The 1153433-nt window shown below is 41.2% G+C and overlaps 5 protein-coding genes, 2 long non-coding RNA genes, 2 other non-coding genes and 3 pseudogenes across 33 annotated transcripts; 6 read left to right on the top strand and 6 right to left on the bottom strand.

The window, feature by feature from the left end:
* The first annotated feature begins 283293 nt into the window (after nucleotides 1-283293).
* SPIDR (scaffold protein involved in DNA repair) lies at nucleotides 283294-806131 on the top strand. 16 transcript variants are annotated; one of them, XM_055286480.2, is made up of 20 exons: nucleotides 283294-283409; nucleotides 312387-312542; nucleotides 316710-316776; nucleotides 326572-326751; nucleotides 329406-329569; nucleotides 425387-425637; nucleotides 436802-436902; nucleotides 470667-470886; nucleotides 662081-662276; nucleotides 665205-665455; nucleotides 745434-745574; nucleotides 770286-770373; nucleotides 771599-771742; nucleotides 771834-771893; nucleotides 782554-782764; nucleotides 783382-783534; nucleotides 797348-797441; nucleotides 799070-799184; nucleotides 799547-799600; nucleotides 805443-806131. In XM_055286480.2, the coding sequence occupies exons 1-20, from the start codon at nucleotides 283377-283379 to the stop codon at nucleotides 805584-805586; spliced, it is 2823 nt and encodes a 940-aa protein (XP_055142455.1). In that variant the 5' UTR covers nucleotides 283294-283376; the 3' UTR covers nucleotides 805587-806131. The 16 variants fall into 16 exon arrangements, 13 of the variants coding, with proteins under 13 accessions (XP_055142455.1, XP_063499397.1, XP_063499396.1 ...); XM_063643323.1 differs by lacking the exon at nucleotides 283294-283409 and adding an exon at nucleotides 308773-309027 and having other exon boundaries at nucleotides 799070-799239; nucleotides 805443-805578; XM_063643322.1 differs by lacking the exon at nucleotides 283294-283409 and adding an exon at nucleotides 308778-309027.
* LOC129486986 (NSFL1 cofactor p47-like) lies at nucleotides 549525-562250 on the bottom strand (annotated as a pseudogene).
* Nucleotides 595349-596779, bottom strand: LOC129486494 (small ribosomal subunit protein eS4, X isoform-like; annotated as a pseudogene).
* LOC129486495 (ubiquitin-conjugating enzyme E2 N-like) lies at nucleotides 657247-659510 on the bottom strand (annotated as a pseudogene).
* Nucleotides 737513-737619, top strand: LOC129487153 (U6 spliceosomal RNA). The gene has a single exon (XR_008659254.1). It is a non-coding gene; the product is annotated as a U6 spliceosomal RNA (small nuclear RNA).
* Nucleotides 806132-807313: 1182 nt separating the features above from the next.
* On the bottom strand, nucleotides 807314-808576 carry CEBPD (CCAAT enhancer binding protein delta). The gene has a single exon (XM_055286479.2). It carries the CDS (start codon nucleotides 808517-808519, stop codon nucleotides 807710-807712), a length of 810 nt encoding a protein of 269 aa, XP_055142454.1. The 5' UTR covers nucleotides 808520-808576; the 3' UTR covers nucleotides 807314-807709.
* A 43102-nt stretch (nucleotides 808577-851678) lies between these two features.
* Nucleotides 851679-1038591, bottom strand: PRKDC (protein kinase, DNA-activated, catalytic subunit). Of its 4 annotated transcripts, none has more exons than XM_055286467.2 (86): nucleotides 1038358-1038591; nucleotides 1035771-1035847; nucleotides 1035587-1035679; nucleotides 1034331-1034405; nucleotides 1033102-1033210; nucleotides 1032578-1032690; nucleotides 1032391-1032490; nucleotides 1022788-1022843; nucleotides 1022666-1022696; nucleotides 1022027-1022184; nucleotides 1018456-1018602; nucleotides 1015242-1015406; nucleotides 1014612-1014780; nucleotides 1013906-1013955; nucleotides 1012866-1012991; nucleotides 1011908-1012060; nucleotides 1009565-1009680; nucleotides 1008748-1008907; nucleotides 1007984-1008070; nucleotides 1006687-1006806; nucleotides 1006110-1006269; nucleotides 996566-996672; nucleotides 993607-993697; nucleotides 992185-992348; nucleotides 990687-990839; nucleotides 983183-983290; nucleotides 980876-981102; nucleotides 978702-978796; nucleotides 976796-976895; nucleotides 975490-975623; nucleotides 971440-971688; nucleotides 968557-968780; nucleotides 967326-967534; nucleotides 966828-966960; nucleotides 965876-966034; nucleotides 964288-964491; nucleotides 960263-960448; nucleotides 959767-959871; nucleotides 957908-958075; nucleotides 956154-956281; nucleotides 942692-942899; nucleotides 941519-941697; nucleotides 940500-940668; nucleotides 940189-940254; nucleotides 939002-939074; nucleotides 937722-937870; nucleotides 936956-937093; nucleotides 936320-936439; nucleotides 934939-935082; nucleotides 932990-933141; nucleotides 931848-931979; nucleotides 930437-930548; nucleotides 927184-927308; nucleotides 926959-927108; nucleotides 917869-918042; nucleotides 917004-917105; nucleotides 915055-915262; nucleotides 914174-914363; nucleotides 912336-912536; nucleotides 909650-909762; nucleotides 908468-908599; nucleotides 906046-906225; nucleotides 904576-904781; nucleotides 901700-901838; nucleotides 899430-899618; nucleotides 898544-898768; nucleotides 897258-897366; nucleotides 895343-895454; nucleotides 885031-885220; nucleotides 881181-881355; nucleotides 878651-878844; nucleotides 877649-877829; nucleotides 876679-876839; nucleotides 872690-872901; nucleotides 867617-867704; nucleotides 867372-867515; nucleotides 863628-863832; nucleotides 862244-862311; nucleotides 860865-861085; nucleotides 860649-860741; nucleotides 857572-857661; nucleotides 857298-857369; nucleotides 857029-857230; nucleotides 856255-856443; nucleotides 855414-855553; nucleotides 851679-852949 (listed from the first exon to the last, which is right to left on the bottom strand). In XM_055286467.2, exons 1-86 carry the CDS (start codon nucleotides 1038509-1038511, stop codon nucleotides 852745-852747), a joined length of 12390 nt encoding a protein of 4129 aa, XP_055142442.1. In that variant the 5' UTR covers nucleotides 1038512-1038591; the 3' UTR covers nucleotides 851679-852744. The 4 variants fall into 4 exon arrangements, with proteins under 4 accessions (XP_055142442.1, XP_055142443.1, XP_055142444.1 ...); XM_055286468.2 differs by having other exon boundaries at nucleotides 917004-917102; XM_055286469.2 differs by lacking the exon at nucleotides 860649-860741.
* LOC129486489 (uncharacterized) lies at nucleotides 1020235-1023761 on the top strand. The gene is made up of 3 exons (XR_008659004.2): nucleotides 1020235-1020428; nucleotides 1021046-1021201; nucleotides 1023559-1023761. It is a non-coding gene; the product is annotated as an uncharacterized lncRNA (long non-coding RNA).
* A 669-nt stretch (nucleotides 1038592-1039260) lies between the features above and the next one.
* Nucleotides 1039261-1056821, top strand: MCM4 (minichromosome maintenance complex component 4). Of its 3 annotated transcripts, none has more exons than XM_063643329.1 (17): nucleotides 1039261-1039376; nucleotides 1039514-1039597; nucleotides 1039899-1040063; nucleotides 1040435-1040598; nucleotides 1040687-1040788; nucleotides 1041145-1041240; nucleotides 1041327-1041422; nucleotides 1043270-1043408; nucleotides 1044878-1045098; nucleotides 1046056-1046176; nucleotides 1048454-1048713; nucleotides 1049168-1049533; nucleotides 1049999-1050126; nucleotides 1051767-1051974; nucleotides 1053750-1053858; nucleotides 1054591-1054724; nucleotides 1055566-1056821. In XM_063643329.1, the coding sequence occupies exons 2-17, from the start codon at nucleotides 1039528-1039530 to the stop codon at nucleotides 1055656-1055658; spliced, it is 2472 nt and encodes an 823-aa protein (XP_063499399.1). In that variant the 5' UTR covers nucleotides 1039261-1039376; nucleotides 1039514-1039527; the 3' UTR covers nucleotides 1055659-1056821. The 3 variants fall into 3 exon arrangements, with proteins under 3 accessions (XP_063499399.1, XP_055142447.1, XP_055142448.1); XM_055286472.2 differs by having other exon boundaries at nucleotides 1053630-1053858; XM_055286473.2 differs by having other exon boundaries at nucleotides 1039311-1039397; nucleotides 1053630-1053858.
* A 1484-nt stretch (nucleotides 1056822-1058305) lies between these two features.
* LOC129487028 (U6 spliceosomal RNA) lies at nucleotides 1058306-1058410 on the top strand. The gene has a single exon (XR_008659166.1). It is a non-coding gene; the product is annotated as a U6 spliceosomal RNA (small nuclear RNA).
* A 12535-nt stretch (nucleotides 1058411-1070945) lies between these two features.
* Nucleotides 1070946-1081693, bottom strand: LOC129486490 (uncharacterized). The gene is made up of 3 exons (XR_008659005.2): nucleotides 1081372-1081693; nucleotides 1079437-1079532; nucleotides 1070946-1071568 (listed from the first exon to the last, which is right to left on the bottom strand). It is a non-coding gene; the product is annotated as an uncharacterized lncRNA (long non-coding RNA).
* On the top strand, nucleotides 1080241-1152506 carry UBE2V2 (ubiquitin conjugating enzyme E2 V2). 5 transcript variants are annotated; one of them, XM_055286475.2, is made up of 4 exons: nucleotides 1080241-1080368; nucleotides 1128728-1128876; nucleotides 1135518-1135643; nucleotides 1151613-1152506. In XM_055286475.2, the coding sequence occupies exons 1-4, from the start codon at nucleotides 1080275-1080277 to the stop codon at nucleotides 1151757-1151759; spliced, it is 516 nt and encodes a 171-aa protein (XP_055142450.2). In that variant the 5' UTR covers nucleotides 1080241-1080274; the 3' UTR covers nucleotides 1151760-1152506. The 5 variants fall into 5 exon arrangements, with proteins under 5 accessions (XP_055142450.2, XP_063499390.1, XP_055142452.1 ...); XM_055286477.2 differs by lacking the exon at nucleotides 1080241-1080368 and adding an exon at nucleotides 1091772-1091911; XM_055286478.2 differs by lacking the exon at nucleotides 1080241-1080368 and adding an exon at nucleotides 1120669-1120795.
* The last annotated feature ends 927 nt before the right edge of the window (nucleotides 1152507-1153433 follow it).

Genomic DNA, 1153433 nt, shown 5'->3' with positions numbered 1-1153433 from the left:
AAGAAGGCCAGTGTGGCTGCAGAACCACAGATAGTGGTAGGGGTGCAGTTGGAGATTGCCAGAAGCCAGATCAGATAGGGAGCCATTGGCATTTATCAATTATCAATCAATAAGCATCTCTGCATCAAGGTTTTAATTCTCAACTTCCTCCTTTATTTAATATATTAGAAGCACACTAAAAACCATAGAATAGAAAAAGAAGGAAAAAATCCCACAAAATTTGAAAATGTCTACAAACACTATGTTAATACACAACATACTGCAAGGACACGAGTTTCCTGCTAAGTAAGCAAATAATTATATTGAAGATAAATGTATCTCAGCATGAGAACATTTTACTTTGTAGTTGAATATTTAAGTACTGAGTTAAATGTTTCATATTACTAGTTTCTGGATCATGGATTGCTTTGCATTGGTTCTTACTAGAAGGGTTTCCAGACGTTAAAAAACTTTGATCATATGCATGGCCTTCTAGAGAAAAATGAAGGTAAATACTATGGTTTTATATATTTCTGAAATATTTAGAGATAGGGAGGAACTTGTGAGGAATATTTAAGCTTGTTGTTTCCCAAAATGCATCTCCATGAAGCCTGAGTATCTGTCAGTCTTATTACTGTTAGGAAAATCTAAATCACTTTAAGGATTTAAACTAGAAGAAATATAATATAGTGAATGATTTATAAAGTGATTAGGAAGGCTGAAGAACAAAAAGGAGAAGTAGGGGATGCTAGAGGGATTTTTTTAAAAAAGGGAGAGAAATGAGAGTAAAAGGTCAGAAAGCAGCTAATACCCCTAACTAGAACCTATGTGTTGCACTTGATTTTTGTGCTTTGGGTAGCTCCGCAGCTGCCAGCACTGGAAGTGCTGAGAGGCTATTCTTTCTGACAACGTTGGAATCAAAGAGTGGTCACCAAGGTAGCAGAGTCACCAGAGAGGTGGTGCACTTCCTGGGCTACTGGACTCACAGCAGCCTACTCCTTCTTGCACTGCCTTCATTGCCAGCAACTGTCACTGCTGTGAGAGCAAGGACCGTGCAGGTTTTATTTTCTGGTCTCCTCCAACGCCTCCCATTGGCAGAACAAATAGGAAGCCAGCTGGCAAAGGCATCTGGGAAATGTAGTTTTCAATTCCCAAGCCCAGCAGCATTGATCAAAGAATAGAAATGTGTGGGAGCTAAGACCAAACAGAAAAATTACCAGCCCAGCCCAACCATTTGGCTAGTCAATATTCACACACTGCCTTTACCCACATTTAAGCTTCCAGGCAGCAATAACACCCCCCTTTATGCTTCCACCTAGTATGATGCAATTAAGCCTTGTACAAGTGAAGATGGTCTTATCCTCTCTTAAAAACAAGCTGAGATACAAAGATCCAGCAATCACGTTATTCATCTCTTGCTCAGGCACAATCTCATCTGATTATTCTGTACCCAAGAGTCCAAATTATTAAGTAAACCACCACAGGACTCATAATATAAAATTATAATGAAAAGAAAGGAGATTAGCTAATATTTATATATGTGAATGTAACAAGTGCATTATTTACCTACCCCTGTATAAAAAAAATTACCCCAAGATGTAGGAGCTGAAAATGAAAAAAACAGTGTCTTTCACCAGTTTCTGAGAATCAAGAATCAAGAAGTGGCTTAATGATAGTTCTGGCTCAGGGCTTCTCATAAAATTGGAGTCAAGATGTTGGCCAAGGCTGCAGTCATCTTGACACGGTTTGGCTCTGTGTCCCCACCCAAATTTCATGTTGAATTGTAATTCCCAGTGTTGGATGATGCAACTGGTGGCAAGTGCTTGGATCATGGGGGCAGAATTCCCCCTTGCTGTTCTCATGATAGTGAATGAGTTCTCACAAGATCTGATTGTTTAAAAGGTTGTAGCACTTCCCTCTTCCCTCTCTGTCTCCTGCTCCGCCATGGTAAAATGTGCTTCCTTCCCCTTCCCCTTCCACAATGATTGCAAATGTCCTGAAGGCTCCAGGCATGCCCGAGGATGCATGGAATGTACAGCCTGCAGAATTGTGAGTCAACTCGAGCTCTTTTCATCATAAATTACGCAGTCTCAGGTAATTCTTTATAGCAGTGCGAGGATGGACTAATCCACATCTGAAGGCTGGACTGGAGCTGAAGGATTCATTTCTAAGCTCATGCACATGGCTGTTGTCTGGAGTGTTTAGTTCCTTGCCATGTAGGCTCTTCCTTGGGATTGTTCATGACCTGGTAGCTGGCTTCTGCCACAGCAAGAGGTGAGAGAGAGAGAGAGACAGAATGAGAAAGGAGAAGGGGAGAGAGAGAGAGACAGACAGACAGACAGAATGGAAATGCCAAGAGGCAGGAATCACTGGGACTATCTTGGAAGCTGGCTACCAAGACAAACAAGAAATAAAATATACATGGCTGCTATAATTGTTTCTGTAGCATGTCATAAGGCTGAAGTTGATATCTATAACTTCCTGTCCCACTACCCTTTCTGTGTTCTCTTTTCACTTAGTCAGGACTTTAGCTAGCTAGGACATTTTACCACAATACTCCAAACTTTTATTCTTGGAGGATCAAAGTCCCCAGTCAGTTGGCCTCAATTAAATTGTTATTGTTTTCTATTAATTTTACTAATTGACATAGAAATATCAGGAGGCGTCTCACAAAATCCTCTGGGCTCCAGACATAGTCCTCCCTTTCCACCTCTGTGTGTTGCAGCAACCAAATTTCCTCTTGCTAATCAGAACCAATAATAATAGCCTGCACTGTAACCTCCTTCTTTGTCTATTTGCTCTATAGCATGATAAGACCAAAATGACCAAATGGCAGTCCCAGTTTCCAACTGGAAACAATTGTTGTGTTATCTGAGAACATACAAGAGTCCAAAGACATGAAGATGAGAAATGAAAATTTTGTGAATGATTTTTAGGTAAAATAGTTAGACAAGCCCTTTTAATTATGCTTTGATTCCTGGACTCATATATTCTGGCTATAGGAGAAAGATAATCAAATAGTGGCAGTGATTTTTTGCATACAGCATGTCCTTTTGGATGGCACATACACTTTGCAGAGAATTAGCTTCATAACTGGGTTTTCACTAAGCCAATTCTATCAAGTACATTGAAAGACCAATGAATTCTTTGACCATAGTATTATTGTCACTCTTATCTTTTTGTAAAATGAGCTTCTTTGTTAGAAGCAATGCTATAATGGAAACAGGATGCTAAATATGGCACTACATATAATGAATCTAGGGAAATGTAGTGGGAAGAAAGACAAACCCATAGCCAGTAAAGGTATCTATTTCAGTAAGGCCATGTCATTGTTCCTTGTAGGGCAGAAGGGTCTATTGCAACCAGTGTGCCTCCAGGTGGCAGGTGTCATATCAGAGGTTCAGCATTAGTTCTTTCTACTGGTCAGTTGGGCAGTCAACAATGGTGGTGTTCAGGTTCCAGAGCTACAGCAAGGTAGGTATAAGATGGGATTTCTTATTATACCTGAAATTAACGAAGTTCTTGAAGAATAATGGGGGAACGTCAGAAGGATGTAGGAGCCAAGTTGAAGGGGCTCTCACTGGCCAAATCTGGGGAAAAGTGAGTTTCAAAATGAATAATGATAGTAAAGAGTAATAATCCATTTATAGATAAGCTCTAAGATGGCCCACAATGATCCTCACCTCCTAAGGCTCACGCCCTTGTGCGGTTCCCTCCCACATTGAATGGGGGCTGTGTTAGCAATGGAATGCAGTGGAGGCAGCAGAGCATGACTTCCAGGGCTAGCTCATAAGGCAATGCAGTTCCCACCTTAGTTTATTGGATGGCTCACTCGGGGAACACAGAGTCCATGCTGTAGGACACTCAGACAGCCCTGGGAAGAGGTCTCCCACCAGCAGCAAACACCAAATTGCCCACTTTGTGAGTTGCCACCCTGGAGCAGACCCTTTCCTCCCAGTCAGACTTTCAGAAGACAAGCTAGCTCTGGACTGCAACCTCTTCGGAGCCCTGCACCAAGTCCAGCCAGACAAATCACGAATTTGTGGCCCACAGAATGGGTGCAAGACAATAAATGATTACTGTTGTTTTAAATCACTAAGTTTTAGAATGATTGGCTATGCAGTATCGGACAACAAATCTATCCTAGAATAAAATAAGACTCCACGAGTTTCCCCCACATGATGTAAATAAATAAATGGGAGGAGCAGGGAAGAAAAGGGCTTACAATAGATTGCCAAGTAATGCATGTAAAAGGATAATGGAGTTAGAAAAATCACCATTTTTCAACCATCAGAGTGATAATTGGATTGGTAAAATAGTTGTCAGCAGCTGCTAAAATTAGAGGGTGGGAATCTGATGAGGAGCAGGATATTACATAGTCTCAAAGTATCTCCCACAAGAGGTTTATTAATGATGAAGGGGAAAATAGTGACTTCACATAGGAACAACAGGGCAGACACCATCTTAACTGAATAAAGTTAACCTCCTCTGTAATGGGACTGTCACAGTTCATAATACTCCTTTCAAAAATGCATAACTTAATTGAATGAGGAGGAAACTCCAGACTAAGCCTAAACTGAGAGGCATTCTATAAAATTATGAAGTCATAAGATTGGAACTCTTTCAGATTAAACTAGCCTAAAGAAACGTGGTGACTGTATGCAGCACATGAGTTTCTGTGCTTATGTGCAGCTTTGTTTGTGGGTATAACAGCTTCGAAGAATTAACCAAACTGTCTTGTTTGCAAATGAGCAGAAAATATGACATGGGGTTGGTAACTCTGGGAACTCTCTGGGTGAAGAATTTGTTAACACTCTAACTTGTTTGTATTATATATATTGTATTATATATATTCCTTATGGGCAATATTTATGTAAACCAGATTATATTTAATGTAAGCAGATTAATCTCCAGGCTATTTGTTTATCTTATCCCTTTTATTCGTCCTGATACATGAAAGGATATAGCTTTGGTTTAGTTTTATCCCACCTTCCTCTACCTTGTAACTTTCCTACCATAATGTGTAAACAGGTGTTAGTTTTTGAAGATTTTGTCATTGGATGTACATATGTGAAATCTTTAGCTTCTGCCCAGGAGGATTAAAAACATGAACTGGCCTTTTCTGAAACAGATTTTTATCAATATGGCTAAGTTTCTTGCTGAACATTATGAAGGAATTCATTGCATATGTGAGTATATTTAGGTGAAGCATTAAAAAAACCTTATAATTCATGAATCTTTCTAAAAGGCATGAGTGTCCTAACTAGAATGCTAAATGCGTTGGTGGGTGACATAGCTAGCTTTGAGGTAACATGGGACAGATGAATTGCTTTGCAATACAACTGGCTAAGAATTGTGAGGAGGGAAAACAAAGCAGGTAAGTTAGGTTGGGCAAATGGGGGTGGGCTAAGATGTAGAATATGTGCATAGGAAGTGAAGACTTGGGGAAGGAACAAGTCTAAAAGCCATTTTAAGGGAGCATGGTCTGCAGCATAACCTTATGAATCTCATTAAATGGTGTGCTTGGAGTTATGATGTAAACTGACAGAAAGGCAAGTTCTGTGTGTCTGTTGACATGGCTGATTTTCTCAGCTCTGACGGAGGAGGACACTGCAGAAGACTGAGATACATGAGCAAATAAACAGCTGTTAACTTAGGAAATGAGTCCCTTGGAAATGTCTTCTTTCCTGGGCCTTAGTTTGGTGGATGTTTAAAGATGATCAATAGTGATTTCCTGCCTCTTTTGGTACTAAGCCATTTTTTCAATGAGACAATTAATAAATTTGGTGGATTTCTTAAGTCAGTTCACAGGCAAACAAACTCCTAAGAGGATGGGTAACAGTCTGTTCACTGGCTTCTTCTAAATAGATATGGTGAGTCATCTCTTCCCCTTGGGTTACCATCTGCTATGGTTTAGAAATCAGTCCCAATTTAAATAATCTACTTTCCACTTCTTTTTCTTCCTTCCTTTGATACTCTCGCACATGAGAAGTATTGACCTAGGACTCTTACATTCATTTCTTTTTCTGCATAATGAACCATATTTTCTGAAAGTCTCATTCTTTTATAAACTAGTTAATCTAGTAAGATGTATTACCATTTTGAGATTTGAAAGGATAAACAATAAAAATGCTAAATGTTCTGCAAGACAAGATTTTGAGTTAAAGAAAATGCATCATAGAGTGTCAGATAATGAATAGCTATGTTGTAGCATGCAGAGGTTGTCATACAAAATCAGCAGCAATATAAACAACTTCAGCAAAGTCTCAGGATACAAAATCAATGTGCAAAAATCACAAGCATTCCTATACACCAACAATAGACAGAGAGCCAAATCATGAATGAACTACCATTCACAATTGCTAAAAAGAGAATAAAATACCTAAAAATACAGCTAACAAGAGATGTGAAGGACTTCTTCAAGGAAAACTACAAACCACTTCTCAAGGAAATAAAAGAGGACACAAACAAATGCAAAAACATTCCATGCTTGTGGATAGGAAGAATCAATATTGTGAAAATGGCCATACTGCCCAAAGTAATTTATAAATTCAATGCTATTCCCATTAAACTACCATTGACATTCTTCACAGAATTAGGAAAAGCTACTTTAAAATTCATATGGAACCAAAAAAGAGCCTGAATAGTTAAGACAATCCTAAGCAAAAGAACAAAGCTAGAAGGATCAAGCTGCCTGACTTCAAACTATACTACAAGGCCACAGTAACCAAAACAGCATGGTACTGGTACCAAAACAGACACATAGACCAGTGGAACAGAATAGAGATATCAGAAATAAGACCACACATTTACAACTGTCTGATCTTTGACAAACCTGACAAAAACAAGCAATGGGGAAATGATTCCATATTTAATCAACAGTGCTGGGATAACTGGCTAGTCATATGCAGAAAATTAAAACCAGATGCCTTCCTTACACCTTATACAAAAATTAACTCAAGATGGATTAAAGACTTAAGTGTAAAACCCAAAACTATAAAAACCCTAGAAGAAAATCTAGACAATACCATTCAGGAGATAGACACAAGCGAAGATTGCAACAACAGCAAAAATTAACAAATGGGAACTAATTAAACTAAAATGGATCTACACTGCAAAAGAAATTATCATCAGAGTGAACAGACAACCTACAGAGTGGGAGAAAATTTTTGTAATCTATCTGACAAAGGTCTAATATCCAGAATTTACAAGGAGCTTAAACAAATTTACAATTAAAAAAACATCAAAAAGTGGGCAAAGGACATGAACAGACACTTCTCAAAAGAAGACATTCATGCAGCCAACAAACATGAAAAAAAGCTCAACATCACTGATCAGTAGAGAAATGCAAATCAAAACCACAATGGGATACCATCTTATGCCAGTCAGAATGGCAATTATTAAAAAGTCAAGAAACAACAGATGCTGATGAAGCTATGGAGAAATAGGAACATTTTTACACTGTTTGTGGAAATGCAAATTAGTTCAACAATTGTGGAAGACAGTGTGGCTATTCCTCAAGAGTCTAGAACTAGAAATACCATTTGACCCAGCAATTCCATTACTGGGTATATACTCAGAGGAATATAAATCATTCTATTATAAAGATACATGCACACATATTTTCATTGTAGCACTATTTAAAATAGCAAAGATGTGGAATCAACCCAGATGTCCATCAATGGTAGGCTGGGTAAAGAAAATGTGGCACATACACATCATGGAATACTATGCAGCCATAAAAAGGAATGAGAACACATCTTTGCAGGGACATAGATGGACCTGGAAGCAATTATCCTCAGCAAACTAACAAAGGAAAAGAAAAGCAAACTGCCTGTTCTCACTTATAAGTGGGAGCTGAACAATGAAAACACATGGACACAGGAAGGAGAACAACACACACTGGGGCCTGTCAGGGGAATGGGGGTGGGGGAGCATCAGGATAAATAGAAAATTCATGTGGGGCTTCATACTTAGGTGATGGGCTGATAGGTGCAGGAATCCACCATGGCACATGTTTACCTTTGTAACAAACCTGCACATCCTGCACACGTATCCTGGAACTTAATATAAAATTAAATTAAATTAAATTAAGAATAAACAACAAAAACAAAATCAACAGTAATCTATATCAGGCCTAGAAATGACAGATGTCTCCCTCACAGAGACCCATCAGGTTCATAGCTAAAGTTATAGGCAATGCTAAGTATCAAAATCATTTTTATAGCATTCTGTTTATTTATGTAGCAGATAATTGAATATTTTTACCATAAATAAATATGGTCATTCTGAGGAGAAACTTGTTGACAACTAATATACAGAGAGTCCAATGATGGCAACACACTTATGGAGAATTCCTCAATGGTTTAAAGAGTTTCTACTGATCCTATTGGAAGTTAATGGTTTGCCATATTGTCATCTTGGAGAAGATCTTTAGAGACAAAAAAGATAATTCATGTATTTAGCAAAGCAACTGCTTGGGATCAAAGAGAGACACAGAGAGGTACAAATCCTGTTTTTTATGCTGGTTAGATGGATCCAGTTCTATCTGACAGCACCTTTGTCTGCTGGCCTCTGGTGGGGCCCCAATCTGGCTGCACATGCTTGCAGCACAGTCTTGGATGCTCAATCAAGGTGCTTCCTGGAGGCTCACATCATAGCTCCCTCACCAGCAGACTACACCTGAGCATCAGAGAGCTCTATCAGTGCAGCCTCCACTGACACACCACAGCCCACCCACACCCTCTCTCACTGCAGCCTCCTCCATGCCTGCATTGCCAGGATGCACTAACCCATGGCCACACCCCCACTGCTTTGCCAGCATGGACACAGGCAGAGCTCACTTTTTCTCCCCCATTGGGTGTGTGCGTGCATCTGTACTGTGCCTTCCAACTGCCGCCTGTATGAGCACATCCTGCTTCTCCTGCTTCCCTGAGGAGCAGGCACCTGGCTGCACTGCCACTGCTGACATCAACACTCACACAGATGCAAGCAACTCCACCCTGCTCCCCACACCCCCACTGCTGATGCTGTGAATGTATGAATGGACACAGGTGGCTGTTGGCCCCATCCCCATCCCCATCTTATGCTGCCACTGCCACCCAGCACTGTGAACATGCACATGGAGACCACTAGCCTCATGTCCGCCGAAGCCAAGCCCCCACAGCCACTTCTGCCAGCAGAAGTACAAATACGGAAAATGGCAACTCTGCCCCAGCTGTTTCTCCCTAACCCTAGCCACTGACAAAGGTGTGCACAGTAATGATACAGCCCCCATTCCGGTGGTCCCTGTCTCAGTCAACACCCGTGTATCCTGCTGTGCTTCCATGGCAGCAAGCATGTGGGCAAATGAGCATGAGTCCTGCTGCCACTGCCCACATGAAGCACTTTAGCTGGCACCACCCATCAGTGTGTTCTGGCCAGCAGACCAGGAACACCTTCACACCTCAGCTCAGCAGGTTCCTAATCTCAAGGAGCCAGAGAACAAAGCCAGGGCCTGCTACCAGCTCCCTACGATTAGAGTATACAGCCAAGGAGTGCTGAGCTGAGCTGTGGCCCCCCTAAATTCTTCCAGAAATGAGGCCAGTTGACTGAATCCACCTTATACCACAATCGAACTCCCAAGGGCATCAAAGAAGATACAAGCAAAGAAAACCATCCAAAGGACAGTAACTTCAAAGATTAAAGGAACATCAGCTGACACAGATTAGAAAGAACCAGCACAAAAACTCAGACAACTCAAAAAGCCAGAGTGCCTTATTTCCCTCAATGACCACACCAGTGTCCTTCCTAGCAGTGATTCTTAACCAGGCTCAAATGGATGAAATGGCAGAAACAGAATTCAGACTATGGGTAGGAATGAAGACTATTGACATTCGGGGAAAGTTGAAACCCAATGCAAGGAATCTAAAGAATACAATAAAATGATACAGGAAATGAAAGAAGAAATGGCCATTCTTAAAGAAAGAATGAAACTGATTTGAAAGAGCTGAAAACCTCACTTTAAGAATTTCATAACACAATCACAAGTATTAGCAGCAGAATTAACCAGCTGAGGAAGCAATCTCAGAGCTCGAAGACTGGTTCTCCAAAATAATTCAGGCAGACAAAAATAAGGAAAAGAGAATAAAGAAGAATGAACAAAGTCTCTGAGACATATGGGATTATGTAAAGAGACCAAATCTATGACACAGGCATCCGTGAAGGAGAGGAAAAGAAACCAAGCAACTTGGAAAACATATTTGAGGATATCATCCATGAAAATTTCACTATTTCAAATTCAGGAAATACAGAGAACCCTGCAAGATACTATACAAGACAATCATCCCCTAATTATCCCCTTGTATATGTCTATACAAGACACATAGTAATCAAAGACCTCCAAGGTCAAACAGGAAGAAAAATGTCAAAGGCAACTAGAGAGAAAGGTCAGGTCACTTACAAAGCGAACCCAGTCAGGCTAACAGTGGACTTTTAGCAGAAATTATACAAGACGGAAGAGATTGGGATCATATATTCAGCATTTATAAAGAGAACAAATTCCAAACAAGAATTTCATTTCCAGCCAAATTTAAGCTTCAAAAATGAAGAAATAGATCCTTTTCAGACAAGTAAATGCAAAGAGAAATCATTACCACTAGATCTGCCTTATAAGAAATCCTTAAGGGAGTGCTAAATACGGAAAAGATCATTACAATCCTCCACAAAATCACAGTGAAGTACATAGACTATTGACACTATAAAGCAACCACAAATCAAATCTGCACAAAAGCCAGTTAACAACATGATGACAGGATCAAATCTGCACATATCAAGAGACCCATCTCACATGCAATGGCACCCACCCAGCTCAGAGTAAAGGCAAGGATAAAGATCTACCAAGAAAATAGAAAACAGAAAAAAGCAAGAGTTGCTCTTCTAATTTCAGACAAAACAGACTTTAAACCAACAATAATAAAAAAAGAAAAAGAAGAGCATTACATAATGGTAAAGTGTTCAATTCAACAAGAAGACCTAACTATGCTAAATATATATGGACCCAGCAGGAAGACTCAGATTCCTAAAACAAGCTTTTACAGATCTATAAAGAGACATAGATAACCACACAATAATAGTGGAATACTTTAACACTTCACTGACAGTGTTTATTTGACAGATCTCTGAGGCAAAACACTAACAAGATATTTGGGCCCTTGACTCGACACTTGACCAAATAGAACTAACAGACATTTACAGAACTTTCCACCCAATAACAAGAGAATATGTATTCATTTCATCTTCACATTAGACATACTCTAAAATCAACAACACAATCAGCCATAAAACAATCCCCAGCAAATTAAACATATACACACACACAACCAACCACACTCTCAGACTACAGCAAAATAAAAACAAAAATCAATACTAAGAAAATCACTCAAAATCAATCAATTGCATGGAAATTAAACAACCTTCTCCTGACTGACTTTGGGTAAACAATAAAATTAAGGCAAAAACCAATAAATTTTTGAAACTAATGAAAAAATACTAGAATCTCTGGGACACAGCTAAAGCAGTATTAAGAGGGAAGTGTATTTGCTAAAAACCCACATCAAAAAGTTAAAACAATCATCTCAAATTAACGACATAATATCATACCTAGAGAAATTAGAGAAAGAAGAGTAAACAAATTCTAAAGCTAGCAGAAGAAGAGAAATAAAAAAATCAGAGCTGAACGAATGGAAATTGAGATGGAGAAAACCATACAAAAAAATCAATGGATCCAGTAGTTTGTTTTCTGAAAGAATACATACGATTGATAGATTGTTAGTTAAACTAATGAAGAAGAAAAGAGAGAAGCTCCAAATAAACACAATAAGTAATTACAAGGAGGACATTACCAACCACCCCACAAAAATACAAAAATCTCTCAGAGACTACTATGAACACTTCTACAGTCACAAACTGGAAAACCTAGAAGAAATGGATAAATTTCTAGAAACAAATAACCTCCCAAGATTGAACAAGGAAGAAATTGAATCCCTGAACAGACCAAAAATGAGTTCTGAAATTGGATCAGCAATGAGAAGCCTACCAATCAGAATAAGCCCAGGACAGATGGATTCACAGCTGAATTCTGCCAGATGTATAAAAAGCTGGTATCATTCCTACTAAAACTAATTTAAGAAATTGAGGAGATGGGACTCTTCCCTAACTCGTTGTACGTGGCTAGAATTATCTGGATACCAAAACATGGCAGAGACACACAAAAGAAAACTTCAGGCCAATATTCTCAATGAACATAGATGCAAAAATCTTCAACAAAATACTAGCAAACCAAATCCAGCAGCACATCAAAAAGCTAATTCACCATGATCGACTAGGCTTTATCTCTGGTATGTAAGGTTGGTTCAACATACATCAGTCAATAAATATTATTCACTACATAAACACAACTGAAAATAAAACCCACATCATCATCTCCATAGACACAGAAAAGAATTTCAATAAAATTCAACATTGTTTCATCTTTAAAACCCTCAACAAACTAGGCATTAAAGAGTATACCTCAAAATAATAAGAGCCATCTATGACAAACCCACAGTTACCATCATCTTGAATGGGCAAAAGCTGGAAGCATTTCCTTTGAGAACATCAACAAGAAAAGGAGGCCCACTCTCACCACTCTTATTCGCCATAGTATTGGAAGTCCTAGCTAGAATGATCAGGCAAGAAATAGAAATAAAAGTAATTCAAGCAGGAAGAGAGAAAGTCAAACTATTTCTCTTCACAGATGGTATGTTTCTCTACCTAGAAAATCCTATAGATTCTGCCCAAAAGCTGCTATATGTGATAAACAACTTTAGCCAAGTTTCAGGGCACAAAACCAATGTACAAAAACCAGTAGCATTTCTATAAACCAACAACATCCAAACCAAGAATGCATCTTATTCACAATAGCCACAAAAAAAGTAAGATACCTAGGAAAAGAGCTAACCAGGGAGGTGAAAGATCTCTACAACTAGAATTAGAAAACACTGCTCAAAGAAGTCAGAGGTGACACAAACAAATGAGAAAAACAGTCCATGCTCATGGATAGGAAGAATCAATATTTTGAAAATGGCCATGCTGCCCAAAGAGATTTATAAACTCATGCTATTTCTATCAAGTTACCAATGACATTCTTCATAGAATTAGAACAAACTGTTCTATCATTCACATGAAAGCAAAAGAAAAAAAAAGAGAGGGAGAGAGCGAGGAGAGAGAGCCTGAATAGCCAGGTCTATCCTAAGCAATAGAACAGACTGAAGGCATCACATTATGTGACTTCAAACTATACTACAAGCTCCAGTAACCAAAACAATGGTACTGGTACAAAAGCAGGCACATAGACGAATGGAACAGAATAGAGAGCCCATAAATAAGGCCACATCTACAACCATCTGATCTTCAACAAGGTCTACAAAAAAGAGTAATGGGGAACTGACTCCCTATTCAATAAGTGGTGTTGGGGTAACTGGCTAGCCATATGCAGAAGATTTAAACTCTTTTTACATCGTATACAAAAATCAGCTCAAGATGGATTTAAAACTTAAATGTCAAATCTAAAACTATAAAATCATTGGAAGATAACCTAGCAAATACCATCTTGATATAGACCCTGTCAAAGATTTCATGAGGAAGACACCAAAATCAGTTGCCACAAAAACAAAAACAGATGAATGGGAACTAATTAAATTAAAGAGCTCTTATGAAGCAAAATAAACTATCAATAGCATAAGCAAACACCCTACAGAGTGGGAGAAAATATATGCAAGCTGTGCATCTGACAAAGGTCTAATATCCAAAATCTATAAGGAAATTAAATTCACAAGCAAAAAACACAAACAACCCCATTGAACAGTGGGCAAAGAACCTGAACAGACACTTTTCAAAAGAAAACATATATATGGCAACTGCATATGAAAAAATGCTCAACATCACCAATAAGTAGAGAAATGCAAATCAAAACCACAATGAGATACCATCTCACACAAGTCAGAATGGCTATGATTAAAAAGTCAAAAAGTAATAGATGCTGGTGAGGCTGCAGACAAAAGGGAACATTAAAGCACTGCTGATGGGAATGTAAATCAGTTCAGCCATTGTGGGAAGGAGTTTGACAGTTTTTCAAAGAACTTAAAGCAGAATTATGGTTAGACCCAGCAATCTCATTACTGGGTATATACCCAAAGGAATATAAATTGTTCTACCACAAACACACCTGAATATGCATATGAATATGTTCACTGCAGCATTATTCACAAAAGCAAAGATACGGAATCAACCTAAATGCCCATCAAAACTAGACTGGATAAAGAAAATTGATACATATAGCCATGGAATGCTACACAGTCCTATAAAAGACTGAGATTGTGTCCTTTGCAGGAACATGGATGTAGCTGGAGGCCATTATCTTAAGTGCATTAAGGCAGGAACAGGAAACCAAATACTGCATGTTCTCAATGATCAGTGGGAGCTAAACATTAAGTACTGTACTAGTCCATTCTTGTACTGCTATAAAAAACTACCTGAGACTGGGTAATTTGTGAATAAAACAGGTTTAATTGGCTCACAGTTCTGCAGGCTGTACAGGCTTCTGCTTCTGGGGAGGCCTCAGGAAACTTACAATCATGGTGAAGGGCAAAGGGGAAGCAAGCACATCTTTATATGGCCGGCAGGAGGGTGGGGAGAGGTTCTGCACATTTTCAAACAACCAGATCTCATGAGAACTCTATCATGAAACAGCACTAGGGGGATGGTGCCAAACCATTAGAAACCACCTGTATGAACCAATCACCTCCCTCCAAGCCCTTCCTCCAACATTAGGGACTACAATTTTACACGAGATTTGAGTGGGGACACAGAGCTAAACCATATCGAGTACACATGGACACAAACAAGGCAACAACAGACACCAGGGCCTACTGGAAGGTGGAGGGTGGGAAGAGGGCAAGGATCCAAAAACTACCCATTGGGTACTACGCTGATTACCTGGGTGACAAAATTATCTGTACACCAAACCCCTGTGACATGCCATGTGCCTGTATAACAAACCTCCACATGTACCCCTGAACCTAAAATAAGTTATAGAAAAGTGGTGAGTGAGCAAATGTGAACAAAAATATATTCTCACCTGGGGCAACATGTAAGATGCCAACCATCTGTTCATTTCATTTTCCAGGAAATGGAAAGAATGGGAATAAACTTCTTATTTTAATTGAAGAAAAAAGAAATGGTGAGGTCATTTAGTGGGTCCAGAAACTGTCATTTATTATGTTTTCGGATTTTCAATGGGCTTATCATACTATTGCTTAGCCCTAATAAACCCACTGCCTGGAAAATATTTTTCCTTTCAAACCCAGATTTATTTCTGCTGAAAATCACCCCTGCCAGGCACTTAAACTGAAGCTGCTGTTAATGCTTCTGTTGCCTGCACACCCAGGGCCATGGTTCTCAAAGTGTGGTCCCTGGACAAGAACTATCAGCTTCATTGAGGACTTTAAGGAATGCTGATTCTCAGACCCCACCCAGCCCTACAGAATTGGAAACTTTGGAGCTGAGGCTCAGCAACCTGTTTTTTTGTTTTTTTTTTTTTTAATGTTTTTGAGACAGAGTCTCGCTCTGTCGCCTAGGCTTGAGTGCTGTGGTGCCATCTTGGCTCACTGCAAGCTCCGCCTCCCAGGTTCACACTGTTCTCCTGCCTCAGCCTCCCACCTAGCTGGGCCTACAGGCGCCCGCCACCACACGCGGCTAATTTTTTGTATTTTTGTGGAGACGGGGTTTCACCGTGTTAGGCAACCTGGGTTTTAACAAACTCTCTAGGCGATTTAAATGCACCCTAAATGTTTGAGAAACACTGCCTAAGGGAATGAGAGAGGAAAATAATATCTCAAACATGAGGATCTCAATATTGTTTTTTCTCTCAAATTCTATATATTTATCACATGCTCTCCCTCCAGGCATACCTACAGACAACTGTAGTAGCTGTGTTCCCACCTAGAAATGATTTGGCATTTTGAAACTGGATTCTATGAACACACCAAGTTAATTCTAAAATAATCTCTCCAATTTCCTCCTTGGTCCTGTTTGCAAATGAAATTTTGGGCAGCAAATCTATTCTTTCCTGTCTAGCAGTTAATCACTTAAAGGAAGCATTATGTAGCACGTGTAGAATTGAACTGCCTAACCACCGCTAGCTAATAAGACAGTAAAACCAATAAAAATTGTTCTCTCTCCAACATGCTATGTCCTAAGTGAAGAAGGCCTGTTTTTTCTCTATGGTTGCGTCTTCCCCACCACAATGACTGAATGGTGAACTGAGGACTGAGTCTGTATCTGGTTCTCCCTGTGCCTGCTGGAGGATTGTGCTCAAGCTAGGACCCTTGCAGTTGGGGCCATTGGAGAACCAAGTTCTTTTTCAGTCCTTGCTGAGTCCAAGCTTCTCTAGGTTCAGTGAGTTCTGAGCATCATTTTCTTGAGTCCTCAAAGTACACTCCTCTGTCTACACAAACAGCCATGGCTTGCACATAAAGTTGTCATAAGTTGAGGTTACCCAGTATGATAAAAACTTTTACCATAGCTTCTGGCTCCATCCAAGTCCCTGTAAAGGACTCAATTTCATTCCTTTTTATGGCTATATAGTATTCCATGCTCCATATGTATCACATTTTCTTTATCCAGTCTATCATTGATAGGCATTTGTGTTGATTCCATGTATTTGCTATTGTGAATTATCCTCAGCAAATTAATGCTGAGGAACAGAGAACCAAACACTGCATGTTCTCACATGTAAGTGAGAGCTGAACAATGAGAACACATGGACATAGGGAGGGGAACAACACACTGGGATCTGTCAGGGGTAGGGACAGGGGGAGGCAGAACATCAGGATAAATAGCTAATGCACATGGGGCTTAATGCCTAGGCAATGGGTTGATAGGTACAGCAAACCACCATGGCACATGTTTATCTAGGTAACAAACCTGCACATCCTGCACATGTATCCCAGAACTTTAAATTAAATTAAATTTTAAAAAATCACCATAGGCGACCACACAATTTTAAAAGCTCATCTAACCTCTTATGATCCTGTAGAAAGTGTGAAGGTCAGTTACTGTTTATACAGTGAAGTCCAATGTCTAAAGCCAGAAAACCTTGCTCCCACTAACAGCCTATCTTCCACAAATTCCCCTCTTCTGTTTATATTTGCCAGTGTTCCTTGTTCATGCACAAGTATTGAGGTATGTGACAGGTCCTAAAACAAAAACACACACTTTTATCTCAGCTGGATAACTGAATAGGCTGAGAAATGAAACATGGAGTAAGACATAAAATGTATTATGACAAAGGCTTAGTTGGAGACTAAAGCTTAGTTCAGAGGGCAAATGCACAGCTTGTGAAAGCCAGGCTCACAGGCAGGGGCTGAGCTTGGGGGTGCAGAGGGAAATGGGAGCTTGCTACGCACCCCTACTCCAAGAGGAAGAAGGCAGAGCTGAGCAAAGCAAGCTCCATTCATCCTTCCTGAAATGTATCTTCCTCAAAGTCGACACTTAGTAGTCAGAGGAGTCTTCTACCTCCTGGGGACAAACTGAGCAAAGGAGCAGAGTGAGGCTCAGTCTTGGAATTACATCAACGGAGCTCCTTCACGTGGAAGGGAACAGCAGCATTGGTTTTTCCTTTGCAAAGAAGAACAAAATATTTTAAATAGTCTCTGTCCATGACGTATTTGAGCTATTTGTCTAAGATGTGGAGGGCCTGTGCATTCATGCTATCTAAGATCTATTTAAATATGCTTTGTAAAGTTGTGTCCAGCATTTAAAAGCAAAGCCTTTTAAGAAACATGAGCTGGCTGGGTGCGGTGGCTCATGCCTGTAATCCCAGCAATTTGGGAGGCCTAGCCAGGCGGATCACAAGGTCAGGAGATTGAGACCATCCTGGCTAACGTGGTGAAACCTTGTCTCTACTAAAAATACCAAAAAAAAAAACAAAACAAACAAACAAAAAAAATTAGCCAGGGGCCATAGCAGGCGCCTGTAGTCCCAGCTACTTGGGAGGCTGAGGCAGGAGAATGGCGTGAACCCAGGAGGCGGAGCTTGCAGTGAGCAGAGATCGCGCCATTGCACTCCAGCCTGGGTGACAGAGTGAGACTCCATCTCAAAAAAAAAAAAAGAGAAACATGAGCTTTTTGGCCATGCACAATGGCTCCCCCCTGTAATTCCAGTGCTTTGGAAAGCTAAGGCAATAGGACTGCTTGAGGCCTGGAGTTTGAGGCCAGCCTAGGCAACATAGTGAGACTATTTCTCTACAAAAAAAAAAATTAAAAAAAAAATAATTAGCCAGGTGTGGTGGCACATATCTGTAGTCCCAGCTACTTGGGAGGCTAAAGCAGGAGGATCACTTGAAGCCAGAAATTTGTGGCTGCATTTAGCTATGATTGTGCCACCTCACTGCAGCCTGGGTGACAGAGTAAGATCTTGTATCTTAAAAAAAATTTAAAAAAGAAAGAAATATGAGCTTCTTGAGTCAAAATTTTTATCACAGGTTGGTTTAGAAAACTGCACAGAATACTGAAGATTAAAAAAATACATTTTACAAAGGGTGCAATTTCAATGATTGGGTCAAGCAGGTCAAGTGGAAAGAATTTCTAGTTTCCTGCAAGGAACAATAATTGATTCTGCTTCGTGCCTTTCTCCCTTTTACAACTATAGATGAGTGGAGCAGAAAGCTACATGATGTCAAAGCTAGTTTTTCTCTCTCAAAAGAGTGCAACTTCACTGAATATTTCTGCTAAATAACTTGTTCTTCTCAGTTACTGAGTTGTTAAATGAGAGATTAGTGTTCCACATTCATCATCGGTAATCAATCTGCCTTTAAATATATATTACACGGGAAAGAAATGACTTCATGAGAGTTCTGCTTCCTGGCATTCCAATTTTGTAGAACTCTGATAAAAGTTTCTTAATGTGAGTATTAAGGAACCAAACAGATTTTTAAGTAGTCTACCTTAAAAAAAAAAAATAAAGACAATTGCTATGGTTTAAATGTTTGTGCCCCATTCAAAATTCATATTGAAACTTGATTCCCAAGGCAACAGAATAAAGAGGTGGAGACTTCAGGAGGGGGTTATACCATGTGGGCTAATGGATTAGTGCCTTATAAAAGGGTTTTTGCCACGTGAAGTTATAGTATTCATCCCTTCTGAAGGATGCAGCAAGAAAGTTGAATCTTGGAAGCAGAGAGGGCAACCCTTACCAACCATCAACCTGTCAGTGCCTTGATCTTGGATTTCCCAGCCCCCAGAACTGTGAGAAATAAATTTCTGTTGTTTATAAGTTACTCAGTGTTAGGTATTTTGTTATAGCCCCACTACTGGACTCACACAAGAATACTATAAAAATTGGTCAGATTATAAAAATGTTTGACAAATTATTTACTGATGCAAAATAATTTATAACTATTTCTTGTATGTATGTGTATGTCAATTTTGGGGTGATTTTCTAAAATATCAGTGATTTTTACTCAAGATTCCTTAATAGTGATGGTATAATGCTAGTCATATAGTGACATCATTCAATAGAGTACTAGCTCACAGTTGTAGTGTGACTCTAAAATCTGAAAGGTCTAAGAGTTTGTAAATTTGAAAGCACCACACCTGAGGGAAAATTCAATGAAATTAATAGAAAATCACATTTGCTTTTTTTTTTTTTTTTTTTGAGATGGAGTCTTGCTCTGTCGCCCAGACTGGAGTGCAGTGCTGCGATCTCGGCTCACTGCAAGCTCTGCCTTCCGGGTTCATGCCATTCTCCTGCCTCAGCCTCCCCAGTAGCTGGGACTGTAGGTACCCGCCACGTCACCTGGCTAATTTTTTGTATTTTTAGTAGAGACGGGGTTTCACTGTGTTAGCCAAGATGGTCTCGATTTCCTGACCTCGTGATCCGTCCACCTCGGCCTCCCAAAGTGCTGAGATTACAGGTGTGAGCCACTGCACCCAGCCCACATTTCCATGCTTCTAACTGGAGGAGGAGATCATCCAAATGTAATGCCTGAGGGTGAGCAAAATTTTAACTGTTTTGACTTTTAATCTAGAAGAGAAATTGGCTCTTCCATATATCGCTAACCAGATCAACTCATTCTTATAAGCAATTGATTTTTGCGTAGCGAAAGTGGTCCAGAGAGATGGAGATCTATGTGTGGAGTGTGGATTTCAGGCTTGGATGGGATGTTTAGCACCCAGGGCACAGTGTAAGGAGTGCAGGCAGGCCAAGAGGCTGTAGACACTGAGGTAGCTCAATGATCCATGAGCCGGGTTTATTCCTGATCACAAGGATCTATCTACTAAAGAACTGACAAGCCCAACAAAGCACAGGGGAGGCCAACATTAAGTCCTGAAAATCAGGCTTTGAACAACATTGATAAAAGGAAACTGAAAATTCATCTTTTTTAGTGTTTTTGACGCTTTCTCATTGGCATTATTTGGTAGCATTGACTTTGAATGTTCATTTTCTTTTCTTTTTTTTTAAATTATACTTTAAGTTCCAGGGTACATGTGCACAATGAGCAGGTTTGTTACATATGTATACATGCGCCATGTTGGTGTGCTGCACCCATTAACTCGTCATTTACATTAGGTATATCTCCTAATGCTATACCTCCCCCCTCCCCCCTCCCCCCTACCCCGTGACAGGCCCTGGTGTGTGATGTTCCCTTTCCTGTGTCCAAGTGTACTCATTGTTCAATTCCCACATCTGAGTGAGAACATGCAGTATTTGGTTTTTAGTCCTTGCGATAGTTTGCTGAGAATGATGGTTTCCAGCTTCATCCATGTCCCTACAAAGGACATGAACTCATCCATTTTATGGCTGCATAGTATTCCATGGTGTATATGTGCCACATTTTCTTAATCCAGTCTATCACTGATGGACATTTAGGTTGGTTCCAAGTCTTTGCTATTGTAAATAGTGCCACAATAAACATAAATGTGCATGTGTCTTTATAGCAGCATGATTTATAATCCTTTGGGTATATACCCAGTAATGAGATGGCTGAGTCAAATGATATTTCTAGTTCTAGATCCTTGAGGAATCGCCACACTGTCTTCCACAAGGGTTGAACTAGTTTACAGTCCCACCAACAGTGTAAAAGTGTTCCTATTTCTCCACATCCTCTCCAGCACCTGTTGTTTCCTGACTTTTTAATGATCGCCATTCTAACTGGTGTGAGATGGTATCTCATTGTGGTTTCGGTTTGCATTTCTCTGATGGCCAGTGATGATGAGCATTTATTCATGTGTCTGTTGGCTGCATAAATGTCTTCATTTGAGAAGTGTTTGTTCATATCCTTCGCCCACTTTTTGATGGGTTGTTTGTTTTTTTCTTGTAAATTTGTTTGAGTTCTTTATAGATTTTGGATATTAGCCCTTTGTCAGATGAGTAGATTGCAAAAATTTCTCCCATTCTGTAGGTTGCCTGTTCATTCTGATGGTAGTTTCTTTTGCTGTGCAGAAGCTCTTTAGTTTAATTAGATCCCATTTGTCAATTTTGGCTTTCGTTGCCATTGCTTTTGGTGTTTTAGACATGAAGTTCTTGCCCATGCCTATGTCTTGAATGGTATTGTCTAGGTTTTCTTCTAGGGTTTTTATGGCTTTATGTCTAACACTTGAGTCTTTAATCCATCTTGAATTAATTTTTGTATAAGGTGTAAGGAAGGGATCCAGTTTCAGCTTTCTACATATGGCTAGCCAGTTTTCCCAGCACCATTTATTAAATAGGGAATCCTTTCCTTATGTCTTGTTTTTGTCAGGTTTGTCAAAGATCAGATGGTTGTAGATGTGTAGTATTATCTCTGAGGGCTCTGTTCTGTTCCATTGGTCTATATCTCTGTTTTGGTACCAGTACCATGCTGTTTTGGTTACTATAGCCTTGTAGTATAGTGTGAAATCAGGTAGCATGATTTCTCCAGCTTTGTTCTTTTGGCTTAGGATTGTCTTGGCGATGCAGGCCCTTTTTTGGTTCCATATGAACTTTAAAGTAGTTTTTTCCAATTCTGTGAAGAAAGTCATTGATAGCTTGATGGGGATGGCACTGAATCTATAAATTACCTTGGGCAGTATGGCCATTTTCCCGATATTGATTCTTCCTACCCATGAGCATGGAATGTTCTTCCATTTGTTTGTATCTTCTTTTATTTCATTGAGCAGTGATTTGTAGTTCTCCTTGAAGAGGTCCTTCACATCCCTTGTAAGTTGGATTCCTAGGTATTTTATTCTCTTTGAAGCAATTGTGAATGGGAGTTCACTCATGATTTGGCTCTCTTTTTGTCTGTTATTGGTGTATAAGACTGCTTGTGATTTTTGCACATTGATTTTGTATCCTGAGACTTTGCTGAAGTTGCTTATCTGCTTGAGGAGATTTTGTGCTGAGATGATGGGGTTTTCTAGATATACAATCATGTCATCTGCAAACAGGGACAATTTGACTTCCTCTTTTCCTAATTGAATACTTTTTATTTCTTTCTCCTGCCTCATTGCCGTGGCCAGAACTTCCAACACTATGTTGAATAGGAGTGATGAGAGAGGTCATCCCTGTCTTGTGCCAGTTTTCAAAGGGAATGCTTCCAGTTATTGCCCATTCAGTATGATATTGGCTGTGGGTTTGTCATAAATAGCTCTTATTACTATGAGATACATCCCATCAATACCTAATTTATTGAGAGTTTTTAGCATGAAGGGCTGTTGAATTTTGTCAAAGGCCTTTTCTGCATCTATTGAGATATTCATGTGGTTTTTGTCTTTGGTTCTGTATATATGCTGGATTACGTTTATTGATTTGCATATGTTAAACCTGCCTTGCATCCCAGGGATGAAGCCCACTTGATCATGGTGGATAAGGTTTTGGATGTGCTGCTGGATTCGGTATGCCAATATTTTACTGAGGATTTTTGCATCAATGTTCATCAAGGATATTGGTCTAAAATTCTTTTTTTTGTTGTGTCTCTATCAGGCTTTGGTATCAGGATGATGCTGGCCTCATAAAATGAGTTAGGGAGGATTCCCTCTTTTTCCATTGATTGGAATAGTTTCAGAAGGAATGGTACTAGCTCCTCCTTGTACCTCTGGTAGAATTCGGCTGTGAATCCAGCTGGTCCTGGACCCTTTTTGGTTGGTAGGCTATTAATTACTGCCTCCATTTCAGAGCCTGTTATTGATGTATTCAGGGTTTCAGCTTCTTCCTGGTTCAGTCTTGGGAGGGTGTATGTGTCCACGAATTTATCCATTTCTTCTAGATTTTCTAGTTTATTTGCATAGAGGTGTTTATAGTATTTTCTGATGGTCGTTTGTATTTCTGTGGCATTGGTGGTGATATCCCCTTTATCATTTTTTATTGCATTGTTTTTGTTCTTCTCTCTTTTCTTCTTTACTAGTCTTGCTAGCGGTCTATCAATTTTGTTGATCTTTTCAAAAAACCAGCTCCTGGATTCATTGATTTTTTGAAAGGTTTTTTTCTGTCTCTGTCTCCTTCAGTTCTGCTCTGATCTTAGTTATTTCTTGCCTTCTGCTAGCTTTTGAATGTGTTTGCTCTTGTGTCTCTAGTTCTTTTAATTGTGATGTTAGGGTGTCAATTTTCGATCTTTCCTGCTTTCTCTTGTGGGCATTTAGTGCTACAAATTTCCCTCTACACACTGCTTTAAATATGTCCCAGAGATTCTGGTATGTTTTGTCTTTGTTCTCACTGGTTTCAAAGAACATCTTTATTTCTGCCTTCATTTCGTTACGTACCCAGTAGTCACTCAGGAGCAGGTTGTTCAGTTTCCATGTAGTTGAGTGGTTTTGAGTGAGTTTCTTAATCCTGAGTACTAGTTTGATTGCACTATGGTCTGAGAGACAGTTTGTTATAATTTCCGTTCTTCTACATTTGCTGAGGAGTGCTTTACTTCCAAATATGTGGTCAATTTTGGAATAAGTGTGATGTGCTGAGAAGAATGCATATTCTGTTGATTTGGGGTGGAGAGTTCTGTAGATGTCTATTAGGTCCACTTGGTGCAGAGCTCAGTTCAATTCCTGGATATCCTTGTTAACTTTCTGTCTCGTTGATCTGTCTAATATTGACAGTGAGATGTTAAAGTCTCCCATTGTTATTGTGTGGGAGTCTAAGTCTCTTTGTAGGTCTCTGAGAACTTGCTTTATGAATCTGGGTGCTCCTGTATTGGGTGCATATACATTTAGGATAGTTAGCTCTTCTTGTTGAATTGTTCCCTTTACCATTATGTAATGGCCTTTGTCTCTTTTGATCTTTGTTGGTTTAACGTCTGTTTTATCAGAGACTAGGATTGCAACCCCTGCCTTTTTTTGTTTTCCATTTGCTTGGTAGATCTTCCTCCATCCCTTTATTTTGAGCCTATTTGTGTCTCTGCATGTGAGATGGGTTTCCTGAATATAGCACACTGATGGGTCTTGACCCTTTATCCAATTTGCCAATCTGTGTCTTTTAATTGGAGCATTTAGCCTATTTACATTTAAGGTTAATATAGTTATGTGTGAATTTGATCCTGCCATTATGATTTTAGCTGGTTATTTTGCTCGTTAGTTGATGCAGTTTCTTCCTAACCTCAATGGTCTTTACAATTTGGCATGTTTTTGCTGTGGCTGATACCAGTTATTCCTTTCCATGCTTAGTACTTCCTTCAGGAGCTCTTGTAGGGCAGGCCTGGTGGTGAGAAAATCTCTCAACGTTTGCTTGTCTGTAAAGGATTTTATTTCTCCTTCACTTACGAAGCTTAATTTGGCTGGATATGAAATTCTGGTTTGAAAATTCTTTTCTTTAAGAATGTTGAATATTGGCCCCCTCTCTCTTCTGGCTTGTAGAGTTTCTGCGGAGAGATCTGCTGCTAGTCTGATGGGCTTCCCTTTGTGGCTAACCCGACCTTTCTCTCTGGCTACCCTTAACATTTTTTCCTTCATTTCAACTTTGATGAATCTGACAATTATGTGTCTTGGAGTTGCTCTTCTCGAGGAGTACCTTTGTGGCGTTCTGTGTATTTCTGGAATTTGAATGTTGGCCTACCTTGCTGGTTGGGGAAGTTCTCCTGGATAATATCCTGCAGAGTGTTTTTCAACTTGGTTCCATTCTCCCCGTCACTTTCAGGTACACCAATCCGACATAGATTTGGTCTTTTCACATGGCCCCATATTTCTTGGAGGCTTTGTTTCTTTTTACCCTTTTTTCTCTAAAATACTCTTCTCGCTTCATTTCATTCACTTGATCTTCCATCACTGATACTTTTTCTTCCAGTTGATTGAATCGGCTACTTGTGCATTCATCACATAGTTCTCATGCCATGTTTTTCAGCTCCATCAGGTCATTTAAGGACTTCTCTACATTCGTTATTCTAGTCAGCCATTTGTCTAATCTTTTTTCAAGGTTTTTAGCTTCTTTGCAATGGCTTCAAACTTCCTTCTTTAGCTCGGAGAAGTTTGATCTTCCAAAGCCTTCTTCTCTCAACTTGTCAAAGTCATTCTCCACCCAGCTTTGTTCTGTTGCTGGTGAGGAGCTGCATTCCTTTGGAGGGGGAGAGGAGCTCTGATTTTTAGAATTTTCAGCTTTTCTGCTCTGTTTTTTCCCCATCTTTGTGGTTTTATCTACCTTTGGTCTTTGATGATGGTGACGTACCGATGGGGTTTTGGTGTGGATGTCCTTTCTGTTTGTTAATTTTCCTTCTACCAGTCAGGACTCTCAGCTGCAGGTCTGTTGGAGTTTGCTGGAGGTCCTCTCCAGACCCTGTTTGGCTGGGTATCAGCAGAAGAGGCTGCAGAACAGTGAATATTGCTGAACAGCAAATGTTGCTGCCTGATCGTTCCTCTGGAAGCTCCATCTCAGAGGGTTACTTGGTCGTGTGAGGTTTCAGTCTGCCCCTACTGGAGGGTGCCTCCCAGTTAGGCTACTCGGGGGTGAGGGACCCACTTGAAAAGGCAGTCTGTCTGTTCTCAGATCTCAAACTCCGTGTTGGGAGAGCCACTACTCACTTCAAAGCTGTCAGACTGGGACATTTAAGTCTACAGAGGTTTCTGCTGCCTTTTGTTTGGCTATGTCCTGCCCCCAAAGGTGGAGTCTACAGAGGCAGGCAGGCCTTCTTGAACTGTGGTGGCCTCCACCCAGATCGAGCTTCCTGGCCACTTTGTTTACCTACTCAAGCCTCAGTATTGGTAGGCTCCCCTCCCCCAGCCTTACTGCCGCCTTGCAGATTGATCTCAGACTGCTGAGAGTATTATATCTTCAAATAAAAACTACACAGAAGTAATCTGTGAATCTTCTTTGTGAACTCTGCATTCATCTCAGAGAGTGGAAGCTTTCTTTTGATTGTGCAGCTTTGAAAAAGGCTTTTCATAGAAACTGCAATTGGACATTTTTAGAGCACTGAGGCCAAGGGTGAAAAAGGAAATATCTTCCCATATAAACTACACGGAAGCATTCTGTGAAACTTCTTTCTGATCTGTGCATTCATCTAACGGAGTTGAACATTCCTTTTGAGCAGTTTTGAAACACTCTTTTTGTAGAATCTGCATGTGGACATTTGGGGAATATTGAGGCCTACAGTGAAAAACGAAACATCTTCCCCTAAGAACTACCCAGAAGCATGCTGTGAAACTTCTTTCTGATCTGTGAATTCATCTCACAGAGTAGAACCTTTCTTTTGATTGAGCAGTTTTGAAATTCCATTTTAGTAGAATCTGCAAGTGGACATTTGGAGCGCTTTGAGGCCTATCATGGAAAAAGGAATATCTTCAAATTAAAACTACACAAAGCATTCTGTGAAACTTCTTTCTGATCTGTGCATTCATCTCACTGAGTTGAACCTTTCTTTTGATTGAGCTGTTTTGAAACACTCTTTTTGTAGAATCTGCGAGTGGATATTTGGAGAACATTGAGGCCTACGTTGGAAAATGAAATATTTCCCATTAAAACTATGCAGAAGCATTCTGTGAAACTTCTTTCTGATCTGTGCATACATCTAACAGAGGAGAACCTTTCTTTTGATTAATCAGTTTTGAAACACTCTTTTTGTAGAATCTGCAAGTGGACATTTGGAGATCTTTGAGGCCTATGGTGAAAAACGAAATATCTTCCGGTAAAACTACACAGAATAGTTCTCTGAAATTTCTTTCTATTCTCTGCATTCATCTCACAGAGTTGAACATTTCTTTTGATTGAGCAGTTTTGAAACACTCTTTCTGTATAAAATGCAAGTGGATATTTGGAGCACTTTGAGGCCTATCTTGGAAAAAGGAATCTCTTCAAATAAAAGCTACACAGAAGTAATCTGTGAATCTTCTTTATGAACTGTGCATTCATCTTAGTGGAAATTTTCTTTTGATTGTGCCGCTTTGTAAAAGTCTTTTCGTAGAAATTGCAATTGGACATTTCTAGAGCACTGAAGCCTAGGGTGAAAAAAAAACTATCTTCCCATAAAAACTACATGGAAGCATTCTGTGAAACTTCTTTCTGATCTGTGCATTCATCTAACAGAGAAGAACCTTTGTTTTGATTGAGCAGTTTTGAAACACCCTTTTTGTAGTATCTGCAAGTGGACATGTGGAGAACATTGAGGCCTACGGTGAAAAACGGATCATCTTCCCCTAAAAACTACACAGAAGTATTCTGTGAAACTCCTTTCTATTCTCTTCATTCATCTCACAGAGTAGAACCTTTCTTTTGATTGAGCAGTTTTGAAACTCTCTTTTAGTAGAATCTGCAAGTGGACATTTGGAGCGCTTTGAGGCCTATAGGGGAAAAAGCAATATCGTCAAATAAAAACTACACAGAAGCATTCTGTGAAACTTCTTTCTGATCTGTGCATTCATCTCACTGAGTTTAACTCATGTTTTGATTGAGTTGTTTTGAGACCCTCTTTTTGTAGAATCTGCAAGTGGATATTTGGAGAAGGTTGAGGCGTATGGTGAAAAATGAAATATCTTCCCATTAAAACTAGACAGAAGCTTTCTGTGAAACTTCTTTCTATTCTGTTCATTCAACTCACAGAGTAGAACCTTTCTTTTCATTGAGCAGTTTTGAAACTCTCTATTAGAATCTGCAAGTGGACATTTGGAGCGCTTTGAGGCCTAACGTGGAAAAAGGAATATCTTCAAATAAAAACTACACAGAAGCATTCTGTGCAACTTCTTTCTGATGTGTGCATTCATCTCACTGATTTGAACCTTTCTTTTGATTGAGCTGTTTTGAAACGCTCTTTTTGTAGAATCTGCATGTGGATAGTTGGAGAACATTGAGGCATATGGTGAAAAACAAGATATCTTCCCATTAAAACTACAAGGAAGCATTCTGTGAAACTTCTTTCTGATCTGTGCATTCATCTAACAGAGTAGAACCTTTCTTTTGATTGAGCAGTTTTGATACAGTTTTTGTAGGATCTGCAAGTGGACATTTCGAGATCTTTGAAACCTATGTTTAAAAACGAAATATCTCCCAGTAAATACTACACAGAATACTTCTGCGTAATTTCTTTCTATTTTCTGCATTCATCTCACAGATTTGAACCTTTCTTTTGACTGAGCAGTTTTGAAACTCTCTTTTTATAGAATCTGGAAGTGGACATTTGGAGCGCATTGAGGCCTATTGTGGAAAAAGGAACATCTTCAAATGAAACTTACACAGAAGCACTCTATGAAACTTCTTTCTGATCTCTGCATTCATCTTACTGAGTTGAACGCATCTTTTGTTGAGCTGCTTTAAACACTCTTTTTGTGGAATCTGCAAGTGGATATTTGGAGAATATTGAGGCTTATTGAGAAAAACGAAATATCTTCCCATTAAAACTAAACAGAAACATTCTGTGCAACTTCTTTCTGATCTGTGCATTCATCTCACTGAGTTGAACCACTCTTTTGATTGAGCAGTTTTGAAACACTCTTATTGTAGAATCTGCAAGTGGACATTTGGAGAACACTGAGGCCTATGGTGAAAAATGAAACATCTTCCCCTAAAAACTACACTAAAGCATTCTGTGAAACTTCTTTCTATTCTGTTCATTCATCTCACAGAGTAGGACCTTCTTTTTGATTGAGCACTTTTGAAACTCACTTTCAGTATAATCTGCAAGTGGACATTTGGAGCGCTTTGAGGCCTATCATGGAAAAAGAAATATCTTCAAATAAAAACTACACAGAAGCATTCTGTGCAACTTCTTTCTGATCTGTGCTTTCATCTCACTGTGCTGAACCTTTCTTTTGATGGAGCTGTTTTGAAACACTCTTTTTGTAGAATCTGCAAGTGGATATTTGAAGAACATTGATGCCTATAGTGGAAAACAAAATACCTTCCCATTAAAACTATGCAGAAGCATTCTGTGAAACTTCTTTCTGATATGTGCATATATCTAACAGAGTAGAATATTTCTTTTGATTGAGCAGTTTTGAAACACTCTTTTTGTAGAATCTGCAAGTGGAGATTTGGAGATCTTTGAGGCCTATGGTGAAAAACGAAATATCTTCAAATAAAAACTGCACAGAATACTTCTGTGAAATTTCTTTCTATTCTCTGCATTCATCTAACAGAGTTGAACCTTTCTTTTGATTGAGCAGTTTTGAAACACTCTTTCTGAAAACTGAAAGTGGACAGTTGGAGCACTTTGAGGCCTATCGTGGATAAAAGAATATCTTCAAATAAAAACTACACAGAAGTAATCTGTGAAAATTCTTTATGAAGTGTGCATTCATCTCAGAGAGTGGAATCTTTCTTTTGACTGTACAGTTTTGAAAAAGGATTTTCGTAGAAACTGCAGTTGGACATTTCTAGAGCACGGAGGCCTAGGGTGAAAAAAGAACTATCTTCCCATGAAAACTACACGGAAGCATTCTGTGAAACTTCTTTCTGATCTGTGCATTCATTTAACAGAGTTGAACATTACTTTTCATTGAGCAGTTTTGAAACACTCTTTTTGTAGAATCTGCAAGTGGACATTTGGGGAACACTGAGGCCTTCGGTGAAAAACAAATATCTTCCCTGAGAAACTGCACAGAAGCATTCTGTGAAACTTCTTTCTATTCTGTTCATTCATCTCACAAAGTAGCAACTTTGTTTTGATTGAGCAGTTTTGAAACTCTCTTTTAGTAGAATCTGCAAGTGGACATTTGGAGGGCTTTGAGGCCTGTCTTGGAAAAAGGAATATCTTGAAATAAAAGCTACACAGAAGTATTCTGTGAAACTTCTTTCTGATCTGTGCATTCATCTCACTGAGATGAAACTTTCTTTTGATTGAGCTTTTTTGAAACACTCATTTTGTAGAATCTGCAAGTGGATTTTGTAGAATATTGTGGCCTACGGTGTAAAACGAAATATCTTCAAATTAAAACTATGCAGAAGAATTCTGTGAAATTTCTTTCTGATCTGTGCATACATCTAACAGAGTAGAACATTTCTTTTGATTGAGCAGTTTTGAAACGCTCTTTTTGTTGATTCTGCAAGTGGACATTTGGAGATCTTTGAGGCCTATGGTGAAAACGAAATATCTTCCAGTAAAAACTAAACAGAATAATTCTGTGGAATTTCTTTGTATTCTCTGCATTCACCTCACAGAGTTGAAGTTTTCTTTTGATTCAGCAGCTTTGAAACACTGTCTGTGTATAAACTGCAAGTGGACATTTGGAGTGCTTTGAGGCCTATCGTGGAAAAAGGGATATCTTCAAAGAAAAACTACACAGAAGTAATCTGTGAATCTTCTTTATGAACTGTGCATTCATCTCAGAGAGTGGAACCTTTCTTTTGATTGTGCAGCTTTGAAAAAGGCTTTTCATAGAAACTGCAATTGGACATTTCTAGAGTTCTGAGGACCAAGGTGAAAAAATAAATACCCATAAAAACTACACGGAAGCCTCTGTGAAACTTCTTTCTGATCTGTGAATTCATCTAACAGAGTTGAATCTTACTTTAGATTGAGCAGTTATGAAACACTCTTTTTGTAGAATCTGCAAGTGGACATTTGGGGAACATTGAGGCCTATGGTGAAAAATGAAACATCTTCCCCTAAAAACTACACAGAAGGATTCTGTGAAACTTCGTTCTGATCTGTGCGTTCATCTCAGTGAGTTGAACATTCTTTTAATTGAGTTGTTTTGAAACACCCTCTTTGTAGAATCTGCAAGTGGATACTTGGTGAACATTGAGGCCTATGGTGGAAAATGAAATATCTTCCCATTAAAACTACGCAGAAGCATTCTGTGAAATTTCTTTCTGATCTGGGCATTCATCTAACGGGTTTGAACCTTACTTTTGATTGAGAAGTTTTGAAAAACATTTTTTTGTAGAATCTGCATGTGCACATTTGGAGAACTTTGAGGCCTATGGTGAAAAACGAAATATCTTCCTATAAAACCTGCACAGAAGCATTCTGTGAAACTTCTTACAGATCTGTGCATTCACCTAAGAGAGTAGAACATTTCTTTTGATTGAGCAGTTTTGAAACACTCTTTTTGTAGAATCTGCAAGTGGACATTTGGAGCACTTTGTGGCCTATGGTGAGAAAGGAAATATATTCAAATAAAAACTACACTGAAGCATTCTGTGAAACTTCTTTCTGATCTGTGCATTGATCTAACAGAGTTGAAGCTTTCCATTGACCGAGCAGTTTTACAGCAATCTTTTATAGAATCTGCAATTGGACGTTTAAAGAGCATTGAGGCTTACGATGAAAAAAGAAATATCTTCCCATGAAAACTACACAGATGGATTCTGTGAAACTTCTTTCTGCTCTGTGCATTCATTTTCCAGAGATGAAACTATCTTTTGATTGAGCAGTTTGGAAACACTCTTTTTGAGAATCTGCAAGTGGACATTTGGAGATCACTGTGACCTATGGTGAGAAACGAAATATCTTCCAACAAAAACTACACAGAAGCATTCAATGAAACATCTTTGGATCTGTGCATTCATCTAACAGATTTGAACATTTCTTTTGACTGAGCAGTGATGAAACACTCTTTTTGTAGAATCTGCAAGTGGGCATTTGAGAGCTTTGAGGCCTATAGTGAAAAACGAAATATCTTCCAATAAGAACTACCCAGTAGGATTCTGTTAAACTTCTTTCTCTTCTGTGCTTTCATCTCACAGAGAAGAAACTTTCTTTTGATTGAGCAATTTTGAAACACAATTTTTGTAAAATCTGCAAGTGGACATTTGGAGCGTTTTGAGCCCTATGGTGAAAAGGAAAATATCTTGAAAAACTACACAGAAGCATTCTGTGAAACTTCTTTCTGATCTGTGCATTCATCTAACAGAGTTGAACCTTTCTTTTGACAGAGCAGTGTTGAAACACTCTTTTTGTAGAATCTGCAAGTGGACGTCTTAAGAGCATTGAGGCCTAGGGTGAAAAATGAAATATCTTCCCAGAAAAGCTACACAGAAGCTTTCTGATAAACTACTTTGTGTTCTGTGCATTTATCTCAAAGTGAAGAATGTTCCTTTTGATTGAGCATTTTTGAAACACTCTTTTTGTAGAATCTGCAAGTGGACATTTGGAGCTCTTTGAGGCCTATTGTGAAAAAGAAAATATCTTCAAATAAAAACTACGCGGAAGCATTCTGTGAAACTACTTTCTGATCTGTTCATTCATCTAACAGAGAAGAACCTTTCTTTTGATTGAGCAGCTTTGAAAAACTTTTTTTGTAGAATCTGGAATTAGATATTTGGAGTGCTATGAGTCCTCTAGTGAAAAAGGAATTATCTTCGTATAAAAACAACACAGAAGCATTCTGCGAAACTTCTTTCTGATCTGTGCCTTCACATAACATTGTTGAACCTTTCTATTGACTGAGCAGTTTTCAAACACATGTTTTTTATAACCTTCAAGTAGACGTTTGAAGAGTGTTGAGGCCTATGGTGAAAAACGAAATATCTTCCCATGAAATCTACACAGAAGGATTCTGTGAAACTTCTTTCTATTCTGTGCATTCATCTTACAGAGGTGAAACTTTTTTTGATTGAGCAGTTTGGACACAGTATTTTTGTCGAATCTGCAAGTGGACATTTGGAGAGCTTGAGGCGTATGGTGAGAAAAGACATATCTTCCACCAAAAACTACACAGAATCATTCAATGAAACATCTTTCTGATCTTGCATTCATCGAACAGAGTTGAAGCTTTATTTTGACTGAGCAGTGTTGAAACACTCTTTTTGTAGAATCTGCAAGTGGATATTTGTAGCGCTTTGAGGCCTATCGTCGAAATAGTTATATCTTCAAATAAAAACTACACAGAAGCATTCTGTTAAACTTCTTTCTGTTTCGTGCGTTCATCTTACAGAGAACAACCTTTCTTTTGATTGAGCAGTTTTGAAAAACTCCTCTTGTAGAGACTCCAATTGGCATTTGGAGCCCTTAGAGGCCTGTTGTTAAAAAGGAAATATCATCAAACAAACACTACACAGAAGCATTCTGTGAAACTTCTTTCTGATCTGTGCATTTATCATACAGAGTTGAGCCTTTCTTCTGACTGCAAAGTTTTGATGCACTCTTTTTGTAGAAGCTGCAAGTGGACATTTGGAGCGCTTTGAGACTTATGGTGAGAAATGAAATATCTTCCAATAAAAACTACACAGAAGCATTCAATGAAACATCTTTCTGATCTGTGCATTCATCTAACAGAGTTGAACATGTATTTTGACAGTGCAGTGTTGAAACACTCTTGTTGTAGCATCTGCAATGAACATTTGGAGAGCATTGAGGCCTAGGGTGAAAAACGAAATGTCTTCCAATAAAAACTACACAGAAGCATTCTGTTAAACTTCTTTATGTTCTGCGAATTTATTTCACAGAGAAGAATTTTTCTTTTGATTGAGCAGTTTTGCAACACTGTTTTGTAGAATCTGCAAGTGTACATTTTGAGCTCTTTGAGGCCTATGCTGAAAAAGGAAATACCTTCAAATAAAAACTACACAGAAGCATTCTGTGAAACTACTTTCTGATCTGTGCATTCATCGAGCAGAGTTGAAACTTTCTTTTAACTGAGCAGTTTTGTAGCACTCTTTTTGTAGAATCTGTAATTGGACATTTGGAGAGCATTGAGGCCCATGGTGAAAAACGAAATCTCTTCCCATAAAAATTACCCAGAAGCATACTGTTAAAATTCTTTCTGTTCTGTGAGTTCATCTCACAAAAGAGAACATTTCTTTTGACTGAGCAGCTTTGAAATACTCTTTTTGTAGAATCTGCAACTGAAAATTTCATGCCCTTTGAGGCACACGGTGAAAAAGGAAATATCTTCAATAAAAACTACATAGAAGCATTCTGTGAAACTCCTTTCTGATTTATGCATTCATCTAACAGAGCTGAACCGTTCTTTTCACTGAGGAGTTTTGAAACACACTTGTTCTAGAATCTGCAAGTAGACATTTTGAGAGCATTGTGTCCTGTGGTGAGAAAGGAAATATCTTACTATGAAAACTATACAGAAGCATTCAGTGAAACTTCTTTCTGTTCTGTGTGTTCATCTCATAGAGAAGAAATTTTCTTTTGATTGAGCAGTTTGGAAACACTCATTTTGTTGAATCTGCAAGTGGACATTTGGACCGGATTGCGGCCTAAGGTGAAAAATTAAATATCTTCAAATAAAAACTACACAGAAGCATTCTGTGAAACTTCTTTATGATCTGTGCATTTATCTAACAGAGTTGAACCCTTCTTTTGAATGCACAGTTTTGAAACACTCTTTTGGTAGAATCTGCAATTGGACATTTGGAGCGATTTGTGGCCGGTGGTGAGAAACAAAATATCTTCCAACAAAAACTACACAGAAGCCTTCAACGAAACATCTTTCTGATCTATGCATTCATCTAACAGATTTGAAGTTTTCTTTTGCCTGAGCAGTGTTGGAACACCCTTTTTTAGAATCTGCAAGTGGACATTTGGAGAGCATTGAGGCCTGGGGTGAAAAATGAAATATCTTCCCATAAAAACTACACAGAAGCATTCTGTGAAACTTCTTTCTGATCTGTGCATTCATCTAACAGAGTTGAACCCTTCTTTTGAATGTGCAGATTTGAAGCACTCTTTTTATAATCTGCAAGTGGACATTTGGAAGTCTTTGAGGCCTATGGTGAAAAAGGAAATATCTTCAAATAAAAACTTCATAGAAGCATTCTGTGAAATTTCTTTCTGATCTGTGCATTCGTCTAGCAGAGGTGAACCTTCCTTCTGACTGAGCAGTTTTGAAACACTCTTTGTAGAATCTGTAAGTGGACATTGGGAGAGCATTGAGGCCTAGGGTGAAAAATGAAATATCTTCCCATAAAAACGACCCAGAAACTTTCTGTTAAGCCTCTTTCTGTTTTGTGCGTCCATCTGACAGAGAAGAACCTTTCTTTTGATTGAGCAGTTTTGAAACACTCTTTTTGTGAAATCTGCAAGTGGACATATGGACTGCTTTGAGGGCTATGGTGAAAAAGGGAATATCTTCAAATACAAACTACACAGAAGCATTCTGTGAAACTTCTTTCTGATCTGTGCATTTATCTTACAGAGTTGAAGCTTTCTTTTGACTGCGAGGTTTGGATACACTCTTTCTGTAGAATGTGCAAGTGGACATTTGGAGCGCTTTGCTGCTTATTGTGAGAAATGAAATATCTTCCAAAAAAACTAGACAGAAGCATTCAATGAAACATATTTCTGATCTGTGCATTCATCTAACAGAGTTGAGCATGTCTTTTGACTGTGTAGGAATTTTTTGGGGAATCTGTAATTGGACTTTTGAAAAGCATGGAGGCCTATGGTGAAAAACGAAATATCTTTCCATAAAAACTACCCAGAAGTATTTCTTTAAACTTCTTTCTGTGCTGTGAGTTCATCTCACAAAGGAACAATTTTCTTTTGATTGAGCAGTTTTGAAACACTCTTTTTGTAGAATTTGGAAATGGACATTTTGAGTGCTTTGAACCCTATGGTGAAAAAGGAAATATCTTCAAATACAAACTACACAGAACCATTCTGCGAAACTTCTTTATGATCTGTGCCTTCATCTAACAGAGTTGAACCTGTCTTTTGACTGAGCAGTTTTGAAACACTCTTTTCATAGCTTCTGCAAGTATACATTTGGAGCGCTTTGATGTAAATGGTGAAAAAGGCAGTATCTACAAATAAAAACTACACAGAAGCATTCTGTGAAAATTCTGTCTGATTAGTGCCTTCATCTAACTTAGTGCATATTTCTTTGGACTGAGCAGCTTTTAAAAACTCTTTTCTAGAATCTGCAAATAGACATTTGTAGAGCACTGAGGCCTATGATGAGAAACGAAATATCTCCCCATAAAAACTACACAGAAGCATTCTGTTAAACTTATTTCTCTTCTGTGCATTAGTGTCACAGAGTAGGACCTTTCTTTTGATTCAGTAGCTTTGAATCACTCTTTTTGTAGAATCTGCAAGTGGACATTTGGAGCTCTTTGAGGCCTACGGTGAAAAAGGAAATATCTTCAAATAAAAACTACACAGAAGCATTCTGTGAAACTTCTTTCAGATGTGTGCATTCATCTAACAGAGTTGAACCTTACTTTTGACTGAGTAGTTTTGAAACACTCTTTTTGTAGAATCTGGAAGTGGACGTTTGGAGCACTTTGATGCCTAAGGTGAAAAAGGAAATATCTTCAAATAAAAACAACCCAGAAGAGTTCTGTGAAACTTCTTTCTGATTGGTGCCTTCATCTAACAATGGTGAACCTTTCTTTTGACTGAGCAGTTTTCAAACACTCTTTTTGTAGAATCTGCAAGTGGACATTTGGTGCGCTTTGAGGCCTATGGTGAAAAAGGAAATATCTTCCCATAAAAACTACACAGAGGGATTCTGTGAAACTTCTTTCTGTTCTTTGAATTCATCTTACAGAGGTCAACCTATCTTTTGATTGAGCAGTTTGGAAACCATCTTTTTGTGGATTCTGCAAGTGGACATTTTGTACGCTGTGAGGCCTATGGTGAAAAAGGAAATATCTTCAAATAAAAACTACCTAGAAGCATTCTGTGAAACTTCTTTCAATCGGGGCCTTCATCTAACAGAGTTGAACCTTTCTTTTGACTGAGCAGTTTTCAAACACTCTTTTTGTAGAATCTAGAAGTGGACATTTGGAGCGCTGTGAATCCTAAGGTGAAAAAGGAAATATCTTCAAATAAAAACTACACAGAAGCATTCTGTGAAACTACTTTCTGATCTGTGTATTCATGTAACAGAGTTGGACCTTTCTTTTGACTGAGAAGTTTTCAAACACTCTTTTTGTAGAATCTAGAAGTGGACATTTGGAGCGCTTTGAAACCTAAGGTGAAAAAGGAAATATCTTCAAATAAAAACTACACAGAAGCTTTCTGTGAAACTACTTTCTGATCTGTGCATTCATCTAACAGAGTTGGACCTTTCTTTTGACTGAGCAGTTTTCAAACACTCTTTGTAGAATCTGCAAGTGAACACTGGGAGCGCTTGAGGCCTATGGTGAGTAATGAAATATCTTCCAACAAAAACTACTCAGAAGCATTCAGTGAAACACGTTTCTGATCAGTGCATTCATCTAACAGGGTTGAACATTTCTTTTGACTGAGCAGTGTTGAAACAGTCTTTTTGTAGACTCTAGAAGTGCACATTTTGAGGGTATTGATTCCTAGGGTGAAAAACGAAATATGTTCCCATAAAAACTACACAGAAGCATTCTGTTAAACATCTTTCTATTCTGTTCATTCATCTTTCAAAGTAGAACCTTTCTTTTGACTTAGTTTTGAAACACTCTTTTTGTAGAATCTGTAAGTGCACATTTGGAGACAATCGAGGTCTATTGTGAAAAAGAGATATCTTCCCATAAAAACTACCCACAACCATTCTGTTAAACTACTTTCTGTTCTGTGCTTTCATCTCACAGAGAAGAAAGTTTCGTTTGATTGAGTAGTTTTGAAACCCTCTTTTTGTAGAATTTGTAAGTGGACATTTGGAGTGCTTTGAGGCCTATGGTGAAAAAGTAATTATCTTCAAATAAAAACTACACAGAACCATTCTGTGAAACTTCTTTCTGATCTGTGCCCTTATCAGAGTTGAACCTTTCTTTTGACTGAGCAGTGTTGAAAAACTCTGTAAAATCTCCAAGTGGATATTTGGAGAACATTGAGGCGTAGGGTGATAAACGAAATATCTTCCCATAAAAACTACACAGAAGCTTTCTGTTAAACTTCTTTCTGTTCTGTGCGTTTATCTAACAGAGGAGAAGTTTTCTATTGATTGAGCAGTTTTGAAACACACTTTTTCTAGAATCTGCAAGTGGATATTTGCAGCACTCTGAGGCCTATGGTGAGAAACCAAACATCTTCCAACAAAAACTACACAGAATCATTAAATGAAACAGCTTTCTGATCTGTGCATTCATCTAACAGAGTTGAACCTTTGTTTTGACTGAACAGTGTTGAAACACGCTTTTTGTAGAATCTGTAAGTGGACATTTGGAGAGCATTGAGACCTATGGAGAAAAAAGAAATATCTTCCGCTAAAAACTACACAGAAGCATTCTGTTAAACTTCTTTCTGTTCTGTGCATTCATCTCACAGAGAAGAACATTTGTTTTGATTGAGCAGTTTTGAAACCCTCTTTTTGTAGAATCTGGAAGTGGATATTTGGAGCGCTTTGAGGCCTAGGGTGAAAAAGCAATTATCATCAAATAAAAACTACACAGAAGCATTCTGTGAAACTTCTTTCTGATCTGTGCCTTCATCTAACAGAGTTGAAACTTTCTTTTCACTGGGCAGTTTTGAAACACTCTTTTTGTAGAATCTGCAAGTGGACATTTGGAGCGCTTTGATGCCTATGGTAAAAAAGGAATTATTTTCAAATAAAAATTACACAGAAATGTACTGTGTAACTTCTTTCTGATCTGTGCATTTATCTAACAAAGTTGAACCATTCTTTTGACTGAGCAGTTTTGAAACACTCTTTTTCAAGTGTCTGCAATTAGACATTTGGAGAGATTTGAGGCCTATGGTGAGAAACGAAGTATCTTCCCATAAAAACTATCCAGAAGCATACTGTTAAAGTTCTTTCTGTTCTGTGCATTCATCTCACAGAGAAGAACCTTTCTTTGATTGAACAGTTTTGAGAACTCTTTTTGTAGAATCTGCAAGTGGATATTTGCAGCGCATTGAGGCCTATGGTGAAAAAGAAAATACCTTCAAATAAAAACTACATAGAAGCATTCTGTAAAACTTTTTGATCTGTGCATTCACCTAACTGATTTAAACCTCTCTTTTGACTGAGCAGTTTTGAAACACTCTTTGTTGTATCTGCATGTGGACGTTTGAAGAGCATTGAGGCCTACTGTGAAAAACAAAATATCTTCCCTAGAAAAATACACAGAAGGATTCTGTGAAACTTCTTTCTATTCTATGCATTAATTTTTCAGAGACGAACCTATCTTTTGATTGTGCAGTTTGGAAACATTCTTTTCGTGGACTCGGCAAGTGGACATTTGGAGCACTTTGAGGCCTATGGTGAAAAAGGAAATATCATCAAATGAAACCCATATAGAACCATTCTGTGTAACTTCTTTCTGATCTGTGCATTCATCTAACAGAGTTGAACCTTTCTTTTGACTGAGCAGTTTTGAAACACTCTTTTTGTAGAATCTGCCAGTGGACATTTGGAGCGCTTTGAGGCCTATGGTGAGAAATGAATTATCTTCCCATAAAAACTACCCAGAAGCATTCTGTTAAACTTCTTTCCATTCTGTGCATTTATCTCACAGAGAAGAACCTTTCTTTTTATTGGGTAATTTTGAAAACTATTTTTGTATAATCTGCAAGTGGACATTTGGAGCGCTTTGAGGCCTATGGTGAAAAAGGAAATATCTTCCAATAAAAAATACATAGAGGCATCCTGTGAAACTTCTTTCTGATCTGTACATTCATGTAAAAGAGTTGAAACTTTCTTTTGACTGAGCAGTTTTGAAATGCTCTTTTTGTAGAATCTGCAGTGGGCGTTTTAAGAGCATTGAGATCTATGGGGAAAAACGGTGTATCTTCCCATGAAAACTACACAGAAGGATTCTGTGAAAATTCTTTCTGTTTTGTGCATCATTTTACAGAGATGAACCTGTCTTTTGATTGAGCAGTTTTGAAACACTCTTTTTGTAGAATATGCAAGTGTACATTTGGAGAGCTCTGAGGCCTATGGTGAGAAACCCAACATCTTCCAACGAAAACTACACAGAAGCATTCTGTGAAACTTCTTTGTGATCTGTGCATTCATCCAATAGAGTTGAACCTACCCTTTAATAGAGCAGTTTGAAAACACTCTTTTTGTGTTATCTCCTTGTAGACATTTTGAGCACTTGAAGCCTATGGTGAGAAACGAAATATCTTCCAACAAAAACTACACAGAAGCATTCAATTAAACATCTTTCTGATGTGTGCATTCATCTAACAGAGTTGAACCTTTCTTTTGACTGAGCAGTGTTGAAACATTCTTTTTGTAAAATCTGCAAGTTGACATTTGGAGAGCAATGAGGCCTACGGTGAAAAACGAAGTATCTTCCCATAAAAACTACATAGAAGCATTCCGTTAAACTTCTTTCTGTTCTGTGCGTTTATCTCACAGAGAAGAACTTTCCTTTTTATTCATCAGTTTTGAAACACTGATTTTGTATAATCTGCAAGTGGACATTTGGAGCTAAGGCCTATGGTGAAAAAGGAAACATCTTCAAAGAAAAACTACACAGAAGCATTCTGTGAAACTTCTTTCTGATTGGTGCCTTCATCTAACAGAGTTGAAATTTTCTTTTGACTGAGCAGTTTTGAAACACACTTTTTCTAGAAACTGAAAGTGGACATTTGGAGAGCTTTGAGGCCTATGGTGAGAAATGAAATATCTTCCCATTAAAAACTACCCAGAATCATTCTGTTAAACTACTTTCTGTTCAGTGCGTTCATCTTACAGAGTATAACCTTCATTTGATTGAGCAGCTTTCAAACCCTCTTTTTGTAGAGTCTGGAAGTGGACAATTTGAGTGCTTTGAGGCCCATGGTGAAAAAAGAAATATCTTCAAGTAAAATCTACAGAGAAGCATTCTGCGAACCTTCTTTCGGATCTGTGAATTCATCTAAGAGAGTTGAATTTTCTTTTGACGTAGCAGTTTTGAAACACGATTTTTGTAGAATCTGCAAGTAGACATTTTGAGAGCATTGGGGCCTGCGGTGAGAAACGAAATATCTTCCCATAAAAACTACCCAGAAGCATTCTGTTAAACTTCTTTCTCTTCTGTGCATTCTCCTCACAGAGAAGAAAGGTTTTTTTGACTGAGCAGTTTTGAAACATGCTTTTTGTAGAATCTGCAGGTGGACATTTGAAGAGCATAAAGGTCTATGGTGAAACAGAAAATATCTTACCATGAAAGCTATACAGAAGTATTCTGTGAATCTTCTTCCTGTTCTGTGAATTCATCTTACAGAGATGAACCTCTCTTTTGAATGAGCAGTTTGGAAACATTCTTTTTGTGGTATCTGCAAGTGGACATTTGGAGGGCTTTGAGGCCTATGGTGGGAAATGATATATCTTCCAAAAAAACTAAACAGAAACATTCAATGAAATATGTTTATGATCTGTGCATTCATCTAACAGAGTAGAAACTTTTGACTAAGCAGTTTTGAAACACTCTTTTTGTAGAATCTGCAAGGGGAAATTTGGAGCGCTATGAGGCCTGCGGTGAAAATGAAATATCTTCAAATAAAAACTACACAGAAGCATTCTGTGAAACTCCTTTCCGATCTGTGCATTCTTCTAACAGAGCTGAACATTTCTTTGGATGGAGCAGTGTTGAAACACTCTTTTTGTAGAATGTGCTACAGGACATTTGGAGATCATTGAGGGCAAGGGTGAAAAATGAAATATATTCCAAAGAAAATTACACAGAAGCATTCTGTTAAACTTCTTTCTGTTCTGTGCATTTATCACACAGAGAAGAACCTTTCTTTTGATTGAGCAGTTTTGAGACACCTTTATTTAAAATCTGCATGTGGACATATGGATAGCATTGAGAACCATGGTGAAAAAGGAAATATCTTCAAATAAAAACTACACAGAAGCATTCTGTGAAACTTCTTTCTGATCTGTGCATTCATCTTACAGAGTAGAACATTTCTTTTGATTGAGCAGTTTTGAAACTCTCTTTTAGTAGAATCTGCAAATAGATATTGTGAGAGCATTGAGGCTTATGGTGAAAAACGAAATATCTTCCGATAAAAACTACACAGAAGGATTCTGTGCAACTTCTTTCTTATCTGTGCATTCATCTCACTGAGTTGAACCTTTCTTTTGATTGAGATGTTTTGAAACACTCTTTTCATAGAATCAGCATGTGGATATATGGAGAACATTGAGGCCTACAGTGAAAAACAAAATATCTTCCCATTAAAACTATGCAGTGGCATTCTGTGAAACTTCTTTCTGATCTGTTCATACATCTAACAGAGTAGAACATTTCTTTAGATTGAGCAGTTTTGAAACACTCTTTTTGTAGAATCTGCAAGTGGATACTTGGAGATCTTTGAGGCCTATTGTGAAAAAGAAATATCCTGCAGTAAAAACTACACAGAATACTTCTGTGAAATTTCTTTCTTTTCCCTGCATTCATCTCACAGAGTTGATCCTTTCTTTTCATTGAGCAGTTTTGAAATACTCTTTCTGTATAAACTGCAAGTGCACGTTTGGAGCGCTTTGAGGCCTATTGTGGAAAAATAAATATCTTCAAATAAAAAAAACACCGAAGTAATCTGTGAATTTTCTTTATGAACTGGGCATTCATCTCAGAGAGTGGAATATTTCTTTTGATTATGCCACTTTGAAAAATGCTTTTCATAGAAACTGCAATTGGACAATTCTAGAGCCCTGACGCCTAGCGTGAAAAAAGAAATATCTTCCCGCAAACACCACACGGAAGCATTCTGAGAAATTTCTTTCTGATCTCTGCATTCATCTAACAGAGTTAAACTTTATTTTAATTGAGCAGTTTTGAAAAACCCTTTTTGTAGAATCTGCAAGTAGACATTTCGAGAACATTGAGGACCAAGGTGAAAAATGAAACATCTTCCCCTAAAAACTAGACAGAAGCATTCTGTGAAACTTCTTTCTATTCTGTTCATCTCACAGATTAGAACCTTTCTTTTGATTGAGCAGTTTTGAAACTCTCTTTTTGTAGAATCTGCAATTGGACATTTGGAGCGCTTTGAGGCCTATCGTGGAAAAAGTATTATCTTCAAATAAAAACTACACAAAAGCATTCTGTGCAACTTTTTTCTGATCTGTGCATTCATCTCACTGAGTTGAACCTTTCTTTTGATTGAGATGTTTTGAAACATTCTTTTTGTAGAATCTGCAATTGGATATTTGGAGAACATTGAGGCCTATGGTGATAAACGAAATATCTTCCCATTAAAACTACGAAGAAGCATTTTATAGAACTTCTTTCTGATCTGTGCATACATCTAACAGAGCAGAACATTTCTTTTGATTGAGCAGTTTTGAAGCACTCTTTTTGTAGAATCTGCAAGTGGACATTTGGAGATCTTTGAGGCCTATGGTGAAAAAGGAAATATCATCCAGTAAAAACTACACAGAACATTTCTGTGAAATTTCTTTCCATTCTCTGCATTCATCTCACAGAGTTGAACCTTTCTTTTGATTCAGCAGTGCTGAAACATTCTTTCTGTGTAAACTGCAAGTGGACATTTGGATCGCTTTGAGACCTATCATGGAAAAAGGAATATCTTCAAATTAAAACTACACAGAAGAAATCCATGAATCTTCTTTATGAACTTTGCATTCTTCTCAGAGAGTGGAACATTTCTTTTGATTGTGCAGCTTTGAAAAAGTGTTTTCCTAGGAACTGCAATTGAACATTTCTAGAGCACTGAGGCCCAGGGCGAAAAAAGAAATATTTTCCCATAAAAACTACACGGAAGCATTCTGTGAAACTTCTTTCTGATGTGTGCATTCATCTAACAGAGTTCAACATTACTTTTGATTGAGCAGTTTTGAAACAATCCTTTTGTAGAATCTGCAGGTGGATATTTGAAGAATATTGAGGCCTTTGGTGAAAAACGAAATATCTTCCCATAAAAAATACACAAAAGCATTCTGTGAAACTTCTTTCTGTTCTGTTCATTCATCTCACAGAGTAGAACCTTTCTTTTGACTGAGCAGTTTTGAAAAACTCTTTTTGTAGAATCTGCAAGTGGACATTTGGAGCCATTTGAGGCCTATCGTGGAAAAAGATATATTTCCAAATTAAAACTGCACAGAAGCATTCTGTGGAACTTCTATCTGATCTGTGCATTCATCTGTCTGACTTGAACCTTTCTTTTGATTCAGCTGTTCTGAAACACCCTTTTTGTAAAATCTGCATGTGGTCATTTGGAGATCTTTGGAGCCTATGGTGAAAAATGAAATATATTCAAGTAAAAAGTACACCGAACACTTCTGTGTAATTTCCTTCTATTCTCTGCATTCATCTCACAGAGTTGAAACTTTCTTTTGATTGAGCAGGTTTGAAGCACTCTTTCTGTAAAAACTTCAACTGGACATTTGGAGTGCTTGGAGGCCTATCGTGGAAAAAGGAATATCTTCAAATAAAAACTACACAGAAGCATTCTGTGAAACTTTTTTCTGATCTGTGCATTCATATAACAGAGTTGAAAATTACTTTTGATTGAGTAGTTTTGATACACTCTTTTTGTAGTATCTGCAAATGGACATTTGGAGAACATTGAGGCCTATGGTAAAAACGAAATATCTTCCCCAAAAAACTACACAGAAACATTTTTTGAAACTTCTTTCTATTCTGTTCATTCATCTCACAGAGTAGAACTTTTCTTTTGATTCAACAGTTTTGAAACTCTCTTTTTGTAGAATCTGCAAGTGGACATTTGGAGCGCTTTGAGGCCGATCGTCGAAAAATTTATATCTTAAATTAAAAACTACACAGAAGCATTCTGTGAAACATCTTTCTGATCTGTGCTCATTTCTTTAGATTGTGCTGTTTTGAAACACTCCTTTTGTAAATTCTGCTAGTGGATATTTGGAGAATATTGAGGCCTACGGTGAAAAACGAAATATCTTCCCATGAAAACTACGCAGAAGCATTCTTTGTAACTTCTTTCTGATCTGTACATTCATCTAACAGAGTAGAACATTTCATTCAGCAGTTTTGAAACTCTTTTTGTAGAATCTGCAAGTGGACGTCTGTAGATCTTTGAGGCCTGTGGTGAAAAACGAAATATCTTCAAGTAAAAACTACACAGAATAGTTCTGTGAAATTTTTCTCTCTTCTCTGCATTCATCTCACAGAGTTGAACGTTTCTTTGATTATTCTTCAAGCACTGTTTCTGTTTCAACTGCAAGTGGATATTTGGAGCACTTTGAGGCCTATCGTGGAAAAAAGAATATCTTCATATAAGTACTACAGAGACGCATTCTGTGAAACTTTTTTCTGATCTGTGCATTCAACTAACAGAGTTGAACCTTACTTTGAGCAGTTTTGACTCTTTTTTTAGAATCTGCAAGTGGATATTTGGAGAACATTGAGGCCTATGGTGAAAAAAGAAATATCTTCCCATAAAAACTACACGGAAGCATTCTGTGAAACTTCTTTCTCATCTGTGCATTCAACTAACAGAGGTGAAACTTACTTTTGATTGAGCAGTTCTGAAACATACTATTTGTAGAAGCTGCTGGTGGATATTTTGAGAACATTGAGGCCTAAGTTGAAAAATGAAATATCTTCCCCTAAAAACTACACTGTAGCACTCTGTGATACTTCTTTCTATTCTGTTCATTAATCTCACAAAGTAGAAAATTTCTTTTGACTCAGCAATGTTGAAACACTCCTTTTGTAGAATCTTCAAGTGGACATTAGTAGCGCTTTGAGGAGAATCGTGGAAAAAGATATATCTTCAAATAAAAACTACACAGAAGCATTCTGTGAAACTACTTTCTGATCTGTGCATTCGTCTCACTGAGTTGAAGATTTCTTTTGATTGAGGTGTTTTGAAAAACTCTTTTTGTGCAATCTGCAAGTGGACGCTTGGAGATATTTGAGGCCTATGGTGAAAACGAATTATCTTCCAGTAACAACTACACAGAATACTTCTGTGAAATTACTTTCTATTCTCTGCATTCATCAGAGTTGAACCTTTCTTTTGATTGGGTAGTTTTGAAACAGTCTTTCTGTATAAACTGCAAGTGGACATTTGGAGCACTTTGAGGCCCATTGTGGATAAAGTTATCTCTTCAATTAAAAACTACGCAGAAGCATTCTGTGAAACTACTTTCTTCTCTGTGCATTCAACTAATAGTGTTGAACATTATTTTTGATTGAGCAGTTTTGAAACGCTCTTTTTGTAGAATCTGCCAGTGGACATTTGGACAACATTGAGGCCTATGGTGAAAAAAGAAATATCTTCCCCTAAAAACTACGTGGGAGCATTCTGTGAAACTTCCCTAAAAGTACACGGAAGCATTCTGTGAAACTTGTTTCTGATCTGTGCATTCAACTAACACAGTTGTACCTTACTTTGATTGACCAGTTTTGAAACACTCTTTTTGTAGAATCTGCAAGTGGACATTTGGAGAACATTGAGGCCTACTGTGTAAAACGAAATATCTTCCCATAAAAACTACACAGAAGCATTCTCTGAAACTTCTTTCTATTCTGTTCATTCATCTCACAAAGTAGAACCTTTCTTTTGACTGAGAAGTTTTGAGACACTCTTTTTGTAGAATCTGAAAGTGGACATTTGGAGAGCTTAGAGGCCTATTGTGGAAAAAGGTACATCATCACATAAAAACTACACAGAAGCATTCTGTGAAACTACATTCGGATCTGTGCATTCATCTCACTGAGTTGAAACTTTCTTTTGTTAGGGCTGTTTTGAAAATCTCTTTTTCCATAGAATCTGCAAGAGGACATTTGGAGAGCTTTGAGGCCCATTGTGGAAAAAGGTATATCTTCAAATAAAAACTGCACAGAAGCATTCTGTGAAACTACTTTCCAATCTGTGTGTGCATCTCACTGAGTTGAACGTTTCTTTTCATTGAGCTGTTTTGAAACACACTTTTTGTAGAATCTGCAAGGGGATGTTTGGAGATTATTGAGGCCTACGGTGTAAAACGAAATATCTTCCCATTAAAAGTACACACAAGCATTCTGTGAAACTACTTTCTGTTCTGTGCATTCATCTAACAGAGTAGAAACTTTCTTTTGATTGAGCAGTTTTGAAACACTCTATTTGTAGAATCTGGAAGTGGAGATTTGAGATCTTTGAGGCCTATGGTGAAAAACGAAATACCTTGAAGTAAAAACTACACAGAATAGTTCTGTGAAATTTCTTTCTATTCTCTGCATTCGTCTCACAGTGTTGAAAATTTCTTTTGATTGGGTAGTTTTGAAAGACTCGTTCTGTATAAACTGCAAGTGGACATTTGGAGCTCTTTGTGGCCTATCGTGGAAAAAGGAATATCTTCAAATAAAAACTACACAGAAGCATACTGCGAAACTTCTTTCTGATCTAAGGATTCAACTATCAGAGTTGAACCTTACTTTTGATTGAGGAGTTTTGAAACACTCTTTCTGTATAAACTGGAAGTGGAAATTTGGAGCGCTATGAGGCCTATCGTGGAAAAAGGAATATCTTCAAATAAAAACTACAGGGAAGCATTCTGTGAAACTTCTTTCTGATCTGTGCATTCAATGAACAGAGTTGAACCTTTCTTTTGATTGAACAGTTTTCAAACACTCTATTTGTAGAATCTGCAAGTCGACATTTGGAGAATATTGAGGCCTATGGTGAAAAACAAAATATCTTCCCCTAAAACTACCCGGAAGCATTCTGTGAAACTTCTTTCTGACCTGTGCATTCAACTAACAGGGTTGAACCTTGGTTTCGATTGAGCAGTTTTGAAACACTCTATTTGTAGTATCTGCAAGTGGACATTTGGAGAACATTGAGGCCTATGGTGAAAAAAAAATATTTTCCCATAGAAACTACACGGAAGAATTCTGTGAAACTTCTTTCTGATCTGTGCATTCAACTAACAGAGTTTAAAATGAATTTTGAGTGAGCAGTTTTGAAATACTCTATTTGTAGAATCTGCAAGTGGACATTTGGGGAACATTGAGGCCTACAGTGAAAGACGAATTATCTTCCCCTAAAAACTACACGGAAGCATTCTGTGAAACTTCTTTCTGATCTGTGCATTCAACTAAATGAGTTGAACTTTACTTTTGATTGAGCAGTTTTGAAACACTCTGGGTAATCTGAAAGTGGACATTTGGAGAACATTGAGGCCTACAGTGAAAAACGAAATATCTTCCCATAAAAACTACACAGAGGCATTCTGTAAAACTTCTTTCTATTCCGTTCATTCATCTCCTGAAGTAGAACATTTCTTTTGACTGGGCACTTTAGAAATACTCTTTTTGTAGAATCTGCAAGTGGATATTTGGAGCACATTTAGGCCTATCATGGAAAAAGGGGTATCTTCAAATAAAGACTACACAGGACCATTTTGTGAAACTACTTTCTGATCTGTGCATCCATCTCCCTGAGTTGAACCTTTCCTTTGATTGAGCTGTATTGAAACACACTTTTTGTAGAATCTGCAATGGGATATTTGGAGAATTTTGAGGCATTCGGTGTAAAACGAAATATCTTCCCTTTAAAACTACACAGCAGCATTATGTGAAACTTCTTTCTAATCTGTGCATTCATCTAACAGAGTAGAACCTTTCTTTTGTTAGAGTAGTTTTGAAACATTCTTTTTGTAGAATCTGCAAGTGGACATTTGGAGATCTTTGAGGCCTACGGTGAAAAATGAAGTATCTTCAAGTAAAAACTACACAGAATACTTATATGAAATTTCTTTCTATTCTCTGCATTCATCTCACAGTGTTGAACCTTGGTTATGATTGGGTATTTTGAAACACTCTTTCTGTGTAAACTGCAAGTGGACATTTGGAGCGCTTTGAGGCCTACCGTGACAAAAGGAATATATTCAAATAAAAACTACACAGAAGCATTCTGTGAAACTTCTTCCAGATCTAATCATTCAAATAACAGAGTTAAACCTTACTTTTGATTGAGCAGTTTTGAAACACTCTTTTTGTAGAATCTGCAAGTGGACATTTGGAGAACTTTGAGGCCTATGGTGATAAAAGATTTATCTTCCAATAAAAACTACAAGGAAACATTCTGTGAAACTTCTTTCTGATCTGTGCATTCAACTAACAGAGTTGAACCTTAGTTTAGATTGACGAGTTTTGAAACACTCTATTTGTAGAATCTGCAAGTGGACATTTGGAGAACATTGAGGCGTACGGTGAAAAAGGAAATATCTTCCCCTAAGAATTACACAGAAGCATTCTATGAAAATTCTTTTATCTGTTCATTCATTTCACAAAGTAGAACGTTTGTTTTCCTGAGCACTGTTGATACACTCATTTTGTACATTCTGCAAGGGGACATTTGGAGCGATTTGAGGCCTATTGTGGAAAAAGATATATCTTCAAATAAAAACTACCCAGAAGCATTCTGTGAAACTGCATTCTGATCTGTGCATTCATCTCACTGAGTTGAACCTTTCTTTTGATTGAGCTGTTTTGAAACACTTTTTTGTAGAATCTGCAACGGGATATTTGGAGAAAATTGAGGCATACGGTGTGGAACGAAATATATTCCTCTTAAAACTACACAGAAGAATTCTGTGAAACTACTTTATTATCTATGCATTCATCTAACAGAGTAGAACCTTTCTTTTGATTGAGCAGTTTTGAAACACTCTTCTTGTAGAATCTGCAAGTGGACGTTTTGAGATCTCTGAGGCCTATGGTGAGAAATGAAATAACTTCAAGTAAAAACTACACAGAATACTTCAGTGAAATTTCTATTCTCTGCATTCATCTCACAGTGTTGAACCTTTCTTTTGATTGGGTACTTTGAAACACTCTTTCTGTATAAACTACTGGTGGACATTTTGGGGGCTTTGAGAACTAACTTGGAAAAAGGAAAATCTTCAAATGAAAACTACACAGAAGCATTCTGTGAAACTCCCTTCTGATCTGTGCATTCAACAAACAGAGTTGAAACTTATTTTTGATGGAGGAGTTTTGAAACACTCTTTCTGTAGAAACTGCAAGTGTACATTTGGAGCGCTTAGAGGCCTATTGTGGAAATAGGAATATCTTCAAACAAAAACTACACAGAAGCATTCTGTGGAACTCCTTTGTGATGTATGCATTCAACTAACAGAGTTGAACCTTACTTTTCATAGAGGACTTTTGAAACTCTCTTTCTGTAGGAAAGGCTAGTCGACATTCGGAGCGCTATGGGGCCTATTGTGGAAAAAGGAATATCTTCAAATAAAAACAACACAGAAGCATTCTGTGAAACTTCTTTCTGATCTGTGCATTCAAATAACAGTGTTGAACCTACTTTTGATTGAGGAGTTTTGAAACACTCTTTCTGTAGAAACTGCAAGTGGACACTTGGAGCGCTAGGAGGCCTATCGTGGAAATAGGAATACCTTCAAATAAAATCTACAGAGAAGCATTCTGTGAAACTTCTTTCTGATCTGTGCATTCAACTAACAGAGTTGAGTCTTACTTTTCATTGAGGAGTTTTGAAACACTCTTTCTATAGGAACGGCTAGTGGACATTTGGAGCGCAATGTGGCCTAATGTGGAAAAATGAACATCTTCAAATCAAAACAACGCAGAAGCATTCTGTGAAACTTCTTTCTGGTCTGTGCATTCAACTAACAGAGTTGAACCTTACTTTTGATTGAGGAGTTTGGAAACACTCTTTCTTTAGAAACTGGAAGTGGATATTTGGAGCGCTAAGAGGCCTATCGTGGATATAGGAATATCTTCAAAAAAAACTACACAGAAACATTCTGTGAAACTTCTTTCTTGTCTGTGCATTCAACTAACAGATTTGAATCATATTTTTGATTGACGAGTTTTGAAACACTCTTTCCGTAGAAATTGCAAGTGGGCACTTGGAGCGCTATGAGGCCTATCGTGGACAAAGGAATATCTTCAAGTAAAAACTACACAGAAGCATTCTGTGAAACTTCTTTCTGATCTGTGCATTCGACTAACAGCGTTGAACCTTAATTTTGATTGCGGAGTTTTGAAACACTGAAGAACCTGCAAGGGGACATTTGCCGCGCTAAGAGGCCTATATTGGAAAAAGGAATATCTTCAAATACAAAGGACACAGAAGCGTTCTGTGAGACTTCCTTCTGATCTATGCATTCAACTAAGAGTGTTAAACCTGACTTTTGATTGAGGAGTTTAAAAAGACTCTTTTTGAAGAAACTGCAAGTGGAAATTTGGAGCGCTAAGAGGCCTACCGTGGAAAAATGAATATCTCCAAATAAAAAGTACACAGAAGCATTCTATGAAACTTCTTTCTGATCCATGCATTCAACTAACAGAGTTGAACCTTACTTTTGATGGAGGACTTTTGAAACACTCTTTCTGTAGAAACTGCAAGTGGACATTTGGAGCGCTATGTGGCCTATTGTGAAAAAATGAGTGTGTTCAAATAACTAGACAGAAGCATTCTGTGAAACTTCTTTCTGTTCTGGGCGTACAACTAACAGAGTTGAACCTTACTTTTCATTGAAGAGTTTTGAACCACTCTGTCTGTAGGAACTGCAAGTGGACATTTGAGCGCAATGTGGCTGATCTTGCAAAAATGACTTTCTTCAAATAAAAACTACACAGAAGCATTCTGTGAAACTTCTTTCTCATCTGTGCATTCAACTTGCAGAGTTGAACCTTAGTTTTCATTGAGAAGTTTTGAAACAGACTTCCTGTAAGAACGGGTAGTGGACATTTGGTGAGCTGTGTAGCTTATTGTGCAAAAATGTATATCGTCAAATAAAAACAACAAGGAAACATTCTGTGAAACTTCTTTCTGATCTGTGCATTCAACTAACAGAGTTGAACCTTACCTTGGTTGAGGAGTTTTGAAACACTCTTTCTGTAGAAAGTGCAAGTGGACATTTTGAGTGCTAGGAGGCCTATCGTGGAAAAAGGAATATCTTCAAATTAAAACTACACAGAAGCATTCTGTGAAACTTCTTTCTCATCTACGCATTCAACTGACAGAGTTGAACCACACTTTTGATTGAGGAGTTTTGAAAAACTCTTTCTGTAGAAACTGCAATTGGATATTTGGAGCGCTTAGAGGCCTATCGTGGAAATAGTAATGTCTTCAAATAAAAACTACACAGAAGCATTCTGTGAAACTTCTTTCTTATCTGTGCATTCAACTAAGAGAGTTGAACCTTAGTTTTCATTGAAGAGTTTTGAAACACTCTGTCTGTAGGAACTTCAAGTGGACATTTGGAGAGCTATGTGGCCTATCGTGCAAAAATGAATATCTTCAATAAAAACTACACAGAAGCATTCTGTGAAACTTCTTTCTGGTCTGTGCATTCAACTAACAGAGTTGAACCTTTCTTTTGATTGAGGAGTTTTGAAACACTCTTTCTGTAGAAACTGCAAGTGGACATGTGGAGCGCTAAGAGGCCCACCGTGGAAATAGGAAGATCGTCAAATAAAAACTACACAGAAGCATTCTGTGAAACTCCTTTCTGATCTGTGCATTCAACTAACAGAGTAGAACATTTCTTTTGATTGAGCAGTTTTGAGACACTCTTCTTGTAGAATCTGCAAGTGGACGTTTTGACACCTCTGAGGCCTATGGTGAGACATGAAATAACTTCAAGTAAAACTACACAGAATACTTCTGTGAAATTACTTTCTATTCTCTGCATTCATCTCACAGTGTTGAACCTTTCCTTGATTCGGTAGTTTTGAAACACTCTTTCTGTATAAACTACAGGTGGACATTTTGGGGGCTTTGAGACATATCTGGGAAAAAGGAAAACCTTCAAATGAAAAATACACAGAAGAATTCTGTGAAACTTCCTTCTGATCTGTGCATTCAACTAACAGAGTTGAACCTTACCTTTGAGCAGTTGTGAAACACTTTATTTGTAGAATGTGCAAGTGGAGATTTGGAGAACATTGAGGCCTACGGTGAAAAACGAAGTATCTTCCCCTGAAAGCTACACGGAAGCATTCTGTGAAACTGCTTTCTGATCTGTGCATTCAACTAACAGAGGTGAATCTTACTTTTGATTGAGCAGTTTTGAAACACACTATTTGTAGAATCTGCAAGTGGACATTTGGAGGGCTTTGAGGCCTACGGTGAAAAACGAAATATCTTCCCAGAAAAACTACACAGAAGCATTCTGTGAAACATCTTTCTATTCTGTTCATTCGTCTCACAAAGTAGAACCTTTCTTTTGACGAAGCAGTTTTAAAACACTCTTTTTGTAGAATCTGGGAGTGGACATTTGGAGCACATTTAGGCCTATCGTCGAAAAAGATATATCTTCAAATAAAAACTACACAGAAGCATTCTGTGAAACTACTTTCTGATCTCTGCATTCATCTCATTGAGTTGAACCTTTCATTTGATTGGGCTGTTTTGAAACACTATTTTGAAGAATCTGCAAGGGAATATTTGAAGAATATTGAGGCCTATGGTGTACAACGAAATACCTTCCCAAACTACACAGAAGCATTCTATGAAGCTACTTTCTGATGTGTGCATTCATCTAACAGAGTAGAACTTTCTTGTGATTGAGCAGTTTTGAAACACTCTTTTTGTAGAATCTGCAAGTGGACATTTGGAGGGCTTTGAGGCCTACGGTGAAAAAAGAAATATATTCCAATAAACACTACACGGAAGAATTCTGTGAAACTCCTTTCTCATCTGTGCATTCAACTAACAGAGTTAACATTACTTTTGATTGAGCAGTTTTGAAATACTCTATGTGTAGAATCTGCAAGTGGACATTTGGAGAGCATTGAGGCCAATGGTGAAAGACGAAATATCTTCCCCTAAAAACTACACGGAAGCATTCTGTGAAACTTCTTTCTGATCTGTACATTCAACTAACAGAATTGAACCTTACTTTTGATTGAGCAGTTTTGAAACACTCTTTTTGTAGAATCTGCAAGTGAACATTTGGAGAACATTGACGCCTACAGTGAAAAACGAAATATCCTCCCATAAAAACGGCACAGAAGCATTCTGTGCAACTGCTTTCTATTCTGTTCAATCACCTCAGAAACTAGAACCTTTCTTTTGATTGAGCAGTTTTGAAACACTCTTTTTGCAGAATCTGCAAGTGGACATTCGGAGATCTTTGAGTCCTACGGTGAAAAAAAAAATATCTTCTAGAAAAAACTACACGGAATAATTCTGTGAAATTTCTTTCTTTTCTTTCATTCATCTCTTAGTGTTGAAAATTTATTTTGATTTGGTGGTTTTGAAACACTTTTTGTCTAAACTGCATGTGGACATTTGGAGGGCTTTGAGGCCTACCGTGGAAAAAGCAATAACTTCAAATCAAATGTATACAGAAGCATTCTGCGAAAATTCTTTCAGAACGATGCATTCAACTAACAGAGTTGAACGTTACTTTTGATTGAGGAGTTTAGAAACACTCCTTCTATAGAATCTGCAAGTGGACAATTGGAGTGCTAAGAAGCCCATTGTGGAAAATGGAATATCTTCAAATAAAAACTACACAGAAGCGTTCTGTGAAACTTCTTTCTGATCAATGCATTCAACTAACAGAGTTGAATGTTACTTTTGATTGAGGAGTCTTGAAACACTCCTTCCATAGAAACTGCAAGTGGACAGTTGGAGTGCTAAGAGGCGCATTGTGGAAAAAGGAATATCTTCAAATAAAAACTACACAGAAGCATTCTGTGAAATTTCCTTCTGATCAATGCATTCAACTAACAGAGCTGAACGTTACTTTTGATTGAGGAGTTTTGAAACACCCTTTCGGTGGAAACTCTAAGTGGACAGTGGGAGTGCTAAGAAGCCTATCGTGGAAAAAGGAATATCTTCAAATAAAAACTATACAGAAGCATTCTGTGGAACTTCTTTCTGATCTATGCATTCAACTACAGAGTTGAACCTTACTTTTCATAGAGGAGTTTGAAACTCTCTTTCTGTAGAAACTGCAAGTGGATATTTGGAGCACTAGGAGGCTTATCGTGTAAATACGAATATCTTCAAATAAAATCTACAGAGTAGCATTCTGTGAAACTTCTCTCTGCTCTGTGCGTTCAACTAACAGAGTTGAGTCTTACTTTTCATTGAGGAGTTTTGAAACACTCTTTCTACAGGAACGGCTAGTGGAGTTTTGGAGCACAATGTGGCCTATTGTGGAAAAATGAACATCTTCAAATCAAAACAACGCAGAAGCATTCTGTGTAATTTCTTTCTGGTCTGTGCATTCAACTAACCTAGTTGAACCTTACTTTTGATGGAGGAGTTTGGAAACACTCTTTCTTTAGAAACCAGTAGTAGATATTTGGAGTGCTAAGAGGCCTATCGTGCAAATAGCAATATCTTCAAATAAAAACTACACAGAAACATTCTGTGAAACTTCTTTCTGATCTGTACATTCAACTAACAGATTTGAACCATATTTTTGATTGACGAGTTTTGAAATACTCTTTCTGTAGAAACTGAGAGTGGACATTTGGAGTGCTATGAGGCCTATTGTGGACAAAGGAATATCTTCAAGTAAAAACTACAAAGAGCATTCTGTGAATCTTCTTTCTGATCTATGCATTCTATTAACCGAGTTGAGCCATACTTTTGATTGAGGAGTTTTGAAACACACCTTCTATAGAAACTGCAAGTGGACATTTGGAGTGCTAAGAAGCCCATTGTGGAAAAAGGAATATCTTCAAATAAAAACTACACAGAAGCATTCTGTGAAACTTCCTTCTGATCAATACATTCAACTAACAGAGTTGAACGTTACTTTTGATTGTGGAGTTTTGAAACACTTTTTCTGTAGAAACTGCAAGTGGACATTTGGAGCGCTTGGAGGCTTATCGTGGAAATAGGAATATCTTTAAATAAAATCTACAGAGAAGCATTCTGTGAAGCTACTTTCTGATCTATGCATTCAACTAACGCAGTTGAACCTTAGTTTTGATTGAGGAGTTTTGAAACCCTCCTTCTGTAGAAACTGCAAGTGGACATTTGGAGTGCTAAGAAGCCCATTGTGGAAAAAGGAATATCTTCAAAAAAAACTACACAGAAGAACTCTGTGAAACTTCTTTCTGATCTGTGCATTCAACAAACAGAGTTGAACCTTACTTTTGATTGAGGAGCTTTGAAGGACTCCTTCTATGGAAACTGCAAGTGGACATTTGGAGTGCTAAGAAGCCCATTGTGGTAAAAGGAATATCTTCAAATAAAAACTACACAGAAGCATTCTGTGAAACTTCTTTCTGATCTAAGCATTCAACTAACAGAGTTCAACCTTACTTTTGATTGAAGAGTTTTGAAACACACTTTCTGTAGAAACTGCAAGAGGATATTTGGAGTGCTTAGGGGCCTATCGTGGAAATAGGAATATCTTCAAATAAAAACAACACAGAAGCATTCTGTGAAACTTCTTTCTGATCCATGCATTCAACTAACAGAGTTGAACGTTATTTTTGATTGAGGAGTTTTGAAACACTCTTTCTGTAGAAACTGCAAGTGGACGTTTGGAGCGCTTAGAGGCCTATCGTGGAAATAGGGATATTTTCAAATAAAAACTACACAGAAGCATTCTGTGGAACTTCTTTGTGATCTATGCATTCAACTAACAAAGTTGAACCTTACTTTTCATAGAGGAGTTTTGAAACTCTCTTTCTGTAGGAAAGGCTAGTCGACATTTGGAGCGCTATAGGGCCTATTGTGGAAAAATGAATATCCTCAAATAAAAACAACACAGAAGCATTCTGTGAAACTTCTTTCTGTTCTGTGCATTCAAGTAACAGAGTTGAACCTACTTTTCATTGAGGAGTTTTGAAACACTCTTTCTGTAGAAACTGCAAGTGGACATTTGGAGAGCTGGGAGGCCTATCGTGGAAATAGGAACACCTGCAAATAAAATCTACAGAGTACCATTCCGTGAAACTTCTTTCTGATCTGTGCATTCAACTAACAGAGCTGAGTCTTACTTTTCATTGAGGAGTTTTGAAACACTCTTTCTACAGGAACGGCCAGTGGACATTTGGAGCGCTAAGAGGCCCATCGTGGAAATAGGAATATCGTCAAATAAAAACTACACAGAAGCATTCTGTGAAACTCCTTTCTGATCTGTGCATTCAACTAACAGATTTGAACCATATTTTTGATTGACGAGTTTTGAAATACTCTTTCTGTAGAAACTGAGAGTGGACAATTGGAGCGCTATGAGGCCTATTGTGGACAAAGGAATGTCTTCAAGTAAAAACTACAAAGAGCATTCTGTGAATCTTCTTTCTGATCTATGCATTCTATTAACCGAGTTGAACCATACTTTTGATTGAGGAGTCTTGAAACACACCTTCTATAGAAACTGCAAGTGGACATTTGGAGTGCTAAGAAGCCCATTGTGGAAAAAGGAATATCTTCAAATAAAAACTACACAGAAGCATTCTGTGAAACTTCCTTCTGATCAATACATTCAACTAACAGAGTTGAACGTTACTTTTGATTGTGGAGTTTTGAAACACTTTTTCTGTAGAAACTGCAAGTGGACATTTGGAGCGCTTGGAGGCTTATCGTGGAAATAGGAATATCTTTAAATAAAATCTACAGAGAAGCATTCTGTGAAGCTACTTTCTGATCTATGCATTCAACTAACGCAGTTGAACCTTAGTTTTGATTGAGGAGTTTTGAAACCCTCCTTCTATAGAAACTGCAAGTGGACATTTGGAGTGCTAAGAAGCCCATTGTGGAAAAAGGAATATCTTCAAAAAAAACTACACAGAAGAACTCTGTGAAACTTCTTTCTGATCTGTGCATTCAACAAACAGAGTTGAACCTTACTTTTGATTGAGGAGTTTTGAAGGACTCCTTCTATGGGAACTGCAAGTGGACATTTGGAGTGCTAAGAAGCCCATTGTGGTAAAAGGAATAGCTTCAAATAAAAACTACACAGAAGCATTCTGTGAAACTTCTTTCTGATCTAAGCATTCAACTAACAGAGTTCAACCTTACTTTTGATTGAAGAGTTTTGAAACACTCTTTCTGTAGAAACTGCAAGAGGATATTTGGAGTGCTTAGGGGCCTATCGTGGAAATAGGAATATCTTCAAATAAAAACAACACAGAAGCATTCTGTGAAACTTCTTTCTGATCCATGCATTCAACTAACAGAGTTGAACGTTATTTTTGATTGAGGAGTTTTGAAACACTCTTTCTGTAGAAACTGCAAGTGGACATTTGGAGCGCTTAGAGGCCTATCGTGGAAATAGGGATATTTTCAAATAAAAACTACACAGAAGCATTCTGTGGAACTTCTTTGTGATCTATGCATTCAACTAACAAAGTTGAACCTTACTTTTCATAGAGGAGTTTTGAAACTCTCTTTCTGTAGGAAAGGCTAGTCGACATTTGGAGCGCTATAGGGCCTATTGTGGAAAAATGAATATCCTCAAATAAAAACAACACAGAAGCATTCTGTGAAACTTCTTTCTGTCCTGTGCATTCAAGTAACAGAGTTGAACCTATTTTTCATTGAGGAGTTTTGAAACACTCTTTCTGTAGAAACTGCAAGTGGACATTTGGAGAGCTGGGAGGCCTATCGTGGAAATAGGAACACCTGCAAATAAAATCTACAGAGTACCATTCCGTGAAACTTCTTTCTGATCTGTGCATTCAACTAACAGAGCTGAGTCTTACTTTTCATTGAGGAGTTTTGAAACACTCTTTCTACAGGAACGGCCAGTGGACATTTGGAGCGCTAAGAGGCCCATCGTGGAAATAGGAATATCGTCAAATAAAAACTACACAGAAGCATTCTGTGAAACTCCTTTCTGATCTGTGAATTCAACTAATAGATTTGAACCATATTTTTGATTGACGAGTTTTGAAATACTCTTTCTGTAGAAACTGAGAGTGGACAATTGGAGCGCTATGAGGCCTATTGTGGACAAAGGAATATCTTCAAGTAAAAACTACAAAGAGCATTCTGTGAATCTTCTTTCTGATCTATGCATTCTATTAACCGAGTTGAACCATACTTTTGATTGAGGAGTTTTGAAACACACCTTCTATAGAAACTGCAAGTGGACATTTGGAGTGCTAAGAAGCCCATTGTGGAAAAAGGAATATCTTCAAATAAAAACTACACAGAAGCATTCTGTGAAACTTCCTTCTGATCAATACATTCAACTAACAGAGTTGAACGTTACTTTTGATTGTGGAGTTTTGAAACACTTTTTCTGTAGAAACTGCAAGTGGACATTTGGAGCGCTTGGAGGCTTATCGTGGAAATAGGAATATCTTTAAATAAAATCTACAGAGAAGCATTCTGTGAAGCTACTTTCTGATCTATGCATTCAACTAACGCAGTTGAACCTTAGTTTTGATTGAGGAGTTTTGAAACCCTCCTTCTATAGAAACTGCAAGTGGACATTTGGAGTGCTAAGAAGCCCATTGTGGAAAAAGGAATATCTTCAAAAAAAACTACACAGAAGAACTCTGTGAAACTTCTTTCTGATCTGTGCATTCAACAAACAGAGTTGAACCTTACTTTTGATTGAGGAGTTTTGAAGGACTCCTTCTATGGGAACTGCAAGTGGACATTTGGAGTGCTAAGAAGCCCATTGTGGTAAAAGGAATAGCTTCAAATAAAAACTACACAGAAGCATTCTGTGAAACTTCTTTCTGATCTAAGCATTCAACTAACAGAGTTCAACCTTACTTTTGATTGAAGAGTTTTGAAACACTCTTTCTGTAGAAACTGCAAGAGGATATTTGGAGTGCTTAGGGGCCTATCGGGGAAATAGGAATATCTTCAAATAAAAACAACACAGAAGCATTCTGTGAAACTTCTTTCTGATCCATGCATTCAACTAACAGAGTTGAACGTTATTTTTGATTGAGGAGTTTTGAAACACTCTTTCTGTAGAAACTGCAAGTGGACATTTGGAGCGCTTAGAGGCCTATCGTGGAAATAGGGATATTTTCAAATAAAAACTACACAGAAGCATTCTGTGGAACTTCTTTGTGATCTATGCATTCAACTAACAAAGTTGAACCTTACTTTTCATAGAGGAGTTTTGAAACTCTCTTTCTGTAGGAAAGGCTAGTCGACATTTGGAGCGCCATAGGTCCTATTGTGGAAAAATGAATATCCTCAAATAAAAACAACACAGAAGCATTCTGTGAAACTTCTTTCTGTTCTGTGCATTCAAGTAACAGAGTTGAACCGACTTTTCATTGAGGAGTTTTGAAACACTCTTTCTGTAGAAACTGCAAGTGGACATTTGGAGAGCTGGGAGGCCTATCGTGGAAATAGGAACACCTGCAAATAAAATCTACAGAGTACCATTCCGTGAAACTTCTTTCTGATCTGTGCATTCAACTAACAGAGCTCTTACTTTTCATTGAGGAGTTTTGAAACTCTCTTTCTACAGGAACGGCCAGTGGACATTTGGAGCGCTAAGAGGCCCATCGTGGAAATAGGAATATCGTCAAATAAAAACTACACAGAAGCATTCTGTGAAACTCCTTTCTGATCTGTGCATTCAACTAACAGATTTGAACCATATTTTTGATTGACGAGTTTTGAAATACTCTTTCTGTAGAAACTGAGAGTGGACATTTGGAGCGCTATGAGGCCTATTGTGGACAAAGGAATATCTTCAAGTAAAATCTACAGAGAAGCATTCTGTGAAGCTACTTTCTGATCTATGCATTCAACTAACGCAGTTGAACCTTAGTTTTGATTGAGGAGTTTTGAAACCCTCCTTCTGTAGAAACTGCAAGTGGACATTTGGAGTGCTAAGAAGCCCATTGTGGAAAAAGGAATATCTTCAAAAAAAACTACACAGAAGAACTCTGTGAAACTTCTTTCTGATCCATGCATTCAACTAACAGAGTTGAACGTTATTTTTGATTGAGGAATTTTGAAACACTCTTTCTGTAGAAACTGCAAGTGGACATTTGGAGCGCTTTGAGGCCTATCGTGGAAATAGGGATATTTTCAAATAAAAACTACACAGAAGCATTCTGTGGAACTTCTTTGTGATCTATGCATTCAACTAACAAAGTTGAACCTTACTTTTCATAGAGGAGTTTTGAAACTCTCTTTCTGTAGGAAAGGCTAGTCGACATTTGGAGCGCCATAGGGCCTATTGTGGAAAAATGAATATCCTCAAATAAAAACAACACTGAAGCATTCTGTGAAACTTCTTTCTGTTCTGTGCATTCAAGTAACAGAGTTGAACCTACTTTTCATTGAGGAGTTTTGAAACACTCTTTCGGTAGAAACTGCTAGTGGACATTTGGAGAGCTGGGAGGCCTATCGTGGAAATAGGAACACCTGCAAATAAAATCTACAGAGTACCATTCCGTGAAACTTCTTTCTGATCTGTGCATTCAACTAACAGAGCTGAGTCTTACTTTTCATTGAGGAGTTTTGAAACACTCTTTCTACAGGAACGGCCAGTGGACATTTGGAGCGCTAAGAGGCCCATCGTGGAAATCGGAATAACCTCAAATAAAAACTACACAGAAGCATTCTGTGAAACTACTTTCTGATCTGTGCATTCAACTAACAGATTTGAACCATATGTTTGATTGACGAGTTTTGAAATACTCTTTCTGTAGAAACTGAGAGTGGACATTTGGAGCGCTATGAGGCCTATTGTGGACAAAGGAATATCTTCAATAAAAACTACAAAGAGCATTCTGTGAATCTTCTTTCTGATCTATGCATTCTATTAACCGAGTTGAACCATACTTTTGTTTGAGGAGTTTTGAAACACACCTTCTATAGAAACTGCAAGTGGACATTTGGAGTGCTAAGAAGCCCATTGTGGAAAAAGGAATATCTTCAAATAAAAACTACACAGAAGCATTCTGTGAACCATCCTTCTGATCAATACGTTCAACTAACAGAGTTGAACGTTACTTTTGATTGTGGAGTTTTGAAACACTTTTTCTGTAGAAACTGCAAGTTGACATTTGGAGCGCTTGGAGGCTTATCGTGGAAATAGGAATATCTTTAAATAAAATCTACAGAGAAGCATTCTGTGAAGCTACTTTCTGATCTATGCATTCAACTAACGCAGTTGAACCTTAGTTTTGATTGAGGAGTTTTGAAACCCTCCTTCTGTAGAAACTGCAAGTGGACATTTGGAGTGCTAAGAAGCCCATTGTGGAAAAAGGAATATCTTCAAAAAAAACTACACAGAACTCTGTGAAACTTCTTTCTGATCTGTGCATTCAACAAACAGAGTTGAACCTTACTTTTGATTGAGGAGTTTTGAAGGACTCCTTCTATGGAAACTGCAAGTGGACATTTGGAGTGCTAAGAAGCCCATTGTGGTAAAAGGAATAGCTTCAAATAAAAACTACACAGAAGCATTCTGTGAAACTTCTTTCGGATCTAAGCATTCAACTAACAGAGTTCAACCTTACTTTTGATTGAAGAGTTTTGAAACACTCTTTCTGTAGAAACTGCAAGAGGATATTTGGAGTGCTTAGGGGCCTATCGTGGAAATAGGAATATCTTCAAATAAAAACAACACAGAAGCATTCTGTGAAACTTCTTTCTGATCCATGCATTCAACTAACAAAGTTGAACCTTACTTTTCATAGAGGAGTTTTGAAACTCTCTTTCTGTAGGAAAGGCTAGTCGACATTTGGAGCGCCATAGGGCCTATTGTGGAAAAATGAATATCCTCAAATAAAAACAACACAGAAGCATTCTGTGAAACTTCTTTCTGTTCTGTGCATTCAAGTAACAGAGTTGAACCTACTTTTCATTGAGGAGTTTTGAAACACTCTTTCTGTAAAAACTGCTAGTGGACATTTGGAGAGCTGGGAGGCCTATCGTGGAAATAGGAACAACTGCAAATAAAATCTACAGAGTACCATTCCGTGAAACATCTTTCTGATCTGTGCATTCAACTAACAGATTTGAACCATATTTTTGTTTGAGCAGTTTTGAAACACTCTTCTTGTAGAATCTGCAATTGGACGTTTTGAGATCTCTGAGGCCTATGCTGAGAAATGAAATAACTTCAAGTAAAAACTACACAGAATACTTCTGTGAAATTTCTTTCTATTCTCTGCATTCATCTCACAGTGTTGAACCTTTCTTTTGATTGGGTAGTTTTGAAACACTCTTTCTGTATAAACTACAGGTGGACATTTTGGGGTCTTTGGGACCTATCGTGGAAAAAGGAACATCTTCAAATAAAAAATACACAGAAGAATTCTGTGAAATTTCATTCTGATCTGTGCATTCAACTGACAGAGTTGAACCTTACCTTTGATTGAGCAGTTGTGAAACCCTTTATTTGTAAAATATGCAAGTGGATATTTCGAGAACTTTGAGGCCTACGGTGAAAAACGAAGTATCTTCCCCTAAAAACTACACGGAAGCATTCTGTGAAACTGCTTTCTGATCTGTGCATTCAACTAACAGAGGTGAATCTTACTTTTGACTGAGCAGTTTTGAAACACACTATTTGTAGAATCTGCAAGTGGACATTTAGAGGGCTTTGAGGCCTACGGTGAAAAACGAAATATCTTCCCAGAAAAACTACACAGAAGCATTCTGTGAAACTACATTCTGATCTCTGCATTCATCTCATTGAGTAGAACCTTTCTTTTGATTGAGCTGTTTTGAAACACTATTTTGAAGAATCTGCAAGGGAATATTTGTAGAATATTGAGGCCTATGGTGTACAATGAAATACCTTCCCCTTTAAAGTACACAGAAGCATTCTATGAAGACACTTTCGGATGTGTGCATTCATCTAACAGAGTAGAACTTTCTTTTGATTGAGCAGTTTTGAAACACTCTTTTTGTAGAATCTGCAAGTGGACATTTGTAGGGCTTTGAGGCCTAAGGTGAAAAAAGAAATATCTTCCCATAAACACTACATGGAAGAATTCTGTGAAACTCCTTTCTGATCTGTGCATTCAACTAACAGAGTTTCACATTACTTTTGATTGAGCAGTTTTGAAATACTCTATGTGTAGAATATGCAAGTGGACCTTTGGAGAGCATTGAGGCCAATGGTGAAAGACGAAATATCTTCCCCTAAAAACTACACGGAAGAATTCTGTGAAATTCCTTTCTGATCTGTACATTCAACTAACAGAATTGAACCTTACTTTTGATTGAGCAGTTTTGAAACACTCTTTTTGTAGAATCTGCAAGTGAACATTTGGAGAACATTGACGCCTACAGTGAAAAACGAAATATCCTCCCATAAAAACTGCACAGAAGCATTCTGTGCAACTGCTTTCTATTCTGTTCAATCACCTCAGAAAGTAGAACTTTTCTTTTGATTGAGCAGTTTTGAAACACTCCTTTTGTAGAATCAGCAAGTGGACATTTGGAGAGCTTTGAGGCCTATAGTGAAAAATATACATCTTCAAATAAAAACTACACAGAAGCATTCGGAGAAACTATTTTCTGATCTGTGCATTCTTTTAAAAGAGTAGAACCTTTCTTTTGATTGAGCAGTTTTGAAACACTCTTTTTGCAGAATCTGTAAGTGGACATTCGGAGATCTTTGAGTCCTACGGTGAAAAACGAAATATCTTCAAGTAAAAACTACACGGAATAATTCTGTGAAATTTCCTTCTTTTCTTTCATTCATCTCATAGTGTTGAAAATTTATTTTGATTTTGTGGTTTTGAAACACTCTTTTTGTATAAACTGCACGTGGACATTTGGAGGGCTTTGAGGCCTACCGTGGAAAAAGCAATAACTTCAAATGAAAAGTATACAGAAGCATTCTGTGAAAATTCTTTCTGAACGATGCATTCAACTAACAGAGTTGAAACTTACTTGTGATTGAGGAGTTTAGAAACACTCTCTGTAGAAACACCAAGTGGACAATTGGAGAGCTATGCGGCCTATCGTGGAAAAGGGAATATCTTCAAAGAAAAACTACACAGAAGCATTCTGTGAAACTAATTTCTGATCTATGCATTCAACTAACAGAGTTGAACCTTACTTTTGATTGTGGAGTTTTGAAACACTCCTTCTATAGAAACTGCAAGTGGACATTGGGAGTGCTAAGAAGCCCATTGTGGAAAAAGGAATATCTTCAAGGAAAAGCTACACAGAAGCATTCTGTGAATCTTCTTTCTGATCTATGCATTCAACTAACAGAGTTGAACCATACTTTTGATAGAGGAGTTTTAAAACACTGCTTCTATAGAAACTGCAAGTGGACATTTGGAGTGCTAACAAGCCCACTGTGGAAAAAGGAATATCTTCAAATAAAAACTACACATAAGCATTCTGTGAAACTACTTTCTGATCTGTGCATTCAACAGACAGAGTTGAACCTTACTTTTGATTGAGGAGATTTGAAACACCCTTTCGGTAGAAACTCTAAGTGCACAGTTGGAGTGCTAAGAAGCCTATCGTGGAAAAAGGAATATCTGAAAATAAAAACCACACAGAAGCATTCTGTGAAACTTCTTTCTGATCTGTGCATGCAACAAGCAGTGTTGAACCTTACTTTTGATTGAGGAGTTTTGAAACCCTCTTTCTGTAGAAACTGCAAGTGGACATTTGGAGCGCTTAGGGGCCTATCGTGGAAAGAGGAATATCTTCAAATAAAAACTACACAGAAGCATTCTGTGAAACTTCTTTCTCATCTATGCCTTCAACTAACAGAGTTGAACTTTACTTTTGATTGAGGAGTTTTGAAACACTCTTTCTGTAGAAACTGCAAGTGGACATTTGGAGCGCTAGGAGGCCTATCGTGGAAACAGGAATATTTTCAAATAAAATCTACAGGGAAGCATTCTGTGAAACTTCTTTCTGATCTGTGCGTTCAACTAACAGAGTTGAGTCTTTCTTTTCATTGAGGATTTTTGAAACACTCTTTCTACAGGAACGGCTAGTGGACACTTGGAGTGCAATGTGGCCTATTGTGGAAAAATGAACATCTTCAAATCAAAACAACGCAGAAGCATTCTGTGAAATTTCTTTCTGGTCTGTGCATTCAACTAACAAAGTTGAACCTTACTTTTGATTGAGAAGTTTGGAAACACTCTTTCTTTAGAAACTGGAAGTAGATATTTGGAGCGCTAAGAGGCCTATCGTGGAAATAGGGATATCTTCAAATAAAAACTACACAGAAACATTCTGTGAAACTTCTTTCTGATCTGTGCATTCAACTAATGCATTTGAACCATATTTTTGACTTACGAGTTTTGAAACACTCTTTCTGTAGTAACTGCAAGTGGACACTTGGAGCACTATGAGGCCTATCGTGGACAAAGGAATATCTTCAAGTAAAAACTACACAGAAGCATTCTGTGAATCTTCTTTCTGATCTATGCATTCAACTAACAGAGTTGAAACTTACTTTTGCTGGAGGAGGTTTGAAAGACTCTTTCTGTAGAAACTGCCAGGGGACACTTTGAGCGCTAAGAGGCGTCTTGCGGAAATAGGATTATCTTCAAATAAAACTACACAGAAGCATTCTGTGAAACTTCTTTCTGATCTGTGCATTCAACTAACAGAGTTGAACCTTACTTTTGATTGCGGAGTTTTGAAACACTGAAGAAACTGCAAGGGGACATTTGCGGCGCTAAGAGGCCTATCGTGGAAAAAGGAATATCTTCAAATACAAAGTACACAGAAGCATTCTGTGAGACTTCCTTCTGATCTGTGCATTCAACTAAGAGTGTTAAACCTTACTTTTGATTGAGGAGTTTAAAAAGACTCTTTTTGAAGAAACTGCATGTGGACATTTGGAGCGCTAAGAGGCCTATCGTGGAAAAATGAATATCTCCAAATAAAAAGTACACAGAAGCATTCTGTGAAACTTCTTTCTGATCTATGCATTCAACTAACAGAGTTGAACCTTACTTTTGCTGGAGGAGTTTTGAAACACTCTTTCTGTAGAAACTGCAAGTGGACATTTGGAGCGCAATGTGGCCTATCGTGAAAAAATGAGTATCTTCAAATAAAAACTACACAGAAGCATTCTGTGAAACCTCTTTCTAATCTGGGCATTCAACTAACAGAGTTGAACCTTACTTTCCATTGAAGAGTTTTGAACCACTCTGTCTGTAGGAACTGAAAGTGGATATTTGAGCGCTATGTGGCCTATCGTGCAAAAATGAGTCTCTTCAAATAAAAACTACATAGAATCATTCTGTGAAACTTCTTTCTGTTCTTGGCATTCAACTAACAGAGTTGAACCTTACTTTCCATTGAAGAGTTTTGAACCACTCTGTCTGTAGGAACTGCAAGTGGACATTTGAGCGCTATGTGGCCTATCGTGCAAAAATGAGCCTCTTCAAATAAAAACTACAGAGAAGCATTCTGTGAAACTTCTTTCTGTTCTGTGCATTCAAGTAACAGAGTTGGACCTTACTTTGGTTGAGGAGTTTTGAAACACTCTTTCTGTAGAAAGTGCAGGTGGACATTTGGAGCACTGAGAGGCCTCTCGTGGAAAAAGGAATATCTTCAAATAAAAACTACACAGAAGCATTCTGTGAAACTTCTTTCTGTTCTGGGCATTCAACTAAGAGAGTTGAACCTTACTTTCCATTGAAGAGTTTTGAACCACTCTGTCTGTAGGAACTGAAAGTGGATATTTGAGCGCTATGTGGCCTATCGTGCAAAAATGAGTCTCTTCAAATAAAAACTACATAGAATCATTCTGTGAAACTTCTTTCTGTTCTTGGCATTCAACTAACAGAGTTGAACATTACTTTCCATTGAAGAGTTTTGAACCACTCTGTCTGTAGGAACTGCAAGTGGACATTTGAGCGCTATGTGGCCTATCATGCAAAAATGAGCCTCTTCAAATAAAAACTACACAGAAGCATTCTGTGAAACTTCTTTCTGTTCTGTGCATTCAACTTGCAGAGTTGAACCTTACTTTTCATTTAGGAGTTTTGAAACAGTCTTTCTATAAGAACGGGTGGTGGATATTTGGAGCGCTGTGTGGCTTATTGTAGAAAAATGTATATCGTCAAATCAACAAAACAAAGAAGCATTCCGTGAAACTTCTTTCTGATCTGTGCATTCAACTAACAGAGTTGGACCTTACTTTGGTTGAGGAGTTTTGAAACACTCTTTCTGTAGAAAGTGCAGGTGGACATTTGGAGCACTGAGAGGCCTCTCGTGGAAAAATGAATATCTCCAAATAAAAAGTACACAGAAGCATTCTATGAAACTTCTTTCTCATCTATGCATACAACTGACAGAGTTGAACCTTACTTTTGAAAGAGTAGTTTTGAAAGACTCTTTCTGTAGAAATTGCAAGTGGATATTTGGAGCGCTAAGAGGCCTATCGTGGAAATAGGAATAACCTCAAATAAAAACTACATAGAAGCATTCTGTGAAACTTCTTTCTCTTCTGGGCATTCAACTAACGGAATTGAACCTTACTTTTCATTGAAGAGTTTTGAACCACTCTCTCTGTAGGAACTGCAAGTGGACATTTTGAGGGCTATGAGGCCTGTCGGGCAAAAGTGAGTCTCTTCAAATAAAAACTACACAGAAGCATTCTGTGAAACGCCTTTCTGATCTGTGCATTCAACTTCACAGTTGAACCTTACTTTTCATTGAGGAGTTTTGAAACACTCTTTCTGTAGAAACTGCAAGTGGACATTTGGAGCGCTAAGAGGCCCATCGTGGAAATAGGAATATCATCAATAAAAACTACACAGAATCATTCTGTGAAACTCCTTTCTGATCTGTGCATTCAACTCACAGAGTAGAAGCTTTCTTTTGATTGAGCAGTTTTGAAACACTCTTCTTGTAGAATCTGCAAGTGGACGTTTTGAGATCTCTGAGGCCTATGCTGAGAAATGAAATAACTTCAAGTAAAAACTACACAGAATATTTCTGTGAAATTTCTTTCTATTCTCTGCATTCATCTCACAGTGTTGAATCTTTCTTTTGATTCGGTAGTTTTGAAACACTCTTTCTGTATAAACTACAGGTGGACATTTTGTTGGCTTTGAGACCTATTGTGGAAAAAGGAACATCTTCAAATAAAAAATACACAGAAGAATTCTGTGAAACTTCCTTCTGATCTGTGCATTCAACTGACAGAGTTGAACCTTACCTTTGATTGAGCAGTTGTGAAACCCTTTATTTGTAGAATGTGCAAGTGGACATTTGGAGAACATTGAGGCCTACGGTGAAAAACGAAGTATCTTCCCATAAAAACTACACAGAAGCATTCTGTGAAACTTCTTTCTATTCTGTTCATTCGTCTCACAAAGTAGAACCTTTCTTTTGATGGAGCAGTTTTAAAACACTCTTTTGGTTAAATCTGGGAGTGGACAGTTGGAGCACCTTTAGGCCTATCGTCGAAAAATATATATCTTCAAATAAAAACTACACAGAAGCATTCTGTGAAACTTCTTTCCATTCTGTTCATTCGTCTCACAAAGTAGAACCTTTCTTTTGACGAAGCAGTTTTAAAACACTCTTTTTGTAGAATCTGGGAGTGGACATTTGGAGCACATTTAGGCCTATCGTCGAAAAAGATATATCTTCAAATAAAAACTACACAGAAGCATTCTGTGAAACTACATTCTGATCTCTCCATTCATCTCATTGAGTTGAACCTTTCATTTGATTGGGCTGTTTTGAAACACTATTTTGAAGAATCTGCAAGGGAATATTTGAAGAATATTGAGGCCTATGGTGTACAACGAAATACCTTCCCAAACTACACAGAAGCATTCTATGAAGCTACTTTCTGATGTGTGCCTTCATCTAACAGAGTAGAACTTTCTTGTGATTGAGCAGTTTTGAAACACTCTTTTTGTAGAATCTGCAAGTGGACATTTGGAGGGCTTTGAGGCCTAAGTTGAAAAAAGAAATATATTCCAATAAACACTACACGGAAGAATTCTGTGAAACTCCTTTCTCATCTGTGCATTCAACTAACAGAGTTAACATTACTTTTGATTGAGCAGTTTTGAAATACTCTATGTGTAGAATCTGCAAGTGGACATTTGGAGAGCATTGAGGCCAATGGTGAAAGACGAAATATCTTCCCCTAAAAACTACACGGAAGCATTCTGTGAAACTTCTTTCTGATCTGTACATTCAACTAACAGAATTGAACCTTACTTTTGATTGAGCAGTTTTGAAACACTCTTTTTGTAGAATCTGCAAGTGAACATTTGGAGAACATTGACGCCTACAGTGAAAAACGAAATATCCTCCCATAAAAACTGCACAGAAGCATTCTGTGCAACTGCTTTCTATTCTGTTCAATCACCTCAGAAAGTAGAACCTTTCTTTTGATTGAGCAGTTTTGAAACACTCCTTTTGTAGAATCAGCAAGTGGACATTTGGAGAGCTTTGAGGCCTACAGTGGAAAAATATATATCTTCAAATAAAAACTACACAGAAGCATTCGGGGAAACTATTTTCTGATCTGTGCATTCTTTTAAAAGAGTAGAACCTTTCTTTTGATTGAGCAGTTTTGAAACACTCTTTTTGCAGAATCTGCAAGTGGACATTCGGAGATCTTTGAGTCCTACGGTGAAAAAAAAATATCTTCTAGAAAAAACTACACGGAATAATTCCGTGAAATTTCTTTCTTTTCTTTCATTCATCTCTTAGTGTTGAAAATTTATTTTGATTTGGTGGTTTTGAAACACTCCTTTTGTCTAAACTGCATGTGGACATTTGGAGGGCTTTGAGGCCTACCGTGGAAAAAGCAATAACTTCAAATCAAATGTATACAGAAGCATTCTGCGAAAATTCTTTCTGAACGATGCATTCCCAACTAACAGAGTTGAAACTTACTTTTGATTGAGGAGTTTAGAAACACTCTTTCTGTAGAAACACCAAGTGGACAATTGGAGAGCTATGCGGCTTATCGTGGAAAAGGGAATATCTTCAAAGAAAAAGTACAGAGAATCATTCTGTGAAACTACTTTCTGATCTATGCATTCAACTAACAGAGTTGAACGTTACTTTTGATTGAGGAGTTTTGAAACACTCCTTCTATAGAAACTGCAAGTGGACACTTGGAGTGCTAAGAAGCCCATTGTGGAAAATGGAATATCTTCAAATAAAAACTACACAGAAGCATTCTGTGAAACTTCTTTCTGATCAATGCATTCAACTAACAGAGTTGAACGTTACTTTTGATTGAGGAGTTTTGAAACACTCCTTCTATAGAAACTGCAAGTGGACAGTTGGAGTGCTAAGAAGCGCATTGTGGAAAAAGGAATATCTTCAAATAAAAACTACACAGAAGCATTCTGTGAAATTTCCTTCTGATCAATGCATTCAACGAACAGAGCTGAACGTTACTTTTGATTGAGGAGTTTTGAAACACCCTTTCGGTGGAAACTCTAAGTGGACAGTTGGAGTGCTAAGAAGCCTATCGTGGAAAAAGGACTATCTTCAAATAAAAACTACACAGAAGCATTCTGTGGAACTTCTTTGTGATCTATGCATTCAACTACAGAGTTGAACCTTACTTTTCATAGAGGAGTTTGAAACTCTCTTTCTGTAGGAAAGGCTAGTCGACATTTCGAGCGCTGTGGGGCCTATTGTGGAAAAATGAATATCTTCAAATAAAAACAACAAAGAAGCATTCTGCGAAACTTCTTTCTGATCTGTGCATGCAAATAACAGAGTTGAACCTACTTTTGTTTGAGGAGTTTTGAAACATTCTTTCTGTAGAAACTGCAAGTGGATATTTGGAGCGCTAGGAGGCTTATCGTGGAAATAGGGATATCTTCAAATAAAATCTACAGAGTAGCATTCTGTGAAACTTCTCTCTGCTCTGTGCGTTCAACTAACAGAGTTGAGTCTTACTTTTCATTGAGGAGTTTTGAAACACTCTTTCTACAGGAACGGCTAGTGGAGTTTTGGAGCGCAATGTGGCCTATTGTGGAAAAATGAACATCTTCAAATCAAAACAACGCAGAAGCATTCTGTGTAATTTCTTTCTGGTCTGTGCATTCAACTAACGTAGTTGAACCTTACTTTTGATTGAGGAGTTTGGAAACACTCTTTCTTTAGAAACCGGTAGTAGATATTTGGAGTGCTAAGAGGCCTATCGTGCAAATACTAATATCTTCAAATAAAAACTACACAGAAACATTCTGTGAAACTTCTTTCTGATCTGTACATTCAACTAACAGATTTGAACCATATTTTTGATTGACGAGTTTTGAAATACTCTTTCTGTAGAAACTGAGAGTGGACATTTGGAGCGCTATGAGGCCTATTGTGGACAAAGGAATATCTTCAAGTAAAAAGTACAAAGAGCATTCTGTGAATCTTCTTTCTGATCTATGCATTCTACTAACCGAGTTGAACCATACTTTTGATTGAGGAGTTTTGAAACACACCTTCTATAGAAAGTGCAAGTGGACATTTGGAGTGCTAAGAAGCCCATTGTGGAAAAAGGAATATCTACAAATAAAAACTACACAGAAGCATTCTGTGAAACTTCCTTCTGATCAATGCATTCAACTAACAGAGTTGAACGTTACTTTTGATTGTGGAGTTTTGAAACACTTTTTCTGTAGAAACTGCAAGTGGACATTTGGAGCGCTTGGAGGCTTATTGTGGAAATAGGAATATCTTTAAATAAAATCTACAGAGAAGCATTCTGTGAAGCTACTTTCTGATCTATGCATTCAACTAACGCAGTTGAACCTTAGTTTTGATAGAGGAGTTTTGAAACCCTCCTTCTATAGAAACTGCAAGTGGACATTTGGAGTGCTAAGAAGCCCATTGTGGAAAAAGGAATATCTTCAAAAAAAACTACACAGAAGAACTCTGTGAATCTTCTTTCTGATCTGTGCATTCAACAAACAGAGTTGAACCTTACTTTTGATTGAGGAGTTTTGAAGGACTCCTTCTATGGAAACTGCAAGTGGACATTTGGAGTGCTAAGAAGCCCATTGTGGTAAAAGGAATATCTTCAAATAAAAACTACACAGAAGCATTCTGTGAAACTTCTTTCTGTTCTTGGCATTCAAATAACAGAGTTCAACCTTACTTTCCATTGAAGAGTTTTGAAACACTCTGTCTGTAGGAACTTCAAGTGGACATTTGGAGAGCTATGTGGCCTATCGTGCAAAAATGAATATCTTCAATAAAAACTACACAGAAGCATTCTGTGAAACTTCTTTCTGGTCTGTGCATTCAACTAACAGAGTTGAACCTTTCTTTTGATTGAGGAGTTTTGAAACACTCTTTCTGTAGAAACTGCAAGTGGACATATGGAGCGCTAAGAGGCCCATCGTGGAAATAGGAATATCGTCAAATAAAAACTACACAGAAGCATTCTGTGAAACTCCTTTCTGATCTGTACATTCAACAAACAGATTTGAACCATATTTTTGATTGACGAGTTTTGAAATAGTCTTTCTGTAGAAACTGAGAGTGGACATTTGGAGCGCTATGAGGCCTATTGTGGACAAAGGAATATCTTCAAGTAAAAAGTACAAAGAGCATTCTGTGAATCTTCTTTCTGATCTATGCATTCTACTAACCGAGTTGAACCATACTTTTGTTTGAGGAGTTTTGAAACACACCTTCTATAGAAAGTGCAAGTGGACATTTGGAGTGCTAAGAAGCCCATTGTGGAAAAAGGAATATCTACAAATAAAAACTACACAGAAGCATTCTGTGAAACTTCCTTCTGATCAATGCATTCAACTAACAGAGTTGAACGTTACTTTTGATTGTGGAGTTTTGAAACACTTTTTCTGTAGAAACTGCAAGTGGACATTTGGAGCGCTTGGAGGCTTATCGTGGAAATAGGAATATCTTTAAATAAAATCTACAGAGAAGCATTCTGTGAAGCTACTTTCTGATCTATGCATTCAACTAACGCAGTTGAACCTTAGTTTTGATAGAGGAGTTTTGAAACCCTCCTTCTATAGAAACTGCAAGTGGACATTTGGAGTGCTAAGAAGCCCTTTGTGGAAAAAGGAATATCTTCAAAAAAAACTACACAGAAGAACTCTGTGAAACTTCTTTCTGATCTGTGCATTCAACAAACAGAGTTGAACCTTACTTTTGATTGAGGAGTTTTGAAGGACTCCTTCTATGGAAACTACAAGTGGACATTTGGAGTGTTAAGAAGCCCCTTGTGGTAAAAGGAATATCTTCAAATAAAAACTACACAGAAGCATTCTTTGAAACTTCTTTCTGTTCTTGGCATTCAACTAACAGAGTTGAACCTTACTTTCCATTGAAGAGTTTTGAAACACTCTGTCTGTAGGAACTTCAAGTGGACATTTGGAGAGCTATGTGGCCTATCGTGCAAAAATGAATATCTTCAATAAAAACTACACAGAAGCATTCTGTGAAACTTCTTTCTTTTGATTGAGGAGTTTTGAAACACTCTTTCTGTAGAAACTGCAAGTGGACATGTGGAGCGCTAAGAGGCCCACCGTGGAAATAGGAAGATCGTCAAAAAAAACTACACAGAAGCATTCTGTGAAACTCCTTTCTGATCTGTGCATTCAACTAACAGAGTAGAACATTTCTTTTGATTGAGCAGTTTTGAAACACTCTTCTTGTAGAATCTGCAAGTGGACGTTTTGACACCTCTGAGGCCTATGGTGAGACATGAAATAACTTCAAGTAAAACTACACAGAATAATTCTGTGAAATTACTTTCTATTCTCTGCATTCATCTCACAGTGTTGAACCTTTCTTTTGATTCGGTAGTTTTGAAACACTCTTTCTGTATAAACTACAGGTGGACATTTTGGGGGCTTTGAGACCTATCTGGGAAAAAGGAAAACCTTCAAATGAAAAATACACAGAAGAATTCTGTGAAACTTCCTTCTGATCTGTGCATTCAACTAACAGAGTTGAACCTTACCTTTGAGCAGTTGTGAAACACTTTATTTGTAGAATGTGCAAGTGGAGATTTGGAGAACATTGAGGCCTACGGTGAAAAACGAAGTATCTTCCCCTGAAAGCTACACGGAAGCATTCTGTGAAACTGCTTTCTGATCTGTGCATTCAACTAACAGAGGTGAATCTTACTTTTGATTGAGCAGTTTTGAAACACACTATTTGTAGAATCTGCAAGTGGACATTTGGAGGGCTTTGAGGCCTACGGTGAAAAACGAAATATCTTCCCAGAAAAACTACACAGAAGCATTCTGTGAAACTACATTCTGATCTCTGCATTCATCTCATTGAGTAGAACCTTTCTTTTGATTGAGCTGTTTTGAAACACTATTTTGAAGAATCTGCAAGGGAATATTTGAAGAATATTGAGGCCTATGGTGTACAATGAAATACCTTCCCCTTTAAAGTACACAGAAGCATTCTATGAAGACACTTTCGGATGTGTGCATTCATCTAACAGAGTAGAACTTTCTTTTGATTGAGCAGTTTTGAAACTCTCTTTTTGTAGAATCTGCAAGTGGACATTTGTAGGGCTTTGAGGCCTAAGGTGAAAAAAGAAATATCTTCCCATAAACACTACATGGAAGAATTCTGTGAAACTCCTTTCTGATCTGTGCATTCAACTAACAGAGTTTCACATTACTTTTGATTGAGCAGTTTTGAAATACTCTATGTGTAGAATATGCAAGTGGACCTTTGGAGAGCATTGAGGCCAATGGTGAAAGACGAAATATCTTCCCCTAAAAACTACACGGAAGAATTCTGTGAAATTCCTTTCTGATCTGTACATTCAACTAACAGAATTGAACCTTACTTTTGATTGAGCAGTTTTGAAACACTCTTTTGTAGAATCTGCAAGTGAACATTTGGAGAACATTGACGCCTACAGTGAAAAACGAAATATCCTCCCATAAAAACTGCACAGAAGCATTCTGTGCAACTGCTTTCTATTCTGTTCAATCACCTCAGAAAGTAGAACTTTTCTTTTGATTGAGCAGTTTTGAAACACTCCTTTTGTAGAATCAGCAAGTGGACATTTGGAGAGCTTTGAGGCCTATAGTGAAAAATATATATCTTCAAATAAAAACTACACAGAAGCATTCGGAGAAACTATTTTCTGATCTGTGCATTCTTTTAAAAGAGTAGAACCTTTCTTTTGATTGAGCAGTTTTGAAACACTCTTTTTGCAGAATCTGTAAGTGGACATTCGGAGATCTTTGAGTCCTACGGTGAAAAACGAAATATCTTCAAGTAAAAACTACACGGAATAATTCTGTGAAATTTCCTTCTTTTCTTTCATTCATCTCATAGTGTTGAAAATTTATTTTGATTTTGTGGTTTTGAAACACTCTTTTTGTATAAACTGCACGTGGACATTTGGAGGGCTTTGAGGCCTACCGTGGAAAAAGCAATAACTTCAAATGAAAAGTATACAGAAGCATTCTGTGAAAATTCTTTCTGAACGATGCATTCAACTAACAGAGTTGAAACTTACTTGTGATTGAGGAGTTTAGAAACACTCTCTGTAGAAACACCAAGTGGACAATTGGAGAGCTATGCGGCCTATCGTGGAAAAGGGAATATCTTCAAAGAAAAACTACACAGAAGCATTCTGTGAAACTAATTTCTGATCTATGCATTCAACTAACAGAGTTGAACCTTACTTTTGATTGTGGAGTTTTGAAACACTCCTTCTATAGAAACTGCAAGTGGACATTGGGAGTGCTAAGAAGCCCATTGTGGAAAAAGGAATATCTTCAAGGAAAAGCTACACAGAAGCATTCTGTGAATCTTCTTTCTGATCTATGCATTCAACTAACAGAGTTGAACCATACTTTTGATAGAGTTTTAAAACACTGCTTCTATAGAAACTGCAAGTGGACATTTGGAGTGCTAACAAGCCCACTGTGGAAAAAGGAATATCTTCAAATAAAAACTACACAGAAGCATTCTGTGAAACTACTTTCTGATCTGTGCATTCAACAAACAGAGTTGAACCTTACTTTTGATTGAGGAGATTTGAAACACCCTTTCGGTAGAAACTCTAAGTGGACAGTTGGAGTGCTAAGAAGCCTATCGTGGAAAAAGGAATATCTGAAAATAAAAACCACACAGAAGCATTCTGTGAAACTTCTTTCTGATCTGTGCATGCAACAAACAGTGTTGAACCTTACTTTTGATTGAGGAGTTTTGAAACCCTCTTTCTGTAGAAACTGCAAGTGGACATTTGGAGCGCTTAGAGGCCTATCGTGGAAAGAGGAATATCTTCAAATAAAAACTACACAGAAGCATTCTGTGAAACTTCTTTCTCATCTATGCCTTCAACTAACAGAGTTGAACTTTACTTTTGATTGAGGAGTTTTGAAACACTCTTTCTGTAGAAACTGCAAGTGGACATTTGGAGCGCTAGGAGGCCTATCGTGGAAACAGGAATATTTTCAAATAAAATCTACAGGGAAGCATTCTGTGAAACTTCTTTCTGATCTGTGCGTTCAACTAACAGAGTTGAGTCTTTCTTTTCATTGAGGATTTTTGAAACACTCTTTCTACAGGAACGGCTAGTGGACACTTGGAGTGCAATGTGGCCTATTGTGGAAAAATGAACATCTTCAAATCAAAACAACGCAGAAGCATTCTGTGAAATTTCTTTCTGGTCTGTGCATTCAACTAACAAAGTTGAACCTTACTTTTGATTGAGAAGTTTGGAAACACTCTTTCTTTAGAAACTGGAAGTAGATATTTGGAGCGCTAAGAGGCCTATCGTGGAAATAGGGATATCTTCAAATAAAAACTACACAGAAACATTCTGTGAAACTTCTTTCTGATCTGTGCATTCAACTAATGCATTTGAACCATATTTTTGACTTAGGAGTTTTGAAACACTCTTTCTGTAGTAACTGCAAGTGGACACTTGGAGCACTATGAGGCCTATCGTGGACAAAGGAATATCTTCAAGTAAAAACTACACAGAAGCATTCTGTGAATCTTCTTTCTGATCTATGCATTCAACTAACAGAGTTGAAACTTACTTTTGCTGGAGGAGGTTTGAAAGACTCTTTCTGTAGAAACTGCCAGGGGACACTTTGAGCGCTAAGAGGCGTCTTGCGGAAATAGGATTATCTTCAAATAAAACTACACAGAAGCATTCTGTGAAACTTCTTTCTGATCTGTGCATTCAACTAACAGAGTTGAACCTTACTTTTGATTGCGGAGTTTTGAAACACTCTGAAGAAACTGCAAGGGGACATTTGCGGCGCTAAGAGGCCTATCGTGGAAAAAGGAATATCTTCAAATACAAAGTACACAGAAGCATTCTGTGAGACTTCCTTCTGATCTGTGCATTCAACTAAGAGTGTTAAACCTTACTTTTGATTGAGGAGTTTAAAAAGACTCTTTTTGAAGAAACTGCATGTGGACATTTGGAGCGCTAAGAGGCCTATCGTGGAAAAATGAATATCTCCAAATAAAAAGTACACAGAAGCATTCTGTGAAACTTCTTTCTGATCTATGCATTCAACTAACAGAGTTGAACCTTACTTTTGCTGGAGGAGTTTTGAAACACTCTTTCTGTAGAAACTGCAAGTGGACATTTGGAGCGCAATGTGGCCTATCGTGAAAAAATGAGTATCTTCAAATAAAAACTACACAGAAGCATTCTGTGAAACCTCTTTCTAATCTGGGCATTCAACTAACAGAGTTGAACCTTACTTTCCATTGAAGAGTTTTATTTGAGCGCTATGTGGCCTATCGTGCAAAAATGAGTCTCTTCAAATAAAAACTACATAGAATCATTCTGTGAAACTTCTTTCTGTTCTTGGCATTCAACTAACAGAGTTGAACCTTACTTTCCATTGAAGAGTTTTGAACCACTCTGTCTGTAGGAACTGCAAGTGGACATTTGAGCGCTATGTGGCCTATCGTGCAAAAATGAGCCTCTTCAAATAAAAACTACAGAGAAGCATTCTGTGAAACTTCTTTCTGTTCTGTGCATTCAAGTAACAGAGTTGGACCTTACTTTGGTTGAGGAGTTTTGAAACACTCTTTCTGTAGAAAGTGCAGGTGGACATTTGGAGCACTGAGAGGCCTCTCGTGGAAAAAGGAATATCTTCAAATAAAAACTACACAGAAGCATTCTGTGAAACTTCTTTCTGTTCTGGGCATTCAACTAAGAGAGTTGAACCTTACTTTCCATTGAAGAGTTTTGAACCACTCTGTCTGTAGGAACTGAAAGTGGATATTTGAGCGCTATGTGGCCTATCGTGCAAAAATGAGTCTCTTCAAATAAAAACTACATAGAATCATTCTGTGAAACTTCTTTCTGTTCTTGGCATTCAACTAACAGAGTTGAACATTACTTTCCATTGAAGAGTTTTGAACCACTCTGTCTGTAGGAACTGCAAGTGGACATTTGAGCGCTATGTGGCCTATCATGCAAAAATGAGCCTCTTCAAATAAAAACTACACAGAAGCATTCTGTGAAACTTCTTTCTGTTCTGTGCATTCAACTTGCAGAGTTGAACCTTACTTTTCATTTAAGAGTTTTGAAACAGTCTTTCTATAAGAACGGGTAGTGGATATTTGGAGCGCTGTGTGGCTTATTGTAGAAAAATGTATATCGTCAAATCAACAAAACAAAGAAGCATTCCGTGAAACTTCTTTCTGATCTGTGCATTCAACTAACAGAGTTGGACCTTACTTTGGTTGAGGAGTTTTGAAACACTCTTTCTGTAGAAAGTGCAGGTGGACATTTGGAGCACTGAGAGGCCTCTCGTGGAAAAAGGAATATCTCCAAATAAAAAGTACACAGAAGCATTCTATGAAACTTCTTTCTCATCTATGCATTCAACTGACAGAGTTGAACCTTACTTTTGAAAGAGTAGTTTTGAAAGACTCTTTCTGTAGAAATTGCAAGTGGATATTTGGAGCGCTAAGAGGCCTATCGTGGAAACAGGAATAACCTCAAATAAAAACTACATAGAAGCATTCTGTGAAACTTCTTTCTCTTCTGGGCATTCAACTAACGGAATTGAACCTTACTTTTCATTGAAGAGTTTTGAACCACTCTCTCTGTAGGAACTGCAAGTGGACATTTTGAGGGCTATGAGGCCTGTCGGGCAAAAGTGAGTCTCTTCAAATAAAAACTACACAGAAGCATTCTGTGAAACGCCTTTCTGATCTGTGCATTCAACTTCACAGTTGAACCTTACTTTTCATTGAGGAGTTTTGAAACACTCTTTCTGTAGAAACTGCAAGTGGACATTTGGAGCGCTAAGAGGCCCATCGTGGAAATAGGAATATCATCAATAAAAACTACACAGAATCATTCTGTGAAACTCCTTTCTGATCTGTGCATTCAACTAACAGAGTAGAAGCTTTCTTTTGATTGAGCAGTTTTGAAACACTCTTCTTGTAGAATCTGCAAGTGGACGTTTTGAGATCTCTGAGGCCTGTGCTGAGAAATGAAATAACTTCAAGTAAAAACTACACAGAATACTTCTGTGAAATTTCTTTCTATTCTCTGCATTCATCTCACAGTGTTGAACCTTTCTTTTGATTGGGTAGTTTTGAAACACTCTTTCTGTATAAACTACAGGTGGACATTTTGTTGGCTTTGAGACCTATTGTGGAAAAAGGAACATCTTCAAATAAAAAAATAGAAGAATTCTGTGAAACTTCCTTCTGATCTGTGCATTCAACTGACAGAGTTGAACCTTACTTTTGATTGAGCAGTTGTGAAACCCTTTATTTGTAGAATGTGCAAGTGGACATTTGGAGAACATTGAGGCCTACGGTGAAAAACGAAGTATCTTCCCATAAAAACTACACAGAAGCATTCTGTGAAACTTCTTTCTATTCTGTTCATTCGTCTCACAAAGTAGAACCTTTCTTTTGATGGAGCAGTTTTAAAACACTCTTTTGGTTAAATCTGGGATTGGACAGTTGGAGCACCTTTAGGCCTATCGTCGAAAAATATATATCTTCAAATAAAAACTACACAGAAGCATTCTGTGAAACTTCTTTCTGTTCTGGGCATTCAACTAAGAGAGTTGAACCTTACTTTCCATTGAAGAGTTTTGAACCACTCTGTCTGTAGGAACTGAAAGTGGATATTTGAGCGCTATGTGGCCTATCGTGCAAAAATGAGTCTCTTCAAATAAAAACTACATAGAATCATTCTGTGAAACTTCTTTCTGTTCTTGGCATTCAACTAACAGAGTTGAACATTACTTTCCATTGAAGAGTTTTGAACCACTCTGTCTGTAGGAACTGCAAGTGGACATTTGAGCGCTATGTGGCCTATCATGCAAAAATGAGCCTCTTCAAATAAAAACTACACAGAAGCATTCTGTGAAACTTCTTTCTGTTCTGTGCATTCAACTTGCAGAGTTGAACCTTACTTTTCATTTAGGAGTTTTGAAACAGTCTTTCTATAAGAACGGGTAGTGGATATTTGGAGCGCTGTGTGGCTTATTGTAGAAAAATGTATATCGTCAAATCAACAAAACAAAGAAGCATTCCGTGAAACTTCTTTCTGATCTGTGCATTCAACTAACAGAGTTGGACCTTACTTTGGTTGAGGAGTTTTGAAACACTCTTTCTGTAGAAAGTGCAGGTGGACATTTGGAGCACTGAGAGGCCTCTCGTGGAAAAAGGAATATCTCCAAATAAAAAGTACACAGAAGCATTCTATGAAACTTCTTTCTCATCTATGCATTCAACTGACAGAGTTGAACCTTACTTTTGAAAGAGTAGTTTTGAAAGACTCTTTCTGTAGAAATTGCAAGTGGATATTTGGAGCGCTAAGAGGCCTATCGTGGAAACAGGAATAACCTCAAATAAAAACTACATAGAAGCATTCTGTGAAACTTCTTTCTCTTCTGGGCATTCAACTAACGGAATTGAACCTTACTTTTCATTGAAGAGTTTTGAACCACTCTCTCTGTAGGAACTGCAAGTGGACATTTTGAGGGCTATGAGGCCTGTCGGGCAAAAGTGAGTCTCTTCAAATAAAAACTACACAGAAGCATTCTGTGAAACGCCTTTCTGATCTGTGCATTCAACTTCACAGTTGAACCTTACTTTTCATTGAGGAGTTTTGAAACACTCTTTCTGTAGAAACTGCAAGTGGACATTTGGAGCGCTAAGAGGCCCATCGTGGAAATAGGAATATCATCAATAAAAACTACACAGAATCATTCTGTGAAACTCCTTTCTGATCTGTGCATTCAACTAACAGAGTAGAAGCTTTCTTTTGATTGAGCAGTTTTGAAACACTCTTCTTGTAGAATCTGCAAGTGGACGTTTTGAGATCTCTGAGGCCTGTGCTGAGAAATGAAATAACTTCAAGTAAAAACTACACAGAATACTTCTGTGAAATTTCTTTCTATTCTCTGCATTCATCTCACAGTGTTGAACCTTTCTTTTGATTGGGTAGTTTTGAAACACTCTTTCTGTATAAACTACAGGTGGACATTTTGTTGGCTTTGAGACCTATTGTGGAAAAAGGAACATCTTCAAATAAAAAAATAGAAGAATTCTGTGAAACTTCCTTCTGATCTGTGCATTCAACTGACAGAGTTGAACCTTACTTTTGATTGAGCAGTTGTGAAACCCTTTATTTGTAGAATGTGCAAGTGGACATTTGGAGAACATTGAGGCCTACGGTGAAAAACGAAGTATCTTCCCATAAAAACTACACAGAAGCATTCTGTGAAACTTCTTTCTATTCTGTTCATTCGTCTCACAAAGTAGAACCTTTCTTTTGATGGAGCAGTTTTAAAACACTCTTTTGGTTAAATCTGGGAGTGGACAGTTGGAGCACCTTTAGGCCTATCGTCGAAAAATATATATCTTCAAATAAAAACTACACAGAAGCATTCTGTGAAACTTCTTTCCATTCTGTTCATTCGTCTCACAAAGTAGAACCTTTCTTTTGACGAAGCAGTTTTAAAACACTCTTTTTGTAGAATCTGGGAGTGGACATTTGGAGCACATTTAGGCCTATCGTCGAAAAAGATATATCTTCAAATAAAAACTACACAGAAGCATTCTGTGAAACTACATTCTGATCTCTCCATTCATCTCATTGAGTTGAAACTTTCATTTGATTGGGCTGTTTTGAAACACTATTTTGAAGAATCTGCAAGGGAATATTTGAAGAATATTGAGGCCTATGGTGTACAACGAAATACCTTCCCAAACTACACAGAAGCATTCTATGAAGCTACTTTCTGATGTGTGCCTTCATCTAACAGAGTAGAACTTTCTTGTGATTGAGCAGTTTTGAAACACTCTTTTTGTAGAATCTGCAAGTGGACATTTGGAGGGCTTTGAGGCCTAAGTTGAAAAAAGAAATATATTCCAATAAACACTACACGGAAGAATTCTGTGAAACTCCTTTCTCATCTGTGCATTCAACTAACAGAGTTAACATTACTTTTGATTGAGCAGTTTTGAAATACTCTATGTGTAGAATCTGCAAGTGGACATTTGGAGAGCATTGAGGCCAATGGTGAAAGACGAAATATCTTCCCCTAAAATCTACACGGAAGCATTCTGTGAAACTTCTTTCTGATCTGTACATTCAACTAACAGAATTGAACCTTACTTTTGATTGAGCAGTTTTGAAACACTCTTTTTGTAGAATCTGCAAGTGAACATTTGGAGAACATTGACGCCTACAGTGAAAAACGAAATATCCTCCCATAAAAACTGCACAGAAGCATTCTGTGCAACTGCTTTCTATTCTGTTCAATCACCTCAGAAAGTAGAACCTTTCTTTTGATTGAGCAGTTTTGAAACACTCCTTTTGTAGAATCAGCAAGTGGACATTTGGAGAGCTTTGAGGCCTACAGTGGAAAAATATATATCTTCAAATAAAAACTACACAGAAGCATTCGGGGAAACTATTTTCTGATCTGTGCATTCTTTTAAAAGAGTAGAACCTTTCTTTTGATTGAGCAGTTTTGAAACACTCTTTTTGCAGAATCTGCAAGTGGACATTCGGAGATCTTTGAGTCCTACGGTGAAAAAAAAATATCTTCTAGAAAAAACTACACGGAATAATTCTGTGAAATTTCTTTCTTTTCTTTCATTCATCTCTTAGTGTTGAAAATTTATTTTGATTTGGTGGTTTTGAAACACTCCTTTTGTCTAAACTGCATGTGGACATTTGGAGGGCTTTGAGGCCTACCGTGGAAAAAAGCAATAACTTCAAATCAAATGTATACAGAAGCATTCTGCGAAAATTCTTTCTGAACGATGCATTCAACTAACAGAGTTGAAACTTACTTTTGATTGAGGAGTTTAGAAACACTCTTTCTGTAGAAACACCAAGTGGACAATTGGAGAGCTATGCGGCTTATCGTGGAAAAGGGAATATCTTCAAAGAAAAAGTACAGAGAATCATTCTGTGAAACTACTTTCTGATCTATGCATTCAACTAACAGAGTTGAACGTTACTTTTGATTGTGGAGTTTTGAAACACTCCTTCTATAGAAACTGCAAGTGGACATTGGGAGTGCTAAGAAGCCCATTGTGGAAAAAGGAATATCTTCAAGGAAAAGCTACACAGAAGCATTCTGTGAATCTTCTTTCTGATCTATGCATTCAACTAACAGAGTTGAACCATACTTTTGATAGAGTTTTAAAACACTGCTTCTATAGAAACTGCAAGTGGACATTTGGAGTGCTAACAAGCCCACTGTGGAAAAAGGAATATCTTCAAATAAAAACTACACAGAAGCATTCTGTGAAACTACTTTCTGATCTGTGCATTCAACAAACAGAGTTGAACCTTACTTTTGATTGAGGAGATTTGAAACACCCTTTCGGTAGAAACTCTAAGTGGACAGTTGGAGTGCTAAGAAGCCTATCGTGGAAAAAGGAATATCTGAAAATAAAAACCACACAGAAGCATTCTGTGAAACTTCTTTCTGATCTGTGCATGCAACAAACAGTGTTGAACCTTACTTTTGATTGAGGAGTTTTGAAACCCTCTTTCTGTAGAAACTGCAAGTGGACATTTGGAGCGCTTAGAGGCCTATCGTGGAAAGAGGAATATCTTCAAATAAAAACTACACAGAAGCATTCTGTGAAACTTCTTTCTCATCTATGCCTTCAACTAACAGAGTTGAACTTTACTTTTGATTGAGGAGTTTTGAAACACTCTTTCTGTAGAAACTGCAAGTGGACATTTGGAGCGCTAGGAGGCCTATCGTGGAAACAGGAATATTTTCAAATAAAATCTACAGGGAAGCATTCTGTGAAACTTCTTTCTGATCTGTGCGTTCAACTAACAGAGTTGAGTCTTTCTTTTCATTGAGGATTTTTGAAACACTCTTTCTACAGGAACGGCTAGTGGACACTTGGAGTGCAATGTGGCCTATTGTGGAAAAATGAACATCTTCAAATCAAAACAACGCAGAAGCATTCTGTGAAATTTCTTTCTGGTCTGTGCATTCAACTAACAAAGTTGAACCTTACTTTTGATTGAGAAGTTTGGAAACTTTCTTTAGAAACTGGAAGTAGATATTTGGAGCGCTAAGAGGCCTATCGTGGAAATAGGGATATCTTCAAATAAAAACTACACAGAAACATTCTGTGAAACTTCTTTCTGATCTGTGCATTCAACTAATGCATTTGAACCATATTTTTGACTTAGGAGTTTTGAAACACTCTTTCTGTAGTAACTGCAAGTGGACACTTGGAGCACTATGAGGCCTATCGTGGACAAAGGAATATCTTCAAGTAAAAACTACACAGAAGCATTCTGTGAATCTTCTTTCTGATCTATGCATTCAACTAACAGAGTTGAAACTTACTTTTGCTGGAGGAGGTTTGAAAGACTCTTTCTGTAGAAACTGCCAGGGGACACTTTGAGCGCTAAGAGGCGTCTTGCGGAAATAGGATTATCTTCAAATAAAACTACACAGAAGCATTCTGTGAAACTTCTTTCTGATCTGTGCATTCAACTAACAGAGTTGAACCTTACTTTTGATTGCGGAGTTTTGAAACACTCTGAAGAAACTGCAAGGGGACATTTGCGGCGCTAAGAGGCCTATCGTGGAAAAAGGAATATCTTCAAATACAAAGTACACAGAAGCATTCTGTGAGACTTCCTTCTGATCTGTGCATTCAACTAAGAGTGTTAAACCTTACTTTTGATTGAGGAGTTTAAAAAGACTCTTTTTGAAGAAACTGCATGTGGACATTTGGAGCGCTAAGAGGCCTATCGTGGAAAAATGAATATCTCCAAATAAAAAGTACACAGAAGCATTCTGTGAAACTTCTTTCTGATCTATGCATTCAACTAACAGAGTTGAACCTTACTTTTGCTGGAGGAGTTTTGAAACACTCTTTCTGTAGAAACTGCAAGTGGACATTTGGAGCGCAATGTGGCCTATCGTGAAAAAATGAGTATCTTCAAATAAAAACTACACAGAAGCATTCTGTGAAACCTCTTTCTAATCTGGGCATTCAACTAACAGAGTTGAACCTTACTTTCCATTGAAGAGTTTTATTTGAGCGCTATGTGGCCTATCGTGCAAAAATGAGTCTCTTCAAATAAAAACTACATAGAATCATTCTGTGAAACTTCTTTCTGTTCTTGGCATTCAACTAACAGAGTTGAACCTTACTTTCCATTGAAGAGTTTTGAACCACTCTGTCTGTAGGAACTGCAAGTGGACATTTGAGCGCTATGTGGCCTATCGTGCAAAAATGAGCCTCTTCAAATAAAAACTACAGAGAAGCATTCTGTGAAACTTCTTTCTGTTCTGTGCATTCAAGTAACAGAGTTGGACCTTACTTTGGTTGAGGAGTTTTGAAACACTCTTTCTGTAGAAAGTGCAGGTGGACATTTGGAGCACTGAGAGGCCTCTCGTGGAAAAAGGAATATCTTCAAATAAAAACTACACAGAAGCATTCTGTGAAACTTCTTTCTGTTCTGGGCATTCAACTAAGAGAGTTGAACCTTACTTTCCATTGAAGAGTTTTGAACCACTCTGTCTGTAGGAACTGAAAGTGGATATTTGAGCGCTATGTGGCCTATCGTGCAAAAATGAGTCTCTTCAAATAAAAACTACATAGAATCATTCTGTGAAACTTCTTTCTGTTCTTGGCATTCAACTAACAGAGTTGAACATTACTTTCCATTGAAGAGTTTTGAACCACTCTGTCTGTAGGAACTGCAAGTGGACATTTGAGCGCTATGTGGCCTATCATGCAAAAATGAGCCTCTTCAAATAAAAACTACACAGAAGCATTCTGTGAAACTTCTTTCTGTTCTGTGCATTCAACTTGCAGAGTTGAACCTTACTTTTCATTTAGGAGTTTTGAAACAGTCTTTCTATAAGAACGGGTCAGTGGATATTTGGAGCGCTGTGTGGCTTATTGTAGAAAAATGTATATCGTCAAATCAACAAAACAAAGAAGCATTCCGTGAAACTTCTTTCTGATCTGTGCATTCAACTAACAGAGTTGGACCTTACTTTGGTTGAGGAGTTTTGAAACACTCTTTCTGTAGAAAGTGCAGGTGGACATTTGGAGCACTGAGAGGCCTCTCGTGGAAAAAGGAATATCTCCAAATAAAAAGTACACAGAAGCATTCTATGAAACTTCTTTCTCATCTATGCATTCAACTGACAGAGTTGAACCTTACTTTTGAAAGAGTAGTTTTGAAAGACTCTTTCTGTAGAAATTGCAAGTGGATATTTGGAGCGCTAAGAGGCCTATCGTGGAAACAGGAATAACCTCAAATAAAAACTACATAGAAGCATTCTGTGAAACTTCTTTCTCTTCTGGGCATTCAACTAACGGAATTGAACCTTACTTTTCATTGAAGAGTTTTGAACCACTCTCTCTGTAGGAACTGCAAGTGGACATTTTGAGGGCTATGAGGCCTGTCGGGCAAAAGTGAGTCTCTTCAAATAAAAACTACACAGAAGCATTCTGTGAAACGCCTTTCTGATCTGTGCATTCAACTTCACAGTTGAACCTTACTTTTCATTGAGGAGTTTTGAAACACTCTTTCTGTAGAAACTGCAAGTGGACATTTGGAGCGCTAAGAGGCCCATCGTGGAAATAGGAATATCATCAATAAAAACTACACAGAATCATTCTGTGAAACTCCTTTCTGATCTGTGCATTCAACTAACAGAGTAGAAGCTTTCTTTTGATTGAGCAGTTTTGAAACACTCTTCTTGTAGAATCTGCAAGTGGACGTTTTGAGATCTCTGAGGCCTGTGCTGAGAAATGAAATAACTTCAAGTAAAAACTACACAGAATACTTCTGTGAAATTTCTTTCTATTCTCTGCATTCATCTCACAGTGTTGAACCTTTCTTTTGATTGGGTAGTTTTGAAACACTCTTTCTGTATAAACTACAGGTGGACATTTTGTTGGCTTTGAGACCTATTGTGGAAAAAGGAACATCTTCAAATAAAAAAATAGAAGAATTCTGTGAAACTTCCTTCTGATCTGTGCATTCAACTGACAGAGTTGAACCTTACTTTTGATTGAGCAGTTGTGAAACCCTTTATTTGTAGAATGTGCAAGTGGACATTTGGAGAACATTGAGGCCTACGGTGAAAAACGAAGTATCTTCCCATAAAAACTACACAGAAGCATTCTGTGAAACTTCTTTCTATTCTGTTCATTCGTCTCACAAAGTAGAACCTTTCTTTTGATGGAGCAGTTTTAAAACACTCTTTTGGTTAAATCTGGGAGTGGACAGTTGGAGCACCTTTAGGCCTATCGTCGAAAAATATATATCTTCAAATAAAAACTACACAGAAGCATTCTGTGAAACTTCTTTCCATTCTGTTCATTCGTCTCACAAAGTAGAACCTTTCTTTTGACGAAGCAGTTTTAAAACACTCTTTTTGTAGAATCTGGGAGTGGACATTTGGAGCACATTTAGGCCTATCGTCGAAAAAGATATATCTTCAAATAAAAACTACACAGAAGCATTCTGTGAAACTACATTCTGATCTCTCCATTCATCTCATTGAGTTGAAACTTTCATTTGATTGGGCTGTTTTGAAACACTATTTTGAAGAATCTGCAAGGGAATATTTGAAGAATATTGAGGCCTATGGTGTACAACGAAATACCTTCCCAAACTACACAGAAGCATTCTATGAAGCTACTTTCTGATGTGTGCCTTCATCTAACAGAGTAGAACTTTCTTGTGATTGAGCAGTTTTGAAACACTCTTTTTGTAGAATCTGCAAGTGGACATTTGGAGGGCTTTGAGGCCTAAGTTGAAAAAAGAAATATATTCCAATAAACACTACACGGAAGAATTCTGTGAAACTCCTTTCTCATCTGTGCATTCAACTAACAGAGTTAACATTACTTTTGATTGAGCAGTTTTGAAATACTCTATGTGTAGAATCTGCAAGTGGACATTTGGAGAGCATTGAGGCCAATGGTGAAAGACGAAATATCTTCCCCTAAAATCTACACGGAAGCATTCTGTGAAACTTCTTTCTGATCTGTACATTCAACTAACAGAATTGAACCTTACTTTTGATTGAGCAGTTTTGAAACACTCTTTTTGTAGAATCTGCAAGTGAACATTTGGAGAACATTGACGCCTACAGTGAAAAACGAAATATCCTCCCATAAAAACTGCACAGAAGCATTCTGTGCAACTGCTTTCTATTCTGTTCAATCACCTCAGAAAGTAGAACCTTTCTTTTGATTGAGCAGTTTTGAAACACTCCTTTTGTAGAATCAGCAAGTGGACATTTGGAGAGCTTTGAGGCCTACAGTGGAAAAATATATATCTTCAAATAAAAACTACACAGAAGCATTCGGGGAAACTATTTTCTGATCTGTGCATTCTTTTAAAAGAGTAGAACCTTTCTTTTGATTGAGCAGTTTTGAAACACTCTTTTTGCAGAATCTGCAAGTGGACATTCGGAGATCTTTGAGTCCTACGGTGAAAAAAAAATATCTTCTAGAAAAAACTACACGGAATAATTCTGTGAAATTTCTTTCTTTTCTTTCATTCATCTCTTAGTGTTGAAAATTTATTTTGATTTGGTGGTTTTGAAACACTCCTTTTGTCTAAACTGCATGTGGACATTTGGAGGGCTTTGAGGCCTACCGTGGAAAAAAGCAATAACTTCAAATCAAATGTATACAGAAGCATTCTGCGAAAATTCTTTCTGAACGATGCATTCAACTAACAGAGTTGAAACTTACTTTTGATTGAGGAGTTTAGAAACACTCTTTCTGTAGAAACACCAAGTGGACAATTGGAGAGCTATGCGGCTTATCGTGGAAAAGGGAATATCTTCAAAGAAAAAGTACAGAGAATCATTCTGTGAAACTACTTTCTGATCTATGCATTCAACTAACAGAGTTGAACGTTACTTTTGATTGTGGAGTTTTGAAACACTCCTTCTATAGAAACTGCAAGTGGACATTGGGAGTGCTAAGAAGCCCATTGTGGAAAAAGGAATATCTTCAAGGAAAAGCTACACAGAAGCATTCTGTGAATCTTCTTTCTGATCTATGCATTCAACTAACAGAGTTGAACCATACTTTTGATAGAGTTTTAAAACACTGCTTCTATAGAAACTGCAAGTGGACATTTGGAGTGCTAACAAGCCCACTGTGGAAAAAGGAATATCTTCAAATAAAAACTACACAGAAGCATTCTGTGAAACTACTTTCTGATCTGTGCATTCAACAAACAGAGTTGAACCTTACTTTTGATTGAGGAGATTTGAAACACCCTTTCGGTAGAAACTCTAAGTGGACAGTTGGAGTGCTAAGAAGCCTATCGTGGAAAAAGGAATATCTGAAAATAAAAACCACACAGAAGCATTCTGTGAAACTTCTTTCTGATCTGTGCATGCAACAAACAGTGTTGAACCTTACTTTTGATTGAGGAGTTTTGAAACCCTCTTTCTGTAGAAACTGCAAGTGGACATTTGGAGCGCTTAGAGGCCTATCGTGGAAAGAGGAATATCTTCAAATAAAAACTACACAGAAGCATTCTGTGAAACTTCTTTCTCATCTATGCCTTCAACTAACAGAGTTGAACTTTACTTTTGATTGAGGAGTTTTGAAACACTCTTTCTGTAGAAACTGCAAGTGGACATTTGGAGCGCTAGGAGGCCTATCGTGGAAACAGGAATATTTTCAAATAAAATCTACAGGGAAGCATTCTGTGAAACTTCTTTCTGATCTGTGCGTTCAACTAACAGAGTTGAGTCTTTCTTTTCATTGAGGATTTTTGAAACACTCTTTCTACAGGAACGGCTAGTGGACACTTGGAGTGCAATGTGGCCTATTGTGGAAAAATGAACATCTTCAAATCAAAACAACGCAGAAGCATTCTGTGAAATTTCTTTCTGGTCTGTGCATTCAACTAACAAAGTTGAACCTTACTTTTGATTGAGAAGTTTGGAAACACTCTTTCTTTAGAAACTGGAAGTAGATATTTGGAGCGCTAAGAGGCCTATCGTGGAAATAGGGATATCTTCAAATAAAAACTACACAGAAACATTCTGTGAAACTTCTTTCTGATCTGTGCATTCAACTAATGCATTTGAACCATATTTTTGACTTACGAGTTTTGAAACACTCTTTCTGTAGTAACTGCAAGTGGACACTTGGAGCACTATGAGGCCTATCGTGGACAAAGGAATATCTTCAAGTAAAAACTACACAGAAGCATTCTGTGAATCTTCTTTCTGATCTATGCATTCAACTAACAGAGTTGAAACTTACTTTTGCTGGAGGAGGTTTGAAAGACTCTTTCTGTAGAAACTGCCAGGGGACACTTTGAGCGCTAAGAGGCGTCTTGCGGAAATAGGATTATCTTCAAATAAAACTACACAGAAGCATTCTGTGAAACTTCTTTCTGATCTGTGCATTCAACTAACAGAGTTGAACCTTACTTTTGATTGCGGAGTTTTGAAACACTGAAGAAACTGCAAGGGGACATTTGCGGCGCTAAGAGGCCTATCGTGGAAAAAGGAATATCTTCAAATACAAAGTACACAGAAGCATTCTGTGAGACTTCCTTCTGATCTGTGCATTCAACTAAGAGTGTTAAACCTTACTTTTGATTGAGGAGTTTAAAAAGACTCTTTTTGAAGAAACTGCATGTGGACATTTGGAGCGCTAAGAGGCCTATCGTGGAAAAATGAATATCTCCAAATAAAAAGTACACAGAAGCATTCTGTGAAACTTCTTTCTGATCTATGCATTCAACTAACAGAGTTGAACCTTACTTTTGCTGGAGGAGTTTTGAAACACTCTTTCTGTAGAAACTGCAAGTGGACATTTGGAGCGCAATGTGGCCTATCGTGAAAAAATGAGTATCTTCAAATAAAAACTACACAGAAGCATTCTGTGAAACCTCTTTCTAATCTGGGCATTCAACTAACAGAGTTGAACCTTACTTTCCATTGAAGAGTTTTGAACCACTCTGTCTGTAGGAACTGAAAGTGGATATTTGAGCGCTATGTGGCCTATCGTGCAAAAATGAGTCTCTTCAAATAAAAACTACATAGAATCATTCTGTGAAACTTCTTTCTGTTCTTGGCATTCAACTAACAGAGTTGAACCTTACTTTCCATTGAAGAGTTTTGAACCACTCTGTCTGTAGGAACTGCAAGTGGACATTTGAGCGCTATGTGGCCTATCGTGCAAAAATGAGCCTCTTCAAATAAAAACTACAGAGAAGCATTCTGTGAAACTTCTTTCTGTTCTGTGCATTCAAGTAACAGAGTTGGACCTTACTTTGGTTGAGGAGTTTTGAAACACTCTTTCTGTAGAAAGTGCAGGTGGACATTTGGAGCACTGAGAGGCCTCTCGTGGAAAAAGGAATATCTTCAAATAAAAACTACACAGAAGCATTCTGTGAAACTTCTTTCTGTTCTGGGCATTCAACTAAGAGAGTTGAACCTTACTTTCCATTGAAGAGTTTTGAACCACTCTGTCTGTAGGAACTGAAAGTGGATATTTGAGCGCTATGTGGCCTATCGTGCAAAAATGAGTCTCTTCAAATAAAAACTACATAGAATCATTCTGTGAAACTTCTTTCTGTTCTTGGCATTCAACTAACAGAGTTGAACATTACTTTCCATTGAAGAGTTTTGAACCACTCTGTCTGTAGGAACTGCAAGTGGACATTTGAGCGCTATGTGGCCTATCATGCAAAAATGAGCCTCTTCAAATAAAAACTACACAGAAGCATTCTGTGAAACTTCTTTCTGTTCTGTGCATTCAACTTGCAGAGTTGAACCTTACTTTTCATTTAGGAGTTTTGAAACAGTCTTTCTATAAGAACGGGTGGTGGATATTTGGAGCGCTGTGTGGCTTATTGTAGAAAAATGTATATCGTCAAATCAACAAAACAAAGAAGCATTCCGTGAAACTTCTTTCTGATCTGTGCATTCAACTAACAGAGTTGGACCTTACTTTGGTTGAGGAGTTTTGAAACACTCTTTCTGTAGAAAGTGCAGGTGGACATTTGGAGCACTGAGAGGCCTCTCGTGGAAAAATGAATATCTCCAAATAAAAAGTACACAGAAGCATTCTATGAAACTTCTTTCTCATCTATGCATACAACTGACAGAGTTGAACCTTACTTTTGAAAGAGTAGTTTTGAAAGACTCTTTCTGTAGAAATTGCAAGTGGATATTTGGAGCGCTAAGAGGCCTATCGTGGAAATAGGAATAACCTCAAATAAAAACTACATAGAAGCATTCTGTGAAACTTCTTTCTCTTCTGGGCATTCAACTAACGGAATTGAACCTTACTTTTCATTGAAGAGTTTTGAACCACTCTCTCTGTAGGAACTGCAAGTGGACATTTTGAGGGCTATGAGGCCTGTCGGGCAAAAGTGAGTCTCTTCAAATAAAAACTACACAGAAGCATTCTGTGAAACGCCTTTCTGATCTGTGCATTCAACTTCACAGTTGAACCTTACTTTTCATTGAGGAGTTTTGAAACACTCTTTCTGTAGAAACTGCAAGTGGACATTTGGAGCGCTAAGAGGCCCATCGTGGAAATAGGAATATCATCAATAAAAACTACACAGAATCATTCTGTGAAACTCCTTTCTGATCTGTGCATTCAACTCACAGAGTAGAAGCTTTCTTTTGATTGAGCAGTTTTGAAACACTCTTCTTGTAGAATCTGCAAGTGGACGTTTTGAGATCTCTGAGGCCTATGCTGAGAAATGAAATAACTTCAAGTAAAAACTACACAGAATACTTCTGTGAAATTTCTTTCTATTCTCTGCATTCATCTCACAGTGTTGAATCTTTCTTTTGATTCGGTAGTTTTGAAACACTCTTTCTGTATAAACTACAGGTGGACATTTTGTTGGCTTTGAGACCTATTGTGGAAAAAGGAACATCTTCAAATAAAAAAATAGAAGAATTCTGTGAAACTTCCTTCTGATCTGTGCATTCAACTGACAGAGTTGAACCTTACCTTTGATTGAGCAGTTGTGAAACCCTTTATTTGTAGAATGTGCAAGTGGACATTTGGAGAACATTGAGGCCTACGGTGAAAAACGAAGTATCTTCCCATAAAAACTACACAGAAGCATTCTGTGAAACTTCTTTCTATTCTGTTCATTCGTCTCACAAAGTAGAACCTTTCTTTTGATGGAGCAGTTTTAAAACACTCTTTTGGTTAAATCTGGGAGTGGACAGTTGGAGCACCTTTAGGCCTATCGTCGAAAAATATATATCTTCAAATAAAAACTACACAGAAGCATTCTGTGAAACTTCTTTCCATTCTGTTCATTCGTCTCACAAAGTAGAACCTTTCTTTTGACGAAGCAGTTTTAAAACACTCTTTTTGTAGAATCTGGGAGTGGACATTTGGAGCACATTTAGGCCTATCGTCGAAAAAGATATATCTTCAAATAAAAACTACACAGAAGCATTCTGTGAAACTACATTCTGATCTCTCCATTCATCTCATTGAGTTGAACCTTTCATTTGATTGGGCTGTTTTGAAACACTATTTTGAAGAATCTGCAAGGGAATATTTGAAGAATATTGAGGCCTATGGTGTACAACGAAATACCTTCCCAAACTACACAGAAGCATTCTATGAAGCTACTTTCTGATGTGTGCCTTCATCTAACAGAGTAGAACTTTCTTGTGATTGAGCAGTTTTGAAACACTCTTTTTGTAGAATCTGCAAGTGGACATTTGGAGGGCTTTGAGGCCTAAGTTGAAAAAAGAAATATATTCCAATAAACACTACACGGAAGAATTCTGTGAAACTCCTTTCTCATCTGTGCATTTAACTAACAGAGTTAACATTACTTTTGATTGAACAGTTTTGAAATACTCTATGTGTAGAATCTGCAAGTGGACATTTGGAGAGCATTGAGGCCAATGGTGAAAGACGAAATATCTTCCCCTAAAAACTACACGGAAGCATTCTGTGAAACTTCTTTCTGATCTGTACATTCAACTAACAGAATTGAACCTTACTTTTGATTGAGCAGTTTTGAAACACTCTTTTTGTAGAATCTGCAAGTGAACATTTGGAGAACATTGACGCCTACAGTGAAAAACGAAATATCCTCCCATAAAAACTGCACAGAAGCATTCTGTGCAACTGCTTTCTATTCTGTTCAATCACCTCAGAAAGTAGAACCTTTCTTTTGATTGAGCAGTTTTGAAACACTCCTTTTGTAGAATCAGCAAGTGGACATTTGGAGAGCTTTGAGGCCTACAGTGGAAAAATATATATCTTCAAATAAAAACTACACAGAAGCATTCGGGGAAACTATTTTCTGATCTGTGCATTCTTTTAAAAGAGTAGAACCTTTCTTTTGATTGAGCAGTTTTGAAACACTCTTTTTGCAGAATCTGCAAGTGGACATTCGGAGATCTTTGAGTCCTACGGTGAAAAAAAAATATCTTCTAGAAAAAACTACACGGAATAATTCCGTGAAATTTCTTTCTTTTCTTTCATTCATCTCTTAGTGTTGAAAATTTATTTTGATTTGGTGGTTTTGAAACACTCCTTTTGTCTAAACTGCATGTGGACATTTGGAGGGCTTTGAGGCCTACCGTGGAAAAAGCAATAACTTCAAATCAAATGTATACAGAAGCATTCTGCGAAAATTCTTTCTGAACGATGCATTCAACTAACAGAGTTGAAACTTACTTTTGATTGAGGAGTTTAGAAACACTCTTTCTGTAGAAACACCAAGTGGACAATTGGAGAGCTATGCGGCTTATCGTGGAAAAGGGAATATCTTCAAAGAAAAAGTACAGAGAATCATTCTGTGAAACTACTTTCTGATCTATGCATTCAACTAACAGAGTTGAACGTTACTTTTGATTGAGGAGTTTTGAAACACTCCTTCTATAGAAACTGCAAGTGGACACTTGGAGTGCTAAGAAGCCCATTGTGGAAAATGGAATATCTTCAAATAAAAACTACACAGAAGCATTCTGTGAAACTTCTTTCTGATCAATGCATTCAACTAACAGAGTTGAACGTTACTTTTGATTGAGGAGTTTTGAAACACTCCTTCTATAGAAACTGCAAGTGGACAGTTGGAGTGCTAAGAAGCGCATTGTGGAAAAAGGAATATCTTCAAATAAAAACTACACAGAAGCATTCTGTGAAATTTCCTTCTGATCAATGCATTCAACGAACAGAGCTGAACGTTACTTTTGATTGAGGAGTTTTGAAACACCCTTTCGGTGGAAACTCTAAGTGGACAGTTGGAGTGCTAAGAAGCCTATCGTGGAAAAAGGACTATCTTCAAATAAAAACTACACAGAAGCATTCTGTGGAACTTCTTTGTGATCTATGCATTCAACTACAGAGTTGAACCTTACTTTTCATAGAGGAGTTTGAAACTCTCTTTCTGTAGGAAAGGCTAGTCGACATTTCGAGCGCTGTGGGGCCTATTGTGGAAAAATGAATATCTTCAAATAAAAACAACAAAGAAGCATTCTGCGAAACTTCTTTCTGATCTGTGCATGCAAATAACAGAGTTGAACCTACTTTTGTTTGAGGAGTTTTGAAACATTCTTTCTGTAGAAACTGCAAGTGGATATTTGGAGCGCTAGGAGGCTTATCGTGGAAATAGGGATATCTTCAAATAAAATCTACAGAGTAGCATTCTGTGAAACTTCTCTCTGCTCTGTGCGTTCAACTAACAGAGTTGAGTCTTACTTTTCATTGAGGAGTTTTGAAACACTCTTTCTACAGGAACGGCTAGTGGAGTTTTGGAGCGCAATGTGGCCTATTGTGGAAAAATGAACATCTTCAAATCAAAACAACGCAGAAGCATTCTGTGTAATTTCTTTCTGGTCTGTGCATTCAACTAACGTAGTTGAACCTTACTTTTGATTGAGGAGTTTGGAAACACTCTTTCTTTAGAAACCGGTAGTAGATATTTGGAGTGCTAAGAGGCCTATCGTGCAAATACTAATATCTTCAAATAAAAACTACACAGAAACATTCTGTGAAACTTCTTTCTGATCTGTACATTCAACTAACAGATTTGAACCATATTTTTGATTGACGAGTTTTGAAATACTCTTTCTGTAGAAACTGAGAGTGGACATTTGGAGCGCTATGAGGCCTATTGTGGACAAAGGAATATCTTCAAGTAAAAAGTACAAAGAGCATTCTGTGAATCTTCTTTCTGATCTATGCATTCTACTAACCGAGTTGAACCATACTTTTGATTGAGGAGTTTTGAAACACACCTTCTATAGAAAGTGCAAGTGGACATTTGGAGTGCTAAGAAGCCCATTGTGGAAAAAGGAATATCTACAAATAAAAACTACACAGAAGCATTCTGTGAAACTTCCTTCTGATCAATGCATTCAACTAACAGAGTTGAACGTTACTTTTGATTGTGGAGTTTTGAAACACTTTTTCTGTAGAAACTGCAAGTGGACATTTGGAGCGCTTGGAGGCTTATTGTGGAAATAGGAATATCTTTAAATAAAATCTACAGAGAAGCATTCTGTGAAGCTACTTTCTGATCTATGCATTCAACTAACGCAGTTGAACCTTAGTTTTGATAGAGGAGTTTTGAAACCCTCCTTCTATAGAAACTGCAAGTGGACATTTGGAGTGCTAAGAAGCCCATTGTGGAAAAAGGAATATCTTCAAAAAAAACTACACAGAAGAACTCTGTGAATCTTCTTTCTGATCTGTGCATTCAACAAACAGAGTTGAACCTTACTTTTGATTGAGGAGTTTTGAAGGACTCCTTCTATGGAAACTGCAAGTGGACATTTGGAGTGCTAAGAAGCCCATTGTGGTAAAAGGAATATCTTCAAATAAAAACTACACAGAAGCATTCTGTGAAACTTCTTTCTGTTCTTGGCATTCAAATAACAGAGTTCAACCTTACTTTCCATTGAAGAGTTTTGAAACACTCTGTCTGTAGGAACTTCAAGTGGACATTTGGAGAGCTATGTGGCCTATCGTGCAAAAATGAATATCTTCAATAAAAACTACACAGAAGCATTCTGTGAAACTTCTTTCTGGTCTGTGCATTCAACTAACAGAGTTGAACCTTTCTTTTGATTGAGGAGTTTTGAAACACTCTTTCTGTAGAAACTGCAAGTGGACATATGGAGCGCTAAGAGGCCCACCGTGGAAATAGGAAGATCGTCAAATAAAAACTACACAGAAGCATTCTGTGAAACTCCTTTCTGATCTGTACATTCAACAAACAGATTTGAACCATATTTTTGATTGACGAGTTTTGAAATAGTCTTTCTGTAGAAACTGAGAGTGGACATTTGGAGCGCTATGAGGCCTATTGTGGACAAAGGAATATCTTCAAGTAAAAAGTACAAAGAGCATTCTGTGAATCTTCTTTCTGATCTATGCATTCTACTAACCGAGTTGAACCATACTTTTGTTTGAGGAGTTTTGAAACACACCTTCTATAGAAAGTGCAAGTGGACATTTGGAGTGCTAAGAAGCCCATTGTGGAAAAAGGAATATCTACAAATAAAAACTACACAGAAGCATTCTGTGAAACTTCCTTCTGATCAATGCATTCAACTAACAGAGTTGAACGTTACTTTTGATTGTGGAGTTTTGAAACACTTTTTCTGTAGAAACTGCAAGTGGACATTTGGAGCGCTTGGAGGCTTATCGTGGAAATAGGAATATCTTTAAATAAAATCTACAGAGAAGCATTCTGTGAAGCTACTTTCTGATCTATGCATTCAACTAACGCAGTTGAACCTTAGTTTTGATAGAGGAGTTTTGAAACCCTCCTTCTATAGAAACTGCAAGTGGACATTTGGAGTGCTAAGAAGCCCTTTGTGGAAAAAGGAATATCTTCAAAAAAAACTACACAGAAGAACTCTGTGAAACTTCTTTCTGATCTGTGCATTCAACAAACAGAGTTGAACCTTACTTTTGATTGAGGAGTTTTGAAGGACTCCTTCTATGGAAACTACAAGTGGACATTTGGAGTGTTAAGAAGCCCCTTGTGGTAAAAGGAATATCTTCAAATAAAAACTACACAGAAGCATTCTTTGAAACTTCTTTCTGTTCTTGGCATTCAACTAACAGAGTTGAACCTTACTTTCCATTGAAGAGTTTTGAAACACTCTGTCTGTAGGAACTTCAAGTGGACATTTGGAGAGCTATGTGGCCTATCGTGCAAAAATGAATATCTTCAATAAAAACTACACAGAAGCATTCTGTGAAACTTCTTTCTTTTGATTGAGGAGTTTTGAAACACTCTTTCTGTAGAAACTGCAAGTGGACATGTGGAGCGCTAAGAGGCCCACCGTGGAAATAGGAAGATCGTCAAAAAAAACTACACAGAAGCATTCTGTGAAACTCCTTTCTGATCTGTGCATTCAACTAACAGAGTAGAACATTTCTTTTGATTGAGCAGTTTTGAAACACTCTTCTTGTAGAATCTGCAAGTGGACGTTTTGACACCTCTGAGGCCTATGGTGAGACATGAAATAACTTCAAGTAAAACTACACAGAATAATTCTGTGAAATTACTTTCTATTCTCTGCATTCATCTCACAGTGTTGAACCTTTCTTTTGATTCGGTAGTTTTGAAACACTCTTTCTGTATAAACTACAGGTGGACATTTTGGGGGCTTTGAGACCTATCTGGGAAAAAGGAAAACCTTCAAATGAAAAATACACAGAAGAATTCTGTGAAACTTCCTTCTGATCTGTGCATTCAACTAACAGAGTTGAACCTTACCTTTGAGCAGTTGTGAAACACTTTATTTGTAGAATGTGCAAGTGGAGATTTGGAGAACATTGAGGCCTACGGTGAAAAACGAAGTATCTTCCCCTGAAAGCTACACGGAAGCATTCTGTGAAACTGCTTTCTGATCTGTGCATTCAACTAACAGAGGTGAATCTTACTTTTGATTGAGCAGTTTTGAAACACACTATTTGTAGAATCTGCAAGTGGACATTTGGAGGGCTTTGAGGCCTACGGTGAAAAACGAAATATCTTCCCAGAAAAACTACACAGAAGCATTCTGTGAAACTACATTCTGATCTCTGCATTCATCTCATTGAGTAGAACCTTTCTTTTGATTGAGCTGTTTTGAAACACTATTTTGAAGAATCTGCAAGGGAATATTTGAAGAATATTGAGGCCTATGGTGTACAATGAAATACCTTCCCCTTTAAAGTACACAGAAGCATTCTATGAAGACACTTTCGGATGTGTGCATTCATCTAACAGAGTAGAACTTTCTTTTGATTGAGCAGTTTTGAAACTCTCTTTTTGTAGAATCTGCAAGTGGACATTTGTAGGGCTTTGAGGCCTAAGGTGAAAAAAGAAATATCTTCCCATAAACACTACATGGAAGAATTCTGTGAAACTCCTTTCTGATCTGTGCATTCAACTAACAGAGTTTCACATTACTTTTGATTGAGCAGTTTTGAAATACTCTATGTGTAGAATATGCAAGTGGACCTTTGGAGAGCATTGAGGCCAATGGTGAAAGACGAAATATCTTCCCCTAAAAACTACACGGAAGAATTCTGTGAAATTCCTTTCTGATCTGTACATTCAACTAACAGAATTGAACCTTACTTTTGATTGAGCAGTTTTGAAACACTCTTTTGTAGAATCTGCAAGTGAACATTTGGAGAACATTGACGCCTACAGTGAAAAACGAAATATCCTCCCATAAAAACTGCACAGAAGCATTCTGTGCAACTGCTTTCTATTCTGTTCAATCACCTCAGAAAGTAGAACTTTTCTTTTGATTGAGCAGTTTTGAAACACTCCTTTTGTAGAATCAGCAAGTGGACATTTGGAGAGCTTTGAGGCCTATAGTGAAAAATATATATCTTCAAATAAAAACTACACAGAAGCATTCGGAGAAACTATTTTCTGATCTGTGCATTCTTTTAAAAGAGTAGAACCTTTCTTTTGATTGAGCAGTTTTGAAACACTCTTTTTGCAGAATCTGTAAGTGGACATTCGGAGATCTTTGAGTCCTACGGTGAAAAACGAAATATCTTCAAGTAAAAACTACACGGAATAATTCTGTGAAATTTCCTTCTTTTCTTTCATTCATCTCATAGTGTTGAAAATTTATTTTGATTTTGTGGTTTTGAAACACTCTTTTTGTATAAACTGCACGTGGACATTTGGAGGGCTTTGAGGCCTACCGTGGAAAAAGCAATAACTTCAAATGAAAAGTATACAGAAGCATTCTGTGAAAATTCTTTCTGAACGATGCATTCAACTAACAGAGTTGAAACTTACTTGTGATTGAGGAGTTTAGAAACACTCTCTGTAGAAACACCAAGTGGACAATTGGAGAGCTATGCGGCCTATCGTGGAAAAGGGAATATCTTCAAAGAAAAACTACACAGAAGCATTCTGTGAAACTAATTTCTGATCTATGCATTCAACTAACAGAGTTGAACGTTACTTTTGATTGTGGAGTTTTGAAACACTCCTTCTATAGAAACTGCAAGTGGACATTGGGAGTGCTAAGAAGCCCATTGTGGAAAAAGGAATATCTTCAAGGAAAAGCTACACAGAAGCATTCTGTGAATCTTCTTTCTGATCTATGCATTCAACTAACAGAGTTGAACCATACTTTTGATAGAGTTTTAAAACACTGCTTCTATAGAAACTGCAAGTGGACATTTGGAGTGCTAACAAGCCCACTGTGGAAAAAGGAATATCTTCAAATAAAAACTACACAGAAGCATTCTGTGAAACTACTTTCTGATCTGTGCATTCAACAAACAGAGTTGAACCTTACTTTTGATTGAGGAGATTTGAAACACCCTTTCGGTAGAAACTCTAAGTGGACAGTTGGAGTGCTAAGAAGCCTATCGTGGAAAAAGGAATATCTGAAAATAAAAACCACACAGAAGCATTCTGTGAAACTTCTTTCTGATCTGTGCATGCAACAAACAGTGTTGAACCTTACTTTTGATTGAGGAGTTTTGAAACCCTCTTTCTGTAGAAACTGCAAGTGGACATTTGGAGCGCTTAGAGGCCTATCGTGGAAAGAGGAATATCTTCAAATAAAAACTACACAGAAGCATTCTGTGAAACTTCTTTCTCATCTATGCCTTCAACTAACAGAGTTGAACTTTACTTTTGATTGAGGAGTTTTGAAACACTCTTTCTGTAGAAACTGCAAGTGGACATTTGGAGCGCTAGGAGGCCTATCGTGGAAACAGGAATATTTTCAAATAAAATCTACAGGGAAGCATTCTGTGAAACTTCTTTCTGATCTGTGCGTTCAACTAACAGAGTTGAGTCTTTCTTTTCATTGAGGATTTTTGAAACACTCTTTCTACAGGAACGGCTAGTGGACACTTGGAGTGCAATGTGGCCTATTGTGGAAAAATGAACATCTTCAAATCAAAACAACGCAGAAGCATTCTGTGAAATTTCTTTCTGGTCTGTGCATTCAACTAACAAAGTTGAACCTTACTTTTGATTGAGAAGTTTGGAAACACTCTTTCTTTAGAAACTGGAAGTAGATATTTGGAGCGCTAAGAGGCCTATCGTGGAAATAGGGATATCTTCAAATAAAAACTACACAGAAACATTCTGTGAAACTTCTTTCTGATCTGTGCATTCAACTAATGCATTTGAACCATATTTTTGACTTAGGAGTTTTGAAACACTCTTTCTGTAGTAACTGCAAGTGGACACTTGGAGCACTATGAGGCCTATCGTGGACAAAGGAATATCTTCAAGTAAAAACTACACAGAAGCATTCTGTGAATCTTCTTTCTGATCTATGCATTCAACTAACAGAGTTGAAACTTACTTTTGCTGGAGGAGGTTTGAAAGACTCTTTCTGTAGAAACTGCCAGGGGACACTTTGAGCGCTAAGAGGCGTCTTGCGGAAATAGGATTATCTTCAAATAAAACTACACAGAAGCATTCTGTGAAACTTCTTTCTGATCTGTGCATTCAACTAACAGAGTTGAACCTTACTTTTGATTGCGGAGTTTTGAAACACTCTGAAGAAACTGCAAGGGGACATTTGCGGCGCTAAGAGGCCTATCGTGGAAAAAGGAATATCTTCAAATACAAAGTACACAGAAGCATTCTGTGAGACTTCCTTCTGATCTGTGCATTCAACTAAGAGTGTTAAACCTTACTTTTGATTGAGGAGTTTAAAAAGACTCTTTTTGAAGAAACTGCATGTGGACATTTGGAGCGCTAAGAGGCCTATCGTGGAAAAATGAATATCTCCAAATAAAAAGTACACAGAAGCATTCTGTGAAACTTCTTTCTGATCTATGCATTCAACTAACAGAGTTGAACCTTACTTTTGCTGGAGGAGTTTTGAAACACTCTTTCTGTAGAAACTGCAAGTGGACATTTGGAGCGCAATGTGGCCTATCGTGAAAAAATGAGTATCTTCAAATAAAAACTACACAGAAGCATTCTGTGAAACCTCTTTCTAATCTGGGCATTCAACTAACAGAGTTGAACCTTACTTTCCATTGAAGAGTTTTATTTGAGCGCTATGTGGCCTATCGTGCAAAAATGAGTCTCTTCAAATAAAAACTACATAGAATCATTCTGTGAAACTTCTTTCTGTTCTTGGCATTCAACTAACAGAGTTGAACCTTACTTTCCATTGAAGAGTTTTGAACCACTCTGTCTGTAGGAACTGCAAGTGGACATTTGAGCGCTATGTGGCCTATCGTGCAAAAATGAGCCTCTTCAAATAAAAACTACAGAGAAGCATTCTGTGAAACTTCTTTCTGTTCTGTGCATTCAAGTAACAGAGTTGGACCTTACTTTGGTTGAGGAGTTTTGAAACACTCTTTCTGTAGAAAGTGCAGGTGGACATTTGGAGCACTGAGAGGCCTCTCGTGGAAAAAGGAATATCTTCAAATAAAAACTACACAGAAGCATTCTGTGAAACTTCTTTCTGTTCTGGGCATTCAACTAAGAGAGTTGAACCTTACTTTCCATTGAAGAGTTTTGAACCACTCTGTCTGTAGGAACTGAAAGTGGATATTTGAGCGCTATGTGGCCTATCGTGCAAAAATGAGTCTCTTCAAATAAAAACTACATAGAATCATTCTGTGAAACTTCTTTCTGTTCTTGGCATTCAACTAACAGAGTTGAACATTACTTTCCATTGAAGAGTTTTGAACCACTCTGTCTGTAGGAACTGCAAGTGGACATTTGAGCGCTATGTGGCCTATCATGCAAAAATGAGCCTCTTCAAATAAAAACTACACAGAAGCATTCTGTGAAACTTCTTTCTGTTCTGTGCATTCAACTTGCAGAGTTGAACCTTACTTTTCATTTAGGAGTTTTGAAACAGTCTTTCTATAAGAACGGGTAGTGGATATTTGGAGCGCTGTGTGGCTTATTGTAGAAAAATGTATATCGTCAAATCAACAAAACAAAGAAGCATTCCGTGAAACTTCTTTCTGATCTGTGCATTCAACTAACAGAGTTGGACCTTACTTTGGTTGAGGAGTTTTGAAACACTCTTTCTGTAGAAAGTGCAGGTGGACATTTGGAGCACTGAGAGGCCTCTCGTGGAAAAAGGAATATCTCCAAATAAAAAGTACACAGAAGCATTCTATGAAACTTCTTTCTCATCTATGCATTCAACTGACAGAGTTGAACCTTACTTTTGAAAGAGTAGTTTTGAAAGACTCTTTCTGTAGAAATTGCAAGTGGATATTTGGAGCGCTAAGAGGCCTATCGTGGAAACAGGAATAACCTCAAATAAAAACTACATAGAAGCATTCTGTGAAACTTCTTTCTCTTCTGGGCATTCAACTAACGGAATTGAACCTTACTTTTCATTGAAGAGTTTTGAACCACTCTCTCTGTAGGAACTGCAAGTGGACATTTTGAGGGCTATGAGGCCTGTCGGGCAAAAGTGAGTCTCTTCAAATAAAAACTACACAGAAGCATTCTGTGAAACGCCTTTCTGATCTGTGCATTCAACTTCACAGTTGAACCTTACTTTTCATTGAGGAGTTTTGAAACACTCTTTCTGTAGAAACTGCAAGTGGACATTTGGAGCGCTAAGAGGCCCATCGTGGAAATAGGAATATCATCAATAAAAACTACACAGAATCATTCTGTGAAACTCCTTTCTGATCTGTGCATTCAACTCACAGAGTAGAAGCTTTCTTTTGATTGAGCAGTTTTGAAACACTCTTCTTGTAGAATCTGCAAGTGGACGTTTTGAGATCTCTGAGGCCTGTGCTGAGAAATGAAATAACTTCAAGTAAAAACTACACAGAATACTTCTGTGAAATTTCTTTCTATTCTCTGCATTCATCTCACAGTGTTGAACCTTTCTTTTGATTGGGTAGTTTTGAAACACTCTTTCTGTATAAACTACAGGTGGACATTTTGTTGGCTTTGAGACCTATTGTGGAAAAAGGAACATCTTCAAATAAAAAAATAGAAGAATTCTGTGAAACTTCCTTCTGATCTGTGCATTCAACTGACAGAGTTGAACCTTACTTTTGATTGAGCAGTTGTGAAACCCTTTATTTGTAGAATGTGCAAGTGGACATTTGGAGAACATTGAGGCCTACGGTGAAAAACGAAGTATCTTCCCATAAAAACTACACAGAAGCATTCTGTGAAACTTCTTTCTATTCTGTTCATTCGTCTCACAAAGTAGAACCTTTCTTTTGATGGAGCAGTTTTAAAACACTCTTTTGGTTAAATCTGGGAGTGGACAGTTGGAGCACCTTTAGGCCTATCGTCGAAAAATATATATCTTCAAATAAAAACTACACAGAAGCATTCTGTGAAACTTCTTTCCATTCTGTTCATTCGTCTCACAAAGTAGAACCTTTCTTTTGACGAAGCAGTTTTAAAACACTCTTTTTGTAGAATCTGGGAGTGGACATTTGGAGCACATTTAGGCCTATCGTCGAAAAAGATATATCTTCAAATAAAAACTACACAGAAGCATTCTGTGAAACTACATTCTGATCTCTCCATTCATCTCATTGAGTTGAACCTTTCATTTGATTGGGCTGTTTTGAAACACTATTTTGAAGAATCTGCAAGGGAATATTTGAAGAATATTGAGGCCTATGGTGTACAACGAAATACCTTCCCAAACTACACAGAAGCATTCTATGAAGCTACTTTCTGATGTGTGCCTTCATCTAACAGAGTAGAACTTTCTTGTGATTGAGCAGTTTTGAAACACTCTTTTTGTAGAATCTGCAAGTGGACATTTGGAGGGCTTTGAGGCCTAAGTTGAAAAAAGAAATATATTCCAATAAACACTACACGGAAGAATTCTGTGAAACTCCTTTCTCATCTGTGCATTCAACTAACAGAGTTAACATTACTTTTGATTGAGCAGTTTTGAAATACTCTATGTGTAGAATCTGCAAGTGGACATTTGGAGAGCATTGAGGCCAATGGTGAAAGACGAAATATCTTCCCCTAAAATCTACACGGAAGCATTCTGTGAAACTTCTTTCTGATCTGTACATTCAACTAACAGAATTGAACCTTACTTTTGATTGAGCAGTTTTGAAACACTCTTTTTGTAGAATCTGCAAGTGAACATTTGGAGAACATTGACGCCTACAGTGAAAAACGAAATATCCTCCCATAAAAACTGCACAGAAGCATTCTGTGCAACTGCTTTCTATTCTGTTCAATCACCTCAGAAAGTAGAACCTTTCTTTTGATTGAGCAGTTTTGAAACACTCCTTTTGTAGAATCAGCAAGTGGACATTTGGAGAGCTTTGAGGCCTACAGTGGAAAAATATATATCTTCAAATAAAAACTACACAGAAGCATTCGGGGAAACTATTTTCTGATCTGTGCATTCTTTTAAAAGAGTAGAACCTTTCTTTTGATTGAGCAGTTTTGAAACACTCTTTTTGCAGAATCTGCAAGTGGACATTCGGAGATCTTTGAGTCCTACGGTGAAAAAAAAATATCTTCTAGAAAAAACTACACGGAATAATTCCGTGAAATTTCTTTCTTTTCTTTCATTCATCTCTTAGTGTTGAAAATTTATTTTGATTTGGTGGTTTTGAAACACTCCTTTTGTCTAAACTGCATGTGGACATTTGGAGGGCTTTGAGGCCTACCGTGGAAAAAAGCAATAACTTCAAATCAAATGTATACAGAAGCATTCTGCGAAAATTCTTTCTGAACGATGCATTCAACTAACAGAGTTGAAACTTACTTTTGATTGAGGAGTTTAGAAACACTCTTTCTGTAGAAACACCAAGTGGACAATTGGAGAGCTATGCGGCTTATCGTGGAAAAGGGAATATCTTCAAAGAAAAAGTACAGAGAATCATTCTGTGAAACTACTTTCTGATCTATGCATTCAACTAACAGAGTTGAACGTTACTTTTGATTGAGGAGTTTTGAAACACTCCTTCTATAGAAACTGCAAGTGGACACTTGGAGTGCTAAGAAGCCCATTGTGGAAAATGGAATATCTTCAAATAAAAACTACACAGAAGCATTCTGTGAAACTTCTTTCTGATCAATGCATTCAACTAACAGAGTTGAACGTTACTTTTGATTGAGGAGTTTTGAAACACTCCTTCTATAGAAACTGCAAGTGGACAGTTGGAGTGCTAAGAAGCGCATTGTGGAAAAAGGAATATCTTCAAATAAAAACTACACAGAAGCATTCTGTGAAATTTCCTTCTGATCAATGCATTCAACGAACAGAGCTGAACGTTACTTTTGATTGAGGAGTTTTGAAACACCCTTTCGGTGGAAACTCTAAGTGGACAGTTGGAGTGCTAAGAAGCCTATCGTGGAAAAAGGACTATCTTCAAATAAAAACTACACAGAAGCATTCTGTGGAACTTCTTTGTGATCTATGCATTCAACTACAGAGTTGAACCTTACTTTTCATAGAGGAGTTTGAAACTCTCTTTCTGTAGGAAAGGCTAGTCGACATTTCGAGCGCTGTGGGGCCTATTGTGGAAAAATGAATATCTTCAAATAAAAACAACAAAGAAGCATTCTGCGAAACTTCTTTCTGATCTGTGCATGCAAATAACAGAGTTGAACCTACTTTTGTTTGAGGAGTTTTGAAACATTCTTTCTGTAGAAACTGCAAGTGGATATTTGGAGCGCTAGGAGGCTTATCGTGGAAATAGGGATATCTTCAAATAAAATCTACAGAGTAGCATTCTGTGAAACTTCTCTCTGCTCTGTGCGTTCAACTAACAGAGTTGAGTCTTACTTTTCATTGAGGAGTTTTGAAACACTCTTTCTACAGGAACGGCTAGTGGAGTTTTGGAGCGCAATGTGGCCTATTGTGGAAAAATGAACATCTTCAAATCAAAACAACGCAGAAGCATTCTGTGTAATTTCTTTCTGGTCTGTGCATTCAACTAACGTAGTTGAACCTTACTTTTGATTGAGGAGTTTGGAAACACTCTTTCTTTAGAAACCGGTAGTAGATATTTGGAGTGCTAAGAGGCCTATCGTGCAAATACTAATATCTTCAAATAAAAACTACACAGAAACATTCTGTGAAACTTCTTTCTGATCTGTACATTCAACTAACAGATTTGAACCATATTTTTGATTGACGAGTTTTGAAATACTCTTTCTGTAGAAACTGAGAGTGGACATTTGGAGCGCTATGAGGCCTATTGTGGACAAAGGAATATCTTCAAGTAAAAAGTACAAAGAGCATTCTGTGAATCTTCTTTCTGATCTATGCATTCTACTAACCGAGTTGAACCATACTTTTGATTGAGGAGTTTTGAAACACACCTTCTATAGAAAGTGCAAGTGGACATTTGGAGTGCTAAGAAGCCCATTGTGGAAAAAGGAATATCTACAAATAAAAACTACACAGAAGCATTCTGTGAAACTTCCTTCTGATCAATGCATTCAACTAACAGAGTTGAACGTTACTTTTGATTGTGGAGTTTTGAAACACTTTTTCTGTAGAAACTGCAAGTGGACATTTGGAGCGCTTGGAGGCTTATTGTGGAAATAGGAATATCTTTAAATAAAATCTACAGAGAAGCATTCTGTGAAGCTACTTTCTGATCTATGCATTCAACTAACGCAGTTGAACCTTAGTTTTGATAGAGGAGTTTTGAAACCCTCCTTCTATAGAAACTGCAAGTGGACATTTGGAGTGCTAAGAAGCCCATTGTGGAAAAAGGAATATCTTCAAAAAAAACTACACAGAAGAACTCTGTGAATCTTCTTTCTGATCTGTGCATTCAACAAACAGAGTTGAACCTTACTTTTGATTGAGGAGTTTTGAAGGACTCCTTCTATGGAAACTGCAAGTGGACATTTGGAGTGCTAAGAAGCCCATTGTGGTAAAAGGAATATCTTCAAATAAAAACTACACAGAAGCATTCTGTGAAACTTCTTTCTGTTCTTGGCATTCAAATAACAGAGTTCAACCTTACTTTCCATTGAAGAGTTTTGAAACACTCTGTCTGTAGGAACTTCAAGTGGACATTTGGAGAGCTATGTGGCCTATCGTGCAAAAATGAATATCTTCAATAAAAACTACACAGAAGCATTCTGTGAAACTTCTTTCTGGTCTGTGCATTCAACTAACAGAGTTGAACCTTTCTTTTGATTGAGGAGTTTTGAAACACTCTTTCTGTAGAAACTGCAAGTGGACATATGGAGCGCTAAGAGGCCCACCGTGGAAATAGGAAGATCGTCAAATAAAAACTACACAGAAGCATTCTGTGAAACTCCTTTCTGATCTGTACATTCAACAAACAGATTTGAACCATATTTTTGATTGACGAGTTTTGAAATAGTCTTTCTGTAGAAACTGAGAGTGGACATTTGGAGCGCTATGAGGCCTATTGTGGACAAAGGAATATCTTCAAGTAAAAAGTACAAAGAGCATTCTGTGAATCTTCTTTCTGATCTATGCATTCTACTAACCGAGTTGAACCATACTTTTGTTTGAGGAGTTTTGAAACACACCTTCTATAGAAAGTGCAAGTGGACATTTGGAGTGCTAAGAAGCCCATTGTGGAAAAAGGAATATCTACAAATAAAAACTACACAGAAGCATTCTGTGAAACTTCCTTCTGATCAATGCATTCAACTAACAGAGTTGAACGTTACTTTTGATTGTGGAGTTTTGAAACACTTTTTCTGTAGAAACTGCAAGTGGACATTTGGAGCGCTTGGAGGCTTATCGTGGAAATAGGAATATCTTTAAATAAAATCTACAGAGAAGCATTCTGTGAAGCTACTTTCTGATCTATGCATTCAACTAACGCAGTTGAACCTTAGTTTTGATAGAGGAGTTTTGAAACCCTCCTTCTATAGAAACTGCAAGTGGACATTTGGAGTGCTAAGAAGCCCTTTGTGGAAAAAGGAATATCTTCAAAAAAAACTACACAGAAGAACTCTGTGAAACTTCTTTCTGATCTGTGCATTCAACAAACAGAGTTGAACCTTACTTTTGATTGAGGAGTTTTGAAGGACTCCTTCTATGGAAACTACAAGTGGACATTTGGAGTGTTAAGAAGCCCCTTGTGGTAAAAGGAATATCTTCAAATAAAAACTACACAGAAGCATTCTTTGAAACTTCTTTCTGTTCTTGGCATTCAACTAACAGAGTTGAACCTTACTTTCCATTGAAGAGTTTTGAAACACTCTGTCTGTAGGAACTTCAAGTGGACATTTGGAGAGCTATGTGGCCTATCGTGCAAAAATGAATATCTTCAATAAAAACTACACAGAAGCATTCTGTGAAACTTCTTTCTTTTGATTGAGGAGTTTTGAAACACTCTTTCTGTAGAAACTGCAAGTGGACATGTGGAGCGCTAAGAGGCCCACCGTGGAAATAGGAAGATCGTCAAAAAAAACTACACAGAAGCATTCTGTGAAACTCCTTTCTGATCTGTGCATTCAACTAACAGAGTAGAACATTTCTTTTGATTGAGCAGTTTTGAAACACTCTTCTTGTAGAATCTGCAAGTGGACGTTTTGACACCTCTGAGGCCTATGGTGAGACATGAAATAACTTCAAGTAAAACTACACAGAATAATTCTGTGAAATTACTTTCTATTCTCTGCATTCATCTCACAGTGTTGAACCTTTCTTTTGATTCGGTAGTTTTGAAACACTCTTTCTGTATAAACTACAGGTGGACATTTTGGGGGCTTTGAGACCTATCTGGGAAAAAGGAAAACCTTCAAATGAAAAATACACAGAAGAATTCTGTGAAACTTCCTTCTGATCTGTGCATTCAACTAACAGAGTTGAACCTTACCTTTGAGCAGTTGTGAAACACTTTATTTGTAGAATGTGCAAGTGGAGATTTGGAGAACATTGAGGCCTACGGTGAAAAACGAAGTATCTTCCCCTGAAAGCTACACGGAAGCATTCTGTGAAACTGCTTTCTGATCTGTGCATTCAACTAACAGAGGTGAATCTTACTTTTGATTGAGCAGTTTTGAAACACACTATTTGTAGAATCTGCAAGTGGACATTTGGAGGGCTTTGAGGCCTACGGTGAAAAACGAAATATCTTCCCAGAAAAACTACACAGAAGCATTCTGTGAAACTACATTCTGATCTCTGCATTCATCTCATTGAGTAGAACCTTTCTTTTGATTGAGCTGTTTTGAAACACTATTTTGAAGAATCTGCAAGGGAATATTTGAAGAATATTGAGGCCTATGGTGTACAATGAAATACCTTCCCCTTTAAAGTACACAGAAGCATTCTATGAAGACACTTTCGGATGTGTGCATTCATCTAACAGAGTAGAACTTTCTTTTGATTGAGCAGTTTTGAAACTCTCTTTTTGTAGAATCTGCAAGTGGACATTTGTAGGGCTTTGAGGCCTAAGGTGAAAAAAGAAATATCTTCCCATAAACACTACATGGAAGAATTCTGTGAAACTCCTTTCTGATCTGTGCATTCAACTAACAGAGTTTCACATTACTTTTGATTGAGCAGTTTTGAAATACTCTATGTGTAGAATATGCAAGTGGACCTTTGGAGAGCATTGAGGCCAATGGTGAAAGACGAAATATCTTCCCCTAAAAACTACACGGAAGAATTCTGTGAAATTCCTTTCTGATCTGTACATTCAACTAACAGAATTGAACCTTACTTTTGATTGAGCAGTTTTGAAACACTCTTTTGTAGAATCTGCAAGTGAACATTTGGAGAACATTGACGCCTACAGTGAAAAACGAAATATCCTCCCATAAAAACTGCACAGAAGCATTCTGTGCAACTGCTTTCTATTCTGTTCAATCACCTCAGAAAGTAGAACTTTTCTTTTGATTGAGCAGTTTTGAAACACTCCTTTTGTAGAATCAGCAAGTGGACATTTGGAGAGCTTTGAGGCCTATAGTGAAAAATATATATCTTCAAATAAAAACTACACAGAAGCATTCGGAGAAACTATTTTCTGATCTGTGCATTCTTTTAAAAGAGTAGAACCTTTCTTTTGATTGAGCAGTTTTGAAACACTCTTTTTGCAGAATCTGTAAGTGGACATTCGGAGATCTTTGAGTCCTACGGTGAAAAACGAAATATCTTCAAGTAAAAACTACACGGAATAATTCTGTGAAATTTCCTTCTTTTCTTTCATTCATCTCATAGTGTTGAAAATTTATTTTGATTTTGTGGTTTTGAAACACTCTTTTTGTATAAACTGCACGTGGACATTTGGAGGGCTTTGAGGCCTACCGTGGAAAAAGCAATAACTTCAAATGAAAAGTATACAGAAGCATTCTGTGAAAATTCTTTCTGAACGATGCATTCAACTAACAGAGTTGAAACTTACTTGTGATTGAGGAGTTTAGAAACACTCTCTGTAGAAACACCAAGTGGACAATTGGAGAGCTATGCGGCCTATCGTGGAAAAGGGAATATCTTCAAAGAAAAACTACACAGAAGCATTCTGTGAAACTAATTTCTGATCTATGCATTCAACTAACAGAGTTGAACGTTACTTTTGATTGTGGAGTTTTGAAACACTCCTTCTATAGAAACTGCAAGTGGACATTGGGAGTGCTAAGAAGCCCATTGTGGAAAAAGGAATATCTTCAAGGAAAAGCTACACAGAAGCATTCTGTGAATCTTCTTTCTGATCTATGCATTCAACTAACAGAGTTGAACCATACTTTTGATAGAGTTTTAAAACACTGCTTCTATAGAAACTGCAAGTGGACATTTGGAGTGCTAACAAGCCCACTGTGGAAAAAGGAATATCTTCAAATAAAAACTACACAGAAGCATTCTGTGAAACTACTTTCTGATCTGTGCATTCAACAAACAGAGTTGAACCTTACTTTTGATTGAGGAGATTTGAAACACCCTTTCGGTAGAAACTCTAAGTGGACAGTTGGAGTGCTAAGAAGCCTATCGTGGAAAAAGGAATATCTGAAAATAAAAACCACACAGAAGCATTCTGTGAAACTTCTTTCTGATCTGTGCATGCAACAAACAGTGTTGAACCTTACTTTTGATTGAGGAGTTTTGAAACCCTCTTTCTGTAGAAACTGCAAGTGGACATTTGGAGCGCTTAGAGGCCTATCGTGGAAAGAGGAATATCTTCAAATAAAAACTACACAGAAGCATTCTGTGAAACTTCTTTCTCATCTATGCCTTCAACTAACAGAGTTGAACTTTACTTTTGATTGAGGAGTTTTGAAACACTCTTTCTGTAGAAACTGCAAGTGGACATTTGGAGCGCTAGGAGGCCTATCGTGGAAACAGGAATATTTTCAAATAAAATCTACAGGGAAGCATTCTGTGAAACTTCTTTCTGATCTGTGCGTTCAACTAACAGAGTTGAGTCTTTCTTTTCATTGAGGATTTTTGAAACACTCTTTCTACAGGAACGGCTAGTGGACACTTGGAGTGCAATGTGGCCTATTGTGGAAAAATGAACATCTTCAAATCAAAACAACGCAGAAGCATTCTGTGAAATTTCTTTCTGGTCTGTGCATTCAACTAACAAAGTTGAACCTTACTTTTGATTGAGAAGTTTGGAAACACTCTTTCTTTAGAAACTGGAAGTAGATATTTGGAGCGCTAAGAGGCCTATCGTGGAAATAGGGATATCTTCAAATAAAAACTACACAGAAACATTCTGTGAAACTTCTTTCTGATCTGTGCATTCAACTAATGCATTTGAACCATATTTTTGACTTAGGAGTTTTGAAACACTCTTTCTGTAGTAACTGCAAGTGGACACTTGGAGCACTATGAGGCCTATCGTGGACAAAGGAATATCTTCAAGTAAAAACTACACAGAAGCATTCTGTGAATCTTCTTTCTGATCTATGCATTCAACTAACAGAGTTGAAACTTACTTTTGCTGGAGGAGGTTTGAAAGACTCTTTCTGTAGAAACTGCCAGGGGACACTTTGAGCGCTAAGAGGCGTCTTGCGGAAATAGGATTATCTTCAAATAAAACTACACAGAAGCATTCTGTGAAACTTCTTTCTGATCTGTGCATTCAACTAACAGAGTTGAACCTTACTTTTGATTGCGGAGTTTTGAAACACTCTGAAGAAACTGCAAGGGGACATTTGCGGCGCTAAGAGGCCTATCGTGGAAAAAGGAATATCTTCAAATACAAAGTACACAGAAGCATTCTGTGAGACTTCCTTCTGATCTGTGCATTCAACTAAGAGTGTTAAACCTTACTTTTGATTGAGGAGTTTAAAAAGACTCTTTTTGAAGAAACTGCATGTGGACATTTGGAGCGCTAAGAGGCCTATCGTGGAAAAATGAATATCTCCAAATAAAAAGTACACAGAAGCATTCTGTGAAACTTCTTTCTGATCTATGCATTCAACTAACAGAGTTGAACCTTACTTTTGCTGGAGGAGTTTTGAAACACTCTTTCTGTAGAAACTGCAAGTGGACATTTGGAGCGCAATGTGGCCTATCGTGAAAAAATGAGTATCTTCAAATAAAAACTACACAGAAGCATTCTGTGAAACCTCTTTCTAATCTGGGCATTCAACTAACAGAGTTGAACCTTACTTTCCATTGAAGAGTTTTATTTGAGCGCTATGTGGCCTATCGTGCAAAAATGAGTCTCTTCAAATAAAAACTACATAGAATCATTCTGTGAAACTTCTTTCTGTTCTTGGCATTCAACTAACAGAGTTGAACCTTACTTTCCATTGAAGAGTTTTGAACCACTCTGTCTGTAGGAACTGCAAGTGGACATTTGAGCGCTATGTGGCCTATCGTGCAAAAATGAGCCTCTTCAAATAAAAACTACAGAGAAGCATTCTGTGAAACTTCTTTCTGTTCTGTGCATTCAAGTAACAGAGTTGGACCTTACTTTGGTTGAGGAGTTTTGAAACACTCTTTCTGTAGAAAGTGCAGGTGGACATTTGGAGCACTGAGAGGCCTCTCGTGGAAAAAGGAATATCTTCAAATAAAAACTACACAGAAGCATTCTGTGAAACTTCTTTCTGTTCTGGGCATTCAACTAAGAGAGTTGAACCTTACTTTCCATTGAAGAGTTTTGAACCACTCTGTCTGTAGGAACTGAAAGTGGATATTTGAGCGCTATGTGGCCTATCGTGCAAAAATGAGTCTCTTCAAATAAAAACTACATAGAATCATTCTGTGAAACTTCTTTCTGTTCTTGGCATTCAACTAACAGAGTTGAACATTACTTTCCATTGAAGAGTTTTGAACCACTCTGTCTGTAGGAACTGCAAGTGGACATTTGAGCGCTATGTGGCCTATCATGCAAAAATGAGCCTCTTCAAATAAAAACTACACAGAAGCATTCTGTGAAACTTCTTTCTGTTCTGTGCATTCAACTTGCAGAGTTGAACCTTACTTTTCATTTAGGAGTTTTGAAACAGTCTTTCTATAAGAACGGGTAGTGGATATTTGGAGCGCTGTGTGGCTTATTGTAGAAAAATGTATATCGTCAAATCAACAAAACAAAGAAGCATTCCGTGAAACTTCTTTCTGATCTGTGCATTCAACTAACAGAGTTGGACCTTACTTTGGTTGAGGAGTTTTGAAACACTCTTTCTGTAGAAAGTGCAGGTGGACATTTGGAGCACTGAGAGGCCTCTCGTGAAAAAAGGAATATCTCCAAATAAAAAGTACACAGAAGCATTCTATGAAACTTCTTTCTCATCTATGCATTCAACTGACAGAGTTGAACCTTACTTTTGAAAGAGTAGTTTTGAAAGACTCTTTCTGTAGAAATTGCAAGTGGATATTTGGAGCGCTAAGAGGCCTATCGTGGAAACAGGAATAACCTCAAATAAAAACTACATAGAAGCATTCTGTGAAACTTCTTTCTCTTCTGGGCATTCAACTAACGGAATTGAACCTTACTTTTCATTGAAGAGTTTTGAACCACTCTCTCTGTAGGAACTGCAAGTGGACATTTTGAGGGCTATGAGGCCTGTCGGGCAAAAGTGAGTCTCTTCAAATAAAAACTACACAGAAGCATTCTGTGAAACGCCTTTCTGATCTGTGCATTCAACTTCACAGTTGAACCTTACTTTTCATTGAGGAGTTTTGAAACACTCTTTCTGTAGAAACTGCAAGTGGACATTTGGAGCGCTAAGAGGCCCATCGTGGAAATAGGAATATCATCAATAAAAACTACACAGAATCATTCTGTGAAACTCCTTTCTGATCTGTGCATTCAACTAACAGAGTAGAAGCTTTCTTTTGATTGAGCAGTTTTGAAACACTCTTCTTGTAGAATCTGCAAGTGGACGTTTTGAGATCTCTGAGGCCTGTGCTGAGAAATGAAATAACTTCAAGTAAAAACTACACAGAATACTTCTGTGAAATTTCTTTCTATTCTCTGCATTCATCTCACAGTGTTGAACCTTTCTTTTGATTGGGTAGTTTTGAAACACTCTTTCTGTATAAACTACAGGTGGACATTTTGTTGGCTTTGAGACCTATTGTGGAAAAAGGAACATCTTCAAATAAAAAAATAGAAGAATTCTGTGAAACTTCCTTCTGATCTGTGCATTCAACTGACAGAGTTGAACCTTACTTTTGATTGAGCAGTTGTGAAACCCTTTATTTGTAGAATGTGCAAGTGGACATTTGGAGAACATTGAGGCCTACGGTGAAAAACGAAGTATCTTCCCATAAAAACTACACAGAAGCATTCTGTGAAACTTCTTTCTATTCTGTTCATTCGTCTCACAAAGTAGAACCTTTCTTTTGATGGAGCAGTTTTAAAACACTCTTTTGGTTAAATCTGGGAGTGGACAGTTGGAGCACCTTTAGGCCTATCGTCGAAAAATATATATCTTCAAATAAAAACTACACAGAAGCATTCTGTGAAACTTCTTTCCATTCTGTTCATTCGTCTCACAAAGTAGAACCTTTCTTTTGACGAAGCAGTTTTAAAACACTCTTTTTGTAGAATCTGGGAGTGGACATTTGGAGCACATTTAGGCCTATCGTCGAAAAAGATATATCTTCAAATAAAAACTACACAGAAGCATTCTGTGAAACTACATTCTGATCTCTCCATTCATCTCATTGAGTTGAAACTTTCATTTGATTGGGCTGTTTTGAAACACTATTTTGAAGAATCTGCAAGGGAATATTTGAAGAATATTGAGGCCTATGGTGTACAACGAAATACCTTCCCAAACTACACAGAAGCATTCTATGAAGCTACTTTCTGATGTGTGCCTTCATCTAACAGAGTAGAACTTTCTTGTGATTGAGCAGTTTTGAAACACTCTTTTTGTAGAATCTGCAAGTGGACATTTGGAGGGCTTTGAGGCCTAAGTTGAAAAAAGAAATATATTCCAATAAACACTACACGGAAGAATTCTGTGAAACTCCTTTCTCATCTGTGCATTCAACTAACAGAGTTAACATTACTTTTGATTGAGCAGTTTTGAAATACTCTATGTGTAGAATCTGCAAGTGGACATTTGGAGAGCATTGAGGCCAATGGTGAAAGACGAAATATCTTCCCCTAAAATCTACACGGAAGCATTCTGTGAAACTTCTTTCTGATCTGTACATTCAACTAACAGAATTGAACCTTACTTTTGATTGAGCAGTTTTGAAACACTCTTTTTGTAGAATCTGCAAGTGAACATTTGGAGAACATTGACGCCTACAGTGAAAAACGAAATATCCTCCCATAAAAACTGCACAGAAGCATTCTGTGCAACTGCTTTCTATTCTGTTCAATCACCTCAGAAAGTAGAACCTTTCTTTTGATTGAGCAGTTTTGAAACACTCCTTTTGTAGAATCAGCAAGTGGACATTTGGAGAGCTTTGAGGCCTACAGTGGAAAAATATATATCTTCAAATAAAAACTACACAGAAGCATTCGGGGAAACTATTTTCTGATCTGTGCATTCTTTTAAAAGAGTAGAACCTTTCTTTTGATTGAGCAGTTTTGAAACACTCTTTTTGCAGAATCTGCAAGTGGACATTCGGAGATCTTTGAGTCCTACGGTGAAAAAAAAATATCTTCTAGAAAAAACTACACGGAATAATTCTGTGAAATTTCTTTCTTTTCTTTCATTCATCTCTTAGTGTTGAAAATTTATTTTGATTTGGTGGTTTTGAAACACTCCTTTTGTCTAAACTGCATGTGGACATTTGGAGGGCTTTGAGGCCTACCGTGGAAAAAAGCAATAACTTCAAATCAAATGTATACAGAAGCATTCTGCGAAAATTCTTTCTGAACGATGCATTCAACTAACAGAGTTGAAACTTACTTTTGATTGAGGAGTTTAGAAACACTCTTTCTGTAGAAACACCAAGTGGACAATTGGAGAGCTATGCGGCTTATCGTGGAAAAGGGAATATCTTCAAAGAAAAAGTACAGAGAATCATTCTGTGAAACTACTTTCTGATCTATGCATTCAACTAACAGAGTTGAACGTTACTTTTGATTGTGGAGTTTTGAAACACTCCTTCTATAGAAACTGCAAGTGGACATTGGGAGTGCTAAGAAGCCCATTGTGGAAAAAGGAATATCTTCAAGGAAAAGCTACACAGAAGCATTCTGTGAATCTTCTTTCTGATCTATGCATTCAACTAACAGAGTTGAACCATACTTTTGATAGAGTTTTAAAACACTGCTTCTATAGAAACTGCAAGTGGACATTTGGAGTGCTAACAAGCCCACTGTGGAAAAAGGAATATCTTCAAATAAAAACTACACAGAAGCATTCTGTGAAACTACTTTCTGATCTGTGCATTCAACAAACAGAGTTGAACCTTACTTTTGATTGAGGAGATTTGAAACACCCTTTCGGTAGAAACTCTAAGTGGACAGTTGGAGTGCTAAGAAGCCTATCGTGGAAAAAGGAATATCTGAAAATAAAAACCACACAGAAGCATTCTGTGAAACTTCTTTCTGATCTGTGCATGCAACAAACAGTGTTGAACCTTACTTTTGATTGAGGAGTTTTGAAACCCTCTTTCTGTAGAAACTGCAAGTGGACATTTGGAGCGCTTAGAGGCCTATCGTGGAAAGAGGAATATCTTCAAATAAAAACTACACAGAAGCATTCTGTGAAACTTCTTTCTCATCTATGCCTTCAACTAACAGAGTTGAACTTTACTTTTGATTGAGGAGTTTTGAAACACTCTTTCTGTAGAAACTGCAAGTGGACATTTGGAGCGCTAGGAGGCCTATCGTGGAAACAGGAATATTTTCAAATAAAATCTACAGGGAAGCATTCTGTGAAACTTCTTTCTGATCTGTGCGTTCAACTAACAGAGTTGAGTCTTTCTTTTCATTGAGGATTTTTGAAACACTCTTTCTACAGGAACGGCTAGTGGACACTTGGAGTGCAATGTGGCCTATTGTGGAAAAATGAACATCTTCAAATCAAAACAACGCAGAAGCATTCTGTGAAATTTCTTTCTGGTCTGTGCATTCAACTAACAAAGTTGAACCTTACTTTTGATTGAGAAGTTTGGAAACACTCTTTCTTTAGAAACTGGAAGTAGATATTTGGAGCGCTAAGAGGCCTATCGTGGAAATAGGGATATCTTCAAATAAAAACTACACAGAAACATTCTGTGAAACTTCTTTCTGATCTGTGCATTCAACTAATGCATTTGAACCATATTTTTGACTTAGGAGTTTTGAAACACTCTTTCTGTAGTAACTGCAAGTGGACACTTGGAGCACTATGAGGCCTATCGTGGACAAAGGAATATCTTCAAGTAAAAACTACACAGAAGCATTCTGTGAATCTTTCTGATCTATGCATTCAACTAACAGAGTTGAAACTTACTTTTGCTGGAGGAGGTTTGAAAGACTCTTTCTGTAGAAACTGCCAGGGGACACTTTGAGCGCTAAGAGGCGTCTTGCGGAAATAGGATTATCTTCAAATAAAACTACACAGAAGCATTCTGTGAAACTTCTTTCTGATCTGTGCATTCAACTAACAGAGTTGAACCTTACTTTTGATTGCGGAGTTTTGAAACACTCTGAAGAAACTGCAAGGGGACATTTGCGGCGCTAAGAGGCCTATCGTGGAAAAAGGAATATCTTCAAATACAAAGTACACAGAAGCATTCTGTGAGACTTCCTTCTGATCTGTGCATTCAACTAAGAGTGTTAAACCTTACTTTTGATTGAGGAGTTTAAAAAGACTCTTTTTGAAGAAACTGCATGTGGACATTTGGAGCGCTAAGAGGCCTATCGTGGAAAAATGAATATCTCCAAATAAAAAGTACACAGAAGCATTCTGTGAAACTTCTTTCTGATCTATGCATTCAACTAACAGAGTTGAACCTTACTTTTGCTGGAGGAGTTTTGAAACACTCTTTCTGTAGAAACTGCAAGTGGACATTTGGAGCGCAATGTGGCCTATCGTGAAAAAATGAGTATCTTCAAATAAAAACTACACAGAAGCATTCTGTGAAACCTCTTTCTAATCTGGGCATTCAACTAACAGAGTTGAACCTTACTTTCCATTGAAGAGTTTTATTTGAGCGCTATGTGGCCTATCGTGCAAAAATGAGTCTCTTCAAATAAAAACTACATAGAATCATTCTGTGAAACTTCTTTCTGTTCTTGGCATTCAACTAACAGAGTTGAACCTTACTTTCCATTGAAGAGTTTTGAACCACTCTGTCTGTAGGAACTGCAAGTGGACATTTGAGCGCTATGTGGCCTATCGTGCAAAAATGAGCCTCTTCAAATAAAAACTACAGAGAAGCATTCTGTGAAACTTCTTTCTGTTCTGTGCATTCAAGTAACAGAGTTGGACCTTACTTTGGTTGAGGAGTTTTGAAACACTCTTTCTGTAGAAAGTGCAGGTGGACATTTGGAGCACTGAGAGGCCTCTCGTGGAAAAAGGAATATCTTCAAATAAAAACTACACAGAAGCATTCTGTGAAACTTCTTTCTGTTCTGGGCATTCAACTAAGAGAGTTGAACCTTACTTTCCATTGAAGAGTTTTGAACCACTCTGTCTGTAGGAACTCAAAGTGGATATTTGAGCGCTATGTGGCCTATCGTGCAAAAATGAGTCTCTTCAAATAAAAACTACATAGAATCATTCTGTGAAACTTCTTTCTGTTCTTGGCATTCAACTAACAGAGTTGAACATTACTTTCCATTGAAGAGTTTTGAACCACTCTGTCTGTAGGAACTGCAAGTGGACATTTGAGCGCTATGTGGCCTATCATGCAAAAATGAGCCTCTTCAAATAAAAACTACACAGAAGCATTCTGTGAAACTTCTTTCTGTTCTGTGCATTCAACTTGCAGAGTTGAACCTTACTTTTCATTTAGGAGTTTTGAAACAGTCTTTCTATAAGAACGGGTCAGTGGATATTTGGAGCGCTGTGTGGCTTATTGTAGAAAAATGTATATCGTCAAATCAACAAAACAAAGAAGCATTCCGTGAAACTTCTTTCTGATCTGTGCATTCAACTAACAGAGTTGGACCTTACTTTGGTTGAGGAGTTTTGAAACACTCTTTCTGTAGAAAGTGCAGGTGGACATTTGGAGCACTGAGAGGCCTCTCGTGGAAAAAGGAATATCTCCAAATAAAAAGTACACAGAAGCATTCTATGAAACTTCTTTCTCATCTATGCATTCAACTGACAGAGTTGAACCTTACTTTTGAAAGAGTAGTTTTGAAAGACTCTTTCTGTAGAAATTGCAAGTGGATATTTGGAGCGCTAAGAGGCCTATCGTGGAAACAGGAATAACCTCAAATAAAAACTACATAGAAGCATTCTGTGAAACTTCTTTCTCTTCTGGGCATTCAACTAACGGAATTGAACCTTACTTTTCATTGAAGAGTTTTGAACCACTCTCTCTGTAGGAACTGCAAGTGGACATTTTGAGGGCTATGAGGCCTGTCGGGCAAAAGTGAGTCTCTTCAAATAAAAACTACACAGAAGCATTCTGTGAAACGCCTTTCTGATCTGTGCATTCAACTTCACAGTTGAACCTTACTTTTCATTGAGGAGTTTTGAAACACTCTTTCTGTAGAAACTGCAAGTGGACATTTGGAGCGCTAAGAGGCCCATCGTGGAAATAGGAATATCATCAATAAAAACTACACAGAATCATTCTGTGAAACTCCTTTCTGATCTGTGCATTCAACTAACAGAGTAGAAGCTTTCTTTTGATTGAGCAGTTTTGAAACACTCTTCTTGTAGAATCTGCAAGTGGACGTTTTGAGATCTCTGAGGCCTGTGCTGAGAAATGAAATAACTTCAAGTAAAAACTACACAGAATACTTCTGTGAAATTTCTTTCTATTCTCTGCATTCATCTCACAGTGTTGAACCTTTCTTTTGATTGGGTAGTTTTGAAACACTCTTTCTGTATAAACTACAGGTGGACATTTTGTTGGCTTTGAGACCTATTGTGGAAAAAGGAACATCTTCAAATAAAAAAATAGAAGAATTCTGTGAAACTTCCTTCTGATCTGTGCATTCAACTGACAGAGTTGAACCTTACTTTTGATTGAGCAGTTGTGAAACCCTTTATTTGTAGAATGTGCAAGTGGACATTTGGAGAACATTGAGGCCTACGGTGAAAAACGAAGTATCTTCCCATAAAAACTACACAGAAGCATTCTGTGAAACTTCTTTCTATTCTGTTCATTCGTCTCACAAAGTAGAACCTTTCTTTTGATGGAGCAGTTTTAAAACACTCTTTTGGTTAAATCTGGGAGTGGACAGTTGGAGCACCTTTAGGCCTATCGTCGAAAAATATATATCTTCAAATAAAAACTACACAGAAGCATTCTGTGAAACTTCTTTCCATTCTGTTCATTCGTCTCACAAAGTAGAACCTTTCTTTTGACGAAGCAGTTTTAAAACACTCTTTTTGTAGAATCTGGGAGTGGACATTTGGAGCACATTTAGGCCTATCGTCGAAAAAGATATATCTTCAAATAAAAACTACACAGAAGCATTCTGTGAAACTACATTCTGATCTCTCCATTCATCTCATTGAGTTGAAACTTTCATTTGATTGGGCTGTTTTGAAACACTATTTTGAAGAATCTGCAAGGGAATATTTGAAGAATATTGAGGCCTATGGTGTACAACGAAATACCTTCCCAAACTACACAGAAGCATTCTATGAAGCTACTTTCTGATGTGTGCCTTCATCTAACAGAGTAGAACTTTCTTGTGATTGAGCAGTTTTGAAACACTCTTTTTGTAGAATCTGCAAGTGGACATTTGGAGGGCTTTGAGGCCTAAGTTGAAAAAAGAAATATATTCCAATAAACACTACACGGAAGAATTCTGTGAAACTCCTTTCTCATCTGTGCATTCAACTAACAGAGTTAACATTACTTTTGATTGAGCAGTTTTGAAATACTCTATGTGTAGAATCTGCAAGTGGACATTTGGAGAGCATTGAGGCCAATGGTGAAAGACGAAATATCTTCCCCTAAAATCTACACGGAAGCATTCTGTGAAACTTCTTTCTGATCTGTACATTCAACTAACAGAATTGAACCTTACTTTTGATTGAGCAGTTTTGAAACACTCTTTTTGTAGAATCTGCAAGTGAACATTTGGAGAACATTGACGCCTACAGTGAAAAACGAAATATCCTCCCATAAAAACTGCACAGAAGCATTCTGTGCAACTGCTTTCTATTCTGTTCAATCACCTCAGAAAGTAGAACCTTTCTTTTGATTGAGCAGTTTTGAAACACTCCTTTTGTAGAATCAGCAAGTGGACATTTGGAGAGCTTTGAGGCCTACAGTGGAAAAATATATATCTTCAAATAAAAACTACACAGAAGCATTCGGGGAAACTATTTTCTGATCTGTGCATTCTTTTAAAAGAGTAGAACCTTTCTTTTGATTGAGCAGTTTTGAAACACTCTTTTTGCAGAATCTGCAAGTGGACATTCGGAGATCTTTGAGTCCTACGGTGAAAAAAAAATATCTTCTAGAAAAAACTACACGGAATAATTCTGTGAAATTTCTTTCTTTTCTTTCATTCATCTCTTAGTGTTGAAAATTTATTTTGATTTGGTGGTTTTGAAACACTCCTTTTGTCTAAACTGCATGTGGACATTTGGAGGGCTTTGAGGCCTACCGTGGAAAAAAGCAATAACTTCAAATCAAATGTATACAGAAGCATTCTGCGAAAATTCTTTCTGAACGATGCATTCAACTAACAGAGTTGAAACTTACTTTTGATTGAGGAGTTTAGAAACACTCTTTCTGTAGAAACACCAAGTGGACAATTGGAGAGCTATGCGGCTTATCGTGGAAAAGGGAATATCTTCAAAGAAAAAGTACAGAGAATCATTCTGTGAAACTACTTTCTGATCTATGCATTCAACTAACAGAGTTGAACGTTACTTTTGATTGTGGAGTTTTGAAACACTCCTTCTATAGAAACTGCAAGTGGACATTGGGAGTGCTAAGAAGCCCATTGTGGAAAAAGGAATATCTTCAAGGAAAAGCTACACAGAAGCATTCTGTGAATCTTCTTTCTGATCTATGCATTCAACTAACAGAGTTGAACCATACTTTTGATAGAGTTTTAAAACACTGCTTCTATAGAAACTGCAAGTGGACATTTGGAGTGCTAACAAGCCCACTGTGGAAAAAGGAATATCTTCAAATAAAAACTACACAGAAGCATTCTGTGAAACTACTTTCTGATCTGTGCATTCAACAAACAGAGTTGAACCTTACTTTTGATTGAGGAGATTTGAAACACCCTTTCGGTAGAAACTCTAAGTGGACAGTTGGAGTGCTAAGAAGCCTATCGTGGAAAAAGGAATATCTGAAAATAAAAACCACACAGAAGCATTCTGTGAAACTTCTTTCTGATCTGTGCATGCAACAAACAGTGTTGAACCTTACTTTTGATTGAGGAGTTTTGAAACCCTCTTTCTGTAGAAACTGCAAGTGGACATTTGGAGCGCTTAGAGGCCTATCGTGGAAAGAGGAATATCTTCAAATAAAAACTACACAGAAGCATTCTGTGAAACTTCTTTCTCATCTATGCCTTCAACTAACAGAGTTGAACTTTACTTTTGATTGAGGAGTTTTGAAACACTCTTTCTGTAGAAACTGCAAGTGGACATTTGGAGCGCTAGGAGGCCTATCGTGGAAACAGGAATATTTTCAAATAAAATCTACAGGGAAGCATTCTGTGAAACTTCTTTCTGATCTGTGCGTTCAACTAACAGAGTTGAGTCTTTCTTTTCATTGAGGATTTTTGAAACACTCTTTCTACAGGAACGGCTAGTGGACACTTGGAGTGCAATGTGGCCTATTGTGGAAAAATGAACATCTTCAAATCAAAACAACGCAGAAGCATTCTGTGAAATTTCTTTCTGGTCTGTGCATTCAACTAACAAAGTTGAACCTTACTTTTGATTGAGAAGTTTGGAAACACTCTTTCTTTAGAAACTGGAAGTAGATATTTGGAGCGCTAAGAGGCCTATCGTGGAAATAGGGATATCTTCAAATAAAAACTACACAGAAACATTCTGTGAAACTTCTTTCTGATCTGTGCATTCAACTAATGCATTTGAACCATATTTTTGACTTAGGAGTTTTGAAACACTCTTTCTGTAGTAACTGCAAGTGGACACTTGGAGCACTATGAGGCCTATCGTGGACAAAGGAATATCTTCAAGTAAAAACTACACAGAAGCATTCTGTGAATCTTCTTTCTGATCTATGCATTCAACTAACAGAGTTGAAACTTACTTTTGCTGGAGGAGGTTTGAAAGACTCTTTCTGTAGAAACTGCCAGGGGACACTTTGAGCGCTAAGAGGCGTCTTGCGGAAATAGGATTATCTTCAAATAAAACTACACAGAAGCATTCTGTGAAACTTCTTTCTGATCTGTGCATTCAACTAACAGAGTTGAACCTTACTTTTGATTGCGGAGTTTTGAAACACTCTGAAGAAACTGCAAGGGGACATTTGCGGCGCTAAGAGGCCTATCGTGGAAAAAGGAATATCTTCAAATACAAAGTACACAGAAGCATTCTGTGAGACTTCCTTCTGATCTGTGCATTCAACTAAGAGTGTTAAACCTTACTTTTGATTGAGGAGTTTAAAAAGACTCTTTTTGAAGAAACTGCATGTGGACATTTGGAGCGCTAAGAGGCCTATCGTGGAAAAATGAATATCTCCAAATAAAAAGTACACAGAAGCATTCTGTGAAACTTCTTTCTGATCTATGCATTCAACTAACAGAGTTGAACCTTACTTTTGCTGGAGGAGTTTTGAAACACTCTTTCTGTAGAAACTGCAAGTGGACATTTGGAGCGCAATGTGGCCTATCGTGAAAAAATGAGTATCTTCAAATAAAAACTACACAGAAGCATTCTGTGAAACCTCTTTCTAATCTGGGCATTCAACTAACAGAGTTGAACCTTACTTTCCATTGAAGAGTTTTATTTGAGCGCTATGTGGCCTATCGTGCAAAAATGAGTCTCTTCAAATAAAAACTACATAGAATCATTCTGTGAAACTTCTTTCTGTTCTTGGCATTCAACTAACAGAGTTGAACCTTACTTTCCATTGAAGAGTTTTGAACCACTCTGTCTGTAGGAACTGCAAGTGGACATTTGAGCGCTATGTGGCCTATCGTGCAAAAATGAGCCTCTTCAAATAAAAACTACAGAGAAGCATTCTGTGAAACTTCTTTCTGTTCTGTGCATTCAAGTAACAGAGTTGGACCTTACTTTGGTTGAGGAGTTTTGAAACACTCTTTCTGTAGAAAGTGCAGGTGGACATTTGGAGCACTGAGAGGCCTCTCGTGGAAAAAGGAATATCTTCAAATAAAAACTACACAGAAGCATTCTGTGAAACTTCTTTCTGTTCTGGGCATTCAACTAAGAGAGTTGAACCTTACTTTCCATTGAAGAGTTTTGAACCACTCTGTCTGTAGGAACTCAAAGTGGATATTTGAGCGCTATGTGGCCTATCGTGCAAAAATGAGTCTCTTCAAATAAAAACTACATAGAATCATTCTGTGAAACTTCTTTCTGTTCTTGGCATTCAACTAACAGAGTTGAACATTACTTTCCATTGAAGAGTTTTGAACCACTCTGTCTGTAGGAACTGCAAGTGGACATTTGAGCGCTATGTGGCCTATCATGCAAAAATGAGCCTCTTCAAATAAAAACTACACAGAAGCATTCTGTGAAACTTCTTTCTGTTCTGTGCATTCAACTTGCAGAGTTGAACCTTACTTTTCATTTAGGAGTTTTGAAACAGTCTTTCTATAAGAACGGGTAGTGGATATTTGGAGCGCTGTGTGGCTTATTGTAGAAAAATGTATATCGTCAAATCAACAAAACAAAGAAGCATTCCGTGAAACTTCTTTCTGATCTGTGCATTCAACTAACAGAGTTGGACCTTACTTTGGTTGAGGAGTTTTGAAACACTCTTTCTGTAGAAAGTGCAGGTGGACATTTGGAGCACTGAGAGGCCTCTCGTGGAAAAAGGAATATCTCCAAATAAAAAGTACACAGAAGCATTCTATGAAACTTCTTTCTCATCTATGCATTCAACTGACAGAGTTGAACCTTACTTTTGAAAGAGTAGTTTTGAAAGACTCTTTCTGTAGAAATTGCAAGTGGATATTTGGAGCGCTAAGAGGCCTATCGTGGAAACAGGAATAACCTCAAATAAAAACTACATAGAAGCATTCTGTGAAACTTCTTTCTCTTCTGGGCATTCAACTAACGGAATTGAACCTTACTTTTCATTGAAGAGTTTTGAACCACTCTCTCTGTAGGAACTGCAAGTGGACATTTTGAGGGCTATGAGGCCTGTCGGGCAAAAGTGAGTCTCTTCAAATAAAAACTACACAGAAGCATTCTGTGAAACGCCTTTCTGATCTGTGCATTCAACTTCACAGTTGAACCTTACTTTTCATTGAGGAGTTTTGAAACACTCTTTCTGTAGAAACTGCAAGTGGACATTTGGAGCGCTAAGAGGCCCATCGTGGAAATAGGAATATCATCAATAAAAACTACACAGAATCATTCTGTGAAACTCCTTTCTGATCTGTGCATTCAACTAACAGAGTAGAAGCTTTCTTTTGATTGAGCAGTTTTGAAACACTCTTCTTGTAGAATCTGCAAGTGGACGTTTTGAGATCTCTGAGGCCTGTGCTGAGAAATGAAATAACTTCAAGTAAAAACTACACAGAATACTTCTGTGAAATTTCTTTCTATTCTCTGCATTCATCTCACAGTGTTGAACCTTTCTTTTGATTGGGTAGTTTTGAAACACTCTTTCTGTATAAACTACAGGTGGACATTTTGTTGGCTTTGAGACCTATTGTGGAAAAAGGAACATCTTCAAATAAAAAAATAGAAGAATTCTGTGAAACTTCCTTCTGATCTGTGCATTCAACTGACAGAGTTGAACCTTACTTTTGATTGAGCAGTTGTGAAACCCTTTATTTGTAGAATGTGCAAGTGGACATTTGGAGAACATTGAGGCCTACGGTGAAAAACGAAGTATCTTCCCATAAAAACTACACAGAAGCATTCTGTGAAACTTCTTTCTATTCTGTTCATTCGTCTCACAAAGTAGAACCTTTCTTTTGATGGAGCAGTTTTAAAACACTCTTTTGGTTAAATCTGGGAGTGGACAGTTGGAGCACCTTTAGGCCTATCGTCGAAAAATATATATCTTCAAATAAAAACTACACAGAAGCATTCTGTGAAACTTCTTTCCATTCTGTTCATTCGTCTCACAAAGTAGAACCTTTCTTTTGACGAAGCAGTTTTAAAACACTCTTTTTGTAGAATCTGGGAGTGGACATTTGGAGCACATTTAGGCCTATCGTCGAAAAAGATATATCTTCAAATAAAAACTACACAGAAGCATTCTGTGAAACTACATTCTGATCTCTCCATTCATCTCATTGAGTTGAAACTTTCATTTGATTGGGCTGTTTTGAAACACTATTTTGAAGAATCTGCAAGGGAATATTTGAAGAATATTGAGGCCTATGGTGTACAACGAAATACCTTCCCAAACTACACAGAAGCATTCTATGAAGCTACTTTCTGATGTGTGCCTTCATCTAACAGAGTAGAACTTTCTTGTGATTGAGCAGTTTTGAAACACTCTTTTTGTAGAATCTGCAAGTGGACATTTGGAGGGCTTTGAGGCCTAAGTTGAAAAAAGAAATATATTCCAATAAACACTACACGGAAGAATTCTGTGAAACTCCTTTCTCATCTGTGCATTCAACTAACAGAGTTAACATTACTTTTGATTGAGCAGTTTTGAAATACTCTATGTGTAGAATCTGCAAGTGGACATTTGGAGAGCATTGAGGCCAATGGTGAAAGACGAAATATCTTCCCCTAAAATCTACACGGAAGCATTCTGTGAAACTTCTTTCTGATCTGTACATTCAACTAACAGAATTGAACCTTACTTTTGATTGAGCAGTTTTGAAACACTCTTTTTGTAGAATCTGCAAGTGAACATTTGGAGAACATTGACGCCTACAGTGAAAAACGAAATATCCTCCCATAAAAACTGCACAGAAGCATTCTGTGCAACTGCTTTCTATTCTGTTCAATCACCTCAGAAAGTAGAACCTTTCTTTTGATTGAGCAGTTTTGAAACACTCCTTTTGTAGAATCAGCAAGTGGACATTTGGAGAGCTTTGAGGCCTACAGTGGAAAAATATATATCTTCAAATAAAAACTACACAGAAGCATTCGGGGAAACTATTTTCTGATCTGTGCATTCTTTTAAAAGAGTAGAACCTTTCTTTTGATTGAGCAGTTTTGAAACACTCTTTTTGCAGAATCTGCAAGTGGACATTCGGAGATCTTTGAGTCCTACGGTGAAAAAAAAATATCTTCTAGAAAAAACTACACGGAATAATTCTGTGAAATTTCTTTCTTTTCTTTCATTCATCTCTTAGTGTTGAAAATTTATTTTGATTTGGTGGTTTTGAAACACTCCTTTTGTCTAAACTGCATGTGGACATTTGGAGGGCTTTGAGGCCTACCGTGGAAAAAAGCAATAACTTCAAATCAAATGTATACAGAAGCATTCTGCGAAAATTCTTTCTGAACGATGCATTCAACTAACAGAGTTGAAACTTACTTTTGATTGAGGAGTTTAGAAACACTCTTTCTGTAGAAACACCAAGTGGACAATTGGAGAGCTATGCGGCTTATCGTGGAAAAGGGAATATCTTCAAAGAAAAAGTACAGAGAATCATTCTGTGAAACTACTTTCTGATCTATGCATTCAACTAACAGAGTTGAACGTTACTTTTGATTGTGGAGTTTTGAAACACTCCTTCTATAGAAACTGCAAGTGGACATTGGGAGTGCTAAGAAGCCCATTGTGGAAAAAGGAATATCTTCAAGGAAAAGCTACACAGAAGCATTCTGTGAATCTTCTTTCTGATCTATGCATTCAACTAACAGAGTTGAACCATACTTTTGATAGAGTTTTAAAACACTGCTTCTATAGAAACTGCAAGTGGACATTTGGAGTGCTAACAAGCCCACTGTGGAAAAAGGAATATCTTCAAATAAAAACTACACAGAAGCATTCTGTGAAACTACTTTCTGATCTGTGCATTCAACAAACAGAGTTGAACCTTACTTTTGATTGAGGAGATTTGAAACACCCTTTCGGTAGAAACTCTAAGTGGACAGTTGGAGTGCTAAGAAGCCTATCGTGGAAAAAGGAATATCTGAAAATAAAAACCACACAGAAGCATTCTGTGAAACTTCTTTCTGATCTGTGCATGCAACAAACAGTGTTGAACCTTACTTTTGATTGAGGAGTTTTGAAACCCTCTTTCTGTAGAAACTGCAAGTGGACATTTGGAGCGCTTAGAGGCCTATCGTGGAAAGAGGAATATCTTCAAATAAAAACTACACAGAAGCATTCTGTGAAACTTCTTTCTCATCTATGCCTTCAACTAACAGAGTTGAACTTTACTTTTGATTGAGGAGTTTTGAAACACTCTTTCTGTAGAAACTGCAAGTGGACATTTGGAGCGCTAGGAGGCCTATCGTGGAAACAGGAATATTTTCAAATAAAATCTACAGGGAAGCATTCTGTGAAACTTCTTTCTGATCTGTGCGTTCAACTAACAGAGTTGAGTCTTTCTTTTCATTGAGGATTTTTGAAACACTCTTTCTACAGGAACGGCTAGTGGACACTTGGAGTGCAATGTGGCCTATTGTGGAAAAATGAACATCTTCAAATCAAAACAACGCAGAAGCATTCTGTGAAATTTCTTTCTGGTCTGTGCATTCAACTAACAAAGTTGAACCTTACTTTTGATTGAGAAGTTTGGAAACACTCTTTCTTTAGAAACTGGAAGTAGATATTTGGAGCGCTAAGAGGCCTATCGTGGAAATAGGGATATCTTCAAATAAAAACTACACAGAAACATTCTGTGAAACTTCTTTCTGATCTGTGCATTCAACTAATGCATTTGAACCATATTTTTGACTTAGGAGTTTTGAAACACTCTTTCTGTAGTAACTGCAAGTGGACACTTGGAGCACTATGAGGCCTATCGTGGACAAAGGAATATCTTCAAGTAAAAACTACACAGAAGCATTCTGTGAATCTTCTTTCTGATCTATGCATTCAACTAACAGAGTTGAAACTTACTTTTGCTGGAGGAGGTTTGAAAGACTCTTTCTGTAGAAACTGCCAGGGGACACTTTGAGCGCTAAGAGGCGTCTTGCGGAAATAGGATTATCTTCAAATAAAACTACACAGAAGCATTCTGTGAAACTTCTTTCTGATCTGTGCATTCAACTAACAGAGTTGAACCTTACTTTTGATTGCGGAGTTTTGAAACACTCTGAAGAAACTGCAAGGGGACATTTGCGGCGCTAAGAGGCCTATCGTGGAAAAAGGAATATCTTCAAATACAAAGTACACAGAAGCATTCTGTGAGACTTCCTTCTGATCTGTGCATTCAACTAAGAGTGTTAAACCTTACTTTTGATTGAGGAGTTTAAAAAGACTCTTTTTGAAGAAACTGCATGTGGACATTTGGAGCGCTAAGAGGCCTATCGTGGAAAAATGAATATCTCCAAATAAAAAGTACACAGAAGCATTCTGTGAAACTTCTTTCTGATCTATGCATTCAACTAACAGAGTTGAACCTTACTTTTGCTGGAGGAGTTTTGAAACACTCTTTCTGTAGAAACTGCAAGTGGACATTTGGAGCGCAATGTGGCCTATCGTGAAAAAATGAGTATCTTCAAATAAAAACTACACAGAAGCATTCTGTGAAACCTCTTTCTAATCTGGGCATTCAACTAACAGAGTTGAACCTTACTTTCCATTGAAGAGTTTTATTTGAGCGCTATGTGGCCTATCGTGCAAAAATGAGTCTCTTCAAATAAAAACTACATAGAATCATTCTGTGAAACTTCTTTCTGTTCTTGGCATTCAACTAACAGAGTTGAACCTTACTTTCCATTGAAGAGTTTTGAACCACTCTGTCTGTAGGAACTGCAAGTGGACATTTGAGCGCTATGTGGCCTATCGTGCAAAAATGAGCCTCTTCAAATAAAAACTACAGAGAAGCATTCTGTGAAACTTCTTTCTGTTCTGTGCATTCAAGTAACAGAGTTGGACCTTACTTTGGTTGAGGAGTTTTGAAACACTCTTTCTGTAGAAAGTGCAGGTGGACATTTGGAGCACTGAGAGGCCTCTCGTGGAAAAAGGAATATCTTCAAATAAAAACTACACAGAAGCATTCTGTGAAACTTCTTTCTGTTCTGGGCATTCAACTAAGAGAGTTGAACCTTACTTTCCATTGAAGAGTTTTGAACCACTCTGTCTGTAGGAACTGAAAGTGGATATTTGAGCGCTATGTGGCCTATCGTGCAAAAATGAGTCTCTTCAAATAAAAACTACATAGAATCATTCTGTGAAACTTCTTTCTGTTCTTGGCATTCAACTAACAGAGTTGAACATTACTTTCCATTGAAGAGTTTTGAACCACTCTGTCTGTAGGAACTGCAAGTGGACATTTGAGCGCTATGTGGCCTATCATGCAAAAATGAGCCTCTTCAAATAAAAACTACACAGAAGCATTCTGTGAAACTTCTTTCTGTTCTGTGCATTCAACTTGCAGAGTTGAACCTTACTTTTCATTTAGGAGTTTTGAAACAGTCTTTCTATAAGAACGGGTAGTGGATATTTGGAGCGCTGTGTGGCTTATTGTAGAAAAATGTATATCGTCAAATCAACAAAACAAAGAAGCATTCCGTGAAACTTCTTTCTGATCTGTGCATTCAACTAACAGAGTTGGACCTTACTTTGGTTGAGGAGTTTTGAAACACTCTTTCTGTAGAAAGTGCAGGTGGACATTTGGAGCACTGAGAGGCCTCTCGTGGAAAAAGGAATATCTCCAAATAAAAAGTACACAGAAGCATTCTATGAAACTTCTTTCTCATCTATGCATTCAACTGACAGAGTTGAACCTTACTTTTGAAAGAGTAGTTTTGAAAGACTCTTTCTGTAGAAATTGCAAGTGGATATTTGGAGCGCTAAGAGGCCTATCGTGGAAACAGGAATAACCTCAAATAAAAACTACATAGAAGCATTCTGTGAAACTTCTTTCTCTTCTGGGCATTCAACTAACGGAATTGAACCTTACTTTTCATTGAAGAGTTTTGAACCACTCTCTCTGTAGGAACTGCAAGTGGACATTTTGAGGGCTATGAGGCCTGTCGGGCAAAAGTGAGTCTCTTCAAATAAAAACTACACAGAAGCATTCTGTGAAACGCCTTTCTGATCTGTGCATTCAACTTCACAGTTGAACCTTACTTTTCATTGAGGAGTTTTGAAACACTCTTTCTGTAGAAACTGCAAGTGGACATTTGGAGCGCTAAGAGGCCCATCGTGGAAATAGGAATATCATCAATAAAAACTACACAGAATCATTCTGTGAAACTCCTTTCTGATCTGTGCATTCAACTCACAGAGTAGAAGCTTTCTTTTGATTGAGCAGTTTTGAAACACTCTTCTTGTAGAATCTGCAAGTGGACGTTTTGAGATCTCTGAGGCCTGTGCTGAGAAATGAAATAACTTCAAGTAAAAACTACACAGAATACTTCTGTGAAATTTCTTTCTATTCTCTGCATTCATCTCACAGTGTTGAACCTTTCTTTTGATTGGGTAGTTTTGAAACACTCTTTCTGTATAAACTACAGGTGGACATTTTGTTGGCTTTGAGACCTATTGTGGAAAAAGGAACATCTTCAAATAAAAAAATAGAAGAATTCTGTGAAACTTCCTTCTGATCTGTGCATTCAACTGACAGAGTTGAACCTTACTTTTGATTGAGCAGTTGTGAAACCCTTTATTTGTAGAATGTGCAAGTGGACATTTGGAGAACATTGAGGCCTACGGTGAAAAACGAAGTATCTTCCCATAAAAACTACACAGAAGCATTCTGTGAAACTTCTTTCTATTCTGTTCATTCGTCTCACAAAGTAGAACCTTTCTTTTGATGGAGCAGTTTTAAAACACTCTTTTGGTTAAATCTGGGAGTGGACAGTTGGAGCACCTTTAGGCCTATCGTCGAAAAATATATATCTTCAAATAAAAACTACACAGAAGCATTCTGTGAAACTTCTTTCCATTCTGTTCATTCGTCTCACAAAGTAGAACCTTTCTTTTGACGAAGCAGTTTTAAAACACTCTTTTTGTAGAATCTGGGAGTGGACATTTGGAGCACATTTAGGCCTATCGTCGAAAAAGATATATCTTCAAATAAAAACTACACAGAAGCATTCTGTGAAACTACATTCTGATCTCTCCATTCATCTCATTGAGTTGAACCTTTCATTTGATTGGGCTGTTTTGAAACACTATTTTGAAGAATCTGCAAGGGAATATTTGAAGAATATTGAGGCCTATGGTGTACAACGAAATACCTTCCCAAACTACACAGAAGCATTCTATGAAGCTACTTTCTGATGTGTGCCTTCATCTAACAGAGTAGAACTTTCTTGTGATTGAGCAGTTTTGAAACACTCTTTTTGTAGAATCTGCAAGTGGACATTTGGAGGGCTTTGAGGCCTAAGTTGAAAAAAGAAATATATTCCAATAAACACTACACGGAAGAATTCTGTGAAACTCCTTTCTCATCTGTGCATTCAACTAACAGAGTTAACATTACTTTTGATTGAGCAGTTTTGAAATACTCTATGTGTAGAATCTGCAAGTGGACATTTGGAGAGCATTGAGGCCAATGGTGAAAGACGAAATATCTTCCCCTAAAATCTACACGGAAGCATTCTGTGAAACTTCTTTCTGATCTGTACATTCAACTAACAGAATTGAACCTTACTTTTGATTGAGCAGTTTTGAAACACTCTTTTTGTAGAATCTGCAAGTGAACATTTGGAGAACATTGACGCCTACAGTGAAAAACGAAATATCCTCCCATAAAAACTGCACAGAAGCATTCTGTGCAACTGCTTTCTATTCTGTTCAATCACCTCAGAAAGTAGAACCTTTCTTTTGATTGAGCAGTTTTGAAACACTCCTTTTGTAGAATCAGCAAGTGGACATTTGGAGAGCTTTGAGGCCTACAGTGGAAAAATATATATCTTCAAATAAAAACTACACAGAAGCATTCGGGGAAACTATTTTCTGATCTGTGCATTCTTTTAAAAGAGTAGAACCTTTCTTTTGATTGAGCAGTTTTGAAACACTCTTTTTGCAGAATCTGCAAGTGGACATTCGGAGATCTTTGAGTCCTACGGTGAAAAAAAAATATCTTCTAGAAAAAACTACACGGAATAATTCCGTGAAATTTCTTTCTTTTCTTTCATTCATCTCTTAGTGTTGAAAATTTATTTTGATTTGGTGGTTTTGAAACACTCCTTTTGTCTAAACTGCATGTGGACATTTGGAGGGCTTTGAGGCCTACCGTGGAAAAAAGCAATAACTTCAAATCAAATGTATACAGAAGCATTCTGCGAAAATTCTTTCTGAACGATGCATTCAACTAACAGAGTTGAAACTTACTTTTGATTGAGGAGTTTAGAAACACTCTTTCTGTAGAAACACCAAGTGGACAATTGGAGAGCTATGCGGCTTATCGTGGAAAAGGGAATATCTTCAAAGAAAAAGTACAGAGAATCATTCTGTGAAACTACTTTCTGATCTATGCATTCAACTAACAGAGTTGAACGTTACTTTTGATTGAGGAGTTTTGAAACACTCCTTCTATAGAAACTGCAAGTGGACACTTGGAGTGCTAAGAAGCCCATTGTGGAAAATGGAATATCTTCAAATAAAAACTACACAGAAGCATTCTGTGAAACTTCTTTCTGATCAATGCATTCAACTAACAGAGTTGAACGTTACTTTTGATTGAGGAGTTTTGAAACACTCCTTCTATAGAAACTGCAAGTGGACAGTTGGAGTGCTAAGAAGCGCATTGTGGAAAAAGGAATATCTTCAAATAAAAACTACACAGAAGCATTCTGTGAAATTTCCTTCTGATCAATGCATTCAACGAACAGAGCTGAACGTTACTTTTGATTGAGGAGTTTTGAAACACCCTTTCGGTGGAAACTCTAAGTGGACAGTTGGAGTGCTAAGAAGCCTATCGTGGAAAAAGGACTATCTTCAAATAAAAACTACACAGAAGCATTCTGTGGAACTTCTTTGTGATCTATGCATTCAACTACAGAGTTGAACCTTACTTTTCATAGAGGAGTTTGAAACTCTCTTTCTGTAGGAAAGGCTAGTCGACATTTCGAGCGCTGTGGGGCCTATTGTGGAAAAATGAATATCTTCAAATAAAAACAACAAGCATTCTGCGAAACTTCTTTCTGATCTGTGCATGCAAATAACAGAGTTGAACCTACTTTTGTTTGAGGAGTTTTGAAACATTCTTTCTGTAGAAACTGCAAGTGGATATTTGGAGCGCTAGGAGGCTTATCGTGGAAATAGGGATATCTTCAAATAAAATCTACAGAGTAGCATTCTGTGAAACTTCTCTCTGCTCTGTGCGTTCAACTAACAGAGTTGAGTCTTACTTTTCATTGAGGAGTTTTGAAACACTCTTTCTACAGGAACGGCTAGTGGAGTTTTGGAGCGCAATGTGGCCTATTGTGGAAAAATGAACATCTTCAAATCAAAACAACGCAGAAGCATTCTGTGTAATTTCTTTCTGGTCTGTGCATTCAACTAACCTAGTTGAACCTTACTTTTGATTGAGGAGTTTGGAAACACTCTTTCTTTAGAAACCGGTAGTAGATATTTGGAGTGCTAAGAGGCCTATCGTGCAAATAGCAATATCATCAAATAAAAACTACACAGAAACATTCTGTGAAACTTCTTTCTGATCTGTACATTCAACTAACAGATTTGAACCATATTTTTGATTGACGAGTTTTGAAATACTCTTTCTGTAGAAACTGAGAGTGGACATTTGGAGCGCTATGAGGCCTATTGTGGACAAAGGAATATCTTCAAGTAAAAAGTACAAAGAGCATTCTGTGAATCTTCTTTCTGATCTATGCATTCTACTAACCGAGTTGAACCATACTTTTGATTGAGGAGTTTTGAAACACACCTTCTATAGAAAGTGCAAGTGGACATTTGGAGTGCTAAGAAGCCCATTGTGGAAAAAGGAATATCTACAAATAAAAACTACACAGAAGCATTCTGTGAAACTTCCTTCTGATCAATGCATTCAACTAACAGTTGAACGTTACTTTTGATTGTGGAGTTTTGAAACACTTTTTCTGTAGAAACTGCAAGTGGACATTTGGAGCGCTTGGAGGCTTATTGTGGAAATAGGAATATCTTTAAATAAAATCTATAGAGAAGCATTCTGTGAAGCTACTTTCTGATCTATGCATTCAACTAACGCAGTTGAACCTTAGTTTTGATAGAGGAGTTTTGAAACCCTCCTTCTATAGAAACTGCAAGTGGACATTTGGAGTGCTAAGAAGCCCATTGTGGAAAAAGGAATATCTTCAAAAAAAACTACACAGAAGAACTCTGTGAATCTTCTTTCTGATCTGTGCATTCAACAAACAGAGTTGAACCTTACTTTTGATTGAGGAGTTTTGAAGGACTCCTTCTATGGAAACTGCAAGTGGACATTTGGAGTGCTAAGAAGCCCATTGTGGTAAAAGGAATATCTTCAAATAAAAACTACACAGAAGCATTCTGTGAAACTTCTTTCTGTTCTTGGCATTCAAATAACAGAGTTCAACCTTACTTTCCATTGAAGAGTTTTGAAACACTCTGTCTGTAGGAACTTCAAGTGGACATTTGGAGAGCTATGTGGCCTATCGTGCAAAAATGAATATCTTCAATAAAAACTACACAGAAGCATTCTGTGAAACTTCTTTCTGGTCTGTGCATTCAACTAACAGAGTTGAACCTTTCTTTTGATTGAGGAGTTTTGAAACACTCTTTCTGTAGAAACTGCAAGTGGACATATGGAGCGCTAAGAGGCCCACCGTGGAAATAGGAAGATCGTCAAATAAAAACTACACAGAAGCATTCTGTGAAACTCCTTTCTGATCTGTACATTCAACAAACAGATTTGAACCATATTTTTGATTGACGAGTTTTGAAATAGTCTTTCTGTAGAAACTGAGAGTGGACATTTGGAGCGCTATGAGGCCTATTGTGGACAAAGGAATATCTTCAAGTAAAAAGTACAAAGAGCATTCTGTGAATCTTCTTTCTGATCTATGCATTCTACTAACCGAGTTGAACCATACTTTTGTTTGAGGAGTTTTGAAACACACCTTCTATAGAAAGTGCAAGTGGACATTTGGAGTGCTAAGAAGCCCATTGTGGAAAAAGGAATATCTTCAAATAAAAACTACACAGAAGCATTCTGTGAAACTTCCTTCTGATCAATGCATTCAACTAACGGAGTTGAACGTTACTTTTGATTGTGGAGTTTTGAAACACTTTTTCTGTAGAAACTGCAAGTGGACATTTGGAGCGCTTGGAGGCTTATCGTGGAAATAGGAATATCTTTAAATAAAATCTACAGAGAAGCATTCTGTGAAGCTACTTTCTGATCTATGCATTCAACTAACGCAGTTGAACCTTAGTTTTGATAGAGGAGTTTTGAAACCCTCCTTCTATAGAAACTGCAAGTGGACATTTGGAGTGCTAAGAAGCCCTTTGTGGAAAAAGGAATATCTTCAAAAAAAACTACACAGAAGAACTCTGTGAAACTTCTTTCTGATCTGTGCATTCAACAAACAGAGTTGAACCTTACTTTTGATTGAGGAGTTTTGAAGGACTCCTTCTATGGAAACTACAAGTGGACATTTGGAGTGTTAAGAAGCCCCTTGTGGTAAAAGGAATATCTTCAAATAAAAACTACACAGAAGCATTCTTTGAAACTTCTTTCTGTTCTTGGCATTCAACTAACAGAGTTGAACCTTACTTTCCATTGAAGAGTTTTGAAACACTCTGTCTGTAGGAACTTCAAGTGGACATTTGGAGAGCTATGTGGCCTATCGTGCAAAAATGAATATCTTCAATAAAAACTACACAGAAGCATTCTGTGAAACTTCTTTCTTTTGATTGAGGAGTTTTGAAACACTCTTTCTGTAGAAACTGCAAGTGGACATGTGGAGCGCTAAGAGGCCCACCGTGGAAATAGGAAGATCGTCAAAAAAAACTACACAGAAGCATTCTGTGAAACTCCTTTCTGATCTGTGCATTCAACTAACAGAGTAGAACATTTCTTTTGATTGAGCAGTTTTGAAACACTCTTCTTGTAGAATCTGCAAGTGGACGTTTTGACACCTCTGAGGCCTATGGTGAGACATGAAATAACTTCAAGTAAAACTACACAGAATAATTCTGTGAAATTACTTTCTATTCTCTGCATTCATCTCACAGTGTTGAACCTTTCTTTTGATTCGGTAGTTTTGAAACACTCTTTCTGTATAAACTACAGGTGGACATTTTGGGGGCTTTGAGACCTATCTGGGAAAAAGGAAAACCTTCAAATGAAAAATACACAGAAGAATTCTGTGAAACTTCCTTCTGATCTGTGCATTCAACTAACAGAGTTGAACCTTACCTTTGAGCAGTTGTGAAACACTTTATTTGTAGAATGTGCAAGTGGAGATTTGGAGAACATTGAGGCCTACGGTGAAAAACGAAGTATCTTCCCCTGAAAGCTACACGGAAGCATTCTGTGAAACTGCTTTCTGATCTGTGCATTCAACTAACAGAGGTGAATCTTACTTTTGATTGAGCAGTTTTGAAACACACTATTTGTAGAATCTGCAAGTGGACATTTGGAGGGCTTTGAGGCCTACGGTGAAAAACGAAATATCTTCCCAGAAAAACTACACAGAAGCATTCTGTGAAACTACATTCTGATCTCTGCATTCATCTCATTGAGTAGAACCTTTCTTTTGATTGAGCTGTTTTGAAACACTATTTTGAAGAATCTGCAAGGGAATATTTGAAGAATATTGAGGCCTATGGTGTACAATGAAATACCTTCCCCTTTAAAGTACACAGAAGCATTCTATGAAGACACTTTCGGATGTGTGCATTCATCTAACAGAGTAGAACTTTCTTTTGATTGAGCAGTTTTGAAACTCTCTTTTTGTAGAATCTGCAAGTGGACATTTGTAGGGCTTTGAGGCCTAAGGTGAAAAAAGAAATATCTTCCCATAAACACTACATGGAAGAATTCTGTGAAACTCCTTTCTGATCTGTGCATTCAACTAACAGAGTTTCACATTACTTTTGATTGAGCAGTTTTGAAATACTCTATGTGTAGAATATGCAAGTGGACCTTTGGAGAGCATTGAGGCCAATGGTGAAAGACGAAATATCTTCCCCTAAAAACTACACGGAAGAATTCTGTGAAATTCCTTTCTGATCTGTACATTCAACTAACAGAATTGAACCTTACTTTTGATTGAGCAGTTTTGAAACACTCTTTTGTAGAATCTGCAAGTGAACATTTGGAGAACATTGACGCCTACAGTGAAAAACGAAATATCCTCCCATAAAAACTGCACAGAAGCATTCTGTGCAACTGCTTTCTATTCTGTTCAATCACCTCAGAAAGTAGAACTTTTCTTTTGATTGAGCAGTTTTGAAACACTCCTTTTGTAGAATCAGCAAGTGGACATTTGGAGAGCTTTGAGGCCTATAGTGAAAAATATATATCTTCAAATAAAAACTACACAGAAGCATTCGGAGAAACTATTTTCTGATCTGTGCATTCTTTTAAAAGAGTAGAACCTTTCTTTTGATTGAGCAGTTTTGAAACACTCTTTTTGCAGAATCTGTAAGTGGACATTCGGAGATCTTTGAGTCCTACGGTGAAAAACGAAATATCTTCAAGTAAAAACTACACGGAATAATTCTGTGAAATTTCCTTCTTTTCTTTCATTCATCTCATAGTGTTGAAAATTTATTTTGATTTTGTGGTTTTGAAACACTCTTTTTGTATAAACTGCACGTGGACATTTGGAGGGCTTTGAGGCCTACCGTGGAAAAAGCAATAACTTCAAATGAAAAGTATACAGAAGCATTCTGTGAAAATTCTTTCTGAACGATGCATTCAACTAACAGAGTTGAAACTTACTTGTGATTGAGGAGTTTAGAAACACTCTCTGTAGAAACACCAAGTGGACAATTGGAGAGCTATGCGGCCTATCGTGGAAAAGGGAATATCTTCAAAGAAAAACTACACAGAAGCATTCTGTGAAACTAATTTCTGATCTATGCATTCAACTAACAGAGTTGAACCTTACTTTTGATTGTGGAGTTTTGAAACACTCCTTCTATAGAAACTGCAAGTGGACATTGGGAGTGCTAAGAAGCCCATTGTGGAAAAAGGAATATCTTCAAGGAAAAGCTACACAGAAGCATTCTGTGAATCTTCTTTCTGATCTATGCATTCAACTAACAGAGTTGAACCATACTTTTGATAGAGTTTTAAAACACTGCTTCTATAGAAACTGCAAGTGGACATTTGGAGTGCTAACAAGCCCACTGTGGAAAAAGGAATATCTTCAAATAAAAACTACACAGAAGCATTCTGTGAAACTACTTTCTGATCTGTGCATTCAACAAACAGAGTTGAACCTTACTTTTGATTGAGGAGATTTGAAACACCCTTTCGGTAGAAACTCTAAGTGGACAGTTGGAGTGCTAAGAAGCCTATCGTGGAAAAAGGAATATCTGAAAATAAAAACCACACAGAAGCATTCTGTGAAACTTCTTTCTGATCTGTGCATGCAACAAACAGTGTTGAACCTTACTTTTGATTGAGGAGTTTTGAAACCCTCTTTCTGTAGAAACTGCAAGTGGACATTTGGAGCGCTTAGAGGCCTATCGTGGAAAGAGGAATATCTTCAAATAAAAACTACACAGAAGCATTCTGTGAAACTTCTTTCTCATCTATGCCTTCAACTAACAGAGTTGAACTTTACTTTTGATTGAGGAGTTTTGAAACACTCTTTCTGTAGAAACTGCAAGTGGACATTTGGAGCGCTAGGAGGCCTATCGTGGAAACAGGAATATTTTCAAATAAAATCTACAGGGAAGCATTCTGTGAAACTTCTTTCTGATCTGTGCGTTCAACTAACAGAGTTGAGTCTTTCTTTTCATTGAGGATTTTTGAAACACTCTTTCTACAGGAACGGCTAGTGGACACTTGGAGTGCAATGTGGCCTATTGTGGAAAAATGAACATCTTCAAATCAAAACAACGCAGAAGCATTCTGTGAAATTTCTTTCTGGTCTGTGCATTCAACTAACAAAGTTGAACCTTACTTTTGATTGAGAAGTTTGGAAACACTCTTTCTTTAGAAACTGGAAGTAGATATTTGGAGCGCTAAGAGGCCTATCGTGGAAATAGGGATATCTTCAAATAAAAACTACACAGAAACATTCTGTGAAACTTCTTTCTGATCTGTGCATTCAACTAATGCATTTGAACCATATTTTTGACTTAGGAGTTTTGAAACACTCTTTCTGTAGTAACTGCAAGTGGACACTTGGAGCACTATGAGGCCTATCGTGGACAAAGGAATATCTTCAAGTAAAAACTACACAGAAGCATTCTGTGAATCTTCTTTCTGATCTATGCATTCAACTAACAGAGTTGAAACTTACTTTTGCTGGAGGAGGTTTGAAAGACTCTTTCTGTAGAAACTGCCAGGGGACACTTTGAGCGCTAAGAGGCGTCTTGCGGAAATAGGATTATCTTCAAATAAAACTACACAGAAGCATTCTGTGAAACTTCTTTCTGATCTGTGCATTCAACTAACAGAGTTGAACCTTACTTTTGATTGCGGAGTTTTGAAACACTCTGAAGAAACTGCAAGGGGACATTTGCGGCGCTAAGAGGCCTATCGTGGAAAAAGGAATATCTTCAAATACAAAGTACACAGAAGCATTCTGTGAGACTTCCTTCTGATCTGTGCATTCAACTAAGAGTGTTAAACCTTACTTTTGATTGAGGAGTTTAAAAAGACTCTTTTTGAAGAAACTGCATGTGGACATTTGGAGCGCTAAGAGGCCTATCGTGGAAAAATGAATATCTCCAAATAAAAAGTACACAGAAGCATTCTGTGAAACTTCTTTCTGATCTATGCATTCAACTAACAGAGTTGAACCTTACTTTTGCTGGAGGAGTTTTGAAACACTCTTTCTGTAGAAACTGCAAGTGGACATTTGGAGCGCAATGTGGCCTATCGTGAAAAAATGAGTATCTTCAAATAAAAACTACACAGAAGCATTCTGTGAAACCTCTTTCTAATCTGGGCATTCAACTAACAGAGTTGAACCTTACTTTCCATTGAAGAGTTTTATTTGAGCGCTATGTGGCCTATCGTGCAAAAATGAGTCTCTTCAAATAAAAACTACATAGAATCATTCTGTGAAACTTCTTTCTGTTCTTGGCATTCAACTAACAGAGTTGAACCTTACTTTCCATTGAAGAGTTTTGAACCACTCTGTCTGTAGGAACTGCAAGTGGACATTTGAGCGCTATGTGGCCTATCGTGCAAAAATGAGCCTCTTCAAATAAAAACTACAGAGAAGCATTCTGTGAAACTTCTTTCTGTTCTGTGCATTCAAGTAACAGAGTTGGACCTTACTTTGGTTGAGGAGTTTTGAAACACTCTTTCTGTAGAAAGTGCAGGTGGACATTTGGAGCACTGAGAGGCCTCTCGTGGAAAAAGGAATATCTTCAAATAAAAACTACACGGAAGCATTCTGTGAAACTTCTTTCTGTTCTGGGCATTCAACTAACAGAGTTGAACCTTACTTTCCATTGAAGAGTTTTGAACCACTCTGTCTGTAGGAACTCAAAGTGGATATTTGAGCGCTATGTGGCCTATCGTGCAAAAATGAGTCTCTTCAAATAAAAACTACATAGAATCATTCTGTGAAACTTCTTTCTGTTCTTGGCATTCAACTAACAGAGTTGAACATTACTTTCCATTGAAGAGTTTTGAACCACTCTGTCTGTAGGAACTCAAAGTGGATATTTGAGCGCTATGTGGCCTATCGTGCAAAAATGAGTCTCTTCAAATAAAAACTACATAGAATCATTCTGTGAAACTTCTTTCTGTTCTTGGCATTCAACTAACAGAGTTGAACATTACTTTCCATTGAAGAGTTTTGAACCACTCTATCTGTAGGAACTGCAAGTGGACATTTGAGCGCTATGTGGCCTATCATGCAAAAATGAGCCTCTTCAAATAAAAACTACACAGAAGCATTCTGTGAAACTTCTTTCTGTTCTGTGCATTCAACTTGCAGAGTTGAACCTTACTTTTCATTTAGGAGTTTTGAAACAGTCTTTCTATAAGAACGGGTAGTGGATATTTGGAGCGCTGTGTGGCTTATTGTAGAAAAATGTATATCGTCAAATCAACAAAACAAAGAAGCATTCCGTGAAACTTCTTTCTGATCTGTGCATTCAACTAACAGAGTTGGACCTTACTTTGGTTGAGGAGTTTTGAAACACTCTTTCTGTAGAAAGTGCAGGTGGACATTTGGAGCACTGAGAGGCCTCTCGTGGAAAAAGGAATATCTCCAAATAAAAAGTACACAGAAGCATTCTATGAAACTTCTTTCTCATCTATGCATTCAACTGACAGAGTTGAACCTTACTTTTGAAAGAGTAGTTTTGAAAGACTCTTTCTGTAGAAATTGCAAGTGGATATTTGGAGCGCTAAGAGGCCTATCGTGGAAATAGGAATAACCTCAAATAAAAACTACATAGAAGCATTCTGTGAAACTTCTTTCTCTTCTGGGCATTCAACTAACGGAATTGAACCTTACTTTTCATTGAAGAGTTTTGAACCACTCTCTCTGTAGGAACTGCAAGTGGACATTTTGAGGGCTATGAGGCCTGTCGGGCAAAAGTGAGTCTCTTCAAATAAAAACTACACAGAAGCATTCTGTGAAACGCCTTTCTGATCTGTGCATTCAACTTCACAGTTGAACCTTACTTTTCATTGAGGAGTTTTGAAACACTCTTTCTGTAGAAACTGCAAGTGGACATTTGGAGCGCTAAGAGGCCCATCGTGGAAATAGGAATATCATCAATAAAAACTACACAGAATCATTCTGTGAAACTCCTTTCTGATCTGTGCATTCAACTCACAGAGTAGAAGCTTTCTTTTGATTGAGCAGTTTTGAAACACTCTTCTTGTAGAATCTGCAAGTGGACGTTTTGAGATCTCTGAGGCCTATGCTGAGAAATGAAATAACTTCAAGTAAAAACTACACAGAATACTTCTGTGAAATTTCTTTCTATTCTCTGCATTCATCTCACAGTGTTGAACCTTTCTTTTGATTGGGTAGTTTTGAAACACTCTTTCTGTATAAACTACAGGTGGACATTTTGTTGGCTTTGAGACCTATTGTGGAAAAAGGAACATCTTCAAATAAAAAAATAGAAGAATTCTGTGAAACTTCCTTCTGACCTGTGCATTCAACTGACAGAGTTGAACCTTACCTTTGATTGAGCAGTTGTGAAACCCTTTATTTGTAGAATGTGCAAGTGGACATTTGGAGAACATTGAGGCCTACGGTGAAAAACGAAGTATCTTCCCATAAAAACTACACAGAAGCATTCTGTGAAACTTCTTTCTATTCTGTTCATTCGTCTCACAAAGTAGAACCTTTCTTTTGATGGAGCAGTTTTAAAACACTCTTTTGGTTAAATCTGGGAGTGGACAGTTGGAGCACCTTTAGGCCTATCGTCGAAAAATATATATCTTCAAATAAAAACTACACAGAAGCATTCTGTGAAACTTCTTTCTATTCTGTTCATTCGTCTCACAAAGTAGAACCTTTCTTTTGACGAAGCAGTTTTAAAACACTCTTTTTGTAGAATCTGGGAGTGGACATTTGGAGCACATTTAGGCCTATCGTCGAAAAAGATATATCTTCAAATAAAAACTACACAGAAGCATTCTGTGAAACTACATTCTGATCTCTGCATTCATCTCATTGAGTTGAACCTTTCATTTGATTGGGCTGTTTTGAAACACTATTTTGAAGAATCTGCAAGGGAATATTTGAAGAATATTGAGGCCTATGGTGTACAACGAAATACCTTCCCAAACTACACAGAAGCATTCTATGAAGCTGCTTTCTGATGTGTGCATTCATCTAACAGAGTAGAACTTTCTTGTGATTGAGCAGTTTTGAAACACTCTTTTTGTAGAATCTGCAAGTGGACATTTGGAGGGCTTTGAGGCCTAAGTTGAAAAAAGAAATATATTCCAATAAACACTACACGGAAGAATTCTGTGAAACTCCTTTCTCATCTGTGCATTCAACTAACAGAGTTAACATTACTTTTGATTGAGCAGTTTTGAAATACTCTATGTGTAGAATCTGCAAGTGGACATTTGGAGAGCATTGAGGCCAATGGTGAAAGACGAAATATCTTCCCCTAAAATCTACACGGAAGCATTCTGTGAAACTTCTTTCTGATCTGTACATTCAACTAACAGAATTGAACCTTACTTTTGATTGAGCAGTTTTGAAACACTCTTTTTGTAGAATCTGCAAGTGAACATTTGGAGAACATTGACGCCTACAGTGAAAAACGAAATATCCTCCCATAAAAACTGCACAGAAGCATTCTGTGCAACTGCTTTCTATTCTGTTCAATCACCTCAGAAAGTAGAACCTTTCTTTTGATTGAGCAGTTTTGAAACACTCCTTTTGTAGAATCAGCAAGTGGACATTTGGAGAGCTTTGAGGCCTACAGTGGAAAAATATATATCTTCAAATAAAAACTACACAGAAGCATTCGGGGAAACTATTTTCTGATCTGTGCATTCTTTTAAAAGAGTAGAACCTTTCTTTTGATTGAGCAGTTTTGAAACACTCTTTTTGCAGAATCTGCAAGTGGACATTCGGAGATCTTTGAGTCCTACGGTGAAAAAAAAATATCTTCTAGAAAAAACTACACGGAATAATTCTGTGAAATTTCTTTCTTTTCTTTCATTCATCTCTTAGTGTTGAAAATTTATTTTGATTTGGTGGTTTTGAAACACTCCTTTTGTCTAAACTGCATGTGGACATTTGGAGGGCTTTGAGGCCTACCGTGGAAAAAGCAATAACTTCAAATCAAATGTATACAGAAGCATTCTGCGAAAATTCTTTCTGAACGATGCATTCAACTAACAGAGTTGAAACTTACTTTTGATTGAGGAGTTTAGAAACACTCTTTCTGTAGAAACACCAAGTGGACAATTGGAGAGCTATGCGGCTTATCGTGGAAAAGGGAATATCTTCAAAGAAAAAGTACAGAGAATCATTCTGTGAAACTACTTTCTGATCTATGCATTCAACTAACAGAGTTGAACGTTACTTTTGATTGAGGAGTTTTGAAACACTCCTTCTATAGAAACTGCAAGTGGACACTTGGAGTGCTAAGAAGCCCATTGTGGAAAATGGAATATCTTCAAATAAAAACTACACAGAAGCATTCTGTGAAACTTCTTTCTGATCAATGCATTCAACTAACAGAGTTGAACGTTACTTTTGATTGAGGAGTTTTGAAACACTCCTTCTATAGAAACTGCAAGTGGACAGTTGGAGTGCTAAGAAGCGCATTGTGGAAAAAGGAATATCTTCAAATAAAAACTACACAGAAGCATTCTGTGAAATTTCCTTCTGATCAATGCATTCAACGAACAGAGCTGAACGTTACTTTTGATTGAGGAGTTTTGAAACACCCTTTCGGTGGAAACTCTAAGTGGACAGTTGGAGTGCTAAGAAGCCTATCGTGGAAAAAGGACTATCTTCAAATAAAAACTACACAGAAGCATTCTGTGGAACTTCTTTGTGATCTATGCATTCAACTACAGAGTTGAACCTTACTTTTCATAGAGGAGTTTGAAACTCTCTTTCTGTAGGAAAGGCTAGTCGACATTTCGAGCGCTGTGGGGCCTATTGTGGAAAAATGAATATCTTCAAATCAAAACAACAAAGAAGCATTCTGCGAAACTTCTTTCTGATCTGTGCATGCAAATAACAGAGTTGAACCTACTTTTGTTTGAGGAGTTTTGAAACATTCTTTCTGTAGAAACGGCAAGTGGATATTTGGAGCGCTAGGAGGCTTATCGTGGAAATAGGGATATCTTCAAATAAAATCTACAGAGTAGCATTCTGTGAAACTTCTCTCTGCTCTGTGCGTTCAACTAACAGAGTTGAGTCTTACTTTTCATTGAGGAGTTTTGAAACACTCTTTCTACAGGAACGGCTAGTGGAGTTTTGGAGCGCAATGTGGCCTATTGTGGAAAAATGAACATCTTCAAATCAAAACAACGCAGAAGCATTCTGTGTAATTTCTTTCTGGTCTGTGCATTCAACTAACGTAGTTGAACCTTACTTTTGATTGAGGAGTTTGGAAACACTCTTTCTTTAGAAACCGGTAGTAGATATTTGGAGTGCTAAGAGGCCTATCGTGCAAATAGCAATATCATCAAATAAAAACTACACAGAAACATTCTGTGAAACTTCTTTCTGATCTGTACATTCAACTAACAGATTTGAACCATATTTTTGATTGACGAGTTTTGAAATACTCTTTCTGTAGAAACTGAGAGTGGACATTTGGAGCGCTATGAGGCCTATTGTGGACAAAGGAATATCTTCAAGTAAAAAGTACAAAGAGCATTCTGTGAATCTTCTTTCTGATCTATGCATTCTACTAACCGAGTTGAACCATACTTTTGATTGAGGAGTTTTGAAACACACCTTCTATAGAAAGTGCAAGTGGACATTTGGAGTGCTAAGAAGCCCATTGTGGAAAAAGGAATATCTACAAATAAAAACTACACAGAAGCATTCTGTGAAACTTCCTTCTGATCAATGCATTCAACTAACAGAGTTGAACGTTACTTTTGATTGTGGAGTTTTGAAACACTTTTTCTGTAGAAACTGCAAGTGGACATTTGGAGCGCTTGGAGGCTTATTGTGGAAATAGGAATATCTTTAAATAAAATCTATAGAGAAGCATTCTGTGAAGCTACTTTCTGATCTATGCATTCAACTAACGCAGTTGAACCTTAGTTTTGATAGAGGAGTTTTGAAACCCTCCTTCTATAGAAACTGCAAGTGGACATTTGGAGTGCTAAGAAGCCCATTGTGGAAAAAGGAATATCTTCAAAAAAAACTACACAGAAGAACTCTGTGAATCTTCTTTCTGATCTGTGCATTCAACAAACAGAGTTGAACCTTACTTTTGATTGAGGAGTTTTGAAGGACTCCTTCTATGGAAACTGCAAGTGGACATTTGGAGTGCTAAGAAGCCCATTGTGGTAAAAGGAATATCTTCAAATAAAAACTACACAGAAGCATTCTGTGAAACTTCTTTCTGTTCTTGGCATTCAAATAACAGAGTTCAACCTTACTTTCCATTGAAGAGTTTTGAAACACTCTGTCTGTAGGAACTTCAAGTGGACATTTGGAGAGCTATGTGGCCTATCGTGCAAAAATGAATATCTTCAATAAAAACTACACAGAAGCATTCTGTGAAACTTCTTTCTGGTCTGTGCATTCAACTAACAGAGTTGAACCTTTCTTTTGATTGAGGAGTTTTGAAACACTCTTTCTGTAGAAACTGCAAGTGGACATGTGGAGCGCTAAGAGGCCCACCGTGGAAATAGGAAGATCGTCAAAAAAAACTACACAGAAGCATTCTGTGAAACTCCTTTCTGATCTGTGCATTCAACTAACAGAGTAGAACATTTCTTTTGATTGAGCAGTTTTGAAACACTCTTCTTGTAGAATCTGCAAGTGGACGTTTTGACACCTCTGAGGCCTATGGTGAGACATGAAATAACTTCAAGTAAAACTACACAGAATAATTCTGTGAAATTACTTTCTATTCTCTGCATTCATCTCACAGTGTTGAACCTTTCTTTTGATTCGGTAGTTTTGAAACACTCTTTCTGTATAAACTACAGGTGGACATTTTGGGGGCTTTGAGACCTATCTGGGAAAAAGGAAAACCTTCAAATGAAAAATACACAGAAGAATTCTGTGAAACTTCCTTCTGATCTGTGCATTCAACTAACAGAGTTGAACCTTACCTTTGAGCAGTTGTGAAACACTTTATTTGTAGAATGTGCAAGTGGAGATTTGGAGAACATTGAGGCCTACGGTGAAAAACGAAGTATCTTCCCCTGAAAGCTACACGGAAGCATTCTGTGAAACTGCTTTCTGATCTGTGCATTCAACTAACAGAGGTGAATCTTACTTTTGATTGAGCAGTTTTGAAACACACTATTTGTAGAATCTGCAAGTGGACATTTGGAGGGCTTTGAGGCCTACGGTGAAAAACGAAATATCTTCCCAGAAAAACTACACAGAAGCATTCTGTGAAACTACATTCTGATCTCTGCATTCATCTCATTGAGTAGAACCTTTCTTTTGATTGAGCTGTTTTGAAACACTATTTTGAAGAATCTGCAAGGGAATATTTGAAGAATATTGAGGCCTATGGTGTACAATGAAATACCTTCCCCTTTAAAGTACACAGAAGCATTCTATGAAGACACTTTCGGATGTGTGCATTCATCTAACAGAGTAGAACTTTCTTTTGATTGAGCAGTTTTGAAACTCTCTTTTTGTAGAATCTGCAAGTGGACATTTGTAGGGCTTTGAGGCCTAAGGTGAAAAAAGAAATATCTTCCCATAAACACTACATGGAAGAATTCTGTGAAACTCCTTTCTGATCTGTGCATTCAACTAACAGAGTTTCACATTACTTTTGATTGAGCAGTTTTGAAATACTCTATGTGTAGAATATGCAAGTGGACCTTTGGAGAGCATTGAGGCCAATGGTGAAAGACGAAATATCTTCCCCTAAAAACTACACGGAAGAATTCTGTGAAATTCCTTTCTGATCTGTACATTCAACTAACAGAATTGAACCTTACTTTTGATTGAGCAGTTTTGAAACACTCTTTTGTAGAATCTGCAAGTGAACATTTGGAGAACATTGACGCCTACAGTGAAAAACGAAATATCCTCCCATAAAAACTGCACAGAAGCATTCTGTGCAACTGCTTTCTATTCTGTTCAATCACCTCAGAAAGTAGAACTTTTCTTTTGATTGAGCAGTTTTGAAACACTCCTTTTGTAGAATCAGCAAGTGGACATTTGGAGAGCTTTGAGGCCTATAGTGAAAAATATATATCTTCAAATAAAAACTACACAGAAGCATTCGGAGAAACTATTTTCTGATCTGTGCATTCTTTTAAAAGAGTAGAACCTTTCTTTTGATTGAGCAGTTTTGAAACACTCTTTTTGCAGAATCTGTAAGTGGACATTCGGAGATCTTTGAGTCCTACGGTGAAAAACGAAATATCTTCAAGTAAAAACTACACGGAATAATTCTGTGAAATTTCCTTCTTTTCTTTCATTCATCTCATAGTGTTGAAAATTTATTTTGATTTTGTGGTTTTGAAACACTCTTTTTGTATAAACTGCACGTGGACATTTGGAGGGCTTTGAGGCCTACCGTGGAAAAAGCAATAACTTCAAATGAAAAGTATACAGAAGCATTCTGTGAAAATTCTTTCTGAACGATGCATTCAACTAACAGAGTTGAAACTTACTTGTGATTGAGGAGTTTAGAAACACTCTCTGTAGAAACACCAAGTGGACAATTGGAGAGCTATGCGGCCTATCGTGGAAAAGGGAATATCTTCAAAGAAAAACTACACAGAAGCATTCTGTGAAACTAATTTCTGATCTATGCATTCAACTAACAGAGTTGAACCTTACTTTTGATTGTGGAGTTTTGAAACACTCCTTCTATAGAAACTGCAAGTGGACATTGGGAGTGCTAAGAAGCCCATTGTGGAAAAAGGAATATCTTCAAGGAAAAGCTACACAGAAGCATTCTGTGAATCTTCTTTCTGATCTATGCATTCAACTAACAGAGTTGAACCATACTTTTGATAGAGTTTTAAAACACTGCTTCTATAGAAACTGCAAGTGGACATTTGGAGTGCTAACAAGCCCACTGTGGAAAAAGGAATATCTTCAAATAAAAACTACACAGAAGCATTCTGTGAAACTACTTTCTGATCTGTGCATTCAACAAACAGAGTTGAACCTTACTTTTGATTGAGGAGATTTGAAACACCCTTTCGGTAGAAACTCTAAGTGGACAGTTGGAGTGCTAAGAAGCCTATCGTGGAAAAAGGAATATCTGAAAATAAAAACCACACAGAAGCATTCTGTGAAACTTCTTTCTGATCTGTGCATGCAACAAACAGTGTTGAACCTTACTTTTGATTGAGGAGTTTTGAAACCCTCTTTCTGTAGAAACTGCAAGTGGACATTTGGAGCGCTTAGAGGCCTATCGTGGAAAGAGGAATATCTTCAAATAAAAACTACACAGAAGCATTCTGTGAAACTTCTTTCTCATCTATGCCTTCAACTAACAGAGTTGAACTTTACTTTTGATTGAGGAGTTTTGAAACACTCTTTCTGTAGAAACTGCAAGTGGACATTTGGAGCGCTAGGAGGCCTATCGTGGAAACAGGAATATTTTCAAATAAAATCTACAGGGAAGCATTCTGTGAAACTTCTTTCTGATCTGTGCGTTCAACTAACAGAGTTGAGTCTTTCTTTTCATTGAGGATTTTTGAAACACTCTTTCTACAGGAACGGCTAGTGGACACTTGGAGTGCAATGTGGCCTATTGTGGAAAAATGAACATCTTCAAATCAAAACAACGCAGAAGCATTCTGTGAAATTTCTTTCTGGTCTGTGCATTCAACTAACAAAGTTGAACCTTACTTTTGATTGAGAAGTTTGGAAACACTCTTTCTTTAGAAACTGGAAGTAGATATTTGGAGCGCTAAGAGGCCTATCGTGGAAATAGGGATATCTTCAAATAAAAACTACACAGAAACATTCTGTGAAACTTCTTTCTGATCTGTGCATTCAACTAATGCATTTGAACCATATTTTTGACTTAGGAGTTTTGAAACACTCTTTCTGTAGTAACTGCAAGTGGACACTTGGAGCACTATGAGGCCTATCGTGGACAAAGGAATATCTTCAAGTAAAAACTACACAGAAGCATTCTGTGAATCTTCTTTCTGATCTATGCATTCAACTAACAGAGTTGAAACTTACTTTTGCTGGAGGAGGTTTGAAAGACTCTTTCTGTAGAAACTGCCAGGGGACACTTTGAGCGCTAAGAGGCGTCTTGCGGAAATAGGATTATCTTCAAATAAAACTACACAGAAGCATTCTGTGAAACTTCTTTCTGATCTGTGCATTCAACTAACAGAGTTGAACCTTACTTTTGATTGCGGAGTTTTGAAACACTCTGAAGAAACTGCAAGGGGACATTTGCGGCGCTAAGAGGCCTATCGTGGAAAAAGGAATATCTTCAAATACAAAGTACACAGAAGCATTCTGTGAGACTTCCTTCTGATCTGTGCATTCAACTAAGAGTGTTAAACCTTACTTTTGATTGAGGAGTTTAAAAAGACTCTTTTTGAAGAAACTGCATGTGGACATTTGGAGCGCTAAGAGGCCTATCGTGGAAAAATGAATATCTCCAAATAAAAAGTACACAGAAGCATTCTGTGAAACTTCTTTCTGATCTATGCATTCAACTAACAGAGTTGAACCTTACTTTTGCTGGAGGAGTTTTGAAACACTCTTTCTGTAGAAACTGCAAGTGGACATTTGGAGCGCAATGTGGCCTATCGTGAAAAAATGAGTATCTTCAAATAAAAACTACACAGAAGCATTCTGTGAAACCTCTTTCTAATCTGGGCATTCAACTAACAGAGTTGAACCTTACTTTCCATTGAAGAGTTTTATTTGAGCGCTATGTGGCCTATCGTGCAAAAATGAGTCTCTTCAAATAAAAACTACATAGAATCATTCTGTGAAACTTCTTTCTGTTCTTGGCATTCAACTAACAGAGTTGAACCTTACTTTCCATTGAAGAGTTTTGAACCACTCTGTCTGTAGGAACTGCAAGTGGACATTTGAGCGCTATGTGGCCTATCGTGCAAAAATGAGCCTCTTCAAATAAAAACTACAGAGAAGCATTCTGTGAAACTTCTTTCTGTTCTGTGCATTCAAGTAACAGAGTTGGACCTTACTTTGGTTGAGGAGTTTTGAAACACTCTTTCTGTAGAAAGTGCAGGTGGACATTTGGAGCACTGAGAGGCCTCTCGTGGAAAAAGGAATATCTTCAAATAAAAACTACACGGAAGCATTCTGTGAAACTTCTTTCTGTTCTGGGCATTCAACTAACAGAGTTGAACCTTACTTTCCATTGAAGAGTTTTGAACCACTCTGTCTGTAGGAACTCAAAGTGGATATTTGAGCGCTATGTGGCCTATCGTGCAAAAATGAGTCTCTTCAAATAAAAACTACATAGAATCATTCTGTGAAACTTCTTTCTGTTCTTGGCATTCAACTAACAGAGTTGAACATTACTTTCCATTGAAGAGTTTTGAACCACTCTATCTGTAGGAACTGCAAGTGGACATTTGAGCGCTATGTGGCCTATCATGCAAAAATGAGCCTCTTCAAATAAAAACTACACAGAAGCATTCTGTGAAACTTCTTTCTGTTCTGTGCATTCAACTTGCAGAGTTGAACCTTACTTTTCATTTAGGAGTTTTGAAACAGTCTTTCTATAAGAACGGGTAGTGGATATTTGGAGCGCTGTGTGGCTTATTGTAGAAAAATGTATATCGTCAAATCAACAAAACAAAGAAGCATTCCGTGAAACTTCTTTCTGATCTGTGCATTCAACTAACAGAGTTGGACCTTACTTTGGTTGAGGAGTTTTGAAACACTCTTTCTGTAGAAAGTGCAGGTGGACATTTGGAGCACTGAGAGGCCTCTCGTGGAAAAAGGAATATCTCCAAATAAAAAGTACACAGAAGCATTCTATGAAACTTCTTTCTCATCTATGCATTCAACTGACAGAGTTGAACCTTACTTTTGAAAGAGTAGTTTTGAAAGACTCTTTCTGTAGAAATTGCAAGTGGATATTTGGAGCGCTAAGAGGCCTATCGTGGAAATAGGAATAACCTCAAATAAAAACTACATAGAAGCATTCTGTGAAACTTCTTTCTCTTCTGGGCATTCAACTAACGGAATTGAACCTTACTTTTCATTGAAGAGTTTTGAACCACTCTCTCTGTAGGAACTGCAAGTGGACATTTTGAGGGCTATGAGGCCTGTCGGGCAAAAGTGAGTCTCTTCAAATAAAAACTACACAGAAGCATTCTGTGAAACGCCTTTCTGATCTGTGCATTCAACTTCACAGTTGAACCTTACTTTTCATTGAGGAGTTTTGAAACACTCTTTCTGTAGAAACTGCAAGTGGACATTTGGAGCGCTAAGAGGCCCATCGTGGAAATAGGAATATCATCAATAAAAACTACACAGAATCATTCTGTGAAACTCCTTTCTGATCTGTGCATTCAACTCACAGAGTAGAAGCTTTCTTTTGATTGAGCAGTTTTGAAACACTCTTCTTGTAGAATCTGCAAGTGGACGTTTTGAGATCTCTGAGGCCTATGCTGAGAAATGAAATAACTTCAAGTAAAAACTACACAGAATACTTCTGTGAAATTTCTTTCTATTCTCTGCATTCATCTCACAGTGTTGAACCTTTCTTTTGATTGGGTAGTTTTGAAACACTCTTTCTGTATAAACTACAGGTGGACATTTTGTTGGCTTTGAGACCTATTGTGGAAAAAGGAACATCTTCAAATAAAAAAATAGAAGAATTCTGTGAAACTTCCTTCTGACCTGTGCATTCAACTGACAGAGTTGAACCTTACCTTTGATTGAGCAGTTGTGAAACCCTTTATTTGTAGAATGTGCAAGTGGACATTTGGAGAACATTGAGGCCTACGGTGAAAAACGAAGTATCTTCCCATAAAAACTACACAGAAGCATTCTGTGAAACTTCTTTCTATTCTGTTCATTCGTCTCACAAAGTAGAACCTTTCTTTTGATGGAGCAGTTTTAAAACACTCTTTTGGTTAAATCTGGGAGTGGACAGTTGGAGCACCTTTAGGCCTATCGTCGAAAAATATATATCTTCAAATAAAAACTACACAGAAGCATTCTGTGAAACTTCTTTCTATTCTGTTCATTCGTCTCACAAAGTAGAACCTTTCTTTTGACGAAGCAGTTTTAAAACACTCTTTTTGTAGAATCTGGGAGTGGACATTTGGAGCACATTTAGGCCTATCGTCGAAAAAGATATATCTTCAAATAAAAACTACACAGAAGCATTCTGTGAAACTACATTCTGATCTCTGCATTCATCTCATTGAGTTGAACCTTTCATTTGATTGGGCTGTTTTGAAACACTATTTTGAAGAATCTGCAAGGGAATATTTGAAGAATATTGAGGCCTATGGTGTACAACGAAATACCTTCCCAAACTACACAGAAGCATTCTATGAAGCTGCTTTCTGATGTGTGCATTCATCTAACAGAGTAGAACTTTCTTGTGATTGAGCAGTTTTGAAACACTCTTTTTGTAGAATCTGCAAGTGGACATTTGGAGGGCTTTGAGGCCTAAGTTGAAAAAAGAAATATATTCCAATAAACACTACACGGAAGAATTCTGTGAAACTCCTTTCTCATCTGTGCATTCAACTAACAGAGTTAACATTACTTTTGATTGAGCAGTTTTGAAATACTCTATGTGTAGAATCTGCAAGTGGACATTTGGAGAGCATTGAGGCCAATGGTGAAAGACGAAATATCTTCCCCTAAAAACTACACGGGAGCATTCTGTGAAACTTCTTTCTGATCTGTACATTCAACTAACAGAATTGAACCTTACTTTTGATTGAGCAGTTTTGAAACACTCTTTTTGTAGAATCTGCAAGTGAACATTTGGAGAACATTGACGCCTACAGTGAAAAACGAAATATCCTCCCATAAAAACTGCACAGAAGCATTCTGTGCAACTGCTTTCTATTCTGTTCAATCACCTCAGAAAGTAGAACCTTTCTTTTGATTGAGCAGTTTTGAAACACTCCTTTTGTAGAATCAGCAAGTGGACATTTGGAGAGCTTTGAGGCCTACAGTGGAAAAATATATATCTTCAAATAAAAACTACACAGAAGCATTCGGGGAAACTATTTTCTGATCTGTGCATTCTTTTAAAAGAGTAGAACCTTTCTTTTGATTGAGCAGTTTTGAAACACTCTTTTTGCAGAATCTGCAAGTGGACATTCGGAGATCTTTGAGTCCTACGGCGAAAAAAAAATATCTTCTAGAAAAAACTACACGGAATAATTCTGTGAAATTTCTTTCTTTTCTTTCATTCATCTCTTAGTGTTGAAAATTTATTTTGATTTGGTGGTTTTGAAACACTCTTTTTGTCTAAACTGCATGTGGACATTTGGAGGGCTTTGAGGCCTACCGTGGAAAAAGCAATAACTTCAAATCAAATGTATACAGAAGCATTCTGCGAAAATTCTTTCTGAACGATGCATTCAACAGAGTTGAAACTTACTTTTGATTGAGGAGTTTAGAAACACTCTTTCTGTAGAAACACCAAGTGGACAATTGGAGAGCTATGCGGCTTATCGTGGAAAAGGGAATATCTTCAAAGAAAAAGTACAGAGAATCATTCTGTGAAACTACTTTCTGATCTATGCATTCAACTAACAGAGTTGAACGTTACTTTTGATTGAGGAGTTTTGAAACACTCCTTCTATAGAAACTGCAAGTGGACACTTGGAGTGCTAAGAAGCCCATTGTGGAAAATGGAATATCTTCAAATAAAAACTACACAGAAGCATTCTGTGGAACTTCTTTCTGATCAATGCATTCAACTAACAGAGTTGAACGTTACTTTTGATTGAGGAGTTTTGAAACACTCCTTCTATAGAAACTGCAAGTGGACAGTTGGAGTGCTAAGAAGCGCATTGTGGAAAAAGGAATATCTTCAAATAAAAACTACACAGAAGCATTCTGTGAAATTTCCTTCTGATCAATGCATTCAACGAACAGAGCTGAACGTTACTTTTGATTGAGGAGTTTTGAAACACCCTTTCGGTGGAAACTCTAAGTGGACAGTTGGAGTGCTAAGAAGCCTATCGTGGAAAAAGGAATATCTTCAAATAAAAACTACACAGAAGCATTCTGTGGAACTTCTTTGTGATCTATGCATTCAACTACAGAGTTGAACCTTACTTTTCATAGAGGAGTTTGAAACTCTCTTTCTGTAGGAAAGGCTAGTCGACATTTCGAGCGCTGTGGGGCCTATTGTGGAAAAATGAATATCTTCAAATCAAAACAACAAAGAAGCATTCTGCGAAACTTCTTTCTGATCTGTGCATGCAAATAACAGAGTTGAACCTACTTTTGTTTGAGGAGTTTTGAAACATTCTTTCTGTAGAAACTGCAAGTGGATATTTGGAGCGCTAGGAGGCTTATCGTGGAAATAGGAATATCTTCAAATAAAATCTACAGAGTAGCATTCTGTGAAACTTCTCTCTGCTCTGTGCGTTCAACTAACAGAGTTGAGTCTTACTTTTCATTGAGGAGTTTTGAAACACTCTTTCTACAGGAACGGCTAGTGGAGTTTTGGAGCGCAATGTGGCCTATTGTGGAAAAATGAACATCTTCAAATCAAAACAACGCAGAAGCATTCTGTGTAATTTCTTTCTGGTCTGTGCATTCAACTAACCTAGTTGAACCTTACTTTTGATTGAGGAGTTTGGAAACACTCTTTCTTTAGAAACCGGTAGTAGATATTTGGAGTGCTAAGAGGCCTATCGTGCAAATAGCAATATCTTCAAATAAAAACTACACAGAAACATTCTGTGAAACTTCTTTCTGATCTGTACATTCAACTAACAGATTTGAACCATATTTTTGATTGACGAGTTTTGAAATACTCTTTCTGTAGAAACTGAGAGTGGACATTTGGAGCGCTATGAGGCCTATTGTGGACAAAGGAATATCTTCAAGTAAAAACTACAAAGAGCATTCTGTGAATCTTCTTTCTGATCTATGCATTCTACTAACCGAGTTGAACCATACTTTTGATTGAGGAGTTTTGAAACACACCTTCTATAGAAAGTGCAAGTGGACATTTGGAGTGCTAAGAAGCCCATTGTGGAAAAAGGAATATCTTCAAATAAAAACTACACAGAAGCATTCTGTGAAACTTCCTTCTGATCAATGCATTCAACTAACAGAGTTGAACGTTACTTTTGATTGTGGAGTTTTGAAACACTTTTTCTGTAGAAACTGCAAGTGGACATTTGGAGCGCTTGGAGGCTTATCGTGGAAATAGGAATATCTTTAAATAAAATCTGCAGAGAAGCATTCTGTGAAGCTACTTTCTGATCTATGCATTCAACTAACGCAGTTGAACCTTAGTTTTGATAGAGGAGTTTTGAAACCCTCCTTCTATAGAAACTGCAAGTAGACATTTGGAGTGCTAAGAAGCCCATTGTGGTAAAAGGAATATCTTCACATAAAAACTACACAGAAGCATTCTGTGAAACTTCCTTCTGATCTATGCATTCAACTAACAGAGTTGAACCTTACTTTTGCTGGAGGAGTTTTGAAACACTCTTTCTGTAGAAACTGCAAGTGGACACAAGGAGCGCTATGTGGCCTATCGTGCAAAAATGAGTCTCTTCAAATAAAAACTACATAGAATCATTCTGTGAAACTTCTTTCTGTTCTTGGCATTCAACTAACAGAGTTGAACCTTACTTTCCATTGAAGAGTTTTGAACCACTCTGTCTGTAGGAACTGCAAGTGGACATTTGAGCGCTATGTGGCCTATCGTGCAAAAATGAGCCTCTTCAAATAAAAACTACAGAGAAGCATTCTGTGAAACTTCTTTCTGTTCTGTGCATTCAAGTAACAGAGTTGGACCTTACTTTGGTTGAGGAGTTTTGAAACACTCTTTCTGTAGAAAGTGCAGGTGGACATTTGGAGCACTGAGAGGCCTCTCGTGGAAAAAGGAATATCTTCAAATAAAAACTACACGGAAGCATTCTGTGAAACTTCTTTCTGTTCTGGGCATTCAACTAACAGAGTTGAACCTTACTTTCCATTGAAGAGTTTTGAACCACTCTGTCTGTAGGAACTCAAAGTGGATATTTGAGCGCTATGTGGCCTATCGTGCAAAAATGAGTCTCTTCAAATAAAAACTACATAGAATCATTCTGTGAAACTTCTTTCTGTTCTTGGCATTCAACTAACAGAGTTGAACATTACTTTCCATTGAAGAGTTTTGAACCACTCTATCTGTAGGAACTGCAAGTGGACATTTGAGCGCTATGTGGCCTATCATGCAAAAATGAGCCTCTTCAAATAAAAACTACACAGAAGCATTCTGTGAAACTTCTTTCTGTTCTGTGCATTCAACTTGCAGAGTTGAACCTTACTTTTCATTTAGGAGTTTTGAAACAGTCTTTCTATAAGAACGGGTAGTGGATATTTGGAGCGCTGTGTGGCTTATTGTAGAAAAATGTATATCGTCAAATCAACAAAACAAAGAAGCATTCCGTGAAACTTCTTTCTGATCTGTGCATTCAACTAACAGAGTTGGACCTTACTTTGGTTGAGGAGTTTTGAAACACTCTTTCTGTAGAAAGTGCAGGTGGACATTTGGAGCACTGAGAGGCCTCTCGTGGAAAAAGGAATATCTCCAAATAAAAAGTACACAGAAGCATTCTATGAAACTTCTTTCTCATCTATGCATTCAACTGACAGAGTTGAACCTTACTTTTGAAAGAGTAGTTTTGAAAGACTCTTTCTGTAGAAATTGCAAGTGGATATTTGGAGCGCTAAGAGGCCTATCGTGGAAATAGGAATAACCTCAAATAAAAACTACATAGAAGCATTCTGTGAAACTTCTTTCTCTTCTGGGCATTCAACTAACGGAATTGAACCTTACTTTTCATTGAAGAGTTTTGAACCACTCTCTCTGTAGGAACTGCAAGTGGACATTTTGAGGGCTATGAGGCCTGTCGGGCAAAAGTGAGTCTCTTCAAATAAAAACTACACAGAAGCATTCTGTGAAACGCCTTTCTGATCTGTGCATTCAACTTCACAGTTGAACCTTACTTTTCATTGAGGAGTTTTGAAACACTCTTTCTGTAGAAACTGCAAGTGGACATTTGGAGCGCTAAGAGGCCCATCGTGGAAATAGGAATATCATCAATAAAAACTACACAGAATCATTCTGTGAAACTCCTTTCTGATCTGTGCATTCAACTCACAGAGTAGAAGCTTTCTTTTGATTGAGCAGTTTTGAAACACTCTTCTTGTAGAATCTGCAAGTGGACGTTTTGAGATCTCTGAGGCCTATGCTGAGAAATGAAATAACTTCAAGTAAAAACTACACAGAATACTTCTGTGAAATTTCTTTCTATTCTCTGCATTCATCTCACAGTGTTGAACCTTTCTTTTGATTGGGTAGTTTTGAAACACTCTTTCTGTATAAACTACAGGTGGACATTTTGTTGGCTTTGAGACCTATTGTGGAAAAAGGAACATCTTCAAATAAAAAAATAGAAGAATTCTGTGAAACTTCCTTCTGACCTGTGCATTCAACTGACAGAGTTGAACCTTACCTTTGATTGAGCAGTTGTGAAACCCTTTATTTGTAGAATGTGCAAGTGGACATTTGGAGAACATTGAGGCCTACGGTGAAAAACGAAGTATCTTCCCATAAAAACTACACAGAAGCATTCTGTGAAACTTCTTTCTATTCTGTTCATTCGTCTCACAAAGTAGAACCTTTCTTTTGATGGAGCAGTTTTAAAACACTCTTTTGGTTAAATCTGGGAGTGGACAGTTGGAGCACCTTTAGGCCTATCGTCGAAAAATATATATCTTCAAATAAAAACTACACAGAAGCATTCTGTGAAACTTCTTTCTATTCTGTTCATTCGTCTCACAAAGTAGAACCTTTCTTTTGACGAAGCAGTTTTAAAACACTCTTTTTGTAGAATCTGGGAGTGGACATTTGGAGCACATTTAGGCCTATCGTCGAAAAAGATATATCTTCAAATAAAAACTACACAGAAGCATTCTGTGAAACTACATTCTGATCTCTGCATTCATCTCATTGAGTTGAACCTTTCATTTGATTGGGCTGTTTTGAAACACTATTTTGAAGAATCTGCAAGGGAATATTTGAAGAATATTGAGGCCTATGGTGTACAACGAAATACCTTCCCAAACTACACAGAAGCATTCTATGAAGCTGCTTTCTGATGTGTGCATTCATCTAACAGAGTAGAACTTTCTTGTGATTGAGCAGTTTTGAAACACTCTTTTTGTAGAATCTGCAAGTGGACATTTGGAGGGCTTTGAGGCCTAAGTTGAAAAAAGAAATATATTCCAATAAACACTACACGGAAGAATTCTGTGAAACTCCTTTCTCATCTGTGCATTCAACTAACAGAGTTAACATTACTTTTGATTGAGCAGTTTTGAAATACTCTATGTGTAGAATCTGCAAGTGGACATTTGGAGAGCATTGAGGCCAATGGTGAAAGACGAAATATCTTCCCCTAAAATCTACACGGAAGCATTCTGTGAAACTTCTTTCTGATCTGTACATTCAACTAACAGAATTGAACCTTACTTTTGATTGAGCAGTTTTGAAACACTCTTTTTGTAGAATCTGCAAGTGAACATTTGGAGAACATTGACGCCTACAGTGAAAAACGAAATATCCTCCCATAAAAACTGCACAGAAGCATTCTGTGCAACTGCTTTCTATTCTGTTCAATCACCTCAGAAAGTAGAACCTTTCTTTTGATTGAGCAGTTTTGAAACACTCCTTTTGTAGAATCAGCAAGTGGACATTTGGAGAGCTTTGAGGCCTACAGTGGAAAAATATATATCTTCAAATAAAAACTACACAGAAGCATTCGGGGAAACTATTTTCTGATCTGTGCATTCTTTTAAAAGAGTAGAACCTTTCTTTTGATTGAGCAGTTTTGAAACACTCTTTTTGCAGAATCTGCAAGTGGACATTCGGAGATCTTTGAGTCCTACGGTGAAAAAAAAATATCTTCTAGAAAAAACTACACGGAATAATTCTGTGAAATTTCTTTCTTTTCTTTCATTCATCTCTTAGTGTTGAAAATTTATTTTGATTTGGTGGTTTTGAAACACTCCTTTTGTCTAAACTGCATGTGGACATTTGGAGGGCTTTGAGGCCTACCGTGGAAAAAGCAATAACTTCAAATCAAATGTATACAGAAGCATTCTGCGAAAATTCTTTCTGAACGATGCATTCAACTAACAGAGTTGAAACTTACTTTTGATTGAGGAGTTTAGAAACACTCTTTCTGTAGAAACACCAAGTGGACAATTGGAGAGCTATGCGGCTTATCGTGGAAAAGGGAATATCTTCAAAGAAAAAGTACAGAGAATCATTCTGTGAAACTACTTTCTGATCTATGCATTCAACTAACAGAGTTGAACGTTACTTTTGATTGAGGAGTTTTGAAACACTCCTTCTATAGAAACTGCAAGTGGACACTTGGAGTGCTAAGAAGCCCATTGTGGAAAATGGAATATCTTCAAATAAAAACTACACAGAAGCATTCTGTGGAACTTCTTTCTGATCAATGCATTCAACTAACAGAGTTGAACGTTACTTTTGATTGAGGAGTTTTGAAACACTCCTTCTATAGAAACTGCAAGTGGACAGTTGGAGTGCTAAGAAGCGCATTGTGGAAAAAGGAATATCTTCAAATAAAAACTACACAGAAGCATTCTGTGAAATTTCCTTCTGATCAATGCATTCAACGAACAGAGCTGAACGTTACTTTTGATTGAGGAGTTTTGAAACACCCTTTCGGTGGAAACTCTAAGTGGACAGTTGGAGTGCTAAGAAGCCTATCGTGGAAAAAGGAATATCTTCAAATAAAAACTACACAGAAGCATTCTGTGGAACTTCTTTGTGATCTATGCATTCAACTACAGAGTTGAACCTTACTTTTCATAGAGGAGTTTGAAACTCTCTTTCTGTAGGAAAGGCTAGTCGACATTTCGAGCGCTGTGGGGCCTATTGTGGAAAAATGAATATCTTCAAATCAAAACAACAAAGAAGCATTCTGCGAAACTTCTTTCTGATCTGTGCATGCAAATAACAGAGTTGAACCTACTTTTGTTTGAGGAGTTTTGAAACATTCTTTCTGTAGAAACTGCAAGTGGATATTTGGAGCGCTAGGAGGCTTATCGTGGAAATAGGAATATCTTCAAATAAAATCTACAGAGTAGCATTCTGTGAAACTTCTCTCTGCTCTGTGCGTTCAACTAACAGAGTTGAGTCTTACTTTTCATTGAGGAGTTTTGAAACACTCTTTCTACAGGAACGGCTAGTGGAGTTTTGGAGCGCAATGTGGCCTATTGTGGAAAAATGAACATCTTCAAATCAAAACAACGCAGAAGCATTCTGTGTAATTTCTTTCTGGTCTGTGCATTCAACTAACCTAGTTGAACCTTACTTTTGATTGAGGAGTTTGGAAACACTCTTTCTTTAGAAACCGGTAGTAGATATTTGGAGTGCTAAGAGGCCTATCGTGCAAATAGCAATATCTTCAAATAAAAACTACACAGAAACATTCTGTGAAACTTCTTTCTGATCTGTACATTCAACTAACAGATTTGAACCATATTTTTGATTGACGAGTTTTGAAATACTCTTTCTGTAGAAACTGAGAGTGGACATTTGGAGCGCTATGAGGCCTATTGTGGACAAAGGAATATCTTCAAGTAAAAACTACAAAGAGCATTCTGTGAATCTTCTTTCTGATCTATGCATTCTACTAACCGAGTTGAACCATACTTTTGATTGAGGAGTTTTGAAACACACCTTCTATAGAAAGTGCAAGTGGACATTTGGAGTGCTAAGAAGCCCATTGTGGAAAAAGGAATATCTTCAAATAAAAACTACACAGAAGCATTCTGTGAAACTTCCTTCTGATCAATGCATTCAACTAACAGAGTTGAACGTTACTTTTGATTGTGGAGTTTTGAAACACTTTTTCTGTAGAAACTGCAAGTGGACATTTGGAGCGCTTGGAGGCTTATCGTGGAAATAGGAATATCTTTAAATAAAATCTGCAGAGAAGCATTCTGTGAAGCTACTTTCTGATCTATGCATTCAACTAACGCAGTTGAACCTTAGTTTTGATAGAGGAGTTTTGAAACCCTCCTTCTATAGAAACTGCAAGTAGACATTTGGAGTGCTAAGAAGCCCATTGTGGTAAAAGGAATATCTTCACATAAAAACTACACAGAAGCATTCTGTGAAACTTCCTTCTGATCTATGCATTCAACTAACAGAGTTGAACCTTACTTTTGCTGGAGGAGTTTTGAAACACTCTTTCTGTAGAAACTGCAAGTGGACACAAGGAGCGCTATGTGGCCTATCGTGCAAAAATGAGTCTCTTCAAATAAAAACTACATAGAATCATTCTGTGAAACTTCTTTCTGTTCTTGGCATTCAACTAACAGAGTTGAACCTTACTTTCCATTGAAGAGTTTTGAACCACTCTGTCTGTAGGAACTGCAAGTGGACATTTGAGCGCTATGTGGCCTATCGTGCAAAAATGAGCCTCTTCAAATAAAAACTACAGAGAAGCATTCTGTGAAACTTCTTTCTGTTCTGTGCATTCAAGTAACAGAGTTGGACCTTACTTTGGTTGAGGAGTTTTGAAACACTCTTTCTGTAGAAAGTGCAGGTGGACATTTGGAGCACTGAGAGGCCTCTCGTGGAAAAAGGAATATCTTCAAATAAAAACTACACGGAAGCATTCTGTGAAACTTCTTTCTGTTCTGGGCATTCAACTAACAGAGTTGAACCTTACTTTCCATTGAAGAGTTTTGAACCACTCTGTCTGTAGGAACTCAAAGTGGATATTTGAGCGCTATGTGGCCTATCGTGCAAAAATGAGTCTCTTCAAATAAAAACTACATAGAATCATTCTGTGAAACTTCTTTCTGTTCTTGGCATTCAACTAACAGAGTTGAACATTACTTTCCATTGAAGAGTTTTGAACCACTCTATCTGTAGGAACTGCAAGTGGACATTTGAGCGCTATGTGGCCTATCATGCAAAAATGAGCCTCTTCAAATAAAAACTACACAGAAGCATTCTGTGAAACTTCTTTCTGTTCTGTGCATTCAACTTGCAGAGTTGAACCTTACTTTTCATTTAGGAGTTTTGAAACAGTCTTTCTATAAGAACGGGTAGTGGATATTTGGAGCGCTGTGTGGCTTATTGTAGAAAAATGTATATCGTCAAATCAACAAAACAAAGAAGCATTCCGTGAAACTTCTTTCTGATCTGTGCATTCAACTAACAGAGTTGGACCTTACTTTGGTTGAGGAGTTTTGAAACACTCTTTCTGTAGAAAGTGCAGGTGGACATTTGGAGCACTGAGAGGCCTCTCGTGGAAAAAGGAATATCTCCAAATAAAAAGTACACAGAAGCATTCTATGAAACTTCTTTCTCATCTATGCATTCAACTGACAGAGTTGAACCTTACTTTTGAAAGAGTAGTTTTGAAAGACTCTTTCTGTAGAAATTGCAAGTGGATATTTGGAGCGCTAAGAGGCCTATCGTGGAAATAGGAATAACCTCAAATAAAAACTACATAGAAGCATTCTGTGAAACTTCTTTCTCTTCTGGGCATTCAACTAACGGAATTGAACCTTACTTTTCATTGAAGAGTTTTGAACCACTCTCTCTGTAGGAACTGCAAGTGGACATTTTGAGGGCTATGAGGCCTGTCGGGCAAAAGTGAGTCTCTTCAAATAAAAACTACACAGAAGCATTCTGTGAAACGCCTTTCTGATCTGTGCATTCAACTTCACAGTTGAACCTTACTTTTCATTGAGGAGTTTTGAAACACTCTTTCTGTAGAAACTGCAAGTGGACATTTGGAGCGCTAAGAGGCCCATCGTGGAAATAGGAATATCATCAATAAAAACTACACAGAATCATTCTGTGAAACTCCTTTCTGATCTGTGCATTCAACTCACAGAGTAGAAGCTTTCTTTTGATTGAGCAGTTTTGAAACACTCTTCTTGTAGAATCTGCAAGTGGACGTTTTGAGATCTCTGAGGCCTATGCTGAGAAATGAAATAACTTCAAGTAAAAACTACACAGAATACTTCTGTGAAATTTCTTTCTATTCTCTGCATTCATCTCACAGTGTTGAACCTTTCTTTTGATTGGGTAGTTTTGAAACACTCTTTCTGTATAAACTACAGGTGGACATTTTGTTGGCTTTGAGACCTATTGTGGAAAAAGGAACATCTTCAAATAAAAAAATAGAAGAATTCTGTGAAACTTCCTTCTGACCTGTGCATTCAACTGACAGAGTTGAACCTTACCTTTGATTGAGCAGTTGTGAAACCCTTTATTTGTAGAATGTGCAAGTGGACATTTGGAGAACATTGAGGCCTACGGTGAAAAACGAAGTATCTTCCCATAAAAACTACACAGAAGCATTCTGTGAAACTTCTTTCTATTCTGTTCATTCGTCTCACAAAGTAGAACCTTTCTTTTGATGGAGCAGTTTTAAAACACTCTTTTGGTTAAATCTGGGAGTGGACAGTTGGAGCACCTTTAGGCCTATCGTCGAAAAATATATATCTTCAAATAAAAACTACACAGAAGCATTCTGTGAAACTTCTTTCTATTCTGTTCATTCGTCTCACAAAGTAGAACCTTTCTTTTGACGAAGCAGTTTTAAAACACTCTTTTTGTAGAATCTGGGAGTGGACATTTGGAGCACATTTAGGCCTATCGTCGAAAAAGATATATCTTCAAATAAAAACTACACAGAAGCATTCTGTGAAACTACATTCTGATCTCTGCATTCATCTCATTGAGTTGAACCTTTCATTTGATTGGGCTGTTTTGAAACACTATTTTGAAGAATCTGCAAGGGAATATTTGAAGAATATTGAGGCCTATGGTGTACAACGAAATACCTTCCCAAACTACACAGAAGCATTCTATGAAGCTGCTTTCTGATGTGTGCATTCATCTAACAGAGTAGAACTTTCTTGTGATTGAGCAGTTTTGAAACACTCTTTTTGTAGAATCTGCAAGTGGACATTTGGAGGGCTTTGAGGCCTAAGTTGAAAAAAGAAATATATTCCAATAAACACTACACGGAAGAATTCTGTGAAACTCCTTTCTCATCTGTGCATTCAACTAACAGAGTTAACATTACTTTTGATTGAGCAGTTTTGAAATACTCTATGTGTAGAATCTGCAAGTGGACATTTGGAGAGCATTGAGGCCAATGGTGAAAGACGAAATATCTTCCCCTAAAAACTACACGGGAGCATTCTGTGAAACTTCTTTCTGATCTGTACATTCAACTAACAGAATTGAACCTTACTTTTGATTGAGCAGTTTTGAAACACTCTTTTTGTAGAATCTGCAAGTGAACATTTGGAGAACATTGACGCCTACAGTGAAAAACGAAATATCCTCCCATAAAAACTGCACAGAAGCATTCTGTGCAACTGCTTTCTATTCTGTTCAATCACCTCAGAAAGTAGAACCTTTCTTTTGATTGAGCAGTTTTGAAACACTCCTTTTGTAGAATCAGCAAGTGGACATTTGGAGAGCTTTGAGGCCTACAGTGGAAAAATATATATCTTCAAATAAAAACTACACAGAAGCATTCGGGGAAACTATTTTCTGATCTGTGCATTCTTTTAAAAGAGTAGAACCTTTCTTTTGATTGAGCAGTTTTGAAACACTCTTTTTGCAGAATCTGCAAGTGGACATTCGGAGATCTTTGAGTCCTACGGCGAAAAAAAAATATCTTCTAGAAAAAACTACACGGAATAATTCTGTGAAATTTCTTTCTTTTCTTTCATTCATCTCTTAGTGTTGAAAATTTATTTTGATTTGGTGGTTTTGAAACACTCTTTTTGTCTAAACTGCATGTGGACATTTGGAGGGCTTTGAGGCCTACCGTGGAAAAAGCAATAACTTCAAATCAAATGTATACAGAAGCATTCTGCGAAAATTCTTTCTGAACGATGCATTCAACAGAGTTGAAACTTACTTTTGATTGAGGAGTTTAGAAACACTCTTTCTGTAGAAACACCAAGTGGACAATTGGAGAGCTATGCGGCTTATCGTGGAAAAGGGAATATCTTCAAAGAAAAAGTACAGAGAATCATTCTGTGAAACTACTTTCTGATCTATGCATTCAACTAACAGAGTTGAACGTTACTTTTGATTGAGGAGTTTTGAAACACTCCTTCTATAGAAACTGCAAGTGGACACTTGGAGTGCTAAGAAGCCCATTGTGGAAAATGGAATATCTTCAAATAAAAACTACACAGAAGCATTCTGTGGAACTTCTTTCTGATCAATGCATTCAACTAACAGAGTTGAACGTTACTTTTGATTGAGGAGTTTTGAAACACTCCTTCTATAGAAACTGCAAGTGGACAGTTGGAGTGCTAAGAAGCGCATTGTGGAAAAAGGAATATCTTCAAATAAAAACTACACAGAAGCATTCTGTGAAATTTCCTTCTGATCAATGCATTCAACGAACAGAGCTGAACGTTACTTTTGATTGAGGAGTTTTGAAACACCCTTTCGGTGGAAACTCTAAGTGGACAGTTGGAGTGCTAAGAAGCCTATCGTGGAAAAAGGAATATCTTCAAATAAAAACTACACAGAAGCATTCTGTGGAACTTCTTTGTGATCTATGCATTCAACTACAGAGTTGAACCTTACTTTTCATAGAGGAGTTTGAAACTCTCTTTCTGTAGGAAAGGCTAGTCGACATTTCGAGCGCTGTGGGGCCTATTGTGGAAAAATGAATATCTTCAAATCAAAACAACAAAGAAGCATTCTGCGAAACTTCTTTCTGATCTGTGCATGCAAATAACAGAGTTGAACCTACTTTTGTTTGAGGAGTTTTGAAACATTCTTTCTGTAGAAACTGCAAGTGGATATTTGGAGCGCTAGGAGGCTTATCGTGGAAATAGGAATATCTTCAAATAAAATCTACAGAGTAGCATTCTGTGAAACTTCTCTCTGCTCTGTGCGTTCAACTAACAGAGTTGAGTCTTACTTTTCATTGAGGAGTTTTGAAACACTCTTTCTACAGGAACGGCTAGTGGAGTTTTGGAGCGCAATGTGGCCTATTGTGGAAAAATGAACATCTTCAAATCAAAACAACGCAGAAGCATTCTGTGTAATTTCTTTCTGGTCTGTGCATTCAACTAACCTAGTTGAACCTTACTTTTGATTGAGGAGTTTGGAAACACTCTTTCTTTAGAAACCGGTAGTAGATATTTGGAGTGCTAAGAGGCCTATCGTGCAAATAGCAATATCTTCAAATAAAAACTACACAGAAACATTCTGTGAAACTTCTTTCTGATCTGTACATTCAACTAACAGATTTGAACCATATTTTTGATTGACGAGTTTTGAAATACTCTTTCTGTAGAAACTGAGAGTGGACATTTGGAGCGCTATGAGGCCTATTGTGGACAAAGGAATATCTTCAAGTAAAAACTACAAAGAGCATTCTGTGAATCTTCTTTCTGATCTATGCATTCTACTAACCGAGTTGAACCATACTTTTGATTGAGGAGTTTTGAAACACACCTTCTATAGAAAGTGCAAGTGGACATTTGGAGTGCTAAGAAGCCCATTGTGGAAAAAGGAATATCTTCAAATAAAAACTACACAGAAGCATTCTGTGAAACTTCCTTCTGATCAATGCATTCAACTAACAGAGTTGAACGTTACTTTTGATTGTGGAGTTTTGAAACACTTTTTCTGTAGAAACTGCAAGTGGACATTTGGAGCGCTTGGAGGCTTATCGTGGAAATAGGAATATCTTTAAATAAAATCTGCAGAGAAGCATTCTGTGAAGCTACTTTCTGATCTATGCATTCAACTAACGCAGTTGAACCTTAGTTTTGATAGAGGAGTTTTGAAACCCTCCTTCTATAGAAACTGCAAGTAGACATTTGGAGTGCTAAGAAGCCCATTGTGGTAAAAGGAATATCTTCACATAAAAACTACACAGAAGCATTCTGTGAAACTTCCTTCTGATCTATGCATTCAACTAACAGAGTTGAACCTTACTTTTGCTGGAGGAGTTTTGAAACACTCTTTCTGTAGAAACTGCAAGTGGACACAAGGAGCGCTATGTGGCCTATCGTGCAAAAATGAGTCTCTTCAAATAAAAACTACATAGAATCATTCTGTGAAACTTCTTTCTGTTCTTGGCATTCAACTAACAGAGTTGAACCTTACTTTCCATTGAAGAGTTTTGAACCACTCTGTCTGTAGGAACTGCAAGTGGACATTTGAGCGCTATGTGGCCTATCGTGCAAAAATGAGCCTCTTCAAATAAAAACTACAGAGAAGCATTCTGTGAAACTTCTTTCTGTTCTGTGCATTCAAGTAACAGAGTTGGACCTTACTTTGGTTGAGGAGTTTTGAAACACTCTTTCTGTAGAAAGTGCAGGTGGACATTTGGAGCACTGAGAGGCCTCTCGTGGAAAAAGGAATATCTTCAAATAAAAACTACACGGAAGCATTCTGTGAAACTTCTTTCTGTTCTGGGCATTCAACTAACAGAGTTGAACCTTACTTTCCATTGAAGAGTTTTGAACCACTCTGTCTGTAGGAACTCAAAGTGGATATTTGAGCGCTATGTGGCCTATCGTGCAAAAATGAGTCTCTTCAAATAAAAACTACATAGAATCATTCTGTGAAACTTCTTTCTGTTCTTGGCATTCAACTAACAGAGTTGAACATTACTTTCCATTGAAGAGTTTTGAACCACTCTATCTGTAGGAACTGCAAGTGGACATTTGAGCGCTATGTGGCCTATCATGCAAAAATGAGCCTCTTCAAATAAAAACTACACAGAAGCATTCTGTGAAACTTCTTTCTGTTCTGTGCATTCAACTTGCAGAGTTGAACCTTACTTTTCATTTAGGAGTTTTGAAACAGTCTTTCTATAAGAACGGGTAGTGGATATTTGGAGCGCTGTGTGGCTTATTGTAGAAAAATGTATATCGTCAAATCAACAAAACAAAGAAGCATTCCGTGAAACTTCTTTCTGATCTGTGCATTCAACTAACAGAGTTGGACCTTACTTTGGTTGAGGAGTTTTGAAACACTCTTTCTGTAGAAAGTGCAGGTGGACATTTGGAGCACTGAGAGGCCTCTCGTGGAAAAAGGAATATCTCCAAATAAAAAGTACACAGAAGCATTCTATGAAACTTCTTTCTCATCTATGCATTCAACTGACAGAGTTGAACCTTACTTTTGAAAGAGTAGTTTTGAAAGACTCTTTCTGTAGAAATTGCAAGTGGATATTTGGAGCGCTAAGAGGCCTATCGTGGAAATAGGAATAACCTCAAATAAAAACTACATAGAAGCATTCTGTGAAACTTCTTTCTCTTCTGGGCATTCAACTAACGGAATTGAACCTTACTTTTCATTGAAGAGTTTTGAACCACTCTCTCTGTAGGAACTGCAAGTGGACATTTTGAGGGCTATGAGGCCTGTCGGGCAAAAGTGAGTCTCTTCAAATAAAAACTACACAGAAGCATTCTGTGAAACGCCTTTCTGATCTGTGCATTCAACTTCACAGTTGAACCTTACTTTTCATTGAGGAGTTTTGAAACACTCTTTCTGTAGAAACTGCAAGTGGACATTTGGAGCGCTAAGAGGCCCATCGTGGAAATAGGAATATCATCAATAAAAACTACACAGAATCATTCTGTGAAACTCCTTTCTGATCTGTGCATTCAACTCACAGAGTAGAAGCTTTCTTTTGATTGAGCAGTTTTGAAACACTCTTCTTGTAGAATCTGCAAGTGGACGTTTTGAGATCTCTGAGGCCTATGCTGAGAAATGAAATAACTTCAAGTAAAAACTACACAGAATACTTCTGTGAAATTTCTTTCTATTCTCTGCATTCATCTCACAGTGTTGAACCTTTCTTTTGATTGGGTAGTTTTGAAACACTCTTTCTGTATAAACTACAGGTGGACATTTTGTTGGCTTTGAGACCTATTGTGGAAAAAGGAACATCTTCAAATAAAAAAATAGAAGAATTCTGTGAAACTTCCTTCTGACCTGTGCATTCAACTGACAGAGTTGAACCTTACCTTTGATTGAGCAGTTGTGAAACCCTTTATTTGTAGAATGTGCAAGTGGACATTTGGAGAACATTGAGGCCTACGGTGAAAAACGAAGTATCTTCCCATAAAAACTACACAGAAGCATTCTGTGAAACTTCTTTCTATTCTGTTCATTCGTCTCACAAAGTAGAACCTTTCTTTTGATGGAGCAGTTTTAAAACACTCTTTTGGTTAAATCTGGGAGTGGACAGTTGGAGCACCTTTAGGCCTATCGTCGAAAAATATATATCTTCAAATAAAAACTACACAGAAGCATTCTGTGAAACTTCTTTCTATTCTGTTCATTCGTCTCACAAAGTAGAACCTTTCTTTTGACGAAGCAGTTTTAAAACACTCTTTTTGTAGAATCTGGGAGTGGACATTTGGAGCACATTTAGGCCTATCGTCGAAAAAGATATATCTTCAAATAAAAACTACACAGAAGCATTCTGTGAAACTACATTCTGATCTCTGCATTCATCTCATTGAGTTGAACCTTTCATTTGATTGGGCTGTTTTGAAACACTATTTTGAAGAATCTGCAAGGGAATATTTGAAGAATATTGAGGCCTATGGTGTACAACGAAATACCTTCCCAAACTACACAGAAGCATTCTATGAAGCTGCTTTCTGATGTGTGCATTCATCTAACAGAGTAGAACTTTCTTGTGATTGAGCAGTTTTGAAACACTCTTTTTGTAGAATCTGCAAGTGGACATTTGGAGGGCTTTGAGGCCTAAGTTGAAAAAAGAAATATATTCCAATAAACACTACACGGAAGAATTCTGTGAAACTCCTTTCTCATCTGTGCATTCAACTAACAGAGTTAACATTACTTTTGATTGAGCAGTTTTGAAATACTCTATGTGTAGAATCTGCAAGTGGACATTTGGAGAGCATTGAGGCCAATGGTGAAAGACGAAATATCTTCCCCTAAAATCTACACGGAAGCATTCTGTGAAACTTCTTTCTGATCTGTACATTCAACTAACAGAATTGAACCTTACTTTTGATTGAGCAGTTTTGAAACACTCTTTTTGTAGAATCTGCAAGTGAACATTTGGAGAACATTGACGCCTACAGTGAAAAACGAAATATCCTCCCATAAAAACTGCACAGAAGCATTCTGTGCAACTGCTTTCTATTCTGTTCAATCACCTCAGAAAGTAGAACCTTTCTTTTGATTGAGCAGTTTTGAAACACTCCTTTTGTAGAATCAGCAAGTGGACATTTGGAGAGCTTTGAGGCCTACAGTGGAAAAATATATATCTTCAAATAAAAACTACACAGAAGCATTCGGGGAAACTATTTTCTGATCTGTGCATTCTTTTAAAAGAGTAGAACCTTTCTTTTGATTGAGCAGTTTTGAAACACTCTTTTTGCAGAATCTGCAAGTGGACATTCGGAGATCTTTGAGTCCTACGGTGAAAAAAAAATATCTTCTAGAAAAAACTACACGGAATAATTCTGTGAAATTTCTTTCTTTTCTTTCATTCATCTCTTAGTGTTGAAAATTTATTTTGATTTGGTGGTTTTGAAACACTCCTTTTGTCTAAACTGCATGTGGACATTTGGAGGGCTTTGAGGCCTACCGTGGAAAAAGCAATAACTTCAAATCAAATGTATACAGAAGCATTCTGCGAAAATTCTTTCTGAACGATGCATTCAACTAACAGAGTTGAAACTTACTTTTGATTGAGGAGTTTAGAAACACTCTTTCTGTAGAAACACCAAGTGGACAATTGGAGAGCTATGCGGCTTATCGTGGAAAAGGGAATATCTTCAAAGAAAAAGTACAGAGAATCATTCTGTGAAACTACTTTCTGATCTATGCATTCAACTAACAGAGTTGAACGTTACTTTTGATTGAGGAGTTTTGAAACACTCCTTCTATAGAAACTGCAAGTGGACACTTGGAGTGCTAAGAAGCCCATTGTGGAAAATGGAATATCTTCAAATAAAAACTACACAGAAGCATTCTGTGGAACTTCTTTCTGATCAATGCATTCAACTAACAGAGTTGAACGTTACTTTTGATTGAGGAGTTTTGAAACACTCCTTCTATAGAAACTGCAAGTGGACAGTTGGAGTGCTAAGAAGCGCATTGTGGAAAAAGGAATATCTTCAAATAAAAACTACACAGAAGCATTCTGTGAAATTTCCTTCTGATCAATGCATTCAACGAACAGAGCTGAACGTTACTTTTGATTGAGGAGTTTTGAAACACCCTTTCGGTGGAAACTCTAAGTGGACAGTTGGAGTGCTAAGAAGCCTATCGTGGAAAAAGGAATATCTTCAAATAAAAACTACACAGAAGCATTCTGTGGAACTTCTTTGTGATCTATGCATTCAACTACAGAGTTGAACCTTACTTTTCATAGAGGAGTTTGAAACTCTCTTTCTGTAGGAAAGGCTAGTCGACATTTCGAGCGCTGTGGGGCCTATTGTGGAAAAATGAATATCTTCAAATCAAAACAACAAAGAAGCATTCTGCGAAACTTCTTTCTGATCTGTGCATGCAAATAACAGAGTTGAACCTACTTTTGTTTGAGGAGTTTTGAAACATTCTTTCTGTAGAAACTGCAAGTGGATATTTGGAGCGCTAGGAGGCTTATCGTGGAAATAGGAATATCTTCAAATAAAATCTACAGAGTAGCATTCTGTGAAACTTCTCTCTGCTCTGTGCGTTCAACTAACAGAGTTGAGTCTTACTTTTCATTGAGGAGTTTTGAAACACTCTTTCTACAGGAACGGCTAGTGGAGTTTTGGAGCGCAATGTGGCCTATTGTGGAAAAATGAACATCTTCAAATCAAAACAACGCAGAAGCATTCTGTGTAATTTCTTTCTGGTCTGTGCATTCAACTAACCTAGTTGAACCTTACTTTTGATTGAGGAGTTTGGAAACACTCTTTCTTTAGAAACCGGTAGTAGATATTTGGAGTGCTAAGAGGCCTATCGTGCAAATAGCAATATCTTCAAATAAAAACTACACAGAAACATTCTGTGAAACTTCTTTCTGATCTGTACATTCAACTAACAGATTTGAACCATATTTTTGATTGACGAGTTTTGAAATACTCTTTCTGTAGAAACTGAGAGTGGACATTTGGAGCGCTATGAGGCCTATTGTGGACAAAGGAATATCTTCAAGTAAAAACTACAAAGAGCATTCTGTGAATCTTCTTTCTGATCTATGCATTCTACTAACCGAGTTGAACCATACTTTTGATTGAGGAGTTTTGAAACACACCTTCTATAGAAAGTGCAAGTGGACATTTGGAGTGCTAAGAAGCCCATTGTGGAAAAAGGAATATCTTCAAATAAAAACTACACAGAAGCATTCTGTGAAACTTCCTTCTGATCAATGCATTCAACTAACAGAGTTGAACGTTACTTTTGATTGTGGAGTTTTGAAACACTTTTTCTGTAGAAACTGCAAGTGGACATTTGGAGCGCTTGGAGGCTTATCGTGGAAATAGGAATATCTTTAAATAAAATCTGCAGAGAAGCATTCTGTGAAGCTACTTTCTGATCTATGCATTCAACTAACGCAGTTGAACCTTAGTTTTGATAGAGGAGTTTTGAAACCCTCCTTCTATAGAAACTGCAAGTAGACATTTGGAGTGCTAAGAAGCCCATTGTGGTAAAAGGAATATCTTCACATAAAAACTACACAGAAGCATTCTGTGAAACTTCCTTCTGATCTATGCATTCAACTAACAGAGTTGAACCTTACTTTTGCTGGAGGAGTTTTGAAACACTCTTTCTGTAGAAACTGCAAGTGGACACAAGGAGCGCTATGTGGCCTATCGTGCAAAAATGAGTCTCTTCAAATAAAAACTACATAGAATCATTCTGTGAAACTTCTTTCTGTTCTTGGCATTCAACTAACAGAGTTGAACCTTACTTTCCATTGAAGAGTTTTGAACCACTCTGTCTGTAGGAACTGCAAGTGGACATTTGAGCGCTATGTGGCCTATCGTGCAAAAATGAGCCTCTTCAAATAAAAACTACAGAGAAGCATTCTGTGAAACTTCTTTCTGTTCTGTGCATTCAAGTAACAGAGTTGGACCTTACTTTGGTTGAGGAGTTTTGAAACACTCTTTCTGTAGAAAGTGCAGGTGGACATTTGGAGCACTGAGAGGCCTCTCGTGGAAAAAGGAATATCTTCAAATAAAAACTACACGGAAGCATTCTGTGAAACTTCTTTCTGTTCTGGGCATTCAACTAACAGAGTTGAACCTTACTTTCCATTGAAGAGTTTTGAACCACTCTGTCTGTAGGAACTCAAAGTGGATATTTGAGCGCTATGTGGCCTATCGTGCAAAAATGAGTCTCTTCAAATAAAAACTACATAGAATCATTCTGTGAAACTTCTTTCTGTTCTTGGCATTCAACTAACAGAGTTGAACATTACTTTCCATTGAAGAGTTTTGAACCACTCTATCTGTAGGAACTGCAAGTGGACATTTGAGCGCTATGTGGCCTATCATGCAAAAATGAGCCTCTTCAAATAAAAACTACACAGAAGCATTCTGTGAAACTTCTTTCTGTTCTGTGCATTCAACTTGCAGAGTTGAACCTTACTTTTCATTTAGGAGTTTTGAAACAGTCTTTCTATAAGAACGGGTAGTGGATATTTGGAGCGCTGTGTGGCTTATTGTAGAAAAATGTATATCGTCAAATCAACAAAACAAAGAAGCATTCCGTGAAACTTCTTTCTGATCTGTGCATTCAACTAACAGAGTTGGACCTTACTTTGGTTGAGGAGTTTTGAAACACTCTTTCTGTAGAAAGTGCAGGTGGACATTTGGAGCACTGAGAGGCCTCTCGTGGAAAAAGGAATATCTCCAAATAAAAAGTACACAGAAGCATTCTATGAAACTTCTTTCTCATCTATGCATTCAACTGACAGAGTTGAACCTTACTTTTGAAAGAGTAGTTTTGAAAGACTCTTTCTGTAGAAATTGCAAGTGGATATTTGGAGCGCTAAGAGGCCTATCGTGGAAATAGGAATAACCTCAAATAAAAACTACATAGAAGCATTCTGTGAAACTTCTTTCTCTTCTGGGCATTCAACTAACGGAATTGAACCTTACTTTTCATTGAAGAGTTTTGAACCACTCTCTCTGTAGGAACTGCAAGTGGACATTTTGAGGGCTATGAGGCCTGTCGGGCAAAAGTGAGTCTCTTCAAATAAAAACTACACAGAAGCATTCTGTGAAACGCCTTTCTGATCTGTGCATTCAACTTCACAGTTGAACCTTACTTTTCATTGAGGAGTTTTGAAACACTCTTTCTGTAGAAACTGCAAGTGGACATTTGGAGCGCTAAGAGGCCCATCGTGGAAATAGGAATATCATCAATAAAAACTACACAGAATCATTCTGTGAAACTCCTTTCTGATCTGTGCATTCAACTCACAGAGTAGAAGCTTTCTTTTGATTGAGCAGTTTTGAAACACTCTTCTTGTAGAATCTGCAAGTGGACGTTTTGAGATCTCTGAGGCCTATGCTGAGAAATGAAATAACTTCAAGTAAAAACTACACAGAATACTTCTGTGAAATTTCTTTCTATTCTCTGCATTCATCTCACAGTGTTGAACCTTTCTTTTGATTGGGTAGTTTTGAAACACTCTTTCTGTATAAACTACAGGTGGACATTTTGTTGGCTTTGAGACCTATTGTGGAAAAAGGAACATCTTCAAATAAAAAAATAGAAGAATTCTGTGAAACTTCCTTCTGACCTGTGCATTCAACTGACAGAGTTGAACCTTACCTTTGATTGAGCAGTTGTGAAACCCTTTATTTGTAGAATGTGCAAGTGGACATTTGGAGAACATTGAGGCCTACGGTGAAAAACGAAGTATCTTCCCATAAAAACTACACAGAAGCATTCTGTGAAACTTCTTTCTATTCTGTTCATTCGTCTCACAAAGTAGAACCTTTCTTTTGATGGAGCAGTTTTAAAACACTCTTTTGGTTAAATCTGGGAGTGGACAGTTGGAGCACCTTTAGGCCTATCGTCGAAAAATATATATCTTCAAATAAAAACTACACAGAAGCATTCTGTGAAACTTCTTTCTATTCTGTTCATTCGTCTCACAAAGTAGAACCTTTCTTTTGACGAAGCAGTTTTAAAACACTCTTTTTGTAGAATCTGGGAGTGGACATTTGGAGCACATTTAGGCCTATCGTCGAAAAAGATATATCTTCAAATAAAAACTACACAGAAGCATTCTGTGAAACTACATTCTGATCTCTGCATTCATCTCATTGAGTTGAACCTTTCATTTGATTGGGCTGTTTTGAAACACTATTTTGAAGAATCTGCAAGGGAATATTTGAAGAATATTGAGGCCTATGGTGTACAACGAAATACCTTCCCAAACTACACAGAAGCATTCTATGAAGCTGCTTTCTGATGTGTGCATTCATCTAACAGAGTAGAACTTTCTTGTGATTGAGCAGTTTTGAAACACTCTTTTTGTAGAATCTGCAAGTGGACATTTGGAGGGCTTTGAGGCCTAAGTTGAAAAAAGAAATATATTCCAATAAACACTACACGGAAGAATTCTGTGAAACTCCTTTCTCATCTGTGCATTCAACTAACAGAGTTAACATTACTTTTGATTGAGCAGTTTTGAAATACTCTATGTGTAGAATCTGCAAGTGGACATTTGGAGAGCATTGAGGCCAATGGTGAAAGACGAAATATCTTCCCCTAAAAACTACACGGGAGCATTCTGTGAAACTTCTTTCTGATCTGTACATTCAACTAACAGAATTGAACCTTACTTTTGATTGAGCAGTTTTGAAACACTCTTTTTGTAGAATCTGCAAGTGAACATTTGGAGAACATTGACGCCTACAGTGAAAAACGAAATATCCTCCCATAAAAACTGCACAGAAGCATTCTGTGCAACTGCTTTCTATTCTGTTCAATCACCTCAGAAAGTAGAACCTTTCTTTTGATTGAGCAGTTTTGAAACACTCCTTTTGTAGAATCAGCAAGTGGACATTTGGAGAGCTTTGAGGCCTACAGTGGAAAAATATATATCTTCAAATAAAAACTACACAGAAGCATTCGGGGAAACTATTTTCTGATCTGTGCATTCTTTTAAAAGAGTAGAACCTTTCTTTTGATTGAGCAGTTTTGAAACACTCTTTTTGCAGAATCTGCAAGTGGACATTCGGAGATCTTTGAGTCCTACGGCGAAAAAAAAATATCTTCTAGAAAAAACTACACGGAATAATTCTGTGAAATTTCTTTCTTTTCTTTCATTCATCTCTTAGTGTTGAAAATTTATTTTGATTTGGTGGTTTTGAAACACTCTTTTTGTCTAAACTGCATGTGGACATTTGGAGGGCTTTGAGGCCTACCGTGGAAAAAGCAATAACTTCAAATCAAATGTATACAGAAGCATTCTGCGAAAATTCTTTCTGAACGATGCATTCAACAGAGTTGAAACTTACTTTTGATTGAGGAGTTTAGAAACACTCTTTCTGTAGAAACACCAAGTGGACAATTGGAGAGCTATGCGGCTTATCGTGGAAAAGGGAATATCTTCAAAGAAAAAGTACAGAGAATCATTCTGTGAAACTACTTTCTGATCTATGCATTCAACTAACAGAGTTGAACGTTACTTTTGATTGAGGAGTTTTGAAACACTCCTTCTATAGAAACTGCAAGTGGACACTTGGAGTGCTAAGAAGCCCATTGTGGAAAATGGAATATCTTCAAATAAAAACTACACAGAAGCATTCTGTGGAACTTCTTTCTGATCAATGCATTCAACTAACAGAGTTGAACGTTACTTTTGATTGAGGAGTTTTGAAACACTCCTTCTATAGAAACTGCAAGTGGACAGTTGGAGTGCTAAGAAGCGCATTGTGGAAAAAGGAATATCTTCAAATAAAAACTACACAGAAGCATTCTGTGAAATTTCCTTCTGATCAATGCATTCAACGAACAGAGCTGAACGTTACTTTTGATTGAGGAGTTTTGAAACACCCTTTCGGTGGAAACTCTAAGTGGACAGTTGGAGTGCTAAGAAGCCTATCGTGGAAAAAGGAATATCTTCAAATAAAAACTACACAGAAGCATTCTGTGGAACTTCTTTGTGATCTATGCATTCAACTACAGAGTTGAACCTTACTTTTCATAGAGGAGTTTGAAACTCTCTTTCTGTAGGAAAGGCTAGTCGACATTTCGAGCGCTGTGGGGCCTATTGTGGAAAAATGAATATCTTCAAATCAAAACAACAAAGAAGCATTCTGCGAAACTTCTTTCTGATCTGTGCATGCAAATAACAGAGTTGAACCTACTTTTGTTTGAGGAGTTTTGAAACATTCTTTCTGTAGAAACTGCAAGTGGATATTTGGAGCGCTAGGAGGCTTATCGTGGAAATAGGAATATCTTCAAATAAAATCTACAGAGTAGCATTCTGTGAAACTTCTCTCTGCTCTGTGCGTTCAACTAACAGAGTTGAGTCTTACTTTTCATTGAGGAGTTTTGAAACACTCTTTCTACAGGAACGGCTAGTGGAGTTTTGGAGCGCAATGTGGCCTATTGTGGAAAAATGAACATCTTCAAATCAAAACAACGCAGAAGCATTCTGTGTAATTTCTTTCTGGTCTGTGCATTCAACTAACCTAGTTGAACCTTACTTTTGATTGAGGAGTTTGGAAACACTCTTTCTTTAGAAACCGGTAGTAGATATTTGGAGTGCTAAGAGGCCTATCGTGCAAATAGCAATATCTTCAAATAAAAACTACACAGAAACATTCTGTGAAACTTCTTTCTGATCTGTACATTCAACTAACAGATTTGAACCATATTTTTGATTGACGAGTTTTGAAATACTCTTTCTGTAGAAACTGAGAGTGGACATTTGGAGCGCTATGAGGCCTATTGTGGACAAAGGAATATCTTCAAGTAAAAACTACAAAGAGCATTCTGTGAATCTTCTTTCTGATCTATGCATTCTACTAACCGAGTTGAACCATACTTTTGATTGAGGAGTTTTGAAACACACCTTCTATAGAAAGTGCAAGTGGACATTTGGAGTGCTAAGAAGCCCATTGTGGAAAAAGGAATATCTTCAAATAAAAACTACACAGAAGCATTCTGTGAAACTTCCTTCTGATCAATGCATTCAACTAACAGAGTTGAACGTTACTTTTGATTGTGGAGTTTTGAAACACTTTTTCTGTAGAAACTGCAAGTGGACATTTGGAGCGCTTGGAGGCTTATCGTGGAAATAGGAATATCTTTAAATAAAATCTGCAGAGAAGCATTCTGTGAAGCTACTTTCTGATCTATGCATTCAACTAACGCAGTTGAACCTTAGTTTTGATAGAGGAGTTTTGAAACCCTCCTTCTATAGAAACTGCAAGTAGACATTTGGAGTGCTAAGAAGCCCATTGTGGTAAAAGGAATATCTTCACATAAAAACTACACAGAAGCATTCTGTGAAACTTCCTTCTGATCTATGCATTCAACTAACAGAGTTGAACCTTACTTTTGCTGGAGGAGTTTTGAAACACTCTTTCTGTAGAAACTGCAAGTGGACACAAGGAGCGCTATGTGGCCTATCGTGCAAAAATGAGTCTCTTCAAATAAAAACTACATAGAATCATTCTGTGAAACTTCTTTCTGTTCTTGGCATTCAACTAACAGAGTTGAACCTTACTTTCCATTGAAGAGTTTTGAACCACTCTGTCTGTAGGAACTGCAAGTGGACATTTGAGCGCTATGTGGCCTATCGTGCAAAAATGAGCCTCTTCAAATAAAAACTACAGAGAAGCATTCTGTGAAACTTCTTTCTGTTCTGTGCATTCAAGTAACAGAGTTGGACCTTACTTTGGTTGAGGAGTTTTGAAACACTCTTTCTGTAGAAAGTGCAGGTGGACATTTGGAGCACTGAGAGGCCTCTCGTGGAAAAAGGAATATCTTCAAATAAAAACTACACGGAAGCATTCTGTGAAACTTCTTTCTGTTCTGGGCATTCAACTAACAGAGTTGAACCTTACTTTCCATTGAAGAGTTTTGAACCACTCTGTCTGTAGGAACTCAAAGTGGATATTTGAGCGCTATGTGGCCTATCGTGCAAAAATGAGTCTCTTCAAATAAAAACTACATAGAATCATTCTGTGAAACTTCTTTCTGTTCTTGGCATTCAACTAACAGAGTTGAACATTACTTTCCATTGAAGAGTTTTGAACCACTCTATCTGTAGGAACTGCAAGTGGACATTTGAGCGCTATGTGGCCTATCATGCAAAAATGAGCCTCTTCAAATAAAAACTACACAGAAGCATTCTGTGAAACTTCTTTCTGTTCTGTGCATTCAACTTGCAGAGTTGAACCTTACTTTTCATTTAGGAGTTTTGAAACAGTCTTTCTATAAGAACGGGTAGTGGATATTTGGAGCGCTGTGTGGCTTATTGTAGAAAAATGTATATCGTCAAATCAACAAAACAAAGAAGCATTCCGTGAAACTTCTTTCTGATCTGTGCATTCAACTAACAGAGTTGGACCTTACTTTGGTTGAGGAGTTTTGAAACACTCTTTCTGTAGAAAGTGCAGGTGGACATTTGGAGCACTGAGAGGCCTCTCGTGGAAAAAGGAATATCTCCAAATAAAAAGTACACAGAAGCATTCTATGAAACTTCTTTCTCATCTATGCATTCAACTGACAGAGTTGAACCTTACTTTTGAAAGAGTAGTTTTGAAAGACTCTTTCTGTAGAAATTGCAAGTGGATATTTGGAGCGCTAAGAGGCCTATCGTGGAAATAGGAATAACCTCAAATAAAAACTACATAGAAGCATTCTGTGAAACTTCTTTCTCTTCTGGGCATTCAACTAACGGAATTGAACCTTACTTTTCATTGAAGAGTTTTGAACCACTCTCTCTGTAGGAACTGCAAGTGGACATTTTGAGGGCTATGAGGCCTGTCGGGCAAAAGTGAGTCTCTTCAAATAAAAACTACACAGAAGCATTCTGTGAAACGCCTTTCTGATCTGTGCATTCAACTTCACAGTTGAACCTTACTTTTCATTGAGGAGTTTTGAAACACTCTTTCTGTAGAAACTGCAAGTGGACATTTGGAGCGCTAAGAGGCCCATCGTGGAAATAGGAATATCATCAATAAAAACTACACAGAATCATTCTGTGAAACTCCTTTCTGATCTGTGCATTCAACTCACAGAGTAGAAGCTTTCTTTTGATTGAGCAGTTTTGAAACACTCTTCTTGTAGAATCTGCAAGTGGACGTTTTGAGATCTCTGAGGCCTATGCTGAGAAATGAAATAACTTCAAGTAAAAACTACACAGAATACTTCTGTGAAATTTCTTTCTATTCTCTGCATTCATCTCACAGTGTTGAACCTTTCTTTTGATTGGGTAGTTTTGAAACACTCTTTCTGTATAAACTACAGGTGGACATTTTGTTGGCTTTGAGACCTATTGTGGAAAAAGGAACATCTTCAAATAAAAAAATAGAAGAATTCTGTGAAACTTCCTTCTGACCTGTGCATTCAACTGACAGAGTTGAACCTTACCTTTGATTGAGCAGTTGTGAAACCCTTTATTTGTAGAATGTGCAAGTGGACATTTGGAGAACATTGAGGCCTACGGTGAAAAACGAAGTATCTTCCCATAAAAACTACACAGAAGCATTCTGTGAAACTTCTTTCTATTCTGTTCATTCGTCTCACAAAGTAGAACCTTTCTTTTGATGGAGCAGTTTTAAAACACTCTTTTGGTTAAATCTGGGAGTGGACAGTTGGAGCACCTTTAGGCCTATCGTCGAAAAATATATATCTTCAAATAAAAACTACACAGAAGCATTCTGTGAAACTTCTTTCTATTCTGTTCATTCGTCTCACAAAGTAGAACCTTTCTTTTGACGAAGCAGTTTTAAAACACTCTTTTTGTAGAATCTGGGAGTGGACATTTGGAGCACATTTAGGCCTATCGTCGAAAAAGATATATCTTCAAATAAAAACTACACAGAAGCATTCTGTGAAACTACATTCTGATCTCTGCATTCATCTCATTGAGTTGAACCTTTCATTTGATTGGGCTGTTTTGAAACACTATTTTGAAGAATCTGCAAGGGAATATTTGAAGAATATTGAGGCCTATGGTGTACAACGAAATACCTTCCCAAACTACACAGAAGCATTCTATGAAGCTGCTTTCTGATGTGTGCATTCATCTAACAGAGTAGAACTTTCTTGTGATTGAGCAGTTTTGAAACACTCTTTTTGTAGAATCTGCAAGTGGACATTTGGAGGGCTTTGAGGCCTAAGTTGAAAAAAGAAATATATTCCAATAAACACTACACGGAAGAATTCTGTGAAACTCCTTTCTCATCTGTGCATTCAACTAACAGAGTTAACATTACTTTTGATTGAGCAGTTTTGAAATACTCTATGTGTAGAATCTGCAAGTGGACATTTGGAGAGCATTGAGGCCAATGGTGAAAGACGAAATATCTTCCCCTAAAATCTACACGGAAGCATTCTGTGAAACTTCTTTCTGATCTGTACATTCAACTAACAGAATTGAACCTTACTTTTGATTGAGCAGTTTTGAAACACTCTTTTTGTAGAATCTGCAAGTGAACATTTGGAGAACATTGACGCCTACAGTGAAAAACGAAATATCCTCCCATAAAAACTGCACAGAAGCATTCTGTGCAACTGCTTTCTATTCTGTTCAATCACCTCAGAAAGTAGAACCTTTCTTTTGATTGAGCAGTTTTGAAACACTCCTTTTGTAGAATCAGCAAGTGGACATTTGGAGAGCTTTGAGGCCTACAGTGGAAAAATATATATCTTCAAATAAAAACTACACAGAAGCATTCGGGGAAACTATTTTCTGATCTGTGCATTCTTTTAAAAGAGTAGAACCTTTCTTTTGATTGAGCAGTTTTGAAACACTCTTTTTGCAGAATCTGCAAGTGGACATTCGGAGATCTTTGAGTCCTACGGTGAAAAAAAAATATCTTCTAGAAAAAACTACACGGAATAATTCTGTGAAATTTCTTTCTTTTCTTTCATTCATCTCTTAGTGTTGAAAATTTATTTTGATTTGGTGGTTTTGAAACACTCCTTTTGTCTAAACTGCATGTGGACATTTGGAGGGCTTTGAGGCCTACCGTGGAAAAAGCAATAACTTCAAATCAAATGTATACAGAAGCATTCTGCGAAAATTCTTTCTGAACGATGCATTCAACTAACAGAGTTGAAACTTACTTTTGATTGAGGAGTTTAGAAACACTCTTTCTGTAGAAACACCAAGTGGACAATTGGAGAGCTATGCGGCTTATCGTGGAAAAGGGAATATCTTCAAAGAAAAAGTACAGAGAATCATTCTGTGAAACTACTTTCTGATCTATGCATTCAACTAACAGAGTTGAACGTTACTTTTGATTGAGGAGTTTTGAAACACTCCTTCTATAGAAACTGCAAGTGGACACTTGGAGTGCTAAGAAGCCCATTGTGGAAAATGGAATATCTTCAAATAAAAACTACACAGAAGCATTCTGTGGAACTTCTTTCTGATCAATGCATTCAACTAACAGAGTTGAACGTTACTTTTGATTGAGGAGTTTTGAAACACTCCTTCTATAGAAACTGCAAGTGGACAGTTGGAGTGCTAAGAAGCGCATTGTGGAAAAAGGAATATCTTCAAATAAAAACTACACAGAAGCATTCTGTGAAATTTCCTTCTGATCAATGCATTCAACGAACAGAGCTGAACGTTACTTTTGATTGAGGAGTTTTGAAACACCCTTTCGGTGGAAACTCTAAGTGGACAGTTGGAGTGCTAAGAAGCCTATCGTGGAAAAAGGAATATCTTCAAATAAAAACTACACAGAAGCATTCTGTGGAACTTCTTTGTGATCTATGCATTCAACTACAGAGTTGAACCTTACTTTTCATAGAGGAGTTTGAAACTCTCTTTCTGTAGGAAAGGCTAGTCGACATTTCGAGCGCTGTGGGGCCTATTGTGGAAAAATGAATATCTTCAAATCAAAACAACAAAGAAGCATTCTGCGAAACTTCTTTCTGATCTGTGCATGCAAATAACAGAGTTGAACCTACTTTTGTTTGAGGAGTTTTGAAACATTCTTTCTGTAGAAACGGCAAGTGGATATTTGGAGCGCTAGGAGGCTTATCGTGGAAATAGGGATATCTTCAAATAAAATCTACAGAGTAGCATTCTGTGAAACTTCTCTCTGCTCTGTGCGTTCAACTAACAGAGTTGAGTCTTACTTTTCATTGAGGAGTTTTGAAACACTCTTTCTACAGGAACGGCTAGTGGAGTTTTGGAGCGCAATGTGGCCTATTGTGGAAAAATGAACATCTTCAAATCAAAACAACGCAGAAGCATTCTGTGTAATTTCTTTCTGGTCTGTGCATTCAACTAACGTAGTTGAACCTTACTTTTGATTGAGGAGTTTGGAAACACTCTTTCTTTAGAAACCGGTAGTAGATATTTGGAGTGCTAAGAGGCCTATCGTGCAAATAGCAATATCATCAAATAAAAACTACACAGAAACATTCTGTGAAACTTCTTTCTGATCTGTACATTCAACTAACAGATTTGAACCATATTTTTGATTGACGAGTTTTGAAATACTCTTTCTGTAGAAACTGAGAGTGGACATTTGGAGCGCTATGAGGCCTATTGTGGACAAAGGAATATCTTCAAGTAAAAAGTACAAAGAGCATTCTGTGAATCTTCTTTCTGATCTATGCATTCTACTAACCGAGTTGAACCATACTTTTGATTGAGGAGTTTTGAAACACACCTTCTATAGAAAGTGCAAGTGGACATTTGGAGTGCTAAGAAGCCCATTGTGGAAAAAGGAATATCTACAAATAAAAACTACACAGAAGCATTCTGTGAAACTTCCTTCTGATCAATGCATTCAACTAACAGAGTTGAACGTTACTTTTGATTGTGGAGTTTTGAAACACTTTTTCTGTAGAAACTGCAAGTGGACATTTGGAGCGCTTGGAGGCTTATTGTGGAAATAGGAATATCTTTAAATAAAATCTATAGAGAAGCATTCTGTGAAGCTACTTTCTGATCTATGCATTCAACTAACGCAGTTGAACCTTAGTTTTGATAGAGGAGTTTTGAAACCCTCCTTCTATAGAAACTGCAAGTGGACATTTGGAGTGCTAAGAAGCCCATTGTGGAAAAAGGAATATCTTCAAAAAAAACTACACAGAAGAACTCTGTGAATCTTCTTTCTGATCTGTGCATTCAACAAACAGAGTTGAACCTTACTTTTGATTGAGGAGTTTTGAAGGACTCCTTCTATGGAAACTGCAAGTGGACATTTGGAGTGCTAAGAAGCCCATTGTGGTAAAAGGAATATCTTCAAATAAAAACTACACAGAAGCATTCTGTGAAACTTCTTTCTGTTCTTGGCATTCAAATAACAGAGTTCAACCTTACTTTCCATTGAAGAGTTTTGAAACACTCTGTCTGTAGGAACTTCAAGTGGACATTTGGAGAGCTATGTGGCCTATCGTGCAAAAATGAATATCTTCAATAAAAACTACACAGAAGCATTCTGTGAAACTTCTTTCTGGTCTGTGCATTCAACTAACAGAGTTGAACCTTTCTTTTGATTGAGGAGTTTTGAAACACTCTTTCTGTAGAAACTGCAAGTGGACATGTGGAGCGCTAAGAGGCCCACCGTGGAAATAGGAAGATCGTCAAAAAAAACTACACAGAAGCATTCTGTGAAACTCCTTTCTGATCTGTGCATTCAACTAACAGAGTAGAACATTTCTTTTGATTGAGCAGTTTTGAAACACTCTTCTTGTAGAATCTGCAAGTGGACGTTTTGACACCTCTGAGGCCTATGGTGAGACATGAAATAACTTCAAGTAAAACTACACAGAATAATTCTGTGAAATTACTTTCTATTCTCTGCATTCATCTCACAGTGTTGAACCTTTCTTTTGATTCGGTAGTTTTGAAACACTCTTTCTGTATAAACTACAGGTGGACATTTTGGGGGCTTTGAGACCTATCTGGGAAAAAGGAAAACCTTCAAATGAAAAATACACAGAAGAATTCTGTGAAACTTCCTTCTGATCTGTGCATTCAACTAACAGAGTTGAACCTTACCTTTGAGCAGTTGTGAAACACTTTATTTGTAGAATGTGCAAGTGGAGATTTGGAGAACATTGAGGCCTACGGTGAAAAACGAAGTATCTTCCCCTGAAAGCTACACGGAAGCATTCTGTGAAACTGCTTTCTGATCTGTGCATTCAACTAACAGAGGTGAATCTTACTTTTGATTGAGCAGTTTTGAAACACACTATTTGTAGAATCTGCAAGTGGACATTTGGAGGGCTTTGAGGCCTACGGTGAAAAACGAAATATCTTCCCAGAAAAACTACACAGAAGCATTCTGTGAAACTACATTCTGATCTCTGCATTCATCTCATTGAGTAGAACCTTTCTTTTGATTGAGCTGTTTTGAAACACTATTTTGAAGAATCTGCAAGGGAATATTTGAAGAATATTGAGGCCTATGGTGTACAATGAAATACCTTCCCCTTTAAAGTACACAGAAGCATTCTATGAAGACACTTTCGGATGTGTGCATTCATCTAACAGAGTAGAACTTTCTTTTGATTGAGCAGTTTTGAAACTCTCTTTTTGTAGAATCTGCAAGTGGACATTTGTAGGGCTTTGAGGCCTAAGGTGAAAAAAGAAATATCTTCCCATAAACACTACATGGAAGAATTCTGTGAAACTCCTTTCTGATCTGTGCATTCAACTAACAGAGTTTCACATTACTTTTGATTGAGCAGTTTTGAAATACTCTATGTGTAGAATATGCAAGTGGACCTTTGGAGAGCATTGAGGCCAATGGTGAAAGACGAAATATCTTCCCCTAAAAACTACACGGAAGAATTCTGTGAAATTCCTTTCTGATCTGTACATTCAACTAACAGAATTGAACCTTACTTTTGATTGAGCAGTTTTGAAACACTCTTTTGTAGAATCTGCAAGTGAACATTTGGAGAACATTGACGCCTACAGTGAAAAACGAAATATCCTCCCATAAAAACTGCACAGAAGCATTCTGTGCAACTGCTTTCTATTCTGTTCAATCACCTCAGAAAGTAGAACTTTTCTTTTGATTGAGCAGTTTTGAAACACTCCTTTTGTAGAATCAGCAAGTGGACATTTGGAGAGCTTTGAGGCCTATAGTGAAAAATATATATCTTCAAATAAAAACTACACAGAAGCATTCGGAGAAACTATTTTCTGATCTGTGCATTCTTTTAAAAGAGTAGAACCTTTCTTTTGATTGAGCAGTTTTGAAACACTCTTTTTGCAGAATCTGTAAGTGGACATTCGGAGATCTTTGAGTCCTACGGTGAAAAACGAAATATCTTCAAGTAAAAACTACACGGAATAATTCTGTGAAATTTCCTTCTTTTCTTTCATTCATCTCATAGTGTTGAAAATTTATTTTGATTTTGTGGTTTTGAAACACTCTTTTTGTATAAACTGCACGTGGACATTTGGAGGGCTTTGAGGCCTACCGTGGAAAAAGCAATAACTTCAAATGAAAAGTATACAGAAGCATTCTGTGAAAATTCTTTCTGAACGATGCATTCAACTAACAGAGTTGAAACTTACTTGTGATTGAGGAGTTTAGAAACACTCTCTGTAGAAACACCAAGTGGACAATTGGAGAGCTATGCGGCCTATCGTGGAAAAGGGAATATCTTCAAAGAAAAACTACACAGAAGCATTCTGTGAAACTAATTTCTGATCTATGCATTCAACTAACAGAGTTGAACCTTACTTTTGATTGTGGAGTTTTGAAACACTCCTTCTATAGAAACTGCAAGTGGACATTGGGAGTGCTAAGAAGCCATTGTGGAAAAAGGAATATCTTCAAGGAAAAGCTACACAGAAGCATTCTGTGAATCTTCTTTCTGATCTATGCATTCAACTAACAGAGTTGAACCATACTTTTGATAGAGTTTTAAAACACTGCTTCTATAGAAACTGCAAGTGGACATTTGGAGTGCTAACAAGCCCACTGTGGAAAAAGGAATATCTTCAAATAAAAACTACACAGAAGCATTCTGTGAAACTACTTTCTGATCTGTGCATTCAACAAACAGAGTTGAACCTTACTTTTGATTGAGGAGATTTGAAACACCCTTTCGGTAGAAACTCTAAGTGGACAGTTGGAGTGCTAAGAAGCCTATCGTGGAAAAAGGAATATCTGAAAATAAAAACCACACAGAAGCATTCTGTGAAACTTCTTTCTGATCTGTGCATGCAACAAACAGTGTTGAACCTTACTTTTGATTGAGGAGTTTTGAAACCCTCTTTCTGTAGAAACTGCAAGTGGACATTTGGAGCGCTTAGAGGCCTATCGTGGAAAGAGGAATATCTTCAAATAAAAACTACACAGAAGCATTCTGTGAAACTTCTTTCTCATCTATGCCTTCAACTAACAGAGTTGAACTTTACTTTTGATTGAGGAGTTTTGAAACACTCTTTCTGTAGAAACTGCAAGTGGACATTTGGAGCGCTAGGAGGCCTATCGTGGAAACAGGAATATTTTCAAATAAAATCTACAGGGAAGCATTCTGTGAAACTTCTTTCTGATCTGTGCGTTCAACTAACAGAGTTGAGTCTTTCTTTTCATTGAGGATTTTTGAAACACTCTTTCTACAGGAACGGCTAGTGGACACTTGGAGTGCAATGTGGCCTATTGTGGAAAAATGAACATCTTCAAATCAAAACAACGCAGAAGCATTCTGTGAAATTTCTTTCTGGTCTGTGCATTCAACTAACAAAGTTGAACCTTACTTTTGATTGAGAAGTTTGGAAACACTCTTTCTTTAGAAACTGGAAGTAGATATTTGGAGCGCTAAGAGGCCTATCGTGGAAATAGGGATATCTTCAAATAAAAACTACACAGAAACATTCTGTGAAACTTCTTTCTGATCTGTGCATTCAACTAATGCATTTGAACCATATTTTTGACTTACGAGTTTTGAAACACTCTTTCTGTAGTAACTGCAAGTGGACACTTGGAGCACTATGAGGCCTATCGTGGACAAAGGAATATCTTCAAGTAAAAACTACACAGAAGCATTCTGTGAATCTTCTTTCTGATCTATGCATTCAACTAACAGAGTTGAAACTTACTTTTGCTGGAGGAGGTTTGAAAGACTCTTTCTGTAGAAACTGCCAGGGGACACTTTGAGCGCTAAGAGGCGTCTTGCGGAAATAGGATTATCTTCAAATAAAACTACACAGAAGCATTCTGTGAAACTTCTTTCTGATCTGTGCATTCAACTAACAGAGTTGAACCTTACTTTTGATTGCGGAGTTTTGAAACACTCTGAAGAAACTGCAAGGGGACATTTGCGGCGCTAAGAGGCCTATCGTGGAAAAAGGAATATCTTCAAATACAAAGTACACAGAAGCATTCTGTGAGACTTCCTTCTGATCTGTGCATTCAACTAAGAGTGTTAAACCTTACTTTTGATTGAGGAGTTTAAAAAGACTCTTTTTGAAGAAACTGCATGTGGACATTTGGAGCGCTAAGAGGCCTATCGTGGAAAAATGAATATCTCCAAATAAAAAGTACACAGAAGCATTCTGTGAAACTTCTTTCTGATCTATGCATTCAACTAACAGAGTTGAACCTTACTTTTGCTGGAGGAGTTTTGAAACACTCTTTCTGTAGAAACTGCAAGTGGACATTTGGAGCGCAATGTGGCCTATCGTGAAAAAATGAGTATCTTCAAATAAAAACTACACAGAAGCATTCTGTGAAACCTCTTTCTAATCTGGGCATTCAACTAACAGAGTTGAACCTTACTTTCCATTGAAGAGTTTTATTTGAGCGCTATGTGGCCTATCGTGCAAAAATGAGTCTCTTCAAATAAAAACTACATAGAATCATTCTGTGAAACTTCTTTCTGTTCTTGGCATTCAACTAACAGAGTTGAACCTTACTTTCCATTGAAGAGTTTTGAACCACTCTGTCTGTAGGAACTGCAAGTGGACATTTGAGCGCTATGTGGCCTATCGTGCAAAAATGAGCCTCTTCAAATAAAAACTACAGAGAAGCATTCTGTGAAACTTCTTTCTGTTCTGTGCATTCAAGTAACAGAGTTGGACCTTACTTTGGTTGAGGAGTTTTGAAACACTCTTTCTGTAGAAAGTGCAGGTGGACATTTGGAGCACTGAGAGGCCTCTCGTGGAAAAAGGAATATCTTCAAATAAAAACTACACGGAAGCATTCTGTGAAACTTCTTTCTGTTCTGGGCATTCAACTAACAGAGTTGAACCTTACTTTCCATTGAAGAGTTTTGAACCACTCTGTCTGTAGGAACTCAAAGTGGATATTTGAGCGCTATGTGGCCTATCGTGCAAAAATGAGTCTCTTCAAATAAAAACTACATAGAATCATTCTGTGAAACTTCTTTCTGTTCTGGGCATTCAACTAACAGAGTTGAACCTTACTTTCCATTGAAGAGTTTTGAACCACTCTGTCTGTAGGAACTCAAAGTGGATATTTGAGCGCTATGTGGCCTATCGTGCAAAAATGAGTCTCTTCAAATAAAAACTACATAGAATCATTCTGTGAAACTTCTTTCTGTTCTTGGCATTCAACTAACAGAGTTGAACATTACTTTCCATTGAAGAGTTTTGAACCACTCTATCTGTAGGAACTGCAAGTGGACATTTGAGCGCTATGTGGCCTATCATGCAAAAATGAGCCTCTTCAAATAAAAACTACACAGAAGCATTCTGTGAAACTTCTTTCTGTTCTGTGCATTCAACTTGCAGAGTTGAACCTTACTTTTCATTTAGGAGTTTTGAAACAGTCTTTCTATAAGAACGGGTAGTGGATATTTGGAGCGCTGTGTGGCTTATTGTAGAAAAATGTATATCGTCAAATCAACAAAACAAAGAAGCATTCCGTGAAACTTCTTTCTGATCTGTGCATTCAACTAACAGAGTTGGACCTTACTTTGGTTGAGGAGTTTTGAAACACTCTTTCTGTAGAAAGTGCAGGTGGACATTTGGAGCACTGAGAGGCCTCTCGTGGAAAAAGGAATATCTCCAAATAAAAAGTACACAGAAGCATTCTATGAAACTTCTTTCTCATCTATGCATTCAACTGACAGAGTTGAACCTTACTTTTGAAAGAGTAGTTTTGAAAGACTCTTTCTGTAGAAATTGCAAGTGGATATTTGGAGCGCTAAGAGGCCTATCGTGGAAATAGGAATAACCTCAAATAAAAACTACATAGAAGCATTCTGTGAAACTTCTTTCTCTTCTGGGCATTCAACTAACGGAATTGAACCTTACTTTTCATTGAAGAGTTTTGAACCACTCTCTCTGTAGGAACTGCAAGTGGACATTTTGAGGGCTATGAGGCCTGTCGGGCAAAAGTGAGTCTCTTCAAATAAAAACTACACAGAAGCATTCTGTGAAACGCCTTTCTGATCTGTGCATTCAACTTCACAGTTGAACCTTACTTTTCATTGAGGAGTTTTGAAACACTCTTTCTGTAGAAACTGCAAGTGGACATTTGGAGCGCTAAGAGGCCCATCGTGGAAATAGGAATATCATCAATAAAAACTACACAGAATCATTCTGTGAAACTCCTTTCTGATCTGTGCATTCAACTCACAGAGTAGAAGCTTTCTTTTGATTGAGCAGTTTTGAAACACTCTTCTTGTAGAATCTGCAAGTGGACGTTTTGAGATCTCTGAGGCCTATGCTGAGAAATGAAATAACTTCAAGTAAAAACTACACAGAATACTTCTGTGAAATTTCTTTCTATTCTCTGCATTCATCTCACAGTGTTGAACCTTTCTTTTGATTGGGTAGTTTTGAAACACTCTTTCTGTATAAACTACAGGTGGACATTTTGTTGGCTTTGAGACCTATTGTGGAAAAAGGAACATCTTCAAATAAAAAAATAGAAGAATTCTGTGAAACTTCCTTCTGACCTGTGCATTCAACTGACAGAGTTGAACCTTACCTTTGATTGAGCAGTTGTGAAACCCTTTATTTGTAGAATGTGCAAGTGGACATTTGGAGAACATTGAGGCCTACGGTGAAAAACGAAGTATCTTCCCATAAAAACTACACAGAAGCATTCTGTGAAACTTCTTTCTATTCTGTTCATTCGTCTCACAAAGTAGAACCTTTCTTTTGATGGAGCAGTTTTAAAACACTCTTTTGGTTAAATCTGGGAGTGGACAGTTGGAGCACCTTTAGGCCTATCGTCGAAAAATATATATCTTCAAATAAAAACTACACAGAAGCATTCTGTGAAACTTCTTTCTATTCTGTTCATTCGTCTCACAAAGTAGAACCTTTCTTTTGACGAAGCAGTTTTAAAACACTCTTTTTGTAGAATCTGGGAGTGGACATTTGGAGCACATTTAGGCCTATCGTCGAAAAAGATATATCTTCAAATAAAAACTACACAGAAGCATTCTGTGAAACTACATTCTGATCTCTGCATTCATCTCATTGAGTTGAACCTTTCATTTGATTGGGCTGTTTTGAAACACTATTTTGAAGAATCTGCAAGGGAATATTTGAAGAATATTGAGGCCTATGGTGTACAACGAAATACCTTCCCAAACTACACAGAAGCATTCTATGAAGCTGCTTTCTGATGTGTGCATTCATCTAACAGAGTAGAACTTTCTTGTGATTGAGCAGTTTTGAAACACTCTTTTTGTAGAATCTGCAAGTGGACATTTGGAGGGCTTTGAGGCCTAAGTTGAAAAAAGAAATATATTCCAATAAACACTACACGGAAGAATTCTGTGAAACTCCTTTCTCATCTGTGCATTCAACTAACAGAGTTAACATTACTTTTGATTGAGCAGTTTTGAAATACTCTATGTGTAGAATCTGCAAGTGGACATTTGGAGAGCATTGAGGCCAATGGTGAAAGACGAAATATCTTCCCCTAAAAACTACACGGGAGCATTCTGTGAAACTTCTTTCTGATCTGTACATTCAACTAACAGAATTGAACCTTACTTTTGATTGAGCAGTTTTGAAACACTCTTTTTGTAGAATCTGCAAGTGAACATTTGGAGAACATTGACGCCTACAGTGAAAAACGAAATATCCTCCCATAAAAACTGCACAGAAGCATTCTGTGCAACTGCTTTCTATTCTGTTCAATCACCTCAGAAAGTAGAACTTTTCTTTTGATTGAGCAGTTTTGAAACACTCCTTTTGTAGAATCAGCAAGTGGACATTTGGAGAGCTTTGAGGCCTACAGTGGAAAAATATATATCTTCAAATAAAAACTACACAGAAGCATTCGGGGAAACTATTTTCTGATCTGTGCATTCTTTTAAAAGAGTAGAACCTTTCTTTTGATTGAGCAGTTTTGAAACACTCTTTTTGCAGAATCTGCAAGTGGACATTCGGAGATCTTTGAGTCCTACGGCGAAAAAAAAATATCTTCTAGAAAAAACTACACGGAATAATTCTGTGAAATTTCTTTCTTTTCTTTCATTCATCTCTTAGTGTTGAAAATTTATTTTGATTTGGTGGTTTTGAAACACTCTTTTTGTCTAAACTGCATGTGGACATTTGGAGGGCTTTGAGGCCTACCGTGGAAAAAGCAATAACTTCAAATCAAATGTATACAGAAGCATTCTGCGAAAATTCTTTCTGAACGATGCATTCAACAGAGTTGAAACTTACTTTTGATTGAGGAGTTTAGAAACACTCTTTCTGTAGAAACACCAAGTGGACAATTGGAGAGCTATGCGGCTTATCGTGGAAAAGGGAATATCTTCAAAGAAAAAGTACAGAGAATCATTCTGTGAAACTACTTTCTGATCTATGCATTCAACTAACAGAGTTGAACGTTACTTTTGATTGAGGAGTTTTGAAACACTCCTTCTATAGAAACTGCAAGTGGACACTTGGAGTGCTAAGAAGCCCATTGTGGAAAATGGAATATCTTCAAATAAAAACTACACAGAAGCATTCTGTGGAACTTCTTTCTGATCAATGCATTCAACTAACAGAGTTGAACGTTACTTTTGATTGAGGAGTTTTGAAACACTCCTTCTATAGAAACTGCAAGTGGACAGTTGGAGTGCTAAGAAGCGCATTGTGGAAAAAGGAATATCTTCAAATAAAAACTACACAGAAGCATTCTGTGAAATTTCCTTCTGATCAATGCATTCAACGAACAGAGCTGAACGTTACTTTTGATTGAGGAGTTTTGAAACACCCTTTCGGTGGAAACTCTAAGTGGACAGTTGGAGTGCTAAGAAGCCTATCGTGGAAAAAGGACTATCTTCAAATAAAAACTACACAGAAGCATTCTGTGGAACTTCTTTGTGATCTATGCATTCAACTACAGAGTTGAACCTTACTTTTCATAGAGGAGTTTGAAACTCTCTTTCTGTAGGAAAGGCTAGTCGACATTTCGAGCGCTGTGGGGCCTATTGTGGAAAAATGAATATCTTCAAATCAAAACAACAAAGAAGCATTCTGCGAAACTTCTTTCTGATCTGTGCATGCAAATAACAGAGTTGAACCTACTTTTGTTTGAGGAGTTTTGAAACATTCTTTCTGTAGAAACTGCAAGTGGATATTTGGAGCGCTAGGAGGCTTATCGTGGAAATAGGAATATCTTCAAATAAAATCTACAGAGTAGCATTCTGTGAAACTTCTCTCTGCTCTGTGCGTTCAACTAACAGAGTTGAGTCTTACTTTTCATTGAGGAGTTTTGAAACACTCTTTCTACAGGAACGGCTAGTGGAGTTTTGGAGCGCAATGTGGCCTATTGTGGAAAAATGAACATCTTCAAATCAAAACAACGCAGAAGCATTCTGTGTAATTTCTTTCTGGTCTGTGCATTCAACTAACCTAGTTGAACCTTACTTTTGATTGAGGAGTTTGGAAACACTCTTTCTTTAGAAACCGGTAGTAGATATTTGGAGTGCTAAGAGGCCTATCGTGCAAATAGCAATATCTTCAAATAAAAACTACACAGAAACATTCTGTGAAACTTCTTTCTGATCTGTACATTCAACTAACAGATTTGAACCATATTTTTGATTGACGAGTTTTGAAATACTCTTTCTGTAGAAACTGAGAGTGGACATTTGGAGCGCTATGAGGCCTATTGTGGACAAAGGAATATCTTCAAGTAAAAACTACAAAGAGCATTCTGTGAATCTTCTTTCTGATCTATGCATTCTACTAACCGAGTTGAACCATACTTTTGATTGAGGAGTTTTGAAACACACCTTCTATAGAAAGTGCAAGTGGACATTTGGAGTGCTAAGAAGCCCATTGTGGAAAAAGGAATATCTTCAAATAAAAACTACACAGAAGCATTCTGTGAAACTTCCTTCTGATCAATGCATTCAACTAACAGAGTTGAACGTTACTTTTGATTGTGGAGTTTTGAAACACTTTTTCTGTAGAAACTGCAAGTGGACATTTGGAGCGCTTGGAGGCTTATCGTGGAAATAGGAATATCTTTAAATAAAATCTGCAGAGAAGCATTCTGTGAAGCTACTTTCTGATCTATGCATTCAACTAACGCAGTTGAACCTTAGTTTTGATAGAGGAGTTTTGAAACCCTCCTTCTATAGAAACTGCAAGTAGACATTTGGAGTGCTAAGAAGCCCATTGTGGTAAAAGGAATATCTTCACATAAAAACTACACAGAAGCATTCTGTGAAACTTCCTTCTGATCTATGCATTCAACTAACAGAGTTGAACCTTACTTTTGCTGGAGGAGTTTTGAAACACTCTTTCTGTAGAAACTGCAAGTGGACACAAGGAGCGCTATGTGGCCTATCGTGCAAAAATGAGTCTCTTCAAATAAAAACTACATAGAATCATTCTGTGAAACTTCTTTCTGTTCTTGGCATTCAACTAACAGAGTTGAACCTTACTTTCCATTGAAGAGTTTTGAACCACTCTGTCTGTAGGAACTGCAAGTGGACATTTGAGCGCTATGTGGCCTATCGTGCAAAAATGAGCCTCTTCAAATAAAAACTACAGAGAAGCATTCTGTGAAACTTCTTTCTGTTCTGTGCATTCAAGTAACAGAGTTGGACCTTACTTTGGTTGAGGAGTTTTGAAACACTCTTTCTGTAGAAAGTGCAGGTGGACATTTGGAGCACTGAGAGGCCTCTCGTGGAAAAAGGAATATCTTCAAATAAAAACTACACGGAAGCATTCTGTGAAACTTCTTTCTGTTCTGGGCATTCAACTAACAGAGTTGAACCTTACTTTCCATTGAAGAGTTTTGAACCACTCTGTCTGTAGGAACTCAAAGTGGATATTTGAGCGCTATGTGGCCTATCGTGCAAAAATGAGTCTCTTCAAATAAAAACTACATAGAATCATTCTGTGAAACTTCTTTCTGTTCTTGGCATTCAACTAACAGAGTTGAACATTACTTTCCATTGAAGAGTTTTGAACCACTCTATCTGTAGGAACTGCAAGTGGACATTTGAGCGCTATGTGGCCTATCATGCAAAAATGAGCCTCTTCAAATAAAAACTACACAGAAGCATTCTGTGAAACTTCTTTCTGTTCTGTGCATTCAACTTGCAGAGTTGAACCTTACTTTTCATTTAGGAGTTTTGAAACAGTCTTTCTATAAGAACGGGTAGTGGATATTTGGAGCGCTGTGTGGCTTATTGTAGAAAAATGTATATCGTCAAATCAACAAAACAAAGAAGCATTCCGTGAAACTTCTTTCTGATCTGTGCATTCAACTAACAGAGTTGGACCTTACTTTGGTTGAGGAGTTTTGAAACACTCTTTCTGTAGAAAGTGCAGGTGGACATTTGGAGCACTGAGAGGCCTCTCGTGGAAAAAGGAATATCTCCAAATAAAAAGTACACAGAAGCATTCTATGAAACTTCTTTCTCATCTATGCATTCAACTGACAGAGTTGAACCTTACTTTTGAAAGAGTAGTTTTGAAAGACTCTTTCTGTAGAAATTGCAAGTGGATATTTGGAGCGCTAAGAGGCCTATCGTGGAAATAGGAATAACCTCAAATAAAAACTACATAGAAGCATTCTGTGAAACTTCTTTCTCTTCTGGGCATTCAACTAACGGAATTGAACCTTACTTTTCATTGAAGAGTTTTGAACCACTCTCTCTGTAGGAACTGCAAGTGGACATTTTGAGGGCTATGAGGCCTGTCGGGCAAAAGTGAGTCTCTTCAAATAAAAACTACACAGAAGCATTCTGTGAAACGCCTTTCTGATCTGTGCATTCAACTTCACAGTTGAACCTTACTTTTCATTGAGGAGTTTTGAAACACTCTTTCTGTAGAAACTGCAAGTGGACATTTGGAGCGCTAAGAGGCCCATCGTGGAAATAGGAATATCATCAATAAAAACTACACAGAATCATTCTGTGAAACTCCTTTCTGATCTGTGCATTCAACTCACAGAGTAGAAGCTTTCTTTTGATTGAGCAGTTTTGAAACACTCTTCTTGTAGAATCTGCAAGTGGACGTTTTGAGATCTCTGAGGCCTATGCTGAGAAATGAAATAACTTCAAGTAAAAACTACACAGAATACTTCTGTGAAATTTCTTTCTATTCTCTGCATTCATCTCACAGTGTTGAACCTTTCTTTTGATTGGGTAGTTTTGAAACACTCTTTCTGTATAAACTACAGGTGGACATTTTGTTGGCTTTGAGACCTATTGTGGAAAAAGGAACATCTTCAAATAAAAAAATAGAAGAATTCTGTGAAACTTCCTTCTGACCTGTGCATTCAACTGACAGAGTTGAACCTTACCTTTGATTGAGCAGTTGTGAAACCCTTTATTTGTAGAATGTGCAAGTGGACATTTGGAGAACATTGAGGCCTACGGTGAAAAACGAAGTATCTTCCCATAAAAACTACACAGAAGCATTCTGTGAAACTTCTTTCTATTCTGTTCATTCGTCTCACAAAGTAGAACCTTTCTTTTGATGGAGCAGTTTTAAAACACTCTTTTGGTTAAATCTGGGAGTGGACAGTTGGAGCACCTTTAGGCCTATCGTCGAAAAATATATATCTTCAAATAAAAACTACACAGAAGCATTCTGTGAAACTTCTTTCTATTCTGTTCATTCGTCTCACAAAGTAGAACCTTTCTTTTGACGAAGCAGTTTTAAAACACTCTTTTTGTAGAATCTGGGAGTGGACATTTGGAGCACATTTAGGCCTATCGTCGAAAAAGATATATCTTCAAATAAAAACTACACAGAAGCATTCTGTGAAACTACATTCTGATCTCTGCATTCATCTCATTGAGTTGAACCTTTCATTTGATTGGGCTGTTTTGAAACACTATTTTGAAGAATCTGCAAGGGAATATTTGAAGAATATTGAGGCCTATGGTGTACAACGAAATACCTTCCCAAACTACACAGAAGCATTCTATGAAGCTGCTTTCTGATGTGTGCATTCATCTAACAGAGTAGAACTTTCTTGTGATTGAGCAGTTTTGAAACACTCTTTTTGTAGAATCTGCAAGTGGACATTTGGAGGGCTTTGAGGCCTAAGTTGAAAAAAGAAATATATTCCAATAAACACTACACGGAAGAATTCTGTGAAACTCCTTTCTCATCTGTGCATTCAACTAACAGAGTTAACATTACTTTTGATTGAGCAGTTTTGAAATACTCTATGTGTAGAATCTGCAAGTGGACATTTGGAGAGCATTGAGGCCAATGGTGAAAGACGAAATATCTTCCCCTAAAAACTACACGGGAGCATTCTGTGAAACTTCTTTCTGATCTGTACATTCAACTAACAGAATTGAACCTTACTTTTGATTGAGCAGTTTTGAAACACTCTTTTTGTAGAATCTGCAAGTGAACATTTGGAGAACATTGACGCCTACAGTGAAAAACGAAATATCCTCCCATAAAAACTGCACAGAAGCATTCTGTGCAACTGCTTTCTATTCTGTTCAATCACCTCAGAAAGTAGAACTTTTCTTTTGATTGAGCAGTTTTGAAACACTCCTTTTGTAGAATCAGCAAGTGGACATTTGGAGAGCTTTGAGGCCTACAGTGGAAAAATATATATCTTCAAATAAAAACTACACAGAAGCATTCGGGGAAACTATTTTCTGATCTGTGCATTCTTTTAAAAGAGTAGAACCTTTCTTTTGATTGAGCAGTTTTGAAACACTCTTTTTGCAGAATCTGCAAGTGGACATTCGGAGATCTTTGAGTCCTACGGCGAAAAAAAAATATCTTCTAGAAAAAACTACACGGAATAATTCTGTGAAATTTCTTTCTTTTCTTTCATTCATCTCTTAGTGTTGAAAATTTATTTTGATTTGGTGGTTTTGAAACACTCTTTTTGTCTAAACTGCATGTGGACATTTGGAGGGCTTTGAGGCCTACCGTGGAAAAAGCAATAACTTCAAATCAAATGTATACAGAAGCATTCTGCGAAAATTCTTTCTGAACGATGCATTCAACAGAGTTGAAACTTACTTTTGATTGAGGAGTTTAGAAACACTCTTTCTGTAGAAACACCAAGTGGACAATTGGAGAGCTATGCGGCTTATCGTGGAAAAGGGAATATCTTCAAAGAAAAAGTACAGAGAATCATTCTGTGAAACTACTTTCTGATCTATGCATTCAACTAACAGAGTTGAACGTTACTTTTGATTGAGGAGTTTTGAAACACTCCTTCTATAGAAACTGCAAGTGGACACTTGGAGTGCTAAGAAGCCCATTGTGGAAAATGGAATATCTTCAAATAAAAACTACACAGAAGCATTCTGTGGAACTTCTTTCTGATCAATGCATTCAACTAACAGAGTTGAACGTTACTTTTGATTGAGGAGTTTTGAAACACTCCTTCTATAGAAACTGCAAGTGGACAGTTGGAGTGCTAAGAAGCGCATTGTGGAAAAAGGAATATCTTCAAATAAAAACTACACAGAAGCATTCTGTGAAATTTCCTTCTGATCAATGCATTCAACGAACAGAGCTGAACGTTACTTTTGATTGAGGAGTTTTGAAACACCCTTTCGGTGGAAACTCTAAGTGGACAGTTGGAGTGCTAAGAAGCCTATCGTGGAAAAAGGAATATCTTCAAATAAAAACTACACAGAAGCATTCTGTGGAACTTCTTTGTGATCTATGCATTCAACTACAGAGTTGAACCTTACTTTTCATAGAGGAGTTTGAAACTCTCTTTCTGTAGGAAAGGCTAGTCGACATTTCGAGCGCTGTGGGGCCTATTGTGGAAAAATGAATATCTTCAAATAAAAACAACAAAGAAGCATTCTGCGAAACTTCTTTCTGATCTGTGCATGCAAATAACAGAGTTGAACCTACTTTTGTTTGAGGAGTTTTGAAACATTCTTTCTGTAGAAACTGCAAGTGGATATTTGGAGCGCTAGGAGGCTTATCGTGGAAATAGGAATATCTTCAAATAAAATCTACAGAGTAGCATTCTGTGAAACTTCTCTCTGCTCTGTGCGTTCAACTAACAGAGTTGAGTCTTACTTTTCATTGAGGAGTTTTGAAACACTCTTTCTACAGGAACGGCTAGTGGAGTTTTGGAGCGCAATGTGGCCTATTGTGGAAAAATGAACATCTTCAAATCAAAACAACGCAGAAGCATTCTGTGTAATTTCTTTCTGGTCTGTGCATTCAACTAACCTAGTTGAACCTTACTTTTGATTGAGGAGTTTGGAAACACTCTTTCTTTAGAAACCGGTAGTAGATATTTGGAGTGCTAAGAGGCCTATCGTGCAAATAGCAATATCTTCAAATAAAAACTACACAGAAACATTCTGTGAAACTTCTTTCTGATCTGTACATTCAACTAACAGATTTGAACCATATTTTTGATTGACGAGTTTTGAAATACTCTTTCTGTAGAAACTGAGAGTGGACATTTGGAGCGCTATGAGGCCTATTGTGGACAAAGGAATATCTTCAAGTAAAAACTACAAAGAGCATTCTGTGAATCTTCTTTCTGATCTATGCATTCTACTAACCGAGTTGAACCATACTTTTGATTGAGGAGTTTTGAAACACACCTTCTATAGAAAGTGCAAGTGGACATTTGGAGTGCTAAGAAGCCCATTGTGGAAAAAGGAATATCTTCAAATAAAAACTACACAGAAGCATTCTGTGAAACTTCCTTCTGATCAATGCATTCAACTAACAGAGTTGAACGTTGCTTTTGATTGTGGAGTTTTGAAACACTTTTTCTGTAGAAACTGCAAGTGGACATTTGGAGCGCTTGGAGGCTTATCGTGGAAATAGGAATATCTTTAAATAAAATCTGCAGAGAAGCATTCTGTGAAGCTACTTTCTGATCTATGCATTCAACTAACGCAGTTGAACCTTAGTTTTGATAGAGGAGTTTTGAAACCCTCCTTCTATAGAAACTGCAAGTGGACATTTGGAGTGCTAAGAAGCCCATTGTGGAAAAAGGAATATCTTCAAAAAAAACTACACAGAAGAACTCTGTGAAACTTCTTTCTGATCTGTGCATTCAACAGAGTTGAACCTTACTTTTGATTGAGGAGTTTTGAAGGACTCCTTCTATGGAAACTGCAAGTGGACATTTGGAGTGCTAAGAAGCCCATTGTGGTAAAAGGAATATCTTCAAATAAAAACTACACAGAAGCATTCTGTGAAACTTCCTTCTGATCTATGCATTCAACTAACAGAGTTGAACCTTACTTTTGCTGGAGGAGTTTTGAAACACTCTTTCTGTAGAAACTGCAAGTGGACACATGGAGCGCTATGTGGCCTATCGTGAAAAAATGAGTATCTGCAAATAAAAACTACATAGAATCATTCTGTGAAACTTCTTTCTGTTCTTGGCATTCAACTAACAGAGTTGAACCTTACTTTCCATTGAAGAGTTTTGAACCACTCTGTCTGTAGGAACTGCAAGTGGACATTTGAGCGCTATGTGGCCTATTGTGGAAAAATGAACATCTTCAAATCAAAACAACGCAGAAGCATTCTGTGAAATTTCTTTCTGGTCTGTGCATTCAACTAACAAAGTTGAACCTTACTTTTGATTGAGAAGTTTGGAAACACTCTTTCTTTAGAAACTGGAAGTAGATATTTGGAGCGCTAAGAGGCCTATCGTGGAAATAGGGATATCTTCAAATAAAAACTACACAGAAACATTCTGTGAAACTTCTTTCTGATCTGTGCATTCAACTAATGCATTTGAACCATATTTTTGACTTAGGAGTTTTGAAACACTCTTTCTGTAGTAACTGCAAGTGGACACTTGGAGCACTATGAGGCCTATCGTGGACAAAGGAATATCTTCAAGTAAAAACGACACAGAAGCATTCTGTGAATCTTCTTTCTGATCTATGCATTCAACTAACAGAGTTGAAACTTACTTTTGCTGGAGGAGGTTTGAAAGACTCTTTCTGTAGAAACTGCCAGGGGACACTTTGAGCGCTAAGAGGCGTCTCGCGGAAATAGGATTATCTTCAAATAAAACTACACAGAAGCATTCTGTGAAACTTCTTTCTGATCTGTGCATTCAACTAACAGAGTTGAACCTTACTTTTGATTGCGGAGTTTTGAAACACTCTGAAGAAACTGCAAGGGGACATTTGCGGCGCTAAGAGGCCTATCGTGGAAAAAGGAATATCTTCAAATACAAAGTACACAGAAGCATTCTGTGAGACTTCCTTCTGATCTGTGCATTCAACTAAGAGTGTTAAACCTTACTTTTGATTGAGGAGTTTAAAAAGACTCTTTTTGAAGAAACTGCATGTGGACATTTGGAGCGCTAAGAGGCCTATCGTGGAAAAATGAGTATCTCCAAATAAAAAGTACACAGAAGCATTCTGTGAAACTTCTTTCTGATCTATGCATTCAACTAACAGAGTTGAACCTTACTTTTGCTGGAGGAGTTTTGAAACACTCTTTCTGTAGAAACTGCAAGTGGACATTTGGAGCGCTATGTGGCCTATCGTGAAAAAATGAGTATCTTCAAATAAAAACTACACAGAAGCATTCTGTGAAATCTCTTTCTAATCTGGGCATTCAACTAACAGAGTTGAACCTTACTTTCCATTGAAGAGTTTTGAACCACTCTGTCTGTAGGAACTGAAAGTGGATATTTGAGCGCTATGTGGCCTATCGTGCAAAAATGAGTCTCTTCAAATAAAAACTACATAGAATCATTCTGTGAAACTTCTTTCTGTTCTTGGCATTCAACTAACAGAGTTGAACCTTACTTTCCATTGAAGAGTTTTGAACCACTCTGTCTGTAGGAACTGCAAGTGGACATTTGAGCGCTATGTGGCCGATCGTGCAAAAATGAGCCTCTTCAAATAAAAACTACAGAGAAGCATTCTGTGAAACTTCTTTCTGTTCTGTGCATTCAACTTGCAGAGTTGAACCTTACTTTTCATTTAGGAGTTTTGAAACAATCTTTCTATAAGAACGGGTAGTGGACATTTGGAGCGCTGTGTGGCTTATTGTAGAAAAATGTATATCGTCAAATAAAAACAACAAAGAAGCATTCTGTGAAACTTCTTTCTGATCTGTGCATTCAACTAACAGAGTTGGACCTTACTTTGTTTGAGGAGTTTTGAAACACTCTTTCTGTGGAAAGTGCAGGTGGACTTTTGGAGCACTGAGAGGCCTCTCGTGGAAAAAGGAATATCTTCAAATAAAAACTACACAGAAGCATTCTGTGAAACTTCTTTCTCATCTACGCATTCAACTGACAGAGTTGAACCACACTTTTGATTGCGGACTTTTGAAAGACTCTTTCTGTAGAAACTGCAAGTGGACATTTGGAGCGCTAAGAGGCGCATCGTGGAAATAGGAATATCATCAAATAAAAACTACACAGAAGCATTCTGTGAAACTCCTTTCTGATCTGTGCATTCAACTAACAGAATAGAACTTTTCTTTTGATTGAGCAGTTTTGAAACACTCTTCTTGTAGAATCTGCAAGTGGACGTTTTGAGATCTCTGAGGCTTAAGGTGAGAAATGAAGTAACTTCAAGTAAAAACTACACAGAATACTTCTGTGAAATTACTTTCTATTCTCTGCATTCATCTCACAGTGTTGAACCTTTCTTTTGATTGGGTAGTTTTGAAACACTCTTTCTGTATAAACTACAGGTGGACATTTTGGGGGCTTTGAGACCTATCGTGGAAAAAGGAAAATCTTCAAATAAAAAATACACAGAAGAATTCTGTGAAACTTCCTTCTGATCTGTTCATTCAACTAACAGAGTTGAACCTTACCTTTGATTGAGCAGTTGTGAAATCCTTTATTTGTAGAATGTGCAAGTGGACATTTGGAGAACATTGAGGCCTACGGTGAAAAACGAAGTATCTTCCCCTAAAAACTACACGGAAGCATTCTGTGAAACTGCTTTCTGATCTGTGCATTCAACTAATAGAGGTGAATCTTACTTTTCATTGAGCAGTTTTGAAACACGCTATTTGTAGAATCTGCAAGTGGACATTTGGAGGGCTTTGAGGCCTACGGTGAAAAACGAAATATCTTCCCATAAAAACTACACAGAAGCTTTCTGTGAAACTTCTTTCTATTCTGTTCATCCATCTCACAAAGTAGAAACTTTCTTTTGACAGAGCAGTTTTAAAACACTCTTTTTGTAGAATCTGGGAGTGGACATTTGGAGCACCTTTAGGCCTATCATCGAAAAAGATATATCTTCAAATAAAAACTACACAGAAGCATTCTGTGAAACTACATTCTGATCTCTGCATTCACCTCATTGAGTTGAAACTTTCTTTTGATTGAGCTCTTTTGAAACACTATTTTGAAGAATCTGCAAGGGAATATTTGAAGAATATTGAGGCCTATGGTGTACAACGAAATACCTTCCCCTTTAAACTACACAGAAGCATTCTATGAAGCTACTTTCTGATGTGTGCATTCATCTAACAGAGTAGAACTTTCTTTTGATTGAGCAGTTTTGAAACACTCTTTTTGTAGAATCTGCAAGTGGACATTTGGAGGGCTTTGAGGCCTATGGTGAAAAATGAAATATCTTCCAATAAACACTACACGGAAGAATTCTGTGAAACTCCTTTCTGATGTGTGCATTGAACTGACAGAGTTTAACATTACTTTTGATTGAGCAGTTTTGAAATACTCTATGTGTATAATGTGCAAGTAGATATTTTGAGAGCATTGAGGCCAATGGTGAAAGACGAAATATCTTCCCCTAAAAACTACACGGAAGCATTCTGTGAAACTTCTTTCTGATCTGTACATTCAACTAACAGAATTGAACCTTACTTTTGATTGAGCAGTTTTGAAACACACTTTTTGTACAATCTGCAAGTGAACATTTGGAGAACATTGACGCCTACGGTGAAAAACGAAATATCCTCCCATAAAAACTGCACAGAAGCATTCTGTGCAACTGCTTTCTATTCTGTTCAATCACCTCAGAAAGTAGAACCTTTCTTTTGATTGAGCAGTTTTGAAACACTCCTTTTGTAGAATCAGCAAGTGGACATTTGGAGAGCTTTGAGGCCTCTAGTGGAAAAATATATATCTTCAAATTAAAACTACACAGAAGCATTCGGAGAAACTATTTTCTGATCTGTGCATTCTTTTAAAAGAGTAGAACCTTTCTTTTGATTGAGCAGTTTTGAAACACTCTTTTTGCAGAATCTGCAAGTGGACATTCCGAGATCTTTGAGTCCTATGGTGAAAAACGAAATATCTTCAAGTAAAAACTACACGGAATAATTCTCTGAAATTTCTTTCTTTTCTTTCATTCATCTCATAGTGTTGAAATTTTATTTTGATTTGGTGGTTTTGAAACACTCTTTTTGTATAAACTGCACGTGGATATTTGGAGGGCTTTGAGGCCTACCATGGAAAAAGCAGTAACTTCAAATAAAAAGTGTACAGAAGCATTCTGCGAAAATTCTTTCTGAATGATCAATTCAACTAACAGAGTTGAAACTTACGTTTGATTGAGGAGTTTAGAAACACTCTTTCTGTGGAAACACCAAGTAGACAATTGGAAAGCTATGCGGCCTATCGTGGAAAAGGGAATATCTTCAAATAAATACTACACAGAAGCATTCTGTGAAACTACTTTCTGATCTATGCATTCCACTAACAGAGTTGAACCTTACTTTTGATTGAGGAGTTTTGAAACACTCCTTATATAGAAACTGCAATTGGACATTTGGAGTGCTAAGAAGCCCATTGTGGAAAAAGGAATATCTTCAAATAAAAACTACACAGAAGCATTCTGTGAAAATTCTTTCTGATCAATGCTTTCAACTAGCAGAGTTGAACGTTACTTTTGATTGAGGAGTTTTGAAACACCCTTTCGGTAGAAACTCTAAGCGGACAGTTGGAGTCCTAAGAAGCTTACCGTGGAAAAAGGAATATCTTCAAATAAAAACCACACAGAAGCATTCTGTGAAACTTCTTTCTGATCTGTGCATTCAACAAACAGAGTTGAAACTTACTCTTCATTGAGGAGTTTTGAAACACTCTTTCTGTAGAAACTGCAAGTGGACATTTGGAGGGCCATGCGGCCGATCATGGAAAAAGGAATATCTTAAAATAGAAACTACACAGAAGCATTCTGTGAAACTTTTTCTGATCTATGCATTCAACTAAAAGAGTTGAACCTTACTTTGTATTGAGGAGTTTTGAAATACTCTTTCTGTAGGAACTGCAAGTGGACAATTGGAGCGCAAAGAGTCCTATCGTGGAAAATGGAGTATCTTCAAATAAAAACTATACAGAAGCATTCTGTGAAACTTCTTTCTGATCTATGCATTCAACTAACAGCGTTGAACCATATTTTTGATTGAGGAGATTTGAAACAATCTTTCTGTAGAAACTGCAAGTGGACATTTGCAGCGCTAAGAGGCCTATCATGGAAAAAGGATTATCTTCAAATAAAAACTACACAGAAGCATTCTGTGAAAATTCTTTCTGATCTATGCATTCAACTAACAGAGTTGAAACTTATTTTTGATTGAGGAGTTTTGAGACACTCTTTCTGTAGAAACTGCATGTGGACATTTGGAGCGCTTAGAGGCCTATCGTGGAAATAGGAATATCTTCAAATAAAAACTACACAGAAGCATTCTGTGGAACTTCTTTGTGATCTATGCATTCAACTAACAGAGTTGAACCTTACTTTTCATAGAGGAGTTTTGAAACTCTCTTTCTGTAGGAAAGGCTAGTCGACATTTGGAACACTATGGGGCCTATTGTGGAAAAATGAATATCTTCAAATAAAAACAACACAGAAGCATTCTGTGAAACTTCTTTCTGATCTGTGCATTCAAATAACACAGCTGAACCTACTTTTGATTGAGGAGTTTTGAAACACTCTTTCTGTAGAAACTGCAAGTGGACATTTGGAGCACTAGGAGGCCTAACGTGGAAATAGGAATATCTTCAAATAAAATCTACAGAGAAGCATTCTGTGAAACTTCTTTCTGATCTGTGCATTCAACTAACAGAGTTGAGTCTTACTTTTCATTGAGGAGTTTTGAAACACTCTTTCTATAGGAACGGCTAGTGGACATTTGGCTCGCAATGTGGCCTATTGTGGAAAGATGAACATCTTCAAATCAAAACAATGCAGAAGCATTCTGTGAATCTTCTTTCTGGTCTGTGCATTCAACTAACGGAGTTGAACCTTACTTTTGATTGAGAGTTTGGAAACACTCTTTCTTTAGAAACTGGAAGTGGATATTTGAAGCGCTAAGAGGCCTATCGTGGAAATAGGAATATCTTCAAATAAAAACTACACAGAAACATTCTGTGAAACTTCTTTCTGATCTGTGCATTCAACTAACAGATTCGAACCATATTTTTGATTGACGAGTTTTGAAACACTCTGTAGAAACTGCCGGTGGACAGTTGGAGCGCTATGAGGCCTATCGTGGACAAAGTAATATCTTCAAGTAAAAACTACACAGAAGCATTCTGTGAAACTTCTTTCTGATCTATGCATTCAACTAACAGAGTTGAACCTTACTTTTGGTTGAGGAGGTTTGAAAGACTCTTTCTGTAGAAACTGCAAGTGGACACTTGGAGCGCTAAGAGGCGTATCGTGGAAATAGGAATATCTTCAAATAAAAACTACACAGAAGCATTCTGTGAAACTTCTTTCTGATCTGTGCATTCAACTAACAGATTTGAACCTTACTTTTGATTGCGGAGTTTTGAAACACTCTTTCTGTAGAAAACCCAAGTGGACATTTGGAGCGCTAAGTGGCCTATCGTGAAAAAATGAGTATCTTCAAATAAAAACTACACAGAAGCATTCTGTGAAACTCCTTTCTAATCTGTGCATTCAACTAACAGAGTTGAACTTTACTTTTGATTGAGGAGTTGTGAAACACTCTTTCTGTAGAAACTGAAGAGGACATTCCGAGCGCTAAGGGGCCTATACTGGAAAAAATAATATCTTCAAACAAAAACCACACAGAAGCATTCTGTGAAACTTTCTTCTTCTCTGTGCATTGAACGGAGTTGAAGCTTACTTTTGATTGAGCAGTTCTGAAACACTCTTTCTGTAGAAACTGCAAGTGGACAATCAGAGGGCTAAGGGACCTATAGTGGAAAAAGGAATATCTTCAAATAAAAACTACACAGAATCATTCTGTGAAACTTCTCTCTGATCTCTGCATTCAACTAACAGAGTTCAACTTTAGTTTTGATTGAGGAGTTGTGAAACACTCTTTCTGTAGAAATTGAAGGTGGACATTCGCAGCGCTAAAATGCCTATAGTGGAAAAAGGAATTTCTTCAAATAAACACTACACAGAAGCATTCTGTGAAACTTCTTTCTGTTCTGGGCATTCAACTAACAGAGTTGAACCTTACTTTTGAATGAGGAGTTCTGAAAAAATCTTTCTGTAGAAACTGCAGGTGGACATTCAGAGCGCTATGAGGCCTATAGTGCAAAAACGAATATCTTAAAATAAAGACTACACAGAAGCATTCTGTGAAACTTCTTTCTGTTCTGTGGGTTCAACTTAGAGAGTTGAACCTTCTTTTCAGGGTGCAGTTCTGAAACACTCTGTAGAAACTCCAAGTGGACAGTCGGAGCGCTAAGCGGCCTATGGTGGAAAAAGGAATATCTTCAAATAAAAACTACAAAGAAGCATTCTGTGAATCTTCTTTCTGTTCTGTACATTCAGCTAACACATTGGAACCTTACTTTTGATTGAGCAGTTCTGAAACACTCTTTCTGTAGTAACTGCAAGTGGATATTCGGAGCGCTAAGAGGCCTATAGTGGAAAGAAGAATATCTTCAAATAAAAAGTGCACAGAAGCATTGTGTGAAACTTCTTTCTGTTCTGTGCATTCAACTAACAGAGTTGAAACTTACTTTTGAGGGGGTGGAGACAAGATGGCCGAATAGGAACAGCTCCGGTCTCCAGCTCCCAGCCCCAGCGGCACAGAAGATGGGTGATTTCTGCATTTCTGCTTGAGGTACCGGTTTCATCTTACTAGGGAGTGCCTAAGAGTGGGTTCAGGACAGTCAGTGAAGCGCACTGTGTGCGAGCCGAAGCAGGGCGAGGCATTGCCTCACTCGGGAAGCGCAAGGGGTCAGGGAGTTCCCTTTCCTAGTCAAAGAAAGGGGAAACAGATGGCACCTGGAATATCGGGTCAGTCCCGTCCTAATACTGTGCTTTTCCAATGGGCCTGGAAAACGGCACACTGGGAGATTGTGTCCCGCACCTGGCTCGGAGGGTCATATGCCCACAGAGTCTTGCTGATTGCTAGCACAGCAGTCTGAGATCACGCTGCAAGGCGGCAACGAGGCTGAGGGAGGGGCGCCCGCCATTGCCCAGGCTTGCTTAGGTAAACAAAGCAGCCAGGAAGCTCCAACTGGGTGGAGCCCACCACAGCTCAAGGAGGCCTGCCTGCCTCTGTAGGCTCCACCTCTGGGGGCAGGGCACAGACAACCAAAAACTCAGCGAGAACCTCCACAGCCTTAAATGTCCCTGTCTGACTGACAGCTTTGAAGAGAGTAGTGGTTCTCCCAGCATGCAGCTGGAGATCTGAGAACGGACAGACTGCCTCCTAAAGTGGGTCCCTCACCCCTGAGCAGCCTAACTGGGAGGCACCCCCCCAGTAGGGACAGACTGACACCTCATTCAACTGGGTACTCCTCTGAGACAAAACTTTCAGAGGAACTATCAGACAGCTGAATTTGTGGTCTCATGAAAATCTGCTGTTCTGCAGCCACTGGTGCCGACACCCAGCCAAACAGGGTCTGGAGTGGACCTCTAGTAAACTCCAACAGACCTGCAGCTGAGGGTCTTGTCTGGTAGAAGGAAAATTAACAAACAGAAAGGACATCCACACCAAAAACCCATCTGTACATCATCATCATCGAAGACAATAAGTAGACAAAACCACAAAGATAGGGAAAAAACAGACCAAAAAATCTGGAAACTCTAAAAAACAGAGCACCTCTCCTCCTCCAAAGGAACGCAGTTCCTCACCAGCAACAGAACAAAGCTGGATGGAGGATGACTTTGATGAGTTGAGAGAAGAAGGCTTCAGACGATCAAACTACTCTGAGCTACGAGAGGAAATTCAAAACAATAGCAAAGAAGTTAAAAACTTTGAAAAAAAATTAGAAGAATGGATAACTAGAATAACCAATGGAGAGAAGGGCTTAAAGGAGATGATGGAGCTGAAAGCCAAGTTTCGAGAACTACGCGAAGAATGCAGAAGCCTCAGTAGCAGATGCGATCAACTGGAAGAAAGGGTATCGCTGATAGAAGATGAAATGAATGAAATGAAGAGAGAAGGGAAGTTTAGAGAAAAAAGAATAAAAAGAAATGAATAAAGCCTCCAAGAAATTTGGGACTATGTGAAAAGACCAAACCTACGTCTGATTGGTGTACCTGAAAATGATGGGGAGAATGGAACCAAGTTGGAAAACACTCTGCAAGATATTATCCAGGAGAACTTCCCCAATCTAGCAAGGCAGGCCAGCATTCAGATTCAGGAAATACAGAGAACGCCACAAAGATACTCCTGGAGAAGGGCAACTCCAAGACACATAATTGTCAGATTCACCAAAGTTGAAATGAAGGAAAAAATGTTAAGGGCAACCAGAGAGAAAGGTCGGGTTACCCACAAAGGGAAGCCCATCAGACTAACAGCTGATCTCTCAGCAGAAACTCTACAAGCCAGAAGAGAGTGGGGGCTGATATTCAACATTCTTAAAGAAAAGAATTTTCAACCCAGAATTTCCTATCCCACCAAACTAAGCTTCATAAGTGAAGGAGAAATAAAATACTTTACAGACAAGCAAACGCTGAGTGATTTTGTCACCACCAGGCCTGCCCTAAAAGAGCTCCTGAAGGAAGCACTAAACATGGAAAGGAACAACCGGTACCAGCCCCTGCAAAAACATGCCAAATTGTAAAGACCATCGAGGCTAGGAAGAAACTATAGCAACTAACGAGCAAAATAACCAACTAACATCATAATGACAGGATCAGATTCACACATAACAATATTAACGTTAAATGTAAATGGGCTAAATGCTCCAATCAAAAGACACAGACTGGCAAACTGGATAAGGAGTCAGGACCCATCAGTGTGCTGTATTCAGGAAACCCATCTCACGTGCAGAGACACACATAGACTCAAAATAAAGGGATGGAGGAAGATCTATCAAGCAACTGGAAAACAAAAAAAGGCAGGGGTTGCAATCCTAGTCTCTGATAAAATAGACTTTAAACCAACAAAGATCAAAAGAGACAAAGAAGGCTATTACATAATGGTAAAGGGATCAATTCAACAAGAAGAGCTAACTATCCTAAATATATATGCACCCAACACAGGAGCACCCAGATTCATAAAGCAAGTCCTCAGTGACCTACAAAGGGACTTAAACTCCCACACAATAATAATGGGAGATTTTAACACCCCACTGTCAGCATTAGACAGAACAACGAGACAGAAAGTTAACAAGGATATCCAGGAATTGAACTCAGCTCTACATAAAGTGGACCTAATAGACATCTACAGAACTCTCCACCCCAAATCAACAGAATATACATTTTTTTCAGCACCACACCACACCTATTCCAAAATTGACCACATAGTTGGAAGTAAAGCTCTCCTCAGCAAATGTAAAAGAACAGAGATTATAACAAACTCTCTCTCAGACCACAGTGCAATCAAACTAGAACTCAGGATTAGGAAACTCAGTCAAAACCGCTCAACTACATGGAAACTGAACAACCTGCTCCTGAATGACTATTGGGTACATAATGAAATGAAGGCAGAAATAAAGATGTTCTTTGAAACCAACGAGGACAAAGACACAACATACCAGAATCTCTGGGACACGTTCAAAGCAGTGTGTAGAGGGAAATTTATAGCACTAAATGCCCACAAGAGAAAGCAGGAAAGATCCAAAATTGACACCCTAACATCACAATTAAAAGAACTAGAAAAGCAAGAGCAAACACATTCAAAAGCTAGCAGAAGGCTAGAAATAACTAAAATCAGAGCAGAACTGAAGGAAATAGAGACACAAAAAGCCCTTCAAAAAATTAATGAATCCAGGAGCTGGTTTTTTGAAAAGATCAACAAAATTGATGGACCGCTAGCAAGACTAATAAAGAAGAAAAGAGAGAAGAATCAAATAGATGCAATAAAAAACGAAAAAGGGGATATCACCACCGATCCCACAGAAATACAAACTACCATCAGAGAATACTACAAACACCTCTATGCAAATAAACTAGAAAATCTAGAAGAAATGGATAAATTCCTCGACAAATACACCCTCCCAAGACTAAACCAGGAAGAAGTTGAATCTCTGAATAGACCAATAACAGGTTCTGAAATTGTGGCAATAATCAATAGCTTACCAACCAAAAAGAGTCCAGGACCTGATGGATTCACAGCTGAATTCTACCAGAGGTACAAGGAGGAACTGGTACCATTCCTTCTGAAACTATTCCAATTGATAGAAAAAGAGGGAATCCTCCCTAACACATTTTATGAAGCCAGCACCATTCTGATACCAAAACCTGGCAGAGACATAACCAAAAAAGAGAATTTCAGACCAATATCCTTGATGAACATTGATGCAAAAATCCTCAATAAAATACTGGCAAACCAAATCCAGCAGCACATCAAAATCTTATCCACCATGATTAAGTGGGCTTCATCCCTGGGATGCAAGGCTGGTTCAACATACGCAAATCAATAAATGTAATCCAGCATATAAACAGAACCAAAGACAAAAACCACATGATTATCTCAATAGATGCAGAAAAGGCCTTTGACAAAATTCAACAACCCTTCATGCTAAAAACTCTCAATAAATTAGGTATTGATGGGACGTATCTCAAAATAATAAGAGCTATCTACAACAAACCCACAGCCAATATCATACTGAATGGGCAAAAACTGGAAGCATTCCCTCTGAAAACTGGCACAAGACAGGGATGCCCTCTCTCACCGCTCCTATTCAACATAGTGCTGGAAGTTCTGGCCAGAGCAATCAGGCAGGAGAAGGAAATAAACGGTATTCAATTAGGAAAAGAGGAAGTCAAATTGTCCTTGTTTGCAGATGACATGATTGTATATCTAGAAAACCCCATTGTCTCAGCCCAAAATCTCCTTAAGCTGATTAGCAACTTCAGCAAAGTCTCAGGATACAAAATTAATGTACAAAAATCACAAGCATTCTTGTACACCAATAACAGACAAACAGAGAGCCAAATCATGAGTGAACTCCCATTCACAATTGCTTCAAAGAGAATAAAATACCTAGGAATCCAACTTACAAGGGATATGAAGGACCTCTTCAAGGAGAACTACAAACCACTGCTCAATGAAATAAAAGAGGATACAAACAAATGGAAGAACATTCCATGCTCATGGGTTGGAAGAATCAATATTGTGAAAATGGCCATACTGCCCAAGGTAATTTATAGATTCAATGCCATCCCCATCAAGCTACCAATGACTTTCTTCACAGAATTGGAAAAAACTACTTTAAAGTTCATATGGAACCAAAAAAGAGCCCGCATCACCAAGTCAATCCTAAGCCAAAAGAACAAAGCTGGAGGCATCACGCTACCTGACTTTAAACTATACTACAAGGCTACAGTAACCAAAACAGCATGGTACTGGTACCACAACAGAGACATAGATCGATGGAACAGAACAGAGCCCTCAGAAATGATGCCGCATAGCTACAACTATCTGATCTTTGACAAACCTGACAAAAACAAGAAATGGGGAAAGGATTCCCTATTTAATAAATGGTGCTGGGAAAACTGGCTAGCCATATGTAGAAAGCTGCAACTGGATCCCTTCCTTACACCTTATACAAAAATTAATTCAAGATGGATTAAAGACTTATATGTTAGACCTAAAACCATTAAAATCCTACAAGAAAACCTAGGCAATACCATTCAGGACATAGGCGTGGGCAAGGACTTCATGTCTAAAACACCAAAAGCAATGGCAACAAAAGCCAAAATCGACAAATGGGATCTCATTAAACTAACGAGCTTCTGCACAGCAAAAGAAACTATCATCAGAGTGAACAGGCAACCTACACAATGGGAGAAAAATTTTGCAACCTACTCATCTGACAAAAGGCTAATATCCAGAATCTACAATGAACTCAAATAAATTTACAAGAAAAAAACAAACAACCCCATCAAAAAGTGGGCAGAGGACATGAACAGACACTTCTCAAAAGAAGACATTTATGCAGCCAAAAAACACATGAAGAAATGCTCCTCATCACTGGCCATCAGAGAAATGCAAATCAAAACCACAGTGAGATACCATCTCACACCAGTTAGAATGGCCATCATTAAAAAGTCAGGAAACAACAGGTGCTGGAGAGGATGTGGAGAAATAGGAACACTTTTACACTGTTGGTGGGACTGTAAACTAGTTCAACCATTGTGGAAGTCAGTGTGGCGATTCCTCAGGGATCTCAAACTAGAAATACCATTTGACCCAGCCATCCCATTACTGGGTATATACCCAAAGGACTATAAATCATGCTGCTATAAAGACACATGCACACGTATGTTTATTGCGGCACTATTCACAATAGCAAAGAGTTGGAACCAACCCAAATGTCCAACAACGATAGACTGGATTAAGAAAGTGTGGCACATATACACCATGGAATACTATGCAGCCGTAAAAAATGATGAGTTCGTGTCCTTTGTAGGGACATGGATGAAACTGGAAACCATCATTCTCAGTAAACTATCGCAAGGACAAAACACCAAACACCGCATCTTCTCACTCATAGGTGGGAATTGAACAATGAGAACTGATGGACACAGGAAGGGGAACATCACGCTCCGGGGACTGTTGTGGGGTGGGGGGAGGGGGGAGGGACAGCATTAGGAGATACACTTAATGCTAAATGACGAGTTAATGGGTGCAGGAAATCAACATGGCACATGGATACATATGTAACAAACCTGCACATTGTGCACATATACCCTAAAACTCTAAAGTATAATAAAAAAAAAAAAAAAAGAAACTTACTTTTGATGGAGCAGTTCTGAAACACTCTTTCTGTAGAAACTGCAAGTGGACATTCGGAGCGCTATGAGGCCTATAGTGCAAAAACGAATATCTTAAAAAAAAAACTACACAGAAGCATTCTGTGAAACTTCTTTCTGTTCTGTGCATTCAACTTAGAGAGTTGAACCTTACTTTTCATGCTGCAGTGCTGAAATACTCTTTCTGTAGAAACTGCAAGTGGACATTCGGAGCGCTAAGAGGCCTATAGTGGAAAAACAAATGTCTTCAAATAAAAATTACACAGAAGGATTCTATTAAACTTCTTTCTGTTCTGTGCATTCAGCTAACAGAGCTGAACCTTACTTTTGATTGAGCAGTTCAGAAACACTATTTCTGTAGAAACTGCAAGTGGACATTCGGAGAGCAAAGAGGCCTATAGTGGAAAAAGGAATATCTTCAAATAAACACTACACAGAAGCATTCTGTGAAACTTCTTTCTGATCTATGCATTCAACTAACGGAATTGAACCTTACTTTTGATTGAGGAGTTTTGAAACACTTTCTGTAGAACCTGCACGTGAACATATGGAGCGCTATGAGTCCTATTGTGGAAAAAGGAATATCTTCAAATAAAAACTACACAGAAGCATTCTGTGAAACTTCTTTCTGATCTGTGCATTCAAATAACAGAATTGAACCTTACTTTTCATTGAGGAGTTTTGAAACACTCTTTCTGTAGAAACTGCAAGTGGACATTCTTGGCGCTAAGAGGCCTGTGGTGGAAAAATGAATATCTTCAAAGGAAAACTACAAAGAAGCATTCTGTGAAACTTCTTTCTGTTCTGTACCTTCACCTAACAGAGTTGAGTCTTACTTTTGATTGAGCAGTTCTGAAACACTCTTTCTGTAAAATCTGCAAGTGGACATTCGGAGGGCTAAGAGGCCCATCGTGGAAAAAGGAATATCGTCAAATAAAAACTACACAGAAGCATTCTGTGAAACTTCTTTCTGTTCTGTACATTCAACTAACAGAGTTTAACCTAACTTTGATTGAGCAGTTCTGAAACACTCTTTCTGTAGAAACTGCATGTGGACATTCTGAGCACTAAGAGGCTTATAGTGGAAAAACGAATATCTTCATATAAAAACTACACAGAAGCATTCTGTGAAACTTCCTTCTGTTCTGTGCATTCAACTAACAGAGATGAGCATTACTTTTTATTGAGCAGTTCTGAAACACTTTCTTTGGAAACTGCAAGTGGACATTCGGAGCGCTAAGAGGCCTATAGTGGAAAAAGGAATATCTTCATATAAAAACTACACAGAAGCATTCTGTGAAACTTCTTTCTAATCTGTGCATTCAACTAACAGAGTTGAACTTTACTTTTGATTGAGGAGTTGTGAAACACTCTTTCTGTATAAACTGCAAGAGGACATTCCGAGCGCTAAGGGGCCTCTACTGGAAAAAAGAATATCTTCAAAGAAAAACCACACAGAAGCATTCTGTAAAACTTTCTTCTTTTCTGTGCATTGAACGGAGTTGAACCTTACTTTTGATTGAGCAGTTCTGAAACATTCATTCTGTAGAAACTGCAAGTGGACAATCGGAGGGCTAAGGGACATATAGTGGAAAAAGGAATATCTTCAAATAAAAACTACACAGAAGCATTCTGTGAAACTTCTTTCTAATCTGTGCATTCAACTAACAAAGTTGAACCTTACTTTTGATTGAGGAGTTGTGAAACACTCTTTCTGTAGAAACTGCAAGTGGACATTCGGAGTGCTAAAATGCCTACAGTGGAAAAAGTAATACCTACAAATGAAAACTACTCAGAAGCATTCTGTGAAACTTCTTTCTGTTCTGTGCATTCAACTGACAGAGTTGAAAATTACTTTTGATTGAGCAGTTCTGAAACACACCCTCTGTAGAAACTGCAAGAGGACATTCGGAGCGCTAATGGGCCTATAGTTGAAAAAAGAATATCTTCAAATAAAAACTACACAGAAGCATTCTGTGAAACTTCTTCCTGATCTGTGCATTCAACTAACAGAGTTGAACATTACTTTTGATTGAGCATTTTTGAAACACTCTTTCTGTGGAAACTGCATTTGGACATTCGGAGCGCTAAGAGGCCTATAGTGGAAAAAGTAATGTCTTCAAATAAAAACTACACAGAAGCATTCTGTGAAACTTCCCTCTGTTCTGTGCATTCAACTAACAGTTTAACGTTACTTTTGATTGAGCAGTTGTGAAACACTTTTTCTGTAGAACCTGCAAGTGGACATTTGGAGCTCTAAGTTTCCTATAGTGGAGAAAGGAATATCTTCAAATAAAAACTACACAGAAGCATTCTGTGAAACTTCTTTCTGTTGTATTCATTCAACTGAGTTGAACATTACTTTTGATTGAGCAGTTCTGAAACACTGTTTCTGTAGAAACTGCATTTGGACATTCGGGGCGCTAAGGGGCCTATAGTTGAAAAAGCAATATCTTCAAATAAAAACTACACAGAAGCATTCTGCAAAACTACTTTCTGCTCTGTGCATTCAACTAACAGTGTTGAACCTTACTTTAGATTGAGCAGTTCTGAAACACTGTTTCTGTAGAAACTGCAATGGACATTCGGAGCGCTAAGAGGTCTATAGTGGAAAAAGAAATAGCTTCAAATAAAACTACACAGAATCATTCTGTTGAACTTCTTTCTATTCTGCGCATTCAACTAACAGAGTTGAACCTTACTTGTGATTAAGCAGTTCTGAAACACTCTTTCTGTATAAACTGCAAGTGGACATCAGAGCGCTAAGGGGCCTATAGTGGAAAAAGGAATATCTTCAAATAAAAACTACACAGAAGCATTTTGTGAAACTTCTTTCTGTTCTCTTCATTCAACTAACAGAGTTGAACCTTACTTTTGATTGAGCAGTTCTGAAACACTGTTTCTGTAGAAACTGCAATTGGACATTCGGAGCGCTAAGGGGCCTATAGTTGAAAAAGCAATATCTTCAAATAAAAACTACACAGAAGCATTCTGCGAAACTTCTTTCTGCTCTGTGCATTCAACTAACAGAGTTGAACCTTACTTTTAATTGAGCAGTTCTGAAACATTCTTTCTGTAGAAACTGCAAGTGGACATTCGGAGCGCTAAGAGGCCTATAGTGGAAAAAGAAATAGGTTCAAATAAAAACTACACAGAATCATTCTGTTGAACTTCTTTCTATTCTGCGCATTCAACTAACAGAGTTGAACCTTACTTTTGATTGAGCAGTTCTGAAACACTCTTTCTGTGGAAACTGCAAGTGTACATTACGAGAGCTAAGGGCCCTATAGTGGAAAAAGTAATATCTTCAAATAAAAACTACACAGAAGCATTCTGTGAAACTTCTTTCTGTTCTCTTCATTCAACTAACAGAGTTGAACCTTACTTTTGATTGAGCAGTTCTGAAACACTGTTTCTGTAGAAACTGCAATTGGACATTCAGAGCGCTAAGGGGCCTATAGTTGAAAAAGAAATATCTTCAGATGAAAACTACACAAAAGCATTCTGTGAAACTTCTTTCTGCTCTGTGCATTCAACTAACAGATTTGAACCTTACTTTTAATTGAGCAGTTCTGAAACATTCTTTCTGTAGAAACTGCAAGTGCACATTCGGAGCGCTAAGAGGCCTATAGTGGAAAAAGCAATAGCTTCAAATAAAAACTACACAGAAGCATTCTGTTGAACTTCTTTCTATTCTGTGCATTCAACTAACAGAGTTGAACCTTACTTTAGATAGAGCAAATCTGAAACACTCTTTCTGTAGAAACTGCAAGTCAGCTTTCCAAGCCCTTGGTGACCTCAATCCAACTTTCCTTCTCTGAAAGCTCAAGGGCTGAAGGAGGGAGATGGGTGTTTTCTCCTTCCTGCCACATAATCTTGTTTATGGCAAACCTAACCCCATCCTTGGGAGCATTTTCTTCCCTCCCCAGTGTAATGATTGCTGCTTTGGCAGTGAGTAGCAGGGCCTCCTTCCTCCAGCAGAGGGCACACTGGGAATCCACAGAGCTGTGTCTGGGGTGGGCTCTCTAACCACATCCCAAAGCAGGGTCTGACTCTGTCCTGGGCCTTGTCTTCAGTAACCTCAGTGTGGGGCCCAGGGCTAAGGGGACCTAGGCACGGAGCAGCACTGCCAGGCTGGGGGTGGACTTTCTCACGCACTAAGAAGCCATCAATGGTAAGGAGGACCTCCAGCAGAACTGCAGATTTTGAGGAGAAAGATGATAAATTTACCATTATATTATGGGATTTATCCCAACATCAAAAATAGCAAACTAGGAAAACACGCATCACATAACCGGAAATAGAAATAGCACTGTGTGTGAACAAGTTAGTGTGAGCATCATGGAGCAGCTTAAAACACCTGATGCCGTGAATCCCTCAGCATTTCCTCCATCAACAGAGTTTTCTTTCTTAAAATGAGTGTCAGAGAGAAGGGATAAATTGGTGGCACACAGGATTTTTATGGTAGAACTATTTTGTAGGGCACATAATGGTGGATACGAGACACTATGCGTTTCTCAGAACTCTTAGAGTGCATAACACAAGGCTGAAGCCTAATGTAGGTTATAGATTTTAGTTAATAACTATTATTATTTGTCAATAATAATTGTCAACTATAATAATTATTATTTGTCAATTATAACAAACATACCACACCAATGCAAGATGTTAACAATAAGAGAAACTGGGTGACCACAGTCTGAGAATGCTTAGAAACTCTGTGTGCTCTCTGCTGAATTTCTGTAAGCTTAAAACTTCTCTAAAAATAGTCTGTTAATTAAAAAGATTAAGAGTGTTCACTTTTCCATCAATTATAAAAATTACCATGAAATCAAATGGTTTTTCTTTGACAATATTTGCAGAGTCAAATTCAGTTGAATTTTGCCCTGAAAGAGGGTTTCCTTTTAAAAAAACATATTAAATCCATTAATGTGCACACACACAGACACACACAGTCACACATACACATATATACACACAGAGACGCACATGCACATATACACAGATACGCACACACACACACGCCCAGGCATACAAGCACGTACACACACATAGACAGATATGCACCATCACACATACATATGTGCACACATGTAGTCACACAAGCACACATACACAGATGCACACTCACACACATGTCCTCACATGATTCCAAAACAGAGCAATGTCCTGCATTTGACCAGTCAGGCCTTCCTCCCACAGCACAATAGGGTCAGTGGGGAAGCCCTTTTGCTTCTTCCTCTCAGTCCACCAAAGCACTGTTGGGTGCAGGGGCCATGGCCATGCTTACAAGAACCCCACAGGCCAGCCAGGTGCGGTGGCTCATGCCTGTAATCCCAGCACTTTGGGAGGCTTAGGCAGGCGGATCGTCTGAGGTCAGGAGTTCGAAACCAGCCTGGCCAACATGATGAAACCCCGTCTCTAATTAAAAAAAAAAAAGATACAAAAATTAGCCGGGCATGGTGGTGGGTGCCTGTAATCCCAGCTACTTGGGAGGCTGAGGCAGGAGAATCACTTGAACCCAGGAGGCAGAGGTTGCAGTGAGCCAAGATCGCACCACTGCACTCCAGCCTGGGTGACAGAGCGAGACTCTGTCTCAAAAAAAAAAAAAAAAGGAACCCCACAGGCCAAAGCTGAATGAGCTCAGGAGGTGGTACTATGGAACCATCTGAAAGACACACTGGGTCAGGAATGTTGAGCTGGCCTCTATTTTCACCACGGAAAACAGGAGTCGTGTGTGCACAGCCTCCTAAATGGGCCAACGGTCCTCAACCTTGCATGTCTCAAGATAATCTGTGGAGCTTCATAAATGTATAGCTCCTTGGGTGAAAATTCTGATTCAGAAGGTCAGGTGAGGTATAGATTTCCGTAGTACAGAAAATAAAAGTTCCTCAGATGGTTCTGATGTTGAGCCAAGATGTATAAATCACTAAAATAAGCCATTGGAAAACATGATTGATTGTAAGGATATGGGTATGGATAAGGATTTAGGAGATGCCCTGGGGTCCTCTCTCTTCCAGAACCTTATTCTTTTCTTTGTAAGCATGTGCCATGCTTGGTAATTTCACATTAACTTGTTTTGTGTCTGTCTCCCTCACTAGAATGTCAGCTTCTTAAGGGCAGGCACTGTGGCTGCTGTATTCACACCAATACTCCCAGTACCAGTACCTGGGAAAGCCTAGTGCTCAATAAATATTCACTGAATGAATGACAAGGAGCTGACTTTATGTACTTTTCATTGTCTTATATTTCAGATAATGACTATATTTTTTTTCTGTAAAAAATACAAGCGTCCAAGTATGGTGGGAAAATCTACAAACACTATCACAACACAGAGACAAGAGCACACATACAGCAGTGACTGATGAAAGCTTAGGTGAGCTCTTAGTTCTCAAGGCTTTGACTGAGGGAAGGGAGAGGAAGCAGGTTGGGGGCGTGTGTGCGCAACCCTTTTCCTCACGTTGTAGGTGAGGGCATTGTGAGGCCAGCACCTCCAGCCTGGAACACTGATCCAGGACCCCTCAGTGTCTGGGGCTCCAGGCCCCACCCTGTCTTCTCAGGACTCTATGCACATCTATTTTCAGGTACTTTCAGCCGCCACACCCAGGAGGAACGGAATTGTTCCCCTCCCTTTCTGAGGCTGACTTTTAAAGCATTGGACTTGTGGATTCCAAGGCTCTCCCTGAAATACCAGTTCTGAGTGGATTTGAGAGGGTGGGGAGGGGAAGGGATCCTCCCCCACTAAATTTCACAGCTGCCCTCCTCATGCAATACAGGCCACGACCTGGAGATGGGCAACAGTGATGGAGAGAAGCAGGGGCAGTCCAGAATGAATTTGTGAAGACATGCACACACATGCACACACACACACACACACTTGCACATGCATGTACATGCACACATACCCCACTGCAAGAGAAAAGAACGTGACCTGTGGGCTGGTCTCTGGGCTGGGAGGCCCTGAGGCTGAGCCTATGGGAATCAGTCAGGAGGTGCTGCTGCTGCTCAGGCTTCTGCCTGGAAGCACCTTCTGCAGGATTGATGCTCCCCAGAGACTGGGGATGAATCAGTAACTACCTCCTCCCCTGGCTGCCTAAGAACTGCCTGATGATCCGCCTGAGAATGCCCAGGGCTTGTTATAGAATCTAACTGGGGTCCACTCGCCCAGTGCAGTAAAACCAGATACCTAAACTGAGGGTTTTGCAGTGAGTAGAAGGGAAGGTATTTATTGCAGGGCACCAAGCAAGGAGAATCTAGCAGGCTCCTGCTTAAAACCTGAACTCCCCGGTGGCTTGCAGATAAGGGTTTTTAAAACTAGGAGTACATTTCAGGAAAGCAGAAGCAAAATCACAAATCAATACACGGAAGTTACACGTTGTTTTTGGCCCCAAAGGGTGGGATATCTTGAGGCAGGGGCTTACAGGTCATAGGTGGATTCAAAGATCTTCTGATTTGCAGTTGACTAAAATAGAGAAGCTTTGTTTAAACATTTGGGGTCAGTAGAAGAATGTTAACTGGTTATGAGGAGCGACTTTCCCTAAACCCCTTGGGAAGAAACTTAGAACCAAAAATGGTAGTTAAAGTTTAGTCTTCACTTCCCCTTTATCTGGGGGGAATATGTCAGTGGATCCTTTCTGTGGGGTCCTCAGTGGGGATCCAAGCCTCTGAAAGACAACTCAGGGACATAAGCTAAGAGATTATCATTGGTTTCTGTAGGGAAAGCTAATATCTCTGGGACTCTAACTTCTTTAGCTATTGTTTTAGCCTACTGTTGTCTTCTTAACAAGTCGCTTATTTACTTGTTGGGGATTGCGAAGTGCCTGGAATTGCCCTCAGAGGAACTCAGGATTTTCCTTTATTTCTGTGCTTGGGGTCTGCAGGCCCCTTAAAAAGGGGGTTCTTGCTGTCTCTCACATCGCTTACCCCAGGTTAACATAGTCAAGAATCTGAGAAAAAGGCAATGAAAATAAAACCTCTGTGTGTCTCACTTGGGAAGAATCAACTGTGCAGCTCCAGAAGTCACAGCTGCTCTCAGGTGAGCCTCCTTCCTGAGCTCTCTCCCAGGGCTGCTCCAGGGCAGCTGTCCCCATCCAGAGGACTAGAATCCCACCCCCTGAGACACACCAAGCCGCTTGCTAATTCCTTGGGAGGTCTTGCATTTCCCCTTCAGGCCTCATCTCTGGAAACTCTCCCCTCACCCCACCCTCTCTCAAAGTGCCCTCTGCCCCAACCACGTGGCCAGTTGCTCTTCCTCTATACTGGATCCACTGAAGTCTCAGTGAACTGCTCCTTTGCCCACACACCTCTCACTTCTGCTGTCACACTGAGCCCCCTCTAGGGCCCCCTGTGTGGCTGTGAATATTCCACCAGACTGAGTCTGGTTGAAGTCCACTGTGAGATTCCGCCCCTTCTCCCTGAGCCTAGCTCAGCAATGGCTGCATGGCAGACACCATCTGTCCACCCATCAGAAAGGGGTCCTGATCCAGACACCAAGAGAGGGTTCTTGGATCTTGCACAAGAAAGAATTCAGGGAGAGTCCACAGAGTAATGTGAAAGCAAGTTTATTAAGAAAGCAAAGGAATGAAAGAATGGCTACTCCATAGGCAGAGCAGGGCATTTCCAAAAGCAAGAGGAGGAACATGCCCATCTTAGGTACAATGCCTGTTTATGTACAAGAGAGCAAAGCAAAAAACTCATGGGGGAGATGTGCTCCACTACAAGGGCTCGTGACAAAACAGTGTTCATCTTGTGTAACTACTGTCTTCCACAAGAATCTATATTTTTATCTTTAAAGCAAAATATTCTTAAACTAAGAACTAAGAGGGCTCTTGTTCTTAGGATACTGGGACATCAGGACATTTCCTGAGTCTGTTAAGTCCTGCATCTGTTTAGTAAGTATTATTAATCTGTTCCCTTAACTACAAACATCTTGTGACTAAGAATACCTAACCCCTTGAGAATGCACTCCAGCAGGTCTCAGCCTCCTTTTACCCAGCCCCTATTCAAGATGGAGTCACTTTGGTTCCAACATCTCTGACAAATCAACCCCCAACCCTCAGCTGCTTCTTCCCCAGTTCCCAGAGCTCGAGGAGAAACACAGGGGATTAATCCCCTCACACCATTGGGTCTTCCCTCCACACAACCTTCCTATAGTCTCAGAACAAGTTAATTAAAGGACTCAGAGATCCACATCCTAGGTGGTTCCGTTTACAGCCTGATAACTATAAAGTAAAACTTTAAGCCTTCCAATTGACTGATGGACCCTCCTCTTGGCCAAGGGCATTCCAGAAAAACGAGTTCAGGCCATGATGGGAAGCTGGAGTCGAACATGACTTATTATGCCTTCCTTCCTTTGGAATTCAGGCACAGCTGACCAGCATGAACACTAACACAGAGACCTTAAGACTGATAGAACAGACCCTTTAAGTCTGATGAGAAACATTTATAATCCATTCTCTCTGAAGTCAGTTATCTGCAGGCTTCATCTGCATAAAACCTTGGTCTCCAAAACTCTTATCTTAACCTAGACATTCCTTTATTTTGATTCCAGGTCTTTAATGACTTAACCAATGGCCAGTCAGAAAATCCTCAAATCCACCTATGACCTGGAAGTCACTCCTCACCTTTCCAGTTGTCCCACCTTTCCAGACAGAACCAGTGCACTTCTTACATGTACTGATTGATGTCTCATGTTTCCCTAAAGTGTATAAAACCACACTGCAGGCTGGGCGCAGTGGCTCACACCTGTAATCTCAGCACTTTGGGAGGCCGAGGCAGGTGGATCACCTGAGGTCAGGAGTTTGAGATCAACCTGGCCAACGTGGTGAAACCCTGTCTCTACTAAAAATATAAAACTTAGCTGGGCATGGTGGGCACCTGTAATCCCAGCTACTCGGGAGGCTGAGGTAGGAGAATTGCATGAACCCAGGAGGCGGAGGTTGCAGTGAGCTGAGATGACGCCATTGTACTCCAGCCTGGGCGACAAGAGTGAAACTCCATCTCAAAAAATAATAAAATAAAATAAAATAAAATAAATAAAATAAAAAATAAAATAAAATAAAATAAAATAAAATACCACACTGCATCCCAACTACCTTGGGTGCTTTTTCTCAGGATCTCCTGGGGCTGTGTCATTGGTCCCTCATATTTGGCTCAGAATAAACTCTTTAAATACTTTACAGAGCTTGACTCTTTTCATGGACAGGACTAAATTCTTTTTTTTCTTGCCCAAATTCCTATCTAAGGGACCTACAAACCATAACATCTAGTTAGGCAGATTTGTATTAATCTGGTACAATGTAACTTACTTTCCAACCTGACTCTGGTATAGCATCACATGACAGATAGCAGACCCTGAAAGAAGTAAAAATATATAACCCCAAAATATATTTTTCCTGTATTTTGAAATGGCCCTGCAAACTGTTTTTGTGGGAAATTTGCATCTTTTGAGAATCTCCATTCACGCAGCCAGGCCTTCCCTTTCTAGGCCTTATTCATGGATCTAGGAGAGAGCCCGACATATTTTAAGGTCTGAAAAGAGACATTCACCATTTATCCTCTCTGAGGGATGCCACCTATGAGGCTTCATCTACATAACAAGAACCTTGGCTCCATAACCCACTAATCTTAACCCAGGTGTTCCTTTCTAGTAATTTCAAGTCTTTAGATAATAGCTTAACTCTCTTAACCAACTGTCCACTAAAGAATCCTCAAAACCCACCTATGACTCGAAAGCACTGCCCCTCTCCCCTGGTAGGAGATATTCTGCCTTTTTAAAATGAACCAATGCATACCTTCCATGTATTTATTTATGACTTTACATGCAATTCCTGTCTCCCTGAAATGTATAAAGCAAACTGTAATCTCACCACCTTAGGCATGCTTTCTCAGGACCTCGTGAGATTGTGTAACCCCAGGCTGCAGTCACTCATATTGGCTCAGAATAAACCTCTTTAAATGTATTTTGACATAAATTACTTTTTTCCTTGAGCTCAGCCACACAGAGACATAGATATCTCTTGCTACCTGATCTAGTGATTTTGGCAAATTTTCCTCTTTGTAGCTCCTCTGTGACAGCAGGAAGGCTTGTCCTGAAGAAGCCTCAGATTTATCTGTACTTGCAAGTATCTCTATGAGTTGGGTGAATTCCTCCCCTCTTGAGGTCCCAAGATAACCGGAGGCTCCTGGGCCTGTCAGAAAGTGACATTCTTTATTTACCACAAGTCAGGAACACTGTACAGGTACTGCATAGATAAGGTATGTGGCCAGTTTTTCTAAAGGGCTTTTATTGGCCTTATATGTCAACCTTGATTCCATAAAGCAGTCTGTTTATGCTCAAAAGCATGCCATTCCAGTCAAAGCCTTGGTAAAATAACTACTGTCCTATTACAAAGAAAACAGATTTCTATTGCACTTATGCACTATATTGCTATAAGTTAAGAGTACTCATAAATGGTTTTCAGATTCTAGATAAATCAGGTAGACAGAAAGAAATATGCTCCAAATTTTGCTCACAGGACTATAATTTATTCAATTGCTAAAAGCTGTAAATAGCTCAAAAGAAAAAGAAGTTTTCTTGACTCTAAAAAACAACAGAAGGGATCAGAAACATTCAAAGCACAAAACATCACAAAAGATTACATGTTTTTATTAGTTTAGTCTATGCTATTAACTCTTTATAGCATGGATATTGAGCCAGCAGTCCTTATGAATACATTAGCTTTCTACAACAGTCCTAGAAGTTTTTTCTTCTGTTTCAATGGCACCATTTTTAAATTTAATTTAATTTTTTCTTTATTTTTCTTTTTTGTTGGAGACAGGGTCTCACTCACGTTGCCCAGGCTCAAGTGCAGTGGCGTGATCTCAGCTCACTGCAACTTCTGCATTCCAGGCTCAAACGATCCTCCCACCTCAGCCTCATGAGTAACTGGGACTACAGGCATGTGCCACCACACCTGGCTAATTTTTGTATTTTTTGTAGAGACAGGGTTTTGCCATGTTGCCAAGGCTGATCTGGAACTCCTAAGCTCAAGCTATCTGCCTGCCTTGGCCTCTCAAAGTGCTGAGAATACAGGAATGAGCCACCACGCCTGGCTCAATGGCATAATTTTTAAAGCTATCTTAGATCTGCATTTAACAGTACGCATCAGGGTCCTATAGCTGATTCTAAACCACCTTTTGAAAAGGATTACAACAAGACAACGACTTCCTGTGGATAACAAAAGTCTTAGGACGGCCACAGTTAAAGACTCAATTGATAAGGAAATTTGGTGATTTTTGTGTTACACAACAATTTAACTTAACAATTATTACTGCTAATATACACTAAGACATATCAGGATTATAGAAATTTTACATAATTTTGTAACATACTAAAAATATTTATATGAACATAACTCAAAGAAAGTTAAATACCATTTTATATTTGACAATGCTTCATGCATAATTTTAATGTATCAAATAAGCTGAATATGTCTTTTCTGGAAATTGGAAAACCTAATATCGAAAGGGATTAATCAGGTCAAAAAAACGTAATTTAGAATTTGATTTTGAAAAGTTTGGCAAATATCAATTGTTTAAAACATTTGATATTATAAAATAAAATCCCAGACCACTATAAGTCGTTTATTTAGCCAAAATGATCATGCAAAGATTTCAAAAAGGCAAAAACCTTTACTTACTGATAGAGGGGAGACTCAGCTTTCCAAGCAACAAGATACAATTAAGATAGCACAAGCCTATGTGAATCTGTCCTGTTTCATTCCATTTTTGTTTAGTTCATTTAAAAGGCAAAATAACTTTTATTGTCTCTCAATTTTTTTTTTTTTTTTTTTTTTTTGAGACAGAGTCTCGCTCTGTCACCCAGGCTGGAGTGCAGTGGCGCGATCTCGGCTCAACTGCGAGCTCCGCCTCCCGGGTTCACGCCATTCTCCTGCCTCAGCCTCCCTAGAAGCTGGGACTACAGGCGCCTGCCACCAAGCCCGGCTAATTTTTTTGTATTTTTAGTAGAGATGGGGTTTCACTGTGTTAGCCAGGATGGTCTCAATCTCCTGACCTCGTGATCTGCCCGCCTCGGCCTCCCAAAGTGCTGGGATTACAGGCGTGAGCCACCTCGCCCGGCCTTTTTTTTTTTTTTTGAGATGGAGTCTCACTCTGTTGCCCAGGCTGGAGTACAGTGGCACGATCTTGGCTTACTGCAACTTCCACCACCCAGGTTCAAGCGATTCTCCTGCCTCAGCCTCCTGAGTAGCTGAGATTACAGGTGCCCACCACCATGCCCAGCTAATTCTTTTGTATTTTTACTAGAGACGGAGTCTCACCATGTTGGCCAGGCTGGTCTTGACCTCCTGACCTCAGGTGATCCCCCTGCCTCGGCCTCCCAAAGTGCTGGGATTACAGGCATGAGCCACCACACCCAGCTGTCTCTCAATATTATACAGTAATCTTGTTCAAAAGAGAAAACAAATTCCACATTTGCGTTAGTGCCTCATTAATGCTAAAACTAATTTTAAATAAAATCTTATAAACAAACCTATTTGATTTTAATTGGTTTGATGATATGCTAAGATTTCCATAAACCTTTTATAACCCTTTATAATTTTATGTTAAAAAGCAGATTAATATGCAAAAAAAACACTGTTATTCTGACATATGGGCTCAGATTCTGGCCCTGAATCAGTGTGCTTTTATTTTAATATCCAATTTATGAAAAAACTATATAATACCCTTTTATTTTTAGTCAACTTGCTGACACACAGAATTCTTTACAAGGTTAATTTTTCACAAACCTTCTACAACTTGCTTAAACCTTCAGTTTTTCCTATTTGTTTAACTTAAAACAATTATTAAACCATCTAAATTAAACAAAATTACTTTATTTTATTTTATTTTTTTGAGATGGAGTATCGCTGTGTTACCAGGCTAGAGTGCAGTGGCCGATCTTGGATCACTGCAATCTGCGCCTCCTAGGTTCAAGTGATTCTCCTGCCTCAGCCTCCCAAGTAGCTGGGATTATAGGCTCATGCCACCACACCCAGCTAATTTTTGTATTTTTAATAGAGATGGGGTTTCACCATGTTGGCCAGGATGGTCTCTATCTCCTGACCTCATGATCCACCTGCCTTGGTCTCCCACAGTGCTGGGATTACAGGCATGAGCCACCATGCCAGGCCTACTTTATTTTTTAAAACCACGTTCTCATGCCTTTTTACCAAGAACATATAATTTTTATTTTTTTAGTGTGAGCAATTGTAATTATACACCAAGTGAAAAGCCTAGGATACAGCACAGAACTGCAGATAGCCTGATGCTTTCCAGCATAGCCATGGGGCATGGCTAATTCCACACATCCCTAGGCCTTGTCTAGAATCTAATGGCTCTAAAGCAGGCCAGTGGAACAATTATCAAAGGTCACAGAAGGCTGGGTGTGGTAGCTCACGCCTGTAATCTCAGCGCTTTTGGAGGCCGAAGCAGGCAGACAACCTGAGGTCAGGAGTTCAAGAGCAGCCTGGCCAACATGATGAAACCCTGCCTCTACTAACAATACAAAAATTAGCCGGGCATGGTGGCGGGTACCTGTAGTACCAGCTACTTGGGAGGCTGAGGCAGGAGAATCACTTGAACCCGGCAGGCAGAGGTTGCAGTGAGCAGAGATCATGCCATTGCACTTCAGCCTGAGTGACAAGAGCAAAACTTTGTCTCAAAAAAAAAACAAGTCATAAAAGCAGTTTCTGATCTTAAAGCATTTAGCAAACCTAATACGTGATCTGCCTAATTTTGACCAAATATCTAAATTTTGAAGAATGTTTTACCAGCAATTTTAAAATGTCTTTTCTTAAAAAAAAAAAAAAAAAGCTTATGAGTCATGTGAACTAAAAGGCATTTTTAAAATTTTTCTGGCAAAATATTTAAGTGCTTTTATAAAAGCCAATTAATTATAGCTCTTTTATATATTTTGGTAGTGAAACATTACACACACAACACATATAGACAGACAGATGTAGATCCGGTAGGGTGATAAGGCTATTTGCCCGTTTTTAAGTTTTCCTTTTTAATTTTAAACCAACAGTCTCTTGATTATCTGTTCCCTTGCCCTAAACAACTGTTAGCCAGGCAGTTCCAAATACACATTTTTAAAGGAATAATTTTTGGTGAAAAAATGGTATCAGTGAAAGTTTAGTCAAGGTGGGCAGGAAAAGCAGACATACTGACACGTGGAGATTTTCTTAAAGATGTAAATTTCTTAATTATTGGCTTTAGGGTGAAGCGTTTTCAGGAACAAAGCTAAGAAAACGTGCAGTTTTTAGGGCCTAATAGGTGGGCACAGCTGGAAGTCAAAACAGATCTCCACAGGTAAAAAAAATCTCATTTTTATACCTTATCCTGGGTCGTCCCAAAAAAGGAAACACCATGGATGAGACAGTGCGATGCTTTTACTGTGCATTTTTTTGCAAGGGCTTTTCCCCAAGGCTGGTGGGCAACTCAAAACCAATTAGTCCAGTCAATAATTAGCCCACCTCCCATGGGAGTCTCACCTCTCAGTGGGATTGGGAATGCTTCCATATCTTCCAAGTGGCCAAAAGCATGCTTTTCTTATACAAACATGCAAAGAGCAGAGAATTTCACCCTCATAACTGCTACTAGCCATCCCCAAAGGTATATTTTCTAGCTTTCGATTATATGCTAAGGCTAAAAGTTTTTTCATAAGGCAATTTGTGATGCCCCCAAAAGTCAAAAGGTCACGTAACACAATGCAAAATAGATCAGACTTAGATTTTGAGAAGGATCTACCTGCTTACAATTTCTGGGTTTCCATGAGGAAAACAGAGGTTTTTCTCCAAATAGGGTCTGTGGTGCCTCCTCTGTTTTTCTCAGAGTCCCAGACTCTCAGAAATTTTTTTTTTTTGAGACAGAGTCTCGCTCTGTTGCCCAGGCTGGAGTGCAGTGGTGCCATCTCCATTCACTGCAAGCTCCGCCTCCCAGGTTCAGGCCATTCTCCCTCTTCAGCCTCCCGAGTAGCTGGGACTACAGGCATCTGCCACCACACCCAGATAATTTTTTGTGTTTTCAGTAGAGACAGGGTTTTACCGTGTTAGCCAGGATGGTCTCGATCTCCTGACCTCGTGATCCGCCTGCTTTGGCCTCCCAAAGTGCTAGGATTACAGGCGTGAGCCACCGTGCCCAGCCCAACTCTTAGAAATTACATAAGATCCTTTCATACAGACATTAGGGTGGCAAGAAGACAGACTGGAGAAAAAATATAGTCAACTTAGAAGAAAAACCAAAAGAAACCCACTTGTTTTCCAAAAAACCCAAAATCCAAAAATAGAAAAAGCATATAGCCTCTTAAATAGCTTGGATCTTCATTTTTAATTAAGCTGACTTTTAACCATAGAGCTCTTTTTTAAAAACATTATTTTAAATATCTTAATACCAGACTATCCAGGACATAGAGCTGAAAACTCTGGCTTTTAAACATTTTTCTTCCCTCACAGGTATTTCCCCAGGTGAAACCAATAAGCCTTAGCCAAGGTTACAACTTAACCATGGACACATGAGTTGCCTCCAAAGAGCTGGTGAGTGATTTTTACTGTATCTAGAATCACCCCTAAGGTAGCTCAAAGAAAACTGAAGTCAGGAAATCAGACTTGGTTAATTAGGCTAATTGGCTTTGGGTTGCCCACCATCCTTGGGGGAATGCCCTTGCAGTAAGTTGGCCATGGGAGGAAAAAGAATAAATAAATGGCAAAAGTCCCACAAGTATCAAACCAGAAATAACTCATTCCCTAAGCCAGGAATTGAACCCCAGCCACCACCATGGAAGACCAAAGCCTTAGATACTCAGTTACAGCATGAGGTGAGTGCCATATTTGTTTTCCCAGGAGGAATCTAGAGTAGTCATTTTTGAGCTTGCAAAAGATGTAAACTTTCAAGGGAAAAGGAACAGATATAAATATGAGAAGCCTTAAAAGGAAACAGATTTTATAATTGTCAATATTTCTTGCAATTTTATTAAAAGCAAACCAATACTTACAAGAAACAACTCTTTAAATATAGGGAACCAAAATTTAGATAGACTATTATAAATAAATTTTCTTTCAGTTATGGCTAATTTAATTATAAAATTGTTAATAAATTCCCTTTTATGAAACTTATCACAACTTAGACCATCTATGACAGGTTTGGACTTTCTGATTTGTCCTATATTTCCCTCTTTCCTAAATAATCAATCATTCTACTTTGGGACAAGAACATGCTATGTAAGATTCTTTCTCATATAAAATTTCTTTTCTTTATTACTTTCCTTACCAAAAATACATCTTCATATTCATAACTCTCTTCACATCTCTCTCCCCTACTTACTGTTTTTTTCTTTTTTCTACTTTCTTTCTTTCTTTTTTTTTTTTTTGAGACAGAGTCTGGCTCTGTCCCCCAGGCTGGAGTGCAGTGGCACCATCTCGGCTCACTGCAAGCTCCACCTCCCAGGTTCACACCATTCTCTTGCCTCAGCCTCCCGAGTAGCTGGGACTACATGGCGCCCACCACCATGCCGTGCTAATTTTTTTGTATTTTTAGTAGAGACAGGGTTTCACTATGTTGGCCAGGATGGTCTCGAACTCCTGACCTTGTGATCTGCCCACCTCGGCCTCCCAAAGTGCTGGATTACAGGCTTGAGCCACCGCGCCTGGCCTTCTACTTTCTTTCTATCATCTTCCTAAATCCACATTTAAAACCCCCACTTTAAATAACGTTTGAATTGGTCTAATTTTTTTTCAATAAGAGGATATCTTCTTTGGCACATTTTATATACAGAATTACATATGAATTTTCAGTAACCCTCAATTTTAGTGAACTTAAGTCACATTAACTTGAAAAATTCTTATTTATTGAACTTATGAGTGCTCTTTTATTTATAAGCCAATTTGGTACTCCATACACACAATATATAACATAATAAATGTACATATACATAAACACATCTAGGCATGTATACACACACATAAAGATGTGCCATTGTCTAACAAGGATCTCTACTAAACACAAAAGTTTTTCTCAGTGTAGCAAAAGCCCAGTTATTTTCCCCTGCAAATTCTCATCTCCTGTACCAAAGTGTTAACGTGACATTAAGCAAAGAAAACACTTTACAGAAAATGATAACTTTAGGGTAGAATACAAAAGCAAGACCAAGATTCCCCTAGGAAAGGACTCTAATCCACAATCCTAGAAGGAATGCCAATGCCTAACATCCCAGAGCATCCAGGCGGTGGCCAACAGTACCAAATGCTAAAAAAACCTGGGTACCCAGGTATCAGCCAATAAGAGTCCCCACCCAAAATGTTGACAAACCCCAGAGCATCCAGAGGGTGGTTATCAGTGAACCTCAGCACCTTTGCCTTCTCCTTTTCAGAACCTGAGACAGCCTAAATGACCAGCAGCAAGGCAGTTTAATGATATTTAAGTCCATTTCCAGACAGGCTGCAAAACTTAACACATCTCTAAAAAACTAAGTGGGAAAATAATTGTTTTTATAGTCTCATTAGTTTTCCTCTATCATAAAAAAACTCACTTCACACAGAAGGATTTTTCTTGAATGATGAATAGTTCAAATACATCCCTCTATGGAGAAAACAACTTTAATGGTTACAGTCTATCGAGATCATTAATAATCAGTATTGTTGATTAACGAACCGAGGGTACAGAGGAAAGACAAATGGAATGAGATGTGGTTAGGTTAAGCAGTCAAACTACACAAATGTTTAGGGCCAGAGTCAAAAAAAAAAAAGCAGAGGGGTGCAGAAAGGCTGGGATGTGGGGAGCACAGGAGAACAAACACATTTGGGACCACAGAATAAAGTGACCTTGGCATCCCAGGGTCAGCACAATGGGGGATCTATCAAAATAACAAAAGAAAAAAATTCAAACAATCAAGGAAAGTGCCCTGCCTCACATAGAGTAGAGACAACTGCCCAAACCAGAGACTACAAATGTGACAATGGAATCAACGTACACATGCATTTCAGCACTAAAAGCAGAAAAGTAAAACAACCGATCTTTACAAACTACAGAGGGAGGGTACAAGAGAAGGGGCAACCAGGTGGGTTACAAAAGATGTGGCCAGCCAGGCGGGCTCCTGTCCAGGGCACCAGACAATGGGACACTGCAGTCAGGCTGCCACAGCAGAGGTCTCATGGTTACTTCTCCAACTTTAAATAAACAGCATATGAAAGAACAGAGCAGCCAAAATTGAAGGGGAAAGAAAGGTAGGGAGTTGCATCTGGACAGAAGAGACAGACCCACCTGTCAGGTCCAAATGGTACTGATCAGTCTTAATTTGTGGTCCAGAGAGAGGTCTCCATCATCCCTTAATGATCACCAGAAAAGATATCACAGGGTGAATCCCAAATTTGAGGTGCAGCCTCGGAGGTCACGTGGGTTCCTGGCTTCACACAGGAAGGAATTCAAAAGTGAGCTGACAGAGTAAAATGAAAGCAGGTTTATTAAGAAAGTAAAGGAATAACAGGGTGGCTACTCCATAGGCCGAGTAGCCTCAAGGGCTGATAGTTGGCTATTTTTATGGTTATTTCTTGATCATATGGTAAATAAGGGGTGGATTATTCATGAATTGTCCTGGAATTCCCAGGAAATTCCAAGGGTGGGGAATTCCCAAAACTGAGGGTTCCTCCCACTTCCAGACCATATGGGGTAGCTTCTGGGCATTGCCACGGCATTTGTAAACTGTCACGGTGCTAGTGGGAGTGTCTCTTAGCATGCTAATGTATATAATGAGCAGTGAGGACAGCCAGAGGTCACTTCCATTGCCATCTTGGTTTTGGCGGATTTTGGCCAGCTTCTTTACCTGTTTTATCAGCGAGGTCTTTGTGACCTGTATCTGGTGAAACCAGTCCTGCTGAACTCCTGTTTTACTGTGAGTTCAAGATGTCAGGGTGTCGGCCGGGCGCGGTGGCTCACGCTTGTAATCCCAGCACTTTGGGAGGCCGAGGCGGGCAGATCACGAGGTCAGGAGATCGAGACCACAGTGAAACCCCGTCTCTACTAAAAATACAAAAAGAAATTAGCCGGGCGTGGTGGCGGGCGCCTGTAGTCCCAGCTACTCGGAGAGGCTGAGGCAGGAGAATGGCATGAACCCGGGAGGCGGAGCTTGCAATGAGCCGAGATTGCGCCACTGCACTCCAGCCTGGGTGACAGAGAGACTCCGTCTCAAAAAAAAAAAAAAAAAAAAAAGATGTCAGGGTGTCAGTTCAAAGCCCCAGGCCAGGGTTTTCGTGAGGCTAGGGGTGGATGACCCTAAGTAGGTCTGAGCTGAGACCTGCTCCACCTCCTACCTTTCCAAAATTTGCAAGCCATGCAATAATGCCTAGTATCCTAGTCTATTCGGAAAATAAATAAATAAATGGAAGTAAAAACAAAAAGCAAAAGCTGCAAATGAAAGTCAGAACCCCAAGCTGAGCCATTTCCTGATTCTCCCAATAGAGGGGCTCTCATTATGTCTCTCCCTGCTTTGATTGTTCAAACTGACATATTGACGCCCGCTTGAGAAGATTAAAAGAGGACAGAATTTGGGAGCCCCTGGGGGAGGTATCCAGGCACCTACTTCTGCAGGGGCCTCTGTGGACTCTTTGCACTCGGATGCCTGGAGCTGCGGGGCTTTCTGTCTCCAGGACCTGGATGCAGCAAGAGCTGCCAACACCTTCCAGCTGCCTCAGGACTGGGGCTGACTTTTCTTGCCATGCAACTTTCTGAAGCCCTTTTCTCACCTGTCAGAAGGGACACAGCATCCTCCTTGGCATTGCCTTTGTACCACTCGACCTGTCCAAGACTGTGTGGCCCGGAAAGCCTGGCCCCAGCAGCCTGAGCAGAGGGGTGCTCAGGGTGGGTCAGCAGATGGTGGCCCTGGGTGTTGGTGATTATGATGATGTTGGGATGCTGATGGTGCTGGTGATGGTGCTGCACAGAAACCACTCTCTTGGTTTGCTGGGGACAGGGCAAGTCGGGGAGGAAGATATAGAACAGAGGTCAAGGTCCTTCCTCACTCTCTGAGGCCCTCCTGCACCCCCACATCTTTCATATTTTGCTCTTAGACTTGGAACTCAGCCAACAGATAGACACAGAAGAATGGGGCTTTCATGCCACTCTCATGAGGATCATTTAGCCTGTGGGGGCCCTGAAAGCTTTAATGTGTTTATTTACTTTGCATTGGATTTTCCCCCCAAGCATTTCATTTTGTAGTTACTACAAGAAACATACATCTTCATTTTTTGTTTGTTTGTTTTGTTTTTTTGAGACGGAGTCTGGCTCTGTCGCCAGGCTGGAGTGCAGTGGTGCAATCTCGATTCACTGCAACCTCCACCTCCTGGGTTCATGCCATTCTCCTGCCTCAGCCTCCCAAGTAGCTGGGACTACAGGCACATGCCACCACGCCCAGCTAATTTTTGTATTTTTAGTAGAGACGGGGTTTCACCATGTTGGCCAGGATGGTCTTGATCTCTTGACCTCGTGATCCACCCGCCTCAGCCTCCCAAAGTGCTGATTCACTTTTAAAATATAAGAAAATTTAGATAATCAAATGAAATAACACTTTTCCAATAAGCCCACTTCTCTCACCACTTTTATCATGTTGATATGTAGCTTTATAGAACATTTATTTCATATAAATTACCACCTTTTAAAGTATACACTAAATTACAGATACCGTGATGTAGGATTTTTTCTTTGCTTTTTAGTGGATAGAATAAAGAAAAGAAAGCTTGAAATGATCAGATGGAGATGGGATCTTCATCCCTGTTAATGGAAAAAACAAACTCTGTGACATACTTTGAAGGGGTTTATCTTGAGCCAATGTGAGTGACCATGGCCCAGGGTATAGTCTCAACAGATCCTGAGAAAATGTGCCCAAGGCAGTTGGGTTATAGTTTGGGTTTATACATTTTAGGGTGACAGGAATTGTAGGTAACATCATAAATCAAAATATGGAAAGTGACCATTGGTTCAATCTGAAAAGGTGAGATATCTTGAAGTGGGTGGCTTACAGGGTATAGGTGGATTTAAAGATTTTTCTAATTGGCAGTTGGTTGAAAGGCTTAAGCTTTGTCTAAAGACTTGAAGTCAGTAGGAAGGAATGCTTGAGTTAAAGTGAGGGGGTTGTGGGGCCAAGGTTCTTGTTATATACATGAAGTCTCATAGGTAGCCTACAGCCACCAGAGAGGATAGATGGTGAGTCTCTTCTCAGATCTTAGAGGTGTCAGGCTCTCAGTTAATCTCTCCTAGATTTGGAAAAGGCCTAGAGAGGGAGGCCTGGCTGCATGAATGGAGATTCTCTACAGATGCAAATTTCTCCCACAAAAGACAGCTTTGCTGGGCCATTTCAAAATATATTAAAGTATTTTTTAGGGTAAAATATTTTTATTTCCTTCAGGGTCTGCCATCTGCCATGTGATGCTATACAAGAACCAGGTTGGAGTTTGGTATCTCATTGCCAAAAAACCTCTGTTCTGTCAGTCTCATGATCTTTATTTTAATGTTAATGCTGGCCAGTTGTGCCTAAACTCCAAAAGAGAGGGGGTATAATGAGGTGTGTCCAACCCCTCTTCCCATAATGGCCAGGAATTGAGTTTTTCAAGTTCCCCTTGGCCCAGAGGGAATAAGTTCAGTCAACTGGGGGGCTTAGGATTTTATTTTGGGTTGACACTCTATATAAGGGACTCCCCCAGTTTGCACAATGAGACCAAGGTGGGTTGTACCTTGATGGGGAGGTGTGGTGGGCTTGGGTTACAGGGTGACCACTGACCTCAGCCCCTGTCCATGCAGCCTCAGTGCTGCAGGAAGAAGGTCCTTCAGTGAACAAGGTTGGAAAACATGATCATGGCCCAAGCAGGAATTTTCTAGTAGTTGACCTGGGTTCAAGTCCCAGTTCTGCAATCTGTGACTGTGAGCCCTGGGACAAGTCACAGACATTCTCTTAGTTTCTGCAATTGAGAAACAGAAAATAGAATTATAAAACTCTCAGCATAGTTGTGAAAAATAAATGGAATATTGTTGGAGAAACTTGTTTGTGACCACCAAACCCTTGATGTTCTGTTCATCTTAACAGCAAAGCCATGGTTATAGACATTTCTCATATGATACCCACAAAGAGCATATTCTAGACAAAACTACCTCCCCCTTCCTTTTACAGTAAAACCAGGAGTAAGTGTGGAACTCCTTTTGGGATCAAGACAGCATTACTAGGCCACATCTTTCAGGTTTGGTCACTTAACAAAGCACAAGTGGCAACCCCTGGTGCCTTGCAGGAAGCAGGGCTTCTGGAGCCTGAACATGGCTGACCACCAGACCCTGAGCTACCCACCGAGCCTGCCCTGTAGTCCAGGGCAGCACAGAAGGAGCTGGGATCCAGCCACAGTTTGTGCTTTCCTCTCACAGGAAGAAGCGGAGAGCTGCGGAGAGCAAGGTCTGTGGACCCAAGGACTAAGGGGGCCCCAGCATGTCCATCAGCAGGGTCACAATTGAGAAATTGGACCTTGTTGTCTGATGAGTCAGCCTCCAGGCTATTTATTCACCAAAATAACCTGCCCTGTCTCCCCTGCCGTGTCCAGGCCATTCCTGAGTTCCATCTACAGGCCATAACTAGAACTATCTGAGCAGCCACCAGGCCATTTTGTTTTCTGGCCCCATCCATGTGGCCTCCTGGGGCTGTGGAGTGGAGCCAGGCTGAGGGTGTCACTGCAAGAGCCAGGGGAGGACTGAAGCAGCTATGCAGGGGCTTCACAGACACCACTGCACACAGCACTGGAGCAGATTTGGAAGGGATAGAGGAGAGGCAGTGAGTGAGGGGCTGAAGCAACTGAAAAATTGGACCCCCTGAGTCTCACCCCTTACCCTCCATCAGACCACCTAGCACCCTGTTTCCATGAGGCAAAGGAGGGGATCATGCCCATGTTACCAGTGGAGACACAGAGGAGGCACGAGACTCTGGCACAGCTTCTTGAAGTGTCAAGGGGAAGACCAGCCAGGCAGCTGAATTTCCAGGTAGCACCTTCTCTGGGAGAGTGCAAGGCCTGGGATCCTGTGGCCCCTCTTGCTAGGTGGACAAAGTTCCTCCTGCTTTTCACAGGAGCCTCTTCAAAACCATCATACCCACCACACAAAAAAGGTGAGGGCAGCTAGGCTCCTGTGGGAATACAACTCCACCTCTCTCTTCTGAGTGCTACCCTGAGCCTGCACTGAGCTGCTAGGCACTGAGGGCTCCAACAATAAACAAACCACTGCCAACTTTGCAGAGCTTTCCGTCTGGTGACAGAGACAACACGTTGACCAAGAGCAATAATATTGTGGGGCCAGAACTTATGTGGGGCTCATGAACTCTGCCTGGGCTTCTGCTGGGCTCCACCATACTCTACACTGTCTGCACGGTCAGAAGCCAAGGCATTCAGACCACAAGTGGGAAATCCAGGAGGGAAGCCACAGCTGTCCAGGGCCTGGGATTCTTTCTTTCTGTGCCCAGAAGAATCACTGCTTCTGGAGACATTCAGAGCAGGGTGAGGTCTCAACAGGTGGATCAGCAGGCAGTCAGAGCTTCCTATGTGGTTTCTGTGGCCTACCTGGAGGACAATGTCACATTGGCTAGAACTTTCCCATGTCGATTGCTCTCACACACCTTACTTGCCTTGCACTTGTTGTCATCCCAGCTGCAAGGTGACTCTGGACACACTGCTCAGATCCTCCGGGCCTACTGTCTTCATCTGAAATAGTGAGACATTAATACCTGCTTCTTAGTACTGCTGTGAGGAAGAAATGAGACAATGCCTGACGAGAGCTCACTGCAGGCTCTATCACAGCATATCCACCCCATAAATAGTGTTTTCACTATTGCACTGTTGCTGTGAGTATTATTCTCACCAACATCTTCACTATCAGCAACACCATCACCATCAGCAACACCATCATTATCAACAACATCATAATGATCACCAGCATTATCACCATCACCAACACCATCATCATCACCATCCCCAGCATCAGCACCATCACCATCACCAACATCATCACCATCATGAGCATCATCACCATCGTCATCACCATCACCATCCCCAGCATCATCACAATCCCTGGCATCATCACCATCCCTGGCATCATCACAATCCCTGCCATCATCACAATCCCTGCCATCATCACCATCACTGGCATCATCACCATCCCTGGCATTATCACCATCACCAGCATCCTCACCATCACCGGCATCATCACTATCACCAGCGTCATCACTATTATCATCCACAGCATCATCACCATCCCCAGCATGATCACCATCACCAGCATCATCACCATCCCCAGCATCCTCACCATCCCCAGCATCATCACCATTCCCAGCATCATCACCATCACCAGCATCATCACCATCACCAACACCATCGCCATCCCTAGCATTATCACCACCCTCAGCATCTTCACCATTACCAGCATCATCACCATCACCAACATCATCATCATCACTAGCATCATCATTATTATTATCATAATAATATTACTGAGTCTAACAATTGTCCTATAAGGCAGAGAAGGCATTATCATCCCCATTTTTAAGGTAAAAATTGAACCTCATCAAGTCTATTAGGAAATACTTGATTATTCCAATGTAACTTATTATGCAGAGTTGCCTTTTCTGACAAATGAATGCTGCTTCCATAAGCAGAATTGTTAACAGAAGGGTTTTCAGCAGGCAAACAATCTCAGCTTGGAACCTGCCTATGGCTCTTGTTTCTCAGCATAATATACCATTAGGGACAGACTCCAGAAAAATGCCCAAGAAGAAGTCCAAATCCTGTGTCCTGTGTCCATCAGGCCAGACTGTATAATCCTGAGCATTCAGCCAGCATTGTTTACACTCTATAATCATTTAGATCTACTCTCCTATTGGATCCTCAACATCTCTGTTCAGGACAGCCACCTAGTGTTCAGAGCCCTGTCAGTATAAACAATTTCATTAAATGACACATTGCACAATTTTTGCACTCATGTGATTTAGAGGGAATAATCAAGAAGAATTTAGAATAAGGTAGAGAAAAGATACTTGCATATTTGCTTAATGTCTTATGCACATGAAGATTCTAGTAGAACATGGCACAATCTTTTCCTTTCAGTTATCTTCTTTCTTGTCAGATGCGTCATTCCTGGATAATTTCATATCTCCCAGTGGCAGAAAAGGCAGCAACACAGTTACTACTCACAGTGCCATGGCTCTTCAGAACCTATTTGCATGGAAATGACACCAGTCACCTTGCCTCTGCAGTCTCCTAATGCAATTTATCTGACGCTGGGTCTATCTCACTCATGATGCTGTGTCACCTGCCATGCTGCAGTGAACACTGGCTGCCAGTGACTCTCCCAAAAGTTATTGTTGTGCTTCATTCACAGTGACCATAGATTCAAGTGTATCCAGAGTGTGCAGAATGTGAATGATAATTTAATTTCTGCCCCATTAACTTAACTCTCAGAATTTTACAACACACGTGGAAAACAACACATTTTTCTCTTGACTTCCTCAGGTCATAACCACAGTGCTGCTAGACGTGATCTCTTCCAATGTTGGTTTTGCTCCTGCCTGCCACCCAGTACCAGCAGGAAGGAGAGGCAGGAGCTTGTGGAGGAGTGAGAGCTGTGGACCCACTCACACATGGGATGACTGTTTCTTGCCCAGGCAGGGTTTGGGAGCAACCTGGGAGAGAATAAGTTCACCATAGCAATGAGAAACAAGAGAGAATGTTGATCAGAAGATCGGAAAGACCAATAAGTATTATGTGACCACAACCTGCAAAGTCCTCTGAGGGGGTACCCTAGAGGACTGCCTGGCATTTGAGTTGGGGTCTCTGTGTAGAGGTTGATGTCCCTGGATACTAGAGGCAGAGGCTACATAGGGTAAAGAATGCCTGCCACTGGCCCTGCCACCCTCACAGCTATAGTCCAGAGGTGGTGCTGTAGTCAGAATATGGACAGGCCAGAGCACACTCATGTGCCCCCGCTTGGCTCAAGCCCAAGTACTAGACGTGGGGCCTCCACAGCTGGAGCCCTGAACTAACTCATCCTGTGCCCAATGTGAGAGTCACCCAAAATTAGCATGTTACCATTCTAGTATCCCAGTCTTGTGTGATTCTTTGAGAGAAATTCTAATCCACCCAATGAGAGAAGTCTACCTCCTGGATCTGGGGACCTGGGATGACCCCACTGAACAAGTCCTAGAGTTGCTCCTTGAGGCATCTGATCAACCCCATGTGTGGGCTACAGGGTCGGAGCATGCCCTGACACAGGGGACGTGGGTTCTGGTATGAGTTCAGGGCATCCTGTTCAGATGGCACAGTCAGCCCTGGCTGGGCCTAACTACAGGAAGAAGATTTAGAAAATTTTGCTTAAGGCAGTTCCAGGCCAGGACCCCTGAGGCATGGAGTTCTGGGCCAGGACCCCACTTGCTTAGGTCTAAGGAGGTGCCCTCCCTGTGAAGCTATCAGGGCACACCTGATTCTGTTTGACAAATGAGAACAGGAGGTGCAGAAGGGTTATGATCCTTGCCCAAGTTGCCCAGCAGACCCACCCCATTGTGGAGCTGAAAGTGGAACCTGGGTCTTCAGCCTCCTTCCTGTTCAGCGTCCCCCTCTGCTGTGCTGAAGCTCTGAGCCACTGCCCTTTAACATGCATGGACTCCTGCCCAGTTTCACTGTGTAGCAGTGGGTGTGTGTGCAGGTGGGAGTGATTTCTTTCCAGAAGTAGCTTGCTATATAGTAAATAGACCAGGGCTGATAATCAAAGAAGTGGGTTCTAACCTTATCCCTGATATTCATGTTCACAGCTTTTGAATATCTACCTTGAGTCAGGTGCTATGTTTATATGCTTCCTATTGATTCTTCACAGCAACACAATGAATTAGATACTATTATGACTGCCTTACAGGTGAGGAAAGTTAGCTTCAGAGAGAAGGGATTTGTTCAAAGTCATAGATTGGCAAGTGGTGGAGTTAGGAAAAGTCACTCTGTCTCATGGGCCTCTGCAGCCTCACCTGAGTGGTGAGTGGGGGCCTTGGGTGCCCACTTGGGCACCCAAGCATGCAACTTCCTATATTTCTGGATGCACAGCAGAGTGGGGCACTGTGCAGGAGGCTGAAGACCGCGGCTGCAGTCTCAACTCCTGTTCTGCCTTTCATTCCCTGGAGGAAGTAACAGAAGTGACCATAAAGTCTGGCAAATGTCGGCTGGATGCGATGGATCACGCCTGTAATCCCAGCACTTTGGGAGGTCGAGATGGGCGGATCACGAGGTCAGGAGATCCAGACCATCCTGGCTAACACGGTGAAACCCCGTCTCTACTAAAAATACAAAAAAATTAGCTGGGCGTAGTGGCAGGTACCTGTAGTCCCAGCTACTCGGGAGGCTGAGGCAAGAGAATGGTGTGAACCTGGGAGGCGGAGCTTGCAGTGAGCCGAGATCGCGCCACTGCACTCCAGCCTGGGTGACTACTGAGCAAGACTCTGTCTCAAAAAAAAGGCTGGCAAATGTCTGCTTCAGGTACAGGTACACCAGTGGGGAAAGCAGGAGTGAAGTCTGGGCTGTGGGGGAAACGAGTGATGTCTGGACTTGGGCATGGCTTGTTACATCCTCTGAACTTTTTTCACCCTATGAAACGCAGAAACCAAATAATGATGTTGCAGTTCTTGTTACCCCAACTTTCACTCTCTGAAGCCAAAGCCAAATTGATCCAGATAGTGCGGGATACATCTATAAAAGTGTTCGGAGACTCAAAAAGTACTAAATACTATTATTTAAGCAGTCAATCAAAATATATTTACTGAGCTTCTATTGTTTGCCAAATGCTGCCCTAGGAGCTGGGGATGCAACTGCTTTGAACGACATTTCTCTCTCTCTCTCTCTCTCTCTCTCTCTCTCTCTCTCTGTCTCTCCCCCCTCCCTATCTGTCTCTTGCTTTCACTCTACGGACCTCATGTAAGTGGAATCATACAGTCTTTTTGTATCTTTCTTATTTCACTTAGCATAATGTCCTCAAAATTCATCCATGTAATAGCATATGTCCGAATTTTTTTCCTTTTTAAGGTTGAATAATATTCCTTTGTATGTATATACAACATTTTGATTATCCACTCATCTGTTGATGGACACTTGAGTGGCTTCTATCTTTTGGCTATTGGGAGTAACACTACAATGAACATGGGTGTATTAATATCTCTTCAAGATTCTACTTTTTAGCTGGGCATGGTGGCTCACGCCTGTAATCTCAGCACTTTGGGAGGCTGAGGTGGGAGGATCACTTGAGGTCAAGAGTTCAAGACCAGCCTGGCCAACATGGTGAAACCCCATCTCTACTAAAAATACAAAAAAAAATTAGCTGGGTGTGGTGGCACACGCCTGTAGTCACAGCTACTTGAGAGGCTGAAGCAGGAGAATTGCCTGAACCCAGGAGGCTGAGATTGCACCACTGCACTCTACCCTGGGTAATAGAGTAAGACTCTGTTTCAAAAAAACAGATTCTACTTTGAATTCCTTTGGATATATACCCAGAAGTAGAATTGCTGGCTTATGGCAATTCTATGTTTAATTTTTTGAGGAATGGTCATACTGTTTTTCACAGTGGCTATACCATTTTACATTTTCACTAAGTGTATAAGGGTTTCAAAATCTTCTTATCTTCACCAATACTTATTTTCTGGGTTTGTTTGTTTTTTTCCACAGTAGCCCAGGGGTGTCCAATATTTTGGCTTCCCTGGGCCACATTGGAAGGATTGTCTTGGGCCACATATAAAATAAATTAACACCAACAATAGCTGATGAGCTTTAAAAAAATCACAGGAAAAAAACTCATAATGTTCGGTTTTTTTTTTTTTGAGACAGAGTCTTGCTCTGTCGCCCAGGTTGGAGTGCAGTGGCGCAATCTCGGCTCACTGTAAGCTCCGCCTCCCGGGTTCATGCTATTCTCCTGCCTCAGCCTCTCCCAGTAGCTGGGACTACAGGCGCCCGCCACCACGCCCGGCTAATTTTTTTGTATTTTTAGTAGAGACGGGGTTTCACCGTGGTCTCGATCTCCTGACCTCGTGATCCGCCCGCCTCGGCCTCCCAAAGTGCTGGGATTACAAGCGTGAGCCACTGCGCAAAAACTCATAATGTTTTAAGAAAGTTTATGGGCCGGGCGTGGTGGCTCACGCCTGTAATCCCAGCACTTTCGGACGCCGAAGTGGGCAGATCACGAGGTCAGGAGATCGAGACCATGGTGAAACCCCGTCTCTACTAAAAACACAAAAGATTAGCTGGGCACGGTGGCGGGCACCTGTAGTCCCAGCTACTCGGGAGGCTAAGGCAGGAGAATGGCGTGAACCCAGAAGGCGGAGCTTGCAGTGAGCTGACATCGCGCCACTGCACTCCAGCCCGGGTGACAGAGTGAGACTCCATCTCAAAAAAAAAAAAAGTTTATGGATTTGTGTTGAGCTGCATTCAAAGCCGTCCTGGGCTGCATGTGGCCTATGGACCGCGGGTTGGAGAAACACTTTGGGAAGCTGGGGCAAGAGGATTGTTTGAGCCCAGGAGTTTGAGAACAGCCTGGGCAACATAGGGACCCTCTCTTCATCTCTACAAAACAATTTTAAAATTAGCTGGGTGTGGTGGCTCGTGGCTGTAGTCCCAGCTACCTGGGAGGCTGAGGCAGAAGGATTGTAGTCCCAGCTACCTGGGAGGCTGAGGCAGAAGGATTGCTTGAGTTCAGGTGGTTAAGGCTGCAGTAAGCCATGTTCATGCCACTGTACTCTAGCCTGTGTGACAGAGTGAAATCTTGTCTCAAAAAACAAAAACAAACAAAAAAACAAAACACAAGAGCTGTAGAACAATTGCAAAAGGTGTAACTACATGTAATAAAAATATCAGAAGGAGAAGAGAAAAAGGAACAAAAGAAACATTTGAAGCAATAATGACTGAGAACTTCCCTCAAATTAATCTCAGACAGTAAATCAAAGATCCAAGAAGTTCAAACTGGATAAATGGCCAAAAAACCCTACACCTAGGCATATCATTTTCAAACTACAGAAAATCCAGATAAAGTCCTGAAAGAAGCCAGAGGGAAAAAGCATCTTACCAATGCAAGGGCAAAAATAAGAATTACATCTAACCAACTTCTCAGAAACCATGCAAGCAAGAAGAAAGTAGAGTGAAGTATTTTAAATACTGAGAGAAAAAAAAACCCACACCTAGAATTCTATACTCCATAATAGTATCCTTTGAAAGTGAAGAAGAAATGCTTTCTCAAATTTGAGGAAATTTATTGCCAGTAGATCTGCCTTGTAGGAAATGTTAAAAGAAATTCTTCAGAAAAAAGAAAATGATATAGGTCAGAATTTTAGACTACAAAAAGAAGGGAGGAGCATCAGAGAAGAAATAAATTATGGAAAAATAAAAACTTTTTTTTTTTTGAGACAGAGTCTCACACTGTCGACAGGCTGGAGTACAGTGGCATGATCTCAGCTCACTGCAACCTCCGCCTCCCGGGTTCAAGTGATTCTCCTGCCTCAGCCTCCTGAGTAGCTGGGACTACAGGCACGTGCCACTACGCCCAGCTAATTTTTGTATTTTTAGTAGAGACGAGGTTTCACCATGAGGCCAGGATGGTCTGTATCTCCTGACCTCATGATCTGCCTGCCTCGGCCTCCCAAAGTGCTGGGATTACAGGGGTGAGCCACCGCTCCCGACACTATTTTTCTTATTCTTAATTGATACAGTTTGTTAAAAGTAATAAAAGCAATAATGCTATTCAATTACTTATGCTTATGAATATATACTATATATGTTTAAATGATATGAATGACAGTAATGATATAAGGATTGGGAGGGAGAAATTAGGATTATTTTGTTATTAGAAGGTACATAAACTACCTGTGAAGTAGTATAGTGTTATTTGAAAGTGAGATTTGATTAGTTGTAAATGTATATTGCAAACTCTAGGGCAACCCGTGAAAAAAGAAGTATAATGAATATGCTAAGAAAAGGAAAAAAAGAATCATATACAATGCTCAATTAAAACCAAAGAAGGCAGAAAAACAGTGGAAGACAAAAATAAGAACAAAGACAATAAATACAAAAATAGTAACAAATATGGTAGATACTAGTCTAACTATATCAATAATCATGTTGAATGTCAGTGGTCTTAAATGCACCAATTAAAAGATTCTCAGAGTGATTTTAAAAACCTGTTTTAAATGTAAAGACACATGTAGATTAAAAGTAAATGGATATCGGCCAGGCGCTGTGGCTCACGCCTGTAATCCCAGCACTTTGGGAAGCCAAGGCGGGTGGATCACGAGGTCAGGAGATGGAGACCATCCTGGCTAACATGGTGAAACCCCGTTTCTACTAAAAATACAAAAAAATTAGCCAGTGGTGGTGGGAGGCGCCTGTAGTCCCAGCTACTCACGAGGCTGAGGCAGGAGAATGGCGTAAATCCAGGAGGCGGAGCGTGCAGTGAGCTGACATTGAGCCACTGCACTCCAGCCTGGGAGACTTCGTCTAAAAAAAAAAAAAAAAGTAAATGGCTATCATGCTAACACCAATCAAATGAAAGCAAGAGTAGCTATACTAATTGCAGGCAGAATAGACTTCAGAGCTAGAAGAGTTATAAAGGATAAAGAGGGGTATTACATCCAGCACTTTGGGAGGCTGAGGTGGGAGGATCACCTGAGGTCAGGAGGTCAAGACCAGCCTGGCCAACACGGTGAAACCTCGTCTCTACTAAAAATACAAAAATTAGCCAGGAATGGTGGTGGGCACCTGTAATCCCAGCTACTCAGGAGGCTAAGACAGGAGAGTCACTTGAACCTGGGAGGCAGAGGTTGCAGTGAACCGAGATTGTGCCACTGCACTCCAGCCTGGGCAACAAAGAGTGAAACTCCGTCTCAAAACAAAAAAAAAAAAAAAAAAAAAAAAGAGGGGTATTACATAATGATGAATAGATCAGTTCTCCAAAATGACATAACACTTCTTAACATGTATGTACCTGACAACAAAGTGTGGAAATACCTAAGGCAAAAACTGATAGAACTGCAAGGCTGAGGCAGGCTGATCACCTGAGGTCAGGAGTTCGAGACCAGCCTGGCCAACATGGCAAATCTCCATCTCTAGTAAAAATACAAAAATTAGCCAGGTGTGGTGGTGTGTGCCTGTAATCCCAGCTACTCGAGAGGCTGAGACACAAGAATCGCTTGAACCTGGGAGGCAGAGGTTGCAGTGAGCCGAGATCACGCCACTGCACCCCAGTTTGGGTGGCAGAGCAAGACTCAAAAAAAAAAAAAAAAAGAAAGAGAGAAAGGAAGGAAGGAAGGAAGAAAGAAAGGAAGGAAAGAGGACATTACATAGATCCCATGCACATCAAAAGGATAATAGGCCAGGCATGGTGGCTCATGCCTGTAATCCCAGCACTTTGGGAGGCCGAGGTAAGCAGATCACAAGGTCAAGAGTGCAAGACCAGCCTGACCAATATGGTGAAACCCTGTCTCTACTAAAAATACAAAAATTAGCTGGGTGTGGTGACACACGCCTGTAATCCCAGCTACTTGGGAGGCTGAGGCAGGAGAATTGCTTGAACCCAGGAGGCGGAGGTTGCAGTGAGTTAAGATTGCATCACTGTACTCCAGCCTGGGTGACAGAGCAAGACTGTCTCAAAAAAAAAAAAAAAAAGAAAGGATAATAAAGGAATACTACCTACCAATATCTCTATGCCCACTAATTTGATAACCTAGTGAAAATGGACCAATTCCTTGAAAGACACAATATGCCACAAGTCACCCAAGAAGAAATACACAATTTGAATAGGCCTATATCTATTAAGAAAATCAGATCAATATTTAAACTTTCCAACACAGAAAGAACCAATCCCAGATATGTTCACAGATGATATCTATCAAACATTTAAAGAAGAAATTATAAAAATTCTCTACAACCTCTTTCAGAAGATAGAAGCAGAGGGAATACTTCCTAACTCATTCTATGAGGCTATTATCTTAATGCCAAGACAAGAAAAGGACCTTACAAGGAAAAAGAACTAAAGACTAATATCTGTCATGAACATTGATATAAAACCTCGACAAAACTTAGCAAATCAAATCCAACTGTGTAGAAAAAGAATTATATACCACAACCAAGTGGGATTTATCCCAGATTTGCAAGGCTGGCTCAACATTTGAAAATCAATTAACATAACCTATCACATCAACAAGTTAAAGAAGAAAAATAATATCATATCAATAGATGCAGAAATAGCATTTGACAAAATTCAGTACTCGCTCATGATCAAAACTCCCAGTAAACTAGGAATGGGGAGGAACTTTCTCAACCTGATAAAGAATAACAACCAAAAATATCCCTACAGCTAACATTATACTTAATGATGACTAAGCAGAAACATTCCCACTAAGATCAGGAACATGGCAAGGATGTCCTCTCTCACCATTCCTTTTCAACCACATACTGGCAGTCCTAGCTAATGCAATAAGATAAGAAAAGGAAATAAAAGGTACACTGATTAGGAAGAAAAAAATAACACTGTCTTTGTTCACAGATAACATGGTCATCTAGGTAGAACATCCAAAAAATGACAAAAACACTCCTGGAATAATAAGCACTTATAACATGGCTGCAGGATACGAGGTTAATATACAAAATTCAATTACTTTCATATATGCCAGCAATGAACAAGTCGAATTTGAAATTAAAAACACAATACTGGCCAGGCATGGTGGTTCACACCTGCAATCTCAGCACTTTGGGAAGCTGAGGTGGGGGAATCGCTTGAACCCAGGAGTTCAAGACCAGTAGGAGCAACATGACAAAACCCCATCTCTTCAAAAATATACAAAAATTAAATAGATCTGGTGGCATGCACTTGCAGCCCCAGCTACTCGGAGGCTGAGGTAAGAGGATCACTTGAGCCTGGGAGGGTGAGGCTGCAGAGCCATGATTGCACCACTTAGATTCAATAAAATCCCGATGAAAATCTTAACAAGTTACTTTGTCAATATTGACAAACTGATTCTATAGTTTATACTGAAAGTCAAAAGACCCAGAATAGCCAATACAATTTTGATGAGAAAAATGTTGGGGGACTGACATTACCAGACTCTGAGTCTTACTATAATCCTTCAATAATCAAGACAGTGTGGCAGTGGCAAAACAATAAACAAATAGATTAATGGAACAGAAAGCAAGCTCAGAAATAGATCCACCTATATATAGTCAACTGATCTTTCACAAAGAAGCAAAGGCAATACAGTGTAGCAAAGTTGGTCTTTTCAACAAATGGTGCTGAGACAACTGGACATCCACTGGCAAAAGAAAAATGAATGTAGACACAGACCTTATTCATTTTATAAGAATTAACTCAAAATGGGTGATGGATCTAAATCTAAAACTCAGAAATATAAGACTCCTAGAATATAACATAGGGGAAAACTTAGATGACTTTGGGTTTGGTGATGATCTTTTAGATAGAACACTGAAGCCATGATCCATAAAAGAAAAATTGATAACTGGGTCATATTAAAATTAGGAACATCTGCTTTGTGAAAGACAAGAGAATTAAAAAGGATTAAAAAGAATTTAATTCAAGAGAATTAAAAAGCCACAGACTAGGAGAAAATATTTGCAGAAGACATATCTGTTAAAGAACTGTTATTGAAAATATACAGGCCGGGCGTGGTGGCTCACGCCTGTAATCCCAGCACTTTGGGAGGTCGAGGCGGGCAGATCACGAGGTCAGGAGATAGAGACCATCCTGGCTAACACAGTGAAACCCCATCTCTACTAAAAATACAAAAAATTAGCCAGGTGTGGTGGCGGGCGTCTGTAGTCCCAGCTACTCGGGAGGCTGAGGCAGGAGAATGGCGTGAACCTGGGAGGCGGAGCTTGCAGTGAGCCAAGATTGCGCCACTGCACTCCAGCCTGGGCGACAGAGCAAGACTCCGTCTCAAAAAAAAAAAAAAAAGAAAGAAAATATACAAAGAAGTCTTAAAATTCAACAATAGGAAAATTGGCCCATTTAAAATTAGTCAGAAAACCTTAACAGACACCTCATCAAAGAAGATATGAAGAAGACAGGTATATGAAAGATGCTCCACATCATATGTCATCAAGAAAATGCAAATTTAAACAAAAATAAGATATCACTACATGTGAATTAGAATGACCCAGATCAGAACACTGACAGCACCAAATGCTGGTGAGGATGTGGAGCAACAGGAACTCTCATTCATTGCTGGTGGGGATGCAAAATGTTGCAGCCACTTTGGAAGATAGTTTGGTAGTTTCTTACAAAATTAAATATACTTGTACCATGTGATCCAGCAACTGTGCTCCTTGGCATTTACCTAGAAGAATTGAAAACTACGTTCACACAAAATTTGCATACAGATGTTTATAGCAGCTTTTGCCAAAACCTGAAAGCAACCAACATATCCTTCAGTAGGAGAATGGATAAATAAACTGTGGTTCATCCAGACAATGGAGTATTTTCAGCACTGAAATGAAGTGGGTATCAAGTCATGAAAAAACATGGAGAAAAAAATGCATATTACAAAGTGAAAGAATGCAGTCTGAAAAGGTCTGTATACTGTATGACTCCAACTATATGAAATTCTGGAAAAGGCAAAACCAAAGAAACAGTAAAAAGATCAGTGGTTGCCAGCAGTTAAGGAAGAGGGAGGGATGAGTAGGTACAGCACAGAGGATCTGGGGGCACTGAAACTACTCCGTGATGCTATAATGGTGGATAAATGTCATTATACATTTGTTAAAACCAATAGAATACATAACACTAAGAGCGAACCCTAATGTAAACTATGGACTCTGGGTGATAAGGGTAGGTTAATGTAAGTGCATCAATTGTAACAATCAAAGGTGTTATTCTGGTGGGGATGTTGATAATGGGGAGGCTATGCATGTGTGGGCAGAAGGTACGTGGGAAATCTCTGTACCCTCACTCAACTTTGCTGTGAACCTAAAACTGTTCTAAAAACTGAGGTCTATTAGAAAAGAAAAGAAGCAGAAATGAAATCACTAAACAAAGTAATACATGCACTACACATTGTTAATAGTGTTGACTTGGTAATGCATACACATAGCTGTGTTTTAAAATATTTTCCCAGTCAAAATAGTAAAAGCACATAAACTCACAGGGTGAGCATGCAAACACTGCTAAGCACACTTTTTTTTTGTTGTTTTTGTTTTTTTTTGAGACGGAGTCTTGCTCTGTCGCCCAGGCTGGAGTGCAGTGGCGTGATCTCGGCTCACTGCAACCTCCGCCTCACAGGTTCAAGCAATTCTCCTGTCTCCACCTCCCGAGTAGCCGGAATTACAGGCATGCACCACCATGCCCGGCTAATTTTTGTATTTTTAGTAGAGATAGAGTTTCCTGATGTTGGTCAGGCTGGTCTCGAACTCCTGACCTCAGGTGATCCGCCCACCTCAGCCTCCCAAAGTGCTAGGATTACAGGCATGAGCCACTGCACCCGTCCCACATTTTTTATCCCATAAACACACACATGCACACACACACACAACCTCCCTAGCTTAGCAGTGGTTCGTATATATCACTAAACACAGAAGTTCAGTATATATCACTAAAGTGTGAAGGATGTGCATCCATATGGTTAACATATTCTTTCACAAATATTATTTTCTGTATCACATGAACCACCTGTATTAAACAAGTTCCAACGTATATTATTAAACCAAGTAGAACATGCACCCCACATGTTAAACCCAATGTCCCACTCATATATCACAATGTTGGTTACACACACTAAACTCGTTAACACACATACAGAACTCTGTTAAACAGTTTCAACTTATGTCACTAAACCACATATATATGCATAACACACTTCTACACACATTTCACACATATCACTCTACTCAATTAAACATGCACTTAGCTAAGACAAATACAGTTTTTCAGCATAAATCTCTAAGTAAAGTAGTATATGCACTCCACACTGCTAAACGCAGTGTTTCCTGTGTATATTCCAATCCTCAAGATGGTATGCGCCTAGTCTTGTAAGCACAGTGTTCTAACATATCCCAAAACAAAGCAGTACCTGCACCACACACATCTCTCTTTTAAAAACTAGCACATTTAGTAGGTGCTACTAACTTATCCCATATTTCATATATCCCTTATATCACTATATGCAGGCAACACATGCACCTCTCCTAAATGCAGTTTCAAAATGTCACTAAACAAAATAGTGCATGCACCTCACACTGCTAGTACAATGTTTCACACATATATCACTACATACAGGAACACACAACACTATCTTTGTGGGTTTTTTGTTTGTTTTTTGTTGGTTTTTTGTTTTTGTTTTTGTTTTTTTTTGAGACGGAGTCTCGCTCTGTTGCCAGGCTGGAGTGCAATGGTGTGATCTCGGCTCCCTGCAAACCCCGACTCCCTGGTTCAAGCAATTCTCCTGCCTCAGCCTCCCGAGTAACTGGGATTACAGGTACATGCCACCACATCTGGCTAATTTTTGTATTTTTAGTAGAGACGGGGTTTCACTATGTTGGCCAGACTGGTCTCGAACTCCTGACCTCGTGATCCACCTGCCTCGGCCTCCCAAAGTGCTGGGATTACAGGCGTGAGCCACTGCGCCCAGCCAACACTATCTTTGTTAAACACTAAGTCCTACATGCCTCACACAGTGTAAACTCAACTGTTTTTCATATGTATCATTATACTCAGTAACATGGGCTCTGTAAACAGTGTTTCAATATATGTCACAGATAACAGCACATGTAGTGCACACTGCTAAACAGGATGTTTCAAACATACATAATAATACTCTTACCCACCACTCTTAAATATATTATGGCATATCACTTAGCAAAGTAACATACACACATATTAACCCCATGTTTTTGTTTGTTTGTTTTGTATGTATTCATGGGGTACAAATGCAATTTTGCTACATTGCTACATTGCATTGTGGTGAAGTCGGCCTATCCATCACTGGAGTAATACACATTGCACCCAGCAAGCAACTTCCCATCATCCACCCCTCTCTCACTCCCACTTCAAGTCTCCTGTCCATCATTCCACACTTGGCTTAAATGCAGTGTTTCTAACACATATCTCAATACAGGGTAGCATGCTCACCTAACACTATTAAACACGCTGTTTCACATATATCATTAAAAAGGTAAGGGTCAGACTGAGGCACAAGGTACAGGTCAGGGCCAGGACAGGTTCAGGATCATGGTGAGGTTGGCTCAGGGTAAGGGTCAGGGTTAGGACAATGTTCAGCATGATTCAGGGTCATGGGATCTTCATGATGAAAATAAATGAAAGAATTCATGACAGGGTTCATATCAGGATGAGGGTCAAGGTCAGAGTCAGGGTCAAAGTTATGAAGAAGGTTATATTCAATATTAGGGTGATTACAGGACAGGGGGTGGTCAAGGTCTAGCTCTAAGTGAATGTGAGGGCACAGGGTAGAAGAAGCTCAGGGTGAGGGACATAGAACGTTCAGGATAATGGTGAGAGTCAAACTCAGGGTCATGGTGAGGGCCAGGATAAAGTCTAGCTCTGGGTGAGTGGCCGTGTCAGGGCTGGGGCCAGGAGGAGGGTCAGTGTCAGGCTAAGGCCAAGGGAAATGTCAGACGCCCTGTCATAGTGAAGGTCAGGGTGTCTATTCATTTCCTAGGGTTGAGTAACAAATTGACACAAACAGAATGACTTAAGACAATGGAAATTATTATCTCGTGGTTGTGCCGATCAGTCTAAAATCCAGGTGTGGGCAGGACCACACCCTCTGAAAGCTCCAGGGAAGGATCCTTCCTTACCTCTGAGGCTTCTGCAGGCTCCTAGAGTGCCTTTTCTTGTGAGCATCACTCCAATGTCTGCCTCTGTCTCCACATGGCCATCTTCCTGTGCATCTCCTCGAAGTCAGTCTCCTCCTTCTCTGTGTTTCAACATATGTTCCTAAACAAATGTACACATTCAATCCACTATGAAGCAGTGTTCCACACTCCCATCTCCAGGTTCTTAATTACTTCTGCAAAGACTCAATTACCAAATCACGTTCGTAGACATCAAGAGTTAAGACATGGACGTACCTTTTTGAGGTCACTATTCAACCCAGTGCAGAGTCAAGGTCAGATACAGTCGAGTCAGAGTCAAGTCCAGGTTTCATAGTCAGCTTAAGGGTAGTGTCAAAGTAAAGATGAGGGGTTAGGTCAAGGTCAAGGGCAGGGTGAACTGCAGGTTCAGATTAACAGATGAAGGGGAAAGTGATGGTCATGACCAATGTCATGATGAGGGTCACAGAGAAGTCCAGGTCAGCATACGGGTGGGTGCCAAGTTTAGAGTTAAGGTCTGAGTGAGGGTAGTATTAGAGTCAGGGTCATTATCAGGGTTAGGTGCTAGCTCACAGTGTGGTTAAGGTCAGAGCAATGCCACGGTAAGGGGAAGTGTGAGGTGGGGCATCTGAGGATCTGTGTCATGATCAGACTCAGTGTAGGCATATTCAGGTCACAGCCAGCATCAGGGTGAAAGGGCCTTTCACGGATCAGCATCCAAATCAATGTCAGGTTCAGACTCATGATGAGGGTCAGAGTCAGGGTCATGTGAAAGGCAGATGGAAGGTAAATAAGGTTTATTGCCATGGTCAGCAGTAGAGTGAGGTTCAGGGTTAGGATCTGTGGCGGTCAGGAGTACAATGAGGCTAGGGGTTATGGTCAGGGCCAAGATCATAGTGAAGATCAGGGTCAGAATGAGGATACAGGTCAGGCTTGGGTGAGGGTAAGTTAAGATATTATTATGGGGATATTATCTTGGATTATCCAGGTGGGCCGAGTCCAATCACATGAGTCCTTAAAGGCAGAGGACCTCTCCCGGCTACAGTTATAAAGCGAGATGTGACTAGAAAAGGAAGGCCACAGAAATGCAGCACCACTGGCTTTGATGATGGAGGGAAAGACCATAAGCCAAGGAATGCGGATGCCTCCAGAAAGTTAAAAGGTGAAGAAACAGATTCTCCTTTAGAGCCTCCAGCAAGGAATCAGGCCAGTGAGGTCTGTACCAGACTTACAAAAGCTACAGAACTATAATGTAACATTAAAAATTTGCATCCACTTAAGCCACTAGGTTAAGGTGACTTGTTATGTTCTACATAACAAATTATGTTATGTAGAAAACTAATAGTTAGGATCATGTTGTCTGTTAAGTTTAGGGTCCATGTAAGTGTCGGCAGGGGGTCAGGGTCATACCAAAGGTCAAGGGCAGGTTTGGGATCAGAATGAGGGTCTGGATGAGGGTCAGAGACAATGTGATGGTCCCGGTAAGCGTGAGTTTGATGGTCAAGGTCAGATTCAGTGTCAGGGTTCAAGCAGAAATGAGGTTCAAGGTCAGAGCAAAGGCAAGAATCAGAAATAGTGTTAGGTGAACATCAGAGTCAAAGTGTGAGGGCCAGGGTCATGTCAAGGGTTAGAATCTACTTGAGAGTCACAAACAGTGTCAGGGACAAAGTAAGTGTCAGAGACCAGGTCAGGGGAGAACCAGATATGGGTCAAGGTGATGATGAGGCTAGGAGCCAGTGTCAAGTTCGAGGTGAGTGTCATGGTCAGGGGTAGGGTGAGAGTCACCATCAGGGTGAGATTCAGGTTCAGAATAATGGTTAGAGTTAATGATCAAGGTCAGAGTGAGCAAAATGTTGGGAGTCAGAGTCAGGGTGAGGGTCAGGGTCAGAGTGGGGGTGGTCTGTTATGGGGTCGGGGTCAAAGTCAAGATCAGGATCAGCATTAGGGTCTGGCTGGGTCATGGTGGTCATCACAAGCAGTGTCAGAGTGAATGTCAGTACCAGACTGTGGGTGAGTGTGAGATCCATAGATAGGACCATAGTCAGTGTGATGTCAGGGTCAAAGTGAAGGTCACCTTAAAATAAGGATGTCAAAGTGAAGGTCACCTTAAAATAAGGATATCAGAGGGAAGGTCAGCATCAGAGTCAGTTCCAGGGTCAAAGCTAGTTCAAAGTAAGAAAGAAAAGATAGTCAAGCTCTAGGTTGAGTGTGAGAGTCGAGGTCATGGTCAGGTTTAGGCTCACAGCAGGGGTGAGGTTTAGGATCAGGGACAGAGTCAGGATCAGGCTGAAGGTGAGGGTCAGATAATTTTCAGGATGGGTGTCAGGATCAAAAATAGAGTGAGAGTCAGGTGAGGGCCAGTGGATGGTCAGGGTCAAGATCAGGTTCTCAGTAAGGGTAAATTAAGGACGTGGGTTAAGGCTGGAGCAAAGCCCAGGTCTATGCAGCATAAGGGTTACAGTCTTTCAGTGTCAACTTCATGGTCAGGCTGGGTGTCAGGGTCAGGCGACTGTCAGGGTCTTGGTGGCTCCATATCAGTCATGGTGAAGGGTCAGTTAAGTTCAAGGTCAGGTACAAGCTACTGTGGAAAACTGAGAATGTTCAAAGCTGTGACTTTCACTAACATTTGTTAACTACATTTTTTCCCCTAGAGAGTGCAAATTGACCTATTTATTCCAGGCAGAGAAAAAAAAGGCAGAAAAGCCCAGGTGCTATGAGAAAGCAATTAAGAAGGGCATAGACACCCACTAGGTCAGCGTTAAATCACAGCCCACCTGAGCCTAAGCCCCCCAAAGAGAAAGGTGTCTAAACCACAAATGCAGACAAGTTCCCTGCCTACTGATGATTAATAACTTGAGGACAGCCTCAAGAAACTAAAAAAGCATTGGATGTTGGAGCCAGACTTGGTCAAAGCAGGGGCTGCACCAGAAGCTGTGGAGTCTGCTTGGCTGTGTTTGAACAGGGCTGTGCCACTTACCGGCCCTAGGCCCTCTGCTAACTATACTACTACCGTCCTTGGGCCTCAGTTTCCCCATATGTAAACAGGAACATCCTATCTCCCAGGGAGCTGTTGTGAGAATAAATGAGATGAGGCCAAATAAACAAATAAACTGCAGCTGTTGCTATTCTTATTTCTTACTGTGGTAGATTATTTTAACAGAGGCTCAGGAGTTAGGTACGACAAATGAACACTTCCCCAGGGGACAAGGTAGATGCAGGCCCCTGAGAGCCTGGGTCAGAAGGCCAGAAGGCCAGCCTCCTCTTGGTCCACACTCTGATCGCCAGCCACCGCCCCGCCTCCCACCCACACTGCGGTTCACCAGTGCACTAGGCAGAGGCTGCCATGCAAGTCCCAGCCTTCTCTCAATGCCATGCAGGTGCACTCTCCTTGGTCCATGGTACTTCCAGCCCCTGCCACATGCCAGCCTGCACAAACCAAACTTTCTTTTTTTCTGTTTGTTTTTGAGACAGGGTCTCTTTCTGTCACCCAGGCCGGAGTGCAGTGGCGTGATCTCGGCCTATAGCAAGCTCCACCTCCCAGGTTCAAGCGAGTCTCCCACCTCAGCCTCCTGAGTAGCTGGGACTACAGTCATGCGCAACCACGCCCAGCTAATTTTTGTATTTTTTGGTAGAGACAGGGTTTCACCATGTTGGCCAGGCTGGTCTTGAACTCCTGACCTCAAGTGATCTGCCCACCTGGCCCTCCCAGAGTGCTGGGATTACAGGTGTGCACCCTGTAGCCAGGCCTCAAGTTTCTTTAGAAAGGACAGGTGGTCACCTTACTTCCAGGTCCTTCTCTCCCCTGGGGGAGAAAGGGGATTGTAATATCCCTCAGCCCATCTCTATGTGTAACCAGGCAGCTTAACTTCAAAATGCATTTTAAAACTTCTTTCCCTTTCTCTTGGGTTTCAAGATATAACCTTGAAGAAACTGTAGAAGCCTTTTCCTTAGCCTTAAAATAGCTTCCACATCCCTCCCTTTCTCACCATAAACTCCTTTCACATTTCTCTAACTGTATGCTAATATCTAATTATGTGTCTTTTTAAAAGTTCCAGGGGCTAATCTTGAGACGGACAGACAGACCTAGCCTGGAGACCCAGCTGCAAAATTCCAGAAATTACTTCAAGTCAGCTAGTCAACCACCTGGGCCAGTGTTGAGATGATCCTGGCCCATGCTCCAGGTGGACTGCGACCCAACATAGCCACAGAAACAAGACACACAGACCTTGTACTCAGTACAACTCCTGCATGCCTCCCATATCATGTTCCCCTTTTTTAAACCATTGCCTTCTCCCCAGAAATTCAAACTGGTTGCTTTAGATGGGAATATGGCCACTTCCCCATTATGTTTTGGTTAATAAAATCTCTTTCTACCAGACCTCTTTCTTGTTAATTGGACTCTGCAAGTGGCAAGCAACTGAATCTGTCTCTGGTTACATATATCCTCTCCTTCTCCAGTGAACCAGGTCAGATCACAAGTTTTGACGCTCTCAATTTTTCTTCTTAAATTGAGGTGAAATAAACATACAATAAAATTAAGAGTTTTAGAGTCTGAATGCAGTGGCTAATGCCTATAATCCCAGCACTCTGGGAGGCCAAGGCAGGTGGATCCCTTGAGGTCAGGAGTTTGAGACCAGCCTCACCAATATGGTGAAACCCCATCTCTAATACAAATACAAAAAGAAAAAAAAATTACCTGAGCGTGCTGTAATCCCAGCTACTCGGAAGGCTGAGGCAGGAGAATCTCTTGAACTCAGGAGGCAAAGTTTGCAGTGAGCTGAGAGCGCGCCACGGCACTCCAGCCTGGGTGACAGCGAGACTCCATCTAAAAAAAAAAAAGTTTTAGAGCATACCATTCAATGGTATTTTGGACATTCACTAGGTGGTGCATGCACCACCTACCTCTAGTGTTAAAACATAGTCAGAAAACAATGTACCCATTAGCAATCTCCCCTCCCCACAGCAATGGCAACCACCAACTTGTTTTCTGTTTCTATGGGTTTGTTCTAGATTTTTCATATGAACCTTATGTCTGGCTTCTTTGTTTTGTTTTGTTTTTGGAGACAGAGTCTTGCTTTGTTGCCCAGGCTGGAGTGCAGTGGTGTAATCTCAGCTCACTACAAACTCCACCTCCCAGGTTCAAGCAATTCTCCTGCCTCAGCCTCCCAAGTAGCTGGGATTACAGGTGCGTGCCACCACACCCAGCTAATTTTTGTATTTTTGGTAGAGACGGGGTTTTACCATGTTAGCCAGGCTGGACTCAAACTCCTGACCTCAGGTGATCCGCCCACCTCGGCCTCCCAAAGTGCTGGGATTACAGACGTGAGCCGCTGCACCCAGCCTTGGCTTCTTTGTTTTCAAGGTTCATCCACGTTGTAACGTATGTGAGTACTTAATTTCATTTGGTGGTGAATTCCATCATATGTATAGACCATATTTTGTTCATCCATTCATGCACTGATAGACATTTGCGTTATTTCTGCCTTTTGGCTATTGTCAATATTATGAATATTTGTGTCCAAATATTTGTTTGAGTACCTGTTTTCAATTGTTTTGACTATATACCTGGAAATGAAATTACTGAGTCGTTTTTTTTTTAAATAGACGTTGAGTGGTTGTAAAATGGTATCTCCTTGTGGTTTTGGTTCACATTATCCTCATGATGAATAATATTAAGCATCTTTTCACATGCCTATATCTTGGCTATATCTTCTTCAGAGAAATGTCTATTCATGTCCTTTGTCGTTTAAAAATTAGGTCATTTGGGTTTTAAAAGTTAGGTTGTTATGTGTTCTTTTTATATTCTGGCTATGAGACCTTTATCAGATATATGATTTAAAAACATTTTCTCTCATTCTGTACGTTGTCTTTTCACTTTCTTGATAATGTTCTTGGTTACACAAAAGTGTTTCATTGCCATTAAATCCATTTGACCTATCATTTCTTTTGTTCCTCCTGCTTTGGTGGCATAGCTAAGAATCCATTACCAAATCCAAAGTCAGAAAGACATAACTGTATGTTTTCTTCTAAGGGTTTTATAGTTTTAGATTTTTTATTTAGGTTGTTGATCCATTTTGAGTTTTTTTTTGGTAAATGGTGGGAAGTAGGGATCCAACTCCATTCCTTTTCATGTAGATATCTGGTTGTCCAGTATCATTTGTTGAAGAGACTATGTTTTCTATATTGAACAATCTTGGTTCCCTTGTTGAAAATCAATTACTCATAAATATATGGGTTTATTTCTGGATTCTCAATCCTGTTCTATTGGTCTATATGTCTATCTTCATGTGAGTACCACACTGTTTTGATTAGTATAGCTTTGTAATACATTTTTTCTGTTATTATTTTAATTGACAAAAATTGCAAATAATACATTGCAAGAATAAATATATGCAAATATAATAAATATGTACATGTTGTTTTGAAATATGTATACATTGTAGAATGGCTTAATTAACCTGAAATAAGTTTTAAAATCAGGAAGTTTGAGTCTACCAAGTTTGTGCTTCTTTTTAGATTGTGTAGGCTTTTTGGGATCCCTGCAGCTCCTTCTGAATTGCAGAACTGACTTTTCCACTTCTGGAAAACCGGCCATTGGAATTTTAACAGGGATTACATAGAATATATAGATCATTTCATATATTAATATCCCAACAACATTCAGTTCTCCAAAATATGAACATAAGATGTTTTTCCATTTATTTGGTTGCAGTTTATTTATTTCAGCAATATTTTGGTGTTTTCATTGTGCAAACTTTCCAGTTCCTTTTTTTGTTTTTTATCTTTTTCCTTTCTTGAGAAAGAGTCTCACTCTGTTGCCCAGGCTGGAGTGCAGTGGTGCCATCTTGGCTCACTGCAACCTTGGCCTCCCAGGTTCAAGTGATTCTCCTGCCTCAGTCTCCCGAGTAGCTGGGATTACAGATATGCACCACCATGCCCGGCTAATTTTTTGTATTTTTAGTAGAGATGGGGTTTTATCATGTTGGCCAGACTGGTCTCAAACTCCCAACCACAGGTGATCTGCCCACCTCAGCCTCCCAAAGTGCTGGAATTACACATGTAAGCCACCACACCCAGCCTCCAATTTTATTATTTTAGGTGCTATTACAAATAAATTATTCTCTTAATCTTCTTTCTGGGTTGTATAGAAGTATAAATGACATTTGTATGTTGATCTTATATCTTACAACTTTCTGAATTTGTTTATTAGTGCTAACAGGTTTCTTTGTGGATTTTTAGGATTTTCTATTTATAAAATAATGTCAATGGTGAATGGAGATAGTTTTACTCTATTTATTTGTTATTTATTTCTTTTTCTTCTCTAACTGCCCTGACTAGAACTTCCAGTATTACATCTAATAGAAGTGGAAAAAGCGGCATCCTTGTCTTGTTCCCAGTTTCTGAGGGAAAGCTCTTAGTATTTCAACACTAAGTATGCTATTAGCTTTGGGTTTTTCGTAACTCCTATATCCAGCTGGGGAAGTTTCCTACCAGTTTGTTGCATGTTTTGTTTTGTTTCTCCATAAAAGGGTGCTAGATTTTGTTAAATCCTTTCTCTGCATCAATCGAAATGATCATGTGGTTTTTCTCCTTCATTCCACTAATATGATGTATTACACTGATTGATTTTCATATTTGAACCATCCTTGCATTTCTGTGATAAATCCCATTTGGTCGGGCATGTAGTCCTCTTAATATGCTGCTACACTCAGATTGTTAGGATTTTGTTGAGGACCTTTGCATCTATATTTACAAGGGATATTAATCTGTAGGTTTTCTTTTTTTTGGCAGTTGGGGGAATGGAGTTTTGCTCTTGTTGCCCAGGCTGGAGTGTAATGGCATGATCTCGGCTCACTGCAACCTCCACCTCCTGGGTTTAAGCGATTCTCCTGCTTCAGCCTCCTGAGTAGCTGGGATTACAGGAGCCCACCACCATGCCCGGCTAATTTTTTTGTATTTTTAGTAGAGATGGGGTTTTGTCATGATGGCCAGGCTTGTCCTGAACTCTTGACCTCAGCTGATCCACTCACCTCGACCTCCCAAAGTGTTGGGATTACAGGCGTGAGCCACCACGCATGGCCAATTTTTCTTTTCTAAAGGAATTTTGTTATGTTTATTTAAGGTATACAACATGATGTTATGGGACACATATAGATAATAAAAAGGTTACTGTAATGAAGCAAATTAACACATCCATCATATCACAGCTACCCATTTGTGTGTGTGTTTTTAACAAGAGCAGCTAAAATCTCACTTAGCATGAATACCAAATACAATACAACTTTATTACCTGTAGTCTTCATGTTGTACATTAGATTTTTAGACTTGTTCATCCTACATATCTGCTACTTTGTGTCTTCTCACATCTCCCCATTTCCTCCCTGCCTCCTCCTGGTTTTTGTTTTGTTTTGTTCTCTAGCTCTGTATATTTGTTTTTTTTTTTTTTTTTTTTTAAAAAAGATTTTACATAGCATCATGCAATATTTTTTTTCCTGTGTCTGGCTTATTTCACTTAGCATAATGTCCTCCAGGCTCATGCATGTTGTGGCATATGGCAAGGTCTCATTCTTTTTTAAAGCTGAATAATATTTTAGCTTTAAACATACTGCAGTTTCTTTATCCATTCATCCACTGACAGACACTTAAGTTGTTTCCATATCTTGGCTATTGTGAATAATGGTGCAATGAACATGAGAGTGAAGATGTTTTTACAAGGGTATATTTCCCTTGGGTAGATGTCCAGGAGAGGGATTGCTGAGTCATATTGTAGTTCTATTTTTAATTTACTTAGAAACCTCCATACTGTTTCCATAATGGCAGTATCAATCTACATGCCTACAACAGTGTACAAGAGTTCCCTTTTCTCCACACCCTCACCAACACTTGTTATCTTTTGATTTTCTTATAATAGCCATCCTAATGGGTATGAGGTGGTATCTCACAGTGGTTTTTATTCGCATTTCTCTGACTAGTAATGATGTTGAACACCTGTTTATATACTTGTTGGCCACTTTTATGTCTTCTTCAGAGAAATGTCTATTCAGGTCTTTTGTCCATTTTTAATTGGGTTATTTGCTTTTCTACTATTGAGTTCTATGAGTTGCCTGAATATTAACCCCTCATTAAATGCATGGTTTGCAAATACTTTTTCCCAATCCACTGCCACTTTGTTGATTGTGTTCTTTGCTGTGCAGAAGCTTTTCTTTTTTGTTTGTTTGTTTGTTTTTATTTTTTTTTGTTTTTTTATTAATTTTTTTTGCACACAAAACAATAAACATTTTCTAAAAATACATACAAACAAAAAGATGCGTATCAAACATATTAGGAAGGTTGCACATGGGAAGACAGGGAATAGAAATGGGGAGTGGGAATTAAAGAAAATGAATGAGAGAGGGACTTTGTATGAATCAATGATAATAACTCAATCCTTTATTTGACAAAGAAGAAGGAGAAGGAAGAGGAAGAAAAAGAAAGTGGGATAAAGGATCAGAAAGGGAGGAAAATAGAAAAAATTAGAGTATGACTCCAGGGTAGACCTGTTTTGTTGTCACTGGGTTGGTTGGTTGGTCTGTTGTATTTTTCATATGTTTCGCCATGTTGGCCAGGCTGGTCTCGAACTCCTAGCCTGAAGTGATCAACCCGCCTCGGCCTCCCAGAGCGCCGGGACTACAGGCATGAGCCACCACGTCCAGCCCTCACATTGCTTCTGGCCTCCGTGGTAGACCTCCCAGAGGGGGCGGTTGGGCAGAGGCGCTCCCCACATCCCAGACGGGGCAGCCGAGCAGAGGTGCTCCTCACTTCCCAGACGATGGGTGGCCGGGCAGAGGCACTCCTCAATTCCCAGACAATGGGTGGCCGGGCAGAGGCGCTCCTCACTTCCCAGACGATGGGTGGCCGGGCAGAGGCGCTCCTCACTTCCCAGACGATGGGTGGCTGGGCAGAGGCGCTCCTCACTTCCCAGACGGGGCGGCCGGGCAGAGGGGCTCCTCACTTCCCAGACGATGGGTGGCCGGGCAGAGGCGCTCCTCACTTCCCAGATGGGGCGGCCGGGCAGAGGTGCTCCTCACTTCCCAGACGATGGGTGGCCGGGCAGAGGCGCTCCTCACTTCCCAGATGGGGCGGCCGGGCAGAGGTGCTCCTCACTTCCCAGACGATGGGTGGCCGGGCAGAGGCGCTCCTCACTTCTTCCCAGACGGGGCGGTCAGGCAGAGGCGCTCCTCACTTCTTCTCAGATGGGGCGGCCGGGCAGAGGCGCTCCTCACTTCCCAGACGGGGCGACCAGGCAGAGGCACTCCTCACTTCCCAGACGATGGGTGGCCGGGCAGAGGCTCTCCTCACTTCCCAGACGATGGGTGGCCGGGCAGAGGCGCTCCTCACTTCCCAGACAGGGTGGCCGGGCAGAGGCGCTCCTCACTTCCGACGATGGGTGGCCGGGCAGAGGCGCTCCTCACTTCCCAGACAGGGTGGCCGGGCAGAGGCGCTCCTCACTTCCCAGACAGGGTGGCCGGGCAGAGGCGCTCCTCACTTCCCAGACAGGGCGGCCGGGCAGAGGCGCTCCTCACTTCCCAGATGATGGGTGGTCGGGCAGAGGGGCTACTCACTTCCCAGACGATGGGTGGCCGGGCAGAGGCGCTCCTCACTTCCCAGACGGGGCGGCCGGGCACAGGCGCTCCTCACTTCCCAGATGGGGCGGCCGGGCAGAGGTGCTCCTCACTTCCCAGACGATGGGTGGCCGGGCAGAGGCGCTCCTCACTTCTTCCCAGATGGGGCGGTCGGGCAGAGGCGCTCCTCACTTCTCAGATGGGGCGGCCGGGCAGAGGCGCTCTGTGCAGAAGCTTTTCATTTGATGTAGTCCCATTTATTTATTTTAGCTTTTGTGGGCTGAGCTTTTGTGTGATATCCAAAAAAATCATTGTCAAGGCCAATCTCCAGGAGCTTTCAGCATGTAATCTTTTAGGGGTTTTATAGCTTCTGATCTTACATTTAGGTCTTTATCCATTTGAGTTTAATTTTGTGTATGATGTAAGACATATGTGCAATTTCATTCTTTCAGATGTGGAAATCCATTTTTCCATGAGCCATTTATTGAAGAGACTATCCTTTCTCCATTGTGTCCTCTTGGTGCTCATCAAAAATTAGTTGAACACATAATTGAATTTATTTCTGGGCTCTCAATTCTGTTCCACTGATCTATATGTCTGTTTTAATGCCAGTAACATGCAGTTTTCGTTTTTTTTGTTTGTTTGTTTTGTTTTTGTTTTTGTTTTGGGATGGAGTCTTGCTCTGTCGCCCAGGCTGGAGTGCGGGGGTGCAATCTCGGCTCACCGCAATCTCTGCCTCCCAGGTTCACCCAATTCTCCTGCCTCAGCCTCCTGAGTAGCTGGGACTACAGACGCATGCCACCATGCCAGGCTAATTTTTTGTATTTTAGTAGAGACAGGGTTTCACCCTGTTGCCCAAGCTGGCCTTGAACTCCTGAGCACAGGCAATCTGCCCTCCTTGGCCTTCCAAAGTGCTAGGATTACAGGCATGAGCCGCTGTGCCTGGCCTGCAGTTTTTATTACTATAGCTTTGTAATATAATTCTAAATCAGGAAATATGATGCCTCCAATTTTGTTTTCCTTTCTCAGAATTGTTTTGGCTATTTGAGATCTTTCATGTTTACATATGAATTCAAAGTTCTTTTTCTGTAAAGAATGCCATTGGGATTTTTTTTATTATTATACTTTAAGTTTTATGGTACATGTGCACAACATAAAGGTTAGCTACATATGTATACATGTGCCATGTTGGTGTGCTGCACCCATTAACTCCTCATTTAACATTAGGTATATCTCCTAATGCTATCCCTCCCCCTGGGATTTTGATAGGCATCGCATTGAATGTGTATATTGCTTTTGGTAGAATGGTAGTAATATCGTTAAAATTAACCATATTAATCCTTCTTTGTGTTGTATCTGTGTTGGGGATCCTTTAAGCTTCATGGATGTTGATGCTCCTATCTCTCCCAAGGCTTGAGAAGTTTTCGGGAATTATTTCATTAAATAACCTTTCTGTTCCTTTCTCAGTCTTGTCTCTTTCTTTAAAATCCACAATGCTTTCTTTAAAATCCTAACGGTGTCCCACAAGCCCCATAGGCTGTCTACACTTTTTTTCATTTTTGCCCTTTTTCTGAGTCATTTCAAAAAACCTGTCCTCAAGTTCAGAGATTCCTTCTTCTGCTTGATCTAGTCTGCTACTGAAGTTCTGTAATAAATTTTTTAGCTTCTTCGGCTCTAGGATTTCTGATTCTTTTTAATGCTACCTATCTCTTTGCTGAATTTATCATTTAAATCATAAGTTGTTTTTCTAATTTCATTGACTTATCTATTTGTATTCCCTTGCATCGCTGTTTCTTTTCTTTTCTTTTTTTTTTTAGAGACAGAATCTCACTATGTTGCTCAGGCATGTCTCGAACTCCTGGCCTCAAGTGATCCTCCTACCTCAGCCTTCCAAAGTGCTGGGATTACAGGTCTAAGTCTCCACACCCAGCCTAAAGTTTCCTTAAGATAATTAATTTGAATTCCTTTTCAGGTAATTTGTAAATTTCTATTATTTGGGGTCAGTTACTAAAGAACTATTGTGTTCTTTTAGTGGTGTCCTGTTTATTTGCTTTTTCATGTTCTTGTGTCACTGTGTTAATGTGTGTGCATCTGGTGGTGCAGTTACCTCTTCTAAACCTTTCAGATTGGCTTTTGTAGGGGAAGACTTTCTCCTATATATGGGTCTGAGGGTGTTGGTTAAGCAGGGTGCAGTGGCTCTGTTTCTGTGTCAGTGCATTGGTGTAGTCTGCATGCAGTTTCTTCAGTTGTGACGAATGTCAGCAATGACTGCAGTGCCTGGGTGGTCTAGGTTGCAGAAGTTTGTGGAAGTGACAATGGCTGTGTAGGTTATTAGGGCAAGGGCCTTAGGGATCCATCTATTCCTGTCTTACCCACAGTGGAGAGTCTTCACTAAAGGGATCTCTCTTGGTGTAGAGCCTGACACAACCCACTGGCAGCCACAATGGCACTGGGATTCAGGGCATGGGTACATAGGTGTTCAGAGCAGCTGCGAAGCTGGGTTCCTGGGCTCAGGACTTGAGGTACTGGTTCCATTTCCAAGGCACAAGTAGGTGCAGTGCTCTTGCTAAGATAGGGTCTTTTGCTGAGGCACACTCCAGCAGTTTGGGCCGAGGGGGCTGGGATGTAGCTATAGTTCTGACCCTGAGGGCAGGGTGGAAGCCCTGACACAGCTATGGACTAAAGAGGTGCTCTGGAGGCTCAGGTCCTGGGGAGCAGGACACAGCTGCAATTTGGAACACAGAACCAAGAGGGTACAAAAACAGCTTAGGCTCTGGGAGATGAGGTACCAAAGTGGTCACTCTGGACCCTGGGATGGTGGGACATGGCAGTAGCCAAGTCTCTGCGAGTCTAGGGGCAGCAACAGCAAGGACTTGGACATGGCAAGATGCCCCTGTGCTTGGGACCTGGGGGGAATAGAGCAGCACAGCAATGACTCCACTCTCCACAGAGGTAGAGCATCTCAGCAGCTCAGACTTTGAGGGACTAGTCTAGTGCCAGGTAGGTGGGGCACTATGGATGTTTAGCCTGGAGGTTGACATGACCCAGGTCAGGCAAAACCCTGATTCCCTGGGGTGTAAGGTGCAGCTAAGACCCAGAAAGCATGGCTACATGGCTCAGTGGAGGCTCAGTTCCCTAGGGCATGGTTCTATATCAGCTGTGGCACTGGTGGGTGCAACTGCTCCAATGTACCAGAGGCTCAGAGCCCCAGAGCAAAGTGCTGCCTCACCTGTGGTGGCTCTGGAGTGCCAAAGACATAAGGTCCCTGGGGAGCAGGGCATGCCTCAGCCATGGCACCAGGATTGTGTCTGCTATGGTTTGTAGGATGCTTGAGGTCCCTGGGAGGTGGGGAGTCACTTCAGCTCAACCATAAGGGGAGGGTGCACCAGTGTCTCGCATGGGGGTGATGGAGCTTGGCCCTAGGGGATAGAGCTTGGAACAGCCTGTGTTGGAGATGACGTGCTACTGGGTAAGACGGTTTTAGTGTTGGCAAAGCCACAGGGATGAAGGGGTACATAGCTGCACGCTCCCAGAGCACAAACACTCTAGCAGTGGCTCTGGTTCCAAGATGGTGCAGTGCAGCAGCAGCACAGACCATGGGGGAGGGCACAGTATCAGCTCTTTCTCTTGGATAGCTCAGCATGTGAACTCTGGGGAGCTCCCTCAGTTGGGCTCAGAGCTTGTGAGGACTGTGGGAGCCTCTGGTAATGAAGACTGCATGTGTCCACGGTGGTGATGGGGGTTGCCAGTGTTCTCCTGCTCACCTTTTCCCTGCAGGAAGAAGGCTCTCCTGGTTCCAAGCTGATCCTGAGTGGATAGGGAGGCAGAGATGAGGTGTATCCTTTCCTTCCCTGTGCATCCATCCTGGGTTTCCATACTCTACAGAATTTCTGCTATTTCTTTTATTGTTTTCCAGAGCTCTCCTTTAGTTATTTTGATTGAAATACAGTTGTTTCTTCACTATATTTTGATTTTTTGTTGGAGTTGGGGATGAACCTAGGAGCTTTCAGTCAGTCAGCCATCTTGTGACATCCAAGAATTACTTTCTATTTTTCTTTTCGTATGGTATTTTTGCCTGGCATTGGTATCCGGGTAATACAGGCCTGATAGAATGAATTGGGAAGTGTTCCTTCATATTTTATTTTTTAAAAGAAATTGAGAATAACTGGTGTTAATTCTTCCTTTTTACTTTCTTCCTTTTTTTTTTTCAGACAGGGTCTCACTCTGTCACTCTGTTACCCAGGCTGGAGTGCAGTGCTGCAATCATGGCTCACCGCAACCTCAAACTCCTCACCTCAAGCAATCCTCCCACCTTAGCCCTCCCAAGTAGCTGGGACTACAGGCATGTGCCACTATGTCTGGCTAATTTTTTTTTCAATTTTTTTTGGGCCGGGTGCAGTGGCTCACGCCTGTAATCCCAGCACTTTGGGAGGACAAGGTGGGCAGATAACGAGGTCAAGAGATCGAGACCATCCTGGCCAACATGGTGAAACCCTGTCTCTACTAAAAATACAAAAAAATTAGCTGGGCGTGGTGGCACGTGCCTGTAGTCCCAGCTACTCGGGAGGCTGAGGCAGGAAAACTGCTTGGACCCAGGCGGTGGACGTTGCAGTGAGCCAAGGTCACGCCACTGCACTCCAGACTGGGGACAGAGTGAGACTCCGTCTCAAAAAAAAAAAAAAAAATTGTGGACATAGAGTCTCACTATGTTGCCCAGGCTGGTCTCAAACTCCTGGGCTCAAGCAATCCTCCTGCTGCAGTTTCTCAAAGTCCTGGGATTACAGGGTGTTACTTCTTCTTAAATGTTTGGTAGACTTTACCAGTGAAGCCACCTGGTCCTGAATTTTTCTTTGTTGAGACTTCTTGTTAATAGGGTCTCTTAAGTGCATTTGTAAATTCCCAGTAATTTAAGCCTAATTTTGTGTCACTAAAGCAAATGATAATGTGTTGTAAAGTTGTGGTGAGTGATTTTCATTTAAAAGATCATTTTAGAAATTAAAAAAATGTTTTATTGTACAACTTTGCCTCAATAAAGCAAGTTTGGTACACCCCAGATATGTGTTAGCCAGTAAGAACTCCAGGCAGGCCGGGCGCGGTGGCTCACGCTTGTAATCCCAGCACTTTGGGAGGCTGAGGTGGGCGGATCACGAGGTCAGGAGATTGAGACCACGGTGAAACCACGTCTCTACTAAAAATACAAAAAGATTAGCCGGGCGTGGTGGTGGGCGCCTGTAGTCCTAGCTACTCGGAGAGGCTGAGGCAGGAGAATGGCGTGAACCCAGGAGGTGGAGCTTGCAGTGAGCCGAGATCGCGCCACTGCACTCCAGTCTGGGCGACAGAGCGAGACTCCATCTCAAAAAAAAAAAAAAAAAAAAAAAAGAACTCCAGGCAAAACAATAAATACTCTTAAACTCTCAACCAAAACAAAGGCAACCCATTTTAAAAATAGGCAACTGATTTGAATAGATATTTCTCCAAAGAAGATAGAGAAATGGCCAAAAAGCATGAAAAGATGCTCAATATCATTAATTATTATGGAAATACAAGTCAAAGTCAGTAAGATACCATTCCATAGCCACTAGCATGGTTAAAATATTTTTAAAGGGGAAAATTATAAGTATTGGCAAGGATGCCCTCTAACATGGCTGTAGGGAATATAAAATGGTGCAGCTTCTGCGGAAAAGAGTTTTGTGGTTCTTCAGAAAGTTAAACATAAAATTGTAAATATAATCTAGTCATTCCCCTCCTGCGTGTATACACCCAAGTGAAAACAGGTGTTCAAACAAAACTTGTCCACAAATGTTCAGAGCAGCATTATTCATAATAGGCAAAATGTGGAAACAACACAAAGGTCCATCAACTGATTGATGGATAAACAAAATAGTAATCCACCCAATGGAATATTATGCAGCCATTAAAAAGGAATGTAAATTAATATAGCCATTAAGGAAAAACAGTATGGACATTGCTAAGAAAACTGAAAAATGAAACTACTATGTGATCCTGCAATCTCACTGCTGAGTATATACCCAAAGGAACTGAAATCCGTGTGACAAAGAGATATCTGCACTGCCATGTTCATTGCAGCATTACTCATAATAGCCAAGATATGGAATCACCCTGTGTCCATCAACACGTGAATGGATAAGGAAAATGTGGTATATATACACAATGGAATACTATTCAGTTTAAGAAAAAAAAGAAAATCCTGTCATTTGCCACATGTATGAAGCCGGTGGACATTATGTTAAGTGAAATAAGCCAGACACAGAAACACAGATACTGCTGATTTCATATGTGGAATCTAAAAATGTCAAACTCATAGAAGCAGAGAGTAGAATGATGGTTATCAGGGGCTGGGATGAGCGGTGGGTAGGACAGGCCAAATTTCAGTTAGATGGAGAAATAAGTTCAAGAGATCTATCTATTGTACAAGATGGTGACTATAGTTAATAACAATGTATTGGGTGGGCACACTGACTCATGCCTGTAATTCCAACACTTTAGGAGGCTGAGGCAGCAGGATTGCTTGAAGCCAGGAGTTTGAGACCAGCCTGGGCAACATGGTGAAACCCTGTCTCTACAAAATTAAAAAAAAAAAAAAAATAGTCAAGTGTGTTGGCATGCGCTTGTGGTTCCAGCTACCTGGAAGACTAAGGCAGAGGATCTCTTGAGCCCAGGAGGCTGAGGATGCAGTGAGCCGTGACTGCGTCATTGCACTCCAGCCTGGGCTGGAGACCCTGTCTCAAACAAACAAACAAAATGTATCGTATACTTGGAAATTGCTAAGAGTAGATTTTAAGTGTTTTCAACCACAAAAAAGTTAAGTATGTGAGGTAATGCATGTTTTAATTGGCTTAATTTAGCCATTCCACAATGTATACATATTTCAAAACATGTTGTACACCATAAATATATACAATTTTTGTCAATTAAAAGATAAGTTTAAAAAAAGAAAGTGGGACTTTTCGCAGTGAATAGGTAATGAGGGTAAATCCCTCATGAATAGGGTGAATGCCTTTAAAGAGACCCCAAAGGGATAACTAGCCCCTTCCGCCACGTGAGTGAGAATACACTAGAAGTGCCATGAGGAATGGGCCCTTACCAGACACTGTATCTGCCAGTGCCTTGATCTTGGACTTCTTAGCCCCCAGAACTTTGAGAAATAAATTTCTATTCTTTTTTTTTCTTTTTTTGAGACGGAGTCTCGCACTGTCACCCGGGCTGATGTGCAGTTGTGCAATCTCAGCTCACTGTAACCTCCGCCTCCTGGGTTCAAGTGATTCTCTTGCCTCAGCCTGCCAAGTAACTAGGATTACAGGGGCCCCGCCACCACGCCTGGCTAATTTTTTTGTATTTTTAGTAGAGACAGGGTTTCACTATGTTGGCCAGGCTGGTCTTGAACTCCTGACCTCGTGATCCGCCCACCTTGGCCTCCCAAAGTGCTGGGATTACAGGTGTGAGCCACTGTGCTTGGCCTAAATTTCTATTCTTTTTAAGCTATGCAGTTATGGGTTGTTAGTTGATGGGTTGTTATAGTAACCCAAATGGACTAAGAAAACCAACTAAGGCCTAAGGCCTAACATAGGCCTGGCACATAGTAAACTTCAATATTTGTTTGTTGAATGAATGAATGAATGCACATTCCTTGAATAATCTGCATTTGACTCTATTTTCCACTCCTACTTTTTATATATATAAAAACCATTTGTATACCTTTGAGAGCCTAGATCCATGGTTCTCAAAATGCGATCAGGAAAAAGAGATAAAGTGAGATTCACCAAAGTTGAAAACCTCTGTGCTTTGGGCTTTACCACTTATTGGATTTGTGGCTTTCTGCAAGTTATATAACATGTCTGTGGTGCAATTATCTCATATGTAATCATAATTGCACTTCACACAACTGTCATAGAGATTTTGTGAGATAAATGACAATAATAATTGCTAACACTTCCTGGGCACTTACTATGTATCTGCTGTGTTCTAACCCATCAGGTGAGGCACTATTTTCGTTTCATATAAAGAGATTAACATTGCCTGCACATATAAATGTCATATTATTATTATTAACATTATTGTAGTCAATGATTAAAGAAAAGGCTGATGAGGCCTTTTCTTCCCACCCTGAGTACATGGATCTCCTAGTCGGATGTTTTGTGGGCGACCACTGTGCAACAGCCTGTTACTCCGTGCAATTGCATCCAGTCCAGTGCTTCTCACAGGTGAGCATGCATCAGAGTCAGTTGAAGGGCTTGTCAAAACAGATTGCCAGGTCTTGTCCACCAGGTTTCTGATTCAATTGGTCTAGTATGGAGTCCAAGAATTTGCATTTCTGACAATTTCTCAGATGCTGCTGATGCTGCCAGCCCCTCACCAAACATTTTTAAAATAATTATTTTATTGAAATATAATTCAAATACCATAAAATTACCCTTTAAAGTGCACCATTCAGTGATTTGTTACAATATTCACAGCTGTACAACCATCATCATTCTAGAACAAAGTACACATTTTTCTTAATTTTTCAATCTGTTTTAAAAATAGGTATACAAAACAACATGAAAAAGTAGAGATGGAGAAGTTTTCCTCCCCTCATCCCAATCACTTGGTTCCTCCCCTCCACTAGGTAACCCCTTTTATTTCCTATACATCTATTTCGATGTAGCATTTCTTCATGCAGATATAAGCAATATATGGTCTTTTCCTGTTTTCTTGTACTAGAGAGGCAGCACACTATGAATCATATTCTGTCAATTGTTTTTTTTCATTTAGTAAAGCTGGAGATCATTATGAAGGTATTACCGTGGCAGATTTAACAGTCTCCTTACTCTCCAAGTAAACAAATATTCAATTTTTTCTAGTCTTTTGCTATTGCAAACTATGCCGCAAAAAATACCCTTACATACATATCATTTCACATGTGTTATCATTTCATATGTGTCTCCTCTAAAATTCAGGTGTTGCCAAATAGGCCATGAAGGCTCCTCCATCACTAATGGGATTAAGGCCCTTATAAGAGGCTTCATGCAGTGCAGCATTTGGCTAGCTTGCTTTCTTGCCCTTCTGCCTTCTGCCATGTGCAGATGCAGCAAGAAAGCCCACACCAGACACCAAATGCCAGCTTCTTGATCTCAGATTTCTCAGAGTGAGAAAGTATCTGTTCTTTGTAAACTACCCAGTCTCAGATATTCTGTTATAGCAGCACAAAACAGAATAAGACAATATATGTGCAGGTGTATGTGTAGGATTAATTCCCAGAAGTAGGACTGCTAGCTTAAAGAGTAAATACACTTACAATTTTGAAGCATATTTCCACAGTCCCATTGATAGGAGTTGCATAATTTTGTACTTTTGTTAGCAATACATGAGAGGGTCCTTACCCCAATATGTGTTGTCCAGGACTTGGATTTTAGCCAATATGGTAGGTGTGCAGTTTAAATTTGCATTTCTCATGTCATGAGTGAGACAGTACATTTTTCATATGTATAAAAGCCATTTGTGTTCCTTTCTCAGTGAACTGCCCTTGTCCTTTGCCCATTTTCTACTGGGTTTCCGCCAAGGAATACTCTTGCTTACTCCTCCAAGAGTAATTTATACTTTAGGGTGTTGTTTCTATATAACATCAATATGAACTATTCTTCAATTTTGCCATTTGTCTTTGCTTACTGTGTTTTTTTGCCATGCATAAATAGAGTTTTTATGTAGTTGAATCGATCAATCTTTCCTATTATGACTAGGGCATTTTGAGTCATAGTTGGAAAGACTTTCTCCCCTTTCCCCCACTCTAAGATTATAAAGGAATCTGGTCATGTTTTATTCTAATACCTTGACATTTTTTCACATTTAAATCTTGGATTCTTTTGTAGCCTAGAGCACTGTCATCTACCAGACTAAAAAAGAATATGGATGAGTAGATTCTGAACATTTTCTCCCCATATTAGATCTTTCTTTAAATACAATCTTGCCCCATATATAAGACAGATGGAAGGAGAGCTGCCCTGAAGGTGCAGCAGAGACCCGCTTGTGAGTCGCACCCTCCCCAGACTCCATGGATCTCCATGGAATCCTTAGGATGGCTGTAAGCAGAGTGAAGACCACAGATATCTGCAGAACAGCAACTAGGCCAAATAGTTTGATGAGAAAAAAGTTAAAAGAAGGACTTTCTGGTTTGTCTTGATGTTTGCCATTGAGTGTTTGTTGAGGAGGAAATGAGACAACACTGGAGAGGACTTAAGAGTCCCTTTCTGCAGGGGCTCATCTTTCTTATCAACAGTTCCCTTTTGCTGAGTTCATATGTTCTAGTGAAAAATTCCTCATGATTCTACTATGATCTGATTGGTGTAGTGGAGAATGCATGGTCCTTGGTATCACATATGAGTTCTAATCTTGAACACTTACTAGCTGTGCAGCCTCTGGCAAGTCATTTCTGTTTTACAATTAGTAGTTCATCCATAGTAAATAACTGAGTACTTTGTATATGGAAGACACTGTGCTAACTGATAGAGATACAAAAACGGAGACGATAGAAATGGTATTACCTTACAGCATGGAGGTGGAACCACATGGTAAACAAATAACTATCGTAATTATTTAGATTCTAATTGTCATAACATCTTCAACAGAGCATGGGGTCCTGTGGACATGAAGAGCAGGGAGGTTCAGGCTTACTAGTTAGGGAAGCTGGCCACCAGATTCAGGTTTGACAGGTGCATAGGAAATGACATGGCAGAGGGAGGCCGGAGCCTTTTAGGCAAAAGGAAGAGCAAATGCTTATTAGACCCCAAGGCTGCAGGAGCTAGACACGTTTGACCACCGAAAGGAAGGCCAATGTAGACAGTATCAACCTCACTGTGGTCTGTGTTGAGAATGGATTGTATGTGTGTGCTGTGTGAGGGGCAAGAGTGGATTAGGGGACACGGGTTAAGAGCTATTAGCAGTCTGGGCAAAAGACACTAGTGGCCTGGGAAACAGTGGTGGCAGTGGAGAGTGGAGAGACTGGTAAGACACACAAACGTGTTCACAAAAATTCCTAGGTTTCTGTGTGAGCTCTGGCCAGGTAGATGTCCATGCCACTACTGAGATGGTGAATTCCGAACAAGAGGAAGTTTGGAGAAAAACCCCAACATTTCGGCAGGACAGCACCTCCTGGTGGAGATGACAAGCGGGAGCCTCACCACAGGCCTGGTTGTGGGAGTGAAATGGGGGACTCCCGGCACGGTCGGGTGCACTTACTGTGCTAAGACAGCAAGGCCCCGCGGAGGCGGCAATGGCAGACCTGGTTTCTTGGCGGAGTCCCAGTGGGAGGCCCGGTGTCCAAAATCCTCAACTAGATTGGGCATGCCGTTTATCTTGTTCCAACTGTTGACAGTAATGGCACTAGCAATAATGTCCTTCTCAGGCAAAGATGGTTTTTCTTCCGTGTTTTCAGCCACTGCAGAGTGGACATCTACTATGAACCAAGTATCTGCGGCTTTAGGTACCAGATTCAAACACGGGATGGTGGCAGAACACGGACTAGGACGGAGAGAAAACCTGAAGATGGATCAACCAGAAAGCAATGCATTCTCACAGAGGCACAAAAAAATGCCTCTGAAGCAGAAGATTCACTTCCACTTCTGCGTCCTTTTGAGACAACTTTCTGAGCATCCTTTCCTCCTCCCCAGGCCAACGCTTTACACCTTGTTAAACTACCCGATAGCTTTCTTCATGGGAGGCGCCTTCTTCACAGTCCTCGGACCCAGTCAGACTCGTGGCCTTCCCTGGCTTCTGCTGGGCCGGCTATGGTCGACGCCGCACGGTCTCAGGCCTTCTCCCGCGGGAGCGGCGGCCCCAGCGGAGCCCCTGTGCGCCCCGGCGAACGAGGTAGGAATGCAGTCTCCCGCCTCTTCAGACTGGCACCCCGTAGCCTTTCCTCAGGCTCCACGAGTTCTCCCGGTGATGTGATGACAGACATGCCGTCTGGGCTCTGGACACTTAGACTTTACTCCTTCGCCCCCGGCCCCCAAACATGGGGAAACCACACCCTCTCTGCTCCAGTCACCAGCAGCCACTCCCATTCCTTCAGTATCTATTATTGCATGTGTAGCCTATTGCATGTGTAGTCTACTTCTGGTTTTGATTTTTATTTAAGGTCAGTTGTTGGCTGACAACACAGACGACAGTAACTTAGTTCGAAAGACAACACTTGGAGGCGGCCCCCGCTCCAGGCACCAGCCCAGCAGCTCCCCCGAACTCCCCAGGAGCTCGCGGGCGAGCAACGCCACAGCCCAGAGCGCTCGCCGCAGACCACCCCAGCCCCGGGGGAGGAAGCTCTACCCTCCGCGGCGCACTCCTTCCGGCTTCCGGGCCCAACTAGGCCATCCGGCAGGCCCCGGAGCGCGGGGGCCCGGAGAAGCCCTGCCCCCCGCCGAAGCCCCGCCCTGCGCCCGAGCGCCCGCCAATGGCAGGGCGCGGTGCGGCGCGCCGAGGTGGGACGGCGGCGCGCTGAGGAGGCGGTGCGCTGAGGCGGCGGTGCGCTGAGGCGGTGCGCTCAGGCGGCGCTCCGGAGATGCCTGGAGGCAGCCGCTCTCGAGGCTCCAAGGTAGGCTCTGGGGCGGGAGTGGGCGCTGCGGCGTTTCCCGCGTTGCGGGGAAGCGGCGGGCCGGCGCGGGGCCGGCCCTGGGCTGTGGGGTGAGAGAGGGTGGGCTCTGGGGGTGGAGGGCTAGGTGGGGGCGGGTCCCGTCTGCGCGCGCGGAGCAAGCCCGCGCAGCGGGGTGCCGCCCCCAGGTCCGGCTCCGGTCCAGGCGTGCGGGCCGGGCCCTCAACGGCGGTACGGAAGGCGAGGGGTGGGGCCGCCGAGGGATGCAGCGGGCGGGAGCATATGTCCGCCTCGGGGGTACTTGGCGGTACTTTTGTCTCTTTTTGATTCTGGTGTAATGTACTAAATAGCAGGGACTCCTGGCTTGGCTTTGCCCGTCTCCGCGGATAATTCACTGTCAACTCTGTCTCTCTTCCTGCTGCACTCGGAGGGGACTGTGCGGCTGACTGCCCAGTCCGTGGGCACCGCGCTGCCTCGGGTTCCAGAACGGGAGCGGGTGCCTAGGAATCGTTGCTTGAATGGTGTTTAATTGCACCTGTATCCGCGAGTGCATCCTTTTTTGTTCTGCTAATTGTGCTTGTCCTGGCATGTGTCCTTTATCGTTTTAAAGTTCCTTCTAACTTGCTTTCAAATACGTTTGTCTCATAGTAAAACAGTTTTTAAAAAGCAAACACAGGACCTCCTTTCTTGACTCTTCCCTTTACTTGAAAACTTCCTGGAAAAAGTAGCCCACATATACTGGTTCAACTTCTTTACCACTACCATGCTTTCTCGCTTCTCAAATACCATTGATTATCAGCCCAGACTATCAATTTTGTGACTGGCTTTAGGGAATAAAGAAATTCATTTCAGGCACCTCTGTTGATTATAAGATACAGTCTGATTTCTGAAGTATTAATGTGTGGAAAAAATCAAGGAAATATATAAATTTGCTAAATCCAGTGTAAGTTGTTTACTTGGTCATTGGAGCATTTGACACATTCACCACCTGGTTTTATTTCTTTTGGGACATCCCTGATTGTCTTCCTGTCTTGCAACAGCTCATTTTCTTCTCTTTACTGTGTTCGTGCCATGTTCTAATTTTTGACCTTTTGCTTTTTCTCATTTTCCTCATTTGCTTTGGACAATGTCATACATTGAAGTTAACTGTATAGATGACTTTCAGATCTATATTAGATCTTTCCCTAGAGCTCAAACTTGGTGCATCACATAATCATCATCTCACCCTTAGTCCTCCAGGCCCTAACAGTTTCTCTTGACAGAAATCTTAGTATTTTTGAATTGACGTTCACTTCTGGTCTCTTCATTTTGTCATTTTTCAAGACTTTTTTTTTTATTCAATTTTTTTTAGTAGTCATACAGTTGTCTATTGTGTAATACGTTGCTGAAAACTGAAGTAGTTCATAACAAATGTTTATTATAGAGTTTCTGAGAGTCAGGAATCTGAGAACGGCTCAACTAAGTGGTTGTAGTTCAGGCTCTCCCATAAGGCTGCAGTCAAATAAAGGGTCGTTGGAGCTGAAGAATTCAGTTCCAAGCTCACTCACATGGTTGTTTCTTGACAGCTGCATAGGGCAGCTCACAACAGGGTCCTGGCTTTCCCAAGAGCAAGAGAGAGAGCAACAAGATATCGGTCCCTGTGTCTTTTATAGCCTAAACTCAGAAGTGACATCGCATCTCCTGTGTATTCATTACATGGACCAACCCGGTACAATGTATGAGGAGACTATAGAGGATCCCCAGGAGGTGGGGATCACAGGGCCCACGTTGGAGGCTGGCTTCCACAGTATTTCCCAGGAATTTATTTTTTGTTTCTGTCTCCCTCGGTCAGTCTCAAAGTACTTAATGGTTGGAGTGTTGATGTGTAGTTCCGGCTAGCATGCTCCCATTCCATCTTCAGAGGTGACTTTCCCTTAGGCACTACTTTGATGATATTGTTAGTCCTCTACCTAAATCTCATTTTACTTCTTACTGGCTACATCATAATTTATTTCAGACTTACCCTGTGTTTAGTGCTTTATATGTATTAACTAATTTAATTATTTTAACAGTCCTGTGAGGTAGATACCATTAGTCTCATTTTATGGATGAGGAAACTGAGGCTCAGCAGAGAGGCTAAGTAATTTGCCTAAGGTCACACAGCAGTTAAGGGAAGAAGCTGGGATTTATATCCAGGTAGTCTGCCCCAGACCTTGCTTTTGTTCAGGCTCTCAGCCTGTTATTCACAGCCTTCATAGTATCTGTGTCTTATTCCTTAACTTTACAGCTTTGTTCATTATTTATCTTATAGGTAAACTAGACTACCGCTGTCACTGTACTTTCTTGCCCCTTGGTGGTAATTGCATATGTTCTTGGTTTGGAATAATGCCAGTTCTCCCATTTCTGCTGATTGAAACCTTTTTTTTTTATTTATTTTTTTTTGAGACGCAGTCTCGCTCTGTCGCCCAGGCTGGAGTGCAGTGGTGCGATCTCGGTACAGGCGCCCACCACCACACCCGGCTAATTTTTTTTAATTTTTATTAAAGACAGGGTTTCACCGTGTTAGCCAGTATGGTCTCGATCTCCTGACGTCGTGATCTGCCCGCCTCGGCCTCCCAAAGTGCTGGGATTACAGGCGTGAGCCACCGTGCCCGGCCATGAAATCTTAATCATCCATTGAGGCCTACTCCAAATCCCACCTTCTCCCAAATTATCCCAGCTATAAATGAACTTTATTCTGTATGTTCTTGGTTTGGAATAATGCCAGTTCTCCCATTTCTGCTGATTGGAATCTTAGTCATCCATTGAGGCCCACCCCAAATTTCACCTCCCAAATTATCCCAGCTGTAAATGAACTTTCTTCTGTAGTCTGTGGAATTTTATGTAAATAACTCTTACTATTCCATGTCTTACATTAGATTTATTTGTGTCTATACCTTTATTCCCTTATAGTCTAGACATTTAAGATTAGGGACTATTTCTTCAGCCCATATTCCCCAGAGTACCTGTCATATCCCTTGTATGTACTAGATATCTGATGAATTAATGAAAGGGCAACTAGTTTAGATTTGCAAGTATTCCAGGTGTGAAGAAACAGGAGGAAATACCCTAGTCCAAAGACTTGGATATCAGCCTCAGCAATACAGCTGAATGATTTTGCAATTTTGGACAAGCCACACAGATATATCAGGACTCTTAAGATGAAAGGTGATGTGGTTATGGACTAAAGTAGTGGAATTAGGAATAGAATAGAAAGGACTGAGTTGATAGACTACAAATGGAAGGTGAGATTTAGGCAACTGCATTTGAAAGAGGAAGAGGAGGAAACCCGTGGTGATTCAGAAAGTTGAACCTGTGAGAAGTGGGAAAGTTGTTTGCCTCTTAACTGATGTTAGGATATATAGATATGTATCCTATGTATCACATATATAGATACGTGGTATTTAAGACCCAGGGAGATTAGGGCAGTCAGTTGCTCAAAGGCTGGGGTATCTTAGTTCTTTCCTCACTCCCCTCTCCTCCATGGGTTTCTCCTGCCCTCACTATCCCTTAACATGCTGTGATTCTTCCCTTTATGCCTTGTGTTCTCCCTTTCCTTATGAAGTAGCCAAGGACGACCACATATACTCCTGTTCTTGGGCGGCAGCTTGCCTTTTGAGATTTTCTTTTTTTTTTTTTTTTGAGATGGAGTCTTGCTCAGCCACCCAGGCTGGAGTGCAGTGGCCTGATCTCGGCTCACTGCAACCACTGTCTCCTGGGTTCAAGCTCTCTGAATAGGGCAATATACCTAACATTGAGCTGTTGTTTCTTTATAAAATGGGGTTAATACCTGTATTGCTGGGTTGATGTGAGGATTAAATGATGAGAATGCATGCGATGATATACTGAGCATGTAAGCACTCACTAAATGTTGGTGATAATGAAAGCAATTAATAATGAAACACCATGATAATTAAAGAAATCATATGAGGACAAAGATATTGTACATCCTCTACTGCTTTGTCTCTGGATTTCCCTGAAATTGCTGTCTTTCAGCTTGTTGAACAAGAAATAGGAAAAAGGCTCATTTTCAAGTTTCTCAATGATGGCAGGAAATTCTCATCGTTATCTTGGTAGGAGTACCTCATGGTTCCAGTTTAAGGCCTTGATAGTCTCATTGAATGATTTACTGGTGGCTCTACATCTCAGAATTAGACTACTTGGTATTGACATCTCAGTTGTCTTTTTTTTTTTTTTTTTTTTTGAGACAGTCTTACTCTGTCGCCCAGGCTGGGGTGCAGGGGCGCTATCAAGGCTCACTGCAGTCTTGAGCTCCTGGGCTCAAGCGATCCTCCCATTTCGGCCTCCCAAGTAGCTGGGACCACAGGCCATGCCACTGCGCCTGGCTAATATTTAAATTTGTTTTGTAGAGATAGAGTCTTGCTGTGTCGCCGAGGCTGGTTTTGAATTCCTGGCCTCAAACCATTCTTTCTCCTTGGCCTCCCAAAGTGCTGGGGTTACAGCGTGAACCACTGTGCCTGGCCTAGAGGTTGTCTTATTCCTCAAACCAAAGGGAAAGAGAGGAAAGAGAGCTTTTATTGAAAACTTTCTATACGTCAAGCACTTTGCATAGAGTACCTCACTTAAGGGAAAACGTGTTTTCTTTTTAGTCAAAATAATACATGTTCACAGATAAGGTAAAATAGTACAAAAAAGTTTATTGTAAAACCCAGCAGTCCCTTGCACATCTCGTTCTATTTATTTTTATTGAGATAATTGTAAATTCACAGACACTTGTAATATAGAGAATAATTGTTTTATAAACTAATTCTGGAGGTTGGGCCTTGCTACATCAAAGTGTTGACAGATTTCATGTCTGGTGAGGGCCTGCTTTCTGGTTCATAGACAGCCATATTCTTACCATGTCTTTATATGGTGGAAGAGGTAAAGGAGCTCTCCAAGGTCTCTTATAAGGGCATCAATCCCATAACTTCTAATCATCTGCCAAAGGTCCCACCTCCTAATACCATCAGGTGATCCGCCCGCCTCGGCCTCCCAAAGTGCTGGGATTACAGGTGTGAGCCACCATGCCCAGTCTGAGGTTTTTTTTTTTTTTTAATACAACATAAAACTCTCATGATTTATCCAAGTTGTTGTGCATATCAGTAGTTTCTTTGTCTTTTTTTTTTTTTTTGAGCTGGAGTCTCGCTGTCTTGCCCAGGCTGGAGTGCAATAGCGTGATCTCGGCTCACTGCAACTTCCCGCCTCCCCAGTTCAAACAATTCTGCCCCAGCCTCCCGAGTAGCTGGTACTACAGGCACCTGCTGCCATGCCCGGCTAATCTTTTGTATTTTAGTAGAGATAGGGTTTCACTGTGTTGCCCAGGCTGGTCTTGAACTCCTGAGCTCAGGCAATGCAATCCACCCGCCTCGGCCTCCCAAAGTGCTAGGATTACAGGCATGAGCCACCGTGCCCGGCCAGTAGTTTCTTTGTTTTAATTGCTGAGTAGTGTTCCATATAATGGATATACCAGAGTTTGGATTAACATTTATTATTGAAGGACCTCTAGGCTGTTTTCAGGTTTTGGTTATTACAAATAAAACTGCTATAAACATTTGTGTACAAGTTTTTGTGTGAACATCATTTCTCTGAGATAAATGCCTAAATATGTAATTGCCAGAACCTATGGTAATTTGATGTTTAACTCTATAAGAAACTGACAAACTTTTCCAAAGTGGTTTTATCTGTATAATTTTACAGTCCCATTGGCAATGTTGTTATTCAGTTTTATAGATAACAAAATCTATCCTTTTAAAGTGGAAAATCCAGTGGTTTCTAGTATATTCACAGAGTTGTACAAATGTTCCTAATTGTAGAATATTTTCATGACCCCAAAAAGAAACCAAGAAACCCCATAGCTATTACTAGTCACTCCCCATTCTCTCTTCCCTCATCCATTGGCAACCACTAAGCTACCTTCGGTGTGTATGGATTTGCCTATTCAAGACATTTCATATAAAGTGTGGTCATTTTGTGACTGGCTTCTTTCATTAAACATAATGTTTTCCAGGTTTATACATGTTGTTGCATGTATCAGTACTTCATTCCTATTTATTTTGAATAAATTTTTCATTGCATGGGCATACTGCATTTAAAAAATCCATTTATTAGTTGATAGACATTTGGATTATTTCCACCTTTGGGCTGTTAAGAATAATGTTGCTTTGAACTTTTTTTTTTTAATTGAGATGAGGTCTCATTATATTGCCCAGGCTGGTCTCAAACTCCTGGCTGGGCTCAAGAGATCCTCCCATCTCAGCTTTCCAAGATATTGGGATTACAGCCGTGAGCCACCGCGCCTGGCCTGCATTGAACATTTGTATATGCATTTTTATGTAGACCTAAGTTTTTCTTTCTCTTGCAGTGGAATTTTTGGGTCACCTAATAACTGTATGTTTACATTTTGGATAACTGTTAAAATTTTCCAAAGTGGTTGCACCTTTTGCAGTCTCACCAGCAAGGAATGAACATTCTAATTTTGCCACATTCTTGCTAACACTTGCCATTGCCTGTCTTTTACTTTTAGTCATCCTAATGATTATGAAGTGTTACCTCACTGTGATTTGGTTTGCAGTTCTCTAATGAGATTGAGCATCTTTTCATGTACATATTATTGGGCATTTCGGTATCTTCTTGAAGAAGTGTTTATTCAGCTTATTTGGCTGCGTTTTCATTGGGTTATTTGCTGTTTTATTGTGGAATCATGAGTTCTTTAAAATTCTGTATACTGTTCCCCTATAAGATGTATGATTTGCAGATATTTTCTCCCATTCTTTGGGTTTTCTTTTCATTTTCTTACTGAAGTACAAATGTTTTCAGTAATTTTGATGAGGTCTAATTTGTTTTTTCTTTTGTTGCTTGTGCTTTTTGGTGTCATGTCTAATAAATCATTGCCTAAACCAAGGTCATAAAGATTTATTCCTATGTTTTCTTCCAAGAGTTACAGTTTTAGCTCTTACATTTAGGTCTGTGATTCATTCGGAGTTAATTTTTCTACACACTGTGAGGTAGGGGTACGACTTCATTCTTTTCGATGTGGATACCCAGTTGTCTCAACACTATTTGTTGAAAAAATTGTTCTTTCTCCTTGAATTGTCTTGGCACTTTTTTGTTTTAATTGAAAATCAGTTGACCATAAAAGTAAAGGTTTGTTTCTGGCCTGTGAATTCTATTCCACTGATCTCCATGTCTGCCTTTATTCTAGTACCATACTGTTTTAATTACTGTAACTTGGCAGTGTTGAAATTAGAATTGTGAGTTTCTGACTTGTTTTCTGTTTTGAGATTTTTTTTTTAACTGTTTTGGGTTTGTTGCATTTCCATATGAATGATAGCAGCTTGTCAATTTCTGTAGAAAGCCATCTGGGATTTTGACTGTGTTGAATATATAGACAAATCGGAGAGTATTATCATCGTAACAATATTATTTCCCGTGAGCATGGGTTGTCTTTTCGTTTATTTAGATCTTCTTTAATTTCTATCTGTGTTTTACAGTTTTCAGTGGAAAAAGTCCTGCACTGCTTTGGTTAAATTTATTCGTAAGAGTTTTATTCTTTTTGATACTATTTTGAATGCAGTTCTACTGGCACATGCTACTGCACCTGGCTAATATTTTTTGTTAATTTTTTGGTAGAGATGGAGTCTCACTGTGTTGCCCAGGCTAGTCTCAAATTCCAGGGCTCAAGGGATGCTCCTGTTTTGGTCTCCCAAAGCTCTGGGATTATAGGCATGAGCCAACTGCACCCAGCTCAATTGATTTTTTTAAATATTGAGATTGTATCCTGCAACTTTGCTGAACTCATTTATTGGTTCTAATAATTGTTTGGGTTTTCTCAAGTGTGGATTCCTTAGGATTTCCTATGTACAAGGTCATGCAGCTAGGCATGGTGGCTCACACCAGTAATCCCAGCACTTTGGGAGGCTGAGGCGGGTGGATCACTTGAGCCTAGGAGTTCAAGACCAGCCTGGGCAACATGGTGAAACTGAGTCTCTACAAAAAACACAAAAATTAGCAGGATGTGGTGGCTCATACCTGTGGTCCCAGCTACTTGGGAGGCTGAGGCAAGAGGATTGCTTGAGCCGAGGAGGTAGAAGCTTCAGTGAGCCATGATTGTGCTACTGCACTCCATCCAGCCTGGGCAACAGAGTGAGACCCTCTCTTTTTTTTTTTTTTTTTTAGGAGATAGAAGCTTCAGTGATTGTGCTACTGCATTCCAGCCTGGGCAACAGAGTGAGACCATCTTTTTTTTACCCCCCCAAGACAGAATCTTGCTCTGTCACCCAGGCTGGAGTGCAGTGGCACCATCTCAGCTCACTGCATCCTCCGCCTCAGCCTCCTGAGTAGTTGGGATTAGAGGCGTGTGCCACCATGCCTGGCTAATTTTTGTATTTTTAGTAGGGACAGGCTTTCACCATGTTGGCCGGGCTGGTATCGAACTCCTGACCTCATGATCCACCCACCTTGGCCTCCCAAAGTTCTGGGGTTACAGGCATGAGCCACCGCACCTGGCCAACCATGTCTCTTGAAAAAAAAAAAAAAGAAAGAAAGAAAGAAAACAAAATACCATGCTGTCTGTCAGTAGAAATAATTTTACTACTTCCAATTTAGACATCTTTTATTTCTTCTCCTTGCCATGGCTAGAACCTCCAGTCAAATACTGAATGTAAGTGGGAACAGTTGACATCCTTTCTTGTTCCTTCTTTTAGGGATAAAGCATCCAGTATTTCACTATTCTGTATGATGTTAGCTGTGGGTTCTTTGTATATACATTTTTATCAGGTTGAGGAAATAACCTTCTATTGCTAGTTTGTTGAGTTTTTACTGTGGAATAGTTGTTGGCCTTTGTCCGTTGCTTTTCCTACATCTAATTGAGACAATACTGTGGTTTTTATCCTTTATTTTGTTAATACATGACATTGATTGAATTTTCAATATTACATCAACTTTGTATTCCTGGGAAAAATCTCTATTGGTTATGATGTATAACTCTGTATATGTTGCTGGATTCAGTTTGCTAGTATTTTGTTGAGGATTTTTGTATCTATATTCATAAACAGTTTTATTCTGTGCTTCCTTGTTATGTTTTGGTTTTATCAGGGTAATACTGGTTTCATGGTGTGAATTAGGAAGTATTCCCTCTTCTGTATTTTGGAAGAGTTTGTGAAGGATGGATACTGTTTCTTAAAATGTTTGGTATAAATCACCAATGTACTCTGAGCCTCAGGTTTTCTTTGTAGGAAGTTTTAAAGTTATGACTCAATCTCTATTTGTTATAGCTCTCTGATCAGTTTTTTATTTCTGAGTCGGTTTTGCTAGTTTGTCTTTCTTGGAATTTGTTCATTTTATTTTAGTTATTTAATTTGTTGGTATGTAGTTCACGTTATTTCCTTATAATGTTCTCTGTAATCTTTTGGGTTTCTGCAAAATTGGTAGTGCTTCCTTACTTTCTTCTATTCCAGAGTTTTGTAGTTTAAATCTTCTCTTCCCCACCCCCAAACCTCCTTGGTCAGCCTAGCTTGTCAATTTTGTTGATCTTTTCGAGGAACTAACTTTTTATATTCTTTGTTGTTTTTCTATTCTCTATGTCATTTATTTCTGCCAGATGGAAGTTTTATTGACTAAAGATTTTTCTTCTTTTTAAATGTACTCATTTACAGCTACAGATTTCTCAGTAAGTACTGCTTTAGCTGCATCTATAGGTTTTAGTGTATATTGTTTTCATTCCTTTTAAAATTATCTTCTAATTTTCTCATGATTTCTTTTTTTGATCTATTGGCTGTTTAGGAGTGCGTTTAATTTTTGCATACTTGTGAATTTTCATTTTATTTTTATTGTACGGTTTAAATTTCATTCTATTATTGTCTAAGAACAGTATTACTATGATTTCACTCCTTTTAAATTTATCGAAGCTTGAGTTATGGCCTAACGTGGTCTGCCGGAGAATGTTTCATGTTTACATTAGGATAATGTGTATTCTGCTGATCCTCGGGGTAGAGGGGTGTCTTCATGCAGCTGTTACGCTTATTGAGGATCCTTTGTATATGATGAGTTTTGTATATGATGTATATTTTCTTTTGCTACTTTCATAGTTTTTTCTCTTTTTCACCAGTTGACATGGTATGTTTAGGGTGGATCTCTTTAGATTTTATGCTATTTGGAGTTTTTAAGCTTCTTGGTTGTATAACATTTCATCAAATTGAGGAAGCATTTTGGGCTTTGTTTCTTCAAATATTCTTTCTACCTCTGTCTCTCCTTCCTTCTGTGACTCTTACTATGCATATATTTGTGTGTCTGATGGTGTCCCACAGGTCTATGAGGCTCTGTTCATTTTTCTTTACACTCTTTTTTTCCTGTTTCTCAGCTTGGATAATCTCATTTGTCTGATTTAAAGTTTGTGAATTCCTTCTTTTGCCAGGCCAAATCTGCTGTTGAGCTCCTCTGGTGAATTCTTCATTTCAGTTACTATAGTTTTCAACTCCTGAATTTCTGTTTGGTTCTGTCTTTTTATAATTTCTGTGTCTTTATTGATATTCTCTATTTGGTGAGGCATTTTTATAATTTTCTTCACTTTTTGGATATAGTTTCCTTTATTCCTTTGAATATGTTTATAGTAAGTGATTTAAAGTCATTGTCTAGTGAGTCCAACTTCTGGTTCCTCTCAGGGACATTTTCTCTTGACTACATTTTTTCCTTATCATGCTTTCCTGTTTCTTCATGTGTGTTATAATTATTATTATTATTATTTTTTGAGACAGAGTCTCGCCACGATGCCCAGGCTGGAGTGCAATGACATGATCTCAGCTCACTGCAACCTCCGCCTCCCGGGTTCAAGCGATTCTCTTGCCTCAGCCTCCTGCCTCAGCCTCCTGAGTAGCTGGGATTACAGGCATGTACTACCATGCTGGGCTAATTTTTGTATTTTTTTTTTTTCGAGACAGAGTCTCGCTCTGTTGCTCAGGCTGGAGTGCAATGGCACAATCTCGGTTCACTGCAACTCCTGCCTCCTGGGTTCAAGCGATTCTCAGCCTCTTGAGTAGCTGGGATTACAGGTGCGCACCACCACACCCGGCTAGTTTTTGTATTTTTAGTAGAGATGAGCTTTCACCATGTTGGCCAGGCTGGTCTTGAACTCCTGGCCTCGGGTGATACACCTGCCTTGGCCTCCCAAAGTGCTGGGATTATAGGCATGAGCCACATCGCCTGGCCTGTAATTTTTGCTTGAAAACTGGGCGTTTTAAATAGTATGATTTAAATTAATTCATATTAATTTCTGGATATTAAATTCTCCCATCCCCTCCCCAGGGCTTCTGTTTGTTGTTGGTGCTATAATTTTGTTTAATGATTTTCCTGGATGAATTTTGTAAAGTTTGTATTGCCTGTTGTGTGTAGCTAATGGAGACGTTATGTGGTTAGTTTAGTTGTCGGTGGACTATTGGATAGAGATTACCTTAAATGCTTTGAGACAGTAAGTCTGTCATCTTTTATGGAGGGCCTCTGTTAAGATGTATGCTTTGGCAGTTTGTAATGCCAGTTTAACCTTCATTTCCTCCTTGTGCAGAGCCTCGAGATGATCCAGAGTTCAGAGGTTAGGGCCCTTTCATTTTTTCCTGGGCATGTGCATAGTGATGCAGGGTTTTTTGCTCCTTAGTTCAGCTAAAATCCGGGTTCTTGTCTCATGATCAGGAAAAATTAGGCACACGGACACACTGAAAGGTGAGGAGAGCAGTATTTATGAAAAGAAAGCTGTCAGTGGAAGAAAGGGGGTCCTGCCAACAGGCTCCCACCTCACAGATTGAATACCAGGCCACCCCACGTGAGCTGAAGAGGCCAGCCTCCTCCCTGCCCCCACCCATTGCCCTAAGGCGTGAATTCCTGTTGGCTCCACCCCCATTCTCCCAGTTCACAGGCCGGGCTTTAGTCTGAGCCACTCCACGTTGATTTATTTCCCTTACTGTGCCTGTGTTAAGGGATGGAATTTTTCACCATGGGCATGTTTAGGCAAGCCCCCGTGCACAATGACATGGGTGGCATTTGGCTTACTCCTGTGTCTGTCATAATTAACATTGTTATGTTTTCCTAGCAAATTGATCCTCTTATCATTATGCATTTTCTCTCTTTGTAGTAATTACCTTTGCTCTGAAGTCTCCTTTATTAGATGTTAATACTCTTATTCCTGCTTTTTTGATCAATGTTTGCCTGGTATAATTTTTTCCATTCTTTTACATTCAGCCTCCCTATAATGTTGAATTTAAAGTTAGCTTCTTCCAAACAGCGTATGATTGGTTTATGATCTTGGCTCACTGCAACCTCTGCCTCCCAGGCTCAAACCATCCTCCCACTTCAGCCTCCCAAGTAGCTGGGACCACAGGTGTGCGCCACTATACCCAGATAATGTTTGTGTACTTTTGGTAGAGACGAGGTTTCACCGTGTTGCTGAGGCTGATCTCGAACTTGTGAGCTGAAGTGATTCGCCCACCTCAGCCTCCGAAAGTGCTGGGATTACAGGCATGAGCTACTGCGCCTGGCTTATTTAAGATAATTACTGATATTGTTAGTGCTCAAGTCTGCCATCTTATTTTTACCCCTTCTGAGCTCTTTCCTGTTTCTCTTTTTTTGCCTTCTTGGGGTTACTTAAACAAGTTTAGGGTTCCATCTTTTTTTTTTTTTTTTTTTGGACACAGAGTCTCGCACTGTCGCCCAGGCTGGAGTGCAGTGGCGCGACCTCGTCTCGATGCAAGCTCTGCCTCCTGGGTTCACGCCATTCTCCTGCCTCAGCCTCACAAGTAGCTGAGACTACAGGTGCCCACCACCACACCCGGCTAATTTTTTGTATTTTTAGTAGAGATGGGGTTTCACCGTGTTAGCCAGGATGGTCTCGATATCCTGACCTTGTGATCTGCCCGCCTCGGCCTCCCAAAGTGCTGGGATTACAGGTGTGAGCCACCGTGCCCGGCCCCCCCGTTTTTTTTTTTTTTGAGGTGCAGTCTCTCTCTCCCAGGCCGGAGTACAGTGGCACCATCTTAGCTCACTGCAACCTCTGCCTCCCGGGTTCAAGCAATTCTCCTGTCTCAGCCTCCCAAGTAGCTGGATTACAGGCGCCCGCCACCATGCCTGGCTAATTTTTGTATTTTTAGTAGAGATGGGGTTTCACCATGTGGGTCAGGCTGGTCTAAAACTCCTGAGCTCAAGTGATCCGCCCGCCTTGGCCTCCCAAAGTGCTGAGATTATAGGCGTGAGCCCCCATGCCTGTTTTAGTTTTCTTAATGGCTTCTTTAGGTATTATAATATACATATGTAACTTACCACAGTCTATATATGCAACACTTTACTACTTCAGATGAGTTGCAGAAACTTGACTTTTCACTTAGGTACCCATAAAAAGGAAAAACAAACTGTTTTCCCGTCTTCTCTCATACTTAACACAGTACACTTCTATGCCCAGATGTGTGGGGTGTTTTATCTTGACACCAAGCATCCAGCAGACACCAAGTGGGTATCCTATAATTTAATCCAATTTTGATGCTCTCTACCTGGAGATGGTGTGGGATCACACAGGTTGAGGGCTCAGTCCCACGAGACTGGCCCCACTTCAGAGGCCAATCGCAAGTAGTAGGTTGTCACTCATACTTCTTTTTTTTTTTTTTTTTTTTACTTTTTTTTTTTTTTAATTATACTTTAGGGTTTTAGGGTACATGTGCACAATGTGCAGGTTTGTTACATATGTATCCATGTGCCATGTTGATTTCCTGCACCCATTAACTCGTCATTTAGCATTAAGTGTATCTCCTAATGCTGTCCCTCCCCCCTCCCCCCACCCCACAACAGTCCCCGGAGTGTGATGTTCCCCTTCCTGTGTCCATGAGTTCTCATTGTTCAATTCCCACCTATGAGTGAGAACATGCGGTGTTTGGTTTTTTGTCCTTGCGATAGTTTACTGAGAATGATGGTTTCCAGTTTCATCCATGTCCCTACAAAGGACACGAACTCATCATTTTTTATGGCTGCATAGTATTCCATGGTGTATATGTGCCACATTTTCTTAATCCAGTCTATCGTTGTTGGACATTTGGGTTGGTTCCAACTCTTTGCTATTGTGAATAGTGTCGCAATAAACATACGTGTGCATGTGTCTTTATAGCAGCATAATTTATAGTCCTTTGGGTATATACCCAGTAATGGGATGGCTGGGTCAAATGGTATTTCTAGTTCGAGATCCCTGAGGAATCGCCACACTGACTTCCACAATGGTTGAACTAGTTTACAGTCCCACCAACAGTGTAAAAGTGTTCCTATTTCTCCACATCCTCTCCAGCACCTGTTGTTTCCTGATTTTTTAATGATGGCCATTCTAACGGGTGTGAGATGGTATCTCATTGTGGTTTTGATTTGCATTTCTCTGATGGCCAGTGATGATGAGCATTTCTTCATGTGTTTTTTGGCTGCATAAATGTCTTCTTTGGAGAAGTGTCTGTTCATGTCCTCTGCCCACTTTTTGATGGGGTTGTTTGTTTTTTTCTTGTAAATTTGTTTGAGTTCATTGTAGATTCTGGATATTAGCCCTTTGTCAGATGAGTAGGTTGCAAAAATTTTCTCCCATTGTGTAGGTTGCCTGTTCACTCAGATGATAGTTTCTTTTGCTGTGCAGAAGCTCGTTAGTTTAATGAGATCCCATTTGTCGATTTTGGCTTTTGTTGCCATTGCTCTTGGTGTTTTAGACATGAAGTCCTTGCCCACGCCTATGTCCTGAAGGGTATTGCCTAGGTTTTCTTGTAGGATTTTAATGGCTTTAGGTCTAACATATAAGTCTTTAATCCATCTTGAATTAATTTTTGTATAAGGTGTAAGGAAGGGATCCAGTTGCAGCTTTCTTTTTTTTTTTTTTTTTTGAGACGGAGTCTCGCTCTGTCGCCCAGGCTGGAGTGCAGTGGCGCAATCTCGGCTCACTGCAAGCTCCGCCTCCCGGGTTCACGCCATTCTCCTGCCTCAGGCTCTCCGAGTAGCTGGGACTACAGGCACCCGCCACCTCAGCCGGCTAGTTTTTTTGTATTTTTAGTAGAGACGGCGTTTCACCGTGGTCTCGATCTCCTGACCTTGTGATCCGCCTGCCTCGGCCTCCCAAAGTGCTGGGATTACAAGCGTGAGCCACCGCGCCCGGCCGCCAGTTGCAGCTTTCTACATATGGCTAGCCAGTTTTCCCAGCACCATTTATTAAATAGGGAATCCTTTCCCCATTTCTTGTTTTTGTCAGGTTTGTCAAAGATCAGATAGTTGTAGCTATGCGGCATCATTTCTGAGGGCTCTGTTCTGTTCCATTGATCTATGTCTCTGTTGTGGTACCAGTACCATGCTGTTTTGGTTACTGTAGCCTTGTAGTAGAGTTTAAAGTCAGATAGCGTGATGCCTCCAGCTTTGTTCTTTTGGCTTAGGATTGACTTGGCGATGCGGGCTCTTTTTTGGTTCCATATGAACTTTAAAGTAGTTTTTTCCAATTCTGTGAAGAAAGTCATTGGTAGCTTGATGGGGATGGCATTGAATCTATAAATTACCTTGGGCAGTATGGCCATTTTCACGATATTGATTCTTCCAACCCATGAGCATGGAATGTTCTTCCATTTGTTTGTATCCTCTTTTATTTCATTGAGCAGTGGTTTGTAGTTCTCCTTGAAGAGGTCTTTCACATCCCTTGTAAGTTGGATTCCTAGGTATTTTATTCTCTTTGAAGCAATTGTGAATGGGAGTTCACTCATGATTTGGCTCTCTGTTTGTCTGTTATTGGTGTACAAGAATGCTTGTGATTTTTGTACGTTAATTTTGTATCCTGAGACTTTGCTGAAGTTGCTAATCAGCTTAAGGAGATTTTGGGCTGAGACAATGGGGTTTTCTAGATATACAATCATGTCATCTGCAAACAGGGACAATTTGACTTCCTCTTTTCCTAATTGAATACCCTTTATTTCCTTCTCCTGCCTGATTGCTCTGGCCAGAACTTCCAGCACTATGTTGAATAGGAGCGGTGAGAGAGGGCATCCCTGTCTTGTGCCAGTTTTCAGAGGGAATGCTTCCAGTTTTTGCCCATTCAGTATGATATTGGCTGTGGGTTTGTCATAGATAGCTGTTATTATTTTGAGATATGTCCCATCAATACCTAATTTATTGAGAGTTTTTAGCATGAAGGGTTGTTGAATTTTGTCAAAGGCCTTTTCTGCATCTATTGAGATAATCATGTGGTTTTTGTCTTTGGTTCTGTTTATATGCTGGATTACATTTATTGATTTGCGTATGTTGAACCAGCCTTGCATCCCAGGGATGAAGCCCACTTGATCATGGTGGATAAGCTTTTTGATGTGCTGCTGGATTCGGTTTGCCAGTATTTTATTGAGGATTTTTGCATCAATGTTCATCAAGGATATTGGTCTGAAATTCTCTTTTTTGGTTATGTCTCTGCCAGGTTTTGGTATCAGGACGATGCTGGCTTCATAAAATGTGTTAGGGAGGATTCCCTCTTTTTCTATCGATTGTAATAGTTTCAGAAGGAATGGTACCAGTTCCTCCTTGTACCTCTGGTAGAATTCAGCTGTGAATCCATCAGGTCCTGGACTCTTTTTGGTTCGTAAGCTATTGATTATTGCCACAATTTCAGAACCTGTTATTGGTCTATTCAGAGATTCAACTTCTTCCTGGTTTAGTCTTGGGAGGGTGTATTTGTTGAGGAATTTATCCATTTCTTCTAGATTTTCTAGTTTATTTGCATAGAGGTGTTTGTAGTATTCTCTGATGTTAGATTGTATTTCTGTGGGATCGGTGGTGATATCCCCTTTTTCGTTTTTTATTGCATCTATTTGATTCTTCTCTGTTTTCTTCTTTATTAGTCTTGCTAGCGGTCCATCAATTTTGTTGATCTTTTCAAAAAACCAGCTCCTGGATTCATTAATTTTTTGAAGGGTTTTTTGTGTCTCTATTTCCTTCAGTTCTGCTCTGATTTTAGTTATTTCTAGCCTTCTGCTAGCTTTTGAGTGTGTTTGCTCTTGCTTTTCTAGTTCTTTTAATTGTGATGTTAGGGTGTCAATTTTGGATCTTTCCTGCTTTCTCTTGTGGGCATTTAGTGCTATAAATTTCCCTCTACACACTGCTTTGAACGTGTCCCAGAGATTCTGATATGTTGTGTCTTTGTTCTCGTTGGTTTCAAAGAACATCTTTATTTCTGCCTTCATTTCATTATGTACCCAATAGTCATTCAGGAGCAGGTTGTTCAGTTTCCATGTAGATGAGCGGTTTTGAGTGAGTTTCTTAATCCTGAGTTCTAGTTTGATTGCACTGTGGTCTGAGAGACAGTTTGTTATAATTTCTGTTCTTTTACATTTGCTGAGGAGAGCTTTACTTCCAACTATGTGGTCAATTTTGGAATAGGTGTGGTGTGGTGCTGAAAAAAATGTATATTCTGTTGACTTGGGGTGGAGAGTTCTGTAGATGTCTATTAGGTCCACTTTATGTAGAGCTGAGTTCAATTCCTGGATATCCTTGTTAACTTTCTGTCTCGTTGATCTGTCTAATGCTGACAGTGGGGTGTTAAAATCTCCCATTATTATTGTGTGGGAGCTTAAGTCCCTTTGTAGGTCACTGAGGACTTGCTTTATGAATCTGGGTGCTCCTGTGTTGGGTGCATATATATTTAGGATAGTTAGCTCTTCTTGTTGAATTGATCCCTTTACCATTATGTAATGGCCTTCTTTGTCTCTTTTGATCTTTGTTGGTTTAAAGTCTATTTTATCAGAGACTAGGATTGCAACCGCTGCCTTTTTTTGATTTCCAGTTGCTTGATAGATCTTCCTCCATCCCTTTATTTTGAGTCTATGTGTGTCTCTGCACGTGAGATGGGTTTCCTGAATACAGCACACTGATGGGTCCTGACTCCTTATCCAGTTTGCCAGTCTGTGTCTTTTGATTGGAGCATTTAGCCCATTTACATTTAACGTTAATATTGTTATGTGTGAATCTGATCCTGTCATTATGATGTTAGTTGGTTATTTTGCTCATTAGTTGCTATAGTTTCTTCCTAGCCTCGATGGTCTTTACAATTTGGCATGTTTTTGCAGGGGCTGGTACCGGTTGTTCCTTTCCATGTTTAGTGCTTCCTTCAGGAGCTCTTTTAGGGCAGGCCTGGTGGTGACAAAATCACTCAGCGTTTGCTTGTCTGTAAAGTATTTTATTTCTCCTTCACTTATGAAGCTTAGTTTGGCGGGATAGGAGATTCTGGGTTGAAAATTCTTTTCTTTAAGAATGTTGAATATCGGCCCCCACTCTCTTCTGGCTTGTAGAGTTTCTGCTGAGAGATCAGCTGTTAGTCTAATGGGCTTCCCTTTGTGGGTAACCCGACCTTTCTCTCTGTCTGCCCTTAACATTTTTTCCTTCATTTCAACTTTGGTGAATCTGACAATTATGTGTCTTGGAGTTGCCCTTCTCGAGGAGTATCTTTGTGGCGTTCTCTGTATTTCCTGAATCTGAATGCTGGCCTGCCTTGCTAGATTGGGGAAGTTCTCCTGGATAATATCTTGCAGAGTGTTTTCCAACTTGTTTCCATTCTCCCCATCATTTTCAGGTACACGAATCAGACGTAGGTTTGGTCTTTTCACATAGTCCCAAATTTCTTGGAGGCTTTGTTCATTTCTTTTTATTCTTTTTTCTCTAAACTTCCCTTCTCTCTTCATTTCATTTATTTCATCTTCCATCAGCGATACCCTTTCTTCCAGTTGATCGCATCTGCTACTGAGGCTTCTGCAATCTTCGCGTAGGTCTCGAAACTTGGCTTTCAGCTCCATCAGCTCCTTGAAGCCCTTCTCTCCATTGGTTATTCTAGTTATCCATTCTTCTAATTTTTTTTCAAAGTTTTTAACTTCTTTGCTATTGTTTTGAATTTCCTCTCGTAGCTCAGAGTAGTTTGATTGTCTGAAGCCTTCTTCTCTCAACTCGTCAAAGTCATCCTCCATCCAGCTTTGTTCCGTTGCTGGTGAGGAACTGCGTTCTTTTGGAGGACGAGAGGTGCTCTGTTTTTTAGAGTTTCCAGTTTTTGTGCTGTGTTTTTTCCCCATCTTTGTGGTTTTATCTACTTTTTGTCTTTGATGATGGTGATGTACAGATGGGTTTTTGGTGTGGATGTCCTTTCTGTTTGTTAGTTTTCCTTCTACCAGACAGGACCCTCAGCTGCAGGTCTGTTGGAGTTTACTAGAGGTCCACTCCAGACCCTGTTTGGCTGCGTGTCAGCAGCGGTGGCTGCAGAGCAGCGGATTTTCGTGAGACCACAAATTCAGCTATCTGATAGTTCCTCTGAAAGTTTTGTCTCAGAGGAGTACCTGGTTGAATGAGGTGTCAGTCTGTCCCTACTGGGGGGGTGCGTCCCAGTTAGGCTGCTCAGGGGTGAGGGACCCACTTTAGAAGGCAGTCTGTCCGTTCTCAGATCTCCAGCTGCATGCTGGGGGAACCACTACTCTCTTCAAAGCTGTCAGTCAGACAGGGACATTTAAGTCTGTGGAGGTTCTTGCTGAGTTTTTGTTTGTCTGTGCCCTGCCCCCAGAGGTGGAGCCTACAGAGGCAGGCAGGCCTCCTTGAGCTGTGGTGGGCTCCACCCAGTTGGAGCTTCCTGGCTGCTTTGTTTACCTAAGCAAGCCTGGGCAATGGCGGGCGCCCCTCCCCCAGCCTGGCTGCCGCCTTGCAGCTTGATCTCAGACTGCTGTGCTAGCAATCAGCGAGACTCCGTGGGCATAGGACCCTCCGAGTCAGGTGTGGGACACAATCTCCTAGTGTGCCGTTTTCCAGGCCCGTTGGAAAAGCGCAGTATTAGGATGGGACTGACCCGATATTCCAGGTGCCGTCTGTTTCCCCTTTCTTTGACTAGGAAAGGGAACTCCCTGACCCCTTGCGCTTCCCGAGTGAGGCAATGCCTCGCCCTGCTTCGGCTCGCGCACAGTGCGCTTCACCGACTGTCCTGCACCCACTGTTAGGCACTCCCTAGTGAGATGAAACCGGTGTCTCAAGCAGAATTGCAGAAATCACCCATCTTCTGTGTCGCTGTGGCTGGGAGCTGGAGACGGGAGCTGTTCCTATTCGGCCATCTTGGCTCCACCCCGTTGTCACTCATACTTCTAATCAATTGAATATAAATAGGGATTCCCAAACCTTCCTCCTTAGGTTCAATTAATTTGCTATGTTGGCTCACATAAGGAAGGGAAATACTTGCCTTTACTGATTTATTATAAAGGTATTCAATAGAAGCAGATGAACAACCAGATGAAGAGATGGATAGAGCAAGACATGGACGTTATAAAGGAATTCAATAGAAGCACATGAACAGCCAGATGAAGAGATGGATAGAGTAAGACATGAACAGGTTGAGGGCAGGTGGCGTGCTTGAAGCTTCCATGCCCTTTCTGGGCGAACCACCCTCCCAGTACCTCTGTATGTTTAGCAACTGAGAAGCTCATTGAATCTTGTTAAAGAGTTTGTTTTTTTTTAATTGTTCATTTGTTTTTTTTGAGATACAGTCTTGCTCTGTCACCCAGACTGGAGTGCAGTGGCTTGAACTTGACTTACCGCAGCTTCGACCTCCCAGGCTCAGGTTATCCTCCTACCTCAGCCTCTTGAGCAGCTGGGACCACAGGTTCATGCCACCACATCTGGCTGATTTTTGTATTTTTTTGTAGAAATGAGGTCTTGCTATGTTGCACAGGCTGGTCTCAAATTCAGGCTCAAGAGATCCTCCACCCTCGACCTCCCTAAGTGTTGGGATTAATGGAGTAATCCATGGTTCTGGCTGTTAAAAGTGTTTTTATAAAGCTTGATCTCCAGCTTCCCCCTTTCCCAGAGGTCACTGAGTGGTGCTGATAATACCAACCCACTAATCCTCTAATCACTTGGCCCTCTTGCTAAGTGACCCCATTCTGAAGTTATCTAGGGGCCCCACCCTAAGTAACCTCCGTAGGGTAAACTTAGGAGTTATCAAAGGGATTCTTTATAAAGAACAAAAGATATTCCTATAACTTAGGAAATTCCAAGAGTTGTAGGAGTTCTGTGACAGGAACCTGGGATAATGACCAGATATAGTTCATGTTATAGCACGGTATCTTTACCTTCCCTATTTAAAATACCATATTGAGTGTCAAATGATTTTACAATTTTTTCTTCAATCACTGATTATAATTTATTTATAAAGTTCATGAGGAACATTTTAGTTGCACAAGAGTAAATAATTGCTACATATTTTCCTTTGCATTGTTCTCCATCTCCCTGTACTTAAATTTTTAAATTCTATGCTCATTACTAGTCAGACAAGATGTCTTCTTTCCTTCTCGCTGAGATACATTCTCCAGTATCTTCCTAATAAAGGAATCACGAGAAGTAAAATTGTAAAGTTCTTGCATGTTTTAAAAATATCTTTATTTTTTCCCCTTGATTGATAGTTTGGCCGGGAATAGAAGTCTAGATTGGAATTCAGTTTTCCTCAGAATTTTTTTTTTTTTTTTTAGATGGAGTCTCGCTCTGTCACCCATGCTGGAGTCCAGTTGCGTGATTTTGGCTCACTGCAACCTCTGACTCCCAGGTTCAAGCAATTTTCTGCCTCAGCCTCCTGAGTAGCTGTGATTACAGGCGCCGCGACCACACCCGGCTAATTTTTGTATTTTTAGTAGAGACGGGTTTTCACCATCTTGGCCAGGCTGGCCTTGAACTCCTGACCCTGTGATCCACCCACCTCAGCCTCCCAAAGTGCTGGGATTACAGGCGTGAGCCACCGTGCCCAGCCTAGAACAGTTTTAAACAATTGTTCTCATTACTAATCATAAAAATAATACACAGCTATTGTGGAGCTGCTAGAAAATAAAGACTACAATAGAAAATATCCCCCATAGGCCCGGCGCGGTGGCTCACACCTGTAATCCCAGCACTTTGGGAGGCCGAGGCGGGTGGATCATGAGGTCAGGAGATAGAGACCATCCTGGCTAACATGGTGAAACCCCGTCTCTACTGAAAATACAAAAAATTAGCCGGTCGTGGTGTAGTCCCAGCTACTCGGGAGGCTGAGGCAGGAGAATGGTATCAACTTGGGAGGCAGAGCTTGTAGTGAGCCCAGATTGCACCACTGCACTACAGCCTGGGTGACAGAGTGAGACTCAGTCTCAAAAAAAAAAAAAAGAAGAAAGTAAATATCCCCCATAAACCTATAAAACCTATAATCAGCATAACATAAGCATTTTGATAATGTAAGCATTTGGATCTGTTTCCTGCCCGTTTTTATACAAATGCTTATATATATTTAAAAATTTGTGCATTATTATTTTAAAATTTAATGTCATTAGTTTTACATGGATGTGTTGTTTGAAAAATAGGTAAGAATAATATTTTCCATTCTGATAAAATCAAAAGCAGAGTATGCATTCTTCTGTGTAAATAAGATTTCCATTGGCTTTGCATATATTTTTGTTTTAGTTTCCATTCTTACAATGAGTGGAACCTCTGTATAAAGAAAATATTTTATTATTTTAAATAAACAAAAGGAGCAGAATACAACACTGTCTATTTTACAGTTATAACTGGAAGATAATGTCTAATGAGAAGACTCAAATAGGGTAGGAAAACATTAAAATAGTTATGTCACATTGGTAGCTGGGTGCCCCATACGTAATTTTGTAGTTAGTAAATATTTTTGGAATGTGGACGAATAGACCATGATGATTTTCTATTTATTTATTTTTTTAAATTTTCTGTGTGCGTGTTTTTTGTTTTTGTTGTTGTTTTTTGTTTGTTTGAGACTGGAACTTATTTCTGTTGCCCCGGCTGGAGTGCAGTGGTACGATCACAGCTCACTGCAGCCTGGGTCTCTTGTGCTCAAGCAATCCTCTTGCCTCAGCCCCCTGAGTAGCTGGGACTACAGGAACATGCCACCATGCCTGGCTAATTTTTGTATTTCTTTTTTGAACAGATGGAGTTTTGCCATGTTCCCCAGGCTGGTCTCAAACTCCGGGGCTCAAGTGATCTGCCTGCCTTGGCCTCCCAAAGTGCTGGAGTTACAGGCATGAGCCACCATGCCTTGCCTGTTATAATGTTAAGAGAATAAATAAAGAAGGTGTAATTTCTGGCTGGGCGCGGTGGCTCACGCTTGTAATCCCAGCACTTTGGGAGGCCGAGGCGGGCGGATCACGAGGTCAGGAGATCGAGACCACGGTGAAACCCTGTCTCTACTAAAAATACAAAAAATTAGCCGGGCGTGGTGGTGAGCGCCTGTAGTCCCAGCTACTCGGAGAGGCTGAGGCAGGAGAATGGCGTGAACCCGGGAGGCGGAGCTTGCAGTGAGCCAAGATCGTGCCACTGCCCTCCAGCCCGGGTGACAGAGCGAGACTCCATCTCAAAAAAAAAAAAAAAAAAGAAGGTGTATTTTCTGTTAATATTTATACACACATGAATAATTTATTTGAAAGTTACCTGTCCAGTTTGTATAGCTCTAGATTATATTCTGTACTTGTTAAATGCTCTGACCAAAGAAAAGCAGTATACAATATCGTCTGTCCAAGTGCTAGTTTATTTATAGAAAAAAGCGAAACCTACTTTGTGCCTGAGTTTTTATGTACTTTTACCAAGATCTTGAAAATATTTCTCTTTGTACATTACCCTGTAAGATCTTCCTTATTTCAAACCAGTGTATTGAATTTCATGTTCAGTTCTTTGTCATTTACACATTAATAAAATGTAGGTAACAAATATACTTGTACGTCTATAATGTGGACAAATACAGTAACCAAGGGGAAACAAAATAAAAAACTAAAGAAAAAACCAAAGGGAAAACAATTTTGATGGAAAGGCTAGTAAAGAATTTGCAATGGTTGGAAAAATAAATAAGATATTCAAGTGGATAACTATGTATAAGGCTGCTGGAGAAGGGAGTGAGCAAGCTAGATGGTGTCAAGGTGAGGGAGAGATTTTTATGGTGTTTAGTGTTAGAGACTTGAACATGACTGAATGGCGTACTTAGTGATGGAACTGGTTAAAGTGGAGGGGATTGGAATCCTGATTGCTATGTCTCATGGTCAGCACACTGTTCTTCTGTTCAGAATTTCCTTTTTACAGCTTCAAACCACTGGAATGTAAGGCATTATGAGTTTCTTCCTCAGCCTTTTTTTTTTTTTTTTTTTTTTTTTGAGACAGAGTTTCACTCTTGTTTCCCAGGCTGGAGTGCAATGGCATGATCTTGGCTCACTGCAGCCGCCGCCTCCCAGGTTCAAGCGATTCTCCTGCCTCAGCCTCCCGAGTAACTGGGATTACAGGCATGCGCCACCGTGCCTGGCTAATTTTGTATTTTTAGTAGAGACAGGGTTTCTCCATGTTGGTCAGGCTGGTCTCGAACTCCCGATCTCAGGTGATCTGCCCGACTCGGCCTCCCAGAGTGCTGGGATTACAGGTGTGAGCCATCGTGCCTGGCCAGCCTTTTTTTTTTTTTTTTTAAACTTACCAAAGTTTGTGATATTTTTACTGTTTTACCCAACATTATATACTCCAATAAAAAATTTCAAGCGTGCACAGAGAAGCTTGTGGTTTTGAATTAGATCCTGAGGATCTAAATTTTGTGTTTAATTTACCTGTTACAGATTGAATTCTTTATTTTTATTTTTTTATTTATTTTTTATTTATTTTTTTTTTTTTGAGAGGGAGTCTCGCTCTGTCACTCAGGCTGGAGTGCAGTGGCGTGATCTCCGCTCACTGCATGCTCCGCTTTCTGGGTTCCCGCCATTCTCCTGCTTTGGCCTCCCAGGTAGCTGGAACTACAGGCGCCCGCCACCAAGCCCAGCAAATTTTTTATTTATTTTTATTTTTTTTATTTTTAGTAGAGACGGGGTTTCACCGTGTTAGCCAGGATGGTCTCGATCTCCTGACCTTGTGATCTGCCCGCCTCAGCCTCCCAAAGTGCTGGGATTACAGGTGTGAGCCACTGCGCCCGGCCTACAGATTGAATTCTAATCCAACATGGTTAACAGTGGTCTCAAACATTTGTGGAATAAGAATCAGCAGAGATGGTTGTCAAAATGCAGATTCCTGAGCCTTGCCTCTCTCAAAATTCTAACTTGTGATTTGGGTACCAAGGTATCTGTAATAGCATCCCTGATTCTAATGTGCATGTTCCCTGGATTGCATTTTTTAAAAATTTTGAGATATGTAATATATATGCTGTGAAATTTACTGTTTTAACCATTTTTAGGTGTGTAGTCCTATGGTATTAAATACATTCATATTTGCTGTAGATTGAATGTTTCTCTCTCTCCAGTATTCAGATGTTGAAACCTCCTTCCCTATGTGGTGATATTTAGAGTTGGGGCCTTTGGGAAAAGATTAGGTCATGAGGGTACCCTTGTGAATGAGATTAGTGCCCTTAAAAAAAAAAAAAAAACTACCCAGAGATTCTCTTCTTCCTTCTGTCCCATGGGGATGTAGTGAGAAGATCCAGGAAACCATCAGTGAACCAGGAAGCAGACTCTCACTGGACACTGAATCTGATGCCTTAATCTTGAACTTCACAGCCTCTAGAACTATGAGAAATTTCCTTTGTTTCTGTGCCACTCTGTTTATGGTATTTTGTTACAGCTCCCAAAACAAAGATAGCATCGTTTTTCAACCATCACCACCATTCATCTTCAGAACCTTTTCATCATCAAAATGGAAATTCAGTACTCATTAAACTATGACTCCTCATTCTTCCCTCCCCATCCCCAGCAGCCATTCTACTTTCTGTCTTTGTGAATTTGTTTCATAATATGGGTCAATTCTGATTGACCTCATATAATGTTTGCCCATTTGTATCTGGTTTATTTTACTGAGCATAATGTTTTTGAGATTCAACCATGTTGTAACATGTATCAGAAATTCATTCCTTTTTAAGGCTGAATTAATATTATATGTTCCACATTTTGTTAAGTTATTCATTGATGGACATTTGTGTTCTTTCCACCTTTTGGCTATTGTGAATATTATTGCTATGAACATTGGTATACAAGTATCTGTTTGAGTGTTTTTGTTTTTTTGTTTTTTTGTTTTTTTTTTTTTTTTTTTTTGAGAAGGAGTCTTGCTCTGTCACCCAGGTTGGAGTGCAGTGGCGCGATCTTGGCTCACCGCAAGCTCCGCCTCCTGGGTTCAAGCAGTTCTCCTGCCTCAGCCTCCAGGCGCCCGCCACCATGCCCGGCTAATTTTTTGTATTTTTAGTAGAGACAGGTTTTCACCATGTTAGCCAGGATGGTCTCTATCTCCTGACCTCGTGATCTGCCCGCCTTGGCCTCCCAAAGTGCTGGGATTACAGGTGTGAGCCACCGCGCCTGGCCCTGTTTGAGTTTTGGGTATATACCGAGCAGTGGCATTGCTAGATCATGGTTGTTTTATTTTATTTTATTTTATTTTATTTTAATTTATTTTAATTTGTGTTATGTTACGTTACGTTACGTTATGTTTTATGTTACGTTAGACAGTCTTGCTGTGTTGCTCAGGCTTCAGAGCTGTGGCGTGATTATAGCTTACTGCAGCCTCAAACTCCTGTGCTCAAGCAGTTGTCTCGCTTCAGGCTCCTGAGTAGCTGGGACCACAGATGAAAATTCCCACCCCTGCTAATTTATTTTTTGTAGGGACTTGCTGTGTTTCCCAGGCTGGTCTTGAACTCCTGGGCTCAAGTAGTCCTCCTGCCTTGGTCTCCTAACGTGCTGGGATTACAGGTCTGACCCATTGTGCCCTACCCTGTGTTTAACTTTTTTTTTTTTTTTTTGAGACAGAGTCTTGCCTTGTCACCCAGGCTGGAGTGCAAGTGGCTCAAACTTGGCTCACTGCAACCTCCGCCTCCTGGGTTTAAGCAATTCTCCTGCCTCAGCCTCCCGAGTAGCTGGGACTACAGGCGCACACCACCATTCCCGGCTAATTTTTTGCATTTTTGGTAGAGATGGGTTTTCACCATGTTGGTCAGGCTGGTCTTAACTCCTGACCTCGTGATTTGCCCGCCTTGGCCTCCCAAAGTGCTGGGATTACAGGCATGAGCCACCATGCCCAGCTGTGTTTAACTTTTGAGGCTCTACCAAATAATTTTTAACAACTGCAACATTTTACTTTTCCACCAGCAATGCACAAAAGTTATAATTGCTACACATCCTTGGCAGTGCTTGTCATTTTTTTTTTTTTAATAATAGCCATTCTGATGGGTGTGAAGTGGCATATCATTGTAGTTTTTTGCTTTTTGTTTTTGGAGATAGGATCTCACTCTGCCACCGAGGCTGGAATGCAGTGGCACAATCAGTGATGCAGCCTTGACCTTCCAGGCTCAAGTGATCCTCCCACCCCAGCCTCTTAAGTAGCTGGGACTATAGGCACATGCCACCACACCCAGCTATTTTTTTTTTTTTTTCAAAGACAGGATCTTGCTCTGTCACCCAGGCTGGAATGCAGTGGTGCAATAATGGCTCACTGCAGCCTTGACCTCCTGGGCTCAAGCAATCCTCCTACCACAGCCTCCCAAGTAGCTGGAACTACTGGTGCGTGCCACCATGCCTGGCTAATTCTAAAAAAACAAACAAAAAAAATTTGTAGATATGGGGTCTCACGATGTTGCCTAGGCTGCTGACTAATTTTTCGTAAGGACAGTAATCACATTTGTGGGGGCTCTGGTTTCATGTTCTAGTCACCTCCAAAGGCCTCATCTCTCTCTGTTTTTTTTTTTTTTTTTTTTGAGATAGAGTCTTGCTCTGTCGCCAGGCTGGAGTGCAGTGGCAGGCTCTCGGCTCATTGCGTCCTCTGCCTCCCGGGTTCAGGCGATTGTCCTGCCTCCGCTTCCTGAGTAGCTAGGACTACAGGTGCATGCCACCACGCCCAGCTAATTTTTGTTTTTCCCTAATAATAATTTTACGAGATTTAGCTTTTATACCTTCCTGTTGCTTATTTTTATGTCTCTGTCTTCTGAAATGATGGAAGGTGGCAAGATTCAGGATAGCTTTTCTTTTCTTTTTCTTTTTTTAGGGACGTGGACTCTCACTGTGTTGCCCGGGTTGAAGTGCAGTGGTGCAATCATAGCTCACTGCAACCTCAAACTCCTGGGCTCAAGCGATCCTCCTGGTTCAGCCTCCTGAGTAGCTGGAACTACAGTCGTGTGCCACCATGCCCAGCTCACTAAAAAGTTTTTTTTTTTTTTAGAAATGGGGTCTTGCTGTGTTGCCCAGGCTGGTCTTGAACCCCTGGGCTCATGGAATCCTCCTGCCTTGGCCTCCCAAAGTGTTGGGAGCCATGGCACCCGGCCCAGCATAGCTTTTATACCTCGTGTTGTTTTCATATGGCTTGTAAAAATATGGCCACTTGTGTATTTGTCCTGTAGATTCTCCCTGACTCTGCTCATGTGGACCTTTTCTGTGTGTCTGCCACCCCTGTGCTGCTGAGTGGATTCCACTTCCAGCACTTTCTCAGTGACGGGTCCAGAAGGGAGTCCAGGGTGACCAGTTTCAGGTGGCCCAGGCTGCTGTCATCTCTTCACATCTTCTTATGGTAGAGCCCCTGCCCTCACCTAGTTTCAGGCGCTGTTCTCAGTTCTATCAGATACTGTTCTCAGATCTGTCGCCTGCTCTGCTTCCTAGTGAGCACTGATGTCTAGGTTCTCAGGGCCTCCTTGACTCTCTTACTTTCCTTGGCTTCTTTCCTCTCAGATACTGCTACCATGCTGGACTTCAGAGGGTTGGTGGTTTGTCTTTACCCACTTGTGTTTGGAGTTTGCTGATTAATTGTATTTCTATGTTTTTGGCTTTGCTGTCCAGTTGCTCTTTATGTGAAGATTTAGAGACATTCAAAAACTATGCCTTTACTGATGGCACTTCTATGTTTTCAGATTGTAAATTGTGAACTTAATGTCTATTTAATGAAGTTGATTTTGTTTTTTTGTTTCGTTTTTTCTTTTAATAATCATCTCCACAGAGAAAAAGGAGTTGGAATATAGAATGCCCATCCTTTCCAGGAGAAAGACCACTGCAGGTCAGAAGAGCAGGTCTCAGGACAGCAGGGGCAGCTGCCTCTCTCTCTGAAGCATGGCTCAGGTGTGGAGAAGGGTTTCAGGACACTTCTGGGACTCCGGTAAAGTATCTGTAGAATTGTTTTCCCTGAATGCCAAAGAGGAAATCCTGAGTGTTCAGAACATTGTAATTACATTCATTGTGATTCCCTTTCTTATTCTTTCAGGAGACTGTAACTGGTACACTCCTTTTCTTCCCTTTCATTCCTTGAATTCCTTTAATAATCGTGGCAAGTTATTAAGTAAGTATTCACCCTTTTTTTTGGAGACAGAGTCTCACTTTGTTGCCCAGGCTGGAGTACAGTAGTGCAGTCATAGCTCATGGCATCCTTGAACCCTTGAACTCCTGGCCTCAGGCTATCTTGCCTCAGCGTGTCAAATAGCTGGGACTACAGGTATGTGCCACCATGCCTGGGTAGTTTTGTTTTGTTTTTTTTGTTGGTTTTTTTTTTTGGAGACAGAGTCTCACTTTGTCACCCAGGCTGGAGTGCAGTGGGGCTATGTTGGCTCACCTCCCGGGTTCAAGCAATTCTCCTGCCTCAGCCTCTCGAATAGCTGGGATTACAGGTGCGTGCCACCACACTCGGCTGATTTTTGTATTTTTTGTAGAGACTGGGTGTCACCATGTTGGCCAGGCTGGTTTGGAACTCCTGACCTCAGGTAATCCACCCACCTTGGCCTCCAAAGTGCTGGGATTACATGCGTGAGCCACTGTGCCCAGCTGCCTGGCTAGTTTTTTAAAAACTTTCTGTAGAGACAGGGTCTTGCTATGTTGACTAGGCTGGTCTGTAACCCCTGGCTGCAAGTGATCCTCCCACCTCCGCCTCCCAGAGTGCTGGGATTACAGGTGTGAGCCCCTATGCCCAGCTCACACCTGTACCTCTTTAATCTATGCAGAACCTTTCTACTTTGTTTGTAAATGAAGGATATTTACCAAGAATGTTCTCAGAAGATGAAACCATTGAGCATACCACTCTTCACAAGAAATGTATGTTTACTCTGGAGGCATACTCTGGAGATATTGCAGGTTTGGTTCAGGACCAACACAATAAAGTGAATATTGCAATAAAGTGATCACATGAATTCTTTGATTTCCCAGTGCCTATAAAAGTTATGTTTATATTATAACGTAGTCTGTTAAGTGCAATAGTATTATGTCTAAAAAAGCAATGTATATACCCTAATTTAAAAATATTTTATTGCTTAAAAAAATGCTAACAATCATAGGAGCCTTCACCAAGGTGTAATCATTTCGCTGGGGGAGAGTCTTGCCTTGATGCTGATGGCTGCTGACTGATCAGGTGGTTGGTGGTTGAAGATTGGGGTGGCTGTGGCAGTTTCCTAAAATAAGGCAAAAGCGGAGTTTATCACATCTATTTACTATTCCTTTCATGAAAGATTACTGAGTAGCGTGTGATGCTGATAACATTTGACCTGTAATAGAACTTCTTTCAAAATTGGACTCAATCCTTCCAAAGCCTGACACTGCTTTATCAACTAAGTTTATAGGATATTCTAAATTCCTTGTTATCACTTCAACAATGTTCACAGCATTTTCACCAGCATTTATCTCCAGATACTACTTTATCTCCAGAAACTACTTTATTTGTTCATCCATAAGAAGTAACTCTTCATCCATTCAACTCTTAGGAGATTGCAGCAATTCAGTCTTCAGGTTCTACTTCTAATTCTAGTTCTCTTGCTGTTTCTGTCACATCAGTTTTTCTGCTGAAGTCTTGAACCCCTCAGTCATAAACAAGGGTTGGAATCAACTTCTTCCAAACTCCTGTTAATGCTGTATTTTGACCTTCTGTCATGAATCATGAATGTTCTTAATGGCACATAGAATGGTGAATATTTTTCTGAAAGTTTTCAATTTACTTTGCCCAGATCCATCAGAGGAGTCACTGTCTGTGGCAGCTACAGCCATATGACATGTATTTCTGAAATAATAAGATTTGAAAGTCAGAATCACCCCATGATCCATAGGCTGCAGAATGGAAGTGGTGTTAGCAGGCATGAAAACAACATTAATCTCCTTGTACTTCTCCATCATAGCTCTTGGGTGACCAGGGGCATTGTCAATCAGCAGTAATAGTTTGAAAGAAATCTTTTTCTTCTGAGCAGGTCTCAACAGTGGGCTTAAAGTATTACAGTAAAGAATGCTGTAAAGAGATGTGCTGTCATCCAGGCTTTGTTGTAACATTTATAGAGCACAGGCAGAGTAGATTTATCATAAGGGCGCTAGGATTTTCAGAATGATACATGAGCATTGGCTTCAACTTAATGTTACCAGCTGCATTAGCCCCTAATATGAGTATCAGTCTGTTCTTGGTGAAGCTTTGATGCCAAGCATTGACTTCTCTCTAGCTGCGAAAGTCTTAAATGGCATCATCTTCTAATATAAGGCTCTTTAATCTATATTGAAAATCTGTTGTTTAGCGTAGCTACCTTCATCAATGATCTTAACTAGATCTTCTGGATCACTTGCTGCATTACCTTGTACTTTTATGTTATGGAGATGATTTGTTTCTTCAACTTCATGAACCAACCTCTGCTAGCTTCAGACTTTTCTTCTCCAGCCTCTTCACCTCTCTCAGCCTTCACAGAATTGAAGAGAGTTAGGACCTTGCTCTCGATTCTGCTTTGGCTTAAGGGAATGTTATAGCTGATTCAATTTTCTATCCAGATTGCTAAAACTTTGTATTAGCAATAATGCTGTTTTACTTTCTTATCATTTGTGTATTCACTGGAGTAGCACTTTCAATTTCGTTCAAGAGCTTTCCTTTGTATTCACAACTGGCTTAACGGTTTGGTTCAAGAGGTCTAGCTTTTAGCCTATCTTAGTTTTTTTTTTTTTCTTCTCTCTTTTTTTTTATTATTATTATACTTTAGGTTTTAGGGTACATGTGCACAATGTGCAGGTTTGTTACATATGTATCCATGTGCCATGTTGTTTTGCTGCACCCATTAACTCGTCATTTAGCATTAGTTATCTTAGTTTTTGTCATGCCTTCCCTTCCTACCTAAGCTTAATCATTTCCAGCTTCTTTTTTCTTTTTCCTTTTTTCTTTTTTTTTTTTGAGATGGAGCCTCTCTCTGTCGCTTGGGGTGGAGTGCAATGGTGCGATCTTGGCTCACTGCAACCTTCACCTCCCAGGTTCAGGTGATTCTCCTGCCTCAGCCTCAGCCTCCTGAGTAGCCTGCCACCACGCCCAGCTAATTTTTGTATTTTTAGTAGAGACGGGGTTTCACCATGTTGGTCAGGCTGGTCTCGAACTCCTGACCTCAGGTGATTTACTCGCGTTGGCCTCCCAAAGTGCTGGGATTACAGGTGTGAGCCACTGTGCCCGGCCATTTCCAGCTTTTGATTTAAGGTGTGAGACATTCAGCTCTTCCTTTGCTTGAGCACTTTGAGGCCATTGTAAGGTTATTAAATTGATTTAATTTTAATATTGTTGTGTTGCAGAGAATAGGAGGCCTAAGGAGAAGGCAAGAGATGGAGGAACAGCTGGTTGGTGGAGCAGTCAGAACACACACAGCATTTATTAATTTTGCTCTCTTATATTGGTTTTGACTGCGGCACCCCAAATCAGTTACAGTAGTAATACCAGAGATCACTGATCACAGACCATCATAGCAGATTTAATAATAATGGTAAAGTTTGAAATCTTGGGATAATTACCAAAATATGACACAGAGACACAAGTTTATAGGTGAGCAGATGCTGTTGGAAAAATGGCGCACAGAATTGCTTGACACAGGATTGCCAGAAATTTTCAATTTGTAAAAAAATGCTTTATCTATGAAGCACAGTAAAACAAGGTATGCCTTTATATTCAGAATCTTTTGGCAATGAGATATTCTGGATAATTTTTGTGTTGGTGGTAACTTACAGAGTAATACTATTACAAACTCAAGATAATTTGGGTATGAGTAGTAATGAGTACCTCATAGGCAGTCGGAGTCATATGTATGAGCAGGTATTACATTGAATGTTAACGTGAAACATTTTGGTCAGTCAGATCTTTTTAGATTCTGGAAAAATAGAATGAATTTATAAATATACAAGGAGTACATGCTTTGGGAATACTGAAATTGGTGAATTGGTAAAGGAAATCAGAGAAGAATGTGTTAAGGAGAATGTACTTTAAGATTTTGAATATTTTATAAAAGTTTTTTTTTTAGCATTTGTCACATAAATTCCATGATTATTATTTTGCCTGCAGTCATTAACAGCTGAAGAGAAGACGATTACAGAAAAGCACCTTGAATTATCCCCTAGACCCAAGCAAGGTAACTATTTTGTTGATTTCTTGACAGAGAAGATATAAGACTAATAAATCCTTCTGTGATTATTTTAAAAATTTGCTTTTTTAAAAAAGTTACGTGGTTTGGGTAGACTATATTCATAGTTAAAAAACATCAAGATAAGGTAAAAAGATATTTTTGAGAACTTTGTCTGTCATCGCTGTCACCATCTACCCCGTTTCTCCTGCCTGCCTACAGTTAACTAACATTTTTTGTGCGTCCTTCCTGAGTTCATTTTTATCACAGAGCCCAGTAGGTTAGCTCATGCTCATAGCTCCAGGGTTTTGTTTGTTTGTTTTTAATCTGATTTGGGAAAGAAATGTGACCTATGCCATAAGGACTATACTGCTTCAGGCTCTGAAATTCTTTCTTGATGAATTAGGGAACTTTCAATAAGTAGTAGAAAACTCTGTTCAAACACTAGAGTATTTGGATAAATGAGGTTGAATTTGTCTCCTGCAGCAGGACATCCACAGGGCTAGATTGTTTCTGAATTCTGTAGCCTGAGTGTGGAATTGGTTCTCACGGTCAGGAGGTGTTGACTGAATTCCGCAGGCTGAATTCTTGGAAGAGTGTAGGTGCTGAGGATTTTCGCCAAGTCAGCTTTGCCTTTCCTTTGGGAAGGAATGCCCTTCCCAGTACCTCTACCTTCGACTAGAACCTGTTACAAACGGTCACCTCCGCTAAAGATACTTAAGTGAAATTAAGGATTTTTAGATAGGTATGTTGCTGCTAAAGAAAACTGGGGTTATTAGTAATGAAGAGGGGGTGGATATCAGGTAGGCCGCTGGTTGTGCCGCCGTAGGCAGTCAGCCCCGCTGTGGGTGTGTAGGAAGAGTGAGGGCTTGTAACTTCCGGGATCTTGCTGTGTCCTGGCTCTCTAATCTTTGAAAACTAAGCTAAACATTCGCAGCCTGTTTTGTATCTGGAGAATAGGCATAATCATTGGGTTATCATGAATATTAAGTGAGCTAAAAATAGTAGATTAAATGCCTAATTAAAGGTGCTTTAGTAGGTACTTGATTGATGACAGCAGTTGCTCATATGTCTGATGACAGAAGGAGCTGTGTGAAAGCCTATTCAGAGTTCTACAGAGTGAACTAACTTTCTGTGACATTCTAAACCATGTTACTATTTCAGTGAGACAGAAGAGGTTCTATGCAAATGAAAAATAAAATTTGCCAAAATGTTTCTTTAAAATTTATAAAGTGTTGCTTTATGAAATAAATTAGTATACATCTTTTAAATTCTATAATCTTCTGATAGAATTGCAGAAGCTGTTGGCAGAGACAAGCCTCTGACCTTAGGCACACATTACAAAAGCATGTTCCTCACTCTGTTTCCCAGCTGTCATAAAAATACTACCTCCTCACCCATTGTCTGGGAAGTGAGGAGCGCCTCTGCCCGGCCACCCACCGTCTGGGAAGTGAGGAGCGCCTCTGCCCGGCCACCCCGTCTGGGAAGTGAGGAGCGCCTCTGCCCGGCCACCCACCGTCTGGGAAGTGAGGTGCGCCTCTGCCCGGCCACCCACCGCCTGGGAAGTGAGGAGCGCCTCTGCCCGGCCACCCACCGTCTGGGAAGTGAGGAGCGCCTCTGCCCGGCCACCCACCGTCTGGGAAGTGAGGAGCGCCTCTGCCCGGCCACCCACCGTCTGGGAAGTGAGGAGCGCCTCTGCCCGGCCACCCACCGTCTGGGAAGTGAGGAGCGCCTCTGCCCGGCCACCCACCGTCTGGGAAGTGAGGAGCGCCTCTGCCCGGCCACCCACCGTCTGGGAAGTGAGGAGCGCCTCTGCCCGGCCACCCACCGTCTGGGAAGTGAGGAGCGCCTCTGCCCGGCCGCCCCGTCTGGGAAGTGAGGAGCGCCTCTGCCCGGCCACCCATCGTCTGGGAAGTGAGGAGCGCCTCTGCCCGGCCTCCCATCGTCTGGGAGGTGAGGAGTGCCTCTGCCCGGCCGCCCCGTCCGGGAGGAAGTGAGGAGCGCCTCTGCCCGGCCGCCCCGTCCGGGAAGAAGTGAGGAGCGCCTCTGCCCGGGCGCCCCGTCCGGGAAGAAGTGAGGAGCGCCTCTGCCCGGCCGCCCCGTCTGGGAGGTGAGGAGCGCCTCTGCCCGGCCTCCCATCGTCTGGGAGGTGAGGAGTGCCTCTGTCCGGCCGCCCCGTCCGGGAGGAAGTGAGGAGCGCCTCTGCCCGGCCGCCCCGTCCGGGAAGAAGTGAGGAGTGCCTCTGCCTGGCCGCCCCGTCTGGGAAGTGAGGAGCGCCTCTGCCCGGCCGCCCCGTCCGGGAAGAAATGAGGAGCGCCTCTGCCCGGCCGCCCCGTCTGGGAAGTGAGGAGCGCCTCTGCCCGGCCGCCCCATCCGGGAAGAAGTGAGGAGCGCCTCTGCCCGGCCGCCCCGTCTGGGAAGAAGTGAGGAGCGCCTCTGCCCGGGCGCCCCGTCCGGGAAGAAGTGAGGAGCGCCTCTGCCCGGCCGCCCCGTCCGGGAAGAAGTGAGGAGCGCCTCTGCCCGGCCGCCCCGTCCGGGAAGAAGTGAGCGCCTCTGCCCGGCCGCCCCGTCTGGGAGGTGAGGAGCGCCTCTGCCCGGCCACCCATCGTCTGGGAGGTGAGGAGCGCCTCTGCCCGGCCACCCATCGTCTGGGAGGTGAGGAGCGCCTCTGCCCGGCCACCCATCGTCTGGAAAGTGAGGAGCGCCTCTGCCCGGCTGCCCCATCTGGGAAGTGAGGAGTGCCTCTGCCCGGACACCCATCGTCTGGGAGGTGAGGAGCGCCTCTGCCCGGCCGCCCATCGTCTGGGAAGTGAGGAGCGCCCGTGCCCGGCCACCCATCGTCTGGGAAGTGGGGAGTGCCTCTGCCCGACCACCCATCGTCTGGGAAGTGAGGAGCGCCTCTGCCCGGCCACCTATCGTCTGGGAAGAAGTGAGGAGCGTCTCTGCCTGGCCGCCCCGTCTGGGAAGTGAGGAGCTCCTCTGCCCGGCCGCCCCGTGTCTGGGTAGAAGTGAGGAGCTCCTCTGCCTGGCCGCTCCGTCTGGGAGGTCTACCACGGAGGCCAGAAGCAATGTGGGGGCTGGACGTGGTGGCTCACGCCTGTGGTCCCGGCACTCTGGGGGGCGAGGCGGGTTTATCACTTCGGGCTAGGAGTTCGAGACCAGTCTGGCCAACTTGGCGAAACATGAAGAATACAACAGACAAACCAACCAACCAACTCAATGACAACAAAACAGGTCTACCCTGGAGTCATACTCTAATTTTTTCTATTTTCCTCCCTTTCTGATCCTTTATCCCACTTTCTTTTTCTTCCTCTTCCTTCTCCCTCTTCTTTGTCAAATAGAGGATTGAGTTATTATCACTGATCCATATAAAGTCCCTCTCTCATTTATTTTAACTCCCACCCCCATTTCTATTCCCCGACTTCCCATGTGCAACCTTCCTAATATGTTTGATACGCACCTTTTTGTTTGTATGTATTTTTAGAAAATGTTTATTGTTTTTGTATGCAAAAAAAATTAAAAAAAAAAAAATTAAAAAAAAAAAAAAAATACTACCTCCTCACCCAAAATGTAGTATAGAATTTTTATCTTGGAATTTTTGTTAATAGGATGTCTTAAACTAATACTTCAGTATTAGTTTAAATGAACCAGTTTAAATGAACTTGTTAAAAATGAACCATTTCTACAAAATTCCTCGAGTCTGTTTTTCTATCAATCTCCACTACAAATAGCAAGCCTTTATTAAGTTATTAACAATGGTTTTTTGCCTTAACAAAGCTGCATATGTTATAAATAAAGTAACTATACATTCATACAAGGTCTTTTAACCTTTCAGAATATATTGATCATCCTGTAGAGTAGAAAGTACACCAGAATATGGGTCAAATAAATACTGGCATGGGAAAAATCATCCAAAAATAAATTTTTGTTATGAAATACAAGGTAACAACTTCTTTAATATTTCTTTTTCAAAGTTGAATTTACTTATACATGTTTAAAATCTCCAGAAAAGATTCAAGCCATATGTGTTTAAAGAAAAACACTTTTCTCCCCCACATGTTATAAAGGTTTAGAAACCAAAATTAACTTGAACTTTGAATATTATAGCATTTGGCAGTAATGAGAAAAGGAGAAAACTAAAATTAACCAGCTAATAAAAAATTGCTAACTACTGTTATTATTTCTTGACCTGCCTGTTTCCCCACTGGACCACTGGCTTCTTAAGGGCAGACCCCATCTCATCTTTATATCCCTGCTGAACTAGTACTACAAACTGGGTGGCTTAATCAGCAGAAACCGACCGTCTCACAGTTCTATAGGCCAGAGCTCCAAAATGAAGCTGTTGGCAGGGTTGGTTCCTTCTGAGGGCTGTGGGGGAAGAATCTGTTCTAGACCTCTCTCCTTGGCTTGTAGATGACTGCCTTCTTCCTCTCTCTCTTCCCCAGGTCTCTTCACATTGTCTTCTCTGTGCATGTCTATCTTTGTGGCCCGATTTCCCCTTATAAGGATTTCAGTCATCTTCGATTAAGGCCCACCCTAATGACCTTATTTGAATTCGATTACCTCTTTGAAGACCTTGTCTTCAAATAAAGTCACATTCTGAGGTACAGAAGGTTGGGACTTCAACATATGAATTTTGGTGGGGGGGGCAGTTCAGCTCATAACACCAGGTGCTAGGACAGTGCCTAGCACACAGTGGGCACCCAGAAATGTTCAGTCTGGCTAATATTTATCCTATGGTTCCATTGGAATGAGCCTTAATATCAAGGACACCCTCTTTACAGCAAGTAAAATGAGTTACTAATCAATTCCTGGTAGTGATTTTAACTATCTAGTTGTGCAGTCAGGTGCCTGTAATTCATGGGTTTATAAATCTAGAGTCTTGGTCTGTGAGGTTTTGAATGACGTAACTAATGATTATCCTGTCTTTTAAATTAGATGGTACAGAAGCACAAGACAGTTACATATTTTCTTAGATACTCACACTAAACTAATGGTGAAAGCAACTGCAGATCTCTGACTTGGGAGCTACGCATAATGGTTAAGAACATGGACTCAGAAGCTCAACTGCCTGGGTGTGCCTCAGGCACCACAGCTGCTGGCTGACAAAAGGCATTACACTTGGGAAGTCCTTTCCAATGAATGACTCATAACATAGAAACTGTACGAATAAAGCTGGTAAATTCACCTAAACATAAAGGGAAAAACAGCATGCCCAAAATTACATATGTAAGTCTGGTAGGGTGGCATACGTCTGTAGTCCCAGTTACTTGGGAGGCTGTGGCAGGAAGATCACTTGAGCCCAGGAGTTTGAGGCTGCAGTGTGCTGTGATCATGCCTGCATACAGCTGCTGCAGTCCATCCTGGGAGACATAGCAAGACCACATCTCCTACGAAAAATTATACATACACAAAATTTAAAATTCAGAAAAACCAGGGAAAATATTGTGGCTCATGTCACAGACCAAGGCTGATCTTTCTAATAAAGAACCATCAGAACTAATCTAGGGGGAAAAAGATAATTATTGCAAAAATAATGATTATGGAGGAACTGCTTTCAAAAAAGGAAATATAAATGATTTTCAAATCTATGAAAAGATGCTCAGCCTCAAGGCAGTGAGAGGTCATTTTTTTCTGATCAGATCATCCAAAATCTTACTGTATGTCTTTCTGTTTGTTCTTTTATGTTCTTTTGAAGTCTTTTAAAAACAGGTACTTTGGTTTTACATGTCTCTTAAGTATTGGGGGAACCCGCCCACAATATTTCAACATAGGTTCTATTTTCCCTAAGTGTCGGCCGGCTGAGAAATAAAAAGAGAGTAAAAGAGGAATTTTACAGCTGGGCCTCTAGGGGTGACATCACATATCAGTAGGACTGTGATGCCCACCTGAGCCACAAAACCAGCAGGTTTTTATTAAGGACTTCAAAAGGGGAGGGGGTGTACGAACAGGGAGTAGGTCACAAAGATCACATGCTTCAAAGGGCAAAAAGGAGAACAAAGATCACATGCTTCCGAGGCCAATAAAGATCACAACGCAAAGGGCAAAGCAAAGATCATAAGGCAAAGGGCGAAATCAAAAACTCCTTGATAAGGGTCTGTGTTCAGCTGTGCACGTATTGTCATGATAAACATCTTAAACAACAGAAAACAGGGTTCAAGAGCAGAGAACCGGTCTGACCTCAAATTGACCAGGGTGAATTTTTTTTCCCCACCCTAATAAGCCTGAGGGTACTGCAGGAGACCAGGGTGTATTTCAGTTCTTACCTCAACCGCATAAGACAGACCTCCCAGAGTGGCCGTTTATAGACCTCCCACCAGGAATGCATTCCTTCCACAGGGTATTATTAATATTCCTTGCTGGGAAAAGAATTTAGCAATATCTTCCCTACTTGCACGTCCATTTATAGGCTCTCTGCAAGAAGAAAAATATGGCTGTATTCTGCCGGACCCCGCAGGCCATCAGACCTATGGTTGTCTTCCCTTGTTCCCTGTAAATTGCTGTTATTGTGTTCTTTTTCAAGGTGCACTGATTTCATATTGTTCAAACACACGTTTTACAATCATTTTGTACAGTTTGACACAATAGTGGTCCTGAGGTGATGTACATTCTCAGTTTACGAAGATAACAGGATTAAGAGATTAAAGACAGGCATAAGAAATTATAAAAGTATAAAGTATTATTTGGGGAGTGATAAAGGTCCATATTAAAATGAAATCTTCACAATTTATGTTCAGAGATTGAAGTAAAGAAATTGTAAAAGTATTAATTTTGGGAGCTGATATATGTCCATATTAAAATGAAATCTTCACAATTTATGCTTCTCTGCCATGGCTCCAGCTGGTCCCTCCGTTCAGGGTCTCTGACTTCCCACAACACTTAAGTTTCTTGTAGGTATTTTATTGATTGCTGCTACTGCTTTAAATTTGATTTCTGTATTGTAGTTTGTACCCTTGCCACCTTTATTGGACTTTCTGATTAACGGTAGTAATTTCTCAGTTGGTTTCTTGACTTTTCCATGAATTCATTTTATAATCTGCAAATAGTGATAACTTCCTTCTTTTTTTTTTTTTTTTTCGAGATGATGTCTCACTGTGTCACCTAGGCTAGAGTACAGTGGCCTGATCTCTGCTCACTGCAACTTCCGCCTCCTGGGTTCAAGCAATTCTCTGCCTCAGTCTCCCGAGTAGCTGGGATTACAGGTGCCCACAACCATGCCCGGCTAATTTTTTGTATTTTTAGTAGAGATGGGGTTTCACCATCTTGGCCAGGCTGGTCTTGAACTTCTGACCTTGTGATCACCTGCCTCAGCTTCCTGAAGTCTGGGATTACAGGCGTGAGCCACCGCTCCCTGCTGATAACTTCCTTCTTGACTTATTTTTCAGATGCATAATAATGATAGAGATTGATAATGTCTTTTGCAAGTACTCAGTTTATTTTATTAGCTTTTTAGATAGATATAGAATCTTAGAATATTCTGAATAGTTTATTTTTCCTTTTATGACATGAACAATAGGCCACTTCAGTAATTCTAGATGTTTGTGGCACAAAGTAGTAAGTGTTCAGTAAATGTTGACTATTCCATGTTTTTGTGCCTTTGTAAGTACTGTTTTTTCAGACATCATCTTGTCAGTGAATCCTCTTTTCCTGATCAATGCAAAGTGGAACATACCGTTTTTTTGTGCCACCATTATTCCATGACATACATCTGGTATATTGTTAGTTTTTTTCATGATTAGTGTTTCCTTCCAGACCACACATATTCCTTGTGGGAAGGAGTTTTCTTTTCTTTTTTAGAGATGGGATCTTTGTCACTCGGGGTGGAGTGATGTGGTGCAATCATAGCTCACTGCAGCCTCAAACATTTGCTCTTAAACTCGTCCTCCTGCTTCAGACTCCCAAGTAGCTGGGACTACAGGCATGCACCACTATGCCCAGCTAATTTTTTAACTTTTTGTAGAGATTGGGTCTCATTGTGTTGCCTAGGCTGGAGTTTTTTTTGTTTCTTCATGGTTTACTGTATCAGAGGGGTTCTGTAAATATGTATTTAATGAAGCCTAGGTTTATTTTTTGTAAAACATGAATTTTATAAATATCTAATCTCTTAATTTCATAGTGTATTAAAATGCGCTTTGAAATATATCAAATACCGTACTGCATAGAATAAGATATATGTGTATATATGTACATATATATGTTTTAGCATTATATTTACAATTATGAATATAAACAGAATAATTGATTTTTATTAGGTATATATTCCTTTTCTGACCAATATCAGATAAGTTTGCTGTTGACTTTTGATTCTGCCAAGATGAAATAGCCCCATTCTGCCTAGGTTTTCCACCTATCAGAACGGCTACAATAAAAAATAGTGACAATACAAAATGCTGGTGAGATTGTGGAGAGACTGGATCACCACTACATTGCAGGTGTGTAGTAAAATGGTACAGCCACTCTGGAGAACAGTCTGGCAGTTTCTTAAAGACTAAACATGCAATTACCATATAACCCAGCAACTGCACCATTAGGCATTTGTCCCAGAGAATGAAAATTAAATTCACATAACATCTTGTACACAGATGTTCATAAGCAGCTTTGTTCATAATAGCCCCAAACTAGAAACAAAACAGATGTCCTTCAGTAGGTGAATGATTAAACAAACTATGGTGCATGGTACCATGGTGTACTATTCAGTAATAAAAAGAAAATAAATGTTGATACACACAACTTAGATGAATATCTGGGAAATTATTCTGAGTGAAAAAAGCCAATCCTAAAAGGTTACATAGTGATTTTATTTCTATAACCTTTTTTTGTGTGTGTGTGAGATGGAGTTTCACTCTTGTTGCCCAGGCTGGAGTGCGGTGGCTTGATCTCGGCTCACTGCAACCTCTGCCTCCTGGATTCAAGTGATTCTCCTGCCTCAGCCTCCCTGAGTAGCTGGGATTACAGGCGCCTGCAACCATGCCTGGCTAATTTTTTGTATTTTTAGTAGAGACAGGGTTTCACCATGTTGGCCAGGCTGGTCTCGATTACATAATATTTTTAAAATGACAAAATTACAGAAGTGCAAAACTGAGTAGTGGTTGACGGAGTTCAGGGATTGGTATGGGGCCAGGAGATGGTGTAGCTATAAAAAGGTAATACAAGGCATCCTGTGGTGATAGAATTGATCTGTATCTTGACTGGATCAGTGTCGGTATCCTGGTTGTGTTGTACTACAGTTTTGCAAGATATTACCATTGGAGGGACTGGGTGAAGGATACAAGAGTTTTCTCTTATTTCTTACAACTATATATGAATCTAATATTATCTCAAAATAAAAAGTTTAATTAAATACAAGGTTTGGTCTTAAGTGTTTTTTAAGCACCCTGCTCCCAGAGCTCTTAGCATAGCAAAGGAAGCACACAGGAGCATTCCTGTTACTCGTAAGTTTTGACTTTGTGTTTTGCATTTTAAACAATTTTTTGTTTTCATCAAATACCCCAGGAAGTTATACTTCTATAAATGTTATTTCAAGTTATTTTTCCGGTTTTCTTTTGTGCTGTAGTCACTTTCCTTTTTTTGTATAACTTAACCAGTTCTACTTCTTTTTCTTCTTGGAACTTGGTTTTGAACTCAGAGAATGTTAGTGAGATTGTACATAGAACTTTAGGTAGGAAGATTTGACGTAGACATTGCTTTTCTTATCACAGAGTTTTGTGTATTTGTGACTTTGGCAAAATTACATGCATAAAATTGTATTCTGATAAATGACCATATAAGGAGATCATATTTATGTGCTTTCTTTTTCTTCAACAGAAACCACCACATCTAAAAACACCAGTGGGCTTACAGACATAACATGGAGTTCCAGTGGAAGTGATTTGTCGGATGAAGATAAGACACTTTCTAAATTACAGAGAGATAATGGACATTGCTCTAGAATAGACAGATTTTGTAACAGGAACACTTTGTGTCCAGAAGATTGGACTAGTGAAGGTAAATTGATAATTTTGTTAGAAATCCAGTTTCTGTTAAATATTGGATTTAATATTGGAATAAACTTACATTCTTTTCTAGTATTTATCATTAACATTCCAACTATCAGAATGGCACAATAAAAAATAGTGACAATACAAAATGCTGGTGAGGTTGTGGAGAAACTGGATCACCAGCACATTGCAGGTGTACAGTAAAATGGTACAGCCACTCTGGAAAACAGTCTGGCGGTTTCTTAAAGACTAAACATGCAATTACCATATAGCCCAGCAACTGCACCTTTAGGCATTTGTCCCATAGAATGAAAATTAAATTCCTTTCTAATAGGATTTAATGAGTCCCACCCTCTATGCTAAACACTTCGGAAACATTTTCTTGTTTAATATTTCTCAAAACAACTCTAAGAGATAGGTATTACAGATATTATTTTTACAGTTAACAACTTAAGCTTGGACTGATGAGAATGGATTGGGATTCCATTTTAGATCTCTTTGTTCCATAGCCAGTTCTTTCAACTTCTACACAGTGCCACACCCACACTGCCTTCTTCCCAACCTGTTCAGTAAATACTGTGACAACCAGTGTGTGGTAGAGGTGTAACATACTGACAAATTTCTATTCAGATGGCGTTTTATATTGTGTCATGTTTTAGACAATTGAAAGCAGAGTTTCTCATCCTTGACACTCTTGACATTTTGGGCCAGATGATTCTTTGTCATGGGGAGCAGCACCTTCCTATGCCTGTAGGATATTCTGCTGTGTCCCTTGCCTTTACCTGCTGGGTCACGGTAGAATCCCAGCCACAGTGATGATAACCAAAGATGTCTCCAGATGTTGTCAAGGGTCCCACGAAGGACAAAAATCACCCCTAGTTGATAACCACAGATGTTGAATTATGGAAATCATGTCCTTTTAGAATTTTTAAAATATACAACTCATCTATAGAGTATTTAAATGTCTTAATGTTTTCAAAGTAAGCTTATGAGTTCTAACTCTTGACAGTTCATGTTAGTTACCTAGGGTTCGGTTTGTACAGACAGCTTCTCGGGAGGGTAGTTAAATTCTTTTGACCACTTTGTATGTCATTTTGGTAACTATTAATACCATTGACATTTTAGTAGTTACCAGGTGAAGTGGTATTTTAAGATTATATATAAGCTGATAGCAGTTCTATTATTAATTCAACCATATTAAATGAAATTTATTGTTACTTGGTTTATCTTCATACATTTCAGAATACAAAGTTTATAAAAATGGGTAAATAGTATGGTTTGTGCCTCCCAAAGGGCTGGGATTACACATGTGAGCTGTCGCGCCCAGCCTCCCTTCCATTTGGTTTTTACCAATTGTCTAAAAGATTTTATAACTTTTGGAAAATCTCTTAAATTATTAGAGACCCAATTTCCTCATCTGTAAAATGCAAATTTAAGTGTAATAGTAGCTTCCTGCTTTTTAAATGTTTTGTGACCACCAAAGTTTTGTGACGAAAGCCCCAGTTATTTCATAGCATGCATCACATTGCAATATGTATTAATCTGTGGGCTACTTCAGGTTAGGAATGGTGCTGTTTTCTCTATTGTATTTATTTCGTATTGTGAGTATCTCGAATGGTGTGATGGGCTCTTTTTAGGCACCTGCTTTGTCTAATGAATGAAGGAGTGAATGAATGAAGAAGTGAATGAATGAATGAGTGCTGCACAGATGTGTGATACCAGCAGCAGCTCTGAGGGCACTTGTGTTTTTCCCTTGTCTCTCCCTGGCTTCCTGTTGAGAAGGTTCAGCAACCTGGAAAATCTCTAATGTGTTCCCCTGCCTGGCTTCCGTGGACTAAATTTGATGTTAATGTGGGAAGCAGTTGCCATTATGCGTCTGCTTCTCTCAGTGGTGGTCTGACCTTCAGTCTGTTATGATCATTATAGTGGCTGTTTTTTTTAAGAGATGAGGTCATGCTCTTGTCACCCAGGCTGGAGTGCAGTGGATCATAGCTCACCGCAGTTTCAAACTCCTGGGTTCAAGTGATCCTACTACATCCTCTTAATCATGTTTAGTGAAAAAGTCTAGCTGTGTAAGAAAGGAGGAAAAAAATAACAATACATAGTTTATTTGCTTAAACATGCTGGAGAAACTCTACAAGGATACAGAAACACCTAATAAAAGTAGTTAACTTAAAATTGGGGTTGGGATAAGATTTGGGAGAAACAGTGATTTGAGATAAGAGTAGAAATATACTTTTCACTGTCTTAAATTTTTTTGAGACAGAGTCTCGTTCTGTTGCCCAGGCTGGAGTTCAGTGGAAAGATCTCGGCTCACTGCAACCTCCACCTCTTGGGTTCAAGCGATTCTGGTGCCTCAGCCACCTGAGTAGCTGGGACTATAGGTGTGCGCCACCATGTCCAGCTAATTTTTTGTATTTTTAATAGAGACAGCATTTCATCTTGTTGGCCAGGCTGGTCTTGAACTCGTGAGTTTTGGCATTCCGCCCACTCTGGCCTCCCAAAGCGCTAGGATTACAGGCATGAGCTATTGTGCCTGGCCCTAAATATATTTTTTAACATTATTGAGTGACATGGATATATTAACTACTAAGAATAAAAGAGATTTAAAAGTGAAAGATTAAGGAGATAATTAAGCAAGTTAAAAATTGTATTTTTTAGATGAATTACAGTTTATCGACTGGGAGATTGACAGTGACAGGGCAGAGGCTAGTGACTGTAATGAATTTGAAGATGACAAGGGTGCTGTGGAAATCTCAGACTGTGCTTCTTGTGCAAGTAATCAGTCTTTGACAAGTGATGAGAAGCTATCTGAACTTCCCAAGGTAAGAATGAAGTATTTCAAAACTTTTATTCACTTTATAACATTTGCTAATCACAGTTGTCTTGTTTTTGTTTTTGTTTTCCTGTCCTTCCTCAAGAACAACCACTTTTGACTCTTAGGGGATTCTTTTGTCCTTTACTCACTTATCTCTAAATAACATGCTTGTGCTGTACTTCTCAACATGGATAAATATTGATCTCACTTCTCATTCACTTCCCACCCTCACTGCACACCGAACGTTTTTTATCCTATTATTCTCCTGGTGCAGATATATCAAAGTTTGGTTAGATTATATTCAGCATTTACACAATAGTGAATAAATAATATTGATAGCCAAGGGAAATATTAATTATTATCCTTTGCAACTATTTGCTTTCCCTAGACTTAATAATTATTTTGGTTTTTGTTCTAGTTTTACTTATTGATGAAAAAAATACTTTTTCACCATTGCCTAGCTCTCTTGTTAAGATTTTCAGACAGCAGTCATTCTGTGAGTTTCATTGTTTTGGAGAACTCTCCCACAACCTCCTAGCTGCTCCAGTTTGAACTCAGTGTCCTCTCTCCTTTCGCGTACATTGTCACCCGGACTTTGCTCTCATTCTGGGAATTCGTTAACCTCTCTCCTGTATTGAGCTCCTTTATCCAGGATTTCATGTTTTCCTCTTTCTTGGTTTTCACCCTGTTTTGATTGAACACATCTTACCATAACTTCCTGAGGAATTATTTGGCATGTCAGAAGATGCTTTTGTCCTATTTTGATGTGTGATTGAAAATTTGTATAGAATTTTTAGGTTGGAAATAATTTTCCTTCAAAGTTTTGAAGGCATTGCTTCATTATCATAGCTCAAGTTGCTGTCAATAAGCTTGAAGCTATTCTCATTCTTGACCTTTTAAGATTTTTCTCTTTATTACTGGTTTTATGCAGTTTGATTGTGATATGCCTTGGTATGATTTTTCAGTTGGTGTTTGTCAAGCCTTTTGAATCTATGGTGTTTTGGGGATTCCCCAAGACCACCGCCAGGTTCAGCAGTTGACTAGGAGGATACACAGGACTTAGCATATAGTCATACTCGTGGCCACCGTTTATTTCACTGAAAGGATACAAATCTATTTTTATTTATTTAGAGACGGGGTCTGGCTGTGTCACCCAGGCTAGAGCGCAATGGTGCGATCATAGCTCACTGTAGCCTTGATCTCCTGGGCTCAAGTGATCCTCTCACCTCAGCCTCCAGAGTAGCTGGTCCTACAGGCATGTGCCACCACATCTGGCTAATTGTTGTATTTTTTGTAGAAAGGGGGTTTGCCATCTTTCCCCAGGCTGGTCTCGAACCCTTGTGTTCAAGGGATCCATCCACCTTGGTCTCCCAAAGTGCTGGAATTGCACGTGTCAGCCACCATGGCTGGGCAAAAAGATACAAATTTAAATCAGCAGTCTTCCACGAGTCCTCTCCCAGTGGAGTCACACAGTATATGCCTAATTCTTCCAGCAAAATGTTTAGACGACATGTGTGAAGTGTTATGTACCAGAGAACTCATTAGAGACTCAGTGCCCAGGGTTTGTATTAGGGGCTGGTAACATAGGCACCCTTGCCCTAGAATCTACCCAAATTCCAGACTTCAGAAAGAAAATGGGTGTTCAGCATAAACCATATTGTTTGCACAGTTTAGGCACAGTGACCCACCATTATTTATTATTTATGGAATGATGAAGATTCTCCTGAAATCTGTTTTTAGAAGCTAGGCAACGACCAGCTTTGCAAGCAGGGTTTTCTAAGGATAGCTACTTTAGGCCAACTACGTTAACTCTTTTCTGCATATATGTGAGTTTGTAGTTTTCATCACATTTGGTAAGTTTTTGGCTTTGACTTCTTAATTTTTTTTCTGACTCCCCTTTTCGTTTCCTCCTGTGACTCCAATTACATGTATATTAATTCGGCTGCTTAATGTTGCGTCATGTCTCATTTTTGCTGTCATTGTTTTTTCCCTTTCATTTCATTTTGGGTGGTTTCTGTTGCTACATCTTCTAGTTTAATAACTTTTTAAAAATTCTTCAGTATATTCTGCAGCTAATACTATCCAGTGTATTGGTCATCTCTGACATTGTATTTTTCATTTCTAGAAGTTTGATATGAGTCTTTTTATGTTGTCCATGTCTTTTCTTAACATATTTTCTTCTATATTTTGAACATACAGAGTATATTTATAATAGCTGTTTTTAATGACTGTTTTGGTAAATCAATCTGTGTCATTTCTGTGTCTATTTCTCCTCCTTATGGGTTGTATTTTTCTGCTTTTTTGCGTGCCTATAAATTTTAAAAAATTGTAAAATACAATGCACTATTATTATAGTCATCATTCTGTGTATTAGATTACTAAAGCATATTCCTTTGGTCTAAATGAAATTTTGTATCCTCTAGTCAGCATCTTCCCTTTCTCCATCCACTTTTCTCTCCCAGCCTCTGGTAACCAACATTCTACCCCAATTCTGTGAGTTCTACGTTTTTAGATTCCGCATGTAAGTAAGATCATGCTGTATTTGTCTTTGTGTGCCTGGCTTATCTGAGTTAACGTAATATCCTCCAGGTTCATTCATGTCGCAGATGATAGAATTTCCTTCTTTATTAAGACTGGATAGTATTCCATTGTGTATATATACTACATTTACTTTATGCATTCATCTAGACACCTAGATTGCTTCCAAATCTTAGCTATTGTGAATAGCACTGCAATTAACATGGGAATGGAGATATTTTTTTAGCATACTGATTTCAATCGTTTGGCCCAGAAGCGGGATTACTAGATTATATGGTAGTTCTATTTTTATTTTTTTCAGAGACCTTCATACTATTCTCCATAATAGCTGTGTTAATTTACATTCCCAGCAACAATGTACAAGTTCCCTTTTTGCTACACGCTCACCAACATTTGTTATCTTTCATCTTTTTGATGATAGTCTTTCTAATGGGTGTGAGGTAATACCTCATTGTGGCTTTAATCTGCATTTCCCTGGTGAGTGGTGATGATGAGCATTTTAATATGTATCTGTTGGCCATTTGTACATCTTTTGAGCAATGTCTGGGTCCTCTGCACATTTTTAAATTGGGGTCTTTGTTTTCTTGCTATTGAGTTGTTTGAGTTCTTTATCTATTTTAGATATTAGTCCCTTATCAGATATATAGTTTGTAGATATTTTCTCTCAATCCATGACACATCTTTTGCTCTATTGTTTCCTTTACTGTGTATAATCTTTTTAGTTAGATGCAATCTCATATGTTTTTGCTTTTGTTGTCAGTGCTTTTAGGGTAATATTTAAGAAATCTTTGCCCAGACCAATGTTATGGAGCGTTTTCCCTATGTTTTATTCAGTAGCTTTACAGTTTCAGGTTTTATGTTTAAGTCATTAGTCCATTTTTAGTTGATTTTGGTGTATGGTGTGAGATAAGGGTCTAATTTCATTCTTTTGCATGTGGTTAACCTATTTTCCCAGCACCATTTTTTGAGGATTGTCCTCTTTCCATTGTGTATTCTTGGCACCTTTGTTGTAAATAATTGACCACAAATGTGTGGGTTTACTTCTAGGCTCTCTACCCTGTTTGATTGGTTAGTTGGTTGGTTTTTATGCTGTGCTGTTTTGGTTACAATAGCTTTGTAATAGGTTTTAAAATCAAATAGTGTGATGCCTCTAGGTTTGTTCTTTTTGCTTTGGCTATTTGGGGTTTTTTGTGGTTCCATCTGAGTTTTAGGATTGTTTTATTCTGTGAAGAATGACAAGGGAATTTCGATAGGCATTGCATTGAATCTGAATATCACTTTGGGAGGTATGAATAGTTTAACAATATTCTTGCATTCCGTGAATATGGATAGCTTTCCATGTGCTTGTGTCATCTACTGTATCTTTCATCAGTGTTTTGTATTTTCTAGTATATACATCTATTGCCTCCTTAAATTTACTTCTAAGTAGCTTTTTAACGATGCTACTGTAAATGGGATTGAGTTCTTAATTTCTTTTTCAGGTACTTCATTGCTAGCATAAAGAAACACTGTAGATTTTGTATCCTGCAACCTTACTGAATTTGTTTATCAGACATAACGGTTTTTTGGTGAAGTTTTTAGCATTTTCTATATGTGAGACCATGACATCAGCAAACAGATGATTTCTCTTCTTCCTCTGATATGGATGCCTTTATTTCTTCCTCTTGCCTAATCGCTCTTGCCAGGACTTCTAACTATGTTGAATAGTAGTGGCAAGAGTGGGCATTCTTACCTTGTTTTTGATCATAGAGGAAAAGCTTTTACCTTTTTACCATGGAGCATGGCAGCTGTGGGCTTGTTACATATGGCCTTTATTGTGTTTATGTATATTCCTTCTATACCTAATATGTTCAGTTTTTATCATGAAGTGATTTTGAGTTGTATCACATGCTTTTTCCATATCTATTTTTTATTATTATTATACTTTAAGTTTTAGGGTACATGTGCACAACGTGCAGGTTTGTTACATATGTATACATGTGCCATGTCGGTGTGCTGCACCCATTAACTCGTCATTTAACATTAGGTATATATCCTAATGATATCCCTCCCCGCTCCCCCACCCCACAACAGGCCCTGGTGTGTGATGTTCCCCTTCCTGTGTCCATCTGTTCTCATTGTTCAATTCCCACCTATGAGTGAGAACATGCAGTGTTTGGTTTTTTGTCCTTCCGATAGTTTGCTGAGAATGATGGTTTCCAGCTTCATCCATGTCCCTACAAAGGACATGAACTCATCATTTTTTATGGCTGCATAGTATTCCATGGTGAATATGTGCCACATTTTCTTGATCCAGTCTATCATTGTTGGACATTTGGGTTGGTTCCAAGTCTTTGCTATTGTGAATAGTGCCACAATAAACGTACATGTGCATGTGTCTTTATAGCAGCATGATTTATAGTCCTTTGGGTATATACCCAGTAATGGGATGGCTGGGTCAAATGGTATTTCTAGTTCGAGATCCCTGAGGAATCGCCACACTGACTTCCACAATGATTGAACTAGTTTACAGTCCCACCAACAGTGTAAAGTGTTCCTATTTCTCCACATCCTCTCCAGCACCTTTGTTTCCTGACTTTTTAATGATCGCCATTCTAACTGGTGTGAGATGGTATCTCACCGTGGTTTTGATTTGCATTTCTCTGATGGCCAGTGATGATGAGCATTTTTTCATGTGTATTTTGGCTGCATAAATGTCTTCTTTTGAGAAGTCTCTGTTCATATCCTTCACCCACTTTTTGATGGGGTTGTTGTTATTTTCTTGTAAATTTGTTTGAGTTCATTAAAGATTCTGGATATTAGCCCTTTGTCAAATGAGTAGATTGCAAAAATGTTCTCCCATTCTGTAGGTTGCCTGTTCACTCTGATGTTAGTTTCTTTTGCTGTGCAGAAGCTCTTTAGTTTAATTAGATCCCATTTGTCAATTTTGGCTTTTGTTGCCATTGCTTTTGGTGTTTTAGACATGAAGTCCTTGCCCATGCCTATGTCCTGAATGGTATTGCCTAGGTTTTCTTCTAGGGTTTTTATGGTTTCAGGTCTAACATGTAAGTCTTTAATCCATCTGGAATTAATTTTTGTATGAGGTGTAAGGAAGGGATCCAATTTCAGCTTTCTACATATGGCTAGCCAGTTTTCCCAGCACCGTTTATAAAATAGGGAATCCTTTCCCCATGTCTTGTTTTTGTCAGGTTTGTCAAAGATCAGATGGTTGTAGATATGCGGCATTATTTCTGAAGGCTGTGTTCTGTTCCATTGGTCTATATCTCTGTTTTCGTACCAGTACCATGGTGTTTTGGATACTGTAGCCTTGTAGTATAGTTTGAAGTCAGGTAGCGTGATGCCTCCAGCTTTGTTCTTTTGGCTTAGGATTCACTTGGCAATGCGGGCTCTTTTTTGGTTCCATATGAACTTTAAAGTAGTTTTTTCCAATTCTGTGAAGAAAGTCATTGGTAGCTTGATGGGGATGGCATTGAATCTGTAAATTACCTTGGGCAGTATGCCCGTTTTCACGATACTGATTCTTCCTACCCATGAGCATGGAATGTTCTTCCATTTGTTTGTATCCTCTTTTATTTCATTAAGCAGTGCTTTGAAGTTCTCCTTGAAGAGGTCCTTCACATCCCTTGTAAGTTGGATTCCTAGGTATTTTATTCTCTTTGAAGCAGTTGTGAATGGGAGTTCACTCATGATTTGGCTCTCTGTTTGTCTGTTATTGGTGTATAAGAATGCTTGTGATTTTTTGCACATTGATTTTGTATCCTGAGACTTTGCTGAAGTTGCCTATCAGCTTAAGGAGATTTTGGGCTGAGACGATGGGGTTTTCTGGATATACAATCATGTCATCTGCAAACAGGGACAATTTGACTTCCTCTTTTCCTTATTGAATACCCTTTATTTCCTTATCCTGCCTGATTGCCCTGGCCAGAACTTCCAACACCATGTTGAATAGGAGTGGCGAGAGAGGGCATCCCTGTCTTGTGCCAGTTTTCAAAGGGAATGCTTCCAGTTTTTGCCCATTCAGTATGATATTGGCTGTGGATTTGTCATAGATAGCTCTTATTATTTTGAGATACGTCCCATCAATACCTAATTTGAGTTTTTAGCGTGAATCGTTGTTAAATTTTGTCAAAGGCCTTTTCTGCATCTGTTGAGATAATCTTGTGGTTTTTGTCATTGGTTCTGTTTCTATGCTGGATTACATTTATTGATTTGCGTATGTTGAACCTGCCTTGCATCCCAGGGATGAAACCCACTTGATCATGGTAGATAAGCTTTTCGATGTGATGCCGGATTCGGTTTGCCAGTATTTTATTGAGGATTTTTGCATCGATGTTCATCAGGGATATTGGTCTAAAATTCTCTTTTTTTTTGTTGTGTCTCTGCCGGGCTTTGGTATCAGGATGATGCTGGCCTCATAAAATGAGTTAGGGAGGATTCCCTCTTTTTCTGTTGATTGGAATAGTTTCAGAAGGAGTGGTGCCAGCTCCTCCTTGTACCTCTGGTAGAATTTGGCTGTGAATCCATCTGGTCCTGGACTTTGTTTGGTAAGCTATTAATTATTGCCTCAATTTCAGAACCTGTTATTGGTCTATTCAGAGATTCATCTTCTTCCTGGTTTAGTCTTGGGGAGGGTGTATGTGTCGAGGAATTTATCCATTTCTTCTAGATTTTCCAGTTTATTTGCGTAGAGGTGTTTATAATATTCTCTGATGGTAGACTGTATTTCTGTGGGATCGGTGGTGATACCCCTTTATCATTTTTTATTGCATCTATTTGATTCTTCTCTCTTTTCTTCTTTATTAGCCTTGCTAGCGGTCTATCAATTTTGTTGATCTTTTCAAAAAACCAGCTCCTGGATTCATTGATTTTTTGAAGGGTTTTTTGTGTCTCTCTTTCCTTCAGTTCTGCTCTGATCTTATTTCTTGCCTTCTGCTAGCTTTTGAATGTGTTTGCTCTTGCTTCTCTAGTTCTTTTAATTGTGATGTTAGGGTGTCAATTTTAGATCTTTCCTGCTCTCTCTTGTGGGCATTTAGTGCTACAAATTTCCCTTTACACACTGCTTTGAATGTGTCCCAGAGATTCTGGTATGTTGTGTCTTTGTTCTCATTGGCTTCAAGGAACATCTTTATTTCTGCTTTCATTTTGTTATGTACCCAGTAGTCATTCAGGAGCAGGTTGTTCAGTTTCCATGTAGTTGAGCAGTTTTGAGTGAGTTTCTTAATCCTGCGTTCTAGTTTGATTGCACTGTGGTCTGAGAGACAGTTTGTTATTAATTTCTGTCCTTTTACATTTGCTGAGGACTGCTTTACTTCCAAATATGTGTGGAATTTTGGAATAAGCGCGGTGTGGTGCTGAGAAGAATGTATATTCTGTTGATTTGGGGTAGAGAGTTCTGTAGATGTCTATTAGATCCACTTGGTGCAGAGCTGAGTTCAATTCTTGGATATCCTTGTTAATTTTCTGTCTCGTTGATCTGTCTAATGTTGACAGTGGGGTGTTAAAGTCTCCCATTATTATTGTGTGGGAATCTAAGTCTCTTTGTAGGTCTCTAAGGACTTGCTTTATGAATCTGGGTGCTCCTGTATAGGGTGCATATATATTTAGGATAGTTAGCTCTTCTTGTTGAATTGATCCCTTTACCATTATGTAATGGGCTTCTTTGTCTCTTTTGATCTTTGTTGGTTTAAAGTCTATTTTATGAGAGACTAGGATTGCAACCCCTGCCTTTTTTTGTTTTCCATTTCCTTGGTAGATCTTCCTCCATCCTTTATTTTGAGCCTATGTGTGTCTCTGCACGTGAGATGGGTTTCCTGAATACAACACACTGATGGGTCTTGACTCTATCCAATTTGCCAGTCTGTGTCTTTTAATTGCAGCATTTAGTCCCTTTACATTTAAGGTTAATATTGTTATGTGTGAATTTGATCCTGTCATTATGATGTTAGCTGGTTATTTTGCTTGTTAGTTGATGCCGTTTCTTCCTAGCCTTGATGGTCTTTGCAATTTGGCATGTTTTTGCAGTGGCTGGTACTGGTTGTTCCTTTCCGTATTTAGTGCTTCCTTCAGGAGCTTTTTTAGGGCAGGCTCGGTGGTGACAGAATCTGTCAGCATTTGCTTGTCTGTAAAGGATTTTATTTCTCCTTCACTTATGAAGCTTAGTTTGGCTGGATAGGAAATTCTGGGTTGAAAATTCTTTTCTTTAAGAATGTTGAATATCGGCCCCCACTCTCTTCTGGCTTGTAGAGTTTCTGCTGAGAGATCAGCTGTTAGTCTGATGGGCTTCCCTTTGTGGGTAACCCGACCTTTCTCTCTGGCTGCCCTTAACATTTTTTCCTTCATTTCAACTTTGGTGAATCTGACAATTATGTGTCTTGGAGTTGCTCCTCTCGAGGAGTATCTTCGTGGCATTCTCTGTATTTCCTGAATTTGAATGTTGGCCTGCCTTGCTAGACTGGGGAAGTTCTCCTGGGTAATATCCTGCAGAGTGTTTTCCAACTTGGTTCCATTCTCCGTGTCACTTTCAGGTACACTAATCAGACGTAGATTTGGTCTTTTCACATAGTCCCATATTTCTTGGAGGCTTTGTTTGTTTCTTTTTATTCTTTTTTCTCTAAACTTCTCTTCTCGCTTCATTTCATTCATTTCATCTTCCATCATTGATACCCTTTCTTCCAGTTGATCAAATCGGCTACTGAGGCTTCTGCATTCGTCACGTAGTTCTCGTGCCATGGTTTTCAGCTCCATGAGGTCCTTTAAGGGCTTCTCTGCACTGGTTATTCTAGTTAGCCATTCGCCTAATTTTTTTTTTCAAGGTTTTTAACTTCTTTGCTGTGGGTTCGAACTTCCTCCTTTAGCTTGGAGTAGTTTGATCTTCTGAAGCCTTCTTCTCTCAACTCGTCAAAGTCATTTTCCGTCCAGCTTTGTTCCATTGTTGGTGAGGAGCTGCGTTCCTTTGGAGGAGGAGAGGCACTCTGATTTTTAGAGTTTCCAGTTTTTCTGCTCTGTTTTTTCCCCATCTTTGTGGTCTTATCTACGTTTGGTCTTTGATGATGGTGAGGTACAGATGGGGTTTTGGTGTGCATGTCCTTTGTGTTTGTTAGTTTTCCTTCTAATAGTCAGGACCCTCAGCTGCAGGTCTGTTGGCGTTTGGTGGAGGTCCCCTCCAGATCCTGTTTGCCTGGGTATCAGCAGCGGAGGCTGCAGAACAGCCAATATTGGTGAACAGAAAATGTTGCTGCCTGATTGTTCCTCTGGAAGTTTTGTGTTAGAGGAGTATCTGACCGTGTGAGGTGTCAGTCTGAGGAGGCAGTCTGTCCGTTCTCAGATCTCCAGCTGCGTGCTGGGAGAACCACTACTCTCTTCAAAGCTGTCTGACAGGTACATTTAATTATGCTGAGATTTCTGCTGCCTTTTGTTTGGTTATGCCCTGCCCCCAGCGATGGAGTCTACAGAGGCAGGCAGGCCTCCTTGAGCTGTGGCAGGCCCCACCCAGTTCCAGCTTCCCTGTGTTTACCTACTCAAGCCTCAGCACATCGGGCACCCCTCCCCCACCCTCGCTGCTCCTTTGCAGTTTGATCTCAGACTGCTGTGCTAGCAATGAGCGAGGCTCTGTGGGCGTAGGACCCTCCAAACCAGGCGCGGGATATAATCTCCTGGTGTGCCGTTTACTAAGACCGTTGGAAAAGCACAGTATTAGGGTGGTAGTGACCTGATTTTCCAGGTGCTGTCTGTCACCCCTTTCTTTGACTAGGAAAGGGAATTCCCTGACCCCTTGTGCTTCCCGGGTGAGGTGATGCCTGGCCCTGCTTAGGCTCACGCTCAGTGCACAGCACCCCCTGTCTTGCACCCTCTGTCCAACACTCCCCAGTGAGATGAACCCAGTACCTCAGTTGGAAATGCAGAAATCACCCGTCTTCTGCGTCGCTCATGCTGGGAGCTGTAGACTGGATCTGTTCCTATTTGGCCATCTTGGCTCCACCCCTTTCCATATCTATTGAGATGATCATATGGATTTTGTCTTCCATTCTATTAACTTGGTGTATCACATTTATTTATTTGCATATGTTGAACCATCCTTGCATCCCAAGGGTAAATGCCACTTAATCATGGTGAATGATCCTTTTAATGTGCTGTTGAATTCAGTTTGCTAGCATATTGGTGATTTTTGCATCCTTGTTGATCAAGGATGATATGGTAGCTTGGATTACAGGCGCCTGTCACAATGCCCAGCTAATTTTTGTATTTTTAGTAGAGATAGGGTTTTACCGTATTGGCCAGGCTGGCCTTGAACTCCTGACTTCAGGTGATCCACCCACCTCGGCCTCCCAAAGTGCTGAGAGTACAGGTGTGAGCCACCGCACCCGGCCTGCGGTATTTTCTTTTAGGACATTTAACAGATGTGTTTGATTACTGATAAGACTTTCCATATTAAGTTGATAGTACTTTGTATTCTTGTCTGGGTTTTTATAATTTATTTTATTGGTGTCTTCCAAGAAGCATTTGCTATTATGGTTTGAATGTCCTCTCCAAAACTCTTGTTGAAATTTAATTACAATGGTTACAATATTAAAATATGGGACTAGTATAGTTTGGGTCTGTGTCCCCACCCAAATCTCATGTTGAATTGTAATTTCCATTGTTGGAAATGGGGCCTGGTTGCAGGTGACTGGATCATGGGAATGGATTTCTCATGAATGGTTTAGCACCATCCCCCTTGGTACTGTCCTCACAATAGTGAGTGAGTTCTTATGTGAGCTGATAGGTTAAAAGTGTGTAGCGGCCAGGCACTGTGTCTCCTGCCTGTAACCCCAGCACTTTGGGAGGCCAAGATGGGAGGATCAGTTGAGCCCAGGAGTTTGAGACTGACCTGGCTAACATAGCAAGACCTCGTCTCTATTAAAAAAAATTAAAATAAATAAATACGTAAAAGTGTGTAGTACTGCCCCCTTTGCTCTCTTGCTTTCGCCACGTGAAGTGTCTGCTCCCCCCTCCCCCTGCTTTCTCCATGTGAAGTGCCTTCACCCACTTTGCCTTCCACCATGAGTAAAAGCTCCCTGAGGCGTCCGCAGAAGCATATGCCACCATGCTTCCTGTACAGCCTGCAGAACTGTGAGCCAGTTAAACCTCTTCTTTTATAAATTATATACTTCTGGTATATCTTTATACCAATGTGGGAATGGTATATATTGAAAGAATGATATATATTAAAATAACCTTTAATGGTTCCTGTATTAGGATTAGGCTATGAGGGCCTTGCCCTCATGAATAGATTAATATCATTATCACAGTAGTGGGTTTGTTACCACAAGAATGTGTTGTTATAAAAATTTTCTGTCCCTTGCTCTCACCCCCACTTGTCTTTCTGCTTTCTGCCATGGGAAGATGTAGGACAAAGGTCCTTACTAGGAGCCAGCACCTTGATATTGGAATTTTCAGCCTCCATAACTATGAGAAATAAACTTCTTTTCTTTGTAAGTTACCTACCTTGTATTCTGTTATAGCAAAGCAAAGTGGGCTGAGACACCATACCTACAGAGGGCAGCAGAGACATAGCAGTGAATTCTCATAACCTAATTTTTCAGGAAGTGTGAAGGAAATTGGATTTAGGTGAACTTTGTTATGTAATTCTCATACACTTTATGTAGTGACTCCTATGCAAATACAGGCTAATAGACATAATGAATGTAAAGTAATGTGAGTGAGACTCAGGCACGTTTGTGAGAAGGTAAACAACAGAAGCTGGCTGGCACAGATAAGAGATCTGAAAGTATTTCATGTAGTTTTAAAGGAAAAGTAAATGTGGCTTTCAAATTTGAAATATGGATTCATTTTTATGAAACAGATATTTTGTTTGTATTCTTATCAGTAAGGGTAGGAAAAATGATTCAGTAACTCACAGAAGATGGAATTACAGAAAAGTTTAAAAAAACAGGAATAAACAAAATTTTGTATTACATGGGAGTGTATTATAATCTTGCAGAAAGTGATCTGACAAACCTTTAAAAACATTTCTAAATTTAACGTGCATATATATAATTTTCTTTATTTTTACTTATATAAATTTTTGAAAATAATTCAGTTTTGCTTTTAATCAGTTTTAAGAGTGAGTTAGAATAAAATGATGACTAGATGTGTACTAATTGTTAATGACTAAGAACTGCCCATTGTTTTCATCTTTTTTCCCAATGTTTTACATTGTAAAATACACATAACATAAAATTTACTATTTTGACCATTTTAAAATGTGCAATTCAGTGGTATTGAATATCTTCATAATGTTGTGTAACTACCATCACCACCATCTATCTCCAGAACTCTTTTCATCTTGTAAAATTGAAATTCTGTACTCATTAAACAGTAACTCCTCCTTCTGTCTTTCCCTAGCTCCTGGCAACCACCATTCTACTTTGTGTATGATTTTGACTACTGTAATTACCTCATATGAATAGAATCGTATAGTATTTGTTTTTCTGTGACTGGTTTATTTCACTTAGCATAATATCCTTAAGGTTAATCCGTGTTGTTAGAATTTTTTATTTTTATTTTTTGAGATGGATTCTCAACTCTGTTGGCCAGGCTGGAGTGCAGTGGTGTGATCTTGACTCACTGCGACCTCTGCCTCCTGGGTTCAAGTGATTGTTGTGCCTCGGCCTCCTAGTAGCTGGGATTATAGGCGCATGCCACCACGCCCAGCTAATTTTTGTATTTTTAGTAGAGACAGGGCTTCACTGTGTTGGCCAGGCTGGTGAACTCCTGACCTCAAGTGATCCACCCACCTCAGCCTCACAAAGTGCTGGGATTACAAGCATGAGCCACTGAGCCCGGCTAGAATTTCCTTCTTTTCAAAGGCTGAATAGTATTGCATTGTATGTTTATACCACATTTTTTACTTAATTTGTGGCCTAACATATGGTCTGTCCTGGAAAATGTTCTATATTCACTTGAGAAGAATATGTATGCTATTGTTGGGTACAGTGTTGTGTATATGTCTGTCAGATCTAGTTGGTTATTGTCTGAGGTCCTCTGTTTCCTTACTTATCTTCGATCTGGTTATTCTATCCACGATTGAGAGTAGGCTGTTGATTTAATCATCTGTTATTTAGAAAGGTCTGTTTCTCCCTTCAATTCTGTCCATTTTTGCTTCATGTATTTTTGAGGTCTTTTAATTGGTGCATAAATGTTTAATTTTTGTCTTATTGTTGTATCAAATCATGTATTCATATATAATATCCTTTGTCTCTTGTAACCTTTTTTGATTTAGACTGTTTTCTCTGATATTAGTATAGCCACCTCTACTCCGTTCTGGTTACTATTTGCATGGAATATCTTTTTCTATCTTTTAATTTTCAAACTGTTTGTGTCTGTCTCTAAAGTAAATCTAGTGTAGGCAACATATGGTTGAATCCTCCGTCTCCATTCTGTCAATCTCTTGTCTTTTGATTGGAGAGTTTAATCCACTTGAATTTAAATTATTTGTACAGAAGGATTTCTGTCATTTTGTTATTTGTTGTTTATATAACTTACTGCTTTTTGTGGGGGCCCTCATTTCCTGCATTACTGTCTTCTTTTGTGTTTACTTGATTTTTTTCATGAAATGTTTAAATTCCTTTCTTATTTCTTTTTTTTTTTTTTTTTTTAATGGAGTCTATCGCCCAGGCTGGAGTGCAGTGGCACGATCTTGGCTCACTGCAGCCTCTGCCTCCTGGGTTCAAGCAGTTCTCCTGCCTCAGCCTCCTGAGGCTGGGATTACAGGCATGTGCCACCACGCCTGGCTCATTTTTGTATTTTTAGTAGAGATGGGGTTTCACAATGTTGGCCCGGCTGGACTCGAACTCCTGACCTCAGGTGATCGATGCACCTCGGCCTCCCAAAGTGCTGGGATTATAGGTGTGAGCCACCGTACCCGGCCTCTTTTTCTTTTTCTTTTCTTTTTTTTTTTTTTTTTTTTTGAGACAGAGTCTCACTCTGTCACCCAGGCTGGAGTGCAGTGGCGCAATCTCAACTCACTACAACCTCCGCCTCCCGGGTTCAAGCGATTCTCGTGCCTCAGCCTCCCTAGTAGCTGAGATTACAGGCGTGTGCCACCATGCCCAGCTAATTTTTGTATTTTTAGTAGAGACAGGGTTTCGCCATGTTGGCCAGGCTGGTCTCAAACTGCCGACCTCAGGTGATCTTCCCTCCTTGGCCTTCCATAGTGCTGGGATTTACAGTCATGAGCCACTGTGCCCAGCCTAGTACTTTGAACAACTTTAAAACAGTTGTCATAAAGTCTTTCTCTGGAAGATCTGCCATCAGGTCTTTTTCAAGGACAGTTGTGTTGTTTTATTTTTTTTTTCTTTTGAATGTGTCATGCTTTCCTGTATATCTTGTTATTTTTTGTTGAAAACAGGGCATTTGAATATAATGATGTGGTAAGTCTGGAAATTAGATTCTCCCTCTTCCCCAGCATTTGCTGTTTGTTTTGTTTTGTTTTGTTTTGAGGCAGAGTCTCACTCTGTTGCCCAGGCTGGAGTGCAGTGGTGTGATCTCGGCTCACTGCAACCTCCACCTCCTGGGTTCAGCCAATTCTCCTGCCTCAGCCTCCCAAGTAGCTGGGATTACAGGTGTGTGCCACCATGCCCAGCTAATTTTTGTGATTTTTAGTAGAGATGGGGTTTCGCCATGTTGCCCAGGCTGGTCTCAAACTCCTGACCTCAGGTGATCTGCCCACCTCAGCCTCCCAAAGTGCTGAGATTATAGGCATGAGCTACCATGCCCGGCCTGCTGTTTTTTTTTTTTTAATGTTATTGTTTTTGTTTATTTTTATTGTTTTAGGCTTGTCTCTATGTGAAGGATCCGCCTGAGGTGTAAACTTAAGATTCTCTGAGTCTTTTCTAAGCCTGAGTTTTTCTCCAGGAATGTGCAGGAAGTTTCTAATTTTTCCCTTATATACAGTTGCTTTCAAATGCCCTAGTCTTTAACATCTGACTCCCAAAAGGGAAAAAGAGAAAAACTAAATCCTTTAAATCCCCAGCAGTTACTTTGTGGGTGGGGTTGGGGGTGGGAGAGGGCTTGTAACAATGAGTGGAGATGAAGCAACAATGTGTGTGTCCACCTCTTTGTCCCATTTCTGTGATCAGAAGTAGTGTTCAGTGATCAGGGCACACATCCCCTATATTTGGAAGAGAGGGTCCTTTTTCCTTGTCCTTGGTTCCTGTAAGGTGCATGCAAGCTGCTCCTCGAAATGCATGCACAACTGCCTGCCTTAGGGCTGAGGGTGGCAAATGGATAGCTGCTACTGTGCTAACAATACCTGCAAGTGGTTAAAATTATGTTCAGGCCTTCCCCTGGACATTACAAGCCTTCAGTAGATTCCAGAGTTTCAAAATAGTTAAATGGAACAGATTTTGCCAGTGCAATGATCTTCTAGGTGGAGCAACACATTCGTGGTGCTTCCTACTCCACCATCTTCCCAGAATCCTCTGATTGCATATAATTTACATATAGTTGAAAGAGTTTAATTCTGATCATCATACATTTTAGAAACCTCTCATATATGTTTATATAAAAACTGATAAAATTTAGTGCTCGTAAATGGAATTCTGGAGTTCTTAGTCAAGCTTTTTGTGTGATTATATTTTAAAGATTTAATTATAGAAACATTGTACTGAAGTCTATATTCCAGTGTGTTCTCATGGTAAAAAGAAAAGGTTGGAGATTTTATTGAGGAGTCTGTATTTTTTTACTGTTATTTTATATTATAACTCATGTATTATATACTATATCTGTTCATTATCTTAGTATAGCATTTTTGGGCTTTTATTCTCTTTATGAAAGTGGGTAACTGTAGGTACCAATATCAATTGTTGCATCTGTGCCAGAAATTATATTTTATCTTTTCATCATCTCCCTTCTTGTATAGCTGAACTTTAGCTTAAAAGATGCCAGGACAAGGAGTTTGTCAGATTGTTCCTTTTCTTTGCATGAACCTTCTTCTCCTTTCACTATCACTGGGTCATCTCATTTCCCTTCATTCCCCTCTTTCTTCTTCATCTTTTCATTTCTCAAATACTTCTGTTTTCTGATATAAGAAGGACTATAACAGAAAAGGATTGCTTTAGGAAATATTGTTACAACTATGTAATGTTAAGTAGTAAGTCGGCCAGGTGCAGTGGCTCATGCCTGTAATCCCAGCACTTTGGGAGGCTGAGGTGGGCAGATCACGAGGTCAGGAGATCAAGACCATTCTGGCTAACACAGTGAAACCCCATCTCTAAAAAATACCAAAAAAAAAATTAACCGGACGTGGTGGTGGGTGCCTGTAGTCCCAGCTACTCAGGAGGCTGAGGCAGGAGAATGGCGTGAACCCGGGAGGTAGAGCTTGCAGTGAGCCGAGATTGCACCACTGCACTCCGGCCTGGGCGACAGACTCTGTCTCAAAAAACAAAGTAATAAGTCAGCCAGTGCAGTGGCGCACGCTTGTAATCCCAGCACTTTGGGAGGCCGAGGCGGGCAGATCATGAAGTCAGGAGATTTGAGACCATCCTGGCTAACGCAGTGAAACCCTGTCTCTACTCAAAATACAAAAAATTAGCCAGGCGTGTTGGTGGGCGCCTGTAGTCCCAGCTACTTGGGAGGCTGAGGCAGGAGAATGGCGTGAACCCAGGAGGCAGAGGCTGCAGTGAGCTGAGATTGCGCCGCTGCACTCCAGCCTGGGCGACAGAACGAGACTCCATCTCAAAAAAAAAAAAAAAAAGTCACTATGGATGTGACTTTTATAGTCTTCTAGTATTATAAACAATTCTTTGGAGTTGTACTTTTATTTATTTATTTATTTATTTATTTATTTTGAGACGGAGTCTCGCTCTGTCACCCAGGCTGGAGTGCAGTGGCGCAATCTTGGCTCACTGCAAGCTCCGCCTCCCGGGTTCACGCCATTCTCCTGCCTCAGCCTCTCCGAGTAGCTGGGACTACAGGCGCCCCCCACCATGCCTGGCTAATTTTTTGTATTTTTTAGTAGAGACGGGGTTTCACCGTGGTCTCAATCTCCTGACCTCGTGATCCGCCCACCTCGGCCTCCCAAAGTGCTGGGATTCCAAGTGTGAGCCACTGCGCCCGGCCTGGAGTTGTACTTTTAATAATTACAGAGTGGCACATGTCGGACTACCTTTCCTGAAAATAACAATGGCAACTTTTGGACAAAATATAAAAAAAGTATGTGAAAGCACAGTAGGAGGACAGAAAGTAGGAAGAAACTGAAGGATGTTGACATTTGGAAGATAGAATGGTATAAGATGAGCATTTCATTTTTTGTGGATGTTTCCCAGGGGACAGGACTCAGTCATTGGTTGTGTAGGTGATGGAAGCTTAAATAAAAACCACAAGACAGAGTTAGGGGTGACTCTAGCAGCTAGAAAGTTAGTGAGTATAAAGTAGTCTTTCATAAAGAAGGCTGTCCCAAATTCTGCATGAAAGTCTTAGGCTAAAATAACTAAAGATATTTCATTTGCACAAGAAAGAGTTTAGAGGGGTATGGCCAACTTACCTACATATTAAGCAAAAAAAAAAATAATAATCTTCAGAAGAACATAATCAAATTCAGAGTTTCTAAAAGTGTACTATGCACAGTGTCCAGAATACAATCCGTATTCAGTAGACACACACATACACAAACAGAAAAATGTGACCCATACTTAAGTGAAAAGCCAATTAATTGAGACTGGCCTTGTTATGACTCCTATGTTAGAATTAGCAGCTGTTATAACTCTTCTTAAGGATATATAAAGAAAATATGTACACCATGAATAAACAGATAAGAAACCTCAGCTGAAAAATGGAAACTAGATAAAAGGACTAAATGAAAATTCTATAGGTAAAAAATACAATATTTCAAATGAAAACTGATTAGAGATTACAGAAGGTTAGGAAAAGAAAAGGAGTCTTTGAAGTTGCTAGATTCATAGAAGTTATTCTTTCTTAAAAAGTGAAAAAGAGATTTCAAAAAATGAAGCTAGCCTCAGTGGCTGGTAGGACAATATCAAAAGGTCTAACACTTGGAGTCTTAGAAATAGAGGCCAGGGGAAATTGGGTCAAAAAATTCTGGAGAAATTATGGCTGGAAATTTCCCTAAATTGGTAAAAAACATGAATTTACATGTTGAAGAAGTTCAGTGAACTCCAAACAAGATAAATACAATAAAATAACACTTAAGTACATTATCGTGAAGCTGTTGAAAATAAAGACAAAAAATCTTGCCTAGGTGCAGGGGCTTATTCCTGTAATGCCAGCACTTGGGGAGGCCAAAGAGGGGGTATTGCTTGAGCTAAGGAGTTTGAGACCAGCCTGGGAAACGAAGTGAGACTTCATCTCTACAAAAAGAAAAAAGTCTTGAAAGCACCCTGAGAAATGCTAATGAATGGTAGCTGACTTCTTACCAGAAGTAATGCAGCCCAGCAGGCTATAAACACCTTTAAAGTACTGGTAAAATAAAAATCAACTCAGAATTCTGTAGCCAAATAAGAAAACATACTTTCTAGCTAAGAAAATCTTTATACTACAAGAAATGTTTAAGGAGATACTTCAAGCTGAAGGAAAGTGTTACCAGCTGAAACTCAGAACTTCAGGAATGAAGAGCACCGCAATTGGTAAAAATGTAAGTCTTCCCTACTCCATTAAGAAATATACAATTCTGACTGTTTAAAGCAGAAATTATAATGTTACAATATGGCATTTATATATGACTGCTGGGCATAAAGGATGAGTCTAGGTAGATGGAGCTATGTGCTTACTGTTGCCTTTATGAAGGGGTAGAATTAGCTTTAAGTACACTGTGCGAAGTTAAAGATAAACATAATTCCTAGAACAAACACTGAAAAAGAAAAAAATGCAAAGAGGTGATAGCTAAAAAACAAGAGAAGTCAAAATGGAATTCTAAAATGTATTTAGAGAAAATGAAAAAAGGTATAAAGGAAGGAACAGCAGAATATAAAACAAATGAGATGTGTATCAGTCTGTTCTCATACTGCTAATAAAGACATACTCGAAACTCGGTACTTTATAAAGGAAAGAGGTTTAATTGACTCAGTTCAGCGTGGCTGGAGAGGCCTCAGGGAACTTACAAACATGGAGGAAGGGGAAGCAAACGTCCTTCACAGGGTGGCAGCAAGGAACAGAATGAGAGCAAAGTTGGGGGAAAGCCCCTTATAAAACCATCAGATCTCCTTAGAACTCACTCATTGTCACGAGAATAGCATGAGGGTAGCTGCTCCATGATGCAGTTACCTCCCACCAGGTCCCTCCCACAACATGTGAGGATTATGGGAACTGCAAGATGATATTTGGGTGGAGATACAGCCAAACCATATCAGGATGTAAAGGAAACAAATAGCAAAATTACAAACCTAGGTCAGGTCTATCAATAATTACCTTAATTGAAAATAGATTAAGTGTTTTATTTGAAGGTAGAGATTCATACATTGGATAGAAAACAAGACCTTCCTGTATTCTGTCTACCAGAGATGCATTTTAAAAATAATGACACAGATAGATTGAAAGTGTGAGAAAAGGTGTAGCATGCAAACAGTAAGTATAAGATGGAGTTGTTATATTAATATTAGATAAAGTAGACTTCAACACAGTATTGGAGATAAAGAAGGGCATTTCATAGTGATAAAACTCATTAAAAATACATAGTAATCATAAATTTGTATACACCTAATAAGATCTACAGTTATAGGTGGAAATTTTAACACTACTCTGTAACTTATAGAAAACCTAGACAAAAAATCAGTTAGAATATAGAAGATATGTAAAATACTTCAACCACCTTGACCTAACTGACATTTGTAGAATATCATGGGCAACTAAAATAGAGTGTACATTCCATTCAAGTACACATGATATGCATACTGAGATAAGTAATATGTGGGTCCTAAAATATGTCTCAGTGCATTTCAAAAGTTTGAAATCCTAAAGAGTAAATTATGTAACTACAGTAGAATTTAAAGTAGAAATCAATAGCAATAAGATATTCAGGAAAAATCTGAATATTTGGAAGTTAAACAACACAGTTATCCCTAGTTGATCTATGTATTTAATGTGGTTCAAATAATTTTCTTAGCAGGACTTTTCTGTTTTGGTAGAAACTGACAAGTTGATTATAATATTTATATGAAGATAGAAAGGACCTATGTTATACAAAGCAATCTTGATGATTTACAAGGTGGAAAACTTAAATTTCCTTATTTCAAGATTTACTCTAATAATACAGTAAGCAAGACTGTGATATCAGCATAAGGATATATAGGCATATAAATGGAGCAGAACAGAGAACTGATAAATTATTTTTAACAGAGAAAGCTATCCAATGAGGGAAAAGAAATGCTTTTAAATAAAAAGTGCTGAAACAACTAAAGTTCACCTTGACTCCCTACCTCACATGGTACCCAAAAGATAAATCAAGATGAATCATAGATCTAAATGTTGAAGCCAAAAGTATAAAGCTTTTAGAATAAACAAAGAACAGGCAAAGGTTTCCTTGATAGGATACAGAAAGCAGAAACTGTTTTAAAGAAAACACCTAACACTATAAACTTCAAAATAAAATACCTCTGCTCATCAAGAGACGTGAAGAAAATAATAGCAAAACCTGTATCTGTAAAGGACTTGTATTAAGACTATGTAAAGAAATTCTACAACTGAACAATGAAAATACAACTTGATTAATTGGAGAAGGATTAGTACAGATACTTCATAAATGATGCTGTATTGAATGGCCAGTGAACACATGAAAATGTTACTAAACATTGTCAATTATTAAGGAAATACAAAGTTAAACGGTAAGGAGATGCTACTTTACTTGTCCCGTTAGCTTAAAGAGTAATACTACCCATATGTACAGCAATGACAACTCTTATAAAATTAAGAGTTTTTATACTCTAACCCATGACTTAGCAGTTCTACTCCTAGTTATTTACTTAATAGAAAATGAAAACACATCTACAAGATTTGTTCAAAAGTGTTTATAATAAGCTGAAACTGGACACAGCTCATATATCCACTAGTTGGAGACTGGATCAACAAATAGTTATAGTCATAAATGGAATACAACTTAGCAATGAAAAGGAACACTGTCTTGGTACATCAACAACATAATGAATTTCAAATACATGGTAGGTGAAAGAAAGCTTACACAAAAGAGTACATTCTGTATTCCATTTACATCAAGTTCTAGAACTGGCAAAATTGATATATAATGGAAGAAAAAGCAGTGTTGTCTTCGATAGTGGGGTGAGAATTAATTGCGAAAAGTCTTAGAGGAACTTGCTGGGTGATAGGAAGTATTTTATTTCTTGTTTGGAGTTTGAGTTCAGTGCTATATGTATATGTTAAAACTTATCAAATGGTATGTCTTTTATTGTATATAAAACTGAAAAAAGTAAGTACATATTAATAAAAATATGCATTGAATTCTTGTTATTGATGTTCTTGCTGAGATACAATGGGGTGATGTGATCTGCAACTTTGAAATGCATCAAAAAGTAAGATGGATTGGTGGAGCCAAGATGGCCAAATGGGAACAGCTCCAGTCTAGAGCTCCCAGCATGAGTGACACAGAAGACAGGTGATTTCTGCATTTCCAACTAGGTACTGGGCTCATCTCACTAGGGAGTGTCGGAAAGTTGGTGCAGGACAGTGGGTGCAGTGCACCCAGCATGAGCCGAAGCAGGGCGAGGCATTGCCTCACTCATGAAACGCAAGGGGTCAGGGAATTCCCTTTCCTAGTCAGAGAAAGGGGTGACAGACGACACCTGGAAAATTGGGTCACTCTGACCCTAATACTGCGCTTTTCCAACTGTCTTAGCAAACGGCACACCAGGAGATTATATCCTGCGCCTGGCTCAGAGGGTCCTACACCCACGGAGCCTCGCTCACTGCCAGCACAGCAGTCTGAGATCAAACTGCAAGGCAGCAGCCAGGCTGGGGGAAGGGCGCCCGCCATTGCCAAGGCTTGAGTAGGTAAACAAAGCCACAAAGCCACGGGGAAGCTGGAACTGGGTGGAGCCCGCCACACCTCAGGGAGGCCTGCCTGCCTTTGTAGACTCCACCTCTGGGGGCAGGGCATAACCAAACAAAAGGCAGTAGAATCCTCTGCAGACTTAAATGTCTTCAGCTTTGAAGAGAGTAGTGGTTCTCCCAGCACGCAGCTGGAGATCTGAGAACGGACAGACTGCCTCCTCAGACTGAAACCCCACACGACTGTTGGTGGGACTGTACACTAATTCAACCATTGTGGAAGTCAGTGTGGCGATTCCTCAGGGATCTAGAACTAGAAATACCATTTGACCCAGTAATCCCATTACTGAGTATATACCCAAGGGATTATAAATCATGCTGCTACAAAGACACATGCACACGTATGTTTATTGGGGCACTATTCACAATAGCAAAGACTTGGAACCAAGCCAAATGTCCAACAATGATAGACTGGATTAAGAAAATGTGGCACATATACACCATGGAATACTATGCAGCCATAAAAAATGGTGAGTTCATGTCCTTTGCAGGGACATAGATGAAGTTGGAAACCGTCATTCTCAGCAAACTATTGCAAGGACAAAAAACCAAACAGTGCAGGTTCTCAGTCATAGTTGGGAATTGAACAATGAGAACACAGGGACACAAGAAGGGGAACATCACACACTGGGGCCTGTTGTGGGGTGGGGGGAGGGGGGAGGGGGGAGGGATAGCATTAGGAGATATACCTAATGTTAAATGATGAGTTAGTGGGTGCAGCAGACCAACATGGCATATGTATACATATGTAACTAACCTGCACGTTGTGCACATGTACCCGAAAACTTAAAGTATAGTAAAAATAATAAGAAAAAGAAAAGTAAGGTGGATTAATGGATGGAGAAATGTGATAAACTGGTCATAGCTAAATAATAATTGTAAAGCCTTGGTGATGTATATATTGGTTTTTGCTAGTATCTCTTAAAAATTTCTGATCAAAATTTGCATAATATTCTGTGTGAAAAATCTTCTCAGGGAACATAGAACTATGTTTTTGTATTTATGTAAGTAGTTGTCATATAATTCTTTGATCTTAGAGAATCTGAAATTTCCAATGTGGGTGTACAGTGTTTCACCACCACCTGAGTTTATTTCCGGTTGTTGTAAGACAGTACAATTGATAATAAAATTTTTTTGATATTTTTGCGTTAGACATGGAATATATAGTGCTCTAGGTTTTACTTTTTGAGAGACAGAAAAAGGCCCTGAGCATTGGTTTTGTGTCAATCATCCTAGGCTCAGATCTCCATTCTACCTCTCACTCAATGCTTGGCCTTAAGCAGGTATTTAACTTTTTTTTAGATCCAATTGGTTTGTCTCTTAAATGACTTCAGTAACATATTCCTCACATAGTTGCTGTGAAGATTGGTGAGTCACGGCACAGCACACAGCTGAACATAGAAGACATTCAAGCAATGCCAGATTCCTTTAGGATGCAGGTAGACATTCCTAGGGCTTATAATAGATTTAGAAGTAGAATTAGTCTTTTCTTCAGATCTCCTTTGAAGTCTGAGTGACTACAGAACCCATGGACACCTTTATTTACTAAATGCTGTGTTTCTGGTCTCTAAGGCCTGGTTGCATCTTGATTGGAAACTATTAAACATTTATAAGAAGTAATACTGTAACTTTTGTTTAAGCTAAAAATTTTTTTCTTGAATTTTAGTTTATTGGTCTTAGTTAATACTATAACCTTTACAGTGCTAAAAAGTTATAATCCAATTGTGTTCTCTGGTGACATTAACTGAAATATGTGTTATTTTCTAGAGACCTTTATTCTGTAATTCATAATATAAAAATATATCTTAAGAAATTAAGTCTTTATAGATATCTCATTTAATTCTTACCATTCTATTAATAAAATACATTTTTATATTACTTATATGTATTGAGTATCTTGTCTGAAATCACGCAACTAGAAAGTAGAAAGTTGTCATTTGAACACAACTCTGTGTGATTCTTAACCTTGTTTTCTTAGCCATTTTGCTGAATGGCCTTTCCTTCTTTCCCCATCCCCCATTTTCATGTATGTGTATGTTGTCATTCTCTACTAGCTTTTTCTTCTTATGTACAAATAGGTCAGATGTCTACATTGAAATAAACAGGATCTTTAACCCTGCTGCTCCCATACTCAAGACAAATTGACAAGTATGTTATTATCTGTGCTGTGAAGTGAAATTAGATCTTTTGATTTCAACATCAAAACCTTGTAAGATATTTTATCTTTTTTAAAAGTCCTTAATCGCAAGTTAGAGCAATTAACATCTATATTACTAATAATATTTCCAGTAGTATGGATGCTTTGGTTATGGTTAAATGGTTCTGAAATCTACACATGAGATGCTTCCCTTTTCCCTTAAAGGGGCTTTTTGGCCAGTTCACCAATTACTTGGAAGAGGAAGAGGATGTCTAGGTTGATTATATTGCTTTGAGTTAGAATACCTGAGAAAGTGGTACTTATATTAGTTTGCTAGTGCTGCTTTGATAAAGTACTATATACTGGATGGCTTCAATAACAGAACTTTATTTTCTCACAGTCCTAGAGGCTGGAAGATCCTCTGGGACAAGTCCATGTGCTGGCAGGGTTGATTTCTCCTGAGGCCTCTCTCTGTGGCTTGCAAGGTGGCTGTGTCTTGACATGGCCTCTTCTCTGTGTGTCCCTCCCCCTTATTAAAAGGATGTCAGTCAGATTGGATTAGGGCCCACCCTAATGGCAGCATTTTAACATTCACCTATTTAAAGACCTTATCTCTAAGAACATTACATTCTGGGGACCTGAGACTTCAGTGTATGAATTTGGGAGGATACAATTTAGCTTATAATAGTGCTATAAAGAGAAGTTCAAAAATGAAGATGGAGATTTTATTTTTTAAGCAAAAAAATAAGTTTGCTTTTAGAGTTAAATTGGGAATGTACACTAGATATTTGATGTTGTCAGTTGGGATTTGGAATAGAACACAAGGTTGGTTGCTTGATTTGGAAAGCATTTGCTTAGAGGTAGTATATTAAAATTAGAGCAACATAAGGAAATTGATTTTTCTCCACATTTCTGGGACAAGAGGGAAAAATAGTATAAGTAATCGTAAAAATTCTTAGAAAGTATGAAGAAAGGAGCCCACAAGAGAAATTTGAAGGATAATATTTGTTTCTCATGGACTTATTTCAGTTGGTCAGTTTATTTTCCTTTTTTTAAATGCCAGAAATTTTAAAACATCAATTGTAATGAAAATATTTTTCAGATTAGAAACATTTTGGAAGGGATTTACTTAAAACAAGTTACTGATCTAACCAACTTCTTGAGATCCAAAGCCATGGAGACATCTTATGGTGCTCCAGACAATCTATCCCTCTTTCTGTCCCTGGCAGCTGTAGCTTCAACATTCGAGACAGAGTTATGTGATTTGTGCTCCTTCTTTGAGAGTGGAGGACTCTTCTGGGCATGGATGCCTGATGTCCTGAGGTGGGATCATTGCCTCCTCTTTCTGTTTTCCCCACATGCCTCTGCGATGTCTAGGTTGTTGAAATTTTCCTGGGCCTAAGCACTGTTTTAGGGGATCTAAGAGGAAGAAAGAAGTCTTCCAGCACACCTAAAGGTGAAAGGAAGGTAATGGCAACTTGACTGTCCTTTCTTTTGACCATCTCTGTATCTTTTTCCAAAATAAGCTTCATCCACACTTTTTTTTTTTTAAGACAGGGTCTGGCTTTGTTTCTCACAGTGGACTACAGTGGTGTGGTCTCACAGCTCACTGCAGCCTCCACCTCCCCAGTCTCAGGTGATCCTCCCACCTCAGCCGCCCAAGTAGCTGAGACTAGTGCTGCATGCCACCACGCCCTGCTAGTTTCTGTATTTATTTATTTTTTTATTTTATTTTTTTTTTTAGAGAGACAAGGTTTTGCCATGTTGCCCAGACTGGTCTCAAATTCTTGAGCTCAAGCCATCTGCCTGTCTCAGCCTCCCAAAGTGCTGGGATTTCAGGCATGAGCCACCACACGTAACTTCTTTTATGTAATAATGGAAAGTGCAACTCTTTTCTTTACAGAATGTTTGCTTTCAGCCTTGCCACATACATACACATCTTTAGCAACATCCAGTTTGTTACCAGGTCTCTCAGTTTACTTTTTAAAAATTTTACTTTATTGAGGTGAAATTCACATAGCATCGAATTAACATTCAAAAGTGAATAATTCAGTGGCACTTGGTGGATTCACAATGTTTTGCAACTAATACCTCTATCATTCTAAAACATTTCATCACCCTAGAAGGAGACACTATACTATTAAGGATCCATTCCATATTCCCCACCTCATCTCAGTCCTTGGTAACACCAGTCTGCTTTCTGTCTCTGTAGTTTTACCTGTTCCCGTTATTTCACATAAATGGAAATCATACAGCATGTGACCTTTTGTGTCTGGCTTCTTAACAAAATGTTTTTGAGGTTCCTCCACACTGTAGCATGTATCAGTACTTCATTCCTTTTTATACCTGGATAATGTTCCATTGTATGTATATGCCACCCATTGTTTAGCCATTCATCCACTATGTGTATTTATTTCCTCCCTTTGGCTACTGTGAATAGAGCTGCTAGAACCCTGGTTTACACATTTCGGAGTACCTGTTTTCAGTTCTCTTGGATATATATGAAGGAGTGGAATTGCTGGACTATATGGTAATTTTATGTTACTCTTTGAAAAACTACCTGTTTTCTGCAGTGACTGAACCATTTTACATTCCTGTCAGCAACGCACAAAGGTTTCAGTTTCTCCACATCCCTTGCCAGCACTTACACTATGGTCTCTTCTACCCACTAAAAAAAAAATCCTAGTGGGTGTGAAATGATACCTTATTAAGGTTTTGGTTTGCAATTCTCTAATGGCTAATGATGATGAGCACTGTTTCATGTGCTGGTTGGTGATCTGAATATCTTCTTGGAAAAAATATCTATTCAAGTTTTCTGTTGATTTTTTTTCTGATTGTGTTATAAGAGAATGATCTATATATTCTGGATACTAGACCCTTGTCAAATATGTGACTGGCAAATGTTTTCTCATATTCAGTAGGTGGCTTTTTCACTTTTTTTTTTTTTTTTTTTGACAGGGTTTTAATTCTGTTGCCCAAGCTAGAGTGCACTGGCACAATCATGGCTCACTGTGGCACTGCAGCCTCAACTTCCCCAGGCTCAGGTAATTCTCCCACCTCAGCCTCTCGAGTAGCTGGGACTATAGGCACGCACCAGCATGCTTGGCTAATTTTTTTCCCCCCCGAGGCAGAGTCGTGTTCTGTTGCCCAGGTTGGAGTGGAGTGGCACAATCTTGGCTCACTACAACTTCCACCTCCTGTGTTCAAGTGATTCTCCTGTCTCAGCCTCCCAAGTAGCTGGGATTACAGGCACGTGCCACCATGCCTGGCTAATTTTTGTATTTTTAGTAGACACGGGGTTTCACCACGTTGGCCAGGCTGATCTCAAACTCCTGACCTCAGGTGATCCACTTGTCTTGGCCTCCCAAAGTGCTGGGATTATAGGCATAAGCCACTACACCTGACCTGATTTTTTTGTAGAGATGGGTTTCGCCATGTTGCTCAGGCTTGTCTTGAACCCCTGAGCTGAAGTGAAGCGATCCACCCACCTTGGCCTCCAAAAGTGCTGGGATTACAGGCGTGAGCCACGACACCTGGCTGTGTTTTTTTTTTTCCCACTTTTTTGACAATATTCTTGGATGCACAATAGTTTTTAGTTTTGAAAAAAGTTCAGTTTATCTATTATTTCTTCTGTTGCTCATAATCTTGGTGTCATATCTAAGAAACAATTGCCAAATCCACGATCATGAAGATTTATTATCTATGTTTTCTTAGGCTTTTATAGTTTTAGCTCTTCTGTTTAGGCCATTGATCTATTTTGAGTTAATTTTTGTGTATGGTGTGAGGCAGGTGGTCCAACTACATTTTTTTTTTTTTTAAAGAGATATCAAAGTCTTGCTCTGTCACTCTGGCTGGAGTGCAGTGGCATGATCATAGCTTACTGCAGCCTTGAACCTCTGGGCCTACCCAAGTGATCTGCCGACCTCAGCCTCTCAAATAGCTAAGACTTCACCAAGACTGGCTAATTTTTTTTTTTTTTTTTTAGAGATGGCATCTTGCTGTGTTACCCAGGTTGTTCTGAAACTCCTGGCTTCAAGTGATCCTCCCACCTAAGCCTCCCAAAGTGTTGGGATAACAGGCGTGAGCCACCACGCTGGGCACCAACTTCATTTTTTTGAATATGGAAATCTGGTTGTCCCAGCACCATTTGTTGAAAAGATTATTCTTTCCTTACTGGCAGGTCATGACACCCTTGTTTAGTGTATTGCATCTCTTATACAGAGTATACAGTGGAATCTTCACTTTTTTATCCTGCATGACAGTCTCTACCTTTGGCTGGGTTAATTTATATGCATTTGATGTTATTATTGATATAGTTGCATTTATGTACACCAGTTTACTTTTTCTAAATGCTTCAGGGTTTTTTTTCTCAAGTCTTTCCTCATTTACTTTAAAGCAATATTTTCTTTGGTAATATTTAGTTCTTCTAATGTCATTTTCACAATTTTTTTTTTCTTTTTGGAGACAGCATCTTGCTCTGTTGCACAGGCTAGAGTGCAGTGGCAGAATGTTGGCTCATGGCAAACTCCACTTCCTGGGTTCGAGCAATTCTCGTGCCTCAGTCTCCCGAGTAGCTGGGATTACAGGCATGCGGCACCACGCCTAGCTAATTTTTTTTTTTTTTTTTGAGACAGAGTCTTGCTCTGTCACCCAGGCTGGAGTGCAGTGGTGCAATCTCAGTTCGCTGCAACCTCCGCCTCCTGGGTTCGTGCCATTTTTCTGCTTCAGCCTCCCGAGTAGCTGAGACTACAGGCACCCACCACCACGCCCAGCTAATTTTTTTGTATTTTTAGTAGAGATGGGGTTTCACCATGTTAGCCAGGATGGTCTTGATCTCCTGACCTCGTGATCCTCCCGCCTCAGCCTCCCAAAGTGCTGGGATTACAGGCGTGAGCCACTGCGCTCGACCCAATTTTTGTATTTTTAGTAGAGACAGGGTTTCACCATGTTGGCCAGCCTGGTCTCTTAAATCCTAGCCTCAAGTGGTCTGTCCACCTTGGCCTCGCAACGTGCTGTATGACAGGCGTGAGCCACTGTCCCCAGCCTACAATATGTTTTTGAGTGAGATTTCATGGGTTGCTTTAGTGCTTATGTACATCTCAACCAAATCTCCCTCAGATTTGTTACTAGTTTTATTCCAGTCAGGCATAGAAACGTTACCACTATATGGCTCTACTTTCTCTTCCTCCTTTTTATGCTATTATTGTTATACATATTGTATCTGTTATAATTATTAGTATAATTTTGTCTTTTATAGAAGGGAAAAGAAAGGAGAGCAAGTATACATTTATAGTGTTAGATGACCCTTCTGATTTACCATTTTGTGTTCTCTTCATTGGTTCCTATGGAATCCTCTTACCATCTGGTGGTGGTTCCTTAGTTTGATAAAGCTTTGTTCCCACCCACCACTCTTCTGTTACTCACAGATATATGACATTTCTATATGTTATAGGTACAACAGTACAATTATGTACATATTTTATGCAGTTTTTTTAAAATCAGCTAAGAGAACAAATACACACATATGCTGAGTTTTAATTAGATAATTACTTTTAGTGACACCCAAATTTTTCATGTGGACTTGTGCAGATTCTTAGGTCACTTTCCTTCAGCCTTAAGAAATTCTGTGTGTATATTTTATCAGGTGGATCTGCAAGCAATAATCAGTTGTTGTTTATCTAAAAATGTATTTATCATGCCTTCATTTTGTTGGTGGTGGTGCTTTTCTTAAGGTGCTTTTTGTTTTTTTTAAAGCATCTTTAGTTTTACAGAAAAATTGAAAGGAAGGCACGGAGATATCCCATAATTCCCGCCCCCACATATGCATAGCTTTCCTATTATCAACATCCCCCACCAGAATGGTATATTTGTTACAGTTGATGAACCTGTGTATACACATCTTTCTTACGCAAAGTCACCAGTTTCTATCAGGGTTAATTCTTGGCGTTGTATATTCTGTGTTTGAACAAATGTATAAAGATATATGTCTGCCATTATAATGTCATACAGAGTAGTGACACTGCACTAAAAATCCTCTGTGCTCTGCCTAGTAATCATTCTCTCCACCCTAATCTCTGGCAACCACTGATCTTTTTACCATCTCTATAGTTTTGCCTTATCCAGAATGTCATACAGTTGGAATCATATAGTATAGCTTTTTTGGAGTGCCTTCTTTCACTTAGTAATATGTGTTTAACTTTCCTCCATGTCTTTTCATAGTAGCTTGATAACTTATTTCTTTTCAGCACTGAATTATGTTCCATTGTCTGAATATAACACTTTATCCATTCGTCTACCGAGAAACATCTAGGTTGCTTCTAGGTTTTGGCAATTATGATTAAAGGTGTTATAAACATACATGTGTAAGTTTCCGTGTGGAGATAAACTTTCAACTCCTTTGAGTAGATACCAAGCAGAGCAATTGTTGGATTGTATTGGTAAGAGTATTTTTAGTTTTACAAGAAACTGCCAAACTGTCTTCCAAAGTGGCTGTAACATTTTGCATTCCCACCAGCAAAAGAGTTCTGTTGCTCCATATTCTTGTCAGCATTTGGTGGTGTCAGTGTTCGGAATTTTAGCCATTCTGGTAAGTATGTCATGATATCCCAGTGTTGTTTAAATTTGCATTTCTCTGTTAATATATGATGTGGAGCATCTTTTCTTGTACTTATTTGCCATCTGTATCTGTATCTTCTTTGGAGAGATATCTGTTAAGGCTTTTGGCCAATTATTAATTTCTAAGGTAGAAGCTTAGATTATTGATTTTAGATCTTTTTTTTTAATGCAGTCACATATCATTTAGTGATCAGAATACATCCTGAGAAATGTGTCATCATTAGGTGATTTTGTCCTTGTGCGAACATCATAGAGTGTTCTTACTCAAACCTAGGTGGTTTAGACTACTATACACCTACACTATATGGTAAAGCCTGTATCTAGGCTGCAAACCTTTATAGCATTTTACTGTACTGGATACTGTAGACAATTGGAACACAATGGTAATTATTTACGTATCTTAAGCATAGAAAAGGTACATTATAATAGGGCACTTACCATGAATGGAGCTTGTAGGACTGAAAGGTGCTCTGGGTGAGTTAGTGAGTGAGTGTTGAGTGAATGTGAAGGCCTAGGACATTACCATACGCTACTATCAACTTTATACACATAGTACACCTAGACTACACTAAACTTACTTTTAAAATTTTTCTTTCTTCAATAATAATCTTAGCTTACTATAACATTTTTACTGCTTCAACTTCATTTTTTTCACTTTTTGACTCTTTAGTAATACCACTTTGTAATAGCTCTTTTGTAATAACACTTAGCTTAAAACACAAACATATTGTTCAGCTGTACAAAAAATTTTTTTTTGAGAGGGAGTCTCTGTTGTCCAGGCTGGTGTGCAGTGGCGTGACCTCAGCTTATATACCCTTATTCTATCAGCTTTTTTTCTATTTAAAAATTTTTTTTTAACTTTTTTGTTAAAAACTAAGATACAGACACACACATTAGCCTAGGTCTACACAGGGTCAGGATCATCAGTATCACTGTCTTCCACCTCCGTATCTCGTTCCACTGAAAGGTCTTCAGCGGCAGTAACACTCATGGAGCTGTCATCTTGTATGATATCAGTGCCTTCTTCTGGAATACCTTCTGAAGGGATCTGCTTGAGGATCTTGAGGATGTTTTACAGTTAACTTAAAAAAAATAAGTGAAAGGAGCATACTTTATTATCATTGTTATTATTTTTTGAGATGGAGTCTTGCTCTGTCGCCCAGTCTGGAGTGCAGTGGTGCGATCTTGGCTCACTGCAACCTCGGCCTCCTGGGTTCAAGCAATTCTCCTGTCTCAGCCTCCCAAGTAGCTGGGATTACAGGCAGGCACCACTACACCTGGCTATTTTTTTTGTATTTTTAGTAGAGACAGGGTTTCACCATGTTGGCCAGGCTCGTCTCAAACTCCTGACCTCAGGTGATGCCCACCTCAGCCTCCCAAAGTTCTGGGATTACAGGCATGAGCCACCATGTCTGGCCATGGAATATACTTCAAAATAATGATAAAAAGTATAGTATAGTAAATACATAGATTAGTACCATAGTCATTATCAAACGTACATAATTATATGTGCTATAGTTTTGTACAGCTGGCAGCATATAGTAGGTCTGTTCACAACAGCTTCACCATGAACATGTGAAAAATGCATTGCACTGTAAGGTTACAACTGCCATGACATCATTAGGTAATAGGAATTTCAGCTTCATTGTAATCTTACAAGACCAGCGTTGTATATGAGGTGTGTCACTGACAAAAACATCATTATGTGGCACATGACTGTGTATGCGTTTAGTGCTGTAAATTTCTCCTCTAAGCATTGCTTTCACTACATCCCACAAATTTTGATAAGTTGTGTATTATTTTCATATAGTGAAAACATTTATAAATTTCTCATCAGATTTCTTCTTTGACCCATGTGTATTTAGAAGTATTTTGTTTCGTTTTCACTTATTTTGGGATGTTCCATGTATCTTTCTGTTAATTGATTTTTAGTTTAATTTCATTTTGGTCTTAGAGAAGATGTTGTATAATTTCTGTTTTTAAAAATTTGTTAACATGTATTTTATGGCCTAGAATGTGATGTGTTTTGATGAATGTTCCATGTAATCTTGAGGATACGTATTCTGCTATTGTTGGATGAAGTGGTCTATAAATGTCAATTATATCCAGTTGATAGGTGGTGGTGTTGTGTTCAAATATATCTTTATGGATTTTCTGCCTGCTAAATCTGTCCATTTCTGTGAGAGATCTTGAAGTCTCGGATTATGAAAGTGGACTAATCTATTTCACTTTGCAGTTTGTTTTTACTTTATGTGTGTTAACACTCTGTTGATAGGTATATACATGTAAAGGATTGTTGTGTCTTCTTGGACAATTGAATCCTTTATCATTGTGTAATGCCCCTCTTTATCCTTTCCTTGCTTTAAGTCTATTCTGCCTGAAATTAATAGGCTACTCCTGCTTTTCTTTGGTTAATGTTAGCATGATATATCTTTCTTCAATCTGTTTACTTTTAGTTTATATGTATCTTTACATATGAAGTGAGTTTCTTGTAGACAACATGCAGTTGGCTCTTGTTTTTTATTGCATTTTGACAATTTGTCTTTTAATCGGTGTGTTGACTTTTAAAATCATGATTGGTATAATTGGATTAATATCTACCATATTTGTTACTGGTTTCTATTTGTTGTTCTTGTCCTTTGTTCTTATTTTTATTTTCCACTCTGAGCATTTTATATGATTCTATTTTTTTCTCATTTTCTTTTTTTTGGAGACGACGGAGTTTCGCTCTTGTTGCCCAGGCTGGAGTGCAATGGCGCGATCTCGGCTCACCACCACCTCCGCCTCCCAGGTTCAAGCAATTCTCCTGCCTCAGCCTCCCGAGTAGCTGGGATTACAGGCAGGCACCACCACGCCCGGCTAATTTTGTATTTTTAGTAGAGATGGGGTTTCTCCATGTTGAGGCTGGTCTCAAACTCCTGACCTCAGGTGATCCGCCCACCTCAGCCTCCCAAAGTGCTGGGATTACAGGCGTGAGCCACCGCGCCCGGCTCTCATTTTCTTAGTATATCCCTTACACTTCTTTCTTAGCTTTTAAAATGGTTGCCTTAGAGTTTGCAGTATACATTTACAACTAATCCAAGCCAACTTTCCAATAACACTGTTACACGCTTACAGATAATGTGGAGTATAATAGCAAAATTATCCTAATTTCTCCTCCTGTTCCTGGCATTCATTTTACTTATATGTAAGCATACATAAATATATATAAGAGCATACATAATTGAATATATGTTGCTGTTACTATTTTGACCAAACCATTATCTGTTAGGTCAATTAAGAATAAAAAAATAAAATTTTACTGTCTAATGTATTCCTTCATCAGCTCTTCCTTTCTTTATGTAGAACCGAATTTCTGACCTATATTATTTTCCTGCTTCTGTAGAACTTCTTTTCATACTTCTTGCAAGGCAGTTTTATTGGCAACAAAGTCACTCAATTTTTGTTCATCTGACAAAATGTTTTTTTTTCAGTTTTGAAGTATAATTTTACTCACTACAGAATTCTAGATTGGTAATTTTTTTTTCTCTCGACAGTTCATTCTTTATTTGTGTGTGTGTGTGTGTGTGTGTTTTCTTTTGAGATGGGAGTCTCGTTCTCTTGCCCAGGCTGGAGTGCAGTGGTGCAATCTCAGCTTACTGCAACCTCCACCTCCCAGGTTCGAGTGATTCTCTTGCCTCAGCCTCCCGAGTAGCTGGGATTACAGGTGTGCACCACCACATCTGGCTAATTTTTATATTTTTAGTAAAGACAGGGTTTTGCCATGGTGGCCTCAAGTGATACACCCACGTCGGCCTCCCAAAGTGGAGATTACAGGCGTGAGCCACCATGCCCAGGCCTCTCACAACAGTTTAAACATTTCACTCTACTGTTGCTTGCACTATTTCTGAGAAGTTATCTTTGCTTCTCTATAAATAAGGTATTTTCACCCCCTTCAACTTCCTTCAGAAATTTGTTTTTGTTAGATTTTTCTGTAGTTGAAAAATGATATGCCTAAGTTTTTGCTTTTTTTCTTCTGCATTTATCTAGCTTGCCGTCCTTAGTTTCTCAGATCTGTGTGTGATTCGGTGTGTGACAGTAATTTGGGGAGATTCTCAGTCGTTTCAAATATTTCTAATGTCCCTTTTTCTCTTCTACTTCTGGTATTCCCATTAAGTGTATGTTTTATCTTTTATAGTTTTCCCACACTTCTTAGATATTCTATTTTTTTCATTCTCTTCCCTGTTTGCTTTCCAGTTTTGGAGGTTAGTAGTAGTCGATTGTATAGATGTAGCACATTTTAAAAATCTGTTCACCACTTGTTTTATGTTTGGTGTTTTTACACTTTTTGCTATTATGAATACTGTTGCTCTGAAATTGATATGCAAGTTTTTCTGTGAACATACTGTTACTGAAACACCAGGGGTTTGGTCTAGGTTCTGTTGCTTGCTGCACAGAAAGCCAATGACTGAGACAGAGTATTGCCAAAGAAGAAGGCTTTAATTGGGTGCTATGGCTGGGGAGATGGGAGCTCAGTCTCAAATCCCTCTCCCTGACCAACTAAAATTAGGGGTTTAGGTAGCAGGGAAAAATGTAGCAATGTGTAACAAAACAGGAGCTAGGGAGGGGCAAGGAAGCAATCATGATGAAGCTTCCAGCATCTCATTGTTTGGATGTGGTGATCTGGTGAATTTCAGTTCTTTGATACTTTTTGAGAGCAGAAGGTCATTTCCTGAGGAAGGAACTCAGAGCAGAAGGTTGTTTCCTGAGGAAGGAACTCAGATAAATATAAGTTTTAAGCTTAAAATAATTTCATATGTTTATATTAAAAAACTGTGGGACTGTTGAGTTGGTTTCAATATGTGTGTAGTTCTCTTGTATATATACCTAGAAATCAAATTGTTAGATCATGTTATCTTTGTATTTCACTTTTTAAGGAACTGACATTTTTCTCTGAAGTGGCTGCACTGTTCTGCATTCCCACTAGAAATGTTTGAGGGTCTCCAGTTTCTCCATATTCTTATCAACACAGCCCTTCACCTCCTTTTTCATTATAGCATTCTAAGTGGTTGTGGAATGGTATCTTTTTTGTTTTGATTTGCATTTCTCTAATGGCTAATGATATTTTCATGTGCGTATTGGTCATTTGTATGTGTTCTTTGGAGAAACGTCTATTTAAATTCTCTGCCCATTTTTCAATTGGCTTAATTGTGTGTGTGTGTGTTTTGTTTGGTTTTGCTTCTTTTTTGAGACAGTCTTGCTCTACCGCCCAGGCTGGAGTGCAGTGGCCTGATGATAACTTATGACAGCCTCAACCTCCTGGGTTCAACCTGACCTTCCACCTCTGCCTCCCGAGTAACTGGGACTACAGAGGGGCCTACCACCACCTCTGGCTAATTGTTTAATTTTTTTGCAGAGACAAGATTCTACTGTGTTGCCCAGGCTTGTCTTGAACTCCTGGGCTCAAATGATCTTCCTGCCTCGGCCTCCCAAAGTGCTGGGATTATAAACATGAGCCACCACACCTGGCCCTTATTTGTGTTTCTATTATTGACTTGTAAGAGTTCTGTATGTATTCGGTGTACAAGTCTTTTTTTTCCCATCATTGGGTTTTATTTTCACCTCCTTAATACCATCTTTTTCCATAAAAGTTTTTGTTTTTAGTATGTTTTTGGTTGCTGCTGCTTTTTGTGTCACATGTAAGAAACCATTGTTTAAAAAAAAAAGGTCATGAAGATTTATACCTGTGTTTTCTTCTAAGATCTTTATAGTTTCAGCTTTTCAATTTAGATGTATGGTCCATTTTGAATTAACTTTTTTGGTGGTGTGTTAGGTAGGTGTCCAGATTTATTACTTTGCATGTGAATATTCAGCTGTTGTAGCACCATGTTTTAAGAAGAGTGTTCTTTTACTATTTAAAGGTCATGGCACCCTTGTGAAAAATTAGTTTACTGTAGGTGTATAGGTTTATTTCTGGATTTTCTATTCAGTTCCATTGGTCTATATATCTATCCTCATGTCAGTTCCACCTTACCTTAATTAATGTAATTTTATAATAGGTTTTAAAATTGGAAAGTGAGAGTCCTATAACTGATTTCTTTTTCAAAGTTGTTTTGGCTCTTCTTATTCTTTTGTGTCTCTGTATGAAGTTTAGAGTAAGCTTTTCCATTTCTGTACTCTTATCCCCAGCCCGTAGGTCTCTTGCCTGTCCTTTTCCTGGTGGTGGTGTGTGGGAGGCCGGAAGTGCATCCCAAATGGAAAGAGATTGCATTCTTGTAATGATCTAGTGGTAAGCTTGGCCTGAAGATTTCAAGATGGGGCATGGTTAAAAGATATGTTGTTCTACTTTTATGGTATGAAATTCCCCATATAAATTTAACATGACCAGAAATTTTGAGCTTGTCAAATGAAACACAGTAACTACCTTTGAGAGAGTCATTGGAAGTTTGTATTCATATATATTACAGTGGAAGATGCAGCATCATTAGTAATGATTGAACCAGCATTAAATAAATGGCATTAATGAACTGCAGCAGATACATGTTGTTTCAATACTAAGATGTCATAGGAGCCATGGCATTGTGAGTAATATGAGTGTTGTTGCCTTTTTCTTGGGTGAAAGTTAGGAAATCAGCCAGGAAAAGCAGATATAACAATGAAGAACTTAGAGATGGTGCCTGGACACTTTGAAGAAAGTTCATGTGCATGATTGAACAATAAATAAATACTTGAGTGTCTATTTTCTATCTAATGTTCTAAAACTTTATTGAAAAATCATTCTAGTGTCCATTGGCCCACGATTTTGTGATATACTTTAAAATCAAATTATTTATACATAAAGAGGCCTCACAAAAAATTATTTGCCCAGGGCTTCCACGCATCCTAAGGGTAGTCCTGCTCAAATTTACGTTAGTAGATAACCATCCCAGCTGTTGTTGAGGGGTCAGCCTTGATGTCTTTCAGCCTCAATGGCTTAATGTAGGTGAGAATAGGGAATTACTTTTAAGAGTAAAGGACAAAATGAATAAAATCAATTGAGCTTGCATTGTTGTAGTTTAGATGAAAGTACTACTTAGAGTGAATGTTCATGAGTGAGAGGTCAGTATGAGGAAGTAAAGAATTTCCTTAACTAGATCTATGAATTTGTCTTAGTACAACTGCTCAGAGGGGTTTTAAATATTTAATATTTAACATTTCCGTTTTAAATATTACCTTTAAGAAATGACTCACCTTTCAAGAATTAATGTGTCTGGAATTGGTGGGTTCTTGGTCTCACTGACTTCAAGAATGAAGCCACGGACCCTCGTGGTGAGTGTTACAGCTCTTAAGGTGGTGCGTCTGGAGTTGTTCGTTCCTTCCGATGTTCAGATGTATTCGGAGTTTCTTCCTTCTGGTGGGTTCGTGGTCTCGCTGGCTCAGGAGTGAAGCTGCAGACCTTTGCGGTGAGTGTTACAGCTCTTAAGGCGGCGTGTCTGGAGTCGTTCGTTCCTCTCGGTGGGCTCGTGGTCTCGCTGGCTTCAGGAGTGAAGCTGCAGACCTTCGCGGTGAGTGTTACAGCTCATAAAAGCAGCATGGACCCGAAGAGTGAGCAGTAGCAAGATTTATTGCAAAGAGCAAAAGAACAAAGCTTCCATAGTGTGGAAGGGGACCCGAGCGGGTTGCCACTGCTGGCTCAGGCAGCCTACTTTTATTCTCTTATCTGGCCCCACCCACGTCCTGCTGATTGGTAAAGCCGAGTGGTCTGTTTTGACAGGGCGCTGATTGGTGCGTTTACCGTCCCTGAGCTAGACATAAAAGTCCTCCACGTCCCCATTAGATCAGTTAAATACAGAGTATGGACACAAAGGTTCTCCAAGGCCCCACCAGAGCAGCCAGACACAGAGTGTCGATTGGTGCATCCACAAACCTCGAGCTAGACACAGGGTGCTGATTGGTGTGTTTACAATCCCTGAGCTAGACATAAAGGTTCTCCACATCTCCACCAGACTCAGGAACCCAGCTGGCTTCACCCAGTGGATCCTGCACCGGGGCTGCAGGTGGAGCTGCCCGCCAGTCCCGCGCCACGTGCTTGCACTCCTCAGCCCTTGGGTGGTTGATGGGACTGGGTGCTGTGGAGCAGAGGGTGGTGCTCGTCGGGGAGGCTCTGGCCGCACAGGAGCCCATGGAGGGGGTGGGAGGCTCAGGCATGGCGGGCTGCAGGTCCCAAGCCCTGCCCCGCGGGAAGGCAGCTAAGGTCCGGTGAGAAATCGAGCGCAATGCCGGTGGGTTGGCACTGCTGGGGGACCCAGTACACCCTCCGCAGCCTCTGGCCTGGGTGCTAAGCCCCTCATTGCCCTGGGCCGGCAGGGCCGGCCGGCTGCTCTCAGTGAGGGGCCCACCAAGCCCATGCCCACCCGGAACTCCAGCTGGCCCGGAAGCGCAGCGCGCAGCCCTGGTTCCCGCTTGTGCCTCTCCCTCCACACCTCCCCCTCCACACCTCCCTGCAAGCTGAGGGAGCCGGCTCCCGCCTTGGCCAGCCCAGAAGGGGGCTCCCACAGTGCAGCGGTGGGCTGAAGGGCTCCTCAAGCGCCGCCAAAGTGGGAGCCCAGGCAGAGGAGGCGCCGAGAGCGAGCGAGGGCTGTGAGGACTGCCAGCACGCTGTCACCTCTCATTAAGATTTAACACAGAATCATGGGATTAGATTGTTGGAAGTTTAGCGATTTTGTGCCTTTTTTATAAAAAACAAACTGAAAATGCTCTAGGTTGTGCTTTAATAAGATTGCCCCTTCTGTTTAATTTACTGTGTTTCTAGTGAGAACGAATTTACTATGATCTTACTATTTTTCTATGGAGAACTAACCTAACATGCTCCTATTAAAAACTAATTCACCATGTTTGTGTGATTGTAGCCAGAGAAAAATATTTGAAGATGAAAATTTATTTACCATTCTTTTTATGTAATTAACCTGTATCTTAATAATTTCCATGTTTTTCTCACTTACCGGAAGAAGATCAGTAGATGAGAGTGAACTAAGTACTGGGGCTTGTGAAAATGGGTATTTATTTTAAAAACCCACAAGATAAGGATATTCTTTACATTTTGAGGACTTGTTTAGAGTGAAAAGGAAAACTCACTTTTTTATTTAAAACAAAAACTTTAAGCTGAATACATGTTGAGCATAACATAATTGTTTACAATCTTTTCTTTTTTGAGGTGGAGTCTCGCACTGTCGCCCGGGCTGGAGTGCAATGGCGTGATCTCGGCTCACTGCAACCTTTGCCTCCCAGGTTCAAGCAAGTCTCCTGCCTCAGCCTCCCAAGTAGCTGGGATTATAGGCTGCCGCCACCACGGCTGCCTAATTTTTTGTATTTTTAGTATAGATGGGGTTTCACTATGTTGGGCAGGCTGGTCTGGAATTCATGACCTCGTGGTCTGCCCACCTCAGCCTCTCAGTGCTGGGATTACAGGCGTGAGCCACCACACCTGGCCTGTTTACATTCTTCTATTGCTGCTTTCATTTCTATCCATAAGTGTAAATGTAGTCTTTCCATAAATGTATTATGGATGTGGTATAATTCTGTGAGGCTTTTCCAGTTTTTCATGCTTATTATTTTTAGTGGCTGTTATAATTTTATATTATGCCTTCTTTCTTCACCTTCCAAGTAGATAAAGTTTGTAACACAAAAGAGGTTATGGGCTTTATCAATAAATGTGTGCTTTAGGGGCATTTTGTCCTGTATGGCTACGAGTTCCCAAGGGGAGATACAACCATGGGACTCGAAGTTTAAGTTCAGTTTCTGGCTTTTTCTCAATAAACATTAATAGGCCAGGTACAGTGGCTCATGCTTGTAATCCCAGCACTTTGGGAGGCCGAAGTGGGTAGATCACTTGAGGTCAGGAGTTTGAGATGAGCCTGGCCAACATGGCGAAACCCTGTCTCTACTAAAAATACAAAAACTATCTGGATATGGTGGCACCCTGTAGTCTCAGCTACTCAGGAGGCTGAGGTGGGAGAATCACTTGAACCCAGGAGGCAAAGGTTGCAGTGAGCCGAGATTGCGCCATTGCACTCCAGTCTGGGTGACCGAGTGAGACCCTGTGTGGAAAAACAAAACAACAACAACAAAAAAAACCCATCAAAAATCCTTGGAGTGTCTTTGTTACGTAATTAGGTGGAGATCTCTGAAGGCTCATCTCTAGAAATACCAAGCACATGTTTAGAAGGCTAGGAATTCAGCCGCCTGAACTCTAGGGAGGTCACTGACGTAATCAATCATTCCTGCATAATGAAACTTAAAATTCTGGATACTAAAGCTCAGTGGCTCTTCCTGGTTAGCAAACACATCAGTGTCTGGAAGCTGATGCATCCTGGCTCCACATCATGGAGTTAGGAGAGGTTATGGAAGCTCTGTGTCTGGGACCTTCCCAGACCTCACCCTGTGTGTATCTTTTATAGTTAAACTAGTTGTAAGTGTAGCACTTTTCCTGAGTTCTATGAGTTGTAGTGAATTATTAAACCTGAGTGGACTGTGGGAGCCCCTCTGTAGCCAGTCAGCTTGGGGGGATGCCTGTTCCTGAGACTGACATCAGAAGTGAGGGCAGCCTTGTGGAGGACTTTATCCTTCATCTGTGGGGTCTGTGCTATCTCAGGTAGTTAATGTCAGAATTGAATTGCAGTACACCCAGTTGGCATTAGAAAAATTGAAGTTGAAACAGTGTACTGATAGATAACCTTTCCTGACATATTTGCCTATGTCATTTAATTCTCACAGCAAGGGTATGAGGTAGTACGATATTCCCTTTCCAGATGTAAGAATATGTTCTTAAAAGTGTCTCATAGCAGAAGAATTTCTGTGTAAGTAACTTAAAACCTATGGGAAAAATAATACCAGCAGGACTTTGGTTGCAGGTCAGGGCCTTTAGAGATAAATAAACATGCATGGTTTTTGTTTTTTTTAAAAAAAAAAATTGGGAACTAAAAAGTATTTCACACATTTAAATTAGTAATAATAGGTTAGTAAATACTAAATTCCATTTTCTGTTCCATTTTCAATTTTTTTTTCTCAGTTTAATGTTTTACTTTGTTGCAGATAATTCTTATGCAAAACAGAACTTTTTTTTCCCTACACCTGGATCTCCACCCCTGTGTTTGCTGTTGTCTAAGTTTTACATTGTTGATACCCACTTCCTAAGTTTTGGTTTCCAGAGCCACTAGTAACATTTGTCCCTCATGGTGGAAAAACACATGGGAATATTCCTGTGTGCATCCAGGAGCATTTTTCAGATTCTTCTGCTAAAGCTTTATTGCCATCTATGATAACTTCTCATCACAGCACATAGAAAGCAGCAGCACTATCTGACTTGGCATTCTCAGCAGCTCCTACAGAATCTTCCCCTCTGCAGTCCCTGCCAAAACCACACAAGACATGTTTCTCGGAGTTGCGCATGGAGAATACCACCAATGTATTTGCTGCAGCTCTGCCTTCTATTGGGCTTTTTTCCATTCTTCACCTTTTTATTACTATTTCTAGTGATCTCAAAAAATATTTTATGTGAAATTGTGTATTTAAGGAAACTGTTAAAGAAGTCTAACTATTTGTACTAAGATTTAGTATGGGAGGAGAATTTTGTCTAGTTTGGGAGACATTTCCATTTGTTTATTGTCATACGGAATTGTCTGAATTTTAGAGCTGGGAAAGCAGCCTAGGGCAGGCCTGACCTCCTGCATGGGCTCCCCCATGCTGCCCTACGTATTTAGTTGTCATGGGAACACAAGGCAGATTCTCTTCCTCATATTTCTCACCTATCTTCTGTTGTACTTTTAAATGTCTTTTTTTTTTTTTTTTTTTTTTGAGATGGAGTCTTGCTCTGTCACCCAGGCTGGAGTGCAGTGGTGAGGTCTTGGCTCACTGCAGCCTCCGCCTCCTGGGTTCAAGCGATTCTCCTGCCCCAGGCTCCCGAGTAGCTGGGATTAGAAGCACACGCCACCACACCCGGCTAATTTTTGTATTTTTCATAGAGAAGGGGTTTCAACGTGTTGGCCAGGTTGATCTTGAACTCTTGACCTCAGGTGATCCACCTGCCTTGTCCTCGCAAAGTGCTGGGATTACAGATATGAGCAACTGCACTGGCCTGAAATGTCTTATTTTTTATATTTTTAAAGGTAGCTTTTAGCACACATTGTACACTCTTTTCTTATTATTTCCTTTCTTATCGACGCTGGTGTTTAAATATTTATGTACCTTTAGTGCAGATACCTCTCTTGGCTACCCTTTCTTTCTGACTTTGGGCTCTACTGTATTAATAAAGTAATTGTGAGCATTTTCCCAGCATGTTCTTAAAACCAGACTAGTCATATTTATGAGCAGATATTTCAGAATATGTACATAATTTATAAAAACAAATCTCCCAGTCGCATCTAGGATTCTGTTTGATTAGAAATTGTTGAGACACACACTCTCCAAGCTCATTATCTAGCTGTTCTAACTTTATTATACTAGTAAATTAATATTATGTTTAGGTGGGTGTCGTATCATCCATGTTAACTCTTAGGAGAAGTTTTGAAGATTGTAGCCTTGTTTTGTTTATTGATGGTATTTTTTCTCTTTTAAATACCCGTTACAAATTCTGGTGTTTGAGAATACAGAGTGCCTTTAATATAAAAAATTTATTTGGAATATAAAAATCTGATTGACAGTATTAAAATTAAGATGCAGAATAGGAAAACAAAGATTCCCTTTATCTGTACTATTTTTGACATCAGGTATCTGAAAACTGGACTTTTGTGTTCGAGGAGAGACTTGAGTCTCTTCTTTAGGTTAAGATTTCTCATTCCCAGTACCTAGCACAGAGGTTGGCATGTGCCAGATACTCACTAAATGTTTGTTGAATCAATGAACTAATGGAGTGGAGGATGTGAAACAGGGTCACTGTGCACTGGTTACCAACTTGTCCAGGTTCAGTGAGACACAACTTACATGAAGCTGCTTTATTACTTACAGACAGGCAGTGACGGCCAGAAGACGCCTGAGGATTTCTTGTGCGCCAGTCTCTCAAGGCTGAGGAAAGCTGCCTGGGGTAGATAGAGTCTCATCTGCGTGTGCTTCACTTGCAGCACAGTTGCAGGACCTCAGAAAGCGGCGTGACATGGGTTTTCTAGGGGCCACAGAACTGTTGGGCTAAAGTGTGGAAGGACATCCTGTTTCGGGCAGGGATTTAAACAGAACCTGGGCTTCTCCTGCCAGTCTTTCCATTTCTCAGGATGTTTCATTCCCAGAACGTTCTACAGTTAATTCTTAAGAATACAAGGAGGAGCAGGGAGAACTGGGTCCATCCAAGGCCACCTGGATAATTGTCCTTTAGGGGGAAAGAGAAAATGCTTGTAGGACATTCTTACGTATTTAATCTTCTGTGGCAGAGACTCTACTGGGTCATTTTATGTATTTTGTTGGCTTTTTCTTTTTTTATTATTATTATACGTTAAGTTCTAGGGTACATGTGTACAACATGCAGGTTTGTTACATACGTATACATGTGCCATATTGGTGTGCTGCACCCATTAACTCGTCATTTACATTAGGTATTTCTCCTAATGCTATCCCTCCCCACTCCCCCAACCCCACGACAGGCCCCTGTGTGTGATATTCCCTACGCTGTGTCCAAGTATTCTCACTGTTCCATTCCCACCTAGGAGTGAGAACATGTGGTGTTTGATTTTCTGTCCTTGTGATAGTTTGTTCAGAATGATGGTTTCCAGCTTCATTCCTGTCCCTACAAAGGACATGAACTCATCATTTTTTATGGCTGCATGGTATTGCATGGTGTATATGTGCCACATTTTCTTAATCCAGTCTATCATTGTTGGACATTTGGGTTGGTTCCAAGTCTTTGCTATTGTGAATAGTGCCGCAGTAAACATCTGTGTGTATGTGTCTTTATAATAGCATGATTTATAATCCTTTGGGTATATACCCAGTAATGGGATGGCTGGGTCAAATGGTATTTCTAGTTCTAGATCCTTGAGGAATCGCCACACTGTCTTCCACAATGGTTGAACTAGTTTACACCCCCACCAACAGTGTAAAAGCGTTCCTATCTCTCCACATCCTCTCCAGCACCTGTTGTTTCCTGACTTTTTAATGATGGCCATTTCTAACTGGTGTGACATGGTATCTCATTGTGGTTTTGATTTGTATTTCTCTGATGGCCAGTGATGATGAGCATTTTTTCATGTGTCTGTTGCTGCATAAATGTCTTCTTTTGAGAAGTGTCTGTTCATATCCTTGTCCCACTTTTTGATGGGGTTGTTTTTTTCTTGAAAATTTGTTTGAGTTCATTGTAGATTCTGGATATTAACCCTTTGTCAGATGGGTAGATTGCAAAAATTTTCTCCCATTCTATAGGTTGCCTGTTCACTCTGATGTTAGTTTCTTTTGCTGTGCAGAAGCTCTTTAGTTTAATTAGATCCCATTTGTCAATTTTGGCTTTTGTTGCCATTGCTTTTGGTGTTTTAGACATGAAGTCCTTGCCCACGCCTGTGTCCTGAATGGTATTGCCTAGGTTTTCTTCTAAGGTTTTTATGGTTTTAGGTCTAACATGTAAGTCTTTAATCCATCTTGAATTAATTTTTGTATAAGGTGTTAAGGAAGGGATCCAGTTTCAGCTTTCTACATATGGCTAGCCAGTTTTCCCAGCACCATTTATTAAATAAGGAATCCTTTCCCCATTTCTTGTTTTTGTCAGATTTGTCAAAGATCACATGGTTGTAGATGTGTGGTATTATTTCTGAGGGCTTTGTTCTGTTCCATTGGTCTATATCTCTGTTTTGGTACCAGTACCATGGTGTTTTGGTTACTGTAGCCTTGTAGTATAGTTTGAAGTCAGGTAGCGTGATGCCTCCAGCTTTGTTCTTTCGGCTTAGGATTGACTTGGCGATGCGGGCTCTTTTTTGGTTCCGTATGAACTTTAAAGTAGTTTTTTCCAATTCTGTGAAGAAAGTCATTGGTAGCTTGATGGGGATAGCGTTGAATCTGTAAATTACCTTGGGCATTATGGCCATTTTTACGATATTGATTCTTCCTATCCATGAGCATGGAATGTTCTTCCATTTGTTTGCGTCCTCTTTTATTTCATTGAGCAGTGGTTTGTAGTTCTCCTTGAAGAGGTCCTTCAAATCCCTTGTAAGTTGGATTCCTATATATTTTATTCTCTTTGAAGTAATTGTGAATGGGAGTTCACTCATGATTTGGCTCTCTGTCTGTTATTGGAGTATAGGAATGCTTGTGATTTTTGCACATTGATTTTGTATCCTGAGACTTTGCTGAAGTTACTTACCAGTTTAAGGAGATTCGGGGTTGAGACGATGGGGTTTTCTAAATATACAATCATGTCATCTGCAAACAGGGACAGTTTGACTTCCTCTTTTCCTAATTGAACACCCTGTATTTCTTTCTCTTGCCTGATTGCCGTGGCCAGAATTTCCAACACTATGTTAAATAGGAGTGGTGAGAGAGGGCATCCCTGTCTTGTGCCAGGTTTCAAAGGGAATGCTTCTAGTTTTTGCCCATTCATCATGACATTGGCTGTGTGGGTTTGTCATAAACAGCTTTTATTATTTTGAGATACATTCCATCAATACTTAGTTTATTGAGATTTTTTAGCATGAAGTGCTGTTGAATTTTGTCAAAGGCCTTTTCTGCATCTATTGAGATAATCATGTGGTTTTTGTCTTTGGTTCTGTTTATGTGATGGATTACGTTTATTGATTTTCGTATATTGAAGCAGCCTTGCATCCCGGGGATGAAGCCAACTTGATCTTGGCGGATACGTTTTTTCATGTGCTGCTAGATTCAGTTTGCCAGTATTTTATTGAGGATTTTTGCATCGATGTTCATCAGGGATATTGGTCTAAAACTCTCTTTTTTTTGCTGTGTCTCTGCCAGGCTTTGGTATCAGGATGATGCTGGCCTCATACAGTGAGTTAGGGAGGATTCCCTCTTTTTCTGTTGATTGGAATAGTTTCACAAGGAGTGGTACCAGCTCCCCTTTGTACCTCTGGTAGAATTTGGTTGTGAATCTGTCTGGTCCTGGACTTTTTTTTGCTTGGTAGGCTATTGTCTCAATTTCAGAACCTGTTATTGGTCTATTCAGGGATTCAACTTCTCCCTGGTTTAGTCCTGGGAGGGTGTATGTGTGCAGGAATTTATCCATTTCTTCTAGATTTTCTAGTTTATTTGTGTAGAGGTGTTTATAGTATTCTCTGATGGTAGTTTTTATTTCTGTGGGATCAGTGGTGATATCCCCTTTATCATTTTTTATTGCATCTATTTGATTCTTCTCTCTTTTCTTCTTTATTAGTCTTTCTAGTGGTCTATCTATTTTGTTGATCTTTTTAAAAAACCACCTCCTGGATTCATTGATTTTTTTTGAAGGGTTTTTTGTGTCTCTGTCTCCTTCAGTTCTGCTCTGATCTTAGTTTATTTCTTGCCTTCTACTAGCTTTTGAAGGTGTTGGCTCTTGCTTCTCTAGTTTTGTTAATTGTGATGTTAGGGTGTCGATTTTAGATCTTTCCTCTTGTGGGCATTTAGAGCTATAAATTTCCCTCTACACACTGCTTTAAATGTGTCACAAAGATTCTGGTATGTTGTGTCTTTGTTCTCACTGGTTTCAAAGAACACCTTTATTTTTGCCTTCGTTTCATTATTTACCCAGTAGTCATTCAGGAGCAGGTTGTTCGGTTTCCATGTAGTTGAGCGGTTTTGAGTGAGTTTCTTAATCCTGAAATCTAACTTGGTTGCACTGTGGTCTGAGAGACAGTTTGTTATGATTTCTGTTCTTTTACATTTGCTGAGGAGTGCTTTACTTCCAACTATGTGGTGAATTTTGGAATAAGTGCAATGTGGTGCTGAGAAGAATGTATATTCTGTTGATTTGGGGTGGAGAGTTCTGTATATGTCTGTTAGGTCCACTAGGTGCAGAGCTGAGTTCAATTCCTGGATATCCTTGTTAACTTTCTGTCTCGTTGATCTGTCTAATATTGACAGTGGGGTGTTGAAGTCTCCCATTATTATTGTGTAGGAGTCTTTAAGTCTCTTTGTAGATCTGTAAGGACTTGCTTTATGAATCTGGGTGCCCCTGTATAGGGTGCATATGTATTTAGGATAGTTAGCTCTTCTTGTTGATCCCTTTACCATTATGTCATGGCCTTCTTTGTCTCTTTTGATCTTTGTTGGTTTAAAGTCTGTTTTATCAGAGACTAGGATTGCAACCCCTGCTTTTTTTTTGTTTTCCGTTTGCTTGGTAGATCTTCCTCCATTCCTTTGTTTTGAGCCTGTGTGTGTCTCTGCAGGTGAGTTGGGTCTCCTGAATACAGCACACTGATGGGTCTTGACTCTATCCAGCTTGCCAGTCTGTGTCTTTTAATTGGGGCATTTAGCCCATTTACATTTAAATTTAATATTGTTATGTGTGAATTTGATCCCATCATTATGATGTTAGCTGGTTATTTTGCCCATTAGCTGATGCAGTTTCTTCCTAGCGTCGATGGTCCTTACAGTTTGGCATGTTTTTGCAGTGGCTGGTACCAGTTGTTCCTTTCCATGTTTAGTGCTTCCTTCAGGAGCTCTTTTAGGGCTGGCCTGGTGGTGGCAAACTCTCTCAGCATTTGCTTGTCTATAAAGGATTTTATTTCTCCGTCACTTATGAAGCTTAGTTTGGCTGGATGTGAAATTCTGGGTTGAAAATTCTTTTCTTTAAGAATGTTGAATATTGGCCCCCACTGTCTTCTGGCTTGTAGAGTTTCTGCTGAGAGATCAGCTGTTAGTCTGATGGTCTTCCCTTTATGGGTAACCTGACCTTTCTCTCTGTCTGCCCTTAACAGTTTTTCCTTCATTTCAACCTTGGTGAATCTGACAATTATGTGTCTTGGGCTTGCTCTTCTCAAGGAGTATCTTTGTGTCGTTTTCTGTATTTTCTGAATTTGAATGTTGGCATGCCTTGCTAGGTTGGGGAAGTTTTCCTGGATAATGGATAATATCCTGAAGAGTGTTTTCCATCTTGTTCCATTCTCCCTGTAACTTTCAGGTACACCAATCAAAGGTAGATTTGGTGTTTTCACATATTCTCATATTTCTCGGAGGGTTTGTTCATTTCTTTTTACTCTTTTTTCTCTAAACTTCTCTTTTCGCTTCATTTCATTCATTTGATTTTCAATCACCTTTCTTCCACTTCAATGAATCGGCTACCGTAGCTTGTGCATGCGTCACGTAGTTCTCGTGCCATGGTTTTCAGCTCCATCAGTTCATTTAAGGTCTTCTCCATGCTATTTATTCTAGTTAGCCATTCGTCTAATCTTTTTTCAAGGTTTTTAGCTTCCTTATGATGGGTTTGAACATCCTCCTTTAGCTTTGAGAAGTTTGTTATTACCGATATTCTGAAGCCTACTTCTGTCAACTTGTCAAAGTCATTCTCCATCCAGCTTTGTTTGATTGCTAGCAAGGAGCTGCAATCCTTTGGAGAAGAAGAGGCGCTCTGGTTTTTAGAATTTCAGCTTTTCTGCTCTGGTTTCTCCCCATCTTTGTGGTTTTATCTACCTTTGGTCTTTGATGATGGTGACCTACAAATGGGGTTTTAGTGTGGATGTCCTTTTTGTTGATGTTGATGCTATTCCTTTTTCTTTGTTGGTTTTCCTTCTAACAGGACCCTCAGCTACAGGTCTGTTGGAGTTTGTTGGAGGTCCACTCCAGACCCTGTTTGCCTGGGTATCACCAGTGGAGGCTGCAGAACAGCAAATATTGCAGAACAGTAAATATTGCAGAACAGCAAATGTTGCTGCCTGATCCTTCCTCTGGAAGCTTCGTCTCAGAGGGGCACTCGGCTGTATGAGGTGTCAGTCAGCCCCACCTGGGAGGTGTCTCCCAGTTAGGCTGCTTGGGGGTCAGGGACCCACTTGAGGAGGCAGTGTGTCTATTCTCAGATCTCAAACTCCGTTCTAGGAGAACCACTGCTCTCTTCTGTCAGACAGGGATGTTTAATTCTGCAGAAGTTTCTGCTGCCTTTTGTTCAGCTATGCCCTGCCCCCAGAGGTGGAGTCTACAGAGGCAGGCAGGCTTATTGGGCTGCAGTGGGCTCCAGCCAGTTTGAGCTTCCCAGCCAGTTTGTTTACCTACTCAAGCCTCAGCAGTCGCCTGGGTTCAAGCGATTCTTCTACGTTAGCGTCCCACTTAGCTGGGATTACAGGCATGTGCCACCATGCCTGGCTAACTTTTGTATTTTTAGTAGAGATGGGGTTTCACCATGTTGGCCAGGTTGGTCTTGAACTCTTGACATTAAGTGATCTGCCTGCCTCGGCCTCCCAAAGTGCTGGGGTTACAGGCATGCGCCACTGTGCCTGGCCTAATTTCTTAAATAAAGGAGCAAATATAAACTTTAGTACTTTATTATTTTGCGACCATATCTAATATCTTTTCCTAGCTGTTGACCACAGCCCTCATCATAGTATGGTCAAGAATGGCTGGCTTAAATGAAAGTTTAAATTTGAAAGCAGTACTGTAACATTTGAGAAACAACTTTTGTGTGATACACAGTAATCCCCCCTTAATCCACAGTTTGGTTTTCTGAGGCCTGAGTTACTTGTGATCAGCCATAATCTGAAAGTATTAAATGGAAAATTCTAGGAGTGATTAATTTTAGAGCACACACACACCATTCTCAACTGCATGATGAAATCTCTCGCCACCCCATTCTGTCTCATCTGGGACATGAATCCCCTGTTTTGTCCCACCTATCCATGCTGTAGATGCTCCTGCCTGTTAGTTTCTTCGTAGCCGCTCTGTTATCAGATTGACTATCGCAACATCTCAGTGCCGTGTTCACGTCACTCTTATTTTACTTAATAGTGACCCCAAAGTGCAAGAATAGTAATGCTGGCATGTTGTTATAATTGTTCTATTATTATGTTGTTAATCTCTTTACTGTGTCTGATTTATAAATTAAGCTTTATCATGGCATGTATTCATGGGAAAAACTATGGTGAATATAGCATTTGGTACTATCCATGTTTTCAGACATCCACTGGGGGTCTTGAAACGTATCCTCTCAGAATTGATTATTATTTTGAGGTCTCGTGTTTTAAAAGCAGTGTGAAGAAGGTAGGTGTGTTCAGAAAGGAAGCTGAGTTGGGTTTTGAAGACAGAGTGGGATTTACCACATTTAAAGTAGAAAATGTGGTAAAGAGCTGGGATGAAACAGGTGTGTTTAATTGTCATGCAGGCTGGCGTATCGGACCGTAGGCTGGGGAAGATGTTACCTAGAACTTAACTTTTTGAACACAAGTTGAACAAAATGATGTCTTAATTTTGAAAGCATAACTTTTAAAGTACAGTTGGCCCTCCATATCCACGGGATATGTGGATTCAATCAACCATGGATCTAAAATATTTGGAAAGACAAATTCTACAAAGTTCCAAAAACAAAACTTGATTTTGCCACACTGAGTACTACACTGAATGAAGTGATATGTAGGCATTGTGTTAGGTATTATAACTAGTCTAGAGATGAATTAAAGTATACAGGAGGATATACATAATGTTATATTCAAATACTACATCATTTTAGATCAGGAACTTGAGCATCCTTGGATTTTCTTGTCATCAGAGTGAGCAGGTCCTAGAAGCAATCCCCCATGCTTACTGAGGGCTGACTGTATATTACAATTTTGAAAGAACAGATGTTCAGAATCCTTTAAACATTTTACTGTGTTAGAGGATAATTTGGGCTGGGCGCAGTGGCTCACGCCTGTAATCCCAGCACTTTGGGAGGCTGAGGCAGGCGGATCACGACATCAAGAGATCGAGACCATCCTGGCCAACTTGGTGAAACCCCGTCTCTACTAAAAATACAAAAATTATCCGGGCGTGATGGTGCGTGCCTGTAATCCCAGCTACTCAGGAGGCTGAGGCAGGAGAATCACTTGAACCTGGGAGGCGGAGGTTGCAGTGAGCCAATATCGCGCTACCTCACTCCAGCTTGGTGACAGAGCCAGACTCTGTCTCAACAAAAAAAAAAAAAAAAAAGGAAAGAAAATAATTTTACCGTGTACTTCTTGTTTTCATCTGGAGTCTAGGCTATAAAATATAAACATTACAGTTAAAGGCTTTATATGTCTATTTGTCTTAGCCTAGACATTGGATATGTATTGCTATAGGATGAGAGATCTGATTTATTTTAGCCACTAGCAGTAAATGTGGTGAAAAATTAAGACTGAAAACTACAATGTTGAGGGGTGAAAGGAAGGGCTAAACATTTTTCATTGTGGTGGATTCTGCCAGCGTAGACTGCTAAATGTTTGTGGTTTGGATCTTGTTCACTCTGAATGCTTTAGGCTTTGTGTAGGTTTTCCCCAGAGTATGAGGTGGTTGGGAACTGCTTTTGCTAATAGTGAGAATGAACTATCATGATGTTATATAACAAGGATGGCATTTTGGGAGACCCAAAATTTAAAGTAGGGGAAAAGGAGGATGGCAAAAACTAAGTTAGTAAAGTAACTTGAAAAGTTATTCTTTCTGCCGGGCGTGGTGGCTCACGCCTGTAATCCCAACGCTTTGGGGGCCGAGTCGACGAGGTTGAGAGATCGAGACCATCCTGGCCAAAGTGGTGAAACCCCATCTCTACTAAAAATACAAAATTTAGCTGGGCGTGGTGGCATGCACTTGTATTCCCAGCTACTTGGGAGGCTGAGGCAGGAGAATTGCTTGAACCCGGGAGGCAAAGGTTGCAGTAAGCCGAGATCACGCCACTGCACTCCAGCCTGGCGACAGAGTGGGACTCTGTCTCAAAAAAAAAAAAAAGTTATTCTTTCAAAATAGGATACAATTTTGTTCAACTTAATTTTGTTAAGTTTTTGTTCAAAAAGTTAAGTTCTAAATAACATCAAACATGGTGGGAGTCAAAAAAAAAAAGTGTATAGACTGCCTGCATACTTATATATATGCCAGATTGTATTTTACTTGCCTTCTCATTTGCATCTTACCCTTGTGGCTGAATTAGCAGGACCTGTGTGGGAGTGACATAACTTCACCACCTCTTACCTGCTCCAGCTGCATCGCGTGAGAGTGCTGAACTGTGGCCTAGATTTTTCTCTAGGGCTTTCCACGGAAGTGAGTCAACACATTATTTCTGGCTTTACTTGCTGTCCCTCCCTAATATGCAAGCTTAGGGTGCTTTGGAATTTTCCAGGTACAGTGTTGGAGAAGTTGTAACACAGGAGGAGGCCGGAGCGTAGGTTCAGTGTGGTAGGGAGAGGGTTGGAGCAATTATTCAAGGGAAGCATTGAACGTGACCAAAATGGCATGAGGATAAAAATGTTACCTGAATTAAATATGTACCAAACACTGAAAATCCCTTATTATATTTTAGTGTCTTTTATCATTGTATTTTAAAATTGATTTAAATCTATACTGAGTTTTTTTTTTTTTTTTTTTAGTGTGGATTTCAACACTTTTTTTGTGCTTTTGCCAAGAACACAGTGTTCTGTTAAGTCATTCAGTGACGAAGATTGCTGGCTTGCTGCCAGCCCGGGTCAAGTTCATTCACATAAGTTTCAGTGTGGATTCTGACTGAGGAATGTTTGTCTTGTCTTTGCATGTTAGGTGGGTCTGGGAAATCAGTTGTTTTAAAAAAGCTTATTAATACTTTTGTTTTTTTCAGGGTTACAGGGTTTTTTTTGTTTTTAAGGCTTCATATACAGACAATGCTTTGATACTAGTATCACATTCTTGTCTATTTACTGATTTTCCATGCCTGATTTGGTGAAATAACAGCTCTCCTAACCATACCAGATTAGAATCTACCGTATAACGTATTGACTCTGCTGTATCATTTTAAGGTATTATTTTATATCTTTAAAGAAAATATATTCACAAAGTGCTTTTCTCAATCATATATGTGAATTAAAAAGTTGGGAAAGGTGACTTAGAAGCTACAAAAATATAGTGTTTGATAAGGTGTATATACCTATGAAGATATATTCATTTTTATGTATTTTATTAATTCCTTCACTGATAGTTCTTCCTCAGTTTCTTTTATTTCGTTTGCCATCTTTTTTTTTTTCAGCCACAGAAGTGCATTGGCTTTTTTGCATTAAAAATGCAACCAGTATACAAAAAGCTAAGGATTGGAGCTTATGGATCACTCATTTGGCACTTAGCAGTTTTGCCTGAAATTACGCATATTTAAATAATTTTTTTAAAAAATTTGATTTCTGAGTGAACATATTCTGCCTTACAACTAGCTTACAAGACATTCAGATGATAATGTTTTTTCTATTCATTGTAGTATTTAACCAAGGTAATAAATTTATGTTGATACTGATGACTGTTTTATTTTAAATTTTTTATTTTTTTTTAGAAACAGGGTCTCGCTCTGTTGCCCAGGCTGAAGTACAGTGGTGCAATCATAGCACACTGCAGTCTTGAATTCCTGGGCTCAGGTGATCCTCCTGCCTCAGCCTCTTGAGTAGCTGGGACTGTAGGCGCGTACCACCATGCCTGGCTAACCTTGAAGTTTTTTGTAGAGATGGTGGTCTTGCTATATTGCCCAGGCTGGTCTCAAACTCCTGGACTCAAATGATCCTCCTGCCTTAGCCTCCCAGACTGTTGGGATTACAGGCATGAGCTACCACACCAAGCCCTAATGAAGGTTTTTTGTTTTTGTTTTCTTGAGCTGGAGTTTCACTTTTGTCACCCAGGCTGGAGTGCAGTGAAGCGATCTCGGCTGACTGCAACCTCTGCTTCCCCAGTTCAAGTGATTCTCCTGCCTCAGCCTCTTGAGTAGCTCGGATTACAGGCACCCGCTACCATGCCTCAATAATTTTTGTATTTTAAGTAAAGACGGGGTTTCACCACATTGGCCAGCTGGTCACTAAACTCCTGGCCTCAGGTGATCCACCCACCTTGGCCTCCCAAAGTGCTGGGATTACAGGTGTGAGCCACCGTGCCTGGTCAATGAAGGTTTTTTGTAAAAAAAAAAAAAAAAAAAAAATACTGCCTTAATGTCTGTTGGAATGTGTGATTTTTTTTTTTTTTTTTTGCTCATGTCTGGTAATTAGCATTTTTGTGATCATTCATTATGTCCTTATTCATTAATGCCTTTCTAGAATCTGATAGAATGCCTAGCCTACAGTTGCTCACAAGGTACTCAATACCTGAACAGTGAATGGGTAACAACCACATCTCAGATTCGCAGTAATGGAGCATTTATGTCTGGAAACCTATTTGATATCACACATATATGAAAAATAAGTGAAGCAAATAAATCACAAGTATATGTTTTTACAGACATAGAATAAGTATTTAAAACCAAACATATCAGAAAGCTATATTTATAACCATTCCTTTGGGACGTTTTTCTGCATGGGTTACATTGGCTGGGCTACTTAAAATCAGAGTCCAGTGAAGTTCGAATGGAAGTTACATATTTTCCCATTAAATCGTCCTTTGACAAAACTATTTATTCATTGTTCTTCCAAGGACCTCTAAACACTATTAAACATTTTTTAAATGTAGATTGGATGTGCATAGATTTCTCAGAAAACCTTTTCCTGTTAAATTCTGGAAGGAGTTTACTGCTTCCTCCCACTTCCCCTCTGGTGGCTCTTTTGCAGTTGTTAGTTAAGAGCTGGGCTTGGGTATCACATCACAATAGTGCCAAGAGCCTTGGCATAGCTCTTGGTAATCATTTTCTTATTTACCTCTCTCCCCAAATAGGCTGCAGGTTCCTTGAGGGCCAGGATCATCATGAATGAGTGAGTGAATGAATGAATGCAGCAGACACAACACATGTGGACAAGTAGTGGCAGGGACTAAAACTGGTGGCAAAGACTTGTATGCTCATGAGCTAATGATCAAACTACCTGTATCTATGATAACAGCATAATAGATACAACTGTTTAAACATTAAGTCCTCTTGAAAATAGAATTGGTGATATTATACTTTTTGGTTTATGCTTACTCCCTTAAATTTCTCTACTTTTATCAAACAGTTTTACTCCTGAAATGAAGGTGATGGGATAAAGTTAAGGGATCAGAGTCGCTGTCTTGGGAGCATAATTTCTCATTCAGTGAAGGCTCCCTCAGAGCATTCATCAATATTGACGCATTCCTATGGGAGCTGAGAATATTTAACCAAATATGTCTCCTGATATAATCAAAATTTTCAACCATGAGAAGAATTAAGTGGAGAAAGATTCTGCACTTAATTAGAAAAAATAGTTAAAGAAAGGAGTGTCTAATGATCACGTGGCTTGGTCATTTGAAAACCTATTACCAGGATTATATATGATAGTTAAATTTTAAGTAGACTGCTCATTAACAAAGCTGAAGTGTCCCATGGGTTGACCATGTGGCTATGATTGTATAACTTATATTTCCAGAAGAAATGTTAGTGGAAAACATGATTGCACATTGTGGGTGGTAGTAGGGGATAGGGGGTGGTTTGCATCTGTTACCTAAAGTAAGACCAGTATGAACATAAAGTCCTAGAAAAATGTGGATACTGAACTTTGGTTTTTAAAATGCGTACAGTAAATGAAGCTGCTGTTTTGTGAGCACCTACCTACTATGTGGGGTGCTGCAGAATCTATTTTACACATATTTTCTCACTCAGTTTCCTCAATGACCCTGTTGAAATGGGGTTTATTTTGCATATGGGATAACTTGGCTGTGTCTCAAGTAAATTAAAAAGTTGCCTAGCATTACTTGCCAAGAAGGGGCAGAATGAGAACAACCAAGGGAATGTTAGAATTAGGTCATAAGAGAAGAATCCCCTTGTGTTCTGCTAGTCAGTTTAAGTTGAGTGCTTGTGTAACATATTTTCTTAAATAGGTAGGAAATTAGGGGAAAGAGTGTGAATTTATCGGCTAGGCTTATAAGAGAACAGTTAAGCTTTGTGTGCTAGCCTGCTTCTTGTTCATCTTTTACTAAGAGTCTGGCATCCAAATTTCTGGACCTTGGCACACTTTGGTATTTGGTATGAAGAAAGGAAAATCATTCCACCTGATTCCCATGTCCCGACACCCACGCCATAACTACCTGTCAGAACTCGCTGTGCTTATCTGTCCTGCGTGGGAGATGGCAGCACTCTGCCCTGCTCAGTGTATGTCTCGTGGTTACTTGAGACATCCACCAGGCTTAGCTCTAGGATATCTGCCCGAAGAAAAGATGGGGTGGAGGGGCTTAGATGGCCAAGAGAAGAAAGAAATTCACTCAAATCAAACTTCTTTATTTATCTTATTTTTCGTCCATCGTTTTACTCTGGTTATGGGTTACATTCTTTCTGTGGTATGATGGAGCAAGATAGCATTTATTTTCCTCACTATATAATTTTTGGTTCTTTTGTTTCAATTGAATTGAACTTCTAAGAAGGCAAGCACAATGAGCGTAGTACTCATTTCCATAAATATGTGCTTTTGTTTTGTTTTTCACTTTAAAGAAAGAAATTTGAAGTGTGGAATTTGGAGTTCTGAAACAAAATTAGGGAAGGAAATGGAGAGGAAATGAGAAAGGAAAGGAGATCTCATACATGTTGATCATCTAGTGTTTAAGGCCACATGAAGGTCAGTAAATGATACTGGAGAGCATTAAATAAGAAGTACTCACCTGTGATTTCAGCAGGCTTGCATGTAGTCACACATATATGTGTGGTTTACATTCACTCTGGCAGTCTTTCCTCTCCAACCTGGTGAGAATTAGCATCTTTGTTTTCCAGACCTGTTAACCAGTAAATGACTGTTCGGCAGACTATTTTATTTTTCATTCTTGTTTGCGTGTTTGTTTGTTTTAGGTCTCGCTCTGTTGCCCACAATGGAGTGCAGTGGCTGTTCACAGGTGTGATCATGGCTCACTGCAGCCTTGAACTCCTCCTGGGCTCAAGGAATCCTCTAACCTCAGCCTCCTGAGTAGCTGGGACTACAGACATGGCATACCACAGTAGCTAATTTTTATAAAAATTTTTATAGAGATAGAGTTTCACTATGTTGCCCCGGCTGGTCTCAAACTCCTGGGCACAAGTGATTCTACTGCCTCAGCCTACTGAGTTGCTAGGATCACAGATGTGAGCCTCCTTGGCTGGTCATTTATTTTTTTTTTAATTTTTAAAGAAATATCGAGAGATTATCTTATTTTTTCTCAAATACCTTATGTTAGAAATGATAAATTTACAATGTATACTCACTTCTGAGTTTGGCCTGTTTTCCTGAGGTGTCAGAAGACAGGATCTAACACTGGATTTTAAGATTAAGGTTTGAGGCTAAGATCTCTCTACAGCTTTCCCACAACAATCTCGTGAAGAAGAAATGATGAACTCAAGCCATGTCATTTCTCCCTGTTGCTATTTCTAAACATGGCATGGCATTGGCTTGGATTGTCTCATTAAAATTTGTTTTGCAGTTCAATTGCATTACCTGATCCCTATATTTCTTCAGTAGCAGAATTTTAAACATTTTATGTCCATTTTCTGCTTTTATGGGCTTTAGTCCTGCCCATTGGTATTTACATTTAGGAAGTTAGGACGTAGGATACATATATACAGACATACTCCTCCCACCCATTCCAGCACAAATAAATATCATTGATTTTTGTCTCTATTAATAAAATAACCCGTGATCACATAAATTTCTGGTAGTCTCTAGGTGGAGGCAATTGGAGTTAACATTTTTGTACAGTTTGCTTTCATGTTAAGACACTAACTGTAGCATGACTAGGATTTCAGAGACATCTGTTTATAGGATTGAGCACAGAGATCTGATTCCCTCCTACCAGTTAAAAAAATTGTTTAAAAAAAGTTTTTTTTAACAAGTTTCGTATAGTTCTGTTTTATAATATCCACCTTGGCACATTCGATGAAAGTTTCAAACTTTGAACTTCTCTTTTTTGGAAAGCACCATGGGTCAAGGGCCCTGTTTGTTTAGGAGTCCTGGGTCCCCTTTGTGTGTTAGAGCATGTAAAGGAAGCTGGAACAGCCTTTTTTCTGGGCTGTCCTCAAAGGGGCAAAAAGGAAAAAAGAGTTGATGAATGCAAGATAGTGATTTTATGACTCACCTTTTCTGCAGTGACATGCATGGGTAGAGGATGAATTTGTTTAAATTCTTTTTTCCCATATTTCTAGAAAATCAATTACTACAGGTAGATGTTAAATGAGATTTTGATCGCTCAGCATTGTGCCCTATAGAGTTTGTGATTATTCTATAGCGGGTAGAGAGCATCCTGTCTCTGAAGAAAGTATAGTCCTTGTTTCTGTGTGTTATGAGTGTTTTTTGACTCAAGAATATATCATAATTAGTGGTTTTCATTTTGGAATGTGCTGCCAGCCTCTTTCTCTAAAAAAATGGGACACTTCGTAAGAACAAGCTATGATACTGTGGTAAGTATTGGCTTCCATGCTATATTGTACATATGTATGCATGTATGTCAAAGTGTTTGAAAGAGCCCGGAACAATTTATCACTCTCTCTCATTGAAATAGAAGGACTGGGCTGGGTGCTGTGGCTCACGCCTGTAATCCCAGCGCTTTGGGAGGCCGAGGCGGGCAGATCATGAGGTCAGGAGATCGAGACCATCCTGGCTAACGTGATGAAACCCCATCTCTACTAAAAATACAAAAAATTAGCCGGGCGTGGTGGTGGGCGCCTGTAGTCCCAGCTACTTGTGAGGCTGAGGCAAGACAATGGCGTGAACCCGGGAGGCGGAGCTTGCAGTGAGTGGAGATCGTGCCACTGTGCTCCAGCCTGGGCAACAGAGTGAGACTCCGTCTCAAAAAAAAAAAAAAGAAAAAAGAAATAGAGGGATTGGCTTTCCTTGGAGAGAGGCAACAAGAATCAGGCTCTTTGTCTAATTGCTGTGTGATTAGTGATTTTTCTACTATTTCTCAGTAGTCCCTAAATAGCCAAACTGTATCATTCTTCTGTTTTAATTTGGTGAGCCAGGAGAAATTAATTTTGCTCAAGTTGTTTGTCATTGATCTATTTTAACTATATTACAGAATAAGCTCCAGGGCAGGAGCCTGTGAATGCCTGTGGACCAGGCAGGTGGTGAAAACCCATAGGCTTAGAGGGCTCTGTTTGACTGGAGAGACTGCCATGGCTGAGCACCGGGGCTGTTGGTAAACTCCAGCCAGCTACGTGTGCCCTGAAAGTATGTGATTCTAGCGTTGTCAGGTCTTCTCAATTTTAAGAGAGCTGGCTGTCCAGATAAGTATGTGAAATCTCCCACTTTCTACATGTTGGCAGCTAGTTCAAATGAAAAACAAAACAAAAAACAGAAGTGAAAAAGTCTGTGGGACAAAAATTTGTCTACTGGTCGCCAGTTTGTGTCCAGTGCTTGAAGGTATCTAGTAGTGTTTTCAGCCTTCTTCTTGGACGTGCTGGACCACAAACACTTCTTTGGTGCTGTTTGTGTTCATGGTAGGATAAGACTTTGATTCAGCCAGAACCATACACTTCTGGAGTGTATGGTGAGCATTCACATATTATTTCACACTTTTAAAAAATGCTGATGATTTTTTAATATTAAAAATAAATAAGTGATGCTGATAAAAGTGTAAAAAATGTTCAACTGATAAATGGATTACATGACCACAGTTACTTAAAAGAAGGTAGCAAAAGTCCCAGTGCTGTGATCTCAGGTACCTCTGACCTCAGTTTTATCATCTGTAAATTGGGAATGGTAATACCTATTTCTAGAACTTGTGGTGATGTTCATATGGAGCATCAGGAGGAGGAAAACTGCATTGTCAGCCACAAGGCAGTACATGAATTTATCGTGGGAATAGATCATTAATTTTTATAAGAATTCAGTTGAGCCTTCCATCCCTCTGACCATTGGTTAGGAGGAGACAGGATGGGCACTCAGTGCTGCTGGTTTGTGGATCTGTGGCACACTGTGGCTCCCAGGAAGGGCCTGGGTGGGGATGGGCATCCCACTTGTGAATTGGGCAGTCCACAGTCCCAGAGCTAATGAGCTTAGGTTGGATGAGGCTGGGTTGGGCAGGTAGGAACCAAAACCAAATATTCACATATGAGTGCTAGTTAGAGCTGTGTTTCTCAAAGGATGCTCCTCCAACCACTGACTACAGCAGCTGGGAACTTGTCAGCAACGCACATTCTCAGACCCTTCAGCCACCTCTGAATCAAACTCTGGGGTGGGGCTCCACCCTCCTTGTTTTAACAGCTCTACAGGTGGATTCTCTGGTTTGAGAGTCACTGAGATCTTAGAGGGCCATGCTGAGCAGCAGGCTTGTAGGTGGGAGAACTACAGTTTAGGGGAGATGAGGAATGTGAGACGGATGAGGGCAGTCAAGGGCAGGAGCACCAGCCTGAGGCCAGGCTTTATTTTAGTTGGCTCCATATGGTTTGAGAGAACAGGCCCTTCATGATGAAAGTTAGGGATGCAGGGACCCTTAGTTATGAGGGACAGCACATGTGCTCCCAGACTGCCGTTTCGTATAATTGTCCAGACCAGAGGCTCCACCTGCTACACATTTTTTTCAGCCCTTGATAGTCAGAGGTAGACTTTGAAGTATCCAGAGTGGGCCCAGCACAGTGTATTGGTGGCCAGAAGTGTGATCACAGGTGCCAAAGCCTGGCAGGTGTGGAACTGGGTGCTGCAGCAGTGGGTGTGCCACCTGTGTATTTGCATGCAAGTGTGGTACACTCATTTGAGGTCAGCTCAGTGGAGGCCAGCTCTGCTGTCCTAGACATGGCGTATGGTGCCGCAGCCTGAGAGATTCTGCTGAGAGTGTGACTGCCTTTTATAGTGCTGACAGAATCCATTGTATCACTTCTAAAGACCTGTAATGATTGTGATTAGCCACAGAGTTGAAAACTCTTAAGTGCTATTGCTTACTACTGGGAGTCAGGACTGATGCGTCCTCCTGTGCGTCCTGTGGCTTGGAAGACTGCCTTGAATACATCTCCCCTGGTATGAAGGGCCCGGACCCAGCGTCATCTTCAGCATTTCCTCCCCTTGCTCTTTGACCACACATCACTACACATTGGCATGCCAGATCTCTGCCAGTTTTAGAATGTATATTGATTGTGTCTTCCTCTGTCTTTGTTTTAAATGAAATAGATCAGGCACACAAAAGTGTAAAGAGAAAAAACAAAAAAATGTAAAGAGAAGGAATGAACACTCATATATGGTGGGTTTTTTTGTTTGTTTTGTTTTGTTTTTTGAGACGGAGTCTGACTCTGTCGCCCAGGCTGGAGTGCAGTGGCACAATCTCAGCTTACTGCAACCTCCACTTCCCGGGTTCAAGCGATTCTCCTGCTTCAGCCTCCCGAGTAGCTGGGACTACAGGCATATGCCACCATGCCCGGCTAATTTTTTTTTGTATTTTTAGTAGAAACAGGGTTTCACCATGTTGGCCATGTTGGTCTTGAACTCCTAACCTCAAGTGATCCACCCGCTTTGGCTTCTCAAAGTGCTGGGATTACAGGCGTGAGCCACCACGCCCAGCCAGTGTTCTTTTTGCTGACCAACATCGCCCATTAGACAACATACCTATTCTCACCAAATCCTATTCCACCTGCAGATGGTCAGGCCAGATGTGTCGTCTCTACCTAGCAAATTGACAGGGCAGTGAGTTTCTCAGGGCTCACATTACAGTAAGCTCCACAGAGTCCCTTAGACCAGTTCATGTAGCAAAAGCATCTCTGAGGGAATTAAAAGGTATAGAAATTAAAGCTGTTTTTTCTTTCTCTCTCTTTTTTTTTTTTTTGAGACAGAGTCTTGCTCTGTCACCCAGGCTGGAGTGCAGTGGTGCAATCTCAGCTCGCTGCAAGCTGTGCCTTCCGGGTTCACACCATTCTCCTGCCTCAGCTTCCCAAGTAGCTGGGACTACAGGCGCCCGCCACCACTCCCGGCTAATTTTTTTGTATTTTTAGTAGAGATGGGGTTTCACTGTGTTAGCCAGGATGGTCTCGATCTCCTGACCTCTAGATCCGCCCGCCTCAGCCTGGGATTACAGGCGTGAGCCACCACGCCCAGCCTTTTTTTTTTTTTTTTTTTTAAAAATTAGGTCAAAGAGTATTTCAGACTGTTCACTCTCCTGGTTTCCCTTCTTTCAGCCCCAGGCTCTGGCAGTGATCTCTGGGGAGGAAGCTTGTTGGATATCTACTTTCCACAATGCTTATGTTTGGAACCGCAGTGAATAGTTATTTATGTTACCGAAATGATATTTAAAAAAAAATACTCCCTTTCTGATTTTGCCGTCCATAGAACTGAACTGTGCTCTATGCTACAGTCCAGTTTGGGGACCCCTGAGCTCACATTCTAGTTAGGAGGGTGTGGTGGCCAGCTACCAGAGTGGTATCTAGGTGGTTTTTCTGTTTTGTAGGTTTTTTTCTTTTTTTCTCTCTCTCTCTTTCATTTTGGTGGTGGGTAAGGAAAACCACATCACTCTCTTCTAGTAAGGTCTATGAGCTATTTTGGGGACATGAAGGAAGGTGGTGGATATCCATTTAGAGGGTCTACGCTCATTTGAAGGTAGGAGTCTGTTCTAAATACACTTGGATCATTGTTTCAGGAGAGAACATGGAGAAGGGGAAGATAAGCTCTTTGTGCTCAGCCATTGCTTCTGTAAAAGTGTTATTCTTCAGCTAAATAGGAAATAAAACGTTTGGTTTTTGATGAAAGTATTTCGTACATTTTGCCTAGAACAGTAACTGGTCACATTTAATCCTGTATAGGCTTGAAACTGACCTCAGCCTCTTCCAGACTCTCACAGGGCTTCTGCCTTCTTGGACAGCAAGCCAGGGTTACTATGAGTTGATAGTACCTTCTGTGTCTTTGACCTGTATTCTGCAGCTGGAGCCTCCTGGTAGCTCCCAGCCGAAGTTCACCTGGAGAGTTACTGCCATTGTGTTGGCCTAGTTTGGGTCAAAAGTAATCAAAAGAACCCTAGCTCTTGTTCCAAGAAGTGTTTTTGATGTAGAGCTTCAATGCAAGTTTTGTTTTTCAATATGTAAGGTGTGACGAACCTACCCCAGGAAGAGGGAGTCATTCCACTGGTTGGTTCAGGGTGCTCAGTTGTTTAATTATCAGTTTGTCAGGCCCCAGTTTTTCTTCAGTTTACAAATAGAATTCTCATTTGGAATATATCCAATGTTCATTTGGTTTCTTTCAGTTGCAGCAAATCTTACTATGATTTGAGTTTTTTAAATACCATTTTTTTCAGAAAGTCTTTACATGGCATTTTCTGATGATGCCAGCCTCATAATCCAAAAAAAAGTCTGTTAAAAAGCAGATTTGCCTGTAATCATTACCTTTTTTCTGAGTTTGTAATCAGACCTTGTCTTGAATCTGTAAATCCTGTGGAGTCTCAGGTGATTTTCCTGACTTTCCCTGCATGCACGGAGGCAGGTAACAGATGGATGAGCCTTTATGCCCTGTCATGTGCGGGTGCCCTGGCAGAGCCCTGCTCCTGCCCTCCGTCTTCCCCACAGCAAGCCTGCGGCCTGTACAGCTTGTGCTTCTCTGTGCATGTACAGCACAGCATCTGTAGCAAAAGCAGTCTGCAGGTATTTTGGAGAGTAAGACCTGCATGGCTTGTTTCCTTCTGCCAGAGAACCTAGAACAGGCAAAGACATACATGTGTTTTTCCTTTGGAGGCATCAAGCTCCTTCCTGGACGTTGAACTTTGTAACAATCTGTGGGTGAATCTGCCCTGTTCCTGGACTTGCAGAGAGGGTCTACCTGGCCTCCTTCCACATTCACGTGGTCCAAGTGGCATGAGAAAGGATGGCAGCCTCCTCACACCTGTCCCCATGTACCTAGAGTCCCCTTTCCCTCTTTGCGTTTCTTCTCTGGAAGAACGCAAACACCATTATTGCGTTCTTCCAGAGACTTAAATAAATGTTTTTGAAGACCTGTTGCCTGCCCTTTATAGACACATGGCAGCATATTCCACAACTGCTCAGGAGACCCATGCACATTTTAGCATGCCTCGGGTCTTTCCGAGCAACATGGGAAGGTTTCTTTTTTAACCCCCCTGGTGTGCAGCCTCACATTGCATGGCAGTACCCTCATCTGTTTAGCTGTCCTCTCTAGGTGGACTTTCAGATTGTTTCCCATCTTTTGCATGTGAAAATGCACATTTTCCAAGTTCTGTTCCTTTTCCTGCTTTAAAGCTTCTTGACCTTTTTCCTAGAATTTTTTGTTTACTTCTGTTTTAAGAGTTTTAAATTTTATTTAATTGAAACATGAAATAAATGTACTTTTCTATGCCTCTGGGCTGTTATTTATGCTGTTACTTCATTCATGCAGAGGCAAGGGTGGATGACCTATTTTATTATCCTCTATTCTAGAGACTGTTCTTCCAGGCAAGTAAAGATAAAGAGATTATAAAAATAGGTGAAAGGTCAGGAGAGGAAATGCAGATTGGATTGTGAGAAAAAAGAAAAGCAAAATTTGTTTAATTTCTTGTGTGTGCTGCATAAATACTATGGGATAAGAAAAAATATGTATGTTTACCCGTACGTGCACAAGCACACACACACACACACACACACACACACAAACACACAGAGTTCCTGATACAGTGGGAAAGGTAAACTGTACCTATTAAAAAAAATGACATGAAGCCAAACTAAGGTAAAGATAAAACCAGGTGGTATAGGTCAGAGGACAGCAAGTAAGTTGCAGATGAGAACGATGAGACGTCTTTTTGGAGCTGACCCTTCCCTGCTAGGGTGTGTCTGCCTGAGAGAGCAGCTGAGCAGAGGCTGAAGGTGGGGTCAGAAGGTGAGGTGTCCCAGGGACTGAGGGTGTGGTGTGGCATTGGATGACGGGGATTGGAGTATGACTTTGGGGTCCAGGGAACACTGTTAGCCTTAAGTGCTGGGGATGAGGAGCTTGGATAGCTGTGATTAGATTGAGGGGGCTGTGGTTCCTGAAGAGGAGAGCATGGAGCACAGTGTTAGGTACTTCCTTGGGAGATATGTGTAGGATAGGGCAAGGCTGTGCACAGACAGAAAGAACAGGAAAGAGAAGCGAGATCAGTGTAGGAGACCAGTGTTTCTAATGATTCTGCTCTAGGTACGAAGTGTGTTTCAGAGTGGCGAGGAAGGGCAAGTTGTTAAGATTGGTTGTTGAATTAGTTTCAGTTTGATGTTAAAGAGAACATAGAGTAAATGATAATCCCTCGAAGGTGGAGATCTTGGCAGGCTGGCAGCCTGGTGGTGTAGTAGAAATCTGAGAAAGGGGGAGGTTATTAAGTCAGTTTTATCAGGTAAGGTTGAATGAAATAATCAAGTTTAAGTGCCTCTTGGGTATTTGCAAAGATGTATAGATTAAGGCTAAAAGGGTTGGAGAAATAGATTTGGGAGTTGCCTATGTTTTTTTTGGTTATTCTGCTCTCAGGATTGAAAACTAAAGAATCTCAGAACCATATTTCTAATTAGTGCCAGAAAATTCTTTATTGATGCCAAGTTTTTGTTTTTTCCTTGTAAATTATGGTAGGTAGAATTCTAAATGACCTCCAGTAGACCCACTACCAGTATACATTGCATAATCCATGGGACTGTGACTAGGGTGGCTTATACTCCTGTGATTATGTTTAATATATGGCACAGTTGACTTCGAGAAGGGAATTTATTGTCAGTGGGCCTGATCATTTGCCAGAGCCCTTTAAACCTGTATTTAGAGGTCAGAAGCTGAGGAGGTAAGAGATTCGAAGCAGGAGAGGGGTTTATGTGCTGTTGCTGGCTTGGAGATGGAGAAGACTACCTGGCAAGGAATGTAGGAGTATCCAGGAGCCCAGAGCAAACCCCAGTCGATAGCCAGCAAGGAAACAGGGACCTCAGTCCTATCACCACAGGAACTGAATTCTGCTAGTACAAAGAATGAGCTTGGAATTGGATTTTTCTCCAGAGCTCCCAGAGGAGAACTAAGCTCCACCACCACCTTGATTTCATCTTTGTGACACTCTGAGCAGGGGACCCAGTTAAAACATGTCCAAACTTCTGACTTCTGGAGCTGGGAGCTAATAAATGAGTGTTGCTTTAAGCCACTAAGTTTGTGGTAATTTGTTACACAGCAATAGGAAACGAACAAAGTTTTTGAACAACAGTTGAAAGTTGGAGGTAGTATGGACCATTATATAAACTCACAAATTTAAGACAGTGGGAATATGGGAATAGAAAGAAGTTAAATGGCTGGCAAGAAATTCTACCACTTAGCCCCCATTGCCACCCTTCCCCTGGCCAGCCCACTCCACTCCTTTCATAGCACTTAGTGGAGTGTGTCCATAACCCGCCCAAGTCTTGCTCAGTGTTGTAGCAGCAGCATTGTAGTAGATACTTGGTTTTCAGCCTGAATGTATTCAGTGAATGAATGTAGGAAGGAATTGTGAAATGCTAGTTGGAGAAAATAAGCAGCTGGAGGAAAGAAGGCAAGCTGGAGATTATAGGAACACAATGATTCAAAGCCAAATTATAAATTGTAGGACGATGCTTGTTATCCTAGTCCATTGGGGCTGCTGTACCAAAGTACCACAGATTGAGTGGCGTATAAACAATGGAAATGCATTTCTCACAGTTCTGGAGGCTGGGAAATCCAAGGTCAGGGCGTCAGCAGATTTGGTGTTTGGTGAGGGCAGCTTCCTGGTTCATAGGTAGCCATCTTTTTGCTGTAACCTCACATGATGGAAGGGACAAGGCAGCTCTCTGGGACCTTTTTTATAAGGGCACTAATCCCATTCATGAGAGTTCCACCCCGTTAACCTAATTACCTCCCAAAAGTCCCACCTTCTGATACCACCACATTGGTGATTAGTTTCAATGTGCAAGTTTTGGGGAGGACACAACATTCAGTCCATAGCATATGTCAGTGGTTGTTAACAGAGTCAGAAGGAGTTGAGAAGTCAAAAAAAAAAAAAAAAAAAAAAGATTTTGCTAGGGAGATCCCACTGCTGAGTGCAGATGGCTTTCTGTGAAATACTGAAAACTAAGATAAGATTTCAGTAATTAGAATTAAAAAGCAGATCCTTGGATCCTGATGTCATCTTGCCAGCCATCTTGGTAAACATGCTGTGGTCTTGATGAGACAAGAAAATTGCCATGTGTGGGCATGTTTTTCCATGCTTGCCTTCAATGCACATGTCTTTTCTGTGCAGAAGTGGTTAACATATGACTAACCTATGGAAAAGAAGGTCATGTGTGGTCTTTTATGAAAAATTATCAATAGTCTCCTTGTTAATATCACTAATAACTTTATACCGCCTATTGAGTGTAAAACATACATGCAATATTCAGTTTCCTGTTTAATGATGGAAAAGGTCTGTTCTGTGAATGTTTATTAGCATCAAAGAATACTGGGCACGATTTTTAAAAACTGAAAAGGGAAATAAGTAGGTGAGATACGAAGTCCCCATATGGTTGAAATGTCTAGAGATGAAAGGGCTGGAAACAGCTTCTAACAGAGGTTTGTTAGAACTTATGAAAGTTGTAGTAAACTGCTGTGATGCCAGATAAATGACTGGTAATGTGTCTCTGTGTCCAGTATATGTTTCTAGGCACGTGAGAACGAACAAACTTTAGAAGGTAGCCATTTATTATATAGAAACTAGAAGCTTATTGGGGAGTGGGTTTGTATATGAAGAGGACATTGCAGGATATCATAAAATGAAGAGAAATGTGACTAAGATTCTCACATTGTGCAGGAGCAGGTGAGTGAGAGTGTTCTTCCCCTCTGCCCCTTTCAGTTGGTATCATTGTCAGGTATTTTTTCAGAAAAGGTTTCTGCAAGGAGTAAGAGAGGCAGCTTCTAACAACAAAGGTTACACAGACGTGATTTACCTTTTGTGGACTAGCTTTACCCCAAATTGCATTGTTAAAGTTTTGAATTTATAATTAATGACAGCGTGGACTACTTAGTGTTTTAACTGTATTTGAGACCACAAGTAGTTTCTTCAGTATTTTCTCAAGCCCTTAAGACACTTAATTCTCCCTCTTGACTTCCTCTTCATCTTAGAAACTGCAATTTCCTTTGTAGGAACAACTTCCTGCTGGGTGCTGCCCTCTTTGGCCACTTCTGTCTTGGGTGCCTATGTTTTTATCTAAAGCCATAAGTGCATTGCAACACTAGCCATTTCATCATCATGTGAATTGAGAAAGTCTAGCAGGAAGTCACAAGTTGATTGTCCCCAATACAAGCCCAAATGTTTCTTGGTTGCTGTGTCATAGTAGGCAGTTGGTGTTCTGAATGGCAGTTATGAAGAGGATACTTTGTAGAAAGGACTTCTTTTCTAGAGATATATTTAAGAGCCTGATCATTGGAGAACAAAATGCATGCGGAAAGGAAATATTTTAACCACAGTCTAAAAAAGATCTTATGGTCCAGTGCTGTTTTCCTTATAGTCATATTAAATTCATTAATTTCCAATGGGGACTTTCTTGGTTTGTCTAGGTTTTTTTTTTATTTTTTAAGGGGTCCCTACCCCCCATTATAAGGGAGAGTCTTTTCCTTTAACACAATGTAAAGAAATCTCTTTTTTTTTTTTCATCTTCCATTGTCTTTATTTTCTGCACTGCAAGTCTCTTCTGTTAGTTTCATCTTTCTGTTCAGGATCTGGCTTCATGATTGTCTCCTAAAAAGATGGTTTTGTAGGCACAACGATAGGTCAGCAGTAATTAACCTATGAAGTGAGTAGTGATTACAAATGTGGTTGTGGACTCTGGAGTGTCTTTTCCTGTGTGTAACATCTTATGGAGAAAGAAATCTGTCTCCTCAGAAGGCAGAAGGGACCTCTTTAGTTGCCTTCTGCATCAACTGCATAGGAGGCGCAATGTTGATTTTTCCTGTGTTGCTATTCATATAGAGCAGTTGCCTCTAGGGCTACCAACACATAAGAAACAGTATATCACAAAAAAAATATTTTTCTGCTATTGTTATTTAGAGATCAGATAAGCAGAAGCTTTTGAGTGAAGTGGTCAAGATTTTTTTTTTTTTTTTTTTTTTTTTTTGACGGAGTTTTGCACTGTTGCCCAGGCTGGAATGCAATGGTGCGATCTGGGCTTACTGCAGCCTCTGCCTCCTGGGTTCAAGCGATTCTCCTGCCTCAGCCTCCTGAGTATCAGGGATTACAGGTGCGTGCCATCACACCTAGCTAATTTTTTTTTAACCTTTAATAGAGACAGGGTTTCACCATGTTGGTGAAAGGCTGGTCCCAAAACTCCTGACCTTGGGTTCCACCCACCTCAGCCTCCCAAAGTGCTGTGATTAGAGGCGTGAGCCACCATGCTTGGCCAAGATTTATTTATTTTATATTCTCTCGCATAGTACATTTTTCTCAAAGAAGGGACAGATGTGTATACAAGTTATTGTAGTACACAGAAATTAAGTAATAGAAACAGTATAATAAGTGGTGGTGACCAGCCCTCTGTGGCTTCAGAAAGACCCTGTAGTAGATGATGCTAAAGCAGGTATAGGGTGAGATGAATTGTAGAACCTAGGTAGATGTCTACTAAAAATATAAAAAATTAGCCAGGTGTGGTGGCATGTGTCTGTAATCCCAGTTACTTGGGATGCTGAGGCAGTAGGTGGAGTTGCAGTGAGCCGAGATTGCGCCACTGCACACCAGCCTGTGTGACAGAGCAAGACTGTCTCAAAAAAAAAAAAAAAAAAAAAAAAAAAGAACCTAGGTGGATGCTGTCAGATTCACTCATCATAGACTGTTGGGGTGGGAGAAAGGCTTTACAGATGAAGGAAGTTTCAATAAAGCTTCTGCACTGAGTAGAAGTTTGCCAGGTGAAGAAGAAAGAGGAAGGGCATTCCAGGTAAAAGAAACAGTATGTTAAAAATATGAAAAAAAAAAAGACCATCTAACTTTCTGGTGGAAACTTCAGTAATTTGGTGTAGCTGAGTTAGGCATTTTTTTGTGGAAGAGCAGCAGGAAATGAGATTAGACAATTAAGATCATAAGGGTCCTGGAATTCCAGACTGTTTGGTTTTTATTTATGCTTGTAAATAATAGAGTTTTTTTCATGTGTGTATTTAAAAATCTAGTAACTGGCCACTGAATATGAAAAAAAAATTTTAAGTTAAAAAAAAAAACACCTTTTTCAACCACAGTTCCCTGTAGCCCCTGCCACATTTCCTGCTCCTGCTTAACAAACCCCCTTGAGATAGTTGTCTAGGTTTGCTGTCTCTAGTGTCTCCTCTCCCATCCCCCCATGCTGACTGCAGTGCAGCTTCTGCCTCTGACCACTGTGCTGGTCACCAAGGACCTACACAAGGTAGAATCCAAAGGCAGACTCTCCAGCCTACATGGCTTGCAAGCAGCACTGGGACTGTTGATCACTTGTGCCTCCTTGGATAACACAAGGAGGGATTTTTTTTTTTTTTTTTAAGGAAAAAAAAACCATTAAAGTATAGATGCCACTACATGAAACTGTTGTATCAGTTACTGACACGTCTGTCTTTTCGGGTGAAATGTGTGTTGTGGTCCAAAGAAGTTTGAAAAAAAATTGAAAACCCTTATTTAGATCACAGGGATTAAGAGCATGGACAACGTGGACTCAGATAGCCAGTTTGGAGCCCACTGGTCACTAACTGTGCCTGGAGCAAATTACTTAACCTTTTTGAGTCTCAGCTTCTTAGGTGGCTTATAAACAACAGAAATTTCTCAGTTTTAGGGGCTGGAAGTCAGAGCTCAGGGTGCCAGCATGATCTGGTTCTGGTGAGGGCGCTTTTCCAGGTTGCAGTCTGCCGACTTCTCATATGCTCACATGGCAGAAAGAGAACAAGCTAGCTCTTTGAACTCTGCTTATAAAGCTCTAGTCTCATGACCTACTCACCTCCCAAAGGCCTCACCTCCACGTTGTGGATTAGATTTTAACATATGAATCTTGGGGGGAGACACATTTCAGTGTAATGGTTTACTTCTCTGTAAAATGGGTATAATAATTTCTATCTCATAGGGCTGTAGTAAGGATCAAAAGAGGTCATGGAATAAAGCCTCTGTCACATAGTGCATTGCTTCAAAAAATTAATAGGAAGTAACTGGCTAGATTCCACCAGGTAAGACAGAAATCTTCTGCTTGGAGCTTTCTGGGATGTATTAATCTCCTTTCAGCCTAACTGCTCATATTGTTTGTCCCCTGGTTCTGCCGTATTGACTACATGGTGACTCTCCAAACATGGTGGACCATTCAAGTGTTCATTCCTCCATCTCTGTTCTCCTGCTATTGCTTTGCAGGAGCACCCTTCTCTTCCCAGGCTTGGCCCCAGCCTATGAAACATTTACTCATTTTCAAGTTGCCTCTTCTGGGAAGACTTCCCCATCAACTTCCATGCCTAGAAACTCAAGTCCGCCCATGTCCCTGATCTATTACAGCACCTGTGACTCTGTTGTTTTTGATGTATTTGCCTTTCTGATCCTTCTTCTATACTTTGAGTTTCTGAGGTCAAGAAAAATGTTTTATTTATCTTTTGTCCCCAGCCTAGGACATTATCAGGCTCACAGTAAACATGTAATTAGTGTTTGATGAGTGAATAACGACAGGAAAGCTTATCTTTGCATAGCCGGTGCTGGGCATTAGGGAGACAAGCTACTATCCTTGTCCTTAAGAATTTTAACTTTGGGAGTGCAAGTTGGGCGGATCACCTGAGGTGAGGAGTTCGAGACCAGCCTGACAAACATGGTGAAACCCCATGTCTACTAAAAATACAAAAAATTAGCCAGGTGTGGTGGTGCATGCCTGTAATCCCAGCTACTTGGGAAGCTGAGGCAGGAGAATCGTTTGAACCTGGGAGGGGGAGGTTGCAGTGAGCCGAGATTGTGCCACTGCACTCCAGCCTGGGTGACAGAGTGAGACTCCATCTCACAAGTAATAATAATAATAATAATATAATAATTTTGTAGTGTCTTTCATTTAATCCTCATGATGACTTTGTGGAATAGGTATTATTCTTTTACAACTTTTTAAATTTTAGATTCACAGGGTACATGTGCGTGTTTGTTACATGGGTATATTGCATACTAATGGTGATTGGGCGTCTAGTGTACCCATTATCCAAATAGTGAACATTGTACCTGATAGGTATTTATTATTCTTTCTCTGAAGTTGGAGACAGTAAGGCTCAGAGACTTTGCAAAACCAGGTTACACCACTAACAGAACACTATGCCTGAAATTCTTAGCAGAGGTTAGGTACTGTGTTAGTCATGAGGGCAATGAAAAGGAAGAGGTGATAGGGCTAGGATTAGGATTAGGATCTCCAAGAATTTATTTCTTAATTATGAACCTTGTGATCTAACTGGAAATTGGAGATACCCCTGAAAATACTCAGTGCACTACTGTGGAATGTATTCCTGGAATGATAGTATAAAATTATTAAAAATCTTCAGTTCACCAGAGAAGTAATATTTCAGATAGGAGTCTCGTATCTCCTAATTGAAAAGCATAAATTTAAAAAAATCATATTTGTTAAAAATTCCACAGACTAATTTCCTAACTTGCCAATTTTTATTTCAAAAGAATTAGAGACTATCAATCATTGTGTCACTCTTATTTAGGGTATATTAAACATTTCTGATCCAAGCAAAGTTTTACTTATAGTGTGGAGAAAATTGGGCATATGGTTGGTACACATTAGTACTTTGTGTGGTGTTTGGCAATTTGAGGGAGATGTGCATTCAAAGCACTTGAAATTTCAAGGTTTAAAATGCGGCAGTAGTTTAGATGGGATTTTTTTCTTTTTTTTAAAATTTTTATTTTTGTTATTATACTTTAAGTTCTGGGGTACATGTGCAGAACATGTAGTTTTGTTACATAGGTATAAAAGTCAATGCTTTTCATTATGTGAGTGTGAAGTATATGCTGTAGCCATATTGCTTCGGTGATTTTCAGTAGATTAAAAGTAAGTCATCTATCGTCTCTGCAAATCAAGGAGGGTGTTAGTGGTAGGCCCAAACTGCTATTATTTAAAACTTGTATAGAACTCACATTAATATTTGATTGTGTTGAAATGCAGTTTTCTGGCTTAAAATCAGTTTTTTAAAATTCCAAATTAAAAAGATAAATGTGAATGGTAATGATTTTCAGTTATTAATAAATATACAGGGGCACAGGCCTAGGAGAAATAAGTTGTGGTAAGTGCTTACCCTTGAGGTTTACTTTTTAAAGTGCTACATACAGTCAGCCCTGGTAGGCATGTGTTTCTGTTTTATTTGTTCTTGTAATGAAAGTTGAGCTGTTTTTTGACCTGTTGGTGTATGCTGTTTTAGGTTCGCTTGTTTTATTCATTCTAGGTGTGGTGATGGTTTCTACTGAGCCATCTTTTTTCTCTTGTTCATCTGGAAAATTTAAAAACTAGGATTAGGGACAGATTTGGAGAAAGTCTATCAAAAGGGATTTTAGAAGAAAATAAATAGATAAACCTGACATTTCTCTAGAAGTTAAAACAGGATAATAGAAAGCAGTTCCATTAAAACCTTATTTGCTGGCCAGGCATGGTGGCTCATGCCTGTAATCCTAACACTTTGGGAGGCCGAGATAGAAGGATCACTTGAGCCCAGGAGTTCGAGACCAGCCTGGGCAACATAGTGAGACCCTGTCTCTTAGGGAAAAATAAATTCTTATTTGCTTTATGTCCTGAGTTACTCATTTAAACTTGTAAAATAAAGACTGTATCTATTCAAAAGTAATTAAACTTTATTGCCTAGAAATATAAATTGTCCCATTTTGGTTATATTTTCAAATTATTTGGGCAGAATTATTTTGTCTTGCATATGTAGTTTTAAGTCTAAATATCCAGCCAGGTGGACTTTGGTTTACTTCTTTTTCACGTGTCAGAAGAGAATATCTTCCTGTTTGTCTCCACCCCAGGGCTCTTCATGAATTTAGTTTTAGATGCTTTCTTCATTTTTAGCTAAGTTTTAATCTTCTAATTTGTTATGGACAGCTTGGCTTTCAGTTATACCTAATTTAATCAAGGAGACAAAGCCTTCTGTTTCAAGAATGTGACTTAAAAACACACGTTTAGGTGGGGCGTTGTGTCTCATGCCTGTAATCCCAGCACTTTGAGAGGCCAAGATGGGCAGATCACTTGAAGTTAGGAAGTTTGAGACCAGCCTGGCCAACATGGTGAAACTCTGTTTCTACTAAAAATAAAAAATTAGCCAAGCGTGGTGGCGGAGACCTGTAGTCCCAGCTACTCAGGAGGCTGAGGCAGGAGATCACTTGAACCCAGGCGGTGGAGGTTGCAGTGAGCTGAGATTGCACCACTGCACTCCAGCGTGGGCGACAGAGCAAGACTTGGTCCACTTCCTCCCCCAAAAAACCCCAGACATTTAATTATAACAGACAAGGCCAGAGAGATGTGTAGCCAAGGTTGATGGACAGTTTTCAAGGGATATGATTTTCTTATTTTGCTTTGTCTAGTTTAAAAGTTTTATCCTTTTGAGGGGCAGTAGGGAATAGATTGAGTTAAGAGTTAATAGGCTTTTTTTTTTTTGGAGCCAGAGTAGCACTCTGTTGCCCAGGCTGGAGTGCAGTGGTTCGATCATGGCTCACCACAACCTACACCTCCCAGCTTCAAGCAGTTCTCCTGCCTCAACCTTCCAAGTAGCTGGGACTACAGGCGCACACCACCAGGCCCAGCTAATTTTCGTATTTTTAGTAGAGACAGGGTTTCACTATGTTGGCCAGGCTGGTCTCGAACTCCTGACCTCATGATCTTCCCGCCTCGGCCTCCCAAAGTGCTGGCATTACAGGCGTGAGCCACCGCGCTGGTTGTTAATAGCTATTAAGAAAACAAAAATAACAATTGTTTTCTAAAGCACGGCCTTCAAAGAAATAGGTTTAATTGTTGCATGTTCTCAAGCTACTAGAATAATTTTTTTAAAGAGACAATGTCTGGCTGTGTTGCATAGGCTGGCCTCGAATTCCTGGGCTCAAGGGATCTCCCTGAGTAGCTGAGACTACAGGTGCGCACCACTGTGCCCAGAAATGTCTTGTTTTGTTCAGTTTCTTTTAATATAGCTGTCATTAAATCGGTAAGTTGTAGATGATGAAGAAAGGAATTTGAATATATTTGGGGCTCTTACAAGCATTATTAAGAATCTAGCACAATAGAAAAGCTTTTTAAGTTTGACTTAATTCAAAGTTCTACATTACCCGAATGATTAAGATGATGTTAATGCTGAGACAGTGTTCCCAGGAAGTTTGTTATTAATCCCAGGAAATCCATCATTTTACATGACCTTAGGATGGAATTATTTCTAAGAAAAAAATCATTTCAAAATCACCTCTCACTGTGCTTTTTTAGGGACTTTGATTGTGTTAGACACACTTTGAGGTCTCTGAGCAACACTGAATCTAGGTAAATTAAACTTTTTTGTTTTAAGAGCCAGTTACAGGAACTGAGCAGGAATTGAAGAGCAAAAAGATTATTTCTGGCTAGCTTTAAACATGGATGAGATCATGTGCCAAGTAATGTGAGCAGCCTTTTGAAGTTGAGAGCAGCCTCAATTGCTTGCAAGGAAACAGGGACCCCATTGTGGAAGGAACTGAATCACACCCCAAGCAGGTGTGATTGGAAGAGGATCCCGAGTTCCAGATGACAAGGGAGCCCAGCCAGGACCTTGATTTTAGCCTTGGGAAGCCCTGTATATAGAATCCAGTCATGTCATGCCCAGCCTTCTGTTTACCCAGATAAAGTTTGAACAGAGCTGTGAGCTAAAAATGGGTAGTGTTTTAAGTTGCTAAGTTTGTGGTAATTTGTTGTGAAGCATTAGAAAACCCATACAGGGCAACATTAACCAGTCTGGAATATCCCAGTGCCAGTGGCAGGATCCCATACGTCAATGTCTCTTCAGAACATTTGATGTTGTACTAAGGTCATAGTAGGTTCCAGTAAATAGTAAGTTGAATTTTCAAAATCACTATACTTGTAGTTTAGGTCATTTGAATTTTAGAGTTTTGTAGCATGTCAAGGTACATTGAGTGATGAGGAAAAACATCTGGGGATTTTCCTTAAAAAAATTTTTTTTTAACCTAGAAAAGAAATTGAGAAACATCATTTTTATTGAAGCGCATTTGTTCTGGATTGGGGTTGGCAAACTGTAACTTACAGGCCAAATCTGGCCTATCACTTGTCTCTATAAATAAAGTTTTATTGGAGCACAACCACACTCACTAGTTCATGTGTTATCTCTGGCTGCCCTCGCATTACAGTGGCAAGGTTGGGTATTTGTGACAGACACTGCATGGCCCACAAATATTTACCATATAAGTCCTTTATAGAAAAGCTTGCTGACCCCTGTTCTGGATGGTGATTTGCTTTCTAGCCACAGCCACATTCATTTAACCCTAAATGGCTTCCATCTCTGGGGAATGGTATTTCTTTAAGTCCTTTAAGTTACTATTTTTAATGTATTTAGCTATACCTGATTACCAGGGTTGTATAGACTGGTTTTTACATCTCACTGTACTGAAATGATAGGAAATGTGATAAAATTAATAAAATCCTATAAACTTTGTGTGTTTGGGGTCCCTAAGATTATCTCCAAGTTCAGTGATTTGCTAGAAGGAGTCATAGGACTTAGAAGTGGGTATACTCATGACTACAGTTTATTACAGCAAAGGAAGCAAGCGGGAAAGGTGTGTTGGGAGCAGTCTAGAGGAGACCAGGCGCAAGCCTCCAAGTGTCCTGTTCCATGGGTGTTGCACAGGACACACTTAGTTCCTCTAGCAATGAATTATGGCAGTTCATTATGGGCAAATATTGTCACTTGGTCCTAACAGTTCAGGATTTTTATTCTGATTCAGTTTTGTAGATTCACAGTGCCTGTGTGACTGACCACAGCTACTGAAACTGCAGTCCCTCAGGAGGAAACAGCAGGTTTCACCATAAATTATGTTGTTTGCACAGACTATGTAGACAGAGTGGTCAAGGTTTCAAGCATGCAAACATTTCTATCAGAATATTCCAAGAACTCAGTTCCCAAGTGGCCGGGTCAAGGGCCAGTCACCTGAACAGGTTGGAGCAACTCAGCCTGCTAATTCATTCCCAAGCTCTCCATAATAAGAATCTCTAGTGGCATATATTTCAGAAACACAACATGTTTTGCTAGTTATACTTATATTACAAAATGTCCTTTTAGTGCCTTGATTATTTTTATTCAGCAGTATCTTACCTTCATTTAAGAAACATTTATATGATTTTGTAACTCAAGCCCAGGATAATTTATAGTACTTAAAGTTATGGGTAAAGCTACACCAAGATAAACATTGTTTGGTTTGGATTCATAACTTAAACCAAGTGTCTTCCCAAGAGTGGGGTTTCCAGCACTACCTTTGACATTTCTAGTTTTTCTTAGGGACTGAGAGTACCTGGCATTTTTTCCCATAGTTCATGTTCTTGCATGAATAGCAAAGAGTAATTATTTTCAGAGATGACATATGTCCATAATATTGTTTTAGCTCATTGTGGCCAATAAAATTCCCAACAGTATATTAAAGACTATCTTTTCACTATTGAAATAATGATGAAACAAGCATTATGAAACATGACACCTTTCAAATTCCTTAATACTAAAGTCCTTGGGAAATCACACTTGTTGAATGTCATGGTTATGGAAAAATACATAGGACAAATTTGTTCTTTAAAGAGAATTCATTTTGCCTGTCTTTGTAATTGCAGCTATCAAAGTTAAATGTTATCTACATACATATAGATTTTCCTCTCTTACTCTTCTGGCTTCCATTATTTTCTAGACAGAGCCTGGTACATTGTGTGTAAGATGCTGTGTGGATAGTGGTAGTTCCTGAGATTTTTCTCTTAACTTGTGTGACTGTGAACAGCTGCATATAATTCATTTAATCTTGTGTCAGTTTACCTCATTTGTCTTCTTTCACCCCAAAGTAATCTCATGAGGATTATTTTGCTCAAGTTTGATTATTTCAAAGAAGGATCATTATGTACACCTAAGATGGCAAGATGGCACTTGCCAAAAGTCCAGCTGGTGCCTTTGGAGCTAACCTTGGATGTTGAAGGGGGCCCTGGGACTCTGAAATAATTGCTAGTAGATTTGCTTTACAGTTGAGTGTTTTGAGCTCTCAGTGGCTCAACTTAATTGTGAACAAGTAGCCAGATGTAAATCTCTAAAGAGCAGAACCTATATTTTATTCATCTTTATAGTCCCTGGTGTCCACATTGAGTCTTGCTGTTATCTGGCCCCTAAACCCAAGGCAAACTGGAAGGGGCTCGTGGCTTTGGCGTCAGTCAGAAAAGGCTGTTAGGGCAGTCTCCGGCACCCTAGGAGTGCGGCCAGCGAGCAGAGCAGCCTGTAGCCGGAGGGAAGGAAGCCCAGCTGGGAAGCAGAACTGCACTACCTCAGAGTCCAAAATAATGGCTCTCCACAGGAATGCCTGTGGGCTGTCATGAGATTATTTGCCTATATTCAACATATAATAAGAAGTTAGAAGAGGCTGGGCTTGGTGGCTCACGCCTGTAATCCTAGCACTTTAGGAGTGGGCGGATGGCTTGAGTCCAGGAGTTTGGGACCAGCCTGGGCAGCATGATGAAATCCCATCTCTACAAAAAATACAAAAATTAGTCAGGTGTGGTGATGCACGCCTGCAGTTCCAGCTACTCGGGAGGCTGTGGTACACCTGGGAGGCAGAGGTTGTAGTGAGCCAAGATAGCACCACTGCCCTCCAGCCTGGGTGAATTGGGTGAAAGAAGAAATGATGGAAAACTTCACTTGCAAGAGCTTTTCATTAAAATAATTAAAATATAAGATTTTAGAAAATTCAGCTCCATGAGGTGCAGTGAAACACTGGTTAAATTGTGGCTAAAGGAGTTTAGGAAAGACTACTTACTGCAGACTCCTCGTAGAGGGCACAGTGCACACAAGCATATTCAAGGTTTTTGGGGCCTATGACAAGGCCTATTTAACTTTATTCACCTGAGTGTATTCAAGCCCATGTGCCTGCGGAGCTCCGTGTTCCCTTGATCCCTGTTGCCTTTGCTCCTTGTGGAGCTTCTGGGTGAGGAGCACCCCCTGGGCCCACAGCTCAGGGCTGTCCACTCACTGGTTACTGCTTTTGCTTTTCTTTATTGCTTTTGTTATCCTAGAACACTCACCTGGCTTGATTCCTCTGAAATCTTCTACCTTCTCAGGACTTTTCTCTCAATTTCTTCCATTTTCCCTGTCCATTGTGTAGCATTTTAATTCTTTGCCTTGAATAAAAATAAAGCTTGGCTCATAACCAGAAGCAACCTGTCTTGCCTTGGGTCCAGGGACATAAGTGAACAGATTTATTTTTAAAACATGCCATCGTGTTTGTTTCTACTAATTTTGAGGCCCGGGTTTTGAGTGTAGGTCTGAGTCGATGACCTCTCAGCCTGCACCACAGCAACGCGTGCTGCCCCTGCCTGGGCCTGGCAGAAGGCACCCTTGCAGCAGTTCAGGCCTCACACTCACTGAGCAGGTTTTAAAACACACAGAATGGCCAAAGAGGTCGTATCACAGTTTGTATCAGAATTCCACAGGTGTACGCTATTTTTTTTTTTGGAGAAGGGGGTACTTTTCATCTGTGATGACTGCAGACAAGATGCTTCAGGACCTCAGAGGACTGTGTTGCTGGGCAGGGCCTGCTGTTTGCTGTGGAGCCCCTGGCCTTGGTCACTGCCGCCTTCTCCACCCCCCGCTACTGCTTGGTGAACTTTGACTGACCCGGCAGGTGCCTTTCTTGGGCCTCGTGATTCCCCTCCCCTCTTGCCCCGCTGTCTGTCATTTCTCCTTGGGCTCCTCAGAGCAGGTGCTGGGCTGACGATAGGTGGAGGGGGCTTCTGTAAGCCAGTCCATAGGTTTGAGTTGAGTTCTCTCCTTCTCACTGGGCTGCAGCTGAGGTTGGAAACATGTATCTGGTTTGAGGAAGGCAAGCCAGGTGGTTTTCAGAGGTGTAACTATGGGTGTAGCTTGTTAAACCTGTTTACCTCAGAAAAGATTTTTTTCCTTGAATGTGTGAGAAAACCTGTAGCTTTTGTTTTGCCTCTCAGTAGCTTGCTGATTTTCACGGATAAAGTTTCAGTCACAAAAAGCACACCATGTAAACAGTGAAAGTAGATCTCTTATTGGTGGCTTAAGCCTTTCTATTGTCTGGAATTGGTGTTGCTTTATTGGTTTTATTCAATAGAAAATAAAATTTTGTTAGCAACTGGGAGTCCAATATACTCTTTATTTTGTGCTGTTTTGCTGTTCTTTTCCACACAACCAGTGAAGTTCTTAATGCGTAAACAGAGAGCATTCCACATGAATTAATGTATGTGTGCCATGACTGCACTGGGGTAATAGACCTGTGGATAAAGACTTTGGGTCCCTCCCTCCTTCCCTCCCTCTGTACCCATTGTACCCAGAATGATTCCTGATACACAGTAGGCACTCAGTTAATGTGTTACATGAATAAATTTCATTTTAGAAGTGAGAGTGGAAACGCAGGCATATGATAACCAAATCTATTGACCTATCAGCCACCAGTACTCTTTCATTCCCCTCAGTGTGAAAAGCAGTCTTGGTTTTGATGATTTTACTTGCCATGGTGTATCTTCTGTGGCATTTTTGTTGTTGCTCTTACCATCCAACCTCCTTAAAACAGTGATTTGTATGGGATTTAAAAGCTTCTAGGCAGCCAGGGCCTTCTGACTCTCTTGTTCTTTCCTTATGGTGCTACTGACTGTGCTCGTTTGTAGTGTGACTTTAAGAAAGGGAGGCTGAACTCAGGATAGGCAGGGTGAACTTGGCATAACACTGCTCTGGGTGTTCTCAGAAGATCCTACTCAGGCAGGTCTGGGCCTGGTCAGTAATTGGGTGGGAGGCCTCAGAGAGCAGAAACCAGCGATTGGCAGGAAGTGGCATGGGGAGCTCACCTGGCCTGCGAGTCTGGGCTCAGCTGGACCTGCCCCACATGGCACCAGGCGCACAAGGTGTCTTCGCAGAGCCGCCCCGTGGCACCCCTTTGCATGTTGGCCAAGACCAAAGACTTGAGACTTTTGTTTTTGCATGAAATATGAGTCAAGTGAGAAGTTTTCTTTCGTATGATTGGTTATCTCAAAGAATGATATTAGTTTAGTTACCATCCTCCCTTTGTTCTACCAGCTGGGTAGCATTTAGCTACAAAGGTGTAATTTTAAAATAAGGATGTGATAATTTATTAGTGATATTCTATTATTGCTCTTGGTGTGAAGTATACAGCCTGTGGGAGGCTGTCTGTGGTGAGGCGAAGCTGTAGAAATGCACCGGAACTGTTGCAAGCCCAGGAGTTAGGGCGCTGCTGCATCCTCACCCTACCCACCACAGGGGCATCTTACTGGGATCTTTTCTTATCCATAGTCTCTTTGCCAAACAGCTGCTTTTCCAGCCTCCTGCCAGGTGCTCTGTGTCTTTGTGCTGGTCCTCTTGAGCATTTAAAACTCCAAATAGTATTTTATTTCTTCTTTCTTTGCTCCCTAATATTTTATCTGTTTCAATTAATACCTTTATCCTGGCTGGCATGAACTTTGGCCTCTTCTAGTATATCACTTGAACCAACTGACTCTTTCTCTGAAGTGTTTTCATTAGTACTATTTGGTTACTGAACTGTTTTAGAATAATAGTTATTAAAGTAATGGGCCGGAAATGAATCAGCACTTGCCAGTGTGCTGAATTACTACATTAAAATGCTGTATTAACTTAATTTGCCAGAGCATTTCATCAGTGGAGCTGGAGATGGAGACAAGTCAGAATGCACAGACTTTACTACTGACCCCGAGACCCCAGTGTCTCAAAGCCCTATTTAATGGGTGTGGGTGAATTTGCCCAAGTTCATCATCATTCTAAGAAAATACATTTAGAGCGTTGTCCCCACTGCTGATGGTTCTGTTGATTTATTTGCCTTTGTGCAAGAGGACCTGTGTGCTCTCTTTCTATACATCCACCTGCAGGCAGACACTTGTATTTAATTATGCTTTAGAAAATTATTTTTATAAGTAAAACTATATATTTGTGTTTTTTAACTATAATCTTTATAATTAATAGAAAGGAGGCTTGGGCTTGCCATTTTGATTATTTGCTTTTATCTTTTTGACTAAAGGACAGAAATTCCAGGTAGTCTGTTCACCTTTTGCAGTGCAGTGTTTCAGTGAACTTGGTAGGCCTGAATACCACCAGGTATTATTAGTATAAAATGTTCATGTTTTGATATATGGTATTTAATTCTTGCAACTTACTGTTTTGGTAGGGCATTCACGAAACTCTAAAACTGGAAAGAGAATTCACCTGAACAAAAATGACAACAGTTTATCAAGGATTCCATTTTTCCCTACCAAATTCTTACGGCTACATTAGCATGTATTGGTTTGTTGAATTAATTAGGGAATGAGAGTTTACCACTCATTTTTAAGCCCACCCAGCCCCCTCAATAAAGCAAAACGTCAATGTTTCTGGTGAAACTACTGTCAAATCTTTGTTCTTACATAGTTGTATATATACGTTTTTGTTAGCCTTTGAAAAAATATAGCTTTACCGATACTTCTGGTTTTCTATTTACTTTCAAAATACTAAAATAAAGCGTTTGTGTTACATAAGACTGATGAAGCCTAGCATTGAAGAAAAGCTGGAAATATTATTAGAAATCACTTTTTCTTTTTTTAGTACTTCGGTGTAATTTGTATAGAAACTGGTATCCGCAGGCTGTAGTGCCCTTATACCATATTTAAAAACATTTTTTTTTTTTTCAGTTAGTGGCAAACATTTTAAAATTAGGAAAATTCACTTAGGTTTCAGATTTCTTTATCTTCCCTTGAAGAAACTCTTCTAGTTATTGGGCAGATTGCCCACATTGCGGGAGGCGGTTCACTCTGAGCAGCAGCTGCCAGTTTAGACAGATGCGGGGCTTCCCTCACACCCCTGCCATCCTCTCCTTCTCCTCCCTCTCACCCTCTGGGCTGGAGGCCATGAACTCAGACCCTCTGCCAAAAAATTCTATTGGTGACTCAAGTCAGTGGCCACTGATATATTTTTGTTTATCTAGATGGCCTAAGAAATATTTCTGTATTTCTTGTTCTGCTCATTTTGAAGGGAGAACAAACATCCCTAGTTACTTAACAGATTGAAATAATGTGTCCTCTCCTACCCATGAGATCACTTCTTGCCAGTCTCTCTCTTTTGTTCCTTCTCCCTCCATTTTGTTTTGTTTTGTTTCCTCTTTTGGCACCTGAATGTCTGGATCCTCTAGGTGGCTTTTATACTCTCTACTTTTAATTTACTAAATTTTAAATATTTTTAAATAAAAAATACATACTTATGGAAAAAATTTCAATTAGAACAGTAAAGCAAAGAATAATAACCTCAGCTCCCAGAATTAATCATTGTTGTTTCTTGTGTAGTCTTCAAGAACTGTCCTGTGTAGTCTTCAAGAACTGTCCTGTGTATATAAGAATATTTTTATGTGTTCTTCTGTACTTTTTTGTTTTTTCCACCCATAAGATCTTCCTATATATACATTAGTTTTGTAATTTTCTGTATTCTTATCAAGACTTATGGATCTATCACATTGTTTCTAATGGCTGCATGATATTTTCTTGTATAAATACCATAACCAGCACTTGATTAATGGACGATTCCAGTTTTTTGGTTTTGGGTGTTCTTTACATATAAACTATGCTACGCTATGCCTCCATGTACATATGTGTCTGGACAGTTGAATGAATAGACCCTGTAAGAGAATTGATAGGTTAAAAGTATTTACATTTTAAGTTTTAACATACCTTGCTTGCTTTTAGTCTCCCGGCACAGTCACACGAATTCACTCTTTCTCTCAGTGGCCAAGTGCTTCTGCCAGCATGTGGTTCCCAGGGAGGCTGATCATCTTGTATTGGTAGTTTGTATCACGTTTCCTTGGAATGCCTGTTTGCATATTTTGCTCATTTTTTCCATTGGGTTGGCTTCCCATTTCTTATTGATTCATGGGAGTTTTTTGTACATCAAAGAAAACAAACTGCTTGTTAATTGTGGCAGATTTTTTCTTTTTTGTCCTCTTTTGTTGTTGTTGTTTTACCAGTTTGCTGTCTTTTAGATGTTTCTACTTGGGGAAATTTTTGGACACAGTTTTAAATTTTTATGTGGTCAGTCATTTCTTTTATGGACCTTGTGTCATACTAGAAAAACCTTTCTCCAGTTTACAATTATGTTTAAAATGTATCCATATTTTGTTTTAGTTCTTTATAAAAATATTTTGATTTTTTGATCCTTTGGAAATTTATTTTGGTGTAAATAGAGAGGGATCCAGCTTTTTTTTTCTCTCTGGATAGGTAGTCAGTTATTCCCAAGTAAGTTTCTTTTGCTTAGTGATTTGCACTCTTATTTTTATTATTTTTATATGCAATCTTATTTCTATTTAGGTATACTTCAGCAATATCAATTTGGGTATACTTCAGGAATATCAATCATTGGGTGGTCTATTCCCGTGTTGGTACCAAGCTTTTAATAACTATAGTTCTACAGTATGATTTATTATTTGGTAAGTGTAGTTGCCCTTCATTTATTTTCTTTTTTAGAATTTTTCTTGCTTGAATGAAAAAAGCTTGAGGGAAATTCTTTAAATTTAATGGGGTAATTCTGCTTGACGTAAGTATTCATATACTTTATATACGTATATTTTAAAATTTTTTGGTTACAGTGAGGCTCCTAGTTATTAACTGTTGCTTTGAGATTCACTGAAGAAATCAGGTGTGTAGGCCTGGAGAGGTGGGACAGCATTTTGAAAGAGTGGAGTCAGGAGTGGTAGGAAGTGGGCTGCTTCCTGCCTCTGTTACTAGATTGCTGTGGGGGCTCGAGCAAGTCACTGAAGTGTCCCTCATGCGTTCCCACGTATAGGACAGCCTCTCCCAGTACAGTTACTGATATTTAGATATAATGAGTAGTTTTCCATCACTATTTTTCATTCAGTTGTGAGAAATAAATGAGTTAATAAATTTATAAATATTTCAAAACCGGTGGAGCCTAGTATAAGAACTTGATGATGATGATATTGTTGTGGTTATTTTTTCTGTTTTACTTTAGTTGAAGGGAGCCTAATTTTCTCATGTTTCAGAAAATAAGGAGGAAGTGGGGGGACGAGAGGAGAGAGAAAGAGAGATACAGATATAGATACAGATATAGATACAGATATAGATATAGATATAGATTGAACTTCCTGCTGTTGCCCCAGCCCCAGCACTCACCAATTTCTGCTAGGGTGCTGAAGGCAGACCTGTGTGATGAGGGGATATTTAAGCTGAAACCTTGAAACATGAGAAAGACTTAGGGAAAGATTTGAGGTGGGAATGAGGAAGCATATTCTAGGGCAGAAAGGGCTATGGCGTCCACAGGCAGGGAAGAACATAGTGTGGAAACCTGAAAGCATGTCAGAAGGGCCGAGGAGCAGCGAGGAGGCAGACAGCTATGAATGGAGGCCTGGTGGGAGCAGGGGCCACCTGAGGGCTTAGAGACCCCAGGGCAGGTGGGGGACATTGAATGGCATCCTAGGTGTACTGGGAAGTTGTTTATCGGATCTTAAGGAAGAGCATGGAATGCTCTGACTTAGGTTGTTCTGATTGTGGTGTGTAGGGCAGACCCTGGCAGGAGGGCAGGAGCGGAGCAAGAGACCAGCTATGAGTCACAGCCATTGTGGTGCCAGGTGGGAGTGGGTGGAGAGAAGGGGGCACATCCTGGTTAGTTTTAGAGGTAAAACTTAGTCATGAATTGAATATCAAGGGATTTCTGACTTGCACATAGGTGGCATGTGCTGTTATTGATCCAGGTGATACTGAGGCAAACAACTGGTTTTGAGGAACATATTAGGAGTTTGATTTTGAACTTGTTGTATTGAGATATTTGTGAATATGTGAATTGAACCCTTTAAGAGAAGATGGGCGGCTCTGAAATGGAGAGAAGTTGGCCGGGATATTTACAGGAACTTACTGCATGAGCATTTCCCTTCTTCAAATACATCCCGTATGCAGTCTCCACAACAGTCTTCTCATCGTGTCTTCCAAGTTCATCCTCCTTGCCTACTTGGAAGTCTTCAAAAGCTTTCTGCTTTCTTCAGTGGTATCTAAACTGTTAAACCTGACATTCAAGATCCTCCACAGCTTGCTCCTCACCCAATCCATAGGATTATGTTTTTCACATTACTGTGTCTTGCCTCCCAGTATGAACTCTAAACTCTGAGTTGTCTAGACTCGTCTATAGATCATGAAAGTCATTGTACTTTCCTACCTTATGTGCTTTCTTCTCTCTTTTTGCATCTTTATCGGTTGAGAATTTTCTAATCCTCTGAGACCCAGTATAGGTTTTACCTCTTCCACTATGTCTGCTGGTTTTAGATCAACCAGAAATAAGGGCTCCATTTTTTGTCCATTTGGAGCACTAGTGTGAGCCATGCTTATATCTGCTTTATTTTATTTCAAGCTCTTTATGGAAGTGTGTCTCATTATATTTTCTCTATTCCATAATACCTTGTACATGGTGTGTACTGAATAAATATTTATTTAATATTTTCTCTATTTGGAGATATTTTTCAGGTAGATATCCTTTTGGTTGCAAGTAACAGGAACCAAATGCAGCTGGTTTTAAAAGAAGAGAAAATTCACTAGAACAGTACTGCAAATCTTGAGTAACTTAAGATAAAGTTGAAGGATGAACTGAGCCTTGGGGCAGCCCTGGGAACCTCACCAGCAGGAGCTCATGGACTTTTCATCTAGAGGTCTGTCATTAGTGTAGCTTAACTTCCACTTCCCAGACTCTATGTCAATTCAAAATCTGGAGGAAAAAAATCTGATTGGCTTAGCATTGGGCAGTTGTCTACCTGAGGCCAATCAGCTCTGACCCCTGACAGAAGTCTTATCCTAGACACATGGCTACTGAGATGTCAGATGTCCATAACCCCATGGCTGCCAGAGGTTGAAGGGTTTCCTTCTGTGGACAGAGACATTTGTTCTCTGAAAAGAAGAGTCAGAAATAAATTGCAACAGATGTGTACTACAGCAGTATTGCTAACTTTGGAAACAGAGTCAGTATTGAATACTTTATGGTTTTGAGAAATTGCAGGTGGCTTTAACCAAGGTCATGTTAGTATATTGCAATGGAAATAGGACCAGACTGTTGTCTTTGTTGACTGGCTTCATAAAAACTATTCCTTGCCTCATGCCAATCTTGTTGTTTGTGATATTTACTCACTTCTGATTTGAAGACTTCACCTTCCAAACTTCCTTACATCAAGGAGGAAAAAAAGTCCTGATGATAATAATTTTATTGTATTTAAACATTAGCAGATTATGATAATAGCTACATAGTCATTCTTTGCTCTGTGCATTTGACCATTGCAGATGTTTTAATGCTATAAAAGATCCTGACTTACTCGTCTATATTATTTATATAACTGGGCTATATATCTGAAGGAAGTAATCTGTGAAAGTTTCAAGAGGGCATCAGTTGGTTAACTTTGCAAAAATAGGAAAAATATGGAAAATGTAAGTGTTTTAAAAGAAAAACAAATTTAAATCTTTGTTCTTGAAATTCATCATTTATGCAAAGTAATTTTTTTTGCAAGGATGATTTGGTAAAGGATAAAAGTTTCCGGCCAGGCGCGGTAGCTCACGCCTGTAATCCCAGCACTTTGGGAGGCCAAGGCGGGCGGATCACGATTCAGGAGATCAAGACCATCCTGGCTAACACGGTGAAACCCCGTCTGTACTAAAAATACAAAAAATTAGCCGGGCGTGGTAGTGGGCACCTGTAATCCCAGCTACTCAGGAGGCTGAAGCAGGAGAATGGCATGAACCCGGAAGGCAGAACTTGCAGTGAGCTGAGATGGTGCCACTGCATTCCAGCCTGGGCGACAGAGCAAGACTCCATCTCAAAAAAAATAAGTTTCCATGGAACAAAAATTTCGCCCAAGTACATTGGGTCACTATGTGGCAGCAGTAGGCAACCTATCAGGAATAACTGTGGTTAAGAAATGTGGTTGATGTTTTTAAGGTACTGGGAAAGATGTCAGTGGTGTATACCAGGTCCTTCTTCTGTCACTTAAAAATTTTAATAACAATTTTCTGACCACCTTCTCTCTATGGAACACATAGATCCAGATGATTGAAAAATTCATTTTCTCTCCTACTGGAGAAATGGTTAAAGGATATGAACACACAGGAAGAAATGTGAAGAGCCGATCAACAAGTGCAAAGATGCTTAACCCTGTGAATGATCAGGGATGTGCACACTTAAATAGGAGAGATAAAACATTTCACACCCATCAGATAGGTATGCATTTAAAAGTTTAAAATTACTCAGTGATGCTGATAATGTGCCACAGCTTTCAAACACTGCTGCTGGGCATTTCTGTCAGCACAGGGTCTCTACAGAGCCATCTCACAATTGCCGGTGTAGTTGAGAACAGACTGTCCAAGAATCCACTAGGCTAGTGTATACCACTGAGAAGCTAGCATGTATGTGCCCAGTGAAACAAGTATAGTACATGCATGTTACAGTTTTGTTTTAATGTGAAAATTTACAAAACTCATAAGTGTCTACCAACAGTGAAATAGGTAAGTAAAAAGTGGTATAGTCAGAATACTTTATAGCAATGAAAATTAGTGATCTACAGCTGCTGTGTCCTTGCAAAATGGTTTGTTTGTATGTGTGCTATTAAAAAAAATAAAAGCAGATAATAATGAAATGCCAAATTCAGGAGAGAGTTGCCTCTAAGGAGAACAGGCACAGGAAGAGGAATATAGGACATTTCAACCATACCATTAAAAAAAAAAACTAAAGAAAAATTTGGATCATGTTAAAATTTGACAGAAGGTGATGGGTACATCTACTTGTTATTTTTTTTCTCCTATCTTTCTGTGCCCTTAAATATTTCATAATAAATAGTCATTATCTGTATCTTAAAATATTTCTCAAAGAATTTTTCCATTTTTGGATGATTAAGCTGGGAATGGGGGAGTCAACTTGTTCAAAGTAACAAAGTAATTAAGTAGTTGAGCTGTGATCAAAAACAAGTCTGTCTTGTTCCAAAACTCATGGCCCTCCTTTCTCGTTAGTCTGATTCTACGATGTAGAGAGGAAATATAAGCTTGAACGTATGAACCTGCAGTCGCCTTTGACCTATCTCTGACTATTCCCTCTCTCTTCCACCCTCTCTGGCACACACTTGTCTGTGCACACATGCACACCTGTACATATCATCCTTTCTGAAAGATTGTGTGTTTCTCACAGTCAGGGTCAGTCCAAGACAGCTGGTGTCTGGTGAGCCAGTAGGTCCTCTCTGTCCGTGGTATGAGAGTTCCTCCATGTTCGTCTGTGGTTATGGGCATGTGGGATGTTCTAAAATACAGTATGCTAGGCCAGGCGGGGTGGCTCACTCTTGTAATCCCAGCACTTTGGGAGGCCGAGGCGGGCGGATCACGAGGTCAGGAGATGGAGACCACGGTGAAACCCTGTCTCTACTAAAAATACAAAAAAAATTAACCGGGCGTGGTGGCGGGTGCCTGTAGTCCCAGCTACTCGGAGAGGCTGAGGCAGGAGAATGGCGTGAACCCGAGAGGCAGAGCTTTCAGTGAGCCGAGATTGCGCCACTGCACTCCAGCCTGGGCGACAGAGCGAGACTCCGTCTCAAAAAAAAAAAACAAAAAAAAAACCAATATGCTAAAATGGTGGCTTCTAGTTATCCTTTCCTAAAGGTGTTTCTTCTGCCTTGGTTCCTGTTAGAAATGACTACATGGGCCGGGTGCAGCGGCTCACACCTGTAATCCCAGCACTTTGGGAGGCTGAGGTGGGAGGATGGCTTGAGCGCAGGAATTTGAGACCATTCTGGGCAACAAAGTGAGACCTTGTCTCTACAAAAAAAATTTAAAAAATAGCCAGGCATGGTGGCACATATCTGTAGCCTCAGCTACTTGAGAGGCTGAGGTGGGAGGATCACTCAGTCCTAGGAGAGTCAAGGCTGCAGTGAGCTGTGTTCACACCACCACACTTCAGCCTGGGCAATGGAGTGAGATCCTGTCTTAAAAAAACAAAAAACAAACAAAGTAAATAATTAATTAAAAAATGACTACACGAAGAATTCAGGATTTGCTCTGCGGGTTAAGACAGTATTTGTCTTTTTGGTTGTCTACAGAAGACATTCTTGGTGTTCCTCATTGTCTTTTGTATAGAAATCTTCTTAGAAACCAAGAGAAAAGTTTTAACAGAAAAATAAATACAAATTTTAAAATATTAAATTTAAAACCAAATGACATGTAAACTATAGGGGCTAAAAAGAATAGCTAACATTTGCTAAATGCTTATATGTTAGCATTTATTACTGCATCTCCAATTTGAAGATGAGGAAACAACCTTATCAAGGAAACTACCTTAGGGAAGTTAAATAAATTCCCTAAGGTATCCCACTAGTAGGGAGTAGGGCCGAGACCACAACAGTGTTTGAGTCAGACACCACCTTTATGGGGAAAGACCTTCTAGGCTACTACCACTCCAAGTGGTCTTCTCCATTTCTACATCTGCTGTATGCAGGGTACATTTGCTTTGTATTTTTAGTTCAGTTTTTCCTTCAGCTTTTAAATTGGATATAAGGATGCAAGAGCAAGGATGGACTTGAAAATTTCTTTATACTGCTGTAGCAGCTAACATAGCATGTGGGAAGTTGGCATTCAGTATATTCTTAGATATTAGCTAGTTCTCACCGAGGAAGCAATAGCTTAAGCCGAAGGTACCTAAAATTTGTTATGGGTTGATGCTGAGAATTTTGCAGTACTACCTGAGCTGCTAAGTCTCACCAGTCTTACTGATGTTAAATTCTTCACTGAGGAAGTTCATTTGGACTTCATGGTTTTCATGAGTTTAACTTAAGCATCGTCGTACCAGGTTGTTCACAGCTGAGCAAATGTACCTTTTTATGCCATCCTTTCTGGGAAAGAAAATTAAATATGCCTATCCAAACTTTTTAAAACAAATTATCAGGTCTGCTGTTTTCATTTTATCTTCCGTTTATTCTTTAAGGCACATTCTTACCAAGGTCCCATGGATTTCTTGTGTCTGTACAATTTCTCTTTTGTCAAATGCAGAACACTTTTCAGTCTCTTGTCACCTGAAGACAGCATGAATGTTGTTGATATTTCCAAGGTTCCAATCTGGACCTTCTCTTCTTCCTTTCACATACTTTTCCATAGATAGTCTTCTCCAGCCCTCGTGCCTTCACATCCTGATTCTCATGATTTCTGAAGTTGTGTTTCCATCCTACATCACTCTTAGAACTCCAGACCTGCAGAGCCACTGCCTGTTGACCAGTTTTTCCCCAGGTATCCCATAGGCACCACAACATTCACGCATCAAAACCAGCTTGAGTATTAGCAACTCCTGCCTGAATGTATTTCCTGCTATTGAATTTGGTCCTCAAGTGTTAACTGCATCCTTTTCCTCATTTTCTTTTCAGTCCACCTCTCTATTCCTACTACCTCTCAGATCCTCTCAGTGTCTTGCTCTGACTATGGAAGAGCCTTCTAGCTAGCTGCCCTCCCCCACACCAGTGTGGTTTCCTCCCTCTCTCTATCACCATTCAAATGTTGTTCGAATGGTCAATTCCACATTACAATCTGAGGTTGTTGGCTCCTGTGTCAAGCTGCCAGTGGCTCTCTCCTGCCTCAGAATCTTGGTCCTCCTCTTTCTTCTCCCTGGAATGTCCTTCCCTCCTCTCTCTGCCTAATTAATCCACACTTAGCATTGAACTTCAGGTGCCAGATTCTGGGAAGCAAACCTCTTTTCTTTTCTTTTTTTTTTTTTCTTTTCTTTTCTCTTTTCTTTTTCCTTTCCTTTCCTTTCATTCTTTTGTTCTCTTTCTTTCTGTCTTTCTTTTCTTTTCCTTCCCTTCCCCTTCCCCTCCCTTCCCTTCCATCCTTTCTTTCTCTTTCTCTCTCTCCCTTTCCCTTTCCCTTTCCCTTCCTTCCTTTCTTCCATCGTTCCGTCCTTCGTCCTCTCCTCCCCTCCCCTCCCCTCCCATCCCTTCCTTTCATCTCACTCCGTCGCCCAGGCTGGAGTGCAGTGGTGTGATCTTAGCTCACTGCAGCCTCCACCTCCCAGGGTCTCAAGCCATTCTCCTGCCTCAGCTTCCCCAATAGCTGGGATTACAGGTGTGCGCCACCACACCTGGCTAATTTTTGTATTTTTAGTAGAGACAGGGTTTCGCCATGTTGGCCAGGCCGCTTTCAAACTCCTGGCCTCAAGTGATCTGCCTGCCTTAGCCTTCCAAAGTGCTGGGATTACACCCACCCAGCCAGAAACAGACCTTTTCTGACACTGAACTCTTCTCTTTCCCTGTGTCCCTCCTGGCTTTGTTGCCGTTCTTATGTGTTCTCCTTGGAGCCCAAGCAGTACCTCCATGGCAGCATTCCTACCAGTGTTTTATAACTATCTGGGTCTGGCCTCCCCCATCCTCACAAACAGCATGAATCCTCTTCACGGTTGCATGTGAATCCCCAGCCCAAGCCGCCTTGTGGTTGGTTATTTGTTGACTTATTTCTAGGATAGTGGTTCTCAACTGGAGGTGATTTTGCCCCCAGGGGACATTTGGCAACCTCTAGCGACCTTTTTGATTGTCCTGACTGGTGGGGCAGTGCTCCTGTCATCTAGCGGGGAGAGGCCAGGGTGCTGCCAAGCACCCCATTGCACACACATCGGCCCACCTCATGGTCCAGTCCCAAATGGCAAGAGTGCCAGGGTTGAGAGACAGTGCTGTAGGACAAAGGGCAAATTTTTATGGTACTTAAGAGATGTCATAACAGAAAAGATGAAGTTAATTAAATATGGAGTTCTTAAGTAATGTGTAAAGGGTTTTAGCGTTAGAGAGCTTCGTTTTCATTCTGAACTGCTCTGGATCTCTTGGTGGCCCAATTTGATTGTTTATTCACAATCTCTCTTGTGAGGCAGACCTGTGCCCCAGTGGTTACTAATGGGTTAACAGGGACCTGGAGTGAGTTAGGCACAAAACTAAAATGGTGAGGACAGTAGAACTAAGCTCTGCATTTATTTTAGAAATTTAGACATTTACTTTTTCTTAGTGCGCCTGATAGAAGGTGACTTCCCAAGCAGTTTTTTTGACGAGGTATGGAGATGAATGGTTCCTTTTTTTGACTCTTAAAAAGAATTTAGCTGGGGTTGGTAGTTCATGCCTGTTATCCAAGCACTTTGGGAGGCTGAGATGGGTGGATCACTTGAGGTCAGGAGTTCGAGACTAGCCTGGCCAACATGGTGAAACCCTGTCTCTACTTAATATACAAAAATTAGCCGGGCATCGTGCTGGGTACCTGTAATCCCAGCTACTTGGGAGGCTGAGGCAGGAGAATCACTTGAACCCGAGAAGCAGAGGTAGCAATGAGCCGAGATCATGCCACTGCACTCCAGCCTGGGTGACAGAGTGAGACTCCGTCTCAAAGAAAAAAGAAAAAAGAATTTAACCATATAATCCTCAGAAAAAAGGCCGTTTGTTGTATGTAGATTAGCTAATGATGTAAATCCTAGTGCCACCCCCAATATTTAGGTAGTGAATTAGATGGGACTTTTGGTGCACTGGAAGTTAGGATATTGAAGGATGAATTGTTGCTGACACAGAATAACATGGGATTGACCTATACAATCAAGTGATAGGAAAATAAAATCCTATTGTGCTTTAAATTTGGCATGTGTCTTGGCAAAGACAGAAAACATCAGAGAAGGTTTTGATTATTCCCGCCAGAATTAGCCATATAATTTTTTTTCTTTTTTATTGGCCATACGATATGAATTCTTGTTTTAATATTATACAGTTTTCAAAAAATTATTGTTTTGAAAGTTTAGAAATCTGAGTTGGAGAAAGAAACATTTTAGGAAATGTTAGGAAAAGGAGACAATGACTCATATTCTTAAATAGTTCCTGTTGATATTTGCAATTTCAAACTAGTCTCTGGAAAATAATTATATAATTGTATGGAGAGAGTCAAGTCTTTATCTTTACCCTTGGGGACTTCTTTTGGCAAATTAAATGATTTATACCTGAAGAGAGAATTTAGCTTCGTGTTAAATTTCAAAATCCAAGAAATACTTTCTTTCCAGTAGCTGTCAGATTGTAGTGACGATCATCAGCCTTTCAGATGAGTGTTACTAGTTCAGTTTTGGAGATTTCTTCTATGTGTGGTACTGTCTTGTAGTTTTCTGAAAGAAGATTGAAGTATTTGTACTTATTTTTGTGGGTTCTGTGAGATAAAGTCCGGCTTACAGTTGATTTAACCTCTTCTTATCTTTGTCTTGGTTACTTTTGGATTTTGTCAGAACAGAAGTTTAAGCTGCAGATACTGTATTCAAAAAGGTCCTTCAAGAACTATAACTGTAAGGGAATGGAATGATAGATGTATATAAATGTGGACTTGAATAAAGTATGCTTTGTATTTAAAAATATGCCTTTCTTTTAATTTTTTTTCAGCGAAGTTCTGTAGAAATTTTAGAGTATTCATCAGATAGTGAAAAAGAAGATGACTTGGAAAATGTCCTACTCATTGATTCAGAATCCCCTCACAAACACCACGTGCAGTTTGCATCGGATGCAAGACAGATTATGGAGAGACTGATAGATCCAAGGACAAAATCAACAGAGACCATTTTGCATACACCTCAGAAACCCACAGCTAAGTTTCCCAGGACTCCAGAAAATTCAGCAAAGAAGAAGCTTTTAAGGTTAAATTATACCCTTTTAAATACTCTTTTTAAATTTTTCTCTTTCTTTAAAAACCCAAATATCTAAAATGTTAATTTTAAGATACTTGTATACGAAGTCCTAAATTCTGGAGCTGATTAATGGAACGTTCATCCAAGTTGAGGGTCATGGCTTTACTCATGCCCCGCGGATGTGACTGCCTTTCTTAATGGAGATTTATTTGGGTTATCAAATGTTATTGAGAGTCAGTGTTCTAGATGCTGTGGAGACAAGTGTATAATTGTTCTGTTCTTGAGTAACTTATAATGTAAAAAGGGAAATGGAAGTATGTATAGATCGTGTCAAATTACTTTTATGGGAGAGGGCAACACTTGCAAGTGCGAAAAAGTATGAGAGAGCAGAACCCACAGACAAGACGTATCTGGTGTGCCATGAACTACAGTGTCATTCAGGGGCTGGGCCGTGGCCATGGTGAGCAAAGCAGGAAAGATAACGTGAAGGAGCCCGTAGGGACCTTCCCCAACCCTGTGTAATACAAAGTGCTCTTTGTTGTTTGACCAAACAATGCCAAGCAAAGACTCAATGAAAGTAAGAAAGAGGGGCCGGGTGCGGTGGCTTACGCCTGTAATCCCAGCACTTTGGGAAGCCGAGGCAGGTGGATCACGAGGTCAGGAGTTCAAGACCAGCCTGGCCAACATGGTGAAACCCCGTCTCTGCTAAAAATACAAAAATTAGCTGGGCGTGGAGGCGCGCACCTGTAATCCCAGCTGTGCGGGACGCTGAGGCAGGAGAATTGCTTGAATCCGGGAGGTGGAGGTTGCAGTGAGCTGAGATCGTGCCATTGCACTCCAGCCTGGGCAACAGGGCAAGACTCCGTCTCAAAAAACAACAACAACAAAAAGAAAGTAAAGAGAACCTGTAGGAAGCATTGCCACAAAAGCAAAAGTAGTAGAGCATTTCAAGGCAAAGGAGTTTCAGTAGAAAGAGTAAATGTGATCATGAAGAGCGTAGGTGTTGGATCCACAGATGTTATTGTCACATCATGACCTGGCGTGCACTGAGGGGAGCCCAGGGTCTGTGGCTGAAGTAGCACATGGTTCAAGGAGTGAGGACAGGGTCATGGCTCTTATGTGGGAACTGGGGACCAGGCAGAAGGGCTTCGATAACTCTCTTCGGGATTGCCAGTCACCTTGAAAGGATCCAGCCTCTAGAGAGGGTGCAGGGAATAGGCGAGACAGATTTTGAAACCAGTGGGGGTCTGAATAAACAGAGTTTGCACCATGGCTCTATCAGCATCCTGGAGAAGAGGTAGGGAAGGAAGGTGGAGAGGAGAGCCCCAGCTTGAGGACACCAGTGGAGGAAAGAGCTTGAGGATGTGGCCGAGTCTAGTGGGATGGCTAGGGCACAAAGATCCATTTGTGCCTACTCACCATGAGACAGAAGGCCTTATGCCCAAAGTGAAGAAGTTGTGGCCTCAAAAAAGAATGTAATTTGTAATAGTAATAGAATGTAATTTGTAATAGAAGGTGGTTTGTAATAGTCTCTGGGAAGAAAGGAAGGGAAGCCCATTAAAGGAATTAGCATGTCTTTGTTGGTGAAGGTGATGCCATGCAATTACAGAAAGTCATGTCCCCAGCCCTGCTGAGGGCCTACTACTTGCCAAGCACTGTTCATGCACAGGAGCAAGCAAAGTGGAATGGTTGCTTATAACAGAGAGCAAAGGTGAATGGAGCCCCACTTGTGTCGAGGGAAGGGTAATAAGGAGCCAAGAAGTAAAATAGATGTCAACTCAGAGAGAGAAATTTTATGGAGAAAAAGCAGAAAAGGGGGACAGAGAAGGGTCCAGAGGTGGGGGAGGACATTTCAGTTTGAAACAGACTCAGGGAAGCCCTGAGGAGGTGCCTCATTGAGCAGCTGGAAGAATGGAGTGTGCAGTGGAACAGGTGCTTTTGGTTTTGCATCTTTGGTTGACAATCATGAGGCTTTTGGCCATTTTCAGTTAGACATTATACATCTTAGTGGGACTATGAGTCTGCAGTCCACGGGCAGGCCTGGTGTTGGAGATGTGAATGCGTAGACTTCAGCATCCAGATCTTTTGAAGCATGAGCTAGGTCGGGTCACAGGAGATCCAGTGCTGGGCGAGAGGAGAACCTGTCTAAGGCCTGAGTCCTGGGTGCTCTGCCAAAGTTGGGGTGTGGAGGGAGAGACTGCTGAGGGAGGAGCCAAAGCGAAGGGAGCATGGTGTGCTGAGGCAAGTGAGGAGAGAGGGTGACCCACTGTGACAGATGCTGCCAGGGCTGACCTCTGTGATTCCACGGTGAAGGGCAGGGTGTGCAGCCGTCTCAGCGGCGTGACCAGGCAAAGCAGACTGCCATGGACTCGAGAGAATGGAAAGAGAGAAACTGAAGACAGCATGATGGAACTCTGGAGAAGTTTTGCTTTAAGGGGAGCAGATCAAAGTGTGTTAGTTGAAAGTGAATGTGAGGGTCAAGGTTTCTGATTTTAAAGGTGGTAGAAATTTCATCATGTTTGTATGTTGATAGGAAAGTCCAGGAGAAAAGGGGAAACTACTGAGGCAGGGGAGGGAGGGGACAACTGATGGAGTTGTCTCTGCCGTGGTGAAGGGAGGCACAAACGGGGGTGACCTTGTCAGGAGTTCAAAGTGTGCACCCATGGCCAGGGCGGGCAGAGCCCACGCAGGTGCCGGGATGGACCTGGTGAGGAGCAGACAGGCCATCCACGGGCAGCTGGGAAGGCGGAGTCCCTGCTGTTACAGGCACATGTATCTGGCTTAGGAACTAGTTCTTTCTGATCAATTCTATTCCAGTAAAATGGCGCAGTCCTTCATCAGCTGACAGGGAGGATGAGGAGGGAGTTGCGGAGGTCTGAGGAGGAGAATCTGTGACACGGGCATGTAGTGGGGACAAATGAACTGGAGAAGGGCTCCAGGGCTGTCTGACAGGATCAGGCCCTGTTGGGGAGTCGTGGTCATGGACTGAGTTTGAGACCAATCAGCCAGTGTGGATTCGACCCTTGGGCTGCCCATGTGGGCAAAGCACAAGGATGGTCCAGGGACACACTAAAAGGGGTTGACAGGAGTTCCGAGAGTAGCTATAATAATGACCTATGAAGCCTGAGCTGGGTAAGGTGAGAATGAGAACATGCAAGATGTGGAGTATGGTGAGTTGGGGTAGAACTCACTGATTGAGGACTGGGGAAAGGTTGGTCAAACACTTACAGAGTCACGCTACTAGAGGTGATGAGCTGGGGCAGTAACGATGACGGGCGCCCAGAGTTGAGCCACTGGAGGGAGGCAGTTCGGGACTCTAAGATTAGAGTGGCTGAGGCGGGTGGAGGACACCATCTTGGAGCTGGGCGGGCACTGACATCAGCAAGAATGGTGGCCAGAACCCAGGAGATAAGGCCTGTAAGGGTGGCAGGTCAGTGCCAGGTGCCTGCCCTGGCATTGGGCAGGCTGAGTTGGAGCTAGAGTGTAAGGGAGGGTACCAGATGGTCTTGTAGCTGCAGTGAAAAGCAAGGCCATCCTTCCTGGCCTTTCAGGCCCGGTGAGAGGGTAGGGGAGACAACACAGTGTTGTTTAAGGTCACTGTCAGGCAGTCCTCAACAGAAGGTGGAGGGGACATTCATAGAAGTGGCTGGAGCTGCTCAAACAACATGTAATTAATCATATTCTTCTTGTGATTTCTAGGAACAACTGAATGAGGATGTCTGTTTTGAAGTTATTATGCTTAAATACTAAAAATGAGATTGATGTGCTTAGGGTTGTTAGTCTCAGCCTTCAAACTGGAAGACTTCCTGTTTTACTGAGCTGACTAGAAAGGCCTGTGACTGCCTTGTCTGCCTTTGGTGAAGGGATGGTGGTTTGTGGTGATTAAAAAGAACTTTTTTACCTGATAAAGGCCAGATAGCAAGGACTGAGAGAGGTAGTTGGCATTTGAAGGATGGAGCACATTGGCCCTTCTCTCTCTGGTTTGCCCTGCGGGAAATGTCACTCAGTCTCTTGGGATTTCTCTTTCTTTCTTTCTTTCTTTCTTTCTTTCTTTCTTTCTTTCTTTCTTTCTTTCTTTTTTTTTTATTCATGGAACTATTCAAAGCATAAGTAACAAACATCAATGCAAAATTGTTAGATATTTAAGTGCGTTGGTAATAATAAAGCTATATCTATCTCCCCAGTTTGATGGTCAAGTTGTCTTTCACAGTATTTATTATATCATGAAAAGACAAAATCTACGTCTGATGGGTGTACCTGAAAGTGACAGGGAGAATGGAACCACGTTGGAAAACACTCTTCAGGATATTATCCAGGAGAACTTCCCCAACCTAGTGAGGCAGGCCAACATTCAAATTCAGTAAATACAGAGAATGCCACAAAGACACTCCTCGAGAAGAGCAACTCCAAGACACATAATTGTCAGATTCACAAAGGTTGAAATGGAGGAAGAAATGTTAAGGGCAGCCAGAGAGAAAGGTCGGGTTACCCACAAAGGGAAGCCCATCAGACTAACAGAGGATCTCTCGGCAGACACTCTAGAAGCCAGAATAGAGTGGGGGCCAATATTCAACATTCTTGAAGAAAAGAATTTTCAACCCAGAATTTCATATCCAGCCAAACTAAGCTTCATGAGTGAAGGAGAAATAAAATCCTTTACGGACAAGCAAATGCTGAGAGATTTTGTCACCACCAGGCCTGCCCTAAAAGAGCTCCTGAAGGAAGCACTAAACATGGAAAGCAACAACCGGTACCAGCCACTGCAAAAACATGCCAAATTGTAAAGACCATTGAGGCTAGGAAGAAATTGCATCAACTAACGAGCAAAATAACCAGCTAACATCATAATGACAGGATCAAATTCACACATAACAATATAAACCTTAAATGTAAATGGGCCAAGTGCTCCAATTAAAAGACAGAGACTAGCAAACTGGATAAAGAGTCAAGACCCATCAGTGTACTGTATTCAGGAAACCCGTCTCATGTGCAGAGACACACATAGGCTCAAAATAAAGGGATGCAGGAAGATCTACCAAGCAAATGGAAAACAAAAAAAAAGCAGGGGTTGCAATCCTAGTCTCTGATAAAACAGACTTTAAACCAACAAAGATCAAAAGAGACAAAGCCATTACATAATCGTAAAGGGGTCAATTCAACAAGAAGAGCTAACTATCCTAAATATATGTGCACCCAATACAAGAGCACCCAGATTCATAAAGCAAGTCCTTAGAGACCTACAAAGAGACTTAGACTCCCGCACAATAATAATGGGAGAGTTTAACACCTCACTGTCAACATTAGACAGATGAATGAGACAGAAAGTTAACAAGGATATCCAGGAATTGAACTCAGCTCTGCACCTAGCGGACCTAATAGACATCTACAGAACTGTCCACCACAAATCAAGAGAATATACATTCTTCTCAGCACCACATCGCACTTATTCCAAAATTCACCACATAGTTGGAAGTAAAGCATTACTCAGCAAATGTAAAAGAAAAGAAATTATAACAAACTGTCTCTCAGACCACAGTGCAATCAAATGGTACTGGTGTCCCAGTACCAGTATCTCTGGGACACATTTAAAGCAGTGTGTAGAGGGAAATTTATAGCACTAAATGCCCAGAAGAGAAAGCAGGAAAGTTCTAAAATTGACACCTTAGCATCACAATTAACAGAACTAGAGAAGCAAGAGCCAACACATTCAAAAGCGAGTAGAAGGCAAGAAATAAATAAGGTCAGAGCAGAACTGAAGGAAATAGAGACAAAAAACCCTTCAAAAAATCAGTGAATCCAGGAGCTGGTTTTTCGAAAAGATCAACAAAATCGATAGGCTGCCAGCAAGACTAATAAGAGAGAAGAATCAAATAGACACAATAAAAACTGATAAAGGGGATATCACCACCGATCCCACAGAAACACAAACTACCATCAGAGAATACTATAAACACCTCTATGCAAATAAACTAAAAAATCTAGAAGAAATGGATAAATTGCTGCACACATACACCCTCACCAGACTAAACCAGGAAGAAGTTGAATCCCTGAATAGACCAATAACAGATTCTGAAAATGAGGCAATAATTAATAGCCTACCAACCAAAAACAGTCCAGGACCAGACGGATTCACAGCCGAATTCTAACAGAAGTACAAAGAGGAGCTGGTACCATTCCTTCTGAAACTATTCCAATCAATAGAAAACGAGGAATCCTCCCTAATTCATTTTATGAGGCCAGCATCATCCTGATACCAAAGCCTGGCAGAGGCACAACAAAAAAAGAGAATTTTAGACCAATATCTCTGATGAACATCAATGCAAAAATCCTCAGTGAAATACTGGCAAACCTAAACCAGCGGCACATGAAAAAGCTTATCCACCACAATCAAGTTGGCTTCATCTCTGGGATGCAAGGGTGGTTCAACATACGCAAATCAGTAAACGTAATCCATTATATAAACAGAACAAAAGACAAAAACCACATGAACATCTCAATAGATGCAGAAAAGGCCTTCGACAAAATTCAACAACGCTTCATGCTAAAAACTTTCAATAAATTAGGTATTGATGGGATGTATCTCAAAATAATAAGTTATTTATGACAAACCCACAGCCAATATCATACTGAATGGGCAAAAACTGGAAGCATTCCCTTTGAAAACTGGCACAAGACAGGGATGCCATCTCTCTCATCACTCCTATTCAACATAATGTTGGAAGTTCTGGCCAGGGCAGTCAGGCAGGAGAAAGAAATAAAGGGTGTTCAATTAGGAAAAGAGGAAGTCAAATTGTCCTTGTTTGCAGGTGACATGATTGTATACTTAGAAAACCCCATAGTCTCAGCCCAAAATCTCCTTAAGCTGATAAGCAATTTCAGCAAAGTCTCAGGATACAAAATCAATGTACAAAAATCACAAGCATTCCTATACACCAATAACAGACAAACAGAGAGCCAAATCATGAGTGAACTCCCATTCACAATTGCTTCAAAGAGAATGAAATACCTAGGAATCCAACTTACAAGGGATATGAAGGACTTCTTCAAGGAGAACTGTAAACCACTGAACAATGAAATAGGAGACAAATAAATGGAAGAACATTTCATGCTCATGGATAGGAAGAACCAATATTGTGAAAATGGCCATACTGCCCAAGGTAATTTATAGATTCAATGCCATCCCCATCAAGCTACCAATGGCTTTCTTCACAGAATTGGAAAAAAATACTTAAAGTTCATATGGAACCAAAAAACAATCCACATTGCCAAGTCAATCTTAAGCCAAAAGAACAAAGCTGGAGGCATCACGCTACCTGACTTCAAACTCTACTACTACAAAGCTGCAGTAAGCAAAGCAGCATGGTGCTGGTACCAAAACAGAGATATAGACCAGTGGAACAGAACAGAGCCCTCGGCAATAATACCACACATCTACAACCATCTAATCCTTGACAAACCTGACAGAAAGAATGGGGAAAGGATTCCCTATTTCATAAATGGTGCTGGGAAAACTAGCTAGCCATATGTAGAAAGCTGAAACTGGATCCCTTCCTTACACCTTATACAAAAATTAATTCAAGATAGATTAAAGCCTTAAATGTTAAACCTAAATCATAAAAACCCAGAAGGAAACCTAGGCAATACCATTCAGGCCATAGGCAAGGGCAAGGACTTCATGTCTAAAACACCAAAAGCAATGGCAACAAAAGGCAAAATTGACAAATGGGATCTAATTAAACTAAAGAGCTTCTGCACAGCAAAAGAAACTACCATCAGAGTGAACAGGCAACCTACAGAATGAGAGAACATTTTTGCAGTCTACCCATCTGACAAAGGGCTAATACCCAGAATCTGTAAAGAACTTAAACAAATTTACAAGAAAGAATCAAACAACCCGATCAAAAAGTGGGCAAGGGATATGAACAGACAGTTCTCAAGGGAATACATTTATGCAGCCAACAGACACATGAAAAAATGCTCATCGTCACTGGCCATCAGAGAAATGCAAATCAAAACCACAATGAGATACCATCTCACACCAGTTAGAATGGCAATCATTAAAAAGTCAGGAAACAACAGGTGCTGGAGAGGATGTGGAGAAATAGGAACACTTTTACACGGTTGGTGGGACTGTGAACTGGTTCAACCATTGTGGAAGTCAGTGTGGCGATTCCTCAAGGATCTAGAACTAGAAATACCATTTGACCCAGCCATCCCATTACTGGGTATATACCCAAAGGATTATAAATCATGCTGCTATAAAGACACATGCACACATATGTTTATTGTGGCACTATTCACAATAGCAAAGACTTGGAATCAGCCCAGATGTCCTTCAGTGATAGACTGGATTAAGAAAATGTGGCACATATACACCGTGGAGTGCCATGCCACCATAAGAAAGGATGAGTTCATGTCCTTTGTAGGGACATGGATGAAGCTGGAAACCATCATTCTGAGGAAACTATCGCGGGGACAGAGAACCAGACACCGCATGTTCTCACTTATAGGTGGGAGTTGAACAGTGAGAACACTTGGATGCAGGAAGGGGAACATCACACACTGGGGCCTGTCATGTAGTGGGGGAATGGGGGAGGGATAGCATTAGGAGAAATTCCTAATGTAGATGACTAGTTAACAGGTGCAGCACACCAACATGGGACATGTATATATATGTAACAAACCTGCACATTGTGCACGTGTATTCCAGAACTTAAACTATAATAAAAAAAAAAAACCAAAATTTTAAAATATTGTATTTACAGTCATTTTAATTGTTTATTCTTTACCTGGTTGTATAGCTTATTAAAAATATTTTGACTGGAAATCAGTTGGAATATTTTTGAATCTTTATCCTTCTTTACTTCTCCATATTGTTTTTATAGAAATGTTTACCAATGTCAAATTGATACCAGTCATCTTTTGAGATAGGTTACCAGTCTGTTTATAGAAAAGATAATTAGGATATCTTAACTTGCTCAGTGAATTCATCATATTTTTATTCCATCGGAGTTTGGCCTTTATAAATAACTTATCTGGCTGTGTTCAAAAGAGTTAATTTGGATATAGATGGCAGGGCCTTCCTGAACTTTTGGTATGATTTAATTTTTTTACATGAGATATGTTTTCACTAGAAATAGGATTGTTGATTAGAGGACATGGTGTTTCGTAAGCTCAAGTTCTTAAGTTCAAGTGCATGTGACCGGAATTCCCTGCAGGACAGGCCCTAAAGGCCAAACTCAGGTGAGATGCAGATTTTTTCTGAGGGCTCCAGATACTGCTGTGTGTAGAGGGCTCCTGTGCATATGTTTACTGTTGCTCTTACCTTTCGTCCTGTAATCCCCACAGTTTTCTTACAAGGTTCTAGGCTTGACTTTAACCAGATAGTATTTTCAGAGTTCATTTTGCCTTTTTTTTTTTTTTCCTGTAAGGTCACAGCATTGAAAAGCAACATTTGGCAAATAATTATCTAGATAATTGGGCACAGAATACAGCGTTTGCTTCTTGTATTTACTATGCATATCATTTTAAGTAATACCGTTTAAGAGGTGCTAGGTATATTATCAAGACTAAGAGTTTGAACTCTGGAACCAGACTGCCTAGGCGTGTATCCAGCTACACTACTCATTAGACATTTCACCTTGGACAGATGTTTAACATCTTGGTGCCTCAGTTTGTCATCTCTCTATAAAGTGGAATAATAATAGTACCTACTTCACAGTATTGTGTAAAGGGGAAGCATAAACGAGTTACTTCATATAAACAGAATGATACGAAGAAGGGCTTAATAGGCAGTAGAGGTTGACATGTAGAGGTGCTATGGCATATTTCTGAGCATAAGAGGTTTTAACTTTTTCTGTTACATGTGCTACACACAAGTACATTCAGAAATAGTAACCTATAGGAAAACATACTAGGTTTTTCTATAGGTATTAATACTAGCAATTATATATTTATTAAAATATTTCCATCATAATGGAAAGAGCTGTATATAGGCTGCAAGTAAAAAACAACAAAAACAGTTACACCAGTCATGGGCATTTTTTGAAGGTTTACTAAATGCCACGTGCTGCACTAAGTCCATTCTGGTTTTAACAGCTAGTTCCTCATCTGGTTAGTTACGTAATGTTGGAGAAGTTTCTTATCTTTCTCTAAATTCTGTTTTTATCATCTGTGCAGTGGGTATTGATATCTGTTCTTTTAACCTCAAAGGGATATTATTTGAATAAAGATAATGTAGTGAAACGATTAATGAGTTGGTAATAAGATAATAAACGTATGAGATAATACATTGACACCCTATATAGCATGTAGCTATAGTGGTTAACAACTGATCTTTATTTTTCTTGAAATTATAGTTATGTTAGTAGTTGATAACTTCTCTTTCTCTCTACATATGTATGTATTTATTTACTTATATTTATAATTTATATACACCTATATATTTATAAGCATAAATATATCTCAGTAAGTATATGTGTTCATTGATAGGTTAATGCTCTTCTGCAGTGCCTGCATGTCTATCGTTATAAATTGTCTTTCCCTGTACATGGAAGTTTTCTTTTTTATAACATTGGTATCCTTGCTGTGTGTTTGTGATTGATACTCAAATATCTCTGGAGTCCAAATAAGGGACCCATACCCAAGTGCTCTTATTTGAGTGTTCTGTCAACAGTTGGCAAGGTTATTCTTGACTGGAACTCTGAGCCCACTTTACATTTCTTTGTTTGATCCTATGTGCTGAGCTCATTGGGAGCTTTCCCACCTCCATGGCAGCACTCAGCTGTCCTTGTGTCCCTGGTACCTAATGAAGTGCTAGGTGCCAGAATATAGCAGGTGGTAAGTAAGCAGTACTTGTTTTAGGATTGAATAAGTGAACTAAGAAAGAATAGAAAAAGAGGTAAGCTGATATTTAGCTGTCATATTTCCAAGGATATGATGTTTTTTGGATATAATATTAGCCCATATTTCTAAGAATCAGAAAACCAAGCTGCTAAGAAAACAAAAAAAACGAGGATATGGCCTCTGGGAAGATAATGTGGTAACAAATATACTTAAAATTTTGCATGTTTTATCTGTTTGTCTCTGGTTGGGGGGCATACAATATAAATGTTCCAGTGATTCTGAAGTTTTCCTTTTAACTAAACTTAATACATTATAATTCATTAAACAGAGGTGGACTAGCAGAAAGACTAAATGGACTGCAGAATCGAGAGAGATCTTCTATTTCTTTGTGGAGACATCAGTGTATTTCTTACCAAAAGACAGTTTCAGGTAAGGCTTGTGTGGGCACCTGAGACAATGTGTAAAAAAATATTTTAGTTAAAAGAATTCTTTCATTAAAATATATGAAGTTGATTGTTAATATTTTCATGACTTTTAAAAAAATTTTTCCAACATTCTAATTTTAACATATAAAAACTATATATAGTAAATACATTTAACTTGATGAGTTTAAAAATAAGTATACTCTTATGAAAACATCACCACAATCTGTGCTATAAATCTACCCTTGACCTCCAAAAGTTTTGTTCTATTCTTATCGTTAAGAGCACTCTACCCTCTTAGCAAAATTTATTTTATTTTATTTCATTATTTAGAGACAGGGTCTCACTGTTGCCCAGGCTGGAGTGTAGTGACATAATCATGTAGCCTCAAACTCTTGGGCTTAAGCAAATCCTCTCACTTCAGCCTCCCAACTGGCTAAGACCACGGGCTTGTTCCACTGTGCCCAGCTCCTCTTAGCAAAATTTTAAGAATACAATGCAGTATGTTAACTATAGGTACAATACTGTACTGCAGATCTCTAGGACTGGTTTATCTTACATCATCAAAACTTTGTACCCTTTGACGAATACCTTTCTATTGGCAGCCACCATTGTAGTCTCTGCTTCTGTAGCCAGAGCACTGTTAGTCAAGAAAAAGAGACAAAAGATATCCAAATTGGAAAGCAAGAGGTAAAGTTGTCTCCGTTTGCAGATGACATGATCTTATATCTAGAAAACCCTGTAAGACATCCTGCCCCTGCCAAAAAAAAAAAGTTAGAATAAATGAATTCAGCATAGTAGCAGGATAAAAAATCAACATACAAAAATCAATTGCATTTCCATATATTAACAATGAAATTTCTGTATATTAACAATGAGATATTTTCTTTTCTACTGGAAATTAAGAAAGCAGTCTCATTTACAATAACATCAAAAAGAATGAAATTCGGGACCAGGCACGATGGCTCATGCCTGTAATCCCAGCACTTTAGGAGGCCGAGGCAGGCAGATCATGAGGTCAAGAGATCGAGACCATCCTGGCCAACATGGTGAAACCCCATCTCTACTAAAAATATAAAAATTAGCTGGGCTTGGTGGTGCACGCCTGTAGTCCCCGCTACACGGGAGGCTAAAGCAAGAGAATTGCTTGAACCCAGGAGGCGGAGTCTTCAGTGAGCCAAGATCGTGCCACTGCACTCCAGCCTGGCAACAGAGTGAGACTCCGTCTCAAAAAAAAAGAAAAGAAAAAGAACAAAATACTTGGGAATAAACTTAATCATGGATGTCAAGGACTTGTACTCTGAAAACTGACTTTTTTTTTCAGGTGCCATATAGGTCTCAGAAATTATTCCAAGAAATGAGTTTATTCCTCCAAGGTCTAATGACTGAAAACTCTTGTTTTTCAACAAATTGCTTGATATTGAAGAGATTGCACATGTCTAGAAAAGCCTCCTCTCCTCCTAAACAGTGCTGATTTGGTGGTTTTTTCCTGTGTGTTCCCTCCACTAGAGTGGGGGGATGGGTAGGTGTGGGCCCAGTCATGTATTCCAAACCAACTATTATTAGTCTTTCCTGAGGGATCATTGGGATATACATTTTAATAGGTTCCCAGGTGGTTTCTGCACATGCTAGAATTTAAGAAACATTATTCTTAGAGTTGATCCCCTCATTCCCAATAATACATTCTACTAAATAGATCACTCAACTGTTATGTTCTCAACTGTTATATTACACATTTCTTTAGAAGACTTTTCAATTCTTACCTCATTTATTCCTTTTAAAATCCTTTCCGAGGCCAGTTGTGGTGGCTCATGCCTGTAATCTCCATCCTTTGGGAGGCCAAGATGAGAGGATTACTTGAGGCCAGGAGTTCAAGACCAGCCTGGGCAATGTAGTGAAACCCATTCACTGCAAAAATTTAAAAATTAACCGTACGTGGTGGCACACGTCTATAGTCCTAACTACTCGAGAGGCTGAGATGGGAGAATTGCTTGAGCCTAGGAGTTCTAGGTTACAGTGAGCTATGATCGCACCTCTGCACACCAGCCTGCGTGACACAGCAAGACCCTGTCTCTAAAAAAAATACAAAAAACTCCTTTCCCAGCTGTCACTTAGCAATTGCCTTCTCTCACATTCTTGCATTAGGTACTTTAATATGAAATACATATATATGTATCAGGATGACCTAATATGTACGATCCAAGAATACTTCTTCTTTTTTTTGTTTTATTTTACCTTTTATTTGAGACAGCGTCTCACTCTGTCACCCAGGCTGGAGTGTAGTGGCATGATCCTGGCTCACTGCAACCTCCGCATCCTGAGTTCAAGCGATTCTCCTCCTCAACCCGCCGAGTAGCTGGGACTATAGGTGCCTGCCATCACGCCTGGCTAATTTTTGTGTTTTTAGTTGAGATGGGGTTTCGCCATGTTGGCCAAGCTGATCTCGAACTCCTGACCTCAGGTGACGCACCCACCTCAGCCTCGCAAAGTGCTGGGATTACAGGTGTGAGCCACCATGCCCAGTCACTGTTTCTTCTATACATATCTGTGGGTCAATCCATTGTTATACTTACGACTTTGTTTCTTGGGTTTTTTTTTTTATATTAATGATTATGACATTAAATAATAATCTTTACAGCTCATTTGACCACCCTGAAGGCCAGGCAAACATAAAGGTTGCCTGGTCTTATTATTTAGAGAAGTCTTTTTTTTTTATTATTATACTTTAAGTTTTAGGGTACGTGTGCACAACGTGCAGGTTTCTTACATATGTGTATATGTGACATGTTGGTATGCTGCACCCATTAACTCATCATTTAGCATTAGGTGTATCTCCTAATGCTATCCCTCCCCCTTCTCCCCACCCCACAACAGGCCTCAGTGTGTGATGTTCCCCTTCCTGTGTCCCTGTGTTCTCATTGTTCAGTTCCCAGCTATGAGTGAGAACATGTGGTGTTTGGTTTTTTGTCCTTGTGATAGTTTGCTGAGAATGATGGTTTCCAGCTTCATCCATGTCTCTACAAAGGACATGAACTCATCCTTTTTTATGGCTGCATAGTATTCCATGGTGTATATGTGCCACATTTTCTTAATCCAGTCTATCGTTGTTTGACATTTGGGTTGGTTCCAAGTCTTTGCTATTGTGAATAGTGCCACAGTAAACATACATGTGCATGTGTCTTTATAGCAGCATGATTTATAATCCTTTGGGTATATACCCAGTAATGGGATTGCTGAGTCAAATGGTAATTCTAGATCTAGATCCCTGAGGAATCGCCACACTGACTTCCACAATGATTGAACTAGTTTACAGTCCCACCAACCATGTAAAAGTGTTCCTATTTCTCCACATCCTCTCCAGCACCTGTTGTTTCTTGACTTTTTAATGATCACCATTCTAACTGGTGTGACATGGTATCTCATTGTGGTTTTGATTTGCATTTCTCTGATGGCCAGTGATGATGAGCATTTTTTCATGTGTCTTTTGGCTGCATTAATGTCTTCTTTTGAGAAGTGTCTGTTCATATCCTTTGCCCACTTGTTGATGGGGTTGTTTGTTATTTTCTTGTAAATTTGTTTGAGTTCATGTAGATTCTGGATATTAGCCCTTTGTCAGATGGGTAGATTGCAAAAATATTCTCCCATTCTGTAGGTTGCCTGTTCACTCTGATGGTAGTTTCTTCTGCTGTGCAGAAGCTCTTTAGTTTAATTAGATCCCATTTGTCAATTTTGGCTTTTGTTGCCATTGCTTTTGGTGTTTTAGACATGAAGTCCTTGCCCACGCCTATGTCCTGAATGGTATTGCCTAGGTTTTCTTGTAGGATTTTAATGGTTTTAGGTCTAACATTTAAGTCTTTAATCCATCTTGAATTAATTTTTGTATAAGGTGTAAGGAAGGGATCCAGTTTCAGCTTTCTACATATGGCTAGCTAGTTTTCCCAGCACCATTTATTAAATAAGGAATCCTTTCCCCATTTCTTGTTTTTGTCAGATTTGTCAAAGATCAGGTAGTTGTAGCTATGCGGCATTATTTCTGAGGGCTCTGTTCTGTTCCATTGGTCTATATCTCTGTTTTGGTACCAGTACCATGGTGTTTTGATTACTGTAGCCTTGTAGTATAGTTCGAAGTCAGGTAGCGTGATGCCTCCAGCTTTGTTCTTTTGGCTTAGGATTAACTTGGCAATGTGGGCTCTTTTTTGGTTCCATATGAACTTTGAAGTAGTTTTTTCCAATTCTGTGAAGAAAGTCATTGGTAGCTTGATGGGGATGGCATTGAATCTGTAAATTACCTTGGGCAGTAATGGGCCATTTTCACGATATTGATTCTTCCTACCCATGAGCATGGGATGTTCTTCCATTTGTTATTTAGTATTTAGGGAAGTCTTAATAACACATTGGCTTAAACACAAAAAAGAATTTAATGGTACTTGTAATTGAATGCCACAGGGACCATGCTTCAGGCATATTGGTTGAAAAGGCTGGCAGTCATTCTCTGTGTGGTAACTCTCCTCTTCAAGTCCAATAACAAGAATGCTTTCTTTCCAGTATTTTACCAGAAATGCCCAAAATGACTTTCATTGATCTGGTAGAGACAGGAATCCCTGCTTGAAATCATCCTCATCACTCTGGCCAACATGGGCTACAGTCAGTAGCACACTACCAGCGATATCCTTAACTCGTGATTATTTTATTTCCAGAGTTATTTAATAAAAATCAGCAGGAACTGTTCGTCATTCTACAGTATGTTATCTCATTTTAGTCTTTCAGTGATTCTTCATGTTCTCCTGTTTATAAGTATTTGCATGTGTATATTTAACCTCTCAAATGTGAATGACATGGAACTGGAGTGACCACTGTCTTCTTATAATCTACCTCCCTCCATCTCTAAATAGTTTCTGTTTAATTTGTGTGTCACTCATTGCTTTCAATTTAGTTTGGGGTTCTATGCATTATAAACTTCTTTTGTTCTGTTTGAACCAGAAAAATATTTCCTTGCCACTTAAGTTCTCAAATGGCTCCTCCTTCTTTTGACTCCCTTCTTTTGAAGTAATGATATGAGAGAATGGTAAGCTTGAATGTCTTTCAACTGGATATAAATATTTGCATTATTGGGTTTCAGGAAGGCCACTTTCAGTTCTTAGTTGTAACATTAGCTTTGTGTTGGGTTGTGGTGGATGGTGAACTATCAGATGGAAAAGAGGAGCATGGCACACAGGACTCTGGCTACTGGAGGCCTAAAAGGCCAGAACCTGAAGATATCATTTGCATACTGCATTGACATTCATGCAGCGCTTTTGTTTCCTTTTTCCACATGAGGAGATGGAATGCTAATTCTGTGAGGACTCTTAGAGACCTTCCAGTCCAAGCTCCTCTTTGGCAGATTGCCTAGAGGAGGGAGGTGACTTACTCTGATTATCTAGCCAAGGAAGAGACAGGGCCAAAACCAGGCCTCCCGGTTCCCAGTGCCATGCTCTTTCAAACCCTGCCACTCTTCTGCCATATGAAAATAATCATTTTAATCCTCTTCCAGTTTCCTCTTCATATTACTAGTGGGGAATAACCAAATAGTCCAAATTGGACTTTGTATGTTTAGTTCAGGTAGCTGTCTTGAAGTTTGCCGATGTCATTATAGTATTGACAAATTGTAAATGTCTTCCAAGTAGGAGCAAAACATGGGCGAACTTTGAATTGGATCATAAATTCTTAAATAGTTTGGGTTCTGTCTGTCCTCTTTCCCCCTTCAACATGATCCTCATTGTTGTATCACAGTTTGGAGGTTTGATGTTGGTGGGTACAATGCTGAAGGTATTAAATCATTTAGTATGCAAAGTAATCTTCTAAAAGAGTTTGCTTTCCTTATTTTCCAGATAAAAAAACCCGTAGGTTGAGTATATGCTATAGATGACCAAGCCCACATTTGAACTGTCAAGTCGAAGTTCTTATTTGCTAATCTCTACAGACCTTCATTAGTTAATCTGTTTGGGCTGGAGAAAGTTAGGCTTAAGAAGACAAGGGATTAAGGAATTAGCAAAATTAGAAATACTAATACAAATGTTTTTCTTTTGGAAAAAATCTTGCCAGGCACGGTGGCTCAAGCCTGTAATCCCAGCACTTTGGGAGGCCGAGGCGGGCGGATCACGAGGTCAGGAGATCAGGACCACGGTGAAACCCCGTCTCTACTAAAAATACAAAAAAAAAAAAAAAAAATTAAAAAAAAAAAAAGAAAAAATCTTTAAAAATGTTGGTCTGTATCATATTCTTGAGACAGCACTAATTGGCTAAGCATAGGACGTAGGTTTGAAGGTTGCGGAGACTGTAAATTGTGGAACTGTATAGGATGTGCTAAAGTCTTACGATTTTGATGGGAAGTGGCAGATTGTCTTCTTAATTATTGATATTAATATACATAGAATTCACTAGACATTGTCATCCTGGCTACTCACTATAGTGAATTGATCAAATTGTCAAGTATGTAGTTGACAGAGTGTCTTCTGCTTGTCTGGATAGAAAAATACCAAGTTAGACATGTATGACTGGTGGTCCAGAATGATGGGAGAAAAAGGTGATTTTTTTTCTTTGGCTCAAAACGAAAACATAACTTATTTGGAATGTTCCTTACAATATCACTTCTTGAATTTTGTTCTAGATATTAAGTGTAGCATGTCAAACTAAGATTCTCCTTATCTGCTTCAGAGATGAGAAATTATGGCTTACAAAATTGATCTGTAGATTATAATGATTTAGCTTGAGATCTTTCTTTCCACGTGTCTTCCATTTGGGGAGTATTTAATTACCCCATGGTTGAGAGGTCTGTTTTTTTCTGTATATTTATCCAAGTTGTTGTGTATGTCAGTATCCCACTCCCTTATATTGCTGGGTACTATTGCATGGTACGAATGTGCCACAGTTTGTTGAACTATTCTTTGACTGAAGGGCCTTTGGGTCGTTTCCATATTTGAGTCATTACAAATAAAACGTGCTGTGAACATTTGTATACCAGTTTTTGAGTGAACATATGTTTTTATTTTTCTGGGATAAATGATCAAACGATTTAAAATGTTTGAATGTCTGTAACACATTGTTCTGCCCGTTTTATGTTTTTTTTTTTCTTTTGAGACAGAGTCTCACTCTGTTGCCCAGGCTAGAGTGCAGTGGCGTGATCTCAGCTCACTGCAAGCTCCGCCTCCTGGATTCACACCATTCTCCTGCCTCAGCCTCGTGAGTAGCTGGGACTACAGGCACCCGCCACCATGCCCGGCTAATTTTTTGTATTTTTAGTAGAGATGGGGTTTCACCGTGTTAGCCAGGATGGTCTCGATCTCCTGACCTCGTGATCGTCCCACCTTGGCCTCCCAGAGTGCTGGAATTACAGGTGTGAGCCACTGTGCCCGGCCTATTCTGCCCTTTTAAAATACTTTGTGTTTAAAAATAATTGTAGATTCACATGCAGTTAGAAATAATACTGAGAGATCCCTTGTACCATGCCGCCGGTTTCCCCTGGTAATGCCATCTTTTATAACTGTAGAATGACGGGACAGCCAGGATGGTGTCTCTGATACAGTCCATTGACCCTGTTCAGATTTCACCAATTTTACATGCATTTACTTCTGTGTGTATTTTTTGTTTTATGTAATCTTATCACCTGTTACTGTGGTCTGAATTTTTGCATCCTCCCAAAATTCATATGTTGAAACCTAATCACCAATCTGATGGTATTAGGAGGTAAGTAAGGCTTTTGGAAAGTGATTAGGTCATGAGGTGGAGCCCTCATGAAGGGAATTAGACCGTAGAGAGCTAGCTCGTCCTTCCACTGTGTGAGGATACAGCAAGAAGAATCCATCTGTGAGAATATAGGTCCTCACTAGGCACAGAATCTGCCAGAGCGTTGATCTTGGACTTCCCAGCCTGCAGAACTGTGAGAAACAAATTTCTGTTGCTTCGAAGCCACACAGCTCTGGTTTTTTGTTATAGCAGCCAAGATGTACTAAGATATTTGTGTAGATTCGTGTGACTGTCACATAGTCCAGACACAGAAGGTTGCATCACCACAAGGATTCTCATGCCACCCTTTATAGCCACAGTCACCTCTTTCCCACTTTCCTCCCTGATGCCTTGCAGCCACTAATCTGTTTAACATTTCCATAGTTTGTCATGTAAAAATGCTCACGCCTGTAATTCCAGCACTTTGGGAAGCCAAGGCAGGCGGATCACAACGTCAGGAGTTCGAGACCAGCCTGGCCAACATGGTGAAACCCTATCTCTACTAAAAATACAAAAATTAGCCAGGTGTGGTGGCAGGCGCCTGTAATCCCAGCTACACGGGAGGCTGAGGCAGAGAATTACTTGAACCTGGGAGGTGGCATTTGCAGTGAGCCAAGATCGTGCCACTGCACTCCAGCCTGGGTGACAGAGCAAGACTGTCTCAAAAAATAAAATAAAATAAGTTACAGAAATGGAATAATATAGTTTATAACCTTTTGGGATTGAGTTTTTTCATTCAGTTTAATTCCCCGGAGATTTATCCAAGTTGTTGGGTATGTCAGTAACACACTCCATATTGCTGGGTAGTATTCCATGGTACAAATGTGCCACAGTTTGTTGAACTATTCGTTGACTGAAGGGCCTTTGGGTTGTTTCCATATTTGAGTCATTACAAATAAAAGGTGCTGTGAACATTTGTGTACCAGTTTTTGAGTGATCATATGTTTTTATTTTTCTGGGATAAATGATCAAGATTGCAATTGTCAGGTGTTAGGGTAAGGGCATGTTTTGTTTTGTTAAAAAATGCATATGAATACCAAATATTTCAATGAATTCTTTTTTTTTATACTTTAAGTTTTAGGGTACATGTGCACAACGTGCAGGTTTCTTACATATGTATATATGTGCCATGTTGGTGTGGTGCACCCGTTAACTCGTCATTTAACATTAGGTATGTCTCCTAATGCTATCCCTCCCCCCTCCCCCCACCCCACCCCACAACAGGCCCCGGTGTGTGATGTCCCCTTCCTCTCTCCAAGTGTTCTCATTTTCCAATTCCCACCTATGAGTGAGAACATGTGGTGTTTGGTTTTTTGTCCCTGCGGTAGTTTGCTGAGAATGATGGTTTACAGCTTCATCCATGTCCCTACAAAGGACATGAACTCATCCTTCTTTATGGCTGCGTCGTATTCCATGGTATATATGGGCCACATTTTCTTAATCCAGTCTGTCATTGTTGGGCATTTGGATTGGTTCCAAGTCTTTGCTATTGCGAATAGTGCCCCAATAAACATACGTGTGCATGTGTCTTTATAGCAGCATGATTTACAATCCTTTGGGTATATACCCAGTAATGGGATGGATGGGTCAAATGGTATTTCTAGTTCTAGATCCCTGAGGAATCGCCACACTGACTTCCACAATGATTGAACTAGTTTACAGTCCCACCAACCGTGTAAAAGTGTTCCTATTTCTCCACATCCTCTCCAGCACCTGTTGTTTCCTGACTTTTTAATGATGGCCATTCTAACTGGTGTGACATGGTATCTCATTGTGATTTTGACTTGCATTTCTGTGATGGCCACTGATGTGTCTTTTTGGCTGCATAAATGTCTTCTTTGGAGAAGTGTCTGTTCATATCCTTCGTCCACTTGTTGATGGGGTTGTTTTTTTCTTGTAAATTTGTTTGAGTTCATTGTAGATTCTGGATATTAGCCCTTTGTCAGATGAGTAGATTGCAAAAATGTTCTCCCATTCTGTAGGTTGCCTGTTCACTCTGATGGTAGTTTCTTTTGCTATGCAGAAGCTCTTTAGTTTAATTAGATCCCATTTGTCAATTTTGGCTTTTGTTGCCATTGCTTTCGGTGTTTTAGACATGAAGTCCTTGCCCATGCCTATGTCCTAAATGGTATTGCCTAGGTTTTCTTCTAGGGTTTTTATGGTTTTAGGTCTAACATGTAAGTCTTTAATCCATCTTGAATTAATTTTTGTATAAGGTGTAAGGAAGGGATCCAGTTTCAGCTTTCTACATATGGCTAGCCAGTTTTCCCAGCACCATTTATTAAATAGGGAATCCTTTCCCCATTGCTTGTTTTTGTCAGGTTTGTCAAAGATCAGATAGTTGTAGATATGCGGCATTATTTCTGAGGGCTCTGTTCTGTTCCATTGGTCTATATCTCTGTTTTGGTACCAGTACCATGCTGTTTTGGTCACTGTAGCCTTGTAGTAGAGTTCGAAGTCAGGTAGTGTGATGCCTCCAGCTTTGTTCTTTTGGCTTAGGATTGACTTGGCGATGCGGGCTCTTTTTTGGTTCCATATGAACTTTAAAGTAGTTTTTTCCAATTCTGTGAAGAAAGTCATTGGTAGCTTGATGGGGATGGCATTGAATCTATAAATTACCTTGGGCAGTATGGCCATTTTCACGATATTGATTCTTCCAACCCATGAGCATGGAATGTTCTTCCATTTGTTTGTATCCTCTTTTATTTCATTGAGCAGTGGTTTGTAGTTCTCCTTGAAGAGGTCCTTCACATCCCTTGTAAGTTGGGTTCCTAGGTATTTCATTCTCTTTGAAGCAGTTGTGAATGGGAGTTCACTCATGATGTGGATCTCTGTTTGTCTATTATTGGTGTATAAGAATGCACATGATTTTTGCACATTTATTTCGTATCCTGCGACTTTGCTGAAGTTGTCTATCAGCTTAAGGAGATTTTGGGCTAAGACGATGGGGTTTTCTAGATATACAATCATGTCATCTGCAAACAGGGACAATTTGACTTCCTCTTTTCCTAATTGAATACCCTTTATTTCCTTCTCCTGCCTGATTGCCCTGGCTAGAACTTCCAGCACTATGTTGAATAGGAGTGGTGACAGAGGGCATCCCTGTCTTGTGCCAGTTTTCAAAGGGAATGCTTCCAGTTTTTGCCCATTCACTATGATACCGGCTGTGGGTTTGTCATACATAGGTCTTACTATTTTGAGATACGTCCCATCAATACCTAATTTATTGAGAATTTTTAGCATGAAGCGTTGTTGAATTTTGTCAAAGGCCTTTTCTGCATCTATTGAGATATTCATGTGGTTTTTGTCATTGGTTCTGCTTATATGCTGGATTACATTTATTGATTTACATATGTTGAACCAGCCTTGCATCCCAGGGATGAAGCCCACTTGATTATGGTGGATAAGCTTTTTGATGTGCTGCTGGATTTGGTTTGCCAGTATTTTATTGAGGATTTTTGAATCGATGTTCATCAGGGATATTGGTCTAAAATTGTGTTTTTTTGTTGTGTCTCTCCCAGGCTTTGGTATCAGGATGATGCTGGCCTCATAAAATGAGTTAGGGAGAACCCCTTCTGATGTACAGATGGGGTTTTGGTGTGGATGTCCTTTCTGTTTGTTAGTTTTCCTTCTAACAGTTGGGACCCTCAGCTGCAGGTCTTTTGGAGTTTGGTGGAGGTCCACTCCAGACGCTGTTTGCCTGGGTATCAGCAGCGGAGGCTGCAGAACAGCCGATATTGGTGAACAGCAAATGTTACTGCCTGATCATCCCTCTGGAAATTTTGTCTCAGAGGAGTACCTGTCCTGATGAGGTGTCAGTCTGCCCCTACTGGGGGGTGCCTCCCAGTTGGGCTACTCGGGTCAGGGCCCCACTGAGGAGGCAGTCTGTCTGTTCTCAGATCTCCAGCTGCGTGCTGGGAGATCCCTCTTTTTCTGTTGATTGGAATAGTTTCAGAAGGAATGGTACCAGCTCCTCCTTGTACCTCTGGTAGAATTCGGCTGTGAATCCATCTGGTCCTGGACTTTTTTTGGTTGGTAAGCTATTAATTATTGCCTCAATTTCAGAGCCTGTTATTGATGTCTATTCAGAGATTCAACTTCCTGGTTTAGTCTTGAGAGGGCGTATGTGACCAGGAATTCATCCATTTCTTCTAGATTTTCTAGTTTATTTGCATAGAGGTGTTTATAGTATTCTCTGATGGTAGTTTGTATTTCTCTGGGATCAGTGGTGATATCCCCTTTATCATTTTTTATTGCATCTATTTGATTCTTTCTTTTCTTCTTTATTAGTCTTGCTAGCAGTCTGTCAATCTTGTTGATCTTTTCAAAAAACCACCTCCTGGATTCACTGATTTTTTGAAGGGTTTTTTGTGTCTCTATTTGGTTCAGTTCTGCTCTGATCTTAGTTATTTCTTGCCTTCTGCTAGCTTTTGAATGTGATTCCTCTTGCTTCTCTAGTTCTTTTAATTGTGATATTTGGGTGTCAATTTTGGATCTTTCCTGCTTTCTCTTGTGGGCATTTAGTGCTATAAATTTCCCTCTACACACTGCTTTGAATGTGTCCCAGATATTCTGGTATATTGTGTCTTTGTTCTCCTTGGTTTCAAAGAACATCTTTATTTCTGCCTTCATTTCGTTATGTACCCAGTAGTCGTTCAGGAGCAGGTTGTTCAGTTTCCATGTAGTTGAGCAGTTTTGAGTGAGTTTCTTAATCCTGAGTTCTGGTTTGATTGCACTGTGGTCTGAGAGACAGTTTGTTATAATTTTTGTTCTTTTACATTTGTTGAGGAGTGGTTTACTTCCAACTATGTGGTCAATTTTGGAATAGGTGTGTTGTGGTGCTGAGAAGAATGTGTATTCTGTTGATTTGGGGTGGAGAGTTCTGTAGATGTCTATTAGGTCCGCTTGGTGCAGAGCTGAGTTCAATTCCTGGATATCCTTGTTAACTTTCTGTCTCATTGATCTGTCTAATGTTGACAGTGGGGTGTTAACGTCTCCCATTATTGTGTGGGAGTCTAAGTCTCTTTGTGGGTCTCTAAGGACTTGCTTTATGAGTCTGGGTGCTCCTGTTTTGGGTGCATATGTATTTAGGATAGTTAGCTACTTGTTGAATTGATCCCTTTACCATTATATAATGGCCTTCTTTGTCTCTTTTGATCTTTGTTGGTTTAAAGTCTGTTTCATCAGAGACTAGGATTGCAACCCCTGCCTTTTTTTGTTTTCCATTTGCTTGGTAGAGCTTCCTGTATCCTTTTATTTTGAGCCTATGTGTGTCTCTGTAAGTGAGATGGGTTTCCTGAATACAGCACACTAATGGGTCTTGACTCTATCCAATTTGCCGATCTGTGTGTTTTAATTGGCACATCTAGCCCATTTACGTTTAACATTAATATTGTTATGTGTGAATTTGATCCTGTCATTATGATGTTAGCTGGTTATTTTGCTCAGTAGTTGATGCAGTTTCTTCCTAGCCTCGATGGTCTTTACAATTTGGCATGTTTTTGCAGTGTCTGTTACCGATTGTTCCTTTCCATGTTTGGTGGTTCCTTCAGGAGCTCTTTTAGGGCAGGCCTGGTGGTGACAAACTCTCTCAGCATTTGTTTGAAATGGTTTTATTTCTCCTTCACTTATGAAGCTTAGTTTGGCTGGATATGAAATTCTGGGTTGAAAATTCTTTTCTTTAAGAATGTTGAATATTGGCCCCCATTCTCTTCTAGCTCATAGAGTTTCTGCCAAGAGATCAGCTGTTAGTCTGATGGGCTTCCCTTTGTGGGTAACCTGACCTTTCTCTCTGGCTGCCCTTAACATTTTTTCCTCTATTTCAACTTTGATGAATCTTACAATTATGTGTCTTGGAGTTGCTCTTCTTGATGAGTATCTTTGTGGCGTTCTGTGTATTTCCTGAATCTGAATGTTGGCCTGCCTTGCTAGATTGGGGAAGTTCTCCTGGATAATATCCTGCAGAGTGTTTTCCAACTTGGTTTCATTCTCCCCGTCACTTTCAGGTACACCAATCAGATGTAGATTTGGTCTTTTGATATAGTCCCATATTTCTTGGAGGCTTTGTTTCTTTTTATTCTTTTTTCTCTAAACTTCTCTTCTCACTTCATTTCATTCATTTCATCTTCCATCACTGCTACCCTTTCTTCCCATTGAGCGAATCGGCAACTTATGCTTGTGCATTCGTCACGTAGTTGTCGTGCCGTGGTATTTAGCTCCATCAGATTCTTAAGTGACTTTTCTGCGTTGATTATTCTAGTTAGCCATTCGTCTAATCTTTTTTTAAGGTTTTTAACTTCTTTGCCATGGGTTCGAACTTCCTGCTCTAGCTCGGAGTAGTTTGATCATCTGAAGCCTTCTTCTCTCAACTCATCAAAGTCATTCTTTGTCCAGGTTTGTTCCATTCCTGGTGAGGAGCTGCGTTCCTTTGGCAGAGGAGAGGCGCTCTGATTTTTAGAATTTTCAGTTTTTCTGCTCTGTTTTTTCCCCATCTTTGTGGTTTTATCTACAGATGGGGTTTTGGTGTGGATGTCCTTTCTGTTTGTTAGTTTTCCTTCTAACAGTCAGGACCCTCAGCTGCAGATCTGTTGGAGTTTGGTGGAGGTCCACTCCAGACCCTGTTTGCCTGGGTGTCAGCAGCGGAGGCTGCAGAACAGCCGATGCTGGTGAACAGCAAATGTTGCTCCTGATCATCCCTCTGGAAGTTTTGTCTCAGAGGAGTACCCGTCCGTATGAGGTGTCAGTCTGCCCCTACTGGGGGGTGCCTCCCAGTTGGGCTACTCAGGGGTCAGGGCCCCACTTGATGAGGCAGTCTGTCCGTTCTCAGATGTCCAGCTGCATGCTGGGAGAACCACTACTGTCTTCAAAGCTGTCACACAGGGACATTTTAGTCAGCAGAGGTTTCTGCTGCCTTTTGTTTGGCTATGTCCTGCCCGCCAAGGTGGAGTCTACAGAGGCAGGCAGGCCTCCTTCAGGTGCGGTGGGCTCCACCCAGTTCGAGCTTCCTGGCAGCTTTGTTTACCTACTCAAGCCTCAGCAATGGCGGTTGCCCCTCCCCCAGCCTGGTTGCCACCTTGCAGTTTGTTCTCAGACTGCTGTGCTAGCAATGAGCGAGGCTCTGTGGGTGTAGGACCCTCCGAGCCAGGCGCGGGATACAATCTTCTGGTGTGCTGTTGGCTAAGACCGTTGGAAAAGCACATTATTAGGGTGGGAGTGACCCAATTTTCCAGGTGCCGTATGTCACCCCTTTCCTTGGCTAGGAAAGGGAATTCCCTGACCCATTATGCTTCCCGGGTGAGGCGATGCCTCACTCTGCTTTGGCTCATGCTCTTTGCGCTGCACCCACTGTCCTGCACCCACTGTCCAACAATCCCCAGTGAGATGAACCTGGTACCTCAGTTGGAAATGCAGAAATCATACGTCTTCTGTGTCGCTCACGCTGGGAGCTGTAGGCTGGAGCCGTTCCTATTCGGCCATCTTGGCTCCACTCCTCCACAGTGAATTCTAATACATCTTTCTAGGCTTAAGAAATTTTATTTTTAACATCTTTGATATGTGGATGTCAATTTTTCCTTTCTTCCTTCCTGGGTAGCTAACTTTGTTGGGCTGTTTTATAACTCCTACATGTAACTTCTAAGAATTGATGTTATCTTCCTTATTGGTGCCTTCTAGTGCATTTCAGTATAAAAGACATATATCTCAAGATTCTTTGTGATACACTGAGAAGGTATTGAGCTTGACTTTAAAAGAGCAGCCAAAGGCCAGGTGTGGTGTCTCATGCTTATAATCTCAGCAATTTGGGAAGCCAAGGTGGGTGGATCACAAGGTCAGGAGTTTGAGACCAGCCTGGCCAACATGGTGAAACCCCGTCTCTGCTAGAAATACAAAAATTGGCATGTCGTGGGCACCTGTAATCCCAGGTACTCAGGAGGCTGTTGCAGGAGAATCGCTTGAACCGGGAGGTGGAAGTTGCAGTGAGCCGAGATTACGCCACCACACTCCAGACTGGGCAACAGAGCGAGACTCTGTCTCAAAAAAAAAAAAAAAAAATAGAGCAGCAAGAGCCAGGCACAGTGGCTCATGTCTGCAATCCCAGCACTTTGAGAGGGTGAGGCAGCTGATCACCTGAGGCCAGGAGTTTGAGACCAGTCTGGCCAATATGGTGAAAAAGTACTAAAAATACAAAAAAATTAGCCAGGTGTGGTAGTGCATGCCTACAATGCCAGCTATTCTGGAAGCTGAGGCATGAGAATCACTTGAACCTGGGAGGCAGAAGTTGCTGTGAGCCGAGATCGCGCCACTGCACTCCTATCTGGGCAACAGAGCAAGACCCTGTCTGAAAAAAAAATAAAAATAAAAAAATAAAAGAGCAAAAAAAGCACAGGTATTACACACAACGGCCTTGCAGAGAATGCGGTTTGATGAAATGGCATGGGGTGGGCAGGGGAGCCCAGATCATGCAGGGCCTGAAGGCCTTGGCTGGGTTTCACTTCCAAGGTAATGCCTTGGAAACCTGCACTTTAAAATGTAGCTGTGGCATAGAGAATGGACAGCTATAGAGGCAAGGGGAAAATATGTTCTATTTATCCTCACGAATCATTGTATTTTTCCTTTTTTAAAAGAGGAAACAGTTTCCCTACATTGCTTTGCTCATTATCTGCGTGATGGTGAGCAGCGATTACTAAGTGATACTCAAAGCATTTTGCATGTATATTAACCACAGTTACCCTTCCAGTTAGATCCTGCTCTCCATTACTTTAGAGATGAAGACAGTGTGGACGCAGGAGAATATGGATGGGTACAGCCCTGTGTGCCTGCCAGTGGGTAGCAGAGCCAGATTTACATTGGGCAGCCTAACTTGGTGGCCCATGTTCATAGCCTACTTGTTTTGGGGGCAGGTCTGGGCAGAACTGAAGTCAGGAGATGTGAGTGCAGCAGTGGTTGCACCCTGGCTCCGTTGTTTGATCTCTGTTTAGTAACAGGGTGACAAATTTTTTCACAATATGTTTGATATCATACTTTTTAAAACTAAAAGTACTTACAAATGTTCTTTTATTTTTTTGAGTAGGGTCTCCCTCTTTTGCCCAGGCAGGAGTACAGTGGCACCATCACAATTCACTGCAGCCTTAACCGCCTGGGCTCAAGGGCTGCTGCCACCTCAACCTCCAGAGTGTCTGGGACTACAGGCACATGCCACCACACCCAGCTGTTTAAAAAAATTTTTTTTTTTTCTCTATAGAAATGGAGTCTTGCTATGTTTTCCAGGCTGGTCTCGAACTCTTGGCCTCAAGGGACCCTCCCTTCTCAGTCTCCCAATGCATTGGAATTACAGGCGTTAGCCATCATACTTGGACCCTTAGATGTTCTTAAATGCAAAAAAACTTCTTGTATTATACAGAAAGAGAGTAAAGAAAAAAGAAGAACAAGCGATAACAAAGAAATTGATGGGCTTCAGATAAATTATTTTTCATGGTGAGATTTTTTGGGGGAAAGGGAAAGGTCTTGCTCTGTTGTGCAGGCTGGAGTGCAGTGGTGCAACCTTGGCTCACTGTAACCTCCACCTCCTGGGTCCAGACAATTTTTGTGCCTCCTGTGTAGGCTGGGATTACAGGCGCCCGCCACCACGCCTGGGTAATTTTTGTATTTTTAGTAGAGCCTGCCTCGGCCTCCCAAAGTGCTAGAATTACAGTCATTAACCACCTTGCCCAGCCTTTACCTGCCTATTCTTAAGCAAGATACTTTATTTTTGAAATTTAAGATCACTTCCATTAGCTAATTTAAAAACAATGATTCTTATTTAAATTGTATTATAGAGGGTAAGCAACCAAGTAATATTCTCAGTGTTTTTCAATCACACAGAAGAAAATTTTGTATATGCTCATATTTCTGTGTTTATTCTTGTTGTATGAAGTAAATGCTTTACTGGTCACTATATCTGGTGGTGGAGATGGGATAGTGGGAAGTGAGGGTCACAGGTACCAAGCTGGCAGGTCACACTCATTTACTCAGCAGTTGCTCAGCAGGGGCCTGCAGTGTGCCAGGCTCCTTGCTGGGCTCTAAAGATACACTGTGAATAAGCAAGATCTGGTCACTGCACCCTTAGACCTTCTCTTTTAGTGGGTTAGATGGATGACAAGCAGAGAGAGAAAATCGGGACAGATTAGTAAAGTGGAGGGTCTGCACAAGTGTGGTGGGAGCTGTGCAGGACAGGCTATGGAAGCGAGCTTCATATTTACAGTGGGTAAATACAACCTCTGTCTAGTTTCTGAGCCAGAATATCAATGTGAGGTGCCTAAACAGTTTTGGGATGATGGAAGTTTTGCTATTTGTTCTTGCTAGAAAAATTATATTTTATGTAATAGATTTTAAATGTTCCATATTTTAAATATTTTTTGTTGTATAAAATTATTATATTTGAAAGATTTCTTTAGGTTATTATTGAAGTTCAGTAAGAAGCAGTTTATTTAGTATACATTATATTCACACAGTAAAAAGTGAGTACAACTTAGACCTTTGGAAAATTGAGGGTGGGACAAAATTTTGGTTTAGGAGTACCTTTGTCATGTGAATATTTGCTTTTATTGAGTTATCATTTTGTATTGAAATATAAGAAACTACAGAAAACACAGATATACAGCTTAACAAGTGTCATATAGAAGGTGCCCGTATTACTACCAGTACTTAAAGAATAGAAATAGACTGGGCATGGTGGCTCACGCCTGTAATCCCAGCACTTTGGGAGGCTGAGGCAGGCGGATCACGAGATCAGGAGTTCAAGACCAGCCTGGCCAACATGGTGAAACCCTGCCTCTACCACGATACAAAAAAAAAAAAAAATAACCAGCCATGGTGGCACACGCGCCTGTAATCCCAGCTACTCGGGAGGCTGAGGCAGGAGAATCACTTAAACCCGGGAGGTGGAGTTTACAGTGAGCTGAGATCATGCCATTGCACTACAGGCTGGGCGATAGGGTGAGACACAGTCTCAAAAAAAAAAAAAAAAAAAAAAAACCATAGAATAGAAATAGGTGGTTTTCTATTCAGTATTTTTTAACTCACTACAGCAATATTGTAAATTGATGCCTTGTGCCTTTTTATTTTTTCTTGCCAAATGGCTATAATATTTTGGCTAATCTTTTTTTTTTACTTTGTTCTTTACTACCTTCATTCAACATTTATTAAGAAACAAGTAGATTATCATCGACAGAACTGTCTGATTCCATCATAACATTATAATTCATTTTTCCTTGCTTCCTTTTGTAAGATATTGAAGTTTTATTCTTTCGAAGGAAACAAAACCATATTTTACACTTGAAGATGTTTTAATAACTGTCTTAGTCTGTTTTGTGTTGCCATAATAGAACACCACAGACTGGATAATTGATAAAGAAATTTATTTCTCACCTGTCTGGAGGCTGCGAAGCCTAATATCAGCCTCAGCAGAAGAGAAAACAAGTGTGAGAGAGGGAGGGGAAGGTGGTAGAACTCATCCTTTAATGAGGAACCAACTCCCATGATAATGACATTAATCCATGAGAGCAGAGCCTCAGGGTCTAATCACCTCTTAAAGATCACCTTTCAACACTACTGTGTTGGAGATTAAGCTTCCAACACATTAACTTTGGGGGACACATTCAGACCATAGCAATAACATCTGTAACTTTCCATTTATTGAAGTACGTTTTGAAGAATTAGAAGAAAGAAAGAAACAAAGCCTAAGGAATAAAGTATTATTTCTTAGGATTTGTAAAGGAGAAAAACTTTGATGACTTACTCCTTGAATAATATTGTATTTATGCAATTTCAAGAGAAACTGAAATCATATACTATTTCCATATTCTGATGATTATGATTAAATACTCAAGATAACACTCCTGGACACCTGAATGCTTTTAGACTTTCTTCACATTATATAATGGTTTGCAAATATTTGTAAATATTATAAATACTTTATAAATATTATAAATATAAAATAAATCGTCAGAAGCAGTTAACAAGGATTATCGTTGGAAAAGGGTTGGGACAGGGGTTTTTTGTTTTAAATATGCCTTTTACAAAAAAAGAAACTTGTCAAAATCAAATATTGTTTTTACCATTATAGGGAGATAGATATGAAGTGATAGAAAACTCCACCCTGAATTTTACTTATGAAGTACTAAAAAATTAATACTTCTGTGTCAGAAGTGAAAAATTCAATAACAAGACTGCTTTTTATAGTGCGGTAGTTTTCCAGAATGAGGAGTGTAGTGATCCTTTTTCTTTGGACAAGATTATCTGTCAACAGCCTGACAGGCTTGGTATGTAATCTCCAATATTTCTGCACCCTCCTTGTTGCCTGTGTGAACCTTAGGTGAGTGTCTCTGTGCACCAGATGCAGGGGAACAGGGAGGCTGGGGCGGCCCTGACCATCAGGCTACCTCAGGAGCAGTGGATGTGGTGCCCCACAGTGCAGCCCACAGAGCGGGGTTTCCTTGGTCTTGTCGCAAGCATGTAGCCAGAAATCTGGTCCCCCACCTGTTTCTTACTGCTTCCAGGAACTGCTCTGAGGCTGGGGGCCCCTGAGATGGGGTTGTGGTCCGGGGTCATCACTTGAGTGGCTGGGAGAGGAAGAAGGAAAGTTGGGGTCGGCGATTTCTTTTTTCTTTTTTTCTTTTTGTTTTGAGACACGGTCTCACTCTGTCGCCTCAGGCTGGAATGCAGTGGCACAATCTCAGCTCACTGTAACCTCTGCCTCCCGGGTTCAAGTGATTCTCCTGTCTCAGCCTCCTGAGTAGTTGGGATTACAGACATGCACCACGACGCCTCTCTTAATTTTTGTATTTTTTTGTAGAGACGTGGTTTCACCATGTTGGCCAGGCTGGTCTCGAACTTCTGACCTCAAGTGATCTATCTGCTTTGGCCTCCCAGAGTGCTGGGATTATAGGCATGAACTACCATGCCCAGCCTGGGATCAGCAATTTCTATACAGAAACTGGTGTGAGCAGGAGGGTGAACAAAGAATCCTGTGTAGATACGTGGGTGTCTACAAGATTTCACTAATTTCCTTGATGTGGTATTTTCCAATAATTAAAGGTTAATTTGGGGTAGAAAATGGTAGACTGGTCATTCCTACCAAAGCAAGTCGGTTGGTAAAATAAGATCCCTTTATTTAATTAAAAAATAAGTGTTAGAAAATACATATGATTTAATCTAAGTCTCCTAACATTATGTATTTAAACCCAGAAAAGGTAGGTGTATGGTGAGCTGCATATTTAGCCAATTCTTGGCAATATTTTATGCCTTTAAAATCTTTAGTTTCTCTGGGGATTTTTTTATGTAATATGAAACATTATTAAAAACAATTTGTTTTTCTAGATTTAAGAAATGCGAATAACACGGATTAAAGAAGGGTTGTTAATTTTGTAGGTCAGCATCTTTTAAAAAGTCATTTAAAATTTGTCCTCAAACTTCTTTGCTACGTTGTCTTCTCCCTCCCTGTGTTTCAGTTGAAGGGATACTGCCAGTGCCCATTCAGTGTGGGTCAGCTCTGATTTGGCCAGAGAGGTTTTGCTTCTGTTCCTTTTCTTACATCCCCTTTCCTCTGGGGTCAGGGGAGCTGACTCTGGATTATCTCCAGCTTCCCTCTGACCAATAAAACCACAAAGCCAACTAGTGTTCAAACTTTATTTTTCCCTCTGTTGTATCCTTACCCACGTTTCAGTGCAACAGTGATATTTATTATTGTTCTTTGTAGTCGTGGGCCAGAATATTTTGTATGAATACTGAGGCTGAACTATTCAAGTCAGGAAACAAACTGTGATACTAGTTTGTTCACTGTTAGAGGTAGGATTCCATGTCAGAAAATATCATAATTTCCAGTGATCATTTTAAGTTTGTATTAACAGAACAGTAAAGAGTTCTTATTAGAATTTAATAATGCCAAGTTATTTGATAATTTTATTAAAAATAATGGTGGGACCTAAGAAATAGAGGAAGGGGTACTTAATACCATACTCAGTTCCCTAGCTAACGTATCTGCCACTCTTTAGCTGTCTCCATTTATACCTTTGTTCCTAGAAATACATTATTTCTTCTGAATTTTCATACCTAAAGAACTATGAAGTGAGATTCAGTGATACCACAGAATTAAATGATGTGTTTGGATTCCCAGTGGATGTATTTCATCTGTACATTCTCCATTTCTTTTTCCATGAAAAGAAAAATGTAGTTCTACAGTTTTAAGATTGGTTTCTCATAGACCTGAAGTTTAAGAGATTCTTTCTTTCTACTGTGTTGTAAATGATCCAAAAGTAAGACTGAAAAGTTAGTCTGTTCTAAATATATGGTGGGTAAAACATGTTTCCTGTTGAAACTTGTTGATTTCTGTATGTGGCTTGATAAATAAAACTTCGTTCATAGAGTTAAATTGGGATATTGTTTATGATGAAAATTATCTATACATTGAAAACCCTGTTTTTGGCCTTAGGAAAAGTATTGATACTGGCAAGGGAGCATTTTCTTCGCTTGCTCAACAAATTGTCATTTTGACTCTCCAGCCTGGTTTGGAATCATGTTAGCATTTTTCCATGCTATGAAATTTTGTGTATGCCATCTTAACCTTTCCACTAATCTGGTTTTCCAAACTTCTTCAGCTCACTTTTATTTTCCAAAGGGTTCTAGGTTTTCTGTTGGGAACCTTTTGCCTTGAGAAGCCTGTTGGAATGCACAAGCCCAGACTGGATTTCTCCTTATCTGTCATGCAGCTTGCTACAGGGGGCGTGGGTCACAAGGCAGGCATCCGTGGCTCTGCTCAGCCCCTGGTGAAGATCTTCTGGGAAGGTGATCCTAGAGTGGATCGCTTCTATCATTCGGTAGTTGTTATTTTTCTTACCAGATGGTAAATTTGTTTTTCTATTATAATATAGGGAACTTTTTGGCTGGCAGGTGGAATAAACAAGTTCTTGAGTTAGTAAAATTCCTTATGAAGTTGGAAAAAAATGGAAACTTTTGTATTGTGAGAGTGATTTGAAAGAGTATCCTGTGGCCCGCGTTCACTCTCCTTCCGTCCTAGTACTGCACAGTCTCATTTCCACCAGTGTGCAGAAATCGTCATCTTCCTGAGTGCCACCTCCTTTCAGCACATGCATGGCCTGTCACCTGTCTTCCTCAGCTTCAAGGACAGCATTCCTTCTTGGTTTTCTGCCTTCTGTGCTCATTTCTCTGTATTCTTTGCACACTCTTCTGTGTGCTGCTTCAACATGGGTTCCTCAGGATTCTGCCCACGCCTCTTTATTTCTTGTTCCATGTACCCTTCCTTGGTTTTTGGTGACTTCATGGCTGCTGCCGCCCAGTCTCTGTTCTGCTGGATCTCGCGGCCCTGCCCCAGTCCACCTGCACTTGAGCGTCCTGCACGCCTCAGACCCAGCATGCCCCTTGCCTCGCCTTGCCTTGCCTGTTAACTCAGCAGTCTTTGATTGGGCTTTCTCTTAACATGTTTTCTGTTTTCTGTTTTTTGTTTTTTTGTTTTGTTTGGTTTGGTTTGGTTTTTGAGATGGAGTCTCGCTCTGTCACCCCGGCTGGAGTGCAGTGGCGCAATCTCTGCTCATTGCAACTTCTGCCTCCCGGGTTCAAGGAATTCTTCCATCTCAGCCTCCCAAGTAGCTTGGATTACAGGTACTTGCCACCACAGCCGGCTAATTTTTTGTATTTTTACAAAAAATACCAGCCAAGCTGGTCTCAAACTCCTGACCTCAGGTGATTCACCTGCCTCAGCCTCCCAAAGTGCAGGGATTACAGGCATGAGCCATTGCACCTGGCCTCTCTGACATGTTTTCAATCCGTCTGGTCCCCAGATTCAGATGATGATTCCACTTCAGAGTCATCTCTCAAGCAGATCTCCTCATTTACCCCATTTGCTGCCACCTCTGCTCAGGCCCCTATTCTCCTGTGCCAGGATTGCCCTGTCAGGCTCCACCTGGTCTCCCTGCCATCAACCTTCCCTTGTGTTCACCCTATCAGGATTATCATCCTAAGAGGCAAAACTGATACTCTTACCCTCCTGTTTTAAGACGTTTTCATTGACTGCCCAGTGTCCATGGGACAAAGCTTCATTACCTGTAAACTCTTTTGTGTGACATTCTTTGTCACACACTCAGCCTAGCTGCCTTGGACTCATGTCTGACTGCCCCCTTTCTGTCGCCCCCCTCCTCCGTGTGCACAGCAGCACGCAATATCTCCATGGGTCAAAGCCGTGGCTTTCATGGGATAAGCTGGGCACCAGGCCTAAGACATGCACTTTTATCTCTTAATGGTTTGTTTGTAACTATACTTCCAGTATCCTGTAGTTAATACAGTTAATTCCCCAAAATATAAGCAAATAAGAACTGCACAAAGAGCTACAAAGATGTATAGGGCATCCCTGAGCCATGCCCAGTAATTTAAAAATGTTACAACATGGCATCAGAGTGCAGAAATAGCCCTCATCAGGCAGTGTTGGTTCTGGTCCAAACTTGGCCAGGGCTGAAGACCTACGTGGGTTACTTCATCTGTGCTGCAGTTTTTTTATTGACAGAGGGTGACTTTGTTAAACCTTGGGTTATTTCCACTTTTTAAATTTGGTATCGCTGTTTTCCCCTGCCTTGTCTGTTATTCCCATGTGAAAGTCTCTCTCAGAGTGCTTTTTACTTTGTGTCTTTTAACTTTTGCGTCTTTTGTGTCTGACGCTGGTGAGCCTTCCCAGCAGTGGCGCTCTCTGGTCTTCTGCACACCTTTCAGGAGAGGCACTTCACGGTAATGGTTGCTCTGTGTTTTTGTTACTACATTATCTATTTTAATCCTTAAGCTAATTTCTCTTCTCCTTTTTCTTCTCTTCCCTACCCATTTGTTGAAATGCCATGGGAAGATGGCAGCAAGACACAAACACCTCCTTGTATCTAGGGGTTATGAATTTGCCATGCTCCATTTGGACATGCCTTATTCTGGCTCAACATAGGTTTTGCCTGTTTCCACCCAACTTAGGATGAATTAGAAGTTGTTCATTAGAACGTCCTTTATCGATAGTCATTATGGCAGGGGCCAGATTGATGTTGGAGTTTAAGAATCAAGGATAAAGTGACAGTGGGGACGCCCTGGATTCTGTCAGTTCATTAGTAAGCATATTTTCAACTCTTGGTGCTACAGAGATTCAGTGTGTTGGCCTCGTGGTAGAGAGGCCGGATGCCCACGTGCTCCTGGCACTCCTCGGGATGGTTTAAAGGTAGGTTTAGGAAGATTATAGTGACCACCCATAATTAGTAACTTGCTATTTTAACATTGGATTCTTGCAGTTTTTCCCAACACATTTGTTTCTCAGTTGATGCCACATTTATAAAAATAGAAATACTTAAATAAATATCTATTTCTGTACTTTGTCATTAGCCATATGACCTTTTAAAAGTTGTTTTCAGTGTGATTACTGGACACCATTTTAATCCTATTTTCTGAGCCAAAATTAGCATCTATAGTTGTATGAAATAAGATGTTTTAAATGAAGAAGTTTTCAAGAAAGAAGAACTCGTATTCTGGATACTCAGAGTGGAAGGCATGGCTGGTCATCAGTGTCAGTGTGTGTGTTGGGCGGTCCTGTATGTATCGCATTCTCCTGTCTCAGCTCAGGCTGCCATCACAAAATCCCGCAGACTGTGACGTAAAGAGCAGACAGTTCTTTCTCACAGTGCTGGAGGCTGGTAGCCAGGGCGCAGCATGGTGGAGTCCTGGTGAGAGCCCTCTTACTGGTTTTAGGCAGTCACCTTCCTGCTGTGTGCTCACAGAGCCTTTCCCGTGTGTGTGCATGGAAAAAACAAGTCCTCCAGTCTCTTAGGAGGAGACTAAGCCTGTCAGATCAGGCTACCCTTATGACCTCATTTAACCTCAATTACTTCTTTGGAGCCCGCATCTCCAAATACAACCAGACTGAAGATTAGGACTTCAACATAGGAATTTTGAGGGGACACCAACATTCAATCTATAACATACCCCTGTTGTCTGGCTTAACTTCGCTTAGGGATCTGTTGCTTTTCTAGAGCCTTTGTATGCTTTATTCTTACGTGGAATTTCTTTTAAAATTGGACATTTCATTGCCCACTCACCTTCCGAACAGGCTATTCCTACAGAATGAGTCACAGCGACATGCCCAGTGGGAGGTGGGGTCACTGTGACCCTGGAGGCGGAGGTGCTCAGCTAGGCTTTGACTGCTCTCATCATTGGGGATTGTGAAAACATTCTGATCGCCTGGTCAGTCTTGTCTACTTTTTTGTTTTTGGGTTTTTTTTAAGAGTTGGGTTTCAGATTTCTGTTTCATGCTTGGAATAATTGTGGCTTTTGGAGAAGAATATTTTAAACTGGTGAAAAGGCAAAAAATGTGGAATCAAGAAGTGAAAGCACAATTGTTTACAGTTTAGTAAGCAGTTGTGGTAAAGAAATGTGTCTATTCATCATTGCCAGATGACTTTAAATTTTATGGGAGAGCATACATTTTAAACAAAAATGAATTGTGCTGTTTATAGGATAAATGTGTGAATTTCTTCAGAATTTGTTTTTTTAGATACTGTAATCAGGATCTCTTGCTTACAGCTTTATGAATTTTATCCTGAAGTTATCTGTGAAATGAATCTGATGGCATCTTATAAGATTTACTCAGAAATTAGAATTTTGGTTTACCAATCATTAATAACACAATCAATAATTTAACAGGTATTTACTTACTGAATACTTATGGGAGCATATCAGTGCTATGTGTTTGAGAATCATTGGTAAAATTAGGTGTGGTTGTAACTTCTCAAAAGAAAAAACAATATAAACAAGTAAATACAATTAAGTTTTTAGTGCATGTTAATGAAAAAATGGTACAATACAGTGAATAGATAAAACGTCATTTGGATCTGATTTTGGAATGTATTATTTGTTTTTCTCTTTGGAGCATCATTTGAGTCATAGTTTAATTTGTATTCTCTGGGTACACGCAAAGTGCAGTTGAGATGAAGGGGAGATGGGTCAGGAGCATCATGGTTAGCAGTGAAATCAAGACTGGAAACAGAGTCTCCCACATGCTTTACATCAGTTTGTATTAGGATTCATTCATTTCTTACATATTTATTGGTACTGATCCAGGCACAACACAGAGTTCATGGTTTAATAGATGAAATTGTTTACTTTTTTAAATCAGAGGTATAAACAAGATGTACAGTGATAACATGAAGAGAAATGATAAACTGCAGAGTGGAAAGGAGAGGCATGCCCAGGGAGAAGCTCACCAGGGAGACAGTGATGGAACTGTCTTAATGCACAATTGCTTATTTTTCACCTTGTTATAGAAATAATTTTAAATTGCTTGAAGGAAGCTACGGAATTTGAGGCTAGAGTGATAAGAAGTAACAGGTAACAAAGGACTTTCCGTACAATGGCAAGTAGTTTGGATTTAATCCAGTCAGGGTGGCTATCATTACATCTACATTTAAGAATGCCATTCAGGTGGGCCTTATGAAGAGTAGGTTGGAAGAATCAGGTACTAGACTGGGGAGGTTAGTTAGTGCCAGACTATTGTAGTAACTAAGAGGCATCTCAGTCTTAATGTATAAAAAACTTATGTCTTGATACCGGTATTCTCATACTACCTGCATCTCCCAGAAAAGAAACACATTTGTCTAGAAATCTTTACTGTCTCAGTAAATGTTAATTCTGTTCTTATTCTTGCTCAGGCCAAAAACACTAGAGTCATTCTTGTACTCTGTCTCATATTCACTCCTAGTCCATTAACAAGTCCTATTGGCTCTACCTTCAAAGAATATCTAGAATCTGACCCATTTCTTACCACTCCTGTCACTCCCTAGATCCCAGACACCATCATCCATCCTGGATTGCTGCAGACCCTCCTAACTAGCTTCCCTACTTAATCCCTTGTCCTCTTCAGTCTGGTCTCAACACGGCTCATATTTGACTTCCCTGCTGGCTTCCCATCACACCCAGAGGAAACACCCTGGTTCACACATCTGAAGATAGAAGAGCTGTTTCTTCCCTGCTTCATCATTCTGAACTGATTCGATCTTCTTTTTCCCTGCCTAGGCTCCAGCTGACCACATTTAGTCCTAGGCAGAACATGAATGGGCTGTTCTCTAAAAAGCTGTGGTGAACTTTTGGGGAAAGCTAAGACTACTAATGGGTATGCTGGGGCCACCAGAATGATAGTCCTTCTTCTGTTTGGTATTTGGAAGGCCTAAATGATCATAAGAATTATTACAGTCAAATCATTTGACCTAAGTCTGAGATATTCTCATTTAAATGCAATCCTAAGACCCTGGTCAGATATTGAATTTTGTTTATATAATTGTGCTAATGTAAATTTGTTGATTATTTGTTAACTCTTGGAGTCAGACTATGGCTGGAGCACGGAGATTTGGCATAGGTTATAGGATATACTGTGAACATTAACCTTGACAATGAAAGTGGAATTATGTGGAATTAAAATTGTGTAGCATGTTGGGGAGGAAAAACATAGAGCAGGGTATACACCCTTCTTCATTTTACAATGCTAGGAGCCTCAAAATGCTATGAGAAGTCAGTAAAATAGGGCATATAGAGTTCGTTAAAGATACTAAACTTCACAAGTAACTAACATAAACACCCCAAATAAAACCATTTTAGTAATGGATACATGTATTACTTTGGGGGGAAAGCTATAAAATACTATTTCAAAAATAGTAAAATGTACACTGAATATATAGCATGGTAGTTTGGAGTGAGTGCAGCAAGATGAATTATTATCATCACAGCTGGTGGTAACCAGTGTCAGAGTGTTTATTAAAGACAGAGGTCCTGTCCACATGGGAAGCAGATGGACTTTAAAACCCCCTGATGTCCATCCCTGACCCCTGGTGCTTGCTGATGATTCTGTGTGTGTGTGTGTGTGTGTGTGTGTGTGTGTGTCTGCACACTCGCATGCTGGGTGAGAGTGAGAGGGAAAAGGAGCGGCGGACACTTGATGAATTGACCTGAAGAAGACAAAAGTACCAATTTCAGGGAATACTAGAACATATCTTTTAGAGCAAGATAACTGGGTAGGCTAGCCTTTTGGGATATCTCTGAAGATAAAGAGAGACAGAGCAATAACGTAGGAGGAAAATTCCAAATTACCATGTGGTCAGTGTTTGGAAAATGGACAACTTAACATTAGTGGCAACAATTATGTTATGAAAAGTATTTCTGTTAGAAAGACTTACAGGTGTTCCTTCCCTCTATTGGAGAATAATTTCAGTATCTCTCCCCTCATACTAACTTGCTTCACTTTGTCCTGTCTTGTATAGTTATTTGTTATACTCATATATTAATTCAATATAACCTATTTAGGAAGACTTGAGTTGACGTGAGTATAATTGGACCCTGACTACCTGTATATTTCAACAACAACAAAAAAGGCATTTAACTCAGTAGTCACAGACATATTTTGTTATTCTATCATTTGCTCAATTTATTGTTTTGTGTTTCTTTTTTTCTTTTTCTTTTTTTTTTTTTTTTTTTTTTTGAGAGACACGGTCTCACTCTGTGAGTCAGGTACTTGACTAGGGAGGCCAGTTAGTGCAGTGTGTGATCATAGCTTACTATAACCTCCAATTCCTGGGCTCAAGATAACCTCCTGCCTCAGCCTCTCAAGTAGCTGAAACTACAGTATATTCCACTGTGCCTGACTCATTTTTGTATTTTTATTTTTGTAAAGCTGGGGGGGGGGGGGGTCTCACTGTGCTGCCCAGGCTGGTCTTGAACTCCTGGCCTCAAGCTGTCCTCCCGCCCTGGCCTCCCAAAGTGCTGGGGTTACAGGTGTGAGCCACAATGCTCAGTCATTTGCTCAGATTTGTGTGTGTGTGTGTGTGTGTGTGTGTGGCCTCTTGGTTGTTTAAAATGAAAGACTTTTCAAAGAGCAGTTATCTGATTAAATAACGAATTCATGCAGTTGTTCAGCAAATGTTGTTATTCTTTAAGTTAAATACTGTCCATTTTTAACTAAGAATTCTGTTTCATCTGCTAGGCATATGCATGGATAGATCTCTTGGTGTATCTTCTTCATTGAATCTTTCTGTTCCTGTTTCTTAATCGTTTAACATCTTTGCTATTGTATATTAGTATTTGTGGTCTCCATTTGATTTTTATGGCACTTTCTCTTTGATGATTAGCACTTGACAAGTTACCTTCTTTTTCAGTGCAAGTTCTGTTGAAACCCTCACTGTGTCCAGCCACAGCAATAGGCCTCAGAGTCCGTTTCTCAACCTGAAGCATTGTCTGTCTTTGCGTTTTAAACAAGCCCTATGTCTTAGCATAATGAAGTAGGGGGAAAAAACCCCATCACTCACAATTTCCTATTCTTAACTGGCATTTATCTGAGAGATATTTTGGTCCTTGGCTTGTAAGGATATTTGATTACTGGGATTAGACCTGCCAGTCATCCTCTCTGTTCTTGAGAAAGTCACGTGAGCAGCTAGCTTTATTTTTCAGTTTTCTCATCTGCCACAAAGGGAGATTAATATGTTCCTTACCTATTTCTTAGGGTTGTTGTGGATCAAGTATGAGAATGGCCTTGAAAATGCCTTGAAGAGCTGATGGCGGTGACAGTGGCTGCCATCCTTGCATGGCCAGGCACTTCGTGGTACATTTGCTGTGTTTGCACCTGTGATTGTAGTGCTCTTGGGGTAGCTGCTACTGTGTCCATTTAAAACTGAGGACACTCTTATAAGAGAGATAAAGTATTTGGGGATTTTCAAGGGAAGGAATAGTTGCTTCTGGCTGGGATTCAGAAAACACTTCCTGGACAAGGTGATATTTTGGCTGTCTTGTAGCAGTTATGGAAAATGTTGCCTGGTAGCACTAAAATGGCCTTTTATGTATTAGTTATCTAATTGCAAAACGTTGTTGTTTGTTTGTAAAATGAGTATATCCCCTGCTTGGATTAAAAGCTTGCTTCTGCCAGGCATGGTGGCTCTCACCTGTAATCCCAGCACTTTGAGAGGCTGAGGCAGGAAGATCACTTAGCCCAGGACTTCAAGACCAACCTGGGCAATAAAGTGAGACCCTGTCTCTACAAAAAAATAAGAAAATTAGCTGGATGTTATGGTGGTGCGAGCCTGTCATCCCAGCTACTTGAGAGGCTGAGGTGGGAGGATCCCTTGAGCCCAGGTTATTGAGGCTGCAGTAAGCCAAGGTCATACCATTGTACTCCAGCCTGGGCAACAGAACAAGACCCTGTCTCTAAAAATAAAGTAAAAGCTTGCCTCAAGCACATTTCTGGTATAAGTTGTCCCTTGCTTTTTTCTCTCTCAGACAGAGGAGCTTACCCTGCTTTATTTTCTTCTGGGAAGGAAGGCCCTGGAGGATGTTTTGTAGAAAGAGCTTTAGAATGCTCAGTGTAAAGGGTAGCCCTGTCCCTGACCTAGTGTCACAGCCATGGGAGCACCGCTCAGTATTGCTTCCAAGGCCTACTTAGTCACCACATGAGCTGCTGTGTGCAGCACTGCAGTGATAGCCGACATCATAAAATGTTATTCTGCAAGTTATTTGGTGCTATAGATCTTGATCAAAATTCATGGTTACTGGAATATTGTCAAGATTTATCATAGAAATCTTTGAGGAAACTGTAGTCAGGCAGTATGATTCATCTTAGGTACATAAGTATTTCTTCTGTAATACTATTTATGTATTTCTATAATAGCCTGCATTTATAAAATCTGTCAGGGTCTATGGGGCCTTGAGCTGCCCAAGACAAGAATTAGTTTCTGAAGAGAGCTTATGCTGCTTGGGCAGGCAGCTGAGCATGGCTGGGGGCTGCCACAGTGTGCAGAACCAAGAGTCTGTGCTCAGCTGGCACACTTGAACTTGAGCAGACCCCTGGGTGCTTGAGAGCAGAAGTGGCCATGGAGCCTTGACAGCTGCTGCTGTCAGTGGGAGACAGGGGAGGCTTCAGGCCTGTGCATTGCTGGGAATGAGCCCTGAGTTGAGTATCGGTACAAGTTTTAAAAATTCTTAAATTGTGTCTCAAACTGCTCCTGTGGCCGCTGTAGCTCCTCAGTCTAGGGCTTTTCCCTTTGCTTCTGAAGACTCTAATTCTGTACACACTGCTCTGGCTGCCCTGCTGAGGAAAAAAATTTTGTGGACTGAAGTGACCTCTGCATTATCCTGATTTCTTTTCCAATTTACCAATTGAAGATGAGCTACTTTTCATTAACAAAATGCCTGTTGTGGCGAAGCATCTGTGTGTTCACTTCTTAGTGCCTTTCTTTACAAGTTGGTTTCATTCCTCTGTTCCCTCCCCTAGAGTGACCAGCAGAAGCTCGTTATATGCTGCTTGTACATTGTGCTTATTCATATCCTTCCCCCATTCTGTTTTCTTGCCTTAAGAAATAGTTGTCCAAGACAGTGCCCAGAAATAGTTGCCTTAAGAAATAGTTGTCCAAGACAGTGCTCAGGGGAGGCAAGGTGGCCCAGGGCCCAGTATATGGGCATGTGCCATGGACACCTAGATAAAGGAAGAGATGAAAAATTTGGGATTGAATGGGAAATGAATGAAGAAAAAGTGAGAGGGAGAAAGAAATACATGATTAAAATCTTACCACCGTCTAAATATTCATTTTTACTATTCACTATTAACCAGTTGGCTGAAGTGGTAGAGAAACTCATATTAGTGAGTATCTGTTATTAACAAGGCAGTATGTTGTACCCTTCATTTTTGTTGTTCTCAATTTATGTATTTTTTAAATTTTTTTAATTAAAAAGCACAGAGAATAATAGAAACACATAAGCATACTCACTGCCTAGAATTAGTAACACATGTCAATCCTTTGTCTTTTTTTTTGTTTCCCATACTTTTATAATAGAAACAATATGATATATAAATTTGAAACCCTCTGGGTTCCCCTCCTGAGTCATACTCCTCTTTCTCTCTCCTTAGAGACAGTGGCTTTCATGACTTTTCTGTGAATCCTTCTATTTATATTTTATACTTATCTTGTATTCATAAACATTGATTTCTGTGCTTTTTAAAATTACATTACAGATGTCATACTCTATACATCCTGTTTATCCCCTTTCATTTCTTGAGACCTCTCCATCTGATTCTTAGACGTCTAGTTCACCTCATTTTAAGTGCCGTACAGTGTTCTGTTGTATGAACACACCATGGTTTACCCGTCTTTCTGATTTATGCTGGGTGCAGTTTTCTACTCTTATAAACAACGCTGAGATGTATATCGTTGTTTAGGTATACTGGTGCATCTGACAGTTTCTGGGTACCTACCTAAGGTTTCTGGGGTATAGGCTATGCACACTGTCAACTTCAGTTATCTCATTTAATCTGAACAAATGTTTCCTGGGGCAGGTGGCAGGATCTCCATTTTACACATAAGAAAATTGAACAATTGAATGCCATGGAACTTGGCCAACTTAATAAGGAAACCAGTACTTGAATCCAGATCAAATTCCACCCATTTCAATCTAGAGCTCTAATACCCAGCAGTCCACATAACTCTTCAACTGTTAGCCTTTCTGATCATTGGAACAGTTACAGCCAGCTAGTAACATACATGATTTCAAAGCAGAGAATCAAAACAGATAATAAAGAGGAGGGTCCATCCTTAAGAAGAAGAAGAATCCACAGTGGCCATATTTTCCGTGTGGTCATCAAAGGATTTGAGACTTGGAGTAAAAGGCATGCTCCTTAAAATGATAGGTCTAAGGTTTCTATTTATACAGGACTATTTCTTCATGACAGAAGACTGTTTATTTTATGTTGCTTAAAATCCGTGTATTAAATGCAACATGCAGGCCTATTTTGATTAAAGAAAAATGTTATAGTGAGCATGGTAGAGTGTCTGTTTTACTTTGCGAAATGTGGAGACCATTTTCTTCAGGTGAAGAGTGCTATATGCATGTGGATCTTTTCTTCATGACGGTTTAGTCACGCTTGAATCATCTGTCTTTTGACTTCATTTTTGCTTTGTTCTTTTCTTCAACTTCTAGGTAGAAAATCCGGTGTATTAACTGTGAAAATTTTAGAGCTGCACGAGGAATGTGCCATGCAAGTTGCCATGTGTGAGCAGTTATCGGGGTCACCAGCCACCAGCCCCTCCCGAAGTGTGGCCTCCAGGCCTGGAGCTGGCCTGAAAGTTCTCTTCACCAAGGAGACTGCAGGCTACCTCAGGGGCCGTCCTCAGGACATTGTCCGGATCTTCCCTCCCTGGTGAGTGCGCAGAACTTAATCCAGCAGTCACCAACTGTGAGTCAGCCTCATAAGAAAAGACATTTTTATCAGTTACATTTTTGTCAGTTTATCATAGAGCAATGCCAGAGGAAGAGAGCCAGGATTGGACGTGGGTTTTCTGTCAGAGAAGCACTGGATTGTCTCTGATAGCTCGTTTCTAGTTCTGTCAGCATATTTCTGATAATTTGGGGTGAGAGGGTTGAGGAAACAACCATATTAAGATTCTTGCCCAAGTGATGTGTTATAAGATCTGGCTGTTTTTGTTTTTATATTTCTTAGAAAAATAATTTTGTTAACAGGCATTATGTGACAGTAGGTTGACACATTAATTAAATATTTCTTAGTCACTTGAGAGGGGAGGATAAAAAGCATGAATTAAGATATACTAATGTTTGAATTGCAGGAGCAAAAATGGTCATTATTGGATCAGAAATTATTTTAAAGGATGCTATGTTTGTTGTCTTTTGCAGTGGGATATTGATTTTTACCGTGAATAGAAGAAAATCATACTACTTTTGAGGAAAAGTTTGAGCAGCCTTGTTTTAAGAGCTAAATATTAATTTGTTGGTAATTTTTTATAAGTTTTCATTTTGTATGTATGAGGAAGGGCTATAGGATAAATTTTTATAAGTATTATTGCTGGATCAGTGCCTCTTTAATTTTAGCAGACTTTGTCAAATGGCACCATTTTACATTCCCACTGGCAATGCCTGAAGTGCCTTTTTCTTCTCCTTTACAAACCTACTTTGTTGATCTAGACCAAGTTAAAAATTGGAAATATGATGTTTATCATTTTAGTTTGTATTTCTCTTATATAAAATGGGCTTAGGCATTTTTCTCCATGTTTAAGAATCACTTGTATTTCATTTTATGTCCGTTGATAGCTTTTGACCTTTCTTCTCTTAGACTCTTGGTCCTAGTGATTTCTACCATCTTTTTATAAATGATCAAAAAAAAAAAGTAGCGCCTTGTCAGTCATATACATTGCAGTTAGTTCGTTCCCCATTTATCATTTGACTTTTGATGTTTTTAGGGGGCAGGGGTTTGTTTTGTTGCTTTGTTTTTGATGAGCAGAACTTTTCTATTTTTCTGTGGTTGATTTTACCCATCTTTTATAGCTTCTGGGTTTTGTATCATAGATAGAAAGGCTTTCCTTACTATGAGGTGTAAAAGTTATTCTATGTTTTATTCTAAGACTTTCATGAATTTAAAAATTTTTATATTTAAATCTTTTGACACTCCTGGAATTTATCTTTGTGTGTAATATGTGAGGTAGTAAGTGCAATTTTTTTTTTTCCAAATGGCCACCGGGAGTCCCAACGTTATTTATTGAAGATTCTGTTTTTTCTTCATACAATTTTAAGGCTGCCTTTATCATGTACTAAATACCTATATATATTTTGGGCTATTTACTCTTTTAATGTAACTGTATTTGTACATGCTAGTATTATACTATTTCAATTACTATAGTTTTATATGGTGTTTTAATAACTGCTAGGACAAACTCACATCTCATTAAGCTTAATTTTTAGAACTTTCCTCCTAATAATTGCTTCCTTTCCTTTTTGCTTTAAATATTTGCCTTAAACATTTATTTTCAAATATGCATTGTAAAAGTTAAAACAATTCAGAAATATATAACTTAGAAAGTGAATCTTCTTACCCTCACCTCTTCAATTAATCACACTCATTCTAGATGACCGCTGTTAACAATTTGGAGTATAATCTTCCAGCATTTTTTAATTCTCAAATATTCAATTATGTATTTAACACATCCCAGTGACTATACATAATCTATATGTAAGTTATGTAATCCTGCCTATTTTTCTATAATAACTTTAGGTTTAACTTACTGGATTAAAAACAGATTGATAGGTTTTTTAGGGTAGGTTAATCTCTGCATTCATGGAGTAGGGCTTTAAAGGTAGTGTCTGGCAGGGTTCTGATGTGATGCTCCCCTCTCCGTGTTCATGGAGTGCATAGCAGCACAGGACTTCTATCAGCATCTCTTACCCTGAACCTGTTTTCCCTCCTTCAGAAATCTGTCCTCATTCAGATCTTCTTTGTTCACCTCTTAGTTTTACTCCCTTGTGGAATTTAGCTCTTTCATTAGCGTCGAAGTTCATTTGTGGTGGCAGAGTCTTTTATTGTTATTATTTTTAAAAAGTCTCCTCCCTCCTCAGCTTTTTAAATTCTTTTTTTCTTTTTCTATTTTTTGTAGAGACAGAGTCTTGCTATGTTGCCTAGGCTGGTCTCAAACTCCTGGCCTCAAGCAGTCCTCCCACATTGGCCTCCCAAAGTTCTGGGATTATAGGCCTGAGCCACCAGGCCTGGTCCCTTCTCAACTTCTAATTTTTTTGGCACACCTTTATATGTTTTAAAATGCATTTATTAAATGACCTTGTTTTTTTAATACCTAAATATGATTATTTTACTTCAGGGAAGATGTTTTAGAGGCTTTAAATGTAGGACATTTTCTTGGGCTTATGAGAAGTAAAATTAGATCAGGATTATCTACAAAGATTTATATGACCAAGAATTTCTAAATCCCACTGACTCCTTAGACTTTACAAGTAAATGAGTTATTATCATTAGACTTTGGAATGTTTGTAGGTCTGGATCTTACCAAACAACCCCTGGGTGTTACTCTCCACAGGAATGCCTGTGGGCTGTCAAGAGATTATTTGCCTGTATTCAGCATATAATACTTAAGAAAATAGAAGAGGCTGGGTGCGTTAGTTCACGCCTGTAATCCCAGCAGTTTAGGAGGCCAAGGCAGGCTGATCATTTGAGGTCAGGAGTTCGAGACCAGCCTGGCCAACACGGCGAAACCCCATCTCTACTAAAAATACAAAAATTAGCTGGGTATGGGTGGTGCGTGCCTGTGGTCCCAGCTACTCGGGAGGCGAAGGTGAGAGAATCGCTTGAGCCCAGGAGGTGGAGGTTTCAGGGAGCCGAGATTGCACCACTGCATTCCAGCCTGGGCGACAGAGCAAGACCCTGTCTCCAAAAAAAAAAAAAAAAAAACCTCATACTTAATGAAAGAAAACCAAAATAATTTTTTGTAGGGCTAGTCTTTTTCTTTTTCTATGGAAACTTGAGAAATAATAGTGAATGTATTTTTCCTTGTGGGCTGGCTGTCCTTTTCCCACTAGCACCCTTCTGTGTTCATTTAAACTGTTTTTTTAACATGGGCACAGTTTTTTAAAAGAATCAATAGACTTTAGATACTCCTGTTGGTCCTGTAGTAATAAATATGAGTTTAGGTACAATGGCTGCTTACCCCGAGGAGCTCAGAGCCCTCTGTAGATATTACCTGGTAAATTCTCATTGGATTCCAGCGAGGTGTAATGCAGCTTTGCCTGTGGCAATCTGAAAATAAAGATAGAAGTAAAATGTCTTGCCTCCAATTAATTGCATTATGAAATAGTCATAGAATTATATAATAGTAACCAACTTTTAAAAAATGCGTTAATCTATATAATTTCAGACATATAAAATAGTATAATGAATCTCATGTCCCATAGTTTCAACATTTATTAACTAATGAATAAACAGCTTTTACTATTCAAGCAAACTGAAAGCTTTATGATTCCAAAGAAACATCTCACCACTTGAACACAGATATACTAGAAAAAACAAATGAAGGAATTTACTATAATGATATTGGGGAGAGAGGAAGGTAGAAACCATCTGCCTGATTACATCCAGCCATGAAATCTAATGCCAGAATGAGGGCAGATGAGAGGTTAAGTGTGTGAGAGTGTATCCAGGGACAACCAGGACACCTCTCATTCATTCAGAAGTATTTATTGGTATCCCCTGTGCCAGATACTTTGCTTCTCCTCAGAATACACATCCCAGTATGCTGGAAGAGTGAAGTCTGACTTTCCCTATTGTCATGAGTATACCCTTCCATTGGTCCATTCATATCGTCATCTTTTTAGTCACTACTTAGTATTCCACTATATGGATATGTGGTAATTTAAACATCCTCTTATTTAGGATTGTTAAGATTGCTTTCATTTTTAGCTGTTTTAAACACTGCTTGGGTGAAATATTTATCATATCTCCCTTCTGATTTCGTTCTTAGATTATTTCTAGAAGTAGAAATTATTGGTCATAGAATACCAGTGGGTTTTGAGCCTTTTGATATATGATTTCCATAGTAACCTGTAAAGGTTGAAGCTGTCTCAGCTGCTGCCAGTTTCTCATCACACCACACTCAACCTTTTTTATGGCTGCACAGTGTGATATAGTTTTTAAAACACTTTCCATATTCTCAGGATGTGGTACATATTGGTTCCTTTACTATCATTAACAGCTATGTAGTAGATATTGTTATATATGTAGTTTGGTATGTACTTCAGATATTGTTTCAAAGTAGCTTTTAGGAACTGTTTTAGTATAGTAAAGGGTATGTGTTTTGTTTTTGTTTTTGCTGTTGCTGCTTTGACTCCTTGATATTGTTAAGTCATCTGTAAACCTCATAGTAGAGTCTCTGCAGCTGGTCACATAGAATATAGCCCACCTCATTTTACTATGCTTTTTTGCTTGTATAGCACTTCACACATGTTGCACTTTTTACAAACTGAAGGTTTGTCAACCCTGAATCCAACAAGTCTATCAGTGCCATTTTTCTAACAGCATGTGCTCACCTCCTATCTCTATATCACATTTGAATAATTATCCCAATATTTCAGAGTTTCTCATAATTATTATCTGTTATGGTGATCCGTGATAAGTGATCTTTGATATCACTATTGTAATTATTTTGAGGTGCCGTGAACCGTGGCCATATAGGATGGCAAACTTAATTGATAAATACTGTGTGTGCTCTAACTGCTCCATTGACCGGATGTTCCCCCATCTTACTTTCTCTCCTCAGACCTCCCTATTCCATGAGACACAACAGTATTGAAATCTGGCCAATTAATCACCCTAATATGCCCTCTAAGTGTTCACATGAAAGGAAGAATTGCACATCTTTTACTTTAAACCAAAAGCTAGAAGTGATTAAGCTTAGTGAGGAAAGCATGTCAAAAGGCAAGATAGGCTAAAAGCTAGGCCTCTTGTGCCAGTTAGGCTTCTTGTGCCAGTTAGACAAGTTATGAATGAAAAGACAAAGTTCTTGAAGGAAGTTAAAAGTGCTATTCCAGTGAGCACACAAATACTGAGAAAGCAAAACTGCCTTATTGCTAATATGGAGAAAGTTTGAGTTGTCTGGAAAGAAGCTCAAACAAGCCATGACATTCCCTTAAACCAAAGCCTAATCCAGAGCAAGACCCTAACCTTCTACAATTCTTTGAAAGCTGAGAGAGGTGAGGAAGCTTCAGAAGAAAAATTTGAAGCTAGCAGAAGTTGATCCCCCATAACATAAAATTACAAGATGAAGTAGCAAATGCTGATGGAGAAACTGCAGCAAATTATCCAGAATAGCTAAGATCATTCATGAAGGTGGCTACACTAAACAACAGATTTTCAGTGTAGATGAAACAGCCTTATATTCGAAGAAGATATCACCTAGGACTTTCATAGCTGGCGAGGAAAAGTCAATGCCTGGCTTCAAAGCTTCCAAGGACAGGCTGACTCTTTTATTAAGGTCTAATACAGCTGGTGACTTTAAATTGAAGCCAATGTTCATTTACCATTTTGAAAATTCTAGGATCTTTAAGAATTATGCTAAATCTACTCTGCTTGTGCTCTATAAATGGAACAATAAAACCTGGATGACAGCACATTTGTTTACAGAATGGTTTACTGAATAAACCAAACTTTTGAGACCTACTACTAAGAAAAAAAAATTTCTTTTAAAATACTACCCCTCATTGACAATACACCTAGTCAGCCAAGAGCTCTAGATGTACACGGAGATGAATGTTGTTTTCATGCCTGCTAACAGAACATCCATTCTGCAGCCTGTGGATCAAGGGGTAATTTTGATTTTCAAGTCTTGCTTATAATTGCCATAGATAATGATTCCTTTTTTTTTTCTTTTTTTGGAGATGGAGTCTCAGTCTGTCACCCAGGCTGGAGTGCAGTGGTGCAATCTCAGCTCACTGCAACCTCTGCCTCCCAGGTTCAAGTGATTCTCCTGCGTCAGCCTCCTGAGTAGCTGGGGTTACAAGTGTGCGCCACCACGCCTGGCTAATTTTTCTATTTTTAGTAGAGACAGGGTTTCACCATATTGGTCAGGCTGGTCTCGAACTTGTGACCTCGTGATCCACCCACTTCGGCCTCCCAAAGTGCTGGGATTGCAGGCGTGAACCACTGTGTCCAGCCACCTTTCAAGGGTCTGGGCAAAGTAAATTGAAAACCTTCCTGAAAGGACTCACCATTCTACCTCCCATTAAGAACATTCATGATTAATGGGAGGAGGTCAAAATAGCAACATTATCAGGAGTATAGAAAAAGTTGATTCCAACCCTTGTCAGTGACTTCAGGGGTTTAAAACTTCAGTGGAGGAAATAACTGCAGATGTGGTGGAAAAAGCAAGAGAACTCAAATTAGAAGTAAAGCCTGAAGATGGGACTGAATTGCTAAAATCTCCTAACTTTAATGGATGAGGAGTTGGTTCTTATGAATGAGCAAAGAAACTTTTTTTGTTTTGTTTTTTTGAGACAGAGTCTTGCCCTGTCAGCCAGGCTGAAGTGTAGTGGCACAGTCTTGGCTCACTGCAACCTCCGCCTCCTGGGCTCAAGCTAATTCTTCCGTCTCAGCTGCCCTAGTAGCTGGGATTACAGGCATGTGCCACCACGCCCGGCTAATTTTTGTATTTTTAGTAGAGATAGGGTTTTACCATGTCGGCCAGGCTGGTCTCCAACTCCTAACTTCAGGTAATCCGCCCACCTCAGCCTCCCAAAGTGCTGGGACTACAGGCGTGAGCCACCGCGCCTGGCCAGAAACTGGTTTCTTTAGATGGAATATATTCCTGGTGAAGATGCTGTGAACATTGTTGAGAGGACAACAAAGAATTTAGAGTATTCCATAAACTTAATTGATAAAGCAGCATCAGGTTTGAGAGGATTTACTGCAATTCTGAAAGAAGTTCCAGTAATGCCATCAAATAGTATCTCATGCTACAGAGAAATCTTTCTAGAAAGGAAGAGTCAATTGATGCAACAAACTTTATTGTTCTCTAAGAAACTGCCACGGCCATTCCAGCCTTCACACACCACCACCCCAATCAGTCAGTAGCAATCAACATCAAGGCAAGACCCTCTCTCAGCAAAAAGATTATGACTTACTGAAGGCTGCATTTTTTACCAATAAACTGTTTTTGATTAGGGTATGCACTTTTTTTAGATATAATGCTGTTGCACACCTTATAGGCTATAATATAGTGTAAACATAACTTTTATATGCAATAGGAAACAAAAATTCATGTGACTTGCTTTATTGTGATAATAACTTTATTGGAGTGGTCTGCAGCTATACTTCCAGTATCTCCAAGATATGCCTGTACTTTTTCTTATATTTATTTACTGGTGACAGCTTTTCTTTTTATGGTTATATCACTTAGAATAACAATTTTGTTATTTCCTTCCCAATACTCATGCTTCTTTATCTAATTAATGTCTTATTGCTTTGGCTAAAATATTCAATTCAAAAATTTTTTTACTACTGTATTCCCAATGCCTAGAATAATACTTGAAACATAGTAGGCACTCAGTAACTATATGATCAATACTGTATTAAATCATCATGAAGATGTTGTCAGCCTTGTTTATCCTCCATAATTGAATGAGACTTTGTTGATTTGTATATTCATTTAAAAAGATTTACTGAATGTTTACTTACTTACTCTTTAATAAGCCTTGTACTAGAATTCCTGGGAATACAACATTGAACATGAATGTCAAATTGTTTCTGCCTTTAAGGAGCTCACAGTGTGGTGGAAGAGAAAAGTAATATAAACAAGTTATAAAAGACCATTGTAGGCGTAGTAATAGATATCTGTACAGAGGTTGCAAGAGGATTGAGGAGGTAAGCACAACCAGTAGGTAGGTCAGTAGGGTGGGTGGTTATGTATGTGAGTGTATGTGTGAGAATATGTGTGTGCACCTGTGTTTGTGTGTGTGCTGGGGAGAGTACAGACCGAGAGATGTGGTGTCAGGGGTAGCTTCCTGAAGTTGGTGATGCCCTATCTGAGCTAAAAGGTCTATGTTAGAAGCAGGGGAGAGACTATGAGGGCATTTGCAGTAGAGGAGACCACATGAGTAAAGACCAAAAAGTCAGAATGGCCTAGTGTAAGACATATGCAGGAGTATATGCAGTGCTTTGTGTACAAAGTGGAAATTCCAAGGCAGTAGTGCAGAAAGTGAATCTGGAGAACCTCCCTGTGTGCAGTGTTAACAAGCTGAGATTTACAGGAGAGGCGTGATGATCTGATTCACCCTTTAAAGTCTGTGGAGGATGACTGGGGGTGGCAGGGCAAAATAAATGCATCTCAGAGGCTGTGGGAGTAGCTCAAGTGTGGAAAAAGGTGGTGCTTTGGACTATGATGGTGAATAGTGGATTTAGAATATATTTTGGAGTTAGAGGCAACAGGGTTTGCTGATGGGTTTGATGTGGTATTTAAGGAAAGATAGGAAACAAGGAAGACAACTAAGTTTTTGGCTTGAGCAAACAAGTGAATGATCATGCCATGTACTGAAATGGGAGACTTGGAATCGATTTGTGGGGCCTAGTCAATGGTAGTTTTTTGGTGTCAGCAGTAATTAGAGCCTAGAGTAAAAACACAAGAGAGGTTGTGATTCCAAAAGAGAAACTCTGTCAGCTTGTCTGGGTTTTTAGTATAACCCATGTGTGGTAATTGGCAGAGGACAGAGGTAGAGCCCATGGGCCTATTCACAACTGCTTTGGTTCCTGTTTTACATTTGCCACATGAGATTCTTTGAAATAAATAAATTGCTGGCTCCTATTGCGGAGACCAAAGCAGTACTAAAGATGGAAAGTTTGTTTACTGGGTGAGATTATCTTCCTGTTGGGACAACAAGGAATTTAGTCTTTTCCATCAAAATTACAGGGTGTCTTTAAAGGAAATAAGTAGGAAAGAAAATTAATACAGTGTGAAAAGGGAAAAGATACAGACTATGAGGATAATCTGGATAATCTGAAAAACTGGAAGGAAGAGAAGGAAGGCAGTCATTTATTCCACATGAGGAGGAAGTGAAGTTAGATGACACTTTTCAATGGGGTGTATCTTAGTCTGTTTTGTGATGCTATAGCAGAAAACCTGAGACTGCGTAATTTATAAGCAGTAGAAATTTGTCAGCCCGGTGCAGTGGATTACGTCTATAATGCCAACACTTTGGGAGGCTGAGGCGGGCAGTGGATTGCTTGAGTCCAGGAGTTCGTGAGCAGCCTGGGCAAACCCCATCTCTACAAAAAATACAAAAATTAGCCAGGCACGATGGTGCATGCATGTAGTCCCAGCTCTTTGGGAGGCTGAGGTGGGAGAATCACCTGAGCCCAAGGAGGTCAAGGCTGCATTGAGCCATGATCACACTACTGCACTGCAGCCTGGGTAACAGAGTGAGACTCTGTCTCAAAAAAAGAAAAAAATTCATTTGTCTTATGGTTCTAGAAGCTGGGAAGTCCAAGAGCATAGCACCACTATTTGTTGAGGGCCTTTGTTTTTCATCTTCCCATGGCAGAAGGTGAAAGGGCAAGAGAGCACAAAAGCAAGAGGGAGCCAAAGTTGCTTTTATAACAAGGCCATTCTTGTGATAGCTAGCCCACTCCCATGGTAATGACATAAATCCATTCAGGAAGGTAGCACCCTCATAATTTATTAGGTCCCACTTCCCAATACTGTTGAATTGGAAATTAAGTTTCCAATGCTTGAACTTCAGGAAACACATTCAGACTATAGCAGGTTGTTCATAGAAATATGATTAAAGTGTTTTGTGCTCAAATAAGTTTGGAAAAGGCTCCTCAAATGTGTACCAGTTGTTGTATTGTAGGACTGCTCAGAGTCTCTCATATGCAAATGTATATTGTTTTTTCCAGTAGAGGGAAGCAGAAATGGCAACATTTGAACAAAATACTAGCAAACAAATTACCATGCTCTTCCTAATCTAAGATACTGAGTAAAGAGAGCAACTGAGAAGAGTGATGTCATTAAAATGGTGTAGAGTAGGAAGTTCCAGAAATCCATCCCTCTATCGAAATAACTACCAACCTGGAAGGAACCACATGAAGTGCCTGTTGTGGAACTCTACAGTCCAGTTGAACACTTACAGCAAATATTAAAGCATAATTTGGAAAAATCACAGGTGGACAATTCCAGTCTTCAGCAAGTAAGATTCTGCGATCCCTGAGGAGTGGGATAATTAGATTCCTAGAGTTTTTATAAAATACCACTCAAATGTCCAGTTCTTAACAAAAAATTACAAAACACACAAAGAAACAGGAAAATATGGCCCAATACAGGAAAAACATAATTTTACATAGCCATCCCTGAGGAAATTGAGATATTGGAATCATTAGTCAAAAATGTAAAATCAGTTGTCTTAAATATGTTCAATGAGTTAAAGGAACCCATAGGTAAATAACTAAGGGAAATCAGGAAAATGGTATCAAAACAAAATGAAAATATCAATAAAGATACTGAAATTATTTAAAAACCAAAGAGAGATTCTGGAGCTGAAAGTACAATAATTTAAATTTCAAAAACACACTAGAGATTGGGTGTGGTGACTTACGCCTGTAATCCCAGCACTTTGGGAAGCTGAGGTGGGTGGATTGCTTGAGTCCACGAGTTCAAGACCAGCCTGCACACCATGAAGAAACCCCATCTCTATAAAAAAATGCAAAAGTTACCTGGATGTGGTGGTGCACTCCTGTAGTCCAGCTACTTGGGAGGCTGAGGCACAAGAATGCTTTGAACCTGGGATGCACAGGTTGCAGTGAGTTGAGATGATGCCGCTGCACTCCAGCCTAGGCAACAGAGTGAAACCCTGCCAAACACACACACACACACACACACACACACACACACACACACACACACGAAAGATTCCACTGCAGATTTGAGGAGGCGGAACACAGGCTCATTGAACTTGAAGAAAAGAAAATGGAACTCTTTCTGTCTGAGAAGCAGAATGAAAAAAATGAACAGAGCCCGAAGGACCTGTGGGACACTGTCAAACGTAGAACCCTGTGTATTATATAGGAGGACCAGAAGGAGAAGAGAGGGAGGAAACACCAGAAAAAATATTTGCAGAATAATGGCTAAGGAACAATGTCTGCCAGCTTTTGTGCCATGCCCTCAGTGATCAAAAGCAGCAATTAGCAATCAAAACACATAATCAGCCCTTGTCCCAGAAATCTGAACCAGGATTGTGGAGCTAGGGAATGTGGCATGGTAATTGCTACCACTTGAAAGGCTAATTTGAAATTCTTGAAGAATAACATAACTCCTCAAATTTGATGAAAATCTTTAATGCACATACCCAAGAAGGTCAATGTACCTCAAGCATAATAAAGTCAAAGAGGTCCACACCAAGGGACATAGTAGTGAAATTGATGAAACCCAAAGACAGAGACGGTGTATTGAAAGCAGCAAGAGGGAGGCAACTTGTTTCGTATAAGGGATCCTCAATAATATTAACAGCTTATTTCTTATCAGAAACTATGAGGTCCAAAATCAATCAATCAATGAAAAAACGAAAGAAGCAGAAAAGAAACTATGGGGGCCAGAAAGCAGTGGGATGATGTGTTTAAAGACCTCAAAGAATCTTCCCTAAATCATGAGGCCAGCATCATCCTGATACCAAAGCCTGGCAGAGACACAACAAAAAAAGACAATTTTAGACCAATATCGCTGATGAACATCAATGCAAAAATCCTCAATAAAATACTGGCAAACCGAATCCAGCAGCACATTGAAAAGCTTATGCAACATGATCAAGTGGGCTTCATCCCTGAGATGCAAGTCTGGTTCAACATATGCAAATCAATAAATGTAATCCAGCATATAAACAGAACCAAAGACAAAAACCACATGATTATCTCAACAGATGCAGAAAAGGCCTTTGACAAAATTCAACACCCCTTCATGCTAAAAACTCTCAATAAATTAGGTATTGATGGGACGTGTCTCAAAATAATAAGAGCTATTTATGACAAACCCACAGCCAATAACATACTGTATGGGCAGAAACTGGAAGCATTCCCTTTGAAACCTGGCACAAGACAGGGATGCCCTCTCTCACCACTCCTATTCAACATACTGTTGGAAGTTCTGGCCAGGGCAATCAGGCAGGAGAAAGAAATAAAGGGTATTCAATTAGGAAAAGATGAAGTCAAATTGTCCCTGTTTGCAGATGACATGATTGTATATTTAGAGGGCCCCATCATCTCAGCTCAAGATCTCCTTGGGCTGATGTGCAACTTCAGCAAAGTCTCAGGATGCAGAATCAATGTGCAAAAATCACGGGCATTCTTATACACCAATGACAGATGAACAGAGAGCCAAATCATGAGTGAACTCCCATTCACAATTGCTTCAAAGAGAAGGAAATACCTGGGAATCCAACTTAGAAGAGATGTGAAGGACCTCTTCAAGGAGAACTACAAACCACTGCTCGATGAAATAAAAGAGGACACAAACAAATGGAGGAACATTCCATGCTCATGGATAGGAAGAATCAGTGTTGTGAAAATGGCCATACTACCCAGGATAATTTACAGATTTAATGCCATCCTCATCGAGCTACAAATGACTTTCTTCACAGAATTAAAGAGGGCTGCTTTGGAGTTCATATGGAACCAGAGGGGAGCTGGCATTGCCAAGACAATTCTAAGCCAAAAGAGCAAAGCTGCAGGCATCATGCTGCCCAACTTCAAACTATACTACAAGGCTACAGTGACCAAAACAGCATGGTACTGTTACCAAAACAGAGATATAGACCAATGGAACAGAACAGAGCCCTCAGAAATAATACCACACATCTACAACCATCTGATCAGGCTGACAAGCCTGACAAAAACAAGAAATGGGGAAAGGATTCCCTATTTAATAAATGGTGCTGGGAAAACTGGCTAGCCATATGTAGAAAGCTGAAACTGGATGCCTTCCTTAAACCTTATACAAAAATTAATTCAAGATGGATTAAAGCCTTAAATGTTAGATCTAAAACCATAAAAACCCTAGAAGAAAACCTAGGCAATACCATTCAGGACACAGGCATGGGCAAGGACTTCATGTCTAAAACACCAAAAGCAATGGCAACAAAAGCCAAAGTTGACAAATGGGATCTAGTTACACTGAGGAGCTTCTGCACAGCAAAAGAAACTGCCATCAGAGTGAACAGGCAACCTACAGAATGGGAGAAAATTTTTGCAGTCTGCTCATCTGACAAAGGGCTAATATCCAGAATCTACAATGAACTCAAACAAATTTACAAGAAAAAAACAGCCCCATCAAAAAGTGGGCAAAGGATATGAACAGACACTTCTCAAAGGAAGACATTTATGTAGCCAACAGACACATGAAAAAATGCTCATCATCACTGGCCATCAGAGAAATGCAAATCAAAACCACAATGAGATACCATGTCACACCAGTTAGAATGGTGATCATTAAAAAGTGAGGAAACAACAGGTGCTGGAGAGGATGTGGAGAAATAGGAACACTTTTACACTGTTGGTGGGGGTGTAAACTGGTTCAACCATTGTGGAAGACAGTGTCGCGATTCCTCAAGGATCTAGAACTAGAAATACCATTTGATCCAGCCATCCCATTACTGGGTATATACCCAAAGGATTATAAATCATGCTTCTATAAAGACACATGCACATGTACGTTTATTGCGGCACTATTCACAATAGCAAAGACTTGGAACCAACCCAAATGTCCATCAATGATAGACTGGATTAAGAAAATGTGGCACATACACGCCATGGAATACTATGCAGCCATAAAAAAGGATGAGTTCATGTCCTTTGTAGGGACATGAATGAAGCTGGAAACCATCATTCTCAGCAAACTATCGCAGGGACAAAAAACCAAACACCACATGTTCTCACTCATAGGTGGGAATTGGAAAATGAGAACACTTGGAGACAGAAAGGAGAACATCACACACCGGGGCCTGTGGTGGGGTGGAGGGAGGGGGAAGGGATAGCATTAGGAGATATACCTAATGTAAATGATGAGTTAATGGGTGCAGCACACCAACATGGCACATGTATACATATGTAAGAAACCTGCACATGGTGTACATGTACCCTAGAACTTAAAGTATAATAAAAATAAAAAAAGAGACCTGAAAGAAACTGGCAACCAAGATTGTATATCTGAAAACAATATCTTTAAGAATAAAGGAGATGGCGGTGATGGAGCCAAGATGGCTGAATAGGAACAGCTCAGGTCTACAGCTCCCAGCGTGAGTGACACAGAAGACGGGTGATTTCTGCATTTCCATTTGAGGTACTGGGTTCATCTCACTAGGGAGTGCCAAACAGTGGGTGCAGGACAGTTGGTGCAGCGCACTGTATGGGAGCCAAAACAAGGCGAGGCATTGCCTCACTTGGGAAGCGCAAGGGGTCAGAGAGTTCCCTTTCTTAGTCAAAGAAAGGGGTAACAGATGGCACCTGGAAAATCGGGTCAGTCCCGACCCTAATACTGCGCTTTTCCAATGGGCTTTGAAAACGGCACACCAGGAGATTGTGTCCCGCACCTGGCTCGGAGGGTCCTACACCCACGGAGTCTCGCTGATTGCTAGCACAGCAGTCTGAGATCAAGCTGCAAGGCGGCAGCGAGGCTGGGGGAGGGGCGCCCACCATTGCCCAGGCTTGCTTAGGTAAACAAAGCAGCCAGGAAGCTCGAACTGGGTGGAGCCCACCACAGCTTAAGGAGGCCTGCCTGCCTCTGTAGGCTCCACCTCTGGGGGCAGGGCACAGACAAACAAAAAGTCAGCAGTAAACTCTGCAGACTTAAATGTCCCTGTGTGACAGCTCTGAAGAGAGTCGTGGTTCTCCCAGCACGCAGCTGGAGATCTTAGAACGGGCAGACTGCCTCCTAAAGTGGATCCCTGACCCCTAAGCAGCCTAACTGGGAGGCACCCCCCAGTAGGGACAGACTGACACCTCACTCAGCCGGGTACTCCTCTGAGACAAAACTTCCAGAGGAACGATCAGACAGCTGAATTTGCAGTTCACAAAAATTTGCTGTTCTGCAGCCACCGCTGCTGACACCCAGCCAAACAGCGTCTGGAGTGGACCTCTAGCAAACTCCAACAGACCTGCAGCTGAGGGTCCTGTCTGGTAGGAGGAAAACTAACAGAAAGGACATCCACACCAAAAACCCATCTGTACATCACCATCATCAAAGACCAAAAGTAGATAAAACCACAAAGATGGGGAAAAAACAGAGCAGAAAAACTGGAAACTCTAAAAAGCAGAGCACCTCTCCTCCTCCAAAGGAACGCAGTTCCTCACCAGCAACGGAACAAAGCTGGACGGAGAATGACTTTGATGAGTTGAGAGAAGAAGGCTTCAGACGATCAAACTACTCTGAGCTATAGGAGGAAATTCAAACCAATGGCAAAGAAGTTAAAAACTTGGAAAAAAAATTAGACAAATGGATAACTAGAATAACCAATGAAGAGAAGGGCCTAAAGGAGCTGATGGAGCTGAAAGCCAAGTATCGAGAACTACGCGAAGATTGCAGAAGCCTCGGTAGCCAATGCGATCAACTGGAAGAAAGGGTATCAGTGATGGAAGATGAAATGAAAGAAATGAAGCCAGAAGGGAAGTTTAGAGAAAAAAGAATAAAAGGAAATTTCGAACAAAGCCTCCAGGAAATTTGGGACTATATGAAAAGACCAAACTTACGTCTGATTGGTGTACCTGAAAATGACGGGGAGAATGGAACCAAGTTGTAAAACACTCTGCAAGATATTATCCAGGAGAACTTCCCCAATCTTGCAAGGCAGGCCAGCATTCAGATTCAGGAAATACAGAGAACGCCACAAAGATACTCCTCGAGAAGAGCAACTCCAAGACACATGATTGTCAGATTCACCAAAGTTGAAATGAAGGGAAAAATGTTAAGGGCAGCCAGAGAGAAAGGTCGGGTTACCCACAAAGGGAAGCCCATCAGACTAACAGCTGATCTCTCAGCAGAAACTCTAATGTTAAATGAGGAGTTAATGGGTGCAGGAAACCAACATGGCACATGGATACATATGTAACAAACCTGCACATTGTGCACATGTACCAGAAAACCTAAAGTATTAAAAAAAAAAAAAAAAAAAGAAAAAAGGAGATGAAGCTGGGCATGGTGGCTTGCATCTATAGCCTCAATGACTTGGGAGACAGGGAGAAAGATTGCTGGAACCCAGGAACTTGAGGCTGCAGTGTGCTATGAGCATGTGCGTGAACAGCCACTGCATTCCCTCCAGCCTGGGCAACACATCAATCTGCTGTCTCAAAAAATAATAATAATAATAAATAAGAATAAAGGAGAAGTTAACACATTTCCAAATATTATAAAAGCCATAGTAGTTCACAACTGATAGACAAAAAATGCTACGGCAAGTCCTTCAGGCTGAAAGGAAGAAATACTAAACAGCAATTTGAAGCCAAAAGAAAAAAATAAAGGCTGTTGGTCAAGGTAGTTACATAGGGAAACGTAAAAGCCAATGTTACTCTGCTTTGGTATTGTTTGTTATTTCCCTTTTTCCTATATAATTTTATGGGCAAATGCATTTAATAATACTTACAAATCTATATTAGGATATATATAACGTATAAACATATAGTCTGTGACAATCAGAATAAAAAGGGAGGGGGTAGAGATATAGAGGACCAGAGTGCTTGTAGACTATTGAAACTTAGTTGGTATTATTCAAAGGATGTTGTTATTTAAGATACTGATTGTAATTTCCCAGAAAATTATTTAGAAAATAACTAATATAGGGAATGGGAGAAAAGAAGCAACTTAAAATGAAACACACACACACACAAAAACAGAGAAATAGTAATGAAGTAATTGAAAAGCAAAAAAGTATGTAAGGCATAAGAAAAAATTGTATAAGGCATAAGGAAAAAGTGAATTTCTTCTTTATTGATAATCATATAAATGAATGAGATGCAATTCTTAAAAGGTAGCAATTGGTAGAAAAGATTAAAGAAAACAAGAATCCATCTGTAAGCCATCTACAAGAGAATCAAATTAAACATAAGGATACAAAATGGTTGATAGCAAAAGAATGAAAATGCTAAAAAAGAACAGGGTGACTATATTATTATCAGACAAAATTGACTTGTTAAATATAAAAAAGTTTTCAAGGGATGCAGAGGACATTATAAATTGATAAAAGGTTTAGCACAACAAAAACATAAAATAATTTTAAATATATACACACTTAACAAAGGAGTCCCAAAATATATGAAGTAAAAATGGACAGAATTGAAGGGAGAAATAGATGTACATTAATTGTTGAAGACTTTAATACCCACTTTCAATAATGGACAGAACAAACATGCAGGAGAGCCATAAGGAAATAAAGGATTCAACAGCTGTATAAACCAATTAGACCTAATAAAAATGTGTAAAACATTCCATTCAAAAATATAATACCCATTCTTGAGTGCACGCATAACATTGTCTAGGTTAGACCATATGTTAAGCCACAAAACAAAGTGTTATGAATTGAATTTTCCTGCAATTTATATGCTGCAGTCCTAACTCCCATTACACTTCAAGCTATATGGAGATAGAGCCTTTAAAGAGGTAATTAAGGTTAGAGTGGGTCCTAATTTAATATGACTGGTGTGCTTATAACAAGAAGGAGATGTACGCGCATAGAGAAAGTGCCACGTGGGGACACAGTGAGAGAGACAAGCCAAGGAGAGAGGCCTCAGGAGAAACCAGGCCTACTTAACATCTTGATCTTGTACCTCCAGCATCCAGAAATGTGAGACAATACATTCTGGCTAAGTCACTCAGACTGGTATTTTGTTATGATAGCTCTAGCAAACTAATACATTTTAAAACTTTCAAATTACCAAATATCTTTTCTGTTCACAATGGAATGAACCTGGAAATCACTAACAGAAGGAAACTGTAAAATTAATAAATATGTGGAAATTAAACAACACAGCCTTATATAACCATTTGGTCCAAGATTTTATTTTCTTTTTTAAAAATTAATTTATTTCCATAGGTTTTGGGGAAACAGGTGGCATTTGGTTACATGAGTAAGTTCTTTAGTGGTAATTTGTGAGACTTTGGTGCACCCATCACCCAAGCAGTATACACTGAACCCAATTTGTAGTCTTTTCCTCACCCACTTCCCACCCTTCCCCCACCCCCAAAGTCCACTGTATCATTCTTATGCCTTTGCATCCTCATAGCTTAGCTCCCACTTATGAGTGAGAACATACGATGTTTGTTTTTCCATACCTGAGTTATTTCACTTAGAATAAAAATCTCCAATCCCATCTAAGTTGCTGCGAATGACATTAATTCATTCCTTTTTATGGCTGAGTAGTATTCCATGGTGTATATATACACCACAGTTTCTTTATTGACTCGTTGATTGGTGGGCATTTGGACTGGTTCCACATTTTTGCAATTGCAAATTGTGCCACTATAAACGTGCATGTGCAAGTATTTTTTTCCTGTAACAGCTTATTTTCCTCTGGGTCAATACCCAGTAGTGGGATTGCTAGGTCAAATGGTAGTTTTACTTTTAGTTCTTTAAGGAATCTCCACACTGTTTTCCATAGTGGTTGTACTCATTTACATTCCCACCAGCAGTATATTAGTGTTCCCTTTTCACCGCATCCGCATCAACATCTTTTATTTTTTGATGTTTTGATTATGGCCATTCTTGCAGGGAGTAAGGTGGTATCGCATTATGGTGTTGACTTCCATTTCTGTGATCATTAGTGATGTTGAGCATTTTTTCATATGTTTATTAGTCATTTGTGTATCTTCTTTTGAGAATTATCTGTTCATATCCTTAACCCCCTTTTTGTTTGGATTGTTGCTAATTTGTTTGAGTTCCTTGTAGATTCTGGATATTAGTACTTTGTCAGATGTATAGATTGTGAAGATTTTCCCCTGCTCTGTGAGTTGTCTGTTACTTTGCTCACTGTTCCTTTTGCTATGCAAAAGCTCTTTAGTTTAATTAAGTTCCCCCTCTTTGTTTTTGTTGCATTTGCTTTTGGGTTCTTGGTCATGAAATCTTTGTCTAAGCCAATGTCTACAAGGGTTTTTCCGATGTTATCTTCTGGAAATTTTACAGTTTCATGTCAGATTGAAGTCCTTGATCCATCTTGAGTTGATTTTTGTATAAGGTGAGAGCTGAGGATCCAGTTTCTCATTGTCTTACATTTGGCTTGCCAGTTTCCCCAGCACCATTTGTGCTGAATAGGGTGTCCTTTCCCCACTTTATGTTTTTGTTTGCTTTGTCAAAGATCAGTGGCTGTAAGTATTTGGGTTTATTTCTGGGTTCTCTATTCTGTTCCAGTGGTCTATGTGCCTATTTTTATACCAGCACCATGCTGTTTTGGTGGCTGTGGCCTTATAGTATAGTTTGAAATCAGGTAATGTCATGCCTCCAGATTTATTCTTTTGGCTTAGTCTTGCTTTGGCTATGCGGGCTCTTTGGTTCCATATAAATTTTAGGATTGTGTTTTCTAGTTCTGTGAAGAATGATGGTGGTATTTTGATGGGAATTGCATTGCGTTTGTAGATTGCTTTTGGCAGTATGGTCATTTTCACAATATTGATTCTACCCATCCATGAACATGGGATGTGTTTACATTTGTTTGTGTCATCTCTGATTTCTTTCAGCAGTGTTTTTTAACTTTTCCTTGCAGCGGCCTTTTACCTCTTTGGTTAGGCATATTCCTAAGTATTTTATTTTATTTTATTTTATTTTATTTTATTTTATTTTATTTTGTTTTGCTTTATTTTATTGCAGCTATTATAAAAGGGGTTGAGTTCTTGATTTGGCTCTCAGCTTGGTCACTGATGGTGTATAGCAGAGCTACTGATACGTGTACATTAATTTTGTATCCTAAAACTTTGCTGAATTCGTTTATCCATTCTAGGAGCTTTTTGGAGGAGTCTTTAGGGTTTTCCAGGTATACAATCATATCATCAGCAAACAGTGACAGTCTGACTTCCTCTTTACTGATCTGGATGTCTTTTATTTCTTTCTCTCGTCTGATTGCTCTGGCTAGGACATCTAGTACTATGTTGAATAGAAATGGTGAAAGTGGACATCCTTGTCTTATTCCACTTCTCAGACGGAATGCTTTCAACTTTTCCCCATTCAGTATTATGCTTGCTGTGGGTTTATCATAGTTTGTTACATTGAGGTATGTCCTTGTATGCTGATTTTGCTGACGATTTTAATCAAAAAGGGATGCCGGATTTTGAGGGATGCCAGCTTTTGTGAAATGCTTTATTTAAACTGTGTCTGTTGAGGTGGTCATGTGATTTTTGTTTTTAATTCTTTTTATGTGGTGTATCACATTTATTGATTTGCGTATGTTAAATTGTCCCTGTATCCCTGGTATGAAACACACTTGATCATGGTGGATTGTGTTTTTGGTAGTTGGATGCGGTTAGCTAGTATTTTGTTAAGGGTTTTTGCATCTATTTTCATCAGGGTTATTGGTCTGTAGTTTTTTTTCATGTCTTATGTGCTTTCCTGGTTTTGTTATTAGGGTGATACTGGCTTCATAGAATGATTTAGGGAGGATTCCCTCTTTCTCTATCTTCTGTAATAGTGTCAACAGGATTGGTACCAGTTCTTCTTTGAATGTCTGGTAGAATTCAGCTGTGAGTCTGGTCCTGGAGTTTTTTTTTCTTGGTAGTTCTTTTATTACCGTTTCAATCTCTCTGCTTTTTATTGGTCTGTTCAGAGTTTCTAATTCTTCCTGATTTAAGCTTCCTGTATCTTTCCAGGAATTTATTCAGCATCCTCTAGGTTTTCTAGTTTATGTGCATAAAGGTGTTTATAGTAGCCTTAGATAATCTTTTGTATTTCTGTGGTGTCAGTCTTGATATCTCCCATTTCATTTCTAATTGAGCTTATTTGGATCTTCTCTCTTCTTTTCTTGGTTAATCTTGCTAATGATCTGTCAATTTATCTTTTCAAAGAACCAGCTTTTTGTTTCATTTATCGTTTGTATTTTTTTGTTTCAATTTCATTTAGTTCTGTTTTGATCTTGGTTATTTCCTTTCTTCTGCTGGTTTGGGTTTGGTTTGTTCTTGTTTCTCTGATTTCTTGAGGTGTTTCTCTAGTTCCTTGAGGTGTTTCTCTAGTTCCTTAGATTGTCTGTTTGTACTGTTTCAGACTTTTTGATGTGGGCATTTAAGGCTATGAAGTTTCCTCTTACCACCACCTTTGCCATCTCCCAGGGGTTTTGATAGGTTGTGTCACTATTATCGTTCAGTTTGAATAATTTTTTAATTTCCATCTTGATTTCATTGTTGACCCAATAATCATTCAGGAGCAGGTTATTTAATTTCCATGTATTTGCATGGTTTTGAAGGTTCCTTTTGGAGTTGATTTCCATTTTTATTCCACTGTGGTCTGAAAGAGTACTTGATATAATTTCAGTTTTCTTGAATTATGACTTGTTTTGTGGCCTATCATATGGTCTATCTTGGAGAAAGTTCCATGCGCTGATGAATAGAATGTATATTCTGTGGTGGTTGGGTAGAATATTTTGTAAATATGTTAAGTTCATTTGTTCCAGGGCATAGTTTAAATCCACTGTTTCTTTGTTGACTTTCTGTCTTGATGACCTGTCTAGTGCTGTCAGTGGAGTATTGAAGTCCTCCACTATTATTTTTGTTGCTGTCCATCTCATTACTTACATCTAGTAGTAATTGTTTTATAAATTTGGGAGCTCCAGTGTTAGGTGCATAGAATATTTAGGACTGTGATATTTTCGTTTTGGACAAGGCCTTTTATATTAGGTTGGTGCAAAAGTAATTGTGGTTTTTGCTATTTTTTCTGTCCTTTTTAACTGCTGTTGCTTTAAAGTTTGTTTTGTCTGTTATAAAAATAGCTACTCCTGCTCAGTTTTGGTGTTCATTTGCATGGACTGTCTTTTTACACCCCTTTACCTTAAGTTTATCTGAGTCCTTATGTGTGACATAAGTCTCTTGAAAGCAGCAGATACTTCTTATCCATTCTGCCATTCTGTTTCTTTTAAGTGGAGCATTTAAGCCATTTACACTCAACATTAGTATTGAGATATGAGGTACTGTTTCATTCATTGTGCTATTTGTTGGCTGTCTACCTTGGTGGCTTTTTTAATTATTATATTTTTGTTTTATAGGTCCTGTGAAACTTATGCTTTAAAGAGGTTCTGCTTTCATGTGTTTCCAGGATTTGTTTCAAGATTTAGACCTCCATTTAGCAGTTCTCGTAGTGCTGGCTTGGTAGTGGCAAATTCTCTCAGCATTCGTTTTTCTGGAAAAGACTGTATCTTTCCTTCATTTATGAAGCTTAGTTTCACTCGATACAAAGTTCTTGGCTGATAATTGTTTTGTTTAAGGAGGCTGAAGATAGGGCCCCAATCCCTTCTAACTTGTAGGGTCTCTGCTGAGAAATCTGCTGTTAATCTGATCAGTTTTTCTTTTTAGGTTACCTGGTGCTTTTGCCTCACAGCTCTTAAGATTCTTCATTTTGACTTAGATAACCTGATGACTGTATGCCTAGGCAATGATCTTTTGTGATGAATTTCCCAGATGTTCGTTCTTGTATTTGGATGTCTAGGTCTCTAGCAAGACCAGGGAAGTTTTTCTCAATTATTTCCCCAAATATGTTTTCCAAATTTTTAGATTTTTCTTCCTCAGGAACACCAGTTATTCTTAGGTTTGGTCATTTAACAGAATCCCAAACTTCTTGGAGGCTTTGTTCTTTGTTTTAGATGGAGTCTCGCTCTGTCGCCAGGCTGGACTGCAGTGGCACGATCTCGGCTCACTCCCAGATTCAAGCGATTCTCCTGCCTCAGCCTCCCAGGTATCTGGGACTACAGGCATGTGCCACCACGTCCAGCTAATTTTTGTATTTCTAGTAGAGATGGGGTTTCATCATGTTGACCAGGATGGTCTCGATCTCTTGACCTTGTGATCTGCCCACCTTCACCTCCTAGAATGCTGGGATTACAGGTGTGAGCCACTGCGCCCAGCCTGTTTGTTTTTTTGTTTTGTTTTTTAATTATTTTTTCTCTTTAATGGCTTGGGTTAATTCAAAAACCTTGTCTTCGAGCTCTGAGGTTCTTTCTTCTGCTCGTTCAGTTTTATTGCTGAGACTTCCCAGAACATTTTGCATTTCACTGTTTTGTTTACTGAAGTTGTGATTTTTTTTATTTATGCTATTTCACTGAAGATTTCTCCCCTCATTTCTTGTATCATTTTTTTATTTCCTTAAATTGAACTTTATCTTTCTCTGATGCCTCCTTGATTAGCATAATAATTGGTATTCTGAATTCTTTTTTAGGTAAATCAGAGATTTCTTCTTGGTTTGGATCCCTTCCTGGTGAGCTGGTGTGATTTTTGGGGGGTGTTAAAGCACCTTGTTTTGTCATATTACCGGAGTTGTTTTTCTGGTTTCTTCTTATTTGCATAGGCTATGTCAGAGGGAAGATCTGGCACTCAGGGCTAGTGTTCAGATTCTTTTGTCCCACAGCGTGTTCCCTTGATGTAGTACTCCCTGCCTTTTATGCTAGGGATGTGGCTTCCTGAGAGCCAAGCTGTGATGATTATTATTTCTCTTCTGGATCTAGCCATTCAGCAGGGCTGCCAAGCCCTCGACTAGTACTGAGGGTTGTCTGCGCAGAGTCTTGTAATGTGAACCATCTTGAGATTTCTCTGCCAATGATACCAACACTGTATTTAGGGTGTCTCTTGTGTCCTGAAGGAGCAGTCTGCTTCCTTCAGAGGGTCTGTGGATTCTCTTGGCTTTCCTGGTATATTCATTCCTGCAGTAGTTCTGGAGCAAAAGTTCATGATGCGAGTCTCTGTGAGCTGCTGTCTGTCCGGCTGAGGGCTACAATCTAGTCCTGCCTCCTGTCTATCATGTTCCCCCCAAATCTCCAAGAAGAAATTATTGAGATGAATGAAAACGAAAACATAATGTACCAAAACTTACGGGATGACATGAAAGCCTTATGAAGTTGGAAATTTATGGATGTAAGTACATATACTGAAGAACAGAAAGATAGGTTATTATTAAATCAATAACCGATCTGTACATGTTAAGGTACTAGAAAAAAAGAAGAGCAAACTAAATGCAATGCTAGCAGAAGGATGGAAATAGTAAAGATTAGAGTGGAGATGAAAGAGTACAAACATTAGAGAAAATCAGAGAACATTTCTAAAAACATCACATCTTTGTAGAAGTCAGCAAAATAGACCAAACTTTAGCTAGATTGACCACGAAAAAACTGGTCAAATTACTAGAATCAAAACTAAAGAGACTATTACTGATTTTACAGAAATGAAAAAGATTATATGAGAATCCTGTGAGCAACTGAACACCAACAAATTGGGTAACCTAGATGAAATGTACAATTTTCTACAAAAACAGTCTGAAAGAACTGACTCATGAAGAAATAAAACATCTGAATAGACCTATAACTGGTAAGGATATTAAATCAGTAATAAAAACCTACCAATGGCCGGGCACGGTGGCTCACGCCTATAGTCCCAGCACTTTGGGAGGCTGAGGCAGGCGGATCACGAGGTCAGGAGATCAAGACCATCCTGGCTAACACAATGAAACCCCGTCTCTACTAAAAAATACAAAAAAATTAGCTGGGCATGGTGGTGGGTGCCTGTAGTCCCAGCTACTTGGGAGGCTGAGGCAGGAGAATGCCGTGAACCTGGGAGATGGAGCTTGCAGTGAGCCGAGAGCACACCACTGCACTCCAGCCTGGGCGACAGAGCAAAACTCCATCTCAAAAAAATAAATAAATAAATAAAATAACTTCCAATGAAGAAAGACTCACTATCAGATGGATTCATGAGTAAATTCTACCAAACATTTAAAGAAGAATTAACACCAGTTGTTCTCAAATTCCTCCCAAAAATTGAAGGGAAAGGACCACTTCCTAACTCATTCCCTGAGGCTAGCATTACCCTGGTAACAAACTAGACAAAGATTTTACAAGAAAACTGGAGACCAGTATCCCTGATGAATATTGATAAAAAAATCCTCAACAACATTCTAGCAAATCGTATTGAGCAGCATATTAAAAGAGTTACACCGCATTTCCAAAAGGGATTTCCCAGAATACAAGGATAGTTCACAAAAACCAATTCATGTAATATACCACATTAATGGAATGAAGGAGAAAAACCATACAATTGTTTTAATTGATGCAAAAAGCATTTGACAGAATCCAACACTTTATGATAAAAACACTCAACAAACTGGGAACATAAGATTACTTCCTCAACCTGACATACAGCAGTTATGAAAAACCCATAGCTAACATACCAAATGATGACAACTTAGAAGCTTTCCCTCTAAAATCAGAAACAAGGCAAAGATGTTTGTTTTCACCACTTCCATTTAAGATAGTATTAGAAGTTCTGACCAAAGCTCTTAGGCAAGAAAAAGAATCTAGATTGGAAAGAAAGAAAGAAAATTATCTCTATTCAGAGATGATGGCATGACCTTATTTGTAGAAAACCCTAAAGATTATACACACACACACACACACACAGAGAGAGAGAGAGAGAGAGACAGAGAGAGCACATTAGTAAATTGAGGAAAGTTGCACAATGCAGATTAATACACAAAAATTAGTTGGATTTTTATCAATAGCAGTGCATAATCTAAAAAATGAATTTAAGTAAACAGTATCAACTACAATAGCATTTTTTAAAAACCACTTAGGAAAATAAATAGATGCCAGACTTTTACAATAAAAACTACAAAACAGATTTGGGCAAGATGGCCAGCTAGATGCAGTTAAGGTGGAACAGCTGTCACCAAGGAACTGGGAAGACCTGGTGCATTCCTAATAAATCTTCAGAGGGAAGGTACTGACAGTGGATGGAAGGAATAAACAGAAGCTGGGCTGAAGGGATAGGAAGCTGGGAACCTGGCACAGGGTTACTGCATACTGGGACTCCTTCCTAGCCCCCAGTGATTCTGGAGGAATGGCTGAGTTGAACTGACAAGCAGCAACCTGCTCTCACCACAAGCCTCTGGAATCCCTGGAGGCAAAGAACCCTTTTGTCTTGTTCTGTCCTGTCCTGTCCTGTCCTCTCCCATCCCCTCCCCTCCCGTCCCATCCTGTCCCGTCCTTGCCTCACCTCACCTCGCCTCATTTTTCTTTTGGTTTTCTTTTTTTTTTTTTTTTTCTGTTTTGAGAAGGAGTCTTGCTGTGTTGCTCTCTCTGTCACCCAGGCAGGAGTGTCTTGGCAACGTTTTGCCTCCCTGCAACCTCAGCCTCCCGGGTTCAAGTGATTCTCCTGCCTCAGCCTCCCAAGTAGCTGGGACTACAGGCATGCACCACCACACCTGGCTAATTTTTGTATTTTTAGTAGAGATGAGGTTTTGCCATGTTGGCCAGGCTGGTCTTGAACTCCTGACCTCAGGTGATCTGCCTGCCTCGGCCTCCCAAAGTGCTAAGATTATGGGCATGAGCCACCAGGCCTGACCACTCAGCATTCTTGAAGAAAGAAATTCCAACCAAGAATGTCATATCCAGCCAAACTAAGCCTCATAAGTGAAGGCAAATAGGATCCTTTTCAGACAAGCAAATGCTGAGGGAATTTGTTACTACCTGACCTGACTTACGTGAGCTTCTGAGGCAAGCACTAAATATCTAAAGGAAAGACCATTATCAGCAACTACCATAAGATGCTTAAGTACACAGAGCAGTGACACTATAAAGCAACCAGACAAGTCTACATAATAACCAGCTGCCATCATGATGACAGGATCAGAGCCACACATACCAATACGAACCTTGAATGAAAACAGGCTAAGTGCCCAAATTAAAAGGTACAGAGTGGCAAGCTGGATAAAGATTCAAGGCCCAATAGATGGCTGGGCCTGGTGGCTCATGCCTGTAATCCCAGCACTTTGGGAGGTCAAGGCGGGCAGATCATTTGAGATCTGGAGTTTGAGACCAGCCTGGCCAACATGGTGAAACCCCATCTTTACTAAAAATACAAAAAAAATTAGCTGGGCGTGGTGACATACGTCTGTAATCCCAGCTACTGAGGGAGGCTGAGGCAGGAGAATCACTTGAACCTGGGAGATGGAGGTTGCAGTGAGCCAGGATCACACCACTGCACTCCTGCCTGGGCAACAGAGCAAGACTCCATCAAAAAAAAAAAAAAAAAAAAAATAACAGACCCAGTAGTATGTTGTCTTCAAGAGACCCATCTCACGTGCAGTGACACCCACAGGCTCAAAATAAAGGGATGAAGAAAAAATCTACCAAGCAAATGGAAAACAAAAAGGCAGGGGTTGCAATCCTCATTTCAGACAAAATGACAACCAGCGAAGATAAAAAAAGACAAAGAATCACATTACATAATGGTAAAGGGTTCAATTCAACAAGAAGACCTAACTACCCTAAATATATATGCACCCAACACAGGAGCATCCAGATCCATAAAGCAAGTTCTTGGAAACCTTCAAAGAGACTTAAACTCCCACACAATAGTAGTGGGAGATTTCAACATCCCACTGACAATATTAAACAGATCATCAAGACAGAAAATCAACAAAGATGTTCAGGACCTAAACTCAGCACTGGGTCAGGTGGACATGATAGACATATGCAGAACTCTCTACCTAAAAGCTACAGAATATACATTCTTCTCATTATTACATAGCACATACTCTAAGATTGACCACATAATTGGACATAAAACACTCCTCTGCAAATGCAAAAGAAGTGAAATCATAACAGCCATTCTGTCAGACCACAGCACAATCAAATTAGAAGTCAAGGCTAAGAAATTTGATCAAAACCATACAATTACATGGAAATTGAATAATCTGCTCCTGAATGATTTCTGGGTAGATAATAAAATTAGAGCTGAAATCAAGAAGTTCTTTGAAACTAGTGAGAACTAGGATACAGCATACCAGAATCTCTGGAACACAGCTAAGGCAGTGTTAAGAGGGAAATTTTTGTAGCACTAAACACTCACATCAAAAAGTTAGAAAGATTGGCTAGGTGCAGTGGCTCATGCCTGTAATCCCAGCACTTTGGGAGGCCAAGGCAGGCGGATCATTTGAGGTCAGGAGTTCAACACCAGCCTGGTCAACATGGCAAAACCCCATCTCTACGAAAAATACAACAACAACAAAAAAAGAAAGATTTCAATTTAACAACCTGACATCACAACTAAAAGAACTAGAAAACCAAAAGCAAACCAACTCAAAAGCTAGCAGAACATAAGAAATAACCAAAATCAGAGCTGGACTGAAGGTGATCCAGACATGAAAAACCTTTCAAAAGATCAGTGAATCTAGGAGTTGGTTTTTTTGAAAAAATATATATAATAGACTGCTAGCTAGACTAAACAGAAGAAAAGAGAAGATCCAAATAAACACAATTAGAAATCACAAAGGTGATATCACCACTGACCCCACAGAAATGCAAATAACCATCAGAGAATATTATGAACATCTCTGTGCAAACAAACTAGAAAATGTAGAGGAAATGGATAAATTCCTGGATGCATGCATCCTCCCAGGATTGAACTAGGAAGAAATTGGATTTTTGAACAGACCGGTAGTGAGCTCCAAAATCGAGTCAGTAATAAATACCCTGCCAACCAAAAAAAGCCCAGGACCAGACAGATTCACAGCTGAATTCTACCAGATGTACAAAGAAGAGCTGGTATCATTCCTACTGAAACTATTCTGAAAAATTGAGGAGGAGGGATTCATCCCCATCTCATTCTGTGAGGCCAGCATCATGCTAATATCAAAACCTGGCACAGACACAACAAAAAAGAAAACTTCAGGCCAATATTTTTGATGAACATTGATGCAAAAATCCTAAACAAAATACTGACAAACTGAATCCAGCAGCACATCAAAAAGCTGTATCCACCGCAATCAAGTTGGCTTTATCCCTGGAATGCAAGATTGGTTCAACATATGCAAATCAATAAATGTGATCCATCACATAAACAGAACTAAAGACAAAAACCACACGGTTATCTCAATAGATGCAGAAAATGCTCTTGATAAAATTCAAAACCCTTTCATGTTAAAACTCTGAATTACATATTGAAGGAACATACCTCAAAATAAGAAGAGCCATCTATAAAAAACCCACAGCCAACATCATACTGAATGGGCAAAAGCGGGAAGTGTTCCCCTTGAAAACCAGCCCAAGACAAGGATGCCCTCTCTCACCACTCCTATTCAACATAGTATTGGAAGCCCTGGCCAGGACAGTCAGGCAATAGAAATAAATAAAAGGCATCTAAATAGGAATAGAGGAAATCAAATTATTCCTGTTTGCAGAAGACATGATCCTCTATCTAGAAAACCACATAGTCTTGGCTCAAAAGCTCCTTAAGCTGATAAACAGCTTCAACAAAATCTCAGGATGCAAAATCAGTGTGCAGAAATCACTAGCATTTCTGTACACCAGCCATCAAGCTGAGAGCCAAATCAGGAATGCAATCCCAATCACACTTGCCACAAAAAGAATAAAATATCTAGTAATAGAACTGACCAAGGAGGTGAAAGATCCCTACATGAGTACTACAAAACACTGCTTAAAGAAATCAGAGATGACACAAATACATGGAAAAATATTCCATGCTCATTAATAGGAAGAATCAATAGCGTTAACATGACCATACTGCCAAAAGTAATTTACAGATTTCAATACTATTCCTATCAAACTACCAATGACATTTTTCACTTAACTAATAAAAACTATTTTCAAATTCACATGTATCCAAAAATGAGCTCAAATAGCCAAGGCAGTCCTGAGCAAAAAGAACAAAGCTGGAGGTGTTATGCTACCTGACTTCAATGTATACAACAGGACTGCAGTAACAAAGACAGTATAGTACTGGTACAAAAGCAGACACATAGACCAATGGAACAGAATAAACAACCCAAAAATAAGGCCGCGTACCTACAATCATCTGATCCTTGACAGTGCTGACAAAAACAGGCAATAGGAAAAGGACTCCATTCAATAAATGGTGTTGGGATAGCTGGCTAGCCACATGCGGAAGATTGAGCCTTGGACCCTTTGCTTACACCATATATAAAAATAACTCAAGATGGATCAAAAATTTAAATGTAAAACTTAAAACTATAAAAAGCCTGCAAGACAACCCAGGCAGTACCGCCCTGGACATAAGATTTAGGCAAAGATTTCATTATGAAGACACCAGCAGCGATTGCAACAAAAGGAAAAATTGACATACGGGATCTAATTAAATCAAAGAGCCTCTGCACGGCAAAAGAAACTATCAACAGGGACAACTATCAACAGCCTACAGAAAGGGAGAAAAATTTTGCAGACTACACATCTGACAAAGGTCTAATATCCAGCATTTATAAGGAACTTAAACATATTTACAAGGAAAAAACAAAAAGCCTCTTTAAAAAGTAAGCAAATGACACGAACAGACACTTTTCAAAAGAAGACATTCATATGGCCAACAAGCACATGAAAAAAAGCTGAACATCACTTATCATTAGAGAAATGCAAATCAGAACCACAATGAGATACCATCTCACACCAATTAGAATGGCTATTATTAAAAAGTCAAAAAAATAACATGCTGGCAAGGTTGTGGAGCAAAAGGAACGTTTGTACACTGTTGGTGGGAGTATAAATTCCTTCAACCATTGTGGAAAACAGTATTGCCATTCCTGTGGAAAACAGCATTGCCATTCCTCAAAGAGCTAAAATCAGAACTCTCATTTGACTCAGAAATCCCATTACTGGGTATATATATACCCAAAGGAATATAAATCATTCTACCATAAAGACACAGGCAAGCATATGTTTGTTGCAGCATTGTTGACAATAGCGAAAAAGTGGAATCAACCTAAATGCCCATCAGCGGTAGACTGAACAAAGAAAATATGGTATGTATATACCACAGAATACCATGTAGCCATAAAAAAAAAATGAGGTCATGATTTTACAGAAACATGGATGGAGCTAGAGACTATTATCCTAAGCAAACTAATGCGTGAACAGGAAACTAAATACCACATGTTCTCGCTTATAAGTAGGCACTAAATTATGAGAACACATTGACACACAGAGAGGAACAACAGACATGGGGGCCTACCGGAGGGTGGGTGGAAGGAGGGAGAGGATCAGGAAAGATAACTAATGAGTACCAGGCCTAATACCTGGGTAATGAAATAATCCGTACAACAAATTTCTGTTATGTGTTACCTATATAACAAACCTGTACATGTAGCCCTGAACTTAAAAGGTAAAGAAGAAAACTACAAAACATTGCTGAAAGAAATTAAGGAAGACATAAATAAATATAAGGACATCCCATGTTCATGAATTTCAGGCTTTAATATTGTTAAGATGACAATATCCTACCAAGCAATCTACAGATTCAGTGCAGTCCCTATCAAAATTCCAACAGCATTTTTGTAGAAAATCTATTTGAATATTCATATGGACTATCAGCAGACCTCAAGTAGCCAAAAAATTTTGAAAAGGAGGAACAAATATGTAGGACTCACAATTCCTGATTTCAAATCTTAATATAAATCTACAGCAATTAAAACAGTAGGGTACTAGTATAAGGAGAGAGATAGAGATCAATGGCATAGAATAGAGGGCCCACAAATAAGAACTCTTACATGTATGGTGAAGTGAGTTTTGTTTTTTGTTTTTGTTTTTGTTTTTGTTTTGAGATGGAATCTTGCTCTGCCATCCAGCCTGGAGTGCAGCGACACGATCTCGGCTCACCGCAACCTCCACATCCCAGATTTAAGCAATTCTCCTGCGTCAGCCTCCCAAGTAGCTGGAATTACAGGCGCCCACCACCACACCCAGCTAATTTTTGTATTTTTAGTAGAGACAGGGTTTCACCATGTTGCCCAGGCTCAAACTCCTGACCTCAGGTGATCTGCCCACCTCAGCCTCCCAAACTGCTGGTCAGTTACGAGCTACCACGCCTGAACATGAAGTGAGTTTTGACAGGGGCACTATGATCATTCAATATGAAGAACAGTCTTTTTCAACAAATGGGAAAATTGGAAATCCCTGTGCAAATTAATGACATTGAGCCCTTGTTTTACACCATATACAAAAATCAATTTAAAATACATTAAAAGACCAAAACTCTTAACAGCCAAAACTATGAAACCATTAGATGAAAATATAGGGGAATGTCTTGATGACACTGCGTTTGGCAGTGATTTCTTGGATATGACACAAAAGCACAGGCAACAAAGGAAAACAATAGTTAAGTTGAACTTTATCAAAATTTGAAAGTTTCCTGCATCAAAGAACACTGTCAAAAGAGTGAAAAGTCAACCCATACAGTGTGAAAAGATTTTCAAATTGTATATCTGCTAATGGATTACTATCCAGAATATATAAGGAACTCCTATAATTATAATTCAATGTCAAAAAAAAAAAACAACAGCCCAGTTCAAAAATCAGCAAAGGACTATAATGGACATTTATCCAGAAAAGATATACTAATTGCCAATAAACATATGAAAAGCACTCCACATCATTAGTCATTAGGGTAATGCAAATCAAAGCCACAATGAAATACCACTTTTTGATCAAAGGCCACAGAGAATAACAATTTTTGGCAAACATGCAAAGAAATTGGAATGCTTTTGCACTTCTTTTGGAAATATAAGAAGGCACAATTACTAAGGAAAACAGTTCGGAAAATGAAAGTGTTCTGTAAATAATGTTGAAGTTTATATAACATCATATATATACTTAATGCCTCAGAATAGTCCACTTAAAATGGTCAAAATGATAATATGTTTTATGACAATAAAAATGAGTATAAAAAGAAGGGAGCAATTAAAAGTTATTATTGGCTCCTTCTTCTCTGGTGTTTGTTTCAGTTCGTAAATTTTCTAACCCAAATTCATACTGGTGTAAATTTACAATTTATAATAAAATATTTAGTAAAACTTAGTTCTCATATTAGGAATGGGTATATTGAATTAAGGGCAATAACTCCTTTATTGTAATGTCTGTGAGCTCACAAGTTTCCAAAATTCCAGTTATGCCCCAACTGATTAGTCATTAGACTTATAAATAGTATAAGAGTGGTGATTACAAACTTTTACATTCATGTTCACTGTATGCCGGTACAGTGCCCAATTCCTGAATCTCCTTTAACCTTGCAGTAACCCTCAGAATTTTTCTGTATCTTCCCCATTTTCTATACAGTCTCCCTGAAAGTAGTAAATGCTGCAGAGGAAGGCTGCAGTCAAGGCCTTGCTGTGTTGAACAAACCTGCAGCTTGTTGCAGACGTCCGTGTGCAAGTCTGCTGCTCTGGGGCTAATCCCTCCTTCACATTCTCTCCTAGGAGAGATTGGGATGATGGCTGTCACCCTGCAAGGTCTGATCATGTAACTCAAGAAGGGTTGGTGGAGAGCTTGTGTCTGACTGACCTGAAGGGTGGACACTCTGTTGAGACCACTGATGAGGTGGCCACAGAGGGAGTAGTGATGACCAACGTTCCAGGAGAGTGTTCTGGGTTAAGGGGCCAGTGGGGCAGAGGAGAAATTCTTCAGGGAATTGTAACATAAATATTTTGCAAAGTATTACAGGTGTTCAAGGGTCAAGTAAAACACTGCTGATATCACACATGTAGTGTAAACTAAGTGAAATAGAGGTGAGATGTCCTATTTTGTTTCTGAAAGAGTGTGAGTTATTGAGAGGATACTGTACTTTTTCTATCTAGAGCACAGTTAATTTACTTCAGAGAAGCTAGACGTCACTGACCTCAAAATAAGTAATTTTCATGCAACAACCCAAGTAATTACTTGTCAGAGATATAAAATAGTTTTGATCCAGCTTTGAAGCCCTAGTTAAGAACTTTACTGTTAAAGCAATAAACTTATGGTTAAATATTAAACAGTATTGAATGAATGGAATGCTTCATATCTAATGCATCCTCTCAGTGGGTCCATTTCTATTCTTTATCACAAAGGTAAAGACTGGAAAAGCAAACAATTTCACTGCTTAAGAAAATCTTTCCTTTCTGGCCGTGGTCTTCTGGGGGTTGGGTGTTAACCAGCACACCCATGAGTTACTGGCCTCAGTACAACTCGTTGTACCGCGATTGCCTAGATGGTCAGGCTGTGCCAGCCCCTGCACTCTCTCCAGGGCTGCTGCCTGGAAGAACACACCACTTAGCACACTCGTGCTTTTGGACACATAATACACCCGTCAGGTTAATTATATATATGAATAAAATATTTTATAATTTAATACAGATTTATTCTAGCTTACAAGGTCTTGGAAGCAAGCATATTCTCTGTCTTCTGTGAGTTCACAGCTTAGAAGCGTAACGTGTTACACCCACGCATGTCCCAGCTAGAATGAAGAAGGTTTTCCTTACTTTTTCCAGCTTATTTTCTTTTTTCAACATAATCTATAAGCTAAAGGCAAAGGATTAGGATAGAGATGGCCTTTGACTTGGCTTGTTCTCAAAATGATAGGGGCTTATTGTGACCACTGAGGGTTCCCATTGTGTCTCCCTGCTTTGTGGGCTCTGTTAATTCCTCCTGGAGTAACCTTTCCCACCCCTGGTCTGCCTGAAAAGCTCATAATTCTCCTGCTCCTTTTCTTTGTACCTTCACTGCCATCTTTTTCCCAACGCTGGACATACTTGGTCCCTCTATTCTGCATGGCACCATGGTGCCTTCCACACGCGTCTATTTTAGCACATTCAATAGGATCTGTGGTTGCATTTCTGCCTTCTTTTCTACACTATGAGCTTCTGGAGTGCAGGCAAGTGTGATTTGTAGCTTAAGTGGAAATCTTGGCTTTGCAAGACCAGTGTAGCTGTATAGTCTTCATGTTTTCTCACAGGATCTGGAAATTAGATCCCAACTGATTTGTGAGAAACCAGGAGGAGGATGGGAATTTGTATGCTAGTATTTGCAGCTATGAAAGTACATGGTTCAGTGGATCTTCCTACCCCAGCTAAGATACAAATGGTTGGAAAGTTTTTATTCTCATCCCCACCTTGTAGGCCAGAGGGCTTACAGTAGGAGAGGTAGGTGGTGTTCACTCAACAATAGTGCCTTCTTGCTAAATTAGTGCCAAGCAGACAAGGAGAACACGAGCAGGCATGATCACTGGGCTTCCAGTTGTTCTCACGTGGGTGAGTTCTCTCCAACCTGTGTGGTCGTGCTACCTAGAATCCCTTCAGCATTCCTTATTGAGTGAAAAAAACTGACCAAAAGGAAAAATATCAAACCTGTCTGATGAATGATTGCTAAGTGGAGGTCCTATCTTTCTATATATTTGACCATGAATCCTCAGCATATTGTGGAGTGTAGTTCTCATAAAATAGGTCTTTTAATTCTGTGTCGAATACCCATGTGTATTCTGAAAATTCAAAAGTAGTATTTTGAAAATGAATGTCTTATTTATTTTGGGCTTAATAATTTTTCTCAATAAATATGCCATCTTTAGCTGTTTGAGAGATACAATCTTGTGAGAATAATGCAAAGGGTAAAAATGTAGGAATGCCAATGCCTATTATTCTAGCCCCAGTCACAACATCTTACTCTCAGGAGTAGTTCTGAGTGTTGATTCTCTTTCTGGTGGGAGTGACGGGCAGCTCTTTGCCTTTAGGAGATCTGTGAACTGGTCAGGCTGCCGTCTGGCATATTTTCTCCTTCAGACAAATCAGTAATGTGAAAATGGAGTTCTCAATCTCTTCCCTTTTCAAAGTTGGCTTCAGAGATTTTTCTGTGTCAACAAAAAAGATAAAACACCTGTTTGATTTATTCTGACATCTAGAATCCTAAGGGTTTTTTAAAGAATTGATTTAAGAAATGAGAATTCAGTCCAACACAGAGTTAATTTATTACCTGTTCTCTTTTGTAGAATGTCAGTAGAATTTGTTACTTTCATGTTACAGATAAGAGTACAGTTTTTAACTGTAGTTCATTTGCTGAAAGCAGTTATATCTGTGGCTAAACCATAATTAACATTTAATTCTTTGGCTTTTATGTCAGCTTGGGCTTTATCTATTGTCATTTTTCCCAGTAGTTTCAAAAACACAAAGTTATGGAAAGCCAGTTCTGTTATGTTGCTTTAAGCTCCTTTAGACCTCTGGTGAAACAGCTTGATGTTCTGGAAGTGTTTCATAGATTTTCTTCAACTACTAACATGACAGTGGACAAATAAGAGAGTGTGTTGGGAGAGGAAGCTTTTTATTTGTACCACTTGAAACAGCAATATTGTCCTGACATGCAGCTCAGAAGATGAATGTAGCTGAGTTCGTATACCTGCTGGTCCCTTCTCTCCTGGATTAGCAGATCTGCTAGGAAGACAGGCTGGTAGCACACCCTGCCCTCAATTCACAGGTCTCCCAGGGCATGCCCTGCCGGGCCCAGAGCATGCTCGGATTAGAGTGCAGTCATGAAAGATAGCAAAGATGTTTGGTCTGTTGTCTCATACTTACTTTATTTTTAACTTACTTCCTACCTGTCACGTAAAGAAACAGATATTGAGGAATAGTTGTGTGTCGGACCATTGTTTTGTAATTAAAATAATCCGAAGATCATGCAGTGATCTTTAAAGCCATGCACTAACTTAAAGAATAATTTCTATTACAATAAAATTGCAAGTAAAATATCACTTTGATAATCTTTAGGTAACTGGTAGCCTTGTATGTACCTAAGCATTTGAATGTAACTCTTTTCTGTGAAAGAAAAATTATAATAAAAGGCTACATGTTTCTTGCCTTTTATATCACTTGGAGAATGCAGTGCTGACTTTACATTCAGTTTTAACTATGGAGAGGAGAGGAAATAATAAGTGTATTGGTACCAGAGCCAAGAAGACACATATAAAATGACCCAAAAAGATAAGAAGCAAATGGTTAAGATTTCTTTATCTAAACCAATACAGTATTTCCCCCCCACCCCTTTTTGTAAAGCCAGTCAAATTTAGCAGTGGAAGAGTTGTGGGAGGTTTGATACAATATTATAACTGGAAAAAGAAAAGTCTATTTTTTTGGTTATTGGTTTCTTTTTAATAAAAGACATAGTGTTTAAAAAATGTTTATAGATCATTTAAGAGGAAATACAGTTGTTAGATTTACCTCTGAGGTTTTTCTTACAGAAATGGTTTCTAGCATTCTGTGATCTGTGAATATCAGGCAGGACCAATTTAAGGGTAGCCATTGTAACACAAAAGTTAAAGCTTTTGTGTATCCCTTAACTTGGGTAGCCATTGTGTTACAGTGTCAAAGTGTGACTGTTCTTGGAGCTGTGAGTTTAGGCATTGCTTGATGGATGGTCTGTTGTGTCTACACTCCAGGGGACTGCCATGAAATAACGGGTGTTCAGCTACTGGAGGGCAGAGTTATAAGAGCACTGGCATTGTAGTGATGGCTCTTGAGTTTGTGATCAAGATTGGACAGGCTCCTTGACTGCCACGAATTCCCTTTTCCGCAGCTGTGACACAGCATTTACAGCTACCTCATTAGGGTGATGAGGAGATATGAAAATACCATGTGAAAGCATCCAGCATGCGGCCAACAAGCAGCAGCAATTCAATAAATGATAGTCCAGATTGATTGCAGTTAAGTTACAAGACACAGTCGTGCCATTGTGAGTCACACAATTCCCCACAGGTGGCCTTCTGTTCCTCCTGAGACACACCTTGCCCCTTTCTCACCTCACCAGCTCCGAGACTCCCTCCACCCCTGCCTGGACTGCCCCAACCTGGTCCTTCTGATTCTTCACCGAACCAAGGATGTGTCTAAGTCACCAGTTCTCATTTATTTGCTTGTTTATTTTGCATCCTATCTTGTTTAAAAATTGATTTTAATTGGCTTAGAAAAATACCAGGATTCACAGAATGCACAAATCTGTATGCAAGAGAAGCAGCAGGCTGCCTTAAAGTAGGAGACTCGGTCAACACCAAGGCTCAGGGCTCTGCCCAAAAACAGATTTGTTAACAAGAAAAACAGCAATATCTGGTAGTGACACCTTAGAAAAATTTCCTTATGAGGAGGAAGCTATAATACAGAAATAAAATAATACAGGAGAACAAATATAACCTGTTTAAATGAGGACAGTTTATGTTAATATCTGTTAGTACAAGCTGCCAGAGTAACAGCTCAGTGAAATTGTATATTCTGTGGTATTTATTGGCCCTCTTATCATGGGAAAGTTTTAAGCATCTCTGAGCACAGTTTCCTAATGAGTAAAATGGAGATTAAAAACACTTCAGGGGCTATGAAACATAGAGTCTGGTACCAGAGTCTGTAAATAGAGGACGCTCAATATTTTTTTTTTTTTTTTGAGACAGAGTCTCTCTCTGTTGCCCAGGCTGGAGTGCAGTGGTGCTATCTCAGCTCACTGCAACCTCTGCCTTCAGGGTCCAAGCAGTTCTCCTTCCTCAGCCCCCTGAGTAACTGGGATTACAGGCGCTTGGCGAGCACGCCCAGCTAATATTTGTATTTTTAGTAGAGACAGAGTTTTGCCATGTTGCCCAGGCTGGTCTCGAACTCCTGGCCTCAAGTGATCTGCCTCCTCGGCCTCCCAAAGTACTGGGATTACAGGTATGAGCCACTGCACCTGGCCAGTGCTCAATTAATTTTAACTATTTTATTGTTCATAGTAATTTGTAATATTTTATATAGTAGAGGTAATTTTAGAAATCTAGTCCTGGAATATTCCTTAAGCTATCTAGAGGAGAGAGTAAAAGAGCCAAACTTTTAAGCTACTGCTCAATAAATGATGGCCTCTTGCAGATTGTCCCTCAATAAGTATTAAAGTGGCAGTGAGTTTAAAGTTATACTGCTGGCATACTTTCATCCTTTGTTTCATTCAGTAAATACCTTTAGTGTGGAGTGCTGAGGATGCAGCCATTTCAGGGTCTTGGTAGAAATGACCGTCCTGTAAGTAGACAGTTGCCACGCAGGGTGCAGGTGGAGCCTGCCAGGGCTCAGAGGGGAGCATGGGGAGGCAGAGCCCTAGGGGAGGCGCCCCCAGGAAAGACAGCTGCGCTTAGCTGGGAAGGAGGAATTGGAGGGGCTGGCTGCAGGATTAGGGGCAGCAAGGGGCAGGGTAACTCGCCCAAGTGGAACATGTGAAGGGGAAGTGGTATGGTTGAAGCTAGAGTGCTAGCAGCACCCAGGGCGTGAAGGGCTGACACTTTGTGTTAGGAAAAGATGCAGTATGGTAGGCACAAGGAGTACCAGAGGACACGCATCAGGTCTGTGTTTTAGAAAACCCGACAGAAATAATGTGAAGAATGAATTGAGGGTGGGCTGGGCATCCAGCCTGACGACAAACACACCTCTGAGGAGACAAAAAGCAGTGAGAGGAGGAGCAACCAGCGGGGTGGTGACAACATGGTGGGGAGGATTAACCAGCAGCAAGAAGGGACAGGCTTCTTAGAGTGCCAAGGATGAGGATTGGGGTTGTGCGTGACAGTTTCATCTTGGAAGTTTTAGGCTGCCATGACTGGGAGATGGTGGCACCTTCACAGAGACGGAAGAAGCAAGAAGGACAGACCTCGGTTATGTTTCATTTCTTGGTTGAGTGCAGATGAACTAACTGCTTTAAAAGTCAGCTGAGGTTGCAAAAAGTGAGGAGCCTAAGAGCAGCATGTGCCAGAACACAGCAGTGGGAAGCCCCTGCTGCAGAGCCACATTCATCCTAGCAAGGACAGTTTGGGTTCATATGAACACATAGTCACTGTGGTTTAAGTCTTCAAGATTCTCCTCCATAAAGTGGCAGCATTTCTCAGTGTTCACAGATACGCATCTCTCCATCAAAAAGGAGATCCCAGTAAAATGCTCATAAAATGTAATTGCAGTGATACATCAGGTGGACCTTCCTAAATTGGTTATAAAATGTGTAACTGAATGCTTTACCTACGATTATAGCTCTAAACCTGTTGAATGTAGGGAAATGTTCACCACAGAAGATAGCTTTGATTTCTGAGGAATTAATTGGAAGCCGTGTTTAATTAGCAGAGGCGCTTAATCATCCAAGCCGTTCTTAGCTTGTGGTAATAATACATGATTTGCTTTTGAGTCGTTTTTTTCCATTTGTTCGTTGTTTTGGTTAGGAAGGTATTCATCTCATCCAAAAGTGGTATAAAATCAGTGAAAAAAAAATTTTAAAGAAAGGGATGTGGGGCGGGGTGCAGTGGCTCACGCCTGTAACTCCAACACTGAGAGACTGAGGCAGGCAGATCACTTGAGGCCAGGAGTTCGAGATCAGCCTGGCCAGCATGGTAAAACCCTGTCTCTACTAAAAATACAGAAAATTAGCTGGAGTGGTGGTGGGCGCCTGTAATCCCAGCTACTCAGGAGGCTGAAGCAGGAGAATTGCTTGAACCTGGGAGGCGGAGGCTGCAGTGAGCCGAGATTGCGCCAGTGCACTCCAGCCTGGGCAACAGAGTGAGACTCTCTCAAAAAAAAAAAAAAAAAAAAAAAAAAGAAACGAAAGAAAAGAAAGACATGTGGAGCACAATTCTGTCTTACTTTGTTGGGAAGTATCTTATAAGAGGAGGTTTCCCCTGCTCTGACTCCCATAGCGGCTACAACTTCTGTCTCAAGGTCATAAACAGTCTCCTGTGGTGAGCTTAGCAGCACAACCCACAGCTGAATTCCACTCCCCAAGTAAAGCGGGGCAGTCGGGGGGAATGCAGGGAGAGCTGCACCTGATCCTGTGGCTGAGGTTCTCCTTCAGGTGGTACAGCAGCCATGAGCAGGGGCTGGGGAGTGGCCTGAAGCCAGCCTGCTCTTTTCAGATCAGGAAGGGAGCGGCTCAGGGCAACTTGTCAGAAAGGAATTCGCTACACATTCTAGGGGAAAGTTCTTGTAGACTAATAGAACTGTAAGTTTGGGGGAAGTAAGGCTTACCAGTTTTAGAAAGCAGAATAGCTTGTGCGCAAGAACTGAACAGCAGCTAGGAACACTTAACAGTTCAAGTCCATAGTGCTGTGAGAACTACAATAGCTTCTTCAGTGTTTACTGTCCAGTTTCTCTTAGTTTGTGCCTCATGATGTTTTGAACTTTAAATGAATCACAGTAAAAAGATTTGACCATATGGTCCCAGCCAAAAAAGGTGAATTCATCTCATTTGAGGCTCAGGGTGAAAGAAAAAGTAAAATAATATCTTGGAGAACTTCTTCGCCTATTTTGCCAGTATTTTCCTGTTTAAAATCTACCTAATGAAGGAAAATGTATCCATCCACTACTCATGAGAGCCTGCCTAAGTTTGAGACCAGCCTGGCCACAGTTGAATACTGTGCTAGGCACTGAAGATTTAGAGGTGAATATAAGGAAAAGGCAAGATGGATTTAGTGTCTAAAGTAGAAGATTGGGAGGAAAGCAATTAAGCAGTTACCTGATTTAAAATGTTACCCTACAGTGTTCACGGAATTGTTTAAAAGCTATGTCTTGGATACAAACATGTTTGTCTCTTAATGTGTGGGTTAAGTATTTGATTAGATGAGTATGTCCTAATTGAGTAATCCAAGAGGAAAGGTCCTAAATCCCTAAAAGTAATAGCATGTACTATTTTGTTAAAATGTAAGGTCTGTACTTGAAACTTTCCAGCTCTTAAAAATGAGGAAATTCCAAGCATTCTGCACTAATAGATAGTGTTAGTGGGTAGTTGGTGGATGACGTCAAATGTCAGAATGGTGAACAGCTTCGTTCATATAAACTGAAAGTGTACAATCTGGGATCAAGTGTTCTCGCTGCTCTCAGGGATCGGCGCACAGCCTGTGTGCTCCCGTGTGGCCTGACTTGGATTTCAGAGTTTATATGAGGCACAGCTGAGAATCTGGAAAAGGCACAGCATCTTCTCCTTCCTGTCCAGATGAGCCAAGTCAGCAGGAAGGGTCTCAGCATCTATTCCTGAGGCCTTATGAGAGGTTTCTTCATTCCTTTATAATGATTTAAGCCCTTCATTGGGAATGGGTTTGATTTGTCATTGTGCAAACTTCAGAGGCTTTAATGGTAATTTTATTAACCTTGCTGGACCTTAGGGAATGTTGATAAAAGCAACCACTCTTTGTTATGAAAGCAAAAAGGGATATTGAAAAGTTAATTCAAGATAATTGGCAAAGCCAGCTGCCATCATGAGATTGTTGAATAGTGACAGTGGTAATGGCAGAAAAGGTGAAGGCTCTTTCTTGAAAGACAGCACAGGAATCACCGCTCTAATGCTATCTTTGTGATGTTACTGTTGAATATATGTGAGGTGCTGCTGTCTTCTGACTGACTTCTTGGTCACTATCACAATGTTATGACTGCTATAAGGTGTAATGGTCTTTTCTGGTCATTACATTCCATTTAAATTTTGTATTGTATGAGAGAGATCCGGGGAAAGAGAGATATAATTGGACATTTGTATGTATAATGGTAAGTGAAAAACTGAGAGTTGTAATGCAGCTCTAGGTTCCAAGATTGATGGTTGGCCAGATGTGTTGGCTCATGCCTGTAATTCCAGCACATTGGGAGGCCGAGGTGGGCAGATCACTTGAGGCCAGGAGTTCAAGACCAGCCTGGCCAACATGGAGAAACTCCATCTCTACTAAAAAAAAGATAGAAAAATTAGCAAGGCAGGGTGGCACATGCCTGTAATCCCAGCTACTCTGGAGTCTGAGGCAGGAGAATCGCCTGAACCTGGGAGGCTCCATCAGGGCGCTGCCTGTTTTGCTTACCACTGTATTTCTGGCCACTTCAGTGTTTGTGTTCAATGTGTATTTAATGACTATGGACAGAATGAATACAAAGGAAAAAAAAGAACTTGGAGGTAGGAAAACAATTGTGGGAGACCAGCCCATGTGAGTGACCAGGCTGATTATATGATTGACAAGGTTGACTCTACATAATTGAGTTTTAAAAAAGACTAGAAAGGACTACTTGAAGTCATTGAAGAGGAACTCTCTGGAGATAGTGGAGTTCTTAGTCTCTGCTCTTTGTTCTTAAAATATTCAGCTACATTTTAGGTAAGGTAGTGATCTGCCTTCAATTGCAAATAGATGATAATATCACTTTTAATGTAGACTAAAGCCAACATTTTTCATGTATTCTATTCGGAGTGAATAACACAGTTTGGCTTGGTTCTTCATGTCTTAGCATCTGTCAGTTTTCATGTGAGGACTCAGTTTACAGGTTATGTACAGCACATGTTGAGCGTGGTCAGTGGGTATTTGTACCTGAACCCTTATGTACTTCCCTTCTGTTGCTGATATTGTCATGAGCAGCTCTACCCTCAGTGTTTACCTGTATGCTTTGAAATCGTCTCTCAAACGCTTATTCATTGCTATTTTTTGTATCCTTTGGGACTCCTCAATCTCATATACATCTTCCCATTTCTGACCTAATCCCAGCACTTTGGGAGGCTGAGCCAAGCATGGTGGGGTGTGCCTGTAGTCCCAGCTACTCAGGAGGCTGAGGTGGGAAGATCACTTGAGCCCGGGAGCTGGAGGTTTCAGTGAGCTCAGATGTGCCACTGCATTCCAGCCTGGGCTACAGAGCAAAACCCTGTCTCAAAAAAAAAAAAAAAAGTCTCATGACTTCGTCTCCTAGATGAGACCATCTCTAGCTGATGCCTTTGCTTGCATTCTCATGTGCAGGGCCAGCAGATACTGATGGAGCAGATGTTCTCTGAGGCTGTAGGTGCTGGGGCACAGATCTTTTCCTCATCCTACTACCTAATGAAGGGGAGAAATGATGAGCGAGGCAACTACAGGTGAAAAGTGTTTGGAGAGAGGTTTCTATAGGGCTCCAGTCTATGCACTGAGCCCAGGCATAGACTTCAGAGATGCTTCCTGAAAAGAAGTTGGCAAGATATGAGGGAGGAAGGCGCAGCTCCTGATTCCTCTCACCTTTCTGTTGTAGGTTTGATGCCCCCTCCCCAGCTGAGTCCTCATGGGCAGCTGTGTTTTGTTTTGTTTTGTTTTATTTGAGACAGAGTCTCGCACTGTCGCCCAGGCTGGAGTGCAGTGGTGTGATCTCGGCAGCTGTGTTTTTAAGAAGTGTTTCTACTCCTTTCCTTACTCAATCCTGACCCCGTAAAATTCCCACTTGCTGGCTGCCCCCTCCCCAAGGAAGGGCCCCTCTGCCCCTCGACAGTGGGTGGTGCCCAGAGTCAGGGGACAGGTCTGGGCTTCCCTATTCTTGCTGACCCAGCTATAGAGACCCTGCTGTTTCCCATTCAGAGAGTCATAGCTACTTGGTTTTTTTTGTTTGTTTGTTTTGTTGTGTGTGTGTGTGTGTGTGTGTGTGTGTGTGTGTGTGTATCATTTTACGCTTGGGGTTGTCTTTTTAAAACTTTCTTTTATTCTTTTATCTTGGGATAATTACTTATTTTAAAGTAAGCCTTGTTTGTTTTTGTCTCTTAAAAATATTTACAGCCATCCAGCTTATATCAACTTTTTTATTTCCTGCCAGTCAACAAGAATTAATAGAAAATGGCAGCCCAAGAGGTAAGATGTGCAGTCTGTCCACACCCCAAACAGGGCAGGATAAATGCCTTTCTTGGTTCTAATAAGCCCTGAAGAGATACTCCCTGTAGCACCAAGTCATTTCCCTCTGCTGCGCCTTTGAGGTGACTGTATTCCCAAAAGTAGTCAGTGTAGAGGAATGGATGGCCCATTTAGGACAGGTAGTTACACAGATTATCTCTGAGGGAGGTGACTAAGAAGCTGAACTCCAAAGACAAGACAAAGGAATTGATGGAAAGTATTGTCTTAACTCTGGGATAGGGATTCTGTGAAGGTTAATGTATGCTCTTTTTTCTAGGGAGAGGATCCCTTTATATCTGATTGTCATGGGGATCTGTGGCCCAGAGTAAAATCAGCAGTCCCAGCTGTATAGACTTTGAGGTTCATTATGGTTGTGATCTGAAAACCTTGGTCACCTCTGTGGTATGTGTCATTGGATTCTAGCTACTTGAGTGAAGTGGCTCCTGTGCATTCTTAGAAGCGAGTATGAGGGAGGATGGGGTGGAGTTCCAGTTTTACTAGAGAAAGCTCTCAAGAGAATTTTGATACCCAACTTGAAACCTGGAAAATTACCAAGCACAGCTTCATGTTTTAAAAAAAAAAAATGTCGATGCGTCTTTATCAAGTTAGCAAGCTATTTCTGTGATTGTCTATTTCCAGAGTAATTTGATTGAATGGGTTCTCAGGTTTCCATAGCTGGGGTTGTAGGAGTATTCTCCACAAGGGAAGATAGACCAAGTGCTTGACACGTGACCTCACCCAAAGAAGTCACTTAATAAAGTACGGAATGAACGAAGGGAAGTTGCAAGTGTAGTTTTCTTCACCAAAGTCAGGAACCCAATAGAAGCAATCATAGCAATGAAAATAGTAACTTTTCATGAGCGCTCACTTGTCTTTTAAGGGCTTTATACATATCAACCCTTTGAGGGCAGATCTCACTGCTCTTCACATCTGCTGTGAATTTGTTAGTAAGGCCTAACAAGGTGGACCATCTCACCTAGGGTGGGTTCAGCTGTCCTGGGCCACGTCCTGCTCCTGAGGTCCTGGTGAACCTCATAGTCCTGTGTGCAGCACCTCCTTGAAGGTAAATCCATCTTCCAGAGCAGAACATGGTGGCAGAGGCACAGTGACACTGGTCCCTTATCCTCCTCATGCAGTGGCTCATGCTGTTAGGTTTCTTGATGCTCAGTTGCTACAGATGGGTGTATCTGGGGGAGATGGTCTCATAGTTCTGGACATATAAAAGCAAAAGTAAAAACCAGGTATCAAAAAGCTGATGCCAGACACAATTGTGATCCTGGATTAGAAAAGAATTGTTATAAAAGACATCATTGGGACCAGTAGTAATATTTGAACGTGGATTGCATCTTGGATTACAGTATTGTATCAGTGTCACATTTCCTGAATGTGTTCACCACACTTGGCATTCAGAGAGAATGGCTGTGTTCTTAGAAACAGATCCAGACCTGGACGGCAGTTCCAAGACGGCCAAATAGGAACAGCTCCAGTCTACAGCTCCCAGCATGAGCGACGCAGAAGATGGGTGATTTCTGCATTTCCAACTGAGGTACCGGGTTCATCTCACTTGAGCTTGTCGGACACTGGGTGCAGGACAATGGGTGCAGCCCACCAAGCATGAGCTGAAGCAGGGCAAGGCATGGCCTCACCTGGGAAGTGCAAGGGGCCAGGGAATTCCCTTTCCTAGCCAAGGGAAGCTGTGGCAGACAACACCTGGAAAATTGGGTCACTCCCACCCTAACACAGTGCTTTTCCAATGGTCTTAGCAAACAGCACACCAGGAGATTATATCCCGTGCCAGGCTCGGAGGGTCCCACGCGCACGGAGCCTCGCTCATTGCTAGTACAGCAGTCTGAGATCAAACGGCAAGGTGGCAGCGAGGCTAGGGGAGGGGTGCCCACCATTGCTGAGGCTTGAGTAGGTAAACAAAGCAGCCAGGAAGCTCGAACTGAGTGGAGCCCACGACAGCTCAAGGAGGCCGGCCTGCCTGCCTCTGTAGACTCTACCTCTGAGGGCAGGGCATAGCCAAACAAAAGGCAGCAGAAACTTCTGCAGACTTAAATGTCCCTGTCTGACAGCTTTGAGAGACCAGTGGTTCTCCCAGCACGGAGTTTGAGATCTGAGAATGGACAGACTGCCTCCTCAACTGGGTCCCTGACCCCCAAGTAGCCTAACTGGGAGGCACCCCCCAGTAGGGGGAGACTGACACCTAACACCTGACACTTCACCCCTCTGAGACAAAGCTTCCAGAGGAACGATCAGGCAGCAACATTTGCTGTTCAGCAATATTCTCTGTTCTGCAGCCTCCGTTGCTGATACTCAGGCAAATGGGGTCTGGAGTGGACCTCCAGCAAACTCCAGCAGACCCGCAGCAGAGGGTCCTGTTACAAGGAAAACTAACAAACAGAAAGGACATCCACACCAAAACCCCATCTGTACATCATCATCATCAAAGACCAAAGGTAGATAAAACCACAAAGGTGGGAAAAAAACAGAGCAGAAAAGCTGAAAATTCTACAAATCAGAGCGCCTGTCCCCCTCCAAAGGAATGCAGCTCCTCACCAGCAATGGAACAAAGCTGGATGGAGAATGACGACTTTGACGAGTTGAGAGAAGAAGGCTTCAGATGATCAAACTTCTCCGAAATAAAGGAGGAAGTTCGAACCCATTGCAAAGAAGCTAAAAACCTTGAAAAAAGATTAGACGAGTGGCTAACTAGAATAACTAGTGTAGAGAAGTCCTTAAATGACCTGATTGAGCTGAAAACCATGGCACGAGAACTACGTGACAAATGCACAAGCTTCAGAAGCCGATTTGAACAACTGAAAGAAAAGGTATCAGAGACTGAAGATCAAATGAATGAAATGAAGCACAAAAAGAAGTTTAGAGAAAAAAGAGTATAAAGAAACAAACAAAGCCTCCAAGAAATATGGGACTATGTGAACTGACCAAATCTACGTCTGATTGGTGTACCTGAAAGTGACGGAGAGAATGAAACCAAGTTGGAAATCACTCTGCAGGATATTATCCAGGAGAACTTCCCCAACCTAGCGAGGCAGACCAACATTCAAATTCAGGAAATACAGAGAATGCCACAGAGATACTCCTTGAGAAGAGCAACTCCAAGACACATAATTGTCAGATTCACCAAAGTTGTAATGAAGGAAAAAATACTAAGAGCAGCCAGAGAGAAAGGTTGGGTTACCCACAAAGGGGGAAGCCCATCAGACTAACAGCGGATCTCTCAGCAGACACTCTACAAGCCAGAAGAGAGTGGGGGCCAATATTCAACATTCTTAAAAGAATTTTCAACCCAGAAGTCCAGCCAAACTAAGCTTCATAAGTGAAGTAGAAATAAAATCCTTTACAGACAAGCAAATGCTGAGAGTTTCTCACCACCAGGGGTGCCTTACAAGAGCTCCTGAACGAAGCAGTAAACATGGAAAGCAACTAGTACCAGCCACTGCAAAAACATGCCAAATTATAAAGAACGTCGATGCTAGGAAGAAACTGCATGAACTAACGAGCAAAATAACCAGCTAACATCCTAATGACAGGATCAAATTCACATATAACAATGTTAACCTTAAATGTAAATGGGCTAAGTGCTCCAGTTAAAAGACACAGACTGGCAAATTGGATAAATAGTGAAGACCCATCAGTGTGCTGTATTCAGGAGACCCATCTCGCATGCAGAGACACACATAGGCTCAAAACAAAGGGATGGAGGAAGATCTACCAAGAAAATGGAAAAAAAAAAAAAAAAGCAGGGGTTGCAATCCTAGTCTCTGATAAAACAGACTTTAAACCAACAAAGATCAAAAGAGACAAAGATGGCCATTACATAATGGTAAAGGGATCAATTAAACAAGAACAGCTAACTATCCTAAATATATATGCACTCAATACAGGAGCACCCAGATTCACAAAGCAAGCCCTTAGAGACCTACAAAGAGACTTAGACTCCCACACAATAATAATGGGAGACTTTAACACCTCACTGTCAACATTGGACAGATCAACGAGAGAGAAAGTTAAAAAGGATATCCAGGAATTGAACTCAGCTCTGCACCTAGAGGACCTAATAGACATCTACAGAACCCTCCACCCCAAATCAACAGAATATACGTTCTTCTCAGCACCACTTCGTACATACTCCAAAATTGACCACTAGGTTGGAAGTAAAGCACTTCTCAGCAAATGTATAAGAACAGAAATTATAACAAACTGTCTCTCAGTCCACAGTGCAATCAAACTACAACTAAGGATTAAGAAACTCACTCAAAACCGCTCAACTACATCGAAACTGCACAACGTGCTCCTGAATGACTCCTGGGTACATAACGAAATGAAGGCAGAAATAAAGATGTTCTCTGAAACCAACGATAACAAAGACACAACATAACAGAATCTCTGGGACACATTCAAAGCAGTGTGAAGAGGGAAATTTATAGCACTAAATGCCCACAAGAGAAAGCAGGAAAGATCTAAAATTGACACCCTAACATCACAATTAAAAGAACTAGAGAAGCAAGAGAAAACACATTCAAAAGCTAGCAGAAGGCAGGAAATAACAAAGATCAGAGTAGAACTGAAGAAGATAGAGACACAAAAAACCCTTCAAAAAATCAATGAATCCAGGAGCTGGTTTTTTGAAAAGATCAACAAAATTGATAGACCACTGGCAAGACCTAATAAAGAAGAAAAGAGAGAAGAATCAGATAGATGCAATAAAAAATGATTAAGGGGATATTGCCACCAATCCCACAGAAATACAAACTACCATCAGAGAATACTATAAACACCTCTACGCAAGTAAACTAGAAAATAGAGACGAAATGGATAAATTCCTGGACACATACACCCTCCCAAGACTAAACCAGAAAGAAGTTGAATTTCTGAATGGACCAATAACAGGCTCTGAAATTGAGGCAATAATTAATAGCCTACCAACCAAAGAAAGTCCAGGGCCAGACGGATTCACAGCCGAATTCTACCAGAGGTACAAGGAGGAGCTGGTACCATTCCTTCTGAAACTATTCCAATCAATAGAAAAAGAGGGAATCCTCCCTAACTTATTTTATGAGGCCAGTATCATCCTGATACCAAAGCCTGGCAGAGACACAACAAAAAAAAAGACAATTTTAGACCAATATCCCTGATGAACATCGATCCCGAAATCCTCAATAAAATACTGGCAAACCGAATCCAGCATCACATCAAAAAGCTTATCCACCATGATCAAGTGGGCTTCATCCCTGGGATGCAAGGCAGGTTCAACATACGCAAATTAATAAACATAATCCAGCATATAAACAGAACCAAAGACAAAAACCACATGATTATCTCAATAGATGCAGAAAAGACCTTTGACAAAATTCAACAGCCCTTCATGCTAAAAACTCTCAATAAATTAGGTATTGATGGGACGTATCTCAAAATAATAAGAGCTATTTATGAGAAACCCACAGCCAATATCATACTGAATGAGCAAAAACTGGAAGCATTGCCTTTGAAACCTGGCACAAGACAGGGATGCCCCCTCCCACCATTCCTATTCAACATAGTGTTGGAAGTTCTGGCCAGGGCAATCAGGCGGGAGAAAGAAACGGTATTCAATTAGGAAAAGAGGAAGGCAAATTGTCCCTGTTTGCAGATGACATGATTGTATATTTAGAAAACCCCATTGTCTAAGCCCAAAATCTCCTTAAGCTGATTAGCAACTTCAGCAAAGTCTCAGGATACGAAATCAATGTGCAAAAATCACAAGCATTCTTATACACCAATAACAGACAAACAGAGAGCCAAATCATGAGTGAACTCCCATTCACAATTGCTTCAAAAAGAATAAAATACCTAGGAATCCAACTTACAAGGGATGTGAAGGACCTCTTCAAGGAGAACTACAAACCACTGCTCAACGAAATAAAAGAGGACACAAACAAACGGAAGAACATTCCATGCTCATGGATAGGAAGAATCAGTATCGTGAAAATGGCCATACTGCCCAAGGTAATTTATAGATTCAGTGCCATCCCCATGAAGCTACCAGTGACTTTCTTCACAGAATTGGAAAACAATACTTTAAAGTTCATATGGAACCAAAAAAGAGCCCGCATTGCCAAGACAATCCTAAGCCAAAAGAACAAAGTTGGAGGCATCACGCTACCTGACTTCAAACTATACTACAAGGCTACAGTAACCGAAACAGCATGGTAGTGGTACCAAAACAGAGATATAGACCAATGGAACAGAACAGAGCCCTCAGAAATAATACCACACATCTACAACCATCTGATCTTTGACAAATCTGACAAAAACAAGAAATGGGGAAAGGATTCTTTATTTAATAAATGGTGCTGGGAAAACTGGCTAGCCATATGTAGAAAGCTGAAACTGGATCCCTTCCTTACACCTTATTCAAGAATTAATTCAAGATGGATTAAAGACTTACATGTTAGACCTAAAACCATAAAAACCCTAGAAGAATACCTAGGCAATACCATTTAGGACATAGGCATGTGCAAGGACTTCATGTCTAAAACACCAAAAGCAATGGCAACAAAAGCCAAAATTGACAAATGGGATCTAATTAAACTAAAGAGCTTCTGCACAGCAAAAGAAACTACCATCAGAGTGAACAGGCAGCCTACAGAATGGGAGAACATTTTTGCAATCTACTCATCTGACAAAGGGCTAATATCCAGAATCTACAAAGAACTCAAACACATTTACAAGAAAAACAACCCCATCAAATAGTGGGCAAAGGATATGAACAGACACTTCTCAAGGGAAGACATTAATGCAGCCAACAGACACATGAAAAAATGCTCATCATCACTGCCCATCAGAGAAATGCAAATCAAAACCACAATGAGATACCATCTCACACCAGTTAGAATGGCAATCATTAAAAAGTGAGGAAACAACAGGTGCTGGAGAGGATGTGGAGAAATAGGAGCACTTTTACAGTGTTGGTGGGACTGTAAACTGGTTCAACCATTGTGGAAGACAGTGTAGCAATTCCTCAAGGATCTAGAACTAGAAATACCATTTGACCCAGCCATCCCATTACTGGATATATACCCAAAGGATTCTAAATCATGCTGCTATAAAGACACGTGCACACGTACATTTATTGTGGCACTATTCACAATAGCAAAGACTTGGAACCAACCCAGATGTCTATCAATGATAGACTGGATTAAGAAAATGTGGCACCTGAGGGTGGAGCCAAGATGGCCAAATAGGAACAGCTCCGGTCTCCAGCTCCCAGCCCCAGCGACACAGAAGACGGGTGATTTCTGCATTTCTGCGTGAGGTACCGGTTTCATCTCACTAGGGAGTGCCTAACAGTGGGTGCAGGACAGTCGGTGAAGCGCACTGTGCGCTAGCGGAAGCAGGGCGAGGCATTGCCTCACTCGGGAAGCGCAAGGGGTCAGGGAGTTCCCTTTCCTAGTCAAAGAAAGGGGAAACAGACGGCACCTGGAATATCGGGTCAGTCCCATCCTAATATCACGCTTTTCCAACGGGCCTGGAAAACGGCACACTAGGAGATTGTGTCCCGCACCTGGCTCGGAGGGTCCTATGCCCGCGGAGTCTCGCTGATTGCTAGCACAGCAGTCTGAGATCAAGCTGCAAGGCGGCAGCGAGGCTGGGGGAGGGGCGCCTGCCATTGCCCAGGCTTGCTTAGGTAAACAAAGCAGCCAGGAAGCTCCAACTGGGTGGAGCCCACCACAGCTCAAGGAGGCCTGCCTGCCTCTGTAGGCTCCACCTCTGGGGGCAGGGCACAGACAAACAAAAACTCAGCAAGAACCTCCACTGACTTAAATGTCCCTGTCTGACTGACAGCTTTGAGGAGAGTAGTGCTTCTCCCAGCAAGCAGCTGGAGATCTGAGAACCGACAAACTGCCTCCTAAAGTGGGTCCCTCACCCCTGAGCAGCCTAACTGGGAGGCACCCCCCCAGTAGGGACAGACTGACACCTCATTCAACCGGGTACTCCTCTGAGACAAAACTTTCAGAGGAACTATCAGACAGCTGAATTTGTGGTCTCACGAAAATCTGCTGTTCTGCAGCCACCGCTGCTGACACCCAGCCAAACAGGGTCTGGAGTGGACCTCTAGTAAACTCCAACAGACCTGCAGCTGAGGGTCCTGTCTGGTAGAAGGAAAACTAACAAACAGAAAGGACATCCACACCAAAAACCCATCTGTACATCACCATCATCAAAGACAAAAAGTAGATAAAACCACAAAGATGGGGAAAAAACAGACCAAAAAAACTGGAAACTCTAAAAAACAGAGCACCTCTCCTCCTCCAAAGGAACACAGTTCCTCACCAGCAACGGAACAAAGCTGGATGGAGGATGACTTTGACGAGTTGAGAGAAGAAGGCTTCAGACGATCAAACTACTCTGAGCTACGGGAGGAAATTCAAAACAATAGCAAAGAAGTTAAAAACTTTGAAAAAAAATTAGAAGAATGGATAACTAGAATAACCAATGGAGAGAAGGGCTTCAAGGAGCGGATGGAGCTGAAAGCCAAGTTTCGAGAACTACACGAAGATTGCAGAAGCCTCAGTAGCAGATGCGATCAACTGGAAGAAAGGGTATCGCTGATGGTAGATGAAATGAAGAGAGAAGGGAAGTTTAGAGAAAAAAGAATAAAAAGAAATGAACAAAGCCTCCAAGAAATTTGGGTCTCTGTGAAAAGACCAAACCTACGTCTGATTGGTGTACCTGAAAATGATGGGGAGAATGGAACCAAGTTGGAAAACACTCTGCAAGATATTATCCAGGAGAACTTCCCCAATCTAGCAAGGCAGGCCAGCATTCAGATTCAGGAAATACAGAGAACGCCACAAAGATACTCCTCGAGAAGGGCAACTCCAAGACACATAATTGTCAGATTCACCAAAGTTGAAATGAAGGAAAAAATGTTAAGGGCAGCCAGAGAGAAAGGTCGGGTTACCCACAAAGGGAAGCCCATCAGACTAACAGCTGATCTCTCAGCAGAAACTCTACAAGCCAGAAGAGAGTGGGGGCCGATATTCAACATTCTTAAAGAAAAGAATTTTCAACCCAGAATTTCCTATCCTGCCAAACTAAGCTTCATAAGTGAAGGAGAAATAAAATACTTTACAGATAAGCAAATGCTGAGTGATTTTGTCACCACCAGGCCTGCCGTAAAAGAGCTCCTGAAGGAAGCACTAAACATGGAAAGGAACAACCGGTACCAGCCACTGCAAAAACACGCCAAATTGTAAAGACCATTGAGGCTAGGAAGAAACTATAGCAACTAACGAGCAAAATAACCAACTAACATCATAATGACAGGATCAGATTCACACATAACAATATTCACGTTAAATGTAAATGGGCTAAATGCTCCAATCAAAAGACACAGACTGGCAAACTGGATAAAGACTCAGGACCCATCAGTGTGCTGTATTCAGGAAACCCATCTCACGTGCAGAGACACACATAGACTCAAAATAAAGGGATGGAAGAAGATCTATCAAGCAACTGGAAAACCAAAAAAGGCAGGGGTTGCAATCCTAGTCTCTGATAAAATAGACTTTAAACCAACAAAGATCAAAAGAGACAAAGAAGGCCATTACATAATGGTAAAGGGATCAATTCAACAAGAAGAGCTAACTATCCTAAATATATATGCACCCAACACAGGAGCACCCAGATTCATAAAGCAAGTCCTCAGTGACCTACAAAGGGACTTAAACTCCCACACAATAATAATGGGAGATTTTAACACCCCACTGTCAGCATTAGACAGATCAATGAGACAGAAAGTTAACAAGGATATCCAGGAATTGAACTCAGCTCTACATAAAGTGGACCTAATAGACATCTACAGAACTCTCCACCCCAAGTCAACAGAATATACATTTTTTTCGGCACCACACCACACCTATTCCAAAATTGACCACATAGTTGGAAGTAAAGCTCTCCTCAGCAAATGTAAAAGAACAGAAATTATAACAAACTGTCTCTCAGACCACAGTGCAATCAAACTAGAACTCAGGATTAAGAAACTCACTCAAAACTGCTCAACTACATGGAAACTGAACAACCTGCTCCTGAATGACTATTGGGTACATAAAGAAATGAAGGCAGAAATAAAGATGTTCTTTGAAACCAACGAGAGCAAAGACACAACATACCAGAATCTCTGGGACACATTCAAAGCAGTGTGTAGAGGGAAATTTATAGCACTAAATGCCCACAAGAGAAAGCAGGAAAGATCCAAAATTGACACCCTAACATCACAATTAAAAGAACTAGAAAAGCAAGAGCAAACACATTCAAAAGCTAGCAGAAGGCTAGAAATAACTAAAATCAGAGCAGAACTGAAGGAAATAGAGACACAAAAAAGCCGTCAAAAAATTAATGAATCCAGGAGCTGGTTTTTTGAAAAGATCAACAAAATTGATGGACCGCTAGCAAGACTAATAAAGAAGAAAAGAGAGAAGAATCAAATAGATGCAATAAAAAACGAAAAAGGGGATATCACCACCGATCCCACAGAAATACAATCTACCATCAGAGAATACTACAAACACCTCTATGCAAATAAACTAGAAAATCTAGAAGAAATGGATAAATTCCTCGACAAATACACCCTCCCAAGACTAAACCAGGAAGAAGTTGAATCTCTGAATAGACCAATAACAGGTTCTGAAATTGTGGCAATAATCAATAGCTTACCAACCAAAAAGAGTCCAGGACCTGATGGATTCACAGCCGAATTCTACCAGAGGTACAAGGAGGAACTGGTACCATTCCTTCTGAAACTATTCCAATCGATAGAAAAAGAGGGAATCCTCCCTAACACATTTTATGAAGCCAGCATCGTCCTGATACCAAAACCTGGCAGAGACATAACCAAAAAAGAGAATTTCAGACCAATATCCTTGATGAACATTGATGCAAAAATCCTCAATAAAATACTGGCAAACCGAATCCAGCAGCACATCAAAAAGCTTATCCACCATGATCAAGTGGGCTTCATCCCTGGGATGCAAGGCTGGTTCAACATACGCAAATCAATAAATGTAATCCAGCATATAAACAGAACCAAAGACAAAAACCACATGATTATCTCAATAGATGCAGAAAAGGCCTTTGACAAAATTCAACAACCCTTCATGCTAAAAACTCTCAATAAATTAGGTATTGATGGGACGTATCTCAAAATAATAAGAGCTATCTACGACAAACCCACGGCCAATATCATACTGAATGGGCAAAAACTGGAAGCATTCCCTCTGAAAACTGGCACAAGACAGGGATGCCCTCTCTCACCGCTACTATTCAACATAGTGCTGGAAGTTCTGGCCAGAGCAATCAGGCAGGAGAAGGAAATAAAGGGTATTCAATTAGGAAAAGAGGAAGTCAAATTGTCCCTGTTTGCAGATGACATGATTGTATATCTAGAAAACCCCATTGTCTCAGCCCAAAATCTCCTTAAGCTGATTAGCAACTTCAGCAAAGTCTCAGGATACAAAATTAATGTACAAAAATCACAAGCATTCTTGTACACCAATAACAGACAAACAGAGAGCCAAATCATGAGTGAACTCCCATTCACAATTGCTTCAAAGAGAATAAAATACCTAGGAATCCAACTTACAAGGGATGTGAAGGACCTCTTCAAGGAGAACTACAAACCACTGCTCAATGAAATAAAAGAGGATACAAACAAATGGAAGAACATTCCATGCTCATGGGTTGGAAGAATCAATATCGTGAACATGGCCATACTGCCCAAGGTAATTTATAGATTCAATGCCATCCCCATCAAGCTACCAATGACTTTCTTCACAGAATTGGAAAAAACTACTTTAAAGTTCATATGGAACCAAAAAAGAGCCCGCATCGCCAAGTCAATCCTAAGCCAAAAGAACAATGCTGGAGGCATCACGCTACCTGACTTTAAACTATACTACAAGGCTACAGTAACCAAAACAGCATGGTACTGGTACCACAACAGAGACATAGATCAATGGAACAGAACAGAGCCCTCAGAAATGTTGCCACATAGCTACAACTATCTGATCTTTGACAAACCTGACAAAAACAAGAAATGGGGAAAGGATTCCCTATTTAATAAATGGTGCTGGGAAAACTGGCTAGCCATATGTAGAAAGCTGAAACTGGATCCTTTCCTTACACCTTATACAAAAATTAATTCAAGATGGATTAAAGACTTATATGTTAGACCTAAAACCATTAAAATCCTACAAGAAAACCTAGGCAATACCATTCAGGACATAGGTGTGGGCAAGGACTTAATGTCTAAAACACCAAAAGCAATGGCAACAAAAGCCAAAATCGACAAATGGGATCTCATTAAACTAAAGAGCTTCTGCACAGCAAAAGAAACTATCATCAGAGTGAACAGGCAACCTACAGAATGGGAGAAAATTTTTGCAACCTACTCATCTGACAAAGGGCTAATATCCAGAATCTACAATGAACTCAAACAAATTTACAAGAAAAAAACAAACAACCCCATCAAAAAGTGGGCAGAGGACATGAACAGACACTTCTCAAAAGAAGACGTGTATGCAGCCAAAAAACACATGAAGAAATGCTCATCATCACTGGCCATCAGAGAAATGCAAATCAAAACCACAGTGAGATACCATCTCACACCAGTTAGAATGGCCATCATTAAAAAATCAGGAAACAACAGGTGCTGGAGAGGATGTGGAGAAATAGGAACACTTTTACACTGTTGGTGGGACTGTAAACTAGTTCAACCATTGTGGAAGTCAGTGTGGCGATTCCTCAGGGATCTCGAACTAGAAATACCATTTGACCCAGCCATCCCATTACTGGGTATATACCCAAAGGACTATAAATCATGCTGCTGTAAAGACACATGCACACGTATGTTTATTGCGGCACTATTCACAATAGCAAAGAGTTGGAACCAACCCAAATGTCCAACAACGATAGACTGGATTAAGAAAATGTGGCACATATACACCATGGAATACTATGCAGCCATAAAAAATGATGAGTTCGTGTCCTTTGTAGGGACATGGATGAAACTGGAAAACATCATTCTCAGTAAACTATCGCAAGGACAAAAACCCAAACACCGCATGTTCTGACTCATAGGTGGGAATTGAACAATGAGAACTCATGGACACAGGAAGGGGAACATCACACTCCGGGGACTGTTGTGGGGTGGGGGGAGGGGGGAGGGACAGCATTAGGAGATACACCTAATGCTAAATGACGAGTTAATGGGTGCAGGAAATCAACATGGCACATGGATACATATGTAACAAACCTGCACATTGTGCACATGTACCCTAAAACCCTAAAGTATAATAAAAAAAAAAAAAAGAAAAACAAAACAAACAAAAAAAGAAAATGTGGCACCTATACACCATGGAATACTATGCAGCCATGAAAAAGGATGAGTTTATGTCCTTTTCGGGGACATGGATGAAGTCGGAAACCATCATTCTCAGCAAACTATCGCAAGGACAAAAAACCAAACAGCGCATGTTCTCACTCATAGGTGGGAATTGGAAAATGAGAACACTTGGACACGGGAAGGGGAACATCACATACCGGGGCCAGTGCTAGGGTGGGGGAAGAGGGGAGGGATAGCATTATGAGATATACCTAATGTAAATGACGAGTTAATGGGTGCAGGACACCAACGTGGCACATGTATACATGTGTAACAAACCTGCACGTTGTGTACATGTACCCTAGAACTTAAAGTATTATAATAAAATAAAATATAATCATTGAAAAAGACTTTCTACACATGTCAAAAACATTTTAAGCCAAAACTTGTAACTACAAATAGCATGCTTCACATTTTGTGGTACTTCAAACTTTAAAAAGACATATTCAGAAATAACCAACATGAATACAGAAGTTGTTAAAACAGTATTATAATCATAAATCGGTCTTTTAAGTTTTTTACTGGAAGAATAGTTTTCACTAAATTTTACCTAAATCAAAAAAATAGAATAAACACTGTCAGAATATATATTGAGTTAAAAATGACTAAGTATTTTTATGTTTCTGTCAATATATGGAATTTTTCTTAAAGGTGGTCAATAAAGTAAAATTCTGTCTATTTAAAAGAAAAAAAGAAAGAAACAGATCCAGACCTATTTAGAATTAAATGGCCATGATATCTGCAGGTTATTATCTGTGGTTCAGCAATAGGATAATATCAGTAGCCACAGTGACCACCACCACTACTATATATATATATGGTTGCTCACCGTTCATGAACCTAGGTCAGGAGTACAAAAGTTCTGGCATGCTCTTCTGTAAGTCTGAAAGAATTTAAAAAAAAATGTTGAGGCAGAGCGGCTACCTGAGGTAGCCACAAAACCTACGTGCAGAGATCAGAAGAACACAAATACAGTGAACGTGCTGCCGGCCAGGGGCAGCTGTTCAGAGTTGCTGTTCTCTGCTGTCTGCTTTGGTGTTCCAAAAGGGTGTGGCCCCAGCATTAGCTTGGCATGGTGGCATACACCTGTAGTCCCAGCTGCTCCAAGAGGCTGAGGCAGGAGGATAGCTTGAGCCCATAAGTTCAAGGCTGTAGTGAAGTATGATCCTGCCACTGCACTCCAGCCTGGGCAACATAGTGAGACCCTGTCTCTTAAAAAAAAGGAAAAGAGGCCGGGCGCGGTGGCTCACGCTTGTAATCCCAGCACTTTGGGAGGCCGAGGCGGGCGGATCACGAGGTCAGGAGATCGAGACCATGGGGAAACCCCGTCTCTACTAAAAAAATACAAAATTTAGCCGGGCGTGGTGGCGGGCGCCTGTAGTCCCAGCTACTCGGAGAGGCTGAGGCAGGAGAATGGCGTGAACCCGGGAGGCAGAGCTTGCAGTGAGCCGAGATTGTGCCACTGCACTCCAGCCTGGGTGACAGAGCGAGACTCCGTCTCAAAAAAAAAAAAAAAAAAAAAAGAAAAGAAAAAGGAAAAGAAAACCAGCCAATATGGAACCTTTTGTTTTTACAGTGATTCTATGCTGAGGTCTCTAACTACACAGCAACCTACAACGATGTGAGAAGGAGCCAGGCCCCAGAAGGCCAGGCAGTACAGGAGCAACGAGGTGACACTGTCTTATGGTTAACCATGTGACACTACCCATGGATAGTGCCTAGGTCTCTCACTCCCCAACCTGAAAAGAGAAGCCTGCATAACTAGACCCCTGCGCATCAGATTCACCCTGTCCCTGTGCTACATGTGAAGAAGCTGGGTGGACATGATGTGTCAAGAATGGCCCAGGCTGTTCTCTAGTGGCAAACTCCCAACCTACATATCATGTCTTTAGTGCATGTCTTTAGTGCATGTCTTTAGTGCACTCTCCCCTGATTTCCATCTGCCAGACGCAGACGTGGCCTGCACTCCACCCACACATAATTTTATTCTTCCCAAGGTATAAGACCAGTATCTGGCAAGCAGGCAGCCTTCTCACAAAGGCCATTTGCTCTATAGAGGGGTTGGTTTTGAAAATCAGCCAGGTATCTCATCCCCCAGAAACAGATGAACCATGGTGCATTTTAGCCCTAATGAATTCACTTCTTGCACCCTGCTGATTGTAAATCAGTGGTTAGCATGGAATACCAAATTATTAGTGACAAATGAGTGCCTTTTTCCATTTTCACTGCTGCCCTTTTACCTCTTCTCTGAATCATTGCAATGGCCTTTAGCTGGTTACCTGCCTACTTCTGGGCCCTTCTTTTCTCAAGCCATTTTTGGTCCTCCTTTGTGTGTTGTCACAGCTATTATGTAAATTTAGGAAGCATACGTCTGGCCATATTGCTCGTCTGTTCAGAAATCTTAGATGGTTCCTTGAGATGTATGTTAGAGCCTGCTTCTCAGTATACAAGTTTTCCATCAAGCAACTTCTCCAAGTGCATTTTCTGTTGTTCTGCCATTCATTCTTTGGCCCAATTAATGAACTAACTTAACATTCCTGGTATTTCCACCCTCATTGTGCCTGGAGTGTCTTGATTGTTCATTTAAAACATCTCAAATTCTACTTCCCAATGAAGTCTCTACTGATACCTTCCAGCTGGATGGGCTTTCTCTAGTGTTTGAACCATTGGAGAGAGAGAGAAAGTGTTTAAATAGAACTTCGCAGATCGCACCTGTCATATTCTGCTAATGCAAGGGTTATACATAGGTTTGTGCTATCTTTCTGCTTTGGTGACTGCTAGCTCCTTAAGAGCAGAAACAATGAATATGGTATGGTGCCATACACAGGACAGATCTCCAGTAATAGAATTTGTTATAATTTGGAATGACATTGTGGAAAAACTCATATATTCCATATAGGTTTGATGTTATTATCGTTAAACCTGCTACCAATAAGAAACCCAGAGTTAATGCCACAAATACCATTATTATTTTAATATATTAAACAGGTTTTAAAATTTATTTTCCAGAAAACATTTAAGAAAGGAAATTAATGCTGTGGGACTCCAAAAATAGGATGTCTTTCAAGTATTGTGCTTTGTTTTTTAACACTTCAGGATCAAATATGAAAATGTTAAATGTAGATTTTTAAATTTTTAAAGCCTACTTATTTTTCAGTAACACCCTGAAAGAAGAATTGCAAACCCTGATGGCTGCTGTTGTCCTGGTGATCAGAGCAGAGGTCTGGAGCCTGGGAGAGGCCCAGCAGCCTGGAGTGGTAGCAGCAGGGCTTAGATGATGAGAAAATCTTATTGTTTTTTCTCATTCTGTCATAGGACTTGAAAATGTTCCATCTAGTGACAATTCTTTAAGAATACTTTTGCATCCAGGAGTTGATAGATTTTGAAGGTTTTGGGTTTTTTTATATTATTATTATAGTAAGACTCTGGTCCCTTAGGAGCTGGATATTTACTATCTAGAATGAATAAACCCTTCCCCATCCCAAGTTAACACAAAGCTTTATTTATTAAACAGAGCATCCCTTTAAAACAATTTTATGTTCCCTTCAAAAAGCATAAGGGGGAGACCAAATTATGGAAGCTTTCATTGCCTCCCTCCCTCCCTCCTTCCTTCTTTTCTCCTTCCCCTCCCCTCCCCAGGCTGGAATGCAGTGGCACAGTTATACCTCACTGCAGCCTCCAACTCCTGGGCTTAAGCGATCTTCCTGCCTCAGCCTTTTTTGTAGCCGGGACTCCAACCATGTGCCACCATGCCTGGCTAGTTTTTAAATTTTTCATGGAAATGGGGGGGGTCTGTGTTGCCCAGGCTGGTCTTGAACTGCTGGGCTCAAGTAATCCTCCTGCCTCAGCCTCCTAATTAGCTGGGACTACAAGTGTAAGCCACCATGCCTGGCCTAGAATTTTTTTTTTTTTTAAGACAGGGTCTCACTCTGTTGCCCAGGCTGGAGTACAGTGGCACCATCACAGCTCACTGCAGCCTTGACCTTCCCAGACTCAGACAATCCTCCCACCTCATTTTTGAGAAATAACATTTTTCAAATACAGTGTCAATGAAAATAGAAATAAATATTAGTGTAAATAAATATTTTAAAAATTACACTGAAACTGAACGATTTGTTTATACTGTCAGACTTCATATTGATTGAATTTACAGGATTTATAAATCACAATTTAGTCTCTGATTTGATCATTTGAAATAAAACGGCTTAGGATACTAGATTTCACAAGGCTTTTGTGAGGATCAAATGAGATTATATATCTGAAAGTCTTTCACAAACTGTGAAGTACAAGTGTTTCTAGTAAGTGGCATGCCACTTTGTATGGCTTTTACTATGGCTATTAGGATGTGAGATTGAGACCTTCCTCCTCCCCTCTTGAAAGCAAGAGAGACGTCCCATCTCTAAGGATTTCTTTCACTCTCACTCAGCTTGCCCTGCTAGTTCTTAGGAGTGAAGTGAGATACTTCTTAATTTTCAATCCATCTATGAAAAATTTATGCATCTTTTAGTAGGGTGTTCATCTGCATGATTTATTTATGTTTTCACTCCAGTGAAGGGGGAAATGGTATGGGGCTACAGGTGACTTTTGTAATGTTCTCCATTGATAAGACAGGGCCACCCCAGTGAGTCTTTTGAGTTGTAACCAACTCTATTTCAGTGACAGTATTTTTGTAAAGTTACTGTTTGGAAACTTAGCTTGTTATCTTGTATGTGTATTGCATAGATCAAGGATCTGATTGAAATAACATGGCAACAATATTGCCACCAAGAACATGCATTTTAACCACAGTACCCTTCTATTGCATAGTGCACATGTCCAGGAATTGAGCTGGCTTTTACTAAATGAATATTTTGTATCCAGATCACTTGGGACTGTGGGCACATTGGGAATTTCACCTCAGTCTTTCTCTCCCTGTCCTCTGAGATGGTACAAGTATCATCTAAAAGGATGTATAAAACAGGTATATGAGAGCTGCTTTACCCCCTCGCACCCAAAAAAAAAGATATAATTAACATAGTATACAATTCTTCATTTTAAAATGTATAGCTAAGTGGTTTATTATATACTCACAGAGTTGTACAACCATGAGAACGTTTTCATTACCCCGAATAGAAACCCTGTACCCATTAGCTATTACTTTTCATTCCAGCTTATCTATTTTTTTATTTTTGTCATGTCCTTTTGGTATCATATGTAAAGAGCCATTGCCTGGTCCAAGGTTTCAAATATTTGCTCTGATTTTTTCTTTCAAGACTTTTATAGTTTTGGCTCTTACTTTTAGATCTGTAATCTATTTTGAGTTAATTTTTGTGTATGATGTAAAAAGGGGTTCAAAATCATTCTTTTGCCTGAGAATATCCAGTTCTAGCACCATTTTTGAAAATACTACTTTCTTCTTCCTGAATTTTCTTGGCACTCTTGTTGAAAATCAATTCACTGTAAGTTCAAGGATCAATTCTTTCCCATTGATTTATACTTCTGTCCTTATGCCCCTATTGGCTTTAGGTCTATGTACCATCCCGTCAAGTATTTTTTGATACTATCGTAAATGAAATTTTTGTTTTTAATTTCGTTTTCATATTGTCTGATCATATAGAAATAAAATTTAAATTTAAGATAAATACAATTGATTTTTGTATATTGATCTTGTATCCTATAAACTTGTTAAACTCATTTATTACTCATAATAGTTTTTTTAAGATTCTTTATTATATACAAGATTACATCATCTGCTAATAGGGAGTTTTACTTCTTGCTTTTCAAATCAGGATGCCTTTATTTTTCCCCCCCTTGCCTCATTTCCCTGACTGGCACCTCTAGTACAATGTCGAATAGAAGTGTCAGAGCAGACATCTTTGTCCTTTTGTGGATCTTAGGGGGAAAGTGTTCAGGGAAATCATTCACCATTAAGTCTGATGTTAGTTGTAGGGCTTTTGTGGATGCTGTTTGTCAGTTTGAGGAAGTTGTCTTGTATTTCTGAAGTTCTTGAGTGTTTTCATCATGAACATGTATTAAATTTTGTCAAATGCTTTTTCTGTGTCTATTTAGATGATTATGTCACTTTTGTTCTTTAGTGAGACGATTCTGTTACATTAATTGAGTTTCAAGTGGTAAAGCAACCTATGATTCGTGGTATAAATCTCATTTAGTTGTGGTATATAATCCCTTCTATGTGTTGCTGGATTTGGTTTGCTTACATTTTGTCAGAGTTTTTGCATATATATTCATAAGAGATATGGGTCTGTAATTTTCTTGTGATGTCTTTTATTTTGGTATGAGAGTAATACTATTGACCTCATAAAATGAATTCCCTACTCTTTTTTTTTTTTTGGAGTTTGTAAAGGATTGTTATGAATTTCTCTTTAAAAATTTGGTAGAATTCACCACTGAAGCTATCTGGACCTATGTTTGTTTGTTTGTTTGTTTGTCAGAAGTTTTAAGTTACTGACTTAATTTCTTTATTTGTAATAGATTTATTCAGATTTTTAATTTCTACTTGTCAGTTTTGGGAGTTTGTGCCTTTCTAGAAGTTTGTCCATTTTATTTCCATTTTCTAATTTGTTGGCGTATGGTTGCTCAGTGTATTTCCTTTTAGTGTGCTATAGAATCCCTTTGCTTTCTGTAAGCTTGGTAGTGCTTCCTCTCTTTCAATTCTGATTTTCACAATTTGAGCCTTCTCTCATTTTTTCTTAGTCAGCCTAGCTAATAGTTTGTTAATTTTGTTGGTCTTTTCAAGCGACCATGTTTTGGTTTCATTGGTTTCCTTTATTGTTTTCTATTCTCTATTTCATGTATTTCTGCCTAATATTTGTTATTTTCTTCCTCTGCGTGCTTTAGGTTTTGTTTTTTCTTGTTTTTCTGGTTTCTTAAGATGAAAGTTTTGGTTGATTTGAGGTCTGTCTTTTTTAATACAGGCATTCCCAAATATAAATACTCTTCTAAGCACTGCTTTAGCTTGATGTCATAAGTTGTGCTTTGTTGTATTTTCCTTTTCATTAATCTCAGAGTATTTTCTAATGTCCCTGTGATTGCTTCATTGGCCCATTGGTTATTTAGGGGTGTGTCATTTAAGTTCCACATCTTTGTGAATTTTCCAAATTTCATAGTGCTATTGATTTCAAATTTCATTTCACCATGGTCAAATAAGATATCTTGTATGACTTCAGTCATTTTGAATTTACTGAGCATATGGTCTGTTTGGGAGAATGTCTGTGCACTTAAAAGGAATAAGCTTTTTACAATTTTTCATTTAGCATAACCATAGCTTTTAATTGTCTTGATTTTTTTTGGTAAGGCTTGATGGAATTATTAGTTCTACAAGGGTAAAGGGTTTAGTTTAAATTGACACTGCATGTAAATATAGTGTTTTAGAGGGCCTGGAGTATCTGTCTACAGTCCATCTGGTCTTTAGACAGCTGTTGTCAGGCATCACTCTAAAGACAGGCTAGCAAGGAAACTACCTAAGGCAGCGTCTTCATGTGGAGAGCCTGTTCATTATGTTAGTTTAACAAAGGGAATTGTGGCAGTTACATACAGTGCATACAGTGCTTCGTTGCTGAAAGAAGGCATGCATTTGCACAGCAGAGTTATTTAGAGGTACGCAAAGAGGAGCGGGTAAGCAAGATGAGCACTGCTTTCTTTTCTGAATTGATCATGACATCAATACAAACATAATGTCAAGAATTAACTGTACCTTTCAATGTTGAAACAAAGAAAAAGACCGATGTGTGTTTTCTTATAAGATTGGAGGACAGATGATGCCTCTTTCTGTCTTTCTCTCCCTTGTTTTGGCAGTGATAGGCCAAAGGGAAGCGCATTGTTGGCCAGTTGATCTAAAAGTTCCTATGCATCATTCTGGTAATGAGCAACAAAGGCACTCATTGGCAAACGTTCCATCTTGAATAACTGAGGTCAGCAGTTTCTTTATCAAAGCAACCCAGGTTAAATATGCTCTTTTATGATCTAACACACTGTAATAATCAAATCACCATTTTTAAAAGCAACCCGGAACATTATTGAAAAATAACTTTTTTGTTTTAAAATAAAGCAGTAATACAAAACAGTGCTTAAGTTACGGGTTACAATGAATACTTTCTGTGTTTATGACCTTCCCAGATAGTCTGTAGGAAGATTGTCTATATTCTGACTATAAAAATAGGACCAGGACGAAGTTTTTTTGACTTACTGCTGGTGTATCCTAGATACTCTGTGCTTTTTTCTGGACTTTTCCTTTGCTGCCTAAGGGAGAGAGTATCACATCTATCAAGTCAAGACTTGTACATTTGCCACACCAGCTTAGACCTAACATGTTTGCATTTATGTTCAATCAGTCCATTGTGTATAATATACTCCATTGTCTTTGCTATAAAAAAAAAGGCATAATGTTAAGAATATCTTTTGTATCTCTATTGAGTAATTGTCATGCCTTTGCCTAGCTGGTTCATTTTGATCCCAAATTCAGTGTTCTTCATTTAGCTTTTTGATGATGTACTGAATAAACAGTATCGCAATATGTACCTATTTTGCTCATTTAAGAAAATATTTGTAATTGCTACCACGAGGGTTTTTCATTACCATCTAGAAGGAAAGACCTCTGTTTTCATTCAGTTAACTTTCAGTATCAGAAATTCTGTTTAGCAAAAGAAACCATAAAAACCATTTATGTGGATCAGTGAGCCTTTACTGCTATCTACCCAGGAGGAACTCAATAAATGCCTCTTGACTGATGGAAAATTGCTTTGGTAATATTAAGCAGAGAAAATATGAAGAATACATAACACATTGCTTGATGCATGATTCTTGGCTGTACTGCACTGACATGTAACTAAGGACAGAAGTTCATGCGAAGTCTATGACTGTCAGACTTTTAGAATATAGAGTGGTATCATCCAAATGACGGATGTATGTTTGCACCAGTGTTGGCTCCGAAAGTTTCTTAGAGCTTTGGGGTTGCCTCTAAAATATAGTTCCACCCCAGGCTCGCTCTCTCTCCTGTCAAGCAGACTTGAATCCCTGAATGGCCCTAGAACCACTTTGACTTCATTAAAACATTTGAACTACTTGTGTACAATTGAGCACCATGACTTTCAGAAATAGAGACCATCAAATGATACAGCAGCATTTCTTTTTTTTTTTTTTTTACCCTTGATTTTTGTTTTGTTTTATTTTGTTTACTAGATTCATTTAGCCATCTGTGGAAAATTTTTCCAGGAACACAGCCATAATTGTTTTTTTTTTAATTATACTTTAAGTTTTAGGGTACATGTGCACAACGTGCAGGTTAGTTATATATGTATACATGTGCCGTGTTGGTGTGCTACACCCAGTAATCGTCATTTAACGTTAGGTATATCTCCAAATGCTTTCCCTCCCCCCTCCCTGCACCCCACAATAGGCCCCGGTGTGTGATGTTACCCTTCCTGTGTCCATGTGTTCTCATTGTTCAGTTCCCACCTATGAGTGAGAACATGCGGTGTTTGGTTTTTTGTCCTTGCGATAGTTTGCTGAGAATGATGGTTTCCAGCTGCATCCATGTCACTACAAAGGACATGAACTCATCCTTTTTTATGGCTGCATAGTATTCCATGGTGTATATGTGCCACATTTTCTTAATCCAGTCTATCACTGTTGGACATTTGGGTTGGATCCAAGTCTCTCCTATTGTGAATAGTGCCACAATAAACATACATTTGCATGTGTCTTTATAGCAGCATGATTTATAATCCTTTGGGTATATACCCAGTAATGCGCTGGCTGGGTCAAATGGTATTTCTAGTTCTAGATCCCTGAGGAATCGCCACACTGACTTCCACAATGATTGAACTAGTTTACAGTCCCACCAACAGTGTAAAAGTGTTCCTATTTCTCCACATCCTCTCCAGCACCTGCTGTTTCCTCACTTTTTAATGATCACCATTCTAACTGGTGTAAGATGGTATCTCGTTGTGGTTTTTGACTTCCATTTCTCTGATGGCCAGTGATGATGAGCCTTTTTTCATTTGTCTTTTGACTGCATAAATGTCTTCTTTTGAGAAGTGTCTGTTCATATCCTTCGCCCACTTGTTGATGGGGTTGTTTGTTTTTTTCTCGTAAATTTGTTTGAGTTCATTGTAGATTCTGGATATTAGCCCTTTGTCAGATGGGTAGATTGCAAAAATTTTCTCCCATTCTGTAGGTTGCCTGTTCACTCTGATGGTAGTTTCTTTTGCCGTGCAGAAGCTCTTTAGTTTAATTAGATCCCATTTGTCAGTTTTGGCTTTTGTTTCTATTGCTTTTGGTGCTTTAAACATGAAGTCCTTGCCCATGCCTATGTCCTGACTAGTATTGCCTAGGTTTTCTTCTAGGGTTTTTATGGTTTTAGGTCTAACATGTAAGTCTTTAATCCATCTTGAATTAATTTTTGTATAAGGTGTAAGGAAGGGATCCAGTTGCAGCTTTCTACATATGGCTAGTCAGTTTTCCCAGCACTATTTATTAAACAGGGAATCGTTTCCCCATTTCTTGTTTTTGTCAGGTTTGTCAAAGATCAGATGGTTGTAGATATGCTGCATTATTTCTGAGGGCTCTGTTCTGTTTCATTGCTCTATATCTCTGTTTTGATACCACTACCATGCTGTTTTGGTTACTGTAGCCTTGTAGTATAGTTTGAAGTCAGGTAGCGTGATGCCTCCAACTTTGTTCTTTTGGCTTAGGATTGACTTGGCGATGCGGGCTCTTTTTTGGTTCCGTATGAACTTTAAAGTATTTTTTTCCAATTCTGTGAAGAAAGTCATTGGTAGCTTGATGGGGATGGCATTGAATCTATAAATTACCTTGGGCAGTATGGCCATTTTCACGATATTGATTCTTCCTATCCCTGAGCATGGAATGTTCTTCCGTTTGTTTGTATCCTCTTTTATTTCATTGAGCAGTGGTTTGTAGTTCTCCTTGAAGAGGCTCTTCATGTCCCTTGTAAGTTGGATTCCTAGGTATTTTATTCTATTTGAAGCAATTGTGAATGGGAGTTCACTCATGATTTGGCTCTCTGTTTGTCTGTTATTGGTGTATAAGAATGCTTGTGATTTTTGCCCATTGATTTTATATCCTGAGACTTTGCTGAAGTTGCATATCAGCTTAAGGAGATTTTCGGCTGAGATGGTGGAGTTTTCTAGATATTCAATCATGTCATCTGCAAACAGGGACAATTTGACTTCCTTTTTTCCTAATTGAATACACTTTATTTCCTTCTCCTGCCTGATTGCCCTGGCCAGAACTTCCAACACCATGTTGAATAGGACTGGTGAGAGAGGGCATCCCTGTCTTGTGCCAGTTTTCAAAGGGAATGCTTCCAGTTTTTGCCCATTCAGTATGATATTGGATGTAGGTTTGTCATAGATAGCTCTTATTATTTTGAGATACGTCCCATCAATACCTAATTTATTGAGAGTTTTTAGCATGAAGAGTTGTTGAATTTTGCCAAAGGCCTTTTCTGCCTTTATTCAGATAATCATATGGTTTTTGTCGTTGTTTCTGTTTATATGCTGCATTATGATTTGCGTATGTTGAACCTGCCTTGCATCCCAGGGATGAAGCCCACTTGATCATGGTGGATAAGTTTTTTGATGTGATGCTAGATTCGATTTGCCAGTATTTTATTGAGGATTTTTGCATCGATGTTCATCAGGGATATTGGTCTAAAATTGTCTTTTTTTGTTGTGTCTCTGCCGGGATTTGGTATCAGGGTGATGCTGGCCTCATGAAATGAGTTAGGGAGGATTCTCTCTTTTTCTATTGATTGGAATAGTTTCAGAAAGAATGGTACCAGTTCCTCCTTGTAACTCTGGTAGAATTTGGCTGTGAATCCATCTGGTCCGGGGCTTTTTTGGTTGGTAAGCTATTAATTATTGCCTCAATTTCAGATCCTGTTATTGGTCTATTCAGAGATTCAACTTCTTCCTGGTTTAGTCTTGGGAGGGTGTATGAGTCCAGGAATTTATCCATTTCTTCTTTATTTTCTAGTTTATTTGCGTAGAGGTGTTTATAGTATTCTCTGATGGTAGTTTGTATTTCTGTGGGATTGGTGGTGATATCCCCTTTATCATTTTTTATTGCGTCTATCTGATTCTTCTCTCTTCTTTATTAGGTCTTGCTAGCAGTTTATCAATTTTGTTGATCTTTTCAAAAAAGCAGCTCCTGGCTTCATTGATTTTTTGAAGGGTTTTTTGTGTCTCTATCTTCTTCAGTTCTGCTCTGATCTTAGTTATTTCTTGCTTTCTGCTGGCTTTTGAATGTGTTTGCTCTTGCTTTTCTAGTTCTTTTAATTGTGATATTAGGGTGTCAATTTTAGATCTTTCCTGCTTTCTCTTGTGGGCTTTTAGTGCTATAAATTTCCCTCTTCACACTGCTTTGTATGTGTCCCAGAGATTCTGGTATGTTGTGTCTTTGTTATCGTTGGTTTCAGAGAACATCTTTATTTCTGCCTTCATTTCATTATGTACCCAGGAGTCATTCAGGAACACGTTGTACAGTTTCCATGTGGTTGATCGGTTTTGAGTGAGTTTCTTAATCCTGAATTCTAGTTTGATTGCACTGTGGACTGAGAGACAGTTTGTTATAATTTCTGTTCTTTTACATTTGCTGAGGAGTGCTTTACTTCCAACTATGTGGTCAATTTTGGAATAGGCGTGGTGTGGTGCTGAAAAGAACATATGTTCTGTTGATTTGAGGTGGAGAGTTCTGTAGATGCCTATTAGGTCCTCTAGGTGCAGAGCTGAGTTCAATTCCTGGATATCCTTGTTAACTTTCTGTCTCGTTGATCTGTCTAATGTTGACAGTGGGGTGTTAAAGTCTCCCGTTATTATTGTATGGGAGTCTTAAGTCTCTTTGTAGGTCTCTAAGGACTTGCTTTATGAGTCTGAGTGCTGCTGTATAGGGTGCATATATATTTAGGTTAGTTAGCTCTTCTTGTTGAATTGATCCCTTTACCATTATGTAGTGGCCTTCTTTGTCTCTTTTGATCTTTGTTGGTTTAAAGTCTGTTTTATCAGAGACTAGGATTGCAACCCCTGCCTTTTTTTGTTTTCCATTTGCTTGGTAGATCTTCCTCCATCCCTTTATTTTGAGCCTATGTTTGTTTCTGCACGTGAGATGGGTTTCCTGAATACAGCACACTGATGGGTCTGTACTCTGTCCAGTTTGCCAGTCTGTGTCTTTTAATTGGAGCATTTAGCCCATTTACATTTAAGGTTAATATTATTATGTGTGAATTTGATCCTGTCATTATGATGTTAGCTGGTTATTTTGCTGGTTAGTTAATGCATTTTCTTCCTAGCATCGATAGTCTTTACAATTTGGCATGTTTTTGCAGTGGCTGGTACCGGTTGTTCTTTTCCATGTTGAGTGCTTCCTTCAGGAGCTCTTTTAGGGCAGGCCTGGTGGTGACAAACTCTCTCAGCATATGTTTGTCTGTAAAGGATTTTATTTCTCCTTCACTTATGAAGCTTAGTTTGGCTGGATAGGAAATTCTGGGTTGAAAATTCTTTTCTTTAAGAATGTTGAATATTGTCCCCCACTCTCTTCTGGCTTGTAGAGTTTCTGCCGAGAGATCCGCTGTTAGTCTGATGGGCTTCCCTTTGTGGGTAACCCGACCTTTCTCTCTGGCTGCCCTTAACATTTTTTCCTTCATTTCAGCTTTGGTGAATCTGACAATTATGTGTCTTGGAGTTGCTCCTCTCGAGGAGTATCTTCGTGGCATTCTTTGTATTTACTGAATTTGAATGTTGACCTGCCTTGCTAGACTGGGGAAGTTCTCCTGGATAATATCCTGCAGAGTGTTTTCCAGCTTGGTTCCATTCTCCTCGTCACTTTCAGGTACACCAATCAGACCTACATTTGGTCTTTTCACAAAGTCCCTTATTCTTGGAGGTTTTGTTCATCTCTTTTTATTCTTTTTTCTCTAAACTTCTCGCTTCATTTCATTCATTTCATCTTCCATCACTGATACCCTTTCTTCCAGTTGATCAAATCGGCTACTGATGCTTGTGCATTTGTCACGTAGTTCTCGTGCCTTGGTTTTCAGCTCCATCTGTTCTTTTAAGGACTTCTCTGCATTGATTATTCTAGTTAGCCATTCGTCTGATTTTTTTTCAAGGTTTTTAACTTCTTTGCCATGGGTTGGAGCTTCCTCCTTTAGCTTGGAATAGTTTGATCATCTGAAGCCTTCTTCTCTCAACTCGTCAAAGTCATTCTCTGTCCAGCTTTGTTCCATTGCTGGTGAGGAGCTGCGTTCCTTTGGAGGAGGAGAGGCACTCTGATTTTTAGAGTTTCCAGTTTTTCTGCTCTGTTTTTTCCCCATCTTTGTGGTTTTATCTACCTTTGGTCTTTGATGATGGTGACATACAGATGCGGTTTTGGTGTGGATGTCCTTTCTCTTTGTTAGTTTTCCTTCTAACAGTCAGGACCCTTAGCTGCAGGTCTGTTGGAGTTTGCTGGAGGTCCACTCCAGACCCTGTTTGCCTGGGAATCGGCAGTGGAGGCTGCAGAACAGCTGATATTGGTGAATAGCAAATGTTGCTGCCTGATCGTTCCTCTGGAAGTTTTGTCTCAGAGGAGTACCAGGCCGTGTGAGGTGTCAGTCTGCCCCTACTGGGGGGTGCCTCCCAGTTAGGCTACTCCCAGTTAGTCCCCACTTGAGGAGGCAGTCTGTCCGTTCTCAGATCTCCAGCTGCGTGCTGGGAGAACCACTACTCCCTTCAAGGCTGTCAGACAGGGATATTTCGTCTGCAAAGAATTCTGCTGCCTTTTGTCTGGCTATGTCTTGCCCCCAGAGGTGGAGACTATGGAGGCAGGCAGGCCTCCTTGAGCTGCGCTGGGCTCCACCCAGTTTGAGCTTCCCAGCCGCTTTGTTTACCTACTCAAGCCTCAGCAATGGCGTGCGCCCCTCCCCAAGCCTCGCTGCCACCTTGCAGCTTGATCTCAGACTGCTGTGCGAGCAATGAGCAGGGCTCCGTGGGCAGAGGACCCTCCGAGCCAGGCACGGGATATAATCTCCCGGTGTGCCATTTGCTAAGACCATTGGAAAAGCGCAGTGTTAGGGTGGGAGTGACCCGATTTTCCAGGTGCCGTCTGTCACCCCTTTCTTTGACTAGGAAAGGGAATTCCCTGATCCCTTGCACTTCCCGGGTGTGGCAATGCCTCGCCCTGCTTTCGCTCATGCTCGGTGCGCTGCACCCACTTTCTGACACTCCCCAGTGTGATGAACCCTATACCTCAGTTGGAAATGCAGAAATCACCCGTCTTCTGCATCGCTCACACTGGGAGCTGTAGACTGGAGCTGTTCCTATTCGGTACGGCAGCATTTCAAATGCACTGATCTGCAGTAAACTAGTGAGAACACTAGCAGTGCCACCCGGGCTTCCCCACTGAGGATATTAGTGTTCACTCTCTCCAAACCGTTACCTTTTATGAATTTTTTTCTGTCACTTCCCAACCATATGTATACTTAGCCTGTATCTCGCGCATAATTTCAGTGTATGTAATTCTATTATTTTTGAGTATTGCCCTCCTGGCACATTGAATGTATCTTCTGACTCATCATTTTCTGAATCTTAAACTATAAAATGGAAAATTATGCCTTCTGTAGATGTTTCTATACTTTCTCAAACCATTTCTGCATATATAGTACCTCCTTTGTTTCTTGTAGTAATGCTACAGGAGTTGAGAGCTCAGTTGCAGATGACAGAATCCAGGCAAGGCTTTCTAAGCAGAACATGTTTGGCTGCTGCCCACCCACCTGGAAATAACACAGGGAGGAGGGCAGCTACTAGACAGTTCAGCACAAATGCTGCTATTTCAGCTGCATGTTTGTGTGTTCTGTGTCAACATAAACCCCCCTTACATTTCCAAACAACAGCACCAACAATTTATTTACACCATCATACAGCTCTCCGCTATAGAAATAATGAGGGTCTCACTCTACCTGGAGGGTAGTCCCAAAATCTCGTTTGTTTCTGCAGTCAGTTCCACCAGTGCAGGTTCTCAGAGTGATCGTTCTTTCTTTCTCTAATTTAGGCAGTGTTCTGTCTTAGAATTCTGGGATCCTGTAACCTATAGAATGAATTGCAAGGCTAATATCACCAATAGACCCTATCTAAAACTGGGGAAATGGAGAAAGGAAATTAGTTAACATGCATAAATATATACTTGCCACACTGGGAGAGGAAGAAGTATGCATAATTATTAGACTTCTCATTTGTACAAGTGGTTACTACCCATTTCATGGTCTACATGCCCTAAAGTATCCAAATGTATCACCTAGTGGGTTGACGGACATATGCAGTGTTACTGGCAGACAGTGAAGACAAAACCAAACCTGAGTAGGTATATATTCTAGTGAGGATAAAATGGTGTCCTGTCGTGATAGAAGGGATTGAGTGTAATTAACTGGTTATTATGTAGCAGGCGGTCCCTCCAGATCGATTGTTGTTCCTAGCAAGTTGACACTCCACTGTGTTGGGAAATAGCTGAGCTCTGTGCAGGGAGGCTGCCCATGTTGTATTTTTACCACTGTGGTCACTTTGCTGATGAGCCCACTAAGCAACCTCTGGGCTACTGTGGAGAGAGTGATAGGGTGATTTATCGTGTCCACCTGGTTTTTGAGAGCCTTCTCTCCAGTAAGCATTCAGATGGACACCGTATCTATCTTACTCCTGGTTCAAGAAATCCACCCATATGCCTCTTCCCAGCCACCTGTTGCCAGCTCCTCAGTCTTCTTCCTCCTTTGTCTGTGCTGGTCCATGTAAGTTCTGATTCTTTGTGAGTAGAGGCTTGTACTGCAAGCTGTCTTTCGGATGGGTCAGATAGTCCATGATATGTGCCCATAAAGCGTGTTCCCAATGGTTTAGCTCAGTAGTTGCTGCTGCCCATGAATCAGTGTGATCCATACCTCATGCCATCTCTTCTGGTCAGACTGGACCCAGGACATGCCATGGGAAGCTCTGCTCCTCTGTCAGGGCCCTCTGTGAAGGAAGCTGCAAAGCTGTAACAGCCGACTTCAGCTGCTCATATCGTGTTGCTCCATCTGGATACCAGCTCCTCGGACAGCTGGTCATGCGGACTTTCCCATGAGGCCTGGTGGGGGCTGAGAGAAGGATGGCAGGATGCAAGAGTAGGTACATCAGTAATATAAGCTTCCTGTTGACGGAACTTAATTTTGGATGCTATTCACACCTAAATATGCTGTATATATATGACTTTTACCTGAGGACACAGTATCCTGGACATGTCCTTCTCTGTAGCCCCAATACCCAGTTCATGTGGGTCCCATGGCCATGGTTTCACGGTTAACTAACTTGAAATGTCAGCTGTTCATTCTCCACTAGGAGCCAGTATTAAGCCAATCTGTGTGTATCAAAAGGAAAATAGTTACTTACTATATGGAGTATTGTGTGACCCCAAAACCTTGGGACTTTCCACTATTCTGTTCTGACTTCGAGTATCCCAGTTCATTGGCCACAGGAGCAAGGGCAGGGTTGCTTGCCTTCCATCCTAGCCCATATGGAGGGCTTTTTCTTGGCCCACTCAATACTGGATTGAGTAATTATGGGTTACTCAGTAAATAGATCAAGGTAGTACTCAAAAGGCTACCCTGGGAGCAGACTGTAAGAATGTGCTCTCTGCCCTCCTGCAAATACTTGCCTTACCAAGCTATTCTCAGGTATTGTTACTTCTCACTAACAAATCCTATCAGCATGATACCATCATGTCTTGTGGGCTGGTAAGATGATCGAGGTTCCTATAGACTGAGTTATGGCACAGAACCAGAATTGACATAGTGCTCAGGCAAGATGGTGAAAGCAAGTAGCTTTCTGTTTTCCTGCTATTGGGATAGGAAAACACGCACATGCAAACACATACCACTTTTATCATATCGGTAGCTGCACACCAGATAAGGGAATGCGTTGACTTGATGTACTGGGTTTGATCAACTGGAATTTCTCCTTGATAAAGTTTGTTATAATCCACTGTCATTCTCAAAGACCTGTGTGTCTTCTGCACAGGCCTGCACACAAAAAAAGAGATGTGATAGGAGTCACCACCCTGAACCTTTCAAGTCTCTGACAGTGGCATTAATTTTTGCAGTTCCTCTAAAAGATGCCGTATTGCTTTCGGTTGCTATTGTGGCAGGGAAGAGAAGTTCAGACGTTTTCTTGAGCCCCTCGAATTCTAACAATGCTCACTGCATAGGTCAAGACACAACCGGAAATTCTCCCTGTGTGTAAGTGTAGATCCCATCTGTAAACCCAGGTTCTGGGCAGATAATAATACCACAGCCTCCATTTGTGTCTGACTCCCAAGCAGCTTCCACCCCACCATCAGGACACAGAGGTGTTGAGTCCTCTGGGAGAATGTCCAATAAGTGCTGAGAAGTCCAGTTATTTCTTTTTCTCCTCAAAAGTAGCTGCACATCCTTTGGGAATGGGTAGAAGAAAGACTTGTTACATGATTATATATTATGGAAGTGTCCTTCCTTAAAGGACCAACCACTCCTTCAGTGAGAGGCTGTCAGACGAGAGAAGAGCGGCTATTGAGGCTGTCGTGCTGGATCCCTCTAGGCCTCTGTCACCTGCCTAGAGATCAGATTAGAGTGTCTGAGGCTTTCCCACTATTCTGGCCCTACAGACTCTCTCATTAACTGCCCACTCCCAAATACCTGGCTAGCTTACACAGACTTTGGCCCTTCGGCTTGTTATGTTAGCCAGATCCTCTTGCCTCTGGACACTTAGCTCTGCTACCTCAGCCGTTCCTGTTCTTGTAGAAATCCGGAAGCCCTTGAGGCAGCATCTGCAGTGCTGGCCGGAATTCCTGTCTGTGGCTTCCTGGGAGTGTAGTTACGAGGTGGGTAAGCAGGAGACATGGTAGATCCCCCTAAGTCTATATTTCTACATCTGTATTTTATCAAGACATTCCTGGCATCTAGCTATTCTAGTTTGTATTACAGGGGGCTGTTATACTATGCAGAAGGTAGAAGTTTTAAGGTACTTGGTTTTAGGGCCCAGGAGAGTGCCACTTATAGACTGGCATTTTGGCAACTATGATGAACTCCCAGTTTTATACCTTGGATATCTTTCTCTAGTAACATATTACAACATCTAACAGACAAAAAAGCAAGTCGCGTAACTTTACAGCCTACTTTCACATTTATTTTCTTACTTCCTCTTTAGATAACTGTATGGTATTCATAAAACTAGATTCTTACAGATGAGGAAAGAAATTCAGAAAAGGTAATTAACTTTTCTGGGGCAGAACTAGGTCTACAACATGTATCTCTTGACTTCTTGTCCTCTTTTGTTACAACACAAATACCGTAGTGGCACGTGGATGTGTGCATGCGTATAATATGGTGCACTCACACATACGTGACACACATACCTCTCATCACATACCACTTATGCACATACCACACACATGCACACACACACATGACACACACTTAACACACATCTGTACACCATACACACACTCCCTATCCAGAAACTACAATTTGTGTCATGTCAAATGTTGATGCTCCAAAACAGCATATATTATTAAGAAACTCAAATACAGCAATTTCTTTTGTTTGGATGAAGGTAAAATCTGCATTTCAATTTCAGCTATAATCATTACTTGCAAGGTGGGTTTTTTTTTTCCTAAAAATTCTCACCTCAGTAGTTGTCCAAAACCCAACTCATGAAGGAATCTTCAGTCTCATTATTAATCAAAGAAATTTAAATTAAAATATCTTGGCAAAATGTCTGTGTCAACTCTATGTGTAATTATGTGCACACACACAAATGCTGACAAAGTTACAGTGGGTAAGCCGAAATGTGTAATTGTCTTACTGAGTACAGTTCTTTTGGAAATTAGCATGGCAATATGTAGCAAATGTCAAAAGAAATTGCATACTTAATCTAGATGTCCATGCCTGCAAGTTTATTCCAAGGAAATTGTTTAGCATAAAAAAATTATGTGCATAAAGCATTTTTTTGCAATGGAACTCTTCTCTCCCTCCCAAAAATTACTTTACAGTTTTAGAGTTTCATAAAGTATGAAAGATCATAATATATTAAATAGAATGGGGAAATATTCAGTAGAGTATTTGCAAAAAAACAAAATGTTGTGTACAATGTAGTTGCACATGTAGTTAACAAATATACTTGTTGAATTGTTGGTAGAGTCTAGGAAGTTACAAATGAAAAATTGTATAAGAATTATGTGTATGTTTGGAATTTTTGCAATAATTACAATCTTCAGTTTCTATGTCTATATAATATTTCTTTTTAGTGAAAATACATCCACTACTCGTTTTTGGTTGTTTTTATTTTTTTCACTAAAGTCCACTGATCGTCACAAAAACTCAGGAAATACAACTAAGGAGAAAGCAAATGTTCAACCAAGACCTAAGAACCCAGAGCTATGGAGGAGATGTCACACTGGACTACTGGTGTGCACAAGGGGGCAGGAGGGATGATCCCCATGGGGCATGGCCACTGGCTGTGGGAAACACAGGAGAGAGGCCAGGCAGCTGCCTGGGAAGTTAGGTTCACCACTGCATGATGGCAGCATTGAGCAGGTTGGCTTTCTTCAGGGTCCAGCTCTTGTCAGCCAGCTCTTTGTTTGGGAAAGTAGCCATGAGGATAAAGCTGGTGGCAGCCATGGCTGGCCGGGCATCCACAATGAAGAGTTGGATGTTGCTGATCCTGTGGCTGTGGTTAAATTTCTGCACCAGCCTCACACCGTCTGCAAGCCGAATTTGGATGTTTGTGGTAGTCTCTGATTCGACGATTAAGATGGAAGAGCTGGCTTTGGCTTCATTTTCTGCCAGTTGGACTGGAGAGATGGTACTCAACACCTAGAGGGCAGTGCTGCTCAGTTTCTGACCCTCGCCAGTGAAGGCTTTGAAGGCTTATTTGGACTTCATAAAGTCCTCGTCCTGATGGCCTCCATATCCAAGTTCGCTTGTCCACTGTGAGCTAGCCTCCACAGCTCTGCTGGCACCTCCCCTCTGTGGATAGACTCCAGAAACTGGGCATTGGATGGGTCTCAGTAGCTTCTGAGTTTTCCATTATCCAGGCTGAATCCACTCTTGCAGAGTTTCAGTACTACATGAACATCTTGGCTGGAATGCTGTCTCTTTTCTCCTGTCACATAAGCAGACTCTTCCTCTGGTGCTGTCCCAAGGCCATAGCCACCTCCTGCAAATGGTCTTGGTGTACTGGTCTCTCCAGGTCTCTTGGTCACTCGCTCCACAGCTACAGCTCCATGCTCTTTGGCACCTTTAAAGAGATCATCCACCAGCTCATTGGGACTTTTCTTTCTGGGAGGGCCAACAGTCTGCTGTCCACTTCTGTCTGAGGCCCCAGCATGAAACCTCTGGCCTTCCTCCTCTTCCTCATCCTCATCTTGGTCATGAGTGAAGTCTCTAAAGGATGTCACTCTATTATCACTAGGGGCTGTGCCTCTGGACACTGAACGGGAGGTTGCCTGTGAAATGGTTATGATGTCTTCTTTCTCTGTGTCATAAAAGCTCGCTAGCGCAATCTACAAGTCCCAGGTAGCCGACTCGAAGAAGCAGGCCCGGTCCTCCTCGGTGCCCGTCACAGCCACGAACTCTCTCAGCGCCTCCTGTTGCTCTGCTGCCGTCTTCGTCCCATGCGCCTCCCCACGTCCACTACTTTCTTATCGTTTCCAAAGCATCCTTGAATGGGACTTTTGTCTTTCTCCTGAGAGGGAGCTTAGCAACTGGGTTATTGAGGATGGTTTAATAGAGGGGGACGTGCTAGCTGAAACCCAAACTCTTGTGTTGTTCGTCTCACCCTGTCTACACACTGTTGCCTATGATGATTGGTCCGCTGAGGATTGTTGTTAATCGCTTTTTACTTGTTTTTCTCCTCCCCCAAAGCCAAAAGTGTTTTGAAGATAAACAGTAACTATGGCTTATAAAGCCAGCTCTGTTCCCTCTCTCTCTCTCTGTTTTGGGAGGAAGACATTGTGCATTTTTAAAGCATAACATGAAGGAGGTTTTAGTATAATATGATTTAGTGCAGGCCTCAGCTGCTATCTCTCCCAGTGGTTTTGCTGGAGGCTGGAGCTTCCCGACAGCCCTGACCACGGAGAGGTGGAATGTGGCGCTGACGTCATGGCCGCTCCTGGGAATGTTTTGCATTCCTCTTCCTGGCAGTGGTCAGGTGGCTTCCAGCAAGAATGAAGGACAGCAGCTTCCAAAGAAGAAAAAAAGAGAGGAGGAAAAGGACAGTTTATAATCAAAGTGTTGCGGGGGAGGCACTTTAATTCTGAGCCAAAATTGAAATTAGAACCAGATGTCTTGCATTCCGATGCTGCACGAATGTTAAATAAATTTATTAATGACTGTAATAACTAAGCTATTTGGCATTTTACTGAACTTAAGTCTTGAAACTCTGTAAGAATTGTGGAAAAACGACTTCTTGTAGTTGACATTTTAACTATGAAAGCAGCTTTCTGAGTGTAAAAGCAAGGATCCTGATGAAATAACCCTCTAGTTAATCTACAGGCTGTTTTAAGGTCTGTTAATATTCTGAAAGGTCACTTCTGAAACATAAAATCTCGGTAATCTGTTAACATAGTTTATGCTGTTCAAACAAATTTAAGCCAATCATTGAGAGAGGTAAACTATATTTTAGCATCTGCTGCAGAATGTCTTTTCTCAAAATATTTACACTTCCAATGTTATTTCTGTACATTACTGCTCAAACCAGATATTCAAAACAAAACAGATTCTTAACAAACAGGTTTTGCCCAAGTCTTAGAACTCTGCAATAATATGTGTAATAGAAAAATAGACAGTAATTGAAAAGTTTGTGTTTTTCTTGTCTTCCAGCCACTAAAGTACCTCTGTTCAAAATCACTATACTGGTTTAGCTAATTAGAATCTATACGTCTGTATTTTAAAATAAAATATTATACTTTTTAAAAAAACAACTTGTCTTTCAGTAGATTTGCACTCATTTTGATATAACAGCAGTTACATTAACAACAGTTCTCCAGTTTAGGTGAAATCTGTTTGAATACTTCCTGTTATACATTGAAATGGAAAGTTGGCTTCCTCTTGTAGGTCATATTGCTGGTGAGGAATTTCCAGAAATGTGGAGAAGTGCTGACTCATAGTATACAGTGGACTGATCCAGCAACAGTAGGACTTCAGGGGGTTTTTTGAGCTATTGGCTGAGGCAAGCAAAATATGTGGCTGTAATGTTTCATTTTATTTTTAGATATAAGGGTGAAGGTGGAGGAGAGACTGTTGCTTGGCATGGGATCTATGTTAATAGCTTTAAAATGGCTACAAGTTCTAGGGTTAGATGTGTGTCTAAATGTGTGTTTTCCTGCAGTCTATTATTAGAATTTGGAAAACAGGTTGTTTTTGCTGTAGTCACCCTACTGTTGTTCTCTCCGCCTCTTGCCCACAGGTGAACCATGTGCCTTCTTGGGCTGTGGTTGGTGACTCACCATGGGTTCTATAATGTGAAAGTCACATAGTACTTGCATTCGGGAGAGTGCTGCAGAAAAAGGTCCATGGCATTGCACCTTTTGTGTCTGATCAAAAGTCCCTGAATCTAATAATAACAATTTAAGTTTAGCTGACAGGAGTACAGAGAAAAACTAGCATTTTTTGCCTTTAATATGTCTGCTTGTGTCCTATATATTTTACATTCGTTAAATTGTCTGACTCTGAAGTTACTGATTGAGTTTTTTTTCATTCATTTGGTATAGAAATGACTGCTAGATTGGGTTTGGTACAGGGATTTCTAAAACAAAAACTCACCACCTAAACTCATCCCTGGTTTATAAAGTTAATATATCCCAAATGCACTTATCTATCAGTTCTACAAACATGCACTCACTGCTCTGTGTTGGTGCTGATGACATGGAGAAGGGAAAATGTGCTCCTTGTTACCTGAGGGGAGGGAGGTGCTGGGAGACCACTGCAGGGGATGTGTCTACAGAAATATGTATAGTGTTACTTTTCAGTTACTATGGTAGAAATCTAAGGAAACAGGCATAAAAGAGGGGTATACTCAAATCTGTGCTAAAGTCTGTGGAAGTGGTTTTTTGGATGTGATTCTGAGGCTGTCAGAGTTACTGATTGAAAGTGATTTGAATAGGCAATGTTAGGAGAGACATAAAAAATAAAAACCAGAATATGATGAGGGGGATAAGGGAAATATAAGTATGTAGGTGACTGATATTCAGATATCTGAAAAGGAAAAACAAATAAACAATATACTACAAATTATATTTGTATGCGCTTTGAGGCTAACACCCAAAACAGCACACATGGTTTCACAAGCACCTCTGACTGCTTTCAAAGGCTGTAAAAGGCTATGCTTTTCAAAGATATTCTGTCCTTATGTTTCTGAGGTTTATATTTTTCATCATTCCTGAAGAATTTGAATAGCTGTTTGTTAATCATAAGGATTCACAAAATCATAGAAATTATTTTAAACATGATTTCCTGTTTTCTTTAAAATTCAACAAAAGGAAGAGCACATGTCCTCCTTTTGAACAGAGGTCCCAGGGCAGGGTAGGGGATGGAAATGGGAGGCTGGGCCACACTGTGCTGTGGAGGCTTAACCTCCACATCTGACCCCCACTGGCCTTCAACTGATTGTAGTGTGTTTCCTGACAATAGCCCATTACTTAGATTTTCTATCTGCCAGTTTCTTCTGCTAAAAGATCTTCTGCTAAAGAAACCAGTGACCTATTTTGGTGCTTATGAGGAATTACTTACAGAATTAAGCTCATAGTTCAAAATATGAGGGATCATTCTCTGCTTTTTAAAGTGTGTGTTCTCCAAACACAGCAAAGAAGAACCTTGTCAACATCTACCTAATAATTCTGAGAATCAACTGAATACTGTTATGTGGTTGTCCTTAGTTTTGATGTCCTCTGGTATAGAAAAGACTGAAAGTGATGAAGGTGGGGTATAATTAAAGCCTGCTCCTGTCCCAAAGGATCCTTGGGAAGTGTCCCAATCCCCTTGGGAGGCTAATCTACAAGTCTTAGAACCAGAATAGTGACATATATGGCTCTATAATAGCACTTACAGGACTTTATTATATTTTGTCCCTCATTCCCAATACTGTATGAAATTCCAGGTCTAAATTGTCTGAACTGTTTTTCTATGCAGATCTCATAAGCGTATAGATATTTAATCCATTTGTTGACTGAATAAATGAAATTGCCCTTCCTTGAGGCAGAAATACATTTCCTCTGTAAGCTTTTGTGTGTATACACATACAGTCCATGAAATGCCTTTTTTTCCTTTTTGAGACGGAGTCTCGCTCTGTCGCCCAGGCTGGAGTGCAGTGGTGCGATCTCGGCTCACTGCAACCTCCACTGCCGGGTTCAAGCAATTCTCCTGCCTCAGCCTCCTGAGTAACTGGGACTACAGGCGCTCACCACCACGCCAGGCTAATTTTTTGTATTTTTAGTAGATACAGGGTTTCACCGTATTAGCCAGGATGGTCTCGATCTCCTGACCTTGTGATCCGCCCGCCTCAGCCTTCCAAAGTGCTGGGATTACAGGCGTGAGCCACTGTGCCCAGCCAATGTCTGTTTTTTAAGAGACAAAGTCTGCCTTTGTTGCCCAGGCTGGTCTTGAATGTCTGGGCTCAAGTAGTTAGTCTTTGGCTCGGCCTCCCAAAGTGCTGGGATTGCAGGCATGAACCATCATACCCAGCCTCATGAAATGCTTTTTAAAAAAATTGTGGTAAAATATGCATAACATAAAAATTACCATTTTAACCATTTTTAGATGTATTTTCAGTGGTATTAACTACAATCATAATGTGGTGTAACCAACACCGCTCTTCATTTCCAGAACTTTTTCATCATCCCCAACATGAACTCTGGTGCCTACTAAATACTAACTGCTCCTTCTCCCCATAAGTCCCTAGTAACCTCTATTCTACTTTCTGCCTGTATGAAGTTGCCTATTCTAGGTAACTCTTAAGTGGAATCATACAATATTTGTTATTTTGTGTCTGGCTTTTTTTACTTAGCATAATGTTTTCAAAGTTCATTCACGTTATGTGTCAGAATTTCCTTCCTTTTTTAAGGCTGAATAATATTCTATTGTATGTATATGCCACATTTTTTTTATCCATTCATCTGTTCGTCCTGTGAAATATTTGGTTTGTTTTCACTTCTTGACTACTGTGTGAATAATGCTTCTGTGAACATAAGTATACAAGTATCTGTTTAGTTTCTGCTCTCAATTTTTTTTCGGCTATAGATCTAGGAGTGGAATTGCTGGATTTTATGGTTCAACTTCTTAAGGAACTACCATATTGTTTTCCACAGAGGTTGCATCATTTTATATTCCTACCAGCAATGCATGGGACTTTCAGTTTCTCCACATTCTTACCAACACTTATTATTTTCTTTTTTTGATAATTGCCATTCTAATGGGTGTAAAGTGGTATTTAATTGTGGTTTTGATTTGCATTTCCCTAATGACTTGTCGCCCAGGCTGGAGTGCAGTGGCACGATCTCGGTTCACTGCAACCTCTGCCTCCCAGGTTCAAGCAATTCTCCTGCCTCAGCCTCCCAAGTAGCTGGGATTACAGGCACCTGCCACCACGCCCAGCTAATTTTTTATATTTTTAATAGTGACAGAATTTCCCCAAGTTGGCCAGGCTGGTCTTGAACTTCTGACCTCAAGTGATCAACCCGTCTCAGCCTCCCAAAGTTCTAGGATGACAGGTGTGAGCCACCGTGCCTGGCAGATACACCTTTAAATTCTGAAATACCCCCACTTAAAAAAATAATTATTACTATTACTTGCAAAATAAAAGTCTGCTACTAAGATACAGAGAGTTCCTCATCAATCCTTTATACTCTAATACCAGCCCTCCCCGTGCCCACAGACACTGGGTGCTTGATATGAGGTGCATATCCATGACCACAGATGTCCCTGAGGCTGCTGATCCCTGAGGCTCAGAAAAGAGTGGGCTTCTCCCTCATCACCTAGTCTGTCTACACAATATTCTGTTGATATATTTGTATCAAATTCATTAGGTATCCAAAATGATTATGTTCATCTATCCTGATTGTAGTTTTCTCAGAAAAAAACATGCTTTTAACCTAAAGCTATCAATAATATGTAGGCACTAAATAATTTGAAAAGAAGTTTGTGAAATTATTCACAGTGAGAACATCTTGTAATCATGAAATCAATGAAAAATTTGCTAATTTTCATGGTTTCATTATTCGTATTTAACTCTAATCCATCTGAAATTTATTTTGATGTATCATTTGAGGGTAGAGATTAATTTTAATTATTTTTCAAACAATTTTATCAGCACTACTTTCTGAATAATTTTCCCTTACTGATTTTAAATGCTTCTCCTATCGTATATTATATTCCTATACATCATAAGAGTTCTTGCTTCTACATTCTATTTCATTGTGTTATAGCTTTTCTTTTTCATTCTAATCTCTTTCGTTAAGCTAATATACATTCTGTAGTTGGAGTTTTTACTTTAATTTCTAAGGTCGTTAATACTGTTAAAAAATATTTAAAGTAATTGTAGGCTATTCAGTGAGTATTCACAGATATTCTCCATGTGAAAAAGTGCATTGGTGGCAATTCATAGATACATTGGTCTGGCACAGCAGCCAGGCACTTTGTTAGTTCCACTTTCACCTCATGCTAGGCATGCAGGCATCCTAAAAGTTCAGGTGTGTTCTTGTGATGTGCTTATTATTATATTCAGGAACTTATTAATAGAAATTAAATTATAGAACCTGCTGCTCCATTTAATTGGCTACAACATTCTTGCAATGGTAACTATTTTGCCTTGGGCTTCACCTAATTATCTCTGTTAGAAGTGTAGAAATGTTTATAGCATTTCCTTTTTGAATATTTGGAACAAATATTTTTATTTGATTTATGAAGCTTTTCTCTTTATTTGACCAAGAAATGATATGGTGGTCCCATTATGTGTCTAGACGCTGTGCTGAAAGCATTGGGAAGCAGGAGCACATTCACACCAGAGCCTCACATCTAGTAACAGCCACTCGCTAGAACTGGGGTGTTAGGGCATGTTGTTATATCACTGAAGTCTTCTACTACTTTTTTTTTTTTTTTTTTTTGAGACAGAGTCTCGCTCTCTCGCCCAGGCTGGAATGCAGTGGCGCAATCTCGGCTCACTGCAAGCTCCGCCTCCCGAGTTCATGCCATTCTCCTGCCTCAGCCTCCTGAGTAGCTGGAACTACAGGTGCCTGCCACCGCGCCTGGCTAATTTTTGTATTTTTAGTAAAGACAGGGTTTCACCATGTTAGCCAGGATGGTCTCGGTCTACTGACCTTGTGATCCGCCTGTCTCAGCCTCCCAAAGTGCTGGGATTACAGGTGTGAGCCACCGTGCCCGGCCTCAAGTCTTATGCCACTTTTAAAGTCTTATGTTAGCAAAATGAAGAAATGTGAATAATTGGTGAAACCTTTGAAAGCCAAGCTCTAAGATTCCTGTAAAGAACTGTAGGTTGGAAATAATTTAATAATGCCAAGTACATATGATCAAGAAAATGATAAAGTGGACAGTTCTCTGACCTGGCTATGTGTTTTGTTGTTGTTGTTGTTGTTGTTGTTTTGGAGACAGAGTTTCGCTCTTGTTGCCCAGGCTGGAATGCAGTGGCGCGATCTCAGCTCACTATAACCTCTGCCTCCTGGGTTCAAGCAATTCTCCTGCATCAGCCTCCTGAGTAGCTGGGATTACAGGCACATGCCACCTTGCCTGGCTAATTTTTGTCTTTTTAGTAGAGGCGGGGCTTCATCATTTTAGCCAGGTTGGTCTCAAACTCCTGACCTCAGGTGACACACCTACCTCAGTCTCCCAAAATGCAGGGATTACAGAAGTGAGCCACTGTGCCTGGCCACTACATGTTCTTTTAAGCCCCATAACAAAGTTTTTTTAAAGATGCTTTGGTTGAGCGCAGTGGCTCACGCCTGTAATCCCAACACTTTTGGGAATCCAAAGTAAGGAGGGAAGATCACTTGAGACCGGGAGTTCAGAACTAGTCTGGGCAATATGGCAAGACCCTGTCTGTAGTAAAAAAAAAAAAAATTAAATTAGCCAGGCATGGTGGCACAGGCCTGTAGTCCCGACTACTTGGGAAGCTGAGGTGGCAGGATTGTTTAAACATAGTCCAGGAGATCAAGACTGCACTGAGCTGTGATGGCACCACTGCACTCTAGCCTAAGTAACAGAGCAAGACCCTGCCTCAAAAAAACAAACAAAAAAGATACTTTGATTATATGTGATAGCAAGTTTCCAAAAAAAAAAAAAAGAGATTAATTTATAAATACATATGCTTGATTGGAGACATGATCTTTAAAAATTTTTAAACAAGGTACATGATCAAAGACAACTGAATTAGTCAATGAGCATAGAGTGTGACAGATTTTAAAATTCTACCTCTCATCATTATATTAAGCCCTTCTACCAATTGGTATAGCACAAATTCATCCTGAATCCTATGGGAGGAAAAGGGGTTAGCTACCAATAATCTTATAGCCTGAACTTGACTATAGATAATATAGTTGTATTTGAATATGGAGTATCTATTATTTGATTCCCACTTAGTTATCTTTAGTTTTCCTGAAAACTTATAAACAGGAATTTTAGGGACACGCCTCTTGTAACACAGAGAGGCAAATATTTTATAAACTCTGTACACATTCCTGTATTGATCAGCTGGCTCATTAAATGATCCCCCATCTTGTTAATGATCAGTTGAACGTGTGTAAGCCCCATAGATGGCGGGGACCTGTTCCATTCATCTTTTTTTCTTCCTTTTGAAACTGGTATATGTTGAGTGTCTGATATAAATTGAACAAAAGTTGAATTGTTTAATTTTATGCTTGTATCAAGCAAGCTCCCAGAAGTCTGGCTAAAGAGTAGTTTGTTCATTTAAAAATCTAGCCTTGAGAATCTTTGTACCATGAATATTTTTCTCTCTCAGCCCCAGAGCCAATTCCCACCCCTTTCAGTCTAATCTTTGGCAACACAAGACCGTGTGCTGGAAGTGGCATGAAAATTCTTAACTTATTCCTTTCAAAAAAGAAGCTAACTGTATTTAATGCTTTGTGTAGGCTATTTCTTTTCATCCTTAACACAAATGGAAGGGAGGTATTATTGTAAATTTGCAGATGGGGAAACTGAAGTCATCAAGGTTAAATAACTTGCTGAATTCCCACCACCAGTGGATCACAAAGCTATGTGACACTGAGCATGACTTCCCAAAAGAACCCCATCTTGCCATCCTATGATCTGTAGATGAAAGTAGGGTTTGCTGATGGCCCTGAGAAAATCTTAACAAACTGGATGAGGCTCAAAGACTTTTCCAGGGATATGGCTCCAGAAATGTGGCCTTCCCTTTGTGGGTCCAGCATGACCTCATCCTGCTGCTCCATATGGCATCAATGTAAGTATAGACATGGCCTTGCTCTGAAGAAAAGTAAAAAGGCTCCACTTCTTTAGAGGAAAATGCATGTGTACCATTTTGAGAATGAATGTTGGATCCAAGACATCTGACAATAGAGAGGCTCCGAAGAATGGGGTAATACATCACAAAGATTGGATGGGATCCATGTATGCCTCTGAACCCTTCCTTGTTTCTAGGGGGCTGTTCCAAAGCAAAGTTGAGGTCAACCCCATTCAGTTTTACCAGAGATTTAATTGGACATGCTTTGGCTAATCAACTAGTAATAACCATTTTTCACATTTCTTCCTTTCCTTACTGCTTTCTCCTTAAGAGCAAATAATTAATATCAGAAATTTCTGTCTTGGGTATTATGGGACGTGTGTGGCTGTAAATGAAGAAATTACAGAACCTACATGGAAGATACCAGAAAAAATACCCAGTCGTTTTGTTATTTTTTTTTTCTTTTTTTTTTGAGACTGAGTCTCGCTCTGTCAGCGCTATCTTGGCTCACTGTAACCTCCACCTCCCAGGTCCCTATTCAAGCAATTCTCCTGCCTTAGCCTTCGGAGTAGCTGGGATTACAGGCATGCATCACCGTGCCCAGCTAATTTTTGTGTTTTGAGTAGAGATGGGGTTTCACCATGTTGGCCAGGCTGGTCTTGAACTCCTGACCTCGTGATCTGCCCACCTCAGCCTCCCAAAGTGCTGGGATTACGGGCATGAGCCACCGCGTCTGGCCACTCTTTATTTTTTTATTTTCCTCTACTCAAGACAGCTTAGAAGAGAGATCCATTTTGCATTTGGAATTCTTCCAGTTAGTTTTGAAATCTAATCAACAAGATTGGGGAATGTTTTATGTTAATGAAATATGTTCCTAGTTCTTAGAAATATATGAATGAGGCCAGGCACGATGGCTCATGCCTGTAATCCCAGCACTTGGGGAGGCAGAGGCGGGCGGATCACTTGAGGTCCGGAGTTCGAGATCAGCCTGTCCAACATGGTGAAACCCCGTCTCTACTAAAAATACTAAAACTAGCCAGGCGTGGTGGCGGGCGCCTATAATCTCAGCTACTCTGGAGTCTGAGGCAGGAGAATTGCTTGTACCTGAGAGACAGAGATTGCAGTGAGCCGAGATCGTGCCACTGTACTCCAGCCTGGCAGCTTGGGCGACAAGAGCGAGGGTCTGTCTCAAAAAAAAAAAAAGAAAAAAAGAAACATGAATGAGCAGGAGAAAAAGAACTGTGATACTGAAGGGGTCGTCCTCTCCTCCTGTGCTCCACTCTTCCCAATGGAGCATGTGCTTTGACTCTGGGGTTTCTGCAGCATCCGCAATAAATATGTAACTGTATTTTGTATTTACCCACATGTGTTTTCCCTCACATGGTGTCTTTCCCTAAATCTGTGAAGAAAATAACTGTTTTAAAGTTCATTTATTTTCTCCATTTGGTTGTCAGCAGCAGGAAAGGCTGCCGAAGGATCCGAGCCAGCGTGGAAATGGGAAGGGCCAGTGAGCTCAGAGGGAAAGAGGAAGTCTCTATGTCCTGGTTACCAGCATGACCCCAGGTCGAATGACTCCCTCACCCTCTCCTCCTGCCAAGGTTGGTTAGGGTTCAAATGTGTTCCTACCCAAAATCACACAATGTCATTGTGTGGGATGCACAATATTCCATTGCTTTGCTCTGTTAAAAAAGACAGTTAAAAGTAAGAAGTATTTGTTGCAATTTTTAAAAACATGGTTTTTAAAGCTATCATCTTTATTATTAGTTTTTAATGCTAAAAGCATTTTATTTACTGAAGATTCTTGGTTTTGGATAGGTTTTATTTTTTCTTTAGGTGGTAGTACTCTATTTCTGAGAAAGCTCTTTATTATGCATCATTTGTGAAATCTCTAGTAACCTGATGATGTTTCTGTCACATTGTTTTGAAAGGAATAGTTCAAAGATTTAAAGTGATCTTTTTTTGTTGTGTGTGTGTGTGTGTGTGTGTGTGTGTGTGTGTGTGTGGTTTTCTTTCTTTTTATTTTTTATTTTATTTTATTTTATTTATTTTATGTATTTTATTTTATTTTATTTTATTTTTTGAGCCAGGGTCTCACCCTGTCCCCCAGGCTGGAGTACAGTGGCACAATCTCAGCTCACTGCAGCCTCGACCTCCCAGGCTCAGACAATCCTTCCACCTCTCGAATTGTTGGGACTACAGGCATAGCGAGCCACCATGCATGGCTCTTCTTTTTTAATGCAAGTATTTCTTTTGGAATTCGAACTTTAATACTGCTTTGGTGTGTTTTCACCTAAATTCCATTTTGTGAGCTTCTTAGTATTTGATTGAAAACCTATTTCGTTTTACTTGACCCTAACTAGATCAACAAGATAAGGATATTACCCAAAGGTCGTTTCTAGTAGGATTGTAGCCACAAACGTCAATTCTGTAGCCAAGTACGGACTAATGTGGACTGAGAACTTGGCTTGGAGGAAAGACGCATTTCCACCTGTTCAGGGAGGTTTGAAGATTATCCATGTTTTAAGGGAAGAGGCCAGCTGAATGTGGAGAGTGCAAAGATGTAACTGTCACTTGAGCTTTTTAGAAATCCTTCGATGTAGCCGCCAATTTAAATAAACCACCTCAAGTCCAGCCAGTACAGCATCTCTGCTTTATCTTCAGTGTGAGTCTGTCTACCTGCCGGCTGGTGATGGGGCTCAGGCTGGATCATGGATGCGACCACCCTGCACCCAGGCCTGCCCCTCTTTTCCCTGTTACATAGTGCTGGGCAGCCTCTGGGGACCTCACAGATTTTTGGTTTTTAGTGGTGATAACAGCATGATCAGGCTGCAGCCTTCTCAATAAGAAGTGCTAACTTCCTCAGGAAAACAGAAGTGTGGTATGCACCATTACATAACCCAGTTTCTCTGGTGATACAATTTTAGTTTTTGAAAGCTGTTTTGAAGTCTTCCCACAGAACTGCAGGCCTCTCTGTTTTCCCGTATGAGGTGAGGAGATGGCAGTTTTGTCCACACACCCATGAAAAAAACACAATGACGGATTAAGTGTCCTGAAGTGTCAGAAGGATACCTGGTGTGGTAGTTTCTAAAATACCACTAAAAGTTATTTTAGAGATGAATTAATTAGAATTGACACCTGAGTTGGGTTATCAAATGAAATAAAGGGTGCCAGGTGAATGTAAATTTTAGATAAACTACCAGGCACATGTATACTAAAAAAATTATTCGTTGTTTATCTGAAATTTACATTTACCTGGGCATCCAGGTAAATCAGGCAACTCTCTACCTGAAACTAGATTATGCAAACTAATAATTAACATAAAAAGTACTGTCATTGTGTGGATGAGAAATCTCCTCCTCCTCTACTCCTAAACCAGTTTAGGAAGCCTGTGCTTCATCATTTCTCATATACTCTCTTCCCATGTACATCCAGATTAAAATGTGTGTATCTGGCATGTGGCTCACTGTTTCACATGCCTAACTGCAGCCCCTCTGGGAGCCTATAATCGCAGCACCATTTTGGTAGGTCAGCCGTGGGCAGCAGGTCCTGAACTCTCCTGACCACCCCCGAGGAACTGCAGGCTCTCAGCATTTGTGTGTGTTCCTCCTCAGAGCCCTGGGACAACCCCAGCCAGCTAGAGGCAGAGAGACGGGCACGTAAACCTCCTGGCACATCTTGCGGGTGCCTGGGCCATAGTATGCGACTGTCCTAATTCTCTGAAGGTCTCAAAGCATTTTCATATTAAGTTATTCAAGTGACCCAGAGAACAAGAAAGGAGTTGCTACTGCATGATGTCAGAGAACACTCAGAGGTTGGAAGGGAATTGGGAGAACTAAGTAATTATTAATAAATTCTAAAACTTTAATAATCAGTATTCAAAGGAGAAAGAGTGGAGCTAACACTTTGTACCAAGGGTGCTGGTCGTGGGAATTAAGACGTCTCCTGCAAAAGATTTCCGATACAATTTAGTAAAATGTAGTTTTTAGGGGAGACCTTTTACAGAAGGAAGCTTTTATTTCCAAAGGACTTCATGAAAGGTGTAAAGGCCACACTGTGAATTAGGGATGACACACCCTGTTTTGAATTGGATTTCCTGCTAGTTCTGATCCGAGGCATTCTTCCCGGACTAGGGTGAATTCAGTTCCAGTGTTTGCTTGAAAACTGAATCTGGTCATTGTATGTGCAGTTTGGCTTCCTGCCTGCTGTTAAAGTACAGAGCAAACTTCAGCTAGTTACTCCCTATGATTCTGTGTCCTCCTAAAGAGCAGGGAAAGAAGAGGGGAAAACCCAGGGGGTGACTGAGTTCATTTACATGCTGTGCCAAAGGGCAGCTGCTTGCTGCCCTGTCGTCACAAGATTCTGTGGAGAATCCTGATATTCCATTTACCAGAATAGGAGACAGCCTGGAAAACAAAAGGAAAAAAAGTATCTTTCTTTCTATGGTTCTAGCTTTGGCATTACTAACTGAATAACCTACTTTCTTTTTCTTTAACAAACATAGGTGAAAATTTAGAAAATTTTATGTTCTCCCTCTTTCCAAAGTTTTCTGTATGAAGAAAGAACTTATAAAAAGAGGTCACAGCTGGGCGCGGTGGCTCACGCCTGTAATCCCGGCACTTTGGGAGGCCAGGGTGGGCGGATCACTTGAGGTCAGGAGTTCGAGACCAGCCTGGCCAACATGGTGAAACCCCATCTCTACCAAAAATACAAAAATTAGCCAGACGTGGTGGCGTACGCCTTTAGTCTCAACTACTCAGGCAGCTCAGGCAGGAGAATCGCTTGAGCCCAGAAGCCACTGCACTCCACCCTGGGTGACAGAGTGAGACCCTGCCTCAAAAAAAAAAAAAAAAAAATCACAAGGCAGGGTGGTAGCACTGCTGGCTAGTTGGACCTGGCTGTGCCTACTGAGTTGTCCTGAGAGAATACCAGCTTGTGTACATGCAGTCTGGATTTGTGGGAAGTGTGGGGGGCTTACCCCTTTTCCCTGCAGTTGTAGAAAATGTGATGCAATCTGCTCAGTGTAGTTCCAGCCACCCCTTAAGATACCTGGCAAAACTTAGCAGAGTGTGGATCAGAAGGAATCCAGAAGCATATAGTGGCACCAGCCTATGTGTCCTTAGGAATCTTGTATTCCCCTGAATTAAACTTAGAGCCTCTGAATTTGCGGAAAGGACGGAAAGGAAAGATGTTCTGTTGTGGGGCTGTTCCCAGGCTCAGCTTCCTCACACTGTGGCAGTGCATCTAGTACTGAAATAAGGAACATTGCAATGATGCCTGGGGTCAGCAAGTGGCCTTGCTGACATCACAACATGTGCATTTCTCACTGTTCTTGGTTATTTAATTCTGGTCTGGTCCATTGGAATAGAGCCAGATTAAACATCAATAAATTTTGAGTTTACTATTAACAAAGAGCAGAGTCCTGCTACCTTACTGTTACTTTGCTAGGTGCTAAGAGAGAAATCAGAAAGTTTAAGGCATGGATTTTGGTCACAGGGAGCAAAATCTAGTCTTTATTGGCTAAGAAGCCTTAAAAACCATGTAACTGACACATAGTGGCAGACCACAAGCAAAAAGAAAAAAATGAACACTGCTTCTTCTTGGCTGTTTTATGGAGATGGTGCATTTAGCTGCCTGGTGTTTAGACGAACCAAGTGTACAGAAATGAAACCGTTCAGGAGATTCCCAGAGCTAACTGCAGGGTGCTGCAGGGATGTGGCAACTGAACATCCAGGAACTGTAACAAGACAGTGTTTAAATAGGTCAAAATGAAGCAGTCCAAAGGAGGAGTTCTGACTTCTGGTTTCCAGTCTGGCATGTAAGGCGGGTGGAAGTTGTCATTCCTGTCTTCACAATAAGAAAAATTGAACAAACTAAAAATCAGTGGTTTTTAGCTTCATCAGAGAATTGTCACAGAACAAACAGCTGCCCCCAGATTGGAGCAAATGACAGGCAAATAAACAGAGAATCACAGCTTCCCAGAGCAAAAGACCTGAAGCAGAAGTATCCAGCAGAACCCAGAAGCAGCCTAAGAAAACTTCAATGAATTCACACATTGCCAGAGGCTCGGTGTGGACAAGCTTGCAAGTTACACTCCAGGGGGTCATGTCTTGGAGAGAGGAGGCACACTTTTGTTTTATGTTTTATGTTCTATGTCTAGGAACCCTGCTATGTTCTCACTGTGAAGATTAGGGAACAACCCATTGTGCTTGTATCCGGGAAAGGGAAAGGTAGCCATTTAACAGTATACCGGAGCATTCAGCCCTCAAGAGAAACTATTTTACCAGAGTCTGACCAATTGGGGTTTTATTGGAGCCCAGTTAACTTGGGGGGAAGGAAAAATGCCAACACCAACTCCAGATTTTCCTCCAGCCTTCCTGTTTCTCTGGGGAGAAAAAAGCTCAGAAGCACCTGTCAAGATCACAGCCCAGAGGCACAGGCTTACTAAAGACCTAGACCTCATCATAGGACTATAGAACACCTCCCATACCCTGACACCATACCACCACATCAGCAAGGCTCCTGTGTAGTAACAGAGGAATAAAACGGAAAGAACTGAGCATCTCAGACCTTATTTAAGAAGAAGGCTGTAGAGAAACCCAAAGATAACAGGGGAGACAAAAATATGGATACCAGAGAAAATTTTAGCTTTGGAAAACACTCTAGCAAACAATAATAATAAAGACAGCCCATCATTAAAGTTGCCAGGTCAACCAGATGTAGCCTCTGTAGGTGTTGGCCTTGGCAACCAGCTTGGGATCAGTATGGTTTGCCAGATGGCCCCCATTGGCACCAGTCTTGGTTGGGTTCACCATATGTTGCCTGTGGGCTACTGTTTTATTTTATTTTTCTATTTCCATCTTTGGACAGAGAGCTACCATTCTTTTATGGGACGTGAAATGGTGAAGGCAAACACACATATTGCTGTCATTGTTTTCTTGCTTTCCTAAATTACTTTTACCAGTGGTATATCTTTTTTTAAAAACTATCTACTTGGAGATGGTGTGTCTTGATTGACATCTCATGGAGAAGTTGATGGGGAAAATACTGGTTCTGTGGAAGGACTCTCTCCATTAGTGGCTTGCTCATCCAGCTCTGATCTTTCTGTTTCAGGACTCTCCCTGTTTCAGCAACAGCAACAACATGATAATAACAAACCTCACATATGTTGTTCCAGTGGATAATTGTAATTTTTTTAAATAAATTGTTGTAAAACCAAGGACAGTTTCATCACCTTTTTCTATATAGCTGTTCACATGGGGCCAATCTGTCTTTGCAAAAAAAAAGTGAGAAAAGGAATCCTTGATACTTTCCCCTTCAAGTCCAGCATCTGCTTGTTTAAATACATATCTCGTGTAAAATGCGAAAGATAAAAAATATTAAAAAGTGAAGTTTTAAAACCTTATACTAAAGATCTTTATACTGCAGTCTGTCTCACACAGTATATCATGTCTGGCTTTCAACAACAAAAAATTACTAGGCGTTCTAAAAGACAAATAAGTCACAGTTTGAAGAAACAGAGCAAGCATTAGAACCAGACTCAGGTTTTGCAGAGGTGTTAGAATTAATCAGACTAGGATTTTTTTTAATTCCTAAGATTAATATGTTAGGGGCTCTAAAGGGAAGATTGGACAACAGGCAAGAACAGGTGGGTGAAGGAGAGAAATGGAAACCCTAGGAAAGATCAAAAGGAAATCCTAGAAACCGAAGATACCATAACAGAAGTGAAGAATGCCATCAGTAGACTAGACGTGGCCACTGAAAGAATTAGTGAGCTTGAAGAAATGTCAACCAAAACTCCCAAAACTAAAATACAAAAAGAAAAAAGAGTGAAAAAAAAAAGGGAACATAATATTCAAGAACTGTGGGACATTTGCAAAAGGTATAGCATATATGTAATGGGAATACCAGAGGAGAGGAAAGACAGGAAGTCAAGAAAAGAATTTTTCCAAATTAATGATAGGTTCCAAACCGCAGATGCAGGAAGCTTAAACACCAACAGGGTAAATAAAACAAAATCTACGCTTAAGCATGTCATACTTAAACTGCAGAAAATTACAGACAAAGAAAAAACACCAGAGGGGGAGCTGGCAGAAACATACCACCTATAGCGGAAGAAGGAAAAGAATTACATCAGACTTCCCTTCAGAAATCTTGCAAACAAAAAGATGTAGCACAATATTTAAAGTATTAAAGGAGGCCGGGCCCGGTGGCTCAGGCCTGTAATCCTAACACTTTGGGAGGCTGAGGCGGGAGGACCACGAGGTCAGCAGATCGAGACCATCCTGGCTAACATGGTGAAACCCCATCTTTACTAAAAATACAAAATTAGCCAGGCACGGTGACACGCACCTGTAATCCCACCTACTTGGGAGGCTGAGGCAAGAGAATCGCTTGAGCCCAGGAGGCGGAGGTTGCAGTGAGCCGAGATCGCATCACTGCATGCCTGGGCAACAGAGCGAGACTCCATCTCAAAAAATAAATAAATAAAATAATAAAAATAAAGTATTGAAGTAAACAACTCACCAACTTAGAATCCTATATCTAGCAAAAATATCCTTCAAAGGTGACAAAAAATTGAAACACTAGCCCAGATAAAAACTGAGACAATTTGTCACTACTAAGGCTACCTTGCAAGAAATGTTAAAAGAAATTATTCAAAAGGAAGGAAAATAATATAGGTCAGAAATTGAGATCTACATAAAGAAAGAAGGATTATAACTGAAGGAATAAATGTAGGTAAAATAAAACCTCAGTTGATCTAACAGATAAGTTTGTTTAAAATAATAGCTAAAATGTATTCAGTGGTCATAGTTCATGTATAAATGAAATGAATGACAGCAATATTATAAGAGATACAAGGAGGAATTAGAAATATTTTGTTATTGTAAAGTACTTGTGCTAACCATGGAGTGGCATAGTGTTTAAAAGTGGACTTAAATTACTTTTAAATGCACATCAAACTCAAGAGGAAGCACATAAAAAAGTAAAAAAGGAAGTACAATCATATATCACTTAATGATGGGGATATGTTCTGAGAAATGCATTATTGGGTGATTTCATCATTATGCAAACATCATAAGGGCACTTACACAAGCCTAGGTGATATAGCCTACTACACATCTAGGCTGTATGGTATAGCCTACTGCTCCTAGGCTACACACTTGTACAACATGTAACTATACTGAACACCATAGAACATTGTAGCAAAATGATAAATATTTGTGTGTCTAAACATATGTGGTTCATGTCTATAATCCCAGCAATTTGGGAGGCTGAAGCAGGCAGATCACTTGAGGCCAGGAGTTCCAGACCAGCCTGACTAAAATGGTGAAACCCCAGCTGGGTGTGGTGACACTCGCCTGTAATCCCAGCTATTCTGGAGGCTGAGGCACAAGAATCACTTGAACCTGGGAGGTGGAGGTTGCAGTGAGCTGACATCGGGCCTCTGCACTCCAGCCTGGGTGACACAGTGAGACTCTGTGTCAAATACAAAACAAAACACCTTTAGAACCATGGCGTCAGAAAAAAAAATAAACATATCTAAACATAGAAAAGGTACAGTAAAACTATGTATAAAGGTTAAAAATGGTGCCCCTCTATAGGGCACTTACCTGTAATGGAGGTTGCAGGACTGGAAGTTGTTCTGGGATCAGGGGCCATCACTGAGTGAGTGGTGAGTGAATGTGAAGGTGTAGAACATTACTATGCACTACTGTAGACTTTATATAAACGCTGAACACCTAGGCTACACTAAATTTATAAAAAAGCATTTCTTTCTTTAATAATAAATTAACCTTAGCTTACTGTAACTTATTTACTTCATAAACAATTCTTCTTAACTTTTTTATAGTTTTGTATATATACTTAACTTTTATATAGTTTTGTAGTAACACTTGGCTTATAACACACATTGTACAGTTGTACAAAATTATTTCAAAAGTATTTTTTATATCCTTATTCTAAAATTTTTTTCTATTAAAACAAAATGTTTTATAACTTTTTTTTTTAAAGGCAAGATTGTGCATCCCCCAGACTGGAGTGCAGTGGCGCAGTCATGACTTAGTGCAGCCTCAAACTCCTGGGCACAAGCGACCCTCCCACTTAAGCATTCCAAGTAGTTAGGACTCCAGGAATGTGCCACCACGCCCAGCTACTTTTTAAAAATGTTTCTCGTTTTGTTGCGCAGGTTGGTCCCAAACTCCTGGCCACAAGTGTTCTTCCCACCTTGGCCTCCCAAAGGTATTACAGGCATGAGTCACTGTGCCCAATCTTTTTAAAAAACTTGTAAAGCTTTTTTGCTAAAAATGGAGATACACAAACATTAGCCTAGGTCAAGATCATCGATGTCACACTGTCTTCTACCTCTACAACTTGTCCCACTGGCTGGCCTTCATGGGCAATAATGTGAATGGAGCTGTCATTTCCTATGACAACAATGCCTTCTGGAAAACATCCTGAAGGACCTGCCTGAGGCTCTTCTTGAGGAGATGTCATTCCTTTTAGAAATATATCCATGGTAGATCACTTGGTTTGTTGCTTTATCATCATAGATTTGCTTATAAGCAGAGAATACACCATGAACATTCCTCAACATTAGTGAAAATCTTTTGGTACTGGGGTTTGTGTTTTCAGAAGACTTTTTAAGGAGCCTGTTGAGGTCTGTAAAAGCTTCTGCTAAACCCTTCACTGGGAACTTTCTTGGGGATTCTACTTCTGTTTCTTCTCCTGCAGTTTCCTTTTCTCTTACCTCTTCTTCAGGTATGCATTCCTGTTCCAGTTCCAAGAAAGCCTTATTAGTCAATTTCTCAGGACAACATCACTAGGCAGTAAGAATCTTTCAGCTCCATGATAATCTTACAGGACCACTGTCATATATGCAGTCTGCCATTTACTGAACCACCATTATGTGGCATACGACAAAAATTATTACATTAAGAGAAGAAAAAAAAGGAATCATATAAAATGGCCAATTAAAACTATAGGCAGAAAAAGTAGAATACAATAACAGAAAGAACAAGGGCAAACAATAGAAGACAGTAACAAGTAGTAGATATCAGTCCTGCTATATCAATAATTGCTTTAAAGATCAGTGATCTGAACTCTAATTAAAAGACAAAGATTGTCAGTGGATTTTTTTTTTTTTTTTTTTTTTTTGAGACAGTGTTTGGTTATTTTGTTTCCCGGGCTAGAATGCAATGGCGCGATCTTGGCTCACTGCAACCTCCGCCTCCCAGGTTCAAGCAATTCTCCTGTCTCAGCCTCCCAAGTCGCTGGGATTACAGGCACGTGCCACCATGCCTGGCTAATTTTTTGTTTTTAGTAGAGATGGGGTTTCTCCATGTTGATCAGGCTGGTCTCGAACTCCTGACCTCAGGTGATCCACCTGCCTTGGCCTCCCAAAGTGCTGGGATTACAGGCATGAGCCACCACGCCTGGCCCATTTAAACAAAAATAAAACTCAACTACAAGATGCCTATAAGAACCTCATTTTAAATATAAAAGCACAGACAGGGATGCTAACATTGATGAAAAGAAAACTGGAGTACCTGTATTAATTTCAAACAAAGCCAACTTTAGAGCAAGAAAAATTATCAAAGATGAAGAGGGAGTATTACATAATGAAAAAGAGGTCAGTTCTCCAAGATGGCATAACAGCCCTTAATGTGTATTTATGTGACAACAGATTTAAAACACAAAAGGCAAAAAACTGATAGAACTTCAAAGAGAAATAGACAAAACCATTATTACAGCTGGAGACTTCAACACTCTTTTATAAGTAATTCACAGATCCAGCAGGCAGAACTCAATAAAGGCGTTGTTGACATGAACAACACAATCAACAGAATCTAATTTACATTTATAGAATACTTCATTCAACAGCAGCAGAGTATACATTCTTCTCAAGCTCATGCAAAACATTCACCAAGGCAGACCAAATTCTGGACCATAAAACACATCTTAACAAATTTAAATGATAGGATCATACAGAGTATGTTTCAGACCATAATGGAATTAAATTGGAACTCAGTAACAAAATACTTGGAGGTTAAACAGTACACTTCTAACACACATCAAGAAATCTCAAGAGAAATTTAAAATATTTTAACAAAGTGAAAATGAAAATGCAACATAACCAAATTTGTTTCAGTGAAAGCAGTGTAAAGAAAATTCATAGCACTGAATGTACACAATAGAAAAGAAAAAATATTTAAATCAGTAAATCTAAACTTCCACTTTAGGAAACCAGAAAAGAAGGGAGAATTAAATCATAAATAGAAGGAACAAAATAATTTTTACCAATAATTAATAAGATAATAAAAATTCTCAACTCAAAGTGGATTAAAGAATTAAATGTAAAATCCCAAACTATAAAAACCCTGGAAGACAACTTAGGCAGTACCATCCTCGACATAGGAATGGGCAAAGATTTCATGACAAAGACACCAAAAGCAGTCACAACAAAAGCAAAAATTGCCAAGTGGGATCTAACTAAACTAAAGAGCTTCTGCACAGCAAAAGAAACTCAAAGGAATAAACAGCCTACAGAGTGGGAGAAAATATTTGCAAACTATGCATCTGACAAAGGTCTAATATCCAGCATCTATAAGGAACTTAAACAAATTTACAAGAGAAAACCCCATTAAAAAGTGAGTAAAGGACATGAGTAGACACTTCTCAAAAGAAGACATACATGTGGCCAACAAGCATATGGGGAAAAAAAAACCTCAACCTCACTGATCATTACAGAAATGCAAATCAAAACCACAATTACATACCATCTCACACCAGTCAGAATAGCTATTATTAAAACGTCAAAAAATAACACTTGCTGGCGAGGCTGCAGAGAAAAGGGAACCCTAATACACTGTTGGTGGGAGTGTAAATTAGTTCAACCATTGTGGAAAGCAGTATGGTGATTCCTCAAAGAGCTAAAAGCAGAACTACCATTCGACCCAGCGATCCCATTACTGGGTGATAAGGGTTGGCTGTGTGTCCCCACCCAAATCTCACCTCGAATTGTAATAATCCCCACATTTCAAGGGTGGGACCAGGTGGAGGTAATTGAATCATGGGGACCGTTTTTCCTATGCTGTTCTAGTGATAGTGAGTGAGTTCTCATGAGATCTGATGGTTTTGTAAGTGACTGGTATTTCCCCTGCTGACACTCATTCTCTCTCCTGCTGCCCTGTGAAGAGGTGCCTTCCACCATGATTGTAAGTTTCCCAAGGCCATCCCAGCCATGCAGAACTATGAGTCGATTAAACCTCTTTTCTTCATAAATTTCCCAGTCTTGGGTGTTTGTTCATAGCAACATAAGAACAGACTAATACACTTGTTATGTGCCTAGAGGAATATAAATCATTATACCATAAAGACACATCCATATGAATGTTTATTGCAGCACTGTTCACAATAGCAAAGACATGGAATCAACCTAAATGCCCATCAACAGTAGACGGGACAAAGAAAGTGTACATACACACCATGGAATACTATGCAGCCATAAAAATGAACAAGATCATGTCTTTTGCAGGAACATGCACGGAGCCGGAGGCTATTATCCTTAGCAAAGTAACACAGGAGCAGAAAACCAAATACCACGTTCTGACTTAAAAGTCAGAGCTAAATGATAAGAACTTAAGAACACAAAGAAGGAAACAGCAGACACTGGGGTCAACTTGAAGAGGGAGGGTGGGAGGAGAGAGAAGAGCAGAAAAGATAACTGTTGGGTACTGGGCCTAATACCTGGGCGGTGAAATAATACGTACAACAAACCCCCATGACACATGTTTACCTATGTAACAAACCTTCACATGTACTCTCAAACCTAAAATAAAGGTTAAAAATAAAAATTAGGCAGAAATTAATGAAATTGAAAACAGGAAATTAGAGAAAATCAACAGAAAAAAAAGCTGGTTCTTTGAAAGATTAATAAAATTGATAAATGTGGAGCCAGATTAAGAAAAAAGGAAAAAAGACAGAAATTACTAATGTCAGAAGTGAAAGAGTGACCATTACTACTGATCCCATAGATACTAAAAGGATAATAACGTAATATTTTGGAAAACTCTCTGCCCACAAATTCATTAACCTAGTTGAAATAGACGGATTACATTAAAGACACACTCTACTAAAATTCACACAAGGAGAAACAGATAATCTGAATAGACCTGCATTTATTAAAGAAAACCAGTGGTAACCTTTCCAAGCAGAAAGCACTGCTGGGTTCACTGGTAAATTCTACCATTTAGGGCAGTTGGGTTCACTGGTAAATTCTTTTTTTTGTTCTTGTTGTTTTTTCTTTGTTTGTTTTGTTTTTGTTTGTTTTTTTAATTTTTAAAATTTTATTGAGTGTGCTTTTTCTGTTATTATTTTATTATTATTATTATTATTATTATTATACTTTAAGTTTTAGGGTACATGTGCACAATGTGCAGGTTTGTTACATATGTATCCATGTGCCATGTTGATTTCCTGCACCCATTAACTCGTCATTTAGCATTAGGTATATCTCCTAATGCTGTCCCTCCCCCCTCTCCCCACCCCAAAACATTCCCCGAGTGTGATGTTCCCCTTCTGTGTCCATGTGTTCTCATTGTTCAGTTCCCACCTGTGAGTGAGAACATGCGGTGTTTGGCTTTTTGTCCTTGCGATAGTTTACTGAGAACAATGGTTTCCAGTTTCATCCATGTCCCTGCGAAGGACATGAACTCATCATTTTTTATGGCTGCATAGTATTCCATGGTGTATAGGTGCCACATTTTCTTCATCTAGTCTATCATTGTTGGACATTGGGGTTGGTTCCAAGTCTTTGCTATTCTGAATAGTGCCGCAATAAACATAAGTGTGCATGTGTCTTTATAGCAGCATGATTTATACCCCTTTGTGTATATACCCAGTAATGGGATGGCTGGGTCAAACGGTCTTTCTAGTTCTAGATCCCTGAGGAATCGCCACACTGACTTCCACAATGGTTGAACTAGTTTACAGTCCCACCAACAGTGTAAAAGTGCTCCTATTTCTCCACATCCTCTCCAGCACCTGTTGTTTCCTGACTTTTTAATGATGGCCATTCTAACTGGTGTGAGATGGTATCTCATTGTGGTTTTGATTTGCATTTCTCTGATGGCCAATGATGATGAGCATTTTTTCATGTGTTTTTTTGTCTGCATAAATTTCTTCTTTTGAGAAGTGTCTGTTCATGTACTTCTCCCAATTTTGATGGGGTTGTTTGTTTTTTTTTTTTTGTATATTTGTTTGAGTTCATTGTAGATTCTGGATATTAACCCTTTGTCAGACGAGTAGGTTGCGAAAATTTTCTCCCATTTTGTAGGTTGCCTGTTCACTCCGATGGTAGTTTCTTTTGCTGTGCAGAAGCTCCTTAGTTTAGTTAGATCCCATTTGTCAATTTTGGCTTTTGTTCCCATTGCTTTTGCTGTTTTAGACATGAAGTCCTTGACCATGCCTATGTCCTGAATGGTATTGCCTAGGTTTTCTTCTAGGGTTTTTATGGTTTTAGGTCTAACACCTAAGTCTTTAATCCATCTTGAATTAATTTTTGTATAAGGTGTAAGGAAGGGATCCAGCTTCAGCTTTCTACATATGGCTAGCCAGTTTTCCCAGCACCATTTATTAAATAGGGAATCCTTATCCCGTTGCTTGTTTTTGTCAGGTTTGTCAAAGATCAGATATAGTTGTAGATATGCAGCATTATTTCTGAGGGCTCTGTTCTGTTCCATTGATCTGTGTCTCTGTTTTCGTACCAGTACCATGGTGTTTCGGTTACTGTAGCCTTGTAGTAGTCCCATATTTCTTGGAGGCTTTGTTCGTTTCTTTTTATTCTTTTTTCTCTAAACTTCCCTTCTCGCTTCATTTCATTCATTTCATCTTCCATCACTGATACCCTTTCTTCCAGTTGATCACATCGGCTACTGAGGCTTCTGTATTCTTCATGTAGTTCTTGAAACTTGGCTTTCAGCTCCGTCAGCTCCTTTAAGCCCTTCTCTGCATTGGTTGTTTTAGTTATACATTCGTCTAATTTTTTTTCAAAGTTTTTAACTTCTTTGCCATTGGTTTGAATTTCCTCCTGTAGCTCGGAGTAGTTTGATCGTCTGAAGCCTTCTTCTCTCAACTCGTCAAAGTCATTCTCCATCCAGCTTTGTTCCATTGCTGGTGAGGAACTGCGTTCCTTTGGAGGAGGAGAGGTGCTCTGCTTTTTAGAGTTTCCAGTTTTTCTGCTCTGTTTTCTCCCCATCTTTGTAGTTTTTTCTACTTTTGGTCTTTGATAATGGTGATGTACAGATGGGTTTTTGGTGTGGGTGTCCTTTCTGTTTGTTAGTTTTCCTTCTACCAGACAGGACCCTCAGCTGCAGGTCTGTTGGAGATTGCTAGAGGTCCACTCCAGACCCTGTTTGGCTGGATGTCAGCAGTGGTGGCTGCAGAACAGCGGATTTTTGTGAACTGCAAATTCAGCTGTCTGATCGTTCCTCTGGAAGTTTTGTCTCAGAGGAGTACCCGGCCGAGTGAGGTGTCAGTCTGTCTCTACTGGGGGGTGCCTCCCAGTTAGGCTGCTTGGTGGTCAGGGATCCACTTTAGGAGGCAGTCTGCCCGTTCTCAGATTTCCAGCTGCGTGCTGAGAGAACCACGACTCTCTTCAGAGCTGTCAGACAGGGACATTTATGTCTGCAGAGGTTACTGCTGACTTTTTGTTTTCTGTGCCCTGCCCCGAGAGGTGGAGCCTACAGAGGCAGGCAGGCCTCCTCGAGCTGTGGTGGGCTCTACCCAGTTCGACCTTCCTGGCTGCTTTGTTTACCTAAGCAAGCCTGGGCAGTGGCAGGCGCCCCTCCCCCAGCCTCGCTGCTGCGGCCTTGCAGTTTGATCTCAGACTGCTGTGCTAGCAATCAGCGAGACTCCATGGGCGTAGGACCCTCCGAGCCAGGTGCGGGACACAATCTCCTGGTGTGCCATTTTCCAAGCCCATTGGAAAAGCGCAGTATTAGGGTGGGAGTGACCTGATTTTCCAGGTGCCATCTGTCACCCCTTTGTTTGACTAGGAAAGGGAACTCCCTGACCCCTTGCGCTTCCCGAGTGAGGCAATGCCTCGCCCTGCTTTGGCTCGGCTCATGCATGGTGCGCTAAACCGACGGTCCTACACCCACTGTTTGGCACTCCCTAGTGAGATGCACCCGGTACCTCAGATGGAAATGCAGAAATCACCCATCTTCTGCGTCGCTCATGCTGGGAGCTGTAAACCGGAGCTGTTCCTATTCGACCATCTTGGCTCCCTTCACTGGTAAATTCTACCAAACGTTTAGGGCAGAAATTATACCTATTTTCTACAATCTCATCCAGAAAATAGAAGCAGAAGGAATACTCTATAATCCTTCCCAGAAAATAGAAACTTAAGGAAACACTTAAGCACTAAGGAAGGATGCCTTTTTCACCACAGATTGTGAGGGATGAAATAAAGCTGTCCTTATTTGCAGTTAACAAATAACTAATTTTATGAGACCAGTATTAAAAATCAGGCAAAGACATTATAAGGAAAGAAAACTAAGGACCAGTGTCTCTCATGAATGTAGATACATAAATATTTAACAACATGTTGACAAATCAAATCTAACACATATAAAAAGAATTATCTACCCTAACCAAGTTTACCATTCAAAACACAATTAAGGTAATCCATCACACCAACAGGCTAAAGAAAAAAATCAAATCTTATGAATAGATGGAAGAAAAAGATTCGACAAAATCCAACACACATTTTTGATGTTAAAAAGAAAAAAATGTCAGCAAACTCGCAATAGAAGACACATCCTCAACTTGTTAAAGAACCTCTGCAAAGAAACCTGCAGCTGACATCGTACTTAATGGTGAGAAACTAGATGTTTTCCCACTAAGAGCAGGAGCAAGACAAGGAAGGATGCCCTTTTCACCACTCAGAGATTGTGAGGGATAAAATAAAGCTGTCCTTATTTACAGATAACATGATTATGTATGTAGAAATTCCAGAGAATCACCAAAAAATTCCTGAACCTAGGATGTGATTATAGCAAGGGTGCAGAATATGTTAATAAGTATAAGTCAGTTACTTATATACTAGCAATGTATAGTATATATACTTATACAAAGTAATAAGTCATGTAAGTATAAGTCAGTTACTTATATACTAGCAATGAACAATTGGAGAATAAAAACACAATGCCATTTACATTTGCATCAAAAAAATCAAACAGGTATAATCTAAAAATATATATATATGAGATCTACATGGAGAAATGTACAAAATTCTGATGAAGAAATCAAAGAAGAGCTAAACAGATATTCCATGTTCATAGATAAGAAGACTCAATGTTATTAAGATGTCAGTTCTTCCCAACTTGATCTGTAGATTCAGTGTAATTCCAATCAAAATGCCTATTAGTTATTTCATGGTTATCAACAAACTGATACTAAAGTTTCTGTTGAAATTCAAAATACCTACAATAGCTGACTCAATACTGAAAGAGAACAAAGAGAAGTGCCATTAGCCAACTTCAAGAATTATTGTAAGTAATCAAGGCAGTGATACAGGCAAAAGAATAGCCAAATAGGTCAATGGAACAGAATATAGAACAAGAAATTGACATAAATATAGTTAACTGATCTTTGACAAAGAAGCAAAGGATATTTAATGGAAAAATAATCTTTTCAAGAAATTGTGCTGGAACACCTATACATCTACATTAAAATGAATGAATCTAGACACAGATCTTACGCTAAAAAGTAACTCAAAATGGATCATAGACCTAAATGTAAAATGTGAAACTATAAAACTAGAATATAAGATAGAAGAGAATCTAGATGACTTTAAGTTTGGCAGTGACCAAAGGCACTATCTGTGAGAGAAAAAGTTTACAAGATGAACTTTGTTAAAATTTTTAAATTCTGCTCTGTGAAAGACACTGTTAAGACAATGAAGACAAGCCATGGACTGGGAGAAAGTCTTTAAAACACATATCTTGTAAAGAACTTGTACTCTGAATATCCTAAGAACTTTTAAAACTCAGAAAACAGACAACCCAATTAAAAAATTAATAAAAGCTCTGAACAGACAACTCATTAAGGAGATGTACAGATGGCAGATAATCACATTAAAAGATGCTTGATATCATATGTCATCAGGAATTGCAAATTGAAACAGCAATGAGATACCACTAGACATCTATTAGAATGGCTAACAGTCAAAACACACACCACCAAATGTAGGGAATGATATGGAAGAACAGAACTATCATTCCTTGCTGATGGAAATGTAAATTAGAACAGCCACTTTGGAAGGCAGTTCAGCACTTTCTTATAAAAATACACGTATTCTTACCATATGATCCAGCAATTGCACTTTTTGATATTTATCCAAATAATTGTTGAAAACATACCTATACAAACCTGAACATAAATGCTTATAAGCAGCTTTATTCATAATTGCCAAAAACTTGGAAGTAACCAAGATGTCTCCAGTAGGTGAATGGATAAACATACTGGTGCATATTCATCCACACAATAGAATATTACTCAGTGACAAAACAAAATGAGCTGTCAAGCCATGAAGAAACATAGAGGAACCTTAAATGCATATTGCTAAGTGAAAGAAACCAATCTAAAAAGGCTGCATGCTGTATAATTCTAACTGTATGACATTCTGGAAAAGGCAAAACTATGGAAATATTAAAAAGATCCATGGGGTTTAGAGGGAGGGAGAGATGAATAGGTGGTGGACAGGGTATGTTTAGAGCAGTGAAACTTCTGTGATACTGTAATGGTGGACACGTGTCATTATACATTTGCCAAAACCCATAGACCTGTACAACACCAAGAGTGAACCCAATGTAAACTATCAACTTTACTCAATAATGCGTCAATATTGACTCACCAGCTGTAATAAATACATCACATTAATGCAAGATGTTAATAGGGAAACTGAGATAGGTGAGAGGGTATATGGGAACTCTCAGTATTTCTGCTTCATTTCTTCATAAACCTCAAGCTACTCTAAAACTTAGTATATTAATTTTTTAAAGAATGAGAAAACAGGGCCAGACATGGTGGCTCACACCTATAATCCCATCAGTTTGGGAGGCTGAGGTAGGAGGATCATTTGAGGTCAGGAGTTCGAGACCAGCCTGGAAAACGGTGAAACCCCATCTCTACTAAAAATACAAAAATTAGGCGTAGTGACTCGCGCCTATAATCCTAGCTACTCAGGAGGCTAAGACAGGAGAATTGCTTGAACCTGGGAGGTGGAAGTTGCAGTGAGCTGGGATCACACCACTGTATTCCAGCCTGGGCGATAGAGCTAGACTCCGTCTCAAAAAAAAAAAAAAAGAATAAAGAAAAAATAAGAGTTCCCAGAGGTTGCTGAGAAGATTAACTTTGGAAGGAGAAAATACTATGAAAATAAATTAAGGCTGGGCGTGGTGGTTGACACCTGTAATCCCAGTACTTTGGAAGGCCAAGGCAATAGATCACCTGAGGTCAGGAGTTCGAGACCGGCCTGGCCAACATGGTGAAAACCTGTCTGTACTAACAATACAAAAATTAGCTAGGGTGTGGTGGTAGGTGCCTGTAGTCCCAGCTACTAGGAAGGCTGAGGCGAGAGAATTGCTTGAACCTGGGAGGTGGAGGTTGCAGTGCGACGAGATCATGCCACTGCACTCCAACCTAGACAACAGAGTGAGACTCTGCCTCAAAAAAAAAAGAACAAAGTAAGTAAATTAATGTTCACTGTCAGAGACTGCTGTTTTTCTTTCTCAGTTTTGAGCAGCTTTATTCTGGTCCAAGTAATTATATTTAATATTTGAGTTTTCAGTTTTTGCCTCTATAAATTTGATATAGCTCTCTATCTTGCTTTATAAAATAGAGAGTAAACCAAAGCATTCAAAAGGAAATTTACATAAATTGAATCATATTTTTCTCTTTATGAATAGATTTATATTTTTCCAATAATAAGGGCAAGAAATGATTATTGTGGGATATTTGTTTTTTTTCTTTTTCTTTTTTTTTTTTTTTTGAGACGGAGTCTCACTCTGTTGCCCAGGCTGGAGTTCAGCGGCACGATCTCGGCTCACTGCAACCTCTGCTTCCCAGGTTCAAGTGATTCTCCTGCCCCAGCCTGCCAAGTAGCTGGGATTACAGGCACCGCCACCACGCCCAGCTAATTTTTGTTTTTTTAGTAGAGACGTGGTTTCACCAGGTTGGCCAGGCTGGTCTCGAACTCCTGGCCTCAGGTGATCCACCCGCTTCAGCCTCCCAAAATGCTGGGATTACAGGCGTGAGCCACCATGCCCAGCCTATTATGGGATATTTGAAAAAAATGCTGAGAGATGTGATAGATAAAGAGACTAGAAACTACCCATTACTGCACTAGCAGAGATTAACCTGTTTAAAAATATATTAAGATTTTAAATACTGGTAATTTTTTCCTTATCAGCACACTATCATATGTAAGTCCTTTCTTACATCATTAAAAGGCGCAGAAGACACGGTGGGTATGCAGTGCCCAGAGCGAGGCCACCTCCCTTAGCCAGACAAGGACCACACAGGGCCCATCCTACCTGGGGCTCAAGGCAGTGCTGAGACTTTTCAATGTTATTAATTGTTATTTTATTTCACTTTAAAAGATAAATGACATCTCATTTTAATTTGCATTTTTTAAATTAAAGAGATTGAACACTTTTTCAAGCATTTCATATGTCCTTTTTTGTGGTTTTTCTGGCCATGTCCTTTGCCCACTTGACTGTTATTCTGGTGTTTTTCTAATCCACTCACGTAAATGCTTTATAAATCAAGACTCGTGTCCAAGAGGGGACTGTATTCAGTCCTGGGAAGTGGGGTTTGGTGCATACCTGACAATCTTAAGGCCCTTCACTTTTCTCCTTAAAAAAAAAAAAAAAAAAAAAAAAAAAAAAAAATCCCGTTTTCCCAAGGGACGCTATCAGGTGTTGGTTTGAGTGCTTGTTGTGAGACCTGCAGCCTTGTTAGGACTGCCTGCTAGCAGCTGGGTTCCTCTCTCTCCAAGGTGGGAAGCTGGCCTGGCCTTTCTAGTGCATGGATTATGGATTGGACTAGCTTCCTTCTTATCCTAACCCAACTTTTAAAGAAAGAAGTAAAAATATTCTGTGGCCCTGAAAGAGAACAAATAAGAGGAAAAGGGAAGCACAGTTTTGCTGAATTTATTGCTCCAAGTTGACTGTGTTATTCTCCCACATTATGCTTGACAGGAGGTAAATAAACCTTGAAACTTGTGTAGTTCACAGTTTGAGGGACTGTGCTGAGACAAGGTTTGAATCCTAAACACTTCCTTGAATAATATCATGAGAAGGTTATAAGGCTAATTTAGGACCAAAACTTCTAATGAAACAGAAGCAATAAAATTGTTCTCTTGGTTTCTCCTTTGATGGAGAGTGTGTAGGCCAGCCTGAAGCATAGGGGAAAATAAATATTGATGTCATCCAAAAAGAATTTGCTAACTTTTTATATTCAGGTAAGTGAAAAGGAAAGTAAAATTGGTTATTTTAGCTTACTTTTGAATTTTATTTAAAAAATATCCTTGTTACTACAGGGTGATATTTTTTGAAAACTTATTTTACCAAGAAAGGCATTCAAAAAAATATATAATTGTAAAACAACAATAAAATATTTTGACCGTCTTTTAGGCAGTCCCTAGCCCTCTTCTGCCCCTGTGGCCAGCCTACCAAGGCTGGGCATTGCCTCCTCTTAGGAACTTTCTCTAACTACATCTTTAGTTCAGAAGACTAATTTCCAAGGCATGCCTCTAATCTGCATGATTTACCATATTACCAGTACTATTTACCACCCTCTGTGGTGATTTTCTTCCTGTCTTTCCCCCATTGCCCCTAGATAGGTAGTCAGCTTTAAGTCAGGGCCTGTTTTATGAAACTTTGTGACTGGGACATAGTAGATGTTCATGAAATAAGTGAGTTAATGGATAATGGAATTTTTCTGATTTTACTTTATAAAAAAAACAGTGGTTTTAATTAACACTCTTGTTTTGAGCGTCTCTGTTGGCCTAGGCTGGAGTGCAGTGGCACAGTCTCAGCTCACTACAACCTCTGCTTCCCAGGTTCATGCAATTTTCCTGCCTCAGCCTCCCAAGTTGCTGGGACTACAGGTGTGTACCATCACACCTGGCTAATTTCTGTATTTTTAGTAGAGATGGGGTTTCACCATGTTGGCCAGGCTGGTCTTGAACTCCTGACCTCAAGTGGTCCACCTTCCTCGGCCTCCCAAAATGCTGGGATTACGGGCACGAGCCACTGCGCCCAACCAATTAACACTCTTAAAAGAACATACTACCAACCTATCTTTGTACTGAATTATTTACATGAATTATCTTATTCAATCTTCACAATAATCCTAAGAGTTAGAAATTGGAGCCATTCTTGTTTTACAGATGAGGGAACTTGCTCATGTCTATACCACCAGTAAGATGCTGAGCTGGGGCTGCGGCCTGGGTCTTTCTGACTCAGACATTTGCTTTTCACCACAATAGTGTATATATCTTCCCATGGGAAGGGAAATATTTATGAAACAGTTTAAAATATAGTGAATAGAAGAACTTCTAAAAATTACTATATTTAGTAGGTGATTTTCCTTTATGTTAATACTAGCAACGTTCAGAATTAGGCCTATGGCAATTCTTGCACATTGCACATAAAAGCTTAGAAATATAGTAGTTTTATCTTATTTTTACAGTAATTATCAATTATTAGAAGAAAATATGAGCTGGGCATGGTGGCTCACACCTGGAATCCCAACACTTTGGGAGGCCTAGGCAGGTGGATCACCTGAGGTCAGGAGTTCAAGACCAGCCTAGCCAACATGGTGAAACCCCATCTCTACTAAAAATACAAAAAAATTAGCTGAGTGTGGTGGTGCACACCTGTAGTCTTAGCTACTCGGGAGGTGGAGGTGGGAGAATTGCTTGAACTCGGGAGGCTGAGGTGGGAGAATTGCTTGAACCCAGGAGGCTGAGGCTTCAGTGGGCCGAGATTGCGCCACTGTACTCCAGCTTGGGCGACAGAGTGAGACTCCATCTCAGAAAAATAAATATGTTTATACTATACATACCTAATCCACATGCATACAATCCTATCTGATTTTTTTTTTTTTTTTTTTTTTTTTTTTTTTTTGGCACAGTTTGACAGTTTTAATTCAAAACTATTGTTCAGTGTACATCAGCTATTGCCATAATAACACTATGTAACAATCCACAGAAAAACTGAGCGGATTAAAACAAGTGTCATTTATTCTCATGCTTACACCTCTGAGGGTAGATTGGAATCAGTTGATCTCAGATTATTTGGCTGGCCTTGGATACAAGCTGCAGGTTCAATTCAAATTAGCTCCATGTGTCTCATTGTGGAGCCCAGGCTGAATGATTAGTAGCCACTCAGAACAAGAAAGTAATTATGCAATCATAAAGTCTCTAATCACATCATTTCACCAAAATTGCATTGGCCACAGCAAGCCACATGGCTAAGTCTGAAGTGAAGAGGTTGGAATATATACTCCGTTTGCCATGAATTTGTGTCAGGAGTGAGAAGTAAAACTGAGAAACAAAATATTGTAACTAATAATTTAACCTATCACATCTGATCAGTTGCTATGTGATCCTGTGCAAGATATTTGTGTTTAAAACTCAGGCTTTAGAAACCTATACGCCTGATTTATTTTATTTTTTTTTTTTTTTATTATACTTTAGGGTTTTAGGGTACATGTGCACAATGTGCAGGTTTGTTACATATGTATCCATGTGCCATGTTGATTTCCTGCACCCATTAATTCGTCATTTAGCATTAGGTGTATCTCCTAATGCTGTCCCTCCCCCCTCCCCCCACCCCACAACAGTCCCCGGAGCGTGATGTTTCCCTTCCTGTGTCCATGAGTTCTCATTGTTCAATTCCCACCTATGAGTGAGAACATGCGGTGTTTGGTTTTTTGTCCTTGTGATAGTTTACTGAGAATGATGTTTTCCAGTTTCATCCATGTCCCTACAAAGGACACGAACTCATCATTTTTTATGGCTGCATAGTATTCCATGGTGTATATGTGCCACATTTTCTTAATCCAGTCTATCGTTGTTGGACATTTGGGTTGGTTCCAACTCTTTGCTATTGTGAATAGTGCCGCAATAAACATACGTGTGCATGTGTCTTTATAGCAGCATGATTTATAGTCCTTTGGGTATATACCCAGTAATGGGATGGCTGGGTCAAATGGTATTTCTAGTTCGAGATCCCTGAGGAATCGCCACACTGACTTCCACAATGGTTGAACTAGTTTACAGTCCCACCAACAGTGTAAAAGTGTTCCTATTTCTCCACATCCTCTCCAGCACCTGTTGTTTCCTGATTTTTTAATGATGGCCATTCTAACTGGTGTGAGATGGTATCTCACTGTGGTTTTGATTTGCATTTCTCTGATGGCCAGTGATGATGAGCATTTCTTCATGTGTTTTTTGGCTGCATAAATGTCTTCTTTTGAGAAGTGTCTGTTCATGTCCTCTGCCCACTTTTTGATGGGGTTGTTTGTTTTTTTCTTGTAAATTTGTTTGAGTTCAATGTAGATTCTGGATATTAGCCCTTTGTCAGATGAGTAGGTTGCAAAAATTTTCGCCCATTGTGTAGGTTGCCTGTTCACTCTGATGATAGTTTCTTTTCCTGTGCAGAAGCTCTTTAGTTTAATGAGATCCCATTTGTCGATTTTGGCTTTTGTTGCCATTGCTTTTGGTGTTTTAGACATGAAGTCCTTGCCCACGCCTATGTCCTGAATGGTATTGCCTAGGTTTTCTTGTAGGATTTTAATGGTTTTAGGTCTAACATATAAGTCTTTAATCCATCTTGAATTAATTTTTGTATAAGGTGTAAGGAAGGGATCCAGTTGCAGCTTTCTACATATGGCTAGCCAGTTTTCCCAGCACCATTTATTAAATAGGGAATCCTTTCCCCATTTCTTGTTTTTGTCAGGTTTGTCAAAGATCAGATAGTTGTAGCTATGCGGCATCATTTCTGAGGGCTCTGTTCTGTTCCATTGATCTATGTCTCTGTTGTGGTACCAGTACCATGCTGTTTTGGTTACTGTAGCCTTGTAGTATAGTTTAAAGTCAGGTAGCGTGATGCCTCCAGCTTTGTTCTTTTGGCTTAGGATTGACTTGGCGATGCGGGCTCTTTTTTGGTTCCATATGAACTTTAAAGTAGTTTTTTCCAATTCTGTGAAGAAAGTCATTGGTAGCTTGATGGGGATGGCATTGAATCTATAAATTACCTTGGGCAGTATGGCCATTTTCACGATATTGATTCTTCCAACCCATGAGCATGGAATGTTCTTCCATTTGTTTGTATCCTCTTTTATTTCATTGAGCAGTGGTTTGTAGCTCTCCTTGAAGAGGTCCTTCACATCCCTGGTAAGTTGGATTCCTAGGTATTTTATTCTCTTTGAAGCAATTGTGAATGGGAGTTCACTCATGATTTGGCTCTCTGTTTGTCTGTTATTGGTGTACAAGAATGCTTGTGATTTTTGTACATTAATTTTGTATCCTGAGACTTTGCTGAAGTTGCTAATCAGCTTAAGGAGATTTTGGGCTGAGACAATGGGGTTTTCTAGATATACAATCATGTCATCTGCAAACAGGGACAATTTGACTTCCTCTTTTCCTAATTGAATACCCTTTATTTCCTTCTCCTGCCTGATTGCTCTGGCCAGAACTTCCAGCACTATGTTGAATAGGAGCGGTGAGAGAGGGCATCCCTGTCTTGTGCCAGTTTTCAGAGGGAATGCTTCCAGTTTTTGCCCATTCAGTATGATATTGGCTGTGGGTTTGTTGTAGATAGCTCTTATTATTTTGAGATACGTCCCATCAATACCTAATTTATTGAGAGTTTTTAGCATGAAGGGTTGTTGAATTTTGTCAAAGGCTTTTTCTGCATCTATTGAGATAATCATGTGGTTTTTGTCTTTGGTTCTGTTTATATGCTGGATTACATTTATTGATTTGCGTATGTTGAACCAGCCTTGCATCCCAGGGATGAAGCCCACTTGATCATGGTGGATAAGCTTTTTGATGTGCTGCTGGATTCGGTTTGCCAGTATTTTATTGAGGATTTTTGCATCAATGTTCATCAAGGATATTGGTCTGAAATTCTCTTTTTTGGTTATGTCTCTGCCAGGTTTTGGTATCAGGACGATGCTGGCTTCGTAAAATGTGTTAGGGAGGATTCCCTCTTTTTCTATCGATTGGAATAGTTTCAGAAGGAATGGTACCAGTTCCTCCTTGTACCTCTGGTAGAATTCAGCTGTGAATCCATCAGGTCCTGGACTCTTTTTGGTTGGTAAGCTATTGATTATTGCCACAATTTCAGAACCTGTTATTGGTCTATTCAGAGATTCAACTTCTTCCTGGTTTAGTCTTGGGAGGGTGTATTTGTCGAGGAATTTATCCATTTCTTCCAGATTTTCTAGTTTATTTGCATAGAGGTGTTTGTAGTATTCTCTGATGGTAGATTGTATTTCTGTGGGATCGGTGGTGATATCCCCTTTTTCGTTTTTTATTGCATCTATTTGATTCTTCTCGCTTTTCTTCTTTATTAGTCTTGCTAGCGGTCCATCAATTTTGTTGATCTTTTCAAAAAACCAGCTCCTGGATTCATTAATTTTTTGAAGGGTTTTTTGTGTCTCTATTTCCTTCAGTTCTGCTCTGATTTTAGTTATTTCTAGCCTTCTGCTAGCTTTTGAATGTGTTTGCTCTTGCTTTTCTAGTTCTTTTAATTGTGATGTTAGGGTGTCAATTTTGGATCTTTCCTGCTTTCTCTTGTGGGCATTTAGTGCTATAAATTTCCCTCTACACACTGCTTTGAACGTGTCCCAGAGATTCTGGTATGTTGTGTCTTTGTTCTCGTTGGTTTCAAAGAACATCTTTATTTCTGCCTTCATTTCATTATGTACCCAATAGTCATTCAGGAGCAGGTTGTTCAGTTTCCATGTAGTTGAGCGGTTTTGACTGAGTTTCTTAATCCTGAGTTCTAGTTTGATTGCACTGTGGTCTGAGAGACAGTTTGTTATAATCTCTGTTCTTTTACATTTGCTGAGAAGAGCTTTACTTCCAACTATGTGGTCAATTTTGGAATAGGTGTGGTGTGGTGCTGAAAAAAATGTATATTCTGTTGATTTGGGGTGGAGAGTTCTGTAGATGTCTATTAGGTCCACTTTATGTAGAGCTGAGTTCAATTCCTGGATATCCTTGTTAACTTTCTGTCTCGTTGATCTGTCTAATGCTGACAGTGGGGTGTTAAAATCTCCCATTATTATTGTGTGGGAGTTTAAGTCCCTTTGTAGGTCACTGAGGACTTGCTTTATGAATCTGGGTGCTCCTGTGTTGGGTGCATATATATTTAGGATAGTTAGCTCTTCTTGTTGAATTGATCCCTTTACCATTATGTAATGGCCTTCTTTGTCTCTTTTGATCTTTGTTGGTTTAAAGTCTATTTTATCGGAGACTAGGATTGCAACCCCTGCCTTTTTTTGTTTTCCAGTTGCTTGATAGATCTTCCTCCATCCCTTTATTTTGAGTCTATGTGTGTCTCTGCACGTGAGATGGGTTTCCTGAATACAGCACACTGATGGGTCCTGACTCCTTATCCAGTTTGCCAGTCTGTGTCTTTTGATTGGAGCATTTAGCCCATTTACATTTAACGTTAATATTGTTATGTGTGAATCTGATCCTGTCATTATGATGTTAGTTGGTTATTTTGCTCGTTAGTTGCTATAGTTTCTTCCTAGCCTCGATGGTCTTTACAATTTGGCATGTTTTTGCAGGGGCTGGTACCGGTTGTTCCTTTCCATGTTTAGTGCTTCCTTCAGGAGCTCTTTTAGGGCAGGCCTGGTGGTGACAAAATCACTCAGCGTTTGCTTGTCTGTAAAGTATTTTATTTCTCCTTCACTTATGAAGCTTAGTTTGGCGGGATAGGAAATTCTGGGTTGAAAATTCTTTTCTTTAAGAATGTTGAATATCGGCCCCCACTCTCTTCTGGCTTGTAGAGTTTCTGCTGAGAGATCAGCTGTTAGTCTGATGGGCTTCCCTTTGTGGGTAACCCGACCTTTCTCTCTGGCTGCCCTTAACATTTTTTCCTTCATTTCCACTTTGGTGAATCTGACAATTATGTGTCTTGGAGTTGCCCTTCTCGAGGAGTATCTTTGTGGCGTTCTCTGTATTTCCTGAATCTGAATGCTGGCCTGCCTTGCTAGATTGGGGAAGTTCTCCTGGATAATATCTTGCAGAGTGTTTTCCAACTTGGTTCCATTCTCCCCATCATTTTCAGGTACACCAATCAGACGTAGGTTTGGTCTTTTCACATAGTCCCAAATTTCTTGGAGGCTTTGTTCATTTCTTTTTATTCTTTTTTCTCTAAACTTCCCTTCTCTCTTCATTTCATTCATTTCATCTTCTATCAGCGATACCCTTTCTTCCAGTTGATCGCATCTGCTACTGAGGCTTCTGCATTCTTCGCGCAGTTCTCGAAACTTGGCTTTCAGCTCCATCAGCTCCTTTAAGCCCTTCTCTCCATTGGTTATTCTAGTTATCCATTCTTCTAATTTTTTTTCAAAGTTTTTAACTTCTTTGCTATTGTTTTGAATTTCCTCTCGTAGCTCAGAGTAGTTTGATCGTCTGAAGCCTTCTTCTCTCAACTCATCAAAGTCATCCTCCATCCAGCTTTGTTCCGTTGCTGGTGAGGAACTGCGTTCCTTTGGAGGAGGAGAGGTGCTCTGTTTTTTAGAGTTTCCAGTTTTTTTGGTCTGTTTTTTCCCCATCTTTGTGGTTTTGTCTACTTTTTGTCTTCGATGATGGTGATGTACAGATGGGTTTTTGGTGTGGATGTCCTTTCTGTTTGTTAATTTTCCTTCTACCAGACAAGACCCTCAGCTGCAGGTCTGTTGGAGTTTACTAGAGGTCCACTCCAGACCCTGTTTGGCTGGGTGTCAGCACCGGTGGCTGCAGAACAGCAGATTTTCGTGAGACCACAAATTCAGCTGTCTGATAGTTCCTCTGAAAGTTTTGTCTCAGAGGAGTACCCAGTTGAATGAGGTGTCAGTCTGTCCCACTGGGGGGGTGCCTCCCAGTTAGGCTGCTCAGGGGTGAGGGACCCACTTTAGGAGGCAGTCTGTCCGTTCTCTGATCTCCAGCTGTGTGCTGGGAGAACCACTACTCTCTTCAAAGCTGTCAGTCAGACACGGACATTTAAGGCTGTGGAGGTTCTCGCTGAGTTTTTGGTTGTCTGTGCCCTGTCCCCAGAGGTGGAGCCTACAGAGGCAGGCAGGCCTCCTTGAGCTGTGGTGGGCTCCACCCAGTTCGAGCTTCCTGGCTGCTTTGTTTACCTAAGCAAGCCTGGGCAATGGCGGGCGCCCCTCCCCCAGCCTCGTTGCTGCCTTGCAGCGTGATCTCAGACTGCTGTGCTAGCAATCAGCGAGACTCTGTGGGCATAGGACCCTCCGAGCCAGGTGCGGGACACAATCTCCTAGTGTGCCGTTTTCCAGGCCCGTTGGAAAAGCGCAGTATTAGGACGGGACTGACCCGATATTCCAGGTGCCGTCTGTTTTCCCTTTCTTTGACTAGGAAAGGGAACTCCCTGACCCCTTGCGCTTCCCGAGTGAGGCAATGCCTCGCCCTGCTTCGGCTCGCGCACAGTGCGCTTCACCGACTGTCCTGAATCCACTGTTAGGCACTCCCTAGTGAGATGAAACCGGTACCTCAAGCAGAAATGCAGAAATCACCCGTCTTCTGTGTCGCTGGGGCTGGGAGCTGGAGACCGGAGCTGTTCCTATTCGGCCATCTTGGCTCCACCCTATCTGATCTTTACTGAAAGTCCCCCAGGCACATTCTGGAAACCCCAGTCAAATCAGTTACACACATGCACTTGCTGTCTCTCCTGATCAAATGAAGGTCTACAAAGTCTCAAGAAGAAACTACAGTAAAGTTTTCTTAATTAAGGAAGAAAATTTCTGTAAACAATGTCATCTTAACTGTCATTTTCTTTTTTTTTTTAAGTCTTTGTCTAATATCCCCATGTACACCAGAGATTAACTTTCATTTTCTAATGACTAAGATTGTGAAAGAGAAAATTCTGGGCTGGGTGGGTGGTTGCCAACCATTTGTTATTTTATGTGTACCTGGATGAGGGTTGTAGTGAATGTAACCAGAGGCGAATCCGAGGAGATCCTGTGAATGCCCAGAGTTGCGTGAGTGACTGGAGAGTGATAAGGGATCAGAGCAGAGATTTCTGAAGGGGGAAAGCTGACATTAAAGACTTACCACTCCCTTGGAATACCTGTCCCACTGCTTTCTAATTCAGATTCCACACAGTAGCTAAGGATTTGTTTTAAAAAAGTAAAGCACTTCCCCTGCTTGAAAATCTTTCAATTAATGTATACACTTGGAGCTGATGAGAGGCATCCAAGTGCAGAGATTTTTAATTAAACTTTTTATTTTGAGGTAATTGTAGATTCGCATGCAGTTGTGAAAAGTAATACAGAAAGATCATATGTATCCTTTACCCAGTTTCCACTAAGGGTAATATCTTGCAGAACTGTCATACAATGTAAAAACCAGATCTTGTTATGAATGTAGTCAAGATATAATAGTTTCAACACCAAAGGTTCCTTCCTGCCACTCTTTATAGGCATACTATTTTCTTCCACCCTGTCACCCTCCAAAACCCCTAGCAATTGCTAGTCTATCTTATGTTCTTATTATTTTGCATTTCAATAATGCTATGGAAATGGAATCATATAGTTTGTAACCTTTTGAAATTGGCTTTTTTCACTTGGGATAGTTTTCTGGAGATTCATCCCAGTTGTTGCATGTATAAGTAGTTACTTTTTACTGCAGAGTGGACGTCCATGGCATGGGGGTATATCAGTTTAACTATTCACCCATGGAAGGACGTCCAACTTTTATGAATAGTACTGGTATGAACATTTGTCTACAAGTTTTTGTGTGAAGGTAAGTTTTCACTTTTCTGGGATAAATACCCAAGAGTGCAATTACTGAGTCCTATAGTTGTTGCATGTTTACTTCTTTTAGAAACTGCCAAACTGGTTTTTAGAGTGGCTATTTCATTTTACATTGCCACCACTAATGTGTGAGTGATCCAGTTTCTCCATACCAGCATTTGATGTTGTCACTATTTTTAAATTTTTATTCTGATAGATAGATAGTGATATCTCATTGTGGTTTTAATGTGCATTTCCCTAATGCTTGTCAACTGAAGAATCATGAGGTTCAAAAATTTGGAAAGGAGAGCTTTATTTCTCATAAAGGGTGGCACACTGCAGGCCAGGAAATGTAGCCTTTGGCAAAAGCTGAGAAAAGCAATTTAAAGGAGGAAAGCCTAACACAGGTATTTATGCCCAATGGGTTGGCTAAGTATACATATTCAATAAGCTATGGGAGTCATGAAGATTTGTGAAAAAAGCACAACTGAGCTTCATGCCTCTTCATAGGTCACATGTTAAAAAAATGATGGCATTAGCATGATCCAGGGGTGGAATTTTTGGCCCTCTGGCATCAAAAGGTGAAACAGAGGACCTGAAAACCCTCATAGCACGTCCTCTGCTGGTCAATCAGAACTGGTCCAGAGATATGGTGGTCAGTTTTAGGAAGGGATGCATTGTCAAGCTGGTGGGCTGTCACATCAAAGCTTCAAAGAGGGAGAGGGAGCCTGGTTTTGGCCTCAGATAATTGGCTGAAGGCAATAAAGGAATGAATTATCTGTTTCTTGTTTTCTGGAGTTGGTTTCCACTTACTCCTTAGGAGAGAATTCTGGTTAAAGGTTAATAAGGAAGGAGCATACTGAGGCGTAACCAACCTGTTATCCTATCATGGCCCAGGACTTCGTTTTTTAGGGTTTCTCTGGGGTCCCTTTGGCCAAGAGGGTTCTGTTCAGTTGGTTGAAAGGCTTGGGGTTTTATTTTTATTTTGCATGCTAATGGCATCAAGCATCCTTTTTTTTTTTTTTTTTTTGAGACAGAATCTCACTCTTTCACCCAGGCTGGAGTGCAGTGGCGCAATCTCGGCTCACTGCAGGCTCCGCCCCCCGGGGTTCACGCCATTCTCCTGCCTCAGCCTCCCACGTAGCTGGGACTAGAGGCGCCCGCCACCTCGCCTGGCTAATTTTTTTTTTTTTTTTTTTTTTGTATTTTTAGTAGAGACAGGATTTCACCATGTTAGCCAGGATGGTCTCGATCTCCTGACCTCGTGATCCACCCGCCTCAGCCTCCCAAAGTGCTGGGATTACAGGCGTGAGCCACCGCACCCGGCCTCAAGCATCTTTTTATGTGCTCATTTGCCGTTTATTTATCCTCCAGTGAAATTAGTGTTCGTGTTTTTTGCTCATTTTCTAATTGGATTGTTTGCTATTTTACTGTGAAATTTTGAGGGTTCTTAATATATTCTAGATACTAGTCCTTAATTGCAGTCTCTAGCTTATATTTTTCATATCTTCTCAACGAGGTCTTTCCCAGAATAAGTTTTAATTTTAATGAAGTTCAAATTACCAATTTTTCCTTTTATGATTTGTGTTTTTGATGTCAAGTCTAAGAACTCTTCACCTAGCTATAAATCCAAAAGATTTTCTCCTGTGTCATTTTGTATTTAACTCTATGATCTATTTTGAGTTACTTTTCATATAAGGTGTGAGACTTAGGTGGAAGGTTTTGGTTTTTCTGTTTTTTGCCTGTGGGTGTCCAGTTTCTCCACCATTTGTTGAAAAGGACATCTTCCCTTCAATGAATTGCTTTTGCACCTTTGTCAAAAATCACATAAATCTATTTCTGGGTGTTCTGTTCCATTGATCTTTGTGTGTGTTTCTTTGTACCATCACAAAGTCATGACTACAGAAGCTGTATGTCTTGAAATCAGGTTCATAGCACTGTATTCTTTTTCATAATTGTTTTAGCTGTTCAAGTTCCTTTGCCTTGCCACATAAATTTTAGAGTAATTTTATCTCTACAAAAAAATCTTCTGGAACTTCAGTAGGAATTTTGTTAAATGTATATTATTCTGGAAGGAATTGAACTACTAATTATATGACATAATGACGTCTTTCAGTTCATGAACACAGTATGACTCTTCATTTGTATGGTTCTTCTTTTCTATCTTTCATTAGCATTTTGTAGCTTTCGCATACAACTCTTACAGGTATTTTGTTAGATTTACACCAAAGTCTTTCTTTTTATCTTTTCTTTCTTTCTTTTTTTTGTTGCGACGGAGTCTCACTGTGTCACCCAGGCTGGAGTGCAGTGGTGCGATCTCAGCTCACTGCAACCTCTGCCTCCTGGGTTCAAGTGATTTCCAGCTAATTTTTGTATTTTTAGTAGAGATGGGATTTCACAATATTGGTCAGGCTGGTTTCGAACTCCTGACCTAAGTGATTCGCCCTCTTTGGCCTCCCAAAGTGCTAGGATTACAGGTGTGAGCCACTGTGCCCGGCCTTTTTTTCTTTTTCTGAAATTATAAAAAGTGTTGTTTTTTAAAATTTTGGTGTCTGTGTATTCTAGTTTGCTAGTATATAGAAATATAATTGATTTTTGTGTGTTGATTTTTGTGCCCTGTAGCCTTGCTGAACTCATTTATTAGTTTTAGAAGTTTTTTGTAGATTCTTTCATAACTTCTCCATAGGCAATCATGTCATCTGTAAATAGGTTTAGTTTAATTCTTGTTCTCTGATCTGTACGCCCTTTCTTTCCTTTTCTTGCCTTATTGCACTGGCTAGAACTTCCAGTGCTACCCTGAATAACAGAAGTGAGAATAGACATTCTGGCTTGTTCCTAATCTAGAGGAAAGTTTTCAGTCTTTCCCCAATAAATATAATATTAGCTATAGGTTTTTTATAGATGTTCTCTACCAAATCGAGGAAATTTCCTTCAATTTCTAGTTTTCTGAGAAGTTTTAACATGAGAGGGTGTTTATTTTTGTCAAGTGGCTTTTCTGTATTGATTTATGTGATCATATGATTTTTTCTTTATAATTTAATGTGGTAGATTACATAGATTGATTTTCAAATGTAGAACTAGCGTTGCATCCCTGGAATAAACTCGTCTTTTTTATGATGTACATATATTTTTTTTTTACATATTACTGAATTTTATTTGCTAAGGATTTTTACATCTATATTCATAAAGCATATTGGCCTATAGTTTTCTTTTTGTACTCTTTTGTTTTGATACCAGCGTAATTCTGGGTTCATAAAATGGATTGGGAAGTATTCCCTCCTCTTCTATTTCATGAAAAAGATTATAGAGAATGGATACTAATTGTTTCTTAAGTGTTTGGTAGAATTCAATAATGAAAGTGTCTGAGCCTGGAGATACCTGTTTGGGAAATTTTGAAATCACAGTATCAATTTACTTAGTAGTCATAGGGCTATTCAAATAATCAGTTTTATATTGGGTGACTTGTGGTAGTTTGTATTTTTTCAAGGAACTGGTTTATTTTACCCAACATGTCAAATTTTGTGTGCAAACTTGTCCATAGTATTCCCTTGTTATCCTTTTGATGTCTACATGGTCTATAGTGATATCCCCTTTTTCACTCCAGATATTAGTAATTCGCATGTTCTCTGTCTCTTTGTCAGTCTTGCTAGACATTTGTCAATCTTATTGATCTTATCTGTGAACCAGGTTTGTTTCATGAATTTTCTTCATTTTTTATTTTCAGCTTCATTGATTTCTGCTCTAATCTATTATTTCCTTTTCTCAGCTTGCTGTGGGTTTATTTTGCTCTTGTTTTCCTGAGTTCCTGGAGAGGGAGCCTTGATTGTTGATTTGAACCTTTTCTAATGTACACATTTTTAAAAATTTATTTTTATTAATCATGCCACATTATTTTTAATTATGTACAAAGATCTAATTTGTCACCCAGAGACCATTTCACCCACTGCTCCGTTTGGCTGCCAGTCTCTTGTCTCTGTCTTCAGCAATGGTGAGGTGTATACCTTTCCTCGGGGAAGCGAAAGTCATGGTTTGTTGCCCTTGCCAGTAACAAAAATGTTGGAAAGCCAGGTGGCAAAGCTGTTGCCATTGGCATCTTTTATGTGAACCACATCAAAAGATCAAGGGTGCCTCTCTCTGTGGGTAATGACACCAATTCTTCCCAAGTTAGCACCTCCAGTCACCATCCACAGGTTACCAGTGTCAAACTTGATGAAATCAGTGATCTTGCCAGTTTCCAAATCAATCTGAATGGGATCATTCACCTTGATGGAGGGGATCAGGGTAGCAGATGATGCAAGCATCATGATTCACCAGATGAGGGATTCCTTTTGTGCCCACGAAGATTTTTCTCACTTTGCACAACTTGTACTTGGGTTCCTCAGGTGTACTATGATGTACAGCAAAGCAACCCCTGGTGTCATAGATGAGACGAAAATTCTCTCCCATCTAGTCAATGCCCATGACATCTATGAATTCAGCGGGGTGGGTTATGTCAGTTCGAACGTTGCCATCGATCTTAATGAACCACTGCATGCAAATGTTCTTTTTATATATTTTTTATTTATTTATTTATTTTTGAGACGGAGTCTCACTCTGTTGCCAGGCTGGAGTGTAGTGGCGTGATCTTGGCTCATTACAACCTCCACCTCCTGGGTTTAAGCAATTCTCCTGGCTCAGCCTCCACCTCCTGTGTAGCTGGGATTACAGGTGTCCACCACCACGCCCAGCTAATTTTTGTGTTTTTGGTAGAGACACAGTTTCACCATGTTGGCTAGGATGGTCTTGATTTCTTGACGTCGTGATCCGCCTGCCTCGGCCTCCCGAAGTACTGGGATTATAGGCATGAGCTGCCACACCTGGCCACAAATCTTCTTTACTTCACCTCCTGTCAAGGCATACTTAAGGCTGTTCCTTAGGGAAATGATGACGGGGAGACACTCTCTCAACTTGTGGGGACTGGTGGATGGACGATGAACAAACATACCAGGCAGTTTATCCAGCATCCAATGTTTTGGAGCTGCTACCCACTTTAGATGCTTCTTGGGAACACCAGCCATGGCTGCATTAGGCACGGAAAGAGCACATGTATGCATTTAGCCCTATAAAATTCCCTCTCAGCACTGCTTTCGCTTCATCCCACCAATTTTGATATGTAATCTTTTCATTTTCATTCAGTTTAATGTATTTTTTTTAATTTCCTGAGACTTCCTGTTTGACCCATAGAGATTTTGGAGTGTGTTGTTTAGTTTCCAAGTCTTTGGAAATGTTTCTGTCATTTTTCTATTGTTAATTAAAAGTAGCTTTTGCCTTAAACTAAAACTCAATAATTAATATGATAATGTATGAACTCATACATGAATTATACAGATGAAGTGAATTGATAATTACATATGCAGTGATTTAAGTCTGCTATGCACATTAACACAAAGAAGGGAAGAAAATAGAATAAATAGATGATATTTTAAGCTTTTTTAAGTAAAAATAGACCGAGTGTGGTGGCTCACGCCTGTAATCCCAGCACTTTGGGAGGCCGAGGCTGGTGGATCACCTGAGGTCCGGGGTTCGAAACCAGCATGGCCAACATGGTGAAACCCTGTCTCTACTAAAAATACAAAAATTAGCTAGGCATGGTGATGGGTGCCTGTAATCCCAGCTACTCGGGAGGCTGACAGGAGAATCACTTGAACCTGGCAGGCGGAGGTTGCAGTCAGCTGCGATTGCACCACTGCACTCTGGCCTGGGCAACAAAGCGAAACTTCATCTCAAAAAACAGAACAAAAGGGAAAAAGTAAGAATGATGAAAGGACTAATGAAAAATCATTTTAGGAGACAACTGGAAATATTCTTTCTTGTGTGTTTGAATATCCTCATTCCTCTTTGTGTTTATTTATTTATTTTTATTATACTTTAAGTTCTAGGGTACATGTGCACAACGTGCAGGTTTGTTACATATGTATACATGTGCCATGTTGGTGTGCTGCACCCATTAATTTGTTATTTACATTAGGTATATCTCCTAATGCTATCCCTCCCTTCTCCCCCTACCCCATGACAGGTCCCAGTGTGTGATGTTCCCCACCCTGTGTGCAAGTGTTCTCATGGTTCACTTCCCACCTATGAGTGAGAACATGCGGTGTTTGCTTTTCTGTCCTTGTGATAGTGCTCAGAATGATGGTTTCCAGCTTCATCCATGTCCCTACAAAGGACATGAACTCATCCTTTTCTATGGCTGCATAATATTCCATGGTGTATGTGTGCCACATTTTCTTAATCCAGTCTATCATTGATGGACATTTGGGTTGGTTCCAAGTCTTTACTATTGTGAATATTGCTGCAATAAACATACGTGTGCATGTGTCTTTACAGCAGCATGATTTATAATCCTTTGGGTATATACCCAGTAACGGGATTGCTGGGTCAAATGGTATTTCTAGTTCTAGATCCTTGAGGAGTCGCCACCCTCTCTTCCACAATAGTTGAACCAGTTTACAGTCCCACCAACAGTGTAAAAGTGTTGCTGTTTCTCCACATCCTCTCCAGCACCTGTTGTTTCCTGACTTTTTAATGATCACCATTCTAACTGGTGTGAGATGATATCTCATTGTGGTTTTGATTTGCATTTCTCTGATGGCCAGTGATGATGAGCATTTTTTTCATGTGTCTGTTGGCTGCATAAATGTCTTCCCTTGAGAAGTGTCTGTTCATATCCTTCACCCACTTTTTGATGGGGTTGTTTGTTTTTTCTTGTAAATTTGAGTTCTTTGTAGATTCCGGATATTAGCCCTTTGTCAGATAAGTAGATTGCAAAAATGTTCTCCCATTCTGTAGGTTGCCTGTTCACTCTGATGATAGTTTCTTTTGCTGTGCAGAAGCTCTTTAGTTTAATTAGATCCCATTTGTCAATTTTGGCTTTTGTTGCCGTTGCTTTGGGTGTTTTAGTCATGGAGTCCTTGCCCATGTCTATGTCCTGAATGGTATTGCCTAGGTTTTCTTCTAGGGTTTTTATGGTTTTAGGTCTAACGTTTAAGTCTTTAATCCCTCTTGAATTAATTTTTGTGTAAGGTATAAGGAAGGGATCCAGTTTCAGCTTTCTACATATGGCTAGCCAGTTTTCCCAGCACCATTTATTAAATAGGGAATCCTTTCCCCATTTCTTGTTTTTGTCAGATTTGTCAAAGATCAGGTGGTTGTAGATGTGTGGTATTATTTCTAAGGGCTCTGTTCTATTCCATTGGTCTGTATCTCTGTTTTGGTACCAGTACCATGGTGTTTTCGTTACTGTAGCCTTGTAATATAGTTTGAAGTCAAGTACTGTGATGCCTCCAGCTTTGTTCTTTTTGCTTAGGATTGTCTTTGCTATGCGGGCTCTTTTTTGGTTCCATATGAACTTTATTTTTTTCCAATTCTGTGAAGAAAGTCATTGGTAGCTTGATGGGGATGGCATTGAATCTATAAATTACCTTGGGCAGTATGGCCATTTCCACGATATTGATTCTTCCTATCCATGAGCATGGAATGTTCTTCCATTTGTTTGTGTCCTCTTTTATTTCATTGAGCAGTGGTTTGTAGTTCTCCCTGAAGAAGTCCTTCACATCCCTTGTAAGTTGGATTCCTAGATATTTTATTCTCTTTGAAACAATTGTGAATGGGAGTTCACTCATGATTTGGCTCTCCCTTTGTCTGTTATTGGTGTATATAGGAATGCTTGTGATTTTTGCACATTGATTTTATATCCTGAGACATTGCTGCAGTTGCTTATCAGCTTAAGGATCTTTGGGGCTGAGATAATGGGGTTTTCTAAATATACAGTCATGGCATCTCCAAACAGGGACAATCTGACTTCCTCATTTCCTAACTGAATACCCTTTATTTCTTTCTCTTGCCTGATTGCCCTGGCCAGAACTTCCAACGCTATATTGAATAGAAGTTGTGAAGGAGGGCATCCCTGTCTTGTGCCAGTTTTCAAAAGGAATGCTTCCAGCTTTTGCCCATTCAGTATGATACTGGCTGTGGTTTGTCATAAATAGCTCTTATTATTTTGAGATACGTTCCATCAGTACCTAGTTTATTGAGAGTTTTTAGCATGAAGAGTTGTTGAAGTTTGTCAAAGGCCTTTTCTGCATCTATTGAGATAATCATGTGGTTTTTGTCTTTGGTTTTGTTTATGTGATGGATTACGTTTATTGATTTGCATATGTTGAACCAGCCTTGCATCCCAGGATGAAGCCAACTTGCTCGTGGTGGATAAGCTTTTTGATGTGCTGCTGGATTTGGTTTGCCAGTATTTTATTGAGGATTTTCACATCGATGTTCATCAGGGATATTGGTCTAAAATTCTCCGTTTCTGTTGTGTCTCTGCCCGACTTTGGTATCAGCATGAGTTAGGATTCCCTCTTTTTCTATTGACTGGAATAGTTTCAGAAGGAATGGTACCAGCTCCTCTTTGTTCCTCTGGTGGAATTTGGCTGTGAATCCATCTGGTCCTAGACTTTTTTTGGTTGGTAGACTATTAATTATTGCCTCAATTTCAGAGCCTGTTATTGGTCTATTCAGGGATTCAACTTATTTCTGGTTTAGTCTTGGGAGGGTGTATGTGTCCAGGAATTTATCCATTTCTTCTAGATTTTCTAGTTTATTTGTGTAGAGGTGTTTATAGTATTCTGTGATGATAGTTTGTATTTCTGTGGGATCGGTGGTGATATCCTTTTTATTATTTTTTATTATGTCTATCTGATTCTTCTCTCTTTTCTTCTTTGTCAGTCTTGCTAGAAGTCTATCAATTTTGTTGATCATTTCAAAAAAACCAGCTCCTGGATTCACTGGTTTTTTTGTAGGGTTTTTTGTGTGTCTCTTTCCTTCAGTTCTTCTCTGATCTTAGTTATTTCTTGCCTTCTGCTAGCTTTTGAATTTGTTAGCTCTTGCTTCTCTAGTTCTTTTCATTGTGATGTTAGGGTGTCAATTTTAGAACTTTCCTGCTTTCTCTTGTGGGCATTTAGTGCTATAAATTTCTCTCTACACACTGCTTTGAATGTGTCCCAGAGACTCTGTTATGTTGTATCTTTGTTCTCATTGGTTTCAAAGAACATCTTTATTTCTGCCTTCATTTTGTTATGTACCCAGTAGTCATTCAGGAGCAGGTTGTTCAGTTTCCATGTAGTTGAGCAGTTTTGAGTGAGTTTCTTAATCCTGAGTTGTAGTTTGATTGCACTGTGGTCTGAGAGACAGTTTGTTATAATTTCTGTTCTTTTACATTTGCTGAGGAGTGCTTTACTTCCAACTATGTGGTCAATTTTGTAACAAGTGCAATGTGGTGCTGAGAAGAATATAAATCTGTTGATTTGGGGTGGAGAGTTCTGTAGATGTCTATTAGGTCCGCTTGGTGCAGAGCTGAGTTCAAGACCTGGATATCCTTGTTAACTTTCTGTCACGTTGATCTGTCTAATGTTGACAGTGGGGTGTTAAAGTCTCCCATTATTATTGTGTGGGAGTCTAAGTCTCTTTATAGGTCTCTAAGTACTTCCTTTTTGAATCTGGGTGCTCCTGTATTGGGTGCATATATATTTAGGATAGTTAGTTCTTCTTGTTGAATTGATCCATTTACCATTATGTAATGGCCTTCTTTGTCTCTTTTGATCTTTGTTGATTTAAAGTCTATTTTATCAGAGACTAGGATTGCAACCCCTGCTTTTTTTTTGTTTTCCATTTGCTTGGTAGATCTTCCTGCATCCCTTTATTTTGAGCCTATTTGTGTCTCTGCACGTGAGATGGGTCTCCTGAATACAGCACACTGATGGGTCTTGACTCTTTATCCAATTTGCTGGTCTGTGTCTTTTAATTGGAGCATTTAACCCATTTACATTTAAGGTTAATATTGTTATGTGTGAATTTGATCCCGTCATTATGATGTTAGCTGGTTATTTTGCTCTTTAGTTCATGCAGTTTCTTCCTTGCATCGATGGTCTTTACAATTTGGCATGTTTTTGCAGTGGCTGGTACCGGTTGTTCCTTTCCATGTTTAGTGCTTCCTTCAGGAGCTCTTTTAGGGCAGGCCTGGTGGTGACAAAATCTCTCAGCATTTGTTTGTCTGTAAAGGATTTTATTTCTTCTTCACTTATGAAGCTTAGTTTGGCTGGATATGAAATTCTGGGTTGAAAATTCTTTTCTTTAAGAATGTTGAATATTGGCCCCCACTCTCTTCTGGCTTGTAGAGTATCTGCCGAGAGATCCACTGTTAGTCTGATGGGCTTCCCTTTGTGGGTAACTCGACCTTTCTCTCTGGCTGCCCTTAACATTTTTTCCTCCATTTCAACTTTGGTGAATCTGACAATTACGTGCCTTGGGGTTGCTCTTCTCGAGGAGTGTCTTTGTGGCATTCTCTGTATTTCCTGAATTTGAATGTTGGGGACGTTCTCCTGGATAATATCCTGCAGAGTGTTTTCCAACTTGCTTCCATTCTCCCCGTCACTTTCCGGTACATCAATCAGACATAGATTTGGCCTTTTCACATAGTCCTATAATTTTTGGGGGCTTTATTCGTTTCTTTTTACTGCTTTTTCTCTAAACTTCTCACCTCATTTCATTCATTTGGTCTTCAATCACTGATACCCTTTCTTCCAGTTGATCGAATCGGCTTCTGAAGCTTCTGCATGCATCACGTAGTTCTTGTGCTATGGTTTTCAGCTCCATCAGGTAATTTAAGGTCTTCTCTATGCTGTTTATTCTAGTTAGCCGTTCATCTAATCTGTTTTCAAGGTTTTTAGCTTCTTTCCGATGGGTTCGAACATCCTCCTTTAGCTCGGCGAAGTTTGTTATTACCTGTCATCTGAAGCCTTCTTCTCTCAACTTGTCAAAGTTATTTTCTGTCCAGCTTTGCTCTGTTGCTGGTGAGGAGCTGTCTTCCTTTGGAGGAGAAGAGGTGCTGTGATTTTTAGAATTTTCAGCCTTTCTGCTCTGGTTTCTCCCCATCTTTGTGGTTTTAACTACTTTGCTCTTTGGTGATGGTGATGTACCAATGGGATTTTGGTGTGGATGTCCTTTCTGTTTGTTTGGTTTCCTTCCAACAGTCAGGACCCTCAGCTGCAGGTCTGTTGGAGTTTGCTGGAGGTCCACTCCAGACCCTGTTTGCCTTGGTATCACCAGCTGAGGCTGCAGAACAGCAAATACTGCAGAACGGCAAATGTTGCTGCCTGATCCTTCCTCTCGAATCTTCGTCTCAGTGGGGCACCTGGCTGTATGTGGTGTCAGTCTGCCCCTACTGGGAGGTGTCTCCCAGTTAGGCTACTCGAGGGTCAGGGACCCACTTGAGGCAGTCCATCCATTCTCAGATCTCAAACTCTGTGCTGGGAGAACCACTACTCTCTTCAAAGCTGTCAGACAGGTACGTTTAAGTCTGCAGAAATTGTCTGCTGCCTTTTGTTCAGCTATGCCCTGCCCCCAGAGGTGGAGTCTACAGAGGCAGGCAGGCCTCCTGGAGCTGTGGTAGGCTCCACCCAGTTCGAGCTTCCCGGCACTTTGTTTACCTACTCAAGCCTCAGCAATGGTGGACGTCCCTCCCCCAGCCTCACTGCCACCTTGCAGTTCGATCTCAGACTGCTGTGCTAGCATTGAGCTAGGCTCCATGGGCATGGAACCCTCTGAGCCAGGTGCAGGATGTAATCTCCTGGTGTGCTGTTTGCTAAGACCATTTGAAAAGCGCAGTATTAGGGTAGTAGTGTCCTGATTTTCTAGGTACCGTCTGTCACAGCCTCCCTTCCTAGGAAAGGGAATTCCCCGACCCCTTGCGCTTCCGGGGTGAGGCAGTGCCCCACCCTGCTTCGGCTCACACTTCGTGGGCTGCACCCACTGTCCGACAAGCCCCAGTGAGATGAACCCTGTAACTCAGTTGGAAATGCAGAAGTCACCCGTCTTCTGTGTCGTTCACGCTTGGAGCTGTATATTGAAGCTGTTCCTGTTCAGCCATCTTGGAACCTCCTCTCCTCTTTGTGTTTAAATACATATTGCCCAGTTAAATTTTCAAAAGCAGGTGGCCTGTAAGTTTGATCATTTGGAAATACCAGACTTTTATGCTTCCAGTTCTTGGTCTAGAAATTAATAGCAAATTTTTTTTCCTAAATCTTAGTCTTGATCTAACCTAGAGTACTTATGAGTAAACAAGTGGTATAATCTGTTCCTTTTTATTCTGTCTTCTATCTCTGTTTTGCTAGCCTTTCTCCCACTCTGTACTTACGATCATTATGTGACTTTCCCAAAGGGTAGATTTTAGAAGCTGTATATGGACTCCTAGACATAAAGCAATTAGAATATGTTAGAAATGAACCCAGCCATGCCACTTTATTTTCATAAAATAACAATTCCAAGATAAGAATGACTTTCTGAAAGAATTGAGAAATATTCATTCCAGTATGTATCTCTTGGTGCCTAGGATGTGCCTAGCACTTGTTGCGTACTGTAGAGATTAAATAGATAGAAGATTCAACTCCAGTCCCTTGCATCACTAAAATCTCATTGGGGAAATAGACACATTCTACAGAAGGAACTGGGAGATAGATACTTGTGTGTAATAATATAATCTAGTAACTTTTAATTTGGTTCCTCAAAATTTGAGCAATAGAATAAGTAATTTTTTTTAAATCTATACTGTTAACAACTGAAGTGTAATGGAACTCATGTTCCTTCCTCTGTATATTCCATTTTAATGGAGGTGCTAACAGTTGGGGCTGGGAGTGGGGCATGTGTGTTCTTTGCACTATATGATGTGGCTCCTTTGTGAAGGGAGACCTGTGATTTTCTGTATACATGGCCTGTATCCTCTCAATGGCCGGTGAGACATTCTCGAGGGGATGGGTATGAAGCCACTCTGTGAATGTGACTTCTTAACTCCATCTGGTAGAAATCACAGTAGCATGGAAATAATACCACACTGTAATTTCCAGCAAAGAAATTTTGGACAGTTCGCGGAGCCTTACTTTTTCATTCAGGAAGTCAGAATGTTGACAATAGTCTGTCTATCTGACAGGGTTGTTATGGGAATTAAATAAAATAATAGAAGCAAAAACTCGTAGTTTTCTAAGATTTTAAGGATGGTATAGGTATGTTAATGAGTTTTTATATGACCCTACGCAGATGCCCAATTTCTAATGCTCCCTGAAGGCCATACCAACTCCTGTTATATTATCTATTGTCAGCCAGGGACGATTTTCCATCTCTGCTAGGCCAAAGAGAAGCCAGCCAATGAGAATTAGCCTGTAGGCCTAGCAGCTTCAAGCATAGAACCACAACTGAGATCCGAAGATAGCTGGCTGATCTTAGATGGCCTCAGTGGGGCTGGCTGGCTGGATGTGCAATTTTTGTTCACTGGCTTAGCTTCCCTAATGATTGTTCCATACTGAATCTCAGCTTGCCTCCACCTCTTCCTTCCATTCATTGGCTTCATTCTACTCTAGAGACACTGGGTTTAATCTGGGACTCTACCTGCAAAGTAAGCATTGCTTCCAAGCCAGAACTGTTTTAGCCCTAGGTACTTGGGCTTACTTGAGGAATGAAATCCTTTGGTTAGCCAGCAACCTATAATGCCTAAACTACATGTTGTAATTTAAATCTACAGGTGGATATTTAGGAGTAGAAGTTGTCACAGGTCATGGGATGAGGAGTAAAGCTTAGTAAGTTTATTTTCCTATTTCGTTTTTGTTTTTTATAGAGATGGAGTCTTGCTTTGTTTTGCCCTGAGTGGAGTGGAGTGGCACAATCACGGCTTACTGCAGCCTCAGACTCCTGGGCTGATGTGATCCTCCCACCTCAGCCTCCTGAGTAGCTGGGACTACAGGTGCGTGACACCTGCGTGCCCAGATAATTTTTTTAAATTTTTGATAGAGAAGGGGTGTTGCTGTGTTGTCTAGGCTGGTCTTGAACTCCTGGCCTCAAGCAGCCCTCCCACTTCGGCCTCCCAAAATGCTGAGATTCCGGGCATGAACCACTGCGCCCAGCCAGCATAGTAAATATAAATTAAGGTGTTTTTATGTCCCCACTTTGCTACTTTTTGCTTTCTGATTTCAAAGGACACACCCTTAAGTATGAACAGGTTGTTTCCCAAAAGTTCTTTGCTTAGAACTTAGACTGCATTTTCCCAGAGGACAGCAGTGGAAATCATAGCTGCATTCCCAGGCCAGCCCCCAAAAGTCTGTTTTATACTAATGCATTGTAACATTTTACTGATAATGGGACTTCGGCTCCTCATAGCCACATTTATAATATTATTTCTCTGAGAAAAATAATTTTGAATCAAGTTCAGATACTGTGGAAGTATGTCCCCATGAAGTGCAGAGAAGGAGAAGATGGAAAAAAGGGGTGAACTTTGGGTAGTCATGCAGCAGGCATATCTAAATAAATTAGAAAAACATTCCTGAACTCTAGGAACCTATGTCTTGATGCTGTCTTAGAGAAGGCGCTTGTCCAGGCCACTTGCTGCACCTCTGTTCTGAACTGGTAACAAGAAGGGCAGTTGCAGGGAGATTATGAGCTTCATATGGCAAAGTCTTTCATGCTAATCTGTGTACCTTTTTGGTTATGTCCTAAACTGGTTGCAAGTCAGAAACTGATTATATAATCTTTGGTGTATTTATTTCTTATTTTTAAAAAACATGCTAAGCTATGTCATTGTTAACTATATTAAAGTGTGAATAACCTAAAGGGCAAAAACAAGCGTTGGCTTAACCCTTCCTACATAGCCTGAAGACCACACTACGGTTGGCTATCTCTTAAATACTTAAATAATGTTGTTGGCCAACATTATGTATAAGTAGACTCATCTCATTTCTAAGTTCATGAACCTTTGGTGTATCGCTAAAGACAATTAAGACCTTTTGAGATACGCACAAGACTTTTGTGCTCTTTAATTTATTTAAGGAAGACAGTTTTGTACTTTAATGCTTCTATGTAGAAATGGGCTATACTGTTATTCACAATAGCAACGACCTAGAATCAGCCTGGGTGCCCTGTAGCAGTGGACTAGATTAAAAAAAATGTGGTACATACACACCGTGGAGTACTTTGCAGCCATAAAAAATGAAATCAATGGCCTTTGCAGGAACATGGATGCAGCTGGAGGCCATTATTCTAAGTGAATTAACGCAGAAACACAACCAAACACCACATGTAATCACTTGTTAGTAGAAGCTAAATACTGGGTACACATGTACATAAAGATAGGAATAATGGACACTGGAAACTCCAAAAGAGGGGAGGGAGGGAGGAGGGCAAGGTTGAAAAACTACTTACTGGGTACTGTGTTCACTGTTGAGGTGACAGCATCAGTAGAAGCCCAAACATCAGCATCATGCAATGTGCTCATTTAACAAACCTGCACGCATATCCCCTAAATCTAAAATAAAATAAAATTTGTTTTAAAAAAGAAAAGAGCCAGGTTGGGTGCACTGTTATATAGTAGTTCTAATGTATTTTTTTAAACAGAGCTCTTTTCTTGAGCTTTGATAGGAATATTTATATCATATAAATATAAATCATATGTCTTGAGTCTTTTTGTAGCTCCGATTGAACACAAATTATTTGCCCCAAAAGAGGATAGGTTCTGCAGTGTTCCAGCAAGACACCAGTAGATAATGGGTAAGTTAAGGTTACACTCAGCATTTGTGAATGGTGATTGTCTTCACAAACCCTGGATAAGTAACTAGCTTCACCTTTTTTTTTGTTTGTTTCTTTGTTTTTTTGGGAAGGAGTCTCGCTCTGTTGCCCAGGGTGGAGTGCGATGGCACGATCTCAGCTCACTGCAAGCTCCACCTCCTGGGTTCACACCATTCTCCTGCCTCAGCCTCCCGAGTAGCTCGGACTACAGGCGCCCACCACCACGCCCAGCTAATTTGTTTGTATTTTTAGTAGAGACAGGGTTTCACTGTGTTAGCCAGGATGAGTCTCGATCTGACCTCATGATCCACCTGCCCTTGGCCTCCCAAAGTGCTGGGATTACAGGCGTGAGCCACCACGCCAGCGCAGCTTCACCGTTTTTTAAATGTAAGTTTGAATTCCAAATTAACCTTGTAACAAGCCAGTGAGATGGGCAGTGATGGATCTTGTGCTGTATCTGGCCCTTATCTGTAGATTTTAACATCCTTTGTGGTTGCTGGTTTTAGTCTTCGAAGAATGTTTGCTCGTTTCATTTCTCTAGTTTGTCGCTAGTTCATTTTGGAGTGTTCCTTTAAACAGTCAACTGTGTAATATAAAAGGAAAATAAAGACACTTCAGTCATACAGAGGTTAAAAAACTCACTTGCCTAAATAGTGGACATTTTAAAGTAATATACTAACAATTGGAATAATAACAATTCAGTACTGAACAAATGTATTGCATTTAACCATCTACAAGTATATACCAGTGTGCCCTCTGACCAAAGCTGCTGTACCCTGCCTGGCTGTCTTCCTTACGTATGTGTGTTCCATTGGAAACAGAAGGTTTGCACAGTTGAGTTGACCAGATTGGAACACACAAGTGTCCCCCTTCCTCAGCCTCTGACCCCCTCCCCTGTGAGCTGGTCATCCAGTTACCCAGGCCTTTGCTTGCCTGTCTGCAAGTGTCCCTGGCAGCATGAAGAAACAATTGTATGTTCTTCTTTGGAAGGATGATCTTGATAATTTGTGGGGCCTTTTTTAAATGCGAGTGTTGTTGAGAAGACAGGAGTCTCAGGTATGGCTTGACCCAGAAGTGTCCCCTATGCCTGTTGGAGTGGGTTTAAAGATGAGAACAAGGGGCAGTAGCATGGGGTACCATGTTCCTTGCTTCCTTTGTGAAGAACATGAAGTGAAATAAATTATGAAATAATTGGTAGGGAAGACTCTATATGATTGCATCTTGTATCTTCCATTACCCAAATCCAAGTTTTCTCTTTCTGAGCAGGTTGACTTTAGCAAACACAAACAGAAACTGATTGTTGGTCTCGCTTTTAAGTAATCTGTGAAAGATGACCCGCTGATAAGAATAACATTAACATAATGTTATCTGTTTAAAGTGAAATTCTTATTCCCTTTGGGAAAACAGACATAGATACCCTAAAATCGTAAAATTTCCTTGCTTATATTGATAGGCCACACCTGACAGGTGTGCTTATATTGACAAGCCATATTGATAAGCCACTTACCAAAAGTGGTCATTTTGTTGGCTAAACTAAAGAGCATTTCATCATTTTCCCTGATACTAATTCTTGACTATGAGATGCAACTGTCAGTGTGAAACTTGGCATTTGCCCAGCTCTTCTGGTAGGAATGGCTGTTCTTCCACTTTGTGGGATATTTTTACAATCTTGACTCTCTTTTCCAATATCACTTTCACATATAGTGCTAGTAGGCCAAGGGAAGACTTCTCCTCTCCACTGTCTGTACAGATTCTTGGGCCCAGCATCTTTTCTGGAATCCCCAAATTAGTCCCTCACCAGCTCCATCCTTGTGTCTTTGGGCACTGGGTAGCCTGGTGTGCCCTTTTGCTGTTGTCCCACCTGCAGCTGTCCTCTTGCAGCTGGGTGTTGCTTCGAGTCGTTAGTTCCCTGAAAAGCCTTCCAGTTTCTGCTCATAAGTTCAGACTGTAGAAGCAGTCCACCAGAATCTCCTGAGTTTGCTCAGGTACAAAATTTCCAGAAACCCAGTGTAACTGCTTTTACATGTTCCCACAGAATTACATGTTCATTGTGCCTGTCTGGCTGATAATGATTTTTTCTTCTTTTACTTTTTTTATTTTTCTAAGTTATCTATAATGGCCATTTATGACTTTCATAATCAGAAAATACTTCTTTTGCCTTGCTCTTCTCCTGTCCTTCCTTTATATGGATCGTAGGGTGATCTAGCCATTTTAAGTCCGTAGAGACTCCCACATTTTGCCACTTTAAGAGTTAGCATCTGTGTGTATTTTCCTCCAAAGACATACACATTTCACTTTAAATGGTCCCTTCTGTGCTCTGCTGCACAATGAAACTGTTTCATTCTTCGGTGACCCCAGGGCCTCCTTTCTGGGTGTAGCATTAGATAACCTAAGGCAGAGGTAGTTCACACCTAGCTTCTTCATTCCAGTTTGCCAGGTTGTCAGCTTCCTCAACTTTAAACTTGTGGTACAGTGAGATACCATCTCACACCAGTTAGAATGGCCATCATTAAGAAATCAGGAAACAACAGGTGCTGGAGAGGATGTGGAGAAATGGGAACACTTTTACACTGTTGGTGGGACTGTAAACTAGTTCAACCATTGTGGAAGTCAGTGTCGCGATTCCTCAGGGATGTAGAACTAGAAATACCATTTGACCCAGCCATCCCATTACTGGGTATATACCCAAAGGACTATAAATCATGCTGCTATAAAGACACATGCACATGTATGTTTATTGTGGCACTATTCACAACAGCAAAGAGTTGGAACCAACCCAAATGTCCAACAACGATAGACTGGATTAAGAAAATGTGGCACATATACACTATGGAACACTATGCGGCCATAAAAAATGATGAGTTCATGTCCTTTGTAGGGACATGGATGAAACTGGAAAACATCATTCTCAGTAAACTATCGCAAGGACAAAAACCCAAACACCGCATGTTCTCACTCATAGGTGGGAATTGAACAATGAGAACTCATGGACACAGGAAGGGGAACATCACACTCCGGGGACTGTTGTGGGGTTGGAGGGGGGAGGGACAGCATTAGGAGATATACCTAATGCCAAATGACGAGTTAATGGGTGCAGGAAATCAACATGGCACATGTATACATATGTAACAAACCTGCACATTGTGCACATGTACCCTAAAACCTAAAGTATAATAATAATTAAAAAAAAAGAAAAATAAAATAAATAAACTTGTGGTAATAATAGCATCTCCTTCACAGAGCCACCGGGATGCTCCACTGGATAAAGCAGCAGAGTGCCTGGCACAATGCCTGCCATGGAACATGAGTGACCTAAAATTTTTGCTGTTGTTTTAATGACTTCCCCCATGGCACATATGTTCAAGTGAGACCCAGGTTGTACTGCCAGAGTCTATGAAGTATCATGTCTGTGTGGCAGCATAGCAGGTAGAAGTATTTCTCAGTTAGAGTATTGTATTTCTTTTGGAGTTTCCACCTGGAGCCTCCAAGCAGAACTGATTTAACATTTAATCCCAAACCTGTTCAGTACCTTGCTCATTTGCTTCTCCCTCTGAGCCGTGTCCCCTTAAGCCAGGCCTCAGGACGCCTCCCTCAACCACTTGAAGAAGCTGCCAGCAGCCTCTCTCCACTGTGTGCAGATTTCACATACTTTTCTCAGCCCACTGCAGTTGATCTTTAGCTGCTACTTCTCTGCTGAGATTGGCTGCTCAGCAGTCAGTCTCTGACCAACTAACTTTTAAATCCATTGGCTTTTTCCAACTTGCATCCTTTTTGCCTCCTCTGTACCTTTGCCATTTCTGACTTGCTAGTCTAGCTGCAGTGCCCACCCCTGCCCCTCCTGGGATCCCCCCCCATCTCCCTCTGGCAGCTTTCTCACCTTCTTCCTTGGGTCCGTTGTACCATCTCTCCCAGTAGCTGCCCTTCTTATGCGCATCCTGTACGTAAGGGTTACTATAGGTCGGCATATAGCCTTGTATAACATGTACAATAACTGACACATTATATCTCGTACACTGATACAAAGAAGTGGTTTTGAAACAATACTGAAAAGTGGAATACTGAATTTTGTTTGTAAAGCATGACTACAAACCACAGAATATGTTCAAAGAAAGAGGTGAGGGAATTACACGAGTGTTTGGCTGTCTGCCTTGTGATTTTTTCCTCCTTTCTTTTCCGATTTTTCCAAGTTTTTTATAATGTTCACTTATTACTTTTATAACCAGAAAAAGATTTGTTTCTCTTGTCTCTTTTATGCTTCCTGTATATGTGTCTTAGAGTGATCACATAGTTAACACATAGTATAATTTCACCTAGTTAACAGCTGTAGCCCTAGGCATAATTTTCTTCTCCTCTTGCCATTTGGCATTATATGATGTAGATTTCCCCATTCCTCGGATGGTATCTGTGATCATCTTATTGATGTCATAACATTTCATTGGTTTAAAAAGAGATCTAATTTTAAATAGTTTTTGTTGATTTTAATATTACTTGTGTAACAGTTGGTCAGTGATGGAGGTTGTGAATTCTCAGTTTCAAGGCTGAGGACATCGGAGTCCTTGGTTTCCTTCAGGGGTAAAATGAGAACAATGGACATGCTCTGGGGCACCGGACAGGGCATTGTCTGAAGGGCTTGCCTGGTCTTTGTGAAAAGATTTCTCTCCTCTGCACCGTCAGCCCCCATGGAGGCAAGGTTCACTGGTAGGACCAAACACACAGGGCGCTCCACCTCAAAGTCAGCGGAGAAAAGATGACAGATGTCGTTGTCACCTGAGGTGACTGCCTTTGCCGACGCTGTTGCTGCTGGGTGTCAGAAGGCTGAAGACTGCGCGCAGTCCAGAATCAGCTGCCCTTGTGGTTGCCACTGTTTCATTTTGGCAGCAAAGGACTTAGCTTTCCCCATTTGTGAATGTGTATAGATTTGTTTAAAGTTATAGGATGTGGGAAGAAGGGAAGAGAACAGCTAAGAGACTTATTCCTACTCTTGTGCCACTGTCCCACCCTTCATCCCCACCAAACCTCACCCCTCCATCTTTCTCTTACTCATCCAGCCTGAATGCACTTTCAGTCTAGCCTTTATCTCTCTCTTGAGAAAGTTTCTGAATGAAGGCTAGAAAGAATTTCTTAACTCTGTTTTGATGTATGACAATTTTTTTCAGCAAATATGCTTCCCAGTATTTAGAATCATTGGGCTAATTAGAAACAGTACTTTACTATTTTCTCTCTCTCTCTCTCTTTTTTTTTTTTGTCAGTGAAGGAAAGAAATAAGGTAATCTTCATCAAGGACTGCTACATATTTTGTTCATTAAATTCTCACTAAAGCCCACTGAGGGAGTGAGGGAGGCAGCTCAGGTCACATAGGCCCTCTTTTTTTTTTTTTTTTTTTTTGAAACATGGTCACACCCCGTCACCTAGGCTGAAGTGCAGTGGCCCCGTCAGGGCTCACTGCAGCCTCAAACTCCTGGGCTCAAGCAATCCTCCTGCCTCGGCTCACCAAGTAGTTGAGATTACCGCCGTGCGCCATGACACCCGACTCATTTTTCTTTTTTTTTTTAGTAGAGATGAGGTCTCCCTATGTTGCGCAGGCTGGTCTCAAATTCCAGGATTCAAGCTATTCTCCCGCTTTAGCCTCCCAAAATGTTGGGATTATACAGGTGTGAGCTATCGCACCTGGCCCCACATGCTCTTGAAACCCAAATCTGTGGGATTCCAAATCCCATGTTCTCCACTTGGCCACATCACTTGTCACTGTGCCTCAGGTTGTCATGCACCATTGTGCCCCTGTCGACTGTCACATGCGAGGATAAGCCTGGCTCGGTGCTAGTGGTTAAGAAAATAAGATTTAGAATCTGCAAGGGTCCAGATCGTTGGCATGCTATCAGCTTGGTAAGAATACTCCTAAAGATGGAACTGCTCATTGTCTCTAAGGTGATCTAAATTTTATTCTGATTCTGGGAGAAACTGGGCAAGTTTTCCAAAGTTTTTAAGTCAGGTATTTGAGTAACAGGACATCTGTGTGGGATTAATACCTATGAATAATTTTTTAGTTGCTCTTGTTGGAAGTAAGGGAGAGGAAACGTCTATTTAACACAATATCTGACCAGACTTTCAGCTACTTGATTACTTTCCTGTTCAGTCTGAGGTTAAATGTCTTTTGATGTAGTAAAACTTATCAAGTGTGAAGAAGAACTTAAATCCAATTCCTTATACTTAACCATTATTTAGTCCCTTTGGGAAATCATATTTAAATATTTGCTTCTTTTTTCTTTCTTTTTTTTTTTTTGAGGCGGAGTCTCGCTCTGTCACCAGGCTGGAGTGCAGTGGCACGATCTTGGTTCACTGCAACCTCCACTTCCCGGATTCAAGCGACTCTCTTGCCTCAGTCTCCCGAGTAGCTGGGGCTACAGGTGCACACCACCATGCCCAGCTAATTTTTATATTATTAGTAGAGACGGGGTTTCACCATATTGGCCAGGATGGTCTCAATCTCTTGACTTTTGATCTACCCAGCCCAGCCTCCCAAAGTGCTGGGATTACAGGCATGAGCCACCGCGCCCGACTTTTTATAGAATCTAGTAGTTAGGCTGGGTGTGGTGTCTCATGCCTGTAATCCCAACACTTTGAGAGGCTGAAGCGGGTGGATCACCTGAGGCTGGGAGTTCAAGACCAGCCTGGCTAACATGGTGAAACCCTGTCTCTACTACCAATTAAAAAATTAGCTGGGTGTGGTGGCACACGCCTGTAGTCCCAGCTATTCAGGAGGCTAAGGCAGAAGAATCTCTTGAACTCGGGAGGCAGAAGTTGCAGTGAGCAGAGATCACACCACTGCACTCCATTCTGGGCAACAGAGCAAGATTCCGTCTCCAAAAAGAAAAAAAAAAAGGAATTTAGTAGTTAAGGAAATTTTCAACATTCATTATTACATTACGCTTTTCTTTAAAAGTAGATAATCTTAAAAATAAAATAGTTTGATATATATAATACATCATTTCATCATTTTTCAGATAAACCTACTAAAAATATTTCCTTGTTCAACTTGAGCTTATTATTTTGCAGTTCCTTATTGCAAGAAATATCAAGCAAAATTGGGCACAGATTTATTTTATTTTAGGCTTATTGCCTTTGTGTAAAAGAAGTTCGTTGACGGCCGGGCACAGTCGCTCACGCCTGTAATGCCAGCAGTTTGGGAGGCTGAGGCGGGCAGATCACCTGAGGTCGGGAGTTCAAGGCCAGCCTGACCAACATGGAGAAACCCCGTCTTTACTAAAAATACAAAATTAGCTGGGTGTGGTGGCACATGCCTGTAATCCCACCTACTCGGGAGGCCAAGGCAGAAGAATCTCTTGAACCTGGGAGGCAGAAGTTGCAGTGAGCCGAGATCATGCCATTGCACTCCAGCCTGGGCAAGAAGAGTGAAATTCCGTGTCAAAAAGAAAGAGAAGAGAAGAGAGAGAAATTGAAGAAGGCTGATTTCCTTTTCGGGGGATGTACATGCATTGGGCAGTAAAGAGAAGCAACATTAAGTTAGATCACAGAGTGATGTTTACACTGAGTTCTAAAGTATATCCAAGGAAATTCTTTTTATTTTAACATTTTAAAAGTGAAAATGAAGAACCTTGTATCATTCTAGGCTTTTAGAAACATTTTAAATAAGTTTAAAAATTACCATTAGAATTTTATTTCTGTGGAATTCTTATGATACAGAAAAAAATAGTTTATACCTTTTAAAAATGTAAAATATCCCTAATTATCCCACTATTATATTTAATACAACTACAAATATTTAAAAATATTTTATAGTCTTAACTCATTTGTATTTTTTTATTGTTGCAATTAAATTAGCCATGCCATTTTACATTATGCTTTTTTACTTAATATTTTATTAAACATTTATGCATGATTATATAGTCCTTATATACTATTTGAATATTTACATAATATTTCTTCATTTGCTGTCTCATAAATTATTTAAACAATTCCATATTGTTTAACCTATGTTAACAAGATCTTGGTATTAAAGGTTTAAAAATAGAAAAAATAAGACAGCAAAGGGGAAATTCTACTATGTGACTGAAAACTATATAACCACCGTATACCAGATATATTAATAGTTATGGATAAGAATGTGATATTTATATTCATATATATATATGTATGTATATATATATATATATTTTTTTTTTTTTTTTTTTGAGATGGAGTTTCAGCTCTTGTTGCCCAGGCTGGAGTTCAATGGCACAATCTCGGCTCACCACAACCTCCGTCTCCCAGGTTCAAGCAATTCTCCTCCCTCAGCCTCCCAAGTAGCTAGGACTACAGGCGTGAGCCACCATGCCCAGCTAATTTTGTACTTTTAGTAGAGATGAGGTTTCTCTATGTTGGTCAAGCTGGTTTTGAACTCCCGACCTCAGGTGATCTGCCTCCCTCAGCCTCCCAAAGTGCTGGGATTACAGGCATGAGCCACCATGCCTGGCATTTTTTTCTTTCTTAAATTTGAAATTTTTTCCCTCCTAACCTTAAATGATTTGTCTGAAATTCCATATTCAGTCACAGATACAAATCTACTTCCCTTTTCTTCCAGTTGACTAATAATGCAGTTTTAAGTGAGTAGTAATAGAATTGTAGGAATAGAAAGGACTTACAAAGTCCAGCTTCTTGCCTCCAGACAGTAGGGATACTGAGTCACTGAGGTACATGAGTATCTTTTTTTATTTTTGAAGTTCTCCTGGGAAAGAGATTTCATAACTCTATCTGGAAGCACTGTTACTTTTTTTTTTTTTTTATTTTTTGAGAAGGAGCCTTGCGCTGTCGCACAGGCTAGAATGCAGTGACATGTAAATCAATCTTAAATGACATTTACTATGGTTTGAGCTCCTTTCACTCAGTCAGTAGTTACTGATCACCTGCTATGTGCAGGACACAACATTAGGCACCGAGAAGTACACAAATCAAGGTTTCAGTCCGGAAGACCAGATGAGCCTCTTGTGGGGATTGAATGGCCTTGAATATCACCTTAAAATCTTTGGACTTTATTCTGAGCCATCACAGATATCTTAGTGTAGATGTAACACTGTGGAAGTGATATTTTAAGTAGAATTAATGTGTGGTTCTGGGAAGCAAGGTTTTATTTATCATTCAGCAAATATTTGGTCAAACTCTAATATGTATAAGTCATCAGGTTAAGGAATATGGAACAGATAAATAACTAGAAAACACAATTTGATCTCTGGTTGGAAGATTTTAAATATACAAGTACATAAGTAATTGCAGTGTAAGATAGGGAGTTCTGTGTAGATAACAGGGACAGGTGGGGAGGTCTTTTTTTCTGGTTGCATTTAATTCATGAGAGCAGGAAAATGGGGATTACACTGGTTTTGGAGGACAAACTATATATATATATTTTTTTTCTTTTTTGTAGTTTTGCTCTTGTTGCCCATGCTGGAGTGCAATGGTGCTATCTTGGCTCACCACAACCTCCGCCTCCCAGGTTCAAGCAATTCTCCTGCCTCAGCCTCCCGAGTAGCTGGGATTACAGCCATGTGCCACCACGCCCTGCTAATTTTGTATTTTTAGTAGAGATGGGGTTTCTCCATGTTGGTCAGACAGGTCTCGAACTCCTGACCTCAGTTGACCCACCTGCCTCGGCCTCCCAAAGTGCTGGGATTACAGGTGTGAGCCACCCTGCCCGGCCTGAGGATAAACAATATTTCTGAAGAATGTGAATTCTGGACTCTGCCATTGCATTCAAAGATCCCGCTACTAGAAAAACATTTTCATTCAAACTCCAAAAGCTCAGTTACTCAGAGAGTGAGGTTAGTATGGTAGGAAGGGGCTGGCAATTAGGAGACAGACTTATCAGTGCTTTGCCATTAACAGACTCTATGTGTGACCTTTGGACAGTGCACTAACTTAAACTTTTCTTCTTTTCTTTTTTTTTTTTTTTTTTTTTGAGACAGTCTTCCTTTGTCACCCAGGCTAAAGTGCAGAGGCATAATCACAGCTCACTGCAGCCTTGACTTCCTGGGCTCAAGCATCCTCCTGCCTCAGCCTCCCAAGTAGCTGAGACCATAGGCATGTGCTACCACACCTAGAAATGTTTAAAAAATTTTTATGTAGAGCTGGGTTCTCAGACTGGTTTTGAACTCCTGGGCTCAAGCAGACCTCCCCGCCAGCCTCCCAAAGTTCTGGGATTACAGGCGTGAGACATCACTCCTGGCCTATTTTCTTATTTTCAAAATGTGTAACATGCCTTGATGATTTTTTAAGGCATTTTCTCACTTTATAGAAATATATATTAATATATGGAGAGTTTGGTGGTTACAAGCATGAATCTACCTTGGTTGTGTCCTGGATCAACCATTCCTCATCTCTTTGATTAGGCTCATTAATCTACCTCCATTTGTAAAATGGAGATCTTCGTAATACACTTCTTCATAGGGCCAATATGAAGATGAAAAGTGCTTAGAACAATACTTGGCACAGACTAAGTACTCAGTAAATATTAGCTATTATTGGAATGGCATCAGGGTAGATGGCAGAGTAGAAAGCTCCAGGAAATTGTGCCTTCACCAAAACAATTGAATTAACTGTGTGAGGAACTGTGTGAGACAACTATTTTGGAACTCTGAGTATAGAAGAACACTTGTAGCATCCAGGGGCAAAGTCTCTGGTAAATTTCAGAAAATCATGGTCAAGTTCAGCTTTCACACTATAGCAGCTACCATCTTCCACCCTCAACCTCATGGCAGGCAGCTGTCAGTCCACAAGCCTTCCTGGTGCAGCACACTGGAGCCAGGGTGAGCAAAGAGAATTTTCACGTATCAGAAGAGAAAGAGAAAGGGGCAGAAAAAATATTTAAAGAAATAATGCAGCCAAACATCCCCCCTTAAAAGGAAACAACTGAATATATGCCACCATGAGCTCAATGTACTCCAAGCAAGATAAACACTATGAGATTAATGCCAAGATATATTAGAGTAAAACTGTTAAAGCCCAAACATGGAGTGCAGGCATAAATCCTTCTTTATCAGTAATCACATTGAATGTAAATGGATAACAATGAAAAATGGAAAAAATATAAATGGATGAAATTCAACTATGAAAAGATAGAGATTAGAAGATTACATTAAAAAAAAAACAGGATTCATTTATATGCTATCTACAGGAGACATCATTTACATATGAGGACAGAAGCGGTTGAAAGTTAAAAGATGGAAAAAGATATTCTATGCAAATATTAACTAAAAGAGAACCAAGATAGATATATCATTGTAGATAAAATAAACTTTAAATCAAAAGCAGTTACAGATTTTCTGGGGGGAGCCAAGATGGCCGAATAGGAACAGCTCTGGTCTACAGCTCCCAGCATGAGCAACGCAGAAGACGGGTGATTTCTGCATTTCCATCTGAGGTACTGGGTTCATCTCACTAGGGAGTGCCAGACGGTGGGTGCAGGACAGTGGGTGCAGCACACCATGTGCGAGCCGAAGCAGGGCGAAGCATTGCCTCACTCAGGAAGTGCAAGGGGTCAGGGATCTCCCTTTCCTAGTCAAAGAAAGGAGTAACAGACGGCACCTGGAAAATCGGGTCACTCCCACCCTAATACTGCGCTTTTCCAACGGACTTAACAAACGGCACACCAGGAGATTATATAGCACCTGGCTAGGAGAGTCCTACGCCCACAGAGTCTCACTGATTGCTAGCACAGCAGTCTGAGATCAAACTGCAAGGTGGAAGTGAGGCTGGGGGAGGGGCGCCTGCCATTGCCCAGGCTGGATTAGGTAAACAAAGCAGCCGGGAAGCTCCAACTGGGTGGAGCCCACCACAGCTCAAGGAGGCCTGCCTGCCTCTGTAGGCTCCACCTCTGGGGGCAGGACACAGACAAAAAGACAGCAGTAACCTCTGCAGACTTAAATGTCCCTGTCTGACAGCTTTGAAGAGAGTAGTGGTTCGCCCAGTACGCAGCTGGAGATCTGAGAATGGGCAGACTGCCTCCTCAAGTGGGTCCTGACACCCAAGCAGCCTGACTGGGAGGCACCCCCCAGCAGGGGCAGACTGACATCTCACTCGGCCGGGTACTCCTCTGAGACAAAACTTCCAGAGGAACGATCAGACAGCTGAATTTGCAGTTCACAAAAATCTGCTGTTCTGCAGCCACCGCTGCTGACACCCAGCCAAACAGGGACTGGAGTGGACCTCTAGCAAACTCCTACAGACCTGCAGCTGAGGGTCCTGTCTGTTAGAAGGAAAACCAACAAACAGAAAGGACATCCACACCAAAACCCCATCTGTACGTCACCATCATCAAAGACCAAAAGTAGATAAAAACACAAAGATGGGGAGAAAACAGAGCAGAAAAACTGGAAACTCTAAAAAGCAGAGCGCCTCTCCTCCTCCAATGGAACACAGCTCCTCACCAGCAATGGAACAAAGCTGGACAGAGAATGACTTTGATGAGTTGAGAGAAGAAGCCTTCAGATGATCAAACTACTCTGACCTACAGGAGGAAATTCAAACCAATGGCAAAGAAGTTAAAAACTGTGAAAAAAAAATTAGACGAATGGATAACTAGAATAACCAACGCAGATAAGTCCTTAAAGGAGCTGATGGAGCTGAAAGCCAAGGCTCAAGAACGACATGAAGAATGCAGAAGGCTCAGGAGCCAATGTGATCAACTGGAAGAAAGGGTATCAGTGATGGAAGACCAAATGAATGAAATGAAGCGAGAAGGGAAGTTTAGAGAAAAAAGAATAAAAAGAAATGAACTAAGCCTCCAAGAAGTATGGGACTATGTGAAAAGACTAAATATACGTCTGACTGGTGTACCTTAAAGTGACGGGGAGAATGGAACCAAGTTGGAAAACACTCTGCAGGATATTATCCGGGAGAACTTCCCCAATCTAGCAAGGCAGGCCAACATTCAAATTCAGGAAATACAAAGAACGTCACAAAGATACTCCTCTAGAAGAGCAACTCCAAGACACATAATTGTCAGATTCACCAAAGTTGAAATGAAGGAAAAAATGTTAAGGGCAGCCAGAGAGAAAGGTCGGGTTACGCACAAAGGGAAGCCCATCAGACTAACAGCTGATCTCTCGGCAGACACTCTACAAGCCAGAAGACAGTGGGGGCCCATACTCGACATTCTTAAAGAAAAGAATTTTCAACCCAGAATTTCATATCCAGCCAAACTAAGCTTCATAAGTGAAGGAGAAATAAAATCCTTTACAGACAAGCAAATGCTGAGAGATTTTGTCACCACCAGGCTTGCCCTAAAAGAGCTCCTGAAGGAAGCACTAAACATGGAAAGGAACAACCGGTACCAGCCACTGCAAAAACATGCCAAAATATAAAGACTGTCAAGGCTAGGAAGAAACTGCATCAACTAACGAGCAAAATAACAAGCTAACATCGTAATCGCAGGATCAAATTCACACATAACAATATTAACCTTAAATGTAAATGGGCTAAATGCTCCAATTAAAAGACATAAACTAGCAAATTGCATAAAGAGTGAAGACCCATCAGTGTGCTGTATTCAGGAAACGCATCTCACCTGCAGAGACACACATGGGCTCAAAATAAAGGGAAGGAGGAAGATCTACCAAGCAAATGGAAAACAAAAAAAGGCAGGAGTTGCAATCCTAGTCACTGATAAAACAGACTTTAAACCAACAAAGATCAAAAGAGACAAAGAAGGCCATTACATAGTGGTAAAGGGATCAATTCAACAAGAGGAGCTAACTATCCTAAATATATATGAACCCAATACAGGAGAACCCAGACTCATAAAGCAAGTCCTTAGAGACCTACAAAGAGACTTAGACTCCCACACCATAATAATGGCAGACTTTAACACCCCACTGTGAACATTAGATCAACAAGACAAAGTTAACAAGGATACCCAGGAATTGAACTCAGCTCTGCACCTAGTGGACCTAACAGACATCTACAGAACTCTCCACCCCAAATCAACAGAATATACATTCTTCTCAGCACCACACCACATCTATTCCAAAATTGACCACATAGTTGGAGGTAAAGCACTTCTCAGCAAATGTAAAAGAACAGAAATTATAACAAACTGTCTCTCAGACCACAGTGCAATCAAACTAGAACTCAGGATTAAGAAACTCACTCAAAACCGCTCAACTACATGGAAACTGAACAACCTGCTCCTGAATGACTACTGGGTACATAACAAAATGAAGGCAGAAATAAAGATGTTCTTTGAAACCAATGAGAACAAAGATACAACATACCAGAATCTCTGGGACACGTTCAAAGCAGTGTGTAGAGGGAAATTTATAGCACTAAATGCCCACAAGAGAAAGCAGGAAAGATCCAGAATTGACACCCTAACATCACAATTAAAAGAACTAGAAAAGCCAGAGCAAACACATTCAAAAGCTAGCAGAAGGCAAGAAATAACTAAAATTAGAGCAGAACTGAAGGAAATAGAGACACAAAAAACCTTTCAAAAAATTAATGAATCCAGGAGCTGGTTTTTTGAAAAGATCAACAAAATCAATAGACCACTAGCAAGACTAATAGAGAAGAGAAGAGAGAAGAATCAAATAGACACAATAAAAAGTGAAAACGGGGATATCACCACCGATCCCACAGAAATACATTACTACCGTCAGAGAATACTACAAACACCTCTACGCAAATAAACTAGAAAATATAGAAGAAATGGATAAATTCCTCAACACATACACCCTCCCAAGACTAAACCAGGAAGAAGTTGAATCTCTGAATAGACCAATTACAGGATCCGAAATTGTGGCAATAATCAATACCTTATCAACCAAAAAGAGTCCAGAACCAGATGGATTCACAGCCAAATTCTACCAGAGGTACAAGGAGGAGCTAGTACCTTTCCTTCTGAAACTATTCCAATCAATAGAAAAAGAGGGAATCCTCCCTAACTCATTTTATGAGGCCAGCATCATCCTGATACCAAAGCCTGGCAGAGACACAACAAAAGAAGAGAATTTTAGACCAATATCCTTGATGAACATTGATGCAAAAATCCTCAGTGAAATACTGGCAAACCAAAACCAGCAGCACATCAAAAAGCTTATCCACCATGATCAAGTGGGCTTCATCCCTGGGATGCAAGGCTGGTTCAACATACACAAATCAATAAATGTAATCCAGCATATAAACAGAAGCAAAGACGGCCGGGCGCGGTGGCTCACGCTTGTAATCCCAGCACTTTGGGAGGCCAAGGCGGGTGGATCACGAGGTCAGAAGATCAAGACCACGGTGAAACCCCGTCTCTACTAAAATTACAAAAAAAAACTTAGCCGGGCATGGTGGCGGGCGCCTGTAGTCCCAGCTACTCAGAGAGGCTGAGGCAGGAGAATGGCGTGAACCCAGGAGGCGGAGCTTGTAGTGAGCCGAGATTGCGCCACTGCACTCCAGCCTGGGCAACAGAGCGAGACTCCGTCAAAAAAAAGAAAAAAAAAAAAAAAAAAAACAGAACCAAGGACAAAAACCACATGATTATCTCAATAGATGCAGAAAAGGCCTTTGACAAAATTCAACAACCCTTCATGCTAAAAACTCTCAATAAATTAGGTATTGATGGGACGTATCTCAAAATAATAAGAGCTATCTATGACAGACCCACAGCCAATATCATACTGAATGGGCAAAAACTGGAAGCATTCCCTTTGAAAACTGGCACAAGACAGGGATGCCCTCTCTCACCACTCCTATTCAACATAGTGTTGGAAGTTCTGGCCAGGGCAATCAGGCAGGAGAAGGAAATAAGGGGTGTTCAATTAGGAAAAGAGGAAGTCAAATTGTCCCTGTTGGCAGATGACATGATTGTATATCTAAAAAACCCCATCGTCTCAGCCCAAAATCTCCTTAAGCTGATTAGCAACTTCAGGGAAGTCTCAGGATACAAAATCAATGTACAAAAATCACAAGCATTCTTATACACCAATAACAGACAAACAGAGCCAAATCATGAATGAACTCCCATTCCCAATTGCTTCAAAGAGAATAAAATACCTAGGAATCCAACTTACAAGGGATGTGAAGGACCTCTTCAAGGAGAACTACATACCACTGCTGAATGAAATAAAAGAGGATACAAACAAATGGAAGAACATTCCATGCTCGTGGATAGGAAGAATCAATATCATGAAAACGGCCATACTGCCCAAGGTAATTTATAGATTCAATGCCATCCCCATCAAGCTACCAATGACTTTCTTCACAGAATTGGAAAAAACTACTTTAAAGTTCATATGGAACCAAAAAAGAGCCCGCATCGCCAAGTCAATCCTAAGCCAAAAGAACAAAGCCGGAGGCATAATGCTACCTGACTTCAAACTATACTGCAAGGCTTCAGTGACCAAAACAGCATGGTACTGGTACCACAACAGAGACATAGATCAATGGAACAGAACAGAGCCCTCAGAAATAATGCCACATATCTACAACCATCTCATCTTTGACAAACCTGACAAAAACAAGCAATGGGGAAAGGATTCCCTACTTAATAAATGGTGCTGGGAAAACTGGCTAGCCATATGTAGAAAGCTGAAACTGGATCCCTTCCTTACACCTTATGCAAAAATTAATTCAAGATGGATTAAAGACTTACATGTTAGACCTAAAACCATAAAAACCCTAGAAGAAAACCTAGGCAATACCATTCAGGACATAGGCATGGGCAAGGACTTCATGTCTAAAACACCAAAAGCAATGGCAACAAAAGAGAAAATTGACAAATGGGATCTAATTAAACTAAAAAGCTTCTGCACAGCAAAAGAAACTACCATCAGAGTGAACAGGCAACCTACAAAATGGGAGAAAATTTTCGCAACCTACTCATATGACAAAGGGCTAATATCCAGAATCTACAATGAACTCAAACAAATATACAAGAAAAAAACAACCCCATCAAAAAGTAGGCAAAGGATATGAACAGACACTTCTCAAAAGAAGACATTTATGCAGCCAAAAAACACATGAAAAAATGCTCATCATCACTGGCCATCAGAGAATTGCAAATCAAAACCATCATGAGATACCATCTCACACCAGTTAGAATGGCAGTCATTCAAAAGTCAGGAAACAACAGGTGCTGGAGAGGATGTGGAGAAATAGGAACACTTTTACACTGTTGGTGGGACTGTAAACTAGTTCAACCATTGTGGCAGTCAGTGTGGCGATTCCTCAGGGATCTAGAACTAGAAATACCATTTGACCCAGCCATCCCATTACTGGGTCTATACCCAAAGGATTATAAATCATGCTGCTATAAAAACACATGCACACTTATGTTTATTGCGGCACTATTCACAATAGCAAAGACTTGGAACCAACTCAAATGTCCAACAATAGACTGGATTAAGAAAATGTGGCACCTATACACCATGGAATACTATGCAACCATAAAAAATGAAGAGTTCATGTCCTTTGTAGGGACATGGATGAAACTGGAAACCATCATTCTCAGCAAACTATCACAAGGACAAAAAACCAAACAGCGCATATTCTCACTCATAGGTGGGAATTGAACAATGAGAACACATGGACACAGGAAGGGGACGTCACACTCCAGGGGCTGTTGTGGGGTGGGGGAAGCGGGGAGGGATAGCATTAGGAGATATACCTAATGCTAAATGATGAGTTAATGGGTGCAGCACACCAACATGGCACATGGATACATATGTAACAAATCTGCACATTGTGCACATGTACCCTAAAACTTAAAGTAAAATAATAATAAAATGGAAAAAAATAGCAGTTACAAGAGATAACGGACACTATATATTATTTAAAAGGTTCAATACAGCAAGAAGAGATAACAGATATATATACACCTAACAAAAGTGCCCCAAAATATAAGAAGTAAAAATTGACAGAATCAAAGGGAGAAATAGACAGTTCTAAAATAATAGAGACTTAACTACTTCCACTTTCAATAGGGATTAGAACAACTAGGAACAAGATCAGTAGGAAATATTGGACTTGAACAACACTGTAAAGCAATTAGACCTAACAGACATGTACAGAATATTCCCACTTAACAACAACATAATACCCATTCTTGTGCACATGGAACATTTTCCAGGATAGATTATTTGTTAAACCATCAAACAAGTCTTAACAAGTTAAAATATTCAGGTCTTACAGAGTATATTTTCCAGTTACTATAGAATAAGAGAAGGATATCCATTTTTACCTCTTCTGTTGAGTATTGTACTGGAGTTTCTACCCAGTACAGTTAGGCAAGAAAAGGAATTAAAAAGCTTGCGTATTGGAAAGGAAGAAGTGAAATTTTCTCTATTCACAGATGACATGATTTCAAATGTAGAAAATCCTAAGGCAACTGTTAGAAGTAATGAGCAAGGTTGCAGGGTACGAGGTCAGTATAGAAAAATCAGCTGTATTTCTGTACAATGCAATGAACAATCTGAAAATGAAATTAAACCAATTTTATTTACAGTGGCATCAAAAGGAATAAAATACTTAGAAATAAATTTAATAAAACAAGTGTAATACACTCTGAAAACTACAAAACAATGTTGAAAAAGATTAATAGGGTTAAGAAGGCAATACTCACCAAATTGATCTGTAGGTTCAACATGATTCCGATTAGAATCCCATCTGGCTTTGTAGAATTAACAAGCTGATCATGGGAATTCATATGTAAACCCAAGAGACCCAGAATAGCCAAAACAGCCTTGAAAAAGAACAAAGTTATAGGACTTGCCCTTTCCAATTTAAAAAATTGCTACAAAGCTATAGTATTCAAGACAGTGTTGACATAAAGATAAACATGTCGACCAGTGAAATATATTAGAAAGCCCTCTAAACCCCTCTGTCTATGGTCAGTTGATTTTCAGCAAAGGTACCAAGATCATTCAAGGGAGAAAGAATAATGGTCTTCCACAGATGGTGCTGGGACTACCAGATATCCACATGCAAAATAATAAAGATCCTTATCTTAAACATATACAAAAATTAACTCAAAATGAATCAAAGACCTAAATGTAAGAGCCAAAAGTATAAAACTCTTAGAATAAAACACAAGAAGAAATCTTCCTGACCTTGAATGTGGTGTTGGATTCTTAGGTATGACACTAAAAGCATAAGCGACAAAAGGAAAAAAATATTGCACATCATCAAGATTAAGAACTTTTGTGCTTCAAAAGACACTATCAAGAAAGTGGAAAGTTAACCCACAGAATGGAGGGGAGTATATGCAGATCATATATTTGATAAGAGAGTTACATAGAGAACATATAAAAAATTCTTACCACTCAGTAATAAAAGGACAACCTAATTTTTTAAATGAGCAAAGAATCCGAGTAGATTCTTTCTACAAAGAAGATATACAATAAAAGTAATGATTAAGATGAAAGGTTTTAGCCGGGTGTGGTGGCTCACGCCTATAATCCCAGCACTTTGGAAGGTCTAGGTGGGCGGATCACAAGGTCAGGAGTTTGAGACCAGCCTGGCCAATATGGTGAAACCCCGTCTCTACTAAAAATACAAAAATTAGCCAGGTGTGGTGGTGGGTGCCTGTAGTCCCAGCTACTGGGGAAGCTGAGACAGGAGAATTGCTTGAACCTGGGAGGCAGAAGTTGCAGTGAACTGAGACTGCACCATGGCACTCCAGCCTGGGCTACAAAGTGAGACTGTCTCAAAAAAAAAAAAAAAGTTGAACTCGTAGTTACAGAGTAGAAGAGTGTACCAGGGCTTGAGGGTGGCAGAAATGGAGAGATGTTAGTTAAGCAGTCCAAACTTCCATTTATAAGATGAGTAAGTTCTGGAGACCTAATGGACAGCATGGTGTCTACAGTTAATGTATATTTGACATTTGCTGAGAGAGTGGACCTTAAGTATTGTAAGCATACACATAGAACATGTGAGTAGATGGAGATGTTAATGTTGTGGCAGTCATTTCACACTCCATACGTACTTCAGACATCACATTGTGTCCCTCTTATATGTATTTGATTTTTATTTGCCAATTTTATTTCAATAAAGCTCAGGGGGAGGAGGAAATAAAATAATAATGAAATAAAATGAAAAATAGAATTATATAAATCCTACTTCCCTCCCAGAATTGTTACAAGAATCAAATGAGATAACTTAAGGAAAGTAATTTATAAAATGCAAATTTAATTAATACATAAAATACAAACATTATAGCAATAAGTATAATTGTCATTATTAAACGTTATGCTAGTGCCCCCTTATTCAAGGAGGATATGTTCCAAGACCTCCAGTGGATACATAGTACCCAACCTTGTATAAGCTGTTTTTGCCTGTACATACATACCTGTGATAAAGGTTAATTTATAAATAAGGCAAAGTAAAGATTAACAACAATAATAATAAAATAGAACAATTATAACAATATACTGTGATAAAAGTTATGTGAATGTGGTCTCCTAAAATATCTTACTGTACTGTGCTCACCTATTTTCATACCTTGGTGTTCTGAGGGTAACCGAAACCACAAAAAACAAAACTGTGGATGAGAGAACACTGTGTTAAATAAATATAATAACATTATATTACGCTTTCCCTCTTCTAATAGATCAAACTTACTTTTAAGTTGGTTCTATTGTCTTTTCTAACCATTGGTGTACCAAGTAATCTCTTGTATGTAGTGAATGCTCAGTAAATGTACTAGAAAAAAATTTAACTGAAATAGTATAATATTTGATATAATATAAAATATTTAGATAGTATTTTGTTTTCCTGAGAGGGTACCACAGACTGTTTTGAATGTAATATCAATAACCTGTTTATTTTGATAAAGGTAAAGATAATCCTTACCATTGTATTTATAGCCCAGCACGGTGATAGTTTACAATCTTAACATACATCTGTCTTTAACTATCAATTTTAGGAGGCCAAGAATTCAGTCAATAGATATTATCAGTAATAAACTGGTCAAAAAAAGGTGTAAAAACTTGTATGAGGGCCAGGCACGGTGGCTCACGCCTGTAATCCCCACACTTCGGGAGGCCAAAGCAGGTGGATCACAAGGTGGAGAGATCGAGACCATCCTGGCTAACATGGTGAAACCCCATCTGTATTAAAAATACAAAAATTAGCTGGGCATGGTGGCGGGCACCTGTAGTCCCAGCTACTCGGGAGGCTGAGGCAGGAGAATCACTTGAAACCAGGAGGCGGAGGTTGCAGCGAGCCGAGATTGTGCCACTGCACCCCAGCCTGGCGACAGAGCAGGACTCCATCTCAAAAAAAAAATTAAATTAAGTTAAATTAAATAACTTGTACGATTCCTGTATTGTTTCCTTTGAAGATGTGGTTTGCAATTGAGAAACATTTTTGAGACAAATAAAAGATGAAAAAGGCCTCCATCGGATGGGTCTGTTTCCCTCTTGAGCTCACCCACACATTGGCACAGCATCTCTGATGGAGCAGGGGCGGTGCCGCTGCCTGTCTCCAAGGAAGCTCCCTAAGCCCAGTGCAGGAAGAGAAGGGTGCTAAGTAAGATACCCTACAGACAAGAGAATGACGTCGTTGATGAAAACAAATCTTTCTATGTTTGTCTTTATTTTAACAAACAGCATTTTGGGTTTGTTAAGTGAAAACCCATTTACATTAATTTTTCAGGTAATAAGTTTAAGACAAATATACCTAAAGTATAAAATGACTTGAGGTTCTATTTAAAATAAGTTGTCTAAATTATAAATCAGAAAGTCTACACGGTGAAGTTACGAGTGAAAAGTCCACTTGGTGTTTGTCCTGATTGTTTTTCGGCAGGCTTAGCACAGCGAGCCCCTGGGGAGACTTGGAAGTGTGTGTGGGCACAGTAAGTGACTAGTTAAAAGTTTATGTTTCAACTTAGTGTTACCAAACTTGGAGGATGAAGATTTGAAAGTATAATGGCCTAGTACTGACTTCTCTGTAGCCACACACTTTACCTTTAGGCAGGGCACACTCAGTAGTCCTCTGTGATAAGGCAGGAAGGTCAGAGTGTATTGAGGGGTCTGTCATGAGTGCAGTAGCTGCCCAGCAGCCCTCAGGCCCTGCCAGATACCCCCTGCTGAGCCATCACATTTGTAGGGGGCAATATGATGTCGGAGACCAGGGCCAGGTCTATGTTCCATCCTCATCAGCCTGGAGGAAGGTGGCAGGAGTAAGTTGGAGGAGAAGCAAAGTCTGGGAGGCTTTATTCCTGCCCCGGGTGTTTTCCTCTTCGGACTGCAGCCTCTGGTAGCTGTAGAGATGCAGTTTTCCTGCTCAGGCCACAGTCTCACTTTTGGAAGGCCAACAATTGTACATATGTGTCTGACTCTGCTTATTGTAGTGTTTCTCATAGGCAGGTAGTTGAATCTCACCTTAGGGTATTATTTTCATGTTAGCATATGATACACACCCTGCTATAGTTCTGCTGTGCTTTGGTTGCTGTGTGACATTCTGAGGTTTTTGCTGTCCTTGTTGCCCTAATTTCTTTGTGAAAATAAGCAGCGTCATTCAAGAGAAATTATGCTTCCTCTGTAAAACACACTTTTAATCCAAGAATGTTCCTACTGCTTTAAGAATTCAAAGCATTGTCTTTTAACCAGCCTTGAACATTTATCTAGTTTAGCTGAGGTTTGTTCTGTTTGAAGCTGAAGCTTAGTACTTGCCTCTATGTGGTAATAAAGTTGGGAGTTGTGATTTCTGAGGACAGTATTTCTTGGTCTTATTTTACTGATTCTTTTATGTTTGTAATGTCAGTTTCATCTCTCTTATGGTCATTGTCTTCCAAAAATCCTTTTATTGCCAGTCAGTGTGAATCCTTTTGTTCTGAATGCCTACATACATTTTTGACTGGAAGTTCAATTTAGGATATTTTGTGGATTTTAGAAAAACATTTTTCAATTCATTTGTTTTTTTCCCTTTTTATGAATACAATCTGAATATAATCTGTTCTTATCTTGTGCTATCTCCAGTTTTACTTCTGCTTCTACAACCTTGTGACATCAAAACATCCAACCATTAAAACATGTTTTACAGGCCGGATGTGGTGGCTCACGCCTATAATCTCAGCACTTTTGGAGGCTGAGGTGGGTGGATCACTTGAGGTCAGGAGCAAGACCAGCCAGGCCAACATGGCAAAACCCCATCTCTACCAAAAATAAAAAAAAATTAAGAAAAAAAATTACTCGGGTGTAGTGGCAGGCACCTGTAATCCCAGCTACTCTGGAGGCTGAGGCAGGAGAATTGCTTGAACCTGGGAGGCAGCCTGGGCGACAGAGTAAGACTCGATCTCAAGAAGAGAAGAGAGGAGGGGAGGGGAGGGGGGGAGAGGAGAGGGGAAGTTTTACATATGAACAGTGTCAACTTTTGTCAAGGCAATCTGTATTATGGTGACCATTACTACAATTCCTTTTTATACCTTTTAAAGTACACTATTGGCTTTCTGCTTTTGTTGATTTGTAATGATCTAAATCTATTTGCAGATTATTATTCATGTGAATAGTTACTATGATGTTTCTTGATTTTTTTTAACTTTGTCAGCATTTTCATTTCAACTAGAACTTTAAAACCAGAAAACAAAACAGAACCCCTGAGCTGTTATTGCTGATGTGATTGGTTCTTCGTCCTATCCTGAGTCAGGTTATTCTTCCCAGAACTCTAATAAAAATTAGCCTAAGTAGAAATCGAGTCACTTATTCTGACCCCTGCTTTTCTTGGGAATTGCCACTTCGTCTTTTTGTTTCTAAGTGTCTTGTTTTCTTTGAAGGTAGTCCCCACCATTCAGGTTTGTGGTTATTGACATCCTAGAAATGAAGTTGGCTTTGTTACCTGTGTGTTTGGAAATTTATACATTTCTGATTTAAAAGAATACACTAAATATTTCTTAACTTCTGTAGTTAAGAAAAAAGCTTCGGCCAGGCGCAGTGGCTCACACCTGTAATCCTAGCACTTTGGGAGGCCAAGGTGGGTGGATCACAAGGTCAGGAGTTCGAGAGCAGCCTGATCAACATGGTGAAACCCCGTCTCTACTGAAAATACAAAAATTAGCTGGGCATAGTGGTGCGTGCCTATAATCCCAGCTATTTAGGAGGCTGAGGCAGGAGAATCACTTGAACCTGGGAGGTGAAGGTTGCAGTGAGCCAAGATCGTGCCACTGCTTTCCAGCCTGGGCGACAGAGCAAGACTCCTTTTAAAAAAAAAAAAAAGAAGTTTCTTTTTTTTGTTTAATTTGTAGTTAAATGATAATTTTAAATGATCTGTTATGTGAGAAATACTATTTTGAAAATTTTCTACAATAGACGTTATAAATTGAATATCTTTGAAGAACAATAAACATTTTTTTGATGAGGTCTTTTTTATTATTTATTTATTTATTTTTATCTTATTTATTTATTTATTTTTTTGAGACAGAGTCTCACTCTGTTGCCCAGGCTGGAATGCAATGGCACTGTTGCCCAGGCTGGAATGCAATGGCACAATTTCAGCTCACTGCAGCCTCCGCCTCCAGGGTTCAAGCAATTCTCCTGCCTCAGCCTCCAGAGCAGCTAGGATTACAGGCACGTGCCACCACACCCAGCTAATTTTTTATTTTTAGTAGAGAATGGGGTGTCACCGTGTTGGCCAGGCATGTCTCGAACTCCTGACCTCAGGTGATCCACCCACCTCAGCCTCCCAAAGTGCTGGGATTACAGCATGAGCCACTGGACCCAGCCTGAGACAGGGTCTTACTCTGTTGCCGAGGGTGGAGTGCAGTGGCACGATCTTGACTCACTGCAACCTGTGCCTCCCAGGTTCAAACTATCCTCGTGCCTCAGCCTCCCAAGTAGCTGGGATTACAGGTGTGGGCCAGCACACCTGGCTAATTTGTATATTTTTAGTACAGACAGGATTTCACCATGTTGACCAGGCTGGTCTCAAACTCCTGACCTCAGGTCATCTGCCCACCTTGGCCTCCCAAAGTGCTGGGATTACAGGTGTGAGCCACCACACCCGGCCAGAAATATCATTTTTATAAAGCAGTCTAATGGATCAAATACCTTCATATCCATTATTGCCTTAAAATGCTCTAATACAAATACCGTTATACCTGTATACAAGATAAAATGGATTCCATTAGTTCAGGTGATATTATGGCTTGTATGTGATGACACTGAGACTTGAATTCGTGTTTTTAGAATTCATGTTCTATATTTGATCTGCCATACTACAGTACCACTCCAAATAGTTTTCACCTGGAGAAAAATGTGTAATGGTGGATTGGATATTTATTATAAAATGTGTGTATCGTTGGCATGACTTATTGATTCCAAGGATGAGATGCTTAGGAGCCGTTGTCAAATCAGTCAAGTGAAGAAAGATGTTCTTCAAATTGTAATTTTCTCTGCAGCAATTGACCTGTGGGCCTAGAGACAAGGTATGATTTTTACATTTTTCTTCTATCGCATGGAGTGAGATCTTTATTGTTAGTTAGAAAGCTAGAAAGTTAAACTGTTCATGTCAACAAGTTCATGCATTAAAATCCTATAGCTGTCCTAAGTACAGAAATCAACCTGTTCCCACCAGGACTGGCAAAGTGGACAGGCTCCATAAAAAGGTTTCTTGTCATTTACCCTACATCCTATCCTGAGAGTTGAGCAGCTGTTTCATCAGCCAAAAAGGGTAAGCTTGAGATGTGTGCTCGGTACAGTTGCACCTTAAACAACATGGATTTGAACTGTGTGGGTCCACTTGTACACAGATTTTTTTCAATAAATAAAGGTGGCCCACCGTATTGGTGGGTTCTGCATCCATGACCAAATGCAGATCAAAATACAGTATTCGCAGGCATCTTGTGTGTATGGAGGACCAACTCGAGTATGTGCAGATTTTTGTATCTGCGGGGGTCCTGGAAGCAATCCCCTGTAGATATCTAGGAACAACTCTACTTAAGTAAAATTAGGTAGAGGTAAATGGTCTTGTGTGGGTTTTTTTTAAGAGTAGTAATACTCAAAATCGGTTTTGGGTCCAATAGCATCAACATAACCTTGGACCTTGTTAAAAATGCACATTAGGGGGCCCCACCCCAGACCTGCTGAATCAGAAACTCTGGAGGTGGGGCCCGGCAACCTGTTTCAACAAGGCTGTGATTCTGATTCATGCGAACATTTGAAAATATCTGCTCTAGAGTCACACTGGGAGATATAAGGCTGTAAGATAAAGATTTATGGTTGGCCTGGGAAGAGTAGTGCTGGCAAGAGTGGGAATGTATTTAGATTTGTTTTCATTTAGATACAAAGCATCAGGAGATGCTTTATAACTCAGGGTTGGAATGATAACTTAAAGACTAATCATAACTGATACTAAGGTATTCAGTTTTCTTTCAAGACTGCACTATGCACTTCACTTGTTAATACATACATTTGAATCTCATTATAAAGGTTGCTACTTGTGATTTTCAAAAAACATAATCAGCCAGACGCGGTGGCTCACGCCTGTAATCTCAACGCTTTGGGAGGCCTTGGCGGGCAGATCACGAGGTCAGCTGATTGAGATCATCCTGGCTAACACGGTGAAACCCTGTGTCTACTAAAAATACAAAAAATTAGCCAGGCGTGGTGGCGGATGCCTGTAATCCCAGCTATCGGGAGGCTGAGGCAGGAGAATGGCATTAACCTGGGAGGCGGAGCTTGCAATGAGCAGAGATGGCACCATTGCACTCCAGCCTGGGCAGCAGAGCGAGACTCCGTCTCAAAAAAAAAAAAAGAAAGAAAAAAGAAGACATAATCAAATAGGACAAGTACAATTCTTTACCCAGAAATCTTATGTATGGAAACTCAGCCATAGCATTGTGCTACTACTGACCTAGGAACAAGGTGCTTCAATGAAGCCAAGTGTCTGAAACTTGTTACTTTTGAGTGCTAGACTCATAAACCAAACCCGTAGACAGATCCTACTGCCATAGTATGAATCTAAATTAGAAAAAATACACATTTATTTACTATACTGTTCACTTTCATACACGAATAAATCATATAAAATATGGTCTGTTCCTCAGTGTTGTATTTATTATGATAAAAAGGGAATTAGACAAGTACACTCGGGGAATTTTAAAGTAGCACATACAATCATAAATGCCAGTCTTTTATAGTCAATATTTTTATCAGTTTCTTAGTTATATGTAACTGTCTGACTTGGGTAGGAAGGTAGAGAAACACATTTGAATGAAGTCTTGTCAAATAAGAAGCTGAAAATAAAAGGAATATGAGGCTTAAACTTCTTCTGAAATTATCTTTATGCCTCAGTTTAGAGTCATTTTCTAAGACTTGTATTTTTAAAGTTTTATTAGAGTAAATCTGATTTTTGGTGAGGAGGAGTGGTACCCAGTCACTAAATGGCTGGGAAGGTGGGCAGAATATTTTGCTATTTTAACAAATCCATTAGTAGCACGCACTATTGACATTGCCTTGTCACTGAATCATATTTCATGCTGGTGTACTGATGCAGGTGTCCAAAGTCACAAACAGAGGTGGTGTCAAAGCCTGTGAAGTTAGCACTGAAAGTCACTGAGATATCGTAGCCCTTTTCAAATCCAGTCAGTCAAAAAGAATTTACTAAGTAACGAATGTGATTTATTGTCTATCTTGAGAACCAGAATTATGATAACCCCACAGAATTTTCTGCATTGATGAAAATGTTCTATTTTTTGTGCTGTCCACTATGGTAGTCACTAGCCACACTGAATACCAGAAATACGGGTCATGCAACCCAGGAACTGCATTTTAAAATTATTTTATTTCATTTTACTTTATTTCATTTAAATATGATTAGCTACATGGCCCAGTGGCTACCTTACTGGCCAACACAATGTAGAAGGTGGCTTTCAAGATTCTGTCACCACAGGGACCCTTGCACAGTAAATAAAAATCTTTCCACAGCAACTTGCCAAACTGCCTAACACTTGATACCTGTCAACAGATAAAGAAGCATAGTTTCCTCTACCCCACCGTCCCCACCCCCACCCAATTTCATGCCTTCATGTGAGCCCCATCTAATTGTGTGCCTGGCTAGCCAACTGCCCCGTCAGTTTGCATTCCTTCCCTTTCTCATATGTTGGTTCCTCCAGGGTTGATTGTGGCAGGATCTTCCTTACCCATATCCAAGTAGGGAGTCCTGTCCTCCCTCTTGGGAGATGGCCTGGTATCTTGGAAAGAGAAAACACTGGCTTTGAAGCCAGTTGGTTTGTGTTATAGCCCTGTCATGGACTAGGACTAGTGGTATACAATTAGTTGATTGTTATTTAACCTCCTCCGAAGATTGGAATAGTCATGTTTCCCCTGTGGGGTTGTTGTGAAGAGGACTAAGAGCATAGCAAGTGAAGTAAAGCCATTAGACTCTAACCAGCTAGTATGGGTAGCAAAGAAGGCTCAGCGCAAATGTGTATATGAGCAGGTGATGGAAAAGTGATATCCACTGCCAATGATTGTGATTCTTTTTAATATTTAGGAGGATAAAGATAATAGGTTGTAAGTAAGTAACACTAAATAACCCTAGTTTTTGCTAAACAAAAGGCAACAACTAATTTGAAATTGCTGAAGGTATAATTCACAGTAGTGACAGCAGCAGTGCTGACATCCTTCCCACTGAGCCCTTGCACGTGGGAAGCTCTTCTAGGAACTCTGCATCAATTCATTAATTTCATTTTCACAAGAAATCTGTGTAGTGCTTACATCTACTCTGAATACTCCCGATTTATAAAATCCGAGTCACAAAGACATTAAATTTGTCCACAGTCACACAGCTTGTAAGTGGCAAAGCCAGGATTTAATTCCAGAGTTTTTAAGTCTAAAACCTATACGTCCTCTCCTTCCTCCCATGTCATTGTGTGCTGTGCATTAGATTCTCACGTGCTTGGTCACTTGCCACCCAGTGTTTTTATTCTAAGCCTTTATTTTAAATTTATGCCATTCTTAGATGCCTACATTAAAACACACGGGACTCAGTTGTTATAAGGTCTGTTTTATCTGTTTAAAATGTACTCTCATGCCTTCCTCTGTTCCCTGTAAATGTGAATGTGTGTATATCCATTAATTTAGTAAACATCTGTTGAGTCCCTTGCACATGTCAGATACTGTGCAAGGTAAAAAGGAAAAAAGGGAGGGGAAGGAAGGAAGAAAAAAATTTCTATTTGCCTTTGTTTTATTTCTGTCACTGCATTAATACCTATTAATCCACTAATCCTCTTTGCCACTCTCCACAGACAAAAACACATTCTTCCTCGACAGAAAGGTAAAAAAAGAAACAGCTGTTGTATTCTAGTTCAGTTTTTAGTTGTAGAGGCAGACCCTTGAACATGACAGTGTGGAAAGCACCATCGGAGCACAGAGAAAAGAGCAACTTTTCCCAGGAAACTGGAAGAAGGAATAACATTCATTCCAAAATCATTGATTTTCCAGGCACTGGTGAACCACCCAGCCAAAGGCCTTTCTCTCACAGAGGCAACATTCTAGAAGGGACTTAATTAACATGAAGAAGTCCATCTTCTGTCTCCCGTGTAGAAGGCCATATTCTTTCTATTGCAGCACCGGTAACTTAACTGTGTGTTTTGTTGTTCCCTGGTATATGTCTGTCTATGAACTTGAAGCCCTCTCAGCTAGCCCCCACCCAGAGATCCTAGTTTATTTTTTATTTCCAATAAATCTAGTGAAAAACCCAGTCATTTTCATTTTCAAAGTGATTTTGGTCTCCAGCTCTCAGCCCCAGCGACACAGAAGACGGGTGATTTCTGCATTTCTGCTTGAGGTACCAGTTTCATCTCACTAGGGAGTGCCTAACAGTGGGTTCAGGACAGTCGGTGAAGCGCACTGTGCGCGAGCCGAAGCAGGGCGAGGCATTGCCTCACTCGGGAAGCGCAAGGGGTCAGGGAGTTCCCTTTCCTAGTCAAAGAAAGGGGAAACAGACGGCACCTGGAATATCGGGTCAGTCCCGTCCTAATACTGCGCTTTTCCAACGGGCCTGGAAAACGGCACACTGGGAGATTGTGTCCCGCACCTGGCTCGGAGGGTCCTATGCCCACAGAGTCTCACTGATTGCTAGCACAGCAGTCTGAGATCACGCTGCAAGGTGGCAACGAGGCTGGGGGAGGGGCGCCCGCCATTGCCCAGGCTTGCTTAGGTAAACAAAGCAGCCAGGAAGCTCGAACTGGGTGGAGCCCACCACAGCTCAAGGAGGCCTGCCTGCCTCTGTAGGCTCCACCTCTGGGGGCAGGGCACAGACAACCAAAAACTCAGCAAGAACCTCCACAGCCTTAAATGTCCCTGTCTGACTGACAGCTTTGAAGAGAGTAGTGGTTCTCCCAGCACGCAGCTGGAGATCTGAGAACGGACAGACTGCCTCCTAAAGTGGGTCCCTCACCCCTGAGCAACCTAACTGGGAGGCACCCCCACAGTAGGGACAGACTGACACCTCATTCAACCGGGTACTCCTCTGAGACAAAACTTTCAGAGGAACTATCAGACAGCTGAATTTGTGGTCTCACGAAAATCCGCTGTTCTGCAGCCACCGGTGCTGACACCCAGCCAAACAGGGTCTGGAGTGGACCTCTAGTAAACTCCAACAGACCTGCAGCTGAGGGTCTTGTCTGGTAGAAGGAAAATTAACAAACAGAAAGGACATCCACACCAAAAACCGATCTGTACATCATCATCATCGAAGACAAAAAGTAGACAAAACCACAAAGATGGGGAAAAAACAGACCAAAAAAACTGGAAACTCTAAAAAACAGAGCACCTCTCCTCCTCCAAAGGAACGCAGTTCCTCACCAGCAACGGAACACAGCTGGATGGAGGATGACTTTGATGAGTTGAGAGAAGAAGGCTTCAGACGATCAAACTACTCTGAGCTACGAGAGGAAATTCAAAACAATAGCAAAGAAGTTAAAAACTTTGAAAAAAAAATAGAAGAATGGATAACTAGAATAACCAATGGAGAGAAGGGCTTAAAGGAGATGATGGAGCTGAAAGCCAAGTTTCGAGAACTACGCGAAGAATGCAGAAGCCTCAGTAGCAGATGCGATCAACTGGAAGAAAGGGTATCGCTGATAGAAGATGAAATGAATGAAATGAAGAGAGAAGGGAAGTTTAGAGAAAAAAGAATAAAAAGAAATGAACAAAGCCTCCAAGAAATTTGGGACTATGTGAAAAGACCAAACCTACGTCTGATTGGTGTACCTGAAAATGATGGGGAGAATGGAACCAAGTTGGAAAACACTCTGCAAGATATTATCCAGGAGAACTTCCCCAATCTAGCAAGGCAGGCCAGCATTCAGATTCAGGAAATACAGAGAACGCCACAAAGATACTCCTCGAGAAGGGCAACTCCAAGACACATAATTGTCAGATTCACCAAAGTTGAAATGAAGGAAAAAATGTTAAGGGCAGCCAGAGAGAAAGGTCGGGTTACCCACAAAGGGAAGCCCATCAGACTAACAGCTGATCTCTCAGCAGAAACTCTACAAGCCAGAAGAGAGTGGGGGCCGATATTCAACATTCTTAAAGAAAAGAATTTTCAACCCAGAATTTCCTATCCCGCCAAACTAAGCTTCATAAGTGAAGGAGAAATAAAATACTTTACAGACAAGCAAACGCTGAGTGATTTTGTCACCACCAGGCCTGCCCTAAAAGAGCTCCTGAAGGAAGCACTAAACATGGAAAGGAACAACCGGTACCAGCCCCTGCAAAAACATGCCAAATTGTAAAGACCATCGAGGCTAGGAAGAAACTATAGCAACTAACGAGCAAAATAACCAACTAACATCATAATGACAGGATCAGATTCACACATAACAATATTCACGTTAAATGTAAATGGGCTAAATGCTCCAATCAACAGACACAGACTGGCAAACTGGATAAGGACTCAGGACCCATCAGTGTGCTGTATTCAGGAAACCCATCTCACGTGCAGAGACACACATAGACTCAAAATAAAGGGATGGAGGAAGATCTATCAAGCAACTGGAAAACAAAAAAAGGCAGGGGTTGCAATCCTAGTCTCTGATAAAATAGACTTTAAACCAACAAAGATCAAAAGAGACAAAGAAGGCCATTACATAATGGTAAAGGGATCAATTCAACAAGAAGAGCTAACTATCCTAAATATATATGCACCCAACACAGGAGCACCCAGATTCATAAAGCAAGTCCTCAGTGACCTACAAAGGGACTTAAACTCCCACACAATAATAATGGGAGATTTTAACACCCCACTGTCAGCATTAGACAGATCAACGAGACAGAAAGTTAACAAGGATATCCAGGAATTGAACTCAGCTCTACATAAAGTGGACCTAATAGACATCTACAGAACTCTCCACCCCAAGTCAACAGAATATACATTTTTTTCAGCACCACACCACACCTATTCCAAAATTGACCACATAGTTGGAAGTAAAGCTCTTCTCAGCAAATGTAAAAGAACAGAGATTATAACAAACTGTCTCTCAGACCACAGTGCAATCAAACTAGAACTCAGGATTAAGAAACTCAGTCAAAACCGCTCAACTACATGGAAACTGAACAACCTGGTCCTGAATGACTATTGGGTACATAATGAAATGAAGGCAGAAATAAAGATGTTCTTTGAAACCAACGAGAACAAAGACACAACATACCAGAATCTCTGGGACACGTTCAAAGCAGTGTGTAGAGGGAAATTTATAGCACTAAATGCCCACAAGAGAAAGCAGGAAAGATCCAAAATTGACACCCTAACATCACAATTAAAAGAACTAGAAAAGCAAGAGCAAACACATTCAAAAGCTAGCAGAAGGCTAGAAATAACTAAAATCAGAGCAGAACTGAAGGAAACACAGACACAAAAAACCCTTCAAAAAATTAATGAATCCAGGAGCTGGTTTTTTGAAAAGATCAACAAAATTGATGGACCGCTAGCAAGACTAATAAAGAAGAAAAGAGAGAAGAATCAAATAGTTGCAATAAAAAACGAAAAAGGGGATATCACCACTGATCCCACAGAAATACAATCTACCATCAGAGAATACTACAAACACCTCTATGCAAATAAACTAGAAAATCTAGAAGAAATGGATAAATTCCTCGACAAATACACCCTCCCAAGACTAAACCAGGAAGAAGTTGAATCTCTGAATAGACCAATAACAGGTTCTGAAATTGTGGCAATAATCAATAGCTTACCAACCTAAAAGAGTCCAGGACCTGATGGATTCACAGCTGAATTCTACCAGAGGTACAAGGAGGAACTGGTACCATTCCTTCTGAAACTATTCCAATCGATAGAAAAAGAGGGAATCCTCCCTAACACATTTTACGAAGCCAGCATCGTCCTGATACCAAAACCTGGCAGAGACATAACCAAAAAAGAGTATTTCAGACCAATATCCTTGATGAACATTGATGCAAAAATCCTCAATAAAATACTGGCAAACCAAATCCAGCAGCACATCAAAAAGCTTATCCACCATGATCAAGTGGGCTTCATCCCTGGGATGCAAGGCTGGTTCAACATACGCAAATCAATAAATGTAATCCAGCATATAAACAGAACCAAAGACAAAAACCACATGATTATCTCAATAGATGCAGAAAAGGCCTTTGACAAAATTCAACAACCCTTCATGCTAAAAACTCTCAATAAATTAGGTATTGATGGGACGTATCTCAAAATAATAAGAGCTATCTACAACAAACCCACAGCCAATATCATACTGAATGGGCAAAAACTGGAAGCATTCCCTCTGAAAACTGGCACAAGACAGGGATGCCCTCTCTCACCGCTCCTATTCAACATAGTGCTGGAAGTTCTGGCCAGAGCAATCAGGCAGGAGAAGGAAATAAAGGGTATTCAATTGGGAAAAGAGGAAGTCAAATTGTCCCTGTTTGCAGATGACATGATTGTATATCTAGAAAACCCCATTGTCTCAGCCCAAAATCTCCTTAAGCTGATTAGCAACTTCAGCAAAGTCTCAGGATACAAAATTAATGTACAAAAATCACAAGCATTCTTGTACACCAATAAGAGACAAACAGAGAGCCAAATCATGAGTGAACTCCCATTCACAATTGCTTCAAAGAGAATAAAATACCTAGGAATCCAACTTACAAGGGATGTGAAGGACCTCTTCAATGAGAACTACAAACCACTGCTCAATGAAATAAAAGAGGATACAAACAAATGGAAGAACATTCCATGCTCATGGGTTGGAAGAATCAATATCGTGAAAATGGCCATACTGCCCAAGGTAATTTATAGATTCAATGCCATCCCCATCAAGCTACCAATGACTTTCTTCACAGAATTGGAAAAAACTACTTTAAAGTTCATATGGAACCAAAAAAGAGCCCGCATCGCCAAGTCAATCCTAAGCCAAAAGAACAAAGCTGGAGGCATCACGCTACCTGACTTTAAACTATACTACAAGGCTACAGTAACCAAAACAGCATGGTACTGGTACCACAACAGAGACATAGATCAATGGAACAGAACAGAGCCCTCAGAAATGATGCCGCATAGCTACAACTATCTGATCTTTGACAAATCTGACAAAAACAAGAAATGGGGAAAGGATTCCCTATTTAATAAATGGTGCTGGGAAAACTGGCTAGCCATATGTAGAAAGCTGCAACTGGATCCCTTCCTTACACCTTATACAAAAATTAATTCAAGATGGATTAAAGACTTATATGTTAGACCTAAAACCATTAAAATCCTACAAGAAAACCTAGGCAATACCATTCAGGACATAGGCGTGGGCAAGGACTTCATGTCTAAAATACCAAAAGCAATGGCAACAAAAGCCAAAATCGACAAATGGGATCTCATTAAACTAAAGAGCTTCTGCACAGCAAAAGAAACTATCATCAGAGTGAACAGGCAACCTACAGAATGGGAGAAAATTTTTGCAACCTACTCATCTGACAAAGGGCTAATATCCAGAATCTACAATGAACTCAAACAAATTTACAAGAAAAAAACAAACAACCCTATCAAAAAGTGGGCAGAGGACATGAATAGACACTTCTCAAAAGAAGACATTTATGCAGCCAAAAAACACATGAAGAAATGCTCCTCATCACTGGCCATCAGAGAAATGCAAATCAAAACCACAATGAGATACCATCTCACACCAGTTAGAATGGCCATCATTAAAAAATCAGGAAACAACAGGTGCTGGAGAGGATGTGGAGAAATAGGAACACTTTTACACTGTTGGTGGGACTGTAAACTAGTTCAATCATTGTGGAAGTCAGTGTGGCGATTCCTCAGGGATCTAGAATTAGAAATACCATTTGACCCAGCCATCCCATTACTGGGTATATACCCAAAGGACTATAAATCATGCTGCTATAAAGACACATGCACACATATGTTTATTGCGGCACTATTCACAATAGCAAAGAGTTGGAACCAACCCAAATGTCCAACAACGATAGACTGGATTAAGAAAATGTGGCACATATACACCATGGAATACTATGCAGCCATAAAAAATGATGAGTTCGTGTCCTTTGTAGGGACATGGATGAAACTGGAAAACATCATTCTCAGTAAACTATCGCAAGGACAAAAAACCAAACACCGCATGTTCTCACTCATAGGTGGGAATTGAACAATGAGAACTCATGGACACAGGAAGGGGGACATCACGCTCCGGGGACTGTTGTGGGGTGGGGGGAGGGGGGAGGGACAGCATTAGGAGATACACCTAATGCTAAATGACGAGTTAATGGGTGCAGGAAATCAACATGGCACATGGATACATATGTAACAAACCTGCACATTGTGCACATGTACCCTAAAACCCTAAAGTATAATAAAAAAAAAAAAAAAAAAGTGATTTTAACTCATAGTCTAAATTGAAAAATAATGTTTTCCTAAGTAGATATTAGTAAGTTTGCAAAGCTAGAATTAAACCTGAGGGCTTTCTTTGATTCCCCAGTTATAAGTGGGGTCATGTTTTTGAGTGAAAGGCTGGGTTTTCTCCCCCTAATTAATGAGTCAATTAAAAAATGTATGCCTGTAGCATGATCGCCACCGTATCTCTCCCTGCATAAGGTGCTCCAGCATAGTAGCCCTGCTGGACAGACAGAAGATGCATCCACCATCCAGCTTCAACCTTTGGCCAGTAGGTCCCAGAGTTGAAACTGAATTGTAAACGACATTATCCCAAGCTTGCCTTCCATGAAAAGAAAAATGTAGATTATATTTTCTGACAACTTCAGTTCTCAATCTATCCCCCTTTAGATAGCTAGCCATTAAAAGAGGGAAGGAAAAAAGGGAGGGGAAGGAAGGAAGAAAAAAATTTCTATTTGCCTTTGTTTTCTTTCTGTCACTGCATTAATACCTATTAATCCACTAATCCTCTTTGCCACTCTCCACAGACAAAAACACATTCTTCCTCGACAGTAAACAAGCAAATCGATCCTAATTTATGATTTGGAATAAATACTGTGACCGGGCATGGTGGCTCACTCCTGTAATCCCAGCACTTTGGGAGGCTGAGGCGGGCAGATCACCTGAGGTCAGGAGTTCAAGACCAGCCTGGCCAACATGGTGAAACCCCGTCTCTACTAAAAATACAAAAATTAGCCAGGCGTGATGGCGGGCGCCTATAATCCCAGCTACTCTGGAGTCTGAAGCAGGAGAATTGCTTGTACCTGGGAGGCATAGGTTGTGGTGAGCCACCGAGATTGCACCACTGCACTCCAGCCTGGGTGACAAGAGTGGGACTCCATCTCAAAAAAAAAAAAACTGCTTGTTTTTTAAGGTAGTTATAGTAATCTGCATGTTAGTTACATTGTCCCTATCTACATATTCAGTGTAAACTGTATTCTTGATTTACTTTGTTGCTAAGCACAGAAAAAAATCAAGAAAACCTAACTGGTAGGAAAATAAAAGTAAACATCTCTCGTGAAACTGGGAATTCCTAAAACAAGTTGCTAGGAGGGTATTTCACATGTTGACAGTGCTGATAGTGATAGAAAATGAAAAGATATTTCACATGGTTTTCCTTCTTTGGTCTTTTGGTCTCAATTACTTTTTCTTAAGTCTATTAAATTGTTCCCTGTTTAATTGAGTTCCATGTATATAACATTCTCAGGTGAGAAGTGGAAATAGTTCATAATGCAAAGCATGTGTTTGGGCAGCCATTTCTGAGATGTAATCAGAAAACATTCTGACACATTGTCATTTTTATTGATCATACAATATTCTCTATTTTTTAAAAAAAGCGGCCAGGTGTGGTGACACATTCCTGTAATCCCAGCACTTTTAGAGGCAGAGGCTGAAGGGTCACTTGTTGCCTGGGCAACATAGCAAGACTCCATCTGTATAAAACAACAACAACAACAAATTATATATACACACACACACACACATACATATATATTTTTAAAAGCTTTCCACCAGAAACTCTAGCACTTAGACTTCACTGAAGACTGTTATGTCTAGTTTTTTTTGTGTAGTTTATTTGTGTGTGTAACTCTTCCACATTTTAGCCTGTCCTACCACTATGGCCACCAACTTCTCAAGTATGCTCTGAGAATTTACTGGAAAGTAAATGCATATCCTCAAAAGTTTCTTGTAAGAAAGCAACCCTGTCTCTACTAAAAATACAAAAAAAAAAAAAAAAATTAACCAGGCGTGGTGGCGGGTGCCTGTAGTCCCAGCTACTTGGGAGGCTGAGGCAGGAGAATGGCGTGAACCCAGGAGGCAGAGCGTGCAGTGAGCCGAGATCGCGCCACTGCACTCCAGCCTGGGTGACAGAGTGAGACTCCATCTCAAAAAAAAAAAAAAAAAAAAAAAGTATCAGTGGGAGTCCCACATCATGATAATGTTCATTGGTAGTGTTGGGTATATGTGTGACTTATCACGTGAGATTTAACACCTTAGGTTTGCTTTTAGTTTCAGTTCAATCTTCACAAAAGCTAAACATGCTAAATGTTTAGTCTCAATCTATACATGCTATATCAACGTGCTTTTTGTTTGTCATATCACATCTGTGACAATGAGATCTGTAGAGAGATTGTAAAGGCCACACCACGTAGTGTTGGATTGATTGCAGCATAAAAAGAAATGGAAAGTTCATGCTATCTAGATAGATAGCACTGGTACTATAGATATGAATGTTTAAAAGATGTGATTTCCTCTGCCTGCTAATAAAGGAAACAGAACATGAATTTTTTCTGCAGAAACTCGATGATGTGATAGTGTGACATGCTGATTACATTGACTCCAAAGTGCAGTCCTTATCCCTGGGCAGTGCCCATGTGCTCCCTTCCTCTGCCTTCACACACCCACAGCACACTTTGTCCTGCCTCTCCTGGGAAGCCTCCTAGCAGCTCCCAGAGGGGCCGCCCTTGGAGCATCACATCCGAGTCACAACCTTTTCCTTTGCAGTGAAACTATCCTCTTAGCAGCTTTGTTGTCCTGGACTGGATTCCCAGTCCCCTGTCACCGTGTCTGCTATGTCACAAGTGGTCATTAAAGGGAGAGTGGAATGAACCAAATGGACCTGGAGATGGATTTTAAGATCTTTCCCATATCCATTTGCCTCAAAAATCTATTTGATTTGTGCTATTATGTGACTTCATTTCCCAGATCATGTGGATCATATCATATTTAGTCACGTTATATTTGTGACTAAAATTTCAGGCTTTTCACATTATGCTGAATCATACTTTAAACCTCATTCAGATTCCCTAATTCAGAAACTATGATCTTTTGGATCTAGTTAGACTAATGCTTACCTGCGTAGTTATCTTTGGGGGATAAAGGAGACATGTGAATATATGAGAAGAATGGACAAGATTTCAAATGTATGTTTACCTTAAATTAGAGAATTACGTATTTTCAATAACATTTCCGCAGAAACAGGTAATATGCTAATCAAAACTTGCTTGTATCTGTTTCAGAGGCTTACTGTATTTTCTCTATCCTAAGGACCATCATTTTGTTACTTAATGAGGTTTAAAGCAACAAACTAAATTTCCTTATGAATAATTTCTGTTCTAGACTAATTCAATTTGAGTAACTTGAGTTGGGAAGAATGGCCTTAACACCTTGGATTGGGCAGAACATACATAGTTCTAATATTGGTATGTTTATCTGCAAACTAGGAGGTTCTAAATACACACATAATACTTTACCTACTGCTTCCTTCTTCTTAGCTGTTAAAATAGTATTACTTTATCATATCTTTAAAAAATTAACTTGAGAGAATCAAAAAGCTAGAAGTTTATAACACCTTTCATCCATCTGACAGTGTGCATCAGATCTGCAGTCAGCCCCAGACAGTGCCAGACACTGCACCCACCATACGCTTTTATTTTCCTGTGGCTTTCTTTCTTTTTTTTTTTTTTTATTATACTTTAGGGTTTTAGGGTACATGTGCACAATGTGCAGGTTTGTTACATATGTATCCATGTGCCATGTTGATTTCCTGCACCCATTAACTCGTCATTTAGCATTAGGTGTATCTCCTAATGCTGTCCCTCCCACCTCCCCCCACCCCCCAACAGTCCCCGGAGTGTGATGTTCCCCTTCCTGTGTCCATGAGTTCTCATTGTTCAATTCCCACCTATGAGTGAGAACATGCGGTGTTTGGTTTTTTGTCCTTGCGATAGTTTACTGAGAATGATGTTTTCCAGTTTCATCCATGTCCCTACAAAGGACACGAACTCATCATTTTTTATGGCTGCATAGTATTCCATGGTGTATATGTGCCACATTTTCTTAATCCAGTCTATCATTGTTGGACATTTGGGTTGGTTCCAACTCTTTGCTGTTGTGAATAGTGCCGCAATAAACATACGTGTGCATGTGTCTTTATAGCAGCATGATTTATAGTCCTTTGGGGATATACCCAGTAATGGGATGGCTGGGTCAAATGGTAATTCTAGTTCGAGATCCCTGAGGAATCGCCACACTGACTTCCACAATGGTTGAACTAGTTTACAGTCCCACCAACAGTGTAAAAGTGTTCCTATTTCTCCACATCCTCTCCAGCACCTGTTGTTTCCTGATTTTTTAATGATGGCCATTCTAACTGGTGTGAGATGGTATCTCATTGTGGTTTTGATTTGCATTTCTCTGATGGCCAGTGATGATGAGCATTTCTTCATGTGTTTTTTGGCTGCATAAATGTCTTCTTTTGAGAAGTGTCTATTCATGTCCTCTGCCCACTTTTTGATGGGGTTGTTTGTTTTTTTCTTGTAAATTTGTTTGAGTTCATTGTAGATTCTGGATATTAGCCCTTTGTCAGATGAGTAGGTTGCAAAAATTTTCTCCCATTCTGTAGGTTGCCTGTTCACTCTGATGATAGTTTCTTTTGCTGTGCAGAAGCTCTTTAGTTTAATGAGATCCCATTTGTCGATTTTGGCTTTTGTTGCCATTGCTTTTGGTGTTTTAGACATGAAGTCCTTGCCCACGCCTGTGTCCTGAATGGTATTGCCTAGGTTTTCTTGTAGGATTTTAATGGTTTTAGGTCTAACATGTAAGTCTTTAATCCATCTTGAATTAATTTTTGTATAAGGTGTAAGGAAGGGATCCAGTTTCAGCTTTCTACATATGGCTAGCCAGTTTTCCCAGCACCATTTATTAAATAGGGAATCCTTTCCCCATTTCTTGTTTTTGTCAGGTTTGTCAAAGATCAGATAGTTGTAGCTACGCGGCATCATTTCTGAGGGCTCTGTTCTGTTCCATTGATCTATGTCTCTGTTGTGGTACCAGTACCATGCTGTTTTGGTTACTGTAGCCTTGTAGTATAGTTTAAAGTCAGGTAGCGTGATGCCTCCAGCTTTGTTCTTTTGGCTTAGGATTGACTTGGCGATGCGGGCTCTTTTTTGGTTCCATATGAACTTTAAAGTAGTTTTTTCCAATTCTGTGAAGAAAGTCATTGGTAGCTTGATGGGGATGGCATTGAATCTATAAATTACCTTGGGCAGTATGGCCATTTTCACGATATTGATTCTTCCAACCCATGAGCATGGAATGTTCTTCCATTTGTTTGTATCCTCTTTTATTTCATTGAGCAGTGGTTTGTAGTTCTCATTGAAGAGGTCCTTCACATCCCTTGTAAGTTGGATTCCTAGGTATTTTATTCTCTTTGAAGCAATTGTGAATGGGAGTTCACTCATGATTTGGCTCTCTGTTTGTCTGTTATTGGTGTACAAGAATGCTTGTGATTTTTGTACATTAATTTTGTATCCTGAGACTTTGCTGAAGTTGCTAATCAGCTTAAGGAGATTTTGGGCTGAGACAATGGGGTTTTCTAGATATACAATCATGTCATCTGCAAACAGGGACAATTTGACTTCCTCTTTTCCTAATTGACTACCCTTTATTTCCTTCTCCTGCCTGATTGCTCTGGCCAGAACTTCCAGCACTATGTTGAATAGGAGCGGTGAGAGAGGGCATCCCTGTCTTGTGCCAGTTTTCAGAGGGAATGCTTCCAGTTTTTGTCCATTCAGTATGATATTGGCCGTGGGTTTCTCGTAGATAGCTCTTATTATTTTGAGATACGTCCCATCAATACCTAATTTATTGAGAGTTTTTAGCATGAAGGGTTGTTGAATTTTGTCAAAGGCCTTTTCTGCATCTATTGAGATAATCATGTGGTTTTTGTCTTTGGTTCTATTTATATGCTGGATTACATTTATTGATTTGCGTATGTTGAACCAGCCTTGCATCCCAGGGATGAAGCCCACTTGACCATGGTGGATAAGCTTTTTGATGTGCTGCTGGATTCGGTTTGCCAGTATTTTATTGAGGATTTTTGCATCAATGTTCATCAAGGAGATTGGTCTGAAATTCTCTTTTTTGGTTATGTCTCTGCCAGGTTTTGGTATCAGGACGATGCTGGCTTCATAAAATGTGTTAGGGAGGATTCCCTCTTTTTCTATCGATTGGAATAGTTTCAGAAGGAATGGTACCAGTTCCTCCTTGTACCTCTGGTAGAATTCTGCTGTGAATCCATCAGGTCCTGGACTCTTTTTGGTTGGTAAGCTATTGATTATTGCCACAATTTCAGAACCTGTTATTGGTCTATTCAGAGATTCAACTTCTTCCTGGTTTAGTCTTGGGAGGGTGTATTTGTCGAGGAATTTATCCATTTCTTCTAGATTTTCTAGTTTATTTGCATAGAGGTGTTTGTAGTATTCTCTGATGGTAGATTGTATTTCTGTGGGATCGGTGGTGATATCCCCTTTTTCGTTTTTTATTGCATCTATTTGATTCTTCTCTCTTTTCTTCTTTATTAGTCTTGCTAGCAGTCCATCAATTTTGTTGATCTTTTCAAAAAACCAGCTCCTGGATTCATTAATTTTTTGAAGGGTTTTTTGTGTCTGTGTTTCCTTCAGTTCTGCTCTGATTTTAGTTATTTCTAGCGTTCTGCTAGCTTTTGAATATGTTTGCTCTTGCTTTTCTAGTTCTTTTAATTGTGATGTTAGGGTGTCAATTTTGGATCTTTCCTGCTTTCTCTTGTGGGCATTTAGTGCTATAAATTTCCCTCTAGACACTGCTTTGAACGTGTCCCAGAGATTCTGGTATGTTGTGTCTTTGTTCTCGTTGGTTTCAAAGAACATCTTTATTTCTGCCTTCATTTCATTATGTACCCAATAGTCATTCAGGACCAGGTTGTTCAGTTTCCATGTAGTTGAGCGGTTTTGACTGAGTTTCTTAATCCTGAGTTCTAGTTTGATTGCACTGTGGTCTGAGAGACAGTTTGTTATAATCTCTGTTCTTTTACATTTGCTGAGGAGAGCTTTACTTCCAACTATGTGGTCAATTTTGGAATAGGTGTGGTGTGGTGCTGAAAAAAATGTATATTCTGTTGACTTGGGGTGGAGAGTTCTGTAGATGTCTATTAGGTCCACTTTATGTAGAGCTGAGTTCAATTCCTGGATATCCTTGTTAACTTTCTGTCTCATTGATCTGTCTAATGCTGACAGTGGGGTGTTAAAATCTCCCATTATTATTGTGTGGGAGTTTAAGTCCCTTTGTAGGTCACTGAGGACTTGCTTTATGAATCTGGGTGCTCCTGTGTTGGGTGCATATATATTTAGGATAGTTATCTCTTCTTGTTGAATTGTTCCCTTTACCATTATGTAATGGCCTTCTTTGTCTCTTTTGATCTTTGTTGGTTTAAAGTCTATTTTATCAGAGACTAGGATTGCAACCCCTGCCTTTTTTTGTTTTCCAGTTGCTTGATAGATCTTCTTCCATCCCTTTATTTTGAGTCTATGTGTGTCTCTGCACGTGAGATGGGTTTCCTGAATACAGCACACTGATGGGTCCTGAGTCCTTATCCAGTTTGCCAGTCTGTGTCTTTTGATTGGAGCATTTAGCCCATTTACATTTAACGTGAATATTGTTATGTGTGAATCTGATCCTGTCATTATGATGTTAGTTGGTTATTTTGCTCGTTAGTTGCTATAGTTTCTTCCTAGCCTCGATGGTCTTTACAATTTGGCATGTTTTTGCAGGGGCTGGTACCGGTTGTTCCTTTCCATGTTTAGTGCTTCCTTCAGGAGCTCTTTTAGGGCAGGCCTGGTGGTGACAAAATCACTCAGCGTTTGCTTGTCTGTAAAGTATTTTATTTCTCCTTCACTTATGAAGCTTAGTTTGGCAGGATAGGAAATTCTGGGTTGAAAATTCTTTTCTTTAAGAATGTTGAATATCGGCCCCCACTCTCTTCTGGCTTGTAGAGTTTCTGCTGAGAGATCAGCTGTTAGTCTGATGGGCTTCCCTTTGTGGGTAACCCGACCTTTCTCTCTGGCTGCCCTTAACATTTTTTCCTTCATTTCAACTTTGGTGAATCTGACAATTATGTGTCTTGGAGTTGCCCTTCTCGAGGAGTATCTTTGTGGCGTTCTCTGTATTTCCTGAATCTGAATGTTGGCCTGCCTTGCTAGATTGGGGAAGTTCTCCTGGATAATATCTTGCAGAGTGTTTTCCAACTTGGTTCCATTCTCCTTGTCATTTTCAGGTACACCAATCAGACGTAGGTTTGGTCTTTTCACATAGTCCCAAATTTCTTGGAGGCTTTGTTCATTTATTTTTATTCTTTTTTCTCTAAATTTCCCTTCTCGCTTCATTTCATTCATTTCATCTTCCATCAGCGATACCCTTTCTTCCAGTTGATCGCATCTGCTACTGAAGCTTCTGCAATCTTCGCGTAGTTCTCGAAACTTGGCTTTCAGCTCCATCAGCTCCTTGAAGCCCTTCTCTCCATTGGTTATTCTAGTTATCCATTCTTCTAATTTTTTTTCAAAGTTTTTAACTTCTTTGCTATTGTTTTGAATTTCCTCCCGTAGCTCAGAGTAGTTTGATCGTCTGAAGCCTTCTTCTCTCAACTCGTCAAAGTCATCCTCCGTCCAGCTTTGTTCCGTTGCTGGTGAGGAACTGCGTTCTTTTGGAGGAGGAGAGGTGGTCTGGTTTTTAGAGTTTCCAGTTTTTCTGCTCTGTTTTTTCCCCATCTTTGTGGTTTTATCTACTTTTGGTCTTTGATGATGGTGATGTACAGATGGGTTTTTGGTGTGGAAGTCCTTTCTGTTTGTTAGTTTTCCTTCTACCAGACAGGACCCTCAGCTGCAGGTCTGTTGGAGTTTACTAGAGGTCCACTCCAGACCCTGTTTGGCTGGGTGTCAGCAGCGGTGGCTGCAGAACAGCGGATTTTCGTGAGACCACAAATTCAGCTGTCTGATAGTTCCTCTGAAAGTTTTGTCTCAGAGGAGTACCCGGTTGAATGAGGTGTCAGTCTGTCCCTACTGGGGGGGTGCCTCCCAGTTAGGCTGCTCAGGGGTGAGGGACCCACTTTAGGAGGCAGTCTGTCCGTTCTCAGATCTCCAGCTGCATGCTGGGAGAACCACTACTCTCTTCAAAGCTGTCAGTCAGACAGGGACATTTAAGTCTGTGGAGGTTCTGGCTGAGTTTTTGTTTGTCTGTGCCCTGCCCCCAGAGGTGGAGCCTACAGAGGCAGGCAGGCCTCCTTGAGCTGTGGTGGGCTCCACCCAGTTCGAGCTTCCTGGCTGCTTTGTTTACCTAAGCAAGCCTGGGCAATGGCGGGCGCCCCTCCCCCAGCCTCGTTGCCGCCTTGCAGCTTGATCTCAGACTGCTGTGCTAGCAATCAGCGAGACTCTGTGGGCATAGGACCCTCCGAGCCAGGTGCGGGACACAATCTCCTAGTGTGCCGTTTTCCAGGCCCGTTGGAAAAGCGCAGTATTAGGGTGGGACTGACCCGATATTCCAGGTGCCGTCTGTTACCCCTTTCTTTGACTAGGAAAGGGAACTCCCTGACTCCTTGCGCTTCCCGAGTGAGGCAATGCCTCGCCCTGCTTCGGCTCGTGCACAGTGCGCTTCACCGACTGTCCTGCACCCACTGTTTGGCACTCCCTAGTGAGATGAAACCGGTACCTCAAGCAGAAATGCAGAGATCACCCGTCTTCTGTATCGCTCAGGGTGGGAGCTGTAGACCGGAGCTTTTCCTTTTCGGCCATCAATATATGGAAGTCTTAAAGACTGGAAAACTCATGAACATAAAATGACCAGTGGGATGATTGAGAGGAATGTTGTTTTAGAGTCATTAATGTTATACAATGTCTATTTTTTTATTAAATTTTTTATTTTTAGATAATTGTAGATTTACATTTAGTTGTACAAAATAATACAGACGGATCAACTTTCTTCTTTCTCCTTTCCCTACGCCCACCCCTACCCCCACCCCACAACCTAAACCCCTGGCAACCACTGTCTTATTTTCTGTTGCTTATAACAGAATACCTGAAACTGGGTAACTTATAAAGAAGAGGGATTTATTTCTTACACTTATGGAGCCTGAATTTATTTCTTACACTTATGGAGGTCGAGAGGTTGCATCTGGTGAGGGCCTTCTTGCTGGTGGAGACTCTGCAGAGTCTTGAGATGGCACCATCATTACATGGCAAGAGAGCTGAGGATGCTAGCTCAGGTCTCTCTAGCTCTTGTAAAACCACCAGTCCCACTCCCATGATAACCCATTAGTCCGTTAATTCATGAGTGGATTAATCCATTCATGAGAGCAGAGCCCTCATGACCCAGTCATCTCTTTAAGGCCCCACCTCTCAATACTGCCACATTAGGGATTAAGCTTCAACATGAGTTTTGTAGGGGCACATATTCAAACCATGGCAACCAAAATATGCTCTCCACTTCTTTAGGTATTAGGTTTTTTCACTTAGCATCATTCTCTGGAGATTAATCCAAGTCTTTGTCTGTATCAATAGTCTGTTTCTTTTTATTGCTGAATAGTATTCCATGATATGGATTTAACATTTTGTTTAACCATTCACCCACTGATAGACATTTAGGTTGTTGCCAATTTGGGACTATTATTAATAAAGCTGCTAACATTCATATGTAGGTCTTCATATGAACATAAGTTTTCATTTCCCCAGGAGTACAAATGCTGGGTTGTTTGGTAGTTGCATGCTTAGTTTTTGTTTTTTTTTTTTTTCCAAAAGAAAAAAACTGCCAAACCTTTCCAGAGTAGTTATACAATTTTACATTTCTGCCAGCAGTATATGAGCAATGTAGTTTCTCCACATCCTTGCCAGCATTCAATGTTTGATATTATGTTTTGTTTTAGCCATTTTGCCTCACTGTGGTTTTAATGTGCATTTTCTTAATGGCTAATGATGTAGAACATCTTTCCTTGTGCTAATGTGCCATTTATATAGCTTTTCAATGAAATGTCTGTTCATGCCTGTTGTATGTTTCTTAATTGGATTGTTCATTTTTTATACTGTGTGGTTTCCAGAATTCTCTATATGTTCTAAATACTAGTCTTTTCTTGGGTGTGTCGTTTGAAATTGAAATGATTTTCCCTATGTCTCTAGCTTGTCTTTCCATCCTCCAAAGGGGGTCTTTCTCAGAGCAAAAGTTTTCAGTTTCGATAAGTTCTAGTTTATCAAGTTTTTTTTTGTTTGTTTGCTTGTTTTTGAGAGGGAGTCTCGCTCTGTCCTCCAGGCTGGAGTGCAGTGGCAAGACCTCAGCTCACTGCAGCCTCCGCCTCCTGGGTTCAAACAGTTCTCCTGCCTCAGCCTTCTGAGTAGCTGGAACTACAGGCACGTGCCACCACACCTGGCTAATTTTTGTATTTTTAGTAGAGACGGGGGTTTCACCATGTTGGCAGGTTAGAGCTTATATTTTTCTGCCTATGATTTAAGCCTATAGATCCATTTGGGGAGCTCCTTGATTTTGGCATCTTTATGATTTTGAGTTGTTCAGTCCATAAATATGTCTCCCATTTGTTAAGATCTTTTATTTATTTTATCAGTGTTTTGTAGCTTTAACATATAAGTCATTACATGTTTTGTGAGATTCACACTGACATGGGTTGTTTTGGTCTTTTTTTTTTTTTTTTAGTTTTACAATTTTAAATGGTATGTTTTCCCATTTTGGTGTCCATGAATTCATTGATAATATGTAGAAATACACCTAATTTTTGTATGTGTTGGTTTCTTCAACCTTGCTTAATAGTTCTAGGAGTTATTTTGTAGATTCCTTGCCATTTCCTGTATAAGCAATTATGTCACCTGCAAATAAGGACATTTTTATTTCTTCTTTTTAATCTGTATGCCTTTCCTCACCTATCTTGTCTTATTGCACTAGCTAGAACTTCGGTACTATGTTGAATCAAAGCTGTGAGAGAGGAAATTTTTGCCTTGTTTTCCATCTTAGGTGGCAAGCATCTACTCTCTCATCATTAATTTTAATGCTAGCTGTGGGATTTCTGTTGATAATTCTTTATTAAGCTGAGGAAGTTCTCTTTGTAATTTTCAGAGGTTTTTTAAAATTATTATTAAGGATGGATGTTGAATTATGTCAAGTGGTTTTTCCACATTGCTAATGTAATCATCTGATTTTTCTCCTTTAGCCTTCAACTTGGTGAAGGTGATTTTCAAATACCAAACAAGGCCCTCTTGCCTGGAATTAACACTACTTGGTCATATTGCATAACTTCTTTTATATATTTCTAAATTTTTCTTGCTAACATATTGTTAAAGAATTTTGTATCTATGTTATTGAGGTATATTGGTTTATTGTTTGTTTGTTTGTTTGTTTGTTTGTACTGTCTTTGGTTTTAGTATCAGAGTAATACTTGCTTTATAAAAGGGATTGGAAGTGTTTCCTACTCTTCTGTTTTCTCTAAGACAGTGTGTAGAATTGGTGCTAGTTCTTCTTTTCCCACTTGTTAGAATTCTCCAGTGAAAGTATCTGGACCTGGAGATACCACTTTTGGGAGTTTTAAAATTACAAATTTGGCCGGGCATGGTGGCTCACACCTATAATCCCAGCACTTTGGGAGGCCAAGGGCGGCAGATCACTAGGTCAGGGGTTTGAGACCAGCCTGGCCAGCATGGTGAAATCCCCATCTCTATTAAAAATGCAAAAAATTAGCCAGGCATGGTGGCACACGCCTGTAGTCCCAACTACTCGGGAGGCTGAGGCAGGAGAATTGCTTGAACCCAGCAGGCAGAGGAGGTTGCAGTGAATCGAGATCACGCCACTGCACTCCAGCCTGAGCAACAGAGCGTGACTCCATCTCAAAACAAACAAAAAAATTACATATTTATTTTCCTTAATAGTTATAGGCTATTCAAATAATCTGTTTCATATTGCATGAGTTGTGGTAGTTATGTTTGTTTCTTTTTGAAATTTGTCCATTTCATCTAAGTTGTGAGAATGTATGTATGTAGACTTGTCCATTGTACTTTACCTAGCCCTGTGATGTGTACAGGGCCTGTAGTGACAGCCTCCGTCTTATTCTTGATATTGGTAATTTGTATCTTCTCCCTTTTTTCATTTTTTAGTCAATTCATTGATCTTTTCAAGTAACTCTATTGCATTGTTTTTTTCTCTGTTGGTTTTCTGTTCAGTTTTATTTATTTCTGCTCTTTAATTATTTCCAGCTGGGTACGGTGACTCACCCCTGTAATCCCAGCACTTTGGGAGGCTGGGGTGGGTGGATCACCTGAGGTCAGGAGTTTGAGACCGTTCTGACCAACATGGTGAATGAAACCTGGTCTCTACTTTAAAAATATAAAAATTAGCCGGACCTGGTGGTGGGCACCTGTAATCCCAGCTACTCAGGAGGCTGAGGCAGGAGAATTGCTTGAACCTGGGTAGCGGAGATTGCAGTGAACTGAGATCGTGCCACTGCACTCCAGCCTAGGCGACAGAGCAAGACTCTGTCTCAAAAAAAAAAAAAAATTATTTCTTTTCACTTTCTCTGAGTTTATTTTGCTCTACTTTTTTCTAGGTTTTTGAGGTAAGAACTTAGATTATTGATTTGAGACTTTTTTCTTTTTTAATGTAAGCTTTAAGTTCTGTAAAATTTCCTCTCAGTATCACTTCAGCTGTTTCTCACAAGTTTTGATAGGTTAAATTTGTATTTTCATTTAGTTCAGTGTTTGTGTTTACGTTTTCATTGAGACTTCCTCTTTGACCCTTGGATTATTTAGAAATATGTTGTTTAATTTCAAAGTGTTTGGAGAATTTCATGTTATCATTCTGTTATTGATTTTTAGTTTGATTCTACTGTGATTAGAGAATATACGCTATATGATTTCAGTTCTTTTAAATTTGTTTAGATGTGTCTTATGGCACATGCATTTTGTGGGCACCTGAAAAAAATATGTATTCTGCTGTTGTTTGGTGGAGTATTCTATAATGTCAACTAGAACCTGTTTATTGATGGTGGTGTTGTGCTCTTCTGTATTCTTTCTGATATTCTGTCTAGTTCTATCAAATGTTGAGAGAGAGAGATGTTGATGTTTGCAATTCTAATTGTGGATCTGTCTGTTCTTTGAGTTTTATCAGTTTTTGCTTCATGTATTTTGAATCTATGTTGTTTGTTGCAGATACATTTAACATTGCTATGTCTTCATGGCAGATTGATCTTTGTATCATTATGTAATGTGCTTTTCTATATTTGGAGTTTTCTGTGCTCTGAAATCTGCTTCATCTGATATTAATATAGCACTCCCACTATATTTTAATCAATGTTTACATGATGTATCTTTTCCCATCTTTTACTTTCATCCTACCTATATGTCTATATTTGAAGTGAGTTTCTTGTAGGCAGCATATAGATGGATCATAAATTTACTCTGCCAATCTCTGTCTTTTAATTGGTTTATTTAGACCATTTATCCTCAGTGTAATTATTGATACATTAGGACTTAAGTGTACCTTTTCACTTTTTGTTTTCTTTGTTCTCTGTTTTTATTTGTTTTATTTTTCCTGGTTTCATATGGGTTACTTGAACATTAATTTTTTTTGAATTTTATTTATAATGTTTTGGTGTGTATCTCTTTTTAGAGATATTTTATTGCTTGCTGTAGGTATTACATATATGTAACTTAGCACAGTCTACTGGGTCAACATTTTACCAGTTTCCATGAAGTATAGAAACCATACCTCCCTTTATATCCCCTTTCCCTCCCTATTTGTTTATTTATTTATCTTTTAGAATAACAAAAAATATTTTACTAAAACGTAAGATTTGCAGAAGTTTCCAGACAAGCCATACAAAATGGTCACAAGCTTTTTTTGAAGGGGGGAATCTACATTTGACAGCAGTGTTATTAGTGAGGGCTGTGATGTTTGTTTAATGTTCCCATTTTGGTTCAAACAATCAAGCTTGTCCACCTACAACATCTAAATAAAGTTAGACTTGGCTAGAGAGCATATTCTAAAGACCTGGTTAGCTGCTTTTAACCAATGCAATTAGACCACCAAAAAAGGGGGAAAGGAGTCCATAAAATTAAAATAAAACTACCTACCCCCTCAAAAAAAATAAAATAAAGCACCCACACTCCTGCAGCTAACCTGACAACTACCTTTATTCACAGTGCTTTATACTTAAACCAGGATGGGGGAAATGAATAAAAACGGGGGGGCCACTGCTTTTAAACGTTTCACAACAATCCAGATGATACTTCTAGCTTCTGCTCATGCTTTATGACAGTGAATCAGGACAAGACATAGATTTGCTAATGTGCATTTAATCACCAAAGGACTGAAGATGTCTGGGCTTTTTTATTTGGTAATGTTTCTAAGACTGTGTCCATTAAATGCAAACAAAAAGGAGGAAGTCTTGGCAGAACGGTAGAAGTGATGCACACTTGATGATCGGATCAATTTAAATATTATTCATGGCATATATCCTAGTCCATGCTCTAGCTGTTTCTCTGTGGCTTGGGCTTTGTTGGTCTTCCACTGCTCCACTACATCATTTGCTAATGGATCATCTGGATTGGGAGCACTTAACAAGGCCTGGATCGATAGCAGAACTGTGCTGATCTGCAGTGCTGGGGACCACTTATCTTTATAATATCTTTATAATATCTAAACATATTCTTCACAACTTGTCTACATTAGGATGATAAATTTTGGTCATGAAACGTACTTTAGGGGCTGCCATTGAGTATTCTTCTGGAAGGAATAGTTCAAGTTTAAAAGTCCCTCCCTCAAAGGGGGAAGGAATCCTGAGGGCCAGCAATGACCACATGAAAATAACAGGCGTTGCTCTCATCTGGTTCTGCTTTGATGCCAGTAACTGGTTCTGCCAGCAAACGCTGGGTTTCCTTGATGATCCTGCGGGGCAGCCCCGCCATCTTATCAGAACCCGAGTTCGGCCTCTGGTCTCATCTCCAGCTCCGCTCGCCTCACGCACGAGTAGAAGTCCTCCCTCCCTATTTATAATATGATTGTCTTTAATGTTTTATCTGCATACATTTAGAACCACCTCAGACAATGTTATAATTTTTATTACAATAAAAATTTAGAAAACTCAAGAGGAGTAGGAAAGCCTCTTGTATTTACCTGTATTATTTTATCTATAGCCTTCCATTTCTATTTCTTTCTTCCCACAGGTCCTTGGTTCTGTTGGGGGTTTTCTGTTTGTTTGTTTTTTGAAGAGGAGTTTTGCTCTTGTTGCTCGGGTTGGAATGCAATGGTGGATGCGATCTTGGCTCACCACAACCTCCACCTCCCAGGTTCAAGCGATTCTCCTGCCTCAGCCTCCCAAGTAGCTGGGATTACAGCCATGCACCACCACCAGCTAATTATGTATTTTTAGTAGAGACGGGGTTTCTTCATGTTGATCAGGCTGGTCTCGAACTCCTGACCTCAGGTGATCTGCCCACCTCGGCCTCCCAAAGCACTGGGATTACAGGCATGAGCCACCATGGCCAGCCAGGTTTTGTTTTTTTTTTTTAAGTCTGTTTTCCCTTTATTATTTATATTGGGTAATTTTTATTATTTTTATCTTTAAGTTTATTGATTCTTTTCTCTTTCTCCTCCCTTCTGCTGTTGAACCTATTCTTTTATTTTCACTATTTTTTTTACTTCTGAAATTTTCATTTTTAAGAAATATTTATTCTGTTTATTTGCTGAGACTATTTTTTTTTCATTTATCTCACGTGCATCAAGATTGCTTATTAAAGCTTTTTTAAATGGCTGCTTTAGAATCTTTGCCAGATAATTCTAACCTTTATGTTATCTCAATATTGACATCTATTAATTGTCTTTATTCATTCAAGTTGAGATTTTTCATGGTTCTTAGTATAACAAGTGATTTTTTATAGAAACATGGACATTTGGAGTATTATGTTTTGAAACTCTGGATCTTATTTAAACCTCTTTTAGGGAGCATCATCTGACACTGCTCTGGTAGGAGAAAGTGAGGAGTGGAGTGGGTTTGTTACTGCCAGGTGGAGAGGGAAGTCCAGGTTCCTCAGTTGACAGCTGAGAGAGGGAGAGACTCCTTGTTCCTGCTGGGCAGGGGTGTGAGTTCCAGCTCCCTGCTAAGCCTCTGCTGACACCACCCTGGCTGGGAGGGCCAGGGAAGCCTTGTTGCTGTTCCTCACATGCCTTCTGCTGAGGGGTAGGAGGGAAGGGTGGCCTCAGCACCACTGAGCAGTGGTGAAAATCCTGATTCTCTGCCTTGCTTCCTCTGGCAGCACCCCAGAGGGGCAGGGAGTGGTGCTTGGTTACTACTTTCAGGAGGAGGTGAAGTCCAGGCCCCCAGGTGGTCTCCCCACTGTCACAATGAGGGGAGTACTCATTGCAGGCCTGTGGGGGATGAAAGTCCTCCAGGCACGGTGGCTCACGCCTGTAATCCCAGCACTTTGGGAGGCCAAGGCAGGCAAATCACCTGAGGTCAGGAGTTTGAGACCAGCCTGGTCCCCATGATGAAACCCAGTCTCTACAAAAAAAAAAAAAAAAAAAAGAATTAGCAATTAGCTGGACATGATGGTGGGCGCCTGTAGTCCCAGCTATTCGGAAGGCTGAAGTGGGAGAATCACTTGAACTCGGGAGGCAGAGGTTGCAGTGAGCTGAGATCGTGCCCCCAGCTGAGCGACAGAGCAAGACTCCATCTCAAAAAAAAAAAAAAGAAAAGAAAGTCAGCTTCTTGGCCCACCTTCTCTGGTATCCCAGCTGGGATATTGGGGGGCTCTCATTACAGCCCAGTGAGGGGGGAAGTCCAGGTCCTCATTTGGCCTGTGCTAGCATGCATAGGGACAAGTCATAGGTTTTCCATGAAGTTTACCTAGAGTAGAGCAGTTACCATCTAAGAGTTTTCTGCCTTTCTAGGCTGCCCCTTCCTTGGTCCTTGGTTAAAGAGAGCAGGCTTTGGTAGAGCTTTTTGTCAGCACGTGTTGCTGTTTCCGGGTTGCTGGCTCCTTCAACTCAAAATCTGAGATATAAGAGGCAAAAAGAAAACCCAGGGCCAAGCACAGTAGCTCACACCTGTAATCCTAGCACTTTGGGAGGCCAAGGCAGGTGGATCACTTGAAGTCAGGAGTTTGAGACCAGCCTGGCCAACATGGCAAAACCTTCTCTCTACTAAAAAACTAAAAAAATTAACTGGGCATGGTGGTTCATGCCTGTTATTCCAGCTACTCAGGAGGCTGAGGCACGAGAATTGTTTGAATCCAGGAGGCAGAGGTTTCAGTGAGCTGAGACCATGCCACTGCACTCCAGCCTGGGCGACAGAGCCGAGACCATGTCTCAAAAAAAGAAGAAAAAGAAAACCCAGGAACTTGCCACTGCCTCATTCCTGAAGTCCTGAGGTCTCTAGGTTTTAGCCTGTCTGCCTCTTCTCTCCACCTCTTGGTATCTTCTTATGTTTACTTTACATATAATGTCAGGCATTTTAGTTGTACTTAATGAGAGGAACAGGGGAAAGTGTGATACTCCATCCTCCCAGAATCAGAAGTCCCAAATTTTTCTTAATATTAAGCAGCACCATGTTTTAAGGAATAGGCATTAAAGTGTTTTCTCTTGTCCAAGGACTGAGAAGAACCAGGAGAATTTTGTCTGCTCTATTTCCTGACTCCTTTTCTATTAATACTTAAATATGAGGTATTCAGCAACTATAGTCAGTTTGATAGCAAAGGTAGATGCTCCTTTGGCATTTCTGGATATGTTCTTTGAAAGATTAGAGCTATCAGAATGTCTGAAGGTTTTATTTGTACATTTTATTTCATTGTTTGGCACTTTTTTGAGGCTGTTGACAGTTTTTGTTTATCCTCTGTATTTCCCCCGAGGGGTCTTGAGGCCATACTGGGAGGGCACAAGGGAGCCCAAGGCCAGGGACTTAGCCTTCTTCCATCCCTTCCTGACACAGGGCTTTCACTAGAACAGTGAAGTCAAACTACTGGCGGCCATGCTGGAGCGTGAAGGACAGCTGTGCCTCTGTGGGTGGGCTTGGCTCTAGCTGTCCATAGCAGGCAAGTCATTGCTCTTTGCATTGCTGATTTAGCAAGAATATGAGGGGACCCCAATATTGCAAAGAAACTGTTGCATGTTCTTTCTCTTTTCCAGGCAAAAACTGATTATTCCAAATGGAAGTTGCCCTGTTATTCTGAATACTTACTTTTGTGAGAAAGTTGTTGCCAAAGAAGAGTCAGAAAAAACTTGTGAAGTGTACTGTCCGGACATACCCCTTCCAAGAAGAAGCATCTCTTTGGCCCAGATGTTTGTAATTAAGGGTCTAACAAATAATTCACCTGAAATCCAGGTAAACTCCTATTGGCTTAAAGGTTTTATGTTTGTAATAATGTTAGTGACTGGATTTGGAAGGGCTTCAGTGTAAGTGAAGATGTTTGCCTTTTGTCTCCCTCCAAAAACCCCACCACAAGTATGTATGCTGCATGAATTTGCTGTTATGCCTGAATATACTATAGTTCAGTTCAGCGTTTAGTGGTGCTCTTTTTACAGCATTTCATCTTTCTAATTATGTATCTTTAATCTTTATTCTAATTTATTAAAATAGATTCATGCATCACTTAACAGGGATATGGTCTGAGAAATTTGTCATTAGGTGATTTTGTCATTGTGTGACCATCATACAGTGCACTTACACAAACCTAGATGGTCCAGCCTACTGCACACCTAGGGTATGTGGTATGGCTGATTGCTCCTAGGCTATAAACCTGCACGGTGCTAAGTACTTGTGTATGTAGACGTGTCTAAACATAGAAAAAGGATAGTAAAAATACAGTCCAAAAGATAAAAAATGGTGCACCTGTATAGGGCATTTACCATAAATGGTGCCTGTAGAACTGGAAGTTGCTCTGGGTGAGTCAGTGAGTGAGTGGAGAGTGAATGTGAAGGCCTCGGACACTACTGTAGACTTTATAAACAGTGAACACTTGCACTACACTAAATTAAATTTTTTTCTTTAGTAATAAGTTAACCTTAATTTACTGTAACTTTCTAACTTTATAAACTTCAAATTTTTCATTAACTTTTTTACTCTTTTATAGCAACACTTAGCTTACAACACAAATACATTGTACAGCTATACAAAAATATTTTTTCTTTATATCCTTTTTTCTGTTTTTATTTTTATTTTTATTTTTTTTACTTTTAAAACTTTTTTGTTGTAAACTAAATACACAATAACCTGGATCTTCACAGGGTCAGGACCATCAATATCACCATCTTCCACCTCCACATCTTGTCCCACTGGAATGTGTTGAGGGATAGTAACATGCATGAAGCCATCATCTCCTTGGATAACAATGCCTTCTTCTAGATACCTTCTGAAGGACCTGTCTAAGGATGTTTTACAGATAACTGGTTTTTTAAGAAGTAGAATACCGTAAAATAACAATAAAAAGTATAGTACAGTAAATACATAAGCCAGTAACATTGTTTATTATCAAATATTAGATACTATACATAACAGGATGTGCTAGACTTTTATGCAACTGGCAACACACTAGTTTTTTTTTTATACTTTAAGTTTTAGGGTACATGTGCACAACGTGCAGGCTTGTTACATATGTATACATGTTCCATGTTGGTGTGCTGCACCCATTAACTCGTCATTTAACATTAGGTATATCTCCTAATACTATCCCTCCCCCCTTCCCCCACTCCACAACAGGCCCTGGTGTGTGATGTTCCCCTTCCTGTGTCCATGGGCAACACACTACTTTTGTTTACACCAGCATCACCACAAACATGTGAATACATCACTAGGCAACCGGAATTTTTCATCTCCATCGTAGTTTCCTGAGACCATGGTCAAACATGCTGTCCATTGTTGACAGAAGCATCATTATACAGTGCATGCTGGTATTTGACAACGTTTATTTTCTCTATTCTTGTAATGTCTAAGAATTTTTAAAGCCCTCCTTTATTTATTTAAAAAATCATATTTTGCTTTTCCACAATATCTATTATCCCTTGGGATAAAAAGAACTGCATAAGCTTGAGTTTATATGCTGGAGTTGTTTTTTGGAATTTTACTGATCCTAAGCCATGATCATGTGCCAAGATGAATTTAGGGAACCACTAAAATTCGCTTGCTGTGGGCATGAATGGCCCCTGGGACCACCCTAAGCACTGAATGTTCGTGTGGCTCCCAGTGCACTGGCCTCAAGGTCTCTGGGTTATATAAGTTGTCGCTGAACAGAATGCTTCCTGAGACTGACAGATCAAGGGAGGAAGAATACGAAAGAAAAGTAGACAAACTTTCAGCCTCTTTTGTACCAGCCAGTCAAGCAAAATCTCCCTTTTACTATCGAAAGAAGTATCTGGAGAGGATTATGCAAAAAGGAGGACTCTCGAATCAATTTAATTATAACAGATTAAAAATATGGCCCAGAGCACATTACTGTTTTAACATATAGTTTTAAACAGCTATGTAATATTAATCCCATGATATTCATTTTTGTCCTGTGACAGTGATAATGAAACTACTTGTAGCATAATGGTTAAACGTGTGAACTTTGGAACCAGATGACCTGGTTCAAATCCTGCCTCAGCCACTTCCTGCTGGGTCATCTTGGGCAAGATCTGTGGTCTCGTGTCTCAGTTTTCTTATCTGTAAAATGGAGGTGTGATATTGTCTATCTTCTTGGGTGGTTGTGTGAGGATAAGCATGTTTAATATGTAAATTTAAAAGCCTGGAATATAGGAAGCACTCTAGAGGTATTGTTTTATTATGACAGCTGATACTACGTAAGGGGTTGTTAGGAGAATATGTGAGCATGTAAAATGCTCAGCCTAGGAGATTGCACATACAAGAACTTAATAAAATGAAGCATTTGTATTATCCCTAGTCATTCTTTTGTCTTCATTTTTAGTTCTGTTGGAATTCTTACCTCAAATGAGAAAAATTTATTGAATTATCATGAATTATTTTATTAGCAGAACTTTCTGTGTGGTTTCAAAGACTTGCCTGGTATAGCAAACATCCTGCTGTGGTCCTTGTTCTTTCACTCGCCTTCAGCTTGCAGTCTTAGCCACCTAGCAGGCCCAGAGCCCCACGCCACAAGTTCCTTTGTTTTCATCTTCATCATCACTTCAGTGTAGTGCAGATCCACTGGGTGGCTGCTTAAGGATGTCATTATTTGGTGTGCAGCATGTTGCTTGTTGTTAGCCGAACTGAAACTTTGTGAGTCTTGAAACTGTTTCCTTTATGTGTCTTGGCCAGGTTGTGGGTAGTGGTGTAGCCACTACAGGGACAGCCTGGACCCACGGGCACAAAGAAGCAAAACAGCGCATCCCAACCGACACTCCCCTGAGGGATTCTCTCCTGGATGTGGTGGAAAGCCAGGGAGCTGCCTTGTGGCCAGGAGCTGGAGTCCGAGTGGTGGTGCAAAGAGTGTATTCTCTTCCCAGCAGAGACAGCACCAGGGGTCAGCAGGGGGCCAGCTCAGGACACACAGACCCAGCTGGAACTCGGTGAGTGCCAAGATGCTGGTGTGGGGCAGGGGTAAAGAGTCACTTAGACAGAGTGCACTAGAAAGTGGAGCACTTTCTTAGCAGCATTCACCATATACATGAGCTGTTTCTGTTTTTCCTTGCATCAAAATTTGGGTATGATAAAGGATTTTATCTATCTATTTAATTTTAAAGTCCTATTAAAAATTAAATTTGCTGCATTTTATTTTACGTTTAATTGTTCATGTTCTTGAAAGTAATCTAAATGCAAGAAATATTGGTATTGTTCTGGAAAAGCCAAGACATGTGGTTGTCATACCTCAAAAGACCATTTGGAACATCCAGTTTTATATGTCTTGAAAACCTGAGTAAATAATGGCAATTGGTAAACCTGTGGCTTTCAGAGAGTACTGTATCAAACCATCTGCATCAGTACTGCCTAATACAACTTTCTGCAATGATGTAAATGTTGTCTCTCTGCACCATCCAATGCAGTTAAGTGCAGACAAATGTAGTAGAAGTGATGTTGTCTCTATTCGGATTTAGGCCCTTCCTGGTGTTGGTTCTTACAGATAGCTGTAGACGCATGATTGACAGAGAGGTTTGTTTGTTTACATCAGAGCTTCAGCATAGCTCTTTTTCTTTTTGCAACCTCCGCCTCTGGAGTTCAAGAGATTCTCGTGCCCAAGTAGCTGGGATTACAGGCGTGCACCACCATGCCTGGCTAATTTTTGTATTTTTAGTAGAGACAAGGTTTTGCTATGTTGGCCAGGATGGTCTCGAACTCCTGGCCTCAAGTGATCCACCCGCCTCGGCCTCCCAAAGTGCTGGTATTACTGGCGTGAGCCACCACTCCCAGTCTGGCATAGCCTTTTGAAGTTATCTCTGGCAATGATAATTGCCCTCAAAGAAGTAAGATGGATTTCCAACAGAATAGAAATTAAAAGTATAGATGCTACTTCATCAGTTTTGTTTTGTTTAACTATTAATAAGAAAACATGTACTGAAGAAATAGTAATTAATCATCCTGGCCGGGCATGGTTGCTCACACCTATAATCCCAGCACTTTGGGAGGAGCCCTAGGCAGGCAGGTCACTTGAGCCCAGGAGTTTGAGACCAGCCTGGGCAAAGCAAGATGGCAAGACCCCATCTCTAATATAAAGACAATGCAATCATCCTATCGTTATGCCAGAGAGAGAAACAGGATACCTACACACTCCTGTGTGAACTATGAATCATCTTCAAGTGGAGGCACTTTATTTGAAAATACTATGAATTTCAGAAAGTCATCTTGAGGTCTAGAGTTGGAGAACGTTTCTTTTGGAATTACAGAAAAAGATTCTTTTTTGGAATATGTATGTTTGTAAAATCCATTAAATCAGTTTTAAGGTCTTTATCATGGCTTGCAGATGTAGACCAGTCTTGTACCCTTTGCCCTAAATCTGTGGTAAATTTATATAGAATTTTCCAAGACAGTTACACATCAGACATAGGTTTTTGTTTTGTGTTTTTGTTTTGCTTGGCCTTTTTAATGACACATATCCAGTGTTAGGTTTTGAAGAAGGGAATACTAGTTACCTTGGCAATGAGGAACTTGGTAGAGCTTCCTCATCTCAGCACACAGACCACACACTCCAAGGGGACGAGGAAACAGAGACAGTGGGGAACTGAATCACCCTGACGAGAAGGAACGACGAAACTGACAGTGCGGTTGCGCCTGTGACTAATCACAACCAGTGCACGTTATGAAGGCTGTCCCTCTAGGTCCTTCAGTGGTACTTGTTTTACTTGTTTAGCAAAGAGAGAAAAACTAGAAGCTAAAATCTGGTGAAATGCTACCAATGTGAGTTGCATTGTGAATGCTTTGGAGTTGTACTTTGGAATACACGTAGTGACGTATCTAATGAGAATATGCTTGTGGTAGATTGAAAGAAGGCCAGGCATGAACTTCAAAAACAAGAAAACAACATCCAGTTATTCAGAGTTAACGAATATGCATTCTGTGTGATGCATTTTCTGTAGCACATCTGAGATTGCACAATATTGAGGCTAGACGATATTATTCCCACTTTGCAGATGAGGAAACAGAGCCTCAAGGAGGATCTCACTGCTGACACAGGTAGACACAAAGAAAAACAAATGGGTTATAGAATCCTAGATGGCATGGTTGTAGAGTATTAGAGTTTATAAGAAAAGGGAGAGGCCGGGCGCGATGGCTCATGCCTGTAATCCCAGCACTTTGCGAGGCCAAGGCGGGCGGATCTCGAAGTTGGGAGATCGAGACCATCCTGGCCAACATGGTGAAACCCCATCTCTACTAAAAATACAAAAATTAGTCGGGCATGGTGGTGCGTGCCTGCAGTCCCAGCTACTCTGGTGACTAAGGCAGAAGAATCGCTTAAACCGGGAGGCGGAGGTTGCAGTGAGCCGAGTTCGTACCACTGCACTCCAACCTGGAGACAGAGTGAGACTCTGTCTCAAAAAGAAAAGAAAAGGGAGAAAATTGAGTTAGAACCAAGCTGTGTTTAGATTAAGGCTCACCCAGGGTCAAGTTGTCCAGGGCAGCAGAAGTGCAAGTGCCTTGCCCTGGGGAGACTTGGTTGGACTGTGTACAAAAATGAACTTTTGAACTGACGGCTGTAGCGCTAGCCTTGAGTTTGAGGACAGGGCTGCTGAGATGTCTTTGCGTACAAGAAGATTTGATCATTAATATTTTCTAGATTATTTTGCTGTGATAATGATCAGGCTCTCTAGTTTACATATCAAATTAATATAGAAGTAAAACTGTACTTTATTCACTACTAATTCTTTGCTAATGTATTTAGAAAGAAAAACTTAGAGAATATATCTGCCTTCGAGACACATTTAGCAGTATGCATTCTAAGGCAGTTTTTTATACATGTACATGTAGCACGAATAGAAGACGCAGATGTGTAGCCTGGAAGATTTTCTACCTATGATTCCTGCTTTCAGCTTCCTGATCGTAGATGACATATGGAATGCTCTGTGGGTCCCACAGGATGGACGAATTAGGGCTCAGCTAGTACAGACTCATCAGTGCAGCACACACAGAAGAAGGAAAATTGCATAAACAGTGACCCCTTCCAACTAAAGGCAGCTCTAAGTCTGGTCTCCTTGTCTTTCAGAATGGCTTTTCTTGAGCTCTTGTCATTATCTGCTCTACCCCAGAGATCTTTCAAACTATCAGTGAACTTAAAGACAACCTTGATTACTGTGTGTTTTCTGTGAAGTCCAGAAATTACCATGTCAGAAGAAATTAAGCCTGGGTGAAAAGAAACAACGGTGTCTTATGGCAGATTTGTTTGCCACAATAGTCGCCCCTTCCCCACCCAGCCCAGGTCAGGTGGTTGCTGATGAAACCCTGCGGTAAATTTCTGTCTTAAGTTTACTTCACACCTTGATCGTAGGTGTCAATCTCAGTCTGTTCCCAGTCCTCGGTCAGTGTCATTTTTCTGATACCAGTAACAGCTTATCTTCTGAAAGCTGACAGCTCAACTAGTTCCAACCTCGAAATTAAAAGAAAAATTTTTGAAGCAGCTAGTCCTGTTCAGGGTCAGATAGATTCTCTCAAAAGATTCATGTCCTCTGCACTGTGAAACATTATCAGAAATAGACTTTACATTTCAGAAATATAATATGTTAGAGTCCCCTGTCCATTGTTCTTCTGGATGACTTCCTTTAACTTGAGCTATTAATGAAAACATTTCTGTGAGGTTTCTCAAGGTGTTATAGGTCAGAGTAACCAACGCAAACTTAAGTTTTGTAAATCACCAAAATCAAAGGTAACAAAAAACTGATGCAGAAGGCGCTCCCTAACCACAGGGTAGGCAGTCTGTTCAGAGCCCAAACACACCTTTTTTATAGATAGACTACATGTTGAATGAACATTAGATAAATGCATGACTAATAAAGCCATAGGCTTTTTTTTTTTTTTAACAGTAAGGGAGCACAGGCCTTCAAGATAACTTATAATGAAAACTGAGGCAGAGAGAAAGTGATGATTCCTTAGTGATTCTCTGTGTCCTGGTGGTGCAGGTCCAGACCATATTACCTCACTCCAAGCCCATGGTGATTGCCAGCAGACATCACCTTTCTTTCTCCCTTTCTAAAACATTCTCTTCCTTTCTCCTTGAGATATTTAACCTAGGGACCAGTAATTTATTTTTTTCTTTTTTTTGAAATACGGTCTTGCTCTGTTGCCTAGGCTGGAGTGCAGTGGAGCAATTGTGGCTTACTGCAGCCTCAACCTCCTGGGCTCGAACAGTCCTTCCACCTCAGCCTCCAAGTAGTTGGAACCACAGGCACATGCCACCACACCCAGCTAAATTTTTGTTGTTGTTGTTGTTGTTGTTGGTAGAGACAGGGTCTCACTCTGTTATCCAGGCTGATCTCAAACTTGTAACCTCAAGCAATCCTCCTGCCTTGGCTTTCCAAAGTACTAGGACCACAGGCGTGAGCCACCATACCCGGCCAACTGATGTAATCTCTATCCTTTAGAGATGCAAATTCTTTCTTGCCCTTCATTGCAGAAATATTTTAAAGTGGAGAGTTAGTCCTTTGCAAGAGGACAGAACTTGCTAAACAGTCGTGTCTTCAGACAAAAAGCCGGAGAAATTCACTGAGCTGAACTCAGAAAAAAAGCACATTTTCCTTTTTCCATACCTTGATGTTTTACTCCTCTTTTTGGTCTTTTGGCCTTTGCTTTATTCTCATGTTGTATATTTATTCCTTCTTTTCACTAAGGGAAAAAAAAATCCACCATGCCCTGAACCAGGTCCTGGGCCTGCAGTGGTTAACAAAACCAGATATTTTCTCTGTGCTCCTGGAGCATAGTTCTAATGGGAGATCCCACACAAAATAATTTACAACAAATGCATTTATGATTACAAGTTGCAATACGTACCCTGGTGAGAAAAAATAGGGCACAATGGAGGATGGACATAATTTAGTTTAGAGGGTTCAAAGATGGTGTTCTAAGGCAGTACTATTTAAGTTTAGGTGTTAGGTAAAGAGAAGATGAAAGAGAATTGCTCACAGAAGAGAGAATACCTTTGAAAAGCTCTTGGACAGGAGGGAGAAGCCAGCATGACCATGCTGCAGGGGCCAGCAAGAGATCCCAGGCACCCAACCGGCCACAGCCTAGTGGACCATGTGCAGGAGCTGCAGTATTTGCTGTGGCTGCCCACTGACCAAGAATGAGGTTGCCCCACTTGAAAGTCAGCTTTAGCTATCAGGGGTTTAGTAAGATGGGCACATGGGGCAGGGCCTAGTGAAAGCAGAGAGACCCAGGAAGCAGCTACTGCCATAGTCCAGGTCAGAGAGGACTGGTGGGTTCCTGAGTCTCCTGTGGCTTTGCCAGAGCTAGAGAAAAGATCCGTGTTCTAGATGTGTGTGATGGCTTCATAATGGATTGGTTTGGGGAGGAGCAAAGTAGAAGGGAATCTTCAGAGAGTGAGCCTCAGCTTGAGTTATTTAGTTGAAGGATGTTCCCATTTGCTGAGATGAGAAAAACTATAGTGAGAGCAGGTCTGGAAGAAAGCTTGAGAATGCAGTCTAGGCCTACTAAGTTTGAGATTCCTATGAGACATCCAAGAAGAGATGTCCTGTGAGAAAGCTGGACATACATACCTTACACCCAGAGGGTTTTAGATTGGACGTAAATGTTTGGGGGCTCTCAGCCTATGTCTGGTCAGTATGTATCTTTGTATGTACATTCATTTTGTTTGCGGATGTCAGCAGGTTATATTTGTTTATGGTGCCAAGCTCCAAAGGCACTAATGGGTGAGAGTGCAAGGCAGCAGTGTCCTGTCACAGCCGAGTCTACAGCCAGGGCTGTGGAGGAGGTCACTTTAGGGAAACAATAGAGACAAAGGAAAGAAGAAATGCAGGCATTGAACTCCAAGGTCCTCTTGCATTGGAAAGCAGGTAGAAGAGGAGCCCACTGAGGAGACAGAAGAGGCTGGGCTTGGTGAAGCAAGAGGAAACCAGAGCTGGTGGCAAGCGCTCAGGATGGTGCTTCCATGTGGGAGGGGACACATAGTACTGCAAAGTCTAATAAAGTGAGCACTGAAAACCTGTGCCCCAGATTTGGAAGGAGTTGCTGGGTCACTTCATGAGCAGGAGGTGTAGGGAGCAGTGAGCACAGAAGCTCACTTAGCAGAGTAGAGTGGGTGGGATGCCAGAGGAGAAACAAGCTTGGATAACAAATGTTTTGTTGATGCATACGGGGATGACAATGTCCAAGTTTACACAGAACAACAATGAGGGCATTCTGTCTCGTTTCCTAATGTGTGTGCGGGTACCGTTTTTCTTTTAAAAATGCATAGAGGCTGGTGGTTTAATGGAAAGAACAAAAAGTCTGGAATCAGACTGGTGTGGGTTCACCGGTGACAGGACATTTAGCAGGGAGACTGGGGCAAATTGTGTTTCCTTGTCTGTGAAATTGGTATTATAATACTATAATGCAGACTGGTGGTGAGGACTGATTGGGATGATGTATGTGAAGTACTCAGCAGGATGCTTCTCATATGACAAGCACTCAGTAAAAAGCAGCTCACTCACTCTTTTAACAGCAAGCATAGATGCTTAAAAAAATAGTGGTAAAGAGCATTGCTACAATAATAGAAACCTGAACTAAGCAAAGACAAGCTATCGCATTACAAATCAGCACTCAGTGTTGTTACTGAGTCTGCCATCTGGCTGCTGAGGAAGCTTGCTTGAAGGTGATTTTTATTTCTATGCTTCTGGCCACCTCATTCCCCACCTCTACCCCTAGCACTCCCATCAACAAGTAGTTGATGCCCATTTACTTTGGAAAAGAAGCATTTGTGTAAATTTGTATGTGAAATGTGACCACCACTGTCTAAATGATGGAGATATGGAAGTTCCTCTGGAATAAACATATTGCAGAAAACTGCCCTAATGCTGGGGCCAGTGTTGAATGGTGCTGATATTGTGGTTGGAAATTTTTTTACTTTGTCCAGAGCATTAAACAAATAAAGATCCCGGCTGGGCACGGTGGCTCATGCCTGTAATCCCAGCACTTTGGGAGGCCGAGGTGGGCGGATCACGAGGTCAAGAGATCGAGACCATCCTGGCTAACACGATGAAACCCCGTCTTTACTAAAAATACAAAAAAAAAAAAATTAGCCAGGCGTGGTGGTGGGCGCCTGTAGTCCCAGCTACTAGGGAGGCTGAGGCAGGAGAATGGCGTGAACCCAGGATGTGGAGCTTGCAGTGAGCCGAGATCGCACCACTGCACTCCAGCCTGGGCGACAGAGCGAGACTCCATCTCAGAAAAACAAACAAACAAACAAAAAACAAATAAGGATCCTAAACTCCGGATGGTGAGAATGGTTCAGATTAAGGCTGAATGAGGAACATGCACTAGTAGATCGTGGATGTGATGATTAGCGGCATTAGCCTTTGCATGTGTTTGGACAGTGGAGAAAGACTCTTGGGTAAAGCTTACTAGACTCCTTTTGAAAAGCTGGTCAGCTGTGGCACATTGATTCCCCAGCTGTGTGCTCACCTGCTGTGTCCCGCTGGGTGAATACAGCTCTTCTCCCTGGTTGTGAACCTTTACTTTTCTTCCCACTAAACAGTTGGGAGATATTCTTGACTCTGCCTCTTTTTCTCTGTATTGAGATAAGGTGGCATACATTCCTTCTCTGTAACAGTGGCATATCCCTGTCTACAGTTAAAGAGCCTGAAGGGAAGACAGCTCCCTCGTCAGCAACACAGGATACCATTTCACCTGCTTTTCTTTTATGTACCACCACATACTGCCAGAGTTGGTGAAATGACTATTCATCCATCTGCTTAGCATCACATTTTCATAAGGTGGTTGTTGTCACTCATACTTTCTTTATTTCTGAAGTCTCTTTGCTTCTTCCTGTTGTAGAAAAGTTGGAATTGTTCCTTTTCAATGATTTGAATATTTTTTATTGTAATGTGAAAGATTGTGAGTACAAAGTATCATTTTTTTTTGCATGTCCTTATAATTGATGCCATAGCCCATGCCTTAGGTTTGTTCTTACCTGTGCTCATTCAATAAATTTAAATCATCCCTTAATTAATTAGTTCTGTGTCCATGAGTCTTAAGTAAACCTTTTACTCTCAGCTGCCCATCTCTTCTTAACCTTTGCTTGTTTCCTCTCTAAAACAGTTATTGGCAGTCCTTATGATATCTAAGGCCATTTGACATTGTTTCTTCTCAGCCCTGGCTCAGTATTAAAGCCTAATGAGAAACATGCACTAGTAGATCATGGATGTGATGATTAGGGGCCTTAGCCTTTGTGTGTGTTTGGACAGTGGAAAAAGACTCTTGGATCAAGCTTACAAAATTTCTTTTGAAAAGGTAGTCAACCATTTTGACTACCTGAAAAGGTGGTCAGATATTTTCAAAAGGAATCTAGTAAGCTTGATCCAAGAGTCTTTCTCCACCTTCCAAACACACACAAAGGCTAATTCTAGTAGTAGAAGTAGTCTTACTACTGCTTATTCTACCAATTTGACATCCAGACCCTTTATATTCTTTGCCATTCTTTCTGTCCACATGCCAACTTACTGTAAGAATAAAGACATATCAGAACCCATGGAATTACAGTCTAGTGTTTATGGTTCTGTCATGTATACACAGAGAGATCTAGAAATTGGAACTTGACTCATGGGGACCTGAAGGAATCTATCTTATCTCTATCACATTTTTAAAGATCTTTATTGATACATAATCCACATCCCATAAAATTCATTTATTTAAAGTATACAATTCAATTGTGTTTATTGTAATTACAGACTTGTGCAATCATAACTATAATACGATATGAGAACTTTCTGCAACCTCAAAAAGAAACCCCATACTAATTGACTGCCAATTCCCAATTCTTCCCAGCCCCTGGCAACCACTCATCTACTTTTTGTCTCTACAGATTTGCTTATTCTGGATACTTCATATACATAAAATCACAAATCTTTTGTGACTGGCTTCTTTTACCTAGCATAATATTTTTAAGGTTTATCCATGTTGTGACATGTTTCAGTACTTCATTCCTTGTTATGGATGAATAATAATCCATTATCTGTGAATATACCCAATTTTATTTCTCTTTTGAGTTGATGCACACCTGAGTTGTTTCCACTTTATGATTAACATGAATAGTGCTACTATGAATATCTGCATAGAAGTTTTTTGTGTGGATATATTTTCATTTCTCCTGAATATATGCCTAGGCATAGAATTGCTGAGTCATAAGGTAACTCTGTGTTTGATTTTCTGAGGGACTGCCACAATATTTTCCAAAGTGGCTACATGATTTTACATTCCCATCAGCAATGTAAAATATACCAGGGTTCCACTTTCTCCACATCCACTCCAAAATTTGTTATTGTTGTTTTATTGTAGCCATCCACATGTGTCTGAAGTGGGTATCTCATTGTGGCTTTGATATGCATTTCCTGATGACTAGCAGTGTTGAGCATCTTTTCTTTTTTTTTTTTTTTTGAGATGGAGTCTCGCTCTGTCACCAGGGTGGAGTGCAGTGGCACGATCTCAGCTCACTGCAACCTCAGCCTCCTGGGTTCAAGCGATTCTTCTGCCTCAGCCTCCCGAGTAGCTTAGACTACACGTGTGTGCTACCACGCCCGGCTAATTTTTTGTGTTTTTAGTAGAGACGGGGTTTCACCATGTTGGCCTGGATGGTCTCTATCTCTTGACCTCATCATCTGCCTGCCTCGGCCTCTCAAAGTGCTGGGATTACAGGCGTGAGCCACCGCACCCGGCTGAGCATCTTTTCATAGGCTATTGACCATTTGTATATCTTCTTTAGAGAAATGTCTTTCAAGTCTTTTGCCTATTTTTAAAGTTGAGTTATTTTTTATTGTTGAATTGTAAGAGTTCTCTGTATAAGTCCTTTATCATTTGCAAATATTTTTTCCCATTCTGTGGAGTTTTTCACTTTTTTGATAGTGTCCTTTGAAACACAAAGATTTATCATTTTAATGATGTCCAGTTTATCATTTTTGTTATTATTATTGCTTGTGTTTTCAGGGTCATAGCTAAGAAACCATTGGTGAATCCAAGGTTATGCAAATGTACTTCTGTGTTTTCTTCTAAGAATTTTATAGCTTTTGCCCTTATATTTTGGTCTGTGATCCATTTTGAGTTAATTTGTGTGTATGGTCCAACATTGTGGGTTGGACCCTCCTTGTGGTTAAATTATGTTTAGTACTAGTAGTAGTCTTTATATTTTATTTAAATATGTGTCTTATTTTTGGCATTTGTTACAGTTTGTACTGTTATGTCTTTGTGTGCATAGCATTTCTTCCCTTGTAGGTGGCAGAAAATGGATCCATTTCTCCACCCTTTGTCTCTTTTAGCTTTTATCATTTTATTGATCTAATGTTTGGTTACAGCTATCTGATTGAAAAAGTAAAAGTTTCAGAGTAGAGTTAGAGGTGTAAATAATATGAAAGTAATATGTACATGCTCTTTAAACACTTGATAATACCAACCTGTATCATTTGACCCATGCTCTCATTTATAGCTATACACATTGAATAACTTTCTTGGTGAACTTACGGAAAATATGAAAACTGCTGTGAAAGTTTTCATGCTCTTTTTTCCTATATATTAAACCAGTGGTAGACTTGAAGGGAAAAGTGAAATGGAATGGCAACAGCCTGGGGATGTGAGTACAGACAATTATGAAGTTTTGGTAATAGAATGAAAACAGCAAGAGTAATTTTCCAGATTCATATCCAATCATGGTATATGTAACCACCATTCTAAGTTTGCATCTTAACCTGGCCATGGTGATTTTCCAGTACCTGTCATCCGTGAAGATCAAGAAGGATTTCAAGGTGGCCCTATATAAAAGGCATGGAATTTTTTCCTCCCTGTTTCTGACCTCCTTTCTCTGGAAACTTTTGTTCCTAAAAGAGGCTGGAGACCTGGAACAGTCTCCCCACTCTTCCCACCGTACCCCCACCCCATTCCTGCAGCTGCAATCTGGAGCAGCACTGTGATCACACTAGATCACACTTTCCTGTGAGTCAGATTGCAACTCTAGAATGTGCTTTGCTGAGATGACGGCACAGAAAAGAGCCATGGGAGACAGAGCACACAGCCTGGCAGAGTCTTCAGGGGTGGCCAGATGCAAGCACACAGTGCCACGTGCCTCTGTGGGCAAGAAGCAGAGAAAGGGTGAGATCAAGCCTGACCCAACTTGACTTCCTCCTCCAGCTGAGCCGCCGCACCTTGCTGCCCCTCTCCTCTCCTTTTGCCTCTGTCAAATGACCTACTCTGCCCTCTTTCCCAGCTGCTGCTAGACCCAGAGCACTTGGTGCAGCCAGCTGGCGGGTTTGGTAGGCTCACCCTTGTTGTGCTGATTTCTTGGCTCCACAGTTCTCAATGGCTTGAGCCAGCTCAGCTCTTTCTCCACAGGGAACTGGAGCAAAAATCCTGCTGAGCAATTCTTGGGTTGGACCCCCCCTTCCCAGGAGAGAGGATTATACATGAACAGATGCCCTGTTTCTTCCTCACTTGCTGCTCTGGCACTGGTATTATAAATGGTCTGAATTTTCACATTTATTTGCACAGATACAAAAGACAGTGACAGATGCTTGATTATATAGTGAGACTAACAACTAGGTATTAAACATTGCACTGATACTTGTCATTGCCTTCAAAATAAGCTCTACGTGTTTTCTTTACTTCAGTTGTCTCATTTAACCATAAATAAGCCCTCAGAGGTCAGGGGCTGTGACTTATCTGGTTTTGGTACTGGACCATGAATGCAGTAGACACCCAGCAAGTATGTGTTGATGGGAAACAGCAATGGCTGAGCAGCTGAGAAGGTGGGGTGAGGTTGTGGCTCCCCTTCTCTTCTTAGGATGAACCAGTCCATGGAGTTGTGCTACAAATGTTGTTGTTTGTCTAAAGAAATTGACAAGAATGCCAGTGAGGTAGAAATTGCCAGGAATACTCTGCTTTGGGACAGAGGTGATGTCTAGTGTGTTCCAATCAGATAGAGGATGAAACACTGGGAACCGAGGTCCCTGAAGAATGTTCAGTCAGTGTCAACAAACAGGGAACAGCACAAGGAGGGATACTTAGGAAAGTGGCAAGGGAGGAACAAGGGCAGCTCTTGGGTGAAGATGTTTATAAAGAAAATAGAGGCCAGGCCCGGTGTCTCACACCTGTTATCCCAGCACTTGGGGAGGCCGAGATCGGCAGATCACAAGGTCAGGAGATCGAGACCATCCTGGCTAACACAGTGAAACCCTGTCTCTACTAAAAATACAAAAACTTAGCCAGGCGTGGTGGTGGGTGCCTGTAGTCCCAGCTACTTGGGAGGCTGAGGCAGGAGAGTGGTGTCAACCCAGGAGGAGGAGCTTGCAGTGAGCCGAGATCACACCACTGCACTCCAGCCTGGGCGACAGAGCGAGACTCCATCTCAAAAAAAAAAGAAAGGAAAATAGAGAATTCAGTCGATAATGATGTAAGGGTTTTAAAGCATTTATTACAATTAATGTAGAACTAAAAGTTCAAGCAAAAATTAAGCAACCACAGGCAGATGATAGAAGAATTAAAATATGACATTTAACATTGAATGAAATAAAATTACCTGAGAGGAAGGAACTCATCATTTGATTTAAACAAAAAAGGAAAACTGAGCCGTCCAGAGGTAGCTTGTGGGGAGAGACTCCTCAGGCCTCTGGTAGTTGTATCTCAAGGCAACTGTGTGAGGCCTTCCACACGTACCTGGCCTGCCACCTGGTTTCCCATAAGCGCAAGACCACCCTTCCTTTCTTTGGTGTGGAATCCTCAATGCAGGTTGTCTACAGCTCCTAGAGAAGGGAACAAGAGGACTAGATTATATTTGCCTGCTATGGAGTGGGAAGAAGAGTGAAATAAATGTCAAAATCTTCTTGATGCCTCCCAATGAAATCAGACTTTTGGAAAACTTCAGAAGTGGCTTATTCAGCTTTGTACCTCAAGTCTTTGCACACAGGTAAGTTAAATAGAACCCTGGCTACTCTGGAATCCCACAGACATTGAATGAGGAGAAGCTGAACATCTCTGAGGACCCATCTCCTCAAGAGTTATGGAAAAGTGGGAAACTGCAGTGACAGCAAGGATACCAGGAAATCTTGTCTTTAAAATTTTTTAACGTAATTCTGGCTTGTACTCAGCTCATGGTTGCATCATCCTCTCTCCAGAAAAGGCTAGAACAAGACTTCGTGAAATGATACATGTTCAAGAGCTACCATGTATTTGGGAGAAAGTGTCATTCCTAATGGCAGACCATAAAGGCACTATCTGGTAATTTACTTTTATGTTTCAGTTTTGAACTTCTTCCAGGTGCTTCCTAAATATTAATATCTGCTCTGTGTTTTATGTTTGGGTGGAAAGTTGGGGAGAGTATAGCCCAACAAGCTGAGGAGCAACAATGAAGCCACATACCTGTGAGCACTGTGACTTTAAGGCCTTGTGGCAGCTATGACTCACCTGTCACCTCTGCCTGGACAGAGTGTGCTCTGTTAATATTGTGGTAAAAACAACACTAAGTATGCCTACTTACTTATATGCATTTATATGTGTCCCCTTTATACACTACCTGGAAGCTTCCATAAGAAGAGACCGTTTCCAGTCACTGCCGCCACAGAGGAAATGGATGCTATGTGGCAGGCTCCCTGAATGCCTGGTAGAACCATGTGAATTTTGTGTGTATGTATGCATTAACTTATATTTATTTGTTTATTTACTGAGATAAAATTAACATAAAATTGGCCATTTTAAAATGCGTAATTCAGTGGTAGCACATTAACAGTGTTGTACAACTACCAACTCTATATCATTCCAAAACAGTTTAATCACACCAAAGGAAATCCTGTACATATTAAGCGGTCCCTCCACACTAACCCCTTCCCCAGCCCATTGCAACCACCAGTCTGCTTTCTGTTTCTGTGTATTTGTCTATTCTGAATATTTCATATAAATGGAATGATACAGCATCTGACCTTTTGTGTCTGGCTTCTTAAACTTAGGATAATGTTTTCAGGGCTTATCCATGTTGTAGCATGTACCAGCATTTCATTTCTTTTTATGGCTGAATAATATTCTGTTGTATAGATATATCACATCTTATGCATTCATCAGTTTATGGACACTTGTGTTGTTTTCACTTTTTGGCTATTATGAATAATGTTGCTATGAACATCTGCACAGAAGTTTTTCTGTGGACATCTGTTTTCATTTCTCTTGGTGTAGATATGCCTAGGAGTAAGTTACTGGGTCATATGGTAATTCTATGTTTAACTTTCTGAGGAACCACCATACTGTTTTCCACAGTGGCTACATCATTTTAAATTTTCACCAGTGGTGCAGTTTCTCCACATCCTTGTCAGCACTTGCTATTTTCTTTTTGTAACAATAACCATCCTAATGGGTGTGAAGTGGTATCTCACTGTGGCTTTGATTCACATCTCTCTAATGACTGATGATGAGCTTCTTTTCACGTGCTTGTTATCCATTTGCATATCTACTATGGAGAAATGATTTTTCAAGTCTTTTTTTAAAATTATGTTGTATTTTTATTGTTGAGTTGTAAGAGTTTTTTTATTTTATTTTATTTTAAGTTCCAGGTTACATGTGCAAGATGTGCAGCTTTGTTACATAGGTAAACGTGTGCCATGGTAGTTTGCTACACCTATCAACCCATCACCTGGATATTAAGCCCCACATGCATTAGCTGTTTATCCTGAGGCTCTCCCTTTCCCCACTCCCTACCCCATACAGGTCCCAGTATGTGTTGTTCCCTTCCCTGTGTCCATAAGTTCTCATTGTTCAGCTCCCACTTGTAAGTGAGAACATGTAGTGTTTGGTTTTCTGTTCCTGTGATATTCTGCTGGGGATAATGGCTCCCAGCTCCATATCTGTGTCCCTGCAAAGGACATGATCTCGTTCCTTTTTTTTTTTTAGATGGAGTCTCGCTCTGTTGCCAGGCTGGAGTGCAGTGGTGGCGTGATCTCAGCTCACTGCAACCCCTGCCTCCTAGGTTCAAGCAGTTCTCCTGCCTCAGCCTCCCAAGTAGCTGGGACTACAGACGTGCACCACCACTCCTGGCTAATTTTTTTTGTATGTTAGTGGAGACGGGGTTTCACCCTGTTGGCCAGGATGGTCTTGATCTCCTGACCTCGTGATCTGCCCACCTCGGCCTCCCAAAGTGCTGGAATTACAGGCATAAGCCACTGCGCCCAGCCAATCTTGTTCCTTTTTATGGCTGCATAGTATTCCATGGTGTATATGTACCACATTTGCTTTATCCAGTCTATCATTGGTGGGCATTTGGGTTGATTCTATGTCTTTGCTTTTGTGAGTAACGCTGCAGTGAACATATGCATGCATGTATCTTCATAATAGAATTATTTATATTCCTTTGGGTGTATACCCAGTAATGAGATTGCTGAGTCAAATGGTATTTCTGGTTCTAGGTCATTGAGGAATCACCACACTGTCTTCCACAATGGTTAAACTAATTTATATTCCCGTCAACAGTGTAACAGTGTTCTTATTTCACCACAGCCTCACCAGCATCTATTGTTTCTTGACTTTTTAATAATCGCCATCCTGACTGACATGAGATGGTATCTCACTGTGGTTTTGATTTGCATTTCTGTAAGAGTTGTATTTTTATATATTGTAGATATAAGACCCCTGTCAGATACTTGATTTGCAACCTGTAAGTTGTCTTTTTACTTTCATGATAGTGTCCTTTGATACACAGAAGTTTTAATTTTTTTTTTTTTTTTTTTTTTTTAAGAGACAGGGTCTTGCTCTGTCACCCAGGCTAGAGTGCAGTGGTGGGATTATAGCTCACTGCAGCCTCAAACTCTTGGACTCAGGCGAGCTTCTCAAAGTGCTGGGATTGTAGGGGTGAGTCACTGTGCCCAGCCAAGTTTTACGTTTGATGACACTCAAGTTGTCTATTTTTTCTTTTGTTGCTTGTGCTTTTGGTATCTTTTCTAAGAACTGTTATCAAATCCAAGGTCATGAAGATTTACTCCTGTGTTTTTGTTCAAGAATGTTATAGTTTTAGCCTGTATAGGCATTTAGGTATTGGGGACATTTTAAATAATTTGGCTAGTTCATTGCAATTCCCCCTTAATCTTAGGATTGACATTTCCATTTCTGCGAAAATAGCCTTTTTTTTTTTTTTTTTTTGGCCAGAGTCTCACTCTGTCGCACAGGCTGGAATACAGTGGCACTATCTTGGCTCACTGCAACCTCCGCCTCTCGGGTTCCAGCAATGCTTCTGCGTCAGTCTCCCAAGTAGCTGGGAATACAGGTGCACACACTGTAGTTGACATCTCCACTAAACCCCGGGCACTCCACCATGCCCAGCTAATTCTTGTATTTTTAGTGGAAGGAGTTTCGCCATATTGGCCAGGCTGGTGAGCCTTATTGGTTTTTGATAAGGATTGCATTGAATCACTATATGGAAGTAGCTTAATAATATTCAGTTTTTCAGTTCATGAAGACAAGATGCCTTTCCATTTATTTCGGTCTTCTTTAATTTCTTTCAGAAATGTTTTGGAGTTTTCATTGTACAAGTCTTATACTTCCTTATTTACATTTGTTTCTATTTTATTATTTTGATGCTATTACAAACCAGTTTGTTTCTTAATTTTCTTTTCAGATTGTTCATTGCTAGTGTATAAAAATACAACTTATTTTTGTTTGTTGATCTTGTATCCTGCAACTTTGCTGAAGTTTTTAGCTGTAACAGATTTTTGTGGATTTTTTAAAAAAATTTTCTACATAAAAGATTGTCATTTGTGAGTAAAGACAGTTTTACTTCTTTCTTTCCAACTTGTTTTTTATTTATTTCTTTTTCTTACTTAATTGCTGTAGCTAGAATTTCCAGTACAGCGTTGAATGGAAGTAGCAAAAGCAGGAATCGTTGTTTTGTTCCTGATCTTGGGGAGAGCTCTCATTCTTTCACCATTGAGTGTGTCAGCTGTGGAGTTTTCATCAATGCCCTATGCCAGGTTAAGGAAGTTCCTTCTTTTCCTGCTTTGTTGAGTCTTTTTTGTCCTGAAAGAATCTTGGATTTTGTCAAATGCTTTTTCTGCACAGTATAATCACACTTTTTAAATTTTATATATTATATAGTTAGGAATCAGAGAAGTGTGTTACCTACAGTGATTCTTAGTAGAGAAGGTGTTTATAACCAAATTACTAAAATAATTGCTTTGAGTCATCAGGATATAGAACCAGTTCAATTCTACTGGATCCTTCTTTGCAATGATATTCTCTGTAGTGGAAATTTACAAATATGTACTTATCACTACTTTTTTATTTAATTACTTTTAACATGCTTCTCATTTTAAAATAGTTTTAGCTGTATAGAAAAGTTTGCGAAGATAATACAGAGCATTCGCAAATACAGAATGTTCCCACGAACTCCATACCCAGTTTCCCCTGTTGCTACATCTAACGTTATTATGCCACATACATAACAATTAATTAAGCAGTATTGTCACAATATTATTCACTGAAGTTCATACTTTATTTAAATCTCCTTAGATTTTCCCTGATGTCCATTTTCTGTTGCAGCACTCCGTTCGTGATAGCACATTACATCTCATTGTCATGTCTCCTTAGGCTCCTGTAGACTTTCTTAAATGCTTTTTGCTTTTTATTACCGGGACAATTTTGAGGATTGCTGAACAGATATTTTGTAGAAGATCCCTTATTTTGTGTTTTTTTTTTTATATTTAGACAGGTATGGATTTGGGAGAAAAAGATTGCCTGCATAAAATTCCATTTTCATTACATCCTATCAAAGGTACATACTATCAACATGATGTGTCTCTGCTGGCATTAATCGTAGTTGCTGGCTCAGGTAGCAATAATGATTTGTCAGGTGTCTATGAAGTTACTTTTTAAGAAAATTAAGCTGTTTTTAAACTCCCATTTTATAATGCCTGGGAGGTGAAGCTGGAGCATGCACTGTTACCTCCATTGGTACGTAAGATAGTCTGAAGCAAGAGCATTTGTGACATAGATGACAACATCAGAGAAGGCGTGGTATACAAGCCAAATTTCTGAGTAGTTTTTGAAGTCAACTATTGTTCATGTTTGTTTCAGGATTAACGGTATAGGATTGGGGGCAAAATTAAACATAATTTTGCAGTGGATAAATATATCAAATTGTATCCATTCATCAGTTTATGGACATCAAAAGATGCAACATCACCCTTCAGTGCTGTCAAATGGAAATAATAAGGCCTGTTTTAAGTTACCTTTTGTTGCAAGGGTTAAATAGGATAATATATAAGAGATGTTGTTCCATTAATAGACCTTTGTCAAGTGCCTACTGTGTCACATCATCCTGCAGTGCAAACAGTGGCATGTACAAAAAGAGAAAAAACAGCTCCTGTCCTAAAATATCTGTACGAATAAAAGCCACCTCCATAATAAGTTTTGTCCTAGATGATAGGAGCTAACGTTTCCAAAATACTGACCTTAGATTACTTTATGCCATTTTGGGAGTGGGAAGTACTAACTTAAAATGAATATTGCTTCTCTGAGCCACATTGTTGGTGCTCAGCTGCTGCTCAGTTCTTGGGGTGCGCCAGAGACAAGCCCCAGTCTTCAGGGCAGTGACAATCATGTCATCAAGACTTGCCACAGCTTCGGGTACGCTGTGTTCTAATAGATTTCCTTTAGGCCAAAAGCTATCTTTAATGTCAGTAAGTGCACTGCAGAGGTTTAATGTATTGGGCAAGGATCTCTAAAGTCAGGAGATCAATGCAGAGTTAACACGCTCTTGTGTATGTGGTTTGTGTTTGAATCAGAATTCCTTTCATGTCATTTTCTAGTTGGTTTGGCTGGATTTTTTTTTTTAAGTAATATAATTTCATTCCTTTATCTTCTGCAAAAGAGATGCATCTATCGGTGTAAAGGCTTTTCCTGTCATCCTCTTCATTCTATACAGTCTGGCTATCATTATTCAGTCTTGAAGGAAAACCAAACTGAGTTTATTAAAATCTGAATGATATGAATTAACAAAAATTTTTCCCTTTAAGGTGCATACATTAACTCAAACTGTAATATAATATTGCCAAGGGTGATGGATAGGTTGCACAGTAAACATTCTATAAATTTTAGCAGGAATTAATTTTTTTGTTCAGCTATAGATTTTAATAATTTTATTTTCTAAATATAAATTTTGAAAACATGTCAGTGCATATTATACACAGAGGAGATAAACAATTGTGTTATTTTCTCAGAATTACCTGGCAAGTAATTTATTACTATATACAAGGTCTTAGTTTTAAAAACCCAGATATAATTGTTTTATATAATTAAAATAGTTTGTGTGTGTGTGTGTACTTTGAGGTAAGAACAGCTGAGCAACCAACTTTAAAAGTAATCGTTTTTTAGTTCCATTGGTCTTTAGCTTCATTTATGAGAACTTACAACTTAGTTTAGGAACAATATCAATGTCAAAAATGGGATATCATGCTGTCATCTAAAATTAGGGAATGTGAACAGTCTTTCTGTGTTAATATGGAATGATCACAAGGATTATTATAACAAATGAACAAGGTCCAAAACAAGCACAAAAGTGTGTTACCATTTGGCTAAAACAAAGGGGTACCATAGGCACTAATGTTCTTTCTATGCATGAAATATCTTTGGAAGATACACAAGAAGCTGGCAACTTTAATTGCCCCATGGGAGAATGAGGCAGTTAGGAATAGAAGGGAGAAGTTTGAATTTTGAACCGTGTGAATGGGTTACCTGTGTTAAAAAGCCTTTTGTAATGAATAATCTAAAACAGAGTCCTGGCCAGCTTTAAGGTTTGTTAATGATTAAGTTGGTTTTAGTCATGGAGTTGATCTTGTGTGCTCTGAGATATAATTCTACACAATGAATCTCTGCATATGTCTTTTTAGGTGGTAGGATTATTCAGCTTTAAATAATTTAGATGTTTGGGGTCTTGGTTTAAATGTATTTTTGGTGTTAACAGAATCATGGAATCTTAAGAGTTCAATTTGCCCTTAAATACTAGTTACAAATTATTGATTTACTACTTCGTCTCAGCTGCACGTTTGAGCACCTCCCATGGTGGCACATTGCTCTACTGCAGCCCCTGTGCAGCTCTCTTTCCTAGAAGGCTCTCTCCTACCTTGAGCTTGAACCTCTCTCCCTGGATCTTCTGCCCCTTGGAACTGACACTTCCTCTCAGGGTCATGTAGGGTCAGATAGGATCAGTCTGTTTGCTTTTTCTACGTGATACTCTGAATATGCATATATGTATATTACCCTTTTTTTCTTTTTTTTTTTTTTTTTTTTTAAGGGACGGGGTCTCACTCTGTTGCCTAGGCCCAGTCATGGCTCACTGCAGCCTCGACCTCCTGGGCTCAAGTGATCTTCCTGCTTCAGCCTCTTGAGTAGCTGGAACCACAAGTCTTTATAGTGCTGAGCTTCACATTCTTTCTTTCTATGCTAAGTCTTTATACTGCTGAGCTTCACATTCTTTTCTTCTCTGGTTCTTTAATGTCTTTAAGAGGAACTCTATTAATATTAGTTACAAAATAATTTTAGCCACCTGCTCAGCACGTGTATTCTATTTCCCCCACCGTGCTGCCTTTAAGGTGGTGTAGTTAAATGAAAAAAGGAATAAGGAAGAAAGGAAGGAAGAGAAGAAAGTTTACGCTAAAGATTGACCAGAGAATTCTGTGATATCATGTCTGTGCTGAAGGAGCCCATTATCTTTTCAGGAAGATAGAGAGGATGTATTCATACACATGCATGTGTTCTATTCTAATAGAATGCAAGCTATTAATAGAAAGCGTACTAGCAGGATACAGATCAGAGAATTACAGCAGCTGCCAGGAGTAGTCAAGGAAGACATTTTGAAAGACAGAGTTCAGCCAGGTTTTGAGAAGGACAAGTTAGATCTCTCTGTGATGGTAATATGGGATCGTTTGGTTTTGTTTTGATTATGAGATGAAGCTCACCATTTAAACCATTTTATTTTATTTATTTATTTTTTGTTTGTTTTTTGAGATGGAGTTTCACTCTGTCACCCAAGCTAGACTGCAGTGGCGTGATCTCGGCTCACTGCAACCTCCGCATCCCGGGTTCAAGCAATTTTCCTGCCTTACCCTTCCAAGTAACTGGGATTACAGGCACCACACCTGGCTAATTTTTTTATTTTTACTAGAGACAGGTTTTCACCATGTTGACCAGGCTGGTCTCGAACTCCTGACCCCAGGTGATCCACCCGCCTCAGCCTCCCAAAGTGCTGGGATTACAGGCATGAGCCACCACACCCGGCCCATTTAAACCATTTTAAAGGGTATACACAATTCATTGGTTTTATTTTTTTGTTTCTTTGGGGTTTTTTGAGACAGAATCTCTCTCTGTCATCAGGCTGGAGTGCAGTGGCGTGATCTCGGCTAACTATAATCTCCACCTCCCGGGTTCAAGCAAGTTCCCTGCCTCAGCCTCCCGAGTAGCTGGGACTACAGGCACACATCACCACACCCGGCTAATTTTTTGTATTTTAGTAGAGACAGGGTTTCACCATGTTGGCCAGGATGGTCTCAATCTCCTGACCCCAGGCGATCCACCCACCTCGGCCTCCCAAAGTGCTGTGATTACAGGCATTAGCCAGCATGCCTGGCCCATTTAAACCATTTTAAAGGGTATACAATTCACTGGGTTTTTGTTTTTGTTTTTTTGAGATGGAGTCTCACTCTGTCGCCAGGCTGGAGTGCAGTGGCACAATCTCAGCTCACTGCAGTCTCTGCCTCCTGTGTTCAAGCGAGTCCCCTGCCTCAGCCTCCTGAGTAGCTGGGACTACAGGCGCACACCACCACGCCCAGCTAATTTTTTGTATTTTAGTAGAGACGGGGTTTCACTATGTTGGCCAGGATGGTCTCAATCTTCTGACCTTGTGATCCACCCACCTTGGCCTCCCAAAGTGCTGGGATTACAGGCGTGAGCCACCACGCCCGGCCGCATCATATGGGTTTTAGTGTGTTCACAATGTTATTGTGACCATCACCACTATCTAATTCCAAATGTCTGGATCATTCCGTTTTTTAATAATTCCTTACATGAATCATCTTGAAAGTGAAGCCCAAATGAATCATCTGGGCATGTCATGTAGTCTCGCCCTGCCTTGGCTGCCTCGTCTGTAGATTGTAGATTTGGGTTATGTGATCTCTTCATCCTCTCATCTCCGTTCTTGCTTCTGTCTTATTGTGCACGCCTCTCTCTTGAAGACCTGAGCATCTTTGAGGGAAGGGGCTCTGCCCTTTCTTGCCTGTGTGTGCACATATCCATTTGGCCCAGGCCTCTCAGTGCCATCTGGCACAGAGCTGTGTGAATACAGGGCCCCCATAAATGTTTATTAGAGAAATCAAAGGTGTGCTCAGTTCTAAGTTGAGTGCCTAGACTACAGTCAGATTTTCAAACTTTAAAAGTTCAAGTATGGGAGGCCAAGGCAGGCAGATCACCTGAGGTCAGGAGTTCAGTACCAGTCTGGCCAACATGGTGAAACCCTGTCTCTACAAAAATTAGCCAGGCATGATGGTGGTGCCGGTAGTCCCAGCTACTCAGGAGGCTGAGGCGGGAGAATTGCTTGAACCCGGGAGGCGGAGGTTGCAGTGAGCGGAGATCGTGCCATTGCACTCCAGCCTGGGCGACAGAGTGAGATGGAGGGAAGTCACGGCAAGATAAGACTGGAAAGGTAGATTGAGATCATGTTGCAGAGGGCTTGAGAGTTATCTTATTGGCAAACTGCTGAGGCATTTGATATGATCCAAGTAGTGTCTTAGTGGCAGGCAGAAAGCAGAGTTGAAAGCTTGAATGTCCAGGGCGAGGTGCTCAGCCCTGTCAGCCCTGCAGGGAGGCCCAGCAGAGGAATGGATGCAAGAGAAGGGCTTCTTGAGTGATGGAAAAATCTGGATTCAGCAATGGTTAGGATTTGAAGAGTAAGGAAAAGAAAGACGTCTAAAGATGGCTTTGAAGTTTTCAACCTTGGTAACTTGGAAAATAATAGGCCTGGGGAGAGGGCAGGAGAAGGATTAGACTTGAAGTCAGAGACCCACCGCTTGGAGCAGCTGTACAGCCTGTGACGTTCCCTAAGCTGCTGGCCTCCTGGCCACGGGAGGCATAGCCCTCTAAGGGCTGATTAGAGGTAAGACTCGGCCTGAGTCAGACCTATACTCAGGCACGGCTGACCTAATGCAGGTTTCTTTTGGTGCTCTGCCTCACCTGCTGCAGCCTCACAGCCAGCTAGGGGGTGCACAGAAGGTGGAGATAATGACAGGATTCACGGGAAGTAGGGGCTGGGGTCCCAGGAGGATGGGGTGACTCGAGAGTTAGCATCTGTACTGCAGATTAATGTCCCAGGCACAGCATCGGCCCTGCATGGATGAGGCGAAAACCCTTTCATCCACCAGGATAACTAATTGAATCACACTTTCAGCCTCTTCAAGAAAATGAAAAAATGTCAGGTCAACTCCCTAAATTTTCAGTTGACATTGCAAGTAACCTCATACACTAAAAGGCTAGGTTAGGTCAAGCCCATAATACGAAATTATCCAGGCACCGTCTTTGGTTTATTCTTGGCCATGTTCACTTAGCCACATCTAGAATGAGATGGAGTAGACAAACACTTGTGAGTGCCAGGACACCCATGTTCTTTTTGCCACTAAGCAGTGTGGCCCACAGCAGGCTCAGTATCCGCTAAGCCCTAGTCTGTCCATCTGTGAGATGAAGATGAGAGAAATTGCCACAGGACCTTCTAGTGCACTAACAGCTTGGAGTTTTTTAGCCATGTAAAGAATTAAAATAAGGATCATCTCTTTATCATAAAATTGCCTCTTCTTGTAAAGTAAGTCACTGAATAAGAAATAATTTGCCACAGACAAGCAAATGCTGAGAGATTTTGTCAGCACCAGGCCTGCCCTAAAAGAGCTCCTGAAGGAAGCAATAAACATGGAAAGGAACAACCGGTACCAGCTACTGCAAAAACATGCCAAATTGTAAAGACCATCAAGGCTACGAAGAAACTGCATCAACTAATGAGCAAAATAGCCAGCTGACATCATAATGACAGGATCAAATTCACACATAATGGTATTAACTTTGAATGTAAATGGGCTAAATGCTCCAATTAAAAGACACAGACTGGCAAATTGGATAAAGAGTCAAGACCCATCAGTGTGCTGTATTCAGGAAACCCATCTCATGTGCAGAGACACATATAGGCTCAAAATTAAGGGATGGAGGAAGATCTACCAAGCAAATGGAAAACAGAAAAAGGCAGGGGTTGCAATCCTAGTCTCTGACCCCAACAAAGATCAAAAGAGACAAAGAAGGCCATTACATAATGGTAAAGGGATCAATTCAACACGAAGAGCTAACTATCCTAAATATATATGCACCCAATACAGGAGCACCCACATTAATAAAGCAAGTCCTTAGTGACCTACAAAGAGACTTAAACTCCCACACAATAATAATGGGAGACTTTTAACACCCCACTGTGAACATTAGACAGATCAACGAGACAGAAAGTTAACGAGGATATCCAGGAATTGAACTCAGCTCTGCACCAAGCGGACCTAATAGACATCTACAGAACTCTTCACCCCAAATCAACAGAATATACATTATTCTCAGCACCACACCACACCTATTCCAAAATTGACCACATAGTTGGAAGTAAAGCACTCCTCAGCAAATGTAAAAGAACAGAAATTATAACAAACTGTCTCTCAGACCACAGTGCAATCAAACTAGAACTCAGGATTAAGAAACTCACTCAAAACCGCTCAACTACATGGTTGTTCAGTTGAACAACCTGCTCCTGAATGACTACTGGGTACATAACGAAATGAAGGCAGAAATAAAGATGTTTTCAGAAACCAACGAGAACAAAGACACAACATACCAGTATCTCTGGGACACATTCAAAGCAGTGTGTAGAGGGAAATTTATAGCACTAAATGCCCACAAGAGAAATCAGGAAAGATCCAAAATTGACACCCTAACATCACAATTAGAAGAACTAGAAAAGCAAGAGCAAACACATTCAAAAGCTAGCAGAAGGCTAGAAATAACTAAGATCAGAGCAGAACTGAAGGAAATAGAGACACAAAAAAACCCTTCAAAAAATTAATGAATCCAGGAGCTGGTTTTTTGAAAAGATCAACAAAATTGATAGACTGCTAGCAAGACTAATAAAGAAGAAAAGAGAGAAGAATCAAATAGATGCAATAAAATATGATAAAGGGGATATCACCACCGATCCCACAGAAATACAAACTACCATCAGAGAATACTATAAACACCTCTATGCAAATAAACTAGAAAATCTAGAAGAAATGGATAAATTTCCTTGACACATACAGCCTCCCAAGACTAAACCAGGAAGAAGTTGAATCTCTGAATAGACCAATAACAGGCTCTGAAATTGAGACAATAATCAATAGCTTACCAACCCAAAAAGAGTCCAGGACCTGATGGATTCACAGCCAAATTCTACCAGAGGTACAAGGAGGAGCTGGTACCATTCCTTCTGAAACTATTCCAGTCAATAGAAAAAGAGGGAATCCTCCCTAACTCACTTTATGAGGCCAGCATCATCCTGATACCAAAGCCCGGCAGAGACACAACAAAAAAAGACAATTTTAGACCAATATCCTTGATGAACATTGATGCAAAAATCCTCAATAAAATACTGGCAAACTGAATCCAGCAGCACATCCAAAAGCTTATCCACCATGATCAAGTGGGCTTCATCCCTGGGATGCAAGGCTGGTTCAACACACGCAAATCAATAAATGTAATCCAGCATATAAACAGAACCAAAGACAAAAACCACATGATTATCTCAATAGATGCAGAAAAGGCCTTTGACAAAATTCAACAACGCTTCATGCTGAAAACTCTCAATAAATTAGGTATTGATGGGACGTATCTGAAAATAATAAGAGCTATCTATGACAAACCCACAGCCAATGTCACACTGAATGGGCAAAAACTGGAAACATTCCCTTTGAAACCTGGCACAAGACAGGGATGCCCTCTCTCACCACTCCTATTCAACATAGTGTTGGAAGTTCTGGCCAGGGCAATCAGGCAAGAGAAGGAAACAAAGGGTATTCAGTTGGGAAAAGAGGAAGTCATATTGTCCCTGTTTGCAGATGACATGATTGTATATCTAGAAAACCCCATTGTCTCAGCCCCAAATCTCCTCAAGCTGATTAGCAACTTCAGCAAAGTCTCAAGATACAAAATCAATGGGCAAAAATCACAAGCATTCTTATACACCAATAACAGACAAACAGAGAGCCAAATCATGAGTGAACTCCCATTCACAATTGCTTCAAAGAGAATAAAATATCTAGGAATCCAACTTACAAGGGACGTGAAGGACCTCTTCAAGGAGAACTACAAACCACTGCTCAATAAAATAAAAGAGGATACAAACAAATGGAAGAACATTCCATGTGCGTAGGTAGGAAGAATCAATATCGTGAAAATGGCCATACTGCCCAAGGTAATTTATAGATTCAATGCCATTCCCATCAAGCTACCAATGACTTTCTTCACAGAATTGGAAAAAACTACTTTAAAGTTCATATGGAACCAAAAAAGAGCCTGCATCGCTAAGTCAATCCTAAGCCAAAAGAACAAAGCTGGAGGCATCACGCTACCTGACTTCAAACTATACTACGAGGCTACAGTAACCAAAACAGCATGGTACTGGTACCACAACAGAGATATAGACCAATGGAACAGAACAGAGCCCTCAGAAATGATGGCGCATATCTACAACCATCTGATCTTTGACAAACCTGACAGAAACAAGAAATGGGGAAAGGATTCCCTATTTAATAAATGGTGCTGGGGAAACTGGCTAGCCATATGTAGAAAGCTGCAACTGGATCCCTTCCTTACACCTTATACAAAAATTAATTCAAGATGGATTAAAGACTTAACATGTTAGACCTAAAACCATAAAAACCCTAGAAGAAAACCTAGGCAATACCATTCAGGACATAGGCATGGGCAAGGACTTCATGTCTAAAACACCAAAAGCAATGGCAACAAAAGCCAAAATTGACAAATGGGATCTAATTAAACTAAAGAGCTTCTGCACAGCAAAAGAAACTGCCATCAGAGTGAACAGGCAACCTACAAAATGGGAGAAAATTTTTGCAACCTACTCATCTGACAAAGGGCTAATATCCAGAATCTACAATGAACTCAAACAAATTTACAAGAAAAAAACAACCCGATCTAAAAGTGGGCAAAGGACGTGAACAGACACTTCTCAAAAGAAGACATTTATGCAGCCAAAAAACACATGAAAAAATGTTCATCACTGGCCATCAGAGAAATGCAAATCAAAACCACAATGAGATACTATCTCACACCAGTTAGAATGGCCATCATTAAAAAGTCAGGAAACAACAGGTGCTGGAGAGGATGTGGAGAAATAGGAACACTTTTACACTGTTGGTGGGACTGTAAACCAGTTCAACAATTGTGGAAGTCAGCGTGGCGATTCCTCAGGGATCTAGAAGTAGAAATACCATTTGACCCAGCCATCCCATTACTGGGTATATACCCAAAGGATTATAAATCATGCTGCTATAAAGACACATGCACACGTATGTTTATTGGGGCACTATTCAGAATAGCAAAGACTTAGAACCAACCCAAATTTCCAACAATGATAGACTGGATTAAGAAAATGTGGCACCTATACACCATGGAATACTATGCAGCCATAAAAAATGATGGGTTCATGTCCTTTTTAGGGACATGGATGAAAGTGGAAACCATCATTCTTAGCAAACTATCGCAAGGACAAAAAACCAAACAGCGCATGTTCTCACTCATAGGTGGGAATTGAACAATGAGAACACATGGACACAGGAACTGGAACATCACACACCGGGGACTGTTGTGGGGTGGGGGGAGGGGGGAGAGATAGCATTAGGAGATATACCTAATGCTAAATGACGAGTTAATGGGTGCAGCACACCAACATGGCACATGTATACATATGTAACAAACCTGCACGTTGTGCACATGTACCCTAAAACTTAAAGGATAATAATAATAAAAATTTTAAGAAAAGAAAAGTAATGATTTACCGTTAGTAGGAATTTCTGATGTCACAAAAAAAACAAATGTTTCCCTTAAGAATTTTGAATATTTGATAAAGCATTAATTTATTTGTGATATATATTTTCATAAGAAAACCAAAGTACCCTAAGTGTGTGTATGTGTTTAAGAAATTGCTCAGGGTACTCTGTCTCTGCTTTTGAAAACTTTCTCTTCCTTCTATGTGTTGTAGAACTAAATCCAAACGGGAAATTTGGCTTTGTGCACTGACAGATCATGTGATTCCTCCCCCCTCCCCGGCCCCCAGCACCCCCATCGGTGCTCAGCGAGTCCCCTGCACACACTGTTCAGTAAACAACTTTAGAGAACCAGACCCGCCGGTTCATTCACTGATAGCATTTGGAAAGGGCTGTCTTTGTGCAGCCTTGACGTACTGGCCAGAGTGGAATGGAGAAGTTAGCGTTTGTGTTTTCATTAGTTCTTTTTATAGCAGCGGACCAGCTGGAACTGGTTAACATTAGCCTGGGCTGCCTAGTAGTGCACAGGTCTCTTACGCAGGATGAAGGGCTTCTGATGAAAACAGATTTTGTTACTCATGATACCACTGACTGTGTTTACATGAACTCACTCATTCTGTCATGGGATGTGATTTAGAATGGCTTCCTTAAAATGCAGGAACTCCTTAGGTGCTATTCAGATCCATCCTTAAAAACAAACGAGAGACTCAAAAATATAGATGGCTTTCCCTATTAAACTAGCCATCCTTCCACAGAACATGCTTCCTGAGATAATGCTTTTAAAGAAAGCTAAATTTTGGCTACTTGGGATGTTTTCCCCATGGTGTTTTAAAAATTGGGTAGAGAAGGTTGTTTTTCCTCCAGTCACTGCAAGGAATCATCATCTTATGGGGATAGAGAATAGTTTAACCAACCATTTCTGACAAACAGAATTGTTCATGTTTTCATGGGTAGAATTCTGACTAAAGGCAAAAATTAACAGTTTTAAGAATCATTAGTTTAAGATACATTAATATAAGTTGAGCATCCCTAATCCAAAAATCCAAAATCCAAAACTTGTTGAGCACCAGCATGAGTGGCTGAAATAGTGACACCTTTGCTTTCTGATGAGTCAATGTACACAAACTTTGTTTCATGTATAAAATTATTTAAAATATAAATAAAATGCATAAAATTACCTTCAGGCTATCTGTATAAGGAATATATGAAACATAAATGAACATCATGTTTAGACTTGGGTCCCATCCCCAAGATATCTTATTATGTCTATGCAAATATTTTCAAATCTGAAAAAAAAAATGCTGTCCCAAGCAATTTGGGTAAGGAATACTGAACCTGTGTATGATGAATACACATATACTGACTTCTGTCTAACAAAATGGAAATGGGAGATAAAAAACATTGAATGGAGAATGTTTGTTGGTTTTTTGGTGTGGCTTGTTTTGGGATTAAAGTATAAACCAACTTAGCCAATATTCTCAAGTAGCTGAAAATCTGTAGGGCTCAGCTACTTTCTGGATCAGTCTCATTGAAAATGTATCCTCCATTTAAACTTAATTTATTTGCAAAAATGAGTTTAGGGCCTTTGAAAAGTGCTAAATGATTAAGTTGTAAAAATATAAGGACTGAGATTCTCCCTTTAAGGGTCATAGCAGCTGTTTGAAGAGATGCAGGCATCTCTCACAGTTTAGCTAGATCACTTAAGGAAAAGTTTTGTTTGATTCTTCCTGATGCTGTCTTTTCCCCTAGAATAGGGTAGACAGTATTAGGAATTTAGTAATCATACGTGTTAGGATGGTAGTAGGGACTCAATTGTCATCCACCTCACAGGAGATCGTTTAGTAGATTAAGTGAGATAACAAAGATGAGATGCCGGACACCCAGTAGGTCTGGGTTTTGGGGGTTTTATTTTATTTATACATAGCAGGTATTGGCAAGCATATTATTTTAGGCCTGGCGGGCCATACCACAGTCTGAAAGCATCAGTCTGAAACACTGAAAGCAGCCTCAGACAGTAATATCTAGATAGATGGATGTGGCTGTGTGCCAGTAAAACTTTATGTACCAAGCGCCAGGTGTGGTGGCTCATGCCTGTAATCCCAACACTTTGGGAGGCCGAGGCAGTTGGATCACCTGAGGACAGGAGTTTGAGACCAGCCTGGCCAACATAGTGAAACCCCTTCTCTACTAAAGATACAAAAATTAGCTGGGTGTGGCGGCATGAACCTGTAATCCCAGCTACTCAGGAGGCTGAAGCAAGAGAACCATTGAACCCAGGAGAGGTGGAGACTGCAGTGAGCCAAGATCGTGCTACTGCACTCCAGCCTGGGTGACAGAACGACACTCTGTCTCAAAAAAAAGAAATTTTATGTATAAAAATCGGGGACAGGCAAAATTTGGCCCACAGGCCATAATTTGCCAACCTCTGATCTATATAAATAGGTAAATTTCTTTATGTCTGGTATTTCCCTTGACTTTTCTTAAAGGGATAAAAGGGAATTTTCAGCCACTGTTTTACTATAGTTCCAAGTTCCCATACTGCACATCAAAATAATACTTGAAGGTGTAAATATGTACTTATATATTTTGAACTACATGCAGAAAAAATGTAGAATTACAGTGCTGAATGTATTCATATGTTAATTTTTAAATAAAATAGCTTCTGTCACATGAGGTAAAATGATGTGACATTTTGAAATGTCAAGTTTTCTCACCATACTTTGTCTCAAATATGTTAAATTACAAAATAATACACGTAGCAAATTGAATTTTTGAACCAAGATAAAGTAAAAATTAAAAAACCCTTATAGGAGAATTTATTGTTCACAAGTGAAAGAAGGAATACTGGGGAAAATAGAAGAGCCTCAGAAGGAAAAACATGTAAAATATGATGAAAGCAATATTTAATGTAAATGCTGAAAAGAGCAGTAGAGAGGAATGGAAAAGCATCCAGGATTTGTCATCAAAAGCTCAAAATTCCGGTGCCAGCTCTGGTCTCCACAGGTTTGTGACCTAGGGCAACTTACTTAATTGCTCTGAGCTTTAGTTTTCCCATTATTGAGTGGACAGAATAATATACTTTATACACGTTATTTTAGAGTGTTAAAGAAATGTGTGAAGTGCTTTGCCCTAGAACTTTCCATTGCTATAAATACTACTGTTTACTGTCCACGTAACCGATGCAGCTCCCTACATCCATCCTGGGCGATCTGAAACTGCCTTCTGAGAAGCGTAGTTGGCCTTTCCAGGGCAATAGGACTTAAGAAGACCTGTAGCTTGTCTCAGTTACCCACACATTGGCCTTGGCTGTCATCCCAGCCTTTACAGGTGTGCATAGGTCAAATGTTCTAACTCTTTACTCTGAAAATACCACGTGAGCTGTAGCCCCCTATGGTCTTCCCATGCACCTGTGTGGCTGATCCGACGTTCCTGGTTCTTGTTCACGTGGAATATAGACCACATCCATTTATCATGCCCTGTTGACTCAAGAAAGTAAAAGCTACAACCATGGAGCAGAAGTCACAGTACCCCTGTCACACGGAATCCCAGGCCTTCTTAAAGGGCAACCTACAGGCTGTGAGAACAAGAACTCAACAACAGCCCCCAGCACCCTGAGGGAAGAGGCAGGCAGAGGCCAGGATGAGGGCCTCGGAGGGAGGGACGGAGAGAGACAGCGATGAAGAGGCTGAGGCCCTCATCTCTGACCACTCCTAAAGGTCACATAGGCACTGGATGGTAGAGGCAGAAAATAAGCCCTTTCTCTTTCCAAGTCTCTGCCCCGCCTCATGCAACCCATTGATCCTCTGACTCTGAAGTGGGCAGACGGGCACCCTAGACCCAAACTTGTGACTACCCCAAGGCTTTGTAACAGTGGGGAAAAGAAAGATTGCAGTCTTTAGTTGAAGACTTTGCATTCTCTGTGCCCTAGGTTATAACAATAGGTTTTTAGAAAAATCTGTCTTAGGGTCAATTTACAGTTCCTCAAAGTAAGAGCTGAGGCTTTTGTTGACAGTCAACTGGGTCTTACCTCCTGGTGGTTGCATATGGCATGCATTAATAAATGAATTCTAAAACCACACAAATATTACTGAATATGTTCAAACTAAAAAGCAACACAGAAAAGTACTGGATTTATGAATCATCACAATAAATTTATCAGAGAAAATGGTGAAAGAGGAAATGTGTGTCTCTAAAACAGATTTAGATTTTATTTCTTTGGGATATATAAAAGAGGAAGGAAGAGTTGATAAAGAATTCTTATTTGACTCTTCAAAGAGTTCACTATTCACCAGAAATTCAGAGAATCAACATACAAATTATAATGGTAGTTTGTTTTCTGGAAGGCCAGTGAAATACAGCTCCTTAATTTATAATGAAATTTACTTTCTAACAAACTAAGTCTTTCTAATGAGACCAACATTCAGAATTCAGCCCTTACCTCGGGATGGTCTGAGAAAACCAAAAGGCCAACTGTTTTATTGCTTTAGATCAGTTAGGTGATGATAACTATGAGCATTTATAATAATATTTTAAAATTGGCCCTGTGAGGCTTGAAGACATAGAACTGAATGTACTGCCAGATATTTTTGCAGGAGTCACAGATGTAAAAGAGAATTCTGCACACGCATCCCCCCTCCCCAGCACCCAAATGCAACATATTTTCAGTTAAACCCTCTGGAATGTACTATTTTTAGAGAAATGGCAGGGGGAAGGGTGGCTAGGAAGCATGTTCTTCACAACCTTTTTCATTATGTACCACAAAAAAATATTTACGTTTTAATTTAATCATGATATGTGCTGTACTGTGGTTCACCCTACTGAGAGTGAAACACCGAGTTGAACTACCATTTCATCTTCTTCAAGCAAACTGCAAAGTTTCACCTACTCTGAAATTTGAGAGTTAACACATGGTACCCAGGCCTGGGCTAGGCTTGGCAAAATGCAAAATACAAGCAACATTGCTCAACATCACACCCTTTCACTGCACTCACAGCCCATGTTGTGCATAAAATAATGTGAGAGCCTGGTTCATTAGTATTTTTCATGTAATTTTAAGTACCATTATAGGTTTCAAAATTTGCAAAAATAGAAAAATTATTTTAATTCTACTCCCAGTATAATTATTTCACATATTATCTTCTAGTCTGTTTTATAATATTTATTTTAAATTGAAATCATAAAACTTTTTTTTGTTCTTAGCCAAAGAATGTCGGCAAACTCTAATGGTCCTCATTCCCACTGCACAGCATTTCAGTTTGACTTTACATACTCAGGGGTAAAGAAGGCAGCTTGGTTGAGAAACTGCAAGATCCCAAGTGCCTGTTTTTTGTCTTTTGTTTAGTCTTGGTTTATTGTTTTTTGTTTTTTTGAGGAACTAATGAATAAAGCACACAAAATCTCCGAGCAGTAGCTGGCCTTTCAGGGACACGCTGCACAGCAGTTCTGGAGAGGACGGTATCTCCGAGGGTGGGTGAGTTCCCCATTGCTCAGAGGAATCAGCCAAGGGGCCTGCAGCGGAAGCTCCCAGGCGGAGCTGGAACTTGAAACCAGGTCTGTCTGCCTCTGCACCTTCAAGCCAACAAGGACGTAAGGCAATTTGCCTCTATAAATGTAGCATCCAACTTATTTCACATTTTCTGTGCTCAGTAGAACAGTGACCATTTAGAAACACTGGTAACAGCATAAAAACAATTATTCTCATTCACTTTAATGGAAACCACCACTAGTACAGAATTGAAAAAATACAAGTAATACTTTCATTTGAGGCATGAGCATTTATCTGTCAGCTTAACTTGTGAGAAACCTGGCTGTCATGGTAAGTGTCTGTAATCAGGAGTTAGGCAAATTAATATTATTTGCATATTATTTTTTGATGTCTAGAAAATATTTATAAACAAAAAGCCAGTCATCTGAGACTCTGCTGAAGGAAGGAAGTCAAGACAAGGACGTGTTTCCTTGTCACCTCCTGCTTTTGTTGACTGTGTGGGTAGCCAGGAAAGGACTACAGTCTTCTGCATAGGAGGGGGATGGCAGCAGAAACAACAGGACCATGAACCAAGGAGAATGTTCTCACCTGCTGCTGTTGGACCTCCAGGCCATGCCATCTGATGTGTACAAGAGGATATGGAAAGATTTAGGTTTTTTCTTTTTGAAAACTAGATACGCAAATGATTGAAAAAAAAAAAAAAAGGCATGGTGACTTTGGGAGGCCAGGGCAAGAGGATTGCTTGAGGTAAGGAGTTCAAGACCAACATGGGCAACCTGGGCAGACACTCAGGAAGTGGGGGTGGGAGATACTGTTTACTGACTGCATTCCTCATCACCCTCAGTTAATGTTTATTAGGTATACTCAAAGTACAGAGCAGTATTATGGCTTGAAAAAAGCATAATGAACTTAATAAGTTAAAAATAACCTTGAGGCTGAGCATGGTGGCTCTCGCCTATAATCTCAACACTTTGGGAGGCTGAGGTGGGCAGATTGCTTGAGCCCAGGGGTTCAGAACCAGCCTGGGCAACATGGCAAAACCTGATCTCTACCGAAAATACAAAAACGTAGCTGAGTGTGGTGGTGCATGCCTATAGTCCCAGCTACTCTGGAGGCTGAGGCAGTTGGATGGATTGAGCCCAGGAGATTGAGGCTGCAGTGAGACAAGATCGTGCCACTGCACCCCAGCCTGCGTGACAGAGTAAGACCCTGTCTCAAAAAAAAAAAAAAAAAAAAAAAAGAATTACCGTGAGTCCTGTCTAGTTAGATCCTCAATGCAACTTTGAAAAACAATGAAAAAAGGGCCGGGCATGGTGGCTCATGCCTGTAATCCCAGCACTTTGGGAGGCCAGGGTGGGTGGATCACGAGGTCAGGAGTTCAAGACCAGCCTGGCCAAGATGGTGAAACCCCATCTCTACTAAAAATACAAAAATTAGCTGGGCATGGTGGCGGGTGCCTGTAGTCCCAGCTACTCAGCAGGCTGAGGCAGAGAATTGCTTGAACCCGGGAGGCAGAGGTTGCGGTGAGCCAAGATCATGCCACTGCACTGCAGCCTTGGTGACAGAGCAAGAATCCATCTCAAAAAACAAATTAAAAAAAAAAATGAGAAAAGAACTTTTCCAAATACAAAAGCGAGAAAGGAAACTTAATACTCTGACTCACTGAATTCCTCCAGTGGAAAACCTCCACTCTTTAGAGGCCCTGAAATTAGTAAGGGTGTTCATTAAGCCATTGTGTTTTTTTAGCATCGTGCACTGCACTGCCCAAGAGCCAGAGGACACCCTGCTCACCTGGCCCAGGCCTGGCTGTGGTACCCCTGCCCACCATGGCTGAGTGGGAGGGCGAGCTGTCATTGAGCAATGCAAACTATTCCCCTGGCTCACAGCCTGTACCCACACCATCCTCTCACGCCTGGGCCAGGCAACCTTTGCTGACTTAGCTTCCACAGAGCACTTGTTTGCTGCTTTGTAGTGTACTGCCTCCACAGAAATGAATTGAGAATTGAACAGCTGGAGAAAGTTTTTCACCATCCAGATTTCACCAGTGCATCTCATACATCTGGCTGTAACATTCGATCACCTGGCCCCAGTAAAGCATTTGTATGATCAAGTAACACTTTTCTTGAGAGTGGAGTCCTAAAGTTTGCTGTGTTGTCAGTTAAAAGAACTGAGGGTTGGGGGAAAGGGGATGGTTAATGGGGAGGCAGCACTTTGGGAGGCTGCCAACATGGTGAAACCCTGTCTCTACTTAAAAAAAAAAAAAAATACAAAAATTAGCTGGACATGGTGGCACGTGCCTATAATCCCAGCTACTCGGGAGGCTGAGGCCCAAGAATCGCTTGAACCTGGGAGGTGGAGGTTGCAGTGAGCCGAGATCATGCCACTGCACTCCAGCCTGGGTGACAGAGTGACTGTCTCAAAATAAAATAAAATAAAATAAAATAACTAAAAGATTAAATTGACTTGTTTGTAACACAATGAAAGGATAAATGCTTGAGGGATACTCCATCTACCCTGATGTGATTAAGTGTTGTATGCCTGTATCAAAATATCTCTTGTACCCCCATAAATATATACACCGACTATGTACCCTCAAAATTAAAATAATAATAATAAACTGTGGAAGAACTATAACCAAGCATCAAAAAACAGATTGCCCTGGCCAGGCGCAGTGGCACCCGTAGTCCCATCTATCAGGAGGCTGAGGTCAGAGAATCACTTGAAGCAAGAGTTTGAGTCTGTGGTATGCTATGATTGTGCCTATGAATAGGCAGTGCACTCCAACTGGGGCAACATAGCAAGACCCTGTCTCTAAAAAAAAAAAAGAACAGATTACCCTAAGAAGAGGATATTTGGGTGAAGGTGCTTCTGACCTCTGGGAGAAAGGAGAAAGCTGACATGCTTACCTGCTTCCCAGTGGGTGAAAATTGGGCAGACATACATGTTGGCTTTCTGTGTAGCCTTGGATAAGGAAACCCACCCACAAAGGTAACTATTTCCTTATATGTAGAGAACTTTAGTCAGAAAAGCTTTGCAGTAATTTGTGAATGCTATGCAGGCATGGCTTTATTATGCTTCACTTTACTGCACTTTGCAGATAGAGCATTTATTTACTACTTGAGGGTTTGTGGCAACCCTGCATCAAGCAGTTCTATCAGTATCATTTTTCCAACAGCATGTGTTCACCTCATGTCTCTGTCACATTTTTGTAATTTTCATAATATTTCAAATCCCTTCATTATTATTATCTGTTATGATGATCTGTGATCAGTGATATTTTATGTTGCTATTGTAATTGTTTCAGGACACCACCAACCACACCTATATTGGATGCCAAATTTAATCAGCAAATGTGTGTGTTCTGACTCCTCTACTAACTAGCTGTTCCTCCATCTCTTTCCCTCTTTTGTGGCCTCCCTATTCCCTGAGAACAACAGTATTGAAATTAGACAAGTCAGGAAGCCTCCAGTGGCCTCAGAGTGTTCAAGTGAAAGGAGGAGTTGCACATTTCTCACTGTAAATAAAAAACTGGAAATGATTAAGCTTAGTGGGGAAGGCATGTCAAAAGCCAAGACAGATCAAAAGCTAGACCTTTGCATTAAACAGCCAAGTTGGCCGGGCACGGTGGCTCATGACTGTAATCCCAGCACTTTGGGAGGCCGAGGCAGGTGGATCACGAGGTCAGGAGATCGAGACCATCCTGGCTAACACGGTGAAACCCCATCTCTACTAAAAAATACAAAAAATTAGCCAGGCATTGTGGCAGGCGCCTGTAGTCCCAGCTACTCAGGAGGCTGAGGCAGGAGAATAGCGTGAACCCAGGAGGTGGAGCTTGCAGTGAGCCGATATCCTGCCATTGCACTCCAGCCTGGGCAACAAATCAAGACTCCATCTCAAAAATAAAATAAACAGCCAAGTTGTGACTACAAAGCAAAAGTTCTTGAAGGAAATTAAAAGTGCTTCTCCAGTGAACGCATAAATGATAAGAAAGCAAAATAGCCCTATTGCTAATATGTAAAAAGGTTTAGTGGTCTAGATAGAAGATCAAACCAGCTACAACATTCCCTTAAGCCAAAGTCTAATCCAGAGCAAGACCCTGGCTCTTTTCAATTCTGTGAAGGCTAAGAGAGGTAAGGATGCTTTAGCAGAAAAGTATGAACCCAGCAGAAGTTGGTTCATGAGGTTTAAGGAAAGAAGCCATCTCCATAACATAAAAGTTCAGGGTGAAGCAGCAAGTGTTGATAGAGAAGCAGCAACAAGTTACCCAGAAGACCTAGCTAAGATACTTGATGAAGATGGCCACACTCAACAAAAGATTTTCAGTGCAGATGAAACAACCTTCTGTTGGAAGAAGATGGCATCTAGAACTTGCATAGCTAGAGAGGAGAAGTCAATACCTGGCATCAAAGCTTCAAAGGGTAGGCTGACTTGTTAGAAGCTAGCGTAGCTGGTGACTTTAAATTGAAGCAAATACCCATTTATCATTCCAAAAATCCTAGTGACCTTAAGAATTATGTTAAATCGGGCTGGGCTTAGATGGTTCGTACCTGTAATCCCAGAACTTTGGGAGGCTGAGGTAGTAGAATGCCGTGAGGCCAGGAGTTCAAGAGCAGCCTGGGCCACATAGTGAGACCCCATCTCTACAAAAAATTTTTAAAGCTGGCCAGGTATCATGTTGTGTACCTGTAGCCTCAGCTACTCAGAAAGCTAAGGCAAGGGGATCACTTGAGCCCCTGAGTTCGAGTCAGTGAGCTGTGATTGTGCCACTGCACACCAGCCTGAGCGACAGAGTGAGACTCTGTCTCTAAAAAAAAAAAAAAAAATGATAATAATGTTAAGTCTACTCAGCCTGTGCTCTATAAATGGAAGAACAAAGCCTAGATGCCCTCACACCTTTTCACAGCATGGTTCACTGAATATTTTAAGCCCACTATTGAGACCTACTGTTCAGGAAAAAAAAAAAAAAAGATTCCTTTCAAAATGTTACTGCTCACTGACAATGTACCTGGTTACTCAAGAGCTTTGATGGAGATGTGCAGGGAGATGAATGTTGTTTTCTTGCCTGCTAACACAATATTCATTCTGCAGCCCATGGATGCAGGAGTAATTGAAGAAATGTGTTTCGTAAGGCTATAACTGCTGTAGACAAGGATTCCTCTGATGGATCTGGACAAAGTAAATTGAAAATCTTCTGGAAAGTATTCACCATTCTAGATGCCATTAGAAACATTCATTGCAAACATAAAAAAGAACAAAATTGTGTCCTTTGCAGCAACGTGGATGCACCTGGAGGCCATTATCCTAAACAAATTAATGCAGAAACAGAAAACCAAATACCACATGTTCTCACTTAGAAGTGGGGGTTAATGTTGTGTACATGCAGACACAAAGAGAATAAACTCTGGGGATTCCAAAAGTGGGGAAGCAGCCACAGAGGGAAGGTTTGCAAAACTACTTATCAGATAGTACATTCATTGCTTGGGTGATGGGATCCTCAGAAGCCCAAACTTCAGCATCACGCAATATACCCATATAACAAACCTGCATATGTACCCCTAAATTTAAAATTAAAAAAAAAAATTTATGATTAATGGGAAAAGGTCAAAATCTCAATAGGAGCTTGCAAGTTGATTCCAACCTTCATGAATGACTTTGAGGGGTTCTGGACTTCAGAACTTCCTCAGTGGAGGAAGTAACTGAAGATGTGGTAGAATAGCAAGAAAACTAGAATTGGAAGTGGAGCCTGAAGATGTGACTGAATTGCTGCAATCTCATGATAAAATTTGAATGGGATGAGGAGTTACTTCTTACGGATGAGTAAAAAAAAGTATTTTATTAAGATGGAATTGATCCTGGTGAAAATACTGTGAATGTTGTTGAAATTACAATAAAGGATTTAGAATATTACTTAAACATAAGTGATAAAGCAGAGGCAGGGTTGGAGAGGATTGACTCCCATTTTGAAAGAAGTTCTGCTGTGGTTAAAATGCTGTCAAATGGTATCGCATGCTACAGAAAAATCTTTCATTAAAGAGAGTCATCTCAGCAAACATCACTGTTGTCTTTTTGTTTTTGTTTTTGTTTTTTGTTTTTCATTTTGAGACGGAGTCTTGCTCTGTCACCCAGGCTGGAGTGCAGTGGTGGGATCTCGGCTCACTGCAAGCTCCGCCTCCCGGGTTCACGCCATTCTCCTGCCTCAGCCTCCTGAGTAGCTGGGACTGTAGGCGTCTGCCACCACACCCGGCTAATTTTTTGTATTTTTAGTAGAGACGGGGTTTCACCATGTTAGCCAGGATGGTCTCGATCTCCTGACCTGGTGATCTGCCCGCCTCCGCCTCCCAAAGTGCTGGGATTACAGGCATGAGCCACTGCACCCGGCCCATTGTTGTCTTATTTTAAGAAATTGCCATGCCACCTCAGACTTCAGCAACCACCACCCTGACCAGTCAGCAGCTATCAACATTGAGGCAATACCCTTTATCAGTAAAAAGATTACAAATCACTGAAGGCTCAGATGGTCATGAGCATTTTTTAGCAATAAGGTGTTATCGTATGTACTCTTCTAAGACATGTTATTGCAACTTAGTAGACTATAGTATAGTGTAAACAAAACTTTTATATGCACTGGGAAACCAAAAAATGTGTGTGGCTTGCCTTATTGTGATACTTTCTTTACTGCAGTGGTCTGGAACCAAACATACAATATCTCTAAGGTATGCCTGTACTAAGAGATAAGATAGTTGGTTGACAAGGTGGCTCATGCCTGTAATCCCAGCACTTTGGGAGGCCAAGGCTGGAGGATCACTGGAGCCTAGGAGTTCAAGACCGGCCTGGGCAACATAGTGAGACCACATCTCTAAGAAAAAAATGATTAGCCAGGTGTAGTGTAGTGCCTGTAGTCCCTGCTACTTGGGAGGCTGAGGTGGAAGGATCACCTGAGCCTGGGAGTTCAAGGCTGCAGCAAGTCATGATCGTACCACTGCACTCCAGCCTAAGCAACAGAGCAAGACCCTATCTCAAAAAAAAAAAAAAGAGAGAGAGATTGTCTAAAATTGCAGCTATTTGGAAACATTTACTAGTGACAGAACAGTAAGATAATCATGCCTGTCATGAGAGTACTGTTCCTTCTGAGGGTATTGATTACCAAATCTCAACCAGGGGCCTCCGCAGGAGGGTGAGGGGTCCTGGAATTGACAGACATTCACCATTGTCTTCGTAGACTCAAATAGTATGTCCAACACAAATATATTCTACTTTTGGAAAGCACGTAGATGTGATTTTTTAATTAACTAAAGTATGTACCTTATTCACATTTCCTTAGTGTTTACCTAGTGTTACCTAATTCTGCTCCAGGATCCCATTCAGGACACCACATTATACTCAGTTGCCATGTCTCCTCAGGCTCCTCTTGGCTGTCACAACTTTTCAGACTTCTCTTTTATGACTTTAACAGTTTTGAGGAGTGTTAGGTATTTTGTAGAATGTCCTTAACTGTGCTCCATGCGGTGGCTTACGCCTGCAATCCCAGCACTTTGGGAGGCCAAGGCGGATGGATCACTTGAGGCCCACAGTTCGAGACCAGCCTGGCCAACATGGTGAAATCCCTTCTCTACTAAAAATACAAAAATTAGCCGGGCATGGTGGCACACACCTGTAGTCCCAGCTACTCGGGAGGCTGAGGTGGGAGAATTGCTTAAACCCAGGAGGCAGAGGTTGCAATGAGACGAGATGGTGCCACTGCACTCAAGCCTGGGTGACAGAGCAAGACTTGTTCTCAAAAAAGAAAAAAGTCTCCTTAACTGGAATTTGTCTGATTTATTACATATGATGAGATTGGAGTTATGTGAGTTATGTGTTCTTAGGAGGAAAACCGCAGGATAAAGTACAGTTTTCATCATGTCATATCCAGTGTACACACTGTCAACACGAGTTCTTGCTGTTGATGCTGACCTTGATCACCTCCATGAGGTAGTACTTGTCAGGTTTCTGCACTGTGAAGTTACTGTACTTTTTCCTCCTTTCCATCCTGAGGTCTTTGGAAGAAAGCCATCATGCACAATGCACACCTAAGGAACAGAGAACTCCAATCCCCTTTTTTGATGGTGGAGCAGTTATTTGGAATTCCTCTGCAAGTGAGATTTGTCTCCTCTACTTTTTTCCAATTATTTATATCACTATGGACTTGTACATATTTATTTTACACTTTGAGTTATAATCCAATACTATTTTATTTATTTTGTTGTTCAGATTGTTCCAGTTTTTCTCCCGCGGAGTTATTTCAGTTGATGTCTATATCCCTTTGATATACTCCCATAATTTTGAGTGTTTTGTTTTGTTTTGTTTTGAGTACTTCTTTACTCCCTGTCACTGTAAGATGTTCTAGGCTCATCTTGTATATTTTCTGCCTTCATCCTGGAATCAGCCATTTTTCCAAGGAGACCTGGCTCCTTTTTTTCAGGAATGGTATTAGATACCAAGATGTACAAGAAGATGAAGGAAATACAAGTGCAATTTGTTTATTTATTTAAAAAAGAGATGGGGTCTCACTATTGCCCAGGCTGGTCTCAGACTCCTGAACTCAAGTGATTGTCTTCCCTCAGCCTCTCAAAGTGCTGGGATTATAGGCGTGAGCCACCATACCCGGCCCAAATGCATTTTAGTGCATAGAGTTGATACTAGCATTGGTAGTCATGGCCAGATAGAGGCTTTAGAAGTGTGAATGCTCTGTTGTGGAATGTTTGATATGTACCTCTTGCTACTGTGAGAGCTTCTATAGCCCCAGGAAAAGGTCCTTTTCTCAAAACTGTTCTATAGATAGACTTTAGTTATTTACTAATTTGCTATTTCTTTCCTGTTGCTCATTTTTCAGTATCACTGGTATCCTATCTCCATAGACAATACTTTTATCATTTACTGCCTTCCCGAAGTATTTCTGGAGGAGATAGTATGAGAACTTCTGTCAGCCTCAGTAACTCCCTGTGCCATTCCAGATCCCTGGTGGGCCTCACTCTTCCTTTATCTCCTCTCCAGGCTTCTTAACTACATGCCAGCATTATCACATACTCTAAATCATTTCAGGATATCATCGGCATGAACGGTTCCTATTCAAAATAAGGCTCTCTGAATGATTTACCATTCTTTTTATGAGTCTCTGGTGCCTAGATACCATGGTTTCTATGATCTGTGATGATGGTATTGAAAGAATGCGCATTCTCAAATACTTCTTAAAATATTGTTTGGCTAGATAGGAACTAGGTATTTTGACTACCAATTGTCAAATAGTAAAAGCTTTCTTTTAGCTTCAGAATTTCTGTTTTTATAAAAGTTTGGTATGCTAGCTAAGGAGTGTTCTAGTTATGGTTGTCTTTGGTGAAATGACACTAACAGTACATGGGAGGGAAGGTGGAATCGTCCACATGTGCTCCTTTGTTGTATGTGTGGCTGCCATGGAGAAGTTCTGTAGTTCTTCACACATTATAAAAAGTGTTTTGTTGCATAAGTCATAACAATGAATATGTATTAAAATACCTCAGTGCAGCAAATTAATTAAGTCTGCTCTCTAGGGATTTCTAGACTAGGTAAGTGAAATGGTTCACTCCTTATTTCGCTTGTCTCTCAGAGAGATACATTATTTCTGGACAAAAATGGACACAAAATTGTTGGATTTGTTCATGATTTTTTTTTTGACTTTTAGTTGTAGTTGTTGATTTATCTAGGGAAGAGTGTATGGCGTTCCTTTACCCTATAACTTCCACATATCAAATATTAGATGAGGAATCTTCACATTGACTACATACTGAATGTTTCAGGCCCAGTGATGAATCTTTTCTATCCAACTTAAACAGAAGGAGATTTATTGGCCAGGCGTGGTGGCTCACGCCTGTTATCCCAGCACTTTGGGAGGCTGATGCGGGTGGGTCACTTGAGGTCAGGAGTTCAAGACCAGCCAGGCCAACATGGTGAAACCCCATCTCTACTAAAAATACAAAAATTAGCCGGGCTTGATGTTGCACACCTGTAGTCCCAGCTACACGGGAGGCTGAGGCAGGAGAATCGCTTGAACCTGGGAGGCAGAGGTTGCAGTAAGCCAAGATCGCACCATTGCACTCCAGCCTGGGTAACAAAAAAAAAAGAGAGAGAGAGAGATTTATTAATGGATTTTAAGTGGCTTTTAAGCAATACTGCTGTGGAAGCTGCTGCCTCTTCTATTAATACAACCAGAAATATGGCAAGTCAGCTCACCTGCATCCCCAGAGCCGCAGCCAACAGCAGGGAACTGCATGACCCCTGAAGCTGTTGCCTTCCAGCTTTCGAACCACTTAGTGTGGGCTGCAAGCTGAATCAACACACTAGATGCCCCATTCCTGCCATTTAATGCTGCAGAGCTACTGGCCAACACCCTGAGATCTTTTGTTAATGTTATGCCTGCTGGCAGAAGTAGCACATTTAGGCCCTCTGCTCTGATTGACAGGTCCCAAGTCACAGGGGAACCTGAGTTGGGCAGAGTTTGCTGTCCGGCCTCTGGAGTTAGGAATGCCCGTAGAAGGCGATTGGACTCCTTTGTATCCACCAAAAGAGTTAGAAAGAACTCTTAGGAAGAGAGAAGTAAAAACATATGAACAAAGCAGACAATAACAACAAAGTCCCACAGTCCTAAAATTTCATTTTAGAATGCCATTAGCTGTAGAATGTAGCATATAAAAAGAGAGAGGGTGGCGTGAGGAAAAAATGTTTTATCCTTTAACTTAATATTCTATCTTTTTAAAAGAATTCAAAGTCCAAATATTTTTATATGTATTACTTGGTAATAAGTATGAAAAGTATAAAATTTTATGCTATGGACTACAACCATTGAACTGTGATTTTTTGTTTGTTTTTTGTTGTTGTTACAGTTTTTGAGATGGAGCCTCGCTCTGTCACCCAGGCTGGAGTGCAGTGGCCTGATGTCGGCTCTCTGCAACCTCCACTTCCTGGGTTCAAGCAGTTCTCCTGCCTCAGCCTCCCAAGTAGCTGGAACTACAGGTACACACCACCACACCTGGCTTTTTTTTTTTTTTTTGTATTTTAGTAGAGACGGGGTTTCACCATGTTGCCCAGGCTGGTCTCGAACTCCTGATCTCAGGCAATCTGCCCACCTCGGCCTCCCAAAGCGCTAGGATTACAGGCGTGAGCCACCGCCCTTGGCCAAGCTGTGATTTTTAAAAGGAAATTTTTAATTAGATGCTGAAAAAGGGTATGCATATTTGAGGTACACCTTAAAATGTTTTTAAATAAGCAAATCTTAATGCAAATAGATATTGCAAACACTAAGGAATTAAATAAATAAGACTAGTTAATTTTTAATTTCATTTTATTTAGAGACAGGATCTCACTGTCACTCAGACTGGAGTGCAGTGACATGATCATAGCTTACAGCACCCTCCAACCCCTGTCCTCAAGCCATACTCCAGCCTTGGCCTCCCAAAGCACTGGTGATACAGGTGTGAGCCACTGTGCCCAGCCAGACTAATCAATTTTGACTTTTCTTTGTACTACTTGCTATATCCAAGCATGAACTTGTGTTATTTTTGAATATTTTTTATTTCTGTGATGTAAGATTTGTTATAGATTCACTCCTGCTTTATATCTCAAGCAAGATTCAATTTGATGCATTTACTTGAGTGCCTACTATAGATGAGACGTTTTAAAACAGTATGGCCATTACAAATATATGTTTAATGATAGTGAGTAGTAAGTGCTTAAAGTAATAATGCTAAGCTTTAACAGTTATTGAAACTTAAGTAAAAGATAGTGGTACTAACACAAGCATGAAGGAATGCCACATGTGGCTGGAGTGCTGCTGGGCTCCCCTGCAGCCTCTCAAGGGAGGAGGATGAACACTCAAGGGATGGACCAACTGAAGCAGGGAAACTTGGCCACTTACTGCCTGACACAGAAGCCCAGCTGACTGCTGCATCTTACCCAGCCCACCATGTGTAAGAACTGGTTGAGACGACACTGAATTCCCTAAACTTCTGGGTGCTCGGTGGTGAACTGGGAAGGTAGGCTTCACCTACTTACATCCTAATGGGGACTAACAGTGGCAGCAGAGCTGTGCAGAGCCTCGGGCCCTGGCATGGTATTCCAGCCAGAGTGGACTCAGCAACCCTGGCATTCAAGGATTGCATTGAAGGCCTTGGTTGAGGATGCTGTGAAGGTGGGCACTGTGTGTATGGAGCAGTGACTTTGGGTCAAGAATTCGACATGTGGCTGGGCACGGTGGCAGACACCTGTAATCCCAGCACTTTGGGAGGCCGAGGCAGGTGGATCACGAAGTCAGGAGATCAAGACCATCCTGGCTAACACGGTAAAACTAAACTAAAAATACAAAAGTTAGCCAGGTGTGGTGGCGGGCGCCTGTAGTCCCAGCTACTTGGGAGGCTGAGGAGGAGAATGGTGTGAACCCGGGAGGTGGAGGTTGCAGTGAGCCAAGATCGTGCCACTGCACTCCAGCCTGGGTGACAGAGCGAGACTCCGTCTCAAAAAAAAAGAATTCGACATGTGCTTGCTATGTGAGGCCAGTGAGTGAACCTGCACTCTGAGGCTCAGCATTTATAGGTCGAGGCAGCCCGCTGACTTCTTTGGGACCTGTCATAAACTCTTTTAAAGTGTTCATGTTTTTCGTATGCAAAAAAGCTCACCAATAAAAGAGGAAACTTTAGGGAAGGTTGAAAAGCAACTGTGGACTGGCCACGGTGACTTATCCCTTTAATCCCAGCACTTTGGGAGGCAGGAGGATTGCTTGAAGCCAGGAGTCTGAGACCAGCCTGGGCAACAAAGTGAGACCCCGTCTCTACTAAAAATTTAAAAAGTAGCTGGGCATGATGGTGCACGCCTGTAGTCTTAGCTACTTGAGAGCCTGAGGCAAGAGGATCGTTTGAGGCCAGGAGCTCAAGGCTGCAGTGAGCCATGATGGCAGCAGAGTGAGACCCTGTCTCTAAATAAATAAATAAAGGGAAAAACAATGGGATTTGATAGAAGGCAGGAACTTGTACAAATACTGCAAATTTTTGCAAATTTGGGAAATTATAAAGATCTTAATCATACATATGGATTCTAGCATATGGACTGTTATTGATTGAATCTGGATTATTTTAATTGATTCTACTTTGTTCTACTGCATTGAAAATCATTGTTAGTATATTTAGTCTTCTCAGCTAACATCTTATACCTAGATAACTGTCGAGGTTTATAAAGGCCTTAAAACATGAATAATACCTACACAACTGTGGGATGCTTTTTTTTTTAACTGAATGTGTTGTAAGTCAAATTCAGTCCGTATCTGAAGTCTGAAAGTTTTAATATTCAGATGACTAATAGGTATAACTCTTTACCTTCTAGTCTGCATTCTGTAGTATTTGTCATACTTCTATAACTGCAACTTCTATTTTATTTATTTTAATTTTTTATTTGTTTGTTTTGAGACAGTCATGCTCTCTTACCCAGGCTGGAGTGCAGTGGTGCAATGACGGCTCACTGCAGCCTTAGTCTCCCATGCTCAAGCAATCCTCCCACCTCAGCCTCCAGAGTAGCTGGGACTTAAGGCACATATCTCACCACACCTGGCTAGTGTTGTTGTTGTTGTTGTTGTTTTCTAGAGACGGAGTTTCATCATCTTGCCCAGCCTGCTCTCAAACTCCTAGGCTCAAGTGATCCTCCCACCTTGACCTCCCAAAGTTCTGGGATTACAGGCATGAGCCATTGTGCCTGACCGCAACTTCTATTTTAGAGAAAGCTGCAACTCAATAATTAGTGGAATATTTCCTATGTATATTATATACACAAAAAAGCATTTGCCATGAAAAACCTAAACTGTGTATTCAAAAGCTTTAATATGAACAGTATTATTCAAAATGGAAAGACTTTCATTCCTGCCCTCATGAAATAGAAATTCAGCTATATTTGATCATGACTATAGAATATTACTAGAGATTGGGTTTTTTTATGTTTTGTTCAACTAGATACACATTTTTGAGGTCATTCATATAGTTAGTGACATGTAAATGCTTTTTAACTACACTGTTTAAACAGTATCAACAGAGGCTTAGGGTGTGATGTTCACATTTCTGGAACCTATGGGCTGTACCCTCAGTCTGTCCTGGAACCTCTGCATTCCACCCTCAGTCTGTCCTGGCTGCTGTGAAGATGGAGTGCTAGTGGCTGGTCCTTAGCAGTCACTCCACCTCACACCCAAGTTTAGTTAGCCTCATGACCAAGCCAGTCCTGTGGTGTTTATCAAGGAAGAAGGGCCCTGGGGATTGCAGGCTCCACTGTCTGCCTCCCCAGCCATCCCCTTACTTGCATATCTGGCAGGAAGGGTTAAGTAGGACAGCCAAGCACAGCATAAATCTGAATGGAAGCTGATGTCAGGTCTCTCTCCTTCTTAGCTGTGCCCCACAATCACACAAGGTGTTTCATGTGGCACATTCTGTGATGATGAGGTAATCATGTTACCTTCATTTACTGAGTGCTTGCTAGGCATTACAAAATTATGAAGCACCTCCTCATGTTGGGTTTAGGAATATAGAGCAATGAACAAAACAGACAAGGGGCTGGCTCTCCAGAATAAAGTAAATAAGATCATTTTCAATTGGTTTGTAGCCAGGTAACCTTGGACAAATTACCTTATACTTTACTTTTCTCATTTGTAAAGTGGAGGTTATGATGGTATCTCCTTATGTGATTGATATATTAATGAGATAATACTCAAAAAGCACTTAGAACAGGTGCTAGTACATGGTGAATGCTAAGTGCTCAAAAAGCACTCCCAATTATTATGAGACATAACACTGTGTGCCATGATATGGAGTAACCTGGGTAGGAGCATCAAGGTCACCTTGGAATGAGCAGTGAGGGGAAGCTGAGGAGGGAGAGCTTCAAGGTGAAACCTAACGGACGAAGTGGAGTCAGCCATGAAAAGCTCCAGGAGACACACTTTCCACGCAAAGACACCAGCTATTGCAAAGAAAAGGATGGACTTGCTGTGTTCTAGGAGCAGAAGAGAGGCCAGTGTACCTGGGATGTAGAGATGTACCCAGGGGCTGAGACAGATGATTAACACAGAGAAGAGCCAGGTGCCAGAAGTTTAGACTTCATTCCAAGGACAGTGAGAAATCTTTAAGGTTTTCAGCATGAGATACATGTGATCCAATCTGTGCTTTGAAAAGATCACTCCAGCTGCTCCAGATCAAATGGAATGTGGAGGTACAAGAGTAGGAACAGGAAACAAGTTAGGCCATTTCAAAAATCCAGCCAGGTCAGACTGACGACCTAGACCAGAGTGCTTATGGTGAAAAGCAGAAAGGTTCAGGGTCTGTTTTAGAGATACGGTTTACAGTAACAGCTAAAAATCGGATGTGGGATGATAGGAAGTGGGGGCTCAAGGATGACTGTGAGGTTGTTGGACTGGTGGTAGTGTGGTGGTTATTCAGGTGAGGGGTGACTGGGGGAGGCCAGAGTTCTAGTGATGGCCTTGTTCAGGTGGAGACTTGTAAGACACCAAGCTGAAGAAGTCAAATTGGATATGCGCTTACCGTGGAGGAGAGTTAAGCACGTGGAAGGCCAGGCACTGGACCCAGGAAGGAATTATCTTCTCTAGTCTTTATAAAAACACTGTAAGATAAATAACATCTAGCTATGGGAAACAGAAATTAATGAAAGCCACTTTCTAAGGTTAATTTTAAGTTAAAGGATTTTTTTCACCTTAATGTAGTAGATAGACCAGTGGAATAGAGAGTCCCAAATATATACAGGAATTTAGTTAATAATACATACATTTCAAATCAATAGGGAAAGATGAACCATTCAATAAATGGGTAAGGACAGTAGGTTAGCCATCTGGAAAAAGAAATGAATTCGATTTATACTTTAATCTTACACCAAGATAGATTCCAAATGAATCAAAGATTTAAAAACTGAAATCGTAAAAGTTCTAGAAGAAATAGTGGGAGAAGTATCTTGAGGTGGAAGCTTTTCTGTGATTCAACATCCATGGATCCAAAAGAAAATATTAATTAAGCCTACATGACAAAATTAAAAGTTAAATGGCAAATTGAGAATATATGTGTATGATTTGTATTACAAAGAGCCACTCTTTCTAGTACATGAGGTACTCATAGAAATTAGTAGGGAAGACTGACAACTCAGTATAAAAATGGACAAAGGGTATGAATACACAGTTCATAAAAGGAAAAGATGCTCAGTGTCTCATGATAAAAAAAGAATTAAAATAACACTATTATTTTTCCCCTACCAATTTTGCAGAAATCTAAAATTTTAGTAACTTTTGTTTGGTGAGGCTGAGGGGCAATAAACACTCTTCCTTTGGTGAAGGGAGAGTACATTGTCACCACTCCAGAGAGAGCACCTCGGCATGTGTATATACAGATGTGTGTGTGTGAATTTTAAACAGGTCAGCTCTTTAACCCAGCACTTCTACTTCTTGGAATTTATCCAACAGATATACTTGTGTATATATGAAATACAAGCTTATTCCTTGCCCCATTCTTTGTGATAGCCTGAAATGGAAATGGCCTGAAGGTCAGCATTAGGAAATTAAAAATTATGGCACATGCTAATAGTAGAATACTATGCAGCTCTCTATGTGGCTACAAGAAGAATGAGGAAACAATGAACTGTCACAGAAAAATCTGTGACATTGGTTACATTGAAGGAATGGTGGGATGCTTGAAATGGGCTATATTCCTTGGATATATAGAGAGAAATTTTAGAAGCATATGTGAGAAACAAGTAACAGTGATTATCTGTGAGGGGTAGCTGGAAACTAGAGGATGGAGGATGGGAGCTGGAGGGAGGGAAACTTGTCACCATATACCTTTAAATTTTGAATTATATATATTCAGAAAAATGAAAGGACTTTATATATAGTTATTTATCTTGAAATTTTTAAATATATATTTTGGAAAGCAGTATATACAGCAATAATGTTACACTCTTTGACCCAATACTCCCTAGAAATTTAATTCATGAAAACTAATCAAAAACTACACATAAACACTGTTCTTCTTCATGGTAGCAATACCTATAATAATGGGGAAAATAGAAGCAACCTAAATGTCAGGGTGGGGGATTATTTAATACAACATACAGCACGATATAATGTTAAGCAACTGTGTAATATAATTAAGAAGACCATGCTGAAATATTTATCCATTCAACAAATATTTATTGTGTGCCTACTGTGTATCAAGCATTGTTCTCGGTGTTTGGGATACAGCAAGAAATAAGAGCCAACATAAATAAATAAATCCATACACCATTGGAACTGCCATTATTTGGGGGAAGACTGGCCACAGACCAATAGATATAATGTAAGAAAGCAAGATCAGGCGCGGTGGCTCACGCCTGTAATCCCAGCACTTTGGGAGGCCGAGGTGGGTGGATACCCTGAGATCAGGAGTTCGAGACCAGCCTGGCCAACATGATGAAAACCCATCTCTACTAAAAATACAAAAATTAGCCAGACGTGTTGATGCACGCCTATAATCTCAGCTACTCAGGAGGCTGAGGCAGGAGAATCTCTTGAACTCAGGCGGCGGAGGTTGCAGGAGCCGAGATTGTGCCACTGCACTCCAGCCTGGGTGACAGAGTGAGACTCCATCTTGAAAAAAGAAAGAAGGAAGGAAGGAAGGAAGGAGGGAAGGAGGGAAGGAAGGAAGGAAGGAAATGATGGTTACAACTTCAAATAAAGCAAGATAAGGGACAGTGAAGGTGGAGGGCTGCTATTTTTACGTAAGACTCAAGGAAAGCCTCACTGAGAAGGTAATACTTGAATGGAGATGGGTGAGTAAGTCATGTAAATGTGTAGGGAGAGCATCTCAGCAGGGAGATCTGATACTTGAGGATGCAAGAAGGGATCCGTTTGGCATGTTTGGAATGACAAGGAGGCCAGTGTTTCTGTGCATCACATACATGAAGGTCAAAGAGGTAGAAAGGGTAGGGTTGGGACTCTGATCATGAGGAAGTCTAGAAAGCCATGATAATAAGGCCTTTGGATTTTATTCCACATGTGATACAAATCCATTAGAAATTCTGGAACCCCTGTAGAAGTGATTCTAAATGACTGTGAGAAGCAAGAGAGTCTGAGTCCTCCATTAGGACAAGCTGGTGGATAAAGACTTGGTGCAGAACTAGAGATATCCAAGAGGTAGAAAGGTAATTCAACTTAGCACTCTGAATGATTGGATGTGGGAGGTGGAGAAAAGGGAGGGATCCAGAAGGATTCTAAGGTTTGGGCAACAAGATGAATGGTGATACCATTAAATGAGACAGAAAATTCAGGAGGGAGATCAGAGTTGGAGAGAGCTGAGATGATGGTTTTAAACATGTTGAGTTTGTTGAGGGACCTGTGAGTCACAAATACCAAAAGGGAGAAAAGTAAAATGAACCCTGTCATGTTTGATCAGAATTAGGGTAGTATAAACTCGTACTTTTCAAGATGGGTGGGTGAATGAACAGAAGTCAGTGTGTGTGTATGTGAGAGGGTGTATGTGTGCACACGCTTCCCAGCTCTACTAAGAGGCTCTGGGACAGTGATACGTCGGTAGCAATGAGCACACCTAGTGCCAGATAGTAGCTTCTGAATACCTGAAGGGAACTGGCAAAGTGGCTGATTCCAGGTTTGGATGAGATAAAATACAAGATGAGCCTTGAAATCTTGTTATGTTAGAAAGTAAGAATGTTCTCAAAGAATGATGGGGACATCAAAAAGAAAAAGGACACCGAAGCTAGCCTGAAAGAGTCCCCAACTAGCCAAATCTGGGGCAATTCATGCATCAAAATAAGGGATAGTTATGGATTATAAACCATTCAGTAAGACTACATGAGTCACACTGATATAAAAACAAATGAAAAATAATTTAAGAAAATGAACGGATTGGAAAATTGATAAGGAATAGGATATTAGATGGTTTCACAGTATCTCCTACACAATGTTTTTTAACTTCAAAAGGAAAAAGAGTAACTTATGGTTGAGAAGCCTGACAGACATCATCTTAAGTTTTAAAAAGTGAACATCATCAGTATTGGGACAAATTAAAATAATGTAATTATTTTAATACACAGAATGTAATTAGAAGCCAGCCCAGGATGCACACCTATAGTCCCAGCCACTCAGGACACTGAGGTGAGAGGATCACTGGAGCCCAGGATTTTGAAGTTGTAGTGCACAAGGATCATTCCTGTGAATAGCCACTATACTCTAGCCTAGGCAGCATAGAAAGAGCCTGTCTTAAGAAAAAGTGGAAAGAATGCAAAAAAAAAAAAAACACACACAGCATCACTTCTGTGTTATTTTTACCAATGATACATCAACTGAATCTCACAATGAGAAGAAATCAGACAAACCCAAAATGAGGGTTCATACTCTACAGAATACCTGAACTGTTTCCTTCCAAAATGTCAGGGTTATGAAAGTCAAGGAAAGACTGAGGAACCATTCCAGACTGCAGAGTATTAAGAGACATGACAACTAAATGCAGCCCGATTCTGAACTATCTCCTTTTGCTATACAGGACATTACCAGGGCAATGGGTGAAACATGAGTGGGTAGGAAGATTAGGTGGAGGGAAGATCAAGGTTCATGTCCTCCTCTTATGGCTGTAGAGCGGTTATATGGGAAAAAGTCCTTATTTGTAGGAAAAACACACAAAAGTATTTGGGAATGAAGGGGTATCATGTCAGGAAGTTACCCTCAAATAATTCAGGGGAAAAAAAACATGATTTTTACTGTATTTCAAACTTTTTAGTAAATTTGAGATTTAAAACTTTTTAAAGGGATGGTTTAACATATACAGGTCAATAAATGTGATACATCACATTAACAAATTAAAAAAACAAAAATCATAGGATCATTTTAATAGATGCAGAAAAAGCATTCAATAAAATCCAGCATCCCTTTATGGTAAAAACTCTCCACAAACCTGGCATAGAAGGGACATACCTCACAGTAATAAAAACCATATATGACGAACCCACAGCCAACATCATACTGAGTGGGGAAAAGCTGAAAGCATCCCCCTTGATAACTGGAACAAGACAAGGATGCCCACTGTCACCCTTCTATTCAACATAGTACTGGGATTGCTAGCCAGAACAATCAGGCTACAGAATTAAAGGGCACCCAGATTGGAAAAGAGGAAGTCAAACTGTTACTGTTTGCCACTGATAGGATTGTATACCTAGAAAACCCTAAAGACTCCTCCAAAAGACATCTAGATTTGATAAACAAATTCAGCAGAGTCTTAGAGTACAAAATCAATGTACAAAAATGAGTAGCACTGCTATACATCAACAATGACCAAGCTGGGAATCAAATCAAGAACCCAGTCTTTCTTACAATAGCTGCAAAAATTAAAATAAAATACTTAGGAATATACTTAACCAAGGAGGTGAAAGATAAAGAGAACCGCAAAACACTGCTGGAAATGATCATAGATGACAGAAACAAATGTAAACACGTCTCATCTCATGGATTGGAAGAATGACTATCATGAAAATGGTCGTGCTGCCCAAAGCAACCTACAGATTTAATGCAATTCCTATCAAAGTACCAACATCATTTTTCACAGAATTAGAAAAAACAGTCCTAAAATTCATAGGCACCAAAAAAGAGCCTGAATAGCCAAAGTAATAGTAAGCAAAAAGAATAAACCTGGAGGTGTCACGTTACCTGACTTCAAGTTATACTATAAGGCTATAGTTACCAAAACAGCATGGTGCTGATATAAAAGTAGAAACACAAACCACTGGAAAAGAATAGAAAGCCCAAGAAATAAGGCCAAATACTTACAATTAATGGATCTTCAACAAAGCATATAAAAACATAGATTAGGGGAAGGACACCCTATTTAATCAATGGTGATAGGAAAACTGAAAAGCCACATGGAGAAGAATGAAACTGGATCCTCATCTCTCACCTTATACAAAATAAACTCAAGATGGATCAAATACTTAAGTCTAAGACCTGAAACCATAAAAATTCTAGAAGATAACCCAGGAAAAACTCTTCTGGACGTCCCCTAAGCAAAAACTTCATGGCTAAGAACCCAAAAGCAATTACAACAAAGACAAAAATAAATAAATGGGACCTAATTAAGAAGCTTCTGCACAGCAACAGAAATAATCATCAAACAGACAACTCACAGAATGAGAGAAAATATTTGTAAACTATGCATCTGACAAAGTACTAATATCTAGAATCTACAAAGAACTCAAGCAAATCAGCAAGGAAAAAAGACAAGTAATCCCATCAAAAAGTAGGCAAATGACATGAATAGATATTTCTTAAAAGATGATTTACAAATGGCCAAAAAACATAAAAAAATGCTCAACATCACTAATTATCAGGGAAATCCAAATTAAAACCACAGTGAGATAGCACCTTACCCCCTCAAGAATGGACATTATTTTGAAGGTTAAAAAACAATAGATACTGGAACAGACGTGGTGAAAGGGGAACACTTATACACTACTGGTGGGAATGTAAATTAGTACAGGTCTATGGAAAACAGTATGGAGATTCCTTAAAGAGCTAAAAGTAGATCTACCATTTAATTCAGCATTCCCACTGCTGGGTATCTACACAAAGGAAAGTAAATCATTATATTAAAAAAGACACCTATACACATAGATTTATTGCAGCACAATTCACAATTACAAAGATAGGGAACCAACCTAAGTGACCATCCATCACACAATGAGTAGATAAAGAAAAATCACTATACACACCATGGAATACTTCTCAGCCATAAAAAAAGAACAAAATAATGGCTTTTGCAGCAACTTGGATGGAGCTGGAGGCCATTATTCTAAATGAAGTAACTCAGGAATGGAAAACCAAATACTGTATGTTCTCACTTATAAATGGAAGCTAAGCTGCCAGCACACAGAGGCATACAAAGTGATATAATGGACTACAGAGACTTAGATGGGGGAGAGTGGGAGAGGGTGAAGAATAAAAATCTACATATTGGGTACACTGTACACTACTTGGGTGATGGGTGCACTAAAACCTCAAAATCTCAGACTTCAAGACTATACAATTCATCTGTGTAAACAAAAATCACTTGTACCCCCAAAAGCTATTGAAATTTTTAAAAAATGAATAGGGTCAGAAATTAAATAAATAAAAACTTTTTTAAATGATCAGAAAAGTGAGTAGGAGGCAATCAAATGGAAATGTGAGGCCCACACTTTCTCAAAGGTTGGCAGGAAGGTTGGCAGGAAAGAGAGAGTGACATACGCTCCCAGCAGAGACTGCACTGAGCATTTGGAGCCAGTGTGTAGAGAGGGAAGAGATACACCTAGGCCAGGTGGTGAGCACTGCAAAGCAAAGTCCTAGAGGCTGTGTTTTGCTGGGCACCCAGGTCCAGTGGAAAGAGCAGGCTGGGCAGGCAGCAGGAGGATGTCAGCTGGGCACGGCAGGCAGTTCCAAGGTGGGCGGGCTGGAAACAAAACTAATTCCTATCTGGGAACCTTCCTTCTCTCTGAGAAATAGAGTTGTCTTCTAAACGTGGCCATTGTCTGCTGTCTTAAGTACAGTAAACTGAATATGGTTCGTCTTCAACTTTGAAATTACTTCACTGAAAAATGTATCAAAACAATTTAATATTTCTCAGTGATACTGTTCCTAAAACAGGTTTTCTTAGGATTGCAGAATTTACAAAATTACCATTGATATTTGAAAAAGAAGAAAGCCTTGTATGTATGCATTTGCCAAGGCAGTTTGATTTTTTATTTGGTAGGGTCAGAGCAGGTAGAACATGTATGCATACTTCACAAAAAACAGGTGATTTATAAGCCATTGCATTAGACAGGACTGTTTTCCAAGCCAGTCAGTCAGCTTAGAATGTGAAACCCTGATTCAGAAGCGAATCACCTAAGGATGGTTCAACACTGTGTTTCCTGTTGTGCTAGTAGGCCCACTACAGTAGTGGTTTACCCCTACCTCACCCAGTTCATTAGACTCTAATCTAGTCCCACACTGGAACTACAGAGCCTGAAGACTATATAAGCAACTGTCTTCTCATTCTCCTTAGACTGTCCATGACTGATGCCACTCACCAGGCACAGGAGGGATGCTAATCCATTCCATGGAGTGGAGCCTCAGGGTTTACAGGCTGTATTCCCTCCAAGAACCCTGCCTCTGAAAGCCTGTGTGACTCTTGTGTGGGCCAACATGCCCTTTGATGGCCCAAGGGAAGCTGTAGGACACTAACTTACCCATGGCACCACCAAAACCTGCATCCCCAGGCCCGTGTCTTGTTCCTTACTCTATACCCAGTTACAAACCCTTGGCCTCTCGGGTTTCAGTGATGAATAGGCATGGGAAAGTAGGAATACCAAATGGCCTCTCATTTGGTAGTCGATTGGGGAATGCATCAGAGAAAATAAGACCACAGTGTGCCCAGGGATGCTAAGCTGATGGCACATTTTGAGCAATAAACTTTCTTTTTTTTTTTTTTTTTTTTTTTTTTTTTTTTTTTTTTTTTTTTTTTTGAGATGGGGTCTCGGTCTTTCGCCCAGCCTGGAGTGCAGTGGCGCAATCTCGGCTCACTGCAAGCTCCGCCTCCCGCGTTCACGCCATTCTCCTGCCTCAGCCCCCCCGAGTAGCTGGGACTACAGGCGCCCGCCACTGCGCCCGGCTAATTTTTTGTATTTTTAGTAGAGACGGGGTTTCACCATGTTAACCAGGATGGTCTCGATCTCCTGACCTCGTGATCCGCCCACCTCGGCCTCCCAAAGTGCTGGGATTACAGGCGTGAGCCACCATGCCCGACCTGAGCAATAAACTTTCTTAGTGTAGATCCCTCCTTCCGCACTCTCTTTTTCCTTCATTGTTCTTGTGCTAATTTACAACTTCACTAAGTTCTTCGTTTCCCACTTGTATACTTTGTAGCAATATATGTTTTGGTTTGTGAACTACCTCGTATTGCCCCCAAGGGCAGGAACTATGTCTTATGTCCCTTTCCCCCAGGAAGGCTGAATAAATGCCTGATTAACTCAACTTGGTGTAACAAACATATATTATCTATAATGCATAAGTCTCTGAGCTAAGAGCTCTGACAGGTACATACGGAATAAGAAATAAGATTCCTGCCTTCAAGAAACTTCCAGGAGAGAGAAAAGAGCTCCTCAAGTTATTATAATACATAGTAAATGTGATGAGAACTAAAAGACAAAAAAAAAAAAACACTTTTAATGCAAAGGAAAAAAAGGAAAAAGAATTGTTTACACTATGGGAATAAGAGAAGTCTTCATATAAGAGATGGAGTTTCAGTTTGACTTTGAAAAATGATACTTAGATGAGTGGGAATGGCAAGGACTATCAGATTCCATGAGGGGAACAGGCAGGAGCCAAGACAGATAGGGGCGTGGTAGCAGGATCTTGATCTTCTTAGGCCCCACCACGTGTGTACCAAGAGGCATGCAGGAGCCATTGGGATACTCCCAAAGTTCTCTGGCCAGGTGAGTGACATGATTAACTCTATTCGATAAGAAGGAGCACTGTAGCAGCAACCTGCAGGAGGGGTTAGAAGAAAGGAAAGAACAGGGGTTAAGAGACAGGTTGGGAAGCACCTGCCTAATCCATGTAGGTGGCAGGAAGGGCCACAAGCGGGACAAGACCATGACAATGGGGATGAGGAGGAGAATATTAAAAAGGTGATGCAGAGAGGGAAAATAGACAGGTTACAGCAACTGGATGTGAAAGGAAATAGAGTACTCCCAGGTTTTGAGACTCAGTGACTGGGAGAACAGTGGGGCATTCTTCAAGAGGGATCTCTGCATAATGATGGTAAAGTAACAGATCTAGAGAAAGAGAATACTGGCCAGTTACATTAGCTCTGTATTCATTGGCCTAAATAAATGCAGCAGTGATTTTATTCTGTGTACCCTAGGAAATATAGATGCAATCATATAACTCTTTGCCAGTGATAAACGAAAACTCTGGTTGATCTTCTTGAGGTTTAGACCCTTTTCTTTCTTAAAGACCTACACTCATATAAGACATTATCTTTTAATACGACTGGCATGATATATATGTTCTTTTTTTTTAATACTTTAAGTTTTAGGGTACATGTGCACAATGTGCAGGTTTGTTACATATGTATACATGTGCCATGTTGGTGTGCTGCACCTAGTAACTCATCATTTAGCATTAGGTATATCTCCTAATGCTATCCCTCCCCCCTCCCCCAACCCCACAACAGGCCCCGGTGTGTGATGTTCCCCTTCCTGTGTCCATGTGTTCTCATTGTTCAATTCCCACCTATGAGTGAGAACATGCAGTGTTTGGTTTTCTGTCCCTGCGATAGTTTGCTGAGATGGTTTCCAGCTTCATCCATGTACCTACATGGACATGAACTCATCCTTTTTTATGGCTGCATAGTATTCCATGGTGTATATGTGCCGCATTTTCTTAATCCAGTCATTGTTGGACATTTGGGTTGGTTCTAAGTCTTTGCTATTGTGAATGGTGCTGCAATAAACATAACGTGTGCATATGTCTTTATAGCAGCATGATTTATAATCCTTTGGGTATATACCCAGTAATAGGATTGCTGGGTCAAATGGTATCTCTAGTTCTAGATCCCTGAGGAATCGCCACACTGACTTCCACAACGGTTGAACTAGTCCACAGTCCCACCAACAGTGTAAAAGTGTTCCTATTTCTCCACATCCTCTGCAGCACCTGTTGTTTCCTAACTTTTTAATGATGGCCATTCTAACTGGTGTGAGATGGTATCTCATTGTGGTTTTGATTTGCATTTCTCTGATGGCCAGTGATGATGAGCATTTTTTCATGTGTCTTTTGGCTGCATAAATGTCTTCTTTTGAGAAGTGTCTGTTCATGTACTTTGCCCACTTTTTGATGGGGTTGTTTTTTTCTTTTTTTTTTTTTTTTTTTTTTTCCCTGAGACAGAGTCTCGCTCTGTTGCCCAGGCTGGAGTGCAGTGGCGCAATCTTGGCTCACTGCAAGCTCCGCCTCCCGGGTTCACGCCATTCTCCTGCCTCAGCCTCTCCGAGTAGCTGGGACTACAGGCGCCCGCCACCACGCCCAGCTAATTTTTTTTTGTATTTTTAGTAGAGACGGGGTTTCATCGTGGTCTCGATCTCCTGACCTCGTGATCCGCCCGCCTCGGCCTCCCAAAGTGCTGGGGTTACAAGCATGAGCCACCGCGCCTGGCCTTGTTTTTTTCTTGTAAATTTGTTTGAGTTCATTATAGATTCTGGATATTAGCCCTTTGTCAGATGAGTAGATTGCAAAAATGTTCTCCCATTCTGTAGGTTGCCTGTTCACTCTGATGGTAGTTTCTTTTGCTGTGCAGAAGCTCTTTAGTTTAATTAGATCCCATTTGTCAATTTTGGCTTATGTTGCCATTGCTTTTGGTGTTTTAGACATGAAGTCCTTGCCCATGCCTATGTCCTGAATGGTATTGCCTAGGTTTTCTTCTAGGGTTTTTATGGTTTTAGGTCTAACATTTAAGTCTTTAAAGATATATATGTTCTTAAAAAGACATAATACCTTACATTTTTGGTCCATTGATTTTTGACATGGGTGTCAGGCAATTCAATGGAGAAAGAAGAGTCATTCCAATCAGTGGTTTTGGAATGACTAGGTATCCACATATAAAAGAATTAAGGTGGACCCCTGCCTCATACCATACACAAAAATTACTGCAAAATGAATCACAGACCTAATGTAAGAACTAAATTTCTCAGAAGATAGTGTAGGACTGTATCTTCCTAACCTTACATATTAGGCAATGGTGTCTTAGATGTGACACCAAAATCATAAACAACAAAAGAAAAATACATAAATGAGACTTCATCAAAATTAAAAACTTTAACGTCTCAAAAAACAAATTTGAAAATCACTAATCTGATAGGGGACTTGTATCCAGAATATGTAAAGAACACTTACTAACTCAACAGTAAAAAGATACCCAAATAAAAGATGGTCAAAAAATTTAAAGAGACATTTATTCAAAGATATGCAAATGGACAGTAAGCACATGATGATCAACATCATTAGATACTAGGGAAATGCAAGTGAAAACCACAGTGAGATACCACTTCACAGTCACTAGGATGGCAATAATAAAAAGAAGGACAATACCAAGTGTGGATAAATCCAGATGTGGAGAAGTTGGAATCTTTGCACACTACTAGTGAGAATGCAAAATGTTGCAGCCATTTTGAGAAACAGTCTGGCAGTTCCCCCAAAAAGTTAAACATGGAATTACCATATAACCCAGAATTTTCACTCCTAGGTATATACTCTTGAAAATTGGAAACATATGTCCATGTAACTTCTACAGAATCGCTCCATATCAACATTTCTCATGACGCAAAAATGTCAAAACAACTGCAGTGTCTGTCAGCTGACAGAAGATAAATAAATGTGATATATGCATGTAATGGAATATCATTCAGCAGCAAAAAGGAATGAAACACTGATCCATGCTATAACATGAGTGAACCTAGAAAACATCATGCTAAGTGAAAAGAAGCTAGACATAGAAGGCCACATATCATATGAGTCCATTTATGTGAAATAACTAGAACAGGCAAATCCATACAGGCAGAAATCCAATCAATTGTTGCCAGGGACTCAGGGGAGGGGAGAATAGGAGTAATAATGGATGGAGGTTTCCTTTTGGGATGATAAAAATATCCGGGAATTAGATAGTGCTGATGGTTGCAGAACATTGCGAATGTACTTAATGCCACTGTGGTACGCTTTAAAAGGATTAAAATGGTAAATTTTATGTTATGTGTATTTTGCTACATATAAACAGGTCCATTCTATGGTATGTGAATTATACCTCAGTAAAGCTGTTATAAAAATAAAAGGCATAATAGCTTGTTTTAATTACCAGGGAATTGTGCTGAGGAAAAAAAAAAATCCAATCCCAAAAACTGTATACTGGTTGATTCAATTTTTATAACATTTTTGAAATGGCAAAAATTTTAGAAGAGAGGATGGATGAATGTTTTTCTGATGTTAGTCATGAGGGTTGGGAGATGGAAGGAGGTGGGTTATTAAAGGGCAACCTTAGGGACCCTTATGGTGATGGAACTGTTCAATATTTTGACTGTAGTAGAAGGTACAGGATCCTACACAGGTGATAAAACTGTATCAAACTAAATATGTGACACACATACAAGTAAAAGAGTGGCAGGTTTTATCAATGTCACTATCCTAGTTTTGATATTGTACTATTGTTTACTAGTACATATAGTTTATACTATTGGGGTAACTGGGTAAAGTGTACAGGGGTTCTCTCTGTGGTATTTCTTAGGACTGCATGTGACTCTACAATTAACTCAATAAAAATTTCAATTAATAAAAAGGCAGGCTCGAAGCAATGGCTCTTGCCTCCAATCCCAGCACTTTGGGAAGCCAAGGCAGGAAGATCCCTTGAGCCCATGAGTTCCAGACCAGCCTGAGCAATATAGCGAGACCCCATTTCTACAAAAAATTTAAAAATTTAGCTGGACACGGTAGCACAGGCCTTAGTCCCAGCTGTTTGGGAGACTGCAGTGGAATGATCACTTGAGCCCAGGAGGTTGAGGCTGCACTGAGCCATGATCATGCCACTGCACTCCAGCCTGGGCAACAGATTGAAACCCTGTCTCAAAAAAAAAAAAAAAAAAAAAAAAAGGAAAAAGAAAAAAAGGCAAAAGAGGTATCTTTGAAAACTTGTTCCATGGGTAAATGTCTATCAAATTATACAATGTCTTGGCCGGGTGCCGTGGCTTACACCTGTAATCCCAGCACTTTGGGAGGCCGAGGCAGGTAGATCACCTGAGGTCGGAAGTTCGAGACCAGCCTGACCAACATGGAGAAACCCTGTCTCTACTAAAAATGCAAAATCAGCTGGGCGTAGTGGCACATGCTTATAGTCCCAGCTACTCGGGAGGCTGAGGCAGGAGAATCGCTTGAAGCCGGGAGGCAGAGGTTGCAGTGAGCCGAGACCCACCGCCATTGCACTCTAGCCTGGGCAACTCCGTCTCAAAAAAAAAAAAAAAGTTCGATATTCACCGGTAATAAACAAAGTCCAGACTGGCACCAGTTGTGTCAGCGGTTTTATTTGTGTCTTCCTTAAAGACCAAGCTTGCAGCAGGGTGTTGTTGTTGTTGTTGTTGTTGTTGTTGTTAATCTCAGCAGCACAATGTTTTTCTAAAATAAAGATGGTGTGTAAGTATGGAAAAGGCCTTTCTCGGCCAGACTTGGCTCACGCCTGTAATCCCAGCACTTTGGGAGGTCGAGGCCGGTGGATCGCCTGAGGTCAGGAGTTCGAGACCAGCCTGGCCAACATAGTGAAACCGCGTCTCTACTAAAAATACAAAAAATTAGCCGGGCGTGGTGGCAGGCGCCTGTAATCCCAGCTACTCAGGAGGCTAAGGCAGGAGAATCACTTGGACCGGCGTGGTGGAGATTGCAGTGAGCCAAGATCGCGCGATTGCACTCCAGCCTGATCAACGAGAGCAAAACTCCATCTCCAAAAAAAAAAAGAAAAGACCCTTCTCAGCTGGGCACAGTGGCTCACACTTATAATCCCAGCACGTTGGGAGGCTGAGGCTGGTGGATCACTTGAGCCCAGGAGTTTGAGACCAGCCTGGGCAACATGGCCTAGCCCCGTCTCTACCAAAAATACAGAAATTAGCTGGGCGAGGTGGTGAGTGCGCCTGTGGTCCCAGCTACTCTGGAGGCTGAGGTGGGACGACCAGTTGAGCCCAGGAGGTGAGGCTGCAGGGAGCCGAGATGACAGCACGGTACTCCAGTCTGGGAGACAGAGGGAGGGTGGGCTTGTCTCAGAAGAGAAAAAAGCCTGAGGTTTTTTTTCCCTCTTCTTTTGGTTAAGTCACTTTTAGCAAAGTAAGATTGTTGTTCCTTTCGGTTTATTGATATTTAAAAGTTTACATGTCACATTTTTATTTCAGCAAAGAGAAAATATGATTTTTAAATGAATAAAAAAACACATTTCTGTGCAGTAGAAGTCGTGCTAACATCTCATGTTAAAAAGATAAACAACAGGATTAACTGTTTACTTTGGGAGCGCAGAGGCTGGTTGTTTTTGAGAAGAAGAACACAATGTCCTGCTGTCTCTGGTTTCCCGGCCGTCCTCCCAGGCGTCTACGGGAGTGGGCGAGGCCCCCGCCCCCAATGCGTCCCCGCCCCCACCCCGCCCCGCCCTCGCTCTGGCCTCTCTCGCCCCCGCCTTTTCTCAGTGGCTCCCTTGCGCTCAGGTTCCAGCCCTCATCTCTCCCCCTGCTCCCTTTTTTTCTCTCTCTCTCTTATCACTTCATCCTCTGATTTCTTCTGTTTTTTTTCCTTGGGTTGAAGCTTCGTAAGAGATTATAAAGTGGAGGGCAGGTCTTTGTTGATCTTTAGAGGCTGCTTAAGTTGACGGTGACCTAGAATGAAACAGCCGGGCCTGACTCCGATTCCGGGAATTCTTGGTGGACTGCTAAGAACTGCTCCCATAACTCACGTAAACATCCCACATAGCCACTTAATCTGCCCTCTCAGCACATGCGTGCGCAGGCACACACGTTTGCTGTGCTCTCGCTGTCCTTCATTCGTGTAGCTATGAAACTGAGCCAGTGAATGAAAGAAAGGGAAAACACGTAGCTTTGGAAAGGAGGAAGGGACATTTAAAACTTTTAAAAGAGAAATTAAATTGTACTCCCACAACTTCCCCTACAAAATTAAGAGTTTTATTTTTTTATTCCTCGTGATTTGTTCTGTTGCCTTTACAGATAAACAAGACGTATTTTTACAGTTTTTGAAATATTCTTTAATTGGCATAATGGACATTAAGTTGGTAAGAAAAGGAAAAAAAATTCTTAAAGACAAATACTTCATAATGGACTTTTATACTTCCAACGTGAACAAGGAACCTCTTATCTGTATTATTTTATGTTGCTGGGAATGCGCCGTGGAATGTGGTTTCATTTGGCAACAGTTTTAATCGGGTCTTCCAACATGGTCCAGGCCTCACCCTCATGGCTCAGAAATGCACAGAATCAAAGTCCTGCGGAATGGCTGCTGATGCCTGAAACAGGTGATTCTGCTGCTACCCTGTTCTCCTGGAACCACTTTCTGACTGCTGCCTTGTTTTCCCAGTTGAGAGGGGTGGAGTGTGGGTGGCTAGGGGCAGGGACCTGCTGTAGACATGGTATTCTAATGGTTATGTATTGCGTTACCCACAATGGAGCTTTACTTTACAAAGCAAAACAGCCGTAGCTGAACGATGAGGTCACCATCATGAGGCCGCATCTGTGAAATGGTATGCCCTGTGCCACTCTCAAGCACCTTCGTGTGAGCCCCTTCCCATAAGATTAGGCCTTTTATAAAACTGCAGACACCTGGCTTCAGGACTTAGGAGAGCTGACACTTAATGAGAGGAAACCCTATTTTCTTGTCAGTTAACTACATCTGTAACAATGCGCATTTGTCTGATAGGTGAAGGAAACCAAGATTTTGAGTACAGAAGAGATGCAGGCACTTAACTGGGTGTGAAACAAATGCATATAATCTGGATTGTGCAGGTACCCGAACTCCTAGTGCCCGTGTCCATTCGTGTCGTGTGGTGCCTGCTCTCCTGCACCGCCATCTTATAGTCATGAAAGTGGGGGTTATTGGGGTGTGTCTATGGGAGAAGCATTGATCTTAAACATTAAATAAGTGGAATTCACTTGGCGGACTCTTATTCCAAGAAGTTTTGAATGGCTCTCTGGCTGATGGAATCAGTGCAGTTCTGAGACTCTGATTCTAAACACACATGTCCTACTTCTCTGTGAGATATTTTATCATGGCTGTTCTAAGCACTTATCTAAGTTAATCACTCCTATAGATAGCAGCATCCCCTCACACCAGGCATAAGGGACCCACCAACCATGCTCAGTGCTGCATGGGGCAGAGAAGTCGCCTGCAGCCCAGGCCTTAGCTCAAGATCGCTAGCAGCGGAGAGTGTGGTGTACTGGATGCATACCTTTGCCTTGGCAGTGAGTATTCTATGGCAGGACAGCAAAGGAATGTACTCAACTGCTTCCCAAAGTGGAAGCTCCGTTTTATGAACGTTAATCATATAACTTTAAGATGTCAGATCTCTTGAGCTTGCTGTGGCCTGGCTAGCCACTGGTTCCCAGTATTTCGGAGCTTACTAAGGATCGTACTGGTGTCTGCTGGTTGTCTTGCAGAGCACAGCCACATACAGTGAGCGTCTGCTCCTCAACTTAGATGCTGTTGCCTGAGCTGTAGCTGCAGTTGCAGGCTTCTCTATAGATAAACATCTGTTTAACGTTCCTTAAACAAAAATAACTGAAAGGACTTCTAGAGAATATCCCCTTGTCTTATAAAAGGACTCTCAGCCCAGAGAGCTTCTGTGCCTTGTCGATAGCAGCAGAGCCGGGATCCCAATGCTCCTGCCCTCCTGTTTTGAGTCACATTCTCCACAGAGCAGTTTGCCCTCCCAGTTCTGTGTTAGTCAGCCCTGTTCTCACTTGCATCCTGCCTCGAGTCACTTGAGCAGCCTCTGGGTTCTTCCACAGCTCCTTGTTCTCTGAAATGAGGCCCATCCTATGCCTGATGCCAAGGCTGCTCTTCACTCTTCACACCTACTCACCTCCTCCGAACCTCAGGCCAGTGCAGGCGCTCTGTGCTGCATCCCTTACCCACAACTGTGCTCTCCAGTCTCTGCCTTGAAATGTTTCTTGAATGCCTTCTCACATGCTGACAGAAGCCAAAGAGGCAAAGAGGGTGGCAGCATCTGAGGAGTGGGACCAGGCATGGAGGGGAGGGCACCAGGATGGACTCACAAGCCCATGCCTCATCCTGAGGCAGCCACTGTGGGTGTTGGCCTAGTGTTACCAGGGTTGCAAGTTTCTCAGGATAACTAGACAGTTGTATTTTATGTAAAGTATTCCAGTTCTTAATTTTAGCTACTAGTTTCTGAAGACTTTAACACTATATAAACAAAAGAAAACATACTAGCCAATGAGCACTACTTTGCACCTTCACTCCTTCCTCTCAGGCATTTGTCATTGATTAGGGCAGTGGACTCCCACTGGGTCAAAGGAGACTGTCTTAAAGTTCTCTCTTCAAGCAAACTCCCCACAAAACCCTTTCCCTCACCAATGCCATTATTCCCTTCCTTCCAAGAGAAAATAATTTTTATCAAATTTTTAATTTTTTCATAAATAAAAGTTTGATTCGAAATTAAGAATAATGCAAGAAATAGTCTTTCCTCTTATCCCTGCTTTCTCGTATTGCTATGGTCTGAATGTTTGCGTCTCCCCCAAAATTCATATGTTGAAATCTTCACCTGCAAGATATTAGGGGGTGGGGCCTTTGGGATTAACATCCTTATAAAAGAGGCCCGAGAGAGTCATTGACCCTTCCGCTGTAGGAGGTTGCTTCAAAAAGACAGCTGTCTATGAGGCAGCAGGCCCTCGCCAGATGCCAAACCTGCTGGTGCCTTGATCTGGGACTTCCCAGCCTCCAGAACTGTGAGCAATACATTTCTGTTGTTTATGACCCACCCAGTCTGTGGTATTTTTGTTAGAGCAGCTCAAATGGACTAAGACACCTATCTTGTCTTTCTCTCTTATTATCTTCTAGCCTCCTTCCAGTTTCTCAGCCATGGAAAACCTCTTTCCCATCCTAGGGTTTCATACATGCTGTGCTCTCTATTTTCAGTGTTCTCTCAGCCTTTGCATAACTGGTTGCTTCTCTCTCTTTAGGCTCAGCTTAAAGGTCACCTTCCTTTAAGAAGCCTTCCCTGACGACCCTGACTAGACCATCCCACCACCCCAGTGCTATCTCTCACAGCACTCTATTTCCTTCCTAGCACTCACACAATCTGTAGTTGCACATTTGTGTGTGATTGGTCTCTCTTGCCAAGAAACACAGAGGGCAGGGACTGTTTGACCACTACCCTGTACCTAGCACCTCACAGAGGGCCTATCCAGGAGGCAGTCCTGCTGTATTTAGCACATGAATGGATGGATCATTGATTTACTAGAAACCCTAAGAAGGCCAAGGCACTGTTTTGGAGCACAGTGACAAACCCCCAAGTGCTTTTGTTATTAAGGATCTTGTGACACTTACTTCATGGCTCTGCAGCCCTCCATGCCTCACTGCATGTGTTACACTTCCATTATCTGACTTGGCAATTTTGTACTTGGCTCATTTCTTGTGTTCAAGCAAATCAAGATGTCTCAAGAAATAACAACTCACACTTAAGTCTACAAATTCAGAATGGATAGTTTCCAAATACTCTCAAGACTTATAAATAAGGGCAAAAAAGCCATTTTGTTTTCTCCCATGACACATGCTAATCATCTAGAGAATCTTTATTTCCAATGGAAATAAACAAACAGAAGACCAACTTTCAAAATAGCAGAATGAGGACACAGTGGATTCTCTCTCCAACAAACATTTAGCTGGAAAAAATTATGAAAGACAAGCATTTAAAATCTCTAGAAATTGTCCTAAGGGCATACAGCAAATGAAGAAACATTCTATGAATGGAATCAAAAATAACTACTAAATCTAAGTGAGAACGGCAAGTCTGTGGCCTGTGAGCCATGACCCACTCCTCCACCATCCAAACTCATTTTATAGAGACTAACCTGCGGGCTCTACTCCAGGGAGTCCAGTCAAGAAGATGGTCCCCTCTTCCCCCAGCCCCCAGTGTAGGGTACATTTCACCCTTCATGGCCAGCCTCCAGCATCTCTCATCACCCAGCAAATGAGTCAGGCCAAGAATACGGCCCTGACTGTCCCACTCCAGCTCACCCATAGGTTGGAGGGTTCATGCTAGAGAGGCAAGCCCGGAAGACTAGTGGGGATAGGTGGGAAGCAGGCAATAGAAACTGCATGTGGAGAGGTCCAGATGTTTGATTTAGCCGACAAAGGTTCAAACCAGCCATTATAACTATGTTCAAAGAACTAAAGGAAACCATGTCTAAAGAATTAAAGGAACATATGTTAACAATGTCTAATCAAATAGAGTGTCAATAAAAAGATAAAAACTATGAAAAGAACCAAATAGAAATTCTGGTGTTGAAAAGAACAACAACCAAAGTGAAAAATTCACTAGAAGGGCTCAATAGTAGGTTTGAGACAGCAGAACAAAGAGTTTGTGGACTTGAAATTAAGATAATGAGGCTGGGCATGGTAGCTCACACCTGTATTCCCAGCATTTTGGGAGGCCAAGGCTAGTGGATCACTTCAGCTCAGGAGTTTGAGACCAGCCTGGGCAACATGGAAAACCCCATCTCTACAAAAAACACACACAAAAAAATTAGCTGGGTATGGTGGACTTGGGAGGCTGCAGTGGAAGCATCACTTGAGCCCGGGAGGTCGAGGCTGCAGTGAGCCAAGATTGTGCCACTGCACTCCAGCCTGGGTGACAGAGTGAGACCCTGTCTCAAAAAAAAAAAAAAAAAATTAAGATTATGCAATCTGAAAGGGAGAAAAGAATGGAGGAAACGAAAGAGAACCTCATAAAAATGTTGGGACATGATTAAGTGCACCAAAATATGTGTAATGAGAGTGGGAGAAAGAGAGGATGATGCCGAAAATATTTGAAGAAATAATGGCTGAGCACTTATCAAATTTGATGCAAAATTTTAATAAGTTAAAATTTGTAACATACTACATACACCCAGACACCTTAAAGTCAAAATGTTGAAAACCAGAGATAAAGAGAAAATCTTGAAAATAACAAAAGAAACATGACTCATCATGTATTAATACAAGGGAGCCCCAGTGACAGTCCAGCTGACTTCTCATCAGAAACAATGGAGGCCAGAAGGCACTGGGATATATCTTCAAAATGCTGAAAGAAACAAATTACTTAGACGATACTTTCTTTCTGGACTTTAATTCCTGAGGTTAGGTCAGTAGGATTGAACATTAATTGTTTTATCTTAGCTCACCTTTTCATGTTTATAGAAACCAAAGACCACTGTCGTTCATCTTCATTTTGAAGTATGCTAGCTTTTTACTTGTTTGGACTAGACCTAATTATTACCTACAGAACCCTAATTCTTATATAAAATTTCCTTCAGTCACAGAACTATGAGAAATTAGTTTGTACTATATAAATATGTTATAGCCACTACAAATTAAATAATATCATACTTATCTGTGGAAATGTTAAGACTAGTTGTCATAAGATAGGCGATACATTCTTCTGCATATCACCTGCTAAATACTGCTTATACACAATGTGAGGACCTAAAATCATGTTTTTCTGCATCAGGTGACCACTCAGGGATTCCCTGGCATTCTTGGGTGTAAAATATCATATTATCAAGGAGATTGAACACAGTAGTAATTATGTATGGTTTTGATATGTTAAAATACATTTTAGAAAAAATATTGCTAACATTTTGTTGATAGTGCTAATTTTTTAGAAACACCTATTAATACTCTGTGAATATTAGTGTTGGATAAAACATAAATTTTGTGCATTTTTTTATAAAACATAATTTGGAAAAGCGTTAAATTGAAGGCTATTTGAAATAACCTCTTACTTATTTATGCCGTGGTTTCCCTAGTCACTTTAAAAATTCATCACTTTAATTACTGTGTTTGAAAGGTTGATTAACCAATTTTTAAGTATTCATAGTTTTTGGTTCTTCCAGTTCTGTAGGCCTTTAAACTGTGCTGTCCAATAGGGTGGCTACTAGCCACATGTGATTATTTATATTTAAGCTAATTAAAATTAAATAAAATTAAAAATGTAGTTCCTCAGTCACATCAGCCACATCTCAAGTGCTCAGTAGCCACATACGGCTAGTGGCTACCACATTAGACAACATAGACATAGAACATTTATTCCATCCTTGTAGAGAGTTCTCTTAGAACACAGTGCTTTAGACTGATGATCTATTCCTTATTGCTGACCACAGTGGTATATAAATCAATTTCACCTGCACTTGAATTCTGATTGAGGTTTAGCTCTGGAAATTAGGCTGGTATTTCCCCACTTTTATAAATTTAAAGAGATATTTATATCAAATATGCTTATATATTCATTTCATTTCATTGTTAGTTTGCTTATTTAATGTTGTATGGTTTTTGGGCAAGATAGTAAACCTTTCTGATCTTCAGTATTCTATGTGCTAAATAGGGATAATAATAGCCTAGCTCTTAAGGGCCTTTTGAGGAGAAGAATGCAAATAGAACAGGATCTGGCACTAACTGACTGCTGTCAAGATGTTGAACCTCTAACCCACATACACTATGAAAAAAATTAATGTTTGTATTTTAAGCTTCAAATTTGTGGGAGTAATGTGTATAGCAACATTCAATGAATGCAGTAAGAGTTAATAACAAAAACATATATTTAAAAATCCCTATAAAATTTGAAAAATACTTCCTATTGGATCAAAAAAGAAATAGTGACAATTTTAAAATATCTACAACTGATAAAAAATAAAAATACTAAATATTAAAATTTATGTGATGTCATTAACTTGATATTTAGAATAAATTTTAGTCAAATTAGCTCAACTTTAAAAAGAAGAAAGGGGCCAGGCGCAGTGGCTCACGCCTGTAATCTCAGCACTTTGGGAGGCCAAGGCAGGCAGATGACCTGAGGTCAGGAGTTCGAGACCAGTGTGGCCAACATGGTGAAACCCCGTCTCTATTAAAACTACAAAAATTAGCCGAGTGTGGTGGTGCACGCCTGTAGTCCCAGCTACTTGGGAGACTGAGGCACAAGAATCGCTTGAACCTGGGAGGCAGAGGTTGCAGTGACCCGAGATCACGCCATTGCACTCCAGCCTGGGCAACAGAGGGAAACTCGGTCTCAAATAAATAAATAAAAATAAACGAAAAGAAGAAAGGACTGGACACAGTGGCTCATGTCAATAATCCTAGCATTTTGAGAGTCCAAGGCAGAAGGATCGCTAGAGGCCAGAAGTTTGAGACCAGCCCAGGCAACATAGCCAGACCTCGTCTCTTCAAAAGGAAAAAAAAAAAAAAAGCCAGGCACGGTGGCATGTGCCTGTAGTCCTAGCTACTCAGGAGGCTGAAGTAGGAAGATAGCTTGAGAGAAAGGCTGCAAATTAATGAGCTAACCCTCCAACATAAGAAATAGGAAAGGCATGATAGAATAAGTCCAAAGAAAATGGGAAAAAAGATTATAAATATGAGTAGAAATTAATAACATACACAGTGACTAAACAAAAGCAAGAAATAATAATCCTGTGGTAAAATTGATAAAGAGAAGATAAATAATAGTAAAAAGGAAAATTGGGGATATCAGTCCCATCAGGGATTGGAAACATAGATTGTGCTCACTTTGGCAGCACGTATACTGTAATTGGAAAGCTACAGAGAAGATTAGCATGGCCCATGGGCAAGGATGACATGCAAATTCATGAAGCATTACATATTTTTAGTAATATTAATAAAACTTGAAAAAAACAAATGTAAGAATACTGTAGCATCTTTATGCTATTAAGTTTGAAAATAGACAAGATGGAAAAATCCCTAGAAAAACATACCAAAATATCTTAAGAAAAAAATTAAAAAGTTAAAATAGTCCAATTATCATTAGAGATGTTGAGCTGGTAGCTTAGAATCTTCTCAGGAAAGAAAACACTAAAGCTAAATGATTTTATTACCTAATTATTTCTAACTGTCAAAACACAGATTATTTGAGTCATACTTACAGTTTTTATCTAAAACTTTCAAAAGAAAAGGTAATCAACTTGTTCTGTGAAGCTGATATAAATGATCTTGATACCAAATGTAGTATGAAAAATAAAATTAAAGGTCAGTATCATTAATGGACCTAGAGACAAAAATTCTAAATAAGACATAGCAAATAGGATCTTGGCTTTACATCAAGAGTGAAAAACTACTTTAATACTCAGAAAGAATTTGAAATTGTCATTTGCCACATTAACATGTTAAAGGGGGAAAGCAATTATTTAAATTAATACAGATAGAGCATTTGATAAGATCCAATGTCCATTCATGATTTAAAAAAAAAAAGATTCCTTAGCAAACTAGGACTTCCTAACTGGGTGAAGGACGTCTGCAAAAAAACAAAAATGAAAAACCACCAACAATAAAAGCAAACATGAGCGACTATAAAACATTCGAGACTTTTTCTTTTTTTTTTTTTTTTTGAGAAGGAGTCTCACTCTTTCACCCAGGCTGGAGTGCAGTGGCGCGATCTCGGCTCACTGCAGGCTCCACCCCCTGGGGTTCACGCCATTCTCCTGCCTCAGCCTCCCGCGTAGCTGGGACTACAGGCGCCCGCCACCTCACCTGGCTAATTTTTTGTATTTTTAGTAGAGACGGAGTTTCACCATATTAGCCAGGATGGTCTTGATCTCCTGACCTCGTGATCCGCCCGCCTCGGCCTCCCAAAGTGCTGGGATTACAGGCGTGAGCCACCGCGCCCGGCCCAAGACTTTTTCTTTAAAGTTGGAACAAAATAAGGATGCCCAGTCACTGGCTTCTCTTCAGCATTGCCCTGAAGGTCCTAAAAGGCAGCCATAAAAGAAAATAAGAAGCAAAATTGGAATTATGAAATGATTGTATAAAAGTACATTAAAAGGATTACAAATAGTAATAAAGTTTAGTAAGGTTGATGGATTACAAAACTTCGATATACAAGGCCATTATATTTCTACACACCAGCAACACACAACAACAAACAAAACACCATTTAAAATAGAATGCAAAACCATAGACAGTCTAGGCGTAGATCTAACAAAACATGTACAAGAGCTATATGGAGAAACTTATAAAATTTTATTATAAAAATTGACCTAAGTACCCCACCAAGAAAAGATTTATCTACCAGTCACTCTGCCATGCCCCAAATCACTATATCATGTGAATGACTTCAGTGCCCACAACAGCCCTCTGAATTAGATTCTCTTATTTTGTGTTAAAAATGAGTAAGTTCAAGCTCATACAGATAAGCAACTTTTGCAAGATCCAAAGTTATTAACATAATGCTGCCCCCCCGGGAAGCCATTTGTGTTCCATTGAATATGATAAAACTTATGGTAAATACCTGGTAGTTCAGGAAAAACAAGTAAGTCATGGGGACACTTTGCTGCTCAGACCTGTCACACTAGCACTGATTTTAGGAGATAGCGTTTCACTGGGCAGAAAGCATTGACAAGTTGGTGGAATTCAATGCAGGCTGCTGATAAGCTGACGCTGGTCTGGGCAGTCTGTGGAATGCCACAGTTCCAATCCAGTTGAACCAGGGGAGTGCTGACTCCACCTCGGGCCTGAGCCAGCCTGCCTCTGAGCTGCAGCTGTGTGAGCAAAACAGAGTGGGAGAGCATGTGTGGTGGGTGTGAATACCAGGAGAAGAAGAGTGATAACTCGTCTCTAGGGCAAAAGAATAGACAGAAGCACCCTTCCTTGTTATTTGAGACAAAGGAAAATGTCAAGGCAAACTTAAAGGCAAAGGTAGTTGCCAATTCCATACCTCTCCCTTCTCAACACAATCAAAAATATAGAAACTTTGTATTTGGATCTGTGGGGATTTTCGTATTTGTCTTGACTTTTGCATAGGTTAAAAAAATAACATTTAGGCTGGGCACGGTGACTCACGCCTGTAATCCCAGCACTTTGGGAGGCCAAGGCAGATGGAACACGAGGTCAAGAGATTGAGACCATCTTGGCCAACATGGTGAAACCCCGTCTGTACTAAAAATACAAAAATTAGCCAGGCATGGTGGCATACGCCTATAGTCCCAGCTAGTCGGGAAGCTGAGGCAGGAGAATTGCTTGAACCCAGGAGGCGGAGGTTGCAGTGAGTCGAGATTACGCCACTGCACTCCAGCCTGGCAACAGAGTGAGACTCTGTTTCAAAAGAATAAATAAATAAATAAAATAAAATAACATTTAAAGCAAAGTCTTGGGGGTATCAGTAGGAGATGACCAGGCCTTAATGTAATCACATGTGGAGGGTTAGGGGCCACCATGGGTTGTTCTCTAACAGAAGAGCCCGGAGACTCCTCCTAGGAAATGCAGCCTGGTCCTACCTCCAGTTCCCCTACATGTCCTGGTCCCCAAGGCTTGGCCTGGACTTCCCTATTTAGATATGGAATGGAGAAGCAAGTCACGTGAGGAGTTAACTAGGAGGTAAGGAGGCCTTTAAATGGTGTATAGACCAAAAAAAAGACATTATAAATTCAACATCAAAATGTATATTTTTATACCTGCTCTCAGGTAGCATACTGGAAACTAAAAAAGACCTCAGACTTGGAGAGAAGGGAGGGAAACAAAACATGATTGGATTATGAATGGAAAAATTCGTTCCCGTCTAGAAATCTATACCCAGCCAAACTGCCCATAAAGTTTGTGGATCGATTACCAACAACTTTATGAATGGTTTTAAAATTTTTACCTTACACTCTTTTTTCAGGAAACTAGAAGACAGGAACTACTGAATTGAAGAAGTCAATTAAAAGATATGGGTGTAAGAAATAGCAGCTCCAACATAGTAGAGCAGCAAAGGGGAACCCCCAGATTTTGTGCCAAGAGATCCCGGGATGATATTGTGCCCAAGTATAGATGCTGACCCATCCAGATTGGGGCACAGTAGAAGGATCCAGAAGAGCTCTTCAGGGTAGAATACCTGTGAGGTTCAGCATCCTAAGAGAAGATCTTGGTAATTGACTGAGGTTTAGGGTGGATTTTGTGATGAGTACATAAAAAATTAGTTTTAAAATTAATATAGGGAGCCAGGTGTGGTGGCATGTGGCTGTAATCCCAGAGCTTTGGGAGCCAAGGTGGGAGGATTGCTTGAGGCCAAGAATTTGAGAACAGCCTGGGCAACATAGCAAGACCCTGTCTCTACAATAAATAAATAAATAAATAAATGTATATCAGAAAAGAAATTATGTTTTATTATATTAAAGCCTATAAATTTCCTTATATGTTGATGTAATCCATATATTTTGACATGTGGTATTTTTATTATCAACTAGGTCAAATATTGTCTCTTTTCTCTGTGATTTCCTATTTGACCTCAGAGTTGAAAAAAACGTGAAATTGCCAAATGTAAGAAGATGTTTAAAATATATATTTTTCTTGGTTTCTCATTTAATTATATTTTAGGCAAAGAATGTGTCCTATATGATAAGATACTTTGAAATTCATTGTGACTTGCTTTATGGCCAAGTGTGTAGTGAGAATTAATTAATTAGAGAGAGAGAATCCATGTCACCCCTGCTGGGGTACACTGACCAGATCATAGCTTACTGTAGCTCCCAACTACTTGGCTTAGGTTATCTTCCTGCCTCAGCCTCCTGAGTAGTTGGGGCTACAGGCACACACCACTATGCCCAGTTTATTTATTTATTTATTTATTTATTTATTTTTAATTTTTATTTTTCTTGAGACGGAGTCTTGCTCTGTCCCCCAGGCTAGAGTGCAGCGGTGCAGTCTCGGCTCACTGCAAGCTCCACCTCCCGGGTTCATGCCATTCTCCTGCCTCAGCCTCCCAAGTAGCGGGGACTACAGGCGCCCGCCACCACAACCGGCTAACTTTTTTGTATTTTTAGTGAAGAGGGGTTTCACCGTGTTAGCCAGGATGGTCTCAATCTCCTGACCTCATGATCCGCCTGCCTCAGCCTCCCAAAGTGCTGGGATTACAGGCATGAGCCACCGTGCCCAGCCAATAATACTTTCTTAAAATCCATTTTGCTTACCATCAAAACCACCTTTTCGGCTTTCTTTTGATTAATATTTGCCAGGAACATTTTTTTCTGTCCTTTTACTTTGAACCTTTCTGTGCTTTGGAAGGTTTTCTGTCACCAGTTTATTGGAAGACATTTTTTCTTCCTTCAAACAACATGACAAATTCTGTCTTAGACATGTTTAAATATTTTTGTTCTATTTCTAATATGCAAGGACTTTATCCTTTCACATATCACTTTATATTTTCTTGGCCATGTAATGTTTTTTCTTTATGTTTTCCTTTTTGTTTTCCTATATTTCTCATTCCATTTTTTTTCCTCTAGTGATTAGGAGGTTATATTCCCTGTTTCTGTTCTTTGGTGATTATCCTTGAAATTGTACCACATACACTGCGCTTAAGTTAATATCTTAACTCCAGGCTTAGAGTGATATGAGGACTTGGGAACATTTGAGCTCCAGTCACTGCCCATTTGATTTCATTGCTATCCATTTTCAGTTTTTTAGCTCTACACCTTTAATATTATTGATTGTGTTGTTATTCTATCCTGTGTTTATTTTGGGTTGTTTGCATTTTTGCTCATTAGTCTTTCTTGTATCTCAGGCCTTTATTCCACGATAATTTCCTTATTCCTAGAGTACATAATTTAGAAATCATTTTATTTGTTTTTTGAGACAGGGTCTCACTCTGCCACCCAGGCCGGAGTGCAGTGGCACAGTCGTAGCTCACTGCAACCCTCAAACTCTTGGGCTCAAGGGATCCTCCCGCCTCAGCCTTCTGAGTAGCTGAGACCACAACCGTGGGCCACCATACCCGGCTAATTTTTTTATTTATTGTAGAGACAGGGTCTCACTTTGTTGCCCAGGCTGATCTCGAACTCCTAGGCTCAAGTGATCCTCTCGCCTCAGCCTCCCAAAGTGCTGGGATTACAGGTGTCAACCACTGCACCTGGTCTAGAAATCATTTTAGTAATTAGTAAATTAGTAAATTAGTAAATACGTCAGGTTCTGTAGTTAGAAAATGTTCCTAGTTTTTCTTTGTCTAAAAATGTCCCAGGCCAGGCGGGGTGGCTCATGCCTGTAATCCCAACACTTTGGGAGGCCGAGGCAGGCAGATCACTTGAGGCCAGGAATTCGAGACCAGCCTGCCCAACATGGAGAAACCCCATCTCTACTAAAAATACAAAAATTAGCCAGGTGCGGCAGTGGGCTCCTGTAATCACAGCTACTCAGGAGGCTGAGGCAAGAGAACCACTTGAACACGGGAGATGGAGGTTGTGGTGAGCTGAGATCGCTCCACTGCACCCCAGCCTGAGCAGCAGAGCAAGACTCCATCTCTAAATAAATAAATAAATAAATAAATAAATAAATAATCCTTATTTTACCATCATTCTTGAAAGGAGTTTTGCTGATACAGTTCTGAGATGGCTTTCAGAATTCTGAAAATATTCCTTGTCTTCTGGCTTCATTCATTGCTCTTTAGAAGGTTGATTTAAGTCAAATCTGTATTCCTTTGCAGATGTACTGTCTTCTAAATCTTCTCATTGTGTGTGCTTTTAAAATCTTATTTGTGTGCTTCTTGCTTTTAACAGCTCATAGTTTTTGGTATTCTCTAGTTTCATTACAGTGAGTATATTGGTTGGATTTCCATTTAGTTGTCCTGCTTGGTATTTGTTTGGTCTTTTTCCCCCGCTTTGTTTTTGTTTTGAGACAGGATCTTGCTCTGTTGCCCAGGCTGGAGTGCAGTGACATGATCACAGCTCACTTAAGCCTCAACCTCCCGGGCTGAAGTGATCCTCCCATCTCAGCCCCTGAAGTAGTTGGGACTATGGGTGTGCGCCATCACACCCAGCTAACGTTTTTTAAGTTTTTCCTAGAGACGAGATCTCACTACATTGTCCAGGCTGGTCTTGAACCCTTCAGTTCAAGTAATCCTCCCACCTCGGCCTACCAAAGTGCTGGGATTACAGGTGTGAGCCACTATGGCCAGCCCCACTTGGTATTTGTTTTTCTTCCTGTATCTTAAATCAGTTGGGAAAAATTCTCAATCACTGTAACTACATATTATTGCTTCCCCTCCTCTGTCTTGTTTTACTAAAATTCCTATTAGACATGTTAGACCTTCTCGCTCTCCTCTGTATTTCTGCACCTTCTCTCATGTTTTTTTCCTCTCACTTCTTAAGCTATATTCTGAGTAATTTATTCAGATTTATACCTCAGATCTCATATATACACTTTTCAGATGCATATAGCCATTTGTTACACCTACTCAATGAATATTTTTATTTCAATAAATGTAGCTTTCCTTTTTGAAAATGTGATTTCATCCTTCTTCAAATCTATCAAGTCATTTTATGTAGTTTCTTGTCTCCTATTCATATTTTGGGGACTTTTTACCTCTTTAAAACAGTTATTCTGTATTTTCTATTCATTAATTCTAATATCTCAAGTCCCCAGCAGGTCTGGTGTTATTTCTTTTGACTATTCCCACATGATGTTTTGTTTCTTTGTGTTTGATTTTTATTTGAGCACATCTTTGTTTGGTCTTATTCCATGGTGAACTAGCAATCCAAGTAAAGGTGCTTTTTTTCAGACAGGATATATTTTTGCTTCTCTTGCAAACCAGCTGGCCCTGTGGGCCTGGAAGACTTCATTAAGGAGCCTACAGTTCTTGACCCTTTTGCCAAGGCAGCACTTAAGGCTCCTGGCTTCATCTGTTCTCCTCCAACATGTGTTTTTTTCACATTCTTATCTTTAGAATAGTTTTTATGTCCATTTTGTGATGTTATTTACTGACTATAATTTCTTCAGCCTCCATGAAATGTTTTCTCAGAATATGTCATTTTGTGATAAATAAACTTCATTTACTTCAGTTACAAAATGAGAGGATTGGAAATTCAGTCATAAATAGGCTCTCATGAATAACATCATCTAAACTTAAAAACTGGAGGGATTCCCATCATGTCGCTGGCTGTCCATCATGGCTGTGTTGCTGCAAGCTGGGACACCAGGTTTTATCCTGCTGGGATATGCGTATCTCTGAATGTGTACTGTCTCAGAGAATGCCTCTTATTGTTGTTCTCATCATAATGTTATCCTGCAGCTTTTCTCAGTATTGAGCATCCACACAAAACAAATATTTCTTTCATGGGAAACAGGGTAAAAATGGAAAAAGGAGGCTCTGTTTCTAGTTAATATATGTGGTTTAAGAGAATGGTCATCTTGATGTACTTTTCAGCCATATTTGGCTTAGGTTTTAGTTTCATGCCTATGGATGGTGGTTCAAACACCTGCATGCACACATACAGAAAGGATGTCTTGAATTTAACGTTTTTTTTATCCTGACTCACCCATTTAGGAAGATGACTACAGTGGATTTCTTTTTTTCCCCCCTTGGTTTTTCTTTAATTTCTTTAAATTATATTGACCAGTCACAGCAGTATATAGTGGCTTTCTAATGAAGAAGAGGGAAATCTTGATCTCTGTGTTAATCCAAACTGCCTCCTCAAAGAACAAATGTGAATGGTTTTTTACAGAGCCTGCCTTCTGGTACAAGATGCCTGTGGAATGTTCGGTGAAGTGCACTTGGAGTTCACCATGTCGAAGGCAAGACAGTTGGAAGGGAAATCTTGCAGCCTGGTGGGAATGAAGGTTCTACAGAAAGTCACCAGAGGAAGGTGAGAACGTGCAGGAATGGCATCCAATTTGCTACGATTGTTAGTTCTTTTTGTTAGTCTTTTGTCTCTAATTTTTTTTTTTAAATTAAAAGGCAGTAAACCAGGATCTTAGAGTTTGCCCATAAAACAAGACCAGGAGTTGAGTGGAATCTATAAAGTATCTTTAGGGGAGGAATTGTAATTGACAACAAAAAGAATTAGGCAGATTTCATGATTCATAATTTTATTAAAAGAAGATTAAAATGTTATATATGTGTTTTAATTATGAAGATCTGTCTTTTGTAAGTGTTTTTTTCACTATAACAATAAAGCATCTTTGGGTGGTAGGTTGTATAAATGAAAATCTAATTTAGTGAAAAGACATTTTGTGAGCTTTAAGCAAAATTCTTAAGTTGTCATGTCTTTGCACTTTCCAAAGTGTAAGCAAGCAAGGTGCCAAGTTTCATGGCACCTCGCCCTAAAATGTTGTTTTTGATAGGCAGAGGTGGAGTGTTACAAAGATCTGGCCTATCTGTGCCTGTTACATCTCCAGTAATCATTCTAATCTATGAATTAGGGGGAAAAAAAGGAAACATTTTTAATGGAACTATCCAGTCATATAGTGAATTGGGGGTTTTCTCAGTCTTCTTGTTATATCTTTTCTTTAAATTGTGTGTTATTTTAGCTCTCTTGTTGATGTTTATATTAAATTATAGTAACATCTGAGCTGTAACAATATTGGAGGGAGAAAAAGTCCAGTTCTGAGTGTATGATATTCTGCTTTTGGAACATTTATTGGTAGTATCCTCCAGTAGTTTGCATCATGACCACTCTGGCTGTGGCCATTCTAAATGGTGAATGTTTACTGAGCATTTCCTTGACTGAGCTCAGTAGGCATTTAGCTCTCCCACAGGCCTTGACTTTGAGTCCTGTCTCTCTTTCCCGTGGCACCGTACTGCTGAGTGACAGCTCTGCCAAAGAGCTTGTTTCCTGGGAGACATATACCCTGTAAGCCCTTAGTAGATAAGAGCACATTTTTATTGATCTGTATAGCTATGTTTTGTTTTGGTTTGGTTTGGTTTTTGGTTTTTGTTTTGTCTTGTTTTGTTTTTGAGGCAGAGTTTCGCTCTTGTTACCCAGGCTGGAGTGCAATGGCGCCATCTTGGCTCACTGCAACCTCTGCCTCCCAGATTCAAGCGATTCTCCTGCCTCGGCCTCCCAGGTAGCTGGGATTACAGGCATGCGCCACTACGCCCGGCTAATTTTTTGTATTTAGTGGAGGCAGGGTTTCACCATGTTTGTCAGGCTGGTCTCAAACTCCTGACCTCAAGTAATCCACCCGCCTCAGCCTCCGAAAGTGCTGGGATTACAGGCGTGAGCTACCATGCCCGGCCAGCTATGTTTTATGATAAATACTTGCTCTTGTTTGTAAACAGGCAGCTATATTATAATTTAATTGCATTATGTATTTGGGGAATGCAATTCATCCAGATATTTGGAAAGCATGTCTAGATATGAGAAAAGCTTGGTTGGGTCACATGAGTCTTACCCTTATTAAGACTGAACCTCATTTTAGTCCTCATTAGAATATTCATTGTAGGCCAGGCATGGTGGCTCCCAACACTTTGGGAAGCCAAGGCAGGCTGATCGCTTGAGGCCTGGAGTTTGAGACCAGCCTAGCCAACATGGCAAAACCCCATCTCTACTAAAAATAAAAAATAAAACTTAGCTGGGCATGGTGGCATATGCCTGTAGTCCCAGCTACTTAGGCTGAGGCATGAGAATTGCTTGAACCCTGGAGGCAGAGGTTGCAGTGAGCTGAGATTGCACCACTGCACTCCAGCGTGGGTGACAGAGCGACACTCTGTCTCAAAAAGAAAAGAATATTCATTGTAAACATTTCAGACTCACAAGCATCTGAAGACTAAGTGTAGTTATGGTAACCATCAGGGCCGTTTAGAGGCGAGGGCTCTTTCACTCAGCTGCCACCCACCTGAGCCTGGCAAGGACACGAGGGGGCTCCCGCCACAGGATGTTCCAGCTGTGCTCCAGGCCAGAGGCAGCTGTTCTGGCTGGAGACTGCAGGACATAGCATCTTACGGAAATACTGCTGGGGAAGGACACAGCCAGACAGGACCTGGGAATCTTTGTCTCTCTAAAGGCCCTGTTCTTTCACCATTCTTCTTTATAGCCATACATGTACCTAACATTTAATCTAGTTTTTGTGGTTGGCACTAGAAGCCTTACTGTCTATAACATTTACATGGGAAATGTTTTTGCCATGGGAAATGCATTGAGTAGTCCAACAAATTCATTTACTGATAAACTTTTGAACCTCCTTCCTTGTTAAAGTTGGTGACTAATATTTGATGCTTTTTTAGGTTGGGATTAATTATTTTATATATTTAATTATATTTTGCCATGCAAAACATCCAAATAAATGTTTAGATCGTGTTCTTGTTCTTTTGGAAGCTATATTTCTTCAAAACAAATTATTAAATAGTTTTGGAATGCAGGATGTTATAATTGCTTATTAGTGACATCATCCATCCATGGCCCAGTAAACACAACATTGTCTCTCTTTTTTTTTTCCAAATTATTGTGTTTCATAGCAACTCTCGTAAACTTTAACAAAATACACTTCTCATAAACCTTAACAAAATATACTTCCCCAAATTCAAGCTAAAATGATTAATTTTATAATTTCAGTATCTAATACAGAAAATAACCTTTTCCCAATTGGAAGATAGTTATATGTTTGGGCTAAGTCACAGAGCCTCTTAGATCTGGCCTACCAGATCTAAATTTCATCTGATCCACAGTTCTGGTGATGAAACATCACTCAGCCCTACCCGCTGTTGAATGGCTGTGTTGCAGGGGACTTGTGACCACAGAGCCACCAGGCAGGCACACATGCTGCCAGATGCCTATGCAAGGAGCACCGCTCCAGCCATCTGCTTTGGTCCAGAGGCTTGCAGAAAAACAGCAGCATAGCTTTTGTTTCTCTGACAGACTAATTTTTTGGATTTGAGTGTCTATGTCGACTGGTCAGAGGAAGAAGAGTCAGAAAAACAGCCTGAGCTTCGGTTTAAAAACTGTACAGTTTTCACAACAGTGCCAGTCTGATGTATGCTCACCGCAGAACAAGCAGCATGGCCTGTGCTTCCTTCCTCTCCAGGGCACTCCTGCTATTCCTCAGTGACTCTGCTAAGGGCCACCCCCCAACCCACCCTCAACCACCGACCCCTGTCCTCCTAAGTGGCCTGTGCGGCACTTTAGTAGGCCAAGCAAGCTGAGAAGTCACATGGCTTTGGTGTCATAATTCTGTGTGTGAACTTTATTTTTTGTTGCTGTTTATTATATGCTTTTATTTGCATTTGCCAGGGCAATACTGAGAAAAAGAAAAGAAATTCCCTGAAATATGTTAACCTAGTCATTTTATGTAGTTTCTTGTCTCCTATTCATATTGTCTCCTCATCATAGGTATAGAAACTATAGCTAACAAATTCTTTTGTGGGGAGTGGGGAAAGGAGACCTCTTTCAGTTCAAAAATCTGGTATTTATTTCCCAACTTGTTAAAACAACCACAGAGTCCAAAATATATTATTAATTTATAGTACTATTTTCTGTAGGCCTCTTGAAGGGCCCTTTTACAGTAATGTACTGGAGAAGCTCTTACTGAAGAGCATTTTGTCAATACTCAGTGTCTACAGAGGGTGCTGTCTGAGTGTTGAGAATGACAAAGGAAGCAACTGACATGGTCTTTGACCTTGAATTGTGTCCCTTTCAACCCAAAACAGGACAGGCAGAAGTATTAGAGTAGTTAATGATTCAGTTAACTAGATCTTAGCTGACTGATCTCAGAAGGTTTCATGAAAGAAGTGAGAACAAATGCTTTAAACATCTTGATCTAGCAGAAAGAAAAGTGTCTCTAAATTGGTGAGATGTTATCTGTGGAGACAAACGTAGGATTTAGAGAGAGAGAGATGCAAAAGGGGAAGTAAGAGGGTTTATTCAAGAGAGATTATGACTGGGTGCAGTGACTGATGCCTGTAACCTAGCACTTTGGGAGGCCAAGAAGGGCAGATCGCTTGAGCTCAGGAGTTCGAGACCATCCAGGGCAACATAGTGAGACCTCCACCTCAAAAAAAAGAAAGAAAGAAAAAGTTAATTCACTCACTTATTCAGTAAATATTATTTAGTCCCTCTTTGTACTATGCTCCCAGCTAGTTGCCATGGTATTGAGCTGTGTGCCAGATTTGGGGGATTTATCCCAAACCAGAATATACTGAGGTATGAAGTCTGCTAGATAAAGCCTAAATCCTATTATTAGGGATTTTGCATTGGTTCCCGAGAAATGAGCGTCAATATGAGTTTTTGAGTGAAGAAGAGAAGAGGTCATAAACACAAAAATGGAGTAAGACTGTCTTTACTCCTGTACCTACAATAGATGGGAAATTGAGGGAGAGATTGGGATAGGGCCACAAGGCTGGAAACTTTTCCCACAGTTGAAGGAAGGAGAACAGAGAAATGGTACATAGGGAGCTCTCAGGAGCTGTGGCACATGCCAGGAGCACAAAACAGCTCACTTCCTCCACACTCAGGGCAGCATGGGAGCCAAGGGGAGACTCAGAAGGATAGCTGGTGATGCAGCACCACCTAGCAAGCACCCACAGAGAGCGAAGGCTCAGAGCACCCACTTTGGGCTCTTACAGAAGAGGGCCTGAGAGGTGGGGTGACTGACCCAGGGTCCACCAGCCAGCCCAGCTGTGACTGGGCAGGATGCTGGGGCCTTCAGTCTCCCACGGGACCTTCAGTCTCCCTCAGAGCCCATCACGTTCCATCCAGCTGAGTGAGACTGGGGTACACCAAAGTCCTGGAGAGGGAACCGTTAGGAATCATTCCACACAAGTTTACTGGGCTGGGTTATTTATTGGAGAATCATTTCAGAGGCTCCTTTAACAGGAAATGTGTAGTGGTAAGAGCTCTCCTTGGGTAAGAAACTTCAATAGTAATTTACTTCCTTTGATTTTCCTTCTTCAAAAAGGCCACCCTTTTAAAAAGCCACACACTTCCCTTGGGGTTTGAGGTCCAGAATCTCTTTCTTAATTGCTATGCTTAGAAACCCTGCTTCAAAGGACATTTCTAGGAATTCTTTCATGATTTTGAAAAATAAAATTGTTCCTGGTGACTTCACTGAAGTTTCTGAAAGGAGAATAAAGTATCACTTAAGAAAGAGTGCTGGGCCGTGCTCAATGGCTCAAACCTGTAATCCCAGCACTTTGGGAGGCCAAGAGGCAGATCACCTGAGGTCAGGAGTTTCTAGCCAGGCAGGCGTGCCACATAGTGGCATGCACCTCTAATCCCAGCTACTCGGGAGGCTGAGGTAGGCGAATCACTTGAACTGGGAGGCGGAGGTTGCAGTGAGCCGAGCTCACACCATTGCACTCCGGCCTGGGCGAAAGAGCAAGACTCCATCTCAAAAAAAAAAAAAGAGAGAGAGAATGTGAATCTTGAGACCAGGACTGCTCAGAGCAGCAGCACTAGACACCTTCTACCTGAGCAGCATGCTGTTACTTCAAGCCCTTCATCAGTTTAGAAGTATGTTTTGTGTTTTCCCTATAGTTTTTTTTCTTTCTGCCAAATGTTACCTCCTGCTAGTATTTTAAGTCAAAATTAAATTTTATTATCCTTTAAGACTGGATTTTTTTTGGCCAATATTTAACTATTGTGAAGTATCTCTTTGTAAGGTCTTCTGCTAAAATAATGCATTCTAAGCATCCGGATTGCAATTTTTTTTTTTTAACATAGAGCATTTTAGAAGGTACAGTAAGCTCTACAAAACATATTCTTTGGATTGGTTACATTTTAGGAAGATGAAGTCTGTTTTCCTGATTTTTGTTTAATCGCTTTATTTCTGAGTGTCTTTTACTATAAACTGACAATTATTTTTACTAGTGAGCCTAATCAAAGATTAATAGAGATCGTGACTTATTTTAAAGGAAATATATTTTTTAAATCTAAGGTCTTAGTCCCAAGTCACACAAATCATTATTAGAATTTATAACTCTCTAAGGCTTCAACTATTTCTTCACTTCCTTATATATTTGGTTGCTTTACTTTGAACACATTAATTGATTCTTATACAAGGAGTCTTTATCTTAATAATCTGCTTAAAATAATTTTGATAATGTGTATTTTGCATAAGAACAATGAAGAAAATCAGAAGTTGAAAAGTTGAATCTTTAATTTACAAAGACTTATTTTCTCATTAGAATAATAAAGGAGTGTGTAGAAATACAGTAACCCGAGCAATATTATACTTCCAAGCTTTAGTTTCTTCATTTTAATCAGCAGCTAAACAGTCATGAATCTTCAGTGATTTAATTAAGGAGGGAAAAAAGGAGAAATTTATGTGCTTAGGCCAGAAGAATATGGGATATAGCACCAATAGTAAAATTCAAAGGGATACAGTTAAACCAAGGTGGTCATTGTCCTAAAACATCACCCCAATGCAAACAGAGTAATAGAACTGGAAGTAAAGGAAGGAAACATCTTTAAGAGAAGACATGAAATGGGCCATAAAAGAGGTTTTTATTACGTCCAAAGTGAACTAACTAAAAGGAGCATGCTACAACATGGAGGGACCTCAAAAACATGATGCTAAGTCCAAAAAAAAAAAACAGACTCAAAAGGTCTCATGCCTTGTGACTCCCGTATTGTGAAATGTCCAGACCAGGCAAATCTATGGAGACAGCAAGCAGATGGGCTGCCAGGGCCTGAGAGGAGAGGAAATGGGAGTGACTGCTAATGGGGTTGGGGTCTACTTTGGGATATGGAAATATTCTGCAATTTAATAGAGGTAGTGTGTGCACAACATTCTGAATGTACTAAATACCACTGAATTGTGTACTTTAAAATGACTAATTTTATGAGGTTTTAATTTCCTTTAGTTTCTTAGTATAATTTTATATTATATTAATTTTACCTCAAGTTTAAAAAAGAAAAATGAACTGAATGTCTAGAAAGTGCTTATGCTGTTATGAAAATAACTACAAATATTTCATAAGTTTAGTTGGAAAAGAATAGTTTCTCAATGGAACTTCTGGGCATAATTCCACATATATCAAAAAGGTATAACATAAGGAATAGGGGCTCAAAAAGGAAATGCCAGTTATTAACCTTGGCCAGTAAGGGTATTTTGGGGAAATAAGAACATGGATTTGTTTATTAAAATGGGCACCCCTCTAAACCAGCCATCACTTTTGTCTTTCAGTGGAAGATCTCTTATCCTTAAAATAAGAAACCCGATTTTATATCCACCGTATGTAATCTACTTTCACTATCAATGAGAGTGAAAATCAAGAGTGATTAAAGCATGCAAAGGGAAGACAAGGGACTGTGATCAGGCTTGGAACACCCATCTGTTTGATCACGGGAAGGAGGATGAATGAGAACCACAAACCGTCTGAGAGATTCTGTTTGAACTGTGTAGGCTAAGCATTAACAATTCCCAGCATTCCTGCCCTGAGTACCTACCTTTCTACTACTGAAGCTAAAACTATTTAAAACTTTTAGACTATACTTACCACTACTCAACAAAAATAAGCTCACATTATTGTCAATTAGATAAAAGTTCTGCGTTGACTACAGTCTTCTGTATGTTGCTATGGCTTCACTTATTCATCCAGCAAACAGCACCTTAGCATGGGCTTGTGAAGTCATAGCTCCTGCCCTCAAGGCATTTACACTCCAGAGAGCAGCAGGTTAATAACACTTTTGCTGTAGTGGGTGAACATCCCCCTCATCTGCTTTGGTCAGCAGGGGAGGAGCCCTTTGGCTGGGACTCATAGGTTCTAGTTTCTAGGCAGAGGCCCGTGGGAAAGCACTCAGAGTAAAATGACCTTACCCTCCACCCATAAACTTATATTCCCAGTGCAAGTTGAGCATCCCTTTTCTGAAATGCTTAGGACTAGGAGTGTTTCAAATTTCTGATTTTTATGAATTTTGAAATATGTGCATTATACGTACTGGTTGAGCATCCCTAATGGGAAAATATGAAATCCAAAGTACTCCAAAGAGCATTTCCTTTGAGTGTCACATCAGTGCCCAAAAAGTTTTGAATTTCAGATTAGGGATACTCAACTTTGGTCAGACCATCTTTTGACCAAAAATAGGCTGCTGTTCAGGGCCAAGTGTTATTTTTGTATCCTCTATAGCAGTTAGCACAATGTTCAATAAAAACCCAATTTGGCCGGGCACGGTGGCTCACACCTGTAATTCCAGCACTTTGGGTGGCTGAGGCAGGCGGATCACGAGGTCAGGAGATCGAGACCATCCTGGGCAACATGATGAAACCCCGTCTATACTAAAAATACAAAAAATTAGCTGGGCATAGAGGCGCGTGCCTGTAGTCCTAGCTACTCGGTAGGCTGAGGCAGGGAGAATTACTTGAACCCAGGAAGCAGAGGTTGCAGTGAGCCAAGATCACACCACTGCACTCCAGCCTGGGTGACAGAACAAGACTCTGTCTCAAAAAAAAAAAAAACCTGATTAATAAATGATGAAATCTGAACCTAACTGTTAAAAATTTTTCTTGGCTATAAAAACAAATTTTTTAGAAGTGTTCTCAAAAGTGATTTTATTCTTCCTCCCTCACTCCACTACCTACTCCCACATAACCAAGGAACACAGTATAACCGAGTTAGCTCTGAATTATTTGACTGTGTGGGCCAAGCTTACTCAAGGGGACTTGCCGGTTAAAACAACAACAACAACAACAACAACAAAAACTTCTAGGAGCATCCTGATCACTGAGGGGAGACAGCTGTGATTCAGCACTGATTCACAGCTCTGGCTATCTTGGTTAATACATTGGTTATTAAATTTGCTGGTTGATTGGTACTAATCCCATCCTTAGTTATCAACAAGGATAAATCTACTTCCGAAAGTTGTTAGGAGAATTTAATGAGATCACATTCATAGAAGTACCTTGTGCAATGTAAACCACCATGTAAGAAGTTGCTTTTCCCTTCTTCCTCAGACTTTCTCTTTCTACTTAACTGAAAAAGTAGAAATCCAGCCAGCACTGACCCAAGACTTTGTTGTCTTGTTTTTACAAACAAAATGGGTAGAGGAAAGAAATCAGAAGTAATTTAGAAAAGTGATACAGTTTGAAAGTGTTCCGTGTTTTTCCCAAGGAAGAATATAAATCATCCAGTTGGACATTGCTAGGCATTGTCAATTACCCGATAATGGGAAAGAATGGAAATGAACCCAGTGGGATTTGTACAGAGAGATTTAGTTAAAACAGGGATAAAAGAAACCAAATGGGCCGGGCGCCCATTACAGGCTCATGCCCATAATCCCAGCGCTTTGAGAGGCTGAGGCAGGTGGATCACCTGAGGTCAGAGGTCCGAGACCAGCCTGGGCAACATGGTGAAACCCTGTCTCTACTGAAAATATAGCCGGGCATGGTGGCAGACGCCTGTAATCCCAGCTATTTGGGAGGCTGAGGCAGGAGAATCGCTTGAACCCTGGAGGCGGAGGTGTCAGTGAGCCAATCACGCCATTGCACTCCAGCCTGGGCAACAAGAGTGAAACTCCGTCTCAAAAAAAAAAAACAAAAAAAAAACAAATGGAAGATCAGCTGATATGACAGCATAAAAACAAATACCACTTATTCCTCCAGGTTAGTAATTTAACTAGTTAATGTACCTTGCAGCACAGTAAGTCTAGAGTTCAGTAAATGGGCAGGGTTTTGTTTTATTCTTTTTTTAATCATTTCTTCTCTTAAAAATATTTCCCCCACCCTACCCCTCACTGTCCTTCTTACCACAGAAATCATAATTATCTACCAGTAGGAGGTCAGTGGTTTTATTCATTTATTTTATTATTTTTTTTTTTCTGAGACACAGTCTCCCTCTGTCACCCAGGCTGGAGTGCAGTGGCGGAGATCAGTGGTTTTAAGACTTTCAGTTTTTTTCTTTCTTTTTTTTTTTTTTTTTTTTTAATCTCTGCTCACTGCAACCTCCACCTCCCAGGTTCAAGCGATTCTCCTGCCTCAGCCTCCCGAATAGCTGGGACTACAGGTGCACACCACCACGCCCAGCTAATTTTTGTATTTTTAGTAGAGACGGGGTTTCACCATGTTGGCGAGTATGGTCTCAATCTCTTGATCTCATGATCTGCCCACCTCGGCCTCCCAAAGTGCTGGGATTACAGGTGTGAGCCACCGCACCTGGCCCTGTTTTTCCTTAATAGAAATCTGTTCAGGCACGATGGCTCATACCTGTAATCCCAGCACTTTGGGAGGCCAAGGCAAGAGGATCACTTGGGTGCAGGAGTTCAAGACCAGCCTAGGCAACATCTCGAGACCTGTCTATACACAAGGAAAGGGAGAGAGGGAAGGAAGCAAGGAGGAGAGAGAAGGGAAGGGGAAGGGGAAGCTTACAAAACAAATTATGTGAAGTTGTTTGTTCTGGAAGGTGGATGAGTTGGGCCACCATGGCTCCCCACCCAGCTCCTTAGGAGTCCAGCAGCATAGTCTGAAAGCATCTGTTGTGGATTAATTGCTCATATAAACATTTCACATATTCCATAGTTCTTTCTTCCTCTTGGGTTAATAGCTTGCGGCGGTAGTTGCTATCATGGGGACACTGGGTAGCAGTATGATTCAGAAGCAGAATAGAAATGTTCCTGTATTAATCTCAAATTAAAACTCCAAATATTTACTTTAAATATGCTATTATTAGCTGAATTCTCAAAATTGGAAAATCTTACAGATTTGAATTTTGGAAAAAATAACTTAAATCTTTATAATTTGCCAAGAAAATCTCTCTGTTAATATGGAATGCTGAAAGTGGAAAGAAAAGAAAGCTTGAGTGTCACTAGAGTCACTCTATTTTTTTCATTTTACCTTCAAACTAGCTAATAAATTAGATCATGGTATTTACTTTTTAGATAAGACCCTGAAGTTCACTGACATTAAGTAATTTGGATTCCTGTATGTGAGCTGGGTCTTAAGACAGGTGCACCAAATTCCAAAGTCTGATTTTCGGTACTACAGCTGACATTTAATTATTTCCAGTTTTAGGGAAATTCATTTCTATAAATTTCTCATTTGTTTTATAGTTATAACCCCTGGTCCTCAAAATAAAAATCTCATTATTTCTTGTCAATGATGTTGATATTAATTTAGATTCTTGGTATTTTCCACTGTTTTTGTTAAACAACAGCAATAAACTATCTATAGTAGGATTGTCTTGAGTAACCAGGAGTATTAAATCCATGGTAAATAATTACACTGCCTGCTTTTGGTTTAGTTAGGGTTCTTTTTTTTTTTTTTCAAAGTTTACTTAGATACTTATTAACAAAAATAATTAGCTTTTAAAAAAGATTAGTGCGAAAGTAATTGCAGTTTTTGTCATTACTTTTAATGTCATTACTTTTAGTAGTTTTCATTACTATTAAATAAAAGCAAGATCATTTACTTCTCTTTCTCAAGCCACCAACAACGGTGTAGGTTGTGATGAAGCCATTGAACCTGGACCATACATTTGTAAAAGGCCTCAGATTAGGACTTTCAGTATGATCCATAAATGCAATAATAATATAGCCACTGCTTTTGTTGTTGCTGTTAACAGAATTAACATAAATTATAACAACAATTTAATAATCTCTCTTTTACCTTTTACCCACTGGATATTTACCCCAGTAAGTAATCTTTCACATCTTTCTCCACGAATGTAGACATATCTATAAACAAAAAGATATGATTTGCGTTTTTCACTTAATTTTACCAGGATGTCCCTCTCCTGATAGATATTCAGATTGTTTCTGGTGTTTACCACTTCAAAGCAGTGCTGCAACACACTTCCTTGTATATCTCTGTCTGTACCTCCTTTATGTATTGAGCTTATATTTTAACCTTCTTTACTGTGAAATATAACAAGCATATGAAAGAGGGCATAATTGTAGATTGTAAGAAATAATAAGTGAATAAATAAAGCTCACTCATTAAGCCACCACTGTAATTCAATAAACATGGTGGGTATGCAGAAGCCACCTGCTGCCCCCACACTGATCCTAAAGATCTTTACACTTCTGAGAGTGTTTCCATGTTTTTCTTTACAGTTATACTACTTTTTATACATCTTTAAAAACATATTTAGGCTGGGCACAGTGGCTCACGCCTGTAATTCCAGCACTTCGGGAGGCCAAGACAGAAGGATCACTTGAGGCCAGTTCGAGACCAGCCCTGGGCAACATAGTGAGGCCTTATCTCTACAAAAAATAAAAAATTAGCTGAGTGTGGTGATGCACACTTGTAGTCCTAGCTACTTGGAAGGCTGAGATGGGAGAATCACTGGGTGACAGATTGAGACCTGGCTCTCAAAAAAAAAAAAGTGTGTGTGTGTGCATATAGGTTTACCTGTTTTTGAACTTTATGGAAACAGCATCATGCTTACGCATTCTTTGTGTTTTGCTTTTATTTTTTTTGAGACGGAGTCTCGCTCTGTTGCCCAGGCTGGAGTGCAGTGGTGCGATCTTGGCTCACTGCAAGCTCCGCCTCCTGGGTTCATGCCATTCTCCTGCCTCAGTCTCCCGAGTAGCTGGGACTACAGGCGCCCGCCACCATGCCCAGCTAATTTTTTGTATGTTCAGTAGAGACAGGGTTTCACCGTGTTAGCCAGGATGGTCTCGATCTCCTGACCTCGTGATCCGCCCGCCTAAGCCTCCCAAAGTGCTGGGATTACAGGCGTGAGCCACCGCGCCCGGCCGTGTTTTGCTTTTTTTGCTCACTAGAGATGCCGCGGCCCCAGCTGCACACAAAAGGACCCTGGTGTGGGGGACCCTTACAAAGGAGGACGGAAACAACATAGTTTTAAACCAATAAACCTTGTAAGATTCTTCTGTCTATTGCAGGTAGCTCCAGTTTATTCGTTTTCATTCCATTTTATGCATTTACCACAGTCTGTTTCTTCATGCAGTTGTTCTAGGCATTTCCAGCCACTGCTGGCAGCGGCAGGAGCCCTTGCTATGTATCCCCTAGGGCACAGGTGTGCACATCGTGGGGGTGGGGTGTTCCTCACCTTCAATGGATAATGCTAAACTGTCTTCCAGGAGCGGAGTTCAGCCTCCATTCCTATTAGCATAGTAGAGCTCCTGCCGCTTTGCTGTCTTTCCATTATTTGGTACGCTTTAGGTGTCTTTTTCATTATCTTTTTTCCGGCCTGCATTTTTTTCAACCTAGTAGGTCTGTAGTGGAATTCACTGTGGTTTAAATTCCAGTTCCTGATTACTGCTGAGGCTGAGAGCCTTTTGCTGTGTATTTCCATTTGTGTTTCCACTTTGATGAAGTGCTATTCAAGTCTTTTGTTTATTTTTCTTTTGGGGTGTTGAGCTTTATATATTCTGAGTAGTAGTCCTTCATTGGTTGTATATAATTTATGTGTTGTAGGTGGCTTGTCTTTTTATCGGCAGAAGTACCAATTTTTGGAGTGGGGGCGGATGGCATTCCCAGAGTGGGACTGCCTGGCCAGAGTATGTAACTGGACTTGTTTTCATGACCCTCAGGCAGGGCCCCAGGAAGCATTAAGTGTTTTTGAAATGGCTTCTGGACCCGTAGCTCTCCCGGGTTGGTTGGGTTACCTTTAACCAGAACACTCTCAGCAGAGGCTATGGGTCTGTGTCTCCTTCAGGTAAAATGAGATTAACTTGAGTACCAAGGGAAACAGTGAAGTGTAAAAGTCAAGAGCTACCGTTTATCACAGGCCAATTAGGTCTGTTTTGTGTGATCTTCAAAATAAGTCTCAGAAGCAGATACTATTTTACTCACTTCACAGATGAGGAGCTTGAAGCTCATCAGGAATAAAGATTTTACTCTATGCCATACAACTGGAAAGTAGGAAAGTGGGGTTAAAGCTCACTTTCACATGGCTCCCAAGCAAATTCTGCATCCATTCTGGCAGCTTGAAGCATAGCCTAGCTTCATGGTACTGGGTACCTTGCAGGGGGAGGCATCAGTGGAACAGAGTCCACACCAGATGTCTGACTGTGACACAAGCCACAGCCCCTTCTCCTCCGCAACTCTCTGTGACTGGGGGTGGCGTGGGAGCTCTGATGAGGCACACTCCAATGCTGGTGTCCCACCCCTCCCCAAGGCCAGCCGTGGCACAATGCAGGCTGCTTACTGATTAGGTTGAAGCCCGGTCGCTTGATAAAGGGTATTTTGTTGTTTTCCTCTTCATTATTTGGCACGTCAATGTAAATTATTTTAATAGGACTCACAGTTTCAGTCTTTGAAGCATTATATGAGGGGAGGCTACTTGATATGTGAATTCAGGATAATAGGATGAATTGTAAGGAGACGGGTTTTTGTTAAGTATCAGAGCACACTTGTAATATTTGGTTAAAAAAAAAAAACTTATGTGTCTATAAGAGATATGGGCTGACAGATTTTGTGTGGAAGTGTGGGTTTTTCCACCTCCACGCTGGTGAGCGAGTGGATCATGTGAGGCTTTTGGAATAATAAGTACCACCAGGACAGAAGAGAGAACTGTTTGCAGAGTTACAGATAGCAACATGTTTCAGGAGCTCTTCATTTCCTGTGATGTTGAGAGAGAGAGTGTGTGGGGGGGGGGTGTGTGCGTGTGCGCGCCTGTGTGTGTAATTTCCCGATGAAGTAGAACAGAAGTGTATAAAGAACATTTTTTTTACAAAGTTACTAAATTATACTACTTGATAATTTTATGTCCCCAATCTTGAGTCAAGAGTTGATTAGGAGGATTTTTTTTCTTTATTATTTTTATATAATTTATATATATATTATTTTTAATGCCCTGTCTTTAACAAAAGACATTTTTAAATATAACTAGCAGGCTGGGCATGGTGGCTCACGCTTGGAATCCCAGTACTTGGGGAGGCGGAGATGGGCACATCACTTGAGGCCAAAAGTTCAAGACCAGCCTTGCCAACATGGAGAAACTCCATCTCTACTAAAAATACAAAAATTAGCCAGGCATGGTGGCATGCGCCTGTAGTTGCAGCTACTTTGGACGCTGAGGCAGGACAATCACTTGAACCCAGGAGGCAAAGGTTGCAGTGAGCCAAGATCGCACCATTGCACTCCAGCCTGGGTGACAAGACGAGATTCCATCTCAAAAAATAAATAAAACTAGCAGATGTCCTGTAAAATGTGAGACATTCCAGAGTTACAAATTTATCTTATATAATTATATAAATTTAAGCAGAGATTCAAAGGAATAGTGCAAAGGGCTTAATTTCAGATGTGTGTTTTAATTTCCTTCTTTCAGTTTCTTCAACTAGCTACAATCTGAAAAATATCTTGCTGTCTGGGTGCAGTGGCTCATGCCTGTAATCCCAGCACTTTTGGAGGCCGAGGAGAGCAGATTGCTTGAGGTCAGGAGTTTGAGTCCACCCTGAGCAACATGGCAAAACCCCCTCTCTACTAAAAATACAAAAATTAGCCCGGCATGGTGGTGCACGCCTGTAATCCCAGCTACTGGGAGCCCAAGACACGAGAATCACTTAAACCTAGGAGGCGGAGGTTGTGGTGAGCCAAGATTGCGCCACTGCACTTCAGCTTGGGCAACAGAGCAAGACTCCATCTCAAAAAAAAAAAAAAAAAAAAAGAAAAGAAAAAAGAAAAATAAAAATATATTCCTGAAATTCAGTGAACTTGCTTTGGAAATGTTTCGTAAGTTCCCACATCTATACGGTATTCATAGGCTATTCTTAGCAGAGATCAATCTCTGGAGTCAGAATGCCTGATCAGATTCCCTTCCTGGCTGCCCCACCACGGTGGTTGAAGGGCTGCTCCAGGACACACCAGAAGTATTACTGAAATACTGCTTTATGGTGTGCATTTTACTGTTCTGCAATATCTTATGTCATAGAAGAGGGTTTAAGTATGAAATTCACATGGCCACAGTTTTATATAGATGTGGAAACCCAAGGAAGTATTTTTCTTTGTATTCTAAGCCATGTTCTCCTGTGCTGCCACAAACCCTGGGCCCAGCACAGGTACTGTCTCTGTCCTCTGAAGAGCCACCGTGCAGGGCTGTCCTGTCTGGTGCTCAAGACCCGCTCCTGTGGCTTAGCAGGACCGACAGGCACACCGGGGGTTACATAGAACTAGTATTCCACTAGCTTGACTTAGGAAAAGGAAGCGCAACCACTCCAAAAGTAGAGTGCTGAAGCCACTGGGCTCGCCCCTAGCCCTGTGCTGCTCCTGGGCTCTGTGTCAGCTTTCCAGTGAAGATAACAGCACTACTCTTTTATTGCAGAAGTCCCCAGCTTTTCATTTCCTGGAAGCTTTGAGATTAGTTTGAGCGGGGGCTTTGAGGAAAGAGAAGAAAGATAATGTTTGTAGCAAAATCATTAAGCAGAGTTGAAGAAAGTATAGCAATGGATGTATTTCAGGTCAGGTTTAGTGGTCTCCTGATTAGAGGCCCCTGTCTTAAGTTAATGACACTTTTTAAATAATAGCTTGACTGAGATATAATTTACATACCATAAAATTTACCCTTTTTAAAGTATACGAATCATTGATTTTTATTTTACTCTCAAAGTTGTGCAACCAGCACCCTAATTCTGGCACATTTTCATCACCTCAGAAAGAAACCTTGTACCTTCAGCAGGAGCTCCGCACTTTTCTCCCCCGGCAGCCAGTCCTCTGCTTTCCATCTCTGTGGATTTGCCTGTTCTGGACGTTTCCTGTCAGTGGAACCATACAGATGTGACCTTTGGTGTCTGGTGTCTTTCACTTTAGCAGAATGTTTTTAAGGTCCATCCATGATGTAACGTGTCAGAATTTCCTTTTTTTTTTTTTTCTTTGAGACCGAGTTTCTTGCTTGTTGCCCAGGCTGGAGTGCAATGGTGCGATCTCGGCTCACTGCAACCTCTACCTCCTAGGTTCAAGTGATTTTCCTGCCTCAGCCTCTGAAGTGGCTGGGATTAGAGGTGCATGCCACCACACCCAGCTAATTCGAACTCCTGACCTCTGGTGGCCGACCTGCCTCATCCTCCCAAAGTGCTGGGATTACAGGTGTGAGCCACCACACCTGGCCAGAATTTCATTCTTTTTATGGCTGAATAATATTTCATGACATAGATACATCAAGTTTATTTATCCATTCAACAGCTGATGGACATTTGGGTTGTTTCTACTTTCTGGGTATCTTGAATAATCTTGCTGCGAACATTCATATGCAAGTTTCTGTGTGGATGTCAGTTCTCAGTTCTCCTGGATAGACAGCAAGGAGATGAATGGCTGGATTGCTGCCACGCAGCTTTCCAGAGCGATGGCCTCATTTTACCATCCCACCAGCCTAATGGTACATTTTAATCACTGCTAATCTAATCTTGTTAGAGTCTCAAGGTTTCCATGGCTCCTACCAGTTTGTTCATGATCTCTTGGGCTATTTGTTGCTGTCTACCTAGCAGAACACATCTTGTTGGAGGAAATCCATTTCAGTATCAAGGCAAAAGTTTAATTCACTCAAGGTTGTTTTTTGTGTGTATAAGGGTGACATAAAAGTAGATAAGTTATCTTCTGGAAGGCATTATTTTTACTCCTTAATTATATACCCAGACTGTATCACCAACTAGCCTAGAGTTTAATATTAAATGAATGAAATGAACAAGTGAATTTAGGTTAAAGAAATGTATCAGAAGCCATGGGTTTCTACAGAAGAAATCAGGGCTCATGAAAAGTTCTCAGACTGAAGCATTGAGGGACACTTGTGATATGTGACAGGTGCCAGCATTGCTGAAATGCCATGTGTCCTCACTGTGCAGTACTGGCCGGTGGGATTGAAGAGTCTTGCCGGCCCTGCTAGCTAGCATGCCAGATTCATGGCCTCGTGCCATGCCAGTGTTATGCGCCTCCCAGGCACCAGACTGTCATCTAGGCACTGGGATTCCACAGAGAACAGACACACAGACCCTGCCCTCAGGAGGTTCACATTCTTGTGAGGACACAAAACAGGCAGCACTAACTAAGCCAGAGGATCTCGGTGATGACCAGCCCCGGAACACAGGGTGAGGTGGGGCAGAGGTGCCTCGGAGTGGCATCAGGGGTGACCTCTGTCCCTCTTCTCACCTATGTCCTTGTACAAAACCCAACAGTGATTCTTACAGGAATTGCCTCTTCAAGGCTGTTCGGCCTTTGCTGTTTTCTTTGCCACTGATGTGACATTCATGCAGTGGGAGCCACAGCAGCGCTAAGAGCCCTTCTCAGAGGTGGTCCTCCAGGGTCGGAGTGTGGGAGCCTGGCCCTCGCCCCAGGAGCCACGTGAAGAGCTCCTTTCCGGTCCAGAGAGACTTCCTCAGAGTCTCCACAGGTCTTTCTCAACACTGCAGGTTGGCCTGCTCCTAAAACTACTATTTTTATGTTGAGTGTGAAGCCACAGGAAAGAATGGAGTTACAGGAAGTGTTACATTATTTATAAATAACCCACATGCATTGGCCTAATTTTACAATGAATGGGAAGTTACCTTTGCAACTCAAAATAGGATTCCTATCTAAGTTATTAATAATGATTCAGCAACAAATAGGAAATTGTTTCTTAGACTGCATTGAAATTATATCTTAAAATACAGCCTACCAGATACGTCTGAAGTCTGTCGTCTCTGGCATGTAGCGACCCTGCTGTGTGGGGGAAGATGTGTAGTGTGTGGCCAGCATTGGGCAGGAAAGGGAGACAGACTGAGAGAGGGGAGACAATCTAAAGAACATGACCATGTAAAAGATAAGTGGGGAAGAAAGAAAAAATGAAAATGAATGAGGACTGGCCAGGCATGATGGCTCACACCTATAATCCTAGCACTTTGGGAGGCCAAGGCAGGAGGATCACTTGAGGCCAAACATTGGAGACCAGTCTGGGAAACATAGTGAAACCCCATCTGTACGAAAAATTTTAAAAATTAGCCAGGAATAGTGGTGCACACCTGTAGTCCCAGCTACTTGGGAGGCTAAGGCCAGAGGATTGCTTGAGCCTAGGAGGTCACACCACTGCACTCCAGCCTGGGTGACAGAGCAAGACTCTATTTCCAAAAAATATACATATTTGGGGTGTGTGTATGTGTGTAATATAAAAAAAATGAGGGCCCAAAGAGGTTTTTTTAAAAAAAATGAGTTAATCAGTATTTACCTTATTAGAAATCAAAACTGAAAAAGATTTAACACATTAATTTACCTAAAAGCATCTATAATCAACCCATTAGATGACAACCTAAATAACATTTTTAATGAAAAATATTTCCTAAAACACAAAAACATATTTAGCGATGAGAGTCGCATTGCCCTGTGTTTTGCAGGTCTCCTCACTGGTTGAACAGGAGATGATGGATTATCATCTGTGCTCTGCCTTCAGTCTGTTGTAATATCACACATCATGGGCCTCTAGAAAACACCACTGTACACTCATGAGAGAATGGAAGTGAGAAAGAAAAATAAAGACTTGGCAGAAAACAGTTTTGGCCTTGTAGGCTGCCTGAAAGGCTCTCGGAACCTCCAGCGACCCCCAGACCCCACTTTAAGAATGACTGGTCTAAAGTATTCCACTATCCAAATGAACTCTCTTGGAGAGGTATGAGTCCTACAACAGTAACAGGTACAGAGAAATTAGCAGCAACATGACAAATTTTGAGAACATTTTATACCCAGAATACATGCTTGGTTAAAAAAAAATGATTCCAAGCTCTCTGAGGGTGAGTCTATCATGGGCCAGGTGCTTCCTTGTTATCTTCCCGTTTTCTGTTGTCCACAGCACCACTGTGGCTTAAATCTCCTAGAGCAAATTCCACTCTATCCACACCTAAAAGAAAGTGGTTCAGGCAGTTTTAAATTGCCCTGTGAAGATTTGAGAGTTAGTTGGATGAGACAGTATCAGATGGAAAAAAAAACCCTGAAATAACTAAGAGAATAGGCAAGCAAGCTGGTAATATCAGCTAATGTTCTGGTGTGCAAAGAAGACTTTCCATGTTTACGTTCTTCCAGTGGACTAGAGCATGGAAATCTTGGTTGCCCTTACTTTGAATGGTTGGTTTTCCAAATGACATTTGTCATCTACCAATCAAGATAAATAACACCAGCTATAATGTGGCCAGAGGAAGTAGATCATTTGCTACACCAAAATATCCATAAAATGCGTGTAAAAATATGTAAATTTAGCAGTTTCGATGGCAGTGAGGCGGGAACCCTGCTTCCTTCATCCGTTGTGTATTTCTGAGACTCCTCTTGGGCGTGGTGCCTCTCCCACTCTCTTCTTGGTCTGCAGCCGATTTCCATTGCCCCAGGACTTGCCCCATCCTCACTTCTGAGCTCATGAGCGATGCTGGGGCTACCTTTTTAGGAATTCAGGAAATGGAGGTACCCAGTTAAAGTTATCTGCACCTGTGTAGCTTACTCATTTCCATGCACCTTTCTTGTCGCATGATGGGAAACCTCAGCTCTAGTTTACAAAGGAGAAACATCTGTCCTTTGACATCACTTCCGACTCTAGAACTGAATTTGTAATTTTTTCTGAAGATGGTCTCAAGTTGGTTCTCTTCCTTTGTGATTTGTTTTCTACTTAGATTTTGACAGCTTCCAAAATGTTACCAACAACAAAATTCAGACAAGAAAATTGATTTTTTTTCATTCTAAGAAGTTAACTTTGCTCCATATAAATATCTCCATTTGTTTATTCCTAACCCTTTATAATGTTTAGAGTATTTTTTTCTCTCTCAAGGGTCTGGTAATTACTAAAACAACAAATTTGAAAGTGTTTTTAAAATTAAAGTTAGTGGCTCTGTCTTTGTAAATTTTTCTTTACAAATAGATTGGAAATGTTCAGGTGCAATTCTGCTTTGCACCAGAGAGCACTTTGTAACACAAAAAGTCTTCAGTCAGCCAAGCTCACCTGTCAGCCTGCAGAAGGCACTTATCACAGATGGCTGGCTGTTTCTAGTGCCCCATGCTGCCACGCTCGCACAGTAAGGTGTCTGCTTCACCACCCACACCTAACACTGGAGACTTTGGAACCATCTTTCCTCCTCAAACAGAGGCACATGTCAGTGAGGGATAGCAGCAGCACTAGGAATTAGAGAATCACAGAATCCTACAAGGGAGGAAGATGAAGCTGAGAGAGATTCAGAATTTGCACCGTGGAAGGTGAACAGTGTCCTCTTTGTCCCCAAGTCTGCGGCCAGCTTTCCTCTGAGCAAATGCACATCACCCGCAGCATCATGGTATTGGAGTGTGCAGGCTCAGCCCTGGAGGACGTGAGTTGGCAGGACCCCCTTCCACGTGGCCCTCATCTCCAGTACAGCCCAGTCTCAGTCTCTCCATGGGGCCCTCATGAGATGTAAGTGATGTGGTGCCCCCATCCTTACTCTGTCTCTCTTGAGGGGTGTCTCCAAGGGCTTTTTTATAAGTGAGAACATGTTCTCAGAAAGTGCCTCTTACATTTCAGTGACTAGTCACATGTCGGGATGGCCTTGCTTTAAAGAGTGTGGAAGACTTGAAAACAGTCTTAGGGTTGGCCTCAGTGAGCCATGATTGCGCCACTCCAGCCTGGATGACAGAGCGAGAGACCCTGTTAAAAAAAAAAAGAAAAAAGAAAAAAGATTAAAAGAACACATTTATTTTTTATGGTAATTATAATTTTCATTGTGGTAAAATAACATACTATAAAATTTACAATTTTAACCATTTTAAGTATAACTTGGTAGATAAAATTTTAACATGTATATAGATCTTGATATGTTTCCACTTAAAAAGTACAGTGGTTACTATAATAAAAACATAGCACTGAAAGTCTTTCAGCTTCCTGAGTGTCACTTTAGGAAAGCTCATGTGGGCTCCTGCCAGGCTTCCTGCCTCCCTCCTCCCGCCTCCAGGAGCAGCTGCATGTTCTGCAGCCTGTGCTGCAGGTGGGTCTACCACAGCCCCCAAGTGAGTGCACAGAGGAGGCTCCCAGGCTGTCCCTGTTCCCTGCCTATGCCACGTGCCATGCTGTCTCCTTCCTTCTCCGCGTGTCCTGCACCACCCCCCAGCCCTCTTCTTGCTGCTTTTCAAATACAGCTGATCTTTAGAGGTCAGATGAACTGTGACTGAGTGTGATGGGAAACATGGCTCTCCCTTCACTGATGGGTAGCTGACTTGACCCCCCCCATGCTCTCTGGGAATCTTGTGGGAGCTGCTGGGAGAGCTGCTGACTGCTGCAGAGCCTGCCAGACTAGGGACCTGGTGAGTAGGACAGCTGGCCCTGCTTCTCTCCTTGTCTGCTCCACAAATTTTTGTTGTCACAGATTAATGACCTAAATTTGTCTGCAGACTCATTTTGTGCAATCTATAAATTAAGGTATACCCCATGAAATTTATTCCAACATAATAGTTATCAAATCATAAGCATAATGAATTAATCTGTATGTCCCTTTTTTCTCTAATTAAACTTTATATTTTAAACTTTTTAAATAAAAACGTTTATTAATTTTTGAAAAGACAGACTTATGGTAGCCACTCCTCTGTCAGACCGTTTGTTGCTTAAACATATTTTTAAAGGATCGCTTTTTTAAAAGAATGTTTCCTGTGTAACAAAATGAATAGTAAAGAATGAATTGCAGTGAGAGGAACAATACACTTTTTAACTGTGCCAAAAGTGAGCTTCTACACCAAGTCTATGCCCAGCAGAGGCGGGAGTCATTTAAATGAATGTGTCAGCTGCCCCCAGACAACTCTGCTTCACAAGGCAACAGTGGCCATCCAAACCATTATCTATTTTTAAAAGTAGTTTTTAAAAACAGTGGAGAAGCTGATTTTTTATGAGACTAAGCATTTTATTTAACTCATAGCCATTCTTCAGCTAAGCATTGTGCATTAAATAAATGTATAATATGTCTAAACTTTTTTAATTAGCTGGTAGCATCCTCTAAATAAAAGTCATTAAATTCAAATAGAACTTTCCTATGGTTGTGTGCTTCTAGAACAGCATTTGTCAGAATTCCAAGGGAACACTAGTTTCTCGGGACATTATTAGTGATGACACCAAAAAGGGTTTCATGGTTATAAATGGGAGAAGCTTTAGTTTAAAACAGTATGCCACAGGTGCCTTTTACACGGGGCTCTCTAGGCCCTCTGCCATGTCCAGTCCCACTGTAGCATGTGAGGGTCCTGCCAGCCGCAGATGCACCACACAGCAACACTGGCCAAACAGGGAGTTCTGTTCTCATGGGTTACACTCCACAGAACACTTTCTGGGAAACTCCAAATTTTTAGGAAAATTGATAAGCACTCTGTCACTATCTGGAAAGGGTTGTTTATTTTTCTATACTGTATGAAGAAAATTTTTTTACACTCATCTTTTATCATGCTCTTAATTTTACTCTGTTTCTTCACAGAGTAACACTAGGATTAAAATCCTGTCTTAAACTGGGCAGATTTTTGAGCAAAACACAGCATAAAAGTTTATGGCTTTAGCAATGACAATACTGATAACTATAGTAACATCAAGTGTCTAATGTGTTGGACACTCACTCTGAGCACAGAAACCCTAGTAGGTGCTACACATACATTCTTTACTTCCTTTACTCCTTGCCATAATGCCAGCAGCATCCCCCAATTTCCCAGAAGGGCTGACACAAGGTCCAAGCATTTTCTCAAGGTCTCACAGTGTATAAAAGGCAGAGCTTAAGCAAGATGAGTTTCTTGACTCCAGGGGCCCTGCTGTTCCCCATCTCTGTTAACAAGGGGCTCAGGTAAAGGTTAGAGCCAGGTCTCGGAAGTGCAGTCAGATCTAAGGTGAGAACCGTACAACTGAAATCATAACAGGGTTTGTCCTTTTGTGTCCCTCTATATATTTTACTTCAGATAACTTTTCTTTTTTTTTTGAGACGGAGTTTGGCTCTTGTCACCCAGCTGGAGTGCAATGACGTGATCTCGGCTCACTGCAACCTCCGCCTCCCGGGTTCAAGCGATTCTCCTGCCTCAGCCTCCCGAGTAGCTGGGATTGCAGGCATCCGCCATCATGCCCGACTAATTTTTATATTTTTAGTGGAGACAGGGTTTCACCACGTTGGCCAGGCTGGTCCTGAACTGCTGACCTGAGGTGATCCATCTGCCTCAGCCTCCCAAAGTGCCGGGATTATAGGCATGAGCCACCGCACCCAGCCCAGATAACTTTTCTTACATAAGTAATACATATCTGTTTGGGGAAAATATACAAAATACCCAATCCACAGGAAGAAAGTAAATATCACCTCCAAACTCTACTCAGATTACCACTAAAAACATTCTTATAGGCTTCAATCTTTTCCTTTGGCTTAATATATATATAGATGCATGCATAGATACACATACATACACAGAGAGAGAGAGAGAGTGAGAGTTAATTTGTTGCCTGCTTTTTTCTTAGCAAGGTATCACAAACATGTTTCCATGTCCATAAGTATTTTCTTTGTAACCATTTCAGTGATTGTATAATATTTCACTGTGTGGATGGATCCTAATTTAGTGAGCAAGTTCTTGTTGTGCAGTTGGTTTCCCACAGTGTCTGTCCATCTGTCTGTGTGCCTTCTTTCTTCCCAATCTGAATCGCCTCACATCTTGAATTGTAGTTCCATGGCCTTAGGCATTAGAGTCTGTTAAGCATTCTACCAGCTCACTGGCCAAGTACTCAGTAAGGGATGTCTGATGATGAATACCTTTGACTTTTCTTGTTCCAGGACAGCGGGGATTTTCAGTTTGATTGACACCCTATGGCCCCCAGCGATACCTCTGAAAACACCTGGCCGTGACCAGCCCTGTGAGGAGGTAAGCCCGGCACTGGAAAAACTTCCCCAGTCGCAGACTACTCCATGCCAGGTGCCAAGCCAGGAGTCATCACTGTCACCCACACGGTCTATGTCCCCTGCCCCAGTGGCAACAAGGAGCCCCTGTGCAGCCAGTTCCTTTGTGGTGATGCGTGAATATGAGCCAGGATTGGGATTCAGGCCCCTGGAGACCAAGCTCTGGCTGCTTTCCCTACTGTGCTACACAACATTTTCTTGAAGTTAACTTATGATGAATGCTTAAACCACAACCCTCACATACTGTTGAAACAGTTGGGGTCTCAGCCTTGTACTAAAGTAAACATATAGAATTTTTCCCACGAACTTCTAGTCACTCATAGAACCAACACTCAGTTACCAATTGGAGCATGAACTCAATACAATCCATAGACATTTGTACAACGTCCTGGGTAGCCAGGAACTTCCATTGTCCTGCTTGTTTATGATAGTGTCTCAGAAGCAGCAAAATGGATGAAAAGTGTTCCCTCCTCTCCCTCCTGAGCCTTTTCCAGCAGGCTAGCCAGCTGCTGCTTTGGGCCAGAGGTCCCAAAACAAAACTGGGGCTGTCTTTCTTAGGTTGTGGCTGACTTCTTAGTATTGCTAAGTCTGTGACCCTGTACTGTGACAAACAGCATAGTAGTCGTCAAAACACACGGTGGCTCATGCCTGTAATCCCAGCACTTGGGAGGCCGAGGCAGGCGGATCACCTGAGGTCGGGAGTTCGAGACCAGCCTGACCAATATGGAGAAACCCCGTCTCTACTAAAAATACAAAGTTAGCTGGGCATTGTGGCACATGGCTGTAATGCCAGCTACCCGGGAGGCTGAGGCAGGAGAATTGCTTGAACCCAGGAGGCAGAGGTTGTAGTGAGCCGAGATCGCGCCATTGCACTCCAGCCAACAAGAGCGAAACTCTGTCTCAAAAAAAAAAGCCATTTCTAGATTACTTAAGAGAAAGTAATTTCTAGATGATATTTTCAGTATACCCTGAAAGATTTCTAAAATGAAATCTTGAATTAATAGGTTCATAAGTATGGAAGTTCTTATACTTGGTCCCAGAAGTAAACAATGTAATCCATTCCTTGTATAGCATTCCAGAGAGAGAATGCACCTGTAAGCAAATATGTATATATTAAAGAGGAGATTTTAATCATGTGTTTGAGTCTTTTAACAATACATTCACCTTCTACCTTTGTCTCATTTAAACAGATAAAAACTCATCTGCCTCCTCCAGCCTTGTGTTACATCCTCACAGCTCATCCAAATCTGGGACAAATTGATATAATTGACGAAGACCCCATTTATAAGCTTTACCAGCCTCCAGTTACCCGCTGCTTAAGAGACATTCTCCAGGTAATGTCTTTGTTTCTAACAAGTTTTTTAGGTATTGGCCATGTCTGTGTGCTTCGTATAATGCTGCCAACCTTTTCTAATTCCTTTCCAGATGAATGATCTTGGTACCCGTTGCAGTTTCTATGCCAGAGTGATTTACCAAAGACCACAGGTAATAATCTCTCTCAATCTCTCAGGCTCTCTCTCTCTCTCTCTCTCTCTCTCTCTCTCACACACACACACACACACACACGGTGTTAGAGGTTTATTAAAGGGTAATCTCTTTTGGAAATTAATGCATTGCCAAAACAGAAAAGTGTTTTTAAAGTCCAGTTAAGCATGCCCCGTATACTGAAGTGGCAGTAAATCTATTCCTTTTACAGATGCAGACTACCAGCCACTGTGCTAAGCACTGGGGTGTAAGACACCCAGGTACAACCCTGTCCCCAAAGCTTCTCAGCCCAGTAATGTTCATTCTTTCCCGACACTTAGGCAGGTTGAAGAAAGGAAAGAGATGCAGAAACCTCATTTATGTGGTGGAAGTGGGAATCTCAGGATCGAGCTCAGCTACTTCTAGGAACTTCTAGAGCCTTCGAAACTGAAAGCCCCCCCATCCCACCTCCATGGTCCCTATGAGGCCTTGGGCTGTTCTAGGGAGCAGCGGGCTAGAGGAGCTTGCTATTAATCAGCTAGGAGTAGAGGAGGGAAGGAGACCTGCTTGCCAGTTTGAATGCATGGACTACATTCTGCAAGAAACCTCTGCCAGCCCTTATCTTATGGAGGAATATCCATGTAGATCTAATCACCCAAGAGGGATTGAGAACATCCTGTTTGTTAAACTCTTGTCCACTCATGGGCAGTGTGCACCGGGTGCATCTGCCATGGTGCAGAAGAGAGTGAGTGCCCCACCCATTGCCTCCTTGAGGGTGTGTATGAGTGGAGCAAACCAGGCCCCAGATGCCTGCACTCACCTGGGCTGTCGGTGGATCACCAGCTACCAGAATACTCAGGAATTGCCCAGCAAGGAGTCTCAAGGGAGGGCAGGAGGCTGGCACCTCAGCCAGCAACCTCGGCCAGGTGCCCCAGTGCACCACAAGTCGGGGGACAGTGGTGGGGGTGGCACCAGGGGCTGTCTTCTAATCATACTATGCCTGGTTATCAAGGTCTGACACTTACAGCCCTCACTTTTCTTTTTGTTGCTGAGGTATGCTAAAGCACACCCAGACCTCATGCCATTTCACCCCGACATGCTTGTTACGAATCTCTTCAAAGCATTCATGCTTGCATACAACCCAATTCAGCTGCCTGGTTTTGGAGCCTTTCTCTTCCGCTTAAGTTATCCAGAGTTATTTTCTGTTGTGCATTTATTTTGAACAAATTCTTTGCATTTCTCTGATCATTCTTAGACAGTGGAAGAACAAGAGAGTGACTAAAAGAATATGTTTCATAACTTCTAGTCAAGTTCTTCATGAATTGCATATATACGAGTATCATTAAATCAGTGTTATCACAAGCATGTTAAATCAACTTCTCTTCCTTCTGCATCAGGAGTAGTGGGCAGACTGTTTCTGTAAAGAGCCAGGTAGTCAATATTTTAGGCTTCTTGGGTTGTATGGTTTTCATAGCAACTACTCAGCTCCACCTTGCAGTGCAAAAGCAGCCATGTTGTCATTCACAAATGAATGAGCAGGGCTGTGTTTCAGAAACCTTTATTTACAGACACCAAAATTTGAATTTAACTTAATTTTTACTTGTCACAAAATATTCTTATGGTTTTTTAGCCATTTAAAAATGTAAGAACCTTGAATAAACATAAAAACCATACTTAGCTGACAGGCCACACATAAGCAGGGGGAAGGCTGGATTAGCCCACAGGCCATGGTTTGCTGACGTTCTTCAGGTGCTGAGCATGGCTGGAGGACACAGGAACTGTGACGCAGAAAGAAAAACAACCCGAGTGTCTCCTGGTGTCCCGTAGGTTGTACTGAATGCGCAGTGCGGTGTGTGTCAGGGAGAGGAGACGGGGAGGGCCATCTACTGACGGCCACCGAGTAGGGTTCAAGCTTGTTACCTAAGGATGCCATAGTGCTGCGCAAGAACACAGCGCTGATACATATGATCATCATATGAAAGTACCTTAAGGCTGTATCTCAATTTAATTTTTACATTTCAGATGTAAGGAGTGTGCTTTAGGTGATATGCTAGTAACTGTCAATTGTGTTTCCTTCTCTGCAGAAAGTGTGTGTGTGTTTCTGCAGCTTAACCTGTGAATTAGCTAGTGCTTGCCAGCGCATAGAGTGTTTCCCACAGAAAGGAAATCAGAGGGCTGAGTTGTGAATATAAATGAACCACATTTAGCTCTTTATTTTTTTATTATCAATACTTCCCCACCTTTAATTTCTGTGAGAGATTTTTCAGATTTTCAAACCATTCTCATGTACATATCATTTTATGTCAGCAGAGATAGTGTCACTGTTCCTAATTCCAAATGGAGAAGACCAAGGCTAGGCCTGGTTATCTGCTGTCTCTGATACACACAACCAAACCCTGGTGGAGCCTGGTGTGGGTTTCCTGACTGTTACTCAGCCCAGTGTCCCCTGGTGCCTCCTGGCTCCACGGTCCCTCAGTTACCTGGTGCCCTGGGGGTGGAGCAGGGACACAACACACCCCCACCCCCAACCACATGCTGGCTGACCTTGTGCAGATACTTCACCGCGTTGTCTCATGTCCTTGTCTGTCAAATGGGTGTAACATTCTCTCACCATATTGGATTGTTCTAGGATGAATTTAGGAGTTTTGAAATACCCTTTTTCCTTTGTTTTCTCTTCATCTGTTCCCCTTTTCATCATTTGACAGCTGATCAGTGCCTCTCATGAAGAAATGGAGAATGATTGACATGAGTCCCTCAGTGGTGCTCCCTGTGAGCCCCCCAGTGTCCGGCTCAGCAGATAGGAGGATAGGGCTCCCAGCAAGGACGAGGCAGGGCACATGCTATGTCCCATACTTTCCAAGCCTGAAGAGACCTAAGACTGACTTCACGCTCCTCTGCCCACCTTGAGAAGGGTCAGTGTGTGTGGGGACGCCCCTGGCATCTGGCACATTCCTGCTCTTCTGGGTCATGGGCCAGGCAGTGGCTCTCTGTGCAGGTGCTGTTCACCCATAGGGAGAATGCTGTCCTCAGAGCAGCCACGTGGCAGTTGCAGCTAACACTCCTGCCCATGGCCCTCTGGCTGAGACCGAGGTTGAAAGTAAAGAAAGCAGGTGTCAAAATGCTTGCAACAAAGCCAGTTGGAGGGGAACTCTGGGGCAGAGAAAGACCAAGAGTGAAGCAGGTCATCCACCTTGCCCTGTGAAGGGGTCCTCCCTCAGGGAGGTAGAGAAGATAATGTTAATCCCCTCCTATCCAAGAAACAGGCTTCCACCAGTGCAAGTGCAGCTTTCAGTGAGCATGGCTTCCAATGGGCATGTGTGCCTAGGAATCAGTGGTCCTATAGCCACGAAACAGGCAAAGACCTGGAACCCAGTGGAACAGGTTCCATGATCCACTGAAATTCTATCTGTCTCCTGTAGTCTGCTTTTATGTGTAAGAGAATCACCAGAAACCAGCTCTCTCAAGAAGGAATAGAAATAAGCTGACTCCTGGGGCCAGTCCATAGTTAAGCCAGTGGCCTGCATCCTTGGCAGTTAAGGTTGACTTTCAGAATGGCACTATGAGTCATTGCTGGAACTCGAGTCATAAAAACAGACCCAGACTAGGTGTAGTGGCTCACGCCTGTCATCCTAGCACTTTGGGAGGCTGAGGCTAGAGGATCTTTTGAGGCCAGGAGTTCCAGACCAGCCTGGGCAACAAAGCACGACCCCGTCTCTACAAAAAAATAAAAAATTAGCCAGGCATGGTGCTGCATGCCTGTCATCTCAGCTACTTGGGAGGCTGACATGGGAGGATCCCTTGAGCCCAGGAGGTTGCTGCAGTGAGCTATGATTGCACCACTGCACTCCAGCCTGGGTGACAGAGTGAGACCCTGTCTCAAAAAAAAAAACAGATTCAGTTGTATTTCCGTTACACTAATAGACTAAGTCATGAAGGTGAAAAAGATAGTTTTCGTATTTAACTTTTATTTTGTAATAATTATAGTTTCACAGTAGATTACAAAGAAATATACCAGGGGGTCTGGTGCACCCCTCCACCCCCATGTCAATATCCCACACCCACAGTAACCACAGTAAAAACCAAAACCAGCCGGGCACAGTGGCTCACACCTGTAATCCCAGAACTTTGGGAGGCCAAAGCGGGCGGATCACGAGGTCAGGAGATCAAGACTATCCTGGCTAACATGGTGAAACCCCGTCTCTACTAAAAATACCAAAAAATTAGCCAGGGATGGTGGCAGGCACCTGTATTCCCAGCTACTTGGGAGGCTGAGGCAAGAGAATGGTCTGAACCTGGGAGGCGGAGCTTGCAGTGAGCCAAGACCACGCCACTGCACTCCAGCCTGGGCAACAGAGTGAGACTCCGTCTCAACAACAACAAAAAAAAAACCAAGAAACTGACACAAGCACAATCCATGGAGCATATTCAGGTTTCAGCAGCCACGCGTGCACTCTGTGTGTTTGTGTGTGGTGTGTATGCGTGCGCTTCCGTGCAGTTGTGTCACGTGTACAGCCTTGCATCACTGTCACTGCAGTCAGAATCCTCTGCTGTGCCATCACCACCAATTCCCGTGTTCACCTTTGTAGCCACGTTGATCCTTTTTTCATCCCTAGCGCTGGCAACCACTCACATGTTCTCTGTCATTATAATTATGTTGTCTTATGGTTGTTACATGAATAGAACCATGCAGTATTTATCTGTATTAGTTTCCTAGGATTACCATATAAAGTTCCAAAAATTAGATAGCTTAAAACAATAGAAATGTATTCTCTCAAACTTCCGGAGGCCAGAAGTCTGAAATCTTAGCAGTGGCCAGGCACAGTGCCTCACACCTGTAATCTCAGCACTTTGGGAGGCTGAGGCAGGAGGATCACTTGAGGCCAGGAGCCTGAGACCACTTTGGCCAACATAGTGAGGCTCCATCTCTATTTAAATTTTTTTTTTAGGCCCAGTGCTGTGGCTCACACCTGTAATACCAGCACTTTGGGAGGCCAAGGCAGGTAGATCATCTGAGGTCAGGAGTTGGAGATCAGCCTGTCCAACATGGTAAAACCCCATCTCTACTATAACTACAAAAAATTAGCTGGGTATGGTGGTACACGCCTGTAGTCCCAGCTACTCGGGAGGCTGAGGCAGGAGAATCGCTTGAACCTGGGAGGCGGAGGTTGAGTGAGCCAAGATCGCTCCATTGCACTCCAGCCTGGATGACAGAGTGAGACTCTGTCTCAAAAAAAAAAAAAAAAAAAAAAAATTCATTAAAGAAATACAAGGTGTCGGCTAACAGTATTATCTAGAGATTCATCCAAAGGACTAATAATGTTGAACATCTTTTCATGTGTTTACTTGCCATCCATATGTCCTCTTTGTTCACATCTTTTGCCCATTGTCTAATTGGATTGCTTGTTTGTTGGTTTATTGTTGAGTCTTTTAAGTTATTTCTATTTTTTAAATACAAAACCTTTGTCAGATACAGGATTTACAAATATTTTCTCAAGATCTCTAAATTCTATTTTCATCCTTTTAATGATTTTTTTAACATAGTAGAAGTTTTTAATTTTGATGCGGTCAGATTTACCAAATTTTTCTCTTACAGATCACAGTTTTGTTGTCAAGTCTAAGAGAAGTCAAGTCTCCATGCCTAGTCATAGGTCCCAAAGTTATTCTTTTGTGTTCTTTTCCAGAAGACTTAATTTTACACCTTACCTTCCAAGTCCATGATGCATTTGGAGTTGGGTTTTGTATAAGGTGCGTGGTTTAGGTCAAGGTTAATTTTTTCACCTTTGGATATCCATTATTCCAGCACCATTTGTTGATATATCATCCTTCCTCCATTAAATTGCTGTGGCACCTTTGTCAAAAATTAATTGGGCATATTTGTGTGGGAAAGATCTATTTTTTCCTGATAAATTTGCATTAGTAATATTTTTGCCTTATTACTAGCATTATAGATGTCTATATCATCTATGCTTAAATACTTTCCCTGGGCTAGGCATGGTGGCTTACGCCTGTAGTCCCAGCACTTAGGGAGGCCGAGGCAGGTGGATCAGCTGAGGTCAGGAGTTCGAGACCAGCCTGGCCAATATGGTGAAACCCCATCTCTACAAAAATACAAAAATTAGCTGGGCATGATGGCAGGTGCCTGTAATCCCAGCTACCCGGGAGTCTGAGGCTGGAGAATCACTTGAACCTGGGAGGCGGAGGTTGCAGTGAGCCGAGATTGTGCCACTGCACTCCAGCCTGGGCAACAGAGCGAGACTCCGTCTCAAAAAAAAAAAAAAAACAAAACTTTTCCTGATTACATAGGGCTATAAAAAATTTTACTAGACTTTTTTCTTTTAGAGCAGTTTTAGGTTCACAGCGAAATTGAGAGGAAGGTACAGAGATTTTCCATACACCTTCTACTCCCACACATGCACAGCCTCCCCATTATCAACATCCCTACCAGGACGACACATTGCTTACCACTAATGAACCTGCATTGACACATCGTACTCACCCAGGGTCCACAGTTTACATGAGGGTTCACTCTTGGTGGTGTAATTTTATGGGTTTGCACAAATATGTAATGACATGTATCTACAATCATAGTATCATATGGAGCAGTTTTAGTGACCTAAAAATCTGCTCCACGTGTTTAGTCCTCCTCCCCCTGGCAAACATTCTTATTTTTACCATCTCCATAGTTTTGCCTTTTCAGAATATTGTATAAAGTTGGAATCTTAGAGTCTGTAGCCTTTCAGACGGACTTCTTTCACTTAATAATATGCATTTAAGTTTCTGTGACTTCATGGCTAGATAGCTCGTTTCCTTTCGAGCGCTGAATAATGTTCCATTGTCTGCATGTACCACATAGTTCAGTTTAGTTATTCATTCATCTACTGAACGACATCTTGGTTGTTTCCAGGTTTTGGCAATTATGAATAAGAAGAATTTTTTTTTTTTTTTTTGAGATGGAGTATCACTCTGTTGCCCAGGTTGGAATGCAATGATGCAATCTTGGCTCACGGCAACCTCTGCTTCCCGGGTTCAAGAGATTTTCTTGCCTCAGCCTCTCGAGTAGCTGGGATTACAGGCATCTGCCACTACACCCGGCTAATTTTTGTTTTTGTTTTTTGAGACGGAGCCTCTCTCTGTCGCCCAGGCTGGAGTGCAGTGGCACAACCTCGGCTCAATGCGACCTCCACCTCCCAGGTTCAAGCAATTCTCCTGTCTCCACCTCCCGAGTAGCTGGAATTACAGGCATGCGCCACCACGCCAGCTACTTTTTGTATTTTTAGTAGAGACAGGGTTTCACAATGTTGGCCAGGCTGGTCTCAAACTCCTGACCTCAGGTGATTCACCCGCCTCTGCCTCCCAAAGTGCTGGGATTATAGGCGTAAGCCACGGCGCCCAGCCTAATTTTGGTATTTTTAGTAGAGATGGGGTTTTACCATGTTGGCCAGGCTGGTCTCGAACTCCTGACCTCAAGTGATCCACCCGCCTTGGCCTCCCAAAGTGCTGGGATTACAGGCGTGAGCCACCATGCCCAGCCAGAGAAGAAATCTATTTTTAATAAGCTTTTAGCAATGTAGTGGTAGTACTGCTTTAATTAGTTACTGATGTCTTTTTACAGATAATTTTATTGTTACTGACTTTGTTCACAACCCCAATAGTAGGATAATTTTACAGTTAATTTAAAAGGAGATTAGAACATTTTGGTATATTAATAGATTGAAAGAGAGACCACGGGCCAAATCCAGAGTATTTACAAAAGCATCTAAAATTTTTGGACATTTTCAGAACTTCCAACCTCAGATAATCTTATAGAAATCTTTGCCCTTCCTGAAATATTCACCAATTTTTTTTTTTTTTTTTTTTTTTTTTGAGATGCCCTGTCAGGCTGGAGTGCAGTGGTATGATCTCAGCACACTGCAACCTCCACCTACTGGGTTCAAGCAATTCTCATGCCTCAGCCTCCAGAGGAGCTGGGATTACAGGCGTGCACCATCATGCCTAGCTAATTTTTATATTTTTAGTAGAGACAGGGTTTCACCATGTTGGCCAGGCTGCTGTCGAACTCCTGACCTCAACTGATCCACTGACCTCAACTGCCTTGGCCTCCCAAAATGCTGGGATTACCACGCCTGGCCAGAGAAGAAATCTATTTTTAATAAAATTTTAGCAGTGTAGTGGTAGTACTGCTTTAATTAGTTACTGATGTGTTTTTACAGATGATTTGATTGTTACTGACTTTGTTCATAACCCCAATAGTAGAGATAATTTCATAGTTAATTTCAAAGGAGATTAGAACATTTTAGTTCATTAATAGATTGAAAGAGAGACCACTGGCCAAATCCAAAGTATTTACAAAGAGCATATAAAATCTTTGGAGGTTGTCAGAACTCCCACCCACAGATAACCTTATAGAAATCTTTGCCCTTCCTGAAATATTCACCATTTTTTTATTTTTATTTTTATTTTTTTTATTTTTATTTATTTTATTTATTTTATTTTTTTTTTTTTTTGAGATGGAGTTTCGCTCTTGTTGCCCAGGCTGGAGTGCAATGGTGCAATCTCAGCTCACCGCAACCTTTGCCTCCCAGGTTCAAGCAATTCTCCTTCCTCAGCCTTCTGAGTAGCTAGGATTACAGCCATGTGCCACCACTCCTGGCTAATTCTGTGTTTTTAGTAGAGACGGGGTTTTTCCATGTTGGTCAGGCTGGTCTTGAACTCCCGACCTCAGGTAATCCGCCTGCCTCGGCCTCCCAAAGTGCTGAGATTACAGGTGTGAGCCACCATGCCTGGCCCACTAATTTTTTTAATTTTTTTTTTTTTTTTTGAGAAGGCGGTCTTGTTCTGTCATCTGGGCTGTAGTGCAGTGGTACCATCACAGCTCACTGCAACGTTGACTTCTTGGGCCCAAGCAATTCTCCTACCTCAGCCACCCAAGTAGCTGGGACTACAGGCACTCGCCACCACACCCAGCTTTATTTTATTTTTTGTAGAGATGGGGTCTCACTATATTGTTCCAGCTGGTCTCAAACTCCTGGGCTCAAGTAATCCTCCCGCCTCAGCCTCCCAAATTGCTGGGATTACAGGTGTGAGCCACCACACCCAGCCCACTTATTAAATATCAGTATGGACCAATGAATTCATCTTTTATTCAGCAAGTTGTATCTATTACTGTATTCATTTTGATGCTCAATTTTACCATATTTAAGCTGGTTCCTGTGTCCTTTGGACACATGCCCATCATTCTTTGAATACCTCCTTATTTTCTGACACAGTAAGATGTGTCAAACTCATCTTTTGCTTTCTGTGCTCTGGAATCAGCCATCTTTTCAAGAAGCTCTGGTTGATTTTAATGGAGAATGGTTTTTTGGTTTTTGGTTTTTTTATTTTTAGTTTTAGTTTTTCAGAGATGGCATCTTGCTGTGTTCACTACGCTGGAATGCAGTGGCTATTCACAGGCATGATCTTGGTGCACCACAGCCTCAAACTCCTGAGCTCAAGCGATCCTCTCACCTTAGCCTCCCAAGTAGCTGAGACTGCTCCTGAGTCACTTGTGCCACTGTGCCTGGTTAAGAATGTTACTTAGAAGCCAAGATCCGGGTTCTAGGTGGGCTTCCTGCTATTGGGATATCATTGACTCTCTGCCCTCTCAGTGAACAGAGGAAGGAAATGTGTGTGTATATTCATCCACATACACACACAACTATATCTACTTCTATATTTCTATCTAAAATCATTATTTCATACCAGTACTTCCAACTCTAGAGCATTACCACAGAATTTATTCTAAGTTTTCCTATTTCTCTATGTATAACTCGCTTCTCCAACAGTAAGAAGCTTGGCTTCATTTTCCTCAATATTACTTATTCATACTTCCTGTATGTATTCAACCTCCTGACAATGTAGGCCACCTCCTTCACCCCAACCCTCAGCTACGCACCACACAAGTGACCTTCTCTGCCCAGTCCTGTTAAGCAGCCATGTGGAATCCCCAGCCTGACCACACCGTCTGTGCCAGCAACACCAGCTGAACCTCCAACTGGCCACATCCTCAGGCCCTGGCCCTGCTGACCATCCTTGGCCCCATTTGCGTCTACTGAATCCTAAGCCCTGACCAAAAGGAAAGGGCAGAATACCAGTTTAATGGAACTTGGATATTACAAGTTTTGAAGATAAGAAAAAAATGAAAAAATATAGAAGGAAAGAAGAAAATAATAAAACCTGTTGCAGATGCAACAAATATGCGACACCAGCTTTATACCAAGGCCCTGTACAAAGTGAGGGCAAGTAAGATCTGTTCCTAACCCTCAGGAAACTTACAGCTGCCCGGAAAGAATAGTATGTATGTACTACACAGGAAACAATGTTGTCATTAACATTCTAAGTATATAAACAGAGGACCAGGAGGAAAAGAACAATGGATTCAGCCTGAGGATGTCGGTGGACAAATGGAATGCTGCCAGGGAAGGGTGGCCTGTTCCCAGCCAAGGAAGCCTTTAACCAGGTGCAAAGTCGAGGCACCCAGGGCACATGGGGCTAGTGACCAAGATGTGCAAAGTCTAGTGTATGTTTTAAAGTGTTTTTGAAATAATATCTTAAATTGTTAGTATATGTATAACTTCTGCTTTTAAATGCTTTTAAAACATTTTTTGGTATAATAATTAATCTTTATTGTGTCTTCAAATTGTAGCCGAAGAGTCTGCTTCTTCTGGAGCAAAGGGAGATCTGGTTGCTAGTGACCGATGTCACTCTGCAAACGAAGGAGGAGAGTGACCCCAGGCTCCCCAAAACCCTGCTGGTCTATGTGGCCCCCTTGTGTGTGCTGGGCTCTGAAGTCCTGGAGGCACTGGCTGGGGCTGCCCCTCACAGCCTCTTCTTCAAGGACGCTCTCCGTGACCAGGGTGTGCTTGCTTCTCCACAGCTTTGATGCAGGGGCGACTGATCGGTGCCCATAGAATAGCTCTTGTGGCCTCTGGATGCGTCCATATTGCTTGGACGCTGCCGGCACCTTCACGGAGCCCATCACAGACATGGCCCATGTACCAGCCTCCAGCCTTCACTGACCCTGTAGCGGCCACCTGGGCAGAATCAGCTCCATGGAGATGCTATGCTCACTCCAGAATTGTCTGCTAGTGGCACCCCCGTACTGCTGCAGAATCCACAAACAAACCAAAAGCTAGAATATTATAAATGCATATACTTAGATCAGCCAGCCCCTTTTTCCAGGGATCAAACTAAAATCCTGCCTAAACTCTCTTTTTTAATTTTTATTGAGTCATAATTCACATACCACATAATTTACCCTTTGTGGATTGACTTGAATCTCACATTTGAGTGCTTTTTTAGCTTAGCTCACGGGGTTCAGGAGTGCGCACACACAATGAATGTGCTGCTGGACACAGTCCCATAACTGCACCTTCACCTGCATGACTCGAGGGGTAGCAAAGGAGACTGCCATTATGGGCACAATTCACTTTTTCTTCAAGGCTTCAATAACCTGAAGTGTCTCTGTCGGCAGGTCGGATTGTTTGTGCTGAACGGACTGTTCTCTTGCTTCAGAAGCCCCTTTTGAGTGTGGTCTCTGGTGCAAGTTCCTGTGAGCTGCCTGGCCCGGTGATGCTCGACAACCTGGACTCTGCCACACCTGTCAACTCCATCTGCAGTGTTCAAGGTAGGCAGCTGTCTCACAGGAATTGGTGTTTATACTTCCTTAACTATTATACTTTATATTCATTTATTCAACAAGTATTTGTGGAGCACCCACTAAGTTCCAGACACTGGATACGTAAAGAACAAAAGCAGAAATTGTTGTTGGTATCAGACTCGAGTCTGCACAGAAGGATGTGAATCAGATGAACACAGACAGGCCTATCCTCAGGCTCTGAGTGCTCTAGCCGCTGATACCTGGGCCCACGTCTTAGTGGGGAACTCAGGGAAGGCTTCCCAAAAACAGGAGCCTCAAGCTGAGCTCTGAAGCATAGATGAGACTACTTAGGTCAGGGTTGGAGCAGGAGGAACATTCCTGGGAAGAGAGCAGGACTTCGTAAGGCCAATGGCATGAGAAAGCTGGTGAGCAGGGGTGTCCAGGAAGAGGCAGGACAGGCAGCCAGATGGAGGTGGGACCAAGCTGAGGCTGGTGGTGTCAGGAGTGTGCTCTATCATTGGTACAGGCGGCCTGGTCTGATGTCCTCCCTGCAGAGCAGAGTGGAGGGACTGGGTGGCAGAGGTAGAGAAGGAAATCCAAGGGTGGACTTAGGGAAATTGTCAGGTTGAGCGATGAATTGGGCATAGATGGAGGCAGAAGACATATCTGACGACCTCCAAGCTCCTGGCTCGGTTGAGGTGACAGTGGTGCTGTTCATTAAGTAGGATGTGGCAGGCAAAGTCAGCTTTGAGGGGACCCTCTCAGTTCTGTCGGGAGAGTTTGCGTGTTTTGCGTACATCTGAGATGTTTCAGCAGCTGGTTAGATATGTGAGTCTGGAGCTGAAAATAGCATTATTATTTTCTCTTTTTTAACTGTATAAAACTTAATAATAAAAGTCATACATGTCTAGTGGAACTAGTGAAAAATAAGAGAAAGTTAACAGCCCACCCTTTGTCCCCGGCTTCCTGCCTGCGCTGGCGCATCCAGGAGACACAGCTGCCCACCTTGAGAGGGTGTGTGTGCTTGCAAGTCAAATGATTTACTGCACATTATTCTGCCACTTGCTTCCCTCTAGCAGGGATGTCTTGTCCAGGTGGGGAGAGAGGTCCAACTCAAGAGTTTAATAGTCGCATAGCATCCCCTCATATGAATAAACTCTTCTTCCACTCATGGACATCCAGGATCTCTCATATTTTTGCAATTATTAAACAAGGCTATAATAAACATTCTTGGACATCAATCCCTACTGATTTCTGTAAAGGAGGATTTCAGCGGTTTGGGGTTCATGGACTTTTTAAACAACTTTATTGAGCTATAACTCAGTAATACCCTATAATTCACTGCTTTAAAGTGTTTTCAGTATTCACAGAATTGTGCAAACTCACTACAATCTAATTTTAGAACAAAAACCCATACCCGTTATCATTCACGCCCCGTTACCACCCACCCTCCCACACCCTAGTCTTAGGAAACCACCAGTCTACTGTTTGCTTCTATGAATTTGCCTGTTCTGTTTTTTTGGGAGTTTTGTTGTTTTTGTTTTTGTTTTTGTTTTGAGATGGAGTCTCGCTCTGTCACCTAGGCTGGAGTGCAGTGGTGTGATCTCTGCTCACTGCAACCTCCACCTCCCGGGATCAAGCAATTTTCCTGCCTCAGCCTTCCAAGTAGCTGGGATTACAGGCGTACACCACCATGCCTGGCTAATTTTTTTTATTTTTAGTAGAGACAAGGTTTCACCATGTTGGCCAGGCTGGTCTCGAACTCCTGACCTCAGGTGATCTCCTCTCCTCGGCCTCCCAAAATGCTGGGATTACAGGTGTGAGCCACTGCACCCGGCCTATTCTGGACATTTCATGTTAACTGGAATAATATTTAGGCTGGTGCAAAAATAATTGTGGTTTTTGCCATCAAAAGTGATGGAAGGAGCCGCGATTACTTTTGCACAAACCTAACATACTATGTGATCTTTCATGATTAGCATCTTTCAATTAGCGTAATGTTTTCAAGATTCATCCACAATGCAGTGTGTATGTCTTTTATGGCATAATAACATTTCATCGTACAGATATGCCACATTTTGTTTATCCTTTCCTCAGTTGATGGACATTTCATTTGGGTTGTTTCTACTTTTTGGCTACTATGAATAAAGCTGCTATGAATATTCATGGACAAGGTTTCCTGTTTTGAAATTTGGGGTATGAATCCAGGACTGGGGTATGAATCCTAGTCATATGGTAACCCTGCATTTAACCTTTTTGAAGAACGCCAGTGTTTTCCAAAGTGGCTACACTAGGGGTTTGTGCATCTCTTTTTTGTTTTGTTTTTGTTGTTTTTGTTTTTGTTTTTGGAGACAGAGTCTCAGTCTGTCACCCAGGCTGGAGTACAATGGCATGATCTCAGCACACTGCAACCTCTGTCTACTGGGTTCAAGAGAATCTCCTGCCTCAGCCTCCCAAGTAGCTGGGACTACAGGCGTGCACCACCACACCTGGCTACTTTTTGTATTTTTAACAGAGATTTTGCCATGTTGGCCAGGCTGGTCTTGAACTCCTGACCTCAGGTGATCCACCCACCTCGGCCTCCCAAAGTTCTGGAATTACAGGTATGAACCACCGCACCCAGCTGGTTCAAAGCATATCAAAATTCAGACTTGCGAGCGTAATGTCTAAGATGGCTGGTGTTCCTCACCCTTACCTGTAGCTAGTTCCTGACTTTTTATAATTGATGAACAGAAAACTCTTGTGATTGCATTGTTGCTTTCACATCCTTTTCACTGTGTTGAGGCCATTTGGATTTTCTCTTCTGTGCATCTCCTTTTGGGGTTAATGCTGATTCATAACTGCAGTTGTGGGGTGATGGGTCATATGAGGCCTCCATTTTCTCATCTGTAAAATAGGGCTAATGGAATCAGCCTCAAAACACGGTTGAGAATTAAATGAGATAATGCTCAGGAGGCTTTGGGGGCTTTGAAGCTCTGAGTCCAGTGGAGAAAACAGACATCTCAGTACTGGTACCAGGAGTCAGGAAGGGAGGGATGTCTGAGGGCTGCAGCCACTGACTGCAGTGGGTGGGTGGCCTTAGGACTGTCAGGATTTGTCAAGTAGAGTTGGGCAAGGCTGTAAGAGCAGGTGGAAGGGCACATGGAAAACCCACAGAAGTGCTGGGAGCAGTTATAAGCCCTCCCAAGTGATGGGAGAGGGGCAGGGACCAAGAAGGGCAGCAGGGGAGCCAGCTGCTTGCATATTGCTCTACTTTCCCTGGCCATGTGGAGATTATATGGTCAGATTTTTTAATGAAGAAATTCTGGCCGGGCGCGGTGGCTCACGCTTGTAATCCCAGCACTTTGGGAGGCCGAGGCGGGTGGATCACGAGAGATAGAGACCACGGTGAAACCCCGTCTCTACTAAAAATAAAAAAAAAATTAGCCGGGTGTGGTGGCGGGCGCCTGTAGTCCCAGCTACTTGGAGAGGCTGAGGCAGGAGAATGGCGTGAACCCGGGAGGCGGAGCTTGCAGTGAGCCGAGATTGCGCCACTGCACTCCAGCCTGGGCGACAGAGCGAGACTCCGTCTCAAAAAAAAAAGAAATTCTGCAGCCCCACAGACTATGATGTAAAGCAGGGAGAGATGATTGGCAGGAAGAAGTAAGAAGGGCGGAGGGTCTGCAGAGGTGGAGCAGACTGCCTGGCCCATGTGAGCCAGCGTGGAGCTGCTCTTTGGTGTACAGCAGCACTGTGCCCCTGAGCAGACCAGCTACAGGGACAGGGCACATGGTGCAGAGGGGTGCAGCCTCGTCCCTGGGGCGCATGTGCTATTTGTGTGCCTTTGGCAGTGACCCATCACTCACTTCCAGGGCTTCCTGGTCTCCAGGCACATGTATAAGGACATCCCTTCCGCCTTCATTCTCTTCATTGGTTGCTACCTGTTCTTCTCCCACCCCCTCAGCTCTCCCAGAGGCCAGGATTAGTCAGGGGCTCAGGGAGAACATCCCGCAGTGAAGGTCTCAGCTCTGAGTCTGAAAGTCACTGCCATGCCACAAACCAGTTAGGCTGCACGGGACCCTGTTATTTTATGACCAGAAGAATCGCCACCACCCATAGCAGTGTCTCATGAGAAAATATGTACCTGAAGAACCCCAAGGAGGGTTTCCCTAACCCATTCCTAACTACGGCCAGTGAGTGCCACAGGTGCACACAGAGGCAGATCCTCACCTTTCGTGCCCGTGGCAGTAGGCCTGCCTGTTGGTACACTGAGGGAACTTTGCTCTAGGTGGTCAGATGCAGCCTCATGTGACGTAGTGCAGTGACCTCCCTGTTGGGCATTAGCTGTGTTGGCAGCAGCTGGGAACACTGATGAGGCTCAGCCATCCTTAGGCCCCACCTCACTCAAACTGAACCTTCAAATGGGTGTTGAAAACTAAATATGTGTAATATAATCAATAGGTAGTTTGATCTGTCACAAAGCTCTGTTCCTGGTAGCAAATTTAGGCGTTCTAGAGATCAGCAGTTCAGACTCTTAAGCACCTAACCACTGGAAGGAGAGCAGCACAAGATGCCATTCCTAACACTCAGCTGCTGCCTTCAGACCTCTGTGGGCTTTGCTGAGTATAACACCTTTCTAAAATGAGAGCAGCCCTGGGGCACACGCTGTTGGCACCCTCCTTAATCAAAAACAGCTGCACAGGTCCAAGCCTAGTGTCCATATGCCGGACACATTGAAGGACTCTAGAGGCTGGAGTTCCCTGTGTCCAGTCCACCCAAGCCACATTTCAAAGCTTGTAGCCGGGATCTGTGCTTTTATTCCAAGGTTTGAATGGACAGTAATAGTGGAGGCATGCACTATTAAAGCTACGTGCTTGCCTCCATGTGCAGTAGAGAAGGCATCATATCAGTCACGTACAGAGACCACACACACATTTGTCCTTTGCTCATCCAGTGCTCTTCCCAACTAAAAGCAAAGAAGCAAGATTTCTAAACAGGGGGGAAACATGCTCCGATTGGTTCATGTATTTTGCATGTATTAAGATGAAAAGTGTTTTTTTTTTCTGTGCCCTCATTTTATAAATTGGTGGGATCAACGTTTCTGACTAAGCCAGTTGTATTTAGACAGTTTTTCCTTCTCAAATTCACTTAAGAAATATGCTTAAACTACTTATCTTTGGCTCTTTTTTTTTTTTTTTTTTTTTTTTTTCATTTTTCTGTACCTCATTGGAGGCAAGGGCTCCTTTTTATTTTACTTTTTTTTAACATGTGCACTAGTCAGGAAGATGAATTACTATCCTCATGGTTTAAGTCACCTTTCATTTTTTCATTGCACATTGCTAAAACTTTATTTTATAAAGTGTAAAACACAGTAAGACATTCAGACATTACCTATAAACTTCGTTTTCTTTTAGAGAAATATTGAAGAATAGAAATATGGTCTTGGCCAAGCAATGGCAGGATTCTTTTTTTTTCCCCCTCAACTTTTAAGTTCTGGGGTACATGTGCAGGACGTGCAGGTTTGTTAAATAGGTAAATGTGTGCCATGGTGCACAGATCAACCCATCACCCAGGTATTAAACCCAGCATACATTAGCTATTCTTGATGCTCTCCCTTCCCCTACCCAGGGCTCCTTCTAAATAGAGAAAAGTTGGAAACCCCCACAGGTCTTCCCTGTGAGAGAGCTGTGGGTGAATACTGAGGTGAGGTGGTGAGCAGGAAGGGAGTAGGTACTGGGGGAGGTGGCCTGCATGGCACAGAGATAGCACTAAACACAGGCACCATTGGTTTGCCAATGAGAAGTTCTGGGCCTCTCATGTCAGTTAATAAATGTCCTAGGAACCTAAAGTCACTTTAGTGGCCTGAACAGGGAGGCAGCCCTGCCATCCTAAGCTTCATAGAAAGGATATAAGTACCAGGCTGGGCGCGGTGGTTCATGCCTGTAATGCCAGCACTTTAGGAGGCCGAGGTGGGCGGATCACGAGGTCAGAAGATCGAGACCATCCTGGCTAACACAGTGAAACCCTGTGTCTACTAAAAATACAAAAAAAATTAGCTGGGCATGGTAGCAGGCACCTGTAGTCCCAGCTACTCGGGAGACTGAGGCAGGAGAATGGCATGAACCCGGGAGGCAGAGCTTGCAGTGAGCTGAGATCACACCACTGCACTCCAGCCTGGGTGACAGAGTGAGACTCCGTCTCAAAAAAAAAAAAAAAGAAAAGATATAAGCACCAGTTGTGTCTGACCAGTCTGATTACAGCCAGCATTGCCAGCAGCTGGGAATTTGCCTTCTCCAAGCAGCTACAGCTGGCCCAGGCACTGGGCTAACAAGGGGTGAGTGCCCTAGGAGCCAGGCTGGAGGGACCAGGGGTTCCTACACCTGGGAAAGCCAAGGAAGCCAGAGTCAATGCTCCTCACACCCAGGGAAGCCAGGGCCCCCACATCTCCCACAGTCAAGGAAACCAGGGAAGCCAAGGCCCCCACATCTCCCACAGTCAACCCGCACTCAAGGAACCCAATGCTCCTTACATTTACAGGAGCCAGGGCTCCCATGCCCCCCCACACCCAGGGGAGCCAGCATTCTCTGTTTGTGTTATACAGTTCTGTTGGTTTTGACAGATGTATAATACCATGTACTACCATTACTATTAGTGTATCATACAGAATAATTTCACCACCCTAAAAATCCTGTGCCCTGGCTCTTCATCCCTCCCTCCCCACTAACTACTGGCAGCCACTCTTCTTTGTACTGTCTCTGTAGTTTGGCCTTCTCCAGAATGTCATATAGTTGGAATCATGCGGTATGCAGCCTTTTCAGATTAGCTTATTTCACTTAGCAATATGCATTTAAGGTTCCTCCACATCTTTTCATGGCTTGATAGCTCATTTCTTTTTAGCACTGAATAGTATTCCATTGCATGGATGTACCACAGTTTTCTGGTTTGCTTCCAAGTTTTGGCAATTATTAATGAGGCTGCAATAGACATGTGTGAAGGTTTTTGTGTGGGCATAAGTTTTCAACTCGTGGGTAAATACCAAGAAATATGATTGCTGGATCATATGTTTAGTTTTGGAAGTAACTGCTAAGCTGTCTTCCAAAGTTGGCTGTATCATTTTGTATTCCCACCAGCAATGAATAAGAGCTCCTCTTGATCCACATCCTCACCAGCATTTGGTGTTACTAGTGTTTTGGATTTTTGCCATTCTAATAGATGTGTAGTAGTATCCCATTGCTGCTTCAATTTGCAATTCCTTGATGACGTATGACATTGAGCATCTTTTCATATGGTTATTTGTCAACCTCTTTAATGATTTGTCTGTTCAAATCATTTGCTCATTTTTTAAGTGGGTTGTTCATTTTCTTATTGTTGAGTTTTAAGTGTTAACAGTCCTTGATCAGATGTGTCTTTTGCAGATATTTTTCCCAGTTCATGGCTTGTCTTTTCATACTTTTTTTTTCTTTTTTCTCTGTTGCCCAGGCTGGAGTGCAGTGGTGCAGTCTTGGCTCACTGCAACTTCCACCCCCCAGGTTCAAGCAATTCTCCTCCCTTATCCTCCTGAGTAGCTGGGATTACAGGTGCCTGCCACCATGCCCAGCTAGTTTTTGTATGTTTAGTAGAGACTGGGTTTCACCATGTTGGCCAGGCTGGTCTTGAACTCCTGACCTCAGGTGATCCACTCACCTAGGCCTCCCAAACTGCTGGGATTACAGTCATGAGCCACCGCTTCTGGCCCTTTTCATACTCTTAATAGTCTTTTTACAAACCATAAGTTTTAATTTTAATGAGGTCTCACATCAGTTGTTTCTTTCACGAATTGCATTTCTGGTGTCACATCTAAAAACTCATTGTCAGACCCATGATCATCTAGATTTTCTCCTGTTTTCTTTCTAGGAGTTTTGTGTTTTACCTTTAAGCCTATGATCCATTTTGAATTATTTTTTGTAAAAGATGGAAGATCTATGTCTAGATTCATTTTTTTGCCTGTGGAAATCTAGTTGTTCTGGCACCATTTGTTGAAAAGACTGTTCTTTCTCCATTGAAATGTCTTTGTTCCCTTGTCAAAGATCAGGTGACTATATTTATGAGGGTCTGTGTTCCCTTGATCTATTTGTTCTTTTGCTACCAGTACACCATCTTAATTATTGAAACTTTTTTTTTTTTGAGACAGTCTTGCTCAGTTGCCCAGGCTGGAGTGCAGTGGCGCGATCTTGGCTCACTGCAAGCTCCGCCTCCCGGGTTCACGCCATTCTCCTGCTTCAGCCTCCCGAGTAGCTGGGACTACAGGCGCCCACCACCACGCCCGGCTAATTTTTTTTTGTATTTTTAGGAGAGACGGGGTTTCACCATGTTAGCCAGGATGGTCTCAATCTCCTGACCTCGTGATCCACCCACTTTGGCCTCCCAAAGTGCTGGGATTACAGGCGTGAGCCACCGCGCCCGGCCAATTACTACGACTTTTAAGTCTTGAAGTCAGGTACTGTCAGTTTTCCAGCTTTGTTCTTGTTCTTCAATATTGTCTTGGCTATTCTAGGTCATTTTGCCTCTCCATATAAACTTTAGAATCAATTTGTTGATATCCACAAAATAACCTGATGAAATTTTGATTGGGATAGTGTTGAGTGTGTAGATTAGGTGGGGAAAAAATGACATGTTAATACTAGAGCCTTCTTATTCATGAACATGGAATATCTTTGCATTTATTTATATCTTCTTTGATATCTTTCAGAAGAGTTTTTTAGTTTTCCTCATACAGATCTTGTACATATTTTGTAGATTTATACCTAAGTATTTCATTTATTTTGTTGCTATTGTAAATAGTATTGTTTTTAATTTCAAATTCCAATCGTTCATTGTGTTTCATAGGAAAACAATTAACTTTTTGATATTAACCCTGCAACTTTGCTGTAATCACTTAGTGGTTTTTTGTTGTTTCTTTGAGATTTTCTCCATAGAAAACTGGGTCATCTGTGAACAGTTTTCTTTCTTTCTTCTCAATCTATGTATCTTTTATTTTATTTTCTTGTCTTACTGCATTACCTAGGACTATCTGTACCATGTAGAATAGCAGTAGTGGGAACATCCTTGCCCTGTTCTTAATCTTAAGGGTTAACCATGTACTTTCTGATTATGATGTTAGCCAGAGGGGTTTTGTTGTTCCGTTTGCTGGAGATAATATCACTGTGGAAGAAAATAATATTAGCTCTCCTTCCCTTCTTTTATTACACTCTTCCATCTACCTACCTTTGCATCTGCACTTTATATTGTTAAGATTGGTAACATTCTGTTGTATAACTATAATTAAGCTTTGCACACATTTTCTACAGATTGATTCTCAAAGATGAAAATCAATGAATGGCATTTATGTTATTATGATTATACAAGTTGAGTATCCCATATCCGAAATGCTTGGAACCAGAAGTGTTTTGGATTCCTTACTGGTTTTTTCATCCTTTTTTTTTTTTTTGAGATGGGGTCTTGCTGTATTGTCCAGGCTGCTCTCAAACTCCTGGGCATATTTTGGTTTTAATATTTTTAAGACAGGATCATCCAGGCTGGAGTGCATTGGTGTGATCATAGCTTACTGCAACCTTGAACTCTTGAGCTAAAGTAATACTCCCACGTCAGCCTCCCAAGTAGCTAGGACTACTGGGATGGCACACACCACCATGCCCAGTAAATTTTTGTTGTTGTTGTTGTTGTTGTTGTTGTTGTTGTTGTTGAGACAGAGTTTCACTGTGTTGCCCAGGCTGCTGTCAAACTCCTGACCTCAAATGATCCCCCGGCCTTGGCCTTCCAAAGTGCTGGGATTACGGGTGTGAGCCATTGTGGCTAGCCATGTGTCTTTATATAAACAACATATAGTTGGTTCTTGTTTTTTGTTCACTCTAATAGTCTCTGTCATTTAATTTGTGTATTGAGACCATTCTCATTTTAAGTGATTATTCATATAACTGAGATAATATCAACTGTGTTTATAACTATTTTCTATTCATTGCCCCACTTGTTTCTTTTTTTGTCTTCCACTCTTTCTGCCTATTCTCATTTTTATTGAACATTATGATTCCATTTTCTCTTTTCTTTCAAAACATCAATTATACTTTTTTTTTTTTTTTTTTTTTTTTTTTGGAGAAGGAGTCTCGCTTTGTCGCCCAGGCTGGAGTGCAGTGGCGCGATCTCAGCTCACTGCAAGCCCCGCCTCCCGGGTTCACGCCATTCTTCTCCCTCAGCCTCCTGAGTAGCTGGGACTACAGGCACCCGCCACCATGCCCGGCTAATTTTTAGTATTTTTAGTAGAGACAGGGTTTCACTATGTTAGCCAGGATGGTCTCGATTTCCTGACCTCACGATCCTCCCGCCTTGGCCTCCCAAAGTGCTGAGATTACAGGCGTGAGCCACCATGCCCAGCCCAATTATACTTATTTTTAAGTTTTTCTGGTGGTTACCCTGGAGTTTGCAATACGCTTTACAGCCAATCAAGTCCACTTTCAAATAACACTGTCCTGCTTCACAGGTAATGCAGGTACCTTATATCAGAGTGTTCCTGATTTCTTTTTTTTTTTCTTTCCCATCCCTTGTAACACTCCTGTTATGCATTTCACTTACTCAAAAGGTATAATCATTGATTACATTATTATTATTTAAGTAAACTATTATCTTTTCTATCAATTTAGAATTAGAAATGTAAAAGATTTTATTTTACCTTCATTTATTCCTTCTCTAATATTCTTCCTTTCTTTATATAGATTCAAGTTTCTGACATTTCATTTTCCTCATATCTCGCCATTTTCATGTAGCATTCCCTGTGGGCCTCTTCTGCTTCCAGGCCTGTTCTACAGCTGCCCTGCAGGCCCGCATGTAGGGCTCAAGATTTGTAAACAGACTTATCACAGAGGCAGGGCTGAGTGCTGCCAGATCCTTTAATGAGAACCAGTCAACTGGGCATTAAGAGAAAACAAACCCCCAGCTGCAAAATAACAAAGCTTATCCAAGCCTCACATGCAGGAATGTCCATAGCAAGGTAGCAGCTAGGCAGTGACCTACTCCTACACAGTCCTCAGCCTGCACACCCGCCAGCCACAGGCCTGCCCACCTCCATCAAATCCAGGCAAGGCTGGAGTCCTCACTACTGTTTGGCAATAGCAGTTGCCCCCATCTCAGCACCTCAGCCTTGCTCTGTTCTGCCCTGCCCTGGTCCAGAAGATCTCAGTGATGACGTGTCCTCTGCATGGCTCCAAGGGGACCCCTTCACATCTGCAGAGAGTTGGTGCTAGGGCTTGGGCAGCTCTCTCAGCAGCTGAACCAGCTGAGCATCTGGGTCTCAGATGGCTGAGTACTGAACATTTTCTCTGAGTAGAGTTTAAAAGGACCCTGAATATATTCCGAGCATGGAACAGTCACTCACTGAGAGCTGGCAGCATCCCTCTGTCCATCCAGGTCTCAGTGACGGGGTGAGGGGGAGGCACTCACTCCTTGCTGGTGTCACAAGGCCTCCTCGTCTCTGTTCTCCCTGAGTGGCAGCTCTGGGGTGTGCGGAAATGTTTCTCTGCTATGTCTTCTGGGGTGAAGTCGTTTGGCAGTGCTGGTTTTCCCTCCCTCACTCTGCTCACCACCTCTCTGTCCACCACTCACTAGCGATGGGACCTGGTGCAGGGCTGCAGGAAGGGATGCAGCAGGTTCACATCTCTGTGGAAAGAGGGGTGAAGTCCTGTCTAAACCCAGGCTCCAGCTTCTAAATAGAAGACTTATGAGCCCTGACTTCTTTCCATCAGGAAATAGGGAGGAAGAGGGTATAGCAGAGTTCAAGTTACTGAAGAAATGTGTGCACCAGGCGTGATGAGTGCCAGACCCACCCATCCTGAGGACGCTTTGAAAGGACCTTTTTAAAAAGATGTGTTTGTAACTCAGCAATACACCTTTCCCAAACCTAATTATAAGACATTTCTGCACATACGACAAGCAAAGTAAAGACTTAATGGCAAACTGCTGGCAAGTTCATGAGTATGGTGTCCTCAACCCTGATGTAAACTGTCTTTTTCTTTCTGATGCTCATTTAAGTGAATGTCTTTTGTTTTTGTTTTTTTGAGACAGAGTCTCTCTCTGTCACCAGGCTTGAGTATAGTGGCGTGATCTCGGCTCACTGCAACCTCTGCCTCCTGGGTTCAAGCGATTCTCCTGCCTCAGCCTCCCAAGGAGCTGGGACTACAGGCGCGTGCCACCACACCCGGCTAATTTTTTATTTTTAGTAGAGACAGAGTTTCACCATGTTGGCCAGGATGGTCACGATCTCTTGACCTCGTGATCCTCCCACCTCGGCTGCCCAAAGTGCTGGGATTACAGGCATGAGCCACTGTGCCCGGCCTTAAGTGAATGTTTAATCATACACTTCCCAGCCATCTCTTGAAATTTATTTAGGGTTGCCAGAAAAGATTTCCACAATGGCTTATGGACCTCAGATGAAATGTATTTCCTCAACTCTTGCCTTATTCTCTAATTAGAAGGAAACTGCTTAATCCCATATAAATGTAAATGCTATTAACACCCATGGATATCCTAGGATAAAAAGGAACTTTGGCTGGTAGCAGTCTACTTTTTATTAAGGTAGCAGTCATTTACCAAGCACCAGTAAACCAGTGAGTGGGTCTTTGGTGGGCCTGCAGGCCCTGGGCAGGAGCCAGGCCACGGTGCCAGATGTGCTCTGGGGCTTGGGGATGCAGCCGCTCCTTTCTCCCCTTGCACCTCCTCATGCGCCTGCCTGTTGTGAATTAGTCAACACTGCTTTCCAGCTGCATTATGAGCCTTTGTTGACTTTGCTTTTCATCCCTTTGACCCACTTTGACAATGTCATTAGCTAGGGCAGCCTTTTCAAAATCAAGATCTATTATTTTCATTTTTAAAAAGTCATTCAAGTATGCATTGCATGAATGCACTTTAATAAACCAAGCCTACTCATTCTCATACTTCTGATTTATCCTCTAAAGATAAATTTTCTCCCAATGCTTGTTTTAGTGGGTAATGAAATTTTTTGCACCAAGAGTGGAAAGGAAGACCCTTCTATTTTTCTAGAAACTCAGATTTTACTTTTTCTTCAAACATCTAATTTCACCACTTTTCAACAAGGACATCTGCGATTTGGTGATGTATCTAGATGATATCTACAATGCTTCACATCCAAGAAAATCAGACTATCTGAATCCCCAGCAAGCAGTGACCAACTGTGCTCGCCCTGCCTCAGCCCTGCCATGGTGTGCAGAGTCTGTGTGGCCCGCCCTGGTTGTCTTGTGGAACCCCCTCACTCCCTTCCTCAGGAAGCCTTCCATGACCCTCTGGGATGCTCACAGGTGTCTCTGACACACGTCTCAGGTGTCTTTTCCATTTGTCAATTTACCATTTATTTCATCTTTTTATTTGGGAGCGGGGACAGGGTCTTGCCCTGTCACCCAGGCTGGAGTGCAGTGGCATAATCATAACTCAAACACTCATCACTGTTAAGAGTCTATATATTATTACTGTGCTACAGAAAAAGCACAGACCTAAATATGCAATATGGGGAATGTTTGAGGGACTGAGGGCCGGCTCAGCTGTGGCGATGTAACTACCTATGCATCTGGAAAAATATCCCAACGAAAATACTTCAGTTAGGTGGTAATATGCAGGCAAGTTTTAAAACGTACTTCTTATTGTTATAATTTTTCTTTGTACAATAAGTAGAAATTATAAAAATCTGAGGAACATGTATATAAACTCACAAGTAAGGCAAAAATCACGAGGCCCCTCATGTTGTCCTCTGCGTGTGGAGAAGCAGAGGAGTCAGAGAGGGCAGAGCCGCCTCTGAGGTGGGCTTTCCTTCTCTTGGGCCTAGGCACTGTGGTTGGCGTAGACGAGAGCACTGCTTTCTCATGGCCTGTGTGTGACATGTGTGGCAACGGGAGATTGGAACAGAGGCTGGAAGACAGGTAAGGGGACAGGGGCTGTCCTGAAAGCCCTAGAACCGAAAGGGCACAGAAGCAACCCAGCCCCAGAACCTGGGCCTTGCTGCCTCAGGTAACTCCTTCGAGAGCTCAAGGGGCAACCTCCACCTCTGCTGAACGGCAAGGGAAGAGGCCCCTGGGGCCCGGTGGGTTTTCCTTACTGAGATTTCTGCTGTTTCTTGCAGCTGCTCCTGTTATGAGATAGAAGTGCTGGGTTTTGTCCCCACCTCCTTTATTATCAGCCAGGAGAATTAAAAAAACAGGACAAACATGAATAAGTAAAAAAAACTTGGTGACTATATAGCCTGGCTTTTGTGAAAGGTGCAGACGTTTACAGAGACCACGTTTACAGTGAGCAGCTACTGGACAGATGTCCCTGCCCACCCCACTGTGCTGCCCTCCCTCAGGGTCTGGGCCCATGTCAGTGCAGTCTGTCCCTGTGAAGTCAGTCCTCCGGCCTCCCAAGTGCAGTGTCATGTGATAGAAAGGGACAGGCTCATTACTTTTCTGCTTCTTAAAAAGCAAAGAGGCTGGGCGTGGTGGCTCACGTCTGTAATCTCAGCACTTTGGGAGGCTGAGGCAGGCGGATCACAAGGTAAGGAGATCTAGACCATCCTGGCCAACATGGCAAAACACAGTCTCTACTAAAAATACAAACATTAGCTGGGCGTGGTGGCACGTGCCTGTAATCCCAGCTGCTTGGGAGGCTGAGGCAGGAGAATCTCTTGAAACGGGGAGTCGGAGGTTGCAGTGAGCCGAGATCGCACCACTGCACTCCAGCCTGGCAACAGAGTGAGACTCTGTCTCAGAAAGAAAAAGAGAAAAAAAAGCAAAGATCGGCCAGGCGCAGTGTCTCACGCCTGTAATCCCAATACTGTGAGAGGTGAGGCAGGTAGATCACTTGAGGTCAGGAGTTCAAGACCAGCCTGGCCAACACAGTGAAACCCCATCTCTATTACTAATTTTAAAAATACAAAAATTAGCCGGGCATGGTGGCACACACCTGTAGTCCCAGCTACTCAGGAGGCTGAAGTGGGAGAATCACTTGAACCAGGGGGAGGTGGAGGTTGCAGTGAGCCGAGATCGCACCACTGCACTCCAACCTGGGTGACAGAGCGAGAGCGAGACTCCATCTCAAAGAAAGAAAAAAAAAAAACACAAAGCAAAGAGCAAATGTCTCCTTGGCATACCTGGGCTGGTGGCCTTACACAAGCCATCACTGGACTGTGTGGAAGAGATGAGCACACGTACAGGCATGCATGGTAGCACACAACAGTGGCTGTGCTGGCAGCTGAGAGCAGACTTTCTCTCCTGGGCCAGGGGGCAGCCTGACCCCTGGCCTCCCAGGCCCTGACCTCCCTTCCTGGGAGGCTCAGCATCCCCTCCTCTGCTCCCCTCGTCGGCCTCCAGCCAGTGCTACTCGACGCTGATGTTCATCCCTTGGACAGGCTGAGTCCAGGCAGCTGCAGGCCTCTCTCAGAAACTTGATTCTGAGAGTAAAGCCCTGTTTTATATCTCAGCAGACACTCATGTTTAGGAAAATGTCTCCCACTGGACCTTTCCTGACTTGTGCCTCCCGGGGCCTTGTCTTTCCTTGGGTTTTCATATACCAGAGGCGCCTTTTCCTGTGGGGACTGCTCCCGGGTGGTCACATCTCCTGTTCTCAAGAGGCACCTGCAGGTCTTCCTGGACTGCCGCTCAAGACCCCAGTGCAGAGTGAAGGTCAAGGTAGGAGCCAGGCCAGAGCACGCACTCACTCCTAGCTCACTCCAACATAGCGAAGGTGAGACAGAGCTGAAGCGGGTGCATGTCCTCCTGTACGCCTGCAGAGGCGCTGGGACTCGGCTGGGATGGGTTGCATCTGGAGCTCCCTCTAGGCCTTAGGAGCTTCCCTAAGAAAGGTGGGAGGATGCACCCTTTGTGAACAGTCTCTCCATGTTAAAACACATCTTTGACCTAAGGCCGTGAGACTGAAGCTCTGAAGACAGGTGGTTTGGATGTAACATGTTAATTTTGGGGAATGAGTAATCTAACTTGAGCACTTACTGTGTTGGAGGGAGTTTAACCCAGCCCTGCTTCTGCTGTTGCAGCTGTTGCAGCGCAGCATTTCCTCCCTGCTGAGGTTTGCCGCCGGTGAAGATGGGGTAAGTGCAGGGCGCCCAGCCCAGGGGGCCGCACACTCGGTAGCCTGCATGAGCAACTCATCCCCAGAGGAAGCCCCCACTCCCAAATGTGTTCTATTACAACCCATCCCACTAGGAAGTGGTGTAGATACTCGAGAGTGAAATGCAGATATGTCTGCCATTCAGACTGATAGGTTCCTTTCCTCTGTGGAAATGAGGTTATTTTAGATCATTGTTGAGGTAGATGCAGGAATCTGTCCCCTGGTTTTTTTGTTTGTATGCTTTTGTTTTTGTTTTTAGACAAGAGTTTCATTCTCTGTCCAGGCTAGAGCACAGTGGCGTGATCTTGGCTCACTGCAACCTCCGCCTCCCAGGTTCAAGCGATTCTCCTGCCTCACCCTCCCGAGTAGCTGAGACTACAGGCATGAGCCACCACTCCCAGCTAATTTTTGTATTTTTAGTAGAGATGGGGTTTCACCAGGCTGGCCAAGCTGGTCTCGAACTCTTGACCTCAGGTGATCCTCCCACCTTGGCCTCCCAAAGTGATGGGATTACAGGCATGAGCCGCTGCACCCAGCCTGCCCCCTGGCTTTGATTACAGCAACACAGTCTTCAGGTTGGAGTCCTACTGCCAAGGTGTCATGTTAATAGGATGGAATTCCCCAAGATGCTTTTTTTTTCTTTTTTTAAACACTGGGTATTCCAGACTCTGAATAACTGGTAATGTGACTGTCCTGCCCTAAGAGTCACTGTGGTGAATCTTAGTAAAGCGGGGTGGCTCCTCCAAGAAAAGCCACCTAAATATATAATTGATGGGCCAAAGAGTTTCTGCTGTGTGAAATTTGACCCTCATAAATGAGACATCTGTCCTGGAGATGCCACCTGTGTCTTGTGAAAGCCACTTAAAAGCACCACAAGTGGCTCATGGAATAGCCACAGAAGGGGACCAGCCACTCAGTGGCCCCTGGGCACAGCCCCAGTTCACAAGAGACATCTGGAACCAGAGTGGGCTCCACAACCAGGGAGCTGACTTGGGCCACACTGGAAGGGAGTGTGGTGTCTGGGGAGGCTGATCATCCTGGAGCTCTGTGGTCAGTCAAATAAGGAGTCTTTGTCTAATGGGTCCCCATGGCCAGATTCTAGACAGAATTTTTTTTTATTTTTTTTTTAGGCAGTCTTGCTCTGTCATCCAGGCTGGAGTGCAGTGACATAACCATAAGCTCACTACAGCCTCGAACTCCTGGGCTCAAACGATCCCCCTGCCTCAGCCTCCCAAGTATCCAACCCAAATTTGTGGTGACTTGACCTGTCCTATGGAGACTCCTCCCTGCCCCACTACCCCTGCCACCCTCTCACCCACTGCATCTCAGGAGGGGCCAGCAGCCCTGCAAGGCAGAGCAGCAGTTTGTCCTCTCTCATCTAAACCATGTCTGTCAGAGTTGGATTAAATTGGAACATGGATAAGTCTATGAGCGGGATCTTTGAGGATCACAAGTGAGAATACACTAGAATCAACTGCAAGCTCTAAAGAGTTTCTGCTCTTGGCTGGGCATGGTGGCTCATGCCTGTAATCCCAGCACTTTGAGAGGCCGAGGTGGGCGGATCACCTGGGGTCAGGAGTTTGAGACCAGCCTGGCCAACATGGTGACACCCCATCTCTACTGAAAATACAAAAAAGCTGGGTGTGGTGGTGCGCATCTGTAACTCCAGCTACTCGGGAGGCTGAAGCAGAAGAATCACTGGAACTGGGGAGGTAGAGGTTGCAGTGAGCTGAGATTGCACCATACTCCAGCCTGGGCAACAGAGCAAGACTCCGTCTCAGAAAAAAAAAGAGCTTCTGCTCCCTCCTGGCACAACACCCACCAGCTTTAAAGCTCCTCAGTGGCCCTGAGCTCCAGCTCGGAACTGTCCCCTGAGCTGCTGCACACAGGGATTGATGCTGAGGCCGGGCTGTGGAGGCTCATCAGCAAGTGTTCCCTAGTGGTGCAAAAGGTGAGTCATCACTACGGGCCAGGAACTGAGCCTACCGCATTCTCACGGTTCCCCGTTCAACCTCCCAATGTCCCAGCAAGGTAGAGCCCATATTTCCCTGCTAGGGGGATGAGTGCAGTGCCCAAGGCAAAGACATCCCACAGAGGGAAGGTCATTGTTACCCCACAGAGTGACCACCTGCAGAGTTGGGAGCCAGCCCAAGGGGCATAATGGGGAACAGCGTATGTGCTTTTCTGTCCTTAAGGAAGTTTAAGTGTATAACAGGCAACCGACCACACAGCAGTGCCTGTCAGCCAATTCCTTGTCTCCTTGTCTGAATCCTGGGGGGAGAGAGGAAGAAAGGAGGAGGCAGTGCCCAGAAAGGGGGGAACTGCCCACAGCTGACCGGGTAGAAGTTTGAGTAGGTGCTAAAGATGGCAGATCTGAGTTTTCAGGGAACACATCTTGATGGAGAATGTTGGGAGAAAGCATTAGAAACGCCCGTTTGAGAACGCATGACAAAACAAACCAAAACCCACAACCTCAACAGATTCAACCAACACTTGGGCATGGCACACAGCTTTCCAGCTGCTCCATGCTACTCAGAAGGGCGGGGCGGTGCTGTGGTAGTAGCTGCCTGCTTGGCATCCCTGGTCACCATCCAGGAAGCCGCCAGCAATGGACAGTGCTTGACACCCCTTCCGATCCCCACCCCTCTTTAGAGACCCAGAGACTAGGAACCCTGGCAGAAATCCTCCTTCCTTCACTTGGTTTCCTTCTGGCTAAGGCGCTTGTTCCTCCTACACATTTAACTTGTCAACCAGAATATTCCCATAGGTAAAAGCCCTGCTTATAAAGAGCTCAAAGGTGTGTGTACCTGAGTGCACGTGTGTGCACATTTATGCAGTGTGTGTGCATCAGAGCACCTTTGCCCATGCCCATGTGCATATGTGTCCACTTGACTATGCTGTGTATGCACATATGCTTGACACATGCATACATGTGTGTACGTGTCTGCATGTGTGTATGTGTATGCATTGGGTGAGGGCCACAGGGTGGCAGCAGCCTTAGTATCACCTTTTTGGGTGCTCTGGTTTCAGGGCCAATACCAGTGGACTGTGGGGTAAGTTCCAAGCCTGGAAGTAGACAACTTAGGAGGCTCTTTACCCCATGCCCAGCTCTACTCACAGTGGCTGATCAGGTCTTTACTGCAGATCTGGAAAGAAGCTGATAGAAGATGGGTGCCAGAGTGGCCTGGGTAGAGATGTTAGCTGAGAGATACCCAGTATGGATTCTGTCAGTTTTCTGGATGAGCATGCACATTCACCAAAATTCAGAGAATCAAACTGGGGCTTTCCACAAGAACTGTAACTCCATTCCCTGGGGCAAATGTACTGTTTCGGTTAAGATACTTGAGTGTTAAGTTTTATGCCTTTACTGTAATGTGGTCAAGCTGCAGATGTGAAACAGTAGGATTGTCTGTAGTTGTGCATCTCATTTCTCAATAGTAACATTATTGTGACATGGAACTTGAAGTTTGTTTCCTTAGCTTTCAGAAAAGGAAAAGTTAAAGGAACATATATAGTGATTTTTTTAAAAGAGCACATTTTACACATATGCAGACACACATTCATATGAATAGTGAGTGCTTGGGAGTTTGCTAATATGGTTGTTTAAACCTCTCCATGTTAATTTCTCCCACACATAAAAGATTTATTACTTGGGCACAGTGGCTGACACCTGTAATCCCAGCACTTTGGGAGGCCCAGTCGGGCAGATCACCTGAGGTCAGGAGTTCAAGACCATCCTGGCCAACACGGTGAAAACCCATCTGTATTAAAAATTAAAAAATTAGCCAGGCATGGTGGTGCACACCTATAATCCCAACTACTTGGAAGGCTGAGGCAGGAGAACTGCTTGAACCCAGGAGGCAGAGGTTGCAGTGAGTCGAGCTCACTCCATTCCAGCCTGGGTGACAGAGCAAGACTCAGTCTCAAAAAAAGTAATAAAAAATTTTAAACTCCATTTACAGATAATATAGCCAAACCTAACATTTTACAAATAAATGATTTTTTGCTGGCTTTTTCTAAGTCAGAATTGCGTACTTTTACTCCAGAAGACCACAGGGTCATCTGTTTCACACTTGCACAAACATGCAAGACTAACTGAAACTATAAGGCACCAGAAGGGTGTCCAGCATGCCGCCTCCACCCTCCCTCCCTGTGCAGTGACCCCGCTTCTGCTTCTGTACCCCCTGGTGTCCCCTCCAGTCCAGCAGCCTGGAGACTGTCCTGCTCACTGCCATCTCTTCAGTGACGGGCCCACATGGGCTCGTAATAAACCCCCATGCGTGAGCGAGTGAGCAGCTGCACTTGCCGTCCATGCCACCTCAGAGCCCTTGGGAAGGCCTCAGCTTCCATTACCAAGTTCCGTGTCTCCGCCTGTCTTGACCAGTAACACCCACTGCCCCCATCACTACATTAAACCATCCTGTTGACTTTATTCTTTTTCACCAAGGAAGCCAAAACTCTTGACAAAGCACACTGAATAGGCACCATGCCTGTCTTACAAATGGGAAAATGAAAGTCCCCCCACGAGTTGGCGTCAGTAGCGTTCACATCCCAGACTGATCCTGACATTTATTTTTACAAAACAAACCATCTCAAAACTTGGTGGCATCAATATTCATTCTGTACACAGAACTCTTGTTTGGACAGGGCTTCATCCGGACAGCTCCACTGGGCATTAGTGGGTGCCCCCAAGGCCGGTGGGAGTCACAGAAGGCTCCTACGTGCAGGCCACAGCTCTGGCCGGACCCCCCTCACAGCATGTGTGTGGATCCCACGGGCCAGCTGGAAGCTGGGCAACTTTCTTAACCAGGCGTGGAACATCACTTGGTGTCCCTTCCACCGCACTCTGTTCATGAGAAGCCAGACACTGAGGCCAGCTCAAACTCAGGGAAAGGCAGTGAGACTCACACCTTTGAAGGGAAGGGCATCAAGGAGCCACACTCTACCTGCTTTGGCCACGTTTTCTGGCTTCTCCAGCCTCAGTCTCTTTGGCCATGACACCATAACGATGGGAGGGGTGAGTTAATAGACACCAAACAGAACTGCTGTAGCAACTGCGAAATGCCTTGCACAGAGGAGGGGTGTGGGGTACCCATGATATTACTCTGCAAGTGGCATTGTCTTCTAGGGCTTTAATCTCCCAGACGGCCAGAGATGGAATATCTCAGTGCTTTTGAGCCTTTATTTTAGCCCTACCCGCAATGGCATTCTGCAGCTTGATCTATAATGGGGTGCACCCCACCCTCTCAGCCTGGTCAGGGATGGGGGCCAAGGACTCCCTGTACCTGTCTCATCTGGAGACGAAACTCACCTGGGACTAACCAAAAAGAATTAGAAGAAAAAGCGAAGTCTTATTACAAAAACATGGAGGACTTTAGCCCAGTGTAACTCTAGAAGAAATGGGATCCTATTAAGGAAGGAAGTTTGGGGCAAAGCACCAGGAAATCCCTCGACTGGAGGTGTTGCTAGATTGAGGAAGTGTCCTAAAGGAAGTGGGAGACAGCTGTGGGCACTGTGTGCCCAGCCCCGGCGTTCCCAGCAGTCTGTGTGCATGTCCCAAGTAAAAACGGAATTCAGTTACCAGAATGGGGTAGTTCCTTCACTTGCTAAAATAAATGGATATATATATACACACACATATGTATTATGTATGTAGTGGCTCTTCATTTGTTTCTCCTTCCTACCACTGTTCTCCGCCATTTGAGGAGTGGAAGATCGTGGACTGGGGAAAGGGCCTTCCACTCTGGCTCTCTGGTTTTCCGTGTTGGGAACAGTACGTCCCACGCTGTTTGCTTTAACCAGCGTGCCTTTTATCACTGCAGAGCTACGAAGTGAAGAGCGTCCTCGGAAAGGAAGTGGGGTTGTTAAATTGTTTTGTCCAGTCCGTATCCGCCCACCCGACCAGCTGCATTGGATTGGAGGAAATCGAGCTTCTGAGTGCAGGAGGGGCCTCTGCAGAACACTAGCGGTTGCCGCAGGATCTGTGAACTTTGCAATGTGGCTGCAAGAGTGGTGGTGGTGGTGGTGCTGATTTGGGGTAGTTATTTGTTAACTATGGACACAGTGAACGTAGTTTACGATCTTGAAACTTAGATTTTTCTGGGGAAATGTTAAGATATAGTTTGTGAACTGTAAATCAAAATACCTTTTTCTACAGTTTTATTTTCTGCAAATTTAGGAACATATTTACTCTTGTTTTCACATTGAATCTTAAGCTTAAGCTCTTCATTTGGTATTTAGGCAATATATGAGGAAAAAAAATTTTGTTCCGTTTGTAATTTTAACAAGTTGAACATTTTACCATGATTGAACATGTTTTTCTTACAGTATTTGTTTTAACATTCCCCCAAAGAATACCCTGCAAAGTATAAACCTTTGTCCCATACTGTGATATTACTGTTCTGCTACAATAAATGTCAAACCTAAGCACTTTGCAGTTCACTACTTTTGGGAAAATGTTCTAGGGAACTGTATCACAGGTGAAACTGTTAATAAAGTGTAGCTCTCTGAACTGGTGTGATCGTGGCTCTGCTGAATGGTGGTGGGGATAGCTGGCTCCACCACACACCTGCTTTAATTAGGCTGGGTAATGGGCACGGAGAGCAAAGATCACAGACTAAGGAGCAGTCGGTTATTTGCTTTGCTGGCAGAGATTTAAACCAAGAATTAATTATCTTTGGATACTATAAAGATTTTGTTCCCTTCCTTATAGCAATACAATCATGACAGGCCATGGTTAACTACATAAGATACACGTAGCAGCCCATGACGAAGAAATGGTGCCCTAATACCAAGTGTTCTTGGGTTAAAGGCAGGCGGCTTTTTAATTAAATCTTAGAACATTGCAATTACTGGCAAGACAGCTGGTCTTAAGCAGTTTTGTGACTGCCCTTTTCATCCACTACATGACTATTCTGGCCTTTCTGGAGCACTTTTGAAAATCTACTTGAAGGCCGGGCGCGGTGGCTCACGCTTGTAATCCCAGCACTTTGGGAGGCCGAGGCGGGCGGATCACGAGGTCAGGAGATCGAGACCATCCTGGCTAACGCGGTGAAACCCCGTCTCTACTAAAAATACAAAAAAATTAGCCGGGCATGGTGGCGGCGCCTGTAGTCCCAGCTACTCGGAGAGGCTGAGGCAGGAGAATGGCGTGAACCCGGGAGGTGGAGCTTGCAGTGAGCCGAGATCGCGCCACTGCACTCCAGCCTGGGTGACAGAGCGAGACTCCGTGTCAAAAGAAAATCTACTTGACTGTCCACAAGACTGAGGAAAGTGAAAGCAAAGTCCCGGGAAAGCGGGAGATGATTCAGCCCAGGGTTCTGCCCCTCGCCCCTCCAGCAGCCTCTACAGTTAGGGAGCTCTTGGACTGTTCTCAGCAGGGGCCCCCAGTCAACCCTTCCCCAGGTCTGCGTTCTTCGGGAGAACACCTGCTGGAAAGCTGCTGGCTTACCTGAGCTCAGCCGTGCTCCACCTAGCTTAGGCAAGTTGGAACCTTTAGTGCGTTTCAAAAGCGACACAGACCCTCTCCCCTGAGCAGCTCGGGCCTCCGCCCCATCCCCCCGCCCACATACACACACCTGGCGCCCGGGCTCCCTGGTGCTCGCTGGCTGCGGGTCCGGAACGCACCCTTCCCGAGCCGGGTCCTGCGCCATCGGCGGGCAGGCGGGAGTCACTGCGAATATAGGAAGCAGGGGCGATTTCAAATGCTGCTTTATTCTTACGAATACTGTAAAAATTAATATAAAAAAGTGAGCACGCTCAGTCTTTTCCTCTTATCTACAATACAAAGGGTCTGAAAAGTCTTGTTTTTTTTTTCTTTTTACAAATGTACCTTAGCTGCATCAACAGGAGTAAGATGTAGAAAAAGCTACCATTACAAAAATAATTTAAGGGAAAATAAACACGTTTAGCTTCTCTCGCAGTTCAGTGGTGGTAGGTCCAGGCTGTAGCTTCTTTGCGCTCCTATGTCCCAAGAAACTGCAGCGGGCACCCGGCGGCTCTGGCTGCGCCGGGGCAGGGCGCGCTCCGCTCTGGGCCGTCGGGTCTGAGGTATGGGTCGTTGGTGAGTCTCTCCCGCCCCGGCCTCGCGTTACCGGCGGTCTGCTGTCCCGGCGGCCGGCAGGAAGGGCGGGCTGGGCAGCTGCTTGAAGAACTGCCGGAGGCCGGCCAGGTCCCGCGTGAGCTGCTCCACGCGTTGGTGCAACTTCTCGTTCTCGGCCGACAGCTCCACCAGCTTCTGCTGCATCTCCTGGTTGCGCCGCTTGGCCTTGTCGCGGCTCTTGCGCACGGCGATGTTGTTGCGCTCGCGCCGCTGCCGGTACTCGGGGCTGCCGCGATCCGGGCCCCTCTTGCTGGCACTCTTCTCCCTGGCGGGGCCGGGCGCGGGGGTCGGCCCGGGGCTGCTGCGCGGCGGCTCTGGCGACGTGGGCGGGGTGGGCTGCCCTGCGGCCGCCAGGCTCACCACGGTCTGTGCGCACGCGGCCACCTGCGCGGGCAACAGCGAACCGTGCGCGTCGCCGTCGCCCCAGTCGGGCTCGCGCTTGAGCGGGCGCGGAGCAGCAGGGCCCGGGCCCAAGGGGCGCGCGGGGCCGCCGGGAAGAAGCTCCGGGGGACCCGCGCCACCCGCCTTGTGATTGCTGTTGAAGAGGTCCGCGAAGAGCTCGTCGTGGCACAGCTCCAGGGTGGGCACGGCGGCCATGGAGTCGATGTAGGCGCTGAAGTCGATGGCGCTCTCGTCGTCGTACATGGCGGGGGCGGCGGCGCCTGGCTCGCCTAGGGCTCCCGGCTCGGCCCCGCGGCCCGGCTTGCCCGATCGGCCTGGTTCGTAGAAGGGCGCAGGCTCCGCAGGCCAGGGCGCGCCGCGCGCCGGGCCGTCCAGGCTGAAGAGCGCGGCGCTCATGGCAGCGTCGGGCCGGGCTCTGCGTCCAAGCACGGCTGTCACCTCGCTGGGCCCAGCCCCGCCGCCTTTTCTAGCCCCGGCTGACGTGCACGCCCCGCCCCGGCTCCGGCACCGCGGGGGCGCCCCGGGGCCGCGGGGGAAGGGGCGGGGGCGCCCTGGGAGCCCCCCGGAGCCGCCCCGAGCCTTCCCGGGGCGCGCCCTCTCTCTGCTCCTCCTCGGGGCCCCTCCCCAGCCCTGGGGACCCCCAGCCCGCGTTGCAGGAGGGTGCCCGCGCTGCTGCTCCCTCCCCGGCCCGGGCCGGCCCGCGCTGCGCTGCTGGGAATGACACTCCCTCTGCCCGCACTCCAGGGCCTTCTCTTCTTCCTGTTTGTGGGCTTGGAACCTCCTCGCTCCTCGGGGCTGGGAGTGAAATCAAAACCAGGACTTGGCCGCAACGCGCGCGTCCCAGGCCGGCTCCTGTCGCCGGAGGGCAGGGGGTGGAGACCCGTGGGAGAGGACCCGCGCGTCCAAGGACGCCCCCCGACCGTGGGCACGCGCGTGAGACCCTTGCCCCGCGCCTCCACCGTGGGACCAGATGCGGGAAGAGGCGCGGGGGACGGGACGTGGGGACAGCCACAGCCTCGTCCTGAGGTCCCCAGGCGGCGGCCTGGCAGGTGGGGAGGGCTGCCCGCACCGCACTCGGGCGCCTCAGGGAATCCGGCCCGGTTCTCGCTGCTCTCCTCGGAGGTCCCGGGTCCGGCCGGCCCTGGGGGTCGAGGCCCAGAGACGCGGCTGCTGCATCCTGGCCGAAAGGCCGACGGGACGCTGTCGCCAAAAGCAGAGCAGATGGGGGAGACGCGGTCACGTCATCGCGTCGTCTGCCGGCCCCTCGAGGTGCGGGCTCTCCGGCCGGATGCTACTCCCCGACCCAGCAGACCCGGGCGTCCCCCGCCAGCTCCGGCGCCCGCGTTTCTTCCAGGTCTACGGAAGCAGTGCCATCGTGTGGCGGCATCTTGTGTTAGACCTGTTTTTAGTTCCAGGCTCTTTCCCTGTTAAATATTCCAAAAAAGTGCCTTGAACTTAAAGTAGCTGGGTCCTTTTGGGGAGACAGGTAAGATCTACCCGTAGCTATGGCAGGGTGCAGATGGGCCTCGACTCACGATGGGGTTACATCGCGGTAGACCCATCGCACACTGAAAATGTCAAGTAAGGATGGGCTTTGTCGTGTGTCCTGCAATTTAAGGCAGGCATTTCTGGTCAGACCCATTTATTATTTTAAATTAAAAATATGGCCGGGCGCGGTGGCTCACGCCTGTAATCCCAGCACTTTGGGAGGCCGAGGCGGGCGGATCACGAGGTCAGGAGATCGAGACCACGGTGAAACCCCGTCTCTACTAAAAATACAAAAAAATTTAGCCGGGCGTGGTGGCGGGCGCCTGTAGTCCCAGCTACTCGGAGAGGCTGAGGCAGGAGAATAGCGTGAACCCGGGAGGCAGAGCTTGCAGTGAGCGGAGATCGCGCCACTGCACTCCAGCCTGGGTGACAGAGCAAGACTCCGTCTTAAAAAAAAAAAAAATAAAAACAAATAAATAAATATAAATTAAAAATATGGTTTCTTTCAGCCGAGCACAGTGGCTCATGCCGGTAATCTCAGCACTTCTTTGGGAGGCTGAGGTGGGCGGATCACTTGAGGTCAGGAGTTTGAAACCAGCCTGGCCAACATGGTGAAACCTCATTTCTACTAAAAATACAAAAATTAGCCAAGCGTAGTGGCGTGCGCCTGTAATCCCAGCTACTCGGGAGGCTGAGGCAGGAGAATTGCTTGAACCTGGGAGGCGGAGGTTGCAGTGAGCCGAGATCATTCCATTGCACTCCAGCCTGGGCGACAGAGCGAGACTCCGTCTCAAAAAAAAAAAAATTGAGATGGGATCTCACAATGTTGTCTGGGCTGGTTTCAAACTCCTGGGCTTAAGAGATTCGCCAGCCTCAGCCTCCCAAAGTGCCAGGATTACAGGCGTGAGCCACCATGCCAAGCCCAAATCCATTAAATCACTATCCCTAGTCACACCTACTCCATGTCGAGTCTCTTCCTGCGTAGGCCTCTCACCAGATCTGCGTCGGAACACCAAGCTCTACTAACTGCTGTGCAGTTTCTGCAGTCAGTTCCAGAGGTCATTTCTAACCTTGCACTATGGGGTATTTAATAAGTTTCCTAAAGAACAAACATATTTCTTTAGAGTTACTCAGAGGGTGCACAATGATGATGTCACACAATTACCTATTAAGACTCAAATCCAGCAATGCCTAGAGTGTGGACTTACACACATCCAGCAAAAGTTATAGCACAAATTTTTTTGTTCTCATATATTTAAGAAGCCATAGAAACACTATTAAAGCCCTTCCTAATCACTTAGGGAATGCAAAATAAATATTTATAAGGGATAACCATACCCTCCTAAAAACAACTCAGAGACTATTTTCAGTGAGATGATTTAGTGATTCCGATAGTCAATATAGTTACATTTTATTTTTATTTTTATCTTTATTTTTGAGACGGAGTCTTGCTCTGTCGCCAGGCTTGAGTACAGTGGCGCGATCTCAGCTCACTGCAACGTCTGCCTCCCGGGTTCAAGGGATTCTCCTGCCTCAGCCTCCCAAGAAGCTGGGATTACAGGCCCTGACACCACACCCGGCTAATTTTTTGTATTTTAAGTAGAGACAGGTTTCACCGTGTTAGCCAGGATGGTTTCGATCTTCTGTCCTCGTGATCTACCCACCTCCGCCTCCCAAAGCTACATTTATTAACACTAAGTTGAGTTTACATGACAGTGATGCATACTGAGGTGCTTTTACAGGAAGCGGTTAGAAAGCTCTTGCCTAGGCCTGGTGCAATAGCTCACGCCTGTAATCCCAGCACTTTTGAGAGGCCGAGGTGGGCGGATCACCTGAGGTCAAGAGTTCAAGACCAGCCTGGCCAACATGGTGAAATCCTGTCTCTACAAAAATACAAAAATTAGCCGGGTATGATGGCAGGTGCCTGTAACCCCAGCTAACTTGGGAGGCTGAGGCAAGAGAATGGCTTGAACCCTGGAGGCGGAGGTTGCAGTGAGCCGAGATCAAGCCATTGCACTACAGCCTAGGCCACAGAGTGAAACTCCGTATCAAAAAAAAAAAAAAAAAAAAGGCTGGGTGCGGTGGCTCATGCCTGTAATCCCAGCACTTTGGGAGGCCAAGGCGGGCAGATCACAAAGTCAGGAAATCGAGACCATCCTGGCTAACACGGTGAAACCCCGTCTCTACTAAAACCACAAAAAATTAGCCAGGCGTGGTGGCAGGCACCTGTAGTCCCAACTACTAGGGAGGCTGAGGCAGCAGAATGACGTGAAGCAGGGAGGCAGAGGTTGCAGTGAGCCAAGATCCCGCCACTGCACTCCAGCCTGGGCAACAGAGCAAGACTCCGTCTCAAAAAAAGAAAAAAAAGAAGGAAATTCAGGAGATTGAAAACGGTTAAAATGTGTTTGAGTTAATTTAAGCTGTTGGGGTCCAGAAGCCAGTTTGGCTTCCCTTCATTCATAGGATGAAGTTGACCATAATCCAGCTCTCTCTCATGCTAGGGATCATATTTGGATACTTCAGATGGCAGAAGAGCAGTTCTGCTCCAAATTACAGTCTGAAAAAATAAAACATTTTTGAGGAGTGCTCTCTAAACGTAAATATGAAATGAAGTTTCAAGAGGTGGGAAACTTTTTAGTGCTTTCTTCAGATTGTTATTCTCAGCTATCAGATTAGATGGTTTTGTTTACCTTCTGCCTTCGGGGTATTTTAACTTTATGGCTTATTTTCCCGAGTTTTGTGTCACAATAGCGATTTTTTTTTTTTTTTTTTTTAGATAGAATCTCGCTCTGTTGGCCAGGCTGGAGTACAGTGGCACAATCTTGGCTCACTGCAACCTCCGTGTCCCAGGCTCAAGCAATTCTCCTGCCTCAGCCTCCCGAGTAGCTGGGATTATAGGCGTGTGCCACCACACCCAGCTAATTTTTGTACTTTTAGTAGAGACGAGGTTTCACCATGTTGGCCAGGCTGGTCTCCAACTGCTGATCTCAGGTAATATCTGCCTGCCTTGGCCTCCCAAAGTGCTGGGATTACATGTGTGAGCCACCACACCCGGCCATGAAATTTTTATGTTACATGTTTATATCCAAAAATATTGACTTTTTTAGGATGAACCTTATTCCCAATATGTGAGTTTGGAAAAGGAAAGATAGATAGAGTCAAAGGAACAAAACCAGTGGTTGCTGGGTTCACGCACCCCTCATGCTGTTAAAGCTTGTGCATGTCATTGAAACCTGCTGTGATTGGTAACAATTTCTATGTGCACTTCAGCTTCTAGAATCTAAGAGGCTGAGTCCCCAGATGATTGTAAAGTAGCCAAAACTGACAACAAGAATTGGATTCTGGCCGGGCGCGGTGGCTCAAGCCTGTAATCCCAGCACTTTGGGAGGCCGAGGCGGGCGGATCACGAGGTCAGGAGATCGAGACCACGGTGAAACCCCGTCTCTACTAAAAATACAAAAAATTAGCCGGGCGCAGTGGCGGGCGCCTGTAGTCCCAGCTACTCAGGAGGCTGAGGCAGGAGAATGGCGTGAACCTGGGAGGCGGAGCTTGCAGTGAGCCGAGATCGCGCCACTGCACTCTAGCCTGGGCGACAGAGCGAGACTCTGTCTCAAAAAAAAAAAAAAAAAGAATTGGATTCTGTGGGTTGGGTGTCCCACCTGCCAAGTACCTGCTCACATTCTCCACAACAGAAAAGGAAAAGCAATTTGTCTTCCCAGCCTACATTTTTAACAAGTGGATTCATCCCTCCCTGGCCCACACCTGGTAGACCCTCTGCCAGCCTCCTTGCACCCCAGGTCCCCAGCTGCCTCCTTGGTGACAGTGATGCTGCAGCTGCACCTGCTCCCCGAGGAAGGGCGCAGCAGGTCTGGACTCACAGCTTGCTCTCCCTTTCCAATCCATTCTCCAGATGGCCACCCAAGAGAGCCCGTCACGTCACTGTGTTCCTTAGAATCTGCTGAAGTTTTCTTGGCCTAGAGAATGGAGTTTCAATTCTCAAGTAGGAGCCCTCCACTGCCCACTTCAAGAAGTCAATTTCCTCTCACAACAACTGGCACCTGACTCAACTCCAAATACCCAGGACCTGCCTGGTTTCCTGTGTGTGAAGCTGATGGTTCCACCGAGAGCTCTTTCTCCTCTGCACTACTCTGCTGGGAAGAGCCTTCGATCTGTTATAGACTGGCTTAAAATGGTGCCTGCCTCGATGGTGCTTTCTGTGACTTAATCACTTCCTCGTCTGACTTCTCAGGAAAAATACATCCCACATCTTGTCAATTACTAAGTGCACATTTTTTTTATATTTTATTGAAATTGGGATGCATGTGACAATCACTGTTGTCCAGAGGGTCAGGATATTTGTCTTTGTCCACATATTGGTGCCAGTGGCTGGGAGTGAATCTTGAGGATGATGGTGGAGAACACTTTCTAAAGAAATGCTACATCGCTCGCTGTCTTGATGGAATGGAGAGCAGTGGTGTGTAAAAACCTGCAGAGCAATGACTCTGAAATGAAAAGTGATTCAAAGGAGACAGTGAGTGAACATGAAAACATTTGGGAATATCTTAAGCAATTTACTTATATTGTCCTTTTTACATGTACCTAAGAGTGATATATTATCAAAATTAATGTCTAAAAGGAACGAAGTTCTTTCTATGAGTACAAAATCAAAATTTTAAGAAATATGAGAGAAGCAACATCACCAAAAATGGCAGAGTAAAGAATTCCAGTGCTCCATCACTCCACAAATACAACTGGCAAAAGCTGTCCTAATCAACTTTTACAGAACTCAGAAATCTAGCCACAAACTTACAGCAACCGGGGAAAGTATAATGAAGAAAGAAGCTGCTGCAATGCACTAAGAAAGCACTTTGGTGTTTTAAACTGCCTGCTTGCCATCCCTCCTTCTCCAGATTGTTGGTGGCCATGAAGATGGCAGCATGAACTCCCGATGCAGGCTGCTAGTGCCAGAGTGAACAACACAGACTGTGTTCTCAAAGACACAGGGGAGTGTGCTTGGACTTGGCTGGCAGCTCCCTGATGGACTAGAGCAAGGGTAGCATTTGCATTTGGGCATTTGCCAAGAGTAGCAAGGGCAAACGTACTGGCTGTAGGAGCCTGAGACAAGCAATAGAAAGACCAAGAAGTCTAGGAAGGAAGAGCTTGAGGAAGAACATAAGTGGGGAATAAGGGCCATTAAAAGCTCTTGCATGTACCAGGGAATCATGTGCATGCCCAGCATGGGCGGAGTGCTCAGCAAAGGCCTGAGAAGACCTCAAGCCTCCACTTCTGGCTGACCTTCAAGGTGTGCACATTCAAGAAGAGAAAGCTAAGACAGAATTATAAACAACCTGGCTAAGTGTTAAAGGAGTATGCCAACACAGAGCCAATCTCTAAAGACTGGAAGAGTTTCTGTAGGTACTTTTTTTTTCTCTCTCTTTCTTTCTTTTATGGGTTGGGGGCTTTGGGCATTTAAAGTTACTCTGTTAAAAATACTAGCTGACCACTAAGCTAATGGAACACAGACTTCAGCGGCCTCACACAACAAACAATACAGATGTTACAAAAGTAGTTTTGAAAAGTCAGTAACAAATAACAACAGCCCACAACAAATAGCAACAACAAACCCTTGGCAGGGGTGGAGGGTGGGGGCGGAATCTACTTTGCAGAGTTGCCACAGTGTAATCATCAAAATGCTGAGTTTTTGACAAACAGTTATGAAGCATGCAAAGAAACAAGAAAGTATAAACCATTCACAAGCATACTCTGAAGAAATTAATAGAAACTATCCCTGAGGAAGCCAGACATTGGACTTAGTGGACAAAAACTAAATCACATGTCTTTAAAATGCTCAGAGTTAGGATAAACCATGTACAAAGGACTAAAGGAAGCCAGGAGCATGAAGTACCACCAAATAGAGAATATCAGTAAAGAGAGAGAAATTACCCAAAAGAACCAATTAGAAATTCTGGAGCTGAAATGAAATGAAAAACCACTAGTTTACAACAACAGGTTTAAACAGGCACCAGAAATAATCAGGCTGGATGCAGTGGCCCACACCTGTAATCCCAGCACTTTGGGAGGCCGAGGCAGGCAGATCATTTGAGGTCAGGAGTTTGAGACCAGCCTGACCAACATGGTGAAACCCTTTCTCTACTAAAAATCCAAAGAAAATTAGCTGGGGATGGTGGCACATGCCTGTAATGTCAGCTACTTGGGGGGCCAAGGCAGGAGAGTCTCTTGAACCTGGGAGGCAGAGGTTGCAGTGAGCTGAGTTCGTGCCACTGCACTCCAGCCTAGGCAACAGAGCAAGACTCCATCGAAAGAAAGAAAGAGAGAAAGAGAGAGAGGGAGGGAGGGAGGAAGGGAAGAAGGGAAAGAAAAGGAAAAGAAAGAAAAGAAAGAAGGAAGGAAGGAAGAAAGGAAAGAAAAAAGAAAGAAAGGGAGGGAAAGGAAGGAAAGGAAAGAAAACAAAAGAAAAAGAAAGAGAATCAGCAAACTTGAATATAGGACAATTGAAATTATGCAGCCAGGGAAGCACAAAAAAGAATGAAGAAAAGTGAACCAAGCCTAAGGGACCTGTGGGATATCATCAAGCAGATCAACATATACATAATGAGAGTCCCAGAAAGAGGAGACAAAGAGAAAGTAGCAGAAAGACTATCTAAATAAATAATAGGCCGGGCACAGTGGATCACGCCTGTAATCCCAGCACTTTGGGAGGCCAAGGTGGGTGGATCACCTGAGGTCAGGAGTTCAAGACCATCTCTACTAAAAATACAAAAATTAGCCAGGCATGGTGGTGGGCATCTGTAATCCCAGCTACTCGGGAGGCTGAAGCAAGAGAATCTCTTGAACCTGGGAGGCGAAGGTTGCAGTGAGCTGAGATTGTGCCACTGCACTCCAGCCTGGGGGACAGTGAGACTCCATCTCAAAAAAAAAAAAAAAGAAAGAATAGCCAAAATGTCCCATATTTTGTGAGATACATGAATCTACGCATCCAAGAAGCTCAGCAACACCAAGTAGAACAAACTCAAAGAGATCCATACTAAGAAAAACTATAGTCAAATTATTGAACACCAAACAAAAAGAGACAATCTGGAAAGCGGCAAGAGCAAAGTGATTCATCACATACAAGAGATCCTGAATAAAATTAATAATCAGTTTTTCATCAAAACCATGGTGGTCAGGAGACAGTGGGATAAAAGTAAAAAAGTCAACCAGGAATACTATGTCCAGCAAAAATTGAGACATTAAGACATTTCCAGCTAAACAAAAACTGATGTATTTCACAAATAGACCTGCTCTAGAAATCCTAAAGAAAGTCTTCCAGGCTGAAACAAAACGACATCAAACAGTAACTCAAAAACATGCAAAAATAAAGAACAATGGTAAATGTAGCTACATAGGTAAATATAAAACACGCTTTGGTTTATAAGTTCATTTTTCATTTTACTAAATAGTTTAAAAGACAAACCCCTGAAACAATAATTGTAAAGCTATGTTAATGGGCACACAATATATAAAGATGCAGTTTGTGATACTACAACATAAAGTGTGGGAAGAGGGGCACAACAGAGCTGTAAAGGAACAGAGTCTTTGTATGCTATGAAACTCAGTTGGTATTTAATTAAAACTTGGTTGTTATAATCATTATTCCCCAGAGTAAACACTAACACAAAAACTAAAAATATATACGGAAATGGAAATAAGGGAATCAAAGTGGTGTACTAGAAGATGTCTTCTAGTAGGTGAATGGATAAACTGTGGTACACCCAGTTTCTAGCCATGAAAAGACATGGAGGAAACTTAAATCCATATTAGTGGAAGAAACACATCTGAAAAGGCTACCTACATGCTGTATGATTCCAACTCTGTGATATCCAGGAAAAGGGAAAACTATGGACACAATAAAAAGATCACTGGTTGCCAGAGGTTCAGAGGGAAGGAGGGAGGGATGAGTAGGTAGAGCATAGGGAAGTTTTAGGGCACTGAAACTAGTCTGTATGATACTATAATAGTAGATACATGTCATTATACATTTGTTTAAACTCACAGGATGTACAACACCAAGAGTGAACACTAATGTAAACTATGGACACTGGTTGATAACAGTGTGTTAATGTTGGTTCATGGATTGTAGAAAATGCACCATGCTGGCTCAGATTGTTGGTGGTGAAGGAGGGGGTGTGTATTGGGATGGGAGCAAGGAGGCCTATGGGCATTCTACCTTTCACTAAATTTTTCTGTGAACATAAAACTGCTCTAAACATAAAGTCTGTTTTTTTAAAAGAGCAAAATATCAAGTAAACTAGAGATTTAAATAAAAAGAAAACCTGGTCTCTCCTGATAGATTGCAAATACTGTGAGGTTAAGAGCTGCAACACTACTTTTCTCTAGTATCTCTCACTGTTTTAGGCACATATTTTGCACTCAATAAGATTTTCTGAAATGAAGGGAATTTTGTGTGTGAACTTAGGCAAGTCATTTCTCCCCTCCCTTTTTTTTTCTGGAGATGGAGTCTCACACTGTGCCCAGGATGGAGTGCAGTGGCACAATCTCAGCTCACTGCAACCTCTGCCTCCCCAGTTCAAGCAATTCTCCTGCCTCAGCCTCCCAAGTAGCTGGGACTACAGGCACAGGCCACCACACCTGGCTAACTTTTTGTATTTTAGTAGAGACGGGGTTTCACCATGTTGCCCAGGCTGGTCTCGAACTCCTGAGCTCAGGCAATCCACCTGCCTTGGCCTCCCAAAATGCTAGGATTACAGATGTGAGCCACCACACCCAGTCAAGTAATTTCCCCTATCTTTTATTTATTTATTTATTTATTTATTTATTTATTTATTTAAATTAATTAATTTTTTTTTTTTTTGAGATGGAGTCTCACTCTGTCACCCAGCCTGGAGTGCAATGGCATAGTCTCAGCTCACTGCAACCTCCACCTGCCAGGCTCAAGCGATTGTCCTGCCTCAGCCTCCTGAGTAGCGGGGACTACAGGCATGCACCACCACACTCGGCTAATTTTTGTATTTTTAGTAGAGACAGGGTTTCACCACATTGGCTGGGCTGATCTTGAACTCCTGACCTCGTGATCCACCCATATCAGCCTCCCAAAGTGCTAAGGGGTGAACCACCACACCTGGCCCATTTCCCCTTTCTTTACCTTATATTCTTTACATAAAAAATAAGGGTAATAAGTGGCGGGAAATGGTATGGTAGAAAAAAACCAAACAAAAGAAGGCAATATTAGTTGAATTCAGGAACAAAAATAAAATGAAGCTTACAGGGGAAAAAAGCCAAATGATAGAAGTGCTCTTTAATTAGTAGAAATGCAGATGGTAAAAAATGTGTTGAGGTGGATTATATGATATCAAACAAAATAGACTTTAAGTCAAAACTTGTTACAGGTTGGGGGGAGGGGGGAGGGATAGCATTAGAAGATATACCTAACGCTAAATGACGAGTTAATGGGTGCAGCACACCAACATGGCACATGTATACATATGTAACAAACCTGCACGTTGTGCACATGTACCCTAAAACTTAAAGTATAATAATAAAAAAAAACTTGTTACAGGAGACAAATAAAGACATTATATGTAGATAAAATGGTCAATCTATCAAGAAGATTAATCAGTTTTACAGATATACATATCAAAAAAAGTGCCCCAAAATACATGAAGGAAAATTTGACAGAGGTGAGGGAAGAAATAGATAGTTTTATAATAATCGTTGGAGTTTAAATACCTCATTTTGTTTTTTTGTGTTGTTTTTTTTTGTTGTTGTTTTTGAGACGGAGTCTCGCTCTGTCGCCCAGGCTGGAGTGCAGTGGCGCAATCTCGGCTCACTGCAAGCTCCGCCTCCTGGGTTCACGCCATTCTCCTGCCTCAGCCCCTCCAAGTAGCTGGGACTACAGGCACCCGTCACTACGCCCGGCTAATTTTTTTGTATTTTTTTAGTAGAGATGGGGTTTCACCGTGGTCTCGATCTCCTGACCTCGTGATCCGCCCGCCTCAGCCTCCCAAAGTGCTGGGATTACAAGTGTGAGCCACCGCGCCTGGCCATAAATACCTCATTTTCAATATGAATAACAAAATAGAGTCCTTAAAGAACACTATACACCAACTAGACTTAATGAACATACATTGACTGTTTCACTCAGCAACAGCATAATACACATTCTTTTGAATCGCAAATGGGACATTCTCTAGGACACAACACGTTAGGTCACAAACAAGTTTGACAGATTTAAAGGATTGAAATAAGACAAAGCATCTTCTCTGACTACAATCTTTCTCTGGCTGGAAATCAAAAATAGAAGGAAAACTCAGTTTTCACAAATAATGTGGAACTTACACAACATACAATGGGCAAAAGAAAAAATTACAGCTGAAATTAGAAAATGCTTTTTTGGGATAAATCAACACAAAAATAGAACATATCCAAACTTATGAGACATAGTGAAAATGGTGTTAAGAGGGAGATTTATAGCAATATACGCCCACATTTTAAAAAGAGAAAAAGGAACCTCCCAGATCAATCATTTTACACATTAGGTAACCAGAAAACAAAAAGAACAAGCTAAGCCCAAAGTTAGCAGAAGAAAGGAATTATAACAAACATTTAAAGAAAAATTGGCTGGGCATGGTGGCTCACGCCTGTAATCTCAGCACTTTGGGAGGCCAAGGCGGGCAGATCATTTGAGATCAGGAGTTTGAGATTAGCCTGACCAACTTGGTGAAACCCCATCTCTACTAAAAATACAAAAATTAGCCGGTCGGGATGGCATGTGCCTGTAATCCCAGCTACTTAGGAGGCTGAGGCAGGAGAATCACTTGAATCCAGGAGGCATAGGTAGCGGTGAGCCGAGATCACACCACTGCACTCCAGCCTGGGCAACAGAGTGAGACTCCATCTCAAAAAAGAAAAAGAAAAAGAAAAATTAACATCAATCCTTCTCAAAGGTTTCCAAAAAGAAGCAGAGGAGGGAACATTCTGACTCATTCTATAAAGCCATATAAATATTACCTGATGCCAAGGCCAAATGAAGATATCACAAGAGAAGAAAATTTGCGAACTGGCCAGGCATGGTCACTTGAGCCCAGGAGGTTGAGGCTGCAGTGAGCTGTGATCATGCCACTGCACTCCAGCCTGGGTGACAGAGTGAGCCCCCCATTTTTTTTTTTTTTTTGAGAGGGAGTCTCACTCTGTCAGCCAGGCTGGAGTGCAGTGGCATGATCTCTCCTCACTGCAACCTCCACTTCCTGGGTTCAAATGATTCTCTTGCCTCAGTCTCCTGAATAGTTGCGACTACAGGCTAATTTTTTGTATTTTTAGTAGAGACAGGGTTTCTCCATGTTGGCTGGCTGGACTTGAACTCCTGACCTCAAGTGATCCACCTGCCTTGGCCTCCCAAAGTGCTGGGATTACAGGCATGAGCCACGGCCCCAGCCCAAGACCCTGTCTTTAAAAAAAAAAAAAAAGAAAGAAAAGAAAAAAGGAAAGAAAATTTGCAGAACAACCTCCCTATGAATATAGGGAATGCAGAAATCCTCAAAAAAATAAAAATAAAAACTAAGAACCTACCAAAGCTTAGTCCAACTACCTTTTACACAGATTATACATATCAACCATGTAGGATTTATTCCAGAAATACAAGGCAAATTCTGCAACAAAAAAAATCAGTCAATGCTACATTAATAAAATGAAGGAAAAAAACCTATATGTTTATCACAATTAATGCAGAAAAAGCATTTGACAAAATCCAACACCCTTTCTTGATAAAAACACTCAACAAAATAGGAATATAAGAGAATTTCATCCACAGAATAATTAGCACTTATGAAAAAGCCACAGCTAACATCATACTCAATAAGGAGAGACAAAAGCTGTTTCTCTCTAAGATTAGGAACAACAAGTGTACCTGCTTTCCACACACACCATATTAGAAATTCTAGCCAGAGCAATTAGGCGAGAAAAAGAAATCAATGGCAAACAAAATGGAAATGCAGAAGTAAAACTGTGTCTATTCCAGAGGACTTTATATTTATAGAAAACATTTTTTAATTCACAAAAATCTGTTAGAGCTAAATAAATGAAATTAGCAAAGATGCTGGGTACAAGATCAATGTGCAAATATCAGTTGTATTTTGGTACACTAGCAATGAACAATCTGAAAGAGAAATTAAAAAAAAAAAACATTTTACTCATGGTAGCATTGAAAAGAATAAAATACTTAGGAATAAATTTAACCAAAGACCTGAAACATTAAGTATCTTATACACTGAAAATTACAAAATATTGTAAAGAAATGTAAATAAATGGAAAGAAATCCCATGTCATGGACTGAAAGACTTAATATTGTTATGATGACAAAATTGCCCAAAGCAATCTACAGATTCAGTGCATTTCCTATCAAACTCGAAATGCTCCTTTTTGCAAAACTAGAAAAGCTGATTCTCAGGTTTATATATAATTGTAACAGACATGAACCTCAACACAATCTTAGGGAAAAAATAACAAATTTTGAGGGCTCACACTTTCCAATTTCAAAACTTACTACAAAATTATAGTAAACAACACAATATGGTGCTGCATAGACATACAGATCAATAGAATAGAATCGTGAGTCAAGAAATAAACCCATAAGACCATCCAATGAGGAAAGAATAGTCTCTTAAATGCTGGGCCAGGTGTAGTGGCTCACGCCCATAATCCCAACACTTTGGGAGGCCGAGGTGGGTGGATCACATGAGGTCAGGTGTTCAAGACCAGCCTGACCAATGTGGTGAAACCCCATCTCTACGAAAAATAATAAAAAAAAATTAGCCAGGAGTGGTGGTTCATGCCTGTAGTCCCAGCTACTCAGGAAGCTGAGGCAGGAGAATTGCTTGAACCTGGGAAGTGGAGGTTTCAGTGAGCCAAGATTCTGCTGCTGCACTCCAGCCTGGGTGACGGAGCAAGACTGAGTCTCAAAAAAAAAAAAAAAATGCTGAAACAACAGGGCGTATACAAGCAAAAGATTTAATTTTAGCTCCTATACCACACCACATAGGAAAATTAACTGAAAATGGATCAAAGATATAATGTAAGGGCTAAAACCATCAAACTCTGAAGAAAACATTGGAGTAAATCTTCATGATCTTCATTTTGTTGATGGATTCTTAGTAATGACATGAAAAGCACAATCAACAAAAGAAAAAAATAGATAAATTGGATGTCATCAAAATTAAAATGTTTGTGCACCAAAGGACGCCATAAAGACAGTGAAAACTGAAGCCAGTGAATGGGAGAAAATATTTGCAGACCATATTCTGATAAATGTCTAGTATCCAGAATATATAAAGAGCTCTTAGAACTCAACAACAAAAAGACAACACAGTTAAAATATAGGCAAAGAACTTGAATAGCCTTTTCTCCAAAGAAGACATACAAATGGCCAACAAGAAATGAAAAGTGCTCAGATAAAATTGGAGGGTGTTCCAAGATGGCCGAATAGGAACAGCTCCGGTCTGCAGCTCCCAGCGTGATTGACACAGAAGACAGGTGATTTCTGCATTTCCAACAGAGGTACCTGGTTCATCTCATTGGGACTGGTTGTACAGTGGGTACGGCCCACAGAGGGCAAGCTGAAGCAGGGTGGTGCATTGCCTCACCCGGGAAGCACGAGGGGTCGGGGAATTTCCCTTTCCTAGCCAAGGGAAGCCATGACAGACTACCTGGAAAAACGGGGCACAACCTGCCCAAATACTGCACTTTTCCCAAGGTCTTAGCAACCGGCGGACAGGGTGATTCTCTCCCATGCCTGACTCAGCGGGTCTCATGCCCACAGAGCCTTGCTCACTGCTAGCACAGCAGTCTGAGAGGTGGCAGACTGGCTGGGGGAGGGGCATCCACCATTGCTGAGGCTTGAGTAGGTAAACAAAGCTCAAACTAGGTGGGGCCCACCACAGCTCAACAAGGCCTACTCCCTCTAGACTCCACCTCTGTAGGCAGGGCATATCTGAACAAAAGGCAGCAGACAACTTCTGCAGACTTAAATGTCCCTATCTGACAGCTCTGAAGAGAGCAGGGTTCTTTCAGTATGCTGTTTGAAATCAGAACAGACAGACTGCCTCCTCAAGTGGGTCCCTGAGCCTTGTGTAGCCTAACTGGGAGATACTTCCCAGTAGGGGCTGACAGACACCTCATATAGGCAGCTGCCTCTCTGGGACGAAGCTTCCAGAGGAAGGATCAGGCAGCAATATTTGCTGTTCTGCAATTTTTGCTGTTCTGCCTCCATTGGTGATACCCAGGCAAACAGGGTCTGGAGTGGACCTCCAGCAAACTCCAACAGACCTGCAACTGAGAGATCTGAGTGTTAGAAGGAAAACTAACAATCAGAAAGGAATAGCATCAACATCAACAAAAAGGTCATCCACACCAAAACCCCATCTGTAGGTCACCAACATCAAAGACCAAAAGTAGATAAAACCACAAAGATGGGGAGAAACCAGAGCAGAAAAGCTGAAAATTCTAAAAATCAGAATGCCCCTTCTCCTCCAAAGGATCACAGCTCCTCACCAGCAACAGAACAAAGCTGGATGGAGAATTACTTTGATGAGTTGACAGAAGTAGGCTTCAGAAGGTCCATAATAACAAACTTCTCTGAGCTAAAGGAGGATGTTTGAACCCATTTCAAGGAAACAAAAAACCTTGAAAAAAGATTAGATGAATGGCTAACTAGAATAAACAGTGCAGAGAAGACCTTAAATGACCTGATGGAGCTGAAAACCATGGCACGAGAACTATGTGATGCACACACAAGCTTCAATAGCTGATTCAATGAAGTGGAAGAAATGGTATCAGTGATTGAAGATCAAATTAATGAAATAAAGCTAGAAAACAAGGTTAGAGAAAAAAAGAGTAAAAATAAAAGAACAAAGTCTCCAAGAAATATGGGACTATGTAAAAAGATGAAACCTACGTTTGATTGGTGTACCCGAAAGTGATGGGGAGAATGGAACCAAGTTGGAAAACACTCTTCAGGATACTATACAGGAGAACTTCCCCAACCTAGCAAGACAGGCCAACATTCAAATTCAGGAAATACAGAGAACACCACAAAGATACTCCTCAGGAAGAGCAACCCCAAGACACATAATTGTCAGATTCACCAAGGTTGAAATGAAGGAAAAGTGTTAAGGGCCGCCAGACAGAAAGGTCGGGTTACCCACAAAGGGAAGCCCATCAGACTAACAGCGGATCTTTCTGAAGAAACTCTACAACCCAGAAGAGAGTTGAGGCAAGTATTCATCATTCTTCAAGAATTTTCAACCCAGAATTTCACATCCAGCCAAACTAAGTTTCATAAGTGAAGGAGAAATAAAATCCTTTACAGACAAGCAAATGCTGAGAGATTTTGTAACCACCAGTCTTGCCCTACAAGAGCTCCTGAAGGAAGCACTAAACATGGAAATAAACAACTGGTACCAGCCACTGCAAAAATATGCCAAATTGTAAAGACCATCAGTGCTATGAAGAAACTGCATCAATTAGTGGGCAAAATAACAGGCAAACATCATAATGACAGGATCAAATTCACACATAACAATATTAACCTTAAATGTAAATGGGCTAAGGCCCCAATTAAAAGACACAGACTGGCAAATTGGATAAAGAGTCAAGACCCATCAGTGTGCTGTATTCAGGAGACCCATCTCACGTGCAAACACGCACATAGGCTCAAAATAAAGGGATAGAGGAATATCTACCAAGCAAATGGAAAGGAAAAAAAGCAGGGGTTGCAATCCTAGTTTCTGATAAAATAGATTTTAAACCAACAAAGATCAAATGAGACAAAGAAGGCCGTTACATAATGGTAAAGGGATCAATTCAACAAGAAGAGCTAACTCTCCTAAATGTATATGCACCCAATACAGGAGCACCCAGATTCATAAAGGAAGTCCTTAGAGACCTACAAAGAGATTTAGACCCCCACACAATAATAATGTGAGACTTTAACACCCCATTGTCAATATTAGACAGATCAAGGAGACAGAAGGTTAACAAGGATAACCAGGACCTGAACTCAGCTCTGCAACAAACAGATCTAATAGACATCTACAGAACTCTCCACCCCCAAAACACAGAATATGCATTCTTCTCAGCACCACATCACATTTATTCTAAAATTGACCACATAGTTGGAAGTAAAGCACTCCTCAGCAAATGTAAATAAGAGAAATCACAACAAACTGTCTCTCAGAACACAGTGCAATCAAATTAGAACTCGGGATTAAGAAACTCATTCAAAACTGCACAACTACATGGAAACTGAACAACTTGCTCCTGAATGACTACTGGGTAAATAATGAAATGAAGGCAGAAATAAAGATGTTCTTTGAAACCAACGAGAACAAAGACACAACATACCAGAATCTCTGGGACACATTTAAAGCAGTGTGTAGAGGGAAATTTATAGCACTAAATGCTCACAAGAGGAAGCAGGAAAGATCTAAAATCGATGCCCTAACATCACAATTAAATGAACTAGAGAAGCAAGAGCAAACAAATTCAAAAGCTAGCAGAAGGCAAGAAATAATTAAGATCAGAGAAGAACTGAAAGAAATTGAGACACAAAAAAAACCTTCAAAAAATCAATGAATCCAGGAGCTGTTTTTTTTAAAGATCAACAAAATTGATAGATCACTAGCAAGACTGATAAAGAAAAAAGAGATAAGAATCAAACAGATGCAGGCCGGGCGCTGTGGCTCACGCCTGTAATCCCAGCACTTTGGGAGGCCGAGGCGGGCGGATCACGAGGTCAGGAGATCGAGACCATCCTGGCTAACATGGTGAAACCCCGTCTCTACTAAAAATACAAAAAATTAGCCGGGCGAGGTGGCGGGCGCCTGTAGTCCCAGCTACTCGGGAGTCTGAGGCAGGAGAATGGCGTGAATCCGGGAGGTGGAGCTTGCAGTGAGCCGAGATTGTGCCACTGCACTCCAGCCTGGGAGACAGAGCCAGACTCCGTCTCAAAAAAAAAAAAAAAAAAAAAAAAGAATCAAACAGATGCAATCAAAAATTATAAAGGGGGTATCACCACCTATCCCACAGAAGTACAAATTACCATCAGAGAATACTATAAATACCTCTACACAAATAAACTAGAAAATCTAGAGGAAATGGATAAATTCCTGGACACATATGCTCTCCCAAGACTAAACCAGGAAAAAGTTGGATCTCTGAATAGACCAATAACAGGCTCTGAAATTGAGGGAATAATTAATAACCTACCAACCAAAAAAACTCCAGGACAAGATGGATTCACAGCCAAATTCTACCAGAGGTACAAGAAGGAGCTGGTACCATTCCTTCTGAAACTATTCCAATCAATAGAAAAAGAGGGAATCCTCCCTAACTCATTTTATGAGGCCAACATATCCTGATACCAAAGCCTGGCAGAGACACAATAAAAAAAAAAAAATTTTAGGCCGGGCGCGGTGGCTCATGCCTGTAATCCCAGCACTTTGGGAGGCCGAGGCGGGCAGATCACGAGGTCAGGAGATCGAGACCATCCTGGCTAACACGGTGAAACCCCGTCTCTACTAAAAATACAAAAAATTAGCCGGGCGAGGTGGCAGGCGCCTGTAGTCCCAGCTACGCGGGAGGCTGAGACAGGAGAATGCCGTGAACCCCGGGGGGCGGAGCCTGCAGTGAGCCGAGATCGTGCCATTGCACTCCAGCCTGGGTGAAAGAGCGAGACTCCGTCTCAAAAAAAAAAAAAAAAAAATTTTAGAGCAATATCCCTGATGAACATCGATGCAAAAATCCTCAATAAAATACTGGCAAGCTGAATCCAGGAGCACTCAAAAAGCTTATCCACCACAAGCAAGTCAGCTTCATCCCTGGGATGCAAGGCTAGTTCAACATATGCAAATCAATAAACATAATCCATCACATAAACAGAACCAATGACAGAAACCACATGATTATCTGAATAGATGCAGAAAAAGCCTTCAACAAAATTCAACAGCCCTTCATGCTAAAAGCTCTCAATAAGCTAGGTATTCATGTAATGTATTTCAAAATAAAAAGAGCTATTTATGACAAACCCACAGCCAATATCATACTGAATGGGCAAAAACTGGAAGCATTCCCTTTGAAAGCCAGCACAAGACAAGGATGCCCTCTATCACCGCTCCTATTGAACATAGTATTGGAAGTTCTGGCCAGGGCAATCAGGCAAGAGAAAGAAATAAAGGGTATTCAATTAGGAAATGAGGAAGTCAAATTGTCCCTATTTGCAGATGACATGATTGTATATTTAGAAAATCCCATTGTCTCAGCGCAAAATCTCCTTAAGCTGATAAGCAACTTCACCAAAGTCTCAGGATACAAAATCAATGTACAAAAATCACAAGCATTCCTATACACCATTAACAGACAAACAGCCAAATCATGAGTGAATTCCCATTCACAATTTTTACAAAGAGAATAAAATACTTAGGGATACAACTTACCAGGGATGTGAAGGACCTCTTCAGGGAGAACTACAAACCACTGCTCAATGAAATAAAAGAGGACACAAACAAATGGAAGAACATTCCATGCTCATGGATAGGATGAATCAATATTGTGAAAATGGCCATACTGCCCAAGGTAATTTATAGATTAATTGCCATCCCCATCAAGCTACCAATGACTTCTTCACAGAATTGGAAAAAACTACTTTAAAGTTCATATGGAACTAAAAAAGAGCCCTCATTGCCAAGACAATCCTAATCCAAAAGAACAAAGCTGGAGGCATCACATTACCTGACTTCAAACTATACTACAAGGCTGCAGTAACCAAAACAGAATGGTACTTGTACCAAAACAGATATATAGACCAATGGAACAGTACAGAGGCCTCATAAATAATGCCACATATCTACAACCATCTGATCTTTGACAAACCTGACAAAAACAAGAAATGGGGAAAGGATTACCTATTTAATAAATGGTGTTGGGAAAACTGGCTAGCCAGATGTAGAAAGCTGAAACTGGATCCCTTCCTTACACCTTATGCAAAAATTAATTCAAGATGGATTAAAGACTTACATGTTAAACCTAAAACCATAAAAACCCTAGAAGGAAACCTAGGCAATACCATTCAGGACATAGGCATAGGCAAGGACTTCATGACTAAAACACCAAAAGCAATGGCAACAAAAGCCAAAATTGACAAATAGGATCTAATTAAACTAAAGAGCTTCTGCATAGCAAAAGAAATTACCATCAGAGTGAACAGGCAACCTACAGAACGGGAGAACATTTTTGCAATCTACTCATCTGACAAAGGGCTAATATCCAGAATCTACAAAGAACTCAAACAAATTTACAAGAAAAAAACAAACAACCCCATCAAAAAGTGGGTGAAGGACATGAACAGACACTTCTCAAAAGAAGATATCTATGCAGCTAACAGACACATGAAAAAATGCTCATCATCACTGGTCATCAGAGAAACGCAAGTCAAAACCACAATGAGATACCATCTCACACCAGCTAGAATGGCAATCATTAAAAAGTCAAGAAACAACAGATGCTGAAGAGGATGTGGAGAAATAGGAACACTTTTACACGTTGATGGGAGTGTAAATTGGTTCAACCATTGTGGAAGACAATGTGGCAATTCTTGTGGAAGACAGTGTGGTTATTCCTCAAGGTTCTAGAACTAGAATTACCATTTGACCCAGCAATCCCATTACTGGATATATACCCAAACGATTATAAATCATGCTACTATAAAGACACATGCACATGTATGTTTATTGCTGCACTATTCACAATAGCAAAGACTTGGAACCAACCCAAATGTCCATCAATGGTAGACTGGATTAAGGAAATGTGGCACATATACACCATGGAATACTATGCAGCCATAAAAATGGATGAGTTCATGTCCTTTGCAGGGACAGGGATGAAGCTGGAAACCATCATTCTCAGCAAACTATCACAAGGACAGAACACTAAACACCGCATGTTCTCACTCATAGGTGGGAATTGAACAATGAGATCACTTGGACACAGTGAGGGGAACATCACACACCAGGGCCTGTTGGGGGGTGGGGGACTGGGAGAGGGATAGAATTAGGAGAAATACCTAATGTAAATGATGAGTTGATGGGTGCAGCAAACCAACATGGCACATGTATACCTATGTATCAAACCTGCATGTTGTGCACATGTACCCTAGAACTTAAAGTATAATAATAATAATAATAATAATAATAATAAAGAAAAACACTCAACATCATTAATCATTAATAAAATGCAAATCAAAATCACAAGAAAATACCACTTCAGACACACCACACACTAGGATGGTGATTTTTTTTTGTTTTTTTTTTTGAGACGGAGTCTCACTCTGTCACCCAGGCTGGATTGCAGTGGTGCGATCTCTGCTCATTGCAACTTCTGCCTCCTGGGTCCAAGTGATTCTCCTGCCTCAGCCTCCAGAGTAGCTGGGATTACAGGCATCACCATGCCCAGCTAATTTTTGTATTGTTAGTAGAGATGGGGTTTCACCCTGTTGGCCAGGCTGGCCTCGAACTGTTGACCTCAAGTGATCTGCCCACCTCGGCCTCCCAAAGTGCTGTGTTTATAGGCATGAGCCACCACATCCAGGCTTGGGATGGAGACTTTTTTAAAAAAAGAGAAAATGAAAGGTTTTTTCTGTTTGTTTGTTTTTAATAATTTAAGTTCTGAGATACATGTGCTGAACATGCGGGTTTGTTACATAGGTATACACGTGACATAGTGGTTTCTGTACCCATCAACCTGTCATTTACATTAGGTATTTCTCCTAATGCTATCCCTCCCCTAGCCCCCAACCCCCTGACAGGCCCCGGTGTTTGATGTTCCCCTCCCTGTGTCCATGTGATCTCATTGTTCAACTCCCATTTATGAGTGAGAACATGCAGTGTTTGGTTTTCTGTTCCTGTATTAGTTTGCTGAGAATGATAACTTCCAGCTTCATCCATGTCCCAGTAAAAAACATGAACTTATCCTTTTTTATGGCTGCATAGCATTCCATGGTGTATATGTGCCACATTTTCTTTATCCTGTCTATCACTGATGGGCATTTGGGTTGGTTCCAAGTCTTTGCTTTTGTGAACAGTGCTGCAATAAACATATGTGTGCATGTGTCTTTATAGTAGCATGATTTATAATGCTTTGGGTACATACCCAGTAATGGGATTGCTGGGTCAAATGGTATTTCTGGTTCTACATCCTTGAGGAATCGCCAACACTGTCTTCCACAATGGTTGAACTAATTTACACTCCCACCAACAGTGTAAAAGAGTTCCTATTTCTCCACATCCTCTCCAGCATCTGTTGTTTTCTGACCTTTTAATGATCACCATTCTAACTGGCATGAGATGGTATCTCATTGTGGTTTTGATTGGAATTTCTCTAATGACCAGTGATGATGAGATTTTTTTCATGTTTGTTGGCCACATAAATGTCTTCTTTTGAGAAGTGTCTGTTCATATCCTTCACCCACTTTTTGATGGGGTTGTTTTCTTTTTTTCTTGTAAACTTGTTTAAGTTCTTTGTAGATTCTCGATATTAGCCCTTTGTCAGATGAGTAGATTGCAAAAATGTTCTCCCATTCTGTAGGCTGCCTGTTCACTCTGATGATAGTTTCTTTTGCTGTGCAGAAGCTCTTTAGTTTAATTAGATCCCATTTGTCCATTTTGGCTTTTGTTGCCGTTGCTTTTAGTGTTTTAGTCATGAAGTCACTGCCCATGCCTATGTCGTGAATGGTATCACCTAGGTTTTCTTCTAGGGTTTGTTTTTTGTTTGTTTGTTTTGTTTTGCTTTTTTGAGACAGAGTCTCACCCTGTCACCCAGGCTGGAGTGCAGTGGCGCAATCCCGGCTCATTGCAACCTCCGCCCCCCGGGTTCAAGCGATTCTCCTGCCTCAGCCTCCAGAGTAGCTGGGACTACAGGCCAATGCCACCACGCCTGGATTTTTTTTTTTTTTGAATATTTAGTAGAGATGGGGTTTCACCATGTGAGCCAGGATGTCTCAATCTCCTGATCTGGTGATCAGCCTGCCTCGGCCTCCCAAAGTGCTGGGTTTACAGGCGTGAGCCACTGTGCCCAGCCTAGGATTTTTATGGTTTTAGGTCTTATGTTTAAGTCTTTAATTCATCTCGAGTTAATTTTTGTATAAGGTGTAAGGAAGGGGTCCAGTTTCAGTTTTCTGCATATGGCTAGCCAGTTTTCCCAACACCATTTATTAAATAGGGAATCCTTTTCCCATTGCTTGTTTCTGGCAAGTTTGTCAAAGATCAGATGGTTGTAGATGTGTGGCATTATTTCTGTGGCCTCTGTTCTATTCCATTGGTCTATATATTTGTTTTGGTACCAGTACCATGCTGATTTGGTTACTATAGCCTTGTAGTATAGTTTGAAGTCAGGTGGCATGATGCCTCCAGCCTTGTTCTTTTTGCTTAGGATTGTCTTGGCTATGCGGGCTCTTTTTTGGTTCCATATGAAATTTAAAGTAGTTTTTTAATTCTGTGAAGAAAGTGAATGGTAGCTTGATGGGGTTGGCATTGAATCTATTAATTTCTTTGGGTGGTATGGCCATTTTCACAATATTGATTCTTCCTATGCATGAACATGGAATGTTTTTCCATTTGTGTCCTCTCTTATTTCCTTGAGCAGTGGTTTGTAGTTCTTCTTGAAGAGGTCCTTCACATACCTTGTAAGTTGTATTCTTAGGGATTTTATTCTCTTTGTAGCAATTGTGAATGGGAGTTCACTCATGATTTGGATCTGTGTTTATTGTTGGTGTATAGGAATGCTTGTGATTTTTGCACATTGATTTTGTATCCTGAGACTTTGCTGAAGTTGCAAGGTTATCAGCTTTAGGAGATTTTGCACTGAGACAGTGGGATTTTATAAATATACAATTATGTCATCTGGAAACAGAGACAATTTGAATTCCTCTCTTCCTATTTAAATACTCTTTATTTCCTTCTCCTGCCTGATTGCCCTGGCCAGAACTTCCAATACTATGTTCAATAGGAGTGGTGAGAGAGGGCATCCTTGTCTTATGCCCGTTTTCAATGAGAACGCTTCCAGCTTTTGCCCATTCAGTATATTGGCTGTGGGTTTGTCATAAATCGGTCTTATTATTTTGAGATACGTTCCATCAATACCTAGTTTACTGAGAGTTTTTAGCATGAAGTGGTGTTGAATTACATCAAAGGCCTTTTCTGCATCTATAGAGATAATCATATGGCTTTTGCGTCATAGGTTCTGTTTATGTGATGGATTACGTTTATTAATTTGTGTATGTTGAAATAGCCTTGCATCCCAGGGATGAAGGAGATTTGATCATGGTGGATAAGCTTTTTGATGTGCTGCCGGATTCGGTTTGCCAGTATTTTATTGAGGATTTTTGCCTCGATGTTCATCAGGGATATTGGCCTGAAATTTTCTTTTTTTGTTGTGTCTCTGCCATGTTTTGGTATCAGGATGATGCTGGCCTCATAAAATGAGTTAGGAAAGAGTCTCTCTTCTTCTATTGTTTGAATTAGTTTCAGAAGGAATGGTGCCAGCTTCTCTTTGTACCTCTGGTAGAATTCAGCTGTCAATCTGTCTGGTCCTGCTCTTTTTTTGGTTGGTAGGCTATAAACTACTGCCTCAATTTCAGAACTTGTTATTGGTCTATTCAGGGATTCGAATTCTTCCTGGTTTAGTCTTTGGAAGGTGTATAATTCCAGGAATTTATCCATTTCTTCTAGATTTTCTAGTTCATTTGCATAGAGGTGTTTATAGTATTCCCCAATGGTACTTTGCATTTCTGTAAGATCAGTGGTGATATTCCCTTTATCATTTTTTATTGGCTAGTGGTCTATCTACTTTGTTAATCTTTTCAAAAAACCAGCTCCTGGATTCATTGATTTTTTTTTGTTTGTTTTTAGATGGAGTCTTGCTCTGTCACCCAGGCTGGAGTGCAGTGGTGTGATCTCGGCTCACTGCAGCCTCTGCCTCCTGGGTTCCAGCAATTCTCCTGCCTCAGCCTACTGGGTAGCTGGTATTACAGGCGTGCACCACCATGTCTGGCTAATTTTTGTATTTTTAGTAGAGATGGGGTTTGACCATGTTGGCCAGGCTGGTCTCGAATTCCTGACCTCAGGTCATCTGCCCGCCTTGGCCTCCCAGAGTGCTGGGATTACAGGCGTGAACCACTGTGCCCAGCTGATTCATTGAATTTTTGAAGGGTTTTCTCTGTCTCTATCTCCTTTTTTTCCTGCTCTGAACTTAGGTATTTCTTGTCTTCTGCTAGCTTGTGAATTTGTTTGCTCTTGCTTCTCTAATTCTTTTAACCATGATGTTAGGGTGTTGATTTTAGATATTTCCCACTTTCTCCTGTGGGCATTTAGTGCTATAAATTTCCCTCTAAACATTGCTTTAGCTGTGTCCCAGAGATTCTGTTATGTTGTGTCTTTGTTCTCATTGGTTTCAAAGAACTTACTTATTTCTGCCTTAATATCATTATTTACCCAGTAGTCATTCAGGAGCAGGTTAGTCAATTTCCATGTAGTTGTGCAGAAAGAAAGAGTGAGTTTCTTTCTTTTTTTTTTTTTTTTTTGAGATGGAGTCTCACTCTGTCGCCCAGGCTGGAGTGCAGTGGCGTGATCTTGGCTCACTGCAAGCTCCGCCTCCTGGGTTCATGCCATTCTCCTGCCTCAGCCTCCAAAGTAGCTGGGACTACAAGTGCCCACCACCATGCCATGCCTGGCTAATTGTTTGTATTTTTAGTAGAGATGGGGTTTTACCATGTTAGCCAGAATGGTCTCGATCTCCTGACCTCATGATCTGCCCACCTCATCTTCCCAAAGTGCTGGGATTACAGGCATGAGCCTCCATGCCCAGCCTTTAGTGAGTCTCTTAATCCTGAGTTCCAATTTGATTGCACTGTGTGGTCTGAGAGATTGTTTGTTATGATTTCCATTATTTGGCATTTGCTGAGGAGTGTTTTACTTCCAATTATGTGGTGAATTTTAGAATAAGTGTGATGTGGTGCTGAAAAAAATCTATATGCTGTCGATTTGGGGTGGAGAGTTCTGTAGATGTCTATTAGGTCCACTTGGTCCAGAGTTGAGTTCAAGTCCTGAATATCCTTGTTAACCTTCTGTCTCGTTGATCTGTCTAATATTGACAGTGGGGTGTTAATGTCTCCCACTATTATTGTGTGGGAGTCTAAGTCTCTTTGTAGGTCTCTAAGAACTTGCTATATGAATCTGGGTACTCCTGTATTGGGTGCATATATATTTAGGAGCGTTAGCTCTTCTGGTTGCATTGATCACTTTGCCGTTATGTAATGCCCTTCTTTGTGTTTGTTGATCTTTGTTGGCTTAAAATCTGTTTTATCAAAGACTAGGATGGCAACCCCTGCTTTTTTTTTTTTTTTTTTGGTTTCTGTTTGCTTGGTAAATATTCCTCCATCACTTTATTTTGAGCCGATGTGTGTCTCTGCATGTGAGATGGGTCTCCTGAATACAGCACACAGATGGGTCTTGACTCTATCCAATTTGCCAGTCTGTGTCTTTTTATTGGGGGCATTAATACGGTTATGTGTGAATTTGATCCCGTCATTATGATGTTCGCTTGTTATTTTGCCCACTAATTGATGCAGTTTCTTCATAGTGTCAATGGTCTTGACAATTTGGTATGTGTTTGCAGTGTCTGGTACCAGTTTTTCCTTTCCATATTTAGCGCTTCCTTCAGGAGCTCAAACATAGGTTTGGTCTTTTCTTTTTTTTTTTTATGGTAAATTTTTTTTAAAATTTTTATTATTATACTTTAGGTTTTAGGGTACATGTGCACAATGTGCAGCTTTGTTACATATGTATCCATGTGCCATGTTGATTTCCTGCACCCATTAACTCGTCATTTAGCATTAGGTATATCTCCTAATGCTGTCCCTCTCCCCTCCCCCAACCCCACAACAGTCCCCGGAGTGTGATGTTCCCCTTCCTGTGTCCATGAGTTCTCATTGTTCAATTCCCACCTATGAGTGAGAACATGCGCTGTTTGATTTTTTGTCCTTGCAATAGTTTACTGAGAATGGTGTTTTCCAATTTCATCCATGTCCCTACAAAGGACATGAACTCATCATTTTTTATGGCTGCATAGTATTCCATGGTGTATATGTGCCACATTTTCTTAATCCAGTCTATCGTTGTTGGACATTTGGGTTGGTTCCAACTCTTTGCTATTGTGAATACTGCCGCAATAAACATACGTGTGCATGTGTCTTTATAGCAGCATGATTTATAGTCCTTTGGGTACATACCCAGTAATGGGATGGCTGGGTCAAATGGTATTTCTAGTTCTAGATCCCTGAGGAATCGCCACACTGACTTCCACAATGGTTGAACTAGTTTACAGTCCCACCAACAGTGTAAAAGTGTTCCTATTTCTCCACATCCTCTCCAGCACCTGTTGTTTCCTGATTTTTTAATGATGGCCATTCTAACTGGTGTGAGATGGTATCTCACTATGCTTTTGATTTGCATTTCTCTGATGGCCAGTGATGATGACCATTTCTTCATGTGTTTTTTGGCTGCATAAATGTCTTCTTTTGAGAAGTGTCTGTTCATGTCCTTTGCCCACTTTTTGATGGGGTTGTTTGTTTTTTTCTTGTAAATTTGTTTGAGTTCATTGTAGATTCTGGCTATTAGCCCTTTGTCAGATGAGTAGGTTGCAAAAATTTTCTCCCATTCTGTAGGTTGCCTGTTCACTCTGATGGTAGTTTCTTTTGCTGTGCAGAAGCTCTTTAGTTTAATTAGATCCCATTTGTCAATTTTGGCTTTTGTTGCCATTGCTTTTAGTGTTTTAGACATGAAGTCCTTGCCCACGCCTATGTCCTGAATGGTATTGCCTAGGTTTTCTTGTAGGATTTTAATGGTTTTAGGTCTAACATGTAAGTCTTTAATCCATCTTGAATTAATTTTTGTATAAGGTGTAAGGAAGGGATCCAGTTGCAGCTTTCTACATATGGCTAGCCAGTTTTCCCAGCACCATTTATTAAATAGGGAATCCTTTCCCCATTTCTTGTTTTTGTCAAGTTTGTCAAAGATCAGATAGTTGTAGATATGCAGCATCATTTCTGAGGGCTCTGTTCTGTTCCATTGGTCTATGTCTCTGTTGTGGTACCAGTACCATGCTGTTTTGGTTACTGTAGCCTTGTAGTATAGTTTGAAGTCAGGTAGCGTGATGCCTCCAGCTTTGTTCTTTTGGCTTAGGATTGACTTGGCGATGCGGGCTCTTTTTTGGTTCCATATGAACTTTAAAGTAGTTTTTTCCAATTCTGTGAAGAAAGTCATTGGTAGCTTGATGGGGATGGCATTGAATCTATAAATTACCTTGGGCAGTATGGCCATTTTCACGATATTGATTCTTCCAACCCATGAGCATGGAATGTTCTTCCATTTGTTTGTATCCTCTTTTATTTCATTGAGCAGTGGTTTGTAGTTCTCCTTGAAGAGGTCCTTCACATCCCTTGTAAGTTGGATTCCTAGGTATTTTATTCTCTTTGAAGCAATTGTGAAAGGGAGTTCACTGATGATTTGGCTCTCTGTTTGTCTGTGATTGGTGTACAAGAATGCTTGTGATTTTTGTACATTGATTTTGTATCCTGAGACTTTGCTGAAGTTGCTAATCAGCTTAAGGAGATTTTGGGCTGAGACAATGGGGTTTTCTAGATATACAATCATGTCATCTGCAAACAGTGACAATTTGACTTCCTCTTTTCCTAATTGAATACCGTTTATTTCCTTCTCCTGCCTGATTGCTCTGGCCAGAACTTCCAGCACTATGTTGAATAGGAGCGGTGAGAGAGGGCATCCCTGTCTTGTGCCAGTTTTCAGAGGGAATGCTTCCAGTTTTTGCCCGTTCAGTATGATATTGGCTGTGGGTTTGTCATAGATAGCTCTTATTATTTTGAGATACGTCCCATCAATACCTAATTTATTGAGAGTTTTTAGCATGAAGGGTTGTTGAATTTTGTCAAAGGCCTTTTCTGCATCCATTGAGATAATCATGTGGTTTTTGTCTTTGGTTCTGTTTATATGCTGGATTACATTTATTGATTTGCGTATGTTGAACCAGCCTTGCATCCCAGGGATGAAGCCCACTTGATTTTGGTGGATAAGGTTTTTGACGTGCTGCTGGATTCGGTTTGCCAGTATTTTATTGAGGATTTTTGCATCGATGTTCATCAAGGATATTGGTCTGAAATTCTCTTTTTTGGTTATGTTTCTGCCAGGCTTTGGTATCAGGACGATGCTGGCTTCATAAAATGTGTTAGGGAGGATTCCCACTTTTTCTATCAATTGGAATAGTTTCAGAAGGAATGGTACCAGTTCCTCCTTGTACCTCTGGTAGAATTCGGCTGTGAATCCATCAGGTCCTGGACTCTTTTTGGTTGGTAAGCTATTGATTATTGCCACAATTTCAGAGCCTGTTATTGGTCTATTCAGAGATTCAACTTCTTCCTGGTTTAGTCTTGGGAGAGTGTATTTGTCGAGGAATTTATCTATTTCTTCTAGATTTTCTAGTTTATTTGCATAGAGGTGTTTGTAGTATTCTCTGATGGTAGATTGTATTTCTGTGGGATCGGTGCTCATATCCCCTTTTTCATTTTTTATTGCATCTATTTGATTCTTCTCTCTTTTCTCTTTATTAGTCTTGCTAGTGGTCTATCAATTTTGTTGATCTTTTCCAAAAACCAGCTCCTGGATTCATTAATTTTTTGAAGGGTTTTTTGTGTCTCGATTTCCTTCAGTACTGCTGGGATTTTAGTTATTTCTAGCCTTCTGCTAGCTTTTGAATGTGTTTGCTCTTGCTTTTCTAGTTCTTTTAATTGTGATGTTAGGGTGTCAATTTTGGATCTTTCCTGCTCTCTCTTGTGGGCATTTAGTGCTATAAATTTCCATCTACACACTGCTTTGAACGTGTCCCAGAGATACTGGTATGTTGTGTCTTTGTTCTCGTTGGTTTCTGAAAACATCTTTATTTCTGCCTTCATTTCGTTATGTACCCAGTAGTCATTCAGGAGCAGGTTGTTCAGTTTCCATGTAGTTGAGCGGTTTTGACTGAGTTTCTTAATCCTGAGTTCTAGTTTGATTGCACTGTGTCTGAGAGACAGTTTGTTATAATTTCTGTTCTTTTACATTTGCTGAGGAGACCTTTACTTCCAACTATGTGGTCAATTTTGGAATAGGTGTAGTGTGGTGCTGAAAAAAATGTATATTCTGTTGATTTGGGGTGGAGAGTTCTGTAGATGTCTATTAGGTCCACTTTCTGCAGGGCTGAGTTCAATTCCTGGATATCCTTGTTAACTTTCTGCCTCGTTGATCTGTCTAATGTTGACAGTGGGGTGTTAAAATCTCCCATTATTATTGTGTGGGAGTTTAAGTCGCTTTGTAGGTCACTCAGGACTTGCTTTATGAATCTGGGTGCTCCTGTGTTGGGTGCATATATATTTAGGATAGTTAGCTCTTCTTGTTGAATTGATCCCTTTACCATTATGTAATGGCCTTCTTTGTCTCTTTTGATCTTTGTTAGTTTAAAGTCTATTTTATCAGAGACTAGGATTGCAACCCCTGCCTTTTTTTGTTTTCCATTTGCTTGATAGATCTTCCTCCATCCCTTTATTTTGAGTCTATGTGCGTCTCTGCACGTGCGATGGGTTTCCTGAATACAGCACACTGATGGGTCCTGACTCCTTATCCAGTTTGCCAGTCTGTGTCTTTTAATTGGAGCATTTAGCCCATTTACATTTAACGTCAATATTGTTATGTGTGAATCTGATCCTGTCATTATGATGTTAGTTGGTTATTTTGCTCGTTAGTTGATGCAGTTTCTTCCTAGCCTCGATGGTCTTTACAATTTGGCATGTTTTTGCAGTGGCTGGTACAGGTTGTTCCTTTCCATGTTTAGTGCTTCCTTCAGGAGCTCTTTTAGGGCAGGCCTGGTGGTGACAAAATCACTCAGCGTTTGCTTGTCTGTAAAGTATTTTATTTCTCCTTCACTTATGAAGCTTAGTTTGGTGGGATAGGAAATTCTGGGTTGAAAATTCTTTTCTTTAAGAATGTTGAATATTGGCCCCCACTCTCTTCTGGCTTGTAGAGTTTCTGCCAAGAGATCAGCTGTTAGTCTGATGGGCTTCCCTTTGTGGGTAACCCGACCTTTCTCTCTGGCTGCCCTTAACATTTTTTCCTTCATTTCAACTTTGGTGAATCTGACAATTATGTGTCTTGGAGTTGCTCTTCTCGAGGAGTATCTTTGTGGCCTTCTCTGTATTTCCTGAATCTGAATGCTGGCCTGCCTTGCTAGATTGGGGAAGTTCTCCTGGATAATATCTTGCAGAGTGTTTTCCAACTTGGTTCCATTCTCCCCGTCATTTTCAGGTACACCAATCAGACGTAGGTTTGGTCTTTTCACATAGTCCCAAATTTCTTGGAGGCTTTGTTCATTTCTTTTTATTCTGTTTTCTCTAAACTTCCCTTCTCACTTCATTTCATTCATTTCATCTTCCATCAGCGATACCCTTTCTTCCAGTTGATCGCATCTACTACTGAGGCTTCTGCAATCTTCGCGTAGTTCTTGAAACTTGGCTTTCAGCTCCATCAGCTCCTTTAAGCCCTTCTCTCCATTGGTTATTCTAGTTATCCATTCTTCTCATTTTTTTTTCAGAGTTTTTAACTTCTTTGCTATTGTTTTGAATTTCCTCCCGTAGCTCAGAGTAGTTTGATCGTCTGAAGCCTTCTTCTCTCAACTCGTCAAAGTCATCCTCCATCCAGCTTTGTTCCGTTGCTGGTGAGGAACTGCGTTCTTTTGGAGGAGGAGAGGTGCTCTGCTTTTTAGAGTTTCCAGTTTTTCTGCTCTGTTTTTTCCCCATCTTTGTGGTTTCATCTACTTTTGGTCTTCGATGATGGTGATGTACAGATGGGTTTTTGGTGTGGATGTCCTTTCTGTTTGTTCATTTTCCTTCTACCAGACAGGACCCTCAGCTGCAGGTCTGTTGGAGTTTACTAGAGGTCCACTCCAGACCCTGTTTGGCTGGGTGTCAGCAGCGGTGGCTGCAGAACAGCGGATTTTCGTGAGACCACAAATTCAGCTGTCTGATAGTTCCTCTGGAAGTTTTGTCTCAGAGGAGTACCCGGCCAAGTGAGGTGTCAGTCTGTCCCTACTGGGTGGGTGCCTCCCAGTTAGGCTGCTCAGGGGTGAGGGACCCACTTTAGGAGGCAGTCTGTTCATTCTCAGATCTCCAGCTGCATGCTGGGAGAACCACTACTCTCTTCAAAGCTGTCAGTCAGACAGGGACATTTAAGTCTGTGGAGGTTCCTGCTGACTTTTTGTTTGTCTGTGCCCTGCCCCCAGAGGTGGAGCCTACAGAGGCAGGCAGGCCTCCTTGAGCTGTGGTGGGCTCCACCCAGTTCGAGCTTCCTGGCTGCTTTGTTTACCTAAGCAAGCCTGGGCAATGGGAGGCGCCCCTCCCCCAGCCTGGCTGCTGCCTTGCAGCTTGATCTCAAACTGCTGTGCTAGCAATCAGCGAGACTCCGTGGGCATAGGACCCTCCGAGCCAGGTGCGGGACACAATCTCCTAGTGTGCCGTTTTCCAGGCCCGTTGGAAAAGCGCAGTATTAGGGTGGGACTGACCCGATATTCCAGGTGCCATATGTTACCCCTTTCTTTGACTAGGAAAGGGAACTCCCTGACCCCTTGCGCTTCCCGAGTGAGGCAATGCCTCGCCCTGCTTCGGCTCGTGCACAGTGTGCTTCACCGACTGTCCTGCACCCACTGTTTGGCATTCCCTAGTGCGATGAAACTGGTACCTCAAACAGAAATGCAGAGATCACCCATCTTCTGTGTCGCTCAGGCTGGGAGCTGTAGACCGAAGCTGTTCCTATTCGGCCATCTTGGCTCCACCCCCCAGGTTTGGTCTTTTCACATAGTCCCCTATTTCTTGGAGGCATTGTTCATTCCTTTTCATTCTTTTTCTTTTTTTTTTGAGACGGAGTCTCGCTCTGTCACCCAGGCTGGAGTGCAGTGGCACAATCTTGGCTCACTGCAAGCTCCGCCTCCCGCATTCACGCCATTCTCCTGCCTCAGCCTCTCCGAGTAGCTGGGACTACAGGCACCCGCCACCATGCCCAGCTAATTTTTCGTATTTTTAGTAGAGACGGGGTTTCACCGTGGTCTCAATCTCCTGACCTCGTGATCCACCAGCCTCAGCCTCCCAAAGTTCTGGGATTACAAGCGTGAGCCACTGCGCCCGGCTATGCCTGGCTAATTTTTATAATTTTTAGTAGAGACGGGGTTTCACCACACTGGCCAGACTGATAACTCCTGAATTCAGGTGATCCACCCACCTCGGCCTCCGAAAGTACTGAGATTACAGGCGTGAGCCACCACGCCCAGCCTGGGTCATTGTTTAAATGGAAGCATTTTTCTTTCTTTGTGGCACATAAAGTCTGGGTGCATCTTAGGTTCAGGCATATCTGAAGTGAGCTGAAACCCAGTACTCAATTGTAGACTCATTTAGTTGTGTGCGCCTCTTTGCCGTATGTGACTTTTACTGTGTTGTGTCGTGGTGTGATGGGGTGTATTGTGGGTGTGTGGTGTATGATGCTGTGTGTGTGTAGTTGTGTGAGGGTGTTTGTGTGGTGTGGTTGTGTGTGTTGTCTGATGGGGTGTGTGTGATGGTGTGTGTTGTGTGTGGTGTATGATGGGGTGTGTAGTGTGGTTGTGTGATGGGATGTGTGGTGTGTGTTGTGTGGTTGTGTTGTGTGATGGTGTGTGTGGTGTGGTTGTGTGATGGCATGTGTGGTTGTGTCGTGTGTGATGGGGTGTATTGTGGGTGTGTGTGGTGTATGATGGTATGTGGTGTGTGTGGTGTATGATGGGGTGTGTAGTGTGGTTGTGTGTGATGGGATGTGTGGTGTGTTGTGTGGTTGTGTTGTGTGATGGGGTGTGTGGTGTGGTTGTGATGGCGTGTGTGGTTGTGTGTGTGGTGTGTGATGGGGTGTATTGTGGGTGTGTGTGGTGTATGATGGTGTGTGGTATGTGTGTGATGGGATGTGTTTGTTGTGGTTGTGTGGTGTGCGATGGGGTGTGTGGTGTGGTTGTGTATCGTTTGTGTGGTGTGTGATGGAGTGTGTGTGGTGTGGTTATGTGTGCCCCTCTCCCTTACCGCTGCCTGCTCTGGGCCTGGCCCCTGACGCTCTGCAGTGTTGAAAACGTGTCTCGCCTTCCAGGCCGGAAGCTGGACCCCAAGGGGGCTGGAGGCACCTCCCTTCCCCAAGCGTGGAGAGCAGCTGGATGCACGCGGCAGGAGGCGGTGCTGTGAGAAGGCCCCGGGACCCCGTGGACAGAGGCGCCTTCCACACCATCAAGGGCGTGGTGGACACCTGCAGGCCCGGGAGACCCAGCAGCTCTGAAGACGGAGCGGCACCAAGTCCGGCTGGCCGTCTCTGGGGAAACTGCGTCCATCAGGTCCCTGGCACTGGGGTTTTACTCAGTTTTCCCAAAACAAGAGGGGTGTGGGTCCAGGGCTCGCAAGCCGGTGCTGCATCCTGAGACTCTGGCGTCCCAGGTCGGCCGCAGGGTCTGGGTCGCAGCCAGGAGGGAAGGACTCTCCCCTGCCCCTGGGGGCCCTTCTCATAAGCAGGGGTGCAGGCAAGCAAGGAGGCCCCGGGGACAGGGCCGCCCACGCGGACTTTCTGCCTGCAGAGGAGGGGGCACATGGGACGGCGGCTCCCACGGGTCTCCTCTCATAGCTCCGCTTCCCACCTACCTGCACCCTCTCTCGGGTCTGTTCCCCTCGGGTGCACTCCCCTTAGCGCAGCCTAGGCACCAAAGAGCTGCTCTCAACAGTGCATTCATGAGATACAACGGATTGACCAGATCTGTCATAATTGATGGCTGTTCCTTCAGAAGCTCATTCCAGTTGCCCCACTTCCCGCTACTGCCTTTGGGTTCCCTCACCACTCCACTGGAGAGCCCAGGCCACTTGATCCTTTTGGTTTCTGTGGTCTCCAGGGACTTTGTACATAAGGTTTCATTTTCTATCAATTTGACCAATTTTTTTTCCTCCTTTGTCTCAGGTGAGGATAAAAGCATTTAGAGTTCAGAGTGTTGTGGAAAGTCAGGGACCCTGAACGGAGAGACCAGCTGAAGCCACGGCAGAACATAAATTGTGAAGATTTCATGGACATTTCTCACTTCCCCAATCAATACTCTTATAATTTCCTATGCCTGTCTTTAATCTCTTAATCCCATCATCTTCGTAAGCTGAGGATGTACGTCGCCTCAGGACCCTGTGATGATTGTGTTAACTCCACAAATTGTAAAACGTGTGTTTGAACAATATGAAATCTGGGCACCCTTAAAAAGAACAGGATAACAGCGATGTTCAGGGAACAAGGGAGATAACTGTAAGGTCTGACTACCTGTGGGGCCGGGCAGAACAGTCATATTTTTCTTACTGCAAAAAACGAGTAGGAAAAATATCGCTGAATTCTTTCCCCAGTAAAGAATAGCCCTGGGAAGGGAATGCATTCCCAGGGGAGGCCTATGGCCCGCCACTCTGGGGGTGTCTGCCTTATGCGGTTGAAGATAGGGGATGAAATACGCCCTGGTCTCCAGCAGTGCCCTCAGGCTTGCTAGGATTAGGAAATTCCAGCCTGGTGTTCTAGTCAGACCGGTTCTCTGCTCTTGAACCCTGTTTCCTGTTAAGGTGTTTACCAATGACAATGCGTGCACAGCAGGACATGGAACCTCACTGATAATTCTAATTTCGCCCTGGCCTTGTGACCTTGCTCTGCCCTTCTGCCCTTGTGATCTTTTATTGCCATTTGAAGCATGTGATCTCTGTGATCCACTCCCTATTCATACCCCCCTCCCCTTTTGAAATCCCTAATAAAAACTTGCCGGTTTTGCAGCTCAGGTGGGCATCACAGAACCTGCTGACATGTGATGTCACCCCTGGAGGCCTAGCTGTAAAATTTCTCTTTTGTACTCTTTATTTCTCAGACTGGCCGACACTTAGGGAAAATAGAAAAGAATCTACATTGAAATATTGGGGATGGGTTCCCCCGATACAGAGGACTTTTGTTTATTATTATAAAGTTAATGTGTGGGCCGGGCGCGATGGCTCAAACCTGTAATCCCAGCACTTTGGGAGGCCAAGGTGGGCAGACTGTTTGAGTCCAGGAGTTCGAGACCAGCCTGGGCAACATGGTGAAACCCCATCTCTACTAAAAATACAAAACATTAGCCAGGCATGGTGGCGTGAGCCTGTAGTCTCAGCTACTCAGGAGGCTGAAGTGGGAGAATCACCTGAGCCCAGAAGGTCAAGGCTGCAGTGAGCCATGATAGCACCATTGCACTCCAGCCTGAGCAACAGACTGAGACCCTGTCTCAAAAACAACAACAGAAGAGGACACAAAAAAAGTGAAAGATATTCCATGCTTATGGTCTTGAAGAATGAATATTGTTAAAATGACAATTCTGCCCCAAAGCAATTTACACATTCAATGCAATCCCTATCAAAATACCAATGACATTCTTCACAGAAATAGAAAAAAAAAAAATCCTAAAATTTGTATGGAACTAAAAAAGATGCCAAATAGCCAAAGCAATCCTGAGCAAAAAGAACAAAGCTGGCATCACACAACCTTTCTTCAAAATTTATTACAAAGCTATAGTAACAAAAATAGCATGGAACTGGCATAAAAACAGACACATAGATCAATGAGACAGAACAGAAAATCCAGATATAAATCCACGCATTTATAACCAACTTATCTTCTACAAAGGCACCAAGAACTTACAATGGGGGAAATGACAGTTTTCAATAAATGGTGCTGGGAAAACTGGATATCCACATGCAGAATGTGGAGACCCCTAACTCTCACTTTACACAAAAATCACAGAAATGGATTAAAGACTTGAATCTAAGACCTGAAACTGTGAAACTACTAGAAGAAAATGTTGGTTTGGAAACTCTCCAGGACATTGGTCTAGGCAAAAATGTTTTGCATAAGGCCTCAAAAGTGCAGGCAACCGAAATGGACAGTTGGGATTACATCAAGCCGAAAAGCTGCACAGCAAAATAATCAACATCGTAAAAAACAACCTGCAGAATGGGAAAAAATATTTGCAAACTATCATTTGATAATGGATTCATAACCTGAATATATAAGGAGCTCAAACAACTCAATAGGTAAGTTGTATCAATTCAAACTATATTCTTAGAAATTTAAGCTATTAATTATAATCACCAGGATAACCACTAAGAAAAAACTTTAAAACATACAGAAAAAAACGAGGGAATTCAAATGGAATACTAGCAAAATCAATCAAATACAAAACACTATTGGAGGAATTTAGGGGAAAAAGATTGAAACTTACAGAAAACAAACAGCAAAGTGACAGAAGTTGTTCCTAATCAGAAATCATTTTGAATGTAAATGTATTTAATCCACCAACTGAAAGAGATTGGCAGAATGGATTTTAAAAACATGACCTAACTACATGCTATCTACAGGTGACTTAAATCTAAAGACACAACGAGATTTACAGTGAAAGGATGGAAAAATATTTTCCACGCATTAGTAACCAATAGAAAGCTGGCATGGCCGAGATTGTGCCATTGCACTCCAGTCTGGGCGACAAGAGCAAAACTCTGTCTCCAAAAAAAAAAAAAAAAAAAAAGAAAGAAAGAAAGCTGGCATGACTACTAATAACAAAAAATAAGACTTTATAAGACTTTAAGTCAAAACTTGTTACAAGAGATAAAAAAAGGACATTAGATATTGATAAAAGGTCAACCTATCAAAAACAATGTAAGAATGATAAAGACACAAATGCCAAACAGCAAATCTCCAAAACATATGAAGCAAACATTGAACTCAAGGGGGAAAGAGAGAGATCGAAAATAATAGTTGGAGGTTGGGCATGGTGGCTCACTCCTGTAATCCAGGCACTTTGGGAGGGGTCGAGGTGGGTGGATCGCTTGAGGTCAGGATTTCGGGATTGGCCTGGCCAACATGGCAAAATCCCGTCTCTACTAAAAAAAATAAAAATAAAAATACAAAACTCAGCTGGGCATGGTGGCAGGTGCCTGTAGTCCCCGCTACTCGGGAGGCTGAGGCAGGGGGATTGCTTGAACCCGGGAGGCAGAGGTTGCAGTGAGCTGAGATCACGCCATTGCACTCCAGTCTGGGAGATGGAATGAGACTCCATCTCAAAAAAATTAAAATAAAATAATAGTTGGAGACCTCAATACCCCAGTGTCAATAATGAAACATCTAAACATAACAATAAGGAAATAGCAGACTTGAACAACACTATCAACCATCTAAACCTAAGGAACACAAGTCTCAATCACTTGGGATCAGGAATTCAAGACCAGCCTGGCCAACATGGTGAAACCCTGTCTCTACTAATAATACAAAAATGGCCAGGCGCGGTGGTTCATACTTGTAATCCCAGCACTTTGGGAGGCCAAGGCGGGTGGATCACCTGAGGTCAGGAGTTCGAGACCAGCCTGGCCAACATGGTGAAACCCGGTCTCCACTAAAAATACAAAAATTAGCTGAGTGTAGTGGCAGGTGCTTGTAATCTCAGCTACTCAGGAGGCTGAGACAGGAGAATTGCTGGAAGCCAGGAGGCAAAGGTTGCAGTGAGCCAAGATCGTGCCATTGCACTCTAGCCCAGGGGACAACAGCAAGACTCCGTCTCGAAAAAATAAAAATAAAAATAAAATACGAAAACTAGCCGGGTGTGATGGTGGATACCTGTAATCCCAGCTACCTGGGAGGCTAAGGCAGGAGAATCACTTAAAACTGGGAGGTGGAGGTTGCAGTGAGCCGAGATCACGCCACTGCACTCTAGCCTTGGCAACAGAGAGAGACCCTGTCTCAAAGAAAAAAAAAAAAAAAAAAAAAAACAGAATCAACAAAACAAAGTTGGTTCTTTGAAGAGGCTAACAAAATTGACTCACCTTTACCTATAAAGCTAAAAATGATTAAGCTATATTAAGAAAAAGAAAACACAAATAACTATCAGAAATGAACACAAGGACACTACCACTAACCTTACCGAAGTAAGTGCCAGTGCATTAGATAAACTGGATGAAATGGACAAATTCCTAGAAACACACAATTACCAAAACTGACTCAAGAAAAAATAGAAAATTTGAACAGATCTATAACAAGCAGTGATTGAAACAGCGATGAAAATCCTCCAAGACAAAACTAGCACCACATGCCTTCACTGTTGAATTCCACAAAACCTTTAAATAATTAATACCACATCTTTCTCAAACTCTTCCAGTAAATATCAGAGGAAGGAAAACTTTCTAACCCATTTTATGAAGCCAACACTACCCTGATAACAAGGTCAGACAAAGTCACCACAAGAAAACTAGAGACTTAATATCTCCTCTTGATGCAAAAATCCTCAACAAAATATTAGCAAACTAAAACCAACAATTATAAAGGATTATTCACCATGGCCAGGTAGAATCCATCCCAGCAAAGAAAGTGTGGTTCAATATACAAATATAAATCAATATAATACATGACATTTATAGACTAAAGGAGAAAAACCACAGGTTCATTTTGATGCCAAAAAAAAAAATCATTTGGGAAAATACGCCATTTCATAATAAAAACACTTATCAAACTTAGAAGGAACTTCTTCAACATGATAAAGGGCATTTATGAAAACTCACAGCTGGCCGGGCGCAGTGGCTCACACCTGTAATCCCAGCACTTTGGGAGGCCGAAGCGGGTGGATCATGAGATTAGGAGATCAGGACCATCCTGGCCAACACCATGAAACCCCATCTCTACTAAAAATACAAAAAATTAGCCCATGTGGTGGCACGTGCCTGTATCCCAGCTACTCAGGAGGCTGAGGCAGTTGAATCGCTTGAACCCGGGAGGCAGAGGTTGCAGATCACTGCACTCCAGCCTGGGCGACAGAGCAAGACTCTGTCTCAAAAAAAAAAAAAAAAAGAAAAGAAAAGAAAACCCACAGCTAACATCACACTCAATGGTAAGAGATGAAAACTTTCTCCCTAAGATTGGGAACAAGAGAAGGATGCCCACTTTTACCACTGCTGTTCAGCATTGTGCTGAATGTTCTAGCCAGAACAATTAGGTAAGAAAAAAGAAAAGGTAGTCGAATTGGAAAAGAAATAAAACTGTCTCTACGCACAGATGACATCATCCTATATATAGAAAATCCCAAATACACAAAATAAGTACTAAAGCTATTAAGTTAATTCAGCAAAGTTGCAGGAGAAAAGACCAACACACAAAATAAGTTGTATACACTAGCAACGAACGATCTGGAAACAAAGTTGGGAAACAATTCCATTTACAATAGTATCCAAAAGAACAAAATAGCTAGGAATACATTTAACCAAGGAAACAAAACATTAGAAATATTTAAAACTATTGAAAATTGCAAACCATTGTTGAAAGAAATTAAATAAGACATAAATAAATGGAAATGCATTCTGTGCTCATGGATTGAAATACAGTATTGTTAAGATGGCAATTACCCAAAGCAATCTGCAGATTCAATGCAATTCCTATCAAAGCCCAATGGCCTTTTTACTTTTTGAAAAGCTGATCCTTAATTTCTTCTTTTGAGACACTGTCTCAAAAATAAGTGTCAGTGTCGCCCAGGCTGATGTGCAGTGGCATGATCCCTACATTCTTTACTTTCATAAAATATTCAAAAGCAACTTCATGCAACTCCAGAGCTGTATTTTCATTTTAATGCAGACAACATTCTGAAGCTCAAAGAATTTTTGGCAGGACAGGTGCAGTGGCTCACGCCTGTAATCCCAACACTTTGAGAGGCTGAGGCAAGCAGATCACCTGAGGTCAGGAGTTTGAGACCAGCCTGGCCAACATGGTGAAACCCCACCTCTACTAAAAATACAAAATACAAAATTTAAAGTACAAAAATTAGCCGGGCGTGGTGGTGCGTGCCAGTAGTCCCGGCTACTCGGGAGGCTGAGGCAGGAGAATCACTTGAACCCAGGAGGTGGAGGTTGCAGTGAGCTGAGAAAGCAACAACGCACTCCAGCCTGGGCAACACTGAATCTCAAAAAAAAAAAAAAAAAAAAAAAAGTTACTGGTCATTAGTTAATAAACGGTGCTTTAAAAATTCTCATCGGTCAGTGAAATAATTTTTATGTACTAATTTTTTTGAGACAGAGTCTCGCTTTGTTGCCCAGGCTGGAGTGTGGTGGCGCCATCTCAGCTCACTGCAAGCTCCGCCTCCCTGGTTCATGCCATTCTCCGGCCTCCTGAGTTGCTGGGACTACAGGCGCCCGCCACCACGCCCGGCTAATTTTTTCTATTTTTAGTAGAGACGGGGTTTCACCGTGTTAGCCAGGATGGTCTTGATCTCCCGACCTCGTGATCCACCCGCCTTGGCCCCCCAAAGTGCTGGGATTATAGGTGTGAGCCACCGCACCCAGCCAATAATTTTTCTTATAGTAGTTTTTAAAAGTTGAATTCTTTACTAAATTATTCCTATGGCTTTGTTCTGTTGACTATCATGTGCCAGACTATCAGGTGCTGACAAGATAGTGATTAGGACACAGTACTTGTCCTAAAGGAGTTTATTATATACTTGGGTTTTTAGTCTGACGAAGTACTAAAATTAATATTCATCAGCATGGGATCATTCAAGTCTTCATTAAGCTTAAATCTGAAACTTCCTGGATTATTTTGGGGTTGAAAAACAAACGTTTCATATACAACCTGAATATCAAAATCTGTTTATAATGTAAATATTACCATTCATATTAATATCATTCATATTTCCTTGTAATTGTAATCAGTGTTAAGTGTTTTTTGTTTCTTGGTTTCCAAATCAAATATTCTTATTCAGCAAGAATCACAAGTTAAAGTTTGAGCCCCAGTGGTGATTCAGATGTGCAGTTCCTTCGTTGTGTAATGACCATTTAACATCTAGTATAACTTTATGAATGTTTTCTGAATGCTGTACACAGCATGTTTCTTCTTACTGCATTCTCGTGAGCAATGATGAACTTTTTGAGCACACAGCTTTGAGACTGGACCCACACACACAACCTGTAACAATCAACTTTTTTTTTTTTTTTTTGAGACTGAGTTTTGCTCTTGTTGCTCAGGCTGGAGTGCAATGGCACGATCCTGGCTCACCGCAACCTCCGCCTCCTGGGTTCAAGCGATTCTCCTGCTTCAGACTCCCGAGTAGCTGGGATTACAGGCATGCGCCACCACGCCTGGCTAGTTTTGTACTTTTAGTGCAGATGGGGTTTCTCCATGTTGGTCAGGCTGGTCTTGAACTCCCGACCTCAGTTGATCCACCGGCCTTGGCCTCCCAAAGTGCTAGAATTACAGGCATGAGCCACCACACCTGGCTGTAACAATCAACTTTTATTGATATGAAAAGTAGTCATTAAAAAAACAGGGTTTCCCACAATGTAGGTGATCCATTTAATAAATGTAGCCTGAATTATCAGGACTCAAGCAAGAATTATAGCTAATTAGTTGTTACAGAAAACAATATATTATCAACTCTACTCCAAAGTGGGCTTACTTTGGTCATTTTTGTGCAAAAATATTTACTAGATCATGTGTACCAGATTTTTCACATAAACGATTACTTATTTTTCTTTACAGATGAAATTTGGTTCAATAGGTGTCATTTGTAGAGAAGATAAATTTGTTATTTTTAAAAATAGACATGGGATCTCACTATATTGCCCACATTGGTCTTTAACTCCTGGGCTCAAGGAGTTCAAGCCTTGGCCTCCCAACGTGCTTGGATCACAAGTGTAAGCCATTGTGCCTGGCCATAAATGTTTATTTTAAATGCCATAATGCATTTAACCTGCATTTATCAGAACAAACTAGGCAAGTAATATAATAAACTATTTTGTAAGATGAGTATTTTGCTCTTGAAACTGCATAAAAGAGATACACACTACTTTTGGAAAAAAACTTTATTAAACACTCAAGAGTATGCTTCTCAAAATCACAGAAGAGCTTCCAAATACAAGTGTTAGAAGGAAAAAAAAAACAAAACAACAAAAAGCTAAAAGCCAATCAGAAACAGTTTGGGTGTGCAGGGGACTGGAGGCGGGGACAGCGACTGCACATGGGAAGGAGCCACTTTTGTATTCCATAATTTGATCTTCTTGTGCTAGAATGCATGCTTTTTTTCCTCCAAATGAGGAATTCATTTCAAATAGGAATTTCTTTTATTCTCCTGGAACTGAAATGCTTACTACTATCCCTAACATCAACCATGGGATTTTTGAAGTTATCCCAAATTTGCAATACAAAGCACTTTTATGTATCTTCCAGTTGTAGATTGGAACAGCAAAAGTGAATGCTACGACCAAAATTTTTACCCTCCTAAATAAAGATGTTCCCTTCTAGAGAGCAAATCTATCATAAAATGTCAAAACTAGAAGAGAAAAAAATGAAAGGAAAAAACCTAGAAAAATATCCTAAAATATCAAATGCAGTCATTTCTAAATATAAGCCATAATTATAGCTTTACCTATTGTTATTGTTCCTATGCTGCTTCTACAATGTTACATCAACTATACTTAGCTTTACTCTCCCAAAATCTTGGTGATGAAGCCTTCTGAGTGTGCTTTCCAATGTGCCAGAACCAGAAGGGCATTCCAAGGCTTCCCCACATTTCCTCCATTTATGGAGACAGCTGTTCCACTAACTTGCAGCACTTGTAAATGCTTTGAAAGCTGATCACATACTATATTCTTGACTTAATACTTTGGTAAGCCTGGATATATATCTTTCTATAAACCTCGCCTAATCTTTGATGTTACTATAACCTTATCTTTGATTTAACCCATATACATTTACTCATCATAATCTTGATTTAAACTCATGCTACAAAACTGTAGCACAAAAGACATTTCTCTTTAGTGTTTCAGGAAAATCAGCTCATGGAATGCTGCCAACCAAAGTATAGTAGATTCTTTAAGCAATGTAATGCTTTCTATCTACAGACTCCCACAGACCTCACATCCAGGGCTCCCATCCTTCCCAGGTTCTGCCAAGGATGTTGGGGTCTGTCGCCTGGTCCATCAAACACTTCACTTGAATCTCTTCTGAAAGCCCACCCTCTGGTTCTCGGGCACGAATGTTGTGATCTTTGCTTCCTCGTGCCACAGCCACATAGTCTCTGAAGGCAGGGGCCTTCTCATGACCCAGGAGTAGCTCATCACTGGAAAACGAACAAACACAGAAAACACAAAGCATGTGTTATTTTCCTTTGTTGCCTGCATCCCTAGTGATCCTATCCAAACACATTCCCCACGTCATCACTCACAGAGTATTTTCTGTGGCTTATAACCTTGAAGTCAAAGACTAGATTTGTAGGAAAACAGAACATGAATTATGCTGCTCAAGTTTTTGTGTGAATGTATGCCTTCACTTCTCCTGAGTGAATTCCTAGGATTCACCTAGGAGTGGAATTGATGGGTCCAATGGTAACTCTATGTTTAACTTTGTGAAGAACTGCCACTTTCCCACAGCAGCTGCATCCTTTCCCACTCCCACCAGCAGAGTATGAGGAGTCCACCTTCTCTACATCCTCAACACTTGTTAGATTCTTTTTTTTTTTTTTTAACTAAAAAAAAGAAAGTTTAAAAAATTTTTGGTAGAGACAGGGTCTTGCTATGTTGCCCAGGCTAGACTTGAACTCCCGGGCTCTAGTTATCCTCCTGCCTTGGCCTCCCAAAGTGCTGGGATTACAGGTGTGAGACACTGCATTAGCCCCATTTAAAAATTATAGCCATCTGGCGAGGTGTGGTGGCTCGCCGGAGGTTAGGAGTTCGAGACCAGCCTGGCCAACATGGCGAAACCCCATTTCTACTAAAAATACAAAAATTACCAGGCGTGGTAGCATGCACCTGTAATTCCAGCTACTCAGGAGGCTGGGACGGGAGGATCACTTGAACCCAGGAGGTGGAGGTTGCAGTGAGCCCAGATCGTGCCACTGCACTCCAGCCTGGGTGGCAGAGCAAGACTTTGTCTCAAAAATAAATAAATAAATTAATTAATTAAATAATAGCCATCCTAGCAGGTGTGAGGTAGTATCTCACTTGGATTTCCCTGATGACTAGTGATGTTGAGCATTTTTTCATGCTGCTTATTGGCCATTTATATATTTTCATTAGAGAAATATCAGTTCAAGTCTTTTGACCATTTTTTTTTTTTTTTTGGAGACAGGGTCTTGCTCTGTCACCCAGGCCAGACAATGGCGCGATCTCAGCTCACTGCAACCTCTGCCTCCTGGGTTCAAGCAATCCTCCTGCCTCAGCCTCCCTAGTAGCAGGGATTACAGGCGTGAGCCACTGTGCCCAGCCCTGACCATTTTTAATTGGGTTATCTGTCTATTATTAGGCAATAAGAGTTTTTTAATGTATTCTAGATACAAGTCCCTTATCAGATATATGACTTGCAAATATTTTATCCCATTCGGAAGGCTGAAACACTTTCTTGATAGCACTCTGTGAAGCACAAAATTGTTTAATTTTCATGAAGTCCAACGTATATATTTGTTTCTTGCTTGTGCTTTCGGTGTCATACCTAAAAAATAGCAAGTATCACAACAAAATCCAAGGTCAGGATAATTTACTCCCATTCCTTTTTTTTTTTTTTTTTTTTTTTTTTTTGAGGCAGAGTCTCGCTTTGTCGCCTAGGCTGGAGTACAGTGGCGCCATCTTGGCTCACTGCAACCTCCACCTCCCCAGGTTCAAGTCATTCTCCTGCCTCAGCTTCCCTAGCAGCTGGGATTACAGGTGCGCACCACCATGCCCAGCTAATTTTTGTATTTTTAGTAGAGATGGGGTTTCACCTTGATGGCCAGGGTGGTCTCAAACTCCTGACCTCAAGTGATCCACTAGCCTTGGCCTCCCAAAGTGTTGAGATTAGAGGTGTGAGCTACCACGCCCAGCTGATTTACTCCCATTTCTAAGTGTTTTATGGTTTCGACTCTTACATTTAGCTCTTTAATCCATTCTGAATTAATTTTTCCACATGGTGTGAAACAAGGACCTAACTTCATTCTTTTGCCAGCGCTATTTGTTGGAAAGGTCACTGAATGGTCTTGGCACCCTTGTCAAAAATAAGTTGACAACAAAAGATTGCCACTATTACTTAATTCTAAAGTCCAACTTTTTTCATTCCTGTGAATCATCTCCATAAATTTCTATTTGCTTTAGACCGCAACAAGAAAAAACTTTAAGGCTAACCTAAAAGCCAACCCAAATTGGATTCTCATCTAACAAGCCCACACCGTGCTTTTCATACCTAGGTACTATATCCATCAGGGTCAAACACCCTAAAAAGGACAAAAGCAAATTTAAAACCTAAGTCTCCTCATGCATGTAACAATATTCTGGCAACTGTCTAAGAGTGCACCTTCTGTTTCTCCAATTGGCACCACTGTTCCAGGGACTGAGTGTAAACCTCAAGACAGTGCAGGGGTCACATACATCAGAGTTGCAGGCCTTGCCCTGGCTTTGGGGAAGTCAGCCTCTCTAAGCCCTGCTTTCCTCCTCAATGAAAGCAGCTGTCATGCTAACAGAGTATCAAGTGCTCAGCACTTTGTACATATGTTGGTTCCTCGAGAAACAGTAGCATGTTGGTAGTCCGTTAGTTTTTTCCACATATAAAAATCTTACCAAGTAATGACTGCTGGATTGGCACCTGCTAACTTTCTCTTAGCATAACATATTTTCTGTCGGGGGTACCAATTTTTTTCAGCAACATTTATTTCTTGAATCCATGACCCTCCTTTTTTCAGCATTTTCTGTTCAAAATTCTAGAAGAAAAGAATATGATTTTCCCAGCTGATCATAATGGTATATACAATCATGCCCAAACAGATTAAATCTAGTAATGATCTTAAAGTAAACAAACATCTATAACCAGGTGCAGCCTTGCTTTCCTCTCTACAGCTACAAAGCTGTTCATACAGACTCCATGGCGCACACATCACGAGACAAGGGGCCTCAGCAGGCCCCTTATTTCTCCAAATAAAGGTTTTGCCTCTTAACTTTTTTTTTTTTTTGAGGCAGAGTTTCACTCTTGTCGCCCAGGCTGGAGTGCAGTGGCGTGATCTCGGCTCACTGCAACCTCTGCCTCCCGGTTTCAAGCCATTCTCCTGCCTCAGCCTCCCAAGGAGCTGGGATTACAGGCGTGCGTTACCACGCCCAGCTAATTTCTGTATTTTTAGTAGAGACACGGTTTTACCATGTTGGCCAGGCTGGTCTCCAACTCCTGACCTCAGGTGATCCTCCCGTCTCTGCCTCCCAAACTTCTGGGATTATAGGCGTGAGCCACTGGGCCTGGCCTCAATTGGTTTTCAAGCCAGACAATCCTAAATACTAACTTTGAGAAATGCTGTACAAAATAATGCAAATATTTTCATCAACATGACTCAATGCACTTCCATCATACACGGGAGATACCAGCTTGATCACGGGGACACTGTCACAAAAGTGCACATGAAACAAAACCTACTTTCCAATCAAAGGAGGGCTCCTTGACAAACACATCCATGGTGTTGGTGAGCAGGCCAGGGTCTGAGCGGAAGGCCCGGAGCGCGTGTACCATGACGCTGTACATAAGGCCCATTTCTTTCATTGGTAACATCAGATTGATAAATTGGCGAGTAAGCCGAAAAGGCATCAACTCAGGGACTGGCAGAAACTAAACAAGAAAAAAAGGCAAGGAGCAGACTATGTAAGCCAGAACTCTCAAAGTACCGAGCACAAACGGCAGCATCCTCACATAGTTACTGTTCACATTTAGTAAAAATACAGACTCTGCTTCCCTTGAAATCAGCTACACAGATGTGAGTGCCTACGCTCAAGAGTAACCACCTCGACTTGCATTATCCCTCAGTGCAAAACCCACGTGCACAGGATACGGGGCGGCAGAGATTGAGAAGGATGATCCAAAACATTCAGAGGTTAACCAGAGAAAAGATCTGTATCACATTTTTTACCAGACATTTTTATTATGGGGCTTCCTAAAACTTCCTTAGAGTCTTCCTTTGATCCGTGAACACATTTGATTCCCAGCTCTGATGATATCACTGATCACCATGACTTCTGTGACCTGACTGAATGAGGCTGAACTAAGTGATTATCCCTTTCTGCATTCAATGACCATGACAAAATGAATCTAACTAATATGTTGTTTTTCCTTAAAAACTGTCTATTTCTGGAGGGTGTTGAAAGTCCTATGATGACTCTCGCCTCGCCCAGGATCACGAGAGCACAGCAAGTGCACCTGTGTAGCGGATCCAAACGCATGCCCAAAGTCGATCCCGATCATGCTGCCGGTCTCCATGGCCACCATAAAGTTGTTCAGATGTCTGTCTCCAATCCCGAGGATCCAGTGGCTGATGCATATCAGAGCGTGAGAGCTGGCGAAGTGGGAGCGGAGCGCCAGGAAAGCCTCAGGGCTTGTACTCATCCTCACGAAGGCCCGCCTACAAGAGAGACACCGCTGTGCGGCTGCTGTGATCCCACTAAGAGTGAGGGCAGAAGGGTACTTACTTTAAGAGATCAGCAGGCACTTTACTTTCTCGTTTTCTAAAAGACGTGACTGTTTCAGTACGATTAGCGCCCCTATGATTTAATAATAGAAACATCTAATTAGAAAAAATTTCTGACTTAAAATTTAAATTTTAAAACTTTTTGTTTATATTGAGACTCTAATATCGAATAATCTTGATGATCTCTCTGAGGCAAAGCTTTCTAAGAATCAAAAGAAAACATGCAATTTGCAGAAGAATGAACTAATACAAAGAAAAATCAAAACCAAACTTACTTATACATTAGCATGTAAGCTCCAACATCATGTTTTCCTGACATTTTTGTCAGCCAATCTTTATATTCACACGGTGGTGCCTTGGGATCACTAATGAGTGAGAAAAGGGGAATTGGAATTAGGAAGATTTTAGCATTATGTGATTTCAAAGGCAAAGATCACCAAGAATTCATTGAAAAATAGCAAAGATGCAGGAAAAAATAATATGACTTTTAACCATATTCAATATTAACACTGAACCCACATTACTCTGGATCTTGAATTTCAATATACCATTATTTATTCTTAATTACTCCTAAAGAAATCCAAGCAATTGCCTATGAAAAATTCAGGTACGAAACCATCAGATCCAATAAATTTCCCACTGACACAGAGAGGAATAAGATGAACTAAACATAACTGTTTATTAACCAGGCATGCAATTCTGAAACTTTGACCTAGAAAGAACCATAGCAAGACGGCGACAGCACCACAGGCAGCTGCTGGAAGCCTCAGGCCGTGTCACTACCATAGCCAAAAAGCCCGCACAGTTTTGCTAAAGATGGATTATATCTGTTTTTTATCATTATTTAGACCACTTCCACATCTTTTTCTTTTTGGCCCACTGCAACCTCTGCCTCCTGGATTCAAGTGATTCTCCTGCCTCAGCTTCCTGAGTAGCTGGGATTACAGGCAAATGCCACCACGCCCACCTAATTTCTGTATTTTTAGTACAAACGGGGTTTCACCATGTTGGCCAGGCTGGTCTCGAATGCCTGACCTCGTGATCCGCCCGCCTTGGCCTCCGAAAGTGCTGGGATTACAGGTGTGAGCCACCACGCCCGGCCTCTTTTTCTTTTCTCTTTTTTTCTTTTTTTTTTGAGACAGAGTCTTACTCTGTCACCCAGGCTGGAGTGCAGTGGTGCAATCTTGGCTTGCTGCAACCTCTACCTCCTGGGTTCAAGCAATTCTCATGCCTCAGCCTCCTAAGTGGCTGGGATTACAGGTGCCCGCCACTACGCCCAGCTAATTTTTCTATTTTCAGTAGAGACAGGGTTTCGCCATGTTGACCAGACTGGTCTCGAATTCCTGACCTCAGGCGATCCGCCCACCTCGGCCTCCCAAAGTGCTGGGATTACAGACGTGAGCTGCTGCACCCGACCAGTGCCACATCTTTCTTCGTATTTCCAATAGGTAGATATACACACAATCCCTAGTAAGTATGAGAAAATATTTTTTCTTTTTTCTTCCAATAAGCCTTCTGCACTCCTATGAGAAAGTATTTTCTTAAATGACAATGGATGCTTATTAAGTGAACTTGAAAAGCTGTTTTCAATGTTTCCTAGGAAAAAGGCAGTACCTGGGCAGTGGGAAACAATGTGATATACGTATGTTTAAGTACTTTTGTGTGAAAAGCTTTAACAAGTTTTCCCAAAAAATCTAAAGACAGAACAGTTTCACGTGTGACTTAGCAATTCAGTCCCTTCAGGTGAAATCTTTTCTGAGTTGCTACTAAAGTTAACTTCAAAAGTAGTCCACTCCATCTTAAAATTCTCTCCTCCTAGTTTAAACTGAGATGAAAATTCTTAGGTTATAAAACTGTAGGCCGGGCACAGTGGCTCAGGCCTGTAATCCCAGTACTTTAGGAAGCCAAGGGGGGTGGATCACAAGGTCAAGACATCAAGATCATCCTGGCCAACATGGTGAAACCCCATCCCTACTAAAAATACAAAAATTAACTGGGCATGGTGGCGCACGCCTGTAATCCCAGCTACTCGGAAGGCTGAGGCAGGAGAATTGCTGGAACCTGGGAGGTGGAGATCGCAGTGAGCCGAGATCATGCCACTGCACTCCAGCCTGGTGACAGAGAGACTCTGTCTCAAAAAAACAAAACACTGTAACATGCTGAATTAAGAAAAACAATAGCAAGGATTTAAATAATGGGTACTGGAAGTGTCCTGTAAAAAGGCAGTTGGAAATTATTTTCATAATTCCATTATGTAAGGTGCTTTCAACTCTCCTGGTACCTATGTTAACCCTGTGCGGTTCCACGCTACCATCCCATCCCAAAAATGCAGGCAGGTACCATGGGAAAGGTGATACCTGCTTGGCACCTGCATTGTCAGGCAGAGCCTCAGTGCCAGGGCCAGATCTGGAATTTGTGAGACTCCAGGAAGCGTGCTCATCAGTTGTCCTGTCTTCCAGGGAAAGTAGAAACAATTCTAGGCAAAGGACTCAAATGTCTGGAACTAAAAGTTGGTGAACACTGCCCTGTAATTATCACCTGGGAATGAGTTTGATAAGAATATGCTTGATTTTTTCAGAAATCTTTCTGGACTGAAGGGAACACTGCTCCTATTTAAAAACTTTTAAGAAAGAATCAGAGGACATCAAAGAGAAAGAAGCCCTGAAGCTGTTCCTTCATCCTACAGCTCGTCACCCAAACCTGTCAACTTTGGTTGTCAAAACCTGTCAACCCTCAAAATGTTTCTCATGTTGTCCTTATTTTTCTTTACAAAAAGGAAATAAAAAAAAACCTTGTGGTTAAAATATACATGTTAATTGTAGAAAACTTGGAAAATAGAGAAAAGGATAAAGAAAAATAAAAAAGCATCCATATCATGACCTAGAATTAATTATTAGTAATCCCAGCTATCCCACTTTACAGGCTAAGTGACACAGGACAGGTTACTTCACCTTTCTGGGCCTCAGCTTCCTCATCTGTATAGCAGTGATAATAATACTTACCTTGTAGGTTGTTGGTGAGAAGTAAATTGGTTCATACATGTTAAAAATTGAGAACAGTGCCTAGCCCACAGAAAATGTTTTACTACATGTTATCTGCTAATTTTATTATTATTTATTTCCTTCAACAATTTTTCTTCCCCCCACCCAAAGTTAATAAATATTTTGTATTATGGTAAAATATCTGCAACTACTGGTTAGCAGCCAGCACTCCATTTGGTTTATTGACCCAGCCAGCAGACTGCGGGGCAGGCAGTGTGGGCTCTCAAGCACGCCTGTCACGGCCCCGACCTGCCACTGGAGAAGTGAGGGGAGGCGACTGCTGGGGGAGCAGGGCGTGTGGCCGCCCTTACCTCAGGTAAGCCGCCTTCTCCTCTTGGGACATGGTGTTCAAAAGAAGGTCCTTCAAGGTAACAGTATTTTCAAGCCACTCAATTAATCCTAACCTGAAAGGGAGAATAAAAGGTTAACGAGTAAACCCAAACTGCTCTTTCTTCACTAGAAAAACAGTCCCGTGGACGCCAAGCAATATGCAGCAGCCTACTAGCTGGGAGCAGCCTGGCAGTTACCTGGAGGTCATGGGCACCACGCTATAGGTCCTCAGCTGCAGGGCCCTCTGGCTGCAGGCGGAGTCTCGGGCCAGGATCCCATTCATGACCTGGAAGAGTTGCTCCACGCGCTGGTCCTGCCGCAGGTCCTCGCCACCCTTCACCAGGAAAGGGTGTTCCCTCTCATCGTGGCCACGGATGATGATGCGCTTGGGCCTTCGCATAGACGCCATGACTGTCACCTTCAAAAATCAGAATGTCACTTCAGGGCACAGGCTAGCCGCGTGTCAAACTCAGAGGGAAAAGCCAGACTGGCTGTGAGCATTCCTCCGCGGAGCCGCCCTCTGAAGACAGTGCCAAAGAGCAGAGCGCCCAGGCCAGCAACGAATTTCTGCTACCTGCTTGTGCCTGACTGCTGTGCCCGCAGAAATGTTGTATTCCTGATTATAAATACTTGCTTATGAATGTGGACACCTTTAGCAAGCAGCAACAGCAAACATGCAAACTTTCTACAGTAGTAAGCTAATGCTACACATATTTTATAGTGGATACTCACACACAGCTTACTCTTTGAGTTTATATCTTAAATAGAACTGTTTTCAAACACTGGAGACATTATATTAAGAAACTCAGGGCCGGGAGCGGTGGCTCACGCCTGTAATCCCAGCACTTTGGGAGGATGGGGCAGGTAGATCACTTGAGGTCAGGAGTTTGAGACCAGTCTGGCTAACATGGTGAAACCCTGTCTGTACTAAAAATACAAAAATTAGCCAGGCATGGTGGTGCACACCTGTATCCCAGCTACTAGGGAGGCTGAGACATGGAGAATCGCCTGAACCCGGGGTGTGGAGGTTGCAATGAGCTGAGAATGCGCCACTGCACTCCAGCCTGGGTGACAGAACAAGACTCTTGTCTCAAAAAAAAAAAAAAAAAAAAAAAAAAAAAAAGGCCGGGCATAGAGGCTCACACCTGTAATCCCAGCACTTTGGGGAAGCGGAGGTGGATGGATCATGAGGTCAGTTCAAGACCAGCCTAGCCAACATGGTGAAACCATCTCTACTAAAAATTAAAAAAACAGCTGGGCGTGATGGCGTGCACCTGTAATCCCAGCTACTCGGGAGGCTGAGATAGGAGAATCGTTTGAACCCAGGAGGCAGAGGTTGCACTGAGCTGAGATCGCGCCATTGCACTCCAGCCCAGGCAACAGGGCAAGACTCCATCTCAAAAAAAAAAAAAAAAAAAAAAAAAAAAAAAAGAGGAATTCAGTAAATATGCTAAACTTGATATATCTGCAATCAACATGGGCCGCTGTCTCTTATTTACTAAAGGCAAACAGATCATTCTCATATCTGAAGAACGTTCATCAGGACAGGGACTGGGTCACACACCCTCACACCTACCCGCTCATCAAACCCGGAGATTCGCACGTGGTACTCTGGCAATGGTTTTCCCCTACCGTCATATTGACCTAAAACAAACCAGAACCTTGCTTAGGAACAGCTTGTTAGACAACTTCCTGTATTTTAAAACATGCCTCTTGATCTACTTTTTAAAAAGCCAATCTAACATGATAAAACCTTTTACTGAAAAGTTTTCACTTAAAGGAAACTGACTTTAAAAAAATGTTATTTTTTGGCTGGGCACAGTGGCTCACGCCTGTAATCCCAGCACTTTGGGAGGCCAAGGCGAGCAGATCATGAGGTCAGGAGACAGAGACCGTCCTGGCTTACATGGTGAAACCCCGTCTCTACTAAAAATACAAAAAATTAGCCGGGCGTGGTGGTGGGCGCCTGTAGTCCCAGCTACTCGGGAGGCTGAGGCAGGAGAATGGCGTGAACTCGAGAGGCAGAGCTTGCAGTGAGCCGAGACTGCACCACTGCACTCCAGTCTGGGCGACACAGCGAGACTCCATCTCAAAAAAAAAAAAAAAAAAAAAAGTTATTTCTCAATTTGACTGATTATGGAAGTTAGCGCTCTATTCTAATAGCATGGACAAATCCTAAATAGAAAAAATGATGCATTGACTAGAACACTGCATATTCTCAAGGCCAATCAAGCTGCACATGACAAGGCTGACATTTAAATGTTTTTCTTGAAATGAACCATATGTAACTGCATAGTCATTATTAATAACAAAGAAAAGTGTTTCTCCAAATATGTTTTTCTTATACCCAATGAAATGAGAACATGAATTACCAGATTAAAACTTTTTTTTCCTCTAGCAAATTCAGGGTGAAGAAAATGGAATGAATGTACACAGGTTTCCTCTGAACAAGTCACACCTTGAAATCTGGCCAGTTTGCTGTGCATCTCTATCCTTAATATTATGATCTTTTTTCCTGCAGGTCAGTGACTTATCATTAACTTGTCACTTTTTTTTTTTTTTCAAACTTGTCACTTTAAATGGAACTGTGTACACATCCCAGGAAGTAATCTGCCTCTATATCTGTATTATATTTCTGAAGAAAAGTTATTCAGGAGCATAGCATGAATACGTTCAGAGGAAATCTATGACTGCTGTTTACCATTATTACCAAATGAAAATCTGAACATTTGTCAGAATCAGAAATATAAGAACTATAATCTCATTAAACATTTAGTAATGTGTGCTCATTCATAATTAATGGATTTTCCTAATGATGAAAAACTCGGTGAATTTTAAAATTCTTTAAAAAAAGAGATAACTGTCAATATCCCAGTATCACTATTCCAGAAACCACAAGTTCTTATTACAGTGCTGTGCTCCTGACAGTACAGTTTTGTCACCCCTGGAGGTTAACTCACCAGGAATCTCCAGCTCATTTCTCAGGAACTCCACTTTGAAGTCGCTCATCCAGGGCGAACATTCTTTCAGATTCCCAGGGGGCTTTGAGTCTTTGTTCATTTTTAAAAGTAGCATGTTGGTAATGTCGTTGAAGTCACTGAGCTTCATTCTCAGTAGCTTAGAACCTCCTTTCCCAAAATGTTTATCAAATTCTTTTCCAAAAGTCTGAAATTAGTAAGAATTTACTATAAAGACTGATGTTTAGTTTGGACTTTGGAAAAGGCTCTAAGCTTATAAGTGTAATGAATGGAGTGCCCAGTGGTATATGTTTCTTCTCTGCTTTTAAGATGTATAGTTTTGGTTGGGCATGGTGGCTCATGCCTGTAATCCCAGCACTTTGGGAGTCCAAGGTAGTACGATTACTTGAGCCAAGGAGTTCGAGACCAACCCGGGCAACATAGCAAGACCCCATCTCTACAAAAAATAAAAACGTTAGCTAGGTGTGATGGCACGTGCCTGTAGTTCCATCTACTCAAGAGGGCTGAAGCGGGAGGATCACTATTGAGCCCAGGAGTCTGAAGTGACAGAGAACTATGATGATGCCACTGCACTCCAGCCTGGGTATCTGAGTGAGACCTTGTCACTAAAAAAAAAAAATTATAGTTTTGCTTTCCTTGAATATTTCAATATTCTAAAACATCCAGAGTCTGCCTTTTGTTTCTTGTGTTCCATTATAAGTGACATGGTTAATGTCTGTAATCCCAGCACTTTGGGAGGCCGAGGCAGGTGGAACACTTGAGCTCAGGAGTTCGAGACAAGCCTGGCCAACATTGTGAAACCCCGTCTCCACTTAAAATACAAAAAATTAGTCGGGTGTGGTGGCTCATGCCTGTAATCCCAGCTACTTGGGAGGCTGAGGCAGGAGAATCACTTGAACCCAGGAGGTGGAGGCTGCAGTGAGCTGAGATCGCACCACTGCACTCCAGCCTGGGTGACAGAGTGAGACTCCGCCTCAAATAAATAAATAAATGACATGGTTGACTGGGCGCAGTGGCTCATGCTTATAATCCCAGCACTTTGGGAGGCTGAGGGGGGTGGATCACGAGGTCAGGAGCTCAAGACCAGCCTGGCCAATACGGTGAAACCCCGTCTCTACTAAAAAGAAAAAAAAAATTAGCTAAGCATGGTGGCACTCGCCTGTAGTCCCAGCTACTCAGGAGGCAGAGGCAGAATAATTGCTTGAATCCAGGAGGCGGAGGTTGCAGTGAGCTGAGATCATGCCACCGCACTCCAGCCTGGGCAACAGATTGAGACTCGGTCTCAAAAACAAAAAACAAAAACATGGTTAGTAGTGACTTTTAGTTATAAATCCTAATAAGGGCTTTAAAAACTTGGCGAAGTCATTTAACCTCTGTGCATTCATTGTCTAGTTAGTGGTCTACATCATTATGATGACACAAATAACTAGGAACAAAGTTAAAAACAAAAAAATAAAGGAAGTAGTTCAACAGAAATAAATGGCTCATAATTTTTGATACCAGCTGAAGAGAAAAATTTAAGAATGCTACTTTCTTTATTAAGAGTCTTTCAAGCTATTATTTTGGGTAATAAACCAGAAAAAATATTATGTAATCTTTTTTTTTTTTTTTTTTTGATACAGAGTCTGGCTCTGTCACCCAGGCTGGAGTGCGGTGGCACGATCTCAGCTCACTGCAACCTCCGCCTCCCAGGTTCAAGTGATTCTCTTGCCTCACCCTCCTGAGTAGCTGGGACTACAGGTGCACACCACCGTTCCCAGCTAATTTTTGTATTTTTAGTAGAGATGGGTTTCACCATGTTGGCCAGACTGGTCTCGAACTCCTGACCCCATGATCCGCCCGCCTTGGCCTCCCAAAGTGCTAGGATTACAGGCGTGAGCCACTACACCCAGCAGATATGTTTATTTCTAAAAGCAATTATTATAAGTACTCTACCTTAGAATATATTAATTATCTCTTTGCATTAGCCTCTACTCAGTTATTTACTTGAATTATAATTCTGATATCAAATAAAAAATAAATCTCAAGAGCATTACTAGCAGTTACTCAACAGTTATCTAGATTTACCTGATCATCTCTAATTAGAAATGTTTTTACCAAATTTATAACTAATGTCACAACATAAATCTGGTGTAAATGAAACGTGCTCTATTTTAAGACAATCCACTATAGGAAAATTGACATATATAAAACAGATTTCTTCTTTGATCTGTAAGTGGATGAAAAATGTAGAAACAATCTTCGATTCTTAGAATGATTAGCTATTTCCAAACATAATCAGCATCATCCTATCTGAAAGACACAATGCCCTTAAGGATCCTCTAAAGTGATATTTGAGGCACTTTGCTTTGGTAGATTATTCTTTGAACAAATGCAAGTTATTTTTGATTTGGTACAAGGTGGAAAGTTCTGGACAGATTTTCTGAGGTACTAGAAATAAAACTCCAAACACATCTCCTGCCTGAAAGGAACAAAGGAGGCCTTTCTGCACCCTGCAGGCTTGGGCAGGATCAGGTGCTGCTGCAGGGGGAAGAACCGTGCTCCCCATGGATGGCCCTGCAGAGCAGTCTCAGGGCTTCCAGCAACAAAGTGGCCATGAATTCTGACACAATGTGCACACTGGCTGAGGTAGCAATGTGCTGGGGGCAGGCTAGGCTGGAGGCTATGTGGAGGCCGTGCTGCTAATGGGTATGGGTTTCTTTTTGTGGTGATGAAAATGTACTAAAATTGATATGGTGATGATTTCATGACTTTGTGAATATATGTAAAACTACTGCATTGTACAGCTTTAAATGGATGACTTAAGGGCCATGTGAATTATATAGTAACAAAGCAGTTACTTAAAAAGGATAAAGCTCTTCCTTTGCCCTATACATAGTGGAACTTGAGAACTCTGGCAACAAGAGTTCCAAGACTTATCTATGCCCTTAAATGTCTTGAGGTTTAATGAATAAAAGTAATTTTGACAAAAACTAGAAAGAAAAGTCAGTATGACCCATGCTAAACAGAGAGATTGTAAAGTAGGGTGTTTTAGGTGAGAGAGGAAGAACACTTGACTCTTCTGGAGATCACTGTGTGGGGAGGGTTGAGAAAGGATCTAAAGGAGAAATGATGCTGACGCCAAGCCCTAAGGGCAAGTCTCCAGATGGAGGAGGGAGAGAAGGAGCCAAGCAGGCTGCAAAGGCTGACCGCAGTCTACTTGCTCCATCATTCCCATCAAATGATGGTGTGTTTTCCTTCCAACTCCAGCACCCTCTGAAAGATCTCACACTTACCACACTTGTCCTAAGCACAGCTCTTGGTGAGCAGTTTTGTCATACAACCCCTTTGTATTTGGAGACTGGATCTGTCTTTTCCATATATCTCCTGAGCACCCAGAACTGTGCCCCGAACTAAGTGCTTGAAAATACTTATCAGCTTATTTAACACACAAATATTTTCTTGACCCAATATTCAAGCCATTTGAAGAACTGGAAATACCAATCTATATGTAACTTTCAGATCTAAAAATTTGAGCATGAACAACATGTAACGAAACTCTGAGGTTTTACCTACTGACCCACCTGCTACCAGCCGACCTAAAAATGTTATCAATGTGTCACAGAAAGCATGAGATCTAAAGCATTCAACAGACATTTTAAATCCAGAACTGTTAAATCATTAAATGTAATTATTGACTGTCACATCGACTCTGCTATCAAAAAAGCAGGCTGTGCCAGTCCATACCTGAATAAACTTCCTTCTAAAGGCCCCCAGGCCTGGAGCCTTTGGGTCACCCAAGGCTGCATACATTCTTTCATACATTTTTTCAATGTTTTTTTTATTTACAGGGGTTTTTGCTAGTTCAGCTCTTACATCATTGCTCCAATCCTGTCAGGGGAAAAAAAAGGTAAGAAAAAAATCAAGCTAGATTGCAATTAAGTTTTACCCAACTTCTATGTTTTATGTGCCAGAAGCTGTTCTATCATTACCTTAAAGAGCAGTTCAGGATTACAGAGCTGATCTAAGGCATTAATAAAATCTTGAATCACTCCTCCTTGATCCAACTTACTTTTAATCCTATTAAAAAAAAATTTACAAAGTTTAGGCAATCAAATATCTTCCAAAAATCAATATATATTTTATATACTATACATGTATAAAAAATGTGTTATATATTACACATATATAAAATAATGTATGTTATAACTAAATATAATTTATACATATCATATATATATAACCAACTACATAGTAATTTAAAATTCCACCCAATGTTAAATGAAGCAAGAAGCATCTATTCTATCAAGAGATGAGGTTCTTAAAAAAGAATACCGATCCTACTCAAACTATTCCAAAAAACAAGGGAGGAAGGAATACGTCCAAACTCATTCTACAAGGCCAGTATTATCCTGATACCAAAACCGGACAAAGACATATCAAATAAAAGGAAAACTACAGGCCAATATCCCTGATGAACATTAATGCAAAAATCCTCAACAAAATACTTGCAAACCAAATTCAACAGCACATTAAAAAGATTATTCATCATGACCAAGTGGGACCTATTCTAGAGATGCAAGGATAGATCAACATACACAAATCAATCGTATCAACACAACAGAATAAAGGACAAAAACCACTGATCATTTTGACTGATTTAATTTAACTGAAAAAGCATTTGATAAAATTCAACATCCCTTCATGATAAAAAACTCTCAAAAAGTTAGGTATAGAAGGAACATACCTCAACACAATAAAAGCCATGTACGACACACTCACAGCTAGTGTCATACTGAACAACGAAAAACTGAAAACCTTTCTCTAAGATCTTGAACATGTTAAGGATGCCCACTGTTATTCCACATACTACTGGGAGTCTTAGCTAGAGCAAGCTGACAAGAGAAAGAAATAAAGGGTATCTATATTAGAAAGGAAGAAGTCAAATTATCCTTGCTTGCAGATGATACGATCTTATATTTGGAGACACCTAAAGACTCCACCACAAAACCATCAGAACTGATAAATTCAGTAAGGTTGCAGATACAAAAATCAACATACAAAAATCAGTAGCATTTCTATATGCCAACAGTGAACAATCTGAAACAGAAATTATAGAAGTAATTCTATTTACAATAGCCACAAATAAAAGAAAATACTTAGGAATAAACTTAGCCAAAGAAGTGAAAGATCTCTACAATGAAAACTGTAAAACATGGATGAAAGAAATTGAAGAGGACTCAAAGAAATGCAAAGTTACTTCATGTTCATGGATGGGAAGAATCAATACTGTTAAATTTGTCCACACTACCCAAAGCAATCTACAGAGTCAACACAATCCTTATCAAAATACCAATGACATTCTTCACAGACATAGGAAAAACAATCCTAAAATTTGTATGGAACCACAAGACCCAGAATAGCCAAAGCCACCCTGAGCAAAAAAAATAAAACTGGCACAATCACATTATCTAACTTCAAATTATATTACAGAGCTATAGTAACCCAAACGGCATGACACTGGCATAAACACAGACACATAAGCCAATGGAATAGAATACAGAACCCAGAAATAAATTCACACACCTGCAGTGAATCCATTTTTTCACAAATGTGCCAAGAACATACATCAGGGAAAGGACAGTCTCCAATAAATGGTCCTGGGAAAACTGGGTATCCATATGCAGAATAATGAAACTAGACCCCTATCTCTCACCACATACAAAAATCAAATCCAAACGGATTAAAGACTTAAACCTAAGATCTCAACCAATAAAACTACAAATACAAAAACAGGAAACGCTCCAGGACACTGGTCTGGGCACAAAGATTTCTTGAGTAATACCCACAGGCACATGCAACCAAAGCAAAAATGGACAAACAGGAGGATCACATCAAGTCAAAAAGCTTCTGCACAGCAAAGGAAACAATAAAGTGAAGGGACAACCCACAGAATGGGAGAAAACATTTGCAAACTACCCATCTGACAAGGAATAAATAACCAAAATATGGCCGGGCGCGGTGCCTCATGTCTGTAATCCCAGCACTATGGGAGGCAGAGGCAGGCAGATCATGAGGTCAGGTGTTCGAGACCAGCCTGGCCAACATGGTGAAACCCTGTCCCTACTAAAAATACAAAAATTAGCGGGGTGTGGTGGCGCTCGCCTGTAATCCCAGCTACTCAGGAGGCTGAGGCAGATGAATCGCTTGAACCCGGGAGGTGCAGGTTGCAGTGAGCAGAGACTGCGCCACTGCACTCTACCCTGGGCAACAGAGCAATACATTGCCTCAAAAACAAACAAAAAACAACCAAAATATATAATAAACTCAAACAACTCAATAGGAAAAAAAATCCAATCTCATTTTAAAATGGGGCAAAAGATCTGAATAGACATTTCTCAAAAGAAAACATACAAATGGCAACAGGTATATAAAAACGTGCTCAACATCAATGAACATCAGAGAAATGCAAATCAAAACCACAACGAAGTATCATCTCATACCCAGCAATAACAAATGCTGGCAAGGATGTAGAGAGAGGAACCCTTGTATACTACTGGTGGGAATGTAAACTAATATAACCACTATGAAGAACACTATGGAGATTCCTAAAAAAAAACTACAACTAGAAGTACCATATAATCCAGAAATCCCACTACTGGATATATACCCAAAAGAAAGGATATCAGTATGATATCTGCACTCCCATGTTTATTGCAGCACTATTCACAACGGCCAAAATTTGGAAGCAACCTAAGTGTCCATCAACAGAAGAACGAAGAAAATGCAGTACATACATGCAACAGAGTACTATTTAGCCATAAAAAAGAATGAGATCCTGTCACTTGAAACAACATGGATGGAACTGAAGGACATTATGTGAAATAAGTCAGGTACAGAAAAACTTCACATGTTCTTACTCATTTGTGGAAGCTAAAAATTAAAACAATTGAACTCATGGGGAGGGAAGGTGGAAAGTGGGGATGGTTAATGGGCACGAAAATACAGTTAGGAAAAACAGGATTTAGTATTTAGTGGCACAACAGGGTGACTACAGTAAAATTTTTTTTTTTTTTTTTTTTGAGACAGAGTTTTGCTCTGTCGCCCAGGCTGGAGTGCAGTGGCTTGATCTCTGCTCACTGCAAGCTCCGCCTCCCGGGTTCACGTCATTCTCCTGCCTCAGCCTCCCAAGGTGCTGGGACTATAGGTGCCTGCCACCATGCCCGGCTAATTTTTTGTATTTTTAGTAGAGACGGGGTTTCACTGCATTAGCCAGGATGGTCTCGATCTCCTGACCTCGTGATCCACCCGCCTCAGCCTCCCAAAGTGCTGGGATTACAGGCGTGAGCCACCGCGCCTGGCCTGACTACGGTAAATTTTTATTGTACATTTAAAAATAACTAAAAGAGTATAACTGGAATGTTTATAACACGAAGAAATGATAAATGCTTGAAGTGATGGATATTCCACTTCCCCTGATGTGACTGTTACACACTGTATGCCTGTATCAAAATATCCCATGCACCCCATAAACATAGACACCTACTATGTACCCATAAAAATTAAAAATTAAAATAAAGAGCTGCTCTTAGATAAAAGCAAATCTTGCAACTGATGTTGACATTTTGACGTATATAACTCAATATATATAGTTTCTGAAGTTACATTATGAAAGAAAAGGTCACTTTTTAAAAAACAGGGTCTCATTATGATGTCCAGGTTGGACTGCAGTGGCAACTCACAAGTTCAGTCATAGCTCACTGCAGCCTTGAATTCCTGGACTCAAGCAATTCTCCCACCTCAGCCTCCTAAGTAGTTGGAGGTACAGTCACGCACCACCATGCTTAGCTTATTTTTATTTTAATATTTTAGAGATGAGATCTCACTATGTTGCCAAGGCTGGTCGTGAACTCTTGGCCTCAAGCGATTCTTCCACATTGGCCTCCCAAGTAGTTGGTATTATAGGCACAGACCATCATGCCCAGCAAGGTCACTTTCTTGACACACTGTCTCTCACATCTTTTTCTCTTCTTTCATTTTTCAAGACAATAGCTGTCTGTTCAGAGAAACAGTATGGTGGGCAGGGCCTCAGTAGGGCAGGGGTGTGTTCACAGATAAGCCACCCACTAACCGCAACAGAAACTGGGCCTCAGCCGGGCATGGTGGCTCACACCTATAATCTAACTTTGGGAGGCCAAGGTGGGCGGGTCACCTGAGGTCAGGAGTTCGAGACCAGCCCGGCCAAGGTGGCAAAACCCTGTCTCTACTAAAAATACAAAAATTAGCTGGGCATAGTGGCACACGCTTGTAATCTCAGCTACTCGGGAGGCTGAGGCAGGGAGAACTGCTTAAACCTGGGAGGCGGAGGTTGCAGCTGAGATTGCACTGCACTAGGTGACAGCGCAATACTCCGTCTCAAATAATAATAATAATAATAACAAATAAATAAAAAATTTAAAAAAATTAAAAAAAAAAGATGCTGACGCTTTTCTTCATCTTGTCAAAATCGATACATTCAAAATGAGGCAGATCTGCTCATAATTAAAAACAAACAAACAAAAAAACCCCAAAACCTCATGATGCAGAATGTCACTAAAACACTACACAGTTTGTGTACAAAGCATTCCTGAAATATTTGCACACTATTGCTCACTCATCATCGGTCTCAACTCATAAATCCATTTAAGAGTGGACAGGATGACACCTGAGGCCACCTACTGAGTCCTAATTAAAAGGAAGAGTTGTTCTGTGTATTTTAAATTACAGGACAATTTCAGGAGCTGATTTCAAAAATCATCTCATCTAGTCTATCCCAAGCAATCATGACCATATGAGCAGAATGTTTTGTTAGCAGTGTAAGATGAAAGTATTTTAAAAGGAGATACACCCTTTAACAAGTAACATACCCAGAATAGATATATTCAACAAAGCGATGGCTAAGATTATTCTTCAATGACAACTCTAATTAATTTGAAAACAAATGTAAGTGTCCACGTGTGTGCTTTAACCACATTTTTATAACCTGTAGTATTTGATCAACCTATTCTTTCTGTAATATTACCTACCTTGCCACAAACTCCTTATTCTTATGACCAGTAGAAGTATCCTTGAAGGAATAGCTTTCACTGCTTATGATGAAGGGATAAACAATAGCCTGCGGGTAGTTATCAGTGATTTCTTCCACGGTGTGCTGAACAGCAATGGCTTGGTCTTTGTCCAGTAAGGCCACCATGTGGCTGATCCAGCCGATGAACTGCCAGCAGGGAATGGAAGAGATCTAAAACAGAGAGCTGAAACTTAATGCTGAGTAAAACATCTCACATCATCTGTTATAAAGGTAACATATGTACAAAATAAAGAAAACTCAGAAGTATAAAAACACAAGTACAAAACAAGTTTTCCATCCCTCAGCTCTCTTCTGCTGTGGCAACCACTGGACTCTCCCAGGCACTTTCTGTGTAGAACAGTCTTTTGTTGCAAGAATGGAATCACACGAGACAGCTGCTGCTGGTTGTTCTTAGACAGATGTACAGAAAAATCTTCTACTTCATTCCTCCTGGCGGCTGTGTAGTATTACATGTTGTTTACTGCTCTATAATGAATATTTCAATTTTTGTATCACAGGTAATGCTGCAGTAGACATCTCTGCACACATAACTTTATTTATTTATTTTTTTGAGATGAAGTCTCGCTCTGTCGCCAGGCTGGAGTGCAGTGGCATGATCTTGGCTCACTGCAACCTCTGCCTCCTGGGTTCAAGCGATCCTCCTGCCTCAGCCTTCCTTCTGAGTAGCTGGGACTACAGGCACGCCACCATGCCCAGCTAATTTTCGTATTTTTAGTAGAGATGGGGGTTTCACCATGTTGGCCAGGATGGTCTCAATCTCTTGACCTCGTGATCTGCCCACCTTGGCCTCCCAAAGTGCTGGGATTACAGGCATGAGCCACCGCGCCTGGCCAACTCCTTTTTTTTTTCTTGAGACAGAGTCTCATTGTCACCCAGGCTGGAGTGCAGTGGTGTGATATCGGCTAACTGCAAGCTCCACGTCCCAGGTTCATGCCATTCTCCTGCCTCAGCCTCCCAAGTAGCTGGGACTACAGGCGCCTGCCACCACGCCCAGCTAATTTTTTGTGTTTTTAGTAGAGATGGGGTTTCACCGTGTAAGCCAGGATGGTCTCAATCTCGTGACCTCGTGATCCACCCACCTCGGCCTCCCAAAGGGCTGGGATTACAGGTGTGAGCCACCGCGCCCGGCCTTTTTTCTTTTTTTTTTTTTCTTTTGAGATGGAGTCTCACTGTATCGCTCAGGCTGGAGTGCTGTGGTGTGATCTCAGCTCACTGCAACCTTTGCCTTCTGGGTTTTAGCAATTCTTTCTACCTCAGCCTTCCAAGTAGCTGGGATTACAGACACTCGTCACCACATCCGGCTAATTTTTGTACTTTTAGTAGAGACGAGGTTTCGCCACGTTGGCCAGGCTGGTCTTGAACTCCTGACCTCAGGTGATCCACCCGCTTCGGCCTCCCAAAGTGCTGGGATTACAGGCATGAGCCACCGTGCCTGGTCCCCTGTACACATAATTCTTTGTGCTATATACCTGTAGGATAAATTCCTAGAACTAAAATTACAGTGTCGACTTTAAAAATTGTAATAAACATTGGCATGGAATTTTTTTTTTTTTATGAGACAGAGTCTTGCTGTGTTGCCCAGGCTGGAGTGCAGTGGCGCCATCTCGGCTCACTGCAACCTCTGCCTCCTGGGTTCAAGTGATTCTCCTGCCTCAGCCTCCCAAGTAGCTGGGACTACAGGCATGCGCCATCATGCCCAGCTAATTTTTGTATTTTTAGTAGAGACAGGGTTCCACCGTGTTAGCCAGGATGGTCTCAATCTCCTTACCTCATGATCCGCCCACCTCGGCCTCCCAAAGTGCTGGGATTACAGGCATGAGCCATGGTAAAGAATTTTTCAAATTTCATTTATTTTCTGGAAGTATTACACTGACTACTTTCCAAAGTCTTTACCAACACTGCACATAATCAACTTTTAAAATCGCTGTCAAGCCGAGATCGCGCCACTGCACTCCAGCCTGGGTGACAGCGAGATTCCGTCACCAAAAAAAAATAAAAATAAAAAATAAATAAATAAATAAAAATTAAAAAATCACTGTCAATCTGAGAAGTGAAAAACGTCTAATTTAAATTTTCATGTTACATTATTAGTGAGGCTGTATGTTCCATGTTTATTTGCCTTACATCCTTTAATCACACATGCATTTCCTCTCACCATTTTCTACTGGTCTATTGTGACCATTTATTTTGTAGATTGCCGACATCAGCTTTTTGTTTCCTGTATGTGCTGCAAACGTTTTTCTTCATTTTTTTTTTTTGTTGTTGTTGTTTGTTTTTTTTTGAGACAAAGTCTTGTTCTGTCGTCCAGGCTAGAGTGCAGTGGTGCCATCTCGGCTCACTGCAACCTCCACCTCCCAGGTTCAAGTGATTCTCCTGCCTCAGCCTCCCGAGTAGCTGGGTTTACAGGTGCTCACCACCATGCCCAGCTAATGTTGGTTTTTTTTTTAGTAGGGTTTCGCCGTGTTGGCCAGGCTGGTCTCGAACTGCTGACCTCGTGATCCGCCCGCCTCGGCTTCCCAAAGTGGTGAGATTATAGGCCTGAGCCACTGCGCCTGGCTTTTTATTTTTTTAACTTTGTATACGGTATTTTCTTTTTCTGTATAGAAGTACTTCTTTTCTTTTTCTGTACAGAAGTCAAACTATTTTCCTTCATGGATTCTGGTTTTTGTCTCTTCATTCCAAGACCATTTAAAAAAATGTGTTCACATTTTCCTCTGATACTTTTAAGGTGTCCTTCTGAAGATAAAATCTGATGTGTCTGGAATGCTGGCATGAGGCTTGAGTATGGGCAAGTTTCCTGAGTGCATGTGTGAGCTGAGGACAGCACGGCGTGTGAGGAAGGATCAGTCCACACAGCTCATGTAAGCTCACGAGAGAGGCTGCCGGCTCCAATGCACGTGTCTACTGGGTGTTTTGACAACGTGGAGTGAATACTTCATGTCTTCACAAATTCAAATGCTGTTTTTATCATGTATAAATATTATATTATATTGAAAAAAATCATAATGAAGTTATTTGCTCACTTATCTTGAAGAAAAACACATACATGTTGCATTTCTGAATTTACCTTAACCTGTTTAATACCTACTGAGAAAGTCTACTATTCAGAATGCAGAAAAAGGTGGAGGGAGTGGTTAGGGCCCTAAAAGTCAAACTGGGTCCCTGCAGCCCAGAGATCAACATTATTTAAAAACTCACCATGCAAAGCTAATAGAGAAGGAACCATGTAACCCTTTTTGAACTATTACATTTTCAACTCAAAGCTTGGCCCTATCTTCCAGTTACACATCTATAAAAATCAACTACGAAGCCTTTCAGAGGCCCTACACTTTGCCAATGAAGTCAGTGGAGCCCTCCCGCACACAGACAGAGCCCAAAGGACAGGAGTGCAGCTGGCAGTTCAGCCCTTGGTGGGGCCAAGGGGCAGGTCATGTGGAAGGGTGTGGGTTCCTCCCATGTCCATACACTGACCCCTCACTCATGCTCCCAGACCCCTCTGGACACCATGCCGCTGGCAGATGCTGTGCTCCTGGGAGGTGGAATGCAAGCTGAACCTTGCTCACTCCCTCTGGGCTAAATGACAGGTGAGCACTGGGCACAGCAAATGTGACTGGCCACAGCCTCATCTGCAGGGGCAACAAGCTTCCCACACAAGATCCCGTTACCATCCCACACACCCCGCCTCCATCTCTCTGGGTCCTTGTTCAGACAGTGTTTTTATCAACACCCACAGAGGAAAATGGGTAAATGCGAAAACTCATTTTTGCAGCTTTAAATTACCTACATCCTCAGAATGTAGCAGAATTCCCAGCTGGCTGGGAAAAGCTATAATACATGCACTGCACACACTAACGCGTTTGGATATAAATAAGCGTATCTTTAAGTTCTGTAAAGTTCCTTACCGCCAGGTAGAATAAAGACACCAACCTCTTTTGTCATGAGACTCAAAGTCTCCTCTGGATACCGTTCTATAATCTGAAGTAATCTAGGAAACTTCAATCTGGCTTCATTGGAATTTAATTTTAAAGCTTTCAACATTTTCTCCACCACAAGTGCTGGATACGCCTGCAGTTCTGCAGAATCAATAACTATCAAGGACACCAAAGAAGAAAGCAATGGTCAATATATCCAATTATCCATAAACTATGATCTTAAATGCTAACATTTTCCCTTTTTGGCTTGTATTTTGTAGTGTCATTGTTCTCTTCTTAACTACCACTTTACACCAACACACACCAGGTACAGTTTTGTATCTATCCTGGAGCCAAATCCTTCCATTAGAGTGCCCATTCTGCACGAAGCACAGTTTGAATCCTGGGCTGGGAACATAAGGGGCAGCTGGTGGTTACTGTATTCCAGGAGCATGAAGCAGGCCACACGAGCCAATAATATTGAAGCTGCAAGCAAAATACCAAAGTACAAATTAAACAAATGGAAACAGAGGACCACTTGACTCCATTTAAATGTAGGTCATGTTGCTTAAAGAGGCCATTGTCTCTTTTTTTTTTTTTTTTGAGATGGAGTCTCGCTCTGTCACCCAGGCTGGTGTGCAGTAGTGGATATCGGCTCACTGCAACCTCTGCCTCCTGGGTTCAAGCGATTCTCCTGCCCCAGCCTCCTGAGTAGCTGGGACTACAGGCATGGGCCACCACGCCCAGCTAATTTTTTTGTATTCTTAGTAGAGTTGGGGTTCCACCACGCTGGCCAGGCTGGTCTTGAACTCCTGGCCTCAAGTGATCCACTGAGCCCGGCTGCCATTGTCTCTTAAAAAGACAATAGGATTTTCAAAATATTTGTAATTTGAAAACAAACAAATAGGAGACCAAAGGTATGTACAAAATTCGTAAGACTTTATGCTGACATAATGGAACACTAGCTTTTTAATTTTGCAATTCACCTGATGCATTCTCTTCCTCCTTGCGCAGCTGTTGGTCACAGAAATCTGCCAGCGTCATGTAAGCATCAATCACCCCAGCTGCAGGCCCACAGCTCCAGGAAGGAGGCTGGGCCTCCTCCTCAGCCGCCTGCACAGCCTCAGAGAGGTGCTGGAATGCTCTCTGGTACAGACTCGCGATTACCTGGAATTCACAGAGACCTCAACCCATGAGCATGACTGAAGCTTTCTCAAAGAACTCTGCTTTCCATTTGTGACTCATGACACATAAATGGATCAACAGCTCCAAAATAACACTGAAGCTATGGAACTGGAAAAACAAGAGTCCGCCCTGGCTGTGAAGGAGCAAGCAATTCCAATAAGATCCTCAGCACGTAACAACCGGCCAAACAAAAATGCAAGCCCAGCATGGGCCAGATGGTGCACAAGCAACACAGAGCTGGGTCTGGTCAGTGGAGTGCGTGGCTGTCGGGAATATAAGAGGGAGCTGGAAGTCGGCTCCTGCACTCAGTGTCCTGCACAGACACTGGTAGCATCATGGAAAGAGAAGACAAGGCCCCACAACTGAGGTGAGGCAGGACATAGTGAATGAGAAGGAAGCAGGTAACTATTGAAAAAAACAAAATAATCGGCACGAAGCTAAGCAAAGCAGGCACTAAATAAAAATGCAGAAAAGGCTGATTTGTTCCATAAGCTGGCGGGATGTCTGAATGGTGATGGGTGGGGAAATTTAATTAACAAAAGTCATAAAAGAACTGTCTACAGTTCTTTTAATTAAAAAAATTTAAAATTCATGATTTCTAATATTAAAAAATTTGTATCATTCAAATAAATAGGAAACACAGAGTATGTCAATTTTCCACATAAGAAAATTGGCTGTGCATAACTGTCAAATATATTTTAAAAACACAAAGCAACACCCTTATTATTACTTTCCTGTGGCCTCAACACTGCACATTGAAGACATACACAGCACACTAGCGTAAAACATTCCTCCAGTATTACCTTCTCTGAATCCTCTGAACTGGATCCAGAAAGCTCTAAGATTCTTCTAGCCTTGTCCTCCTCGATTTCAGCAAGGCAGGCTGGCTCACTGCTGAGAGCATTCGCTATGATCCTGTAAGTTGTACCCAAGAGAATGTTCTGGTCACGGAAAGCCAGAATATTTTTGCTTAAGTAGCTCGACACGTTGTTCTCATCTGTTGGATTAAAAAAACAAACAAAACAAAACAAAAAAAACATTTTTTGTGTGTGTGGAATTAAAAAGAAGAAATTCATTGTCTACAAAAGTTTTCTTTTCCTTTGTTTTTGGGATAGGGTCTCGCTCTGTTACCCAGGCTGGAGTGCAACGACACGATTTTGGCCCACTGCAACCTCTGCCTACCAGGCTCAAGCGATCCTCCCACCTCAACCTCCCAATTAGCTGGGACTACAGGCTTGCGCCACCATGCCGGCCTATTTTTTGTATTTTTGGTAGAGATGGGGTTTTGCCATGTTGCCCAGGCTGGTCTCGAACTCCTGAGCTCTAGCAATCTGCCCACCTTGGCCTCCCAAAGTGCTGAGATTACAAGTGTGAGCCACCGTGCTTGGCCTAAAGGTTGTTTTCTATTAAGAAATTAATAAAAATAAATGTTGAAAGTATAAGAAACTGACTTAAAATACTGGCTAGGGAATTTCTTGAACTCACATATTAATGAAAGATGTTCTTTGTTAGAAGTAACTGTATCAAAGCCCACAGAGGCTAAGCAATTGAAACTTTATGAATTAACTTTTTATTCAAGCATCATCATTCTGCAATTTTTCAAAGCACCTAATTCTGTTATAAAGAATAGGAAATGGGTACTAATGCATTTGTACATATATTAATAATCCAGGGTAGATTTTTAAATTGGCACTGGGGCCCATAGCTAATGAAGCAACAGGCACTGCTGCATTTGAAGTTCTAGTTCTGCTCTGATTGTGTGGTTATGGGCAAGATGCTGAACCAGCGCTGGTTAAGTCTGCAGTGTGCAGAGGTGCGACAACAGTGTTGAAACTAGGAGGCCTGATCAACCACATGCCCTCCTTGCCCATGATCTGACAGTTCTCTGCCAGAGTTATCTCACATACAGGATCACAACTACTGGCTCTGCTTATCATGCAAGGCTGTTACGAACTACAACCATATTCTAACTGTGTAATTATTATTATATGGGTATATGGATACTAATATTAACATCAGCAAACTCCCCCTCCTCCCCTCAAAAAAGCTCATATAATTATTTAGCAATCATCAGGATAATTTTCTCTTCTTCTTCTTCTTTTTTTAGACATAGGGTCTCACTATGTTGCCCAGGCCAGAATACAGTGGCCACTCACACAGGCACAATCATGGCTCACTGCAGCCTCGAACTCCTGATCTCAAGCCATCCTCCCGCCTCAGGCTCCCCAGTAGCTGGGACTACAGGTGCGTGCCACCACATCCAACTAGGATTATCTTCTGCTCTTGGGATCAGTGTACAAAGAGTGCTTCTCCCCTAGATACCTTTATTGAGGCTGATGCTTAAGAGCTGGTCTGGGAACCCAGCTGAATCATGCCTGATCAGAGTGCTAGCACACACCCTCAGACACAGGGCAACAGAGCGGGGGACCAGACCCAAACCTGCCCAAGAAAGCTTTCTTTCTTTAATGCAGTCTTAAAGACTAAACTATTTTTGGAGGAAATGGATTTTTTTTTTTTTTTTTTTTGAGACGGAGTTTTGCTCGTCACCCAGGCTGGAGTGCAGTGGCACGATTTTGGCTTGCTGCAACCTCCGCCTCCCAGGTTCAGGCAATTCTCCTGCCTCAGCCTCCAGAGCAGCTTCGACTACAGGCACCTGCCACCACGCCCGGCTAGCTTTTGTAATTTTTTTTTTCTTTTTGAGATGGAGTCTTGCTCTGTCGTCCAGGGTGGAGTGCAGTGGTGTGATCTTAGTTCACTGCAAGCTCTACCTCCCGGGTTCATGCCATTCTCCTGCCTCAGCCTCCTGAGTAGCTGGGACTACAGGCGCCCGCCACCATACCTGGTTAATTTTTTTGTATTTTCAGTAGAGACAGGGTTTCACTGTGCTAGCTAGGATAGTCTCGATCTCCTGACCTCGTGATCCGCCTGCCTCGGCCTCCCAAAGTGCTGGGATTACAGGCATGAGCCACCACGCCCGGCCTAGTTTTTGTATTTTTAGTAGAGATGGGGTTTCACCACGTTGGCCAGGGTGTTCTCGATCTCCTGACCTCGTGATCCACCTACCGTGGCCACCCAAATTGCTGGGATTACAGGCGTGAGCCACTGTGCCCAGGCTGAAATGGCTTTTCATGTTTGTTTACATCTTATATGCAAACACAAAGTTTTCAAAATAATTAAACTATCATTCTCTGGCTCACTTTGCTATATTCACTAAAATTACTGCAAAGATTTACCTCCCAAATGTCAGATGATGCAGCACAAAGAAGAAGAAGATACACAAGACAATATAACACAGCCCTTTAAGATATATGTGGATAAAAGCGGTCAACTTACCCAACAAAGAGACTGTTTTCAGCACAGTGAGCACCTGCTCAGAGCAGCCCTGGGACCGGCTCCGGCAGTGGCTCAGGCGGCAGTAGCTCTGCACCCAGCTCACCAGCCAATCATCTCTGGTTTTTGACTCTTTATGCAGCTCCTTCAGTAGTTTCATGGCAAGTGAGAAATTGTTCTGTATTAATAGAAGAAAAAGAGAGAAGGTGGTATGATGATACACAAGTGACAGAAGTTTCTAATTGGCCTGCTTCCCCCTTTGCACGACACAATCCACCTTAGAGTAGCGAATCCATTTCTTTAGCTTCAATTATGTCTCTAAATTTATCACTGAGATATAATTCATATTTAAAGAGTACAACTCAGGCCAGGTTTAGTGGCTTAGGCCTGTAATCCCAGCACTTTGGAAGGCCAAAGAAGGAGGACTACCTGAGTCTAGGAATTTGAAACCAGACTAGGCAACATGGTGAGACCCTGTCTCTAAAAAAGTTAAAAAATTAGCCAGCACCATGGCACGTGCCTATAGTCCCAGCTACTCTGGACACTAACGTAGTAGGATCACTTGAACCTGGGAGGTTGAGGCTGCAGTGAGCTTCTGTGTACTCCAGCCTGGGCAACAGAGCAAGTCTCAAAAAAAAATAAAAAAATAAAAAAATAAATTCTGGGGGGCGGGCATGCAGGGTGGGTACAATTCACTAGTTTTTAGTATATTTACAAAGTTGTACAACCACCACCCCTAATTCCAGAACATTTTCATTACCCCAAAAAGAAATTCACTGTCTGTTCAGAGTCACTACCCAGCCATTGGCAACCATAAATTCCCTTCCTGTCTCTATGGATTTGCCTACACCAGACATTCTGTAACAATGGTATCAGAAAATAAGTGGTGATTTTGTGTTTGGCATCTTTTACTTAGCATGATGTTTTCTAGGTTCATGCATGTTGCAGCACCTGTCAGCACTTCTTTCCTCCTTATGGCTGAATAATACTCCATTGTACAGACATGCCACCTGTTTTGTTTTTGTTTTTGTTTTTTTAAGATGGAGTTTCACTCTTATTGCCCAGGCTGGAGTGCAATGGCACAATCTCGGCTCACTGCAACCTGTGCCTCCCGGGTTCAAACAATTCTCCTGCCTCAGTCTCCCAAGTACCTGGGATTACAGGCGTGTGCTAACACATCTGGCTAATTTTTGTATTTTTAGTAGAAACAGAGTTTCGCCACGTTGGCCAGACTGATCTCAAACTCCTGACGTCAAGTGATCCACCCGCCTTGGCCTCTCGAAGTGCTGGGATTACAGGCCTGAGCCACTGCACCTGGCTGGACATGCCACATCTTATTTGGGTTGTTTCCACCTTCCCAGCTATTTTGAATAATGCTCCTGTGAACATTTGTGTATGAATTTCCATGTGAGCTTAAGCTTTTGTTTCTCATGGGTCTGGGAGTGGAATTGCCGGGTCATATGGTAACTCTAGGTTCAACTGTTTTTTGTTGTTGTTGCTTTTTTTTTTGAGGCAAAGTTTAGCTCTTGCCACAGTGGCACAATCTTGACTCTCTGCAACCTCCACCTCCCAGGTTCAAGTGATTCTCCTGCCTCAGCCTCCCGAGTAGCTGGGATTACAGGCACATGCCACCACGTCCGGCTAATTTTTGTATTTTTAGTAGAGACGGGGGTTTCACCATGTTGGTCAGGCTGGTCTCGAACCTCTGATCTCAGGTGATCTACCTGTCTCAGCCTCCCAAAGTGCTGGGATTACAAGCATGAGCCATCGCGCCTGGCCTCAACATTTTTTTTTTTTTTTAAGTATAGTCAAGTGAAGCATCAGAAGTGGAGAATCAACAAAGAAATCTTAAATGGTTGTAACCAGTTAGTTGTAAAAACCACTGCACTTGGACCAGCCTCTATGTTTAACTTTTTGAGAAAATGCCAGTTTTCCACAGTAGATGTACCATTTTACATTCCCACCAGCAGTGCAGAAGGGTATCAGTTTCCCACATCTTCTCCAAGGTTTGTTATCTGTGTATTTGCTTCCAGCCATCCCAGTGGGTGTGAAGCGGTCTCTCATTGTAGATATGATTTGCATTTCCCTCAAGCCTAGTGATACTGAGCATCTTTGCATGAGCTGGTTGGTCATTTGCCTATCTTCTTTGGAGAAATGTCTATTCAAACACTTCATGCCCATTTCTTAATTGGGTTGTTTGACTCTTTGTTGTTCAGTTGTGAAGCATTCTTTATGCATTCTGGATACTAGACCCTTATCGGATATGTGATCTGTAAATAGTTTCTCCCATTACATGAGCTGTCTTTATACATTCTTCAGCTTCTCAGGTAAGGCACGACAGTTTTAATTCTGAATACAACTGACCCATTTTTTATTTAGTTGCTTATACGTATGTCTTTTTAAATCTACACCTCTAATTCTCTCTCAAGCTTCAAAAGACATTTTCATCAGACTTTGGTCTTCCTAATTACTGCCCTTTCAACCACCCAGGCTAGAAATCCAAGTTGTTCCCAGCCAGACACTCTCATCACTCCTGTCACCTCGGGTTCTCCTGGATCTCCTTACAGAGCACCTCTCTTGCCCTGCTCACTACCACCCCACTCCCCAAATGTGGAGCTTCCTGGTCTTTCTCTGCCTTTGCTTTCCCCAGAGCTGTCAATCTCCCACACAGCTTACAACTGGCCAGCATGCATGGAACCTTCAATGCCCTCCTGATCCCTGCAAGGATGCAGTCTCCTGCCCTCTGCAAACCTGGTGCCATCCCATGTCCAAATCCTTCCATGCCCATAAAGCCTACCGTAAATCACATCCCCCTGCCCCAGACACCTCCCTGTCCAAGGCAGAAGCTCTTCTCTTCCCTGCGTCCTCCAAGCTTTGCTGACATCTCTCTTCTTTGCCCACCGGTGCTGTTGTCATCATGTGTGCAGCCCCCACTCTCACTAGACAGTAACAATGGCAGGGAACATGTCTTTCCCCTCATCATGCGAGACAATTTCCTAACTACACTGGGGTACTCTCCCCATGACCCCAACTCCCTCACCACTAAGTCCTTCAGTTCAGATCGCCCCTTCTGGCCACACCCTGCTCTTCTCTCATCCAGTTCCTACTCTGCCTGCCTCTAATTGGATTTTCTGTTATTTGCAATATAAAAATTCTTACTAGATATTACACTCATCCAAAGAAAAATCTATAAATGAGCATTTAAAGCTACAAAAAAGAAGTGTTATTTCTACTAGAATATCATCCTTTGCCTTGCAACAGCAATTGATGTAGGGTCATTAACATAGCAAGCTTCTGTAGTATGTTTAAAGATTATATACATTTAAATAGATTACATGCAATTTTTAAGCAATGTATACTTAATATCAAGAAGGGGTCCTGGTATTAAATGATAATTCCTACAAAGTAAACCTAAAAATAATTTGTAACTAACTGGTAAGGATTCATTTTGTTAAAGATCAAACTTGACATTAGGTTTATCTGCTTTTCAAATAACAGATGATAATCATTTTGAAATGATTAACAGGAATATAATAAACTCTAGAGGCTTTCTGGAGAGTTTTGAATAAGTGCTCCTTCAAGTTTCCTTTTTCTTTGGGACAGGCTCTCATTCTGTTGCCCAAGCTGGTCTCTAACTTCTGGGCTCAAGTGATCCGCCTGCCTTGGCTTCTCAAAATGCTGAGATTACAGGTGTGAGCCACTGCACCCGGCCAAGTTTACTTATAAAGAGAGAAAAAAAATAACACCTACCAATTATTTTAAGGTTCACACTCTAAAGAAAAGCTAAAATTAGAGAAAAGCTAATTTAGCAAAATCCTGTGACACAGCAGGGAGGACAGACATGAGTACCCACCTGCTTCCGGGCACTGTCTATCATCTTCATTTTCATGGAAAACTTGCAACTCCTGATCAGGGAGCTGATATCTTCTTCCTGCTCTTGCACTTCCATCCTGTCACTGGGGTCTCCATCTTGATCCACATTCATACTATTGTCTTCTGGAAGAGGGGTAAGCTTCTCCTCTATTTTGCTGAGAAAGAAACATCTACACAAAGAAAAATGAGACAATGTCACAGACTCAGGAATAAGAAGCTGCTGGATAGCAATTACAGGCAGAAATTCTACACCTTAGTAAATCTTAGTTCTTTTTTTTTTTTTTTTTTTTTGAGATGGAATCTCACTCTGTTGCCCAGGCTGGAGTGCAGTGGCGTGATCTAGGCTCACTGCATGCTCTGCCTCCTCCCAGGTTCATGTCATTCTCCTGCCTCGGCCTTCTGAGTAGCTGGGACTACAGGCACCTGCCACCACACTCGGCTAATTTTTTGTATTTTTAGTAGAGACGGGGTTTCACTGTGTTAGCCAGGATGGTCTCGATCTCCTGATCTCGTTATCCAGCCATCTCGGCCTCCCAAAGTGCTAGGATTACAGGCGTGAGCCACCGCACCCGGCCTACTTCTTTTTTTTTTTTTGAGATGGAGTCTCATTCTGTCACCCAGGCTGGAGTGCAGTGGCACGATCTCGACTTACTGCAACCTCCACCTCCCGGGTTCAAGCGATTCTCCTGCCTCAGCCTCCTGAGTAGCTGGGACTACAGGCGTGCGCCACCACACCCAGATAATTTTTGTATTTTTAGTAGAGACGGGGTTTCACCATGTTGGCCAGGCTGGTCTCAAACTCCTGACCTTCAGGTGATCCACCTGCCTTGGCCTCCCAAAGTGCTGGGATTACAGGAGTGAGCTATCATGTCTGGCCTAAATTTTATCTTTTGATGAATGGGTAACATACCCTGTGTTGAGCCATTTTGCTCCTTATATGTCCCAACTTAAGGTGATAAATATATAACAGTAAACAGTTTATAATCACTGAAAATTTTCTTTTTTATTTATTTTTTTGAGGCAGGGTCTTGCTCTGTTGCCCATGTTGGAGTGTAGTGGTGCAATAATCACAGCTCACTGCAGCCTCGACCTCCTAAGCTCACACAATCCTCTTCCCTCAGCCTCCCAAATAGCTGGGGTTGGTTACAGGTGCGTACTACCGCATCAAACTAAGTTTTACATTTTTTTGTAGAAATGGGGGCTTGCTATGTTGCCAGGCTGGTCTCGAACTCCTGGGCTCAAGGAATCCTTCTAAAGGCTGGGATTACAGGTATGAGCCACCATGCCCAGCCATGAAAATTTAAAAGATAAGTCTAGGTTGCTATTAAATTATTATTATTATTATTTTAGAGACAGGCCTCACTATATTGCCCAGGCTGTAGTGCAGTAGTTATTCACAGATGTAATCATAGCACACTACAGCCTTGAATTCCTGGGCTCAAGCAATCCTCTTGCCTCAGCCTCCCAAGAAGCTGAAACAATAGGCGTGTGCCACCATGCCCAGCTTCAAAATTCTTTTTATTTGAATCATAATTTACATGTATGATTCTGTCCAAGTAATTTTATTTCTATTAATATTAGTAACACTGACAAAGGGCCCTAATATATAAAGCTCATCCCTGATCAACAATCAAGTAAATTTCTGTTGTTCTTCCAGGAACTGATTTCCAATTTCTTAGAAACACTGTGGCCAGGGAGTTCGAGAACACCCTGGGCAACATAATGATACCTCATCTCAACAAAAAATGTAAAAATTAGCTGGGCATGGTGGCGTGAGCCTGTATTCCCAGCTACTCAGGAGGATCGCCTGAGCTCAGGAGTTTGAGGCTGCAGTGAGCTATGATTGCACCACTGCACTCCAGCCTGGGTGGCACAGCAAGACCCTGTGCGTGGAAAGAAAGAAAGGAAAGAAGGAAAGGAAAAAGAGGAAAAAAGGAGAGGAAAGGAGAGGGGACAGAAGGGGAGGGGAGGGGAAGGGAGGGGAGGGGAGGCGAAGGGAGGGGAGGAGAGGGAAGGGGAGGGAGGGGAGGGGAGGGAAGGGGAGAAGGAAACACTGTAGGCAGATAAACCATCATGCTTCACATCTCTTTTTCCTTTTCCCTCTTTTTTTGTTACTCCCAAGATACAAGCCTTGCTGGCCATTTCCTATTCTCACCACACTGCTCTGGGCTCCTCATCCCCACACCAACCACAGTGCTGGCTCATTCCCCAAAGCTGCCATTGATTTTAAGCTTTCACTGTTTTTAATCATAAAAATAAATACAAGTGGGTACTGGATTAACATTTCAATAAATAATGAATGACTGGATCCATAAATATCTCCTACCAGTGTGAATAAAGTGCCTGGGATCTCAGGAAAGGGAGGTGGACACGTCCACAGAATGAGACAGACTTCCTTGGGCTGTGAAGGGTGCATGCAATTTTAGGAGTGGAGTTGACAAGGGAGTCCCACACAGAGGGAACAAATTAAACAAAGGCAGAGAAGAGTTACACTGCGTGACATGTTCTCACATCAAATCAGGGAGAATAAACCAAGAAGAGAACCATCTTTTCTAAAAACAAGAGTCTGGATCTGGTATGGCACTGTGAGCCCCTTGTGGCCTATCCTCTGCTGACAACAACTAGAAACTAGATAAAATACAACTCCCCAAGAACTCTGAGTGAATAAAAGATGGCAGACTGTATGTATGTGCAGGGAAATCAAAACTGGGAGGGTCTGCTATTGGGATGAGCTTCCTGTTTCCTCTCTGTCTTACTCTCTTTTGCCCCTGTGGAGTGTGGTGGCAATGTGACTGAGATCCTTAAGGCAAGCCTGCTGCACTCTACCCAGGGGAACAGGAAAAGGAGCCCAGGCAGACAGGGGCTACAGGGAAAATCCTGAAGGGGAGAGAACCAGAGAAAAATCCTCTAGTTCTGCACATGAACCCACCAGGCTCAGGCTGCCCTGAAGTGTGCATATGTAGACAGACTCAAAACAGCATAGGTTTGGACAGGAACTGAAGTTTCAACCTACAAAAGGCAAGACAGAGCCTACTATCTAAACAGATCGCCAGCTACAGAATTATAAGCCAGCATCTACACAAGAGAATCCAGTAGTCCCCCTTATCTCACCTGCAGTTTTGCTTTCCCTGGCTTCAGTTACTGGAGATATAGTGCAATAAGATATTGTGAGAGAGAGAGACCACACTCACATAACTTTTATTATAGTATACTGTTTGAATTATTCTATTTTATTATTGTTACTGCTGTTACTCTTACTGTGCCTAATTTATAAATTAAGCTTTATCATATGTGTGTATGTATAGGAAAAAACAGTATACATAAAGTTTGGTATTATCCATGGTTTCAGGATTCCACTGGGGATCTCTGAACTCCTACAGATAAGAAGGGACTACTACATTCACAAGTTACATTCAAAAATTAACTGATAAAAAGAATCAGGAGAATGTATCCATCTCAACAGAAAACAGATGCCAACTCTATGCTGACTCATATGTTGGAATGATCATATAAGGACCTTAAAGCAGCTATGTTAACTATGCTCCAGGAGGTCAAGAAAAAAACACATGCAATAAATGAAAAGGTGTGTATCTCAGCAGAAAACGAGAAAATATTTCTTAATAAACCAAATGGAAAGTTTACAACTGGAAAATACAATACCTAAGATAAAACAGTCACTAGACAGACTTACTAGAAGAACAAGTAAGACAAAAGAAAATAACAGTAAGATTGAAGACAAATCAATAGAAATGATCTAATCTGATGAATAAACAACAAAAAAAGACTGAATAAAAATGAACAGAGTCAGGGACCTATGGAACAATGTCAAAAGGCATGATGTATGTGTAACTGCATTCCCACAAAGAGACCAAGAGAAATTTGGACAAAAAGTATTTGAAGAAACACAATGACTGAAAACTCCCCAAATTTGGTGACAAAAACGTACAGATTCAAGAAGGTCAGTGAACTTCAGACGGGATAAATTCAAAGAGAACCAGGCCTAGACACATCATAATGAAACTGCTGATAACCAATGATAAAGAAAAAAAATCTTGAAAGCAGCCAGAAAAATATGACACATTACATATGGGCCACAACAATGGGAATAACGACATTATCTTCAGAGACACAGCAGCCAAAAGATACTTACAAGGGGCAGGGAGAATCTACCCAGATTATACATTCTGAGAAAGTGCCCTTCAGGAATGACAGAGAAATAAAGATATCTTCGGAGAAGGAAAAAATTAACAAGAGTTCATCACAAGTAGACCTGCATTACAAGAATCGCTAAACGAAGATTTTTAGGCTAAAGGAAAATGACACGAGAAAAACTTGGGTCTTAGGAATAAATGATGAGTACAGTGTGTTAAGTATAATAAAGGACACATACTTATGTTCTAAAGAATATGTGAGGAAAACCACATATGTTCTTCAGAATATGTATGACTGCTCAAAGTACAGTATTATCTAGTGGTGTTTTCATTATATATTACTTCATAGATAAACACACATGAAATCCATCCACACACATCAATATATCATTACTTCATAATGATAAAAGAAGTATTTTAGCAGGGCACAGTGGTTCACACCTGTAATCCCAGCACTTTGGAAGGCCGAGGTGGGTGGATCACCTGAGGTCAGGAGTTCGAGACCAGCCTGACCAACATGGCGAAACCCCATCTCTACTAAAAATACAAAATTAGCTGGGCGTGGTGGCACATGCCTGTAAACCCAGCTACTCAGGAGGCTGAGGCAGGAGAATGGCTTGAACCTGGGCGGTGCAGGTTGCAGTGAGCCAAGATCATGCCACTGCACTCCAGCCTGGGCAACAAGAGCAAAATTCCATCTCAAAAAAAAGTATTTCCACCATGGCATGCGTATACCTATGTAACAAACCTGCACATTCTGCACATGTATCCCAGAACTTAATGTATAATAAAAATAATTTCATTAGGAAGACAGCAGTTATCCATGTATATGTGCCTAATAACAATCAAAATACAGTACGTAAAAATACACAGAATTAAAGGGAGAAAAAGACAATTCTACAATCATAGGAGATTTTGACATCCTTATCTCAGCAGTGATGGAACTACACAAACAAGCAGTAAAGACATGGAAGATCTGAAAAGTATCCCTGACTACCTTGATCTCATTGAAATTTATAAAACCTGATACCCAGGAACTGCAGAATATACAAAATTTTTCAAGTTTACATGGGTATTTACTAAAATAGACCATATGTTGGCACATAAAAGAAGTCTCAATAAAATTTAAAAGGATCAAAACCATACGGAGGGTGTTTTCTGACCACAGTGGAATTTAGAAATCAGTAAGATAGCCAGAAAACCCAGGTATTTGGAAATTAAATATTTAATGGATCAAGTCACATGAGAGTTAGAAAAATATGTTGAACTGAATGACATACCAAAATTTGCAGAATGCGGCTAAAGCAATACTTTAGAGGGACATAAATAACTTTAAATGCTTATATTAGAAGGAAGAAAAGGTATAAAATCAAGTTTCCACCTAAAGAAACTAGAAAAAGAAAAGCAAATATAAAGTAAGAGGAAAAGAAAAAAATAGTAAAGACGATACTAGAAATCAATTAAATAGAAAACAGACAGATAATAAAGAAAATCAACAAAGTCAAAAACTGGTCCTTTGAAAAAGCAAAACTGACACAAACCTTTACCCAGATGAATCAAGTGTTAAAAAAGAGAACACAAATAACTAACATCTGGAATGAAAAAGGGGGTTCCCTCCACAGACACTACAAATAATAAAAAGGATGAGAATAATGTGAACATTATACCAATAATTTGATGACTTTGATGAAATGGACAAATTTACTTTAAAAACAAATAAAGAAGGCAGAAATTTAAAAAGAAAACGGACAGAGTGATTGAAAAATACAATTTAACAAAAATGACACAAAAATAAATAGAATTTTAGTTTTATTTATTTATTTATTTATTTTGAGACAGAATCTTGCTCTGTCTCCCAGGCTGGAATGCAATGGCACGATCTCTGCTCATTGCAACCTCCACCTCCTGGGTTTAAGCGATTCTCCTGCCTCAGCCTCCTGAGTAGCTGGGACTACAGGTGCCCACCACCACATCTAGTTAATTTTTGTATTTTCAGTAGAGGCAGGGCTTCACCATATTGGCCAGGCTGGTCTCCAACTCATGACTTCAAATGATCCACCCACCTCGGCCTCCTAAGTGCTGGGATTACAGGCATGAGCCACCATGCACGGCCAGAAGTAGAAAGTTTAAATTCTCTATCAGTATCGACTAAGGAAATTATATACATTATTAAAAATCTTCCCCAAGGGAAAATCCATGCCCAAATAGGATAGGTTTCACTGGTAAATCCTATCAAATATTCAAGTATGAAATAACGAGGATCTTATATAATTTTTTTTTTTTCCTTTGGAGACGGAATTTTGCTCTTGTTGCCCAGGCTGGAGTGCAATGGTACGATCTTGCCTCACCGCAACCTCTGCCTCCCAGGTTCAAGCGATTCTCTTGCCTCAACCTCCGAGTAGCTAGGATTACAGGCATGCGCCACCATGCTCGGCTAATTTTATATTTTTAGTAGAGACAGGTTTTGTCCTTGTTTGTCAGGCTGGTCTTGAACTCCTGACCTCAGGTGATCCGCCCACCTCGGCCTCCCAAAGTGCTGGAATTAGAGGCGTGAGCCACCACACCTGGCCATAAACTTTTTTTAAAATAGAGAAGGGAACATGCCTTACTCATCTTATGAGGCCATGATAACCCTAATACCAAAACCTGATGAAGATATTACAAAAAAGAAAATTACACACCAATATCCTACTTGGATGTAGATGCTAAAATCGTTAAGGGATCATCATGACCATATTGGGTTTACCCCAAGAATGCAAGATTGGCTTCATATTTAAAAAGCATCAAAGTAATGCTTCATAAACACAATAAAGGAGAAAAACAATATGATTAAGCTGTTGCAGAAAAAGTGTTTGATAAAATTCAACACTCATTCATGATAAAACAAAACTCTCAGAAAACCAGGAATAGAAGGGAATTTCCTCAATCTGATAAAAGGCATTCACAAAAAAATTATTTTTTAAAGCTGAATGAGTGAACTGTCTTCTCTAACATCAGGAATAAAACTAAGATGCTCATTTTAGCACGTATATTCAAGATTGTACTTGAGGTCCTCAGGGTTTTAACAAAGCAGGAAAATGAAATAAATGGCATAAAGTTCAGAAAGAAAGAAAGAAAAGTGACTCTATCAGCAGATGATATGATAGAAAATCCCAGAGAATCTGCAAAACAAGAACTAAAACTACCACGTTAGCAAAGATACAAAGTTAATATATAAAAAGCAATTACATTAGCAGCAAATAATTGGAAATTAATACAATTTTAAAAATCCATTTATAACAGTGCCAAAAAACATAAAATACTTAGGAATAAATCACAAAAGACATCCAAGATCTCCATACTGAAAAAACACAAATCACTGAAATTAAAGATATCTAAATGAACAGATATGCCATATTAATGAACTCGATAACTCTATATTGTTAAGATAGCAACTCCCCCAAATTGAACTATAGTCAATACAGTCCCAATCAAAATCTCAGCAGTTTTTCTTTATACAAACTGACAAGCAGATTCTAAAAAGTAAATATAAATGCAAATCAACTAAAATAAAGTAGTTTTCATAAAGAAAGTTGAGCCAGGTGCCATGGTTCATGCCTGTAATCCCAGCACACTGGGAGGCTGAGGCGGGCGTGTTGCTTGAGCCCAGGAGTTACATACCATCCTGGGCAACATAGTGAAACCCTGTCTCCACAAAAAAAGACAAAAAAATTAGCCAGGCATGGTGGCGCATGCCTGTGGTCCCAGCTACTTGAGAGGCTGAAGTGGGAGGACTGCTTGAACCTGGCTGGCTGAGACTGCAATGAGCCATGATCGGGTGACAGAGTAAGACCCTGTCTCAAAAAAAGAAAAGTTCGAGAACTCATCCTGTCTGACTTCAAAACGTACTATAAAGTGATATAAATGAAGACAGTTTGCTATTGTGAAAAAAAAAACACAAAGCAAGGGCTACAATAGAGCATGCAGAAATAGACCCACACATACGTGGTCAATTGAGTTTCAAAAAAATTGCCAAGGTGACTCAATTATGAAAGACTTTTGAACAAATGGGGCTAGATAGATATCTATATGGAAAAAGTAAACACCTACCCCTACCTCACACCATTTACAAAAATTTTCTTCCAGTGCATCAGAGACCTCAGTGTAAGACCTAAAACTATAACATTTCTAAAAGAAAACAGGAGAAGACAGGTAAGATGAGCCTGATTTGTCAGCTTAAAGGGGAGCCTGCTGGCCAAATCTGAGATAACTGAACAGAAAATAAATAAGGACAGTAGTAGGTTATACCCCACTAAATAAAATTGGAATCCCTGAGTCTTTATCGATAATCTTTAAAAAGTAAATAAGTAAGTAAACAGAAGGGAGGGTGCCTGCTTACAATAAGATGTAGACTAATATAAATGAATGGTAGAGTTAGAAATTATTATTTTGCAACCATTATTGTCAACACTGGTGTGGGCCAGGAGTCATCCACAAATGCGAAATATGGAGGGATAAGTCTTAGGAGAAGCAGGACATTTGTATGTCTCAAAGCAGCTCCCACATTTATTTGTTAGTTGCAAAACAAAAAAATGGCATTATACAGTGGAGAAACCAAACAATCAAAATTATTATCACCAGGCTGGGCATGGTAGGTAATGCCTGTAATCCCAGTACTTTGGGAGGCCAAGGCTCACTTGAGGATCACTTGAGGTCAGGAGTTCAAGACCAGCTTGGCCAATATGGTGAAACCCCGTCTCTACTAAAAATACAAAATTTAGCCGGGCATGGTAGTGCGTGCCTGTAATCCTAGCTACTTGGGGGATTGAGGCAGGAGAATCGCTTGAACCCGGGAGGCGGAGGTTGCAGTGGGCTGAGATTGTGCCACCGCACTCCAGCCTGGGCAAAAAGACTCTGTATCAAAAAAAAATTATCACCAGTAAAAGGCAGATGGACACTGTGCCCCACGTGTGATTTGCTAGCCTGAGAAGTATTCTGGCCAGAGACAGATCACCTGAGTCCCACCATGAGGAAACATAAGACAAACCTAGACAGAGGAACATTCCTCAAAAGTGGCAGTATTGGATACACAAAGCCTTTCAGGAGACTAAGAAGACACATCAAATAAATGCAGTCCATCATTCTGTACTGATCTTGTCGTAGAGGTAGAGAAAATGCAACAAAAGACATTACTGGGACAACTGACAAAACTGAAATTGGGCTGTAGAGGAAAAATGAAAGCACCGAGGTCCATCACTGAACAGTAGTTATATATAAAAAAATTATTTTTCTTAAGAAATGAACACTGATCTATAACGAGGCAAAGGGATGGATGTATCCAGCTTACGCTCACAACTGGTTCAGAAAATAAATAATATGTAGGGTCTGGTAGAAAAGAAAAAAATACAAATACTAATATGGAAAAATGTTTAAAACGTTATTTAAAAAATCAGTGAATCTGGGTTAAAGCACCCAGGAGAGTACTATTTTTCTTGCAACTTTTCCACAAGAACTCATCTCAAAATAAAATGTTAAAAAAAAAAAAAAGTAGTAGTGGAGGAAATAACGGAAGAACATGACACTTGGGGTCAGAGTCCTTAAGTCCTATTTCCTACGCACATTTGTGTGCAATAAACCTCTCTGATTTTATTACATGGTTAGTACCTGCCCTATGGATTCCACAGGGTAGTTACAGGATGGGAGAAGATGAGGACATGAAAATGACCTGAGACCTGGGAAAGTGACACATGACTGTGTAATGGAGTTGGGAGGTAGGAGGCAAGAATGTAAAAATCCTAGTTATAAAAAAATAGGATAATAAAAATCATTACATAGTCGTCTTCTTTGATGTCATCTAACTACTTAACATTCCGTTGTGAGAGGAACAAATGCACACTGACCCTGTCTCCCTTCCTGGAGGTGCAGGTTCAGGATCAGCCACCAGTACCTCCCGACAGCAGCGTCCCCACAGGGCAAGTGGGAAAGAGGACACTGCAGACACAGAGAGCTCTACCGGAACTACTTACATGGGAAACAGGAAGGATGGAAAACAGCTGCACTAGGCTCAAATTCCACATTTCTCTAAACCATGGTTTGGAAGAAAAACCATTCCAACAATTTCAAAAAACAATCCACATTTGACTTAAAGGGACCACGTCTTACCGATTTGTGATGATGTCATCCCAGATGTTCATTGGATCCATTTTAGCATCTGGATATCTGTTTGTCCAGGTGTTCAGAAGTCTCTTAAGGGGAACTTGAGATGATAAATTGCCTAGAAATAGTATTAGAGGGTGACTATACCCACAGCTCAATTATAAGACTAAATGACAAAGGTCATTATCAGTAAATAGAAAATTCAAACTTCCTGCCCAAATTACAAAAAAGTCCTTTCTTTCACAAAAGGAACACAAAGTTACCATACTTAATTTAATATATTCTGACATTTAAACTCAATTGCTTAAGGACAGAGAATAAAGATGGAGAAATAAACATGCAGAAATTCTTTTTACATTTATTACAGGTCTACAGTCCATCTGTAATATCAAAACCTAAAAAGCATTGATAACTAAAAAGATTTTCATAGGGTTGCAGCAAATTTTCTTGGCAAAAAAAATCTGATCTTCATTGGTATAGGGCTACTTAGTCTTTGTTTATGGCATCAACGTGAATATTCATAACTTAAGCTGGAGAGTTATAGAATACTACCCTAGCTCTTAGCATGTACACAGGTAATATTTCTAGTGTCCAAAACATTCTGGCCTCAAGGGTCTCAGAAAAGAGATTCATAATAATCTTCACAAAACTGAAAATTCACATTGTTAATGTGTTTTTCTTTCTGTTGGGGGAAAACAGCAGTCAGGAACACAAGCTTAGATGAGACAGTCCTGGGTTCAAAATTTAAGTCTTTTACTTATTAGCTTAGGCAAGTCATTCAATCTCTATAAGCCTCTAAAAAATGAAGAGAAAAAAATCCATCTCATAAAGTTGTTATAAAGACTAGGTAATATTGGCCAGGCGCAGTGGCTCATGCCTGTACCCCAGCACTTTGGGAGGCCGAGGTGGGCGGATCACGAGGTCAGGAGATTGAGACCATCCTGGCTAACACGGTGAAACCCCGTCTCTACTAAAAATACAAAAAATTAGCCAGGCGTGGTGGCGGGCGCCTATAGTCCCAGCTACTCGGGAGGCTGAGGCAGGAGAATAGTGTGAACCCGGGAGGCGGAGCTTGCAGTGAGCCGAGATCCCGCCACTGCACTCCGGCCTGGGAGACAGAGCAAGACTCCGTCTCAAAAAAAAAAAAAAAGACTAGGTAATATTGATAAAGAGATTAACATAGCTCCTGAAAGTAGAATGCACTTAATAAATGACACATCATTAATATGTACTTGAAAAATAATTTTCCAAAATTAAAATAGAAAATAACTAGGTAGACATAAATATCAGTTTTTATCAGTATTCTGAAAGCATCTTTTGTAATTATTTTTAAAAATTCAGATTAACAAATAAAACATTTTACCTTTGCAAAGATGCACTCTTCCCCTTAGATTCTTGGGTGGCCTCCCATAGGCACTGGGATAAAACCCCCTCATCAGCGATACAAAGGCCTTCTTGACGTGGGCCCTGCTGTCCGCAGCCTTCCTGCCCTCCCTTCAAGCCAGGGCACCCAGGGCCCTCAGCGTGCACCTCAGGGGCACCACAGCTTTCTGTCTGCAAGCCCCTGCCTCTTCCCTACTGCTCAAGACCCTCCTCCAGGAGTCCTGCACCCTCTCAGGCCAGGGTGGGCCCCACCATTCTTTTGGGCAGGTATCCTCTGGAGTCACCCCACTACTCCAAAAGCTTCATTAAGGTAAGCAACATGTTTTCTTTCACTTTGCAGCCCTGATGCCTAGAATTCTGCCTGACCATTTTAAACATTTATTTCAATGATCTGAAAATATATATTTGTAGAGGAAATTCGATGGAGTTTCCAACCCATACATTAAGAAACATGCACTTTCACTAAGCAGAAAATAATTTAGATGCTAAAACTCTTCCACAATTAAAAATGAAAAAAATGACAGATGAAAAAAATTACCTTGTTTGCTTATAAAGCCGATGAACTCCTGAATTTCTGTTAAAGCCTGTACAGACTGCAATTTGGTGAGTCTACTTTGGTGTAAGAGGACATCAATACTAGAATAATTCTAAAAAAAAAAAAAAAGGGTATTTACAAATGCCGTGTTATAAATCAAGCTGTGACTTTTAGTTTTTAACAGTACTCTAAATTACGAAATGTAGCAATTATTCTATAAATATGCCTCAGAATGGTTAATTAGGTCACAGACACAGTTAACAAATAGTTCAAATTAAAAAAAAAAATTTAAGGTTTCAATCACATTTTGGCTCAATGAAATCAATAAAACTGACATCACCAGGCTATCACTGCCTCGACTTGCCACCAAGTTTTAACAATCCTAACATCCTATAATGTAAAACTGCTGACTACAGAAGCCAATTCTTTTTTTGATAAACTTCCTCGAGAGTGCTAATCAACTTCAACACATTAAATAAAAATGAAAACAATGAATGAATATGCTTCTATGCTAAATGTCACTAACCTATACTAAATGTTATTAACAAACTTTATACAAGACATTCACTTACAAACCAACAACTGTCAGGAAAAGATTCGCAGAAAAGGAAAAAGGAAAGAAAGAGTGGCAGCAATCAAGGAAGATCAACCCCCGCTCTTCTCCACAAAGCAACCAAACTTCCATTCCGCTACCCCAAATAGAAAAGTCTACTCTTGGCCAGGAGCGCTGGCTCACGTCTGTAATCCCAGCACTTTGGGAGACTGAGGCAGGTGAATCACCTGACGTCAGGAGTTCAAGACTAGCTTGGCCAACATGGTGAAACCTCGTCTCTACTAAAAATACTAAAATTAGCTGAGCGCCTGTAATCCCAGCTACCCGGGAGGCTGAGGCAGGAAAATCACTTGAACCAGATTGCGCCATTGCATTCCACTGTCTAGGCGACAAAAGAGAAACTTAGTCTAAAAAAAAAACCCTACTCTCAAATGTTCTTTAAGAGTATGAGAAAGGTAACAAAAGGGGAAAAAAAATGAAACCTTTCTAAAACAGAAAAATAAGATGAAAAAAGGCATTAAGATAAAGGACAGAATGAATAGCATTATTGGAAGAACAGAAAGAAGGAAATAGGCGGTATGAAAATAGTACTTGAAAATTTTTGTTGATTTTTTTTCATGAGTTTACTGAGTTTTAAAAATATCCTAAAAATAGTATATTTCAGATAGATCCACATTACAATATATATACACACTATATATATACAAACATATATATATATAATATATAGTATTACCTGCATAAAACTCTGAATGCCATTTTGAATGTAATATTTGGCTCTGTCAACATCATCTTGCAGGAGGTAAAGCAGACTCAACTCTTGACTGTAATGAAGCTCTAGAATCGCCTTCTGGAGCTCCCCGTGCATAGCTTTGTCAATAAATGTCAGCAGGGACTGGTCAGCCTCTCCCTGGAGCAGCAGCTTCAGCTTGCTGCGGATCATGTAAGGTAGATATGTTTCCTAAGGAACATAAAAATATACTTGTAACTACAGAAAGCCAATTTGAGTATGTCTAATTATTTTATTTCTATTATATTCTTTGCTATACTTTCATAGGTCAAGATTTAGAGTCAATGCGATGATGTTTGATGTCTGAAACAGTAACCTCCAATTTTTAAAACTAATTCACCTAAAATAGCTTGTTTTGTAACCACAAAATATATAGGAACATGTTCTACAAAAAATGGGAACTACTTTTAGCTGGAAGATGATTTGGATGTTACATACAAACTGAGGAATTTACAAGCACGGTCAGGATAGGTATGGTGTGGAGAAAAGAGGAGAGCCTCTTGTCCCAGGAGCTGGGAGGCCTGTGTTTAGCCAGTGATCCGGGGCGACTTCTTGTAATATAAGAGACAACAGGAAATATGCTCCTATGTAGTCATACTAGGAATGTTAATATTTATTTTAAAATGCATTGCATTCATTTTGAAAAGATGATTAGCTAAAAGTGGTAAGAGATTTTAACAATACTATGCGGTTTGTAGGTGGACTCAGGTCATGCAATTCCCTAGTGCTTCACAAGTACTACCTGTTTTTGAAAAGTTTTAAACAACTTTGTTAACTAGAAAACACCTATCTAAAATATTTATTTCAATCACTTAAAAATAATTTTACCCACCTGATAAAATGGTTCACTCCAGATTTTATTTAGGTCTGGGGGGTTCTCACTGTCTACACTGGCTGTAGAACAGTATTCAAGTGATTTCCACTCAGCAAGGTGGTTGTAACAGTCAAGGGATGCAAGTTCCCAAAAATCCTTCTCGGCTTCTGTGGGCTCACCATCTACCCAGTCTTGTTTATTGAGACCCTGGTGGAGAAAAGTTAATAAAATTATTTTACAAAGTTGGAAAGAATACCAATAAGAACATATAAAAAGGAGGAATCACTAAAAACAATCCTTTTCAGATTTGTGGAAAGGAGAGAGAAAAGAGAAGCTATTCAGAGTAACACTGAATGGAAGAAAAACCAAAAGGAATCTTGCAGTACTAAACGAATAGACAAACACAGCTGGGAATGCTGGCTCACGCCTGTGATCCCAGCACTGTGGGAGGCTAAGGCACATGGATCACCTGAGCCCAGGAGTTTGAGACCAGCCTAGGCAACATGGCCTACAAAAAACACAAAAACTCTCTACAAAAAACACAAAAACTAGCTAGGTATGATGGCAAGCACCTGCAGTCCCAGCTACTTGGGAGGCTGAGGTGGGAAGATCACCTGGGCCCAGGAGGTTGAGGCTGCAGTAAGCTGAGATTGTGCCACTGCACTGCAGCCTGGGTGACCCTGTTTTAAGAGAGAGGAAAAACAAACAAACAAACAAAAAAAAAACACAAAAATCCTAACTAGGAGGAAGTCATTTCTCTGAGAAACTTACCAATGAAACCAATTACTCTAAGACTAACCAATTACTAAGACTGAAGACTTTTAATCACAATAACTTGATTTACATCTCTACTGGGGGTTATTTACCACGTAACAAGTTCTTAGAATAAAATCAGAATACAGGACATTTGTAGAAAATTGCAGAGGATTTTAAAACCTGGACTGCTCGGCCGGGAGCGGTGGCTCAAGCCTGTAATCCCAGCACTATGGGAGGCCGAGGCGGGCGGATCACGAGGTCAGGAGATCGAGACTGTCCTGGCTAACACGGCGAAACCCCATCTCTACTAAAAATACAAAAAATTAGCTGGGCGTGGTGGCGGGCACCTGTAGGAGAATGGCGCGAACCCAGGAGGTGGAGCCTGCAGTGAGCCGAGATTGCACTACTGCACTCCAGCGTGGGCGACAGAGCGAGACTCCGTCTCAAAAACAAACAAACAAACAAACAAACAACAACAAAAAACTGGACTGCTCATTGAAGAGTCTCACAGGTCACAGACCCTGAATTTCAACACCTACACTTGAATAGCCACTGATGAAATGTACAAAACTGAACTTATAGTCATCTTCCCAAATTCTTCTTTACCTCTGACATAATTTGAGTATGTGTCCCCACCTAAACCTCATGTTGAAATGTAATCCTCAGTGTCAGAGGTGGGGCCTGGTGAGAGGTGTTTGGTTCAATGGGGGCAGATCCCTCATGAATGAAGTGGGCCATTCCCTTGGTGATGAGCGATCCTAGCACTTTGGGAGGCCCAGGCATGATGGCTTGAGCTCAGGAGTTCCCAACCAGCCTGGGCAACACAGTGACACCTCATCTCTACAAAAAAATTTCAAAAATTATCCAGGCAGGTTGGTGCATGCCTGAAGTCCCAGCTACTCAGGTGGCTGAGGTGGGAGGACCGCCGGAGCCTAGGAGCCATGACCATGCCACTGCACTCCAGCCTGGGTGACAGAATGAGACCCTGTCTCTAAATAAATAAAAGTATACGGCATCCCCTCCCCAACTGTCTCTCTTTTCCTACTGCCTTTCACCATGTGAAGTGCCTACTCCTGCTTCGCCTTCTACCAATGAATAAAAGCTCCCCAAGGCCTCCCCTGAAGCCAAGCAGAAGCCAGCACCATACTTCCTGTGCAGCCCGTGGAACCCTGAACCAATTAAACCTCTTTTCTTTATAAATTACCCAGTGTCAGGTATTTCTCTATAAAAACGCAAGAACAGCCTAATACAACTTCTTTATAATTTTTTTTTTAACTAACTGAAAGAAAACAACCTATTCAAATAGAAACTGTATAAGAGCAGACAGAGAAATAATATACAGTTTCATAGTATGGTAGGCCCTAACTTAAGTGAACCTATTAAGGAAACCAATTTTCTTCCTCATCAACATTGTAACGAAGAGACACTGAACCAACAAGGATCTGCTGTACCTCGTTTTGCTTAAAGTCATAGTTCAGCAGAAAACAAAAGTGTTGAAGTAAATGTCATATTTTGCCAGAAATCAATCTTACCTCATCATACTGCTTAGCAGCTTCAGAATAATCACTTCTGGCTTCTGCTAATAATGCACTCTGAGTGATTTGCTTTGTTCCTATCTCACTGGTAAAAATCCCACGGAGGACGTCGTATTCTCCAATTGATCTATACAGCCTACAAAACAAATCAAAAAGGCCAAATCGATGAACACCCCAGTATTTTAAAAGTATTTATTCTAATGAAATGATAGTAAATCAAGTTGCCACACATTTTATTAACAAAAGAAGAGACAAAGTGTTACTTTAATTTTGCTAAAAATATAAAATTTAAGAAACTATGAAGTTACCCTTAGGTTTTATAACTTTAATCACACATAAGGCAGAAATTATTCAGATGTGCATTTCAAGTGGAATCTGGGACGGGCGTGGTGGCTCACGCCTGTAATCCCAGCACCTTTGGAGGCCAAGGCGGGTGGATCACCTGAGGTCAGGAGTTCAGATCAGCCTGGCCAACATGGTGAAACCTCGTCTCTACTAAAAATACAAAAAAATTAGCTGGGCATGGTGGTGCATGCCTGTAGTCCCAGCTACTTGGGAGGCTGAGGCAGAGAACTGCTTGAACCAAGGAAGCGGAAGTTGCAGTGAACTGATCGCCCTACTGCACTCCAGCCTGGGCAACAGAGCAAGACTCCACCTCAAAAAAAAAAAAAAAAAAAAAAAAAGGTGGAATCTGAAAATATCAAAGGTTCACAGTGTATAAGATGTGTCATTACATAAGGTTCTCCAGTATTAATCCATTATAATATCTGCAGGCGAACCATTTGGAATCCTTGTCTAGCCCCAAAAAACCCAGAAGCAAAGAAAAAATAATCCTGACTGCTGATGCCATGTTTAATCCATGTTCTATGGACCATCTCAATTTGTTGGAGCTTTCATTCATTTCTTTACCTTAACAAAATTCTGGCTTGAGCCTTTCAATCAAGCTTCCCAGTCTATGTATTCTCAAAGCGTTTATGAGGTTTGTTCCCTTCCTCCAGGAAATTTCTTTCCATCTTGCAGTCTCAACCCAAATGTTATTTCTTCCTAAACCAGTCAGCCAAGGACTGCTCCCTCCTTAGTTCTCCTGCCGTTCAGTTCCCTTCTGGGTACTAAGTCTCTTGCATTTACATCAAAAGAGCCCTAAGGTTCTCTCCTAGAGCTTATGAATTATGGATTCAATAAAATCTAGTAGATGCGGCTCTCTTATTGCCCTGATTACAGAATGTTAAGGGTAATAAATCAGCAGTAAAGGTGGGTGGGTGGGTAGGTGATGGAGCAGCAGCTCATGGCCCGAGTCAGGGAAGAGGGACAGCTACATTCTGTATAGACTCAGGAAAGAGATCACCTACATACCCCTATGCTGGTTCCCAGGTCCCTGGATTATATTCACTATAACATGGTTAGAACAATGGCCATGACATATCAAAGAAAAAAAAAAGGCTAAGGCCAGGTGCGGTGGCTCACGGCTGTAATCCCAGCACTTTGGGAGGCCAGGGCGGGCGGATCACGAGGTCAGGAAATTGAGACCATCCTGGCTAACACGGTGAAACCCCATCTCTACTAAAAATACAAAAATTAGCCGGGCGTGGTGGCACGTGCCTGTAATCCCAGCTGCTTGGGAGGCTGAGGCAAGAGAATCGCTTGAACCTGGGAGGTGGAGGTTGCAGTGAGCCGAGATCACGCCACTGCACTCCAACTGGCCACAGAGCGAGACACTGTCCCAAAAAAAAAAAAAAAAAAAAAAAAAGCTAAACTATGTTCACAATGCTCTGCAAGGAATGCAAAAATATCACAAAAGTATGACAATGTAGTTAATACAGTTAGAAAAAAATGTTTAAAGTTTAGGCCCTTAAAAGTTGTTTGCTTCACTTACTTAGCAAATACACATTATATATGTTTACCACTCCTGGAAATAGTAAACATACAAGGTGTCACTTCCTGTTCACTTACACATCTGAAGCAACAGGAGGAAATGGTTCCTAGGTAAAATCAGCATAGCTCAGAGGCCCTCTCTGAATGGCCCTGGCATTTTATCTTGTCTATCTCAGTGCTCACCACCTCCTACTTCAATTATGATTTATTTATGTGTAAAGTACATACATTTCCTACTAGATTGCTAGTTTTGTGAGTCTGTGATCAATGTCTAATCCAATTTCATGTCTCTTTGGTGCCTGGCACAGCACCTTGTACACTCAGTGCTCTATCAGCACAGACATGAATTAACTACAAAACAGCATGAAGCACAAGGATCTCCTCCCTTACTTTTACTATCTTTTCTCTTAGAACCTAAAGCTCTAAAAATCTGCACTACAAAATGAAGTTCAAGTTAAATTTCAATCTTAACCTAACAACCTCCTCAGAATGAGGCTTTCATATGATGAGACCACAGATAAGGGAAGAATCAGACATAATGGAAAATGTTATAACTAGAAAATGGAATCTGTTTATCCCAAATAAACTAACCGATTTAAACTCTTTCTAAAATCTTGAGTCCTGCTGAAAATACTAAATCATCCTCCAATCAGTGTAGTGAAGCAGGAAATAACATAAAATATTAGGAACTATGATTCACAGCTACACTTTACAGGAAACTAAACTTGGTGAATAAGACTGAGTCCAAAAAATCATATGCTGAAAGAAACCAGCAGGTTTAAATAACATTCTCTTTCCTTGAGCAAGACATTGCTTGCTGTGGCAACTGTTCTTGCCTTTGAGAATGGTACTCAGCCTGAAAGACTTTTTTTCTTTTAAATTTCACATTAGTGTTACTATCAACTTTATTAGCTCATTTTCTGCCAAATGAAGCCAAGTGTTTTCCGTATTGCTTTGGTCAAATCCAGTGTGCTCCCAAGAGCACTTGACCTCATACTTACTTAGCAAGCTCCACCCATCTGAGGACATCAGGAGGCAGGCGGGCCTTCCCGCGGACTCGCTTGGCAGGCAGCTCAGCAGGCAGAAGGCGGAGCAGAGCCTCCTCTAGCAGGCGGATGCCCACGGGCTGCTGTAGGCTGGCCAGGCAACCAGCGCTAACAGCCACTGGGTCAAGGCTCAGCAGGGCTGCGTGCTGACAGCTGATGTCCTGTGAAACCACACATACAACCAGCTGTTTAGCTTGTGGTACTTGGACCATGTCTTCACAAGGAGTAACATACTTTACTAAACATAAAAGGTACCAATGTGAGTAGTGATATCACCAGAAGTTTCTCTGTGTAATGCTATTAACAAATTTTCCAACAATATTCAATTTGCTCAAAGGAGGAAATGACCTTTTAATTTTACACTTCCAATCCAGGGATCTATTTAAAGCAAGAAAAGCACTATCAAAATATGAAGATCACACACACATGTAAATCAGAAACCAATAAAAAACGGAGCTAATGTATAAAGAAATTTATACTGACAGTTTCTCGTTCCATCAAAAAGAATAAAACAAAAAAACTAAGTATTTAATTTCACAAAAATATTACCCAATTTGTTTGTAAACCGATACTACCGATAAACAATATTGAAGAATATAAATTAGTAATTATTTCAGAAAAGGTCACTAGATACAAAAATACTAAAATGAATCAAAAAGATGTTCTACTAGGGAATTTTATATAATCCATACTTTGGCACAGAAAACATTTCCTACATGAAAAATAATCTTCTGACAAATATATATAAGTAGTAACTGAATATTAAATTAGATTTTCTGCTCAGGCTGTGTTGCCTTGGAAAGGACTTCTCTGACCACTGCATCTAGGCACTCACACCCTACCCCATCAAGAGGCACCTGCTTACCTGCTTCATTACTATCTTACACTGCTTTAATACTTCCCTATTATTCAAGTACTATGACGCTTACTACTACCTAATGTCCCGTTCTACATCTCCCTGTGGGTTGCCTATTACCCATCTATTAATGGGAATGTAAGGTCAGGAGGAAAGGAATTTTTGCCTCTGCATAGATGTGGCCCAACCACCTAGAACAAAGCCAGGCGGGTACTCAGTCAACACCTTTTGATAGCAGTCAGGAAGTAGAACGAATTTGGTGAAATACTACATAAGGAAAAATGACTAAATAAACGAAGGGTTTCACCAAAAACACTGAAGGGACTGGCTTACTACAAAATAAAACATAACATGTTTGATTTCTGGTTATTCTGTCACATATCGGTTTTTCTGGGGGGAAAAAATAAATTACATCTACCCATTTGGGAAGTGGTAACCCAAATAGTACATCTACTCTGTTAAACACCAGGTTATTAAGAGTTTCAACACGGGAAACATAGTGATAACGGAAAGGCCATGTGAAGCCACAGCAAACAATGTATATTTGATGAAGTGTGTGCAGACTTTACCTGAATACAAGAGACAAAAGGTGGAAAGAAAGAGAAGGTGGTATTAAGAAAACGATTGAAGTCTTGGAGCAACTTTTGAGTGATGTTGTTTTTTTCAGACAGTGTCTTAAATTTATCCATCTCTTTCAAAATTCCAGAAAACAAGCTGCTAAAGAGCTGTTTTGCAATTATTGGGTCTCTCTGTAAAAAATTCAAAACAAAGACAAATTAGGATCTGAAGCAAAAATGCTATAAATCACCAATACTATCAAAGCTTGGAAAATACAAACTGTTGCAAGCACATCTATTATACCTCTCAATTCTATTGGAAAGATTTAGCAGGCATTGACAAGGGGAGCATTTGGAATTTAACCAAATATATCTGTTTGATGTATGTTATGGAAACATGGACTTCTGGTCCAGAGAGATGAATTTAAAAGCTGGCTTAATCAATACATAATGACACAGCTTCTCTCCTGAGTTGAGTCTGGGTCTCCAATCTTTAAATGGGGGCTACCAGAACACATCACATTGGGCTGTGGGGAAGATTAGCCCAGATGATGTGCAGCCAGGGCTTAGTGCAGCACTTCATAAAATCTCAGAGAAAGATTAAATGTTCAGGTATTTTCCTCCTATCAGCACCGTGGTAAAGCTTAAAATAACTGATGAGCTTAAATAAAATGCCAGTGTTAATTTTCAAGGTCCCACCACCTGACCACTTTAAACTATTGAAACCATCAGAGGCTTCTTCTGAGCATCAGCTCCCACAAACAGCACACTACTTAATCATTTACAGCCCTAACCCTCGCACACTTCATGGCCACAGGATACTCTCTTTATTTATTCATGCTGTGACATCAGTACCAACAAAAGTTCCTGGCATATAGTGTCTATCTTTGCTAAATGGAGGCATGAAAGCATGATAAATAAAATTTAAAAATTACTTTGTGTAATCTTCTAGGGATCTTCCCTGTTAATAAGTTTTCTATCATATTATAATTGACAGGTCAATTCTGTTAATATCTTTTTGTTAATTTTGCCACACGTTTGCTTCTGAAGGAGGTGAGACTTGTGCTGCTTTTTGGGATCATCTTCTTTTTTCCTGTCTAAGACCTATTTTAATTATGCTTACAATATAATGATAATCCATTTTTGATGTTTTATGAACAAATTACATTATTAAATGAATGTTGTTAAATCAAGTGTGATTTTTGCATATTGTTGAAAAGAACATTAAAAGCAATGGTTTACACTTAGTTATCATAGCCAAAAATTAAATACTTGAAAAGTTTACTGTGAAATTCTACTGATTTAAGATTATACTTAATATTTAAAAAGTAAATCTAATTATCAAATGCAAAAAATTACTTTGATAAAAGCTATGTATGACTAAAACAAATTTGATTTATTCCTTATTGTTTATTTTAAGTAATATATTTATCTTATTATAAGAAGTTCTAGTGATTACTATATAAAATTTTAGAAAATATGGCTAAATCAAAAGCACAATCCTATTTACAACAGCCACAGAAAGAATAAAATACCTAGGAATACACTTAACCAAGAAGGTGAAAGATCTTTACAAGGAGAACTAAAAAACACTGCTGAAAGAAATCACAAAAGAACGACACAAATAAAGGGAAACACATTCCATATTCACGGATTAGAAGCATCAGTATCATTAAAATGGCCATTCTGCTCAAGGCAATCTACAGAATCAATGCTAATTCTATCAAACTACCAAGATCATTTATCACAGAACTAGAAAAAACTATTCTAAAATTCTTATGGAACCAAAAAGAGCCCGTATAGCCAAAGCAATCCTAAGCAAAAAGAACAAAACTAGAAGCACTGCACTACCCAACTTCAAACAATACTATAAGGCTGCAGTAACCAAAAAAGCATGGTACTGGTACAAAAACACACAGACCAATGGAACAGAATAGAGCACCCAGAGAATGTGGTTTAGGAAAAAAGAAAGTATCGCCCATAATTATACCATAAAGAGATAAGTCACTGGCACGAGTCTTTTACTGGTGTGTACACTTTTACACCTGTTTCATAACCTGCTGTTTTTGTTAACACATGGTAGACAGGTTTCCATGTCTACAATCCACTGATTCCTGAGTGCTAGGTACAAATTCCTTCATTTATGCTCCCTTTGTTCAGACAAATGCAGTGGTAATCCTGATAAATAACGATAAATAATGTCTTCAGCAGTGATGATCTCAGAGTCTCAGCATGTGTAAAGAAGTCATGGAAGTAGGAAATGGCAGAGCCAGGACTTGGAGCAAGGTCTTTACACCAAGTCCACTGTTCAGGACAAACCAGCACCTCATCTGTGTTGCAGGACCGCCTCAGCCATGTTTCCTCACATAGGCAAACCCCTAAACTGGAAACAGATTTTAACCTGTCAACAGAAAACGCAGCGGCAAGAACTGACCTGGGCCACCGCCTGTAACGGGGTGATGAGGCTGCTGTGCTTGATCTGAATGTCAGGAAGGTCTCCGTGCCGGTAGCTTCTGTACAGAACGACCTGGGCATCCTGCTTCATTTTTAACTCACTCTTGATTTCCTATAAGCACCAGAACCAAGAAGAAGATGAGCATTCTCATTGAAGGAAACTAGTCGTGCATGAGCTATGAGGCTGCCAGGATCCCCTGAACCACAAAGGCGAAGCGGTGGGAACTGATGCTCGCAGAGGCTCAGTCACTCTACTTTACAAACGTCTAGGGCAGACACTGCATCCAAAATAAAATCACTATGCAACAAGCAGTGGAAAGGCTTTAAACATTCCCTATAATCAGAATATTTATAAAATCGGAAAATTTGATTTAGAAGTATTTAAAAACCGGCTGGAGGGCTGCATCTCTGAAAAGTCTCACTGAGAATGAGGCTGGCAGCCGGTGCCCACTTCCGCCCCAAGGTCCTGCCCTCCGGCTGCCTCTGTTCCCAGGCAGCTGCAGAGCCCAAGGCTCCCCTCCGAGGGGGCAAAATAGTGCCCCGGGGGCACAGCCCGGGAGGCCTCATGCTCCACAAGCATGGCTGGGCGGCAGGGCTTGGGGAGGGGGCCGGCACAGCGCCCCACTTCGAGGGCTTCACACCCAGATGTGGATGGAGCCGCTCCCGTGGCAGCGGTGGCTGGCGCTGAACTGGAGCCACCGCGAGGGATTTTTCTTAACGATCCGTCCTACCCCCTTCTTACAAATGCATCCTAATGAGCCATTTCTAGGCGGAATGGACGCCGCGGCTATGGAGTCTCCACGCCATGGGAAGGCCCTCCAGGCCACCCGTCCTCGGGGCCCCGTGGGTCCCAGCCTCCAGCTGCCCTCCCGCCGCATTGGTCCCTGAAGCGAGGGCCAGTGAAGTCCTGCGAGGGCGCGGGCCTTGAGGTAGGCCACGCTTCCACCCGCAGAGAGAACGGGACGCACTCCTGGACCCCCACCAGGGCGCCACGGGGGCTGCATCCCTGTGGGGGAGCCCCAGGAGGCTGGCTCGGAGCAGCCCCGCCACCTGGTTTGCAGGTGACATTGGAGCCAGCGTCTGGCAGGAAGCTTGTTCACTTCGTCTGTATCCTGTGACAGAAACTGCATCACTCTGATCAAATTCTTGACAAGATACAAACCTTCTCTCGTTTTTGCTCAGCAACGCCTTTTCTGGCATACATCAAACTGAGCTTCTCCTGGTCCCTCATAAACCGTCTGCGCAGTCGCAGTAGATCCGTCCGCCCGGCCGCACCTGGAGAGGGAAAGCAGGCCCAGTTACTCCCCACCGCCCAGACACTTGGCTCTGCTGGTTCATTTTCACCTCGGGTTTCCTCAAAGACAAAACCTAGAGGTGCCGCAGAGGCAGCAACCGGGAGCAGGAGAGCAGGGGCCACAGCGGCAACTGGAACTGCTCAGCAGTGGATTCAGCAGGCATGAGCGCTGAATGGGCCAGGCCCCTCCAGAGGGAGGCCCAGGGAGGGCACGCAGCCACCTTCTGAACCCCCGCCCAACTCGCCCGGGAGTGCTTTGCCTCTGGCTAACTGAATAAGAGAGGAGCTGCCTTGGAGGCTCAACACTCGGTGCAGACCAGCCTCCCTCGGGACTGTGGCAACCTGACCAGGGACATGTGACCGCAGCACTCCTAACCCGTATGATACCAAACGTCTGTTTAGTACCCCACCAGGAGACACCAGCCTTAACCTCCAAATCACGACAGGTTCTAAGGAAGGCTTCAAATATGAACAACAGAAGCCAAAGTAAGCAACAAGGAAAGAGCAACTGTTAGCAGATCACGCAGGAAAAAATTTCAAAACATGATCATTTATCAGAAAGACAAGAGTAGGAACTAAAGAAATGTTCAGGCCGGGTGCGGTGGCTCACGCTTGTAATCCCAGCACTTTGGGAGGCCGAGGCAGGCGGATCACGAGGTCAGGAGATCGAGACCACGGTGAAACCCCGTCTCTACTAAAAATACAAAAAATTAGCCAGGCGTGGTGGCGGGCGCCTGTAGTCCCAGCTACTCGGAGAGGCTGAGGCAAGAGAATGGCGTCAACCCGGGAGGTGGAGCTTGCAGTGAGCCGAGACTGCGCCACTGCACTCCAGCCTGGGCGACAGAGTGAGACTCCGTCTCAAAAAAAAAAAAAAAAAAAAAAAAAAAAGAAATGTTCAGAGCATGAAAAAAAGCTCATGGAAACTGAAACATGTCATAACTTAAAAGCACAGGTTGAAAGATAAGGTTGAAGGGATTTCCCAGAAAAGAGGCAAAGGAAAAAATATAACACCTCAGAAAGACACTCACGCAGGTGTGATATCTAAGCACTAGGACTCCAAAAAGAGAAAACAGCAAACTGAGATAAAGAACTCAACAAAATCACCTGTGATGATGCTCCAGAACTGGAAGGTGAGAGCGGCCTGGAAGCTCCCACCATATGCCCAGAAAAACAGACTGAAATGGACCTATGCCCAAGGACCTTGTGTGCAATGTCAGAACGCTGGTTTAAAAGAGAAGATCCCGAGAGCATCCACAGAGAAAAGACCCATGTACTCACAAAGGATCCCCAAGGAGGATGGCACCAGGCCTGGCACCCACAGCCCTGCAAAGCAGGGAGTCCGGGGGCCGCAAGTATGGAGCTCCACAGCAGCACTCCAGCCAGACCACCAAGCCATCAGCTCCCAGAGAAAGCTCCCTGCTGCTGACCTCATTCTCAGCACCCAGGCGGCTCCACCTGAATGACCGCCACCAGCACTCCTTCAACTCACAGCACATACCAAAAGGTGGGCCACACTGACCTCTCCTGGTTCCATTTAGAGAACTGTGTGTGGGTCACAGGTTTGTGACTGAAAAGTATGAGAGAGTGGTGGAGTAAAGCAAGTTATGTTGCCTGTGTTTTAGTTCCTACATTTAGATAAGAAGGCAGGGAGCTTTGCTTCTAAGTTCTTCTAAGTTTACTTCCACAGAGCTGAGCTTCCCTGCTGGCGCTCCCCCAGGGTTCTGTCATGGGCCCTTTCCTCTCTGCACATGTCCTTCCTCTGGGCCCTTGTTCCCTCCCAGAGCCGCACTTCTCACAAACAGCTGCTTCCAGCCTCTCGGCCCCCATCTAGCTCTGGTCATCTGTTAGCCAAGACTAGGTCCTGGTGCCTGTGGTCCCTGCCTCCAGTCCCCATCACTCCACTTCTGCCCCACACAAACCTCAGAGAAGGGCATTCAGTCCCCGTGCCTTCCTCTGCTTGGTGCGTTACAAGGCTGCTTCCTAAAGCTGAAGTTCCACACACACCCCCACACCCACAAGCCTGGCCTCACAGCACCCTTTGCCGTTACTCTAGCATTTCCTGAAGCATCCCTTCACTTGGACTGTGCAATCGATCTGAGCCTGCCCACCCTGACACTTCTCCATCCCTGTTCTTTTCATCCTTTCCCTTCCCGCACCCCCAGCTCCAAGGCTCCTCTCAAACGCTCTTCCTTCACCCAGTCTTTTCGGACGCTCTCCCGGTTCTCCACCTGTATTAAGCCCTCTAGCCCTAGACCATGCTTGCTAATTTCACCTCATCTTACAATCACTCCTTTATAAATGCCTCACCCACTCCTAATGCTCCAGAAGGTCACTCAACAATGGATCGAGTATAACTTACTGAAGGATTCTTCTGGAACTCCCAGAAAATAATGTCTTCAGCATGGTAAGTGCCTAGGCAACATTAACTGAATTTTAAGGGGCTTGATTACGAATGAGAAGGAAACATGGATACAGTCAGAAATGTCCCCAGACCTGAGCTCTGCAGTAATTTAGTGGGGAAGCTATTTTAAGCACACTCGGCAACCCAGCTTACCTTTCACTTTGTTATCCACCTCGTCCCCTGGAAGGCCCAGCCTTTTTTTCCCAAAATCAGGCCCCACTGACTTCAAGGGTGCTCTCTGTAACCTTTCACTCCTCTTGTGGGCAAACAGCAAGGAGTCAGATGAGGGACTGGTGTGGTCGCCCAGCGGGTCAGTGCTGCTCCCAGTCAGCCAGTCAAACGAGCTTCTTCCATCTGCGACATGCAATCAGAGAGGTCAGGCACTCAGCACCACCCAGCTCTGTGCATGGGGAAGGACCACCTGCCAGGACACACCTGGTGGCACCCTAGGCCTCCGTGCTCACCTCCAACCCTGGGCAGAGACTCTGTCAGGTCCCAGGGTATGCCCCAAGGAAAACTGGGTACATGGGCCTCAGTGCCCCTGGACAGCAGTGTCCCCATTTGTAAAGTAAGAAACACGCCACTTGCTCCCACCACAGGAATAACACTTTGTTATCTACTGAAAGGTGCTAAGAGCCCCTGACTTCTAATATTAGTGTCACAGAATTTCAATTGTGATTATTCAAATTAGTCCCACTTCCAGAACCAACAAAATGTGAAAAAAATTACATAAAGGAAAAACGTTAAAGAGTTTATATAAAAGGATTAAGATATGTTACTCTACAATTTGTACTTTGCTCATCAAAGGAAGCAGTTAAACCATCTGAGAAAGAATAGTTTAATAACTGTAAATCTAGTAAATGAATTTGGTTTACCTCTACTCTGCTTTGGTGATAAGATGTCTTAAATTTGCTGCACTATGTTTTTCTGTACCAAACCAAAACCAAAACATACATATACCGAAACTTTCCCTGATTTTTCCGGTCAGAAATAATCCATTTCTTTTTTAGAAAAATTGTAGCAAAACAGGCTGTGCGTGGTGGCTCACAACGTCCGGATATCGAGACCATCTGGCCAATGTGGTGAAATCCCATCTCTACTAAAATATAAAAATTTAGCCAGGCGAGGTGGTGCGCGCCCGTAGTTCCAGCTACTCAGGAGGCTGAGGCAAAGGAATCGCTTGAACCCAGAAGGCAGAGGTTGCAGTGAACCGAGATTGTGCCACTGTACTCCAGCTCCAGCCTGGTGACAGAGCAAGACTCCGTCTCAAAAAAAAAAAAAAAAAAAAAAAAAGAAAAGAAAATATACATAAAATTTACCATTTCAATCATTTTTAGGTGCACAGTTCAATGGCATTAAGGACATTTACACTGCTGTACAACCATCAACATCTTCCATGTCCAGAGTTGCTTTGTGGGTTTTTTTTTTTTTTTTTGAGACAGGGCCTTGCTCTTTTGCCCAAGGTAGTAGGGTGCAGTGGCGTGATCACAGCTCACTGCAGCCTTGAACTTCTGGGCTCCAGCCATTCTCCCGCCTCAGCTTCCCCAGTAGCTGGGACTAACTACAGGCGTGCGCCACCATGCCCAGCTAATTTGTAAAATTGTTTTGTAGAGATGAGTCTTTCCATGTTGCCCAGGCTGGTGCGGAACTCCTGGGCTCAACTGATCCTCCTGCCCCAGCTGGAACAACAGGAATGAGTCACGGCACCCTGCCTCCACAGCACTTTTCCTCTTGCAAAACTGAAATTCTGTACCCATTAAACTATAAATCCCCATTCCTCCTCCCCACCCTGGCACCTAGCACTCTACTTTCTGTTTCCATGAGTTTGACTGTCATAGGAACCCCCTCTTTTGACTGACATCTTCCTTGAGTTCTTAATGCTTTTTGCTATTATCCCTTACTTCTCTCGCAAAAGCCCAACACTGTTGTGACAGAAGCTGCCCAGAGGTCAGGGTGCTGTATACATGGCCGGCAGGCAGGGTCACTGTTACCTGCAGTCTGTGTCAGTGTGAAGTCATGCTGCTGCTGGGTGGCCCTTATCTGCCCCGCCATTGGCCAGCGAGCTGAGAGGGACCCTTCCTGGGTACGGGTCTGTAGAGTGCCCTGGGAGGCCTGGGTGTCCACAAACATCGGAGTGAGAACAGTACTTCGGAAACGCCAATCAGAATCAATGGTATATTCCTGTACATAAGAACGTTTCAAATGAAATAAAGTTTCAAATGAAATAATGCTCCTTTTTTAGGAACACTGATACATTTCTATTTAAAATCTAATGGTACCATCAGCATATTTGTACCGTTACTTCATATGCAGCTGAAGAAGAACCTTCTCTAATTTAAAAGGTTTAACTAAGTGATTTGCCAACTAGAAAAAACTAGTTAACTATCGAGGGAGAAAACCCAGCTTTCTTAATGTTTGCATAAAAAGGCTTGATATGCTCAGCACCACAACCCAAATGCAACGAGTCAAGTGACCCAGCTTGTCCACAAACACACGTGCCACTGGGACAGATCCTGAGCTTGTGAGCGGGACAGGAGGGGCCCTACCCCAGGAGCTCTCTGCATCCTGCCCATCGTTCCCACTGCTAAGGCTGCTGCGAGAGAGCAGAAGCTCAGCATCCACTGTGGGTTGGGAGGAATGAGGGGAGGGAAAGCAATGGTGATCCTGACAAGGGAAATCTAGTGGAGGCCAAGAGGGTGAGGCCAGGGGACCTCCAGGTGGCTGAAGCAGAGGCATGAGCCTTCCCTTTCCTTTTCAGAAAGGAAAGTGTGAGTATTCCGAGAAGGCAAAGAGCCAGTCAAAACTATTAAAAATGTTCATGAACAGGAAAAGCTTATAATATTCACTACTATGAGAGAGAAGACCACATTACCTGAAATTCACATTCTGACAGAGGATGCTCGAACATGGGATTTGGATAATCTGGGCTCATGCTGGTCATTTCGAGCAGAAAATTTGTTGCTAAACTTAAAAAGTGCACTTCTATCTTAGGAGAATATAAGGAATTTAGTGCTAGCAACCGGTCCAAGGTATTTGAAGGTAACCTAGTTTCATGGCTCCAGAAATTTCGAATAATTAATCTGAAAAGCAAAGAGAAAAAAGTATATTGCTTAGACAATGGCAAATGGGAAAGAATGTGCTGTACAGGGTGTCCTGTGGAGAAGGCACAGCTCTTCACCCACATGAAGCTTAACAGAGAGGGAAACCACATTCAACTATATCAAAAATATAGTCTGAGTTAAGAAACATATCAATTGAAGGAAGAGAATATTACAAAAAATGTAACATATTTTTTATTGCCACAGAGGGCAGGGGAGAAACTGGGTGATTTTATTCTCTTATGTCTATTCGCTGGGAAGTTTTCAATGATGAGTACATAATATTAACTATTTGAAACAAAAAAAAATTTAAGAAAGTACACAAAATCCTTCACTGCCTTGCCAAAACAATCCATTATAAAAATTACTGCCATAAAATACTCAAAACATATATTAATTAAATACCAAATTAGGGGTCAGGTGCGGTGGCTCAGGCATGTAATCCCAGCACTTTCGGAGGCCGAGGTGGGTGGATCACCTGACTTCAGGAGTTCAAGACCAGCCTGGCCAACATGGTGAAACCCCGTCTCTACTAAAAATACAAAAATTAGCTGGGCGTGGTGGCACGCACCTGTAGTCCCAGCTACTTGGGAGGCTGAGGCAGGAGAATCGCTTGAACCTAGGAGACGGAGGTTGCAACGAGCCAAAATCGTGCTGCTGCACTCCAGCCTGGGTGACAGAGTGAGACTCCATCTCAAAAAAATAAAATAAAATAAATGTATGTATGTAGTTAGTGCACATACATACATATATACATACATACCAAATTAGGTCTTATAATTTATGAATGCATATCAAATCCAAATACAATTTTAAGAAGCTCAATGAATTTTAAATTATAGCAGAATGGAAAAATAAGTAATATACAGAAACATATAAAAAGTATATGGCTTCTTATATTGAGGCTGGGTGCAGTGCTCACATTTAAAATCCCAGCACTTTGGTAAACCAAGTCAGGAGGATTGCAGCCAGGCATTGAAGCCTAGCTTGGGTAACATAGCAAGACCCTATCTTCACAAAAAATAAAAAATCAGCCAAGACTGCTGGCGTTATGCCTGTAGTCCCAGCTACTCAGGAGGCTGAGGGAGGAGATCACCTGAACCCAGGAGTCAGAGCTACAGTGAGCCACAGTTACACTACTGCACTCCAGCCTGGGTGCCACAGCAAGACCTCATCTCTAAAAAACATAATAATAAAAAAAAGTTTACCCCTCTTCTTATATAGTCAGTATTTGGTAAGAAACACATATAACTGACTTACTCAGGACAGGCATTTTAGAGGGTAACAATCATCATTCACACTTTCATATATAACTAATATTACAGTTTCCTCTCATTTCTAAGGTTTCAAACACTTTATTTTCAACATTAATACTTACAGCATTATCTGAACTATGTGTGTTAAGTGGGAAACAGAAGAACTGTCATTACAGACTTTCTTTTCATTTTGAAACACTTTAACTCACTGCCCTAGCATAGAGCATTTGGTCCATACGACTTTTTCAAGAGTGTTATTTTTAAGTTGTCAGGATTGTAAAGCCTTACTCTTCATAATGTGCTTTAAAATACTCTTTTACTAAATATTGTGAAATGCAGAAAGCAGAGAAAATGCTAATACTGCAAATACATTTCTAAAACTCCTGAAAAATACTCTGTGCTACCTTTGAAAGCAATACCCTTAACATTTAATTGTCCCAGCCCAGTTATTCAGGGGGAGCACGTACTGAAGTCCAGGGTTCTCATCGATCAATCCTTGAATCAGCACATCTTTTGCCAACTTAAATATTTCCTGGGAGTCATTATCTGTCTCACTTTCTGGATCTCTGCTTGAGAAAACAGCAAAATGTCACAACATTAATGCTCTCTTCTAGCCCTTTTGTTCAACTACAGTAACACCATCTAGAATTCAATTTTAAAAGGCTGGTTTTCCCATTAGACTTCACATCTCCAAATCACAGCTTGCCCCACTCATGGGTGTGTGCACAAGCCTTGAGAACCCATCCTCGCTCCCAGCAGGAGCAGAGTGGAACAGGAGGATGGGCCCACAGGAGGCCCAGCAGTCCTGTGACGCTCAGCTGTGGTGGTGTGGTAGTGCCCGGTGGTCCTGGCAGAGTTCATCTCCTTAGCCTTTGCAAGATCTTAAAAGGACAACTATGAAAATAGGTTTTATAGGCACAACACCACACTTTTTCACTCTGATTATTTCACACACATATGGGAAATGAGTTTTTAAAAGGATACAATTAGATATACCAAAATACATATTTTAATTATTAATCATATGGTAAAAAAAAAAATGTGTTATTATGTTCCAGATTGCTAAGGGGACCCAAATGATCCCTAAAATGTTAATGTTGCCCAGGCAAAAAGGCGAAACCCTGTCTCCATAAAAAATAAACAAAATTAGCCAGGTATGGTGGTGCACACCCATAGACCCAGCTACGCAGGAGGCTGAGATGGGAGGATCAACTGAGCCCAGGAGGTTGAGACTGCAGTGACCTGTGTGTGCCACTGTACTCCACCCTCATCGACAGAGCAAGACCTTATCTCAAAAAAATAACAAAATAAAATAGTCAATGTGTAGCTTACCTGTAATTATCATGAATCCACATGAGAATATTATACATTTGTTCCCTACATGTTGTAGAAGGATGGGAAACAAATTCCACAACGGGGTTCAGAAGTTCTCGAAGTTCTACTGGTTTTAACTTTGGCATCATCTTATAAATTATGTCCAAACATACTTTTTGTCTTTCATCATCTCTATGGGAGAGATTTTAAAAACACACAAATTTAGCTATTTTTATTATTGTACTTTCAAAGTATGACAGGCAACTTTTTCTTCGTTTTAAAATTAGTTATAATAGATAACACTATATTTATATAAAACTTATATTCTTAAAATAATCATGGACTAGATTATTAAATATAAGACAAATTACTTCATGTGCTATCCTACACTGGATCCTGAAATAGAAAAAGGATATTAGAAGGAAATTGGTGAAATGGAAGTAAAGTCTAGTTTGGTAAATAGTAATGTTCTAATGTTAATTTCTTACTTTTGACAAATGTACCAAGATTATGTAAGAGGGGAAAGCTGGGTAAAGGGTGTATATGGAAATTATGTGTACTATCTTTCAACTTTTCTGTAAATACAAAACTACTTCAATATAAAAAGTTTATTTTTAGAAAAACCTAATAATGGCAAAGTATTTTTTAAAAGGACTTCAAGTGCTACCTGGTATGGTGTACAGCGAAGTGCAATCTGAGCTCTAAATGAGGCAAATATCTATTTCCTTGTTTTCACTCCTTATAGCACCCAGCTGAATGCTTCACACAGTAGATACTCAGTGAATGTAAGGATATTAGGACAGTGACATACATTCTTTGTTACTGACACAATGCATGTTTATTGCTGTGTAAAAATATTTACATAGGAAGGGGACAAGATGGCTGAATAGACATAGCCAGGAGAGCCTCTCCCACCAAAACAGAGCAAAATGAGTAAGCCAACATGCTTCGAAGAGATCTTTGGAAAGAAAGCACTGAGCATCAATAGAGAGAGGCAACACAGACACTGAGGCTGAAGAGGGAGGAAGCTGGGAAGCCTGCACAGAGTCTCTGGGTGCCAAGACCTGCCCCTGGCCCTATTCAGGTCCTAAGCAAGGGGTGAGTGGAGTGACTATGGGGCACCCCATGCTCACCGTGGACCTCTGGGATACTAGCCACAAGAGATCCCACAACCCCCAAAGACATTTGAATTGGTAGGGAACTGTCAGAGAGAAGGCACAGGCAGAGCACCAGCCTATGTGGAGCCCAGCAGGTCTCACTCAGTGTGGGGCAGCTTCAGCAAAATGCAACCCCAGGCACCCATGCCCCCAGGTTCTCACCTTGCTCTGAGTCACTCTAGCCCCTGCTGAATGCTGGGCTGGGAAAGAGCAGGGCTGTCCTTCCTGTGGGTCTGGGGAAAGCCTGATCAACATTCTATCTGTGAAGTTCCCAGGCACTCCCAACCCCAGCTGCTCCCACAAGAGCATACACACAGCACAGCCTCCACTACCCAGCCTGAGTGCTTTGCCAGTGGCCGTGGAGCACTTCGGCCACCCCAGCACAGTGCTTGATTCCACGGGGACAGAGGACAAAGCCGTGGGCCTGGTCTCTGCCCCGCAGGGTCTAAGCACATCGTTCAGGAATACAGAGCTGAGATCTGTGGCCAGAACATAAGCTCTGTTTAGAACACTGCGTAGAGTGAGACGTGGGTTTGTGTTCCAGCATGAGTGCTGGGTGAGTCCCCTTCCACAAGGCTGGTCTGGGAAGGGTGAGGCCTGTTTGCCAGCTTTGCATCTGCCTGAGGGACCCTGTGGCCTTAAACACCTAACAGCCCAGTGATCTGGGCGCAGAAAGCATGGCATAAAACTGGGTGGTCAGGCTAGCTACAGGGGCAGACACCAGCAGACTTGGTTGAGGGAACGTGAGCTGGGCAGTGCCCACAACTGTCTGCTGGGCAAAAAACTCCAGGCTGTGGGCACCTCACCAGCTACACAACCACGACAACATCACCCTGCCCTGAGATCCCCCACCCTTGACCTACTATACCAACAGACCACCCACAGACATACCCCACAACCCTCTCTGACTTTGCCAAGCACAGAGGACCAGTGGGCCTCCAGAATGCTGCGGGTCTCCTGGTGACCTAACCTTCAGCTCAGGCCACTGCTAAGGGATGGGGAGCACAACCCACCAGGGCCCCCCTTGGGGTTCAGGAAATGTGAGTATGGTGCTAGTGATTGGAAGGGGCTCCTCTAAGGCCTGGGAATGAACTTGGTGAGGGGGTCATCTCCCTTCCCCTACCCCCAGCACAGAGCACTGTGCTGAACACACTGTAATCTAAGAGTCTGTCTGCTAGCCCTTACCCTTAAGCACCATATACTGGATCATAGCCTGAATTACATCACTAAAAAAAATTATTCTAGTATCCATCACCTGTGAAACCCAATGCAGGAACCTAGCACAAAGAGAGATCCTATACAGAGCCTTAGCCCGCTGAAAACACCCAGAAAGGAAGCCAATCGACTATACTCAGCATACACCACAGTTAAACCCTCAAGCAAAATGATGAATAAGAAAACAAAAGGCCCCATCCAAGCAAAAGCAACTCCAAAAAGATAAACGAACACCAGCTCTCTCAGATGAGAAAGAATTTGTGCAAACACTCTGGCAATTCAAAGTATCTCCTCACCTCCAAACAACTGTACTAGCCTCTCAGCAATGGTTTTTAGACAGATTGAAATGGCTGAAATGACAGAAATAGAATTCAGAATCCGGATGGCAAGAAAGCTCAAGATCCAGGAGAAGGCTGAAATTCAATCCAAGAAATCCAGTAAAATGATTCAAGAGTCAAAAGGCAACATAGCCATTTTAAGAATGAACAAGCCAGGCGTGGTGGATCACACCTGTAATCCCCATCACTTTGGGAAGCTGAGGCAGGTAGATTGCTTCAGTTGGGGAGTTTGAGACCAGCCTGGGCAACATGATGAAACCCCATCTCTGCAAAAATATAAATCATTAGCTGGGCATGGTGGCGCATGCCTGTGGTCCCAGCTCCTCAGGAGACTGAGATGGGAGGATCACCTGAGCTTGAGAGGTTGAGGCTGCAGCAGTAAGTCATGGCCACACCACTGCACTTCGGTCTGGGTTACACAGCAAGACCCTGTCGAAAACAAAACAAAACAAAACAAAACAAAGGAAAAGAAAAGGAACCAAACTGAACTTCTGGATTTGAAAGATTCACTATAGGAATTTCATAATACAGTTGGAAACATTAACAAAAGAATAGACGAAGCTAAGGAAAGAATCTCAGAGCTTGAAGACCAGTCCTTCGAATCAACCCAGTCAAAAAAAAATGAAGAAAAAAGAATTTTTAAACAAAATCTCTAAGAAATAATGGATTATGTAAAAAGAACCAAACCTATGACTTATTGGAATTCCTGAAAGAGACAACTTGGAAAATATATTTGAGGATATAGTCCATGAAAATGTTCCCTATCTCACTAGAGAGGTGGGCATGCAAATTCAAGAAATTCAGAGAACCCTGTGACATACTATACAAGACCAGCCCCAAGACACATAGTCATCAGATTTTCCAAGGTCAACGCAAAAGAAAAAATTTTTAAGGCAGCTAGAAATAAGGGTCAGCTCACGTACTGAGAGAACCCCATCAGGCTACCAGCGGGCCTCTCAGCAGAAACCTTAAAAACCAGAAGAGACTGGGGCCTATTTTCAGCATCCTTGAAGAAAACAAATTCCAACCAAGAATTTAATATCCAGCCAAACTAAGTTTCATAAGGAAAGAAAAAATAAAGTCCTTTTCAGACAAGGAAACATTAAGGGAATTTGATACCATCAGACCTGCTTTGTAAGAGGTCCTTAAGGGAGTGCTAAACATGAAACAGAAGAACAATACCCGCTACCACAAAAACATACTTAAGTACATAGCCCACAGATACTATAAAGCAACTACACAGTTAAGTCTACAAAACAACCAGGTAACAACATGACAACAGGATCAAAACCTCACATCAATATAAACCTTGAATGTAAATGGTCTAAAGGCCCCTCAAAAGCCACGCAGTGGCAAGTTGGATTTAAAAAAATAAAACTCAACTATCTTCTCTCTTCAAGAGACCCATCTCACATGTAACAACACCCACAGGCTCAAAGTAAAAAGATGGAGAAAGATCTATCACAAAAACAGAAAATGAAAAAGTGCAGCGGTCACTATTCTTTTATTAGAGAAAATAACTTTAAACTAACAATAGTTAAAAAGGACAAAAAAGGGCATTACATAATGACAAAGGGTTCAATTCAATAAGAAGACTTAACTATACTACATATATAAATAAGTACCTAACTTTGGAGCACCCAGATTCATAAAATAAGTTCTTTTAGACCTATGAAGAGACTTACACAGGCACTCAATAATTGTGGGAAACTAACACTCTATTGACAGTGTTAGATAGATTGGGAAAGCAGAAAACTAACAAATTATGGACGTAAACTCGACACTTGAACAATCGGACCCAATACATCTACAGCATACTCCACCTAATATACCAGAATGTACATTCTTCTCATCTGCACATGGAATATACTCTAAGATCAACCACATGCTCAGCCATAAAGCAAGCCTCAATAAATTAAAAAAAAAAAATTCAAAATCATACCAAGCACACACTCAGACCACAGTACAATAAAAATAGAAATCAATACCAGACCTCTCAAAACCATACAATTACATAAAAATTAAACAACCTACTCCTAAATGAGTGTTGAGAAATCAACAAAATTAAGGCAGGAATCAAAAAATTTTTTTCAATTAAGGAAAACAGGGACACTAAATGCCTACACCAAAATATTAGAAAGACCTCAAATCAATAATCAAACATCGCATATAAACTAGAAAAATAAGAACAAACCAAGTCTGGGTGCAGTGGCTGACGCCTGTAATCCCACTTTGGGAGGTTGAGGCAGGAGGATCATTTCAGGTCAGGAGTTTGAGACCAGCCTGACCAACATAGTGAAACCCCATCTCTACTAAAAATACAAAAAAATTAGCCAGGCGTGGTGGTGTGCACCTGTAGTCCCAGCTACACGGGAAAGAGGCTGAGGCAAAAGAATAGCTTGAACCCGGGAGGTGGACATTGCAGTGAGCCGAGATCGCACCACTGCACTCCAGCCTGGGCAACACAGTGAGACTCCGCCTTAAAACCAACCAAAACAAAACAAACCAACCCTAAAGACAGCAGAAGAAAAGAAATAACCAAAGTCCAGAGTGGAATTGAATGCAATTGTGATCCAAAAATCTACACAAAGATTCAACAAAACCAAAAGTTGATTATTTGAAAGAATAAACGAGATAGACCACAAGCTAGATCAATAGAGGGAGACAGAGACAGACAGACAGAAGATCTAAATAACCACAATAAGAAATGACAAAGATAACATCATACCTGATCCCACAGAAATACCAAAGATCCTCAGAGACTATTGTGAACACCTCTACGTAAGCAAATTAGGAAATCTAGAGGAAACAGATACATTCCTGGAAACATACAACCTCCCAAGATTGAACCAGAAATTTAAAAAAAAAAAAACAAAAAACAAAACCTCAACAGACCAATCAGGAGCTCCTAAATTAAATCAATAATGAAAAAAACTTACCAACCAAAAAAAAAAAAAAAAAAAAAAAGCAGAAAACAAAAACCCCAGGGCAGATGGATTCACAGCTGAATTCTACCAGACATACAAAGAATTGGTACGAATGCTACTGAAACTATTTCACAAAACCAAGGAGGAAGGACTCCTCCCTGACTCATTCTATGAAGCCAGCATCATCCTGATACCAAAATCTGGCAGGACACAATGAAAAAAGAAAACTTCAGGCCAAAGCCCTGATGAACACAGATGCAAAAATCCTCAACGAAATACTAGCAAATTGAATCCAACAACACAACTAAAAGTCAATGCGTGACAATCAAGTGTGCTTTATTCCTAGAACGTGCGGTTGGTTCAACATACACAAATCAATAATGTGATTCACCACATAAACAGAATTAAAAACAAAAGCCATATGATCATTTCAATAAATGGAGAAAAAGCTTTCAATAAAATCCAACATTCTGGGCCGGGCGCAGTGGCTCACGCCTATAATCCTAGCACTTTGGGAGGCCGAGGCAGATGGATCATTTGAGGTCAGGAGTTCGAGACCAGCCTGGTCAACATGATAAAACCCTGTCTCTACTAAAAATACAAAAATTAGCCAGGCATGGTGGCATGTGCCTGTAATCCCACTTACTCAGGAGGCTGATGCAGGAGAATCGCTTAAACCTGGGAGGCAGAGGTTGCAGTGAGCTGAGGTCACGCCACTGCACTCCAGCCTGGGTAACAGAGGGAGACTCTGCCTCAAAAAAAGAAAAAAAAGAAAAAAATCCAACATCCTTGCATGATAAAAACCCTCAAGAAACCAGGCATCAAAGGAATATTCCTCAAAATAGTAAGAATCATCTATGACAAACCCACAGCCTATGTGATACTGAATGATGGCAAAAACTGGAAGCATTCCCCTTGAAAACTGGAAAAGACAAGGATGCCCACTCTCATCACTCCTATTCAACACAGTACTCGAAGTCCTACACAGAACAATCAAGCAAGAGAAAGAAATAAAACGTATTCAAATAGGAAAAGAAGAAATCAAACTATTCCTCTTCTCTGATGGTATGATTCTATACCTAGAAAACCCTAAAGACTCTGACAAAAGGTTCCTAGAACTGATAAATGACTTGAGTAAAGTTTTAGGATATAAAATCAATGTACAAAAATCAGTAACATTTCTATACACCAATAACATTACAGCTGAGAGCCAAATCAAGAATGTAAGCCTATTTACAATAGCAAAGAAAAGAATAAAACACCTAAGAATACAGCTAACCAAGGAGGTGAAAGATCTCTACAAGGAGGACTACAAAACACTGCTGAAAGAAATCAGAGATGATACAAATAAATGAAAAAAAGGATTAGAAGAATCAATATTGTTAGAATAGCAATTCTGCCCAAAGCAATCTACAAATTCAGTGCTATTCCTATCAAACTACCTATGTCACTTTTCACAGAATTGAAAAAAAACTATTCTAAAATTCATATGAAACCAAAAAAGAGCCCGAATAGCCAAAAGAATTCTAAGCAAAAAGAACAAAGCCAGAATATCATATTACCCAACTTCACTATACTACTGGGATACAATAACCAAAACAGCATGGTACTGGTGGGGGGAAAAAACAAAAAACAAAAAAACACAGACACACAGACCAACAGAACAGAATGCAGAACCCAGAAATAAAACCGAACCATCTGATCTTTGACAAAGTCAACAAAAATAAACTGTGGGGAAAAGATGCCTTGTTCAATAAATGGTGCTAACTGGCTAACCATATGCAAAAGAATGAAACTAGACCCCTGCCTATCACCATATAAAAAAATTAAGATGGATTACAGACTTCAATGTAAGACTTCAAATTACAAAAATCCTAGAAGAAAATCTAGGAAATACCCTTCTCAATATCAGCCTTAGCAAAGAATTTATGACTAAGTTCTAAAAAGAAACTGCAACAAAAACAAAAATTGACCAGCAGGACCTAGTTAAATTAAAGAGATTCTGTGCAGCAAGAGATACTATCAAGAGGGTAAACAGACAACCTATAGAATGGGAGAAAATATTCAAAATATTCACAAACTATGCACCTAACAAAGGTCTAATATCCAGAATCCATCAAAAACTTAACTCAACAAGTAAAAAGTGACCCCATTAAAAAATGAGCAAAAGACATGGATACTTCTCAAAGGACATAAAAGTGGCCAACAAATATATTTATATAAAAAAGTCATCATCACAAATCATCAGAGAAATGCAAATGAGATACCATCTCACACCAGTCAGAATGGTTTTCTTAAAAAGTTAAAAATCTGGCAGATATTGGCAAGGCTGTAGAGAAAACGGAACACTTACACATTGTTGGTGGGAATGTAAATTAGTTCAGCCACTGTGGAAAGCAGTTTGGAGACTTCTAAAGGAAGTGAGAGTTGAACTATCATTTGACCCAGCAATCCCATTACTGGGTATATACGCAAAGGAAAATAAATCATTCTACCAAAAAGACACATGCACCCGTATGTTCACCATAGCACCATTTACAACAGCAAAGACATGGAATCAACCCAGGTGCCCATCAATGGTGGACTGGATAAAGAAAACAGTACATATATACCATGGAATATTAGGCAGCCATAAAAAAGAATGAAATGTCCTTTGCAGCAACATGGATGCAGCTGGAGGCCACTGTCCTAAGTGAACTAGTGCAGACACCGAAGAGCAAATACTGCATGTACTTGCTCATATGTGGGCGCTAAACACTGAGTACACATAGACATAAAGTCAGGAACAACAGACACTGGGGAACAGAATAAGGGGAAGGGAGGATATGAGGCTAGAGTTGAAAAACTAACTACTAGGTACTATGGTCACTACCGGAGTGACAGATTCATCTGTACTCCAAACCTCAACATTACGCGATATACCTTCGTAACAAACCTGCACTTGTATCTCCTTATTCAAAAATAAAAGTTAAAAAAATGGAAAAAAAAAAAAAAGGTATATAGACTAATAGACTAAGACCGGAAAAGAGAACAGGGACAGGGAAATAATATAATGTAAGTGATCAGCAGCTTTCTCTTTTAACATATACTTTTATGCTATGTTGCAATTTTGAAAATAAATGAACAATTTAAACACATTAACAGAAGCCTCTCATCTGGCAAAATAGGTACAGAACTCAAAAGCATACATTTTAAATCTGAAGAGAGCCAAGGTAACCCCATAGGCCACCTCCTTCATTGATGGATGAAACACACGCCCTGGGATGTGGCTCCCCAAGATGCCAGGCCAAGGGAGCAGGGAGCAGGCCCACCTCAGCAGATATCCTATTCTTATGGTGCCTTCACCTTTTCTTCAGAGATTTCAACTTCACAAATGTGAAACCCACAGGTTCTTCTTGAGTTGGAGACATCTGAATAAATTAGCACTTTATGAGCCAGTGGGACCCAAGAGCAGGGCTAGTGTTCACTCACCTATGCCTCATGACTTGAACGAAGTCCTTGCTCTTTAACTGGAAGTACAGCTCTGTCATTCCCTCCACACGACAAAGTACCACCTCCAGACAGAGTGTTTTCAACACTCCATGAAATTTTGGCAGCAGAAAGAACACAGCATTCATGAACCTGGCGGGGAAGGGAATTGGTGAGAGGAGGGCCAAGGACCCTCCTGCCCCCACAGGATCCCTGGACTGCCCATACCTGTCTGCAAGAGGAGGAAAGCTCTTGGTCACTTTGTTCAAGCACACAATAAACTTGTCCTCCATAGTATTCTGATGTTGCTTCAATTGTTTTGCAACCAATTCACACAGAGACTCCTCCAGTATCTGAAAAATGAAGTTTATTTTCAAATACACAAAAGTGGAAATGTAGGTTAAGCACTGAAAGCAAGGTTTATCTTGAGTATTTAAGTGAGCCCAATGAAGGTGCTCAATGTTATCACCTACAACAAGGTAGATGATGGGACAGTAGGTGCTGGGGATGTCTGCTGGTCTACACTGACCATCGCACACCCTTAGGCTCCGGATCCTTGAGTTCCTACACCTCGGTGAGCCAGTCCACATCACTGTGCTCTGTGCTGAGCACCCAGGTGTCTGGCTCATGTAGATGTCAGACCAATGAAGATTAGTGTTTCCTACTGACACCAAAACACTTGGTAGGACCAGTAAGTCCTTTGAGAAGCTAAGCTAAATATTATTTGAGACATATTTTATGATGTTCAGATTTCTGATAAAAAATATTCACATAGACTAGAATTTTCAAGCAATTCTATTCACACAGCAGTCCCTATCACTGTACTGTCTGCTCATGTCCTGCCTCTTTTCACCAAGTGTTGCTACCTGTTATATATTCATCTGTGTACCATCTGTCTCCCCTCCCCAACTGCCAGCTCCTCAAGGGCAGGGACATGACCTGTCCTGTTCCCTACTGCATCCCTAGAACCAGAAAGTCCTCAAATGTCCTCCACACAGAGAAGCACTCAGTAGAGTCCACTGGAAGGAAGCAACGGAAAACACTGCTGTCCTTTCTGACTCACCTCCTTCCTCACAAACATCAGAAAGAGGCATAGGCATCGTTTCAAAGTCACAAAGACAGAACAGTTTTTCAATGCAAACTCAACACAGACTGAGCGCCTCAAATCTGAAAATCCAGAATCCTCCAAAATGTAAAACGTTTTGAGCCTCAGAATGACACTCAACAAAACGTTCACTGGAGCATTTGAATTTTGAATTTTTGAATTAGGGATGTTCAAACAGTAACTATCATGAAAATATTGCAAAACCAGAAAATGGAAACACTCCTGGGCCCAAGCATTTTGGAACAGAGATACTGAATCTGTAGTATGAGGCTATTTTTAAATTATCTTAAGAAAAACCCTTAACACAAAATCACAAATTTCAACGGCCTGAACCCCATATAGAATACATATAGTATTACACTACCAATTCATCAGATGTCTTTTTATTTAAAGTATTTAATACAACACAATGAAATGATCACAATCTAGCAAGTAAAGAAAGCAAGTTATAAAACAGTATGAATAACAGAGACCAAGGACAGTGGAGCTGTGTGCCACAGGTGCTGAGGGACGTTGCGTGGGAAGAATGCGAGCCTCTCTTACTGACTTCTTTTTATTTTTTTTGAGATGGAGTCTCACTCTGTCGCCCAGGCTGGAGTGCAGTGGTGTGATCTCAGCTCACTCCAACCTCTGCCTCCCAGGTTCAAGGGATTCTCCTGCCTCAGCCTCCCAAGTAGCTGGGATTATGGGCGTGTGCCACCGTGCCCAGCTAATTTTTGTATTTTTTGTGGAGGCAGCGTTTCACTATTTTGACCAGGCTGGTCTTGAACTCCTGACCTCAAGTGATCTGCCTGCCTTGGTCTCCCAAAGTGCTGGGATTACAGGCATGAGCCACAGCACCCGGCCTCTTACCAACTTCTTTATGTTTACTCTGCTTTCTAAATTTCTACGATAAATCTGTATCACTTTTATATTCAGAAAAATATATGTAAAACAGAAGTGTTTTTTCTTCTTAAGTTGAAATTTAAGTCATGAGAAATTAAACCTGGGGATCTACTGTAACTTGCTCCATTTATGGTGGAAATGAAGCATATTATGTAGATTTAAACCTCATATTTAGGGATGTTAGAATCATCTTGTAAAAAAGTTATACTGAATTTAAAAAATCTGTTCATTTACAAAAATAGCGGATAATCCCTAAAATGAATTACAAGTAATGTTTGATCTTCCCAAAGGGGTCATCTTAATTTTATTTTAAATCCAAACAAATCCATACTTGGTGACATGGACAAGGGTCCAATCACAGCACTGGGCCGACTGGTGCCTGCTCAGGACCACCTGGCTTCTCCTGAGCCTCTCCTCATCCTGTCCTTTCTTTCAGGAGAGTAACTGAGCTGGGGATGCAAACTTGAGAATCATGAACACAAAGGCAGTCTATATAAAGCCATCAGGCTGGATGAGGCGGGCAGGGGAGCAGTGAGTGAGGCCAAAGCCAAGCTGTGGAGGTGGTCAGGGAAATGCAGCTGAGGAAAGAGAGAAGGGGCTGCCACAGGAAGAGGACAGGAGCCAAGAGTGTCCTCAGGGTGTGACCAGCTGGGCCACCCAGACAGGCTCTGCAGCAGCAAGATCCCCAGGGATCCACAGAGCACCTTATCCCAGTGATGACCCTGAAACCCACTACCCTGCTTGGGCAACATGGCGAAACCTTGTTTCTACAAAAAATACAAAAATTAGCCAGGCATGGTGGCATATGCCTGTAGTCCCAGCTATTCGGGAGGCTAAGGTGGGAGGATGGTTTGAGCCCAGGAGTGCAAGGCTGCAGTGAGCTATGATTACACCACTGCACTCCAGCCCAGGTGACAGAGCAAGACCCTAGCTCTAAAAAGACTTTAAAACAATAAAGAACATGTTACTTCTTCATTCATTCCTCTTATCTGAACAGCGCACTGCACTTAAAAACGTTCAGTTAGGCTCATCTCAGTCCTGTCCAGTGGGCAAAGCAGCAGAGCTGAGAGGGTCGCCTAGGAGGTCCCTGCCCCTGTTCAACAGCTACACCAAAAACTGCAAGGGGAGGAATGGACTGGGAGAGGACAGCAGCTATCTACCAGGACAATTTCCTCCACAAGGAAATCCTGAGACCAAGTTCACAGTAATAAAAGCTGGTTAAATACTCTCATCCTGATTTTACATTACCAAGTCGGTTGCTGATCTCTCCACGTTCACCAAGTTTCCAAGGTGTTTAAAAATCATGTGCCCTCTCTAAAAAACTGAGTATTATATTTGCTATATTATAGTAAGAAACAGTAAAATATTAATAAATGCAGATGCCCATTTTGTTTCTAATACCATTCAAGAAATAAACATGTAAGTATCAAGGGTCATAACAAATCAAAATAGAGTAAGAGGTATTTATTGAAAATTGCGTAGCACACTCACGTTTTTCCTCTCCATAACATATCGCAGTATAAGTCCTAGAACTTCTGCTGCAGCGGCATACACTTCTTTATATCTTACAAAGGACATATTATTCACCAAAGCCTGAAAGTATCTACAATAAACACAGAAAAGACATATACATCAAATAAACCATTGTTGTTCCATAAATATAAATGACATTTTTCCCTCTCATGTCATATTGACAGCCTAAGTTGAGGAAATCTAAATATAGAATGTGATGCAAATTCCATGCACAAATGCACACATCAGCATGTATGTAAGGGTGCCCGATGTCATAACCGCATATAAGGCAGTCTGCTGTCCCATCATGCAGAACCGCTGCAGCTGGACCATCCCACAAGGCTGAACAGACAGAAAGGTGCAGTGAAAGAAAGAGCTACTATCCAAGATCACGGGACACTGACTCCCTTTCAAAACCCACCTACTATAGCAGGACAAGGACAATAAAATGAGAAAGAGCATACTCCCAGTGCCGTCTGTGTGAGGAGGCTTCCCAGGGAGCCGCCCATTCACTGTCAGCACTCAGGGGACTCTGCAAGGTTATCCTGGCGTAGAAGCCAAAGCCCCAGCCAGTGACTATCTAAAAGGAGCCGAGTTCCCACTGAGGCTGCTACAAAGCTGGCTGCCTCAGCCCTGAGGTCATGTGTCGTCTCTGGCACCAGTAACTGGTCCGATGGTGCTGGGGGGCCAACATGGAGGACTAAACAGAGAGAGTGATTGGGCAGGGCAGGCGGAAACCCAGGGAGTGGCCAGAAGTCAACACTGACTTCACAACCCTCAGGAGCAGGACAAAGATGTCCTGCTCCTTTTATGATGTCCCGGAACCATCTTTCTGAGGCCTCTTGTCTTGGCATGTCACACCCAGCTGCCCTAGCTCCCAGGCAGGATGGTGCAGCCCAGCGTCTACCAGCCCTCACGGTCAGAGAGCCCAGAACAAAGCCTCCTGAGGGGCCTGCATTACTTTTGAGGATAAATGTTCAGAATATCAGTTTAGAAAATAAGAAATACTTAACACCTCTCACCTGCCAGTATGTATATGAAAAAATTACACTGTTTTAAACACCTACATTTCTCATTTGCCCCAAACATATTTTTTCTTCCAAAAAAATCTAAATCCATCTTTCTAAATTTAGGTAGAAAAAAAAAATTTTTGGTACAGATGGGGTCTTGCTATGCTGTCCAGGCTGGTCTCAAACTCCTGGACTCAAGCAATCCTCCTGCCTTGGCCTCTCAAATGTGTTAAGAGTTACAGGCATGAGCCACCATGCATGACCCAGAAACATTTGTAACATGGGCCTGGTCCTTAAATTTATCAAAACTGCACCATATTGAAGTCTGTCAATCCAGTTTGGGTAGACGTGACCTAAAAAATAATCAAGCAAACACGTACTCGCTACTCTGGATGCCACACTGAGGGTCATAGGGAGGCAGGTCATTGGCCATCACGATGCCTAGCAATTGAATCCCTACTGAGTTGTCTTTAGAATTAGGATCTTTACCGGAAAACTTTTCAAATATTAACCTGAAACATAAGCACAAAGGAGAAAATTGAGACTGTCACATAATCAAATAAAAAGCAGGAAGACAAATACAGAATTTTATTTTTTTGAGACAGAGTCTCACTCTCGCTCAGGCTGGAGTGCAGTGGCGCGATTGGGACGGAGTCTTGGAGTCTCGCTTTGTCACCCAGGCTGGAGTGCAGTTGGCGCGATCTCGGCTCGCTGCAAGCTCTGCCTCCTGGGTTCACGCCATTCTCCTGCCTCAGCCTCCCAAGTAGCTGGGACTACAGGCGCCTGCCACCACACCTGGCTAATTTTTTGTATTTTTTAGTAAAGACAGGGTTTCACCATGTTAGCCAGGATGGTCTCAATCTCCTGACCTCGTAATCCGCCCGCCTCGGCCTCCCAAAGAGCTGAGATTACAGGCGTGAGCCACCGTGCCCGGCCAAATACAGAATTTTCTAAAGCTAATCTTCAGGGTAAGAAATGCTTTTTCTTTATTTCTGTTTCTTCCCCAGGTCTAGCTTTGACTTTATAGATAGAAATGCTTTCTTTTTCTTTTCCCATATCCAATACCCCTGCTTGCTAACACCTCCTGTTCACATCCAGGTTCCTCCAGCTTTGTAACACTGGCAATTTTATCGCCCTCATATTTTAATTATTTGCCTAAATTCTCCCTTAGTTGATAGCAAAACTTTTTGAAAGTTTTAGCTTGCCTTAGGCTACAAAAAAAGGAATTACACACAAGTCCTACCCACCTCCCACCACCCTCTACCCCACGGGCCAATGGAGGGTGGTGCCCCTCCCCAGAGTGGGGACATCAGAGGCAAGCTGAGGCAGAGGGCAGGGCCACTGGAGGGCGCGAGACATGCATCTGGTGCCACACTCTGGAGGCTGTGGTTTTATAGTAATAATAAATTATTTTCTTCCTCCTATCATTTCAGGTAATTAAATTTCACTGTAATCATCATTTACCACACACCATATTTTAACCTAAATTTCTAAACAATACTGCAAAAACCAGTAAACATACCTATAAGGGATGGATAAACAATCCTTCCAGCACTCGACAAGGGTCTTTATAATTTCAAGGTTGTGTCTAAACACAGCTCTTTTTGGATGAAAGACATGTTTCATTAGGAAATTAAGCAATCGATTTGCTAACACTTCATCTTTAGGGACCCCCTGAAAAGGTAGAGAAATTCTATATTAATATGCAGCATTCCATTCTGGAAAAGCATTTTTTAACTCGAGTTAATTTATAAAAGAAATCTGGCATTTTACATGAGTCTGGCTCCTGTTCAAAGCCCTGTGATTTTTCAGAAACAGACAACAACAAAGGCTGACCTGGCAAGAGGACCAGGCACCGCCGGCGCTGCGGTCTCGGAGCTGCCGTCCAGGGTGCAGGCTGCCAGCCCATGCCCCATGCAAACTCCTCTGCTTTCCTCCCTGGAGCCTCCATGCCTAGGACCCTTTATCTGAGGCCCTGGACAGGGGTCACTTGCAGGGCAGGGGAGCAGCATGAAGGCACTTTCCCCACTCTGACTCAGTATCCAGTGCTTTCTGACTCAGCTCTTCCCCATAAAACTGCAGAGCCTCCTGTTCGGGGCCTCTCAACGGTGAGACGGCCCATGTCTGTGCTAATCCATCTGGATGCTGAGCAGTGCACCACTCTAGGGGCAAACAGAACAGGGGGAGTCTCCCTCCAGTGTTAGCCTCTCACTTCCATGACTCCAGAGTGAGTAAAAGCTTCACGGCAACCTTCTTTCTGGCTTGCTGTTGCTGTATTCAGCTACCCCAAGCCTGGCAGTTCCACTCTCTTGAGTTCAGCTGAGCCGCTGACAGCTACATCAATCTCTTCCAACGGACCCTTAGTTAAACTAAACCCCTCTTAATTTTTTCATTTTATTAAGCAGAAAACAAAGTATTTCATTACACTAGGACAAAGAAATCTAAATTTGGTTAACTGAAACAAATGAGATAGGCACATCCAGAGACAAGCTTATGAGAAAGCTCCATGTATTTTTGTGTGGGCGGGCGGGGGTGTGGGGGTGTGGGGGGTGGGGGGAGCTGGGGGAACATAGTCTCACTCTGTCACCCAGGCTGGAGCACAATAGTGCACAATTTCAGCTCACCACAACATCCGCCTCCCGGGTTTAAGCAATTCTCCTGCCTCAGCCTCCCGAATAGCTGGGATTATAGACATGAGGCACCACGCCCAGTTAATTTTTGCATTTTTTCAGTACAGATAAGGTTTCACCACGTTGGCCAGGCTGGTCTCAAACTCCTGACTTCAAGTGATCTGCCTGCCTTGGTCTTCCAAAGTGCTGGGATTACAGGTGTGAGCCATCATGCCTGGCCCCGCATGTGTATATTATATTTAATACAGACTGTTCCTACTATCTCCTCACATGAAAACGTTTGTATGCTGTCAGTGTCCACAGTTTTAAACGAGTAGGCAAAGCTCCAACACACACGTCTACACTGGTGGGTATTGCATTTGCCTCAACATAACACGGTGTTATCATCTGGCAGCTACTGCTTTAGCCCTAATCTTGCCATTCCTGGTATCAGTCAATACTCTGGGAGTAGAGAAGCTGGCACAAATGCCAACATCCAGGGAATTCAGGACAGAAGTCCTCAGAGCCTCCCATTCAGGGTTGGTTGACATTCAGTTTACACAATAGTTTTAATAAATTTGCAATCTCATTTCTAAGGCAAGTAAAGGCAGCAAACAAAACAAAACAAACACCTGACAGCTTCACAAGAAAAGCAAGGTCAGACGAATTACCAAAGGCAAAGGAAACAAAACAAAACCAAAGCAGGCTGAGGCCATGTGGTTTAGGAGCACACCAGCAATGTAGCAACAAATGCTGAAAACCACAGCACAGTCAGTGAGAGGGACCTGAATTATGTGTCACAGGCTCTATAGGCTATTGGCAAAGGATAATATATTAACATAAAAGATGCATCAATCCTTACTGTCGGAGTGGCCAAGCCTGTCCATGAAAGAATAGTGGCCACTATCTCAACCACCATGTAGTGAATTCCTTCTCCTCCATTGTTTTCAGAAGCAGCCAGCTGCAGCAAGGGGCTAAGCCAGTGCTTTGCGTAAGGGCGAAAGACCTACAAGAGGATGTAAAAGTCAAACATCAAAGAATGGTCTTAAATTGCCAAAATATTAATATAAGACTGTATCTTCCATCGGCTAAAATTTTATACTATGACTGGACCTAAAGCCAAAAGGGAGGTAAGCATGTTAAAGTGAAGTCATTAGTGTGGGCCCTAATCCAGTATGACTGGTGTCCTTATTAAAAGAGGAAATCAGGACACAGAGACAGATACAAGGGGAAGATGTGGCGAAGACACAGGGAGAATGCCTCTGACACACCACACAGTGCTTGAGGCTGCCAGAGGCTGGGAGCAGCCTGGACCAGGCTCTCTCATAGCTCTCGAAGGAACCAACCCTGCCAGCAGCTTGATCTCAGGCCACGGCTGTCTGAGTCCCCCCAGTATGGCACCCTGAGACCACATGCCCAGGGTGTGAAGAATCAAGTGAGCCCTGAGGAAAGCAGGTGCCGCTGCAGCCCTAGAGCAATCTGTCAGGGACCTCCTGACAGACTCGCCACGTCTGCAGAGCTGCCCAGAATGACCTTCTATGGAGCCAAGTGGATGGTGTCACCCCACCACTTGGTGCCCTTAGTCGTTCCCTGGTGCTCAATGAATGAGCCCAACCCTCTGCATAGCTCTGGATGGCCTGGCCTGGCTCTGGTCCAGGCCACACTCCCACAGCCCGGCAGTCAGTGCAGACCTGCATTGCTCACCCAGGGACCACCCGTGCTATTCTACTCCTTCCCTGCCTAGTGCAAACTCTCACTGCACTTCACCACGTCTAGCTCAAAGGCCTTTCCAAAATCGACTCCAAGATGCTCCTACCTTACAAACTCAGCAACTGCCTAAGAGTCAGCCGTTTTTCATATAGAGTTAACAGGAATATTTTCTCCCCGCCTCCACCCCCCGCTTTTTTTTTTCTACTATAAGGAGAGAACGTTGGCAGCCATTAGAAAGCGGCTACATGTACTTTATACAAAGACCACTTCTAACTCACGAGAGGTGAATTTATATGTGTTAAAAACGATAAAAGAATGGTGATGAACAAGTAGATAAATATTGGATGGCTAATCAGAGAACAAAAATGTCATGCTCTGTCCCTTTACATTTTCCTTTTTTGTGTGTTTTTAAGTATATTCACAGAATTGCAATTGATTCATTCATAGAATTGAATAAACAGACTTATAGAATCTATTCAAAGAATAAACAAAGAATCAATTTTCAAAGAATAAAGAAATAATCAATTACTTACCTCTTCTGTATTAATAACAAGCTTGGCTAAGAAGAGACGGATATTTAATGGTACTAATGGATTTCCCAGTTTGCCATGGAGGAATTTCATCCAAGGAGGAAGATCTCTTGGCACTGAATCCTAAAATAAAACATTCAAAATTACCTTAAAAAGTGGAATAAGGCCGGGCGCGGTGGCTCACGCTTGTAATCCCAGCACTTTGGGAGGCCGAGGCGGGCGGATCACGAGGTCAGGAGATCGAGACCACGGTGAAACCCCGTCTCTACTAAAAATACAAAAAAAAATTAGCCGGGCGTGGTGGCGGGCGCCTGTAGTCCCAGCTACTCGGAGAGGCTGAGGCAGGAGAATGGCGTGAACCCGGGAGGCGGAGCTTGCAGTGAGCCGAGATTGCGCCACTGCACTCCAACCTGGGCGACAGAGCGAGACTCCGTCTCAAAAAAAAAAAAAAAAAAAAAAGTGGAATAAAATAATGATACATTTTGATATTATGGAAAAACAATGATAAAGTAAGACATGAACAAAAAAAATTACATTTATTTGATAAGCAGTTTGGTTTTGTCTTCAATATTAAATGTTCATTCTCAATATGACACCAATGAATATAGTGTTAACAGGTAAGATGAGTGGGAAAAGCACCTCTTCTCCTTGAGGCGGGCCCAGGCTTCTGTGCATGTGCTTCACCAGGGCCGTCAGGGCCGCCATGCACTCGTGCCGATTGAGCTCGTCCATCTCCAGCTCCAGCACATCATCATGCACCCCGGGGTCCCGCTGCTCCTGCGAAAGGGAGGGCCCAGGAGAGCAGAGGGTACAGTTAACATTCAGTGGACAAGGCAGTGGATGTGGGAGGCTCTTTCTGGGGGAACAGCATATAACAAACACTTAGGTAATAATGATAATTTGGTAATAATATCAAATATACTCACACTGTACAATTAACACATAAGAAAGATTTCATGTCTTCCTTGCATCCCAAGTACATAGTCCCCCTGCCCTGTCTGCCCAGTCACTCCACAGGGTGGCTCCTGAGGTCAGATGTCTCTGTTACACTGGCCCCTGACCCCCATCTATGGTCAATCCCCAGGGTGGCTCCTCAGGCCAGATGTCTCTGGTATGTTGACCCCCTGACCTGTCTGTATGGTGACTCCCCAGGAGTGCACCTCAGTCAAAGCATCTTTGCTATGTTGATCCCTGACCTCCTACTGTGCTGATGATATCTGACTGCTGAGTCTACAGAATAAAAGGCTAGGAATTAGATCTTGGGAAATTCTCCAAATTAACTCTATACTCCAAGGGTTGTCAATGGACAGAGAACTGGCTTCCTGTAGTAACAGCAAGGCATAGCTGTGACCCCCTTTCTTCACAAACATCGACAATATTCTTTTAGTATGTGAAATGTGATCACCCGTCTCCGAAAACGACCAGTGGCAGGTCTAGGGTCTTGGGAGCTGTATGAATAGCTCTGAACTCCGGTTGAGAAATCAAATTGACTCATTTCCTCACTCAGGGTACTGTCTGCCAAATATGACAGGGAAGACATATAGGAGGGACCATCTGAAATATAAAAAAGGAGAAAATTACGTGTATTCAAATATAATCAGTAAGAAATGTATTTCTCTAAACTCAAATGATATGAAAATTAAAGGGTATTTTAATCTAAGGTTTTCATCAAGCTGGTGATTATTAACCTATTATCCAGATTAAGAAAGCAAAAAAGAAATGAGGAAGAGACCTCATTTTCTTTTTGTTGTTATCAAGCAGTTATTCTGTCATAGACAAGGAAATTGTTATACTGGTCCAATTTTGCATATGATTAACAAATTTTCTTTGCATTTAAAATTTTGATGATGTACATTTTGCCCATTAAGTCTAACATAAATGTGGGAAGAAATACTACTGAAAAGTAGCTAATCCAAAACACCTAAGGGATTTAGAAAACTGGTCCAAATTTTATTGTCATATCAAGAAATGATGATAATGCTATAAGGAAAAATTAAGCAAAAAACAAAAACAAGGAGCATATAGAGGGATAGTGGACTAATTTTAAATAGGGAGGCCAGGAGGAGTCTACTTCAGGGGTTGACATTAAACAAAATGTCATGAGGTATGCTGACACCTGGGGTTGTGGGTATTAGACAAAACTGCAAGTGCAAACGACCTGGGGCAAAAGCAGGCCTGGCACCTACAAGGCACAGGCAAGGGCCATATGCTGGAGTGAGCAGGAAGAAGGGCTGCAGGGGAGGGGGTCGGCAGGTCAGGGGCCTTGAGCAGCTCTGTCCTGCTGGAGATGGGAACCCACAGTGAGGTTGGGCACAGAGTGGCTGGAAAGGACTTGTATTCTAATGTAGACTTCTGAATGTATCTAAATAACATACAAATACAATCCATATGCAAACAATAAGACACTAAGCTAATTTTGTACTTTTAAAAAAGTGTAACATATCTGAGCCCCATCTGGCCGCTCTGAGACCTTTTTATGCAGCTAAGTTTAGCTAAGTACATTTCTTTCAAAATATAATTCCATTTGCAACTTAAAATACTTTTTCAAACTCAATTTCAATGTTTTAGGGTACTTAAAGTATTTTCTATTTACATAAAAAATACCTTACTCCTCTATTTGTCTTAGAACCAAACAAAACAACCCATCGATTTGAATCCTTTCTCGTGATTTTGAAAACATCCTACCTGAATCCCCATTTGCTGCTTCTCTGGCTTCTTTCCTAATTTCAATGTACTTTTTCTTTCTTTCCATAGGAAGCTATTGGGCAGAACAAATAAACAATGTAAAACATTTTATAATAATAGTCATACTTTTTCTGTTTTAATAGCAATCTGGCAAAAAAAAAATTACAAATTTTTAAACAAAACAAAACAAAAAATTTTAAAACAAAACATATTTAAAAGCACTCAAAAATAACCTCAAAAAGAGACTAGTGAGTGTCCCTTAAGGAAAGCCCTTCCTGCAGATTCCCACAGAACTCGGCCCAGGCACTTAACCTCCATCTCAGCTCTGGTACAGCTCACTGCGTACAGTGTGTACCAAGCTCTTATGCCTGGATTGCTGATAAATTTTATTTATCTCTGAACCTCAATTTCTTCAAATCTAGTTATGATATATCATAGTACCTGTAATTGTTGTAAAATATAGAAGCAACATACAGCATGTGTCTACACACTTAATAAACTGGTGCTAATTTTGTTGTTTTTTAGTTCTTTGAACATATGCCTAGAAAACAATCCTAGTCTTGTTCAGAAGTACAAGGCAGGATCACCATTCACATGTAGTGGTGAAGCACTAAGACATGGTGGAGATCAGCAGCTGTGTGGGGAAAGTGCATGCCATAGTGGATGAGCTCAGCTCTCTGCCCACCTTCCCATTTCCAATGGGTGGTGAAGGCAGCAACCACCACATTCTCACCAACTGCCCAACTGCTGAGGTTGGCATGTCAATCTGAGCTTGGCTAAAACAAACCTTGTCCTATCTGCCAGAGCATGTCTTCCAGTTAACCCATGACTTCTCCATGATCCTGCCACGTTGCCCAAGCAAAGCCACAGTAAGGATCTCAACTTCTTTGACTGGAGCAATTCACTCAGAAAACAACTTCTGGGATACGTCCTAACACTTCCTTTTACTGGCACCGTCTTTCCTTCACATGTCAAGAGATGAAATCAAGTTCTGACAAATTTTGTAGTTGCCTGAGATTGTATCTGAAGCTACAATTGCCAGATTTTGTAGAAACTACATGAAACCACCAGTTTTTGTTGAAAGCCAGCTTGAATATTGGCAACTTAACGTGTTTGACATAATATGGTTTTCTTTGTGAGCGCTTGGTAAGTTTTTTTTAACTTAGAACATTGAAAATTTCACTCACCTCAACTTCTACAGGAAAATTATAGCGGCGCTTCAGGTCGATCAGATTTTCAAAAATAAGCAAGTTCTGTAAATACAAAGAATCATGTAAAAATAGCTGAATGGTGAAGATCCTCATAACCGATGTTACTTTAGAATTAATGCTATGTAATAGCTCATGGAAAAGCACTCCAGCTTTAAATATACCTATGCAGAATTAAACGAACCACATCTTTAATATAAGATGGTGCAAATTATCTGTAAGTTTAACTGATATAATCTAACTTTTGAACTCCTACAATGACAATAGTGCACACCTTAGGAGAGGCCTACCTTTTCTGGCTTTTCACTAAACAGAAAACCTTGGTAAAATTTTAACTCATTGAAGACACAGCAGATGACAGATATGGCGCAGTTGTATGCTGCACAATGGTAAAGTCTTCTCCTCTCCAGCAGCTGATTCTCTCCTGCCATGTTCTCTGTAAATGCATCATAGCACAATCTGCAGAGAGATCCATGTGACAAATCAATTCACACAACATGGCAATCACTGCTCAAACCCAACAATGCCGGACAACAGGACCTAATGCCATTCAGCCCTTCTCGAGGGTCAGGCTTGTGCCAGGCAGAGTACTGGGCACTGGAAATATGAAAAGGAGCATGTCACCCATCTCACAGCAAGGGCAGCATACATACAAGGATCTTGCAACACAGTGGTCAGTGATGCAACGGCATCAAGTGCAGTAAGTAAAGAGAGGGAAGCAAGGAGGACAGACAACAGTCTAGTCATGACTGAATGGTGACATCATTCACTGATGAGGTAAGATAGCACCAAGTAAGAGGAGGGTAATAATGAATTTGTTTGGAGATGCAAAATGAGACACGGCAAAAGTCTGTGTTCAATATTTACTAGGAGGAGAACTCCATTAAAAGACAAGTTTTAGAGAAAATACATTTGATTACTTTCGTACTGTTTAGAATGCCAGTTAAAAAATATTTACTATGCCTTTAATTTCAAATCTCAGAAAAAATAAAATACTCTAAATCTTTTGTTACTGAAAATCACAGCACTAAAATAAACATCAAGCTATTCAAGGGGAAAAACAGCAGGAAAAGAACAGTAAAAGGAAAAAGTTTTATTATTTGTAAAATATTAGTACAAGATAAAACAACTGTTATCTAATACACCCTAAATTAACGCCCTAAAATTCACCTAAGTGGTTTGTAAGAAGAAAACTATAAAAGCTCAGTATCTAAATAAAATATTTATTCACACTATATACACACATAAAAATATATGTACCCAAAGCATTGATAAATAAAATAGAATCCAAAATTAAGTAAAATCTTACTTAATCAGTGTCTTTGTAAGTTCATTTCCTTCTGTAATACACGAGCCATGGAAAACTTGATTAATTTTTGATTCCTTAGCGTGAACATCATCTTTGGGAAGACGAGAATACATCACATCTAGAATCTTATAGTAGCCCATCTTCTTGGTGATTTGAGTATCAAAGGTTGATTCATTTAGCTTCAAAAAGGTAACAAATAATTATCTTTGGTCTTATTAAACATGAAATATATCTTATAGAATATATGAAATTTAATACTTAATATCCTTTAGACAGACAGAATTTTAACAGTCAAAAATGCTAAATCACTTCAATAAGAAAGCATGCAATTGTCCAGGTCTAGAACACAAATATAAGCATTGATATGTTACACTGGTGAAGCAGGAAATAATGCATGACATCCAAATAGTGAGCCAAGGGTAGAAAATGTTTGCACAAAATCTTACTGAAGACATGGGAACAACAGATGAAAATCCAAAATTCTCAGCTATTTTGAAGTTTGCATTAACAATGTGGCATCTGGGTATTCATAGTATTTCCCAACAGGATTCCAAGAGAGGCTGAGTGATACACCCTGCCCTCGTCCCACAAAAAGTATCCACAAGATGCCCTCATCCCTAAATCCTACCTCCTCATGTGGCAAAAAAGGACTTTGTAGACAAAATTTAGTTAAGGGCCTTGTGATGAGGAGATTATTTTTGACTGCACAGGTGGGTAGGCCATAAATGAAATCACAGGCAACCTTGTAAGAAGGATGTGTAGGGAGATTAGATAGACAGGAAATGGAAATGTGACCAGAGAGGAAGAGACCAGGGTGAAACCAGCACAAGCCAAGCAATGTTGGCAGCCCCCAGAACCTGGAAGAGGCCGGGAACAGCTCTTCCCTGAGTTCCCAGAGTGAGCGTGGCCCTGACAACACTGTGATGTTAGCCCAGTGAAACTGATTCTGGATTTCTGGCCTCCAGAAGTGTAAGAGAATATCCAAATTTGCATTAAGTCGTTACAGAAGCCACAGGAAATAAAGGCAGATCCCATGTAGCCACAGACTGTTATGTGGCACACTCCTCGAACAGCAGAGGCCATGTGACTGAGCACACAGCAGTGTCTAAGCACACCAGTCAAGCAGGCTGCTTACTTCTTATTACTATTTCACTGATTTAAGGCGTATGATACCTTTGTAAACCTGGACTTCAACACATCAATGGCATCCACCACAATTGTGCTGAAGAATTCTCTCAAAGCATCCAGGCTACAGTGCCACAGCAGAGTGAGGAGGGAGCGGTCCACAAAGGATTGGCGTGTGAAACTTAGGCGGGGGTCATCCTTCCTGAACATTTCATACACGCTTTCCAGAAGGCCTACTTGTGTGACGCATGAACCCCTAAGAAAACAAGATAAAATTATATGAACATCCCTGCTTTGAAGAGGAACTTTATGAGTGCCTACTACGTAACAGGCAAAGTAAACACCAGTGATTACAAATTACAAAAATAACTTTAAGGACTATATATATGCAAAATCCACAAAATACAAAAAGCATTTGCACATGAACCATACTACTTTTATCCACTCCCCAAAATCTTCAAATCAAATGTGGGCATTAAAAAGAAGAATGTTTCATTTACTTTCAAATCTGGTCTTGCTTAAAGAACATCTGGAAGGCTCTGGAAGAATCTCAAGACTAAAAATAGACACATTTCTAGGATATAAAACTCAGAAGTTGGCTGGGCGTGGTGGCTCATGCCTGTAATCCCAGCACTTTGGGAGGCTGAGGCTGGCAGATCATGAGGTCAGGAGATCGAGACCACCCTGGCCAATATGGTGAAACCCTGTCTACTAAGAATACAAAAATTAGCTGGGCGTGGTGGTGTGCGCCTCTAGACCCAGCTACTCTGAAGGCTGAGGCAGGAGAATCGCTTGAACACGGGAGGTGGAGGGTGCAGTGAGCCGAGATCGCACCACTGCACTCCAGCCTGGCAAAAGAGCGAGACTCCATCTCAAAAAAAAAAAATTCAGAAGTTATGATTTTAAAATTCTAGTTTCTCCCTACCAGTGAACCACCATTGCTATTTCCCAAACAGAAATATACCTGTCATCTGGTCCTTTATTTTCTCACCTGAAAATAATGTATTTGAATAATCATCTATAAAGTTTTGTCTATAAATCTATAAATTAAGAATGCAGAGTTAGTATCTTCATCTGTAAAAATAAGAGGGTTAAGACTAAATGGCCATTAAAATTCTGATGCCATGAAGTTAGATAACCAGGTCAAAAATACTAGATTCAGAAGGTAACTCAGTCATAAAAAGACTCTAGGACACTACTAGATGCCATACAGGATTTGCAAAGTTTATTTGGGTACTATAATGGACTGAATGTTTAAGACTCCGCAAATTCCTATGTGGAAACCCTGATCCCCAGTGTGATTGTATTAGGAGGTAAGGCTGCTGGGAGGTAATCAGTGCCCTTATGTAAGAGGTCCCAGAGGCTGGGCACAGTGGCTCACGCCTGTAATCCCAGCACTTCGGGAGGCCGAGGCGGGTAGATCACCTGAGGTCAGGAGTTGGAGCACGTGGATCACCTGAGGTCAGGAGTTTGAGACCAGCCTGGCCAACATGGCGAAACCCTGTCTCTACTAAAAATACAAAAATTAGCTGGGCATGGTGGCAAATGCCTGTAAACCCAGCTACTCAAGAGGCTGAGAGGCAGAAGAATTGCTTGAACCCGGGAGGCAAAGGTTGCAGTGAGCTGAGATCGCACCATTGTACTCCTGCCTGGGCAACAATAAACTACATCTCAAAAAAAAAAAAAAAAAAAAAAAAGAGGCTCCAGAGAGTTCTTTGCCCCTTCTACCATGGATGACTCAGAGAGAAGGTGCTGCCTACAAGGCAGGCAAGCGGGCTGTCATTAGACACTCCATCAACTGGCAGCACATTCTTGGACTTCCCAGCCTCCAGAACCATGAGAAATATATTTCTGTTGTTTTATAGGCCACCCACTCTGTGCTATTCTGCTATAGCAGCCTGAAAGGAATAACACAGGCACCATCCTAGGCTCATTTTCTCTTGAGGAGCTTTCCACTAGCAAGCACTGCAGAGATGCACATAAAACATCTGACTCTTACATAAAAAGCTAAGATAGTAAGGAGAAGCAAAACAAAAAGAGCAAAGACCTAATGTTAAAAATGGGCCCACAGATGATTTACTGAAAAATGCAAATTAAATATATAAAAATATGCCTGACTTCACTCATAATAAAAGAAAAATTAAGGTAACAAAGGGAAACCCTTTCTCACCTATAAATTGGAAAAAATCTAAATGTTTCACAATGGTGGCAAGACAATGGTGAAACAGATACACTAGTACATTACAAATAAGGGAGGAATGCAAATAATACAGCCCCAAAAGAAGCAATACAGAGATACGTGGCAAAATTACAAATGTACTTACCCTTTCATCTGCATTTAGGACTCTACCCCAAAGATACACGGGCAAATACAAGATGATATAAACAGAAGGCTATTCACAACAGCATCATTATTATTTTTAAAAAATATTTTTTGTAACGATGGGGTTCTGCTATGTTGCTCAGGCTGGTCTCAAACTCCTGGGCTCAAGTGATCCTCCTGCCTCAGCCTCCCAAAGCACTGGGATTACAGGTGTAAGCCACCACATCTGGCTTCCCTGTGGCATTATGTTTAACAGCAAAAGATTGAACCCAGAAGTCCATTGGCAAGGGGCTACTTTAAAATACTATGATACTTCTTTGCAACGAAGAATTAAACACTAATTTTTTAAGACAAAGAATGAGAAAGATTTCTATATGCTGATAGGGCGAGATCTGTACAAGACACAAGTGGAAGAGATAGGAAGGTGATGGGGCAAAAGAGGAACAAGAGAAGGGCCCGAGATGGAAGGAAGATCCTCTGAATTGCAGCTCATTATATAGCTTTGATTTTAGTCATGTAAATATCGTACATGTTCAAAATGAAAATTGAGTCAAAAGAAAAAACAAAATTTCTAAAATTTGAAAATTAAATAAGCACTACTAATTGGTGTAATAACCACCCATCAAGAAAAAACTACATCAAATGATTTTGGAACACAAAATTTGACTGTATATCCTTAGATGGCATGTACTAAGAAAATTATAGCTAAAATGAAAAATTTAAACTTCATCTAGCTGTCATTATTCTATGTAATAATACTGGTATTGTTATTTTTGAAAGTATTTTGTGCATATTGTAAAGCCATTGAGTAATTATAGACTACCATTGGGAACAACATTAGAAAGAAGAGAACAAGATGCACAGTGTAAAGAAATAAGAAGTTACATTAAAATCCTGTAAAACAGAAAAAAGTAAGAAAAAAATTTTAATAATAAAAAATTTAGTTGCCTTTTATTTATTTTTGTTTATTTTTTCAGGCTCTCTGGCCTTGTTCCCAATCTCAGGAGGAAGCATGCAGTCCTTCACTATTACATATTTTGTTGGCTATTGGTTTTTCATAGACAGCCTTAGTCAGTTTTATCATAAATGGATGTTGTAGTTTGTCAAAAGTCTTCTTGCATCTACTGAAATTATAATGAGTTTGTGTCCTTTATTCTATTAATACGGTATCTAAGACTAACTGATTCCCAGATAGAAAAGCAACCTTGCATTCTTACAATAAACACCAATAGGTTATGGCGTATAAAGTTTTGTGGGTGTTGCTGAATAGGTTAATGTATCTTTAAAAAATTTTGTGTTTATATTCATGAAAGATACTTACTGGTCTATAGTTTTCTTGTGCTGTCTTTCTCTTATGTTGGTCTTGTTACTGGCCTCACAAAAGGAGTTGGGAAGTATTCCTTCCTCCTCTATATCCTTAAGGGTTTATGAACTACTGGTACAATTTCTTTTTAAATATTTTAATTCCGGGTACAGTGGCTCACATTTGTAATCCCAGCAATTTGGAGGCTGAGGAAGAAGGATCATCTGAGTTCAGGAGTTCAAGACCAGCCAGGTAATTTAGGAAGAACCTCTCTACGTTTAAAAACAAACAAACAAACAAACAAACAAAACAAAAAACAAAACAAAAAAAGGCTGGGTGTGATAGCATGCCTGTAGTTCCAGCTACTAGGCAAGCTGAAGGAAGACCACTTGAGCCCAGAAGTCAAGGCTGCAGTGAGCCATGATCATGCCACTGCCCTCCAGTATGGGCAATAGAGCAAGACCCTATCTCAAAAATAATAAATGAATGAATGAATGAATGATAAAATTCAATGTAAGGAGTGGACGAAGAAGGCTAAATAGAAGCCTCCAGTGATTGTCTCCCCTGCAGAACGCCAAAATGAACAACTATCTGTATAAAAAAGCACTTTCATAAGAACCAAAATCAGGTGAGTGATCATAGTACCTGGTTTTAACTTCGTATTAAGGAAAGAGGCACTGAAGAAACTAAGAAAGATAGTCTTCAATCAGCTACACCACTCCTTCCTCATCTTCCAGCAGCAGTCGCACACAGGACACAGAAGCTGTGCACTTGGGTGAGGAAAAGCACAGTGACAGGGCACTTTGCACTGGAACTCAGTGATGTCCTGTCACAGCAGAAACCAACCCAGGGCAGAATTTAGCCAGCACTCACTGGGAGAACATTTAGACCAGCCCTAATCAGAGGCAAACTGTCCATCCCAGTGGTCAGAAACTACATTCTGGCAAGCCCTGCCACCATGGGCTAAAGTGCCTTGGGGTCCCAAATAAACTTGAAAGGCAACTAAGATGACAACAGCTGCAATTCTTGGGCAAGTCCTGGTGCTGGGCTGGGCTCAAAACAAGTGGACTTGGGGGGCACATGACCTGAGATACTAGCTGTGGCCACTATGGGAGTGCTTGGCCATGCCTCCCCAAACACAAGTAGTACAGCTTGCAGGAATAAAAGTGATTCCTTTCTTCTGCTTGAGGAGAGGAGGGGGAGAGTAAAGAGGACTTTGTCTTGCAACTGGGATACCAGCTCAGCCACAGTAGAACAGGGTACCAGGGAGAATCCTGAGTCCCTCACTTCAGGTCCTGGCTCCCAGATGACATTTTTAGACACACTCTGGGCCAGAAGGGAACCCGCTGCCTTGAAGGGAAGGGCTCAGTCTGATGGGAGTCATCACCTACTGACTAAAGAGCCTTTGGGTGATGAATTATCAGTGCTAACCAGGTAGTACTTGCTGTGGGCCTTGGTTAAGACCCAGGGCCACGCTGGCTTCAAGTGTGACCCAGCACATTCCCTGTTGTGGTGGCCACAGGGAGAAACTCCTTCTGTTTGAGAGATGGAGAAGGAAGAGTAAAGGAGCCTTGCATTATGTTTCATGCCTTGCAACACGGGCACCAGCTTGGCCACAGAGGGGCAACATCCCAAGCAGGCTTCTGAGGTCCCTTAGGATTTCTGGACCTGCCCTGGGCCAGAGGGGAGCCCACTACCCTGAAGGGAGAAACTCAGGACTGGCAGCATTCACCACAAGCTGACTACAGAGCCCTTGAGCCTTGAGTGAAAATCAGCAGTAGCCAGGCAGTCCTCACTGCAGGCCTGGGGCAATGGTGACCACAGGCAGAGACTTTTCTATTTTAGGAGAGGGAAGAATGAAAAGGACTTTGTTTTACAGCTTGGGTGCCAGCTCAACTACAGTGGAATAGAGCAGGTAAATTCCTATAGTTCCCAACTCCAGGCCTGGCTCATAGATGGCATCTCTTGACCTACCTGAAGCCAGGGAGAAATCATTGTCTTGAAGGAAAGGACACAAGACTGGCTAGATTTGCCTCCTGCTGACTGTACAGCCACTGGGCCTTGAATGAACACAGGCAGTAGCCAGGCAGTGGTCACTGAAGGCCTTCAGTGAGACCCAGTGCTGTGCTGTGCTGTGCTTCAGGTCTGACCCCATGCGATCCCAATGGTGATGGCTACAGAGGTGCTCATATTACCGTTCCCCCAGCTACAGGTAACTCAGCACAGAGAGACTCCATTTGTTTGAGAAAAGTAAGTAAAGGAAACAAGAATCTCTGCCTGGTAATCCAGGGAATTTTCCAAGATTGTACCAAGACCACCAAGGTGGTACCTCTAGAAGTCTGTAAGAACCACAGTGTTACTGGGTTTGGGGTGCCTCCTACAGCAGATTAGGACTTAGGGTGGCCCCTAAAGCAGATATGGCTTCAGTGACTAAAGACTTAGATCATACCCCCAAGTACCTTCAAATACCTGGAAAGTCTTCCCAAGAAGGATGTATATAAACAAGCCCAAAAGACTACAATAAATACCTAAAATCTTTAATGCCCTGATATCAATGAACATCCACAACCATCAAAACCAGCCAAGAAAACATGACTTCACCAAATGAACTAAATAAGGCACCAACACCAATCCAAGAGAGACAGAGATATGTGACCTTTCAGACAGAATTCAAAATAGCTGTTTTGAGGAAGGCCAACAAAATTCAAGGTAATACAGATAAGGAATCCAGAATCCTATCAGATAAATTAAACAAAGAGATTGAAAAAATTAAAAAGAATCAAACAGAAATTATGAATCTGAAAAATGCAGATGACATACTGAAGAATGCACTGGAGTGTCTCTTAAAAGCAGAACTGATCAAGCAGAAGAAAGAATTAATGAACATGAAGGCAGGCTATTTGAAAATACACAGAGGGGACAAAAGAAACAGAATAAAAAACAATGAAGCATACCTACAAGATCTAGAAAAGAGCCTCAAGAGGGCAAATCAAAGACTTACTGGTCTTAAAGAAAAGGTAGTGGGAGACAGGGGTAGAAAGTGTTTTCAAAGGGATAATAACAGAGAACTTTCCAAACCTATTGAGAAAGATAGCAATACTCAAGTATAAGAAGGTTATAGAGCACCAAGCAGATTTAACCCAAATAAAACTATCTCAAGGCATTTAACAAGCAATCACTCAGAAGTCAAGAATAAAGAAAGGACCCCAAGAGAAGCAAGGGGAAAGAAACGAGTAACACACAAAGGAGTGCCAACACATCGGGCAGCAGACTTCTGGGTGGAAACTTTACAGGCGAAGACAGAGTGGTATGACATATTGAAGATGCTGAAGGAAAAAAAACCTTTTTTTCCTAGAACGTATATCCAATAAAAACATCCTTCAAGCATGAAGACTTTCCCAGAAAACATAAGCTAAAGGATTTTATCAGTACCACAAGAGAAATGCTACAAGAAATGATAAAAGGAGTTTTTTTATTTGTTTTTGTTTTTTGAGACGGAGTTTTGCTCTTCTTGCCCAGGCTGGAGTGCAGTGGCACAATCTCAGCTCACTGCAACCTCCACCTCCAGGGTTCAAGCGATTCTCCTGCCTCAGCCTTCTGAGTAGCTGAGATTACAGGCACCCGCCACCACGCCTGGCTTATTTTTAGTAGAGACAGGGTTTCATCATGTTGACCAGGTTGGTCTCAAACTCCTGACCTCAGGAGATCCACCAGCCTCGGCCTCCCAAAGTGCTGGGATTACAGGCATGAGCCACCACGCCTGGCCAGGAGTTCTTTAATATGAAAGAAAAGGACATCAATGAGCAATAAGAAATCACCTGAAGGTATAAAACTCACTAATAAGTACAAAGAAAACCACAGAATATTGTAACACTGTAATTGTGTTATGTAAACTACTTATATTTTGAGTAGAAAGACTAAAAAGATAAATTCATCAAAAATAATAACTTTTCCAGACATAGACAATGTAATAAGGTATAACTTGAAACAGCAAAACATTTAAAAAGTGGAAGATGAGATTAAAATGTATAATTTTTATTAGTTTTTTGTCTTGCTCATGTGTTTGTTTATCCAATCAGTGTTCAGCTGTCAGCAGTTTAAAATAATGAGTTATAGGCCGGGCGTGGTGGCTCACGCTTGTAATCCCAGCACTTTGGGAGGCCGAGGCAGGCGGATCACGAGGTCAGGAGATCGAGACCACGGTGAAACCCCATCTCTACTAAAAATACAAAAAATTAGCCGGGCATGGTGGCGGGCGCCTGTAGTCCCAGCTACTCGGAGAGGCTGAGGCAGGAGAATGGCGTGAACCCGGGAGGCGGAGCTTGCAGTGAGCCGAGATTGTGCCACTGCACTCCAGCCTGGGCGACAGAGCGAGACTCCGTCTCAAAAAAAAAAAAAAAATAATGAGTTATAAGATATCATTTGCAAGCCTCATGGTAACCTCTAATCAAAAATAACATACAACAAACACACAAAAATAAAAAGCAGGAAATTAAAACATATGACCCGAGAAAATCACCTTCACTAAAAGGAAGACAGGAAGAGAAGTAATAAGGAGGAAAGACCACAAAATGACCAGAAAACAAATAACAAATGGTAGAAGTCCACACTTATCAACAACAACATTGAATGTAAATGGACTAAACTGTCCAATAAAAATAAAGTGGCTAAATTGATTTAAAAAAGTAAAAAAAAAAAAAAAAAAAAAAGATCTGTTGCCTGCAAGAAACACACTTCACCTATAAAGACCCACATAGATTGAAAATAAAGGGATGAAAAAAGATATTTCATGTCAATGGAAACCAAAACAGAGCAGGAGTAGCTGTACTTACATCAGACAAAATAGATTTCAAGACAGAAAGTATAAAAAGGGATTTTTGAAGGCATTATATAATGATTAAGGGGTCAATTCAGCAAGAGGATATAACAACTGCAAATATATATGCACCGGTCACTGCAGCACTCAGATATATAAATCAAATATTAGGGCTAAAGGGTGAGACAGACCACAATGCAACAACAGCTGAAGACTTCAACACCCCACCTTCAGGACTGGACAGATCTTCCAAACAGAAAATCAGTCAACAAAGAAACATCATACTCAATCAGCACTACAGACTAAATGAAACTTATAGATGTTTACAGAACATTTGACTCAATGGCTGCAGAAAACACATGACCCTCATAGGCACACGGATCATTCTCAAGGATAGAGCATATGTTAGGCCACAAAACAAGTCTTAATACATTCCAAAAAACTGAAATAATGTGGACAAAGGATATAAATTGTACAGCCAGTATGGAGAACAGCATGGAGGTTGCTGAAAAAATTAAAAATAGAACTTCCATATGATGCAGCAATCTCACTGTTGGGTATACACACAGCTTGGGTGACACGGCAAGACTCCATCTCAAAAAAAAAAAAAAAAAAAAAATAGGCCAAGCGAGTTGGCTCAAGCCTGTAATCCCAGCACTTTGGGAGGCCAAAACGGGTGGATCACCTGAGGTCTGCAGTTCAAGATAAGCCTGGCCAACATGGTGAAAACCCATCTCTACTAAAAATACAAAAAAAAAAATGAGCCGGGCAAGGTGGCACTCATCTGTAACCCCAGCTACTCGGGAGGGAAGCTGAGACAGAAGAATTACTTGCACCTGGGAGGCAGAGGTTGCAGTGAGCCGAGATCGTGCCACTGTACTCCAGCCTGGGTGAAGAAAGGAAATCAGTATATTGAAGAGGTATTTGCACTCCCATGTTTACTGCAGCACTACTCACAACAGCCAAAACTTGGAAGCAACGTATATGTCCATCAACAGACAAATGGATAAAGAAAATATACACAGTGGAGTACTATTCAGCCATCAAAAAGGAATGAGATACTGTCATTTGGAACAATGTGAAATTAGTATGTTATGTGAAATAAGTAAGGCACAGAAAGACAATCTTTGCACATTCTCACTTACTTGTGGGATCTAAAAATCATTAAAACAATTGAACTCATGGAGATAGAGAATAGAAAGATGGTTACCAGAGGCTGGAAAGGTTAAGAGGGAGGGGGAAGTGGGGATAGTTAACGGGTACAAAAACATGGTTAGATAGAATAAATAAGATCTAGTATTTGATGGCAGAATAGGGTGATTACAGTCAATGGTATTTTACATTTTTTCTTTTTTTGTTTTTTTTGAGACAGAGTCTCACTCAGTCACCTGCCTCCCAGGTTCATGCCATTCTCCTGCCTCAGCCTCCCCGGTAGCTGGGACTACAGGCGCCCACCACCACGCCCGGCTAATTTTTTTTTTTTGTATTTTTAGTAGAGACGGGGTTTCACTTTGTTAGCCAGGATGGTCTCGATCTCCTGACCTTATGATCTGCCCGCCTCGGCCTCCCAAAGTGCTGGGATTACGGGCATGAGCCACTGCGCCCAGCCAATATTTTACATTTTTAAATAATTAAGAGTATAACTGGATTATTTCTAATGCAAAGAAGGGATAAATGAGGTGATGAATACTTCAGTCATCCTGACCTGATTATTACACATTATACACCTGTATCAAAATATCTCATGTACCCCCATAAAATATATGCACCTATGTCCAACAAAAACAAAAATATATTATATATCTGGGCTGAGCACTGTGGCTCACGCCTGTAATCCTAACACTTTGGGAGGCCGAGGCGGGAGAATTGCCTGAGCTCAGGACTTTGAGACCAGCCTGGGCAACATGGCGAAACCCTGTGTCTACTAAAAATACAAAGAATTATCCAAGTGTGGTGGTGTGTGCCTGTAGTCTCAGCTACTCAGCAGGCTGAGGCACAAGAATCATTTGAACTCGGGAGGCAGAGACTGCTGTGAGCCACTGCACTACAGCCTGGGAGACAAAGTGAGACTCTTTTGACAAAACTCACTAGTAGCTATCTGGAAGCCAGGCGCAGTGGCTCATGACTGTAATCCCAGCACTTTGGAAGGCCGAGGCAGGCAGATCACTTGAGCCCAGGAGTTCAAGACCAGCCTGGGCAATATGGCAAAACCCTGTGTGTATACAAAAAATACAAAACTAGCTGGGTGTGGTGGTACATGCCTGTAGTCCCAGCTACTCACGAGGCTGAAGTGGGAGGACTGCCTGAGCCCAGGAGGTCAAGGCTGCAGTGAGTCTTGACCACTGCACTCCAGCCTGGATAACAGAGTGTGACCTTGCATCCAAAAAAACAAAACAAAAAAGCTACGTAGGTCTGGGATTTCCTTCACAGAAAGATTTTTAATTATTAATTCAATTTAATTACTTGTTGGGGGTGTATTCGTACATTTTATTTCTTCTTCAGTCAGTTTTGGTAATTTATGACTTTCTATGAATTTGCCCATTTTGCTTAAGTTGCTGAATTTGCTGGCCCAATATTTTTTGTAATATTCACTTATAATCTTCTTACAGTTTCTGAGAGGTCAGTGGTAACATCCACCTCTTTTCATTCTTAGTTTTGACAAACTGTGGTTCTTCCTTTATTTTTGGCTAGTCTAGCTAATGGTTTGTCAACTCCTTTAGCTTTGTGAAAACAAATACTGATTTTTCTCCGCCATTTTTCTGTTTCCTATTCCCTTCCTTTGTATTACCTTTGATTTAGTTTTTTTCTTTTTCTAGATTTTAAGGTAGAAAGTTCAGATTACTAATTTAAATCTTTCCTATTTTCAAACATAGAAATTAAAAGATATAAATTTCCCTCTGAGCACCTATTTAGTTGCATCACATTTGGATAAGCTTTATTCTTATTTTATTCAGATCAAAATGCTATCTGACTTCCTTTGTAATTTCTTATTTGACCCAAGGGCTATTTAGAAATATGTTATTAATTAGTTGATTATTTACAAATATTTTCAAATTCTCAAAATTTCCTTGTGTTGTTGAATTCTAATTTAACTTCGCTTTGGACAGAGAACATACTTTGTATGATTTCAATCTTTTAAAATTTATGAAGATTTGTTTTTATGATCTAGTATGTAGTCTGTCCTAAAGAATGCTCCAGGTATGCTCAAAAAGAATGTGTTCTGCTGCTGTGCAGAATTCTGTTTTATAGTTGGTTAATTATGATATTTTTTAAAATATCAGTAGAAAGGAATGAACTATGTCATGGATGAACATCAAAAATATTATGCTGAACAAAGAAGCCAGGAATAAGAGATCACATATCGTATGATTCCACTTACATAAAATGTCCAGAGAAGGCAGATTTATAAACACAGAAAATAGATTAGTGTTTGTGTGGAGCTAGGATCAGCAATGGCAGTCAGCTGTAAATGGTCCTGTGAGGTCTTACTGGGGAATAAAAATGTTGTATGGTGCTGGTTGCATACTCAATAAAGTTCCTAAAAATCATGGAAATATATACTTACAGTGGGTGAAGTTTATGATCTGTAAAATACAACTCAAGACAAATTTACATGGATATTTACGAATTCAATATAGACAAATGCCAATTTTAAAAATTCATTTGAAGTTTACTATGAGAAGTAGCCATGGCATCAAACCCTTACTTCAAAAATCAATAATCAGGGCCAGGCGGGATGGCTCACATCTGTAATCCCAGCACTTTGGGAGGCCGAGGCAAGCAGATCATTTGAGGTCAGGAGTTTGGGACCAGGCTGGCCAACATGGTGAGACCCCATCTCTATTAAAAATACAAAAATTAGCCAGTGTGTTGGCGCGTGCCTGTAATCCCAGCTACTCGGGAGGCTGACGCAGGAGAATCATTTGAACCCGGAAGACAGAGGCTGCAGTGAGCCAAGATCATGCCACCGCACTCCAGCCTGGGTTACAGAGCCAGACTCTGTCTCAAAAAAAAAAAAAATCAGTAATCAAATATGTCCTATCTTTCCCACTGTATTCTTGCTAAAATACTAAATTGTATTTTTGGTAACCAAACAATCCCAGTGATGAGACCTTCATTACACTGTAATTCCAGGCACTAAATTTAGAAGGAATAAAAGAATCAGAAAAATGGCCATTTGCAACTCTTAATGAAATAAGTGATTCAGGGCAATCATCATAAATGGAGCTAAACCATGAGGAAAATACAATCATGCACATGGCTAGTCAATCCCAGCATCACTAAAAGCAGGACCACCAGAAATTATGCACCTCCTAATGCCATGAATAAGAAGTATAAAGTATCAACTATTAGTCTTGCCAAAATTTCAACCTGAATCTAACTGTGCTTTTAGACATAACTTTCCATTTACAGAAAACCCAAGGGCTAGAGGAAGAAGTTAAATGAAAGCAAAAGAATCAGATAAATCCAGAATATAAGACACTATACAGGACAAGTGTCCAAGTATCTCCAAAAACAAAATAAATAATAAAGGAGGAGACTGTTTTAAATGCAGACTGAAGAGACACAACAGTGAAATGCCATGTATAAACCTTGTTTGGATCAAATTTCAAATAAGCCAACACTGTCAGCATGTTTGAGACTACTGAGGAAATCTGACTATGGAATTACTGTTAATTTCGTTCAGTTGATGATGGTACTATGGCTATTCAAGAAAACTGCTTTAAGAGATATATACAGAAGGATTTAAGAGGTGAAACGACATGGTGTCAGAGATTTGCTTTGAATTACAATAGCAGCAGCAAAAAAGAAAAATGATAAAAGGCCAAGATGAAGCTTGGAAAATGCTGAACTTTGTTCAGTCTGGGGCCTTATTTATACTCTTCCTCTAGCTTTGTATATGTTTGAAAAATACAATAATGAAAGTTTTGTTTTAAATACAAAAAACTAAAATAAAGTTCAGTAGCAAGAATGTAATTGCCACTCAGCTTTTTTTTGGAACAGAGAAGATAATTTCCCACAAAACTGAAATGCGTATGGTCTGACATCCCAGGCCAGAATGACTTACCTTCTGGCAATCCTCTTGAAACTGGATTGAAATAATTCTTCCATGACATGCTGCTGTTCCCGACAAAGAACTTCTGTCATCAATTCCAACAACATAGGGCTTTGAGATAATTCCAGTGCATCTAGAAACTAGAAAAAATACATCAACATCGTCAAAATTCTGTTTTTTACTTTTGCTTCAATAGTTAAATTATATACTAAAAATATAAAAAGTTTCTTATATAATAAAAATATATAACATACAGAAAAATACACCAGAATTTCACAGACTTAACAAATACCAGTATTTCTGTCATTTTTACAGATACTGTGAGTGGCTAGTATATATCAATGTTCACTATATACTGAACCTAGATTCTTTTTAGGCTTTTTTTATTTTATTTTATTTTTTTGAGATGGAGTCTCGCTCTGTCACCCAGGCTGGAGTGCAGTGGCACGATCTCGGCTCACTGCAAGCTCCGCCTCCCGGGTTTCACGCCATTATCCTGCCTCAGCCTCCCGAGTAGCTGAGACTACAGGCGCCCGCCACCACGCCTGGCTAATTGTTAGTATTTTTAGCAGAGACGGGGTTTCACCGTGTTAGGCAGGATGGTCTTGATCTCCTGATCTGGTGATCTGCCCTCCTCGGCCTCCCAAAGTGCTGGGATTACAGGCGTGAGCCACTGTACCCGGCCCCTATTCTTTTTAGGTTTTGCAGATGTTACTCTTCTCTCTATCTCAGGTTCTGAGAGTACATGGAGACGTGCTTTCAACAGGCCCCCCTCCTTCACCATGCCAGGGGCTCTTGCCCTTACTTTGATTCCGGTAATGTGCATCTTTTCCTCACCGTCCTCGCTACAGAGGGGATATCCCAGGCCACTCCCCCGATGTTCTCATCTTGACTCTCCCCTTCTCCATCTCAGTTTCTGTTCTACTTTCTAGGAGATACCCTTAATTTTATCTTCAGAATAGAACAAGTATGTTTTATTTAAATTTTGCTTCTACATATTTAATTTCCAAGGTCATTATCCTATCTCGTTGACACAATACCTTCTTTCATCTCTGAAACTATTCTGTGCAGTTTCCACTGCACTCCAGCCTAGACGACAGAGCAAGACTCTGTCTCAAAACAAAAGAAAACAAAACAAAAAACACCAATGCATTTCATGTCTACGTCTAGACTTGAGTCCTATCCCCGGGGTATCTCATGTATACACAAACATTCCAAAATCCGAAACACTTCTGGTTCCAAGCATTTCAGATACGCGATGCTCAACCTATCATATTAGGGATAATCACGAAATGCTTCTCAAATAATCGCTACTCCATTAAATTTTAGAAACTGGAAATTATTGGTAATATTCTATTTCTTAGCTTCTTTTGGTATTACTGTTCATAACGTACATATACTTTATACATTCCATTTTATGCATAAAATATTTCACAATTAAAAATGGGAGAAAAAAACAAATTCCAGTGGATTCACATATACTCCTGTCACTGCTTTCCAAGTGAATCAAATGAATTCTCAGGCCATACACACATAAATAAATGGGACATGGTGCTGATTCGGTATGTGCTTCCTCTTCTACAAATAATGACCCTAGTAAAAATGTACTGTACAAGCTTTGTGTAGAAAGAACATTTTGAATAACCTATTGGGTGGTTTACAACTTCTCTGATTGTAGATATTTCACTCACCTCTTTTCACCAAGATATGTAACAAGAAAAAAAAAATCAGTGTTTTAATTTTACTTGATACTACTAGAAACTAACCTTTTTCATGCAGTCCACATAATTATTGAACCGCGGAGTTCCTGGGGGAAATTCCCTGGACTGCATGGGGAAGTGAGCAACGATGAGTTGCTCCAGAACACGTCTAAGTTCCTCCAGACTGCCTCCAGTGAGGCTGGTGAAGAATGGAAGAAGAGTGACAGCTTGGCCCTGTGGAGCAAGACAGACATAAGAAACTGCACGAATTATGGCTTATATATCCTACAGAATAAATAAAATTACTGTAAGACATTGCAAATAAAGCACTGTGGAATCAATGAATGACTTCAGCATAATTTCTAAATTATATTAAAAACCAACATGAATACAATTCTATACCTCAGTGTTTTTGTTTTTTTTTTTGAGACGGAGTCTCACTCTGTCACCCAGGATGGAGAGCAGTGGCATGATGTAGGCTCACTGCAACCTCTGACTCCCGGCTTCAAGTGATTCTCCCTGCCTCAGCCTCCAGAGTAGCTGGGATTACAGGCGCCTGCCACCACGCCTGGCTAATTCTTTTCATATTTTTCATTAAGACGGGGTTTTGCCATGTTGGCCAGGCTGGTCTCAAACTCCTGACCTCAGGAGATTCACCCGCCTTGGCCTCCCAAAATGTTGGGATTACAGGCGTGAGCCACCGCACCCAGCCTATACCTCAGCTTTGACTCTTACTCAGGCTAGTTGGTTGACGCCAGCTATGGACACATAAATAAATGGAACATGGTGCTGATTCGGTATGTACTTCCTCTTCTACAAATAATGACCCTAGTAAAAATGTACTGTACAAGCTTTGTGTAGAAAGAACATTTTGAATAACCTAAGGAGGAGTTTACAACTACACATTGCAGAACTACATAAGAACTTCATACTGAGCTTAACAAGAACTAGGAGTTGATTCCTGTTCTCCCTCGCATGGCAGAAAATTCCAAGACTGTCTATGGAGAACCGGGAAACTTGATTAATCACACAGCAGAAAATTCCAAAGAATTATCCCCTTTATCCAGTAAAAAGGTCCCTTGAATTAATGCCACTTTTCAATAGGGTTTAAAATCTAATTGTTCTAGGACTTTAAAATTAGTAACCTTAAAATGACAGTATTTATTAATTCTTGACCCTAAAAATCACCAAAAGTTTTTATATTATTTTTAATAGAAAAATGACTGAGTGATAAAGTCATTACAGCACAAAAAGCCAATTTAAATCATATGTGTGCAAACACAAATGTTAATTCATCCAAATATGATAATCTTATACTTTAAAAGAAATGTTCTAGGCCGGGTGTGGTGGCTCACACCTGTAACCCCAGCACTTTGGGAGGCCGAGGCAGGCAGATCACTTGAAGTCAGGAGTTTGAGACCAGCCTGGCCACTATGGTGAAATATACTAAAAATAAAAAAATTAGCCAGGCCTGGTGGCGCACGCCTGTGATCCCAGCTACTCGGGAGGCTGAGGCACAAGAATCACTTGAACCCAAGAGGCGGAGGTTGCAGTGAGCCATGATTGCGCCACTGTACTTCAGCCTGGGCGACAGAGCGAGACTGTCTCAAAAAAAAGAAAGAAAGAAATGTTCTCATGTCTTGGAGAGGCACACTGAACTGAAGCAGATACAGGTCAGATAACACGCTTGGCCTGCTTGGCGTTCCTTGCCTGCTGATGGGTGGGTTGACTGCACAGGTGAAACAAACACCCACACAGGATGGTTATCCAGACTGGCTAATAAGTACAGGGGGATTACTGTGCTAGTCTCCCTACTTTTGAACATGTTTGAAATTTTCCATAATAAAAAATAAAAAACATCACAAATAAAAAATATGAAAATAGAGGAGAATGTAATCCAAAAAAATAAATACTTCACTGTTTACCTTTAAATGTAGATCCAGCTTTGTGTCAGCAAGTAGACTAATATATGTTGTAAAGACTTCAGGGAATGAACCATGACTTGTATTAAAAGATACAGATGAATCAATCTAAAGGAAGGAAAAGAAAAACAGGACACATTTGTATATTACATCTCTATTTCCTTTAGCCCACTGCTCAAATGTTTAAATTCCAGAAATGAACTGTAAATTTAATTTTGAGCTTCAATAATATTTTCACAATCTTATTGTAAAATATTGTAATACTATCTGTTAGGAAAATACATGCAAAGGTACCTTAAAAAGATATAGCATAAGAAATAGTAAGTCTAATAAATAATGGAAAAAGTTTAAAAAGGTAAATATAAGCAACTATCCTGTCAAAATATTTTATTTGTCAAACCAATGAGCTTATGGAGTAACCTCCATCAAATTTTAAAGACACAAGTTACAGAGTTCAGAAGAATCAACATGATTGCTTTTTAAAGGAATCTCAAAATACCTGTAAAATTTTTGCCAGTAAGGCCAGCACTGCCATTTTAGTTTCGAGAGGGGAATCTTTGGCCCACCATGAATCACACTTCTTCCAGTGTTGCAGAATTGTAGTTGCAAGTTTCAGTCCTTGGTGTTTCTGGCTTGCTCGCTCCCTGAAGCTCTGGTCTAACATGCCGTTCAAAATGGCACTCACCTGAGACAATTTCGTTGTGAGTGAAGAAAAATTCTTAATTTTGAGAATGACAGAAAACAAAATTTACCTTTATTTCAAAGCTATTCTTGGAAAATAAATAAGCTATTTCTATAATAGATGTTTATCTACTTCAAAACTCCTCGAGTTTGATTTGAGGTACACTTCAACCATAGTTTTTCCACAGAAAGTACAGGGTGGCCTTAGCTACGGCATCAGGCTTGCCCGGCTTCTCCTGGCTTTCCTCGTCTGGGCAGTCTAGGAAAAAGGCGTCAGCTCTCTTCTGTCACCACCACCACCACTGTACATGCATGCACAAGCACACGCAGGTGTACACACACAAGCACACAAATATGCACATATGCACAAATGCACACTTCCTGTCCCACCACCACTGTACATGCATGCACAAGCACACACAGATGTACACACATAAGCAAACATGCACCCAAGCGCATACTTCTGGTCCCACCACCACCATACAGGCACACACTAGCACACACAGGTGTACACACACAAGCAAACATGCACACGCACAAACGTACACTTCTTGTTCAACTACCATCATACATGCACACCCACATTTCCTGTGTCACCACCACTCCTGCAACAGAGTGACAGGCTAATTTTGGTCAGATTAACATTGACTATTCCTGTCATTCTGACTATGCAAACATTTTTCACAGATGTTCCAAGTAGAAACAATGCTTTTCCCTTTTTGCACATTTTGTACTCTCTGAAGCTAACCTTGTTTGCTTTCATTGCTCTTTTCAATGTGTCTGTCATTAATTCGTCATCAAACTCTCCCAAGTTATGAAACTGCTGCAAGCCCTCTAAGCCTATCAGGTCTATCTGCCCCATTTCTGTGGCAACTCAGCTCCTGATCTGCAGTGCTGGTGCTGGGCCATCCATGCCTCTGTGCGGGGCGACGTACTATCCAGCACCTTCCCCTGTGTTGGCTCACTGCCTGATCACTCTCTACCCAGCAGCATCGTGATGAGAGTGCACAGGGACCTCTTGGGGATCTGGCATGTCTAAAACATCTGCATTCCACTCTCACATAATGGATAATCCAGCTGGATTCAGAACTTTAGGCTGAAGATTTCTCTTATGAACTGTGGAAGAAATCTGGTTCAAGTCTTGCAGTGTCCACACTGCTGCTGAGAAGACATATGTCATTCAATTTCTAGATCCTTTCACACATAACTGCTTTTTCTCCAGTGGAAACCTGAGAATCTTTTCTTGTAGTGAAACCCCACCATTCTGAATTCTCAAGAAATGTGCTCCACGTGGAGCTGTTTCTGTGCACCATGCTGGACACTCCATGGCCCTCTTCCACCTGGAAACTCAAAGCCTTTGCTTCTGGGCTCCTCTGGAGCTGTGTCCTCAGCAAATGCCACTCCTGGCTCCTGACCTCTGGAGCCAAGGCCCTGCTGCTCAACCTCGTGCGTGAATCCCTAGTCTCCTCATTTCTCTCGTGTTTTCTGTTTTGTCTTTCACTCTACTCTCCGTGAAGAGTTACTCAAGTTTACCTTCCAAACTCATTTCATTTTTAATTTCTGATGCCTATGCTTAATTCCCAAGAGAACTTTTTTGTTCTCTGATGTTCATTCTCCATAGCAATTCTTATTTCACAGTTTTGTCTCTCATCTTTCAGTTTTTTTTCTCCACCTTACATTTCCATCTCAGTGAACAGGCCTTGCCACAGTTGCCTGTGTCCTGCTACGCCCTCTGGTGTCCCTTTCCTCAGGTGTCTGGGCCCCCGGGCTGCCGGCTCACAGGTATCACCCGCCTGGAAGCGCTGTGCAGCATGCAGGGCTCGCTGGTGGGGAGGATCACTGTCACTGACCCAGCTGGCTGTGATGCCTGCATCTTTATTTTCTCTTAGGGCGCTGTCAGGATATTCTGGTGCCCTGCCAAGGGCAGACGCTGAACTGAAAGTATTCAGAGGGAAAGGGCAGACAGCCTGAAAGTCTAGAATTTAGGTAGGCTGCACTTAACTTTCCTCTTTTCATGATAGTATCCACATATTCAGCCACACCAGAGCCCCCCAGTCTGGAGGTCTCTATCCTCTCCAGGGAGTCACTGCCTCCTGCCTTCTCCTCAAGTGGGGAGGATCAGACCCCCAGCAGCAGAGACAGGAGGCTGCCCTGCAGGGGAGAGCTGGCCTTTGCCCAATCCTCTCTTCTCAGCCTCTGCTCACCCCTGCTCCCATGTCTGCCCTGCTGGGGCTCAGCACGTGTGGACCCCAACTTCCGATGGCTGCATCACCTCGCAGCTATCCCAAACTCTGCATGCAGTCTGTCACACCTGTCCTTTTGATTTACAACTCTTGTCACTCTTAGAAGTCCTTTTCTCTGTGTCCTTTGAGATTGTAGTGGTGTTTTCAAAATCTCATTCTGTTACTTTAGAGGAATTTAGGGAAGGAACAGAGGTTAAAGGCATATGTTTTTTCTATCATTTCCATCAGAGGTCATAGTTTATGAAATCAGAATGTTAAATCTCAGTGTCATCTACTACGATTTTATTTCTAATTTTAAAGAATACAAATTCCTACTGCAATCTACCACAAAAGATTCCCCTACAACACACAAGCACTGTTTGCAATAAAAGCTCGACTTAGGAAATCATGTACTCTCCCTTAAAATGGTCTTATCAACAGTTAACAGTTTCTGTCCACAGAACAAGTTAAATTTCAAAATCCCAGAGGTTTAGCAAACGAAAGTCAACTATATATTAAATACTGATCTCCAGAGAGTCAATGTGAAGGGGAAAGGGGGACACAGCAGGAACATGCCGGAAATGATAACTCAGCATCGAGGCCACGAGAGAACTCTGAGAACAGAGAGGTCTACCGGGGTGCGGAGACCTGCCTGCAGCTGGTATGAATGCAAAGCCAGCTCTGGGCCCCAGGACGGGTTTGTAAGCTCCAAGGCCATATCTTGGCAAATGTCAATATCCTGCATAGCTGTGCCTTATAATATTTAGGCTTAAAAATTTGCAAAGCATAAGGGAATAGAAAAAACAATCAATGTTTTAACATCCAATAACACTCATTAGCTATTTTTTACTTTTTTGAGACACAGTCTCGCTCCATCACTAAGGCTGGAGTGCAGTAGGCATGATCTCAGCTCACTGACCTCTGCCTCTCAGGTTCAAGCAATTCTCCTGCCTCAGCCTCCTGAGTAGCTGGGATTACAGGTGCACACCACCATGCCCGGCTAACTTTTGTATTTTTAGTAGAGACAAGGTTTTGCCATGTTCGCCAGGCTGGGCTCGAATTCCTGATCTCTGGTGATCCGCTCACCTCCGCCTTCCAAAGTGCTGGGATTACAGGCAAGAGCCACCATGCCTGGCCTAACATTCATTAACTATTGATAAGGTGTATGTTTTGGGTTTTTCTGAGTTTGTTAAAAGCAAGAGCTTTTAACCTTCTAGGAAAAAGTCTTATCATACTTTAATGAAACATTTCAGGAATATGGCAACCCTTTTATAAGGATTATATAAGAAAATGCTGACCAGGTGCAGTGGCTCACGCTTGTAATCCCAGCACTTCAGGAGGCCAAAGTGGGCGGATCACGAGGTCAGGAGTTCAAGACCAGCCTGCCCAACATAGTGAAACCCTGTCTCTACTAAAAATACAAAAAATTAGCTAGGTGTGGTGGTGGGTGCCTGTAATCCCAGCTACTCGGCAGGCTGAGGCAGAAGAATCGCTTCAATCTGGGATGCAGAGGTTGCAGTCAGCAGAGATTGTGCCACCGCACTCCAGCCTGGGCAACAGTGCAAGACTCTGTCTCAAAAAGAAAAAAAAAAAAAGTTTATTTAAAGGGAAATTTTGTTACCATTTTGGGATTATCCACTGATGACTGCATGAGCTCCAATACAGCAAGATCCAGATTCTTCAACAATTCCGTGTTGATCGTTTCTGAGAACAAGCTATAGAAATACTCCCCATGGGAGAAGTGGATGACGCTGCTCTGTGAACTGCCCAAGGATGCCGTGGACAGCACTGCTGGGTTCAGGAGAAGACTCACAAGGCGCTCACACTGGGAAAAAGAAAGGAGAGGCACATCTTTGCATGGCACAGAAAGACCCTTGGGCAACTGGTAACTTTGAAATTAGAAAACGACACAGGTCTAAAAAGAGCCTGATATGTGAAGCCTGGATTCAAGCTGAAATTGTATATATTTCAACTAGCCTCCATTTTCTAGGTTTCATTTTGGGAAACAAATCTTCCTTGACCCATATTTCTTCCAAATGTCCAAAAATCTTGTTGTTTTTATTTTTGAGACAGGGTCTCGCTCTGCTGCCTGGGCTGGAGTACAGTGGCGCAATCTTGGCTTACTGCAAACCTCCACTTCCTAGGTTCAAGCAATTCTCCGGCCTCAGCCCCCCAAGTATCTGGAATTACAAGTTTGTTCTACCACACCTGGCTAATTTTTGTATTTTTAGTAGAGACAGCATTTCACCATGTAGTTCAAGCTGGTCTCGAACTCCTGACCTAAAGCAATTCACCCACCTTGGCCTCTCAAAGTGCTAGGATTACAGGCAATAAGCCACCCTGCCCAGCCTTGTTGTTTTTTAAAGACAGGGTGTCACTCTGTTGCCCAGGCTGGAGTGCAGTGGCATGATCATGACTCACTACAGCCTTGACTTCCTGGGCTCAAGCGATCTTCCCACCTCAGCCTCCTGAGTAGCTGGGACTACAAGCATGTGCCACCACACCTGGCTGATTTTTTAAATTTTTTGTAGAAACAGGGTCTCACTATGTTGCCCAGGATGGTCTCAAACTCCTGGGCTCAAGCCATCTGCCTACCCCAGTGTTGTTGCTTTGAGGATAGAGTCTATTAATAAGGGTGAGTATTTTTAGACAATTTAAATATGTAATTGTTTACATTAATTGGACAAAGGGGTGAAAAACGGGTTTCTGCTACAGAAGAAAGGAAGTTGGGATGGAGTGACCACAGAGGGCTGGCTGCAGATTTCAGCTACAGCAGGGACTATTTAAGGCCAGCCCTGCATGGTTCAAAGAGCCATGAGAATATTTTTTTTTGAGACTCTGGTTCCTCTGGGATTATCCTTCACAGGCCCTCCCAATCATCCATGTGAAGGAACACCAAGGAGAGGAGAAGAGGCCACATGTCAGCACGACTCAGCTTCACAGTCACAAAACGTTCTCTAGCTAATTCCTTTTCGAAACAAAGTGGGATAGACAAAACCTCAATTTAAAAAGAATGTTGTTCTATTCCGTTTTTTTTTTTCTGAAACTATTGAGAAAATAATCGTTTAGAAAGTTGGCTCATGCAAATCATACAATACTTGTCCAGCTAAAACCTTACTACCCAAACTCCACAGTTTCTAGAGACACCTGCAAGTGACATATATATTCTATTATTAGGGGAGTGCAGCATGCAGAGGTGTTTTTCCTACCAGTCCTCCAAAAGCAAAGGCTAACTCCAGAAGTCCGCTGGCCAGCTGCTTACAACTGAGGTCTAGAGAAGGCAGACACTGTCTCTCATCTCCAGGGGCAATGCCTTTATAAACCAGGGAAAGAAGTTCTGTGCCAATAGAATGATGCAGATCTGTGGACTGAAAGAAAGCCAACACTGAAATGCCTAGCAAAAAGATATTTCTTAGAAAAAACAACTTCACTCCTCTCATTAAATAAAAAACCCACTTCAGATGGCACTGACAATTACCTTCCAATATTCAGAAAAATTTTAATTCAATTTTGCTTTTGTTGTTCTTGCTATTTTGAGACAGGGTCTCGCTCTGTTGCCCAGACTGGAGTGCAGTGGCACAATCGTGGCTCACTGCAGTCTCAAGCTTCCAAGCTCAAGCAATCCTCCCACCTCAGCATCCTGAGTAGCTGGGACTATGGGTCCGCAGCACCCACTCCTGGACAATGTTTTTTTTTTTAATTGTTTGTAGAGATGAATTCCTGCCATGTTGCCTGGGCTGGTCTCCAACTTCTGGCCTCAAGCAATCCTCCTATCTGAGCCTCCCAAAGTGCTGGGATTACAGGTATGAGCCACTGTATCTGGCTCAACCTTGCTTTCTATACTAGATTCTTCATTTGTGTTGTCTTGCCACAAAGGCACAACTGCAGTTCCTAAAGTTTTTCAGAAAGCTGCACTGGAAATACCTAAATGTCCTTTATTTTACTTTCATTTTATATTTATAAATTTTTACATTTGCTTTCATGTTTATATTGATATTTCATAGATATACAGATAATATCTACATGTCTAGAGCAAGTAATTCTATAATTCCCATTTCAGCATGCTCAATACATAAAGGACTTTTAAGAAATAATATAAATAAATACACTAATTATCATACTAAAGCTAAAATAAATGTAAAAACAGTAAGTTATAGTTACCTGAGATGGTAATATACTATGCAGAAGCCCAGCTCTGTGAAGCTGTTTACAGGCAGACACGACAGCAGCCAGCCTGCTCCTGTCTACTTGCGCGTCAGGGCCATACAAGTTGACAGCACAAAGCTCCTCAATGCTGGCCATGTGACAAAAACAGTAAATTAGGTGAGCTCTGATCTCATTAAATTATCAAGATACACTGAAAAAAATGTTTGCACTGCTATGAAAGCAAACAGAGGCAACATCTAACAGGATCCATGCGCACTAAGCTAGCACGGAGATCAAACATGGCGCTAACCATGTCTGAAGTTTGCTTAAGTTTGGTACAGGGAAGGCACTGGTTAAATGTGATTTCTAAACAACTATTGAGGTCACTGGCAGCAAACATCCCACTGATATGAGCCTTCCCTGAGGAAGCAGGAGCAGCTGCAGGAGCACGGCAACATATTAGGGCCTGAAATTCCAGGACAACACGTCCCCGATTGTGACCCAAGTACCCACCTCTGTGCTGTTATTTTCTCTCTCAGATGGGTCTCTAGGATATCTTTGTATGGGGACATCTTTAGCGCTTTCATCAGGTTCACACAAACATCAGGAAGATGAGCCATAACCTGGACGTCTCCGATGTTGAAACCTACGCTCGCGGGCTCACACAGTGTCTGCACCAGGACTCTCATCAGGTGTGTATTACACAAGTCCTTCTTCAGGAGCTGTAACAGATTGTTTGATAAAAACACTTTGTCAGACAGCATTTCTATTTTCACCAAAGTGCAGGGCCCACGAGGTTGGGAACTTCTGCCTAAGGGAGAGGTGGGCAGAGTTTCTCTGTAAAACGGGGGCACAGTAAACACTTGAGGTTTGTGGGTTAGACAGTCTCTGCTGCAACTCCTTACGCGTCTGATAAGAAAGCAGCACAGACAACAGGTGGACAGAGGCGCACAGCCATGCTCCTATGTAGCTTTATCTATGGAGCAGGCAGCAGGTGGGGCTATGTCCATGCACAGGGTTTCCCCGCCCCTGACTCAGGACACTGCTGCATCCCAGGGCCTGGTGTGCCACAGGCACCTGGCAGAGATTCCCTGAATAAACTGACTGGAGTTTGTTTACACAATAAGCCTCATGGATACATCTATAAATATTTGCTAGTGTGTGTTTCCTAAGGTAGATGTTTGATGATAGCATAAAATACAGCATCCAATAAAACAATTAGAAAAAACTATTTTGTATTTCATTCACACAGTGAAACTCTGAAGGACATGCAAAGTTTCATGATTTTCAATAGATCGTTCATCACGATGACTGTAGTTAATATAACGATGCATTGTAATTTTGCAAATTGCAAAGAAAATAGATTGAAAAGTTCCCATCACAAAAAATGTTACATATGTGAGGTAACAGATACATTAATTAGCTTGATTTAGCCATTCCACAAGGCAAACCATATCAAAACATCATGCTGTATACCATAAATACAGTTTTTGTCAACTAAAATAAATTGACAACTTGATTTTGACATATAACTCTTCTGACAATGCAAAGTTTTAGAAAAGCCAAAACCTGGCCTTCTCTTCCTGGTTCTTCCCGAAGTCAGGAAAAGCTGGGTTGAGAGGATGAAATATAATAATAATAATAATGATAAATTTTTATTAAAAGCCAAAACCCCTTCTAACAGAAACCTTTGAAGTAGTTTTCCAGTACCAAAAACTGACCTCAAATTAATAGAGCAGCCTACCTTCCATCCTTCTGGGGAGGTGTTCAGCAGAGTCGTGGTAAACTCCATAATCCGGACCACAACGGTGCATTTGCTGTAGCTGTACCTTTCTCCCTCTTGAGGGCTTGGTCTGTTATCTGCTGCCCCCGTGCCAAAGCACTTTTCTGCTGCTATAATGTCATGCATGGCAATGCTTTCTAAAAAGAAAGCCACTGCTTTCAAAAGTGAAGACTGGACTTCAGTACCTAGAAGCAATTATATTGAAATATTAATATATGCTTCCTTTCAACTCCACTAAGATTAATATAAAATTGCTTCTCTAAGCATAGGCATGATGTCCGTTCAGTAAAAATTCAAAATTTTACAAAAGAAACAAACAGCTTAATAATAGCTGAATAAAGTGGCAGTTATTTCTTCTCATATCAAAAGGACACACTGATGGAAGGTCAGGTCTTTATTCCCAAACATTACATGTGAGAAGATAAATTAATATGCTCATTTTAAAGGGCGATTTGGCAATTCATACCAAGTTTTTAAAAATATGCATGCCAATTTCTATCAAATGTTTAAAAACTCATTATGCTTTGAATCAGCACTGAAATTTTAACCTAATGAAATGACTGCAGAATTGCAGAGATGTGGTTGTAAGAATGTTCTTTTTAGCACTGTTATTAATAATGAATGTTATTAATAATGAAAAAATAAAAAATCCTGTCCTTCAAAGGACAGAGACAAATTATGGAGCAGTCTTCAAGCAGGTGTGGACGGGCACCAGTCATATCTTATGGAATCAACTTTCAGGTCAATCCTCAAATGGGCTTTGTCATAAAATTCATTTGTCTGAAAACATCCTGGAGCTGGTTCTCCTTTCCCATCTCAGCCTGTTCATCAGGACTCTCCTGCTTAATGAAAGACAGACCCACCCTCACCTCTCTCCAGTCTAACTGTAGTTTATTACTCCAAGGTGCACAGCCCTTCAGAGCGCCAAGAGACAATTTAAAATACTTGCATACTGTTGAAAGAGTAAAGGCAATGATTGAGTAGGAAAGCCTTTTTGTAAGTCTCATGGTTTCTAATTCTTTGTTTCCAACATAATTTAAGGAAAGTCAATCAAACTGTCAACTGACCTCATTAAAAATAATTTTGATAACATGTATTTTGATGTATTCCAAGAACTGAGATAACTTATATTAAGAATTATTCTCAGCCAGGCGCGGTGGCTCACGCCTGTAATCCCAGCACTTTGGGAGGCCAAGGCGGGCAGATCACGAGGTCAGGAGATCGAGACCACCTTGGCTAACACAGTGAAACCCTGTCTCTACTAAAAATACAAAAATTAGCTGGGCATGGTGGCAGGAGCCTGTAGTCCCAGCTACTAGGGAGGCTGAGGCAGGAGAATGGCACGATCCCGGGAGGCGGAACTTGCAGTGAGCCAAGATCGCGCCACTGCACTCCAGCCTGGGTGACGGAGACTCCGTTTCAAAAGAGAAAAAAAAAGAAATTATTCTCAAAAACCAAATATCCTTGAATCCAACAGAATACTGGATTGTAAGACACACTGCAACCATGGATCTGTTAAATATGGAAAAATGTACATTTTAGAATAAATCAAATATGGCCCTTATTTATGTGAACAAGTTTTTTTGGTTTTGGTATTATTTTCTGAGACAGTGTCACCCAGGCTGGAGTGCTCTGGTGCGATCTCGGCTCACTGCAACCTCCGCCTCCGGGGTTCAAACGATTCTTGTGCCTTAGCCTCCTGAGTAGCTGGGATTAACAGGGACCTGCCACCGTGCCTGACTAATTTTTGTATTTTTGGTAGATATGGGATTTCGCCATGTTGGCCAGACTGGTTTCAAACTCCTCACCTCAGGTGATGTGCCCGCCTCGGCCTCCCAAAGTGCTGGGATTACAGGTGTGAGCCACCACATCCGGCTATGAACAAGTTTTTTTTAATACTAAAATCTATACATACGAAAATAGAATTCCAACCACATAATTTTACATTTTATATGTAATAATTATCAAAATTTTTATATTTGTTGTTTTGGCATTAAAAAATGTAATGTGACTAATAACAAATGTAATAATAACACAGAAGAAAATTTTTTTTGAGACAGGGTCTCACTCTATCACCCAGGCTAGAGTACAGTGGCACAATCACAGCTCACTGTAGCCTCAACCTTCCAGGCTCAAGCGATCTTCCCACCTCAGACTCCCCAGTAGCTGGGATCACAGGTGTGCATCACCACGCCGGACTAACTTCTGTATTTTTTGTAGAGATAGTGTCTTGCCGTGTTGCCCAGGCTGGTCTCAACCTCCTGGGCTCAAGTGATCCTCCTGCCTCGGCTTCCCAAAGTGCTGGGATTACAGGAGAGAGCCACTGAGCCCAGCCAAGGAATCTTTAAATATGTACATCTTTTCATTAAAAAGACGTAGATAGGGATATAGTAAAATCTTAAGCAAAAAAACTTAATACTTTAGGATAAAATCATTTGAAGGTTAGGAAATGAGAATATGAATTCAGGAACTCTGCAAAATTTCCAATAAAGCAGCTATATTTTAAAGCCAATGACGCTGTATATAAAACGGCTATAGTATTTATTGTTCATGGAATACATTTTTTTAAAGTAATATTAACAGTTTTGTGTATTTAAAATGTCAACATTTACAACACACCAGAAAGTATAACTTTTTCAATTATATAAAGCTATGAGAAAAACTGTATTTGTCAACTTTGAAGTATGAAGGAAGGAACCCTTGCAGAGAGGTGACATGAAAGCACGGGCAAGGTGGCTGCACAGCACCTACCATCATGTCGCTGGGATTCTGACCTGGCAGAGCCACTGCCCAGGGTGACTCTGGCAGCACGACACACACCAGCATGAGGCAAGGGTGACCCACCTAGGACCTGGAGCGCTCCCACAGTTCTCTCGCCGATGAACGTGTTGTAGCACTCCAGCGCGGCCAGGAGCAGGTCCAGCCAGCACAGCGTGGCCTGCAGGCTGAATGGCCCCCGAAGGTGCAAGAGGGTGGGCTGGGCCAGGATGCCCGAAGGCTGGCCACAGCCGCCCCCCTCAAAGGTGCTGATGAGAAAAGAGACACCTTCTTCCTTGAGGACATCTTTCAGCCACAAATTAGGGGATCTGTTGCCTTTAAAAAGAAACAAAATTAAAATACACACATATACCTACATTTCTTCAATCCAATCTTTGTACCTAAAATTTCAAAATGTTATGGGACAATCTTTTTTCATTTTACTATGCATTCAACTTGTTTCGCTGTAATTACTTCCAAGAAGGTAATTTCCACCACAGCCATTCTCTTCAGGTTCCTTAAACATTATAAAAATAGTCGGACACCATTTGGAATAGCTGCATACTAATACTTTTTCCCCTGCCTTTTTATTTAAAAATTATTATTCCTTTAAGTCACAAAACAGGATTTGCAAATGAGAACAATAATATCTACCTCTTGGGCTGTTACAAAGATTAGCAGAATTAAAGTAGCTAATATTTGAACATGCTCTTAGAATAACATCTACCACACAGTAAGTGCAGTGTTTGTTAATAAGACAATCAGATGAGCCGTTTCTTCCAGGAAATTTTCTTTTAAATATTAAACTTCTTCTAAATTAAAGACAAATACGTAAAACTGCATTTTGTATGCTCTGAAATCAGTAGCACTGAAAATGTCAAATCATTCTGACTCTAATGAAGAATTCAAAATATGTATCTCTGATGTATTAAAAACAGAACATTCGGCCGGGGGTGGTGGCTCGGGTCTGTAATCCCAGCACTTTGGGAGGCTGAGATGGGCGGATCACTTGAGGTCAAGAGTTCGTGACCAGCCTGGCCAACATGGTGAAACCCCATTTCTACTAAAAATACAAAAATCAGCCAGGCATGGTGGTGCGTGCCTGTGGTCAGCTACTCAGGAGGCTGACGCAGGAGAATCGCTTAAACGAGGGGGAGGTTGCAGTGAGCCAAGATCACGCCACTGCACTACATTCTCAGCTACAGAGTGAGACTCGGTATCAAAAAAAGAGAGAGAACATTTTGTATATTAAGAGGAGGAATATTCTGTAATGTTCTGTTACTTTCACCAAGAAGAGACAAAGAAATCTATAATAATGAGCAAAAAATAAATAGTAAGATATTTAAATTCTACATTAAGAGTGACAGAAGAAAAATGATGGAAAGAAAGGACACAGAAAGGCAGATCGAGAGAGCAGACAAGGGTACTTCACAAGAAGACAGAGAAGCCGAAGACACAGACAAGCACGCTTGGGGTTGGGGAGCCTGCCCAGCCCTACTTCTTCCTTGGTCTCCACCGAGGACCTGCTGTCTGTTTCTGGGCCTGGACCACGCTGAGTCTCAGTATTCAGAAGCCGCCAGGAGCTGTCTCTCTTGGACATATGTCAGAGGGACAACCCTGCACCTGTCGTCAAGTCCTACTGATCTGGGTGTTCCTGTAGCCGGGACTGCTGCTACACAGTGAGCTAAAGAGACACCTGACACAGACACTTAAAAACCACTGAAGGAAGCTAGATGCAATGGCTCGTACCTGCAATCCCAGCACTTTGGGAAGCCAAGGCAGGAGGACTGCTTGGGGTCAGGACTCAAGACTAGCCTGGGCAACATATTAATACCAAGACCCTATCTCTACAAAAAAAACTTAAAAATGAGCCAGGCCTGGTAGCACATGCCTGTGTTCCCAGCTACTCATGAGGCTGAGGCAGGAGGATCCCTTAAGTTCAGTTTATGGCTGCAGTGAACTATAATCGTGTCACTGCAACCTACCTAGCCTGCGCAAAAGAGTGAGACCCTGTCTCTTAAAAACAAACAGGTGCTGCACACCTGCAGTCCCAGCTACTAAGGAGGTTGAGGCAAGAGGATCACATGAGCCTAGGAGTTTGTGTCCAGCCTGGACAACATAGTGAGACTTTGACTCTAAAACTGAAAAGGAAAAAAATAAATCAAAAATACCCACTGGGGGATAAAGACACCAAAGGAGAAAGGTGGCTACACCCTGGAAGGCCAAAGAAGAGATAAATCAAGGAAGGCTCCTTAATGTTATACAAATTACCTCTTGGAAGAAGGGCAAGGCTCACCTACTACCTAGCAGCCTTTGTCCAACAAAACACAATGCTGAGAGGTGGAACTCTATTTAGTTCAGAATACATGAGGTCCATATCATAGGCAACTGAGAAGAGAATAGCACTAGAAATGCCTGAGATCAGTACAGCTAAGGTCACAAGAAATCCTATGTGCTACCAGAGCCACAGACTCAATGTGAGACAGTGGTCTGACCATAAGCAGCTCTACCAACATGCTATCAGGGTCTCGGTTTCTACTAAATATAGGAAAAATGCTGCCCACTGCCCTCCAGCCCTTCCCCAGCCACTGGTCCACTCTTCAATGACTAATTTCACAAGGTTGCTGTGAGAATGACTTAACATACAAAAAACAATTGTTAGCTAAACACATTAAGCAAATTGAAAATGCTAGGCCAGGAGTGGTGGCTCACGCCTGCAATCCCCAGCACTTTGGGAGGCAGAGGCTGGCGGATTACAAGGTCAGGAGTTTGAGACCAGACTGGCCAACATGGTGAAACCCCGTCTCTACTAAAAATACAAAAATTAGCCGGGCATGGTAGCACGCGCCTGTAATCCCAGCTACTCTGGAGGATGAGGCAGGAGAATTGCTTGAACCCTGGGCGCAGAGGTTGCAGTGAGCCAAGGTGGTGCCACCGCACTCTAGCCTGGGCAACAGAGCAAGACTGTCTCAGGGAAAAAAAAAAATTTTTTTTAAATGCTAATGTTTTTTAAACAATTATCTAAATTAAAACACAGATACACATTTCTATTATATATGTAAAATGATATAGTACAGTAAATTTATACTTTATTATTTATATAGCATATATAAAATAATTGAATTCAGTTATACTATGTATTTATACATACTCTATAGTATATAATATATAGTATATAACATTATAATATATCCTATAGTATAACACAATGTAGAGTCCTTCTTAGTTTTAGAAGCCTGGAAATATATAAAGTAACTTTTTTCCTCTTGTTCCATGAAGAAAAAGCCCAGCCAGAACTCCATCCCAGGCCAGGCGCAGTGGCTCACGCTTGTAATCCCAGCACTTTGGGAGGCCGAGGCGGGTGGATCACGAGGTCAGGAGATCAAGACCACCCTGGCTAACATGGTGAAACCCCGTCTCTACTAAAAATACAAAAAATTAGCTGGACGCGGTGGCAGGCACCTGTAGTCCCAGCTACTCGGGAGGCTGAGGCAAGAGAATGGTGTGAACCTGGGAGGCGGAGCTTGCAGTGAGCCAAGATAGCGCCACTGCAGTCCAGCCTGGGCAAAAGAGCGAGACTCTGTCTCAAAAAAAAAAAAAAAAAAAAAACCCCACCCCAACTTTTGCCAAGGAACCAGCACACCCATCTCACCCGAGGCACTCTCCACGCATGGCACAGGGCTGTGACAGCCCACAATGGGGGAAGGCAGGGCCTGATCTCTCCTGAGCACAGCTTCCCCACTCCCAAGCTATCAAACCTAGGTTTGGACTTAATGGACAAAACTGAACAATACATTTATTCCTGAGAAACTTGTCATTATTTCAGTCCATAAGCAGTTTAATGGTTTAGTAATTACTGAAAAGCACAGGTTCACTGCTTTCCTTTAATACACTGATTTGAGATCATTCAGACTTAGGATGCTGGCAAACACATGCTTACAATCACATGCTTAGGATGCTTACTAATCACATGGTGAAACAGAACTGCATTACCTCATCAACTGTTAATATTCTGAATCTTAACTGAATACCATGTTAACTGCAATGATCACCCAATTACTCAATTCTTCTTTACTTCTTTTAAATGGGATAATAAAGCAAACTGTAGTGAAATTAAAGATATACAGATTACCATACCTGGCAATAAAGGAACGAATTTATAAAAGAGTTCAATGGATTTGTGTCGACATTCTGTCTGGGGCCTCCCACAATGAGCTAAAAGCCACTTGACCAGATCCAATAAACACAGTGACGCGGAAGGTGGAAATCCTCTGCACAGAGACAGCATACTGTCATTAGTCCCTCTCCAACATGCAACATTCAGCTACCAAGGCTCTAGAAATCATAAACTAATCTTTATCACACAGATATATGTAGAAACCTCACTAAAAGGCATTCGACTTATTTTTAATGTATTATAATTAGAGTGCAATCAAAATAACACAGGTGAAATGGGTCCTAAATGCTGCTCATGTTCATTTTTTCATGTGGGGAAAAATTAAAAAGTTCTCCTTAAAAGAACAGCACTAAGTATTTTCATGTTTCTTGTGCAATATACCTTGTAAAGCAGTGCTTCTCAAAGTGTGGTCCCTGGACAGCTGTTCCAACATTACCTGTGCACTTGTTATAAATCCAAATTATCTGGCACTACCCCAGGTGTACACAGAAATTGAGGGTGGGGCCAGCCGCAATCTGTGTTTGAACTACATCTCCAGGCAATTCTAATGCATGCTAAAGTTAGAACCAATGAACTAAACTGATATCGTAAGTTAATAGTAGAATCTGGAAGAATCAACTTTTAAAATAATAGAGAAAATATTAATAATCCAGTCCACATGGGACTGTGCTTCTCCAGAGTGGCGGTCACTAGCATGGATAACAGATGTCCCCAGACACCCTGCAGAGATCTGGAGGGGCTTATGGAGGGCACTCACCCTATTGGAGAAGGCAATACCACTAAGATGGAATAAGGGCAAAAACTGGAAACCACTGGCCAATATCCCAGCCTTGGTTGGCTCTAAGTAGTTTCATTTCCTAATTTTATGATTCCATGTCTGTCAAAATGTTACTATTTGAACATTCAGTTCATACACTTCAAAATTTACGGAATAATGGCTCATGCATATTCTAGTCAAATCATCCACATCAAAACATGTTCAAAATTAGTGCATATTAAATAGAACGTGTTACAAAACTAATTTTCAATTTCTATCTACTATCTCAACCCAGATCAAATACCTTATACCTTATCCCTTAAACCAAGTATTTTCAAACACAAAGCTTTTAAACATTTTTGGAAACTGAACTCTTCATACTTCCACACATTCCTTGTTTAGGAAGTAATTCCTTATACTTCCACAGATCCATCCCAAGTTGTCCTTCATTAGCTGCGAATTAGTTTTATGTTGTGGGAAAAGACGGAAAAGGAAGCAAGATCACCTACCGCGGCAAACGTCGTTTCTTTGCTTTATTTAAAGAAACATGCTTCTTTTCAATGATGCGGCATAGGTGATCAATGGCATCACAACACTGTTGAATTGTACCTGTTCTCAAGTACAAAGACATATTTCCAAAGAAGGCATACATAGCTGATTATTATTAAATTTGTATTATAAATGTGTTGGCCTAATTTTTAACTGAAAAGGTAATTTTACTATAGATTTAATATGTTTTCATCCCTAAGAATAATAAAATTAGATAAATGATTCACACTCCATATTCAAAAATGAACACAAAACCCATATTTAAGACTGCAGGATAGCATGGTGCGTGCACGCACAAACACACGCACACACAGAGCAATGCCATACCTAACTAGAAACTGTACCACCAACACCTCGGCCACCCAAAGCACAGCCTCTCCTAATGGACCTGAGATGCAAGAGACCTTGCAGGTATTACAAAACCCACATACCAGGCCAGAGCCTGTGGACTTCAATTTGTGGCTGTTTTAAAGGGGTGTTAAGTCCCTTGACCTCCCTTCCTATGCAGGATAAACTATGGTATCATCTGGTAACACAGCCTCTGGAGAAGGACAACAGGTAAGACGGTGAAGTCACCCACAGAAGTCTGGAATTATTTAGGAAAGGAACCTTATACATCTTATTTTGACCTGTGTCACCAAGAAAAAGTTTTCTATGTTTTTTAAATATGTCAGTGATCACAAAAAAAGTTTCACTTGTTGAAAAAATTCACCCATATGGGAAATCAAGACAAACAAAGCAAATTTAAGCTATTTGACAATGAGGACTAAATTTTAAACATTTTTGCCCACAATAGACTATCAGCATGAAGGATAACAGAGCTCAGTTTGTCTTTTTAAAAAATAAAGTTGGCGGGCGCAGTGGCTCATGCCTGTAATCCCAGCATTTTGGGAGGCTGAGGCGGGTAGATCACGTAAGGTCAGGAGTTATAGACCACCCAGGCTAACATGGAGAAACATCTCTACTAAAAATACAAAAATTAGCCAGGCGTGGTGGCAGGCCCCTGTAGTCTCAGCTACTTGGGAGGCTGAGGCAGGAGAATCGCTTGAACCCAGGAAGCGGAGGTTGCAGTGAGCCGAGATCGCACCATTGCACTCCAGCCTGGGGGACAAGAGCAAAACCCCATCACAAAAAATAAATAAAATAAAATAAAGTAAGTCAAGACCCGTATCAGTGATAAATTCCTGCCACAGCTGTGTGGCCCTCAGTCAATGACATGCCTGGGCCTCTGTGCCCCAACTACATCATGTGCTGGGACCAATGGGGAGTTAAGAAGTCTTCTAGCTCAACAACTCTATGTAGTTCCTAATAGCTTCTTGCATAGAATTTAATTGTAATCATTTATTACTCTCTTAGCTATTGTAGCCTACTTCTGACTTAATATCTTTATAATATTCCTTCATCATGGATGAAACAGCTTTATCACAGTCCTGTAATGAGACCCACTTTCTACTTTCTAAATGATCACCAGTGAGTGCAGAGGCACTGACAACATCTCAGTGGTTATCACATCCAGCTTCTTCAGCATCATATCTGCACATTTTCATGTTCTGTCATCATAGCATCACAGTGTCTGACTGGCTTTGTTGTCTCCCCTGCCCTGGGCAGGATCTGCAACCAACCAGGGTCAAGCTCAATGGCCACCAGGAGTATATGGTGAGTCAAAGAGAATGAGGGCATGAAAAAATTATTAACAAGCTGGATTTAAGGCACTGAAGGGGCTTCTCTTCTCTTCACATTTATTAATTTATACAACTCTTGGAAAAGAAAAAAAAAACCTTATAAGAGAATCACACAAGCCTTAACTCCTCACTGGGGAAACTCTTCAGACCTGTAAGGCAGACAGAACACTGAAGCGAAATGTACCTAAGGACTTCTCATCTGCATGTGCTAAGGCCAGACTCTCCATGTATATCACCAAGGCTTCAAACACAAACTGTTCCACCAGAGACTCTTCTTCCCTGTAAAATAAAGAATGGGAAACCTCACCTAAGAAAACAATAAAGCAGAAAGGACAAAGAAAAGAAGGAATGGAATTAAAGAAGGCACACATTAATTAAATTTGTTTTTTGTGGCTGGGTGCAGTGGCTCACGCCTGTAATCCCAGCACTTTGGGAGGCTGAGGTGGGCGGATCACGAAGTCAGGAGATGGAGACTACGGTGAAACCCCGTCTCTACTAAAAATACAAAAAATTAGCCGGACGCAGTGGCACACGCCTGTAGCCCAAGCTACTCGGGAGGCTGAGGCAGGAGAATGGCATGAACCCGGGAGGCAGAGCTTGCAGTAAGCCGAGATCCTGCCACTGCACTCCAGCCTGGGCGACAGAGCAAGACTCCAGCTCAAAAAAAAAAAATAATAATAATAATTTTTGTTGTTGTTGTCGTTTTTTTAAAGGCTCAGCTGGGTGTGGCAGCGCATGACTATAAAAAATCACTTGAGCCCTTGAGTTCGAGACCAGTCTGGGCAAAAAAGTGACACCCTGTCTCTACAAAAAATAAAAATAAAAAAAATTAGTTGGGTGCAGTGGCGCACACCTGTGGTCCCAGCTACCTGTGAGGCTGAGGCAGGAGGACCACTTGAGCTCAGGAGGTTGAGGTTGAGTCATGATCCCCCCACTGCACTCCAGTCTGAGCAACAGAGCAAGACCCTGTCTCAGAAAAGAAAGGGGGGGGGGGCTCAGTGTTTTAAAACATGAAACAGGTGCGGTGGCTCACACCTGTAATCCTAGAACTTTGGGAGGCTGAGGCAGGGATCACCTGAGGTCAAGAGTTCAAGACCAGCCTGGCTAACATGGTGAAACCCCATCTCTACTAAAAACACAAAAATTAGCCAGGCGTAGTGGCAGGCGCCTGTAATCCCAGCTACTCGGAAGACTGACGCAGGCAAATCGCTTGAACCTGGGAAGCAGAGGTTGCAGTGAGCCGAGATCACACCATTGCACTCCAGCCTGGGTGACAGAGCAAGACTCCGTCTCCAAAAACAGAAAAACCGTGGAACAACCTAAAATACTTCTCAAAGATACCTCCTCAAGAGCAGACTAGAGGAAAGCTACATGAACCAAAGAGGCAGCACACGCTCTGTTTCCACACAAGTGCCTCTGTCCCTTGCATCTGCAAAACTGCTCATTTGCCTGTGGGGCTAATTATTATCCATGTGTCCTTCTGCAATGTAACCCTCATGAAGGGCTATATTGTTATACTTCTAACATGGACACAGGCCTGGCACATCATTTTTTTTTTCTTCAACTTTTAAGTTCAAGGGTACATGTACACGATGTGAGGTTGCACAGGTAAATGTGGTACACAATATTCCTAATAAGGAATGCTGGATGAATGAATGAACACCACTACCTTAGGTCAGTGACCACTTGTCTTTTTTCTTGGACCTCTGAAATGGCCTCTTCACTGGTGTCCCAGTCTTCAGTCTACTCAGACCCACTCTCTACACAGCTACCAGCAAGTGGATTTTAGGAGGAAATCTAAATGCATCTCTCCCTGCACCCACTACTCCACAGATCCTCTGTCACTAGAGGTGACCTACGCTCCTTACTACAGCAAGCAGAGCCCTCCTCACTAGCCTCACGACACCTGCCTCCAAACCTCAAAGGACTTCAGACACCTTCCTCTTTCTTATCTCTATCCCCCACCACCCACTAACTTTGATCTAAAATGCCTTGGCTGACTTCCATTTATCCTTCAAGTCTCATCTCCAGTATAAACCCTAGCAAGAGGCCACAGCTAACCTGCTCACCCTGGATTAGCTACTCCTCCTCTGTGCACCCAAAGCCCCTGTATATGCGTCTTTTGTTGCATTTCCAAAATGGCTGAGACAGTGTTTACATGCATTTCTCAGCAGTTTCCAAGCTTCTGGAGTGCAAACTGAATTTTAATTCACCTTTTAATCTCCAGAGGACAGCACAGCATCCAGCACATAATTACTTACTAAATGCAGGATATATGACACATGGATACACAGAGTGAAACTCCAAGTCACTTTTCAAAACCACAAGTTTCTCTTCCCTGTTGTGTAGCTTACAAACCTGAATTCCCTGTAGATATTATTAAACGCAAGTGATGCTCCCAGCCTCTTGAAAGCATTGGGGTGAAGCGCGAGACTATAAAGTCGCTTGAAAAGCGATTTGGTGTTTACTGGACTCTTCTCCTGCTGCTGTGGTGTTATTTGCTTAATGGACCATTTAAGGAATTCTCGAATACACCGACCACAAAAATCTCTTAAAGTACTGTCAACAGGGTCCACAATTCCATCCTGAAACAAAACAAAGAGACCTTGATTGTACCAATTTTTATAACCACTGACAACTGAATACAAGGGTATAGTTGGTCTATCTCTGAGCATAACTAAAGTATGTTAAAAATTAATTTATAGCACTAGTCAAGAAAAAAATAAACACTAGTAAAACCAATCTCCATAGTGTATCCAGAATCTAGGCTTGAATAACTATTTCCTTCTGATATAATGAAAACATTTTCTTTTAAACAAATTAATAAACTGAAAAGCCATGAAGAGGGGAGAGAAAACTTTAACTATAACAAAACAATCTTTCCCTTCCCTGAAAAAAAAAGAAAACAGCTATATCCTAAGAATTTCAGAGGAATTCTGATTGTTGATTTCACCCCATAACAGTTTTTGAGACACTTTTCATATTGAAGTCAAAGAGAGTAAGACCCTTGGAAGTTCCAAAGAAACTGTACTGCTCCATAAAGGAAAATCCTATGGAAGCATGAAGAGCAGCCCCCATAAAGGCCCTGCCGAAAACATCTATGGACATTTGACCAACGACCACACAGAGATGTATTCTACTTTATGCTTTGTTTCATTCTAGTCATGACGCTCTCTCAGATCTACAAAGGAAAAGTTTAACTTGAAAATGTACACTCAACAATGAATTAAGAGAGTTCTGCCTAACACTTCCAGTTATTTGCTACATATAAAATCCTTTCTTGCAGAGGTAATTAGAATCCAAAAACGTAACACAAGCCACGGTTATGGGAGGAGAGGGCGCTTCCTGCTTTTCAGAGCAGAGGTCACTAGCGCCATGCGGTGATACAGGGAACAGCAGCTATCACCAGGAAACCCACGGCCCTCCTTCACTTGAGTGCTGTGCTACTGAGTTCACGCTGCTTCTTTACCTTTTCTTTCCTCAACTATCTCGTTTTACTTATCAGATTTCTTTCTGAAGCTCTTACTTAATCTACCTTCAAGGATCAAAAGGGAGAAAAGAAACATAAAAAAAACTAAAATAAAAACTTTTTAACAGAAACATTATAATGAAAACATCTGAATGCAAATAAGCCATAAATTAACTTCAACTAACTGTATTTATTATAGGTAGGATTCACTGGTAGACACTGCAGGGAATTAAACTACAGGTTTAATTATGTCACCACCCTAATGAATGTTCAGTCACTCTCCCCTGCCTGTAACATGACTAAGAAAGGTCACACTCAGAGTACACTGCCAGCAGCATAACCAGGACTGTGCAGGTGACATAAACTTATTTGCACAGGTTCAAAAATTATAGTAAAATAAGCATCAAAAGACACTACAATTTAGCTGGCCTCACTGCCTCTGCCCTCAGTGAGCTGGCAACCAAATTCTAAGATGCTGCTTCTTTGTGTCAGAAGAGTTCTGTGTAAAAGGTGAACTGCTGTTTCCAGGGCCCTTTAGTTATTGAATCTGAGTATAGGAGAAAATTGGATATGCTCAGAAATTCTTATTCTTTGTTTTTGAGACAGAGTCTCACTCTGTCACCCAGACTGGAGTGCAGTAGCCCAATCTCAGCTCACTGCAACCTTTGTCTCCCAGGTTGAAGCAATTCTCATGCCTAAGCCTCCTGGGGAGCTGGGACTACAGGTGTGTAATACCACGCCTAGCTAATTTTTCTATTTTTAGTAGAAACAGAGTTTCTCCATGTTGGCCTGGTTGGTTTCCAACTCCTGGGCTCATGCAATCTGTATGCCTCGACCTCCCAAAGTGTTGGATTACAGGCGTGAGCCACTGTGCCCGGCTCACCGCCAAGGTGGGTGGATCACTTGAGGTCAGAACTAAGACCAGCCTGGCCAACAAAGTGAAACCCCGTCTCTGCTTGAAATACAAAAAATTAGACAGGCATGGTGGTGAGCGCCTGTAGTCCCAGCTATTCAGGAGGCTGAGACAGGCGAATTGCTTGATCCTGGGAGGCGCAGGTTGCAGTGAGCCAAGATCGTGCCATTGCATTCCAGCCTGGGCGATGGAGCAAGACTGTCTCAAAAACATAAATAAATAAACAAACATCAAATACAACTAATCGATGGGAATAAGAGGAAAAGAATCAACTATTACTTACCAATATAGCTTCTAGTAAGGCGACAGTATCCTGACTTTCAAATTTCTTATTGTTAGTGAACCAGTGAATCAGCTGCATAACTAGTGGCTCATACAGTTGCCTTGTCACCTGAAGAAAGAATTAAAGTTAATTCCCTTCATGTTAAAGAAATGTTACGCTGTAAAGGGTTCCATTTAAATGCCATTTGCAGTATAAAATTCAGTAATACTACTACCATGGTTGTATTAGTTTCCTTTTTTAGTTCAGGCTCAAGTGGTCCTCTCCCACCTCAGCCTCCAGAATAGCTAGGACTACAGGCATGTACCACCACACCCAGTTAACTTAAAATTTTTTTTTGTAGAGACAGGGTTCCACTATGTTGCCTAGGTTGGCCTTGAACTCCCGGCCTCAGGTGATCCTCCTGCCTCAGCCTCCCAACGTGCAGGGATTACAGGTATGAGCCACCATCCCCAGCCCCATTAGTTTCCTTTTCCAGTTTAATTCCATGATGAAGAGTCCAGCAAAGAAAAATATGCAACAAAAGCTCATTGTTCCTCTGATCGGGAGGGCAATTTAGGATAGATATTGTTGGGTTTGTAATACTCATCTTTATTCATTTGATCTTGAACGTGCACACAAGATATCCTGGATTACAGACAACCTGGTCGCTATTCAACTATTATACAAAGCAAATAACAACCCTGTGGTTCCCCACAGCCTAACGGTCTCCCCTTGTGGTGACAAAATGAAAGCCCAATCAATGTCCTATATACACAAATTCAAAGCCTGTACCACAGGGGAGGAACACAGAAAAACAGATTTAACCTGTTTATATACAAGACAAAGAGGAAGCTGCCTCTCCCACCGCTGCCAAAAGGAGGGAGAAAGATCTCTATGGAGATGGGATGAAAAGGATCCTAGGTCTAACCTTCTGGAACATAAATAAAGCCTCTCCAGGGGCCAGGTAGCCCCGTGCTCCCTGGCTTTGTAAAATCCAAGATGTCTCCAGGCCTGGGCTCCTCCCTTATGACAAGTAAATCCATACCCAAGGAGGCAGAGCTCCTGTCTTCCTGGAAGCTTGGAAGTGTAACCTAGTGGCCTGGTGGAGGTGTGACCATGTGGTCATCTTAGAGCAACAAGAGAAGTGGATCAGAGCAATTAGCTAGACAAGCTGCTACAGATCTAACCCTCATTATACATGAGAGTAAAATGCTGGCCAGGCGCAGTGGTTCATGCCCATAATCCCAGCATTTTGAGAGGTCAAGTCGGGAGGGTCTTTTGAAGCCAGTTCAAGACCATCCTGGGCAACATAGGAAGACCTTGTCTCTAAAAAAATTATTTTTTATTAGCTAGGCATGGTGGTGCGTGCCTGTAGTCCCAGCTACTCAGGAGGCTGAGTCAGGTGGATGGCTTGGGCCCAGGAGGTGAAGGCTTCAGGGAACTATGATTGTGCTACTGCACTCCAGCATGGGTGACAGAGGGACACCATGTCTAAAAAAAAAATTAAAATGGCCAGGCACGATGTAATCCCAGCACTTTGGGAGGCTGAGGAGGGCGGATCACTTGAGGTCAGGAGTTTGTGACCACCCTGGCCAAAATAGTGAAACCTCTTCGCTAATAAAAATCCAAAAATTAGCCGGGTGTGGTGGTGGTCGCCTGTAACCCCAGCTACTTGGGAGGCTAAGGCAGGAAAATCGCTTGAACTGGGAGATGGAGGTTGCAGTGAGCCGAGATCGTGCCACTGCACTCCAGACAGAGTGAGACTCCGTCAAAAAAAAAAAAAAAAAAAAAAAAAAGTAAAATGCTTGTGGTGGAAGTTAAGGCGAACACTCCCACACTGATATCCTGTACATTTCTGCCTCAGAGGCCAGGGCTTTTATAGGAGCACTGAGCCATCCAGGACATCGTTATTCCCCACAGTTACTGAGCTCAACAATTAAGTACTTTGATATTAGAGGTCCATACTGTAGTTAACATCACCTCAAAAATGATGCAATATGTCCCAGGGCTCAGACTAAACAACACAGAGACTCTTCCAAATAGTCTTTCTAGTCTTTGAAGCTATTTTTTTCCCCTAATACCTTCACTGGCCTCTATGAAGCAATTTTTAAAATTAATCAATATAAAAGGGTCTTAACTTTCAGTTTGAAAGCTTAACCTGGTCTTAAAGCATCACTTATTTTCCACAAAAGAATCATACTGGTGTTTTTTTTTTTGAGACAGAGTCTCGCTCTGTCGCCCAGGCTGGAGTGCAGTGGCACGCGGTCTCTGCTCACTGCAAGCTCCGCCTCCCAGGTCCATGCCATTCTCCTGCTTCAGCCTCCCGAGTAGCTGGGATCGCAGGCGCCCGCCACCACGCCCGGCTAATTTTTTGTATCTTTAGTAGAGATGGGGTTTCACTGTGTTAGCCAGGATGGTCTCGATCTCCTGACCTTGTAATCCACCCACCTCGGCCTCCCAAAGTGCTGGCATTACAGGCCCTCCCACCGCGCCCGGCCAAGAATCATACTGTTTTATTCTTAGTACATAAGTTTTTTTAATACATGTATACATAGCTAGATATATATATACAATATAGACATACCCCTTTATAGAAAACCATCCCTCTACAATCCTACATCCCAAAGGTAACCACTGTCGACTTTCAAAATATTTTATTTACATACCTTTTTTTTTTTTTTGAGACAGAGTCTTACTCTGTCACCAAGGCTAGAGTGCAGTGGTGCAATCTGGGCTCACTGCAACCTCTGACTCCTGGGTTCAAGTGATTCTCCTGTCTCAGCCTCCCAAGTAGCTGGGATTACAGGTGTCCACCACCATGCCCAGCTAATTTTTGTATTTTTAGTAGCACCAGGGTTTCACCATGTTGGCTGGGCTGGTCTCGAACTCCTGACCCCCGGCCAATCTATGTACATTTAAGTATGTGTATATACACGTGTAAAAATAAAAATGAATCTGCCAAGGAGGCAGAGCTCCCGTCTTCCTGGAAGAAACCAGTAACTGGTTTCTTCTTAGAGTACTTTCCATGTAAACATATGCACTCTACCAGTGTTTTCACTAGCCGCCCAGTACCTCAACTATGGACGTAACACAACCCAGCTACCAGAACTGTACTGCTAGAAATGAAAGTATTTCTAAATTATGACTACCATACAGAGTGGAGAGTCCTGAGCACACTGTTTAAGCAGCTCTCTTGTAAGGAAGCTGCTAGGCCAGGGCTGTGGTCACCCAATCCAAGCCCAGCTGCAGAGCACTGTGCCTGCGTCGCCCCACCAACCATGACGTGCAGGGTCCTTTCCTTGTGCCCTTGGCAACACCAAACATTGTTCATCTTTTAAATATTTGACAGTAGCCAGTATCATTTTAATTTGAAGTTCCTTGTTTACAAAAAGGTTGACTATTTTAAGATACATTCCATCGGCCATTTACATTTCTTCTTTTATGAGCTGCCTATTTTTTTCTTTATACATTTGTCCATTTTTAAATCTGATTTCTTCAGTAGTATGTTGCACATTATGTATGTGTTACAATGTTGGTTTTATGCCATTCAGTAGTCTTAAACATTTATAAGGTCAAAACTATCAATACATTAACACTTTTATGTGTCTTCCTATCTGTACAAACTTTATAGAAAGACACAGAAGGATGCCGATTATGGAAAAGTAATGAAATCCATCCAAGGAGCAGAAATCACACTGCACACAGAAGAAAATGTTTTGAAATGCTATGGGTCTACTTTTTGTTAACAAAACATCTATGCACATGTCAAGATGTGTTATTATAAAGACATTCTCCAGACTTTCCAGAGGATCTAACATCTTTTCCCAGGGAACAAGCATGTGAAAGGGGTGACGTGAAGGTTCATTTTTATCTTTGAACATTTTTATATTATAAACTGATGTTTATCAACAAAAAAGACCTAAAGATATACACAGACAGATATGCTATGTGGTCATTACATTTTTCTGTAATTTATTTATAGTTCATTTTTCCTTCTAAATCATTGATTTACAGTTAGTTTCTTCACCTGTGACAAAGACCCTCTTCCTTGCCCTAACTCTAGTCAGGCTCCTCTGAACTCTTCTCAACTAGGCCTTGACTTCTGGGCTTCCATGTTCATCTCTATTAGTCCAGTTTTACCAAGAACTCCGCTGAGTCAGTTCAGTGAAAACGCCTCCCCTTGATATATAATCTAATTCCTCATCTCCCACCAGCCCCCAGGCAGTGTCTGGTCACCCTGGCCCATCTTCAGCCATAACACTCTTAGGATTGGTTTAGCCACAATCCTCTTTATGCCTGACATTTCTTCTGTTGTGGGAAGTCAGGGACCCTGAACGGTGGGACCAGCTGGAGCCGAGGCAGAAGAATATAAATTGTGAAGACTGACATTTATCAGTTCCCAAAATTAATACTTTTATAATTTCTCACACCTGTCTTTACTGCAGTCTCTGAACATAAATTGTGAAGATTTCATGGACATTCATCACTTCCCCAATCAATACTCTTATAATTTCTTATGCCTGTTTTTACTTTAATCTCTTAATCCTGTTATCTTCGTAAGCTGAGAATGTACGTCACCTCAGGACCACTACTGTACAAATTGATTGTAAAATATGTGTGCTTGAACAATATGAAATCAGTGCACTCTGAAAAAGAACAGAATAACAGCTATTTTCAGGGAACAAGGGAGGGAAGATAACCATAAGGTCTGACTGCCTGCGGGGTCAGGAAAAACACAGCCACATTTTTCTTCTCACAGAAAGCCTATAGACGGATATGTGAGTAGGAGAAATATCGCTGAATTCTTTTCCCAGCAAGGAATGACCCTGGGGAAGGAATGCATTCCTGGCAGTAGGTCTATAGACAGCTGCTCTGGGAGTGTCTGTCTTATGCAGTTGAGATAAGGACTGAAATATGGCCTGGTCTTCTGCAGTACCCTCAGGCTTACCAGGATTGGGAAATCCCAGCCTGGTAAATTCTAGTCAGACTGGTTGTCTGCCCTCGAACCCTGTTTCCTGTTAAGATGTTTATCAAGACAATGCACAGAGGGACATAGGCCCTCATCAGTAATTCTAATTTTGCCTTGCCTTATGACCTTTATTGCCCTTTGAAGCACGTGATCTTTGTGACCTACTCCTGGTTCATACACCCCCTCCCCTTTTAAAATCTCTAATAAAAATGTGCTGGTTTTGCAGCTCCAGGTTGTCATCATGGTCCCGGCTATAACATTTCTCTCTTTGTACTCTTTCTCTTTATTTCTCAGACCAGCCAACGCTTAGGGAAAATAGAAAAGAACCCATGTTGAAATACTGGGGGCTGGTTCCCCTGATATTCCTCTTAGTGATTTCCATCCACTGACCCTGACCCTGCTCCTTGGCTATCAATCCCCCTGGTCAGGAAGTATTTGGAATAGAGCCCAATCCCTCTCCAGCAGTGTAAAAGCCCACTGGAGTAGCCTCCCCTTTAACAGTTTTCCTTAACATCTTTAAAGAATGTCATGAATAATTTTTTCTTTAACACGTTAGTCATTTGACCTAATACCATTTATTAAATGACCCATTTCCCACTTAAATGAGCCCCTACCATAGACACAATTTTCATATACACACAAGGGGCCACTTCCCGGCCCCTAGCTCTCCCACTGAGCCATATGTGCACTGGTTCAGCCTCTTATACTCCATAAGGCCACTTTTCAACATCTGCTACACAAGACTCCCTACAGCGTGCAACCCTTTCAAAATGTGTCTTGCTTATTAGGCTCAAGCAATTACTCCTTCAGATTATTCTTTTAAGTTCAAAAATAAAATTAATTCTGGATTTTTTACTGGAATTACACCAGAGCTATCAATTGATTCAGGGAAACTTGACATTTTTTTCAATAATGACTTCTACCTCAGGTACATAAGCTATTCATCTTCTATAGTCATAAAATGTTTGCCTGGCACACTGAAGTTTATTCCTAGACATTTTTTTTTTGATGCTGTTATGAACAAGATGTTATAGACATATTTTCCAAGTGGTCAATACTAATATATGAAATATATGAGAATAATGTATGAAAAAAGATAATGAGAATTATGTGTTTATAATTCATCAGCTTTTTCCTTTATTAATTCTTAGAATTTATCAGCTGATATGCTTACTCTTGGGCCTTCCAGATTTTGAAAACAATTATAATAATCTTTTCTCTTTCCTAATATTCCTTCTATGATTTTCTTATCTTACAGTATTGAATAGAATCTCCCAAATAGTTAGTGGGGTTGATGTCCTAGCCTTACTGGCCCGCTGACAAGAGTCTTTTGATTGCCAAGTGCCAAGTGCTGGGGTAGATGCTGAAGAGGAAGCAAGGAACACCAGGCTCTGTCCGTGCAGAGTTTAACTAACCCCAAGTAAAGCACTGACCGCTCCCAGAAACAGGCCGTGCTCTCATGCTGGGTGGAAGCGCAAGGGAGTGTCAGTGCTTCACACAGTGGATGACCTGGCTGCAAGATTCAGGCAGACATTCTATCACATTAAACATCATATGAAACTACTGCTAGTTTATCAGGAGCTGCCAAATGCCTTCCAGGTTTCCATGGAGAGGTTCACTGCTACGTTAAATCTACCTCTGTGGTAAGTTTCCAGTTTTCACCATGAGCTCTATTTAATCACAGTGCATCTGAACATACTGCTGCACTATATCCACTCATGCATACTGCAGAATTTTCCAGCTGCATTATGAATGAGTTTTGCATTTCATTTTCTTTTTTGCATGCGTACCCTGATATTCAGGTCATGCTAGATTCATAAAATGAACTGAGAAGATTTCTTACCTTTTTCTGCTTCATGGCAGCAGTGAAGGATTTGTCCATAAAGTCACAGTATAGGCCACTTGCCAGCCATGGCTTTTTTTGAGAATGAGTCTCGCTCTGTCTCCCAAACTAGAGTGCAGTGGCGTGATCTCAGCGCACTGCAATCTCTACCTCCTGGGTTCAAGTGATTCTCATGCCTCAGCCTCTCGAGTAGCTGGGATTACAGACGTGCGCCACCACGCCTAGGTAAATTTTGTATTTTTAATAGAGACGGGGGTTTTATCATGTTGGCCAGGCTGGTCTTGAACTCCTGACCTCAGGTGATCCGCCCACCTCAGCCTCCCAAAGTACTGGTATTACAGATGTGAGCCACCGCGCCTGGCCCATGGTTATTTCTCTCTTCTTCCCTCTGTGAAAGACTATGTTTGTCCATGAGAGGGGTGACAGCTAATTCACCTTTAGATGCCTGGATTCTCAGTAACTTTTAACTACAACAGCGATTCCCAAACTCCGAGACATACTGAAAGTGGAGGGGAGAGCTTTTAGAAGTCCTGGTGCCCAGGTCGTGCCTAGGTCATGCCCATGACCAATTAAACCAGAGCACCTGGGGTAGCAGTCAGGGAGCAGTATCGTTCCTAACCATCTCCAGGTAATTCCACTGCTCTGCTGACCACTGAATTAGACAAACCAAACTTTTAAAAGTTTTACAACTATTTCAGATTCAAAGCCCTTACCTGATCAACATCACACGCAAGTCGAAGCAGCACAGGAAACGTCCGCTTATAGAGCTGGTACATGGGTGGGGCTCCCTGTCCCCCTTCTGGCATCTGCGTGGCTTTGCCCAACATAAACATTACCATGCTATGTAAAAGTTCACAGGCTGCAACCTAAAACAGACCAGGAGGTCAGCAATGTTTAAGTTATCACGTTGATGACGAGAGAATATTTGAAATGTCACTCAATTTAGCCCTTTAAGAAGAAAAATTTCATTGCACATAACTATCATGTAACCCAAATATAAATTAACTGGAATTAGTATTTCTTGTTGTATAAAACTAATGATTCTGTTCACTTTGTTTTTTTATCCAAGAACGAAGAATTAAAATTTAAAAGCTTTAGAAACTGGGAAGTATATTTCACTGTTGCCATATTAAAGAACTATATAACTTTGCTTCATCTGTTAGCACATTTTCAACTATCACTTTTAGTAAAAATATTTTTTGAAGCACTATAGAAAATTTACAAATTAATACATGCATACCTCATTTTATGGCGCTTTGGATACAATGTGTTTTTTAACAAATTGAAGGTCTGTGGCAACCCTGTATTGAGAAATTCTATTGGCTCAATTCTTCGAACAGCATGTGCTCACTTTGTTAGCATTTTTAAGCAATAAAGCATTTTAAAGTATGTATATAAAGTTCTAATGCTATTGCACACTAAATAGACCACAGTATAGTGTAAACATAACTTTGACATGTACTGAAAAACCAAAAAACCAGTGTGATTTGCTACACTGAGATATTAACTTTATTGCTGTGGTCTGGAGCAGAACCTGCAGTATCACCAAGGTATGCTATGCCTGTATGAAAATTTGAGATTATCTGTTTCTAATCTCCCAGAGTTAAGGGGATAACCAAGAATAGATCGAATATCACTCTCAAATGCCCTTTATATTGCATTTTATATAATGAAGAGCTTTTGGTATATTAATGTTTTGAAAGGCAATTTTTTTTTTTTTTTTTTGAGACAGAGTCTCGCTCTGTCACCCAGGCTGGAATCCAGTGGTGTAATCTCGGCTCGCTGCAATCACTGCCTCCCAGGTTCAAACGATTCTCCTGCCTCAGCCTCCCGAGTAGCTGAGACTATACTTGCACGCCAGCACACCTAATTTTTGTATTTTTAGTAAAGATCAGGTTTTACCATGTTGGCCAGGGTGGTCTCAAACTCCTGACCTCAAGTGATCTGCCTGCCTCGGCCTCCCAAAGTGCTGGGATTACAGGTATGAGCCACCATGCCCAGCCCAATTACCTATTAAGATGATTTATGCTTAACTTACATTTATCAATGACACTGACTTCTAATTAGTAAGTAGTTTTCTAATTACTATATTACAGAAAATACAAAATTACTAATATTGGAATGGCTGAAATGTGTTATCTATATCCTAACCAATATGTATTTTTAAAGCAATAGGCTCTAAATAATGGGTGAAATGAAAAATAGAAGTACTTTAGTTTGTCTGTCACTGGCTGTGAGTGCTAATTCTGTGACTCGAGGCAGGAACACGTCCAGGAAAATGACAGGTTTCATCTCTCTAAAGGGCACTGCAAAGCTCAGCCGCTTCTCTCTGTCCCAGGCCATATAGCTCTTCATCATCTCATCTGAGGACATGACTGTTAGAAAAGATTTAAGAAGAATGAAACATTTTTTTTTTTATTAGTGTCAGAATTATTCACAAATCAAAACATTTCTAATGCCAGCTGTTCTACATTCTATTAAAGTGAAGCACTTCATTCATCTTTCCCTTTTCTTTTGCCTCAGATATGTAATTACAACATCAGAAATCACTCAATTTAATTTAAAGTAAAATTACTTTTAAATAAGCCTAATAGTCTCAGATGTTTAATATCCAAATTCAGTAAGACTTGCTTAAAGTATTTTGTGGAAGAAAGTCAATGAACAAAATTTTTACTTAAAAAAAAAAAAAAAATCTCTTTATAACACTTTCCAAATACAGGCTCTAACTCCCTAAATAATCAAAAGTCACTGGTATATTTAACAACACATTTCAAAAGTAAAAATACAGAGGAATTTTTACTAATCAAAAATGTAGACTTTTGGCCAGGCACAGTGGGGCATGGTGTCTCACACCAGTAATCCCAGCACTTTGGGAGGCCGAGGCTGGTGGATCACTTGAGGTCAGGAGTTCAAGACCAGCCTGGACAACATGGTGAAACCCCATCTCTACTAAAAATACAAAAAATTAGCCAGGCATGGTGGCATCTGTCTGTAATCCCAGCTATTCAGGAGCCTGAGGCAGGAGAATCGCTTGAACCTGGGAGGCGGAGGTTGCAGTGAGCCAACACTGTGCCACTGCATTCCAGCTTGAGCAACAGAGCGAGAAAAAAAAAAGTGGATTCTTTTAAATTAAAATAATAGAGACAGCTTCTTGCCATGCTGTTGCCCAAGCTAGTCTCAAACTCCTGAGCGCAGGCAATCTTCCCACCTCAGCCTCCCAAAGTGCTGGAATTACAGGCATGAGCCACCACACGCAGCCTACTAATCAAAAATGGCAATTCTCATTTGGAAAAATTTCTAAAAATATCAAAATATTAACAATATTGGATCTCAAAGAGATTAAACTTGGAATTCCCGACAATAATATGGAAAAGAGTATCAAATTACATTGTTTCAAACTGGATAACATGCTTAACAAGTCAAGCTAGAACATCTGTTCTACTAGTATACTGAATTATTCCAATTTCACGGATACAGTCAAACCATCAGGCAAGATATTATTCTTTATAATCTTATTTAAAAATATATAAATCACATATAGGAGCAAATATTCAGAACATATTATGACCTGGATACATCCAAATAAAAGCACAAATATATCTACAGAGGTTATTTATTTTAAAAGAAGTTTACCTGTCAGAAGATTTTTGTTTATTTGTCCTCCTAGAGATCCAAGCATTTGTACTACTCTTATTCTTATTTCTTCTAAGGATATTGCTTCATTCTGTAAATTTGAACAATTGTATATATGTGATTACAAATGGGTTAAAGATTAAATAGAAGACATAGGAAAAAACTCTCTGCCACCCACTTGGATGTCCATTTCCTAGAACAGCAGTTCCAAACTTTTTAGGAGGCTCCTTTCCACTCTTAAGAAATATCAAGGACCCCCAAAGAGCTCTGTTTTATGTAGGTCCTGTTTATCAGTATTAATGACATTAGAAATTGAAACACAGAAACTATGTAAATAGTTATTTAAACTACTAAACCCATTACACGTTATAAAAAGTAACTATATTTTTCAAACAAACAAAAACTCTGGGCAAAGTGGCCATTCCACAGTAGTGCAGATCCCTTTACAGTCTAGCTCACTGGGAGACAGTTTGGGCCTCACACCAATATGCAGTTGGAAAACCAGGCAAGAAATTTTAAACAGTCTTTTTAGCTAACTGTAGTTATTCTTCTTTGATATTACATCAAAACTGAACCAGCGGTAGTTTCTTAAAGGTTAGTTACAATGTCGAATCTGAATTCTTATCATGAACTCTACGTACTCTACTATGTTAAAATCTAGTGGCTGATCTTGCACTTTGAGTGGATTTTTCATCCATGTATAATTTGGAAACATCATGTATTCCTCATCTGAAAATACTGGTTCACTGGATTGTGCAGATACTCCAAATGTTGACACATTTCATTACATATGCAAAAAATCACATAAGCAAATATCACCACCAATCTTATTAGAAAAAAATCTTAGGCTGGGCACAGTGGCTCACACCTGTATCCCAGCAGTTTGGGAGGCCAAGGTGGGCGGATCACGAGGTCAGGAGTTGGAAACCAGCCTTTCACCAACATGGTGAAAGCCCGCCTCTACTAAAAATAAAAAAATTAGCTAGGCGTGGTGGCACGCACCTGTAATCCCAGCTCCTCAGAAGGCTGAGGCAGGAGAATCGCTTGAACCCAGGAGGTGGAGGTTGCAGTGAGCACTCCAGCCTGGGCAATATAGCGAGACTCCATCTCAAAATAAAAAAAAAAAGTCTTTAAGTAATGAGAAGCTATCAAACTTACTGCAATAGTTACAAGTTCTCTAAAATTTTACAGTTCACTTAAAAGCTTGAATTTTATCATTGGCAACAGATTTTCAGAAGTTTTCCTCAAAGTGGCAGGCTCGGTTCATTTTAGAGAAAATGTCTGCATATATCCACCTATGAATAACCTCAGTGTGCCTTTCAGTTGTCATTTCAATAAAAATTGTGTCCACAAAGTAGTGGCTACTTCAGCTCCCAGTTCAAAGCACCACACAGTGCTTTTTCTCCAGATAGCTGACACACTTTTCTACGCAGGCCTGCTTCATGTGCACCTCCTGCCTCACACACAGAGTATTTTTAAAAATCTGTGCTCAGAGTCAATGCTAGAGAATCAACAGTGTTCTCCATCATAACACCGTCGTGCAAATTAATGGAGTAAAAATAGCTTTGGCCTTGCACCCTGGATACCCCAGGGGTCACAGTTAGAGAACCATAGTGCTAAGGAACAGGCACTGTGTACCTGTACAAAAATTTTGGCAAAGCACAGTGGCCCACGCCTGTAATCCCAGCATTTGAGAGGCTGAGGTGGGCGGATTGCTTGAGCCCGGGAGTTCAAGACCAGCCTGGGCAACAATGCAAAACCCATCTCTACGAAAAATACGAAAATTAGCTGGGCATAGTGGCACATGCCTGTGGTCCCAGCTACTCGGGTGGCTGAGGCGGGAGGATCACTTGAGCCTGGGAGGTTGAAGCTGCAGTGAGCTGAGATCACACCACTGCACTCCACCCTGGGTGACAACATGAGATCCTGCCTCGAAAAAAAATTAAATCGATAAGAATAAAAGAAATTTTATTTGTAAAACCAGAGATATATTTAAGTTATTTTATCCTGCTGTGTCACAAAATTATAAAAACTTTTATGCTGCCATTTCTAGTTTCATTCTAGTCTCTCAATCAAAAGGTGCCCAAAATAATGAGGTGAGAAGAACTGACCCTAGAGTTTGCATTATCAGTTTTAGATGTTAAAAGTTTTTCAAATTTTAATTCTTACTTCATTCCAAAAATTGCTATTTTCCCTATTCTAACTCAATTTTCTCTATTTACGTCATTTTTTACTATCACATCATATGGCTCATCTCGAGAAAACTGGCCCCAAGGAATTATCACTAAAAAGCCATAAAAGAACAAAAAAGAAAACTGGAACAAACTGAACCTGATAATATGACATATTTCAGGTCTAAGCATAAATGAAAGTCTTACATATCCCTGGTATCATCAGTATTCTGACTTGCTTATTTAATATGAACCAGTTTATCTTTTATTATCCACTAAAAACATTTGAGGGCAGGGATGAACAGAAAAACAAGACCAAAAAAATAAATAAAACAGTTAATATAGTCTATATTTTCATAGCTAAAAATGTATTTTTTTTCAGTCAGGCCACTCCCATTGCCCAGGCTGGAGTGCAGTGGTGTGATCTTGCTCACTACAGCCTCAACTTCCTGGGCACAGGTGATTCTCCCACCTCAGCCTCCCAAGTAGCTGGGGCCACAGGCATGTGCAACCACACCCAGCTAATTTTTTGTATTTTTTAGTAGACAGGGTCTTCCTATGTTGCCCAGGCTGAGCTCAAGCGATCCACCCACCTCAGCCTCCTAAAGTGCTGGGATTACAGGTGTGTACCACCATGCCTGGCCAATATATTAAAATTATTTTTATATTGTACTCTACTTTGTATACAAAAATAACTAACATTTTAAATGAAGATTTTTACTTTTCACATGTGTTAGAATCTGATCTCTGCATTATGTAAGGTACAGAAAATACAAAGGATTTCTTACTGATGAAAGGTTCTTTGTCTTCTTCAGATGCTTTAACACCACTTTATTAAATCCTTTCTGGGCAGCCCGAGAAAGAGCTGACACTTCCCAGTTATTCTTGGTCTCATCTATCAATAGTAAACGAAAATAAATTTAAAATAGCATTCATTTATTCATTTAATGTACATTAGAGACAACAAACTGTATTGTCAAATAGAAACATTAAAATCCTAAATTATGATTTTAAAAATTAAGTTTCTAAAACAAAAAATATAAATGGTGGTTGCTTTTAAACATCACTGTCTGCCAAAAGGAACATGGCTCCTTGGGAAGTGTCTGACTCCAGGGTCGAGAAGAGCATGAATCATCTCGTGGAGCAGGAATGGCTCCCACGCATCACACTCAGGCCAAATCTGGGACAATGTGAGCATCAAAACCAATCATGATGACAAAAGATTAGACCCACTGAAAAAATAAGAATCCACAAATCTTACTAATACAGATAAATAAATAACAGGGAAAACTGTTTCTTGCAGTAGAACATCAACTAGGATGAAAGAAATGATGGGGGTAGAAAATCACCATTTTGCAACCATCAAAGTAATACCTGATTCAGAAGAATAGTCAGTGGATACTAAAACTATTATGGTGAGCTTGATGAGGAACAAGAATATTTACAGTGTTGAAGTACCCCAAATAAATTCCTTTTTTTTTTTAAGCAATCATAAACTTACAGAGGATGGAGAGTATATAACTTCTTTCCTGAAGCACTGAGGGTAAGTGACCGACTCAACACCCCACTGCCCCGAATGCTTCACAATGTGTGTTTTCCACAAGGACAGTCTCCCACACAACTGCCACACAACCATTCAAACCAGATTACCAACATCCACTCCTCAGCACCACTCCGAGTTCAGCATTCACCTAAGTATGTTTTTAATTCAGGACAGCATATTGCACTTAGTTGACCTATCTCTTTAGTCTCTTTTAGACTAAAGCTGTTCTTCAGTATTTCCTTGCATTTCATAATTTAGACATTTAAAAAATCATATGCCAGTAATTTTATACATGGTCTCTCCATATGCATTTGTGTAATGTTTTCTCATGATTAGACTCAGGTTATGGGAACCAGTTGTAACATTTTACTATTTCCTTTATTAATAGCTGAATTAAACTTTGACACATGTTCATTTTCTCTCTGCAGAGTCATAGTTCTACAACTATAAAGTCATTTCCAAAAGTTCTGAGAAGTCCAGTGCATTCACTGACACGGCCAGGTGAGCTGCGTCGCGGGAGGGCACCTCCCAGTGGTTTAACCCCAGCAAGTCTTCTCTTGGTTCCAGAATGAATCCCTGGCAGTGGGATCTTAGCTCTGCTCTGTCTCTCTAGCTTTTCCTTTCTATAATTCTGTGGTCCGTTTGGTAACCTTCTATGGGTAGATGTTACAGAGTTCTACTCTCCGATGGGCCAGAGATGATAACAGAATCTAGTTTTTAGTGTTTTTTTGTTTGTTTTTTGAGCTCCAATAAGTTAAGAATTTTTAGTTCACTGGAAAAAAACAGATCTTTGATTTCTGGACTATTCAGCATTTTCTATGTCTGTTGGAAACAGTTCCCCAAATCTGGCCATAAACTGGCCCCAAAACTGGCCGTAAGCAAAATCTCTGCAGCATTCTGACATGTTCGTGATGGCCATGATGTCCACGCTGAAGGTTGTGGGTTTACTGGAATGAGGGCAAGGAACACCTGACCCACCCAGGGCGGAAAATAACTTAAGGTGTTCCTGAACCACAAACAATAGCATGAGCCATCTGTGCCCTAAGGACATGCTCCTGCTACAGGTAACTAGCCAGAGCCCATTCCTGTTTCAGCCCATCCCTTTGTTTCCCATTTAGTTAATCTATAATCTATAGAAACAATGCTTATCACTGGCTTGCTGTCAATAAATATGTGGGTAAATCCTGGCTCTCAGCTCTGAAGGCTGTCAGTCCCCTGATTTACCGCTCCACACTCTATATTTGTGCGTGTGTGTCTTTAATTCCTCTAGCGCCGCTGGGTTAGGGACTCCACGACCGAGCTGGTCTCGGCAATGTCTGTATCTCCCGGTTTTTGGCTCAAACTGCAGAATTGAAAATATTTACTAAGCTCTCTGTGTCTTTGCAAGTATGTGTCTATAATTAACAAAGGCCTATATCTAATTTTGTGTATAATGTTCTGCTGTATTTGGAGGGTACTGATAAATTAGATTATAAAGTCTCTTAAAGGAGCTCTGTTCTGATTTATACAGATATGTAAATTGAGAATTCCTAAAATTCTCCAAAAATAAGGAAGTTGAACTAACAGTGCTTTAAATGTGCTAGATTTTAAAAATCGTACAGAAAATAATTTGGGGTCATTTAGGAATATTCACATAATTAAGGCACATCTGTGGTAAACTGACAAGTTTAACATTTTGGTTTAAATAAATGTATTTTATCTATCAGTATTAAATATAATACGAACACGCACTTTCTACTTGGGTTTGTTTTCCCTATAGTTATTCCAGCTAATAAGCTAACATTACTTCTCATAACGTTTTTTAAAACTGTGGTGTAATATACATAATATGAAATGTACTCTTTTAACCATTTTTAGGTATATAATTGAGTGGCATTAATTACATTCACGACGTTGTGCAACAATCACCACATCCATCTCCAGAACTTTTTCAACATCTGAAACAGTCCCATACAACTTTTAAGATTATGAAAAATGTGGCTGGGCACGGTGGCTCACACCTGTAATCCCAGCACTTTGGGAGGCCGAGGAGGGCGGATCACGAGGTCAGGAGATCTAGACCATCCTGGATAACATGGTGAAACCCCCATCTCTACTAAAAATACAAAAAATTAGCCAGGCATGGTGGCGGGCAGCTGTGTTCCCAGCTACTTGGGAGGCTGTGGCAGGAGAATGGCGTGAACCCGGGAGGTGGAGCTTGCAGTGAGCCAAGATCGCGCCACTGCACTCCAGCTTGGGCAACAGAGCGAGACTCCATCTCAAAAAAAAAAGATTATGAAAAATGCAATAAGTTTATATCCAACTAAATTGAATCATCTGGGTAAACTTTTTATTTCCCCAATAATTACGCTGTGCAGCATGCCAACTGGAAGATAATCTCTATTATCTTTAGGCAATTTGCAACCTTGGACTGAGTGAGTTAATGGATACCTTGGACGGTTGGGTACTTTGATAATTTCTAAGTAAAATATTAATAGAATACCGAAATATTGATGAAAAGGCACAATTTTTGTGTTTATGTGCTTTTCCTTTTTTGCTTTTATAGGCCGTTGAAGGTAGGGGTCTTGGGTCATGCTGACAGGCATGTGCATGCTGTCTCTTGGGGGGCTGCAGACAGTGGTATCTGTGAGCTCCATGAGTCTGACATACTGCTAGTGTGTAAGGCTATTCTCAGTTACCCACTCCAGTTTTCTAGGTGAAATATGAGTTTAGTAATTATATAATTAACAAGTGGTTGTGTGGCTATATTAGAAGAATAGTACAGAAATACAACTGCATGCATGCTTTTGATTTTTTTTTTTTTTTTTTTTTTTTTGAGACAGAGTCTTGCTCTGTCACCCAGGCTGGAGTGCAGTGGCACAATCTCCACTCACTGCAACCTCCGCCTCCCGGGTTCAAGCAATTCTGCCTCAGCCTCCTGAGTAGCTGGGATTACAGGTGCATGCCACCACACCCAGATAATTTTTGTATTTTTAGTAGAGCCAGGGTTTTGCCATTTTGGCCAGGCTGGTCTCGAACATGACCTCACGTGATCTGCCTACCTCAGCCTCCCGAAGTGCTAGCATTACAGGCATGAGCCACAGCACCCAGCCTGATTTTTCTTTTTTCTTTCTTGAGAAAGGTCTCACTCTGTCACCCAGGCTATGGTGCAGTGGTGCAATCATGACTCAGTGCAGCCTTGACCTCCCAGGCTCAAGCAATCCTCCCACCTCAGCCTCCCAAGTAGCTGAAACCACAGGCGTGTACCACCACATCCAGCTAATTTTTAAAATTTTTGTAATGAAATTAGCCAGGTGCAGTGGTGCGCACCTGTAATCCCAGCCACTTGGGAGGCTGAGGCAGGAGAACTGCTTGAACCCGGGAGGCGGAGGTTGCAAAGATCACGCAACTGCACTCCAGCCTGGGTAACAGAGCGATACTTCATCTCAAAAAGAAAAAAAAAAAAAAAAAAAAAAAATTTGTAAAGATAAGGTCTCCTTATGTTGCCCAGACTGGTCTCAAACTCCTGGCCTTAAGTGATCCTCATCCCTCAGTCAAAATTGTACCTGGGATTACAGGTGTGAGCCACTGCACTCAGCCTGCTTTTCATTTTTAAGTAAGGAGGGTAGTTCCTCATAAAACAGTGAGTCTCAAGACTTTTTCTTTTTCTTTTTTTTTTTTTTTTTGAGATGGAGTCTCGCTCTGTCCCCCAGGCTGGAGTGCAGTGGCGCGATCTCGGCTCACTGCAAGCTCCGCCTCCCGGGTTCACGACATTCTCCTGCCTCAGCCTCTCCCAGTAGCTGGGACTGTAGGCGCCCGCCACCACGCCCGGCTAATTTTTTGTATTTTTAGTAGAGACGGGGTTTCACCATGGTCTCGATCTCCTGACCTCGTGATCCGCCCGCCTCAGCCTCCCAAAGTACTGGGATTACAAGCGTGAGCCACCGCGCCCGGCCTCTCAAGACTTTTTCATGTCTGGATCTCTTTCCAGAATTGGGACTTACCCCATAAACCTTTGTTTTGTGGGTTAGAACTAGTAGCAGTTACTATATAGGAAACAGAAATAATGTTTTAAAGACTTATTGATTGATTTGGAGGTCACGTTAACATGTATAACATCTCTGTATTTCTATGAGAAGAGTTCTGATCTCCCAGACACCCTGGGAACCGGTGTTTGAAAGTTGTGTCAATTGGTTTCAGAACCTGAAAGGACATAACACAGGACAAATCTCGGAAAGTGACAATCTGAGCCTGAAAAGATAATATGAGATGAGTTAAATTTTTAGCAAAGGTCACTTAATCTTGAAAAGTTTGCTTCTTTGGTTTACTGATCAAGGACTTTGCCCATACCATGAGTGAGAAGTCATTCGTTTTTTGTTTTTTTTTTGAGATGAAGTCTCGCTCTGTCGCCCAGGCTGGAGTGCAATGGCGCGATCTTGGCTCACTGCAACCTCCGCCTCTGGGTTCAAGTGATTCTCCAGTCTCAGCCTCCCAAGTAGCTGGGATTACAGGTGTGCGCCATCATGCCTGGCTAATTTTTTGTCTTTTTAGTAGAGACAGGGTTTCACCATGTTTGCCAGGCTGGTCTCAAACTCCTGACCTCAGGTGATCCACCCAAGTTATGAGATTACAGGCGTGAGCCACTGTGCCCAGCCAAGAAATCATTCTTTCTATGCAATCTGCCAAGACAGCAAAGATTCACTGTCTTACCAGATAAATTTTCTGAGCTTTACGCTGATTTCACTGTCTGAAAAAGGAGATTCAGGCCATGTGTCTTTGACAGAAGAGGCCCAGAGTGACACTGAGTTCCAACTCAGCAAGTCACATCAGGATGCACGTGTGGCCCACAAGTCTTACTGCTAGTCAGTGGGCAAAGAAGGGCTCTACCAGGTGTCTCTGCTGTAAAGTCACTATTTTCACTCTCAATCATTAGTACGTGTTTGGGTGAGGTACTTTAAAACCACGGTATTTCAAAAAGTGCCATGCTGGCTGTGAAGGTGTAGGGGCCACCTAGGAGGACACTCAGAGGCCTCCAAGAATTGAGAATCATGCTCCAGCCGTTAGTCAGCAAGGAGACAGGAACCTTGGTCCTCCAATCACATGGAACTGAATCCTGCCAACAACCTAGATGGGGAGTGAACAAGTCTGGCCTAGCCAACACCTTGATTTCAGTCATATGACTGAACAGAGAACCCAGCTGAGTCCATCTGGACTTGTGTCCTATAAATCTATAAAATAATCAATGGGTGCTAATTTAAGCTAAGTTTATAAGAACTTATTATACACCAAACAATCAAACAAAAAAAAACCACTAGGAAACTTTAACTTACTCATTTTACTTATTTATATCTGTACATGCTCACTGCTTCCTATTTGATTACATGGGTTATAATGTTTCTAAAGTTATTTATTTTGTGCTCAATTCATCACTACTTTTGCCTGTGACATTTCCCCCATCATGCTTTGAATAGGTCCTTACTTTCTGGATGTTCTATAAAATACAGTATTCTAGGTTCATAATGTATTTTCCCGGCCCCAGGTTGGAACCAAGGAGTCCTGGTTCCATTAATGGAAAATGAGGTGTGGGTCTGGGCATGGTAGCTCATGCCTGTAACCCCAGCACTTTGGGAGGCCGAGGTGGGCAGATCACTTGAGGTCAGGAGTTCAAGACCAGTCTGGTCAACATAGTGAGACCCCATCTCTACTAAAAATACAAAAATTAGCTGGGCGTGGTGGTGCATGCCTGTAGTCTCAACTACTTGGGAGGCCGAGGTAGAAGGACCACTTGAGCCCAGCAGGCAGAGGTTTCAGTGAGCCAAGATTGCGCCACTGCACTCCCACCTGGGCAACGGGGTGAGACTCTGTCTCAAAATAATAATAATAATAATAAAAAAAAAGAAAATGAGATTTGGAGGCCATGACCTGGGTGCCAGGTTTGCTTGTTACTATTCAGGTACCACACTCCTAGAGGTCCCTTCAGTGGCCAGAGTATATGTAACACAGAAACACACACACACTCTCTCTCTGTTCTATTTTCACATTTATTTAGATGCATCCATATGTGAATGCAAATATATAACTGGGGAGAGGCATAGGGAGATGGAGGACCATGGGTTCACACTGATATACTCACTTCCAATGCAACTCCACAGTGTCCACTCCGGTTTCCTGTCTTTCTGTATTTGTAGCTCACTTCAACATGAGAAACCTAGTTTCCCTTATTCTCAATGAATTTATGTATTTGTTCAATCTCCTGTATGTAACCAAATTACTACCTCCATCGCCCTCCTTACCCTGCCTGCACCCCAACACCCCAGACAGCTGTCCCAACACGTGAGTGCCTCATCTGTCTTGGGTAAACCCCGTGCCAGGCCACCCCATGGGGTATGACCTCCTCACGCCCTCAGGAGCACCTGGGACCTCCCCCTGCCCAGCATCTACCTTCCTCTGTACCACCTAAAGGCCTGAGGACTGATCACTCTAGGAAGTGGAGCACGGAATGCCTCAAATTACTAACTCACACAGAGAGAAAAATAGTAACTTGACAACCACAAAAAGATGATGCAAACACTGACCAAATGGTTAGAGTGGAAACAACCAGCAAAGGCACCAAGTGTCCTGAAGAGAACCCAGGGTCTGTCAAAAAGGCATAGCCCAAAACTTATCAAGAGGAAATATCAGACAAACCCACATAGAAGGACACTGTACAAAATAACTGGCCTGAAGCCTTCAAAATGTCAAGTCATGAGAACTAAGAAAGGTTGAAGAACTATCCCACATTTAAGGAGGCTAAAGAGTTACTACTAAAAGTAACACATGATCCTACACTGAATTCTAAACCAGGAAAAATGCAGCTAAAAAAAGAAATTAATAGGGCAAGTGAAAAATGTGCCTATTGACTGTTACTTGGAAGAATATGTATCTATGTATTTTTCCTGATTTTGATAATAATACTATAGTTACGTAAAAGAATGTCCTCACTCTTAAGAAATAATACAATGGGCCAGGCGCGGTGGCTCACGCTTGTAATCCCAGCACTTTGGGAGGCCGAGGCGGGTGGATCACGACGTCAGGAGATCGAAACCACGGTGAAACCCCATCTCTACTAAAAAAATACAAAAAAATTAGCCGGGCGTGGTGGCGGGCGCCTGTAGTCCCAGCTACTCGGAGAGGCTGAGGCAGGAGAATGGCGTGAACCCGGGAGGCGGAGCTTGCAGTGAGCCGAGATCACGCCACTGCACTCCAGCCTGGGCGACAAGAGTGAGACTCCATCTCAAAAAAAAAAAAGAAATATACAATGAAGTCTTCAAGATCTATGACACCTTCGGCTTATTCACAAACAGTTCCAAAAAAAAAGTCCCATGTAAATATAAAAACATGCACAAACACACAATAGAGAAAGTACATGCAATAACATAAATGGTACAAAATCTTAATAACTGGTGAATCTAGATAGAACACATGGAGTTCTTTTTACTGTTCCTGCAATTGTTCTGGAAGTTTGATACACCAAAAAAAGTTATTAAAACACTAACTTTTGTCTCTAACATGATAGATTTTGTTTTGTCACCTAATTTTGCTTACTTTCTGCTTTTCTCAATTATCGAATCATCTAGATAGAGTACATGTTTAACAGGCAAATCCTTTAAAACAATCACAGTAACTTCCTTTATTAATCTAAAACTTTTCAATGAGTTAACAGAACTCAAAAAAGAAAATTAAATACTACAAAGATACATGTTATCAGACATATTCATTTTACTAAGTGATGTATTTGTCACGAATACTCAAATAATGGCACTCCTTATATAAATGTGAATTTTAAAAGCTATAAAGGTTAACTAGTTTGTAATTTTGGTCTCTAAAATATACTTGTTATTACAATCTGTAAGAAAATTGTGACTCTTTCCTCATGAACTCTGCATATGTACTGAGGATGTCACAAAAAGCAGACACAGTGCATGAAATCTGTCATACAACTTTCACTTAATGTTTCCAAGTCAATAAGATTTAACAATAAAATAATGATTTACATAGGTAAAACCTCACAATTTTTTTTCCGTATTTCTTTTTTTGGCCTCATTAATTTGTATTAATTACAAATTAATACTTGACTTCTACTTTGAAGATAGTAAAGCTTAAATTCTTACAAATACTTCAGTCTTTCTCCCAACAGAATCTTTTTGCTTGCATCGGATGACAATGTCTCTTTTCATTCCAGTTTAAGTAAGTCTGTGCCCCACCCCAACTCTGAAGTCCTACTTTTTCTTTTCTTGACTAGTAATATTTTGACCTGGGCAGATAATTTTTTTCTTTGACTCTTTTCCCAAACCTATTTTTTCTATGATGACATTTTTTTTCCCAATTCTTAGCTACCGTTAGTGTGCTTCACCAGTTATGTTTTAAAAAGCAATAAAAATCTAGTGAAAGTAAAAATACAAAATTACTGTTGAATTTTCTGAAGTTTTTAATTCCTGACTGATTTATTCAACAAGTTTTTTTTTTTGCAAAGCAGTGTATTAGGAGCCATAAAAATTTCAAGGTATTTAAGACAGTACTTGTCTTTGAAGATTTTATAAATCTCAGTAAGCTATAAGTGAGTAAATGAAAAATATTTTTAATACCTCAACTATATTTCTTTATCACAATTAGAATCAGATAAATTAGGGAAATTACAAAAACAGCAATCAAACATATTTTGAACACGCTCGGTTTAAATTTCAGGAGTTACAAAAATACAGTCCTGCCTATTATAGTTACTCCATTTCCATTTTAATTACAATACACATCACAATTCTTCTAAACCTTACCTGACAAGGCTGAAGTCTTCAGGTATCCATCCAGGCAGGGGAGAATGTCTTTGTAATAAGGCTGCATTACATGTTTGTCAATATAAATTGACCATTCTTCTAGAGCATTCAGGCCTACTTCTGCCAAGGGGGTATAGCTCAGGCCCAGTTTGAAAGCCATCTGTATGTTAATACAAACAAGTTAAACTGAAACACAGGAAATATAAGATTTAAAGAAAAAAAACACCAAGTAATTGTGGTTTCTAATTAATACTTCTTTTTATTGCTGGATGCCCAACACCGCTGGAGAATGCAGTCCACGTAATTAGGAGGAAAGCAAGCAGCTGTCTCTGTGGCTGTGGTACACCGCAGCCTTTCAAGGCACACAGGTTTAACTCTCACATTGACCTCCAAGTGCAGTTCAGAGTCACCAAGGGTCTAAGTCCCAAAGCCAGTAAGTGGCAGAAGCAGACCCTGACCCGGGCATGCCTGTGAGGAAACGCCTGCTGGGACTGCCAGGGCAAGAGGATGGTGTTTCCATGTGTTCTGGGACTCACAACAGCGATGAAGAGATGGCTGTGTTCAAGACAACGCCTACCTGCAGCGCAGGAACGTAGGCTCTAACATCGAGTTCAATGATGTCGTGTGGCAAGGACAGAAGAAAGGTCAAACAAGAGGCCAAAAGTTCATCTTTGTACTGCTTCATTTTAACTGCCACCTTAACAAGAAAGACAGTAATGTATACCTGAATAGAGTCTACATTTGAAAATCAACTAAAAAGTATTTGCCGTTCTCAAATACAAAAATGGGCACATAGCCTATATCGACATGACCACATTCACTTACAAATTACACACTAACCTCCAGGAAAGTTAATTTGTTGAAATGCTTAATATCTACTACATGGAAAAACAAGAATCTATTTCATCTTGAGTTGTCATCACTCAACTGAATTATGTTAAGAGAACTCAAGGGACTTTTTTTTTTTTTTTTTTGTAAGATAAGAGTCGTGCTGTCAGCCAGGCTGGAGTGCATGGTACAATCTCGGCTCACTGCAACCTCTCCCATCCTTCAAGTGATTCTCCTGCCTCGGCCTCCCAAGTAGCTGGAATTACAGGCACACACCACCACATCTGGCTAATTTTTTGTATTTTTAGTAGATGGGATTTCACCATGTTGGCCAGGCTGGTCTTTAACTCCTGCCCTCAAGTGATCCATACACCTTGGCCTCCCAAAGTGCTAGGATTATAGGCATGAGCCACCATGCCTGGCTGAGGGACTTTTGAAGCACAATAACTTCCTCTATTAGTTTTTTTAGGACCTTACTCCCGCTCTAGATTTAGCAAACACATTTTTATTTTTATTTATTTATTTGAGACACAGTCTCGCTCTGTTCCCCAGGCTGGAGTGCAGTGGCACTATCTCGGCTCACTGCAACCTCCATCTCCCCGGTTCAAGCGATTCTCCTCCCCCAGCCTCCTGACCCGACACAATTCTTTTTTTTTTTTTGAGACAAGAGTCTTGCTGTGCCGCCCAGGCTGGAGTACAGTCGTGCAATCTCAGCTCACTGCAACCTCTGCCTCCAGGGTTCAAGCAGTTCTCCTGCCTCAGCCTCACAGCCTCCTGAGGAACTGGGATTACAGGCATGCACCACCACACCTGGCTAATTCTTGTATTTTTAGTAGAGATGTGGTTTCACTACGTTGGTCAGGCTGGTCTCGAACTCCTGACCTTGTGATCCTCCTGCGTCGGCCTCCCAAAGTGCTGGGATTAAGGGCATGAGCCACCGCAACCAGCCCCAATTCTTAAAATAATTATTTATAATCACTAGGATTTTTTCAATAGACATTCATTTAAAAACAGTTCATGATGACATTAAATCATTTAAAAATTACCTCTTTGCCAAATTTCACAAATAAAGCAAAGCAAGAATACTTTTCTGGGTCTTCAGGAGAGTGTTTCAGACTCTTTGGACTAACTCCCTGTCAAATAAAACAGCAAGTTAGTACACTGAACAAGAATCAGGAAGACTATATCCCAATCCAATAGTGCCCAGCCTGTCTTCAGAGGGGTGAATCCATTTCAAGTTACCAACATCTAATGAAGACAGGAGGCAGAATCAGCTCTGCAGACATTTCAAGGCACAGGCCAGTCAGAACAAGAGGAGGGAAGGTGGCAGCTAGTGAGAAGCCATGGACACAGCTAAGTCCATTCCCTCTTCCTCATCTCACCCTGTAATTACCCAGGTGGGCTCCTCATGTGACTGACTGGAGCGTCGAGAATGCTAATCCAGTTGTTCTCAAACTTCACTAGGTGCCAGAATCACCTGGTGGCTCCCAGCACAGGCGGCAGAGCCCTGCCCCCAAGGTTTGTGATGCAGGAAGCAATGCTCAAGGCTGCTGGTCCTGGGACCATACTTTGAGAGGTTTTGTTAATCTTACATAATTAGCCAGGTGCTTGAGCATCGGGGCAAAAAATGCTGCTAACCTTTTAGAGTGCTATCCAACTGTCACTCACATATCAATTTTTTTTAAATACATATAACAAAATTAGTAGACTTTAAAACTGCACAGGCCACAATCACATATTTTATGATACATTTATATATATTCATGACCTAAAAAAACGCAAGATTCAATGTCCTGCAAAAAAGACTCACCTCGAAATATTTTATTTTCTTGGCATTTCTTACTGTAATAGAAAGCAATTTGTAGAAACCACTGATGAGGGGCAACCTTGTAGATTGTAAAATTAATTCATATGAAAATGAGTACACCCATGGTTCAAAAAATTCTGCTTGTTTCTCAGGGAGAATCTCTCTGTAAAAACAAATTAGAAATTGAAGGTAGAAATTTGTATCATTCTGATCTTAAAATTATAAGGGACATAATCAAACAACTAAGCTACAATCCCATCGCGTAACATTTTGAGGTATCCTAAAATGTTTAGTTATATCTATAATCCATTTTTCTCTACCTGAGGATCTTTTAAATATAAAAAATAATGAAAACTGTAAGCTAGTACACTTAGATATATTTTAAAGACCTATATAATCGATTATAGATCTTGCCTTTTATTATTATTATTATTTTTTTTTTTGAGACGGAGTCTCGCTCTGTCGCCCAGGCTGGAGTGCAGTGGCGCAGTCTTGGCTCACTGCAAGCTCCGCCTCCTGGGTTCACGCCATTCTCCTGCCTCAGCCTCCTGAGTAGCTGGGACTACAGGCGCCTGCCACTACGCCCCGCTAACTTTTTGTATCTTTAGTAGAGATGGGGTTTCACCGTGTTGGCCAGGATGGTCTCGATCTCCTGACCCCGTGATCCACCTGCCTCGGCCTCCCAAAGTGCTAGGATTACAGGTGTGAGCCACCGAACCTGGCCTATTATTTCATTTCTTACATCTATAAAAGGAATTTCCTATATTACAGTCAATAACTAACAATCATTTTCATTCTTAATTAGAATTTTACAAAATACCTGCAAAATTCCACCAGGTTAATGAAAGCCGAAAAATCTTTAGGTTTAGCCGGATGCAAGTTAGCTGCTGGATCTGAAGTCGGGATCATCCAAACACCAGGCGCCTCCTCTCCGTTCTTAAAGAGTAATTGTAGCAAAGAAACATTGTACCATTCACTCAGGAATCACTCAACAAATAACTTTCCAACTGACTTCATGGTCAAGGCCTGATGCTATGAAGAAAGAATGCAACAGCGAGAAAGACCAAGATGGGTGCTCAAGACCTATGGTCTGATAAGAAGGGCAGGACTTGCAGAAAGCGTTAACCAGAGGACTCACAGGAAGCGATGAGAGAATGGGACAAAAAGGAAAATGCCAGAAGTGGGCAGCACTTCTTGAGGGAGCTAGCAATAATGCCTTGACAGAGACAGAATTTTAATAGATAACCTAGAGATTTCCAGTGAAGAAAAAGAGAAATAGAGAAATTATTAACAGTATTAAGAAAGATAAATGAAAAATATGGTATTTTGGAAGTGCATGAAGATCAGTTTTAAACACGTTAAGTTTGTGTCACCAAATCTGTGTTACCAAACACAACTGTGTATTCAAATTAAAATGTTGCACAAGTAGTTAGAAATACAGAGCAGGAACCAAAAAGGGAGGAGGAGGCTGGAGACCAAACATATCTGGGAAGTGCTAACAGGTGGTCATTGATCTGTTGGAATGAAGCTGCAAGGGCAGGGAACAGAGGAGAAAGGGAAGCCAATGAAGACAGCAACGAACACACACGTGTTCTAAAATGCAGGTCTGTCAGCTGACACAGTTCCAGGAAGTCCCTTTGGGCAAGTTTTTTTCTTAAATAAAATTATTTTAGACATTTGCAAAGCACAGAGAGCAATAAAGCACACATCAGTGTTGCTACCTATCATCCCGCATGAAAAAGAGAATACTCCAAGTGCAACAAAGGTGATGTGACCACGGGCTTGTACTGTTTCCCTTCATGTTTCCTCTGCACATCCTCCCCATTACCTCTTGTCTAACTTCTCAGGACTGCAGTGGAGGTACTGACGCATGAACTCGAATCAGCACCATCTGGTCTGAAACAATCACTGCAGTCGAAAGCAAGCAAGATGCCTTCCAGGGATCTCAGCTCTTTCTCACCAGCCAAATTACCATGGAGTCCAGTTACCACCAATGCCTCGGACCAGAGCAGGGCAGCTCCAGGCTGGTGGACTTAAGCCATGACTTATCCTTTTGTTTTTCTGAGATGGAGTCTCGCTCTGTCGCCCAGGCTAGAGTGCAGTGGCGCAATCTCAGGTCACTGCAAGCTCCGCCTTCCGGGTTCACACCATTCTCTTGCCTCTGCCTCCTGAGTAGCTGGGATTACAGGCACCGCCACCACACCCGACTCATTTTTTTTGTATTTTGTTTGTTTGTTTGTTTTGAGACGGATTCTCGCTCTGTCGCCCAGGCTGGACTGTAGTGGCCCAATCTCGGCTCACTGCAACCTCTGCCTCCCAGGTTCATGCCATTCTCCTGCCTCAGCCTCCCGAGCAGCTAGGACTACAGGCGCCCGCCACCATGCTTGGCTAAATTTTTGTATTTTTAGTAGAGACGGGGTTTCACCATGTTAGCCAGGATGGTCTCGATTTCCTGACCTTGTGATCCGCCTGCCTCGGCCTCCCAAAGTGCTGGGATTACAGGCATGAGCCACCGCGCCTGGCCTTTTTTTGTATTTTTTAGTAGAGACGGGGTTTCACCGTGTTGGCCAGGATGGTCTCAATCTCCTGACCTCGTGATCTGCCTGCCTTGGCCTCCCAAAGTGCTGGGATTACAGGTTTCACCCACCGCGCCAGGCCTAACCCATGACTTATCTTTAACTCAGGCTAGGAGAATGGGATGCGAAAAAAGGGAGGGCATTTTCTTATTTCTCTTCCTATTATCTATATTTTCCTATCTCAGGAACACATTTAACACCTTGTACCATAATTTGGAGTTTCCTTAACTATAAACAAGAGCAACCCCAGGTTTCCCTATCCTACACAGTCATTTCTACATAAAATAAGATTTCTGTCACTCTTTACTATTGCTAAGGAATAAGAAACAAATGAACCTAGTAAATAAATTTTTCAAAAAAAAAAAAAAATTAACATATATAAATTACTTTTTGAACCTTCTAGTAATAACATTTTCTATACAATAGGTTACATCCAACAGAAATGCATCAATGGCACATAATAATCCTGAAGAACCAAATTTTATCCAGTTCTCTTCTACAAATGTGCTATTATCCCCTAAATATTTATATGCAAAGACAGTTGATACAAAAATGATGAAAAATTACTACTGATAAAAATTTCTAACCTCTTGTTCCCCAACAGTCTGTGTTTCTAGTGTAAGATCCAATTTCTCAACAATCTTCAGAACGGATTTTACAAATTCATCATAAAGTAAATGATTCAGACTTTCACTGGAGGAATTCACAGAGAAAAATGTTTCATCCGCTAAAATGGAATCCTTTAAATAAAGAAAAACAATAAACTTCAAAATCTTGTGCAAAAAAGTATTAGTATGAGTATTTTATAAGCATTAAGACACATATACAGATATGTGTGCCGATTTGGGTATTATGGAAACAGTGATGATAAACTATAGCAGATTTATCTGGAAGTTTTCAAGTTGCAAGATACCTTCCTAAATTATTATAACAGCATCGTTTCAGTCAGATATCATTTATCCAGTCATGTAACAAATACTTACTCTGTATATAGCAGTAAGTGAGAAGATTTAGGCCAATCCTTGTCAAAGCATTTACCCCAATTAATCTGTGGATGTGTATGTATAAACACAAATATGTGTAATATGCATATATAGACACTATATCTTTTATGTCTGTGTACATGTAAGTATATGCACATATGCTTATGTGCATAAATAACTAAATATGCACGCATATATAAACATACACATACATACATACATACATACATACAAATACATATATATCCATCCTCAGGCTGGACCTGTTAGGAAGAACAGCTTAGCATGAGCTGTACCATCTGCTATTTAAAGCTAAAATGAGGACTCAGCTACAGTAACTAATGTTAAAGGAGTTCTATGTCTGTGTTTCTTTCAATTCATTTATTTCTACTCTCATTCTAACTTCCTGATTCATACTGTTTTAATTTTTTATTTTTGAAGTACACTGTTTTAAACTTTTGAAAGTTAGTAAAATATAATTCTGAAATAAGTCTTATGTCTAAACTACGGAGACTAATAAAGGAAGTAATGTACATTTATAGCTTTCAATGGTAAACGTTACCATCATCTGGTCAGAGCTCAGGAGATGTCTGAAGAGATCCACGTAGTCTTTGTATGTGGGCACCTTCCATTTGCCAGTTCTGACTTCCCCTGAAGCACGGTGGTCTTCAGATTCAGACTCAGGGCCCTGGCCAGAAAGACAGCATGACAATATGTAGTGATGGATTCTCAGAAGCAGCACTGCTGCCAGAACATGCTGGTTTTCAGAATTTTCTAAATTAAACTGCCACCCATAGGAGACCATATGATTAAGGAAGACATCATATTTAAAAAGCATAATTTAAAAAGCTGAGGCAAGGTGTGGTGGCTCATACCTGTAATCCCAGCACTCTGGGAGGCCAAGGTGGGCAGATCACCTGAGGTCAAGAGTTCGAAACCAGCCTGGCCAACATGGCGAAATGTCTCTACTCTAAACACAAAAATTAGCTGGGCAAGGTGGCGGTTGCCTGTAATCCCAGCTACTTGGGAGGCTAAGGCAGGAGAATTGCTTGAACCTTGGAGGGGAAGGTTGCAGTGAGCCAAGATCGCGCCACTGCAATCCAGCCTGGGTGACAGAGCGAGACTCTGTCTCAAAAAATAAATAAACAAATAAAAAACGGAAAAATATGTGATTCTTCTGTGCCTAAAACTGTGATACACCAACAAGTATTTCAATACAATATCCACTGAATGTGCTATAATCATTTATCTTGCTTTCGTACACAGTTCAATCTTTCATCTCATCATATGTCCTATAATTTCTCGGAACTAAGATATGCCTCCCTCAGCAATTTGTCCTAGAGTTTCAAGAGAGAAAACATTTCTGGTTTACAAAAACGTATAAAACCTAAAGTTATGCTTAAAGATGTTTCACACCTTAGAAGTGTATTCACCTAACAAAATACAGAGGTATTATGTCCTACACTTTTCAAAATGTAAGGCATTGCTAATAACTAAGAAAAAAACGGCCACTTTTGCAACATTATATTCGAAAACCTCAGCAACATTCCTAGCTTTCAGTGATAACAGATTAATTTTCTAAACATTAAATTCAGAATTTACCTTTGGAAGGACCACTGGTTTAGAACATATTCTGATTAAACCCTGATGCACTGAAAAAAGAAAAAGAAAACAAAAATGAATGAAACACTGAAAAACAGAATCAAAACTCAAAAACAAAAAAAAAAAACAGTCATATTTTGGAACCCAACTTTCCCTCTCAATTTATTTTCTAAGTTCATTAACGGCTTTAATTTTAAAACTTAAAACTATTGGCCAGGTGCAGTGGCTCATGCCTGTAATCCCAGCACTTTGGGAGGCTGAGGCAGGTGGATCAAAAGGTCAGGAGTTCGAGACCAGCCTAGCCAATATGATGAAACCCCGTCTCTACTAAAACTACAAAAATTAGCCGGGCATGGTGGTGGGCGTCTATAGTCCCAGCTACTCCAGAGGCTGAGGCAAGAGAATCCCTTGAACCCAGGAGGCAGAGTTTGCAGTGAGCCAAGATCGTGCCACTGCACTCCAGCCTGGGAGACAGAGCGAGACTCTTGTCTCCAAAAAAAAGAAAAAAAAAAAAACTTAAAATTATTAAAATTCAGAGGTAATCGGATGAAAAAAGGAAGAGATTTTGGTCCACCAAAATTTAGGAGTTCATCAAAAGTTGTGTCAAAGATACAAAACAATTTGGTAACCAGATTCTCTTTACCTATCTCAAATAATGTGTTAATTATCCATCATTACTCATAAATACAATAAATTGCAAACTTACCCACAGTACTAATGCAATTCTTGAGAACTGGCCCTTTTGCTGCCAAAGCTAGGAACACCTTCACTATGGCTCTGCAACACACCAACTGCATTTTCGGACTGTACTGTGGGAAACTGTCTATCTGCATCACCACAAGGTGCTCCAGAACTGGAGTATACACCTCAGGAACCTACCGGAAATAATCGGCAAACTGTGAGTTAGAGGAGGTAATCAATGAATACAGGAATAATACAAATATTCAAAGTAATTACAACTGAATTAGATACTTGTTAAAAGAAAAACATGGTTTGTCATCTAACCTGCTGCTTAACATTTATTACTGTGACTGCCTTAAAACACACACACACACACACACACACACACACAGTAAAAATTGTCTTGAGGTGCAATTCTATCCCAAGCAACAATTCCAAATCTTTCAGAAAGATGGAAAGAGAAACAAATATTTTCCTTTTCTGGATAACAAAAAATCAAGTTTCATGACAATAATTCTATTGCCACAAAATACTAACTAAAACTGTCACGTTGTTCCCAACAGTGCCTACACTAAATGTATCGTATGACTCCATCGAATTATTTGAAGAAATGAAGATTAAATACTTAAAACTGTGCTCAGTTTAGTTCACTTACTGTGTCAAGGTACAGCAAGACGCTTGCAACAGACTGGAGGAAGCTTGGCATCTGATAAACACGGTCGTCACCAGTGTCTGTCTGGGTGAGGAACATCTGCTTGCAGCGTTGAATGAGCTCAACGTACATGAAGTCAACATCCTTTGCGTTTATAACCTTGCAGGGCTTTAGAAAAGGTAAAACAGAAGTCTTCATCAATCTTATCAAGATCAAAATAATATTTAAGGTGCCATGTTAAGCCATGTGATTAAAAACACAAGTTTAACAAGGCTTCTTTTTTTTTTTTTTTTTTTTTTTTTGAGACGAAGTTTCGCTCTTGTCCAGGCTGGAGTGCAATGGCGTGATCTCAGCTCACCACAACCTCCAACTCCCAGGTTCAAGTGATTCTCCCGCTTCAGCCTCCCGAGTAGCTGGGATTACAGGCATGCGCCACCACGCCTGGCTATTTTTTTTTTTTTGTATTGTTAAGTAGAGACAGAGTTTCTCCATGTTGGTCAGGCTGGTCTCAAACTCCCGACCTCAGGTGATCTGCCCGCCTCAGCCTCCCAAAGTGCTGGGATTACAGGCGTGAGCCACTGTGCCCAGCCACAAGCTTTTTAATTAAGAAGAAATACACATATAAAATACAGTATCTGGCCGGGTGCAGCGGCCCATGCCTGTAATCCCAGCACTTTGGGAGGCCGAGGAGGGCAGATCACTTGAGGTTATGAGTTTGAGACCAGCTTGACCACCATGGTGAAACCCCATCTCTACTTAAAAAAAAAAAAAAAAAAAAAAAAAAAATTGGCCAGGCATGGTGGCACACAACTGTAATCCCAGCTACTCATGAGGCTGAGGCAGGAGAATCGCTTGAACCCAGGAAGTGGAGGTTGCAGTGAGCTGAGATCACGCCATTGCACTCCAGCCTGGGTAACAGTGAGGTTCCACCTCAAAAAATAAATAAATAAATAAAATATATCTCATTATAAAGATGCTTTGTACAATAATCTGTAATCACATTTTAAATATGTATTCACACAGGAAGCATTTATTGGTTGTCAGCTATGTTCTAGGCACTGTTTAGACAGTGGGTACTGAGGACAAATGAGAGGCAGTCCCTGCCCCAAGGCTGTCCACCTACAGGAGAGGCCAGGAATCCATACATGACTGGAAGATGTTCCATGTCACACACTATACCACACCAGAGCCATTTTCTCAAACTCACAAATGTGCTAATGTAATTGCTCAATTTCAGACTTTTCCAAGGCTTCTTTTCTAGGACTTCTGAATCCAATCCAGACTCCCCAAGGATCTGATGGTGCACCTCTTCAGATCCATTTCCCCTCTCCTGTCTATCATGCTCTAGCCACAGGGACAAGCTCAAGTGGGGATAGATCACTGTGTAAAGGGAAAATCCCATGCGATCTTTCAGCTCAGAGCCTTCTGCCATTCTGTTTCTTCTGCCCTAAGCATATTTAAAGTAGCCAAGAGACAAATGGAGATGAAGATTAAGAGAAAGGGAAAGGCTGGGCACTGTGGCTTACAGCTGTAAGTCCAGTGCTTTGGAGACTGAGGCAGGAGGTTTGCTTGAAGCCAGGAGTTCATGACCAGTCTGTGTAATGAAGTGAGATATCGTCTCTACAAAAGATTAAAAAATTTGCTGGGCACGGTGGCTCATGCCTGTGGTCCCAGCTACTCGGGAAGTTAAGGCAGCAAGATCGCTTAGCCCTAGAGGTCAGGGCTGCAGTGAGTTATGATTGTACCACTACACTCCAGCCTGAGAGGCAAAAAAGAAAAAGAAAAGAAAAAAGGAGAGGCCAGGAGCGGTGGCTCACGCCTGTAACCCCAGCACTTTGGGAGGCCAAGGTGGGCGGATCACCTGAGGTTGGGAGTTCGGGACCAGCCTGACCAACATGGAGAAACCCCATCTCTACTAAAAATACAAAAAAAAAAAAAAATAGCCAGGCGTGGTGGAGCATGCCTGTAATCCCAGCACTCGGGAGGCTGAGGCAGGAGAATTGCTTGAACCCGGGAGGTGGAGGTTGTGGTGAGCCGAGGTCATGCCATCGCACTCCAGCCTGGGCAACAAGAGCGAAACTCCAACTCAAAAATTAAAAAAAAAAAAAAAAAAAGAAAGAAAGAAGAAAAAAAGGGAGAGATTGTAGAAAGGAAAAGGAAATCAGTTGTTTTTTCTACAAAGCAGAAGTCACAGAATTCCACTAAGAGGAAATAACTAGGGTTATTCTTAATATTTTACATTTTTTTAAGAGATAGTGTCTCTGTTGCCCAGATTGGAGTGCAGTGGCTCGATTACAGCTCACTGCCACCTCTGCCTCCTGAGTTTAAAAGATTCTACTGCCTCAGCCTCCCAAGCAGTTGGGATTACAGGTGCGTGCCACCATGCCAGGCTAATTTTTGTATTTTTAGTAGAGACAGGGTTTTACCACCTTGGCCAGGCTGGTCTCAAACCCCTGACCTCAGGCAATCTGCCCGCCTCGGCCTCCCAAAGCAGTGAGATGGTGAGATTACAGGTGTAGGCTGCCACACCTAGCTAATATTCTTAAATATATCTCTTTCTGTCATATAAACTTTTTTTTTTAACTTCTCTTTCTAAAACTTTGTGAAATCAACTACAATTTTACTTTAGGAATAAGGAGCAGCATAGTACAGAGGGGAAACACAGTGTTTCTATTCTTCACACTTGGACTTATGCCTTGGTTCTGTCAATTCTGAGTCTCTTGACAAGTTTCCTAATTTCTCTGCCTCTCAGTTTGCTAATCGGCAAAACAGAGTAATACTCAGCTCCTAAGGGTTAGGAGAATTTGAGATAATGCATACAAAGAATTCTAGTACACAGTAGACACTGAAGAAATCTTAACTGTTAATAAACACTACTAATACAGTGACCCTCAGGATATGCGGGAGGGATTGATTCCAGGCCTCCTCAGTATACCTAAATCCATGCATACTCAAGTCCCACAGTCACCCTGTGGAAGCCTCATATACAAAAAGTCAGCCCTCTATATAAGTTTCACATCCAGCACACACTGTATTTTTGATCCGTATGGTAGAAAAACATCTGCACGTAAGTGAGCCTGCGCAGTTCACGCCCATGTTATTCAAGGGTCTACTGCGTTGTTACAAGTATTACACACTATTCAAAATGCAATGAATTAGGTTCCTTTAAACAATCACATGAAACCAAGACAAAATAGAGTAAGTTAATGAGACATACTCCTGCAAAAAGTCCATATCCACGGATAGCAATAGATAGCTCCTTGTTGTTCGAATCCACATTCCTGATGATTCCATAAAACTGCTCCATAAAGTACTGCAGTTTACTTTTATGCATTTCTGCATTTTTCGCCACCATATTAGAAACCTGCAAATACATAATATTTATTTTTTTGGAAATATTTAATAGCAATGGAATCTATACAAACATGGAAAAACTAGAACTGTTTAGATGCTACTAATGTACTGTTATAGTTACACGCAATTGCTTTTAATCATAAAGACCCTTTGCTTCCATTTTGCTTAGTTTCAGGTTCAGAAAAGTATCTTAAATAAGGCTATGTGATACATTTTTCTTAGAGAAGGGTCTAAGAGACCAAGAATACGCATAAGTCTGAAAACAAAAACAAAAACAGGTTTTGAATTAAGGCTCTCTGAGGAAGCAAAGAGCAGTCTTTAGAACTCACCTGTCACCCACAGGGTGAAAGAGAGCTGTCAGGGGACCAGTGACTTCAGACGTCATCAATAAATAGAGTTCAGAACAATCAGAAAGACAAGGCATCTCAGTTTTCAAAAAAAATAAGCTACAAACTATAAAGCTTAAATTAAGTGATGCAAGGGGAAAACGTCGTCTGAGAAGCAAATAGATCATTATTTACCAAACCAAGAGACAAGAGCCTAAATGCAAGAACTAATACAGGTATTCAAAGAGCATTCCCCATTTCAGCACAAAGACTGTCCAGAATAAGAATGGAAGGAATCTATCTAGACAATTATCAAAGGCAGAAAAAAAAAACCCACCTTCCATTGCCAACTTATCCATACACTTCCCAATCCCCCTAAAGCCACTAGGTCTTAGAGCCTGACCTTCGGGGAACTTTGCTCCCTATTTGTTTTAGAAGAATGAAACATTGTATATACTGTCTCATAATTTCCTTCTTCACAAAACATATCATAAATGTTTCTCAAGAAGTAAACAAACAACATCATTTTACTTAATTACAGAATAGCGAATATTATATACTATGTGTAACCACCTAAACACTGCTAATTTTCTATTATTGTATTCCCAGTAAGCATGTTTTTAACGCATCTTTATTCAACTATTTCCTGTACATAATATTAAAGACTTGAAAATAATTATTCAACAGTAGCAGACAGAGGACAGATTAAAACATTATGGCTCATAAATATCATATATTACACTGCCACTGAAAATTAATCACACAGATGTCGACTGGACGCAGTAGCTCACGCCTGTCATCCCAGCCCTTTGGGAGGCCAAGAAGGGTGGATGACCTGAGGTCAGCCTGGCCAACATGGTGAAACCTTGTCTCTAACAAAAATACAAAAATTATCCAGGCGTGGTGGCAGGTGCCTGTAATCCCAGCTACTTGGGAGGCTGAGGCATGAGAATTGCTTAAACGCAGGAGGCAGAGGTTGCAGTAACCCAAGCTCGCGCTACTGCACTCCAGCCTGGGCGACAGAGCAAAACTCAATCTAAAAAAAAAAAAAAAAAAAAAAAAAAAATCATATAGATGTCACTGTGAGGAAAATATATTCAACATAGTGGGAAAAAGGCCAAAAAATTATGTATCCTTTATGTAAAGTCCTCTTTCCCTCTTTCTTCCTCTCTCCTCACTCCCTATTCTGAAGAAGGAGGGAAAGAGGGTGTCTCTCCTTGCCTGGGGCCTCAGGTCACAAGGGATGATCTAATAATGGGACTCAGGGTGGAGCTGACCACACCCAGTAACAATGTGACTCGGAATGGGAGCTTTGGGTCACACAGCATCCCTGGAAGCCGAGACCCAACAACCCACTATGCCTACAGGGTGGGGCCCCAAGGGAAACCCCAAACACAGAGGTTTGAGGGAGCATCCAGTCAATGCTCCACACATGCTGTCACACATGGGTGCTGGGAAAGGAATCCTGCCCTGACTCCGCGGGGAGAGGACCAGGGAAGCTCCACATTTGGTACTTCATCTCCGCACTGTGTGCTGCTTCCTTTGGCTGATTTTTATCTGGGCCCTTTAGCTGTAATAAACCATAGCTGTATCAAATTTGAGGGTATACTGGAAACTCCCAAACTTGCAACAGGCATCAGCCCTGAGGGCAGCATTGAGGATAGTTCTCTTGAACTTCTCCCCTGACTAAGCTCAAGTAACTTTCTCACGAGGTAGAGACTAGCAGGTAGAATACATTTCCTCAATGAAACTCTAAAATCTATTCAATGTAGTTTTTGTTAAGAATTGGAGTAGGGGACTGAAAAGTCTCTGGCAAGGATGTGAAACAGAGATGTCTGCGTGGCTCATTAAAGACAACCAGCGCAGTGGAGGGAGGGCTGGCAGGCTTCCCTGCAGGCCCACACCCCACCCAGCCCTGCGCTAGGAAAGGCAGGCATCACTAGGGAACAAGGCCCCCGGGGTGCCACCAGGGATGATCCCCCTACACACATTCCGGACACTCCTCCTTGCTAACAAAGCATGAAATTCTCTCTGTCAAGATGTTTATTTCAGTAAATGTTTACTGAGATCCAAACATATTCATATGAATCAGTAAAAAATAATTCCTCAGATTTTTATTTCCCTTAGCAAGTAAGGCCAGCCAAGTTCAGCGGAATAGGAGTTTCATGAAGAGGACCAAGAGGTAACCTCAAAGCCAAGAGTGACTTCAGGGAGAACACAAGTCTGACGGGAAGATCAAGTACAGCAGGGAGACTAAGGAGGCGAGAGAGACAGGCGGCAGAGGTAGGGGCCAAAGACGAGGCCTATCGGCTCAGTTTTTTGGGAGGGAGGCCCAGACCTGAAAAAAGGATGGCAGTGCTTTCTCTTCTCCTTCCACACATCCCAGCTGTGACTCTCAGGCTAACACAACTGCAACACTGTTCACACAGGTTTGCATGGATAGCCTGTGAATGCTACAGTTTACCCATATACAGCAGGGCCCCTAAGAAAACATTTGTTGTGAATCTCCAGTGCTTTCCCTCAGAGCAACCCCAGAAGTCCCTTCCTTAGTGGCCAGGCCCCTGCGGCCACCTCTGGACGCCCAGGACATCCTGGAGACCAGCATTCAGTACAACAAGCATGGTCTCCTCAGCCGACCAGACAAGCTTCCACATACGCAGGTGCAGATTCTGTAACCGCCTCCTATCCAGGTAGAAAATCCACAACGGCAAAGAGGCACCCCTTGTTTTCAAGTTGACACACAAGCATCTATCTATTCCCCAGAGACAGCTAGCCCTCCTCTTCCAGGAGAGATGGGGCTCCCCTCGGCCCTCCACCCACTCTCCAACCCTGACCTCCCAGCCCTTCCGGCCACCTCCTCACCATGTCTTCGCTCCATTACACTTGTGTCAATCTAGGCTCTGAGGCCCTAATCAAATCTGGCATCTCCCTAGCTCTCTTTCACTCTGGCTGCCTCCCATGTGGCTGGCTGATCAACATCTTTCTGCTTTAAATACTACAGAAGCTATAGATCAACTTGTATTTATTTTCAAACATGCATGCATACAATGGGAATTTAATTCTGTGTGTGAAAGAAATATTGTTAAATGACAGTTGAATTTGTGGTACCTGTTTCAGAAAGGATTCCAGGGCTGAAAGTGCAGCTTTTTTCAATTCTACATTTGTGTGGGCACACCACTTTAACAAGACTTCAAATAGAGACACGTAGTTGTCCAGAAGGCAGGTGCTAAACTGAGATGCATGCAGGGCAAATAGGCGCAAGCCAGCTGCAAATGCAAAAGCCATTATATTTAAAATCAGACGACATAAGACAGAACAGAAAACCAACAAACCTGCAGGGATATGTCAAAGTCAACACTGTGCTCAGGAAGATCTAGTACCATTACACTACAGTAACCCAGGGATCCCTGTCAGCGCTCTAACACCGCCAATCAACAGGCCCATGACTTGGCTGACAAATCCCAAAACAAGGGTCAGAAGTGGAATCAGGATTCATTGAGGCAAAGTCAGAATCAAACAGCCTGGATCCCCTGAAAGATACCCTAAAGTGCTTTCAACCATGTAACCTGAGAATCACCATTTCAACCAGACCTTACTAAGTCACCGAAAGCCTCCCTGTAAATAACTGTGTGTGAAACATCACAGATGTTATCACATTTGCTTTCATTCAAAGTTTAAGCAAAAGCTTACTTGAGATGTTAATTTAGTAATCTAAAATATTATACTTCATTATAAACAGAATCCTACCTGAGGGCACAGCATATCTCTTCAGATCAATCTATTTTTAGAAAAGAATAATTCACCATCAGTATTTGAAAGTCTGCACTGTAAAGGCATTAGAATAATATTAATGGTAATATTAATCCTACCTGAGGACGAATTGCCTTTAGTACAAAATTAAAAATCTCCCTTGAAGTCTGAGGATCTAGGGAAATACCAAGAAGGCTCTGTTACAAATCGTAATAACAGTATCACATGACACACTTTACAGACAGCTTGACACCTATATTAACCATTAGTCTCTTGTGAATTCAGGAGAAACATCCTTCATCATTCCATCCAGCTAAAGTTGCAAGTTATTACTGCTGCGTGGTTATGACTGCGAGAAAACAGAAAGAAAATCTGGAATAACAAAGACATGGTTTAAGCACCACCCCATCACTTATAAGCTCTGAGAGATTTAAACACCAACTCATCACTTACAAGCTCTGTTAGATAATCTCTCAGAGCCTCAATTTTCTTATTTGCAATAGGGACAGTATATACCTTTTAGGATAGTTTGGAGGATTAAATAAAGTAACTTACTCATCGCCAAACATACCATTTCTCCCCAATACACCCAGGCATTTATTCAACACATAGTACATGTAAGAAAAAGATTAAAAAAAAAAAAAACAGAAAAAAAACATAGTACATGCCAAGATATTATGACAATTACAAATACAAATAAATTATGATATTTGACCTCAGCATACTTATTAACTAAAAGGGAAGATAAAACAGGCACACATCTGTAACATGAGGCTCTAATCCTGGCCTGACTGACATCACAGTTATTTGCATGACTGCCTCCCACCAGATTATTCATTGTAGCTAGAGTCACGCTTTACTCATCACTAATTTCTCTATCTTTCTAACAGTGACTTGTAATCAGCAGAGACTCAAGAACTGTTTGCTTTCATTGCAAGGACTGACATATTTGAGACAGAGCCCTGATGATGATGTGATAGGCGCTGGAGAGAGAATGTGGTCAGAGAGGCCTTAGAGCAGAGAAACATCTGTATGGTTGCAGGATGGTGGCATAAATGAGATACAAAAAAAGCTACTTTGGAATTCATGACAAGCAGATTTCTTCTGACTATGAGTATTCTATCAACGCTTTCCCGATATGGTAGCATTTGTTCTGAGACTGAAAGAATAGGTACTAGTTTGGGAAAAGGTCATTCAAATAGAAAGTAATCATGTTAATAAACACAAGTGTGCAGACACAAGGACACCCACAGTACACAGTGGGTTTAGGGTTGGGGACTTGGCAAGGACAGACTTCTCTAGGCTCTGCCCTCCACGGTCCACTCTCCTGCAGCCCCTCCCTCTAGTGGCCCACTCCCTGTAGAAGCATGGTCTTGTATCTGTTTTTTTCAATGTGGTAAAACAGACATATTTATCATTTAAACAATGTGTACAGATACAATTCGTTGGCACTAAATATATTCACACTGTTGTATAACCATCACTGTCTATACCCAAAATGTTTTCACCATCAATAACAGAAGGGTGCCCATCAAACACTAACTCCCATTTCCCCTCCTCCAGCCCCAGTAACCTCTATTTTACTTTGTCTTTGTGAATCTGACTACTCTAAGTACCTTGTATGAGTGAAACCATACACTGTTTGCCTTTCATGGCTGGCTTATTCCACTTAGCATCCTGTCTGCAAGGTTCATCCATGCTGCAGCATGTGTCAGACTTTCCTACCTTTTTAAGTCTAAATAATGTTCCATTCTGTCTACGTGCCACATTTTGTTTATCCATTCATCCCTGGATGAACACTTGGGTGGTTCTAGGCCTTTGGCTTACTGTGGATTTGCTGCTAGGAACATGGGTGTGAAAATTCTTTTTTTTTTTTTGAGACAGAGTTTCACTCTATCACCCAGGCTGGAGTACAGTGGCACGATCTCAGCTTACCACAACCTCCACCTCCCGGGTTCAAGCTATTCTCCTGTCTCAGCCTCTCGAGTAGCTGGGATTACAGGCGCCTGCCACCACGCCTGGCTAATTTTTTTGTATTTTTAGTAGAGATGGAGTTTCACTATCTTGGCCAAGGTGGTCTTGAACTCCCGACCTTGTGATACACCCGCCTCAGCCTCCCAAAGTGCTGGGATTACAGGTGTGAGCCACCGTGCCCGGCCTGCTTCTATTTTTTTAAACCCTCTCTTGGCCAGGTGCAGTGGCTCAGGCCTGTAATCCCAGCATTTTGGGAGGCCGAGATGGGCAGATCACCTGAGGTCAGGAGTTCGAGAACAGCCTGGCCAACACAGTGAAACCCTGTCTCTACTAAAAATAGGAAAAATTAGCTGGGTGTGGTGGCACACACCTGTAGTCCCAGCTACTCGGTAGGCTGAGGCATGAGAATTGCTTGAACCCGGGAGGCAGAGGCTGCAGTGAGCCAAGATCGTGCCGCTACACTCCAACAAGACTCTGCCTCAAAAAAAAAAACCCTCTCTTAACCCCACATCTCCCATCAGCCACAGCCCATTTCTTTGCTCTCTTCCATTACAAGATTTGTCTAGCGTGTTCTCTACAAATGGCCTCCACTTCCTCCCGCTCTTCACTCTAGAGGTCCCATTTCCCCGATGTTCAATGGATGCGGTTCTCGTGGAGCTGAACCCACCACTTACTGACAGTTCCTCCTCCTCCCCAGACTCCACCGGATGCGAGGCAGCCCTGCACTGCCTCCTCAGCACTCTCCTGAGACCCTCCGCCTGGTCTCTGCACTCTCACCCCCTCCTCATCTTGCTCATACTCCTAGCTTTAAATACTACCTATGTGATGAAGACCTCCAAATGTGTAGCCTGAAGTCTGATTTCTGCTGCAAGATCCCATGTTTCATGTACAACTGCACACCTGACATCTAAGCCTGGATGCTTCCTAAGTGTCTCCAGTTAAACACATCCAACACAAAAGGCCAGGTTTCTACAAAAATCCCAGTCTCTCCCATCTCATTCAGCTTAGGAGTCAGTGCACAGCCCTCAGTCCCTCACTCACAGTCTCTCAATCCTACACTAACTCACATCCCACACCCAATAGCAGTCAGGCAGACCTCTGTGAAACATCTCTTGGCCCACATCCACTCCTTTTTGAAAAGCTCTGGCTCCCATTCCATCTGGAATAAGATCCCAGCTCAGAAAACCGTCAAACACCAACCCTGTGTCCTTCCCATCTCATCCTGGCCCACTTTGTGTACCTCCACACTCTTGACATGCCAGCTCTTGTGGACCCTGGGACTACTGCACGCAGGCTAAGCACAGGGCCAGAGATTGGCCGAGCACGGGGCCGGGTGCTGAGCAGCTGCTGCCTGGAATGACTGCTCTTCCCAGCACTTCTCCAGCTGTCTCCCTCTCCTCCTTCTGAGCACAACTTCTGCGTTACATCCTCAGAAAGTACCAGTGGGTCGTGTGCTCCACCTCTCCAAATTCTGGCATTCCTCTTCACTACACCCCACCTCTGTTTGTTCATCTGTCTCCTCCACTAGACTGAGCTCATGATGGTAGGAACTTGGTGATTTCAATCACTGGTTTAACACCAAGTTCATCACTCTTTAGCTAGATGGCACCCATGGCCAGGCACGGTGCCTCAAGCCTGTAATCTGAGCACCTTTGGGAATGTGAGGCGGGTGGATTGCTCCAGCTCAGGAGTTCAAGACAAGCCTGGCCAACATGGGGAAACCCCATCTCTACAAAAAATACAAAAATTAGTTGGGGCCGGGTACAGTGGCTTACGCCTGTGATCCCAGCATTTTGGAGGCCAAGGCAGGTGGATCGCTTGAGCCCAGGAGTTCAAGACCAGCCTGGGCAACATGGTGAAACCCCGTCTCTACTAAAAACACAAAAATTAGCCGGGCATGGCATCGCGCACCTATAATCCCAGCTACTTGGGAGGCTGAGGCACAAGAATCACTTGAACGCGGGAGGGAGAGGTTGCAGTGAGCCAAGATCGCGCCACTGCACTCCGGCCTAGGTGACAGGGCAAGACTCAAGTCTCAGAAAGAAAAATAAAATAAAAATTAGCAGGGCATGGTGGCATGCACCTATAGTCCCCAGCTACTTGGGGAGGGCCACGGTGGGAACATCATTTGAGCCCAGGAGGTTGAGAATGCAGTGAGCCCATATCATAGCACTGCACTACAGCCTGGATAACAAAGTGAGACCCTGTCTCAAAAAAATATATATTTACATATACACACACACACACATACACACACACACACACACGTTTATATACATATATAAAAAAAAAATTTTTTTTTGAGATGGAGTCTTGCTCTGTTGCCAGGCTGGAGGGCAGTGGCACAATCTCAGGTAACTGCAGCCTCCGCCTCCCGGGTTCAAGATTACAGGCATGTGCCACCATGCCCAGCTAATTTTTGTATTTTTAGTAGACGGGATTTCCCCATGTTGGCCAGGATGGTCTCGATTTCTTGACCTTGTGATCTGCCCACCTCAGCCTCCCAAAGTGCTGGGATTACAGGTGGGAGCCACCTTGCCTGGCCTTATAATTATTTTTATAACTCATTCATACAGTCTGTATTTCCTGGGTGCCTTATGTATATGTACGAATGAATTAGTATTTAGTGCTTGAAGTCACATGATCATGGCATCACAAAAAAAAAGTATAAATTTTAGCCTCAGACCAAGGCTTAAATCCCAGACTTGCCATTTGTTAGCTATATTAGTTTCCTAGTTTTGCCATAACAACTTACTGCAAACTTAATAGTTTAAAACAATACAGATTTATTACCTATAGTTCTAGAGGTGAGAAGTCTGAAATGATTCTCATATTGAGCTAAATTTAAGGCATCAGCAGGGCTGTGCTCCTTCCGAGAGGCTCTAGGGGAGAACCCTTTTCTCACTGCTCCAGACTCGAGAGGCGCCCTGATGCCTTGGCTCCTGCCGCCTTCCAGATCCCCTTCCTCTGACCTCCTCTGTGCCTCCCTCTTCCACATTTAAGGACCCTGTGATCATACCAAGCCCATGGGGATGATCCAGGATCATCTCTCCAGTTCAAGGTCAGCTGATTAGCAACCTTAATTCCGCTATGCCATGCAGTGTAACAGGGATTAGGATGGGACACCCTGGTGGCCATTATTCTCCTAACCATGCAAGTCACTGTGTAACTTGGGGCAAGTTACTTAACCTGTCTGAGTTGCAGTTTACTAATCTATACAACAGAGACATTTTACCTGCCATGCAGTCATTACAGGAACTTGCCTTGCAACATGTCTAGAGTAGTCCTTAACACACAATAAATGAGCACTAAGTGCTACTATTTTCCTTCCACTATATATGTTCGCTGAGTGCCAATTTATAAGCCAAGTAAATATAAAGACAAATAAGCAACATCACCTGCCAACAGGGTCAAAGGAGAGAATTAAACATATGACCTAACAAAATATGACCCTAAGTGCTGTCACAGAGGGGAGTACAGAGGCCAGAGGAAGTGCTCACCTCAGGGGAATCATAAATGCTTCCTAAGAGGGGTGACGGTTGAAAAGAAGCTGAGGAAGTGGGAGCCACAGGATACAGGAGAGAGGAGAGAGAAGACAGGAAGGAAAATTACACAGGGCTACTCTAACAATCTTGATAAGCAAGGAAGAAGGCATGGGTAGAAACATTGGCTTAAAATGAAACTGCTGCCTATATAGGTTAAAAAAAAATCATTGGATATAAGCAATTTTGTAAGTTTCAACCTAATGGAAGAAAAACAGAGTAGGTACAAACATTTGGTAATTACTTGAAGATAAAGTGATAAGGAGACCAGGGGTGGTGGCCCATGCCTTGTAATCCCAGCACTTTGGGCGGCCGAGACAGGTGGATCACCTGAGGTCAGGAGTTGGAGACCAGCCTGGCCAACATGGTGAAACCCCATCTCTACTAAAAATACAAAAATCAGCTGAGCATGGTGGCACACGCCTGTAATCCCAGCTACTCGGGAGGCTGAGGCAGGAGAAAGGCTTGAACCCAGGAGGCAGAGGTTGCAGTGAGCCAAGATCGCGCCACTGCACTCCAGGCTGGGTGACAAGAGTGAAACTCTGTCTCAAAAAAAAAAAAAAAAAAAGTGATAAGGAAGAGCACAGGAGTTTTTTCCCTGCCTTAAGATTATCTTAGGATCGGCCAGGCGCACACCTGTAATTCCAGCACTTTGGGAGGCCGAGGCAGGCGGATCACGAGGTCAGGAGATCAAGACCATCCTGGCTAACATGGTGAAACCCTGTCTCTACTAAAAATACAAAAACAAGCCGGGCGCGGTGGCTCACGCTTGTAATCCCAGCACTTTGGGAGGCCGAGGCGAGCGGATCACGAGGTCAGGAGATCGAGACCACGGTGAAACCCCGTCTCTACTAAAAATACAAAAAATTAGCCGGGCGTGGTGGCGGGCGCCTGTAGTCCCAGCTACTCGGAGAGGCTGAGGCAGGAGAATGGCGTGAACCCCAGAGGCGGAGCTTGCAGTGAGCCGAGATTGTGCCACTGCACTCCAGCCTGGGCGACAGAGCAAGACTCCGTCTCAAAAAAAAAAAAAAAAAAAAAAAATACAAAAACAAAATTAGCTGGGTGTGGTGGCGGGTGCCTGTAGTCCCAGCTACTCGGGAGGCTTAGGCGGGAGAATGGCGTGAACCCGGAAGGCGGAGCTTGCAGTGAGCGGAGATCGCGCCACTGCACTCCAGCCCGGGCGACAGAGCGAGAGTCCAAAAAAAAAAAAAAAAGATTATTTTACGATGAAAAGCTATATTTGTCTTTTCAAAAAAAGAAAAGAATTTCATTGGCCAGGCGTGGCAGGTCATGCCTATAATCCCAATGCTTTGGAGACTGAGTTGGGAGGATCACTTGATGGGAGGAGTTCAATACCAGCCTGGGAAACACAGCGAGACTCCAACTCTGCAAAATATAAAAGGAGCCAGGCATGGTGGTGCCTATAGTCTCAGCTATTTTTGATGCTGAGGTGGGAGAATTGCTTGAGCCAGGAGTTCAAGACTGCAGTGAGCCATGATTGCATCTATGAGTAGCCATTGTACTTTTGCCTGGGGAGACCCCATCTCTTAAAAAAATTAAAAAAATAAAAAAGCTGAACTTCAGCAAAATAAGGGATTTTTGTGTACCAAAGGACATAATCAACACAGTGAAAAGGCAACTCAAAAAATGAGAGAAGGGCCAGGTGCAGTGGCTCACACCTGTAATCCCAGCACTTTGGGAGGCCAAGGTGGGCAGATCTCTTGGTTGGAGACCAGCCTGGGCAACATGGGGAAACCATGTCTCTTCAAAAAGTACAAAAATTAGCCATCTGTGGTGGCACATGCCTGTGGTCCCAGCTACTTGGGAGGCTGAGGTAGGAGGATCACTTGAGCTCAGGAGGTGGAGGCAGGCAGAGAGCCATGCTCACATCACTGCGCTCCAGCCTGGGCAACAGAGTGTGATCCTGTCTCAGAAAAAAAAAAAAAAAAAAGAAAAAGACAGAAAATATTTGCAACTCATATATCATATATCTGTTAAGAAACTGGTATCTGGCTAGGCACAGTGGCTCACACCTGTAACCCTAGTACTTTGGGGAGCCAAGGCAGGAGGATCATTTGAGCCCAGGAGCTAGAAACCAGCCTGGGCAACAAGGCAAGACCCTGTCTCTACAAAACATTTTTTAATATCAGGTATACACCTGTGGTCCTAGCTACTTGGGAGGCTAATGTGGGAGGATCCCTTGAGCCCAAGAAGTTGAGGCTGCAGTGAGCCATGTGTGAGCCACTGCACTCCAGCATGGGTGACAGAGCAAGACTCTGTCTAAAAAAAAAAAGAAAGAAAGAAAGAAAGAAAATGGTATCTACAACTCAACAAAAAGGCAAACAAACCAATTAACCTAAAAAATGGGCAAAAGATCTCAATAGACATTTCTCTAAAGGCACACAAGTGGCAAGTAAGTACATGAAAAGATGCGCAACCAATATCATTCATCATCAGGGAAACACAAATCAAAACCACGAGACATCCCTTCACAACCATTAGGCATTAGGATGTCTACTACCAAAAACACAGAAAATGACAAGTCAGTAAGGATGTGGAGAAGCTGCAACCCTTGTGTACTGCTGGTGGGAATGTAAAATGCTGCAGCTACTATGAAAAACACTATGACGATTCCTCAGAAAATTAAAACTAAGGTTACCATACTACCCAACAATCACAATTCTAAGTATATATCCAAAAGAATCAAAAGTAGGGACTGCCAACAGATTTCTGTACAACAATGATCATGGCAACACTACTGAGAATAACCAGTAAGCAGAGGCAAACCAAGTGCCCATACATGGATGAATGAATCAACAAAATGCAGTAAATACACACAAGAATATGATTCAGCCTTCAAAAAAAAGACAATGCTGACGCATCAGGATATGGATGAACTTGAAAGACACTATGCTAAGTGAAATAAGCCACACAGGAAAAGCTACATACCATAAGTTCATCTGTGCAACTTTTTGAAATGACGAAACCACAGATGGAGACAGATGAATGGTTATTAGGTGGCCAAGACGGGAGAAGAGGTCAACTATGGCTCTAAGTCAGTAGCACATGGGACCCTTGAGCTAATCAGTCTACTCAATACCTTGACTACAATGGTACATACACGTGACAGAATTACACAAAACTCGCTGGGTGTGGTGGCTCAAGCCTATAATCCCCGCATTTTGGGAGACCAAGGTGGGCAGATTACTTGAGCCCAGGAGTTCAAGACCAGCCTGGGCAACATAATGATACCCTGTCTCAATTATTAAAAAAAAAAAAAAAAAGAATTAAAAAGGGCCAGGTGCAATGGCTCACGCCTGTAATCCCAGAACTTTCCGAAGCCAAGGCAGGCGGATCACTAGAGCCCATGAGTTTGAGAACAGCCTGGCCAACATGGTGAAACCCCATCTCTACTAAAAATACAAAAATTAGGCCGGGCGCGGTGGCTCACGCCTGTAATCCCAGCACTTTGGGAGGCCAAGGCAGGCAGATCACTTGAGGTCAGGAGTTCGAAACCAGCCTGGCCAACATGGTAAAACCCCATCTCTACTAGAAATACAAAAAAAAACTTGCCGTTTACTGGCAAGCGCCTGTAATCCCAGGTACTCGGGAGGCTGAGGCAGGAGAATCACTTGAACCAGGGAGAAGGAGGCTGCAGTGACCTGACATCGAGCCACTGCACTCCACCCTGGGGAACGGAGCAAGACTCTGTCTCAGAAAAAAAAAAAAAAAGAAAGAAAGAAATTTGCCAGGAGTGGTGGTGCATGCCTATAGTCCCAGCTATTCAGGAGGCTGAAGTGAAGAACTGCTCGAACCCAGGAAGCAGAGGTTGCAGTGAGCCAAGAAAGTACCACTGCACTCCAGCCTGGGCGACAGAGCAAGATTCTGTCTGAAAAATAAATAAATAAAATTTTAAACAACTGCAAAGAACTAAATACACATACACGAATATGTGCATGTTAAACTGGTGTGATCTGACAAAGCTCAGTGGACAACATCAATGTTAACGCCCAGCTTGCTGTTGTGCTATAGTTGGAAAAGATGTCATCATCAGGGAAACTTGGGAGGGCCCACAGGTCCCTCTAGATTATTTCTCACTACTGTATGTAAATTCAGGATTGGTTAAGAGTTCAAAGAAATAATCAGGCATTGCTGGTTAGACTTACAGTTTTTGAATAAAGAAAATCAAGTGAAGCCAAGCAATACCTTCTTCCATGGACTTAGTGAAGTTGCACAGAAGTGAGGACAACCCCTTCAGACATCCTGCCAGAACAGGTAGTTTGGGCTCTCTTACTGCTGATGTCATCTAAAAGAAAAGATTTAAGAAGATGTCATTACAAGAGAAAAACACAACCACATCTATGGAAGCAGAATGTCATAAAGTTCATCATACCTGGGTCTTAAGTTCACCCAGAAAAGCACGGAACAGGTTTTCTGCATTATTTATCATCTCACTAGGATGAACTTCACCCAATAATCCTAGGAGCTCGTATACTTTTTCTAAAACTGAAAAGAAAATTTTAGACAAGTGAAGGCCTCAAACTACATTTAAATAAGTTAAACTAACCAAAATGTATGAAGAAAATAAACTAAAGTTCAAAATTGATTTTACAGTAAGACATATAAAATATAAAGCTTTTAGGACTGCATTCTTTCCTAAGTTTTATGCAAATGTATTAACCATATTTGACATGTCTTGTGAGTTTTCTATTTAAAGGAATAATTTTGTAAAAATTAACATTTTTATGAAGGGAAGTCTTCACACATTGTTTTTGTTTGGTTCCATTTTGGTTTATTTTCAGCAAAAAGGATTCGACTGTAAAATAAGACCTTGGTAGAGAAAATCTAACTTACGCTAATAATTTGTTAATATTAATTTGCTAAACTATTTGAAAATAACATGTAAATGCATCTCACCTGTATCTGGTATTTTTTTTTTCAATGCAAGTTCTCCATAGAATTTACTAAATAATTCTCCAATTTTAAATTCATCCATGAGTCTAGAACTTCTAAAAGTCTGAAGTAACTAAAAGAACACAAATTAGGACATCAATGTAGTGTGGGAATCAAGAAAAAAAAAATACAAATTAGCATTCTCTCTAAAGAGGGAAATAAAGGGATTCCTCTATCTCAGTGCATCTGTACACAGCAAAGGTTCAGAATTAGGTGTGTCTCAAGGATTTACACTTGGTGTCACAGGACTCACATCCACTCACATCCACCCAGCTTATCTGGGAATTAAAGGTTGGGATGGGTATGGTGGAAGAACATCAGGAGAAGAATGCTGTAGGCTTAATTGTTACCTTCCCAAGAAACCAACAACATGACTAGAATCTTTCTCCCAGAAGCCTGTAAAACAAAGGACCAACCAGAAACAAAGGAATTCTAAAATACAAATACAAAAAAAAAACCAGAAACAGGTCACAGTGACCCCAACAACCACTTAACTGCAACGTATCAACCGATTCCTGCCAGACGCAGTGGCTCACGCCTGTAATCCCAGCACTTTGGGAGGCCCAAGCAGGCGGATTACAAGGTCAGGAGTTCGAGACCAGCGTGACCAACATAGTGAAACCCCGTCTCTACTAAAAATACAAAAATTAGCCAGGCATGGTGGCACATGCCTGTAATCCCAGCTACTCAGGAGGCTGAGGCAGGAGAATCGCTTGAACCCGGGAGACAGAAGTTGCAGTGAGCCGAGATCGCGCCACTGCACTCCAGCCTGGATGACAGAACAAGACTCTGTCTCAAAAAAAGAAAAGAAAACATGTGAACTCTTTCCCATTGCTAAGGTTTTAGGAAAAACCTCAGAGATACAAGGTGATCTTTCAGCAATTCCTAATAGCATTAGGTTTTGCCAAAGCCAGTAAGGGTGATAAATGAAAGAGCAATAAATTCCTTAGTCATTTTCCTCCTTCATTCTCCTCACAACTCACAATTCTTCTTTTCTACCCAGAATAGTCTGAGAACAAAATGCCAGGGTATTGTCAGGTGATGGTTGGAAAATGTGCATCCTACCCATATATCAATGTGATTAGATCCTATCCTTCCCCAAACACATCACCCAAAACACAACTCAAAACTCTGACTTTCTTTTAAAAGTTATACGTTTAATGTAAAATACGTGTACTTAGAAACATAATTACCTTAATAAGAAGGTCCAGGGCTGGAATTTTACATTTAGCGGCTCTATCTTTTGTATAAACACTGGTACAAGTATTCTAGGTTTTAAAAAAAATAACCAAAATCATCAATAAGATATAAAAACTAAGACTCAGCAATACCTGAAACTACGTCTCCAAGAGGAGCAATACCAAAATTCAGTATTTAGCTGTGGAAAATATAACATTAGGCCAGGCGTGGTGGCTCATGCCTGTAATGCCAACACTTTGGGAGGCGGAGGTAGGCGATCACCTGAGGTCACAAGTTCGAGACCAGCCTGGCCAGCATGGTGAAACCCTATCTCTACTAAAAATATAAAAATTAGCAGGGCATGGTGGCACACGCCTGTAATCCCAGCTACTCAGGAGGCTGAGGGAGGAGAATCGCTTGAACCCAGGAGACGGAGGTTGCAGTGAGCCAAGATTGTGCCACTGCACTCCAGCCTGAAAGTATTCACCGAACTCTGTGGTTCACGCCTGTAATCCCTTTGGGGATTACAGTGTGGTTCATGCCTGTAAGCAATTTGGGAGGCGGAGACGGAAAGATCACTTGAGCCCAGGAGTTCAAGACCAGCCTGGGCAACAAGGCGAAACCCTGTCTCAACAAAAAAAAAATACAAAAATTAGCCAGGCATAGTGGCACATCCTGTGGTCCCAGCAACTTGGGAGGCTGAGGTGTGAGAATCACCTGAGCCCACGAGATGGAGGCTGCAGTGAGCCATGATCACACCACTGCACTCCAGCCTGGATGACAGAGCAAAACCCTGTTTCACAAAATAAAAACAAATAAACAATAAAAATAAAAATAAAAATATACAAAATAAAAATTATTATTATTTTTTTTTTGAGATGGAGTTTCGCTCTTGTCGCCCAGGCTGCAGTGAAGTTATCAAGAGGCCGTCAGGGCCCCAGGGAGCCCAGGGTGCCACTGCCACCTCCTCAGGAAAAAAAATTATTAAGATAGTTATTAAATTAAAAAAAATTATCAAAGTAGTTTCTCTGACAATGGCCTTAGCTTACTAAATCTAAATAACTAATGGGCAACAAGAGCAGCACTCCATCTCAAAAAAAAACTAATGAAGAGCCCACTTCATTTGTAACACAATGAAGCAGAAGTAAGCAAATTCCCCAATGAGAAAGGAAAATGTTTTACCTTTAAAATAAAAATCCAAGTTCCTTACACCATAAGTTAAAAGAGATGTTGATATATAATGTAATAAGGTTTGTTTTTTAATTCTCACCTTAATTTCAACAGAGTAAGGCGCGATCTTCTGGCCCATTTTTTCTAAGAAAATACATAAAAACTTCAGGATTTCTTCTCTACATTCACGAAACTGTAACGAAAGAGATACATATTGTAAATACAGGTAAGAGGAGTCACTCCAGGAATATACAAGAAAAGCAAAACCAAAATTGTCAACTTACTTCAATACTGTTGAGTGACTTCCGGACAAATACAAGCAAACCGAAATCTCTGGAAAAAACTAAAGATGTCTGTAATGCTGTTCAAAAAAAATAAGTAAGCAAGTTAAGAGAGTGCCAAGAGCATCACGTAAACCACTCCTAAAGGGATTGCAATGATTTTATTATTTTTTTTGAGACAGAGTCTCGCTCTGTCGCCCAGGCTGGAGTGCAGTGGCACGATCTTGGCTCCGTGCAACCTCCGCCTCCCGAGTTCACGCCATTCTCCTGTCTCAGCCTCCCAAGTAGCTGGTACTAAAGGTGCCCACCACCACGCCTGGTTAATTTTTTTTTTTTTTTTTTGTATTTTTAGTAGAGACGGGGTTTCACTGTGTTAGCCAGGATAGTCTCGATCTCCTGACCTCGTGATCCGCCCGCCTCGGCCTCCCAAAGTGCTGGGATTACAGGCGTGAGCCACCGCGCCTGGCCAAGGTTGCAACGGTTTTCAAGGCAGCCTGCTTTATAAATATAAAACACTAACCCAAGGTTGCTGTATTAAAACAAAGCAGAAAATTCTAGACAATGTTCCACAGGGATGCAGTATGCAAAATAATGGCCCCAAAGATGCCTGCATCCCAATCCCTGGGGTCACATCTTGTGAATATGTTAAATGTATATAGCAAAAGGAAACTGAGCTTGCAGATGGAATTAAGGTAGCTAATCAGCTAACCTTAAAATGGGAAGATCATACTGGATTATCCAGAGAGCCCAATGTAATCACACAGGCCCTTAAAGTAAGGAGATGAAGAGTGGGTCAGAGAGACAGGAAGCTGGGAAAGCCAGAGATTCCAAACCTCTAGTTAGGGAGATTTGACATGCTGTTGCCGGCCTTGAAGACCCAGGGAAGGGAGCTGTGATCCAAAGAAAGGGGACAGCTTCAAGAAGTATGGAATGTCAGGGACCTCAATCCTATAACCTGAATGAATAAGGCAATGGATCCTTCCCAAGAGCCTTCAGAAAGAAAGCAGCCCTGCCTGGTACTTTGGTTCTAGCTTGGTGAGACCTGTGGGAACTGTAAGAGTAACAGACCTGTGCTGTTTTAAACCACTAAGCTTGTGGTAATTGTTACAGCAGCAATAAGGAACTAATACACTTCCCCTGGAATCTCTCAAGTGAAAGAAGATATGTCATAAATGGAAGGTAAACTTGGAAGTGCTTTAGAAACAAGTTACTAAACGAACAAAAATGAATTCTAAATTTGAAACCCTGAGAAGAGAAAGTAATCAATGTTAGTTTTTTGTTTGATATTTCCCCATTGTTAATATATTCTTGACAACAGATAGAATATATAGGATACATGTATATAGCATCTTTTTTTTTTTTTTTTTGAGACGGAGTCTTGCTCTGTCGCCCAGGCTGGAGTGCAGCGGCACAATCTCGGCTCACTGCAACCTCCCTCGCCTGGGTGCAAGCCATTCTCCTGTCTCAGCCTCCCGAATAGCTGGGACTACAGGTGCGCACCACCATGCCCAGTTAATTTTTGTATTTTTAGTAGAGACAAGATTTAACCATAGTGGTCAGGTTGGTCTCCATCTCCTGACCTCAGGTGATCCACCTGTCACAGCCTCCCAAAGTGCTGGGATTACAGGCATGAGCCACCACGCCGTGCCACATATAGCATCTTGTTTAAACTGTGTAAGTTATTCCTACACTATATTCACTACTAGACCTTCCGGAAGAAAATCTCACCTTTTAATAGGGCACAACATCAAGGTCTGCATACTCGTGTTTTAGAGAAGGAATACAGGAATTTCCACACAATTAAATATTTGAATATTTAAAATGCTAAAAAGAGGCACTTTTACTACAAAGGGGAAAAAGTTCCCATCCAGGCATTGCTAAAGAGTTAAAAGAAAATGACTTCAATTACATTTCTTCAATTTTTCTCAAAGTAGTAACGGCAAATAGAAGGGTTTGGAAAAGGTACTGGTGGGATTAGGCGAGATTCAGGTGAAAGAAAATACTTTCTCTTGGCCGGGCCCAGTGGCTCACGTCTGTAATCCCGGCACTTTGGGAGGCCGAGGCGGGCGGATCACCAGGTCAGGAGTTCGAGACCAGCCTGACCAACATGGTGAAACCCCATCTCTACTAAAAATACAAAAAAATTAGCCGGGCCTGGTGGCACGCGCCTGTAATCCCAGCTACTCGGGGGGCTGAGGCAGGAGAATAGCTTGAACCCGGAGGCGGAGGTTGCAGTGAGCCGAGATCGCGCCACTGCACTCCAGCCTGGGCGACAGAGCGAGACTCTGTCTCAAAAAGAAAAAAAAATTATTTATCTTGCCCTGCCCCCGACTCTGCATAGCAATGATTGCCATATTAGGGGTCGTTTTCACCAACTTTGGCTTTAAAATCTCTTTCCCTTAATACTACGGAGTAAAAAGCAGTATGACAAATCACTTTATACACATGCACAGAAATTCCCCCCAAGAATCTAACTGTTGTACTTCAAAATACCGTCATCTAAACACAGTGAGAAGCGCCGGGCTGCCTAGCTCCAAAACGACTCGGGAAGCCAGGACCCACCCGCGGCCCAGCTCGGGCCGGTACCCACCCAGCACCGCGGGGCTGCTGCTCAGGACGCATTCCTGCCCCAGGCCGCGGATCAGTTGATGACCGGCCAGGGCAGCACCGCAGCGGTCCGCGGCGCACAAGGTCTCCTGCAGCCGCAGCAGGGAGCAACGCACACCGGCTCCGGAGCCCGCCATGCCGCCGAGTCCCGCTCCCGCGCGTGCGCCCGCTCGGCCCGGACCCGGAAATGCCCCTACGCGCGGGGGCGGGGCTACGGGGCACGGCGGCAGGAAATTTCCCGGGGACCCCTGCGGGAAGGCCTGGCCTGTAAGCGTTTGGTCCGAATCAACATGGAAACCTAAGGAGAAACGCCATTCATCGGTCTGACCTGCGGAAGTAGTTTGGGTGGCTACTTGGTGTTGGACTTGGCTAAATAAATACCAGAGGCAGATAAAACAAGCGAGGGGCTTAGGTCAAGAGCTCCAAGTTTGCTCCTCAATAAAAAATGAGAAACGCTGTCGGGCGCGGTGGTGCCCGCCTGCAGTCCCAACACTTTAGGAAGCTGAGGCGGGGGGATCGCAGGAGTTCGAGACCAGTCTGGGCAACATAAAGAGACCATCCCCACCACCGTCCTTAATTTTTTTTAATAAAAAAAATCTTTAAATGACAAATGCATCTGTAATGTCCTTATTAACCAAAAACGCCTAAGGGATAAAGAAGCACATGCCTCCTAACCAACACTAGAGGAACACACCCCGAGAACTGGTGCTGTCGGACCCAGTTTTCCCGCGAAAACGCGGCCGCGCAGGGGGTCAAACCATCTGGACCGAGGGGGGCCGAGCGAGGCCTACTTCTGGTTTACGCACGGGCGCTGAAGGAAGCGGCACTGTCTCCCCCTACCGGTGCGCAGTGGCGCCTCCCGGAGGCGGAGCCACGTAAGAGCGTCGCTGTGATTGGTGAGGCCCCGCCAGGGGCGGAGACGACCTTGCCGCCGGCGGGAACTCTGGGTCTCGCTGTTCGGGAGCGCGACCCACCTGGTGGACCTGGAGTCCGCGAGCTTCAGTAAGCGGCCGCCTTTCCCCCGTAACCGCGTGCCGAGGGGGAGGGCGTGGCGCGGAGCCGACGGGAACGTCCGCGCTGCGGAGCAGGGCAGGGAAGCCGGGAGGCGGGCCCGGCCCGAGCTTGTCCTTGTCGCGCAGGTACCCCGAGCACCATGTCGTCCCCGACGTCGACCCCGAGCCGCCGCGGCAGCCGGCGTGGAAGGACCATCCCCGCCCAGACGCGTGAGTCCCCGGAGCCGGGCCCACTACAGCCCCCGGCGCCGCCACGTCTGCTCTCTCTTGCCGCAGCTGGCAACGCTGGGTGGGTGCGCGGGCCCCGGGCGCTCAGCCTCCGGCTGGGCGCTGCCGCCTGGTGCTCACAGACACCCACAGCAGGCTGTGGCCTGAGTGCTGCTTAATTCGATTGCCCATTTGCCTCTGTTTGGTTTGGTTCAGTGGTGAGTCATAATGCCTCAAGGGACAGACAAATCCAGGAAACTGCCTGAAAGTTCATGGCTGTCTTTTGTGTTTTGTATGACACAAGCTCGAAGTGAGGATGCCAGGTCATCTCCCTCTCAGAGACGTAGAGGCGAGGATTCCACCTCCACGGGGGAGTTGCAGCCGATGCCAGCCTCGCCTGGAGTGGACCTGCAGAGCCCTGCCGCGCAGGACGTGCTATTTTCCAGCCCTCCCCAAATGCATTCTTCAGGTGCGTGTCTGAAGATCTAGATTATGCTGTGCTTGATACACAGCTGATGCTTTATCTGCTCAGGTTTACTGGCTTTATAACAGTTGTCGTGCCTAAAGCATCATCCCCTCTGCACCTAAGTGAGCATGTTCTTAACCGGAGGAGCTGAACGGAGTGAAGAAAATAGTAGTTTTAGGGCTTAGTGAGCAGAGGAAGCAGCTTCTCTGGTGCTTTTTTTAATAGAACATTTAAGGGTGCTCAGAATCTCAACCACCACAGGTTGCAGTAAATATTCAGTTTGCTGTTGTGATTAGATGGTATAGATCAACAGGCAACATGCTGTAATTTCATGTTTGATATGCCACCAGAATTTCCTGATTTTGTTTTTATAGCTATCCCTCTTGACTTTGATGTTAGTTCACCACTGACATATGGCACTCCCAGCTCTCGGGTTGAGGGAACCCCAAGAAGTGGTGTTAGGGGCACACCTGTGAGACAGAGGCCTGACCTGGGCTCTGCACAGAAGGGCCTGCAAGTGGATCTGCAGTCTGACGGGGTGAGTGTGCAGTCTCCTGAAACCATCTTATGGCGGATATCATGTGGGTAACTCCATTTTCATGATTCTGTCATATTTTTCTGTGTAGGCAGCAGCAGAAGATATAGTGGCAAGTGAGCAGTCTCTAGGCCAAAAACTTGTGATCTGGGGAACAGATGTAAATGTGGCAGCATGCAAAGAAAACTTTCAGGTGAGCTATATGTATTAAAATTCTTATTTTGGGCTCTGAAAATGTTGGGAGACCGTGTTTCTAATCTATATCTAAGTAGCCATAATGACTAGAAGGGCCCCCTGTGGTGGCTCACACCTATAATCCCAGTACTTTAGGAGGCCAAGGTGGGAGGATCACTTGAGGCCAGGAGTTTGATAGCAGCCTGACCAATATAGTGAGACTCCATCTCTAAATTAAATTTTAAAAAAGAAAAAGGAAGAAAAATATTATTTATTTCTGTCTCCTGATAGTGACATGCTTGTAACTTTGTGTGTTTTTAGTAGTTGCCTGTTCCCAAATGCTATATGCCTAATATGTTTTCTCTCCACTTAAAGAGATTTCTTCAGCGTTTTATTGACCCTCTGGCTAAAGAAGAAGAAAATGTTGGCATAGATATTACTGAACCTCTATACATGCAACGACTTGGGGAGGTAATCAAATACTCTTTAAATTCAAGTTAATGTGTTTTAAAATAGTTAAATTAGCAAAGTATAACTTGTTCACTTTTATTTTCTAGATTAATGTTATTGGCGAGCCATTTTTAAATGTAAACTGTGAACACATCAAATCATTTGACAAAAATTTGTACAGGCAACTTGTCTCTTACCCCCAGGTAAGAATTTAGCTTTGACCTTAATGAATTTTAGTAATTGTCTAGAAAGAATGTTTCCAGTAACAGAAATTCCTCAGTAATGAAGATAGTATGCGCAAACACTTTAAGATACCGAGTGTCATCTCCTTTGGTCGGATGTGGTTGCTCACACCTATAATCCCAGCACTTTAGGAAGCTGAGGCAAATGGATCACTTGAGGTCGGGAGTGCGAGACCAGCCTGGCCAACAAAGTGAAACCCCATCTCTACTAAAAAATAACAAAAATTAGCCAGACGTGGTGGTGTGTGCCTGTAGTCCCAGCTACTCGGGAGTCTGAAGTGGGAAAATCACTTGAACCCCGAAGGCAGAGGTGCAGTGAGCCGAGATGGCACCACTGCTCTCCAGCCTGGGCAACAGAGTGAGATTCCATCTCAAACAAACAAACAAACAAAAAAAACCATGTATCATCTCCTTTAAGATGAACATTTTTTTTTTTCACGTTTTAATGTTCCTGAAAGTGGGATTTGTATTACTATCAATGACAGGTTATGGTTTACTTGGCGGTGTTTCTCATGTAGAAAAACGATGAATCTTACAACTGATAGCTCCTTGGGTTTCATGAAGTAAGTTATCTTAAATGGAAATACTTTAAATGAATTACATACTTCGTGCTGCTTTAAAAGAATGTATTTATTGTACTGTAGACTTTTACTTCTAAGCCTCAGGTCAGTTTTTATTAATGAAGTATCAGCTCTGTTGACTCTGGGTGTAGTCTTTGGAGGCAAGCAGACTTGGATTTTGAATCTGGGTTTTGCTAATTACTGGCTGCATAACCTTGGTCAAGTTCCTTAGCCAACCAAAAGCTGTTTCCTCATCTGTAAAATGGGAACCATATGTTAAGAAATTTGAATAAATATGATTTAACTTACTTTGGTATGGCCAGGCACAGTGGCTCATGCCTGTGACCCCAGCACTTTGGGAGGCCGAAGCAGGTGGATCACCTGAGGTTGGGAGTTCAAGACCAGCCTGACGAACATGGAGAAACCCCATCTCTATTAAAAATACAAAATTAGCCAGGTGTGGTGGTACATGCCTGTAATCCCAGCTACTCAGGAGGCTGAGGCAGGAGACTTGCTTGAATCCCAGAGGCAGAGGTTGCAGTGAGCCAAGATCATGCTGTTGCACTCCAGCCTGGGCAACAAGAGCGAAACTCTGCCTCAAAAAATAAAAATATGGCCGGGCGTGGTGGCTCACGCTTGTAATCCCAGCACTTTGGGAGGCCGAGGCAGGCGGATCACAAGGTCAGGAGATCGAGACCACGGTGAAACCCCGTCTCTACTAAAAATACAAAAAAATTAGCCAGGCGTGGTGGCGGGCGCCTGTAGTCCCAGCTACTCGGAGAGGCTGAGGCAGGAGGATGGCGTGAACCCAGGAGGCGGAGCTTGCAGTGAGCCGAGATTGCGCCACTGCACTCCAGCCTGGGCGACAGAGCGAGACTCCGTCTCAAAAAAAAATAAAAATAAATAAATAAATAAAAAACTACTTTGGTATCATTTCATTTTAGAAGGAAAATAATCAAAGTGTGAGGTCAAAATCTTTTTCCCTTCTAATAGAAAGCATAAAATATGCCAGTATACATCAAGAAGGCACTTTCATATAAATTATCAAATTTAACCCAATTGAGAATATGCAGAGATAGATAGTTCAGCATACCTAAATTTGAAAACAGCACGTGCATGATTCTGTAGGGTAATACTTTGGGGGCATGACATGTTGTCTTGTTTTTATACTCTGCTAATCTGACATGCCTTTATTATATTTAACACTGAGATATGAATACAAATACATCTTCATATTTGTTTTTACAGGAAGTTATTCCAACTTTTGACATGGCTGTCAATGAAATCTTCTTTGACCGTTACCCTGACTCAATCTTAGAACATCAGATTCAAGTAAGACCATTCAACGCATTGAAGACTAAGAATATGAGAAACCTGAATCCGGAAGGTAATGTATTTTTCATAGGATTACTTTTGTTGAAGGAAAATGCCTTACATGAAAATATTCTTGTTTCATCGAGAAATTATGAAAGAAGTAATTGGTGGTGGTAGTCAAGGTGATGGATTATAAATTGACAGTAATACAGATTCAGTTATCCTATATACTTATGAACCCTCTATACTTTTTAAATTTAATTGAAGTTTCTGATATAAGAGGTATGACTGTTGGCCGGGCACAGTGGCTCACGCCTATAATCCCAGCACTTCAGGTGGCCGAGGCAGGCAGATCACCTGAGGTCAGGAGTTCGAGACCAGCCTGGCCAACATGGTAAAACCCCTTTACTAAAAATACAAAAATTACCAGGGCATGGTGGCACACGCCTGTAGTCCCAGCTACTCTCGGGAGGCTGAGGCAGGAGAAACTCTTGAACCCGGGAGGCAGAGGTTGCACTGAGCCGAGGTTGTGCCATTGCACTCCAGCCTGGGTGACAGAATGAGACTCTGTCTCAAAAAGAAAAAGAAAAAAAAATTAGATTTTAAAGACTTGAGGATCACTTGAGGCCAGGAGTTTGAGACCAGCTTGGGTGACATAAGAGACTCCATCTCTTTTTAAGAAGAAATTAGCAAGGCACAGTAGCTCACACATGTAATCCTAGCACTCTGGGAGGCTGAGGTGACGGGCTTACTTGAGCCTGGCAGGTTGAGGCTGCAGTGAGCCGTGATTGCACCACTGTACTCCAGTCTGGGCAACAGCTTAAGACCCCATCTCAACAACAACAAAATTGTAGAGGTCTCATGAATCAGTGACAAGATAGGGTGATCTTCACGGCTAGCAGTGGCTAAATACAGGCCAGAACAGGGTAGCTCGTCTGAAACCAGCAGGGGAAATTAGTTGGGGGCAGTGGGACCTTCAAAGGGGAAAGTTGTCTGTCAGGAAAGGTTCAAATAATAGAGGAAACGAGCAAGAGTGAAAGACCATCTGAGGGGTTCTCCTGTGTGCATAGTAATGACTGTATAGAGGACTTTTTCTCCACCAGGTGCTCTTACTAGGCTTGAAGTACACTGGCACGTTCAGTCCTTGGCTCTGGGGTAGGTGCTGATACCACCCCATTCTATAGAGGACACAAAATTGTGCACAGAGAGGCTAGGGTCAGGACTCAGTCCAGGCTGTCTGGCTTTTTTCCTGACACAGCAGGGTGTCATATAGGAGGCCAGGTGAGTGAGGCAGGAGGCAGGGAGCAGGGTAGGCAGACAAGAAGGGAGCGAGGGATGCCTGCTGGACAGGGGCCCTGAGGAAGAAGGGCCAGAGGTTCGCTGGGCTTGAGAGTCTCCTGAAGACATAGCCTGCAGACGACTGGACACAGAAAGGTCACCCTAGGCAGACTCTTGGGCACCTAGCGCCTGCCTGTGATCCCAGCTATTCCTGGACCTCTGCACCTCAGGTCAGGTGTGCTGACCTCTCTTCTCCCCTCACAGACATTGACCAGCTCATCACCATCAGTGGCATGGTGATCAGGACATCCCAGCTGATTCCCGAGATGCAAGAGGCCTTCTTCCAGTGCCAAGTGTGTGCCCACACGACCCGGGTGGAGATGGACCGCGGCCGCATTGCAGAGCCCAGTGTGTGCGGGCACTGCCACACCACCCACAGCATGGCACTCATCCACAACCGCTCCCTCTTCTCCGACAAGCAGATGGTGCGCAGCCACCCTGGCCCCCCAGGCTATGCTTTGCCTGTCTGTATCCTCAAAAGGCCAACTATAACTTGTCCCTCAGACCCTGAGCCTCACTTCCCGAATGGCATCCATCCCTCTCTGGTCTTGTGGGTTTCGTTAGTGGCCTATGGGCTAAATACACAGAGCACACAAAGCCCCTGCTTCAGGGCACTGTCCCTTTGCTGTTGCCAGTAGCACTGTCTGTTAGAGACACCGTATTTTCATGGCCTAAAATGCTTCAAACGTTTGAGATGAGAATTCTTGGTTAAATGTCATTCTGCAGTTTTTCCATGTGTAAAGGATTGAGGAATTTTTCTGAAATTTTTTCACAAATTTTACTGTCTAAGAAGTTTGGTCTTTTTCCTCTCTATTCATGAAATTTTAAGGTGAAGTTATTAAAATGACAGAAAAAAGTGAGGGGAAGGTAGAAAATTGCTTATTTACCATGATTGTAAGTGTAAAGATGTGGGAGGACAGGATTTTGAGTTTTTCTGTGACTGTGTGTGCATGATTTCTTTAATGTTGCATGGGACGGAGAGCTGGAGACAGAAAGGCAGGCACCCTGCTCCCCAGGAGCACATGGCCTCCTATTCTCAGAATCCTGCGGGCTCCCAAAGTGGCTTAGAGAAAAGCCCAGCATCCTTAGGCCTCTCAGAGGGTAGCTGGTTTGGAAAGGCCTTCCTCGACCCTGCTTTATGAAAAGCATCTCAGCTTCCCCCACCGCAGCTCCCTACGTTCCTTCCCCTGTTTTGTTGCTGTCTGCTGCAGCAACTTCTTTAGAAGAAGCAGCTTCTAAAGAAATAATGAGAAACATGGACAATCATTTATGCGGGGATATGCATTGCAGCCTTACATGGCAAAAGCAGTACAAAGACATGCAGATTTTGTCCCCCTGCACTCTCTTTGTGGCCCACATGTTCTCTGTTTGCTGCCCTTCAGATTAAGCTTCAGGAGTCTCCGGAAGACATGCCTGCCGGGCAGACACCACACACAGTCATCCTGTTTGCTCACAATGATCTCGTTGACAAGGTCCAGCCTGGGGACAGAGTGAATGTTACAGGTAAGAGTAGGTTTGCACCAGCACTTGAGCATGTCTGTCTTGCTTTCAATGCTGTGCTTTAGTGAGTCATTGGACTTGGTCATAGGTCCGGTTCTGCCTCCAGTTGTCAATGCTTGTATTTGAGACTGTGGGGTATATGCCCGCTTTATCTGCCACCTTTTTACTGAGTACCACGGCCCAGCAGTATGAAATTGTTCAGTTCTTCCCAAACTTGAATGTTGGAGCTCATGGTTCGTGTGGTCACTTGCCTCTTGATACCTCAGTGTCCTGGAGCTGTGTGTGTCTCAAGTCACTACTGTTGGCATCATGAGAGAGCAGCCTCAGACAGGCTTGTATGGGTAAAGTTCGAGTTATGCCATCAGCTCAGAGAAGTATTACTCACTAATGCTGGAGTTTTGAGTAATTTTTACTCATTTCCCAAACGTATAGCCAAGGGTTAACGTTTATTACAGAGAAGAATGGGTCAGAGTGACTTGTTTCCATGCGTAGAAGCTGAGGTTCAGGGATGCATAGATAGCAGTAGCTCAGATGCCACGGTAAATCAGGACCCAGGTCTCCTCTTGCTGCCACAAGAGTGCTCTTTGCACAGCACCACATGAGTGTGGCAGTCTTCCTTTTGATGCTGTAGAGTCACAATGGATTTTGGTTGGGGGCAAGGGAGTGTTGATGGCAGCACGGTTCTTCATTGATGGGCAAGGTGGCGACGTTCACAGAGTGCCTAAATCTGCTCCTGAGCGGAGGGCCTGGGGCACACCACCCATCGGCTCTTGTCTTCAGCGAGGCAGTGCTCACCCTGTTTCTTCCCCAGTGTGAAGTCCCGCAGTTATCACTGGCAATCTTCCGTTGTAAAAGTACTTGAAGTCATTGAGAATTTGAAAGAATGCGTAGTCTTCAGTGAGTGACGTGCGCATTTCCAGTCCTGCTACCCTGAAACCTTTGATAAAGTATTTAGTCCAATATTTTAGTTTCCTCACCTACAAAGTGGAGTTAATGTGATGATACATGTGTGAGAGTATTTGGGGCCAAGGGGCTGTGGAAAGTGCTGTGTAGATGTGAAATAAGTATCAGTGCTGCTCTGTGAGATAAATCATCCTGGGCCACTTTAAACATAATTGTCCATCCCTAGCCTATATTGGTGTGAAGAATAGTGTGTATTCTAAGAATGTGTGTAAACAGGTTTGTTGTGTTAAACAAGAATTACACTGACCCACTAAATAAACAAGGACAGTGCTCTGTGCCATTGCGTTGAGATAGCTATAACGGGGAAAGGCCGGGCTTTCTCCAAAAGCTGCAGGAATCAGCCTGGAGTTAAAGCCTTCTGGTTTGAAATCCAGAAAAGACGAACATCAGATCAGACCTCTGTACGTGGGGAGCCTGGCTTCCAGAAGAATGCATGATTTGCATGCTTTTGTCGGGGGTGGTGGGCGGGTTGGGGGTACCTAGTCTAGTTTTAATGACTGGAGGATTTTAGCATTTTGTTGCAGTCAAGTAAGTGCTAGGCAGATTCTGTACATTCAACTTAGGGAAGTAAAAATACTGCTTATTAAAAACAACCGCAAACCCAGCATTGAGCTAGAAGCACAGACAGCAGCTCCATTTCACCCTCAGGGTGACTGTGTGCCCGTGGGCGTGCTCACGTAGCTACAGTTGCCCTGCAGCAGTGCTGACTAGTGGGCCCAGGTGAACACATCCTTGGGTCTATCATTTGCAGAAACCTGGGTTCTTTCTCTCTTTTTTTTGTTTTGTTTTGTTTTGTTTTGTTTTTGAGACGGAGTTTCACTCTTGTCGCCCAGGCTGGAGTCCAATAGCACGATCTTGGCTCACCGCAACCGCAACCTCCCAGGTTCAAGCCATTCTTCTGCCTCAGCCTTCCGAGTAGCTGGGATTACAGGCATGTGCCACCACGCCCGGCTAATTTTTGTATTTTTAGTAGAGACAGCATTCTCCTTGTTGATTAGGGTGGTCTCGAACTCCCGACCTCAGCTGATTCACCTGCCTCAGCCTTCCAAAGTGCTGGGATTATAGACAGGAGCCACCTTGGTTCTTTCGAGCTTGTCTGTTTCCTGCTGCTGTTTCCCCGCTTGCTTATAGCGGGCGGGAGCTTTGCAATGTGGGTCTGAGTCCTGGGCTTGGGAGGGTCATTTGGAGCTCACCCTTTCCAGGGCCAGCCCGGCGTGGTGCCTCACTCTGAAGTGCACCTATTGCCTATGCTGGTTGCTGAGCCCCTCGGAGGAAGATACGGGAAGGTAAAAGTGCATCTCCTGGTTGTGCCCTCAGGCATCTATCGAGCTGTGCCTATTCGAGTCAATCCAAGAGTGAGTAATGTGAAGTCTGTCTACAAAACCCACATTGATGTCATTCATTATCGGAAAACGGATGCAAAACGTCTGCATGGCCTTGATGAAGAAGCAGAACAGAAACTTTTTTCAGAGAAACGTGTGGAATTGCTTAAGGAACTTTCCAGGAAACCAGACATTTATGAGAGGCTTGCTTCAGCCTTGGCTCCAAGCATTTATGAACATGAAGATATAAAGAAGGTAACAGTGGATTTTAAACTAGGGGTTGGGATTTACAATTCTTTGGGATCAAATAGTATAAACATCTACTCCGTCACTCGAGCCATCTGCCATAAAGGACAGAGTTGTGGCCTGTTAGAGCAAGTGCTGGCAACCTGATTTGCCATTGGTTGAGAAGAATCATAGCATTGTTTATCCTCATCTCTGGTCTAAACTTAGGTTTCTAAACAGAAGAGGCCACACAGTGTCAGAATAGGGACTTGCATGGCCACCATTCTGGCGTAATGATAGGTGCTGATGAATTGGTCAGTGATCACTTAGAGCATATCAAGCACTTTCATGAGCCTTTTTATACCTTCCTGTGATTTCTTAATTGTAGTTCTTTATAAGAGAGAAAAGTACCTCTAAAGTTTAAACTACATCTCAGTTACTGTGCAGAAAATGAATGTTTAGGCATGTCTGTTTGATTATTTAGGGAATTTTGCTTCAGCTCTTTGGCGGGACAAGGAAGGATTTTAGTCACACTGGAAGGGGCAAATTTCGGGCTGAGATCAACATTTTGCTGTGTGGCGACCCTGGTACCAGCAAGTCCCAGCTGCTGCAGTACGTGTACAACCTCGTCCCCAGGGGCCAGTACACGTCTGGGAAGGGCTCCAGTGCAGTTGGCCTCACTGCGTACGTAATGAAAGACCCTGAGACAAGGCAGCTGGTCCTGCAGACAGGTGCTCTTGTCCTGAGTGACAACGGCATCTGCTGTATCGATGAGTTCGACAAGATGAATGAAAGTACAAGATCGGTATTGCATGAAGTCATGGAGCAGCAGACTCTGTCCATTGCAAAGGTGAGTCACCTTCTCCACCGTGAACGTGGACATGTTTAAATTATGAGGACCCTTGAAAGACAGCATCTGTGGAACTGTGCTGTGCTACCTTGGTTCTAATTTAGGGAAATTGATAAGTGCTTTTCACATCATATTTCAGCTAAATCTCAACATGTCTTCTACAGGTTATCATGTTTTTGTCTTTATTGCTGTACTAGCCTTGAATTTGTCCTAAAGCTCTTGCAAGGTGCCTGCTTCCTGAGAAAGATGTGGTTATAGCACACATTCATCTAAACTCAGTCCTTGGCATGAATCTGAGGACAGGGCTTATCCAGGTGAACTGCTGAAGTCAGTAAAGGCAACATGGCTCAGGCAGTAGAAACGCAGTAGAGGGAATATGGGTTTAGTAGGTGGCCGGGCGAAGACGGGGCTTGTTAATTGCCAGCGTCAGGGAGAGGCTTCTAACCACACTCTTTTCTCTGATAGGCTGGGATCATCTGTCAGCTCAATGCGCGCACCTCTGTCCTGGCAGCAGCAAATCCCATTGAGTCTCAGTGGAATCCTAAAAAAACAACCATTGAAAACATCCAGCTGCCTCATACTTTATTATCAAGGTATTAAAACAGATTTTTATTTTGTTCATTTGTAGAATATTCAGGGTGAGATTGAAAAGGAGCTACTAAGATTCAGCAACTGCTAATGGAAACTCTTCACTCTTATCAAGATGTTTCAAATTTGGTTGGTCAAGAGTTTTCACAACAAGGATGATGTGTGTTCTCATTTGTTTTTGAAGCAGTTGGGATGTTTCCCTCCCATGCCGTTTTCACATGGCTGTCACTCACTACCCTTAGTCCTAAAGCCACTGCTGAGAATCAACAGAGAACAACTCCGTACAGTAGATGAGGCTCTGAAAAGTTAGATTTATTAAAGTGCAATCATATAATCTTCACTTGGCCCCACTACAAATATTGGACATTTTTCATAAATGGATTTTAGGTTTTAATTGCTTGCTTTTTTTTTCTTTTTTTTTGACAGAAATTTTTTTTTCCCCAAAAAACAGTTGAATGTGTTTTCATTCAAATCTTTCCATTGTTAGCCAGGTACAGTGACTCACATCTGTAATCCCAGCACTTTGGGAGGCTGAGGTGGGTGGATCACCTGAGCTCAGGAGTTTGAGGCCACCCTGGGCAAATTGATGAAACCCCGTCTCTACTAAAATACAAAAAATTAGCCCAGTGTGGTGGCACATGCCTGTAATCCCAGCTACTGGAGAGGCTGAGGAGGCACAAGAATTGCTTGAGCCTGGGGGAGTGGAGATTGCAGTGAGCTGAGATCGTACCACTTCACTCTAGCTTGGGCTACAGAGTGAGACTCTGTCTCAAAAAAAAAAAAAAACAGGCCGGGCACGGTGGCTCACACTTGTAATCCCAGCACTTTGGGAGGCCGAGGCAGGTGGATCACGAGGTCAGCAGATCGAGACTGCGGTGAAACCCCGTCTCTACTAAAAATACAAAAAAATTAGCCGGGTGTGGTGGCAGGCGCCTGTAGTCCCAGCTACTCGGAGAGGCTGAGGCAGGAGAATGGCGTGAACCCGGGAGGCGGAGCTTGAGTGGCACTCCAGCCTGGGCGACAGAGCGAGACTCTGTCTCAAAAAAAAAAAAACTTTCCATCGTCAAAATTATAGTAACCTTTCCCTAAGGGAAGACTTCCTTTGACTCAGCTGATTGGTCCCCAGCCATTCCCTGGGCCGACCTAAGGGCTAGGGACAGCACAGGATGAATGGGGTGAGTGGATGGACACGAAGGCCCTTTCCACACCAGGCAAAGATGCTTCTCCCTGGGGGCGCTCCCAGGGTGCACATTCACTGCACATCTGTGGTACTCAAGCAGTCTTTAGTACGTCGTTTGTAAGTGTATTGGTGTCTCAACTAGGAAACAGTTTTTTTGTTGTTTTTTGTTTGTTTGTTTGTTTTGAGACAGAGTCTCCCTCTGTCCGCCAGGCTGGAGTGCAGTGGCGCGAACTTGGCTCACCGCAACCTTCACCTTCCAGGTTCAAGTGATTCTCCTGCTTCAGCTTCCCGAGTAGCTGGGATTACAGGCACATGCCACCATTCCTGGCTAATCGTTGCATTTTTAGTAGAGACAGGGTTTCACCTTGCTGGCCAGGCTGGTCTCAAACTACCAGCCTTAGGTGATCCACCCGCCTCGGCCTCACAAGGTGCTGGAAAAACAGTATTTTTACTTTGTTTTCTTAGGTTTGATTTGATCTTCCTCATGCTGGACCCTCAGGACGAAGCCTATGACAGGCGTCTGGCTCACCACCTGGTCGCACTGTACTACCAGAGCGAGGAGCAGGCGGAGGAGGAGCTCCTGGACATGGCGGTGCTGAAGGACTACATTGCCTACGCGCACAGCACCATCATGCCGCGGCTAAGTGAGGAAGCCAGCCAGGCTCTCATCGAGGTAACCCTGCTGAAAAAAGGCTTACTGTGCCTGTAGCCCACAGCAGTCATGTAATTGACCAGTCATCTCCTTTAAAATATTAATTATTTTGTTACGAATAACATACTGTTTTCTTCCTTGCTTTGAGACAGAGCCTGGCTCTCTTGCCCAGGCTGGAGTGCAGTGGCTTGATCTCGGCTTACTGCAGCCTATGGCCTGTGCTTCTGGGTTCAAGCGATTCTCCTGCTTCAGCCTCCCTACTAGCTGGGATTACAGGTGCCCACCACCACTCCCGGCTAACTTTTGTATTTTTAGTAGAGACAGGGTTTCACCGTGTTGGCCAGGCTGGTCTTGAACTCCTGACCTCAAGTGATGTGCCAGCCTCTGCCTCCCAAAGTGTTAGGATTGCAGGCGTGAGCCACCATGCCTGGCCTAAGAATAATATAGTTTTTTTGTGTGTGTGTGAGACGGAGTCTCGCTCTGTCCCCCAGTCTGGAGTGCAGTGGCGCAATCTCGGCTCACTGCAAGCTCCACCTCCCAGGTTCACGCCATTCTCCTGCCTTAGCCTCCTGAGTAGCTGGGACTACAGGCACCCGACACCACGCCCGGCTAATTTTTTGTAATTTTAGTAGAGACGGGGTTTCACTGTGTTAGGATGGTCTCGATCTCCTGACCTCGTGATCCGCCTGCCTCGGCCTCCCAAAGTGCTGGGATTACAGGCATGAGCCACTGTGCCCAGCAGTATACTATTTTTTATAACTGTTTATTGTTTCCTCCCATATTGCAAAATTGACTTTTCCAAATGTTGCAAAAGGGGGAAATAGTTCATTTATGTAGGTGGTACACACACTTTATATGTTTAAATACTTACAAGCATAGTGAATTTAAGATCAAAGACCTGGTTTCAAATAGAGGCAACACTACGTAGTAATTTGGAAACTGAAAAAGTCATCCAGTTTCTGTAAGCTTCCTTTTGCTTGTAAAAAACAGAATGAGCAGTCTTTTAGGTTCACTTTTCAGCATCCTTGTACATGAGCTGAAGTGCACATTAGGTTATTCAAGCATTGTGATATTAAGAAGGTTCCTGGTGCTTTGATGAGCTTTACATCCTAACTGAGCTCCCAAAAATTCTAAGATGAAAGTTACAGACATTATGTAATTTTTTTATGTGTCATGGTCTTGGGGGTTGTTCATGAAGAAATAAGACCGTGTCATCTATATGTGAAATTGATACAACTTACTTTTGCAGCATTCTCCCAGCAATCCTTATGTGCCCCATTGTGCCCCATGTGAGCACTTTTCCCAGACAGGCCCTGATTGATTCTCCCCATGAGTGCTCACAGCCTGCTCCTCTCCCCACATGCCACATCCCTTTCCTCTGCCACACCATGCCCGTCTCAGTTCTTCAGAGCTACGTTAGATGCCACCCTCTCCAAGAATTCTTCCCAAGCATCTCCCAGTTGGAATATGTTCACCCACCACTGCACGCTGCACATTGATGTCTTCACCTGCAATTTCTGTGGTCTGTCTGTGTAGTCTCTACCACTTGATGAGCTCTGGTCCCAGGACCATATCTGAGTTCCGTTTACTTAACGGAAGCCTAAGTGTTCAAAATTCAACCACAAAACTAAAGTTGTCACCAAGGAGGTTTGCTTTTGTTTTTCTACCTACAATAGGCTTATGTAGACATGAGGAAGATTGGCAGTAGCCGGGGAATGGTTTCTGCATACCCTCGACAGCTAGAGTCATTAATCCGCTTAGCAGAAGCCCATGCTAAAGTAAGATTGTCTAACAAGGTTGAAGCCATTGATGTGGAAGAGGCCAAACGCCTCCATCGGGAAGCTCTGAAGCAGTCTGCAACTGATCCCCGGACTGGCATCGTGGACATATCTATTCTTACTACAGGTTCGTTATTTTCAGTGAACAGAAAAGCTTTTGAAAATTATTTCAATATGTATGTAGTTCATATGTCAGATTTACGCTAACAGTTAAATCATTTGAAACAGAAGTTCTTAACCTTTTTTGGATTAGGACCCCTTTGAGAATCTGATGAAAGTTGCCCTTTAATCTTATCTTGATAAAAATATGCAGTTTTGTGTATAGTTTTTTTTTATATATATGTACTTTAAGTTTTAGGGTACATGTGCACAACGTGCAAGTTAGTTACATATGTATACATGTGCCATGTTGGTGTGCTGCACCCAGTAACTTGTCATTTAACATTAGGTATATCTCCAAATGCTATCCCTCCCCCGCGCCACCCCACAACAGGCCCCGGTGTGTGATGCTCCCCTTCCTGTGTCTGTGTGTTCTCATTGTTCAATTCCAGTTTTGTGTATAGTTTTAAGGAGATTCTGTCTCCTTGACTGTCTGGGAAGTTTTGTTAACCCATTTTAGAGAAATTATTTGTTTCTTAGCAGCAGCTGCTTGCTGCACAGATGTGTAGACCGTTAACAGAAAGCAGCAGCTAGTGGCTTACAGAAAATTCCAAATAATTCAAAACTCATTCCCTTCAAATGTACTCAGCCCCTGTCCCCTTATCTTTCTACGTGATACTACTAAAGGAATATTTTTGAGAATTTGAAACATTTCATTTCATAATAGCAAAAATGTTTTCATTGATTCCTTTTTAATCAGGGATGAGTGCCACCTCTCGTAAACGGAAAGAAGAATTAGCTGAAGCATTGAAAAAGCTTATTTTATCTAAGGGCAAAACACCAGCTCTAAAATACCAGCAACTTTTTGAAGATATTCGGGGACAATCTGACATAGTAAGTGTTTATATGTATTTTTTGTTTGATAGAGCTTTCTCTTTTTCCTTAATATTGCTTTTGGGTTTTTTCCAATATTTATTAAATAATAAATACAGATAAGAATGAAGAAAAGGAAGATGAACCATAAGCCATCATCAAGAAATAATCACAATTAAAATTTTTGGCTGGGTGCCATAGCTCACACCTGTAATCTCATTTGGGACGCCGAAGTGGGCAGATCACTTGAGGCCAGGAGTTTGAAACCAGCCTGACCAATATGGTGAAAACCTGTCTCTACTAAAAATACAAAAATTAGCTGGGTGTGGTGATAAGCACCTGAAATCCTGGCTACTCAGGAGGCTGAGGCAGGAGAATTGCTTGAACCCGGGAGGCAGAGGTTGCAGTAAGCTGAGATCCCACCACTGCACTCCAGCCTGGGCACCAGAGCGGAACTCCATCTCAAAAAAAAAAAAAAAAGAAAGAAAAAATTGTTATGCCCCTTTCGTAGTTGTTATAAGTTTGCTTTAGGTATGAAATATTTGGGTGTCCTTTTTTAAATAAGTAAGGTAGTTGTTTAGTGAAAAGAACTATGCAGGCTTTCAGTGCTGGTCCACTTTCCGTCGCTGTGTTGTCACTGAGAGGGCAGAGTTGATAGTTACAACGTGGACTATACAGATGCCAAGTCTACCATATGGACCATCTGGCCACTCCACTCCTGATTTAGAGCATAAGGTATGTGTACAGCCACCAAAAAGAGAAAGATTCTGGGTGGTACTTTAACATTATAATTATTGTGTTTCTAACAGGTAAAGGAGGGACTTGACGTGTAAAATATTTATTTTCTTTCTCTTCCCCACAGGCAATTACTAAAGATATGTTTGAAGAAGCACTGCGTGCCCTGGCAGATGATGATTTCCTGACGGTGACTGGGAAGACCGTGCGCTTGCTCTGAAGCCTTGTGAGCAAGGAAGGCTGCCTGCATGTCCTGCTTGCTGCACGCCACATGGGTGTGGTCTGCATCTCAGTTGGCCGCCATCAGTGTAAATAGAGCTTAAAGTCATGGTTTGGCTGCATAAAAATTTTCTAACTTGAGTTCAATATTTGTAGTGAAGTATCTGTTTTCATTTTTTTCACGTTATAAATAAAAATACTATGCTGGCCGGGCGCAGTGCCTCACACCTGTAATCCCAGCACTTTGGGAGGCCAAGGCAGGTGGATCACGAGGTCAGGAGTTCAAGACCAGCCTAGCCAAGATGGTGAAACCCCGTCTCTACTAAAGATAACAAAAAATTAGCTGGGCGTGGTGGCACACGCCTGTAATCCCAGCTACTTAGGAGGCTGAGGCAGGAGAATTGCTTGAACCCAGGCGGCAGAGGTTGCAGTGAGCCAAGATCGCGCCACTGCAGTCCAGCCTCAGCAACAGAGTGAGACTCTCAAAAAAAAAAAAAAAAAAAAAAAACTATGCCAATTTTCAAACATACTGTAGAGATTATTTTCAAGTGCCATTTTATAGTATAGCAGCAGGGCTTTTACTCTGTGTATGCACGGATGCAGTCTGGGGCATGGTTTGTGTGCTGGACTTTCTCTTGGCCATCATCAGTATGCTTATGGATTTGATAATAGGCACAGCCAGGGCATATCACCTCAGTGGTAAAGGGCTAGAGCCTTTCTTTTTTATGGCACTTTTTTTTTTTTTTTTTTTTGAGACTGGGTCTTACTCTGTCACCCTGGCTAGAGTACACTGGTACAATCACGGCTCAATGCAGCCTTAACCTCCTGGGCTCAGGTGTATGTCACTATGCCCAGCTACTTTTTGTATTTTTTGGTAGAGACAGGGCTTCGCCATGTTGCCCAAGCTGCAAGCGATATGCCTGGGCACAAGCGATCTGCCCACCTCAACTTCCAGAAGTGCTGAGATTACAGGTGTGAGCCACTGCACCCAGCCTTTGTTTTATTTTTTATTTTTTGAGAGGTATAATTCTTTCTAGAGGTTTTTTCTCATGGCTACTATTAGATCAGGAATGCGTGATTGGAGATTATTAGATTGTAGGTTAACTTCTACCCCTTTACCCTAATATGTAAAACTTTTTCCTAAATAAATGATAGAAGGAATAATACTTGGTTATCTGGCATTATTTTTCAGTAAGAAAAAAGCTTTACTAACCACTACATTCATGGAAATTTGTAGGGGTAAGTATTTTATAGGTCATAAAAAACACCATAATATAACAAATCTCGTTTCCTGTAAATATGAATTAAATCCTAACAGTCATCTTTATAAAATGACCGTAGGCTAAAATCTTGCGTGTAAGTACTACTACAATAAATAATTTCTGAAACCTTTAAATCATATGAGTTGGGCCTTTTTTATAACTTAGAATCAACATTTTTTAATAAAGTATCCATAGAAAATGATAGATCTGGCCAGGCGCGGTGGCTCATGCCTGTAATCCCAGCACTTTGGGAGGCCGAGATGGCTGGATCACGAGGTCGGGAGATCGAGACCATCCTGGCTAACACTGTGAAACCCTGTCTCTACTAAAAATGCAAAAAAAATTAGCCGGGCCTGGTGGCAGGCACCTGTAGTCCCAGCTACTCTGGAGGCTGAGGCAGGAGAATGACATGAACCCGGGAGGCAGAGCTTGCAGTGAGCCGAGATCATGCCACTGCACTCCAGGCTGGGCAACAGAGTGAGACTCCATCTCAAAAAAAAAAAAAAAGATCTAATTGAATATTTAAATAGCATTAAAATGTTAGCAGTAGAACGCTGTATTAAATATCCTAAGTCAAAAATGTTTTTAATACACCTAATCTACCAAACATACCTTAGCCTAGCCTACCTTAAAAAAGCTGAGCATACTTAAATCAGCCTATGGTTGAGTAAAATCATGCAAAACAAAGCCTATTTTATAATAAAGTGTTACGGTTGGGTGCAGTGGCTCACGCCTGTAATCCCAACACTTTGGGAGGCCGAGGCAGGTGGATCCTGAAGTGAGGAGTTCGAGACCAGTCTGGCCAACATGGCCAAACCCTGTCTCTACCAAAAATAAAAAAAAAATTAGCGAGGTGGTGAGCGCCTATAATCTCAGCTACTCAGGAGGCTGAGGCAGGAGAATTGCTTGAACCCCAGAGGTGGAGGTTACAGTGAGCCGAAATCATGCCACTGCACTCCAGCCTGGCGACGGTGTGAGACTGTCTCAAATAAATAAAGTGTTAAATGTCTTGTGTACCACATTGGTAACACAAGAAAAGGTCAGTCAAAATTCAAAATTTGAAGAACATTGAAATTTTAACAGCTTTATACCATGTAAAGTTGAAAAATCATAAGTTGAACAAGAATTAAATAATCTGTACTTGTTGACTAAGTTGGTTTCCCCCTGAAGTTTACGTACTAGTAACATTTTTCTAAACCTAGTATTTGAATACCAAGTTGAAGGTATAGTCCACTGTAAATGAAGTGTGTGTATATAGTTTCATTTTAAGGGGATTTTAGTAGAATGAAAATAATGGGGTTGTCCTGTTGCTGTCAGGTTCCATCATAGTGAATCTCAGTTTAATTGAGTAAACTTTGTTTTCTCCAGAGTCTAAAATAATTCAGTGCTTGCTTCAGCCACACATATGTGAGAATTGGAATGATACACAAAAGATTACCATGGCCCCTGCACAAGGATGACGCACAAATCCATGAAGCATTCTATACTTTAAATAAAAACTGTAGTTATTTGGCCGGACGCAATGGCTCACGCCTGTAATCCCAACACTTTGGGATGCCGAGGCAGGCAGATGACGAGGTCAGGAGTTCGAGACCAGCCTGACCAACTTGGTGAGACTCCATCTCTACTAAAAATACAGAAATTAGCTGGGCATGGTGGCGGGTGCCTGTAATCTCAGCTATTCAGGAGGCTGAATCACTTGAACCCAGGAGGCGGAGGTTGCAGTGAGATGAGATCATGCCCTTGCACTCGCCCGGGTGACAGAGTGAGACTCCATCTCAAAAAAAAAATTGTAGTTATTTAGCAAACTTGTTTATGTCTATAGCCTGTCCACTGGTCATAAGTTTCTTGAGAGAAGGAATGGTCGTATCCTTCAGTGCAGTGCCTGGTGCTTGGTGCTAGATGCTTGTTACATGTTAGTAGAGATAACTCCTATGAAAGGAGGGTGAAGGTGTAAAAGTCAGAAGGCATTCTTGAAAACAGCGAAGTATCAGGCTGTGGAGTGGAGGAATAAGAGGAATTACAGTCCTGCCCCATAAATTCTTATAAATATTCCCTTAGAGGGTATGCCTCATAATCTCGTGGAACTCAGGAGATACCCAGTATTGCTAATTAAAACGGCTTGCTTTATTTGTTTGGAGAATGCATGTGCCATTCTCCTTCAGCATCCATCATAGATAAAACCAACTCCATCTAAAGGAGTGCACAACTAACGAGAAATGAGGAAACCCAGAATTTAATGACTCAGCACATCAGTTAGGAAATACTTTTAAAAACTGCTGTTGCTTACTAAATCTAAGAAACTCTTAAAATGCCTCTGTAATTCAATTTTTTAAACTTTTATTTTGAAATAATTTCACGACCGGGCACGGTGGCTCACACCTGTAATCCCAGCACTTTGGGAGGCTGAGGCGGGTGGATCACCTGAGGTCAGGAGTTCAAGACCAGCCTGGCCAACATAGTGAAACCCCGTCTCTACTAAAAATACAAAAAAATTAGCTGGGCATGGTAGTGCATGCCTGTAGTCCCAGCTACTCAGGAGGCTGAGGCAGGAGAATCGCTTGAACCCGGGAGGCGGAGGTTGTGGTGAACCAAGATCGTACCACTGCATCCCAGCCTGGGCAACAGAGCAAGACTCCATCTCAAAAAAAAAAAAAAAAATAGAAATAATTTCAAACTTACACAAAAGTTGCAAGAACAGTATAGTTTCCATATACCCTTCACTCTGACATTCCTTTAACGATATTATTTTATGAAGTTTGCTTTTATTTTATTTTTTTTTGAGACAGTCTCGCTCTGTCACCCAGGTTGCAGTGCGGTGGCGTGACCTCGGCTCACTGCAACCTCTGCCTCCCAGGTTCAAGCAATTCTCCTGCCTCAGCCTCCCCAGTAGCTGGGATTACAGGCGCCCACCACCAGGCCTAGCTAATTTTTTTATTTTATTTTATTTTTTTTAGTAGAGACAGGGTTGCACCATGTTGGCCAGGCTGGTCTTGAACTCTTGGCCTCAGATGATCCGCCCACCTCGGCCTCCCAAAGTGCTGGGATTACAGGTGTGAGCCACCATGCCCGGCAGTGAAATTATTTCAAAATACAAGTTTAAAAAATTGAATTATAGTGGCATTTTAAGAGTTTCTTAGATTTAGTAAGCAACAGCAGTTTTTAATAGCTATTTCCTAGGCTGGGCGCAGTGGCTCATGCCTGTAATGCCAGCACTTTGGGAGGCCGAGGTGGGCAGATCACGAGGTCAGGAGATTGAGACCATCCTGGCTAACATGGTGAAACCCCATCTCTACTAAAAATACAAAAAATTAGCCGGGTGTGGTGGTGGGCGCCTGTAGTCCCAGCTACTCGGGAGGCTGAGGCAGGAGAATGGCGTGAACCCAGGAGGCGGAGGTTGCAGTGAGCCGAGATTGCGACACTGCACTCCAGCCTGGGCGACAGAGCGAGATTATGTCTCAGAAAAAAAAAAAAATTATTTCCTAACTGATGTCATAGTAGAGATGGGGTTGCACCATGTTGGCCAGGCTGGTCTTGAACTCCTGACCTCAGGTGATCCGCCTGCCCTGGCCCCCCAAAGTGCTGGGATTATAGGTGTGAGCCATCGTGCCCAGACTGTTTTTTTTTTTTTTTTTTTTAAAGACAGAGGGTATCGCTCTGTCACCCAGACTGGAGTGCAGTGGTGTGATCGTAGCTCACTGCAGCCTCAAACTCCTGGGCTCAAGTGATCCTCCTACCTTGGCCTCCTGAATAGATGGGACTACAGGCACACATCATGATGCCTAGCTAATTTTTTTTTATTTTTATTTTTAGAGATGGGGTCTTGCTACCTCACCCAGGCTGCTCTCAAACTCCTGGCCTCAGCAATCATCCTGCCTCTGCCTCCCAAAATACTAAGATTACAAGTGTGAGCCACTGCACCCAGCCTGTAATGGATGCTTTTTTTTTTTTTCCTGTTGCCCAGGCTGAACAGAAGTGATCTTGGCTTACTGCAACCTCCACCTCATGGGTTCAAGTGGTTCTCCTGCCTCAGCCTCCTGATTAGCTGGGATTACAGATGTGTGCCACCATGCCCTGCTAATTTTTTTTTTTTTTCGTATTTTTAGTAGAGACATGGTTTCACCATGTTGGCCAGGCTGGTCACAAACTCCTAACCTCAGGTGATCTGCCCACCTCGGCCTCGCAAAGTGCTGGGATTACAGGTGTGGGCCACCGTGCCCAGCCTTTATTATTTTATTTATTTTTTTTTTAATTTTTTTTTTTTGAGACGGAGTCTCACTCTGTCGCCCAGGCTGGAGTGCAATGGCGTGATCTCGGCTCACTGCAACCTCTGCCTTCCAGGTTCAAGCCATTCTCCTGCCTCAGCCTCCCGAGTAGCTGGGATTACAGGCACTGCCACCATGCCCAGCTAATTTTTTGTGTTTTTAGTAGAGACGGGGTTTCACTATGTTGGCCAGGCTGGTCCTAAACTCCTGACCTCGTGATCCGCCCGCCTCGGCCTCCCAAAGTGCTGGGATTACAGGCGTGAGCCACCTCACCTGGTTATTTATTTTAGAGATGGGGTCTCACTATGTTGCCCAGGCTGGTCTCAAACTCCTGGCCTCAAGCAGTCCTCCTGCCTCAGCCTCTCAAAGCACTGGGATTACAGGCATTAACCACTGTTCCTAGCCTCATTTTAGTAATTTCAATCTCTTTGTTGATATTCTCATTTTATTCATATGTTCCCTCGATTTCCTTTTTTTTTTTTTTTTTTTTTGGTAGTTGTTGTTGTTCTTGTTTTTGAGACAGAGTCTCACTCTGTTACCCAGACTGGAGTGCAGTGGTGTGGTCTCAGCTCACTGCAGCCTCCAACTGCCAGGTTCAAGCGATTCTCCTGCCTCAGCCTCCCAAGTAGCTGGTACAACAGGCACATGCCACCACACCTGGCTGATTTTTGTGTTTTTAGTAGCAACAGGTTTTCACCATGTTGGCCAGGCTGTTCTCGAACTCCAAGTGATCCGCCCACCTCGGCCTCCCCAAGTGCTGGGAGTACAGGTGTGAGCCACCGCACCCAGCCCCTGCATTCAATATATTTTATAGCCGGGCTTGGTGGCTTACGCCTGTAATCCCAGCTATTCAGGGATTAAATATAAATATATAAATAAATATATATATATATATATTTTTTAACTTGTCTTGCTTCCATGAACACCTTATGAAGGTTTTCTTATGGTCTGGTGCTGCCTTGTCTGCTCAAATAAACTTTAAAATTTGAATATATATGCCTAAGTTTATCTCATAACAGCCCTGTCAGAAGTGAGGATCTGAAGGAGGGCCCTGAGGGTGGCCCCTGCAGCAATGAGCCACCTGTGGGGGGCACTGGTGAAGCCATTGTGCTTTTCTACCTGCATCGATAAGCCCCCTTGATAGATACAAGTTTTCACAACTTGTGGCAACTTATCTGAGTTTATTTGAGCATTTTTCATTCAGACTAGGGCCAGACATCAGATTGGATTCAACCTGGGTTCTGCCGGAAGTCTCAGGTAGATAATGTTTCAAGAAGTCAGAAAATAATAGGTTCATCTGAATCCAAGGAGTCTGGGACTCCTGCTCAGAACCTGTGCATTTCTAGAGATATGGGTACATATGATAAAAAATAATGCCTAAGTGCGGTGGCTCACACCTGTAATCCCAGCACTTTGGGAGGCCGAGGCAGGTAGATCACCTCAGGTCAGGAGTTCGAGACCAGCCTGACTAAAATGTTGAAACTCCATCTCTACTAAAAATACAAAATTAGCTGGGCATGGTGGTACATGCCTGTAATCTCAGCTACTCAGGAGGCTGAGGCAGGAGAATCGCTTGAACCCGGGAGGCGGAGGTTGCAGGGAGCCAAGATCGTGCTGTTGCACTCCAGCCTGGGCAACAGGAGTGATACACCATCTCAAGAAAAAAAAAAAAATTAGAATTATGGTGGCCACAGTTGGAAAGTTTGTGGGTTTGGGGGAGGTGTTTCGTTTTGTTTTGTTTTGTTTTATTTTGTTTTGTTTTGTTTTGTTTTGTTTTGTTTTGTTTTGTTTTGTTTTGTTTGAGATAGGATCTTACTCTGTCGCCCAGACTGGAGTGCAGTGGTGCAATCACAGCTCACTGCAGCCTTGACCTCCAGGACCCAACTGACCTCCCATCTCAGTCTCCTGGCTAGCTGGCTGGGACTACAGGCATGTGCCACTGTGCCAAGCTAATTTTTTTTGAGACAGAGTCTCACTCTGTTTCCCAGGCTGGAGTGCCGTGGCATGATCTCAGCTCACTGCAACCTCCACATCCCGGGTTCAAGCAGTTCTCCTGCCTCAGCCTCCCGAGTAGCTGGGATTACAGGCATGTGCCACCACGCCAGGCTAATTTTTTATATCTTTAGTAGAGATGGGGTTTCACCATGTTGGCCAGGCTGGTCTCGAACTCCTGACCTCAGGTGATACACCACCTCAGCTTCCTAAAGTGCTGGGATTAGAGACTTGAGCCACCGAGGCCGGCCAACACCCAATCTTTAAAAAAATATTGGCCAGGCGCAGTGGCTCACGCCTATAATTCCAGCACTTTGGGAGGCCAAGGTGGGCAGATGATGAGGTCAGGAGATCGAGACCATCCTGGCTAACACCGTGAAACCCTGTCTCTACTAAAAATACAAAAAATTAGCCAGACATGGTGGCAGGCACCTGTAGTCCTAGCTAATCGGGAGGCTGAGGCAGGAGAATGGCGTGAACCTGGGAGGCAGAGCTTGCAGTGAGCTGAGATCACGCCACTGCACTCTAGCCTGGGCGACAGAGAGAGACTCTGTCTCAAAATAATAATAATAATAATAATAATAAAATGAATAAATAAATATTAGCTGGGCACAGTGGCTCACGCCTGTAATCCCAGCACTTCAGGAGCCAAGGCAGGCGGATCACGAGGTCAGGAGTACTAAAAACATAAAAATTATCCGGGCGTGGTGGTGCACGTTGGTAATTCCAGCTACTTTGGAGGTTAAAACAGGAGAATCACTGGAATTTGGGAGGCGGAGTTTACAGTGGGCCAAGGTGGCATCATTGCACTCCAACCTGGGCAACAGTCTCAATCAATCAATCAATCAATGATGGAGTGTTGTTCCGTCACCCAAGCTGGAGTGCAGTGGTGCAATCATGGGTCACTGTAACCTCAAACTTCTGCTTCAAGCAATCCTCCTGTCTTAGTCTCCCAGGTAATTAGGACTATAGGCATGTGCCACCATTCCCGAATAATTTTTTTTTTCTTTTTTTTTTTATTAATTTTTTTTGCATACAAAAACAATAAACATTTTCTAAAAATACATACAAACAAAAAGATGCGTATCAAACATATTAGGAAGGTTGCACATGGGAAGTCGGGGAATAGAAATGGGGGGTGGAAGTTAAAACAAATGAGAGAGGGACTTTATATGGATCAGTGATAATAACTCAATCCTCTATTTGACAAAGAAGAGGGAGAAGGAAGAGGAAGAAAAAGAAAGTGGGATAAAGGATCAGAAAGGGAGGAAAATAGAAAAAGTTAGAGTATGACTCCAGGGTAGACCTGTTTTGTTGTCACTGAGTTGGTTGGTTGGTTTGTCTGTTGTATTCTTCATGTTTCGCCAAGTTGGCCAGACTGGTCTTGAACTCCTAGCCCGAAGTGATCAACCCGCCTCGCCCCCCAGAGTGCCGGGACCACAGGCGTGAGCCACCACGTCCAGCCCCCACATTGCTTCTGGCCTCCGTGGTAGACCTCCCAGACGGAGCGGCCAGGCAGAGGAGCTCCTCACTTCTGCCCAGACACGGGGCGGCTGGGCAGAGGAGCTCCTCACTTCCCAGACGGGGCGGCCAGGCAGAGACGCTCCTCACTTCTTCCCAGACGATAGGTGGCCGGGCAGAGGCGCTCCTCACTTCCCAGACGATGGGTGGCTGGGCAGAGGCGCTCCTCACTTCTTCCCGGACCGGGCGGCCGGGCAGAGGCGCTCCTCACTTCCCAGACGGGGCAGCCGGGCAGAGGCGCTCCTCACTTCCCAGACGATGGGTGGCCGGGCAGAGGCGCTCCTCACTTCCCAGATGGGGCAGCCGGGCAGAGGCGCTCCTCACTTTCCAGACGATGGGTGGCCGGGCAGAGGCGCTCCTCACCTCCCAGACGATGGGTGGCCGGGCAGAGGCGCTCCTCACCTCCCAGACGATGGGTAGCCGGGCAGAGGCGCTCCTCACCTCCCAGACGGGGCGGCCGGGCATAGGCGCTCCTCACTTCTTCCCGACGGGGCGGCCGGGCAGAGGCGCTCCTCACTTCTTCCCGGACGGGGCGGCGGGGCAGAGTCGCTCCTCACTTCTTCCCGGACAGGGCGGCCGGGCAGAGGCGCTCCTCACTTCTTCCCGGGCGGGGCGGCCGGGCAGAGGCGCTCCTCACTTCTTCCCGGACGGGGCGGCCGGGCAGAGGCGCTGCTCACTTCCCAGACGATGGGTGGCCGGGCAGAGGCGCTCCTCACTTCCCAAACGGGGCGGCCGGGCAGAGGCGCTCCTCACTTCCCAGACGGTGGGTGGCCGGGCAGAGGCGCTCCTCACTTCCCAGACGATGGGTGGCTGGGCAGAGGCGCTCCTCACCTCCCAGATGGGGCGGCCGGGCAGAGGCGCTCCTCACTTCTTCCCGGATGGGGCGGCCGTATTTTTTTATTTTTTGAGACGGAGTGTCGCCCAGGCTGGAGTGCAATGGTGCAATCTTGGCTCACTGGAACCTCTGCCTCCTGGGTTCACGCCATTCTCCTGCCTCAGCCTCCCGAGTAGCTGGGACTACAGGCGCCCGCCACCATGCCCGGCTAATTTTTTTGTATTTTTAGTAAAGACGGGGTTTCACCGTGTTAGCCAGGATGTTCTCGATCTCCTGACCTCGTGATCCACCCGCCTCGGCCTCCCAAAGTGCTGGGGTTACAGGCGTGAGCCACCGCACCCAGCCAATTTGTTTATTTTTTGTAAATACAGGGTCTTGCTGTGCTTCCCAGGCTGGTTAACATGTTGTGAGCCACCATGCCTAGCGTTTAGAATTCTGAAGTAAGAAGAAACTGTGGCTGAGTGCAGTGGATCATGCCTATAATCCCAGCACTTTGGGAGGCCCAGGCGGGCAGATCACTTGAGGTCAAGAGTTCGAGACCAGCCTGGCCAATATGGTGAAACCCCATCTCTGCTAAAAATACAAAAATTAGCCGGGTGTGGTGGCACGCACCTGTAGTCCCAGCTACTCGAGAGGCTGAGGCAGAAGAATCGCTTGAACCTGGAGGCAGAGGTTGCAGTGAGCCAAGATCGTGCCACTGCACTCTAGCCTGAGCAATAGAGTGAGACTCTGTCAAAAAAAAAAAAAAAAGGAAAGAGAAAGAAAGAAAGAGAGAGCTGGGCGCGGTGGCTCACGCTTGTAATCCCAGCACTTTGGGAGGCCGAGGCGGGCGGATCACGAGGTCAGGAGATCGAGACCACGGTGAAACCTCGTCTCTACTAAAAATACAAAAAATTAGCCGGGCGTGGTGGCGGGCGCCTGTACTCCCAGCTACTTGGAGAGGCTGAGGCAGGAGAATGGCGTGAAGCCGGGAGGCGGAGCTTGCAGTGAGCCTAGATCGCGCCACTGCACTCCAACCTGGGCGACACAGCGAGACTCCGTCTCGAAAAAAAAAAAAAAAAGAGAGAGAGGGAAAGGAAAGGAGAGGGAGGGAGGGGGGAGGAGGAGGGGAGGAGGGAAGGAGGGAAGGAAGGAAGGAAGGAAGGAAGGAAGGAAGGAAGGAAGGAAGGAAGGAAAAAATTGTAAGAGGTTTTTCTTCACCTTTTCAGTAATCTGCCAAAGAAAGATTTTGTGTTTTATCAAAATAGTTTCCTGTACTTGATCTTGTATTTTATCAGGTCTTTCATTACTCAAGAAAATTGAGTCCTCTCTATTAAAAGAGTGGATGTTTTCCCTACAACTCGGTAACTTTCTGTCTTTGGCTTTAAAATCTTTTGTCTCTTTGTATAACTGAGTCTCATTCTGTTGCCCAGGCTGGAGTTCAGTGGTGCAATCTCAGCTCACTGCAACCTTCACCTCCTGGGTTCAAGTGATTCTTCTGCCTCAGCCTCCTGAGTAGCTGGGATTACAGGCTTGTGCCCCCATGCCTGGCTAATTTTTGTATTTTTCGTAGAGACAGGGTTTCACCGTGTTGGTCAGGCTGGTCTCGAACTCCTGACCTGAGGCAATCCTCCCACCTCGGCCTCCCAAAGTGCAGAGATTACAGGTGTGAGCCACTGCACCCGGCTCTTTGTGTAACTAAATATCGTTTCACAGTGACCTGTGGTGCTATTTATTTGAGTATTTTAAGCCTTTTGACATTTTTTACAACTTCCCAAAATCAACTTCTAAATTAAGTTCTTTTGACCTTGAAATAACTTTGGAATGTTCCAAGGGCCCCTACATTATCTCAAAAGAATTTTTTTCCCTCCTTAGGGAAGATATTAAAATAATTAAGCTTATTTGATATGTTAAATTTGCATAGGAAGTATTATCAAATGAAAAGTGATGTTTTACCTTCCTTAAGTTATACATTTTTGGGTATATTTAGTACTTGTGTTCAAGAAATTACATAAAGTTCCTAGAAATCTGATAGTCCTGATACCATAGTATTAGTCATAATTCTAGTTATTATCTTAAAATATTGTATGTCTTGAAATAACAAAATTTCCTTGTCAGTATCATTATAATGTGAATACCATTTTCTTTTCTCCTAAGCTATCTATTGCTTACAGCAATTTGGTAAGTTATAATTTTGTACAAAGAATGTAAACATTTCTGTTCTTCCTACTTGATCCCTGCAGAATTCAGAAAATATTAGTATTTTTATTTTCATGGCAATATAATTATTTGCATAAGTTCAGTAAGAATCTGCTCTCTTTGTACCAAGACACAATTGGAAACATTAGTCATGTTACCAAAGCTTTGACTGAAATGTCATATTTTCAGATATAATCACACAATTTTCAGGAACTAAGGTTGACTCCATGGAGCCGATATGGCCCCTTGAAGGAAAAAGCTGGCCTTGTATCTCGTACACAAGATTCCCTCACATGTTTCCCTTGCGATGTGTAAGGGACAGTCACTTCGCACAGGTCCAGGAACCTCAGGACATTTTGGGGATCGCAAGAATTTTATTTTTTTTATTTTTTTATTTTTTGAGACAGAATCTTGCTCTGTCGCCCAGGCTGGAGTGCAGTGGCACAGTCTCGGCTCACTGCAAGCTCCGCCTCCCGGGTTCACGCCATTCTCCTGCCTCAGCCTCTCCAAGTAGCTGGGACTACAGGTGCCCGCCACCACGCCCGGCTAATTTTTTGTATTTTTAGTAGAGATGGGGTTTCACCGTGGTCTCGATCTCCTGACCTCGTGATCCGCCCGCCTCGGCCTCCCAAAGTGCTGGGATTACAAGCATGAGCCACCACGCCCAGCCCGAGACTGGGTAATTTATAAAGAACAGAATTTATTCCTCACAGTTCTGGAGGCTGGGAAGTCCAAGAGCAAAGTGCCAATAGGTGTGATGTCTGGTAAGGGCTCAGTCTCTGCTTCCCAGATGGCTACCGGAATGCTGCATCCTCTGGAGGGCAGGAACACATGTGTCCTCACATGGCGTAAGAGATAGAAAGGGAGCTAGCTAGTTCCCCTGAGCCATTTTATAAGGGCTATCATCCATTCATTACAGCAGAACCCTAATGACCTCATCACCTCTTAAACGTCCCACTTTTTTTTTTTTTTTTTTTTTTGAGACGGAGTCTCCTTCTGTCACCCAGGCTGGAGTGCAGTGGTGTGATCTTGGCTCACTGTAACCTCCACCTCCCGGGTTCAAGCAATTCTCCTGCCTCAGCCTCCAGAGTAGCTGGGATTACAGGCACACGCCACCACACCAGCTAATTTTTGTATTTTTAGTAGAGATGGGGCTTCGCCATGTTGGCCAGTATGGTTCTTGAACTCCCGACCTCAGGTGATCCACCCGCCTTGGCCTCCCAAAGTGCTGGGACTACAGGTGTGAGCCACCATGTCTGGCCCAGAGTTTTATTATTACTCCAATCAGTCTCCCCGAGAATTCGGGAATTGGAGTTTTTAAGAATAATTTGCTGCGTGGTGCGGTGGCTCACTCCTGTAATCCTAGCACTTTGGGAGGCCGAGGCGGGCGGATTGCCTGAGTTCAGGAGTTCGAGAACAGCCTGGGCAACATGGTGAAACCACGTCTCTACTAAAATACAAAAAATTAGCTGGGCATGGCAGCGTGCGCCTGTAGTCCCAGCTACTCGGGAGGCTGAGGCAGGAGAATTGCTTGAACCCGGAGGGTAGAGGTTGTAGTGAGCTGACATCATGCCACTGCACTCCACCCTGGGCGACAGAGTGAGACTCTGTCTCAAAAAAAAAAAAAAAAAAAATTGCTGAGTAGGGGGCCAGTCACTTGGGAGTTCTGATTGATCAGGTCAGAGATGGGAGTCAAAGCTGTCCTCTTGTCACTGCTAAGTCAGTTCCTGGGTGGGGGCCACAAGACCAGATGAGCCATTTTATCGATCTGATTGGTGCCAGCTGATGCATGAAGTGCAGTGTCTGCAAAATATCTCAAGCACTGATCTTAGGTTTTGCAATAGTGATGTTATCCCTGGGAGCAATTTGGAGAGGTTTAGAATCTTGCAGCCTCCAGCAGTATGGCTCCTAAACCGTAATTTCTAATCTTGTGGCTAATTTGTTAGTCCTGCAAAGATAGTCTAGTCTCCAGGAAGGAAGGAGGCTTGTTTTGGGAAAGGGCTGTTGTTTTTGTTTCAAAGCTAAACTGTAAACTAAGTTCCTCCCAAAGTTAGTTCAACCTAGGCCCAGGAATGAACAATGACAGCCCGGGGGTTAGAAGCAAGATGAATCTCTTTCACTGTAATATTTTTCTCAGTTATGATTTTTTCAAAGGCAGTTTCAGTATTTTGTTTTAAATTTCAGATTCTACTTGATGATTATGGTATGCAATTAAAATCAGATGACTCCAAGGATTTTGGCCTCAGCAAGAATGGATTTGTTGTTTACTAAGAAAGAAAAGGCTTCTGGCCGGGCACGGCGGTTCACGCCTGTAATCCCAGGACTTTGGGAGGCCGAGGCAGGTGGATCACGAGGTCAGGAGTTTGAGATCAGCCTGACCAACATAGTGAAAACCCATCTCTACTAAAAATACAAAAAATTAGCTGGGTGTGCTGGTGGGCGCCTGTAATACCAACTACTTGGGAGGCTGAGGCAGGAGAATCGCTTGAACCTGAGAGGCAGAGGTTGCAGTGAGCCGAGATCGCACCACTGCACTCAGCTGGGTCAACAGTGCAAGACTCTGTCTCAAAAAAAAAAAAAGAAAAAAAGAAAGGAAAAAGAAAAAAAGAAAGGAAAAAGAAAAAAAAGGCTTCCAGTAGAACTCTGTTGGGGGAGAATATAGGAGTTGAATTAAATTTGAGACATCTAATAGCCTTCTAGATGCTAACCTGAGTAGGCAGTTAGATATTAGAGCATAGAACTTATGGGAGGGGTTCAGGCTTCAGATAAGAAATTGGGAGTGGAAATATACGGATGCTGCCCGGACGCAGTGGCTCACACCTGTAATCCCTGCACTTTGGGAGGCCGAAGCGGGCAGATCACCTGAGGTCTGGAGTTCGAGACCAGCCTGGTCAACATGGTGAAACCCCATCTGTACTAAAAATACAAAAATTAGCGAGGCATAGTGGTGCATGCCTGTAATCCCAGCTACTTGGGAGGCTGAGGTGGGAGAATCACTTGAACCTGGGAGGCAGAGGCTGCAGTGAGCCGAGATCGCGCCACTGCACTCCAGCTTGGGCGACAAGAGCGAAACTCCATCTCAAACCAAACAAACAATAAAAAAAAAAAAAAAGAATGGATGCCACTTAAAGTGATGAGCGTAATTGTGTGATCACCAAGTGAATGTAGAGAAAGATAAAAAGATATCTGTAAGATCGGCCGAGAGAAAGGAAAAATAGACCCAAAGTCAGGTGAGCAAGTTTTTATTAACCTGTCGGCTGCCCCCTTAATAGTCAAGGGAAGCAGCACCAAGCTTACAGAATGAGGGGTTTATATTGGGGAGGGGAGTTTGAGGGAGTTTTTTGGTATGGCCACATCCCAGGGTTGTTTGCTGGTTAATTTTGCCACATATCACCTTATGACATTTATTACAGGTGTGTGTAGTAAAGTTTGTTTATGCTTCCCACAACCTCCCCCTGTGCGGTCTGGTTGGTTTGTAATTGGGGTTTACTTATCGCAGCAAGGTCTGATAAGTGAAGTCTGTTGGCTTCACCACAGCGACTATATAAGGGCTTAGAAATGTAAAGAGGCTTGGGGAAGGGTGGGCGGCATGGAGAAGAATTGCAGAGCATTGGGGGAGGGGTGGGCAGCACAAAGAAGCTTTCTTGGGGCAGTTTCTCCCTAACATTCCAGCCTTTTAATAGGTAATAGAAGAGGGGCACCGTTGTCATCTGGCTGCTTCTTACTGGGAAAGGGCGACAGTTGTGGGGGAAGGCTGGACGGTAGGGAGTGCCGTTCTTGGAGCCGTTGGTATTCCTGGAGCAGCATCATATCTTGTATTGTCCCATGGGTGAAGGTGCTGATAGGGTCCTGTAAAAACTGGGTGAGAAGGCATAGGAGACAAGGGCTGAATGCTAGGAAAAGATGAATAGTTATGGCCAGGCCTAGGAGGGGCATTAGCCATGGAAACCAGCTACTAAAGGACTGGGAGGGCCACGCTGGCCATCGCAGGATGTTTTCTTTAATTTTTTGTGCTCGGTCCTTTAGTATTTTTACAGCATCTGGTACTAAGCCAGATTGGTTAAAATAAAAGCAACACTGTTCATCTAGAAAAAGGCAGAGTCCTCCTTTTTCGGCTGTGAGTAGGTGTAAGCCTCTGCGGTTTTGAAGAACCACCACCTCTGAAGAATCTATTTGTGATTGGAGAGTTGTAATGGATTTGGCTATCTCTTCCAAGCTATCTGTGAGATCTTTGGAGAGGGATTGGTAATAGGAAATGAAGGTGGTTAATCCCGTAATCCCACTTCCAACTCCTGTAATTATTCCGAGGGCTACTAATAGAGGTATGAATTGTATAGCACGGCGGTGTCGGATGGGGTATTGGTAGGGGTGTCGGATGGGGTATTGGTAGGGGTTGGTTTCCTGGGGCAACATTGATTTTTGGACTGAGGAAAACCAGGGTGCAGGTGCCCGTCCAGTTAGAAGGGAGGCAAATATAAGTTGAAGTACCACCTAGGAAAAGTATACCTTAGCTTGGTAGACAGAACTGCTTGTGTGTGCTAAAAAGATGTATTATTTTGTTATTCTCGTGCATCCATACTCCTAGGGTCCTGGCTAGGGCTGCTGCTATAAGTGGTTGTAAAGGGGTGTTTGATTTAGGCCGGGAGGCTTTTGGGTTCTTTTTTCCTAGTGTAAGAGGAAGTATTTTGTGTCCACTAAGATCCATGTGGGAGTGTTTTTTTTTTTTTTTTTTTTTTTTTTTTGAGACAGAGTCTCGCTCTGTCGCCCGGGCTGGAGTGCAGTGGCGCAATCTCGGCTCACTGCAAGCTCCGCCTCCCGGGTTCACGCCATTCTCCTGCCTCAGCCTCCGAGTAGCTGGGACTACAGGCGCCCGCCACCGCGCCCGGCTAATTTTTTGTATTTTTTAGTAGAGACGGGGTTTCACCGTGGTCTCGATCTCCTGACCTCGTGATCCGCCCGCCTCGGCCTCCCAAAGTGCTGGGATTACAAGCGTGAGCCACCGCGCCCGGCCTATGTGGGAGTGTTGTTGAATGTTGGGATAAGCAGGCAGTCGCAGGGATGGTGCATGGAGAGGGCAGCCAAGGGAAGAGGGATAAACAGGGGAAGTGTCGGCCGTTACAGTACTCTGAATTTTTATTAAGGAGGTGGGAGGTGTCAAGGGCGGGGGGGCGGGGGGAGGCTAGAGAAACGAAGCCTGTCTTTATTGTTGGTGGCTTTGAGAGTAGTATGTTCAGTGGAAGGTTTGAGTTGTAGGGTATAGTTGCACAGTTTGGAATTCAGGTTGCCGAGGGGAATGCCAGAGGGTAGAAGTCGTTGGACGCACAGTGGTGCTGGATAGGATAAGATTGTGTGGGTTGTTATGGCTCCTAATATGGGTTTATCATGGCTGCAGTAGGGGGATACGTTGGGTAAGTAGGGATGTAAGGTTGTAACAGCTAGAACTCGCTAGCTAACTGGGGGGAGATTTCTGTTAATGCCAGCATGTTGAGTTCGAGGCGGCTGTTAATGAGGATTTCTGGATGGTAGGTTACTTGGGTGGAAGTCCAGTTATAGGCTGAGGCAGGGATTGCATTGTATGTTGTGGAGAGGAGGGATACACAGAGCCAGCAGTCTCTTGCCAGGGAGGAATTGGAGTTTTTTAGTAAGAAGTGTGTGAGATTAAGTGTTCTGTATAGGTGTTCAGGGGTTATAGGTATTGGTTGGGCTGAAAGAAGGGCTGGGGTATTGATTCTGAGATGGGTTAGAAAGGCAGAGAGTGAGCAGAAAAGTAAATAGTTCGGTTTCACCAGAGTGAAGCCATAGAGAGCCTTGGAAGAAAAGGTCGGTTATCGGCCGGGCGCAGTGGCTCATGCTTTTAATCCCAGCACTTTGGGAGGCCGAGGCGGGCGGATCATGAGGTCAGGAGATTGAGACCACGGTGAAACCCCGTCTCTACTAAAAATACAAAAAAATTAGCCGGGCGTGGTGGCGGGCGCCTGTAGTCCCAGCTACTCGGAGAGGCTGAGGCAGGAGAATGGCGTGAACCCGGGAGGCGGAGCTTGCAGTGAGCCGAGATTGCGCCACTGCACTCCAGCCTAGGCGACAGAGCGAGACTCCGTCTCAAAAAAAAAAAAAAAAAAAAAAAAGGAAAAGGTCGGTTATCCACTCAAAAAAGGCTTCCAGGATGTTGTTCCATGGGCAGAACCAGGAAATATCTTGTGAGAGGGAGTGAGGAAGAGAGTGAAGCAGCAGGATAGAAAAAAGCAGGGCATCTAGGGAGGATGTGGGAATGTTTGTTTGTTAATGATTGTGATTCCTGCTATAAGCATAACGATTAGGCAGAAGGCTAAAGTGAGGGAGAGTTTTTGGCTGGTATTCCAATCGAAAGGAATTACACTATACAGGGTAAGTACTATAATGCCTGCAATTAAGGTATAATAGAGTGTTTCCATTAAAGGAGGCTAGTTGTAATAGTAGTTTAAACCTGTTTGCGATGGATGGATTTACTGATATGAAGTTTCTTCTGGGATGGATGTGAGGCAGACTCAGTTTGGCCTGAGGAATGTGCTAGAATACCGATTAGAAGTTGGTGAAGTGCAGGTCGGTAGATCAGAGGTGGGAGCTCTCTTTAACCTGGAAAGGTGATACCAGGAGGTATGTCCTGAGAGTTTGGCTGCAGTAGGGGTTGTAAGGATGACCTGGAAAGGGCCTTCCCCTTTTGGTTAAAGGCTGGTTGGGTTAAGGGCTTTTAGGAAAACAAGTTCTCCTGGTAGGAGGGTCTGGTCAGTGGGGACTTTATGCAGTTTTAGGAGGGCCTGGTCTGCCTGTTTGCGGAGGAGATGGCAGATGAGGGAGAGTGTTGGGAGGTATTCTCCTAATTGAAAATCAGAAGGAGGCCTGTTTTGTAAGAGGAAAGGGCATCCATACATTAATTCAAATGGGCTGAGGAAGGAGGGTGCCTTTGGGCTGGCTCTGATGCAGGCTAGAGCTATGGGTAGGAGGGAAGTCCAGGGCCTCTGGACTTCTAGAGTGAGTTTGGTCAACTGAGTTTTTTTTTTTTTTTTTTTGAGATGGAGTCTTGCTGTCGCCCTGGCTGGAGTGCAATGGCGCGATCTCGGCTCACTGCAAGCTCCGCCTCCCGGGTTCACGCCATTCTCCTGCCTCAGCCTCCCGAGTAGCTGGGACTACAGGTGCCCGTCACTGCGCCCAGCTAATTTTTTATATTTTTAGTAGAGACAGGGTTTCACAGTGGTCTCGATCTCCTGACTTCGTGATCCACCCGCCTCAGCCTCCCAAAGTGCTGGGATTACAGGCGTGAGCCACTGGGCCCAGCCTCAACTGAGTTTTAAGGATTCCGTTTGCCCTTTCAACTTTTCTTAATGATTGGAGTCAATATGGGATATGGAGGCACCAGTGGACGCCAAGGGGCTGGGAGACCTGTTGGGTGATTTGGGAAATGAAGGCAGGGCCATTGTCTGATTGAATGGAGCAAGGGAGACCAAACCTAGGGATGATTTCTGTGATAAGGATCTGGGAGACTACTGCAGCTTTCTCTGAAGAGGTAGGAAATGCCTCCACCCACCCAGAGAAGGTGTCTACAAGAGTGAGAAGGAATCTTGTGTTTTTGACAGGAGGCATGTGGGTGAAGTCTATTTGCCAGTGTTCCCCTGGGAGTGTTCCTCTTAGCTGGTGTGCAGGAATAGATGGGGAATGGAGGGCTCTTTGAGAGAAGGTGACAGAGCATACACAACAATTTGAAGTTATGTTTTTTAGTGAGGTGAATAGGTGAGGGAAGAAGAAATATGGGTGGAGGAAGAGATACAGGGGACATGCACCAATATGGAAGGATTGGTGGAGGGATGTCAGGATTTTGTCGGTTTGTCCCTGGGGAAGGACTAGCTTCTGGTCCTTAACTATGCAGTCCCCCTGGAGGAAGGTTCCTTGTTGCAGTAATAAGGCCTTCTCAGTAGGGGAGTAGTGAGGTTGGATTGCAGGGGTAATGAGGAGGAGGGAGGCAGGAGCGGAAGAAAGGGAGGCTTCTTTTGCTGCCTCATCAGCCTTTCTGTTCCCTCTTGAGATTTTATCTGTTCCCATTTGATGTCCCTGACAGTGTACAACTCCTGCCTCAGTTGGGAGATGTGTGGCCTGAAGGAGTTGGTAAATAAGGGGGCTGTTAGTGATAGGGGTCCCTTTGGCAGTGAGGAATCCCCTCTCTTGCCAGATGGTGGCGTGGGAATGAAGAATGTGATATGCGTATTTGGAGTCTGTGTAAATGTTGACTCGTCTGCCTTTGGAAACGGTTAGGGCTCTGGTGAGAGCTATGAGTTCAGCTTTTTCAGAGGAGTTCCATGGAGGTAGGCGCTTAGCTTCAGTTACTTGGTCAAGGGAAACAACTGCATACCCAGCAATTTTGGGGGAGCCAGTGGGCCAGGAAGAGGAGCCATCTATAAATAGCTGGTCATCGGGGTTGGTGAGAGGCTCGGAGGAAATGTTGGGAAAGTATGGCTGCAGGTGATCTAAGATGTCAGTGCAAGAATGAGTAGGAGGGGAAGAAGATACAGGGAGTAAGGATGCTGGGTGAGGTGAGCATTTTTGGCAAGACTGAATTTGGGATTTTTGATAAAGAGTATCGGGGGAACCAGCCCCCAATATTTCAATGTAGGTTCTTTCTATTTTCCCTAAGTGTCAGCCAGTCTGAGAAATAAAGTGAAAGAGTACAAAGAGAGAAATTTTACAGTGGGCCTCTGGGGGTATCATCACATATTGGTAGGACACAGTGATGGCAACTCCAAGCCACAAAACCAGCAAGTTTTTATTAGGGATTTTAAAAGGGGAGGGGGTGTATGAACAGGGAGTAAGTCACAAAGATCACATGCTTCAAAGGGCAGTAAAGGTCACAAGGCAAGGCAAAATTAGAATTACTGATGAGGGCCTATGTCCTGCTGTGCACACATTGTCTTGATAAACATCTTAACAGGAAACAGGGTTCGAGAACAGACAACCAGTCTGACTAGAATTTACCAGGCTGGAATTTCCCAATCCTAGTAAGCCTGAGGGTACTGCAGGAGACCAGGGTGTATTTCAGTCCTTATCTCAACCACATAAGACAGACACTCCCAGAGCAGCCATCTATAGACCTACCCCCGAGAATGCATTCCTTCCCCAGGATCTCAATTATTAATATTTCTTGCTGGGAAAAGAATTCAGCAATATTTCTCCTACTCACATGTCCGTCTAGAGGCTCTCTGCAAGAAGAAAAATATGGCTCTGTTCTGCCTGACCCCACAGGCAGTCAGACCTTATGGTTATCTTTCCTTGTTCCCTGAAAATCGCTGTTATTCTGTCATTTTTCAGGGTGCACTGATTTCATATTGTTCAAACACACATATTTTACAATCAATTTGTACAATAGTGGTCCTGAGGTGACATACACTCTCAGCTTAGGAAGATAACAGGAATAAGAGATTAAAGTAAAGACAGGCATAAGAAATTATAAGAGTATTGATTGGGGAAGTGATAAATGTCCATGAAATCTTCACAATTTATGTTTAGAGACTGCAGTAAAGATAGGCATAAGAAATTATAAAAGTATTAATTTTGGGAACTGATACATGTCCAAGAAATCTTCACAATTTATGTTCAGAGACTGCAGTAAAGACAGGCATAAGAAATTATAAAAGTATTAATTTGGGGAACTGATAAATGTCCACGAAATCTTCACAATTTATGTTCTTCTGCCTCAGCTCCAGCCGGTCCCTCCATTCAGGGTCCCTGACTTCCCGTAACAAAAGAGGGCATGAAGTAATTGAATCTGGGAAGGAGGAAGGGAGCCTAATGCTTGGGAGGAGAGGAGATGCTGTAGATTATGAGGACTGTAGATGGTGGTATTTTGACTACATGTTAGTTTCCTGCTTTCTAGAGCTAAAGCAGCTGATGCTGCTAGCGCTCTAAGACAGGTTGGCCATCCTCTGACTGTGTTGTCTAATTGTTTAGAGAGGTAGGCTACAGGGGCCAAGGAAGGAGGGTCTCCTTTCTGTTGCCCTAAGACACCAAGGGCTATTCCTCAGCTTTCAGCAGTATAGAGAGTGAAAGGTTGGAAGAGATCAGGTAAGGACAGAGCTGGTGCAGTGACAAGAGCGGTTTGAAGTTTGCGGAAGCTGGGGAGTATGTTATGTGAGGGATTTAGGGGCTCATTGAGGGGGCCTTTGGCTGCTTCATAGAGGGGGTGAGCTAGGAGGGCAAAGTTGGGAATCCATATTCTAAAAAAACTTGCTAGTCCTAGGAAGGAAAGGACTTTCCTTTTGGTGGGGGAGGGGGGCAGATTATCTATTAGTGCCTCTTGGGCGGGGTCATAGCCTGGTCCCCAGGGGAAAGTTGAACTCTTAGGTAAGTTCCTATGGAGCTGGAAAGTTGAGCTTTGGAGGGGGAGACTCTATACCTTTTGGTGGCAAGAAAGTTTAAGAGAGAGACTGTGTGGGTCTGAGAGTCTTCTAGAGAGGGGCTGCAAAGGAGAAGTTTGTCCACGTATTGAAGAAGACAGCTGGGGGAAAGGTTTAAGGAGGTGAGATTTCAAGCTAAAACTTGTCTAAAGAAATGAGGGATATCTCTGAAGCCTTGAGGGAGGACAGTCCAGGTGAGTTGTTGTGAGTGGAGGGTGTCAGGGTCACTCCAGGTGAACGCAAAGAGGTTTTGGGAGTCAGGGTGAAGGGGAATAGTTAAAAAGGTATCTTTCAGGTCAATAGCAGTGTAGTGAGTGGTGTTGGAGGGAATGAGAGAGAGAAGTGTATAGGGGTTAGGGACTATGGGATGAATAGGAAGGATGGCCTGATTGATGGCTTGGAGGTCTTAGATGAGTCGGTATGAGCCATCTGATATTTATTTTATTTTTTTTTTTTGGACGGAGTCTCGCTCTGTCACCCAGGCTGGAGTGCAGTGGCGCAATCTCGGCTCACTGCAAGCTCCGCCTCCCAGGTTCACGCCATCCTCCTGCCTCAGCCTCTCCGAGTAGCTGGGACTACAGGCGCCCGCCACCATGCCCGGCTAATTTTTTTGTATTTTTAGTAGAGACAGGGTTTCACTGTGGTCTCGATCTCCTGACCTCGTGATCTGCCCGCCTCGGCCTCCCAAAGTGCTGGGATTACAAGCGTGAGCCACCGCGCCCGGCTGAGCCATCTGATATTTTAACCAACAGGATGGGGGTGTTATATGGAAAATGTGTTGGCCTAAGAAGACCGCGTGAGCAGAGCTTGTGACTGGCTGTGAGCCTTTTTGGTGGGTTAGGGAGAGGGGGTATTGGGGGACATTGAGAAATTTAGAGGGGTCTTTTAACTGGATTTTGATGGGGTCACGGTGAGCAGCTAAGGAAGGGGTGGTGGTGTCCCATACTATTGGATTTACAAGAGAGGTGGGAAGTGGGTACTGGGAAGGGGGCTCAGGGGCCAGAAATAGCGCAAAGGGGTAGGAGGGACTCTGGTTGAGGAAGGCAGTAAAAGGTGATAGAATCTTTGAATTTGGCTAAAAGGTCTTGGCCTAGGATGGGGGATAGGGCAACGAGGCATGATAAGGAAAGAGTGTGAGAAAACAGTATCAAACCGAGAGCAAGTAAGGGGTCTGGTGGCACGTGGACTGACGTGAGATGAGTCCGTCAAGCCCCACAACTGAGACCTAGGAGGGATGAGTGGGTGCTGAAAATTCAAGCAAAGCCCAGTAGTTGGCCCCGCTATCGATTGAAAAAGAGATCGGCTTACCTGCTACCAGTAGAGTTACACTGGGCTCCATGCAGTGATGGCAGTGGGGGCCAGGGGCCCTGGGCCTCGTCAGTCTTCAGTGGCTAAGCCGAGGAGCTGTGGGAGTGCAAGCAATTCTTCACTTTTTGTCTTGTTGAAGGGGTGGTGGCTCTGAGGAGCAGCCTTGTCTGTCCGTTTGCTGAGAGGACAGAGGGACTTCCAGTGGCCTGTCTGCTGGCAGACTGGGCAAGGGCTCTTTGGCACTCAAGGGTTAGGACACGCCCATGCCTAGTGGCCTTCTTTGCCACACTTAAAACAAGGCCCAGGAAGGTTGCTGCTATCAGATCTTTGTGCCCTTGGGTAATATGGCTGGGCTGATGGATAGCCGCTGCTGGAAGTTGGTATTTAGCACGATCTCTTTGGGCTTTATCTAATTTATTTTGCTCATCCCTGCTATTAAAGACTTTGAAAGCCAGGTTAAGGAGGTCTTGTTGTGGGGTTTGAGGGCCATCTTCAGCCTTTTTAAATATGCGCCGGATGTCGGGGGCAGATTGGGAAATAAAATGAGTGTTAAGAACAATAGTTCCTTCCTGGGAGGCAGGATTGACATGGGTATATTTTTGGAGAGCCTCTGTAAGGCGACAAAGGAACTGGGCAGGGTTTTCATTGGCCTTTTGGGAGGTTTCTTTTGAGTTTTTCGAAATGTACAGCCTTATGGGCAGTTTTGTTAAGGCCTGCAATGAGGCAAGTAATCGTATGATTACGGGAGGCCCGGCTGGGGTCTGTGGGTTAATATTCCCAGGTAGGCTCTTCCCAGGGGGACTGCAGCGGCCCCTACTGGCCTAGTAAAATCTTGCCAATGGAAGTCATCCGCATGGACCTGGGCTGCAAGTCACATTCTTTCCTTTTCCGGAAGGAGGATAGAAGACAGAATAATATAGAGATCATGCCAAGTAAGTTCATAAGACTGGGTGAGATATTTAAATTCTTTGATATAAGTGTCGGGATCGGAGGACAAGGACCCCAGACGTTCCTCAGTTTGGGAGAAATCGGAGAGGGAAAAGGGGACGTGGACACGGACGATCCCTTCGGCCCCTGCCACTTCCCGGAGAGGAAGCAAGGGAGCGGGCTGCTGGGCACGTTGGGCTCGAGGACGAGTAAAGGGTGGAGACGGGGAGGACTCAGAGTCGGAGGCGGGATGGTTGGAGAGAGGGAGGTAGAGCCGGAGTGGAGGCATACGGTGGGGGGTCATGCTGTTCTGGTGGAGGATTAGGATGTTGTCGAGGAGGGGAAAAATCAGCGGGATCAAAGGAGGCGAAGTCATCGGCTGGGGCTATTGAGGTGAGGGGAGCAGGAGGCGAGTGGAATTTGGAGCGGGCGAGGATAATTTGAAAAGTAGAGCAAGACTGGCAGAGGGAAGGATGACTACAGAGAGTAAAGAAAGCCAGAACATAAGGAATCTCAGACCACTTCCCATTGCGGTGGCAAAAGTTGTCTAAGTCTCTGAGCACGTCGGAATCGAAAGTGCCATTTTCGGACCATTGGGAGTCATGGTCTAATTTGTATTGAGGCCACGCGGTATTACAGTAAAAGATAAGCCTTTTTAGGGCGGATTTCTGAACGGAGGCCAAGAGTATTGAGATTGCATAGGAGGCACCCAAAGCAGGTAGTTTTAGAAGGAGCAGACTGAAAAGCTGAAATGAAGTATGGGGGAAGTAGGGGGGCGCGTAGAGGAAGAAGAGACTGCCTGTGACAAGGACGTGGAAGAGGGTGTCCCCTTTCCCGCGGAACTTGTCTGGAATAGAGAAGGTAACCGCCGTGTCAGGCGTCCCTGAAACAGAGGAACCAGAGGCCTGGAGGCCAGAGGAAGTCCTTGACCCAGCGCTGGGTCTTTTGGAAACTGAGAGACAGGCGGTCAAGGGTTTCAGGGAACAGCAACAGTCTCTTTTTACTCACCCTGGCGGAGGCTTTGATGGTGGATGAAGTCGTCAGCAAAGGGAGAGTCTAGGAGATTCTCTGGGTCTTCGGCAGGTTCAGGGGAGGGGAGAGATTGGCCAAGAGATAGGTGATAGGGGAGGGAGGGAGAGAGGGAGAGAGGGAGAGAGAGTGAGAGAGAGAGAGAGAGACAGAGAGCGAGAGCCGGCCAGAGTCTATCCCCTTCCTGGGTTTTGGCACCAGAATGTAAGGTCAGCCAAGAGAAAGGAAAAATAGAACCAAAGTCAGGTGAGCAAGTTTTTATTAACCTGCCGGCTGCCCCCTTAACAGTCAAGGGAAGCAGCACCAAGCTTACAGAATGAGGGGTTTATACTGGGGAGCGGAGCTTGAGGGAGTTCTTTGGTATGGCGGCATCCTGGGGTTGTTTGCTGGTTAATTTTGCCACATATCACCTTGTGACGTTTATTACAGGAGGGTGTAGGTAAAGTTTGTTTATGCTTCCCACAACCTTCCCCTGTGTGGTCTGAATGGTTTGTAATTGGGGTTTGCTTATCGCAGCAAGTTCTGATAAGTGAAAGTCGGCTGGCTTCACCACGGCCCTTGATAAGGGCTTAGAAAAATGTAAAGAGACTTAGGGAAGGGTGGGTGGCACAGAGAAGAGTTGCACAGCATTAGGGGGAGGGGTGGGCAGCACCAAAGAAGCTTTCTTGGGGCAATTTGTCCCTAACAATATCCAAGGACTGAGAACTGAGGAGAGCAAAGATCACCTGGTGGCTATCAAGCAGACCATCCAGAGGCAACACTCCTTATCTGAGGAATTCATAAGTAATTAGACTTCCCTTTTTTCTTTTTGAGATGGAGACTTGCTCTGTTGCCAGGCTGGAGTGCAGTGGCACAATATTGGCTCACTGCAACCTCTGCCTCCCGGGTTCAAGTGATTCTCCTGCCTCAGCCTCCCGAGTAGCTGGGATTACAGGCGTGTTCCACCATACCCAGCTAATTTTTTTTTTTTGTATTTTTAGCAGAGATGGGGTTTCACCATGTTAGCCAGGATGGTCTTGATCTCCTGACCTCGTGATCTGCCTGCCTTGGCCTCCCAAAGTGCTGTGATTACAGGCATGAAGCACTGCGCCCAGCCCAGACTTCCCTATTATCTAAAGCCAGCATCTAGTACCAAGCTTCTTTACAAAAAACTTATAAGTAACTATGTAGCAGGACAAGCCACAAACAAAACTCCTCAGACACTGGGTTAAAGAAGGAAGGAGCTTTATACGGTCAGGAGCATTGGCAGATTCATGTCTCAAAAACCAAGATACCTGAGTGAGCAATTTCTGTCCCTTTTAAGGGCTTACAACTCTAAGGGGGTCCACGTGAGAGGGTTGTGATCAATTGAGCAAGCAGGGCGCTTGCATGCACCAGTAATCAGAATGGAACAGAACAGGACAGGGATTTTCACAATGCTTTTCCATACAATGTTTGGAATCTATAGATAACATAACTGGTTAGGTCAGGGGTTGATCTTTAACTACCAGGCCCAGGGCATGGCGCTGGGCTGTTTGCTTGTGGATTTCATTTCTCCTTTTAGTTTTTACGTCTTCTTTCTTTGGAGGCAGAAATTGGGCATAAGACAATACGAAGGGTGGTCTCCTCCCTTAACTAGAATTTCTATACGTCTCTGGAATGTATGCATGTTGAAACTCATTGTGCAATCCTTGCTGACATCATGGCACCAAACTGTCTACAGATGTAATCACTTATCATGACATGTGTGGCTAAGATGGTCCAAATTATCCTTAGCCTCCCACTTTAAGGTCCGTAAATACTCCTAAGTAAAATCCACTGTGCAGCTCTGTCCTCTCTTGCTGAAGCGCCCTGTTGCAGTCTGCTGCAATGTGTTATCTAGTATAACTTTCCTTTTCAAACCTATACTGTTGTTGGTAAATTCTTTTACCACCTGCAAGCCAGCCACTCTCTGCTGCTGGGGCTCTGATAAGGCCACTAAGAACTAGTCCTCAATGGCCTGGCGCAGTGGCTCATGCCTGTAATCCCAGCACTTTGGGAGGCTGAGGTGGGCAGATCACGAGGTCAGGAGATCGAGACCATCCTGGCTAACATGGTGAAACCCTGTCTCTACTAAAAATACAAAAAAATTAGCTGGGTATGGTGGCGGGCACCTGTAGTCCCAGCTACTTGGGAGGCTGAGGCAGGAGAATAGCATGAACCCGGGAGGCAGAGCTTGCAGTGAGTGGGGATCACGTCACTGCACTCCAGCCTGGGCAACAGAGGGAGACTTTGCCTCAAAAAAAAAAAAAAGAACTAGTCCTCAATACTATAAATTCATGTAGAAGAGGAAGACTCAATAAAAGGCAAGTGAAGTAGCAGAAGGACCAGGTGTTTCTCTGTATTTTGATGCAATGATGACTTGGGGCCTTGTGGACCCTTGAAGGATGGCCCCTCTCAGTGTTAGCTAATTCCTACAGATAGTAAACCGCACTTTGTAGATTGCGCCTTTCAAGTACAAACCAACAGAGTGCGCTCCCTCACCACCTTCTTTATTGAGCTCTCACACTTTGGACACTATTTTCTCACCTTAATTATTCAAGGACAAAGTAACCGACAATTAAGGACAGCCCTTATGCCTCAGAGCCTGCTTAGCATTTGCTTAGCAGCCAATGCTAAGCCTGCTTATCATCCCTTTCCTGTTCCTTCCCATGGAAAATACAATTAAGGCTGTTACCCACATTTTCCTCTTGCTCCTGCCTCCTGACCAAACCTACTACCTTTAAAACACTAGGACATGCCTGTAATCCTAGCACTTTGGGAGACTGAGGCGGGCGGATCACTTGAACTCAAGAGTTTGAGATCAGCCTGGGCAACATGGTGAAACCCATCTCTACAAAAAATACAACAAATTAACCAGGCATTGTGGCATGTGTCTGTAGTCACAGCTACTCAGGAGGCTGAAGTGAAGGATCACTTGAGCCTGGGAGGTTAGGGCTGCAGTGAGCTGTGATGGTGCCACTGTACTCCAGGCTGGGCAACAGAGTAAGACCCTGTCTCAAAAACAAAACAAAACAAAACAAAAAACCACTGTGAAAGTGTGGTAGCTTTGAAGCCAAGTGAAAAATTGGTCCTCCAGAAGAAACAACCCACAGAATGGGAGACAATATTTGCAAACCATACATCTGAAAAGAGCTTAATATCAAAAATATATAAGGAACTCAAACAACTCAAAAGCAAGAAGGCAAATAACCTGATTTAAAAATGGGCAACAGGCTCAGCACAGTGGCTTCTGCCTGTAATCCCACCACTGTGGGAGGCCAAGGCAGGTGGATCACTTGAGGTCAGGGGTTTGAGACCAGCCTGACCAACATAGTGAAACCTCATCTCTACTAAAAATACAAAATGAGCCGGACGTGGTGGCGCATGCCTGTAATCCCAGCTGCTTGGAAGGCTAAGGCAGGAGAATCGCTTGAATCCAGGAGGTGGAGGTTGCAGTGAGCTGAGATTGCACCATTGCATGCCAGCCTGGGCAACAAGAGCGAAACTCCGACTCAGAAAAAAAAACGGGCAACAGATCCAAAAAGACATTCCAAAAAGAAGCAAAGGCTTATGATCTAATAATTAATTAAAGGTCATAACTCTTAACATTGTTGCATTGGGGATTAAGTTTCCCACACTTGATCTTTGGGGGACACATTCAAACCACTGCAAACATTATTCACAATAGCCTCAGGATATGGAATTGACTTGTGTCCATCAGTGGATGAATGGATAAAGATAATGTGGCATATAGGTACACAGTAGAATACTACTCAGCCTTAAAAAGAAAGAAACACTGTCATTTGTGACAATGTGGGTGAACCTGGAGGACCTTATGTTAAAGTGAAATAAGCCAGGCACAGAAAGATAAATATTACATTATCTCACTTACTTGTGGAATATAAAAAAATTTCAACTCAAAAGTAAGGAATGGAGGCCAGGCATGGTGGCTCACACCTGTAATCCCAGCACTTTGGGAAGCCGAGGGGGGCAGATTGCTTCACCTCAGGAGTTAGAGATTAGCCTGGGCAATATAGTGAAACAGAGAGGAGAGGAGAAGGGAGGAGAGGGGAGGGGAGGGGAGGGGAAAGGAAAAAGGAAAGGAAAGGAAAAACAGTGGTTACCAGGGTGTGGGGGGATTGGGGGAATGTTAGTCAAAGGATACAAAATTTCAGTTAGGAGGAATAAATTCAGATCTATAGTTAATAACAACGTACTGTATTCTTGCAAATGGCTGAGAATAGATTTTAAGTGTTCTTACCAGAATATTATATGTATGGTAATGCATATGTTAATTAGCTTGATTTAGTCATTCTGTAATGCATACGTATTTCAAAATATCATGTCGTTAAAAGCAAAAAAGAGAGAATTGGCCAGGCGCAGTGGCTCATGCCTGTAATCCCAGCACTTTGGGAGGCTGAGGAAGGCGAATCGTGAGGTCAGAAATCGAGACCATCCTGGCCAACATGGTGAAACCCTGTCTCTGCTAAAAATACAAAAATTAGCTGGGCATGGTGGCACACGCCTGTAGTCCCAGCTACTTGGGAGGCTGAGGCAGGAGAATCGCTCTAACTTGGGAGGCGGAGGTTGCAGTGAGCCGAGATCGCACCACTGCACTCCAGCCTGGGCGACAGAGCAAGACTCTGTCTCAAAAAAAAAAAAAAAAAAAAGAGACAGAGAGAATTTAGTTCTCAGATAACAGAATTGTTGATTGCTCTAGATGCTGCTGGCAGGTCAAGTGGGATAAGCACTGGGAATTAACCATCAGATTCCATAATTGGGTGGCACCATAAACAGGGAAAACATAATGAAAGTGGAGAAGAGTAAGCTTTACACCAAGCATTTTAAGTGGTTGAACTTTGTGCCCAACAGGAGAAAGGAGCCCAGCTCCAAATTTAAATTACAGCGGAGATAGCATGAAAATGTCAAGGCAACAATGTTCCCAGGGTGCATAATGGGTTTTTTTGTGTGTGCATGTGTGTGAGTGTGCTTTGATCGCAGGTACTGAGCTTCCTGTTAGTGGGAGGGTCCATGAATGTCTTGGCTATTGAGGCCCCACAACTCTGAGGGTTAAAAAGTCAAGTGGATTAAAATGGATCTGATTTTCATGTTACAGAGAGAACATATTAGTTTTTTTGCTGTTCTAACTTCTTTTTTTTTTTTTTTTTGAGACGGAGTCTCGCTCTGTCACCCAGGCTGGAGTGCAGTGGCGCGATCTCGGCTCACTGCAAGCTCCACCTCCCGGGTTCACGCCATTCTCCTGCCTCAGCCTCTCCGAGTAGCTGGGACTACAGGCGTCCGCCACCACACCCGGCTAATATTTTGTATTTTTTAGTAGAGACGGGGTTTCACCGTGGTCTCGATCTCCTGACCTCGTGATCCACCCGCCTCGGCCTCCCAAAGTGCTGGGATTACAAGCGTGAGCCACCGCGCCCGGTCAGCTGTTCTAACTTCTTAATACAGACTAAAAGAGCAGATCAGTTTAACGAAAATACAAGAAAAATAAATCAGGAAAGGATTCAGAGAAGTGGGATTTCAATTGGGCCTTAAGGAAGGACAGGATGTTGAAAGGTGGAGGAGAGATGCGGTATCTCAGGTGGAGAAACAACCAGGGCAGTGGCAATAGTGCACCTGAGAGGCGGCTTGGCTGAGTGTGGGCATCCACTGGAGAGAGATGGGAAATCATTCAGGAGACGTCAGTGGAGGCTGGGTTCTGGTAGGTTGTGAAAATCAGGCCGTGGTGTTTGGGCTTGGCATCCTTGGCCAGGTTGGTAAATGGACCATTTTCTGCTATAACTCCCTATGGTAGTTACATCAATGTGGGATAACAAGACTTTTTTTCTGCTGAGCTTGGATATGGTCTTAGAAATGGCTCTTCAGATAATCATTATTGGCAATCAATATGAAACTTACTACCAATCTGGTGGTAGGCAAAAGGAAGCAAATGCAGGTTTTCTCAATCAGTAAGGACATAATAAATGCGGTGTTTAAGAAGTATTGATATTCAGGATAGGTCAGCTAGAGGCTGTTGCTAAGTATGTAATGCTGAGGTCACTAGAACTCAGCAGACAAACTTGGGGAAAATTTAATAATTTGATGATAATATTAGAGTTTTTCTCTGCACTGGTAAGAAATTTCAGTTAGGTTATTATATCAGGTCCCTTTGTGAGAAAAACAGTCTCATTTTGGCTTGTCAAATTAGAGTGGCTTGACAGTAGATAAGGATACCATATTATGATTCTTCTTTATTTCTTCTTTTTTTTTTTTTTTTTTTTTTTGAGACAGAGTCTCTCTCTTGTCATCCAGGCTGGAGTGCAGTGGCATGATCTCAGCTCACTGCAACCTCTGCCTCTTGGGTTCAAGCAATTCTCTGCCTCAGCCTCCCAAGTAGCTGGGATTAGAGGTGGCCGCCACCATACCTGGCTAATTTTTGTATTTTTAGTAGAGAGAGGGTTTCACCATTTTGGCCAGGCTGGTATTGAATTCCCCACCTCGTGATCCACCTGCCTTGGCCTCCCAAAGTGTTGGGATTACAGGTGTGAGCCACCGCACCTGGCCCCCCACTTTTTTTTTTTTTAAGACAGTGTCTCATTCTGTTGCCCAGGCTGTATTACAGTGGTGCCATCATAACTCACTGAAGCCTTAACCTCCTGGCTCAAGTGATCCTCCTATCTCATCCTCCTGAGTAGTTGAGGCTACAGGCATGAACCAGAATGCCAGCACTTTTTTCTTTTTCTTAACTACATTTTCTCCTTTTTTTTTTTTTTTAATTTAAGTTCTGAGGAACAGGGTCAGAACATGCAGGTTTGTTACATAGGTATACACGTGCCGTGGTGGTTTGCTACACCCATCAACCTGTCATCTACATTAGGTATTTCTCCTAATGCTATCCCTCCCCTAGCCCCCAACCCCTGACAGGCCCCGGTGTGTGATGTTCCCCTCCCTGTGTCCATGTGTTCTCACTGTTCAACTCCCACTTATGAGTGAGAATATGAGGTGTTTGGTTTTCTTTTTTTTTTTTTTTGAGACGGAGTCTTGCTCTTTCACCCAGGCCAGAGTGCAGTGGCGCGATCTCGGCTCACTGCAAGCTCTGCCTCCCGGGTTCATGCCATTCTCCTGCTTCAGCCTCCCGAGTAGCTGGGACTACAGGCGCCCGCCACCGCACCTAGCTACATTTTTTGTATTTTTTTTTTTAGTACAGACGGGGTTTCACCGTGTTAGCCAGGATGGTCTCGATCTCCTGACCTCATGATCCGCCCGCCTCGGCCTCCCAAAGTGCTGGGATTACAGGCGTGAGCCACCGCGCCCGGCCTGAGGTGTTTGGTTTTCCGTTCTTGTGATAGTTTGCCGAGAATGACGGTTTCCAGCATCATCCATGTCCCTGCAAAGGACATGAACTCATCCTTATTTATGGCTGCATAGTATTCCATGGTGTATAGTTGCCACATTTTCTTTATGCAGTCTCTCACTGATGGGCATTTGGGTCAGTTCCAACTCTTTGCTATTGTGAATAATGCCACAATAAATATACATGTGCATGTGTCCTTATAGTAGAATGATTTAAAATGCTTTGGGTATATACCCAGTAATGGGATTGCTGGGTCAAATGGTATATCTAGTTCTAGATCCTTGAGGAATTGCCACACTGTCTTCCACAATGGTTGAACTAATTTACACTCCCACCAACAGTGTAAAAGCATTCCTATTTCTCCACATCCTCTCCAGCATCTGTTGTTTCCTAACTTTTTTAATGATCACCATTCTAACTGGCGTGAGATGGTAGCTCATTGTGGTTTTGATTTGCATTTCTCTAATGACCAGTGATGATGAGGTTTTTTTCATGTTTGTTGGCTGCATAAATGTCTTCATTTGAGAAGTGTCTGTTCATATCCTTCGCCCACTTTTTGCTGGACTTATTTTTTTCTTGTAAATCTGTTTAAGTTCTTTGTAGAGTCTATATATTAGCCCTTTGTCAGATAGATAGATTGCAAAAATTTTCTCCCATTCTATAGGTTGCCTGTTCACTCTCATGATGGTTTCTTTTGCTGTGCAGAAGCTCTTTAATCAGATTCCATTTGTCAATTTTGGCTTTTGTTGCCATTGCTTTTGGTGTTTTAGTCATGAAGTCTTTGCCCATGCCTACGTCCTGAATGGTATTGCCTAGGTTTTCTTTTAGGGTTTTTATGGTTTTAGGTCTTAGTTTAAGTCTTTAATCCATCTTGAGTTAATTTTTGTATAAGGTGTAAGGAAGGGATCCAGTTCCAGCTTTCTGCATATGGCTACCCAATTTTCCCAGCACCATTTATTAAATAAGGAATCCTTTCCCCAATGCTTGTTTTTGTCAGGTTTGTCAAAGATCAGATGGTTGTAGATATGTGGAGTTATTTCTGAGGCCTCTGTTCTGTCCCATTGATCTATATATCTGTTTTGGTACCAGTACTAGGCTATTTTTTTTACTGTAGCCTTGTAGTATAGTTTGAAGTCAAGTAAGTAGTGTGATGCCTCCAGCTTTGTTCCTTTTGGTTACGATTGTCTTGGCTACGTGGGCTCAATATCCCTGATGAACATTGATGAGAAAATACTCAATAAAATTCTGGCAAACCGAATCCCGCAGCACATTAAAAAAGCTTATCCACCACGATCAAGTCGGCTTCATCCCTGGAATGCAAGGCTGCTTCAACATATGCAAATCAATAAATGTAATCCATCACATAAACAGAACCAATGACAAAAACCACATGATTATCTCAATAGATGCAGAAAAGGCCTCGACAAAATTCAACAGCCCTTCATGCTAAAAACTCTCAATAAACTAGGCATTGATGGAATGTATCTCAAAATAATAAGAGCTATTTATGACAAACCCACAGCCAATATCATACTGAATGGGCGAAAACCGGAAGGAAGGATTCCTTTTTTAATTTTTTTATTTTTTTTATTTTGAGATGGAGTCTTGCTCTGTCCCCTAGGCTGGAGTGCAGTGTCGCCATCTCGGTTCACTGCAAGCTCCGCCTCCCGGGTTCACGCCATTCTCCTGCCTCAGCCACCTGAGTAGCTGGGACTACAGGGGCCTGCCACCACGCCTGGCTAATTTTTTGTATTTTTTTTTTTTTTAGTAGAGCCATGGTTTCACCGTGTTAGTCAGGATGGTCTCGATCTCCTGACCTCGTGATCAGCCCCCCTCCGCCTCCCAAAGTCCTGAGATTACAGGCATGAGCTACCACGCCCGGCCGGAAGCATTCCCTTTGAAAGCCAGCACAAGACAAAGATGCCCTCTCTCACCACTCCTATTCAACATAGTATTGGAAGTTCTGGCCAGGGCAATCAGGCAAGAGAAAGAAATAAAGGGTATTCAATTAGGAAAAGAGGAAGTCAAATTGTCTGTTTGCAGATGACATGATTGTATATTTAGAAAACGCCATAGTCTCAGCCCCAAATCTCCTTAAGCTGATAAGCAACTTCAGCAGTCTCAGGATACAAAATCAATGTGCAAAAATCACAAGCATTCCTATACACTAATAACAGACAGCCAAATCATGAGTGAACTCCCATTCACAATTGCTACAAAGAGAATAAAAATACCTAGGAATACAACTTACAACGGATATGAAAAATCTTTTTTTTTTTTTTTTTCAGTTTTATGTAGAGACCAGGTATCACCATGTTGTCCAGGCTGGTCTCAAAGTCTTGGGCTCAAGTGATCCTCCTGCCTCAGCCTCCCAAAGTGTTAGGATTACAGAAGTGAGCTTCGGCGCCCAGCCTGTATTACTTTCCTTTTTCTTTCTTTCTTTTTTTTTTTTGAAACGGAGTCTCCCTCCGTTGCCCAGGCTGGAGTGCAGTGATTTCTGCTCACTGCAGCCTCACCTCTTGGGTTCAAGTGACTCTCCCACCTCAGCATCCCTAGCTGTTCAAATTTATTGTCCAACTCTTTTGAATCGTTTATCAACGCAAATCTGTCAATGCCCACTTATTTTTATTTATTTTTTTGAGGCGGAGTCTCTGTTGCCGAGGCTGGAGTGCAGTGGCTCAATCGCGGCTCATTGCAACCTCCGCATCCCCTGTTCAAGCGATTCTCGTGCCTCAGCCTTCCAGATAGCTGGGATTACAGGCGCGTGCCACCACGCCCGACTAATTTTTGTATTTTTAGTAGAGACAGGGGGTGTCGCCATGTTGGCCAGGCTGGTTTCAAACTCCTGACCTCGGGTAATCCGGTCGCCTTGGCCTCCCAAAGTGCTGGGATTACAGACGTGAGCCACCGCGTCCGGCCCTCATGAACTTATTCTTTAGCGTTTCATTTTGAGAGCGGATTCACAAGGGAATTGCGGAAACAGCAGCGACGCCCCGCGACCCCTCGACCCACGTGCGCGCTGTCTTGGCTTGGGCAGCCCGGCGCCCGCCGTGGGGCGGAGTCCGCTGTGACGCGTGCAGGGCGGCGCGCTCCCGGAAGTGACGCGCGACGGTTCGTGCGTGCGTGCGTGCGGCTGCGTCGGGCTGCAGGAGAAGATGGCGGTCTCCACAGGTCGGTTCCCGGGCTGGGCTGCCTGATTTTCTGCTCCGACCCGGCTCTGCCCCTCCGTCTGCTGCTGGCGCCCGAGCGCTGACCGTGCGGGAGAAGCCCGAGTGCGCTGTCTCGAATGCCGCGCTCTCCGCGGAACGTAGCCTGGGACCGGGTGGGACCGGCGCCGAGGCCCCGGCGGCCGTCGGGTTGGCGGGTCGTGCTCGCGCGTCGGCCGCGCGCCGGCGGGCTGGGGGCGGGGTGGCTCCCGCGCGGGCGCACCCGTAGGGTCCGGCGGGCGCGGGTCCGAGTTGTAGGCTGAAGGCTCTACGGGAGGGAGGCCAGGAGGCCCAAGGTGGGCGGGTGTCAATCTCCGGCACCGAAGATGGGTCAGGCCAAGAGGTGTCCTGGATCAGAGTAGGGGTCCCATTCGCTTGGACTCTCCTTGACATGGGTTGGGGAGTAGAGGACGATTGCTCCTTAAAATAAGAGAGAGAGGATCATTCTTACCTGACTGAATACGTGTTATCTTTTTATTATTTATGAGGAAAACTGCAGTGCAAACAAAATAAAAGACCAGAGCAAGATGAAAGCTAATTGAAGAACAAGTGGTTTCTTAGATAAGCTGTTCAACTCCTCTTTCCTACTGAATGCGATATTTGGTTTCCTGTGAGCACACAAGTATTAACGTTGAGGTTTTAGACATTAGACCATTTCAAAAATGTTAAAAATGTTAAGTTTTAGTTCACATTTAAAAATGTTAACCCGTATGATCTGCCTTTTTCTTTTCATTTCTTTTTTTTTTTTTTTTTTTGAGTCAGAGGCTCAGCCTGTTGCCCAGCTGAAATGCAGTGGTGTGATCTTGGCTCACTGCAACCTCCACCTCCCAGGTTCAAGCGATTCTCCTGCCTCAGCCTCCCAAGTAGCTGGGATTACAGGCGCGTGCCACCAGGCCCGGCTAATTTTTGTATTTTTAGTAGAGACGGGGTTTCGCCATGTTGGCCAGACTGGTCTGGAACTCCTGACCGTAGGTGATCTGCCCACCTCGGCCTCTCAGAGTGCTGGAATTACAGGCGTGAGCCACCGCAGTCGGCCTGATCTGCCTTTTTGTAGACTTCGTTGAAACTAGATTATAGAGCAATGTGATTTAATAGTTTATGCCATCATTGCATAATAAAATGAATTTTCAAATCTGTATGTACTGAAATGGAAGGCTTTGAATATATGTTGTAATTGTTGCTTTAGAGTAATACCTCAGGATACATTCTGCATACATTTTAATTAAGTGGTGTCTTTTATATGTTTATTACATACAGGTGTCATAGGTTTTAAGATCTTTAGCAGTTCTAGTGTTGGGGTAGTATACATACTTGGGTTAGAGCTAACTAGTAAGGCAAGGATTATTTTAAAAGTGGAATTTTAGTGTTATGACTACTGTGCATGCTGAAATCTAATCTGTGTGCTCGTTAACGGGGCCATATCTTTTTAACAGTTGTGCTTAGGACCTCTTACAGATTTTTGAAAATTTAGCAATAAAATAATGCATTTTAATTTAATACTTTTCATTTTCCTTTTGTGGATTGCATCATTAAACACAATTTTTTCATAACACTATACATGAGTGAATGTTAATATTTTGAAAAGACCAAAGGTTAGACGATATTAATGGCAAATACTTTTTGTTAATCGCTTTTAGTTGTTTTGGAAGTTGAATATAACTTATAAAGATTACTGATAAATTATGAGCATATTGTACATAGGGAGTCTGTATTTTTTTTTTTTTTTTTGAAATGGGGTTGGCTGCGTTGCCCAGGCTAGAGTGCGGTGGCATGATCTTGGCTCACTGCACCCTCCTCACCTCAGGTGATCCACCCAAAGTGCTGGATTACAGGGGTGAGCCACCGTTCCCATCTACTAGTTTGTTTTTTTTTTTTTTTTTTTTTTTTTGAGATGGGGTCTTGCTCTGTCACCCAGGCTGGAGTGCAGTGGCGCGATCTCGGCTCACTACAACCTCCGCCTCCTTGGCTCAAGCCATTCTCCTGCCTCAGCCTCCCGAGTAGCTGGGACTACAGGCACGTGCCACCATGCCCAGCTAATTTTTTGTATATTTAGTAGAGACGGGGTTTCACCACGTTGGCCAGGATGGTCTTGATCTCTTTTTTTTTTTTTTTTTGAGGCGGAGTCTCGCTCTGTTACCCAGGCTGGAGTGCAGTGGCGCGATCTCGGCTCACTGCTAGCTCCGTCTCCTGGGTTCACGCCATTCTCCTGCCTCAGCCTCTCCGAGTAGCTGGGACTACAAGCGCTGCCACCATGCTCGGCTAATTTTTTGTATTTTTAGTAGGGACGGGGTTTCACCGTGGTCTCGATCTCCTGACCTCGTGATCCGCCTGCCTCGGCCTCCCAAAGTGCTGGGATTACAAGCGTGAGCCACTGCGCCCGGCCGGTCTTGATCTCTTGACCTCGTGATCCGGCCTCCCAAAGTCCTGGGATTACAGGTGTGAGCTACTGCGCCTGGGTTTTTATTTTAATTTTTTATTTTTTTTGAGACTGAGTCTCGCTTCTTTGCCCATGCTGGAGTGCAATGGCGTGATCTCGGCTCACTGCAACTTCCACCTCCCTAGTTCAAGCAATTCCCCTGCCTCAGCCTCCTGAGTAGCTGGAATTACAGGCCCATGCCACCACGCCCAGCAAATTTTTTTGTATATATATATACACATACGTATATATACGTATGTGTATATATATATGTATGTATATACATATATATACGTGTTGTGTGTATATATATACACGTGTATATATATACGTATATATATACACGTGTATATATATACGTATATATATATATATATATATATTTTTTTTTTTAGTAGGGACAGGTTTTCATCATGTTGTCCAGACTGATCTCAAACTCCTGACCCCAGGTGATCCACCCACCTCAGCCTCCCAAAGTGCTGAGATTACAGGTGTGAGCCACCGCGCCCAGCCTACTAATTAGTTTTAATTTTACTATTAGCTATACTTTTGTTTGCTTTTTGGTAACATGGGAAGTAAATAGTACCTGTGTATTTGTGAAAGCAGCATGATACAGCTTAAAATTTAAAATTAGATGAGCTACATGGATGTAATGCACATGTTTGAGATGGAGTCTCGCCTTGTTGCTCAGCCTGGAGTGCAATGGTGCGATCTCGGCTGACTGCAGCCTCTTCCTCCTGGGTTTAAGCAATTCTCCTGCCTCAGCATTCTGAGTAGCTGGGATTACAGGCATGCACCACCACGCCCAGCTAATTTATTGTATATATATTTTTTAGTAGAGATGGGATTTCTCCATGTTGGCCAGGCTGGTCTCAAAACTGCTAACCTCAGATCCATCCGCCCCAGCCTCCCAAAGTTCTGGGATTACAGGCATGAACCACTGAGCCTGGTCTAATACATGTGTTTTTTTATTTAAGCCAGAGTATCTCGATAACAGTTGTTTAAGAGACCAAAAAGAAAAACCCCTGACAAATATGTTTTGATCTTTAGTTCAGTGTGCATCGTATACCTTAGCCCCTTTAACCCTTCCTTTTACTGGAAGATAATTTTGGAAGGAAAAAACTTTTAATTAGACTGAGACTTTTTGAGACGGAGTCTCGCTGTGTTGCCCAGGTTGGAATGCAGTGGCATGCGATCATGGCTCACTGCAGCCTCGACCTGCTGGGGTCAGGTGATCCTCCTACCTCAGCCTCCCGAGTAGCTGCGAACACAGGCACGCATTGCCACACCTGGCTGATTTTTAAATTATCTGTAGAGACAGGGTCTCCATGTGTTATCCAGTGTAGTCTGAACTCCTGGACTCAAGTGATCCTCCTGCCCTGGCCTGAGGTTAGGATTATAGATTTGATACACTGTGCCTGGCCAGATGGAGACTTTTAAGCAGAAACATTTTTGGCCATACCATCTGGTCTTATTTTGCAGATGAGAAAACTGAGGCTCAAACAAGTAAAAGGCTATATATGTAGTTATTAGTACAGGCAAGACTAGAATCCAGGTCTTTTACCCTTAGTCTGATGTGCTCTCCATTATGAAGAACTCTGAATTTGGAATATTTCTCGGGAAATGAATCTTAATTACTCCCTTTCACACTTCCCTTTGTAGCACAATCCTTGTTTCAGACTCTTAGATCCTTCTCATGGATGAAAGGGGAACGTAGCCCTCACCAGCTAGGTTCTCCTTTTCCAAGAGGCAGAGTCACCCATGCAATTCAAGAGTATTTCACAGGACAAAGGTTAGGAAGCTACTCTCGGGAATAGAAATTTGATACTGTTTAGTACTCATGATTCAAAATTTTATTAGATTCCAGCATTAATAATAACAATTAGTTTAGATAGAAAAGTATGTGCAGGCCGGGTGGGGTGGCTCACACCTGTAATCCCAGCACTTTGGGAGGCCGAGGCGGGTGGATCACCTGAGGTCGGGAGGTTGAGACCAGCCGGACCAACATGGAGAAACCCTGTCTCTACTAAAAATACAAAATTATCCGGGCGTGGTGGCACATGCCTGTAATTCCAGCTACTCGGAAGGCTGAGGCAGGAGAATCTCTTGAACCAGGGAGGCAGAGGTTGTGGTGAGCTGAGAGCACGCCATTGCATTCCAGCCTGGATAAGAAGAGCGAGACTCCATCTCAAAAAAAAAAAAAAAAGTATGTGCAATAGTTTTAAAAAAACACAATAGTTTTAGTTTTACAGAAAAGTTGGGAAGATAGTACAGAAAGTTTCCATGCACCTCACATTCAGTTTTCCCTGTTAATTTCCTTTTTTTTTTGTTTCGACACGGAGTCTTGCTCTGTCACCCAGGCTGGAGTGCAGTGGCGTGATCTGGGCTCACTGCAACCTCTGCCTCCTGGGTTCAAGCGATTCTCCTGCCTCAGCCTCCTGAGTAGCTGGGATTACAGGTGTGTGCCATCACACCTGGATAATTTTTTGTATTTTTAGTAGAGACAGGGTTTCACCATGTTGGCCAGGCTGGTCTCAAACTCCTGGCCTCATGATCCGCCCGCCTCGGCCTCCCAAAGTGCTGGGATCACAGGCGTGAGCCACCGCGTCTGGCTTCACTGTTAATTTCTTATATTGGTATGGTACACTTGTCACAATTAAGGAACCGATATTGACACATTTATTATTAACTAAAGTTCAGCTTTCCTTAGTTTTTCTTTAATGTACTTTTGCTGTCCTAGGACCTCATCCAGGATACCACATTACATTGTAACATGAAACTTTTTTTTGAGATGGAGTCTTGCCCTGTGGCCCAGGCTGGAGTGCAGTGGCGTGATCTCGGCTCACTGCTAGCACCGCCTCCTGGATTCACGCCATTCTCTGGCCTCAGCCTCAGGAGTAGCTGGGACTACAGGCGCCCGCCACCATGCCCGGCTAATTTTTTTTTGTATTTTTAGTAGAGGCGGGGTTTCACCGTGTTAGCCAGGATGGTCTTGATCTCCTGACCTCGTGATCCACCTGCCTCGGCCTCCCAAAGTGCTGGGATTACAGGCGTGAGCCACAGCGCCCGGCCCACATGAAACGTTTTACATGTATCACTTAGGTAATATTAGTGGTACAGTGAAGCTCTGGTCTCTTTGACTGTAGATGCCTGGGAAATGTCTTTTGAGTAATGAGAAACTCAGAAAAAATTGATTAAAGAATATGTTTTCTGCTATGTAGGCAGAAAACAAAACCAAAATATAACCTACTAATTGCCTTCTTCAGAAGTGGGTAGCATTGTATATACTGGAAGAACTAGTTTAGCAGTGTTCTGAGTTCCCTGCTGCCCCTGACAGACTACTGTGCCACAATGGGCATGTCAGTTAATCACTAAACATTGCTTTTCCCATCCCATCTGTGAAAATATTGAACAACATGATCTTGTTTTCCTCTTTAGATGAAGATACGTGGATATGGACAGAACTTGGGTGTGGTAATAGAAGAAAATTACATAGTTTAAATCATAACCTAGAACTTGGGAACTAAACAATAATAGAAGAGCTAAACTATGGCAGTCTAGTGTATTTCCCTCTTGAGGCTTCCATAACTGGCCTGGTTGATTTTTCTAGGTCATCTGGGAGCCTGAATTCTCTTGATAAACATATGCTTTTGATAATATGATACAACCTCACTGTACAGGCAGTCCTTTGAACAGCGGTTTGCAGAGGTAAAAATGGCCATGCAAAAAACTACACAAAGCAATCTTAATAATTGGGAAAATTATGGTTATTCTGAGACCTTCAAAAATGTCAAAACGTTAAGAACTCTCCCTGTTTAGAAATGTGCAGGAAAGGGCCGGACGCGGTGGCTCACGCCTGTAATCCCAGCACTTTGGGAGGCCAAGGCGGGTGGATCACGAGGTCAGGAGATCGAGACCATTCTGGCTAACACAGTGAAACCCCGTCTCTACTAAAAATACAAAAAATTAGCCGCGTGTGGCGGCGGGCGCCTGTAGTCCCAACTACTCCAGAGGCTGAGGCAGAATGGCGTGAACCCGGGAGGCGGAGCTTGCAGTGAGCCGAGATCACGCCACTGCACTCCAGCCTGGGCAACAGAGGGAGACTCCGCCTAAAAAAAAAAAAGTGCAGGAAAATGAAAACAGTAGAATTAATATTTAGTATGTCATAATTTAAAGTATCAGATATTAAAAATTAAAATGTTTTATTTCATTAAAAAAAGCTTGTTGGCCGGGCATGGTGGCTCACGCCTGTAGTTTCAGCACTTTGGGAGGCTGAGGTGGGTGGTTCACGGGGTCAGGAGATCGAGACCATCCTGGCTAACACGGTGAAACCCCATCTCTACCAAAAATACAAAATCTAGCCGGGCGTGGTGGCAGGCGCCTGTAGTCCCAGCTACTCGGGAGGCTGAGGCAGTAGAATGGCGTGAACCCAGGAGGCGGAGCTTGCAGTGAGCTGAGATTGTGCCACTGCACTCCAGCCTGAGTGACAGAGCTTGACTCCATCTCCAAAAAAAATAAAAAAATAAAAAAAATAAAAAAAGGCTTGTCAAGAGTAGCTTGAGGCTGGGTGCAGTGGCTTCCACCTGTAGTCCCAGCACTTTGGGAGGTCGAGGTGGGTGGATTACTTGAGTCTAGGAGTTCAAGACCAGCCTGGGCAATATAAGAAAATCCCATCTCTACAAAAAATGCAAAAATTAGCTGGGTGTGGTGATGTGCACTAGTCCCAGCTACTTAGGAGGCCGAGGTGGAGTATGGCTTGAGCCTGGGAGGTTGAGGCTGCAGTGAGCTGTGTCGTGTCACTGCACTTGTGCCTGGGCGACAGAGCAAGACACTATGTAAAAAAAAAAAAAATTAATTTGAACAATGCTTGCTAATGTTTTGAAGTACATTATATGTACATTGTGGAATGGTTAAATCTAGCTAATTACCAAATACATTATCTCACAGTTATCATTTTTGTGGTGAGAATGCTTAATATCTACTGAGTATTTTTCAAGAATACAGTATGTCGTTAACTAGTCACCATGCTATACAGTAGTGCTCTTGAACTTGTTCCTCCTGACTATAATTACATATCCTTTGTCTAACATCTTCCCAATCCCCACCCCCATAACCCCAACCATCCTAACCTCTGGTAACCGCCATCTCCTGTCTACTTCTGTGAGATCAATTTTGACTCCATATATGAATGAGATAATATATATATTTGTCTTTCTGGGCCTGTGTTATTTCACTTAACATAATGTTCTCCAGGTTCATCCATGTTGTTAGAAATGAGAGAATTTCCTTTTTTATGATTGGAACAGTGCCCCAGTGTATACGTATACCGCGTGTTCATCCATTTGTCTATGTTTTTTTTTTTTTTTTAAGACAGAGTCTCACTCTGTCACCCAGGCTGGAGTGCAGTGGCGCGTTCTCAACTCACTGCAACCTCCACCTCCTGGGTTCAAGCAATTCTCCTCCCCTCAGGCTCCCTAGTAGCTGGGATTACTGGCACCCGCCGCCAAGCCCGGCTAATTTTTGTATTTTAGTAGAGATGGGGTTTCACCATGTTGACCAGGTTGGTCTCAAACTCCTGACCTCAAGCAATCCACCCACCTCGGCCTCCCAAAGTTTGGGGATTACAGGCGTGAGCCACCGCGCTCAGCCTATCCATTCGTTGGTTGATAGATACTTAGGTTGATTCTATATCTTGCATATTTTGAGTAGTGCTGCAATAAAATGGGAGTGCAGGCCTCTCTTTGAGATCTGATTTTATTTTCTTTGGCTATATATGCAGTAACAGGATTGCTGGATCATATGGTAGCTCTGTTTTTAGGTTTTTGAGGAACCTCCATACTCTTCTTTCTCCATATGGTTGTACTAATTCACATTCCCACCTACAGTGTGCTTAGATTATCTTTTATCACCACATACTCACCAACACTTGTTATCTTTCATCTTTTTTTTTTTTTTGAGACGGAGTTTGGCTCTTGTTGCCCAGGCTGGAGTGCAATGGCGTGATCTCGGCTCATTGCAACCTCTGCCTCCTGGGTTCAAGCAATTCTCCTGCCTCAGCCTTCTGAGTAGCTGGGATTACAGCCATGCACCACCACGCCCGGCTGATTTTGTATTTTTAGTAGAGATGGGGTTTCTCCATGTTGGTGAGGATGCTCTTGAACTCCCAACCTCAGGTGATCTGCCCGCCTTGGCCTCCCAAAGTACTGGGATTACAGGTGTGAGCCGCCATGCCCAGCCCCCCCCTTTTTTTTTTTTTTAATTGAGACAGAGTCTCGCTCTGTCGCCTAGGCTGGAGTGCAGTGGCGAGATGTCAGTTCACTGCAACCTCCACCTCCAGGTTCAAGCGATTCTCCTGTCTTAGCCTCCCGAGTAGCTGGGATTACAGGCACCCGCCACCATGCCTGGCTAATTTTCATATTGTTAGTAGAGACATGGTTTTACCATGTTGGCCAGGCTAGGCTGGTCTCGAACTCCTGACCTCAGGTGATCCACCCTCCTTGGCCTCCCAAAGTGCTGAGATTACAGGCGTGAGCCACTGCGCTTGGCCTCATCTTTCATCCTTTTGATCATAGCCATTTTAATGGGAGTGAGATGATCTCATGGTTTTTTTTGCATTTCTTTGATGATTACTGATGTTGAGAATTTTTTTCTTATACCTCTTGGCCATTTGTATGTCTTTTGAGAAATGTCTATTCAGATCTTTTACCCATTTTTATATGGGGTTATTTTCTTGGTATTGAATGGAGTTCCTTATATAGTTTGGTTATTAACCCCTTATCAGATGTATAGTTTACGAGTATAGCGAACCATTCTGTATGTTCTCTCTCTCTCTGTTTTTTTTTTGGTGGAGTTTCGCTCTTGTTGCCCAGGCTGGAGTGCAATGGCACGATCTCAGCTCACTGCAAGCTTTGCCTCCTGAGTTCAAGGGATTCTCCTGCTTCAGCCTCCTAAGTAGCTGGGATTACAGGCATGTGCCACCATGCCCTGCTAATTTTGTGTTTTTAGTAGAGACGGGGTTTCTCCGTGTTGGTCAAGCTGGTAATAAACTCCCAACCTCAGGTGATCTGCCTGCCTCAGCCTCCCAAAGTGCTAGGATTACAGGCGAGAGCCACTGCGCCCGCCAATTCTCTCTTTATTGTTTCCTTTGCTGTGCAGGAGATTTTTAGTTTTATGTGATCCAAATCATCTGTTTTTGCTTTTGTTGAGTGTGCTTTTGAGGTCATATCCTCCAAAAATCATTGCCCAGACCAATGCCATTGACTTTCCTTCCTGTTTTCTAGTAGTTTCGTAGATTGCCTTTTTTTTTTTTTTTTTTTCCCCTGAGACAGTCTCAACCTGTCACCCAGGCTGGAGTGCAGTGGCATAGTCACGGCTTGCTGCAGTCTCAACTTCCCAGCCTCTCACCTCAGCCTCCTGAGTAGCTGGGACTACAGGTGCACGCCACTACACCTGGCTAATGTTTTGTATTTTTAGTAGAGACGGGGTTTCGCCATGTTGGCCAGGCTGGTCTCGAACTCCCGACCTCAGGTGATCCACACGCCTCGGCCTCCCAAAGTGCTGGGATTACAGGCATGAGCCACCATGCCCAGCCGCATGATGCCCAATTTTGCCACTTCTGTTCAACATAATACTGGAAGTCCTAGAAAGAGCAATAAGACGAGAGAAAGAAATACAAGTCATCTTAATTGGAGAAGAAGTTAAACTGTTCCTGTTTGCAGAAGACATATGATGTCACTGTTTATTGTTATAAACTTCTGTCTTGAAACTGCTTTTGCTCTATTCCATAGGTTTTGTATGCTGTGTTTCAGTTTTCATTTGTTTCAATAAACTTCCTAATTTGTTATTTATTTATTTATTTATTTATTTATTTATTTATTTTTTTTTTTTTGAGACAGAGTCTCGCTCTGTCACCCAGGCTGGAGTGCAGTGGCGCTATCTCAGCTCACTGCAAGCTCCGCCTCCCGGGTTCCCGCCATTCTCCTGCCTCAGCCTCTCCGAGTAGCTGGGACTACAGGCGCCCGCCACCACGCCCGGCTAATTTTTTGTATTTTTAGTAGAGACGGGGTTTCACCTTGGTCTCGATCTCCTGACCTCGTGATCCGCCCGCCTCGGCCTCCCAAAGTGCTGGGATTACAAGCGTGAGCCGCTGCGCCCGACCCCCTAATTTGTTTTTTAATGTCTTCATTGACCTATTGGTTGTTCAAGAGCATGTGTTTAACTTCCATGTTTTTGTGAATTTTCTGAAGATCCTCCTGTTAATGATTTCTAGTTTTATACCATTGTGGTCAGAAAAGATATTTGATATGATTTTCATCTTCTTAAATTTGTTAAGACTTATTTTGTGGCTTGACATATGATCTATCCTTGAGAGTGTTCCATGTGCAGCTTAAAATAATGTATTATGCCACTGTTGGATGGTATGTTCTGTATATGTCTGTTAGGTCCATTTGTTCTATAGTGTAGCTTAAGTCTCATATTTCCTTGTTGACTTTCTGTCTGCATGATCTGTGCATTGCTAATTGTGAGGTGTGAAAATCTCTTACTGTTACTGTATTACAGCCTATCTTACCTTTCAGATCTATTAATATTTGCTTTATATATTTAGGTGCTTTGATGTTGGGTGCATATATATTTACAATTGTTCTCTTGCTAAATGGACCACTTTATTATTACATAATGAGCTTCTTTATCTTTTTTTACAGTTTTTGATTTAAAAATCTGTTTTATTGGGGGCCAGGCATGGTGGCTCTTGCCTGTAATCCCAGCACTTTGGGAGGCCAAGGCAGGCGGATCTCTTGAGATCAGGAGTTCAAGACCAACCTGGCCAACATGGCGAAATCCCATCTCTATTAAAAATACAAAAATTGAGGCCGGGCGCGGTGGCTCACGCTTGTAATCCCAGCACTTTGGGAGGCCGAGGCGGGCGGATCACGAGGTCAGGAGATCGAGACCACGGTGAAACCCCGTCTCTACTAAAAATACAAAAAAAAAAATTAGCTGGGTGTGGTGGCGGGTGCCTGTAGTCCCAGCTACTCGGAGAGGCTGAGGCAGGAGAATGGCGTGAACCCGGGAGGCGGAGCTTGCAGTGAGCCGAGATTGCGCCACTGCACTCCAGCCTGGGTGACAGAGCTAGACTCCGTCTCAAAAAAAAAAAAAAAAAAAAAATACAAAAATTGGACTGGGAGCGGTGGCTCACACCTGTAATCCCAGCGCTTTGGGAGGCCTAGACAGGTGGAGCACGAGGTTGGGAGTTCAAGACCAGCCTGGCCAAAATGGTGAAACCCTATCTCTACTAAAAGTACAAAAATTAGCCAGGTGTGGTGGCAGGTGCCTGTGACCCCAGCTACTTGGGAGGCTGAGGCAGAGAATTGCTTGAACCTGGGAGGCAGAGGTTGCAGTGAGCCGAGATCACACCACTGCACTCCAGCCTGGGTGACAGAGCAAGACTCCTGCTCAAAACAAAACAAACACAAATTGGGCATGGTGATGGGCTCCTGTAGTCCCAGCTACTCGGGAGGCTGAGGCAGGAGAATCGCTTGAACCCAGGAGTCAGAGATTGCAGTGAGCCTTGATTGCGCCACTGCCCTCCAGCCTGCGCAACAGAGCAAGACTCTGTCTCAAAAAAACGGCAGGGCATGGTGGCTTATGCCTGTAATCCCAGCACTTTGGGAGGCTGAGGCTGGCGGATCACGAGGTTAGGAGTTCGAGACCAGCCTGACCAACATGGTGACACCCCGTCTCTACTAAAAATACAAAAATTAGCCGGACGTGGTGGCACATGCCTGTAATCCCAGCTACTCAGGAGGCTGAGGCAGGAGAATCATGTGAACTTGGGAGGTGGAGGTTGCAGTGAGCCAAGATTGCGCCACTGCACTTCAGCCTGGGTGACAGAGCTAGACTCCGTCTCAAAAAAAAAAAAAAAAAAAAAAAAGCCAGGCATGGTGGCATATGCCTGTAATTCCACTTGGGAGGCTGAGGCAGGATAATTACTTGAACTCAGGAGGTGGAGGTTACAGTGAGCCAAGATCCTGCAACTGTACTCCAACCTGGGCAACAGAGTGAGTGAGACTCTGTCTAAAAAGAAGAACAAAAATGATTTTATCTGATATAAGTGAAGCAATTCTTCGGCTTTCTCTCTGTCTCTTTTTTTTTTTTTTTTTTGAGACAGGGTCTCCCTATCTAGGCTAGAGTGCAATGGTGTGAACATGGCTCACTGCAGCCTTGAACTATTGAGATCAGTGATTTTCCTACCTCAGCCTCCTTGTAGCTGACCACAGATGCATGCCACTATGCCTTGCTACTTTTTTTTTTTTTTTTTTTTTTTTTTTTTTTTTGAGACAGAGTCTCGCTCTGTCGCCCAGGCTGGAGTGCAGTGGCGCAATCTCGGCTCACTGCAAGCTCCGCCTCCTGGGTTCACGCCATTCTCCTGCCTCAGCCTCTCCGGGTAGCTGGGACTACAGGCGCCCGCCACCACGCCCGGCTAACTTTTTGTATTTTTAGTAGAGACGGGGTTTCACCGTGGTCTCGATCTCCTGACCTCGTGATCCGCCCGCCTCGGCCTCCCAAAGTGCTGGGATTACAAGCGTGAGCCACCGCGCCCGGCCGCCTTGCTACTTTTTTATATTTTTTGTGGAGATGGGGTCTCAACGTGTTGCTCAGGATGCTTTCAAACTCCTGGACTGAAACAATTTTCCCTCCTTGGCCTTTCAGAGTGCTGGGATTACAGGGTCTTGTTCTCTTTTGATTTCCATTTGCATGGCATATCTTTTTCCATTCCTTCACCTTCAGTCTACATGTGTCCGTACAGGTGAGGTGAGTCTCTTGTTGGCAGCATATAGTTGGGTCTTGTTTTTTTTAACCATTCAGTCACTCTATGTCTTGATTAAATAATTTAATTCTTTTACATTTAGAGTAATTATTGATAGATGAGTTAATATTGCCATCCTGTTAATTGTTTCCTATTTGTTTTGTAGCTCCTTTCTTCCTCTCCTACGGTCTTCTTTGGTGGTTGATTTTCTCTAGTAGTATGTTTTTGATTCCTCGCCCTTTTTTTTTTTTTTGAGACATTGTGTTGCTCTGACATGATCATAGCTCACTATAACCTCCAACTCATGAGCTCAAGCCATCTTCTTGCCTCAGCCCTTGGAGTAGCTAGGACTATAGGTGTGTGCCACCAAACCTGGCTAATTTTATTTTCCTGTAGATATGGGGTCTTGCCATGTTGTGCAAGCTGGTTTGAACTCCTGGGCTGGAGTGATCCTCCTGCCTCAGCCTCCTCAGTAGCTAGGAATGCAGGCATGTGCCACCATGCCCAGCTAATTTTTTTTTTTTTAAATTTTTGTAGAGACAACGTCTTGCTATATTGCCCAGGCCAGCTTTGAACTCCTGGCCTCAAGTGCTCCTCCCATCTTGGGCTCCAGAGCACTGGGGTTTCAGGCATGATCCACTCTGCTGGTTTGTTCTTGCTTTTTATTTTTTATCTATTATAGGTTTTTTTTTTTTTTTTTTTTTAAGATGGATTTTCACTCTTGTTGCCCAGGCTGGAGTGCAATGGCGTGATCTCGGCTCACTGCAACCTCTGCCTCCTGGGTTCAAGCGATTCTTCTGTCTCATCCTGCCTAGTTGTTGGGCTTACAGGCGGCCACCACCACGCCCAGCTAATTTTTTGTATTTTTAGTAGAGACAGGGTTTCACTGTATTGGCCAGGCTGGTCTCGAACTCTTTTTTTTTTTTTTTTTTTTTTAGATGGAGTCTCGCTCTGTCGCCCACGCTAGAGTGCAGTGGTGCGATCTCGGCTCACTGCAAGCTCTGCCTCCCAGGTTCATGCCATTCTCCTGCCTCAGCCTCCTGAGTAGCTGGGACTACAGGTGCCCACCACCACGCCCGGCTAATTTTTTGTATTTTTAGTAGAGACGGGGTTTCACCGTGTTAGCGAGGATGGTCTCAATCTCCTGAACTCGTGATCCGCCCGCCTCGGCCTCCCAAAGTGCTGGGATTACAAGCATGAGCCACTGTACCCGGCCGGTCTTGAACTCTTGACCTCAGGTGATCCACCCACCTCATCTTCCCAAAGTGCTGGGATTACAGGTGTGAGCCAATGTGCCTGGCGCTCTCTTTTTTTTTTTTGAGATGGAGTTTTGCTCTGTCACCCAGGCTGGAGTGCAGTGGTGTGATCTCGGCTCACTGCAACCTCTGCCTCCCGGGTTCAAGCAATTCTCCTGCCTCAGCCTCCTGAGTAGCTGCCATTACAGGTATGCGCCACCACGTCTGGCTAATTTTTAGTAGATACCAGGTTTCACCATGTTGGTCAGGCTGGTCTGGAACTCCTTACCTCAGATGATCCACCTGCCTCAGCCTCCCAAAGTGCTGGGATTGCAGGGGTGAGCCACCACGCCTGGCATATAGGTTTTTGCTTTGTAGTTACCATGAGGCTTACAGAAAAGATCTTACAGTTACAAAAGGTTATTTTAAGCTAATAACAACTTAGCTTTAATTGCCTAAAAAATCCTTTATACTTTTACCCTACTCTCCCATTTTGAATTTTTGATGTCACAGTTTGGATCTTTTTTTTTTTTTTTTTGGAGACAGTTCGTTCTTGTCACCCAGGCTGGAGTGCAATTATCTGATCTTGGCTTACTGCAACCTTCGCCTCCCGGGTTCATGTGATTCTCTTGCCTCAGCCTCCTGAGTAGCTGATTACAGGTGGCTGTCACCATGCCCCACTAACTTTTGTATTTTTAGTGGAGATGGGGTTTCACCATGTTGGCTAGGCTACTCTCGAACTCCTGACCTCAGGTAATCCACCCCCCTTGGCCTCCCAAAGTGCTGGGATTACAGGCATGAACCACTGCGCCCAGCCTGCATCTTTTTATATTGCATATTCCTTTACAAATTATTGTAGTTACTTTCAATAGTTTTGTCTTTTAACCTTCCTACTAAAGATACAAGTAATTTACACTCCACCATTACAGTATTAGTGTATTCTGAAGTTGACCTTGTGTTTACTTTTCCCAGTGAGTTTTATACTTTCAGATGTTTTTGTGTTACTCATTAGTATCCTTTTCTTTCAGCTTGAAGAACTTCCCGTAGCATTTCTTGTAAGGCAGGTCTTGTGGTGATAAACTCCTTCAGCTTTTGTTTGCCTGAGAAAGTCTTTATCCTTTGTTTCTGAAGAAAAGCTTTGTCCTGGGACAGACAGCTTTGTCTAAAGGACAGTTTTTTTCCTGGTGACATTTTTTTTTTTTTTTTTTTCAAAGAGAGGCGAGGTCTGTTGCCCAGACTGGTCTTGAACTCTTGGGCTTAAGCGATCTGCCTGCCTCAGCCTCCCAGAGTGCTGGGATTACAGGTGTGAGCCCAGCCCCTGCGAGCGCTTTAAATGTATCATCTCACTCTCCACTGGCCTCTAAGGTTTCTGTTGAGAAGTCTGCTGCTAGGTATATTGGAAGTCTCTTATATGTTATTTGCTTCTTTTCTCTTGCTGCCTTGAGGATTCTCTCTTTGTCTTTGATCTTTGACACTTTGGTTATAACATGTCTTGGAGTAGTCTTATTTGGGTTGAATCTGATTGGAGACCCTTTAACCTGTAGCCATATACTTATAACTTTCTCCATATTTGTACAGTTTTTTTGCTACTTTTTCTTTAGAAATACCTTTTTTTTTTGAGACAGTATTGCTCTATCACCAGGCTGGAGTGCAGTGGCACGATTTTGGCTCACTGTGACCTCCGCCTCCTGGGTTCAGGTGATTCTCCTGCCTCAGCCTCCTGAGTAGCTGTGACTACAGGCGCGCACCACCATGCTCAGCTAATTTTTGTACTTTTAGTAGAGATGGGGTTTCACCATGTTTGCCAGACTGGTCTTGAACTCCTGACATCAGGTGATCTGCCTGCCTCAGCCTTCCAAAGTGCTGGGATCACAGGTGTGAGCCACCATGCCCAGCCTAACATAAAACTTGATAGAAGTGGATATGAGGCATGCAAACTAGAATAAACAGTAACATTTAGTGTTCAGGCTGGGCGCAGTGGCTCACGCCTATAATCCCAGCACTTTGGGAGGCCAAGGCAGGAGGATCACTTGAGGTCAGGAGTTTGAGACCAGCCTGGCCAACATGGTGATACCCCATCTCTATTAAAAATACAAAAAAAAATTAGCCAGGCATGATGGTGCTTGCTTATAGCTCCAGCTACTTGGGAGGCTGAGGTGGGAGAATCACTTGAACCCAGGAGGCAGAAGTTGCATTGAGCCAAGATTGTGCCACTGTACTCCAGCTTGGGTGACAGAGTGAGACCCTGTCTCAAAAAAACAAAATAATAAATATTTGAAAGTTTGTTTCAAAAGTAGTTCACTTTTTCAAAGGCTCTTTTTCAAAGAGCTGATTAAAATAAGTTTTGACATATGTAAGATGGGACTTCAGGACTGGGTTTGGGAGTGCTTTATTCTTGTTTATAAAGTCTTAGCTGATTTGTGTGAGAGCAGATGGTATTTTCGGTAAGCTGGAACTCAGCAGCTGTTTCAAACCTTAGAGGGAGATAAATCCTTGTGGCTGTGTATAGGTACTTTTAAATAGAAATAGAAAAAACCGTTTAATAGAATATATGTTATGGATTGCCTGGACTCTAGACCAAGTTCATTTTATAGATGAGCAGTAGAAATACAGATATGAAATGGCTTTTGCAGGATTTTTTAGCTAGATGTTGAGTCCAGAGCTGGTGTCTTGATTTAAGACTCTTGGCTGGGTATGGTAGCTCATGCCTGTAATCCCAGCACTTTGGGAGGCCAGGGCAGGTGGATCACCTGAGGTCAAGAGTTCAAGACCAGCCTGACCAACATGGAGAAACCCCGTCTCTACTGAAAATACAAAATTAGCTGGGCATGGTGGCACATGCCTGTAATCTCAGCTACTCAGGAGACTGAGGTAGGAGAATCACTTGAACCCGGGAGATGGAGGTTGTGGTGAGCCGAGATCGCGCCATTGCACACCAGCCTGGGCAACAAGAGCTAAACTCCGTCTCAAAAAAAAAAAAAAAAAGATTCTTAAATACTGCTTCTGTATCACACTGTATGCTATGTATGCCTTGGTTGCTTTTATTTCCTGGAAACCCAGTGATGTTATTTTACAGATAAATGCTGTTAAGGATCAAGACAAAATACTTGATAGAGTCTAAAGGCATTAATAGATTATTAAAACTCCATGTTCTTTTAAGGTGTGAAGGATTTTATTGAAATGAGTAACAAAAATTTGGAAAAAGCGATTTCAGTGGCTAAATGCTGGTCAATATTCACATAAATCTTTTTTGTAAGCACATATTTGGTATTGCAGGTAAATACATATATATTATTTGTTCCCTTAGTGATTTTTTTTTTTTTTTTTTTTTTTTTTTAGAACGAGTCTTGCCCTGTTGCCCGGGCTGGAGTGCAGTGGTGCAATCTCAGCTCACTGCAACCTCCACTTCCTGGGTTCAAGTGTTTCTCCAGCTTCAGCCTCCCGAGTAGCTGGGACTACAGGCGTGTGCCACCACGCCCGGCTAACTTTTTGTATTTTTAGTGGAGACGGGGTTTCACCGTGTTAGCCAGGAGATGGTCTCGATCTCCTGACCTCATGATCTGCCTGCCTCGGCCTCCCAAAGTGCTGGGATTACAGGCGTGAGCCACCATGCCCGGCCGGTGATTCTTATAAATCTGTGATTTTCTTTTCTTTTCTTTTTTGTTTTTGAAATGGAATCTCACTCTGTCATCCAGGCTGGAGTGTAGTGGTGCGATCTCGGCTCACTGCAACTTGTGCAGGGTTCAAGCAATTCTCTTGCCTCAGCCTCCTGAGTAGCTGGGATTACAGGTGTGTGCCACCATGCGTAGCTGATTTTTTTTTTTTCTTGTATTTTAATAGAGAAAAGGGTTTCACCGTGTTGACCAGGCTGGTCTTGAACTCCTGACATCAAGTGATCCGCCCGCCTTGGACTTCCAAAGTGTTGGGATTATAGGCGTGAGCCACCGTGCCTGGCCTAAATCTGGATTTTCTTTTTTTTTGTTTTCTTTTTTTCTTTTTCTTTTTTGAGATGGAGTCTTGCTCTGTTGCCCAGGCTGGAGTGCAGTGGCGCGATCTCGGCTCACTGCAAGCTCTGCCTCCTGGGTTCACGCCATTCTCCTGCCTCAGCCTTCCGAGTAGCTGGGACTACAGGTGCCCGCCACGACGACTGGCTAATTTTTTTGTATTTTTAGTAGAGTCAGGGTTTCACCGTGTTAGCCAGGATGGTCTCCTGACCTCGTGATCTGCCTGCCTTAGCCTCCCAAGGTGCTGGGATTACAGGCGTGAGCCACTGCACCCGGCTCTGGATTTTCTATCTCAGGTTTATCTAAGGGAGGGGAGGGAAAAGGAGGTTATTGGGAGTGTTGTAAATGTTTGATAGAAACTTATCTCTGTATTGGGGTAGAATTTACAACATGATGAGTTATCCTAAACATTTCAGTATTGCAGCTTTTATTCCTAAAGTGACCCTTTAGAACATTTAGTACTGTTCCTTTCTTTTTTTTTTTTTTTTTTTTTTTTTCATTTTATTCTTCCTTTTACCTACTTCCCCAAGTAGGCTGCCTCTAGATAAGACTGTATATTATCAGGTAGGAAGAACTTGGTTCCTGGAGTTTTGGGACTGAGAAGATTGGACAACAGCTATGTAACCCGGGCTTCTTCTCTCTAGGGCTTATGAAGTGGTTACTAAAATCTAAAGTTCTATGGAAAAGGGCCAGTTTCCTTTAGGATTTGACCACACCTTTGAGGGATGCATCATAAGAAAGCTGAACTTCTGGTGGATGGAGATGTAAATGAATATTGAGTTTGGTTTCAGGGAGCTGTTTTTTCAAAACAGCTTTACTGAGATATAATTCACATACCATACAGTTGTCTATTTAAAGTGTACAGTTCACTGATTTCTGGCATGTTCACAGATATATGCAGCTGTGGTCATTTTAGAACATTTTTATCACCTCAGAAAGAAACCCTGTATCCTTTAGCTCTCACTGCTCTATACCTCCAAACCTCAGCCCCTGACTACTATAATCTGTCTCAGTAGATTTACCCATTCTGTACTTTCATATGTGTAGAGTCATATATTATGTGGTCTTTTGTGACTGGCTTCTTTCACTTAGCATAATGCTTTTAAGGGTCATCCGTGTTGTACCATGTTATCAGTATTTACATGTTGTTATGGCTGAAGAATATTCCACTGCATTGGATACACCACATTTTTGTTTATTCATTCATCATGTTGGTGGTGTTTTCCACCATCTGGCTATTGGGAATAAGGCTGCTGTAAACATTTATGTACACTTTTTTTTCCACCCACTTGAGTAGATACCTAGGAGTGGAATTGCTGGGTCATGTGTTAACTATGTTTAGCTGTTTGAGGAACTGCTAGGCTGTTTTCCAAAGGGAGACTTCTTTTTTTTTCTTTTTTTTTGAGACGGAGTCCCGCCCTGCTGCCCAGGCTGGAGTGCAGTGGTGTGATCTCAGTCCACTGCAACCTCAGCCTCTTGGGCTCAAGTGATCCTCCTGCCTCAGTCTCCCATGGAGCTTGGATGACAAGCCTGCGCTACCATGCCCGTCTAATTTTTGTATTTTTAGTAGAGACTGGGTTTTGCCAAGTTGGCCAGGCTGGTCTCGATCTCTTGATCTCAAGTGATCTCCCCGCCTTGAACTCCCAAAGTGCTGGGATTACAGGCATGAGCCACCGTGCCCCGCCCCAAAAGGAGACCGTTTTACATTCCTACCAGCAGTACATGAAGGTCCCAGTTTCTCCACATCCTTACCAACACTTATTGATCTGACTTTGATTCTAGCCGTTCTAGTGGGTGTTAAGTGGTATCTCATTGTGGTTTTGATTTGCATTTCCCTGATAACTAGTGATATTGAGTATCTTTTCATGTGCTTACTAGTTTTTATTTATTTATTTATTTAATTTTTTGAGACAGGTTCTTGCTCTGTTGTCCAGGCTGGAATGTAGTGGTGCAGTCTTGGCTTACTGCAGTCTTCACCTCCTATACCCAAGTGATTCTCCTGCCTCAGCCTCCTGAGTAGCTGGGACTACAGGCATGCGCCTCCATGCCTGGGTAATTTTTGTATTTTTAGTAGAGATGGTGTTTCACCATGTTGCCCAGGCTGGTCTTGAATTGCTTGGCTCAGTGATCCACCTGCCTCAGCCTCCCAGAATGGTGGCATTACAGGTGTAAGCCACTGCACCTGGCCCTTTACTGGCTATTTATATATCTTCTTTGGAGAAATGTCTATTCAGATTCTTTACTCATTTTTTTTTTTTTTTTTTTGAGACAGAGTCTCGCTCTTGTCCAGGCTGGAGTGCAATGGCGCGGTCTTGGCTCACTGTAACCTCTGCCTCCCGGGTTCAAGCGATTCTCCTGCCTCAACCTCACAAGTAGCTGGGATTACAGGTGCCCACCACCACGCCTGGCTAATTTTTGTATTTTTAGTAGAAATGGGGTTTCACTATGTTGGCCAGGCTGGTCTTGAACTGCTGACCTCGTGATCTGCCCGCCTTGGCCTCCCAAAGTGCTGGGATTACAGGCATGAGCCACTGTGCCTGGCCCCTTTACTCATTTTTATTTATTTATTTATTTTTGAGCTGGAGTCTTGCATTGTCATCCAGGCTGGAGTGCAGTGTCGTGATCTCGGCTCACTGCAACCTCCATCTCCCAGGTTCAAGTGATCCTCCCACTTTAGCCTCCAGAGTAGCTAGGATTACAGGTGTGTGCCACCACACCCGGCTATTTTTTTTTTTTTTTTTGAGACAGAGTTTCGTTCTTGTTGCCCAGGCTGGAGTGCAATGGCACGATCTTGGCTCACTGCAACCTCTGCCTCCTGAGTTCAAGCAGTTCTCCTGCCTCAGCCTCTCAAGTAGCTGGGATTACAGGCATGTGCCACCATGCCTGGCTAATTTTGTATTTTTATTAGAGATGGGGTTTCACCATGTTAGTCAGGCTAATGTCGAACTCCTGACCTCAGGTGATCTGCCCACCTCGGCCTCCGAAAGTGCTGGAATTACAGGCGTGAGCCACTGTGCCCAGACCAACACAGCTAATTTTTTTGTAGTTTTAGTAGAGACGGAGTTTCACCATGTTGGCCAGGCTTGTCTCAAACTCCTGACTTCAAGTGATCTGCCTACCTCGGCCTCCCAAAGTGTTGGGATTACAGGTGTGAGCTACTGCACCCGACCCCTTTACCCATTTTTAAATTGGGCTGTTTGTCTTTTTATTGTTGAGTTATCAGAGTTCTTTATATATTCTGGATACAAGTCCTTTATCAGATGTATGGTTTGCAAGTATTTTCTTTCATTCTGTAGATTGTCTTCACTTTCTTGATGTTGTCCTTTGAAACCCAAAAGTTTAAAATTCTGATGAAGACCAATTTATTTTTTTTCTACTTCATTTAAATGCAGATTCTGGCTTTTTGTATGTAGCTCATCATCTAGCTGGTACTTTGTTTTAAAAACAATAATGTTTCAGGCCAGGTGCAGTAGGAGGCCAAGGTAGGCAGATCACTTGAGGTCAGGAGTTTGAGAGCAGCCTGGGCAACATACCGAGACCCTGTCTCTAAAAAAAAATAAAAAAATTAGCTGGGCACAATGGTGTGTGCCTGTAGTTCCAGCTCCTCAGGAGGCAAAGGCAGGAGGATCACTTGTGCCCAGGAGTTCGAGGCTGCAGTGAGACATGATTGTACCACTGCCCTCCAGCCTGGGCAACAGAGTAAGACCCTATCTCTAAAATGAACACACAAACATCAGAGAACCATGTTTCATGCAGGATATGGTCAGAAACTAAAATATAAATGAATAAAAACAACCTGATGAAGTACTGTGAGTTCTAGTTGATGCTCTGGTTTTGATTACTGTATGACAAAAGGGCAGGAGTCTGAGCTCACCTTGCCAGGTGAGGTTTAATCTCAGTAAAAAAAGTTTGATAGCCAGGCACCACGCATACTGTAAACAGTTTTATTCTTTGGAAGTAGTATAATTAAGCCAGAGGTTTTTCAATTTATGGATTGGAATGTTCTTGAAAAGTACAGACAGTGCATTGCTTGGTGTACTGCTCTTCATTCCTTTGTCGTCTGCTACCTAAATTATTGATTGTTGTTTACTAAACAGTACTGATGTAAATGGTTATGTCCTCAGAGGAAATACTTATGTTATTGAGAAGTCTTTAATTTTCTCAAGTTTTTACCTCATAAACAGTGATTTGGAGAGATATCTGTTTATTTTGCTTAATATGGCTTTCTGACTGTGGAAGCCAGCTACAGCTTCCTGGACTCACAGGTGAGCAGTTATGCCCATTTAATAGTCTCTGTCAGAAGACCTCACATCTTTTAAAGTGCATGCCATCCTAATTTTACTTAGAAATTAAAACTAGAGAGGAACCAGAATATATTAGCTTACTTAACTTTCTTTTTTTTTTTTTTTTTTTTTGAGACGGAGTCTCGCTCTGTTGCCCAGGCTGGAGTGCAGTGGCGCAATCTCGGCTCACTGCAAGCTCCGCCTCCCGGGTTCACGCCATTCTCCTGCCTCAGCCTCTCCGAGTAGCTGGGACTACAGGCGCCCGCCACCACGCCCGGCTAATTTTTTGTATTTTTAGTAGAGACGGGGTTTCACCATGGTCTCGATCTCCTGACCTCGTGATCCGCCCGCCTCGGCCTCCCAAAGTGCTGGGATTACAAGCGTGAGCCACCGCACCCGGCTAGCTTACTTAACTTTCTTCCACTCCCTAGTGTATTCTAAAGGGAGTCTCCCTTGATAGTTCTGCAATAAACATTCTTAGCTACCTTACTGGAGAATGTGAAGTAACTGCTACATTCGTTGGCTTATCTCATTGGGATATCTGTAGTGTATCCAGGTGAAATCTTCTGCAATAACTTACTGCATTATATTTGGATGTATTCACTTACATGGTTGTCTTCCCCACTAGTTAGTAATGTCCTGGGGAAAGGATTCTGTGTTCAGTATCAGCAACATCTGCTGTCAGTTTATACATATTGAGAGAGATTAAAAGCAAACATTTGCCATAAATTCACCAGGTGTTTATCGAGTGCCTGTTGTGTCATCATTTTCTATGGTACAGTTTCTTTCTATGTCAGGGATTTAATAATGAAAAAATAAATGACTCAAGTAAAACCTAGCTTTTCAGTCTGGGCGCGGTGGCTCACGCTTCTAATCCTAGCATGTTGGGAGGCCCAGGCGGGCAGATCACTTGAGCCCAGGAGTTCGAGACCAGCCTGGGCAACATGGCGAAACCCCATCTCTACTAAAAATACAAAAATTAGCTGGATTTAGTGGCATGCGCCTGTGGGGCCAGCTACTTGTGGGGCTGAGGTGGGAGAATTGCTTAAGCCCAGGAGGTGGAGGTTGCAGTGAGCCGAGATCGTGCACTCCAGCTTGGGCGACAGAGCGAGACCCTGTCTCAAAAACAAAAAACAAAATCTGGCTGGGCATGGTGGCTCACTCCTGTAATCCCAGCACTTTGGGAGGCTGAGGTGGGTGGATCACTTGAAGTCAGGAGTTTGAGACCAGCTTGGCCAACATGGTGAAACCCCGTCTCTACTAAAAATACAAAAATTAGCCAGGAGTAGTGGTACAGGCCTGTAGTCCCAGCTATTTGGGAGGCTGAGGTGGGAGAATCTCTTGAACCTGGGAAGTGGGGGTTGTAGTGAGCTGAGATTGCGCCATTGCCCTCCAGCCTGGGCCACAGAGCAAGACTCTGCCTCAAAAACAAACAAACAAACAAACAAACAAAAAAACAAAAATTAGCCAGGTGTGGTGGCAGGCACCTGTAATCCCAGTTACTTGGGAGGCTGAGCCAGGAGAAGCACTTGAACCCGGGAGACAGAGGTTGCACTGAGCTGAGATGGTGCCATTGCACTCCAGCCTGGGTGACAGAGCAAGACTCTGTCTCAAAACAAACAAACAAACCCCCCTCCCCGCAAAAAAAAAAAACAAACTTAGCCTTTCCTTTTTGTAGATTGTAATATTTCACTTTTATTTTTAGTTTGCTTTTCTGAAGTAAAACTACTAAAAGAATATTTCAGTTCATATATATTCATTAAATCTAAAATCATGAAGCCGCTTATTTTCCCCTTATCTAGCTGAGTTAGTATCTAACAAATAGATTCTAAATGAACTCTCCATATAGGTGGTGATTTTTTGGCAGTGGCTAGGGGCAGGGTGGTTTTGGTTACAACCTAAAGAGTAACAGTAGTATGATTAATTTCTCCTGTATGTAATGTATTCTCCACACCACAGCATTGAGATACTTTGCAAATCCTCTAATCCAGAGGTTTTTCCACTTGTGTTTGAAAGTGTAGTACAGATGCTTCAGATGTATGAAGTTTGACTTGAATTTTTTTTTTCTTTTTTGAGACAGAGTCTTGCTCTGTCACCCAGGCTGGATTGTGGTGATGTGATCTTGGCTCACTGCAACCTCCGCCTCCCAAGTTCAAGTGATTCTCCTGCCTCAGCCTCCTGAGTAGAGGTGTGTGCCACCACTCTCGGCTAATTTTTTGTATTTTTAGTAGAGATGGGGGTTTCACTATGTTATCCAGGATGGTCTCAATCTCCTGACCTCATGATCCGCCCGCCTCGGCCTCCCAAAGTGCTGGGATTGCAGGTGTGAGTAAATTTTGTTTTTATGAATTACATTTTTATCTGCTATATTTCATCAATTCTAAAACACATTGAAATATCCAAAGTGGATATATATGTTATAGTTTAATTGGTAGAGTTTTTAAATTTTTTAAAATTACAGTATCATGTAGTTGGTTATGCCATCTGAGATTTGATGAAAGACAGTATTTAAAAAAACTGTTAAGATGCCCACATTGAGGTGAATATATAATAGATTTCAAATACTGGATTCTACAAACATACTGACGTGTTCTCATTTATTAACTGAATACTAAGCAATTGTGATCAATTTAAACTTAAATGTATTCTATTGAAATATATTTTTAATCTCATACAATTTTTTGAAATATTTTAGAGGCTAAAGTTGAAAATTGGTTTATCTGGTAAACCTTCATTTCAGCAAAAGAATATTACCTTCTGATTTTTTTTGGTGAATTATGTAAATATAATTTTTAATATTAAATCTATTTGTATAAATTCACAGTGTCTGAATGATGGATGTATTTCAAATTTAAAGTTTAGAAAAAGTGTAGCTGGGCATGGGGCTCACACCTGTAATCTCAGTACTTTGGGATGCTGAGGCAGGACGACCCATTGAGCCTGGGAGTTTGAGACCAGCCTGGGCAACCTAGCAAGACCTTGTCTCTACTAAAAATATTTTAAAAATTAGCTGCGTGTGGCAGTGCATGCCTGCAGTCCCAGCTACTCTGACATGGAAGGATCTCTTGAGCCTAGGAGTTTGAGGCTATAGTGAGCCATGATCGCACGACTGCACTTCAGCCATGGCGACAGAGTCCCTGTCTCAAAACAAACACACAGACACACATGCACACACACCTCAGCATATGCTTTGATGTCAATAATTGTGTATTATTGACATTATTATTATTATTATTATTATTATTATTATTTTTTGAGACGGAGTCTTGCTCTGTCCCCCAGGCTGGAGTGCAGTGGCGCGATCTCTGCTCACTGCAAGCTCCGCCTCCCGGGTTCACGCCATTCTCCTGCTTCAGCCTCCCGAGTAGCTGGGACTACAGGCGCCCACCAACACGCCTGGCTAATTTTTTGTATTTTTAGTAGAGACGGGGTTTCACCGTGTTAGCCAGGATGGTCTCAATCTCCTGACCTCGTGATCTGCCCGCCTCGGCCTCCCGAAGTGCTGGGATTACAGGCTTGGGCCACCGCGCCCGGCTACATTATTGACATTATTAATGTCAACAAATAGTGTTCTTGAGAGCGGGGTTGTAACTGATGTTTTTGAAACAGCCAGTGGGGGTTATGGGCCCAGTTAGGATTCTGGAACAATTTTCCTGAGTGTAGAACTGTGGTGGGGCTTATGATTCATACTCATTTCTTTGCTGGATGAATGTTAAAAGTAGATAGGATGGCAGACCCACGCAGCAAGGAATTCCACTGAGGATGCCTTGAAAGGAGCAGGGGCATACCATCCAGAGCACAAGCCAGAGTAAAGTTATCGCATGAAGGACTCATTTGCTTGAAAAGACTTGACTTTTCTTAGTGTCCTCAGATATTCTAACAACTTTACAAGGCAAAAAGACTCAGTGATTTTTTTTTCTTTTTCCTTTTTTTTTTTCCTGAGACAGTGTCTCTCTCTGTTGCCCAGGCTGGAGTGCAGTGGTGTGATGTCAGCTCACTGCAACCTCTGCCTCCCAGGTTCAAGCGATTCTCCTGCCTCTGCCACCTGAGTAACTGGGATTATAGGCTTTCACCACCACGCTGGCTAATTTTTGTATTTTTAGTAGAGATGGGGTTTCACCATGTTGGCCAGGCTGGTCTTGAACACCTGGACCCAAGTGATCCTCCTGCCTTGGCCTCCCAAAGTGCTGGGACTACAGGCATGAGCCACCACACCTGGCTCATTTCTTGTTTTTTTTTTTTTTTTAAATAAAATTTATTGTGTGTATTTAAGGTATATATATCATGTTATGAGATATATAGTAAAATGGTTACTATAGTGAGTCAAATTAACACATTCATCATCTTACAGTTGCCTGTTTTTCCTCCCTGTAGCAAGAGTAAAAATCGTGACTATAGCAAACTCTTTTTTTTTTTTTTTTTTGAGATGGAGTCTCGCTCTGTCGCCCAGGCTGGAGTGCAGTGGCGCAATCTCGGCTCACTGCAAGCTCCGCCTCCCGGGTTCACGCCATTCTCCTGCCTCAGCCTCTCCAAGTAGCTGGGACTGCAGGCCCCCGCCACCACGCCCGGCTAATTTTTTTGTATTTTTAGTAGAGACGGGGTTTCACCGTGGTCTTGATCTCCTGACGTCGTGATCCGCCTGCCTCGGCCTCCCAAAGTGCTGGGATTACAAGCGTGAGCCACCGCGCCCGGCCGAGCAAACTCATATTAAAAGTCCTCATGGCTGGGTGCAGGCTCATATCTATAATCCTAGCACTTTGGGAGGCCGAGGCAGGCCGATCACTTGAGCCCAGGAGTTCGAGACTTGCCTGGGCAACGTGGCAAAACCCCGTCTCTACAAAAAAAATACAAAAATTACCTTGCATGTTGGCATGCGACTATAGTCCCAGCTACTTGGGAGGCTAAGGTGGGAGGGTTGCTTGAGCCCAGGTGGATGAGGCTGCAGTGAGCTTTGATTAAGCCACTGTGCTCTAGCCTGGGCAATAGAGGGAGACCCTGTTGCAAAGAAGAAGAAAGTCCTCATGCTGTTCATTAGATCTGCAGACTTGTTCATCCTATGTACCTGCTACTTTGTATCCCTTGATCTACAGCTCCCTATTTCCTTTCCAGCTCCAACCTTGGTAACCACTGTTTTTATTCTGTCTTAATATTTGACCTCTGTTTTCTTTTCCCTTTTTTTTTTTTTGAGACAGAGTCTCGCACTGTCACCGGGCTGGAGTGCAGTGGTGCCATCTTGGCTCACTGCAACCTCCACCTCCCGGGTTAAAGCGATTCTCCTGCCTCAGCCTCCCGAGTAGCTGGGATTACAAGTTCCCGCCACCACGACGCCCGGCTAATTTTTTTGTGTTTTTAGTAGAGATGGGGTTTCACTATGTTGGCCAGGCTGGTCTCGAACTCCTGACCTTGTGATCCCCCTGCCTCGGCCTCCCAAAGTGCTGGGATTACAGGCGTGAGCCACCGCACTCGCCCTGTTTTCTTTTTTTAAAGATTCCTCACTCCCAGTGAATTTAAAAAGTTAATTGTAGTTTGTCTTTGGATCCATACTGATGTATACATGAGAGTGTTTTTATAATTATGATCAAAATATATGTGTTGCTATTAGGTCTCCCCCACCCACCTTTTTTTTTAACTTACACACAATTAATATAACTCATGTAGTTTAAAATGACTTTATATAATATTTTAAATTATGTGACATAGTTTGCCTGAATGTATACCAATTGGCTTCTTAAGTTTTTGCACTGCCAAGTAAACGTTTTTGTTCAGATTGCTTTTCCAACCCCCCTCCCTTCATTTATTTATTGCTGTGTAACAAATTACAGCAAAACTTTGTGGCTTCAAACGATGATTGATTTTTTTCTCATAATATGGGAGTTGACTGGGTGGTTCTTCTGCTGGTTTCACTTAGAGTCGCTCATGTGGTTGCATCAGCTGGTGAAGGGATAGGCTTGTTGCCCAGGACGCCTTGCTCCCCCTCCCCGCAGCCTCTCCAGGTGGCCAGTTAGGACTTCCTCACATCCCGGTGATGTCAGGGTGTTCAGAATTCTTACATGATGGTTGGCTTCCAAAAGAATGAAAGCAGAAGTTAGCATTCCTCTTACAAGGTGAGTGGCAGAACTGGCCTTAGCATTGCTGCTTCCCTATTTATTCTTTTTTTTTTTGGAGGCAGAGTCTCACTCTGTCGCCCAGGCTGTGGCGCAGTGGCACAATCTTGGCTCACTGCTACTTCTGCCTCCCGGGTTCAAGCGATTCTCATGTCTCAGCCTTCAGAGTAGCTGGAACTACAGGTGTGCACCACCATGCCCAGCTAATTTTTTTTTGCATTTTTAGTAGAGATGGGGTTTCACCATGTTGGACAGGCTGGTCACAAACTCCTAACCTGAGGTGATCTACCCACCTCAGCCTCCCAAAGTGCTGGGATTACAGGCATGAGCCACCTCGCCCTGCCACTGCTTCCCTATTCTATTGATAAAACAGGTAGGAAGGCTTGCGCAGCTTCAAGGGGAGGAGGGGTGCGCCTGGGCCTGGAGAGGGAGGATAGCTCACAGCACTCTGCAGGCATTCTGCACCCTGGTTTTTTGTCCTGAGGGGAAATTTCACAAAGTAGCATTTAAGTCAAATCATAATACATATTTTAAAATTATTGTTTTTCATGTATATATATATATATGTGTATTTTTTTTTTTTTTTTTTTTTGAGATGGGGCCCGGGTTCAAGTGATTCTCCTGTCTCAACCTCCACAGGAGCTGGAATTACAGGTACATGCCACTACGCCAGAGCTACTCAGGAGGCTGAGGTGGGAGAATCACTTAAACTCATGAGGCAGAGGTTGCAGTGAGCTGAGATCATGCTACTGCACTGTAGCCTGGGTGACAGAGTGAGACTCCGTCTCAAAAAAAAAAAAAAAAATTGGAAGTTGTATACCTTGTAATTATTACTTTTCTCCCTTTGCCTTTAATTTCTTTTTTTTTTTTTTTTTTTTTCTAGACCAAGTCTCACTCTGTCACCCAGGCTAGAGTGCAGTGGCGTGAACAAACATGGCTCACTGCAGCCTCTACCTCCCAGGCTCAAGTGATCCTTCCACGTTAGCCTCCGGAGCAGCTCGGACTACAGCTGTGCACCACCATGCCTGGCTAATTTTTGCATTTTTTGTAGAGATGGGGTTTTGCATGTTGCTTAGGCTTGTCTTGAACTCCTGGGCTTAAGCGATCCTCCCACCTTGGTCTCCCAAAGTGTTAAGATTACAGGTGTGAGCCACCACACCTGGCCAATTGAAAAAAAAGATTTCTTAGGATAGGGTCATGTCTTAAGTAGTGCTCCAAATGAAATGAAGGAATATTAAAGGAGGAGGACAATCAGACTTCACCTATTAGTGGGAGGAATAGCAAAGAATTTGTTGTCCATCTTTAATTTGGTATAGAGTGTAGTGATTCTTGACTCAAAAAATATATATATATTTTTTGAGACAGAGTCTCACTCTGTCACTGAGGCAGGAGTGCAGTGGTGTGATCTTGGCTCACTGCAACCTCTGCTACCAGGGTTCAAGTGATTCTCCTGCCTCAGCCTCCCGAGTAGCTGGGATTACAGGTGCGCATCACCACGCCTGGCTAATTTTTTGTATCTTTAGGCTAGAGACGGAGTTTCATCGTCTTGTCCAGCCTGCTCTTGAAATCCTGACCTCGTGATCCACCCGCCTTGGCCTCCCAAAGTGCTGGGATTACAGGCATGAGCCACTGCCCGGCCGACTCAAAAATATTTTTTCAATTGATGTTGATACGTAATATTTTACATATTTTGTGGGGGTACATGTGATGTTTCATTGTGTGCATAGAATGTATAGATCAAATCTCAGGGTATTTGTGGTATCCAGATTCTTGACTCATGACAGATAGTTAATATATATGAGTTGGCCAGGCGCGGTGGCTCACGCCTGTAATCCCAGCACTTTGGGAGGCCAAGGCGGACAGATCACGAGGTCAGGAGTTTGAGACCAGCCTGGCCAACATGGCAAAACCCCGTCTCTACTAAAAATACAAAAATTAGCCAGGCATCGTGGCAGGCACCTGTAATCCCAGCTACTCGGGAGGCTGAGGCAGGAGAATCACTTGAACCCTAGAGGCGAAGGTTGCAGTGAGCCGAGATTGTGCCATTGCACTCTGTCCTGGGCGACAAGAGCAAGACTCCATCTCAAAAAAGAAAAATACATATATAGGTTATGAAGTTTTAGGAAGTGACATTTTGGGCATCACAGGGATAGGTTGTTTCCTTTAGAATCAGTCTATGAAAGGGTAAGGCTTTAGAAATAATGTGTTTCAGCAGGGATTCTGACTAGGGATAGAGGTTGGGGATGGAAGCAAAGCAATAGGATTTCTCCTTTCTTTCGCCTCTTCCCCCCAGGGCAGTGGGTTGCCTTCCTGTGCTAGGCTCTTGTGTGTTGGTCATTGAGATATGTTGGGGTAGACAAAAAGTTGTGTGTACATCACTGATGCAGTTTAGTCGAAGTACGCAAAGTATAAAAAGAAAACACTTTGCTCAGTCATCTGGCTAGGTTCTTAGTAGAGCAAAACTCTCACTTTATGATGTTATCTCCTTCTTACGCTTCTCCTTCTCTAATCGTGGTTTCTGTGTCTTAATGCCCTGCTGAACTTTAAGCTCCACAAGAGCAGGACTTTGACTATCACGGCTAGATCAGGGGCCTAGCCACAATTCTCTGGCTCACAGTAGACATTTGGTGCTGTTAAAATGGAAATAAATAAATAAAACCAAAGAATTACAATAGTAAAATGAACCACAACTTTCTCAGTCAACTGAGTGCTTAACACTTCTTCCCTGATCATCCTGTTTCTTGGTCTTTTATAACAGCTGATACTTTTCTCCTCCTCATACCTCCCAATCCATTCATTCCCACGTTGCAGCAAAGTGAAGTTTATGCTTGAAACCCCTCCCTGAATCCTCATTGCTGCAGATAAAGGCTGAATTGCTAAGGGTGCCCTTCCAGGCCATTTCTGACTCTTTGCTCTCATACTCAGTTGCAGTCCCCAAACATTGCCCAGCATTCTCTCTCTTTTGTAATGTCCTCCCCACGCCTTTTTTGGCTCCACCTGCCCAATCCTCCCTTTTCTTTTTAAATAAAATATTTCAAACACCAGAAAAATATGTGAATACACATGTACCCACCCTCGCTATTCACATTCTAATAAATTCTTGCTTCAGATTGTTTTTTGGAAACAGAACATTTCTAGTACATTTAAAGTCCTATTTTCACTTCTAAGTCCTAGGCCACTTTCTCTTTGCCCAGAGGTCATCAATATCCTGATTTTTACTGTTTGTATTTATTTATTTATTTTGAGAGAGAGTCGGACTCTGTTACCCACAATGGAGTGTAGTGGCGTGATCTTGGCTTACTACAACCTCTGCTCCCTGTTCAAGTGATCCTCCCGCCTTAGCCTCTTGAGTAGCTGGTACTACAGGTGTGCACCACCATGCCCAGCTAATTTTTTTTTTTTTTTTTTTTCTTTTGAGATGGAATCTCGCTCTGTCTCCCAGGCTGGAGTGCAGTGGCGCAATCTTGGCTCACTACAACCTCCATCTCCTGGATTCAGGTGATTCTCCTGCCTCAGCCTCCCAGGTAGCTGGGACTACAGGCACACGCCACCATGCCTGGCTAATTCTTTTGTGTTTTTAGTAGAGATGGGGTTTCACCGTGTTGGCCAGGCTGGTCTTGAACTCCTGACCTCAAATGATCCACCTGCCTCAGCCTCTCAAAGTGCTGGGATTATAGGCGTGAGCTACCATGTCCAGCCACCCAGTGAGTTTTTTGTATTTTTAGTAGAGACAGGGTTTCACTGTGTTGACCAGGCTGGTGTCGAACTCAAGTGATTTGCCCATCTCAGTCTCCCAAAGTGTTGGGATTATAGGCATGAGCCACCACACCTGGCCCAATAATCCTGATTTTTTTTTTTTTTTTGAGACAGAGTCTTGCTCTGTCACCCAGGCTGAAGTGCAGTGGCGTGATCTCAGCTCACCGCAACCTCTGCCTCTTGGGCTCGTGCGATTCTCCTGCCTCAGGAGAATAGTAGAGACGGGTTTGTATTTTTAGTAGAGACGGGTTTCACCATGTTGGCCAGGCTGGTCTCGAACTCCTGCCCTCAGGTGATCCACCTGCCTTGGCCTCCTAAAGTGTTGGGATTACTGGCGTGAGCCACCGTGCCTCGCCCGACCCCTGATTTCTAAATATCTTTTCCACTAACACCTTTATACTTTTTGCTACATATGTACATACGTATAAAAACCATGCTTGTTTATAGCTTCTATACCAGTTTATTCTAATCGCAGCAGTGAATGAACTTCTAATATCTACATCTTTGCCCAGATCAAGAATTATCAGACTTAATATTTGTCAGTTTGGTGGCTAGAATAAGCTGTTATGATTTCCCTGATTACTGATGAGGTTGAACATATTTTTATGTTTGTTGGTCATTACTGTTTTCTGTAAACTTTATTCCTAATATGTTCTCATTGTTCTCTAGGGTTTTCTTTTCCTTGTTGATTTCTAGGAGGAATTGTTTCTGTATTTTGAATAACATTCTTGTCTCCTATATGTTATTCATATCTTTTTTCAGTCTGTGGCTTGTCTTTTCATTTAATCTGCCTATAATTGATTTTTATGTATACTATGAGATCAGATTGGGTTCTAATTTTATTTTTTCATATTGGTAAAATGTTCCAACACCATTAACTTTTCCTACTTTTTTTTTTTTTTTCTCTTTTGAGACAGGGTTTCACTCTGTGGCCCAGGCTGGAGTTCAGTGGTGTGATCACAGATAACTGCAGTCTTGACCTCCCTGGGCTCAGGTGATCCTCACCTCCTGAATAGCTGGGACCACAGGCATGTGCCAGCCACCAAACCTGGCTAATTTTTGTATTTTTTGTAGAGATGGAGTCTTGCCATGTTGCCCAGGCTGGTTTCCAACTCCTGGGCTCAGTTGATAGGCCCACCTTTGCCTCCCAAAGTGCTGGGTTTACAAGCGTGAGCCACCATGCCCAGCCTTTTCTACTTTTTTTGTTTGTTTGTTTTCTTTTGAAGTAACTTCAGATTTGCAGAAAAGTTACATAAGTAGTACGAAGGATTCCCATATACCTTCATGCAGATCCATCAAATGTTAGTGTTTAACATTTTTGTTTGCTCTTGTGTGTACTCTCTCTTCCCCGCTTCCTTCACATTCGATTTTGTTTTTTGGGGGAACCATTCAAGGGTAAGTTAACAGATACTGTCTCTTCACCCCTACATACTTCAACTAGGACATTTTCTTACAATATAATTATCAAAATCAGGAAATTAATGTTGATAAAGGACTATTACCTACCAGCCCTATTCAGATTTCACCACTACTGTTCTTAAAAGCAAAATAACGATAATAATATTTTTCCTGATACCAAGGTTGCATTTGGTTGTCATGCCTCTAGTGTCTTTACTGACTTTTAGTGTTGCCTCTACTAAAAAGCACATTTTCATATATGATATGTCTGCTTTGGGGCTTTTCTTTTTCATTAGTCTGTCCATTTCTGCACTAATTTCACATTTTCTTAATGATTTCTTTAGCTGATGAGGAAGTCTTAAAATCTAGGAAAGTGTCCCCTCTGTTTTTTCTTTTTTTGTTTTGTTTTTGTTTTTGAGACAGTCTAGCTCTGTCTCCCAGGCAGGGGCTTGATCTCGGCTCACTTCAACCTCCACCTCCTGGGTTCAAGCGATTCTGCAGCAGCCTCCCAAGTAGCTGGTTGGGATTACAGGTGTGCACCAGCATGCCCGGCTAATTTTTGTATTTTTAGTAGAGATGGGGTTTTATCATGTTGGCCAGGCTGGTTTTTTTTGTTTTGTTTTTTTGTGAGATGGAGTCTCGCTCTGTCGCCCAGGCTGGAGTGCAGTGGTGCGATCTTGGCTCACTGCAAGCTCTGCCTCCCGGGTTCATACCATTCTCCTGCCTCAGCCTCCTGAGTAGCTGGGACTACAGGCGCCCGCCACCATGCCTGGCTAATTTTTTGTATTTTTAGTAGAGACAGGGTTTCACCGTGTTAGCCAGGACGGTCTCGATCTCCTGACCTCGTGATCTGCCCGCCTCGGCCTCCCAAAGTGCTGGGATTACAGGCATGAGCCACTGCACCTGACCTTTTTTTTTTTTTTTTTTTAAGACAGAGTCTCGTTCTGTCGCCTAGGCTGGAGTGCAGTGGTGCGATCTCGACTGACTGCAGCCTCCGCCTCTGAAACATTAAATGTTCCAGACCAGTCTGGCCAATGGAGTGAAGCTCCATCTTTACTAAAAATACAAAAATTAGCCGGGCGTGGTGGCGCATGCCTGTAATCTCAGCTATTTGAGAGGCTAAGGCAGGAGAATAGCTTGAACCTGGGAGGTGGAGGTTGCCTCCGCTACAGAGCGAGACTCTGTCTCACACACACAAAATAACACAGCAGGTGTATGAGGAACATTAAATGTCTTTCCTAACTTAACTGTGTGCAAATAAAAGTAGATACTTAAGAAATTGTCTAAAAATTTTTAGTAAACCCATTTCTACACAGATAGACAAATTAAAAGTTCTGAGAAATCAGGCTAAAATAACCTCAAATTTATAAGGTTTGATTAATAAATATTTACCTTTGCATATACATGAAAGCAAAAAAAGGTAGGAATACTTTCAATTTCAGATAACAGTAAATTGAAATCAAGTACAAATTTTGACTCCCCTTCCTAAACTGAATACACTCTTAAAAAGCAGACACACTTTACTTGTGTAAACCCTCTTTTCTTTTTTTTTTTTTAAACGGAGTTTCGCTCTTGTTGCCCAGGCTGGAGTGCAATGGTGTGATCTTGGCTCACTGCAACCTCCACCTCCTGGGTTCAAGCGATTCTGCTACCTCAGCTTCCCGAGTAGCTGGGATTCCAGGCATGTGCCGCCACACCCGGCTAATTTTGTATTTCTAATAGCGATGGGGTTTCTCCATGTTGGTCAGGCTGGTCACGAACTCCCAATCTCAGGTGATCTGCCCACCTCGGCCTCCCAAAGTGCTGGGATTACAGGCCCAGCCGTATCCACTCTTTTAAATTTAGACATCCATGTCACTGGAATTATGTTTTTCACAGGATCACTTTTAAATTCATTAAGAAGTTTCTTTATGTATAAGCCTATTCATTTTACTTGAAAGGTTTTCTGTCTTCCCAAAGTCAAATCCTTACTAACTAAAATTAGGAATTTTGAAAAAGCATCCATGAAAATCTCACAAACACATTTAAAAATGTATTATCTAAGGTGCATAAAATTAAACTCCATATTACCAATAGCATTTAAGAAACTCATATAAAATGATAATGTTTTCTTTAAAGAGACATACTGAAAGCCAAGCCAGTTGTTCACAGGAGGTGGTTTTGCACCATTATTTGAACTTTGATGTGTGAATTTGCTTTAGAAGTCCATGGTCTATTTACTCTCTGACAGATTCTGTTTTCACATGCCCCTCACATGAAGGTTCACTCCTCATTCTTTTTTTTTTTTTTTTTTTGAGACAGGTTGGGTGGGACTGCTTCAGGATTCTAAAAGACAGTACCTTCTGGTGCACTTTCTAAGATGGAACATGATTCTACTCTTTAAAAATCATTAGAGAGTATATATTAATGAACTTTGGCTTTTATGAACTTTCTGGGCATGCCTGTTTGATTGGTGCAGAGTCCTTGGCTGTAACAGGAACGTCAAGTAGGGAAAATGATTTCCTTATGGTTGATTGACTTATGTCAGTATAAAATTGATGAGGAATTTATATACACGTTGTCTACTGCTGTTAATGTTTGGTACAGTGCTTTCTTTTGCGTTTTCATTTTGAGGGGTTATTAGATTCAGCATTTTCTGGAGCAGAATGCTTTTTAAAGGGGATTTTGTCTTTTTGGGAAATAATTTATAGAGGTTAATTTGGAAAAAGCTGAATTTAAATACGTGTAGCTCTTATAATTACGAGCTTTTTACATTTACACTGACGTTCTTTTGTATAGGAGTTAAAGTTCCTCGTAATTTTCGCTTGTTGGAAGAACTCGAAGAAGGACAAAAAGGAGTAGGCGATGGTACGGTTAGCTGGGGCCTTGAAGATGATGAAGATATGACACTTACAAGGTGGACAGGCATGATTATTGGGCCACCAAGGGTCAGTGTTATAAATTATATTTTTTCTATTAATGCTTATTGTTACTTTAAAGTTAACGTTTAATTTTATACTATTGATATTAAAATAAGCAATTATGGTAACTTCTAAAATAGTTCCTTTTTATTTTGTTTACATGTATTGATACTTCCCACATGCAGGATATAATATAGCTCGATTACGTAGAGGACTGGGGGGAGGAAAGTTAATATGGTCATTGCCATCAAAGTTTTGCAGTTTAGTAAAGGAGAAAAAATCAGTACAAATGACAGATTCTAAATATGACAGAGCAAGTTCACTACGGGACTTTAGAATATGTTTCTTCTAGCTGGAATAATTGAGGAAGGCTGAACAGTGGAGGAAGTTGCCTTTGGAATGAGCCCTAAAGGACTGACTGGTAGGATTTCAGAAGGTGGTGATGGGGATGGAGAACATTCCAGATAGAGAGGAGAAAAGGTGAGGAAATGGAGGGGGTATGTGGGGAGAGCAGTCATTTTGACGTAACATGTTACCTCTTGTGTGAACCGGAGGGTTTCTAAATTGGTTTGCATTGAGTGCATGTTGCTATTTGCCCTCTGACACTTCACATGCCATAGAAATGCTGTAGGTCTCAGTTTCTTCATCTATAAAAAGTCTATGATTTGTACATTTTTTTCTAGTATGGTTGGCAGCTGGCCCATTGTACTTTGTCTTTCTTGGGTTTATGAAGTCTTATTTTTACTCAAAGTCTTTTTTCCTAGCTTGGGATTTTTTTTTTTTTTTTACATTGCATTCCTTACTTAATGGTCCCATCCACTGCACTCCCTGCAGTGAATCTTTGAAATGTGTATCTGTAATGTTTTTGGCTTGTTGGAAAGAGCACACATTTGAAGAGTTTTTTAAGTCTTTGGTTTTGTATACTGGTTGCTACCTTATGATGAGAGCATTTTAACTGTTTTGCTCTTGGGTAGAGTTTAGAGTTCCTCCTGATGATGATGATGATGATTATTATTGAGACAACATCTTGTTCAGTCACCCAGGCTGAAGTGCAGTGGTGCGATCTCAGCATACTGCAATCTCAGCCTCCTGGGCTCAAGCGATCCTTCCACCTCAGCCTCCTGAGGTGGTGTGCACCACCACTGCTGGCTTATATTTGTAGTTTTTGTAGAGATGGGGTTTCACCATGTCGGCCAGGCTGGTCTCGAACTCCTGGCCTCAAGTGATCCACCTGCCTTGGCCTCCCAAAATGGTGGGATTACAGGTGTGAGCCACTGCACCCAGCCCCTCCTGATTATTACAAAAGAAAAATGTATCAGGTGATTAGCAACATTAATCATAGAGAATGAATTAGTGTATGTTTTATGTTGTTTTCTGGTGTTCCTTTGCAAAGTTCATGCACACTCCTAAACTGATAGGCTCCCTGTTTACTCCCTTGCTCTATTTTTTCCTGAAGACATTTGAGGAAGGAAATGTAATATTGATGGATAGAGTTCCTTATAACTTGGTATGTATAATGAAAGCCTTGATTTTCACTGCCTGTGAACATTATTACTATGGTCTGTTTGGTTTAAAAAAAGCGCTTATAATTGATGAACATTCTGACTTACTGATTTGAAGATTTAACAGTCAGAACTTGGTAGAATATAAATTTGAAATTATTTAGATTTGGTTTTTCTCCCGCCACTGCCTGAAGCAGACTTTATTTTTTAAGAATGTTTTGGAACTTGTGTTGAGTTCATCAGTGGTCTTGTGGGCTGACCCACAGCACAGTTCCTAGCTGTGGTGGACTGGCTCCTGCTTGGTCTTTCACCTGGTTGGGGTCCCCTGCAGGATGCCCCAACTAGTTGCCATTCCTGATGTCACTGAACCTCAGGAAACTCCGTCCACTGGGGTGGGGGTGAAGCAACTCTCTCCCCTCTCAGGGCACACAGATGAAATGCTACTGCGGTCCTCCATTCTCTGTGGGTGGTGGTTTTTGGAGCTGCAGGGGAGAAAAGGTCATAATAGCTTTTCCTCACCTGTCTCAAGCTTCATGCTGAGGCACTTATAATAAAAAGCAGAGAAAAGCATACAAATTTATTTAAGTTTTACATGACATGGGAACATTCAGAAAGGAAGACCCAAAGAAACAGGGAAACCTGTGTTTTTTTATGCTAAATTTGATGAAGAGTGGACAGTGATGCAACAGCGTGATTGGATCTGATGGTAACACACTAGGTAATAAACTGGGGGAACTTACCAGGGCCTGTTTGTTCACATTATTCCTGTGTCTTTGGATTTCATTCCTTTCTTGGCATAAGACAAGACCCCTTTGGAGTGGTTCTCATGACCTACTTCATGGGGAGGTCAGCTAGATTTTAGGGTCTGCTTCAGGGGAGAAGGGGGCAAAGGTAAGGTAAGAGTAACCTTGCTTCTGCTGTTTTCTTAAGTGCCAAGGTGCCGTATTTTGGGATAGTATGTCTTGAACTTCATCAAAGACCCCCTCACTTCCTTTGAGTGCCAGGCAGAGGTAGGAGGGGTGTACCCTGTAAAGGCACAGGCTTCTTCTGGAGCTGGCCTCTGCTTACCACCTGACGATCTTCTCTGCATCACCCTCTCAGTTCTCTTGAAGGCAGGTCACAGCGGGCATATTCAGTTGCCTTTTCATAAAACAGGCAGGAGTTGGTGTCTTACCACAATTGTTTTTCTCCTTAGAATGTGCGATGTTGAGAACAATTTTGTCCCCAGGGTAGAGTGTCTACATCTAGCCAGGAGAGGAGGAAGACTTTTTTGTTTGTTTGTTTGTTTTTGAGACGGAGTTTGGCTCTTGTTGCCCAGGCTAAAGTGCAATGGTGTAATCTTGGATTACCGCAACCTCCGCCTCCCAGGTTCAAGCGGTTTTCCTGCCTCAGCCTCCCTAGTAGCTGGAATTACAGGCATGTGCCACCACGCCCGACTAATATTGTATTTTTATATTTTTTTGAGATGGAGTCTTGCTCAGTCGCTCAGGCTGGAGTGCAGTGGCACAATCTCGGCTCACTGCAAGCTCTGCCTCCCGGGTTCATGCCATTCTCCTGCCTTAGCCTCCCGAGTAGTGGGACTACAGGGGCCCGTCACCACGCCCTGCTGATTTTTTGTATTTTTAGTAGAGATGGGGTTTCACCGTGTTAGCCAGGATGGTCTCGATCTCCTGACCTTGTGATCCACCTGCCTCGGCCTCCCAAAGTGGTGGGATTACGGGCATGAGCCATTGCGCCTGGCCTAATTTTGTATTTTTAGTGGAGACAGGGTTTCTCCATGTTGGTCAGGCTGGTCTCAGACTCCCGACCTCAGATGATCCGCCCACCTCAGCCTTCCCAAAGTGCTGAGATTACAGGCCTGAGCTGCTGCACCCAGTCGAGAGGAGGAAGACTTTTAACATGTTACATGGTTGGTTGTTTTTTATTTTTATTTTATTTTATTTTGAGATAGTCTCACTCTGTCACCCAGGCTGGAGTGTAGTGGCCCGATCACACCTCACAGCCTGGACCCCCTGGACTCAAACAATCCTCCCACCTCAGCCTTCTGAGTAGCTGGGACTATAGGGGTACACCACCATACCTGGCTAATTTGTGTGTGTGTGTGTGTGTGTCTGTAGAGACGGGGGTCTCACTGTGTTGCCCAGATGGGTCTCAAACTCCTGGGCTCAAATGGCCCACCTGCCGTGGCCTCCCAAAGTGCTAGGATTATAGGTGTGAACCACTGTGCCTGGCCAGTTGTTTTTTATTTTTTGTACTTCATTGACTAAGGTCCCTCTTTTTTTTTTTTTTTGAGACGGAGCTTCGCTCTTGTTGCCCAGGCTGGAGTTCAATGGCACTATCTCAGCTCACTGCAACCTCTGCCTCCCAGGTTCAAGTGATTCTCCTGCCTCAGGCTCCTGAGTAGCTGGGATTACAGGCACGCACCACCATGCCTGGCTAATTTTGTATTTTTAGTAGAGATGGAGTTTCTCCATGTTGGTCAAGCTGGTCTCGAACTCCCGACCTCAGGTGATCCGCTCGCCTCGGCCTCCCAAAGTGTTAGGATTACAGGCGTGAGCCACTGCGTCCAGCCAGATCCCTCATTTTTTATGTTGTTCTAGTATTTATTTGGATTTATATGATTAGCAGTTTTGTTTTTCTATGTTTTTGTGTTCAGTTTTCTGAAGCAATATTTGTTGTCACTAGAGTTTAGTACTTTTTCAAGTTTTCTCATATGTAAATGAAGGTACTGTCCCCATCTTAGAAACAGTGTGAGAATTAAGTGAAATAATGATTAGATAGTAGAATACCTGAGTACTTGACTTAATAAATATTAGTTTGTTTTTCTCCTCTTTTTTTTGCTCTTGCTTTTAAGATAACAGAAAAACTCGGCTGTTAATTAAAAAATTTTTTTTTTTTGGAGACAGTCTTGCTTTGCCACCCAGGCTGGAGTGCAGTGGCATGATCTCAGCTCACTGCAACCGCCACCTCCCGAGTTCAGATGATTCTCCTGCCTCAGCCTCCTGACTAGCTGGGATTACAGGCGTGTGTTACCAATTTTTGTGTTTTTAGTAGAGACAGGGTTTCACCATGTTGGCCAGGCTGGTCTCGAACTCCTGACCTCAGGCAGTCTGCCCACCTTTGGCCTCCCAAAGGGCTGGGATTACAGGCATGAGCCACTACGCCCAGCCTGTTAATTTAAAATTTAGAGGGGATAAAATCAAAGGTGTCAGAAGTTATGGTGATATTTACTGTAAGAATTGGATTAGATTAATAGGCTAGCTTTGGGATTAAATTTTTTTTTGTTTACATAAAATCTTTCAGAAAAGAGCTTTGGGTTTTTTTTTTTTTTTAAACTTAAAAGGAATTGAGGTAGAATTTACATGTAGTGAAATGCACAGATGTGCCATGAGTTTGACAAATGTAGCTTGTTACCACTACTGAGATACAGAACATTCCCATCATTCCAGAAAGCTCCCTGTGCCCTTTCCCACACCTGAGAGATTTGCATGTTGTAGAGCTTTGATAAGGAGGGTCATGTAGTGTGTACACTTAACGGTTCTCGTCTTTACTCAGCATGAAGTCTGAGCAATTCGGTTGTGTTATCTCAGGTAGTAGGAGTGTGTTCCTTTTTATTGTTGAATAGTATTTTACTGTATGGATATACCACAATGTGTTTATCAATTCTTTTTATGGACATTTGGATTTAATCTACTTTCTTGCTTTTACAAATAAAGCTGCTATGGGCATTCTTGTAGAAGTCTTTTTGTGAACATATGTTTGTTTCCATTTCGCTTGGGTAAATGCCTAGGAATAGAATTGCTGTATCATAGGGGAGTCTGATATGCATCCAGATTGGAGAATCACAGCCAAGATAATCATGAGATCTATCTGATTTTAGTCATTTTTATATATTGAAAGTGCTGGGGATATTATTAATATTTGCTTGCTATTAATCTCAGATGAGTTTTATATAGCTCTTTTTTTCTTAAAGTATTGAAATATTTAATAACATACATATAACATTGTTGCATAGGTTTTACATTAGAGTAGTTTAATACTGCAAATCTGACCTCCATTTGAATAGCTCTTGTTTATGGGGATGGGATCAGTTTGAGTAGGTGAGATCTGTAGATGGTTGATTAGCTTCCTCCCTCTCTGGTCTTATACAGCAGCCAGCAGGTATTAAATTTTTCACTTTCATTTATTTATGTATATATTTTTATGTTTTAATTATAATTTAGAAAATTTAAAGTTTCAATAATTATAATTCTCTTTAAAACAATTTTTTTTCCTTTTAATCTCTTGAGTCAAGGTGAGGATTCATTTATTTTTTACTTTACTGTTTTAATGGTACACTAATAAGTTAACCAAGTGAACAAAAGCCATAGGAGAAACAAGAGTTAATTTATAGGCATGAAAATAAGCCCTGGATAATCTAGAAGCTTTAAGTTTGATACCTATTTGAAAATGATGTGTAAACATAAAGTTTGCCATTGTATCTCTGAATTCAGATAATGGGATTTAATGAACCTCAAAATTAATGAAGTGGCAACGTAAGTATAACTAACGGGACATAAAATAATTACGTTTTATTACTGCAAAATGGTATAATATGGGGTTTTCTCTTTTGCTGGAAGTTATTGATTGCCATATTAAGTAGGATAATCATATAATTTGTTATCCAACAAGACCCTTTTGAGAATGAAAGGAGGCACTATTAATAGTCAATTCTGGGACAATAGGAATAAGCAGAACTGTTCTGTAAAACAGAAACTTTCATATATGTTTGACACAAGTCTCAAGTAGCCCCTCCCTCTACAATGTAAACTTTTTAGCAAAATCTAAATTTAAGTGGTTTGCTTTTTCGTTTTTCCTTCTTCCTTCTAATTTGTTACAGGCATCATTTTTATCACAAAAGCAAGTTGGGATCATATTGATAATACATTGTAGAATTAATTTTGTAAAATCTCATGGAATTAATTTTGTACAATCTCAATTTTTAAGTATGCTTATTGCATTTTTTTCACCATATAGGTGAAATAAATTTGAATGTAGAAAAATAAATTCTTAATCATAAACACTGTCTTATGTACATTCATATTATACTTTCCTTTTTTTTAGCACTTAGACATTAATATTTTAGGTATTGTTATTTTGATTGTCCTTTTGTTTTTTGCCTTCCAGACAAATTATGAAAACAGAATATATAGCCTGAAAGTAGAATGTGGACCTAAATACCCAGAAGCTCCTCCGTCAGTTAGATTTGTAACAAAAATTAATATGAACGGAATAAATAATTCCAGTGGGATGGTAAGTTAATATAGTCATTTTGGTTTTATATAACATAATGTATAGAGTTACATATTAATTATACGTTCACACACCATAATATATGTAAGATATTAATATGTAGTTAGGAGAAAGTTTTTAAAAGAGGGCCTTTGTTAAGTCAAAAGTCTAAAGAAGGTTGCAATATATATTTTTTTTTAATTAATATAAATTAGGCCATCCTTAAAAACCTTAATGTACTTGCCTAGAATAGGTGGTTAAAACTTTTTTTTTCTTTTCTTTTTTTTTTTTGAAACAGAGTCTCACTTTGTCACCCAGGCTGGAGTACAATAGTGCGATCTTGGCTCACTGCAACCTCCGCCTCCCGGGTTCAAGTGATTCTCCTGCCTCAACCTCCCGAGTAGCTGGGATTACAGGCACCCGCCATCATGCCTGGTTAATTTTTGTATTTTTGTAGAGACGGGTTTCACAATGTTGGCCAGGCTTGTCTTGAACTCCTGACCTTAGGTGATCCGCCCGCCTTGGCCTCCCAAAGTGCTGGGATTACAGGTATGAGCCACTGTGCCCGGCCAAAAGTTTTCTTACAGTTTTAATTGGCTTAGTAGTCATATTTCATTTGATCTTTATTTGGTAAAAAGATGACCATTATTGGGCGGGGCATGGTGGCTCAGGCTTGTAGAGATTGTGCCACTGCACTCCAGCCTGGGCGAAAGAGTGAAACTCTGTCTCAAAAAAAAAAAAAAAAAAAAAGATGATCATTATTTCTCTTTGAATGTTACTTTTCTGAGGGTTAAGGTACATTTGGTGGAATTAAAAGGATGACTATTCATGAAAAGGATGAATATTCATGAAGGATTTTTTTCTTTAAGGAGCAAGTATGTCTGTGTTGAAACAGTCATGGCTGAGCATCATTGTCTATTTATTTTTGGGTTTTACTCTGTCCCCCAGGCTGTAGTGCAGTGGTACTCCCCCACTTCCCGTGGCCTCAAGTGATTCTCCCACTTCAGCCTCCCAAGTATGTGAGACTACAAGGCACATGCCACCAAGCCCAGCTAATTTTTGTTTTTTTTGGTAGAGATGGGCCATGTTGGCCAGGCTGGACTCAACTCCTGACCTCAAGTAATCTGCCCACCTTGGCCTCCCAAAGTGCTGGGATTACAGGCATGAGCCACTGTGTCCAGCCCATTGTCTCTTTAAACAAAATGACATGCCCTGCTTAACCCACACAAGTTAGTTAGTAGAAACAGCTGAATTTCCAGTAGGAGCAGATTGTTAAGTTCATGATAAGTCTTTGAAGCCTAGGTTCTCTTGGTGCCATGTTGAGAGCACACCACATACAAAATACATTTTAGGAAGCAAAATAACATATCATCATCATAAAATGAGTATCATCCATCTTAGGAAATAGGGCCTCATTATCCTTGATTTCTCATCCCATCCCTGTGTTCCCTCTCTCTACCAGTGTATTTTGTACTACAAATGTATCACATATGTACACAAATTCATCCTCCTTTCTTCTCTCCTTCTCTCTTTCCTTCTCATCTGTTAAAAATAACAAGTTTATACTAACAACACCCACTAATTTTATTCTAAAACTATAGGGTTTGTTCTATGATTCTTCCTTTCCATTTGAGAAACCTGGCTCCCATGCTTCCCAGTGCATTTACTTATTTACTCAATTTCCCCTTCATATAACTGTACTTCTGGCAACAAGTTGAATCTTGGATTCACAGCCATCTCCCTCCCCCTCAACCCCAACCTAATATGCAGTTCTGAGGCGGGGCTCCAGATTGGCTGGTGCATCCAGCAGGGAGGCACCAGGCCAAATAAAGTATGACCCTGAGAAAGGAAGAAGGTGGGAAAGGTCATTGGAAACCTTAGCCCTGCACCTGCTGGGCCATTAACACCCTCCACCCCTGTGCCAACTCAGAGCTGGGACCTGAGAGTCTCTCCAGCCCTCACAGTCCTCAGTTGGTCAGTCTTTGTGATTTACTGGGAGCGTTTAGTCCATTTACATTTAATATACACACTTACTGACATGTTCAGTTTAAGCAGATCGTCTTAGTTGGTGGTTTCTATTTTTCTACATGTTTCTTGCCTACTTTTGGAATGGTTGTTCTCAACTTCTTTCATTCTGTTTGTGTTCTTTCAGTGGTTATTCTAGAAATTATGCACACATCTGTTTTTAAGAAATTTGATAGGAGCAGGATTATAAAGCATATGAGTACACAGAAAGGATATTATTTAGGGACTGTCCTGTGTGACACACAGCATTGCCTTTATGAAGAAGACCTTTGTTAGATTTTGCTACTAGACATACCTGTTTTTCTCCACTACTGTTTTGTTTTTACATTATAGCTTCTGTAAATTAAGTAACTAATGGTGTGTTCTACATTGTCATGGAAGCTAGGAAATTTAGATTAAATTTCAGACCTACCTGTAATAAGCTTATCTGATCTCTTGGGCTTTTGGTCCATTAGTTGATATTTTGCCTCCCTCTCTACCTCCCTTCCCCCAACCCATTTATCATTAAGCCCTGTCAGTTTTATGTTCCAAATGTAACTCAATTTAGGTCTTATTTTTCTATTTACATTGCCACCAACTGAATATTGGCCATCATTTATTTCCTGGACTCTTGCAACAACGTCTCTGATTCTACTTTTTTTTTTTTTTTTTTTTTGAGACAGAGTCTCGCTCTGTCGCCCAGGCTGGAGTGCAGTGGCGCAATCTCGGCTCACTGCAAGCTCTGCCTCCCGGGTTCACGCCATTCTCCTGCCTCAGCCTCTCCGAGTAGCTGGGACTACAGGCGCCCGCCACCACGCCCGGCTAATTTTTTTGTATTTTTAGTAGAGACGGGGTTTCACCGTGGTCTCGATCTCCTGACCTGATCCGCCCGCCTCGGCCTGCCAAAGTGCTGGGATTACAAGCGTGAGCCACCGCGCCCGGCCTCTGATTCTACTTTTTAAAATCCCTTCCAATCTTTCCAAAGTTAGCAGCCAGAGGGATCCTCCTAAGAGACAAATTGCGTCATGTGATTTCTGCACTTCAAATTCCTTTAGGGCATCAGCCTCAGCATGCATGCTTCTTGCCATGGCTCACTGGGAGTGCTCAAGGTGCACACTGGCCTGCATGCCTTTCGTTTGGTCTCAAGACCTTTGCACTTCTGTTCTTCCTCCTTCCTCCCCAGTCTGGCTAACTCCTATGGGTCCTTCATTTCTCACTGTAAATTCCACTTTCTTTTTTATTGAAACAGAGTCTCACTCTGTCACTCAGGCTGGAGTGCAGTGGCATGATCTCGCTCACTGCAACCTCCATCTCCCGGGTTTAAGTGATTCTCCTGTCTTAGCCTCCCAAGTAACTGGGATTACAAGTGTGTGCCACAACACCTGGCTAATTTAATACAGATGGGGGTTTGCTATGTTGGCCAGGCTGGTCTCAGACTCCTGACCCACTTTGGCCTCCCAAAGTGCTGGGATTACAGGCGTGAGCCACCGCACCCAGCCTAAATTCCACTTTTTAATTGAAGTCTTTATTGATGTTCCAACTTGAATTATGTCCCTTCTATTTCTTTGTTAGAGTCACTCTTATTCTTTTGTTGCACTTAACTATAAATTTATTTTTTTTTGTTTTTAAAAGAAATGTTTCTAACATAATAGAAGTTTTAGAGAATGATAGAATCAGCATCTATGTGTCCTCTACCTAGCTTTGTCAAATGTTAACATTTGTCTTATTTGTAACAGATCTTTTAATTTTTTTTTTTTTTGAGATGGAGTCTCACTCTGTCTCCCAGGCTGGAGTGCAGTCACGTGATCTTGGTTCATTGCAACCTCTGTCTCCCGGGTTCAAGCAATTCTCTTGCCTCAGCCTTCCAAGTAGCTGGGACCACAGGCATGTGCCACCACGTCCAGCTAATTTTTTTGTATTTTTAATAGAGACCGGGTTTCACCATGTTGGTTAGGCTGGTCTCAAACTCCTGACCTCAAATGATCCGCCTGCCTCGGCCTCCCAAAGTGTTGAGATTACAGGCGTAAGCCACCCCGCCCGGCCAGATTTTTTTCTTATTAGTACAAAGACTACATTATAAATAGAGTTAATTCTCTGTGTGGCTTTCTCTTGTTTCCCCTTCCTTTTTTTTTTTTTTTTGAGATGAGGTTTTGCTCTTGTCGCCCAGGCTGGAGTGCAATGGCACGATCTCAGCTCACTGCAACCTCTGCCTCCTGGGTTCAAGCGATTCTCCTGCCTCAGCATCCCGAGTAGCTGGGATTACAGGTGCCTGCCACCACGACTGGCTAATTTTTATATTTTTAGTAGAGATGGGGTTTCACCACGTTGGCCAGGCTGGTGTTCAACTCCTGACCTCCGGTGATGTGCCTGCCTTGGCCTCCCAAAGTGCTGGGTGGGATTACAGGCGTGAGCCACCACGTCTGGCCAAGTTTAAAATTTTTAAATTAAAATGTTCTCCGTCAGATTGCTGTAAAACTTTCTAAATTCTTACTCTCAATTGCAATGTTTATCTTGTCAAGGAGCAATAGAATTCAGTTCGTGGCCTGCCCCTTTCCATGGACATACCTTGAGTAGCGCCACTCTCGGGAATACATCTAGAAGTGTGCTGTGGCGTGGGGCTTTCTTCAGCTTGAATATTGCCAAGCTGCTCTCCTCACGGCTGGGTCAATGTCATCCCCACCAGTGGTGTATAACAGGACCCTCTGAGTGTATATTCCCACCAACCCTTCTTACTGTCAATCTGGAATGGGGACTGGGAAATAGAAAAATAAATACTGATTTTAATCATTATTGGAGTGTAGATGTGTGTATAGAGGGTTGTGGGTAGGGTGAATATATTGGACATCTGTTTTTCTCTTCATTTACATCTAAAAGTTTGGATTATTACTTTTATAACTAGTAAATGGTACAGAATTTCACACTGGTGATTGTGCCAGGATAGTTTTTATATTTTGAGGCTCTTTAAGTATCTCATGAATTGTAGTTCATAGGCATTGATGGTGGGTGTTGCTTTAGTAATTTTAGTTTATATGTATTTAATACGACGAGGCAAAGTTATTCCCTGTGGGTGGTTAGCACTCTGAAGTGTAAATTTCATTGTCTTATGCAGTGAGATCTCACATTTTGGAGGTCATTGTATGTTGTAGACTGATAAGATGCAGATTTTGTTCTGACATATTTATTTTCTCATGCTCTTTACTGCATCCTCTCTCTTCATCTTTTTTGTTTTTCTTTTCCTCCAGTGTTTTTTTTTTTTCTGCACCCTGTTGGTATTTCACAGGATTTGCAATTACTTATGTTTATTTAGCTACCATTTACAGCTGGAAGTGTTTGTTTCTGCTTTAGAAATAGCTTGGTATTCTCTCTACTTATTTTTATAAACTGTTCAGTTATGGAGTCTACTTAAAATAGGCTAAGGAGGTTGCCACTCTTTAAAGTGAAAGTGTTAGAGGAAGCATTTTAAATGTACCTTACCACTGTAACATTTTTCTTACTCTTTTAGTTAGTTTCTTTTCTTTTCTTTTTTTTTTTTTTGAGACGGAGTTTTGCTCTTATTGCCCAGGGTAGAGTGCAGTGGTGCGATCTTGGTTCACTGAAACCTCGGCCTCCTGGGTTCAAGCGATTCTCCTGCCTCAGCCTCCCTAGTAGCTGAGATTACAGGCGCCCACCAACATGCCCAGCTAATTTTTTGTATTTTTAGTAGAGATGGGGTTTCACTATGTTGGTCAGGCTGGTCTTGAACCCCTGATCTCAGGCGATCCACCCACCTCAGCCTACCAAAGCGCTGGGATTACAAGTGTGAGCCACTGCACCCAGTGTTAGTTTCTAAAATAAATATCACTCTAAAATTATCTTTCTTTTCTACTTTCAAACACTTTTATTGTGATATAATTCACATACCATACAATTCAACCATTTAAAGGGTAAAATTCAAGGGTTTTTAGTATTCACAACATTGTGGAATCACTGCCATGACCCAGGTTTGGAACATTTTTATTCTTCCCAAAGCAAATCTGTGCCCATCAGTTGTCATTTCCCATCCCATCTCCCTCAACCCCAAACAACCATTAATCCACTTTCTGTCTTTTTTTTTTTTTTTGAGGCACAGTCTCACTCTGTCGCCCAGGCTGGAGTGCAATGGCTTGGCTCACTGCAAGCTCCGCCTCCTGGGTTCACGCCATTCTCCTGCCTCAGCCTCCCAAGTAGCTGGGACTACCGGTGCCTGCCACCACACCCGGCTAATTTTTTGTATTTTTAGTAGAGATGGAGTTTCACCATGTTAGCCAGGATGGTCTCGATCTCCTGACCTTGTGATCCGCCCGCATTGGCCTCCCAAAGTGCTGGGATTACAGGCGTGAGCCACTGCGCCCAGCCCACTTTCTGTCTTTATAGATTTACCCATTCTGGATGTTTCATATAAATAGAATCATAGAGTATGTGTTCTTTGGTGACTTAACGTAATGTTTTCTTTTTTTTTTTTTTTTTTATTATACTTTAGGGTTTTAGGGTACATGTGCACAATGTGCAGGTTTGTTACATATGTATCCATGTGCCATGTTGATTTCCTGCACCCATTAACTCGTCATTTAGCATTAGGTGTATCTCCTAATGCTGTCCCTCCCCCCTCCCCCCACCCCACAACAGTCCCCGGAGCGTGATGTTCCCCTTCCTGTGTCCATGAGTTCTCATTGTTCAATTCCCACCTATGAGTGAGAACATGCGGTGTTTGGGTTTTTGTCCTTGCGATAGTTTACTGAGAATGATGTTTTCCAGTTTCATCCATGTCCCTACAAAGGACACGAACTCATCATTTTTTATGGCTGCATAGTATTCCGTGGTGTATATGTGCCACATTTTCTTAATCCAGTCTATCGTTGTTGGACATTTGGGTTGGTTCCAACTCTTTGCTATTGTGAATAGTGCCGCAATAAACATACGTGTGCATGTGTCTTTATAGCAGCATGATTTATAGTCCTTTGGGGATATACCCAGTAATGGGATGGCTGGGTCAAATGGTATTTCTAGTTCTAGATCCCTGAGGAATCGCCACACTGACTTCCACAATGGTTGAACTAGTTTACAGTCCCACCAACAGTGTAAAAGTGTTCCTATTTCTCCACATCCTCTCCAGCACCTGTTGTTTCCTGATTTTTTAATGATGGCCATTCTAACTGGTGTGAGATGGTATCTCACTGTGGTTTTGATTTGCATTTCTCTGATGGCCAGTGATGAGGAGCATTTCTTCATGTGTTTTTTGGCTGCATAAATGTCTTCTTTTGAGAAGTGTCTGTTCATGTCCTCTGCCCACTTTTTGATGGGGTTGTTTGTTTTTTTCTTGTAAATTTGTTTGAGTTCATTGTAGATTCTGGATATTAGCCCTTTGTCAGATGAGTAGGTTGCAAAAATTTTCTCCCATTCTGTAGGTTGTCTGTTCACTCTGATGATAGTTTCTTTTGCTGTGCAGAAGCTCTTTAGTTTAATGAGATCCCATTTGTCGATTTTGGCTTTTGTTGCCATTGCTTTTGGTGTTTTAGACATGAAGTCCTTGCCCACGCCTATGTCCTGAATGGTATTGCCTAGGTTTTCTTGTAGGATTTTAATGGTTTTAGGTCTAACATATAAGTCTTTAATCCATCTTGAATTAATTTTTGTATAAGGTGTAAGGAAGGGATCCAGTTGCAGCTTTCTACATATGGCTAGCCAGTTTTCCCAGCACCATTTATTAAATAGGGAATCCTTTCCCCATTTCTTGTTTTTGTCAGGTTTGTCAAAGATCAGATAGTTGTAGCTATGCGGCATCATTTCTGAGGGCTCTGTTCTGTTCCATTGATCTATGTCTCTGTTGTGGTACCAGTACCATGCTGTTTTGGTTACTGTAGCCTTGTAGTAGAGTTTAAAGTCAGGTAGCGTGATGCCTCCAGCTTTGTTCTTTTGGCTTAGGATTGACTTGGCGATGCGGGCTCTTTTTTGGTTCCATATGAACTTTAAAGTAGTTTTTTCCAATTCTGTGAAGAAAGTCATTGGTAGCTTGATGGGGATGGCATTGAATCTATAAATTACCTTGGGCAGTATGGCCATTTTCACGATATTGATTCTTCCAACCCATGAGCATGGAATGTTCTTCCATTTGTTTGTATCCTCTTTTATTTCATTGAGCAGTGGTTTGTAGTTCTCCTTGAAGAGGTCCTTCACATCCCTTGTAAGTTGGATTCCTAGGTATTTTATTCTCTTTGAAGCAATTGTGAATGGGAGTTCACTCATGATTTGGCTCTCTGTTTGTCTGTTATTGGTGTACAAGAATGCTTGTGATTTTTGTACATTAATTTTGTATCCTGAGACTTTGCTGAAGTTGCTAATCAGCTTAAGGAGATTTTGGGCTGAGACAATGGGGTTTTCTAGATATACAATCATGTCATCTGCAAACAGGGACAATTTGACTTCCTCTTTTCCTAATTGAATACCCTTTATTTCCTTCTCCTGCCTGATTGCTCTGGCCAGAACTTCCAGCACTATGTTGAATAGGAGCGGTGAGAGAGGGCATCCCTGTCTTGTGCCAGTTTTCAGAGGGAATGCTTCCAGTTTTTGCCCATTCAGTATGATATTGGCTGTGGGTTTGTTGTAGATTTTGAGATACGTCCCATCAATACCTAATTTATTGAGAGTTTTTAGCATGAAGGGTTGTTGAATTTTGTCAAAGGCCTTTTCTGCATCTATTGAGATAATCATGTGGTTTTTGTCTTTGGTTCTGTTTATATGCTGGATTACATTTATTGATTTGCATATGTTGAACCAGCCTTGCATCCCAGGGATGAAGCCCACTTGATCATGGTGGATAAGCTTTTTGATGTGCTGCTGGATTCGGTTTGCCAGTATTTTTCCTGAATACAGCACACTGATGGGTCCTGACTCCTTATCCAGTTTGCCAGTCTGTGTCTTTTGATTGGGTCATTTAGCCCATTTACATTTAACGTGAATATTGTTATGTGTGAATCTGATCCTGTCATTACGATGTTAGTTGGTTATTTTGCTCGTTAGTTGCTATAGTTTCTTCCTAGCCTCGATGGTCTTTACAATTTGGCATGTTTTTGCAGGGGCTGGTACCGGTTGTTCCTTTCCATGTTTAGTGCTTCCTTCAGGAGCTCTTTTAGGGCAGGCCTGGTGGTGACAAAATCACTCAGCGTTTGCTTGTCTGTAAAGTATTTTATTTCTCCTTCACTTATGAAGCTTAGTTTGGTGGGATAGGAAATTCTGGGTTGAAAATTCTTTTCTTTAAGAATGTTGAATATCGGCCCCCACTCTCTTCTGGCTTGTAGAGTTTCTGCTGAGAGATCAGCTGTTTGTCTGATGGGCTTCCCTTTGTGGGTAACCCGACCTTTCTCTCTGGCTGCCCTTAACATTTTTTCTTTCATTTCAACTTTGGTGAATCTGACAATTATGTGTCTTGGAGTTGCCCTTCTCGAGGAGTATCTTTGTGGCGTTCTCTGTATTTCCTGAATCTGAATGCTGGCCTGCCTTGCTAGATTGGGGAAGTTCTCCTGGATAATATCTTGCAGAGTGTTTTCCAACTTGGTTCCATTCTCCCCATCATTTTCAGGTACACCAATCAGACGTAGGTTTGGTCTTTTCACATAGTCCCAAATTTCTTGGAGGCTTTGTTCATTTCTTTTTATTCTTTTTTCTCTAAACTTCCCTTCTCTCTTCATTTCATTCATTTCATCTTCTATCAGCGATACCCTTTCTTCCAGTTGATCGCATCTGCTACTGAGGCTTCTGCATTCTTCGCGTAGTTCTCGAAACTTGGCTTTCAGCTCCATCAGCTCCTTTAAGCCCTTCTCTCCATTGGTTATTCTAGTTATCCATTCTTCTAATTTTTTTTCAAAGTTTTTAACTTCTTTGCTATTGTTTTGAATTTCCTCTCGTAGCTCAGAGTAGTTTGATCGTCTGAAGCCTTCTTCTCTCAACTCATCAAAGTCATCCTCCATCCAGCTTTGTTCCGTTGCTGGTGAGGAACTGCGTTCCTTTGGAGGAGGAGAGGTGCTCTGTTTTTTAGAGTTTCCAGTTTTTTTGGTCTGTTTTTTCCCCATCTTTGTGGTTTTGTCTACTTTTTGTCTTCGATGATGGTGATGTACAGATGGGTTTTTGGTGTGGATGTCCTTTCTGTTTGTTAATTTTCCTTCTACCAGACAAGACCCTCAGCTGCAGGTCTGTTGGAGTTTACTAGAGGTCCACTCTAGACCCTGTTTGGCTGGGTGTCAGCACCGGTGGCTGCAGAACAGCGGATTTTCGTGAGACCACAAATTCAGCTGTCTGATAGTTCCTCTGAAAGTTTTGTCTCAGAGGAGTACCCGGTTGAATGAGGTGTCAGTCTGTCCCTACTGGGGGGGTGCCTCCCAGTTAGGCTGCTCAGGGGTGAGGGACCCGCTTTAGGAGGCAGTCTGTCCGTTCTCAGATCTCCAGCTGCGTGCTGGGAGAACCACTACTCTCTTCAAAGCTGTCAGTCAGACAGGGACATTTAAGGCTGTGGAGGTTCTCGCTGAGTTTTTGGTTGTCTGTGCCCTGCCCCCAGAGGTGGAGCCTACAGAGGCAGGCAGGCCTCCTTGAGCTGTGATGGGCTCCACCCAGTTCGAGCTTCCTGGCTGCTTTGTTTACCTAAGCAAGCCTGGGCAATGGCGGGCCCCCCTCCCCCAGCCTGGTTGCCGCCTTGCAGCGTGATCTCAGTCTGCTCTGCTAGCAATCAGCAAGACTCTGTGGGCATAGGACCCTCCGAGCCAGGTGCGGGACACAATCTCCTAGTGTGCCGTTTTCCAGGCCCGTTGGAAAAGCGCAGTATTAGGACGGGACTGACCCGATATTCCAGGTGCCGTCTGTTTCCCCTTTCTTTGACTAGGAGAGGGAACTCCCTGACCCCTTGCGCTTCCCGAGTGAGGCAATGCCTCGCCCTGCTTCGGCTCGCGCACAGTGCGCTTCACCGACTGTCCTGAACCCACTGTTAGGCACTCCCTAGTGAGATGAAACCGGTACCTCAAGCAGAAATGCAGAAATCACCCGTCTTCTGTGTCGCTGGGGCTGGGAGCTGGAGACAGGAGCTGTTCCTATTCGGCCATCTTGGCTCCACCCCCCAACGTAATGTTTTCAAGATTACCCATGTTTGTAGTGTGTATTGGTACTTTATTCCTTTTTATTGTTGAACAATATTCCATTGTATGGAGATCCCATTTTATTTATCCATGGTAGATATTTCTATTTTCCTACTTTTGGCTGTCATGAATACTGTTGCTATGAATATTTGTGTCAAGTTTTTGAGTAGGCAAATATTTTCATTTCTTTTGGATATATGTTTAGGAGTGGAATTGTTGGGTCATATGGTATCTATGTTTTAGTTTTTGAGGAACTGTCAAGGTGGTTTTCTAAAGTGAATAGGCCGTCTTACATTGCTACCACTAGTGCATGCAGGTTCCCAGCTTCTCCACATCCTTGCTAACCCCAAATAAAAAATCTACAACACAAACACAAAAATAAAAAGCAAGAAATTAAAACATAAAAACATAAACAATCACCTTCAAAAAATGGAAAAGGAGACAGCGTTTCGTCATCTTGGCCAGGCTGGTCTCGAACTCCTGGGCTCAAGAGATCCACCCGCCTATCTCTCCCAAAGCGTTGGGATTACAGGTGTGAGCCACTGCACCTGACCTGCCTTTCTGGACTACTGTAGCTTTGTAGTTAAGTTTTTTTGTTTGTTTTTGAGACAGAGTCTTGCTGTGCTGCCCAGGCTGGATTGCGGTGGTGCGATCTCGGCTCACTGGAACCTCCACCTCCTGGACTCAAGCAGTTCTCGTGTCTCAGCCTCCCAAGTAGCTGGGATCACAGGCATGTGCCACCACGCCTGGCTAATTTTTTGTATTTTTAGTAGAGATGGGGTTTTACCATGTTGGCTAGGCTGGTCTTGAACTCCCAGCCTCAAGTTGATCTGCCTGCCTTGGCCTCCCAAAGTGCTGGGGTTACAGGAGTGAGCCACCACGCCTGGCCTGTAATAAGTTTTGAAATCATAACTTTGTTCTTCTTTTTTTAATATTGTTTTGGCGATTCTGGGTTTCTTGCATTTGCTTATGAATTTTAAGATAAGCCTGTTCATTTCTGCAAGCAAGAAAAAAGCAGTTGAATTTTTTTTTTTTTTTTTTTTTTTTGAGACGGAGTCTTGCTCTGTCACCCAGGCTGGAGTGCAGTGGCACAATCTCGGCTCACTGCAAGCTCTGCCTCCCGGGTTCATGCCATTCTCCTGCCTCAGCCTCTCCGAGTAGCTGGGACTACAGGCGCCCGCCACCACGCCCGGCTAATTTTTTGTATTTTTAGTAGAGACGGGGTTTCACCGTGGTCTCGATCTCCTGACCTCGTGATCCGCCCGCCTCGGCCTCCCAAAGTGCTGGGATTACAAGCGTGAGCCACCGCGCCCGGCCAAGCAGTTGAAATTTTAATAGGAGTTGTATTGAATCTCTAAATTAACTTGATGAATATTGTCATCTTCACAGTAATAAGTCTTCTGACCCATGTATATTTATTTAGCTCTTTAATTTCTATCAACTGTATTTTAGAGTTTTTAAAAATTATTTTTATTTATTTATTTTTTTGAGCTGGAGTCTAGCTCTGTTGCCCAGGCTGGAGTGCAGTGGCGTGATCTCAGTTCACTGCAACCTCTGCCTCCTGGGCTCAAGCAATTCCTGTGCCTCAGCCTCCCAAGTAGCTGGGATCACAGGCACGTACCACCACGCCCGGCTAATTTTTGTATTTTTAGTAGAGACGGGGGTTTTGCCATGTTGGCCAGGCTGGTCTCGAACTTCCAACCTCAGGTGATCTGCCTGCCTCGCCCTCCCAAAGTGCTGGGATTACAGGCATGAGCCACTGCACCTGACCTTTAAATTATTTCTATTTAAATTTTTTTTCTCTTTTTTTCTGGGGAGGGAGGGAAAGGGGGAGGTAGGGTGGTAGGAAGGAGGGAGGGGAGCTATTTTACAGTTTTCAGTGCACAAGTTTTACACTTTTGTTAAATTTATACTTAGGTATTTTATTAATTTTTATTTCAGATTGTTGCAAGTGTAAAGAAAAACTAATTTTTGTATATGGAACCTGTATCTTGTTGCCTTGATGAACTTGTTTATTAGCTCTAATAATTTCTTTAGTGGATTCCTTAGAATTGTCTATATACCAGATCATTTCTTCTATTTCCTCTGCAAACAGAGGTAGTTTTACTTCTTCTCTTTCTAATCAGGGTGCCTTTTACTTCACTTTCTTAATTGTCCTGGCTAGAACCTCTCCAATACAGTGTTGAATGGAAGTGATGAGAACGGGGCCAGGTGGTGGTGGCTCATGTCTGTAATCCCAGCACTTTGTGAGGCCGAGGTGTGTAGATCCCTTGAGCCCAGGAGTTCGAGACCAGCCTGGCCAAGATGATGAAACCCTGTCTCTATAAAAAATACAGAAATTGGCCGGGCGCAGTGGCTCATGCCTGTAATCCCAGCACTTTGGGAGGCTGCGGCGGGTGGATCACGAGGTCAGGAGTTCAAGACCAGCCTGGCCAACATAGTGAAACCCTGTCTCTACTAAAAATACAAAAAATTAGCCAGGTGTGGTGGTGAGCACCTGTAATCCTAGCTACCTGGGAGGCTGAGGCAGGAGAATCGCTTGAACTGGGGAGGCATGGGTTGCAGTGAACCAAAGTAGCTGGGCCTGTGGTGGTGCACGCCTGTAGTCCCAGCAACTTGGGAGGCTGAGGTGGGAGGATCACCTGAGCCCAGGGAGGTCAAGTCTGCAGTAAGCAACAATTGTGCCACTGCACTCTAGCCTGGGCAACGAGTGAGACCCTGTCTCAAAAAAAAAAAAAAAAAAAAAATATATATATATATATATATATATAAAGAAGGGATGAGAATGGACATCCTTATCTTATTCCTCATCTTAGGAGGAAAGCATTTGGTCTTTATTAAATATGATGTTAGCTCTAAGTTTTTTGTAGTTTCCTGTTAGGTTGAGGGGTAGTTTCCTTCTATTCCTAATTTATTATTTATATCATGAATGGTTGTTGGATTTTGTCAAATGCTTTTTTGCATCCATTGAGATGATCATGGTTTTTGTTCTCTGTTCTGTTAATATGATATATTACTCTGATTTTTAAAATATTGAATCTATGTTGTGTTTCTGGGATAGGTCCTACTTGTGTATAATCTTTTTTGTTTGGAGACGGAGTCTCGCTGTGCCGCCCAGGGTGGAGTGCAGTGGCATGATCTCAGCTCACTGTAACCTCCGCCTCCCAGATGCAAACAATTATCCTGCCTCAGCCTCCCGAGTAGGTGGGACTACAGGTGCACACCACCACGCTAAATATTATATTATTATATATTTATAAATACAAATATTATTGTATTTTAGTAGAGATGCGGTTTCACCGTGTTGCCCAGGCTATTCTCGAACTCCTGAACTCAGGCAATCCTCCCACCTCGGCCTCCTAAAGTGCTAGGATTACAGGCGTGAGCCACCATGCCCAGTCTGTATATAGTCTTATATGTTGCTTGAGATCAGCTGTAGATGACAGCTTATGGCCTTCTCATCTCTTTCATAAGTCTGTGCACAGCCCTACACATGTGTGTGGTCTTCTAGATTCCCAGGCCTGTTTGGAGACACCTCATTTCCCAGCTTGTCTGCTTAAGTATTTTGGTTACCTTCCTGTTTTGTTTTTGTTTTTTGGAGACAAAGTCTCGGTCTGTTGCCCAGGCTGGAGTGCAATGGCGCAGTCTTGGCTCACTGCAGCCTCCACCTCCCAGGTTCAAGCGATTCTCCTGCCTCAGCCTCCCAAGTAGCTGGGAGTACAGGCGCGTGCCACCACACCTGGCTAATTTTTGTATTTTTAGTAGAGGCGGGGTTTCACTATCTATGCTGGCCATGCTGGTCTCAAACTCCTGACCTTGTGATCCGCCCGCCTTGGCCTCCCAAAACGTTGGGATTACAGGCGTGAGCCACCGCATCCGGCCCACCTTCCTGTTTGACTCAACTTTTTTTGACAAATGCCCAAGGTAGGAGGTGAGTGAAGATATGTGAGCTCTGAGGTCAGATAAAGGAAAGCTCTCTGTGAGTGATTTTTCCAGGGAACTGCAGGAAGGTCAAATGCTGACAGTTAACTGGGAATGGGCTTCCAAGGAGCTCCATCCCTATTCTGTTGCTCTTTCACAGAAGATTAATTTGGGTTGGGTGCTGTGGTTCATGCCTGTAATCCCAAAACTTTGGGAGGCTGAGGCAGGTAGATCACTTGAGCTCAGGAGTTCGAGACCAGTCTGGGCAACAGGTGAAACCCTGTCTCTACAAAAAATAGAAAAATTAGCCTGGCGTGGTGGTGGGTGCCTGTAATCCCAGCTACTTGGGAGGCTGAGGCAGGAGAATTGCTTGAACCTGGGAGGCGGAAGTTGCAGTGAGCCAGGATCGTGCCACTGTACTCCAGCCTGGGTGACAGAGTGAGACTCTGTCTCAAAAAAAAAAAAAAAAAAAAAAAAAAAAGAAAGAATAATTAGGAATAGTGCATAGAATACATTGGAAAGAAAAATCTGAAAGAAGAGATCAGGTTAGTAGCTTTCATCTAAATCTCAGTGTGAGATAATTCCCCAGATTTTGGGCGGTGGCATTGGAAACAGAGAGGAACCTTTTGACCTTATTCCATTAAGAAAGAATTGGTAAATTTATTTACAAAGTAGTTATTTAGTATAACACTTATTTCTGATGACCAAAGTTCACTATATGTTTTATATCTTTATATTTTCCCAAAATATTAAACTAATTATGATAAAATATACTAATTATGTTATTAGTAATTTCATAGTGTATGTTTTGTGAAAATAGAGGCAAGCTATGAATTTTCAAAATCATTCTTATTAAAATATGCTTAACAAATTGGTACCATAGTACTTTAAACTTGCTAGTTAACTGTACTCTTTCCTCCCCTTTCAGGTGGATGCCCGGAGCATACCAGTGTTAGCAAAATGGCAAAATTCATATAGCATTAAAGTTGTACTTCAAGAGCTAAGACGTCTAATGATGTCCAAAGAAAATATGAAGCTTCCACAGCCACCAGAAGGACAAACATACAACAATTAATTTTAGTGGATCTCAAACTTGTCTTAAATCAACAACCTTCTACTCATGTTAATGTCTTGATTAAATATCACAATGCAAAATACCCACACATTAAGTAAAAGAATTCCAGCTGGTAAACATGACCTGGACATTTGTAAGAATATATTTAATATATGTACATCCATTATGTTTTCAGGTAACAGGAGGAAAAATGCAGCACAATTTTTTTTCTCTTGAAAGGCACTGTCATTTAAACATAAACCTGGAGTACTCGAAATAGAATTCAGGTTTACAAGATGAAAGCGTGTGGAGAAGTGTCAGATGGCAGTGGAAACGTGTGTTTCTAAAAAGTAAAAATCTCAAGAAAGAAAACAGAAATGGCATGCTTTACCCATCTTGCTTAGTGAAAGAGAGCTGCAGTTGAAATTGTTTAAAAAGTAGCAGGTACAACGAATATTGTCACAGATGTGTTAATTTTTGAAGCAATGTGGGTGCTGACTACTAGTAGTATCAAAAATATGTTCAGGATTGTTTTGATACCTGTATTTATAATAAAAAATGTTGGGGGGAGTTGATGAATTCCTGTTAAAAGCTGTTCTTGTGTGTTACATGTAACAGACATGGTAAATATTTGTTTACAGTCTTTGTTTAACAAACCATGCATTTAAGTTTAAGTGAAGTCAACAAAAAGGAAATAGGTGTATGGATATGTGATTTTGAGATTAAAGTTAGTCTTAAAATGTAAATAAAATGTGGAACGTGTCCTCAGAGACTGTGCCATTTCTATTATGTTGATGTAGTATATGTACAGTACCTTGCCAGGGAAGCAAAAATTGGAATTATTGTAGCTTTTCATGTATACACACTTTTATTTGCCCTATTTTGTGTACTTCTTGTGAATTACAATTTGCAGACTATTTCAGAAAAGAAATTATCTAGTTTAATTTCTTCTTTGGACAAGGAGGAGTCCTAGGTATTATATTTTGAGTTTGATTTCACCAGAAATAATAATATTAAAAAGATCTTTGCATTCTGGCAGTTCTTTTAGGATTATAGGTTGCAAATTATCCAAATATATATCCCATTTTTTAAAGCATAATATCTTTTTTAGTTGTTTTTCTGTGAAGCTTTTGTTTAATAAATAGGGTCAACTAATTGGAGACTTTTCTCTTCCAGTTAGGGCTTTTAATACTAACAAGGATAACTTTATTCATTCCACGTATTCTCTACTCTGACAAATATGAACTCTAAAGTTGAAAATTCATTTATGTTCTGCTTTCACTACAGTGACATGAGGCTTTAGGTCACTGTTTCGCTTCAAAGTACCGATACAAAGCTTTGTTGAAAATGCTGTTTGATGAATTCACTGAAGAATATAGAAAGGTGGTCAGGTAAAGTCTCCTTTTATTTTGTCAAGCTTAATAATTTGTCTCATGCTTTACCCTGGTATATATAGGCAAACCAAAACCTTATCAAATATTAAATTAGATGTTTAAACTTTGCTTATAAAGTATTGGCCACGTGGTGGCTCACGCCTCTAATCCCAGCACTTTTCGGAGGCTGAGACAGGCAGATCACTTGAGGTCAGGAGCTTGAGACCAGCCTGGCCAACATGATGGAACCCCGTCTCTACTAAAAATACAAAAAATTAGCCAGGTGTGGTGGTGGGCACTTGTAGTCCCAGCTACTCGGGAG

This window comes from Symphalangus syndactylus, chromosome 7 (genome assembly GCF_028878055.3).
Source record: "Symphalangus syndactylus isolate Jambi chromosome 7, NHGRI_mSymSyn1-v2.1_pri, whole genome shotgun sequence".
In the NCBI taxonomy this organism is placed as follows: Eukaryota; Metazoa; Chordata; class Mammalia; order Primates; family Hylobatidae; genus Symphalangus; species Symphalangus syndactylus.
Note: the sequence above shows the minus strand (reverse complement) of the source record. Positions and strands in the feature narration are given on the sequence as shown.

Bases quoted from the DNA above. Each gene is read 5' to 3' on its own strand.
- SPIDR (XM_063643322.1), top strand. From the start codon at position 308,815: ATGAGATTAGTGCCCTTAAAAAAAAAAAAAAAACTACCCAGAGATTCT. The intron at 329,570-425,386 runs GTAAGAATGAAG...ATTTTTTTTCAG, and splicing joins AGCTATCTGAACTTCCCAAG to CGAAGTTCTGTAGAAATTTT. The intron at 662,277-665,204 runs GTAAACTCCTAT...TGTCTTGGCCAG, and splicing joins ATAATTCACCTGAAATCCAG to GTTGTGGGTAGTGGTGTAGC.
- CEBPD (XM_055286479.2), bottom strand. From the start codon at position 808,519: ATGAGCGCCGCGCTCTTCAGCCTGGACGGCCCGGCGCGCGGCGCGCCC.
- PRKDC (XM_055286467.2), bottom strand. From the start codon at position 1,038,511: ATGGCGGGCTCCGGAGCCGGTGTGCGTTGCTCCCTGCTGCGGCTGCAG. The intron at 992,349-993,606 runs GTAAACTTCTTT...CTTTTCTAACAG, and splicing joins AAACAAAAATCTTCTGACAG to TCATGTCCTCAGATGAGATG. The intron at 990,840-992,184 runs GTACTTCTATTT...GGTCTGTTTTAG, and splicing joins CCAGTGACAGACAAACTAAA to GTTGCAGCCTGTGAACTTTT.
- MCM4 (XM_055286472.2), top strand. From the start codon at position 1,039,528: ATGTCGTCCCCGACGTCGACCCCGAGCCGCCGCGGCAGCCGGCGTGGA. The intron at 1,049,534-1,049,998 runs GTGAGTCACCTT...TTTCTCTGATAG, and splicing joins AGACTCTGTCCATTGCAAAG to GCTGGGATCATCTGTCAGCT. The intron at 1,051,975-1,053,629 runs GTAACCCTGCTG...TACCTACAATAG, and splicing joins CCAGCCAGGCTCTCATCGAG to GCTTATGTAGACATGAGGAA.
- UBE2V2 (XM_055286475.2), top strand. From the start codon at position 1,080,275: ATGGAAGTCATCCGCATGGACCTGGGCTGCAAGTCACATTCTTTCCTT. The intron at 1,080,369-1,128,727 runs GTAAGTTCATAA...TCTTTTGTATAG, and splicing joins TAATATAGAGATCATGCCAA to GAGTTAAAGTTCCTCGTAAT. The intron at 1,128,877-1,135,517 runs GTCAGTGTTATA...TTTGCCTTCCAG, and splicing joins TGATTATTGGGCCACCAAGG to ACAAATTATGAAAACAGAAT.